Source organism: Notamacropus eugenii, chromosome 1 (assembly GCF_028372415.1).
Source record: "Notamacropus eugenii isolate mMacEug1 chromosome 1, mMacEug1.pri_v2, whole genome shotgun sequence".
In the NCBI taxonomy this organism is placed as follows: Eukaryota; Metazoa; Chordata; class Mammalia; order Diprotodontia; family Macropodidae; genus Notamacropus; species Notamacropus eugenii.
In genome coordinates, this window is record NC_092872.1 from 185,560,866 (window position 1) to 186,714,298 (window position 1,153,433).

The following is a 1,153,433-nucleotide window of genomic DNA, read 5'->3' on the forward strand; positions in this document are numbered from 1 at the left end:
AACTATGAAAACAGTAGGGCATAAAAGAGGCAAACAAAACTCAGTTCTGACATAAAGTCAAGAAATAAGCTGGAAAAATGAGCCAACAGCAGCAAAAAGAACCTGACCATTAAAAAGTTACTGTGGTGACAGGGAAATTCAAATTCAGAAGAAGAAAATGACTTGAAAATATAGACTGGTACAGGAAAATTAGGAAAAGAAACTAGAGCAATGTTAGAAAATCAAGAAAACAAAATTAAATTTTGTAAAAGAGGTACAAAATCTCACTGAAGAAAATAATTCCTTAAAAAGTTATTATTAGGACAATGAAAACTGATGACTTCATGAGATATCAAGACATAATCAGAATAAAAATAATGAAAAAAAAGAAAATGTGAAATACCACATCAAAAAATGTTAACATGAAAAAATCAGTGGAGGGGAGATAATTTAAAAACTATTGGACAACCTGAAAACCATGATTAAAAAAAGCCTAAACATCATATTTCCAGAAATTATAAGGGAAAATTGCCCTAATATCTTAGATTCAGAGGACAAAAAAGAAATTAAAATAATTCACCAATCACCTCCTAAAAGAGATCCCAAAAGGAAAATCTCAGGAATATTACTGTTAAATTCCAGAGCTCCCAGATAGAGGAGAAAATAATGGAAGCAGACAAAAAGAAACAACTCATACACTATGGAATCACAGTCAGTATCACATAAGATTTAGCAGGTACTGTTATAAAGGAATAGAGGACTTGGAATATGATATCCTGGAGGGTAAAGGAGCTAGGCTCACAAGCAAATACAACTTACCCATAAAAGCTGAGTCTAATCCTACAGGGGGCAGAAATGAACATTTAATGAGATAGAATGCTTCTAAGTGCTTCTGATAGAAAGAGCTGAACAGAAAACATGACATTCAAAGAAAAGATTAAAAAGAAGCATAAAAAGTAAACATGAGGGAGAAATCATAAGAAATTTAATAAAGTAAAACTGTTTACATTCGCAAATTAGAAGAAGATAGACATAACCTCCAAGAATTTTATCATCATTAAAATAGTTGATGTCTACTTAAACAGAGGGTATGGATGAGAATCTATTATGTTGGGATGATCTCAAAAGAACTATGGAATAGTATGAAAACAGAATGGACAGGGAGAATGGAGAGGAAGAATAGGGAAAATTATCTCACATAAAAGAAGTGTGCAAGAGTTTTAAAATGCAAGGGAAAACAGGCACTGGGAAGATCACACTTGAACCTTATTCTCACCTCTACTGGTTCAAAGAGAGAAGAATATACATACATACATACAAATGTGTCTATGTATACCTGTATATACACACAATAAATTGAGTTTAGAAATTTATCTTACTCAACAAGGGAGTATGAGGGGAAGGATCTAATAGAAAGAAAGAGGGTGATAAGGGGGGCAGATTAAGGGAAGTAGTGGTCAGATGCAAAACAAACTTTTGAAGTGGGGACACAGGAAAGAAAAAAAGGATAAATAGAAGTGAATAGGATGAAGGAAAACATACAATCAACAATCATAACTCACCCATAAAATGGAAGTGGATAGCAGAAAGAATTAGAAGCAAGAATCCAATAATATGTTGTTTACAAAAGATGCACTCGCAACAGAAAGACAGAGAATAAAAACAAGGGAGCAGAAGCTACGTTGGTTTAACTGAAGTGAAAAAAAAAAAGACAGGTGTAGCAATCATGATCTCAGACTAAGCAAAACTAAAAATAGACCTAATTAAAAGAGATAAACAAGGAAATCACATTTTGCTTAAGAGTACCATAGACAGAGAAGTAATATAATCCTAAACAATGTACCAAATGACATAGTATCCAAATTCTTGAAGGAAGAAATTAAATGAGTTATAGGATAAAATAGACAGAAAAGCAAGACTAGTGGGGAAATCTCAATCAAACTATAACATAAATAAGAAAGCAGATTAATGTAATTTCAGAAAAGTTAGACCTCTGGAGATTGTTGGATGGGAAAAGAAATATATATTTTGTTAAGCTGTATATGGCACTTTCAGAAACTTTAATAATGTATTATGGCATAAAAACCTCACAAGTAAAATCAGAAAAGTATAAATATTAAATGTACCTTTCTCAAACCACAATGCAATGAAAATTGCTTTCAATAAAGAACCTTGGAAATGCAGATTAAAGCAATTGGAAGTTAAATCTAATCATTCATAAGGAATAAGAGGGTCAAAGAACAAGTCATATAAAAATCAATAACTTCAGAGTAAATCACAATTAAGGAAATACAAATTAAAATAACCTTTAAATATCATTTTGTACTAATCAGATTGGCTGAAGGGCAAAGTGACAAATGTGGGAGGGGATGTAGAAAAATCAGTACACTAATTCACTGTTGGTGTAATTGTGAACTGATCCGACCATTTCAGAGAGCAATCTATAATTGTACCCCAAAAGTTATTAAACTGCCTATACCCTTTGCAATAGCATTACTAAGTCTGTTTCCCAGGATGGTGAGGAGGAAAATATATATATATATATATATATATATATATATATATATATATATATTTAAAAATATTTATAGCAGCTCTCCTTGTGGTGGCAAAGAAATGGAAAATAGTAGGAATGACTGTCAATTAGGAAATTGTTCAGCAACCTGTGGTTGCTATTATTGTGATGGAATACTACTGTGCTCTACAAAATGATATGCTCAATGCTCTTAGAAAAATGGATAGACTTGCAGAAAGTGATGAAGAACAAAGGGAGTTAGAACCAAGAGAACATTGTATAAAGTAACAGCAATGTTGTTTTAAGAACAACTTTGAGCAACTAAATCATTTTGAGTATTATAAATACTCAAACTAACTACAAAGGACCTATGAAGGATGCTGTTATCTGCATCTAAAGAAAGAACAGAGAAGTAGAAGTATGTACAGAATAATTTTACACATATATACATATTTGTGCCTAATGGTAGCCATCTCTCTGTCAGGGAGAGAGAGGGAAGAAAAAAAGGGAAAAAGGAAAATTACATGATAATTTTCTGTTATATTTAGAAGGAATATCAAGTTGTACATAATAAATTTGCAGTTTCACATGCAATCATCTTTTTTTCTATCCTAATATGTGATGGAAATGCCTGTTCAATTTCTTAAGTTCAGAATAAGTCATTTTTTTTAAAAAAAGAAAATAACTATGATGAAACAACATACCAAAATTTGAGAGATTCAGCCAAATCATTATTTAGGGGAACACATATCTCTAACTGCTTATGTCTATAAAGGAAAAAAAAATACATCAATGAACTGAGAATGCAACTAAAAAAAAAAAAAAACTAGAGAAAGAACAAATTTAAAACCACCAGTTAAACACCAAAATGCAAACCCTGAAAAATCAAAGGAGACATTAATAAAATTGAAGGCAAAAAACTGAACTAATAAATAATACTAGAGGGTGGTTTTCTGCAAAAAACAACAACAAAAATGGTAAAAAAAACCATATAAACCACCAGTTAATTTGTTTTTTCTTAAAGAAGGAAAACAAATCACCAATGTCAAAAATAAAAAGTTTAAATGTACAACCAATAAAGAAGAAATTAAAGCAACTCTTAGGAGCTCTTTTGCCCAATTGTATGCCAATAAAACAGTCAATCTACATGGAACGGCTGAATATTTACAAAAAATATAAATTTCCCAGATTAATAGAAGAGGAATTAGAATAACCTTATTTTAGAAAAAAGAAATTGATAAGCCATAAATGTACTCCCTAAGAAGAAAAAAAATCCCAGGTTTGGCTGAATTTACAAGTGAGTTCTATCAAACATTTAAAGAATATTCAATTCCGGTGGGGCAGAGCCAAGATGGCAGAGTAAAAGCATGGACTTGCTATAACTCTCCTCCCAAACCCAGCCAAATATCTATAAAAAATGACTAAACAAATTTTGGAGCTGTAGAACCCACTGAATGATGGAGTGAAACAAATCTCCAGACCAAGACAGCCTGGAATGTCAACAGGAAGAGTCTTGGGTGCTGGGAGTAGGGTGCAGTCAAGTATGGGCCTCCTAGGCAGAGATGGGACCTCAGGAGGCCTAGGGGGGACTGAATAAATGGCACCTGTGGTGGTTTCCAGACTTCATGACTCCAGAATACCTAGGACAAATTGGAAGGTCAGTGTTAAAAACCAGTCAGACTTGTGTGAGAGAGAAGAGTGACCCAGCCCCAGCCCCAAGGTGGCAGAGGTAGCAGAGGGGATGGAGGAGCCTGTGGCAGCAGTAGTAGAGAGAGCAGTAGCTGCTTTTTCTAGAGTTCTAAGCCCACAAACTGTGGGGGGATCAAGAATTTGATTGTACAACACCATCCTGCCCCCTCACCACTGGAAACAGAGAACTAACTTGACAAAGAGCTCAAAAGTCAAGTAAATGGCAGGGGAAATGAGCAAAAAAAAAAAAAAAAGAATTAGACTATAGAATCTTACTTTTGTGACAAGGAAGACCAAAATGTACAAAAAGAAGAAGACAATAACGTCAAAGCTCCTACATCCAAAGCCTCCAAAAAAAATACGAATCAGTCTCAGGCCACAGAAGAGCTAAAGAAGGATTTTGAAAATCAAGTAAGAGAAGCAGAGGAAAAATTTGGAAGAGAAATGAGAGTGATGCAAGAAAATCATAAAAAAAAAAGTCAACTGTTTGTTAAAAGGGACCCCCCAAAATACTGAAGAAAATAATACCTTAAAAATAAAATATTCAGTTCCAGTAATTATAAACTATAGATTGGCTGGTTGCTGTCCTTCTTTCTCAGAGAGAACTAAAATGATCAAAATGACATCAATATGTTAGAGTCCAGCTACAGTGTGACCAACTGTGACTGATCAAACCAGTACAAGCTCAAAATGCTCTATCACAGGTGAGGCACAAATAGTCCATGTGAACATCTGGGGAAGATTTTCTAAATTTGCATATCTCACAGTTCTTTTGAGCTCCACTTTGCTCATAAAGCACAGCACCTTCTTTAATGAGAACATGGCATACTGGGTGGTCTAGTGTCTCCTATGTCATGCAATCAATTCCAAAATTTTTCAGAGAGATAGTGAAAGTATCCATTTGAAATAATCTGTAAATAATTCCTTCCTTCCATTACACAAATAGAGATTTAATGCCTAAACCAAGAAAAGCAAAAACAGAGAAACAAAACCTACAGAACAATTTCTGTAATGAATAGTGATGTAAAAATTTTCAGCGAAATACTAGCAAATACAGCAGTATCGTAAGGACCATACACAATAATGAAGTGAGATTTATATCAGGAATGCAGGGCTGGTTCAATATTAAGAAAACTATAAGCATGATTGACTATATCAATAACAAAGATGATTCAAAACATTATTATCTCAATAGATACAGAAAAATTTTTTTGACAAAATACCTATTCCTGTTAAAAGCATTTGAAATCATAGGATATATGGAACTTTTCTTAAAATTGTAAGTAGTGTTTATTTAAAGCCAAAAATTAGCTTTCTATAATGGAGATAAACTAGAATCCTTTCCAATAAGATCAGGGGTGCAGGAAGGATATATATTATCACCACCACAAGAAAAGTTAGAGGAATGAGAACAAACCATGAAGAAACAAAATACTTTGAACTTGATATGATGGTAAACTTAGGTAACCTGAGAGAATCACCCCCCAAAAAAACAAACTACTTGAAATTGTTAATTTAAGAACAGTTCCAGGATATAAAATAAAACCATATAAATCATCAACATTTCTATAGATTATCAACAAAACTCAGCAGTGAGCAATAGAAAGAGAAATTCCATTTAAAATAACTGTAGACAGTATAAAATACTTGAGAATCTACCTGCTAAGACAAACATACAGGAACTACAGGAATACAAATTCAAAAGATTCTTCACGTAAATACAGGTTTAAAAAACTGGAGAAATAGTAAGTGCTCATGTGTAGATTGAGTCAATATTGTAAAAAAATGAAATTACTCCCTAAATTAATTTACTTATTCAGTGGCATACTAGTCAAGTTACCAAAGAATATTATACCAGTAGAAAAATTAAGAACAAAAATTATCTGTAGGAATTAAAAATCAAGAATATCAAGGGAATTAAAAAAAAATTAAGGAAGGCATCCTAATAATACCAGACCTCAAACCATACTACAAAGCAATTAATTATCAAAAGAATCTGATACTAGATAAGAAATATAGTGGCTGATCAGTGGAAGAGATTAGGTACACAATGTATTGAAGCAAATCATCATAGGACCTAGTGTCTGATGTACCCAAAGAACCAAGGTATTAGGGTAAGAACTCAGCATTCAAAATAAATAAATAAACTTCTGGGAAAACTGGAAAACAGTGCCAACAAACTAGATGTAGACTAATGTCTCAAACTATATACCAAGATAACCTCAAAATAGATAAATTATTTAGACATAAAGGGTGATATCCTAGAGAAATTAAGGGAGTATGGAGAAAAAAATTACTTATCAGGTCTGTGGGTAAAGGAAGAGTTCATGACCAAACAAGAGATAGAAAGGATCTTGAGAGGTAAAATGGATTATATATAATTTGCATGGGATATTTTACAGTTTTTTTCCCCACAAACAAAACCAATGCAGCCAAAATTGGAAAGAAAATAGGAGATTGGTAAAAGAATTTTACACCAATTTTTCTTTGTAAAGGTCTCATTTCTGAAATATATAGGGAACTATAAATTAATAAAAAATAAGAGCTACCCCACAATTGATAAATCAGCAAAAGGCAGTATTCTGAAGAAGAATCAAAACCATCAATTGTTCATTCATTCAGTCATGTCCAAATCTTTGTGACTCCATGGACCATACCACATCAATGCTGTCTATAGGGTTTTCTTGGCAAAGATACTGAATTGGTTCTCCATTTTCTTCTCCAAAAAATTGTACTGTCTACAGTCACACAAGTAGGAAGGTTTTGAGGCCAGATTTGGACTTCTGCCTTCCTGACTGCAAGTCTAGCACTCTGTCCACTGAGTCACCTAGCTGTCTCACCTCCCTCCCCTCCACCAAAAAAAGCTATCAATAGCCATATGGAAAAATGCTCTAAATGATAAAAAATTGGAGAAATACAAATTAAATAATCTCTGAGGTACCATCTCCTACCTTTCAGTTTGACTAACATTACAGAAAAAGAAAATGACAAAGATTGGAGTATATGTGGAGAAATATGTACACTGACACAATGTTGGTGGAAGCTGTAAATTGATCCAGCCATTTTAGAAAACAGTTTAGAACTATACCCTAAGGTCTATAAAAGTGTGTATGACCTTTGGCCCAGAAACACCATTACTACGTATCCCAAAGAGAGTAAAGGAAAAGAAAAGGAACTCTTATGTACAAAAAATATTTATAGCATCTCTTTTTATGGTAGCAAAGCACTAGAAATTGAGGGGATGCTCATCAGTTGGAAAACAACTGAACATGTTGCGGTATATGATTATGCTCCAATACTACAGGAAATATCAAAGAGAATATTTTCAAAAAAATCCCAGGAAGACTTACATGAGCTGACGCAGTAGAGTAGAACTAGGAGATTATTAAATAAATTAATTGCCGCATTATACAATAATCAACTGTGAAAGACTCAACCACTCTGATTAATACAACGACAGTTCCAGAAGACTTATGAAAAATACTGTTCTGAGAACAACTAATTAATTCTGAGTAGAGATTGAAGTATATTTTTTTCACTTTTCTTGATTTTTTAAAAACATGGATACTATGTACATGTGTTTTGCGTGACTTCATACATATATGGAATATCGTATTTCTTGCCTTCTCAATTGGTGGATAAGGGGGTGGAAAAGTAAAGAGAATCTGAAACTGAAAATAAATATTTAAAAAATGCTTCTTAAATAAATGACTATCTTTTTGATCCTCCTCATAACACAATACCTGAAGGAAGTTATATGGTGTCAGGTATAAACACTAGCACCAAAGCCATGCATTCAGAGCATTACTGGAATGTCATCCTATTTCAGAAATAGCAAATGAATAGAAGCACTTAACTCCTTCTTAGAAGCTGCTAATTGGTAGAGATTTGAAAACTTGACATTCCTTGTTAATAGTGTACCACATCATGGAATTCCATCATGGGCTTTTCACTTATTCACCTTTTCTTAATAATCTAGTAAACAGAAAATTCTCTAAGAAAAGTCTCTAAATGTCACCAGGTGTGAATTTAGAGAATGAATGAAAATAAGATTACAAAGTTGCATTGAGTACAACCAGTCAGAGGTCACTATCAGGGATGCTTTCCCTGCTTCATTATCTGGAAAAGGTTCAGTGACTGTGACAGACTTCAGTATCCAGTTTATTTGAATACATTAGTTATTAGAACTTGGGGAAATGTGATAGTATAGCTATTAGAATATAGTTACTTTTCATGAGCTATTGAAGGCAGCAGTAAAATGTATTCTCTGCTTTGGTCCCAAGGTGACTAATGCCTTAACCATTCTACCACCTACTGTAACAGATATCAAGTTCCCCACAAAATTGGTAAAGTTTGCCCTCTGGCACCCTACAATTCAATGTGCAGACAGGAAGAAACGATTAGCAAATCAGAAAACTACATTGCCAATGAAATGCATATAAAGGAAAGCCTAGTAGAATGAGGGAACAGATATCCTATACTAGGGAATGAGTGCAGAGGGGAGGATGTACGGTTAAATTGATTTCCTAAGGACTCTACTATCCATGGAACAGAATATCTTGCCAATTAGAGAGAAAGAGAGAGAGAGAGGGAGAGAGAGAGAGAGAAAGAGACAGAGAGAGAGAGAGAGTGTGTGTGTATGTGTCCTGGACGATCCAAAGCTCACTCAATAGAAGTTATAGCACTGCCCTAGCCATAGAAATGTAGCAAACACTTTGTTACTTCCTTACCTCCACACTACCTGTTACAGGAAGTTCCTGTTTTCTCAAGGTTGCCCCACCTAATTTGTATAACCCAGCCCTGAGGCTCATGACGAAGTATGGGAATGACAAATCAAGGTGGGAGAAGAAAGAGTAGTTCTTTTAAACCCTAAGACTCAGTGGTAACTGCTGCAACAACACTCTGAAAAACAGATTTTAACCATTTTTATGTGTCATGAACACCTAAGGGTATCTAGCAAAGACTGCACCCTTTTTCAAAATATGTCTAAATGCATAAGATAAAATGTATAAAATTACAATGAAATCCAATTATATCAAAATGTAGTTATCTAAATACTTGTTTTTCAAGTTCACAGAATCTACTCAAAACTCCTAGTTAAGAATATCTGATAGTAACTGTAAATAATAGCTACTATGTGCCATCTCATTTGCTACTTACAATAAACCGAGAAGGTAGGTGTTTTTTTTTTTTAATCTCCATTATACAGATAAAGAAATTGAGGTAAACAGAGGTTAAGTGATTTGCCCACAATCATACAGTTACAAAAATGTCTAGGGCTAGATTTGAACTCAGATCTTCCTGACTCTAGGTCCAACACTCTATCCACTGCACCACCTAACAACAGGCTACCTGTTCTGAAATACACAGAACTGAAAAAAAAAAAAAGAATAATTGTAAGTTTTATAAGTTCTGTTGAGTGTTAGAGGGTATAGAGCAAGCTGGAGAAGGAGAGGCTACATCCACCCCATTCTAATGAATGATATTGGAATTTCTAGCTCAGCCCCTAATAAGCCATAATCTGGGGTCAGTCTGCTTTTTCCAAAGTAGCCAATTAAGACCCAGTATTATCAGTATAGAGAGAACTGAAGAAAACAAAGTCCTCCCATTTACAATAATCAGAAAGGAAAGCTTCTCTAACTGGTTGTTAGATGTGCCTGAGGCAGGTACTTGAATATATCCATCTAGAAAGCAGGAATAGGAAAGAAGTTAAGAGGGAAGAAATCGTCAAATGTGCTTTGGTCCAAAATTGTCCCTTAGGCACCTGGAAGGGAAATTGCTTCCTCATTCTTAAATGTCCTCACTGAAGCCATTAAAAGTAAAGATGGCTTACAGGAGTCAGTTCAAAATAGACTCTCGAATATCTTTAGATTTCATATTAGTGAAGCAAACTTAACATTTAAAGATAGAAAAGGTGATATAGCATTGGAATACCACTGCTTTGTGGGTTGTTCTGATACCAAGTATAATATACTTTCAACCTTTCTCATTCCAAACCTCTCTTCTACCCTGGAGTTCTGCCCCTCATTTCTATCTCCAAGTCCTATTTCTAGTCTCTACTTGGAGGACCCAGGATTGGGGGCTATAACACTTAGGAAGAAGAAATACTGTCTTTTTCAGGTATGATGGTAGGAAGATTATGGCACCATGATGCATGGCTAGCCCCATGGAGGTTGGGGGTATGGACTTTCTTATTCAAATGAAACAAGAATTTTGGCACTGGATATAAAGAAACATTTTATCCACATTTGTGAGGAACCATAGCTACTCCCTATAAAATGGCTTGAGGGTTGTTTTTGGCAAGATATTTCCAAACTGGATATTCCATAAACTTGGCACCCTGGGACAAAACCTTATCTTAATTATGACTCTGACACTTACTTCATCCTTTTCTACCCTTTCCAATATTGGTTTCTTCTTCTTTCATTCTCTGACACACTAGACCATGAAGGGAACTGGAAAATTCCTCCCTCCTCATTTCTACTTCTAGACTTTCCAGCTGACACCAGCAGTCAGCAAGTTCTAAAGATTAATGACCAGTTCGCTGGCAATTGGACAAACTAAAGAAGGGAGGGAGACGCAATCTGTTTCTTATTGAATGGAGAGGAAAAACACAGAAAAGGGAGAACTTTAAAAACATGGAAGTTAATTTTTATGGAGATCCAGTATACCTATTATGGCCTTTTGTGGGTATATGGTCTTTAAGGGCTAGATAGATTGATGTCTATGTACATGGCCAAAAAAAAGGACCACAAGCTGTCCAATTGAACACCAAGAAAATGAATTGGTGAGCATATATAGCAATAGCTTCTCCCATAATTGAGTCAAAACATATAAGAAAAAAACAACAAATTCTCAGATTCATCTTTGACACAGATGAGGGACAGCTATCCTATGTGATATTTGGGGCTTAGCAATAGGGCAAAAAATTGACACCAGCCTACCCACTGCTTTCCTTAAGTTTACAGAATCTCTGAGTGTCACTTTATTAGCTAACCAGTGGGGAGTACCAGGGTGAGATACACTTAACCCACCAGCCAGGTGATCTTGGCAAAGTCTCACTGACATACATGAATACATACACACACACACACACACACACACACACACACACGAGATCCTTTCCCCCACTTTCATGCCAACCCAAATAGTTCAGCATGTTTTAAGGAGAATACAGAAGGGAATATGCAAGGTTACAAATTTATTCCTTGGATCTCTGCTGTCTCAGCAAATAAACAATGATGAAATGCAGGACTGATCTAATGTATTATATGTCAAGTGGATCTAAAATGATCAAAAGTCCCCTCTTTGTCTCAGCTACCACATTTACCATATTTATAGAATATAATTAACATTCTATGACCACATTGTTAATTATACAGAAGGAAAATGAAAGGATAATGTCTCCAATCATCTCTGAAGACTGAAGCCACCTCCTATGGGTTCTCTCAGTTTTACAGGAATATGGAAGGAATTTGGTCCACAAAATCTCTTGAGGTCAGGGATTTTTAAAAAATGGAGGGCAAAGCAAATATAGTAGGAGATAATGATCTCACCAGCAGACATGTTTTCCAAGATGCAAATTTCCAAGGCTACAAAACTCCATGTGACTTGGCCATGCGTATATGGGTGAGTAGTTTGCAACTCTGCTATAGATCTTGGTTTCATGTTCCAACACATTCCTTGTAGATAGCTCAGGCAGAAGATTGAGTAAGTGGTGATGGCCATGCCTACAGTATGAAGCTGATTGAATGCTCCCTTGGCTAGAATGCCAGATGTAACTGTAGCATCATTCCTTTGCCCACACACTACTGCCTTTCAAGTGCCCCTCTGTGGTCCCCCTGGCCTATGAAAATCAGAGTCTTTACTCTATTACACAAAATACTCTCCATCAAAGACAAAACTAGACAGAACACAAAAGCATAGGGATGGTGTTGTGGTTCACTGAATAAATAAATATTTATTAAGTACTCACTATACATAATGCATTATTCTAGATGGTGAAGGAGTATACAACAGTGAAAGAACTTATGACCTAATACAAAAGAATAAGATGAACCCACGTTAAATAGGGAGGCCTTTGAACCTATGAATCTTCTACCATTAGCTCTGGGATAATCAAACAACTGGAAATGATTTGTCAATCAGTTGTCCTATGGTTCCACTACTCATAGCAGTGGCTTACCAAAATAAATACCCTCTCATCTCAACCTTATGTTACCTTCCCTTATCAGAATATAAACTTCTTAAGGGGGATTATCTTTCTTTTTGCATTTGGATCATCAACACAGCACAATGCCTGATACAAAATACTCAATAAATGTTTTCTTATATAGTGCTCCAGGAAAATCTCTAAGAGTATCCAATATACAACTGTCCCTTCCACATCATGACTTTCCCCATAGCAGTTTCACTATATTGAAGATTGGTGTAAGAAATTAAGTGGGAATTTTGAGGGAGTTTTGTTGAAGCCACAGACAACCCACAAAAGCCAGCAGATGACACAAAAAAAGTTTAGAAACTCAGAAATGCTTAAAATGCATGTATGGTACTGTATAAAATCAGCATATTTTATCTTTTAATACCATAATAATTCAGACTTCTCTGGTATGAAGGGAAGGTCAAATGATTTTACATGGATTTTCTAGAATGTAGGGGTGCCACTCCTCCACATAAGTAAATCACAATCTTAGGGGAAAAAAAGTATAAGGAACTATGACTGCACAAAGCACTGAAAATATTAAGACAAAAATGAGGTATTCTCTTGGGTGGGGGTGGGAATGGAGAATAAAATATAAGCACAGATGTGTATATACAGAACTGTAAAAAGTAATTTCAAGAAAGAGAAAGCAATCACAACTAGGAGTTATCAGGAAAGGCCTTGAATAGGAGGTGGCACCTAAGCTTCATTTTGAAGGAAGAAAGGGGTTTTACAGAATAGAAATGAGCAGAGAATGACATCTAATGATGCAATACCACCCTTTCAAATCAACGGAAGCAGGAGGTAAAAAGTCAGGTATGAGAATAGCTAGCAGTTTAGTTTGACTAAAACAGAGAATACATGAAGGGTAGTAATATGAAGTCAGACTGAAAAGATAAGTGGGAACCATCACGTGGAGGGATTTAAAAGCCAGGCTGAGGATTTTGCTCCATTCTATCATAAATGCAATAGAGAGACTCTGAAAATTTTAGAACAATGGAGTGACAGGCTCAGATCTTGTTTTAAACAATGTCCTTGGATAGAGGATAATTCAAGAGATGAGTGACTGCAAACAGATGCCATGGCAATAGTTCAGGAAGGAAGAGATGAGGACCTAGACTAGAGTGGTAACTGCATAGGAGAAGACACACTGGAGGTACGGTCTGTAAGACTTGGCCATAGATTTGTTAGTGGGAGATAGAGTAACAGAAGGAGGAAGAAATAGACAAGGGTGCTTTCGAGGCTGCAAACTTAAGTAATTAGGATGCTGGTGTTTTTAATATAGAAAGAGGAAAAATTCAGAGGGATTGGTTTGGGAACTTGCAGGTAAATGGAGGCACATGAAATGTATACAACTAAAGAAGGTATTCCATAGAACATAAGAGTCTAATTCAGATGAATCCTGTGGAAAATTTGGGAAGGAAAAATTTTCTGCTAAAGGGACAAGAGGTTTTAAAATGTGGATGCCTGAGAAGACCCTTGATGTATAGGAAGTTCAAAAGCAGAAAGAAATGTATTTTAAGCATGGGAAATGGTTTACCCTATTTCACAGAGCCAATAGAGGGAGGTCAGGAAACTGTTATTAGTCCATTATTTTTTGGAATGGGGAATCCTTTAAGGAAAATAGTATTAAAATACCTGGAATGGTATGTTGGAGCCAGGTTATCAATGACTAGGGCTAAGACAAGGCTAAAAACTTTGTATTAAATTCTATAGACAAGAGGTGTCACACACATAGCCTACAACATGCTCAAACCAAATCAAAATGAAATTTGGGAATGTTTAACACAGCAAATAAATAAAAATACAATAAAAATAGTCTCATGCAATTCACTAGGTCAATATACAACCCACAGGGATCCTTACATATGGTTTCATGGCCCTCAGTTCTATTTCAGTTTTATACCACTGTTACAGAAAATGGAAAGCTATTGATGATCCTTGAGCAGAAAAAAGTGACAAGATTTGAACAATGGGAAAATTTTTTCAAAGTTGTGTGAAGGATTAGAGAGAAGAGGACCTCAAAAGAATGAGTCTTTCTAGGAAGTTATTGCAATTTTCATTTAGAAAGTCATTTGGAGATATTATATAAAGGTTTTGTGTTGAGATATTAGCTTAGACTGATAGATTCTAAGGTTCTATTCAACTCCAAAAAAAGTTATTCTAGATTCTAGGGTTGGAGGGGGGTTAATGTGAGAGATAATGTGAAGGGCAAACTCTGATCACTCAAGAGTAGAATGGATAGGGGTGAAAAGGAGCAAATTGATCAAGAGTAAGAAGTCACTTTGAGGTTTCAGCACAAACTGGGAACATGATGGTGCCATTAATTTAAAAAAATAGTAAAACTGGGAAGAGGGATAGATGAAAGACAGGAAGGGAAAACAGTATAGTTTTAGAAAAGTATGTGTAATGTTAATGAGATTTATACTGATGAAAGGTCTTCCCCACCCATTAATGAGCCTCAGAGTAGGGGAGGCTTGTTTTACAGGAAGGGCCACAACTTTTATTAATTGCTAATGAGGCATTGGGTCAAGAGGGTCCTGCCCTCCAGCTCTAAAAAGTGTGTGTGTGTGTGTGTGTGTGTGTGTGTGTGTGTGTGTATACACTCTGAGATGAGGTTTAGAAGAAAGTTCATGTGCCAGGTGAGACTCTGGGGAGCTGTTAAGGAACTCCCCAGCTTGGAAAACTCAGATGTGGTGCTTCTTTCTCTGATAACCATGTATGTACATAATGGCCAGACAGCTGGATCTGTCTGTTGATCTGTGATGTATGTGTTGCTTATGGTTAGACAGTTGGAAGCCCTGTCTATTGGTCTTTATTTCTCTGCTTGCATTTTCTCTGTTGGTGAATGTAATTAAAGGAAATTGTTGACCCTTCAAAAGTTGCTATCCTTTTAGAAAAGCAAATCTAAGAACCTGTGCTAGAAGGACATCCTGTGTATACCAGGGTTCTTCCTGTTACAGTATGTAAAGTCCCTGGTGGAAATATTCTGAAAGTGCAATCCTGAAATTAAAGACAAAGAAAGGTTCTGGAAAGAGGATCCCAGACAAGTTCATTGAAATTTAATATCAGTATTACTTACTCATAAGAACCATTTAAAAAAATTACAACATTTATTTAAGAATAAGAATGAGTGAAGGGATAGAGGAATAAAGGGACACAAATGACCTTGAGTTGACTTCCACAGATCCAGATCAAGTTACCTATTTTTGAAGGGGTTGAAGTCATCCACATTATTGCTTGAATGATAAATGGAGCCATTAAGGTAAAAGTTGTCAAAACATTTTAGATATTGGTGTTTTACAAGGAGGGGCATTCTCTCCCGCTCTCGGCCCCTACCAGCTTTATGGTCTTAACAAATCATCTGGTCTGATACTCAGTTTAGATACAAGCTACTGTCAACAAGAGATTTCATACCTGGTCAGGTTAAGTGAATTAGGATCTGTAACAACATTTCTGGCTCAGTATTCAAAATAAAATGAGTTATCTGTATGAACCTATGAGGCCCTTAAAAATAAATATAACACAGATGAAAGATTGAAGGCCATTGAAAGGACACATTTGCTATATGCCCAAAGACATCACAAGTTCTCCAAGAACTTTAAACAATCCCAAATGAAGGACATCTGCACTTGCTTCTCATGGTGTGTGAGTATTCTTTTTATCCTTATACAAACTACAGAGTTGCATAGAGCTTTCTATGCTGGATCTGTGGATTTCTACGTGCTTGAAAACCCTGATGAAATTTCCCTCTTCAGAGCTATGCCTGAACTACATAAGTATCTTGAAAGACCTCAATATAAACTTAGAAAAAACACAGGATTGTGAGACTGCAGAACAGAGGAGAACAAATAACAGTCTTGCCAAAACAGAAACTGACAACTACAACTCATTCATGCAGTTATACTTATTGTGGCCATGGAAATCACTACACGAGGCACTGTGTTTTCTCAGTGGTGGGGGTGGTGACAGAGAGCTGTTCCAAGATCACCAAAGTATGCCATCTCCATGATGGAGTTTACAGTCTGGGAAAGACTGGCTGAGGTGAGGTGAGTGCCTTAACAGCCAAACTAACTGCAATGACACTAGCAGTCATGAAAAACAAACAATGAAGTAAAACAACGTCCTATTAGGGTAGAGGTGGAGGACAAGGGATGTGGGATTTGCTATGTACAATGTCAAACATTGCCAATCAATCAACAAGAACTCATGAAGTATCTGTGCGGTGCCAGGCACTGCTAGTTGATCCTGTGGGGTGTCTGTTGGTTTTGTTTACACACACATATTCTTTTTTTCTTTGTTAAAAGGTAGGGTTCAATGCGGAGGGAGGGAGACTAAGGGGAAATGCCTTAAGTCTCAAATTATATTATATGAATTATATACAGAAACTGAAGCAGGTGAGTTTAGAAAGGGGTATACCCTGTGCCAGGGTATTTTCATTCTGTTATTTTCTCTTCCCTCCCCCCTCTTAATCCTGCTTCTCACCCCTACCCTCATTCTCCACCCACCTTCAGAGCAGTATTTGCTGTTCTGGGTTTTGACAGGGGCCAAATGTGCCAGAATTCTGTTGGAGCAGCTGTTCTTGTGGTATTTCTGGCTTGACTGGAAGCATGGAAATACTGAAAATGCCATGTTCATAAGCTGCCGGGAGGGATGCTGTTTGTTGATTAAAATCCCCAGTGATGGTCTGTCAAAATGTGCCAGTTTGATACACATGGATAGTATGTCTCTAGGATCTTCAAATGAGCATACACAAATTATGATTCACCCAGAGGCCATCGCAAATGTGAAAAATGACCAGCATACATCTCAAATTTCAGAAGAAAAAAGAAAAGAGAAGGAAAGCAAACCTTCTGCACCATCGTCATGTATAACAAGGACTACTGAAGGCCTACAAATTTCAGACCTTCACCACTACATAAATATGTTGAACTGGATCTACTCCACCTATCAATCATGTGACGTCTTTAAAGTCACAAAAGTAGATAGTAATTCAGGTCATTCTTCTGTTTTCAGATACATCTGTGGTCCAAGCCTACAATACTAAAAGTTTAATCAATCTCTTAATACTATTCTGAGACGCTATTTCAAATCTTAGTTAAATGTTATACATTAATACTTCTTCAGTAAAGTGTGAATAAGGTAAGATTGTTCTTGAGAATCTTGTGTTTGCTAAGATTAAGAGCCTGTAAAGTTTTGTTTTCCTGATTGGAAATCTGGGAACCTCATAAGACACAAATCCATAGCAATGATTTTCTGGTTCAATGAGTGATTCAACAAACTTTTATTTAATATTCACTATTTATAATAAACTATCCTAGGTCCTGGGGATAGAAATTTTTTTAAAAAAAGATACGCTCACTACCCCTCAAGGAGCTCACAGCCAAATACAGAAAAGCAAGTTTAAGAAAGCAAGCATTTGAACCTATTTGAATCTTCTGTCTTTATCTCATCTTGTATTGTCTTTTCTTCTGTTCCTATGGCTACAACTGAAGTTCAGCTCCTAATAACCTCCTAACTAGATTATTTCAGTATTCTCATGTTCCTGTCCTGCCTGCTCCTAGCTTCTCCCTACTCTAATCCACCAGGCATATCACCACCAGATTGCCTTTCCTAAAACTGAGTTCTGATTGAGGCATTCCTCTGCCCAAAAAATTTGATGATTGTCCATTGCCTATAGGACAAACTTCAAACTCATCAGCCCCCAAATTGGTCCAGAGTCAGTCTAAACTTTGTGGCCTGATCTTCCTTTTCCATTTCATGGGCCCTATATTCCAGCCAAGCTGACTTGTTTAGTATGCTCAAAATATGCCTTGTACTTCTTTACTTCTACTGGTCATGACATTCTATTACCTGTCATAATATCCCTTCATTTTTTCCCATTCTTCCAAATCCTATCCCTGCTTGAAAATCCAGCTGAAATCCCACCTCCTATTATAACTCCAGCCCTAAGTAAATAACTCTTCCTCTTAACTCCTATAACACTTCCACCATTTGGCAATAATCATTTCATGCCTTAAGACACATTTTTCTCCTTCATTATTATTTAAGCCTCCCCAAATGTTAAGTTTTTGGCACATACTGGGATTTTCCTCTCAGATACAGTTAAACCTCCTTGATGACCAAATCTTACTTCCTTGTATCTTTCACAGTACCTACAACAGAACTTCACTAATGTCACATGCTTCAATAAATAACAGTCATTTTGTTTAGTTGAGACATTTAGAGAGCATCAGAACCTATGTCCTCACCTGTGTGAAGGTCTTATGGCAATGTTGACATATCTTTTGTGAGGGTTCTTGAGGCAAGGTACTTAAAGACTGGTATCAAACCTACTTAAATTCCCTAAGAATTAAAACTTCTTTAAGGCTGTGGCAGACCATACCTGCTGGGGCTGAGCAGAAAAAACAAGTTATCCCATGACAAAGTTATAACGTACAGGCACTTTCTTAGAGATGTGGTGCTACCCCTTGCCTTCTTATTTCCCTCAGTGGGCTATAGCTTTTACAAGTGGTGTGAATTGAACATCCATACTTTCACTGCAGTCCCATGACCATACTGGTCACCATACTTTACTCCTGTCCTTTAACTTCTACTCGACCCCCAAAGTGTTATTGCCACGTAATTTACATTACATTCATAGTGGTCACCTTATAATCCAAATGAAGAAAAGTCACTCATTCCATTTCTTGGTCAAATACCTGAAAGACCAACATAGCTGATTTTCAGCTATTGCAGACATTTTATAAGACATGTGTATGACTCTTTTCTTACCACTCTATTTGCTATCTGTGCCCCTTTATGATTCTGGTCAAACCATTACACTCACCTACTACAATGAGAAATTCAGCTCTGGTTTCTACCGTGCTTTCTAGATCAGGCCTGTGTCCTGCCTCCTCTTGGTTTGGACCTCTGTAGCCCCCTTCATCTATCTGATTCAGCTATCCATAATTACCAATTGCTACAGCTGCACTTTGAACTCCTAGTCCTCAGTCATTGTTATAAACAGCAGTCACCAGCACCTGACTCAGCAAGAGGACCACGGAGTTTCTAGTCCAGCTGGTTAGCACCAGAATTAGCCCACTCACATATAGCTAAAATCTGGTTCATGAAAGAGAGAAAGAGACAGAGAGAGAGACAGAGAGAGAGAGAGAGAGACAGAGAGACAGAGAGACAGAGAGACAGAGAGACAGAGAGATGGACAGAGACAGAGAGAGAGACAGAGAGAGAGAGACAGAGAGAGAGACAGAGAGAGAGACAGAGAGAGAGAGAGAGAGCATGGTTCTGATAATCAACATCTCATGTTAGCTAGTACTGTGGATTTAGCTTCTCCTTGGTAAAAAAGACAATACAAGGCAATGCGTCATGTTATCAGGGTTAAAATGAATAATAATAATACTAATGACATTTGTATAAGATGTTAAGGTTTGTAAAGCACTTTAAATATTCAGTCAACAAATGTTATTGTGTCTACTTTGTACTAGGTGCTAGAATACAAAGAATCAAAAAATCCTTGCCTTCAAACTGTTTACATTCCAGTGAGAGAAGGGATGTGCACAACCAATATACTAAAGATATAGAAGGTAATTTGGGGGTGGGAGGAAGGCACTAGCATCTTGGGAGATCAGAAAAGGCTCTATGGAGAAGGTTGAGGTTGACCTGAGTCTTGGAGGAAACTTCTGATTGTAAGAGTTGTAAAATTTAGAAGGAAATAGATTCTGGGCATGAAAGACAGCCAGTGCAAAGGCACAGAGATGGGAGATGGAGTGTCATGAATTTCATTTGATTCTCACAACAACCCCATGAAGTATCAAGGAACTGTGATTTGGGGGTGTGGAAGGCCCCTCCGTAGTTGGAGAACTCATATGATCCAGAATGTTTTCTTTTTTTTTTGTTGTTGGGTGGAGCGGCCAGATCTGTGACTTCATGGGCATGGAGAACTCCCTTTATGAAAACTTCTTCCAAGGCAGATCATTGGATCTTAGATTCCTAGATTCAATGCTGCTCAGGTCCCTAGAGGTCATGGAGACTAACCCCCTCATTTTATAGATAAGAAAATTGAGGCCTAGTTAAGTGACTTCACTAAGGACACATAGGCAATAATTTTTACTCATATTTTTCTTGGGCAACAGGAAATAATAAGCATAAACCCTGCCTGTGACATGGGAAGATCCATTTGTTATGAAGGTTCTTCCATCAAAGAGACAAATGGAAGCTTTCTAAAGGTAAGAAGGAAATTGCTGAGATGCCCAGCTATCCCAAACCTACCTATGGATGACCTAGTGCTGTGGTAGATATATAAGGAGGTATCATCTCAGCTTCCCACTTAAATCATGGCAAAGAGGGGACAGTGGTAGATAGTAGATGCTTGCTTCATGCTCATGTGCCTTATTTATCACCATCTGAATTTCGATTTTATTTTCAAGGATCTGTAATTTCCTTGCTATTGGCACTCCTACCAAGTACTTCCAAAGTCTTCTGTTGGTTGTTAGATGGTCTTTGACTATTTCTGTACCTGAAAATTCATCCTGTGGAGCCAGGCTGCTCATGAATCTCTCTCTGAATTTATTTATAGACAGAAGACTTACAGTCCATCCCTGTATACTTGAAGCTTTTTCAGCATGGTAGGGCTTGGCAGAGGTGGCATAGCTTTTGGGAGACCACACTCACTGGCACTCTAAGGTCAGGAACCACCAGAGACACCAGTGGACGCCAGTGTTCTGTAACTTCACTATGTGTCCCTTCTTACAAAAATTAGCTAGAGGCAGTCAGCCCTGACATTTTCCAATAAAATGAATTCCATGCCTCATGGACTCATAGATTTAAAGCTGTGAGGAACCTCAGAGGTCATAGGGACATCAATTTAGAGAGATACAAAGAGACTTCAGGGGTCTAATCCAACCCCTTCACTTTATAAATAAAGTCCAGAGAAGGTTAAGTAACATGTCCAAGGTTACATAGGCATTAAGTACAGAGGCTGGTTTTGAACTCAGGACTTCTGACTAAATACTCAGTACCCTTTCTATTGTATCATGCCAGGAGTCTAATTGAGGGCTTACTTTCTTTGGAATTCTACTTCACACCTTAACTACCAACAAAATCATCTAGTTCAACTACATATTAATGTTTTATTAAAAAAAAAAAACAACAGCCTTTCAGGTCTAGGCTTCTTTCAGAAAGATTAGTAATATCATGCACATACTGGAATAACAACATGCCTCAGTTAAGTAATTGGTGCCAAAATCCCTTTGTGGGCACTTCGGGTGAAATCAGCCTAAGCCACCAGTAGCCACTGGCCCCTTGGTTTTAATGAGGTTTTCATATTATCTAGTGGAAAGCAATAATCTAAAGGAACAAACTTCACCCATCTTTTATTCATCCAGCCATCCATTCATTCATTTAATAAATGAATCCCTTCTGTCCACACTCCTCAGATGTCTTCTATGAATATCACTAGCTCCTGCCTCAAGAAAACAAACATATGCAAGACCTTGCCTGATTTATTCCTTTGATGAGACTTAAGCAACAATAATTCTCTGCATACTTCTCCCATTTGACAATCATTAGAACTACTTTTGTGAGCACTATCCCATTGGATGGGTTGAATGATCAGTTTGCAAAAGCCCTGGGCTTTTCCCAGTTGCCAAGCCAGAGAAAGATTTTCCCCAAGGTCATTGCTGTTTTGTTCCTACCCCACTTAAAATTCAGGATTCCCCACAGGCCATTAGTTGCTCTCACACTCTGGGGAGTTGTCTATGACTGAACAGCCCATAATCCAAACTTATAAATTGGTGATTATCTTGAACATTCAAATATGAGCTCAGACAAATATATCACTTTCCCAGAATATATGACCTTATCAATAGAGAAGTTGGGAGATTAAAGCCTAAGTGAATTAGAAGGGTGAAGAAGGAAGGATAAACACCTTCAACAGAGATACCTCAGAAATCCAATATTTGTTTAGGAACTGGTGAGCTGTGAAGAGTACTGAGCTTGGTGCTGGAGGTGCTGAATTGGCCATAACCTTGCTATACTTGAAGGGGTAGCAGAGAGCCCTGGCCTGTAATTACCCCCTCTACTCAGCCCTGGAAAAGGTTCTGATAAGTTGTTTCTTTAAAAAAAAAAAAAAGATATCGAAGGATTTTGTTCAAAGACAAATCTATGATTTGATATATCATATCATAAATCATTATTTCACTTCACTGCCCCTCACAGTCAACACTGCAGTCAAACTAATGTACTTACCCTCTTTGCATACATGGTCTTCCTATCTCCATGCTTCTGCCCAGGGCTGGGTCCTCTGTTCCGATGTTCACCTTCTCATCTGTGCTTCAACCACTTTTTACAAGAGGCCTCTCCTGATAAACCCACCCTTTAGTTGGTAGTGTTCATCTGCTGCCCATATTACTTGGCATTTACTTTAGACACATTTTATATTTTCTCCTTTATGGATATTCTCTGTAGTAGAAAAATAACTATTTAAAGACAAGAACTCTGGACCTAGAATCAAGGTAACTGGAGTTCAAATCTGAACTGAGGCATTTAGAATCTGTGTGACCTTGGGGAAATCATTTTCTCTGTCTGCCTCAGTTCACTCACCCATGAAATGTAAATAATTAGACTACCTACCTCACAGGGTTGTTGTGAAGATAAAATGAGATAAAATCTGTAAAGCTTTGAAAAGCTAAAAGAGTTACAGAAATGCTATCATTCTCATCATCATCATCACCATCATTATTACTAATTATTATGGCAAAGCCTATATTTTGTGAGGGCCATTGTCCCTGACATGTGGCATGGGAGTGTCATTGTGTGGCTGAAAGAGATAGAGTATAGACACATCTCATCATTTCTCTCCCCACCCTTCTCCAAGGAGGACCTTAATTGCTGCCAGGAGAGGAAGGCAGAGGGCAGGGTCCCCATGCCACAACTCTCTCCTTCTCAGAGAGAGTGGTGCCAAGCTAAATTATTTCTATTTTCTCCCTTAAATACTGTTGATCTCAAGCAAGAGTGGGGAACCTGGGGCCTAGAGGCCATACCTGTCCTTCTAGGTCCTTGGGTGAGAACTTTTGACTAAGCCCAAGTTTTATAGAAGAAATCCTTTTATCAGGGGGATTTGTTCTGTGAAGTTTGGATTCAGTCAAAGGGCCACACTTGAACATCTAGAAGGCTACATGTGGCCTTGAGGTCACAGGTTCCCCACCCTTACTCTAGGGGATATAATTTTCTGGTTCTACATAACTTCTGATCACTGTTCATTTTGAGAGAGAAGCAGGTCCCCAAGCTCTATATCAAAGGTTTCACCTCTTTCCCACCAAATGCCAGTTCTGCAATGAACACACATAGCATTTAGCTAAAAATTCCATTTATCTAAATCACTAGCAAAACAGAAATAAGAGAAACTATACAAAAAAGGCATGAAATACCAGACAATACAGAATAAAAGGACTCTCCTATTGCAAGCAAGGTAACAGCTCCACTGAGAGAGAGTCCTAGATATCACCAAAGGAAAAGTTCCCTGAAATCCCTAGTGTAGCAAGCTAGGGATGGGGACATGATGTAGACTGCCAGCTCCTCTCATGTCTTCCCAGAATCTCCCCCACTCCTACCCCCAGCAACTTGACATTAAATTGTCATCTTCATCTTCTCTCTGAAAGCCAGTAGTGGCCAGAGTCCAAAGAGATTCAGTGACTTGAAGAAAACTCCAAAGACTGAAGAACTCTCCTCTCTCTTGCCCTCTGCCGAGGAAGAGAGAGTCTCATGCCAATGATCTTTGGGACTGTGGTTATAATAATAATGATGATAACTGTTGTCCCTGTTGTTGTCTTTTCTCAGTCTAGTACCCGATTTTTGAATAGTAAACATTGAATAAATACTTTATTACATCTAATTGAATCAGATTTTGGAGTGAGACCACCCTAGTTGACCATCAGCTCTGGGAACCTTGGTTTCAATGAGCATATCACATCCAAGAGGAATGAAGAGCAAAGAAAGCACTGATGAAAATAGTAAACATTCCTTTCATTTGTATAGTACTTTTCCCTTTAGAGCAGAGGACTTAATGGTGGGCTATCTACTCCATCACAGTCAATTTGCAGGGGAGGGAGTTAAGGGCCAAAGAGGGAAAGTGATTAGTTATGTTATGTGGATAGGAAAGAGCTGTGGATGGAGCCTCAACAATTGGGACCCTTTGCACACAGCAATGCTGCCCCTCCACTCCACAAATCTGTTCCACCAGGGCCCTTTGACAATCCCTATCTTTGTTCAGAATCTCTCAAATGAACAAAAAGAACTTTATTGATCCTCTGCTCCAAAATACCTAGTTTACAGATAAGGAAACAAAGATATATAAAGTACAATAAGTTACCCAGTATCACAAGCTGATCAAAGGCAGAGCTGGATGTAGAACTCAAGCCTTCTAACTCCCTTGGATGTACTATGTTCATAATGCTTCTGCTGTCTCATTTTCTTTTAAGAATTGCAATAGGATGATAAACCATGCATCCTGACAGAGGGGTGATTGACTCAAACTTCAGACTGAGACATATGTGTTTAGACATGGCCAATGTGGGAATTTGTTTTGTTGGACTATATGTATGTGTGTGTGTGTGTGTGTGTGTGTGTTATGAGGCTGTTGATTTTGTTTTGTTTTGTTTTGTTTTCAATGGGAAGAGGAGAGTAGAAGGGAGAGAAAAAATTTTTCATTAAAAAAAGAATTGTAAGGAAAGGGTGAGAAAAATACAAGAAACACTTTGGATATGGGTTGCTATAGAATACTCCCAGGAAATGACACAGATCCAAATCCCACCTCCATCCCTGGACACACCAGTATCTAATCACCCATCCACACCCAGACACATATACTAGAGTGGGTGTTCCAGGATACACACACACACACACACACACACACACACACACACACACACACACACACACACACACACGCACGCACACACACATCTTTGTGGGCATCTTCAGAAAGCCAAAGGAGAGGGATTTTTATTTTATTATATTGTATTTCAGTTTGGGGTTCGTAAGTCCTCCCTGACGATGACACTTGGCAGGGTGTATAGTAGAGAGGGGTATCTGTTCATACCCACGTCTATAAAGAGGGTAGCTGAGGTCTCTTCTGGCTCTGAGATTCTTTAAAACTAACCCTAGGATTTGAATGCTGATTGGCTGAAGTTGCAGTGCCCTCTAGAGCTAAGTCTAACTAAAGCTTATTTTATTCCAGTCAAAGTGACATTCAGAGTGTAAAAGAAGAACTAACTGAAAATTTTAAAGTAGTTTTTGTTTGAAAGACTTACTATTCTGTAGATGACCAAAAAAGTCACCTAATTAAATATGATGCTCCAATGTGAAGATCACAGAATCTGAGCATAGAAGGAGACCTCAGCAGCCATTTAGTCTAACCTCATGACGTTACAGGGGAAGAAACAGGTTGAGAGGAGGAGACTGATTCGTACTGTGTCATGCAAGCAGGCACTAGGAAGCCAGAATTCAGATGCTTCACAACAATTGAGATACTTCTTAGCCTAGTAAAATTATACACTCATGTATGTGTAGCACTTTAGGGTTTACAATATGTTTTACTCACAATTTTCCTGAAATTATCATCTTCATTTAACAGAGAGAAAATTGAGGCTCAGTAAAGTTAACAACCTTGCCCATGATTCCACAATCAGTAAGTCTAGGACTCAGGATTCAAACCCAGATTTGAGTCCAATGCTGTGTGTTTTGTTTCCTAGATTCCCTGCCTTCTCTAAGCCTCAGTTTCCTCATTTGTAAAATGGGGACAATTAACCTTTGTACTACCTGCCTTAGGGGATAATGAACAGCCCAATAAACCTTTGTACTACCTGCCATAAGGGGAAAGGACTTTGCAAACTTCAGAGACTAAATAATCATAGCCCTCCTGCTAAGCCAATAGTCTCAAATGCTAAAATAAACAAGTCACACTAATTTGTACATGAAAATCCCTGAAGGCCACGTAATGACTTAGTTTTAAAATGTAATGTCATTTATGTTGTATTTTTTAATTTATTTTGTTAAATGTTTCCCAAATATACTTTAATCTGGTATCAGGTGTTGGTGCTGCATGTTTGACATCTCTGTGCTAAGCTGCCTCTCCATCTTGTCTTATACAATCGAATCTCTCCAGGTCTAAGGAATCATTTGTTACCAACAGCTGTGTGATCTTGGGTTGTTCTCTTGACTTTCCGGGACCTCGGTTCTATATCCAATAAAATAGGGATTATGATACTTCCTCGTAGCTGTTGTTATCTCACAGGGTTGTTGTGAGGATCTAGTGAGATAATGGATATAAAAAAAACTTTTTGCAAACTATAAATTACTATCTAGGGAAACAACCTGATCCATTTTTTAGGGCTTATATTCTAATATGGGTTTTTAATCTGAGTTCCATAATTTTTTTTTAATATTTCAACAACTCTATTTTGACATAATCATTTCCTTTGTAATCCTCTGTTTTGTTTTGTTTTTTACATATTTAAAAGCATTATTACAAGAAGGAGGTCCATTAGGTTTCATAGACTACCAACTGATCCATGAGATAAACAGTGTAAAAACCCTGGCTTTAGGATATGGACCATACAAACCATACTGATACTACATCCAATCAGAGTTGGTCCTCAGTGTGATCAAGAAATGGGATCATTTGGTGTCCCAGTCTCTCCTTAATCCTCTACATGTTCCTTTACTGATCCCTCAGAGGTCTTTTGTTAGCCACATGGAATGTATTGGAATTTTGGCATCAATGAGAAAGAGACTTTGAGGATTTTTCCAGGTCCTTTCAAGTCCGTGAATAGGCACCTGACAATTTCACCTATGGTGAGTGCTTCTCTAGCATTTAATAATTCTGTTCAATTCAGTAAGCGTCTATCCAGTTTCCTGTACAGAGAAGACCACAAAACTGAATGCTTATATTTTAAAGCATAAGGAGTTGGTAAACTCTTCCAAGCCCCTTTTCCTCCTCCTCCTCCCTTCAAAAATAGGGACTTATTTTTCTCTTTTCAGGTTTTTAAGGGAGATTGTCTTGAAGTGATGTCTACATGGATTTCCTGATCCTCTACAGACTTTAGAGAAATGCTTCTCTCAAGGGGACAGCCCTTCCAGATTGGGGACAGAGGGTTTTGTGAAACAGCTGTCATAGTTAAGTATCCTGAAGGAGAAGCTAAAGATGCCCAGTTCAAATCCAACCAGAACCCATAAGACCTCGACCCAAGCAAAGAAACAGGTAAATAACTGTCTAACACTTCAGAGACTCATTTTGGAGAAGAATTATCACCCTGACAGGTGCTTTGAACTCCCCTGCACGTTAGAAATAAGATGTGCTCAAACTGGACACAGATTACAGTCAGGCTTTTAATCTTCTTTGAGCTCTATGTCCCCAGCCCCTTCAGCCTACTCAACTGGTTTCAGCCTGTCAGCTGCATACCTTATGGAAAAAAAAAGTCACAGCATTATATTGTTCAGGTGGGTATAGGCTATACTCTTTCATTAGGCAGAGGAAACGAAATTAAAAGTCACTTGGATATTTTTTACAGCAACAACATTTGATAAAAATCTCACCAGGGATGTTTTTAGGCAAGGCATGCCACTAAATTTTGAAAGTGCTTTCATATCCATGCCAGAGAGACTGCTGCAGACTGTCTCTGAGGGCTCAGTACATGCTTTCCAGAAAACTTACAGGAATCAGGCCCGCCCCACTCTCGTGGGGAGCAGCTCTAGGGTGGTGTTGCTGGGAGGGGAATTGGGTGACCTTCTACAGGGCTCAGCCTCAAGGATGGAGAGGAGAGAAAGGAGACTCTGGATACCAATCATTAAGAAGTAAAAAAAATAAAATCAGTACATAGACACCTCATCAAAAAAATCCAAGGCTCAGAGGTCATGTCTTTGGGGCCATAAATTCTAATGGTAGCAACTCACAAAGTTAAGAAGGCTTATGCCAAATCAGGGTCAAGCAGAAGTAATAGTTTATCAGGACATGGAGAACAAGAGCAAAGGCAAATATTACTTGTGGTAGAAAACCAGAGGCAAGTGGATTCTCTCAGTGAAGTCCTCTTCCCTGTCCTTTGGATCTGTAGGACATGAGGGTAGCCATATATTCCTAATCCCCTCAGTGCAGTACAGCTTTTGGAAGTAGGAGGAGAGCCAATCCCATGTCCCCAGCCTCTTGCTCTTTATTTTTCCAGGTCATATGAGCCATCTAAGATTTTCAAGAAGAAGATCTATTTTTTTCTGCTACCCAACTATTTTTCTTAATGTTTAATGTGTCTGATGATGATAATGATGAGAGCTATCACTTATATAATGCAAAGCATTATGTATCTATTTATATCAATATTAATGTCTATATGTATCTCTATATATCTGCATATATATGTATATGTATGTGTGTGTATATGTGTGTGTGTGTGTGTATAATTTGGGCCTCACAACAACATGGTGAAGTAGGTGATATTATTATCCCCATTTTACAACCTAAGGCTAAGAAAGGTAGTGACTTGCCCAGGATCATAGAACTATTTCCTGTCTTAGGTAGGGTTTGAAGGCAGGCCTTCTTGACTACCCAGTTCAAGGGGTATTTTGCTCAGTAGACCTGTCTACTTTGGTGGGTCATTAATCTGGAGGGTCTTATAGTCTGAGCTATTGATTATAAACATAGGCCATTAATGACAGATATGTTTTGGATGCTATCTCTGTTGTAGGCACCAAAGTACAGTATGTAGGATAACATAGTGGTTTTCCTTTATAACACTGAGATCAAAGGTTTTTTGACCCATTGGAGCTCTCTTTCTATTTCATAAATGGAGCATGGTTGCCATCAAAACATATTCCTTTTCAATTATAACAGCAGAAACATATTTATACCTATCTTTATGGTTACAAAGCACTTCCACAGATTCACCCCTTACTTTATGTTTACAATCACCTTGTGAGGTCATCAAGACAAGGATTATTAATTCAATTTTTAGATAGGGAAAGTGAGACTCAGTGAGGTCTAATGACTTGGCTACTGAGTAAGTGATAGATATAAGTCATGGTTTCTGGACCCAAAATCCATTCCCACTGTTCCTCAGTGTTTCTCAGTGAGTGAATGAGCATGTGATTATATTTCCTTAGGATCTTGGAGACTAGGGACTTATTTGTTCTGCATTTACACATAGCCCTTAAAATAGGGCTAAGAGCATATGAAGTACTCAGGAAATACTTATTGGATGGATGATAATACTATTTTGGTTTAAAATACTACATTTTCTTCCATGGGCCCATATGGATGTTTTCCCCATGCAAAACCTGGAAAACATAAATTGTGCTCATTTTTCTACAATCTTAGTGATAACTTTGCTGGTATTATTTTTTTTTTGGAAGAGGGAATAATGATACCTAAGGTCTTTGTGAAGCCAGGGTGCTGAAATCTCCTGTCAGTCCAGGCTTGTACTATCATGTTAGCTGACATGGCTCTTGAAATCCCTGCTGACAGATAGAACACTGGGAAGCTGATGGTGATGCCTGAGTATTAAAAGAATCATTTCCTGCCAGGGCTTGTAATATGTTAGCAGTGATAATCTAATATTTCCATTGTTTTGTTATTTGTAGCTGGATTTGGATAAACACTTCAGCAGGATGGTGGGGTTGGGGAAAGTAGTTCCTTCTGACTGAGGATGTGATGTGAAAACAAAACAAAGCAAAACCCTTGGATTTATGTACAAGAGACCCAAGTTTGAGTCTAGCTCTCTCCTCCAAGGACTGTGACTTTGGGCAAATCACATTTCCTACTTGAGCTGTTTGCTCATCTGCAAAATAAGGATAATATATCTGCTCCACCTACCTCACAGGGTCATGGCCAGGTACAAATGAACCTGATTATCATCATTAGCATGATTTCCACAGTTATTATGGCATTCTGCAGGCTAACATTGAGGGGAAGGGAGAAAGAAATAGGCCTGAAATTCCTTTTTAGATAAAATAATTGTTCCCCTCTTCTCTTCTTCATTACCATTTCTATTCCATAACCAAAAAGGACAGCCAAAGTTCAACTCACATTTTCATGCCGACAGACCCCAGACATTGAAAACTGGAATGGACACCATTCACAAAGCTTATCTGCAATGTATCCAGAGCCAGCTCTGCAAAACACTTAAAACCCTCTACTCTCCATCCACATTTGTCTTTCCAGTCTTATTTCACATTACTCCCTTTCAAACACCATATCCCAGCCAAATGGAACTACTGTTTTTTTTTTCCCTACATGCAAAATTTCATCTCTAGCCACTTTATCTTTCCATATGTGGTTTCCTATGTCTAGAATGAATCATATCCTTCTGCCTCTGTCGATCTTAGAAGTCTTTGCTTCCTTTAGCGTAAAGTTCAGGGATCATGCCCAAACATGGTCTATCCCAGAGGTGAGGAACCTGAGGCCTCGAGGCCACATGTGGTCTTCTAGGTCCTTGGGTACTGCCTTTTGATTGAGTATAAGTTTTACAGAACAAATCCTTTTATTAGGGGGATTTTATTTTGTGAAGTTTCTGGCTAGAAAGCTTGTTTCCTTAACTCTTGAACTTGCAGTTACTCTTAAGACAAAAACTAAGATTAGCCTTCCGCAGGAATTTCCTTACTTACTCTCATTAGAATTCACACAAGTCTTCTCAGACATTTCTGAAGCCATCCCTTTCATCATTTCTTCAGAGGCAATAGAATTCCTTCATAGCCATAAAGCACATGATTTTTTCAGCCTCTCATTAAAGATAGTCATATACTTTATTCCCAATTCTTTACTATAACACACAAACAAACCTGCCATGAATATTTGTGTACAAGGAAAATTTCCCTTCTGACTTTGATCCCTTTTAGTGGTATCACTGGATCAAAACTATACACATTGTAGCAACTTCCTTAGAATAGTTTTGCTTTCTAGATTGGTTTCTAGAATTGCTTTCTAGAATGGTTGAACTAATTCACAGCTCCAGCAATGATGCTTTGGTGTACCTGTCCTCCCATAGTCCCTGTCTATATCCCTGCAATTTTCAGCTTTCCTGATATGATAGGTATGAGGAGGAATCAAAGTTTAATTTATATTTCTCTTATTAATAGTAAACTTGGAGGATTTCTTAATATGATTGTTAATAGCCTGATATTTTCAATATTTTCAGAATATTTAAATTCAATATTACTTATTCATATCCTTTGACTACTTATTTATTAGGAGACAGCTTATTCTTATTCTTAAATATTTGTATCAATTCCTCACATATCATATATCCTTTGACTATCAGTAATATTTTCTTTTGTACGTCTTTTACCATTTGACCTAATCTGATTCTCAAGGTGTTTTCTTTCTCAATATTGTGTATGTGTGTGTGTATGTGTGTGTATGTATCCTTTACCAAGCTGTTAACTCATTTTTCTTGATTTTCTTGCATCTCTCTCATTTCCCTTACCAATTCTTCCTTTGCTTCTCTTACTTGATTTTCAAAACCCTTTTCGAGCTCTTTCATGGCCTGAGTCCAGTTCATATTTTTCTTGGAGGCTTTGGATAAAGAAGTTTTGACTCTGTTTTCTTTTGGTGTGTGTGTGTGTGTGTGTGTGTGTTTTGATCTTCTTTGTCACCATAGTAATTTTCTATAGTCAGGATTTTTTTTCTGTTTTTTGCTCATTTTCTCATTCTATTACTTGATTTTTAACTGTTTGTTAAAGCAGAGCTTTGCTTCCAGGGTGGAGAGTGCCTTATTGTAAGCTTCAGGATTTTATGCAGCTGTTGTCAGAGATATCTCTAAGGACCTGTAAGTTTTTAGTTCTTCCAAGGGGGTATGATCTAAAGACGGGTATATTTACTGCTCTCCTGGCTTGTGCTCTGATCTGTGAGTGATCACAAGCACTCTATTCTACCCTGGAACTGTGAGGAAGATCCTCTGCTCTACTGTGGTCACAAGCTCCACTGTGCTAGTGCTCCTCATCACTCTGAGACTGCCACCCAGTACTGGGGCCTGGATCTGAGTAAGGGCAAAGCAAAAGAGTCCTGCCTCAGTGGTAGCAAAGAGATCCTTGCAATCTCTTCTGATCAGTTGTTCATCCCTCTAACGGTCTGTGGCCTGAGAGCAACAGAAGCAGCTACTGCAGCTACAGTTTCAATGGCTTCCAAGGCCTGCTCTTGGTTTGCAAGGTCTCAGTCTGTACTTGCATGGCCTGTACTGCACTTTACTTGTGTCTCACCTCGGTGCAACAGATCTTTCCAACCAACCTTCTATCTAAGTTGTCTTGGGCTGGAAACTTCTTTCACTCTGTCTTTTTGTGGTTTCTGCCACTCAAAAATTATTTAGAGTCATTATTTAAATAAAAGTATTTGGAAGGGTTTTGGGAGAGCTCAGGATAGCCCCTGCCTATACTCTACCATCTTGAAGTTAACCCCTTCCCAACCTAAGAGACATAGGTTGCCATAGAGAGAACCAAAGTGGCTAGTGGCTTGCTAAATCAAAATGTACATGAGCATACAGGAAATTCCAGGTTTCCAGTTCTGTTGTCCTCCAGGGCAAATGATCCCTGATATTTTGGGGTTTGCAAAGAAGCAAGACAGATAAAAATGTTTTGAACTGTCACTACAAGCTTCTGCTAAGCATTGCAGGAAGCAGAGAGCCATTTCATCCCACTTCCACTGCAACAAAAATCAAGGAAAGAGAAAACAAGAGAAAGGAAATATTTTTGCATGGATACAAGTGAGATTAAGATGAGAGCAGACAAGTGCAAGGGGAGACTGGAACCTGTGAGAAAGGTAGAAAATGTGCAGCTGAAGCACTCTATACAGTTAGTGAGAACTCAAAAGTTCTACAGCTTCTTTCTACCTCCTACATCCCCAGAACTATGTCCTGGGGCAAATTCCCCTTATTGTTCTCATCACTTCCCTTTCTGTCCCCATCTAACTCATAGTAGCTCCTCCTGAGAGGAGATTGGGAAGAAAGTGAAAGAACTCAACCCAGGTTTCTTTTTTATTGCAACCTGATATGTAAGATAATGCCTATCTCTATTTTTGATACTGCTAATAAATTACACAGCCATTAACAATGATTTCCGTAAGTCTATGTGTTTGGAGGTTTTAGATTAAGGAAGAAAGCAATCCATGAGGTAAAATGAAGCGAAAAAATGGGCGAGAGAGAGAATGGGAGAAAATGGGAAAGGAAAGAGAGAGGAGAGAGGGAGAGAAAGAGAGAGAGAAGAGAGAGAGAGAATTTACTAGTATATACTAGACTGTCTTTAAACCTGGAGAGAAAACTAACAAGGAACTTGTCTCTAGGTAAACCATTTGGTATTGCACTTATCCTACCATCAAAGCAAACACATGCTTCCATGTCTATTACTTGTTTCATTTTTTTTTCCTGAGTCATTGAGTACGTCCTTCAGATATTCAATGAGAATCTTAAGTGCTTGCTTCTTACACAGGGAGACATGGGTCTCAGTAGACAATAATACAGTTCCCCCCAAAGATGGATAAGCTGTTTCCTACTGTAGACTTATAATTTGTGTGTGTTCATCCTTCATTGCCGAAGAATACCATGCCATCAGAGAAATAATGACATGACTTGCATTTGACTTTGTTTTGGGTGAGGGAGGGCTGTGCAGGTCACCAGCCTCACTTTTTCTCCAGAGCCATCTGAATCCAGTGACCAGATATTCATCAGGATGACTGGAGATGACCCAGGATGAGGCAATTGGGGTTAAGTGACTTGCCCAAGATCACACAGCTAGTGAGTGTCAAGTGTCTGAGTTGAGATTTGAGCTCAGGTCCTCCTGACTCTTGCACTGGTGCTTTATCCACTGAACCACCTAGTTGACCCAAACTTATGATTTAGAGCTGGAATGGTCTCTAGGAATCTCATCTGATGGCCACCTTTTACATACAAGGAAACTGAAACCCAAAAAGATGCATTTAAGTCAGCCCAGATCAGACAGATTAGTCATTCAGAAAGTATGGGCTTGAGTCTGAACCCTAATAACCATCATTTTCTAGCCACAAATGTGATATCTACATCATTGTCCTATAACATTATATCTTCCCTGGAAATGAAAGCCCTCTCCCTTCCTTGCTTACACTTCCCACCCCTAGGAAGCTATGCCATCTAGATAGTGTTGGAAATTGTGCAGGTGCCTGCTGCATGAGCCAGAGCCTTTTCCCCAGCGAGGATAGAACTGGAGAAATAACAACCAATAGGAGACTGCTGAGGTTGCACTCAGCGTAAAAGCTGCTGAGGGTGGCCGCATGTCATGGCTTTCAGAGTGTGGAAGGAAGCTCATTTCTTCCTTTCCCATCTGGTTCTGCCTTTTGTTCTGCTTCTGGGGCTCTCCTCAGTTGTAGCTCAAGTTGTACTCGCAGAGTCCATTACCAGCATTTCAAATGATTTCCAGGAGAGACCCAGTGACAACCTGACACTGCTGAAACCTTTTTTAAAAGTACTTTTCAATGAAAAATAACAAGAGAAAAAGATAATGAAATGTCTTGCATCTTGACTAAAACTATCAAACCCAAGACTGCAGAACAGAAAATCATGCACCAGCAGAACTCTATTCTAACTAATTAAAAGATTAAAATAGAACTTTCTCCCTGAGGGAGAAAAAAAAAGAGCTCCTCCAATTAGCCCACATGTATAAGCTACCCAAATAGAGAAAGAACACGTATAAAGTAAACCCGACAGAAATTATTCAGCAAAGCTGTGAAACAATTAGAGTTGAATAATGTCACACCATCACTTAATGACAGCACAATGTTATTTTTATTGGAGAACTCCAAAGTCCTCTTGGCAGATTCCAAACTATCAACTCCGCAGTAATTATTTTACACAATTATCCCAGTTCAGACTAACTTCCTTCCTTTGAGCCCAAGGAAGGAAGGAAGGGATCTTTCCTTGAAATGACACCAAATAGGCTACCCACATTTCTAGATCAGATCCAGATAGCTGTACTGATATTCAACACTGAAATTTCAAAATACATATTATTCTTGCCATCATATAAGGAAAAGCTTTCCTAATTATTAGAGCTGTCCAAAAGCAAAATGGACCGCCTTGGGTAACTTATTTTCCCTAGTTAGAGGTTGTCAGGTGGAGGTTTGATATCCACTTTTCAGGACATTAGGGAGGCAATTCTTGTGGAGGCAAACCTTGAACAAACGATGGTTGAGGTCCTTTGAAATCTGAGATTCTATGATTCTGTGAATCCCATGTCTTAAGAAAACATGATAATCAGCTTAGCCGTGTGACCTTATCTAGTCAACGAAACTAAAGGAGACTTTTTGCCTGCTGGTGGGCCATAGATCTAGCAGCAAATTAGAATGTATCTGTTGCATTGTAGGGTAAACATCACTTTTTTTTTTTATTAATACTACATATACAGTATACAAAATAAATGCAATTTTGGGGGGTAGGAAAATCAGGGAGTCAGACTTAGATGACCTGTAAGTTTCCTTCACCTATAACATTCCAGAAATCTTCAGCTGATAAATGATTTATTTTTCTTGAAAAAGAATAATAAGTTCTACCTTTGCTGAAGTAGTAGGCGATAATAATGCCTATCATCTAAAATTCAACATGCCTCCTGTTTATCTAATTCTGGGATGCCCTTCTATGACCTTTACAATGTACAACTAACCAAGGCATACATCAGCAAATGGGAAACAATACAGGCTGCTCAAAGAAGTGATAAAGTTCAGGATCTTAAAATACATAATAAGAAAATAAGACATGTGAATTCAACATTAACTTCTTTATGAATTCTCATTCTCTTCTCAGGACATAACGCCATTCTTTCTTAGTTGTAGTTTATCAATCTTGTCTTTATGACTTTTTTATGGAGTCTCTATATGAACACCAATCTGCTTCTCATACTAAAGCCTTCTCCATAGATCACAGCATTTACATTTACCCACTCTTGGCATGCGAGAGAAATCCAACTAAATCAATTTTAACAAGCCCCTTCTTCAACTGTAAAGTAGTAATTAGTTGCCAGTGATGTCACCCACATTCCCGTAACTAAAGCAAATTTCTTCCACCTAGACTCATAGGTTTTTAATTATAACACCTTGATATTGTTACACACTGATTCAGTTAAATTTTGTCTCCCCCCACCCCAGATTGTTGAATCTTGCCCTGGTAGATATTTGTATTTTCTTTACAAATGAATGACATGGCACCTCAGGAAACAACTAGGACCAAGTTACTCTAATTACTGATATGCCTTGCTTCAATACAGACTCAGATTCTTTTGAGATACTTCCTTGATGATAAAGGTTAATTTCACAGAGAACCTAGTAAATATTTGTATGCTCAAGAGGCACATCATCCACTTTTTTCTATTTTATCCCAGTCTCTTTTCCTACTGTGATGTCTCCTCAGTAGGTTCTGTTTCACTCTTCCGGTTCCCTAATTCCAGTCTCATTATATTATGCTAATCCCCATCTTACTGAATTTGTTGCCTATTAGACCACATGCTGAAATAATCAAAACCCCTCTGAGCTTCAGTGTCATATTTTTTTCATCTCTTTCTTTCCTGAATTCATGCTCTTTATCTTCTCAAGCAACAGAAATTTAAAATGATTGGAAAGCTTCATTCTTATCCTAGCCTTTTCTAACTTGAATACTATTAAGAATGGCAATTGTGTGTGTGTATGTGTTCATCCTTCCTTGCCGAAGAAGACCATGCTATCTGAGAAATAATGACATGACTTGCGCTTGACTTTATTTTGAGTGAAGGAGGGCTGTGCAGGTCACCAGCCTCACTTCTCCTCCAGAGCCATCTGAATCCAGTGACCAGACATTCATCAGGATGACTGGAGATGACCCAGGATGAGGCAATTGGGGTTAAGTGACTTGCTCAAGGTCACACAGCTAATGAGAGTCAAGTGTCTGGGGTGAGATATGAACTCAGGTCCTCCTGACTCCTGCACTGCTGTTCTATCCACCGCACCACCTAGCTGCCACAAGAATGGCAATAGTCACTGAAAATATCCAGTTCCAAATTGACACTGATGAGGTACAAAAGACCCAGTCCTGCTCTGAAGGAGATCAGAACTGAAGGAGCTGGTATCCAACTAAAATAGTTTTTTTTTAAAGTTGACTCAAATACTCAGCGAAAATATTTCATTTTATTAAATCAGATTGATATTTTTACGAGAGTTTCTCTTTTTCACTAAAGGCAAATGACAATTCTAGAAATTTTGCTTTTCTTTTGTGGAAGACAAAGCAAAGAATGGGAAAACAAACGTAATTGTGTAGTAGGTAGTAGAGTGGTCTTAGAGTTAGAAAAACTTAGTTTCAAATTTTGCCTCTGAAACAGATAAGTTAAATGATGATGAATAAATCATTTAACCTCTCAGAGTCCCCAAAGAACATTCTAACACTATGTTATAGAGGAGTTACCGATTTGCATATGGGAAATGAGTTTCCAAACTAAGCATTGTCAGTAATGGGGAAATCTTGGAACTAAAATGACTGTTTCTACTACTATTATCAGTACTACTACTATAAATAATCTTTTTTGACTATGACTTATGTCCACAAGTACAAAAATATTACAGTTTGCCACAATAATCTAAATTAGCCAGAAATAAGCAAGAATATCAAGTGCCTTTTTATATCAGGTTGTTATTTAACTATCAGTACAATTGATAGTTCCATGTCAAAGAGAAAGAAAACCCCTCTTCAAAGCCTTAATGCCAAGTGTCCCTAGAATTCCCATTGCCACTTAATTCCAAAATGCTTTATAAGGTTGAACCAGACTAAGTTTCTCTTTCTCACTGCTTCCTTAAAGAAGAGTTAATTTGCTAAGTCAAAGGCTTCAAGGCAAGGGTCCACAGAGAGTGAAGATGCAGGTGAAATGTCATTAAGCAGGCCTTGCTGGAGATAAACTGAAGAAAAGGCTTGCTCAGGTCAATGATCAGGTGCAATATATAGCCTCCCCCTTGAAGAGAATCCACTGTAAAATCCTCTCTCCTTTTTAAGAGATTTATCTGCTCTACAACACTCTAGAATTGTATCCAATTCACCAATCTTTGGGCCAGTCCTAGATCCCTGGGCTTCTGATCGGGTGTCATTCTCCATAAGTAGCCGGGTTCAAATCTGCCATACTTCTGCTGCTGCTGCAGCTTCCTGGCCATCTGTGTGCTGGGTTGCCATAAGCAAGGACTCTCTCTACCCCAATAAACAGCCCAATAAGCATTTATTAAGAACCTACTTTGTGTCAGACACTGTGCTCAGCAGCACTAAAGCACTAAACTCCCTGCTGTCAGGCAGTTTACAATCTAATGGAATCAAAAAAGGAAGAAAAAAGTATTGGAAGGGGGAGGGCTGTGGAAGACAAGGTGGGTAAGCCTTAAACTTAGAATTGTACTAAGACTTGGGACAACTTAGCAAAATCCAGGGAAAGTCATTGGTAATAGATTGTCTGAACGAACGAAAATCAAATAATTAAGTGTTTGTTATGTGGAAGGCACTGCGCTAAATACTGAGGATACAAATACAGGGTAAGTCAATGCATCATTAAAGGCTTAAAACTATAGTAAGCCTTGTGGGTCACCCTGTATTTGTCTCCCTGATACTTGGCCCATGCCTACAACAAAGTAGACAATATTTCTCTTTTGTTCATTCATGCATTTCATTACCATCGACTTTCTCCAGATCTTTGTTCCATAGTTGTGTAATCTCAATACACCAGAAAGCATTCTGTGAAGTACAAGTGGGTCACTTAATTACAAATAACTGACTGCTACCAAATATAATATGAATGACTATATTCCAGCATTTAGCGCACTATGAACACACTTAATAGTGATTGAATTTTTGTATTACAAATGATTCATTTATACAGATGTCAACCCTTTTCCCAGAACTCCTCCTGTAAGAACTGTTCTTATCTTGGGATATATAGTGGAAAATACTAGAGCTTTAAGAGATACTATAAACATAGCAGTATAATAAGGGAAGAAATTGTGCAAATCAGGAATATGGAAGTCATATCAAGGGTAGAATTTCAGATAGGACAAGTCCTGTTTTGCAGTAAAACAGAGAATGGCTAAAAATTTATCCTAAATAATCTTAAATTTTCTTCAAAGCATACTTATGGGCATGTTATCAAACATGAATATATACATTCTTTCAAAAAATAATCAGTCCGGAAGTACTTCATAAGCATCTACTATTCATTAAGCTGCTGCTCCTACTGCTACTACTGCTATTGTTATATCTTGTTCTGGGGTCCATGGACGCCCAAATGAGTGCATAGATTTCATGGGGATTGTGAGCTCAAATAGTAAAAAGAAATCTTTGTTTTCTCTAACCTCTAATTGAAATTCAGCATTTTCATGAATCATGGATACATATATATTATATATATGTACATATATATAATATATATATATACAATATATCTCCATGATTCATGAAAATTCTGAATATATATGTGTATATATATATGTATATGTATATATATGTGTGTATATATGTATACGTATATATGTATATGTATATATATACATATATATATATGTATATGTTCTGAGGTATCCATAGACTTCCCCAAACTGCTATATGGGCTCATGGAAAGAAAGCAAAAAGGAAAGAAAGGAAGAAAAAGAAAGAAAGAAAGAAAGGAAGGAAGGAAGGAAGAAAGAAAGAAAGAAAGAAAGAAAGAAAGAAAGAAAGAAAGAAAGAAAGAAAGAAAGAAAGGAAGGAAGGAAGGAAGGAAGGAAGGAAGGAAGGAAGGAAGGAAGGAAGGAAGGAAGGAAGGAAGGAAGAAAGAAAGAAAGAAAGAAAGAAAGAAAGAAAGAAAGAAAGAAAGAAAGAAAGAAAGAAAGAAGGAAAGAGAGAGAGAGAGAAAGAAAGAAGGAATGAAGGAAGGAAGGAAGCAAGGAAGGAAGAAAGTTTAAGAATCCTTATCTACCATGTGGCAGGCACCATGATGTGTGTCGGGAATAAAAATACAATGAATAAATCAAGCCCTTCCTTGAAGAATGTTACATTTTCACATTTATTGAGATGTGCTTCCTAGACATGAACACTGTAAAGAATACAAGGTAACTTAAGACACAATCATTGACTTCAAAGAGCTTATAGTATATTAGTGGGATAAGACAAGATTACAAATAATTACTCCTTTGGATAGGATATGATGCATGCATATAAGAGGTACAAAGACATGTGGGTATTTAGAGAGAGTAGGATCCCTTCTGGCTGGAGTGCACAAAAAATGATTTCAGGGAGGTATCTCTATTTGAACTAGGTCTTGAAGGGTGGACAAGGTTTAGACAGGGAGATGTGGAAGTGTAAGGTAAACTGTGGGCAAAGCATTGAGAAGGAATAGTACAGAATACTTTGAAAAAAGGAAAGCTAGTTTAATTTGATTGAAACAAAGGATCTTGAAGTGGAATACTGGAGATAAGGTTTAGAAATGTAGTTTGGGGGCCGGATTTGTAGAGCCTTGAACACCATCTTGAGTGGCTTGAACTTTTTCTGTAGGCAATTGAGATTCATTGAGGGTTCTTAATCAGGGGAATGAAATGCTCACTGATGTGCTATACAAAGATTAATACAGCAATGATATGTAGGATTGGAGGAGAGAAAGTAAGTGGAAATGGAAGGCAGAGATGTAAAGAGAGAATCCACCTACCTTGTAAAATGAATAAGGAGGAGCAAATGATTACTCTGAAGCTTTCTGCCTCATGTCCTTCAAGAATTGTTTTAAGGTCAATTTTAAAAGTTATTGGACATGGGGGAGGGATTAATTTTGGGGTTTGGACAAATAAATCTAAGGCATTGGTAAGACATCAAATTTGACTTGGCCAGCAGAAAGGTGCAGCTTTATCTAAATCTCTTTGAAACTTACTTCTAATTATAAAAACCACAAGTTCTTTTAAAGATAACAGACACCATAAATATGAAGAAATCAAACAATCAAGTAAGAAATATTAAAATGAGAAAATTCCAAAGATCCACATCGATTACATGTTGAATAGGCAGGGGCCCTCACCTCTTCCCAAGGAAGATATAGTTTTACATGTTGATCAGATAACTAAACACACATGTTATAAGAAGGGTTTATAAGGTGCCATTAATAATTAAAGATAGAAAGTGGTGGCATAAAACAAGGGCTATGTTTTAGGGAATGGTATGTGACCGATCATGTCATTTTTGGATAATATGGCACATGGACTTTATCTGTGAAACAGAGACAGAAACCATATCTTTGTCAGATGAAAAAAAGCATGTAGTGGGATAGACTGCGGCAAAAGATAGATCTTGGCAAGAGTATTTCTGCTCTATATTTCAATCTCAGAAATACTTTCATTCATTTGTTCATTTATTCGCATCCATTTATCTGTCAGATGACAGGGTTGAAGTACATGATGAGATTTCTTCCAGCTCTCAATTCTCTGAGCTCTCCTTGTAGCTTTGTACCCTTAGAGAAGCTGCAGAAAAAATACAATTTATTGGATTTTCAGTAGTTGGCAATTAATTTGGGGCTAAATTTGGTGTCTTTTTGAAAAAAAAAAAGCAACCAATCATTGTATTAAATTAACTTTTTGTTTCAAACAAAGCAATGTGTGTAGACAAAGATTCCCCCAAAAGTTATCATGGAACCCTTGTTCGCATACATAAAACTAGACCTACTTCACAGGACTTGTGTAAGAAAAGTACCCTGTAAAGTATAAAGCTCTATATAATAATATGATCATCATCATCATCATAGTACATTTCTATACAGCTTTCAGTTTGGCAAAGCATTTTCTTTACAGCCAGCTTGTTAAATAGATAATATATCCCCATTTTACAGATGAGGAAACTAAGACTCAGAGAGGGTTTAAATTATTTGTCCGTAGTCACATAATAGTTGTGAGAGCCCTGTTTCAACTTTAGATATCCTTACTCTGACCTATGACTCCACAGAAAAATGTAAACTAACGACTAACCATAAACAAAGAAGGTCCAACCATCTCACTGGAAAAACTTTCATGCTACCTTGGGTCATCCTAGCACTATGCCTCATTTGTTCTGTCTCTATATAATACCTGACCTAGACTAGGATTGGTGTGAAGATCCACAATGTTACTTTGTCCTGCTGCCACTCAGGACCAATGGCCTCTTGTGAGGAAACTCATCTAATTAGTCTAATTAATCCTAATAAAAACTATTAATAACCAAGCTGATCTGAGCCTCCCTTTCTTTGGCATCTCAGTGTTCTCTCAGAGGATATGCCATCCTACAACTGTCATAATTAGGACAGAACAAATATGTCCCCTTGGCCTATTCAGCAAGAAAATTTTCCTCCTTACAATAGGCTGTATTCCTTTTATTTGTGTCTGCTTGACGGTACAGTGCTAGGTTTATCTTGGGGCTCAATGCTCAAGGAAGCTACACAGTCCAGTGAGTAGACTACTAGCCTTGGAGTCATCAAGACATGAGTTCAAATCCTGCCTCGGAAACTTATGAACTTGATGACCCTGGACTAGTCACTTAATCTCTCAGCCTCAATTACTTCATTCATGAAATGGGGATAATGATAGCACCTACCTCAGCAAGATTATTTAAGGATCAAATATCACATAAAGCACTTTGTGATCCTTAAAATACTATAAAGTGCTTGCTACTATTATGTTATTTGCATTGTCTCTAACATGTTAATATTCTGTGTTTACTCCAGCCTGCTAGATCAGTTAAGCCTTAGCTTATTTCCATTGTCCCATCTCCTAAGAACCACAGTGGGGACAGAAAACCTTGTAGCAAAGTAAGTATAGGGAGCTATCCAGAGACTGGCAACCAAGCAGCAGCAAGGTAGTGAGATACAAACAGATTATTAGATGTATGTGGATAGACCAGTATTTATTTGCTTTTGCCTATGTGTTGGGTCATGCCAAGAATGTAATTCTAAGTGAAAGGCAGCTGGCCAAATCACGTCATTCTATCACTGAAAGCCTGCCCTAAACAAAACCTATTTCAGGAGCCCTTGTTTACCAAGCCTACCATCTGAAAAATGTGCAGTTTGAAATGTCAGCCCAGCAAGGATAAGTCCAAAGTGTAGTCAGAAAGAAGACAGACTGAGGATCTCATATTAACCAAGAATGGAGAGCAAAAAGTTTGTGATGATCTGAAGAGATTGATTGTATTTTGTCCAATATCAAATCACACACAAAGGCACAAATTTCAAGTAGATCTCTATCCTAAGACATCACTGAACTGGAAGAAGTCACCTCAATGCTCTAAGTTAGAAAGAATACAATGTTTCTTGAACGAATGGAAATGAATGCTTAAAAGAAGAAATAAAGATAAAGAATGTCGAAGGGCAATGGAAAATTATAACCTCTGTCAGAAGGTGAGAGATTAGAAGAAGGTAAAACAGTGAGGCAGGATCATCTCAGGAAGAAACACCTTCTTGTGCTTGAGGGAATGATGATGTGAATTCACAGGTGCCATCAGATGAGAGCTCAACCAGTCAGAGAAAGAAGACATAATTAATAGTGGTTGATGGTTTCTTACTGTGGGTTGCTAAGGCAGCAATATTATTGACCTGACTTCAACAGGGAGGAAAAAGGGGTGAGAATGTGTGGGAAGTGGTGTTACCTTTCCTTAGCATGTATTTGGGATATGATGGAGAGTCTTCTGAGATGTGTCAAACCTAATTACCACTACTCATTTCTGGTACTTTGCTGCCAGATGGGGGACAGATTATATCACTAGGGAGAATTTAGAAAGGAGTGCGAAGTATTATGACATCTTACACTGAGGAAAAAGAAGGAAGGAAGAAAGGAAGGAAGGAAGGAAGAAGAAAGAAAGAAAAAGAAGAGGAAGGGTGAAAGGAAGAATGTAAGGAAGTAAGAAAGAGGAAAGAGGAAAGGAGGGAGAAAGGAAGAATGGAAGGAAGAAAGAAAAGGAAGAAAGAAAAAAAGAAAAAGAATTAAACGAAATGAAAGAAAAAAAGAAAGCTTGAATCCTTTCCCAAAAAAGGGGGAAAACAGGGACAAAAAGGGGAAAGCAGTCAGAAAGAGTTGGAATGACTAATGACTAAATGAATGCAGCTTCTAACAACAAAGGAAGTTTCCAACCAAGCTTCTTTTATTTATCCTCATCTGACCTCTTCCTGGTTGGTGTATCAGAAGGTGCCTGTGTTCTGATTACCCTACTATACTGTGCTTCTAAAAGTCTACAATTCTCTTTGCCTATGTGAATATATAACCACACTGACCCTAGCAACCCTTTTGGGCCATTCCAAATCATTCTATGGTTTGAACAGATCAAGCTCGGGTAGTTAAATGTACACCACCATTTCTCCAGAACCAAAACCCTGGGCCCCGAGGGATATGGGAAATAGGAAGCATATGCCTCTTAGATCTTTCTATTGAAAGTATACTCTTGGGAGTTTGTATGTGATTAATAAAACCTGTTGTTATGTTAGAAATGAATGTGACTGTGTTTATGTTCCTTGACATCTAGAATCGGATGAATAGAAGTAATCATGTCACTAAGATAACTAATTGGAAGTAGGAGAATAAGAAAATAAGGGTGGCTGATAATTTGACTAAGATGATCTGAGAAAGGTATTTGGATTTCTGGAATATGGTTTAAAATATAAGAATAATGGGCTCTTGGCAAAGGATAAAATGCACCTAAATAGGGCTGGTGCTATGTATAATTTGTCTGGAATCTTGAAAATTTGATTGTTGTACTTCATAATGGCAAATGAAAAAAAAAGTGAAATGTCTGTATGTAGGCTGGGGAAATTCATGCATGTCAACAGGGCAAATGCCCAGCCTCTTGGTCCTCCCTGAAGTTCAGGGAAAGTGTCTGTGGAGTTCTGGGGCAAGGCTAATTATAGAAGGGTGAGACATGCTTGAAGTACTCGGCATCAGCCCACTCAGCTCTGCCCCAGGATTCACTCTACTGGTGGATAAATCCTCCTCCCCAGCATAGGAGTAAGGGTGTTAGACTACGTCAATATTGTGATCTGGTCATTTGAAAAGTTCATGCGCTCCTAGGCTGCATATAATCTACCTCTATATATACTATCTTAGATTCTTAGACAGGTGCTCTCCTTTAGAATGTTCATGTGAAAGCTGATACTCCTTCACAACCAAATGAGGCAGATGATGAGACAACCACAGAACGTGCCATGTGATGAGGACTGATTCCAGGAACTGAGGGCATTCTGCCTACAGATGAAAAGGTTTTCAATGAGGATAGCTATCTTCAAGTATAATAATAGTAATTATTATTATATAATACTAATTATTATTATATAATAGTAACAGCAAACATTTATGTAGTGTCTTAATGTTTGTGAAACACTTTGCAAACATTATCTTATTTTATCCTTGCAGCGTCCCTGGAGGTAGGTACTCTTGTTCAATCATTTCAGGGTTTTCATGACCCCACTTGGGATTTTCTTCACAAAGATGCTGGAGTGGTTTGACATTTCCTTCTCCATTTCATTTTACAGATGAGGAAACTGGGGCAAGCAGGGTTAAGTGACTTGCCCAGGGTCACACAGGTAGAAAGTTTTGGAAGCTGGGTTTTAATTTAGGTCTTCTTGACTCTAGTTCTATCCACTGATAGAACTAGTTGCTGTTATCATCCTTATTTTACAGATAAGAAAATTAAGGCAGATAAAGGTTAAGTGACTTGCCCAAGATAACACAGTTAGAAATTGTCTGAGGCCAAATTTGAACTCAGGTCCTCCTGACTTCAAATCATTGCTCTATCTACCACAGCACTTACCTATACAAGCTCTTACATAGAAGGGTCAAAGTTGTTTTGCCTGGTGTCAGAGGAGAGAATTAGTGTCAATAGATGGAAGATGCAAAAGCTTATATTTGGGACTGATTTAAACAAAAACTTCCTAAGTAGTAGGATTGTCAAAAAGAAAAGGATATCCCTTGAGGTAGTGGACTCCCCCTAAATGGATTCTTCTGGGAAGAAACTGGATTGCTATTTATTTCTTTGTGATATTGTTGAGGGGATACTGGAAATCTCTCCCAACCCTTAGATTCATGATCCAGTGAACAAGGTTGGCCAAGCAGTAGGCTCTATCAGACTAAAGGGGAAAAAAGATTTATTTATAACAAATACCTCTCATATTATCTTTCTCTATTTTGCTATTTCTCTTGCTCTCTGGCATCTTTTCAAGCTAGTAGGTTCCATAGCTCCTACAGCTAACCACTGAAAACATGTGAATCCTCATGTAGCATCATTTTACTGTCTTTTTTATTCTTATTAATAATAATAAAAACAAGTTTCTGCCTAGATACTATTATAAGACAAACAATCTGTTGAAGAGGAAGATTAAATAAAGCTGATTTCTATACTGGTGTGACTCGCACCTCAACAAACAGGAGCTGTCACACCCCTAATTATGATGTGGCAGCTTACATTTCAGAAATAAGTGGCGGACGTGCAGAAGCACACCAATCTAATCCTGATACCACCTGAATGCCAATGGGAAGAGAAAAAAAACAGCAAAGACACATGCATAAGAGCAGAAAAAGGAGGCAGGATGCTTGGGAGAATACGAGCAACAACCATGGTAGGAAGTTAGTGACAATAGCAATGAGCTTCAGGTCAATGTGTTATATGAAAATTTAATTCAATGTCATGAACTCAGGAGATGCTCAGTAGGTACTAATTGATGGTGATGATGAAAAAACACTGCAAGAAAGCAGCAATTAGGAAGTGCCATCATAGTTAAGAAAACATATCGTGGATCTCTATAATCATCTGGGCCTAGTACCTTACCAGCCTGACCTGATATACCAGGTGGAAAAAGATAACCATGAAATTAAGTCTTTAGGGGAGATGAACTTCACCCAAAAATAAAAGAGGTGATAAATGGAAAATGACTTCTCAGTACTTGGTATGACCAATATGAATGACAATTTATAGATTTAGACTGTGCGATGCCGCCAAGAGTTTCTCAGAGGTTCAGGAATTTGGTGTGTTAAGACATGCTAAACTAAGTGAGTAGCACATATTTCTTATCTCCTTCTGGACTCCTATTTGGCAAAGCAAATTAGTTAAAACCATCCTTATTTTCTATGCCAAGATTTTTGCAAATTGGAGAAGGAAATGACATTCCAGGGACTCATAGCACACTGACAGAAACTTTGTATGGAGTTATTCAAGGCTGTTCATCAATTGGTGCCCCACATCAAAGATCCTTAGTGGTTCCCTGGTATTTCAGGGTACTGCTTGTTCCTACCTAACTTCTTCCTTTTGGTAGCACCACTCATTGATCTGCTGAAATACCTAAAGCTCTCTCATGAACACTAGTTATGGGGGTACATTTAACATCTTGATTGAGCCATCTTATTAAGCCTCTATTACATGTACCACTTAATGTTTTTGAATGAATAAATGAACCATGGAACCTGATGGCTGGAATCAAACAAAGATGTCTCTATTTCCTCCCATCTCTAGGGTCCAACTCACTGATACCCCTTCTTTGTAAGGATGAAAGTTTGTAAATTGAGATCATTAGAGAAACCAGGCCTAGACTCCTTTTAAAACCTGTCCATCTATTTAATTTGAGCCCCTGGGTGCTGGGGGATCAAAATGAAGGCTCTTCCCTCCAGTGAGTCACCAGTGTTGAAGAACAGGTTTCTGTTCCCAACTGCAATGTCTTTAAGAGAGGGATAGGAAGCTTCCACAAAAGGCTGGGACAAGTCTGGTGCCTAGTGCATTTCACTGAACAAAACTGCTTTTTAGTCCAGGGAATCAGACAAAAGCAGTTAATTAGAAAACCATTTATGTCTTGATTAGGAGCCTCCCTTGCCGAAAAATATAGAACGCCACTTGTATTAAACATGGCTGAAACAAGTAGAATGTAACTTTAGTACCCTTGTGTTGTCAATTATCCACCTAATCAGCTTATAATTGTGGTCATCGTTGTACTGTAGTTTTCATAATAAGGAATGAGCCCTGCACAGGCTCTCCCTGCTCCATCCCCCAGTGAGTTTAGAGAGTGTTTTGTAAATCATACAATCAAAAAGGATTTGCTCTTTTCTTATTCTATGTTTTCCCTAAACAGTATTAAAACCAACTGAAGACTCCAGGTGAAATTTTCTCCCATGGATCTGCCAATTGTCAGTCAGGGGAGGTGGGGTTTGGAGAGTTGTGTGGCAAGGGGAGGGAATAATGTAGAGAACATGTCTTGGTTCACATGGACACCCAACTGGCTGGTATAACTTTGACTTCTATTTGTGCAGTTTCTTCTCCATAAGCAGTTGCATTTTCACCGGTCACAGAACTATGGAATGTGAATAAAAAGAGACCTCAGTAGCCAGCCAGTCCAAACCATATAAGAAAGGAATCCTCACAACATATTGGACAAGAAGCCAGGTAGCCTGTTCTTCTTTAGGGTAGCTCTAATTGTTGGGAAGATATTTACTTGTTGTTTAATTTCCTGGGATCTAGCCTAAATTTGCCTATTTGAAACCTCCACTCATTGTTCAAGTTGTCCTCTGGGGCCAAATAGAACAGATATTTTACTTCTTATTTAATTATTTTTGTCCATATAGTATCTATCTATCTATCTCTTCAACTACTACAATCCTTACAGAGCAACAAAACAAAACAAATGCTCACACTGAGCATATCTTACGCTGGATTTTACATCTCCACCTCCCTCTCTGATAGGAGATAGATGGTTGTGACTCATCTTCAGTCCTCTGGACTAATGGTACATTCATTAACATTCTTGAGTTTTTTTAAAGTTGTTTTCATCTATAATGATCATGATGTTTAATTTTTCTAGTTCTGCTCACTTTATTCTGTATCAGGTCACAGATATCTTCCCAATTTCCTCTAAAAATGTCTCTTTAATCATTTGCAATGGCACAGTAACATTCTATTGTATATACAACTTGTTTAGCCATTCCCCAAAAAGTGGGAAACCCCTTAGTTTCAAATGTATTGGCTACTATGAAAAGATTTGCTATAAATATATTTGCAAATGTAGGTCCTTCTCTTTTTCCATTGATCTCTCTGTGATATTGGTGTAATAGTGATATAGTTGGTTCAGAGGGTATGAACAGCTTAGTAATGTCTTAGTAATGTCTTATTAATGTATTTCTTACATTGTTGTGTCCAGGATTAAACAATAATCCCAACAGCTCTGCAGAGGGAAGAGCGCAGGTCACTACATAGAGCCTGAGCTTATATCCCCTGGGAACTGACGGCATCATTTGAGATCTCGGTAGGAGCAGAACCATGATGGGGTTTCCTTTTGAGTGTTGACTTCCTCCATTAGGTTGCAAGCTCCTTGCAGTTTGGAACTATGGTCAAAAGGCTATAAAAATGTGTACTCTTTGACTCTGCCATACCGCTTCTAGGGCTATATTCCAAAAAGGTCATAAAAATGAGAAAAAGACCCACATGTACAAAAGTATTTATAGCAGTTCTTGTTGTGGTGGCAAAGAATTGGATATTGAGGGGATGCCCATCAACTGAGAAATGGCTGAAAAATTGTGTTATATGAATGTAATGAAATACTACTAAGCTATAAGAAATGATGAGCAGATAGGCTAAATAAAAACCCGGAAGGACTTGTATGAACTGATACTGAGTGAAGGGAGCAGAACTAGGAGAATATTGTACACATTAACAGCCATGTCGAGTAACATGTGACTAGCTTTGATAGACTTGGTTCTTCTCAAGAATGCAAGGTTCTAAGACAACTCCAAAAGGTTCATGATGGAAAATGCTATCCATTCAGAGTCTGAATAGAGATTGAAACATTCTATTTGCTCTCTTTCTTTTTGATTTGTTTTGTTGTGTTTCTTCTTTATCACCATTCATTCCATTGGTTATAATTCTTCTTCAAAACATGACTATGTTTAGTATGAATGTATATGTAGAGCCTATATCAAATTGCATGCTGTCTTGGGGAAAGGGGAAAGGAGGGATGGGGGAAAATTTAAAACTCAAAAGCTTGTGGAACTGAATGTTGTAAACTAAAAATACATTAATTAAATAAAAATTTACCATGTGCCAAACACTATGCTAAACATTAGGGATACAGATGGAAAAATGTTGGGACTGGAAGCTCAATTCCGTGTGGACAGTCTCGGGCAGGTAAAAGTGGGACTTCTAAATCTTAGAGTCTTACGAGGCCCTCCATGAACAGCGGGGGTTCGAGAAGGTCAGACTGAGCTAGCTCGGCTAGCTCGGGTATTTCCGCCTCTCCCCCGGAGATACCTGATGGGTGGAGTCTCCCTGCCCTCGAGGTCGTCCCGGATTGGAGCACACCTAGTTACCTAACAGCATGGTATTGAGATGCAAACTGTGTGGCTGAAGATTAAGTAGGATTGAGGAAGCCAGAAAGCTCTCTCTTAGCACGTGTGGAGCCAAAGAGAAAAGTAGGGCTCCGCTTCTTTTCTTTCCTCTCTCCCCTCCCCCTCTCTCCCCGCTTGTACTTCTACTTCCAATCCCTTAAGCTTAGCCTCCTTAGGAAATCTCCCCCTCTTCCTCCTAAGGAAGACCCCCCTGCATTTGTAACCCGGACCCTGAAATAAAGCTCAACCCCTGTTTGACTCTGGAACGACCTTTCTCTCATACGTGCATCCAGCGTGGCCAGCCGAAGACCTCGGAGGTGAGGTAGGAAAGACTCGGGTAGCCTAATACAGGCCTCTAGGCTTGGCAGAAAAAGAAGATTGTTCTGCTTTCAAAGGAGTGAAGACATACAAGGAAATAGGAAAACGGCATAAAATGCTAATCGTATGTAAGCAAACATTGAAATGTACTAGAAAAGTTCATCATTTAAAAGAAATTATTGCAGGAGACTGTCTGTAAGAAACAACTACCCTTCTCTCAAAACTGAGCTTATTTATAAGTTTTTTTATTGTTGTATATATGGAATGTCCTTAAATGGGGAGCACCTGCAAGAAGATGATTCCTTGAGGGTCAGGTAGCTTTCTAACCTTGATTCTCAGAAGGAACCTCATTCGTTCATTCATCTAGTCATAAAATACACATTTATGCAGATATAATGTATCAGACACCAGGCTAGGCAATGTAGGCACAAAGAGAAAAACAAAGAGCTCTTGGTTTAAAGGAACTTTCATTCTATTGAAGGAAACTACATAAATATAGCTAAGTAAATATGCAATAATTCTAGAGGAGAAGGAGGGCATTAGAAATGGGTGGCATCAGAAGTTGGTATCTGAGCTTTGTTAGAAGCTATGAGGCGGAGGTGAGGAAGGAGCATACTCTAGGTAGAGACATAATCCTTTTTCAGGTTTTCCCTTCACTCTTCTTTCCCTCTTCTCACCTCTCTTACCATGACTGTTCAGTTGCTGTGACTGGCACATTTTCATAGTTGCAAAAAGAAAAAAAAAGGTTGTAAGCTCCTTGAGGACAAGGGCTACCTTTATTTTTTTCCTATTTATATCTCCAGCACTTAGGACAGTGGGTGGCACACAGGAGACTTTAAGAAAAACGTTTACTGAAGATGTGTCCAGGACCTGACCAACTTTGCTTTCTGCTTCACTCTATGGGAGATCAGAAGATACCAAGCAAAACACCTAGTGAGTCCCTCCAGGTGGCAAGACTCCATTTACAATGATGTAGGTGAAGGGCACTGAGGGTAATAGTAGCTTGTATTTGTATAGCACTTTCGCAATTTTCAAAAAGTGTTTTCTCACAATAGCCCTGTGAAGTAGGTAATAGAAACATTCTTAGCCAACAAGGACCCTTATGTATAAAGGCCCAATATCTAGTAAATGTTACAGTCAAGACACAAAGTTTAGATCTTTTGACTTCCAGATCCAGGACTCTTTTCATTCTAATTCACTACTGCTGTTGCATGGTATCCAATAATACCTTACATTTACAACATGTGTTTGATATATTTGCAATAGGTGCTAAATCCATTTTATTATATTATGACCATAAAGCCCTTATAAGATGTCTAAGAAGAACAAGTACTGGATCATAAGATCATAGATTTAAAGAGAGAAAACACTTTAGAGAGACCATTAGCACACTTTGATTTTACAGATGAAAAAACTGAGGCACAGAGAAGTTGAAGCATCAGGATCTTCCAGCTCATAAGTTACTGAGATAAAAGATCTTTCTGAATCCAAATCCAGCACCTATATGATATGCAAAACTGCCCAAAGTATCCGTCTATAAAATTCTCTGTAATCATCAAAAACATCTCAGCTCAATTCAATTCAACAAGCAGCTACTATGTGTTGAGCACTGGGTAAATATTGAGGAGATAAAATTTAATTCGATAAATAAGTCCCTACTGTGTGCCAGGAACTATATAAGCACCAAGCTCATCAATCTATTTAATTATTTTTCCTTCAGACATAGAGATTGGGTCATGTGTGTAATCTCAGCGAATTAATTCTAAGCAGTGTCAAACATTCGTGCCCATTGTGGAAAAGCATCCATTGCTAAAGTCAGAGAGAATGATACCTTCAGGTGGAGAGGAAGCAGTAGGAACAGATGAACTCTTATGAACAAAAAATTATGTTTCTGTTCAACTGTCTTCGGGAAGAATTAAAAAAAAACAGATGGAGAATATAAACAAGACTGTAAGTAATAAATAGATGAAATTGTCTCAAAATATTATGCAACATTTTTCAGAGATGGCCCCAAAGCATCAAAGATACATTACATTGCAGTAATCAAATCAATGCAATTTGTACAGCACTCCACATTATTATTATTTCAGTAATGAGGAATACTTTACAAAGATTGGCTCTGCAATTCAAAAACTACAAGGCAGATGGTCATCATAATTCTAAGAACATCACGAGTTAATTTTTGCCTCAGCATCTTTCAGATGTTACAGAGTTAGACATCTTTTCATCATGTGGGTTTGAATGGAAGAGGTGCTTTTTGATGGAGCGATTTAATTGTTGCTTTAATCCATCAGAAATTTCTTTTAGAAGAAGTCAGTGATCTTTAAGGAATGGGAGCGGGGAAAGGATTGTGGTTATTGCTTGCCTAGGTTGTTTTGGGAGAATAATAATGCCTCATTTGCATTTCTTGCTGCCTCATTAGTGATTATTTAGCTGGTGATTTTGGTCATAAGTAAGAGTCCAATGGATACTTGACTGAAGTTACCAAAATACAGAAACCTACAGGCATTAGACAAAAAGCTCTAGCCCTCTATCATTCCTTTCTATCTTCCCATAGTTTTTGAGAATTAAAGTTCATCTTCACTGTCAATATTTTTTTCTGGGTGTTACTTATCCCTGTCTCCAGTTCTCATTATGATCTCTTGCTACATTTTCCTCCTTTAGTGTGTGCATTAGTCTCTGCAGAAGTAATGAGATCTTTTAAGTCAAATTGCCTGCTAGCTGTTCCCCCTATATGACAATCTCTACCCTCTCCAATCCATCTTCCTCTGAAGGCATTACTTTAGGCTCCCAAGGCCCTTTTTCCTTCACTTGACTTTGAAATCCAATGACATTTAATTTGGCTAATACTTAATAAGAACCTACTAAGTGCAAGGTATCAGAATCAATCCTGGCAACAGAAATGAAAAATGAAACAGTCTCTGACCTTAAAAACCTTACATTTTGGGGGAGGGGAACAGTTATACAAGTTTACCAGTTAATATTCCCAAAACAGACTTGAATACACTACTCTCCTACTGAAAAAAATCTTCAATGATGTCCTAGTATAAAATACAAAATCCTCAGCTTTGCAGTTAAAGGCATGATCAAAATGGCTTCCCTACTCATTTCCAGTATTATATCATGTTATTCTCCTTCAGGGCAGTGGAAAAATGCAGGAATTGATTTAAATGCCAGATCTGGAACTTATTTCCTATGTGACTTGGGCAAATATAAGCTCTTTTAGCTGTAGTTGCCTCATCTGTAAAATGAAGGAGTTGGACTAGATTTCTAAATTCAATTTTGTTTCGTTTTCAATTCCAAATGTTCTTACTTCTTTCCCACCTATGAGAAGGCAAGAAAAGTAAAACCCACTATAAACAGGAATAAACATTAAAAAGACTGCATTAGCCATGTTCCAAAAAAAAAAAAAAAAAAGAATGAAATGGAACAAAATATCTTTCAATTTGCATTCTGAGTCTATCAGTTCTCTTTCTGGAGATATGTCATGGAATTTTGGTTGGTCATTTGATTGATCAACATTGCTAAGTTGGACTAATGTTGTTACATTAGAAAAACACTCCATATCACTCAGACTGGTCACCAGATCACTTCCAAAAATGCATTCCATTTCCTATTCTGCATCTTTGTCAACCAAGTTTCTGGAAAACTAATTATTAAATTTTCAGTGAAAGCATTTACACTTTGTGAATTTAGTGATTATTATAAATCAGGCCTTAATTTATTTATTTTTTGTTGATTGTCTAGACTTATGAAAGTGTTGGGAAAATGTTAATAATGGAGATTAAATTTGAAAGCTTATCCTCCTTTTCAGAGAGCTATTTGTTAAACATTTACCAGCATACAAATTATTCTACATTATTTTCTGTACATTTCATTTTTACCTATATGCATACACGCTGCATGCCCCCAGTAGAAATGTAAGCTCCTCAAAGACAATCACTGTTTCCTCTTTCTTTAAAATACCTAGCACTCATCCCTCCTAGTACCTTGTTACCAGGGTTAGCTGACTTGAACTACATGAAATTTCAGTTAGAAGAAGGGAGAAGTGCTTTGAGAACTTGAAAAAAATGCCAGAAGCAAAATTATTCATGGTTTTCCTTTACAGTTCAAGATAGTGGCTGGAGACTTGAACTTTGACTCTCTAACTAGAGGTGGTAAAAGAGGGCCTGTCATAACAGTTGCTCTTGGAATAATATATCACAGTTTGCACAATCAGAATTTTCTCCTCAATGCTCTCTACTGTAGAACAGTATTTACCTGAACCTCTGCAGTATCATAAACTCATTCTTCAATAATATGCTCTGGGAGGGGAGATATTTCAGTTAGACATCTTTGGTACATTAATCAGGATTCCTGGGGCTGAAGATTTAGGGAAGTCAAGTAATCAATGGATTTTATAGCTCATAATGGATGAGTTCATCCTTCATTTTAGCAACCTGAGTAACTAAAAGCTTTTGATAATTTTCTCATTATAAACTACAGTTGTTTAAAGACAAACTGTTTTTGAAAATAAACCAAACAATGTCTTAAATTATACCACTACCGGTTTCCTCTTACAACTCCATTTTAATACCTTTCTCTCCAAAGCACACTTTGGTTTCATAGAGTATTCATTTATATGCCTGGACACGTGATCCAACAATAAAAAAAATCTGCTTGATTAAAAAGAATTTATTATTCTGCCTTTCTCTTATTTGCATACTAAATCAGAGCTACACTCTGGGTTGTTGAGTGTGAGATGAAGTATCTTAAAAGATGTTCTTTTTTCTCTTCTATTCCTTCTTTTCTTAGAATAATTCCAAAGGGATCAAAGCTAGTAGACTTTGATTCATGGAGAGCAATGATGGCCAGCCAAATTGATCTTTAGAGAAAACATGGTTGCCCTGGGTAAAAAACATTTGACATATGGACTGCCAGAGGATGTCAAACAATTGATTCAGTTGTTTGGCCTGTAGAGCAGATTTGGCCTATTTGTCTGATATACTGATTCTTTGATCACTGAGCCAAATTGTTGTTTAGATTCACGTCTACACAGGCAACTCATACTGTTTTGAGCTGCAGTTGGGCCAGTACTTGTCCTAATACTGTCATAGGTGGGGCTCTAATGCAGGGTAGTTTGGAGTGGGACTACCTCAAGTATAGTGGGCCAAAAACCACATTTAAGTCATGAAAATACTGACCATTTATTTGTAACTTGTGGTCAATTTGATCTGAATTGGGTTCCATTTCAAAGGAGTGTATGTAAAGGTAGCATTGGAAGTATTTTAAATAGGCATTAAGCAACAAAGGGCCACTATTAACAACAAAAATAACTATCTGCATGGACTTCAGGGATGCTTTTCAATAAAATCTCCATTTTACATATACGCAGAATACAGTATGTAAGAATCTTGTGGTTTGCAATTTATTTCTTTTCTCAAATAATATTCCATTGCTAGACCCTGTCCAACCTTCCCTTTAAGACTTAGAAAATAACTTTTTGGCACCTCAGCTATCTTTCAACCTCAGGTGAAGATGCGCCATGATGTATGATAAAATGAACCTTGATAAATAGCCAAAGTGTCTCAAGATGGGTCAGTTCTTTCCTGGATTGAATGACAATAGCTTTTGACTTGCTCCTCTTTTCCTGGTATCCTTTTTACATTCTCACTAGCAGCCTCCATGCACCAGAAGAAATCAACACAATGATTAATGCTGACCTTTGGAATATGATTTTCTGTCATTAATATGATGAAGCCAACAGCAGTTGCAAAATGAGAGCTGTTATAAAAATTCTCTGCTCAGCTCCATTTCGGTAGTTTTTAATATACTATTACAATTGGAGTTTGGTCATTTCCTTAGAAAATTGATTCTTCTGTGATACTGCTTTCCTGTGTTGTTACTGTAACTGATATTCACTCCTCCAATGTCACCAGGCAGGCCCCAAAGATTACCTCACAAAAGCTCAACATGTCCAAGAAAGCTCTGCTCCAAGGCATTAAAGATGTTATTGATTTAAGGTATTTCAACAACACAACTTTGTTCATAATCTTTGGAGTAAAAACAAGATAAAAGAACTAACCTGAACAAAGCAAATGAGATGCTTTCATCACTTCCCCTCCTCACCCTCTGTAAGTATTCAGTTTGTGTAGCAAAAAAAAATTTGTGAATATTCATTTCTATGGGATATATTCACAAAGAATCCATTTAAGAGAATCCATATTCAGTACTATAAGTATAGGTTTCTATAAGTTGATTCAAAATCTATCATTGGTTACTTTGCCAACAAGCTAATTCTTTCCTATACCATCTCATGCCTAGATGATTATGGCAGCTTTAGAGCTAGTCTCCTCCCATTTTACCTGCTTCCAAATATCCTACACATGCTTACCTTCCTTTCTATTCTTTTCATCAAGAAACACCTATCTACAAAAACGTTCAGTTGTTCCCTATTTTCCTCTGCCTCTACCTTGCCATATCCCCTATAAAGAAGGTCTTGACTTATTTGTCTCAGGGATTCACATGAAGGTCACTGTGAATTCTAATTCAAAATGTGGGTTACTTGCCTTCAGGCAGCTAGGTGGTGAAATAGAGTGCCAGGCATGGAGTCAGAAAAGATCATCTTCCAGAATTCAAATCTTGCCTCCAACACTTACGAGCTGTGTGACCCTAGGCAAGTCATTTAACCCTGTTTGCCTCAATTTCCTCATCTGTAAAATGAGGTGGAGAGGAAAATGGAAAACCCAATCCAGTATCTTTTCCAAGACAACTCCAAATGGGGTCATGAAAAATCAGATAAAACTGAACAACAACAATAATTTCCATTAGGAAAGTCTTCAAGAAAGACTGTACTCTGTTTAGGAAAGTTCCCTCACCAATGTCCCAATGACAAAGACTTCCCTAGCCCTATCTATGGAAACAATGCATGGCAATAATAAAAATATGAAAATAATTAAAACGTAAATAAAATGACAATATTAATGTAACACATGAAAATGAATGGGATACAACTAAAACAGTCTTGGGAGGCAAACATACTCTCAAAAATATATATTAATGAAAGAGAAAAGGATTAATGAGTTTAGTTTACAGTTTAAATATTCAAATTTTAATAAATTAGGACGTAAGATATAAGTACATAACCAGAGTTCATGAAAATTAAAGGAGAAATGAATAGAATAAAATGTAAAAAAAAGGGGGAGAGAATGAGTAAGTATAAAATCTAGGTTCCTGTTGTTGTTTTGTAAATATCAGTAAACTGATAAATCATTAGCAAATTTAGACAAAAAGAAGCAAGAAAATCAAATTTCAAGAGTCCAAAAGAAGTGAGAGATAAAGAAGAGGGAAGAAAAAACAAAATATCAGTGATTATTACCCAGATGAATATTTTAGTGAAACAGAATAACTATTAAGAAGGATATTTATCAAAAAAGTATAAACTACATTAAATGAGAAAAGAGGAAAAAGTTACCCTGAATAAAATGATAGCAGGAAGATAAGTTGAACGGGTCATTTATGAGCTTCCTCTATTTAAACAGAGCATAGGACCAGATGGATACACAAGTGAATTTCATAAAACATTTAAGAACTTATCATTCATATGTATGTTAACTACTTTTGGAAAATGAGAAAATATGATATTATCCTTGATTAATATTTACAAGAAAAATATGATTCTGAACCCCAAGCCATGGCAGGATACAGTAGAAAAAGAAAGCTTGTAAGCCAATAAAATTAACCTCAACGCATAGCTATTAAATAAAATGTTGGCAAATAGCTTATAGCAGTAGTTGCATTTGTTTAAGAGTATTTCAAAATCACACACACAATTGATGTAGCAATGGCTACCATAAAGCATAATTAAATAATTAAGTCACTTGATTAAAATGTTAGATAAAATATAATCTTAATTTATTAATGTTTATAAACTACCAAAAATAAAGCAATGAAAAAAATCTTTTTTATTGAGAATAATAAAAATCATGAATTCATATCAAAGACAGCGTTATGCATAATGGAGAAATATAAATAGCATAGACATACTGAGAGGAGGATCAAAGTAATTCTACACACTTTTACCATTATTATTCAACACATTTATAGAAATGCTATCTCTAGCAATATATGTGGAAATATTATTTTAAAGAAATAAGTATTGATAGATATACCAAGTTGCATAATGGTTTATATAGAATACCGGAGTCTTTAAAAACAGTGGAGGCAATGGATAGCTATAACAAAATGACAGGATATTAGATTTTAATTGAGATGAGATCTTAATTTTAAAGTACTTAATACAGTGCCTGGAATATATTCAGCCTCTATAAATGTAAGCCATTATTATTAATCATTATTATTAAACATTGGATTCATCAACATTTCTTTGTGTTGTTTTTGAATCATGCCTTACTCTTCATGACCCCATTGAGATTTTCTTGACAAAGATTGGAGTGGTTTGCCATTTGCTTCTTCAATTCATTTTACGGATCAGGAAACTGAGGCAAACAGGGTTAAGCCACTTGCCCAAGGTCACACAGCTCAAGAGTGTCTGAGATCAGATGTGAACTCAGGTTTGCCTGTATCCAGGTCAGGTGCTCTATCCACTATGCCACCTAGCTGCTTATTACTTATGGTCAAAAATTCATACAAAGAGAAAAACCTTTTTAAAAATATGAAGTGCCTATGAATAATAGTCTAACATGTAGCAGATATACATAAATATACAACTTTTAAAAAATGGAAATAAAGGAATAATTAGAGAGTCAGCAGTTCAGAGAGGTAGAAAACTGGTCTCAATTTCAGGAAGACCTGGGTTCAGGTTCTCTCTCTAACAAATACTGGTTGTATACAAGTAACTTGAAATCATTTTAAAAGAGAAGATATTAGCTTTAAGGTGGATTGTAAAAGGCTTCTTTATAGAACGGGATGAGGAAAGGAGAGGAGAGGGGAAGGGAAGGGGGAAGCAAAGAGGGAAGTAGAGGAGAACGGGAGAGAGAGAGGGAGGAGGAGGAGGAAGTGGAGGGGGCAGCCTCTGCAGCAGCAGGGGTACCAGCAGCAGCTGAGGACCAGGGTCCTCTTCTCCAGAGCCTTGAAACGGGCAGAGCCAAGTGCAACCTCAAGGGGAGGAAGGCATCTGTGGAAAGATCCACTTACAATTAAGTCAGAATTGGCTGACTTAGTATTCAAGATTAGGATGAGCTATTATACTAGAATGTAAAGTCAATGAGGGCAAATGCCAGGTCTTAGCTAAACATTTCATTTTATCTTACTAGAGTTCTGAGACTACAGGTATTCAATAAATATTTGTTAGATGAAGGAATACATGAATGCTGAGTAAAAAGGGAAAGTCCCTACAAACCCAACCACATTTTTCAACTGCACTTAATAATGATGGTAACTTGCTCCTTTACTCTCATGCCTTGAATTCAATTAAATTTAGTTGGTCAACAATTAAGTGAAGAAGAGAGCTTAAGTGATGAAGCAAAGCCCTGTGTGATTTTGGATCTAGTTATTCCTTGTATACTGAAACTTCTGATGAACTGCATTTGGGTATTTTCCTTTCCAAAATTTGGAAAACACACACACACACACACACACACACACACACTCCTATTTGTACCAAGTGCAATATCTGTAAATCATCCTCCCTTCATATTGAGTTAATTGGATTTTTTTTTATTTTTTTTAAGCAAAGCATAACTGCTTGGAACCTCTTAGTTTGCCCAGCAAAAGTTTAATAGCCCTTTTTTCCCTTTAGCTACTGTTTTTGAGAAGTCTCTCTGTGCCATCTTTGGGCCCACTCCAACCCTGTCTCTAAGACAGATTCTTCAAAGTCATTCTAAGGATGTGATGAAGTTTCTTAAGAGGCGAGCCTTAGGCTATCCACGAGCTCAGCCATACAAATTTGAACCGAAATATTCAAGACCAGATCAGTAGACAGAATTTACTGATGAAATCCTTCCTGAGCAAGGTCTTTTCTCCCATTTATATCAACAAGAACAATCAAACTTCAAATGGAACACTCTCTAACCTCTACACACATGAAAGATTACTATCAGATTGGAGGCATGAAAATTCATTGGCAGTTTGGCAACGTCTTGGAGGCAGAAAAGGAGGAAGTGCCCTTTCATATAATCTTGGAACCTAGTCACTTGCATAACATCCCATGATAAATATAAATTTATGTGTTACACTTGGCTATCACTTGTAAATAGCAGAAGAGTTGCTTACCACATAAGCCATTTATAGAGAAAGAAGAGGAGACATTACTTAGTCACTGAAATCAGCTCCTTGAACTTAGGAAATTTAGGCATTAGAACTTTAGATAAAAAAAAGAAAATAGTCCCTTCCTTCAAGTAACATACATGCTATCAATTCATCAAGAGAGTTTCATATACACATGTAAGCAAACATAAAACAGAGTAAAAACAAGCTAAATAAGGGAGGGGCATTTGCAGCTCGGATGATGAGGACAGAGTTCATATAGGTGACAGCTGAGTTACTTGAGGTAACCCAGGGACTCCAATAAGCAGAAGTGGAGAAGCACATTTTGTCTTGAGGAGCTGTCTGAATAAGGAAATGGAGATGGGAACTGAAATGTTAGGTATGAGGAATGATGTTTGACTAGATTGAAAACAGTCTAAAAGGGGTTAATGTATCATAAGCAGACTGGAGTCAGAGTGTAAAGTCCCTTAAAAGACAAAATAAAGGAGTATATTTGATTCAACAGGCAATGTTGGGGGTGAGCATGGTCTTATCTATCCTGGAGGAATAATACTTTGGCAGTTTAGAAGGGGATTCATTGTAGAGAGGAGAGCACCTATAAAAGGGTACTGTGCAGTTCAGGCAAGTTGCGTTGAGAAACTAAGACAGGGTGGTTATCATATGAGTGGAGAGAAAGGGATGGACACAAGAGATAGCATGGAAGTAGATTCAACAAAATTTGGCACTTGATCGCATATGGCAGTACATGAGAAAACAAGGAGTTGAATTAGACTCAGGGTGAATCATGGTGCTTGGATGGACAGTGGCATTCTTAACAGAAACGGGGAATCAGGGTAATAGAAAGAAGACTCAGAAACACTGAAACTCAATAACCTATTATCTGATAAACCCCAAAACATAAAGTATTTAGAAAAGAATTCCCTGTTTTGCTTGAACTGCAAGAAAAGCTGGAAAGCAGTATGACAGAAATCAGGCTTTGACTAGCATCTTACAATATATTCTACAATAAATTCAAAATGGATGTGAGCTGAATACTGAAGATCATTCAATTAAAATGGAAGAGATGCTGATCATATAACCTAAAGGGGCTGTCTCCCATTGCATCCTGGGCCATCTCCAGTCATCCTGACGAATATCTGGTCACTGGATCCAGATGGCTCTGGAGGAGAAGTGAGGCTGGTGACTTTGCACAGCTCTCTCTCACTCAAAACAAAGTCAGATGCAAGTCATGTCATCATTTCTCTGATGGCATGGTCTTCTTTGGCAACGAAGGATGAACACAACAATAGCTAGAGGAAAATATTAACCAAACAAGTCAATTATAAAAGATAAAATACATAATTTTGATTAAATGAAATCAAAACACTTTTGTATTAACAAAATTAATGCATTTAGGACAAGAAGGGAACCAGTTGGCTAGAAAAAGATATTCGTATTAAATTTCTCAGATAAAGGTTTAATACTTAAGTTACATAGACAATTAATAGGAATACATAAAGCCAAAAGTCATTTGTTGGTAGACTGGCGGACAAAGGATATGAACAAATAATCTCATAAGAAAAATTGCCAACTATTAACAGCCATGTAAAATAATGCTCCAAATCTCTAATATAAGGAATGTGTAAACCCTGAAGTTCTACCTCATTTCCAGGATATTGGAAAAGATGCTTCCAAAAGGAGAATGCTAAATGTTGGAGGGATAGGTGCACTAATGCATTGTTGATGGAGCTGTGAATTAGTATAACATTCTAAAGGAAAATTTGGAATTATGAAAAGTGGATAAAATGTCAATATACTTTTACCCAGAGATTCAACTGATGGAAATGTACCACAAAGAATTAATTAACAAAAAGAAAGGCTTCACGTATACTAAAATATTTATAATAGTACTTTCTGTGGTAGCAGAGAATTGGGAACAATGTAGATACACATAGATTGTGGATTGGTTACACATATTGTGGTACATGAACATAATGGAACATTATTATGGGGTTAGAAATGATGATTATGATGAATTCAGATAAGCAATGAAAGACCTATGTGAACTGATGCAAAATGAAATAAGCAAAGCTGGGAAAACAAAACACACAATACTTACAACAATATAAATAAAAATGAACAACAACAAAAACCAATGAAAATGAATGTTGAGATATCAAAAAGAATAAATCTATATGCAAAGAAGAGATGAGGAAGCACATTAGCCACTCACACCATCTTTTGAAGAGGTGAGAAGTCCATGGGTGTAGATCATTGAATTTAATGTACATTTATTCAATTTTTCACAGAATTTATTCCAAAACACAAAAAATCTTTGTTGCGAGGGATGGCTCTCTGGAGGGATGAGTGTACAGGGGGAAATCTAGGCAATGTAAAAAGAAAATATATAAATACAATATATTTTAAAAAAACAGAAGCAAAGAAATTTAGAAAAGAAGTGAATTTCAAGGAAAAGACAAAGGGTTCTGTTTGCTTTGGTCACAATTTATTTGAAATGCCTATGACACATTCACTAGGAAATGTCTAATACTCTATTGGTGATCTGGGACTGAAACTTATTAGAGAGTCTAGGTTTAGATAAATAAACTAGTGAGTCATCTGCATAGAGATAATGGTGGATGACATCACCAAGGGGGAAAATATATTGTATAGCCCATTATGGGCTCTCATTTCCTCATTCATTTCCACCTTTAGCTTTTCCTCCAGGTGTCATCATCAAAGGGGAGTTAAAAGGCTGACTGCTCAAGGGTTTTCAACAACAACCTCTTGACTGAGTTCTTCCTTGGCAGAGCATTCATCACATCTGTCATTCATATTGGATGTTATTAACAAATATGAAAGAGAATTCTTTGATGGTGCTATACTTGACAGTATGATAACCTTCAATTGTCTTTATTTAGGAGCTTTTTGCCATAATATAGACACACTAAGTCTTTCCTCCAGGGAGAAGAGGGAGAGAATCTTTGGAAAAGCAGCTAGATGAGGGCTAGAGAAGACTTTGCATAGGGTCATACAGCTTCTAAATGTCTAATACAAGATAAAGAACTCAGATATTCCTGAATCCAAGTCTAGTGCTCTACCTACTCTAATATCCTGCTGACATATAAATGATGACATTTTTTGAGTTCACAATCCATGAAAACCTTCAAATATATTTTTGGACAGATTTCTATCTAATAATGCCTCTCCCAATTTATATTTGTGAAGTCATTAAAAACACACCTCAAGTGTAAGATTTTATATTTATCCCTACTAATCTCTATTTAGCCTTATTTATTCCTATCCCATATTATCTTCTGGAACTCGGTCCAGTATTTGAGCCTGTCAAGTTCTTTGAGATCCCAGCTCTGAGTAGATCCAGGTAATGAGCTCTTCTACGCAGTTTGTGTCATCTTCAAATTTGGTGAGAATGGCCTACATGCTTCCACATCATTGATTGTTGTAAAAAATGTTAAACAGCTCAGAACCAGGGACAAATTCCTGGGGCACCAAATTGAAGGCATTCTTCAAAACTGGGATTAAACCATTAATGATTCTTCCAAGTTTGGCAATTCAACCAGTTCCAAATCCTTCTGATCATGGCTATCATCTACATCACATTTGCCCATCTTATCATTAAGAACAGGACAAGAGATTTTTTCAAACTCTTTGTTGAAATCTAGCTAAAATCTATGCCATTCCTCTGATCCAGAAGTTTAATATCCTTGTCCAAAAACTAAATAGTGTTAATCTGGCATGACTGGCTCTATCAATGCTATACTGGCTTTTTGTGAATATTGCTTATTTTTTCCAGATGTTGACTAGCAATATATTTAATTACATGTTGTAGAATTTTGCTGGGAATGAAAGTCAATCTTATTTGGTTGCAGTTATCAGTTTATATTGTCTTCTATTTTTTGGAAATTTTAACTTTGACATTTCTTGTCCAGGCTTGTTATGCTTTGTTATGCTTCTTCACTATCTTTAAATATCATTTATGTTAGTTCAATAATTGCATTTATCAATTGTTGGAGCACCTGGCAGTATGATTCCTCTGGACCAGATTGCTTGAATTAGTCAAGGGTATATAAGTATTTTTCTTCCTATCTTCTTACTCATCTTGGATAGCAATGGCCTATTGGCTATTTTGTTATTGCACTGTCCTTTCCAGTTCAAGGGCCATTATCCTTGGCAATGAAAATAGAAACAAAATAAGAATTAGGCCACTCTAAATGATCTATTTTCAGTTGTCATCTACAATCCCTCTCTTCCTTGCACCTTTCCTTTCCACATACACACACACGCATGTCTACACATATATGTATATATACACACAAATATATGTGTACATACATACACATGCACACACACATATACACACAGATATATCTATGTATGTGTATATAAGTGTGTGTATTTATATTCTTATTCTTAGCTTTACCTGGCAGCTGCAGCTCAGTTAGCTTTAGATACATGTTGGACTATATAGTTTCTGCAGTCTGTTCCAACTCTTGACAGTCTGTGATTCTGAGACTTTAATATTTACTTAAAGAATATAACTCATAATCAGCAGTGATAAGACATTATTAAATAAGTCTTGTTAGAGAATTGTATAGACAATTCCTGCTCTTTAGGAACTTACAAACTAAGTGTACATAGGTTGTTGTGGTTTCTCCTTCTTTCTGCAAGAGGATCATGACATCAGGAAGGTGATGTCATGACATGCTAATGAATTAGATTTAAGTGAGAGAGGGCTATGCAAAGTCATCAGCCTCACTTTCTCCTCCAGAGACATCTGGGTCCAGTGGTGAGCTATAGATCAGGAAGGCTAGATATGACCCTGGATGTAGTGGAAGACCTTGGACTCAATCAAACTGAGACATATACATATATACATATGTATATATATATATATATATATATATATATATATATATATATATATATATATATATATATATATATGTGTGTGTGTGTGTGTGTGTGTGTGTGTGTGTGTGTGTGTATAGGGATAAGGAGGAAAAGACGAAGACAGATGAAATATAGAGGAATGTGTGTGTGCATACACAGACACAAATACATGTGTGTGTGTGTGTGTGTGTGTGTGTGTGTGTGTGTGTCCAAGAATGGCAGCTGTGCTGTATTGGAAGGAGTATTGGACTGGAAGGTAGGAAGCCTGTACTCTAATACTAAACATTGACTAATTATCTTTGTGATCTTAGATAAGTCATTACTTTCTTCTGGTCTTCAGATTCCTCATTTATAAATCAGAGTACTGAGTCAGATCAATGAATCAATCAGCAATCACCTGTTAATTGACTATGAATAAGACACTGTGCTGGGTGTAGGGATTACAACAGTAAACACGAAATATTATTTTACCTAAAGAAGTTTATATTCCAAGACTTTATGTACAATTTTCCTAATGTCACACAGTACATATGCTGTCAAACTTTCAAACACAAATCTTCTTTTTCAAGTCTGGGATAACATGCTATCTTTTTTTTTTCTTTTTCCCCACAGTCTGGTAAAAGAGAAACACTGACCCTGATAAGCAAAGAGATTATGGTAGAGATATGGGTGGAGATTCTTTACCAAAAGGAGCTTATTTTGAATAATCTCATTGCATAGGAGTCATTGCCTTGGTCTAATTTTGTGTCTCTCAAAACTAAGGAACATATTGTAATTTTCTGATACAACTTACTTTCTTTAGGAGGTTTTGCAATGTTTTACTAGATTGTAAATTCTTCCATTGTAATGCCACTTGGTTGATTTCTATACCCATTATATCACTGTGAATACACTGAACATCAAGAAACTTTTTTTTTGTTACTGATCTTGCTAGACCCTGAATCCTTTGAGTACCAGTAATCTTGGAATCTCCTAGGTTAATGGTTCTTAACCCTTTTTGAGTGTCATGGATCCCTTTGGTGGATTGATGAAGCCTATGGAACCCTTCTGAGAATGATGTTTTTAAATACTTAAAATAAAATACAAAATTATAAAATTAAAAGAAACTAATTTTATTGGAATGAAATAAAATAAAGTTAATGGATACCATGTTAAGAATCCTGTCTGTGTAGTGACCACTAGGGTACCTCTTCAAGATCCAGTAAAGATAAAATTTTACTTAATAGATGAAATTAATGGGGACCATGAGGTACATGGTGTATCAGGAAAAAATCTTAACTGGGCGCAAACTTTGAAATTTATAAAAACATCACTCCTTTACAATGTAAAAAACAAAAGAATTTTTAACAATAATCCTTAAGATGTAAGATACTGCTTCTGAGTGAAGCATGGAGATGGACACTTTTCTCAAGCCCAGTTAGGTCTACTTTGATGTGAAATCATGCATACTTCCCAAATCTTGTCAGAGAAAGAGAAAAGGAGAGAATTGGAGATACCAGAAACACTTGCTTCCTTTTACAACAAAAGAGAAGTTTGCTCTCTACTTCAACCCAATAGCCTGGGTGATCCCTACTTCTTGTCCTTCAGAAGAGAAGCAGATCAGGACAGAAAGATGGAACAAAAAAATTTTTGTATTTTTTTATGAAAGAAAAATGCAGGAAAAGATAACTCTAGGAGGCATGTGTCCTCAAGCTCTTCTTATTACATCAAGGCAGGCCATATTCTAGTGGAATCTTTCTGTCCTCTTCCCCAACACTGCCCCTTGCCCCTGTACCTTCTGTGAATCTATAGAATAAATACATATATATTTGTAAGTTTTCATATCTGTGTGTATTTATATGTGTGTATATGTTGTGTATTTATAGGTGTATATATGCACATATGTGTGTATGCATTTATATGGGTATATGTATGTGTGCATATGTGTCTGTGTGTATGTATGTGCACATATATATATATGTGTATATATATATATATATATATATATATATATATATATATATATATATATATATATGTGTGTGTGTGTAACATATATCACATTGAATTTTCCATCCCAAAGGTCTTATAGAATGAATGAGCTAACACTACATTCAAAGTGTCTTGGGAAGGCAAGTTTCAACAGAAGGAGATGTCTAGTCTTCTCAATGACTCAGTTTGGAAGCACACCATACCCTAAGATAAAAATATACAGAAAGGAGTTAACCAGCAGCAAATTGGCAAAGAAATTGAAACAAAACCATTGATTTCCATTTCTCCATTGCTCCAGTGGATCAATTTCCATTTGCTTTGCTCCAATTTCCATTACTCCAATATGAGACCAATGTGTCAGAGTCAACTCTCTGAGAAAAGTTTTAGTCCCAGATCCAATCCCAAGTAACCATGTGCTTTGATGTCTTTGGTACACATTCTGCCACCCAATGTTCCATCTGGGTCCCTGCTGACCAAATTTCCATTTGGAAAGGAATTCACTTGTTCAACTTCTCTTTTGCCCTTCTTTGGGTTGTATAAAAACTCAAAATCAAAGGGATTCAAGTAAGGATTTAAAATCAGAAAGGAAAAACACAAGAAAACTATCAATACAAGGGAAAGAAGAAGAAAGAAGGAAGAAAGGAAGGATGGAGGGAGAGAGGGAGGAGGAGGGAGGAGAAAGGAGGAGGAGGAGGAGGAGAAGTAGGAGGAGGAGAAGAAGAAGAAGAAGAAGAAGAAGAAGAAGAAGAAGAAGAAGAAGAAGAAGAAGAAGAAGAAGAAGAAGAAGAAGCTGTCTCTGGTCTCTAAAAAACATTGGTGGAGATAAAACAAGTCTTTTTAAGCTGTTTTCATATTTCAGTGAAACTATCCATTTTAGAGATTGTAGGCTCTTTGAGGGCAGGAATTGTATTGCTTTTCCATATTTGTTTCCTCTGCATTTCAGGGCCATCTCCAGTTTTCCTGATCTATACATTTCCACTGGATCAGATGGCTGTAGAGTAGAAAGTGAGGCTGGTGACCCTGAACAACCCTCCCTCACTCAAAACAAGGTCAAGTCCAAGTCATGTCATCATTTCTCTGATATCATGGTCCTCTTCAAAAACGAAGGATGAGGACAACAACAAATATAATTCACTTACAAGTCATGGCACCACCTTCCTGATATCATGGTCATATTAGACAACAAAGGATAAACAACAACATCCCCATCATTTAGTGAAGTGTCTAGAACATAGTAGATGCTTAATAAATGTTTATTGACTATTGGTTATTGAATATTGAGATATTGAGGGATACCAGGATATATCAGGTGAGGATATAGAACCCCACTGCAAATGGGTAGGATTAATCCTTTAGGTGAAAGGTAATTCCTTAGGTAAAAACAGCTTAGGTGAAGCCTTGCCTGAAGGCAGGAGTGGGGCATGAGGAATAAGGGGGAGCTTTATGACCTGGCAAGATCCCTTTTTATCTTGTAAGGATGACAAAAACTATTGCTAATAATAATGACAAAACAAAAATAATGTGGGTGATAAACACACGACAGGTTGCTGGAATCTTGTTCATTGTTTCTGAGGGCTTTGGCATCAGTTTTCTTTTCATGTATAATATGAAGGAAAAGCAGATTGGACCATTACTTGCATGAAGTTATCTACATTTTTCATTCCAGGATATCAGGGCATTACAACTTAAGTCATGAGTTTTCATGGTAATTAAGGTATTGAGGTTTTTTGTTTTAATTTTGTTTCATTTTAGCTAAAGTTAAAGCAGATTGGGCAGAAAAACTTTTCAAATTTACAAGATGATGAGCCCCATTGATAGCTCATCTTTCAATGATTGTTTCTTAAGCTAACAAAACTTTTTTATTCACAAGAACTCTGTACAGTAGGTTGTTGTATCATTTTACAGTCATGTTCAACTCTGAGATGCCATTTGGGGTTTTCTTGGGAAAGATACTGGAATGGTTTGCTATTTCCTTCTGAAGCTCATTTTATAGAAGAAAAGATTGTGGCAAATAGGGTTAAGTGGCTAGTTCAGAGTCACACAGCTAGAAAATGTCTGAGGCTGGATTTGAACTCATGAAGCCCTTTCTGATTCCACGCCTAGCACTCTACTCACTGATCACCTGTGAGATAGCTAGGAGAAATATTATTACCCCTCAAGTTCACGAAATTCATAAATATTAGTCCTGGGATTTGAAGTCGTTATGCCGGACTTCAGCTCCAGTGATCTTTCCACTGTACAACACAGCCTTTCCTTAATAAATAAGTAAATAAAGAAAAAACCACTTAAAAAATAGGGAAACTTATAGAGATGCCAATGCTTCAGAGCACCTTAGGTAGATCAGAGACTGATTTCTCAGATACCTTTCTCGTCCAATCTTTTCAGATCTCGATGCTAAATAATGAATCTGAAGCTTCCTGCTGCCTTCCAGCAGTGTGGTTTAAATTAGCTATAGTCTCTCTTGGGGACTATTTAAACAAGTCCTAATGGCTGTATAAAAAATATTGAAATAAGCCTAAATGAGATTTTTTTATTTAAATATACAGAACTGTATATGTTCTGGTTTCATTTCATAGGAATCGAAAAGGAAAGTACCAACGTCAATGCTGATGCCTCTCTCTTGCTCCTTGCTGTTCTATGTGAATGCCAATATTTCTGGGATGTTGCAAGATGGATATTTATAATTACTGCAGATTTCATTAGCTAAAAGGCCTGCATTAGAAGGTAAAAATTAGATTTTAATGAACAATCCTTTGGAAGGATGTTATGAATTGGTATCTAGAGGATATCATCATGACTTAGAAAAGAGGCAGATTAGATGAGTCTAGGAAAAGATGGCAAGAATGAAGATTAAATAACTTCAAACATGGCAAATAATAATAATAATAATAAAGACGACTACAAATGAAAACCAGAAATAATTGGGACTATGTTCAAAAATGTATTCTGTGTTTTCACATTTCAGGATGGATGGGGGAAAATCTGACTGACAATTTTTGTTCTTGTGGTGTAACACATCACATTAAGTAGCTTGGCAGCAAATAAATAGATGCACAAAGCCTGGGATTGAAATTGGATGGCCACCCACCAAGTCATGTTCCAGAACTACCGCTTTTCAAACTCCAGCAGCCTCAGAGCCTCATGGGCCACAGCTAATGATCAAGACAAACCATAGGGTGAATTTTCTGATGTGTCCAAGCAAGAGCTTGAATGAAAATACCATGGTGCCTGGAATAGGACAGGCAAACAGAAAAGTCCAAAGGTATATGGGGGAGGAGGGTAGTTATTCACTCTTCCTACACTCCACCCAGCTGATCTCTGTTGGAGTGAATTGTTTTTCTGACTCAGTCTTTTTGGTCTTACAGAGAGAGATGTGTGTAAAATGCAGATGGTGGCTCGGGCCATTTCAACTCTTAAATGAACTTAGAAATCACACTAGCATTCAAAAACACCTCTAGCTTCTTTATTCTGATCATTAACCAGGCATATTTCATTCCAGAGGCCTAAATTATGAAGGATCCTTGAAATTACTGAGATCAATTAAGTTCATTCTACTTTGTATAAATTATACAACTACTTTTGTTATTCCTGTAGGGAAACATAAATAATAAGAACAAGGCAAAACTCACCAAGTCCCCAGTTTACATACCCAGCTTTCTACCGGCTGCTTTGTATCCTGATGGAAATGCTATCTCCCTTCATTGCTACTGCAGACAAGATATGTTTTTTGCTACTAAAACTTATAACATTCATCTGGTCTAGGGAAAGAGACTCAATACTTAGGATCCTCTCATGCTGGCAAATTGTCAGGTTCATAATATGTAGAAAGGGTCAGGTTCGTGTAAGTTAGAATTCTGGTTTTGCTGCTTGCCACCTGTGGAACATGAGGACAGCGTTTTCCCCCTCTGGCTCTGGGCCTCAGTTTCCTTTTCTGTAAAATGAGTGGGGAGGACAAAGTAATTTATATAATCCCTTGCAATTCTATATCTTATGGCCTAAACCAGTCAGTGGCATAGCTGAGACCAGTTGTGAACTACCTTCAAAGTGTTTCTTCTGGGAAGAGTTTTCAGCTTTGTAGATACCTGATTTAATGAAATTGGTGACATTTGAGCATGGGATCATTCATTATTGGTTGTGTCAGAGTCATATTAGTTAGTACAGAAAAGCCTTTAGAACCTGGAATGGTAGATACTTCATAATCTGGCCCCATCTGAATATCCACTACATATCAGCATGAATCCTACAGTCTAACCGAAATGAACTATTTGGCCACTAACTAGCTGTGTGATTCCAGGTCAGTCACTGACTCCTAGGTCTTTCATCTATAAAATAGGTGGGGGTAGAAGCAAGAGATAACCCTAATTACACTTCCTATCTCTTAGGCAAGGAAAGTATTTCAAAAGCCTAAAATTAAATATGCTCCTTTTACCATCTAATTTACTACCTAATTTTACTACCTTACTCCTCATTTACCATGTACCCTTGCTCACCATTTCTGCCTATTAAAAACCTATGTATCCTTCAGGACTCAGGTCAAATGCAAGTCTTCTTGATCTGCTTTGGGAGACAATGTGGTACAGTGGATAGAATGTTGGATATAGAGGTGGAGGACTGGGTTCCAATCCCAATTATCATACTTGTTACCTTGGGGAAATCTTTTAACCTCTGTAGGCTTCAGATTCCTCATTGTAAAATCTGGATGTTTATACTTACTGACCTCTAAGTTCCTGTGTAGCTCTAAATCTATGATTCCCCAACAGGAGAGCTCCCTGCAGCACTTTCAATCAATTAGAAACCATTGATCAAGCACCAACTAAGTGTCAAGTAATGTTCTAGGACCTGAGGATACAAAAAAAGGAAATTAAAAATCCCTTCGCTGAGAGAGCTTACATTCTCTCAGGAAAAGTCATCATATATGTAGATACGCATACATACAACAGATACAAAGTCATTCAGAGCAGAAGGCGCTGGTGGAATGTTACGTAGAAGGTAGCACTTAAACTCAACTTTCCAGGAAACTAAAGAATCTAAATCAAGATGGAGGTGAGAAGGTAGTGCGATTCAACTACTTTGTATTTATTTTATCATGTTTTTCATAACCTGCATTTTATCATGGGCTTTGTTTTTGCACGTGTGATGAAATGAATTAATATCTTTACTTATTGCCTTCACTTACTGTCTTATCTCTCCCCTGTCGACCTTTTGAAATATGGCTGCTCTACTCATCATTCAAGTGAAACTGCTCTCTCTGAAATTACCATCAATTATTTAATTGCAAAATCTGATGCCCTCATATTTCTAAACAAATCACTTACATTTCATGCTATTGTTCCCCCTTTCTTCCTGAGTATGCTCTCCTGTCTGGCTTTTTTATTGGGGGGTGTGGGGTAGGTATTACTCTCTCCTGCTTCTCTTCATACCTCTCTGATACTTACTTCTCAGTCTCCTTTGCTTACTAAAATCTATGTCATGCTTACTAACTGTGAGCAACCCTTAAGATTCTGTACCAGGCCCCTTCTCTCTCTCTCTCTCCCTCTTTCCCTCTCCTTCTCCCTCCCTCCCTCCTTCTCTCTGTCTCTCTCTCTGTCTCTCTCTGTGTCTCTCTCTCTCTGTCTCTCTCTCCTCTCCTCTCCTCTTCTCTCTCTCTCTCTCTCTCTCTCTCTCTCTCTCTCTCTCTCTCTCTCTCTCCTCCCTCCCTCCTTCTCTCTGTCTCTCTCTGTCTCTCTCTGTCTCTGTCTCTGTCTCTCTCTCTCTCTCTGTCTCTCTCTTTCTGTCTCTCTCTCTCCACTTTTTAATTTATGGAATAAAACAAGCATTTCTATAACAGTCTAATAATAATAAAGATGATTGCATATGTCTCTCTTGTCTCTGCAGTGTCTCAGTGACTTTGTCATCCTTTACAGTTTCATCAGCTCTGTCTACATGACTCCCAGATCTGCCTATCCATCTCCAGCATCACACTTCAACTTCAGTCCCACATCACCAGTTGTCAATTGGACACATTAAATTGGATGTTCCAGTGACATCTCTAACTCAATATGTCCAAAATGGAACTCATTACTTGTCTCTCAAACCCTACATCCACCTCTTTTCCAAACTTTCCTATTTCTGTCAAAGGCAACTTCATTCCCATTCTTCCGGTCTCTGTAACCCCACATCATCCTTGATTTCACTCTCTACCAACCTATATACACAATCATTTGCTAAGTTTTACTATTTCTGCCTTCATAGGCTTTTTTGTGTTTAACCTTTTTTCTCTACTTAGACAGTGATCTCTTTGATTTAGACCCTCATCATCTCTCACCATTTTGATGGCCTCATTTGGTCTCTCTGCCTCAAATTTCTTTCCACTACAAGCTATCCTCTATAATGTTTCAAAAGTGATTTTCCTTAAATGACAGTATGACTCTATCACTCCTCTGCTTAATGAAATTAAGTGCTTTCATACTGCTTTTAGGAAAAATATAAAAAGCTTTTTAGTTTTGTAAAACCTTCAAAACTGGCCCCAACATATCTTTATAGATTCATTGTACATTACCCCCATTTCTACTTTATCTGAAAGTCAAGTTTATTTCTTTGTTTCTCTTACAACATTCCATATCCTATTCCATTGTCTTTGTTCTTACTATCCCTCCATGCCTCATGTGCACACCTTACTCAACTTTTCCTTAGAAATCCCTCTTCCTTAACGATGCAACTCAAGCACTACTTTCTACATTTCCACATGTTGGTGACCCAACCAATTGCTAGTATCAACCTTCTAAAACTACCATGTATTCAACCTCTTTGTATGTATATGTATTTTAAATATTTCTTTTCTATGTATACCTATATGCAGTTGTTTTCCCCAAAGAAGGTGAACTTCTTGAGAATAAGGATTTTTTTTGTTTAAACAAATTGCATATATTTAAAAAAATTGTTTATGCCAAGTACTATCACAGTTCTTGGCATATAGTATGGCATATAGTGCTTAACAAAAGTTTGTTGATTGATTCAGATGATATTCCTTAGGCCTTAGAACTTCATTTAAAAGAGCTGTATGTCTATGTAAAACAAAGGAGGTGGGGTTGGAAACCTGTATCTTTCTCTGACATTTGGAGATATGGTGAGATGAACCCAGGACAGAAAGAAGAGTACTGATTGTGAATGCCAAGGATACATCTCAGGGCAGGTCCTGGACAACTGGGGGAAGGAAGTGGCTACCCAAAACTGGAATCTATTATCTCTGGGACCAGAAGCCTACCCTTCCATGAAGTAAGTCTACAATTCTTTACGGGTTTCCAAAATATTTTCAAATAATAACATTTGATCTTTATTACATTCCTGTGAGGGAGCCATCAGATATATTATTTTCCCCCATTACAGATGATCAGTTTGAGATTTAGGAATGTTGCTACTTCTCCAAGGTCACATGGCCAGTTCTTTAAGCTACTAGTACAGTGATCTGTTTACACTATATACTATGTGTCCTTTCCCTCCAACCCCAGCAACATATTGTAAGCTCCACATGCAAGCTCATAGACTATTCATTCAATTCAACAAAAAAATATTCTTTAGTGTCCAATGGTGAGAGATTCAAATATAAATAAAATAGGATCTTTACTCTATATAGCTTAGAGTCAAGTAGTCAACTTATCCAAGATTTCCAAAGAGCAGAGCACATTGATTTTTACATAGTAGGTTCCCCATAAGCGGTAATTGAGTCTTGAAAAGCAAAAGCAAAAACTTGTAAAAAAAAAAAAAAGAATTATTCTTCCAACTCCCATAAATTTTTCTCCTATGACACTAATTTATGTGTCTTTATCAATTCATACCAATTAAACACCTATTGTGTTTGTTGGGGGTGGGGATGTATTTTTAATCTTGAAGTTGTGGGTGATCATCATCAAAGCCAGATGATAGCAAACATCTGGGATGTTCATGGTCTCTCTAAACTCCTTTCAACAGTCATTTATTAAGCACCTCTTATGTGCCAGGAAGTGAATGAATCATGGGGAACACAATGACAAAAGGGAAACCAAACCTATCCTCAAATGGCTTACATTCTATTGGGAGCAAACAACATATACATGGATGAATAAATACTATATTTAGCTATCCATCATCTAGAAATCTACACACGCACACACACATAAACATTTTCATATATATATGCCAAAGGAAATAAACATTTATTAAACACCTACTACTTGTTTAACAAATATTAAATGATTTGTTCCTCACAACAACCCAGAGAGATAGATACTCTTATGATTCCGATTGATGATCTGATCATCATTATAAATTGATGATCTAATTACAGATGAAGAAACTGAAGCAGACAGTGGTTGGGTGACTTACCAAAGGTCACAAAGCTAATAAATGTCAGAGACTAAATATGAACTCAAGTCTCAGTGCTCTGTCCACTGTATCACCTCCTTACCACTATAAAAACACATATATGTATATAATTTTGGAATAGAAAGGAAAAAAGAAAATAAGTATTAAGTAAATGCTTACCATGTTATTGGCATTGTACTAAGGGGCTTAGAATAGAAACTAGACCACAATTTCTTTGCTATGAGGGAATTCCCAGGTTAGGAAATTCCCTTTACCAATACAGGTCAGCAACTTTCTGCAATTTAGACTATTCAGGATTTGCCTAGAGCACTGATATGGTAAATGACTTGCCCTGAATTATATAACCAGTATTTTTCAGATGTAAGATTTGAGGCCAGGCTTTCCTGGCTTTAAGTTTGGCTTTGAAGCATACCATCCTTTCTCTCTACATGAAATAATTTGAGGGCAAGTTTCTGTTTTTTATAAAGTCTCTCATGATACTGATTCAGACAAGATTGTTAGATGTGGGTCAAATATTCAGGGTAGGCCAGATTTGGATCTGGCTTAATGACTGGATTTGGAAAGTAATCAATCATACACTGATCTAAAGATAAAGGAAAGTTTCCATTGGAATGCCCTAAAGGTCTGTCATAGAATCTGTGATGTTCAATGTGTCTGTCAAAGTTCTGTATGAAGACATAGACAGTTCCTTATGAAATCTCCTGGTGACATTGTGTTTGTGTTTCGTTGCCAAAGAAGACCATGCCATTAGAGAAATGATGACATGACTTGCATTTGACTTTGTTTTGAGTGAGGGAGGACTGTGCAGGTCACCAGCCTCACTTCTCCTCAGGAGCCATCTGAATTCAGTGACCAGATATTCATCAGGATGACTGAAGATGACCCAGGATGCACTGAGAGATATTGAGTTAGGCCAACGTCTTTGCAGGTACTCACTTAGGATGAGATATGCCCATTCATTGAATAGGCCCACTTAAGAAGTAGCCAGGGTATGGCCCCTTTAAGGAGGCCAAGAAAAAGAAAGACATCAGGCTGGGAGGGAAACAGCAGCAGTTACTACTGATAATCACTCTAAAGCTAAAAGGGTCCAGAAGAACCTTAGGCAGGAGTCCATTGGCATCCCACCTTCAGAGTGCAGTAGGCTTAAGGTTTTGGGAAAAAACAGGACAGAGAAAAGGAGAGGAGAGGAGAGGAGAGGAGAGGAAAGGAGAGGAGAGGAGAGGAGAGGAGAGGAGAGGAGAGGAGAGGAGAGGAGAGGAGAGGAGGCAGTAAAATCCAAATCAACTGGGTATCTTTTGGCCATCCAAATTTACCTTCCTTTGGAGAGGAGAAGGAAGGGGAGGGGGAGGCAGACCAGAGAGAAGGAGTTGAGTTACCCAGCTAGCTAGGTCCCCATTCAGCCAGCTGCATCTACTCACAGGATTGTGTTCGTCCTTCATTGCTGAAAAAGATCATGCCCTCAGAGAAATGACATGACTTGTGCTTGATTTTGTTTTGAGTGAAGGAGGGCTGTACAGGTCACTGCCTCACTTCTCCTTCAGAGCCATCTGAATTCAGTGCTGAGAGGGATAGCTAACACACTGGATGACAGAATCAGTCTCCAAAATGATCTCAACAGGTTCTGGCAATAATTTGTCCATCTGATACTTCTCTTTGGTTTGGTCCACAAGTCTTTATTCGACATCTAACATGAGCAAAGATCTGTAGTCTTGGGAAGGAAATAAACAAATAATGTCAGTTCTCTTTTAAAGATGCACATGAAAACAAGCAGGCATACCTGTAAAAAAATTCTAATCTTCAATCTGAATCAGACAACTGGTTTCAACTCTCTCCACTTGACCATTACAAAAGGTACTAGACTGATTATTTGGGAGAAGGGATACCACGACACATCAAAAATTCATTCTGTGCTTTTCCATTCTAAATGTTACCTAGGAACTCTCAGAGGAGAAGACATCAATGATTAATTACACATCAACCATCCAACATTCCACCTTCTTTCTCACTGAGAAGAGAAAATGAGTCTTTAAAGAACTGATTTTCCATTTGATGGTGCTCAGCCCTTGTGTGGAAAATTGAAAAGTACAAATTTTGAAAACACAGCAATCCCTCTCTAATGAGGCAGAAAAATTATGCATTTGGATGAAATACTCATTCTGAACAGGAAATTTTAGAGAGAGGAAAAGGAGAAAACAATGGCATGCAAAGCTAAACATTTCTTCTTCTTCATTGTAATTAGTCTAATATTATATGCATGGGATGATGCCCACATGTATAATCATGCCTACCATCACCATTTCATTACATGGGGCTAGCTGCTGGAATGAGCTTCTCTGAGAAAGGGCAATTGGTGCAATGGACTGTTTGGGATTGACTGGGATGTTGGGGCATTTTTGGCCATTCAGTTCCACAGTGCGAAGCTTCCTGACAGACCTGAGAAGACCCAAGGATTGTCAACAGGACAAACATAAATAATCAGGAAAGAAGATCCCAATTCAGGCTCCAGTTCCAGTGGAAGGAGATAGGCTGGAATGCTTTTCAAAGCCATGATTTGCACAGTCAATCTCCTGTAAGGTAAGAAGGCCAACCAGAAATTAGAGCAATGGATTAGCTTCCTATTGCAATGTTAATTATCATGCTGTTCTGATATCCAGTTACCAAATTATATTTATGCAAGATTAATTAGTAACATTCTTCCAGAAAGCAAATAGTCAGGGTAAATGAGGTAGATTAGCACAGAGCTATGAGAGTTTAGGAGAAAGACCATTTAGAGAATCAGTTAGAAAGTCTAAATTAGCAAACCCTTTGTAGATTTTTTTTTTAATCCTGCGGGAGGGAGGAGGGGAAACTAGTCCTAATGGATTCTACAGCATTGCAGTGTTTAGGGGTAATCATCACGTTTACTTAGGAAGAAATACAATTCTGCCTTCCTTAAAGAACCACCACCATCACCACCCAACCAACAAAAACCGCAAGTGTTAAACCAACAAAAGTTGGGCATTTTTTCTCCAATCAATGGGCTCTCAGAAAAGAGAATTCTATGGAGAAACAGAATGGAAAGAAAATGAGAGATCCTTTATGGTCAATTTTAATCTCCACTGCTGAAAATCATAAAAGGGAGTGATCAAGTCGTCCAGGTTGTCAGCTCTCAATTTCTCTCCAGATTAGTTCCATATTATTACCCCTTCTTGATGTTGCAGTCCTCTTCCAGAACGTAAGATAAGCAATAGTAGCAGCCAGAGCATATGCACTCTATGTTACACCCAAACTGGCCTAATGGCTTCCCTATATTCCATCTTTGCCCCAACTCTCCCCCATCCTGGAATTCTCTTCTTCCTTTCCTGTTCCTTGGAATCCCTATCTCCCTTCAAGGCTAGGCTGAAATGCCCTACCTCCTGTTTGAGGTCTTTCTAAAATTTCCCACCCCAAAAGGAGTGCCCATCCCCAAAATAATTAGTATTTACTTTGTATTTGTCTTTTCATCACTTAGCTTTTCCCTCCCTCCAGAAGACGGCAAGCTTATTGAGGGCAGAACCTTATTTCCCCTCTATTATCATACTCTTAGTGCCTAGCATGGTGTCTCTGGTATACAGTAGTTATTTAATACTTGCTGAACTGAATTACAAATCTTTATCCATATTTTATTCAGATTCCTCAGTTCAATTTATAGTGATAATAGTCAACTCTCCCCATACTGTGAAACTCACAATTTACTGTAAATAAGGAATGAGATTCCAACATTTTTTTCAAAATTAAACTGATGCTCTGCTGTTTTTGTTATCTGTATGTGCAAATTAATCTGTCATTAACATAACACCCTCCCACTTGAACATGTCAACACATCAATCTGGCTTTCTGTCTATTGCAGGTCACCAATCATCTTTTCATGAGCAAACAGTTGCATACTGAGGGAAGGCACCATTCTAATGTATTCATGCTATTATTGGTCCTTGGAATAGGTCCAGGTCCTCAATAAGTCAGTGATTGGAAATGCACAAAGTATTTTAATATCCTAATTATTTTGATTTAACTTCCTCTAATAGTTTAAATTGATACTGAATTTATTTAGAAGCCATGAGAGGGCTCCCCCGCCCCAAACTGATCATAAACACAGACTGAACTTAATCTCAAGACAAAATTAATTATTCATGCCTCAAATTGCCAGTACAGGTTTCAAAAAAAAGAAAGAAAGAAAAATCTGCCACCCCTTTCTACGTTCAGGCTTTTATTTTAATTCTCATTCCATTTTGGGAAAGTAATTACTATGGCAATGTAGATGTCATTCTGAAGATCAGGAAGGCCTTTTGCTTTGCTGTTCTGAACAGAAAGCAAGCGCTCAGAGAGAGCAGAGCTAACAGGCACCATGCCATCAGGCACCTACGACTGGTGTAGCCAGTGAGGCAGAGAAGAAGGACAGCTGGATTTGAAGACAGGAAAACTAGATTCAAGTCCTGGCACTGTCATTTACAACATGTGACCTATTAAGGGCCCTTAAAGTCTGTGAACCTCAGTTTCCTCACCTGTAAAATGGGGGGTAGGGTGTATCAGATGACCTTAACGTATCTTCTATTTCCAAATCTATGATCTTATGATCCCCGCTTGGGCAAATCTTAGTCTCCCACATAATTCAATTCAAGAGCACTTGTTAAGCACCTACTATGTACAAAGTCTTATGCTAGACTCTTGTGTTCTCTGTCTCTGTCTCTGTCTCTGTCTCTCTCTCTCTCTCTCTCTCTCTGCCTCTCTATCTCTGTCTCTGTCTCTGTCTCTCTGTCTCTCTGTTTCTCTCTGCCTCTCTGTCTCTGTCTCTGTCTCTGTCTCTCTCTGCCTCTCTATCTCTGTCTTTCTGTCTTTCACCCTCTCTCTGTCTCTCTCTGTCTCTGTGTCTCTGTGTCTCTGTCTCTCTCTGTGTCTCTGTCTCTCTCTCTGTCTCTCTCTCTCTCTCTCTCTCTCTCTCTCTCTCTCTCTCTCTTTCCCAGTGTGTGGAGAATTGAATGTATCTAATGGAAGCAAATCACAGGTTAAGCACAGATAGCATAGTATTATGGGAGTAACAATGGACTTAAAGACAGGAAAATGAGTTTTACTTCCCACCCCACCTTCTCTCTGTGACCTCAGGTAAGTCCCATCCTCCTCTGTATTTCAGTTCTCTCATCATAAAATGGGGATAATATTACCTATCATAACAACCTAAAGAGATAATCACAGCAAAGGGGCATTGTAATTGAACACTTTGAATTCCTTGTAAAGCTATTCCCTATCTACAGTTTTAATTAAGCAACCTTCTCCACTTACTCATTGTAAATGTTCCTTTTTTAAAAGCTGCCAAACAGTTCTCTGAGTCATCTTTACTCCCAATCATTTTGCAACCAACCTCCTGTTTCTCCTAAGAAAAGAGCACAGAAAACTGACTGAAACTTGGGGCAAACTCCAAAGGAGTTTCAAGGGGCAGTAGGTTAATGTGAAGTGATCAAGAGCTGTCTGAGAAGTCTTGGGCTCAATGTGAGGAAAAAGTAGAATGGAATTGGAGAGGTCATTGTCACTTGACCTCTGCCAGAAGGATGAGACATGATTTAATCCACTTCCTGTCCATAGGCAAGATGGAACCTAAGCAATCCAGACAGATAGAAAATGGATAGATGTCCTTGGCTCTATCACATTTCTAGTAAATCCCCTTAAGTAATTCTCTCAAAGGTAGTAAAAATCCACCAAAAGCATGTAAAGGTCCACCTCCATACCTTCCCTCCTCTTCTCTGTCAACACTTACCCATCTTTTAGCTCAAGGACCTTTTCCTTTGCACAACCTTCTCTGACTATCCAAACAACATTATCTGTACCCTTCATTTGCCACTTAGTGGTACTCTTGTACTCTGGTCACATGTATTTTTTAAATGTTCATATATCTTTGCCTCCCCTATACCTAACATTATTTTTAATCTATAAATTTACAAATTTGCTAGACACTGAGAGAGATGTGAAAATTAAAAAAATAACTAGCATTTATAAGGTACCTCAAGGTTTTCAAGGTATTTATCTCATTTGATCTAAGAAATTGATGAGGTGGATATTATTATCCTTATTTTACACATAGGGAAATTGAGGTAGACAGAGTTTAAGCAAATTGCCCAATGTACCATAGTATGTGAAGTTTGATTTGAATGTTGCTTAATCCTTCCTTACTCCAAGTCCTGTGTTCTACCTACGGTACCACTTAGCTGTCACTAATAAAGTAAGATATGGTGTCTGACCTGAAGGATTTTACAGTCTCTTAGGTTATGTTAGTGGCAGGGAAAAATAAAAGACATATTAAGATATGTTAAGCACAGTATAACAATTGCAAGTGTTAAAGTATCAGAGAGGAGAGAGATCTAATGGCAGAGAGAGATCAAGATCTATAGGCTTGGCAAAAAGACTCGATCATAAACTCCTTTTAGGATGGTGATGCTTACCCCTCTTTGCATCCTTACTCCCACCTCATAGCATCTAGCACAGGACTAGATGACACTGTTGAATGTTTGGATAGATGAGTAGCCAGAGCATTATCCCCTGGATAAACTTGAATCTGATATGCCCCTTGTTGGTAATGTTTTCTCAAGATATTTTAATAATGGGCATCCATTTTAATCCCATGAGCATTTTTCTTCTCTCCATACTTTATGTTGGCTTGCTAGTCTAACAATATACTTGGAGTCAGAAAAGCTGGATTTCAGGTGCATTTCAATCCTAGCTTTGCTGAATACTGGCTATGTTACCAGATATGTTATCTGAGTCTCAGTTTCCTCAACTGCACTTGTAAGGTTTACATTTTCCAATCTTATTTTAAAAAAATGACAATGAGTCAATGTTTTCATTCCCTGATGTGTCATTCACTGCTAACTGGGTAACAACTCCGGTATTAAACAAAGAAGATCAGGTCTCTGACCAATGATAGCATCTTTATTTTTATTCATTTTGGGGATGTGACAATTTTTTTCTTTGTGTTTTGTGTTGAATTTTCCCTTTTCCTTTTCAAGGAAAGAAATAAAAACTATATATTTGAGAAAACCATTTAAGTTCTGAGGAGATAAATATTTCTTCCTTTTCTGGGAAAATAAAGGGATAGAGCTCAAAAAACCTCCTCTCAAGTTCAGACTCTGACACTCACTAGCTGGGTGTCTTCAATTTACCATTTGCATAATGGGGATGTTTGGACTACCTCTAAGGAAAATGTTTTATAAATCTTGATGCACTAATTTTGAGGTGAGATGTTATATAGTAGTAGTTGTACTAGTAGTAGTGGTAGTAGGGGTGCCGGTGGTGGTGGTAGTAGTAGTAGTAGTAGTATTGGTGGTGGTGGTGGTGGTGATGGTAGTAGTTGGAGGAGAAGGAGGAGTAGTGGCAGCAGTAGTCATAATAGTGGTAGAGATAGTAGTAGTAGGGTGATGGTGGTGGTGGTGGTGGTAGTGATAAAAGTAGTAGTAGTATATCTGAAGATGGTTTATCAGTAAGGATAAAGAGAACAGTTTTATTTTGTGTGTCTCTAGAGATTAGAGCTAGGAGTAAAGAAAGTTACACAGATTTAGTTTATTCTAAAAAAAATCTCTGATTAGTTTAGCTATTTGACAATAAAATAGACTTCCTCAAGGGAGACACAATTTCCTATGATAAAACAGATCTAGGATGACCATACATAGCCAAGGCTAATATAGAGGGAATTCTGATATTTCATGGAAGCATTCCATCAATCAACATCTGTTGATTAAGGGTCTGCTGTGTGCCAGAAGATTCCACCCCTGCCTGCAATGATTTTAAATTTTATTGGAGGAATTAACAAATACACATGTAAAATGGGGATGGGGTGGAGAAATGTACAGAATATTTCAAGAATGAGTTACTAAGAGCTTGGAAGATCTAAAAAGGGCTTCATGTAAAAAGTGTCTTGAACTGTTCTCCAAGGGACCCCGGAATTTTAAGAGGTAAAGGAAGGATGAGATAAACTCTAGGTTTGGGGAGTAGCTTATATAGAGACAAAGAGATGGAAGATAGAATGTGCTATCTGAAGAACAGTGAGGTGGACAGGATGACTTGATCACAGAATATAGGAAGGAGTATGATTAATAAGTCAAGATAGACAGAATGAACTTGATTACCAATAAGATTCTTTCAACTCTAAGTATAGGAATTTAACCTTAATGGATGAAATATAGTGAAACATCCAGGTAGCTAGGTGGCGCAGAGAATAAAGTGCTAGGTCTGGAGACAGGAAGATCTGACGTTAAATCTGATCTCTTAAATTAAATTAAATTAAATTAAATCTGACTTACTATCTGTGTGACCCTGAGCAAGTCACAAACCCTGTTTGCCTCAGTTTCCTCCTCTGTAAAATGAGCTGGAAAAGGAAATGACAAACCACTCCAATAGCTTTACCAAGAAAACCCCAAATGGGGTCACAAAGAGTAAAACATGACTGAAACGACTACACAACCACACAGTAAAATATTCTGTACTCAACTTAACACTGAGATGTGAATGTTAAGTTAAAAGCACATTCCAACTGATCTAGTATATCTCAGCTGTCCAAAATCAATATTTCCATCTGTTAACAAGAATTCATTACATTTCTACAATACGGGGAATGCTGTGTAGATGTGGCATTCTAAATTATGAGATGATAGTAATGATAGCTAATGTTTATATAGCACTTCATAATTTGCAGACCACTTTGCTCTAATAATAACCCTGAGACAGATGGATTATTATTACCCCCAATTAACAAATGAGGAATCACAGGCTCAGGGATAGTAAATGACTTGTCCAAGATCACACAGTTACAACATATCTAAGGCAGAATTCAGTGAAGTTCTCCAGATTCCATGTCTAGGACTTTATCAGCTCCACCATCTAGCAAACTCTCATTTCAGATCATTGTGAATCATATTATACTTCCATATTTCATCAGTCCTGATTTCATTGTATAGTTGTTCTTATATCCACAATGCTCACAGATTCCTCCCTGACTTAATGGATCATCTCTTTGACTTGCTTTAGCTTAAGAGTAATCATTAGCTAATGACCAAACAGCTAGAAATAAAATTCTGCAAACTTAATGTGCTTCTGTATACAATAAAAGGCATTCAACCAGTCCATCACTGGGTCCATACGTGAAAACTTCCAGCTTAGAACTTGCAATCCACTGGAAAATCCTTCAAGAAGCAATTCCGGGCCACAGAGAGGCATTGGAATTATTGCTGTCATGTTGTTTATACATTATTCTTAAAGAGAACCATGTCATCAGGAATGGGATGCCATGACTTGCAAGTGAATTAGATGTAAGTGATGGAGGGATGTGCAAAGTTACTAGCCTCACTTTCTCCTCCAGAGCCATCTGGATTCAATGGCAAGATATAGATCAGAATGACTAGAAATGACCCTGGATGCAGTAGGAGATCTTGGCCTACATCAGAGTAGGACTTTAGTGAAGGGATGGGCTATAGCAACAACTAATAACAATAAAAATTTATCTGGCACTTTGGGGTGTATAAAGCACTTTAAATATATTGGTATATTTAATATGTAATATTATATGATATTTAATAATATATTCTCATTTTATCCTCATGACCCTTTACTATTTTTATGCCCATTTTGAAATAAAAGATTCTCTTTACTCCTTAAAAAAAAGCCACAAATGATATTCTGGGTGCTTAGCTTTTTTTTTTTTTGTTTTGTTTTGTTTTATTTAATAAGGCTGTAATACTAGAGTAGGAGATATTTTGAAGGATGTGACTCTTCTAGATTTTAGCAGAAAGGCAGGCAACTAGGAGTTTTTCTTTGTTTTGTTTTGGTTTCTCTCTTGCTTTATCAAAGAAAGATGGCTTTTAGTGTGAGGACATAGTGTTCTAGGATACAACTCATCATCTCTGATACTATGACTGATTGAGGAATATCAGGTCTACACTAGTAACTTAAGTTGGAAAGACGGCCGAAAGAACACCCAGGAATAACCTTGCAACTTTCCCTAAATCCCCCTTCATCTCCAGCCAGAAACCAATCTTTCTCTGTAAGAGAGCAGGGTGGTGTACGGGAGGGAGAAATACTCCATGTCTTTCATAACTGTTTCTCAACTACCTGCAATCTTTCCAAGTTGCTTGGCAGCATGCTGCATATAAAATTAAATCTGAAGTGCTAATTTGGCACAATTTTTTATGCATAACATTAATTCTCAACATTAATTTTGACATGTTCATTTTTTTTAAGATTTCCAACTGGCAGTGTAAAATAACTCAGAGAAAGTAATTTATGGGAAGGAACAGGATGGAGCTGGTATTTCTGGCCCTGGGAGACAAGAGCTTCCTGACACTCTTTGGGTCAAGTAATGTCATTTTCCTTCCTTTTCACACCTGGGATTCCAGCTCTGTTCCCACCTCAGAAAGTTCCAGTCAGCAGGGCTGATGAATGATAATTCTTTCCTCTCTTCTATCTCTGATAAAAGGATCCATCAGCATTAGGAAAGTCATCATTGCTACAAATATCCAGAAAGTCAAACTCTAATCTGTCTAAGAAGCCGATGAAATTACAACGGGAAGAGATGTTAGGAGACAGGCACACACATAGATTAGATTATTCATTTCCTTGGATGTCATAATTTAGTCTCTTTGTCACAAACTCATTACACCTTCAAATAAGGGTTTTAAGATCCATTACTAGCTAAGACAATGCCATTTCATCAAAGGTTAGCACTGAAGATCAACCAAACTCATTTGCTTAAACTTCCTCCACTGTGCTTTCGACAGTCCTCTGATATCCTAAAAGGGATATTAAAGCTTTCTCTGAAGACTATTGGGATTTAAGAATCTCCAAGTTAGAAAATACCTTAAATGAAAGGTCATGTAAAATAAACCTCAAAAATGAATTGAGATTGCTATTACTGACATTTACATGGCACTTTCATCTCTTCTATAGAATTCCCTAATAGGTGATTACCTGGCATTTGTTTGAATAGAGTTAAGAGGAACTCATCATCATCATCATTATCATCATCATCATCATCATCATCATCATCATCATCATCATCATCATCATCATCTTTATCTTCAGTAATAATAAAAATAATAATAATAGCATTTAGAAAGCATTTTATGGTTTGTAGAGTACTTTATGAATGTCTCATTTTATACACACAATAACTCAGGGCAAGGGGGAGAGGTGCTGTTTCTATCCCAGTTTTTACTTATATCTGAGGAAATATGTCTGAGAGGGTTTAAGTGACTTGGTCACACAGCTAGTAAGTACCTGAGGTTAGATTCAGATTCAGGTATTGCAGACTCCAGATTCTATATTCATTATACTACCTAGGTGCCAAGTCCCATTCCATTTTAGAAAAATTCTAATTGTTAGGACATTCTTACTGAAGTCAAAGCTGACTTCCTTTAATAGACACCTAAAACTATATCCATTAATTATTTAACAAATACTGAGCACCTACTCTATGCCTAGCAGCATGCTAATAAGTATTGGAGAATCAAAGTAGTAGAAAACCTTCACTAGAAAGAGAGAGAACACTTAGTGTAGCCAGGGACATAAAATTAACAAACGTGAAATGGAAAAATAAAGTTCTAATTAGAATAACCAAGCTGAACTTTGAGCTCTTTGTGAGAAGGATCAAAAGTCTACAACAGTTCTACAAATCAAAAATATAGAAGAGAACAGGAGCAATCTGACCTTTTCCCTGACCTTTCCCTGTCAGCTATTTGCACCATCCCAAATTCATTTGTCAATAATATATTTTATTTAAACTACACAAAGTGGACCTGTTCTAAGTGAGTAAACCTAAAAATCACCAGGTAAAGGTAGTGTCCTGAAGACTCTATCCATAGCCTGTTATGCCAGTGAGAGAGTGAAACTTTCCTTAGACGCAGAATGTTCTTCTCCAGATGACTCCCCCAAAAGTTGGGGCTTTCCAGGAAAGAAATTCTCACTGCTTTCTATGGCAGGTCTGCTCAGCTTCCATAGAACTGTCTCAATAAAAACTTAAAAGTAGCATGAGACTGGATAATGATTAAATAATACAATGAGAGATTATAAGTTACTTCATTCTACTTGTACAAAAAGTTGACTAGAAGTCCACAAGAGACAGGAAAAGAGACCCTTGAGAAAAGGTAGTGCCAGCACAGGAAAGAAAAGTCAATACCCTGCAAAGGTTCTTTATCTGGAGGCTTCTAGAATTGTGAATAGGACAACAAAAAATTAAGAAAGAAGATAATACCAGAGAGGTAATAGCCACAAACAAAACAATTTTCAACTTTGAAGAATGGATCCTACATGGAAATTGATTATTAAAAACAAACAAATCTTGAAAACTACGGGAGTGGACATCAGTTGAGGAACAGTTGAATGATATGGGGTATATTGATGGAATGGAATGATGTTCTCTTACATGAAATGACTGAGACATTTTTAGAGAATTCTGGGAAGACTTTAATGAGCTAATGCAGTGTGAAGTAAATAGAACCAGTGTGATGACTTATACAATAACAACATTGCAAAGGAAAGCACCTCTGAAAGACCTAATCTGATCATAGCAATGACCAATTAAGACTTTAGAGGGCCTGTGAAGAAATATGCTGGAAATCCACTTTCTGACAGAAGTAATCAATTCAAGATATACAAAGGGTGTATGTTTTTAAATGTGAAATGAAACCACTATGCAAATTGTTTTGCTTTATTATACTTATTTGTTACAAGAATTTGTCTGAAAAGGTTTTTCTTTAACTCAGAGTTGAATTTAAGAGGATGAGAATGTTAGCAATACTGATGCAAGAAGAAGAAGAAGGAGGAGGAGGAGGAGGAAAGGAAAGAAGGAAGAAAAAAAGAAGATGATCATGTGGAAAAACAGGCAAGTATGACAACTTTGAAAGACACACATTGAATTTATTATGCACCTTTTCTCTATTATGTATAATTTATTTGTTTTTCAGTTTTCAACATTCACTTCCACAAGAATTTGAATTCCAAAATTTTTACCCATCTCTCCCCACCCCACACACCAGGACAGGATGCATCCTATCCAACTTTCCCCCCCAGTCTGTCCTCTATATCACCCCTCCCCTTCTTCCTTCACTTTCCCCCTCTGTTTTCCTGTAGAAAAAAGTAGATTTCTATACTCGATTGCCAGTACATCTTAGTTCCAAGTTGCATGCAAAAATGATTTTAACATTCATTTTTAAAGCTTCGAGTTCCATATTCTCTGCCTTCCTCCCTCTCCACCCATCCTCATTGAGTAAGCAAGCAATTCAATATACGTCATACATGTGTAGCTATGCAATACACTTCCATAACAGTTATTTTATGAAAGACTAACCACATTTCCCTCTGTCCCGTCCTGCCCTCCATTTATTCCATTCTCTCTCTTGACCTGTCCCCTCACAATAGTGATTGCTTCTGATTACCCCTTTCCCCAATTTGCTGTCCCTTCTATTATCTTCTCTCTTATTCCCTTCCCCTCTGCCTTCCTGCAGGGTAAAGTAGATTTCCATACCCAATTGAGTGTTATTCCCTCCTTAAACCAAATCTCAAGAATGTAAGGCTCACTTATTCCCTTTCATCTCCCCCCTCTTCCCCTCCATTTTAAAAGTTCTTTCTTGCCTCTTTTATGTGAGATGAATTGCTATTTCTCCCTTTCTCTTAGTACATTTCACTCAACAGTAAATTTTATTTTTTAGGTATTGTCCCTTCATATTCAACTCATCCTGTACTTTCTGTCTATGTATGTATGTATGTGTACACACCCATATACATACCTACACATATACATATAAAATATACACATACATACACATACACACCTGCACATATATATATATGTATGTATATATTCCCTCTAACTACCCTAATACTGAAAAAAGATCTCATAGTTACAAATATCATCTTTCCATGTAGGAATGTAAACAGTTCAACTTTAATGAGTTCCTTATGGCTTCTCTTTCCTGTTCACCTTTTCATATTTCTCTTGATTTTTGTATTTGAAAGTCAGATTTTCTATTCATCTCTGGTCTTTTCAACAGGAAAGCTTGGAAGTCCTCTATTTCATTGCAATTCCACTTTTCCCCCTGAAGTATTATACTCAGTTTTGCTGGGTAGGTGATTCTTGGTTTTAATCCTAGCTCCTTTGGTCTCTGGAATATCATATTTCAAGCCCTTCTATCACTTAGTGTAGAACTTGGTAAATCTTGTATTCCCACAATACTTGAATTGTTTCTTTCTGGCTGTTTGTAATGTTTTCTGCTTCACCTGGAAACTCTGGAATTTGGCTACAATATTCCTAGGAGTTTTTCTTTTGCAGTCTCTTTCAGGAAGTAATTGGTGAATTTTTTCCATTTCTATTTTACCTTCTGGTTCTAGAATATCAAGGAAGTTTCCTTCAATAATTTCTAGAAAGTTGATGTGTAGGATCTTTTTTTATCATGGTTTTCAAGTAGATCAATAATTTTTAAATTATCTCTCCTGGATCTATTTTACAGGTCAGTTGTTTTTCCAATGAGATATTTCACATATTCTTCTATTTCTTCATTCTTTTTTTTGGTTTTACAATTTCTTGATTTCTCATAAAGTCACTAGCTTCCATCTGCTCCTTTCTACTTTTTTAAGAACTATTTTCTTTAGTGAGCTGAAGACCTCCTTTTCCATTTGGGCAATTCTGCTTTTTAAAGCATTCTTCTCCTCATTGACTTTTTGGACCTCTTTTGCCATTTGGGTTAATATCTTTTTAAAGATATTTTCTTCAGCATTTTTTGGGTCTCCTTTAGCAAGCTGTTGACTCATTTTTCATGATTTCTTGCATCACTCATTTTTCTTCCCAATTTTTCCTCCACCTCTCTTACTTGATTTCCAGAATCCTTTTTGAGCTCTTCTATGGCCTGAGACCATTTCATATTTTTTTTTGGAGGCTTTGGATATAGAAGCCTTGACCATGCTGTCTTCCTCTGGTTCTATGCTTTGATCTTCCTCATCCAAAAGGATGGAAGAAATACCTTTTCACCAAGAAAGTAACCTTCTATAGTCTTATTTTCCCCTCTTTTGGGACATTTTCCTAGTCAATTACTTGACTTTTGAGCCCTTTCTCAAGAGGAGGGTATTTTGCCCTAGGCTTCAGAGGCTTTGTGCTGTTGTTCTCTGAGACATCTATAGGGATCTGTAAGTTCTCAGTTCCTCCAAAGTGGTATAATGAAGGGAATGGTGTTACTCCTCTCCTGACCTGTGCTCTGGTATGTGAGCAACCATAAGTACTCTTTTCTGCCCTAGAACTTTGAGTAGGATTCTCTCTCCACAGCTGTCACCAGCTCTACTATGCCAGCGCTAATCTTCACCCCAGGACTGCCATCTAGGACTGTGACCAAGATCAGCAGCTGATTTCCTCTATCATCTGTAGGCTGAGAGCTCCTGAAGGGGCTGCTGCTGTGTGGTGGTGGTTGCTGCTGCCCTGGAACTGAGGCTGGGGCTAGGACTGGACCATATTTCCCTCTTACCCAAGTAAGGGAACTTTCTCACTGATCTTTGAAGCTGTCTTTGGCATTTGTGGACTGAGAAATCTGGAAACTACAACAGCTGCCTGTGATTCATTGCTCTGAAGCCTAATGCAGTCCTGTCTGTGCAAGAACCACCCATGATGGACTGCTCTCTACTCTGATCCAGCGTGATATACCCTTCCTGTTGGCTTTCCAGGTTGTCTTGGGCTGGAAATCTGATTCACTCTGTCATTTTGTGGCTTCTGCTGCTCTAGAATTTGTTTAAAGTCATTTTTACAGGTATTTTAAGGACTTTGTGGGGAGAGCTCTAGCAGTTCCATGCTTCTACTCCACCATCTGGCCTCTGCCCCTATTACACACCTTTTAATTTTTTTTTTTTTTTTTTGGTGAAGCAATCACAGTTAAGTAACTAGCTAACACATGCCATCTTTCTGAATCTGGATTTGAACTCAGGTCCTCCTGGATTTCACAGCCAATGCTATATCCGCTTTACCATCTAGATGCCCCTTATATTACATTACAAACAAGCAATATGAAATACAGATTCATGGTTTCATATATAATCCTTTTTTATGTTTTACTCTGTATGTTGAAACAGTCATATCTTTGGTATTAAATTAATAATACTAAAACTAAAATCAAACAAAAAAGATTAACCAGTACAAGGAGTCTGAGTCATAAAGCAGTGAACTGACTTATATATGGTTAAAAAGGTAAAAAACAGTAGAATCTGATTGATACACAAGACCTTTGATTGCCAATCTAATGATTTCTCAAATACAATTTTTTGCTTGCTTCATGCTGTTCTACCTAACTCAATGAAGCTTCTCAAATAAACACTCCGTATGTACATGAACTAAATAATGAGGGAGGGATGAGAGAAAAGTGCCGCATTCAGAATGGTTTCCTTTCCTAGAACACCAGACATACAAAAGAACATTTCTATTTAGTCTTCCCTCCCAGATAATTGTTATCGCCATAAACAGGAGTGTCAGTGGGGACTTGCTGAGGCAAAGCTCTGATGTAGGTCCCCATTGACAGCAGGATAGAGCTGGCATGAAGAGGGTAGGACTGTGAGATTAGCCCTTGCAAAGATAAAATTCAATTCAATTCTGCCTTCAGGCTGAGGGACAGCCATGCCCAATTTCATTGCCTCTACAGTGTGATTTAACTTTCCCAAATGCAAATGGTATAGGTTACAATCACCCAGGGCCCAAAATTTAGAGGTTTAGACAGGAGATTGTAAATGGGACCTTGAATTGTACTTGGAGGCAGACTGAGAGCCAGTGTAAATTACTGAGTTTAGGTAGTAGGAATGTGTTTCAGCAGTTGGACTGAAAGGGTAAAAAGTCTCTGGAACAGGCACTGTATGCCAGAAGAAGCTTTCAAACTATCTTCAAGGAGAGATCCAAATGAGGACATTTATGTTAGCCCAATCTGGCCATGATAAATCTGAAGGGTCAGACTCAGATTACAAACAAGTCAGGCATGAGTCCCAAGACTTAGATCTGACTTCCACTTCCTAGTCCAGGACTATTGACAGTCAATCAACAAGTTTTTATTAAACACCTACTATGTAGGTACTAGGAACTATATTTGGTCCCAAGGGGGAAAAATAAAGAGTTCAAGTACTTGCTCATACATTTACTAGCTATGTAACTTCTGGTAGGCCATTACATTGATTAGAGTTCTTAGGTCTTTCAAAGTTGCTTGTTCTTACAATGTTGCTGTTATTATATATTTGTTTTCCTGGTTCTGCTCATTTCATTCTGCATTAATTCATTCAAGTCTTCTCAGATTCCTTTGAAACTGCCCCTTTCACAGTTTCTTATGGAACAATTCCATTTCATTCCCTCCTACCTTTCCAGTCTTCTTATACCTTACTCTCTATCTACTTCCCAACATCACCATTTATAGTACAATCCATACTGTCACTGAATTCCTTGTCGTTTCAATCACAAGGCATTCCATCTGCCAATAATGCATTTTTACTGGCTGCCCTATATACCTGGAATTCTCTCCATCTCATGGTTTCCCTGGTTCCTTTCAAGTCCCAGTTAAAATCCCACCTTCTGTAAGAAGACTTTCCCAATCCTGTTTAACGTTAGTGCTGTCCCTTAGTGATTTTCTGCAGTTTATTTTGCGTATATCTTATTTATATATAGTTGTGGGCATGTTGTCACCTTCACTGGACTTTGAGCTTCTTGAGAGCAATGACTTTTTTTTTTACGTCTTTCTTTGTGTCCCTAGTATTTAAATTGTAAAATAGTACCTGGAACATATTAGGTGCTTAATAAAGCTTGTTGACTGACACTGTTGACAGACCTATAGTCTACATCTTGAGAGTATCAAAAGCCCATAACCCTTGAGAAGTTGTGGCTGCTAATTTGGAGGTAGGGTCATCTGTAATCATTTACATTCAATTACACAATGCTCTGTGATTTCTCCAAGACCTCAGGTCTTAAAATGGGGATTCGGATATGATGCCTTGTACTGTTACAGCACCATGGACCTCAGCAGAAGACAGCACTTTTTTTTTCACTTTGCAGATATGGGGCAGTAGCTCTAAAAGGAAAAAAAAAATGACATGTGCGTTATAATATAATTATATATATGTATATTATTATATATATTATAATATATTATTATATATTATAATATATACAATAATATAATTATATATATGTATATTGTTATATATATTATAATATATATTATTATATATTATAATATATATTACTATATATATTATAATATATACATAATATATGTAGACACACAGATATATATATATATATATATATATATATATATAAATTCCCCCTCACTTACAGAGGACATTGATTCACATATCCAGAAGCTAAACATCCATCTCTCAGTGCTCAACTGACTGATAAGCTTCATTCCCCTCACTGAATAGAAAGTTCTCTGTATGTGCCTATGGGCTGTTTCTTCATCCTTGGAGAAAAGAATTAAAAATTATTCATTCCTTTTGTCCAGCTAAGAAACCAAGACTCCCAAGAGTGAACAACTGCACCCAAGGCAAAGTCTTATCTTTAAAGAACCCCATCTCTTAAATATCTTCTTTCTGACTGATCCTTGTGAATCATTCAGGAAATGTCACACACAAGCCCAAGCATATCACTCCTCAGTTTTACAAACCATTAGCAACTGCTTATTTTTTACCTAATAAAGTCCAGGATCTTTCTAGCCTTATTTCTCTCTGCTTCCCTATACAATTCCTAGAATTACAGAATTTGAGAGTTGGAAGGACAACTCCAAATTCAAAGGAATGTTCACTATAATCTACCGTATGATCTAGCAAAGTTGGGTTCCTTCAATTTTCCCTAAGACTCCTTACTTTAGCCCATACTATTCTCTGTGAGTCGAATATCTTTTTCCCCCTTCCTACCCTATGAAATTCTATTTTCTCTTAAAGGTCCCAAACAAAAGCTGTCTCTTCCATGAAGTTTTCCCTGATGAGCCCAATCAGAAGTTGTGACACCCTTTCTGGAATTCTCCTAGCATTTTGTCCCTTTCTGATGACATCTTATTCTACCTCATGCCATGACTATTTGTGAAGTCTTGTCTCCTCTGCTAGATTAGAAGCTGTTCAAAGGCATCTTCTAGGTTTTATTTTTTCCTGGAACTTCCTCTGGCACCTAGCATAGGGCTTAGAGCTTAGCAGGCACTTAATACACGCTTGTTGAACTACATTACCCCTGCTACCATCCCTCGCCTGTCCCTATCCCTGTCCCTCCCTGTCCCCTTTACCTCCCATGCCCTCTGCTCCCCTTTCTTCTCTCTCTTATTTTTCTGATAATAAATGGAGGACAACTGATGTGATTTAGAAAGGACACATGAGAATGGGAGATCTGTCAGAGGTTAATCAGGACAAAAGACAGTCACCAAGTTATCAGTGTGTTAGATTGTATTCCCATAGGGCCTTTCCCCCTCAGAATGAGCTGTTTAGAAGACAACTCCACACAACCCAGTTTTCTTAGTTTTCTCTGAAATGCTACCATTTACTCTCTGGTTGCATTCATTGCAGCATCTCGTTGCATAACATCTTACATTGTTCTCCAGTTATAGAATCATAGCATATAAGAGATAAAAGGAATCTTAGAAATCAATTTCCCAATACCTCTTTCTGCTAATAAGGACATTGAGCTTATTTGTAGTTTCTATCTCAGTTCAATGTATAGCCAAAGCATTAACTCTCCTACCTGGTGGTTGTTTCCTGTTCTTGTAGTTACTGAATCGTATCAGTTGTGCCTTACTCTGTGTATTCATTTGAAGTTTTCTTGGCAAAGATACTAAGTGTTTTGTCACTTTCTTCTTATTTTACAGATGAGGAAACCAAGGTAAGCAGGGGTAAGTGACTTGTCCAAGACCACCCAGTTAGTAAGTGTCTGAGTCTAGATTAGAATTCAGGAAGATGAGTCTTTCTGACTCCCAGCCTGGCCCTCTATCCACCAAGTCAACTTGCTTTCCATTTCCTGTTCTAAATAAGGGCTATTATTTGGTGGGCCAAGATCTCAAAGGGAAAGAGCCTCAAATTATTCCCTGAAGTTCTGCCTCTGTCACAATTCAGACTTAGATCACTGCGGTCATTAACTATGAGTGCCATGAAGGAAGTCAGAGTCAGATTAGTCTGGAAAGAATGTTAATACTTCCCTTTACCTACTAGAATGTCATTGTAAATAGAGTGCTGGACTAGGAGTCGAGATCTGAGTTCAGATCCTAACTCGGATATTTACTATCTGTGTAACCCTAGGAAAGTCACTTGATTTCTCTAAATGTCTGCCTCCTTATATGTAAAATGGAACTAATAATAGCGCAGACTTCTCAGGAATGATCAGATAACTTACATAAAGTGCTTGCAAACGTTCAAATACTACGCCAAGTATTATAACCATTATACTCATCATTACCACCAGAGATCCGCTCCCAACAATTTATAGATAAAGAGCCTGTAGCCAAAAGAATTTAAATGACTTGACCAAGGTTGTACAGGTGAGAGAGCTGGAACTAGAACCTAGTTCTGCTGAATCCTATCACAGGGTTCTGCTCCTTCCATAGGGAACTTTAATGGAGATTGCACCTGTTCTTAACAGGCTAGCTCTTATGGGCACTCTGGCTCCAACTGATTGGCCAGCAATAGGTCCCACCCCAAGCCTCATGTAGTCATTTTTTGGGGGGACTCAGATGGTTCAGATGGAATATAAATAGTAATTGTTCTGTTTTGTCAGAAACCCTGAGGGTCTTCCCCTCCCATATTTATTTATTTAAGTAGGTGAAAGAGGCTATTCTCTAGCCTTAATCACTGAGTGGATGTTTTCTTAGACAAACTGAAACCTGGGAAAGACCTTAGCTTAAAAAGTCCAAGAGATTCCATTGCATCGCATCTGGCAGTCTCCAGTTGTCCTGATCTATTGCTGTTTGCCCTTTGTTCTGGAAGGGGACTGTGACATCAGTAAGGTGATACCATGACTTTCAAGTGAATTGGATTTAAGTGAGACAGAAGTGCAAAGTCACCAGCATCACTCTCTCTTCTAAAGCCATCCAGGTCCAGTGGTAAAATATAAATCAGGACAACTGGGTTCCTGGATGCAGCAGGAGACTTTGGCCTTTTTAAATTAAGGTCTTTCCCAGGTCACAGTTTGGCTGAGGCAATGCCCATTCAGTGATTAAGACTCAATAAGAAATGAAGCAAAGAATGATCTTTTTTACCTAGTACAAGAAAAAACAAATCAACCTGGGAGGGGAAGACCATCAGGGTTTCTGGCAAAAACAGAAGCAATTGCTTTTTACACTCCCTCTAAGTGATGCCTGGCCTGGGACATATTGTTGGCCAATCAATGAAGGCCAGAGTGATTTGGGTTTAAGGCATGGTCCTGGTCCATATCTTGCCAACGGACCCTGATGACTCCGGAGGAGAAAGTGAAGCTGATGACTTTGCACAGTCCTGCCTCACTTAAATTCAATTCACCTGCAAGTGGTGACATCACCTTCCCTATGTCATGGTCCTCTTTCAGAAAGAAGCACAAACCACAACAAGACAGTTCCCATGCTGTTTATAAATACCAATCTGTTCATTTTCCCAGATTCAAATCTATGTTGATCTATTAAGCAACCCTACACTTAAGGTTCTCTCCCTCCCCCTTCCCCTCAGTATGACAGGAAATATTTTTCTGATGACACTGTTACAATATTAAGCAGCAGCTCCCTGGGGAGAAAGAATAATTCAAAATCTTGAATAAGATATTCAATTTGAGATTAGTTAAGTGGTTATTTGGCTGAAAGGGATTTGACAACAAGAACTCCTTCTGTGTCTTCAGGTGAAGGAAATGTTCAGCTGAATTCAATTAGCACTAGGATTCTCTGGCACCCTCCATTACTCACCTTCAGGCATTCTGATGGTAATTAAAGTATCTGCAGGTTTATAGGAACAATAAAGTTTTGTAAGGATTGAGGATTCTAAGCACAGGCCTGGAATTCCTCAGTGCATTCCCTCAAAGCCTTTGCTTAATACAGCTGCAGCCGTGCATCCCATTAATGGTGGTGGTCTCGGTCCATTTGCTTTAAAAGCTGCAGTGTTCAAGTCTAGTGATTTTCAGCTTGGGAGAACATACATCACGAATAAATGTTGGTATTGAGTTGCTTCAAAACTCTCCAGCAAACATGTTATCCTTTGCCTTTGAGGAGTAATTTTAATACTTATAGGTCAGAAGGAATCCTGACCAAGTTCAGTCACACTCTCCTGAAAATTCTGCTTGGTGCCTGAAGGCACACCTAAGAGCCATGGGAAGACATTACAGAAAAGCAACTTTAGACTGGGTGTAATAACAACATTTCTGTCTATCAGAACTATGTAAAAAGTGTTATTGGCTGCCTTGAGAGGCAGTAGGGTCCCCTACAGCCATCCCTTCAGTTAAAAACTGGGTGATCACTATCATATATTATAAAGAGTATAAGCTGGAACAAGTGACATACAGATTTCATGAAAATCTTTTAAGAAAATCCAATTTAGGAAAAACCAAATGAGAGACAGAGACAGAAAGAAAGAGAGTAAGTGAGAGGAGGGACAGAGAAAGAGAGAGACAGGGACAGGAAAACAGAGAGACATGCAGAGGAGAAATAGAAAAGAGACAGAGACAGAGCTAGCTCAGTCGGTCGTTTTTCATACTGCAAATAATCCATTTGTTTTTTTGTTAAATATGGTCATTCCTATTAATGGAAATGTTAAATTTATAGATCCATAACTAGATAAAAGAAGGCACTTGAATTGAAATACCAGCTCTGCCACTGCATAATTTGTGACCTTGGGCAAGAAAGTTAACCTTTGACTCTCAGTCTTCTCATCTGCAAAATAAAGGGGTTATATTAGATCATCTCTAAGGTCCCTTCTAGTTTTACTCTATCATTTCATGGTTCTAACTTAGGTGCTCTGAGTCATTTGTGGGTAATGCCCCCTTTGCCACTTTTCAAGAGGTCCAGAAGTCCCCCTCCTGGGAAAGGTACTGATCTGATCAGATAACACCACTCTTGTCTGGGTGCTAACTCCCCATCCTCTCCTGTTTTGTCTGATAGGTGGACCCAGACTCCACATCGAAAAGGCTGAGGCACTGGAAAGGGTAAAAGAGGGAGGTTTAGATCAAATTTGGCCATGTCTGTAAAGGTACACAGAAATGAATTATTTTTATTTGAAGCAGGGAAAGGAATTGACATATAGAACATTGCCAGAGAATGGGCATTTTTCCTGGCCCTCCCATTTTGTGCTACCTACCTGCTGGTGTCATCTCAAACTGAGCAAGATTCATAACTCTCTGCCTCTCATGGAACCCTCTCCTGCCTAGAGTCTAGTAATCCCAGCACAGTGGCCCATCAAACTCCTAAACAAAACATTTTGCAAATCTTCAAAGTCAAAGACATCTAACACTAGCAAGAACCTCCTTAATCCCACCATGGAGGGATTAAGGCCCCTCCCTCCACCCGCATGTGTTTGAGGATAGTTGAAGTAGCACCTTTGTCAAGTTCATGATAAAGTTATTTCATGCATCACTTCCTCAGAAAAGCTGTTCTCTTTTCTGTTTCTGAGTTTCTCTCTCCTCTCTCTCTCTCTCTCTCTCTCTCTCTCTCTCTCTCTCTCTCTCTGTATGTATGTATGTGTATATGTGTGGACACGCATATACATATAAACACATTATACATGTATGCATGCAAGCATACTGTCTGTTTTCTATGCTCAAGTGCACTTTGGCAGCAAAGAACACACACACACACACAATGCTCAAGTGCTACCAACCTATGTAAATTTTATCTGTGCAAAACGGGTTAGGACATATGAAATTACTTCACATATCTCATTAAGAAATGCAATCTTCTTGTTCATCATTCTTTAGCAGGCAGCACAGCAAGAGAAGGCATTTGAATTATCCTGTCTGGTAAGCTGGCATCAGTGTTTTGTGTGGCTTGTATTCATTGTCTAGGTGACCATTTGTATAGATTAAACCGTTCAGCTGCTCAATCCTTCAAATATGAGTTGTTTGGCAGTACTACACCATCAGTAACACATTTCTTAAAAGAGGAACTTAAGTCATACAAGGGTTCAGGTCCCCTCATAAACTAGTCCCAACAAGCTCTCAGTTTGAGAGTTTGGGAAAAGAGATCTTTTGCCCTTTCAGACCCCTCTATAATGCCTGGATTTGCCCAAGATTGTGAAGATGAGACTTTCACTAACTAATAATTATCTACCACCTTCTTTATTTAAACATGAGGCTATTGTTCCACTATGAATAGGACACATAGTTTAGACCTGGTGTTCTTAATCTAGAATCCACACATCCTCTAGAGGTCCATGGATGTTTCTGGGAGTTCATCAATTGCACAGAAAAGCATTATGTCTCTATTTTCTATAATTTCTTCCTGGAATTTAGTGTTTCCTTCACATTATGAATTCAGATAATCAACATTCTTCTGAGAAGGGCTCCATTAGTTTTATCAGACTATCAAAGGGATCCACTCAGAAAATAAGAATCTCTGGTTTAGTATCTTTACAGAAGTAGATTGTGTTACACACTTATGCACACACACACGTGCGCACACACACATTTTCCCCTGGGTCTTTCTTCTGACCTATGGTATGTATCCAGGTTAGGGGTGCCATGGACAACCATTTGAGAAAGGGAATATGAGAATCACAGCCAGCCCTGGACATTATTGGACCAGAAGCCTCATCACCTGAGCTAATGGAATATAAACTAAATTGACATAGACATGGAATGAAAAGGAGGGATCTTGTCCTTCTGATTCCCTCTTGAAAACATACAAGTCGTAACAATTTGGCTGCTTGTAGCATCTCTCAAAGTAATTTCATAGCAATTATCTGAAACAGTTGGCTCATCACTACAGTACAGTGGGGGAAACCAAGACCCAGGGAGATCACTTAAAAGCTTGTCAGTGGGAGATCTAGTTTTTCTAATGAAGCAGTTGAGTCATCCCACTTTCAATTCTCTCCACCCCATCACCCCCACCCCTGTAGCCATAGAGGTTTCAAGAATTCTATGGCATTAAGAAAGAATTGGTGAAAATCAAATTCAGACTAAAAGGACAGAGAGAAATGGAGAAGCTTATTTACTAAATATTTAGAGACAGGCATAATTTTAGGATATCATCTAATCTAACTCCCCAAAAACATCTAAGATATCCAAAAGAAGACCCAATACATACATACATATACACACATACACACATACACATATGTATGTGTGTTATATATGTATGTATATGTGTATACATATATATTTTATGAAAACAAATTTGATATTTTTAACCTCTTTTAAACCTCTCTTCCACATGCTTTTGCTGACTGTAGTTATGAGTTTGGAACCTGTAGACGCTATTATAGCTTGTTCATTTTTTTCTTATGTAGGCGTGTCTCCAAAAACTGTTCCTTCTTTCCAGATTCATTGACTGTATGGGGTTACCAGTAATTGTCTCAGATTATCTGAATAATCCCTGCCCAGTTCTCTCAAGGATTTCTGTTGGATTGAAGAGAGATAATTCAGGAGAAAAGGGGGTACTTTGCCATCTATTCGATTTATTAGCTGCACTCACTCAAGTGGCAGACATGCTCCAGGGCATCTGAGGAAGAAAGGACACTAACATTTGTAGCCATCCAAGTTGAACCTGGTATTGGTGCCTAGAGTTCTCTTGGACATAGCCAGAGATAATAAGAGTTGGAGAAAAGGAGAATAAATTGAGTCCCCCACTATTGTAGTCTGAAATCATTAAAGTTATAGCTGCTTCTCCTAATAGATAGGAGACGCCCCGCTGACATTTACCTTGACGGGTTCAACAGAGAAGGGTTTGGTCTGGGAGAGGGCTTGGCTAAGAATGAAGGTACCCGTCTGATAGCGCCTGCTGGGAGTTAAAAAACCACAAGAAAAGCCATGTTGGTGAGCTAATAGCTAGGAGGCAGAGAGAACAGAGGGCTAGACCTGGAGTCAGGAAGGCCTGAGGTCAAATCTGGTCTCAGGCACTTACAACTGTGTGACCTGGCAAGTCATTTAACTTCTTCCTGCCTCGGTTTATTCATCTGTAAAATGGTGATGATTATACACCTGCTTCCCAGAGTTGTTGTAAAGATAAAACAAGACAATGTTTGTAAAGTGGTTTGCAAATATTTAAGTACTATATAAGTGCTAGCTCTTATTAACCTCGAAGCTCACTGAGGACCTCCATGAAGCATGCTGCTTCTTGCTCCATTTCTACTCTACAGATCTATATTCAGATTTTTGGGAAAGGCTTGCTTTTTACAAGGTACCTTTACTTTTCAAAAATTTTAGTAATTTCTATTTTGTTTGGTTTCTGACCTTTCAATAAACTTTTTCTACTTGAGTTTTGCGGAACCCAAGAGCTCTGTGAGTAGGCCATCAGTATACTATGGAATACTATGGAATATCACTTAATATTTTTTTCAACCTTCCCAGATGACAGCTAAAAGCCACAATAGTGAGAGAGAGAAAAAAAATCCCTCAAAGTGTATGTGCCTTGTGTCAAAAAAGTCTATAATACATGAGTTACATTATTTTCTCCCTTCAACCTACATTTTAAAAAAATCAAACTAGGAACATGACATGTGGAGAGAGCCCAGAGCATGGAATCAGGAAGACCAGAGTTCAAATCCCTTCTCTCACATTTGCTACCTGTGTGACCATGGGCAAGTCATTTAACCTGTTGAGTTAAATGTTGGGTGTCAAATAAAACTGTCATCAGCCATGTGCTATTGTGTAACCATGGGCTTTGGCACTTATTTGAGACTCGGGAAGTTCCTTAAGTCTGATTTACTAAGTTATAACTGGATGAAAATGACCTGAATCTTTGCTTAGAGACAGGAATGCACATAGCACCCCTAGAAGACACTGAGGAGACAAATCTGGTTGAAGTAGATATTTGTGTTGGGGAGCTGCTCATTATCCCTACGCTGGCTATTTGAGACCTCACTATCTACTGATGAGCTTATATGAAATGTCCTCCCAGCTCCACTCTGCTAGCCTAGGCTTTCCATAATTCCCAAATCAGTGCAAGTCCTTCAAGAAGCTTTGTCTATATTGATCTATTTCCTCAGAACTCACATTTCTTAAACCTTCAGTTCAATGATTTTATGAATGTAAGTTGTTTTCTCAACTAGACCATCAGTTCCTCAAGGACAGAGACATATAATAATAGCCTGTATTTTTGTAGTGATTCAAGTTTGCAAAGAACTTAACAACTATCTCATTTGACTCTGGTAGGAAGGCGCTACTATTTTCTCTACTTTGAAGTTGAGGAAAGTAAGGCAAGCAGAGGTTAAGTGACTTGCCCAGGGTCTCACAGCTAAGAAGTATATGATGTCATATGCAGTCTTTCTTCTCTTTCCTCCATGGTTTTTGTTGTTGGTCCGTTGTTTTGGAAAAGGACCATGACATCAGGAAGATGATTCTGTGACTTGAAAGTGAATTGGATTTAAGTGAGGGAGGGTTGTGCAAGGTCACCAGCCTCACTTTCTCCTCCAGAACCATCTGGATTCAGTGGCAAGATATAGATCAGGATTATTGGAGATGACCCCCATCCTCCATCGTGCACAGAGATGAACACACAGTAGATTTCAATAAGTCATTTATTGACTTGGCTTATGATTCCTCCATCCCCCATCTAGTGCATTAAGCACCACAGCGATGAATCCATCCTAAAATCCCTGTTGTACAAAGGGAAACAAAGGACCTGGACATCAGAAAACTGAGGTTGAAGCTCTAGCTGTGAGATAACTCATTCAGCCTATTTAAGAGTCAGTTGACTGATGCTGGTGATGATGACATGTGTGACAATTATCTGCTTCACAAGCACATTGTGAGGAATATGCAAAGGATTTATTATTTCATCAGTTTGTGGCATCTCCTTCCACCAACACAGACTGAAGCCTAGGTGGGATGGGTGGTAAACAGAATTAGGGTGACTTGTCTTTCACCTGTAGCCTTCTGCTACTGCTTTTCAGCACCTGCCCCACTTCTCTCCAGGCATTCCAATTAAACCTCATCTTTGAGGTGATAGAGCCAGAGTTGGAGCCCAGAGACAGATAGAGATTGGTCAGAGTATCCAACTAAGAGGAAAATGGCATTTTGCTTAGCTCTCTGACATCTCTTTCATCTGTTGGACATATTGCTTACCAGGACACCTCCATCTCAGCTGAGGTCTGTGAGGGACAGGTGACACAGAGCAGGCCACCAATTCTAGCTGTGAATTGCTTTGTAAGACTCACTTAAAAGACTGTTATTTGGCTCAGAGGGATTCCCAGGTTCTCTGTACACAGTCTTGGGAAGAACAGATGAGTTCAAAACCATGGCTTATTGTTTTAAGAATGACTTTGAGTGAATAAACTATTTTGTCTATTATAAATACCCAAATTAACTATAAAGGACATAGGCAGAAAGGTGATATCCGCATCCAGAGAAAGAAATGATAAATAGAAGTATGTATAGAATAATTTTACATAAGTAAAATTATATACCTATATATATGCATATATATGTATATACATCTATCTGTATATTTGAAAGGAATAGAAAATTGGGAATAGTAGTTTTGCACTTTCATGTACAATCATCTTTTTTATTGTACTATATTATGGAAATGCATGTTTTATTCAATAAATTAAAAACTAAAATAAAAAAAAAAAACAATGACAGAGTGCAGCCAAACCACATTAAAGTCTAATTGGGAAATGTTCAATGAACAAATAAAAATATAATGCAACATAAATTTTTTTTTAAAGGCCATACACGTCAATGAATGTGTCAAGCAGGAAGTAAAGAGGATTATTGTCACTAAACACTTTAGGAAAACTAAGGCACAGAAAGGTTTTTTGTTCATACAGGTTTTCCAGAGGTCAGATAGTTAAGAAGCCTCAGGGGTGGTCTTTGAACCTAAATCTTCCTGATAACCAAGTCCAACGCTCAGTTCACTACAGCAGACCTCATGAGGGAAGTACTTTATAGATGATGAAGGGCTATACCAATGAGAACTATTATGTTAAATCACATTCATAATAAAGCATAGTTATATGAGTTACAGAGTGCTTTAAAGTTTGCAAAGCACTTTCCTCACAACCTTGTGAAGGAGGGAGCACAAGTATTATTAGCACCGTTTTGTAAATTGAAACTCTGACAGATTAAATGGCCTGCCTACAATCACCTAGCTACTGTCTATTGTGGGATTTGAACCACAAAGTTCCAAGTTTTAAGCCTAATCTTTTCACTATGCTGTGCCTGGAGGAAGGTGGGGAAGAATGGGGGTGGTGATGGTAGAATACTCGGTTTAGAGTCAGAAGATCTGGCTTTCAGTCCTGGTTCTGTTACTTATCTGTGGGAACTCAGACTTCTTATGGTCTCAATTTACTTATTAGTAAAAAGAAAGGCCTACATGATGATTTCCAAAGTCCCTTCCACTGATATGCCTGCTGCTCTCCAATTGTCTACAAATATCCCTCCATACAAATGATTTTTCAGACTTTACCAAAACAATATTTCTTATCAGTCATGTCCCTTCAGGGCCACAGAACTGACTGGTCTCTGCTGGAAAGCATAAGCAAAAGGAAACCAAAATCTCTACATTCCCATCTGTATTGGGCAATCAAGGGTTAAAGGACCTCACAACAACAGGATTATGGATGGAATCCCTGTCAGCCATACTCTAATCATTTAGTAGTTAGAATTTAGCACTTGCAATGCTATGGACCCTCTTTGGTAGACATACGTCATGGCGGATAGAGTGTTGGGCATGGACCTGAGTCAGTACAAATCCTGCCTCACACATGCACTGTGTGACCTTGGGTGAGTCACAGACATTTTCAGCCTCCTTTTCCTAAATTATAAATTAAAGGGATTGGACTCGTGCCTCTAGGAACCCTTCTATTTCTAAATTTAGGATGATGTCATCTGTGTTCCAATGGCAAAGGGCACCCAGAAGAGTTAAAGGAAAGTTTACACAGCCTGGCACAACTACAGTCCCTGTTCCCTACCTTCCTATCCTCAGAAACATGAGATATTAGGGTGAAGGTTAATGGGATGGAGAGAAGTTTGTATTTTTGAAGTCTACTGGTTTGACATAACCACCTTCCCTTTAAGAATTTACAGTGATCCTTTCAAGTTTGACTCATTGTTGGATACCATATAAAATTTGACACTGGTATTTGTTATTGTATAACTGCTGACTTCAGCCTCTGAAGGGTAAACTTTGTCTGAATACAGAGGGCCCTCTGGGCAGTAGGAGCTGCAGGCTTTAGGTTACTTAGTGCCAGTATTTGGAAAAGACTCTTTGGATAACCACTTGTTTACTGTAGTTAGTTGCAAATATCAGCTATCTCCACTGAGAGAGCTTAAATGGTCCATCTTTCTTGTGTACTCTGTCAGGTCAGGTCAAAAGGAATAAATCTTTATTTGTGTCTCTCAAAAAGAATAGCTAAGGGAGGATTTGGTTTCTGCTTCAAGAGTAGTAATGTATTTTTTCCCAAATGGGCATTCTCTCCATCCTTGAAATATAGAACTATAGGGCTGAATATGCCTACCAGATTGAGTTTTCCCCCCTAGTACTTTGTATGGAAGTTGCCTAGAGTGATAGCTACCTCAGCTGTTGACTTTCCCATTAGTAGATCATTCTGAACCCTTTTTGACATCTTCTGCTTGCATGGTGTTTTACAGTGTGCCTCCAAGTACCTGATCGCATTTGATCTTACCAGGACCATACCTCCAGTGAGGAAGGTCATGAAGGACTTATTATTCTCATTTTGATGATGAAGAATTTAAATGTCACCAAAGTCTAATGATTTGGCCAAGGTCTCAAAATGAGAAAGTAACAGTCAGGCCAGTTTTTTGTTTGGTTTTTTTTTTTCACTATCCACCATTATCTCTCTATGTCATAAGAATATATGAAACCAAGGGAAAGAACTGGTATTTACAACTTGCCTAGAAGTACATCAACCAATGGAGTATAATAAGCCAGGAAGATCAAATGTCTGCCTCATTTGTCTCAAAGATTTTTTTAAAGTACATCAATAATTACCTGCACTTTCAGATTAGCTGGACACATTACCAGCTCTTTTCTATGGGCAGTTCCAAAATCATGCTAATGATTTCCCTAGAGATTTGCAAGTTGGGCAATCATTAAAATTAAGGGTGGGGGGAACCAGGAAGCAGTAAAGAGGATTGTTTCATCAATGGATCTCTAACCCCTCCCATGCTCCATGTGTCCCTGAAAAGTTTGCTCCCATAAATCTATACAGACCCTTCCTACTCATCTCCACTGAGGACTGTAGGTAGCTCTGTGGTGTTGGAAGGAAGAATTGTGTCTTTTCTGGGCATTCTTCCAGACAGAAACTTGGCTAAGGCAAGAGGTGTGGACAATTGTATCTGCCTTCTTTATGTGCCTTATAAAATCCTGTGCAATGAACTGTGCAGTGGTAGCATTGTTGGCCTGGCTGCAATCGGGTGACTCTGTGCTGTTAAACCTAAGGTTGTAAAGGTAGGCCCAGAAATGGCCTCAAGAGGGGCTGTCTTGAAAATCCGGGGATCAGTCTGTTCCCCTCCCAGCCCCTAGTCTCCATCCCATAGATCCAGGGGTGGTGTTGTTCATTTCTATAAGTGCACACAAGTATATAGGTCCATCTCTTTTTACTATTGATGTCCCTTAGGGAGGTTGTCGGTATATGGAGATGGTAGGATGGATGAAGGAGTAGGGACAAAGCTGGGAAGGGTTATTCTGGCAAGACTAATGCTACTCATTCTATAACATGTCTTCTCACAAAAGAGAGCCATAGGGGCAGCCTTCCTGAATATTTTACCAAGCCTATCTAATTACTACTACTAGTATTACTCCTATCACCACCACCACCACCACCACTACTATTACTACTACCACTATTACTACTACTACTACTATTACTATTACTACTCCTACTCCTACTACTAAAACTACTACTACCACCACCACCACTACTACTACTATTACTACCGCTACCACTATTACCAGCTAGCATCTATATATTTTTCAAGGTTTACAAAACTCTATATGTTTAATCTCATTTGATCCCCACAATATCTACTATAATCCCAATCTTCTTGCCTCTAAGTCCCTCACTATTCAGCCTTATGAACCACCTGAAAATGTAGTCAATAGAACACTGCAACTGGAGTCAGGAGTACTTGGATTTGAATCTGGCCCCTGACACTTATTCTTCCTTCCAAGGGTAGTGAACTTGTGGTCTGCAAGCCATATGTGACCCTCTAGGTCCTTGGGTGCAACCTTTTGACTGAGTCCAAATTTTACAGGACAAATTCTTTTATTAAGGTGATTTGTTCTGTGAAGTTTGGATTCAGTCAAAGGGCTGCACTTGAGGACCAAGAGTGCCACATGTGACTTGGAGGCTATAGGTTCCCCACCCCTTCAGGAATCTCTCTGACCCTCAGTTTCACTGCATGTAAACTGGGGATCATAACAGGGTCTACTTCACAAGGCTATTGAAAGAAATTTTATATATATATATATATAAGTATACACACACGGCAATGGTATATAAAGAATTATTCATTCCTTACAGGGCTATGTAAATGTGAATTATTATTGAGCAAGCACTGTAGACCGTGAAGTATTACTTTACAAATTCTCAAATATAGATTCCACAGCCTCACACTGGGTAAGCAGAATTTCATCCCCAAAGCATCAAGGATAGATTTAAAGGGGCCTGTAAATTTGTTTGGGAAAAAAATACATATTTATTTTCTCTAACTTCTGATTTCCTTTGTAATCTTAGGTATTTTTCCTTACACATTTAAAACCACGATTCTGAGAAGAGGTCCATGGGTTTTATTAGATTCTCAGAGGGGTTCATGCCATGGAAAAGGCTAAGAACATCTGCATTAGAGCTGAAATATATCACCTCACACAAGGGTGAGCCAGTAACTAAGGTGAAATGAAGCATTTCTCCAAGCTATTTTATTTCTGAAACAAGAAGAAAAAAAACTGCTGCATGCTTTCAAGACATGGAAACTAGGAATGCGTCACTTTCAGACCTGGTAATGAGACTCTGTGGTAATGCACACATTCAAGGTAAATAACAAAGCTGGAAAATGAAAATTCATTTTTGCTATTGATTCTCATTCATGTGTAAATAATAGATCTAGATATAAAGACCTATCATATACAGGGTCATCCTAATTTTCCTATGTGGTTTGGGTGTGTGTGTGTGTGTGTGTGTGTGTGTGTGTGTGTGTGTGTGTGTGTGTGTTTTGTTTTTAGATTGCATTAATTTAGGGATTGAGCCATGATCGAAACAAAATGCAGAATTTCCCTCTGACTGCTGATATGGACTTCACTTCTGCCCTCCAGAGGACACCGCTAGCCTTGTCCTCTATGATGGTCATTTTTAGTAAATTGGGAGAGACGGGAGCCAGATAGTGGGGAGCGGATACACTGTATATGCTTATATTGAGGAACTCTGCTAAACTTTAAATACACATTTTCAAATATTCTGCTTTCAAACCACTTCCCTCCTACCTATGACCAGAGTTATTCAAGTTATAGTCAACCAAGACTCCTTAAAACCCCTATATGAGCACAGATAATGATGCTTCAGTATAACACTGTGGAGAAGAAAGTGGCCCCAGATAATTTGACCTTTTATGTAATTGACGTAAACCCTAAAAACGTTTTAATAGCTTTTATTGATATAATCATATGGCTTTTATTGTTTTGGTTAATATGATCTATGATATTGATATTTTCCTAATATTGAGAGAACACTAAATTCCTGGTATAAATCCAACTTGGCTATAATATATCATCATTTTGATTTTGATGCTGTAGCTCTATGATAACATTTTATTTAAAATTTATTCTTGAAGATTAAATGAGCCATAAATGAGCTCCCAGAGAGCAGGAAAAACTATTGGGATCAGACAGATTTTCAACTGAATTGTATCAAATTCAAAGAACAATTAGTTCCAATATTACACAAATTTTAGCAGAAATTGGAAAAGAAGGGGTTAGGTCCAATCCTTTTACAATACAAATATCATCTTGATATCTAAACCAGTGAGTCAAAACAGAAAAAAACATACACCAATACACCTAACGAACACTGGTGCAAAAATAATAAAGCTAGCATTGATATGGTGCTCTAAGGTTTGCAAAGTGCCTTTTAAATATCAGATCATTTGATCTTCAGAACAACTTTCAGAGCAAGAAAGTATTACCGTTATCCTTATCTTGTAGATGAGGAAACATTGGCAGATAGAGGGGAAATGACTTGCCCAGGATCACACAGCTAGTAAGTTTCTGAAGTTGGATATGAACTCCTGGTCTTCCTGATTCTAGGCCTAGGGATCTATATGCTAGGCCAGCTAGCTGCCTCAGACAATTAAATACAACTTAACAGCTTTTATTTTTCATTTGCTGTAACCTTTATGGAACAGATCACTAAAGTTTACTAAATATAGGCTAAGTTAAGCTTTTTTTGGTGACTGTTTCATGATTCAGGGAACTCTTGCTGCTTTGTGCTGTGATAAAGTGATGCTTTGAGTCTAACATGGGATTTGGGACTATTTTTGCAACGTTACGTAATAATAACAGTAACAACAGCTGACCTTTACATTATGCGTTAAGGTTTGCTGAGCAGAGCTTTGTCCATAACAATCTTGTTAGATGGATAGTAAAATATCCTTATCCCCAGCCTAAAGATTAGGAAACCTGAAGCTTAGGAAAAATGACTTGTCCAAGGTCATGGAGATTTAAATAGAAGAGCTAGAATTTGAACCCAGACCCTCCCACTAAAAATCCAGCACACTTTCAAAATAGTCTCAGATGGTCACACCTCTTAAGTTATTTTCAAGTGTTTATGTATATTGGCAGCTACAACAACTCATTGGCATCAGACTTTTCTTTCTGCTTTTAATGGACTGTATTATCTCTTAGTTCTAGATAAGTACAACCCCATGCTACTCCTGACCATGAGCCTGAGATTTAGAGTAGCCATTTTCTTCACAATTTTAAGACTTTCTGCTTACTTGCAGGTTTTCAGGCTATGTTTCAGGTAGTTAAGGATGAAGGAAGTTTAATCATCAAAGTATCAGTACCACTTAAAAGAAGTAGTTGCCTCCAAGTATAATGTTACGGGCAACGTTGCAGGGAAAAAGGCAAGGCTAAAAGCTCATTCTGGGAAGGCATGAATGGCTCCGTTGGCAGGTATAAAAAAACCTCATAAAACATATATGTGTCTGCACACACACATACACACACAAAAAAGACTAAATGAAAAAGTACTTGTTATGTATAATAACTAAAACCAAAAATAATAAATGATAGTTTGCATCTATATAATACTCTCAAGTTTGCAAATTACTTTTTAACTCTTATCTCATTTGATTCTCACAATATTGGGAGGTAGGTAATATTATCCAAATTTTAAAGAGAAGGAAAGTTAGTTTGATGGAGGTGAAGTCTCTTGCCCAAGGTCACACAGCTAAGCAAGTGTCTGAGACTGCATTTAAACTCAGTTCATCCTCAATCCAGGTCCAGGAATCTAATCCCTGGACAATGTAGTTGTCCTGCCATCAAGGAACTCATATTCTAAAAGGGGAAGCTAGTGTATATAAAGGAATGATGATCAATGGTGTGGCAAATGGAGACATATGATAGTAATAACAGCGTTGTTTTTTCAGTCAGTTTTCAGTTGCGTATGACTCTTCATGACCCCATTTGGGGTTTTCTTGGTAAAGATACTGGAGTGGTTTACATTTCCTTCTCCAGCTCATTTTACAGATGAGGAAAGTGAGGAAGGCGTTAACAGGGTGAAGTGATTTTCCCAGGATCAAACAGCTAGTAAGAGTCTAAGGCCAGATTTGAACTCACGAAGATGAACCTTCTGGATTCCAACCCTGGTGCTCTATCCACTGTACCACCCAGTTGTCCCAGTAATAATAATAACATTATATAGCATTCTATAGCATTTTGAGGTTCACAAACTACTTTACACATATTATCTCATTGATTCTTTTAACAACCCTCTGAGGTAAGGAGTATTACCCCCAGTTATGTGCCAGGCACTGGGGATACAAGGGGAAGAAAATGCAGTGGTCAGTGAGGAGTGGTTTGCTGAGCAGAGACACTTTCCAGGAATGGCAGTGTGGATTTGATTTCTGTACTGAGCTAGATGAGGGATATTTATATCATAATTATATGAGTTATACATATTACAGAATTCAGATTCATGAAGCTGAGTCCTGCTAAATATGGAGAATCCTCATCAGTCAGGAGTCCAGGTCTTTAAGATGGGAGCTAGAATCCCAGGTCAGAAGCTGAGAGGGTAGAGTGAGGAAGTTAACAGGAAAAATGACTCGAAATCAGCAGAAAATAGAACTTGGTAAACTCTTACAGACTTTGTGTGAACAGCTTTCATTTTCCTGGTAGCAAGTCCTTTTCCCTGGCCCAGACCATATCTTTTCATTTACTCCTTTAACACAGGTGACCCTGGTAATGACTTTTTTTTTAAAACCAACACTAACTACCTCCTACTTCTATACTCCAGCACTCCAGCAATGGACCACTGGTTCTCTACAAATGACCGAATGTTTTTGGCTCCTCCCTGAGCCAGAACATTTCAGTTGTGGCCTCTTCTGGCTTCCTAGCTTGGGAGGCATCAGCCTAAACCAGAGGTGGGGAACCTGTAGCCTTGAGGTAACATGAGACCTTCTAGGTCCTCAGGTATGGCCTTTTGACTGAGTCCAAATTTTACACAGCAAATCCGTTTATTAAGGGAATTTATTCTGTGATTAGATTCAGTCAAAGGGCCACACTTAAGGACCTAGGGGGCCACACATGGCCTCAAGGCCATAGGTTCCCCACCCCTGGACTATGAAAAACCCTTACAACAAACCCATGGCATATAAAATTCCTGGTCTTGCCTAGCATTAGCACTTAGAGCTACAATACATAGATAAGTGGGTATATTACTCTGTGCATATTTCCATATATACACATGGACATAATTATAATGATATTTATATAATTAGCTACTGAAGACCCAGAAATTTCTTGCCATCAAAATCCTTGGCACTGTCAAATTGTTCAACAAATGAAACTGACATGCTTTTATCAGTAGAAATGACAATAAAGAGGTTGCATTAGCATTTACTTTGCCTTAGCACCCCAAGTAATGCAGAAATTTCCATATGATATGGCCAAAAGTTTTTAAATGTGTGTCCTCTTCCCCATTAGAGTGTGAGCTACCTGAAAGCAGGGACTGTCTGACTTCTACTTCTTTCCCCAGTGTATGCACATAGCAAGTAAGCATTTACCAAAGCGTTTTCGTTCATTCATAATTCTGGTTGATATTTAGGAAGTGTTCTATTGTCTATAAAATAATTTATAACTTGATTTTATCTTCACCACAACCCCGTTATTTTCACAGGTAACCAACCTCTCTGAGTCTCAGCTTCTTTAAGTGATAACTCATGGCTACATAAGCTGCAAGCTATAAAACGTGAATCTTGAACTCAGAGTTCTCCTGATTTTGCAGTGATACCACATTGTCATCTGGGCAAATTACACGTATCTTTGTATATATGTATATATATGAAAGCACACTTCCTCTTCATCAGGCAGTTTGGTGCGGCAGAAAGAACACTAGATGTGGAAGCCAAGGACTTGGGTTCACATGTCATTTGTTAAATCCACTGTAATTGTGACACTTTTCAAATCATATAACCTTCCTAGAACTTGGTTTCCTCAGCCAGCCCCTCTAAAATGAGGCAGGGGAGCTAGATGACTTCTGAGGTCCCTTCCAACTCTAAATCTATGATCATAGGCTTGGCAAAGTACCAAAGATATTATCAGCCTACCTCAAACATCTTTTCATTATTCAGGTCTGTACATATACATATACACACACATATATACATATATGTGTACATATATACATATGTATATATATTACACATAATAAAAGTTATCATTTATATAGTGCCTATCATAAGCCCAACTCTGTGCTAAAAGCTTTCCAAATAGCACCCAACACCTTGTTCAATCCACACAACGCTGGGCAGAGAGATGCTATTATGATCTCCATTTAATAGTTGAAGAAACTGAGGCAGAGGCGAAGTGACTTGTCCAGTACCACACAGCTAGCAAGTATCTGAGGCCATATTTGAACTTAGGCACAGCTGACTCCAGGTCTAGCTCTCTATCTACTGCTCTACTCAGCTGCTGATGCAAACATGTGTGTGTATATACACACATGTATATGTGCATACATGTATATGTGTATACATGTGTACATACATATATGTGTATAAGTATATACACATTTGTATGTGTGTACATGAATGGGAACAGAGGTTAAAACCTGGGATTTCATTGATATGGGAACTCTCAATGGAGGAAGCTCCTTCTACCAATGCAGGTCAGCTTTTCATCTGCAAGTTGTAGCCTTATCACCTAAGAAAGCTGAACAAAGGATTGAGAGGTTCAACTACTTGCCCAGGGTCACACAGTCAGAATGTGCCAGAGTTGAGACTTCAACCTAGGTCTTCCTGGATCTTAATACTTTGGTATATCATATAGAGTCATAGATCTAAAGCTAAAGGGGAACTCAGTAGACCAGCTGGTCTACTTCCCTTATTTTAAATGAATATATTCAAATGTATATAAACATATAGGTATGTAAATATATTTAAATATATGTATGAGCACAATACATGCACATAAATTCTTATGTTTGTTTTTAGTTCCTTCTTTTTCAATTGTATCTGACTCTTTGCGGTGACATTTGGGGTTTTCTTGGCAAAGATAGTCTGCCATGACCTCCTCCAGTTCATTTTCCAGATGAGGAAATTGAGCCAAAAAGAGTTAAGTGACTTGCTCAGGGTCACACAGCTAGTGAGTGTCTGAGGCAGGGTTTGAACTTACAAAAATAAGTCTTCTTGACTCCAGTCTTGGCCCTCTATCCATTGTGCCACCTAACATGTGTATGCATATATTTTATATACATGCATATATTTTTTTATCAGATTTATGATTTCTTTAGTATAGGAAATAATTAGTGATATAAACTTCCTTTACCAATACAGATTGGAATCTTCTGTCAAATTTATAGTCTTAAAAAGTTATCTGGGGCACTAATAAGTGAAAAGACCTGCCCAGCATTACACAATCAATGTGTGGCAGAACAAGGACATGAAATAGACCCCAGTGTTCCTGTCTCTGAGACTAACACATGAATGTGTATTATAATAATCATAAAAACTAGCATTTCTATAGCACTTTAAGGTTTCTAAAACACTTTACATAGTTATCACATTTGATCCTCATAACATCCTGTTAGGTAGTTGCTATTATTATCCCCATTTTACAGTAACGGAAAGTAAGGTTGAGATGGTTATGTGATTTTTCCTATAATCACACATAATAAGTGTCTGAAGCAGGATTCAAACTCAGATATTTCTGACTCCAAGTACAGTGCTCTATCTATTGTACCACCTAGTCACCTCTAAAGTATATGCATGTTTGTTCATATATGTATATTGTTCTAGATAATAAAAGTAATCCGAGTGATGGCTGATCTAGCCCTACTTGGCTTTAGAAAATAGACTTGAAAATATAAAAGACAAACCCCAGTTTTCACAAACATTCTTTTTTTTTCCAGTCTGTACTTATCTTGAATCAAATTAGTGCCTAAACAAGGTTCTAAAAATACTTCCATTTGAGCTGCAGTTTAAAAAAAAAAAAAAAAAGAGCAAAACTATAGCATTCCAATGACTATAAACAATAAATGTCATTAAAGAGGCAAGCAAGGTGAGAGAAGGTTTGGATTTAAGAATCTTTGGCAAATTTTTAACCAGTCTTTGGGCCCAAAGTTGAGACATTTCACTTGCCCCGCACCTTTTTTTTTTTTTTTTTTTTTTGTAGTAATAATGATGATGGCAGTAATAGCACTACTAGTAGTAGTAGCAGGAATCATAATAATATTTGTAATCGTAATAATTTAGGTTGAATAAAAGTGTTAGAGCTTAGAAGGGGAGCCTTGAAGGTTGTTTAGTTCAGCCCCCTAATTTTACTGAGGAAGTTACAGTTTAAAAAATAGAAGTGATTTGCCCAAGGTCACACAGGAAATATTGGAGAGGAAGTAAAGGCACGTCTCCTCATGCTAATCCCAGGGCTCTTCCCACTTCTAGGAAATGAAAATAAAGACAATATCCTGAGGCAGTGAGAGCCCGTGAGTGCCAGATATCAGTGCAGCAGCTCCTGAGACTTTCAGCCCACAGATTAAACATCAGTAAGTCGCCTACTTGAACTTCTGGGAGCCAGGATGGTGGAGTGATCGGTAAATGTTCTCTCTTCCCCCCTTGATGAACTTGAAAGAACCATAAAATATTTCCCCAGAAAAATCCTGGATCAGCAGGAATAGCAGAGGAGGCAAATAGTCTCATTACACCTGAGGCTAGGGAAAATAGCTAAGAGGGATTCCTCCTAAAATGGCAGAGGCAAACTGGAAAGACAAAGTACCCAGCGCAGAGAAAACTCACACTAAGACCCAGGCAAGCCTCAGCACCAGGAGAGGAGCCCCAGGAGGGGAGGGAACTCAGACTAGCATCCAGGCTTGCCTCAGCACTCCAGAGGAAATGGGATGACAATAGGGCATCTGGGATCACCATCCCCTGAGCTTGCTTTTGCCTCAGCTCAGCTGAGGAGATCTCTCCTGAGGAGACCAGCCCTCTCAAACACTTAACAAGCTAACCCCAGTGTTGATCAGGGAAACACAAAACAAAAACCTGCTCTTAGCTTTTTCACACAAGTTGGCTCAACAATATGTTCTGCAGCTTTTAACTGAAAGAACTAGAAGCCACAACACACAATCAACATCATGAACAAGAAAAACCAAAAGAAGGATAAAAAACCACAGAGTCTTTCTATGGGGATAAGAACCAAAACACAAATACCAAAGAGGTCAGTACTGAGACTGTACTTCCATCTGAAACTTTGGAAGGGACTATGAACTGCTCCCATACACAAACAGCTCTTCTGGAACAGCTGAAGAAGGAAATAGATGAAAAACTGGACAGTGATTTTAAAATTATAAAAAAGAATTCACTGATGAGAACATCTCTTTGAAAAAGAAAACTGAACAAATGGAAAAGGAAGTACAAAAATTAACTGGAGAAAATAACTCCTTAAAAGGAAAAAAATTGGACAGATGGAAAAGGAGATGCAAAAGTTAACTGAAGAAAACAATTAGATAAAGATTAGAATTGGGCAAGTAGAAACTAATGACTCAATGAGGCAGCAAGAATCAGTCAAACAAAATCTAAAGAATGAAAAGATAGAAGAAAATGTAAAATATCTAATTGGAAAAACAACTGACCTGGAAAATAGACCCAAGAGAGAAAATTTAAGAATTATTGGCCTGCCAGAAAGCCATGATGAAAGAAAGAATATGGACAACATGTTCCAGGAAATCATCAAGGAAAACTTCCCAGACGTGCTAGATCCAGAGAACAAAATAGTCATCAAAAGAATCCACTGTTCACCTCCCAAAAGGGATCTCAAACTCAAAACCCCAAGAAATATCGTTGCCAAATTCCAGAACTATCAAGTGAAGGAGAGAATATTACAAGCAGCCAGAAAAGAAACAATTCAAATATTGAGGAGCTACAGTCAGGATCACACAGGACCTTGAAGCTTCTACATTAAAAGACTGAAGGAATTGGAATCCAATATCCCGTAAAGCAAAGGAGCTGGGACTGCAACCAAGGATCAACTACCCAGCAAAGTTCAGCATAACATTTCAGGCAAGGAGATGGTCATTCAACAAAGTAAAGGATTTCCAGACCTTTCTGACAAAAACACCAGAACTTAATAGACAATTTGATCTTCAAATGCAGGTCTTAAGAGAAACATAACAAGGTAAACAGGGGGCAAAAAAAAATAACTTGTTACTCAATTTGGTCAAACTGTTTACCTCCCTATAAGGGAAGGTGATACCTGTTATTCTTGAGAATGGTATATCTATTATGAAATATAAAAAGGATATACATAGAGGGAATGGATATAAAGTAAATGAAGTCATGTTAAAACTATGATTTAAGCATGCCAAAGGGATTGTAACAGGAGGTGTGAAAAGGAAGAAGCAGAAAATGGTAAATTACATCACAGGAAGAAGTACAAAATTATAGTAGAGGGAAAAAGGGGAGGGTAATGAGCATTGTTTAAGAGGAACTCTCATCTGACTTGTTTCAAGGAGGGAACAATAAACTTAAGTAGATAATCCTAACTAGCTCTATAGGCAGTAGGAGGGGAAGGGGGAAGAAAGGGGAGGGAAGCTAAAAGGGACAGAAGAAGCAGGAAGGGTAAAGGGAGTAAAAGGGAGGGGGGCTAAAAGAAGAAAGGGAACGCTGCAGGAGGAGGTGGTGAAAAGTGAAAACTATTGAGGACAGGAAGGGAGATAGGAGAGCTAAAAGCACAAAAGGTGGGAAAGAGGATAGAGGGAAATACACAGATTGTAATCATAACTGTGAATGTGAATGGAATGAATTCTCCCATAAAACAGAGATAGATAGTGGAATGGATTAAAAGCCATAATCCAACAACATGTTGTTTACAAGAAACACATTTGAAACACGGGGATACACACAGGATAAAGGTCAAAAATTGGAGCAGAATATATTCTGCTTCAGCTGATGTAAGAAAAGCAGGAGTAGCAATCCTAATCTCAGACAAAGCAAAAACAGAAACAGATCTAATCAAAAGAGATAAGAAAAGAAACTATATCCTGCTAAAAGGCATCATAGACAATGAAGCAATATCATTACTAAATATGTATGCTCCAAGTGGTATAGCATCCAAATTCTTATAGGAGAGGTTGGGGGAGTTGAAGGAAGAAATTGACAGCAAAACTACACTAGTGGGGGACCTCAACCTCCCCCTCTCTGAACTTGATAAATTTAACCTAAAAATAAGTAAGAAAGATGTTAAGGAGGTAAATAAAACTCTGGATAAGGTAGATATTGTAGATCTCTGGAGAAAACTGAATGGGAATAGAAAGAAATATACCTTTTTCTTAGCTGTACATTGCACATTTACCAAAATTGAACATGTACTAGAATATAAAAACCTCATAATCAAATGCAGAAAGGCAGAGATAATTAATGAATCCTTCTCAGATCATGATGAAATAAAAAGTATATGTAAAAAAGGCCATGGAAATATAAACCAAAAATCAATTGGAAACTAAATAATCTAATCCTAAAGAAGGAGTGGATTAAAGAAGAAATCATAGAAACAATCAACAACTTCATTCAAGAGAATGACAATAATGAGACAACCTACCAAATCTTATGGGATACTGCAAAAGCAGTTCTTAGGGGAAGTTTTATATCTTTGAATGCCTACATAAATGAAATAGAGAAAGAGGAGATCAATGACTTCAGCATGCAGCTGAAAAAGTTAGAAAAAGAACAAATTGAAAATTTGTTAATACCAAATTAGAAATATTGAAAACCAAAGGAGAGATTAATAAAATTGAAATTAAGAAAACTATTGAATTAATAAATAAAACCAATAGTTGGCTTTGTGAAAAAACTAATAAAATTGAAAACCTTTGGTCAATTTGATTTAAAAAAAGAAAGAAGAAAATCAAATTACTAATATTAAAAATGAAAGGGGTGAACTCACCTCCAACAAGCAGGAAATTAAAATAATAATTAGAAATTACTTTGCCCAAATTTATGCCTACAAATTCGATAATCTAAATGAGATGGATGAGTATTTTAACAAATACAAATTGGCCAGATTAACAGAAGAGGAAGTTGAATACTTAAACAACACCATCTCAGAAAAAGAAATTGAAAAAGCCATCAATGAACTCCCTAGGAAAAAATCTCTAGGGCCACATGGATTTACAAATAAATTCTATCAAACATTTAAAGAACAGTTAATTCCAATACTATATAGAATATTTTTGAAAATTGGGGAAGGAGTCCTCCCAAATTCTTTCTATGATACAAATATGGTTTTGATATCTAAAGCAGGAAGAGACAAAACAGAGAAAGAAAATTATAGATCAACTTCTCTAATGAATATAGATGCAAAAATTTTAAATAAGATTTTAGCAAAAAGAATACAGTATCTTATCATGAGAATAATACGTTATGATTGGGTAGGATTCATACCAGGAATGCAGGGCTAGTTCAATATTAGGAAAACTATTAGCATTATCGATCATATCAACAACAAAACTAACAAAAACCACATGATTATCTCAATAGATAATTGCCAAAATACAACACCTATTCTTATGAAAAACACTGGAGAACATAGGAATAAAGGGAACTTTCCATAAAATAATAAGCAGTATCTACCTGAAACCTTCAGCAAGCATTATATGCAATGGGGATAAGCTAGATGCATTTCCAAGAAGATCAGGGGTGAAACAAGGATGTCCATTATCACCACTATTATTCAATATGGTACTAGAAATGTTAGCTGTAGCAATTAGCAAGATAAAGAAACTGAAGGAATAAGAATAGGCAAAGAAGAAACTAAGTTATCACTCTTTGCAGATGAAATGATGATATACTTAGAGAATTCCAGAGATTCAAGTAAAAAACTACTTGAAATAATAAACAACTTTGGCAAATTTGCAGGTTACAAAATAAACCTACACAAATCTTCGGCATTCCTATATATTAGCAACAAAGTCCAACAGCAAGAGATAGAAAGAGAAATCCCATTTAAAGCTAGGGTAGACACTATAAAATACTTGGGAGTTTACCTGCTAAAACAAACCCAGGGGCTATATGAACACAATTATAAGACATTTTTTGCATAAATAAAGTCAGATTTAAGTAAGTGGAAATACATCAGTTGCTCATGGGTAGGCCGAGCTAATATAATAAAAATGACAATTCTACCTAAATTAATTTACTTATTTAGTGCCATACCAAATAAACTATCAGATAATTATTTTCTAGAGCTGGATGAAACAATATCAAAATTCATCTGGAAGAACAAAAGGTCCAGAATATCAAAGGCACTAATGAAAAGAAATGCTAGGCAAGGTAGCCTACTGCTACCAGATCTCAAATTGTACTATAAAGCAGCAATTATCAATACCACTTGGTATTAGCTAAGCAACAGAAGGGTAGATAAGTGGAATAGGCTAGATATTCAAGACACAGCAGGCAATGAATATAGCAATCTCCTTTTTTATAAACCCAAGGACCTCAGCTTCTGGGATAAGAACTCACTGTTCAACAAAAATTACTGGGAAAACTGTATAACAGTGTGGCAGAAACTAGGCATAGACCCATGCCTGACACCCTACACAAGAATAAAGTCCAAATGGGTACACAATCTAGGTATAAAGATTGATACCATGGACAAACTGGAGGAGCAAGGAATAGTGTATTTATCAGATTTATGGAGAAGGGAAGAATTTTTGACTAAAGAAGAGATAGAAAGCATTATAAAATGAAAGATGGATAACTTTGATTACATTAAACTGAAAAGTTTTTTCACAACCAAACCCAATGCAACCAAAATTCAGAGGGATGTAGTAAATTGGGAAAGAATTTTTACAGCTAATCTTGGGGATAAAGGCCTCATTTCTGGAATATATAGAGAACTCAGTCAAATGTACAACAATGCAAGTCATTCTCCAATTGATAAATGGTCAAAGGATATGAATAGGCAATTTTCAGAGGAAGAAATTAAAGATATCTATAATCATATGAAAAAATGCTCTAAATCACTTTTGATTAGAGAGATGCAAATCAAAACAACTCTGAGGTACCACATCACACTGGTCAGATTGGCAAACATGACAGAACAGGAAAATGATAAATGCTGGAGAGGATGTGAGGGAGTTGGAACACTAATTCTTTGTTGGTGGAACTGTGAGCTCATCCAACCATTTTGGAGAGCAGTTTGGAACGATGCCCAAAGGGCTACAAAAATGTGCATACCCTTTGACCCAGCAATATTGCTACTAGGACTATATCCCCAAAAGATCATAAAAATGGGAAAGGGTCCCACATGTACAAAAATACTTATAGCGGTACTCTTTGTAGTAGCCAAAAACTGGAAATGAAGGGGATGCCCATCAATTGGGGAATGGCTGAATAAATTATGTCATATGAATGTAATGGAGTACTATTGTGCCATAAGAAATGATGAACACGAAGACTTCAGAGAGGCCTGGAAGGATTTATATGGTCTGACGCTGAATGAAAGGAGCAGAACCAGGAGAACTTTGTGCACAGCAATGACCACAGTGTGCGAGAGTTTTTTCTGGTATACTTGGAACTTCATAATAATGCAAGAACTTAAAAAAAAATAATAATTCCCAGTGGTTTTCTAAGGCAAAATGCCTTCCACACTCAGAGAAAGAACTATGGAATTCATTTGCAGAATGTAGCAGATCATGTTTGTGTGTGTGTGTGTGTGTGTGTGTGTGTGTGTGTGTTATATTTTGATTTGTTATATGCTTTCTTCCATTTATTTTAGTACATCTACACAGCATGACTATAGTGAAAACGTATTTAATAGGAAAGTATATATAGATCCTATGTAGAATTTTATGGTGTCTTGGAGAGGGAGGGAGGGAGGTGGTGAGGGGTAGGTGGGGGAGTAAAAATCTAAGTTTTTTGATAGTGATTGTAGAACATTAAATAAGTAAATATATAAATGAAATTTTAAAAAATTAATTAATCAAATTTAAAAAAAGACAATATCCTGTAACATAATGAATACTAGATGTATGAAATTCTCTTTTCCTCCAAAGCAATTTGATGTGTACCCTTTTATTTCATCCTCACAATTAGTAAGGAGGTAGCATTATATCTTCCTCCTTATGCAGATGACAAAACTGAGTATTAGAGACAAAATGACTGTACTAAGTGGTTAGAGATAAAGTGACTGTACTAAGTGGTATATTTGGAGCCAGAGTTCTGAGGTTTGAAGCCCAGGTCTGTCACTTAGTAACTGTGTATCCTTTGGCAAATCATCTCCCCACTTTGAGTCTCACTTTCTGCATCTATAAAATGAGGTTGACTAGATGACCTTGAAAGCCTCTTCCTGCACTAAATCTATAATGCTCATGGCATGGTCTCATTTCCAGGTATTCGGTCACCAATGCTTTTTCCATTAAGTCAACCTGTTCCCTACATTAGAATTATAGGGAGTGATCTGGATGACATGGTATAGGAAAGAAACAGAGGGATGCATTCTATTTCCTCTGTGGTGAGAGGAACTATTATTTTACTATTACTATGAAACCAATTATTATATGAAAACCAAGGCTTTTTCTTTCTTATTTCCTCATTTACCTCCCAGCCTCTCTTTGTAGGTCAGTCACTCAGTCTCTGAAGGACATGGGTGATTGATGAGATTACCCCCAGTCCTCAGGAAATATGCCCCTCAATCTTGGACCAGACTCCACCCAACTAGGATATGGGGGGAGTGTAAACAGAATCTAGTCTGGTTAAGTTCTTGCACCAAAGAACAATACTGACTTTGTAGCCCTCCATTGCAATTTGGGGTGACCCGGCTCATGAAGGAAAACAAAACAAACCAATCAGATGAGTCTGGGTAGAGATAGATTCCCCTCTCCAGATTGGTGTAGGTGGCTTAGTGTCATGATCAAACCACATTCTCAACAGGAGAAACTGAAGATTCCTAGTCCACCTCCTTATTAAATGTCCACCAATCATGGGTGATTTTTACCTGTCAGGGGTTAACTTTTCCAAAAGTAAAAGTTTTCAGCCTCTGCATAGTTTTATCTTTGGTTACTGAGAGAAACCACTGACCATCAATTTATTGATTATTAGCCAGCTAAAATTGATTATTTATTACTTAGAAACACTGTCACTTGGGTTTTTCATTCATCACAGTGGGAAAGGCCATAGCCATTATCAACAGTACATATATAGAACTTGAAAGAAATGAATCCTCAAAGAATGTAACTTGGAGCAAAAGACAGAACCTAAACCTGGAGTCAGAAAGACCAGAGTTGAAATACCACTTAAGATATTAGCTATGTGACTCTGGGCAAGTAACATCACCTCTGACTGTCTCAGTTTTCTCATCCGTAAAATGGGGATAATAATAATACCTATCTCCCAGGGCTATTATGAGGATCAAATGAGATAATATTTGTCAAGATCTTTGCACAGCTCAAAATGCCATATAAATGCTAGCTGCTATAATTATTAATTGAAGAAAAAAGAGATAACTTGTAGTTTTGTAATACTTTAAGAGAGGCACTTTTCAATTGAGATAATGTCACTTTAACACAGGCAGACCTGGAAAAGGCCTATGGAGAATTAGGGTTCATAAGTTCTTGACCTAGATATACATTTTCTCTCTTAAACCTCAAAAGAGAACATTCGACCTCTCTAATTCACTGATAGGGTATTCTGAGTTAAAATTGCTTAAATCCCCTGTCACATACCCTTATTAAAGTATAAATTTCATGAAATCAGAGACCTAGTATATGTTACAGTGTATTGACCAATTAGGTGCTTAATGTTTACTGAATTATAGTAGTACCTGGAAGACCTGCTGAGCTGGGCTTCCATTGCCAAAGACAGGATCATAAAACTCAAAGAATATGTGGTCAGACTTACCTTATTTTCTCCCAACTTGAATCTAGCTTTTGCACATGAACTCCTTGACACATGATGTTATCCTGGTGAAATTCTTCAATCATACATTGGAAGGGATTTTGGATACATTTCCTGAGGGTAAAATTTTGACACCCCCCACACTCCCAGGTAATAGTTCCTAATATTTAGAGACATAGCTACACCTGTGGGGAGCTGAAAAGTAGGCTTTCCTAGGCTACAGCTTCCTATAACACTATTGGATAGCTGGAAGAAATGGAAGAAGAAGAAGAAGAAGAAGAAGAAGAAGAAGAAGAAGAAGAAGAAGAGAAAGAAAGAGGAGGAGGAATAGGAGGAGGAGAAGATGAAGGAGGAGAAGGAGAAGAAGATGAAGGATGAGGAGGAGAAGAAGAAGAAAGAAGAGGAGGAGGAGAAGAAGAAGATGAAGAAGGAGGAGGAGGAGGAGAGGGAGGAGGAGATGAAGAAGGAGGTGGAGAAGAAGAAGCAGGAGGAGAAGGAAGAGAAGAAGTAGAAGAAGGAGGAGGAGGAGAAGGAAGAGAAGAAGTAGAAGAAGAAGCATCCTAGGAGACTGCTGTTATTTGGGGGGGGGGGGGGAGGCATAGGTGAAATTGCCCCTAGAACAGTGATATTGGCACTCTAAATTATTCACTCTGAGGCAAAGTCTATCCTCCCACCTTAGGTACAATTTGTCAACACAAGTAGAAAGGATAGTTTTGTTTTGTTTTTTAATCCCCATCTTACTCATTATATCTGCTCTCTACCAATAACAACAAAATCATTATTTCTCTTAGCACAGTGTATGTTCTTAATTAAAATGGAATAACTTAGGAAAGCAAAGGATACCTGGCACACCCAGTTGAAGATACAGATTTAATTTTAGTATAAAGAGTGTGATTTGACTTCATAGTAAAAATGCAGTACCTGTGTTATTCAAAAGGCTTTCCCCTACAGATGGCTTGAGACCCTTCCATATTATCCCCAATGTAAAGAGAGTAGCCGCAAGAGGAGCTTTGAATGAAGGGACAGAGACACAGAGGCAGCAACGTTAGAGACATTATCTGTTTAATAAATATGATTGTAAAAGCAATAAACAATAGCAATTATACATTACACTACATCTTATTTAACCAAAAAAATACATCAAAAAAGTCATTTTAAAATTAGAAGTAGTTCCAATACGATAAGAAAACTTTCATTTTTTAATTGGCTTCCTATAAAAATAAGTTGGCTAATGAGGGATTTCAATTCTCAGTTGGAATTCTGGAAAACACAGAACAGCTGTCAAGCGTCCCATTGCTCTGGAAGTTGCTGTTTGGAACTCCTGAAAAAAGCAAAGCCAACCTCTGCGTTTTGGAGGGGTGAATCTAATTAGCAACCAGGCAAGGAAGCCGCTGGCCCTTTGTTGAGGGGGAGGTTTGCACATTTTTCCTCCAGGGCTTAAAGAAAGGCCTGAAATCCAACCTGACTCTAGGTTCTCCCATCTTGCCTGTTTCTTATAATGGCTCCGTGGTGTTTTTACCAATCAATCACTCCTTAAACCAACCATGATCCTACTGCAGTTCCCTCTCTGTTACTGACAAATAGGGGTAGGCACTTGGCTCCCTCTTAATCCCTGTTCCTGCTAGATGCCTCCTCTGGAAGGCATAACTGGGCCCACAGGGGAGAGAACTAATTCTTCCCATAACTCTTTGGCCTAGTGCCTGGATCTTGGGGGTAATCTTCAAGAGAATGGGAGATTCTAGGTTGGTGGGAATGGTGTTGGTGAGAAGTGGATCTTGTTAGAACAGAATATCAGAGCAATATAGAATATTAGAGATCAAGTCCAATCTTCTCATTTTAAAAATGAGAAAAATGCAGCCCAGAGAGACAGGGACAATGATTTCTCCAAGGTTGTATAACTAGTTATACAACTAGTTATACTAGTTGTATATTAGTTCAGGACTAAGGTCCGGACCTCAGCTCCTACAATCCAACGCTCTTTCCACCCTCCCCTGCTACCTCATTCTCCGATAACAAGAGTCGGTATTTTTTCAAAGTGGTCATCAGTGATCAGTTTCCATAATGACTAATACTTAATGTCCACCCCTAATTCTAACACTAGGTTAAGAAAATGATTCTTTTTCTCCATTTATTGACATTGGAACTACACACCTAAGGCTTTCCTGTGTTGTTACTAAGATTACACTGCTGCTTTCCAATCATTCCATCTTCCAGATTCAAATAGAAACCTTTAAGGGAATAGGTCAAGTGTGTCTCTTATGGGACAGCAGCACCAAAGTGGTAACTACCAAAGGCATCCAGCTTCTAAGTTTAAACCTAGATTCCCAAGCACAAAAATAGACTGTTGGCAAAGCTTTGGAAAGCTCCCAAATAACCATTCTTCTAGAAAGGAGACATACACAGTCTCCACCAGTGCTGGTCCAATGATGGGTACTGAACTCAGCATATCATGGGTATTACCCAGAAACCATCATGTTCTCTGTCAAGGCCCCAGGTGAGTGATGAGGTTAACCTCTAGAATAGAAAGATGGGACTGTTCTATCCTACTATTGAGGTTAAATTCTGGACATTCCATACTTCCAAGTCCTTGGGGTTTTCTCCTAAACTTTCTTTACTTTACAATCTATTTACTCCTTCTTCTGTGGTTTTTCTGGTCCACACCAGGGAAGATCTTGGAATAATTTAGTGCTGTTATCATGCTTTATTTTTTTTTAAACTGACTTGCTTTGCTGTGTTCTACCTACTTTATATCCTTTTCTTTTTTCCCCCTTATATTGAAAACAGAATATTCATGGATATGTGTGTGTATGTGTTTGTGTCACTACCAGGACCATCAAAATAGCCAAAAATATCATCTTTGCTATCTAACAAACCTTGATTTATTTCTTTTTAGAACTATGGAGTTTCTAAAATGGATTTCTTTTAAGTATTGTGCTGACAACCCTTTAAGAGTTTAAGCCAGCTTAAAGTTACATGCACATTGCCAGTCTACAATGAGAAAGGATTGGGTTATGACATAATTGTTGTTTTCTCTCTTCAGAGTAACTGTCAACATAAAGTAATATGTCTGTGCGGGCAGAGCAGAGGGGAGGGGAGCCAACATATAATAAGAGAAATATAACGTTTCCAAGTGAATTACCACTATGAATGGGCACTGGTTTCACCACATGGGTTCTAGTTAGGCATAAACAACTCTTCTGAATCCCTTCTCCAAAGTATATGACCCAGTCTCAAGCTGACTTGAATAGCACTCTCTCACATATGAAATATTTTGTGGGGACCTACTGACAATTTTAAAAGTAGCTTGAGGTTGGGGGTTCTAGGACAGAAGGTACAATGTATGGAACTAGATCCCTCTTCTTGTAATAGGAGCCAGGCTAGTTGTAGACTCTTCACTGAGGGGTTTAGAGTCCATGAATCCAAAACTATCAATTTATAGAGGAAACTAGGACTCATACAGAGGAAGTAATTGCTCAAGGTCATAGTAAGTGGCAAAGACAAGGGTAGAATCAAGATCTTTTGACACTCAACTCAATGTTCTTTCCGCTGATCCAGGCTACCTCCCAATTCATTGGCAACTCTAACACAGACAGAAATTTGTAAGAGGTTTTAGTGAAAATGGGATTTCAGTGGGACAGAATCTAAATCGAACGTCCACCAGATAATACAAAAGGCTAGGGTGGAGTTTATATTCAGAAACAGGAGGAGGAGGAGGAGACAGCTAACAGTAAGGTTGAAAAAAAAAATAAAAGGGTGAGGCAGCTGATGCCTTGGTCCACTAGGGAGTGAGAGGGTTAAATAAAGATGGTAGTGGGGACATAAGAAAAATGGATTGGTTCAGATATGAAAAATAATGAATGGAAGGTCAAATTAGTGGTAAAATGGAGGTCTTGTATCCTACCCATGACATGAGGGGCTACAAGAAGAGGGAAGTGGGTGGGTCCTTTCTACATGGATGTTGGAACAACTAGAAATAGATGGATGGGAAAGAAATACCCATTTTCAATTTATCTCCCTGCCTCACTCTTCCCAGCCAGATGTTTGCAATTATCTGCACCAATTGCCCCCTTTCCCTCTGGAGTCACAGAGCATGAAATGCCACTGCTATCCAATGGAGGGGCAGAAGGAAAATCAAACAGGAAAACAGAAATGAGGGACATTAACAGAGAAGGAGCCCAGGGTTTCAAAACACCTGTGTGGCATCTCCTTTGTGTCTTATGAAATTGCCTAGGGTGGCTAACCCAACCCGGTAGGCTTCAGTGCTAAAATTCCTGTTAAATCTAGAGCCAAGAATACTTCCAGAAAAGAAATACATGCAGATTTCCTTGGTCTCTATTTGTTATGAATCTCCTACAAACACGACGGATCAGAAAAAAAGAGAGAAGAAGGGAAGAGGGGAGCGTTTTCCATTAAAATAGAGCACCTGTACACCGCCCCTCCGAACGTGTTCTCAGGATCATGTCCACATGCACAGGTTTAAAGCTAAAAACCCTTGTTGTCTGTGTCTGAAGAATTAAAAAGTCCCGATGCAGTGAGTGTTTTTAATGTGTTTTTGTTTGTTTGTTTGTTTGGTTTTGTTTGGTTTTTTGTTTTTTGTTTTTTTGTTTTTTACTGGCGTCCTCCATTCAAACATTTACATAGGTAGGGATTTCTTTTGTGCTTTGATTCTCAGCAACTATGGAAATACTTCCTGGCAAAATAGGAAACAGAACAACAAAGGGGAAAAAAAATAGAGTTAGTGGACAGGAAACGATGATGCACTCGACAAGAGCGAAATTCTTTCCCGATCAGCAGGTCTCCGCCTTGGGGGTTTTTTCTTTAAATTGTAAAGTGTGCCCCGGAAGGTCCCCGCTTTGGCGTAGAAGGTGGAGTGGTATGTCTTGCTCTTTTCAATCGGAGAGATGATTCACCAGGTTGAGCAGAAGGGGAGGGAGGGGAGGGTAAAGCTACTCTCCTAAGAGAAAATGTGTAACACTTACTCATTTAATGACATTTGGAATGAAAAGGTGTCAAAAACTTTGCAATCTGCTGAGCGATGTTCCCAGAGAAGGAGGGATGGCTGCTCTAATAAGGTAAACAGAAACTGGGCTCCCCACCTCTGGAAATAGGATTGAGAATCAAATGACCCAAGAAAGATTCACTTAGAAGCTTTAAAAGTGACTAGACAGGGTGAATACTGCTCTAGACTCGAAGACAGAAAAGCTTATTTTTTCTTTTTAACCAAAGCAATTACACATTTATCACCCTGTCTCCCCAAATAGAGGAAAATGCATTGAGAAAATTGGACACCAGATGTGACTGCAGTTGTTATTATTACCTACAATACTGTTAGAGTTATTACGTTGAAATTTTCCCTTAATGCATCTGCAGACCTCTCCCATATCCATTTAAAGACAGGGTTATGTTTTCATTTAACTGCTCATTTTTTCCAGTAACATATTGAAAGTCATATGTAAGGGGCTTCCAGGCGACTTGATATGATCAAGTTAGAGTGAAGCATGGACTGTAATGTATAAAACGCATCAGCCAAAATCTGTAGCATGAAGCTGAGATGAGACCATTTACAGCTCCAACTCCCCGTGATAGCAGACTGGAGGAACCACAGGGAGAAAGTTACCATCCAAAATAGGGATCTATTCATTGTTTAGTTTCCTAGGGGAAAAGGGGGGTGGGGAACTTGGTATAAAGAGCATGAGTAGCACATCTCTCTCTAACTCTCTGATTCTTAAGCACAACATCGCTGAAATCAGCAACTCTGCAGGTAAAGGAGAAGCCCTCTTTTAAATACATTTGAAGTGTACCTTAGATACTATTTGCAGGGTGAGAAGGAAACAAAGCAGGCACTTGGCATTACGCTCTGCAATAGCATCTCCCTCCACCACCCAGTTCTTTATCTTTAAGTGAAATTGACTCCCTGAAGATACAGTATAGAATGTTTGATTGCGCCTTGCCCATAACAACCCCCAGGATGCTTTGCATCCCTCGTCCCCCAGAAATCTTTTCTAGATTACTGCTAGATTTTTGAAGTAGTATCTACTTGGGAAAACCAACCTGAAAGTCCTCCCCACTACATCCCCACCCCCACCCCCACCTTTAGGAGGAGCAGTTCCCCCTTTGCCATTGGTAGAGACAATTCTCCTCTGTGTCATGGCTCCCACTTGGTTTGATGCAGCCACTTTTGGTCCATACTTACCATTGCCAGAAACATCCCACTCTAACCCCTCTACCATGCCACCCATTACCCCTTGTTCTCTCAGAACAGATACTTTTCTGTCATTCACATAAATGTCAGCAACCACATGTATTAGTGAGGATCCCAGGGAAGTTTTATGAAAGACAGGAGACAACTAAGGAGAAAACTATTGAACAGAGATAGGAAGGCCTCGTGTTATTATTTTACTTTCTGTCAACGTAAAAACAAAGTGAGGGAAAGTAAACTGACAGCTTAGCTTAGTTCCTACCAAGGATGTTAATTAACAGAGCAGAAGACAGGGGTCTTAAGCTGGGAAAAGGAGTAGAAGAAATTTAGCCAATTACTATTCAGACTGACCAGCTATTGGCTACTGGAAATTATTTACCTATGGGCTGTGGGTCCAACTTCTCATCTATAAATTGGCCAGGGCTCCTCAGTTCAGCCTGAGTGATATTGGGCCTGTTTTCACTGTGACTGACTGGACTGATCAGTTCTTGGTCTTTCTCATTCTGCATCTGGGCATAAACATTAAGGCCCGGGATCTTCCTAAAACATTAACAAAAACTGTCAATTGCTATGCACACAGGACAAATGTCACTGCTACATCACGCTTTTTAACCTGAGGCAAGGAAGATGAAGTTGGCAGCTGGGGGATGAAGAGGGCAGAGGGAGAGCCACGCACCTTTTGAACTTGTAGATAACAAACACCGCCAGGCCTACAAACACCACAGAAAGTAGCATCAGCATTGCTGACCCACTATGACTTGGGGTGAGGTCCACAAGGGGGGCTAGAAGGAAAAAAGAAAGAAAACAATAATGAGAGGTGCTACAGGTGAAAAGTGCTGGGTAGAAATAGCCATAAAGATTCTTATAACATCAAGCAGACCTCTAACGTTGCCTCTGCAAAAGTCATTTTGTAATTTTTTAATAGCTTAGTTTCCTTTAATGTTCAAAATGGAACTCATTATCCTATCCCTTAAAGGTATCCTTCTTCCAAAGGGTCATTTCAATACAAATTTCCAGTTCTATACATCCAGCCTTAACCTCTCTCCTGAACTCCAGCTTCCCATTTCTAAGCACCATCTCTCTGTCCCAGAAAACCTTAAGTGCAAACTATGACTAAAGTAAGCCTCACTATCTTCCCCCATAAGCCCAGTCTCCTCTAGTCTTTCCTACTTCTGTTAAGGGTACAACTATCCTTCCAGTCAATCCAAGTTCAGAGCTTCAAAGTGACCCATGACTTTTCCTTCTCCCTCAACCCTGTGTCCAAGCAGTTTCTAAAACTTACTGAGTCAGCTTCTAAAACACTTCATCTCCATCCCCTTCTCCTTGCTCACATGGGCAGGACCCTTATTTCAGCTCTCATTATGTTTCAATTACATTAAGACAACAGTCTCTAAAATTGATTTCCCTGCTTTCTGCCTCTCCTCTTTCTAATCTCTCCTCCCTACTGCCATTGAATTAATCTTAAGTGTACATAAATCTGACCAGGTTAACCCTTTTATCAAACATTGGACTCTTGCTGCTTCTAGGATAAAATGCTTATTCCTCAGCTGAGTTTTGAAAACTCTGCCCAACCTAGCCTCCATCTACCTTTTCAGATTCATTTATATTTCATACTCATGGTTCAAGGTACATTGACCCACTAATTGTTCCTTTAACTTATATTCCACCTCCCCTCTCCATGCCTTTGTACCTTTCTTCCTCTGTGCCTGTGATTCACTCCTTTACCCCACATTGTAGACTATGAATTCCTTGAGGTCAGGAAATTATTTGTTCATTTTATCCCAGTGCCTCGCTCAATGTTCTACAAACAGTAGGTGCTAGATAAATGCTTGCTGTATTGAGTTAGCCTCCCTAGAATCCTTTCTTCACAAAACTTTCCCTTATCTGCCCATTACTGTTACTATTCCTCTTTTTCTCTTCAAATTATTAAATATATAATTGATTGTGTATATATTTTTCCTCTTCCCTCCCCCCCAACCATCCAATTAACTAAAAAAAAAAAAAAAAAAGAAATCAAAGGCTGTTACACTTTTTTTCCCCTTGCACATCTGGAACCTAGCTTATAGCCTTTGGATATAGACATTTAATAAATGTTTACAATTCATTATAATCAAACCATAATGACAAAACTCTTCTAAAATGACATATGGCCAGTGCTCTATTTACAACATGGTTCCTATGGCAATAACTGTTCCCTGTAACATTATTTCCTTTTATGTTATGTTTTCATGGAAATAATTAATTTCATCAATTCATCTCAATCAAATTTAGCAGCAACATGTTAAGTGCCTACTATGCTATATGCCAGGCACTGGGGATGAAATGATAAAAATAAAAGTCAGTGTCCTCAAGAAACTTACATTCCACTAGGGGGGAGGGGCACTGGAGTGGGAACAATAGGTATACTGGTAAGCAAAAATGAAATATGTGTATAGGCTGCATATATGGCTCTTTGTTAAAACACAAAATCATAGAATTTCATAGTTGGAAGAAGCTCCAGAAGGCATCTAGTCCAACCAATACCTTAAAAAATAATTCCTATATTATATTGGCTACATGGTCATCTCGTTTTCCATACATACATCTGTGTGTGTGCATGTGTGTGTGTACGTTTTAGTATTCATCACTTTTCCAAGAAGGGATCAAAATAAACAGTATGAAAATTAAAAACATTTCTTTGTGCATTATTTCTCCCCTTTTACTGGAAAACACACATACAAATGTCAACACAATGAGTATTTGTCTAAGAAAGTCAACCCCTAGGTTCATCCACCCTGGTCTCCATAAGTATTAGTACCTTCCTACTTAAATGAGCCCTAGGAATTCTTCACCCTTTTCCTCACCACCACTGTTACAAGATCAGAACTCCAGAGCATAATTAACTGAGATCATACTAAAATGCATTTTCTTTTTTTTTCTCATGGCATTTCTTTAACCCTTTATATTTTTCCCCAATTTTTAAAATTTATTTGTTTTCAGTTTTCAGACAATCACTTCCATAAGTTCCAAGTTTTCTCCCTCCTTCCCTAAGACAGCATGCAATCTTATAGGAGTTCTACACATGCATTCCTGTTACACACATTTTCACATTACTCATATTGCAAAGAATTAAAATGAATGAGAGAAACCATGAAAAAAAAATAAAACGTAACAAAGGAACTACGTTCCACATCCACATGGATGTGGATGGCATTTTGCATCATGAGTCCTCTGGAAATATTTTAGGTCCTTGCATTGCTGTGAAAGGCTAAGTCTCTCAAAAACGGTCCTTGCATGCTGTGGCTATTACTATGTATAATGTTCTCCTGGCTCTGCTTACTTCACTCAGCATCAGTGCATATAAGTCTTTCCATGTTTTTCTGAAGTCTTAGAGCACAATAATATTCCATTATATTCATGCACCACAACTTGTTTGGCCATCCCCAATTGAAGGACATTCCCTTGATTTTCAATTTTTGGCCACCACAAAAAGAGCTGCTATAGATATTTTTGTATATGTGAGTCCTTTTCCCATTTTTATCCCCCTTTGGGATATAGCCCTAGAAGCAGTATTGTTGGGTCAAAGTGAATGCACACTTATAGTCCTTTGGGCATAGTTCCAGTTTTCTCTCTAGAATGGGTGGATCAGCACACAGCACCAGCAACAGTGAATTAGTGTTCCAACTCTCTCACATCTTCTCCAACATTTATCATTTCCCTGCTGTGTCATGTTAGCCAATCTGATAGGTGTCATATGGTACCTCAGAGTTGTTTTGATTTGTATCTCTCTAATCAACAGTGATTTAGAGCATTTTTTCATATGTCTATAGGTAGCTTTAATTTCTTCCTCTGCAAGCTGCCTGTTTATGTCCTTTGACCATTTATCAATTGGGGAATGGCTTGTATTCTTGTAAATTTGACTCAGTTCTCTATATTTTTTGGAGTGAGGCCTATATCAGAGACACTAGTTATAAAAATTTTTTCATAGTTTTCTGCTTTTCTCCTAATCTTGGTTGAATTGACTTTGTGCAAAAACTTTTCAATTTGATGTGATCAAAGTTATCCATTTTGCATTTCATAATGTTCTCTGTCTTTTGTTTGGTCATGAATTCCTCCATTCTCCATAAATCTGACAAATAAACTATTCCTTGCTGTCCTCATTTGTTTATGGCATCAGTCTTTATACCTAGATCATGTACCCATTTGGATTTTATTCTTTTGTATGGTGTCAGGCATTGGACTATGCCTAGTTTCTGCCACACTGTTATCCAATTTTCCTAGAAGTTTTTGTCAGACCACAAGTTCTTATCCCAGAAAGTGGGGTCATTAGGTTTGTCAAACAGTAGACTGCTATAGTCATTGACTAATGTGTCTTGTGTACCTAACCTATTCCACTCATCTACCCCTCTGTTTCTTAGCCAATACCAAGTGGTTTTGATGATTACTGCTTTATAAGACAATTTAAAATCTGGTATAGCTAGGCCACCTTTCCTAGCATTTCTTTTCATTAATTTCCCTGATATTCAGCAAATTTTATTCTTCCAGATGAATTTTAATATTATTTTTTCTAGCTCTATAAAATAATTTTTGGCAGTTTGATTGGTATGGCACTGAACAAGTAAATTAATTTTGGTAGAATTTTCCTTTTTATTATATTAGCTTGGCTTACCCATGAGCAATTGATGTTTTTCCAGTTATTTAGATCTAACTTTATTTGTGTGAAAATAGTCCCAGGGTTTATTTTGGCAGGTAGACTCCCAAATACTTCATAGTATCTACAGTAACTTTAAGTGGGATCTCTCTTTCTATTTCTTGCTGCTGGGCATTGTTAGTAACATATAAAAATGCAGATGATTTATGTGGGTTTATTTTCTATCTTGCAACTTTGCCCAGGTTATTATTTCAAGCAGTTTTTCACTTGATTCTCTTGGATTCTCTAAGTATATCATCATATTCTCTTCAAAGAGTGATAACTTAGTTTCTTCTTTGCCTATTCTGATTCCTTCTATTTCATTTTCTTCTCTTATTACTAAAGCTAATGCTTCTAATACTATATTGAATAACAGTGGTGATAATGGACATTCTTGTTTCATCCCCATTCTTATTGGAAATGCATCTAGCTTATCCCCATTACATATAATGCTTGCTGATGGTGTTAGGTAGATACTGCTTATTATTCTAACGAAGCCTCCATTTATTCCTATGTTCTCCAGTGTCTTCAGTAGCAATTGGTGTTATATTTTGTCAAGAGCTTTTCTGTGCATTTATTGAGATAGTCATATGGTTTCTGTTATTTTTGCTGTTGATGTGATCAGTTATGTGGATAGTTTTCCTAATATTGAACCAGTCCTGAATTCCTGGTATAAATCCTACCTGATCAAAGTATATTATTCTAGTGATAAGTTGCTGTAATCTTTTTGCTAATATCTTATTTAAATTTTTCGCATCTATTAGGAAAATTTGTCTATAATTTTCTTTCTTTGTTTTGGCTCTTCTGGGTTTAGGTATCAGCACTATATTTATATCACAAAAAGAATTTGGTAGGACTTTCTTTGCCAGTTTTCCCAAATAGTCTATATAGTATTGGAATTAACTTTTAATTGAAAGAATTTGCTTGTAAATTCATCTGGCCCTAGAGATTTTTTTCCTAGAGAGTTCATTGGTGGCCTGTTCAATTTCTTTTTCTGATATGGGGTTAGTTAAGTATTTTACTTCTGCTTCTGTTAATATGGGCAATTTATATTTTTGTAAATATTCATCCATTTCACTAAGGCTATCAAATTTACGGGCATACAGTTGGGCAAAATAATTTCTAACTGTTGTTTTAATTTTCTCTTCATTGGAGGTGAATTTACCCTTTTCATTTTTGATACTGGTAATTTGGTTTTCTTCTGTCTTTCTTTAAATCAAATTGACCAAAGGTTTACTAATTTCATTGTTTTTTTCATAAAACCAGCTCTTAATTTTATTTACCAATTCAATAGTTTTATTACTTTCAATTTTATTAATCTCTCCTTTGGTTTTCAATATTTCTAATTTGTTATTTAGTTGGGGATTTTCAATTTGTTCTTTTTCTAGCTTTTTCAGTTGCATGCCCAATTTATTGATCTCCTCTTTCTCTATTGTATTCATGTAAACATACAGAGATAAAAAACTTCCCCTAAGAACTGCTTTCACTGTATCCCATAAATTTTAGTTGGTTGTCTCATTATTGTCATTCTCTCAAATGAAGTTATTGATTATTTCTATGTTTATTTGACCCACTCATTCTTTAGGATTAAATTATTTAGTTTCCAATCAACTTTTCATCTATTTTTCTATGACCCTTTAATATATATAATTTTTATTGCATCATGATCTGAAAAGGATGCATTGACTACTTCTCCCTTTCTGCACTGAATTGAAAGGCTTTTATGCCTTAGTATGTGGTCAATTTTATGTGTCATGTTCTGCTGAGGAAAAAGTATATACCTATCTCCATTCAGTTTTCTCCAGAGGTCTGTCACATCTAACTTTTCCAGAATTCTATTCATCTTCTTAACTTCTTTATTTTGAGGTTACATTTATCAAGTTCAGAGACAGGAGGTGGAGGTCCCCTACTAGTGTAGTTTTGCTGTCTTATTTCTTCCTGTAAGTCCCTTAACTTCTCCTCTAAAAGTTTGGGTACTACCCCATTTGGTGTGTATATATTTAGTAATGGTATTACTTCATCATCTATGGTACCTTTTAGCAGTATATAGTTTCCTTCCTTATCTCATTTGATTAGATCTATTTTTGCTTTTGCTTTGTCTGAGATTAGAATTGCTACTCCTTTTTTTTAACTTCAGCTGAAGTATAATATATTCTAATCTAGCCTTTTATCTTTACCCTGTGTGTGTCCCCATTTCAAATGTATTTCTTATAAACAACATATTGTTGGATTATGGTTTTTAATCCATTCTGTTATCCACTCCCATTTTATGGAAGAGTTCATTCCATTCACATTCACAGTTATGATTACCATCTGTGTCTTTCTCTGCACCCCAGCCTCGCCCATTTGTGCTTTTGTTTTTCCCTTTTCCTTTCCTCTCCTCAAAAGAGTTTTACTTTTGACCACTGCCTCCCTCAATCTTCTCTCCCTTCTATCAGCCCCCTCCCTTTTCTTTCCCCTTTCCCTTCCTGTAAGCCAAGTTAGATTTCTATACTTAACTGAATATGTTATTCCCTCCTTGAACCAAATCTGATGAGAGTAAAGCTCGGGCAATGCTCATCTACCTCCCTTCTTTCCCACTACTATAATATATTTTTGTGCCTCTTCATGTGATATAATTTACCCTTTTCTACCTTCTTCTTTTCTCTTCTCCCTTCACACCCCTTAATTAGGATTTTTATCATCACATCAATTAATTTATATCCACACTCTCTATCTATGTATATCCCTTTTAAATATAATATACAATTCTCAAGATTAACAAGCATCATCCTCCCATATAGGGATGTAAATAGTTTGCCCATATTAAATAACAATTATTTTTCCTGTTTACCTTTTTATTCCTCTCTTGAGTCTTGCATCTGAATATCAAATTTTCTATTGAGCTCTGGCTTTTTCATCAGGAAGGTTTGGAAATCCCTTATTTCGTTGAATGTCCATCTTCTTGTCTGAAAGATTATGCTCAGTTTTGCTGGGTAATCATTGATCCCTGGTTGTAGTCCAAACTCTGTTGCCTTACGGAATATCATATTCCATCCTACCAGTCTTTTAATGTAGAAGCTGCAGTGATCCTGACTGCAGTTTCTTGATATTTAAATTGTTTCTTTTTGGCTACTTGCAGTATTTTCTCCCTGACCTGATAATTTTCTGGAATTTGGCAACAGTATCCCTTGCTATTTTCAGTTTTGGATCTCTTTTTAGGAGGTGATCATGGATTCTTTTGATGACTATTTTGCCTTCTGCATCTAGGACCTCGAGGCAGTTTTCCTTGACGATTTCTTGGAAAATATTGCCCAGGCTCATTTTTTTTCATCATGGCTTTCTAGTAGACCAATAATTCTTGAATTTTCTCTCCTGGATATATTTAACCAGGTGAGCTATTTTTCCAATAAGATATTTTACATTTTCTTCTATTTTTTCATTCTTTAGATTTTGTTTGACTCATTCTTGATGCCTCATAGAGTCATTAGGTTCTACTTGCCCAATTCTAATTTTTAATGAGTTGTTTTCTTCAGTTAGCTTTTTTATCTCCTTTTCCATTTGTCCAATTGTTCCTTTTAAGGAGCTATTTTCTTCATTTAGGTTTCATACCTCCTCATCCATCTGGCCAATTTTACTTTTTAAGGAACTGTTCTCTTCAGTGAATTTTTTTTTTCATTTTGTTGACTGTATTTTTAAAATCATTGGTCAATTTTTTTCCCCTACCTCTCTAATTTGACTTTTAAAATCCTTCTTGAACTCTTCCAAGAATGCTTTTTGGGCCTGAGAACAGTTTGCCTTCCCTTTTGACGTTTCAGATGTGCATATAGTGTCAATCCTGTTGTCTTCTTAATTCGTATTTTGATCTTCCCTGTCTCCATAATAAGATTCTATGGTCTCTGCTTTTCTTATTTGCTTCTTATTCATGGTGATTACCTTTTTCCTGTCTTTTAAACTGGAACTCTCCTTTTGAGGAGCAGGGGGCTCTGTCCCATGTTTCCTATGCTGAAAGCTACGGGCCTGGTTACTGGCCTTGTGTCCTGTGGCCTCTGGTCCTGTCAACTAGAAGCTATATAATGCTGCAGCTTACCTGGTGTGTCCCAAGGCTGAAGCCAGGTGAAGTCTGAGTGTCCCTGGGGTTACACGGAAGTTTGTGGCATGAGGTGTGGGGGATGGGTGGTCTGGCCACTGGAGATCTCCTCCTCCCCAGGGCTGTGCTAGAACATGGGCAGGCTCAGTGGCTGGTGGACCCCCATCTGCACTGGTGTCAGCCCAATTCCTCTGGCTATGTTAAGGTGTGCCTGAGGTCCTGGTGTTAGTGCTTGTCGACTCCTTCCCCCTGGGGCTCAGGATCTCCTGGTGTTCTGCTGAGGTGGGGCTTCCTGGGACACCTCCAATCCTGCACTGATCCCCTTCAACCACACCAAGAGGGACCCTTCCCTTCAACCTCACTAGCATCCCAACTTACAAGACTGCTGTACCCCTTCTGCTGGCTCCAGTATTCCCAGATTTTTCCTGGGACAATATGCTCTGAATTTTTTAAGGTCAACAAGGGACAGCAAGAGCACTTACAATTTGCTCCACCATCTTGGCTCCTGGAAGTCCAAGTAGGTGACTTTCAAACATATAGTTTGTAGGCTGATAGCCCCAGGAGCAGCCTCTGTTACTGCCATTGCCCCTTTCTTCTCTCTCACCCAGCTCTCCCTGACTGCCATCCTGTGCTCAGAGGTTTAGGACCAGACTGCCCAGGGCCTTTCCTTCTCAGCTATGAGAGAGTCTGTCCTGTTGTAGTCCATGCACTCTATACTCCCCTAACCAGGTGTAACAGATCATTCCCATGAACCTTTTGAGATGTCCAGGAAATCTGCCATACTCTATCTCCTAGTGGATTCTACCACTCTAAAATTTATTCAGATTCACTTTTTAGAGGTATCTGAAGGAATTTATGGAAGAGCTCAGGTGAGTTCCTGCTTTCACTCTGCCATTTTGCTCCACTCCACTCCAATTCATTTTCAAAGATGTATTCCCCCCTCTTAGGTACTTTACAGGATCTAGGTTACTACTTAACATCTATCTTCCAAAGAATTTTTTATTGTTTCTCTCTCTAACCTTTCAGTCACCTCCCTTTCTTAACTTGTTGTACTTTTAATGATTCTACATGCTAGAAAGCTCCTGAACCTTAGAACATGGTATTTTTTTTTTCAAATACTACATACCTCAACCAGAAAGAAAAATAAAAGTCAACTATACGCTCCCCAACTACAGGGTAGTGACCTTTATCTTCTACCCATTTACACAAAGTCTGTTACTCAGAGGTGTGAATGACCTTTAAGCATCATTTTCTGTAGCTCATCTCTGTCTGAAGCAAAGAGGGAGATGCTCTTTTCTGGTTGCCCAGGTGCAAAGTTGGCAATATAGGTGACTATTGAACCATTGATGGTAACTGACAATCCCTAGCACCTGGCTCTGCCCCAAACTTGGCTTTTTCAGGTTATAACCCAGCTAGTTTACAGTATCTCTTCCAAGTCTCGCTCCCATTAAATAGGCCATCTAGGGATAATGAGAAATAAAAGTCATGTCTTCTTCCTAAGAGAACAGGCATACATACTTTAGTCTGTTCAGCTTTGCAAAGGCTTTGAAATCAAGACACTTTTTATTGCTTTGGGAATTTGGGGACAACTTGCCTGTGAAATAAAGAAAGGAAGTGTGTGCATGTGAGAGGTCAGGCCAGTGGCCATGAGACTAGGGAAGCTTCAGGATAGGAGGATGCCTAGAGCAAAAATGATCTAATACTGATGTAAAACAAGCTACTTCTTAACCTAAGGAAAGAAGTGCCAGTACCAGAGGGGTTGAAAGATGCTTCAAGCAGATCTGAGACTGGGAATAGGCAAAGTAGACAGCCCTCAAAGGCACATGCCATGGGATCCAACAAAGTTTCAAATTCTACTTTTCATAAATGCATTCATTTCTAATTCCCAGAAAGCTTTGCTCTGGTATACAAGAATTTATTTTGTAATAAATCAAGTCTCAGGTTATTCCAGTGAAAGCTCAAAGCCTCCTATGGATGCTGAAACACAGGGGAGCAGAATTTACAGATCTTGCCTCAGGCAAATAAATGCCTAATCTTAGTTCTGACTTCAGGGCTTCTCATCAGAGGAAACTAGGGAGGTTTTGTTCAGGGAAAGAAGGATATAATCAGCCTACACTCACTCAGTGATACTCATCGGTTGAGGAATGTCTGAAAAAACTAAATCCCAGGATTATGGCAAAGATCAAATGGAATAATATTTATTGAGATCTCAGCAGTGTCTGACACATAGTAGGAACTAAATAAATGTTTCTTTCCTTCCCTTTCCTACACCTATCATCCTTGGAGCCTAAGTGAATTGCCCAAGGTCACCCATAGCAAGCCAGTGGCACACATGGAGTGTGAACTGGGGTTTCCTATCACACTCTCTCCAACACCGTGTGTTTACAGCCCTGTCAATACTATCAGGAACAACGAATAACATTGTCCTTGCTTTTAAACAGACTCCCAGAGACAGAATCAGTGCATGTATTCTAATGCCTCTCTCTCTACTTCCCTCCCCACATCGATACACTCCCCTAGGGCTAAATCTGCAGCTTAGTTGCCAATCATTTATAGCAGAATCCTAGAAACATCTGCCTCAGTCATTCTGACTCTAAACTTCCTAACGGGAAAGCAATTGGTGGAACCTAGTAGAAAAATTGGTGCCAGTATCTTGCATGCTAAATTCTCATTATCTTCTGGGCCCTCCACATGAGTGGTCTTAGGCAGGCAGCATGAGCACTACTTAAGGCTTGAATACCACTGGCCCCCTGTTCAGTGGCTTTTGGATACAGACCTGGGACCTTCGTAGAAACAGTCCTGTTATTGCTCCAGCCAGCAGCAGCTGCATAGTTCAGTTTTCCCAGCACTTAGGTATGTTTGTGTGTGTTTTGCTGAGAAATAGAAACTCTCATGATAAATGGGCTGCAGCTTGTTCCTTGAAATTAGCATAAATTAGGCTCTCTCCAGTTGCAGCTTAACAGGGTACAGACTGGGGTGGAGAAGTGCTGAGCGCTTGCCTTGCCATTATTTAGGGACAAAGAGAAACATGACGATGAGGTGTGTAGCAATGTTCCTCCTACCTCCTTGTTTATGAGCACAGGTAAAAGGGCAGGCATGTAGAACGCACACACACACACACACACACACACACACACACACACAAACACACACACACAATTTTACCATTCAGTTGAATTCAATTAAAATTGGTGTGATTATTTAAAGATTCAAAGAGGCTAACAGATTTAGTGGAAATTACTTCAGGATGTGCCTTCCCTCACACTGATAAATGATACCCATTTCTTCATCTCCACTTCACTCCAAGGTCTAGTCAGTCAGAATACAAACAGAATGTCAGGCAATGAGAAGACAAAAGAATATGGCACATTCACTTGAAAGTAAATTTTAAAAATAAATTCAATTCAATTGAAATTTTAAAAAAATTAAGGGGAAGGGCAGTATGGACTGATAATTTCATAACTGGGGATTTCCTAGAATGAAAACTGCCTCCACCAAAGTTTATTGATGAGCACATCAGTGAGTAGAGTATTCTATGTATAGGTCCATGCACAAATGCAGACTGGCAATTCATCTATAATGTATCGTCTCTGAGAGCTCTCCAGGGGCACTATGAGGTTAAGTGAGTTAGGACTTGAAAACAGCTCTTCATGATTTCATTGTCTCTGGCATTTGAATTAAATCTAAAAAATCTATGTCTAAAGTTAATCCATTTTCATGGATGATTTTTGAAAATGCAGAGAGAAAAAGATATACTACCAAAAAAAAAAAAGCTTTTGATGCCAAAACAGGTTATTAGCTCTTAAGCCATATGCAATTGAAGCAAATTCCAGATAGGCTATATTTTCTTTTTCTAAAGGTTCTTGACAGATATAAATCTATCTTGAAATGAAAAGTCTCTTTCTTAATGTGGAACTGAAGACCCACCTGGACATGGCCAGCAAGCCAGGCACCCTTCTGGGTGTCTCTTTATCCCCACTGTCACCATTCCAACACACTTGCCTTATAAAGGAACGGAAAGAGAATTCTGAAAAGGGAACGTTTCTCAGTGACTCTGTGATATCATAAAAGTTTCATTTTGTTGTTGTTCAGTCATTTTCAGTGATATCTGACTCTTTGTGATCCCGTGTGGATTTTCTGTAGCAAAGATATTGGAATAGTTTGCTATTTCCTTCTCCAATTCTTTTTACAGATGAGAAAACTAAGGCAAACAGGGTTAAGTAACTTGCCAGAGTCACACAACTGGTAAATGTCTGAGGTCAGATTTAAACTCAGGAAAATTAGTCATCCTGACTAGAGAGTAGGTATTCCATTTACTGTTACTATTCTATTTACACCACCTAGATGCTTTATTAAAGTTTCAAATCTCTAAGACTCATCAGCTTTAGGTAAGCCCTAGAGCAGTTGCTACGTACATTGGCAGAGGGAGAAGTCATATGGCTCCTTCTTATGACAAACTTCCAAGCACTTCCCATATTTGGTACTATACTATTCAAATAATCTAGAAGATATAACTTGTTTAACCTTCATAAAATTCACAGCTACTTAATTACATTTGTTACTAAGATTCTGGTTCATGCTTTAATCATTTCTTGTCCTGCCCATTCATCTAAATCATGGACATAATATAGTCCTGACTCAGTGGCATATTCATTTTGTTCCCTCTCACTCCCACAGTCACTTTCTCATTCAGACAATTAACTTAACTCCCAGGACATGGGAGAATTAGGGTTTAATGGTTAATGTTAATTTCCTTCCATACCTCACATGATGCTTCTCATTTAATTCATGTTTCTTTTCCAACTGATGTCCTAAGTTCTAAATCAGATTTATTGTTGAGAAAAAAAAAATGTGTGTGTGTGTGTGTGTGTGTGTGTGTGTGAGACCCTTGCCATGCCATCCATTCAGATGGACTTGCATTGGCAGAACCCTCGGATGCCATGTTGGAGAAAAAGAGATCAGTGGCAAAGACTTCTAGTCACCGGAAGAATTGAATTCAAATTCTATCCCTGAAACCTACTAGCTGTAAGACTACCAGCAAGTCATTCATCCTCTCTTAGATTTTTCTCCTTTGCAAAAAGGGAAATAACTGGTAGCAAGTGCCTCACAAGGCTGCAGTGAGGATCAAAAGAGCCCATGTTTATGACATACTTTGCAAAGCTGAAAATGTCTTAGTGTCAGTTATTTTTCACCTATCCTTAGCTCCAAAACTCTGAGTATGTAATTATTATGATATTTAAGGTGTACAGAGAATTCAAACAGAGAAGTTCCCTTCATCCAAATTTATTATTGCATATGTATATGGAAATATACATATATACGCAAATACACACATGCATATATGTATACACTCACATGTGTATGTATATGCATGTACATATATGTATGCATGTATACATATATGTATATTTGTATATATGTATATACACATACACATGCATATTGAATATATCATCATCATCATCATCACAGTTAGCATTTATATAGTTTTAAGATTTGCGAAGCACTTGACAAATATCATCCCAATTAATCCTCACAACAACCCTGAGAGATTGTTGCTATGGTTATCTCCATTGTACAGATGAGGAAACTGAGGGAGATAGTAGTTCAATGACTTGTCCCAAGTCAGAGAGTTTAAGAAGTATATGATGCTGGATTTGAACTCAGGCCTTCCTGATTCCAATTCTGGTGTTCTCTCCATTGGGCCAACCTACCTGCCTCAGCATGTGGAATAGGGACAGTTAAAAGGAGTTGCCTCAGGGACAAGGAGGTTAGGTGACTTCCCCAGGGTTAAAGAGTTAATAAACACCAGGGGTAGGGTTGGAACCCAGGTCTTTCTGATTACTCGTCCATGGCTTTATATAAAATGCCATTCTGCTCTAGCAAAAGTATAAGACATGAATATGACTTTTTACTCTGCATTGAAAGCAAATATTTGCTAAATATGCTCAGGGATTTTTAAGAACAAAGTCTTCTTTTAAAATGCAAATACCTCTTAGAGATATTTCCATTCCCTCTTCCCAGGAATTTCACCTTCTTTTCTTTATGCTCTAATCACTGGAGAAAACCAGTTTCCTTTAATGGAATCAGTGGAGAAGAGAAGGATGAAGAGACCCCTTCAGTCTAAAATACTCTTGTAACCTTAGTCATTAACTGGCTGAGTTGTCAGTTGTGTTAGTTAGTCAGCCATTTGTATAAAAATCAATTAAAATGGTCATTGCCTGGGCTGATGTTGATTGACAGCTCAGTCGGCCAGTGGTACCAGGTTCCAAAGCAGTTGGGTTAGTGGGGTATCCTATTAGATCAATGCTCCCACCTAGGACCCTGTCAAAGCTCAGTTCTTGCTTATCCTTCTTCTGTTCTCTTAAGTTCCCTCAGGAACTTCTGTATTCCTGTCATTTCAGCTTTCACTTCTATATCAATAATGCCCCCAAATCTCATGAGAACTATCTTTTTCCATGTTCTCCAGTCTTGTCTATCCAACTACCAAATATCTAAAGTGGGCATTTCTACTTGGAGGTCATACTGTCACTTTAAACTCAACCATACTTCTAACTATTACCTTGCCCTGGCTCCTCTTCTGATTTCTTAGACTCTACTAAGTGGCAAGGACCAGTTTTTTAAACATCCAGATTCAAAATCTTGGAATCATCTTTGAATCTTTCCTCTTCTTTATCACTAGTAAACCAACATCTGTTAGATTTTTCAACAATCTTCTATGTCCTTGACCCTTTATTTAAATTGTTATTACCCTAGGCCAGGGGCAGCTAGGTGTCACAGTAGATAAAGTATTAGACTTGGAATCAGGAACATGCAATTTCATGGGTTTAAAACTGGATTCAGACACTTACTAGATGTGTGACCCATGACAAGTCATTTACCTCCCCCCCTTTATTCTACTGCCTTTCTTACTATCTTTTCCTCATTATTACTTCTCTGAGAATAATGTGGGGACTGATTTAGGAGTCAATGCAGGAATACTTCCAGAATTAGAAAGAATCAGACTCTGAGATTCAGTGTTCAGTGTTCAAAAATTTGACATTGCTTGGGCAGGAATTCCGCAAATTGGATATGAGCTGGAAAACAACAACAGCCTAAATTCAATATTTAACAGCATCCAAATATCTAAAAATGCTTACCTTGTGAGTGAATAAGAAGCAGTAAGCTCCAAAAAGAGGAACAGAGTTTAAAACCAAAGAGAAGACTAGTAAATTCCTAGAAGGAGACAGCTCCTTTTCCCCTAGAGAGAACCCAAATTATGCGCTGCCTCTCTCTCCAGTCACATACTCTGGGTCTAACATTTTTAAAAGAAGGCTGTTGAACATCTGTTGTGTAATTAATGGAATGCAACAGCATGCTGTAATATTCCCTGGGAAGTTATTAGTAACACTGCTTATGAGAAATGAAATGCTGCAAACAACAGATCTTTTTTTGGGGGGGGGGCGAGTAAGGAGATGGAGGATAAGGGAGATTTAGAATTTGATGCAGCTCCCCTCAGTTTTAACTTGGCAGCTCCTCCTTTCCCCATTCCCCTACCCCGCTTCTTCTTAGCCCTAGCATTATAGATTTTACTATAGGTATTTGTGGCAACACTGAGATGTGCTCTTTTCTTCCTTCCCTCAACCAGCAAAAAAAGGTTTTATATGTAATAATTTCTAAACTTCTTATGCTTTTCTAATTTGTCTAGCCTCTGATGAGAAGAAATGGCAATTCTTTTGCCTGACCAGACCAATGCATTGTTAGGATTAATCACCCTTACCACAACTGTATACCAACACTCAAAAATCTCCACCGAAATAAACTTACCAGTTGGATAAAGAATACAAATCAAATCCTGTCACAACCAATAGGATTACAGCAAACCCCACATAATTGCCTACTTGTTTTAAGAGACATTTAATTTGATACAATTCTGATTCAATTTAGATAGTCTCCAGGAGTTTGTTGCAAAAGTCAGTTGAAATGATCAATGAGGTAACTGATGAAATGGAGGAGGAGCATGTGGATCAAGTTGGAGGTAGTGTGAGATGGAAGAGAGAGAATAATTCTCCAATCCATAAATCCATACACATTCATTAAGTACCTGTTATACGCACCATACTAAACTTGAACTCTAAGATCCAGAACCCCTAACCAGAGAATTTCAGGTAAGCTGCCCCTTCATGCTCATAAGAAATTGATATTAAAAAGTCTGTCTAAGGATCATTTGTTGCATGGAACTCAGAGATGCAGACAGGCCCTTCCTTGTCTCTTTGCCTGGTTTTGTTACCACTGGTTTCTGACTTTGGTTCCTGGTTCATCTATCTATTTACCTACCTACTCCAGGATGTCAGATCTCTTAATGCTTCTGTTTGTCCATATCATTGTCTAGTCCTTTCACCTTGTCTACAGGGACTCTTGGTACTTCCTCTTAATTCTAATATAGATTTAAACTTGCTCTGTCATTGTCTGGTGTGACAACTGAATAGGACAATGTACTCCAATTAGGGTTCATCTACCCCAAGACAAGAAGTCATTAGCCTTCAGCAAATAAGTTAGTCAAAGTAACCTTGTAAGGTTTTGTGTTTGTTTGTTTGAATTTTTCCTTTTTCATTAACTTGTTCAAACCAATTGGCCATCCTGACATCAAAGATGTTGTCTTTTCTATAGGAATATTCCATTACCTCAAGCATGTTTGCCTCTAAGATATAGACTGATCATCAATTTAGAACTAGAAGTACCTTGAAAGTCATTAAATCCAACTTCTCTCATTTGACAGAGGAGGAAACTGAGGCTGAAGGAAATTATATGTCTAGTCTCAGTTATTAAGCCTCTTTGGCCAAATTTGAGCTGAGGCCCTCCTAACTCTAAGTCAAGCACTCTACCCATTGCTCTGCCTATCTGCCTTCATATTCCTTCTAATTCTAAAATTCTGTAATCCTGCAAGTTGTATTAATAGATTTGTAGTTTCATGTACAATCATCTTTTATTATTATTGTCATCATTAGACTATGTTATGGAAATGCTTGCTTTATTCCATAAATTAAAAATAAAATAAAATTTTATAATTCCATGGGATGATGTTAGCATTCATCAGGTCATACAGTGCCCCTGTTGCTCATCCTGTATATCTTTCCTCTTTCTTTTCTTCCTGTCCAACTGTCTCTTTTCTCTCTTTCTTGCATTCTTCTTTTTTCCCTGCCCAGACCTTTGACCTGTCATTTCCTCCCATAGGAATTGATAACGAACTTTTGAAATCAGACTTAAACAATTCGTTGCTTAGAATCATAGAACTAGGGCTGTGACATGGGTCACATAGGGCAAACCCCTCATATTGCCATGAGGAAACAGAGGTCTAGGGAGGTTAAGTGACTTTTCTAATGATCACTAAGGCTTTCAAGTCTCAGAGGCAGCATTTGAATCCAGTTCCCAGAATTGATCCAGTGCTCAGATCCATTGTGACAGACTGTCTCCCTTGCCTGAGACATACTCAAAACAATAATGGATAATCTCCTTGAAATTCCCTGAAACTTTTGGCTCCCCTGGAAGATCAGGAAAGGGTAGTCATGACTATCTTTACATGAGAAAGGAATGTAAACATGGTATCTAATTTTTGGAGCAATATTTGTTTCTTAGCAGGCCAACTATTTGCTCTTCATGACTAAAGCAGAACTTTTAAAGACACTATTTTACCTGAATTGGAAGTCCTCATTAGATCTAGCCAAATAATAACCATTATATCATATGACACAGTGATAACATAAACTTTTGTTTAAACAAATATCTACTGTTGACAATAGAAAGTGTTACAGTTAATCACCAGCCCTGACAAAGCCTATGGAAAAGCAGGGAAAAAAGTGGGAAGCCCTCTAAAACATTGTTATGATTTCCAAACATTAGTGAGCAGTCACTCGGAAAAGGCACTCTGAATGACTTTGGCTGACAAGAATGCTTACTCATTTTACTACTACCTCAAACTTATGTAGTGATTTGGCACTTGCAAAGGATTTTTTATATCCATGATATTTCTATCATGGGTGCTTTAAATATTATATGCATGTTACAGATGAGGTTCTTGAGGTACAGAGAAGTTAAAAGACTTGTCCAGGGTCACATAGATTCCTTTTAAGAATCTCTTTTGCAGCTAGTCCTTAACTGGGCACACATTCACGAAGCGGGTCTTAAGAGGGTGACCTCCCTCACCGTTCTAGGAGTAACAGAGGGGTTGAGTTTCTTGGACTGTCTCTCATGAACTTCCTATTAATTATCAAGCAGTAGCCTAAATTAGATTTTACCAGAAGTATTTAAGAAATGGTATAGTAAGAATGGTTAAAATAAAACATTCTCCCCCCAAGCCTAAGGCATACTCTTCCACAAGTACTCGTAGAGTTCAAGGGGAAAGGGGACTTGAACTTAGATGGAAGTGAGGTACATACACAGATAATTATGGAAATCCATTTAGGAATCCATAGTCAGCATTCTCCTCGGGGATGGGGGATCACACTACTTGAAATCATTGACTCCTTTGGGAGTAAATTAATTTTTTTGTATCCATCTGTGTCCCTGCATATCTTCTGGATATGCTACCTGCCAGTTGTCTTGTCACTATGATAAGATGGTTAACGAGAGTGGGGAGTGGGAGGGAGATACAAAGAGGGACAAAGAGAAAGAGTGACAGAGACAGAGAGAGAAGGCAATAGTGACAAAGACAGAGACACACATGGAGACAGAGAGAAAAAGAAGAGAGAAATAGAGAGAGAAGGAGAGAAGAAGGGAGGGATGGGAGAGAGGGACAGAGAGAGAGAGAAAAAAACAGCGGAGAAGAAAGAAGGGAGGGGAAGAGAAAAAGACAGAGAGATTCTCTCCTCAAACGAGTGATTCCTTCTGAGGGGATTAGCTCTTGAGCTTTCAAACTTGGATTTTCCAACTCTTGACACTTTTACTATTACATTGAACTGCTTTATTAACTTTTTTTATAAATAACTCAAGAGGTATGAGCTGACCTCATCTAATCATAAGATGTTTCAGTTGCTTTTCATTCAATGACCAAAAGCCCTAGGATCCTTTCAGAAACTCTTAATGTAAGATTACAGGAAAACTCCTTCATATCGAGTTACTCTGTTTACTGGTTGGTCAATGGGGCGGGGGCAGAACCCTACCCTTACACTCGGATATGGAGCATCCAAAGATGAAACCCATATTGTGTAACTCCAAATCCAGTATTTTTATCCTCATACATCCTTCAGTCTTGTGACATAGAAATGTAAACAGGAATGGAAACCCACAGGGTAACAATCAGAACATGAGGACAGATAAACTGACCTGCTGTTAAGTGGGCAGCGTGGACAAGAACCCGGATTCCAGGCTTTAGCTCAAAGTGGATGGAGTTTTGGTTCAGTTTGTGAATCATCAGTTCTGATATCTGGGGAAAAAGGACATCAAAGTAAATATTATTGAGGCTGTCATGTTATCATAGAAATGAATGTATTAGATTAATATGTCTTCAAATTTATAATGGCATTAGAGATTAAAAATAATTTGAAAATATATTCTGTACTCTTTTTAGGCTATATATATATTTTCATTTCATATACGTGTAAAGATTGCAAATTTATCTATGTTCAAAGAAGAAATAAATGTTAGCTAATTAATTGATTTGGTCAAACTTCAGTTGTGAAGGAAAATCATTTACTAACATTCATATCACGTTAGACATTGCAGATATCTGTCATGTATAAATAATGATTTATGTAGGCACAGACAACTGATACATATTAGGGAAATCTGAGTATATTTTCTTTTATTGGCAGGTACAAGTGCCATAAAATACACAGCCTAAAATTATTATGGCTGACAATAGTGTAAACACTGGGCTGTAAACATTACGCCTAACAGGCCTAATTAATCAATTTGCTATTACCCACATTTACGAGTATTAGCCATGCTCCTTTTTTGTCCCAACACATATAGCTAATGCATTAATTATAATATTCATGGTCACAAAATATGCACCAGCAAGACTGAGGTAATATAACCAATTTAACACATAACTGTTTGTGTCACATTTTCAAAGGCAAGATTAAAACATGTGCACTGGGGTTTAAGTACAAAATATAATCTAATTTGATTCAGATATGTTTTTGCTTCTCAGGGACTTCTCAGAAGCTGTCAGGGCAAACACTTTCCCATCAATTTCAGGCTGTCTTCCCCATGTTATTCATTTTAGTCAAGTCAGTTTAATTTGTAAATGCTAATTAAATCTGATTAGATGCTTTCTGGCCATCATTCACCTTGGGATGATGTTTAGGTCTTGTTGAATTCTTAATGTTTTCTTAGTTGATCTTGGGTGTCAGTCTGTTCTTAGGTTCCTTGCAATGATGTCCTAAAACCAACCAAGATTCAAATGCTCTGAACTAGGGCATTGCTACAGTAGATGGTCATCACAGGGCATGTAATTATATGAGTAGAAAGAAATAGGAATTCACATTTATACAGAGGCTACTGTGTACCCAGGCACTATGTTTAAGACTTTAAAAGTATTATCTCATTTGATCTTCACGACAATTCTGGGAGGTAGGTGATATTATTATTTTCATTTTACAGTTGAGGAAACTGAGGCAAATAGAGCATTGAATGACTTGTCCAGGGTTATTCAGCTAATATATGTTTGAGGCTGGTTTTGAACAGTTCTTTGAACAGCCTCCAGGCTCAGAGTGCTAACTAGCTAGTGTTTATCAGGTAAACAAGATAGTGGTGAGATATTTATTGCCTTTTTCCTATGTCTTACTACAGTCAGACTATGTATCACTTTGCAGGATTAATTGTCTTGGTGACAACAGTAAGAGGCAAAGTACAGAAGAAAGATGGAAAGAAGAAAGTTCAGACTAAGACGAAAGCAGCTGTAACTTACTTATTCACGCAGCCAGCATTGCTAACACTCTTCCTATTGCTTTCCATTTCATTCACTAAATGCACGCTAATCTACAGATAAATAAGCAATCTTTGTGGGTCTCACTAAATTGGAAAAGAGATTAAGATCATGTGGGAATGGGGGCAAAATGAGTCACATTATAGATTTTGATGGAATTAAAAGCTACCCTAGATAATAGCCTGGGGGGTGCTAACAAACAAACAAACAAACGGGTCCTATCTACACATGTGCAGATAGAGTGAAGATGGAGCCAAGACAATTCTGGGCCAGCTCAGTCACTCCAGGGTAGCTCAGGGTTTGGGGCACCATCTGGTGGTTTACCCAGATACAGCACCCTGAGTAGCTCTTCAGCCAGCCTCCCATTGTGCCAAGCAAGAGTTGTTGCTTGTCCTACCTTCTGGAAGATGATCAATGATATCAGGAAGTGATCTACTAGTGAATTGGATTTAAGTGAGGCAGGGCTGTGCAAAGCCAACAGCCTCACCGTCTCCTCCAGAGTCACCAGGGTCCAGTGGTAAGACATAGATCAGGACAACTAGAAATGGCCCTGGGTACATTAGGTCTCTTTAGTTTGTCTGAGGCAACACCCATTCAGTGATTAAGGATAGGCAAGAAATGAGGCAAAAAATGGACTCTTTTGCCTACTTAAAAAAAAATCAATCTAGGAGGGCAAGACCCTCAGGGTTTCTGATGAGAAAAGAAACAACTGCTATTTATACTCACTCTGAGCCAACAAAACCCAAACAATGACCAACTAAGGCTTGAGCTGGGTTCCTTTTTGGCCAGACAGTGACAGCCAGAGCACTTTGGGTTTAAGGCATATCAGGTAGCTCCGTTTGAATCCCAATGGCTTTATGAATGCTTGGTTTTTTAGAGCCCTATTTCAAGAAATCTATATTCCTTGTAAGTTCTTTCCCAGGTCTCAACATGGCTACCATAAGCCAGAGCATTTATTACTTTACAGTTGTATCTTGATGTCTTAACCCTATCTCCATTAGCATGCTAAAGCTCTAGAATGGCAGAGACCTGGCCTCATTCCTGTTGTTCAGTCATTTCAGTTCTATCTAACTCTTTGTGATCCCCCCTTTTTTTTTTGGAGGGGGGGTTTCTTGGGAAAGATACTGGAGTGGTTTGCTATTTCCTTGTCTAGCTCATTTTACAGATGAGGAAAGTGAGGCAAAGAGGGTTAAGTGACTTTCTCAGGATCACACATCTAATAAGTGTTTGAGGCCATATTTGGACTCAGGTCTTTTTGACTCAGGCACCGCCACGTAGCTGCTCCCATTAGAATTGATAAGATTACGCATTTCTAAATTTGAAGAAATCAAGGTGGAGAAAAGTTAAAAGACCAGTCTAAGATTTCCCAGCTAATTAATTGCCCTCTAACAGGCAATTAGGAGCCAGAGTTCCCATATGGCACTACCTTTAAGAAGCGTCATTAGGCACGAGGGTCTCATCTCAGCTTTTCTTCACAGAGGGACCATAGTAGGACTGCTAATTCCCCTCACATGACAGCTTGTATTTACCATTCCAGATCTTTGTTTCCTAATAGTCTGTTTTTCTAATGGTTTTAACTTCTGCTTTTCTGTTGCCATTTTGGCAATCATTTATCTATCCTTCCCACTGTGGGATTCCCTCTTGGTTTCAGTTGACCCTCTTGCTCCACTGAGCTCCTGTTTGGTTTCACTCTTCCCTGTTTCCTTGAGTTTGAGCATATCTAGCTCACTCCCTGAATTCCTTGATTCCTAAGTGGATTTCAAGAAAGAGTACAACAGTGTCCTCCATTAATCAGGGCTACTGGTCTTTCACTTCTGGTCTCCTTCCTTAGCCCTCCCCAGAGTATTTCATCTAAACCACTCCCTTGAAGTCATTGAGCTAAGGGTTAGAGCCAAATGAAAGGTGGGGTATGGGCTGAGTAGCAGACTGGTAAGAAAAATGGCATTCTGCTCAGCTCTCTGGCATCTCTCTGCCATCTGTGTGGCCATACTGCTTACCCAGCCATCCCCATCTCAGCTGAGGTCTGTGAGGCTCAGGGATGGGTAATGCACAACAATTCCACAATTCTATTTGTAAGTTGTTCTGAGAGACTAGCTTAAAAGACCATTATTTCATTCAAAGTGATTCTCAGGGTCCCTGCAAGTAGTCATGGAGGGAAAAAGGTAAGATTAAAACCCATGGATGGAAATATTTAGCAATGTGTCAGGCAGAAAGAGAAGGAGACATTATCATCAGAGGCTCTGGGGAAAGAAGCTGAGCCTTGAATTAAACCTACAGAAGGAGGTAGAGCTCTGCTTCTTCCCCTCCAAACCTCCCTGTCCTACCTATACTGTGCACAATTTGTTGTCTTGGCAGAACTCATTATTCCTTCCTATTGATCACTGCTTGTCTGCTCCTCTGTCACACTGCCTGCCTTCCCTCCCTTGTGACTAAATAATCTCCAGGAAAGAAACATGTTAATGTTGGCCCAATACCTATTTCACAGAATTTTCACAGATTTAGAGCTGCCTAGAGTCCCAGTGGTATCTTCCTTGAAAAATATCATTTTGCAGGGAAAGAGTAGACTCAGTAGTTCAATCCCTACACTAACTATCAAATGGAAAGCATGAGTTTGGAAAGGTGAGTATTCTACTATACAGGTTTTAAAAGGAGAAAGGAATAGTTTCAATAGCCACTAAACTGCAAGCAACATGGAGAGCTAAGAGGCAACTCAGAGTAGTAGATAACCATGAAGAACTGGGTTCAAAGTCTGAAATTTAGTGACTGAGGGACCTTGGGCAAATCATTTAACTTCAGGGTTCTGGGCAAATCTCTAATACTAGACATTGCAGAGAAGGTCGTGATCTGGTTTGGTAGAAGGCATTATCTCATATGTGAGTTCTATATATGAATGAAATCAGATATCCAGACCTTAGGGTATATTAGAATGAGGGAAAATTACTATCCCCATGAAGTGGCACAGTTTCAAAGATTCCCAAAATGTTTAGACAAAATCCTGGATGATAACACCATCATGGCTTACTGAGAGAAAATAAGATGATCATAAATCTCTCATTTACATATTGGTTTACAGTTTACAAAATACATTCCTTACAACAATTCTGAAAAGCTGGTATTGTGAATAGTATTGTCATCATTTTATACATGAGGGAACTAAGCTTGAAGTGCCATAGCCAGAGAGGGTCAGAGATAGGATCATGGTGCTAAATACAGCATTCCTTTTACCTCACCAAAATGGCAGCCCCTCTCTATTGTTCAGAATGCAACCCTCAACTCTGGGCTTAAGAGGTAATGGTAACTACACTTAAGGGTGTTTAAAGGGCTGTTACAGAGAAGAGGAATTGGACTTATTCAGCTTTGGATCGCGAGGACAGAACTTGGATCAATACAAAGAAGGTATGATGATTCTAACTGAGGTTAGATGTAAGGGAAACCTTCCTGGCAATTGCTGCTGTCAAAGGATCCATAATGGGCTTTCTCTCATTAGAGAAAGAAGGAAGAGAAAAGAAGGAAAGGTGGGGAAAGGCAGGCAGGAAGGAAGGAAGAAAGAGGGCTCATAATTTGGGTATGATTTAAATTAAGTGATCTGAGATCCCTTTTTACTCTGAGATTCTGTGGTTCTGGAATTTTGAGCTGATGCCTGGGAGGATACATTTTCCCTTCTGACACAAGGCACATGGATGCTGACTTGATTTCCAGCTTGATGTTGGCTTCTCTTGTTTAATCACTTTGAGTGCAAAAGAATCAAGTTTGCTAGTATCCCTCAGGAAAAATTCCAAGACGGCACATATCACTTTAAACAATGAGGCTGAGCTGATTGAGAAAAATGAATCAATTTTCCCTATTTTTGGCTGCCTATCACAAATGACAGAGCATCATCCCCTTCCTAGCTACATTTCCTCTTTGGCCATAGGTTGCATTCCGATGAAGCACTAGGCTCTAATCCCAGTTTCTAGAAGCACCTTCTGGTGCTAATTGTCTTCCACAGAGAAACTTATCTATGAGGTTGCTATGGCCCAGTGTTTCTATTTCTACTTTGACGATTCAGTCCCCAGCAGATAAGGTGTAACTTTGTGTGTGTGTGTGTGTGTGTGTGTGTGTGTGTGTGTGTGTGTGTGTGTGTGAAAAGTTCTAGAATGTGAAAAGGTATGTCAAGGCCATTTCCCTTGCCTATACCTTGACATTTTCATCTATATATGAATGAATACAGTAATATCAATGTGATGAAGTAATTCTTTGTTTTTGGTGCATATCAGGTGTCCTGAGAAAATTTCGCTCCTCATCTAGTCCAATAAAGACCTGTTACTGAGAACCAGTACCTCATCAGGATGTTATTTTGAATTTTGCCTTTCCACAGAACCAGGCTTTCTACCATTCCCTCAATCCTTTCTCCCTTTCAGGATTCCCAGTTGACGAGGGAGCTTGCTGTTAATGAAAGTGGAATGAAGAAGGTAAGCCTATCTCTGAGGGAGGGATGGAGAGACAGAGAGAATGGAAGGTGGTTTTCTTTATACCTGAGCAACTGCCTCTAGAGGAATATATTCTCTGTAGCCACCTGACCTGAGGGACAGAGTCCTTTCTGGCTGGCCCAGCATCTACAAAATGAAGACTGGTGGAACCATTCCACATGGCAGATCTTTTGATTAACCCAGCCGCCTCAGCTTAGTAACAGGGTCAAGTGCTTCTTGCTGTGAGGAATTTTCAATTTATTTCACAGATAAGATAACTCTGATTCAAGCCAACTCCCCTGCTTCCATGGGAACAGTGGCAGAAGAAGCTCATAGAGTCATGGTCTGCAATTCATCCCTCACTTTCAGAGGGGCTGGCTGTGTGAGAGTCCATCACTTTCCTCAGCTAAAGCATGGGCTAGAATCTGTATAGATCATAACCCTTTACAAGCAAGGGGCCAGGTCCATGAAAAACGGGCAAAGATGAATCTTTCCTAAGTCCTGTCTCAAAAGTAGAGGAGGATATTAGTGATGTGGTGGTCTTTTTCCCTATTGTGTACATCTCTCTGCATGTAAAATCCATAAAATCTTTGCTGTTTGTTCTCTGCTATAAAAATCGTGATCCCTTCTGGTTCCCATGTTAAATTTTTTTTAAAAGTATGAGTCTAAGAAGATTTTTCCTTCTGTTTAAGAAATATGGGTATAGAAGGAGGGTAAAACTCATTTAGAGATAAGGGATCTGTGTCCCGCTCTAGGTTCAGCTGTTCAACCATAACAGCCACATTTACTTTCACTACTGTGGCTTGCAAAGTGTTTAACACATAATCTCACTAAAGTACAGAATAAACTTGCAAGGGAGGTGCTATAAGTTATATCATCCCATTTTACACATGAATAAACTAAAGAACAAAGAAGTTAAAAATAATAATAATCATTTTAATAATAATAGCTATAGGCTTGCAAAGCACTTTCTAATAAAAGCAACATAGCCCTGGGAGGTAGATGATATTACCTCCTTACCTTGCAGATGAGTCAGGCAGAGGTTAAGTGATTTGTCCATCACATTGTTAATAACTTTTCTGAGGCTAGATTTGAACTCAGATCTTACTAACTCTAGGTTTAGTATCATATCTGCTCCACCACCTAGCTGATCACCTTTACACAGTGAATAAGAGGTAGGATCTAAAATCGGTTCTTCCTGACTCCATCCTAGGGCACATCACCTCTATTAAATCTTTGCTTGACCTTGGACAAGTTGCTTCTCTCCATCTGGGCCTCATGCTTCTCTTCTATAAAATGAAATGAGTCAGTCAACAAGCACTAGTGTTACCTGGCATTATAGGAAGTGTGGAGGGGGGGAGGGGTTTAACAAAGAAAAAAAATTGTACCTGCCCTCAAGGAATTTATATTCTAATTCTAGAAAAGGCATGGAAATAACTAAACATGAACAGAGTAGAGAGAAGGTGATCTCAGAAAGGAAGGCACCAGCTGCTGGGAGGACTGAGCAAGGCCTCTTGCAAAAAGAGTTGTCTAGGCAGTCCCTAAGGTCCCTGCCAGTTGTGACATTCCACAGAGAAGTTCTTGGAACAAAGCAACTCAGATATAACTGATTCTATCAGGTTGGATCCAATGCCTAAGATACAAAGGAATAATTGTCCCCTCGGTATACAAGAACTTCTCATCTTTCCAATGTTCATAGCTACCATTTTGGATTTAACATTTGGCTATGATGCTTATTCTGGTTAGATCCAAAATCCAAGGAAATATTGTTCCCTATCTATCTCAGAACTTGTCTGTATACATGTGTGTATCTAAATGTCATGTTGCTTCTCAAATATACTCACCTCCCTCCCACATGTGTATGTGTGTATGTGTACACACACACGTACTACACACAATGCACACTTATATGTGTGTGTGTGTGTGTGTGTGTGTGTATAAAACATATATATATGTAAGAGGGACAGTTTGGAGTAATGGATAGAGAGGTAGCATCAGAGTCTAGAAGACCTGAGTTATAGTTGTGCCTCTGATGTATAACTGGCTGGGCAGAACTAGGATCAATGGGGTAAAATTATATGGATGTAGATTCAGCTCAATATAAGAAGGAAGTTCCTAAGAATTAGAGACATCCCAACAGGGTATAGGCTGCCACAAGGTAATGAGTTCCCTACCATTAAAGGTGTTTAAGCAGCAGTCATGGATGATATAGGGATAAGATTCCCACATGGGATGAGGTTTGATTATATTAGATCTAAGATATTTCCAACGTGGTACAATGCAAATAGTGGAAGATTTAGAGCCAGAAGATTTATGTTCAAAGTCCAGCTCTGTCATTCACTCTCATCTGATCTTGGGCAATCACTTACTTTCTCTGGGCATCAATTTCTTTATAAAGTAAGGGGGGGAGGCTATATGACCTAGAATACCCTTTCTATATACATATAATACCTATATACATATAGTCTAAGATAGGGGTTCTTAATATTTTTGTGTGTGTGACGAACTCCTTTGCAAGTCTGGTAAACCCATTTTCAAAACAATAATTTTAGATGAATAAAATAAAATATATAAGATTACAAAGGAAAAAATATTGTAATAAAAATGTAATTTTCCCCATCTTTGTTTATAGACCCCCAGAAATCTCTCCAGAGGGATAAAAACCTATCCTTTAGGGTTTAAGAACTTCTGTTCTAAGATTCTATTATTGTCTCTATTTCCATAAACACATATTCAGTTCTGTGAGAACTGAAATCTCTTCTATCTCATCAATTAATAACCATTTATTAAATACTATATATTAGATATTATACTTGATAAATGTAAGAGAAGGCATGAAAAACAGGACAGAATGTTTTTTTGAATCATGTACTAAGTATAGAAGGCCATTGTGGATACTTGTGCCAGAAGGTTACATTCAAGTCTCCAAATAAAGTGGATGTTTTACGTTGTTGTTTGTTCTTTTTTTCTCAAAGAAGACCATGACATCTGAAGGTGATGTCATGACTTGCAAGTGAATTGGATTTAAGTGAGGGAAGACTGCACAAAGTCACCAGCCTCACTTTCTCCTCCGGAGCCATCTGGGTCCAATAACAAGATATAGATTAGGACAACTGGAAATGGCCCCAGATGTAGTGGGAGACCTCGACCTTTTGTTTTGTTTTGTTTTGTTTTGTTTGTTTTTTTGTTTCATTTCATGAGATTTGGCTGAAATGATGCAAAGATTATTTATGACACTACCACTAGAGGGCAAATAGCTACCACCTGGATCACTGAGAGTGGAAGACAGAGCCAGGGATGGAGTAGGATGAATGCAGAAGCAGGAGAGGGGAAGAATGGGTGAGAGAGAGATAGAGATACTATGGGAGACCGTACAAACAATCCGAATGACAAATAGATATGTGTTGTTTTCTTCCCTGCCTTTCAAGAAATTTTAATCAAACTTTGAAGAACTACAAAAAGGAGAAAGAAAAAAAACAGGGAAAGGAAAGTGTACAGGTAAATGGAAGTAGACAGATATAAACCTGAAATCATGTCTATATCTTGGAAGATTATAACTTCATCTAAGTAGGATCTACAATAAGATAGCCAGAGGCAAAACAGTTGGAGTCCTACAGACCCAAAGGCCTTTGCCTCCTTCAATTATGTAGCCAAAGCAAAGGCCCACCCTATGGCCTACTAAACTATAGGTGTACATAATTATCCATAGACTCTAACTGAAGCTGAAAGCCAGAGGTGAGCACAAGTAGATGGAAATCTGGAGAATTACAGAATGCCTTCACTTCAAATTCACAAAGGAAGCAGGGTTTGATACTACTTAGATAAGCAGAAAAATATAAAGACGAAAAGTTTATCAGTGAAAGGCAGCAAGGTGTGTAGTGAATGAATACAGTGCTGGCCTCAGAGTCAGTAACACCTGAATACCAGTTCTGCCTTTGCCATGTAATTAATGTCTCAGCCAAGCCTTTGACCTCTCAGGGCCACCAGACACTTCTCCAAAATGATACCTGGTGGAATAGGTGCTGATTGGATAGAGGAGATTTTCTCACCAGGAGTTGCCAATACCAGTGAAATCACTGGCAGAATTAGGAAATATAAAAGTCTATCCAGTGACTGAAAGGAAGGGTTTGAGAAAAAAGCATAACAGAATTTGTTGAGTTTAGGGAGGGAGACATTTTTGTTTTTGCTGAGAAGACTGTTATGAGATATTTTCAAACTATTTCATAAAACTAAAGATCATGGCACTAGATAATAGGTTTAGTCAAAGATAAGCCCTGAGCATCCCCGCTAAGTCCATGGGGAGGGTTGGGTCGAGTCTGGCAGGAAGCCAGTGTATACTTAGTGGTTGGTAGGAATCCACTTTATATTCCATAACCTTCTTAGGCTTCAATAATCTTGACTTAAATTTTATTTCCATGGGGACATCAGATTTACTATTCTGTCTAGTAACAAAGTATAATCCCTTATCATAGTGATAGTAAGAGTTTTCTGATTTTGAGAGGGATGAGGTGATAGAGACAGAACCTAAGGTGATACTCCAGGAGGTCACAGAGCTAAGGATGAAAGTCAATTCAGTTTTCAGGATAATAAATGCACTTTTGAAATACTGTCAGAACCCTATGTTGAGAATACTGGGAAAAGCTTCAGTCAGTATCACCTACCAAAATTTCTGCACATAATGGGTTTTTAGCGTGTTGGACCAAATTGAAAATGTCTTTCCATAGGATGTTTATCTTTTCCCAAAATTTTCCCATACTTTCAAGGAGTGTGTAAAGAACTTTGATCTTGTTTATTTCACAGGATTAGAAAGGCAGGAAGGACTTGCTACTGGCAATCTCAGAAGATATAACACACCAGTGAAGTCAAGGTGCCATCACAGAATTTGAGAGTTGGAAGGGCCAATGTAGACCTAGTCAATCCGTACATAAAAGGAAGGTCCAGTATATCATAACCAAACAAGTGGTTGTATGGCCTCTATTTGAAAACCACTAAGGAGAGGAAACCACTCCCCCACCATCTCTCTAAACAAGTCATTCCACTTTAAACAGTTGCAACTCAACAGTTCTAATTGCTAGGGAGGTCGCTCCATCCACCCCCTACAGCCCCACATGAAGCTTAGATTTGTTTCTGCAACTTGTATTCATTGCTCCTGATTTTGTCTTATGGGGCCAAATAGAACAAACTGAATCCTTCCCACAAATGACAATCCTTCGAATACAAGAAGACAGCTGCTGTGTCCCTACTGGGTCTTCTCTTTTCCAGGCTAAACTCTCTATTTCCTCTCACTGACCTTTCATCTTCCTGCCTACCAAAGCATATATGCTATATTTTCATGAATAACTATAAGAAGTAAAGATAGATACAATCATCTTAGATACAGATATAGAAATGGAGGCCCAAAGGACTTCAGTCCTTTTACCTTAGTCTATACAGTGCCTGAGCTGATGTCCTGGCTTCTAGTTTCAGTCCTCTTTATTTATCACTATGCTTTTGCATCAGGTCAGATGACTGATGGGAGGTTTGGATGCTGCAAAAGGTTGCACGTCAGATCATAGGGAAAAGCTTCATTTCTCCCTTTGGGGCCAGGGGAGGGAGGGGGCACTCACCTGCTCCAGGTCCTCTATTGATCTTTTGTTTTCTCCTGTAGCATCCTGATAGGGCAAGACAAAGAGTTCAGCCGCTGTGGGTAAGCCTGGAAGTACTGCCACCAATATGTGTTGGCTTGAAACACCTGTGGCCTGGTTGGGGAAGACACAGAGACTCCCATCAAAGTCAATGAAAACCAATTCAAGAAATGCATCTGTTCAAACAAATAAACAAGCCCCCATGCAAAAAAGGTTTGAAGGTGTGGGGAAAGAGGAGAAGAGTACCACTGGTGGGAATGTAGCCCTGAAAACTACTAGAAGTTTGTTCTCATTGTGTATGTTAAGAAGTCATTTCACAAGTAGGACTGCCTTTTAATAAGTCCTTTGGACAAGAGAAGTTTTTGGCAGATTCTGCTTCATAATAAAGAGAATTATAGCAGTAGAATCTAAGCTGCAACAGGGAAGGAATGATTTGCTTTTGTTTCTTTACCTCCAGCACCTAAAACCATTCCTGACATATAGTTGCTTAAAATACGTTTGTGGAATGTTGTTGAACTATGGTTGATTTCAACCAGAATTCAAACGAACAAACCATTTCCAAAAAGTACTTCTACTTCTGAGTAATTTAAAGTTAGAGTGAAATAATGAAGACCTTGCAGTTCACAGAAGGTGAAATTTCACCTGGAAAGGGCATCTGGCTTAAGAGTAGTCTGCTGAGTGAGGGAATCACTTCCAAAGAGACAATTCAGGATGACTTTCAAAATTATGATAAGTGATCATCATCAACTCTTTGCTCCTGAGGAGAATAAAATCCACCTATCGGTACTCTCAGCAGAATATGAAACTCCATATCTCAGGATTAGTCATTAGAAGCCTTTTCTATCTTTCTAGACAGCTGGTAGAAAAGCTGAGGCCCAGAGCACCTGATCTCTGGGAAGCAAGGGAATAGGTATGGACGACAATAGGCAGCAGGCTACTGCTGACCTAAGGTAGGTCAGCTCGATCCATCCCTGGAGTGGAGGAATGGGCTACAGTTCAAGATGACCAACAAGGACCTTCTAGTTCAAGGAGAGCCAAAGGCTATCACCAGAGTTGTAGTCACCACCAAGCCAGATGTGAATTGGCAGAGGGGTCAAGGAAGGGATGTATCATCATCTATTCTGGGGTAAGATGTGGTAGCTAAGGAAGGACCCACCCTGCTAGTGAAGGGTCCCAGACAGCAAATGTCCAGACACCAAGGACAGATCACATAGGGTCAGGAGTGCATGATGTGGTGAGAACCAGAACTAGGGTAGGACATCCCTTAACGGCCAGCCCTCCATTATGTAAAGTCATTCTTGATACTTCATCTTATATCCTAAGGGAATCCATGCTGACAGACCTGCAGATTACACCTGCCTATGGGCATGTGAAGATGGTCCCTTTACTCCCTACTCACCCACATATACCCATACCATCCCGGTGTTTTTCTTAGTTTTAGGACAGGGCCTTGTATAACACATGTTTCCTAAATGTAACTTAATTAGATAGAGAATCAGAAGGTGGATGAGGAGGGAGGACTGAGAGTTGGCACCAAGCTCTGAGTAGTATCTCTCCTGCCAAGTGTTAGCAACTGCCCATATCCCTTCTTTTCACTTAGGATATATTTATGCTGGAACACATTATTTGTAATCGTGTGAGATGAAGATTACAGAATCATAGACTTAAGAGGTGAAAAGGACCTTAATGTTTACCTGGACCAACCTCCTCATTTTACAGAGGAGAAAACTGAGATCCAAAGAGATCACATGAGTTACACAGGGTCACAAAGCTATTAAGCATCTTAAACAGAATTCTAACCTGGGTCTTCTCAATACCTTCTCCTTCTACAAATCAACTAATATGACTTGAAAGATAACTTAGGTTAAATTATCCAACAGGTTGCTAAACATCAGGAAGAAGCATATATTAACATATATGATGTTAATATGATAACATAAAATATGGTTGATGGAGAGCCTATGACTCAACAGAGAGAATTCCCACAAACATTTCTGAAGGTTGGCTCTTCACTTATTCCTAGGAATATAGATTGTGTGAGGGAGAAGAATGACTAAAAAAAAGGGACCTTTTCAAAGTACCTATGAGAGACATATCAGGATGGAGAAAAATAGGCCTACTGCTAGTACTGAGGCAGCTGGGTGTTGCAGTGGATAGAGCACCGGGTCTTTAGTCAGGAAGACCTGAATTCACTAGATGTGACACTTACTAGCTATATGGTTCTGGGCAAGTCACTTTACCCTATTTGCCTCAGTTTCCCCATGTATAAAATGAGCTGGAGAAGGAAATGGCAGAACTCTCTAGTGTCTCTGCTAAGAAAACCCAAATGGGGTCACAGAGAGTCAAACACAACTGAAACAACTGAACAACAGCAGCATTGCCCTGACACTCAACTTAGAAACAGTGAAAGAACTAGAACTTCTGATTTAGTCACTAAAAGAGAGCTTTGAAATCATGCAGTCAAACTTTTTTTTTTTATAGATTAGGAATCTGAGACTAAAAAAAGGGAAGTGAACATATCCTTCCACTACCCCATGTTAGCTAACTGTTGTAATAGAGCTCTAAAAGTCTCTCTCCCTCTAAATTTGACAATCCCTATGATCCATCATTGGTCCCTGCTGTTTTCTGTGTGCCTCCAGCACAGCTGAGTCAGTTTTTCCTTGTGATTTTGATTTTTTGGGTTGTTTTGTATTGCCCTACTAAGTATTTCTAAATCCTCTTCATAGGGATGTGTGTGTGAGTGTGTGTGTGTCTTTGTGTTTTGATTCCCCCACAAAAATGAATACATTTTCCTCATCTGTACAGTTAAGAGCATACACCAGATCTTATCATAAATCACTCTCCACTCCAACATCATATGATTCTCTGAACTCTAATTCCATTTCTAACATTAACCTCTAATTTCTAATTCCATACGATATAGACAGGAATTGTATATTTTGCTTCCTTTTATCCTTCTTTCCCGTAGGGCATAGCACAGAGCTCTACACAGAAGTCACATTCAGTAACATTTCTGTCTGTGATCTCAAAGTTCCCAGCTGCTCAGTTCTAATATGCACCACACTACCATAAATCTCTCCAATGTTGTAGATGGACCATCCCTAGGTCAGGAGAAGCAATTTTTTTCACTCACTTCAACCAGGGCTCTTTTGATGACTCGGCTGATGTCCCGCCTCCACTCTGGGATGTCTGGGTTGTAGTCGTCCAGGTTTGGAGAGAAGGACAGGCGGAGGGACTGGAATTCCTCTGGGGATATAAGAGTAGGGGAACTCAGTGAATCACTATGTTCCCATGTCCCTTACCAACCACAACACATAACAATAACAGAGTGCCGGTTATTCAAGGAAGTATTTTGTTACCCTTGTTTATCTCTGAGACTGTAGAACTTACTTAAATGAGCTATTAAATGAGTAAGGGGAGAAGTTTGACTTCAAAATCCATAGGTGGAAAATAATGAGTTTGAATTTCACAAAGACTAACAGACACAGGGACTCCATAGTAGTCACGCAGGAGGCATAAAAATCTGCTTAAGCATTTCTTAACAATGCTAAAGGCTTATCAAACACAGCTTTGGAGACTCTCATATGACCACGTTTGCCTTTATGGTTCGTACCTTACTCCACTGATGTATTTTTCAAAGTCTACTTTATGAGCCACTGGTCACCTACATGAATATCACTACCTCAGCCCTGATGAAGAATAATGAGATGCACATTAATTAAGTTGTTCAGTAAATGTCAGCCGTGAGAAGCCACCCACTGTGACTCCCCATTTTACTTTCAGAACCTCAGTTTACTTTCTTCCCCTCATTATCCCTTCCCTCCACCCTCTTTACTTGTTTTTGCTAAACTGCAAAGTAAAGGTGCCTTGGTGAAGTATACAGATGATAAAAAAAGGGACTGGGGTGGGGGTGGGGGGAATTTTAGTTGACAAGAGATCCTAATTTCAGTATTAAACAGCAGGGTGCAAGGATGGGGAATTAGAAACATTACACTGAAGTCTGTTTTGAAAATAGGAAAGCATTGTGGAAGGAACAAAAAGGGCAAACACCAATTATTTTTTTTTACAGCTGCTCACAAAGATGGATTCTGCACATTTGCATTTTTAATTTAAAAGAAAACCTGCGCCCTGAAGCAAATTTAGAAGAAACAAATCAAAAGCTTTTCCTTCTCAAGAGTCCAGTGTGTGTTTTCATTCCTGCCTTCAGATGACAAATATGAATTTAGAAAGATATTTTCTCTTTGCCACTGACAGGAGAATATATGGTTATTGTGAGTAGGGATGGTTTCATCCTTGGTATTTGTATCTGTTGTGCCTGGCACAACAGTGCTTTATCACATAGTAGGCATTTAATAAAGGCTTATTGACTGACTAATTATTCCACATCACCAAAGTAATAAATGGTAGAAAGAAGGTATGAACTTAGCCATCTGATTCCAAATTCAGTACTTTTCACACTGTACCAAGTTACCTCCTTTGAGGTTATGAGAAGGTAAGGGACTGAGAAGCAGGAGGTGGTGGGAAAAGTTGTGAATTCAGAAGCATATGAAACTTGGTTCTTATTTTGACTTTGTGGTTAACCCACTGTGTGATCTGGGGCAGTCCTTCTCTTGTTTCCTCTGGTACAACAACCTCAAAGGTCCCATTTATCTCAGATATGCAGAGATTCTAAAAAAGAGGCCAACAAATTGTTTAGTCACACAAATCATCAAAGGAACTAAGAAATATCCTATGTGCCACTGGTACAATTATGACAGAAAAGAAGTGGGAGAGATATTAGGAGATGAGGGAGAGAGAGAGGGATATTAAAGGTGAGCTAACTGTGAGGAAGTTTAGAGAGAAGGTCCCTGAAAAAAAAAAAAAAAAGGCCTCAGTTTCACTGAATGAAAGCCTCTATCAGAAGTATCAAATACATGGCCCACTGAATATAACCCACAAGACCTCCCAGAGTGGCCCTAACCCAATTAATCTGTACTTGGGAAAAAATGTAACAAAATAAATAAAAATACAATAGAACATAAATAATGTGAATGTGTGGTTTTCTAAATTAATATGAAGCCCACGGGGATGCTTATGTACAGTTTGGTGGCCCCATTTCTGTTGCAGTTTGATACCAATGTGCTTGACCCTAAACTTAAGGTAGGTTTAATAAACTGTAGAAAATGTTGTGTCTATAGAGCTTCTCCAGTTCTCTCTGTTAACTCTTTGAAGTCTGTAGAGACTTGTCTACTAAATCTTAAACAAACAAACAAAAAAAATAAAAATAAAAAACTACAAGGAAAAACACACTGAGAAAGTTTCATATCATGAATGGTGGAGGGGAGAAGCCTTGGAAACAGAAAAACTTGGGTTGGTTCAAATCCCACCTTTGACAAATACTGGACATATGACCCTGGGTAAGACAACTCCTTAAGACTCTAAAGCCTTTTTGGAGACACGACAGTGTAGAACAGCGTATAGAATGTCAGACATGGAGTCAGGAAGACCTGGGTTTGAAAACTATCTCAGACTTAATAGTTGTACAACCCTAAGCATATCAATTGACCTTTCTCAGATTCAGTTTTCTCATTCTTAAAATGGAAATAAAAATAGTATCTACCTTACAAGGGAGTGGGGAATATTAAATAAAATAATCAATGGAAAATATTTACTCTCTCTGCTGCAGGTTAAGAGGGGGCCAAGATGAAAGAAGGAAGGAAGTGAGGGAGACAAGGAGGACGGGAGTGGGGAGGGGAGGAGGCAAGAATAGAGAAGGAAAGGAAGAAAGAAAGAAAAAAAGAAAGAAAAACAAAGAAGAGGGAGGAAGGAGGAAAGAAAGAGAAAGAAAAAAGGAAGGAAGGAAGGAAGGAAGGAAGGAAGGAAGGAAGGAAGGAAGGAAGGAAGGAAGGAAGGAAGGAAGGAAGGAAGGAAGGAAGGAAGGAAGGAAGAAAACCCAGCATTGACTTGACGGCAGCTCATTCTCTCCCAGCCAACACTTTTTAAGAGAAGCGTGCACTAAGCGAGTGGCCACTCCAGATTCACTGTTCCTAGAGCTGTTTTGACCTTCAGACTACGTTCAATTTTACTTATAAATGAATTTTTGGACTTTATCTTGTCGACAAGTTGGTGAGATAAGAATAAAGAAGCAGCCTACATAAAAAAATGGAATTTCTCCTCAGGACCAAGGAATTTCTCCTTGATAAATCAAATGATGTCATTTCAAAACACCTCAGTTCATAATTCATACAGTAGATATATGAGCACTAGTGTGCTCCTTTCCTCATAGCAAAGGATCAATAGACACCTTAGACAAGGGATTCTTATCTTGAAATCTACAGGCTCTATGGGTTAATTTCAGGGGGTTCATGACTATGGGTAGAAGAAACAAAATTGTATCTTTATTTTTAATAACTTCTAGATGAAATTTATCATTCCCTTCAATTTTATATGTATGCAACAAACATTATTCCAAGAAGGCATCAATTTTCTCCTCTTTAAAATAAGGTGGTTGTAACAGATGGTCTCTAATGTTCTATCTAGCTCTCAGTCATTTTCCTATGATATCCCCTTTGTTTCCCAATCTTCCTTAGGTAGCTCCTAGGGAAGAGTCCCACCTCATTCCCTCCCAGGCTTACATCAGTGCTTTGACCTGAAAGCAACCATCAAATCTCAGAAAGAGGCACTCACCATACACTGCAATGGTTTTTGTGTCCTGGAGAATCGCACTCCCAGCTGAGACTTGGACTGTTATGGTGTTCATTCCTTCCGAAGTAAACTTAAATGATTTGCTTCCCTCCAGGGTGATCAGAGGCTATAATCACATAAACAGAAGCTCACAACTGAAAGACAAGGATGCCTATACTTGGTCAATCAATGAGTCAATCAAAAAGCCTTTATCTAAAATGTGCGCTGCTCTGGGCTAGTAGATATAATAGTACTTTTCCGTGCTTGTACACTATTTTTTAACTCTAGGCTTGTAATGTGGAGTCTCTGGAAACTTGTATAACTAAGCTTAGATTATGCCTCATAATTTTTCAGATGTTAAAAATGGAGGACAAGTACAGTTAAGTGACTTGCCCAAGGTCACACAGGTACTAAGTGACAGATCTGAAATTCAGGACTTCTGAATCCAGGACTCTGAATCAGGATCTCTGAAGCTGTCCTTGGGAGAACCATTGGGAGTGTGTGAGTATGTGTCCTTGGGAGAACCATTTTCAGAAAATGCAATTTGGTATCATTAAAATGGGTCACAGCTCTTTGGCATGCAGCATCTCTATCTGTGCATATCCCATTGTCAAGTAATTCTCTTGGACTGAAGGGAGATTCTGACAGAGGTTCTGTTACTCTAACCCCAAGCAAGATTTTCTGACCATCTGATGAAGCTACTGGCTAGATAACTGGAACCTTGCCTGTCCTGGATTCCTCTTAGTAGCTCTTGTGGGGACTTTTACAGAAGGTAGCCGCTGGGAAATCTGCCCTTCTTTCTGAATAAAGAAGTAGATACTAATTGGATCGTGGATTGGGAAAACTAAATGGAAAAACCAAAGAATCAAAGTCACTTGGTATGGTGCCTTGCAAAAGAATTGGCCATGGGAGCACAGAAGCGAAAGATTATTAGCCTGCTGACCTTCCTTGACTCACTCCACACAAACATTGCCTTTCAGTCTTTTCTTGAGTTCACTTAATTAATTTTTAAATCAAAATTCATTTACACCTACATAAAGGAGAGGGAAGCATTGGGTACAAAACTAAGTGCTAATATTAATGCTTGTTGGGAGAAAGGTTTTGTGTGAGTGTGTGTGTGTTAAGTGTGTGTGTGTGAGTGTGTGAATGTGTATGTGTGTGTACATGTGTGAGTGTGAATGTGTGTGTGGGTGCATGTGGGAGTGTGTGAGTGTGTGTGAGTGTGTGTGTGTGGGTGCATGTGTGAGTGTGTGTGTGAGTGCGTGTGTGTGAGTGTGTATGTGTGTGTGTGCATATGGGAGTGTGTGAGTGTGTGTGGGGGGAGTGTGGGAGTGTGTGCGTGTGCATGTGGGAGTGTGAGTGTGTGTGTGGGGGGGGAGTGTGTGTGTGTATGTGTGTCTAAGATGGGAAAAACCTACAAAAGACTCTGTAATGACACAACAGAAAGATTCCAGACTTTTTCATCCCTTTTTCTCCCCGAGGGTCAAACTAGATACTTTCCTCATAGACCAGTGAGAGGTAATGGGCCACATTTGCACACATAATTTAACCGAGAGAAAAAGTAGGCCTTCTTTGTACTTCACTCCCATCAAAGCTGGGAGGGAAAGCAGCGATGGGCACTCCTCCACAGTCATATGAGAAGCATAACTAGGTAGGTACAAAATAAGCCTTTCTACTCCCTGGGGCTATGCAAAGGCACCTCTCCAGTGAAAGCAGAAATGCAGCTCTAGTGAAGAGGCTTCCTCATTTACATAAGATGCACTCAGCCTAAGGGGTAATGTCTCCAAATTAAAAGTGACTGCTCAAAGATCAAGATGTCTAACACAAAGTCACTTCATTTCCAGAGTTAGCAAGAGAGAGCATGCTGCACTTAGCAAGTTCCTGAGAGGAAGACATTTCTAATCCCTGCATAGACTATCTAGGCAAGAACTTTATTGCCTTCTAGTTCCATAACCTCATTTTTGGCATGGGGTAGTACATGGAGCACTGAACTGAAGACTCAAGAGCACATGGTTTTGAATTGCGCCTGAGAAAGTTACAAGCTGGGTAACTCTGAGAGAGTCACTGAGACTCTTTGGGCCTCGGGTTTCTCATGAATGAAACTGGTATCATAGCTCCACTTATGAAACAAGAATGTTATGAGGATTAAATCGTTCAGTTGTTTCAAGCGTATCTGACTCTTCCTGACCCCATTTGGGGTTTTCTTGGCAAAGATACTAGAGTGGTTTGCCATTTCCTTCTCCAGCTCATTAGACAGATGAGGAAACTGAAACAAACAGGGTTAAGGGGCTTGCCCAGGGTCACACAGTTAGTGTCTGAAGCTGAATTTGAACTCAGGTCCTCCTGACTCAAGGCCCAGCATCTATTCACTATGCCACTCAGTTGCCCCATGAGGATTAGTAAGATCATGCTTGTAAAGTGCTTTGGAAACCTTAAATCCCACTGTACAAATGTTAGGTATTACTATTACTTTGATGATAGTATCAGTCTTCCCTGCCCTCCGGCTCAGCATCCACCTTACCACCTCTTGCCCTTCCTTAGCAATCTATTACATTCCTGTCTCTGTACCTCTGGGTGTACATACACCTGACTGAAATATCTGGGATCACTGTCTAGATGATTAGTTAATCAGCGTGGTCTCCTAGGAAACAAAGCAGGCTAGTGGGCAGAAGATTTGGGATCTAATCCTGGTTCTGTATTTAACTACCAGTTCAGCTTCACTTCATTCCTCTGGATTTGAGTTTCCTCATCTGTAATAATGAGCAAGAAACTGCCCCTCTCCAGGCCTCTGTTTCATCATCTTTCAAAGAAGAAGCTTAGGTTGGATGGTCCCCACCATCCTCTTAGAGTACTAACATTCTATAAACTTATGTTCTTGCATTTGGAGTCAGGGTAGCTTTCAAAAAAATTATTTGCTTCTACAACTGGGTGAGACAGGGCTGTGGGTCAACAGGAGATAATTTTGCACTGCAGAGATGGGAAGACCTGAGTTCTGAAAAAGAAGGGTACTTCTTGGTGTGAAGAGCCAGAGGTTACCTACCTCTGTGTTGTTCCCATGCCACCATACATAAGTCAGGGTTCCCACTTGACTAGGCCACAGCACGGCTGTTGCATTGACCTCTTTGTTCTTGGTGGTGACAAAGGGAAGTGACAAGTGTACATGCTCCAAGGGACCTGTGAAAACAAAAGGGAAAAGAAACCACAAACGAGATCTTGTAGATGGATCTCCTTAAGATTCCTTACCCAATTTGGGGGACTGTGCCAGCCTCCCCCAGCAAAATACAGCTGGTCTTTGAAGTGGAACAGGACACAGCATGCCGACACTCACATCATGATCAGCACTATTCACAAGAGCTAGAGGGGAAGAGCATTTCTCCATGTGGAAACAGACTGAAAGGGGAATGTTTGGGAAGGAAGCCAAAGAAGCCTGGGCCTGCTTGGCCTCTGAGCCTCTGTCTGCTTCCTTATGGTTCATTTACCTAGTTTTGTAACTACCAATCCTGACCACTGAGGTCCATTTAGTTGTAAAAGAACAGAATCTTTATTAGGGGCGTCTGATTTGACAGGTGAATAAATTGAGTCATAAAAGTGACTAACCCTATATCCCCAAAATAGTAAGTAACAAAGACAAGGTTTGAACCCACTTCCTCTGATTTCAAATACAGGTCTCCTTTGAGGTTCTTTTAGAGATTTCACGATAGACCCCAGGTCATAGAAAAGGATGGTTGCAGGAATTCTAACTCTACTAGGAAACACCTCTGAGGATTAAGTATTTAGTAGTAGATCTGGAAACAAAGCATCTGACTGTTCCTTGTTACTTAATACTTGTGGGAATCCTGGGCAACTAATCAATCAACAAGCATTTATTAGACATTTACTATGTGCTAGGCACTGTGCTGTCACTTAACTGCTCTGGGCTGCTATTTCCTCAGCCAAAGGGTTGTCCAAGGCACCTTCTGGTCCTAAGTTTACTATTATGTGATCTCACCATAAAGATCATAGCCCTCCTTGTCTGGTGTGCTTTCCCTTTTATCTCCCTGTCTCTCTCATGTCATACCATGGTGATAGGACAAGAAAAGCAAAGGCAATAGTTATAGCATCTTTGTAAAGATCATTTGCTGGATCCAAGTGTTACACTGTCCTAGTTATGATGAACCGATGAACCTGCCTATCATGTCACTCCTATTCATTAACAATCCACCCATTAGTAGATTTTGTTCAATGGTAATAGCACTACTTATTTCAAGTGAAAATTTTCTTAAAAAACAAAACAAAACTCTCCAGTTGATGTTAGAGAAAGTCTGCTGAAAAGATAAGGGTTAACCTCAGGGACCAAAAGAGGAAATAAAACCACAATTGAGTTCTGATTTGACCTTTTTTCCATCCAATTATCTGTTAATGAGCATAACAAACATAGGTTGAATGTAGAATTGTCTACATAGTGATGGTCTGTAGATATCAGCCAAATGCTAGAGCATCTTTGCTTTCTAAAATGGGGTTCTTTGGCTGAGGAGGGAATAAAGTTATTTCTTTTTGTGACTAATGCAAAGAACTTGACCAGGTGAGTGTCTGCTTCTAGCTCAGAAGCTAGCCTCTTGAACAGCTCATACAGCCTGTAGATGACCAGACACAGAAGGAAAGTGGGTACCATTAGATACAGGAGAGAAGGCAGACCAACTTAGTTATGCTGACTGTATCAGCTCTGCAGCTAGACTTGAAAGTTGCCTATTTGCAGTGCACAGATGGGACAGCAGGTGGAGCTGTATCACCCTATATCAATCAAGAAAAGCCAATTCTAGGGAAGCAGAGAAGAGTTGAATTTAGGTATTCCTTTTCTGATGTCAGTTTGGAATCAATGTGATGTTAGAGCACGAATTGTCCTTGCAATTTGTATTTAGTTGAATACCCCCATTTTACATATGAGGAAACTGGGGTTCAGAAGCTATGAATCATATTCTAAGAAGCAGCCTTCAAGGCTCCCAGTCCAGCTTCCCCCCTTGTCCATGTGAAGGAAATAAGGCTCAGACACCTATGACAGTACAATGTATCCTGTAAGACTTTACTTCAGGACAACCTGGACGCAAGTTCTAATAGCAACAGAGGCAGGGAAAGCTAGAGTGTGAAAGCCAACCACAGATAGATTCCCTTGGCGAATCTTTTAGGAGGTCACTCCTATTTCGTTACATTTGTAATTTTTCTTAAATCAGGAACACCTTTAAGTGAGCCCCACACGCTCTTGTAAATATCTAACGCCTGCTTGGTCAGTTTCAGGAGCAGAGGCCAGAAAGCTTGTTTCTTTTCACCCGTTCTAGAGGAACTGATTTCTTCACTTAAAAAACAGGACAGTGCTTCCCATCACGCACATAACAGGGGACTGTCACCTCCCAGCTCACATCTCTCCCCTTCTCACCTTCCATGTTCTGTGCCCTGGGGTCTATCCATCTAGAACGTTAGCACTGAGTCTTCTCCTTTCCCCATCCTTCCTCCTTCTCTCCTGAGCTGATTGTATAAGCCTCTAAGCTTCCAATTGGCAAAACAACATATATTGCAGCTCCTGTCCGAAGTATGCGCCCTTGTGGTAACTAAATTCTCATTTTGTTGCCTTTGTTTAGGATCTCAAAGCACTCTACAAGATAAAACTTGTTGCCACAATTTTATGGAACAAAGAAGATCTAGAACCTTTTTTTTTTCTTAAATGTCCTACAGAATGAGTTATTGAACTACATGAAAACCTTAAGACTTCTGACCTTCAGTCCCAAAGTCACAGCTGGTATAATTTGAGATTTTTAGTCAAGGGTCCTGCTGATGTCCTCAAACATTTTGGTCCTGAGAGTCTCACCTGAATCTGGAGGCTGAATTTGTGTTTAGAAAAGGTCTTGATATAAATGAAAAAGGGAAATAGATATCTCCCCCTGGAAAACAACAACCTAGTTATCACCTCTACTATTCAGAGAGAAAATGATTACTTTTTTTTTGTTGTTTTTATTTTTTAGGAGGATGGGTTGGGGGAGGACACAGAATATGGTTTAAAAAATATGACGGTAGATTGGTAAAAAAAAAAAAATACCAGTAGGTGATGATATCCTAATTCCTTTGCTGACCAACCAAAAAGTCATTTGGATACTTATAAAAAAGCTACCTCCTCTTCATCTGAATTATTCATAAATTGGCAGTATCCCCTAGCCCTACTGAAAAAGAAAGACATTTACAAATGGTCTATCTTTCAAGGGGGTAGCTAGGGGAGGGGGAAAGAGATCTCCTATTCATCTTTTTTCAACTCATTCTGCAACTCTGCACAGTCCCTGTTGAGCTAACTGCAGGACTGGCTGAGCTAGGCAGCTTTGCCTTCCTGAAATTGGCATTCTTACCCAAGGAAGGAAACAGTCATTGCATCTTGTGGTTTCATTAGTTTGCAAACTCACAGAGCACTGTGGACACTCTCCCCAAGGAATTCCCTCCTGTCAAGAAACAGCTTATTACCTAGCCGCTCCAGTGAGAAGCTGTCAGCCCAGTACTGGAAATAGCACCTCTGAAACATTTTCTCTATTTGTTTCTGATGACCTTTGCAAACCTTTATTAATAACCTCTGATTCTGGCTCAACTCACCTTTCTGTACTGGAGAGCAGAGAATGGAAGGGGTTGCCACGTAGCAGACTGTGTGGGAGCATCTACCTGGGGATAAGATTCTGAGGAGGAGCCATTCCATCAGCCTTGAGCTGCTTGCCTAGACTAATTATTGCCTAATTTCAGGACTGGACAAATCCAAAGCCAGGTGGCATTTTGAAATGAACCAAAGCTCACATTCCATCAGCTCAGCTAATAGAGTGAACTGTCTACAGCCACACACATAGATAGCAGCACAAATACACAAAATGATCCAATGAAAACAAGGTGAAGAGTCAAAAGACTTGGGTTCTAGTTCTGCATTTCAGCTGCAGTGGTACTGAATAAGTTACTGAACCTCTTTGTACTGCACCATCTCACTCTGGAAGATAGGCTTGATAATACCTATGGTATCATGGACATGAGGATGTTAAATAAGGTCATAGAAAGAGAAAGTGATCTAAGAGCTTTGGGGGAAAGGTAATTTATATTACGGTAGCTTGCTAAACATTGCTCCTTGTTTTGTAAACTTTTATATGCTTTGGGGACGAATAATAGTTGTTTGTTTAGAGTAAAACTCTGATATGATACAGTTAAATTTGTAAGAAAAATGTTAGTCCTGCCCCTCAAGGTGAGTGTTATAAGGAGTTTTCTAGTCTTGAGCTTGAGGAGGTGTGATTAATTAATCATATTAGCTCAACTAGAACTGTTTGCTGTGATGGCCACATCTAAATTTTATTATCAGAACCCACTGTATCTTCTAAGATCTCTGAAATTCCTCTGTGTGACCACAATCTCCTAGCCTTCCATTTTCCCCTCCTCTGTCCCCAATTTCTACTATTCCTGATTACAATTTTCAGGCTTCTCAATTTCTTCCTATTCTTCTAATGATATTGGCTGCAATTCCCTCTCTACTTAGGTCAGAGCCAAGGTTAGCCATGTCAATAATGTTGTTTTGTCAAGCCTCAAATGAATGCCACGTCCCCTTAATTTTCTGCTCTCTTCATGGTGCTACTGTTCAATAATGCTGATACTTCTATCCATTCACCTATCCTATTCCCTACTTATGAGGAGCTCAAGATTGCTGGAGGAAATCACAAAACCACAGTGGCTGAATCTACCCAAAAAAAACTTAGATGGACCCTCCAAGTTCTGTGCAAATACTTTTATCCATCTTTTATTGATTTTTTGTCATACTTCTCTTCTCAAGTCTCCTTCCCAATTAGTCTTACTTAGCAGGTGACATTACCTCCGACTTTGCTGTAAAAAAAAAAAAGAAGAAGAAAATATTTTCCTAAGCCCTCCCTTCTTCATAACATTCCCATTACTGTCAACGGAAACACCATCCTTCCAGTTGCCCTGGGTATATTCTAGGTATTATCATCAACTCCTCATTTTCTCTCACATCTTTTTCTGATCAGCTGCCAAGTTCTGTCAATTCTACCTTTTTAGTATCAATAAAATGTACCCCTTTCTCTCCTCTCTACTCTAAGGCTGGTCTTCATCTTCTCACATCTGCTGGTTGGTCTCCCTGACAATTTCAGTCTGTCCTCTACTCAGCTATCAAGCTGATCATCCTTAAGCATGGGGCTGATATCAACACTACTGCCCCTTCATGCCTATTACCTCCAATATCAAATACAAAATGCTCTGTTTGGCATTCAAAGCCCTTCCCAACCTGCCTCTCTCCTACCTTTCCAGCCTTCTCACACCCTGCTCCCTGCCATGTATTCTTTGATGCAGGGACACTGTCCTCTTTACTATTTCCTGTATCTTCCTCATGCATGTGTATGTTCTAAACTCTGTAATAGTTACAGACTCTATTTAATGAATTCTCTTTGTTCTGTTCAAGGTTCCATTCAATTAGACTTTTCATGTCTTACTCCTTAACCTGAACTGAGAACATTTTCTCCCTCTTCCAAGGCCTGATAGCACTTCTTTTGGATGCCTCCTTTGAAGTAATCATGCTTTCCCCTTATACCTTAGTCACAGGCACACTCGTTCTTTCACCATTAGATTATGAGCTCTCTGAATAAAAATCTGAGCTTTATTGTTCTCTCCTCACCTTCCACAGTACTTCCAACATAGTAGCCTCCGCCATAATAGTTACTGTTATGGTTGTTTAACTGAACTGCTTTTGAAACATGGAACCATGACAGGTTTAGGATGGAAAATTGGAATACGAAAAGTTGTGATTACCCAGACTCTTCCTTCAAAGTCCAAGTTCGAGTCAGTTAACAACACATGAAATACAATTGAATATTATTACTGTTCCATAAGAAAGCATGAATGAAAAGAATTCACATAAAAAGGAGAGGATTTACAGGAATGAGTAAAGTGAAGTGACATGAGCAAAATTAGGAAACCAATATATACAATGCCAATAACATCAGGAATGAAAAGAACAGCAAAATGAAACTGAATGTTGGTTAATTCAAATACAAGATTGGTTCCAGGAGAAGAGTGAGTTTAGGGAAATGTACCTCCTTCTCTTCACTCAAAGGTTGGGACAATGATTGTAGAATATTCCTAAAACTATTGAGCATAATTATATATTAGTTTTGCTGAACTTTTTAATCTTTGTTATAAGGGAAGGCTCACTGCATTAGGCAAAGGAGAAGGGAGAGATATGTGTGGAAATAAATGTGATATAAAAACAAAATATATGTGTATCAGTGTATTTAAATGAATGTATATATATATGTATGTAGGTGTGTAAATATATATATATGTATACTTATATACACACTTACATAAACACATATCTAATGATCCAACTTATGTCCCTTGGAGATGGTGACTACAAAATTCTTATGGAAAGCAGTTCTTATGTGGTGGTAAATGTTTTTCCTCCCAGAAGATATTATAAGTAGAATCACAAAAGCTTAGTCTTTTGCAGATTTTGGAAAGAGCCTTGAACTAGAAGTAAGAGAATGTAGCTTCAAGTCTGAGATCTCTTACTTCTTAGCTTTGTGACCTCCAGAACACTTCCTTTCTTTAGGCTTCAGTTTTTCCCTTCTAGAAAATAAGTTAAATTAGATAATTTCTAAGTTTCCCTCACTTTTAATTCCACAGGCAGATGAATCATTAAATTTCACTCTGGTAGAATCAATTCTTTGAAAATACAGAGATTATGAGCAATTGAAATGAAATCTCTGTAAAGGAGAATATTCTAAAAAAGAAATCCCCTTTCCTGAACTAGGGAGAGAATAAGTGATAAGGGAAGATAAAAGTTATTTTATAAACCTCATAAACCATTTACTGATTGCTCTGCTGATAACACCCTAGATAAACTTGGAAAATTGTAGACCAGAAATGACTCTTAAGGTTGGCATGCAGGTAGATGCTGCTAGCTAATTCTGTCTTACTTTTTACTTAATTATTCAGGGTAATACACAGGATTTGCAAAAAATTAAACAACAAAATCCAGCCACCATTTCTATTTGAGAGGAAACTCATTCACCACAACTTGAAATAATCTTACGTCTACAATAAATGGAAGCTGGGAAAACATGTTTGCCAATAATTTTATAGCATCTAATAATCACTTCATGAAACCACTTTGTATAGTATTAGTCTTGGTACAGGTATAGGAATTGAAGACAAATGGAATAAACTCCACTTTATTACTCCCATGTTACTACATGAATTTCCAGGAAAATTGAATTGATCTTGGCATTAGTTTCCAAGAGTATGATAAGAGTTAAGAGGTTTATACTCACCCTCAGCTCAAATACTAAGCAGACCTGTGGATATCATTGTCAAGGAGGAATCAGTCAGTCTTGATTTGAGGGCTTTTGTTAAATGACAGTGGTACTCTATAGATTCCTGAATAAAATTGCTCACAAAAGAGCTAGAATACTCTTGTGTGGGAAAAAGGCAGCTAACAGTTGCAGGATTTCCTTCTTCATTTTAGAAGATCAATTACATCTCAATGTTGGGGTCAAGGTATGGTATGTTTGGCTGTGGCGGATCAGTCCAATATGACTTTGGAAGGTTCCACCCCAGGTGGTCTCAAGTAATCAGTTAGAAGACTAGGGATGGAGAGGTTTCTGGATTTGCACAGCTCATGTTAACTTTGTGCTGCTGTGATTCTGCTTTGTTCATGGAGTACAACACCTTCTCGGTTTGGGCACACCGAGCTGAACAGTCCTGTGACTTTCCAGGGATATCCTAGCACTTGTAATTAAATGAAGACATTGATAGCAGGAGCCACTTAGTGGAGAAGCAACAGGTGACAGTTTAGTGGAAAAGGCTGCCTAGCAGATGATGTTAGTAGAATGATAAACTTCCTACCTTCTTGCAGCTATATTCAGATTGCTGAATATAATAAATTTCTTAGGCACATCTTTTGCATGAAAATTTTCTTGATTCTTTCAGTCATTCCAACTTGTTCACTTCCAAAGGACCATAACTGAAATTAGCTACTTTGTGTATGTGTTTTAATGTACTCATTAACTTTATTTTTATTCTATATGTATTCTATATGTACTTATTGCCTCCTCCATTAGAATGTAAGCTCCTTGGGATAGGAATTGATTTATTCTCTTTATTTGTATCCCTAGTATCTAGCACAGTGGTTAGCACATGGTACAGACTTCATAAATACCTGTTTCATTGATTGAAAATTGGGTCACTGGATGGCAAAGTATGACTACGTTTGAAAAAATTCTCTTTTGTGACTGTAGTTGCCTTACTTAGAAGACTGCAGAGCATTGACAACATCAGTTTTACTTCTTGCTTAGTCTCCTACCAATTATGACATTTTGGAAGGTCACTTCCTCTCTAACTCTGTTTTCTCTTCTATATGGCTAAGGATTTATCCATAGGCTCTCTTTGCTCCCTTATACACCTAAATTGCTATAACCCATTATCTTATGATCTATCATGTATTCTGTCCTACACAACGGCAAGGCATATATCAAACCATTCAGAAAACAGGACGGGTAGACTACAAAGTGTTTGAACAGTGTCAAAGCAAGACCATAAAATAGCCAACAGGCACACTAGAGAGGAACCAAATGGGGGCAAGAAATCACGAAGGGGTGAGAGATTCCATTTCTGACACAGATTTCTGGCTTCAGCATTGAGATTGGCATATTCTTAGATTCTGGAATGTATAACATGTACCTTCATCTCATATTCACAATTCAAAGGAGTCTAAAGGATCTATATCAGTGTGAAATAAACAAGAATAGTGATAAGTCATCCAAAAAGGAAAGCAGAGGTAGAAATCCTCTGTAATACATTATCTCCTTTTTCTTCTTTCTCTCCTTCCATCTTTCTTTCCACTCCTTTCTCCCTCGAGCTTCCTACCTCTCTCTTTCTCTCTTCCCATCTCTTATTCTCTCTGTGTTTCTCTCTCTTTCTGAAAAAAAATCAAGGAGTTCCATCTAGGCAGAATATTTTAGGTTTACAGTATAAAAGGTGTGCTACTCAAGGTATTTCATAAACCAACAACAGTAATAACATACAAGTTACATGTAAGTACAGGACGGCGCTGTCAGACCCCAGACTGTTGTCCACCTGAACAGTCACTCGGAAAATGCCCACATTCTGATAGACATGTTTGATCCCATCCTCGGTAGAGCTGAGGTTGACATAAGATACTGCAATGCCATCGCCAAAGTCCACCTGGATGAGTGTCCTTTGCAGGTCCCCCTGAGGAAAAAAAAATAGAAGAATTAGGATGCATGGGCTTTCCTTGAATATAGGATAATAGAAAATTGCCCTGGTTTCCCCTACACCCATCTCTGGCAGTACTCCAATTGAATCATGGAATGACTGAAATGTTTTATGTTGGCACAAAGATGATTTGGAAATAGATTTTGTAGTAATTTAAATCCTCTTAGTGAACAGTTGCATAAAGACATTATGCTTACAAAATACTTTGCATATATGTTTCCATATAATTCTTACATCAACTTTTGATATTGGTAGGATAGCAATGCTTGGGTAATTTTTTAAATTTATTTTTATTTACAGATGAGGAAATTCAGGCTCACACAAAGAGAACTACTGAGACTTGCTCAAGGTCATATGAGTAATAAACAACACACCCAAGATACAAATTCAAGCCTTCTGAATCCAAATACTGTATTTTTTCTACTTCATCACCACTGACCCCATGGAAACATTAACAAAAGATTCCCATTCATATGCTTGATGAATTAAAAAATAATATGTCACAAAATGACAAATGATTTCTTGGGTTCGAAAGAGTTAAAAAAGAAAAAGTCTTTAGCTGTTCCTATCTATGTTAATGACCCAGGGGACACCTGTGGTTTAGAAGGCTATCAAAATTACATTTTCCTCTCAATTTGAATATACTTTCATGTGTGCTGAACAATGTCTAGGAGGCAGTCCCAGTATGATATGTATGATAAAAAATTAAGTTTAACATATGTTGTTATTTATCATTGTGAAAATAAGTCATCTCTATTTGTATCATGGTTTATCGTCTTTAAGCTTTTCTACTATTGACAACCATATAAAATTGCTCCAAATATCTTTTAAGAAAAAAGATGATCAAAACAATTTTGAAGTTTTATGTCACACCCAGCAAATTGACAAAGGTGATACAAAATGGGAATAGTCAGTGTTGAAGGGGTTATGGAAAAAGGGGCAAATGAAAACTATTCTGGAAAGCAATTTTGAATTACGCTAAAATTAGGATGAAATCATCATACCTTTTGACACAGGTAGGCATCTGCCCCAAGGGAGTTGAAAGGTCTCATGTATATTCTCAAACTTTATTGCTACATTTTTGTAGCATAGAAATAAAGTGTGGTCATTGATTAGGAACAGCTAAACAAATTATGATAAACAAACATAATGGAAAATTATTGTGCCTATAAGAAACAAACAAACAAATCAAGGAAACATTAGAAGATATATGAATTGATGGAGAGTAAAGTAAGCAGAATCAGGAAAACAAGGAGAATTCTGGAAGGATGGTAGAGTAGGTCAGAAAACTTTCTGCTTTTCAAATTACACACACACACACACACACACACACACATGCACACACGCACACACGCACACACACAAAGACAGAACACTTCAGAGCAGCAGAAATAAACAAGGGTAAAACAGTTTTCCTCCTAAGACAATCTGAGAAGACCTCAGGAAAAACCTGACCTCCAGAAGCAGTTCAGCTTGAGTGAAATACAAACACCCTCAGTCTGACGGTAGAATCAGCAAACAACAAGCCCTGGGGGAAGCTGGGTTGAGAGGCAGACTCAGCCTTAGAAACTTTCATCTCTCAGAGAGTGTGTGTGTGGGGGGGTGACAAATGACTAGGAAAAGACTGAAAGACCATCAGCTATTTGAAGGATGCCAAGCCCAGCTGTGCTATAGGGAGAAGGTGCTAGCACACATCTAGTAAGTATCATATTGAGAAGGAGGGTCCCTGTTGGTGGGCACTATTAGGAGAGCAGAGTTCCTGGTTTAGGTTCCAGGGCAGAGAGGACAGCTGTAGCTTTTCAAGGGAGGAACCACAGGGAGCGGTATCATTTGAGGGATAGTGTGGTTAGGGGCCCTAGGTATGGCTTAGGAGTTGAGACCCCAAGGTTAGGTCCCAAAACAGACCTCAGAAAATATCAGTAAGAAAGATCTGAAGCTTGGGTCATCATTCCTCACATCTCAAGCCTACAATATGATTACATGAAAAACTGCTAAAATAAAATAAAACTTTTTTTTTTTAATGAATAATCACAGGAGAAAGAACCTAACCATAGATAGTTACTATGGGGATAGTGAAGAATTGGGTTCATATTCAGAGGAAGATAAGCCACTCCCTTTCCAATGAGAAATGACAAATGGTCCCAAGCACAAAAAGAATTTTTGGATGAACTTCAAAAAGAACTTTGTAAGTCAAATAAGAGAGATCAAGGGAAAATTAGAAAAACAATTAAGAGCAATCCAAGAAAATCAAGAAAATTATGAAAAGAAAGTCAACCAACTGCAAATAGAGAATCAAAAATTTAAGCATCATGATTCCTTGAAAACTAGAATTGGGCAAGCAGAAGCTAAGGACATTCTAAGACACCAAGAGATTATAAAATAAAATTAAAAAAAAATAGGAAAGTGAAACATCTTATCTGAAAAACTGCTGATCTGGAGAACAGGTTGAGAAGAAATAATATAAAAATTGTTGGATTACTTGAAAATTATGACAAAAAAGAATATTGAAACAATATCACAAGAATTTATCAAATAAATTGCCCTGAGGTTCTAGAACAAAAAGGAAAAGTAAAAATGGGAAAAAGTTCATTGGTCACCACCTGAAAGAGATCCTAGAAGGGAAACCTACAGGAATATCACAGCCAAATTTCAAAGCTCCCAGGTTAAGGAGAAAATATAGGAATAAGAAAAAAAAAGCAATTTAAATATTGTTTGATAAAGATTACAATAAGGTTAAAGGACCATAGGTCTTAGAATACTATATTTTATAGAGCAAAAGAGCTGGGGTTATGACTAAGGGTAACTTGCCCAGGAATGTTAAGCATAATCCTAAAAGGGAAAAATAAAAGGACATTTAAGAAAACACAAAGACTTTCAGATTTTTGTGATAAAACCCCAAGAACTTAAGGGAAAATTGGACATAGAATATCCAGGGAAAATATAAGGTAAACATTAAATACCAATTATAAGGGACTCCATGAGGTCAAATTATTTAATTCCTATATGTGAAAATATTAGCAGTAATCTTATGATCATCATCAGTATTTTGACAGTTTGAAAGAAAGCCGTGGATGGAACTGAGTATGATGGGATGATTTGAAACAAAATAAAACTGTCTAGAGAGAGATAAAAAGGAGCAGCTATTTCATACAAATGAGGCATAAAAGGAAAAATTGATACAGAAGGAGTTAGCGAGGGGAGGGCAGATTGTGCTGGAACCTTACTCTCATCAGGACTGGGCTAAGAAGGGTATAAAAGTCTTCCGAATTCAGAAAGAAATAAGAGAGCAAGGGGATAGGGTGGGGGAAGAGGATAAAGGAGGAACTCTTAGAGGGGTGGGTAGGTTAAGGAATAGAAGGACAAAGTAGCAAGCTAAAAGTAAAGCAGAGGAGTGAGGAGGGATAGGGTAAATAAGGTAAGAAGGAGAGTGAGGAAAAATTGGAAGGAGAAAAACACACAACAAGTAATTGTAGCTTTGAATGGGAATTAGATGAATTCACTCATAGAATGGAAATGGATAGCAGGTTAAAAAATGGAATTCAACAATATGTTGCTTTCAGGAAAAATTATAAAAAATGAGAGATATACACAAAGATACAATAAAGGAAGAGTAAAATTTATGTAAAAAAATAGCAGGGATAGTAATCATGATCTCAGCCAAAGTTAAAGTTAAAACAGATTTAATCAAAAGTGAAAAATAGAGAAATTACACATTTTATTCAATATTATTTTAGTGCATCTAAAATACCTAGACAGTATAAAATACCTGAGTGTTCACCTGCCAAAACAGACACAGGAACCATATATATGAATATAAACATGTTACTTTTTGTACAAATAAACTCAGATAGCAATAATTGAAGGAATATTTATTATTCATGGGTAGGTAAAGCCAATATAAGTTTTAAAATGACCTAACTAATCTACTTATTCAATGTTATCCCAAATAAATTAATAAAAAAATGATTTTACTGACCTAGGAAAAACAATAACAAAGTTCATTTGCTAGAACAAAAGGTTCTTTTTTTTTGTTTTTTGAACAGAAACTTCAAAGAAACTCGGGAAAAAGACGCAAAGGAAGTAGATTCAACAGTATCAAATCTTACACTATATCATAAGGCAAGAGCACTGTTGAAGTGTAAAAAGAATAATTTTGATTATTTTAAATTAAAAATTTCTTGTGTAAATAAAACCTATATAGCCAAAAAATAGAAGGAATGCAGAACAATCGAGGCAGGGGGAAGACAGATAAACATCACTCTTGAGGGCTGCTAGCACAGATTCACTCTTGATTTGGTCAGACAGGAAAGACACTAAAAAGGGGTTAATAATCTTATTTTATTCCAGTCTAGTTTTCTCAGAAGAGGATCGCTGATAATGGGAGCACAAATTCCTACACCATTTCCTGATCACCCTTGTCACAGGCGCAGGTGAGAAGGGGGGCAACTACCCCTACATCCCTTTAGGGTCAAGAGAGACCGGTACAACTTGTGCTTGCCCTAAATCCCCTCAAGCCTCAATGGGGGCAATTGAGGCAAACACAGATTCCCCACAAGCCTGGATGGGGGCCGATCAAGGTATGCACAGCATTCCAGTGTATGCACTCAACACTAAGGTTTCCACCAAGCATCAATGGGGGCCAACTGAGGTACACACAGCATTTGCACATTCAACTCTAAAGGTTCTGCATTCACTCTCTAGTGACCCACCTGTTTTATAGGTCAACAGATAAAGAAGGTATATTGCCTGCCATAGCCTCACAAGTGTACATCACCTCATCCCTGTGTCTCACTGTGCAGTCATACTGGATGTTTTTATTATTTACCATTATAAATAAATGCACAAGCATGGTGAAGATATTTTGAACCATAACTGTGGGAACTCATATGTAGTACCTGGGAACAAGAGATTGTTATGGCTGTGGATCCTGGGAAACTGAACTCTGAGAAACAAGAACAAAAATTCACTTTACACATACTAAAATACACCTTACACTAAAATTCACCTTACATACAGGGCGACAGTTTACCAACAGTCTCTCAGGATATGAATTGGTTGGAATATTGCTGTGGTGTAGGAAATGATAAGCTGGTTGATTTATGAAAAAAATGTGGAAAGACTTGGACTTAAGGAAGATGCTATCCACCTTCAGAGAAACAGATGAAAGGAGGAAATAAGCTTAGTATCATCTTAAATATGTATGAGTATATATATATATATATTATATATATGTGTGTGTGTGTGTTTATATGTGTATGTTTATAGCTATGTATATGTAAGTATATGTGTTTATATATGTGTATGTATATATATATATATATACATATATAAAACACTTAACAGGATCCTTCTTTAGAGTAGGGGAGGGGAGGGAAGGGAAAAAAATGAAGTAAAAAATGAACAACAGTGAACAAAAGAAAATCAACAAGCAAGCTTTGAAAACAGTGTGTAGTATTTATTATATAGGTTTTCTTTAAACGGAAACTTATTGTTTTATATTGAATCCTCTTTTATGGTCTTCTGTGTACATGATAATGCATTTCTTTTTCTTTTTTCATATTGTATTTAAGTTTAAAATTTTTAAAAATTACAAGAACAGAACCAGGAAAGCCACATACATAATGGCCACAACAACGTACATGGAAGGAACACTAGTGCTGCTGAGGTACCTTCCAAATCTTGAGTTCTGTGCTTCCGTATCAGATGAAAGCTCTTATATTATAATGCTCAAGTTAATCACCAGAGGAGAGATGAGAACGTACCTCTGCCTTTCTTCTTTGTAATAGCAGGGTGGGGGAGAGAGACAATGGATAGAGCATATTACATAATGTTAGCAAGAATTGATGGGCTGGTTGGTTTTCCTGACCTGTTTTTTTTTAAACTGTATGTTATAAAAAATGACTTGCTTGAGGGGAGGAGGAATTGGGGGTATATATTTAGAAATGAAGGTGATATGAAAACATAAAATTCAACAGAAATAAAGTTTGAGAAAAACTTTTTTAAAAGTGTTTGGACCTTTCAGAAAAAAACAAACAAATAAAACTTCCGCAATAGAATAGAGATCTTCAGAGTACATCGTTTCCGGAAGCATCAATTTGTAAAAAAAAAATCCATCTCCTTTATCCAAAATCTGCTTCATAACAAGATATTAGCCTTTCCTATTTGAAAAGGAGAAAAAGAAGAAAAAAAACTACCTTTGAACTATAAGTATATTTTCCATTAAGTAAGGTTCACACAGCATCACATTTTTGAAAAGGCCAAGTTTAAAATGCTGACATTTAAAAGATCTAATTCAGAGAGGAGGAGAAAGCAGAGTAAGCCCTATAAAAGATATATGACCCTGATCCCTTGCTCCATTTGTACCTGAGAAATGTGGGTGGGAAACAAGACAGCTTCTGAAATAGGACAGCCTCAAAACGAACCTTCTTGTGAAATAGGAAAACCCTGACAGGATTCAGAAATAAAAATAGCTTTGAGACCCCCAAAGAAGGCCTAACATCAGGTTACCTAACAGACAGGTTACCACTGCAGGAATTCCCTGTACCAAAAATAATAATAATAAGGATGGCTGCCCTAGCCAATGGATCCTGTCTGCAGATTCAGTATGGACAGGTCAGACCTGTGATCATTTTTATTCTGGGACCCCTCTAACTTGACATTTTTTATATAAATATGGAATAGTGAATGGAGGTAGGGTTGACCTGAGGTCAAGTCTTGTCAATGGGCAAACCACTTAATGTCCACTTTTCCCCAGTGTCCCAGATAGTTTCTCTAAAACTATAAGATATCAACAAGATGATTCTGTCTGACAGTATGAGCTCCCAGATGATCTCCCTGCATTCATTTTTTTCCCTCCTTTTGAATCTATCCCCCACATAGCTACCGATATTCTTTTTGTTTATTTATTTGTTTTCAACATTCATTTCCACAACATTTTGAGTTGCAAATTTTCTCCCCATCTCTCCCCTACCCCCACCCCAAAACGCCAAGCATTCTAATTACCCCTATCACCACTGTGCCCTCCCTTCTAACATCCCTCACTTCCCTTATCCCCATCTTCTTTTTTGTCCTGTAGGGCAAGATAAATTTCTGCACCCCATTACCTGTATTTCTTATTTCCCAGTTGTATGCAAGAATAATACTCAACAGTTGTTCCTAAAACTTTGAGTTCCAACGTCTCTTCCTCCCTCCCTCCCCACCCATCCCCACTGGGAAAAATATAGGCCATATCTGCGTAGTTTTGCAAATATCTTCCATAATAGTCGTGTTGTGTAAGACTAACCATATTTCCCTCCATCCTATCCTGCACCCCATTTCTTTTACTCTCTCTTTTGACCCTGTCCCTCCCCAAGAGTGTTGACTTCTAATTGCTCTCTCCTCCCATTGCCCTCCCTTTCATCATCCCCCCCACCCGGCTTATCCCCTTCTCCCCCACTTTCCTGTATTGTAAGATAGGTTTTCATATCAAAATGAGTGTGCATTTTATTCCTTCCTTTAGTCAAATGTGATGAGAGTAAGCTTCATGTTTTTTCTCTCACCTCCCCCCTTTTTCCCTCCACTGAAAAGTCTTTTACTTGCCCCTTTTATGAGAGATAATTTGCCCCATTCCATTTCTCCTTTTTTCCTCCCAATATATTTCTCTCTCACCCCTTAATTTCATTTTTTAAAATATGATCCCATCCTATTCAACTCATCCTGTGCTCGCACTCTCTCTCTCTCCCTCTCCCTCTCCCTCTCTCTTTATGTGTTTCTTTATAGCTGCTTTCAATATTTCTCCTTGACCTAGGAACTCCGGAATTTGGCCACAATGTTCCTAAGAGTTTCTTTTTTTGGATCTCTTTCAGGAGGTGATTGGTGGATTCTTTCAATATTTATTTTGCCTCCTGGTTCTAGAATATCAGGGCAGTTTTCCTCAATAATTTCATGAAAGATGATGTCTAGCTCTATTTTTGATCATAACTTTCAGGTAGTCCCATAATTTTTAAATTGTCTCTCCTGGATCTATTTTCCAGGTCAGTTGTTTTTCCAATGAGATATTTCACATTATCTTCCATTTTTTCATTCTTTTGGTTTTGTTTTGTGATTTCTTGGTTTCTCATAAAGTTATTAGCCTCCATCTGTTCCATTCCAATTTTGAAAGAACTATTTTCTTCAGTGAATTTTTGAACCTCCTTTTCCATTTGGCTAATTCTGCTTTTTTAAGGCATTCTTCTCCTCATTGGCTTTTTGACCCTCTTTTGCCAATTGAGTTGGAATATTTTTCAAGGTGTTATTTTCTTCAGCATTTTTTTGGGTCTCCTTTAGCAAGGTGTTTACCTGCTTTTCATGATTTTCTTGTATCTCTCTCATTTCTCTTCCCAATTTTTCCTCCATCTCTCTTACTTGACTTTCAAAATCTTTTTTGAACTCTTCCATGGCCTGAGCCTACTGAATATTTATTTTGGATGTTTGGGATACAGAAGCCTTGACTTTTATGTTTTTCACTGATGGTAAGCATTGTTCTTCCTCATCCGAAAAGATGGGAGAAGATATATGTTCACCAAGAATGTAACCTTCTATAGTCTTATATTTTTTTTCCTTCTTTTGGGCATTTTCCCAACCAGTTACTTGACTTTTGAGTCCTTTGTCAACAGTAGGGTATACTCTGGGGATCTATAAGATCTCAGTTCTTCCAAGGTGGCACAATCAAGCATGTACACTGGTTTGAGAGCAGGGAAAGATTTTGTGCCCAGAATCTTAGCAGAGTTTCCTCTTTGCAACCACCTCACCTCCAATCCTGCCAAGGCATCACTGGGGACATGAGCAGGACCGCCATTCGGTGGGAGATAAAGATCAGCTGCTACAGGCCCTCTACACAGGGCTGAAGTAAGAATCAGCTGCTCAGTGCCCCCAGGGGTTTAACGATCCAACAATGGATGAAGGCTGCAGTAGGGGCTGCTGTGGGAACTGCTGCAGCCTACCTGATGTGGCCTCTGAGGCTGCTGCCTGAGGCCAGAGCTATGGGAAGGCCCTTCTCCCTTCTCAGCCAGCTGAAAAAACCCTGTCACTGACCTTTGGCACCTGTGGGTTAAGGGATCTGTGAACTGCTGCTACTGTGACTAAGGATTCTGCCCCCAAGGCCTGCTAGTGTCCTCCTCCCAGAGCCAAGGCTGGACTGGGCTCTGTTCCATGTCCAGTGAGACAGACATTTCTCATCAGCCTTTCAGGTCACCCTGGGCTGGAAATCTCCTCCACTCTGTTGTTCTGTGGCTTCTGCTGCTCTAGAATTTGTTGAGAGTCTTTCTTTACAGGTATTTTATGGGCTGTGTGGGGAGAGCTAGCATGTGTGTCTTTATACACTGCCATCTTGGCTCCACCCCCCCAGCTACAGATATTCTTAAGACACAGATCTAATAATGGCATCTCCTTGCTTAAATAACTCGTTGGTTCCCTCTTGTTTCTAGGACAAGCTGCAGACTCCACTATTTGGTATGTAAAACAATTTACAATTGGGCTTCAGTGTAACTCTCCAGGTTGATTCCATATTATTTTCCCTCATGCAATCTACTGGCCAATGAATCCTCTAATTCACTGGTATCAAATTAAAGCAGAGAGTGGGGTTGCTTATTCCATACGTAAGGATCCTTGTGGGTCACATATTGACAATTTTACAATATAATGTTATCTTTGTTTTACTATATCAGTATTTATTTTGTTAAATATTTCCCAATTACATTTCAATCTAGCTCAGGCACACTTGGGACATTTAGATGGTACAGTGGATAGAGTGACAGACCCAGGATCAGGAAGATCTGAGTCCAACTCTTCCCTCAGACACGTAATAGCTGTAAGATCATGGGCAAATCACTTAACCCCTATTTGCCTGAGTTTTATCATTTGTGAAATGGGGATATAAATAGTCCCTAACTCCTAGGGTGCTTATGAAGATCAGATGAACTAATAGTCATAGAGGCATTAGCACAATGTTTTCCATACAGTAAGCAGTATATAAATGTTAGCTACTCTAAGTATTATTATCATTACATGGGAATGTTGTGGGCCACATATGGCTGTAGTCTGTGTGTTTGAGACCTCAGATCTAAACAACATTCCATCTTCTTTCTCCATGTCTTTTCAGAGTATGAAAAACTCTGCTCTTCACCTCTTGGAACCTCTAACTCTCTTCAAAGCCCAACTTAAGCACTGCTTCTTCATTAATCCTTTCTGGATTCCATTTCCATCTTGTTAAGCCAGTCTACCACTGCCCAAATCACTTTTCATGTATTTTCCATATGCCTTGATAATACAAGCCTATATTCTTCTCAACAGAACAGTAAGCTCATTGAGTTCAGGGACTGTCCCACTTTTGTATCTTTTAGGAGCTAGCAAGCTACTTGGGTTGTAGAGCGTACTTAGTGACAGCTTACTGATTATCTGTGTGGCTGGGGGTATTTTCAATAGTGGAGATCCTGACATCAATTAAATCACAGCTCTGGACTCCTGACTCCTCTGGTCTAGTTATATTGAACTGCAAAGTTCACTGGAGTCTGATCTTAATGCAAAAATGCATAACATAAGCATGCTAGCATGAAAGGATGGCAGTAACAGGGGCAGAGATACTACATGTTATAGATTGCAGTGAAAAGACATGAGGACAATGAGAAGGGGCTGATTCCACCTGTTAAAGTACCTTATTTACTTACCCCCAAACTTCAAGTGATTACTATCACACCTAAGTATTTTAAAGATGCACGATTTCATCTAGTGGTTTCCTCTTCCCATTAACATAGCTCCCAAACCCACAAACCTTAGTAGATGATGTTTATCAGCTATTGTGCCCTGCCAAGCCATTACAAAATGCAAAAAATTCTGTTGATTAACTTTTATGTTTTAAGAATATTCTCAGAAGATACATGTATGTATGTGTATGTATATATATATTTATAGTTATATATACTCATGTATATGTATACATATACATGTGCTATATATAATGTGTGTAAATATACATCCATGAGTATACATATGTATACTATACATATGTATATACATATGTAAACATACATATATATGCATACATATATGTGTGTATACATATATATATATATACAGTCACCGTACAGAAATATAATTCTATTAAAATTCATTTGGACTCACCACAAACTGACTTCTTATCATATTCTCCAAGTCAACTTCTCTAAACCACCTTTCTTCTCTAATTTCCAACTATAGCCCTGCCCACCATGGTCTCATCTCATTACCTTGCTAACTTAAGGAAAAATTCCTAATCAAATTAAATAAGATTTGTAAAATGCTTAGCCTGGCACATAGTTGACACTTAAATGCTTATTCTCTTCTAGATCTACATCTAGATTCTAGATCTAGAATCTAAGTAATTACCTAGATTCTAGATCTAGAGCTAGGTAATTAAGTATGAGTCATAGATCATGAGAGGAGAGATTAGAGCTGAGAGGGAACTTAGAGGTCATCTAATCCAACCTCTTCATGTTACAGATGAGGAAATGGGAGTCAATATCATACAGGCCTTCTGGTATCACTTAGCTCAATTCCACACAATAGCCTCTTTATGTCTTTACCTGATCTTTCCCTCATCATTCATTCATTCAACTAACACTGACTTAACATTGAATATGTAGTAGGACTACAGTTTAGTGCTTGTCCTCTTTGAACAATCTCATGGAGATAATTAGATATACATGGGCAAATATAATTCAAATTAGGATATAAGAAGAATCAGCAGGAGATATAGTTCTTCATTGTCTAGACAAACAGTTTTTATTCTAATCATGAGGTAGCATTTACTAAACTAGGGTTTCCATAAGTCCCATAATACTTGAGTCTGTGGCTATTTTGTGTATAAGGATATATTTGCTAATGTGTATAAGGATATATTTGCTCTTTAGAATTTTTGTAGCTGCAAATTCCATCTTCCTTTGTGGATGTAAATAAATTGGCATTGCTCCTCTAGAAAATATATATGATTGGACATATACTTACCCAAGGTTATAATGATAGCTGTATGTCCCTTTTTCCTAATATTAGCGTCCTCATATATATTAGTAGATTATCTTTCCTTTAGAAATCTTATTGCCAAACCTCTTCTAGAAACTAGGCCAGCATTCATATGTAGAATTCAAGAGGGAAATCTGTAAGTCCCTTGATAAAATAGCCTGTTCTCTTACTTGAAAAGTTATCTTAAGGCCATTCTCATAATGGCAAGCAATTTAGAAATGGAGACTTCTCCCAGGATATTTGTGGCCATTATTTATTTATTATTCTGCATTACTAAAAAGTTTTATTATGGATACAAGCTTCCAATTCAGATAAAGCAATCCTCCCTAAAAATTAGAATTTCATAAAGTCTATCTGGGCACAAATGATCCGCAAGGCACCTTTTATACTTCCATGTAAAAGGACTTTGACTAGACAGGGAAAATAAGCATTCTATTCTGATGACCTTCATCTCAATTAATCAATGACAATGCTCAAAGTTTCCAAAACCTTGAATTAAAATAAGTTCATCATTACCCACTGATCACTTGTCCTTGAAACCTGGAGATTCAAAAAACTGACGGAATATCTTAAATATATGATCAAAAATGTCAATGATTTTTGTATAAAAGAGAATATTGGGAAGTCAGCCACCCTTCTAGCTTGCTACCCTCCCACATCCCATAAACTGAGCTGATACAGATTTGAAAATTTACAGAATGCCTCATTTCCATACCTCTGTTGTTCTTGATCAGTGGTTCAATCATGTATGACTTGTCATGACCTTGTAGACCATAGCATGCCAATACTGTCTATAGGGTTTCCTTGGCAAAGATACTGGAGTGGTTTGACATTTCCTTCTCCAGTGAATTAAGGCAAGCAGAGGTTAAGTGACTTGCCCATGGTCACATTGCTGCTAATTTTCAGAGGCTGGATTTGTACTCAGGTCTTTCTGGTTCTAGGATGTACTTGATCCTGTGAGTCATCTAGCTACATCCTTTAATAAATCTCATTTAGTTAGATGTTTTGTCCAAAAACATGCACATACTGGTTTTTGACAAAATCAATCTTTGGATGTGTTATTTATAATCATTTGTAGTGGTATTTACTGTCAGTGTATGAATTAAATGGGTGAAAGAATGTCCTTTTCTCCTTAAGGAAATTCCTACAAACTCAGTAATTCCATGATGAAAAGGGTTGTTTCAAAGAAATGTCAAAAGATGTGTATGAATTGATTCAGAGTAAAGTGAGGAAAACAAGAAAATAATTTATTTAGTAACAATAGCATTTTAAAGAAAAAAATGTTTTGTAAATACTTAAGAATTCTGAAGATGCAGTGAAAAACTATGACACCAGAGGACCATTGATGAAGTATGCTACTCACCTCCTTCAAATTATTAATACCCATATGAATGCTCTAAACTATTAAAAATAAAATAAATATAAATCAAAAGACCCATGGGGGGGGGGAGAGAAAAAAACCCATTAAATGAATCAATAAATTGAGATAGTCTGAAAATGTATACAAATATACAGTATAAATGTATAAAAAGCCACACTTTTAACTTCACTTTCACCAAGAAAATTGGTAAAAATGTAAATTTTTGGATAGTAACTTTAGTGAATTGTTGGTAGAATTGCAAGTCGTTTGAAATTATGAAAATAAAATGAATTGAATGTCCCATTTGACTAATGGGACTAATGATTCCATTATTATGTATGGCAAAAAAAATATCGATAAGAAGGAAGTTCCCCTTTATTTACTCAAATATTTACAGTAGTATATTTCAAAGACAATAAAAAATTAAAAACAAAATAGATGCCTATTGATTGCAGAATGGCTAAACAATTGGGGAACATAAATCTCATGAAATAGTCTGATGCTATATAGATAAATATAGAGAAACATGGAAAGATTTAAGGGGAAAGGGAATAGCTTTTATATAGCACCTACTATGTACCAGGTGCTGTGCTAAGCACTTTTTGAATATCTCATTTGATCTTCAAAATAACTCTGGTAGGTAGGTACTTTATTATCCCCATTTTACAGTTGAGGAAAGTGGGTCAAAAAGAGGTTAAATGACTTGCCCAGAGTAACACAACTAGTAAATGTCAGAGGCTGAATTTAAACTCAGGGCTTCCTGACTCTAGGCTCTAATCTTTGTATGACCTAGCTGTCTCTGCTTACATGATATTTCTACATCACTATGTAAAATGAACTAAGCCAAGACAAGAAAACAATATAAAAAATGACTACAATGATGTAAGTGGAAAAACCCATCAAAATGTCAATATTTAATGTTGCAGAACTACAAAGAATTAGAATGATTCCAAGGAAGATATAAGAAGACACCTATCTATTCTTTTGCAAAGGTTACATGAAAAACAAATGTCAACTCCTTCAGAAGTGTGACTTTTTATACATTTATACTGTATGTTTGTATACATTTTCAGACTATTTCAATTTATTGATTCATTTAATGATTTTTTTTTCTCTTTCCTCTCCCTCCCCCCTATTAATATATTCTTTATTATATGACCTGGCTCTTTGGAAGGAGAAGAGGGGCAAAGACAGGGATAAGGGGAGAAATCCAAGCCATGTAAAACCAAAAAAGAAGATCAATAATATATTTTTAAGATATACATACAGAAGAGAACAAAAGGAATTTCAGAAAGAATCACAAATAAGAACAGTTTTGAAAACAACATTAAATTTATGATATGCATTTTAAAAAGCAAACTTTAGGAAAACTAGAGGGGTGGAGCCAAGATAGTAGAGTGAGAGCAATGACTCATCTAAGCTCTTAGACAAACTCTTTCATATATCTCTAAAAAGAGAATCTGACCAAATTTTGGAGGTGCAGAATCCTATAGGAGACAGAGTGTGGCCCAGGATTCACAGTCCAGGACAGACTGGAAGGTCTATGGGAAGGATCTGTTCCACAATTTGATAAAATTACAATTGGGCAAGGAGAGACTAGTGACTCTATGAGACAGCAAGAATCAGTCAAACAAAATCTAAAGAATGAAAAGATACAAGAAAATGTAAAATATCTAATTGGAAAAACAACTGACCTGGAAAATAGATCCAGGAGAGAAAATTTAAGAATTATTGGCCTGCCAGAAAGTCACAATGAAGAAAAGAGTCTGGACAATATCTTCCAGGAAATCATCAAGGAAAACTGCCCAGAAGTGCTAGATCCATAGGCCAAAATAGTCATCGAAAGAATCCACCATTCACCTCCTGAAAGGGATCCCAAACTCAAAACCCCAAGAAATATCATTGCCAAATTCCAGAACTATCAAGTGAAGGAGAAAATACAGCAGGCAGACAGAAAGAAACCATTCAAATATCGAGGAGCTACAGTCAGGATCACACAGGACCTTGCAGTTTCTACATTAAAAGATCAAAGGAATTGGAATCCAATATTCCTTAAGGCAAAGGAGCTGGGACTACAACCAAGGATCAACCACCCAGCAAAGTTCAGCATAATATTTCAGACAAGGAGATGGTCATTCAATGAAGTAATACATTTCCAGACCTTCCTGACAAAAACGCCAGAACTTAATAGAAAATTCAATCTTCAAAAGCAGGTCTCAAGAGAGGCATAAAAAGGTAAACGGGGAGGTGGGGGTGGGGGGGAAGTGGGGAGGGAGAAACTTGTTACTCAACTTGGACAAATGGTTTACCTCCCTATAAGGGAAGATGATACCTGTTAATCTTGAGAATTGTACATCTATTATGAAATATAAAAGGGATATACATAGAGGGAACAGGTATAAAGTAAATGATGTCATGTTAAAAATATGATTTAAGCATGTGAAGGGATTGTAACAGGAAGTGTGAAAAGGAGGAAACAGAAAATGGTAAATTACATCACAGGAAGAAGTACAAAATTATAGTAGAGGGAAAGAGGGGAGGGAGATGAGCATTGTTTCAGAGGTACTTTCATCTGATTTGGTTCAAGGAGGGAACAATAACCTTAAGTATGTAATTCCAACTTGCTCTATAGGTAGCAGGAGGGGAAGGGGGAAGGGAAGCTAAAAGGGAGAGAAGAAGGAGTAAAGCAGAGTAAAAGGGAGGGGGGCTAAAATAAGGAAGGGAAGGCTGCAGGAGGTGGTGGTGAAAAGTGAAAACTGTTGAGAAGGGGAAGGGAGATGGGAGAGCTAAAAGCACAAATGGTGGAAAAGAGGATGGAGGGAAATACACAGATTGTAATCATAACTGTGAATGTGAATAGAATGAACTCTCCCATAAAAACAGAGATGGATAGCAGAATGGATTAAAAGCCATAATTGAACAATATGTTGTTGACAAGAAACACATCTGAAACAGGGGGATATACACAGGGTAAAGGTCAAAGACTGGAGGAGAATATATTGTACTTCAGCTGATGTAAGAAAAGCAGGAGTAGCAATCCTAATCTCAGGCAAAGCAAAAGCAGAAATAGATCTAATCAGAAGAGATAAGGAAAGAAACTATATCCTGCTAAAAGGCATCATAGACAATGAAGCAATATCATTACTAAATATGTATGCTCCAAGTGACATAGCATCCAAATTCTTAGAGGAGAGGTTGGGGGAGTTGAAGGAAAAAATTGACAACAAAACTATACTAGTGGGGGACCTCAACCTCCCCCTCTCTGAACTTGATAAATCTAACCTCAAAATAAATAAGAAAGAGGTTAAGGAGGTAAATAAAAATCTGGATAAGGTAGATATGATAGATCTCTGGAGAAAATTGAATAGGAATAGAAAGGAATATACATTTTTCTCAGCAGTACATGCTACATATACAAAAATTGACCATGTACTAGGACATAAAACCTCACAATCCAGTGGAGAAAGGCAGAGATAATCAATGCATCCTTCTCAGATCATACTGCAATAAAAATTATATGTAAAAAAAAGGCCATGGAAAGATAAACCAAAAATCAATTGGAAACTAAATAATCTAATCCTAAAGAAGGAGTGGATTAAAGAAGAAATCATAGAAACAATCAACAACTTCATTCAAGAGAATGACAATAATGAGACAACCTACCAAATCTTATGGGATACTGCAAAAACAGTTCTTAGGGGAAGTTTTATATCTTTGAATGCCTACATAAATGAAATAGGGAAAGAGGAGATCAATGACTTCAGCATGCAGCTGGAAAAGTTAGAAAAAGAAAAAACTGAAAATTTGTTAATACCAAATTAGAAATACTGAAAACCAAAGGAGAGATGAATAAAATTGAAATTAAGAAAACTATTGAATTAATAAATAAAACCAATAATTGGTTTTATGAAAAACTAATAAAATTGATAAACCTTTGGTCAATTTGATTTTAAAAAAAAGAAGAAAATCAAATTACTAATATGAAAAATGAAAGAGGTGAACTCACCTCCAATGAGGAGGAAATTAAAACAATAATTAGAAATTACTTTGCTCAGCTTTATGCTCACAAATTCTATAATCTAAATGAGATGGATAAGTATTTTAAAAAATACAAATTGCCCAGATTAACGGAAGAGGAAGTTGAACACTTAAACAACCCCATCTCAGAAAAAGAAATTGAACAAGCCATCAATGGACTCCCTAGGAAAAAATCTCCAGGGCCACATGGATTTACAAATGAATTCTATCAAACATTTAAAGAACAGTTAATTCCAGTACTATATAGACTATTTTTGAAAATTGGGGAAAAAGGAGTCCTCCCAAATTCTTTTAATGATACAAATATGGTTTTGATATCTAAACTAGGAAGAGACAAAACAGAGAAAGAAAATTATAGATCAATTTCTCTAATGAATATAGATGCAAAAATTTTAAATAAGATTTTAGCAAAAAGAATACAGTATCTTATCATGAGAATAATACGTTATGATCGGGTAGGATTCATACCAGGAATGCAGGGCTGGTTCAGTATTAGGAAAACTATTACCATTATCGATCATATCAGCAACAAAACTAACAAAAACCACATGATTATCTCAATAGATAATTGCAAAAATACAACACCCATTCCTATTAAAAACATTGGAGAACATAGGAATAAAGGGAACTTTCCATAAAATAATAAGCAGTATCTACCTGAAACCTTCAGCAAGCATTACATGCAATGGGGATAAACTAGATGAATTTCCAACAAGATCAGGGGTGAAACAAGGATGTCCATTATCACCACTATTATTCAATATGGTACTAGAAATGTTAGCTGTAGCAATTAGACAAGATAAAGAAACTGAAGGAATAAGAATAGGCAAAGAAGAAACTAAGTTATCACTCTTTGTAGATGATATGATGATATACTTAGAGAATCCCAGAGATTCAAGTAAAATATTACTTGAAATAATAAACAACTTTGCAAATTTGCAGGTTACAAAATAAACCTACACAAATCTTCGGCATTCCTACATATTAGCAAGAAAATCCAACAGCAAGAGATAAAAAGAGAAATCCCATTTATAGGGTAGACACTATAAAATACTTGGGAGTTTACCTGCCAAAACAAACCCAGGAACTCTATGAACACAATTACAAGATATTTTTTGCATAAATAAAGTCAGATTTAAGTAAGTGGAAATACATCAGTTGCTCATGGGTAGGCCAAGCTAATATAATAAAAATGACAATTCTACCTAAATTAATTTATTTATTTAGTGCCATACCAAATAAACTATCAGATAATTATTTTCTAGAGCTGGATGAAATAATATCAAAATTCATCTGGAAGAATCAAAGGCCCAGAATATCAAAGGGATGAATGAAAAGAAATGCTAAGGAAGGTGGCCTAGTGCTACCAGATCTGGAATTGTATTATAAAGCAGCCATTATCAAAACCACTTGGTATTGGCTAAGCAACAGAAGGATAGACAAGTGCAATAGGCTAGGTATTCAAGACACAGTAGGCATTGAATATAGCAATCTCCTGTTTGATAAACCCAAAGACCTCAGCTTCTGGGATAAGAATTCACTGTTTAACAAAAATTGCTGGGAAAACTGGATAACAGTGTGGTGGAAACTAGGCATAGACCCATGCCTGACACCCTACACAAGAATAAAGTCTAAATGGGTACACAATCTAGGTATAAAAATTGATACCATGGACAAACTGGAGGAGCAAGGAATTGTGTATTTTTCAGATTTATGGAGAAGGGAAGAATTTTTGACTAAAGAAGAGATAGAAAGCATTATAAAATGAAAGATGGATAACTTTGATTACATTAAACTGAAAAGTTTTTGCACAACAAAACCCAATGCAACCAAAATTTGGAGAGATGTAGTATATTGGGAAATAATTTTTTGCAGCTAATGTCTGTGATAAAGGCCTCATTTTTAGAATATATAGAGATCTGAGTCAAATGTACAACAATAGAAGCCATTCCCCAATTGATAAATGGTCAAAGGATATGAACAGGCAATTTTCAGAGGAAGAAATTAAAGATTTCTATAATCATAGGAAAAAATGCTCTAAATCACTTTTGATTAGAGAGATGCAAATCAAAACAGCTCTAAGGTACTACATCACTCCTATTAGATTAGCAAACATGACATAACAGGAAAATGATAAATGTTGGAGAGGATGTGGGAGAGTTGGAACACTAATTCATTGTTGGGGGAGCTGTGAGCTCATCCAACCATTCTGGAGAGCAATTTGGAACTATGTCCAAATGGCTACAAAAATGCAAATACCCTTTGACCCAGCCATATTGTTTCTAGAACTATATCCCCAAGAGATCATAAAAATGGGAAAAGGTCCCACATGTACAAACATATTTATAGCAGCACTCTTTGTAGTGGCCAAAAACTGGAAATCAAGGGGATACCCATCATTTGGGAAATGGCTGAGTAAATTATGTTATACGAATGTAATGGACTACTATTGCACCCTAAGAAATGATGAACAAGAAGACTTCAGAGAGTCCTGGAAAGATTTATATGATCTGATGCTGAGCAAAAGGAGCAGAACCAGGAGAACTTTGGGCAGAGCAATGATCACAGTGTGCAAGAGTTTTTTCTGGTAGACTTGGATCTTCATAGCAATGAAAGGACATAAAAAAAAAAAAATTCCCAATTGTCTTGTAAGGCAAAATGTTTTCCACATTCAGGGAAAGAACTATGGAATTCAGTCACAGAATGTAGCAGATCATTGTGTGTGTGTGTGTGTGTGTGTGTGTGTGTGTGTGTGTGTGTGTGTGTGTGTGTGTGTGTGTATTATGCTTTGGTTTGTTATATGATTTCTCCCATTTATTGTAGTTCTTCTACACAGCATGACTATAATGAAAATGTATTCATTAGGAATGTATGTGTAGATCCTATATAGAATTGTATGCCATCTTGGGGAGGGAGGGGGGTGGGGGCGCATAAGTAGGAGGGAAAATTTAAGTTTTATGGTAGTGATTGTAGAACATTAAAAATAAATAAAATGAATGTATTAAAAAAGCAAATGTTACAATACATTCATTCTTTCACACAAAATTCTCTTTTCTGTTATACCTTGTATCTCTCTCTTCTTTACTATCAAATTTTAAAAAGCTCTAATTTGCATAACCTAGATCAATTATCACTTCCTCCAGGAAGCCCTTATGGATTCACCGTCCTCTTACCTATATAGATAGATACTTGCTCTGTAATTATAATTAATCTTACAGAGATTCCTTGGGGTACTGAGGGTTTAAGTGATTTGCCCAGATTTGCAAAGCTAGTAAGTGTGTGAGAAAATTGATTCAAGGCCTTTTCGATGCCCAGTCCAGTTATCTATCCACTAAGTCATACAGAAATGCACTTAGATTATAATTATATTGTTAACCATCTGTTATTCAACAATTGCCTTACTCCAGTGTCTTATTTGAATATGGAGGAAACCAAGATTTTCAAGGGCTTGATGAGGGGTTCCAAGACCATGTTAGAAAAAACATCATGTCAAGCATAAACCCAGAAACAAGGACCAACTGATCTAAGCATGGAGTTTCAATTCATCATCAGAAGGATGACTACTAGATGGTGTTTGTTGGTGTTCTGGTTTGGTTTTGGCCATGGTAACACATGAAACAGATAAAAATACTAAATTGTCCTTAGTTCTGTGAAGCCACCTCTCCACCCCGCTCCGTTGCTGTAACTGTCTGAATGGCAGAAAAGAGGATAGAGTCTAGATATCATACATCTGAGCTAATGAACAAGTAATCCATTTAACTGTAGGCAATCTAAAAATCACAGGTCAAATAGAAAATCAGCCCAAGCTAGGTGAAGAGAACCTGGTTCAAGTCTTCCCTGTGCCTGTGTGACCTTGGGCATGTTCATAACCTCTCAGCATCCGCAGGCAACTCTGTAACCTTACAAATGGCAGAGTAGGGATTGATCTTCATAGGTAGTCTAAGTTTCTCTATCAAGAGTTCCCTATATTGATAAAAATCAAAATTCTTGTCCTAAAAAAAGAAAGTGAGTTCTTGGTGCAAACCTTAATAAGGTAAAACTGGGGTGGGGGGGGAGGGGAGGGGAGGGATACCACACTCAGAGTTACAGTATCTCAATAAAGTTACATGGGAGACAAAGTTGCAGATGAATGGGGGTAATGGCCTATGAGTTCTCCTCATGGCTACAGTTGTTTTTTCCAAATATAATTTTAAAAAAACGTTATTTTCTAGGTTATGTTGTTGTTCAGTAATTCAATTGTGTCTGATTCTTCATGATCCCATGGACCATAATCTAACCAATACTGTCAACTGGGTTTTCTCAGCAGTTATTAGAGTGGTTTGCCATTGCCTTATCCAGTTAAGGTAAACAGAGATGAAGTGACTTGCCCAGGATCACAGAGCTACTAAGTGTCTGGGGCCAGATTTCAACTGAGATCTTCCTTACTCCAGGTCCAGTACTCTACTGAGCCTTTTCTATGATGCCTCATCATCTTGCCTTGAAGTGTTCATGGCAAAAATGAGGAAAATAGCCACCATGCATATCTCAGAAGAGAAGAAATGGATAAAAAAAGCCTCAATTAAGCCTCAGTGCAATGCTCCATGTCAAGCAAATGCAGAAATACCAACAGAAAAAGAAGAAAGTATCTGCTCTGAAGGAAATCATATTCTATTGAGGGAGACAGCATAGGTTTCAGCAGCAAGTCAAATGGAAAATTCCCATTATTCTTAAGGTGAAATGGCAAAGCAAATGATAATGCATATTCTTTGATATCATTTCTACAGATACACCATGTGCATCTGTGATGTTGAATACTTTGTCAGTGCCAAGGACCTCTTTGGCAAGAACTTTCTTTTCTGGATTTTCAGCAGCTGAAGAGGCAGGGGTTCCAGTAGTTGCTTCTCTACAGGGGTGACTTCTCAAAATGATGGCTCAGGGGGTTGCACTGGAAGGAAGACTGGTTTTCTGAAGGCAATAGAGGGGAAAACAATGCTACTCCCAGAGCTCTTAGGCCTATCTGTTCAAAGACAAGAATTAGTAATTGGTGTTGGTGGTAGGAAAGAAAATGGGAACCTTCTCCACAGAAATTGGTTCCCTCAATATTGGCTGTTGCTAGAAAACAGGACTTGTCATCTTGAAAGTTCTGCTCTTTCTCGGGATCTTGAGTTCAGGGTTCTGGGTTATCTCCATCAAAATCTTAGAGTTGTTGCAATTGTGATACAGGTTTGATAAACCTGACGCAGAATGCCTTCTGTCTCTTTCTCAGGATTCCTTGACTGGCCTATAGGCAAGAAATTCTACAAAAGAAAATATCAAGATCTAAAGATCCTCAAAACATGATTTCAGAACTGAAAGGAACCTTAAAAGTCATTTAATTCAATGCCCTCATTTTACAAAAGGTGAAACTGAGGGCCAGAAGAGTAAAGTGACCTCTTTTTCAATCCAGAGGCACTAGATTCCTTGCTCTCCTTATACAACAGAATCTGCCTCCATACTCCAGGTATTTTCATTAACTATCCATACCTAGAATTTTCTTCCTCTTCTTCTTTATCTTCTAGTTTTCCTGTAATCCATCCAATTCCAGCTAAAATCATAGCTTCCCAAGGAAGCCTTTTACAGACCCCTTCCCCCTATTGAGTATCTCTAATTTATCCTGTACATATCTTTTATTGTCCATAGTTGTTTGTGTAGTTGTCAGGGACTGGCTTTTTTGCTCTTCTAGGCATCCCAAGAACTTAGCACAGTTACTAGCACATAGTGAGTGCTTAATCAATACTTCTTCACTTCTCTTGCTTACTGTAACACATATAAGTAAAACAGGGATTCTAACCCTAACCCTAAACATGAATGGTCCTCTCACTTCAGATCAAGGAATTCTTCTAGTATATTGTCCCTGAACTGTTAACAAATACTTTCATATTTCGTTACTTCAATGAAAACCAGATAACAGGAGAGTTTGGTGAAAACAAAGCTTTAAAAATAATTCAAGTCCCACGAATGAAAGAGAGCAAAGACTTTAAAAATACTTAGCAGTCTAATGCATGTACAAAATGAATATTTTCTTCAAGAAATGAGCCGGAAAGTTCTCCTACAGTAAAGATGTGAAAGTATCATTTTTTTTAAAAGACAGTGATGGACTATATCTTAACATATGAGACCAGCCTCATTACTGACATAGCAGTTATTTCAGAATTAGTTGTCTGAATGTAGTCAGATGACAGCCTAGTTACAACAAAGTTCAAAGTAATCACCAAATGAGGAGAAATGATAAAGACATGATGAAATCATTCTGCACAGCCACAGTAGTTCCAAATTGAACTGCTTAAACCACTTGTTGACTACGAATAAAAATGGGGAAAAGAAAAAAAATGACTCCAATTATCATCACTTCTTAGAGATATTTAGCCAATGCTTAACAGTCTTCTTAAGAATGAGTCTGAAAGAGGCTAGAAACCAACTCAACAAGTTAATTCTTTAGTTCTTTGCCAAGCAGAGAGAGATGACAGCCAAGGATAACACTAGTTTAAAGTGCAAGATGATTTGCCAAATATTGTGGAGGAAGATGAGTAAAGACTATAGGATAGTACTAAATCACAAAACAGCAGAATTCAATTGAAAGATAAAAAGTAGGCTAGCAAAACCTTGGCAAAGGATCCAGTCATTCTGAAAACATTTGATTAAGTTAGAAGGAAAGGAACAGATATGAATTGAAACAGATCTTTTAGGGCTTTCAGAGTGATCTATTTTCATTGAAGACAATACTGAAACCACCAAATTTGGACTGTAACATCTCAGAATCTGATGTATGTTGAGAAGAAATGACAGTTGCACTTAAGAAGATGAAATTGGGAAGAGTATCTGGACCCATTCAGGCCTGAGTCAGCACTAGGCAGTAAGGTTCATCTGGGCACTGGCACAAAATGGGATAAAGGCACATAAACCCCTGGAATAAAAAGACTTAAGCTTCCAGGAAACAGCTTGAATTTAAACAAAGTGTTAACTCCCTCCAATTCCTGCATTTTGGCTTTCTAATCATTGGCACATTCCTTCAGCATTTGAATTCTCTGGTTAGCAACCAATTCATTCATTCATCTTAACCTCTTAAACTTCTGTGTCTTGTCATCATTCATATTAGCCCCTGTCTTAACCTTTGCATTACACTTATTCTCCTCTTACTGGGTTTCAACTACTCCATGCCAGGCAAAAATTACTTCATTCCCAATCTCTGCTCCCAGTGACATGGAGATCTCCCTGGTTGGGCCATTGCCTGACCTATTTCAGGCAGTCATGTGGTTTTGTTGGTCAAACTCTCCAAAGAGATAATTTGTCATTGCAGTACAGGAGTGCTCATTTTCCTAACAAAGGGCCCTAGAGACCACATAATTTATAACAGCAGCTGGTTCATACAATCAGATAACATTTGGGACCCAGAAAATTCTTGACTGAGCCAGTGCTTGAGGTCTCAGATACCACTTAGAATCTCACAGACTTGTCTAGTAAGCAGAAAACCTTACTTTCCTGGTCTAATGAAAATCATTTACAAACATCCATTCACTCTTGGGAATTCACCATAGACTAGGCAAACATGGCCTTCATAGTATCCTGTCCAGTAGGGCAGATTACCATTTTTGTCCTAACTACTAGCTCACAAATAATAGTGTTGGACAAGGTAGACATATTTCTTCTCCAGAGGCTCTGAGAGAATTTTGACATTGGTTGGACAGGACAAAAATGGGTCAAAATAGAATATGCTCATCTTGTCATGAAATATCACTACTCCGATAAATCAGTTTCTGAGAGGGGCTTGGTTCAACCCATTATGGATCAATTAGCCCTGTCTGAGACCTTTCCACATTTACCTGTCACTATGGGTACATCAAGGCAATTAGGGTGTAGTGGAAGGAATAATGAATTTGGATTCAGAGAACACAGGCTTAAATCCTTGTTTTGATACTTGTAACTTACTTGTATGATCATAAGCAAGCTATCCTGCTTCACTGGGCCTCAATTTCTTTACTTGGTAATTGAAGAGATTGGATGAGATTACTTATTAGATCACTTCCAGTTCAATATGAGCCTTAAGATAATGAGTTCTTCCAGTTATAACTAGCCATGTGACAATTGTAGTAGCAACCACACTAGCACATAGGATGGACTTCTAGAACAGGTTTTTTGATATGCTTTTCTAAAGAAAAGACAGCTTCAAAGGGGTCAACAATCTTACTTTAATTAAATATAAATAGAAAGAAGTGAATATCCATGAAAGAATTCAATATTCAGGGCTCCAATTGTCTAAAGAGAATGATACGACCACCTACATACACCATCAGACTGTGAGAGCACTAACATCCAAGTAGTCCATGAACTCTTAACAAATGACTGCCTACAGTCTGTTCCAGGGAATCAAAAGGTCCTTCTCATGAGCAAGCCCCAAAGCAAAATGTCAGCCTCTCAGAATATATAGCAGCCTCAGCCACTAATTGGTTCAAAGCCAGAAGGCACAAAATCTACGTGATTCAGCACCGTTGTAAATTATCAGGGTTCAAAGATTAATCCTTCAGGTGTTTACAATTAAACTTGAGCCTGATAAACTGAACTCCAAAAACAACAAAAAAATCCCACTTTGCTTGTGCTTACAACACTCTCTAGCATTCATTCTCCTAGCTCCTTTTATGGGAATCAGTTGCGTGGGATTTAGTATACTTCAAGGAAAACCTTAACTAGCCTAGTCTTGCTACTTTTTTAATGAAATTTCACCCAGGAAGTAAGATAACCACAAAACAATTGAATTTTCATAAGTAAGGTGGTATTAAGACTGTCTACTTTCCCTCCATTCTCTGTACCTGAAATAGAACCTTGAATGTCAACAGCATTAGAGATTGGCAATCTCTATTTCTGAGAACACATCTAATGGATCAGTTGGCAAAGAGCAACCTAGGCCTTTGTGGGGCTTATGACATATTCTGTATCCAAACACAGATTTAATTGAAGATGGCTTTCCAGACCTAGTAATGACAGTGTGAAAATAAAACCATAGCTTTTGGATTCTATAATAACTTTCCAGGCTACTATTACTGTCAATTCCTTGATTCTTTGTCCTGAGAGTACTCCTTGTCAACTTGATTGCTTCAAGAAATTTGATTGAACAGTCAAGGTTCCTGAAACAGTCTATAACCTAGAGAAGTGGTTCATTTTAGCTCCTATCCTATTCAGTATAATTGGATATCTCCCAAAATGATTGTAGAAGCAAATGCCTCTACTATTGTTACAGGGGTTACCTTTTCATTTTACCTACTACTCTCATTCTTGTCCCAGTCATGCACAGATTTCTCCTGAAAGTAGGACAACATAGAAATAGGTCTACAGAATATACAATGAGCTCCTCTCTGTCAAAACTTTATTTCAGGAATGGAGGTATAATTTTATGGGGTCTTAAAACATTGTCCAAACTGATAGTAAGTACTCAGAGTGCCTTCATACTACCTAGCAACTTAATCAATAACTAGATCTTTTGATGGGTAGCTTGTGTATATACCAGAAGAAAATGTCCATTCACCTTATTTTCCAGAAATGCTTCTTTCTAATGCAATTTTTTACACTGCTCCTAAATGCCTCTTCAATGGTAGTATATAGTAGCTTATTCACATCTATCATGCCTCTTTCTGTTGCCCTTTGGGAGGCTCATAACTTTAATTCTTCAGAGACTGCTTTATTCTATGACAGCTATATTGCACAACTAGAAGAATATCAGTGTTAAAAATATAATTCTTTGTTTTGGGATAAAGTTTTGTTTCCCAGAGGCAATCAAGCCCACTTTCTTTTTCCTATTTATTTTTATGTGGTTCAGTTCATTATCAGTATGCAGTGCCTTTCCTAGATATATGCACTGATGGATGAGGTCTATTGGTTATCCATCCATTTGCATACCACAGTATGGGCAATATGTATTCTGTGGCAACTTTATTGTTTCCTGTGTGGATAGTTACTCCTTAGTCGATGAGTTGCCACTTGCAGCATCGCAGGAAGTATCCCCATATGATACATAATCATAATGTCAAAAATTGTGTGTATAGTTATGTATGTATATGCATATATGTACCTCTATATAGTTATGTATATGTGTGTATATATATATATATATATATATATGTATGTATGTGTGTGTGTGTGTGTACATATATATGACTAATGGCAATGAAATGGATTCTGAATTGAGTAGGAGGAGATGAATGGACTGAATTTGGGAAACTATACAGCATTTTCACTAATTCCAAAATGTTCAGTGCCTCAAAAGAGAATTTCTTTAACATCAAACTTCCAGGAATGCTATACCAATTAATTGTGAAATAAAACAATCTTGGGAGAATTCAAATTTAACCTAAAGCATAATGAGAAGGCATGTGACAAGCATCATCAGGAGGCTTAGTGCAGCATGTTATCAGTGATAACTTTCATGAGGCATGAATGAAATCAAGGACTTATATTAAGAAGAGAGTAAGGAGAATTGGCATATGTCAAAGATCAGAGGCAGCAGATAAGAGTACTTCGTTAGACCTATCAAAATATTAAAAAGAACTAGAGGAAGATCTCCAGTGGCTTGGATGGATCCATGATGAAATATTTTAAAAGATGAAAAGGCATCAGTGGGTTGTGCCATATGATGCTTTAGGGAGAACTCACATCAATAGTGCCATCAAAGTGTCAAAGGAAATGGCCCATGAAAGAACACAAGCCAATCCTATTGACGTGGTACCCTGAATCATTTCAAATATTACTCTGCAGTGTTATAGACTGATCCATGAAGAAATAACTTACTTCTAACTATAATTAGTTGTTTATAAATAAATGTCAATAAAAAGCTTCATGTAAATTGATTTGGTGTAAATTTAATTATCTTTTTGAAATATACTACAGCAATTCATGGTTTAAAGGAACTTTGATATGAATCCTTTCGAAAAACTTATCACTTAACATTGCTTTATGGTTTGCAAAGCACTTTCCATATATATATATCATTTGACTCATAAAATATTAAAGAATATCTGCTGTAATTCCTTAATTTTGCAGAAGAAGAAAAGAAGGTCCAGAGAAGTTAAATGTCTACCTCAAGATGACAAAACTACTTAGAGGAAGAACAGAGGTTAACCCAAGTTTCTTTATTCCCAAACTAGGAGATTTTTTGCTCTTCACCACACTGAGAAATTGTACAATATGTGATAATGGTGTTCTGATAGATGTAGGCTATAGTATAAGATTTCATTCTAAAGTTGAAGACTGTAAAATACCAGGATTGCAATAATCTCAACTGGGGGGAGGGAAAGGAAAGTATTAAAAAAAAAACCTTTGTGGAGTGATGGAGTAAAGGATAAAAAGGTAAGTTTCTAGAAATAGAGTATCATATATTAATTTAAATATATGTGGTATATATTTACATATATAATATATGTGGTATTATATATATATAATTTATAAATATGTATTATATTATATAAATATAATAATAAGATATTAAAGGTAGAAATGACTTTAGAGGTAATCTCATTCACTTTCCTCATTTTATAGGCAAAGAAACTGAGACACAGAGAAATTAGATACATACCCAAAACCACATAGCTAACAATGAAAGAGCTAAAACTCAAACCCAGGACATCTGATTGTTTCAATGTTCTTTCTACAGGTATTCACATGGATTTTTATTAACATAGTTACTATAATGATAATTACATGGTTCTAATGGGAACTAACAACTTGTGTTTCTATCACTTGGCAAATCCTTTTTATATATAACACTTATTGTGGTAGAGTAAGGTAAGGAAGACAGGTATATTTTTTGGTCTTTTAGCAAATAATAAATTTGAGACAGAGAGAAGTGCTCATTTCCAGTAAAAGCATGACTATTTGGAGATGAAGTACAATCAGCATTGAAATTTTAGTATTGTGCTCTGTCCAAGGCATTAAAGCAACCTATGCTGTTGCATCTTTGACAACTCTCAATGATCTCTCATGATGAAAAAATTGAAATTAATTGGAGGACTTCATTTCATCCCTGTCTTCAACCCTGTCCACCAAATATTTGCAATAATTCAAGTGCTCTTAGCTTGAATTTCATTTTTTTTTAATTTGTGGAACCCTCTTTAAACTATATAAACTACTTACCATCTTTGTTAGCCTATGTGATTCTCTGTCCCTAGGACTGTATTCATGGCACAAAAGGCTTTCAATAATTGTTGAATGAATGGCAAAGGAACTAGTGATCAGTGATACCTTTTAAAACAGGCAGCTGTTCCCTAGAGTGAAGAAAAAAGTAGAGGGGGCCGAGCCAAGATGGTGGAGTAGAAAGGAGCATATACCCTAGTGCTTCCCCCACAGTCCACAAAATACCTGTAAAAAATGAATCTCAACAAATTCTAGAGCAGCCCAAGCCACAGAACCACAGAGTGAAAGAGATTTCCAGCCAATAGTAACCTGGAAGGCAGACAGGAAAGGTCTATCCCATGGAATGCTGAGTAGAGTAGAGCCCAGCCCTGGCCATGCTGCATGGGAAGGAACAGGACCAAACAGGCATCCAGGCAGAATCCCCAGCAGGGAGGGTCCCAAATCCCTCAACCCACAAGCGACAAAGAAAGCTTCAAAGGTCAGTGTGGGAGGGGTTTCCCAGCTGGGTGACAGGGGAGCAGGGTCTTGCCCTAGCAACAGCCCCAGGCAGTGGCAGAGGCAGCAGCAGCAGTGGTCAGCAGGCAGCTATGGTAGCCATAGAAGCTGCCTGGGTCCATTGTCCAGGCAGCTCAGCTTAAAGCCCCTGGGGGAATTGAGCAGGGGATCAAAACCTCAGTCCTCGGTGGTGGACCCTCCCCTGCCTAAAGTCCCTGGGGGGGATCGAACAGCTGATCTGAACTTCAGCCCTGAGCATGTTCCTGGGGGGAGGGGGAGCACTAGGACCCTCCTCTTGAAAAAGGATGCAGAAGTCAAGTAACTGGCTGGGAAAATGCCCAAAAAAGGGAATAAAAATAAGACCATAGAAGGTTACTTTCCTGGTGAACAGATATCTCCTTCCATCCTTTCAGATGAGGAAGACCAATGCATACTGTCAGAGGAAGTCAAGGTTTCTGCCTCTAGTACCTCAAAAATGAATATGAAATGGGCTCAGGCCATAGAAGAGCTTAAAAAGTGAGTCAGCAGCTTGCTAAAGGAGAACCAAAAAAATGCTGAGGAAAATAACACCTTTAAAAATAGGCTAACTCAATTGGAAAAAGAGGTCCAAAAAGCCAATGAGGAGAAGGAGGCTTTAAAAAACAGAATTAGCCAAATGGAAAGGGAGGTTCAAAAGCTCATTCAACAAATAGTTCTTTAAAAATGAGAGTGGAGTTCAGAGAAGCTAATGACTCTGAGATAAACTAAGAAGTTAGAAAACAAAACCAAAAGATTGAAAAAATAGAAGATAATATGATACATCTCAATGGAAAAACAACTAACCTGGAAAATAGATCCAGGAGAGACAATTTAAAAATTATAGGACTACCTGAAAGCCATGATCAAAAAAAGAGCTTAGACATTATCTTTCAGGAAATTATCAAGGAAAACTGCCCTGATATTCTAGAACCAGAGGGCAAAATAAATGTTGAAAGAATCCACTGATCACCTCCTGAAAGATACCTGAAAAGAGAAACTCCTGGGAATATTGTGGCCAAATTTTAGAGTTCCCAGGTCAAGGAGAAAATATTGCAAGCAGCTAGAAAGAAACAATTTGAGTATTGTGGAAATATAATCAGGATAACACAAGATCTAGCAGCTTCTATATTAAGGAATCAAAGGGTTTGGAATAGGATATTCCAGAAGTCAAAGGAACTGGGATTAAAACCAAGAATCCAGCAAAACTGAGTATAATAATTCAAGAGAAAAAAAATGGTCATTCAATGAAATAGAGGATTTTCAAGCATTCTTGATGAAAAGACCAGAACTGAAGAGAAAATCTGATTTTCAAACACAAAAATCAAGAGAAGCATGAAAAAGTAAGCAGGAAAGAGAAATCAGAGAGGACTTTATAAAGCTAAACTGTTTATATTCCTACATGGAAAGATAATATTTGTAACTCTTGAGACTTTTCTCAGTATTTGGGTAGGTACAGGGATTATACACACACATACACACACATACACACATATAGATAGAGAGTACATGTTTGTTGAATCAAAAGAGATGATATCCATAAAAAAAGAAGATAAAATTAAAGGGTGAGAGAGGGAAATATTGGGAGGAGAAAGAGAGAAATGGAATGGAGCAGACTATCACTCATAAAAGAGATAAGAAAAATATTTTTCAATGGAGGAGAAAAGGGAGGAGATGAGAGGGGAAAAGTGAAGCTCACTCTCTTCACATATAGCTTAAGGAGACAATAACATGCTCTCTAAATTTGGAAAAAAAATCTGTCTTACACTACAGAAAAGTAGGGGAGAAGGGAACAAGGGGGGTGAGGGCCATGATAGAAGGGAGGGCAAATGGGAGAAGGAAGTAACTAGAAGTAAACACTTTGGGAAGGGACAAGGTCAAATGAGAGAACAGAAAAAAAAGGAGAGACAGAGTAGGATGGAGAGCAATATACTTAGTCTTACACAACATGACTATTATGGAAGTCTTTTGCAAAACAGCACATATATAGCCTGTATTGAATTGCTTCCCTTCTCAGAGGGGATGAGTGGGGAGGGAGAGAAGTTGGAATTCAAAGTATTAGAAATGAATGTTGAGAATTGTTATTGCATATAACTGGGAAATAAGAAATGCAGGTAAAGGGGTATAGAAATTTATCTTGCCCTACAAGAAAAGAGTGAAGATGGAGATAAGGAAGGGAGAGGAGTGATAGAAGGGAGGGCATATTGAGGGAAGGGGTAATCAGAATGCAAAGTGTTGTGGGCTATGGGGAGGGGAGAGATAGGAATAAAAATTGGAACTCAAAAGTTTGTGGAAATGAATGTTGAAATCTAAAAATAAATAAATAAAACTATTAAAAAAATTTTAAAAAGTAGCCAAAAATGAGAATAATCTGTGAACAGACCAAGCTGTGCTTGAATAACCAAAGAATTATTGCATTTAATATATGAACAAAAACACACTGTCCTTAGTTATTAAATTATGAATTGTTTCCAAATACTGGTTTGCAAACAGCCATGACCTCAAATTTTACATCTTTAGTTCCAATATTGCTTTTCAATATTTTAATATTGCTTGTCAGAGACAAGGGCAGAAAATGTTCCCTTTATTGGCAATGAAAAGAGAAAAGAGAGGGAGAAGGCAGGGTTGTTTGCATTCTCAATTCTCTTTTGATTTCTCTCAAAATGGCCTGTTTTCATATATTCTAATATCACAAAACTGAGAGTCTTTATTGTACTGAAAGGCTCAGTAACAGCAGAGAAAAAGGAAGGAAAGTTATACCACAAACCCCTAAGGACATCACTGACTTTTGAAATAGAAATATATATATATATATATCAAAAACCAGCAATGAAGCCACGATTAACCTCAGGAATGAAAGTTTGTGAACCTATCAACAACTATAGCCAGAATTTAGCAAGAAATGGGAAAACAGATTCTATAGGAACTCAACATGAACACCCCAGGTATAAGTAAAATAGACAATGACATTTTTAAAGGCACAGAGAACATAACAGACTTCTTCATGGTTTAATCTAAGGGCAGAATACAGTGGCATATTCTCCATCTATATCCTGCTGCATCCAAAAGAGAATATTGGATACATATTAGGAGCTATGGCAACATATTAGTCCAAAAATCTACTGGAATACATTCCATATGTATTCTATCAAAATAATTCTATCAAAACACTTCCTCATGCCTAGACACTTCTATTCTGAATCTCATGCTTACAGTGCTATAATTTGCCTTACATTAGTAATGTAGAAGAAGACCTTTCTCATGCACATTCAACAAAAAACAGAAATCTACATACACATGCTTTGCATATTTGTGCTTGTTTATTGAGAAAAGGACCACATCTTGACTTCACTGTTGCACTAGCATCATAAGAAGGGCATCATCTCCTCAAAAAGGTGACTTACAAATTATTTCTGAGTAGGATGGGTCTCCAAGTCTCACTATGTTCTCAATTTCCACTTCTCCATTAAACTTACAGACTAGGAAGATCAAGTCTATGCCTAGTGGAGTACAGGATCAACGAATAAGTCAGCTTTTGTGATCAATTTTGATTTTTACACAGGTGAAATATAGTGAAAGTAAAGATGAGATCAAGTGGTCTTGTTCACCATGCTCCATGTATATCTTATGTCCCAATAGTCACTAATATGGCTAAGGGTCATATCTCACTGAAAAAAATGACCTTGGTTCTTAATATGTTATTATAATATGTGTGTTCATCCTTCATTGCCAAAGAAGACCAGGCTATCAGAGAAATTATGACATGACTTGCACTTGACTTTGGTTTAAGTGAGAGAGGGCTGTGCAAGTTACCAGTCTCACTTCTCCTCCAGAGCCATCTGAATCCAGTGACCAGATATTCATCAGGATGACTGGAGTTGACCTAGGATGAGGCAACTGGGGTTAAGTGACTTGCCCAAGGTCACACAGCTAATGAGTGTCAAGTGTCTGAGGTGAGATTTGAACTCAGGTCCTCCTGACTCCTGCATTGGTGCTCTACGTGGAAACAAACTTTTTTTTTAATTCAATAGGACTGTATATAAATCCCTCTCACAAATGGATTTGTTCACACATCATGGAGCCTCTTCAAACTCCTTGAACAGATTAAATTAAAGTCATTCAGAAAAGCAGTATGACCTTGTGGAGGGTGAGCTAGGTTTCAGAAAGTCAGAAATACCTGGGTTCAAGTACTGTCTTTGACACATATACCATGGGCAAGTTAATTTTTCAGTGCCACAGCAAACTTTCTAAGACACATTAAAGATAAGTTTTTGGAAGTGCACTGGTGGACAGAGAGCTTCCATACCAATGAAAGTACAAGTATGACTCAAAGAATGAAAAATTAATGACATTTGTTTTTTTAAAGGATAGCAACCTGACTAGATTTTTTTACAAAAGCATGGCATCATATCCACCATTTACACAAATAAGCCATTGTGCCTATAGAGAAGGAACTATCACCCTCTCTGTAATTTTAGCATACATGGTCAAGTTTTATGTTGTCTTCTAATGACTGATAATGTGGAGGAGTCTCTTCTTGGACCTTCAAGAGTATTGCTAGACAAGGCTCAAGATAGAACCCATTTTATATGGAATTCCATCCAGAAACAAATAGTATAATGGTCAGTGCCTTGTACAATATCCATGGCTACTAGGCCTATGTCAAAACAACCCAAGAACACAAAGATCCCCAGAAACATACAACCTGGGCTAAAAGATGAAATAATCCCCTCCACCCAAGAAATTGTATATATACAAATTACCTTATTAGATATTATATCAGGAGGCAGTGAATTGATTCATCTGGGGTCTATCAAATGTTATGTCCCTAACTTCGTATTCTATTCAGAAAAGCTTTCTTTTCTCTCTAGCAAACCTTCCCAGAGGAATTATCATTGTGGAAAATTAAGGAAAGTTCATCAATTTGTCAGGTGGAACATTTTATAGCTATCCAGATGATCAGATATTTAGTCTTAAATCATCCACCATGGCCTTACTGGGTTTATTTTCTGTTCCAAAGCTGACTGCTGTGATCCTGGCAATTTTCCCAGGGGACCCAGATGACTATATATTGCTTACAGCAGGAATGTAAAACTTACTCTCCTTTTTCCTATCCTGCACTGAGATAGTTCTCTTAAGTACTGACTCCATCTAAAAATACAAGCTTTCTGTGAGAGGTGATAACAGCTGAAACCCATGTGTGTCAATGGTAGATCACACATAGCCAGTTAAAGGAGGTGGTAGAGGAATTTTAACATCTTATCAAATTTTATCCAAATTCAGTTTTGCAACTGAAGTCAAATCCAAAAGAGCCAATAACTTCAGAAAGTCAAGATTATGAGTGTATCACAAAATGGAACTCTGTTCGAGACATTATACCTACCCTCTGACATATGGCAAATGGAAGACTTTGTAGTCTCTATTTTCAAACACCCCAGTCCTTAATGAACTCTTCTATTCTAAATATCTTGTTATGATCCAAAAACATTTGCAAGTTACAAAAATAAATGGCTTAGCCATCTTTATATATGGCATGTTTGATTCTTTTCTATATGATCAGTATCTGGTCATTGGTCACTGGACACAGGTGGTTCTGGAGAAGAAAGTGAGGCTGGTAACTTTGCATAGCACTCACTCACTCACTCAAAAGTCAATTGCAAGTGATGTCATCATCTCCCTGATATCACTGTCCTCTTGGAGAATGAAGGACAAACTAGAACCTATGAGTAGTCCAAGCTGCCTGAATGGGGAGCTAGCTGGCCAGTTCCAGTTGGAAAACTTGGAAACTCATCTCATCACACCTCTCCTCTCTTTTCCTCTCCTCTCCTCCCCTCTTTTCTTCCTTCTTCTCCTCTCCCCTCCTCCCCTCTTTTTTTCCTTCCTCTCCTCTCCTTTTCTCTCCTCTCTCCTTATCCTCTCTCCCCTTATCCAAGGGTATTCTGCCCAAAGGAATGTAAATTTTGATGACTGAAAGCTACCTAGTTAACTTGGGATTTACAGGCTCAATTTATTTCTCAAAGACCAAGGCTTAAACTCAATTTACTCTGGATCTCTTGGACTGGAGAGCAATAGGTCCCTCTTCAAGCACCAATTAATGGTTATTTTTTGGCACCTCCTGGCTTAGAATGAATGAATCCCTTGACTCATTTCTTAAAGAGTCCCATTAACTGAATGGGGGACCTTAGGTCAAAAGGGCCAAGGATTCCTACTGCATTTTGGCCCACTTCCAGTCTTCCTGATCCATATCTGGCCACTGGACCCAGATGGCTCTGGAGGAGAAAGTGAGGTTGGTGACTTTTCACAGCCCTCCTTCACTCAAATCAAAGTCAATTGCAAGTCATGTCATCATTTCCCTGATTTCATGGTCCTCTTCAAGAATAAAGGAAAAACCACAAATAGAACCTGCCATAATATGTCACATTTTGCTTGGAAAATGAATATAATAAGGCTGACTCCTTATTTTCTATATACTGTTCATTTCTGAGCACAGGAAAGCTGGTAAGTAGTCCTTATATTTATTGTTAAATATAAGTATGGCAACCTTTAAAAACTGTCCCTTGGGATGAAATAGCACTATCCCAGCATTACTTTTAACTCTGAAGTAAGAGAAAATTAGGTTTATATCCCACCACTGGTATTTCTTATATCTGGGATATTGGGTAAGTCTTTTAATAATAATAGGTCCTATCTGTAAAATGAGAGGGTTAGATTAGATGGCTTCTGAGTTCTTTCCAGGTTTAAATTGTGATAGATGATTTGTTAGATCCCCTACTTTATTCCAATTAGAACTGATCAGTTTGATAAGATTACATAAAGGTAGTGATTTTTATGTTCTAATATTAGGCAATAGTTGTGAACTATATATTTTAAGTTCACTTGCTTAATCATAGGAAACTAACTAGTGGACTGCCACTCTTGTTTTTCATTGTCATGGCAGAGGGGACTCAATTACATGAAGAGCCCTTTGGCTATTTTTTGTCTCCTCTCCACTCTTTGTCAGTTCCTCTGTTGCCCAACATGGGGAGATGACCATAAGCACTTGATCAACAAGTAGTCCTTGTGGCCAGCCTTTTTACCAGCCTGTGGGTATACTCATGAGGACCTCCTGAAAGGACAAGATAGGTCTGTTCATGAGCCCATTTGTCAACCAATGGGATTCTGTATTCTGTGTAGACCTTCCTGGAGAGTCAAGGGCAAAGTCCATCAACCAATGAGATTCTGCATTTTTAGTTTGTCTCATCTGTATTTTCCAGCACTATAAAACTAAGCACTATTAAAAAAGCACTATAAAACTAAGACCCTGGAGGAAGGAGGCATTTCAGAGCATGAGAAAGATCTGAAGTCCACTTCATTAGAGGGGACCATGGGTACTTTAATAAAGTGCCATTGGCACTTAGCTCTGCCTCAATTTCTTTTAATATAGGTTGGGTAATTTTAGAATCCCACAAGTTATTTGATTTTGTGATCCTGTAAGGAGGAGCCAAGTGGTACAGTAGGTAGAGTGCCCAAGCCTAAAGTCAGGAAGATCTCAATTCAAATCCAGCCTTAGACATTTACTAGCTATGTGATCTTGGAAAGGTCACTTGATTTCTGTTTACCTCAGTTTCCGCAGCTGTAAAATTGGGATTATGATATGATCTACCTCTCAGGGTTATTGTGAAGATCAAATGAGATGATATTTGTAAAGCACTTAGTACAATGCCTAGTACATAGTAGCCACTATATAAATGCTTCTTCTATTCCAGCCCTCTTCTCTGTCCTTTTATCTCTAGAATATACTACTTTTCACAGTGATGCAAGAGATTTTACACATCTCTATTTTTCAGCATGAAGTTAGCACTTACGGCATGCCAGTCATTTTGAGATGTGTACCTCAGTGGAAAGAATACAGGATGAATAGATGATCCAAGGTCTATTTTCACCTTTGTTATTGACTATCCATTCATTATCCATTCAGTGTTTCCTATGTGAAATGTATAGTGTTATACACTGGGGAAGATGCAGTGATAATGAATACACAGTCCCTGACTTCATATTCTAACTCATATAGTAATAAGTTTTGTGACCTTACCACAAGTTATACAATCTTGGGAGATTAGGTTCCTTTTTATAAAATGGGAATAGCACTGCCATTGCTGACACTCTCCTTTCCCTCACATATCTACATCACGTAGATATGAGAAGACTAAATGGGAGGAAGGAAATGAAAGGGCTCCTGAGATTTTCTGCTTTGTTTGTTTACTTGCTTTTGGGTTTTATTTATTTATTTTTTTAGGAAATCCAAGGCATCCCTAGGGTTGAATAAGAAAAAGAGAGTAATTATTGAGAGTGTATGGGTAAAAAGCTAAATGAAAATGGGATTGCTATCAAGATCCAATCCTTCATACATAGCAGACACTTAGGAAATATTTGTTGAATTAATTTAAATGATTATTTTTACCATTATTATTGAGTTTCCTGTCTCCTATTGGAAAAGCATAGCTGCAGGCTACTTTGGCTGACTGCCTTGATGTTGCTGAGAACTCCCACAGTGCATTGATGCTATGTTCCACAAAGCTGAGAGGCTAGAGGTGCTGAGGTGAAGAGTTGTGCATGCTTGGAAGAGTAGTGAAGTGGAAATCCAAATGCCCAAGGGACTCATACACTCAGATGAAAATACCAAGGTGGAGCTCGTGCCTCATTCAAAGCATACACTTCCCATGTTGATAGTGATCATGGTTCTGAGCCTCTGAGTCAATGCCCCCCAAAATGCACTTGATTATACCTGGGACCTAAAAACCTTAGAAACTAGACTTCTCATGAATCTCAGGGGTCAGATCTCCTGAGCTGAGCAGCCACAGTGGGGTTTGTTTTTTTTTTAAATCCCAAATGGAAAGAAAGAAGTCATTTTTTGCTGTATTAAGAAGACACAACTGACTGGAAATGTAAATAATTAATAGAATATCATTCTTGTGTCTAGCCCCTTCCTCTTAATGAGAGAAAATACAGCTGACAACCTTGGCATAGTTACTCTAACAGAGATCAGAAAGCATCTATACTGGCTTGCTCATTTATTAACATGATGAAAAAAAACACCTAAATTTTCTCTCTAGAGAAAAGCATTTGGACTCCTTAGAGGAATGAAAAAAAAATGGAGGCTCCTGAAAGGACCAATCCAAGAACTACCTCCTTTCTCTGTTGGCACCAGCAGCAGACTCATGCAATTTCGCCAAGTGTTATTACATTGTGATTACTTTTATGCTGCTGTTAGTATGTCAGCGTACTTGAAATTAGGGTTCATTCAAATCCATCTAATGAGGAACAGCTCTGTATTTTGGATTTAAATCTCACATAGAAGTTATAATCATGAATTTTCCTTATTAAGTGCCAGTCTTTGTATGTAAATTGAAGTGTTAAAACAATGAGATACAGATCAAAGTTTTAATTTTAGTCCCTTGCCTCAGATTTAATTTAAAAGTCTTAAATTATGCATTGAATTGCATCTCTTTATTCTTACAGCTGTTTAAAGCAGATTTAATTATCTTCTGCAACATGCAGACACTACTTCTGCCTAGTAGTCCTCTTAAATAAATGTCTCCAGAATCTGCCCTGCTGAGTCCTTAAGACTGATTAGTCCTCTCTCCATCCACATCATGCCTTAAGGCCCTTCCATTGGATTTCTCCTAGAGATTTGAGTTCCTGTAAAAGTCCATAGCCTCATTAGATGCTCGTTAGTTGGCTGAATTGAAGATATCCATCTTGTGTCTGCCCTGAGATGAAGAGGAATATTGCCTCTCATTGGTTGTTACATTCCCAGAGCAAACATCTTCGATCCACCCCCTAAAGTATGGGCAGAGTTAAAGAATTTTCTGTCTCAGATAATGAAGTTCCTAGATTCTTCCTCTCCTCTCTCCTGGAGCTCCTGGATCAATTATTTTCTTTGTTCTTGAGGTACAGATAGAAAGGAAAATAGATAGGTAGGTAGATGGATAGATAGATTATAAATAGCAAACAAATGAATAGATAGATAAGTAAATCAATAAATGAATGAACAAATACATAAGTAATTAGCAAGCCTATTTTCAAAACTAGAATAGCCACTGGGTAGAGAGAGAAACGAAGCTTCTTTTCCTTTTTTCCCTTGCTTGTTATCGGTAATAACCATTCATTGGTGCTTAGCCAGGATGTGCCATAGGATGTAGCAGTATTCAGACCAACTTCTCAACAATGGTATTTTTCAGGACTTATGACTGTGCTTTAGTATTCTTTTAGCAAAACCTCCAATTGTGTTTGGGAATATGGCAAATATAAGAAGGAAGGATCCAAAGTGTCTACTGTGTTTTTGTTTCTGAATACAATCTCAATCGTACATGCCAGACCAGGTTTCCAATCATTACACATGCTTCACTTGTATTCAACTGCGGCAGGATATAAACTATTCTTTATTCAGAAGCAAAGTCACATCTGGGGGCTAGTTTTTGATGATCATGTTGCTGAGAAGTCCTGTCTTATAATGACTCCTTATTTGGGATTGTTACATAAGATATTAACTATAGTACTGTAAAGGCCTGTGTATATAGGGGAATGGAGATTTTGTTTCACATAAAGAAGATTTTGCTGAATACTAGATATCAAACTAACCCCAACATTCAAGATAAAGGTTAAAGTCTTCTTAAGTCTCTTCCATGCAACCCCCCTTTAATATCCTAATATAAAGTAAGTTGTTCTTATCAGCCAGTTCTATTAATTATCATCTGGTTCATTCCTTCACCACGTCTCACATGATGACTTGAATCAATGGTTAAATACTCTTTTGTAGAACTCATTCTTATGGAGAGCCACTTCATTTGTCATGGAAGACTCGCTGTCTTTATGTCCTCAGTATCTGCCATAGTGTCATGATCATTTGTTGTTGTTCAGTTGTGCCAGTCATATCGAACTCTTCACAACCCATTTGAGCTTTTTGTGGCAAAGATACTGGAGTGGTTTGACATTTCCTTCTCCAGCCCATTTTACAGATAAAGAAACTGAGGCAAACAGGATTAAGTAACTTGCCCAGGTCTCCCAGATACTAAGTATCTGAGGCAAGACCTGAAATCAGGAAGATGAGTTTCTGACTCCAGGCCTGGTGCTTTATCCACTGTACCACCTACCTGCCTGCTGTGCAGACAGCAGGTACGTAATAAAGGCATATTCTATCTTCTTGCATTGCATTGTACTGTACTAGATATTATATCTATGTTAACTCCACAACTAGTCATCTCTTTGAGGGCAAGGATTAGTCCTTATTCATCTTTGTTTCCCAAGGTCCTGATGTATATCTTGCCAATGGATCTTTGAGGCTGGCAGCTTCATATAGCCCTCCCTCACTTAAATCTGATTCACTTGCATGTGATGACATCACCTCTCTTATGTCATTGTCCTCTTCTAGAACAAAGGACAAACAGCAACAAAATGGTCTAGCAAGAATGGTACTGGGTACAGAACAAGTGTTGAGTAAGTACCTGTCTATGCTAGAAGGAGGTGTCTTGAGGAGGCCTGGAGCATCTCTCTTCACAAGATACTTTACTAAAGATAGTTTTTCTAGACTTCCTAGTTTATAACTCTGAGGCTTTCAATTGATGAGCTGGGATGGTTATACATTTAGTGCTGTGTGAAGATATGAACATACTGATCTTCACCCCTTCTTGTGTACATATAATCTACCAAAGGCCAGTATATTTGTTACATGTATTGATTGACTTCTGAGGAGTACTGTAACAACAATAACCACAGAGATAATAATAAATATGAAGGGGGAGGCTCTTCTATTCCCAGGAAAATCTGTGGTTCTACAAAACAAAACAAACAAACAAACAAAAACCTTTCTCTGCTGATTTCTGTTTTACCAGGACCCTCATGAATAAAAAAGGGTCTTCTTTCTACATCACTAAATCTCATATCATATTTCTCTGTCAAATGTTTCAGTGTCAAAGAACAAAGAAATGTAATGTTTCCTCATGTAGAGACCTCTTCATTCATTAACACTCAATTCTCCCTACCCCAGTATTTTCCCCACCTCAGGTAAAAATGGACCTTTGGTGGAGTATGCTCTACCGAGAGGATGGGTAGGGCTGTCAGGAAAGGGTAATGCATTTTACCTCTGTGGCTATGAGATGGGTTTCCAAAAGTAGAAAGAAATGACTTGCTATTTTTTTCTCCTTTTATTCCCAGGAGCACAACCTGAAACTGAACTGTCATCATTATGCTCACAACATTCAGTCCTGTTTGAGAAGTTTGCAGCCCTGCACTACAAGGAAAGCCAAGTGGAACAAAATGGATTCTGGCTCTCATCCCTGGGGTTTCTTTCTTATCATATTTATCCAAGTCAGAGCATTTCCCAAGAGAATTAGTGTTGCAGATCTCTATATCTTCTTTTTTCAGAGGGGGAACAATAATGTTGTCCTAGCATAAATGCCTACAACTTACAGAGTTTTTGTTCTTTGATACATAATTAAGCAAGGGTTTGATATCACACTGAAAAGAAACTACTGTTTCTGGTGGTGAGAGATACTGGAAAGAACTTTTCCAGGTGAGATGATTCTTTGTCCTATAGGATTCCAATAATTTTTTTATTCTAACAGCTTTTTAATTTTTTTTTTACTATCCATTGAATAGACTTCAAGCAATTAGCAGAAATCTGCTGATACATGCTTTCTTAAGCCTAGATACTTCTAGAATTTTCTGGATTTTTGTTAAAGTATTTTATTTTATTTTGTAACTACATATAAATCTTTTTTAACAATTTTAAAAAATATTTTGGGTTCCAAATTCTCTCCCTTCCCTTCCTCCTCATTAAGAAGAAAAGCAATTTGATACAAAATAAACATGTGCAGTCATCAAAACATATTTCCATATTAGTCATGCATTTTGTGAAAGAAAACACAGACAGAAAAACCCAAGAAGAATAAATAACATACAAAGTATACTTTAATTTACATTCAGACTCCATCATTCTTTCTCTTGAGGTAGATAACATTTCTCACTAAATCCTCTGAAATTGTTTTAGACCATTTTATTGCTCAGTATTGTATGGTGAAATCATTCACAGTTGATCATTGTACAGTATTGGTGTTACTGTGTTTAATATTCTCCTGGTTTTGATGACTTCACTTTGCATCATTTTATGCAAGCCTTCTCAGGTTTTTCTGAAAGCATTCTGCTTATTCTTTCTTTTAGTAAAGTAGTATTCCATTATAACCACAAATCACAACTTATTAAAACAATCTCCAATTGATAGGCATTTTTTCAATTTCCACCTCTTTGTTACCAAAAAAAGAACCGGTATTACACACACACACACACACACACACACACACACACACACACACACACACACACACACACACACAGAATGATACCTTTCCTTCTGCCTTATACCCTACACATAGCAAACTTCTACTTATCTACACTCCAACCTATTACTTCTCCTCCTCTTCTTGTTCTATTAGTATTAACAACTCATAATTATCAGATAGATTAAGGGTTAGAAAGGACTTGCCTCACATCTGGGGAAGAGGTAGTATAAATAAAGTCCTAATTTTTACATATACGGAAAATTAGGTTCAGAGAAGTACTTGTCACAGGTAGAGTTAAGGCCAGAACTGAAATTTAGAGATTCCATAAACAATATATACCCTTTACCATATCATGCTGCCTCTAATAATAACTCATACTTATATAATACATAGGAATAGAACAGGGATAGGATAAGGACCTGTGACATCATTAGTATAGAAATTTTTTTGAGGGTGCTGAGAGAACTTTACAAGATAGTGTTCATATACCTTTACTTCAGCTATCTGATGTATGCCAGAATCGCCCACTTATACAACATAGTTGAGAAATGAGTTATTCCAGTTAGCTGAAGACTAGTTAACAAAAAGTTAGAATCTGTACTATTCTCAAAAGAATTAGAACGCAATAAGCTCTGTCTGTTTATGCATGTGTGAATATAAAGAGAGAGAGATAGAAACAACGGATATAGATGTGTCCATATATTGTGTCTGCTACATATATATATATATATGTATATATATTATATATATGTATATACACACACAGTGACAGCAACAATGTCAAAAAGAAAAAGAATAAAAACTAATTCATGAAATAATTAGAATATTTAAGCTTGTCTCTGAAAAAGAATAGATAAATCTATATACCTCCCTTCTTTGTGGAGTTAAGGAACCATTGTGTTACAGTGGGAAAAAATGACTTAGGGTCAGCGGAACTGGATTGGAATCCCCTTTACCCTCTGGTTGTTTGCTGCCTTTATGGTCTTGAGCACGTCACTTAAGTTCTTTGGGACTCAGTTCCTACATCTGTATAATGAAGGGGTTGTACTAAATGGTTTCTAAAGTGCCTTGTAACTGTAGATCCGACATTTTAGGGTGTGGAAAATTGTCTTAGCTGATGTGTTAGTCTGTCTGCCTGTCAATCATTCTGTCTCCCCCTCTTCCCCGAGGTGCTCCAAAGGACTCTTTGGGTAGAGAAGAGATATATATAGAAGGAAAGACAATGGGAAAATAATACTCAGAAATTTTTAAATGCTTTCTTCACAACTCTAATAGTAAAAGTATCTTTATTCCCTTTTTAATGATGAGGAAACTGAGGTTTGGAGAAGTTAAATACCAAGCAAATTTAGGTCTGCTGTCTGGGACGAGGGGAATCCCTCATCTAACTAACAATTAGAATTATGTAAAAGCAATAATAGTATTAGGGGGGTAGTCGGTTCCATCTCACTTCAGGTATACAACAATGCCTGTATATGTGGGGTACAATATACAGGGATTCTTGTTCAAATAAATGTTGGACTGTATGGTTCTGGTGATCCTTCTGAGTCCTAAGATTTGGGATTTACCCATTGTCACAAAGCTGTTAAAGTTAGAATATGAAATCATATTTGACCATACTCTTTCTATTTATTAGATCATGCTGGCTTAAACTACATAGCTCAGATAATACAATTTTTCAAAGACTCTTACATAAAATGGTATATTCATAGTGTTGATCCTGAGTCAGTGCATGCTACTAACCTGGGTAGCCTAGTGGATAGAGTGCTTGGCCTAGAGTCAAGAAGAATTGAGTTCAATTCCAACCATAGACACGTACAAGCTGTGTGACCCTGGAGGCAAGTCATTGACCTTAATATGCCTCAGTTTCCTCAACTGTAAAATACCAATAAGAATAGCACCTGCCCTACGGGGTTGTTTTGCAAATCAAATGAGATATCTGTAAAGTGCTGAGCACAGTGCCTGGCATGTAGTAAGCACTTTAAAAGCTTTATTCCCTTCTCCTCTGAACTATTCTGTGTCACCAAAGGATAATCTTCATGTTAAAAGATGTTATTGCATTCTAATTCTTTGGAAAATGCGACAAATTCTAATTTATCATTAACTAGTCTTCCACTAGCTGGAATGCCGCATTTCCCAATTACGTTGCATAAGTTGGAGGTTCCTGCATACATCAGATAGCTGAAGTAAAGGTATATGAAAGCTATCTTGTAAAATTCTCTCAGCACTCTCAGAAATGACAAATCGTGGGAGTGGCTAATACCTGGTGATGGAAACTCAAACAACTTTTGGACCTCAGATCTGTAAGCTGAGAGGTGATAACCATTTGGCATTTGTAAAAAGAGACTTGGACAGAAAAGATGGAATATAACCATATTTAGGATCTCTCTCTTTCTGTGTGTGTGTGCGTGTGTGTGTGTGTGTGCGTGTGTGTGTGTGTGTGTGTGTGTGTGTTTAAATGCTTGGGGAAAACACATTGCTGAGGTGCTAATGAGGAACCGTGAAATCAAAACAGTGCCTCCGATAGTGAAGCAGAAGTGATAATGAGGAGCACAGGAATGAGGCTCCTCAGTATGATCCTTTCTTAAGTATCCTTAGATGCCTGGAGAAGAGTGAAAATGACTTTGAGGAATTTTTTAAGAAAGGGGATGAGAGGAGACAGTCCTTCTGCATCAATGTCACTGAGAGAGGATTGTATATATGCCTCATGGTTGGGTCTTTTAATATCACTTGCCAAGGTAACTCTGTGGAGATCTGCGCCACCCCAATTCCAAAAGGTAGACAGGGATGAATTTCTTGTCCTACCTCTTCCAGTTGTACCATAAGGGTGACGTTGTGTCCTTGTTCTGCCGTCAGTTTTCCATCAGAGGTGACGATGCGGAGGCCCCGGGGGGCTTTGCCAGGACACTGCTGGGGTTTGGCAGTATACTGCTCCCTCACTCCATCTGTGCAGTTGTTGGAAACCACCTTTCGGTACCTGAGTGTAGAAAGACCTTTATCACAAATGAATTCCAGTACATCAGAACCCAGCCCCAGCCTAACTCCTATAGTGTGGTATTGAATTTCCTTATTTATTTCCTTCTTTCCTTCCTTCCTTCCTTCCTTCCTTCCTTCCTTCCTTCCTTCCTTCCTTCCTTCCTTCCTTCCTTCCTTCCTTCCTTCCTTCCACATTTATTGTGTCCTTACTCTGTGCCATGCACTTTATGTTGCACTGTGGGAAATAGAGAAAATATAGCACACGCTATCTTTAGAATCATGTACTTAGAACTGAAAGGGACCTTAAGAGCAATCATGTTTAACCTTTTTATTTCATTGATGAGAAAACGGGCTCAGAGAGGTGATACGAGTTTCCTTTGCTTCAGTTTCCCTAGAGCAGATGGGTATAGTGGACAGAGTTGGCTTTAGAACCAAGAAGAAGTGGCTTCTACTCCTGTCTTTGGTTTTGTCACTGGAGAATTACTTAGTCTCTCAGTTTTCTAGAAAACTTTCCAAGATTGTAAATGGCACAAAACCTGTAAAGCTGTTCTGGGAGAGGGAATTTCCTCATCTTTCCCTATACTAATGAAATCCCTTTTCCTTTTCTAGAGAACCTTATATGGATTTCTCCTTTAATACTATTGCTTATTACCTAGTATTATACTTAGTATAATGGAAGGTCCTTAAGGTGCAGTGGGCTTTGATTTGCATCTTTGTAATTCTCAGACACAGTATAATGCCTTCAACAGAATAAGAACGACAAATGTTTGTTGAACTATTTAATTGGAATAAAACCATTTCACTGCATATTATTCTCCTCTTTAGAAGTTATTATTTGATTTATGTGCTGATCTGTGTTCATGTCAAATATTTACTACTAGATCCCAAGTTCCTTGAGGAAAGTGACTATATCATATTTCAGTTTTATATTTTTAGCAGCGCAATGCATTGTGAGTAACTGATGACTAACAAATGTGTCAAATGAATGGATGGATTGATGAATGGATGGATAACTGGATGAATGAATAAATGAACTATAGCCAAATGTAAAGGTTATAGATGAGTATTAGAATAAGTTTGTTTAAATTATATGTACTATGTACAGAGCAGTGAGGAGATGAAGTCAGTCAGGGAAGGCTTTATGGGAGAGTGGAAGTGGTAGGGACTTGAGTCAGACATTATGGGGTAGAAAACATTTATCTAGGTAGAGGGAAGAGAAGGGAACTGCATAGGCAAAGATTTGAAAGTGTAAGTAATCATGGCATATTCAGCAGGTTTCAAAGGGCAAATAGGTCCCAATAAGGGAAGTTTGGTTTATGTAAATGAAACAAGTGAGCTGAAGAATATGATACACTCATATTCAGAAAATACTACCTTCTCTCCAACTCACTCTGCTTCTCCAAGAACAATGCCCTGGGTCTTTAGGCAGATCTTTGATTAACATCAAAGCAGACGCATTCTAGGAGGAAGCTAACTCTATGGACTTAAGTTTGGTCATGGGATAACAAGGTCCTAGGATGGCTACTGGCAGGGAAAAGCAATATAAAAGAAACAGAAAGAATTCACTTTCTTCTGAAATTCCCCCAAACCTGGCTTCTATTCCTTCCATTCTATTAAAACCAAAGCAATGACTTCTGAATCATCAAATCCAACAGAATTTACTTAGTTTCCTGACATTTTCTTGTCTTTTCTATATTGTTCAAAGCTATCAGTCATTTTTATGACCCTCTCACCTCCCTTACCTTCTGTGAAACTACTATATTATAAGTTGTCCTACCTCCCTGAAAATTCCTTCTGTTTCACTAACTACTCTTCCTTTTCCTCCCATCTAACCATGAGCATCTCCCAAGGTTGAACACTCAATCCTTTGTTCTTCTCTTGCTCTACTTCCTCCCTCTAAAACATCATCCATTCTCTATGAGTGTGATTATTTCCTCTAAATGAATAATCCCCCAATTGGTATCTCTACTTCATATTTTATTTCTGTCTTCTTCCGCCTAATCTTTCTCTACATATAATCAATCAGCCATCAAGTGGGTCTTTATCAACGTTTCTCATTCTCATTACTTTTCATTCTCAATGCCACCATCTTTCTTCTGAATACCCAGCTATGTTATGGCTGTAACCTCCTAAGTTACTTCTTTGTCATCAGGCTCCTTCTCCTCTAATTCACATTGCACAGTAATGGCGGGCTAATTCTTGGACGGGTCTATTATCATCATGACAATGGTCCTCCGTTATTATTCTTCTAAATAAAGACTAAATTCCTTATTTTGACATTCAAGGATCACCACAATCTGGCCCTAACACAGTTCTTTACCAGCCTGTCATATCGTTCTCATATACATAAATCTTCTGCAATAACCAACAATTATTTTAGTTATTATTGTATTTATTTGGGCATATGGCATAGCTTTCCAACTAATTAGCAGTTCACAGAGGGCAGAGACCTAACTCCTTCTTCATGTGTGTTTTCCTGTAGCAACTAGCATAGGGTCCTAAATATAGTAAATCCTAAATAAATATTTCCTGAATTGAATCAGCTCATCACAATGAGCAATTGATTCTTTACCATCTGCCAAGAAATGTGCTTTGTTCTAATAAAGCTCCTTCTTGACCCCTCTGGTCCATTCAGCTGTGCTGGGGATGGAAGCTCAATTCCAGGTGGACAGTCTCGGGCGGGTAAAGGTGGGAACTTCTAAATCTTAGAGTTCTCAGGAGACCCCCCAGGAAACGACTGGGAATCGAGGTGAACCGAGCTATCTCGTGTATTTCCGCCTCTTCCTGTGAGAAACGTGATGGGAGAGAGCTCTCCCTGCCCTTGAGATTGTCCCGGATCTGGGCACACTATTGTTATCTAACAGCACGGTATTCAGATACAAACTATGCTGCTGGAGAGTTTAAGTAGGATCAGGAAAGCCTGAAAGCTCTCTTGGGCGGAGGGGCGCGGAGCGGACAGGACAAGGCTCCGCTTTTCCTCTCTCCTCTCTCCCCTCCCCCTCTCTCCCCGCTTGTACTTCTACTTCCAATCTCTTATTGTAAGATCTTTGCCTCCTTGGGAGATTCTTCGCTCCCTCCTAAGGAAGAATTCCCCTGCACTTGTAACTAGACCCTGAAATAAAGCTCAACCCTTGTTCGACTCTGGAACGTCCTTTCTCTCATACGAGCATCCGGTTTGGCTAACCGAAGACCTCCGATAGAGGTAAGGGAAGACTCGGGTAGCCCTCAGGCCTCTAGGCCTGGCACAGCTGCTCTTCCAGGAAGAAAGGAAGGAAGGAAGGAAGGTCGGTCCATTCAGTTACTCTTCCATATCTCTCCTCTCCCAATCCTACTCCTTCATAAATGCCTGGACTTAAAATTCATGCCTCTACTGCATATAATCCTAGAACTTCTCTCAGCACCTGGAGTCTCTTTGTTCCAGAATAACCTATCACCCTTTCAGCCTCTTCACTCTGGAATATCCCTCCACATGACCTGACCTTCTCCTGCTAAATTCCTCCTAGAGCTTCCTTTTTTTTCCTGCTTCTTTTCAAAGGCCATAGTCTGGCCTGCCCTCTCTCCCTTCTTGTGCATGATTCTCTGGACTTCTAAACCATCTCTGCTCTATCTTGCTTTCCAGATTCCTTTTTGTGTGTTGTCTTCCTTCATTGGAATATAAAGTCACTGAGGGCAGGGACTATCTTTCTTTTTGCTTGTATTTGTATCCTCGGCACTTAGCATGCAGACATGGGGAATCTGAGCCCTCAAGGTCCTATGTGGCCCTCTAGGTCCTCAAGGGTGACCCTTTGACTGAATTCAAACTTCACAGAACAAATCCCCTTAATAAAAGGATTTGTTCTGTAAAACTTGGACTCAAGTCAAAAGGCCATACCCAAGAACTTAGAATGTCCTAAGCACTGTCATGGTGCCTAGCACGTAGGAAGCACTAAACAAATGCTAGTTTCCTTTTTTCCTTTTCTGAGGCTGTTAGAGCAGTGGATGGTGCTAGGAATAAAATCAGGAAAAGCTGTAGCATTTAGCACAGTGCTTGGCACATAGTAGGCTCTCAATAAATATACTTGTTGTCTGAATTCCTTATATTTTAAAATCAGACTGTTGGATTAGATTACCTAGCAAACTACATCTAGCTCAAGATCCATCACCCTAAGTCCAGAAAAGAGTTCATTCTTTTTCTTCCCAAGTTTATTCCTTCTTTCAGCATCACAATTTCTGTTCAAGGAACCCCCATTCACCTGGTCTCTCATATTCATTGCCATATTTGACTCCTCCCTCTCTTTCACCTCTCATATCTATTCCACTACCAGGTCCTATCAATTTCATCTCTGTAATACATTTCATATCAGTCACCTCCTCCAATTTGCCCATAACTACTTATCCACAATAGCCTAATCAGAAGTCTTCCAAACTTCAATCCTTTCTTCATACCTCTGTCCAAATAATCTTCATTATACATAGATCTGGTCATCTCATTCATCTGTTTAAAATTTTTGATAGACTCTTGAGGGAGTTCCTGGAGTCAAGCACTTTGATTGGTCCTCCACAATCTGGCACCATCTGGGTTCCCTAGCCCTACCTCATTCATTCATTCATTCATTCATTCATTCATTCATTCATTCAGTATATTTTTATTGCAATTTCTTCTATTATAGAGAGGTGCAAATGAGGAACTTACCAAACAAATGCAAATTGGTGAATTATCATCAGTTTCTAGTTTCCTGAGATATTAGTGGGTTACATGATTTATCCAGGGTCACGAAGCAAATATGTCAATTATGTAACACAGACTCAAAGTATCTTTGTCTTACAATATTTAGCTCAATGTTCTTCTAGTCCATTAAGATCTCCTGGTATGACTTGTCTTTGATGATGTCATGCTGGATCTTTGTAACTTCTTAGAAGTCTACCAACTATCTCTTCAGTAATGCATTTGAGAGTTTTCTCACAAATCAAAGACAAGATTACTAGACTATAATGTGCAGACTATTCTCTTCTGAAAATCAGTGCCATATATTCATCTCTAAGCTGATGTACCTGCTCCATTTTCCACGATCTTTCAAACTAACATGGACAGTGGCTAAGTGATCTTAGCTATTGGTTCTTTCAGAATCTGAGGCTGTAACGGATCTGGGCCAGAAGACTTGAATTAATCAAGGAGAACTGGATACCCTCTTACTTTCGTTACTTATATTGGGCATCAATGCCCATCTAGTTATGCTGATTCTATAATTTTCAGCCCTATTGTCTTTGGCAAAGGAAACAGAAATGAAATACCAATCAAACAACTGCATCCTCTCTGCTGTCATTTATCACTGCCACCTCTACCCAAAGTTTCTATCTCTGTTTTGATTCTCCCTTTTGTCTCAATAAAGTTAAGAAAATTCTTCTTCATTGTACTTTGTTTCACTTGTGAACCTTAATTCACACTGAACATTAGCCCTCCTGGCATATTTTAACCAGAACTCCCTCTCTCTCCCTCCCTCCCTCCCTCCCTCCTTCTCTCTCTCTCTCTCTCTCTCTCTCTCTCTCTCTCTCTCTCTCTCTCTCTCTCTCTCTCTCTCTTTCACACACACACACACACACACACACACACGTGTGTACATAATCATACATATACACCACACATACATATATGTATATGTAAACAACTTGATATTGTTTGCATCTTCTGTTCATTGCTTTTTAAAAACAAAACCTAAATTTGTTGATGAGTTAGTTCCCTCTGCACCCGTATTTGTCCCATCAAATAAATTCCTTTGTGTTATTCTCATTTTAATTAATCCCTCTTTTGTCTTCAAATTTCATTCTTTTGCATTTCCCATCCTTCCTGGACTAACTTTCCCTTTTCCTTATTTAATCCATAGGATCCTATCTATCTTTCATCTGAACTCTGCTGTCTCAAAACTGAGGGTGAAAATCAGAGTATGAATAGTTCTTTCCTCTACCACACAATTCTACCAGGGAGTGGTCGCTTTCCACTAGGATGCTGATCATTTCTACCCCAGGAACATCAGATTCTTCCCCATCAGGGAGAATCAATTTCAGATGTGTCAGATGTAGCATTTGAACACCGGTCTTCCTAAGCCAGAGGCCATCTTTCTCTCCACTATATCACCCTGATTCTTATCTCATGACTCTTCTTCCAATTCTTTATCCTATACTTAAAGGGCAGCTAGGTGGTGCAGTGGATAGAGCACCAGTGCAGGACTCACAAGGACCTGAGTTCAAATCTCACCTCAGACACTTGACACTCACTAGCTGTGTGACCTTGGGCAAGTCACTTAACCCCAAATTGCCTCATCCTGGGTCATCTCCAGTCATCCTGATGAATATCTGGTCACTAGATTCAGATGGCTCTGGAGGAGAAGTGAGGGTGGTGACCTGCACAGCCCTCCCTCACTCAAAACAAAGTCAAGTGCAAGTCATGTTGTTATTTCTCTGATGGCATGGTCTTCTTCGGCAATGAAGGACAAACACACTATATACCCTGGACATATTTCTGCTCCAAACATACACTTTGTTTTTTGATCTGTTGAATTCCTAACTATTTATTAAAGTTCAGCTCAAGCTTCATCTCTTCCTGGGAAATTTCCCCTATCCTTCAGCTAATTATATTCTTGCAACTTGCATCTTTTACAGTAGTATTGTGTTATATAACCAGTAGACTATAACCTCTCCTTAAGGGCAGGGATTTCTGCTCATGGTCGTTGTATCCTCTACAGGTAACACTATGTCTTGCATATAGGATACACTTAATAAATGTTTGTTGAATTGAATTTAACTTTCAAATGTAGTGCATTTCTCATGGAATATTGCTGTCTTCACTTTCTATTAGATCATGCCCTTCTTTAAGGCAAGGACTATGACCTGCCTGAATAGTGTCTATCACTTAATGCCTAACATAGCATTCTGCTTATAGTATATGACCAGTAAATATTTTTTATTTGATTGATTGGCTTTCTGGGATCTGACATCTTAGCCAATTCATGATTAGGATTCCTTACATGAAGCAACAGGAGCTCTGCTTTAAAGCAAAGCAAATACTATCCCTATCTCCACACAGTTATGTGCCTCACAGGAGAAGGATGTTAATTTTAAAAAGAAAAAGAAAAAGAAAGAAACAAAAAAGCCAATTAAAAACCACTCTGAAATAATTGCATTTTCCACCTGAAAACAACATTGCATTAGGTTGAGCAAATCTGTTCCTGAAACTTAGAAGAAAATCATTCAAAAATAGAGAGTTCATTTACACCAGTCAGCATATATCTGCTTTCTGTGCTATAGATGGATTCTATTTTTGTCTTACCAGATACCTCCTGTTTGAGAGTTACATAAATGAATAATGCATTTAATATGTCATTAAATGGGGCTTCTCCCTTAGTAATAACAAGGGAACTTATGATCATGTTGGACGTAAGCACTGATTATTGCTGGGATGCATTTGGTTGCTAAACATTCCCCAATCTGCGGGGGAAGAGGGAGAGGGTGGAAAATGCTTTGTAATGGCAAGGGAGCTTTTGCATTGTAACAGAAAAGAAAACATTCTGTAAATGTGCCTTTGATATTAAGGTAGGCAAGACTCATCAGTAAAGAGCTTCTATTACTTCAATATGCCTGATTTTTAGCTGTTAACTACATCTCTCTCAGGATGACATTCCCAGCACCTCCTTAGTTTCTATGCTTTCCTCTGACTCCACTCTGCAGATTGTCTCCCTTCGGATTTCCTTCCTCTCTTTTGAGGCTCTTTGGAGATTAAAAATGAATCTGGCATGTTATCTACAATCTATACATCTAACTTTAGACTATGGTCCTTCTTCCTTTGGAGATGTTCAGTATATCCAGTGTATGTCATCTATAAATCTAAATACCTTGACAACAACACCTACACTGTTAACTTGAATTTACTTAATTTACGGTAATAATTTACAGCTTAAATTACAGTATAATGTTATAGACATATCCCTAAAAGTATTTAAATGCTATATAACATCTACTTCAACAACAAAAATTATACTAAATGCTTACCACAAACAAGGCACTCTGCTAGATACTATGAAAACCAAAAAGATAAAAATAGTGTGGTCCCTACCTTCCTGGAAACTACAGTCATTCAGGAAGAAAACATGGCCATAAAGAGTTATAATGCACAGTAGACAAGAGAGGTTATTAACCTGAGGTATGCAAACTTTTTAAAGATTTTTTTAGACAATTAGACAATTTGTATTTCAATGCAATGAATTTCTTTTGTAATCATAATCATATGTGTTTTATTTTATGTAATTACAAACATTTTGTGAAGGGGTCCATAAGTTTCAGTAGATCACCAAAGGAGTTTATAACCTCCACAAAAAAATGTAAGAATCCTTGTATAGAAAGTGAAGATAGATAAGAGAAATAAGATATGCAAAGAAAGTTCAAAAGAAAGGGCAATCTCATTTTAATTTAGGGGTGGGGCAGGGAAATCACAAAAGTCTTTATGGTATATGATTATATATATATATATAATAGTAACATATAATATATAATAACACATTCTTTTATTAAGGGGATATGTTCAGTGAAGCTTGGATTCAAAGGGCTGTACTTGAGGCCCTAGAGGGCCACATTTGGCCTTGAGGCTGCAGGTTTCCCACTCTGGTATAGGTAGCTTTGGGGTTAAGTCTTGAACATTGGTTTGGATTTATAATGGTGGAAATGCATTCCAGGTACAGGGAAAGGCAGTGGAGGGAGCCACTTTAACAATTTTCTCCATGTCTCTTTGTGAGTTGTTTGATTAAATGCTGTGAAGCCGACTGTCCTCTGTGGGATTTCTCTTGAGATGTCTGGTTGTGATGGAAACCAGGGGAAATTGCTACCTGCAAACAGATTAGCCTTTAGGAGATTACCCTGTCTTGATATTACAAATAGGAACAATGTCCTGCATTTGTGATTGCTAATTATCTTGACTGTGCCTATGAAACTTGTAGTGCTGATTAGCTGGGCCAGTCTGATATAGACATATATAGATGACCAGAATGGAGATCAGCACATCTGGTGAGCTGGGGATAGACTGGCCAGTAATGATAATTGGTATAGCAGCTCTATCAAGAGAGCAGCCCAATACCTATGGGACCAGAATATTACAGGAACATGTGATAGAGATTCAACTTGTTCTGTTTTACAATTTAAAGAGACATATTAAACTACCCAGACTATCTTCAGTTTTGTATTTATTTTAAGCAGGAAGAAACTTTAGAGATAATTTAGGCCCATCATTTTTTGTTTCCCATGAAAAAACTAAGGCCTAGAGAAATGCTCTTACTTGCCCATGGCCCTTCTGTATTGGGAAATCAAGATAAAAGTTAACTCTATTCAAGAGTTTAAGATGGTAGAAGAATCATATTTTTATATCTGAAAGGGCAATTAGAAACCATCCAGTACAATCCCTCCCTCTATTTCCTAGATGAAGAAACTGAAAGCTGAGAAAGTCTAATGATTTCCCAAGCTCACACAGGTACCAGGTGGTAGATATGACATTTAAACCCTGTTTCTCTGACTCCAAATCCAGTACTTTCCACATTATTGTGCAGCCATATTAATACTGATATGAATAAGAGGCAGCATTGGGAGCAGACAGAAAGCTGGCCTGAGAGCCAGGACAATCCAGGCTGATATCTTGTGATTGACAAATACTAGCTTTGTCACCCTGAGCAAGTCCTTTACCCTTGCTGGGTCTTGAGCCATTCTTAAAGATTGTAAATTGTAAAGAAGGTGCCTAGTTGCCTTGGTAGATGGTTTCCTTATCTGTGAGTTTTCTGTTTCAATGAAATCTCAGATCTTACATCTGTTGCCTGTTCTTTGAATAAGAATTAAATTAATTCTGTACCCATTAAGCACTGAATAAGATCCTCCAGAACTCTAGATCTAGTAGGATAGGTTCTATGCCTAGCCTGTTAGATGTGTTTATAGATTAGAAGAGTGCCAGAAACACAACACTGAGTCATTTCTCAGGATGTGCATTCTAGGATTCTGTTTCTGACTTTGGAAGGCATCCTGGTGCCTTCCTGGATACAAATCTTGAAGTTTAGCCATTTCCCCGAATGTCCTTATAAGCGACTTCCTTAGTGAATCATTATGGATATATCACCCAGTCATTTATGTAAATCTTTGGAATATATATAGAGATTTACAAAAGAGATGATATCTATCAGGCATCATAAATCATACATTTATATTTTCAGCATGTTCTCTATGAGTTCCTCCATACTTAATATTTACTTAATAATACTTAATATTACTTAATATTTCTTAATAATAATACTTAATATTTCTCTAGTACCTGTTAGTAGAAGAAACACAAAAATAGTTATTAGGTAAAATCTGAGAATCATCTGTCGTGAAAAGTTCCCTGGATTAGTTCTGAGGAAAGTTGCATGCTAGCCCTGGTAAAAATTACTTATAAGCTATTGAAACTTGGGAAATCACTTCCTTTCCCTGGGCCTTTGATTTCCCCTCAATGCCTGGAATCTCTCTCTTTTCACCTCAACCTCTAACATCCTTAGATTCCTGCAAGATTCAGCACAAATATTGTCTTCTACAGGAGGTCTTGTTTCTTCCATTCACTCTAAGGATACTTTTCTTTTGCTCCTTCTGTGTCTTGTAGGTAACCCATCTATTTAATATGTTCTCTCCCCTCTTAGAACATAGATTCCCTGAAAGAAGTGACTGTTTTCATGCTTTTGACATTCTTTTATCCCTGGTGTTTAGTACTATGACACAAAGTATGTGCTTGATGATTGAAATGAAATTATTATCTCTATTATCCATATCCATCCTATTAAATTACTAAATGAAGGAAAATGGAATCATGGGATCTAAGTCATATTGTGGTTCAAATTAAGATAACTGAGGAATGTGACCACCACTAGGTTCTACGCAAAGCTGACCCAATTATATTAAGAAAGGTCAGAAAGCAACATTCAAAGAAAGTTGTAACTTCTCTGAGTTATATCCTGAAGATCAATAATCATTTATTTAGCATATTTTGTGAGCAGGGTTCAATGCTAGAAGAAATACTCCTTGAGCCCCTACAACCAAGATTACACAGATAAGCTGTGCCGTGCTAAGTTTCATTAGCTACATGTCCTATAGTTGAGAGTCGTTATTCTTCTTGATACACCCTGATAAATCAGGTTTGGTGAAGATGAGAGTGAGTGCCAATATGCCTAAAGAGTGCTATAAATAGGGCCAACTTGAGAGAGAATAGGATAGGAGGCTAGAGGAGAAATTACTGCCTTGATCTCCCAAGTCTGACTCTTCCACTTCTGTGGAAGCCAATAGTCTTCTCTCACCATGGAAATGTTTCCACTCCTACAGACTATCCTCTAGTTGGTGAGTTCCTGCACCACTCTTCCCTAAAGGACTTTTAAGTCATTCATGCTTGCTTCTTTTTACTCCTGATCCTTTAGATTTTTCTACCTTTTCTCCATGGATTTATGATTGGCTCCTTAGCTTCCTCTCCAACCACTCCCCCCTCCTCATACCCCACATACTCACTTTCCAGATTTTCTTATTTATTGTCTCTTCCATTAAAATATAAACTTCATGAGGGGGAGCATTGTTATTTTTGTTTGTATGCATATCACCAGGGTTAACTTAAAGATTTACTATCTAGCTAGCTAGCTAGCTAGCTCTATCCAAGCCGTCACTAGGGCAATTCACATTCAGAAATTTTACTCTGAAATGCTATTATGGCATGGAGGAACCCATAGCAAAACCATGCATTCTCATAGGCTATGCCAAAGAATTACAAACTCTGACAGGTTCTATTAAGATAGAAAGGTTCTGAGTATATTCCCAGAGATGAACTGTATTTTCTTTTCAAAAGCCAGCCTAAATAAATCCAGAGAAACTCATTACTGATATGCTGTCCACTAGGTGATGAGTTGATTGGCTATAGCAATTCATCAAACAGGAAAAATTGCAAAAGGCTCTCAGTCTTGTATGGTCCCCTTCTGCTTCTACAGTAATCACGCCAATCCCAACTTGATATTTTTGAATAAGCTATTAAAGTAGAAAATTAGGAAAGAGAGCAAGGAGCCAAATTTGACATGGACTCTCTTTATTTTCCAGAAAGGTTCATCACATGTTAAAATAACCAACAGACTGAGGAGGCCAAATGAGTCAACAAACCATCTTAATCAGGGTGAACAAGACCTTCTTGCCAAGCACAGATACGGCAGACAAGAGAACAGCTAGTTCATAATATAAACTCATGTGAAAAATTACAGGAAGAAGGATGCAGAGAATCTATGAATAATACTGCCTAAAAACAGTGAGAAGCAGACAGGGAAAAAAGAGGTTTTATAAAGTTTTGTGCAAGATATGATTAAGCCAGATTTTCTTCATAGAAATGAAAAAACAAATGATACAAAATATACATCAAAATTTCTATGAAATTGTTTTTCTCCCTTGATATTTGACAGTGAAACCACCAAATATGGGCTTAAATATGGTCCAAAGTGCTATATAAGAAAGTAGAAATGATTTTTTTAAGAAGAGATGAAAAGAGTTTTTGGATATGATCATATTTATATCCTGAGAAAATATATGGTAGTGGTGACACACTTTTGAGCATGTTAAAGGATCAATTCTTATGATATCTGAAAGTTGTTAAGATGCCAAACAACTAGAAAAAACCCTCAGATGTTATTACTACACAAACAAGGAGATCTAGAGGATATCAATAAATACTGATTTATATGACTCCTTTTCCATTGCTGCAAAATCTTTATGAAAACAATTTATACATGCATCAATGATATCCTTGGAAGTGACAGGCTTTCACAAATGATATTTTATAGAAAACCGTGTCTTTACAGTCATATGATGAACTGAAAAATGCAAAGAATACAAAATTCTCCTGTATATTGTTTGCTGATTGTTTAAAAAAAATTTATCTTAGTAAGACAAAAATGAGGACTGAAAGACTCTCCTCCAACAAAGTACCTCCTATACATATAGTAAAATCATATAAGATTTTTTGATAGCTGTTATGATAGTTTTCCTTGATAGTCCTTTAGTTTTTAATATATAATTTTATATGATAGCATTATAAACATATATAATACTGAAGTGTTACTATATATATCACATATTTCCTATAACAATATATCATTTTATAATGATTGCATAATGCTGTTAATATCAAGAGAAGTCCAATGCAAGAAGTCATAAAATATCCAAAGGTGTTTGCCACTTTATGAAGGATATCCAGTGTGCTATCCAAAGGAAGTAGTATTCTGATAGCAAGAGGGGTCCTAAAGATGTTCCTCTTAGTGCATGACATTGTCAGAATGGCCTCAAATCCCAAAACATTATAAGGTCTAGTGAATGGGATCTACACTCACTTGAAATGTTACAGTCAAGCTATTAGGTATTGGGGCATAGTGGAGAGAGTGCTTGACTTGGATTTAGGAAGACTTACGTTCAAATTTTAACCACAGGTTTTTGGAGCTGTGTGACCTTGTACAAGTCACTTAACCTTTCTCGGTTTCAATTTCCTCTCTGTAAAATGGGTATATATTAAGGTACTGTAGTACTTTATAATGTACTTGTCACTCTCAAACAAGATATACGTTTAAAATGTTTTGTCAATTTTTAAGCACTACAACCATTTCAGCTATCATCATCATCGTCATTATCTAACAGGAAAACCCAAACAGATAAAGATTCCTTATTGTCCTAACTAAAAAGGCAATTAGATGAACATTGTTACAGTTCGTTAGAACATATACAGTGTCCCAAAACTCTTAGTGCAATTTTAAGCTTTGATAACATCAGAAATATATATACTAGAAACTTATAAAAGAGTCCCAACATTTGAAAGGTTAGTTGTGTATATTTCTTAAAATTTATGTTTCTTGTTAAAATTGAACATAACCACCATCTTGTACTCTAGTACATTTTGAACCTCTCTAAAATTTTGATTGTCTGCTGTTCAGTAACTAAAATGATTTTATTTGTAATCCTAATTTCAAATCACCCAAATAGTGTATTTTGATGCTTACACAAAAGTATAAATGTGACCCCCCTGCCAAGAAAAAAGTATAATGAAGATAGATCAGATAACCAAAATGGCCAAGCAAAAGGACCTACTCTTCTAATTCGTCAAGATGAAAAACATCATCAAAAAACTGCCACACATGCAATGTATAATGCCAGGGTATCCTGTCTTCTTAAAATTTTAAATTACTTATTCAAAATTCACAAAAAATAAATATGATAAATTAAATAATTCAATTTTCAACATTTTTGAAAGTTCATATGTAGGATATATACTTCTGAAGTCTTTAAAGAATTAAAACTGCACTAAGACTTTGGGGACATGCTGTCTCAGATCGATGCTATAGATACTGAATGGATTAAGCCCAGGACCTTATAAGAGAAAGAGAAGAAATGAGACGGATTTTGAGATTATGGCATTTTCAATATCTCTAAGAATTTTCATCAAAACCTCACCAACATATTTTTTAAGTTTGCTATCTCCTTAAATGTCATTTAACTTCTGAGAGCTCTAGACAGCTTTCTAAGAGTAAAATTATGTTGCAGAAAAGGTACACCTACATGTGTAAGATATTTCTGCATTGGGAGTACCCTATATCAAGAAAATCCCAGATCTTGTCCATTTTCCCAATCCTTTAATGATGTTGTATTTTTAGAATCACTGATTACCACAATTCCGAGGATTCAAGATTATATATCAATCAAAAGGCAATGATATGATAAATAAGCTAAATATATGAAGTGATTTATAAATCAAGTGCCATAAAGTATATTATAAAAAATAGGCAGGAATGGAAAAAGGGAATGAGGCATAAGAGGCTGTAAGTGCATGTCATTCGTGTCCATGAAATGTCAAGAGATCTATAGCAAAATCTCTAATACATTTAGCAGACCTTTAATGGAAAATTTACAGAACACTATAGATAAGAGTTATTAGGATGAGAAAGTACTGAGAGGCTTCTATCTTCATCAGTTTATGGAGATCCATTGACATACTGAAGTTCATTTTGCACCATTTCCCTCTAGATCTGTTAATGTTGATGATATGCTGAGTTTCTACAATTTGTACTCATTTCTCAGAATTCCTCAGTAAATATATCCACTGTTTATTAAACAAGAGCCCTGAAGAGTAGTCAATTTGCTATAAAACCTTCTCATTGGTTGCTTAGCATTTTCTGTAGAGAGATGCATGTTATCCCTATGGAAATACATAGAAAAAAGTTCCTCTATATATACTCTGAATAGCATTCTTAACTCATTTAGAGATGGCTCTTGGGATGATCGCAAAGCTAATATTAGGAAAAGAGCCACCCCTGGAGAAGGCTCTATTGGGTTATTGAAATGAGTATTCACTACTTAAATTGTACTTTAGTTGATTTCTTAATTTAAGCTTTTATACTTAATTTAAGCTTTTATACTATGTCCAACTTCTTCTCCTTCTGGTTCAGAAAGAAGAGGAAACGAATATTTCACTAGATGAAAATATGTGTAAATTTGTCTGTGGGTTTATATGTATAGATTGCCATAATTCTAGATTTTTAGAAGATTTAGGATGGTACAAAGGAAAGTTTGCTGGATTTCAAGTTTGACGATCTGGGTTCCAGTCCTGGTTCTTGGGCTTACTAGCTGTATAAATTTGACCAAGCCACTTAACCTTCCTGGACCTTCATTTTCTCAGTAATACAATGAAGAGTTTGCACTCTATGGCCTCAAAAATCCCTTCCAACTTAAAGTTATGATCCTATGATCGACGGGGGAGGAGAGCTGAATAAAGATATATCCCTATACATCTTAGCATATACAAATGTCATATTGATCAGACTAACAGTGATCTCATTTTATTCACTGTCAATACTTATTTAGGTCACCTGTGCATCTTTTCTGATGAGGAACTAAGTTACCCGCCTCCCCTCAGTAGGAGACCTGAGGTAATAATTCATTTTAAATTCAGTTGCACAGTATTACTGGTACCACAGGTACAATGCTAAATAATATTCTTGACACAGCATGGGCCCAGGCACAACTGGGGTCCAGGGATATATTGAAATTAGAAAAGACAGTATCTTCTCCTTCCACTACTCCTTTTTTAAACAGGCCTTTTTTTGGTTACAAGCATTAGCAGGTAGAAATAGAGCAGTGAGGCCTTTTCTGAAAGAAACTAGTTTTAGGTCTCTGTGCTAACTAGTGATCACTTGATTTGAAGTACCCAGTATTTGGCCAGCAAGAAATCAATCACTGATCAATAGGACATTCTAGCTCTTGCTCCAGTCTGACAGCCCTTGTGTGCTAAAATGATGACTCTAGGGTCGATGGCAGGTGTTTTATCAAGGGCTGAGCTCACTCATAAATCCTCATTCCCCAGGGCATTCTATACTGCCAATTCTATGAGTGAAAATCTTGGAAAAGGAGCATAAAATTAATAACTTCCCATAAACAATTGGCCTAATTCCTCTTGGGTTAGGACTTGCCATAGGATATCCCAAGATACTGAACATAAGGGAAAATACTGTAGAGTCTGATGAGGGGCCCTCAATGTCTTGTGAGTGGATATAAATGCAGGGCCACATAGCATACTAGTTTCTGGACATACCTTACTTTGAAATATAGAAAGTTACTGAAAACTTATAAGTTAAATTGCTATAAATTGAATCTACAAGGATTTTTTGCAAAAAAATAAACATTTTTGGTAAAAAAAATTGTTTAAACATTTGGGAAGAGTTTTTTATTTAAAGAGCATGTTGGCTAAGACCTTGTATAAAATAAAGAATCATTTTATGAAGAGACTAACCCCTTCTAATTTTTCCTCAGGGCGAGGTACACCTGATTTAATCTGACTTAATCTGGCTTTCTTCTAAACTAGTTTCTATAGTGCTGGTCACACCTGAACAGTTTAATGTAGGAAGCAACAATCTAGAAACTCAGTCACAGTTTTTCACTGAACATCACATCTCAGATTCAGAAAGGAACTCAGAGTCTATCTTGTTCAACCTGTACTTGAACAAGAATTTTTCTCTTTAACACTCCCAACAATTAATCTTTAAGTCTTATCTTTCCAGCATATGTTTGAAAACCGGTAATGAGAAGAAACCCATTGTCTTCAGAACAAATCTTTTTCTCCTTGTGCATTCTTTTCTCTGAAGGCTGGACTGGCCCCAAACTTTGAAGCTTAAATGAACATGAGAACATGTGCAAAACAGGCAGTGCTGTTGGTTAGATCATGCACACTGTAAAACTCAAATGTTACTTCTCCCATTATTTATTTATTTTTACATGACCCAGATAGTGTTACTAGTTGCATGTCCATTGAAAATTTGATTATCTAATACTGCTTCATGGTTTTACTTCCCACCTCATAACTCTCTGCTTAGCAACTCATACCTTAGGCATCTGATCTCTAGCTCTATGTGATGGGCTTGGGACTTCTGGTTTCCTCTGTGACAAATGCCTCCCTGACTAATGACGTTCTTTTCTTCCTAACTCAAGAAGCCTCAGCCTGTGCCATAGGGCATCACCAGGCTGACTCAGGGAGGTACATATTTCTAATTAGCTATGTGACCTTGAGGAAATCACCAGGTCTTTCTATTTTTTGTTGATAGGGCAAATAGGGATAAGCTCACCTCTTCTACCTACTTCTTAGGACTAAGGGAAGGATAAAATGTGGCAGAAGAGATTAAGTGATAGCATCAGATCTATGCAAAGAATTATTTATTACTATGATTACTCAAAGAGCACATCACACTCCTTTATATGCAACTGGGATCTGACAATTGTCAGATGAAAGTTGCACTATAAATGCAAAGCATTGCTACATTATTAAAAGGGACAAAGTCAGAGAAATTACACTATGCTGAAGCAAATCTTCAAACACCCTTTGATCAGAAGCCTGGCTTCCAGACGCTGGCTGAACACAGCAAAGGTCAACTTCTCAAGGGCATTCCATTAGCCTACTCACCCAGTACTGTTGAGGTAACTCTGTCCCAGGCTACAATCCTTCGAGAGGGAGGATGGATTGAACCAGAATGCTGGCAAGCACTGGCCATTGCTGTGCCGCTCATAGCCATAGTCACTGTAAGGCAAAGAGCACATGGAAATCCTTTTAGACACAACCAAAGATGTTTGCTTTTATTAAGACAGTTGACAAAATTAATTATTCACCGATCACCTTCCATTTGCTCATTTGTTCATTCAACAAATTTGTAGCAACTATGTGGAAAGCCTGAGGGGCTAGGAAGAGGCACACGCACACACACACACACACACACACACACACAAATATGCATACTATAAATAAATAAATATACAAATATATACATATCTATATCTACCTCTATCTCTCTGTCTCTATCCTGTCTATAATTGTATCCCTGCCTTTAAGAATTAGATCAGAGTTCATCCAATCTAAGACAGAATGGAAATATGAACCTCTTCAACAATATCCCTTCACTAAAAAATGGTCATTCAGTTCCTGTTTCAAAGACCTCCTATAAGAGGGAGGCTCAAGTGGCTTTCAGTTCCACTTTGGAACAGTTCTAATTGAATAAAAAAGCAAAGCATTTTCCCCGTTATGTTGAGATGAAATCTATTTCTCTGTCAATTTTACCCATTGGTTCTAGGTTGTAGTCCTCGGGTCCAAAAGAAATAAATCTAATCCCTTTCTCCACATGATAGAAATGCTTAATGTTTCTGGGCTTAATAGCCCACGTCCTTCAGTCTGATTTAGTCTGATTCTTTATAGCTTGATTTTAAGCTCTCTTTGTCATCCACATCACTATCTTTAGAATACATTCTAGGTTATCTGTTAGGGAATATGAGATGTATATACCAAAATAATTTTAAGAGTAGGGTGCATTAAATTCCACAGGAAGTACCTACTACACTGGGAGTTCTGGTAGGGGAGAGAGAACTTCTGATTTGGGTAGTAGCAAAGCAGAAAAGGAGGATTAGTGGTCCACATGGCAACCACTGGAGCCAGACTTTGAGTCAACATTGAGAAACTGTTTTTTGTTTTTCATAATAGAATGTAAGTTCTTTATGGACAGTCTGTTTCATTTCAGTCTTTGCATCCCCCAGTGCCTCTCATAATTTGACATCTTAGTAAATGTTTATTGATAGAGAAATTTATTGATTAAATAGGAAAGTTGAGGCAGGGACGAAGGACAAATTTTAAGCATTGGGGATGTTCTGAACAAAGGCAAGGAGTTCTATGGTATGTTCTTTAGAGCAGTTAAAAATATGACCTGAAGGAATTATATTTGATTGTTTTTAATTGAATTATTATTGGATTGAAATACGCAGCGGGCTATTGAAGAAATAAAAACCATGGCCTGTGAGCTGCAGGAATTTATAATCCCTTTGCAATGACTAGGTACAAAACATACAAATATACAAAACATACAAACAAAACATAAAACATACAAAAACATACAAAAACATTTTCTTATCTAACATCTCCTATTTTTCTGTGATTTGCACAGATGATCATGGAAAAATTAGAAGAGACTTTAGAAGTCATGTAGTTCAATCCTTACCTGAGGCATAACTATATCATTTTTAAAAAATCACCTAGTTATTGTTTGGAGATATGCAGCATGAGGAAGTTCATTATCTGCCCAGGTAGGTTATTCCACTTTGGGATTACTTTAATTGTTAAAAAATTTTGTTTAGTCTTGTTTTCTTTATATTGAGCTGAAGTCAGTGATACATTCTCTGCTCTCAATTTTAGAATCTCAGCATGTCCCAGAATTCAAGAGAGATTCAGAAGCCATCTAATTCAATCCATAAATGAACAAAGAGTCATCCAAGAAAGAATCATCCATCCTTGGCTTGAAGATGTCCAATCATCCAGTGCTTATCACAGTGCTGACACATAGTAGGACCTTAACAAATGTTTATTGATTGTTTATTAAGGGGCAAACCTTTGGGGCTAGGCCATTCCTCTTTTGGATTGATTAATTATTAGGAAATTTTCCCTTACATTGACACTAAAACTGTCACTATGCAACCTCTGCACCTTGTGCCTAGTTCTATCCTCTGCAAATATGGAAAACAAGTCCAATTCTTCTTGCACATGATAAACCTTTAAATATCTGGAGATCATAATGAATACTCCTCTAGGCTAACTAGCCCCAGTTTATTCAACTGATTCTTATATGCAGTTAGTCTTCATGACACTTTTAATTCTGTACACCTTCCTCTTGGGATAATCTTCAGCTTGTCAGTAATCTTCCTGAAATATGGTCACCATTAATTAAAATACCTCTCCAGATACATTCAATACAGTAGGACCAATACCTCTTATGTTCTGAAAGCCATGTCTCTCATTGTACCTAAAGATCATATTTTTTAATTAGCATATTGTACTGCTACTTCATATTGATCTTACAGTTCATTCAGATTTTCTGTAGATTATGTGTTACTGTGGTCTATGGTTTATTCACTACTGTGTTATTTGTCCTACTGATGTCCCCTGGAAGGAAATAAGAATGACCAGATATCCAAACTGATATGATCAAAATTAGAGGATAGACATTAAATTTCAAAGTAGGTGGTTTTAGGACAAGGAAAAGAAATCCCTTACTCAAGAAAAATTGTTGAGTAAAGCAATAGAACTCATTGTACCTACAATAAAGTGAAAGTTTGAATAGACTCAAGGACTATAATATATTAAAGGCAGCCTGACAAGCATTCATTGTGTTAACGCAACAAAGATGGGAATATGGCTGAATGGAACAGGAAAGGAACATTTCCTGTTGTAGGCTATTCACTCTTTAATTCATTCATTCAACAATCATGTCTTAAAAACTTTCTTTTTGCCAGGCTTTATGTTGGGGATGCCAAGATAAAAAATCAAAGGTTCCAGCCCTCAAGAAACTTACAGTTTATTGGGGGGGTGGGGGTGATATTTCTCCAGATAAATCAATTCCAAATATACCTAAAGTAATTTCAGGGAGCACTAGCAATTTGGGGACCTAACTGCTTTTGTGGGAGTTGGGCATAGAGTAAAGATATAAATGACACTGTGGATTCTAAGAGACTGAAAGGTGGGGGGTTATGGGTGGGTATGCTCAGCATGGGAGAGAGGGCCAACCTATGCAAAGGCATATATATGGGAAACGAAATGTCTAATACAAGTAAGAACAAATATGCCAGTTTATCTAGAATATAGAGCATGAAGGGCAATCATGTGGAATAAGCTTAGAAAAGCAGGATATGGCCAAATTGTGAAGGATTTTTCATGCTAAACAGTGGTTGCACATTTTTTTTCTAGAAGCCATATACGTCAATAAAAATTTATTAAGCTTCTCCTAGGTGCCAGGCACTGGGGATACAAAAAAGAGTTAACAGACAGTCCCTAGCCTCAAAAATTTCACAGTCAAGTGGGGGAGATAACAAGGAAACAAATATGTGCAAATAATCCACTGGCAGACTACCAGCACATTATTGCAATAGTGTAGGCAGAAGTTGATAAAAGCCTGAACTACAGTGGTGGCAGTGTCAGAGGAGAAAAGGGGGCATTTTTCAGAGATGTTACAAAGGTGAAATCAATAGGCCTTGGGCACAGATTGGATATGGGGTTGAGAGATAGTAAGGAACTGAGGTGTGAGCCCAGTGGAATGGGAGGAGGGAATTGTCCTTACCAGTAATAGGGAAAGGAATGTGATGAGTGTGTAAGTGTGTGTGTGTGTATGTGTGTGTGTGTGTGTGTGTGTGTGTGTGTGTGTGGTGGGAGGGATGCTTAGGGGGATAACATTTCATATAGGTTGCATTTAATAAGCTGTCTACTGGACATTCACTTGGAGATGCTGAAAGGCAGTTGGAGATGTGAGTTTGGAGGTCAGAAGAGAGGTTAGGGCAGGATAGGTAACTCTGACAATCATATGATGATTAATCTCAATGGATTTGATGAGATTACCAAGTGAAATAGCATATCTGGGGAAGAGAAGAAGGCCCAGGACAGAACCCTGTGGGATACCTATGGTTAGGGGATGTGATCTGTATGAGGATCCAGTAAAGGAAACTGAAAAAGAGTGATTTCATAGATAAGAGAAGAACCAAGAAAGAATGGTGTCCTGAAAACCCACAAAGAAGACAGTATCAAGGAGGAGAAGGTAATCGGTAATGTCAAAGGCTACAAAGAGGTACAGGGAAATGAGAATTGAGAACAGGCTAACGGATTTGGAAATTAGGAGATCATTGCTAACTATGGAGAGAGCTCCATAGCGAGCCACTGCAGGTCCTTGAGGAGAATGGTAGGGTCAGACTTAGGCTCTAGAAATATAAATGTGGCAGCCATAGAGAGAACAATTTTGAGAAGTGAGCCATGAAAAAAATGTGTTTCTCTGTACCAGAGGTAATAATTCAGTATAATTAAGTATCAAGGAAAAAAATGCATGTAGCTAATACCTTTATAACCAGCCATCACAATTTTGTTGAAAATGTGGGAGCATAAGGAAGGAGAGAAAAGGCAGGGACATTGTTTTGATTAGATAAATCGGCATTCATGAACTACATTCAGCAGGTGCCTTCCTTCGTTCCTTCACGTGTGTGTGTGTGTGTGTGTGTGTGTGTGTGTGTGTGTGTGTGTTATTTTGTTTTGTTTTTAGTGCTTTGTTGCTAAGCCTTTATCCTGGAAAGGCAGATGGGAAGGCATTTACCATGTTTGTCCCAACTAACTTTACAAATGTCCATTCCTGCTTTGAGAAAATTCCAGAGATTTCATAACAGATACCAATGGATAATCAGTGGCTAACCATTTGTATCACCTCTTGACCGACACAATTTTCTGAGACCATTCTTCCCCCAAAATCTTGCTCATGTCCTAGAGACCAAATTGCACGTTACATAAGAAGGTTTGGAGTATATTTTGACCTTCTTGAAGTTGACGCTATTGAGACTATGATGTCTCATAAAATATTCTTTGGTGGTGCCAACAGAGATAGAATCCTCGTCAAGACCAAAAGACTGAACTAAGAGGGTAAGTCTCTCATTCTTGTGAGAGCCAAGTTTTTCCTGCTGCACACAAACCAATTCTGGTGTTCTTAGGAGCGACCAAATTACCTTCACCAAATAGAGTCCTTTAGGGCCTACAAATAGGTTACATGTATGCAATTTCCAAGGACACCCAGGATATGGACTTAGCAGTTCAGGTGAAAGCGTAAGATCATAAGATTTACTGTGGTTTTAGACTTTCAGGAACAGTTTCCTCATTTTCCTCAGGTTGAGAGATTAAGCAAATTGCCTTTGGTTTCAAGGCTGTAAATAAAAGAGCTGAGATCACTGAGAAGGCATTTGAGCCTCTGCCATGGAAAGTGTGGTTCCGTCCAACAACCTCAGCGTGGGGCTGGCAGAAGAAACATTACTAGCAACATCTTCTCGTTGCTCTTCCAAGACATCTGCATCAAAATAGCTAGCTGAGCCAGGGCTGTTTGTATTCACACCATATGCTTCAAAGTCATAGAAGAAAACTGAAAAGGTTTCAGGAGGGTTTGGATACCTCCCCGAGGAAACATCCTATGCCAAGTACCACTGTCTCCCTACCCAGGTTTCCTCATATAAGCAGTCCATCGATGGGGATGACTGTACTTTTCTCTCCTAGACTCCTCTGCAAGGAGGTTTCAGAATGCCTATTGCCTCTGAAAACCTGGGAAGGGATGACCTACAATCAAATATGCTTCTTGGCTTTAGAAGGATAAGCCCAGGGCACAACAAATTGCTGCCTGCAATTTGGCCTTCACAGTAGAGGTACAATCACTGTGCATTACCATGATTTGGCTCATTGGTGTGGCAAAGAATCTGCTCAACCTGGAACACTACGAGGAGTGGTATGTGGAGGTTAGGGGAGAGGGAGGTACAAGTTCTGCTGAAAAAGCAAATGCCAGGCATCTGATATTTGGAATTCTGCATGGACCAGCTGGAGTAAATAGCAAATTTCAGACAATAAGAGCAAGAAGACTGTAAAATAGACTCACTGATTCCAAGAACCCTAGAACTAGTACAACTGCCTATAGAAGCCCCTGTGTTTCTTACAAGTGTTTATTTTTACAAATGCTTGTAAATAATAGGCAAGGTCATGCCAGGTGCAATCAGGAGAGGAGAGATGACCTTTCATTTCATGGCAGTAGAACACAGAACCACAAAGACTCAGAAGATTGGAAGGTACCCAAGGAAGTGATTTAAGCCAGCCTTCCAAAACATTTTTTTTTTCAATCATTCAGTTAGGATAACCCTATCTGTTGGGAAAATTACTATACAGTTCCCCTACCTATGCATTCACTCTCATCTCACTAAGCTAGAACATAAAAGAAAGGCTGGCTGCAGGTGAATTCAGGAGTTGGTGCATAAGTTATCATTCTGAAGAGATTGTAGTAGAATGAGGGAGAAAAGACAAGAATAGAAAGACAGAGGGAGGGAAGGCAGGAAAAAAGGAGAGAGCAACAGGGAGAGAGATGGAGATGACTGCAACAATTACAATTGTTTTAGAGCCTGCTGAAAACTTTGTCTTCCTTTAGTCTCTGAAAGGAAAAAAAATCCTCTCAGAAGCTGAAAAGGATATGAGGTAACTAGAAGGGAATGATCACCAGCTTCATCGTGCAGAGTAAAAATGTTCTTAACAAAGAATCATGTTCTTTTGGGTTTGGTTCGGGGGAAGAGCTCATGGATGAATTGAACTTTTTACTCCCTTGAATCCTTGCATGGGATGGGTACTTTTAGGAATAAATATGAAGAGACAACAAGTACATACATGCATAATTTAAAGAAGAGATTTAAGTCATTCCTATGCAGGCATGAACCTTTCCCTCATGATATATACGGGAAAAAACATAACTGGAATAAACAAACAAATAAACAAGAAAACCAAAAACAAACCCAAAACATAAGCTGGTCATGTCAAAGACCTCTAAATTCATTAATATATGAAATTCCTCTGATAGTCCAGTGGAAATCTGCCTATGCTTTCTGACATTAGAGAGTTTCCTGAGGCTTGAAAAGGAGTTCACTGTGGTCTCATACTTTTTCAGAGAGCCTTGACCCTCCTGGCTTTTGCTTGACTTTGGGTTTTTCCACTATGCATTAGCTGCGTTCCCCTTCTGTCCCTACAAGCCCCCTTCACATGCTGGTGAGTTTTCCCTGGTACCTTCATTTTAAGGAAGGGCCCAGATCACTTGTGATTCACTCTCCAGACTTCACTACCCTGCCTTTAAGCCCACATGAGGCCATTATGGGCTCTAAGTAGGTACCAGAAACAATCAAGTGTAAAAAATGCTTTATGTGTTCCTATGGGGGTAGGAAACGTTTTCTTCATCAATTTGATGGAATGTTAGGCATTCTAACCATTTACTGGCTAATGGATCAACACTCATCATGGCTTTTAAAAAACCTGCCAGCACTTTAGATATGATACATGTACTATTCTAAGGAGATAGTCAAAAAATCATTTCCATATTTCCATACAGAATCATCTCTGCCTTTCAAGGGAGAGTTACCCTAGTAAGTGAAAGATGTGTTGCAGAGAAAAGCAAGTTGAAGGAGAAAAGGTAAGTTATTTTTCCAGTGGTGGTTCAGCCCCCAGTAGTCTGATGATATATCTAGAAGAGACAGGACATGAGGGCTATGTAGCATTGGAGATGTGAATGGTCTTGGTCACAAGTGTTCCCAGAATGTATGCCTCTCTACCCCTATACGGGTGTTCTGCCTACTTTTCTCACTGAAATTGTATTTATTTATGGGAGAGTAGGTACAAAGCTTATGAGGAAATATTTTGTTACTACTGGTCTTACTATGATATTCCAGGAAACGCCTTTGCTTCAGGCTAATTATATTAACTGACTGCCTAGTAAATTTAAACTCACTGGTGGAGGATACAGTTCATGGAGAATGGGAACTCAAAGAATACCTTTAATTTTCTGCTGGTACTGCCCCCATAAACCCAACCTGGGACTGTTAATAGAGGGCGTAACCCAGAGGAGGTACTATGTGTGTATGTGTGTGTGTATGTATATATGTATATACGTACATATGTATGTATGCATATATGTGTGTATGCTATATACACATTATACACATACATCATGAACATGTACTACATTCACACATGTACATATACGTTATAAAAACATACTACACACATATACACCCACCATAAACATGTACACATAAACTATACACCTTCATATATATTCATCCAACAAGTATTCGAGTCTCTTCCCTCTGTTAATCACTGAATTCCTCCTTGTGAGAGATATAAAAAAATAAGGCAAGGACCTCACAGAATTTCTTGTCTAGTAGAAACAAAAGCCATGGACTTGAATGAATGTCGTAGATGTCAATATGTGAAAGCTCAAGAAGATCAGTATAAAATGCTACCAGAGAAAAATGAGAAAAAAACCATTTTCAATCAAGAATACTATGGAAGGCTTGGTGGCAGTAGTAGAATTGCAGTCATGACTTAAAGAATGAGTAAAAATTAGGTATATTTGGAAGGATCAGTATAAACATGGAGACAGGAAAATTGTGTGGGGGTGATCAGGAAAGAGTGAGTGGTTTTCCTCGAAGTGGACAGACTACATATACAGAAGTAGTATGTATATGTACTATACATAGTATAGTACTATACTATAGTAGAGCCATATACTATATAGACATACATATATGTATATAGTATATATAACTATAGCTAAAGCTAGAACAGTTGACTGAGGCCATGTCATTAAGAGACCTGAATTAGAATATTATTTAGACAATAGGGAATTACAGAAGGTTAGTGAGCAGTGATCAGGTGACATCATTAGTGTAGGGTTTTAGTAATAATAATCTGTATTAGCATGATGGATTAGTGGAGAGAGACTGTTCAGAGGGACCATCTAGAAGACTATTGAGATGATCCAGCATGTTCAAAAAAAGTGCTCGAAGTCTGAACTAGGGTAGTAACAATGGAAATGGAAAGAATAGGATAGAAAATCCAGGAATAGAAATGAAAGGTCTTAGTTATTGATGGCTATAAGAACTGGCCAGATAAAGAGTCAAAATGATAACAAGCTTTGAAGATTAAATAACAAAGAGGATGGTAGTATGGTATTAACATAAATGAGAAAGTCAGAAGGGTCACAAGAAAAAAATAAGGAGCTAAAGTAAGATCATAAATTCTGTCTTAGACATGTTAGTTGAAATTTTAGTGGCATATGCATGTGGAAATATCCAACAGATATTTTTTTAATGTGGGTCTCAAGTGTATGAGATAAGATATGACTTGACATATAGATTTGGGAATCATTGACATAAACAGGATAGTTAAAGCCATGATTGTGGATGAGATTGCCACAAGAGCTAAACAGCAGAAAAGAGAATGCCTAAAACAAAACCCTGGAGAATTCTAATATTTACAAAGAAAAGGGGAATATGAACCAGAGAAAGAGATGAAGGAAATGTTTATAAAGGGGTTGAAGAATCAGGAAAGAACAGTATTATGGAAGTCAAGGAAGAGAAGGTTTAAAATAAGAAGGTATTCTTCAGAGCATTCAAGGAGGATGAAGTCTTATAAAAAGCCATTTAATTGGGTAATTTAGAGGTAAATAGACCATAGCACAATAGTATGTAGAGCTGGAAGGGACCTTGGAGAGGGTCTATTTTAACTTCTAATTTTTACACATGAGGAATAAAGGCAAGGAAAGGGAGAATGACAAATCCCTAAGATAAGTGGCAGAACCAGAACTAGGTTATGTAATTTGTTGTCACATATGTTAGGCATAGTCTACCATTGGTGCTAAATAGTTCTGTTCGGGATATATTGAGTTTGAAATGTCTGTAGGGCAGCTCATTTGAATTGGCCAGCAGGCATTTACGGATAAACTGGAAAACAGGAAAAAGTATGGAGATGTAAGGATATATAACTCTGAGTCATCCAGAAAGAAATGATAAATGAACTCAGGGGAGCTGATGATGGAGAGAGAGAGAGAGAGAGAGAGAGAGAGAGAGAGAGAGAGAGAGAGAGAGAGAGAGAGAGAGAGAGAGAGAGAGAGAGACAGAGAGACAGAGAGACAGAGAGACAGAGAGACAGAGACAGAGACAGAGAGACAGAGACAGAGAGACAGAGAGAGACAGAGAGACAGACAGAGACAGAGACAGACAGAGACAGAGAGAGAACATAATGGATGATGAAACTGAGAACAAGCAGTCAGAGATGTAGGAGGAGAACCAGGAAAGAATAGTATTACAAAAATCTTGAGAGGAGAGAGTACGCAAGAGGAGAGAAATAATGGTCAACAATGTCATGTATCAGAGAGGAAAAGAAAGATGAAGAAAAGGTCATTAATCGATTAAGTGATCATTAACTTTGGAGAGGGCATTTTCAATTAAGTGATGAGGGCAGAAGCCAGACTTCAGGGGGATGAGAAGTGAGTGAGAGGAAAGGAAGCAGAGATAATGCAGCAGACAGCTTTATCTAGATGTTTGTCTAAGAGAGGAGAGAGATATAAAAGATCTTTTAAGTGATGATAGTGTCATCCTCTCCTTCATGATCAATAAACCAGGGAAAATTCTTAAAGACAAAGGGATAAGAAGACCTTAATTCCAAGAATATGAACAATAAAACCCTCCTCTCTACTTTTCTGTTAGCAAGATGAAATTGATAAGTGTAGCCAGGACATTGACTTACTCTACACTACATCCTTTTCTCGACAAGCTGCATTCTGGGGAATGAGGTTCATTCCAGTGACCCTAACGTACTGTAATAATGCTGGTACACAAATACAGTAAACTGACAATATTATCTTCCTTCTATACTTACTCATGCAAAAGGTAAAATGAACATGCAAAAGAAGAGGGGAAAGCTCACCAATCAAAATCTGCCTCTGTACAGACACATGGTTCAGAAGCCATGGCTCCCGCATACTTTCCCTGCATGCATTTCTTCTCTGATTTACGCTTTTTATATATCCTCTTGGCTCCCATAATGCATGCCTCTCCCTATGAAAAAAAAAAACAGAGATCCTAAACAACTTCTGGTTACAGTACAACTGAGTTCTGACTAGCCTTCGGAATAGGATTAAATTACAGAGTTTGTGGTATTGATTTCTAATTAAGGATTTTTAATTGATACAGCTAGGTCCTAATTATGGTGAATAATACTAATAACCCTGAAGTGGTTGATTACTTGAATTCACATTGTATATTTCCAGTGGGCTGCAGCCAATTACCATATTTTACATAAGTGGAACTTTGAAGAGTGGAATTCAAATATATGCAGACACTTCAGGGGATTTATTATTCATACTAATAGAGACCTTGCTATATTTCCAAAAGGAAAACCATCTCTAAAGGGAATTTCCAATAGCCTGATATTATAGGGCAACAAAAATATACCTGGAAAGTAGTAAGAGCAAAGATATTAACTATATCATAATATAAAAGCTGAATGAAGACATGTTTTAGAGATGTATAATCTCCATCATGCCCCATTATTGCATCTCTGACCATATGACCTCATGGCAATAATTCCATGTCGTCCTTTATGATAAGAAAATGATACGCAGTACTCTTAAAGAGAATCATATAAAAAACTAAAAACAACTCAATGACAATGTATACCAAATACCGACCATATCGAAATCTACCGTGATTTCATCTTTTATCTTCTGAACATAACTATGACCCAATATCCTTTGAAATTTCATTTGACTATGCTATCAAATCCAGCTTCTTAGTGAGTGGAAATTCAGTGCAAAATTTGATGTAATCCATTTCTCTCTCTCTTCTTTGGGCTAATTTTCTTTAAAAGAATCTATAATGCATTTATATGAAAATGCATCGCTTAGATTGTACTTTGACTATGTAACATACTAATTCCTAAATACAACAATGATTTTATATTAAGATTCTTTTTAGTCTCTTGTAGAACCCAATAATTTTTTTCCTCTTTCAACAGATCAGAGGAGTGAGGGATTGTGTAGTATGAGATGATTTATCAAGACCAAGACAAGGGGCAATTCCTTATTAGTAACTCGGAACTCCTTGCACCTAAATTATCGTGGAAGGAGCAGAAAGATTTTGCATAGTACAAGGGAATTAAGATATAAAAAGTGCTTCGCTGGTTCCCCTTATCCAGTTTAATATCATTATTTTATGCCTGTTTTTGCGCTTTTAGATAAAGCTGAAGCTCCCATTTCCAGTCCCCCTCCCACAGCCAGAGAACATGTCCAGATAAATTATGCTCAGATCTTGGTGCTGAGTTGGTTTTCATTTTGAGTTGTAAGTCTATGCCAAGCATATTTGAATTTTATCTCATTATATCTCAGCATAATAAAAAACAGAAACGACTTCACAACAACCTATAAAGGCTTAGTTTGTTCACTCCTGTGGAACACAAAACACATATGGAAGCACCAGACTGGAAATACGGCCTTGATAATCCCAACTGCCTCCCCACTTAGCTGTCAGGAAGAATATACAACTCTGATGATTCTGTGAACTGGTATATCTTTCCCCAACTTTAGGCAACACTCCCACTTGAGCCCTCTTTCCACTTACCTGACTGTGCAGTTGCCATGGTCTGTAGTCTTCCTCAGCACAACGCCTATCAAATATAGACTTGTAGTCTACTTTGACCAGCTGCCATTCAGAACGATGGCTGAAGTGTCCAAACACTCTACAGAGCACAGCAATGGGGAGTGTAGGTGTGTTAGAACATCAGTAAGTATTTCTTCCCAATGGGTCAATGACTATCAACTCTAGCATCCTGGTCACTACTCTGCTACAATCTCTGTACTGATTTCTCTCAGGCAGCTGAAGCTCAACCCTCTTTTCTGTTTGCCACTCGCCAACACTAGCTCTCTGCCATCAGAGTCATACTATACTTCCATATTTTAAAGTGTTCAGAGAAAGAGCCACAATTTAGGCTGGGCATTGCTGATCATGTGTCGTCAAAAGGTGAATAATTTCCTTTCTCAGTTATTGGTGTGCTCTGTAGATTTTGCAAAAAAAAAAAAGTGGAAAAATTCAAAGTTTGAAACAAAGAAAAATTCTATCTACACTTGCCCTCGAACAAAACAAAGTTATTTGTGTGATGAGTAATTGTATTTTTGATAGAAAATGAAAATGTTCTAGGCAGATTCAAACAAATCTATCTTCCCTATTGAAACTTTTTGCTTAGCAAAGACCAATTTATCTAAATATATATATGTATGTATACATATAGTTATTATTACAGTATGTTTCCTTTGCCCAGTTTTCTGTTATTAGATTCAAATTGCATTTTTATATTTTGAAAACTTGAATACATGCTTTTCTAATCCAGATTCACCCATATCATTAATGATATATTTCTCAAATGACTGTGGTTTATTGGGTAAAGAAAAATCACAGCCATATTTTAAATATATCTCCTCTTCATGTTAGGAATACCTGTGATTGGTGACAGGATCAGAAAAAGAAAGGGAAAACAAATGTTCCTATTTATCAAAGGAACTTATTTTCTCATACTCACAATGGGATGCATTCACACATTACTGTGACTGCAGGTTTGTTATGATTCAGAGTTGCAGGCTACTAAAAAGGTTTGAATTTAAAAAGCATAAGTGTCTATTGTTAAGGCTAGAAAAGATTTTTGATGACACGCTTCTACATTTTGGGGTGTGAAGCATGAGGGAGCTGGATGTGGGATTTCTTCAATGTAAGAACTCTCATTATATAATATATAACTAGCACTTACATAGCTCTTTAAAGTTTGCAAAGTGCTTTAAAATATTATTTTATTTTATCTTCACTACAACATTTTGAAGTAGGTGCTATTATCGTTCCTATTCTATACTTGAGTAAACGGAGGCAGAGAGAGGTTAAGTGACTTGCCTAGTAACTGTCTAAGGCCAGATTTTAACTCAAGCCTTCCAGACTTCAAGTCTAATGCTTTGTCTCCTGTACCACCTAGCTGCCTCTTGTACAGAAACTTTTACCAATGCAAGTTGGCAGGTCATCTGTCAATCATATTCTTAGTTGCCTGGAGCATTGAGAAGTTAAGTGACTTGCCTATGATTACAATGCTCATATATATCGAGAGGCAATGCTTCCTGGCTTCAAGGTTGGCCCTCTCTCATTCTTAATAACTTTTTAATTACCAGGAAGAAATTAGAATAGGAAATAGTTATTTTCTATCTGAACACATTGAGTCTTTTCAGTATGTAGTGTAGAGTCATTTCCACTGATTTTACACATAAAACCAAATTTCTCTTCAATTATAGACAGAAGCCTTAGCAAGCAGCTCTAGAAGCTTTAACCCTAACCACTTTGGTGAAAACTATCTAAGCAGCTATCTTGAGTGAGGATGAAAAATATAGAACTTCTCACAGAATCATACTTACGTCATGATAAGGGTCTCTTCTCCCGGTTCACCCAGGACTCCATCCACAAAAAGAGGAATGGATGTGAAACTGTATTTACTCCATGATCGCCCTTCATCAAAACTTAACCTGGTGGCAAGAAATACAGAAACAGATAACTAAGCTAACTAATTAAGGATTTTACCCCTCCCCAAAAATAAGGAGTAAATTAGACAATTTTTAAAGTCAAAGGGACACAGGCAAACTGATACTTAGAAGTCACCAATTATGATAGAAATTGGCACAATAGGGCTGCTTATCTAAGACCTGAGCATGTTAGACTGCATCTATCAGGGAAAATAATGCTGAAAGGGAGTAAGCTGTATGAAAGAAGAAATCTTCTGGTTGATGTACTCTTATCAAATTTTAGACCTCGGTAAGATATTCTCCACAATCTCACTCCAACTCAAATAAAGACATCAAAAGTAGTTAGAAAAATGTAGAGCAATTGTTTCCAAGGAGGCCGAGACATGTGACTACTTATGGAGATGACTTTCAATCAAAAGTAAATGTCTTACATATCATGGCTACATTTATTCATTCATTTCACACTTAATGATTGCAAATGATATACAAGGTTCTGATTTCCAAGTGACCTTCCCCAATCTATCCCTAAGGCAGACAGCTATACTTCTTCTTCTGAATCACACTATGTTGTATTCCTCATACTATTACGATATTGTATTTTGCATCCTATTCCATGTATGCCTCTGCTAAGCTGTAAACTCTTTGAGGTTAGGTCTCTAGTCTTAATCACCTTTGAATCTCCATCAACACATAAAACCATGTCTCATACGTTATAGATGATTAATATATATTTTTGAATGAATGACTAACCCTCACCAGCCTCATTTTAATATCATTGAGTATTTTATCTCGGTTAGGTTTTGTATTTGTTATATGGCTATATACAAAGGCAAGAATCTCAGGAATATCCTGAGAGAGTGGAGAGAAAATAATGCCTTGTTAACATCCTTTTATCCATAGCTTATGGTTCACCAAGCACCAGACTACATTTCCTACAGCCTTCCTTTCATCTTGCTGCATGAGCCTGAGACCCAAGCCTTTGCTTAGCAATGGGTCTCATGCTTCTGTATTTGGTTCCCCAACTGAAATCATGATACTCTATTTCCGCCATTTAAATAATTCCCTGCCATGTCAACTTATAGTGTATTACAAATAGGTTTACAACTTGAACAGAGGCAGAGCACTGAGATGCTCTTTTATGAAAGCAGGTAGAAAACCATGGGAAACCCTGTGTCTCTAAACCTTTCCCTCATACATAAGTACAACTCAAAGGCATTGTATTTGCCCTTGGGTATAAACCATAGCCCAAGAGGTTCAGGAACATTGCCCAGGCAAGAGGGATAGAGACACTGAGAACCTAGGGTTGGGTATGACATGTACAGAACAGGCAATGAGACTTGTAGAGACAAGTGACTGACAATTGTAACTCTAGCTACTTCCATTTGGGAAAACTGACAGTAAGAAGTTTAACTACAAGGAGTTAAAACTGTTCCAAAAAAACCATATCTGGGGATCTTCTTTGGCATATCCTCTCACCCATAATTCTGTGGGAGTGGGAAAGGAATTGTCGTATCTGAAAGCCATAATTCATTTTTTCTTTTACCCCAAGGGCAGACTTTTTTTCCCTTTTTTTGTGAAACTGCATTCAACAGTCTCGATTTAACAGAGCGAGGGTGTAAATTATGTTCTGATGGATTCTGGCATTTTACTACAAACACCAGCACAATCTGTCTGCTGATAGCAAGACTCTGGGATGGGTTTTTGCAGCTCAGAATGATCAGCACTGTGTCACAGCAGGCAGCACCATTACCAGAGATGTCGGATCGGCAGAGATGTGTGTTTCATAGCAACCAAGACCCCACCTTGATCCAGGTACAGAACACTATGTTCTTCTTCAAAAATCTAGGGGAAAAAAGAACATGGAAAAACTCATATATCTACTTTATCCAATTATCAAAGATTGAATGCAGAAGATTCCAATCAATGAATCAACAAGATTGTATAAAGATAATTCTCCCTTACTTATTCCCCACCCCCAAATCTCAGGAAGAGCTCAGTCACAGAATGGACTTTTTTTTAAAATTGGAAAAGATTATAGGGATTATGTTTTATCTAGGTTCTCCATTTTCCAGGATACCAATTGGATCGCCATATAATGCAGGAGGAAGGGAATTAAAATCAGACAACAAAATTCAGATCCCGTCTCCGCCACTTGCTACCCATATGAACTTAGAAAATGAATAAAACAAAACAAAACTTTATTAAGTGGCTACTATATGCTAGGGGCTGTGCTAATAACTAGGGGTCCAAGTATGAGCAAATAAGAGAGGCCCTGTTCTCAAGGAATTTATATTCCAAAGGATGAAGACAACACATATTAGAAAAATTAAAGTTGGAAAGTGGAAAAGAGTTGGCTGAGGGCACATGTGCAGGGCTTGGATGGAAAGAGGAGTGATAACTAGGTCACCAACGAGACACAGATGACTTCACATGACTTAGATCACAGTTCCTCCTCTAAAAAATAAATGCATTAGTCTCAGTAATCTCCAAGATTTCTTTCATCTCTAAACCTACCATCCTGCGATGTTTAACTATAAAATAGTTACATGACTTGCTCAAGGCCACACAGCTTAGTTAGTGGTGAAACTAGGATTGGAACTTTGATCTCTTGACTTGGAGTTTAATGCTTTTTTCCTCCACTTCTGCTACTGAAAAGCTGAAAAATGTTCTTGAGGGGAAGCATCCTTGACGAGTGTGCTATCATTCTGCCAGATCACGAGGTGGCTCAGTTTGAAATCAGAGAGCCTCGTCCATTCCTCTGTTCCTCAAAATGAAGAGTAACTACTTTTATCCCTGAAGTTGCATTTAAGGAGTGGGAGAATACCCAGTAAACCTCGCTTAGAAAGATGGCCACTCTAGCCTTATAAAAATATGGCTCAGAGATCCTCAAATCAAGGGGACTCCTCAGATACAGATGTTGTGCCTGTGCATGCAGCTTCAATAGATCTTCCCATTGAAGTCTGGTGAACATTCTAGATATCAGAAAATAGAGTAGTACAATGTCCTAGACACATCTTCTGCTTGGATAGTATTTGTCCTTGGTGGAGAAGGGACTCAGGGTCAGGGTGGGTTGAGGAACCACCATGTCTTCAGTCTTTTCTCAAATTTCCCTCTCAGAGACCACTTCATTAATTTTCCTCTGATGTTCCTATGCACACCTATATTTTAATCTCTAAGTTTAACCAGTTTCTTATCTTTTGAAGTACTTTCCTTTCCTCTGAACCCCAAGTAGCTGAGTTTTGTGCCTATAAATGTTCTGGATCCAAGAGCTGACAGAGATAGTCTAAAAACATTTATTCAGCAGGAAATGCAGTGCAGAGGATTCTCACTGTTGAGTGCACTCACCTGCATGTTAGATTTCAATTTATGGTGCTAGTTACTGTATGATAATTAAACGTCAGAGGGTTATTAAAACATATTTATTGAAGTGTAACAACCACGCATTAGACACATATCTTGTTATGATTGCTAAACCTCATTAAGTGCTTGTTTTATAAGGAATGGATACCTAATTTACATGCAGAAGACAGACAGGAGGCATTTGAGCTAAACACATTGGTTTAAAGTGATTCCATTTCTACTTTTCCTGACATATGACTTTTGATGGTTATTACTCTGTCTTGTGCACATGAGATTTAAACATCTCAGAATACCACCTGTGTAATGGCTATTTCTTTATGCAGCAATTCTTACAATGTTCTGTCTTCAAGGCAAAAGGAATTTATGGAGGTAACGCTGAGTGAGGCTTATAATCAGGCCCTTCAGGCATCAGGCTCCATGAAAAACAAAATCGTTGGGTTTTCGACTTTGTTTTATGAGAAAATTTCTTTCTGATTTAATTTGGCTTCATTGTCACTTACAGATTTTCCTCTTAATAAAAACCAAACTAAGTTAACAAATGAATACTAAATAAAACTGACTAGGATTATTAGAGTTATTATTGGCTTTTGAAGCCTCTACTAAAACTCAATTCTAATGCTTTGCTTTGGATTGGAAGCAAGTCTAGATACTCAAAGGTTATTATTCTAAAGTTATACCAACCTGAAAGACTTCAGATACAGGCTGGAAAATGAATTGATGCATGTCTGTTGTCCATGGATCGGTATTACCAAGTTCAGACATGTATATCACTTTCAATCAATCAACAAAAATTTATTGTGCCCACTATGTACCAGGGACTGTGCAATGTGTTGAGAAAACAAATAAAAAAAATAAGACTGGCCTTAGTCTCAAGGTGTTTCAAATATAATCCTGGTATACCAGGTGATAGGTTTGTATGGATTTATTTTCATTTTTGATGAAAACCTTTAAAAAAATTAATCCAGTCTCCCTGATGTTACTCAGGCTAGAAGTGCCTGAGCTACTCATGGACCTGATCTCAAGACTCATAGGTATGGAATTTTTAACCTACTCAGGTTTTCTACCTGGACCAGTTCAGTCATCCTTAGGTAGCCTATTGGCCCTCCACTCCTAGGAGCCCACCATATTGGTTGCTGGACTTAGTTCAGACACCTGATCTGTTTTATCCTTACTGTAACTCAGAACTCCAGAACTCAAGGGATCCACCAACGTGAACCTCTACAATAGTAGGTACTCTAGTTCTGTACCACCATACCTGGTTGGTGAAAGCCATTTATAAAAAAAAACAAAAAAAAATCATATGCTAAGAGACTGAGGGGTGAATACAATCAAAATTGGTATAACTCATGCTCCCACTGATGAATTCACAGTATCTTTAAAGCCCTAATTATTATTCTGATGCCTTCGGTTCTCTTTCACAATGAAAATATATACAAAAAGGGAAAATTGAAATAGGCTATGTAGGTGCTGCAGAATAATTTCTTAGAACTGGGACTGTTTGTGGAAGATATGTGACTGTTTGTACCACAGAGACCTGAATCAAATCATTTACCTGCCTCCAGGTGTTCCCAGCATCTGAAGACACAAACATACTAATATCATTGTCAGACAGCTCAGATCCAATGTTACCTGGAAAGAGAATACCATGCTTAGAGGAGGGGACATTTTATGAAAGAATTGCATGAACCTCATTTATTAGCACATTAGAATCTCTCACACTATTTCAGAATAAAAATACATAGCTGAGTGGAGATACTCAGCATTATGTATTCAGTTGTAATGAAGCAGTCTGGTTTTTTTCCCCTTTCTAGTTTGCTAATCAAAAACCAAAGAGAGATAGTTCCTTTCTTGAAAGGTGTTCTTCACAACAGAGAAACCTTCTTACCAGAAGCCACTATGATGCTGGGAGCTGTGTCACGGCTGGCAATGTTTCCAGAGGTGTATGGATTGTCAGAGACCTTTAGGTGAAGATGCAGGGAACAGTATGGCTGTAGAAAGAGAAACAAAGCCACCATAGAAACAAGGGGACTTAAAGAGTCCATGGAAAGTCTGGATTTATAACAGCGATCCTGTATTAAGTTCTGCCTTAAGGACAATATGTATCTCAATGCTGTAAGGCTGATAACTTGACCTTGAGGGGCAATGTTGAGTATTTTATTCTAACGGGCATAATAATGGCTATGAAAAGGATCAAATTTAATTCAAATAAGTTTAAAAATTCAATCCATACAGTACTGGGATAGTATCACAGCTAGTATTATTTTACGTAGAAGCTATCCTAATACACAGATGGTACTTGCAATTTCGATGAAATTTTAAGCAACTTTTACAATCTCTCACTGAGTCTTAATCATGTCCTTGGATTAAAATATCAGCAGTTTTCAAAAAAGCACAATAAATCTTCTAGGGATTTCCTTAAGAAGTGCCTTGCTACTAAGTTGTTAAAAATAAAAGTTTGTGTTTGAAACCCCCACTCCCTTTTTTCCATCAGAATGATTACTTTCTAATCTTATCAGCATGGGTTTTTGGAATCACCACTGAAGTTTCATGATTACTTTTATTCTACTCTGTTGGAGTGACAACCAGGAAAAATTCAGAGCACAGCAGAGATACAATGATTAAATTTATATGGGATAGGGTAAACGACAAACCAAAAATGAATGAAGATGGGAGAAACAAAAAAGGCAGGGGAGGTGGAATGAACCACTGAATTAGAGTAGTGGTCTTTGGCCACTACCAGGGTGGAGATTCAGGTACAGGCTCTCTTCTGCCTGAAAATTTCCTATTCAACTTGAAAAAAAAGGAAAGAAAAAAAAATCTCCATATTACCATGTTCTACCACAATTATAAAGGCCAGAATGTCAACTGAGATGGGATAGATGAGGCTTTGCCCCAGATCATCAACATCAGGGTGGAAGTTGTACATTCTGGGCTATAAGTGTTTCCTCCTCAGAAGGTGATGTTTTCTAGCACAGTGATTATTTTCTTAAGCCTTGACTCATGTTACTGGTCAAAAGATGCTGCATGGCATGCCACTCAAGATACTGATGCGAAAGTATACCTCTCTCAGGACCTTTCTCTCCAACACACACAAATGTTGGGCATGCTGAGGGACATTATTGATGAAACTGTGCTCAGACTTTCCTTTTGCTCACCATCATGGTATTCTTGGAAATGTGCTATCCCTGTACTGATATTTAACAAGTGCTGCTATTTTATTTTTTTAATTTAAATTTTACTTATTATGAAATTTAAAATAGAAACAAAGAACAGAAAACTAGGGTTGCATTTGAAATAATGAATCTCTATTTTATACAGACGGGCTTTGTAGAAGTCTATAATTAACTCAACATGTAAGATCCAAAGATGTCTTCCCTGTCTGTCTTTTCTGAACTTCGTTTAACTTGTGTGTATGTGTGTGATTTTTTTTTTTAATTTCCCTGGTGAGAGTCTAATTATGGGAAGGTCTGAACCACCCAGGACATTTCTTTTACATGGATGACAATGGCAAATACAGAAAGAGGAATGAGGAATTTAATAAAGATTTTTGAATTGAACTGAGATACATTTTTAAATTACATATGTTTATGTTTATGTGCATATGTATGCACATTTATGTATATATTGTGTATATCTATCTATATATGTATGTGTATGTATAGATATAGATATGTTGTTCAATCATTTAGTTATGTCTGACTCTTCATGACCCTATGGACTATACCATCCATGGAATTTTCTTGGCAATTTTTAGAGTGTTTCTCCATTTCCTTCTGCAGTGGAAACAGACATTAAGTGACTTGCTCAGAGTCACACAGTGAGTAAGTGTCTGAGGTAACTTTTGAACTCAGATCTCCCTGACTTCAGCCCAAGTACTCTGTCCATCAAGCTATCTAGTTGCCTCTGTGTGTGTGTATGTTTATACATATAAACAAACACACACCCATATACACTTAATTTATAAACAAAGAAATCATCTGGGCAATTTGAGATGAGGCCTCTAAACTCCTCCCAAAAACTTAATAGTTTGAGGCATAATATGTTGCATGAGGGTTGGGACACATGTGGAGCATCACACTGAGAATGAAACCACCCTCTGGAATGAGTGGCATCCCCCACTGAAGAGGTGCCTTTCCTGGAATTTTCTGACCACTTCTCCTCTGTGAGACCAGCATGTAGCTCAATCATGAAAGATCCCCATAGGACTGTGGACATCTGATCCAGGGCATTGTGTTGATGTGCAAGCTAGGGAGGCCATTGAAAGGAAGCCGACTTTTCTCATTTCTGACTGCTGTGTGGTATGGTTGTCATGGCTTTTGGATGCCTGGGATCTGCTATTATAAGAGGCACTGATGCCAGCTTGAGGAGAAACATTACAAATGATCTTTGCAGGGCTCTTTCCTCTGTACTCTCATTTGTGGTCCTGGATTGCCCCCAGCTGGTATGAGGAGAATATTCGGTGACTTTTCTTTTCTTCCCCTCTGCATCAAAGTACAGAGTCTACGTAAATACTTGGGAAATCATCTTCCAGCCCCTGAATGATGATCTGAAAAGGAAGGCAAACTAAAACGCAAAAATTTCTTAGCCCTCCTTTTCCAGTGAGCATGGATTTCAGTGCAGTAGACATTCCCAGTGACAATTACCTTCAACAACAAAGATCACAATCCAGTAATTAAAAATCTAAATTGCTTAATACTCAGACTAGTTAAGTGATTTGTCTATGACTACACGGAAAAGACGTATCAGAGGTAGAATTGAAACCAGTTCTTCCGGAATCCAAGCCCTATACTTTACTACATCGTTCATCATGGAAGCTTTGTCCATGGTAGCTACTGTTATTTTGTATGTCAAGAAATACTCCCAGAAGAAGACAGGAGTTCAATTCCCAATATGCTGGTTATTAGAGAATTTGTGAACATTCTTCTCTCTCCTCCCCATCAAGAAGAACCAGAGATAGAAAACTGAAAATATCAATCACCTAATAGTTCCAGAAAATGACTTAGTAAAGACATCACATTAGCAATCTTTTAGGATGCTGTAAAGACAGAGTAGTCCCAACCAGAAAGACCTTCTTCCCTCACCCCACCCCCACTGTTATCAGTGATATCCATCTAAGAGGTATTTCTACATTACAAAACAGCTAATAAATCAAATATTGAACATCTGCTGTGTATCTGGTCCTTTGCTATTTAGAGAGCCAAAGCTTGTTGGATCTGGAAAGTGCCTTAAAAATATCTAATCTTACTATTCAGGAAATGGGGGCCCACATAGATTTGTCTATGATTGTATAGGTTGTCAGTGTTGAGAGAGGATGAAATTCAGGCTTCTAAACTTCCCACTCACACTTCTTTCTTTAAGTTTTCATTCTTTTCTTCATGCAGAGATCCAAAGAGATTGAAGATGCCCATGAAAAAGACAGAAGAGCCTCCAGCCTGGAGTCACAACCTTTGTGTGATTCCACCCTACTACCAGTTTGTCCCTTACTGTCAGGAGAACCTAGAATACTAGGGCTGGTATCACATTTATTAATAAAAGGTTTAAAGTAAGGAATAGATTTAGAGTTACCATATTTGCAAACCATATGATCACAAGGTAGGAGGTATTGTAAGAAACAGAATGTTCCCCTAACTGGGTCAATAAGGCCCTAGATACAAGATCTAAGAGTCAGTGACAAAGTAGGGAGGAAGGCCCAGGGCTAATGGGGCATGAATGGGTCATATTTACCTCTCTAACACTAATTTGTAACTCATGGGGGGAAAGATAGGGGAGGGAATGAGATACACAACTGAGGTTTGCCCCAGGGCATCCAATTTCCTAGCGCCAGCCCTTTCAGGGAACTAGAGACTATATTTACTGGAAAATGGGCCTTCTTTTTATTAAGTGCTGTATTTTCCCTACGGTCCAAGAATGTGTAATGAGTTCAGCTGATCTCACATGCTGCCCCTCAAGAGCCCAATCCCAAGACTTTGGAAGGTAGTGAGCGCTGCCCTGGTAATACCCCTGTCTAATTGCACAAAGCAGTATGTGAAGGAAAGAATCCCCGCTGAGCCCTGCAGGTAATCAGTCTAAAAGACCTTAAAATATGGTCCCAAATTATCCTGGATGTCTTATTTCTATAGAAAGCATTTTACAAGGAACTTTCCATTTGGGGCTGTAATTCTGAACTTGTTCCACATTTGAGGCAGCCCTGCTGGAAAATCTCTTTTCTAATCACTCGGCTGGGCTGGCGGTGACACTGTCACTCTCCAAGTACTCACAATCTCAAATCACTCTTTATCTTCTCACTGCCAGCCACCAGCTCCTGGGCCCAAAGTAGGTTGTTAACACTCTGAATATCCTAGAGCTCAAAGATTTTCGATCCTATTTTCTGTCTTTGGCAGATTTTTGCAAAGTGATTTTCGTCTCTGGCCCAGCTCACTGCCCCCTCCTTCTCTAGCTCTTCCAAAGCCTGTGGTGAAACAAATTTAAAGCAAGCAAGTATCTGGGTTAATGGGAGGAAAGAGGAGGAAGGCTCCTGGGAGCTGTTTATCTTAGTCAGTTTAATTAATCTTTCCTCCAGTCTTAATGACCCTAACAATTATTTCTGAACTTCAAGGTCAGCTTAAGATCAAGAGCTCAGTTTCAGCACACCCTGGTTGGATCCCAAGTTTTGTATTTGGGTATTTTCTTTTGCAAAACTCCCTCCTTCCAATAATAATCAGTCATCATATAAGTATTGATCCCCCATTATGTCAACATGTGCTAGTATAAAGTATAATCACGATTTCCAAAACTCCATCTCTGGTCTTATGTCTTACTCCAGAATGGCTCATCAGAGCCCTACCTCACTGTGGTCAGTTTTATCTCTTTGGCAATTGTTTTCCATAATACTTCCTGGAAATGGATGGACCATGTTGATGGTCAAGGATATTGTGCCAGTGCAACATTTGCTGGCCTTTAATATGGGCCAGCACAGAATGGCTGTCCGGGAGGTGGTTAGTTAGAGCTGCCAACAACTCTGTCCTTGCCCTAGGACAAAACACTCACAACAATGCATGAATAGGGTTCATCATCATCACCACCACCACCACCACCACCATCCCAGTAACTCGGATAAAGGGTGAGTGGAAGTCTTCCTACGAGATGAAGTGACATTGAAAATATTCACTATAAGAAGTAAAGTCAGGTCATTGTTTTTAGTATCTCATGATGAGCAAAAGTGACTCAGTAACAGTGGCATGGGATTGTTTTTCAAAAAGAATTCTTTCTCTTGGAAACAATGGAGGTTAAACAAGGATATAATCAGTTTAGATCATATCCGTAACCTTTCTTTCTGTCGCAGACCTCAATATTTTGAATCCTACTAACTGATATTCAAGATGATACTTTTAAATATATGAAATAAAATGCAAGGAATTATAAAGAAAACTATGCTGATATTTAGTTATCAAAATATCCAGTTACAAAAAAATTAAAACATTTAAAATACATACACACATTTATTTATTCATTTAAAACAAGATCAAATTGAGAACGGCTGGTCTAGGTAATCTCACTGATAGGATGAATGTGACCTTATTCATCAGATCTCAGAATACTAACACTCAGAGCTACTCTTTGGACATTGAAGCATCTCTCTTTTCAGAAATTCTGCATTGATTTTGGTCTGTCCCACACCATGTAGTCCTTAATGGTGCAGTAGTTTATATTGTGCTCCGGCTGGTTCATATACCTACGTCTAAATTCCTCAAATGGATTAGAAGCTCCTGAAGGAGCTTCTAATCATATCTTAAAGTTGTTTTTGTTGCAGTCTATATATGTTCTCGTTCTCTCTCTCTCTCTCTTCTCTCTCTCTCTCTCTCTCTCTCTCTCTCTCTCTCTCTCTCTCTCTCTCTCTCTCTCTCTCTCTCCAGTTCCTTCCCTCAGCATAGAACATACTAGTTGATCATTCAGCTTTTATTGACTGACTGATTTTTAAAACCACCTAAATGGAGTTTAAATTTATATATTCAGGATCTATGATTTTCTCATTGTGGGACAGCTAGGTGGTGCAGTGGATAGGGCACCAGTGCAGGAATCAGGAGGACCTGAGCTGAAATCTCACCTCAGACACTTGACACTCACTAGCTGTGGGACCTTGGGCAAGTCATTTAACCCCAATTGCCTCATGCTGGGCCATCTCCAGTCATCCTGATGAATATCTGATTGCTGGATTCAGATGGCTCTGGAGGAGAAGTGAGGCTGGTGACCTGCACAGCCCTCCCTCACTCAAAACGAAGTCAAGTGCAAGTCATGTCATTATTTCTCTGATGGCATGGTCTTCTTTGGCAATGAAGGATGAACATACACATTTTCTCATTGTAGAATTTTCTCCCACCTCTACACACTCAGACACATTGATAAACATAAATAGTTTCAAGAGATTTGTCTGAGTCTCAGAGAAGCCGAATGACTTGTCAGTAGTCACAGAGCTAAGAAATTATCAGAAGCAGAAACTGAACTCAGGATTTCCTGAATGGAAATTCAGTCCTCTTTCCACTAACACAAGGAATAACTACTCCCTTAATTTGTACCATGAAGGAATGATCAGATCATAAAACAGCACTAGTAGAAAGGTAGGGATATTGGTAGAATGGTCCTGTCATTTTGGACAACTACTAAGTTCTCCCATAAATCACCCTTCAGTCTCAGTCAAAGAGAGAATCCTGAATCAGACAATTTAAGAGACTAAACCAATGTGACAAAGCTAACATTATCAGATCATTTTGGTCACTCATATCTTTCTGAAAGGTTCTGCCACAATTTAATTCATTTTGATTAAGTACTTACCATGTCCCAAACACTATGCTAGAAACTGGGGATACAAATACCTACTGTGCTCCATTCCCTTCTACCTTCCTTTTCCGAGTAAGTCAACTCTTCCTCAAAAGGTGAGGTAGGTTGACCTATTTCCTCTCTGATACCCAGTATATTCACACTGTTACATGAGGAAAAGTTTGTTTAAATGTGATGACTTACCAGCAGGCAATGTACAGGGTCTCCTCTCAGATCCGTGTCAGGAGCCTGCAGCAACCGCCAGTCTCTGCCTTTGTTGTATGTGATGAAAGTCTTCACTTGGCTGTCAATCTTCTTGTTAGCCAAGAACATTCCCTTTATCCCTGCTACCTGGGAGAAATTGACATGGCTGAAAAATACATCAATTTGAAAGGAGACTTTTGTTCCCCAAAAATGAAATAGCAGACTCTCAGATCGAGCCCAGAAAGCTTGATTAGGTGACCCTTGAGGAGTTCACAAAATTTGAGGGGGATTCCACTGAGGCAGTGGATTCCATTGGGCAGGAAGCATCATATTCATACCAACATGAAAATCAAGTTGGATTGGCCCAGCAAACCCTAAGTTGTCTTCCTAGTTTTCTTTGGGTGTACACTATGACTTCAAAACCAGGTGAACTTGATTTATATATTGTCCATGGTTTTAACAGTTAGATTGTTCACAGATATGACTGAGTGATGAGATAAAACTTACCATTCCAACAATATGGATATTCCTATTTCAGTACAACTCTAGAATGATAGCATAAGACCATTTGAATATAACCAATTGGAAAAAAAAAAAGGAACGGTTTGCTCTTCATCACAAGCATCCACCTTTCTTATTCTCCCCATCCCTCCAAATCTATCTCTTACCCTCATGCCCTTGGAAATAATCGACATCAGCCTTTCAAAGAATGAATGAACACTTATTAAGCATTTACTATGTTCCAGGCATTGTGCACCATGTACCAAAGCAGCAGTGTCTCTGACCTCAAGGTGATTACATTCTAATAGGAAAGGGCAACATCAATACAGGAGTGGTAGTCAGGGATGGATATTTTGTTCTGGGAAATAATTAATGGAACAAAAGGACATTCAGTTGACATATCATTTCCAGAGGAATCACACCTACACCCGCAGGTTGTATCAGCTCAGTGCTGAGGCAAATGAAGAAGTATGGGCTCAAGGATGAAATAAACAGAATCTTGATGCTCTTTTCCAAAACCTTCAGAACTATGGTACAACAACTGAAGTACAGAAGGAGACATTTCAGAGATGTAAAAAGCTCAGAATTTGACCATAAAGACCCACCGAGGAAAAAGACAAACATAGTTTTGCATCTGCCCTTTCCCTAGGTCACTGGGTGTTTGTTAAAGTAGCTACACTGGTAGCACATAGTCTTAATAATCCATTCAAGTAAGTAGCTTTTGCTTCTAGGGATCGTAGGCCTACTTTCTCTGGCAGCTAAATCTCTTCCACTTCCATGTAAGTCTTTTTTATTTTGTGATTTTAACAGGTCGTATTTTGTATGTCCTTTGGGAGAATGAACTTCCCTGGTAGATCAGTTTATCTGTGTGTCAGTACACATCTGAGGGGATGAGAGTGGGAGGGATATTGAACTACAGTGGAAGTGAATTCTGAGAAGTCACTCTTCCAGAGACAGAACTGTAACTATGGTGGGATTACCTAGATGTTTTCCCAAGGTGCCAAAATGAATTAACATATGTAAAACTCTTTGAAAAATTTAAAGCTGTATATAAATGTTCATTTTTATTACTGTTGTCTACCTCCTCCTGGGGCCTTGGGGGATTGTAAATTATGCACTGAGAGGGCAAAACTCAATCCCTTTCCTAGAGTGACGCTTAGGATATAATAAATGTTCTTACACATAGGTTTTTTAATAAATATTTATTAAAAGAAGAAATTAATAAATTTAACTAATATATACTGTATACATATAATTCCTCTATTTACTTAAAAGTACAGCTTCATTCAAAAGTATTCCATGAATCACAATTTTTCAGTAATTTAGATTATGCTTCCTGATTTTATCACTATTCAGTCTTCAGTTGTGTCCAACTCTTCATGACTCGTTGAACCAAAGGTAGGGACCTTGTGGCCCTGAAGCTAGATGTGGTCTTTGAAGTCCTAGGCCTTCTGACTGAATCCAAGTTTGACAAAACAAATCCTTTTATTAAGGGGATTTTTTCTGTGGAGTTTGAATTAAGTTAAAGGGTTATACTTGAGGACCTAGAGGGTCACATACAGCCTTGAGGCTGCAGGATCCCTACCCCTGTCTTGGACCATAATATCCATGGAGTTTTCTTGACAAAGATATTGGAGTGCTTTGCCATTTCCTTCTACAGTTCATTTTACAGACGAGGAAACTGAGGCAAACAGACTTGCCTAGTGTCACTCAGATAATAAATGTCTGAGACAGAATTTGAACTCAGATCTTCTTGATTCCAGGGCTGGCATGTTGTGCTACCTAGCTATCTAATTACTTCCTTATGCAGTATGCAAATTAATGATTTCATAGATTTAAAAGGAAAGGCATTCAAGGGCTATTTATTTACTTCAAACTCTACTGAAAAATCAATCTCCTCTCTACCAATATTTTACAATTGTTCATTAGGCTTTTATAACTTTCATCCACTGCTTCTATGCTGTGGGGACAAAAGGAATAAATCTAATCTCTTTTCCACATGGCAATCCTTTATATACTTGAAGATAATTGTCATCCTCTACACACAGATACACACACACACACACACATACACACACACACACACACGCTCCATCCCTAAAGTTTTCTCTTCTCCAGCTTAAACATGGCTAGTTCTTTTTTAAAAATTAATTTATTTTTAATATAATTTATTTTCAGTCTCAACATTCACTTCCACAAGATTTTGAATTTTCTCTCCATCTCTCCCCTCCCCTACCCAGGACAGTGAGCACCCCAATCACCCATTTCCTTAATATGACCTCCCTTCTATCACCCCACCTTCTCCCTTCTCCCTCCCCTCTATTGACCTGTAGGGCAAGATAGACTTCTATAATCCATTGCCTGTACAACTTTTTTCCCAGCTGCATGCAAAAACTATTTTGAACATTCAGTTTTAGAGCTTTGAGTTCCACATTCTCTTCCTTCCTCCCTCCTTATCCACCCTCATTGAGACAGCAAACAATTCAATATAGGTCATACATGTGTGGCCATACAAAACACTTCCATAACAGTCATGCTGCAAAAGACTAACTACATTGTCCTCTATCCTGTCCTGCCCTCCATTTATTCCATTCTCTCCCTTGACTTTTCCTCTCACAATAGTACTTGCTTCTGATTACCACTCCCCCCAATCTGCTGACCTTTTTATTATCCTCCCTTTCCTATTTCCATCCCCTTCACCTTTCTGCAGGGTGAGATAAATTTTCATTCCCAAGTGAATGTGTGTTATTCCCTCCTTGAGTCAAATTCGATGAGAGTAAGGTTTGCTTATTCCCTCTCACCTCCTCCCTCTCTCCCTCCATCATAAAAGCTCTTTTGTTCCTCTTTTATGTGAGATGATTTATTATATTCTGTCCCTCACTTTCTCTTTCTCCCAGTACATTCCTCTCAACACTTAATTTTATTTTTTAGGTATCTTCCTTTCAGATTCCCTATGCCCTTTGTCTCTCTCTCTCTCTGTATACATACACAGACATATATATATATATATATATATATATATATATACACATTTGTATATATGTGTATATATATGTGTGTATACACACATATATGTATATTTATGTATATGTGCATATATACACACACACACACACACACACACACACACACACACACACACACACACCCTCTAACTACCCTAATACTGAGAAAGGTTTCATAAGTTACAAATATCATCTTTCCATGTAGGAATCTAAACAGTTCAATTTTAATGAATCCCTTATGGCTTTTCTTTCCTGTTTACCTTTTCATACTTCTCTTGATTATTGTATCTGAAAGTCAAAATTTCTATTCAGCTCCGGTCTTTTCAACAAAAATGCTTGGAAGTCCTCTGTTTCAGTGAAATTCCATTTTTTTCCCCTGAAGTGTTTTACTCAGTTTTGCTGGGCAGGTGATTCTTGTTGTCAATCCTAGCTTCTTTGACCTCTGGAATATCATATTCTAAACCCTCTGATCCCTTAGTGTAGAATCTACTAAATCTTGTGCTATCCTGATTGTGTTTCCATAAAATTTGAATTATTTCTTTCTGGGTGCTTGTAATATTTTCTCCTTGACATGGAAACTCTGGAATTTGGCTACAATATTCCTAAGAGTTTTCCTTTTAAGATCACTTTCAGGGGGTGATCAATGGATTCTTTCCATTTCTATTTTACCCTCTGATTCTAGAATATCAGGGCAGTTTTCCTTGATAATTTCTTGAAAGATGATGCCTAGGCTCTTTTTTGATCATGATTTTTAGGTAGACCAATAATTTTTAAATTATGTCTCCTGGATCTATTTTTTAGGTCATTTGGACTATCAGAAAGCCATAATGAAAAGTAGAGTCTAAACATGATCTTTCAAAAAATCATCAAGGAAAGCTGCCCTGATGTTCTAGAGCAAGAGGGTAAAATAGAAATGAAAAGAATCCACTGATCAACTCCTAAAAGAGATACCAAAATGAAAATTCCCAGAAATATTATTGTCAAATTCCAGAGTTCCCAGATCAAGGAGAAAATATTGCAAGGAGCCAGAAAGAAACAATTAAAGTATCATGGAGCCACAGCTGGGATAACACAATAAAAGTAGCTTCTACGTCAAATGATTGGAGGTCTTGGAATATGATATTCCAGAGGGCAAAAGAGCTAAGATTATGACCAAGAAACATCTACCCAGTAAAACTGAGTATAAATCTTCAGTGGGGAAAAAACAGACATTCAATGAAATAGGGGATTTTCATACATTCTTTATGAAAAGACCAGAGCTGAATAGAAAAACTGACTTTCAAATACAAGTCTAAAGAGAAGCACAAAAAGGTAAAACAGGAAAGGGAAATTATAAATGACAATAAAGTTAAACTGTTTACATTCCTACATGGGAAGATGACACTTGTAATTCATAAGAATTTTCTCATTTTTAGTGCAGTTAGAAGGAGTATATATACATATATACATACATGTATACATGTATATGTATATATATATACAAGTATATATATATATATATATATGTGTGTGTATATATATATACATATATATGTATGAAGAGGGCACAGGTGTGAATGGGTAAAATAAGAAAACACTGAGACAAAGGGAAAGGGAATGGTGGAAGGGTGGAATGGGGTAAATTATTTCTCATAAAAGAGACAAGAAAAAGTTTTTACAATAGAGGGAAGGTGATGGGGAACAAATGAACCTTATTCTCATCAGAATTGGTTCAAAGAAGGAATAACATACACACTTAATTTACCCTGCTGGAAAATAGGAGAGGAAAGGGATAAAAAAGTGGGGGAGGTGATAGTAAGGAGGACAAATTGGGGGAGGGGATGGTCAGAAGTAAAAGACTTTTGAGGAATGACAGGGTGAAAGGAGAGAGAGACAGAGTAAAAGGGGGGTATGATGGAGGGAAATACAATTAGCAATAGTAACTGTGAAGAAAAATAAATCTGAAGAAAGTTTCTCTGATAAAAACTTCATTTCTCGGGTAGGAGCCAAGATGGCAGAATAGAAACATTCATATACGCTAGCTCCGAACCCACAGCCCATAAAATATCTGTAAAAAAGAAGTCCCAACAAGTTCTGGAGCAGCAGAAGCTACAGAACAATGGAGTGGAGGAGATTTCTGTTTCAGAGAGCCCTGAAGAACCCCCCTGAAAGGTCCATCGCGCCCCGGACTCAGAGTCAAGCCCAGCCCTGTCTTGGCCGCACAGCACCGAGAGGAGCAGATCCAAGCAGGCTTCAGGGACAGAATCTCCAGTAGCCACGCAGGTCCCTCCACCCACAGGTGGCAAAGGTCAGTGAGAGGGTCTTTTTGGCTTGCCAAGAGGGGAGTGGGGTCCCCCCATAACTCAGGCCCCCTCGGGAGGCAGCAGCGGAGGCAGCAGCAGGGGCAGCAGCAGACCGGGGCTCCCCAAGCAGGCAGGAGCTTGGATCCATTGTTGAAGGTCTCTACATAAACCCCCTGAGGGAACTGAGTCCCGTGTGGCAGCCCTGCCCCCACCTGAGCACCTGAACTTAATCTCACACTGAATAGCAGCCCCACCCCCACCAAAGCCCTAAGGTTGGGAAGCAGCATTTGAATCTCAGCCCCCAAACCCTGGCTGGGCAGATTTGAAGGCCAGGTGGGTGTGAAGAGGACACTCAGAAGTCAAGTCACTGGCTGGGAAAATGCCCAGAAAAGGGAAAAAAAATAAGACTATAGAAGGTTACTTTCTTGGTGAACAGATATCTCCTCCCTTCCTTTCAGGTGAGGAAGAACAAGGCTTACCAGCAGGGAAAGACACAGAAGTCAAGGCTTCTGTATCGCAAACATCCAGAATAAATATTCAATGGGCTCAGGCCATGGAAGAGCTCAAAAAGTATTTTGAAAATCAAGTTAGAGAGGTGGACGAAAAACTGGGAAGAGCAATGAGAGACATGCAAGCAAAGCATGAAAAGCAGGTGAACACCTTGCTAAAGGAGACCCCAAAAAATGCTGAAGAAAATAACACCTTGAAAAATAGGCTAACTCAATTGGAAAAGAGGTTCAAAAAGCCAATGAGGAGAAGAATGTTTTCAAAAGCAGAATTAGCCAAATGGAAAAGGAAGTTCAAAAGCTCACTGAAGAAAATAGTTCTTTCAAAATTGGAATGGAACAGATGGAGGCTAATGACTTTATGAGAAATCAAGAAATCACAAAACAAAACCAAAAGAATGAAAAAATGGAAGATAATGTGAAATATCTCATTGGAAAAACAACTGACATGGAAAATAGATCCAGGACAGACAATTTAAAAATTATGGGACTACCTGAAAGCCATGATCAAAAAAAGAGCCTAGACATCACCTTTCAGGAAATTATCAAGGAAAACTGCCCTGAGATTCTAGAATCAGAGGGCAAAATAAGTATCCAAGGAATCCACCGATCACTGCCTGAAAGCGATCCGAAAAGAGAAACTCCTAGGAACATTGTGGCCAAATTCCAGAGTTCCCAGGTCAAGGAGAAAATATTGCAAGCAGCTAGAAAGAAACAATTCAAATATTGTGGAAATACAATCAGGATAACACAAGATCTAGCAGCTTCTACATTAAGGGATCAAAGGGCATGGAATAGGATATTCCAGAAGTCAAAGGAACTAGGACTAAAACCAAGAATCATCTATCCAGCAAAACTGAGTATAGTACTTCAGGGGAAAATATGGTCTTTCAATGAAATAGAGGACTTTCAAGCATTCTTGATGAAAAGACCAGAGCTGAAAAGAAAATTTGACTTTCAAACACAAGAATAAAGAGAAGCATGAAGAGGTGAACAGCAAAGAGAAGTCATAAGGGACTTACTAAAGTTGAACTGTTTACATTCCTACATGGAACGACAATACGTGTAACTCTTAAAACTTTTCAGTATCTGGGTAGTGGGTGGGATTACACACACACACACACACACACACACACATGCACATGCACACACACACAGAGACAGAATGCACAGAGTGAATTGAAGAAGATGGGATCATATCTTAAAAAAATGAAATTAAGCAGTGAGAGAAAAATATATTGGGAGGAAAAAGGGAGAAATGGAATGGGGTAAATTATCTCTCATAAAAGAGGCAAGTCAAAGACTTTTTAGTGGAGGGAAAAAGAGGGGAGGTGAGAGAAAAACATGAAGTTTACTCTCATCACATTCCACTAAAGGAAGGAATAAAATGCACACTCATTTTGGTATGAAAACCTATCTTACAATATAGGAAAGTGGGGGATAAGGGGATAAGCAGGGTGGGGGGGATGATGGAAGGGAGGGCATTGGGGGGAGGGAGCAATTTGAGGTCAACACTCATGGAGAGGGACAGGATCAAAAGAGAGAATAGAAGCAATGGGAGGCAGGATAAGATGGAGGGAAATATAGTTAGTCTTATACAACACAACTATTATGGAAGTCATTTGCAAAACTACACAGATTTGTCCTATATTGAATTGCTTGCCTTCCAAAGGGAAGGGGTGGGGAGGGAGGAAGGAAGAGAAGTTGGAACTCAAAGTTTTAGGAACAACTGTCGAGTACTGTTCTTGCTACTAGGAAATAAGAAATACAGGTAAAGGGGTAGAGAAAGTTATTTGGCCCAACAGGACAAAAGAGAAGATGGGAACAAGGGCAGAGAGGCATGATAGAAGAGAGGACAGATTGGTGATAGGGGCAATTAGAATGCTTCGTGTTTTGGGGTGGGGGAGGGGATAAATGGGGAGAAAATTTGGAACCCAAAATTTTGTGAAAATGAATGTTAAAAGTTAAATAAATGAATTAAAATTTAAAAAAAAAACTTATTTCTCAAACATATAGAGAACTGAGTCAAATTTATAAATGAGTCATTCCCCAATTGATAAATGTTCAAAAGATATAAACAATATTCCGATGAAGTAATCAAAGTTATCTATAGCTATATGAAAAATACTCCAACTCACAACTGATTGGAGAAATGAAAATTAAAACAAATCTGAAATACTAAGTCATACCTATTAGATTGGCTAATAGAACAGAAGAAAATGACTATTGTTGGAGGAGATGTTGGAAAAATGAGACACTGATGCACTGTTGGTGGACTTCTGAACTGATTCAATCATTCTGTAGAGCAATTTGGAACTATGCTCAAAGGGCCATAAAACAATTTGACCTAGCAATAGCAATGCTAGGTCTGTATGCCAGAAGAGATAAAAAACAAAACAAAAGGACCTATACGTACAAAAATATTTATAACAGCTCTTTTCTGGAGGCAGAGAAATAGAAATTGAAGGGATGTTCATCAACTGGGGAATGGTTGAACAAACAGTGGTATGTGATTATAATGGAATACTATTGTGATATAAGAAATGTTGAAAAAATAGAATGAGCAGTATGCTCTCAGAAAAGTATGGAAAGACTTACCTGAGTTGATACAAAATGAAATGTACTGTGTACAAAGTAACAGCGATATTGTAAGGTGATAGGCTTTGAAAGGCTTAGCTCTGCTCTGCAGTACAACAATCCAAGACAATTCTGAAGGATTTATCATGAAAAATTCTATCCATTCCCAGATAAAGAATTGATGGTATCTGAATACAGATGAAAGCATATTTTTTAAATTTATTTTTCCTAAGGTTTTTTGTGGGGTTTTTTTTGTTTTTTTGGTATTAGGTTTTCTTTTACAAGATGAGTACTACAGCTATGTTTTGCATGACTACACATGTGTAATCTGTATCAAAGTGCTTGTCTTCTCAATAGGGGTGGGAGATAGGGAGCAAGGAAAGGAGACTCAAAATTTTAAATACACATGTTGTTTGTTTTTACATATAACTGGGGGAAAATAAAATATTATTTCTTTTAAAGAAAAGTTTCTTTTTCAGGAATGGGTTACACTACATGGCCCTGAAGAACCTTTACAGCTCTTAAATTTTCTCCCATTGAGAATGTGAGCTCCTTGAGGGCAAGAACTGCCTCAACTTTTCTATTTTTATCCCCAGTGATTAGCACAGTGCTTTGAATATACCAAGCGCTTAAATCATTTATTCATTCAGTCATTTTTAAATTCTGGGATTCTCTCCTGCTGAAAATACTGCTTTTTGCCTCTTTATTGTTAAGCCTATTCATTGACATTTTATATGTCTTTTGGTATCTCCTGCATTATTTCTTCTTGGGTTATTTAATTCTCATTGTTTTTTTTTTTTAATTTTTTACATATTTATACTTCTTCCCCACTAGACTGTAATTTCATTGAGGGAAGAGGTCACATCATAATAATTCTATACACACATAGTGCCAGGCAAATAGTGAGTTCTCATCACTTGCTAAATTGAATATTGTTGTTATTCAGTTGTTTTCAGTCATGTCTGACTGTTTGTGACCCCATTTGGGGTTTTCTTGGCACAAATACTGGAGTGGGTTGCCATTTCCTTCTTTAGTTCATTTTACAGATGAGGAAACTGAGGCAAACAGGTTGAAGCGACTTGCCCAGGGTCAACCAGCTAGCAGGTATCCGACTGAACTTAGATTAACTTAGATGAGTCTTCCTGACTCCAGGTTCCAGGCTTTAAGCTCCATCCATTGCACCACCTAGCAGCCCTGAATTGTGTATTCATATTTAATTAGGAAATGCTCCTTTTCCAACAGCAATATCAATATGTTTGGAATTTAAAAAAGTGAGATAAGAAGCATAATATTTATTTTATCATGCTACCAAAGAAGTTACCAAGATAAGAAGATTCAACCCCATAGAAGATGGGGTCAGCTTCTCATGGGGAAATGCTTTCCAGTCTTATTTAACGTGACCTTCTCTGATTCCACTGAGTTGTTGGACTTGCATAGTCAAAGATTTTTGCCTATACCTGCCCCTCCTAAATGAAAGAAACTACTGTTCCTCTTAATGAATTTTGTTGGGAACTAAATTAACATAATCCAAAAGTCGGCATTTGAAGTGACTCTGGAAATGGCAGGGAGTGGGCATCCCATGATTAATATCAAATAAGCTAATACTTCAATTGGTGTAATTTATTTGGGGATTTGGAGATGAACTATTTTCATTGAGAAAGCAAAGGAATATCTAGGAGCAGGCTTAGTATCAGAGACTATAAATAGCCAAACTTAAGACCATGGATCTCCAGCGCTGCCCTAGCTTTCAGAGAACCCCTGAGCTTACAGTTTCACCTAAATCCTTTCTGCTACTCTCCTAAAGTGACACTGACAGCCCAACAAGTTGTCAGCTTTAAATGATGAGGACAAACTTAGATATCTGATGGTAAATGTGATGGTAAATGCATCTGGAACTATGACTCACAGCCTTTCTTTAAAGCAATCAACATTTAAACAATCTCTACCTCTTTGGTTCCCTTTTAGTTCACTCCAATAAATTCAATAAATGTTAAAATAGCATTTACTATTACAAGGCACTGTGCTGGGCACTGGGGATACAAAGAAAAAGACAACAATAAAACATTTCCTTCCCTTTAGGAGTTTGCAGTGTTTACATTCTAATTATCTGTGTAAAAACTACTTACACAGATAATTAATAATTATAACTTGAGGAGGAAGAGAGTACTAATAGATGTGGAGAGGAGAAAAGATTTTCTAGGAAATAGCTCTGCTTTTCTGTTTGCAGATCTTCTGAATACCTTGTCATGTTCCATTTTTTTTAGTTATGTTGGTATATACATGCTGTGTTTCCTCCCACCAGACTGTAAGAACCCAGAGGGCAGCTTCTATGTGTTCCCTTTCTATTCTCTAGCTCTTAGCAAGGAGATTTCATGGGATAAATCATTAATAAATGACTGTTTAGCTGAATTTAAATTAATTGGAGTTATAATATCATGTCTTCGTGATTTCGTTTTGCAAAGTACAAAGTTTGCATTTTGTCTGACCACACACACACATGTCTCATGAACACACATGCATACATCATTACTGGTTGCATATGTTTATTCTTCCTCTAACATTGCCTTGCATAAGACTTGTATTTCCTGTGTATGTCAAGCAGGTGGTTTCAGCATCCTCACAACCATTTTCATTCTTGCTGGGCCAACTGTCACTGTCTATTAAGCTATAGCGTTCTTTATCATCATTAATTAATCTCCTTTTCCCAAAGGAAGGTGGATATTCTCCAGTCCTGTCAAATCACCACTTGTCATCCACATCAATGCAAATATACCAGGAGACACACATCACAGGCACACACATCACAGTCCTATCTGCATTGGCTCCACTGGACAGGCCCCTCTGTTATCTATTCCTTTCAGTAATAGTAGAAACTTATCACTTGGTATTTCTTCTCCAGGGGACACAAGTCAAGGGGCATCTGTTCCCAAAGATCTCTTAGTCCAATGGATAAAATCCCATAGAAGAGCTATCTGCTGCCTATTCAATGTATCCCTCACAATTTAGAATGTTAGAATGGTATTGACCAAATAAAAGCACTCAGGGACTGATAGTTTCTAACTGCATATGCATTTGCATTTTTATGCAAATTCATGAAACATTCTCTATATTCTGAAAAATTTCTCCATCGGCTCATCTCCTAGCATTTAATGGTCTTCTTATGCACACCGAATATTCTGAATTGTAGACTTATCTATTACATCACAACCTCCATAAGCATAATAGTAATGTCTGATTTAATCTTTGCATTTCTCCAAATGCTGAGCATAAGTGTTCCATACAGAAGTAGCAATTAATAAACGCTTGTTGAATGAATGATTCCCAAAATTATTTCCTTCATCTTATATGATATATTCTCAGACACTTTCTTTCTCTTTAATGTAAACTCTAAGGCTATGCCCCATCTCCTTGATTCATCACTAACTAGGCAGAATCAGATCAATTTAATAAACAACTCTTAATCATTTAGGATTAAGCATTTATTAAACACCAACTATGTACCACACTGTACTAAGTGCTGGAGATTCAAGAAGTGTCTACTAGTTAAATAAATGTGGTTCCTATTCTAATGCAGCTCTAAGTCAGATCTAGATGCTATTATTTAATAATCTTGGATAGCTCACATTGTAAAACCATCTATAGTAATGGTAACAGAAGAGAAGACTACTAGCCAAGAAAAGCTGAAGAATGACTTTACCAAAGGTACTGTCTCCTAGTGTTGTCTCACTCTAATATTGACTTTGAAGGTTGCGCCTAGGTGTTTTCTGCTAATTAGCCCTGTTTGGAAACCCAGTGACTAATGCTCAGGGGATAATGTCTGCTAGAACTCATAACAAATGCTAGTGCATCATTGAAAGTGATATTGGAAGGATCTGATGGTGTTGACTGAGAAGAAAAAAAAATACAGTTTTAATGGGTAACCTGCTACTTTCTTCACAAATCACAAAGAACCAGTATCCAGTATAACAAGTATTGACAACTATGATAAAGATTGCATTGGACTTGTAATATCATTGGTACAGGAAATGTCCAATGAAGAAGTTCCCTCTACCTAGAAATTCCTCTACAGAAGAAATTCTACTCATTGTAGAGTAGTATCTGCTAATTAAATTACTTATTCAGGGTCATATAGCCATTATGTGTCAATATCAGGACATGCGCCCAGGTCTTTGAGAAACTGAGTCTTTCCTTCTATTTATTCCACCATGCTAAGTCTGTCTGCATGTTTGTCTGTCTCTCTCTCCCCACCCACACACCCATACTCACCTACCAACACACACGCCCCACAAAAATCCCTTCTAGAGAAGTAGCTCAGTAAAATCTAGCCAAACCAATATTCCTGCAAATCTAGATTGCCTCTTTTATTTATTTCTCCGAGGTTTGACTCGTGTATCCTTTACGCTTTTACCCCTTAGCCCACAACACTGAAGCTTCATTTTCCTTGCCCCTTATTAATTCATCTATGGATTGCCTTACTTTCCATTTATCACTAAGCACTCATCAGTCATTGCAATTCAGCTGGGAGATTCTCTCTGGATGGCTTTCAGCTCCTTTCTAGACAGAACAATCCGATTTAGGGGAACATTTGTGCCAGGTTCAGTGCCAGCCAATATTCTTTCCATCTAGGTAATCAGCAGATACAGCACCACTAGTCTGATCACATCAATTTCAATCCAGGTTCCTGTGAACTGTCAGTAAAATAAAACAAAGCCTTCTTCCTCTACCCCAGTCCCACATCCCAGGATACTGGATACCTTTACATAATGCAGTCAAACCACTGCTCAGACTACTACTAACAGGAGGCAGAAGTCTATCTATAGTCAGCCAATGGCCAGACAGACCCACATGGGAATCCTGATGGGAACAGAAAAAATTTGAACTGTCTAAGGGCCACCTTGACTGCTGCGCCTCCTCATTCTGCACCCAGAACAAACATTTGAATTTTACAGTGAGCATCTTAAATAGCTTCCTAACAACAGGAAAATACAAAGTTGATGTGGTCTAAACCTTTCAAACTTCATATCATCTTGGGGCCAATTAAAATGGGCTCTAGATCTCTCAGAAAAAAGCAAAAACTCAGAAAAATGTTTCCTTACTGACCTGAGAAATTAGGGTAAGGGGGAAGGGAGGTAGAGAAGAAAGAAGAAAAGTAGTTTGAAAATCAATGGGGAAGAGACTGGGGCACATAGAGTATACAGCTAATACTCATGAGGAAAGGGGGAAGTGAGTACAGGAAAATATGACTCTAGGATTTCTGCATCCCAGAAACTCTAGGGGCAAGACATCGCCATCTCAAATCTTTGATCAATGGTAGAAAGAATAGAGGGTAATTGTTATCAATATGAAGAACAGTGCATATATATATATATATATGCACATGTTTTCATATATGCATATATATATACATATATATATATATATATACATGTACATATTAGAAATTCAGAATGAGGGGATCTCCACTCATAGTTCAGCTATATAAATGGACTGTTAGTATTATTAAAAAATAGAAAATGTTACTAAGACAAGATATCGAAAACATAAATTTGAAGCTATACCCTTCACATTCCAGCATTCTTGATATGGTCTTTTGGATACTAGATTACCTGGAAAATGAGAAAGAAAAAGCAACGAGTCTAGAATTATTTCTTTAGTGTTAACATTCTTAAAACAGTGTACAAAAGTTGATGGTGGACATTGTGAGTATTTTCTCTCATGTATTATGAGATTCTAATATAATTTTCATCAAAACCATCCATTTTGGTTATTGAAGTACATATTTTACTGAAATGGTTCATAGCATCTTAGCTACTTTCCCAATGCATACTTAACACAACAGCAGTGAATCCCCAGAGGGGTGACCTCTACCCTTAGAGTCAATGGAGGAAGGTATTCAGTTCATGAGCCCCCAGTACTGTGGTCTCAGTGAACAGTCAGCCAGTAGATACAATTGACTCTTAGCAAAGGCATTTACTGAGATGACATGGTAAAAATGGCAGCTCTAAAACTAGGGCACATTTTACCACAAATACACATAATAAAATGGGAAGGATGGGTATTAATTCAGAGTATAGAGTTAATAAGATAAATATTCTGAAATATAATTGTCAACTGACAAACTCCTAGAACTAAAAGACCTAGAAATTCTTTCTCTCTTCATAGAGTTCTCACACAACTTCTCTTGGGCACAGCATCTCTCTGCTAGGTATTTTGCTGACTTAAGTTATAAGAATCTACTCTTCTCCAAAACTAAGTCTCTTTTCTGCTTCCAGGGAGTCTCATTTCTCAAAGCTGTTTCCTCCCTTGGGTGACTCTGGGTATCATTTTTTTTCCCTAGTGGCTACATGGAGCATGACTCTGTTCCCTCATTTGTACATTGAACTAATGAATACATGAACTTTTGAGTTAGGTGTCTCCCTTTGAGGGGTAGGAAAAAGAGAGAAATCCCCTCTTCCTTTACCCATCTCCCAACAAGGGTTCCTTCGTAAAGCACTCCTAAACATGTACTTCCTCAGGTTCTCCAAGGCTGCTAGAAGAAAATTCTCATGAACATCTAATAAAGGTGAGGGAGATGGAAAAAAATGTGTAGGGCATTGTAAGGATTTGTAATAACAGGTCAAATTGCAACACTAAGTAAAATATATGGCTTTATGGGACCTGATCCTTTATGTTAGTCATGCTACTCCCATTTCCCAACATGACCCCTGGCCATTCCAAGGCAGAGAAAACACAAATCTTATGTCTTTTACCTTGCTGATCACATATGTTGCTCTCTGACCAATGAGTCACTTTTATGAGATGAATTAGATTTAGAACTGTGAAGTAGGAACTAGATGGAAGATGTAGATTCACCAAATTATGAGTGAAGTTTTAAATTCTTCATTACATAATGCTGCAATCCCTTCCTCACAAAAGGCAGGCCTTCTAAAAACTGCTGAAATTTTATGTGGCAATGAATAATTTTCCTTCCAAATGGCTGTGCCTGAGATTAATAAAAACAGTAGTTAGAGGTAACATCTTTGGTGGACTTTCTGTGATGCGGATAGCTCATCCACCTTTTGATTTTAAATCTTGGTCAATTTGGGGTACCAAAAGCAATCGAAACTATAGTGGATTCTAACAGACTCTGATGTCCTCTCATTTAGCTATTCTCTGTTTTACAGAGCAAGAAATTGGAGGCAAAGTTATTTACTAAGTCATCTAAATTCTCATCTACTACATAGATAAAGAGAGAGCTAAAATTACCCAGGGAAGTTATTCAGTCTGGAAGTTCTTTTTCTTTAACTTTCGTCTCTTTTGTGGCAATTTAAGGGAACTTTTCTTCACATTATTGTCTGAGTAAATGGAGAACACCTGTCAATTTTATCATCTTTCATACATCCTTGTAAATATTTAGAGTGATAGAAACAGAGTTTGGAAGGAAAATATAGGGCCACAAAATCCAGCTTCCCACGCAGTACAGGAATAGATAAACCAAGTAGCAATTATCAGATACTTACTATCTGACAGAGACTGCACAAGAAAATGCTGACACAAAGACAAAAATTAAACAGGCCCTGACCTCAAGGAGTTTATATTTGATTAGAGGAGATAAAATATACATATGTAAACATATCTCTATATATGCATATAGTTCAATTTATATATATAAGACATATATACAAAATAAATGCAAGACATTTCAGGGAGGGAGGGAGGGAGGGCATTAACAGTTGAGGGTGGGGCATCTGAAAAGGCCTCATGTGGAGGGTGATAGCTAGATGACACAGTGGATAGAGTTCCAAGTTTGGAATCAGGAAGACTCATCTTCCTGAGATCAAATCTGGCCTCAGACTGCTGGGTGACCCTAGGCAAGTCACTTAACCCTGTTAGCCTCAGTTTCCTTATCTATACAATAGGCACGATAAATAAATGGTACCAGTATCTTTGCCAAAACCAGACAAAAAAAAATGGAGTCACAAAGAGTTGTATACAACTGAAAAATGACTGAAAAAACAAGAGAGCATGGTACTTGAGTTGGGTTTTAAAAAGAAACAAAGAGATTCTAAGACACGAAGGTGAGGAAGGAGCATATTCAGGCCTAGGAGAAAGCCTGTACAAAAGCATGGAGATGGAGGGGGTATCATTGGAGAGGAAAAGCAAGACCTGTTGGGCCAGATCATAGATTGTGGGGAAGGGAGTAATATATATAATAAGGCTGGAAAGGTAGTATAGGACCAGGCTGTAAATGACTTGAAAGGCTAAGCAGAGGAATTGATATTTTATCCTGCAGGAAATAAGGCACCATAGGAGTTTATTGTGATATGATTAGATTTTGGACTTTAGAAAAATCACTTTGGTAGCTATACAGAAGATAGATTGGAAAGGAGAAAGACTAGAGACAAGCCAGTTAGGAGACTATTGAATTAGTCCAGATGGGAAGTGAGGGTGGCCTGAATAAAGGTAGTACTCATGAGAATAAGTACATGGATTACTACCACAGAAGAGGTAGTAATTACATTAGCAACAATTTGGATATGAGAAATGAGGGAGAACAAGTCCAGGAACATGGAAACCTGGATGACTGGAAGTATGTTAGTGCCTTTGACAGCAATAAGGAAGTTCAGAGGAGGGGTAAATTAGGGGAAAAGATACTGGGCTCTATTTTTGATATACTGAATTTGGCATGCATACGAGACATTCAGTTTGAAATGTCCAGTAGGCAGTTGGAAATGCATGACTGGAGGTCAGGAGAGGGATTAGATAGAATGAATATACAGGTTTTAGAATAATATGGATCAAAATAATCTGCCATATAAAGACTCTATTATATCCTCAACAGACACTACTTGTGCTTTAAAATTTTATAGTAATGGGGTATTATAATAGGCTATATTCAGGACTATAGACATTACCAGGGAGGAAGTAAGTACTATAGAGCAAACAGGATTCCAAGCAGAATCCTGTGCTATAGGAAAAAGAAATTGTAGCACAAGTCATGTAGGAATTAGCAGATATTGACTGAGAGTAGCCTTGCAACACATTCATCTAGACCTTAAAGTTTTCTTTATTTCAAGTATAACAGACATAACTTACATAATGGGTGACTTTTTCAAATCTTATTTGGCCAGTTAGAAAGTAAGCACTAATGACATGGTCTCAGTATCCCCCTGATCCCATAAAAAGCCCCCATCAAGGCAACTTCCCATTTTGTCAGACAATGGATTGTCCACTCTATGGAGGGTGCAACACTGGAGTGCTGTCTTCATGGTAAAAAGAAGAGAAAAGGCAAGTTCTTGATGCTCAATTCATCAGTTTAACTGAACCAAAATCAAAAGCAGAACTTTAACCACTATCATGTATTCTTACCCTATGTTTGACATATGTATTTTTACAAGCTAAGCAAACCTTCTTTCATATCCCACGACTATACTGGGTTAGTCATGGTACTGTTCTGATACCTAGGATTATGGCAGTGCCAGCAGACCATGACTATACTGGGTTAGTCATGGTACTGTTCTGATACCTAGGATTATGGCAGTGCCAGCAGACCACCTGACTACCTCTTAAAGTTGGCCATTCCTCTGTTTTACAGTTGTGATTTTTAGAAAGTTCTTTCTTAATATGAATCTTAGTCTGCCTCCCTTCAACTTGCACCCATTAATCCTAGCCCTTTATTGCTGTAGAGAACCACTGCACTCCTTCTTCCAAATAATAGGTTTTCAAGTAACTAAAACATAAAAATAGAACTACACTGTAGATTTCATTTTTATAGGGAACTCCTGGGTGTGGAAAATCCCTTTATTAACTGACTGGCACTTCCTCAAAAATTTCTTGTCTTAGAGAGCTGCATAGGGCACCAGTAGATTAAGTAATTTGCCCACAGTTGTACGTCCAGTATGTTTGAATTCACATCTTCCTGGTTTCAACGTTAACTGTCTTTTTTCCACACTGCATTGCTTCTCTGAAAACATGGCCTATAAATGTTTTCTTTTCTAAGATACATATCCCTAGTTCTTTGATCTCCTTTTATATGCGGTTTTGAGATTATTTTTAAAACTGCCTAACTTTTTTTTTTCTTTTCAAGCTAAGTAATCCTGATTCCCCTAGGCTTTCCTTTGAGAGGTCCTCATTGGGAATCTCAAGTATATTGATTTTTTTTATTGTCTCCTTTGGACCCCTCTAAAATTCTCTTCACATTCCTAATATTGTTATTAAGTAATTAATGTATATGTATAAATATTCTTGGCCCCTAGTGGTTCAGTGGATAGAGCACTGGGCTTAGAGTCAGGGAGACCTGCATTCAAATTTGGTCTCAGACACTTACTGGGCAAGTCATTTAACTCCTGTTTGCCTTAATCCACTGGAGAAGGAAATGGCAAACTTCCAAAAACCAAAAATAAAACAAACAGTATTGGTATGATATGGTCACTAAGAGTTGGACACACCTCCCTAACTAAACAACAACTAAATAAATATTCTTGCATTGCTTTAATTTAAAAAGGCTACGGAAGTAACTGGTATTGGGGAAAAAAATGAACAACTGTTATTTCCAATAGGCATACAAGACCTTGCTTTAAGAGACCAGCCTACCAGACGTGACATACCTCATAGAGGTCAATCATGATGTTACCCTCTGGCCCTCGGCTACTCTGGACATTCTCCAGAGCCAGAGTGAAGTAGACACCACGTGTGTCTGAGATGTACAAGTTGTAGGTATCATTCTGATTCCACTCCTGGACTGCTGCAAACACTTGATTCTCATCCGTGCTGATGACATGCATATCCTGGAGAGAGGACAAAGAAGAGGCATGAGAGTACAGGAGCTCCACTTTCTGTGTCTATCCTCCTTCAAGTTGCTCAGTAGGTCTGGAAAATAAAATGAGTTTGCAGTCTAATAAAAAAATCCTTTAATAGGCACTATGATTGCAGATAGTTGCTCTTTTGCATATATGCAAGATATTAATTAATTGAAGGAGTGTTAATCAAACATTTCTTTTGATGTGGTTGAGGGGATGGGCATTAAAGTAACAGAGGAAGTGGGAAGGGAGCTTGGGTATAATTTGGATATCTTATTAAACAACTTGAAAAATGCTTTCTCAAATGAGTAGGACTTGGGAGAATCAATCACCATGATTTATTTGCCAAGCACAAATTTGCCCAAAAGGCTTACGTAGAGTAAACTTGAGAGGAAAAAGCCTGAGAGGAGGGGGAAAGGAAAGATAAAAATGAGAGAGGGCTGATCTATCCTAAGATCAGCCAGATCACAACTTTTCCCCTGAGGTGGGTCATCATAGTATCTCATGAAGATGTTCACTATTATATGAGAGAAACAGGCCAGTTTAGCTGGTTGCTTTTAATAACCATAGTTTACTCATATCTTCAAGGTACAGCAAGAAAACATAAATGAAATAAATCTATTTAGTACTTTTTCTATCTACTTGCATACATTATGTATAGACTTCTAATTTGCATAACAGGCAACCTTCTCAAATCTTGCTAGGCCTATTAAACTATGAGCACCTTGAGGGCAAGGGACTGTCTACTTGCCTAGCAGAAAGTAGGCAAAAAAAAGGCTTTCTCTTTCTGAACTCTCACATCCATTCAACAGATAGTATTTTCTAGGTACAGGGGAGCTCTGTTATGGAATCTTCATGGCATTTCTTATATTATTTTTTTCTTCTTGTATTATCTCCCTCACTTCCCTCTCTCTTTTCTCTAGCATGTAAGCTCCTTGGGGTCAGGGAGTGCTTTTCACTTTGCCTTTGTACCCTAGCACAGGACCTTTTAAAAAGTAGGGACCCAATCAATGCTTGCTAAATTCAGTGGAAATAGTTATTTTTCCATGTCTTTTATGTAAGCAAGACTGAGTGCGAATCTTGTTTCTGATACCTACTAATTGTGTGCCCGTGCAAAAGTCACCTCACTTTTCAGCATCAGTTTCTCCACTTGTAAAACAAGTATAATAACACCAGTATTAACTACATCCAAGGGTCATTTTGAGGAAAATACTTTATAAAACTTAAAGCAGTAACAGACATTTAAATTTGAATGATAATGATTAGTGGACTATAAATTCCCCAAAGCAGTGCCTCTATCCTCTTCGTTTCTGTCTCACACTGCTTGGCATAGGGCCTGCCTCATATGAGCTACTCAACGAATATTTGTGCAATAACATTTTCCAAGTAAAATCCCTGTTAAAATAAACTCTTTTTTGTAGGTGCCATTGCTAAAATTATAATAATATTTTCCAAGTAGGAGTGCAACTCTTTTTTTTTTTTCCTCTAGGATAGTGTTCTGGAAATTGTGGAGAAAAGAGATCTTGCATCCCAAGGTTCGCTGATTTCCTGGGGTACATTTTCCTACTACCTCTACAGTCCCTAATCTATCCCAGCAAATGTTTTCTAACAGTCCACTGGATCAGAGGGAAATAGACAAGAAGGGGAATAGAAAATACTTCATCCACATTATCCCCCTGCTTCTCTGTGGGGCTAATATTAAATAAACCCAGAAAGATAACTCCCTAGCCTTTCCTTAAAACTAAAAAATCAACAAAACTTCAGAAAACTGAATGCTACAGTCTCAGTCACAATTTCCATTGTCGACTCGTGTTCTTGAGAGTTTGAGGAAGCTCTGTCTGATATCTAACTTAAATTCATCTCCATACTGAAATCTCTTTCCTCTCAGTTAACCAGCAAGTATTCATTAAGTTCCTTCTTTGGAGAAAGCACAATACTACATACTTCAGTAGGAACAAACATAACATAGGATGTAATCCTTATCCATCTGTCTTTATCACATATAGTTCCAATGAAAAATATTCTCCAACTTTTTTTTTTCAAGTCCCTTCCATCCCTCACTTATTTGTAAGGTTGTTAAAAGTAGGTTAACATTTTCACTAAATTTAGGGAAAGAGTCAAATCATGAGAAATGCATATATTTCATGCTGAAAGAAGAGGTTTAGTTGGGGTGCAGATGGGAGAAATGTGTTGTCTTCGAAAGCATGCAGTGGGAGTCAAATAATGGACCATTCAGTCAGTGAAATTCAAAACCTTCATTGTTTCTTGACTCCCTGACCATAAAGTATAAATCTTCAGAATCTGACTCAAACCTATTTTTCCAATCTTTTAACACTCCACTCCCAGTCCCACACGTGATATTCTGGTCAAACTGGTCAGCTTAGTGTTCCTGCCATTAACGCTCTATTCCTCATCTTTACACAGACATTCTCCAAGTCCCAAATTCACTCCCTTCTGTTAGGAGCTTTAACTTCTTTCAACACTCAGGTCAGCTGGCATCTCCTCTTAGAAGCTTCTCCTGAGTCCTCTAGCTGTCAGTGTTCTCCATTTCCTCACATTGTCTGGTATTTACTCATCTGTTTACAGTCCAGGAAGAATGGAAGCTTTTTGAGGGTAGAGTTTTTTTCCCCCTTTTATCTATGTTTACTGTTATCTGGGATAATAGTTGTCTGGAGAACTCCAAGCAAACAATAAAGTTTTCTTTCAATCTACCATCTTTCCTCATCATCTAATCTCTTGGGTACCCATCAGTTTAGCCTCAGTCATTCAAGGGTCCCTCTAATGGCATGGAAAGATTAAAACAAAACAAATCAAAGGAACCTAAGCATAGAGGTTGTGGTTTATTCTTTTCCAAACATATCAGTTCCTGGCATTGATACCTTGAAATATATGCACAAATGGTCCTTCTAACTCAAGCCTAGGATATTTCCACTTTGAAAGTGTAATGAGGTTGTAATGAGATAGCTCATCTTCTTAAATTATACACACTCACTTGGTCAAAATAATACATTTGCCAACTGTTCTGACTTCTATTTCTCTGAGAATGACTTAAATTAATCACAATGTCCTCTTTCCAGACCTCAGAAAACGCACTGCCACAATGTTACCACAAAAGGAGATGAGGAAAGGAGAGAGATGAGTGCCCATGTTTCAAAAGCAATTAATTATTTTGGCCCAAATTGGTCAATTGCCAGCCACTGAGAGCCACAGGACTTTGGTGATCAGAGTGATAACTAAACCTGGGCAACTGCAAAGTACCCGTTCTAAAGTTACCTAGTAATGGAGCGAGAGGTTTCTTTGGATTGCAAAAAGTCATTTCAAACCACACTTCTTACGCTACTCAGGTCAGATGGGACATTTCCTATGACACCACTGAATACATGGCTTTGTTTTTCTGTTTGTGCATTTCTTATGAAAGCATCCCCAAGTGTTCACAGGTCTAGATTAGCATATTGGAAATAGGGTTGGAATGGCAGTTAGAACATGTCTGACATTTTGCAATGCTTCTGTCTCAAAGCTTGTATACATTCTTACCTCACTCTATAATCTCAAGAACAGGGTAAGATAAATGCTATTGAAGTCTCAACTTAAAAAATGAAAGAAATATCAAAAATCATCTAGGGTAACCCCCTCATTTTACAAAAGAGGAAACTGAGATACTAAATGACAGAGCTGGGATTGGAATGTAGGTCTTTTGATGTTAAACCCAACCCTCTTTTACCAATGTATCAAAACTGAGGTATAAAAAGGTGATATCACAAACTAAGTCACAAAGTTAGTTAATAAAGAATCAGGTCTCTTGGTTTCTTTTGGGGTTCTCTTCTTAGTAGGCATTCCTAATAAGTGGAGGAGATGAATGTTTTCAAGGGTAAGGAGTACAAAAGGATAAGAAAGGGAAAGGGGCCAGCAGAGAGGTGGGTGATTGTCTGACAGAACTTCAAATGAGTCAGAGGTCCTAGCATTGAAAAACCGAGTCTCCAAGTTTTCCACAGAACAAAGCTTTGGGATTTGAATCTCTCAAAGCTCTAGCTTGTGGTTTCCTATCTTTTATTTCACTGACAGGAGGGAAAGGAGGAGAATTTTATTCAAGAGTTTGGTCATTCCCATCACTAATTCTCCTGGAAGAAGAGGAGGTCATACAGCTCTCTTTTTTTTAAGGATCCCCTACATGCTAGCTAAATGCTTAAGCATCAATTACTCTTGAGTTGGCTGTTGGAAATTGACCATTGAAAGGCCTTGGGAAAGTAACAAATACCATTACAACCTCAACTGACATATATTTATATAGCATTTTAAGGTTTACAGAGCTATCTTTTGCACACAAACTCATTTAATCTTCCCAACAACCTCAGGAAGTAGTGTTATTATCCTCACTTCACAAGTAATGAAACTGAAGCTTGGGAGAATTTATTAAGTTACTTTTCCAAAGTCACACAGTTAAGGAAAATTCAAACCCATATTTTTACTGACTTCAACTCTTCCTCTCAATCCATTAAGCTACATTGCCTCAACAAGACTGACCTAATAAAGAGATCAAACACAAGGAATCTTTATTTTATTTTATTTTTTTTGGCCTTGATCTTCTCCTCCAAAGATTTCAAATTTTTCCTATTTATCCTTATGAATTTATGCTCTTTTCTTATGCCCCAAGTACATCCCAATCCAGGTAGGTGAGCTCCCAAGGAATATGCAAGTTAAAAGAGAGGTAAAAGGTTATAGTCCTTGCAAAAGATAGATCTTTAGATTTTGAATCAGATCACATAGTTTCAAATTCTGGCTCTGTTGTTTCCTATTTGTGTGATATTTGGTAAATTAACTTTTCTGGGCTTAAATTTCTTATCTGTAAAAGGAAGGGATTGGAAAAGATTGTATCTAAAGTTCCTTTTAACTTTAAACTCTATACCCCCATGCAAAAGTAAAGTTATTTCAGGCCTACAATTTACTACTAATAGAATTGGGATTTTAAATCCAGGGTTTTAATCTCTTAGGTCAGTATGCCCTCCACTAGGTGGTGCTAATACCTTTACAGAGTGTAAAAGCAGATTTTTGAAGAGTTAGAGTGATGGACAGGTAATTTTTGACCACTATTTGCAATAAGATTTATTGGTGGATTCAGAAGACTTATCTACTCAAAGTGTCATAAGGGCTAACCTAGGAGTCAGAAAATCTGGGTTCTGTTCCTGACTCTAACATTTGCTCCTTCTATAACCTTGAATGAGTCATTTCCACTGTCTTGGCTTCTGTTCTTTCACCTAAGTAGGGAGACAGCAATGTTTTACTCTGATCAAAACGCAATCACAAAACTAGGGGATTTTCCTGTTGATAGATAATATACAATAAAGGCAGAAACGTAAGCCAGGTGGATGGTGTCTCTTTCATTTATATTTTATTCTGAGATCAAATTCATCTATTTTCCAAACTAGAGAGGGCATTGGACATTTCTTGCTCTTAATCAAATTATTTTCTGGGGGGAAAATGTATTTTGATATTCAATCCCAGACAGAGATTTTAGAAGAAAAGCCTTCATTCTAGCCTGAGGACGTTCACTTTTGTTAGATAAGTGACAAATCTCTTGGTACGACTCAAGAACTATCAGACTACACTTCTTAGAGAGAGGCTTTCTAGTCACTACACACTAACAGAATGGAGAGTAATATTTAGATAGCTAGCAGGTAGCCCTGAAGAGATTTTGTCCAAAAATTGGTACCTGGGAGTAATGACCAGGAAATCACCTGAGCAGCACACCCAGGAAGGAGAGGACTGAAAGAGGAGAAGGAGAGGGAGAAAGGAAAATGACAAGGGAAAGAAAGCAAGAGGGAAAGGAAGAGAAAGCAAGAGGGAGAATAAGAGAGAATAAAATAGATGAAAACAATCAAGAGTAAAAGGGAGATACAGAAGGAAAGGGAGAGGGAGAGCATACACAGGAACAATTGGGAATATGATATCCTTTAGGGAGTAAAGCATTTATGTTGTTATACTCAGGTACAGAGGCAAAAGTGATGGACAGCAGCAGTGTGGAAGTCCAGAGCAAGCAGCACCGTGACATCACCAGAAAGCAATGATGATCGAAATTTTGGTGGCATGGGTTGCCCTTTTATGAATGTTCCCCGGTCACACATGCTCACTATTTGTGTGCCTTCATAAACATCTCCATGTGTATCTGTCTTCTCAGTGATAGTGTGTATATTTGTGGGAGAGTATTACCTGTGTTCTGTGGGATAATGTTCCATTGCTATTTTTATAACTATAACTATTCTATTTCATTTAATAACTTTGCTTTGAACTGTGTTCTCTGGATGAATATTAAATCTAATCATATTAATGAAGGTTCATGAGCTGAGGTTTTTGTGCAAATATATAATCACAGATTATTTTGCACCTGAGGTAGCTTTTCCGAGGTCCCAGCATGTAGGGTGGGCAAGGTTCCCTAGGTACTACATATGTAACTTTAAGGAGCTAAACAAAATACTCTCTAAAGCTCAGCGAGGCAGTGTGGTTTAGCAGAAACAACAGTAGTCTAGGAAAAAGGAGTTCCTAATTCTAGTTCCACTTTGGTCGCTAGTTTTTTGTATGAACATAGGTGACATTTAATTTCTCTATGCCTCAGTTTCCTCACATGTAAAATTTCTTTAAAAAGATGTACAAGATAATATATGAGCTCCCTCTATGGGCTATTTATTTTGCAAGTCTCTGATACCTTCTGTCCCTTCCAGCTTGAATATTAATACAGTTGTATAAAAATGCAAAATAAACAAACACAGGTAAAGGGGATTGTCCATAAGAAGCTGAAAGCAGGAAGAGAAAAATGTAAGGAAGATTATTCAACTGTACCTTGGGCAGGGCATACTTGGGTAGCTTCATCTGTGCAAATGCATTCCTACGGTAAGATACGTAGTAATGTGGTCTTCCTCCTGAGGTCAACTGAGACATGAATAGAAAGATTATAACAATAGATTTTATTACTATTACTTGTGGTCAGTGAACAAGTAGAGGCAAAAAAGCAACCACCAATACAATGTTGCAAAGATCTGTCATTCATAGTCACTGGGGAGCCAGGGTAGAAGATAAGACATACTATATGTGAGTCTATTAGAGTCAAATATGGATCTCTGGTCAAAAATAAGATTCTTCAACTTTCAATATGTCTTTCAAGTGCAGAGCCTCAAGAAGCTCTCTCACCTTTGTAGAAGACATGAGTTTATGATATAGATTAACTCAAAGTCAACCAGAGCCTTAGATGTCTGACTTCAAGAAGCACAAACATAAGACCAGACGCCCATTGCTACTTAAGAAGGCAATGACTCAAATCTAGCCTTGACAGAACAAGAACCCAAAGCATTCAGGTCTTCTTTTTTTCTGGGATTCTGGTCATCATAACTTTATAACAGGAGCTATCCTGAAGAAAAAGGAAAACCAAAACATGACCTTTCTCCAAGGCTCAGCACAGGTGCTACCTCCTACTGGAAGCCTTCCCTAATCATTCGACTAGTTAGTACTCTCTCCTACTCATTATTTTGTATTTACTTATCAGTTTATGCGTTTTATTTTCTTAATAGAATACAAGCTCCCTAAGGACAGGAGACATGCCGTTATTTTTCCTTTGTATCCACAACACACAGGCCTAGTGCCCTATATTTAGCAAGTGATTAATAAATGCTTGATAATCTATTGGCTTATAGGCCATGTTAGCTACAGATCTGTCCAAAATAGAAACATTGGAAGTAACCCTACAAGATAAAAGATCATACTATTAAATCAAAGAACACAAAGGGATAGAACAGCTGTCTCTTTTATGTGAGCAGCTATTGACTCATAGCACTCTCTCCTCTTTCCAAACACTTTTTTTCTGTAATCACTCTCTCCTCTTTCCAAACACTTTTTTCTTTCGTCTCTAACCACTAAACATCAGTGATTCTAAAACACTGTTTTTTATAGTATGTTGGTGATAAGACAGGTGGTAATTTACAACTATAATTAGATGACAAGTTGGTGTTACTGATTGCATTGACTCCAATTTGAGTGAAGAGATAGAAATTCAAAATGGCAGAATGGATTTTAATGGACAAGTAATACCAGGGGATTTGCAGAAGATATTTGAAACTGCAAAAAAAAAAAAAAAAAAAAGGTAGCAACAGACTTGGGAAATGAACTTTTAAACTTAACTACCTGTACCTGTATTTCAAGGTAACATGATCAGTCTGAGATAAGAAGTGAGCTAGGTATACATTTATCTAGAAGATGTATTAGACAATAAGGTAGGGTAACAAAATATATGCAGGTGTACCAAGCTAGAAAATGGGAGCATGACATGAAGGGCTGTACACTCCTCATGTCTGCTTTCTTAACTCATATGCTATGAAATGTGAGCTTCATACATTTTGGTACAAAAAAAATGTCATTACCATTTGAATGCAAACTTGAGAAAAGGCCCTTTTTTAAATAAAAAAACTTGGTTCTGTTTTCCCCGTATTTAGCACAGTACCTCACTCATGGTAGGTACTTACATGCATGTTGGATTGGTAGGTATGCGCTCTGATATAAATCTTTATTGTTTTTCAGTTAAAGTCCCCTTTGTCAATTAAGCACAGGAAACATCGCTGGATTATTTTTAATCTCCAGTCCAAATATTTCTAAAACTTCCCCTTCCAGTGAATGCTTCACACATTAATAAGTAAGAATATGCTAAGTGGCCTTCCTTGCCCTTTGATTCGAGTAGTCATTCAGATGAAACCCTAACTTTAAAAACTGTTCTCTGAGGTGAGCTGCCTTAATACATCTCATCTAAATTCTCCTTATCCTAATAATAGACAGTGATGACAATAATGGTTGATTACATTCTCTCTCTATGTCTCTATCTCCCCTTCTACCACCTCTAGCTGTTTCACAGCATCTGCCTCAGTCTGTTTTTTTCTAAGAAAATAATATTTTTTTTTGAAAGAAGAAAGCCTGATTGGTCTGCTGCTCTCCTGATAGCAAGAGACTGACATACCTGGCCAGCTCCATGATAATAGGGAGCTGGCAATGGAATACAGGATAAGGAGGTTGATTGGAGATTCAGATCATCCCGATGTCTATTCTTGATCCTGTGAGAAGCACCCCTATGACCTCATAGTGATAAGGTCCTCCAGCATAGTCACAAGAAGCTAATTAGCATTCTGATGATTTGGAAACCTGACATACTAAACTCTGTCCCTTTTATGGAAAATCACAAGCTTTTTTTTTAGAAAGAGTCCTTCAGTGTGGTGAGGGGGTAAAAGAACAGAGAAAGGGAAAATGTGGGGAAAAAAATTCTTGGAAACCAATCAGTAGAAGTGGATGCTACACACCTGAACAAAAACGTAATCATCCTGGACAATCAGAGAATCGGGGTCAATGTAGCCAGGGAAAGGCTTATTTCTGTTGCCTTCTGTGCAGTTCTGCATCCGGCAGGTTAAGTACTGGGAATCTGGAAGGGAAGGAGGAATGAACAAAAAGCAAAAGAACCAACAGTTATTCATTTCCTGGGTTCTATTCTCATTGTGAATCTGCCTTCTTCTCCTTCAGCAATTCTACCTACAGCTCATTACTTCTACTCTTGTTTTCCCTTGGTAGATTGTCACAGTGCTTGGGTTGGAGTAATTATTCCCTTGGTGAGGTGATGAGAGAGAGAGAGAGAGAGAGAGAGAGAGAGAGAGAGAGAGAGAGAGAGAGAGAGAGAGAGAGAGAGAGAGAATGAGAATGAATGAGAATGTAAAGAAAAAACATAGGAGTACACAGAAGTAGTCAGATTTTGTTGATTTCAGGTTTTCTTCCATGAATATGTCCCTTTTTCAGGCTTTGTTTCACTATTAGTTAAACACAGAGGGGAAAAAAGGCCCCTACCCGATTGCTACATCACTGTCACACTTTCTTTAACGAATGTCTGTTGACACCACTTTTCCTCTTAGTAACAAAAAGGGAAGAGGAGGGGGAAGGGGACTTTCAGAAACATGGCCCACATTCTGAAAACGAGCAAACTAAGATTCTGAGGTTCATTTGGAATTCTACTTTCAGTGTCAGGTGCAGCCAAAATGAGGACATTTCTACTTGGACAGTTCCATTAAATAAGACATCAGGAAACCCTCACCACCAGCAGTATCACAATCCCACCCTTTACTCATATACCCCTTGCTTTCTGAAATGATTGTAAGTAACTGAAATGTGTCATATGATGATGTACTCCACTTCAAACTATATGAAATTCCAGACTTTTCAAAACAGAAGGATCGGGTGGCAATTCACATCACCAAGGGAGCCTTTAATTTTACAAAAGAGTTTACTTTGTATTTCCTTTCCAAATTCCACTTGCACAAAACTTTTCCAAGAACATTGCCACTGAAGGGATGACTTGCACTCTAGAAGCCAGCCACTAGGGGGAAACATGCCCATATATTCTACCCAACCCAGAAGAAGCTTCTGAAAGACATTTCCGCTGTTGTGTCTCCACAAGAATGCGTGTGTGCCTCATCAGTCTTTTTCTCCTTACTTATTTACAAGCCCGAAGTGGGGTTGGGGGGGGGGGGGGGGAAATCATCTTCTGATTTAACCAGTTAGTCACAGCAAACCATTCCTTTTTCACTCTTACCCCCAAGTCAGGGCCCAGAATTTCTCCTCCATTTACCAAAAGTTTCATTTTTTATGGGGCCCAATTTAAGACTCTACACGCAATGACATTCCTTTGCCCAAAGCCCTGCAACACTTATGTATTGAATCACACTTGACTTTGTCTCTACTGTTTTATCCAGTTTTCTAAGTATACCTGGCCTGTGGAGATCCTTCCCATTCTCCACCGCCCTCAGTTTCTGATTTCAAGACTCTGTGAAGTATGTCTTACCTCCATGACTTCTTTCCAGATCTCTCCAGTGGCAAATGATTTTTTTCCTCTTCTAAATTTTTATAGCACTGACTGTCCTTGTAGCTCTCCTAAGTACTGATCAGACTCTAATTTGTAATACAGGCTGGAAATTCCCTTCTAGACTACAAACCTCATAAGTGTGTGAGCTCTTTCTCATTTATCTTTTATCTCTAGTGGTCAGGAGAATGCTATGCACCCTAGGGTAACAAAAAATTATTGCACTGAATTGAAACAAAATTAGTTGAATTGAATCATACTAATCAACTTTTCAACTGAAAACTGCCTAGTTCTTTCCAAAAGCAGCCCTAAATGGAGCTTAATGGTGAACCTATGCTAAATATTCCTGTCTTGGAAATGATTTTTGCCCAATGATCTTTACCATTCTCTCTTTTATGACTCCCAGTTTCACCTCCTCAATGATACCTGAACAATCCATACTATATACAGCAACGTCTCACCTCTCTGGAGCTCAACTGAAAATCAGGAACACAGAAAAAAGAAACCACAACAATGGAAATAAGTGTCACCAAATTCATGTACCTTTATCACAGATAAATAGGTCAAGTGGCCATTCAGGCTATACTTCCTCTTAACTTAGATTAGTTATTGCAGCTAGGTGGTGCAATGGGTAGAGCACCAGTGCAGGAGTCAGGAGGACCTGAGGTCAAATCTCACCTCAGACACTTGACACTCACTAGCTGTGTGACCTTGGGCAAGTCACTTAACCCCAATTGCCTCATCCTGGGTCATCTCCAGTCATCCTGATGAATATCTGGTCACTGGATTCAGATGGCTCTGGAGGAGAAGGGAGGCTGGTGACCTGCACAGCCCTCCCTCACTCAAAACAAAGTCAAGTGCAAGTCATGTCATCATTTCTCTGGTGGCATGGTCTTCTTTGAAAACAAAGGACGAACACACACAGTTATTGCTAAATTGCTTATCTGTTGGTAAGTACATCCACTACAGAGTAGAAGAAGCAAATTGAAAGGGTGTAAAGGGGCCAAACTACATAAGGCAAAATGAAAACAGTGAGCAGTGACGTTTGACAGGCTCACTTGGAATAAAGATTTAGAACAACTAAAAAAAGTCAACAAAGCAACTTAAAAAGCTACATTCTAGTATTTAATCAGGGGAAAACTGGCTTATATGCCTCAGGAGACCTAGAGGACATTACGATAAATAGCAGCACTTCCATGATGTAGGTTAAATATGTTAGTATCCCTCATTTGCAGGAAAAGAAATAGGGATAATAGGAATTATGTGAGTTGCCTAGGGCCGTACAGGTACTGAGAACCAGAGTTGGGGACTGAACTAACATCTTACTGGTTTCAAGTCTCTTTCCACTGCAACATGTTGCTTTATTATATTACATTATAATACAAGAATTTATTATAAGTTCATAAATGTAAAGCTACAAGGGATCCTAGAGGTCATCCATTGAGTTCAATCCACTCCTTTTAGAAATGAGGAAACTTGAGTTCCAGACAAGTTAAATGACTTGATCAAAGTCATACAGCTAGTATCTGAGTCAGGATTTAAGCATCCATAATGATCCTAATAAATTTAAAAAAAGGAATTCTTTTATCATAAACCATGGATCAGAAGGTAAGAAAGGGTATAGCAGATTTAACAAAGATTTCCACGCAAAATAGGTAATTTTCCTCATGCCTGGGATGCATCCCTTTCTTTATCTATGCTTTAGAACACAGAGTAGGCCCTTACCATCTCAGGAAGGAGGGAGGGCAAGTAGAGTTTGGAACTCAAAACTGAAAAAAAAAAAGTTAAAAATGGTTTTGATATGTAATTGGCAAATTTTTTTTTAAAAGATTTATTGTAACCTTTAGCTTCCTTTTTCAAGGCTCAGTACTGGGACCATCAGATTTACAAAGCTTTTCCTCATATCTTTAATTTTTAGTGTCCTTTCCTTCTTAAAATTCTCTTCTGTTTTCTTAATCTGAATATATGTTTCAGCCCTCCTCATTATGCCTACATTCTCTGTCCCTGTTCCCCCAAGAATCTAAGTTACTTGAGGTTAAAGAGTTCTCATTCTTGTTTCTGTATTCCTAATGAGCACCATACTTTGTACTTAGCAGGTGCTTAATAATTACTTGTGGGACTGAGCTGAATGGTTAAAACCATTTCCTTGTCCCCAAAATTTGTTTCCCTGCAACAATTGCTCCTTGTTGCGGGGTGTGGGATTTCCCTGAGCTGCTCTTGTGAAAAAGGCCCAAGGCTCAGACCCTACATCCACTTCTCCCTCAATGTGAAGTTAGAGGGGAAATGATCCATTGTAAGGGAACAGCTCAACAGCCGCCCCTATGGTAAAGTGCTCCCAATTTGGTTTCCTTCTCCTCCTAATGGAAATACAAAGTAATTGGTCGTACTTCATAATGAGAGACCAATCACTCTTATTTCCCTTGGGGCTTATCATAATAGCATTAAGTATGATGAACTCTTTCCATATTCAATTCCTGTGGATATATGCTGTGATTCCATAGGAAGTGTCTTGTAATTTGGCATTAATTAACGTCAATTAATATATGCAACTGCTAAGCTTCGGAATTAATTTCATTACTTTTCCTGCACAGATGTTTTCCTTGCCATAGGTAATTAGGACATTATGCATCTCTTTTCAAGCATTCTCACCCTCTACAACAGCTGCTGCTTTGAATAATGTAATAACCAGTTCCCCTTAAAGAAACTTTGCTGCATATCCAGGAAGGGGGCAAAAGAAAGTCAAGCCAATTCTGGCTCCCCAAAAACCAATCCCAACCCACCTCAATCCCATTAGGAATTTCAAGAGACTGCTTTAATATATTTTCCCTTATTATTTTATTTTTTTGGAGGAGGGATCTATACCAATACTGGAAAAGAAATGTTGGAGCAAAAATGTTTTCTGTAGTGTTTCTAGGTTTTTTCAAAATATTCCCAAAGATGCCAAAATTGCCTTGAAAACTAGTGAGAGAAATCACTTAGGTAGGGTCAGAGAAGAACACTGAACATAAAGAGTCAAAAACCTAGATTTTGGTCTTAACCAGAGTAGTAATGAAAACAGGGTAACTTGCGTTGTGTCCAAAGACACTAAGGATAGAAGATTTCAGGATCAATTTACCTTCTGATATACCATCCCAATAACATGTTAATTTTGATCATCCTGGCTCCCTCAACCAGGTCCAGATTGCCTCTCCCACTGAGCCAGGATCCCATTTTCATGGCATACCTCTCCTGGCCTGCATACCTCCTACACCATTGCAGGAAGTGCAAGTGTGTTCAAGAGCCAATTCAAACCAGTTTTCCATAGATCTGACTGTTAAAGTTTTAGGGTGAATATATATCTAGGAAATGGGTAAACACCACCTAAAGCTAGATTTATTGTTGTATTGACTGTCTAGACTCAAGAAAGCAATGGCAAAAATTTTTAATTATGCAGATTTGACTTAAAAGTGTGTCACAGGTATAGATAGATAGATAGATAGATAGATAGATAGATAGATAGATATAGATATAGATATACAGATGTATATTTGTTTTCAGACAGTTCTTAAATATTTACTAGCATAGTACTGGGTGAGACGGCACTTAATGGGACTGTTAACAGGGCAGTGACTCTCCCATCTCCTCAGGCTCCAGCTCAAGACTCAAGTGAATCTACTCCAGATGTCAGAATTCCTGGTGAAGACCCTAGTCCCAATTTTGCCACAAGCTAGCTCTGTGATCCTGTGCATGGACCTTCCCCTTTTGTTGTCTATTTTTTTCACCTATAAAATGATAAAGTTGAATTTAAATAATTCTCCACATCTCTCCCAGATATAAAATTCTGTGATTTGTGGAGCATCTCGTTTTGGTTGTTAATGTTTTGGGGAATTTTTAGTAAGACATACTTACTAACACTAATGCCAGCCATAGTAATTTGGAACACAGAGAGGCATTCACAAGCTTAAGAAGGGGTCCATTTTCCAAACTTCTGTGCTTTAAATAAATAAAAGATATCAACAGAGATCACTGCATTAAAACAAAAAATTAAGTGCTACACTTAGTGTGTGTGTGTGCACATATAATACACACATATACATACATACATGCGTACATGTATATACTGTATAAAAATAAATATTTTTAAATGTAGCCACTTCTGGAATGTGTTAGTATCTGTTTATTAAGCTTATTTCCAAATTTAAAGTAATTATAATAAATATTTTAATTTAAAATGCATGAGAGAGATAGGAAGAGATAGGGAAAGGAAAAATCAGAGAAAGATGGAGTCACAGAAAATACACACACACACACATATTTATACATATGTATGTACAAACAACACACCCAGCAGTTTGCTGAAGCCAGATCTTGTACCAGTTCGTGAGAGTCAATTGTTAAATTTTCAGTTTAAACATTTATTCCTTATAGATTGGAAAATACAATAATTTGGGGCTTGAATTATGATTTTATTTATTGTTCAGATTTAAGAAAGTGATGAAGAACATATTAATAATACAAATTAAATTAAGAGTATATTATACATATATGTGTGCATATACATATAGAAACATATATGTGTGTATGTACATGTATGTGTGTACATGTGTGTATGCATGTGTGTACATATGAACTGGCTGCTAAATACTTACCAGCACACCACCTTATTGTATACACACATATAATATACATCTAAATAACATACATATACATGTGTTTATGTGCACACAATATGTGCTTATGTACACATATGAGTATACATAGATGCTATATTATGTGTATATATATATACATATATATATGTATATCTACATGTGTATAAAATTGCTGGTAAACATGACTCCCTGGTCTTCTCTGGCTGGAAGATACCCTATTAAAAGGGTATTGCAGTAGTCCAGGCAGGCAGGGATGAAGCCCGGACCTATAGTAATGTCTGTGAGTAGAACAGGGCATATACAAGAGCTGTTGTGGAGGTAAAATTGACAAAACACAGCAACTGATTAGATATGTGGCAGGGAGGGATAGGTTCTCTGACTCTGCTTTTTGATTAGGATATGTCAGGAGCATCATGCTTTTTTTTTTTCCTTCTGCAGGGTATTTGCACATGTATGTGCTATACAGGTTGGTATCCAATTCCTGACAAGGGAGAAGTGAAACATAACACGTCATACATGGCCCTAATGGTATATATATATGGTCTTTAAGATTCATACAAATTAACTGAACATTGAAGTTGGAAGGGACCTTAGAGATTATATATCTCTCATCCTGCCTTCATGTTACAAATGAGAAAAATGAGTCATCTTCGCTGTAAGATAAACTCACAAGCATCTAAATAAAACCAGAATAACATTGTGTGATTATAAATGGACCCACATATATCCCCTCCCTTCCAACTTCTCCCCAATTAGATTATTTATACTGGAAATTCTCTTAATAGATCATAAATTTTTTAATTCTAGTTAGATATTAGGCTGGAAATGTAAATATCCCCAGGGCATAAAGAGCACATGATGCTAAGGTGATATTGGATGATATTAGAGAATAGACTGTGATTAGAGGGGATAGAGAAGGTAGAACAAGAAAATGAGGGCAGAGAATTCATAAGTGGGTGGGGAAAGCACAAGGGAGTGAAAATTCAAAAGGCTGGCCATACCAAAGCAAAACTTGCAGTTTTGCCAAAGACCAGCCACATATACACAATCTATTCTAATAAAGGAAAAGTGGGGTAAATATTTTGCTTTTCCCCCATTGTAGAGATGGGCACATGGAGGCCCAGAAAGGTCAGAGCAGTACAAGTTGAATTGGAAAATTTGCTTATTCGGTTTTCCATTTCACACTGCCTAGTCAAATCATCAAGAACTAGAGAATGTCTTGTCAAAAAGTCTGAACTATGCCATCTTCTCCCTCCAAAACCTAGTTATAAAATGTATGTGTTGGGGAGTGGGAAAGGAAAAGGTGGTTCTAAGACTTGGTAACATCCACTGCAGCTTGCAAACAAGTCTCTTCCAAGAATCAGAAGTCTAAGGTTCTAATCTACTCCTGTGACCTTGATGAAGTGAAATGACCTCTCTGGCCTTCAGTTTCTCCCTCTCTAAAATTAGAAGTTGGATGAAATGATCTTTGTGATGCCTTCCAGCACTAAATCTTCCCCCTCCCCAATTTAATAGTATTTTATCTCTTCCAATTACATGTAAAGACAATTTTCAACATTCATTCTTTGAATGATTTTGAACTCCAAATTTTTCTCCTTCCCTCCCTCCTTCCCCTCCCCCTCTTCCCAAGACAGTGAGCAATCTAATATATAGGTTATACATGGGCAATAATGTAAAACATATTTCCACATTAGTGATGTCGCTGCACTAAATCTCAAAATATTTCCAGATCATGAACTTCATTATTTCCCACTGCCCCTTCCAGGTCTAAGAACCTATGACCATGTAAGAACTGGTTCAAGAAATGGAAGATGGTCAGCCTGGAAAAGAGCAGGTAGAAGGGATGGGAAAGACAGGAAGGGCTGAGAAGGGTTATCACACAGAAAGGAGATTAGACTTTTCCTGTTTTACCCGGGAGGGTAGAACTCTGAGAGACAGAAACTGCAGAGTAGCAAACTATGACTTCAAGTAAGAAAAGAATTTCCTAATAATTAAGTGGGCTGGGTGCATTAGGAGGAAAATGAATAAGTGAAAGAATGAATAAATAAAAGCATTTATTAAGCACTTACTGTTTGTTATGCATGGAACTTCTTGAATTTTCATTGGTTACCTTTTGTTTGTAATTCTTTCTCTCCTCATCTCTATCTCCCAACTTTCCCAGTTTCCTTTAAGTCTCAGTTAAAATCCCACCTTCTATAAGAATACTATCAGAATAAAAGATTAAGTATAGTAAATGTTTGTTATGGATTTGGATTTTTCTCTATTGTAGAGACCAGCACGTGTAGGCCCCCGGAGGGTGAGCGCAATAGAGTAGTTGAAGAGATTAAAAAGACATTTCCCAAAGCCCCTTAAGGGTGGTATCTTCCAAGGGTTGATTATCTTTATTTTATCTTATATTTATCTTTTTGGTACTTAAGTGTCTCCAGTCCTTTCAGACCTCCATTAGACTGTACTCTCCTTGAGGGCAGGGACTCTTCTTTTTTTTTAACCTTTCTTGTGTCCACAGTGTTTAGCACAGTGCCCTGCATATATAAGAACTAAGTATTAACGCTTACTCAAGGACTTAGCGATGGCAGTAACAACTATAGGAGAGTAGTGGTGAGGATGGGATGTTTTGGTGAATGAAGTCACCAGGATTGTGAGTGGAACAATAAGTCAATCTACTAATCCACCCTCCACAGAAAGGATGGATGGTAGCATTCGTTTGATTACAGTACCCAGACCAAGAGGAAGAGGTCTGGGAGTGATGTTCACTGGAGAAGGAGTTAGATAAAAAGTACTGTCAAGAGACAGGTCAGCTAGATCTAGTGATGTCTCATTAATTAGGACAGAATGAGGTTTCTTTCTTACCTTAGATATTCAATCTCCACACATTGGGCATATTAAAGGATAGATTTATTTTTAGGTATGGTTTAGACTGGATGACAACTTACTTAGGTCACTTACAACTTGAAATTTCTGTGATTCTAACCTACCTCAAACAGGGTAAAGTTAAACAAAAAATAGGAAACTATTGCTTTCTTTGACCTCTCTAATAGTACCCAGGGAATCTGAATGTCCTTACAATGACTCACAACCCTAAAAGAATGATTGCATTAAATGTTAGTAATAAATATTGTTGATGAAGAAAAGAGCGTAACAGGAGAAAGATGAAAGTATCTGGTGGGAGATGGACAGTATTTGGAAGGGGGAGATAATAATAATAATGCTATGTACTAGACATGGTTATAAACTATTCATATATGAATAATGAAAAGCAATAGACCTAACTAGGGGATACCCATTATGAACCATGTTTAACGGCTTAAGGCACACAAGACTTTTGTTAGTCAACAAAAGGATAAGCTTTTAGTGAACACCTACAATGTGCCTCACCTTATGGTGGATGGTGTGGAGATAAGACCCATAAATCTTAGGCTCTTGATATTAAGTACCTTACAATCTACTTGGTACAACCTCTGTCTGCCTCAGTTTCCTCATCTATAAAATGGGGATAATAAATGCACCTATTTCTCAAGGTTGCTATGAGGATGAAATATGATAATATCCATAAAGAATTTTGGAAGTCTTAAATTAGTGAAATAAAAATGTTAGCTATTATGATTATATTATTATTAGAGAAATGGGATAGCGCTTAGCATAGAGCTGGACTAGGGAACAGGTGGATACAGCAGGTGGGAAAGTCTCCTGGGACTCAGTCCCTCTTCTCAAGGAGTTCAGTCTATGTAGGAAGGGAGATTCACATACACAAAATAACTAGAGAAAAAAGAAAAACAACTCTAAAATGAAAGAATTTCATTTCTTTCCAGGGCTTGTCAGTTTTCATATTTTAAGCTCTCAAATCCCAACAATATTTACCCCTATTAATGCCCTTTCTCAGCCCTCAATCAATATTGAATGAATGGTGTAAGTCTTGCAAAGAAATCCTCCACAGACATCTAAATGACTGTATTTAATTTTTGTCAAGGTGTTGGGGTAGGAGTTGGGGGTGGGGGAGATTAAGGAGAGAGAGCATGTTGTTTTCATTGTGAAATGGGATATCTCCAAAGAGATAATCTTGATAATCTTGATGATATTCTTACCGTGGAACATCTCTCTACCTGTGTCTCCCCTCTATTTACTCCTGAAACATCCTTTTGAAAAAGGGCCAGTCATTCCTCTCCCAGATCTGCTTCTGACTCCCCCTCTGGACTTCACTACTGTGACCCTATTCAGGTATTTTATTCTCTTTTTATCCTCCCCTCTTTCCAGGTCCCTTTTCTGTATTGTCTACCCTCCACTCCCCATTAAAATGAAAGCTCCTTCAAGGACTAGGCCTCTCTTTCTCTTTGCTTGCATTTTATCCTGGGGTTTAACATAGTGCCTGACACACAGTAAGCCTTTAATAAATCTCTGTTGACTGACTGAAGCATATAAAAATGAACTTGGGGGCCCTTGAAGGCTGATACACTACAGAAACTTTTTAGAGAACCCCAAACTAAATGAATGGAAAAATTAGGAGACTTGAGATAACTAATATATCTTCTCAGTACTTCAGTAATTCTGTTCCCATACAAATGAAAGGGCACACACATATCATAGAAGATGGAAAACAGGTTAACAGATGAAGGAACTGAGTGACACTTTCTGAATTCACTCCCTTGTGTACTTGGAGATGTGAGGAAGAGTAAGGAGCAGCTTCTTCCATTAGGGACTGGTTTGTGAAATTTCAGCTTGGGTTTTACTGTAAGCAATGTTTTTCGAATAAGGACTTCCAATGTTAAGTGGCAATAAAACCACAGGGTATAAACTTCCCCTTTGAAGGGCTGGTCCAATGAATCTCAGCAAGCAAAAGAGATTAGCAGCAGGAGAAGTTTAGGGAGGATTATTCAACTCAAGCAAAAGTCCATGGGAATGAGTAATTGTCTCCTATGATTACCCAGCAATAATTGGCACCACTGCTCAAACACTTACAGATCCACTGGGCTCCTCACCAGAGAGGCAGTATTTAAAAAAAAAAAAAAATGAGCAAAGGAAGAAAACATAAAGACCAAGCTATGTAGCTAGGATTCTCGGAATTGACATATATGCTTACGTTTACATAGACATATCTACGACTAAAAGCATTGTACATTCATATATGTGCATATGCTTCTGTCTCACACATTTTCAAATCAGATTTCTTGCTTCCTTTTTTCCCTTGACCCAGAGAACAGGGCATTTTTACAGTTTTCATTTGTCATTTTGCCTTTGGATAAACACTGGGCCCAATAGTGAATGTCACTTCCAATACATATGATCAAAATCTTCTACTAATACTGCCCATGATGGATTATATCTAAGATGGCTCTTTTCAGCACACCTCCCTAGGCAGACAGAGAACACAATAAGAGCAGCATCTCTGTCACAACAGCAGCTTGCAAGATACACTTATTTCAAAGGACACTAAGCTTAGCAATAATTCTGCCTGACCACAGACCACCACATCGCCCCAGAATGTGGGTGTGTAGAGTGGAGCAGGATATTCTCCAAATCCCCTAAAATTTAGGAGCTACAATATAAAATGTAATTAATCACAATGTTTAAATCAGAGGACAGGGGAATTTATAATTGGGCCAGGATGAATTCTAAGGAGCAAACCCTAAGAAAGAATCAGAGATTTAGTAGATGTCATAAGAGATTTTCACCATGATCTCTAATTCCTGTTTTCTGGCAGTAGCATCTCTGTAAAGATTGGATTTTCATTAAGCAGACATGCTAAAAACCAATGTACTATGGCCAAAACACCATCGTTATATAAAAAATATATACTATATGTATATGACTTAACATTGAAATAATATGCTGTATACATCAAGATTTCCTGTTCTCACTCCAAATATTTAAAGGGTTTCTTGGGTGGAGATTAAAGAACAAATATTTATCAAGATACTGGAAGGAGGGGAGAGACAATATAAAGATATTGGTATTCTAGCAGCAGCTGGTCAGCCCAAAGTTTGATTTTGATAAACGCTCTCACAAATCCTGCCAACTGCATCTACTAACACCTTCGTTTTCTGAAATCTCTGCTCTCTCCTTCACTGCTGCTTTTTTTTTTTTTTTTTTTGCTCTTTCTCCTTCATCTGGAGCCAGCTACTAAACTGCTGATCTGTTTCCTGGGTGGGAGGTAGGGAGATAGATATATTGTGAGGATGAAATTATCTTTATTCTTTTTTTTTAACACAGTCAAGTATTATGCTGAGATTCAATTCATTTCAACAAGTGTTCATTAAATACCTCTAGATTCCATATTTCAATGGGTAGATAATTTGAGAGGAGGGTTCTGAGTTGATGTTGACAGGGTTAAATTTTCAAATTAAATCCTTTTATTAGATTTCCACCCATGGTTAGTTTCTGAAGATGCTACGTTTGCAGAAAATAAAATAAATACAATTTGAAGTTGTATGTTTCATGCTTGATGCAATCTGAGCGGGCAGAGACAGTCATGTATTAACAATCTCTGTGCCAAATGAGGAAAGAATATGACTGGGTTGAGAAGGCCCTGCACATCATTAGGAGGGAGGGACCTGTGTTCTTGGAATATTCAGATATTTGTATTACATATCAGAAGACACAGAATAGAAATCCTTTGCACACTATAAATACTAGAAGAAATTTCTCAAGCAAGTAGTGAAGAACTGAGGGGAGAGGGGGGAGAGGAGGGGAAACAGGGAGGAGAAGGGTGGCAACTCACTCCTGGCCCTCTGAATTTGAAATAAGCCAAAGGGAGAGAAATTGAAAACAGGAAGCATGCATTCAGATAACTTTAGGGTTGTAGGCCTTCCAGAAAAAAAAAATACATGACATTAAAAAAAACAAAAAAACATTAACACAATATTGTAGAGGAAAAAAATAAGAACACTACCCATAATTTTAAAATAAAGAAAACTAAGTACTGACTGACTGAATCCATTGCTCATCACTAGAAGAAAAAAAAGTCTATGCTTGAAATTTAAAGGTATATATTAGTGTTGAAGTTTCAGAATTTCAGTGCAAACAAGCAAACATATTTTGTAGGTGACCAACAGAGATGAAATTGATCATTAGGGAATCTCAATTTGAATGACCCAGGATTACTCCACTGCTATAACAAAGGAGAGCATATACTCCAACAAGCAATGAATTTCAAGTTTCAACCTAAAATGTCATATACAGCAAGTCTGGAATTAATAGCCAGTGACAATGGTAGATATTCCTTAAACAATAGGCATTTCTGGCACTTACGCAAAACAAAGAGAAGTGATCAGAAAACTTAACTTGCAAAAAAAATCCAACAAAAAGCTCCAAAGAAAGTTAAGTACAATTACTAAGAAAAAGAGTAAGAAATGAAATGAATTTTTACATTTTCCTGTGCTAATATTTAGAAAAATAAAGTGGTTTGAAGAATAAAGAAACAAATAAAGGGGGAAAAAGGATGTAAGAGACTACATATTTTAATTTAAAAGCCAAGAAAAGGTAAGGAGAAAGAGTGGGATTAATATCAACTAAGTTCCATACTCCCCAACAAGTGAATTGATATCTTTTGTGATAGGGCATAAGTCATTTAAGCAGGGGAAAAGGGCAACAAGAGGCAGCATGGATAAGTTAAGAAAGGATAATAATTTAAACAAGTATGAGCAATCAGGGAAATAAGGAAAAATCGAGACAGAGCAATATGGGTAAGGTTTTAAGATGGAGGCTAGAGATAAATGATAGGTCTCATCTCAAAAGGAAAAATTAAATTGGGTCATTAAAGAACATTTACATTGAGAGAAAAGATCTATTTTTTGATGATAGGAAGGAGGCTTATTATCAAGGAAAAAGAACAGAAGAGTAGATAAACTTATCTGAACAAAGGTTAGGCTCCCAAGGATTGCATCACCTCTGAAGAAAAGGCATAAATCAGACTTTGAGTCAAGCAGCAGATAGAATATAGAGGAAAGAATGACAAAATAAATTGGTCAAAGGAACAGGGAGGAATCAAGCTAAGGGCAAGAGCTAGGATCAGGTCTCATTATTCAAAATATAAAACAAACCCCACTACAAAACATTACTTCTTTCATTAATGGTTATTTCTATGAGTGAAGTCCAGCAGCAGGCTCTAGTCAAAATAACATAAAATACAAAGGAAGAGGAGAGGAAGGGTTATAATCTATAAGTACATTAGTATACAAACAGGATGGAGGAGGGAAAATAAAAAAGATCGTCTAAAAGATCATATATACAAACACAAAGATACACGCACATACATATACATATATACATATAAAGGAGAGAGAGAGAGCACATGCACATAGGGTAGGTACATGTAAGAGTATAAGCCATGAAAGAAAATATTTCATAAGAATTCAGAGGAGGACAAAATAAACACAAATCATTAGAAAACTTGTCACATAAGAATTACTTCAGGAGATGGGGCTGCATGGATTTTGATATACATTTTCCTGGTTGGAGAAATGAAAGAGTCAAAAGATGGTGGACAAATAGAGGAAGGAAAAAAGGAAGGAAAGAAGGGAAGGAGGGAGGGAGGGAGGGAAGGAGGGAAGGAGGGAGAAGGCATGAAAGTAGGGAGAAAAGAAGGTTTTATATCAATTTAAGGGATTTAGGATTGGGATGACTAGCAGTAGAGGGAAAAGGAGAAGAAAAGAGATAGTGGGAAGAGATTAACATTAGATTGATGTAGGCAAAACTCATTACTGAGACATATTATTAACTTAAATGACTAAAGAGGTTTTAAAAAATACATATACACACATAAGATGTAAATGGAGGAAAATATAAATCTAGCAGTAATAACTTTAATGTGAATGGATTAAAATCCAATGAAAAGAGAAACAATTACAAAATGAATAAAAAAACGAAACCCACTAATGTTCTGCATATACAAAACATACTTTTTAAAAGGTACATATGGAATGAAAATGAAAGACTGGGACAAAAATGTATTATGCATTAGTTGACTGCAAAAAGCAGAGAATATAATCATATTATTGGAGAAAAATAAAACAATATTAATCGAGTTAAACAGAAGCTACAATATGCTAAAAAGTACAACAATGAAAAAAATCTTTTTGACACACACTAAATTATAAAGTGTTCCAATTCATAATGAAAAAGATAATTTGTAAAAGAAAAAAAGGTACAGCAAATAATGATATAGAATTTATTTCTCAGAACTAGACAGTCTTACAAAAGGACAAATAAAAGGGAATATTTGAAAATGGATAGCTGGAAAATTAGATCTGAATAATTTCTGAAATATTTAAAATAATTGTCAAAAATACCTTATAAAGCTAGAAAAGGTAACAAATATTACTTGAGAAAATATTTTAAAAATACTTATTTCTCAGAATAACATGATACCTTTATAAAAATAAAACATTTCAACTTCCAAAGAAGTTATAAATAAATATAAAAGGTCTTTTTTGTATCCCTAGTATTTAGTACAGTACCAATAGATGCTTAATCAATGTTGATAACCTGAGTTGAAATATTAAAACATCCACCATAGACCATAACACAATAAAAATAAATGACAGAGAACACAAGCTAAAGTACATACATAAAAGGAGAATTAATAGTGATGTTTAGAAAAATGACTATATCAAAGAATAAACCATTGAAACAATTAAGAGTTATATGAAATGGAGGGAGAGAAGTACACTAGAACATTGTTGGTGGAGCTGCCAATAAGGACAAACATTTTGGAAAGCAATTTGAAATTATAAAAATAAAGTGACTAAAGAATCCATAACTTTTGATTCTGAGATTCTTCCATGAGGATTATACCCACAAAGAGTTCATTGATAAGAAAAAGGTCCCCATATGGTGCAAAATATTTACAGCAGTAGTTATCATGATAGTAAAGAACTGGGAACAAAGAAGACACTCATTGAGAAGGTAATGGCTAAATAAAATATGATAAATTAATGTAATGAAATGTTTTTGTACACTTAAGAAATAAAACTTGGAAATGTCATTATCTGATGCAGAGTGAAGTAAATGGAGCCAAGAAAACAAAATACACAAAGTTTATAATAATGTAAGTGGAAAAAACAACCACAAAACAATCAAAAGGTGATGCTGAAAAATTCATAGGACAAGAATGGCTACAGAAAAGATATATGCAAAGACATTTCACCACACACTTCGGTAGAGATGGGAAATATACATATATGTATATATTTAATTGCATTGATCAGTCTTACTCATTTTTTCTCTTCTTTATATCTTGAAGAATATTATTTGTTATACATGAGGTGGTTCTTTTGAAGGGGAGAAAAGGAGGCATACTGGGGAAAAGTATTGCTTTATTAAAAACAAATGATGTCAATAATAATTTTTAAAAGAACTATATGCAAGAGAATGATAATGAGAAAATATACCACAATACTAGAGATGTAGCTAAAGAATCTCTCAGAGGAAAAACCATATTTCTGAAAAGATGCATTAATAAGATTGAAAAAAGAGTGAATTAATGACCTGAGAATGCAATTTTAAAGCCATAGAATCAGTATATTAAAAAAAAAAGTAGAAAAAGGGAACTACTGAAAGTTAGAGAAATAGAAACAATAGGAATAAAAATGCTATAGAACTGATAAATAAAACTAAATGATTCACTGCAAAGACTTTAAAAATCCATAAACTTTTAGCTAATCTGATAAAGAAGGAAAATGAGATTACCAAAATAAAATGTGAATGAGATTAATTCATAAAAAAAAAAAAAAACCAGAAAAGGAAATGAAAATGTTATCCAGAACCATTAAATATCATTATACAGTAGCAGGGCAGAAAACTTGAAGAAAAACGATTATCTATAAAAATATAAATTACCCAAAATAACAAAACATGAAATTCTAATCTTCATTATCCCATCTCCTAAAATGAAAATTGAAGGATCATAAAGCAACTACCAAAGGAGCAAAACAAGCCCTTGGTACAGATGGATTTATGGAAAAATTACATCAAAAGTTTAAAGAGCAATTTATAACTACACTACACAATTTTTTCTCAGAAACTGAGAAAACACTCTAAAAATCTCTTTCATTAGACAAATATTGCCTTAATATTTAAAACGAAGAAGGATAAATCAGAGAAAGAGAACTAGAGATCAATATTACTGAAGATTTTTTATTCAAATTTTAAAAATAAAATATTAATAAAAGCACTATAAAAATATAATAAAAATTATTCACCATAACAAAACCGAATTTACACCAGTGATAATTGTTTTTTTTTACAATTACAGGAAAATAATAAATATGATTAATTCTATTAGAAACAAAGACAGGACCAAACTATTATACAATTAGATACACAAAAGGCTTTAGAAATTTACCATTAATCTATCCTAAAAACCCTGAAATATTCATTTAGAGAAAGGCCATTTTAAGATAATAACATTCTAATAACTAAAACCAAATTTATCATTATTTAAAATAATAACAACATTCTCAAAAATACAATGATTCCCTCTCTTCTTATTTTTTTGGCACTTCTGGTAATGCTAGTAATAAGAAGGAGACAGGAGAAAGAAATGGTATAAACACTGGTAAGTGCAATGGGTAAAACCTGAAATAACTGAGGAAGCAAAGCTTCTGAACATATCAATTTATTGAGCAATGCATGTCAATTGCATAACAAATTGGAAATAGGACTCCTCAGTTTGGCATTGGATCTCAAATGAAGGGGAGAAAGATTTTAATATATTAAAATTAAAAAAAAAAAACAGAATAAAAACCAGGATACAAGATCATGTAATCTGAATTTCTAGTTGAAGAAAATATTAGGGCTTTCTGAGTTGGAAGGGGGAGAACAAACTGGTATAGCTCCCTAAAATTAGAAAAAGGAGTGTCTCACTCTCCCTTAAGTGTCTGTATTTAATCAAAGGGACAAGGAAATAGTAACTGATTGACCATTACAGGGTCAATTTTCATATAAGACATATGGGTTTCTCGAAATATACAGATATGAGAAAAAGATTGACATAAATCTTTGAATTTGACTGGGTTTCTGCCAACATATAACCTACGTCCTTAGTTCAATGTCTTTAAACAACAGGCAGATGTGATCCAACTTCCCAATGAAACGTGCCATGGTCCAAGCAACACAACAAAATTTTCTCACAATTCCCATAATTGAATAAACTTTTCTCATAGGACAGAAACTGGACTAGATCCACGGCAAAATAGAAGGGGATCTGAACTAGATTCAGAGCAGTTAACAGTATAGAATCAGGTTCACACAATTCTCACCATTCCCTCACAAGAAAAAGAGGAAACAAAAAATCTGTACTTGTAGATGAAATGTTGACTGATTTGGAAAACTACTAAGAATCGTCAATAGATCAAAATAATATAATTATTAATTTTGATAAGGTATCAGGATACAAAACAATACAAAAACATAATAAAAACAGAATCAACTAAAAGAAAAATACCATTCAAAGTAACTTCCAAATATGTAAAGTGCATATTAGTCTACATTATGTACAAATACAATGATAAAAATATTCCTTACAGTAATGAATAGAGACAAACAACGAAACTATCAATTTTGATTGACTTCTACCAATATAAAAAAATGACAGTTCTACCTAAGTTGATTTACAGATCTTTTTTGGCATTGATTAAAGTATTTGAGGCCATTTTAGTGAACCAGAAAAAAATTATAACAAAATAAACTTGTAGGGGAAAAAAAAAAACAGAAAAATTTAACAGAAAAATAACAATTAATGCCACTTCCAGACGTCAAACTATATTATAAATAAGTAATTATCAATCTCTGCTATTAGTTTACAAATAAAAAAGTATATGAAGAATAATAAGAAACAATTTAGTCCATTATTGCAGTGCTGTTGTTATTTTCAAAATCAAGAATACAAGCCACTTAAGAAACGGTTCAGCAAGATCTGGTCAAAAAAGTGGAAAGGAGTTTGGCAAAAACTGAATTTATGGCAACATCTTGCATGATATCGAACAAAAAGTTGCGGATGGACACCTGACATAAATATGAAAGATCACATCATTAAAAAAAGTTAGGGGAAAATGAGAGGAAGTGTCCCTCATAACTATGATTTGAGAAAAAATACTTACCCAAACAAAGGATAGAGGGAATTCAAAACCACCAACAACAGAAACAACTTTTGATTGTCTTAAGTTGATTTTCCTTAATCGAAAGCAAAATATTGCCAAAACAGGAAAAGGGAATCAATATATCAAATATAACTGAAAAAGTATAATAATATATAGATACACATATATACACATGTGCATATATATATACATGTATATGAATATATGCATATACAAGCATACATGTGTATATACATATATATCCATATATATGTGTGTGCATATATGTATATGTGCAATTCATATAAACAAATAAGATGAAGAATAATTATCCAATATATAGTATAAATATATATCCATAAACATTTCTCAAAAATTGAAGTATAAATTATTAACACAAATATAAAACATTCCTAGACTTGTGAAATGAAATTATATTGCCTCTAGCAATAAGAATCCGCAATTACCCTGAAATTTATAACTTTAGAGTGCTATGAGTGTATATATACTGCGAGGATTAAGTGACTTTCCCAAGACAAAGAAACCACGAGTCAGAAGCGTAACTTGAACCCAGATCTTGTTGACATTAAAGTCATCTCTCTATGGCATATCTAAATCACTTCCTAAAGTCCATATATGGCTGTTTTATGTCTGCAAGCATTCCTGTAGGTCTTTTGTGCTGATGCTGACTTTCATTGCTTTGAGAAATAATATAAATTGTTGCCCTTCTGAAAAGGGTTCATTGAAGGTTGCAAGGTAAATGAAGAAAGTCTTAGATGCTAAAGAGCCTGACCTGTCATGAAACTGTCAGATTCAGTAGACTCTTATTTCTGAGACAAAGTTAATACATAAAATTTGATCTCCCTTACTTTTTTTTTTCCTGTAATCTAAAACAAGGATATACCAATGGAATTGCTCATAATCTTGATCTTTCCACTTGGGTTTGCACTCATTTGAAAAGACTCTTGCCTTTTTCAACTCTTAACTATAACCATTCCTTTGGTGGTGAACAGTGATCACTGCAAACTTCTAAACTGCCCACTAGTGCCTTCGTGAGGGAGAGATTATTTTGGATGGGGAGAATATTTAGAATTTTTTATGGATCTTTAGCCTGGAGAGGGGTGAGGTACAGTAGAAAAAAATAAGCAGAAACAAAGTAGATATCAATCAAATGGATGATAATGAAACAAATTTTGGTAAATTAATTTAATAGTATATTGTTGTACTCTAAGAAATGATGAATATGAGAAATTCAGAGAAACACAGGAAGATTTGTATAAAGTATATATATATATATATAATGCAAAGTAACAACTGTGAAACAAGCAGGACCAAGCAAACACAGCGTAAATTAAGAGACTCATTAGCTTAACATGTACAATGAAAATGACCAGTCTTGGTGGGGGAAGAGGGACTTGGGAAACATATTACTTTCTTCTCATTAAAATGGAGAGTGATTACACATCTGTAATGTTGCATGTGTAGTCAGATGAGGTCCATGTATCAGTCAACTTTACTTAATTCTATTTATTTCCTTTTTTTACAAGAAAAAATACACTTGCTAGTGAAAGAAAGGATGTATTTGAAATGTTGAATGTAAATTAAAAACAAAATATATTAATGGAATAAAATAAAATTAATGGATTTCACAAGGTCATAGATTTAAAGTTGGGGAGCATTATAGGTCGTAGGAGTATCTAGTTTAATGTTTTTATTATACACTTGAAGACAATGAGACCTAGAGTGGTTAAATGACTTGTTCAAGTTGACCCAAATATCAAGGCAGAATTGGGATTTAAACCCAGGTCCTCTGGCTTTGAACCCAGCATTCATTTCTCCATCTTCTGACTCTAAAGCACATGATTCTTCCAACTCTCAAATTCGTTAAAATTTCCTTCTGTGGTATGAGGAGAACATTTATACCAGTAAAACTTATGGAGCTTTCATAAACCACACAAAAGAAAACTGGATACTGTGTCTATTATGTGATAACATGTGAGAATCATACTAAGTGCATCCACTGCAAGGTAACGAAAATCCATACAAGATATAAGATGGGGACAATATAGGCATATGACACAGACTTCAAATGGAGAAAAACAATAGCATGCAGGGCAGGAGAGGGCACTATTTCAAAAATCCTTCGTTTCCCTGATTCCAAAAACATAGCCATAAAAATTCTTAGTTTTCTCCTCTTTAAACCAGGATAAGGAGATCCAAACATATGAGCATTCCACAAAGAATCCAGGTTACCTCAATCTGAATTTGCCAGAGAACAAATCTACTCCCCAAGAGAGAAAAGTGAGCCTTCATCTATAAATATACAAAGTATATGCATACAGTATTGAAACGTGTGGAAAGTAGAAAGTGTATAAGAACAACATACCTACTCTTCCCCCTCCCCCCCCCACTCCCCACCCCCACCACAGGATCACAGATTTTGAGCTGCAAGACACTTGAACACCCATCGAGTCCAACATCCTCATTTTACAAATGAAACTATGTGACTTACCCAAGGTCTCATCAGTACTTCATTAGAATATAAAATGCTACAGGGCAGGGACATGCTGGTTTCCTCTTTCCTTAGTAGCTTAGCAAATCATAACAATAGATAAACTGGCAGACCCTTTCCTTTGACTATGGGTATCTTAAATCTGATCTTATGAGGCAAAGAACTTCTCACAACTTGCAAAAAACACCATTGGACCAAGATTTAAGCATACTAGATCACTGCACTTTAAAGCATCAGTTACAACCATTCCTTTATCTTCCTCTTTACCATACCTTTCTCTCCTTCCTTCTGCTGATATGGCAAAATGGACTGAACTTATAAAAATAGCTCATGTTTACACAGTTGTTTATTTAGAAGCCTATCAGTTAAGTAATCGACATATTATTACAATCTCCATTTCATAGATTAGGAAACTGAAGATCAGAGAAGTTAAATAAATATCATATCACACAGCAAGTTAGTGATAGTAGCTAGCCTCAAACCTAAGTCTTCTGTCTTCAAGGCCAGTGTTCTTTCCACTACCCCTCCCCCTCTTGTCTCTTCTTCCTACCTTCCTTCCTTCTTTCCTTCCTTCCTTCTTTCCTTCCTTTCTCCCTCCCTTCCTTCTTTCCTTCCTTCCTTTCTTCCTTCCTTTCTTTCTTTTTTCCTCCTAGAACCTCATTTCTTGTTGCTCCTTTCCTAGTTCACTTCAGAAAAAGAACATTAGAGATAATGTATCAGATGAAAAGCAAGAGGCAGAGAGGAGAAAGAGAAGAAAAAAAAATCTTCTGAATCCCTACAAAGGAAAACTGGGCATTGAATGGTCCACTGTTTACTGAATTAAGAAGGCTGGTAGAAAAACTTATTTTGTGTAATGTAAAATGCATGCATCAAAGCGAAACCTTCTGTGAGCCTGAGTTACTAACACTCAGATAACTTATATAACTCCATGCGTTTAGTTGTCTCTACTGCCCAAGAAACTTGTTCACTAAGTGAGTAGGAGTAGAGGTAGCTAAATTGACGCCCTACTATCACAAGAAAAATCAGGATTTGAAAAGATGAGAAAAAATATTCATGCTCCAGCAAGTTAAAATGTTAAAACCACAATTTCCCCCAAACTGGCTGATTCAAATAATACAATAGTATATTTTGGGGTACTTACGACCATCCACAGTCCTGGCCTCCAGATGCACAAGGTCTGGCTCCCTGTTTGACCTCATCACTGACCTGAAAGGGAGATACATAGACATGAACTTGAAACAATTGAAATTGTCCCATACCTCCATCTACCTCTTAGAATCTTTAGCTTAGATTTCTTTCAATGGAAAGCTTTTATTTTTCCTCTAGTACTCCAAGCTTTTAGGCATCTCTCCCTCCAGAGATTATTTCATATTTGCTTATTTATATTCACGTTATACTTTACTAGGATATAAAATGCTTGAGGGACCAGATTCTTTTTTTTGTCTTTTTATTTTTATTTTTTTTTACTTTTAATTATTTCAGTTTTTGTGACCCCAATGTAGGGTTTTTTTCTGAACAAAAATACTGGAGTAGTTTGCCATTTTTTTACCCCATATCATTTTACAGATGAGGAAACTGGGGCAAATAATATTAAGTGAATTACCCAGAGATACACAGTTAGTAAATGTCTGAGGATAAATTTGAACTCAGGTGTTCTTAACTCCAGGGCTGGCACGCAATGCACTGTACCACCACGCTGCTGAACTGACTTAAAATTGAAAATGAATGCAATGATCGCTACTCTGAGCATTCTCAACTTGTGTTATTTCATCTAAGTCAGGTCTCCTGCCTCTCAATCACTATTTGCACACTTGTTTTTATAATGCTACCCTATATTACCTATTAACTGATTCACTTTCCTATTGCTTTGTCTATGGTAAAGTACCCTTGTACATGTGCATACATACACACACGTACACGCACACACACTTGAGAAAGGTATTAATGCATTTTATGACCTGATTTTTTTCAGACAAGGGAGATGAGGCTCAGTCTTTAAGTAACTTTCCCAAGGGCCCACAGCATGTAAGAGGCAAAGCCAGGATCTGTTACTCTACCTATGTCCATGACCAGGGCTATTTCGAGCATTCTGCTTCCCCTTCCCCCATACACACACATTTTTAATCATTGTCACCTGACAGATAAACCAAGTGTTTAGTGGTACAATTTTCTTTGTAAAACATCATTTTCAGTGTTTGACTTCTCAATTCATTTGTTTTTCCTTTTTTCTTGAAGAAATATTAACCATTCTATAGTTAATAGTTCTTCATAAATGGAGAAAAAAAGTTTGTGGTTTCCTTAAACAGGCAGGAGACAAAGTATGACCCTTTAATATCATTAGAATCTGTTCCAGTTACAGGTTGGACAGTAAAATAGCTTTTGTAAAAGTGCTATCACTTTACCTCAGTGCTCTGGCTACTGCTGGTCAAAGGCACAGACTATTTCCTAAGACTCCACTCACAGAAAAGCCAATCGATTGGATCCATTGTTGATCTCTCTAGACAAGACCTCAGCTATCCATCAACATCAGAGAAGAAAAGAAGTCTGCCTGACATCCCTCATGCTGATAAGCACAGTAGTTAACTCCTGTTATGTGAGAGCTTCGAGGGGGAGGCAGTGGGTTCCTGGCTTACTTTTCAGATCTATAGCTTCTGGCCTTCTAATTAGTGTGTTGCCTCCCACATGCAGAGTCTACTCTCTGACTCAAAGTAGTCTCTAACTCTCAGGAAAAAAAAAAATGTGGAAAAGTTCATACTTGAATATCATCTATTTAGATTTTTACCATCAGATGACCGACACAGTCTCAGGAGGGATACAGAACTATAAAGTATTCAGCATCTTCCTTTACTGTAACCACAGCCCTACAGGCTTAGCTCTCCTCAAAAACTTTAAGAAATATATGCCATGCTTATGGTTTACCAATTTGTTCACCAACCTCCAGGAGAGCATATCATAATGCCTTTGCACATAATGGGTTTCTAATTAATATAACCTACTTTCCTGAGGGGTAGTATGGCATCATTAAATTCAAGTTTCAGCTCCAAGGCTTAACTGGTATATGACTGCAGACAAGTCACCAGCTATTCAGGCCTCCAATTCCTCATCTATTTAATGCAATAAGATTTGAACCAGGCATCTAACACTTAAGGTTGTTGTGGGCAATTGCTTTGTAAAGTGATATATTAAAATGGGCTCCTTTTATTTATTATCATAGGATCATACCTGGAAGGGGCTGGAGGTCATTAAATCCAACAGCATCATTTTACATATGAGGAGATTAAGACTCACAGACTTATCAAGGTCTGAGATTGAATTTGAACCCAGCTCAAGCTCTCTATCCATTTCACCATGCTGATAGGAACTATTTGGTAAGATTTAGAATAATGCCTCCACAGTCACAACAGTCACATCACTCCAACTTCATAGAGTTTTCCACTTTCCAAACTATTTTCATAAGAATTGTCTTATTTAATACATAAGAGCATTTAATACTTTGAAATAGGAGTAATGGCTCAGTGGATAGAATTCTAAATTTAAAGGCATAAAAATTTGCTTTTTAATCTTACTAAGTAAGTGATGAAACAAGTAGGAGGTGCAGCAAATAGAGAACTAAGCCTGGATTCTGCAAGACTCATCTTCCTGAGTTCAGATTTGGCCACAGACATTCAATAGCTGTGTGACCCTGGGTAAGTCATTTAACTCTGTTTGTCTCAATTTCTTCAACTATAAAATGAACTGGAGAAGGAAATGTCAAATCATTCCTGTATATTTGCCAAGAAAAATCCAAATGAGGTCATGAAAAGTTATGAAAAAACAACTGCAAAGCTAAGTGACTCTGGGCAAGTCAAGTTAACATCTATGTGCTTCAAGAAATTTCCTAAGACGCTGGAAGCCAGAGTCAATTTGTGATCTGAACAGGCATAAGGAGTTCTCATGAGAGGAATTCCCCACAGTTATGAAATTATAGATGTATACATGCATGTGTGTGTGTATATATATATATATATATGTATGTATATGTATGTATTTCATTTTACAGATGACAAAATTGAAAGTGCTAGAAGTGAAGTGACTTATCCAAGGTAACATAGTTAGCAGTTCCTTTTTTTAAAAAAATTCTAATTCATTTCTTGTTAGTTTTCAACATTCATTTCCACAAGATTTTAACTTCCAAATTTTCTCCCCATCTCTCCCCTCTCTCTATACCCCAAGACAGTATACATTCTGATTACACCTTCCTCCAATCTGCCCTCCTTTCTATCACACCCCTCCCTTCTCTAATCCCCATCCCCCTATTTTCTTGTAGGGCAAGATAGATTTCTATACCCCATTGCCTGTATATCTTATTTCCCAGTTGCAAGTAAAAACAATTTTCAACATTCGTTTTTAAAACTTTGAGTTCCAGCTTCTCTTCCTCCCTCCCTCCCCACTTATCCCCATTGAGAAGGTGAACGATTCAATATGTGTTATACATGTATAACTATGCAAAAGACTTCCATAAAAGTCATGTTGTGAAAGACTAACTATATTTCCCTCTGTCCTATCCTGCCTCCCATTTATTCTATTCTCTCTTTTGACCCTATCCCTCCTCAAAAGTATTTACTTCTAATTACACCCTCCTCCCATTTGCCTTCCCTTCTATCATCCCCGCAACAGCCCATTTATCCCCTTCTCCCCTGCTTTCCTGTAGTGTAAGATTGATTTTCACAGCAAATTGAGTGCACGTTATTCCCTCCTTAAGCCAAATGTGATGAGAGTAAGGTTCACTTTTTCTGTCTTGCCTCCCCCCTCTTCCGTTTCGTTGAAAAAGCTTTTTCTTGCATCTTTTGTGAGAGATAATTTGCCCCATTCCATGTCTCCCTGTCTTCTCCCAATCTATTCCTCTCACCCCTAATTTTATTTTTTAGATATCATCCCTTCCTATTCGACTCACCCTGTGCCCTCTGTCTATATGTATATAATCCCTCCAACTACCCTAGTACTGAGAAAAATCTCAAGAGTTTTAAATATTATCTTTCCATGTAGGAATGTAAACAGTTCAACTTTAGTAAGTGCCTTATAATTTCTCTTTCCTGTTTACCTTTTCATGCTTCTCTTAATTCTTGCATTTGAAAGTCAAATTTTCTATTCAGCTCTGGTCTTTTCACCAAGAATGCTTGAAAGTCCTCTATTTCATTGAATGACCATTTTTTTCCCTTGAAGTATTATACTCAGTTTTGCTGTTTAGGTGATTCTTGGTTTTAATTCTAGTTCCTCTGACTTCTGGAATATCATATTCCAAGCCCTGCGATCTCTTAATGTAGAAACGTGCTAGATCTTGTGTTGTCCTGATTGTATTTCCATGATACTTGAATTGCTTTTTTCTGACTGCTTGAAATATTTTCTCCTTAACCTGGGAGCTCTGGAATTTGGCTACAATATTCCTAGAAGTTTTACTTTTGGTATATGTCTCAGGAGGCAATTGGTAGATTCTTTCAATATTTATTTTACCCCCTGGTTCTAGAATATCAGGGCAGTTTTCCTTGATAATTTCTTGATGTCTAGGCTCTTTTTTTGATCATGGATTCAGGTAGTCCCATAATTTTTAAATTGTCTCTCCTTGATCTATTTTGCAGGTCAGTTGTTTTTCTCATGAGATATTTCACATTGTCTGTTATTTTTTCCATTCCTTTGGTCTTGTTTTATAATTTCTTGATTTTTTATAAAGTCATTAGATTCCATTTGCTCCATTCTAATCTTAAAGGAATTATTTTCTTCAGTGAGTTTTTGAACATCCTTTTCCATCTGGCCAATTCTGCATTTTAGGGCATTCTTCTCTTCATTGGCTTTTTGGATATCTTTTGTCTACTTGGGTTAGTCTATTTTTTTACAGTGTTATTTTCTTCAGCATTTTTGGGATCTCCTTTACCAAGTAGTTAACTTGTTTTTCATAATTTTCTTGCTTCACTCTCATTTCTTTTCCCAATTTTTGCTCTACTTTTATTACTTGATTTTCAAAATCCTTTTTGATCTCTTCCATGGCCTGAGACCAATTCTTATTTTCTTGGAGGCTTTAGATGAGGGAACTTTGACTTTGTTGTCTTCTGTTTGCATGTTTTGGTCTTCCTTGTCACCAAAGTAAGAGTCTATAGTCTGATTCCTTTTTTGGTTTTCACTCATTTCTCAAGCCATTTACTTGACTTCTGAGTTCTTTGTTAAGGTAGATCTCTGCTTCCAGTGGGGGTGGGGTGTATACTGTCAGCTGCTCGATTCCCCCATAATCTCTAGGCCTAGAGCTCCAGAAACAGTCACCATCTCTACCCCTGCTACAGCAGGTTCCTTTGCCCGCTTCCCCCTCTGCCACCCTGGGGCTGGGGAAGACCCCTCCACTCTCCCACACTGATTCCACAGGCTTTTTCCACTGACCTTCCAATTTTTCCTTGGCCTTTTAGGGTCCTGAAGTCTGGAAACTTCCACAGGTGCAAGAGATTCAATTTCCTCATGGCCTGCTCAGGTCCTGTCTGTGCTGGCACAACCCACGCTGGACTGTGCCCTGCTCCCGGAGTAGTGTGATGGACTCTTCACGGTGACCTTCCAGGCTGTCTTGGGCTGGAAATTTGCTTCACTCTGTCATTCTATGGGTTCTGCAGCTCCAGAATTTTTTTAGAGCCATATTTGGCTGGGCTTAGGGGTAGCATTGTAGAAAGTGCATGCTGTTTCCTTGGCCATCTTGGCTCTACCCCAGCAGTTCTTTTCTGAAGTGGGATTTGAAGTTAGTTGTTCCTCACTCTGAGGACAGTTCTCTATCCACTATACCACCTAGTGGCAAATTATCTACTAAATGTCATTTTTATTTATTATTAGTAATTAAGAGAACATTTATTAAATGTCCAGTATATGCCAGTAACTATATGAGATGCTATGGAGTACAAAGATAAAAAACGATGTCTTCCTTGTGGGAATTCACATTTGATTAAATGAAATAAAGGTACATCATGTACATAGTCAAAAGAACAAAAAGTATGTAGAATTTAGCAATAGCAAGGCAATTCCTTTTCCCCTCAGCAAGATGAGCACATTGAATTACATCATGGTCCCTTTTAGCTGTAAAGCTTATAATCCTATATAATAAGAGTTTCAGAAAAGGATTATATAATGAGAACAGTGAAAGAAGGCATCACTGGCTGGACTTAACTCAACCTGACGCCTAGCCAGTTTAGATCTGATCAGTTTAGATTTAATAAACAATTAACAAATGGAAGTTTACTTAGCCATCTCTTAGAAAGGATGCTCAAGGATATAGCACTTAGCACAGGGCCCCATCCTGAAATGAGTCTGATCATCAGGACAGGAGGGGGTGACTCTCCTGACCTTCTTTCATGGAACAAGTCTGAAGAGATTGTACCTCAAATAGGGGGCACCTTTTTTGCCCTTCAGTGAACAGGAATCCATATCAACATGACTCATGTCCATCAGCAAGCTATCTCAACAACATTACTTAAGCCTTAACTTCCTGGTCCAATCAAGTCTTAGGAACAGCTTCTTTGCTTTTTAGGGAAATAATTAAAATGGTAGATCAATGGTAAATGATGATCGTATCACAGAAAGTTATTTGTGATAGGAAGTCTAATGTTCCAGCCTACTGCACTCAAGTCTTCCCACCTGACAGGGTATGGTGCTAAAAGAGATATCATCAGACTTATCAAATCAAGTTTCATCAATTGATGAAGGTCATTTTCCTGGTTAATCACTACAGGCATCAATATATTTATTCAATAAGCTTTTCCTTAAGAGACACAGTAAATGGTTAAACACCTCTGGGATCCTCACAGAGCTTAGGGGAAATAAAATACAAACTTAGGAAACTACAAAACAGAATCATAGGATTATGGTTTTAGAGCTAAAGGGGCCCTCAGAGTTCATCTATTCTAATGATCTCATTACACAGCATACTAAACTCCAGCCCCAAATGGGATTTGATTCCCTGTCTCCTGATTTAAGAGCCAGAGCTCTTCCCACTATACCATACTGCCATATAACTACCATCACCCCTTTACTCTTCCCCCATCAAGAAAAAGAAAAAAAGAGTGTCTGCTCTAGAAGTACAGAGACAGAAGATATGACTTCTGGTTGACAAATGTGAAATGCTTCCCTAATTTCTTTTCATCCATATCCTGTATGTGTTTAAACTTCTAAGATCATAAAGGGGGGAGTTCACAGTTACAAATTATTTTGGAATAATTGATGATTGCAATGGAGTATCCTACAAAAAGTCACCAACAAGATTTAAAAAATAATAATAATAACAGCCATGTTCAGAAATACTACATTGGTAATGTCAGCTATGTGACTTTGGGATTTTTAAAATATAATCAGCCAAATGCAGTCTTTGTAGATGTATTCTACAGAGAGACTCAGAAATGTCACCAGTTTATCATTTTTGTGGCATTTTGTCTCAGTTTAGACTAGTTTAATATAGTGCTTAATAAATACTGTGAAGTCACAAAATGTCCTGATGCTGATAACTGCAGAGCAAATATTAAAAAATAAATACTGTGACAGAACTGAAGCTGGTTATTCAGATTTAGAATTCCTAGTTAATGACATCCACAGGAAGCAGAAAGGATTGCAGGGTGAGAGCACCTTGCATCTCAATTTTCTCACTTAGTACCAATGAAAGGGATATTCTCTTAGGTCCTGTCCCTAAGTGAAGCAAATATAAGTAATTTTTGGCCTTCCGGTGCCTAGTAGTTTTCTGTGCTAAGTGGAACATATGGTCCTAAAGAAAATAAGCAATATACTTGAACTTCTCCTGTGATTTGGAAGAGATTATACTGGTCATCATCTTACTCCATGCTTATATGTCCAAAGAAAGTTCTATTCAAATGCATAATGTGTATTATTCTTTGGTGTAGTCTCTGACTCACTAGCCATCTAGAAGATCTAAGCTAGACAACCTAGAAGAAAACCTATCTTCTCTAACCTATAGGCCTATAGCCTCATCATGTATCTGGATGTCTCCTTTCTTTTTTTGGAGGCAGATGGTGTTATGTGACTTGCCTAAGGTCACACAGCTAGTAAGTGTGCAAGTGTCTGAGGTCAAATTTGAACTCAGGTCCTCCTGATTTCAGGGCTGGTGCTCTGTCCACTGGGCCACTTGGCTGTGCCTGGACATGTTCTTTAAACAAAGGTGCTTAAATGCTCAAAGGTTCTCCTGTCTAAGACACCCCAATTAAAATAGCACCCTTATACTACAGGCTCTTTAAATCATATTTCACTCATCTTCCTCTGGATGACAGATCATAAAAAAGCCCCAAGTTTCTCTCAAAACAAATAATACCTCTAAACCCAAAGACAGAATACCATTTATAATTCCTTACAGAAAAAGAAGAGTATGTCTAATTATTACACAGGTGTCTACTTAATACAGTTCACCACCAAACATCGTCTATGGTCAGAACTGACAGAAAAGAATCTCAGTGAACAAGTGGAAAGGCCTGAGAGGAGGTCAGTACCATGAACAGTTCCCATTATACATCCTTGTTCTATTTAGATTACGAATAAATAAGCCCAGATCTTTTGAACTAACTTGGCCCTGAAAACAGAGTCTACTCAGTCTGAAGATTTTATATCTATTACTTCAGGTCTAATTCTCCAACAACCAAGGCTGTTTCCTCATCTACCATGGGCCCAACAAACTAAAAAGTACTTCACCTTCTCAAGAAGGCAACTGTCTGTGTTACTGAAGGCCAGTAGCAGCACAGAAGACCCACACTGATACTTGCTGAAATAAAACAGCCCTGCCAAGGGCCTTATTTGAGTGGTCTAGATATGCCATAACCTCGTTACCATCACTACTCTCCTGCATAGAAAGAAATCATCCCCACTACTTCTAGCTGCTCACAGGCACTCTTCTTATTTATCTTGGTTTATCATTTTCATAGGTGAATTATTCTAGATGGATCTCATTTAGTTGTTGGAATATCTCTTCTCACAAAATACAGGGGAAACTGCATGACTGTGTGTGTATGTATATGTATATGTATATGATGTATATATATATATATATGTATATATATATACTACATATACATATATACACATATACATCCCTCCCTCCCTCTTCATCTTCCCCTCCTTTGTCCGCTTCTCCCAGCTGAAAAAAAAAAATGGTCTTCTTGTTAAAGATCACTAAGAGACAAAAAGTAGAGAAGCAAAGGAAGATTGACATTTTCAGTCATTCAGAAACAGAATAATAGACCATTGAAAGTGTAAAGTGTCTTAGACATCATGTAATTCTGTTTAAGTTATAAAAATAGTGAAAGTAAGGCATAAAAATGGGGAAAGTAAGGCATAAGAATGATGAAATGGCTTACTTGTATTACATAGTTAGGTAGCAGTGGCATCTAGATTAGAACTTGGGAATCCTGCATTCTAATCCATTGTACTATGCAGTGGGGTCTACTTCTCTCTTTGCCGTATCCTAGCCATGAAACAAATTTCACTTTTATGTTCCTGTCTCAGCATTCACTTTCTAAAACCAATTTCTTTCAAGTTCTCTAATCCATCAAGCAATCACTTCAACATAAAAGCTTTAGAAACAGACAAGAGATATGAGAAATCATGAGAACTGTCAATGCAGATTAAATGAGGTTGCTTATATGATATTATGAAAAGAGTTCTAGGGCAGAGTCAGGAGATCTAAATTTTCATCCTGTCTCTGCCACTGACTCACTATACGACCTTGAACAGATCACTTCCTCTCTCCAAACCCCAGTTTCTTTCTCTGTAAAATGAGAGGATTGAACTCAGTTGAGTCAAGTCATTTTCAGTTGTGTCTGACTCTTTGTGACCCCATTTGAAGCTTTCTTGGTCTTTTCTTGGTTTTCTTGGAGTGGTTTATCATTTCCTCTTCCAGCTCATTTTACAAATGAGGAAAATGAGGCAAACAGGGTTAAGTGATTTACCCAGGGTCACCCAGCTAGTAAGTGTCTGAGGCCAGATTTGAATTCAGGAAGATTTAGAGGACCAATAAAGTCCTGTGCTAGTTAAGAGAAGGTGAGGGTATTACATTAATAAAGCTGCCATGGGAATCCCTTCCTCCTCCTTTCTTTTAGTTCCTCAACACTTTAGTTGACTGTGGTTGCTCAAATCTTGTTTCCCTCTGAATTCTGGACCTCTGACTCATTATGGAAAATACTATCAATGAACTCTGCCCTACTGGGCTCTCACTTTTTAACCTCTACAGGTGATACTAATACAGGATAAAGAATGGGAATGAGGTAGCGGGTGAAAAACTGTATGGCACCCAGGATCTTTCATTCTAGCAAATGGACAAAGAACATTCTTGGGAAACATCAGTTTTAAGGAGTAGGAGCAACATTGCTATCTGGATGTTCAATTTGACTGAATCACCTCCAATATGGTAAACTTGACTTCATTGCCCTCATTCTACTAAAGACTGAATGTGACCTAACTTAACTACTTCCATATTGCTCAAGCTGAATGCACACACCCTTTCTTCATGGAGCACGTTCTTTAGCTAGCTCCATAGTCCGCCGGAGTTGTACCCATGCAATCTGACCACATTTCATACAGGGTCAGATAGAATTCTGTTGGTTTGTTCCAGTACCACAGAATACCACTGATTGTCTGTCTACTCTGAGAAGCCCTAAAAAATCTACATAAGCCAACTCTGGATCCTAGGAAACTAAAACAGCTCCACGTGAAGACAGTCTTCCTTAGTAAGCTCATAAAGTTATTTTATGACCAAAAGTTTGGTTTTGCTCTTGTTCAGTTGCTTCAATCTTGTCCAACTCTACCTTACCCCATTTAGGGGTTTTCTTGGCAAAGATACTGGACTGCTTTGCCATTTCTTTTCCAGCTCATTTTACCAATGGGGAAATTGAGGCAAAAAGAATTAAATTATTTCCCCAGGGTCATACAGCTAATAACTGTCTGAGGCTAAATTCAAACTCAGATCTTCCAGACTCCAGGCCCAGAGCTCCATCTATCGGGCTACAGTGTACCTTTGAGATCTGGTCATGCATACCTTATGATGGATAATATTCTCCCTGTGCTCTCAAGAAATCCAGGCTTTACCAACACCATCATCCTCTTTACTATCTTATATTTGAAAAGAACCAAGGAGAACTGGGCCCTGGAACTTGAGCAGGCACAAGTATAAGAACACTGACAGAAAGCACATAATATAGGCCCTGCTTGGGAAAGTTCACTGACAATACCTCCTGACTTCTTGATTCTAGCATGACTAGTTCCAAGACATCCATCTGCACACAAAGAAAACCACAATGGTACAGAAAGATGATGTAAATCCTTTGCTCAAGGGAGATTCTAGTACCTTTCTCAAACACAGTAGAATTGATAAAACCACCGGAATTGGAGTCAGGAGAGATCTGGATTCAAAAGCTACCACTTGTATTTATTCTCTCTCTCATCAAAGCCAAGTCTTTGGTGGGGTTGTTTCCAGATTTCAGTTTCCTCTACTATAAAACAGTAACAATGATACTTAAAGTAATTACCTCAAAAGTAATCACCTATATTGTGTATATAAAGTATTCTGAAAACCTTAACATGCTTCATAAATAAATGAAGGAACTTAGTAGATATCTTTTTAGTTTGCCTGAGGCTCAAGGAAATTAAATTGCCTTTTCCATAGTCTTGGAACTAATGTCAGAGATAATATTTGACCTGTGGTTTTCTTTACCTCAAGGCCAGCAAGCTATCCACTCCATCCTGCAGCTTTATACACATCAGACAGAGAAACATAGTGGATAGAATTCTGTATTCAAAGCACAAACACCTGGTTTCTAATCTCCCTTGATATTTTGGAAAAGTCCTTTAACTACTCAGCCTTGGTTTTCTCAGCTGTAAAATGGAGTTAATAATAATACCTATCTTACAGGTCAATGAATGAAATGATATGATATGGACAGACAGACAGAAGACAGTCAGATAGATAAATAGATAGATAGAAGCATAATGTCTAATTAACTTTAAAGCACTGTAAGTGAGCTATCATTATTTCTTTAAGATACTTTCTCCTCAAAAGGAAGTCACTGTAGACTATGGAATATCCATTAGAACCAAAAAGAAACTTGAAGGTCAATTATTTCCCCTCTGGGAACTGAGTTGGGCTGTTTTGGAAGCTACATCCTCTTTCCTGACAAATCTCAAGGGAAGGAGTTGATTGTCCCCAGGTTAACCCCCGCCGAAAAGGTACCTGTGTACACTGTGAAATCATCTTGATGAACCCCCAATTTAGTAAAGACATGGTTGGAAACAACTGTGGAAATAGGCTCTGGAAGATCGATAGAAATCCATGGTCTGAATGAAGTAGAGTGAAAAACAGACCTTAAAATTCAAATACATACTCCAGAGCCACACCTTAAAATATTAACAGCAAAATCTTAATTACCAGTTAATACCTTCATTAAGAGTTGAGCTCTTCAGTGGGGATTATTGGAATTCTCAAAGAACTAAAGCAAGCTTGAGACAAAGGAAAAAGAATGGGGAAAAGTGTCAAGAAGTTTGGAGAAAACCACCAGACAGCAAAAAGTCATTATTGATAGGGGTGAACAAAGGATGTCTGTGACAAACTTGACTCATCAACTATGCTGCCAATAGTTCATTCAGTTAATTCATTCAAAACAATCTTTGCCAATCCCCAGGATTAGATATCAAAAGTGCCTCAACTCTGACAATAACTATGAAATTTGTTAACATTTGATTATGTAGGCAACTGGTGTTTTGTATTTTTTGGCTAACTACTATACTACTATTAAGATAGAGGCTTAATACTACTTCAAATAGTTTCATGTTTATTTTTCCCAGAAAGGAAAAGAAGTTGGATGTTTCTATCCAAAAATGATAAAATAGTTACTGATTAAAAAAAAAAAAGTCAGCAGTTCTTGCTCTTTGGCTTTTTAGAAGAAATAATAACAGGGCTGGATTTGATTTAGGTTTCTTGGGAGAGGGAGGTGGCTTGGCAGGGTTAGGGAGGCAGCCCTACCAGGGTCAAAGGAAGTAGATTCCAAGCCTTAATATGAATATTCTCTGGGCCCAAGTTGTATGGATCGAAAGAAAACTATCAGCCTGATGGGAGCCAATGAAGTCTTTGGTTTCAGAATGTCATGTCATAAAACGGCCTTTGGCCTCCTGGGTCACTGAATTACCTATAAAGGCCAACTTCCCACCAGAGAAAGGTGGAATGGCAAATCTGTGCTCCCTGATTCTAATGCTCAAGCTGTCTACAATACATAAATATTCTAACAAGTTTCATCTTGTCACAATAGAGTCATAATGTTGCTCTGTTCAGCCCATGATAATGGCTTTGTAATTCAATTATTGGTAATATTTGTCTTCCGGGATTTATCTGCTCTAAACCTCCACACTCATGTAAAAACTCCTTACCATAAATCTCATAAATGTTCCAGCAGGTTCTGTCCCCTACCTCGGGGCACGTCTTGCCATTCATGTTCAAACCTTGACAGTGTTTTCTAAATTATGGAATGGCTGTGTTTGGAGTTGTTGGTTTTTTAAATGCCAACAGCAGAGATAAGGATAAAAGATGTTAGTACGGGTTCATTATCCCTGGTCATGCCCATCTTAGAGATAGACAGTCTAGGACAGACAAAAAAAAAAAAAAAAAAAAAAAGCAAACAACACCAGCTTGGCTTCCAAAGGCTTTGGGAGGAATTAGTACTACTTGCGTCACCTTTTCCCTCCCTACCCACACCGCCACATTAAAATGTGTTTTTTTCTAGATAACTGATTTGTCCTTGCCTGATCTCCTTGACAGTATCACAAGTGGAAGCACATTTCTACCACTTGATTCCAATGTTTGTCTCTGCACATTAAATCTCTGAGTCCCACACTGTCTCTCTCTGCTTCCAGGCAAGGTAATGTTGTCTCAGCTGCCATCTTTCTTTCACAACTCTCCTGAATTCTGAACTCCATCTCTTTAGAACAACTGCCCTTTGCATTCTGTCTTCTTTCATTCTCCTAAATTATAAGCTAGGCATCTGTCCTAAACTTTTTAATTATGTATGACTCCAAACAGCATAATTAGGACCAAGGGGTTTCTGGGAGATCCATTTTGGCTCAATATAAATATGAACTTTCTAACAGATAGAGCAACACAGCAGTGGAATTACCTAACCCATTATTGGAGATTTTCAAACAGAGCTTAGAGTCTTGTTAAGGATTTTGTAGCAAAAATCCATACTTTAGATGGGGGTTAGGTACTAGATGATGCGTAAGGTCCTTTCAATATGGAGAATTCCATAATTCCGTGTTTCTCTTCTTAAACTGTATTAATGAAAGTGTAATGAGGATAATCACCAAACTCCTATCACTTCTGTCTAGAGTTACTCCACTGAAACTGAGCTGCATTTCCCTGGGCTACTTCCACTAGACCAACCCGGGTTAACCACACTTATCACTTATCACTGCTTATCAGTGCTTATCACTGAAGCACTTGGCACTTTGAGATAACATAGCAGTCTCTTGGCCCATGTGATAGCAATAAGGGATGGGAGATCTTTTAAAAAAGAATGCCCACTCAGTCAGTAAGAACTGCCTAATCAGAGACTTTAAAGGGAAAGACAACTCTCATTCCTACTATTTCTTTTTATTCCTTCCTAAAGATATAGTTGGGAAACCCCTTTCTGGGACTTCCTATGAAAGGGCAAACGTTAGGTACTTGAGCTCAGACATGCATCCCTGAACATCACTTCTACTTTGGCTTTATTTTTCCTTGAGCAGAGGTAACAAAACAAAAATACTTAGATGGATGTTTCTAGTCTTAGAAGCATCCACATGATTTACAGAATTTGGGAACCCCTGTTTCCTTCACCTAGAATTGGCTGACAGCTGGAGGAATACACCTCTCAAAGAAGATGACAACTATTAGGAAATTTTCCCTGGAGTTGAGTCTAGGATCAGATTGTAAAGAATCATCTGCAATGAAAAATGTTCTAACTTTCTTCTTAAAGGTCCGGATTCCTGAGAACTTCATCAGTGATCATGGAGGAACCATGAGCTGGGGTTTCACAATGAGGAAAAGTATCTTCTACCCCCTCAATAAATGCTAGTCTGTTGCTACGAAAGAATCCAGAGAAGAGAAAATAATTGTCGAACCGCATTCTGTTAGAAATAGACAATATCTGGTGTGTTTTGCTTAATTTCCAATGATATATTTTGCAAGTACTGGCAAAACTGAGGCAAGTCCAATGGAGGATGTCTTTGAAGTTTTAAAAACTCAAAACTATAGCATATATCCAATGGATGATGAAACTAAGGATGTTTAAACTGGAGGATGTCTACCTTATTTTTAGGGCAAAACCAAGGAAGGGAAAATGTTCTATCTCTTCATTGTTCTACAGAGCAAAACTAGGAAAGTGGATTGTAATTATGAGGGCAAAAGTTTCAACAGCAGACAAAAATACTTTCTAATAACTTAAGCAGTTCAATGTTGAAATGAGCCATCTTGAGAGATAGTGAGCACTATGCCACTGGAGGTATGGAAGCTAAAGAAAGATGGATGGCCATCTGGTAGGGATTCTTGTTTTGAGAGGGAGGTTACAAGATATGACCTCTATAGTCTCTTCCAACACTAAGATTCAGTGATCCCCAAAGATAACTCAAAATAATGTCCCTTTATCCATCTAAATATTCTCTCTAATCTCTGCTTCCAGCTTACTTCCCTACTACTTTGCAGAAAATATGGCCCTTAGCACCCTTCTAGACTAACAATTCAGAGGACCTTTGCAAAAAACTGCTCCCCAGACTGTACTCTCACAGTACCCTATCTATGTCTTTCACTTGACAAGAAACATTTCATTCTCCTTGAAAGATGGGTGTATAACCTTGGTCTTTATTATTCCTAACTAAGGGTTCTGTGCTCACCTCCTGGCTGCTTCTTATACTATCTGAACCAATCCTACTATTAGCAAGATATCCCTACAAATTAATTTAAAATTTCTCTGTGACAGCTTGAGCCCCATGGCATCTAGCTATGCTCTCATCAACTAATGAAAATAATTGAACCTTGCCCCCTTCATCTTTATCACATAAAGGCCACACGTACTCACTGCTTTCTCTCTCACCCAAAGGAAATGGAATTTGGTTGTGTCTCTCTGCTTCCACTAAGAGCTATCTGAATGACAAGAAATAGAACATAGGAAAGAAAAAAAATACAAGCATATGGCTTTTTAATTTAGCATAACAGCAAAAAAAAAAAATTGACTCATGTGCAAAGCAGGCCTCTTTCAAGCTCTTAAACCCAAAAGTTCCCTAAAGCAAATATAAAGGACAGCATGTGACCTCTATCCTTAGAGCCCTGTGTAACATATTTGCTTCAACACTGGCTTTTCAGGTGTCCAAAGTGAAGAGTACCCAACCCAAAGTCTATCACATCTTTTCTCTGGCAACCACTCAAGCTGATCCTTTCTATTTGCTAATGCCACCATCAGCCTACAGTTTTTAACCCCTGTTTGAAATGTACCCCTTTTAGTTTGTTTTTTCTAAGAAAAAAATTAATAAGATCATTCTCTGTTCAACTTAGAACATATTGTCGACAGGTTATTTGTATATATGTTTAATATAAACTGATCTCTAAGTGTGGTGGCTTTAGTGACTCTAAGGGTCCTGACAGACTTAGATGAACAACTTACTCTCTTTGCACAGGACAGGAAGAGGCCAGTGAATACTTGGAGCAGAGAGAGGAGTAATTGTTTGAATTTTCCTTCAAATCGAATGGATGCTCTTTGGAGCAACCATCTAACCTCCTTGGGAAGAATGGAGTTGGAGAAGTAAAGAGTAAAGGGCAGTCTGAACTGACTTGATTCAGTGACCAGAGTTTTCCACTGAGTACAAAGCTCCAGGATCATTGCCCCTGACCACATTGCCAGGAAGCAGGAGGAGGATAAGTCAACCTAAGGCAATGACTATACCACTGATCAGCCTCTAGAAATGGGTCATGCCTATACTCTAATAGGGACCGATTAGGTAAAGGCAGGTAGGCAGTGCAGTGAATTGAATGCTATACTTGAGGTCAGGAAGACCTAAATCATATGTGGCCTCAGGCAGTAGCTGCATGACCTTGAGTAATTCACTTAACCTCTGTCTGCCTCAGTTCCTTCGATTGTAAAATTGAGATAATAACAGTACCTGCCAGGCAGAGTTGTTGTGAGATCAAATGACATTACATTTGTAAAACACAGCCCAGTGCCTGGCACAGAACAGGCACTATGTGAATATTTACTCCTTTCCCTCCACCCACTCCAACCCCATGGAGAGTGTCAGCATGTAAAATGGACAATGCTACATACAAATGGGAGATACTGGCCAAGAATACAGTGGAAGTGGGTGTGGTGATAGGTAGAGGGATTAGTAGACTCCCTTCAAAGAGAAGTAGATGAGTGTCCAGAAGACATTGCCCTTTCTACTGAAACACTCATCTCAATAAGGTCAAAGGGTCATTGTTACCTGTATTTGCATTGCTGAATTGTTTTCTAAATTGTATACTGCTAAAGGCAGCTAGAAGGCACAGTAAAGAGCCTGAAGTCAGGAACACATGAGTTGAAATTCATCCTGAGATATTAGCTAGTTTGTGTGATATGTGACCTCTGTTTGCCTCAGTTTCTTCATCTGTAATATGAAGATAATAATAGCACCTATCTCTGAGGGATGTTGTGAATATCGAATGAGACACTTTGCATGACATCCTGCACATAATAGGTCCTATATAAATATTTGCTACTAGTAAAAGTAAAAATAATATGGGATGGTAGGGACATAATCTTTTGCCTTTAATGTCATTGCTATGCTTTAATAAGCTGCTCTTTGTTAATGATGATAGCTTAAGTGCTAAGAGGGCATTAAGGCCCTAAAAAGGCAAACAGGCCAAAAACAGAAATCTCTAGGTTAAACACTAGGTGGAGATTAAGCCATAAAAATTGTTATTTTTGAGAGACTCCAGATTAACAGAAGTTCACCACTACTCAGATGAGTCACAGGTTATCTATGGCAATCACAGGTAATGGAATTTCTAGGATGGTCCCAATTTTGAAAAATGTTAAGCACACATTTAAAAAGAATTATCCAAAGAAAAGCCTTTGGAGAAGCTCCCTCACATAGCCCATAAAATGCCTGCAAAACATCACTCTAAACAAATTCTAGAGCACAAAATGGCAGAGTGAAAGAGATTTCTAGCCCAAGACAGCCTGGAAGGCTGACAGGAAAGATCTATCACACCAGGCGCAGAGTGGAGCACAGCCCAGCATGGGCCATGCAACACAGCAGGGCATCAGGGACAGGACACAGAACAGGCTTCAGGGCACCACCAGCAGTAGCAGGTCCCAGACTGCTCAACTCACAAATGCCAAAGACAGTTTCAAAGGTCAGTGAGAACGCTCCTTCACCCAGGACAAAGGAATGTGGTCTGGACCACCAGCAGCAGTCACTAAAGTGACAGTATCCATTTTTGGAGCCTTCTGCCTAAAGTTCCTGGATCTCAGCCCTGAGTGGCTGTCCTGGGGTGAGGAGCAGTGCTGATGTGGTGGAACTGGATGTAGTTGTGGAGAAGGAATTCTACTTGCAGATTCTGGGCAGAAAAGTTTTCGGTGGCTCCCAAACCAGTACACAGGCCAGGAGAGGAGTAACTCCTCTCCACTGATTGTGCCACCTTGAAGGAACTGAGAACTTACCGGTGCCCCAGAGTATACCCTCCCCTTGATAAAGGACTCAAAAGTCAAGTAACTGGCTGGGAAAATGCCCAAAAAGGGGAAAAATAAGACTATGGAAGGTTAATTTCTTAGTGAACAGGTATTTTCTTCCATCCTTTCCAGTGAGGAAGAACAATGCATACCATCAGAGGAAGTCAAGGCTTCTACATCCAAAACCTCCAAAATAAATATACAATGTTCTCAGGACCATAGAAGAGCTCAAAAAACAATTCTGAAAACCAAGTAAGAGAGGTAGAGAAATTGGGAAGAGAAATGAGAGCGATGCAAGAAAATCATGAAAAGCAAGTCAACAGTCTGCTAAAGGAGATCCAAAAAAATGCTGAAGAAAATAACATCTTTCAAAATAGGCTAACTCAATTGGTAAAAGAGGTCCAAAAAGCCAATGAGGAGAAGAATGCTTTAAAAAGCAAAATTAGGCAAATGGAAAAGGAGGCTCTAAAGCTCACCAAATAAAATAGTTCTTTAAAAATTAGAATGGAGCAGATGGAAGCTAATGACTTTAAGAGAAACCAAGAAATTACAAAACAAAATCAAAAGAATGAAAAAATGAAGATAATGTGAAATATATCACTGGAAAAACAACTGCTTCAAGAGAAGCAATTTAAAAATTATGGGACTACATGAAAGTCATAATCAAAAAAGAGCCTAGACATCATCTTTCATGAAATTATCAAGGAAAACTCTCCTGATATTCTAGAACCAGAAGGCAAAATAAATATTGAAAGAATCCATTGACAACCTCCTGAAAGAGATCCAAAAGGAGAAACTCCAAGGAATATTGTAGGCAAATTCCAGATTTCCCAGGTTAAGAAGAAAATATTGCAAGCAGCTAGAAAAAAACAATTCGAGTATTGTGGAAATATAATCAGGATAGCACAAGATCTAGCATCTTCTAAATTAAGGTATCACAGGGCTTAGAACATGATATTCTAGAAGTCCAAGAAACTAGGATTAAAACCAAGAATCACCTACCCAGCAAAACTGAGTGTAATACTTCAGGGAAAAAAAATGGTCATTCAATGAAATAGAGGACTTTCAAGCATTCTTGATGAAAAGACCAGAACTGAATAGAACATGTGACTTTCAAACACAAGAATCAAGATAAGCATGAAAAGGTAAATAGGAAAGAGAAATCATAAGGGACTTTCTAAAGTTGGACTGTTTATATTCCTATATGGAAAGATAATATTTGAAACTCTTAAAACTTTTCTCAGTATTTGGGTAGTTGGAGGGATTATACACACACACACACACACACACACACACACACATAACATACATATATATATATATATATATACATATATATATATATATATATATATATATAGAGAGAGAGAGAGAGAGAGAGAGAGAGAGAGAGAGAGAGAGAAAGAGAGAGAGAGAGAGAGCACAAGGTAAATTAAATAAGAAGGGATGATATCTAAAAAAATAAAATGAAGGGGTGAGAGAGGAATATATTGGAAGGAAAGAGGTGAGAGGGAAAAAGTGAAGCTTACTCTTAGAAGCAAACACTCTTAGGGAGGGACAAAGTCAAAAGAGAGAATAGAAGAAATGGGGAGCAGGATAGGACAGTTAGTCTTATATAACATCACTATTACGGAAGTCTTGTACAAAACTACACATATATAGCCTATTGCTTGCCTTCTTAATGGGGATAGGTGGGGAGAGAGGAAGGAAGAGAAGTTGGAATTCAAAGTTTTAGGAACAGATGTTGAAAATTGTTTTACATACAACTGGGAAATAAGAAATGCAGGTAATGGGGTATAGAAATCTATCTTGTCCTACAAGAAAAGAGAGAAGATGGGGATAAGGGAAGGGAGGGGTGTGATAGAAGGGAGGGCATATTGAGAGAAGGGGTAATCAGCATGCAAGGCATTATGGTGTGGGGAGAAGGGATAGATGGGGAGAAAATTTGGAACTCAAAATTTTGTGGAAATGAATGTTGAAAACTAAAAATAAATAAATAAACATTAAAAAAAAGATGTTTGAAATTAACCTTTTATATGACAAGAAAAAAAAGAAAAACCTTCATTTAAATTACTTGTCCCAAATTCTGCTTTAGAAAATATTTGTACCATGTGTCTATACATCAACTTAGCTAAATTTGAGAAGATACAGCATCTAATGGTTGACAGCCAAAGGGTATGTGTTCATCCTTTGTTGCCAAAGAAGACCATGCCATCAGAGAAATAATTACATGACTTGCAACTGACTTTGTTTTGAGTGAGGGAGAGCTGTGCAGGTCACCAGCCACATTTCCCCTCCAGTGCCATCTGAATCCAGTGACCAGATATTCCTCAGGATGACTGGAGATGACCCAGGATGAGGCAATTGGGGTTAAGTGACTTGCCCAACGTCAAACAGCTAGTGAGTGTCAAGTGTCTGAGGTGAGATTTGAACTCAGGTCCTCCTGACTCCTGCACTGGTGCTCTATCCACTGCACCACCTAGCTGACCCCAACCAAAGGGCATATTCTTTTTAACAACTTTTGACAACTTATGAGCATTATAGACTAAAGCGTGAGGGAACTGTGATTCAAAATAACTTAATCCATTTATTAAACATCTGTGGCATGTGAAACACTATGCTAGAAAATGAGAATTCAAAGATTCACAAACAAAATGGCCTCTGTCGTATTCTCCTCTGGAGACGGAACACATACACAGATCAGTAAGGGCAAGGTCGTTGGAGGATGCACACACTAATAAATAAGAATGTTAGGAAAAGTTGTATACAGAAAACTGGAACGTGAGCTGAGCCTTGTATGTTCAAAGGCAGAACTAAGACAGTAGGACATTCCAGGCTTGCAGGATAACTTTAAAAAAGTGAGTGGAAATAAAAGCAAAGCCAGATTTGGAGCCAGGACTCTGGAGAATGGGATTAGCTTCATTTATTGAAAGGGGAAGAGGGGGAGGAGAGGAAACACCAGAACAAAACACTAGTCCTGGGGTCAGAAGAGCTAGGTTCAAACCCTGCCACGGGTTTGAACATATTACTTATGTGACCTTGGGAAAGTCATTTAACTTGCTTTATTCTTAATTTTCTTATCTATAAAATGGAGCAGTTGAACTAGGTCTCTTTTTAAATCTTTGATCCTATAGGAATACAGCTGAACTGTGGATAGGACCAATCCAAGTGAGTGATTGGGTGACATGTACCTGTGGCTTACAAAAAACTAATTGGTCAAAATTGAGGAGATGGGTTAGATGCATCCTCAACTAAAGGGGAGCTGAATTAAAGTCAATCAGAAAGTAGTCCTAAGTGTTAGTGAGGTTGAGAGGAATAAGAATTCCCATCAGGAAGGGCTATGGAACACAACAGTAGTGAGAAGATCAATGATGCTTAATGAGAATAAAAGCATTGTAATGGAATGGCAGAGAAGGGCTCTGGACAAGTCCAGCCATGAGAAGCAATAATCAGAGGAAAACTGTAGGAAAGAAGACTTCATGCAGAAAGGTAATATAAAGAGAAGGTGGCAGCTAGGTGGTACAGTGGATAGAGTACAAAGCCTGGAGTCAAGAGAGCAGAGTTCAAATCCAGTTTCAGACACTTGCTGGGTGACCCTGAGCATGTTACTTAATTCTGTTTGCCTCAGTTTCCCCATCTGTAAATTGAATTAGAGAAGGAAATGTCAAACCACTCCAATAACTCTGCCCCAAATGGGGCCATGGAGAGTTAGACACAACTAAAATAACTGAACAACAACAAATAAACGAGGAGCTCTCATGTATGAGCCCTTCATTGTGACCACCTAAATGAAGGGCCCTCTCTAGTAAATATTACAAATGACAGAGATTTTCTATAACTCTCTGGAGGAAGATTGCTCTTTGGAGGGTATATTTACTCACCATGGGCTCGGATGTAAGTCTTCCATGTTTCCATTAACTTCTAAATAAACTTACTAATATTTCAAATCCTATGAACCTATGTACTGATAAGGGGCAGTGGTAAACACCTTTGAAAAATGACATATATTACTGTTCCCATATTACTCTCCCCATATCATTCCAAAGGTTGTAATGCACAAGAAAAGTGAATCTTTTTCTAAAGTATATCTGAGGTCTTCAAATCAGGAGGAAACCATTAACACAAGGGACTTCCATCCATGTCATTGATAAACATTAAACAGCATATAGCAAAGGATAGATCTGTAGGGTATTCCAGTAGACACCTCTCTTCAGTCTGAAATTCAGACATATCAGAGGGACTCAGAGAAATTGGAGTATATGATGATCTCCAGGATTTTGAAGCTTCCCAGAATAATCCAGTAAGTAGAATACTTGAAGAAGGGGGGAAAAAAGCAATATTTAACCTGAAGATGAAAAGGGGAGAGGGTAAGTTGTTGTTGTTGTTGAGTCATGAGTCTTGGTGACTCTGTGGACCACAATGTCCATGAGATTTTCTTAGCAAGAAAATTAAGTGGTTTGTTATTTTCTTCTCCAGTGAATCAAGGTAGACAGAAATGACTTGTAATGAGCAAGAAAAGTTAATCTTACAAGTGACTTACCCAGGGTCACAGAGCTAGTAAGTGTCTAAGGCCAAATTTAGACTCAGGTCTTTCTGACTCCAGGCCCATGCTCACTGAGTCACCTAACTGCCTCCTTGGTAAACAGAGGTAAAGTGATTGGCCTAAGGTAACAGTTAATATATGTCTGAGGCCAGATCTGAACTCAAGTTTTCCTGACTTCAATCCCAGTGCTATATCCACTGAGTCATCTAGCTACTCCCATAGCCTTTCTTACCTTAGCAATTAAAGTGCATATGTAATCCAGACAGCAAAACTGGAAATAAGATTTTAAAATGGTGCTTTTCAGAAGGGTCATTATTCTTCCAAGACTTTTCAGAACTATTGATAGTGCTCACACGTTCACTTTTCATTTCTTACCTCCTGTAAAGGAAAGGGAATTTGAACACCTTCCCTGACCCTTAATAGGCCCACGTGACCTTCTTTGAGTTCTGGCCCAGTCCATAGTCTGAGTCACTTGAAGCCCACATTGGGAAGAGCTTGCTGAATGAGTGGAGCAGGAAGAGAGAATGAGGCAGAACTGAGAGAGAGCATGCAGAGCAGAGCAACTAGCATGAGTAAGAGAGGGAGTGATTTTGTCTAAGGGAGCTTATTTGTGGGGAGGCCTAAAGGAGGGAATACTTGGGGATGGCTGTGGTCCCTGCATTGACAATGTGCATAGATTTCTTTGTTACTATAATGGATTTGACTTTCTGGTATCTGGATGAATATTTTGGTTTTGTCTTTGAGCAAGAGAGTTTATATTTCACCAATTTACCCTGGAAATACACATGCATATCCATAGGGGCTGCTGTTTGTATCTCATTGATGTTATGCTGCCCCCAATAAAGGTGTCACTCATTGGAGGAAGGGGCAGAAGATGAGGTGTGTCCCTCCATATTAGGGATCATTTCCATGGTTCCTGTTGGCTCATTATTATTTGTTTCTAGTCACTGTGACTTCCTACTATTTACAACAGAGACTAGCAGTCACTGCATAGCCACCCCTCTCTTTCCTCCTTCTGCTTTCCTCCCCTTCCTTCATAGCTCCCCTACTGCGGTTCTCAGTTTTCAGCAAGTGGGGATCATTTTAACACTGAACTATTCCAAAAGTTCCACTCTCTTATAAACAACCTGCATGAGGAAACATTGCAATTGAGTTTAGACATTTGTGATTCTTAAGCTTTCTTTACACACAACCCAAGGGTTCACAAAAAAAAAGTTTTCTGGGAGACAACTACTGAGGTTTGAAATAGAGTCTCTTGCTCATGATGGCACATGATGACTATTTGTCTCCTCCCTCCATTGTCTAAGCAATGCAGCTCATGGTAACATCAGCACTTACTAGCTTAAAAGATTCAAGGGAAGCATTCTATTGAATTATTCCACAAATCCCCATTTTCCTCCTGAGCAGCTATGGAGGGTGTCCAAATGACTTATTAATGATTCTCAAGATAGCAAGGAAAAAGGTAGGCAAGAGGATGGCGGACTGAGATTATACCTGTTCCTTTGAGCTCTCATACCTATGCACCGGGGAGAGACAGATGAACTGCCTGTGTTACATTCCCTTATTTCCTAAGGAAGAGACTATGTCTTCCCTGAGGGTCAATCAATGATTGCTTTTACCAAGAGAATTGCTTATATTAGTTTCTTCCACGCTTCTGTAGTTGGATTTATGCAAAGGCCAACAAAGCAACGCATTGGAAAGGTAAACTCATCAAATAATCCTAGTTATGATTAAAATTCTTGTCCAATTTGAAGCAACTTATTTGGAAGGTTACTAATTATTTGGCTTTACTTCTACCTTTCACATCAGTGCCTAAGAATTTCTGAGTATTAGAAAATTTTTAAAAAGAGTATTGGATTCTAAATCACTATTGATTATCAGAATTAAATTAAAACAACTCTGTGGTACCACTTCACATGTATCTGAAATGACAAATGCTGGAAGAGATAAAGAAAAAAGGTACATCAATGTACTATATATATGCAGAGTAATGAACTGAACCAATCACTCTGGAGAACAATTTGGAACTATGTCTACAGTGGTATAAAACTGAGCATACCCTCATACCCAGCAATACCACTAGTAGGCCTGTAAATCAAACAAATTAACAAAAAAGGAAAAGGACTTGTATATACAAAAATATTTATATCAGTTTTTTTCTGGTAGCAAAGATTTGGAAATTGAAGCTATGCCCATCAACTGGGGATTTACTGAACTAGTTATGTCATATGATTGTGATGAAATGCTATTGGGCTATAAAAAGTGATGAGGAGGGTAATTTTATAAAAACATGGCAAGATCTATACAAACTGCTGCAAAATGAAGTGAGAAGTACCATTGTACACACCAACAGCAACGCTGTAATGATGATCAATCATGAAAAACTTGGTTAGCCTGATCAATAAAATGATCTAAGACAATTCCAAAGGACTCATGATGAAAAAATGATATCCACCTCCCAAGAGAGAACTGATGAACTCTGAGTGCAAATGGAAGTAAAATTTTCTTGCTCTTTTGTTTTGACAATATGGTTAATATGGAAATATGTTTTCATGATTTCACATGTATAATTGATGTCATGTTACATGCCTTCTCAGTGAATGGGGGAAGAGTGGGAGAGAGTGAGAGAATTTTGAACTCAACATTTAAAAAGAAAAAGAATATTTAAAATAAATAATTTTTAAAATGTGTGAGTATTGGGAAGACTTTTTTATTTCATCATCATCGACAATAACAAAAATGCTGTGCTATTTACAAAAGCTTAAGTCACCTTGAGAGTTCAGGCCAGTAAGAAGGAGGGCAAACTTAAATCAGGAGCTTCGGGAACTATGTGCACAATCAGGCTCGATAGCTTCCACCAATAGATGCCATGATCTAAGCTTGTTTTCCTCTCCTTCACATGTCCCTTTGTGTGAGGGGAGAGACCCGGGTCAATGTACAAACCAGCCATTTACCTATCCTTCCTCTCAGAATGATCAGTCAGGCTTCACTAATTCATAACAGGGAAAGTGCATTCAGAAAGAGTCTGAACTATGGAATATTCTCACAGAAAACAAGAAGTGTATTGTTTTCAGGTACACCTAGCAATGAGAAAGTAGCAAATCTAGTGTTACTTGGTAGGTGTCCTATTTCAAAGCGCAAGATTGCAAATTAGCACCTTTCTAGGCAATATGGCTCCTGTTTATTTTACAAGTGCACTGTTTCCATAATAATAAGAAATAGTAACTAGAATTTCTATACCACTTTAATGTTTACAAAACACTTTTAATAAGGAAGTAGTGAAAATACTTGGTATTCTGAGTGTAGTAAAACACCCCCTTAAATCTTGTTTCAATGTTCATGTGCATTAAAAAATCTCCTTTCTTACTGATAAGGAGGAGATAAATTTCAACCAAAGCCTAGCCTAAATTTTTAGGAATTCCAAATCAAGTTCTGTATTTCTAAGATAAGTAAGCATGTTGCAGTCAACTCGTTGTATAATTTGAATAAAGGTTAAATATGATATGGATATTAGGATGCTTACCTTTTAATTTAACCTTCAGAAATTTTACAAATCTATGTCAGGGTTACCTATAGAAGCATACATATGTACAAATACACACATATTTGAATGCATGCATGATTCCATCCAGTTAGAATGACAGTGGATACAGCGCTGGACTTTAAGTCATGAATACTTGAGTTCAAATATCATCCCAGACCCTCAGCTATTTGTCTTTTGCAATGCACAACTCCTCTAGCTTTCACTTTTCTCATCTATTAAATAGGTATTAAAATAGTATCAATCTTCATATTATAAATCTAAAAGACCTCAGAGGCCACTAATCCTCACTTTTATAGATAAGGAAACTAAAGTCAAGAAAGGCTAAGAGACTTACCCAAGGTCACACAGGTAAAGTGTCAGAGGTAGGACATGAGTCAAAGTTCTCTGGTGTAAAAATTATGGTTCTTGGGGCAGTTAGGTAATGCAGTGGATACAGCACCAGCCCTGGAGTCAGGAAGACCTGAGCTCGAATCTGTCCTCAAACACATACTAGCTGTGTGACTCTGGGCAAGTCACTTAATCCTGCTTGCCTTCAGAAAAATAATAATCATTGTTCTTTTAACAGCACCAGGCTTCAAGGATCAAAAAAAGGAAAATATACATAAAGTCGCCTCGCAACTTAAATTGAAATAAACAAGTGAACTACTCAGTCAATTATATAACTATTCTAGGCACTAAAGAGGTATAAAAAGAAAGCAATTTATTTAACAGAAGAAAAAAAGCATTCGGGGACTTGAAACTACCATATATCACTTCAAGGCAGTATCATACATTAACACAGACACTAAATGCTACAGGCTTGAGAGCAAAGGAGGTCAGTGTGGGCCAGAGATACCTAGACTGATAGAAGAGATTTTATTTGATTTGATCTTTAAAAATGCTGCCAGATAGATCTGGGCAGTAGAAGAGGAAATATGGATAAACTTTCAAGCTACAGAAACCCCCTTTAAGTGTTCAAGTTCCCTAGTGATGAAAACAAAGGGCCAGCTTTACAGGAGTATAAGTGTGTTATCTCTCACCAGGCTTGTCTCTAAATGGGTTGCCTTTTCAGGAGGCATCAGTAGTTTTAACGGCTTCTCTAATGCAGTTCTCTAGCTTTCAATTCCCATAGGGATTTTAGTGTAGCATTTGAAAATGAGAGAGATAAAAATGTATTTCTCTTGGATATGTCTAAGAGTATGCAGGAGGGGAATAGCAGGCCTTTAGTGATAGGTGCTGCATCATACATATATCCTGAAACAGATGTATAAACAAATGAACGGCATGTTTGCTTTGCTTTGGTGTGTTCCTTTTTAAGAGAATGGAGAGGGACCTCTCTATGGCTCAGCCACAATGTGCTGATGGGAACAGTTCCCCACAAGTGAGCCAGCTCTGACAATAAACACAGGCTACTGCGGAAAGTGATATTTAAGAGATTTGTTCTAAACTTACAGGTAAAGGTGTATAACTTAGAGGCCATTTCAAAAATGCCTTTCTGGAGTCAAGTTCGTAAGCCTGATCAAAAACAAAATGATAGAGGAAAAGGATGAAGGGATCAGAGGAAAGGGGAAGGGAAGAAAGAGAAAGGGAAAAGATGTGCTTGTATGAACCTCACTTTTCTGACTGATAGGTTGGGTACAAATGTGACATGGCCATCCCTTTCTTGGCCTTATCACTCAGCACCAAAATTTCTACCTGTATTCTATGCTATTTGACACTACAGTTGTCTTATATATGCATACATCTTATAATTCTCCTTCAAGATCATGAGCTCCAGGAAAGAAGGGACCAGTTCTTAATTATTTCTGCACCTCTGTTATCTACAGGTTTCATTCCATTTTATCCAAATCAATCACTGTTTATTAAGCACTCCCATGTTCTAGGGATCTGAGAGACAAAGACAAAAATCAAACAGTCCCTGCTCTCTTTCATCACTGTTTTTTGCCTTAATACCACAGTCTTTTCCCCTTAACCATCCTCATGCCAGTCAAAAAACTTAAACAATATAATAACATTACAAATAATCAAAATAGCCATAATAGTAGTCAATATTTATGTAAAACTTTAAGGATACAAAGAATTTCATATATATTTTCTCATTTCTGATGGGAGACATCATATATTCAGATAAGCACAATTTTAGAATATATAAAATAAATACAAAGGAATTTGGGAGACTGCATTATCAGCTTGGGCTGTCTCATGGAGGAGCTAGCACTTGAATTGCACCTTCTAGGAAGCTAGGGATTCTAGCACAGTTCTTGGCACATAGTACAGGGATAAATTAACAGTATATAAATAAATTGTGAATGCACATAAAAAGCATTATTTGGGCTTGTTTAGAGACTTGTAGTAAAACTTAAAAATTCCAGACAGGTTTTGCTTCTCCCTAATGTGAATGAATGCCCTCCTGGATGGAAAAACCAGGCTGTTCCCAAACCAGAAGCTCCTTTTAGAGAAATTTATGTGAACCGGCAACGTGGAGGCCCAATCCAGAGCCATTTGGGCTGTTTTCTCAACATTGGATATGAAACACTGTCACATTCTTACCAGTAGAATCTGTTTGGGACGACTCCCTCCTGGAGAAGTTGCCATCTCCTCCCGAATTCTGCAGAGCTGTATAACTGGAGAGAAGAGAAAGAATCTTCAATTGAGGAAATGTGCAAGTACACACACACACACACACACACACACACACACACACACACACACACACACACACACACACCCCACATACTCACACACACAAGACCCTTAAGGGAAAATAACCATTTTATTTTTGTCTTTGTACAGTATCTGACACATACTAGATACTTAAGAGATGCTTGTTGAATGGCTGTTGAATGAATCCACTGATTCTGACTTTAGAGGACAACTGAATATTCATTATTCTTAAAGAAAAATCCTGACTTCAGTCCCCCTCTACACTCCCCCACACGCACACACACACTCACACGCACTCCTTAATATGATCCTAAAATCCAATTGTACACCAGACATTCATCATTTATTCTCCTCTCTGACAATGTACACATCCTGGTTCCTACAAAATCTTACTTATCTTGAAGAGAGAGGTTGTTTACTCCTATAAGAAATCTTTTCTGTTTAGTTTTATTTACTTTTAATGACTCCCTGACCTCAGAATCCTCTAGAATATGTTACACATATACGTTGTAAACACTATATTAATTTCTCTTTTTGTTTTTGCCGATTTTAAGGGCTTTAATGTATCCAAAGAAAAATGAAAACTTCCAACTTAAATGCATCTTCTATCAGTTCAATGCATTTCTCTTTCCTTTATTGTTTTAAATTTTATTTTTAATTTACGAAAAGGAAAAGAACCTCTATGTTCTAAGATGTTTATAGCTGCTCTCTTTGCAGTGGCAAAGAACTGGAAATTTCAGGGATGCCCATTCACTAAGGAATGGCTGAACAAGTTGTTAAATATGAATATAATGGAATAATATTGTGCTATAAGAAATGATGAGCTCAATGGTATTAGAAAAACATGGGAAGACTTATACTATATGCATTTCAGCAGTTTACTAGCACCGTTGTATACAACTCATGTTTTTCATATGTGTCTGAAGGTTAATCCAGCATTTTAAGGGAGTGGTTTTGGAGGACTATCAAGGACACATGCTAGAAGTTGAGGGACACCAGAGAAATGCCAGTAGGGGTCATGAAAGCAGGGGAGAAGGAAGCCAGCAACTCTCCTCCTCCTTGAACCTTTGTGTGTTAGCTATTCTAGAGGTCTCCCTTCCCAGAGAAGCAGAACTACAATGGACGTACAAGGGAAGGAGGCATTCTGGGTGGGGAGTTGAGAAGCTGCCACTTGGAGAAGGTAGAAGAGAATCTTCTCTGCTTTGTTTACTAAAATGATCTGAGGTCAGACATAGTGTACACCTGTAATCCCTGCTACTGGGGAGTCTGAGGATGGTGGATTGCTTGAGCTCAGCAGACTTAAAGCTAATCAAGCATCTGCACTATCCAGCACCAGGAATAAGGGTGACTATGATGCCTAAAGAGGGGTACTTGAGCCCAAGTCAGAAACAGGGTAAATTAAAGCTTCTGGCAGAGTACTGATCATCAGTGAGATTAGTCTTATGAGTAGCTACTACATTTTTAGCCTGACCAATAGTGGGAGACTAAGTCTCTCTATATATAATGGATAGATGAATGGATGGATGGATGGATGGATGGATGGATGGATGGATATGTGGATGGCAACTAAACTATATACAAAGAGGTAGTCATGCTAGTGGCAAATCAGGAATAGAAAAGGGCACAGTGAGCAAAGAACAAGATTCTCTTTCCATGTTCCACCTGTACCTCTCCTCCCAACACACACACTGTGAGTATAGATATTACAAAACTAGGGAGTAAGACCTTTTTTAGAATGGAAAGCCTTACCAAACTAGGCAAGCTAAAATGATTCCAGTCAAAGCAGAATTCATCTGGAGTAGAAGAAGTGAAGTATTTGTTCCTAAAAGTAGGATTCTGGGAAGGGACTGAAGGTTTTGGCAGATTTCTGGTCTTAGAATGCCCCTTGGACCAAGAAGAAAGTGCAAGGAGGGATGCAACTTTTTTTTGAGGTAATTGAGTTTAAGTGACTTGCCAGGGTCACATAGCTAGTAAGTGTCTGAGGCTGGATTTGAACACAGGTCCTCCTGACTCCAGGGCCGGTGGTCTACCCACCACACCACCTACTACCCCTGGAAAGCAACTTCTTAAGATTAGCTCTACTCTAGGTCTAAGGAAGAGACGTAAAAGGACCCTCAATTTTCCTGAAAGGTTGTCAGAAACTGAGAGAGATTGTACCACATATTAAAGCTTTGGCTAGAGCTGTCTTTGTCCATCTCCCTCAGGTTCTGGATAGTGCTGGCTAAGATACAGGAGAGTGAGGCTTCCCAACACTTACCTCTTTAAAGGGTGAGCTTCCACAGGGTTCAGAGAATGTCCTCAACTATGTCTGTATCCCTTCCGTAGCATTTCTTACTGGCCAGCATGGATGGAATTAATGCCCCAATAGAGCTATTGGCTTTCCTAATGGCTAAGCTCATCTTGAGCCTTCAGGGATGAATGAGTGAACGGTGAGCAGGGATACTCCTAGAAAACTAAGGCAGCCCATGCTGCATGCTCAGTGAACTTTAAAGGATCTTTTTTTTCTTCTGAGGCAATGTCTCTTAGAACAAAATGAACATTTGAACCAATAGAGGCTCAAATCACTAGGTACCGAAGCAAGCAACTTGATTGATCCAAACTGCAAAACATTTGGGAACCAGCCAAGGGGACCAATTTCAAGTTAAAGCCTTGCTTCACTCCCCACTATTCCTGGGAATGTTTTCCTGGCTCCCTTCCTTGAGAAAGCATGAGAGAAATGAGGAACAAATGTTTTCATACTGTTATACTAAGATTTTATATGCTCTGTATTTGTACCTGAGTGGCCCAAAGTTCATATAACTCCACTCTCATAGACCTAATCCAGGCCATGCCTCTGAGTTATAATATACATTGCTGCACTTATATTTTTCAAACTAGCCTCAAAGGACTGGAACAGGTGGTAATACAGTGTAGTAGAAACAGCTAGTAAGTGAGGCAAGGCTAGAAAGCATTTTGTTTGAAACAACAAAAGGGGTTTTGGTGAAATGCAAATTCAATATATGTCAATACAACATGATCTTCTCTAGACCATACCTTTGGTTGGCAGGTCCTACTGCACAATGTTTTTATTAAGTAACATTGCCAGTTTGAAAAGGAGTAGATAATGACATGGACATGACTTAAGGGTCATGTAAGGGTCTCAGATTAAGATATAACTCCTAAACTTGGGTAACAATTTCTTGGGCACTGCAATAAGACAAGACATTTCATCCTTCATTTCCACAGAAGACCATGCTATCAGAGAAATGATGACATGACTTGCACTTGACTTTGTTTTCAATGAGGGCTGTGCAGGTCACCAGCCTCACTTCTCCTCCAGAGCCATCTGAATCCAGTGACCAGATATTCATCAAGATGACTGGAGATGACCCAGGATGAGGCCATTGGGGTTAAGTGACTTGCCCAAGGTCACACAGCTAGTGAGTGTCAAGTGTCTGAAGCGAGATATGAACTCAGGTCCTCCTGACTCCTGCACTGGTGCTCTCTCCACTGCACCACCTAGCTGCCCCGCAATAGGAATACAGTTACTTAATGAAGGATGGTTTTCAAAATGTAAGCAGACTTCTCCACATATGAAAAAATGTCATGTGGAAGAGTGGTCTTATTTTTCCTATTTGAACAAATAGCTTAATATTAGGAGCAATGAGTCAAGTGTACAAAAAAGCAAACATAGACCAGATACAGATACAAAAAAAATTAAACTTCCTAACAATTCAAGCTACTTTTTAAAAAAATGGATTGAGTTACCTTGGGGGTGAGGGAAAAGGGAAAGGCCTTGGATTCCTGTTCATTGGAGGTCATCCAGAAATGGGTGAATAATCACTTAACATGTACCTTTCAAAAAGGATTCCCTTGGGGATATTGATCAAACAAGATGGCTTTTATTCAGTCGTTTTTCAGTCACATCCAATTCTTTGTGACTCCACTGGGGTTTTCTTGGCAAAGATACTGGAATAGTTTGCCATTTCCTTCTCCAGCTTATCTGACAGATGAGGAAACTGAGGCAAACAGGGTTAAATGACTTTCCCAGGGTCACATAGTTAGTGTCGGAGGCCAGATTTGAACTCATAAACATGAGTCTTCCTGAATCCAGGTGATGCTCTATCCCCTGTGCCACCTCTCTGCCTCCAAGAGGGCAACAAAGGTTTATTCAGACGCTGCAGTTCCATGATTATATTTTTAAAATTTTCCTTTCCATATTCCACTTCAGTGCATTGAAAAAGCAATTGTTCATTTCAGGAATACGCACCCATTCCCCTTGTCTTTCCATCTTGTAATATTCTCCTCCTTCAATGCTCACATCTAGTGATTCTTTTTCCATGAAGCCCTCTCGAATTCCACCACCCCCACATCAGTAAGTATTCGCACCCTCCTCAAATTGTGCTGTATTTGTATATTTTTTTGTTGTATTATCTAGTAGAAAGAGCTCCTTAAGGACTGGGGAAGTATGCCTTTTTATCACTAGTGCCTAACACCTGATATTTCTTGAATTGAAATGATGGTGGGAGGGAATTTAAATGCAAGATCTCTAACTCCAAATTAGTCCCATGCATTATCTTGTGTTATAATTTTACCGCTCTTAATCTCTTCTACTAGACTATAAGTACCGTGAGGGCAGACACTGCCTTATATTTCTTGGGCATCCTCACAGTGCCTAACTCAGTGCTGAGAACAGGGGAGGTGCTCATTAGATACTTTCTGACTGACAGAATTTATAAGGAATCCCAATCAGCGTTACCAGCCAAAGAGGAGCTTGTTCATCCCTCATGGGATGAACAATTTTCGCCTATGCCACTGGGGCTGAAATGCACAACAGTAACCTATTTTGTGCCTATTGGCCATGGACAGTTTGTGCTTATTTTCTGTGGGACGATATGGTTTTCTGTCGTGTGTTAAGAGAGCCCTGCTCCTAAAGATTAAATATATTGGGACATTTGAAAGTCTCAGGAGATCTGTAGCTGTAGGCAAGAAGTGAATACAAATTAACCCTCACTGGAGGGAGTTTTCTCAAGTTCACCCACTACTTCAAACATTTTCTCCCCAGGAAGTGAATTGTTAGGCCTCTGTTACAGGAGCAAAGGGGAAAATCTGACCACAACTCAAGTTTATGTGTTAATTAAACCTATCCAGCCTGACAGCCAAGCTTTTTTCAATAAGGGAGGGAGGGGGTGTCAAAGCATTCCAGTGAATAACAGTTCCAACCAGTAATGGAAGGCTTTTCACGGAAAACGAACCAGACTTTTAGTAAAAGTCACTGCTCTGGCAGTCCCTATGTAAGATCTATTTCCTGTCCCATCTTTCGCAGGCTCTGTGGTTTCTTTGGAGTGTCAAAGCAAGGCACCAAACATTATCATTATAATCTGTCGCATCAGAGAGAGCATTAGTGATTTTCCTGAGAGAGATACAGAGACAGAGACAGAGACAGAGACAGACAGAGAGAGGCAGATAGAGAAGAAGGAGGAGGAGGAGACATGGAGAAACTACAAGGAGGGGAGGTTTGCTAAAAGAAAAAGCCTGTTAAGTTAACTTGCTAAGTTTGAGGAGCCATCTCTCTGTGGTCCTTTTATCTTGCACCCTAAGCCTCCCTCTCTTCCTGTCTTTGAGACATTGTTACTTAATATAGAAAAATCTTTAAAGACTAGAACTTGAATTTTCTGGTTAATTATAATGTCTTGTGAACATATAAAAAGACACCCCTTGTGGACAAGGCTATATATACTTCCTGGCCTTCGTAAGTATATTCCGGAGTCTGTAATGGATTAATTCTTCAGTAATTAGGATACTGCAGAACCACAGGGACAGAAATCTCGACGTTAGAATTTTCTATACAGCACTGTAGAGACAAAAGGATAGGAGATGGGTTTGGGTGCTGACTGTTGAACTTATCTTAAAAACCAAGTTAAAAACAAAAATGAAAAAAAAAATAAACTTTTATGTAATCTTATTTTCTTGGCATTTGCTTGTCCTAAGAGTGAAATGAAAAAATGCATCTGGATGCATATACATTTGTAATTTTGCCATTAAATAATTCTTGCATAACTAAAATTTTGGCACGGTCTGTCCTGTGTGCCATCAATATGCTCTCTCTTCATCTCTGCCTCTGAGAATCCCTAGCTTCTTCCAAGATGCTCTTGCATGCCTTTCTTAATTCCCCCAATGGCTTGTGCCCTACTCCAAATTACCACAGATTGAGTGCGTGCGTGTGTGTGTGTGTGTGTGTGTGTGTGTGTGTGTGTGTGTGTAATATTTACTTACAATGTAGAAATTACTTGCTTTAACAGAATGTAAGTAACGTCAAGGACAAAGATTCTCTTTCTGGCCCTTCTGTCCTGAAGACGAAAGCCATGCCTGGTATATAGTAAATTCTTAATAAAAGCCTCATGATTAATTAACTCAGTGTCTCAATTAGCTGCTTTTGAAAGCTGAGGGGAAATGGACATATATTTTGACTAGTATAAGAGTCTCCTAGTATGAAAATTGCCTCCACAGAAGTATATCAGCAATTCATCTGAAACTCTTCATTAATAGAATATGTGTAAATATAGAAATGCCACTCATTACCACTATTATCATGAGAATCATAAGAGGGACATTAAATTACTTGCCTGGGATATAGTTAGTGTAAGTCAAAGGCAGAACTGCTTCGAAGGCCAGCCCTCTGCATATTCTGTGGGTGGACCCACTCTATACACTGTGACTCTATATATTTTGGGAAGAGTATACCCAAGATTTATGAAAGGAATGTTTGGTGGCAACTCTTCTTACCATGTCATTGAGTAGATTTCTTTACTTTGAAATAACTATAACAGCTTGCATCTACATGACATTTACATTTCGATTTTATATATTATGTATATAATGTATGTGTTGATATTGATGTGTTAAAGATTTGCAAAGTGCTTTAGATTTGTTATTGGATCTGATCCTTGAAACACCTGTGTGAGGGAAATGCTGTCCCTATTTTGTAGATGAGGAAACTGAGGCTGAAAATTTGACTTGTTAAAAAGGATTTGAACTTAAGTCTGCCTTCAAGTTCAACTCTGTGTGTGTGTGTGTGCGTGTGTGTGTATGTTTGTCCTTCACTGCCAAAGAAGACCATGCCATCAGAGACATAATGACATGACTTGCCCTTGACTTTGTTTTGAGTGAGGGAGGGCTGTGCAGGTCATCAGCCTTACTTTTCCTCCAGAGCCATCTGGATCCAGTGACCAGATATTCATCAGGATGACTGGAGATGACCCAGAATGAGGCAGTTGGGGTTAAGTGACTTGCCCAAGGTCACGCAACTAGTGAGGGTCAAGTGTTCGAGGTGAGATTTGAACTCAGGTCCTCCTGACTCCTGTACTGGTGCTCTATCCAGTCACCTTCTCAGGGGCTTATGACGTGTATCTTAGATAAGTTTTAAATTAGGCATACTGATCAGTTGTCATTGTGCTTGAGGAAAATTTGGGAAGGAGTGAATCCCTTTCAAGGGGGTGAGAGAGGATTGGGAGTCTTTACTGGGAAAAAGATTTGCAGTATGAGTTAAGTATTGAAGGAAGAGGACAAGAAGGATTTCAATGGGCAGACAAAGGAGAGGATTGTAGCCATCGTAGGTGGGCTGCATAAATATAAGTAGTGAGAAGAAGGGAAGGCATGGTCAGGAAGAGGTAATAAATAGCACAGTTCAGCTAAGGCCCATGCATACTGTGTCAATGGAAACCATGTTTAAAAACAGGTTTTAAGGTAACCTAGAAGGAGATTATGGGGAGCCATAAGAGGGAGATGACAAGTTCTATTTTATTCAGAAATTAAGAGGGAGCTACCTAAGGTCTTTGAGTAGAATGATACTAGGCACTGAAATATATTAATCAGTGAATAGTACTGTTACTGGTCAGTGGTAACCAATCCTTCATCACCCTGTAAGGCATAGAAGACCAATGTTGTCCATGGAGTTTTCTTGGCAAAGATAGTAGCCTGGTTTGTCATTTCCTTCTCCAGTGGATAAAAGCAAAGAGAGATTAAGTGACTTGCTCAGGGTCACACAGTTAGTAAGCATCTGAAGTCAGAGGTGAACTCTGTTCTTCCTGACTGCAGGTCCAGGCCTCTATGCACTGAGCCATGTAGCTGCCTCTGGCACATAGTAGGCAATTAATAAATGCTTGTTGACTAACTGATGAGAAAAGCAATTTTTAATCACAGTTTTTCCTTTGGGCCCTTCCCAAATCAGGGAGAGAAAAACTCCCAACTCCCAATCTACACTAGCTTTCTATGTAACTCCTACACTGGCTAAATTGTCATTTCTTTCCAAGGTTGTTTGTCCCCTCTCTTTCTGTTCTTATTTTTTCTTAAGCTCTAAGTGGAAGGTTTCTTGTTAATAGTATGTCTCAAGAAGCTCACCCAAATCTAAGCAGCTAGGTGACACAACGGATAGACTTTTAGACTTGGGAGTAAAGAAGACCGGAGTTTGAATCTTGCGTCAGTCACTGCGCAAATCATGACCCTGGTCAAGTTCCTCATTCAGCCTCAATTTTCCCATCTGTGAAATGGTGATAATGATGATGTTGTATCAGTCATTTGAATGTCCTATATAATTGCTCACTATTGATATTAAATCTACTGTCCTCTTTTGATTTGTTTCATAGAAGTATTGTCCTGAAGCAGTTTGGCAAAAACTAGGTATAGACCAGCATCTCGTACCATATACCAAGATAAGGTCAAAGTTGGTACATGATTTAGAAATAAAGAGTAACATCATAAGAAAATTAGGTGAGCATGGATATCTTACCTATCAGATCTATGGATAAGGGAAGAATATGTGACAAAACAAGAAATAGAAAACATTAAGGGAAGTAAAATGGATAATATCAATTACATTAAATTTAAAAGATTTTGCACAAACAAATACAATACAGTCAAAATTAGAAGGAAAACAGAAAACTCGGGGGGAAATTTTTATATCAAGTTTCTTTTATAAAGGCCTTATTTTGAGAAATTAGTCATATCTATAAGAATATGAGTCATTGCCCAATTAACAAATGGTCAAAGGATATGAATAGACAGTTTTCAGAAGAAATCAAAGCTCTCTATAGTAATATGAAAAATGTTCTAAATCACTATTAATTAGAGAAATGCAAATTAAAATAACTCTGAGGTACTACCCCACATTTATCAGATTGGCTAATATGACAGAAAAAGGAAATGACAAATGGAGGAGATGTGGAAAAACTGAGACACTAATGCATTGTTGGTGGCATTGTGAACTGATCCAATCATTCAGGATAATAATTTGGAACTATGCCCAAAGAATTATAAAACTGTGTATGCCCTTTGACCCAGAAATGCCACTATTAGGTCAGTATCCAAAAATTTCTTTTTAAAAAAAGGAAAAGAAAAGGACCTCTATGGTAGAAAAATATTTAAAGTCATTCTTTTTGTGTTAGTAAGGAAGTGGAAAATGAGAGGATACCCATCAATTCAAGAATAGCTGAGCAAATTGCAGTGCATGATTGAGATGGAATACTATGGTACTATAGGAAATGACAAGCATTATGGTTTCACAAAAGTCTGAGAAACTTATACGAACACATGCAAAGTGAAGGGGGAACATTACACACAGTAGCAATATTGTACAATGATCAACTGAGAATGATTTAACTATTCTGACCAATACAATGATCCAAGACAATTCTGAAGGAATTATAATGGAAAATGCTATCCACCTCCAGAGAGAAGTGATGAACTCTGAAAGCAGACTGAAGCACACTTTTTAATATTTTTTTTATTTCTTGTGGGTTTTTGTCTGGTTTTTTTACAACATGGCTAATTGGAAATGTGTTTTGCATGACCACACATGAATAATATATGTATATATGTATGTATGTATGTATACATGTATGTATGCATATGTATAAATATATGTGTGTATACATATATACACACATATGCATAATCAGATTGTTAGCCTTCTCAAGAAGGAGAGGGGTTGGAGGAAGGGAGAGAATTTGGAACTTATCTTTTTAAAATGAATGCTAAAAATTGTTTTTACATATATATATATGGAAAAATATAATTTTTTAAAAAGAAGTATTATTCTGGGGATGATATAAGTAATAAAGTAGCCCCTCCAATCAAGTAAATGAAGAATTCCCCAGAAAACTTAAAAAAAAAAACCCAGCAAACAAATCTGACTTACTCTGTCAGAATAAGACAAGCAGTAATTACTCAAAGTCCCCTTTCCTGACACTGGTGAATTTGAATATCAACCAACTAGCAATATCCTCCAGCATGAGTCAGGACCAGTCCTAAACCTTCATACACACACTCCAAATCTGAGCTCCCTACCCCCTGCCCCTAATAGTCCTGTTTGACTCTACTTTTTCTCATTGAACTAACTCCCTCAGGGACCCCAGCTGACTGTCACATATGTGTTCATTCTCCCTGACTACCCCTGTACTGTGGAGTATTTCCCCTTGAGAAACCTTATTTCCTATGTTTGTTTTTCTCTGTTCATTCCATTCTCACATTGTATTTTGTGTTTTTAAGGGATGCTATCCCTCCCAGTCATCCAGTTCTCTTCTAAGAAACATTCACCAAAAATGCTCTAAATCGAAAATAATAAGAGAAATACAATTTAAAACAACTCAGGCACTACTTCATGCCATCAGATTGGCTAGTATAACAGAAAAGGAAAATGACAAATGTTGGCGATGTGGGAAAAATAGTGCATTAATGCACCTTTGGTGGAGCTGTAACCTAGTTCAGTTCTAGAGAACTTGAAACTATACCCAAAGGGCTATAAAACTGCACACATCCTTTGATCCAGCAATATTACTACTAGGTCTATATCCCAAGGAGATCAAAGGAAAAGGAAAAATAACCACATATGTGAAAATATTTATAGGTGCCTTTTTTGTGGTGACAAAGAATTGGAAACTGAGAGGATGCCAATCAACTAGGGAATGGCTGAACATGGTATATGTTCTCTTGTTTAGTTTTGTCCAACTCTTTGTGACCCTGTGGGCTCACCATGAGGTTTTCTTGGCAAAGATAATGTTGTGGTTTGCCATTTCATTCTCCAGTTTTATTCAGGCAGGGGTTAAGTCACTTTGCCCAGGGCAACACAGCTAGCGTCTGAGGTCATATTTGAACTTTGGCTTTTTTTGAATCCAGACCCAGCACTCTATCCACTACATCACCTAGCTGCCCCCTATGGCATAGAAAGGAAGGACTATTATTGTGCTATAAGAAATGACAAAGGTTATGGATGCATAAAAAACCTGGGAAGACTTATATGAACCAATGCAAAGTGAAGTGAACAGAACCAGAAGAATAATCTACATAGTAACAAATATTGTAAAGATAACCAACTGTGACTTAGTAACTCTGATCAATACAATGTTCCACAGCTCCCAAAAACTCGTGATAAAAAACGCTTTCCACCTCCAGACAGAGAATTGATGGACTTAGAATTCCAATGGAAGCATTTTTTTTCCTTTTTTTTCTTTTTTCCCCTCAGAACATGACTATTGTAGAAGCATGGTTTGCAAGTCTTCAAATTTATAATGAGTATTGTATTTCTTGATGTCTTAATGGGTGAGACAGCGACTGGTGAGAGAGAGAGAATGTGGAACTGAAAAAATGAAATTAATTTTTAAAGAAGTATTCATCACTGTCCAAAGTTGTGACTAGATTTGGCAGCCACAACTGACGTGCAAATCTTTTGAACAGAGAAAGCAAAGGGCTCCATTTGAGGTCCCTCCTCCTCAGTGACATCAAGGTTATGACTAGGTCCTTCTTATGATTCTCCTTGACAAAATAAGTAGCAGAAAAGAGAGATTGCTCCGTTTCCCTGTATGGGGTTTTAGCTTTAGGAACTTCCCAGAGTCTGTGTAAAGACAGATGACATGGTGCAAAGTAACCAGTAACCCCAAGAATCCCCAGTTCTAAAAGCTGTTTTTGTCTTCTTTCTATCCTGAAGGGGTGGAGATTTTTAACTCCAGTTGGAGGTTTTTTAATAGTAAAATCTCACCTTCTAGCCAAAGAAGGGAAATTTTACGGGCAGCACCAGACTTAGATACTGCATTTCAAGAAATTCTAAATTTGAGAGTCCTAGAATTCAGCCTTATAGTTTTAGAAAGTGCAATGCCGCAAGCATTTCGACCCTTGGAAAGAGATTTTGTGCTCATGGAACCTGATGCTAGGTAGAGATATAATCAGAGAGCAAAAGCTAAATTTCAAAGGAGCAAAGACTTTCAACTTTTCACTCTGCTATTAATCAGTCAATAAGTAGGCATTTATTAGGCATCTACAATGTGCCAGGTACTGTTGTGGGAAAAGGAGATATAATTTACAAAGAAAGAATCAATTAAAGTAAATGGTTTAGATAGTGAAGATAAAATGAGAAAGGGGTTCTCATTTAGCCATACTAATTGCATTTCCTTTTTTGGGGAGGAAGGGGGGACTACAAAGGCCTCACAGCCCTCTGGAAGGTAAAAGAGGATTTCGCTTGTATAGTAGCTCTAACGTGTATTTCCTCTCTAGGGGGGAGTGCAAATCATATGTTGGAACAAATATGTTTGGGAATTGGGAGTGGGAGGTGGGTGCTAGGGAAGAGGACTCTGGAAAAGTGAACCTACTAGAGAAATAGTGAGTTTTGTGAGTTCTGTATGTGCTTTCTATACCTTTGATGGTGGCAGGGGTAAGAAGATGGAAAGAGGTGTTCTTACATGTCCTTTATATTTCATGTATATTGTATGTAGCAACCTATAAGATGTCTCTTCACCAAATAAAATAATAAACCAAAGAGAATGACTTTTTAGGGTCATCTCTAGGGTTGTACATGTTTAATGTGAGACCAGAGCTTGGGGAGACTGGGCTATGAACTACACAAACATTTTGGTCTTTTTTTTCCATTAGGAACATTGGTTAGTAGTTAGCAAGACCGCTAATGCACAGAAGTTAGTTTAGAAGTAGGAATTGTCTGTCTCCTCTACCTTGACTCAGCAGAATTGGAACAAGAATTTTTCTTAGAGAGAAATTATTCTCTTGTTTCTTTGTGACAAACATTGAAAATGGCATCAAAAGGCAACTATTTTGACTAATTTATGTATCTTGATTCTCAATGTCAATCATAGTCCATTGACAGTGGCAGAAGTTCAAAAGCTTGGGGGACATGCTGGAGAACATCTGGCAAGGACATGTACCTACCTCTTTCAGTCTTTCTACAGATAGATGCATCAAAACTGTCACCTGCCACTCCCCAAGTGCCACTGAAATCTGTAGCATGTGTTGGTCAGTATGGTCCGGTGCACTGTGCAGTAGGATACTATATGCCTAAAACTATCCCTATAAAAAAGATCAGTACATGATATTGAACCAAAGGAACTCAATTTGACAAGTGTTTACCACGCAGCCACTAAGGGCTCAGCATCATGGGAAAATAAGATACAGAGTCCCTGAACTTAGAATTTGCCTTTCAGTTGACGAAATAAGATCAAAAGACATGAGCAGGTCATATCTCTTTTCTGGGGGAAAAGTATGAAAATACTCAAGAAACTCTATAGTGCTAGGCTTTTTAAAGAGATTTTTATGAAAGCTTAATTATCTGAGTAGAGTTTCAGAAACTGCAGTGGAAATCCTTAGAAATCTGAGAGGAAAAGTTACATAAAGTCATCTAACTATTCATTCAACTTCAGTGATTCTCTCTGTCCTCCAGGAAAAAAGACAAAATCTCCAACCTGGCATTTAATTCCCTCTATAAAATGTGTCCGATTTTCCTTTCCAGACTAATTTCACCTTCTCTGACTTCACACATTCTATGTTCCACAGAAACTAAACTATTACTATTCCCTGGATTGCACAAATCAATCCTCAGAATGACATTGTACTTGCATGCACATGCTGTATCCAAATCTAACACATCTAATACACATTTATTAAACACCTATTATGCAGTATTGGCTGGGGATACAATTAATAAAAAAGGATTGTCCCTGTCCTCAGTGAACTTACAGCCAAAAGGGGGAGATAAACACAAAAGGAGGCATGAAAACAGGAATGGGAAGGGAGGGGGGTGTCACAGAGCTGGGCCTCAGAAGTCAAAGGATTTTAAGGTTTTCAAGAAAAGGAAGGATATTCACTTGCTAGTCATATTGTAGAAGGGATTCTGGGTCAGTTCTACATCAACATAAATGGCCTCTGACGTTCTTTACCATGTTTCTGAGCACAGGTCTTCTGATGCTGAGGCCTGTGTTCTTAGCAGGACACCACACAGCCTCTCAGCTATGGAAAAATGCTAATGGAAACTAACTCAGCCCCTCCTTCCTCTCACAGGTGTTTGGAAGACAAGGCGCCTGCCCTACCTGTCTATCCTATATCCGATGGGTATTATATTAAACGGAGTTCTGGTCTAAGATAAAGAGGAAAAACCTTTCCTTTGATTTTGTTTTTGTTTTTTATTAACAGCTGCAATAAAAAAAATACTTCAAATTCTGTAAGAAAAAATATCAGTATTAATGAGCAGAAGAAGGTTAGTGGGAAAAGAATTAAGCCAATCAGAACGTTTATGGGGGTGCATTTGAAATTGAAAAGTGTTGCTAGTGATCTCCATTTCTGACAGTGAGATGAGCCTGGCAGATGAGGAGGCTATCTATAATTTACTTAGATTTTATTAAAACATTTGACCAAGTTTCTCATGCTGTCCTTTTAAGCAAGATAGAGAGAGCTGGTCTGTTACAGTAAGGTGCATTTAGAAGTGGTTAAAAGATCTTACCTAAAGAGTAGTCATTAATGGTTCAATGTTAACTTGGCAGGAGATCTCCCTTAGAATGATCGGGAGGTGTGTGCTTGGCACCAGAAAGTTTAATGTTTTCATCAATGACTAGGGTGAAGGTATAGAAGACATGATCAAATTTATACATGCTACAAATCTAGGAGGAATTAATAAATAGTCATGTCAAAAAAAAAAGAAAAAAAAGTTCTCGTAAGTGCCTGGCACATAGTGGGGGAACTTAAAAACACTGATCCTCACCAAAAACACAATGAATCTCTTTTTCATGGCTTTGAAGTCATTCCATGATGATTTTTTTTTAAAGAAGTCATTTGGAAAACCTAAGAGAGATTTAATAGGATAGGTTCAGAGTTAAAAATTCAAGGTTCTGTCATCATCTCTGAAAGAAACCACAGCCTAGGAAAGCTAACATAACCCTTAAACCCATGCCAGTTTTTGAGGCTGGTCGAATTCTCCTCTTCCACAGTGCCCCATTTAAAAACCCTTTGAGGCAGACAGAGTCATTTCATGTAGCAAGTGAAAAATAATGATACAACCTGAGTAAACATGATATCTGAGGGTGAATACAGGGCTCCCTTGTTTGCATATTATGGCATTTAGGCCTGAGAATTTGTTTTATAAACAACCATCAGGGTTGACATTTAGCAAGCTCCCCAGTTTCCACTCTAATTGCTAGTTTTGTACTTGGATACTTAAATCATTTAAATATTCATGAGATTAGAAATCAGCTATGACATTGGGAAATTTCAAGCACTTGGAAATCATGCCAAAGCTGTATAGCATGGTATATAAATGCTCAACATATTTCTTATAAATAACTAAGTGCCTTTTTACTTAACGCAGCTCCATGGGGATGCATGACAGCATTAGGTAGATAGAAATTGCCTAAGTAGATATGCTGGAGTAGCAATTATTTGAAAATCCCCCAAGGGCTGAACTTCAAGGAATAATTTCTGCTCTGCTTCAGCCTTGCCCTTTCAACATTAAGGGTTGATAGGCCAATTCAAAAAAAAAAAAATCTTTTGATCAATTCATCTATCTACGGGGTCCACTCATGTTCCATCTGGCCAATGTAAAAAGAAAAGAATACCTGTTATTTCACTGTTGTTATTGTCAATATCATTTGCTAAGGAGAAGAATCTAAGTCAGCATAGCCTTATCCACTCCTATTTACATAGCATCTTAGTAATAGACCAAGAGGGTATGGACAGTCACAGTATACTGGGAAGTAACAGGAGTCTGCACAGAACTATAGAGATAGAAGGGATAATTTTGTAGGAGAAAAAGAACACTGGGCTAGGATACAAATCTGATTTCTGGTGTGCTCAATAGACTTCCAAGCTGCTTTGTTCCAAATAAATCACTTCACCTAACTAGAACTTGGTTTCCTCATAAGCAAAATGAAGGGACTGAAGTGGAGGATCCCAAAGGTCTCTTCTAGCTATAGGATGCTATGACTCTATAAAATGATGTAGACCAGTCTTTCATTTTATAAAGAAACTGAGGACCAAAGGGAGGAAATCATTTACTTAGGGACATCCAGGAAGGCAGGGCATGACTATGAAATATACATGAACTTGGGGCTTCTTTTTGCAAAATGTCTAGTTAAAAAAAAAGTATCAATCATCGATGAAAAGGTCATTATTATTCTCATAGTGGTTAGGTTGACAGTAGTGTGTTGGCAGGAACATCTTTGTTGGGTTGGGAGGGCTTGATTGAAAATGGACACTAAAGCTAGAATAGGAGGCATAAGAACATATGTATATAGTAAACAGAGGGTTAGGGTCAGAAGCAGCAGCAGAAAAGGTTTATGTTAGAGAAACATGACTATAGCTTCCCCAAGTCAAGGATTAATAGTCAGCCACAAAACTCCAAGAGGCATTCCGTCATAAGATTTTACCACTGATACTACGAGTTCCAAATATATCAACATTTATCAAGCATCAAGCATTTATCAAGCATTTAAGCATCAAGCACTGGGCTCATTGGTAATAAAAAATGACAAAAGTAAAACTGTACACACCCTCAAGGAACTTATGTTCTAAAGTAGAAGTAGCATCTAGCCTTATAAAAGCAAGTAGAAAAGTAGATAACAAGCAAATTGGAGGACAGGAGTGAGGAGGAAGTAACTAGTTGCTAAAAGGATCAAAAAAGGCCTCATGTTGGATGTATTGTTTGAGCTGAGTATTACAGAAAACTAGGGATTCTAAGAGGTGGAAAAGAGGAGGGAGTATGGAAGCATTGTGGAAAGTTTATGCAAAGGCATTAAGATGAGAGGTGGAATGTCATATTGGGGAACAACAAATTAACCAGTTTGGCAGAACCAAAGAATGCGTAGAGGGAAGTGATGTATAATGTCTGGAGGTAGGTTTTAGCCAAGTTGGAAAGGCTTTTAAAGCTCCCCAAAAAATGATCAAGCGTGGAAGGGACATGATCAGATCTGTGATTTAGGCAGATCTATGAAAGGTTAATTGGAGAGAGGGCAAACTTGAGGCAAGGAGACCAATTAGGAAATCATTGCAATAGTCCAGGCAAGAGGTGTTCAAGATCTGAAGAAGAGGAGTGGCTGTATCAGGGGAAAGAAGGAATAATTATGAGAAATGTGGTGAAGATAGGATGAACAATACTTGGCAACTGACTACATGCATAGGGGGAGGAATTGAGGAATTTATGATTTTGAAGCTATAAACCTGAATGACTAAAAGGACAGCGGTGCACTCAAAAGCAATAGGGAATTTGGAAGATATGTAGTGGGATGGGAGATATCTCTAAGGCCTCTAGTTCTAAGTGCCTAAAGGACAGTTGATAGCATAGGGCTGGTTCTCATGAAAGACACCAAGTCTAGATCTATGGATGTGAGAATCTTCTTTGTAGAGGTAAATGAACCTTTGAGCAGATGGGGTCACACAGAAAATACAGAGGAAGAAGAGGAGAAGATCTAAGACAGAACCTCAGGATACATCCAAGGAAAGGGTATAAGGTACAGAGTATAAGCTGGCATACAGGAGAATGAGTAGTCTTTCCAGGTCCTAGAGCCTTTCAAGTATGGGCAGGGGTTGAACTTGATCTTGGAAAAAAATCACAAAGTCAAGCAACGAGCAGAGAAAAGAGTAGCTCTCGGACTCCATGTGGCTGGTTCCACATTGGCTGGAACATCATGCCTGCCAGGACGTAGGAGCAGGGAGCAGAGGAATGGCCAGTGGCCACTGTTCATGTGATGATTAAAAGAATCAAGTAAGAATGGTGTTATGAAAATGTAGAAAGGGAGAAACACTCAGAAGAATGTGGACAATGGTGTCAAAAGATGTAGAGAGGTCAGTAAAGGATGAGAAAGAGAAAAGCTCATCAGATCTGCCAAAAATAGCTACATCCATCTTTTACTATAATATGAGACCACATGGATGAAAGGGTACTTAGATTATAAATTTCATGAATGCACTGGATATACGCAGTAATTTTTGAATAAGTGTTGAGAATAATATTGCTGCTAAGTTCCCTTAAAATAAACATTGTTCTAATATTCTTACATCCATCTTTTTACCTATTGGATATCTGTGTCTCTTTTTATGGTCTGACAATAGAGCTGAGATTTTATCAGGGATAGGACCTAGGAGCTGTTCATACTGAACCCAGAGTAAGGAGTAGTACGAGAACCCAGGTCTTCCTACTCAGAGTCCAGTACTTATTCCAACATATAAAATTGCTTGATGTACTTTTCCTTCCCTTTCCTAAAGGGTCTAACATAGCCCAGCAGCCTCTCAAACCCTCAGAGTCGTCAGGTGAGATGGGCAATGCCTATGGATACAAGTCATAAAAAAAAGAAGGAAAGTAAAGAAAAAAATAAGAAAGAAAAGGAGAACAGAAAAGTAACTCCATCATCAATGGTAAAGATTATTTCATTTGTGTCTTTGTAGTTTACACGAGAGAGGGTGTAGCATACTGAATAAAGAGTTGTTCGAGTTAGAACCAGGAAGACCTAGATGCAAGTCTTGCTTACAGCACATACCGGCTGTGGGAATTTGGGCAAGGTGGTTTACCCCTCAGTGTATCAAGCAATTTTCTAAGACTACACTGCAGAGAAGATGCGTTTCACTCAGGTTAAATTATTTTCATACCTTACCATAATGCCAGTCTCCCTTTTATCTAGGTATGTTAAGAAAATGTAGGATCCTAAATTGTTCAGGTTTATGTTATGGACAGAAGTTCCTCACTTGGAGGTATACCAATGGAATGAAGGAAGAAAGGAAGGAAGGAAAGGAAGGGATGGAAGGAAAGAAGGAAGGAAGAGGGAAAGAGAGGAAGGAGAAAGGAGAAGAAATCAGAGAGCACAAGACAGGAGAAAAGAAGGAAGAGAGAGAAAATGGAGGAAGGAAAGAGGGAAGGAAATAAGGAAGAGAAGGAAGGAAGGAATTAAAGAAGGAAGGAAAGAAAAAGAGAAGAAACCAGAGAACACAAGACAGGAGAAAGGAAGGAAGAAGGAGAAAAATGAAAGAAGGAAGGAACAAAGGAAGGAAGGAAGAAGGGAAGGGAGGAAAGAAGAAAAAGAAGGAAGCTCTCATGCCTAGTTCAATGTATATAATAGATGCTTTATTAACATTTTAATAGTAATAAGCATTTATATAATGCAATAAGTTTTTCAAAGTGCTTTACACATGTTATCTCATTTGATCTTCACAAGCATGAGTGGTAAGTACTATTATTCCCATTTTACAGATGAAAAAACTAAAGTTGAGAAAGAAAGGTTTCCAGGAAGGATTTAAACACAGGTCTTCCTGATTTCAACATTCTATTTACCCCACCATCTAGGAAATAAATTAAAAACAGAAAAGTTGGGGGGGAGGAAAAAAATAAGGGAAGGAAAGAATGAAAAAGAGAGAAGTAAAAAGAAAAGTGAATATGTTATAGAGTAGACAACATTTATTTGTTTCCACGTTTTCCCCCCTGATTATCTAATTGTCTATATACAACTTTATGCCCTAGCCAAAGGAGAAGCAATAGAACTGCATGATACCAAAGTGGAAAAGTCATTCTGCCCACAAACTAATGAAATTTTTCCCTCCCAAGTCCTTTTGTGGACAGATCTCATGAAGCTTGGACAGAGAGCCGTGCAAAGCAGGATAAGGCTTGATTCAGTGACCGAATTAGAACAAGATCTCAACCAAGTGCCTACATAGAGGCTGGAATTGCCTTTCAGGTCCCTTGTGACACCCGACATTACCTAACTGTGCTCAGTGGGAATGAAAATCTGCCCAGCTGCAGGTAATGACTTGCTGGGAATGGCTAAAGCACAAGGCCATGGTACTTCCACCAAGTTAGGATATCAGCATCTTTTGCTGTTTGCAGATTATTTTCAGTCACAGCTGCCTTCTTGTTTTCTCTCTTTTAAAAATGTTTCCCAACACCTCCTGTTTAGTGAAGTGTTTAAGACAGAGTAAGAGATGCCTTTGGAGGCAACGTTTTAGAGCACAATTAGTGCACTACTTTACTGCCAAATTAAAATAAAGATGTAATCTTGCAGACTTAGCCCACCACTAAACTTTCCTTGGGTGATTTCCTGTGTAGTAGCAAGAAAGAAGTTGAAAAAAGAATGGAGGTGAAGGATTATGTTTCCTATCTCTTTCTCAGCATCCAAATGCAAAGAAAGGAAACAGCTTTTCATCTGAATTCTTGGTTTGCCTACAGCTTAAGTGCACAAGATGAAAGTGGGAGGAAAAACAAAACTTTCACTGCATTCTTTATACATATTCAGAACTATTTCATAGCTTCCAGTCCTGGGTGGCCCATTGTTCCTTTGTGAAGGGTCTAGCAAGATGAGTTTAGTTTTGTTCCAAGCATCTTTCATCCTACCCCCTTCTCAGATTTTGTTGGCATTTACATAATGTTTTCTTTTTTATTCCTGGCAATGCAAAGACATTTTGAAAAGGATTTACACAGTGGATTAGGGGACCATGGATTCCAAATATAAGCATCCATTAGCCATTTTATAAAGAAAGATCATCAAGAGCATCTTTGAGATGGCTATTAATTATGGTGATTCAAGTTTTATATCCAGTTCAGAGAGTCATCAAATCCCCTCAACCAACAGGAAACTGAGTATAGAAATCTTGAATGGGTCTGTTCTTAGACTTTTATCCCTCCTTAATAATAAGAGTTGACAGTCTTATAATGCAAAGCAGTGAATGATCAAATTTGATCCTCAAAAACAAAGCAAAATGGTGACAGGCTCTTCAGGCATTATTATCTCCATTTTACAGATTAAACATTAAGACTCAGGTTAAATTGACTTACCCATAGATGATCTCACAACTAATAAGCGTATGAGGTGGAATTTAAACCTAAGTCTTTGCATGACCATTCACTATAGTTGGTTTTACAACACCATAATTCAAGAATCCTTAATCTGGGGACCAGGTCCATAGGTAGATTTCAAGGGTCTCTAAACTTCACTGAGGAAAAATTGGATTTTTATTTTCAATAAACTATAATTAAAATTTCTCATTCCCTTCCACTATGAATTTAAAACAACAAGAAGATTATTTTAAAAAGGGCTTTGCAAATCTTCCCCAGACTGCCCAAGGGCTTCACGAAACAAAAAGGTAATAGAACACGACTCTAATCTTTCACATGAGCAACAATTACTGACTATGTCACCGTGTTTCATAGGGTAACTCTATTTGTCAGAGGATCACAGGTTCTAGAGTGGGAAAGGGCATTCAATTGATGATCTCATTTTATGGATGAAGAAACCAAGATTGAGAAAAATGAAATGACCTGGGCAAGGTCACACAGAAAAGTTTACTTTGCAAACTTCTACGGGCCTGAGGCATCCAAGAGAAATCAAGAACATGTGCCTTTCCACCATTTATCAGCAGCTTTCAGTCTTAGAAACTTGAAGCACAGCTCATTTGAGGAGAAGGAGGGAAAAGACAGGAGTAAGAAAAAGGGGAAAAAGCATTATCAAGATGATGTGTTTCAGGGGAAAAAAAGCAGAGAACCAAAAACTCCTACAAAGAAAGGAATCTTACAAATCATTCAGTCAGATCCCAGCATTTTATCAATAAGGAAACTGAGGCCCAGAGAATTCATATAATTTATTGAAGATTGTTCAGCTTCTAACTCCAAATCCCATACTCTTTCCAATGTGCCACATTGAAGATGGATTGTGTGTATGTGTGTGTGTGTGTGTGTGTGTGTGTGTGTGTGTGTATGATATAGAAATGAAAGAAAAAAAGTTAAAGAGAAAGAAAAGGGGAATAAGGGAAGTGATGAAGGGAGGGAGCGAAGGAAGGAGGGATGCATGCAGAGGAAAACTTTATTTAGGTGGAGCCTTCAACGAAGTTTCTTATTTGACTAAAAGGTGCCTAAAGGCAACACCCCTATCTGCAGACATGGATCTTCCCAGTTGGCAGCAAGCCCCAAAAGTCTGAGACCAAATTCTGAACTGTGGGTTTTGCAGCAGGAACAACACTAACTGTGCCTGTCATGAAGAACAGAAGACATTTATTCATATAGCTTAAGGTTTCTGTTTTTTTTTTTCTCTTCATTGGGCAATTAGCTGTCAGCCTCCCCCTCAAGGACATCACTGACGTTTCCCTGGTGCAGGGCAGTCGCATCTCATCAGTGCTAATAGCCCTGTTGTTCATGGGTGATTAACAGCTATTGTTTCTATGTCACTGACCCACCTGCGTGGGCACAGAACAGCCCCACTCTGGGCTGGCATCCACTGGATGCAGCAGAATGGGCTTCAAGACTAAACACCCTAGGAGAGAGGAACAGTTCCCCAGACACATGTCCTCCCCAAGGAAATGCTCCAATTTCCAATCTTATGTTCCATGGCCTCACATTTCCTATATTTAGACTATCTGATGGAGACAGGCTCAAGCTGGATGTGTAATGTAACCACCATTTTATACTGAAGTTTCCTCAGAAAACTTTCTATATACCCATTCCTCGGGAGAATTCAGCAATATGGTTGGTTTCAGACACCATCAGCTCATCTCAGGACTCATTGGTAATCTTATCATTTACACCATAGTTCTTATCACACTTAGACTGTTCCAATTGTTTCCAAAACTATTTTCCTACCTTCAGTTTCTCTTTCTCAAACCCTTTAATCATGTATTAAGTACCTACTACGTGCCAAATTTGAGTTGAAGTAGTGCGGTAGAATGGATGGAGAGCAGGCTCCAGATTTAGAAAGATCTGAGTTCAAGTCCTTCTTCCAGCAAATACTGGCTGTGTGACAATTGGCCAATCATGTAATCTGCCAGTGCATCATTCAGCTCAATGAGATGATAAATTGCAAAACAGCTATAGATTTGTATTGGTAAAAGATACTTCCTCCCCCGGAGTCCCCTTAACCAAGGAAACAACAGATTTATACAAACATTCTTAAAATTGTCTAGGTACTGTTGATATCAAGGTGAAGACCAAAAGGAAGAGTGTCTGTTCTCAGGGAGCTTTTATTCTATTGAATAAAATGTACCACAGGAAAATAGGAACATAAATTGATAAGTACACACATGTTCATTCAAAAAGAAAGAAGCAAGCCCTAAGGGGATGAGGACAGACTTGCTGTGTGTTGAAGGAAGCTAGAAATTCTCTAAGAGATAGAGGTGACAAGGGACAGTATTTCAAGTGTGAGGGGGAGAATCTTCCAAAACACCGGATAGAAGGAGTAATGTGTCAGTGATGGCGAGTGAGATCCCTCAGGATGACATGTTGGAGTCACATCATAAAGTGCTTTAAATGCCAAATAGGAGGGAAAGAGAGAGGGAGAGGAAAAAAGAAAGAAGGGAAGTAAAGGGGGACAGAAGGTGACCGTTCAATAATTCCAAAAGGTCAAAAAGCATGAGGATTTTATCCTTCTTCATAGGGACTGTGGTACCCGAAGCAAATCTAAGCAAAGAAATGTAGCATAAATAGCTGCTGTCTTAGAGTTTGAAACCCTGGGTTAGAAGTCCAGCCCCGCTACTCGCCATCTACATGAGATGAGTTAACCTCAGTTTCTCCTACTGTAAGATGGCAACATTTGTGCTGCCATAGGGTTGTCCTGAGGATCAAATAAACTGATGTATGAAAAGTACATTGTACTTATAAAGCATGATGCAAATGTGAACTACTTATTTTTGTACATTGGAGCCCCCCTGGCTCTTAAAGTATAATTTGGTCTTATTTGACCTTCACAATAGTTCCTTTCTCTATAAAACTGAGAGGCAATAGGCTATCACAGATAAAGTGTTAGACCTGGATTTAAATCCTGCCTCAGAAGCCACATGACCCTGGAATTTCTCACTTAAACTCTCAGAGCCTCACTTAAACTCAATTCATAAAGTGAGAGGGATGGAGCTAGTAACTTCTAAAGTTTCTTTCACTTCTGTGTCTTCAATCACATAATCCTGTCAAAATAAGAATGCTGAACTAGGTGATCTCTAAGGTCCCTACCAGCTCTAAATCGTATGACTTTAACCCTGAAACAATAATAATTACTCCCATTTTAGAGGGGAGGAAACTAAGGCCTAATTCACACAGTGAGTTAAAGTTAATGACTGCTTGACTAGAACCTTCAAATCTACTGACTCTTAGCCAAGGTCTGTGGTTAGTCCCACTATATCAGACCACTGGAAAATGGGAGTGCAAAACCAGAGGACCATAGATTTGGAACAGGAAAGGACATTAGGTCAAATTGTCCAGCCCCCTCATTTTACATAGGAGGAAACTGAGTCCCAGGGAAAGGAATTGATTTGCCCAAGGTCACAGGATTAAATGGCAGAATCCATATTGGAGCTAAATCACCTAGACTCTAAAATCCAGGACTTTTCATTCTACCAACCATGAAGGTTTATATTTTTATGTGTCTCCTCCATTAGAGGTACAGAATTGTAACTGGAACTTGTAAATCTTCTCCTTCACTGATTCACTGTCAGAAGAAAAAAATGTTTCAAGGACTGATTAATATAACGAAACAGATTGAAGGAGAAATATTCAATCTCCTGCAGCACTGGACCTGCTTTTCACTAACTGCACAACAGTTGACCAGATGGACCACAGCTTTGCTCTAGGAATGAAAATCAGGCATTATGCTCATTGATCTGCTAGAAAATAAAATGCTAATTGCAAATCTTCTCTATTTTTAGACTTGACACGCATTTTATTTGGCACTAAGGACAGTATAAATCCTGAGAATTTCAATTTGCTTTTCTCAGAATACTAGCACCACAATAGACCCCAAGAGATGATCTAAACCATTTCTCTAGCTTTAGGCAATATAAAACAAATACAGCATCCTAGGTAGATGAAATCTACTCTTTTCCTTGGAATCATCTGTCCATATCCTCCCTACCAATCTTTATTCAACATTTTCTTCAAGGTAAAGTTCATAATTCCAACTGCCACGAGAGACCTTGCCTCATTATTCCTATTCCATTTTCATCCTTCCTTAGGAACTTTGTATTCTCTATCCCCATCCCTACTTCCATATGCTATCCCTTCTTCTGTATGTTATATAGGCCAAGGCAAGTAAGCAAGCATTTATTAAGTGCCTATTATGTACCAGTCACTATACAATGTGGTATAGATACAGAGAAAGGGAAAATTAAGTAGTCTTTGCTCTCAGGGAGTTCATAATCCAATTGTGAGGGAGATGGCGGGGGGAGGTAAATGCAAACAACTATATGCACCATCAGGCTACAGACAGCAAAAACTGAAGATAATCTTAGAGATCAATCTATTATTCACTGGATTACACTATGCTTAACTTTAAATTTTTGTCAACTCACTTAGGGTATATTTTTGTCCTGTTTCCCAATTAGCTTGTGAGTAACCTCAAAGCAGGGACTGAGTCTTCAGTTTCAGTGACACCACTGTCTGTCAAGTATTCAACAGGAGCTTGATCAATACTTGCTGCCTCACAGAATGTAAGCATTAGAAGAGATCTTAAAGATGATCCAGTCCCGTACCCTTCATTTTACAGAAGAGCCCACGTAAAAGAACCATTTTTTCTAAGGTTATACTGCTAACAGAACGAAATTTAAAAAATAAAACTCAAGATTTCTGGTTCCTAGCATTATCTTTCCTACTGAAATAAGAATGGAAGGAACTCCTTTTTCACAGATGTGCTAGAAGGGAAATTGCTAACCTCCTTATGTTACTTATTTCATCATCTATAAGCTCTTTCCACTGATATTCATCGGATCTAATCTCAATCAATCACTCTATAGCTTCAATGATCAAGAACCCAGGGCAATCCAGAATGAAGTTGTCCCTAAATCCTAAGAGAGAAAATCAACAAAGTTAACTGTCCTCTCTTAAAGTCCTATGAGTCTGACCTGCAGGCCACATGGGCAAAAAGTCACTTCTGCCACTCCTCAATCAATGCTAACCCCTATCCCCTTCAGTGCTATCCTCCAATTCCTTTGTCCTCTCTGGAACTACTTGTTCTTTTATTAAATGTCAGCTAGGTGGCCCCATGGAGAACACTGGAAGAGAAGTCAGAAACACTGGAGTTCAAATCCAATCTCAGAAACTTACAGGCTTATAGGACCCTTGAAAAATCCCTTCACACTTCCAGGTTTCTCTTCTACAAAAGGAAAAACAATATCTGTAACAATCTGTAAAATGAGGATAACAGTAGCACTATCTCCCAGAGCTGTGAGGATCAAATGAGAAAATAATCTTAAAGTGTTTAGCACAGTAAATGTTAGCTATTACCACTATTATTATTAACCAGATTCCCATAGTACAATTAAAAGTGATGGTCTTAGTACTAATGGGCTTGAGTTCAAAATCTGCCTCTATCACTTAATCCTGGGTGATCCTGGCAAGTCACTCAGCTTCTTTGAGCTTCAGATGACCCCTTACTTACCTTCTAGTTTTATATCTGAGTGAAATCTTGTGATCCTTTATATCAGACTTCCTCCTCTCACATTCGTCCCATCTTCTAGCAAACACAGAAACCTTTCTCTCCCCAGAAAACATGGCATCCCTGACTACCTTCTCCAGTGCTGGATGTCCCTTCTTTGATGCTTTATGGACACACTGTTACAGAAGGAAGAGCTGACATATTCTATGCTCCTTGAGGACATTTCTAGATGCTTCTTCTCTGCCATCACTCAGTAAATTCTCAACTTCTGAGCTTCTCACCATCCATCTATGTCACTGGATGGAGTTCCTGGTGGCTGGCTAAATAGTTTTCCTATTGACCCCCAAACAAACTCCTAGTTGGGAGGTCAATATTATCCGTTGATGTCCATTACCAAAAACAAATGAACAAACAAAACCTGACCTCCCAGTATTCAACTTCAATTCCCACAGTCAGTAAATTTATACCACTGCAGCCTCCCAGAGATGGTTAGTTCTTGATGTTCAACATCACCCTTAACTATTCAGCTTCCACAATTCAGATTCTGATATACCTCCCTCTGATTACAACATTTGATTCTTCCATTTTGTCCTCTCCCTCATTCCCTGTTCATCTCTCTCTGCCTCTCCCTCTCCTTCTCCCCTTCCTCTCCCTCTTCACACTCCTCTTTCCTTCTCTCTCTTTCTCTCCCTCTCTTCCTCCCTCCCTCTCCCTCTCAGTCTTCAGAAGCTTTTCAGTTCATAGACATTATCAGACACACCTTGCTGTTCACACTTCCAGTTTTCCCTTGTAAAAAAGAAGAAACAAAACAAACATGAAAACAGACACACAGGTCATAATCCATGACAATAGTGCAACACCTCAAACCCATAATCCCTCACTTTTCCAATTAAAAGTTAGAGGTGTAGTTCCTACCTCTGTCTTTCCAGCCAAGACTCATAAAGGTATGTTTCATCTACACTGACACCTCCAGTGACTCTATCTATCCCTACTCTCCCTGTCCCTCATTGCCTGAGTTTATCTCCACCACATATCTCATATCTGTTTCCTCTCCACATACATGGTATAATTCAGGCCCTTATCATCTCTTGCCTAAACTGTATCATTGGCTTTCTTCCTAGTTTCTCTCCTGTGCAGCCCATCCCTCTATGGAGCAGCCAAAATAATCTTCCTAAAGCCCTGCTCTGACAATGTCACTCCCTTCTGAAGAAGCTCAACGACTCTTTACTTATTCTATAGTAGTATACCAAGACCTCATCCAAGGTTCAAGTCATTCACAATCTATCTCCAGCCTCCCTTGCTTCATGTTTCACATGACTCTCCATCAACCACTTTACATTTCAGTCAAGCTGGCACACTTTCTGATCCCCATATGTGACATTCCATGTTTCACTGCTGTCTTCCATGTCTTGAATGCTCAACTTCTGTACCTCCAACTCTTAATAGCATTACTTCCTTTTAAAGCTCAACTCGTGTACCACGACCTACACAAGATCTTTTTCCTGACTGGTTCCCCACCCCAGTTTTTGGCGCTCTTTCTGTCCCACCTCTAAAATTACTTGTCATGTATCATAAGACCAGATTTGTAGCCGGAAGGGAGCTCAAAGGTCATCTAGTTCAACCCCTAATTTTAAAGATGAAGAAACTTAGGCCAAGAAAAGTGACATGACTTGTCAAAAGTCACTGATTTGATAATTAGCAGGGCCAAGGTTTAAATCTAGTCTTCTGACTCCAAACTCAGTGCTTTCTCCATTGTACCACTCTTTTGTATGTGTTTTCCAATAGGATGTCAGCTCAGGGTCAGTGGACCCCAATTCAAATCACACCTCTGAAGCTTACTCTTGGTATGACAAGTCACTTACCCTCCCCAGCCTCAGTTTCCTCATTTGTAAAATGAGGGGGTTAGACTAGATGGGTCCCAAAATTCCTTTCATCTCAAAACTATAGTCTTAAAGGACAGAAACTGTTTTTGGCTTTGCCTTTGTATCCTGAGTACTTAGCACAGAGCCTCACACATAATTGGTAATTAACAAATGCAGAGGGGATAGGAACTAGGATAGGAATGAACATGTGATTCCATTGATAAAGGAAAATTTCATTGGGAAATTCCTCCACTGAAGCAGGTCAGTACTTTCTCCATCTCTTATAGTTTTAGAATGTTGCCAAGAAAATTGAAGTTTAAGAGATTTAATCAGGGTCACAGAGCCAGCATGCATCAGAAATGGTGTTTGAACCCAGTCATTTCTGGCTCTAAGGCCAACTCTCTATCTACTAAGCCAAACTACCTCTCAACAATTTATTGAAATAAATTAATTCTAGAGTCTATTGAAGGGTCATTTAACTGAATCTCTAGCAGAAGCTAAACCTTATCAAAAAAACCTTTCCTCAACTCCCCATCTTTTCCTGCCAGGGCATTTGGCACAACATTCAGGTCTCTGTACAGTACAAAAGAAATCATTAGACAGGAATCTGGGAGAAATTAAATATTGGTCTTTTGCTCCAGAGCTCTGCCAAGCTGTCTCAAAAGAATGCACTCACCTTTTGGTCTTGACTATATGCCAGGATCCAATCCTCTTGCTTGGGATGGAAAAGTAGGCTTTGGATGTAAAAGTTCAGCCGATACTTTTGATAGGTTGCCCCTTCGTCAGAGCTGATCAATAAACTGCTCTCAATCTCCGGGTCTGTGAGTAACATGATCTGTAAGGGTGGGGGAAAAAAACAAAAACCAGAAAATCAAACCTACCTTAGGAGAAGGAAAAGGTTTGAGTCAAATAAACTTTGAAGAGAAAGAAGAAAGACAAGGTGTCCTTAACCTAAAGTAAACTCAGGACCCCTTCTGTTTCAGTCTCCTTTCAGATACAACTAAAGATCAGGGTATTTAGGCTAGAGGCAGAAGACAATTAGAAAGGCATTTCCATTATTTTTTGGGAAAATCAGAACTGAAAAGTCTTTGAGATCATCAACTCCTAGTACCTCATTTTACAGATGAGGAAATTAGGAAATTGAGGTCCATAGATAGAAGTCAAATATGTTAAATCAAATAAGTCAAAATAGGGCAAAGAGCAAGTTACTGTCAGAGTAAGAACAGAACCCAACTCTCCTCTCTGCCAGGACTCTCACCATTAGAGCATCACAAGTCCTTTCAGGTTTTTTCCACAATGAAATTACTTTGCACTACCACTTAAGATCTTTCCACCTCTTTTTCTTCCCATATAATTTTGTCTTTTCTCCTTCTTTGAATAACTAGCAGATTTCCTAAAGTAGAATATATGATGGAGGGAAAGGGGGCTGGAGAGGAATGTTTCAAGCCCTGTTCAAATTCAAAATTGATAAAAATTTACCAAACTGTACATTATAAATAGAACATACATCAGCCCTTGGAGAAATATAAAGTTTAAATAAATTTTGGTCCCTGCTCTCATGGAGCTTACAGCTTAAAATGGAAATAAATAACACACATAGTTAACTATAATAAAGAGTAAGTGCAATGTAGTCTCCATGATGGATATGGTCCTAAACTTACAAAGGTGAAAATAGACTGTCTTATTCATCATAACTGTGGAAATTGCTCTTTATGCTGCAGTTGTAGTAGAAAGACAGTTATCTTAGACTGGATTAATAAAGGAATAGCGTTCTGAATGAGGGAAGTCATTGGCATACTGTACTTGGCTCCACCCAGGAAAAAAAAGAAAAGAAAAAACAATGAAAAAGCAATGATGATGTTCAGTTTGGGTTGTGGCAGTTTAAGAAAGTGACTGACATACTGACAAGCACACACAAATGAGAGCAAACAGGAAGGTGAAGAGCCACAAGAACATGTCTCATGAAGATCTTTTGACAACAGGGCATATTTAACCTAAAGAACAGAAGAATTAGAAGAAAATGAAATAAAAAAAATTGGAGTTAGCAGAACCCTCGATGACCATCTAATCTAACCCATATCCTAAAAAAGAATCATACAATCAATCCAGGATTATGCTGGAGCCAGCTCAAACCAGTTCATGAGAGCCAATTTTTTGATTTTCAGTGTGAGCATTTACATTTGGGAAATTGGCAAATGCTACAAATCAGAGCTTGATTATTGTTTTTTTTTTAGTGTTTACACTGAAAAAAATGTGATGGAGAAAATGTTAATAATTTGGTAAACTTCAAAGTATATTATGCATATATTCCCCTCTCCAATCAGTCAGGAAAGACAGCTATTAAACATTTAACAGCACACCTCTAAATCCAGCCCACTATAATATACCCATCAAGTGGTCATCCAATTCCCTCTTAAAGATATGATAGCTGTCTTAAAAAATAAGTGCAAAGCTGTCAGGTTGAAAAGGAAATGAATTTGTTTTGCTTGGCCACAGAGGGCAGATCTGGTAGCAAGAGGATAAACTACAGAGAAGCTGATTCATGTTAAAGACAAAAGCAATTTACTAAGAATTCGAGTCATCCCAGAGTGAAGTAGGGTGCTTAGGAAGGAGCAGGTTCCCCATTACTGGAAGTCTTCAAGCAGATGCTTTAAGACTACTTACTAACAATGTTATAGATGACTCTGAGGTTTAATCTACCTTTTGGATGCTGTATTTCTGTGGTTTTTCCCCCTTCCCTGTGTCCAGAAGTATAAATAAGTGAACTATCTCAGGTCTCATAGATAACTCTTTTTTTGAATTGCAATCGTCAGTGCACCAAAATTTAGTAGGGAATCATATGTTGGCTTTTACTGTATACTACTTGCTTCTGATAGGTCTTCAGTCTTGTCTGTACAACTAAATTGTCAATTTCTCAGAAGCAAAATACATTTCTTCTACTTATTTAATATCTCCTACTGTACCTTTCATAGTTGCTGGGCAGCTAACATTCTTATGTACAGGAAAAATAATTGGTTTTATGGTATGATTCTGGTGGGGGTCCCAATTTCTACTCCTATATCCATATAACACCTAAAATTCCAGATTCCAGATATAATCCTTTGAATGAGAATTCATTCCTGAAGATGGCAGAGTAGAAAGATGCATATGCTCTAGTTCTTCCCCCACAGCCCACAAAATAGCTGTAGAAAATGACTCTTAACAAAGTCTAGAGCAGCAGCAGAGCAAAGAGTTTTCCAGCCAAAGGTAACCTGGAAGGCTGACAGGAAAGGTTTATCTCACAGGATGCTGAGCAGATCAGAGCCCAGCCCTGGCCACATGGCACTGTAAGGAACAGGATCAGAACAGGCCTCCAGAGCAGAATTTCTAGCAGGGAGGGTTTCAGATACCTCAATCCACAAGCAACAAAGAAAACTCTAAAGGTCAGTGGAGGAGGGCTTTCCCAGCTGGGCAAGAGAGAAAGGCGTTCCTCCAGCAATAGCCTCAGGAAATGGCAGAAGTGCTGGCAGCAGAATGCAGGCAGCTAAGATGGCTGGGAAGCAACCTGGGTCCATTGTCCAGGCAGCTCAGCTTAAAGCCTCTGGCTATAGGAGCAGCTAATCTAAACCCCAGCCCTGAGTGACAGTCCTGCACCCACCCAAAGCCCAGGGGAACCAAGCAGTTCAGTCTAATCTCTTGACAAAGGATTCAGAAGTCAAGTAACTGGCTGGAAAAATGCCCCAAAAAAGGAAAAATAAATAAGACCGTAGAAGGTTACTTTCTTGATGAACAGCTGTCTCCTACCATCCTTTCATATGAGGAAGAACAAGGCTTATTGTCAGAGGAAGTTAAGACCTCTGCCTCCAGGGCCTCCAAAGTGAACTTAAACTAGGCTCAGGCAATGGAAGAGCTTGAAAAGTGAGTTAGCAGCTTGCTAAAGGAGAACCAAAAAAAATGCTGAGGTAAAGAACACCTTTAAAAATAGACTAACCCAAACGGCAAAAGAGGTCCAAAAGGTCAATGAGGAGAAGAATGCTTTAAAAAGCAGTATTAACCAAATGGTAAAGGAGGTTCAAAAGCTCACTGAAGAAAATAGTTCTTTAAAAATTAGAATGGAGAACGTGGAAGCTAATGAATTTATGAGAAACCAAGAAATCACAAAACAAAACCAAAAGAATGAAAAAATAGAAGACAATGTGAAATATCTCATTGGAAAAACAACTGACCTGGAAAATAGATCCAGGAGAGACAATTAAAAAATTATGGGACTACCTGAAAGCCATAATCAAAAAAAAGAGCCTAGACATTATCTTCCATGAAATTATCAAGGAAAACTGTCCTGATATTCTAGAACCACAGGGCAAAATAAATGTTGAAAGAATCCACTGATCACCTCCTGAAAGACACCCGAAAAGAGAAACTTCTAGGAATATTGTGGCCAAATTTCAGAGTTCCTAGGTCAAGGAGAAAATATTGCAAGCAGCTAGAAAGAAATAATTCGAGTATTGTGGAAATACAATCAGTATAACACAGGATCTGACAGCTTCAACATTAAGGGGTTGAAGGGCTTGGAATAAGATATTCCAGAAGTCAAAGGAACTGGGATTAAAACCAAGAATCACCTGCAAAACTGAGTATAATACTTCAAGGGAATAAATGGTCATTCCATGATATAGAGGACTTTCAAGCATTCTTGATGAAAAGACCAGTCCTGAAAACAAAATTTGACATTCAAATAAAAGAATCAAGAGAAGCATGAAAAGGTAAACAGAAAAGAGAAATCATAAAAAACTTTCTAAAGCTGAACTGTTTACATTCCTACGTGGAAAGAAAATATTTAGAACTCTTGAAACTTTCTCAGTATTTGGAGGGATTGTACATATGCGCACACACACACACACACACAGATTACAGGCTATGTTGAATCAGAAGAGGTGATATCCATAAAAAATAAAATAAAATAACAATTAAAGGATGCAGGAGGAAAATACTGGGAGGAGAAAGGGAGAAATAAAATGGAGCAGGCTGTAACTCATAAAAGAGATAAAGAAAAATCTTGTTCAATGGAGGAGAAAAGGGAGAAGGGGAGAGGGGAAAAGTGAAGCTACTCTCTCCACATATGGCTTAAGGAGAGAATAACATGATCACTAAATTTGGTGTGAAAATCTGTTTTATACTACAGGAAGGTAGGGAAGGAGGTGACAAGTGGGGTGAGGGAAATGATAGAAGGGAGGGCAAATAGGAGAAGGGAGTAACTAGAAATAAACACTTTTGGAAAGGAACAAGGTCAAATAAGGGAATAAAAATATAAGAGAGGATAGAGAAGGATAGAGGGCAATATAGTTAGTATTACACAACATGATTATTATGGAAGTCTTTTGCCAAATGACACACACTTAGTCTGTATTGAATTGTTTGCCTTCTCAGTGGGGTTGGGAAGGGAGGGGGGGAGGGAGAGAAATTGGAATTCAAAGTATTAGAAATGAATGTTGAGAATTATTATTGCATATAACTGGGAAATAAGAAACACAGGCAATGGGGTGTAGAAATTTATTTTTCCCTACAAGAAAAGAGAGAAGATGGGGATAAGGGAAGGGTGGTGTGTGATAGAAGAGAGGGTACATTGAGGAAAGGAGCAATCAGAATGCAAGGTATTACAGGGTGGGGGGAGGGGAGAGATGGGGAGAAAAATTGGACATGTTACAAAATGACGTAAAAGCAATTAATATTAAAACAATTGACTGAATTAATTACTGAGACTAAATCAGATATCTTTAGTTCGGGGAAAAGAATTTTAGTCTAAGTTTCTAGAGGCAGGTAACTTCAGGTAAAATTTGGCATTGACGAAAAAGTTAAGGTTTTAACAGTAAATTTGATTTTATGTTTGTTATTTAATCAAGAATTAGAACATGTATAGAAAGGCATGTAAGCCACTTAAGACTTGCTTCAAAAGATGTTCCTTGGCCAATGTGAAATTATAGTCATATCTGAAACCTGGTTATTGGAACTTGGTATGTTAAGATGCTATGGGACTATTAAGTGACTGTTCTGAGTCTAACTCCAGGTATGGATAGCAAGAAAGGCGGTGTGAGCCTCCAATCCATAATGTCAGTAAGCATGTGAGATGCTGGTATGAACTGAAAAAGGTGATCTCATAAGGGTGGGAGAGCTGCTGTTCAGTCTGGGCTGAGGTAAAATTCTCCTGACTCAATTTCCCCACTGACACCTGGCTGACTTTAAGCCTCACTGAATACAAGTGGACAATCTACTCCTTCCTGGAACTGACATGAAGTTGGGGAGATATTGTTTCCCTGCAATGTCCTTACTCTTATTGGCAATTTCCTGTAGTCAAAAGGTTTGTAAGCTTAATATCGGATCTATTAAATTATAGATTGTTGGTAGAGGAACATCCGAGGTTAAGTCTAAAATTAAGCTATTAGGCTTAGGACTTTAGACCAACAATAATAAGCTAGGGTCCTTTAATTCTTAGGTCAAGGGCTTATGAAATTAGCATATTATTTGTGTCTCAATTGGTTAGTATTAAAAAAAAATCTGTTTGTGGTCTATACTGTAAATGTTTTAAAAGAAGTATCACATGACCAAATTTGGAAGAGTTTTATGTGATATGAACTGTGTTAAAAATGAAAAATAAAAATAAAATAAAAAACAAAACAAAAAAAAAAGAGAGAGTTCATTCCCCCTTGAAAGCAGGAAGGAAGTAGTCATCAATCATTTTTGCCTTAGTGCAAATGAGCTGAACTCTTCCCCTATGAAGGGGAGGGAAAAGAAGGGGAGGGAATAAACATTTGTTAAATGTCTATAATGTGCCAGACTCTGTTCTAAGCACTTTAAACATATCTCACTTGATCTTCATAGCAGGCCCTTGGAGGTAGTTGCTATTGTTATCCCCATTTTACAGATAAGGAAACTGAGGCATCTAGAGGTTAAATGGCTTTCCCAGAGTCAAACAGGAGTCTGAGGCTAGATATGAACTCAGGTGTTCTTGACTTCAGCTTCAGCACTCTAGTCACTGCAGCACCTTACCCGGCTCCAGCTTTTCCCTGGGATCAGTCAATGATGTAAGCCGAGGATATAGGGAAGTGATACTGAACAGGGAGGTGAATGGCAAGGCAAGCTCTGGCTAATTCCTAATTTTTTCTAAGACTGACCATGGTATAAATAGAGACCAAATGTATCCAGGGGAGAGCATTCCACCAGTAAACTCAGCAGCTGGTTTCAGGATCTAACTAGCCTGTGGATTAAGCACTGCCTCCTAATGGTTAACCCCAATTCTCCAAGGGGCTGTTTCATGGCATTTCTTCTTGGCCTGTTTATCCTGCATAGTGAATCTGTTTCAGCCTGTTGGCTTAAAACAGTGTTCAAGGTTCTGGGCTCAGTAGACTGTGTTTAACACACCCATTAAAATAATAACCAAAAAATGCAACCACTTGTGCACATTTGAATGATAAAAATCTTGATGTGGAGTGGGAACAGTCAGAAGTGATCAAGCAGATGATTGATTAATTGGAAGGTAAGCTTAGCAGAATGCAGGAAAGCCAGGAATGCCTGGTTGCCTACACAACACAGAATCATAGGGTTGAGAGAGTCCTTGCAACCATTTTCAAAGAAACCTTCTTATTTTAAAGATGAAGAAATAAGTGCCAGTGAGATTAACATCCACTAAGAAATTTACTATTACCTCAAACTCAAAGTGAACTAAGTGAAATCCATTACTTTCCTTCCAAAAGGCCCCCTGCCGTTCCCAAAAGCCCCATTTATGTAAATGACACAAACATTTCCCCAAGAACCCATAATTAAAACCCTAAACTTGTTCCTGATTTCATTAGACACCAGAAAATGCTAAATGTTTCTTGGATCAAGATATCTTTTATTGGGTTAGATCAGTTTCTCCATAGACCATGCAGAGTGTTTCTAGTTTTACAACAGGTAAAGGATTGGTGGGAGTGGAGGTAGGGGTGGATGGGTGCCACCATTCAGTCCTTTCTCCCTCTAATTTTATGCCTCTAGAAACTGGTGATAAAGTACTGCTGCACCATCAAGTCTCCATGAGTCTGCTTTTACTCAGTGGAAATGTAACTCTCAATGAAGTCCCTAAATGTGTGGCCTGTTTTGGTACTCATGACTTCTACCCCCTGTACTTATGAATTGGCATGCAGTGTCTGTTTTGGAGAAGGATGAACAATGTGCCTAATGTGTGATTCTATGAGGAGAAATCATTACAGGCACAGGGCTAAAGATTACCAGCCAAAGACACAGACTATTCCAGGAAGAGGAAGAAGAAAAAGATGGGGGAAGGGAAACAATGTCATAGAAAAGGCATCATACCAGGCACATGCGGAGCTTTCAAAAGCATTTAGAGGCAATCGTATTAAAAACTCAGGATAGTTAGTGTCAGTGTAAAATGTTATGCTGTCACCACAAATGGCACATGAGGCTCATATATAAGACAAGCTCAGCCAGAGCTGTGTTTATGTTTTTCAGGATGAATTTAAAGCATTGTCCACGTCTCCCCATCCTCTCCTTCTTCAGCAGCAGGAAAGCAGAAGAGTAGTGTGGGTGTCAACTCCGTGGAAGGCAAGATGGAAAACACACCAAGGAACTGGCGACTTTCAGTCCATAGTCCAATGACAATATTACTCTCCAATAATAAATTCTCACCAAGTTACACGCCTCTCTCTTGTACTCACTAGGCAACTATTGTCTCCTCACTGGCTGACTGTCACAAAGACAGACATCAGGCGATCTGCTAAGCATAAACTCACACAGCTTCGTTAAAATCTATCACACACATTAAGCAGGGCCATTTAGATGTCTCCTAAACTAGCAGGCATATATCCAGAAGATTTCATATTTGCTGGGATATAAAAGCTGTCATATTTTGAATAACGAATATGCCATCAAATGATCATATTGTTCTGTTTCTCAAACCACAATTAACAATAATGTATAACAACCTTTCCCCACTCTGCCGAAAAGTAATTTCCATGATAATATGGAAGGGCTTAGTTTTATAGAGCACCTATTGACTGAGACAAGGTGAATTTTTCATCTCTGTTTCTGTGTTTCTCTTTAAGCACGCCCTGTTCCTATCTCTTCTAGTGTCTACAAATCGCATAGTAAAATATTAATGCCATTCCTGATCCACCAATCCATGCAAATCAAAACCCTGGGGCCTACAGAATATATTCCAAATGCTATTGCTTTCTATCCTGGGAATCTGTTGCTACTGATGTCCCGATAAGTGCAGTTGTGTCTATTTGCTGTCAAACATCCAGGTACAATTGGAACAGAATAGACTCGTTGACTAAATTTTTCTAAATGATAAGTTATTTGATACTTTACAGATAAAATGTCTTAGACAATTCAACTCAGGCTAGTTCTTTGCCTTTCTCTGTATACGATGTCTGTATAGGTACAAAAAAGTTCCATAAAGTCCTCGCCAGCAGCCTCAAACATTGATGAGTGTCTGACATCCTTGAGAAGTTAGTGAAATCTTTCCTCTTCCCTTTTCTTTGGTCTTCCTATTGTGACTGCCTAGGTGGGTGGGGATGTGGAGAATATGTACAGAGCAAGTTTGAGTCCTTCAGTAGTTCATTTTTAAAGACACCCCCAATCAATCAGCCTGTTTTCAGTACCACTGAAAAGGCTATATTCCAAGAGCAAGAACCTAAACAAAGTGTTCTGAGCCCTTCATTTTCTAGAGCAAACACAGCCACTCTTCAGACAGCTTAGAATAACACCCCACAAATTTCTAATCTCTGGCAATTTAATCTGGGCTGAGTGGTAGATAACCTTGAATTCTAAAATGAAGAAAGAACCTGTTAGGAACATTAAGCACAAGTCTAGTGCTCTATCTGTTCTTTAAAACAGACAAACCTTTTATTGAGACTTTATTAGTTATTGCCTGTATACAAATATTAATTGCCAGTTAGCTTTCCCTATTAAATAAAATAGGCTTGGCAGGATCTGTACTAGTAAAAGTTTAGAAGGCATTATTTGAGTTTTTGCTCCTTCTTCGAAAACTTTAAAAAGTTATAAGAATTTTACAATTCACACTTTCCAGCCACTCAAACAAACTAGTTCTCTTCCAGCATGATTTAGTTCCCATAACCCTCTATAATTATTACTGTTATTACATTTGGAACTTTTCAGTTCTCGAATATTATTTTAACAACTATCACAAATCCAGGTGCCTAGCCAAGAGGACTTGACTACAGGGTTAACAAAATCTTTGGGACTCCAGTCTTTTTTTATTCCTGACTTTTTCTGAATTCAGAACTGCATTTCCTTATAGCACTGTCTCATCTTTTAAACGGCACACAAGGGAAAGGGATCTGAACTCCAGTTCCATATCTGTCACCCTTTAGAGATCCTACTTTCTCAGGCCCTCCATTCCCTCTTCTGTAAAATGGAAATAATTATGGCTAACCTGTGTTTTTATCTGACATTGCGAGGATCAAAGGAAACAATGAATGGAGTGGGTTTTGTAAACTATGAAGTGCTATGTCAACAGAAACTATTTTTTAGAAACTATTTTTCAAGGCCCACTGTGAACAAGATTTTTTTCTGAGATAGGAAGGGAGCAGACCAGGGAAAGATGCAACTTCAAGCAGGGAAGGTCATTATTCTTTGCTTGGATCAGAGCACAAGCCATTAGAACCAGTTTACTTATGCCTTGCACAGTGTGCAAATGCTGCCCTCATTGAAGTCTTAGATGAATTGTTTTTCATGGAAAGTCAATAATGGCGACAGAGGCTCCATACCCAAACTCTAAGCATTCATTCATCACTGGCTATGGGAGAAAGAAGAAACTTTATTTGCTTTTCAAGAAAATGATAAATGAATATGAAATGCAATTTATAGATCTCAAATACATTGTCTTTTCTTTCTCAACTTTCTTTTTAATTTTTTTATATTGTTTCTTCAGCTCAATTGACAGCAGGATGTCTTTCAAAATCAGGTACAACTAGCCTTTGTTTGACTTGTTCCAAACATAACAGTATGGGGCTATAACATCTGAGTCTATGAATGGTGAAGGACACTATTCTGATGACTCCAAGGTCAAATAGAGACTCTGCTTTGGGCATCTGTCCTGAAAGTCCTGGAATGCCATTTTTTAAAGAAGTCTCCCTTGCCTCATTAATCCAATTCTGCCTAAGATTTCAGCTCTCAGCACTTACCCCTACATGTATTACAGCTCAGACATTTCCAGCTTCCTTCCTTTATATACAAAGGTTCTCTTTGACCTGATGCATCATCACAGCCCTTGTGCATGCAGCTGTGTGGCCTTTCCATCTATGTCTAGGTTAAAACTGTCATCTCTGGGTGTTAATCAACAGGCAGACCAGATTATAGCTGTCTGATTTGTTCTGTCACTCTTAACCCCATTCCAGGTGCAGGCAGCACATAATGAGGACTCTGGATGACGAAAAGAGTGCAAAGGGGGAAAACAAAACAAAACAACAATAGTAGCAATCTGGGTCCCCATCTATCACTTCATTTAAACACAGACAATATTTTCCATCTATAAACAGCCTAAGTGGCTATTTGCAAAACTTTGGCCTCAAAATTTAAAAATGAATTAAACAAAATGTAAGCAGAGTGAGCAAGTAATTTTCTGACCAACGTGGGCAGGAAGTTGACTAATCCTGATGTGTGCTGAGCATTAATATTTTTCATCCCGGGAAAGGGGGGTGGAGGAGCATTGCAAGGGCCTATCAGTTGGCAGCTGTTTCTAGGAGAGCAGTAGTGTAGAAAGTTACAGACTGCTCCATGATAACCTCTGAAAAGGAAATCAGTGAATGGAGATAATAGAGATACAATGAATGTTAGTTCTTCAGTGATTTCAGTTGTGTCTGAGCCTTAGTGACCTCATTTAGGTTTTTTTTATTTGTTTGTATATTTGATTTTTGGGCAAAGATATGCCATTTCCTTCTCTATCTGATTTTTTTACAGGTGATGAAAGTGAGGCAAATGTGGTTAAGCAACTTGCCCCAGGTCACACAACTAGTAAGTGTTTGAGGCTGAATTTGAACTCAGAAAAAGGAGACTTCTTGACTCCAGGCCCAGCACTTTAACAAGTATGCCACTGAAGTGCCCCATATACTGTATTAAGATGGTCCAATCCTGGAGAAAAGTGAACTCAGGGTAACAATGTGGTACAGTGAAAAGATCATAACCCATATAATAAGAGGACCTAGTTTTAAATAACCTCTACTGACACAAGTAACCTTAGACAAGTCACCTATGCAAAAGACCTGTGAAATAAAACATACTTTATACAGTCCATATTGTTTAATACTAAAGATGATCACTCCGAACTCACAAATCAGGACAGTCAGAGCAAACTGGTTCTATATAGTAAAAGTTGCTAAAAATACCCTTTGATGCAAGAATTCCTTGAAATTGTTATCAAAAAACAGATGAACACAAAAATCTTTCTGTCTAGGTATTTCAAGTGGAATCATCCATTGAATGCTAATTTAAGAAAAGAGCATTGAAGGGTAACCAGATATACCCACATAGGCACTAGAGACTCAGCCCCACTTAGAGAATCAGAGTTGATGATTCCTAGTCCCTGAAATCACTACATTTCATGAGCCCTAAAACTTTCTGACTATATAAGTTGACATATTGGCTAAAGCATGGTAACTGCTAAAGCCTTGAAACTGCTTACTCCCCTGACCACATATTATACTCCAGCTCCTACCAGCTGTTTTGTCAATGTGCGTACACTTTGTCATAAGTTGTAACTGGAAATGTGCACATTCAGTGGAGTCTATCCCAATTCAGAAATGGCTCAGAATAGATGTCCTGATGATTGATGGCAAAGACTGGGCATTTGAAGGAGAATGGAGGGAGCATATTTTCTGTCATGTCGTTTTTTCTTCCACAGGCCATGTCACAAGAGGCCCTCTGGGGTTACAAAAATATTTATGTTCTGAATGTTCCATGGTGGTCATGAAGATGAAGACAAGGAGGAGGAGGAGGAAAAGAAGATGATGAAGAAGAAAGAGAAGAAGGAGAGAGACAGAAAGGAAAAGAAAGAAAGAAAGGAGGGAAGGAAGGAAGGAAAAAAGGAAGGAAGGAAGGAAGGAAGGAAGGAAGGAAGGAAGGAAGGAAGGAAGGAAGGAAGGAAGGAAGGAAGGAAGGAAGGAAGGTATTATTTTAAATGGGCTTTGCATAAGCATTTTTTTTTAAATCTGAACAAGTATTCCTATTTATTGTTCAGAGAATATTACCATGATATCTAATGCTCTACCAGCTCTTCCTCCCAACTTATCCTTTCTAAGTCTTGGAGAATGTTGGGTCAGGGATATCTGACCTTATGACAAGAATATACAGAGTGAAGTGATACATTGATTGCTGATTGTTGTTTAACATTAAGCTATTCAGTCTGAAGGGGAAGCTAGGTGGTGCAATGGATAGAGCACCAGTGCAGAAGTCAGGAGGACCTGAGTTCAAATCTCACCTCAGACACTTGACACTCACTAGCTGTGTGACCTTGGGCAAGTCACTTAACCCCAATTGCCTCATCCTGGGTCATCTCCAGTCATCCTGAGGAATATCTGGTCACTAGACCAAGATGGCTCTGGAGGAGAAGTGAGGCTGGTGACCTGCACTGCCCTCCCTCACTCAGAACAAAATCAAGTGCAAATCATGTTATCATTTCTTTGATGGCATGGTCTTCTTTGGCAATGAAGGATGAACACACACACACATTCAGTCTGAAAGAATCTCAAACATGTTTTTCTTTAAAAACCAAAGATGAGGAGAAGGACCTCATTGGTTCAACTTTTTGTGTTCTCAAGAATCATGAGATATTTTCAAGAATTTTCCCACATTCTTCAAAAGACCATGTTCTTCAAATGGCTACTCCATGACCAGACAGAAAGACAATAAGGTTCAGGTGGTTTGGGGGCACCACAAAGAATACAAACAAAGTTGTTCAAGTCAACAGAAAGAAATGTCATCTACATTGAGTATAATCAGTGTGACAAAGCTAATAGCCCAACTGTCCAAGTGGATATTCACCCTTGCAGAGTGGCTATTACCAGATTAAATCAGATAAAAGAACACAAAAAGACTCTTCCACCCAATGTCAAATCCTGACGGGTAGGAAATGAGAAAAACAAACATAAAGATGAAACTATTCATGAAGATGAAACCATTCAAAGATGAAATCTGAAGATGTGAGAAAAATGTGCCCATTGTACAAGTGTAATTAATCTGCTAAAATAAAAACAACATACCAAATGATGTTCATATCTATAGAAAAATGTGCAAAACTGCAGCCAACAGAGAAACAAACCATTTGGTTATTCAAGAGTATACAAGTATCTTTGAAGTACCAGAATTGTTGTACATTCTCACAACCTCAATCAGAATACATCACTGTGGTTATCACAAACCATAGCATCACAACTCTCCTGATCACATAGTTCTCTTGATCGCACAACTCCCCAAGATCTCTAAATGCCAAAAGGTTAAAAGGTTATTATTGTCTTAAAATCTTAACTGTTATCAGGAAGGAGCCATGATGCTGGGAGAAATTGACATCCATCTTCTCTGATCATGGGAAAGTTTACAGAAAATTGTTCCTTTAATGATAAAGTAACATGGGTTAGAGAGGGAAAGAACTAGGAAAAGAGGGGAAATGGGGGAGGGAGGGAATCAGGGAAGGAGGGAAAGAGAGAGGTGGGGGAGAGATGTCTACTTACCATTAATTTTGAATATTTGGATTGAGAAATGTGAAAAGATTCTTTTGGCAAAGAAAGTTGGTTTCAGGGATTTGGAAAAATATCAACTTGAAAGAAAACAGAAAGTCAGTAATTTGCACTAATGACAAGGAGAATCAGTGGCAATAAACCCATTTGGAAAATAAGTAAACAGAATATGTCCATATACAGTGTCTGAGACTCTACTTTCTTCATCATCTTGACAAATGTATTTTAGTTTTACTCACTTATGCTAATACTTTGCGGTAAACTGGCATATATACCAAAGAGTATCAGGGAAGATTAATGAAGCCTCAGCAATACGAGACCTCACTAATGTACTTGGCTATTAAAGCTTTCCTGAGAAGTATGTGGAGACCACCAGGGGTTTCACCAGAAACAGGATTTGCAGATTAGTGGAGTGTGAATCACTGAATTACCTCAGCTCCACTGCAAAGCTTTCAGACAGAAGGTGGGGAGAAGGGAGGCAAATCTAGGGGAAAAAATTGCCTCTTCTTAGTAAGAAAATAATTTTCACAGTACATTCTTTCTCGTTCCCCTCAATTATTTAACGATAGACAATGATCAAGTGGTTTTTAAAAGACAAAAAAATTGTGAATAAGTTTAATTTAGTTGTCTCCTAATGAGATTGCCGGTTCTCTTTTAAACTTATTTTTCCTCTGTCAGGCACAATCTATTTAAGTAAGTAACCATCTTTTGTTCAATAATGTTTGCTTTAGGACCATGATGCTTTAATTAAAGAAGATTCTGCACTGTCCAAAGACCTGATTTTAGTAGCTATATATGCTGGAAACAAAAATCCGGGAGGTTGAATATAAGTTCAAAGGAAAAATATGCTTTGTGCAGTCAGTATGATCTAACTCAAATCAAGAGAAGGATAGTTCTAATTATATAGAAATCGAAATCTCCTCAAAATCCCAACTAGTGGTCATTTAACTTTTGCCTCAAGTTTGCTACGAGAGGGAAACAACTTCCTCTCAAAAAAAAACCCCAAACCTTCTACTTTTGAGCAACTATTAGAAAGTGTTCTTTACATCATCTAAATTTGAGCCTTTGCAACTTCTATCCATTTGTATAAGTTCTGTCCATGGAGTTGGTCTGTATTCCACATGACAGTCCTTCAGACAGTTGAAGACCTACTAAGTCTTCACTTTCTCTCAGAGAGTATTATTTCCATTCAAAATATGATGTATTTATTTATATATTATATCTACATACATATGTATACACACACATATACATATATTCATGTCTGTATTCGTATATATATATTTGCATAAACATATATACATACATATGTATGAAACTGTATGTGGAGAGAAAGAAAAAGTGAGAGAAAGAGAGAGGAGAGAGTGCAGACAACATATATGTATTTATCAAGATGCAGTATGGTATAGTAGATAGAGCTGTAGCACCAATGTGTTATTCACAGAGCCTATCATGGTCATGAATATGCTGCTGCAATTTTGAATCACGAAATACAACATACTCTCCACATGAAAGACAGAACCAAAACATTTATTCAGACAGCAGAAAACCAAATCCATAACAGTAACAAAAATTTATACACAATAACAATGCAGAGCACAACACCTTCCCCAAGCCCTCTCCTTGCTAGGCTTCCGACAAACCAGCTCCATCAAACAAATCACAAACAAGCTCTTTCACTCATGCCAGCCAGCTGCCTACATTCCTGAATCCTTCCTAGCTCTGACTAGACTCTGACCAATTTCCTCTCAGTTTTACTCTAGTTCTGCCTCTTCCTGTTCCACCCATTCAGCAAGCTCCTCCTACCACAGGCTCCATGTAACTCAGATTTCCATGTGACACAGGCAGGTCACATGAGCCTATTAATAAATGGGAAAGATATTCCCATTTAAATTACTACTATAAGGATTGACTTTAGAGTCTCTGTAACGATATTGGGTGTAGCATCATCACAGTGGGTATGAGGATGTGATGTGAATGGTGATTAGTGAATTGACACACACCATGCCACAATAAATTTATCACCCCTCAGGTGGGGCATGCTGTCACCCACTACTCTCTGATATGGCTGACTCATTCCAAACTACTCTAATCCTGGCAGATGTAGAATATGAGAGGTGAACCATCAGTGCATGGTTACACTCCAACTCTCTAAAGGTGCTTGGGTTATCCCTGATGAAGTGAAATGCTCTTCTCCACTCACCAATGTAGATCTTGAGCCTCTATCCAATGCGTTTTCTAGCTACACAACCATTTATAAAGTAGTACACCTATTCAATGCAGTTAAATAACTGGTTTCTCATAATAGTATCCAGATTTTTTAATATTTTAAATAACAGTATTTATTCTTAAAAAGACAAAATAAATCATACATGTCAAATCATATTTTAATTTGTCATATGCTAATATTCAGCCAGTTTACAAATAGCAAGACGTATCACAGTATAAATAAAAATTTGAATTACTCTCTCATTCATGTACTAAATATCTAGGTTAAAGAGCTTCCTGACTCATGATTCATTTAGACTTAAAAGTCACAGCTCCCCAAATTTCTCCCATTAAATAGTTAATTTTCTTTTTTCAAATCTCAGTCATCAAAGGTTTAGATAATTTCATTTTTTTGTTTTTCATATTTAGTCATAAGACATGTATATGCAAATGGATTAGAGTGCCATAATCCTTTTATCTCTAAAAATCAGGTATTGATTTGGTATCCCCTGTTTTTTTTTTAAATATTATTTCTACAGTTTTAAATAAACAGAATCTCTTTTTCTATTCTTTTAGAACATCAAGCTGTTTCCACTCAAGCAAGGTTTCTTTCTACCTTAAATACAAAGAGAATTTGCATCTTCATATTTATACCACACTTTCTATGCTAAAACTGCTAAAATTTCCTCTTACACTGAGCTTTCTATGTATATGCAATTTTTATTAAAACAAATTTATTTTCCATTCCTGTTAAGTATAAAAATATTCAAACTAAACAGTAACAACTTGCCCTTTGACTATCAATATAAATCTTTTATAATTATACAATAGTACTTTTTGTGTCCCTTTCATCACTAAATTCCTCAATATAAAAAGGAACTTAATAGGAAAGCATATGGTACCCTTGGAAAATTTATGTTCATTTCCTGTTTCTGATATATACATATCAGTGCCATGAAATTAGGCAAGTGACTTATCAGTGGTCTATGTATCTCTCAAAGACTAAGTTACATAGAATATATTAACATATACTGATATGCTAATATCAGTATATGCTAATATACTGAGCTTCCTATCATAAAAATCATAGGTCAACTCCCTGTTCCAATACATGTACCACATAAGGGGAATCAAGCAAAACAAATTCCCCCCGCTGGTCATGTCAAAATTATGTTTCTCATCATGTATATTGGTCAATCATCTCTCTCTAGAGGTGAGAAGCTTTCATACTTATTAAATGACAGAATACCCCACTAGATTATCCTTCCAAATTCAAATGCTATGGTTCTATTTATTAGTAAGTTTCAGGTTAGTAAAAAAGGAAGTCATGCAATTGAATATTGGAAAAAAAACACAACAACTTATACTTAAACCATCCAAGATTATGTGATCCTATTGGTAAAGGTTGAGAACTGATCAACCATTCTGGAGAGCAATTTAGAACTGTGTCCAAAGGGCTGTAAAGCTGTGCATACCCTTTGATCTAGCAATACCACTTCTAGGTCTATATCCTGAAGATGTAAAAAAGCAGGGGGAGACCTATTTATACAAAAATATTTATAGCAGCTCTTTTTGAGGTGGTTAGAATTGAAGATTGAGGGGATGCCCATCAATTGGGAAATGGGTAAACAAACTATGGCATATTACTGTGATGGAATATTATTGTGCTATAAGAAATGACAAGCAGGAGTGTTTGTCTGGCCCCACCCCATGCGGATGTCCTTCTCCCTTTGGAGAACTCCCTTGTTCAAGCTTTTATGGCACATAGTGAGCATTATGGATAAGTTTCTTCTCTCTCCATTGAACTGTCTGGCTTGATCCATCTTAGAATTTGGTTCAATAATTCATATTTTAGACACACATATGCTAGCTCCTAACCCACAGCCCATAAAATACCTGTAAAGAAGAACTCCCAACAAATTCTAGAGCAGCAGAAGCCACAGAACAGCAGAGTGGAGGAGATATCTGTTCAAGAGAAACCTGAAAATCCAACACCAAAGGTCTGTCGCACACCAGACCTGGAGCAGAGCCCAGCCCTGCCTTGGCCACACAGCACCAAGGGGAGAAGATCTGAGCAGGCTTCAAGGACAGAATCTCCAGCAGCAGTGCAGGTCCCTCCACCCACAGGTGCCAAAAGTCAGTGAGAGGGTATTTTCAGCTCGCTGAAAGGGGAACGGTGTGTCTCCATGACTCAGGCCCCCTCAGGAGACAGAAGTGGAGACAGTAGCAGACCCAGCAGCATACAAGGGCTCCCAAACCAGGCAGGAGCCCGGATCCACTATTGAAGGTCTCCAAGTAAACCCTGAAGGGAACTAAGTCCTGTGTGGCAGCCCTACCCCACCTGAGCAGCTGAACTTAATCTTACACTGAATAGCAGCCACAGCCCCACCCCTGCCTAAAGCCCTGAGGCTTGGGAGCAGCATTTGAATCTCAGCCCCCAAGCACTAGCTGGGAGGATCTAGAGGCAAGGTGGGTGTGGAGAGGAACCTCAGAAGTCAAGTAACTGGCTGGGAAAATGCCCAGAAGAGGGAAAAAAAATAAGACCATAGAAGGTTACTTTCTTGGGGAACAGGTGTCTCCCCCCATCCCTTCAGATGAGGAAGAACAAGGCATTCTTTCAGAGGAAGTCAAAGGCCCTCCCTCCAAAGGGGACTTAAACTTGGCTCAGAAAATAGACCTTAAAAACAAGTTAGCAGCTTATTAAAGGAGAACCAAAAAAACGCTGAGGAAAATAGAGGCTTTAAAAAGAGGCTAACTCAATTACAAAAAGAGGTCCAAAAAGCCAACAGGGAGAAGGAGGTTTTCAAAAGCAGAATTAGCCAAATGGAGGAGAAGTTTCAAAAGGTCACTGAACAAAATAATTCACTGAAAGAGAGAATTGAGTCCAGGGAAAAAAATGACTATGAGTTAAACCAAGAAGTTAGTAAAAAGAAACAAACAAACAAACAAAAAGCAGAATTAGCCAAATGGAAAAGGAAGTTCAAAAGCTCACTGAAGAAAATAGTTCTTTCAAAATTAGAATGGAACAGATGGAGGCTAATCACTTTATGAGAAACCAAGAAATCACAAAACAAAACCATAAGAATGAGAAAATGGAAGATAATGTGAAATATCTCATTGGAAAAACAATTGACCTGGAAAATAGATCCAGGAGAGACAATCTAAAAATTATGGGACTACCTGAAAGCCATGATCAAAAGAAGAGCCTAGACATCATCTTCCATGAAATTATCAAGGAAAACTGCCCTGAGATTCTAGAACCAGAGGGCAAAAAAGCATTCAAGGAATCCACCGATCACCGCCTGAAAGAGATCCAAAAAGAGAAACTCCTAGGAACATTGTGGCCAAATTCCAGAGTTCCCAGGTCAAGGAGAAAATATTGCAAGCAGCTAGAAAGAAACAATTCAAGTATTGTGGAAATACAATCAGGATAACACAAGATCTAGCACCCTCTACATTAAGGGATCGAAGGGAATGGAATAGGATATTCCAGAAGTCAAAGGAACTAGGACTAAAACCAAGAATCACCTACCCAGCAAAACTGAGTATAATACTTCAGGAGAAAAAATGGTCTTTCAATGAAATGGAGGATTTTCAAGCATTCTTGATGAAAAGACCAGAGCTGAAAAGAAAATTTGACTTTCAAACACAAGAATGAAGAGAACCATGAAAAGGTGAACAGCAAAGAGAAGTCACAAGGGACTTACTAAAGTTGAACTGTTTACATTTCTACATGGAAAGACAATATTTGTACCTCTTGAAACTTTTCAGTATCTGGGTAGTTGGTGCACACACACACACACACACACACACAGAGCACAGAGTGAATTGAATAGGATTGGATCATATCTTAAAAAAATGAAATTAAGGGGTGAGAGAGAAATATATTGGTAGGAGAAAGGGAGAAATAGAATGGGGCAAATTATCTCTCAAAAAATAGGCAAGCAAAAGGCTTTTCAGTGGAGGGAAAAAGAGGGGAGGTGAGAGAAAAAATATGAAGCTTACTCTCATCACGTTCGACTAAAGGAAGGAATAAAATGCACACTCATTTTGGTATGAAAACCTATCTTACAATACAAGAAAATGGGGGAGAAGGGGATAAGCAGCGTGAGGGGTATGATGGAAGGGAGGGCAGTGGGAGGAGGGAACAATTTGAAGTCAACACTCTTGGGGAGGGTCAGGATCAAAAGAGAGAATAGAAGCAATGGGGGGCAGGATAAGATGGAGGGAAATATAGTTAGTCTTACACAACATGACTAATATGGAAGTCATATGCAAAACTACACAGATATGGCCTATATTGAATTGCTTGCCTTCCCAAAGGGAATGGGTGGGGAGGGAGGGATGGAGAGGAGTTGGAAGTGAAAGTTTTAGGAACAACTGTCAAGTATTATTCTTGCTACTAGAAAATAAGAAATACACGTAATGGGGTATAGAAAATTATCTGGCCCTACAGGACAAAAGAAAAGATGGAGACAAGAGAAGGGAGGGATGTTAGAAGAGAGGGTAGATTGGTGATAGGAGCAATTAGAACGCTCAGCATTTGGGGGTGGGGGGAAGGAAGAAATGGGGAGAAAATTTGGAACCCAAAATTTTGTGAAAATGAATGTTAAAAGTTAAATAATTAAATTAAATAAAAAAAAAAAGAAATGACAATCAGAAAAATGTGGAAAGACTTAGATGAACCGATGCATAGTGAAGTGAACAGAACCAGGAGAACATTGTACACAGTGATCGCAATATTTAGTACGATGAAGAGCTGTGAATGACTGCTATTCTCAGCAATAAAATAATCCAAGACAATCCCAAAGGACTAATGATGAAGCATACTATTCACCTCCAGAGAAAGAACTCATAGTGATTGAATATAGACTGAAGCATGTTATTTTCTGCTTTCTTTTTTCTTTTATTTGATCTTCTTATACAATATGACAATATGAAATGTTTAACATAATTGCACCTGTATAACATATATCTGATTGCTTGTCATCTCAGGGAGGAGGGAAGGTAGGAAAGAAGGGAGGGATAGAATTTGGAACTCAAAACTGTAAATAAAAATGTTTAAAAGAATGTTAAAGAGTATGTGACCTAAAAAGAATGAGTTAAATTCTATAGGATATGTGTGTGTGTGTAAGTGTGTAAGTGTATGTGTATGTGTCTGTAATGTGCAAATCGCAGTTTCAATTGCAGAGCAGCTGCTAAATTAGGTGCTTAAGGCATGCGCAGGTGAGTGCCATGCCAGAAGCCCAGCAGAAGAGATCTCCTAATTCTTTCTTGGGAATCATAGCATAGCTTCTCATTGCCCCTACTTATTTGGATATTGCTTTGTTTTGTTTTTTCCTCAGAGCAGATAATGCAGGAGCCTCTGTGCTCACACCACAGCCCCTCTCATTGTGCTAGAACCTATCCAGAAATAGCAGTATGGATACATTGCCTCATAGGTAGGATTATATACCTACAGACAGAATAGACCTCAGAAGCCATCTAGTCCAACCTTCTCATTTTACAAATTAGAGAACAGAGGCCTATTAATGTTACGTGACTTGCCCAAGTAATGAAATGGGCAGGATTTGAACTCGACTCTTCCGTCTCCAGAGTCAGTTCTCCATGGCACCTTACTTGCTCCACCTACTTAGTGCTTAAATATCAATGCTTGTGAAATTCATCTGGATGCTGTGTGAGCTGCTCAGTTATTTTACATCCTGTTAGCTTCTTTCTCTGTAAAATGTGGATAACAACATTGGCAGTCCCTTTCTCACAGAGTTGTGGAGAGAAAAGTACTTTGTACATCTTAAAGTTCTGCTTAAAGAGGAGATGTTTATTGATATTGTTGTTTCAAGTGACATGGAGACTCTTAAAGGAAATTCCCCTCTCTTCAGGTGGCCTTGAGTTCCAAGGGGAAAGTTATGTATACCATCCAGAGGCATGCATATCTTAATGCTGATATGTGCAGCCAGCTTGATCTTGGCCATTCCCAGACTTATCCGAAAGCATCCAGAATTTTATTTTGCTCAGTCGATTGTATTTATATTGTCCTGTTGTTAATATTAGATAGCAGCATGCAAGGGAACTCTCAAGAGTTCACATTGTGAAACAGGATTATCAAAGGAGCTATTCCCCTTTGGAACTTCACAAATAAACTTCCCTGTCATGGTTAATGTCCATGGTGGGCTGACTGCGCAGTCAAAGATATTGTTATTCACCAAGTTGACAAGGTAGCTTATCTTGATTCAGAAAATGTTCAGCCCAGATGAGACTTGTCTTTAACCCTGGGTTGGATCCCTCTGAAGGTGTTAAAAAATATATTGCAGTCACCTAGCACCACTGAGTACCATGGAATATAGGTGAATTTTATAGATAAATAAGGTTTACTCACTTTGGTTTAAGTACCAGAACTTTTTTGAAGTGCTAAATAACTTTGAATGGAAAACTTTGAAAACTGTTTTGTGCTCTCTCCTAAAGTCACCTACTTTCTTAAAGAAACTATAGGAGGAATGATGACCACATGACCAATAAGATAAAAACTAGACTCTGTTTTCAGTCACCAATAACTCTTAAAAACTTCCCAAAAGAGAAATTATTCACCAGAGCCAATTACAGCTATCCCAGAGGGCACAGCACCAAGACGCCTGCCAAGGTAACAGCCTTATGAATGAACGGCAGAAGACACTAATCCCTAGCATGCTCACTCAGCACGACACATACCAGTCTCTGTAGATCAATTAGCTCATGCCGTGGGACCCACTCATTTATTCCCCTGCTACTGCTGTGCTCTCTGTCTTGCCACCTTGTCCCTTTTCTCACCCCACCATTTTTAGGCAACAAGCAGCAGCTCACAATTGTCCATCCACTTGGAGAGGAGAGGGAGGAATAGGAAAGAAGGATTTTTCTGTGTCTGGGGAGGCCAGGATAGGTCAGAGACCTAAAAAAAATATGAGGGATTGTGGCAGGGGAAAAGCGTATTGTGTTTGTCCTTTGTTGCTGAAGAAGACCATGCCATCAGAGAGATGATGACATGACTTGCACTTGACTTTGTTTTGAGGGAGGGCTGTGCATGTCACCAGCCTCACTGCTCCTCCAGAGCCATCTGAATCTAGTGACCAGGTATTCATCAGGATGACTGGAGATGACCCAAGATGCACTGGAAGACCTTGGGCCCTTTAGGTCAAGGTCTTTGCAGATACTCCCTTAGGATGAGGTTAATGCTCATTCATTGAATAGGACTGTTTAAGAAGTAGCCAGGGCATGGCCCCTTTAATGAGGCCACAAAGAAGAAAGACATCAGGTTGGGAGGGAAGCAACAACAGTTACTATTGATAATCACTCTAAAACTAGGATGGTCCAGAGGATCCCTTAGGCAGGGGTCTATCAGCATCCCAGCTTTAGAGTGCAGTAAGTTTTAGGTTTTGTGAAAGGACAGGACAGGACAGGAGGGCAGCTAGGTGGCTTAGTGGATAGAACACTGGCCCTGGAATCAGGAGGACCTAAGATGAAATCCAACCTCAGACACTTACTAGCTGTGTGACCCTGGGCAAGTCACTTAACCCTGATTGCCTCCAAAAACAAAACAATAGCCTGGGGGTTGTTCTCTTCCGGGAAAAGTGAATGTGAAGGAAAGAGACCTACAGCTAGCTAGGCTAGCCATGTCCTCTCCAAAATCACTTGGGACAGGAATCAAAGCTAGTGAAAAGTGAATTCTCTAATTTGGGAAGATTTCAAGTCAACTTTGAGATACAAAATACAGGATACTACTACTATAAAATAGTGAGGAGTCAGAAAGTAAGTGATAGGGAAATGCAAGGGAGAAACACACACACACACACACACACACACGTGAATTCCAGGAGATGCATATTTGAAATTAATATAACTTTTTTTAACAAATATTAGAACTATCAGAATTTGGAAGAGGGAATCAAGTTAAGAGAGGAAAACCCTTGGATGACTTCTGAAAACATGGCTGAATCCAGAGAAGGATCAGGTCCTCATTGGAGCCTTTGTGCTCTTTCCTCAGAATTCTTCACTAGTGGTTTCCATTTACTCTAAGGTGGATTAGGAAGGCAAATTGCCAAGACTGGCAAAAATGTATTTAAATTAAGATGAGATAGGTTCTCCTGAGAGTAAGGACCAAGGGTCTTTCCTCAATGTGAAGCACAGGAACCATAGTCATACTTTTCAATACCAATGGATCAATCAACAAGCATTTATTGAGCATTCTGTGCTAGAAACCATGACTAGTGCTGAGGAATGAAACATCACTGCTTTCACAAAGTTTATATTGTATGCCTATTTAACTATACAGAAATACTTAGAAAATTAATATAAGATAATTTGTGGAGAATTCAGTACTAGCAGTTATGGAGTATCATGAAAGCATTCATATGGAAACTAACGCAAACTAAAATTTGAAGGAAACAAGGCTTCTAAGAGGTTGACGTGAGGGCACAGTACATTTGAGGCAAGGAGAATAGACAGTGTACAATTGCAGGAAGATGAGGACAAAATGTCATTGGTGAAAAATAGCAAGGAATTCAATTTAGCTGGACTGTAGTATATAATACTTCAGGATTATAATAATTCTGGAAAGGTAGTTTGGGATGAGGTTGTATTAAAAAGTCAAACAGAAGAATTTTTATTTTATTCTAGAGGTTCTAGGCAGCAATGGAGTTTATTGAGAAGAGGAGCAAGATGGTTAGATCTGAACTTGTGAAAATCAAGTTGGTCTAAAAGATGGAGCAGAGAGGGGAGAATTACAACTGGAGCCCATCTAGGAAGCTATCAATGATCTAAACAAGATTTATTGAAGATGGGAATAAATTAGGGTGGTAACTCTCCCTCTGTAGAAAGTTTGATCAGACTTTTTATTATTTCCTTATCTGTGTATCTGTTGTAGTTCACCTGCTCTCTCAATAGAAGGGGAACTCCCTGAGGGAAAGGACTCTTGTGTTTTCATCTTAGTTTCCTCAGCACCAAGCACAGTACAACTCACCTACTTAACAAGTAGGTGAATTGAATTCAACTACTATAGCCAGTAATATAATACAGTTACTACACATTATCCCAGATGGGATTCAATCCCAAGACTTAGGGAACAAGGTCAGTAAATGTCATGGACTGGCATAGCAAGAATTCTTAAATGGATGAGATTATCTCATGAAAAACTGCTAAGGAAGTAATCCATACTAAGAGATGATTTGTAAATGTGGTTGATGAGACAAGAGAGACTCCTAAATCTCATCAAAGAGCCAAGGGTGTCTCCCTAAAATCTCATCAGGATGACACCAATCTAAAATGTAACTAATGTAAAATAAGCTGCAATCTAATTAAGTGAAACTTGCCTGCCCTGAGATAATGCTCTAATGACGTACTCTCTGGGTGACTGGTGAGGAATACTGAAAGAGAAAGGTTGGATAATAAAGAATTGGTTGGTAAGTGTTTTACATAGTCCAAGGAAGAGGACATTCTGGTTCTAATGACAGGTTCCAGTTATCTAGACAGATATCACCCTAATGTGGATGACAACACAACAATCCATCTTAATTTGAAGCTGATTTTGCTACAGCTGTTCAGCCAGTTCAGTCGTGTGAGATGCTTTGGGACCTCATTATGGGGTTTTTTGGCAAAGATGGTGGAGTGGTTTGCCATTTCCTTCTCCAACTCGTTTTACAGATGAGGAAACCAAGACCAAGAGGGCTGAGTGACTTGCCCAGGATCACACAGCCAAGTGTCTGAGGTCACATTTGAAGCTCTGACTTCTTGTCTCCAGGCCTGGTACCACCTAGCAGCCAATACTTAATTTATACTCAATAATCTTCAATTTCCTCTACCTAATTCTATGCTCACCAAGACGTCTTCTGTCCTATAATTCCTAGTTTTAGTTATCTTCCTGGCTACATCGCTCATGATAAACTAATAAGTTTATTCTGACATTTATCACATTCTAGTTCATAAATCTATGTCTGGGGAGTTTGTTCTAAAAGCTAGAGCCTGATCCTCCCAGACTAAAATGATAAAATGGTACTTCTGAACCTAAAAAGCTAATGATGATCAGATCCTAGACCTACAGGTTCTAAAGCAATGAGAAAACCCTCAAGAGTTTATCATCAACAATCAGCTGATTAGACTTTAATTTCTTGGGATATTTCTTAGGAAATTACATTCTTACATATCCCTTTGTATATGTGTATGTTTCTGCATAAACTAACAAGGCTTACTTTATGCTCACTTTCCAACATTTGTTTCCTACCCATCTTAATCCATTGAAAAATAAAATAAACTTGTTTTCCTGCACATGTTATAAATACACACTTGCCCAATATTTCATGCATTTAAGACAGTTCAGGGATTAGAAACTCTAAAGTATTTCACATTTTAATAATTGGTTGTATTTTCTGGTATTAGGAGTTGAGGAAAAAACATTAATTCTCCACCTCTCAGTTTCATCAATTCATGGAGTCTCTTTTCCTGCCAACCATTTATCTTAGAAACTATAAGGTGTAAAGAAAAAATGTTTCCTGCACAAGAGAAATTCAGCTTGGTTAAGCTATTTTTCAGGAGTATTTTGCATGTACATTCAATTTATATTTAAATATTGTAAAGCACTTTATTTAACAAATGTTAATTAAGAGATTCCAACAGGCAATCACACAGATGTGCCAATGTCTGCAGGAGCTTGGGGCATACATCCAACTTCTAAGTGAACATGAGACAGGACTCAACACTCTGCACTGCTAAGTATGGGGCCAAGACAATCCCAACACAGATGTAGTTGATAATAATGACAGGATGACAAAAGAAAATAAATATTCCCAGTCAACTTTATGGCTGGGACTGTATGAATCAGAAGATCCTACTTAATGGATAATGTCCAAGATGAGTACTCATTTAAGAGTTAGATCGGTAGTCTGAGAAGAGATCTAAAAGGGAAAGGAATCTGAATCCACACCTTGACTGGAGAATCCGTTTATCAATCAACAAGCATTTATTAAGCACTTTTGACATATCAAGCATTATGTTAAGATCTGGGGATACAAAGAAAAGCAAAACAGACCCAACTCTCAAGAAGCTTATATTCTAGTGGATGAATAAATGCATAAGTGAAAGTAAAAGCCTAGCTCTAATGCTTACTAATTGTGCAACCTTGCAAATGTCAGTTAACTTTTGAGGTTTCAGTTGTTTTACCTTTAAAATAAAGGAAGTAGACTAGATGGCCTTTAGCTTTCTTGCTTTAAATCTATGAGTCTATGACAGTTGATCAAGATACAGTCATTGTAGGCAAAAGATGGTACATATTAGACTTGGAATTCAATTTTTTTTCCTTAGATACTTACTATGTGTAACCCTAGGCAAATTATTTTCAATTTCTGAGCCTCAGTTTCCTGACATGTGAAATGTGGAAAATAATAACACCCATTTCTCAAGGTTGCTATGTGGATCAAATGAGGTAATACATGTAAAATGCTTTACAAAACTTTAAGTGCCATATAAATGCTATTATTATTACCAAAAAGACAAGATTGTTTTTTCAAAATTGTTCTTAAGAGTTTGGTTTTCTAGAGATTTTAGACATGCTCATTCAGAAGTGAGGAACCTGCAGGCTTGAGGCCACATATGGCCCTCTAGGTCCTTGGGTGCAGCCTTTTGACTGAGTCCAAGTTTTACAGAACAAATCCTTTTAAGGAGATTTGTTCTGTGAAGGCCACAGATTCCCCAGTCCTACACTAATTCAATTTAAAAGTCATTTACCAATTTCCTACACTATTCTAAATGTAGGTTGGGGTCCAAAGACTAAAGAGATTTAATACCTTCCACAAAAACATGGGGCAGTTAGGTAAGCACAATAGAGAGAATGCTGGGCCTTGGAGGCAGGAAGACTTATCTTCCTGAGCTGAAATATGGCATCAAATGAGAAAGAGAGAGAGAGAAAGAGACAGGGAGAGAGAGAGAGAGAGAGAGAGAGAGAGAGAGAGAGAGAGAGAGAGAAGCAGAGCAATATGGAACAGTCTGAATTATAATGCTTTTCCGTGAAGTCTAGAGGTCATATAGGACTTCAGAGTGCAAGGCCTTGCCAGCAGAGTATTCACAGCCAGGCAGATAGTGACTTAAGGAAGTTACATAGGAGTCTGGGGCTTAATGTTGCTTAGTCTATTCTGTTTCGCTCTCTTTAATAAAATTTCATTAATATTACCTCCTACCACAGATTGCAGATAAAGTGTTACTCCTGCTACTTCCTCACTTCATTCCTTCCAGTCTCAAACTTTGGCACAGATTGTCCCCGATGTCTAGAATGAACTTCATCTTTATTCACGGCCTCTTAAGATTGCTAGGTTTCATCAAAGTTCAAATGAGTTAATTATGCTTCCAAAAGGGAACCCATCTATTAAGACAGTTCTCTCTCTCCCCAACTTCTTGCTACTCCTCATTGTGTGCCTTACTTTCAATGCCATTTTCCCCATAGGCTCTGTATTTAAGAGAAATTAGATTGAAAGTTTATGGGAGGGGATGGATGCTTTGTAGATACAATTGTTACTAGGTCATCTTAGTAAATGACTTTAAACTTGAGTTCATTATTTCTACTAGCTGACAATTAAAGGCAAACTCACTAGTTGGGGCTCATGAGGTATAGTTTTATGAGTGCAGATTCATAGAGTATCTTGAATAAGTATTCATGGAGGTAATGGTCCCCACTAATGTCAACCAAATCTACAAACTTACATGAACAGTGTTAAAGAAGTAGCTTCAGTAGGGAAGTATATTATTACCATTATAGTAACTGGAGTGAGAACAATACAAAAAACTTGGATTATGTGCATTGCCAAACCTGGTTACAAAGACCAGATGATAAAACATTCCTTTGTTCTCATTATAGAGGAAGGGGACTCCAGGAATCGAATGTTGCATATGCTGTCAGATGTGTTTACTGTTGTCATTTGATGTTGTTCAACTATTTTAATTTGTTATAAAGGAGGGCTCTATGGAGTTGAGAATATTTTGAAAAGTGTCTGTAGCCCAACAAACAAGGGTATCAGCAAAACCCAAAAAGTGAACTCAATGTCATATTTTGTAATATTATAAAGGCAAGCATACAAGATTGGAACCATCCTCAAATATACTGAGGAGTATTATTCATCTATTATTTCGGGTATCCTATGTAAGGTCTATAGGTCAAGGGAGTGAAGAAATGATGTAAAGTGTATCTTTGTCCTTTTTCTTAGAAGAACATCTTCGACAGAAGGGTTATACATTGGGTTACAAAAATAATAACTGTGTATCTTTCTTCTCTAACACTATTTGAATTAACCAGTGAGGTACTTAATGGGATAATAAAATTGATCTTATCTCCAAGATAATTTACTAGGTTGTAAAAAATACATACAGAATTGAAAAAAATAACGTTAGTTTTCTGTTTTAAGTACTTCAAAACCAAATCTAAACATGTACTTTCTAAAAGTTATTATTTGTTCCGAATATCCAACACTATTATTTGGATGACCCATTGAGATGACTAGGAATGTAGTTTACACTTTGGCCAGGGCAGCCCAGAGATATTCAGAAACTCATATATGTACATCATACAACCATATTTAGAAAAGAGATTACAGATAACCTCTAAGACTCCATAGGCTACGGTTAAAAACCTATTGCTTGAGGTTTCCAATCTCTCTTTCAAGTTATTTTAAACCATATCCAAAACCACTGATTTTACAAATGACCAATGCTGACAAACAGCATCCAGAACAGCTGGCTCTGAAATTAGAACAGGTTGATAACCAGAGCACATCTCAGAGTAACAGGTGATGAGAACCCAGGCAAACATCTGCTTCTCCATATTGAACAGTCATTATTATCATGAGGAGTCCATGTGCCTTTTGAAAGTTCTACCAACTTCTACCAAGCAACAAGGATGTGGAACACAAACCAATGAAATTAACCGGCTAATGTTGCTACAACAGTCTTCAGTTTTTCTGTCATTAGGACCAACTAAGGCATTTTTAAGGCAGGAGAAAAAATAAAAATTAGAATTCAATTCAATACATATCTATAAAGCACCTGCTATGTCCAAAACACTGCAGATATCAATTAAAATAAAATGCAGATCCTCTTCTCAAAGTGTTGAAAATTGAGAAAATGAGATCTAAAAGGACAACTGGAAAGGAAAAAAATCATTTCAATAGAGTATGGAAGAGGACACCAGGATGATATCACAAAGAAGGAAACACCTGGACTGGTCTAGGAGGGAGAAGTGGACTTTAACAAATGGAGATAGGAGAGTCAATTCCATTGCAATGGATTGCAAAAGATAAAAGGCAAATCAACAGGAGATAAATGGATAGAAAACTTGGTCTCTTTCCTTCCTGCTTAAGCATATCATATGAAGATTTGTTTGAACTATAACTTTCTTATTTAAAAGGAATATTATGGTGACTTTATTTTTTAAAGTGAAGAATTATTTTATAAACTGAAAATCATCCCTTATTTACCCGTTATTTACTCTAAGATTTGCTAAGAAATAAGGTATACTTATAGTAATAAAGTCTTAGCCTTACAGAATAACTAGGCTCAATGAAGTTAAAAACATGGTATTGAGAAAGTAGGCCTTGCTATATACTTCCAGCTGTTTTGTAGGCTTAGAAGAATAAGCAGAAACAGAAATGGAATTATATTTAAGCAGTATCAGAATAGAGGCTGGCATCAATTCAGATGAAAACAACAATTGTGGGTTTAGGGAGCCAGAATTTTTAAGATGAAAAGGCTTTAGATGTTCCCTTCTTAAATACCCTGTTCTATATATTATGACCTTAAAAGAGGGGTGAATGAGCAGAAAGGGCTTTTCAAAGAACCTGACCCACAAAATCTTTCTAATGCTCTAAGAAGATAGAATTACAGTTCATAAGGAAAATGCAGGTACCAAATATGCTGTTAGAATGTACTACTTAGAAAAGTTTTGCTTCTTCTTTGTTTTTGTGTTTTTTATTGTGGGTTTATATTGTTTAATCTCTTTTTGTTTGGGGGGAATTGTGATGAAATCAAGAAGAGAGAGAAATCTGCTCTGTCCTTCCCCTTGCCAAATTTGAAAGTTCAAAACTTGTTTTCTCATTAATTCTTGACTCCATCTTCTTCCTTATGAATTCTACTTTAGGGCTACAAATTCTTTTATTTTTCTCTTAAAAAATTACCCCTGGGGAAAAAGAATCAGTGGAAAATGATCTATCTGGACTGCACTGAAATGAAATTGAATTCAGGCTAGCTCTCTCTTAATGAAACTGGATTCTATAATGCTAACATGAAGCACATTTTGCAAAGAATAAAAATCAGTCATTTCTACTAGACTTTCACAGAAACATCAATAGTAAAAGTGACAATTGTCCCAAGACACCCCATCCCAAAAGTTCTGAATGGAGAGAGACAGAATGAATGCTACCTCATCTTGATCCCTTCCTAACCATAGCTAATGTTCCAAACTTCTCAGTCAGTCAGAATTCAGGAAATTGGAAACAACCCAAATTTCCAGTCATCTAAACAGTCCACAGGTGCTTTGTCCAAAGACTGACAGAAGTCTGTGCATCCTTCTTAGTGCTGCTAACCTTGGGAAGTTTCCCTCCCACAGCCTTCCCTTCGTCTGATGCCACTGATTCTTCAGTGATAGAAGTACAACCTCCCCAGTCTTCTTTCTGAACTTGCAAAACACAGCTCTTCTGACATTTTGCTAAGGAGACTTCTGACTGAGCCAAATATGTGAAGAATGGAGGAGAGAAAAAAGTAACCAGGTGCAGTCATGAATTTTTTAAAAGACGTCTGCTGGAAAACAAAACAAAGCAAAACAAAACTCTAACAAACCTTGAATTACAACATTAATCCACACTTCATTCTATCATATGTGTCTATACCAGTATCAGGCAGATGGCCAATTAGTTTACCCCTTCTCCAATTCCATGAACATCCCTGGATAGAGACTCAGCAGCTGATTTTTTAAAAATTATATTTATTTTTTGGAGATAGATGTATTCTTTTTTAAGTTATTTAGTATTTCATTTTCCCCAGGTTACATGTGAAAACAATTTTTAACCTTCTTTTCCAAATGCCCTGCTTTCCTCTCCCTCTTCATATTCCCCTAATTAAGAAATCAAGAAATTTTTGTATAGGTTATATATGTGTAGCCATGCAAAATATTTCCATATTAGTCATGTTGTGAAAAAAACAGACTAAATCAAACAAAACAAACCCCAAAATTAAAGAAAGACAGAGTTTAAAAAAAGTATCTTTCAATTTCTATCCAGATACCATGAGTTCTTTCTGTGGGGATGGACAGCATTTTTCATCCTAAGTCCTTCACAGTTATCTTGAAAGCATCTGAAATTTTCACAGTTTATAACTACATGCCACTCTTGGGATATGTGTGTTTGTCCTTCGTTGCCAAAGAAGACCATGCCACCAGAGAAATAATGACATGACTTGCAATTGACTTTGTTTTGAGTGAGGGAGGGCTGTGCAGGTCACCAGCCTCACTTCTCCTCCAGAGCCATCTGAATCTAGTGACCAAATATTCATCAGGATGACTGGAGATGACCCAGGAGAGGCAATAGGGGTTAAGTGACTTGCCCAAGGTCACACAGCTAGTGAGTGTCAAGTGTCTGAGGTGAGATCTGAACTCAGGTCCTCCTGACTCTTGCACTGGTGCTCTAGCCATTGCACCACCTAGCTGCCCCTTGGTATATGTACAGTTCAATGGATGCTCAACTAGAGATGTTCACTTCAGGCAACTTTCCAAATAAATATAGAATAGCTGAGTTTGCCAATGTGCAATACTTCTCATGCAACTAGATTTCCTTTGGACAGTTCCATAAAACAATTTGAAATCAATCAACCTTCTCTCACCACCCCCAATCCTTTCTGGCTCCTAAAATAAATGTGCTCTGTCCTATTATGCTTCCCTTTCATTCATACATGCCTAGGATTCTGGTTCTAGAGAATGCAAAATAATTACATGAAGTGCACCACATTAATTTTAGGTCAGTCCAGTCTGATAGCATGATAGTACTTTAGAGAGTCACAAATGTGTTTGATCTGATTTTGCTAATCACTAGCTCCTAGGATCCCTGATTTTGGAGGGAAAGGGGGGGGGGGTTGATTTTGACCTAAAGTCAGAATGGAGAAATGTGCAGTTTTCACATTTGTTTGATCTTCGATAGAGAATGTCTGAGTGTAAATTGAAATATATTTTCCTCATTTCATTTTTCTTGATTTTTTGAAATTTGGCTAACACAGAAACAGGCTGAACATGATTTCATGTGTATAACTTATACTATATTGTTTATCACCTCAGTGGGTAGGGGAGAGTGGAAAGGAGCTAAAGAATGTAGAATTCAAAATCTAAAAAGAAAAGGATGTTCAAAATAAATAAATATTAAATTGAAACAAAAAACAAAAAGAATACCTATTCTTTTATGCCCAAAGGGCTATAAAACTATGCATACCCCTTGACCCAGCAATACCACTACTAAGTCTGTATACCAAAGAGATCAAAGGAAAAGGAAAAGGACTTATATGTACAAAAATATTTATAACAGCTCTGTGTGTGTGTGTGTGTGTGTGTGTGTGTGTGTATAGTAACAAAGAACTGGAGGGATGCCCATCAATTGGGGAATGACTGAACATGTGGTGTTATATGATTGGGATGGTTGTAAGAAATGTTGAGCAGAATGCTTACAGAAAAACCTGGGAAGAATTCTATGAGCTCGTGCAAAATGAAGTGAGCAGAACCAGGAGAACATTACACATAGGAACAGCAATATTGTACGATGATCAGCTGTGAATGAAAAGACCATGTCATCAAAGAAATAGTGACATGACTTGCACTTGACTTTGTTTTGAGTGAAGGAGAGCTGTGCAGGTCACCAGCCTCACTTCTCCTCCAGAGCCATCTGAATCCATTGACCAGATATTCATCAGGATGACTGGAGATGACCCAGGATGAGGCAATTGGGATTAAGTGACTTGCCCAAGGTCACACAACTAGTGAGTGTCAAGTGTCTGAGGGGAGATTTGAACTCAGGTGCTCCTGACTCCTGCACTGGTGCTCTATCCACTGCACCGACTTGCTGCCTATACAATGATCTAAGACAAGTCTGAAGGACTTATGATGAAAAATGTTATCCACCTACAGGAAAAAAAAAGTAATAGAGTCTAAATGCAGATCAAGGCACACTTTTAAAACCAGTCTTTATTTTTTTTTGTGCTTTTTTTAAGGGTGAACTCTTTTTCTTTTGCACCATGAATATGGAAACATTTTTCATGACTTCATATGTATAATCTTATATCAAACTACTTGCCTTCTCAAAGAGAGGCAAGAAGAGAAAGGGAGTAAGAGAATTTGGAACTCATTTTTTAAAAAAAATTATGCTAATTTTACATGTAAATCAAGGGGTGGGGGTGGGGGGAGAATGTCTCCTAAAGTTAAACCTTAACTTTAAATTCTGCCTCCAATTTCTCTATCAAGTCATAAATGACTGGTGAAGAAACCATTTAAATGCACAAAGAATATTAAGAAAAGAAAAATCTAGTAAGTCAATCAATAAATAAGTATTCAGCACCTATTACATAACAGACAGGGCTACTGGATAGGGTGCATTGGATAGAGTGGCAGTCCTGGAGTTTGGAAGATCTGAGTTCAAATCCAACACCAGATAACTTACTAGCTGTGTGACCCTGGATAAGTCACTTAACCCCATTTGCCTCACTTTCCTTATCTGTAAAATGAGCAGGAGAAGGAAAGGGCAAATCCCTAGGGCAAAGAAAGAAAAGGCAAATCTTTGCCAAGAAAACCCCAAAGAGGGTTACACAAAGTTGGACATGACTGATGCTACTAACCAACTAACAAAAATGTGACAGACATTATGCTAAGCCACAGGGATACAAAGAAAGGCAAAATACACAACCTAAAACTTCATTAACTTGGACCCAGTCTACAAAGTTGAAATCTGGACACTTTTAATGACACAGTTTTACCAAATAGGCTAACAATATAAACAAGGTCTTAAGAAAAATCCTTGACTTATTTATAGTATGTTTAACATTTCAGAAGCATTTAACATTAACATTGAAATAAGTTAATTACCTAATATACTTAGCTATTTATCAAGGCAGGTCTATGAATTTCAGTTCCACAAATGTGCTAGGTTCTGGGGAAGATAAATCAGAAAGGCCCCAAAATAGTCTCTTTCCAACAAATGTTTATGCCGTTGGATTTAAGGACCTTGATTTCGCAATTCAATATTGACCCAGTTTCAATGATGGAATGAACTTAAAAGTAATATTAAAGGTGCATCTTATTTGAAAATATTCCACCAAAATAAATTTTAAAAAATAAATTATTCCACAGTTCAGAATTCTCATTCATTTAGGAAGTTCTCAATACAATAGTCAACAAGTATTTATCAACCACGTTTATTCATGCCAGAGACTATAGTAATACCAAAATATATAAGAGATGGTCTCTATTCTCTAGGACTGTACAATATAGTTAGGAAGATAAATCTAACATGTGAAAAGACAGCTAGCACCACACAATGGGCTTAGATGCTCCATGGTCCCTTCCAGCTCTAATTCTGTGATTTACTCTTGCCTTGTGATCTGTGCTACCATCATGGGAGGAAGCCTTTAGCGGAGTGCCCCTGAGATCTCTACTTGGTCCTCAGTTTCCTCATTTACAAAGTAAAGGAGTTGATAGATCATTCTAAGCCTCCTTCTAGTTCTTAATCTATTCATATCTTTTCTTGCCCCAAATTTCACCTTCCATGGAATTATGAATGATTTAGCTCTTCTCGGCAATTCAATGATCCAAGACAATCCCAAAGGATTAATGGTGAAGGATACTACCTGCCTCCAGATAAAGAACTGATATTGTTTGAGTACAAACTGAAGTAAGCTATTTTTTCACTTAATTTGTTTTATTCTTTTTCTTTTGAGTGCTCTTGTACAAAATGGCTAATATGGAAATGTTTTACAAGATTATATATGTATAACCTGTATCTACGTGATTATATGTGTATATATTTACATTATTATGTATGTATAACCTATATCTAATTATAGTTATATAATATATATTATACATAATGTATAGTTATACATATCATTATATATACACAGTTTTATATATATATATATATATATATATATATATAAAACATATATAGGCTATATATGTACAACCTGTATCTAATTGCCTACGTCTCAGAGAGGGGAGAGGGCAGGGACAGAGCGAGGGGTAGAGTTTGGAACCAAAAAGAACAACAAATGTTAAAATGTTTAACATGTCATTGGGGAAAATAAACTATATTAAATTTAAAAAATAAAGATGCCCAAATTTAAAAAAAAATACTTAAACGAGTTCTAGCACATAGCAAGTGGAAGGCCCATGATTTGGACCCAGTGCCCAAGAACAACATTGATGATGATTTATTTTAGACAACACTTTGGGCTTCACAATGGACCCCAAGTCTCAAAACTCTGGAAAATAGGTGGCATATGTTTATTACTATTATTGTTATCATTATTACTATTTTACAGAGAAGGAAGCTGAGGCTAAGAGGGGAAGGGACTTGCACCCAGGTCTTCAGTGTCAAAGCTGAGTCTCATTTACAGGTAAATATGGATTCCTGACACAGCTCTTATTATACAATTCTACCTTCAACGAGCTGGGTGATTTTTATTATTATATTTTCATGAATACTTCTTAACTTCCTTTACCTGTATTCACACACACACACACACACACACACACTCATAGAAAAAATATCATTTCTCTTGAATTGGAATCCTCTTCCTCTCTCACAATCCCTTACAACTTTGAGCCATGAGACTCTCTCCCCCCAACACTGTGGGCTGAAGGCTGCTAGTCTGAAATCTGGCTGTTCCAGGGCCCGTGATGTTCCCTATCTCCTTATACACCTCTATCAGCTCTCCTTATACCAATGACATATCTTGGCCCCTCTCCAGCTTGTATATTGTTTATTGATTGATGAGAATGAGGTAGGCAGAATAGAACATTCTCTGAAAGCTATGAACAGATGACAAAAGGAGGTTCAGAACAGAATGCCTAAATCTTTGCTGCCATAAGATGCAACGAGGGAGATAAGGGTGGTCTTCTCCTTTGCTCTCTGCCTGGGGTTGCAGAGAAGAATTACTGTACAGTTTGCTAACACAGTTTCTTTCTAAAAGGACATTTTTTTAAAACATCATCATCTTCAAACATAGGCTACCAATTACATGGATACCTTATGCAGAAAAACTGGCCTATAACTTAACAATCTACAGCTCTTAATAGGTGGAATTGAGAGAAGGGTCCAGAAACAATTTGTAGGAGGTGCAGGAGGCAAAAGGGAAGCCTTATGGAGGGCAAAAGTCAGGTACATGAGTCACAGGTGAAATAAGAGAGCTAGAAGTGGAGATGGGGGAGAAAATGTCAATTATGAACCCTTAAGAAACAGCATATGAAAGAGCCTTTCCCTTTTCACAAGACAGAAGGAGCAGTTTGCTGGGAGACTCCCTAGGAGAGCTGCCACACTCATGGTAGTCTGGAGACAAAATAAACAACGGTATATTTGCTACATTCTAAAGAAAGAATAATCTTACGTGCTTGGAGTATGTTTATTCCCTAAATAATTTTGAATGGACAGGTCTAGAAGATAATATTCTTTAGGGTTTGGAATCCAAAGAAAAAAAATGCACATTTGCTTTAGTCCCAAATAATGAAATTTCTAGGTCATTTTGCTGTCACAAATCCTATCCAGGTGCCCCCCGAAACTAGGAGGCGAATTGATGGAATTAATATGAGACCCACAAGAGACATCAGAAACCACCAACCTAGGAAGCAGAAATGTGAGATCCAAAGTCTTGCTCTCATTTTAAGGATCTCTTTTCCTTCTTTTTATCATCCCTTTCCCACAAAATCTTCACCAGAAAAAAGTGCTGGCTTCCTAAGCCATGAAATTTCTAGCAGCTAGAAGATGTTACAAGGCAATGCCAACGTAATAGTTAGCTTACATGACTGCTACAAACCCTGTTTTAATACAAGCTTTGGGAGATGCTGACCTTGCTGCAAGCCTTGGCTCCTGGGATTTGTGACTTTGCTGGACCTCACCATTCTTCAATTGTAAGTAGCCTGAAGTTCCACATTCTGACTGACTCTGTGATACTGACCCTCCCTCCCTTGTAATTTTTATTTGGTTCTACCATACTTATTTCTAATCTCTACCAGTTCCACAACAGAATTCATTTTTGGTGAACATGGTTACAGAGTTCTGCTCAAAAACTGGATATGTGTTTGATTGGTGCTGGAATTCACCATCCATTTCTTAGCCCTTAAAATTTAGTATAACATTTTTATGAGCTTAATTACAAGACTCCTAGAGTGATCTGGAGTCAGAGTAACTGGGTTCCTAAATACTACCTGTGTGGCCTTGGGCAAGTGACTTATCACTCTGGTCCTCAGTTTCCCTCTCTATCAAATGAAAGGATTCAAGCAGAAAACATCAAAGGTCCATTTTAACTTTAAATCCCATAATCCTGTGATCTAATTAAATCTTATTCCATTGCTTCAGCTTGGGAATTCCTTCTATAAAAAACCCCAGAAAGTTATCATCTTATCTTTGCTTAAGAATGCCTAGTGTTAGGAAACTCAATATTTTTCAAGTCAGCTTCTTCAATTTCAGATAACTCTAATTGTTAGGATTTCTCCCCATATATTAAAGTAAAATCTGTCTCCCAGTAAATGCTACCTACTGGAACTTCCTAGGGTCCTACCTTCATTAAAAGGTGACAGTTATAGTTGTAACCTGAGTTTGCCAGAACTCTCTTTTGAAACCAATGCCATAAAAAAATGAGGGCACTCTTCAGATGACTCAGAGAGTTAGGGATGCTAAAAAAAAATTCATCCTAGAGCCCAGATTTTATCAGTGATTGATTCAGTGATCTATACACTTTCTCTTCATCAAGCAGTCAAAAAGTATTTGTAAAGTGCTTCTCCCAGATCTCAGATTTTGCCAAGTGCCTCTCTATAAAAACTGACAAAGAAAAGAGAAGGGAAAAAGCACCAAGAGTTTAAAGGGTTTACCCATCATCCATAGCCAGCATGTGCCAGCAATAGGACTTCAACTCAACTGCTCTTAATTCTAAGCTTTATATCCATGTTGTCACTTGACTATTTCATCATTTCTTACCATTTACTTTCAGGACTGTGTGCAAACTGAGTCTCTCCCCTCTCCTCTAAGTATTCTGTAATCATTTTTCAAATCTCTCAGGTACTTTCTTGCTCTAGATCTGGACCCCTATAACCATTGCAAATGATATTACCTCTTTTTTCTCTCTCCCCAAACAATCCTCCTGAAATATCCTTGGTCCATGACCTAATTGACCTGTGTGTGAATCAGAACATATATAGTAGCCCTTCTCCAGTATTTCCTGTGCCCAAAACAGTTTTCCCCCTGTTCAAGAAAAAGGCAGACACTTTTGATTTACTCCTATCTTAGCTACATGACTCTTCACACAGTCAGATTGGCAATGATCCAATGGAGCTGAGAATGGAGATTATCAACAGGAAGAAGAAAAAGGAAGAGAAGTAGCACTGTTGAGAGTTTGTCCAGGGCTCCCCAGCTACAGCCAATGAAAACCCAATAATCAAATCACAAAGTAAAAAATCTCTTTTCTCCCTGTACTCATTGGGAATTAGACCTAGACACCAACATATCTGACTATGCACTGGGAAACTGATGCAGAACCCTACTGCTTGAGCCAAAGAGGAACATGTCTAAGCTCTAGGCACCATATGCCTTCCTTGGCAGTAAAGCTCCATCTGCTTTTGATGGCTGTTGAATGAATCTGTTTTCTATCAGACAGCTTACAGCACAAGGATGCCTCATTAGCTCAGGGGATTAGGACATAGTGTTAATGAGAGGCTCGTGCCAGAGAGTTCATCCCTAAGCTTTAAAAGCCTTATTGCAAATAAGTGCTAGTGGTCACAAGGGAAATAGGGAAGAGAGCAGCAGCAGATCAGTGAAACTTCACCTGAAATACTGATATAAATTTGATAGTCTATACTACCCAAAGCATGCTTCATTCTCCAACAAGAAATCATACAATTCTATGGATGTTTCACGTATGTAAGTGACTCACCCTTATTGGTTCTATTTAAGAGATTTGGGGAACCAAAGGCTATGAGGTTTAGAGAAAGCCCACAGTATCTAATAGAGAAAGGAAGAATCCTTCTCCTTGGGCCACTGGAGTCACATTCTCAGATCTTATTCTCTACCCACCCCAAGAAGAACCTTGAGAAGTACATGTGGAAATTTCTGATTCCTATTGTCCAAGGTTATATAAGCTAAATATAGTGCCCAAAGGTCAAGTACTTCATGAGGAATTACATCAAGAACCTTGGGGGTGTAAAGTAGATAAAGAAAGCAGATTTATTCAGCATTTATTCAGACATATCCTCAGAAAGTATGGTGTCAAAGACCTGAGCATATAGGGAGACTTGTATAGCTGTTAAAATGGCAGCCCCATTTTTCCTCAGCCCTTAGTCAATGGGGTTAGTCATGACCAGATCTAATCAGCCCCACTGACCCACTGAGGCACAGGTAGAGAGTTACCATTGACTGATGAAGACAAGGAGTCTCAGGTCCTGATATGCTAATCAGGTAACCCTAAAGTGACAGGGAAGAAGATTGACAGCAAAGGGCCTGAGTCTTTTTGACTACCATGCAGAATACCCAAGGTAGACCAAAGATCACTACATAAGTCATGTCTTTCTTTAATAGTACAAGTTCCTTGAGGGCCTGTACTTGTCCTATACTTCATTAACTCTTCACATCTGGTACAAGGATGGGCACATAATTAAATGTTCAAAGACTAGCATATCATATATTGTAATAACTTGGAAGGAACCTTAGAAGCTATGACATGCAATCTCCCCATATTTTTTAGAAAAAAGAAAACTGAGGCAGAGAGAGATTAAGTGACTTGACCAGGCTCACACAGCAAGTAAATGTTCAAGGTGGAACTGGAATTGAACCACTTTGTCCAGTGTCTTATATTATGCTGCCCCGCTGAGAAGTATTAATTAGTATCTAAGAGCTCTGTTACAGTCAAAGTTGAAAGAGAATAAGCTTAAATAATCTCTTAGTTTTTACTTAACTTTTACCCCACCCCACTCACATTTTCAACTTTCTTAACACTAGATTCTTATATAACATTTCCTAAAGGGTAACTTATTAATGTCCTGTACCCTCAGAAAATACAGGGATCTCAAGTGTGGAGCATTCACCTCCAATTTCCATGGAAGCAACTGCTATTGATCCTGAACTCCAAACATTTATGGAGGGACTCAACTTGCTTCTCCCTAACAGAGAGCCTACTCTCCTGTACATGTGAAAAAGAGGTGATTTCTGGGGTTTCTTACTGGATCTTTATGCCCAAGTCAAAGGACTTCCTTTCCTGCCTCCTTATATATCCCTCCTGAACCTATATTCTATAGTACAGAAATGTTTTTTCTCATTCATTGAACATTCTCATGATGCTCAATCTCCTGTCTCCATACACTTGAATTGTCTGTCCACCATGCTTAGACTGTTCTTTGTCCTTATCTCTGTCTCTTGGAATCCCAGTCTTTTTTCATATCCTCATTGCCTAGCACATTGCCTGGCACAAGGTAAGTGAATCACAAATGCCTACTGATTGATTAGTTGACTAGAAAGAATATTATTTATGGCAGTTCATGTACTTGGAATAGTACTACTAGCTGGGGACTTCAGGTACCCAGATTGAAAGTCAGAACCAGGTTTGAGTCATAGTTCTTCCAGCTCTGGTCATGTTACACCATCTTTTCCAAGCCCTACATTCTCACCTGTGAAATGGAGATAATAGCATTTATACAACCTATGTTACTTCTGATGAAATTGGCTTGCAAGCTTTAAAACACTATATAAATGTGGACAGTTATTGTGAGTAAAATGGGTTTCTGTAGGTTGTACTGGGTGTCTTCTACTTTTCCCAATTTCTATAGGAAAATGTGTTCTTGAAAGACCAGAGCCAAGATGGCTGAGTAGAAAGATGGACCTGCTGTAGCTCTTCTCCCATACCCCATAAAATACCTGTAAAAATGACTCTAAAAAATTCCATAGCAGCAGAAGCCACAAAATGAAAGAGTGAGAGAGATTTCCAGCCCAAGGCAGCCTGGAAAGTTGACAAGAAAGGTCTATTGCACAGGTCTTGGAGCAGAGCACAGCGCATGGAGCACAGCCTAGTACTGGCTGCACACCACAGCACAGACAGGACCAGAGCAGGCTTCAGGGCACAGAATGACAGGGAGCAGCTGTGGTTCCCAGATTACACAAACACCAAAGACATCTTCAAAGGTCAGTGAAAAAACTCGTTCACCCGGGTGAGAAGGGAGGAGGGTCTTGAGCCGACCCCAGCCCCAGGCACCTGCAGTGTCCATTTTTTGAGCCCTTGACCTAAAAAAAACCCAGGGGGGAACTGAACCATTGATCTTGATCTCAGCCCTGAGTGGTGGTCCTAGGGTGAGGAGGAGCACTGGCTGGTAGACCTGGTGGAGGTTCTGGAAAGGGAATTCTACTCACAGATCCTGGGCAGAAGAGTGCTTGTGGTTGGTCCCAGACCAGAACACAGGCTTTGATTGTGCCACTTTGGAGGAACTGAGATTTATAGGTCCCTAGAGTATACCCTCCACTTGACAAAGGACACAAAAGTCAAGTAACTGGCTGGGAAAATGCCAAAAAAAGAAAAAAAAATAAGACTATAGAAGGTTACTTTCATGGTGAACAGGTATTTTCTTCCATCTTTTCAATGAGGAGGAACAAGGCATACCATCAAACCAAGATATCAAAGTCAAGGCTTCTACGTCCAAAACCAACAAAAAAATTATGCAGTAGTCTCAGGCCATGAAATAGCTCAAAAAGGATTTTGAAAATCAAGTAAGAAAGGTGGAGGAAAAATTGGGAAGAGAAATGAGAGTGACACAAGAAAATCATGGAAAACAAGTCAACAGTCTACTAAAGGAGACCCCAAAAAATTCTGAAGAAAATAACACCTTTAAAAATAGACTAACCCACATGGCAAAAGAGGTTCAAAAGGCCAATGAGGAGAAGAATGCTTTAAAAACCAGTATTAACCAAAAGGTAAGGAGGTTCAAAAGCTCACTGAAGAAAATAATTCTTTAAAAATTAGAATGGAGCATGTGGAAGCTAATGAATTTATAAGAAACCAAGAAATTACAAAACAAAAGCAAAGGAATGAAAAAATAGAAGGCAATGTGGAATATCTCATTGGAAAAACAACTGACCTGGAAAATAGATCCAGGAGAGACAATTTAAAAATTATAGGATTACCTGAAAGCCATGATCAAAAAAGAGCCTAGATATCCTCTTTCATGAAATTATCAAAGAAAACTGTCCTGATATTCTAGAAACAGAAGGCAAAATAAATATTAAAAGAATCCACCAATCACCTCCTTAAAGAGATCCCCAAAGGAAAACTTCTAGGAATATTGTAGCCAAATCCCAGAGTTCCCAGGTCAAAGAGACGATACTGCAAGTAGCCAGAAAGAAACAATTTGAATATTGTGGAAATGCAATAAGCATAACACAGGATCTGGCAGCTTCTACATTAAGTGATCGAAGGGCTTGGAATATGACATTCCAGAAGTCAAAGGAACTAGGATTAAAACAAAGAATCACCTACTCAGCAAAACTGAGTATGATACGTCAGGAGGAAAAATGCTCATTCAATGAAATAGAGGACTTTCAAGCATTCTTGATGAAAAGACCAGAGCTTCATTGAAAATTTGACTTTCAAACACAAGAAGCAAAAGATACATGAAAAGGTAAACAGGAAAGAGAAATCATAAGGGACTTACTAAAGTTGAACTGTTTACATTCCTGCATGGAAAGAGAATATCTGTAACTCTTGAGATGTTTCTCAGTATTTGGGTAGTTGGAGGATTGTATACATATATATTAACAGAGGGTACAGGGTAAATTGAATACGAAGAGATGACATCTAAAAAAATAAAATTAAGGGGTGAGAGAGGAATATATTGGGAAGAGAAAGGGAGCAATGGAATGGAGCAAATTATCTCACATAAACGAGGCAAGAAAAAGCTTTTTCAATGGAGAGGAGAAGGGGGAGGTGAGAGAGAAAAAGTGAAGATTACTCTCATCACATTTGACTTAAGGAGGGAATAACATGCACACTCAATTTGGTATGAAAATCTATCTTACACTACAGAAAAGTAGGGGAGAAGCAGATAAGTGAGGTATGGGGGGTATGATAGAAGGAAGGGCAAATGGGAGGAGGGAGTAATTAGAAGTAAACACTTTGGGGGAGGGACAAGACGAAAGAGACTAGAATAAATGAGGGACAGGATAGGATGGAGGGAAATATTTGTCTTTCACAACATGACTATTATGGAAGTCTTTAGCAAAATCTATACATATATAGCCTATACTGAATTGCTTGCCTTCTCAGTGGGGATAGGTTGGGAGGGAGGAAGGGAGAGAAATTGGAACTCAAAGTTTTGGGAACAAATGTTGAAAATTGTTTTTGCATGTAACTGGTAAATAAGAAATACAGATAATGAGGTATAGAAATCTATCTTGACCTACAAGAAAAGAGAGAAGATAAGGATAAAGGAAGGGAGGGCAAATGGGGGAAGGGGTAACCAGAACATATGTTGTCGGGACGGGGGGAGGGGAGATATGGAGAGAAAATCTGGAACTCAAAATCTTGTGGAAATGAATGTTGAAAATGAAAAATAAATAAATTAGTTTCAAAAAAAGGAAAAGAAAAAAGATAACATGTTCTTTATTCCAGGAATAAATTTCAATCATGCCTTATAAACATGACATATTTCTAGTTTAGGGGTAGTAATAATAATAATAATGTAGCAATAAAACCAATAATGATGATGATGATGATGATGATAGTTCACATTTATATAGTGCTTATTGTATGCTAGGGCCAGGGGTGGTGAACCTGCAGCCTTGAGGCCATGTGAGGCCTTCTAGGTCCTTGGGTGCAGCTTTTTGATTGAGTCCAAGTTTTACGGGAACAAACCTTTTTATTAAGGATTATTATTGTTTGTTATTGTTTGATTTTATCAAGGCATCTCTTTGTAAAGAGTACGGACATGCTCACTGGTTCCTTGCTGAAAGGTAAATGGATCTCTTGATTTCATCTCAGGAGCTGAATTTGAACAAGATGACCTGGTTGACTTAGAATCTCAGAAGGACTGACTTTTGGAAGAGAAGAAACCCTTTGTGTTGATCTATAAAAAGAGAGCTGAGATTATTATGATCTTTTCTCACCTTCTTTTCGTCCATTAAGATCCTAAAGGCAAAGAAGGCATATATGTGAAAGCATATATGTGTGTGAATGTGTGTTGTGTGTGTATATTTTTGAGCAGTGGAATCCCTACAAAGAAGAGTTCTTTAACAATGTTATTACTGAACCTCAGTCCATTAATTAGACAACAGAGGATTCCCTTGGCGGTATAATCCGGAAATCTAGTCTTCTATCCAAAAAAGGTGACTTCTTAGAGAGTATTAGATTTAGAGGTTGCCTTGTGGCTAATCCTAAATTCAAGAAATTGAGCATCTTACATAGTATGAATAGAATTTTCTAAGTCAGTGGTGTGAGGGATAGAAGTAGAGATTAGTGACTAAAGCCATGATATGCATGCAATCCTAATTGTTTTTACTTTATGTTTTTTAAACCTAAATGTTTTTACTTTAAGAGTGGAGCAGTCTGTCACAGAAGGGCACTAGTAGAGCTAGAGGGGATTGTGTAGGACCTGTGAAAAAGAGTAACAAACCTGATTGCTGGGGAGTTGCCAGTTTAGAGTTTAATTCCCTTCGAAAAGGTAGTCCACACCACCTTCTGGCACCAAATCAGGAGAACCTTAGAATCCTTTGGGAAAATAGGGCACATAGGAAGAGAAGTAAAACTACATTGATGGCCAATTTATCCTTTATGTATTTCTTGCTTCATTTATGAACTTCTTTATATTTCATTTTATAGTGGATGAAGTAAAGGTTGTCTGTATCTTACAGATGTATCTCTTACCCTCAATGCTAGTATAAGACCTGGGGCCCCCATTATTAACATGTGCCTAAAAATAAACAAATGCTTTTATTTTCTTTCTCCTGAGAATTACCAATGTAAACACTAGGTGGGAGCATTAAAAGCCAGAGACGCAGGATTTTTTGTTGTTGTTGTTCAGTCCTCAAGACTTGACATGGTCTATGTTCTCCAGGAACTAAGAGCTTTAGCCACTGGTGATATCTTAACTTCAGAATTTTGGACAGAGGTGGACATATGGTGACAGGTGGCGCAGTGGATAGAGCACTAGGCCTTGAGTCAGGAAGACCTGATTTCAAATCCAACCTCAGACACTTACTGGAATTGTGACCCTAGACAAGTCACTTAACCTTGTTTGCCTCAGTTTTCTTATCTGTAGAATGAGCTGGAAAGGGAAAGAGCAAATCATTTCAGGATGTTTGCCAAGGAAACCTAAAATGGGATCACAGAGAGTCAGACAGGACTGAAAAATGACTGAACAACAGGTATATGATAGGCACTCAACATACACTAATTCAATTTAAAAAATATGTACTTAGCACTTACTACATACCAGGGCCAAGCTGACTGAACTAAGTATCTTTGCTTTAATTAAGGTAGAAAATACAGATGTTGACTCATAGTGAGAGCAATTATGATTGCTGTTAAATTTCATATCTTAAAAGAGATTCTCCCATTTATGTATCCTCTGTTGATAATATATGGGTGACTGGAGCAATGAAGAGGTAAAACACATCGCATTTTATGTATATATTCTGAGTTCCTATACTAGACTAAGGTAGCAAGAATCTTAGAATCCCAGAATTACAAATGATTCCTCAATTGAATTCATATTCCCATGACAGATTATTCATTTTAGCTCTCAATATATATCAATGACTCATAGTCCAGCCCTAGTTTAATGGCACTTCTTAGGTGATGTAGCCCCAAAATGAATCAGGATGATAACATATACATAAACAGATGACAGAAGGCACTGAGAAATTCTGGAATGCTGGAGCTGACGGCTTAGATTTCTCCTCATTTGCTGTGTGCATCCCCTTCAATCCCTACCTCTGTCTTCCTCAATCAATAACTTTAGCCATATAAAGGCTTTCTTGGCCTTAGAACCCAGGTAGAAAAGAGTTATAGCTTATTATTACATTAGTAGCATAAGAAGTAGTGGGTGGAATTCCTACTTTATGGAGAATTTCTATGGATTGGGCAAAATAATTTGAAAGGAACCTCCTTTTCCTTCTAGGGAGATGAGTAGAGGCACAGAGATAGAAATTAGGAAATAGAGTCTACCTGGTCATCTATGTCCTTTGGCTTTTCATTCCAAAATAATGATTTATAACATAGAACATTAAGACCAAAGCATTTGTGCTAGAAGATGCCTTAAGAGATCATTCTCCTCCTTATATATGAGGAAATTGAGACTCACAGAACATTAGTGAGTAGCCCAAATTCACACAGCAAATGTAAGGCAGTTTTCAAGTATCTGGTTCAGGGCTGTCTTCTCCCTGTCCAAGTGCACTATGGGATCCCATCACAAGGACCACAGGATTACGTTTCATCCACAATAAGAATGGTCTCAGAAAATTTTTGGTGATTCATTCAAAATCATTAACAGTGGGTCTTATTCTGAAAGGAAGATCGTGGGCAGGAATAAGGTAATTAAATAGTAAAAGGAGAAATAAAAGGTCTGTTTTGGGGGTTTGGTGGGAAAGGAAGTACTGAGAAGAGAATGATGACTTTATTTTCTTACACTCCAAATCGGTATCTAGTAAGGAACGACCTGAATCATACAGAGGTATGAAGTATTTGCGGGCAGCTACATGGCATCATGGATAGATCACCAAGTCCGGAGTCAGGAAGACCTCAGTTTAAATCTAGCTTCAGACACTTACTAGCTGTGTGACCCTGGCCAAGTCACTTAATCCTGTTTGCCTCAGTTTCCTCATCTGTAAAATGAGCTGGAGAAGGAAATAGCAAGCCATTCCAATATCTTTGCCAAGAAAATCCCAAAGAGGATGATAAAAGTCAGACCCTACTGAAAAATTACTTACTGTACAAAAATAGTGTTTGTAGATGAAACCCAAATAATTTTGGCAAGAATCTGCTAAATGTAGACCGAATCCAGGTAAACAAGAAAGAAAAGGACAAAACATCTTCATGGAATCACTGAAAAGTCTGTTACAGATAATGCTTTACTCATTAGTTTAAAAACAACAAAACATTAATTATGGTCAATAGACAATTTGTTAACGCACTTAGCCACAAGTTAGTCACAAGAGCAACAGAGGACTGAAGATCTTATCTAGTGACTTGCAGAATGTACTATGTCCATATTTCTCCTAGTGCCAAGTAACAACTATATGTTGTTTGGTCTCTCTACTAAAGGAAGTAGCATAATAAAATCATAACTCAAAGAAGTATAAGGTGAAGGCATGCATGGCATACTCTTTACCTGTTCAGGAAATGAGGGAGGGCTATGCAGGTCACCAGCCTCACTTCTCCTCCAGAGCCATCTGAATTCAGTGATCAGATATTCATCAGGATGACTGGAGATGATCTAGGATGAGGCAGTTGAGGTTAACTGACTTGCCCAAGGTCACACAGCTAGTGAGTGTCAAGTGTCTGAGGTGAGATTTGAACTCAGGTCCTCCTGACTCCTGCACTGGTGCTCTCTCCACTGCACCACTTAATTGCCCGTTAGTTCAGGAAATACAAAAAGGGGAATGATATATGCTAGAATAGTGGATGAGAATCTGGATATAAAAAAGTTCTTGCCTGGCCAAGAAAACAATGGATTAACTATGAAAAGATGATGTAAAGGCTTACACTTGTGATCAAATAAAATTGAAATAAATCAAGATGAGAGAGACATGTATAGACAAGAGATTATGTGAAAAAGATTTGAGATTTTTAGTGGATTACAAGCTCCATGTGAGTCAACAGAAACAGTTTTCAAAAGAGCAGACATGTCCACTGTACTCCATGCTGACGGTGCCATAAAAAATGGGCAGCTGGAAGTTATACTTTGCCAAAGTCTTCTATGAACTGAAAGTTTTGATCAGTGCCATTCACATAGACTTGACTAGTTCTTCCAAGAGGCCTTAAATTTACTCTACACATTCTACCTTCAAGTTTGATATGTTTTTTCTTCTAAGGAGATTATCCTTTTTTTAAAATTTAAATATCTTTTGCTTCTCTTCTTTCAGATTGTCTTTCACTTCCATATATTTACATTCCCAATCAGTCATTCTTTTAAATTTTTTTTTGTTTTCTTTTGTTTTTTCGGTGAGATTTGCTGCTCTGAGTTCAATATATTTTCTATTCTTCCAATTATTTCTGCTGAGTGAGCCATACATTTCACAATTCTTATTTCTCTTTGAAAGCATTCAGGAACATCCTGTTATGATTTCATGGTCTCTTGGGAATCTATAGCATCCCTCGGATCATCAGGCATTGATTCAACTTTCTTTCATGTGATAATACTTCTTCACAGATGCCTGAATTCTTTACCCTCATCTAGAAGTCATATTTCCTTCCCTGAATATTTTCCTTTTTAGTTTATCTGACTATGCTCAAGGTTTTTAATTTTAAATTAAGGTTTTAATTCTTCTCCTTCCTAAGATCTTTGATAATTTCAATCTTTCTTCCTTATTTTTCCCTTATTGCTCATTTCTACCTTCCTACCTTTAGCTGGTGGTTTCCCGGGGGGCTAAATCTCAGATAGTCTCATTGTTCTCCCATGCTGAGCAGGCCAAGTTCACCAACCTCAGTCTCCGCCCCAAGTGACTTTTGGGGAGATAGCAGGATGCTACTCCATTGCCTTTATTTCTTCATTCTCTGACCAAGTTCTGTTGTGGTACAGAAGATTGTTGCGCTGTTGAAGCCTGAGCAAATTATTTCTGCCCTTTGCATCTCCAAAGCACTGGAGGGAAGGGAGAGAAGGAGGATGGGGCATAGAATTAACTTCTGTGACACCTTGTATTTCTCAACTGACCACAGTATGGCTGGTGGAGGGATAGGGAGTACTGAGTGATTAAGGGTTAGAGGTTAGCCTTTTCCATTATTAGTTCATCAAGATTTTCCCTTGTTTGGGTTCTTGGTGTCTAGTCTATGAAAATGCAGAACTGCTGAAAAGGCTTTATCTCATGCACAATTCTTACTTTGAAGAGGTATGAAAGGTCATGAAGATAGTAGAAAATGTTTATTCCCCAGTGCTGTTGTCCATGTGACCAAAGTCCTCAAATTGGCTTGAAAATAAAGTTTTGTTCAATTAAACCACAGCCCTATTCAACTAAATTGTTTACTGGCAGGGTCACCAACCTTTGCCATTTTCTTACCTTGAGAGATGAAGAAGTGTTTTAGGAATAACAATTCAGATGTACTGGAAAGCTGAGTCGGGGGCACTGCATTGTTTCCTATTAGTTTTTTATGTTACAGGACTTTGCGGCAAGTTGCCAACATAGCTGCAAATACAACATATATACCCTAGGGGATACACAAACTGCTGGTTGACTTTACCTAATGAGAAATGCCCCAGTGAGAAAGAAAAGACAAAGATGAAATTTGAGGTAACTGTGGACACAGCCTCTATGACTGATAAACAGAATTCTAGTTCAATTTAAGTCTCAACCTACAGCAACGTCCATTGCTCCTCATTACTGAAATATACCGGTGACTTGTAGCCACCAATATGGCAAGAATACCAGTCCACTTCCCAGCACAAGCTATATCTTTGAGTCAGCTGCACTACTTTCTCTATGCTGCTAACATGTCTTGCCTGGACAAGACTACAACTCCGGAGGAGAGAGTGGGACTGAGGACTCTGCACAGCTCTGCCTCTCTTAAACCCAATTCACCTGCAAGTCAAAACATCACCTTCCTGATGTCACTGGTCCTTTATGAGAACAAAACACAAACAATCAGAACAAGAAGACTGGGAAACAAACTGAACCAGCTCCTAGAACATCATCCTACTGCTTCAATACATATAATGCCAAATAATCACAAAAGACCATCAAAGCGGATGGAGTATTATTTCGGATAATTTCTTACTTTTATACACTTATATAGATACTGCCCTTTGCAGCTTCAAACACCTGCTATCATTTGAATCTTATGACCTCCCTCTGGGTGTAAGGCTGATTCTATTGTACCCCCAATTTACAGATTAATGTATTGTGGCTCAGAAAGATTCCTTTGTAGTCCTATGTATTTTATGTATTATTTTTTCTCTTTGTCTGAGAAGGACTTCATTGGCATCACCAGACTATCTAAGAGATTCATTCCTCCCTCCCTCCCTCCCTCTCTCTCTCACTCGCGCACACACACACACACTCACTAAGGAACCCTTGCTCCAGGAAGCGAGTTCAGGGAAGAGACGATGTGATTGTATGACATGTTCCTTTTGATCGTTTGATTGTTTTGTTTTGTTTTTTCTCTGTCTCTTTCCTTCAAAATACCTAAGATCTTGTTTGAGGGGAAGCCACAAGGAAAGTGTCTGACTTTATAATAACTGGTCAGGGATAGTTCTTTCAGGTAGACACTGTTAAAAAAATGATTTGCAACACTGTGTCTCCAATCTGTCAACAAGTAAAATAACAACCTATTTATCTAGAGATCCATCTTCCAGAATTCTCAACCACTCAGAATCCAGTGGAAACATCAAAATGTAAAAAAATCTTCCCAACACTAAATAACACACTTTACTCCATAGGAAATGGATGGTGCCACACTCAGGCCCTAAAGCCAGAGTCTAGCTCTATGTGTAAAGGTAAGAACTTTAAAAAACCAGGATGCTTGACTTCTTCTGACAAGTTTCAGCATAGACTAGGGTTTAATGGAGTCAGCTAGTCAGACTATTCTTCAATTTTCAGGATCATAAACTACAAACCAGGGCTTGTTCTGTAAACTATCTAGACTAGAGGTCAACAAACTAAGGGCTGCAACATGGCCCATGAGCTAAGAATCTTTTTTCACATTTATAAATCAAGTTTTATCATATTTTTAAAATGTAGAAAAAATTCTCAGATAGAAGTGCCAAAACAGGCTTCAATCCAGATCTGGCCATCGGGCTAGTTTGCTGACCCCTGACCTAAGAAAGTGATTGAGAGAATATCAATACTTCAGATTAAACTTAATAAGTGTAGTGTGGTGTGTGCGTGTGTGTGTGTATTGTTAAACATTTCCAAGCATTTCCCAGGTATTAGATTATAATATACTAGGTTGAAGGCATCTGAAGGTCTACAAGATTAGATGTTAAGAAGCTGCAGCTGATGAGGGATGAAACTGATCAAATACTAACTAGAAAAGGACAGAAGTCTTGGATCCACATTAAATGTATAAGGACAAATAGAGCTGGATTTTAGTGTACAGTACAGTCATAGACATGCATAATGAAGTATGAGTCAACAAGAAAAGATTAGTTACAGACATATTTTACTGAATAAAATCAATCAATAAGCAAGTAGCTGAACTCATAATATATGTAATCCACCATTCAAATAAGATAAGGAAACAGGCTTATGAAACTAGGGCTGGAAGGAGTCTCAGAGACCACCTAGTGCAACCATCTTAATTTTTAAATGAGGAAAGTTAGGCCAAGAGATTTTAAGTATTTTTTTCAAAGTTTGCACAGGTGAGCTATATCAGAAGCAGGGTTTGAGTCTAGGTCTTTTGACTCAGAGCCAGTCCTATTTCCAGTGTAGGATTGAAATTTTGAAAAAGCTATTTCCACTAATAAAGTCACAATTTTTAAGTACTGGCACTTAATGGGGCCATCATAAGTTATTTTCATAGTCCACAATGTAGTTTAGCACATTCACCATCATTACTAGATTACCACAAACCTACAAGTTATCCTGAAATATATTATGTACCAAAGGAACATATAAAGAATTGACATTCTTCAGCCCATAAGGAGTATACAGGCTCATAGCTCGTTAGGTGGTCCAGTTAATAATATCTTGGATTTGGACTCAGGAAGACTAGAACTCAAATCCTGCCTTAGACACATTGTAGCTGTGTGACCCTGGGCAAGTCAATTAACCACTTTCAGTCCAAGTTTCCTCATCGGTAAAATGGGGATAATAATAAGCATCTGCCTTGCAGTGTTGTGAGTATGAGATAACATTCATACAGCATTTTCCAAACCTCAATGTGATATATAAATGGTAGGTGTGATTATTATGAGGAAACCAACACAAGTTAACATGGATTCAGTTAGGATTTATGCAGATAGTTCTCCATCATTACCTTCTTGGGATTAAAAATGGTCCTTTAATACAGAAGTGTCAATCTTGAAGCCCATGATGGAAATGGCCCATACAACTCACAAGTGCAGCCTGAACCAGATTAAAATATAATTGGGAATTGTTTAACAAATTAAAATGTAATATGACATATATAATGTTAACTTTTGGCTTTCTAAGTAAAAATGCTGCCTGCAAGTTTCTGGGTTTAATATCACTTTTTTTTTATTTTATTAAATTTATTTGTTTAACTTTTAACATTCATTTTCACAAAATTTTGGGTTACAAATTTTCTCCCCTTTTGTACCCTCCTCCCAAACCAAAACACTGAGCATTCTAATTGCCCCTATCACCAATCTGCCCTCTTTTCTATCATCCCTCCCTTCCCTTGTCCCCATCTTCTCTGTTGTCCTGTAGGGCCAGATAACTTTCTATACCCCTTTACCTGTATTTCTTATTTCCTAGTGGCAAGAACATTACTCAACAGTTGATCCTAACACTTTGAGTTCCACCTTCTTTACCTCCCTCCCTCTCCACCCCTTCCCTTTGGAAAGCAAGCAATTCAATATAGGCCAAATCTGTGTATTTTTGCACATGACTTCCATAATAGTTGTGTTGTATAGGACTAACTATATTTCCCTCCATCCTATCCTGTCCCCCATTACTTCTACTCTCTTTTGATCCTATCCCTCCCCATGAGTGTCGACCTCGAATTGCATTCTCCTCCCCATGCTCTCCCTTCTATCATCCCCCCCACCCTGCTTGTCCCCTTGTCCCCCACTTTCCTGTATTGTGAGATAGGTTTTCCTACCAAAATGAGTGTGCATTTTATTCTTTCCTTTAGTGGAATGTGATGAGAGTAGGCTTCATGTTTTTCTCTCACCCCCCCTCTTTATCCCTCCACTAATGAGTCTTTTGCTTGCCTCTTTTATGAGAAATAATTTGCCCCATTCAATTTCTCCCTTTCTCCTCCCAATACATTTCTCTCTCACTGCTTGATTTCATTCTTTTAAGATATGATCCCATCCTCTTCAATTCACTCTGTGCACTCTGTCTCTATGTATGTGTGCGTATGTGCATGTGTGTATGTGTAATCCCACCCAGTACCCAGAAACTGAGATATTTCAAGAGTTACAAATATTGTCTTTCCATGTAGGAATGTAAACAGTTCGGCTTTAGTAAGTCCCTTATGACTTCTCTTTATGGTTCACTTTTTCATGGTTCTCTTCATTCTTGTGTTTGAAAGTCAAATTTTCTTTTCAGCTCTGGTCTTTTCATCAAGAAAATTTGAAAATCCTCTATTTCATTGAAAGACCAATTTTTCCCCTGAAGTATTATACTCAGTTTTGCTGGGTAGGTGATTCTTGGTTTTAGTCCTAGTTCCTTTGACTTCTGGAATATCCTATTCCATGCCCTTCGATTCCTTGATGTAGAGGCTGCTAGATTTTGTGTTATCCTGATTGTATTTCCACAATACTTGAATTGTTTCTTTCTAGCTGCTTACAATATTTTCTCCTTGACCTGGGAACTCTGGAATTTGGCCACAATGTTCCTAGGAGTTTCTCTTTTTGGATCTCTTTCAGGCGGTGTTCTGTGGATTCCTTGAATATTTATTTTGCCCTCTGGTTCTAGAATCTCAGGGCAGTTTTCCTTGATAATTTCATGAAAGATGATGTCTAGGCTCTTCTTTTGATCATGGCTTTCAGGTAGTCCCATAATTTTTAAATTATCTCTCCTGGATCTATTTTCCAGGTCTGTTGTTTTTCCAGTGAGATATTTCACATTATCTTCCATTTCTCCATTCTTCTCTCTTTGTTCTGTGATATCATGCTTTCTCATAAAGTCATTAGCCTCCATCTGTGCCATTTTAATTTTGAAAGAACTATTTTCTTCAGTGAGCTTTTGAATTTCCTTTTCCATTTGGCTAATTCTGCTTTTGAAAGCATTCTCCTCATTGGCTTTTTGAACCTCTTTTGCCAATTGAGTTAGGCTAGTTTTCAAGGTGTTATTTTCTTCAATATATTTTTGGGTCTGCTTTAGCAGGGAGCTGATCTGCTGTTCATGCTTTGACTTAAAGTCTCTCATTTCTCTTCCCAGCTTTTCCTCTACCTCTCTAACTTGATTTTCAAAATTCTTTTTGAGCTCTTCCATGGCCTGAGCCCATTGGGTGGGCTGGGACACAGAAGCCTTGATTTCTGTGTCTTTGCCTGATGGTAAGCATTGTTCTTCTTCATCAGAAAGGAAGGGAGGAAATGCCTGTTCACCAAGAAAGTAACCTTCTATAGTCTTATTTCTTTTCCCTTTTCTGGGCATTTTCCCAGCCAGTGACTTGACCTCTGAATATTCTCCTCACACCCACCTCGCCTCCTGATCCTCCCAGCCAGCGTTTGGGGTCTGAAATTCAAATGCTGCTTCCAGCCTTAGGGCTTTTGGCAGGGGCAGGGCTGCTATTCAGTATGAGATTATGTTCAGGTGCTGAGGTCAGGGCAGGGCCGCCTCTCAGGCTCAGTTCCCTCAGGGGGTTTATGCACAGACCTTCCACAATGGATTCAGGCTCCCACCTGCTTGGGGAGCCCCAGTCTGCAGCCGCCTCTCAGCTTCTACCTCCCGGGGGGGCCTGAATTATGGGGGCACCCCACTCCCCTCTCGACCCGCCAAAGAGACTCTCTCACCGACCCCCGTCACCTGTGGGTGGAGGGACTTGTGCGGGCCGCTGGAGATCCCATCCCTGAAGCCTGCTCGGATCTGTATCTCTCGGTGCCACGGCCGCTGCCACAGCAGGACTGAGCTGGGCTCTGCGTCTGCAGCATGACGGACCTTTTGCGAGAGGTTTGCAGGTCCCTCTGTGGGTGGAGGGACCCGCGTGGCCGCTGGAGATCCCATCCCTGAAGCCCGCTCGGATCCTTTCCTCTCGGTGCCGCGGCCGCGGCAGGGCTGCACTCAGCTCCCAGTCCCGGCGCCCAGTCCGCAGCGGGAAGGACCCCCCGCAAGAGGTTTGCAGGTCTCTCCGGAACAGAAATCTCCCTCACTCCAATGTTCCGTGGCCTCTGGGTGCAGAATTCGCCGTGAGTTACTTCCTTGTAGCCGTTCTATGTGTTGTGGGTTCGGAGCTATGTGTATGTGCTTCTTTCTACTCCACCATCTTGGCTCCATCTCAATATCACTTTTTTTAAATCGGAAAAAAATGGATATTTTAATAAGTAAATCACAGCCCTTCCTAAACAACAATCCAGATCTGACTGAGTAACAACCCTCCTAGGCCTAGAGGAATCAATTCTCAATACCCTGTCCTTTTCTTAACATCTTGACACCTACCAGAAACAGGTGGAAGGGAGAGAAGTTAAGCAGTCTCAGCATAGGCCTACATATGGGCTCCTGAGAAAGGAAAAATGAACTCTTTTTTCCACCAAGAAAGCAGAGGACTTGCCCTTATCCTGAGAAGACTGACATCTTCAATATCTTACTCTCACTCTTGACTAAATGGTGGGGTGGGCAGCTCGTCCTCTTGCTCAATGCCTGAGGCATCTGCTTGGGCTTTGGAGGTTCCTCCTTCAGCTTCTTTTCTTCAATCGCCAAGAGAGCCTCAGAAGTTTCCTTTGGTCCCACTTCCTGAATTTCAAGCTCATACTGCTGCATCTGGTCGATAAAATTGTCTTCCTTGGCTGAGACAATACCTATTGCATCCTGGGTCATCTCCAGTTATCTTAATGAATATCTGGCCACTGAATTCAGATGGCTCTGGAGGAGAAAATGGGACTGGTGACCTTGAGTGGCCCTCCCTCCCTCAAAACAAAGTCAAATGCAAGTCATGTCATCATTTCTCTGATAGTATGGTCCTCTTTGAGAATGAAGGACAAAACATAATTCCCTCTTTGAGGCGGGAAGCTGACATTGATGAAAATGCAATGCAACTCCAAAAGCTCTTTGTTCTTTGTCCTCTTTGGGCTCCATCTCAGAAGTTTGTGGTATCATACTCTTTGGGTAGTTAGGTGGCACAGTGAGTGCACAGAACCCTAGAGTAAGGAGAATCTGAATTCAAATCCAGCCTCAGATACTTACTAGCTATGTAAAACTCTCCTTAAACCTGTTTACCTCAGTTTCCCATCTGTAAAATGAGCTGCAGAAGGAAATGGCAAATCATTCCATTATCTCTGCCAAGAAAATCCTAATGGGATCATGGAGAGTCAGACATGACTGAAATGACTGAACAAAAATCACTGATTTAGGAAATCAAAATGAAAATAAAACCCATTAAAACTAGAAGGGCTGTACTTCCTTTGCTTTGCTTTAACCCAGAGTACAGAACAAGAAACCATGACTATAAATTCAGAGAGAGAGTTTTGGGCTCCATAGAAGGAAAAATTTCCTTGTAATTATAATAATTGGAAATCTTCAAATCATGGTATAATGAAGCCTTGCTGATGATATTATAGAGGGAAAGTCTTATTCAGGTGAAGGCTAGACTATACATTATGCCCAGGAGACCCATTCTACCTTTGAGATTCTGTGAGGTAGAAGATGAGCTTGGATCACTATGCTGACAAAACTTTCATTCCCAGAAAGATCCTGGGTTTTCCCTGAAATATTTTGATTAATATGGCAAGTAAAGGAGATTTTGCATAAAAAGTCATCTTAATTGAATTTGGAATAAGCAATAAATCCCCAGGATGCCTTAAAAAGAGCAAACATTTCTGGAGAATAGGTCAAGGGGTCATACATTAAATTACTTATACCAATCATGTTTAAGAACTATAAAAATTGGAGGCAGCTAGGTGGTGTAGTGAAGAAAGCCCTAGGCCTGGAGTTCAAATCCAGCTTTGAATACTTACCAGTTCAATGAAATTTATTTTAATGAAACACTTTTCATTAAAATAAATAATTGATAGATACTGGACATGATGAGCCCCAAACAACACCGCAAAGAATGAAAATGAAACATCCTATCATACTAGGATATGATAGTCACTTACAGGAGCAAGTCAATTACAGGAGATTTCAAACTCCTTTGATAATCAACCCTGAAGATGATAAGGAAGGAAGTAGGTAAAAGGAAAAGACTAAGTTACTCTTGAAAGAAGTTACAGGATGAGTGCCTTCAGGGGGTCATGAAGAAGGTGATCTGCTGAAAATTGCTTCTTGCTTTTAGGAGATAAAGGTCAAATAAAGGATTTAGAATTGCTGGTATTAGGAAGATCTTGCTGATACGAAAGGACCTGGAACCATACCAAAGACAAATGTGCTAAGGAAAGCGTCACTTTTAACCTTTTCAGTGCCATCAAATATGACTTCTACTACTCAGAAGATAACTAATTAGCTAATCTGTCCAATTAGCTAAGAAAAATATGCCTGCATCTCTACGTGAGGAAAGAGATCTGATGATTAGCCTAAGGATAGCCAGCCGGCAGAGATTTGGAGTTCAGAATTCCTGATTCTCACCATGCCATGGGGAGCTGACTGATGTGCCATCTGGGTATGAAACTTCTTTGGTTTCTTGAAGCTTATATATATATATATATTCCAGGATCTGAGGGAAAGAGAGATAGGACCATTTCACAGGCATATGCCAAGTCTAATAACATCTTCGTACCCTAGATTTCCAAAACTGTGCAGGGACTACAGGAGCTTTGTACCAGTGCTCAGACATGGCAGAAGCAGAAGGGAAACACAATCCCTGAGGATGAAAAAGTCTTTGAAGGGAGAGGAGGCTTTTCAAGGGAGGAGGATAACTCCACCTTCCCATTACCCTTCACAAATACATAATTGCTTAGCCCCTTTCAACTGGCTGCCCTCTTCATTTACCATCACCCTATAAGCAGAGTGGAGCCTTTGTACTTTAATCTGTCTGGTCCTGAACAGAATCTCAATACTATCATAAGAGGAGATGTTTGCTGTTCAACTTCTCTCTGGGCAACTTAGTGTAATGAGGTTAAATCAGGCTAACACTGCTAGTTTCTCCTTATTTTGTTCCTTCCCCTATCTTTGGAGTCCAGTTAGGGCTCCTTAGTCCGGTGTTCCAGTATCGGTCAATGGTGCTGTCAGTAGGTTCCCCAATGTGACAATCTGATTGTCCTAGTATTTATGACAGCAGAGGGAGAGAAGGGCAGGAGTCTGTCTTCCTCCTCCCCTTCACCCCCCACACCCCCAAAGACTGGACATGCATAGTTTGAGTAGCAATGTTTTCATGTGGTCCTGCCTCCCAAGAATGCAGAAGTTCCTTTTAAATGACATTTAAGGCTTCATATAATAAAGGATTGCCTTAACTAAGCGCCAGGGTTTTGGCTAGGATCTCCCTAGAATGATATTCTAGGCCTATCATCCCCTGCCCCCTTGGAGCTTAGTCTGGAAGTTTGCAGACGCAGGCAAGAAAAGTAATTTCTCTTGGCTCATGCTTTGTGGCTGTGGTTTTGCAAGCTTTCCGATGAGATGTAAAACAAAGGTCCTGACCACTCTGAGTCATTAACGCTCCCTGGGAACTTTCTGCAAGGGTAGTGATATTAGCGCCATTGCCCTGGCCTGATTCCATCCCAAGTAATTGGATTCCACCTCCTGAAATTCCCTTGGTACTTTAAACAGAGAAGTGTTACCCCATTCCTTCCCCTCAGGCTTCACTACCAGCAATAAACCAGCTGCCTGTCTCCAGTCAGGCATGGGTGAGACCTGAATTGCCTGGGTGAAGTCACTGGGGGGCATAGGTTCACCAATTGTCTCCTTGAACAACTCCAACTGGCTGCCTTTATTTCTAAATGCTTCAAGGCATTCGAGAAACAGGACTCTCCCTGTAGTGTTTCTTTCCCATCCTTCATTCCCCTCCAGTGAGCTATCTGGATATAGGTTATTATTCCCATTTTACAGATGAGAAAAATGAGGTGCCCTAAAAGGCAAGATACTATCTGTGGTCCTAGATAAACAAATACAGAAAAAAGTCCATAATGAAGACTTTTTTTGTGGCTTATTGCAATGGATGAATTCATGAGACTATTCTGAATATAGCTGGATTATTCAGCCATGTGGATTAGGAATCCACTGGTTTACTTCTTCCTAACACACATTCTACCAAGGTCCACCTATATCTTAGCAGGTTTTACTTGTTTCTCCCACCTTAAGGGAAGGGAAGAAAATAAGCATTTTTCTAGCATCTTCCATGTGTCAGGCACTGCACTGAGTGCTTTACAAATATCATCTCATCTGATCCTTCTATTAACCCTACGTGCTACTCTTAGCCCCATTTTACATTTAAGGAAACTGAGGCAAACATGGGTTAAATAACTTGTCCAGAGTCTGAGTGTCTGAGATTGAATCTGAACTCCAGTCTTCCTGTTTCCAGGTTCAGCACTCTGTATCCACTATGCCACCCAGCAGCCTCCTTGGGCTGTGTGTTAACCTAACCTCATCTTTCTACTTGCAGTTTATTCTTCACATATACTCAGATGCAAGGGCTACTCATTGTAGTTTGGTCTCAGTAATACTGTTCATCCCTTATTTAGTTATTTTAGCACCTTTAGCTTGTTAAAAATGCTTTCATACATATTTTCATCCACCTTAAACTCAGAAGGGCTCTTTGGAATAGGTAGCCTAAACACTTATATCCCATTTGTAGATGGAGAAACTGAGACCCAGAGAATTTAAATAACTTATAAAATGTCAAAATGCTAGTTTGTCATAGAGCTTCAACTGGAATCCAGATCTATTGAAATCCATCATCTTTCCATGTGTATTGAAGGAAATGGCCATGTTCTTTTAACCTACCAAGGAGGGAAAGTCTTGACATGTGTTGAATAATAGGGGGACTGGTCAATAAGGCAGACTCAGAAAATGCTTAGAGTTGCTTTGACTGGTGGGTTAGGCAAGTCACTCTGTAAAGATCAGGTCCTCATTGGCCAATCTCATTACATAGATATACAGGGGCAGCTAGGTGCCTCAGTGGATAGAGTGCTGGACCTGGAGTCAGGAAGACTGAACTTCCTGACTTCAAATCTGACTTTAGAGTGACTTGTGATTTTGGGCAAGTAACTTAGCCCTATTTGCCTAAGTTTCTTCGTTTGTAAAATGAGCCAGAGAAGGAAATGGCAAATCACTCCAGTATCTGCAAGAAAACCCCCAATGTGGTTATGAAGAGTTGGACACAAGTGAAAACAACTAAGCAACAGAAATGTATATATTTATGTATATATGTATATCTGTCTGTGTGTGTGTCTATGCATGTGTGAATTCTAGACCTGCAGTTTCCTAGAATAGGGAACATCTTCCACAGAAATGGTTCAAAGAACCAAAGAATTGCACTGTAGGAAAGGGACTTAGTGGCCATTAATGCAGCCTACAATCAGAAAGAATACCTGCTAAAAACATATGACCAAGTGCATATTCAGCCTGCAGCTGAAATTAATTGGGACTTCAAAGGCTCATCCAGTCCAACCTATACCTGGAAAAGAATCCTCTCTTTGACATCCTGGACACAGCTTTTGTTTAAAGATCTCTTTGCGAACCTTCAATAAATGCAAAGCTAGTACCTTTTAAGACTCCCCGTTTCACTTTTTAAAAATTTTTTCTAGGACTAATTGATAGAAAGTTTTATTTTTTTTCTGCTAACATCGAGTTTAAATTTTCTTCTTTTTAATTCTTCTTTAACTTGCAATTTCAGAGAGTTGTTCAGGTGACAGAGAAGTTAAATTACTTGCCCAAAGATACATAGCTACCATGTGTAAGGAAAAACAGAAGTTTAGGTCTTCCTGACTCAAGTTCAAGTCTCTTTACTAAGGCTCTTTATCCAAATATCTCTATAAAGGCGAACTATACATAAATGAATTTTAAAAAGCTGAAAAAAAAAAACCAAAAAACAACAGAGAAACCAGGAAGAGAACAGAAGGACACACAGTGCCATGCAGAATCTGTGCTTAGCCCTTTCATTATCTCTCACAAACTACTGACAAACATAGTAAGGGGGTGGTGGTGCTAATTAACAAGCAGGTCCTCCCTCTCTATCTCTCTACAGCCTTTCAAACACCAGTCTCCAATGTACAACTGAAACCTCCCTACCTTCTGAATACATTGATTCATTCTCTCGCCATTCTATTATACACACCCAACTACAAACATCCAACTAAAGAAGCTAGCTGCCTCTGGAGAAAGAGCACTGTGCCTAGAGTCAGGAAGACCAGATTCCAAATCCTGTCTGGAACACTTACTAAGTGTGTGCCCTTAGGCAAGGCACTTTACTCAGATTGCCTCATCTGTCAGATGAGGCCTCTCCCTCTTGAGGTTGTTGTGAGGAGATAAAATTAAATAACTTTAAAACTCTATATGAACTACAGCTAGCATTCACTCCTGCCGCAGACCATTCCCACAGACTGTAACAGCCAATCAGGACTATCATGGCAACTGATACTTCCCACTTTCTTTGATTAAAGTCCCAGGCCAATTTCTTAGTTTCTAAATCCGCTAATCCGACCACCCTCAGTTTATTCCCTGGTGTTTTTACATAGTCCCAGGGAATTATGGTCACCTCCGTCTCCCTTTTTCCCTACTAGTCCCTACATCATACCAAACTCCTAACACAGGTTGGCTAGATCCCTTTTAAAAGCTATTGTGGTAAAGGAGCTGCTAAGGAAGGAAAAGAATTAAAAAAATATATATTTTTAAAGGATGACACTGTACTCTTGGAAGAGACCCCCAGAGTATCATTTCCTCAACTAATTTGGCCATAGAGCTTATTTCTGAGTTCTGAATATACTGAAGAAACCCATAAACTGGGGGCAGGGAGGCACTTTGGGGCATGGAATACTTACCTCCTCCCAGTATAAAAGGAGATGAGATAAATTTTGGACCAAAAGAGAAGAAATTAAATCTATCTGCATGTACAATTACCATACATAAAGAACTGGGGGATATATCCCATTTGATTTTAAATATTCTAGCATTAATATTTAGAATGACATTTCAAATAAATATTTAGAAGCGAGAAACATCTTGGACATTCACATTTTCTCACAGAACCCCTAGGGAATCCCAATGGATAGAACAGCAGGTTTCTGCAGAACAATCTGGGCAATGCAGCTGCAGAATACTGAGGAAGAAAAGCAAATCTAAACATGATCCCTGTTGTTCTTCAGTCACGTCCAACTCTTTGGGACCCCATTTGGGGTTTTCTTAGCAAAGATGTGAAGTGGTATGTCATTTCCTTCTCCAGCTCCTTTTCTTTCTACAGATGAGGAAACTGACACAAACAGCATTAAGTGACTTCCCCTGGGTTACATAGCTACACGTCTGAAGCTGGATTTGAACTTAGATGTCTTCCAGACTACAGGCCTGGTGCTTTATGCACTATGGTGCCATCTAGCTGAAATCAGTAGCTACTTAAAACAGGAACCTGGACTGACTGAATTCAGGGAATTTCTATTGTATTTTTTGCTCCTGCTGCCACTCTGACATCAGCAATGTAGTTTCTTTTCTCCCTACAAAACTTTAGGGCTAAACCAGGATAGTAAAAGGAATAAAAAGAACATTGAACTTGTAGAGGAAAAAGCCGGGAGGGTCTTTATGTAGTTGCTGGTTTTACTGCCAGCTGTAAAGCAAACAGGCTGGCCAGAGGGAAGCCAAGTAATAGAGACTTGTCTGAAGCTTTTGTATGATGCCCCTTCCCACCCCCCACGCAGTCAATCTGCTTTTCTTTCTTTTCTACCCTTTTCTTTGCATTTTAACCTTATTTTATGTTTTAGTTAAATGCAAGTTCCTTGAGGATAGAGACTATTTCATTTTTTGTTTTTGTATACCCAACATCTAATCCAAATACCTTGCTCATAGTAGGGACTTCAGTAATGTCAACAGAATTGAATTGAATTATTTTATCCTCGAAGTCTGAATGCGATGCCTCATTGTGTCCTGTGTTCTCAAAGCAGTCATGGCAGAATGATGTAATGAACAATGGCAGATTTGGAGTCCAAGAACCGGGGTTCAAGTCTTGCCTCTGTCACTTACTGGCTGAGACCTTGATCAGGTCATTTAACTTCCCTGAGCCTCAGTTTCCTCCTGTACACAATCAGGGCACTGGACTAGATGACCTCTATGGACCATCAACTCATAATCTCTGCTCCTCTGACAACTAACCTAGTTAGGACTTGAAAACTAAATAATAGGAAAATTTGCAGTCCACATGAAGCATTTTCTTGGCCACAACAGAAATGCATCTACTAAGAAGAAGAGGGACAGGAGACAATGGATGAACTCATGGTTCCAGTATAATGAAGTATTAGTTACTTGTCATCTCTCCATGTGAATCACGGATGACCGCTGTTGACCTCAAATCAGTTACAGAAACTTCCAGTGACTTGAAGCTCACCCTTTTCCATTCCTAGTTAACATATGGACTATGTGGTCTGCAGTAGCTACATAAGAGACTGTGAAATAGCTAATCATACCGAAGTCCACATGCCAAGTTCCATTTGAATCTGTTGTCTTTGGGGGAGTATGATGATACCCCAAAATGATATTTTGACAGAAAAGTGAAGAATAGTAATAGTTGAAATTATTATTAATATAACCAATGATTTGAGAGATCCAGAATTTCCTACCCCCAACCCTTTCTTCTAAAGTTCTGATTTTAAAAAGTTCAGTCACTGCTGGTAATGAGATGGGACTAACTCACTTGTTCAAGACCCCTCCCTGGTGGAGTAGCTATTGTGTGATTGGGTGGGGTATGTATTATTTGAATAGCTTGTCCAAGGCTGGGAGTGGTCTGAGTATTTAGATAAGGCTTTCTGTCCAAGAGTGACAAGGACCTCATTTTAATATTTCCTACCTCCCATTGTGTTAACCAATCAGACTTGATTATGACTCCTCTTTCGAAAGAACATATAAACACTGATACCACCTCCATCATGGTCTTTAGACTAAGAGAGAGATGGCCAAATGGCCATCCTTTGATAAATAACGTGCTAGTTTTATTAATAAAATGATTAAATTACCCAGAAGTTAAATCTCTTGAGCCTTTTTAATTATCATACAGTGAAATAATTTGCACTCAAGTTTGGCAATACAGGGCCACTGAAAGAACTGACAGTGAACAAAAAATAAAAAAACAGTGAAAAAGAGAGGGGGACAAAGGAGGAAAGGGAAAAAGGGGAGGGAGAGAACGAGGGAGACAGAGGAAGGAGAAGGAAAAGAAAGAGAGAGAGAGCAGGGAGTGGGAAAAGAGGGAGAGTAAGAAGCAGAAGAGAAGAGAGGGAAAGAAGAGAGAAGAAAGGAGAGAGGGGGATGAAGGAAGAAATCTAGTTTAAGTATATGGACCAGCAGTTGTACAACACCTAGTTGTATTCAAACCAATAAAGTCTGCCATTAGTTTGCCAGTCTTAGAGTGCTTCTCTGTAAAAAGAAAACTTTAGATTTTAGACCCACTCTCATGAAGCTCACTGTCTCTCTGGGAGAGCCTTCTCCTCTGCAGCCTTTACTTTCCCAATTCCATCCACCTGCTAAATCTTTATCCTTTTTCTTTTTTTTTCTGCCTTCCCTCAATTCTTTTGCTTTGGGGCAGTGTGGAAAGTGCTTTGCAGTCAGAGAAGGGTACAACCCAAGGGTTCTTTTTTTTTTTCAATGAGCTATGTTTACTTTAGGAAAATCTGATGAGTTAGGATGTAAGATTATAGATTTGGAATTGGAAGGGGTCTGAGAGGTCATCTAATTCAAATTCCTCATTTTACAGATGAGGAAAATGAGGCCCGTGGAGTTTAAGTGACTTGCCCAAGGTCACACAGAAGTAAGCACTGGAGATGCCCTGACTACAGATTTAGTATCGTAACTGTAATTAACGCCCTATCTCCTTTTCCACAGTGCCGATGTTCAGTGTTGTGCTTCTCACCTTTTAGGCTGCCTTCACAAAGCCCTTTTTCATGGAGAAACTCAAAACAACATTATGACCACACTACCACCACTACCGCCCCCTCTACCCAACACTGATGGTGATTCATATACCTAGGATTTTTGCCCATTTTTTTATAAGTTCAAAACACTTCTCTTTTTTTCCCCTCTCAGTGGCTCTCTGAATAGCAGCTTGTGTCGAATAAGTCTGCGTAGGCCTTCTGTGTTTTATATCAAGCCAGAGCCACGTGCTGTGCAAAAGGAAAGGAGTTAAAACCCTGTGGTGAGGGAGTAGAACTCCTAAAAATGAAATCCCAGAAGAAAGCCCCCCTCTCTGATTTTAACAAAGAGATGTCTTTGAAAACATTGTAATAGTCTTCTTTCACATGGCCACATCTAAATTGTAGGCAAACTATTTAACTCCAGTCAAGAAACAACTGGAGTGTGATTGCTGCTGCTGCTGCTGCAGCTGGTATGTGTGTGTGTGTGTGTGTGTGTGTGTGTGTGTGTGTGTGTGTGTGTGTGTGTGTGTGTGTGTGTGTGTGTGTCTGGTGGGGGTATCTCTACCTCTTAAGTAGGTTTCTCAACAGATGGGGAAGGTTTCAAGTATTTTCTACTGTTTTCCTACTTGCTCCCCTGAAGTGCCTCACTGCCCATTTCCTTAAGCCCAAAAGAAATCCTACAGAGGCCTGGCCTCTTTGACCCTACCTCCACACAGCAGCTAACCAGAGTATGGCCAGCTGTAACTGAGACCTAAATGATGGGCCTCTGTTCCAAACACACAAGCGACAAAATAGAAGATTACCAATTCTTTCCCAGGCAAGCAAGATTATCGTCTTCCTCATACCAGTAGAGGGCAGTAGGGCCCAAACACAAATGATGAACATTTCACAGTGTATACAAGTGCCTTGTCTTCACTAGAAGGGAAAAAACAACTCAGAAGTACATCCTAAGATCTCAGTGAGCTGTGCTGACATAGAGACCTGTTGCCAATAACAGCTCCACCTCATTCCACTGATTCCTGGCAGATGGAAGCTGAACCTATCTTCCATCATTTCCAGGATTTCTGGAACTTTCAACATTTTCAGCTAGAAAACTCCCATTATATCTAAACATCCAAACAACATACTACTCCTATCTGAATTATTCTAAAAGCAGGTTGTCTCTCATCAGGACTTCCATAACAATTAAAAACTTAATATCATTTTATTCATATAACCACTGTAGAATTACTGTTCATTTTATTAAGCTTCTAGAAATTGTTAACCCCCAGGCATCCATAGGAAGCCTGGCAGATTAAAAAAGATATGTTCTTTGGAATGTGTTCAGGAAAGTACAGTTTTCACCAAAACAGTCTACACAAATTCCTGTGGTGATAGGCTACCAACCACTTCTTAGTCAAACCATTGGTCATTAGGCCAGCCATCTTTGGGTCTCACCTTTTCTGTCTATGAAATGGAGATTAGATAACTGCCCTCCCCTTCCACTCTCCCAGTACTTTAAATGAGAGGATATACATGATATGACACTGGTTTCTACAAAGTACTCTATAAAGGTTTGTTATGTGTAAGCCTTCATTATCTGGTTTCAGTCTATCTTTGCAAAATTTTTTCATGTTAAGACCCTTCCCACATTTCACTTTCAAGACAAACTCTTTTTAACTCAAAGCATGGCAAATGACCAGCTACTTCTGATTTTCTGCAAGCTGTCCCCAGTGCACTCTGTCCTACTCTTCCCCCTTATAATTGCTGACAGCCTTCAAGATTGAGCCCAGGTGCCACATGAGAGTATAGGAAGCCTGTTCCAATGCCCTTGGTTCTTAGACCTCTCCTTATTCCTCAAATGATATTGGATATACTCATCTGTTTATTTCACATCCCTTTGGTAGAATACAAACTCCTTGAAGGCAGGGGCTCTTCTGTTCTTGGCTTTGTATGCCACCTTGCTCATAGTTGGTTCTTAATAAAGGTGAATTCTGTAGTAACAGATATTCAAGGGATCCAGGCCAATGTTGCTAACTTCTCATCCCTAAAGTGGGTACTAAGCAAGTAGATGAACCTATATACCACTAGTATACCACTAGCAAATGCCCAATTCCCCTCTAGCATACTCTCAGCTTGGATTTATAAATAGCTAAATAACTTTCATTTCCTTTGTATCAAACTCTTTACCCTTCTCCCTTGTTATCTGCACTGGCTGTTCCCTCCACTTCCTTCTAGGAAGATGGTCACTTACCAGTGCTCTCACATTCAATCATCAGCACAGCAAATGCAATCTCCTTTTTTCCCCCAAGTCTTACTATAGAAGAAATTACTTGGAAGAATGAGGATCTCATTTTCGGAGAGCCCTGAGCTGGATTTCTAAATGTGTGAGATCAGCAGCTGCCTGTACAATTACTATAGGTGTCAACTTAATTGGCAACGGCTTAGGTCTGGAGGTCTAATGATGGTATTTGAGATTTGTGGCTGCATCACTACCTGTTTAATCTCCAGAAATGAATCTGCTAGATGACAGCCTGGAAGTTTCACAGAACAAAGAAATATCTGAGGAAGACATAGTTATGCCTAGAGAAGGGGCATAAAGTTAGTCTCACTATGGGATGTAAATTTAGCCCCAATAAATAGTAAATGCATATGAAAAATGGCTTGTCAAGGCCACCATCTATAAAGAGCATGGTATCAAATAACCTAAGGTCATAGAGGCAAAGAATCAGGATCTTAAAGATCATCCAGTCTAAACCCTACCTGAAGCACAAATTTTTACTTAACATCTCTTACAAAGTGGTCACCTATTCTCTGCTTGAAAACATCTACTGATAGGGAATCCACTAACTCCTAGGGCAGCCCTTACCATTGTTGGATGTTTCCCTTCCACTTGGGCCATCTAATCATCTGCTCTGTCACTGCTTTTCTTCTTGCAGTCTGCTAAATGAACAACTCGAAACTCTGCCTCAGTTCCTAGGGTATTTAATCCCTTGGCCCTGAGTCTGAGCTGTTTTGAATGATGAACATGAGTGCAAATTTAACTAACCAAACCATATTCCACATACAATCTAGTCATCTTTGTCCTTTCTTTTCCACATGCTATTCTGATCATAAGAATCCAATCAAGATTACCATTGCTTCTGGAAAGGGTGGGTCAATCAACTGCTCCATGGATCAACACTTCCCAAAGCAAAGCCAACTCTCTCCCCCATTAATAATGCTCTATCCCAAGGAGGCTCATGAGGACTGGTACTGTTTCATATTTGTTTCTGTCAATGTTTAGCACAGGGCTTGGCACATAGTAAATGCTTAATAAATTATTGATATTTTCCTGATATTCCTTTCATATACCTTTCTATTAACTTCCACTTCTTGGTCTTCATTCTCCCCTTTTAAACCAAGGCAATTATGTCAAATAGTTCCACATGACAAGCCTTTAATCATTAGAAGCCAGCAATAATGACAACATCTTCTATAAGTCTTCTATTATCTGGGCTACACATCCTCAGTTCCCTCTATTTATCTTCATATCACCTGATTTTGAGTCCCCTCACCCTGCTAGTCACCCTTTTCTGTGTAGCTTGTAGCTTTTCAGCATTCAGAGATAAATAAGATACTTCAGCTATGGACTCATTGGGGCAGAGTACAATAGAATGTCCTTCTTCTGAACACTTCACATAATCCAATTATTCAGAAAAAAAGATACCACCACATGATGAATTCCTAATCCCTTTTGGCCCCCTCAAAAACACATTCCATATGGTTCAGAAATGAGAGATACTGAGTTGTTCCATTGAACCCATTCCTGCTATGAGGAAAATAGCTCAAAATGCAGGTCATCCTAACAGTAATTCTGTAGCATCAACACATTAGTTTGTTAGCAGTATATAAATTTCAAGACCAGCAATGTCAGTAGAGAATGCCAGATAAAATGAAAGAACAATCAGGCTGCAAAAGACTACCAAGAAATAGGCAAAAGATCTCTCAGTACCAAAAATATTCACAGTAGTTCTTTCCATGGTAGACAACTGTTGGAAACTAAAGAGGTGTCCTCCTACTGGGCAATGACTAAACAAATCATGGTGTCTGAATGTGATGGGATATTATTGCACCACAGGAAATGGATGAAATCAGAGGAAAGTGGGAACATGTTTATAAACTTATACAGAATTAAATAAGTGTGATGATGAACAGAACAATTGACAAAATGGTAACATTATAGATGGCAACTAGGTGGCATGGTAGAGTGCCAGCCTGAAGTCAGGAAGACCTGAATTCAAACCTAATCTTAGCTATATGACCCTAAGCAAGTCACTTAATGCCATTTATCTCAATTTCTCCATCTGTAAAATGAGCTGGAGAAGAAAATGGCAAAGCACTTCTGTATCTTTGCCAAGAAAAACCCAAATGGGGTCATGAAGAGTTGGACGTTGCTGAAAATGATTAAACAACAACATTATAGAGAGAATTCACTTTAACAGACCTTAGAAGTGGAATCAGTGAAAGGATAATGATAAACCAAGACAATGGCTCAAAGTCCAAAAGAATGAAGAGGAAGCATGTCATTCATTTCCTGACAAGGAAGTAATGAACTTAAAAAGAAGGAACATACTTTTGGACATGGCTAATGTCATAATTTGTTTCACTGAACTATGTAGCTAAAAATGGAGGGATTTTTTTCTTCATTTCCTCAATGGGGGAGAGAAGTAGAGGGAGGAACAAATTAATTTTTAAAAATTTGCTACTTGCAAATTAAAGTGATATGCTCACCCCAAATTTAAAGAAATAAAAAAAGATTCAAACCTAGTTTGCATCCATCAAAAGCATCCCAAAGAGTAGAAAATACCTGCCTGATCTATGCTCAGAAATATTGCAATGTGTCCTCTGCAGAGGATACACAGAGAGTTTATCCTGTAAGACTGTCAAAATGCTTTAATCAGGAAATGATAAACAGGAGCCAGAATAGCTTTATAACAACCAGACTTAAAATGAAACGCAGTTTGCCTTTTTTTAAAATTTTCTGTGTGCCCTGCATTTTATCTTACATAATATAAATCATACTTAAAAAGGTGAGGTTTATTGAGGAAGTATGCATCTGCAGAGAAGGGAGGTACTTAACCCTCAAAAAGGCAGTAAAACAGAAGTACCTTGGACATCTCCCCCAAACCTATGAAAATATAAAAGATGATTGGAACTTATTACCTTGTAATAGAAAGAGCATGAGCTTGGAAAGCAGGAGACCTAGATTACTGTTCAGGTGCCACTGTCCTTTACACAGTTGTCTGTCTGTGGGTTCATCACTTGATTTCACTGACCTTTACTACTCTCCTTTTCCTCTCTCTGCCTGTGTCTGTGTCTCTGTCTCTCTCTTGATATATGTAGGTATGCATATATATGTATAGGTGTACACACATATACAAATATACATGTAAATACACACATATACATATTAATATAATACATGTATGTATATATACATATATGTGTTATGTGTGTATGTGTGTCTGTATATAAACACACACATATATATGGGTATTGATGACAAGAAGATTAGGATCACAAAATACACATATGCCTACGTATATGTATGTGTGTGCATATATATATGTATATATATGTATATACATATATATACATATATATATTTCAAAATTTCCCACAAGCAGTCAAATCCAGCTTTATTCTTCTACTCAGTTGACTGGTTTAGTATAGTAATCTCTTCCCTGCTTACTTCAAAAAGATTCCGAAGATCACATGAAATAATATATGGAATGATCTTTGAAAATAAAACTGTCATATAAAGAGGCATCATTTCTCCTGTTGCTATAATGGTCTTTTCAGAATAAGTAAAGGAATGTTTAAGAACTTATCAGTTCAATTTCATCGACTCTCCCAGGTAAGGTTATGCTGTTTCTCCTATTCTCGTGATTTTTCCCAGTTGGGTGCCTCAGGAAGTAGCCCAATGAACCAAGAGTCTTGCCATACATTTAAAATAACAGTGGCCCAAATGGTTGAGGTTTGATAGCTCTCCTGCCTCCTTTATTTTACAAGCTCGGTCTTTTTCTATCAGTTATTAGGTAACAGAAAGCTGATATTGATAGCAAGAAAGGCAACTTCCAACTCAACAGTCTTCTCCAAAGAAGGAAGAGTAGGAGAGAATAATGTCTCTCCTGGGAAACTGAAAACCTTCATACAATTGAGATTCTCCTAAATCTATGAAAGCTCAATAGATTGTGTGTATTTGTGTGTGTGTGTGTGTGTGTGTTGTGTATGCTGTGTGAGAGGAGAGGGAGGAAAAGCATGATGCTGGAGCTATTTTCTTCAGGAGATCAAAGAATTAATTGCTTTATTTCTATTTGTAGAACAATGTAGACTTGATATAGTGGGAGATATGATGTTTCCAAAAACACCTACAATTTTATTTTCTGTCAAGCTTTAACGCATTTGGATCTGTAATTCCAAGTTTACCAGAGTTTGGGGATGGGAAGGACAAGATGCAGAGAGGGAAGCTAGGAAAAGATATTATTCTCTTTTCCTTTTTTTTTCAAATCAACATTTCCTTTCACGTATCACTTTGTTAACTCCAAGACTACTTCTGCTTGGGAAACTATTGGCAAAATCCAACTTTAAAAAGCAAGCTAGTATCATTGCATTCCAGGAGGTCTGGGCATTGCTTTACCTTCAACCACTGTGGTGCTTAATGGCCCTAGCATTTTATAACACTCTTGAACAGAAGGAAATACCCTTTTCTCAAAGATGTATGGTTTTAATCTCAGGGCACACAATACAAAAGTCCCAGTTCAAAATGCCCTAATGTCAGCTTCTGTATAAAATTCTGCATTTAGGTTCAAAAAATCAACATAACAAGTATAGGATGGGGGGATGTGGTACTACAACTAAGATGAAAAGTACTCATGAATTTTAGTCAACTTCAAGGTCAGCATGGGTTAATCTTGCAATGGTAGTCATCAGTAAACCTAATTTGGTATTAGAATGAAAACAAGAATAGAGTGAAGTAGAAATACACTGTAATTTATTATTATTAATTATGACAGCAACTAGCATTTATGCAGCAGTGTCTGCAAAGAGCTTTACAAATATTATCACATTTTATCCTTACAACAATCCCCAGAGGTAGGTGCTACTATTAAATCCATTTGCAAATGGTGAAATTGAGGCTCAGAAAGATTAAGTAGTTTACTTAGGCTAATAAGGCTAGTAAGTATCTGCAGGTGGGATATGAACCCAGATTTTCCTGATGTCAAGTCAAGTACTCTATCCATTTAGCTGTCTCTAGTTTGTTAAGACTACATTTGGAGTATTGTATTCAGTTCTAGATGCATTATTTCAGGAATGACATTGTCAAGATAGAAAATATCCAGAGAAGAGTGACCAGGATTTTGAGGGGGCTGGAAACCATACCATTCAAGGAAAACAGTTGAAGGGACAGAGAATGAGTTTAAAGAAGGGAAAATTTGGACACAATCACAATTGCTTTCAAATACTTGAAAAATTAATGTGTTTAAAAGGGATTAGGTTAAATCTCCTTGAAAAATAAAAGGAAAAAATGACTAATTTGTGGAAGCTAAAAGGAGGTAAATTCTTCATTAACAGGAATAATTAAATTCCTAATAATGAGAAAAGTGAAATGAATACCTCTTGGAGGATTATGTCTGCAGAAGTTCAGTTAGTTCTATATTTCTATTGTTTAGGAACTCTTGACAGAAAGAATAAGTGTACATTTAGGGCAGCTAGGTGGTATAATAGATAGAGTGCCAGACTTAAAATCAGGAACACATTTTCTTGAGTTCAAATCTAGCCTGAGAAACTTACTAGTTATGTGATCCTAGCCAAGTCGCTTACCCCTGTGTACCCCAATTGCCTTATTTGTAAAATGAACTGGAGAAGAAAATGGCAAACAATTCCTGTATCTTTGCCAAGAAAATTCCAAAAGGGTCATGAAGAGTGAGACAGACATGACTGGAAACACCTGAACAGAAGTGTGCATTTACACCAAGGTAAAGAATCCTGGAAGCCTGTTGGAGACTCAAATTATGCAGACTGTTGGCCCTATATGTGGTTTGGAGGACTGTGGGACTTAAATTCCTCTGTCAGTTTTCCAAAGATCAAGCCAAGGGTATCTGTACCTCCAGCAGAGTTGCCCTAATGATCGCCCACACCAAATAACAATGATTTGCCAAATGGAAAATTCCATGGCTTTGATGAATTCTTTATTTTATTTACTTATTCTTTACATTGCCTTCAACATAAAGGATTGCAATGGACAATCATCATTAGCCGTGGCTGTCCAGCACTTCCCCTTCTACAAAGTACACACCTCTATGTACTTCTTTCTTCTTGTTTAGGGAAGAAAAATAAGGCAGCATTGCATCAGTTTGCACCTGGTCACAAGCCAGGGCTCCAATTACTAAATACTAAAAGAAAAAAAGCAATAGATTTTAATTGGTGCAGGGAGGAGGGGGGTAAAGGTCAGTTACTAAGAACAATGGGTGTCTTTGGTAGTAATTGACTGAGTCCTCTGGTGGGAGTTTGTAAATGTCAGTAATGTACTTTAAATAGGAGAATAAAAGGCCTGGTCCCATGAAACGATGAAAGAATTAGCCAGGCAGAGAATTAAACAAAATAATAATAACTATTGGTTAAATAATCCCAGAATAAGGAACTTGGGGAGGATATACAGAAGAAAAGAAAAACCAGGGAAAAGTAGATTCTCTCCATCTTCTGGATGATTCCTCCCAAAGACACAACCTCTATTTTCAAGTCACAAGCTCTGTTTTGTTGCTGGACAGCCTCTGTGAGTCAAAACAACTTCATTATTCAAGTCAACTTGGATGGTTTTTGCCTCTTGGAAAAGGTACAGAGATCCCAACGGAGCTCACGTTTGCTGAATCACAACACAGCAGTGTGTGGTATGAGCAGTCAGCTGCTCTTTATGGAAAGATCCTGGGCCCAATTTCAGAACTAGATGGAGAACAAACACCAGACATCCTAAGGCTGGCTATACATTGGGAGGGCATTTCCTCCTGAAAATCCGTTAGGATTTCCTCCCACAAAGTTTTGTTTTTTTTTCTCTCTTCATTGGCAGTGGGACAGCTAGAGAGGAATGCTGCCTAACGCCATAGCACCTGCCCTAGAGACACTCAGTGAGTTCTGCAATGTCTGTCAAATTTCATTCCCTTTGGTAAGGTTGCCATTAGCGATTCCCTATTATCAGAGTCCATTGATGGAACCAAAAAGAATTAGATGAAACACTCAGTGCTGAAAGCAATAGATCCTTTCATGATGCTCACTATATGTTTAAGAGAAGGCCCAAAATGGAGAGCTAGGCAGCTTAACTGGAGAAACGCAAAGGGGTGAGAAGCAAGGGAAGGGTACCAAGGCAGTCTAATATGCCAGTCACACTAGGGCCAGGCCTAACACCTTCAAATTAAGGCATCAACACTGTCCCCCAACAATGGGGACACAACACCTCCCAATTAGAGTAGCACAAAGACCTCCTTTGCACTTGGACTGGAATTAACCTCTCCAAATTAGGACTGGATATAATGGTAATTTCAGGTTAATGGTGGGTGGGGTGAAGAGTTAAAGATCTTCCTCACCCATGAATAGGCCTCAATACCTTCTGTTAATTTCTATTGAGGTACTAGGTCACAAGGGTCATGCCTTCCTGCTCTGAAAAGTGTATATATACTCTGAGGTGAGGTTTTACTTTGGGGCTTACTCATTGGAGGTGTTTGTTTGGCCAGATGAGATTCTGGGCAGCTGCTAAGGAGCCCCCCTTGGCTTTGAAAACCCAGAGGTTGGTGCTGCTGTCTCTGGCAACTATGTATGTATGGTCAGACAGTAGGATCTGTCTGGTGATCTGTGATGTATGTATTGCTTATGGTCAGAGAGTTGAAAGCTCTGTCTATTGATTATTATCATTTCTTTGTATTTTCTCTGAAGTTCAAGGGCTGCCTTTTCCCCCTAAACTAAGTGAATGATATTTGTGTTAGTCTAAAGTAGATGGTTGACCCTTCAAAAGTTATCTTCCCTTTCAGAAAAGCAGATCTAAGAACCTGTACATCAGGCCTTCTTGTATATGTCAGGCTCCTTGCTGATATGCCAGGAAGGGGCAAGGAGATTCAACTAGGAATGTCCCCAAAAAGCCAGGTCATAGTAGGGAAGTCCAGGATGTTTAGATAAATAGGTAGATGAAACATTTCTTAAATGATTACTATATGACATCCTGGGCTAAGCTCAAAGGACAAAAAAAAAGTCCCTACCATCATGGAACTTGTATTCTTATGGGGATGATAATAAGTTAAGGGGTAGGGGTAGTGGCAGGGTGTAGAGATGCCTCAGAAGTTGTGCAGTGGCCTGGTTACTTTGCATTGACAGGGTAAGATGAAAGTCCACCTACCAGAGCCTGGCACTTCAGGAAAAGAGCCTAAGGTACTCCCACTAAGGGGAGGTAGGAGTCAAGTAGGAAGTAGAGATAATAGCCATGAGCACTGAGGTCCCTGCTTTACTTTTCAGGGCAATTTAGTCAGCTTTAAGGCCACAGAAGCTCAGGGATCAGAGGAGTTTAGTTGGATCAGCTTGGCTTTCAACTTCTGAGATCACATTGAGAAAGACATGAATCAAGTAGCAACTTGATAGTTTCTAGAAAAAGAACATCCATGCAACGTAGAGTCCAGAGTAAGAGGGTACCAAACTAGAGGAGGGGACGTGACCAGGGAATAGTTTATTGGACAAGTGAAAGAAGAGGCCAGAAAATCTGAAGATTTTTCAGATTATAACCATTTTGCCCTGCTCTCCTTCCATACCTCCAGGGCTGTTATCCAACCACCTTGACCCTACAATACTTTTGCATCCAGACTATGGGTCAGCTGTGATTTTGTCTTTCTGTCTGGCAAGATATACTCCTGTCATTTACTTCACCCTATCTACTTCTCAGAGGCAATAGACCTCATATTGATTTATATTTCTTCTAATAACTTTCCTTCTCTTGTCACACTTACCTCAAATCTTTTGCTCTCTTTTTCTCTCTCTCTGTCTCATACACACACATATCCTCTACTGCTTCTATTCCTTAATACTTTTCTTATTATTTTTATTATGTTCCTTTCCCACAAAATTATAATTTTCATTTTCTGCTGTCATTGCTTATGACTGTTTAAATTTCATTTGATAGGCTCTGAAATCTTTCTTCTTTATCTGGGTCTCACATAGGCCTTTCCCCTTAGTCATGCCCATCTCCTCAGCACCCCCATTAACTCTGAGAAGTATTTTTGATTTTCTTTTTTCTTCCATCTCTACTTCATTGAATTAATCCACATCCCCCCTCACCCACATACATTTACCCTCATCATTATAGAAGTTCTTTGACGATTTTGGATGTAGATCTGGACAAACTGTTACTCACAAGCAGATAAAGCATTCTGACCTCCAAATACAAAATATAATTATCTTCAAGGAACAAGGAGAAACAAATTTCTCTTTCCCTCCTTTGATTCAAAATCACATATCTCAAAACTCATGCTCTTTCACCCACCAGGAATTAAGTCCACTGAATCCTCACAAACTCAGGTATTAGATTCCTCCCACAGCAAAATCTATTAAGTAAGAGTCGACCCAAAGGCCTATGAAATGAGAATTGAATAAGTGGCTAGACAATCTGGGAAAATGTGAAAGCAAACAACTAGAGGATCAAAGGAACGAAGGATAAATGGAAGATGGAAGGAACAACAAACGAGAAAGGTCCTAAGTCTAAAAGGACACTGTTTGCGGTTTCTGAGACTGGCATTGTTTTCTTAAAATCTCCAGGGAAGACAAGTAGTTCTATTAAGTGATTTATTGACATTTGTTTTGTTGTACTGATAGCATTGAGAGAATGCTTGAGGCTGGTCTGATATATTAGACTGAAACATCTCCAGTATAGTAAATATAGCAAATTGACTATACTGGTCAACATCTATCTCTATTTATCATGGGGACAGTATGGTCTACTTGTTGCAGACAAATGCTCTAGATGCTGGGAGTATATCAAGCACCGGGAGTCGTGAAAACCTCTGAGAATCCATGGTGAGGTACGCAGGAGCTAAATAAACCAGAACTTCAAATGAATGGGACTCCAGCCACTCCGGAAAACAAAACAACAATAAAAGTCATCTGATCTCTATGAAAGGATAATGGATAATCACCTACCATTAAGCTGGTCAGAATTAATGGAATCCTCAGTCAATGGTCCAGATTGAAAAAAGGATCATAATAAAATTTCCCCTTGTTTTATGAAGAAAAGCAGCCAACCCAGGTGATGCTAGAAGTTCTCACATATGAAATAAAAATAGCAAGCATTTATGAACCTCAAGTCAAAGCCCCAAGTTATAGAGGAGTTGTAAAAGCAGGGCAACTTCAGCAGTAGACACAATATAAGTTTTCTTAAGTCGTAATGACTTAGGATAGATACTCTTGGGCTTAGAATTAGGAAAGCCTATTTAAATCATCCTTTAGATGCTTATTAAGCTTAGTGACCCTGGGAAAATCACTCTACTGTAAGCTGTCTGATTCTTTTTTTCATCTTTTGAATGAGGATGCTAAATAATATTGATCAGCTCATGAAGTTGATGTGGAAATGAGACAATATATTTGAAGAACTTGGCAAAACTTAAATCACTACGTAAATTTTTTTTTCTTTTTTGCTCTAATATGTCATGTGACTTCAGGTAAATAAGTTTTCTTTGACTTGGTCTTATCCCATGTATTAAATGGGTCAAACTATAATAGCCATAGTACAGTCATTCTATTGTAATGGATAGGATTATTTAAAATATTTTTATGAACTTGAATTTAAAGTAAGAAATTGAATATGTATTTTTAAATAACCAATCTAAACATATGGCAATTATATACCATAATAAATTATATATAATAACTGCATATACATTCTACATCATGGTACATAGTTACATATGTGTATGTAAAAGCATATATTTGGATATAGAGTAGTTATATACTATATATAATCATATATTTATAATGTAGTAATTATCTGAGATGTTTTAATTTTAAGTAGTTGACTGGATTTTTTTTAAATATAGCATAAAATAATATTCAATGAGCTACATAATTAAAAATGTACTAGTTCATACAGGGTTTTAAACAAAATTTTATTGAAACTGAATTTACAAACCAACATAATTTTGTTATATAGTTAATGTTAACATAATCTCATTAAAAGCTTTAGTTTATGATCTCTTTGGTATACAGACCTAGCAGTAGTATTACTGGATCAAGTACACTTTTATAGCCCTTTGGGAGTAGTTCTAAATTTTTCTTCAAAATGGTTGGATCACTTCACAACTCCAGTAATAATGCATTAGTGTTCCAATTTTTAAGGGTCTTTTTTGTTTGTTTGTTTTGGTGAGGCAATTGGGGTTAAGAAACTTGCCCAGTGTCACACAGTTAATAAGTGTCAAATATCTGAGATCAAACTTGAACTCAGGTCCTCCTGACTCTAGGGCTGGTGCACTATATAAGGCCCCACATCTACAACAACATTTATAGCTGTTCTTTTTGTGGTGGCAAAGAAGTGCAAATTGAGGGTATGCCCATCAATTGGGGAATGACTGAACAAGTTGTAGCATATGAATGGAATGGAATACTATTGTGCTACAAGAAATGTTGAGTAGGCAGATTTCAGAAAAACCTGGAAAGACTTACAGCAGAACCAGGAGAAAATTGTACGCAGTAAAAGTAACATTGCTCAATGATCAACTTTGATAGACTTGGTTCTTCCCAACAATACTGTGATTCAAGACAATTCCAAGAGATTCATAATAGAAAATGCTACTCACATCTAGAGAAAGAACTATGAATTTGAATGCAGATCAAAGTATACTATTTTTACTTTTTTGGTTTTTTTCTTTCTCATGTTTCTTTTCCTTTTTGTTCTGATTCTTCTTTCACAATATGACTAATGTGGAAATATGTTCAGTATGATTGTACCTATATAAGATTGCCTGCTGTGTTGGGGAAGGAGGAAGAGGGGGAAGGAGAGGGGGAGGTAGAAAAAATTTGGAACTCAAAATCTTATAGAAGTAAATGTTGAAAACAAATAAACACACAAATAAATAAATGAAAGAAAAAAAGAGCTTTAGTTTACATAACAAAACAACTTATATTTACAATATTTTATACATAGCCATAAAGAATATTTAGTATATTGAATAGATGCTTTCAGTTATATAAACTCCAGCCAAAATAAAATTATGAAGAACTCCATATGAATTATGATATAAAAAAATACCTAAAATAAATATGTACTTCAACAGGGATCTTGCTCAAACTAAAAGTTAACATCTTAGTAATTTCAACTCTCTCTGAAATAAGCTCGGAGACAATGTTGTTGCCTCCTACCCCAAAAAACAAAACAAAAACTTTTCAAAATTATTCTCCCAAATGTACATGCACACGTACATGCACACACACACACATGCGCACACACGCACACACACACACACACACACTCACTCACACAACCACCACCACCACCTCACCAGAAACTCCAAAAGATTCTGGTTCTTTCTAAAATAGAACTTGTAATCTTAAATTCTTCAAATCAGAAAGAACCCAGTTAAGATTTAATATCTGATTGATATAACGCTTACTGAGGAATAACACAGACATGTGAAGATTCCCTCTTTATTAATAATGCAGAAGACCTAGTTTCTTTAAAGAGCATTTTGTAGGGCAATGTCTATGCAGCACTAAGTGAAAAGGTGAGTTATTCCGTCACCTTGATCATGACAGGCTGCCAAACAGGATAATTCACATTCTAACACAGACTTGTTTTTGTGTCTAGATTATTTTGTTTGCATATCAATTTTAAAGGCAGCTAGGGGACGCAGTGGATAAAGTGCTGGGCTTGGAGTCTGAAAGACTCATCTTCATGAGTTCTAATTTGTTTTCAGATACTTACTACCTGTGTGACCCTGGGCAAGTCACTTAAACCTCCTTGTCTTAGTTTCTTCATCTGTAAAATGAGCTGGAGAAGGAAATGGCAAATCACTCCAATATCTTTGCCAAGAAAATCCCAAATGGGGTCACAAAGAATTGGAGATGACTCAACAATGACAAAAACAAATCCATATTAATACAATTAAGTAGAGAACTCCTATATCTTTGCTTCATATTTTGCTGCGTGTATCAGAATAAATATTAGGTAGTTACAAATAGAAAACTTATTTCAAATGATCCTTTATTAGGTGCCTATAGTAAACATGCAGAATATCATGGTAGGTGCTATAACAGGTCCAAAAAAAAATGTTGGGAATATAAGTGAGTGTTAGGTGTAAGGGCTAGCTAGTCAATGACATGGTTGGGTCCCATTCTCCCCAGGGCTTTTATTCTTCAAATACAGAGATGAGCAACTGTCTGTGATGAACTAAAAGATTATAGATAATCTCATAATTAAGGGGGAAATGCCTTTTGACTGGGTTTTCCACATAGCTGGGAAGATCCATTTGCAAGAGCAATGGACATGTACCTCTTTGAAAAGATTGCATTTTATGCAAGGTTGGCAAATTTCTGAGTTGACAATTGTGGTAAGAGAGCAGTTTATTGTCCACTCTCCTTGACCTTGACATTGATACAGTTTCCTCCCTCCCCCACCCCCAATGCAACCTGATTGGTTCCAGTGTCTGGTCTGGAGTCATAAAAGATCCTGTCAACGTGTAATTGTTGCCTCTCAGACTTGGTGGGTACCCAAGTAGCTACGAGGGAGATCAGCTATGGTCAAAGTGTCATAGTACCCTTCTTATTCTTGCTGTGAAATTAAACATCTGGGCTCCAGGGGACCTTCAATGCCACCCAAGTCTGAGGTATCCTCCAAAGCCCCAGCCCCACTTGGATCACTCAGGGGTCTACAAAGGGCAGTCCCTGAAGGGAAGGGGTACTATGGGCTCAATATCTGTGAACACCCTTTTAGCAACCTCTGTGTATGTTACTGTGGGTCAAATGGAAACCCTTAGAGTTACCTGAACCAACCCATGTATTTAACACTATACAATACCAGGTCCCTGGAGGAGAATGGGGAGGTAAAAAATAGTTCTTCTGTAGTGCCTATGAGGAAGGCTCATGGTACTTGGCTGCTTACAGGAAGCTGAATAAAAACATCAGTCCTACCTTCCTACAAGTGTTTCTGATCTCATCAATGTTATAGACCACACAGTCTGGGAGTAAGGTGAGTGGTATGGGGTTTTCACTCTTGCCAGTGCTTTTCCTTCTATTTCTGTGGCTGAAACTAGTTGAGATCAGTTCATTTTCTTCTGGGAAGAAGTCCAATCATTGGTGTACACCACTATCTTTATAACAAATATGTTGACTGGCCAGTGGAGGCCAAGGTAGCTGAGGCCCTAGTCCTGGAAAAGTAGTTCAAATTCTCTTAATTGGTAAGCTTTGTTTCCTTTGGGATGGTTCTGGGAACTTCTTGCCAAAAAACAGCTTAGGAGATCAAGGGGGAGTTGGGAGTTGTCTGGCTTTCTAATAGCACAGGGGAAATACAATTGTTGCTTCATGACTATGATGGACCTGCATTTTCTTGGAAGAATGGAGATGCTTTAACTGACTTGCTGGTAATTCTGAGACACTAGATGAGGGTGAGGGAGAGGCCTTATTTAGGCACAGTGGAAGAAGGGGGAATCCTATCCGTAGTGGACTCTAAGGGGACAAGATCTTATTTTTTTTATCATTTCCCTGATGTAGTTCTCAGGAAGGGGAGGGGAGTAGGGGCAAGGATTTTGGCAGGCAGTTGCTATACACTGATAACTGCCTGACAAGATGCATTTCTAGATGCAGTGGAAGGGAACAGTGTCCAGAGAAACTAAGGATCAGTGTATCTGTATTGTGTGTCCTTGCTGTGTGAAGGCAAAGGGAACATCATTTTCTTCAATGTTGACAAGGGCCTCATTTCATCCCAACATCAAACCTGAACTAAGGTAGCACTGGCTTTAGTAGGTACATGCCTATACCAGCAGCCTGACAAAATCATACTTGGGGGAAACTCGGAGGCCAGTTCATCAATATAAACCATAGACAAGAATTTCCTCTACAACATATCCAATAAGGGGGATTGTTGAGTGTTTCAGGGTAGCTCATTCCACTTCTTGGTGATCCTTTTAGGAAGGTGATTCCTTATATTAAAGCTTTCTTTGGTTTCTTAGCATCTTCTATCTACTTTTTTCTAGCTCTACCCATGCACACCAAGTAAAGTACTTCTTCATGGCAGTCTTTTAATGACTTGGAGGTTCCTGACTAAGCATTCAGCTCTCCAGGCTAAATACTCCCCGCAACTGGGTTTAATCTGGCATGATCTCATAGCTTTTCTCCATCCCAATTACCTTTCTCTAGATACTCTCCAGCTTTTTGGTGGCCTTTCTAAAATGTGACACCAAAAATGAACACATAATCCAGATGGGGTCTGACCAGGGCACAGTCCAATGGAACCATCACCTCCCTAGTCCTGGAAGCTACATCTCTCAATGCAGCTTAAGAGCATATTGGGAATGTTGGCTGCTCCATTACACATCTACTGAATTTATGGCACACTATAATCCTCAGGTCTTTTTCAGCTTCATTGACTAGGGTCTGATGATGTCTCCCTCTGTATTTCATATTTGAGAAGCAATCTTTTTTTCTTTAATCTAAGAAGACAACTTTACATTTATCCCTATCAAATTCATCTTGTCAGATTCATTGCGACAGTCTGGTCTGTCAATATCTTTAGGAATCCTGAATTTATATAAAGACAACCCTTTGTTTATCCCCTCCCCCCAGCTTTGGATCATATGAAAATTTAACGACTTTCCCATCTATGCCTTTATCTTAGCCATTAGTAAAAATGTTAAATAGTCCAAGAAAAAGAATAGATATCTGAGGCACTCTACTAGAGACCAGTGTAGGGGGGAGGAATCTGTGGCTTTCAGGTCACATGTGGCCCTCTAGGTCCTCCAGTGCAGCCCTCTGACTGTATCCAAACTTCACAGAACAAAGTGGGTTCGGTCAAAGAGCAACTCTGGAGGACCTAGAGGGCCACATGTAGCCTGGAGGTTGCAGGTTCCCCACCTCTGGCCTGAGGTACCATCACAGATCACATAGTCAAGCGTGGATCTGAGACTTAGAGCAGAATGGGACCTCACAGGCCACCTAATTCAAGATATTTATTTTATGGATGAGGAAACTGGGGTCCATAGATTGCAAGTGATTTGCCGAAGGTCAAGCAAATAATTATCAGAGGTAGACAACAAACCCCAGCCTTCTGAGCAGTGTTGTGCTGGCAAAGGTTTAATAAAAAACTACCCAGAAAAACAATCACAAACCTTATGCCCCACACATTTCTCAGTTTAATCTGCATGATTAATGTTTCCCCGATCTCTTGCTTAAGTTTAGATAATCAACAAAACAATAAAAAAAAAATCAAAATTGTTGCTTTTTTTCTGATTTCTGAGGTAGAAATTCTCACACTGAATTTTAATGATTGGTTCTCCAGAGCTGATTGGAATTGGCTCCAGCTCTTTCTGGCCTCTGTCTCAGAGTCCACTGCTTTTTCCATCACATCTCATTGGCTGAAATGATTACAGGCTCATCTTTGAGTCTAGCCATTTAACCACCATCGAGCTTATCTCTGCAAATTTACCCAAAGAAGCACATGAAAGACTTTGTAAAATGTTATGACCAAAGTCTAGCAAACTATCTATATCATAGCCCTGATGTGCCAATCTAGTAACTTGGATCCATAAGGAAATAAGTTCAGTGAGAATTATCTGTTCTTAACAAATTCATTTTGGCTTTTTCTGATTGACGCTTGCTTTCATGAATGTTTATTAACTATTCTTTTAATAATAAATTCTAGGAGCTAGCCAGGAACAAAATGTTCATAGAATTCATTTTCTTCTCTTTTTTTTTTTTTTTTGAAATCAGCACATTTGCCCTTTTCTAACTAACCCTGTGCTCTCCACAACCTTTGAAAGATCACTGAAGTGTCTCAGCAATCACACCTGCCAGTTCTTTCAGTGCACAAGGATGAAGCTCCTCTGGTCCCACAGGTAAAAGCTGTCTTATATCTCCCTTCCTATCTTTGTACTGACTCCCCTTTACCCATTATTGTCCTACTTTTAGAAAACTATATATCATTCTCCCTCGGCAACAACCAAAAAAAAAAGAAAGAAAAAAATTAAATAGTGGCCTCCCTGGATAGGCGGGCATCATTTCTTTATGAATGAAACATGCATAGTTTTTAAAAGATTAGAAGCAAATGGCTGATTTTGTGTACAAAAGGGAGAGATAAAAGAGTTAGGGTAGAACAAGCGAGCCTTGAATGTCAGCTCAGGGAAATGTCAAACACCCCCTTTGATCTATTATACAATACAACAGGTCCCTTTGGCCTTTCCAAATAATTTTCAGTGAGGACTATGCAAAAGTCCTGGCATGCTAAATATTAATCAGGTTCTTCCTGAACTGAAGGAAGTAAACTTGCAACTTTTATGCCAGAAGGAACTCAAATCAGCAAGGAATGTTTGTTTCTTTGGGTACTTCATGTTTTGTTTTAGACTTTTTTTATTTTCTGTACATTACTTAGAAAGATTTGGAAAAATAAATGGATGAGCCTATTTCTGGTGACTCTTATAAGCTATACCACAGGTCTGAGGGAGAATGAGAGTGGTTCTACCATCCACGTGTCATATAACTTCAACTACCTTCATGTATCCTCTCTGGAATTCATTGTCCTTCTGTGTGAAGTGAGGGAGTGTGTCCTTTTAAGTTCTTGAATGTTATGGTTGATAATCCTACCAGATATGACAAAATAGAGCACTCCAGTCCACTTGCTGTCCACTTTCATCTTGCCTTTCTTGATCTTGGAAAGTAATACCAAAGACACGGTCTCCATAGCCAAACGACAGCAAATACTAAGTATGCTTCCTAGCTGTATGACTGACCCCTGTTTACTTCAGTTTCCTCATCTATAAAATGAGCTGGAGAAAAAAATGGCAAACCACTTCAGTATCTTTGCACAGATGGGGTAACAGAGTGAGACATGACTGAAAAAACTAAACAACAACAACTACGTATACTCAGGAAATGAGGAAGGAGTTAGAGAGTAACTAATTGAACTACTCTTGGAAGGTGAACCTAATAAGAACAGTGGTTACAGTTTAAGCACCTGGAGAAAAGGCAAACCATGCTTAATGTTGGCCTGCACCAAAAGTCCCTCAGGAGATAGCCAATGGCTGCTGATAGACTAGGCTTCTATTCATAGGCTGCAGATGCTATCAACTAGAATTTTTTTAATTAACTAGAAAACATACAGCCTTGGGAGAGGAGAAGGAGGAGTTGCTGAAAGCACAAGGAATAGTTTGAAGGTTCTGCCCTTACAGAGAACAATGTGTGCTAAACTCTTCTGACAGCAAATAACAGAGGCAGTAATTCTTTGAGTCTTTTTTTTACAGCTTTTTCTCCAACTGAATGTAAGTTGTGATTTTTGTGTTTTTTATTCCATCAAGATCCTAGGTACCACAAAGAGAAGGGAGGGTAGCTAAGGCTGGCTGGGCAGTGGAGGGAAAATCATTGATAGATAAACAGTGGGGATATAAAGAACTTTTCCTCTTAGGCAGAATACAAATAAACTCAGGTGGGATTTAAGAGGGAAACTGCAACATCAGCATTGATTTTTTTTTTTAAGCTACATTTGTATTATTTCTTCAAATCTCCCTCCCCCTCAACTTCCATTTTACCAAGCCCCTCTTTATAGGCACCTGTTAAATCAACTTTTTTTTTTTCCATTACAGACTCTTCCTACATAGCCAATAAACTACTCCTGACACCAACAAGCCTGAGGATTTATCATGCGCTGGGGATTTGCGCCTTCTGAGACCCAATGACGAACAACTCCATCGCCTCAGTTTTGGCAGTGGGATCCACTCAGTGCTGATTCTCCTGGCCCACCTCATCTATCACAGACCCAGGTGCTGGGTTACTTCAGGAAAAGAAGAGAGAGATATTATGGAAAGGGGGCTGTTAGAGACTCTTGGATATTTGAGATTTTACATGTTATCAGCTTATTGGGTTACCAGTTTTGATTGCTATGCTTTGTTCTTGTCCTTAATCCCAACAATGTCTTTAATATATTCTTTAAGTCATCTCAGTAAGTAGTGATGGAAGAACAAAACCTAGTTATGAAAACAATCCCCCCAAATAAATGTGGGGTGCAGTAGGTTAGATTCTAAAATACAAATATATATTAGGAAAGAAAAAATATGTTTCTGGGAGAAAAATTACACATTCTTAGTGTGTGTGTGTGTGTGTGTGTGTGTGTGTTTGTGTGTGTGTGAGTGCATGTGCACATAGGCATGCTCACACAGGGAGTTGGAATTCAGGAGGTATTTAAAATTTGAAGTGTTTTGGTCCAGATTTGTGATTTCCCAGGAGTGGGTAACTCCCAATATGAGAAAATTATCCACCAAGAGTTCACTGCACCTTAGAGGTCTAGAGAGCTCCATGAGAGAAGGAAAAATGGAGTGACTTGTTTATTATCCTATAGCCTATATGTATCTGAGATAGCACTTGACCTTTAACCCAGGTCTTCCTGAATCCAAGGCTAGAACTACATTTCTATAATAATAATGATAATAATAAACAAAAAATAGTTAAAAAATCTATACAATCATAATTTTGAATGTTACTGTGGTTTTTTTCCTGGTTTTGCTCTAAACCCAGAATGTCTCCCTTTCTAATCTGTGCCTCATGACTTCCTTAATGACTTATGTAACACGCTACAAAAAGCTTTCTTTTATCCTTCCTCCTCCTCCTCCTCCTCTTCCTCCCACTGAGAGTGTTTTCATGCTGGGATTACCTCCCATTTACACTGCATACACTTCTATAGTCCTTTGCACACTGTCTCTTCCATCAAGAAAAAGCTTTTTGCTTTTTCCTTTTCTTTTTTTCTTTTTACTCCTCAGTGCTTAAACCACTTTAAAAATGGTTGTTGACTGACATGGACTTTAGAAGCCAGAATCCAACCCATACTATAAATACGAATTTCCCTCTACAATATCCCTGAAAGGATGTTATTTGAGCAATAAGAAGTCCATTATCTCAAAGCAGCCCATTTCATTTTGGGACAATTCTGATGACTAATAAATGGAAGCCTGTCCTTTCGGTTAGCTGAAATCAGCATTAAGTACAATGTCTACTTAGTGGTCCTATGTCTGCCCTCTGAGGTAATAGTAATAAAAATACAATTCCACTTCCACATTGCAGACTCAGATATCTGAAGATAACTATCCCATCCTCTCATGTTTTTCCTTCTCAAGGCTAGATATTTCTGGTTTCACCATAAGTTCTTCAAATAGCCAATTTTTAAAGTTTTCTCCCTATACTGGTCCCTCCTCTTCTGGATATGTTTAGTTTATAAAGTACCCCTTTGAAAATATAATTCTGGGAAGTGAATACAGTATTTGATAAGAGGGCACACTGAGGCTGATTACAGTGGGACTATCACATTCCTTTGTGGATATTCTACTACCATTAATGTAATCTAAGATTTCATTAGTTGTAAGGGCATGCAAATCACCATTTCATCTCATTCTGAACTAAAAGTCAACCACTGCCCACTGCCCCAGTGGCAGCATGTGGTCTGGTCACATCACATCCGTTACGCTCTTAAAGAACTGATTTTTTGAAATTTAGCTCAGGAATTTATATTCATTCTTGTTAAATTTTACCTTGTAGGATAAAAGATGTTTTGGGGTGCCATTGATTCTGTTACTCAATGGATTATGGGATTCTTTAATGTGGGCTGACTGATTTCGTGTATTCATATTATTAGTTCACTTGAGAGCAGCCCACTGGCGGGTTAACATGACTACCAAAGTGATCTTGCTTATAATCAGGGAGTAGTAAAAGTCCAGACAGTATCTGAGAGAATGTTTAATAAATCTTCATGCTATATAATTAACAGTACTTTAACTTTCCATTTCCTTTTTTCTTCTCTTTAAGTCCATTGATTGGGAGAAATAGTCCCCAAATTAGAATGCCTACTTGTTTCTCCATTTTGCTTTGAGTATGTTTCTCTGGGTACAAAATACATATTTCATGGTGATAAATTCACCCTGTAAGTAGAGAAATTGTACACAAATATACTGCTTTGTCAACTTTATTGATTTCCTCAAGATTATAAAGACCTTCATTGTCCTACAATGTTTCTTCTATCTTTCAGCATCTCAAAAATGACCCCTCCCCACACACCCCCCACCCACCCACACACACACAGTCTCATTCATTAGCAGACAAAGAAATTCTTCCTCTTAGGCTTATCTTATGTATTGTGACTTAAATGGTCTGGGACCACCTCTGCTTCTGGGAAGGGAGTGGCCCACAACAATAGGTTCTCTCTAGGAGCTGATTCTCTGAAAACTGCAATTGGTCAAGTCTTAAGAACAGCTAAAGTCAATGACAAATGCCTTTTTTCTCCCTTTCCCAGTTAATCTTGGAAAGTTTAACAACCTGATCAATTCTGTTATGTAGCTAAACCAAGTAGAATCCAAATTAGTCAGCCTTGCTAGTCCCTAAGAAACACGATAAATCCTGGTCAGGTCATAGAAAGGGAAGGTGAGGCTGCATTTGCTAGTTTTACCCCATTTATCTTCTGTCCAAGTAAGCCATAAACCCAATGGCTATAGTGAAAACCACAAAGAAAATTACCATGATAGTCAATGCAACTATTATGGTAGCTTTATAAACAAAAGATTAGAGAGAACACATATTTCTAAGTTCACTTCCCTTTCCATCATGCATCAACATTCCAAAAGAAAGTTCCTAGCTTCTCTAGAGCCCAGTGTTAAGTATCTAAAGACAAAAAAATTGTCTTTGCTAACCTAAAGGAGTTATTCAAATTATGGATAAACTAGAATGGATAATTAATGTGGGGTAATGATCAATTCATAGATGATAGATTTCTAACCAGCTGTAAAGAGAAAGTTAGGTATGTCTGAAGCATATCCCCAAACTTAGCAGGTCATCATCATGGAATGCAGCTCCCATGAATACTTTCAAAAAGTAACAAACAACAAAATATTTGATGATTCTGTGAGAATAAAACAGTGTGGTCAATGAGTCTTGTTGACTGACTCAATTTAATACTGTTTCTTTTCTTAGAGAGATAGAATGACCTAATGGATAGAGAAATGGTCACCAAACCCAGAAGGCCTATATTTAAGTCTGGCTATGTGACCCTGGGCAAGTCATTATCTTTTAGTGCTTTAGGCCAATCTCTAAGACTTTTAAGTTGAAGAGAAGGTGTTGATACACATTAATAGACTAAGTTTGTTCACCTAGATGTCTATGTTAGTGACATGACAGACCATACGTTAGCCCTTTATTTAATGACATTTATGTGTACAGAAAAAAGATATGGAGCTTAAATTTCATAATGTTCATTTATACTAAAACTGGAAAGCTGTACACCATGCCTCCATGCATCATCGATTCCCTACACCTTTAGGATGCGCAAATTTGGGATATCCACCTCAAATATTTAAATATCAAACTATCTATGCCCAGCCTGTGGTAGAGCATTCCGAGTTCATATTGGTCTAATCAGTCACAGTTGGACATACTGAAATTTCACTTATCATGGTGATGTCATTTTGATCCTCTTTGAAGATGAAGGACAACAACCAACCCTTTATAGCAATCCCTCCACCTAGTCAAGTGGACTTCTATGATATGAGGGTCAGTGACACGTAAGAAATTACTTCACTTGTTCCATTTAAGCAAAAGAGCAGAAAAAAGAGAAAAAGGTAGAAGTTGCAAAGAGAAAAAAATCAGGAAAAATGGAAAATTAGACCTCTTAAAAAAGTGAAATGGAATAACTCTAGAGTTCGAGGTTCCCTTCTCAGTGGAGTCTTTCAGGCAAAATCTGGATGTGCCATCAACCTGATGGATAACCTCTGACTTCCCGTCTAACTCAGAGATTCTGTGATTTAAAGACCTAGATCTCCTTGAGACAAGAACTGTTAAGATGTATATATGTGCAATTTTTGATACGTATATAGTCTATAAAAATGAACTCACTCCTTCAATGGAGCTACAATACTCTAATATAAGTGTCCAAGCTGAACAAAGTTTAGATAAGAAAGCTCAAACCTGCCTTGGGATAATGCATCCACTTAAATTCTTATTAAACTATTTACTCCGTGTTAGGGGAGACACAGGGACATCTGATGAAAATCACTCACATCTTCTTCACTGAGCCTTGTCAGGTCTCATTATTATCACTGTGACTAACTATCCTAAGTTCTGAGAAGAGAAACATAAGCACCACACTGCCGGAGATTCACTCCCCATGGCTGCCTTTCTGAAATGGTAATGATTCACCCATTCCCTTGTCCTCTAACAGTCTCAGCAGCTGATAGAAAAATTATTCTGTGTCAGATAATTTTTACATTGTCTTTGCATCTCTAATTCCCAGGTTCACCATAATGGATTTTTAGGAAGCTAGGAAGGTTAGCCAGCCAAGACAGGAATCACATCATAAATAAGGAACAATCTGAAAATACAGTCTCTTACCTTGCGCTTATTGGTAGGGCAGACGTAGAGATAGCTCAAAATTGTCTTCAGACCAACTTTATCATTCAGCTTCTCATAGGTTGTCCCATAATCTGTTGACCTATAATTCAAAGAGAGCATTAATGAGTATAGAAGCTCACGTCATTTGGCTGCTTGTCAATGTAATGCATGTTTTACATAGCAAGATGGCTCTCAAGAGGTTTCTGAATGATTCATGTGGTATATAATGATGTTTAATTATGTACACAGTAGCATCATGTGAGTGGTTAACATTTGCATTTAAATTGGATTGGTAAAAATTAAAACTCAATCTTTCTACTGCTCTTTAATGTATCCATATAGCATAAAGAGTGTGATTAATTTAAAAGAAAAAAGAGTTTAGCATGTCCGTTGTATTTGCTAAAAATCAGATGTGATCCTTGATTACTGGGTTGGAGAGAGAAGGTATACTCTTCTGTATTTTAGAACTCTTTGAGAGATAGTTCTTTGGGCTAATAGACAAATCAGTTACTTAAGTTGTTTATTCACTATTGAATTACAAAGAATACAGAGGGTCAAGTTCTCTAAAGGTCACACAGTCCATTTCAGCTACATTGAAAGATGGAGTAAGTAGTCTTCCAGCTGGCAGAGCTCCCACAGGTCATCTAGTTTGATCCCGTCATGTTTCAGATAATGAAACTGAGGCATAGAAGGAAATCACTTCCACAAGGGAACATTGGTAGTAATTGAAATCCATCCCAATCTCAGATGTACATCTATTGGGACAATAAGTGAGATTTCAAAACTCTTTCTCGGTAATCTGTTCTAGTTTGTTGTTTTAAAATCCTTATAGCTAGAAGAAGGATTGTCTTGATTATCGGATAATTTGTCTTTATTTCTAATATAAGGGAATATTGAGCTAGAAAGGTCTTTAGCCATCATTTCATCCTATTTTAATTTTGCAGATGAGAAAATTAAATCTCTAAGAGCTTAGTGATTTGTTCAAGATCTCACAACTAATAAGCAATGAAGAAGGATTTGAACCTTTACCATCTGACTCCAAATCTAGCTTTCTTTGCAAGACACCTTAAAGGATATTTTTGAGTTGTCCTAAGTGGGGATGGACAATTATTGGTTAGCCTCTACTTTATTCTCAAAGACTCATCCTTACACTCTTAGGTCAAATAGTCTCCATTCCCCAAAGAAATATATTTGATTAAATTAGGAAGAAACTAATGGCAAACAGATTTCTGATGATGGTGAGAGGTATGATATTCCCAAGCCACAACTGAAGTAGTGTGGTGTACTGGAAAGAAATTTGAAGTGAGAAGATTTACATGCAAATAAGTGCTTACTTTTCATCTGAAAAGCTGTAATAACCGTCAAATTATTCTTGTCTCAAGTCCCTTCCCTTTCTAATCCAGCATTTACTCAACTGCCAAAGTGATTTTTCTAAAGTATGGGATGGACTTTGTCACCCCTCTATTCAATAAAGTCCAATGGCTCACTATTATTTCATGAAACAACTGTTGATGTTCATTTTCTTGTCACATCCCACTCTTCATGACTCCATTTGGGGTTTCCTTGGCAAAGATACTAGACTAGTTTGCTATTTTCTTCTCCAGTTCATTTTACAGATGAGGCAAACAGGATTAAGGGACTTGCCCAGAATCACACAACCACTAAGTGTCTGAGGGTAAATTTGAACTCATGAAGATGAATATTCTTGACTCCAAACCTAGTTGCTCTGCCCACTGAGCCACCTAGCAGCTCCCATGGAACAACTAGAAATACCAAAATCTGTTTGATATTTAAAACTCTTGATAGCTTAACCTTCTTTTATGTTATCCAGCCTTCTTAGACATTATTCCCCTCTACACACTCTATAATCTAGCTATATCTTGTTGTTCTTTGTATGTGACACTTCATTTCCCAAAGCCATATGCCTCTTTTCTTGAACTGTACACACATACACACACACACACTCACACACACATGCACACACATGCACATACCTCATACCTGAAAGGTACCTCTACTTCTCTTCTGCCTCTTAGGATCCCTAGATTCAAGACACAGTTCAAATGTCACCCTCAGTAGGAAGCTGTTCCTGGTCCCTATTCCCTCCCCTACCACCTGATAAAACTATCACCTCTAAAATTACCTTCCATCAACTCTGTATCTTATACATACCTATTTCTTCACAAATTGTCTCCCCATTAGAATGTGAATGCCCTGAGTACAAACATTGTTTTTGTCTTTCTTTGTATTCTAAGTACTTAAAAAATGTTTCGTGACTGACAGTCTTAGTGTCTCCATCTGTAAAAATGGGGAAATAGCACATATACAATATACCTCACGTGGAACTTTTTTGGGAGAAGGCGCATGTATATGTGTATATATATATACATATATATATATATATACACACATACACACACATGTATAACACATATGTACATACATAAATGTACAGTACATTATTTTGTAAAACATGAGATATTATATACATAAAAGTTATTAAATCATTCAAGCTTAAATCATTATTTTCAAACATTTATTGAACTCCACCTGTGTGTGAGATACTCTAAGTGCTAGAGATAAAAAGAGATATTAGATTCCCCAAAGAGTTTATGATCTATTTGAAAATATGTTATACCTATGTAAAAAAATGTCCAAGTAAAATCAATAAAGCATCTATTAAGCACCTTTGGTGTCATAGGAACTATGATGAGGCAAAGAAAAGGCAGAAGAAAATGCCAAGGCAGAAAAGATTCCCTGCCCTTAGGGAGCTGATATTTACCCTGGCAACAATAAAACATTTTTTTTCCAATTTATTTATTTATTTTTAGTTTTCAACATTCATTTTCACAGGATATTGAGTTTCAAATTTTCTCCCCATCTCTCACCTCCCCCACTCCAAAACATCATGCATTCTGATTACCCCTTCCCCAATCTACTCTCCCTTCTATCACACCACTCCCTTCCCTTATCCCCATCTTCTCTCTTTTGTTCTAGGGCAAGACGGATTTCTATACCCCATTACCTGTATATCTTATTTCCCAGTTACATGCAAAAATAATTCTCAACATTGATTTCTAAAACTTTGAGTTCCAACTTCTTTCCCTTCCTCCCTCCCCAACCATCCCCACTGAGAAGGCAAGCAATTCAATATAGGCTATATATGCATAGTTTTGCTAAAGACTTCCATAATACTCATGTTGTGAAAGACTAACTATATTTCCCTTCATCCTATCCTGCCCTTCCCCATTTATTCTATTCTCTCTTTTGACCTTATTCTTCCCCAAAAGTGTTTACTTCTAATTACCCCCTTCCACTCATTTGCCCTCCCTTCTATCAACCCCCCTACACTCCACTTATCCCCTTCTCCCCTACTTTCCTGTAGTGTAAGATAGCTATTCATAACAAATTGAGTGTGCATGTTACTCCCTCCTTAAGCCAAATATGATAAGAGTAAGCTTGACTTTTTCCCTCTCACCTCCCCCTTTTCCCCCTCCATTGAAAAAAGCATTTTCTTGCTTCTTTTATGAGAGATAATTTGCCCCATTTCATTTCTCTCTTTCTCTTCCTCTCTCACCCCTTAATTTTATTTTTTTTAGATATCATCCCTTCTTATTCAACTCACTCTGTGCCCTCTGCATATATATATATGTGTGTGTGTGTGTGTGTGTGTGTGTGTGTGTGTGTGTAATCCCTCCAACTACCCAAATACTGAGAAAAGTTTCAAGAGTTACAAATATTATCTTTCCATGTAGGAATGTAAATAGTTCAACTTTAGTAAGTCCCATATGATTTCTCTTTTCTGTTTATCTTTTCATGCTACTCTTGATTCTCATATTTGAAAGTCAAATTTTCTATTCAGCTATGGTCTTTTCATCAAGAATGCTTGAAAGTCCTCTATTTTACTAAATGACCATTTTTTCCCTTAAAGTATTATATTCAGTTTTGCTGGGTAGGTGATTCTTGGTTTTAATCCTAGTCCCTTTGACTTCTGGAATATCATATTCCAAGTCCTTCTATCTCTTAATGTAGAATCTGCCAGATCCTGTGTTATCTTGATGTATTTCCACAATACTTGAATTGTTTCTTTCTGACTGCCTGCAATATTTTCTCCTTGACCTGGGAACTCTGAAATTTGGCTACAATATTCCTAGGAGTTTTTCTTTTCAGATCTCTTTCAGCAGATGATCTGTGAATTCCTTCAATATTTATTTTACCCTCTGGTTTCAGAATATCAGGACAATTTTCCTTCATAATTTCATGAAAGATGATGTCTAGGATCTTTTTTTGATCTTGGCTTTCAGGTAGTGTCATAATTTTTAAATTGTCTCTCCTGGATCTATTTTCCAGGTCAATTGTTTTTCCATTGAGATATTTCACACTGTCTTCTATTTTTTCATTTATTTGGTTTTGTTTTGTAATTTCTTGGTTTCTCATAAAGTCATTAGCTTCCATATGCTTCATTCTAATTTTTCAAGGACTATTTTCTTCAGTGAGGTTTTGAAGCTCCTTTTCCATTTGACTAATTCTGTTTTTTTTTAAAGCATTCTTCTCCTCATTGACATTTTGGGCCTCTTTTGACATTTGGGTTAGTTATTTTTAAAGGTGTTAATTTCTTCAGCATTTTTTTGGGTCTCCTTTAGCAAGTTGTTGACTCGCTTTTCATGATTTTCTTGCATCTCGTTTCTCTTCCCAATTTTTCCCTCACCTCTCTTACTTGATTTTTAAAATCCTTTTTGAGCTCTTCCATGGCCTGAGACCATTGCATATTTATTTTGGAGGTTTTCGATGCAGGAGCCTTGACTTTTAGGTCTTCCTGTGATGGTGTGCATTGTTATTCCTCATCAAAAGGATGGAAGAAAATACTTGCTCACCAAGAAAGTAACCTTGTATTGTCCTACTCTTTTTCCCTTTTGGGGGCATTTTCCCAGTCAGTTACTTGACTTTTCAGTTCTTTGTCAAGAGGAGGGTATACTCTAGAGACCAGTAAGTTCTCAGTTCCTCCAAGGTGGCAACAATCAAGGCAGAGGCACTCTGGTGCTACAAGCACTCTTTTCTGCCCAGGATCTTCCAGTATAATTTCCTCTCCAGAGCCTGCACCAACTCCACCATGCCAACTAGCACTCTTCCTCACCCCAGGGCCACCACTCAAGGATGAGATCCAGATCAGCAGCTCAATTCTCCCAGGGTCTTTAGGCAAGGGCTCCAACAATGGAAGCTGACACTTCCTGGGGCTGGGCTAGACCACTGATTTCCCTTCTCACGCAGATGAAAAAATTTTCTCACTCATCTTTGAAGCTGTCTTTGGCATTTGTGGGTTGAGGAATCTGAGAATCACAGCTACTGCCAGTGGCACCTTGAAGCCTGCTCTGGTCATGTCCATGCTGTGTGGTCAAGGCCAGACTGCGCTTTGCTCTGCGTGGTGTGATAGACCTTTCCTGTCAGCCTTCTGGGCTGCCTTGAGCTGGAAATCTCTTTCACTTTGTCATTTTGTGGCTTCTGCTGCTCTGAATCTGTTTAGTAGAGTCATTTTTTACAGGTATTTTATGGGCTGAGGGTGGAGAGTTTCTAGAGATGAGTTCTTCTACTCCACCATCTTGGCTCTGCCCCCAATAAAGCATATTTTTAAAGCAATAAATGAATGGTACAAACAAATACTATCTGACTTAAGAGGACAGAGGGTTACACCTAGCACAATTATGGCTATATGCAACATGGAGAGGTAGTTATTTGCCCTTCAGTATCAACTTAGAGATATCCAACATTTTTATCAACAGCTTAGATAAAGCCAACTATATAATCAAGTAAATGTTTAATAGAAATTGAGGATAGAAAAGCAAGATAAAAAAAGAGTCTGTCTTCAGAGGGTTTACATTTTAACTGGGTGGGAGAGGGGGATACAACATAGCAGATCAGGTACAATAATTTGAAGGGGAGCAGAAGACACAGTATATTTTTCAAATAAATGCTTGAGTCAAAGTTAGACAGGATAGTGAACACAGTAGAAGATAGAAACAGGTTCCGAAAGGATGTCAGCAGGCACATTGGGCTGAATATATCAACTATTAGGGCTAGGGACTTGACTTATTATCTCATTGAGAGAAGTCCCAAGGAGGAAACCCTCTAATAATATTAAATGGAATAAGAATAAATGAAAACTTTTATACTTGAACTCCAGAAATCAGTTTCATAAGTATAAGAAGAGGGATATATCAACTGCATTTTCTTTGAAAAAAAACTCGATGTACTACAGGCTCAATGTGAATCAGTAACATGATATGATAGTCCAAAACGCCAATGAGCTCTTCAGTTACATTAATGGAGGCAGAACATGCAAGCTTAGGTAGATCATAGTCAGGGTACCATAGATTTAGAGCTGGCAAAGACTTGGAAGGCCACTTATTTCAAAGCTCTGATTTGCCAAATGATGAAATGAAAGGCTTAAGAGTTTATATGTCTTGTTCAGTGTCCTGCACATAGTGTAGGAGAGAAATGAAATTTGAACCTAGGTTCTCTGATGACAAATATGGTACTTTTCACTAGGCCACATTGCTACTGATCAGTCTACACTAAAATACTTGTGTCCCAGTTCTGCAAGGCATTTTTAGGAAGAGCGCTAAATTAGACAGTGCCCAGAGGAAAGCAGCCAGGAGGGAGAAGGGCCTCAAGTTCATGTCACATTGATGAGCAATTGAGAAGAAATTTTTTTAATCCTAAAGAATGGAAGATTTAAGTGGAAGACATTATTATAGTCTTCACATATCTGAAAGGTGATCCTGTTCAAGAGTGATTAGACTTTAAGTTTCTTTTCACAAAAAGAAGTAGTAGGGAAAAAAAAATATAGAATTGGAGAAAGCCAAATTCAGGCTTGATAAAACAAAAGCTTCCTAACAATCAGAGCTGAAAAAGGTGGAATGGCTTGTTTCAGGGGATAGTGAGTTCCACTACACCAGATGTCTTCACATAAAGGCTAGAGAGTCATTTATGATTCCCATTATAGAAAATTCAGGCTGATCTAGTTGTGTTTGGAAGTCTTTCCAATTCTGAGATTTTGTGATTCCATCATCACAGACTGAAGCAATTCAGAAAAGTCTAACATAAGTCATGGTACTAGATCTAAGAGCCTCTACAGGCCTATAGGCATGTATGGCACATTTCATTCAGAGGTGCTATCAGGGAATTTGGACAGTTAGGTGGCTCAGTCGATAGAGCGCTGGGTTTGGAATCAAGATGATTTGTCTTCCTGAGTTCAAATTGAAACTCAGACACTTATTAGATATCTGACCCTGGGCAAGTCACTTAACTCTTTTTCTCTCAGTTTCCTCATCTGTAAAATGATCTGGAGAAGGAAATGGCAAATTATTCAGCATCTTTGCCAAGGAAACCCCAATTGGGGTCACAAAGAGTGGGAAACCACTCAAAAATGACTCAACAACAATAAATATTTTGCTATATTTTTAAAAGCAAACTTTTTGAATATTCAATCTTAGATGACATATTTATTATTAAATATATGAAAACTTAGCTAATATTAGACTAAACTACAACATTTTATAAATTCTCCCTCACCCAAACAATTGCATCCATTATCAAATCCTGTCATCTCTATCTTCACTACATCTTCTCTCCACTCACACAGCCACCATTCAGGGCTGCATTTCCTCTCACCTGGACTGTTGAAATTACTTTCTAATTTGTCTCCTGACCTCCCTCTACCCTCATTTCAGTTGTTAAACTTGTTGTTTTTGTTGGTGTTTTTTGCTTTTTGTTTATTCGTCTGTTTTCCCCTCAAGTGTGAATCTGATCATGTCCCCTCCCTCCTCAATAAAATCTAGTGGACCCTTGTTACCCTTAAGAATCAAGTATAGAGGTCCTCTGGTATTTGAAACTCTTTGGGCATCCTTTCCTATCTTTTTCTATCTAGTTTGCTAATATTTTACTCTCTTTCATAAATTCTATAATCTAGTTACACAGGCCTCCCTGGTGTTCCTCACAACACCCCATTTCCCATCTCTGCACCTTTGCAACCATTTTCCATTCCTCAAATGCTCTCCCTCCTCTCCTCTCCTTCTTAGTTTCTCCTGGTTCCTAAGTCTTATGACTTAGCTCAAGCTCTGTCTTCTAGCTCTTAGTTCTTCCCTTTCTGAGATTATTATCCAGCTACTTTATCTTAAATTATTCTACATGTTATCTTCCACATTAGAGCTTCTTGAGAGAAGAGACTGGGTTTTTGCCTTGCTTTGTATCTCCACCATTTTGCATAGTGCCTCTTATATAGGAGATACTTAACTGAACTTGCTGACCAATTTACTGACTGTACCAATAAAACTGAAAGTGTTTTTTGCCATTTTAGGGGGACTAGGAGGAGATAGAATGGTGTGGCTAGAAACACACAGCACACCCTGTATGCATTCCAATGAATAAGAAACAAATTAGCAGAGAGGGGAGGAAGACATTCTCTGAAGGAGAAATGCCATAAGTAGACACATGGGAATAAGTATGGCTTATTCAGGCTTAGTGAAGAAACCATTCTGGCCTGGCACAAGGACCGGAAGTAACGGGAGATGAGTTTTGAGCAGAACTCTTGTGGTTGAAGTATTTGTCTTAAAATGTCATGTTTTCTGTAGACTTCATCTCTTCTTTTTTATTGTGATTTTGCCTCTATTATTATTTTTAAATCCTCACCTATTCCTAGAAAGCACAACTAAATTACTAACCTAGTTTACATTACTGCCTTTGTGCTAACATCATATGACTATATTACTCTTGCATATGACATTGTGCACCTATGTTTCATTAGCCTATATGTGATCATTGACTCCTGGTATCTCAACATCCTGAGAATGATAATATAAGACATGAATTGTGGGAAATCATTGTGTCTGCTGAAGGTGCCATTTGGCTCTACCTCAGCAACAAACAAACATCCAAGAACAAAGGCAGACAAATAAAATTAATAAGGACTAATACACTTGAAATTGACCTAAGTAGAGAAATGTACCAAGTATTTTAAGTTTCCTGCTGTCAAGGACTTAGTCTTTGCCACCTTTGAGAGGCAGCATGTAAATAGCACTGGAAACTGAATCAGACTCAACCCCAGAGTTACAGTTTTTCCATGTTTAGGGGAAAAGGGAAGGGGAAAGAAAGGAATAAGCCTTTATACAATGCTTACTATATGCCAGACACTTTGATAAGGACTTGACAAATATCATCTCACTGAATCTCCACAATAACCTGAATATTGCAACTAGAGAAACTGAATCAAACAAAGGTTATGTGTTTTGCTCAGGGTCACACAGCTAATAAGTATCTGAGGCCAGATTTGGACTCAGATTTTCCTAACTCCAGTCTGTGTTCTATCCACTGTACCACCTACTACCTTCTATTTTTATATCTGTAAAACTCCGATAATACTTGTACTCAAAAGCCTAACTACCATAGGGAAAATGCTGCTTTGCCCCAACATGCTAAGACATTTCCATATGGGGACTGCTATTCCTAGGTCTCACTTTATGGTCTTTCTATTGGAACATATACCCATGCTTACAATTGCCCTCTTGAATAATCCTCTTCCTCCTCTTTTCAGGGGAAGGAAAAAAGCAAGGATCAAACCATCCCTTGAATAATGCCCTTTCACATGATGGTTATACCTGTGATCGGACCATTCTTTGCACGCAACCTGGTGATATAATTTGGTCATCCTTTACTCTTACTAGTGCCTCACACAGCGCCTCCATTACTGAACCAAATAAAATAAGCATTTATAATTCACAAACAAAGGCACTTAGGAATTGGTCCTTAAGCTTCAAGCTGTCATAAAGAAGAAAAAAAGAACAAAGTATTGAAAATGTACATAATGATGCATTCATACACATATAGGTATATGCATACATATATACACATACATACACATTTTCCCCACCGTAACACAAGCTTTCTTGAATTCTAAATCTGTTCTATTTTTCAACATTCTGAAGCAATTGTGTTTTTGTTGTTTCAGGCTTTATTTACAGGTCGAATTTTCTACAGAAGGGAAAATGGTGCTTCTGTCAACACCTATAAAGGTGCCAGTAAGAGCCAACAGCTTTAAAAATAAGCATTTCAGGCAAATAAATATTCAAATGATCAAAGCAAAACTCATCTGTTTTTGCTTTTATCCTTAAGCCATTCATTCCTTCCTCTTCTTGTAAGATTGCTTTAAAAGGGGGCTTTCAAAATCAAATCAAGGAAATGTTGCTGAACATTGATTCAACAAGTATTCACCAGTCACCTACTATGGGCTCCTTAGTGAGCTAAGTACTATAGGGGATGCAGTATATTTATAGCATATGGTCTCGGCCCTCTGAAATTGCTGGTCTCTTTGCAAAGAGGAAACCATTCACATGAAAAGCTATTACAAGGCACTCTGTATAAAAGTGCCCCCAAAGCATGTACATATGGTGAAAGAAGTAAGACTTCCCTCATTCATCCAGTTCTGCCTCTCATCTTAAAAATTGTACTAATAGCAGGTAGCATTACTGTGAAAATACTGAGAACCAATTTATTACAAGTTAGTTTTCTCTGCAGAGCCTTCTAGTTTGAGGATAACCTGATGGATGATACAAGGTCACAAAGCTGAAACTATAGGTTACTGAAATATGGGAAAGTTTTCAGGGACGTTTGAAATTTGGATACTCCTTACCGATCTCCTCTCTTCTGTCAGTAGACAGTACCCTACAGTGACTGTTATAAGGAACTCTTTAACTAGATTCACTTTCGTCTTACTCCCTTATTATACTGATACTGTGGCCCAGTGCCCAATATAGTATATAACATAAGTTCTCAAACTTTACTTTTCACCAAAAGCTATCTAGGGGGTCTCTGTCAAACACAGAAGACAGCTCCTTCTCTCCTATGACTACTAATAAAATACTGTCAAGTTTGACTATCACATTTTGAAGGGCTCTTTCCATCATGATTCCAGAATGTTTTATGTATCTCGGTACAGATTTCACACACCTTAGCTTCAGTTAATAATGTATAATCTCAGCAGTGTCAGCTGAACATTGAGGCCAAGTTGGTACTGGTGAACTGCTTCCAGTCTCCTGTGTCTTCCCTCTTAACATCTTTATCTGTCCCATATGAACTGATGAGATCATGTTAACAATCCCCATGCTCTAAGGGAAAGTGGTGTTACCATTTTTCCTCCCTAAGGTACTCAGGCAATCTCAGTGATGGGTTTTCTGGCTATGAGCTAAATCAATCTCACAGTATATCCTGAGGGTAGAAGGAAACATTTTAGCGATGCATGATCCATGTTACATGGACGCCAAGGAACTCTGTCAAGGTCACAGAGCCCAGAGGGTCACTCTGGGGAGCAGTAGAGCTGTACCCAATGGGGAGCACATTAGAATATTACCCAAATAAAACCCAATGACATATTCCAGCAGCAGAGTATCAGTCACCTCCAAATCAAGCAGCTGTGACTTTTGTGTTTTGTTTCATTTCTAAAATCATTAAGAACGGCACTTTCATTGCTGCTAGTTCATTTGGCAGAATAAAAATAGCTGCTGATGCCAAGGATGCATTGGCTGAATCCCTAGCTCTGCTGCTTAATAACTTAGGACACATGAGGTTAAAGAAGCTAGAATAATTTAGGGTTTGTAAAATGTTTGCTAGTGAGTCGACATTTAAATAACTTCATTATCATTCACTGACAGCTTTTTTAACCTGTCTGAGCCACTGATATTTCTATTACTGTGTTATAACAAACCTCAAATGTTCCAAATACAGTCACTGGATTCCATTAGTCTACCTACTGTCAAGAAAAGATCTCCAAATCCATTTCTCGCAATATCTGGAGAATGTAACAGGCAATCTACATCAAATGGTGATGCGGAGCTGAAGGAAATTGTCTCCTGCTTTCTAAGGATTCTGTACTGGAATGCTTTGGCCTGTCAGCTTAAATGTATAATTTAAACACGTGGCTAAGACACTGTGCTGCTTTCTGAGCCATCCAATGTTTCTTGAATTCTCACACTGTTCAGTTTAACATGCAAAATGAGCTCAAGAATATGAAAAGGATCCTTTAGGATAGAGGAAGTTTGGCACCTGTGGATAGAGCACACTGAGATGCCAAAGGCTATAGATTTGGTTATCAGAAGCTCACAGAATTTCAGAGTTGGAAGGGACCCCAGTGGCCATTTGGTCCAAACATTAATTGGAAAAGGATTGCCTCTATAGCATACCTGACAAGTGATCATCTAGTTTTTATGTGAAGATATCTGATAGAAAAACAAAACAAAACAAAAACTCTTACATTCCTGGGCAGCTTCTTCTATTTATTGCTAAAAAAAAAAAAAAAAGGATGGGGTGGGGTACTAAAGCTATATTTGCCTCTTTATAATTTAGCCATAATGATTCTAGAACTGAAAGGGATCTCAGAAGCTATCTAGTCCAAAGTCCTCATTTTGAAGAAAACTATGGTAGTGATTGGGGAACACTGAAAATAAATAAAATTCAACAAAAAGAATTAAAAAAAAGAAAAATAGATATTAACATTTAAAAAAAATAAAGATGAGAAACTGAGACCCCAGAAGACTAAGGGAATTGCCCAAGATCATATAGGTATCAAAAGTGAAATTTGAACCCCAAGTCTTCTGACTGCAGAGAGACTTCTCTTTCTATCATACTTCATCACTGCCAAATGTCAACCCACTCTTCCGACCTCTGTCCTCATAGGATAAGCAAAATAAGTCTAATCCCATTTCTACATGATAGACTTTCAAATACTTGAAGAAACCTGTCATTCATTCTTTCCCCAAGTATTTTCTCTTCCACCCTGAAAATCTCCATTTTCTTCAATCCACAAATGGCATAAAATGTGAAGGCATCTTAACCATCATTCCCAAATTCCACATAATGTCCTTCCTAAAGTGTGGTGTCCAGAATAAGACAGTAGTCCAGCTGTGTCCTGAATATAGTAAAGTACAATAGGACTCATTTCCTTGTTAATAATGTCTTAATGCAGCCCAAGATTTCATTCTTTTTGAATTATCTTTATATAGACCTTAGACTATGTCATGCTTTCTCCAACAGAGAAAATATAAAAAAAACAGAATGCACCCTTGTCCTTTGACATTATTATTAGTTAATTTAGGGTGAATATGGCAGCTATTGGTAGGATTCTTTATAAGTTTACTTAGTAACTTCTTGTTGTTCAGTCATTTCAGTTGTGCTCAATTCTTCATGACCCCATTTGGAGTTTTCTTGGAAGATACTGGAGTGTTTTTCCATTTCCTTCTCCTCCAGCTCATTTTACAGATAAAGAAACTGAGGAAAATGGGGTTCAGTGACTTGAATAGGGCCATACAATTAGTGTCTGAGGCTGGATTTGAACTCATGTCTTTCTGACTTTAGACCTGGCACTGTATCACCTAGCTGCCTTCTTAGTAACTAAAGGTAAGTATTTACAAGGATGTTGCCATAATGAATTCCATTTTCAAAAATCTGTGTTTGTCTTCTCTCTATCCCCAATAATATTTGATATATGGATAGTATTTTAGTTTAACTATGTACTTTAAATATATTATCTCACTTGGTCCTTAAAACACTATAAGGTAGCATTATTTCCATTAAACAGATGCTTTCCAAAGGCATTTGCCGCTATTTTGAAGGATGTGCAGTGAAGAGGGTTGTTGTCTGTTTCTGCCACTCCTGAATGACTTTAATCTGTCTTCTAAGTGTAGACTGCTCTCTCTCTTAGAGAAGAAGGTGGACCTTGAGGAAAACTTCTCCAACGCTCCATAGCGGTAGGGGAAATGAAGGGTTCATAAAGCAAACAGAAGCGAGGCTTCAGTTGGGGGATGGATGGGGTGGGAGAAGGTATCTGAGATGGAGGACAGGAAATAATACTAACAATGATGGAGAATAGATGAATGTGACAGTAGAGAAAGGAAAATAATTGCCATTCTACTGTAGCTTAAAAAACAGGTCTGAGGATCTTAAACATAAAATAAAGGAGAGAGCTGGATTCTCTAAAGAAGGAGTTTCTTGTCCTTTCAAAAGAGAGTAGCTGCAAAGAAGCTATCAGGTGAGGCTATTCAAGAAATGCCAGAACTAAAAGACAGTGGTTGTAATTGCTAATTCACTTGATTATGGGTACTAAGGCAACTATTTCTCTATCTATTAAAATAAAAGAGATCTATTTGGCTGTTGAGATTGCTAGATTAAAAACATAAAAGAGAACTTATCAAGAATTATCAAAATGGACAACAACTATTCACTTTTGGTGATTTGTGTGGATATACATGACACTTCCATAAGGAACCTAAAGTGTATTGCCAATGAGTAAGAAATCTTGGACAATAAATTGAAGACTATAGGGGCACAGGCTGTATTTTCTTCACTGTTGCCCATTACTGGCAAAGGTTACAGAAAAGAAAAACTGAGATGGGAAATTAACATTGGGAATGAAATGGGATTTAGACCTTTTGATCATAGCACATGATATAAAGTTGACAGTTCCTGGTCAAAGAAAGAGTATACTTAACAAAGTATAGTCAGAATTTGGAGCTTCTTGCAAATATAATCAAAAGGATATTAAAATAAAGAGGACAGAGAATGGAAAAGGCTGCCAATGGACATCCCTATAATTAGATATTATTGAGTATAGCCACAAAGAAGGAAGAATTGAGACACCCTGAAACTCACAGGAGACAAAATTAAGGAAATGAATAAATATTAAAACCCTTGGCCTCAAGTGCCTATTGTAAAGGCAAGCAAAGTAGGATTTTTTGCTGTTTGAGTTTTAGTCAATAAAGTGCCTTTGACTGAGTCTTGCCTTTGATTGAATCAATCAAGAGTCTTTGATTAGTAACAGTATGTACATATTGTAGAGAGAGCAATCAGAAGCAGATCTGAGAGAGAAGTGACCCTGAGCAGGCTAAGGGAACTTGTTTGTGGGGAGGCCTAACAAAGAATGTTTGTGATGTTGAAGCCCTGTCTGTTGATCTGCGTTGATTTCTCAGACAGAAACCCTGTCTGTTGGTCTATGTTAATTTCCCAGGCAGAAGCCCTATCTGTTGTTTTTATGAGTGAATTGAGATAATGGTATTGGTAATGTGTATAAATATTGTGATAGCCTGTTCAGTCTTGTTTCCCTAGAAACAGAAGCTGTGGGCAGGATGCCCTGGAGTCTGCCCTCAGACAAAAGCAGGAAGAGTTTGAAGGAGAAGAGTTCTCATGGGCTGAGACAAGGAGCAGGAGCAGAGGGGCTGTCTTTGTGTGAACCTGGAGCACTTGGCCCATAGCTCCTGCTATGGGGTTTGGAAGTCAGCCTTGAGTCAAGATGAGAGAGGACTTTACTTGGACACTGTGTATTGATTAAGAAGATTGTTGTTACTGGGATCTAGGGGTGGGTGGTGTAGTATTTTGAAAAAGGACTTTGCTTGCATACTTAGTATTGATTAAGGATGCTGCTATGAATGTCATTTTTTACTTTATTGAACAGTTTGTTGTTGAATAGAGAGTTCATTACACTATGTGATTAGACCCTTGAAACCATTCACAGCTGAAGTCCTTAGGAGTGCTGCCATGATTGGTTTTACACCTAAAAACAAATGTTCAAAGTTTAAGCAAAAAAAGAAAAAGTCAATAGGAACTAGAGGGTGACTTATGACTTTACCAGTATCAATGAGATTTAATGCGATAAATACAATGATTGGACTATAGCTCTGGATAGAGATACCTTATTCAAAATAAACAGGGTGGGCATAAGGGGGAGAAGAGTAATATAGCACCTTATATTAAAAAGGGAAACACATGCTAGAAATATTGGAACTTGATTGATGAAAGATAATATGGAGTATTTGTATGAAGGTCAAAGGAGGGGGTAAAAAAAGGAATTTTGTTACTAGAGTATACTACAGACCATCTGAAAAGAAAGAGGAAATAGATGAGGAGGTTCAGAAACAGATTATAAGCCTGGCATGGATACATCACTACTAAGTGATGAGGGACATCAATTATTCAGACATCTCCTGGAGCTTCATCTCCACCAAAAGTAAAATAGCTAGAAATTTCTTATGGTGCCTTTGTGATAACTCTATCATTCCAAAGATGGAGGAACAAAGAAGGGATATTATATTGTAAATTTTATTCTCACTAACAGGGAGGAACTATTAGGATACATATTATGGGAGACTTTAATACTCCATCCTAAAATGTGTGATAGAGATAAAATCTGGGAATAAACTGGCATTGACCAGATATTTTGGAAGGGAAACTTCAAAGGGTTCAGAGTAGAGAAAAAGGGAGAATCCTGTGGACTAAATTGCTTTAAGGAGAGCAAGTCCAAGAGAGATGCGAGATATTGAAGAATTAAATTCTGAAGACATAGAGGGATAAAATTTCACCGAGGATGGAAAATTGGATTTGTCTGAAAATATCAACGTGAATGCACAGGAAACCTAAGAAAAACATTTTTTAAAAAGTTATAATTCAAGAATAAGGAGGATAAAAGAAGAGATAGGATCTTTGCTTGTGGTCAATGAGACATTGGTAGCTGACAATGGAGAGAAGGTAGAACTGCTCAATTTTTTTTCTGTTTTCTTTGCAAGGGAGAATGACTTTTACAATGAAAATGACAGAAACAAAATGACTAACAAGGAATTCAAGTCATCTCACTCAGATGAGCTACATCTTATGTCTCAAGACAAACTGCAGATGTGAATGTCAAGCCACTGTTAATATTTGAAAGGTCAGAGGGGAAAGGGGAGAGATATTGCAATAACGGAGAGAAGCAAAAAGCTGGTTTTCAAAAGAAGGGAAGAGAATAGAACCTGCAAACTATAAGTCAATGAGCTTAACTCTGATTCCTAGGAATATTCCAGAATGAAGATGGTTGGTGAAGATCTAGAAAGGAAAGTGGTGTTTACAGTATGCATTCATCAACAAGTGGTCATGCTAGATTAATCGCATGTAGTTAATAGTAGATAAGGGGAATGCCTTAGATAAAATTTACCTAGATTTTTACAGAACTTTTGATAAAGTCTCTTACACTACTGTTAGGGATAAGATTGTGTTGTGTCATTGTGTTTGTCCTTCTGTTTCAAAGAAGACCATGACATCAGGAAAATGATGACATGACTTGCAGTTGACTTTGTTTTGAGTGAGGGAGGGCTGTGAAAGGTCACCAGCCTCACTTTCTCCTCCAGAGCCATCTGGATTCAGTGACCAGATATTCATCAGGATGACTGCAGAGGGTCCAGGATGCAATGGGAGACCCTAGCCCTTTTAGGACAAGGCCTTTTCAGGTACTCACTTAGAAGTGAAGTAGACAGAACTGATTATTCAGTCTTCTTGGAGGGAAGGTATTTGCAGGTGTACATCTAATTATGAACGTGGGTGTTTGTGTATATGTGACACACTTGGTCAGGGGATACACTGACTTTCAGCCACCTACATCTGAATGGAGGATGGGCCTTAATTCTCATTGTTGGTCAACAGTCCATTAATTCTTCAAGCTCAGACACATAGTTTCTTGTGTTAACAGATAATAGCAGACTGACCAGTTCTGCATAATAAAGACATTTCCATATGCCCACCACTAGCCCCTGGTAACACTTCTCTGCTGATCGTTACAATAAATTCGGTTGAACAATAACAACAAATCCTATGTAACAGTTGTGTTCTTGAATCACTGTTTGTTGGTTAATGAATTCATTCAAAGAGGATGTCCCTTTGGAATGATATTTATAATACACTGTACTAGGGGCAGCTATGAGGTGCAGTGCTTGGCTTGGAATCTGGAAGATCTGGTCTCAGACCCTTAGCAGCTGTGTGACCCTGAGTAAATCATTAAACCACAATTTGACTCAGTTTCCTCATCTGTAAAATGGGGATGATAGTAACACTTACCTTGCAGGGTGTTTTCAAGGATTTAATGAGATAATAACTGTAAAGTATTTAGTATAGTGCCTGGCACATAGTAAATGCTATATAAATGTTAATTATTATAATTGAAAACGTGCATTTTAAATGGTTTTTTTTTAGGTTAACATATTTTCTCAAAATGTGATTATGATTTGGTTCTTTACTCTTAAAAACTAATCTCAGGATTAGGGAGCCTACTTCCATTAGTGATGAGTCAGACAAGTTCAGCGCAATGAATTCAGGACAAAAAATGATGGATGGCAGGTAGAGAAGGGACTGTTAAGGGTGCAGGTCTCCAGGAAATATGCCATCTGCCAGTAGTTGTTCTGAAAAAGGATCTTGGAGTTTTACTGTACTACATGTTCAACATGAAGTTGCAGTAGGATATAGCAATTAAAAATGTTAATGTAATTCTGGGGTGCATTATGATAGCAAGTATTTGTATAGTCTTTTAAGGCTTACAAAGAGTCTTACAAATACTATCTCATTTGATTTCACAACAATCCTGTAAGCTGGGGTTATTTTTATCCTCATTGTATAGATAAGGAAACTGCTTAGGAGATTGGGGTTAAAGTGAATTACTCAGGATCTAGTAAGAGTCTGAGATAGAACTTGAACTGAGGTCTTCCTGACTATAGGCCTAACATTCTGTCCATTACAACCTAACTTCAAGTTATAGTTCAAATATATTCTGCCTTCATTAGACCTCTTCTGGAGTACTATGTTCAGTTCTGTGCACCACAACTTAACAAAGTCATTAGACTAAAGAGTGTCCCAAGGATAGCAACAGGAAAGTCAAGGGTATTGAGCCCATGTAGTATAAGAATTGGTTGAAGGAGCTGGAAATATTTAGCCTGGAAATGAGAATATATGATAATTGTCTTGAATTATCTAGAAGGCTGTCATTTGGAGTACTTGATGTGTTTTATTTGATCCTAGAGGGCAGAACCAGAAGCAATCAATAGAAGTCAGAAAGAACCTAATTTAGGCTTCATTTCCAGAAAAAAAAAAAACAACTTCCCTAAAATGTCAAGCTGAGCCAAAATGGATAAGTTTCAAAAGTAGCGGGTCCTCTACTCTTTGGAGGTTTTCAAGAATAGGACAACAAATGTTGGGGTATGTTATAGTGATGATTATTTTTATTCATGCCATTTATAGGTTGAGCTAAATGGACTCTGAGATCCCCTTCAACTCTCAGCTCTTTAGTAGTTAACAAAACACTTAGCAAGCCAAACAAACAAACAAAAAACCAATAAATGCTTACTGACGGATTCTCAAATTCTATGATTCTATGTCTCAAAATGGAAGAATCTCCTTACAACGATGAAGGCCTCAAGATGCTCCTGTCCGCAGATGACATTGTGCTAAATTTATCAAGCACTGGAAAATTACAGAAGTATTCCATATGACATTCATAATCATTCAAAGAGATTGAACTAACTATTCTCTCAAGAGAAAACAAGTAGATGAAGAATGCTTATGATGAACAATGAACTTGGCTCAGAATTAAAATTAGGTGAGGAAAAAAATAGGTTATGTTGATTCCTAGAAACTCCACAACACTTTCAATGAGCACAAGTTTCTTCCCCTTGATAAATACCAATCTTTTTAATGTCAGTACTCTTCTGTGATGCTATCTGGCTTTGAACCATGAGACACTGGTCTCCAAGGAATTGGAGATGTGGGCAAAGGAATAATAAATAAATATGTTACCACATATTAACAATGAAAAATGTTAAAGCCATGACAAGATATCATCAAAGGTAAATGTAGACACCCCATGTGTCCCACTAGTGTCTATGGAGCATAACATTATCTGAAAGGAGGTTCCTAAAATATTGGCAAGATGCTGTAGAAAATTTATAGGATGACATTAACAAGAGTTTTAGACAGTCACGATGAATGTGGATGGATTGAAATTTACAACATTGGAGAAGGGTACCCACTTTGGACATTTCACAAGTATATCCTACTATGAAAGTATTAAACTTGTAAATCCTGTATTAAAAAACAGTTGTGGAACCATACTCAAAAAAGTTACTAAACAGTGAATACTTTGATATAGCAATGAAACTACTAAGCCTCAAAGAGATCAAAGAAAGAAAAAAGTGTCCCAAATGAAAAAAAATGCAGCAGCTCTTTTTGTGGTGACAAAAACCTGTTTACTAATGGAGTGTCTATCAATTGGGAAATGGATAAATAAATTATGTTGTAGGAATATAATGAAATACTATCATGCTACAAGAAATAAAGAATGAGACAGTTTCAGCGAAACTTGGGAAGACATCTCTGGAATAATGTAGAGTGAAATGAGCAGAATTAAAAGAATAATTTATATGAGTATTGTCAAAATGGAGAATTTTGAAAGATTTAAGAAATCTGATCAACAAAAGGATTAATAAAGATTACAGAAGACTGATGAGGAATTGTGCTATTTACTTTCTGACAGGTGATAAAATAATATACAGAGTAAATAATACATTTTTAGATGGGGATTATATGATCATTTGCTTTGTTTAATTCTGCTTATTTGTTATAAAGGTTGTGTTTTTTCTCTTCTTTTTTCCCTATTTTCTTTCATCTTCAGTCCTTTTCATATCTGTAAATGAGAACATTAAAGCTTAGACTTGAGAAGTGACTTGCCCACAGTCATTGAGTTAGCAGAAGAGCCAGGGCTTTAATCTATATTTTCTGATTTCTGTTCACCTTACACCCTTTCTTTGAAATTTTCCCCAAATATCCTCTTAGCATCGGGGGTTATAGTACTTAGCTGCCCTGCCCAAGGATATAAATGAAAGCTGAACGAGGATACCAAACTCCTGAGTAAATCCTAAGAGATTCACTTTTTCCCCACAAAGCTAAGTGAGAGATGGGAGACATGCTCAGCCCTGGGTCTGAAATAACTGTATCATATACATATCCCTTATCTTATGGAGCCTTGTCAGAAATAAATTGAAATGGTGACTGCCTATTGTCATGTGCTCTTTCAGGCTGAGTGCCTTGCAGTGTACTCATATGGCACTCAAGACTGCCAGGGGAGCAGTGTGTGATTACTCACTCCTGGAGATCTCAAAAATGAAATATTTATCGCTGGAAGGCAATGTTAGTAAGTCCTGCCTCCCACTAGCACCCACATATACAAATTAAATAAAAATAACTTTGACCAGAATCAACTGCAAAACGTTTTTCCTGGGAATATCAAATCTATTTGGTTTTCCAAAATCATAAGGTTGAACTAAGTGTCCCTGTAGTATGTGTGACTCTTTGTTCACAATATGCTGGGAAAAGAAATAGAATGCTCTTGGTCATTTCCACATATCTATCATCCATCACATCAAGTTGGTCCTTGAAAAAAAATTCACCGATTCTATGTCTTCTACTAAATCATCACTCATATGTTTAAAGAGTAGATCTGTTTCCAGAGATGGTGTGAAACTAACTTTCTTCTTTTCAACTCCATTTGTTTCAATTTAACATTAAGATCCTTTCCAGTTCTAAAAGTATCTTATTCTGATGGCAAAGAGATTGAAAATGGGGAACTGATGGAATCATCGTGATAACTACCTTGACTTTCCCCTTCATATTGCAAGCACATTAAAAGCTTTTCCAGAATAAAAGTACATTTATGTCACTCTTAGAATAGTCAACAGAGAAAAACCTGTTAGAATGAAGAACCCAATATATACAATGGGAATAAGAACACTGATTGTTATAAGAGAATCATATCTTTTACCCTTTGCCTTAATGTTGCTGGTTTCTCCAAATAAATAGTTTTCAGATTCTTTGGGAGTAGTAGAGAAGATGGCCTTACTTCTCTCTATCCAGGAGTACTTCTTATCCACATTCTAACTTTATCTACAATCTAACTACCACCAATGAGGAAGCCAAAGTCCAGTTAGTATCATAAGAATACAAAAGCTCAAGATGATGTATAATTTACAAATGAGGTTACTGAGGTGCAACAGGAGGAAATGACCAGCTTACAAAATCAGTTAGTGGCATTGCTGGGGCTACAACCCTGACCTCTTGATTCTTTTCCTAGTATTCTTTCCAGACCATTCCCTCTTCTAGCTCTTTCTTTATCCTGTTGTATGCTTGGGCTATAATAGTCATGGCTAGTAGCCTAGTAATACACATTCTAGACCAATGAGAATTTTAATCCTTTGTTTCTCAGCCTCCTCATCCTGTCTTACATTGACGTCCTCTGTTAGAAATAAGTACAGGAATGACTTTAGAGGTCACCTAGTCTATCTGTCCCACAGATGAAGAAGTTGTGGTCCAGAAAATCTAATTGACTGGTCTAGGGGGATGTCATTATATGTCAAAGGCCAGGCTCAGATCTTCTGAGACCCCTGGTAAAATCCACTATTCACTATGTAAAATACCTCTTTTAGTGTGTAGAGTCCCCTTATTTAGTAAAATATATGAAGAGTCAGATAGTAACATTGCAAAAGGCTTGTCATTTTACAAAAGAGTGCTTTAAAAGACAAAGTTACCTTTTTTCATTTAAGCATTTGTTCATACATTTTTAGCTTCTTAAGCTAAATGCTTAAGCTTAAGCTAAAATATTAAGATAACAGAAAAATAAATCAGAAATCAGGAATAGAGTATCTCAGAAATGAGAATATACCAACAAGCAGGTCCATTTATAAAATCTGATTCATGTACAACATCCTAGGAGTATATCTGTCATGCTTCTACCTGCATTGCAGCAGTTTGGATAAAGTCAGGAAGATTTCTGAATGTTTTTCATCTATAAGGTAGCCCTTTATATTTAATTCAATGGTCAATGATCAATTAAATTCATTTTATTTCACCTCCAAAAATTTGTTAACTCCTACTTTGGGTAAGGCACTGTGCTTGCTAGTCACTGACAAGATGAAAACAAAACTGCATCTGATTTAAAGAGTTACATTCTATCCTAGGCAACTGGTGGTACAATGGATAGAATGTTGGACCTAGGGTGAAGAACACTTGAATTCAGATCTGACCTCAGACAGTTACTAGTTGTGTGACGCTGGCAAGTCATTTAACCTCTATTTGCCTCAGTTTCCTCAACTGTAAAATGGGAATAGTCATAGCACCTATCTCATAGGGTTGTTGTGAGGATCAAATGAAATGATGTTCATAAAAAACACTTAGCACAGTGACTGGCATGTTTCTTGTTCAGTGATTTCAGTTGTGACCTACTCTTTGTGACCCCATTTGGGGTTTTCTTGGCAAAGATGCTGGAGTGGTTTGCCATTTCCTTTTCCAGTACATTTAACAGATGATAAAACTGAGGCAAATAGGATTAAGTGACTTACCCAGGGACACAAAGCTAGTAAGGCTCTGAGGCTGAATTTGAATTTAAACTAAAGTTTTCCTGATTCCTGATTCTGGGCTCAGCACTCTATCCACTTTGCCACCTAGCTGCCCAAATGGCATATAGTATATGGTATAGATGCGCTACCAACTGTCCAATATATCAGAATGCCCATCAAAACATTTCTTCATTCTGAGAAGTCATATCCCAAACCACACGTTACATAGCTATAAAGTCCAAAGTCTAGTGCATTCAGTCTAGCTAGGTAGGGTTCTCGGAGTGAATCAGAAATCTTTTTCTGTAGTACTTTACCTTGTACAATGGTACCTTGTACCTTGTACAATGTTACAACTTCCTTTTCCCAGGATCTTCACCTATGAAACCTTATAAAATGATCAAGACTATATGAAAGCCATAAGATCAAGGTTCTGGTTCTGCCACAGACTGTGAGGGTAAGCAAGTTGTTTAATTTTGTAATGATGTCATTTCTCTGTTTGTAAAATGAGATGATAATGTTCTTCTACAAAAATCTAGGAAGGGCAAAATGATTATATATGGGTGTGTATGACAGATTTTGAGAAAGAGAATCAGAGAGGGACAGAGAAGTACAGACAGAGAGATGCTAATGACATATTCCTTACCTCTTCATCTTGAAAGTTCTCTCCACTCTTGGAATACTTATAACACTGTAAATACCCTCTTCATCTTTGGCCTCTCCTTCAAATGTCTGGATCCTTCCAGAACATACAATTTAAGAAGGAGTCTAAAAGTAGACATGTAGTCTAATGGGGCAGATGCAAATAGCTATATGCAAACAAGATATGTACAGGATAAATTGGGGTAGTTTCAGTAGATAGCTACTAAGATTAAGTAGAAGCTGAAAAGGTTTCTTGCATAGGTCAGGCTTGAAAGATGCCTGAGAAGCTAGGAGACAGAAATGAAGAGGGAACATTTTCCAAACATAGAATATAGTCTGAAAGTTCCTAGAGTTGGGAGATGAACTGTCCTGTGCTAGGCATCGCACATGTATATAGACAGGAGTAAGGTAAGTAAGAATGGGAAAGGAGGATGGGACCAGAGGCTTTGAAAGTCAGAAGATTTTATATTTGAACCAGTAGGTAATTAGGAATTATTAAAGTTTATTGAATAGGGAGGTAACATGGTCAGATGTGCACATTTCCAAGATCAACTTGACAGTCAAGAGGAGGATGGATTGGAATGGAGAGAGTTTTGAGGCCAGACTAACTAGAAGACTATATAGTCTTGAGGTGATGAGGGTTTGTACTAGGGCAACAAGATGACCACAAATTGAATATGGAGGGGGCTAGGGATGTAAGAGAAAGTAGGGAATTGAAGATGACATCTAAATTTTAAGCCTAGGTAACTGGAAGAACAGTCGTACTCTCTATAACAATAAGAAATTTAGGATGAGGGAAAGGTTTGGGATGAAAGACAATGAATTCTATTTTACATATGTTGAGTTTAAAAAGTCTAGGAGACATCCAATATGTAATGTCTAAAAAGCAGTTGGATATATGAGACTAGAGGCTGGGAAAGAGGAAAAGCCTGAACAAGAAGATCTAAAATTCATCTCAACAAAGACAACTGATATCATGGGACCTGGTTGACCAGGTCCATAGGACCATAGGAGAGAGGACTTCTGACAGAGTTTATAGGACCCCCACTATTAATGGGTGTGACATAGATGAAGATCTATTAAAGAAGGAGAAGGAGCTATCAGACTTAGTCAGAGGAGAACCAGGAGACAGTTGTGCCATGAAAACCTAGAGAAAAAAACATCAATGAGAAGAAAGTGATTGTAAGTGTCAAAGGTTGCAGAGATGTCAAAAAGGATGCAGATTCAGAAAAGGCCACTAAACTTGGTAATTAGAGATCATTAATAACTTTGAAGAGAATAATTTTGATTGAATGGGACTGGAAGGCAGACTAAGTTAAATGAAGGAAAGAAAGATGGGGTATACATTGTCGATGGCCTCAAGAGGTCTGGACACAAAATAGAAGAGAGATATAGGATGATAGCAGAATATAGTTGTCGACAGGAACTTCAAGACCTATGGATCTTCTGGTAGTCTCCCTATACTAACATCCTAACAGCACAACAAATAACTGTTAGATATCTGACATACGTTCCCAATATGCATACCTCCCAAAGGCAGAGTAAGTGACAGAGGAGATTACTATCTTCAAGATCAAGAAACTGATGGGACAAATGAAAATGATAGAAAGTTTGAAAAGCATTGTCCAGACATCTTAAAATTTATGATACATGTGGAAGAGGAAAACTGTTGGCAAAGTTAAATGCAAGATGAAAGCAGATTTCATGGAATTCAGAGAGGTATGATAGCTTGACCTGAGATTTTAAAATGGGCTAAGAGGTTCTAAAATAAAAACAACGTCTAGTGATATTTGTAGTTGATGTCTTTTCAAAATAACTAGGTCACCTTATTTTCCCAAGGTGGGAAGTGCAAGGGCTATTCATAGGCCCCATCCTATACTGGCATTGAACCTTTGACCTATTTGGTCTCTGTTCTGGGCCAGATCATCACTCCTGGACCAATTGGTAACATCCCCTGCTCCTGGAAATTCACCATATTAGTGCCAAACTTAATCGTAGCACTTTATCAACTTAGCCCACTAAAACTCAGACTTCCTGAGCTCAAGAGATCCAACAGCTTCAACTGTCCTGGTTGCTGGGATTACAGGCATGAGTCACTATGTCCACCTGCAATTGAGTCTAAGAAAAAAGCAAAGAGGTGACCATTCTTGAGTCTTAGTTTCTTCACTTGAAAAATGAGAGCATCAGTCTAGATAATTTTTTAAGGTCCCTTCCATCTCTAAATCTATGAAAGATATCTAAATCAAGTGAAACAGATTTATAGAGAACTCAGAAGTGAGGATAAGCAACTGAGCATGAACATAAAGGGATAAGGTAGTAGAAAAATGTCAGGCAGACTAAAGCCAAGTATTAACGGAAGCATATTTTATATATATATATATGTATACATACATGCATATGTACATACATGTACATATGTGTATACATATATGAACATCAAAAAGAAAACCTTTTAAGCTTGTCTTAAGAACAAGAAATTGGAAGGGATAAGATTCATTTTTGGAGTGAATGGGAATATGAAAATGGATGACAAAAAGAAGATATAAAAATGAACTCATTTTACTTCTGTTTCCTCTAACAAGAAGAAATCTGAATCTTTTCAGTGACCTCATTGTAGCTTTTATTTGTTGTTTATTCCTTTTATAAGTCTTTGTGGAACATCATTCCCCTTATATCCCCCAGGAGTTCTACCATCAGTCTCTATGGCTTTCTTTCTTTTTTGAAAATTTAAATAGCCTTTATCCATTTCTAGTTCCAGATCCCTCACTTGTTCATCATTCTTTCACAGAGATCATTGATGATGACTCAGTCAACATTAATTAAGCACTTATTACACATAAGAAGCATTTATTATCCTAAGAGATAAGAAGAAAGAATTTGATCAATTAAAAAAGCACTTATTAAGCACCTACTATGTGCCAGGTAATGTGTTAAGTGCTAGTTCTTACATTAAAGAAGTTTATATTCAGAAATGTACTGGTAAATATTTAACAAATGGCTCTCCCAAGGGAGAAAAAAAAATGTATGAACTACATACTTAATTTTCAAACTGCATTATTAACATATTCTCTATCATTTTTTTTAAAAAGTCCAGAACAATAAACAAACAATAAATCAAATCCTGACATGTGGCATTTGCCAATTTCCAAGATGTAAATGTTCACACTGAAAATTTAACTGCTGGAGGTTCAAGTTGGTTCCAGTACACCACTGCATATGTACCAGTATAACATCCACAAGTTCTTTCACTATCCTAATTTGTAGTTCTTTTGAACCTCTTGACTTAAATTCACCATAAGCAGCTAGGTGCTTTCTTATTATCTCTCAATTAATCTTGAATTTTAAATCTTTGTTAACCACTTTTGATTTACTCATCCCAGATATATTGTATTGAATAATGTGTTGATATCAGCATAAGAAGGGGATCTATACCATATTTGTCATCTACAAACAGCTCCCATAAGCATAAATGATATGCTTATTAAAATTCTCTAAGACGCAAAGCTAAGAGGCAAAGCTAATATATCTTGGTTGAAAGAATCCTCATCTAAAAAATTCTTAACAAGTTGAAATGGTGAATTAAAGCTAATTATAAGAATTTTAATAGCCATATAGTCATTCAGTGGGCAGTTAAATGACACAGTAAATAGTGTGCTGGTCCTGGAGGCACTACAACTTGAGTTCAAAATCAGTCTCAGAAACTTATTAGATGTGTGACCTTGTGCAAGTTATTCATCCCTGTTTGTCTCAGTTCATCTTAAACAAGTAGGTATGTTAAACTTAGTAATTATTACTGAGAACTGATAGGATGAGATTCAGGGTTATAATTTGGTATTGTAAATATGGATATATATAAAAGTATGTGTGCATGCATATACAAACAGATAAATGATGTCACTAGTGAAAGGAATTCCTGGTGTGAAAAATATCTCCACTGATGGGAGCTGGTAATTCACTAGTATCCTGTAGTCTTAGAGAGCTGCCTTAGGCACTGAGAAGTTGTGACTTGCCTATGATCACTCAGCTAGTATATGTCATAGGCAGGGCTTTATCCATAGTTGTTCTGATTCTAAGGCTGACTGTCAATCCACCAAGCCATGAAACTTCTCTTTTGAAAGGTAACTATTATTCAAAAAGAACATGGTATTCAAATGAGGATATTGAAGAACCTGAGAGGAAAATCACGGTAAAAAAAAGCACTATACAGAGACTTGACAGAGGTAGCAAGAGAAGCCATATGATTACAGAAGTTCACTACATACTAATAAGAAGGAAGACTTAGATAAAGAATTTGGATAAAATATGAATCTGGTGATGGAAATACAGTATTGTAGTGATGAGGAACTTGAAATATTCAGACATCCTTCCCTCCCTCTCTTCCTTTTATTTTATCTTTCCCTCCTTCCTTTCCTATCTCCCTTCTTTATTTCCTCCTTCTTTCCATCCTTTTTTCATCACTCCTTCCAAATATTAGAACAGATGATAAAGTTGCAGCTGACCTTTGTGATAATTTCATTTTCTAGAACAAAAAGAAGTAATAAGAGGAATTGTTATTTGGCATCAATTTCTGAACTGCAAGAAGAGATCAGCTGGTAAAGTAAAAATGACAGGAACCTTGGGGCCATATGACCACTCCATTATAGAGTTTGTGATGAAGTGGATGAAAGCCTGGCATAATCTGATATGCATTCTAAATTTTAGGAGAGCTGATTTCAGAGTTCAGAAAAAGAATGTGAATGATCTAAGAGTCTTACCCATGGGGATGAGAATCACTCAATGAATTCTCAGGACAAGATTCTTTCGAGCAGAAAAAAAGTCACCTAAACAGAACATTATGGATGTGAAGGGGACTCAAAATCAGATTTTAAAATAACATCTTTGATTTTTGGAGAGCAATGTAGGAATACAATATAAAAGTGAACTTATTGATCATACCTTCTAATCCAGTCATTTCATTGCTTGGACATGAACCCAAAAACATAATAAAAAGGGAAGAAAGTGATTCTATCTCTACAAAATAGTCATAGTTTCTCAGTTTGTAATAAGAAAATGAAGAAGGAAGGAAGGAAGGAAGAAAAGAAGGAAACAGCCTATATGTTCATGAGAGGTTCAATGAACAATAGTATATTAAAGTAATGGAACATTATAGCGTTATAAAATATAAAGCATATGAGGAGACAAGAAAGACCCCCATGAGATGATGCAGAGTGAAATCACGCATGTCTAACAATGAGCAATTATGGAGAAAAGAAGGAAAGGCAAGAGAAAATAAGAGAAAATAGAAGAAAGAGAACAAAGTCAAAGATGATCCAACTTTGGACAAACCTGAAAGGGGACAAAGAACAAAATAATTTTCACTGCTTGCTTAGTCTTTATTGATTTGTCTTTGTTCTGTTGAAGGGTAAGGTTATTACACAATATATCCCTCACACTTTTGTATGTTTATTTGATTGTCTTATTATTATACACACACACACACACACACCTCTACACACACCTCTGCACACATGTACAGAGGGTCATGTAACTGAAAATTAATATTTAAAGTAGTGTCAGAGACTAAAGTCCACAATGAGCTGAGGCTGTCAATGAATTTTAGTGATTCAAAAAAGTCCTGGGAAATTAGAATGTATAAGGCTACTTAATCTTGAATAAATGAATTAAAGAGGATTAGTATATCACATCATACATTCAGGAGGCCTGCTAGGTCATCAGTACTTCTTGGTATTAGACCTTTCTGGTGGGCACTAACAGACTCCTATGACATTGAAAGATAAAGTGATTGTCTTTATTTGGCAAGGAGTTTCCACTTAGTTGAGTGTGTGTCCAAGAAGATTTCTGGGACACTCATTTCTTTCCCAAGGCTCATGGGGGAAAATAAAATTGTTGGCAATAGGAACTACTTAAAAATGTTAATCTATGGCAGAGACTACCAGAACAAAGCTGTTCAATAGGCCAGAGGCCAATGGCCTAAGGCCATTCATTGACAAGGTCATTTTTGCCCCACATACAGTCAACTTGTTCGGTCTCTACTATCTCAGAAAGACTAAATACTGACTTGAGAAAATGTTCTTTTTACCTGATTTGGTCCAAAAAATTATGAGCTGAAAACATAGGCAAGTGATTATTAATCAAAAATTTGTGGAAAAGTCTACTATCATTACAAATTCATCAGTTTTGTGTTCATGGATAGTATATTGGAAGAAATTGAAGGCAGATGAGTTTGGAAATGGTACTCCATAGAAAGGGAAAAGTAAATATATAATTCTTTGGTGTCCTTTTGAAATCCGTATATAAAAGCCTTAAATTATGGGACCATCACCTATGAAAAAGAAAAGCATTTACTTATTGCACTGATCTGTATCAAATTATGTTGTATTTACTTAGCTGCATAAATGTTGTACCCGTAGGTAAAATATAAGCTCCTTGAGGGAAGGGACTATTTCTTTGGTTGGTTGGTTTTCCTTTGTCTTTTTTTGTCTACTATTAGCAAAATGACTCATGGAGTAGATACTGAATAAATATTAAGTAGACTACAGGCAGTCTTTGGGGACCTAATTAACTGACTCCCCCACAGACTGGTGTTGCCTTTTGCAGATCAATATAAGCTCTTTTTGTTACAAATAGATGACAACTGCATTATCCTGGGAATGGTTTTGTAGAAGGGACATGATGGCAGCTAGAATTTAATGCATTTCCAGCCAGAGACTTACTGACATTGTCTCATTAGCCTATTCAACAGTTGGAATATGAGGTCCTGAATTAGACTGTCGCCAGAAAGTTTCAAGAGTGCAGAGAACAAATCCGTATTAGGAAGCACAAAAATGCCTTTAACTATATCCTAATAACCGCCAAATTGGATGCTACCAGGCAAAAAGGGTAACTGGCTAATTGTGTGTTAGTCCTTCACTGCCGAAGAAGACCATGCCATCAGAGAAATGATGACATGACTTGCACTTGGCTTTGTTTTCAATGAGGGAAGGCTGTGCAGGTCACCAGCCTCACTTCTCTTCCAGAACCATCTGAATCCAGTGACCAGATATTCATCACAATGACTGGAGATGACTCAGGATGAGGCAATTGGGGTTAAGAGACTTGCCCAAGGTCACACAGCTAGTGAATGTCAAGTGTCTGAGGTGAGATTTGAACTCAGGTCCTCCTGACTTCTGCACTGGTGCTCTATCCACTGCACCACCTAGCTACCCTAACTGGCCAATTATAAGTCTACTGAACAACATAGGCTAGAAAGTAACAATATCTATGTAGATAAGCTCTCCAATCTATATCATGCATCAGAAAACACGGTATTTCCTACCTGCAGAGAATTGTGTGACTCAGTGGAAGCAGTGCTATTGATATAAATAGTCTTAACTAATACAATTATGCCATGAAAGTGAACAGTTCTCTTCATGCACTCTTCAATAATAACAAATGACCCTTGTTGTTTTGCACATATGACATTGCTGTGCCTTTGTACAGACCATGTCCCTTATCTAGAATGCAATCTGCCCTTACTCCTCCCTCTTAGAATCCCTAGTTTCCTTCAAAGTTCAGCTTCTTCTACATGAAATCTTTCCTCATTCTCCCACCTGCTAATGCCTTCAACCTGTATTTCTTCTATATGTAAACATCCATATTACATATAAGTTATTTTGCATATTCTTACATGAGGGCACAAGTTTATATGTACACATCATCTACTTATAGAATCAAAACTTTTTGAGGGCAAGAAATATTTCCTTCAGTATTTCAAAGGAAATAAACTGTACATTCCTGACACTATGCTACAAATCCAGATTACAAAGTAATAACTGATCAAAACTTATTTGTGGGTTCTCAAATTGTACTTTTGAAAAAACAGGAAGGAATGGCATATCACACACACACACACACACACACACACACACACAGATGGGTATTTCTTTGCCTGAATCTGTGGCAGGAGCACAAAATGAGAACTTATAAACCAAATTAATTTATTAATTATTTATTATTTATTAATCAAATTAAAATTATCAACTGGGAAGAAATCTCATCCAAATTCTAAGAAGGGTATTAGGATTATTTAAAGTTAATAGTTAAGAAAGTTTTTAATTTTCAATAACTAGGTCAAGAGACATTTTTTTTTGGAATTGTTTGAAGCATATTCTACTAATTTTGATTGGCACCTGAATTCATATCCACATGAGACATGCTGTATACATCCAAAGGTAGATATCGCCAACATGAGTTGGAGATCTTCAAAGTAATATGTAACAAATTGCAAACTGATGGGGAAGAGGGAGACAGAGATGCAGACAGACAGACAGAGATAGATACAGACAGAAACAGAGAGAGAGAAATGCAGACAGAGAGACAGACAGACAGAAGCACAGAGAGACAAAGAGAAAGATACACAAACTTTTTTTCTAAAAAATGATCAGAATTCTGATCAGCATTCTAGTAAGGATTGACCAGTTTAAACAATATGGATAACCCTCTCTAATGTAGAGTCAAGGGATATCTATGGTGGCCACAGTGCTACAAAAGATATATGTCCATGTATATGGCAAACACCAAAAATGGAAAATGAGATGGACTCAGGATTGTTTAGAATGAAGACAGTGGGCTGAACTGCATTTGAGAAATTACACACTGCTCTGAATAACCTCAAGCTTTTCTCTGAAACAAAAATCCATCTTTTGATCATCAGTATTATTCTGGAGATGCTACGTGGCTGTGAGAAATGGAACACTACAATCTCTAAGATCAAAATTGCAGGTGACCCAAAGGGCAACAGAGAAATATGGAACTAGCATAAAGCATATTAACAACACTGTTTTGCCCAAAAGAAGTGGTACAAAAATAGCATCTGGAATATACACACATATCCACACACATACATACACATATATACATATCTATACATATGTGTATACGTTCATGTGTATGCCTAGAAAGGTAAGCTAATCAAAGATGGGTGGGGGAGGTCCCATTTACTCCAAAATATTTATAATAGCACACAAAGTAGGCACAAACAACTGGGAACAAAATAGATGTGTATCAACAAAGAAATACCTAATCCAACTGTGGTACATTAATATAAAGGAATAATGCAGTAACCTAAAAAACAATGAAAATGAAGGATACAGAGAAGTGTTAGTAGAGTTATGTGAATGAATATAAAATTAAATAAGCAGAAAAGTAAAATAATAGCTAGCATTTACATATTTTAAGGTTTGCAAAACATTTTACATATGATGCCACGTGTGATTCTTACAACAACCCCATGTCTTATCATGTTCCCCATTTTACAGATGAGGGAATTGAGGTTCAGAGAGAAAAAGTGTCTTGGCCAGGCTCACCTCGTAATAAGTATCTGAGGCAGGATTTGAATTCAAGTCTTTTGGACTCCAAGTCTAGCAATCTAGCCAATGGGTTACCTAGTTGACACAATGACTAAAACAATGTAAGTGGAAGGAACCACAGCAAAAACAAAATGAAAATCGCATAATTGTAATGATACTATTTCACTTGATAATTTCATCAGTTTCCACAGATTTAATTATCATTTCTATGATGATGATTATCAAAGCTACCTTTCCTGCCTCAATCTCTCTGCTGACCTCCAATCTCACATTTACAATTGCCATTCAGACATCTTGAACTGGATGTCCAGTAGACATCTTAAAATCAATGTTTAAAACAGAAGAGGAGCCAAAATGGTGGAGTAGAAAGATACACATATAATAGCTCTGAACCCATGGCCCATAAACTACCTGTAAAGAAGAACTCCCAACAAATTCAGGAGCAGTAGAAGCCACAGAACAAAGGAATGGAAGAGATTTCTGTTCCAGAGAGCTGTGAAAAACCAACACAAAAGGTCTGTTGCGCCCTGAACCTGGAGCAGAGCCCATCCCTGCCTTGGCTGCAAGGCACCGTGAGGAGCAGATCCCAGCAGGCTTCAGGGACAGAATCTCCAGCAGCTGAGCGGGTCCCTCCACCCACAGGTGCCAAAGGTCAGTGGGAGGGTCTTTTTGGCTTGTGGAGAGGGGAGTGGGGTTCCCCATGACTTAGGCCCCCTCGGGAGGTAGCAGTGGTGGCGGCAGCAGATTGGGGCTCCCAAAGCAGGCAGGAGCCTGGATCCATTGTTGAAGGTCTCTGCATAAACCCCCTGAGGGAAATGAGACCCCAGTGGTGGCCCTGCCCCTACCTGAGCAGCTGAACTTAATCTCACACTGAATAGCAGCTCTGCCCCGCCAAAGCCCTGAGGCTGGGGAGCAGCATTTGAATCTCAAACCCTAAGCGCTGTCTGGGTGGATCGGGAGGCATGGTGGGTGTGGAAAGAACACTCAGAAGTCAAGTACCAACTGGGAAAATGCCCAGAAAAGGGGGAAAAAAAATAAGACCATAGAAGGTTACTTTCTTGGTGAACAGATATCTCCTCCCTTCCTTTCTGATGAGGAAGAACAATGCTTACCATCAGGGAAAGACATAGAAATCAAGGCTTCTGTATCCCAAACATCCAAAAGAAATATTCAGTGGGCTCAGGCCATGCAAGAGCTCAAAAAGGATTTTGAAAATCAAGTTACAGAGGTGGAGGAAAAACTGGGAAAACAAATGAGAGAGATGCAAGAAAAGCATGAAAAGCAGGTCAACACCTTGCTAAAGGAGACCCAAAAAAATGCTGAAGAAAATAACACCTTGAAAAATAGGCTCACTCAATTGGCAAAAGAGGGTCAAAAAGCCAATGAGGAGAAGAATGCTTTCAAAAGCAGAATTAGCCAAATGGAAAAGGACATTCAAAAGTTCACTGAAGAAAATAGTTCTTTCAAAATTAGAATGGAACAGATAGAGGCTAATGACTTTATGAGAAACCAAGAAATCACAAATCAAAACCAAAAGAATGAAAAAATGGAAGAGAATGTGAAATATCTCATTGGAAAAACAACTGACCTGGAAAACAGATCCAGGAGAGACAATTTAAAAATTATGGGACTACCTGAAAGCCATGAAGAGAAAAAGTGCCTAGACATCATCTTTCATGAAATTATCAAGGAAAACTGCCCTGAGATTCTAGAACCAGAGGGCAAAATAAGTACTCAAGGAATCCACCAATCACTGCCTGAAAGCGATCCAAAAAGAGAAACTCCTAGGAATATTGTGGCCAAATTCCAGAGTTCCCTGGTCAAGGAGAAAATATTGAAAGCAGCTAGAAAGAAACAATTTAAGTATTGTGGAAATACAATCAGGATAACACAAGATCTAGCAGCTTCTACATTAAGGGATCAAAGGGCATGGAATATGATATTCCAGAAATCAAAAGAACTAGCACTAAAACCAAAACTCACCTACCCAGCAAAACTGAGTATAATACTTCAGGGGAAAAAAATGGTCTTTCAATGAAATAGAGGACTTTCAAGCATTCTTGATAAAAAGACCAGAGCTGAAAAGAAAAATTTGACTTTCAAACACAAGAATGAAGAGAAGCATGAAAAGGTAAACAGCAAAGAGAAGTCTTAAGGGACTTACTAAAGTTGAACTGTTTACATTCCTACCTGGAAAGACAATATTTGTAACTCTTGAAACTTTTCAGTATCTGGGTAGTGGGTGGGATTACACACACACACACACACACACACACACACACACAGCACAGAGTGAATTGAATAGGATGGGATCATATCTTAAAAAAATGAAATTAAGGGGTGAGAGAGAAATATATTGGGAGGAGAAAGGGAGAAATGGAATGGGGCAAAGTATCTCTCATGAAAGAGGCAAGCAAATGACTTTTTAGTGGAGGGAAAAAGAGGGGAGGTGAGAGAAAAACATGAAGTTCACTCTCATCACATTCCACTAAAGGAAGGAATAAAATGCACACTCATTTTGATATGAAAACCTATCTTACAATACAGGAAAGTGGGGGAGAAGAGGATAAGCAGGATGGGGGCGATGATGGAAGGGAGGGAAATAGGAGGAGGGAGCAATTTGAAGTCAACACTCTTGGGGAGGGACAGGATCAAAAGAGAGAATAGAAGCAATGGGGGGCAGGATAGGATGGAGGGAAATATAGTTAGTCTTACACAACACAACAATTATGGAAGTCATTTGCAAAACTGCACAGATATGGCCTATATTGAATTGTTTGCCTTCCAAAGGGAATGGGTGGAGAGGGAGGGATGAAGAGAAGTTGGAACTCAAAGTTTTAGGAACAACTGTCAAGTTCTGTTCTTGCTACTAGGAAATAAGAAATACAGGTAAGGGGGTATAGAAAGTTATCTGGCCCTACAGGACAAAAAAGAAGATGGGGACAAGGGAAGAAAGGGATGATAGAAGAGAGGGCAGATTGGTGATGGGGCAATTAGAACGCTCGGTGTTTTGGGGTGGGTGGAGGGGACAAATGGGGAGAAAATTTGGAACCCAAAATTTTGTGAAAATGAATGTTAAAAGTTAAATTAATAAATTTAAAATGAAAAAAAAATAGATAGATAGATAAATAAATAAATGAAACAGGACTTATCATCTTCCCCCCTAAATGCCTCTCACTCCTACCTTCCTATCAATGTAAAGGGCAACACTATCCTTGTAGAACCTCAGCCTCACAATCTAGGAGTCATCTTAGATTCCTTACTATCTCTCATACTCCATATATCCAAGCTGTTGCTAAGGCTAGCCAATATCACCATTGCAACATCTCCTCTGGTATTGCCATCACTCTACTACAGGACCTTATTATCACAAGTCTTAATTATTTCAAGTCTCACCCCACTTCAAAAGATTCTCCTTTCAGACACTAAAGTGATTTTCCTAAATGCAAGTCTAATCATGTTATCTCACCACTGCCACCACCCACCCTACCCCAACACCAATTCAATTAACATCAGTGACTTTTTATTATCTCCAGAAATAAATAAAACATGCTTGGTTTGTCATTCAAAGCCATTCATAATCGAGCCCCCTCCTACCTTTCCAGTCTTTGAACACATTGTTCTTTAGTGATTACTCTCTATTCAGTGACACTGGTCTCCTGGCTGTTCCACAAACAAGACACTCCAACACTTGGCTTCAGGCATTCTCTCCAACTGTCCCCCATGCCTGGAAAGCTCTTCTCTTCTGTTTTCTGATTATTGATCTCAAGGACTTCCTTTAAGTCCTAACTAAATTCTCCCCTTCTACAGGAAGGCTTCCCCAACCCCTCCTAACTCAAGTGCCTTCCCTCTTTTCATTCTTTTTTATCCTGTATGTAACTTGCTTTCTACATATTTGTTTGCATGTTGTCTTGTCCATTAGATTGCGATCTCCTTCATGTCAAGGACTGTCTTTTGTGTCTTTTTGTATTCCCAGAAGTTAGCACAGTGCCTGCCTGACACATACGAGGCACTTAATAAATGTTTATTGATTGATTGATAGTCTTTGCCTTGAAAAAGAGAGGGGAAAAGTAACTGTCTCCCTTCTTCTTAGAGATGGGGCATTATGGGTAGACAACACTGCATGTACCATCAGAGCCAGTAAATGAGTTGATTCATTTTGTTGAACAATGCTTTTTTCCCCCTACTTTATGTTCTTTGTTACAAAAGAAGGCTCTCTGTGGAGGGAAGTGAAAGAGAGATATATTTGGAAATAAAGGTGATATGAAAACAAAAGATAATTACTTTTAAAAAAACTGGCAAGTTGTTCACCAAAGTATTTGATCAGACAAGAATTAAGAAATTTTAAACCACTCCTAGGAAGAGCCCCTGCTGGACTGCTTTACTTATGCCCTGTTAAATATACTCTCTCACTCAGACCAAAGCAGAAGGCTTGGTGAGAGGAGTTAGCTTGCGATAATTTCAATATATTACTATGAAGGTGCCAAAGAATGATGCCACAGGATTTATCCCATACATGATGTCTGGGTAAGAACAAGACTGCCTTAACCTATGATTTATACTGTCGGATGACAGAAAAGCCTAGAGCCGCGTGATCAATATGTCATAAGATCAAAAAAAAATTTTGAGAGAGACAAAGCGCTTAAATATAGTTTTGGCATAGAATAACAAAGGGAGGAACAAACATTGGGGAGATGCTCGGCTTTACTGTTAGGAACTGCAGGGGAGTCATAGAGTCGTGCTATTCACCGAATCGTAAGCTTTCTGAGTAATAGCCATAGAAGCTGTCTAGTCCAACCTACAACAAAAAGAAAACCTCCCCAGAGCAATGTTTCCCTTCTGAATAGTTTTAACAGTTAGGAAGATTTCCCTGTGATCAAACCTAAATTCTCTTTCACTTTCTCTCATTATTCCTAGTTCTGCTATCTGGGACCACAAAAAAAAAAACCAAAAACAAAAACCAAAAAATGAATCCCTCTTCCACGTGACAGCCCCTTAACACAGAGGCAGATATCATAGACTTCACTAAGTTACTTCTTTACCCTCAGCTTCCTCAGTTGCCACCCTTTATGCCATATGAACTTAAGGTATGACTCATTCTGGCTGCTCTCCTTCCAGCTCTCCTTAGATTATCAATGTCTTTTCTGAACTGGCTCCCAGAACTGAAAACAGTAATGTGGGTACAGTCTGACTAGGATTGAGTACAACAGGACAACACTTTCTTTACTCCTAAAACTATGCCTCTCTTAATGCTGCCCAAAATTACATTAGCTCTTCTGGGTGACATATCATGTGGTTGGTTCAAATATAACTCAGAGTCTACTAAAAACAGCAGGTATTTTTCAGGAAAACTGCCATCAAACTGTGCCTTCTCCGACTTGTACTTGTGAAATATTTTCTTTTACCTCAACCATAAAGTTTTATATTTATTGGATTCATCTCAATGTTCATATATTCAATTTTAGTGTCATTGCAAAGCCAAACTACATAGAATAGTACTTAAAAGTGAGTGGGGCCCTACCAAGACAATCCATCCCAATTATTTGTCCACAGGTGAACAGTTTAGAACAGGAATAGGGACTAGATCTGTAATTTCAGGTGAGCAAACTCCTTAGGCCAATACGGGCTGACACCTTTTCTGTAACTTACAGCCTTAGAGATTTGAATATTGCAGTGAGAGGTTAAGTAATGGGCTAGAGATTGGTTAGGTGATTAGCCAAGAATGCATAACCATAATGTTTTATAGGCTTAGATCTTCTTGGTGTAAAATAAGATATGGTATCATCACTACAATGTGACACAGCCAAAACTCATATTGTACTTGGGCCTCACATCTCTCACCTGTTCATGTCTAGGGTTGCAACTGTTGATTCACTCCAAACTGCTCTCACACTAGCAGGTCTAGATCCTTGAAGATAGGACACCACTACATGGTTACAATCAAACTATTCCTCTCTCAGAGTCCTAGGGATAACTGTGTTGAGGAGAAATATGCTTCTACTTATTAGCACTCTAGCTCATGAGTCCCTATCCAATTCATTTTCTATCTACACAGCAGGGTAATGTATTCATATACTATGTAATATATAAATCCCCAGCAATTCATAATAGTGGGACTTTTAGATCTTCAGCATAATCAGTTACTTAACAAAATGACAAAAAGGAATATTGTGGATACTAATAAATTAAAGTCAATGCAAATATATTAAGACACGTATAAACCCTGCTCAAACTCTTGCAACAATACACTCCCTATCTATGGTGAAGAATGGTCACACATAGAAATCTGATAAGGAAGCACATGAGGGAGAAAAAAACCTCATATTCTTAGGGTAACTCATAACTTTGAGTGGCACACTTCAATGCTATTGGTCTATTCAGGAACATCTGAACCACAGAAAACTGCTTTTTTGCTCACTGCTTGACATTTGATCCTCGCCACTCTTTATCTAGGAAAATCCTCTTCATTATTCAAACATAGCATTTATAAGCTCTTTCCATTTAACATCATCCTTAATGAGAATAAAGCTGCTTTTTAATTCAAAGCATGGTAAAACTGATCAAATTGTTAATCCATGGGCTATGCAGAGCAGTCCAGCTAGTTGTCGACTCAAATGAATGTGTTGTTCAATCAGAACAAAGCAGTTATGCTCAGGCTGTCTCTTTAAGTCAGTTCACCAGGATGCCAAAGTAGCAGAGGCTCCCTATTAGGTCCCCTCTCAAGTCAGAGAGGGCAGCAGGGAACAATAGGATTTTATTAGAAGCTTTACCTCCATCCAACTATAGGTGACACCAAAGGGCAATGACTGTTACCAAACTCTTGGTTAATGAAGTCCATTTTCTTTCCTGCCAATCAGTAAATACTCAGTTGAAGCCTTCTGTAGGCTGACTGCTTCTAATTGCCAAAGCTCCAGTAGAACAGCTTGTCAGCCTCCTCTTGCTGTATCTCCAGCTCTCCTTAGGTTTCTTTGTCAAGGTTCCTCTACCCAGTTTCTCTGCACTTCAAGGGCTTAAAATAGATCTTTTTAACTTGCAGTGCCTTAACTTACTTAAAAAGTCACAACTTCCAAATTTTTCCCTATGAAATTAATAGTCTCTTTTTAAACCACATCTCATTGTCCAAACGTTTGAGTGATTCTTCATTGTTCAAAGTCGTCAAACATGAATGTGCAAATGAGCTGAGGCAGCACCGTTTTCTGCAGCTCTGAAAACTTTAACATAGTCCAATATCTCTTTGGTGTCCTTTGAACTATGTTTCTTCACACTTTTATTTCTGTAGGTTTTTATGTTTTAAAAAAAGGCCTTTCACTGCCTCTCTAAAATATTAAACTGTCAAGTGAAGCTTCATTCTATACTGTTCACAAGGAAATTTAAATCTTTATATTTATATCACAGTTCATTTTCTATGCTTTCTGAAATTTATTCAAATATATCTAATAGTTATATGTATTAAAATAAATTATTTCCCTATTTCACTTAGGTATGAAAGTGTTATCTATAGAAACAGTAATATCATATATCCTTTGACAATATAAATAACTTCCTTTACACAAAACATTCTATCACTAATATGCTCCACATGAATAGGTCATTAAAAATGTCTTACATTGGCTCTGAGCCAAGCTCTCTGTCCTTAAAACACTGCCTCTTTAAATTGGTCAGTTTCACTCTGAAATAGAAGGTAGAGAATTTCACCTCATTTATGTGTTACAGTCATTTATCTGTTTCCCAGAGAAGTTCAATGTGGAAGGATGAGAATAGGTCAATAATCTGATAAAGATTAAACTTATTTGAGGTACGACACTTGGAGGTATAGAAAGTCACTTGAGCCAATATAGCAAGCAATTCTCCAGAGCAGATGAGAAAATCCAAATCCATATGTTCCCATATTAATATTTTCAGCAATCCTATTGGAAGTCTCAGGAAAAGAGGTCACAGATGGCCCCTACCTATGTGGGAAAAGTATAATTGTACATGAGGGTAATGACTATGAGCGACTCTGAAACACAGAGTGCCCACAGTTCTCTGGTATCCAGTGATCCAGAATCTAAGTTGTTGATCAATAGTCCTGGAAATAGCTCATTCTCCATTGACAACAGAGTCAGAGCATCTGAAAGTGTAAGCCAACCATAGGAGAATGGTTTAGATTATATGGCAAGTGATGAGACTCCAGGGATGTTATGTCATGGATAATGAATGAAATTTCATCCACAAATCATGCAGGGACCTTCTGGCACAGTTCAACTGACTATATCCAGGGAGAATGTTAAACAAATGAAAGAAATGAATGCAAAAATTGCATAATTTACAGTACACAAATATTTTATATTTCATATTGTCTATCATATACAAATCGATATATATAAATAGACTGGTGGGGGCTGGAATAAACAGTGGAGATAGGGAGTTGAAGAAATAACAAAAAAAAGAGGGAATGGAGTTAGCGGTAGCAATAGAAAAAAAAAATAGAACTTTGGAGGGATTATCCACAACTTTCATGATAGACCTGATAGTGAAAGATACTGAAACATAGAAATGTACTCTAGCCTTACCTGAGAAACTGTGTGAATTTGTGCTGTGGAAATTGAGAAGAGTCATGAGGAAATGTAGGAGGCTAGGGGGTGGGGAGGGACTGGAAAACAAAATAAATATCCCCCTTACCTTTGAATGGTACTAGTGGTTTGTGGAGAGGATTTCTTTTGGTGGGGGAAAGGAAGCAGGGAAGAAAAAGAGGCAGAACAGAGGATAGGTCTGTATGAGAAGCTATGCTATTTGAGACTCTAAGTGAGGATTTATACTGAGGATTTTTAAGACTAATGATTACTCATTTGAGGTTCCATGTTTTATTCCCCTTCTTATTTAAGTAACAAACAAACAAACATTTGCCTTTTTAATATTATTAACTGCATGCTTATAAACTGGAGTGTTGGTTTCATTATGGAAAGGCAACACCCAAAAATATTTCCAAGTTTCCTGGTTAGAGATTATGAAACCACCTCCCCCAACAAATGAGGAACATCCCTCCCCTCAAAGTAAACTCCTGATAACACTGACCACAAAGCTTATACTTTACCCCATCAAAGTATCTTTACTTTATACAATTTTCACTGTCTGAAATGTTCTGCCTTCTCCCTCTCTCCTTCCCATCTAGATTTTACAATCCTTTTTGGCCTAGGTAAGATCATGCTCTGAAATAATTGTGTCAAACAAATAGAAACAGGGGTCACTAAATCATACATAAGGATCCTTCGACTGCATCTTGACTTTAAAAAAATCACCTATTAATATTATCTATGATTTATTGTATTTTTATTTATTTTGTCAAATATTTCCCAATTGCATTTTAATCTGGTTTGGGTGGCATTCTGGAGTGTTGTGAACCACCTGTGGCCCAAAGTTCATGTGTCTGACACATGTGAGAAATAGTTTGACACAATGGATAGAAAGCTGGTCTTGGAGTGAAGAAGATGTAGATTCAAGGCCCATCTCAGACACAAACTGGCTGTGTGCCCTTAGGCAAATCATTTAACCTGTCAGTGCTGTGAACAACTTGCTAAGACTTTGCCAATATGTTAAGGAAATGCAATGAGAGTGCAGGCTACTTAAGAGTGGGGACTGTTTCATATTTGTATGCATAGTACTTAGCCTATAGTAGGCTCCTAAGAAATGCCTGCGGATTGATCAGTGGAGTGAGCCTTCTCACCGGGAATTTGTTACATCAGATAGTCAAGGGGAACAAAAGATCCTGTTCATTTCCTCCAGGATGCCTTGCTTAGACACCTCTAATCATCGTAGAGTAAATTATAAAGACTTGCATGAACTGATACAGAATGAAGTGAACAGAACCAGGAGAACATCTGCGTCTGAAGTTCTACAGAAGTTATAATTCTATAATGCACAATTTGTCACTTAATAATTTTATTATTTACCTCATATTCAGATACATCTGGAAAACTTGTGTGAAATTCAATTTAATATTTTGTCTAAGTCACTGTGGTATGGGCTGGAGGTACAAAGAAAAATCAAAATAGCCTGACCTTCAAGAATCTTACATTTTCCTCAGGAGAGAGAGTGAGATAGAAGAGTGGACAAAAGACATGTCAGGCAAAGCAATCCAGAATATTAAATGATAGTGTTTAATAATTGGGAGGGAATCTGGGAAAAGTTTTGTTTAGGAGAAAGGATTCTGGGTTGAGCCTCTAAGGAAGAAAGATAAGAAAACTGAAAGGAGTGGATAAGAAAGGATTGCATTCTAGGCATGGGAGATGGTGTGTGTGAAAACACTAAGCATTCTTCTAAAAATTACATTTAATAAAGGGATATGGAAGCACAAATTAAAAGTTAGTTGGAAACTAATCTAATCCTAAAGAATTAATGGGTCAAAGAACAAGTCATAGAAACAATCAATAATTTCATTAAAAGGAGTGACAAAAATGAGACAACACTCGAAAATTTGCGGTATTTAGGAGAAAATTTATATCTCTAAATACATACATCAATAAAAGAAAAAGTAAACCAATGAATTGGGGATGGAACTAAAAAAAAACTAGAAAAAAAGAACAAATTAAAAATTCCCAAATATATACCAAAATGTAAATCCTGAAAATCAAAGGAGAAATTAATAAAAATGGAAGTAAAAAAAATCATTGAACTAATAAAAAAAATGAGCAGGTTTTATGAACAAAAGAACCCCAAATAAATAAACCACTGATTAATTTAATTTAAAAAAGAAAGAAAAAAATTAACAGTATCAAAAAATAAAAATTGTGAATTTATTACCAAGGAAGATGAAATTAAAGTAATTATTAGGAATTATTTTCTAAATTATATGACTGTAAAACTGACAATCTAAGTGAATGGGATGAATATGTACATAAATACAAACTGCCCGTATTAACAGAAAAGGAAATGCAATACTTAAATAACCCTATATTAGAAAAAAGAAATTGAAGAAGCTATCAATGATCTGCCTAGGAAAACCCCCCAGAACCAAATGTATTTACAAGTGAATTCTACCAAACATTCAAGGGACAAGTAATCCCCAAACTATATAAACTATCTGAAAAAAAGGTAAAGCAAGAGTTTTACCAAATTCCTTTTCTGAAACAAATTTGCTTTTAATACCTAAACAAGGAGAGGAAAAATAGAGAAAGAAAACTATAGATCAATTTCTTTAATGAATATTGATGCAAATATTTTAAATAAATTACTAGCAAAGAGATTACAGCAATATATCACAAAGTTCATATAATATGACCAGGTGGGATTTATACCAGGAATGTAGGGCTGGTTTGATATCAGGAAAGATAAGAGCATAATTTATCATGTCAATAACATACAAAATAATCATAGGATTATATCAATAGATGTTGAAAAAGCCTTTGATAAAATACAACTATTCCCATTAAAAACACTAGAAATCATAGAAATCAGTGGAATCTTTTTTTAAAAAAAAGATACATAGTATCTCTCTAAAATCAAGAGCAAGCATTATCTGTAACAGGGATAATATTGAAGTATTCTCAATTTGACCAGGAATAAAGCAACGATGTACATTATCATCATTATTATTCTATATTATACTAGAAAAGCCAGCTGTAGCCATAAGAAAAGACAAAGAAATTAAAGGAATAAAACTGGGCAATGAAGAAACAAAACTATTACTCTTTGCAGATAACATGATGGTGTACTTAGATAACCCTAGAGAATCAATTAAGAAACTAGTTGAAACAATTAATGACTTCAGTGAAGTTGCAAGATATAAAATAAACTGGCCTAGGTCACCAGGATTTCTATATATTACCAACAAAACCCCACAGCAAAACAGAGAAAGGAAACTGCTTTTAAAATAATGGCAGATAATATAAAATACTTGGGAGTCTACCTGCCAAGACAAACCCAGGGATTATGCAAACACAATTACAAAGCACTTCACATAAATAAAATCAGATCTAAATAACTGGAGAAATGTTCATTCCTCATGTGTAGGCCAAGCCAATATAATAAAAACGACAATCTTATCTAAGCTAATTTACTTATTCAGGGCCAAACCAATCAAGCTACCAAAGAATTATGTTATAAAGGTAGGAAAAAAGGGAAACAAAATTTATCCGAAAGAACAAAGGTCAAACATATCAAGGGAATCAATGAAAAAGAATGGGAAGGAAGGCACTTCTAAATTTCAAACCATATTACAAAGCATTAATAATCAAAACAATCTGGTACTGGTTAGGAAATATAGTGATGGATCAATTAAATAGAATAGGTATATGATTCACAGTAGCAAACTATCATAGTAATCTAATATTTGATAAACCCAAAGATCCAGGCTTTAGGGGTAAAAACTCATCCTTTAAAAAAAATTTCTGGGAAAACTGGAATGTAGTTTGGCAGAAACTAGGCTTAGATCAACATCTGACACCATATACCAAGGTAAGGTCAAAATGAATGACTTATTTAGACATAAAAGATGGTATCATGAATAAATTGGAGGAGTATGAAAAAATGTACCTGCATATCCATGGATAAGGGAAGAGTTTGTGACGAAGCAAGAGACAGAGAAAATAATGGGAAGTAAAGTAGATAATTTTAATCAAATGAAATTTAAAAGCTTTTGCACACACAAAAACTAATATAACCAGAATTAAAAGGAAAATATTAAGCTGGGAGAAATTTATAACAGGTTTCACTGACTGAGTCAAATGTATAAAAAATAAGAGCTACTCCTCCCTCCCCCCCTCGCCCCAGTTGATACATAGTCAAAGGATATAATCTGGCAGTTTTCAGAAGAAGAAATTAAAACTAATCATAGTCACATGAAAAAATTCTCTAAAATACCACTTATTAGAGAAACACACATTAAAAAAACATAAACCCATCAGATTGGCAAACATAATAGAACAGAAAAATGACAAATGCTAGAGGGAGTGTGGAAAAAATGGGACACCAATGCAACTAATGTTAGTTGAGTTGTGAACTAGTCCACCCCTTCTGGAACATGATTTGTAATTACTCCCAAAGGGCTAAAAAAACTGTGCATATCTTTTGACCCAAGAATACCACTCCTAGGTTTATATCCCAAATATTGACATAAATATTGACATATTTTATTAAAGAAAAAAGGAAAAAGAGCCTATCTATATAAAAATATTATTAGCAGCACTTTTTGTGGTGGCAAAGAATTAGAAATTGAGGGGATGCCCATCATTTGGTGAAAGGCTAAATATGTTGTGGCATATTATGGTTATGTAATACTATTGTACTATAAGAAATGATGAGTAGGATAGTTTCAGAAAAACCTGTGACAACTTATATGGACTCATGCAAAGTGAATTGAGCATAAACAGGAGAACATTGTACACAGTAACAGAAATAATGCAAGGATGATCAGCTGTGAAAGACTTAGCTACAATGATCCAAAACAATTTCATAGGACACATGATAAAAAATACTATCCACCTCCAGAGATAGAACTGATGAACTATGGATACAGTTTGGAGCACCTTTTTTGAAACTTCATTTTTATTGTTTTATTTTGTTTGTGTTTTCTTTTGGAACATAGCTAATATGAAAATACATTTGACAAGGTTTCATATTTATAATCAATATTAAATTCTTTGCTTTTTCAAGAAAAGGGAAGGAGTGGGAGGGAGAGAATTTGGAACTCAAAATTCTAAAAAAAAAATTAAAACAATTTATATGTAATTGGAAAATATTCAATGACTTATTTATTAAAATTATTTTAAAATATTATTTAAATAAAATAATTTTAAAATCATTTAAAATAAATTGAATTATTTTTAAATTATTTAAATTTTATTTAAATAAAATAAATTGTTATTTAATAGTATAAACAATTTTTTTGAAATATTTTTAAAATGAAATTTTCTTAAAAAGAAAATACTAAGTATGAGATCAAGTTAGGATTTTTACTTACCTCAGAGAACACCTCACAGTCCAATTTGGCTAGGATGCAGGAGTATGAGAAAATAATAGGAAATAAGCCTGGAGAGGTAGTTTGGAAGCAGATTAGGGAGGCTACAAGTATGCATAAGAGACAGTCCATCTCCTATGATTATAAACTCTTTGAGAGCAAGTAGTTTACAGTCTTAGATGTCTCTGTACACACAAGACAGTGCAAATACAATACTCAGCACAGTCTTAGTAATTGATTTTCATGAGGTATTTTCTACTACTTGATGCCCAGAAAAGGTTTCCTACTAAATTCACTGTAAATGATGTGCTTTAAATAGTAATCCCTTTCCATTTCACTCCAATGTTCACATAAGCATTTGGAAGGAGGATAGGGTAGGGAAAAGCATTTATTAAGTACTTACTATATGACAGGCACTCTGCAAAGCATTTATTAAGCACCTACTGTTTTCCAGGACATGTGCTAAGCCCTTCACATGTATTTACTCATTTGATTCTCACAACAGCCTGTGAAGTGGGTAAAATTATCCCCATGTTACAGTTGAGGAACTGAAAGATTAAGTGACTTACCTAGGGTCACTGAGCTAAGGGTCTGAGGCTGCATTTGGACTCTGGTCTTCCTGACTCCAGGCCCAGTACTCTCCCCATTGTTTCACCTAGCTTGGAAATCTTCTTGCCTCTAAAAATATCTTTCTCCCTAATTATAGGTGTTATAGCATTCTATCCTTTGTATGTTGACACTACTAAGATACCATCAACTCTGAATAGTCTCCTTAGTTGTGGCAAAATTTTTATACCTGCTATTTCCATTCTCTTAACCAGCCTCTTTATCAGTCAGGTAGCATTCATTAAGTGCCTACAACTATGAGTCAGGCACTGCGTTATTCATTAGGGGATATACACTTTGTAGGGTCACAAAGAGAGGAAAAATAAAACAAATCATTCCATGCTTTCAAAGAGCTCAAAGTCTATTCAAGAGATTATATGAAAATATCTACCTACTAACATGATGTTGAAAGGATAAACTAGTGGTTGCCTCAGAGTGGATGCACTAAAATTAAGGAAGACTTGGAAAAGGTTTTTTGCAGGTGAGAATTTAGCTGAAACTTGAAAGAAGTCAGGGAAAACTAAGAGGCTGAGTTTAGGAAGGGGATCATTCCAGGCATTGGTGGGGGTGGGGTGAGTAAGAGATCAGTGAAAATGCTCCAGACCAGAGGAGTATCTTGTGCAAGGAACAAGGAGAGCAACATCACCTGATCATAGAGTACTTGGAGGGGCGTAAGGTATAAAAAGACTGGAAGCATAAGGAAGCGGCTAAGTTGAGAATTTATTTTTTATTTGATCCAGTACATAATAGGAAGCCACTGAATTTTATTGAAAAGAAGATGACATGATCAGTTCTGCACTTTAGGACAATCAATTTCATGACTGAATTGATGGGTTGAAGTGGGGAAAGACAAGGCAACAAGACTAACTACTACTCTATTGCAATAGTCCAGGCATGAAATGATGAGGTCTATTCCAAGGTGGCAGAAGCTCAGAGGAGAGAAAAGAGCCTATACCTGAGATCTCACAAAAGGAGCAATAACAGGATTTGACTATGGATCAGATGTGGGGAGAGAGAGTGAGTAGTTGCGAATGACACCTAGGTTGGGAACTGGGAGACTGGAAGGGTGGCACTACTATTAGAAATATTTGGGAAGTTAGGAAAAGAGGAAGGTTTCGGGGGGAAAGTTAATAAGTTCAATTTTCTACATGCAAAGTTTATGATGTCTCTGATACATTCAATTTGAGACATATAAAAACAGTTAGAGATGTGAGACTGAAGATCAGGAGAGGTTGAGATTAGACAAGTAGAGCTGAGAGTTTTTACATAGATATAATCAAATCCAAGAGAATTGATGAGATCAAGTGAAATAGTAGTATAGAGGGAGAAGAGAAGTCAGAGTCCTGGGAGAACCTCACTGTTAGTAGGTGACACAGATGAAGATCCAGCAAAGGAGCCAGAGAAGAAATACTGAGAAAATATCTGAGAGAGAATACATGAGAAAGAAAGGTAGAGAGAGGTGTTTTGAAAACCTAAAAAGAAAATCTGAAACAAAAATGTGATTGAGTGTCAAAGGCTTCAGAGATGTCAAGAAAGATGAGAGTTGAGAAAAGGCCACTGGATTTGGCAGTTATGAAGTCATTAGTTACTATGAAGACAGCAATTATATTTGATAGGGTTGGAAATCAGATTGCAAAGAGTTAAGAAGAGTTTGTGTTTGTCCTTCATTTTTAAAGAGGACCATGACATCGAGATGATGACATGACTTGCAGTTGACTTTGATTTGAGTGAGGGAGGGCTGTGCAAGGTCACCAGCCTCACTTTCTCCTCCAGAGCCATCTGGGTTCAGTGGCCAGATATTCATTAGGATAACTGGACATACCCCAGGATGCCATGGGAGCCCCTGGTCCTTTTAGGCTAAGGCCTCTTCAGGTTCTCCTTTGAATGAGGTAATCCCCATTCAGTGAACAGACCATTAAGAAGAAAGTAAAGAAAGGAAATGGAGGCACACACAAAACCAATGCACTTGAAATGATAAGGGAAGCAGTTAAGTAGGGGTAAAGGGGAAGCAACTTTGTAATTAGTTTCTCTTATGGGGGTTTCATACTCAAGATATGGAAGTAAATGATTCAAATTTATAAGAACAAGAATCACAAGTGCCTCACAGGATACCTGGAACACAGTAGGCACTTTTAAAAGGCTTAATGAATGTAATTGAATTAAATTAAATTATATAGCTTAAAGTGATTGGCCAACTTTTTTTTTTTTTTAGTGTGCTCCTGATGAAGATTCAGATGCCAGAATGTTAGGAGATGGGGATCACAGAGAAGTGTGGATCAGACTAGATCACAACTGAGGGAGGGGAGTAAAGTCCAGAGATGAGCAAAATTCCTGGAACTAGAGATGGGAAAAAAATAAAGGACCTTCAAGGAGCTATGGAAAATGTCCAGATAGTGTTACAATGTGTTTCAAGGGAGAGATAAGCTAGCTGACTGAGACAAAGTAAAAATGAATAAGGGGGCAGAGTAGATTCTGCCAGATGGCATCTACTAACCAGGGTGGGTCTTGGCAGAAAAGAGTCGTCACCTTCTGCCCTCTCTAATGTATTGATTGGGTTGACTCCTCATGCTGGAAGGAAACAAGTGTGACTGAGGAAGTCTGTACGCAGCCTTCTGGGAAACACTTCACATTCATTGTTGTATACAGATTACCCAGTTAATTTCAGGTAGAACTGAAATCTCTTGGCTTAAACAATTTTTCGTTTTCTTTTTCTTTGTTAGGTAATAGAGTCAAGTAAATGGACTTTGAGTTAGAAGATCTGAGTTTAAATCCTTGCCTCAGCTATTTACTTGTTGTTTGACCATGGTTGTCATTTCAGCTTTTTTCAGCATCAGTTTCCTCATTTGCAAAATGGGGATAATAATACCACCTATCTCACAGAGCTGTTATGACAATCAAATGAGTTATGTAGGACACTTTTATACATTAAAGTGATATATGAATATAAGCTATTATTATTATTATCCTTAGACACAAGTTGTCCCAAAAGGTTTAGTGCAGTTTTAAGGTTTAAAAGCTTAAAACCTGTATTTCCTTCCTTACTTCGGAATTATTATTCAGTACCATTTCCCTCACCGTCTTCTTTCCTCCCTTCCAAAATATATTAGTCCTCTTACTTTAAATCTATACCCCAAATGTACCACCTTTTACATGATCTTGCCAGATTGGCACTCCCTGGCTTTAGTAACTTTAATCACATCAATAACTCTTTCAGGAAAAGGCATCTAACTGTCTCTCACTCCTACACATTCAGTGTTTGTGTCTATCTTCAAAGAAAAGTGTTTAAGTCCACCCTTGTAAATGGATTTGGTGCCAGGAGTTTTCAAAGTAATGGGCTCTGAAATCTCTAATCCACAGTCTGCCAATGACTTGCTGTGTGACCTTGGACAAGTTGCCCAGTATGCCAGGGCTTTGCTTTAATAATGTTGTTGGAAGGAATTACTAATCATCCTAATTGTGAAATACATTGTCAATGCAAAATGCTTAACAAATATGTACTAACATACAATGAGCTCACTGTATTTTAAGGCCAGGAAAGTTCCATAACTAGCAAGTGATAGCCATATACCGTAATGAAAGAGCTGAGCCAAACTTAGACTTATGTTTTCTAATTATTTTACCATATGAGAAGCAAGGTATCAAATGTGTTGTGATAGCCCTGTATGGAGACTGGGTAATGGCAGAGCTCTGGAAACCTCTTTCTAATTGTTAGAATCAATGACTGTCTTCCATGAAGATTTATTCCTTGTAACAAGACTTGGGCTTTTGGTCTCTTTCAATAACAATTAAGGGAATGTTTATTGCAAATAAATGTACATAAATCCTTGTAGGGAGGAGAATATATAAAGGTGAATAAAATCTAATCCCTATCCTCAACTTTCTTACTGTAAATTAGAGGAATGTAAGTATGCTCAAAATAACAAAAAAAAAATACAAATTAGACTATATGTCCTTTTTTAATGCTTAATAGTATGTTATATTTTTCCAATTACATGTAAAGATAGTTTTCAACATTCATTGTTGTAAGGTTTTCCAAGTTTTCCTCCCACCTTTCCCTCTCCCATCCCAAAGATAGTAAGCAATCTAAGTTATACATTCACAATCATGTTGAAAATATTTCCACGTTAGTCATTTTGTGAAAGAAGAATCAGAACAAAAGAGAAAAACCATAAGAATGAAAAAAAAGTGAAAATAGTATGCTTCAATCTACATTCACTCCACAGTTCTTTTGTTTTTTTAATTAATTTTATTTATTTTCAGTGTTCTACAATTACTATCATATAACTTAAATTTTTTTCCCCTCCCTCCCCACTACCTCCCCAAGATGGCATACAATTTTATATAGGTTCTATACATACATTTTCACTATAGCCATGCTGTGTAGAAGAATTAAAATGAATGGGAGAAATCATATAACACCAAAACGTAATACACACACACAAAAAAAATGATCTGCTATATTCTGCAATTGAATTCCATGGTTCTTTCCCTGGATGTGGAAGGCATTTTGCCTTAAAAGACCATTGGGAATTTTTTTAAGTCCTTGCATTGCAATGAAGTTCCAAGTCTACCAGAAAAAACTGGTCACAGTGACAGAGAGTCACACTGTGATCGTTGCTATGCACAAAATTCTCCTGGTTCTGCTCCTTTCACTCAGCATCAGATCATATAAGTCTTTCCATGCCTCCCTGAAGTCTTCCTGTTCATCATTTCTTATGGTGCAATAGTATTCCATTACATTCATATACCATAATTTGTTCAGCCATTCCCCAATTGATGGACATCCCCTTGATTTCCAGTTTTTGGTCACCACAAAGAGAGCTGCTATAAATATTTTTGTACATGTAGGAACCTTTCCTATTTTTATGATCTCTTGGGGATATAGTCCTAGAAGTGATATAACTGGTTCAAAGGGCATCCATATTTTTGTAGCCCTTTGGGCATAGTTCCAAATTGCACTCCAGAATGGTTGGATCACCTCACAGCTCCACCAACAATGCCTTAGTGTTCCAACTCTCCCACATCTTTTCCAACATTTGTTGTCTTCCTGTTTTGTCATGTTGCCCAATCTGATAGGTGTGATGTGGTACCTCAGAGTTGTTTTGATTTGCATCTCTAATCAACAGTGATTTAGAGCATTTTTTCATGTAACTATAGATAGCTTTAATTTCTTCCTCTGAAAACTGCCTGTTCATATCCTTTGGCCATTTATCAATTGGGGAAAGACTCCACAGTTCTTTCTTTGGATGTGGATAGCATTTTCCATAACAAGTCTTTTGGAATTGTCTTGGATCACTGCATTGCTGGGAAGAGTAAGTCTATCATAGATGATCACCATACAATGTTGCTGTTGCTGTGTACAATGATTTCCTGGTTCTGTCAACTTCCCTCAGCATCAGTTCATGTAATAGACTACATTTATAAGAGAGACATTCTTAAAAGAGACACAGAGGAGGAGAAAAAAAATAGTGCTATGCATTTCCAATGGGACTGAGACCCAAGAAGATTTCATGAAGGAAGTGACATCCAAATTGGGATCAATTCCAGTACTTTTCTTTGTGGAACACCTAAGATGTAAACATGTAATCTGAAATAGAAGGGCCACCCTAGAACAATTTAAACCCCTGGTATACTTACATACCTTTTAAAAGTAGTCTCACATAGTTATAGTTCTATATAAAAATGAGTTTTCTCATTATCATTATTATTATCATCACTACTTAAAATATCCTCTTACTATAATTGCTTTATCTTGTGGATTTGCCTTTTCCTAAAATCCTAAGGATCAGCATATGTTCTATATACACTTGTATGCATATACACAAGTGCATTTTAATCAGCATAAATAATTGGATTTATGGTTTAGTATAGTTATTTTTGTACATGAACTTAAGCTACAAAGTGAGAATTATGGGCTCATTTTTATAAGCAGAAACACATTAGTCTTAACGTGTCTGAGGATCTCTCAGGTTATAAAACTCACTATTTGTGGTGACCACAGGTGGAAGAAATGAGAATCAGTAATTTCTTCCCCTGACATCTAACCTTAGGTCAAGATGAATTTTTATAGAGACTGAAATAAAAGTATACAGGCAAAGATTGATATTCCTTTGAGGGCTGCAAGGAAGAAGACCACACCAATTCCTCTTAGGGGACAAAATGGCAGTGATTTTCATTATGTGTCAAAGCTACACTGAAGGATGGCATAGGGAACATGGGACAAGGAAGGAAGAAGATTGTAAAAGCAGAGATACACCAAAGAAAAGGTGTTTCTCTGTTCCATGGCTCAGATCTAATGTTCTCAGAGTGAGCTGGGATTCTTTCATACACTATGTAGAAAACTCCCATACAACGGGTAATTTCTAACTGTCATAAGAGATAGCACTTTTTTCCCCCTCTGCATTCTTGATATAAGAAAACAAGGTTTTTGGTCTGGAGGGAGGGGGTTTCCAAAATGTCAAACCTAGGATAGAATCATTGAATTCTTGGGGTTGGAACTCAGAGGTCATCTGATTGATTCCCTGCCTCACTCAGATAAGAGCATAATATCTTATACATATCATAAGTCCTCAAACATGGAAAATTTTCATCCTAATACATTGATGTTTGTTTTTCTAAAATCTAGTAATGTGTTTATATTCCTTCACACACCACACACACACACACACACACACACACACGTTAACACTGAAAAAAAAGATCTGTGAATCTATGATCATAGATTAAGAATTTGAATGGAATTTTGAGATCATGTAGCCCAACCTAAACATATTACCACTGGGAAAATGGAATCCTAGTGAATTCCAAGACATGGCTAAGGTCACACAGGTATGTAAATTATAGAAGGCATAATGTGAACCTGATAACTCTATAGCCTGCATCGTGAATTCTGTAGTAGAACACCTAAGCTCAAGTCCTGTTTCCATCACTTGCTACCTGTATGACTAAGCTTAGGCAGGTCACTTAATTTATCTTAACCTCAATTTTTTCAAATGCAAAATTAAATTAACAGCATCTTCCCCCTACACCTTGTGAGGTTGCTGCAAGGAATGAGCTTTATAAACTGCAAAGCCCTATGTGTATGTAAGCAATTGTCATGAATTTCAGAGATGATTCTAGTCTTCAATTGATTTTTCTAAGAATTTTGTCTATGAAATCTGCTTTGTAGAAAACCTATCACCATGGTAGATGTAATTAGGCATTTAATAACTGCTACTGACAATAATGATAATTAGAAACAATTGTGATTTTCAAACCTCTGAAGACATCTCAAATGTTTGCTTGCTTTAGAAAGCCTATGAGCATCTTAAGGGAGATGTTCACTGAAATTATCTATTATGGACCCCCACACAAAACTCTAAAAAATGAAAGACAGGCTGCAAAATGCCTTAGGTAGAGAAAAGAGAAGAGTCCTTTCCCCACCCTAATAGCCTTTTTTGAGACTTGACTTTCTCCTAACTCAATCTGAACTATCAGGTTCAGAGAATGTGGGTAAAGGGGAAGCAGTCACATATCAAGGCTATAGGAAAACAGCCTAGCTCACCATGATTAATTATTTGCCAGGCTATCTCAGAAGCCTATAGAAGCATTCCTGATAGAAGTGTCTAGAGGCTGTGGATCTGGAAAATCACCTGGGTATATATGAGGAGGTGAGTAGATTCAGAGAGTAAAGAAGGAGCATTTCAAAAGGGTTAAAAGAAGAATGCAGGCAACTGTAGTGTAAATGACAGGAAGTAAGAAAAGAGTGGCTTAGAGAAGAGATGTAAGGGGAAGGTATGAGGCATCATAGGGGTCTGAGCACTAGTGGGTGACTTGTGGGAGAAGAATCACTCAGGAAGTGGGAGTAAGAAAGAGTCTGGGATTAAGCAGGGATCTAGCTATGAGCACTGGATGGGACATAAAAGGGATGAAGGTGACAGTGTAAGGGGAATTAGGGTGTGTTTTGCATTTTGAGTCCTAAATTCCCCACACACACCTACATGATATCAGTGTTGAAGCTGTAATGAGAAAAGCCAAATCCAATTCACTATCTCTGAATGGCAATTTCTAAGCTCTTTGTATGTACAGGGAAAGAAAGAACCTATTCCCCAAAAATGGGAGGAGGAGCTAAATAGGAGAAAATTACTAGTTTTGGGGGTCAGAAGACTTGACACTTTCCCATGTGTCTTTAGGAAAAACTACTTAACCACCATAAGACTCAGTTTCTCAGTCTGTAAAATGATGGAACTGAACTCTTGGCCTCTGAGATCTCTTTCAGCTCCGCTTAAAATCTATGATGCTATTAAGACATATAACTGAACCCAGAGTTCAAGGTAAGAGTAAAAGCAGTATATAATAGTGAATTTAATAGTAAGGCAGTAGTGAGATAGTGTTCTACCACCAACCTAACCTGTGATCTCAATAAAAAAATGACTGCATAGTGTCTTGTCTAAGATCCAGTAGAGCCATCCTCCTTAGGGATCCACTTGCATTAGAAAGGTCTTCCCACTTGTAGCCAGTTCCAGTCATGTGCTCCATTACAAACATATTCGGCTTTCATTTCATTCATTTAGTAACTGCTACAACAGGCTTCTTTACTAGCATCTCCCCTCGACCCCATCAAATACCTTCACCCCCTCTTATAAGAGGAAAAAAATTAAGGCTTGTCAGACCCTTCATTTTGCCCACGCAGCTATCTACCTTCCCCTAGGACTCTCCATCTTAATACTAGAATGGTCCTCTTTACCTAGTAGGCATTTAATAACTTTGAAAATGAATAAATTACAAAAAAAAATGAATGTTACAAAGTTATGTCCTAGAGCATGCTATCATTGGGTAATTGTACATACAGTAGGAGGCTGGACGGTATAATAGAAGGAAGGTCTGCTAACAATATTCTGGCAGAGAACAATCGTTCAAAATAACCCATCGAACTAAGTCAGATTTGCAAGCTCATTGTCTTCATTTACTTCTCAACTACAGCTGGAACTCTGCCTCCTGGGACTGATTTTCAGCTTTGACAGGTGAGTTTTATTTATTGTTTTGCCTTACTCTACCTCTAGCCACTCTTCCACTATACTTCTAAACTGTTTCCAGACCATTCCTCTGTATCATAAACTCCACCCCTTTGCAACTTCCCTTTTATATGCTGTCTTCCACCATGAAATTGTAAGCACCTTGAAGGCATACACTGTCTTGTTGGCTTGTATTTGTATATGTACAGCTTATTGCAGTGTCTGACATATGCTTAATAGATACTAAATAAACATTACTGGGATGTATGAAGTGGTCCTTCCAAAATGTGTGGTGAAACTCTGGTGTTTCCCTAAAATACAAGCTTTACATAATAGAGATTTGCACTTTCATGAACAATTATCTCATTCTAAAATGTATATAAAATGTTCATTTTATTTAATGTTTCTTAAGTTCAATTTTTCCAAGTTAAAAAAAAAAATCTGTGATGTTCCCTAGAATTTTAGATCTGAAAAAGGCCTTGGAGATCACCTAGGTGTCTATGTCTCAATTTCTTATTAAATGATTTATCCAATGTAATAATTTGCACAATTAGGAGTAAAACTTAGTTTGCCTAATTTCCAATTATTTCTGAAATATCTATAATGCTTAACCGAAAAAAAAAAAAAGAATTCCAGGCAGTTTCAGAGTAACTTAAGTGAATTGAAGAAAATAAAATTCTCCATCTTTTGAGCCAACCCCAGCTACTGAGGACTGACTCCTATTAAAAAAAAAGAATCACCTTATGTTCTCTATCATGCCCTCAGGACAATGCTGTTTGGACAAAGAGTAGCACCCTACCCTTCATGCCTTAAAACCTTCCAATAATTTTTTGAGGAAAGTTCCACATTGGCACAGTGGGGCTCCTGGCATAGCTCCTTCCTGGCAAACACACACTGCCAACTCGTCTCTTCCCCACCGGTCACAGCTTGATACCATGCTGCCAACCTGAGCCTGCAATGACTGTGAACCAGGGATGGAGTAAGGATTTTATTCACATCTGTGCTTTCTTCCATTTTTAGTGTAAAATTGGATTGTCTGCATTTCATATCCTATTAGTTTTGTCTAACAGAAATTCTTATATTCTCCTTTTAGTAACATTTTCAGCGGGTTTGGTTTATGTTTATGTAGGGCTCAGAATCATTAAGGAAGGCTTGATTTAATCCATTCCAGGATAGAATCCAATCTGCTTTCCAATTCACAGAATCACAAAAAAAATGAAGGATCAAAAAATTATAAAAAATAAAGGATCTCAAAATTGAAAAGATCTTAGAGGTCATCTCTTTCAATTTTTCTCCCAAAGCAGTTGTTTCCTCTACAATAAATGATTTTGTCTCTCATTGAACACTTCCAAAGTGGGCTGCTCAATACAGATCAGGATCACCCACTCTATTATTGGGCAGTCTTTAGAAATGTCTAGCTCTAGGGTTAAGTGTGATAAAATCTACTTTCTGTACTGATTGTTGATTGATCCTACTTCTATTTCTTGAAAAACAGAAAACAAAACAAATAGAATGTTTTTTCTCCATTCCAGTCCTTCAGATATGTGTACTCTGTGTACTAAAATTTCCAGTTTTCTTAATAGATTCTTATGTGCCATGGTTCCAGACTCCCTCATCAAGCTGGCTACCCTCTTCTGGGTGTGCTCCTGTTTTATCAGTCACATTCAGAATAAGATAAGAGTACTCCAGTTGTGATCTGATCAGTACAACGGGAAGCAGTACTATTAACCGTCTTGGAAAGGATATTAACATAACCTCAAATTATGTCTGCTCTTTTAGTAGACTGGAATTTGACAGACTGCACACCAACAAGTTTCTATCTCCTAGTGAGTCCCCACATCCAAGCAAGGTCAGTAATACAATATTAAAGGTAGTATTGTGCATCTATTATTTGCAAAAGCAGAGGTATGAAATCATGACAGACTGACTCCCTAATGGTGCTATACATCTCCAGACCTCAGAACAAGTTGTTAATACAGTGTCAGACACATGGGATGCCTCTAAGGAAACATACAGAGAATGTGAATCCTGGATACAATCCCAGGATGTATGAATGACATGCATAGAATGCAAGTAAAACCCTTGGGGATCCCATACCCCTGGCAGCCACACTGCTTTACTGAATTTAAGGTCTTATCTCCGTTCTTCCCTTTCTCTCCTTTCAACCAATCATTTTGCAGCCATAGAATACAGGCTGGGTTAAGGGGAAAAATTAGGATCAACCTTTTATTGTTAATTACTTAAGTATACTTGTTAAATGTAGCCACTCCTGGGTGGTAAATATTTCTCCATTTATTTGGATAAGCTATATTCATGCCATTTTTGACATAGTGGGCCAACTATGAATCTTTTCTTATTTTTCACACAGACACCTTGCCATTTTAAAATAATTGGTATATTCGCCATCTTCAATTCAGGGAACTGTTGTATGTTCCATGAATTCTTAAAGATCTCCAGCTTCCCTTCGGCAATGACATTTGCAAACTATTTCAGTACTCTGGGCATTAGAAAGTTATTTCCATACGCTGGCATGTGATTGGCCAAGTGCCTTGATTTCAGTGAGAGGAGCTAGGTGCTCTCTTATGAACTGCTCAAAATGACAGCCATCATGTTGTAGTGGAAAGTTCATTGTATTCTACTTGGAATCGATGGACCTGGTCTCTGCTTTGAGTTGTGTGTTTCTATGAATCACAATCTTTCTCAGCCCCAGATTCCTTGTCTATATAATGGGGATAATTATATTTGCATTGTCTCTCTCACAGGATTGTTTAGAAAGAAGTACTTTGTAAACTACAATCTATTTTTAAGTCTGAGCTATTATTATTGAATATAAATCCTGTTGAGTTTACGTTTTCTCAACCATTTTTCTTCTGATTTTTCTAGTCAGAAAGTTATTTTTCTTAACAGAGAAGAAAGAGAATATTGTTCTATCCTGTTTCCAATTAAAATTTCACCATCATTTCCAAGCAGTAGGCCTAATCATTTTTTATTCTAAAGGTCCCTTTTATTGTCTTTGCTCTTTTTTTTCAAGCTCCAACTCATATTGGAGTTTAGTCTTCTTGACACTTTTCCTGTGGGTCCATGCCATTCTTCTGTATTTTTTCACAGTCATTTATTCCTATTTGCAACTTTCATACACATCTTTAAAAATTTCCCCTCTTTGGTGAGCTTCCAGTGAAACCATATGTCTTTCTTCAGAAGCCATCAAGTTTTTTTTCTGATTTAGCACTAAGGTTCATTCATGAGTGTACCTATTTCACTACTGAGAGGGGCCTACAACCCGTGCTTCACAAAGCTGCCAAAAGTGTTATTTCTAATGTACGTAGATGACTACGTTTCTCCTTGAATAAATTCCAGACTCCCCTTTACCTCAGGGATCAAATACAAAACTCCTTTGCCTTTCAAAATCCTTCATGCCATAGCTACAGGCTATATTTCCATTTCAATTATGTATCTGTAACATACAATATATAATCAAAATATTGTACATGAATAATGTACACATGCACAATAAATACATGTGTATGCATTATTTGGTTCAGTCAAACTAACTTTCTTCCTCACACACAATATTCCATCTCTCATCTCCTTGTCTATTCCCTATGTCTACAATTCTCTCTCTCCTCATCTCTACCTCTTGGAATCTCCAATTTCCTTCAAAACTTATCTTACACCTCCTATATGAACTCTTGATTCCCTCCCACCCTAGTACCTTAGTACTTTCCTCACCAAATTACTTTGCATTCATCAAGTACATATTTTGTATTTACCAATAAAGGTACATAGATAACGTAATTTCCCTTGTAGATAAAGGTCATTTCAGTTTTGACTTTGTGTTCCCAAAAGGAGTAGTAGATCCTTAGCATTTACTGATGCTATCTGATATTTCTTGGATCTCAGTTCTTGAAACCACCCAAATAATTTCTTTTAATTTTTTAAAGTGTTTTTCTATCTCTGAATATCTTAATGTTGCATTGATCAAATGTCTTGGCTACATGATCACTTTCTTCCAAGAATTCTGACATAATATCCACCTGTTCATTAGAGCTAAGTATCAGTTTCCTACCTTGTTTGCGTTACTTTCTGAGAAATTATTTTTTTACCTCAAAAGTTTTACTTTTAAGTAGAATAAGACTTCACACAGGTGGCAGACAATTAGAGTTTCCTATCCATTATCTTTGCCTCCTGTATTAGTTTTATCACATACAATAGGAAACCATGGTCCATAGCCTCAATCTGGACCAGTAATCTATGGTTACTCCCACGGTGATATTACCTCTATTTCTAGCCTCTTCTGTCCTCATTAAGGTACTCTCCGCTGTGCTCCCACCCTTAAGTTTGTTGAATTCCTGGAAAGTATACAATCCCTCTCCTCATTTGCTACATCTTTTTCCTCCAAAGAAAGCCATACCTTCCACAGCTTTATTCCAGACATGAATTCCATGTAATCCCATCTAGTCACAGTGATACATATGAGGGGTTTCGGTTACATGTGTTAAAATTTCAAGCTCATTTTATTTCTTAACCATATTCTGTGCAGTGGTATAGTGGCATCTGAATGAATAAACATTAGTCTCAACTTTTAAAAAAAAACTTTATATTGTCTCCTTCTGAGATTCACCAGGTGTCTCTATTGTGGAGGTATTTCTTTTTGTGGAACATCTCCACACTATCTGATTTGACCATTTTATCAGAAAATTTCAATTTTATTCTTCGCAGCTTCAACTTACACTCTTCTGTACCAGGTAGATGAGTGTCTCCTGAAAAAAAAAATACTCCTTTGAGTCTCTGTAAAATGCACTGTTGTCCCTTGCCAAGAAGTACATCATGTTAGTATGATAATCCATGGTCCAAAACAACAGACCCTGTTCTTCAGTATCTTCTATTCAACCAGCTGTTCTCTTTCCATTACCTCCTTTCTCTTCCAATTTTATGACCTTCAAATGGAAGGAGATTTGAAAACAGATATACCCAAGTCCTTTAGATTTGTACCAAAGCCTATAAAGAGACTATAGATACTTCAGATTTCTTCTGTTTGTATGCTGTTTCATGAATTAGAAAATGTTGATAATTATTACATCATGGTGCCCTCAACAAAGAACATGTCCAGATAATGAGGGAGTGGGTCAACTTGATCAAAACAATGAAATATGCAGGTTGTTCAGCAACCTTTGTGCACTGAGGGGGAGGACATGGAAAGAGAGATGTTTATGTAGGAGACACCCCTCTTACTCCTAGCTACTACTCCCACAGCCATAAAGAGAAGCTACTTTACCATATATCCTATAATAGATGATAATCCTTTTCATAGAATCAAAGATTTTGAGCTGGAGGGATCTCAGAGATCATTTCTTCCAACACTCTCATTTTTATATGAAGAAACTGAGACTTAGAAAAGTTAATTACCTTATCCAAGTCCATACAAGGATTTAGTAGAAGAGCTAGGACTCAAACCCAGATCTTCTGACTCCAAACCAGAATTACTTCAACTATACTACACTTCCTTTCATTAGAAACTCTCATGATAAAAGGAAAAGGACCAATATGTACAAAACATTTATAGCAGATTTCTGTGGTGGCAAGGAATTAGAAATTATGGGGATGCCCCTCAACTGGGGAAGAGCTAAACAAGCTGTGGTATATGATGGTAATAGAATAGCATTGCACCATAAGAAATAATGGGCAGGAAGGTTTCAGAAAAACCTGGGAAGAATTATATGAACTGATGCCAAGTGAAGTGACCTGAACCAGGAGAACACTGTACGTGGTAATAGCAATAGTGTAATGATGATATAATTATGGAAGACCTAGCTACTCTGATGAAGACAATGATCCAAGACAATTTCAAAGGACCCATGATGGAAAATGCTATCCACTTCCAGAGAAAGAACTGATGAACTCTGAGTGCAAATTGAAGCATACTTTTTCACTTTCTTTATGTTTCTTGCTTTTTATTTTTTGCAACATGGCTAACATAGAAAATATGTTTGGTGTGACTTTACATGCATAATTAATATCATATTGCTTGCCTCCTCAATAGGTGAGGGAGGGAGGCAGGTACGGAAGGGTGGAAGAGAATTGGGAACTCAATTTTTTTAAAAATGAATGCTAAAAGTGAATAAATTAAAATAAAAAAATGATTGCAACAAAAACACATGCTACAGTACTATTAGTCGGGCTGTAACCTGAAAAAGTAAAGCCTCTGACTGGTACCTATTGTGCCACTATTAAGAGTCCCTCTTTTTCCCAAGGGTTCTCTTTTTTATGATGACTGAACCCACCAATTTTCCATAAAAAGTCACACGACCTCACTTTACTCCCTTCTTCAAGATTTCACTGAACTCTGCCTCATCCCAAGTACGAACAGCCCTTAATAGCTAAAATGAATTAATTAAGTGATTCCTCTCTCTGTTTCATACCACACAAGGATGCCAACACCTCACTTCTTATAAGGATGGTCCCAATTTACCAACAACTCTGTAGTTAAACCTTTATAGTTTTCTAGGGGGAAAAAAGCCTTCCTTTCTCCATCAGGAGCGTTGCTTGATCAGAGGCTTATAGAGATAGAGCTAGAAGGCACTTTAGGGGTTATCTAGTCCAACCCTCTCTATTTTATAGTTAAAGAAAATGAAATCCAGTGGAGTTAAATGACTTGCCCACACATATGGGCATCTCTACATGCTTTCACAGAAAGCAAGCTTCTATGTGATAGCAAATAGAGGTACTGGGATTTGAACACAAACCTTCTGGCTCTAAATCCAATCATTTCCCCACCTGCACTGGATCCTGCTGCTTCACTGAAGTATAATCATCCTCTTCCCTTTTTCCTTTCCTCCCTCCTCCACACCCTTTATGTGTTCTGTTCCCTGAAGCCCAGGAACTGTCACCTCAATGGCAAAGACTCACATCCATCATACGTCTCTAAGATATGTTATTCTGGTCTCCCCCATCTCATTCTTCTGCTCATCAACTTCTTGATACTGGTTTCAATTTCTCTGTACCCCACTGGAATATTGCTTTCTTTTTATTCATGTTTTTCTTTCTTTCTTTTTGTTTTAGGTTTTTGATTTTCATGAAGATGGAGGCATTACATTGGCAGAAGAAATATTTACTAATCACTTCAGGAAGAAAATCATATATAATATGCCCCTCTCTTTGGTCTTCAAGATGAACAATAGTTCTTTTTTACTTTCTCAAGGAAATTTCAGAAACTGCCATGGAAACTACCTGTTCTCATTTTATTGGGTGTTATCTGCTTTCAGGAAGAACTGTTTGGTTTTTTTGCTTTCTTGTTTGTTGTTTCTTTTTTAGTTTTAACCTGCTTAGTCTTATGTGTATTACAATTTAGTATTTACCACAGTACTAACCACTCCTCAAGGACACACACACACGCACACACACACACACACACACACACACACACACACACACACACACATACGCACACACAGCACCCAAATGAAGCTCCCATCAAAACTTCCTATCTCGTAAGGGCCACCAAAGCATATAATTGTGAAAAAAGAGGTACTCTTGCTCCCCAACTTCCATTCTCAAATCCACACATTACATTTCTAAATGCTATAAGAAAACACCAAAGTTGGTCAGATTATTTATGGTTGTTCCACCTAGTTCTACCAATTTTAGTTTGAAAATTTCTTTACATCCAAATATCAGCACCTGACCCTATTTGGACATCACAGGAAAATGTTTAACACAAAAGAGATAATTCTATTGTGGGAACACCTGCTAAAGATTATCTTGGCATCTTGTCCTCTAGAGATGTACAATAAGAGAGGCTAGCCATCTGTCTTGACTAGGTTTCTTTCTTTTTTCCATGCCCTCAAGCTGCTTATCAGAAGCCACAAAGAGTTTTAAGACTCTCAAGGGGTAAGACCACACCATACCGCAAGGGTTGCTGAATGAACAACAAAGAATCTTTTACTTGAATCAGACTGAACCTACATATCTTATATTTATTAACCTATGGTTCTCGAACTAGGAGACCATTGGCCATCCCTTCTAAGAGACAGAGAAGTCAATGACACCAAAGCTATTATAGCAAAGTATGTGCTGAAAAACTTAAAGTGATACAAGTTCCAGTCTGATAAAAACTGATCTGTTTACTCCATCAGAGGATTATCGCCCTGGGGAAGAATCAGTCAAATGATAAGCATAAAAGCTAAAAAACCATTACAAGAACCTCCTAAGTCTTCTCAAATTGACTCAAGAGGTATCTGCCCACTGAGACTCTTCTGCTGTTTGGTGGAGTGTCATTGACATTTTAGGCTAAGCAGATGTCTTTCAAATTGACTTGATTTCAGAAGAACCACTTGCAACTGATGTGTAGCTCATCTACATAAGGATATCTTTTGCAAACCTTGGAATTATTGCCACTGTCTTACAAATGTATAGCATTCTGTTTGATTGTTTTAAAATATTTATGCTTTTTAAAAGAAAATCATACTTTTTATAGCTTTACCCTATCCTTTGAGGTAGGTAGTCTCATATGCTCTTTCTTTTTATATATATGTCATATCCTAGAGGCTGAACAAGGGCAAGAGGCTAATGTCTCCAGGAAACAATGAAGGACAAATCTGTCAGTAAAGGTTGTATTTACATTTCTACCTACATTTCTAGGCACTTGTTGAAATGAAGCTCCTTTGTTTTCACTAACATCACTAGCACTATAAGTCTATGAAAATATACTTGGATTTGCAGAAACTTATTTGAATTTTTAGCCTAAATTTTGTAGTAGTGAATCAAATATAGTCAATATTTTCACTTATTTACACCTTCAGTCAAGGCACACACTCCTCTAACAACTGATTGTTCTTCACAATATGTGTATAAACATAACTGGGATTCATCCATGTGTTCATTCATTAATGTTTCGCTACTAACTTTTGCTTTGAGCTATAACACACGTAATGTATTTGCAATATTGCTTTTGTTTCTTATTCTGTAAGCATCTGACATGATTATGACTACTGGCCATTAAAAGGCTGTCAAAAACTACAGGTAAAGTTGTCTAAGGCTGTACTCATGAGGGTCTGCGGCAAGTTAAGAGGCAGCTCAGCAGTAATGGCCGAGATTTCTATCCTTAGCCAAATATGGAATGAGTCAAATTCCTTCCATTTACAGAGTTCTAGGATATAAAGGTAATGGATAAGGTCTGCACTGCAGTAAATGTTGAAATGATTCTATTAGATGTGGTTTCTTGTCCTGGTTCCTATTTCTGGAAAAGTTTTCCTGCTTAGTATATAAGGCACAATATCCTTCACTCTTCTGTCTCCCCACACATTTTTTGGGTCCATTTTAAATTTATGGAGGACATTTAAACTGATTTCAATTTCCATTAATAATATGCACAATTGATGTTCATTGGAGAGAGTTTAATCATGTGCTGGTGACAAGTTTAACTCAAAGCAGAGCTTCACGTAAGACCTATCAAGTAAATTTCTATTGAAAAGGTCAGTTTCTAACATTTCTCAGTATGGTCCACTCCAGACGAATTAGATTTTGCCCTACTTGTCTAGTGTACAAACACTGCTCAGGACCACCAATGGTTGTTAGTTAGGGAAGCCATAAAACCACTGGGAGTCACACTGCATATTCCTCCAACACCCTGAGGACTCCTTCAAACTAGGAGATTATCTCTTGCTGAAGATTACCTTTGGAGTAGTAGGAAGAAAAGAAATTTTCCTAATTTAAATAAATTACAATTCAATAAGCATTGGAGCACTTGCCATGCATTAGGCAATGTCCTAGACATTATAGAAGATACAAGGAGTACCACAGAGGTCTTGTTCAAAAACTTTGTGGTTATTCTGAAGAGTCAAGACTTATACATATGAAACAATAAAATAGCAATATACAATGTCATGTGAAGAGTGCTAGGCTTAGAGTCAGGAAGACTTGGGTTCAAATTTAGCCTCCAGAAGTAACAGTTGAATGATTCTGGGTATCTGACTTTTATATACCTCAGACAAATCCTTAGGACGTAACCAGTCTTAGGTTATGTTCCACCAGCCTTTGTCTAATGAAATCTAATGAATATTCTCATCATATCAAATCAAATGCTAAAGTGAATTTTTAAACTCAGAACCAAAATGAATAGTGCAGACATTTAAGTCTTATGGACAGTCAGGAAAGGGTTATTAATGTTGGGTGGGTTGATTAGGTAAGATTTCAAGAAGGAAATGTGTCTTGACTCTTGAAAGATTGGGTTAATTAGTTGTCAAATAAGCTTTCCCCCCTTTTCTCTATCTGTACTCTCAAATCACATAGCACTCCATATCCTGGTTTGTCTTTTTTTTTTCTAGCTCATAATTATTCACTACTTATAATTTACACTAAGTCAAAAGATATATGACCTATGGTCTGAAATAAATCTGGCATGGAAGGCCAACAACACCTGAAAATAGAATTAGAAACACAGGCAGATGGAAAGGCTGATATTCAAGGAGAGAAGTTTTGGAGGGCATCTCACTGGGCTCTCTTCCTATACGTATTCAGGGGTGGCTGAGACTATGATGATCCTACCCTGATCAGGATGGGAAGAAGATGAGACAATTACAGAGCAGGAGATGTTGATTAAGAAGAGGAAGAGAGGAAGCAGAAAAAGTCATTTTCAAAATTGCCTATAGCCAAAATAATAATAAAACAAGCCAAAATCTTGCACACATAGCAAATAAAAACAGACAATCAGCCCTCGGCTTGAGTGGCAACATTAACTGAGCTGCCCCTAGATTACAGAGGAGGTTCTTTTCCAAGCATCCTATGATTATTATCGATCTGTTTGGCTCTGCTCATTGCAACTCAGCCTTGCTAGGTGCGACATATGAGGGGAATGGAAGGTGTTAAAGGACCTTTGCATCTATTGCGGGAGCATCCCTCACTGTAAGCAAATCCAAAATGCAGAAGTTCAGATTGTCAGGAAGACTATTTAGGTTACATTTTCCTTTTGAATCCTAGATCCCAAAGGTAAGAATTTTTCAGACTGGAAAATATTTTGTATGTTAGGCAGCAGTTGCTACTAGTACAGTGGAAACAGTGCTAGATTTGGGATCAGAGGTCCTGGGTTCAAATGTGAGTTGCTCTACCTCCTACCTTTGTGGTTTAAAGACAGTGGTGTCAAACTCAAATAGAAATCGATCTCTGATGACTTCATATTGACTTAGAAAACAACAAATTAACCTTATATATGCTTTCTTGTATTTTAGTTTATTTTGTTAAACATCTCCCAAATACATTTTACTCTGGTTCAGCCATAGTCAGCAGGAAGGCTGACATAGGGCACCTCATGCAGCCCATAGGCCCAAGTTTGACACCTCTTTTACAATGTCAAAATCTCTCTGGGGCCTTTTCCTCAGCTGTTAAATAAGGAATTGGATTAAATGACCCCTTAGGTCCGTTAGGTCCTCTAAATCTATGATTTATAATTTTGTGAGTGTGGCTTCTCCTTCTTACTAATATAGATCACAACACAATTAGAATTGAGCCCATGACTCAAGATTTACTAAGGCTGAAAAATTAATACCCTGCATCCACAGCGTCAATAAGCCACACAGAACTTTGAAAGACTGGTTCTCAGACAATAGATATGTAGTCTATCACTGGGCCATTACTCAAAGCCTTTCCAAATAAATGGAATCTACCAGATTAGGCTCCAATAGCATATCCTTTGAAGATTCAGGTCACCTCTACATCATTCACTGATGTGGACACTGAAGAAGGTTTTTAGCGTTATATCATAAATACTCAAGTCAAATAAGGAGAGGAACGAAATGCATAGGTTAGCTATCTGTAAATCAACAAATATTTACTGGACACCTACTGTATGCCTTCTACTGTGCTACACAGAACAAGTGTTGAGCTGGCCATATGCTAGACTTACACAAGACAGTGGACTTGGGGGAGGGAACACAGAGATTATAGAAGTCTATGGCCATAAATTCAGTGTAGGAGAATTTGCAAGTCAAAGTAGCAGAATTACTAATAATGACATTTCTAACAAGCAGGTCCACAACCTTTAGTCAATATCCCAGCAACATATAGTCTTTGTGACTAAGATGGTTAAGCATACTCTGATCTCTCCAGTCATTCTCATACAAATTATTACTAAGGTCATCAATACATTGAGGACCGTGGGGAACAGCAGCAAACATGGGCTCATCATTTTGGATAATTGTAAGGAATTTTGTAAGAACATATTGAAGTTAAAATTGTTAAGTCAGGAGATGGGTAGGGAATCCTGAGGACTCAATGAGAAATTGTGTTTAGTAGACGGTGGTGAGGATAGGGAAAAACTATCAGAAATAGCCATGAGGCCTGAAAAGAGTAAGTCAAGTCACTGAAATGGTAGAGGGTGTGTTTGGGGGCAGGGACTGGTGTTTGAGGAATCCAGAGACAAATTCGGGTTCTAAAGATTCTAGGTAAGTAAGGAGTCCATTAAAGGTGGCTGCATGCAAGTCAAGGTACCTGTGTTCAGAAAATACAAGTCATGTTCAAATTATGCAAACAGAGGTTAGGAATCAGTCAGAGCAATGCCCTCACTGAGATCTAGATGTTTTGCTTAGAGATATAGAGACACATATAGGTTATTCTCCCAAATATTCCATTACCCTCCCTCCTCCCATGGCTCTTAAAAGTGTTCAAGGAATGGTGGTGACTGGGAATGATAATGCATATTGCTTGGTAATAGAACAACGGACAAAAAGTTGAAATCCAAAATAACCAAATTGTGTTTGAGGAATTTAGAGAGGTAATGGAAATAAGCCAATGCTGCTAATGATGGAAACATGGAAAACCTGGCTTTGAAAAGAAACCATTGACAGAGGTAGCTTTTTATTATAACCAAACAAAAAAGTTTTTTTTGACTTGCCATTATATGTATTTATCTTCTTGAAATATACTGCATTTTTTCATATATTCCCTACCCTTATCTCTCTCCCTTTTTCTCTCTTACCTCTTTGTACATGAAAGTGTTCTAAATGATGAGATGAAACTAAGACTAAAAAAGTGTCTAGAACATAGTAGGTATTTAATAAATGTTTGTTGACTGAGTAAAAGATAGGTAAGAACCTTTCAGTGCCTCAGATTTCTCATTTATAGAATGAATAAAATATCACTCCAAATGTTATAAGCATAAATGAAGAGCATATGTGAATATACTTTGGAGGCAAGCATGTGAATTTCATATACAGTAATTTCAAGGTTTTATTATTCATACAAAGTGAACAGAACGGCACAATGATAGAGAAGTGCTCCCACTTTACTGACTGGAAAGTAGAGAAAGTAAAATATGAAATGACTAAGACTACACTAGGATTCCAACTTCCCAGGTTTGAATTCTGTTTGTTAAAATCACCCTGGCCCATCTCTTGGTCAACAATTCAAGGCCATAAGGGACTGCTGGCTGGGCACAAAGAAATTCAAAGTCAACCTGGGCAAATTTAAAAGAAGATTGAAAGTCAGGAAACCTGAGTTCTAATCCTTGTTCACCAGTAACTCAGCTGGTTATTTAACTTCTCTGGACTTCATTTTTCTGATCTGTAAAAGGGGGAGAGCAATAATCCTGTCTTACCATCCTAATAAAATTGCTATAAGGATGAAATGAGATCATGGATATAATTTACTCAGTAAACCAGAAGACTCTGCTTAAATGAGGGAAAGCTATTACCCTAGCCCTGTTTGAGTATACTACTTTTTGAGGGTGCTCAAAAATAAAACTAGGTTTTGATCAGTGTGAACAATGAATCCCCAGAAGTAGTCACATTATTCAAATTCACGCTGCATATTTCCATTGAACTGATATCAGTTATCATGATTTACATAATTGTAACTCTGAATAGGGTTGACTCAAATACATGCTACCAATTCTGGGGGATTCATTATATACACTAACTGGAACCTAGCAGTAAAAGTCACTATATAGTGAGGAGCAAAATCAATAAGGAACATAAGAACCTATGGTCATAATTTTAAAATGGGGGGGATATACTCTGCCCTGGTTAGATAACATCTAGAGTACTATGTTGTGATGCAAGCATCTGGTGACTCACACAGCTAGCAAATATCTGTAAGATAAATAAACACATTTTAGGAACAACATTGATAACTTACAGAGCATCTGAGGAGAGTAACTTGGATGGTGACAGGACTCAAGGGTATTCCGTATGATCATCAATTGAAATAGCTGGCATGGTTAGTGGATAGAAGAGACTCAGGGGAGACTTGATAGATGCCTTCAAGTATCTGAAGGCCTATCATGCCAGGGAATATCCTTGATCTGTTTGGCCATAGAGGGCAAACTAAATGTAATGGGCAAAAGGTGCAGGAAAGCAGACTTAGGTTCCATGTAAGGGAAAACTTCCTATCAAATTTATTTGATATCTAACAGTATCTATCTAACAGCAGAATACTACACATTCTCTTAGAAAATAATGAGGTGGCAGCATGGCATAGCAGAGAGAGTTCTAGACTTGGAGTCAGAAGGAACTAGGTTCACATCCCACTTCTGTCACTTACCTGCTATATTACCATAGGCAAATGATTTAACCTAACTAAGCCTCAGTTTCTGCCTTCTGTTATAAAATTGGGTACCTTGCCTACAGGGCTGTTGTAATGCTCAAAAGAGATAATCATAAAGTTCTGATAAAAAAGAAACTTAAACGACCATATTGTCTGTGATGATGATAATGATGGTTGAGATATGTCATTTTATCCATATGGAAACTCCCACGGTGGAAAATCCCTCTACCAATACAGATCAGCAGCTAATCTATAACTTAAAACCTTACAGATTTGTCTCAGGGCACTGAGTGGTTAAATGACTTGGCCCTGGTCAGTCAGTCAGTCAAGAGACATTTATTAAGTGCCTACTGTGTGTCAGGTATTCTGTTAAGCACACTGGGAAGTCAAAAAGGGGAAAAAGATAATACCTACCATGAAGGAACTCATAAGCTAATGGGGAGACAACTAGCAAACAAACACACATGAACAAGCTATACATATATATGTATATACATGTATATATACATATATATGCTTAAAATAAAATAATTAAGGAAGAGAAGGCACTAGATTTAAGAGGGATTGGAAAAGGCTTCCTGCAAAAGATGAGATTTTAGTTATATACCTAATATGTGCCAGAGGCAGAACTAGAATCCAGGTCTTCCTGAGTCCAAGGTTAGCCTCTTTCCATTTTACCATGATACCTAATATTATCATTGTAATTATTATCCCCATTGTGGTTCAAGTGATAAAGCTCTGGCCCTGGAATCAGCAAGACCTGAATTAAAATCCAGTCTCAGATACTGTATGTAAGGTGAATTTTAGAGTAAGTAAGGTAAATTTTAGTGTGTGTAAAGTGAATTTTTATTATTATTTCTCAGAGTTCAGTTTTCCAGGATCCATGGACATAACAATCTCCTGTTCCCAGGTACCAGATATGAGTTCCCACAGTTATGGTTCAAAACATCTCCACCATGCTTGTGCAGAGTTATATAATGGTAAATAATATGAACATCCACTGCGACTGCATAGTGAGATGCAGGGATGGGGTGATGTAAACTTGTGAGGCTATTGCTGGCAATATGCTTTCTTTGTCTGATACCCTATAAACCAGGTGGTCACTAGTCAGTGAATGGGAAACTCTTAGGGTAGAATGCACATATACTGTGCATGCCTTGATTGGCTGCCATCAAGGCTTAGGGAGAATCTGTGTTTGCCTCAGTTGGCCCCCAATGAAACTTGAGGGGATCTAGGGGAAGCCCAAGTTGTGCCTGTCTTGATGGACCCCATTGAGAAGCAGGGGTAATTGCCCTCCCTTTTTAGTGTCTTTCTTGTCTGACAAAATCAAGAGTGAACCTGTGCTAGCAGCCCTCCAGTGTGTTGTGTTTATTTGTCTTACTCACTAGCTGTATGACTCTGGGCAAGTCACTTAACCTCTATTTGTCTTAATTCACTGGAGAAGAAAATGGCAAACCACTCCAGTGTCTTTGCCAAGAAAATTCCATATATGGTCATGAAGAGTTGGATGTGATTAAACAACAGCAATCATTTTTACTAGTGGATTCCCAAAGAAAGAGTTATTTAAACAAAGATTGTCCGAGTAACAGGCTACTACTACAACAAAATTTTGGAGACAACTCTTATTCTGGCATGGGATGGAGAAGATGGTCTGAGGTCTATTCCAAATCTAAGATTTCATGATTGTAACTCTATAAATTACTGATCATGTGTACAGAGCTTATCATCCCTTCTAGACTATGTAACCCTTGAGGGTAGGGATCTTGTCTTGTTTATATTTGCACTATCCCAACATTCATATTTGTATTTCCCCAACAACGCCATAGGGCCTTGCACACAAAGGGCTCAAAAATAATTTATTTCATATTAAATGTGAAAGTGCTTCAGGAAGTTAAAAGGCTTCTACAAACATAAGAACTAACATCAGAAAGTATGCTGGATAGATCTGGGGAAAATAGTCATTTATGAAGAAGAATTATATTCTCCTCAGCCTCTGTGTTATAGCTGAACACCTATTCTCTCCTACTCCTTAGAAAGTTAACTTGACTTGGTCTATTGCTCAAAAGAACTTTAGTTAGTCAACAAGGATTTACTAGTACTTTCTATATTCCCAGGGACGTGTAAACGCTGAGGATCCAAAGAAAGATAAAAACAGCCCCTGACCTCAGGGAGCTGATGGTCTAATGGTGGTCTGATGGTGATGATTAGGCTGTCCTATAAAGGGAGTACTTTTTTTTTTTAGTTTACAGATTGTTTTCTTTACAACCTACAAGTACACATTTGAACTCCATTTCGCAAACGAGCGTACTAAGGCTTAGAGACTGCAGTTAATTGACCATGATTACACAGGTTACAAATGTCAGAACTTGGACTCAAACCCAAACTCTTCCTACTCCATGTCGGACAAAGACACTAAGCTGTGTCCCTTGATAAGTGACCTCCAATACCAAGGTGCTCTTCTGGATGAAGAAGACAGCTCACTGAAGGCACCGCTATGCCAGGAAGCCAGGGCATAGACAGCAGGTTTGTCGGCTTTGCCAAATACTACTTAACCCCATTGATTGGGGGCAGAAGTCCGAACCTTGGCTACTGCCATTCTCACTACTGTGCTGAGCAAATACCCAGAAATCATGACCCACAAATGCAAGCTACTAAGCTGTAGTTTGTGGCAAGAATGAAAATTTCACCTGCACATTCCAACGAGTCTATTCCCTGGACAGAGTCAGTACTCTAAATGGAATGGATATGTTCTCCCCAGTCTCCATCTCTGTTGGGAAAAGCCTGATATCTCAAATTATATCCTACCCCTCCCCTTCCTTAAAGAGCAGCCCTTTTCTTCCATTTTAAAATCATTTGGGGGTTGTTTTCTTTAATAAAATGGCTACAATCCTGATTAAGGAATGTGATAAACCTGCTGTCAATTACCTTAATTGATCTGACAACCTGATTGGACTCAGAGAGGGGAAGATTTCCTCAGCAGAGACTTATTAAAAAACAGAAAACAAAACAAAGGCCTGTGCAATTAAAAAGTGATAGCTGGCAATGAGTATGTAAGAACAGCCCTGAGAGGCATTTGTGATGGAAAAAACTTCTCTAAAAGAAATCATAAGAAAATAGAATCCAAAAAAATGGTGCTAATTAGGTAAGAAATTGACACTAATTCTGTTCCACGGCTAAAGAGAATGAGAAAAGAAGACAGCTCTGTGTGTTGTCCTTCAGTACAGGGGCAGATAGGTTATTTCCTTTTCTTAACTCTAATCTTTGAATGAATTTTCACTATTTGGTCACTGAGAGAGCTGCGTATGTGGGATTGCCAAGCAGTAACAGGTACCTGAAATGGCTGACCATCAAATAATCAGATGACTGCATTTTCTGGAAAAATGAACAATGAATAAATGGACAGATTCAAGACAAAGAACAGCTTGTTTCTTTGGTAATAAATGTCATTGAGATACTTTGTGATTTAATGTCCAGCTTGCCAATATCATGAAACACCAAATTTTATAATCAATGAACTTATATTCAATCTTGGAACATGCAAACTCACTAAATTAACAAAAGAAAAGACATTTCAGTTAATCATGAGCCAAGATCTATGGCTGCTCTCAAAGTTCACACCAGTTTTAGCCTGTCCCCTATTGGAGCATAAGGCAGATTTTCAAGAATAGTAGGGCAGGTTGGCATCTTCCATGATTTAAAACATGAAAATACCAATCTTCCAGGTTGGGGGAGGGTGAGGAATAGAATTTTATCATCTAATTAGGTTGAACTGTCATATTGGAGTGTTTGATTAGATTAATTAATCAAGACTATGATTGGCCTGGAGGGGTAGAAAGCTGTTTTTGCAATGCACCTGGTAGAATATGGTAAAGGACAGCATTAAAAGGGGGGGAAATAAAAATTAAGTCTTTTTATTTTTTTTTTTATTTAACTTTTAACATTTATTTTCACAACATTTTGGGTTACAAATTTTCTTCCCTTTTATCCCCTCCCCCCCCCAAATCCAAGCATTCTAATTGCCCCTGTGACCAATCTGCTATCTCTTTTATCCTCCCTCTCTGCCCTTGTCTCCGTCTTCTCTTTTGTCCTGTAGGGCCAGATAGCTTTCTTGACCCCTTAACCTGTATTTCTTATTTCCCAGTGGTAAGAACATTACATTTGATCCTAACACTTTGAGTTCCAACTTCTTTAGCTCCCTCCCTCCCCACCCCTTCCCTTTGGAAGGCAAGCAATTCAATATAGGCCAAATCTGTGTAGTTTTGCAAAAGATTTCCATACTAGTTGTGTTGTATAGGACTAATTATATTTCCCTCCATCCTATCCTGACCCCCATTACTTCTATTCTCTTATTATCCTTTCCCTCCCCATGAGTGTCGACCTCGGATTGCATTCTCCTCTCCATGCCCTCCCCTCCATCCTCCCCCCCACCCTGATTGTGCCCCTGTCCCCCACTCTCCTGTATTATGAGATAGGTTTTCCTATCAAAATGAGTGTGCATTTTATTCTTTCCTTTAGTGGAATGTGATGAGAGTAGACCTCATGTTTTTCTCTTGCCTCCCCTCTTTATCCCTCCACTAATGAGTCTTTTGCTTGCCTCTTTTATGAGAGATAATTTGCCCCATTCAACTTCTCCCTTTCTCCTCCCATTATTTCTCTCTCACTGCTTGATTTCATTTTTTCTTTTAAGATATGATCCCATCCTCTTCAATTCACTCTGTGCACTCTGTCTCTATGTATGTGTGCGTGTGTGCATGTGTGTGTGTGTGTACTCCCACCCAGTACCCAGATACTGAAATGTTTCAAGAGTTACAAATATTGTCTTTCCATGTAGGAATGTAAACAGTTCAACTTTAGTAAGTCCCTTATGACTTCTCTTTGCTGTTCACCTTTTCATGGTTCTCTTCATTCTTGTCTTAGAAAGTCAAATTTTCTTTTCAGCTCTGGTCTTTTCATCAAGAAAATTTGAAAATCCTCTATTTCATTGAAAGACCATTTTTTCTCCCTAAGTATTATACTCAGTTTTGCTGGGTAGGTGATTCTTGGTTTTAGTCCTAGTTCCTTTGACTTCTGGAATATCCTATTCCATTCCCTTCGATCCCTTAATGTAGAGGGTGCTAGATCTTATGTTATCCTGATTGTATTTCCACAATACTTGAATTGTTTCTTTCTAGCTGCTTGCAATATTTTCTCTTTCACCTGGGAGTTCTGGAATTTGGCCACAATGTTCCTAGGAGTTTCTCTTTTTGGATCTCTTTCATGTGGTGTTCTGCGGATTCCTTGAATATTTATTTTGCCCTCTGGTTCTAGAATCTCAGGGCAGTTTTCCTTGATAATTTCATGGAAGATGATGTCTAGGCTCTTCTCTTGATCATGGTTTTCAGGTAGTCCCAGAATTTTTACATTGTCTCTCCTGATTCTATTTTCCAGGTCAGCTGCTTTTCCAATAAGATATTTCACATTATCTTCCATTTTTCGAATCTTCACGCTATGTTCTGTGATATCTGTCTTTCTCATAAAGTCCTTAGCGTCCATCTGTACCATTCCAGTTTTGAAAGATCTATTTTCTTCAGTGAGCTTTTGAATCTCTTTTTCCATTTGGCTAATTCTGCTTTTGAAAGCATTCTTCTCCTCATTGGCCTTTTGAACCTCTTTTGCCAATTGAGTTAGGCTAGTTTTCAAGGTGTTAATTTATTCATCATTTTTTTGGTTCTCCTTTAGCAGGGAGCTGATCTGCCTTTCATGCTTCTCTTTCATCCCTCTCATTTCTCTTCCCAGTTTTTCCTCCACCTCTCCAACTTGACTTTCAAAATTCTTTTTGAGCTCTTCCATGGCCTGAGCCCATTGGGTGGGCTGGGACACAGAATCCTTGATTTCTGTGTCTTTGCCTGATGGTAAGCATTGTTCTTCCTCGTCAGAAAGGAAGGGAGGAGGTGTCTTTTCTCCGAGAAAGTACCCTTCAATAGTTTTATTTCTTTTCCCTTTTCTGGGCATTCTCCCCAGCCAGTGGCTTGACCTCTGAATATTCTCCTCACACCCACCTCGCCTCCTGATCCTCCCAGCCAGCGTTTGGGGACTGAGATTCAAATGCTGCTTCCCACCTTAGGGCTTTTGGCGGGGGCAGGGCTGCTATTCAGTGTGAGAATTAAGTTCAGATGGTCAGGTCAGGGCAGGGCCGCCTCTCAGGCCCAGTTCCCTCAGGGGGTTTATGCACAGACCTTCCACAATGGATCCAGGCTCCCACCTGCTTGGGGAGCCCCTGTCTGCAGCCACCTCTCAGCTTCTATCTCCCGGGGGGCCCGAGCCATGGGGGCACCCCACTCCCCTCTCGACCCGCCAAAGAGACTCTCTCACCGACCCTCGTCACCTGTGGATGGGGGGAGCTTGTGCTGCCGCTGGAGATGCCGTCCCTAAAGCCTGCTCGGATCTGTACCTCTTGGAGCCGTGGCCGCCACAGGTCTGGGCTGGGCTCCGCGTCTGCAGCGCGACAGACCTTTTGCGAGAGGTTTGCAGGTCCCTCTGTGGGTGGAGGGACCCTCATGGCCGCAGGATATCTTGTCCCCGTAGCCCGCTCGGATCTTTTCCTCACGGTGTCGCGGCCGCTGCAGGGCTGCACTCAGCTCCCAGTCCCGGCGCCCAGTCCACAGCGCGAAGGACCCCCGCGAGAGGTTTGCAGGTCTCTCCGGAACAGAAATCTCCCTCACTCCAATATTCCATGGTGTCTGGGTGCAGAATTCACCATGGGTTGGTCCCCTCTAGCTGTTCTGTGGGTTATGGGTTCGGAGCTATGTGTATATGCGTCTTTCTACTTCGCCATCTTGGCTCCACCCCCCCTGTTTTTTCAAAATTAAGTCTTTTTAGCTGAAAGGAAAACAAGTTAGCAGAAAAGTGAGAAAGAACATAGAATTAAAGAATGGGATTTTGGTGCACCCTCAGAATTCAACAAGACATACCAGTGCTCTGGTTTTTAAATGTTCTTTTTAAATAAAGTGAGCATATTAAAAAGCTATGTCATAGAATAAGACCATCTCCAGATTGGGGCGGGGGAGCTTCATCAGTTCAGACCCTCTTCAAGAATGTTGTTGCAACTAAACCTCCTCAAATTAATTGTATAAGCATCTTAAAGATGTTCTGCAGTTCCACTTTGAAATTTGCTTTGATGCCTTATTTTTCTTAAAAAGGATACACCCCCTTATTGAGACTGGGTTGTCCATTATTTACTCCAGGAATATATCTTGGAGACTATGCCCTCCTTAATTCTAGGATACACAGTCTACGTATACCTTTCCGATCTTGCTCATGGCTATCCAAATCTATCATTTGAGACCAGGTTATATATCTGAATATAACTTAGCCTCTGCATACCCAAAATCATGTCCTTGTCTGATGAAATAGGTCACCATCTTTTCCTTCAGTGAGCTCTATGCCAGGCTGAGAAAGGAAATTATCTAGATAAAACTAAGAACTCCTCTGAGAAAACCTGGGAAGACTTACATGAACTGATATAAAAAGAAGTGAGCAGAACCAGGAGAACATTATATACAGTAACAGCAATATTGCATGATGATCAACTGAGAATGAGATATTCTTAGCAATATAATCATCCAAGATAATTCTGAAAGAACTATGATGAAAAATGCTATCCATCTCCAGAAAAAGAATTGATGGAATCTGAATGCAGATTGAAGCACAATTTTTAAAAAAAACTTTATGGTCTGTGTTTTTTTTTTTCACAACAAGACTAATATGGAAATATGTTTTTCATGATTGTGCATGTTTACCTTATATCAAATTGCTTGCTTTCTCAATGTGGGCAGGGGAGAGAAGGAATGTGGAATTCAAAAATTTTTAAAAGAATGCTAAAAATTATTTTTACATGTAATTAGGGAAAAAATATTAAAAGAAAACTCCTTTGATATGAAAATAAATCAAAGTGGATTAGGAAAGCATGTCACTGAACTTATCACCTGTCCTTCGTAACCTTGGAGCTACCTAACCTGGAGAATAGCCTTCCAGTTGCATGGGACCTCTCTGCTGTCCTCTGTTCCTAGAACAAATTCCAACTCTAAATCAGTTACTGCTAACCCAGATTTAAATGAAACATAGCTGTGTTTCTCAACCACTGCAAACGGAATCAGGCTATTTACCCACAAACATACATACTCACACACAGTCTCTCTCTTCTCTGTGAAAGGCGGAAGAATGAAGAAGATAAAATGCAACTCAACAAGATAATGATATCACTTCCAAAAAGCAAGAAAAGTCATATCTATGCTTTATATGGAGCCGGGTAGAATGTGAATACTCATTAGAGGGCTTTCGTAGAGTGTCCAGTAGAGTTTTTAATTTTATTTTTTTCAGTTTTAATAACTTTAGGCAACAGGCTGCTAGCCTTTCAGTAAGAGACAGATTTTTTTCTTTCCTCCCACTAATACAACTCTATTGGCCCCAGAATGCAGTTTACTTTTCTCCTCTACAGTTACCATTCTGAAGGGTCACAGAATTAGAAATAAAGGATGCACTGAGTATAACTGTCATGGAACTTTCCTAATAATAGTTACATTAAGATGCCTATTTAGAATTTTTACTATCCCAATTATTCCCATAGCCTTAGTTATTGAAGGTTAAAGATATATAAGAATTTTAGGAAGCCCCTGTATTAACAGAAGAGATGGCGATTGAATCACACCATAGCATACACATCCTTATGATGAGGGCTGAAAGGGGGATGTGAGATGCCCAAGAAGACCAGGGTATCAGGGACAGGTTGTATGGAGAAGAATTCACAGACTCAAACATTATTGAAGTCAAGGTAAAGATTTATTACACTTTTCAGTGGGCAAGAGTTCTTAGGGGACCTGCAACTTTAAAGGGGTACAGGGAAAGTTTACATAGGATATTCTATAGCATGTGCCAAAGATGCTAACTAGGTATTTTGGGGTGGGATTAGAGAGTGGTTAAGGAATGGTCAGTTCTTAAAGGAACATGCACTTTTGGTATCTACTGCCCAGGAATTTTACCTAAAATTCATCAGGAAATAGCCCAAGGGTGGGACTACCTGGAGATGTGGTTTGGGGCCTGAAATGTCACTAAGTCAACCAGCAGTAAGGACTGGCTCAGAAAAACCAGATTGCTCTCATCAATGTCTTGCTAGACAAGATAAATGTAAGGGAATGTCTAAGTCCAGGATGCATATGATTGGTCAGTGAGTAGTAAATGTCATTATGACCCAGTACACAGTCCACCAGTACATATCTGGTTCAAACTAATGAGTTCTATGGGTGCAGCTGGCTACTATAGCAGGAAGGGAGATAATGGTTGTTGCTAGGACAGGCTATGGACTTGGGCTGGGGAGAAACTGCCTGAGATAGTATTTTGAGGCTGGGGAGAAATATGATTTTTAAAATGAAATGTGATTTTAGAATTGGGGTCCAAGTGCATGCAAGCAAGCACCCCATCACTTAGAATAACGTGCTCCCAAAGCTAAAACCTTTAAACCGTCTTTTAACTCTGGGCCCTATTTAGTATACTCCCAGAAGATTTGACAATTGGAAAACATTTCTCAGTTCGCTCTCACCATCAGGCATTTTGTTTCAAAATGGTTGGCTACCCCCAAATTTAAGGACTGTCTTCATATTCTCCAGACATTACTAGCATTTAAGAATCCAAATATCATCTACCAGGGCAGAAAATGGAGATGAAAAACCTGAGCATGTTTAGCCTAGATAAGAAAAGTCTTAGGAAAGAAAATGTTAGCTTAGTTGGAGGCTTTGGACCAGGCTTTGGACAGGCTGCCTAGCCCCCATGCCTGGAATGTGCTCCTTACTTACCTCTGCCTCCTAGGATCTTTATCTTCACTCAGAGTGCAGTATACGTACTATTTCCTCTAAGGCATCTTTCCTGTGGCCTTTAGTTATTATTCTCTCCCTCTTCAAGGCACCTCTTATAGAATTATCCATGTAAATGGTACATAACACCCCATCTCACTTCCCCAGAATATAAACTACTTCATGGCATTTCATTCTGTCTCTGTACCCCCAAACCTAGCACAGTACCTGGCACAAAGTCGATGCTTAATAAATACTTGTTGAATTCCATTGAATTTTCAGTTGAGTACAAAGTATGACTAAGTCCAGTTAACCCTTACACATCACAGAGGCATCTGCCAGTCAACTTGAAACAAACACTCTACATCTTCCAATCTAAAACATTCAGTACAACCTGCCCACCCTGCCCCAGCTACCCCCAATGATGGACAGGCCCTAACAGCTGGTGAGTGAATAGCCATCCAGTCACAGATGCTCTGAGAGGTTGTATGGGAGCAGGGAAGATTGACTTTTTACTGGAGAAATCACAGCAAAGATGCCCAGTAGAGAAAAAGGGAGACAGAGAGGTGAAGGCAAGGACAGCCCAAGGGGGCTGATTCAACATCGTGATTCCATGCCATACTGCCTCCAAACGCCAGTAATTATCTTCCAGCTCTGGGGCCAGCAGCGTGGGGCTGAATGGGTGAACATTAGCTCTGATGCAGCGCATGAGTTTGCAAGTAAACAGGAAGTTTGTCATAAAATGGAGCTTCTGATTTGCATGTAAGTTCTCCATTAATAAAAAAGATGGACTTACAACTAATCATTACAGCTGTAGCTCTTGTCCTGACATATGGAGCCTCTTGCAGGAAAGCATACAATTCAGGGAAATGTTCCCAAATCCAATTCTTTCTAGCTTCCAGAGGGCAAGGGAAAAAATGAAGCAGCAGGTGGGAAATTCATTTTTCTCTAATAACCCATGACCATGTGACACCATTTATTTCCTCATTTGATGTAACTTAATGAACAATAAACTGGAAAAATCCAGCAGCACGGAGGCAGTTGGCCTGTGGTTGTGGGGCAGGGGAGCAGGGTGGCTTATAGAGGGTGAAGCTCCTTTGAGGTCACCAGCTCCAATCTGTGTTGGCCGCCATCTAAAGCAATTACCAGGGCAGGGGAATGTTTCTTATTCACTCAGCTACAGTGGTCTGGAGTCAAGTTCTTTCAAGGTAAGAACCCATCAAAACAAGACTGATGGCAGAGAGGCTTCAACCCTCCAGGGCAGGATTACAAAGGCTCTTGGGGACAAACTTGCATCCTTTCTGCCTGAAGTTCAGGAATCCATGGAACTGTCAGTCTGGCAGATTTCAAGAAGAAAAGCAGCTGCCCATGAGTTTCAAATGTCAATATGCTTCATTATAGGAAATACTCATAAGCATACACATACATAATCTCTGTGTGTGCATGTGTGTATACATACATGTAGACAAATGTGTGTATATACTGTATATGCATACATGTATATATATTTGTGTAAATATATGTGTGTGTGTGTGTGTGTGTATATATATATATGTATATATATATATATATATATATATATATATATATATATATATATATATATATATATATATATATACAATTCCCTAATACAGGATAATCCAATTTTACAGAACAGACAGATAACGGAGTTACTAATCCACTGTGAGAAGGATTTCAACACTTCACAGGATTAACAAGTATTTACTTAGAACTTACTATGTCCTTGCTAGGTGCTATGCAAAGTACTGGGAATAGAAGGAAAAAAACAAAAACAGTCCCTGAGTCCCCGCCCTCAATGAACTTATATTCTAATGAAGGAGAGGGCATGGATAGACATATACATATATGTATGTGTGTGTATATATATGTATATATACATATATATACATATATATATACATATATATATATATGTATATATTTACCTCCCTCAAAGTGAAAAGCCTAACCTAAAAAGGCCAAGGTCTCCCAGTGCATCCTGGGCCATCTCCAGTCATCCTGATGAATATCTGGTCACTGGATTCAGATGGCTCTGGAGGAGCAGTGAGGCTGGTGACCTGCACAGCCCTCCCTCACTCAAAACAAAGTCAAGTGCAAGTCATGTCATCATTTCTCTGATGGCATGGTCTTCTTTGGCAACAAAGGACAAACACAACAACAACAATAGTTGCACAAAAGATACATACAGAGTAGAGGACAAGTTTTGAGAAGAAGGAATTAGCAGCTGAGGGACCAGGAAAGATCTCCTATAGGAGGTGACCCTGAAACTGAGACTTGAAGAAAGATAAGAAATCTGAGACCAGGAGGGTGGGGCATCATGGTAGGGAGAGTATTCCAGACTTGTGGGGGGGGGGGGAGGGCAGGGCAAAGGCAAAAACACTGGAGATGGAATGGTATGGGTGAAGAACAGTTCTATCTGTAAGCACGTGCTTTGCAAAGTAAACTACAACTGACCTTCCCTTCAACTGTTTGTATGCTTTCCAAAATGATTTCCATAACTCAGATCTGTCTGCAGGTGACCTTCCCTGTGGAATAGTGGATATTGCACTCAAGTCCTTCAAGGTAGATCTTTGTTAAGTTCATTAGATCAAAGGCACAGCTGAAGTGTCACCTCCTCCAAGAAGTCTTCCCCAATTACTTGCATTCACTTCCCATTTTATTAACATGACCAACACACGTACATCTGCAGCATGGACACTTAGTCCCAGACTGCCTTATATTTTTCTCTAATTATTTCCTGCATGTTCATCCAGTCCCTTCAGCTACACTATAAGCAGCTTAAAGACAAGAACTATCCATAACGGTGCTGATGTCAGTGCCTATATCTAATGGAATAAGACATACACCCAAGTCCTTGACAACTCGCTCTTTTCTGAAATTGACATTCAATCTCGCACCTCAGTGCCTTTACATATATTGTCCCCCAAATTTGCACTTCTCTTTCCTCCCACCTTGACCTCCCCAGCTCCTTTCAGTATTCATCTCAAGTGCCACCTCCTACATAAGGTCTTTCCTGATCCCCTCTTCCCAAGTCACGTACCTCAAATTAATTTGTATATCTGCTACATACAGTCTGTATTTATTGGTCCATGCACATACTGCCACTTCCCTCATTACAAATGTAAACTTCTTGAAGGCAGGCATTGTTCTGTTCATGTTTTTATATCTTCTCTGCCTGGCATACTGCCTGATAGGCAATCCGTACCTAATAAACATTAAACCGAATTGAATTTAATAGATTCAAACATACTTGCATAGGGCTGACAGATCACTTGGAGACCATGAAAAGAGCAATCATCCATTCACAAAGCTATAACTGTGACCGCTAAAGAAGAAGATTCTGCCTAGCAGAGGCACTGTAAAGGCATGGTTCCATTCATGCTAGGTCATTATCTCTAAATACTCATCCTCCTCAGCTCACTGAGCTTAGCACTTTCCAATTTATTTGTTTCTCATCTGGACTGTGTTTATAGTTCAGCAATCTGACAAAAGCTTAGGACCTTCGGAGGTAAGGAACACACCCCCCTTGCTGGGTGACTTTTAATAGCTCTGCTTAGGGTTAGAAACATTGTCTACTGATTCAGGCCAGGGTAAGTGCTCTGTGTTTCCTAGAGAAGCAGCAGCTACTATAGGATCCTCACAGATAGGTATTCTTGAGAACAGGTCTCCTTGGTGTTTGTGACACAGTTTTTCTTACTGATATTTATCTGAGGTAGAACTTACTTGGGAAGAGGCAATTGGGAAACTGATTGTGGCAGCTGACTCTACCAGAAGTGTAGAATAAATTATTACTGAGTACTCTTGAATGTATTTAAGTGGACATTTTCTTCTGCCTCTATCTTAATTTTTCAAAGGCCTCACAGTACTTAAGGAACATAAAGTGATGAGACTGGCCTTCCCCTGCCCATTTTGAAGTCCCTTTGCCTGTGGGTGTGATCCCATATAAGCTCCACTGACTCTGTTCAATGGTTCAGGAAGTTGAATGTGGCCAGTCCCCAAAGATTCTCTAATCTAAACTTCTACAGCTCAGCTTTGATTGGAAGTAGACAAGTCTTTTGATGCTTTCCCTTTTTGCATATGTATAACTGACCACAAACCTATCTTCCTACCACCCATAGAAGTTTTCCTTTGGAGGAAAAAAATATTAAAAGCTCACCAAAACAAATTCATACATTGGCTGTGTATGAGAATGCACATTTCTTCCTGTATGTATCTCTAGTATATCAAATTTTATATACTCATTCTTATTTTTGTTTGTATATTGAAATGTTTGTTTGTTGATGAATAATAAAAAAAAATTAAAAGAAAGAAAATGGACAGGACCCTCTGTACACATCAGCTAAGGCCAGCTTGAGATGATGGGCTATGACTGATCTGCCATCTGGCCTCTTTCCACAGCTTCATCAAACTGGCCACAGCAGAACAGCTACTGACTAGGGCACTGCCAATGTTCTTTCTCACCCTCAAAGTACCTTGCATCGCCAAATTGGTTCATCATATTGTAGTTTTGCAAATGGTCCCACATTTTCTTCTATTTCTGCCGTTTGTTTTTTTGTTTTTTAACTCTGGATTTCCTTCAGATTTCATATTTAATTGGTTGCTGCTCTGTGAAATGTTTACCTATTCCAGCCCAACAATTTCCCAAAGTCTATTAAAAGAAGTCAAGCTCTATCCACCTACAGCACGAACATGCTAAGAATCCTCCAAACCTAATTAGACGTCTGGCAGCCAATTCCTTAGGCAGTATTTCTGTCCTTCCGTGGGCTCAGAGATAGGTTTTTATTTTTTTTTCTGCAAGGAATATGTATGGGGAGAGGACTATGAATAGACCAATAACTAGGTAAACTATTTATATGACTAATTCACTTTCTCTAATCTTACTTTTTCTCTTTGCTTCCTCTGAAGGAATCAACATTGACACCTACAATGACCGATCACGCTCAGTTTTATATAGTTTTGAATTATAGCCAGACAAGAATGGTTTCTAATTGTTTCAGATGTGTTTGCTTAGTGTCTTTGGCTAGACTGTGGGCCTCTGGCTCCACCGAACAATTTTCCTGCCTTCCCCATAGCACCAAGAACAGGGCAGGAATCAGTTTAACCCAGGGTTGTTCAAGGGGATGTAGAGCGGCCATGACTCCAGTCTGTCTGGTCATGGCTAATGCAGTTGAATCCCAGGCCTAAATCCCACATCCTAAATCTACCAATATTCAATGATAGTTCACAATAGTGCTTTTGGGGGTTTGGGAAGAGAGAAGGCACATAGGTCTCACTGATACAAGAGAAGTTGAGGAAAGTTTTTCTAACAAAGCAAACTTACACCTGCTCTTTATGTACTTTACAAGATGCCTGGGGCACCAAGAGGTTTCCAGCCTTAGCCAGGATGACTCAGAAGTAGAGTCTGGACTTGAACCAAGGTTGACTCTGTCTTCCCTTCCCATGCCATGCTGATTCTTCTTACATTGGTAACTGACCCTGGTACACCACTACTCTGAGAAGAGGTTTTGTAGTTTAGGGGAGGGAAGGAGGGAAATGACTGTGTCCCAGAGTCAGTCTACCCTGTATTGCCTTGATTTCAGTCACACATATTAGCTGGGATTTAACCTCTCAGTGCCCACGGACAATTCCAAACTAAAAGCTGAAGAGAAGGAGGCAATCAGAATTGATAGAGGAAGTTGTTTGCCTAAAGTTCTTTAGACCAATGAAATTACAGGTCCAGTTCCCTCCCCCTTCAAAAAAAAAGAAAAAAAACTGTCCAAATTAGAAAAACCACAGGAAAATATATGTTTTGTATATTTATATTCCACCACTTCTTCACCTTACAAAAATTAAAATGAAATGAAAACAGTGTTTGTACTGAGTAACTTTTAAAAGTATGGACATTTTAACGAGGCACTGTAGGGCAAGTGGCAAGTAACACAGAGATAAGAGGCACAGTACCTATGCTCAATGCATATATTTTCCTGTGAAGCTCCAGAAGTCGGAATGACAAATGCGAGTAGAAGTTAAAAGGTAGATTCCAGCTCTAAAGAACTTTCCAGAGCATCCAACAAGGTTATAAGGTAGTGAAACCCTTGCCACTGGCAGTACCTAAACATAAACTAGGTTACAACCTCTCTTGGGTGTTGTAAAAAAGAGTCTACTGAATCAGGTAGGAGACTAGATTAAATCTCCAAAAGGGATAGTTTCAGAAAAACCTGGGAAGACTTATATGAACTGGTGCAAAGTGAAGTGAGCCGAGTCAGGAGAACATTGTACACAGTTCCAGCACCATTGTAAGGATGACCAACTGTGGGAAAACTTAGCTACTTTGATCAAGACAATAATCCAAAGCAATTCCAAAGGACTGATGATGAAAAATGCTATTTACCTCCAGAAAGAAAACTGATGAACTCTGAGCATGAATTGATTTTTTTTACTTTATTTTTCTTGCCTTTTTTTTTTATAATGACAAATATAGAAATGTTTTATGTGACTTCATATGTTTAATGGGTATTACATTGCTTTTCTACTCAATGGTCAGAGTAGATAGGAGAGGGAAAGAGTTTGGAAGTCAATTTTTTTTTTTAACGTATGTCAAAAATAAAGAAGATTCTATGCTTTGAGCCTTAGATGTCTTTAAGAGCACCCAATAAAACTCTCATTGAGATTATTGATCTAGCAGGTATTGGGATATAGACTAGTGAGGCATACAACCTCACCTCAAAGAATTTACAGTCTAGTCGAGAAGATAAAGTCTATGTAATTTGGAAGCAATGAAAGGACACAACAATGATTAAATGAAAAGTTAAAAGAGATTGGTGATATATTGACCAGAAAAAGCACTGGATTTGGAGAAAGAGGACCTGCATTAGAATTCTGATTCTCCTACTTATAATCTTTACGATTATGAGAAAACTACTTATATTTCATAAGATTCATAGATCTAGGACTTTACAGGATGTCAGAAGCCATCCACTCCAACTCTTCCATTTTTCAGAAAGGGAAAATAAGGCCCAAGGGAAGTTAAATATCTTGCACAAGGTAACATTTGGAATAATCACCAGAGGCAGGATTTCAACCCAGGCCTCTGACTCCACAGTCAGTGCTGTTTTACTTATAACTCAGTATCTCAGTTTTATCATTTGTAACAACAAAAGGAATAATATGATTTACATATTTTATTTTATTTTATTTTATCCTTGTAATAACCCTGGGAGATAAAAGCTGTTATCATCGCCATTTTATAGATAACTCTGACAGAGAGTAGTTAACTGATTTACCTCAGTTTACCTCACATAGCTAATAACTATCTGAGGTGGATTTTGAACACAGGTAATCTTGATTCAAAGTCAGCACTTTGTCATAGAGGTGCTAAGTGCCTGAGGAAGGTTTTGAAATCTGAGTTTCCTGACTCCAAGTCTGGCTCTCTCTCCACTAAACCTCCTGGCTGCCTTCCAATAGTATCTCAAATTTATAGAGCACTTTAAGATTTGCAAATTGCTTTACATATACCATATCTCATTAGTTCCCCTCAATTATCCTCTGAGATAGGTAATATCTCCATTTTACAAATAAGAAAACTCAATCTCAGAGAGATTAAGGGACTGGCCCAGGATCACACAGTAAGTAACTGTCAAAAAAGGGATTCAAACCCTGCTTCTACTGACTCCAGTAGTCTTTTAAATACATTGCACTGTGTTAAAATGAGTCTTGTTGGCCTAGACAATCTCTAAGGTCATTTCTTATTCAAAAGCTAATATTGTAGGATCCTAGGTAGCTCAGACAATAGTTACCAGAGGAGCTGAAAAAAAGAGAGAAATATGTTGAGGGCTGGAAAAGTCACCACTCATTCTGGAAGAAGTAGGATTGTATCTGGAGGATTTGGAAAGGAGAGGGGAAAAGAAAGGAACATTGTAGAAAATCATTGCGGGGAAGGGCAAAACACAATAGAAGACTATCAAAACAATGTTGATCAAAAATATTTGGAAAGTTCTCTTCTGTTTGATTCTTCCCCCAGCTCTGGGAAGCCTGTGTCTGAAACAAAGCCTGCTCTCTCATCAGTTTGGTGACTTCCCCAAAATGTTCCTACTACATGATTCCCAGGGAAATAATAAAAAACCTGAACAAGCATCCGATAAAAGGACAAATGTAAACTTCTTTCTTTTTTTAACAAGGACCTGGGAATAAATAATAAATAATATTATTGATGACAAATTAAATTCTCTTCCCTTAGGTAGTCAATTTACTGATTTCAGAGAACTTTTGAATAAAAGTTGACCTTTCAGCTGATTTAGTTTTATTAAGATAAAAAAAGATCCTTAGAATAGTCAAAATCTCCTTTATAGGAGGAGTCCTCTTCCATTCCAATGCCAACACTGGAGAAGTCCTAGGGCATGTAGTTATCTTTTACTCATTTAATATTTGGTTGATTTTCATTTCAGGGCCGAATTCCATAAAGAGACTGGTTCAGAAATCAAAGAAGGCCCAGCTCCTAAATCTCTGCTCTGGAAATGATTTCCTAAAATGAGAAAAATGAAGGCCATTATGCTAGCCCATTGCTTGTTATCACTCCAAGACAGGGATGAGAACTAGTCTTTTGGGGGTGGTTGAGTACAGAGAATTACCAGGTAAGGAAATCACCATTACTAATTCAGGTCAGGACTTTCTTTGCAATAATCTTAGAGAGTTGCTTAGTGCATTGATAGGTTAAGAATTCCCCAAGGTCATTTAGCCAGCATATGTTAGAAAGGGGACTTGAACCTAGCTCTTTCTCTCTCCTTTCTGTCACTCTCTCTTTCTCTGTCTCTCTCTCTCTTCCTCTTTGTGAGCATTCAGAGTTAAGTGACTTTCCCAGGGTCACACAGCTAGTAAGAGTCTGAGGCTGGATTTGAACTTATGACTTCCTGACTCCAAGGTTGGTGTAGGTTTTCCTCTCTTAAAGTCTGTTTCTCTTTCAACTACAAGAGCCTGTGTCTGTTATCCTAAATATTAACAGCAAAATAATTGCTTTTGGCATAAAATACTATTTAAAAATATAGGCCAACATAGAATTTGGCTCTGTTTTCACGTGCGTCTACATTATCTCTTTACAATTTTACTTGAAATCCTTCAAATTAATGATGGTTGTTTGCTTTGGAAGAGCAAACTGACTCAGCGGGACTTTCTCATACAGAAAAGAAAGTGTGAAGTTGAAGCGAAAGCAACAGCCAAATCCAATGTATTTTTAATTACCTTTAAATTACATTAATAACAACATTCTCAGTGGGGCTAGGGAAGGAAATTATAGTTACTACAAGACTGCCCATTAGTTTACAAAAAGAAAGTGAGTTCAGTCTTGCCAGTTCGTTCCAGCTTTAGCGAGCAGGCTGGGTATGCTTCGCAAAGCTGACAAAGGAGAGGGTAATGGACACAATAAGAAGGCTGTGCTTGATGGTCTACAGAAAGGAATTCTAACACAGCATCCTGGATGCACAGTATGAGTGATTCTAGCCTCACTGCCTCATCGCCAGCGACATTTCTCCTTCTCTAATTCAGGGACCAGAAATTAAGACGACTTTTGCAGAGAAGAAAACAAAATCAATGGGTACCCCAATATTTTCTTAAAACTAAGGTACAGAATATTCAAAATATGGTCTGCATAAGGTCAAATAATCAATGTTACATCCTCAGATTAGAAATGAGTCTTTTGAATACAAGTCTAGAATGTTTTCTGAACATCTCTACCTTGGCCAAGATTAATGATGTAGCAGTACACAGTTCACACTCCTGGTGTGGGCTGAATGTGTGGGCTGTGTCTGCTGAGGGCTGATCACCCAACAGCTCACCCAATAGCTCATGTGTTCACTTGTTTCAAGGGGTGTCTTAAAATGATCAGAAATGAAGTTGATTGTAATTTTAAAATCATATATAGATCTTAAAATACCCCATATGTGGCCTACCATTCTATGCAGTCAAATGTCAAGAGCTAGCTAGAAGAGTAGAGAAGAAAGAACACAGAAATGGAAGCCCAGAGAAATGGACTTGGGACATTTAGCTTGTGACATTAGCTTAGTATGTGTCCTTAGACAAGTTACTGAGATCTCTTGGGTCTTATTTTCTTTTTGTTGTTCATTCATTTGTTTTTTTCTTTTCTACCATATGAAGACCCTGAACCTAATTATCTCTGAAATGCTTTTTGACTTTCCCATTCAATGATTCCATAACCAATAGGCTGACTGGGTAACACTGGGGCAGTCACTTAACCTCTCAACCTACTCCCAACTATCTATGAACACAAGCTACAGAGCAGATGCCAACCTACACTACTAGAAGGAATTTTTTCATTGGGAGTCCCTATACTGAGGAAAAGCCAGATCTAGTATATTAACTAACAAGAGTGTTCAAACTGGAAAACTGGAAATCAACCCCTTACATCTTTCCATTTCTTCATCTCCTTGAGAATCCTAATCTAAGTCAAGTCTGATTTAATGGTCTTATACTCTTACGGTCCCTCATCACCAGTCCCTTTCTCTTCTTCAGAGAAATCTACATCCTAGATCTGTTACTCTGATTTAGAACATGAACTTGCAAGGCAAGAACCAGATGAATTTTAATTGTGAAAATAGCCTAAAGTGCTAGTGACCAACAAAATGGGAAATGTGAGCCCTCACAACACTGAAGTGAGAGGTGGATGCATCAGTAAACGGAGAGCCAAGTGTCCCCTATTCATCCTAATCTGAGAAGGGAAAAGCTATTGGGTGATCAGCCCTCAGCAGACACAGACCACACATTCAGAAAGTAAATGTAGTAAGATCATAAAGGGGCAGCTAGGTGTCATGTTGCATAGAGCACGAGGCCTGGAATCAGGAAGACTCATCTTCCTTGAGTTCAAATCTGGCCTTAGATATGTACTACCTATGAGACACTGGGCAAGTCACTTTACCCTGTTTGCCCCACTTTCCTTATCTTAAAATGAGCTGGAGAAGGAAATGGTGAAATGATCTAGTATCCTAGCCAAGATGGGGTCACAAAGAACTAAAAAATGATTGAACAACAAGGAATGAAAATCTTTCACCTCCAGAGACATCTTTAACTTCCTTCAAAGCCTAGCTCAAGTCTCACCTCATCTAGGAGGCCTTCCCTGACTTCCTTTCTTCAGTGATTCCTCCTTTGTCTAAAGCAGGGGTTCTCAACCTGAGATCTACAAATAGATTTCAGAAGAGTCTATGAACTTGGATGGAAAAAAATGACACTTTTATTTTCACTGACCTTGTTTTTCTTTGTAATCCTATATATTGTATTTTCTGCCCAACAGCTCACCCAATAGCTCATGTGTTCACTTGTTTCAAGTCTTAAAATGATCAGAAATGAAGTTGATTGTAATTTTAAAATCATATATAGATCTTAAAATACCCCATATGTGGCCTACCATTCTATGCAGTCAAATGTCAAGAGCTAGCTAGAAGAGTAGAGAAGAAAGAACACAGAAATGGAAGCCCAGAGAAATGGACTTGGGACATTTAGCTTGTGACATTAGCTTAGTATGTGTCCTTAGACAAGTTACTGAGATCTCTTGGGTCTTATTTTCTTTTTGTTGTTCATTCATTTGTTTTTTTCTTTTCTACCATATGAAGACCCTTAAGGAGGAATCCATAGACTTTACCAGGCTACCAAAAGCTTCCACTGCACAGAAAAGGTTAACAAACCCTTATTTATACCTTAAAGTCATTTAACTATACATTAATGCATTGTGATCTATACATTCTCATTCATTAGATTCATTGCATTGCTACTTATATGCCCTTCCCCTCTAAAGAGATAAACACACCATATTGTCATTGAGTGCCTTGTATAAACAAAGGATTTAATTAATGTCCATTATTAAGGATAATAACAATAATTACTATTCAGTTTTAACTATTCTTTGGACCTTGGGCTATGTCAAAGCTACATATTCAAAGGGAGAGTCAATTGGATCATATAGAAGAAAGCCTAACTATGGCTCTGAATACATGGCAGCCTGTAGAAATAGGGTCTAGACAATGGAATTCTCGTCTCCAACAATGCTGGGGAGTACGGGAGGGGCAAAGGCTCATAGAACCCAAACATGAGGTTTTCATTCTTTTTAGAAATAAGAGACAACGTGGTATAATGAATAGAATGCTGATTCACAGTCAGAATCACCCATGTCAGGGGTGGTGAACCTGCGGCCTGGAGGCCACATGTGGCTCTCTTTCCTCAAGTGTGACTCTGACTGAATCCAAACTTCCCAGAACAAATCCCCTTAATAAGATTTGTTCTGTAATTCTTGGATTCAGTCCAAAGGCCACACCCAAGGACCTAGAAGGCCTTGAGGCCACAGGTTCCCCACCCCTGACAATGTTCAAATCCTTTTTCTGGCACTTACTAGCTATAAATGTTATATAAATATATAGCATATAAATGCTAATTTTAAATATCATTGCAAATAGCTATGTAACTCTTGGAAAACCACTTAAAGACATTTCATTCTTCTCCAGGCTGTAAGCCTGACTCTCTGGACGTTTTCTACTGTGTATGCTTCAGAAAACTCTTCACCCTTGAAATTCAAAGCACCTCTAGACTTATCATACTGGAAGTACCCACTAACCCTTCGACCTCATCCAATAATTGGCTGATTCTTCCCAGAATTTCCATTTTAAAAAAAGGATGTCCAGGTCAGTCATGTCTTCATTATTCTCCAGCCTACACTCTAGCCTTTCACTACTATGATCCAAAATAGCTACACTCCTTTCCCTTTGTTTTTCCCTTCCGCTCTCCCACTTTTCCACCTCTTTCCTCAATAGATTTATTTATGAATCATAAATAGGTTAAAGTCTACAGTTTGTAAAATGAGTTTCCAGTCTTGATGTAATTGTTGATCCTTCCCTAATAATAACCACCTTTAAGGATCATAACACACTTTATATATATTCTCTCATTTGAACCTTATCACAACTCTGTGAGGTAAGTATTACCACTACTATTAACACACCCATTTTACAGATGAATTAACTGAGGCTCAGTGAAGTTAAGTGATCAGATAGCTGGTATTAGAGGTAAAATTCGAATCCATCTTTTCCTGTCTCTAAATCCAGAGTTCTATTCATTATTTATATATACAGCTATATATATAGATAGATAGATAGATATTCATGATTTATATATACACTTTATGGAGCATCAGGATATGGTATTAGAAAGCTCTGGGTTCAAATTCTGCCTTATTTCCTAGCTAAGTGATCCTTGGCAAGTCCCTTAAACTTTCTCAGCCTCAGTTTCCTCACCTATAAAATGAAGATATTAACAGGTACCTGAAAATGTTGTTTTGAGGAGCAAAGAAGATAATATATACAAAGCAGTTTGCAAATCTTAGATCACTATATAAATGTTAGCTATTATTTTTATCATTACTACTCATTTTTAGAATTATCTAGTAGAATATTCCTCTCTCCCTCCCTCCCCCTTTCCTTCCATCTCATTATAATTTATCTTCATAATTTTCAGTGGCAAGATAACTGGGAAATGAAAGTCAGTATTCTAGGTGTGGTCTCCACAAGTACAAACTCATTTGAATCCTCACAGAAACCCTATGACGGAGGGAAGGTAGATATTGTCATTACCTGAGGAATATGATATTTAGAGAAGAGAAAATAATATAGCTACTGAGTGACAGAGTTGAAGCTCAGACCTAAGTCTTTTGCTCTATGGCCAGATCTCTTCCAATTATACCATGCTGCATTCCTAAACATTCTCAGTTGATCCAGCAATAAAATACCCTACCACTACCACCAGTTTCCTAACTTTCCTAGAAAAGGAGGGAAGAAGGAAGGAAGGAGGGAGGAAAGGAGGGAAGGAAGAAAGAAGAGAAGGAAGGAAAGGGAAAAGGAGGGAAGGAAAAAAGGAGGGAGGGAAGGAGGTTTATTTTAGAGCCTAACAGGTCTGGCTAGTGACATTTATCCAATAAATTCATAGAAATGTCAAATGATCCTTCTTCACTGTATGCTGGCTACTGCCAGCATAAACAGCCTTAAGCTATCACTCTTGAACGTGTGTGTGTTTGTGTGTGTGTGTGTATGGATAGAGAGAGGGAGAGGGAAAGGGAGGGAGGGAGGGAGGGAGACAGGGAGGGAGGAGAGAGAGAGAGAGAGAGAGAGAGAGAGAGAGAGAGAGAGAGAGAGAGAGAGAGAGAGAGCGCTTCCCAATAGAAGTTCCTAGAGGGTAGGAGAAAGTTTTCCTCATTTTTGTCCTTGTATCCCCAATCCCCAGCAAAGAATCTCTTCTGATTTATCGTTGACACTTAATATAAGCAGAGCTGGAATAGCCATGAAAATTCCCATCAACTGCTTTGCTAAAGACCTTTATCTTTTCTTTAACCAGGTACTGCAAGTATAAACATGCATTCCTTTCTTTTTCTTGTTCTGGAGAGAATTCACAGAGAAATCTACTGGCCATATGTTTGCCTTTTTTTTTTTTTTTTTTTTTTTTTTATCTTTAGGAAAGACAGATTAACTTAAATCAATCGAAAACCAAAGAGAAGGAAGGCAGTAAGTGTAGGAGCCGAATGCTCCCTTGGCATCTTCAGACAATGAAATGGACAGTAACTGTACATATAGAGCAAAGGAAAAATGCTAAGACGACTCCTAACCTCACTCTTCAACTCAAAACCCTGTAGAGAACTAGCAACAGACTTCACTGATTTTCTTGTACTATGGTATTTACATCTCAAAAGCCTGTTCCCTTCCTACTGGCTTTTCATTCATGCAGGTCAACTGGGATTTAAGGAATGAACACAGGATGAAAAGCAACTTAATTCTTGCTATTAAAGGAGAGGGATTTTATAGCTCACACTGCTGGGGATGGGGGTAGATATCATGGCTTGTAGAAACAGAAACTCAAGCCAATTACTACTTTAACCTCCAGTCCAGTTTTCAGACAGACTGCAGTGTATGCAAGGCAAACAGTATATGTTTGAAATAAAGATCTCAGAAATTTAATCTATAAGGATAATTCATCATAACTGAGAAGGCAGGGTTAAGGTTAGTCAGCTTCCCCAGAGTACACCACTGTATTCACACTGAGTAGGTGCTTTTTTTCTTTTGGAAAAGGGTATTAGAGGGAAGCAAACATGAGTTTGCCAATGGGCAGCAATGTGGCTTTAAAAAAAAACGGTTTATTTTTGCTTTTTACATCACAACCAATATACTGCACCTCCCCTCCAATTTTATCTTCCCATATTGTATTTCACTAGTAAAATGGAAGCTCTTCCAGTGTAGGGACGCTCTCATTTTCTATTGGAATCCTGAGCAACTAATCCTGAGTTGTTGGCACACGATTGGCATTAGTGAAAAGTTTGTGGATTATAACAAAAATAAGTTAAACAAAACTCAATTGACAATGTAACCGCATCTGAGAGTCTATGCAACATTCCACATCCACAGTCTCCTACAAAGAATATAGTGAATGAATCAAAATGTAAAACTCAGTGTCATTTTGATGAAAGAATGTGGAGGAGCAGCTTGCAAAAGAAGAAATGTGAACAGCTGGCAACTGTGTCACAAAAGGCTCAAAGATCACTACTGATAAGATGAATGCAAATTAAAAATAAAACAACTTGAGATTTTTGCTTTGAGCCCTACAAAGGGACAAAAATGATAAAAGATAGAAGGAGTTGAAGAGGTTACAGGGAAACAGGAACATGAATGCTCTGTGGATGGAACTATGAATAGGTCCAATTATTCTGGAAGACAATTTGAAATTATGCAAGAAAAGTCACCAAATTGTTCCCATCCTTTGACCCAGTGATGTTATTTTGGACAGCTTTCTTTCAGGTGATCATGTGAGCATGAGCCAGGGCATCACTGACTGGCTCTCTGCTGTGCATTCAAGTCTTCTCCAAAGCAACAAACAAATTATTCTGTTAGGAAACTGGTGGGAGGATAATGACGAGTCCAAGTGTCTCCCAAATCTGCTATTGGATTCAAAACACCATCATTGATCATCCTAATAAGTTCTTACAAAGTAAATCAAAGGATATTAAAACACTTTTGACATCAAGCTAGTTTCCTCTAGCAACACATAAATGCTTGGAATTTACAATGTGTGCTGGGGGGCAGGCAAGAAGATGCTCGGCTTTAAACAAATTTATTGTCTCATTTCTTATTGGTTATTTTTTCTAGAACAAAGATAAAACATGATACTCTATACTGTAATGGGCTGCTAAATTCCTAGTTAAGGCTCTTACCATCATCTGAGCCCTTTTGGAGTCCACAGCAATGATTTATAGCCTTGTGATGGCAAGGAGGCTAGAGGGAAAAAAATAAAAAAATACTTCCATTTCTACTAATCTCTGATTGAAGCTGAGATTGTATGGCTTATAACCTGAACTCTAAGTGCCGCAGGAACCACTGAATCAAGGGTAGATTTTGCCCATGCCACATGTCAGATGAACTGCTAGCATTCTGTGAAGCATCATTACCTCAGAGTACAACTGGGTGACATGAGCATCTCAGCTATACTACTTCCTGCTGCTGGAAGATGTCCCTGGTCAGAGAGAGAATTACCCAAGGTAACCTATTTTCTATCCTCCTTCTGTTCTGCCTTCCTCAACTTTGACGCTAAAAATGGATATGAGCCTGTCATCTGCTCTAGCCCTTGGCTCACCCAAACGTTGATTAATAAATTTGTGATGCTGGCAGTGGTAGAAACATCATACCCATTTTAAAGCCTACAGCTTAAAGGAGGAATAACTCTGATATAGAGTGAGCTGTCAGGTGCTGCTGAGGGAAGGGAGAGTGCTTTTAATTAGACAAGAAAATGTGGCTGCTTGACTGAACACTTACTGATGACAATCTTTTCTAGAATGCTCCATTCAACTCTGAAGTACAATAGTCCAAATGACAGAAGACTTCATTCTGTTCTCTACTTCTATCTTGACCTCTTTAGACACTTCCATCTCCAACCTGGACCTCGATATGCACACAAAGGAAGAATGCCATGTTATTCCTAAAGTTATATTTTTCTCTCTCCCTCAAGCAAAATATCAACTTAAAAATGCCATCTTCTCAATTTACAAAAATGTTTTACTGATGCCTTATTGTCTTTTTAGTAGTCATTTCCCTTACCCCTTTCTCCAAAATTAAACCATCCCCCTGGATACAAAAAATGGGCAAAAATATCCAACACAACTAGCAATCTATCTAACATTGTGCCCTCGGCATCCCACACCTATCAATTATGAGTAGTTATTTATCATTATCTCTTCTCTGTGACCTAAAATGGCCTGCTTAAAAATCAGTGAAAGACCATCCTTTTTCCCTCTTGTACCTACTGTCTCTTTTCTCCTATCAGAGCAATTTATTTATTCTCTGAAGAGAGAGAGAGAGAGAGAGAGAGAGAGAGAGAGAGAGAGAGAGAGAGAGAGAGAGAGTTGACAAAGCAACTGCATCTGATGGCATATGTATCATCCCATTTAGTTTCTTATGAGATACAGGGAGAACAGAACAAAAGATAAAATGAAGCCCCCAACAGAGATAGGTGGTCTCCTTCACCATCTGCTCATTCCATCTTTCAGTCCATGGTTTTTAACCTTTTCCTTGTATCCAAATAGTTTTCAAGTTCCACCTTAAATCCTTCATACCGAAATATCCAAATAACAAAGGAATGAACAGATGAATAAATAAATGAACCTAAAAGGTCATCCCCAATAGAGATAGATAATAGAGATGGTCTCCTCCACCATCTGTTTGTTCCTCTTTCTAGTTTATGGTTTAGCCTTTTTCCAGGTATCCAAATAGTTTTATGGTCCAGTGTATGTATCCTTCTTATTAACAGATTTTTAGACATATATGAACTGATGCTGAGTGAAGTGAGCAGAGCCAGGAGAACATTATACACAGTAACAGCCACAGTGTGTGAGGGCTGTTTTGATAGACTTAGCCCTTCGCAGCAGTATAAGGACCTCACACATTTCCAAAGAACTCGTAATGCAAAATACCATTCACATCCAGAGAGAGAACTAAGGAGTCGGAACACAGAATGAAGCGACTGTTTTCTCCTTTATTATGTTTTGTTTTTCTCATGTTTTCTCCTATTCGTTTTAATTCTTCTATGCAACATGACTAATGTGAAAATGTATTTAATAGGAAAGTATGTGTAGATCTCATATAAGATTGCATGCCATCTTGGGGAGGGAGGGGGAGAAAATTTGGAATTCATAGAAGTGATTGTTGAAAACTGAAAACAAAGAAATTAATAAATTTGGGGGGAAAGAGGAGTACAAAAAAGATTTTTAAAAAATCTTTCTAAAAGTATTTCCAAATGATTCTAGGTCCCACTGCTGTTTTCTGTCTCCCAACTTCATATTCATTTACTATCCACATTGTACAACTTGTCCACTTGACATTTCCTAGTTGCTTCATGTTTATGTCAGTCTTGAGTGCCAGTAAGATGATGAATTCTTTGATGTCAGAGTTTTTTTTTAATATTCTGATTTTATAGTCACTGGCAGTTTTGTGCTTAATAAATACAGTTAATCAACTGATCAGAAAGAGGCAGCATGGTGTAATGAAAATCTTATTCCATTAAAAGTCCTGGGATCATTGATTTAGAACTTGCAGGTACCTTGGATGTCTTCTAACCCAAACCCCTCTTTTTAAAGCTGAGGTAACTGAAGTTCATGGTGATTACATGACTTTATTTATGTGACTACACCTGGAGCAAGTAACACATTTCAAAGGCAGTATTTGAACTCAAATGGTCCTTGACACTAAGTCCTCCACTAGAAACAAAGCCTCTCTCCTTCTATTTTAATCCTGTTACAGCTGCTTACTAGCTGTGTGATGCTGAGTCTCAGGATTTATATGTAAAATGGAAGTAATATCTGCCCCATTTCCCTCACAGATGTATTGTGAAGGTCCTATGAGATAACATGTATGGAAGTACTTTATAGAATGTAAAGTACTATGTGCTTTTTGTTGGTGTTCAAATGTGAGATTTCATTCCTTGTAGTGAGTTCCAAAGTAACGAAACTACATTTTTTTAATGAAGATCAGCCATTTATCTGCATTCTCAAGAGGTGTCCAGGGTACTATACAGGGTCATCGTTGTTGTTGATTCATGACCCATTTGGGATTTGGGGGGCAAAGATACTTGAATGGTGTGCCATTTCCTTTTCCAGCTCATTCAACAGATAAGGAAATGGACAATTAAGTGACTTGCCTAGGGTCGCACAGCTAGCAACTGTCTTCCTGATTCCAGGCCCGGTGCTCTATCCAATGAGTTACCTAGGTATATGGGGTCACATAGTTACTATTTGTCTGTACTTAAACCTTGTTCTTCCTGACTCAAGGCCAGCTTTCTATCCACCACACTACATTATCTGATACGATACAAATGCAAGGAAGATGAATTTAGTAGATCTGTTTTCACAAGAATCCCCTGGCCTGGCCTATAGTCCTTGTGACTCCTGTGGGAATTGATTTGGCATTAGACTATCCCCTACAGCCAAGCAAACTGAATTGATATCTAAAAATCTCCTTCATCTCCCTTTAGCAGCGCTCACATCCAGCATTGATGCCAAGTTGGCACCAATCCTATGCAAACTTCTGATTTAGTAATTGTTTTTTTCAGTAGCTGCTGCTCATTTCAAATAGCCTCGGAACACCAGGTGAATTTATAGCTTGTTGACTATTCATAAGGCCTTGTCAATTAAATTCAAATCATGGCAATTATTCTTTTGTCCTTCTATTGGCTATGTCCTAAGAGTTTCAAAACATCTATCTGCACCTGTATCTCTGTCACACTTCCTGTCAGATTATGGAAGTACTTCGCCAAATAAGTGCTTTCACAGTCAAAAGAGTCACAGAAAAAAGGATGAAACGGTCTGAAGTTGGTCACCAAGGTTAAATGGTGGTGGGTCAGTGAGATTTCCTCCCAGTAGAGCAAATGACTAGGTTCCACTGGGTAAAAACGCAAGGGATTCACATTCATATTTTAAGACTATATTAAAAGTATGTGGATGAGCTTTCTTTTTTTTCTTTTATGTTGTAAAGTTAATACAAGTAATTATCAAAACACCTGATGATTTCTTACTCTTCAAGTCACAGGTCCATCTACACTTTAAGGGACAACTTTCTACTAGAAATAAGTATATTAGAATATTGTGTCCAAGGAAAGACTTTTCCTCAAAATCCATGTCCTTTCACAATGATTGCTAGTACCCTGACCTGACTTGTACATCTAGATTCTCACCTCTTCCTGCTCCTCCGGACCTTGACATTTGTTCCTCAGTGATGGATTTCAAACCACAAAACATTCTTCTTGCTGTCCTCACCTCCGCAGAGAGCACTTGAGCTATGTCAAAGCTAAGGAATTTCCACAGAACCATTCAGAGATGCCAGAAGGAATGGTGGCAGCTGCTGGGAGAATGGTATTAGATGTGAGAAAGCGTGGTAGTCATGGAGTGTGATGAGTCAGTGGAATGATTTCTGTGGGGGAGACCATTTGAGACTGGGAATGAAATACTCTGAATGTTTGCTGTTTGGTCTCCCTCCTTTTTTTGTGTCATTTGGGATAAGTGGAGGTGTTCATTACAGTTTGCCTCAACAAAGCAGTCACCAGAAAGGAAGTGGGTAAAAAAAAAGATGAAAACTATGGAATAGAACACTGCTATCTGAATAAAGTAAGGTTAGCAGGAGGTGGGAAAGGTGCCCAGGCTACTTAAAAATCCACCTGCTCGTGATCTTGCTTAAATGTATGGATCTTAATTCTTAACTGTCTTGTCTGGGTACTTGATTTATTATCTCTCCTACATCCTAATAAACAAATGGCTTGTAACACTGCTAACTCTCCTGGCTTTGGATTTCCTATTGGCCTCTCCTTTACTGCCCCTTTGCCCTCAATAAGACACTGAGGAAAATCAGTGATTGGAAAGAATTAAAAAGGTTGGATATCTTTTTTTTTTTTTTTTGCACCCTACACATAGGAATCCTTAAGTCTGAGGCTTGAATTCAATTCAGATGAATAAAAATTGAGACTTGCTACGTGCATCGTGCTGTGCTAAGTGCTAGGGATAACAAAGGCAGAAAAGTGAAAGATCCCTGAGTCTCTTAGGAGTCTATAGAGAGGGCCTAATGGATGGAGTGCTGGACCTGGAGTCAGAACTGAGCTGAAACCTAGCCTTACATACTTACCTAGCTGTGTGACTCTGGGCAAGTTTCTTAACCTCTATATGCCTATATAGTGAAAATAAAAATAGCATATACTCCCCAGGATTTTTGTGAGGATAAGATGAGATAATATTTATAAAGGGTTTTTCAAATCTTAAAGTGATATACAAAGGCTGGATATTGTTGTAATGGCCATTATTATTGTTGATAGCCACTAATCCATCTCAACTATCCTATCTTTTAGGGGTCCAATTTAGACTCCTTTTTTAGGTTAGCACAGACTTTATCAGTTTCCTGATATAGGAGAAACCAGGGATGGGATCATAGCAATTAAAAAAATCTGAAGAATGCTAACTCCATTACCCTAAAATCACATCTACTTTGTTAAATGATCTGCATACTAGTAGGAGTTTCCAGAATAATTTTCTCTGGCTGTGGGTGTGGTGGGATGTCCTTTCTACATTCTTGAATCTGTAACCAGAGGAGAAATCTATTTCCTGGGGGTTAGTGCTCCCCCTGATGTAAGTCAATTCACCTAATACCATTCTTTCTAACTCTAGGTGATCATGCTCTCTCTTGACAAGTTTCTGTCATTTGGCAATCACTTCTGCAGGGGATTTCATGTCCTTCCAAGAATATATTTTGCTCCTAATAATTAGCTTCTCCTCCAGTGTTATAGATTATGCTACATTTATGTTGTAAATTTCACATTTAATTGTGTCACATCTATACCTTTTTTTAAACCTCTGAATTGCTAATCATTTAGCACCAGCAAGAAGCACAGAAGTCAAGACTGTGAAAATGCCCACGTGCAAACCAGCTTAGACCAACTATAGATAGATAGATGGACTTGCTCAAGTGGATCAATTCTGATATAGATGATTCAAGCCTTTAAAAGAAAGGATGAAGGGAAAGGGCTAGACCTATTCCCCAGATCCCTTCTTCAAATGACTATCTGTTTTTAAGCTCCTGAATCAAGCTCCTCTCTGTTTGGGCAGGTCTAAGCTGTCACTTTGCAAATGGACTGGGCTTCTGCCTAGCAGAATAGTCACCACAGAGTTTCACTGTTTTAGCCTCCCCCAGGCAGCAGCATAAGCACTGATGCTAGCAGAGAATTTTGGAGCTGAAAGAGAGACCTTAGAATTGCAGAGGGCGTAGAGAGCATGACCATCTGGCCTCTATTTAACATACCGCCTTTGGATAACTGTCACATTGCCGATTTCATAATTTGCCTCTGAGCTGCTTACTATTCATTTGGAAATCATAGGGGACATGCCGCCTCTCCCTATTTCCTGCTACCACCTCAGAAATAAGGCTAGAATTTATACCACTTGCTTACTGTGGGCAGACACTCATATCCCCTCTAGCCTCAGGACTCTCTGGAACAGTCATCTTTCTGCCCTGCAGACCCTTCGATGCCACAGTGCACTTGCCACAGCTATTGGAAAACTTGCCTGGCTATAGTAAAAAACTACTAAAACCCAAATTGAAGCAGCTCCCTGCAAAGCATGAAATTGCCTTGAAATACAATTCTAATAAATAGATTTTTTTTAATTGTCTCAAACTTCGTCATATATCTGGTGGGCCTTTCTCTATGTTGTGATCCCACAGGCTTTCTAACTCTAGGTGGTCATGCAAATTCTCCATGAGCTTCTGCCATTTGATAATCACTTTCTGAAAAAAAATTTTGCCTCCTTCCAAAAATATGTGTCAGTTTAAGGAATTAGTTTTTACTTTAATGTTTAGATTGTGCTACATTTATTTATGCTGTAAATTTCATATTTAATTGTGTCACATCTATTATCATTTTTTTATGAGAAGATTCTTCCCTTCTAGTGAAACAATATTACAAGGTCAGTCCAGTGCCTTTTAGAGCAAAAAAAAAAAAAAAAATAGATCTGGAAGGAATATACTATTTCCTTTTCAAATTCTCTTCCTAAAGCAGTAAAGATAATGGTTTGTCCTAAGGCTTTCTTGATGGAAAGAGAACCACATATCAGGTGTGCTTTGCTTATATGATAGAAGCATTAATAGGCAATTACATGCAAATTACATTTGTATTCATCAAATACCATTGTAAATACACTAGGAGAGTTTATGGTATAAAAATGCTAACGGTGAATTTCTCTATAAAGTGAAAACTCCCTAATGGAAGCATTGCATAAGGGCTAGACAGCCAATCTTGCAAGCAGGAAGAGGTCTGTAAGAGTCCTGTCCCTGTCACATAGTGACTGAATAGCAGTGGGCAAATCCAGCAGCCTCTCAGTGTGCTAGTTAATGCATTAAGATTCTGAATTTCAGAAAAGATTCTGCTTTGAGAGAGGGAGTTTCTTCATCTGGAAATTCTCTATATTCCTGAAATCACAGTTGTAAGTCTTTATGCTCACTCCTTTCAGAGAATGAGCTCTAACTGCATGATCCATGCATCTGTTCTGAAAACAAGAGGGAGAATCCTAGGATCGGCAATGCTGTTTTTCCCACCTTCAAAAGTGGTAGTTAGATCAAGTAGCTATAAAAGAATAGCAGGGGCATTTGAAATACCACCTCTGAATGTGCAAACTCTCACAAGTGAGAGATCAACAGCTTGCTCTGAGGATCTGGGTTTCTTTAAACCCTTTTCACCATTAGTGGCATGCTTATAGCTCAAAGAAAAAGTGGTATTGGAAGAAGGACTTAAAAGAGAATTATACTGAGGGAACAGAAAAGGATGAATGAATGCCTGTTCCAGGACAGATCAACTTGAAAATCCTCATCTGAGGCTTTCTCATTGCCTTTCACTTGCCTCTCCCACATGGATCACCTGTATCTCTCTGTTTGCAATTAATGAAAGAGTCATAGAAGAAGGAGAGGAGAAGAAAGAACTTGGGGGATTAGGCTAGAAGACTAGATTAGGACAAGGAGTGGTCTATTAGTGAAAATGAAAACCCACAGAGATATCTGTCTTGCATCCGCATTCATTCTCGCTTCCTATTAGTGAAAGAAAAGAATACACAAACAGTATCTCTTTCCTCTCCTGCATCTTTCCTCTTTTCTCCTTAAATAATGAAATCCCACTGGGGCAGATTATAGTCCTCATTAGTGCCTTGAAAAGAGGGATCCCATTGAGAAAGGCAATATTTCATGTTTGGCAAACCATTTTCCTTCTATTGTTTTAAGAAAGGCTGCATGGAAAAATCAAACTTTGTCACCTGGGTTTCCATATGGGGTGGAATTTGGGAGCATTCCCCCAGATGAACAAATACCAGAAGCCATGCGAGCAAAGTAAGAATGTTGGGCAACTGAGATGTCAGATAGCAAGGTAAGAATAAATTGTGTCTGGTCATTAAAATTCCATAACTAATAATTCTGAGTGTGCTGCAGAATGACTAATGGCTGAGGGGTGGAAAGGGTGGGAAAGCTCCTGGTGTTTAAGAAAATCAATTAATTAAAGGGTTAAGACTGATTGGTTAGAAAATCACCAGGAAAGGTCACTCCTAACAGAGTCATTATGCGTTAGAGTAAACAGTCATCAGCTTAGCCTCAAAGTAAGTGTCAGAGCTGCTGCAAATCTGAATACAAATTATCTGCAGTATCCTCTGCTAGCTCTGGCTTACTCTGGTTCTGAGAAGTAAGTCAGGGTAGAGAATGTGCATGTGTGTGTGCGTGTGCGTGCACATGTACATGCTTATGATCGTGCCCTTGATTTTGGTAAGTCACAGAGTTCCTGAAAAGAAGACAGACAGGCTCCTCAAGGGGCATCCAAGGCCTTTGTGTGTGTGTTGAAAAGCTTGAACCAGCAACATTTCCATTCCAGAAATGGCATCTGGGGAAACACTGGCCACCATGTTTTCATACCGATTTCATTCTGCTTAGTTTACTCAAGGTATATGGTCTCGCTCAATCAAGTTTCAGTGTGAAATTTTTGTCATTTGAAATGCACTCCCTTCTCCCCTCCAGCTGGAAGAATTACAAGTTTCTTTCATAGTACAGCTCAGGTGCCACTTTCCTGCAGGGGGAGGAAGGAGGCAATGAACAAGCATTTATTAAGCACCTACCATGTGCCAGGTACTATTTGAAGCACTTTATATATACCTCATTTGTCTCATCTCCGGAAGTCGAATTTTTTTGACATACTCCCTTAACAACCTAGTATTCTAGAAATTATCTTGGAGTACTTCATGTTTATTTACTTGTGAGTTAACTGTATTCTCTCAGTAGACTGTAAGATTGCGGACAGTAAAGACTTCAGTAGACTTCCCTTCCCTTCTCATCTCTTTTAATCCTCTTTTCCTTTTCCTTCCCCCCTTTTTTCTTTTCTGTCATTGTATACCTAAACTCTAACATAGTATTTTGTACACATTAGGTACTTAATGATTGTTTGCTAAAATGTATTGAATTAATGCCAAAGTAAAACCCAGGATGCAAGTATCAAATTCCACCTGATCTACCATTAAAACTATCCTCAACTTTTTCTTCCTTTGTCAACCATGAATAGGATTTAAGAAAATGAGCTCCCCAGTGCTGATCTCAATGGGATTTAACAAATCAGGATTTCTAAAGTCAGATGTGATAGAAGTGGTTATGGGAATGATTGATGCAGTTTCTATGGTCTTTTATATAAAGCAAAAGTGGGTGGGGGGCTCAGAGTGGTTGAGATTCCTCGAACTGTGTGATTTACCCAAAAACCAGCTTTAAAGATGGACTCTAAGGGGGATCCTGGATTTAACTTCTCAACTATAACTAGGAGGGGTAGAAAGAAAGGGAAAGCCTCTACTTTGTGCTTCCATCCTTGATAACCTAAACAAAGGATCAATACTATGGTGCCTAGATGTGACCTCTTGCCTTATAATGCTACATTCTAAGCTTTTTAAAGACCTCCATATCTTCAGGGAAGGGAGAAATCTAGAGTCTTTCCCACAGGACATGTCTATGAACCAGAGTTTTGAACTTCATAGCTAGAGTCTACTGAAGTCCCTGGTACCTCCATTCAAATAGAAACTACTCAATGATGACATCAAAGGTCCGTTTGAGCTGGTCCTGGACCTTATCCCAAATCCATCACCCCAGGGTTTTCAAATGGCACAGTCACATGAATCTAGTTTGTTTCTTTCGAAATGCCAGGCGGTAAAAGTCACTAGTCCAGAGGACTCATCATAGGACAACCTCCTGCAGGTTTCATGGAGAGTGCCTTATGAATAATGGAAACTTTCAGGAATGATTTTGGTTTAAGAGCTGGGATAAGTTCTTCTTGTGGGGCTGTGGATGTCAGCACTATGCCCTGGCAAATTATCAGCAGACAGTGTAGTCTATCAAAATGAGTACACTGCTGTTCATTTTTTTTGCAGCCTGCCATGCTGTTTATTAACTCCCATCCATTATTTTTAAAACGTTTCTGGAATCAAAGGTGGGAATGGAAAGAGAAACAGAAAGATGAGCTGTGCCAAATGCTCTGTGACTCCAGACCGTGCATGCTGATAACAACTGGAAAATACCTGGAAAATAACAGATTCATCAGGAGACCTTGGAATATTCATAGGATTACATGTTTCTGCAGAGCTCTGTTGGCTACAGGGTTTGGAGATGAAGGCAAGACTGCCCTGGGGAGCTTCTCCCATTTTTCTGTGCAAAAGGACATAGTGTATCCTCCCACTTTTCTGAAGTTGCTTAATAATGATAGTAAAATAATTTTGACAATTGAAAATTATTATTATTCTTACAGTAAACATTTACATAGTATCTCCTTGTATGCCAGGCAATAAGCTTAGTGCTTTATAATTACTATCTCATTTGATCCTTATAACAACCCTGGGAGGCAGGTGTTATTATTATCCCCATTTCACAAATAAGGAAAATGAGGCAAATAGTCTTGTCTAGTGTTACAAGGCTAGTATCTGAGTCTGCATTTGAATTCAGGTCTTCTTGACTCCAGGCCAAAGCCCTATTCACTGCATCACCTAGTTGTCTGGATAGCCATTAACTCTAGTGGAGAAAGTGCTAGACTTGGACTCAGGAATGCCTAGAGTTCAAATCTTGCCCTCTAACACTTAATTACCCTACAGACCATAGAGCAAGTTATTTACCATCTCTGTGACTCAGTTAATTCATCTGTAAAATGGAGCTAATAAGACTACAAAGCCAACCTCATTGGGTTATTGAGAGGTTCAAAGGAGAAAACATATGTAAAGTATTCAGCAAACCTTAAGGTACTATATTAAGGACTGTTCTAATTTTTATTTCAACTTTACAATTGAGGATGTTGAGGTTTGGGGACACGGGAAGAAGACTATCTAAGGCAACACCACAGGGAAGTGTGAGAGCCGAGTTTCAAACCCAGGGTTTCAGATAGTGCTCTTTCCATGGCATCATCCTCCCAGTGGGTATAACAATGCTTTCATTTGAGATTTTACTTCCTGTTCCCTTTGTGACACATTCTGTATGACATTTTTTATTCATTTTAAGTAAAATAGAGATTTTTAAAATTTAGAATGTTTTAACATTCCTGAAAATAAGAGTGCTTAGGGTATATGTATGAATGTACACATGTATGATTATGTGTACACATGCATGTGCATTCACATAGACATGTGTGTATATCAATGTATGTGATTTTGTGTGCACATATAACATGCTTATACATATCTGTGTATATACATATATAGTATTGTGTACATTTATGTGTATGGTATGTATGTTATACGCATGTACATATACACACATATACACACATGCACATGTATTGTGTATGTATGTATGCATGTGTAAATATATGTATGTATTATATATATATATAGTAAAATATATAGTAAAACCAAAGTAAGAAATTTCTGGGTTGAGTCAAGGTATCCCTGCATCAGACTGCTTAGAGATCCCAGTGGACAACACAGCACCATTTATTTTCTGTACTCCTCATTTAACAAGTAATCACATATGCCTTATAGTACCTCATGGATTGTCATCTTATGTGGTTAATTAACCCTTCTCTGATTACCTACTGGTATAGCTTATCTTCTGGGTGAGAAAACAAGCTTCCCCAGAGGCTGAAGCTACAAAGTATTTTGCACATGGCTCATTATGTTATAGGTATTTAGAAAATAGATACTTAGTGCGAGACTAACCCACTTCATGAGAACATGCTTGTCTTTTGCTCTGCTTTTCCAGAGGGAAAGCAGTAGCCTGACAAGGAGATCAAACTAGAAAAGAACAGAAGACTTGGTTCTTTAAACATGGAAATATATATGTTGGCTAACAAGACCACCAAGAAGCTAGTGCTGTAGGGGTATGACTGTTGTCTATGCCAAGTTGTCTTGGGCCGCTATCCCTGATGAAGGAGACTTCCCCAATAATGTATATGTCCTGGAGAAATCACATCTCAGGCCTGTGCTTCACAAGCTTTGGCCTGAGTAGTTATGTTGAATCAAGCAAGAAAACTTTTATTTAAGAGCCAAAGGCAATGTGGCATACAAGAAGGGTCATTGGACATGTACTCAGATAAGTCGAGTTGGAATCTCGGCCCTGACATATTGGTTATATTGCCTTAAGAGACAACACAGTACAGTGGAAAGAGCATTGAATTGTGAGTCAAAAGATTTGGGTCAAATTCTGTCTCTGGGGGCAGAGTCAAGATGGCCTAGTAGAAAGACGCACATGTTCTAGGTCTTCCCCCACAGCCCATAAAATACCTGTAAAGAAAGACTCTCAACAAATTCTAGAGCAGCAGAAGTCACAGAACAATGGAGTGGAGGAGATTTCCAGCCCAGAGTGACCAGGAAAGGTCTGTCACACTGGACGCAGAGTGGAGCCCAGTCAAGCCTTGGTGGCACGGCACCAGGAGGAGCAGAACTGGAGCAGGCTTCCAGGACAGAATACCCAGCAGCAGTGGAGATTTGTAGATCCCTTAACCCGCAGGTGCCAAAGGTCAGTGAGAGGTCTTTTTTAACCAGACAGAGAAGGGAGCAGGATCCTCCCCACCCCTGGCCCCAGGTGGTGGCAGCTATCTGCAGGTGGCTGTGGTGGCTGTGGCAGCAGCCAGGGACCCTTATTGGAGCAGCTCAGCTTAAAGACCCTGGGGGAATTGAGCAGCTGATATGAATCTCAGCCCTGAGCATGGTCCTGGGGCATGGTGGAGATGGAGGCCCCAGTGGAGTAAATTCCTCCTCCTTGATTGTTCCACCCTGGAAGAACCAAGAATTTACAAGTCCCCAGAGTATACTGTACTCTTGACAAAGGACCCAAAAGTAACTGGCTGGGAAAATGCCCCCAAAAGGGAAAAAAAATAAGACTATAGAAGGTTATTTTCTTGGTGAACAGTTATTCTCTCCCATCCTTTCAGATGAGGAAGAACAATGCTTACCATCAGGGGAAGATATAAAAGTCAAGGCTTCTGCATCCAAAAACTCCAAATTAAATATACAATGGTCCCAGGCCATGGAAGAGCTCAAAAAGGATTTTGAAAATCAAGTAAGAGACATGGAGGAAAAATTGGGAAGAGAAATGAGAGAGATGCAAGAAAATCATGAAAAGAGAGTCAACAGCTTGCTAAAGGAAACCCCCTCCCCCCCAAAAAAGCAGAAGAAAATAACACTTTTAAAAATAGGGTAACTCAATTGGTAAAAGAGGTCCAAAAAAACCAATGAGGAGAAGAATGCTTTAAAAAGCAGAATTAGTCAAATAGAAAAGGAGGTTCAAAAGCTCACTGAAGAAAACAGTTCTTTAAAAATTAGAATGGAACAGATGGAACCTAATGACTTTATAACAAACCAATAAATTACAAAACAAAATCAAAAGAATGAAAAAAATGGAAGATAATGTGAACTACCTCATTGGAAAAACAGCTGACCTGGAAAACAGATCCAGGAGAGACAATTTAAAAATAATGGGACTACCTGAAAGCCAAGATCAAAAAAGGAGCCTAGACATCATTGTTAATGAAGTTATCAGGGAACACTGCCCTGATATTCTAGAACCAGAGGGCAAAATAAATATTGACAGAATCCACCAATCATCTGCTGAAAGAGATCCAAAAAGAGAAACATCTAGGAATACTGTAGCCAAATTCCAGAGTTCCCAGGTCAAAGAGAAAATATTGCAAGCAGTTAGAAAGAAACAATTAGAGTATTGTGGAAACACAAGATCTAACAGCTTCTACATTAAAGGATCGAAGGGCTTGGAATGTGATAATCCAGAAGTCAAAGGAACTAGGATTAAAGCAAGAATCACCTACCCTGAAAACCTGAGTATAATACTTCAGGGGAAAAAATGGTCATTCATTGAAATAGAGCACTTTCAAGCTTTCTTGATGAAAAGACCAGAGCTGAAAACAAAATTTGACTTTCAAACACAAAAATCAAGAGAAGCATGAAACGGTAAACAGGAAAGAGAAGTCACAAGGAACTTACTAAAGTTGAACTGTCTACATTCCTACATGGAAAGATAATATTTGTAACTCCTGAAACTTTTCTCAGTATGTGGGTAGTTGGAGGGATTATACACACACACACATATGAATATACATATATATATGTATATGTATATATGTATAGAGACAGAGAGCACAGCGTGAGTTGAATAGGAAAGGATCATATCTAAAACAGTAAAATTAAGGGGTGAGAGAGGAATATATTGGGAGGAGAAGGGGAGAAATGGAATAAGGCATATTATCTTTCATAGGAGAGGCAAGAAAAAGCTTTTCCAATGGAGGGGAAAAGGGAGGAAGTCAGAGGGAAAAAGTGAAGCTTACTCTCATCACATTTGGCTCAAGGAAGAAATAACATGCACATTCAATTTGGTATGAAAATCTATCTTACACTATAGGAAAGAAGGGGAGAAAGGGATAAGCAGGGTGGGGGGATGATGGAAGGGAGGGCAAATGGGAGGAGGGAGAAATTAGAAGTAAACACTCTTGGGGAGGGACAAGATGAAAAGAGAGAATAGAAGAAATGTAGGGCAGGACAGGATGAAGGGAAATATAGTTAGTCTTCCACAACATGACTATTATGGAAGTCATTTGCAAAACTACACATATATAGGCTGTATTGAATTATTTGCCTTCTCAGTGGGGGTGGGTGGGGAGAGAGGAAGAAAGAGAAGTTGGAACTCAAAAGTTTTAGGAACAAATGTTGAGAATCGTTCTTCCATACAACTGGGAAATAAGAAATAAAGGTAATGGGTAGAGAAATTTATCTTGCCCTACAGGATAAGAGAGAAGATGGGGATAAGGGAAGGGAGGGGTGTTAGAAGGGAGGGCACAGTGGTGAAAGGGGCAATCAGAATGCAAGGTGTTTTGGGGTGGGGGCAGGGGAGAGATGGGGAGAAAATTTGGAACTCAAAATTTTGTGGAAATGAATGTTGAAAACTTAAAATAAATTTTAAAAAGTTTCTGTCTCTGTTATTTAACACCTTTTTGACCAGAGACAAATCACTTGTTCTTTTCATCTATAAAATGAGGGAAATAGATTGGATATTTCCTTTAAGTTTCTTCCATTTCTAACTCTAGGATCTTAGGTTCACCTCTATGAACTTTAGTTTCTTCATTGACTAAAAGAGATAATAATATTGGCATCATCTACATCACAGGAGCATGAACTAATATCCAATGCTTCTTGAAAGCTGGGACTGTTTCATTTCTGTCAATGCATCCCAGCACTCATTATAATGGCTGACACATAATAGGATCTTTAAAAACACTTGCACAATTTAATTGATCTATAAAATACAAATAAATGTGATATATTAATAATACACAATTATTATTAGAGACAATAATATTTTTAAAAGAAGCCTGCTGTATTTGAAGTTAGCTTCCAGTCACTCTACCTCTTCTCCCCTTAGCAAAATCACAGAACAATTACCAACATCACGTCCTTTTAAAGCAGTGCAAGGTTCATGCCATGGTTATTTAAGGCATATTGATGATCTATGTCAACATTAATATTCATAACCCTGATTTACATGTTTTCCTTCACATTACAAAAAAGATCTAAGCTTATGATTTACATGAGCAGCACGGCTACATTTCATGACTAGATGCAAGGGAGAGCACACTTTTAATGTGGATGATAAATCTATATCCCCGTTAATGCAGAATATTTTAGCCATGACAAATGGAGAGATGGAGAATGTTACCCTAAATTCTAATGCTCTAGAGGTGAAAAAGCGCCAACATTTAGAAAGCATCTTGAAGTCACTGAGAAACTTCATAAGTCATGGAATCTAGAACAAAAGTTCTGGATCAAGAGATAGGAGTCTAGATTATTGTTCACTGATATAGTTGATCAATATTTAATAAGTATCTCTTGGGAGTATGGACCTGCTTACTAACAAACTGGACTTAGAAATCCAATTTTCCCAGCTTCAGTTTCCTTATCTCTATTACTAGAAAAGAATTTTCCTGTTCCTTTCTTCCAGGAAGAAACTGGTTATTCATGTGATTATATATGTGAACAGTGTTGAACCACTTGAAAGATAATTCGCAGAAAAGATGAAAGTATTACATCTCCTTGTTCTCTTTAGCATCTTATCATGTACAGGAAAATCTGCTTTAAGAAAATCTGTACTCACAGAATAGACAAATTATGGTGGTATTATTCACTTTACACAAATCTTTGTTTTAAGATTCCTTTACAGTAAGCTTCTAAATGCAGTTAAAATTGGATTTGATTTGCGTGAATCTTTTCAGAATCAGCTATTGTGTAAAGCATTTCTTTGTTCAATTTGTTTTTTTTTTTTAATATAACTGTTATGAATGTCTTAAGTATCTCAGAATGCGTAAAACTTTAACATGATAATGGCACAATGGATAGAGAATTGGCCTCAGAGCTAGGAAGGAAGTAACTTCAAGTCCCATTCTCTGAAACTGGTTGAGAGACCCTGGGAAAATCAGTTAATTAGTCAGGTGCTCTGGACAATTCTCTAAGTCTATAAGTTGTAAAAAGGTATCAACCTGCTTTGGTAGAAGGAGTTGCTTCACCACAGAGTTCCATTTACCAATGAAATCAATAGATCCAATCCAGAAATCAAAGGGTAGTTGTTAATGATTCAATGGCAGTGTATCATATGGTCTCCAGTGGAGTACTCCAGAGACTTGCACATAGGTCTGTACTATTTAACATTCTTGATGATGATTTAAATACAAAGGCAGAGATTGTATACTCATCAAATTTGCAGAAGACACAAAACCTGGAGGGAGAGCTAACAGTGGAAGACAGAATCAGCATCCAAAAGAATTTTGACAAGTTAAAATATCCAGCTGGATCTAATAAGATAAAATTCAATAGAAATAAATATAAAAAACTTTGTACTTGGATATAAAAACCAAGTTCCCAAATATAAAATGAGGGACACATGCTTAAACATCAGACACTCTAAAAGAGATCCCATGGTACTGTAGACTCAGCATAAGTTAGTAGTGTGTGGAAGGACAAAGAACAAATGACATTTTGAGCTGTATTAAGGAGTACGGATTCTGAGAAAAAGGAGGTGATAGAGAGTCTCACCATATGAAGCCCTCGTTGCACCAGCTCTGGAATAGTGGGTCTACCTCTGAGAACTGTCCTTTAAGAAGGACAGTGATAAGCTAGAGTGGGGTGGTGAAGGGTTTTGATGCCATGTCATACAAGAATCAGCTGAAGGGACTGGGCATGTTTAGCCTGAAGAAAAAAATAATCAGGGGAAACATGATAGTTATCTGCATGTAGGGAAGAGCTCAGATTTGATCTGTTTGACCTAGAGGGAAGAACCAGGAGTAATGGCTTGATGTTACAAAGAGGTAACTTTAGGCTCAACATCAGAAAAAGAAATCCTAACAATGTGAGCTGTGCCAGAGTGGAACCGTGCTTCCTAAGGGGATGAGGGGTCCTTCCTCAGATATCTTCAGGCAGAAGCTAGACAAGTACTTGTAGGGTATATTATTGGAGGAACTCTTCTGTTGTATGGGTCAGTCTAAGTGACTGCAAAGATACCTGCCAATTCTCAAATTCTGTCATCCTTTCCTTTGTTGGACTCAAATATTTTTTCATTTTCAATTATCTAGGAATTTAGTCACAAAGATCAAGATATATTAGGATGCCCTATGAACTCTGCCTAAGAACCACATTTTTGCCCCATTCATTCATACACAGGCATCCTCAGTAGAACACAATGCTTCAAAATAAATCCCTGCCTGTCTGGCAAAGACATTTTCCCAAGGATCTGAAATCCTTGGGCAGAATAGTGCTAATTTTGTCTTTCTAAGCCCATAAAATAGCAAAGCTACTTATTCTAGGGAAACAAATAAGCTAATGGAGCACTACGACCCATGCATATATGAAATATGGGGATATATAAGAATTTGAGGTAGAGTGGGTCCCATTAAATCAATCAACAATAATTATTTAGTACCTACTACATGCTAGACTCTGTGTTACGTACTGGTCAAATTATTTAATATGTTCTTTTACTTGGTCCCCATCCTCTAATGAATTGAAACAAACACTATGAGGCATCATGATCAAAGTAGGGAAAAGGTATTAAGATGGTAAAGGAATGTAAGAGAAATAAAAAACAAAACTGGGTCACAAATCTTAGGAATTAAAAAGAAGAGGATCAGAAATTCAAATTTTCAATCTGAAAATCAGTTAATGTTTATTTGTTGAGAGCTTATTATGTGCCAGACACCATGCCCTAGGGATACAAAGAAAGTCAAAAACCCAATGAAAGATTGGAGGAGGAGAATTAAGGGTGTCATAGAAGAAGTAAGGTTGTCAAGGCAAAGTGAAAGAGATGACATTATACTAAATTAATACTGAAAGCCAAAACCAAGTTGGATGGCGAGTATATATATACATATATACATATATGTATATGTATATATGTATGTACACACACATATAAACATACATACATATACATACTCATACATATATACACACACACACATATACTTTTTGCTAGGTAAAATGAGGGGGTTAGATAAGAGAATTTTCTAATTCCTCTCTTGTTGAGAGTGTTCCCCAAGATTCTGTCTTAGGCTCTCTGATCTTCTCCCTCTGTGCTCTTAATATCTCATCTGCTTCCATGAATTCCACTATCATCTCTATACAGATGACTCCCACATTTATATATTTAGCCCCTTTCTCCCTGGAGTTTCAATTTCATATCACTGATTGTCTGCATATTGGACATTTTAAACTGCATGTTCTGGAGGCACAATAAAGTCAACATATCTAAAACTGAACTATCTTTTTTTTTTAACATTTATCCTCTTTTCTAAACATCCCTACTTTGGTTGAAGGCACTGCCACCCTTCCAATTTTTCAGATTCATAATGGTTTCCCATCCCCTTTCTCCATCATCCAGCATATCCAATTAGTTGTCAAATCTTGCTGTTTCTGCCTTCATAGTATCTTACATTTGACTGTTTTTCTGTACTTGCACAGTTACCACACCTTAGCTGAAGCCCTCACCCTCTCTCACTTAGATTACTGCAACAGCCATCAATATGGTCTTCCTTCCTCAAGTCTCATTTCCTCTTACTCATTGTTACCAAAATAATTTTAAGTTCATGTCTGATCATGTGAGTACCTAACCAACTTCAGTGGCTTCTTATTATCTCTAGCATGAAATATAAACTCTTTTATTTACCTTTGAAATTTCTATACAACTTAATCTCTACCTGCCTTTCCAACCTCATTGCATATTACTTGGTCTCCAGCACTCTGAAATCCAGCCAAACTGGCCTTCTCTCTATTTTGCACACATAAATGCTCAATCTCCTTTCTCTGTAGCTTTTACTAGCCACCCCCTATTATTGGAATGAATTCCCTCCTTACCTTCAAACATCACTGCAGAGGGGGAAAAAATAGTCCTTCAATTATTTTTTTCTAAATGAATCTCATTCACATTTTCTACATGAAGCAATTCCTGATCCCCTCCCCCAACTTCTAGTACCTCACTGTTTTCTATTTTGTTGTTGTTCGGTTGTTTTTAATCACATATGACTCTTTGTGACCCCATTTTGGGTTTTCTTGGCACAGATACTGGAACGGTTTGCCATTTCTTTCTCCAGCTCATTTTCAGAGGAGGAAACTGAGGCAAATAGTTAAGTAAAGTGACTTGCCCAGATCACAGAGCCCACACAGCTAATAAGTGTCTGAAGCCAGATTTGAACTCAGGAAAATGAATATTCCTGATTCTAGGCCTAACACTCTATCCACTCTGCCACCTAGCCATACCTATATATTTGTATTTATTAACAAATTTATACAGTATGTATTTTTACATATACTTATCTCCTCCACTAGAACATAAGTTCCATTGGAACAGAGATTGTTTCCTTTTTTGAACTTGTGTCTGTGGTAACTAGAAAAGCTTCTGGAACATAGTAGATCCTTAATAAATACTTGTTGGTTGATTTTTTAATAGCTCTAACACACTATTTTCTATAGGTTCCTAAGACACATTTTTCCTTCTAGGGAAATGTAATATATGGAATTTGGTCACAAATATGTGGACCATTTCGCTTTATGTCATGGAAAAATTCAAAGGGTGTGCAAAATATCGGTCAGAAAACTGTAACTTCTCTGTTTCCTAAGGTGGTTTGTTGGTGGGGGTGGGAATTTTTCAAAAATTCCATTGATTTCAAACATAGGAAGTTAGAACTAAGTTCACATTGGGCAAGTGCAAATCCTCTTAGCTGAAAGAGGCAATGAAACAGGACATTCAATGATAAATTCTTTTCAAACAGTTCTTTCAAGTCCTGCCTCTAAACTGCTGGCAGAAATAAATACACATTTTTTGAAAGAAAAAAATGCATTTGTGTTTCATGAATTGATTGCATCTTCTGTTTCTGCAAGCTAAAAAGTCATAATCCTCTGCAACCACAGAATGTTTGAAGTCAATAAAGCACAGGTGATGACCTTGCTAATACATCCCAGCAGGAGGAAGAAATAATGCTACACTGAGGAATAACTCTCCAGCCGCCATTTCCCTTTGGAAAGTGGGAGGTGGCAGGAAAAGTGCATCAGCTTGATCTATGGACAAATAGTATTTCAGAAACTTCACCTGAAATAAGGAAAAAAGGGATTTTGCAGAATTTCTCCAGTAGAACCCTTTTCATATCCCTTATCCTTGGATGCTGAGGATTACAAAAACTCCAATCTGTGGATTCCCAGACATAGCACTGCTCATAATTCTCTCTCATTTAACTTCTAATCATTTAAAGGATCATAGATTTAGGGCCAGAAGAGAACTTGAAGGCTACTTTGTTCAGCTCTCTCATTTTACTGATGCAGAAACTGAGGCCCAGAGAGGCTAAATGAAATTGATTTCAGAGAGGTTCGTTGAGTTCACCTATATGGAACAAAACTATCCCCTCCTGCTGTTACAGTGTGGGGAATAAGAACAAAGGAATAGGAATTCAAACAAATCAGTCACCACATTAGCACTTTGCTAATTCCCATGAGCAGCCAGTGGGGAAATAAGATAGGCGAACATGATGGGGATACTTTTATACTTTTTCTCACACATCTCCTAGCACTGACTGAAGCTGAAAGTCAGAAAAGGCAACTTATCAATGCTTTCTCCTAATATAAGATGTGGGGGAGGTTAGATTACATAATTTATAAATCCATTCCAGCTCTAGTAGCCTATAGTTTTTATAAGAATCTACATGTAGTGATTTGGATCAATATTTATTATTTCTTTTTTCTAAAATGACAGTATATTAGACCATGTTCTGCCATCTTTATACATTACCTTCTGTTAGTCTTCATTTACCTTTAATGAGATCAGATGGGGACATCAGAGAAAAATGAAATCCATAGATAGCCCTGGACCTCATTAGAGCCAATCATTGTCAGCTTTCTCACCCAGCAAACCTTTCACCAGAGCAGCTTTCATAAGTAACAAAAAAAGGACACAATTGACTTTCTCATGTGTCTCATCCCTGCCTTCCTTTTGGGTAATGTACTGTTAAATGTCCTAAAGGGAGGGGCTAGGAAAAGAATAGAGGAAAATTAAAGGCCAAGATGGCACCATGAATAGATTAAGGAATAATCACACATCCAAGGGAATATTTCTGAAGGACAGTGAATCTTTTTTTTTTTTATTTTGTAATGTTTAACAATCACTGCCATACAATTGCGATTTTATCCCTCCCCACCTACTCCCCACTACCCCCCTCCCTCCCCACGACTGCATACAATTCTGTATAGATTCTACATATACTTTCCTATTGAGTATATTTTCACTATAGTCATGCTACGTAGTCAGACTAAGATAAATGAAAGAAACCGTATAACAAATCAGAACATGATACACAAACACATACACATACACAAACATGATCTGCTACAATATGTGAGTGACTTCCATATTTCTCTCTCTGAGTGTGGCAGACATTTTGCCTTGAGATCCTCCATTGGGATTTTTTTTTTTTTTTTTTGGTAAGAAGTTCTTGTGTTATTACAAAAATCTAGGTCTACCAGAAAAAACTCTCACACACTGTGGTTGTTGCTGTGCATAAAGTTCTCCTGGTTCTGCTCCTTTCACTCAGCATCAGGTCATATAAGTCCTTCCAGGCCTCTCTGAAGTCTTCTTGTTCATCATTTCTTATGGCACAATAGTACTCCATTACATTCATATACCATAATTTATTCAGCCATTCCCCAATTGATGGACATCCCCTTGACTTCCAGTTTTTGGCAACTACATAGAGTGCTGCTATAAATATTTTTGTACATGTGGATGTGGGACCCTTTCCCATTTTTGTGATCTCTTGGGGATATAGTTCTAGTAGCGATATTGCTGGGTCAAAGGGTATGCACATTTTTGTAACCCTTTGGGCATAGTTCCAAATTGCTCTCCAGAATGGTTGGATGCGCTCGCAGCTCCATCAACAATGAATTAGTGTTCCAACTTTCCCACATCCTCTCCAGCATTTATCATTTTCTTGTTCTGTCATGTTTGCCAATCTTATAGGTGTGATGTGGTACCTCAAAGTTGTTTTGATTTGCATCTCTCTAACCAATAGTGATTTAGAGCATTTTTTCATATGATTATAGATAGCTTTAATTTCTTCCTCTGAAAATTGCCTGTTCATATCCTTTGACCATTTATCAATTGGGGAATGACTTATATGATTATACATTTGGATCAGTTCTCTATAAATTCTAGAAATGAGGCCTTTATCCCCGAGCTTAGCTGTAAAAATTCTTTCCCAATTTACTACATCCCTCTGGATTTTGGTTGCATTGGGTTTGGTTGTGCAAAAACTTCTCAGTTTAATGTAATCAAAGTTATCCATTTTGCATTTCATAATGCATTCTATCTCTCCTTTAGTAAAGAATTCTTCCCTTCTCCATAGATCTGATAAATACACTATTCCTTGCTTCTCCAGTTTATTCATGGTATCAATCTTTATACCTAAATCATGTACCCATTTGGACTTTATTCTTGTGTACGGTGTCAGGTATGGGTCTATGCCTAATTTCCGCCACACTGTTATCCAGTTTTCCCAGCAATTTTTGTCAAACAATGAGTTCTTATCCCAGAAGCTGGGGTCCTTGGGTTTATCAAACAGAAGGTTGCTATATTCCTTGCCTACTGCATCTTGAGTGCCAAGTCTATTCCACTTGTCTACCTCTCTGTTTCTTAGCCAATACCAAGTGGTTTTGATAATTGCTGCTTTATAGTACAGTTTGAGGTCTGGTAGTGCTAGGCCACCTTCCCAAGCATTTCTTTTCATTAGTCCCTTTGATATTCTGGACCTTTTGTTTTTCCAAATGAATTTTGATATTATTTTGTCCAGCTCTAGAAAGTAATTGTCTGATAGTTTAATTGGTATGGCACTAAATAAGTATATGAATTTGGGTAGAATTGTCATTTTTATTATATTAGCACGGCCTACCCATGAGCAACTAATGTTTTTCCACTTACTTAAATCTGACTTCATTTGTACAAAAAGTGTCTGGTAATTGTGTTCATATAATCCCTGGGTTTGTTTTGGCAGGTAGACTCCTAAGTATTTTATACTGTCTACCCTAACTTTAAATGGGATTTCTCTTTCTATCTCTTGCTGTTGGACTTTGTTGCTAATATATAGGAATGCAGAAGATTTGTGTGGGTTTATTTTGTACCCTGCAACTTTGCCAAAGTTGTTTATTAATTCTAGTAATTTTTTCCTTGAATCTCTGGGATTCTCTAGGTAAATCATCATATCATCTGCAAAGAGTGATAACTTAGTTTCTTCTTTGGCTATTTTAATTCCTTGGATATCTTTATCTTGTCTAATTGCTACAGCTAACATTTCTAGTACCATATTAAATAATAGTGGTGATAATGGACAACCTTGTTTCACCCCTGATCTTATTGGGAATGCATCTAGCTTATCCCCATTGCATATAATGCTTGCTGAAGGTTTTAGATAGATACTGGACAGTGAATCTTAAAGAGTTTATCCAATTCAATTCAACAACAAGAAAAAAATGATTAAGTAATTATTCTGTGCCAGATACTGTGCCTGGCACTGGGGCTGGAAATAGAGGGAGAAAATATATTCCCTATTTCTGGAGGTAAACAACAGGCTCAAAAATAATAAAATGTTTAGAAAATGAATGTATCTTTTAGGGGGGAGAACTAACAATCGAGGAGATCTGCAAAGCTCTCATAGAAGATGGGGCTTGAGCTGAGCTTTGGATTTCAAGAGATGGAATTGTATACTTTATAAATTTTACCTCTCTAACCTTTCCCGTTCAAATATGGAAACTACCAGCAGGGTCTAAATACTACTATTCTACTTTCAATGGGAAGTTTTTGTTTCCCAGTTAACCACACTTGACTATCTCTACAACGAATCAATCAGTAAGCATTAATCAAACTCCTAGTATGTGCCAGATACAGTAATAGATGTTAAGTGGGATACAAAGAAAGGCAAAAAAACAGTCCCTGCTCCCTGCATGGAAGTCAGTCAGTAAAAATCCAGAGTAAGGTGGGGTATCATGTGAGAGGAATGAAAAGAAGGCAAGAAATATTAAATCATAGAGTAGGCGAAGGGGAAGAAAATATAAGAAGACTGGAAAGATAGGGAGAGGGCAATGCTGTGGGAAAAAAACAAACTTAAAAGTCATACAGATTTCATATTTAATCATGGAGGTAATAGGGAGCCACTGGAGTTCATTGAGAAGGAGAGGAATTTGGGGAAATCACTTTATCTGCTGAATGGAGGATAGATTGAAAGGGGAAAAGACTTGAGGCAGGGAGATTAATCAGAAAGCAATTGTGATAGTCCAGATACTGCAGATAGTAGGGTGCTGGGAGAGAACTCTGTGAGAGGTTTGAAGAAGGACAAAGAGTTCTAGAATAACCACTGTGGTGAGTGGGAGAGTAAATTGACTGGGGAGATATAAAAGGATTTCTATGCTGTAGTGAAAGCTCAATTGAGATTATGTAGCACAGCACATAATTTTAGTTGAAGAAAATAGTTAGATTTTATGGTTTTCCTCCAACTCCACTTAGGGTACCTATTTACTTTGGGTAAGTTGGCTTGCTTCCCCTTTCTGTAAATAGTACTCGGTGGGGATAGCTGTCCATTTTTACACAGGAGTTGCTACCCATGGTCAATGGTTATGAAATCTAGGACAGAAGAAGGGATAGTATTCTGGGACGTGTGATTATTCCATTGGCTCTTGGACTAAATTGCCCATAGATGACAATCGGTGCTTGGTATTGGAGGTGGCAAGGATGGTAGGTTATTTCTCTGAAGGGGTCTCCATGATAACTGTGGGGAAAAGGCTGAAAGCAGGACTAGTGGGCTGAGGGTGAGGTATTTCTGTTATTTTCAGAGTTCCTGAGCTCAGGGTCCTGGGTTATCTCCACTATGGTCTGAAGGGAGGTGCTAATCCAGATGATGGTGGTGGCTTGACTAATTTAGAACATAATATCTTCTTTCTCTCCCTCTGAACTGCATGTTGCTAAGCTGGCTTCAATGCCCAGCTGATGGGCAGTTTGATAGTTGGAAAGAATGGATGGCTCCTTTTCTACAGGGGTTGCTCACCTTGATGATGGTAAAGTTGGAAGCAGAGCTGGTGGTCTGGAGATGCTGCTGTTTCTGGGGATCTTGGGCTCAGGGTTCTGTTCTATTTTCATTATGGTCTAAGGGGTGGTGGTGTTAGAGATGATGTTGATGGTTTACTGTTGGTTTTATAGAATTCTATCATTTTAAACAGAGCTCAAACCTCCTTCTCTGTATAAATGACTGTTCATCAGTCTTTTTTCCCAGTTCCCCTCTCAAATGATAAAATAACTAAATCAAAAGCAGTTCTAACTATTCATTGTTTTATAGCTAAGGTAAACTGGCTTTGAAATACTAATTCAAATAGCAAATAAGAAAATTTGATGAAAAAAACTCCACCTTTGAATTAGATATCCATCCTGTTGCTATCAGATAGACAGTGCCTTTAGAAAAGACAATCATCATTTTCCTGAATTTTGATCAGGGGAAAGTGCAGAGAAGCCCCACACTATAAACTTCTTTATCAGCCAAAGTCACCAGCTGCCATGATAAAGCCTCATTTTGCTCAGTACCAATGGCAGTTGACTGCCTCTCTTCACTCCCTTTCTCCTGTTTCTCTCTTTCACGAACAGAATTTCATCCCAACCTTGTATCTCTGCACACTGCCCACAAGAGTCTATCAGAATCTCTAAGCTTGGAAAGAATTCTGTTGTTTGAGATACATTTCACAGAAAGTCATGCAACTAGACTGAGAACTTCATTTCTGACTAGAGAGAAATCAGACTGTCCCAAAACTATGCTAGAAAAATAAATAAAGAGGAAGATAATGAAGAAAGTTGTGAGCAGATGGTTGGTGGGGGGAGGCAGAAGTGTTTAAGCAAAGTTGTTCAGGAAATTGAAAAATCATTGAAGGCATCTCATGAGATCATGAAATCATCTAATTCTCTGCCCTCATGGTGAAGAACAAGTCGTCCAGTCTGGTATAAATGAGTTTCCAGGGTAAGGATTCACATACAGCCAAAATGAATAAGGCGATTTAGTCTTCCCCAAAATCAAGGAGGTGAGTCAGACTCTAAAATCTCCTGATGTTGAGAGTGAGTGGGTGAGGTAATGCTGGGAGCAGACTAATTAATTTCACATATAAAAGAAAGAACAACTTCTTCTATATCTCCAGCATCTTAGTTCAACATGTACTTTGGATAAATGAACCTGTCTCTACACATAGGCACTATAGACACTTTTCAGAACCAAAAAAAAGAAACACCACAGGTCTAGAGATGGCAGATTGTTCTAGATGACTTTGGTTCCCAATCTCAGGTCTAGACTTCAATTATGGTCACCAAAGGTCTACAGAAGGATCTGTACAAAGGATATTATATAAAAGCTCCAAGTAGAAATTGAGTACATCTGTACTTACCACAGTCAGGGATAAAATAGAAACTTAATCTTGGAAAAAGTTTGATAGTTTCCAGTCACCATCACTGTGATATTTTCTGTGATATCTTCTCTCCTTGCCTCTCCACTCCTCAGGCTTTCAGGTCATAGACACCAAGACATATGGAGCAGGCACAGTGGCAAATGAGAAACCCAGGGAGGTAGGAGCATTACCTCTGGTTCCCCAATCCCACTTATGATGCTGTCCAGTGCTGAAGACTTCTTAAAGAACTCATGATAGTCAAATAAGCAGTTGCATGAGTAGTATAAAGAGAACATATCTCTGCAGTTTTAGAAAAGAGAAAATTACTAGGTGCCATGGCAACCTGGTGCTCAAATTTTATCTAGCCTTGACTTAACAAAACCTTCTCTGATTAACTCCACCAGGCTCCTCTGACTAAGTACGTCACACTGCATGCCAGCATTAGCTATACTAATATAGTGTTTTATGTTGTATTCTTTTAGTTTGTGTTAATTGGACCACCATACTGGCACATGTCTCTTCCCAAAGGAAATCTCAACTTGTGGTAATTAGTCCAATTCTCTGATATTTAGATCACAGGTCAGAATGTAATATGGTTCCATAGGGACTTTCTGAGGCTTTAACTTCAATGGAATATAGGTTCCTTTAGGACGAGGGCTTAATAAGTTTGTCTGTGTACTCCAGAGCTTGCTTGGCACATTGACACAGAATAGGCACTTAGTAGATGCTTGCTGATGAACTGATTATGCAGATGTGGGAAAATATAACTGCCCTTAGAAAAGTGGCTTGTGGAAAGGCTTCCTTTTGTGATAAAGTGGAAAGAGAACTGAATTTGAAGCTAAAAATCTGGGTTCATATCCTGATTTTGTCATTTGCTACCTGTGTAAGATTAAAGGACTTAGGCAAGTCTCTTAATCTCTCTGGTCCTCAGTTTCCTCAAACATAAACCAAAAGAATTGGACTAGTTGATTTGAATAGTTCTTTCATGCTCCAAGTCTATGATTCTGTATGATATATACCCTCTATGGGAACATGGATAAGTGAATGAAAAAGCATTTTAGCACCTACTGTGGTTCAATTATTTTACAAGTATTTATTAAGTACCCACGGTATGCCAGACTCTGCTAGAAAATGCAGATATAAGACTGAGTTCATATTTTAATAGGGAAATACAAAGTATATGGATGTATATAGGTACTCATATATACACATATACAAAAATACATACACATATATGTTATATATGTGTACACACAGATACATACATAGATATATGTGTATATGCATATAGATAGAGGCAAATATTAGAGGCAGCTAAGTGGAGCAATAGAGTAATGGCCCAGGACTCAGGAGCTGGACTTCAAATTCAACCTTTAACCTCATTAGCCTCAGTTTCCTCAACCATAAAATAGGGATAATAGCACCTAGCTCCAAAGGTTGTTGTAAGGATTAAATGAAATGCTATTTGTAAAGTGCTTAGCCTAGCGCCTGGCACAAGGTTTGTGGTTATTGAGTCTTTCCAGCCATGACCCCATATTGAAGACTTTCTTGGCAAAGATACTGGAGTGCTTTACCATTTCATTCTCCCGCTCATTTTACAGATGAAGAGCTGAGGCAAACAGGATTAAGTGACTTGCCCAGGGTCGCATAGCTAGCAAGTGTCTGAAGTGGGATTTGAACTCAGATCCTCCCAACTCTACAAGCAGTGCTCCCTTCACTGCACCACCTGGCAGCCCCCTGCACATTGCAGGCACTTAATAAATGATTGTTTCCTTCTTGCTCTCTCTGTAGGGGAGTAGTGACCAGGGAAATCAGACTCGGTTTGGGATGTCAGAGGGATTATGAATTAATCCATAGGGCAATTGATTGTGACACTCTTTCTAGTAGCAACGGTAGAAATAATTAGATTACTGTTTCAAGAGGAAAAGTTCAGAATTGGGCATTATGAGAAAGGGAGACTATAATACTTGAATAGTTCTTGATACTAGAATCAGTTTTATGCTAATTAGCAATGATAGCTAAGCACCTTATACTTGTATTCTAGAGTACAGAATATTTCACTTTCATGGTCTCATTTGATAAGGAAACACCAGACACTAAATTTTACCTCTTAACATTGTCTTGGTTTCATTTTCATAGGTTGTAGCGCACTCCTTGCTATTCTGTTATGCTGATTAAAAAGGAGTCTGTGTAGATGGGGTAGAGTTCTAGTCGAGACCCTCTGGGTAATTTCGGCAAGGTATATAACCTTGTTGGGGAAGATGCAGAGCAAGTTCTTAGTAAGTACTGTCCTGATGGTTATATAAAAAATAATTAGTCAAAATGGAAGTTCTTTTCCAGAGGTTCTTGAAAATATTGCCCTGGGCCTCTAGGAACAGGCCTGAAGTCTCTGACTTGATGCTCTAGGCTTCTCAATGCTGGAAAATACCCTACTTTTGATTGGTATGATGGAAAATGACACATTTGAACTTCAGAGATCAACGTTTGAATCTTGACTACCCAGAAGGATTTCAAGGCAAAGGACTGGATTCAGATCACTTCTCTACCACTTGCTACCTGTATGATGTTCAACTAGACAGCCATATAAGTGGATGAGCAGCCTCAGTTCCATCATCTACAAAATTAGGGAGTTTAGCCATCTTTCCAGAGGACTGACGATTATTACTCACCTCTTGACAGAGACATGATGTACTTACGATGTAGAATGAGAACTAATTTTTTTTTTCCACACAGTATACATAAGAATTTGTTTTGCTGGATTGAAAATTTGTTAAAATAGTTTTGTTTTTCATTTTATTTTTTTCCTAAGGTAGGGGCAGAGACAAGTAAAGATGAGGAGAAAAAAAAGAAGGAAGAAGAAAAGTTATTGTGGAATCTTTTTTTTTAATGGTGGGACAAGACTGGAAAGAGGGCCAGACAAGTCAAAGAGCTCTGAAAGCTACAGGTTGTACTTATTATATACTTAAAAAGAAAAATAAACTATATATAATAGTAACCTGCACAATCCTCTTTTTTCTGTTTTATGATATGTAAGTAAAGGCCTGTTCTATTCAATGTTTAAGTTCAGAATAAAAATAAAACCTAATTTAAAAAAAGCTAAGAGGTTGGAGAAGATTACCTCTAAGACCTCTTCCTCTAAATCAGGATGATCCTAAGTCGCTGAACTCAAAAATAAGAATAATAAGACTTTAACTCTCTTCCTCTGAGGTTTTCTGGGGAAAAGGTCTCTGTTAACTTTAACCTATCATATAATTGTGAACTGTTTTATTCATTATTATTACCACTATTGTACCCAGGAATGCCAGTAGATACAATGAAGTATATTTCAGAAGTAGCTAGGAGGCACAGTTGATAAGAATTCTGAAGACCTGAGTTCAAATTCAGCTCCAGACATTTCCTTTGTGATCACAAGCAAGTCACTTAACTTCCTTAGCCTCAGTTTCCTTAACCATAAAAATGTGGCAAATCAACTCAAACTGGTTGCTGATTAGAAGGAACTCTGCTATATCCTGGAAGAAATAAGTGATAAAGATGTAAACCACGTCTCCCCCTCCCCCCTCCCTTCAGGGAGCTTACAAGTTACAGGCATAATGGTGTATTCCTTATGGAATGGTGTGAAAGAAAAAAAATATTTACAGTATATAAAACCCCCCACTCCATGTTTTTGGGTATGTTTTCCCAGGGAAAACATTCTTGTCTAAAGCATATCTATTTTTAGAGTTTACTGAATACTGAGTTTTTATTGCAATGTCCTTGGAAGCATGTACAAACTCCCCTTTCTCTCCTGTACCCCTCTTCTTTCCTCACCTCTGCATATCTCTGCAGCAGGAAAGAAGAGGCAGAGAGAGTGAAGGTGGAATCACCTATGGGACTGTCAAGCTAAGGTGTGAATTCTGCTATATACATGTAAGTCAGCTTCCCTCTGTCAGAGACAGAATAAACATCTGGCTACTGTCTAGGGAGCAGAGAGAATGTTACTGGACCACCACAGAGTGTTCTACCTACAACAGGATCTCAAAGCTCTTTATGGTAATGAAACCCTTGAGAGAAAAATCTGGATCATTATCCTATTCAGAAATACACAAAGATAAGCAAATGACCTTCCCAAGGTTGTTTAGCAAGACCCAAATTAGACAAGAAAAAATGTAAACCTGACTTCTATTCTCCCTATTATAGCATGCCACATTCTTCCAAAAGGGTCCTTTTGGAGACTGAGGGGAAGGAGTGAAGGCACATGCATTTGGGGGAGTCCTAATAGAGACCTTATTTACCTGGCAATGAAAATAGCATTAAATTCTAAGAGAGAGTAACATCTGTTCAGGCAGGACGCAGTGGCAGCGTGTGTCCCTTTAAGACAGTACAATTCCAATCCCCTTAAAGAATTGCCCAGGGCTTTCTCACCAGCTAAGCATATCTCGGCAGAGTTCTGATTACCCTGGTACAGCCCAGAAAGAGGAAAGAAAAGGAAGATGAATATATTTCTTCTCAGAGATAGTGTATTTGGATTTTGACATTTTATTTATCTCAGCCTTTAAGCTTATCTCGCTTCAATATAGTCAAACTACCATTTTCTACCAAGTCTCAAAGCTTAATCCACTTTGTGATGAGGAAGTTATCTCTGAGTGCAAGGGGTAAAAAAGCCCAGCTAATTGGTCTATGTCAGATTATCTCTATTTTCTCCTCCATTTTTTTTCCTGGTCTGAATCCCAAATGACTATACAAACAAAACAATGTCAACCACATGCTCTTAGATGAAGGCCTAATCAATGTCAGACTCCATGCTAGAAGGAAGCTGATTAATTCAATAGGTGACATTTTGATGTGTCATCCAGAGCTTGATGATCCATGGAGGCTTAAAGCCTAATAGGACATCCATACTGCCAATTGCCTGTAACCTTCTCTCAAATTTCACAGTCTGTCCAAGGATCTCATATGCCCAGGTCAACAGTTAACTGGTTTTTGTTAGATGAGTCTAGTGAGTTAATGGAAAATTCCTGTGTGCTGCCTCAGTCCAAAAAAATTGTTCAAGTAAATGCACAATTATTAAGTGCTTACTGTATGTATAACACTATACTGGGCACCAGGGGACACAAAGAATTTAGATAAAATTCATTCTCAGCCCTTGTGGAGACTAGTAGACCCCTGTGACATCTAAACAAATAACTAAGACAAATAATGCCTAAGTGCAAAAGAAAGGTGAAAGCAAAAAGCGAGGTGAGATTGAAGAGGGGAAAGATCATTATAAATTGTGGTGATCCAGGAGTTCTGCTTGGAAGATGTGGAATGTGGGTTCAACATCAAATCTGTTTAAAATCAAAAACAACAATTTATTTGGCACCTAATATGTATAATATTTTATTCTGGGCAATGAAAATAGAATGAAAAATCAACACAGTTTTTGTTCTCAAGGAGCTTAAATTCTACCAGGGACAATATCACACCTAAGAAAAGCAAATGCAAATTATATGCAAAACCACTAAAAGTAATTTCAAGAGAAAGACATTGCTAATCAATGGGTATCAAGAATATCTTGGATAGAAGACAGCAGTTGATCTATACTTTGAGGAAATTTATGTTTTCTAGGAGTTGGAAGGCAAAGAAAAGAGTACATTCTAGGTATGGGATACAGGCTGTGAAAAGGCATGATGGTGGGAGATGTGTGTTATGCACAGGAAATACAAGAAGGCCAGTTTAATTAGAATAGAAAATTGGTAAAGGGAACAAGTATGAAAAGGGAGGTGGAAATCAGAGTACAAATGGCAGTAAATGCCATACCGACTAGAAGAAATAGGGAGCCACTGAAGATTCTATAATGGTAGCTTTAGTTTTAAAGAAGAGGTAAAAATTCAAAAGATAAAGACTACAAATGCCACAATTACTTATACCTTACCATCTTCTAGCTCATGAAGCATAGGTAGCATGGCAAAACAATGTGCCCTCTTGTCCAAAATCTAGTTGAAACTACAGATGTGGAAAACATTGAAAGGGCAGCTTTTTGTTGTGGACAGGCAAAGGTTTCTTAAGTGAAAACTAGTCATGTATGTGATAAAGGCCTCATTTCTAAAATATATAGAGAACTGAGTAAAATTTACAAGAATGCAAGTCATTCCCCAATTGATAAATGGTCAAAGGATATGAACAGGCAGTTTTCAGAGGAAGAAATTAAAGCTATCTATAGTCATATGAAAAAATGCTCTAAATCACTATTGATTAGAAGGATGCCAATCAAAACAACTCTGAGGTACCACATCACACCTATCAGATTGTCTAACATGACAAAACAGGAAGATGATAAATGTTGGAGAAGATGTGGGAGAGCTGGAACACTAATTCATTGTTGCTGGAACTGTGAGCTGATCCAACCATTCTGGAGAGCAATTTGAATGTAAATATATATGTTTTCATATGTATGTGCATATATATATGTTTACATATATATGTAAATAAATATGCACTCAGCTATGGCTACAAAAATTTACCCTTTGACCCAGCAATATCATTTCTAGGGCTATATCCCAAAGAGGTCATAAAAATTGGCAAAGTTTTCACACATATAAAAATATTTATAGCAGCTCTCTTTGTAGTGGCCAACAACTGGAAATCAGGGGGATGCACATCAGTTGGGGAAAGGCTGAACAAATTGTGGTATGTGGATGTAATGGAATACTATTGTGCTATGAGAAACGATGAACAGGTGGACTTCAGAAAAACCTGGAAAGGCTTATATGAACTGATGCTGAGTGAAATGAGCAGAACCAGGAGAGCATTACACACAGTAATAGCCACAGTGTGTGAAGAGTGCTTCTGATAGACTTAGACCTTCACAGAAATGTAAGGACTTAAAATATTCCCAAAGGACTCGAGGCAAAATGCCATTCACATCCAGAGAAAGAACTATGGCATTGGAATGCAGAATGACGCAGACTATTTTCTCTTCTATTATGTTTTGTTTTGATTTGGTTTTCCTCATGGTTTCTCCCATTCATTTTAATTCTTCTCTATGTGTTTTAATAAGAATGCATGTATAGAACTCAGGTAAGATTGCATGACATCTCAGGGAGGGAAGGGAAAGGGAGTGGGAGAAAATTTAAAACTTAAGGAAAATTTAAAACTTAAGGATTGTTGAAAACTGAAAACAAATAAATTAATTAAAATTAAAAAAAAAAAAAAGAAAAGTAGTCAGACTCTTAAAAGGAGGTTTTCCTAAAATGGAACCAATGGATATCTTATCTCAAAAAGAACTCAGAAAGCAGAGATACAATTTTCTCTGATCCTTAGAAAGGAAGGAGAGTGGTACCAATGACCAGTCGAGAATAGAGATGCTAGCAATGTCAGACTCTCCATCATGTGCCATAAGTGGACCAGGAGTGGGAAGGATGCTAGGAAGAAATACAGAGGATATTAACTCTTTTTGAAGGCAGCAAAAGTGCTTTCTTCCTATATCTGGCCTTCTGTCATGATAAATTACAACTCAGAATCTTTCCTCTTGCAATGAATATAACACTCTTTCTGAGTTTTACTACTGCTAGGCTACATATTTCAAATAGTGAGGTATAAAGGACAGGACTAAGGATTCCACTCAGATAATGGCAAGCTTCAGGAGTCTTGGAAAGCCTTTTAATCACTCTTCAATCTCCTCATTGGGAAAATGTGGATAATAATAACATCTACCTCACAGGGTTAGTCAGTTCACTAGCACTTATTATGTACCTATTATATGCCAAGAACTGTATTGTGTTGGCATTTCTTATAGCACAATAGTATGAAAGGCAAAACTAAACCAAATGAAGCAAAACAATTCAGTCCCTGCTTTCAAGCAACTTACCATCTAATGGAGAAGACAACTTTTGAACAACTATGTAGAAAGAATGTGTATATGCGTGTGTGTGTGTGTGTGTGTGTGTGTGTGTGTGTGTGCTTGGATCTGTATATGCATGCATAGAAACATTTACATATATGTATGAAAAAATATATGTATTTACATATATTTGGCAATTGTCTCAGAGAGAAGGTACTAAGATTGAGGATTGATGTTGGGATGAAATGAGATAATATAGAGTATAATTTATAATATAGATAATAATATATCCCATATATTATAGATAATATAGAGTATAGTGTTACAGCAAAGTTACTCTGATAAGGGTTTTATTTCTCACATATATAGAGAAATGAGCAAAATTTTTAAGAGCTATTCTCCAAATGATAAATGGTTAAAGGATATGAACAGGCTGTTTTCAAAAGAAGACATCAAACTATCAATAACAATATTGAAAAAAATGTTCTAAATCACTAATAATTAAGAGAAATTCAAATTAAAACAGTCTTGAGGTATGACCCCACACTCATCAGATTGGTTAAAATGACAGAAAAGGAAAATGATAAATACTAGAGGGGATGTGGAAAAATAGGGAAACTAATACACTACTGGTGCACTTGTAAACTGGTCCAACTATTCTAGAGAATAATTTGGACCTATGCCCAAAGGGCTATAAAATCGTGTATACTTTTTGATCTGGCAATACCATTACTAATTCTGTACGCCAAAGATATCTAAGAAAAAAGAAAATTGCTCATATGTATAATAATATTTATAGCAGCTCTTTTTTCTGGTGTCAAAGAATTGGAATGTGAAGGGATGCCCACCAATTGGAGAATGACGGAACAAGTTATGGTATATGGTTGTGATGGAATACTATTGTGCTATAAGAAATGATGGGGATGGTATGGTTTCAGAAAAAACTTGGAAAGATCTATATGAGATGATGCAAAGTGAAGTGAACAAAGTTAGGAGAACACTGGACACAGCAGCAGTGACATTATAATGATGATAGATTGTAAAAGACTTAGCTATTCTAATAGATACAATGATCCAAGACAATCCTAAAGGATTCATGATGAAAAATGGTATCACCTTCCAGAGGGAAAACTGATGAACTCTAAGTAGAGATTGAAGCTTTTTGTTTCCACTTTCTTTTTCTCACTTTTTTTTCTCTTACATGAACAATGTGGAAATATGTTTTGCATGACCTCATTCGTATAATAGAGGTCATATTTCTTGCCTTCTTAATGGGTGGTGGAAGGGATGGGTGGAGGGAGGGATACAATTTGGACGTGGAAATAAAGAAATAAAATAAAGGTACCCTGGGGGAAGGAAACTTCATAATGATATACAAATGTGAATTATCACAACTCTCTTGGTTACTCCTTTTCATTCTTGGGTTCAGTACATGGAACAGTAAGTCCATATGATCTCATGTCAAGAAAATCAAACAATGCCTTAGGAGAAATAATTATTTATAATCTGCTTCAATTCTCTTTGTAGAGAAGCTTATCTGTTTATTCTTACAGTAATTAATAAAACATTGTTATTAACTTAAGTCATTTCTGATAGATTGAGTTGTTTATATTGAGTTAGAAATTCCATTAAAAAATATATATATACACGTTCTTTTGTTTGCATGTGTGTGCTGTCACTTTAACAACAGCTTTTTGTTTTCCTCAATGATAAATGAAATAGTTAAAAAAATTTATCCTATTAGAATAGGTTGCATCTTTTAAAAAATTCATTAAAAAAAAAAACCCTCTGGCTTTTGAGATGACTTATACTACTTACACTGTTTATTACCATGCTGCAGCACTTTAAAAATACTACTTAAAAGCAAAATAAACTTGGTTTTCATTTTTTTTTAATGTATGTTCTTGCTAAGCACTATCCATCCAGCAAGTCAACTACAAGCAACACTGCTGGACAAATGTTTCAAGTCTCATGAGGCAAATTGAAGCCCAAATCCTTTCTAATAGTAGTATTTGTGATGATAAGGAACAACATGAGCAAAGAAAGAGAAAAGTGAAAAATCTACGGTATATCTGGATAGAAGACGTGAAGGAAAATTATATGAGACAAGGTCAGAAAGACGGAGCTGTGTGAAATTGTGAAGAGCCTTGAATGCCAGACAGAACTTTGAATGCTATTTGGTAGGCAAGAGAGAGCCTGTGGAGCACTGGAGTGCCATGACTCTTTACTGTCTTCATGCTGCTTTTAGAGTTAATGATTTGTACACAGATAATTTTCCTTCACGTCTTCTATCCAAATATACTGTACATTTTTCACCTCAGGAAGATCTCTTAAAAAAGGTTTTTTGCAAACCCAAGGCAGCTAGCAATGAGGCACTGCCTGTTGAAGGGCTGGAGCAGTGGTACAAGAAGCGTCAGATGATAGACCTGGAGAGAGATGGTCTTTCTCACCAATGTCAACCTTTCTACTTGTCCCTTCATCCTGTTTTTTCCTACCTCTTCCAAGAATTTGACTCTTTAAAAACTTTTCTCCCCCTAATTTTCAAAGTTACCAAATTCATTTGATTCTTCTCTAGTGCTTTGTAATGGGACTTAAAAACCTTCCCCACCCATTGCTAGGTGTCAGGCGGGGCTACTGAGGGAGGCTCCATGAGGAGAGGCCTGTTGCCTAGGAAGGTTCACATCTCCTGCTGATGGCGCACTGGGCACTGGGTCCTGAGGGGTTGTTCCCTCCGCCTCGGGGAAAGAGTATATATAGAAGGTTTTAAGTTGAGCCTTAGTTTTTGGAAGAAGGGTCGCGTGCCCGAAGAGACTGAGCAGCTGATTTAAGAAGTCATCCCGGGAGGGACTGGGCGGCCATGAGCGGTGTGGAGCTGCCTGGGACCCGGGAGCCCAAGCTAGGAGGGAGGCCTTGGTTGGGTGGGGACTCAACCGCGGTCGTGGGCTCCCGCCCAGGCCAGGCCTCAGAGAGAGGAGCAGGCGGGTCCTCCCGCCTCGCGTCCCGCCCCCGCCTCGCATCCCGCCCCGCCTCGCGGTGGGGCCCGCTAGGCCTCTGTGCATCCCCGGCCTCGATTAGTCCGCTCCTTCTGGCAAGGGCGCCCCGGCAGCGGGCGGGCAGAGCCATGTCTCTAGTCGCCTACGCCAGCAGCAAAGAGAGCGAGCCAGACGAGACGGAGCCAGAGGAGGAGGCGGCCGCCTCGGCTCCGACCGCTGGACCCAGCCTGGGGGGCCTCTTCGCCTTCCTCCCTCCGCCCAAGGGTCCTACCTTGCTGCCCCCACCCGCCTAGCGCTGCCCTCAGCCTAACCCCCGCCGGCCGAAGACCCCGCCCCCGCTGCCCTTCGGCCTGGGTGGCTTCCCCCCGGAGATGGGGCAGCCGCGGGCTCCAGGCCTTAACCTGCCCCTTCCGATCGGCGGTGCCGGGCTCCCTCCAGGGCTCCCCAAGCCAAAGAAGAGGACTACGGAGCCGGTGCGGATCGCCGCCCCGGGCTGCCCCAGGGAGATCCAGATTCAGAGGAAGATGAACCTACAAAGAAGAAAACTGTTCTTCAGGGATCTGGTGAAGGGACAGGTTTATCAGCTTTGCTTCCCCAACCCAGAAACCTGACCACAGAAGAGACTGACCGATGGCTCCTGCCCTACGCTTTCTCTGGAAAACCCACTGCTGGCTCTGCTGACAGCAAACTCTCCAGACCAAGCCCCAAGACCCAATCTGCTTCTTCTACTTCCTCCTCTGCCCTTCTTGTGGGTGCCATCACCACTACTCCATCACCCTCAGCCATCCAAGCAGCTGCCAAGACTGCTGCCCTACAGGTGACAAAGCAGATCACACCAGAGGAGGATGACAGGGATGAGGAAGTAGCCCCTGAGAACTTCTTCTCCCTTCCAGATAAGGCTGAGCTTCCTGGAGCTGAGCCATACCCTTACCCTGTCCCTGCTGCTTCTGAAGAGCCACCCCCAGGCACAGAGCCAGATCCCACCTTTCAGGACGATGAGGCAAATGCTCCCCTTGAATTCAAGATGGTGGCTGGCTCAAGTGGGGCTCCCTGGGTGCCTAAGCCTGGGGAGGACTACAGCAGTCAGCCCTACAACCAGTTCCCTACATATGGTGACGCTAATGCCCCTGGCCTTTACTATCAGGATTATTACAGTAGTGGCTACTACTCTGAATCGGATCCAGCCTTAGCTCCCCCCCAGGAGATTACCCCAGACGCCTCTTTCATTGATGATGGAACATTTAAGCGGCTTCAGGGCAAGAGGAACCCGGGAAGGGAGGAGATTAATTTTCTGGAGATCAAAGGGGATGACCAGCTCAGTGGAGCCCAGTGGTGGATGACCAAGTCCTTGACAGAAGAAAAAACCATTAAGTCATTCAGCAAGAAGGGTGAGCAGCCAACAGGCCAGCAGAGGCGAAAACACCAAATCACATACCTGATTCACCAGGCTAAGGAGCGAGAGTTGGAGCTGAAGAATACCTGGTCAGAGAACAAGCTCAGTCGTCAGCAAACCCAAGCCAAATATGGATTCTAGGCTTCTGGAACTGATTTCCTCAAGGATCCCATCTTCCCCTTTCCCCAGTACTAGGTGGCCTGGCCTTGTCCTTCCCAGCTAACACCTTTGGGAGCCCAGCAGCTCCAAATTCAGAACCTTTTTCCCTAGGGCCCCAGCCATCACCTCCTTGAGAAGGAACACATTGGATTTCATTTTCTTAACAAAACTTAGAAAATGCAGCTTCCACATCTCTTGGGGCCAACAAAGACTCCCAAGTGACTCTTCCAGGAACAACTGTTGAATTCCAGTTTGGGAACCTGGTTCCCTAACAGGGTGAAATGACTGGTTGAATTCTGGATTTTGTTTTTTTTGTCTTTGTTTTTGTTTTTAAACAAAAACAAAGATGTCTGTTGAAATAAAACATCCATCCTGACAAAAAAAAAAAAAAAAGAAGTCATCCCCCACTTTTGAAAACCCAGATGTTGGTGCTTCTCTCTCTGGTCATGATGTATATATTGCTTATGGTCAGACAGTTGGAAGCCCTGTCTGTTGATCTTGCTTGTATTTTCTCTGTTAGTGTATGTAATTAAAGTAAGATTGTTTACCCCCTCTTAAAGTTACTTTCCTTTTAGAAAAGCAGATCTAAAAACCTGTGCAGTGGATCCTGCTGATACATGCTTACAAACCCATATTTATCCATTTCTAAAGAAAAATCATTAAAACACCTTTAATTTGATCCTACTCTCTTTTCAAGCTATCCTCTATGTCTGCTTCCTTTCAGAAAAAATTGCCTATACTTACTAGCTTCACTCTCTCATATCTCCATTAATTTAATCCCTTTGCAATGTGCCTTCCTCACTACTCAACATAATCTTTTCTGTTCAAGGTCACCAGCAATCTAATTTCTAAATCCTGTAGTCTTTTTTTTCTGTCCTATTTGACCTTTCATCACTACTGACCCTAGATATTCTTTCCTCCCTAGATTTTCAGAATGCTTTTATTTCTATATTTCTTTCTCCTTCTCTAGCCAAAGTATTTTATCATATAGTCAAAGTAATGGTTCATTCCTGAGTAACTCTTTCACAAGACTTGAAGAGACAACGTGGTCCAGAGGAAAGAGTACTGGATTTAGAGTCAGAAAACCTGGGTTCAAATTCACCTTCCATCATTTATTTTGTATATCATGCTAGGCAATTCCCTTGTGACTCAGTTTCCCCATATGTCAGATGAGGTTTGTGTTAACCTCAAAGAACCTCCTCAAAATTTATAATTCTATGACCTTTTTCTCCACTCTCCTCAAGCATAATTATGAACAGAAGTAATTTGAAGGTAAATGGGTCTGCACAGCCTCTCATTATCTGTAGACCCAAAAGTTAAGGGACCACTCTTCAAAGGGACCACTCTTCAAAAGAACCTCACTTGTAGTACAGCCCACACTAATAGTATCATCTTTGGGTTCAGCTACAGAGAACAGGCAACTTTGGGGTTGGTATTCAGGGTAATTTTTTTTCTTTTGTTGCCTTACATATATCTTAAATGAGCACTCTTCCCCAGGTGGGGAAAACTGCCATGATATGCCTTCAGAGGAGAACAGCCTTAATTTGAGGTTTTGGAATGACATAAAGTCCTAACTCCTTCTATAATTCCTTTAGGAGGAAAGAGAATGACTGTTGTAAGAGAATGACATTGAAACAGAACAGCTTATCTTTTCATTTTCCAACATGCTGGCTTCTCTTTATGTGGCCAGGAACATTGATGAAAAAAGGCTGGCTTCTCTTTTCATTTTTATAGTTGTTTGTTTGATGTTTGGTATCCATCAAGGAAGCAGAGTTCAAGTTATGAAAAAATGCTGTGAATTAATGTATTTAAATAATAGTGCTGCTCTCCCATTATTTACCCTACTCACAAAAAGAATGTCAGACCCATTAAAAAGTGGTGGGGGGAAGTTTCTGGATTGCTTCCGTCAGTGCTTTTACAAACCAAAATGAATGCCACAGTACACTAATTAACATGCACAATTTCCTCATGGTAGGGAAGCAAGTTTGCCAGCTACTCTGGTGGAGAAGTTGGCTCTTTGAATTTAACATTCCCAACACCTTCTAACAAGAATAGATGAAATGGACTTCAAGTTCCACATCTGCTCTGCCCAATAACTCCCACATTATATAATAGATGATAGGATTTCAAAATGGAAGAAATCTAGTGCAATCTCTTCATTTGATAAGTGACAGAGCACCCTAGAGCATTATGGCAACATGTTTCAGGTCACACGGGTAGTAAGGAGCAGTCAGAAATCAAAACCAAATTCTCTGACTCTGGAACAACACGTATTTTACTCCACTGAAGCTACTTTGCCTAGGAGGAATCCAACCAGACATAAAGCCAAATTATAATGTGGTTTGCATGCTGCCACTGGAAGCCTTCAGGTGAAGGTTGGATGATTAATTGCTAGCCTTTCCATTGAAGGAAATCATGCTTTAGTTATAGGTAGAATCTCTAGAGTCTCTTGTATTTTTTTTCTTTTAAGTTCTCAGATTCTTTGCTTATAAAGGGAATTGGGTAGTCACTTGAGAAGAAATTTTATCAACCTCTATAAAGAATTTTAACAATTTTTTTATCTAACTTTCTGTGTGTAATTCATTTCAACAAACATTAATTGGGTATTATGTGTACTATGTAAAGCACTTCTGAAAGAGTTCATTGAGACTGTCACATCAGAGTAGGGAAGAAGAGAAAGGAATAGCATTGGCAATATGGTTGAGCCCAATGCAAACTATGAGTTGAGGATGGGATGAGGACAAAGCGGACCTTTGATATCATTGGCATAGAGAACTCCTGGGTGAGGAAGCCCTCTACCCATTCAAGTAAGGCGTGTTCTCTGCATCTTAAAGTCTTAAAGAGTTGCCAGAAGCATTAAAAAGCTGAGTGACTTGCTCAAAGTTTTACATCTAGTATGTGTTAAAAATGGGATCTGAACTCAAGTCTTCCTGGTTATGAGGAAGAGTTTCTAGGTATCAAATCATGCTGTTTGTCTTTGAGTTGAAGAAATGACTTTTTGAAAATAGTTTTGTTTAGGAGACCCAGAAATGTGGGTGAACCTCTCTGTAAGAGTGGTTTAATGGTGCTTGTTTCATCATTGTGGGGACCTCTGGGAAGCATGGAATCATGGAAAATCAAGTGGAAATACTATAGAAGTAAATGTTTATGAAGTAATACCATAGAAGTAAATGATTATGAAGTATGAATCAAGAAAACAACATCATGGCAATGATCTATTCTTCAAACAAATATAGGCTGCAATACTCCCTTATACAAGATATATGACAGCTTGAAATATCTTAAAGAAAGGATGGGAATTCATGGTGAAACTTCTCCAGTGTAACAGAAGAGTGGGGGAGAATCCAATTAAATTCAATAAGAGACATAGCCAGAATGTTCATGTTTAAGTAACTCAGTAATTATTAGCTCACTTTATCTACTTACCTCCAAAGTGAGCTCTCAGTGATGCTCCCTAGGTTATAGTCGTAGAGCTTCGTCAAAATTAGAATCACCTGAAGGCAAAAGAAGAAATCATGGTAAGTCTCAAACAATTACAATCTCATAGAACTGAAATGGCCCATGGGAAGGCTTAGGATTCCTTTAATGGGCGCTTAACATAATTGAATGAATTGTTAAGGCTTTCTGCCTAAACTGACATGGGAAGTGTTGGCTGGGCCATGAGCTGAACTACTCAGACCTTTCCCCCCATTGCACTAAATGGCTACCTAATACTAACATATTTCTTTAATGATAAATGTTAACCCTGAGGGCTCTGCTCTGGTAGCCTGTGAATTATCTCATTAAAGGTCAGGAAAAAAAAATGGTGGCCATTGCTCTATTGAACAGACAACTGTGAATCTTTTTTCCTGGGCTTATATTCATCCACCTCATCACCTGCTTCAAACAAGGATGTAGAAAGTGCTGCTATTTCCTGGGAAAGCATGCTTGGAACTTGCCCTAAAGATGCTAGCAAACTCAATTTCGTTCACTTCATTTTCTTTTTTATTCTCACTGTGCCTGCAACAATATCATTTTAACCATTCTTCTATTCATTTTATAAATAATTATTGTGGGCTTTGCAGTCTGCTATACGGATATAAAGAAACATAAGCCTTAGCTCTTGCCCTCAAGAGGTTTACAGTCTGATTAAAAGATACTGGTTTTTGCCTGTTACCTATGAAATAGAAATTGCTATCACATACAAGCCAGTACCTTGTTCTTGGGGGTATACCATCATCATCATTATTTTCAGAGTAGAATCCACACCAGCATGTTCTAATGGAAAAAATACCAACTCAGAAGTCAGAGAACTTGGATTCCAATCCTGTCTTTTATGCTTACTAACTATTCAGCCTTGGGAAAGTCACCCAAACAATTCCCACTACCTTCAAACATTCAGAATACAATTTTAGCTTTCAGTGGGACTACTGCTTTCTGTGACTATACTCACTACTCAGGGCCAGTGGATATTCCAATTATACTGAGCATTTAAGGGAAATGAGCCCCTCAAAGCCAGGATAATTCAAAGATCTAGCACCAAAGTGACTCCCTTATGCTGTTCACTGTGCCCAAAGTGGACAATGAAAACACAGTGGGCTTACTCATTGCCTTCAGATGTGTTTTGTGGTCCTTACATCCTAAAACATTTGTTTTGTATTTGTAGTGGGGGCCATATCCAAAAGCCCTGTCTGGGTAGGTTAAGCTAATTTTCCTTTGAAATATATTGAACCTACCTGCTCTGTCAAAGGGGAATGTGATTCTAGCCCATTCACATAGGCTCCTAATTGCCTGAGTTAAAAATAAAAACAAACAAACAAACCAGGACATGAGTAGTTTTTTCCTAGCTCAGAATACAGAAGACCAGTAGCAGCATAAACCAGCTATGCTCAGCTGAATCAGCTGTGTCCTAAGTGAAGCTCTTTTTTCTGTGCTAAATGTCTTTCCTTGGATATGGATCTTAAAAAGCCTTTTGTAGACTCTTCAACAGACTATGAGTATATTATGTCATTCCAATTCCAAACATAAGGCATGTGTCCAGCCTTGTTGGCCCAGAACCATCCTGCTCAGCCCTGACAGTCTTGGTCTTCCTCATTCCTAAAGGGATTAAGGTTAAGTGGCTTGGCCTGAGTCACACAGCTAGTAAGTGTCTGAGGCTTACTTAAACTCAGGTCTTCCTGACTCTAGGCCCAGCACTGTATTCACTCAGCCACCTAGCTGTCTCCACCAACCAGCTAACACTCCACAACTCAGTTTACTAAAGGAATGTGTTTGAATGAGCAGGGCAATCTTCAATACTTCTCTCATAGCAGTACACCAAAGTTCTCCATCTATAAAGATTCCCTGAATTAAAAACATTGAAAAAAAAAACCCAGTAGAAACATTTAAAAGACAGCTCTGGGATTCCCTGTCATCCATGAATATTCCAGTGGCCAAGCTAGACTGCTGACTTTTTTTGTTTGTTTCTTTTAAAGTTGTTCCTTTAACAAAATGCAAACATGTATTAGGTGCTGGGCACCCTATCGGGACATCAGATGGTGGGACTGCCATGGGGACATATGCTTAACAGACAGGTTTGCCAATTAAGGCACTCTAGGTGCTAAATTTCAATCATCACCATCCCAGGAACGCTTATCAGCGGCAGCAGGGAGGCTGTTTGTTTGAAGATACAGAATTATGTTGCCTCTCTACCTCAGTACATTTTGCCGAATAGGCCTATAAATCCCCCACTAAGAAAATGGGGGTGTGAACATAAAACATTTCTGGATAGTTGCACTCCTGATACAATATAGCAGTAAACTCAATAATGAAGTTCAGCCTTTCACTCACCATGACCATCCTTCCTCTGAAGTAGGAATTAAGAGAAGCACCAGTGATGAAACTCTTTAACCCAGCATGCAGCTGTATGAAATCACACACATGTACCCTGAGAAATTGTTTACGCAATTCCCAGAGCAATGGAGGTGGGGATGAAGAAGGAGGTAGGAGTTCCTTCCCTTCCTTTCCTTCCTGGGCTAGTAAAGCTCAAATGCCAGTGATATACTCGGGCACTTTATCAATACAACATGAAGAGAGGCATCCTTCATGGCATTTCAAAGCATATCTGTTTGAATCAGTCTATTTAATCTTTCTGTTTTTTGGAATGGTAGCAAGAGAGAGAGGAGAATCACGAATCTTTTGTTATGGTTCCAAATGATTTTTGAAAATTCTCTTTTTTTCTTGCTCCTGTGAATTCCTTGCTGCCTTGCTCTTTAATTGTGTTTCTGCAATTCTAGCCTATAGTTTTGGTTGTTTAACAATCCCATTAACTACTCAGCAGAATTAGAACATGTTAACGAGATCAAGGGCCAAAACTCTTAGCCTGAACGGAGCCAGCAATAGAACAGCCCCACGGCAGTATTGGGGTGTTAATGAAGAAGGAAAGCAAACTCAATCAAAAGTCTTTTTTTGGATTCTGTTATCAAAGCATCATAGCATCTGAGGACTGGCACAGACAAGTACTGAGAGCTGTAGTACCCAAAGGTCACCAACTGATGAATATTTTTGCCCACTGAAACTTGAAAAACAAATAAATTAGATGATGCAAGGTTCTTGTGATTCAAATAAGCAAAGGGAATATTCATACCAATAAAATCACAGATCCTTAAGGTAATGAAATTAATTCTTCTATGTATGACCAATCTGTGCTGAGTAAAAGAAATATGCTATGGCCCCTGCCCTTGGGGAGCTTACAATGTATTGAGGAGCCTAAGACACAAAAACACCAAACAGCATAGTGCAAGGCACGTTGTAACCAAAATGATACAAATAATAATTTTAGCAGGATTTTAAAAAACGTGTAGAATTAATGTGAGCTGGTGTGGTTGAAAAAGCTTTCTAAAAGAAGTAGGACCTGAGCAAAGAATGCCCTGAAGAATGAGCCATATTTAACCTGTCAGAGGGGAGGAAAGAGGTCATTACAATTGAAAGGAACCACATGAATAAGGTTAAAGTGGTGGGAATGAGGATTGATTACTCTGGGGACAGTGAGACCTTCCTGACTGATCAAAAAGTGTTAGGGAGTCCTGGAGATAAGGTTGGCTAGACAATCTGCAGCCATACTGTAGAAGTGACTATAAACTCCTAGGCTCCAGGACCTAGAGAATTTGGTCAGAAAGATTTTTCTTTGTATGATTTTTTCCTTCTTTACCAGGGAAGATGAGCAACACTGGGGCTACCTTGAACAGGTGTTTCTTTAATTACAACCCATGGGAGATGTCATAGAGGCAGCTGAGCATCACAGGGAATAGAATGCTGGACTTGGGATCAGGAAGAGGTAACTTCAGATGCAGCCTTAGACACCAGCTGTGTGACTCTTGTCAACTCACTTAAACTCTGCGTGACTCAGTTTATCCAACTGCAAAATGGTGAGAAAAATAGTAACTACCTCAAAAGGTTTTTGTGAGGATCAAATGAGATGCTATTTATAAAATGCTTAGCATGGTGCCTGGCACATTTAGCACGTTTTGAATAAATGAACATTCCCCTTCACTTCATAGTCTTCACTGATTCTCAGATTCATAATTTTTTCTGCCCAATATGGCTATTAGTCCAAGTCCATATTAAGGATAGAACACATATTAAGGATGCAAGAAAACTGAGGGCTGCAAATCTGAATACAGGACAACTTTGGGTGCTTCCTGGTTGCTGCTGAGGTTGTGCATCCAAGTCCAGACCAATTGTCTGGAGGCACCAACAGGTGGACTTTTTTTTTTAACAGTTAAGGATGCAAAAAAAACTATTAAAGCACAGAAAGAGGTTCTATGAAGGATTTCAAAGGATCCTGCATTGGCCCTAAAAAGGAGGACAAATGCACTCATTTAAGAGTATAGATCTACTGAGTCATAATTAGAGATTAGTTAAGAATCCAACTTCCATATTATGTCTTGGGCTCAATTACTTTCAATCCAGTCTGCTATACATTCTATCCCTACTACATGGTCCATGAGCAAAGAGTGTTTATGATCACAATGATAACCCCATGGATATGAAAAAATTAAGTTCCACTCAACAGCTAGGAGTTATAAAGCCAGGAAAGAGAACTGAGACATCTTAAAAAGAGTTTCACCAAGAAAGACTAAAACAGAAAAGAGGTTTCTGCTTAACTTTTAGTCAATAGTCAATAGACATTTATTAAGTACCTACAATATGTCAGGCCCTGTGCCAAGCGTTGGGGCTACAAATAAGAAAAAAGAAAAAAAGATCATCACCGCCCTCAAAGATTTTACAATCTAATGAGGGAAGACAACACAAAAAAGGAAACTGAAAAACAGAGGAATAGGGGTGCTGCTAGAGGGAACCCAGTGGAGTTGAGGGTGGTCATGGTCTTTGTGTAACCAAAGCCAAGCAGAGCAGTTGATGGAAAATGAGACATTAGCTGGAAAGTTCTGAGAACTTTTCAACTAATTCCTCCTGGCTTCAGAGGGATGTAACAAAATGAAGAAATATGTTATATAGTTATAGATTTCTAAGGAAACACTATAAAAATATCATTAGAACAGAACAGTCCAGTAATGGAACAAGTTTCCTGACAGGCTGGTAAGACAGTCAGAAAGCTGGTGCAGTAATTAGAGTGGTGTCCTTGGAGTCAGAAAGACTGGAGTTTGAATCATGTGTGAGACGCTTACTAGCTGTGGGACCCTAGGCAAATAAATCACAACCACTGTATGTCTCAGTTTCCTAGTCTATATAATGAGAATAATGATTGTACCCAAGACACAGGATTGTTGTGGGATCCCATATATGAAGAGGAAGACAAACTTTAAAGTGCTATATAAGTGCTAACAGTGTTGTTTCCTCTGATGGAAGATATTCAACAAAGCCTGGATAACACTGGAGGCTGTATTGTAGGGGAAGTTAAATTAAAGCAGCCTCAATGCTCTTTCCAAATCTAGCATTCTACTATTCTATTCAGAAAAGCAATTAATCATAACCACCACCACCACCCAGATCCTGAATAACCCAGTTAATTTATAATGAATTAAAGAATGAATTAAAATTTATTTGGTGCTTACTATATGCCAAGTACTGGGCTAAGCGCTGAGGATAGAAATACAAAAGTCAAGATAGTCCTTGCCCTTGATTGCCACTGCCCATACTGGGGGAAATCACCAAACAATCCAAACTTTGTGAAAGAAATCAGGTTGATTTAGTAAGATGAAGAAACCCAGACAGAACTTTGATCATCCCAAAAAGGTCCTTCATCTTCAGAAGCTACAGTGCTTATTACTGAAAAACCCATTAGATACAACATGAAAAAGGATTTTAAAAGTTAATCACACCTCCAAGAAATTTTAAGTCAAGAACAACATCAGTGTGTTCACATAGCAATAAAAGATATGTAAACAATTGAACCTTAAATGTACAAAAATGCCTCTGTTAGTTAAATGCTTTCTAATATCCTTCATTCTGGGTCCCATTCTCCATAAATAGTCACAGAGACAACTGTTTCATTTTTTTACCTGAGACCAAGGTCATCATACTATCTCATCTAATATCTAATGTCTAATCCTTCATGTCTAATACTTCGCAGGATCATAGATTAATGGGTATAGAGCCAGAAGAGATATCAAAAGCCATCTGCTCCTACTTCTGCCTTTTACAGATGAGAAAACTAAGGCACAGAGCAATTAATGTGACTTGTCTGAAGGTAATGCAGATAGTAGTGTCACAGGAGGAATCAGAACCCAAGCCCATTAACATTAGTGCTTCTTTCTACAGTATAGGCTTTGAGTGTTTGAGCTTTGAGTATTGACCTACCTCCTATGTGCTAGCAATATCCTAGAATGAAGAGCTTATTTTCCACTTGTGCTAAATTCTCTCCTGTGATGTCTCCTATGATCCTGTGGCTATTCCAGGTAGGATATAACTTCCCTGAGGTTAAGGGCTGGTTTAGTGCTCTATCTATATCCCAAAGGTTAGCACTGTGCTTGGCACATGGTCATTAAACACTTGGTGAATGATTAATTACCATTCTTCTACTCTAAGAATCCTTGGTATCTCAGAGACAAAACAGTATAATAGAAGGAAGCCTGGAAAATCTGGGGTCAAGAGTTGGCTGTATCACTGACCAGCTGTGGGAGTTGAAACAAGTCATTGCATCTTTCTTGGTCTCAGGTTCTTATCTGTAAAGTAATGACGATAATACTTAAGTAAGAGTTCCACACTCACCACCTCAATTAATGTAATTACAGAAAGCACAGTCACCTAATTTGAATCAATCAATCCCAGAAAGTAATCACAAAGTAGTAGGTGTTAAAGAATGTTCCAACAACCTTATAATGTGTGAATAAGTCCTAAATCAATTTGAAAGGATTATAGAGTTTTATCCATTGGATGAAAGGTAGCTGATGCAACTAGGAGACATTTTAAGATTGCCTGATAGATTCCGATACACCTCGGGGGCAATGTGAAAAACAGTGCCCAACTTGGCAGTGTGTTATTCCAGAGATAAAACGTTTCAAGGGATGGGGAAAGTCTTATTTCAGAGTTGCAGCCAGCCCATTGAGAAGAACTCACTTTGGGTAAGGATGTGTGGGGTGTGTAGAGGACCAAAAGGTCTCTTCCTCCTCCCTTTCTTTCTCCCTCTCCTAATCCCTCTCACTCCCCTCTCCTCTGTCTCTCTGTCTATGTCTGTCTGTCCATGTCTCTGTGTCTATTTCTATCTCTCTCTGTCTCTTCTCTGTCTGTCTCTTTCTATCTGTGTCTCTCCCTCTCTCTGTCTGTCTTTTTCTCTTTATATCTCTCTTTCTGTCTTTCTCTTTCTCTCCCTCCTTCTCTCTCTTCCTTTTCCTCAATGTAACTGGAGAGACAGGACTGGTAGGAGACCAGACTGGTAGCAGACATTTCATCCAGCTGGGATCAGAGAGGCTTCATTCACAGAAAAAAATGACTCCAGTCCAAAGCACAGAAACCCAATGAAGACAAAATCATGTGGAGAGATAATCACACAAGGGGAGTGCACAGGGACTCCATGAAGGAAAAGGGGACTTCCAGTACCAGAAATGTTGTTATCCTTTTATAACATGTGTTAAGTGAGAAGACACACTGAGGTTGCAATGATGAGATTGTTACTGAAGGAAAATGGCAGCTTTCAGGGAATTTCAATGTCTCTACATATGGTGGAGATAAGTCCAGTTATAGCCTTCAAAAACCTACAGATTCGAGGGGGCAGAGCCAAGATGGTGGAGCAGAAAGATGCATATATACTCTAGCGCTTTCCCCACAGCCCACAAAATACCTGTAAAAATGACTCTCAACGAATTCTAGAGCAGCAGAAGCCACAGAACGACAGAGTGAAAGAGGTTTCCAGCCAGAGATAACCTGGAAGGCCAACAGAAAAGGTCTATATCATGGGAGGCTGAGCAGAGCAGAGCCCAGTCCTGGCCATGAGACGCTGGGAGGAACAAGACCTGAACAGAACTCCAGGGCAGAATTCCCAGCAGGGAGGGTCCCAGACCCCTCAACCCACAAGTGACAAAGAAAGCTCCAAAGATCAGTGTGGGAGTGCTTTCCCAGCTGGGAGACAGGGGAACGGGTTCCTCTTGCACTGGCCTCAGGCAGCAGCAGAAGCAGCAGCAGCAGCAGCAGCAGCAGTGGGTTGCGGGCAGCTAAGCAGAAGCAGCCTGGGTCCATGGTCTAGGCAGTTCAGCTTAAAGCCTCTGGTGGAATTAAGCAGCTGATCTGAACCTCAGCCTTCAGTGGCAACCCCACTTCCCACCCAAAGTCCCTGGAAGAGTTGAGCAGCTAATCAGAATATCAGCCTTGAGCAAGGCACTGAGGAGAGGAGGAGCACTAGGACCCTTCCTCTTGAAAAAAGGATTCAGAAGTCAAGTAACTGGCTGGGAAAATGCCCAAAAAAGGGAAAAAAATAAAACCATAGAAGGTTACTTTCTTGGTGAACAGGTGTCTCTTTCCATCCTTTCAGATGAGGAAGAACAAGGCATACTGTCAGAGGAAGTCAAGGCCTCTGCCTCCAGTACCTCCAAAATGAATATGAAATGGGTTCAAGTCATAGGAGAGCTTGAAAAGCATATCAGCAGCCTGCTAAAAGAGAACCAAAAAATTACTGAGGAAAATAACACCTTTAAAAAGAGACTAACTCAACTGGAAAAAGAAGTCCAAAAAGCCAATGAGGAGGAGGCGTTAAAAAACAAAATTAGCCAAATGAAGAGAAGGTTCAAAAGCTCACTGAACAAAATAGTTCTTTAAAAAAGAGAATAGAGTTCAGGGAAGCTAATGACTGACAAAAACCAAGCAGTTAGAAAACAAAACCAAAAGTCTGAAAAAATAGAAGATAATGTGAAATATCTCATAGGAAAAACAACTGACCTGGAAAATAGATCCAGGAGAGACAATTTAAAAATTATGGGACAACCTGAAAGCTATGATCAAAAAAAGAGCCTAGACATTATCTTCCAATATTAAGGAAAACTGCCCTGATATTCTAGAACTAGAGGGCAAAATAAATATTGAAAGAATCCACTGATCACCTCCTGAAAGAGACCTGAAAAGAGAAACTCCTAGGAACACTGTGGCCAAATTTCAGAATTCCCATGTCAAGGAGAAAATATTACAAGCAGCTAGAAAGAAACAATTCAAATATTGTGGAAATACAATCAGGATAAAACAGGAACTGGCAGCTTCTATATTAAGGGATTGAAGGGCTTGGAACAGGATTTTCCAGAAGTCAAAAGAACTAGGATTAAAATCAAGAATCCCCTACCCAAGCAAAAGAGAGTATAATACTTGAAGGGAAAAAATGATCATTCAATGATTTAGAGGACTTTTAAGCATTCTTGATGAAAAGACCAGAACTGAAGACAGAATTTGACTTTCAAACACAAGAATCAAGAGAAGCATGAAAGGTGAACAGGAAAGAGAAATCATAAGGGACTTTCTAAAGATGAACTGTTTGCTTTCCTACATGAAAAGATGCTATTTGTAACTCTTGAGACTTTTCTCAGTATTTGGGTAGGTGGAGGGATTATATACATACACACACACACATATACACACACACATATAGATAGAGAGTACAGGTTGAGTTGAGTCAGAAGAGATGATATCCATAAAAAAAAAATAAAATAAAAATTAAGGGATGAGGGAGGAAAATACTGGGAGGAGAAAGGGAGAAATGGAATGGGGCAAATTATCACTCATAAAAGAGATAAGAAAAATCTTGTTCAATGAAGGAGAAAAGGGAGGAGGTGAAAGGGGGAATAGTGAAGCTTATTCTCTTCACATACAGCTTAAGGAGACAATAACATGCTCACTAAATTTGGAATGGGGGGGGGGGAAGCAGGAACCCCCTTACTCAAATTGACTACTCAGAGGCGTCTCAAGGTAAAAACAGAAAATCTTCTTTATTTGGTTCTCGCAAGAAACCGAGAAACCTGGTGGTCCCTTCACCAGTAAAGCTGGAGTAGGGAGGCGCCTTACAGAAGCAGAATGGCAATTTATATAGACCCTGACGCGGAAAATCCCCCTCCCAGCACTGACCATTATTCTCATTGGCTGAGAAGCAAGGTCTTACATTCTAAGCACTGAAATCTAACCAATCCCTTTTGAAACCCAGTTCAAATTTCTTGCTCCTGGACATTACAAAGCCCACAAAAATACACATCATTATATGCAAACGAGGCATTGAGGAGTTAGTGAGTCATATGCAATCATTGATCCTAATGCAATTCATAGCCTTATATGGAAATCACCTGATTCTGCAGGAATGGAAACCTGGGCCTAAGGTCTCTTCCACTCCAGGGAGATACTCCACATTCCTGAGAAGTCTTCACTAAATCTGTTCCCATTCAGAATGAAAATCTGTCTTACACTACAGAAGAGTAGAGGAGAAGGGAACAAGTGGGGTGACGGGGAGAAGGGAGTAACTAGAAGTAAACACTTTTGTGAAGGGACAAGGTCAAACGAGAGAATAAAAGGGAGACAGGGTAGGATGGAGGGCAATATAATTAGTCTTACACAACATGACTATTATGGAAGTCTTTTGCAAAAATATAGCCTGTATTGAATTGCCTGCTGCCTCAGTGGGGAGGGGTAGGAAGAGAGGGAGGGAGAGAAGTTGGAATTCAAAGTATTAGAAACAAATGTTAAGAATTATTATTGCATGTAACTGGTAAATAAGAAACACAGGTAATGGGGTATAGAAATTTACCTTGCCCTACAAGAAAAGAAATAAGATGGAGATAAGGTAAGGATGGGGTGTGATAGAAGGGAGGGTACATTGAGGGAAGGGGTAATCAGAATGCAAAATATTTTGGGGTGAGGGGAGGGGTAAGATGGGGAGAAAAATTGGAACTCAAAATTTTGTGGAACTAAATGTCAAAATCTAAAAATAAATAAATAATAATAGTTTTTTTTAAAAAAAAAAAAAGAACATTTATTACAATCTACCGGAAAAAAAAAAAAACCCTACAGATTCTTGGAGACCAGCAGAGAGCTACACCTAAGGGAACTTCATGAGCTTTCACAAAAGCAAAAAAGGACTTCTGGTAGAAAGGATTTCCTATATCACCCTTCCTTCTTCCATGTATAAAAAGACCTTGTAATCCTTCCAAATTGACACCTTCTACCTTACTACTTTGTGATTATTTCTGGGACTAATTGCTTGAATTAACTGAAGTTCCTGTACCTTCTGTCTTTATGTCAGCTGAGGTTTTCTCATACAAATACCTGCTCTCAGAAGAGACAACACATGTGAAAGTGCTTTGAACTCTATAAAACATTAAGAAAATATAAGATATTTTGAAAATTGTTAGAACTAGAAGGTACATTAGACCTAATCAATCAACAAACTTATATTAAGCACCCACTATGTGCTAGAAACTGTGCCAAGTGTTGAACACTGACTTATTTCACAAATGAGTGACCTGAGACCCTAAGAAAGGGAAGAACTTACACAGGGTTTTATAGAGAGTTAGTATCAGAGAGGGATCTAGAATTGGACTCTCCTTATTCTGAGTCGGGTTTACTTTCCATTATACCATATTTCTTAGAGAAGAGTAGATAGGTCCACCCACTACAGATAAATTGCCATCTTTTTCTAGAAAAAAAGGTCTTTCTAGAAAAGTTCTTTCTAGGAAGGGTCAGGTGCCCTAAAATTCACTGAAATATTTTGGAAAAATATTTCAGAACTATTTAGGAAAAAAGGGAAAGAAAGGTCCTCTCATGGACTCATTGTGAGACAAGAGAGTAAGCTTTTACTGGCAGCTCCTTTCCTTGCAACCTCAAAGCTTATGCTAATAGACCGAAGTTTCTGCAGTCCTGGCTTGGAGGTAGAGGAATGGACCAGATGAGCCCTAGGGACCCCTTTAATGCACTGATGTGTGTTCTCTAGAAGGATGGTAGTTAAATGAGAACTTTGAGATCTATCTGAATTACAGACACTATCTAAATATTAAGGCATTTTTAAACTAGGACACGCTTACAGAGTGAACACGCCATTGAGCACCAAACCGTGTGTTAATGATGAGGAACTCCTTATGTTCAGAAGCTTTCTTTTTCTCTGCTCATGATTTTTTTTTCTGCCTCCAATATGATGAGATGAAAGAAGCCTGTCTTTTCCCACTTCTCCATCTTGGTTCCTATCTTGGTGTTATTTGGGCTGTGTTTAAGCTGTTTTTCAAGACAGTCACTAGCTTACTTGCAAGAGCCTAACGAATAAAGACATGCCTGTTATGTTGTCCTTCATGTTAGGATGTGGACTGCCATAGAAGACAAGAAAGAAATGAAAAATAACAAGGCCAGCCTGGTTATTGTTTATTTTCTCCTTCTTTTGCCAAGGAGTACAATGAAACAAAGGCAATGTCAAAAAAAGAACAGGAGCAGTTACATGGTAACACACGACTTAAGCCCAGACCAGATTCTTTCATGATTGTAAATCCTAGAAAAGGGAAAGGAAAAACATCTATTTAACTTCCCTTAACACTACTCTTCCAGAAATTGTGTCATTCTGAGAAGGTGCAAGGCATTGCAAACAGAGTACTGGACTGAGATGCAGGATGGCCTGGGTTCAAGCCCCATCTCAGATACTTACTAGTTATGTGAGTGACTGAGAGCATATTAATTCATTTTATCAGCCTTAGTTTTCTCATCTGTAAAATAAGAATAAGAAATATCTGTAGCACTTACCTCTCAGAGCATCAAATGAGCTAAAGTCAGCAAAGAACTTGGAAATCTTTAAGCTTAAGGAAGAGCTTTTAGAGGCAAATATATATGTGTGTTGGATATTATTATAGTGCTTATGAAGATATTTTAGGATATTATTTGTTGAAAAGTAACTTCAAAAAACATAAAAAGCTTGATTTCAGACACTTGACAGACAAGTCTTAGAAAGTGTTCGTGGAAGATGATTCCCAGGGTAGAAAGGATGAAGTGATTTGAAGTGGAAAATAAGTGTGTGTGTGTGTATGTCTATGTACACACATACACAATATATATGTATATATGAGATGGCTCTGGAGAAGAAAGTGAGGTTGGTGACCTTGCACAGCCCTCCCTCACTCAAATCAAAGTCAACTGCAAGTCATGTCATCATCTTGATGCCACGGTCCTCTTCTAGAACAAAGGACAAACACAACAACATGTATATATGTGTATGAATATGTATATACACACACAAATGTATATATAAACACAAATGCATACACACACACATATACATAGATATATATCTATATATATACATACACAAAGCTTGCGATTATTTGGTACAGTTTTAGCTTATAAATCCTACCAACTATCATCTAGTTCTTTGCCAGCAGAATTTGAATCTCCTTGGCACAATCTGAATATACCATTTTAGAGAGGGGAATAAAGATTCGAGTAGGCTGAGCTCTGCCAGTTATTTCCTGTGTGACCATGGGCCAGTCATTACCTTCTTTAAGCCTCCACTTTGTCATCTATAAAATGAGAGATTGGGATTAGGGGGACATCTGAGGTCCCAATCAATTATAAAGGCCTCTGGCTATTGGAGCCCTTCAAAGTCTGGCTCCTTTCCTACCTTTCCAGTCTTTTTATACTTTACTCCTCTCTGCAGGCAGCTAGATTTTTGCAGTGGATGCAAAAATGTCGGACTTGGACTCAGAAATAGCTGAGTTCAAATCCTATCTGAAACCCTTAATTAACCATGTGACACTGGGTGAGTCAATTAACAACCTCTTCTAGCCTCAGTTTCCTCATCTCTAAAATGGAAACAATAATATTACCTACCCCATAAGGGTTCTTGTGAGGTGTAAGTGACATAATAATATGTGAAAAAGTGACTTGCAAAACTTAAAGAGCTATATAAATGTTAGTTATGATGATATATATTCATCAATCCATGACATTGTCCTTTTTGCTGTTTCTCCCATGTGACACTCCATCTCCCAACTCCATACCTTTTAACTGACTGCTTGATCATGCTTAGAAGGTTATCCCTCCTCATCTTGGTCTCCTGGCTTCCTCTAATTCCACTGCCTGCAAGAGGACTTTCTCAGTGTCTATACACTAAGAATGCCCCACTGCCTTCCCTCTGAGGTTACTTTCCATTTAGAACGTAAATTTTCTGCTACATGTCTATATCTCTATCTTTTTAGTTCTTTACATGTTACCACATCCATGTTAGTCCTTGAGGGCAGGGACTGTGTTTTGTCTTTCTTTATATCCCCAATGTTTAGCACATTTCTGACACGGTGAGGGTGCTTAATAAATGTTCATTGACTCCATGACTAAGTGATCTTTCAGTGGAAAAGTAACAATCAAAAACCGAAACAAAACAAAACACTGAATTTGCAAAACCAGGATCTGGTTTGTAATCCTATCTCTAACTCATAATTATGTCACGTAGGACAAGTCACAATCTCTTTAGGGCTCAGTTTCCTCTTCTGTACAGTAAAGGGGTAAGAGGGCTAAACTAAATGGCCTCTAAGTTCCAGTTCAGTTCTAAGTCTATGATAAGGTTCCTCTAGATTTTATTTTTCTGATTCTCTATCTTATAACCTCTCTCTGCTTTCAGAAGACACCATTTTTTTTGTTACTTTAGCCTTTATGCAGGAGATTAAAAAAAAAAAGTGATGTTTCATCACAAACCTGACAGGAAAGAGGATGATATAACAGTGATGAACTTCAATTATCCAGACATCTGCTAAAGGTCTTTCTCTGTCAAAAGAAGAATAGCTAGTCATTTGTTAATATGACCTTACAATTTCATTTTCCAAAAGGTGGAGAAACCAATAATGTAAATGTCTATTCTGGATCCAATTATGGACAACGAGGAAGAAAACTGTTTCTAGGATGAAAATTATGAATCTTGGGAGTGGGGGAGAAAAGGGAATAGCCATTTGTTAAGTTCCTACCATGTGCCAGGCACTGTGCTAGGCATTTTACAAATATGATTTCATTTGATCTTCATAGCAACCCAGTGAGTTAAGTGATATTATTTTTCTCCATTTTGAAGTTGAGGAAACTGAGGCAGAGGTTAAGGAATTTGCCTAGAGTCACACAGCTAGTAAGTATCTGAGGCCAAATCTGAAGTCAGGTCTATCGACTACACCTTTTTGTCCACTGCACCTCCTAGAGACCTCTGGGTGAGGGAAGTTATTCTACCATTATAGAATTTGTGATAGAGAAGTAAAGCCAAGCATGGTCTGACTCACATGCTAGGTTTGGGGAAAGCAGCTTTCATGAGATTCAGAGAAAAGCTAGGTAAGTCCCCATGGACAAAATTCTATAAGGAAGTTAGCCCAAGAAAGACCAGAAGCTTTCAAGGATAAAATTCTAAAAACACAAAGAGAAACAATTCTTATGATGGAAGAAAAAGGAAGTCGACTGAAAGGACTGATAAGGACATAGAGGGAATTTAAAAAAAAATAATGTACAGTGATTTCAAGAAAAGGCAGGTAATGGAGGATGAATACAAAAGCATAGTGTGGGTTCAAGAATATGGATGGAGTACAATGGTTCAGGCAGCTGAGAATCAGGAGGAAAGCTAAGGACAAGAAAAGGAGCATTTTAAAAACCCATTTGGGAAAAAAAAAAGACAAAGCTCAAAGGAGAAACAGGGCCTTGCTTGAGGTGGATGGGATGATAACAGGTGACAAGACAAAGGAAGAAAATGCTCAATTCTGATTTTGCTTTCAATAGTTTGTGTTGTTGTTGTTTTTTGCATAGAAAAGGATAGAACAAAGAATGGCTAACATGCAGTGGATTCTCAAGATAAATAGGTCCAAGTAGGGGAGCACTTACCTACTCTTGAAGAATTTATGTCATCAGTCCAAAAACTACAGTTGTGGTTACTGAAAGACCTAGGAGATGTGACTTCAGAATCACTGTTAGGATGAGGAAGGACAAATGTTTTCCCACTTTTCAAAAGAAAGGAAAAGAATAGGTTCTGGAACTTATAGGTTAAGTGACATTGGCTTTAAATTGTGGGCAATATTCCAGAACATATCTATGCTGAGGTCTACCATCCTCCTTCCCTAATATGGATTTGAGGACACACAAGCAGTTGGAACAAGGGTGAGATTTCATGCTTATTCCTTCATGACACTACCCCCTCCAATGTTTTTTATAAACTTGCAGGAGAAAACGATGGACATTCTAGGATAGTCCCTCCTTATAAGGCACTGGAAAAGAAAAGGCCACAGTGCCTCCCCTAATATCTCCCAGCAGAACAAGATAAAGAAATGGAAGGAAGACCTGCCATAGAAACAAGCACATTATGTGCTCAATGGAAACTGGGATTCAGTCAATCGATCAAAAGACATTCACAGAGCACCTACTATGTGTTACATAAATATTATTGTGCTAAGTAGTGGAGATAAAAAGACAACAATCGACCAATCAATAAGTATTTATTAAGTGTCTACTGTGTGCCAGGTTCTGTGTTAAGCCCTAGGGATACAAAAAGAGACAAAAGACTGTCCCTACTTTCAAGGAGACTGCAATTTAATGGGGGTGACAACATGCGTATATATTCAAATCTCTGTGTGTGTGTACACAGATACTACACTGGAATTAAGGAGCAGTTAAGAGGAAAAGTTTTCAGTAAAAGATGGAATTTTAGGTGGAACTTAAAGGAAGACAGTAGGCAAAGTTGAGGAGGCAGAGCATTCCAGGCATGAGGGAAATGTCTGGACCAGAGAGATTGTGTCTTGTTCTTAGAACAGGCAGGAGGCGAGTGTAACTGAACTGGAGAATGAGGAGGAAGGTGTGAAAAGACTGGAAAGATAGGAGGGGGATAGGTTAGGAAGGGCTTTGAATGCCAAAGAGAAGGTTTTGTATTTTATCTTCAAGGCAATACGAAATCCCTGGAATTTCAGGAAATGGTGCCATGTTCAGACCTGAGCTTTAGGAAAATCAATTTAGTATCTAGATGGAAGATGGATTTCAGAGGGGGAGACCTACCAGAGGCTACTGCAGTCATCAAGCGGCAGAGGCCTTCACTAGGATGGTGGCAATGCCAGAAGACAGCATGGGTATATTTGAGAGATGCTGTAAATGTGAAATAGGTCTAGGAAACAGACTGGATGGTGTGGGGTGGGATAGGGTGGGGAGGGAAGGGGGTGTTTAAAAGATAGTAAGAAGTCAAGAATTACTCCTAGGTCATGAGCCTGAGGAACTGATGAGGATGGTGCTGCCTTCTGCAGTGAAAAAGTTGTCTTACTGCATTTTAAGAAATCATGTATCCATTAAAAAGTAAGTGATTCCATAGCCTATAAATGAGGTCAGTCAACAAAGAGGACAAGATCCTAAAAGCAGGGGGTGAGTTCTCAGAGCAGAGGAGAAAGGATTTCTTACTTTGATCATCTGGAGGGTGTTTCAGGATCTCTCAATAAAGATACATCAAACCTGGGTCAAGGGGAAGAGTGGGATAATCATATACAGTGAGCACAGCATCTGGTGAACTATAAAGGGTATTATAAGCATTGGAAAAGTATTCACAAAAATACTGAGGACCCTGATATAGTTGCTGAGTCGCTAGCCTGAAGGTAATTCTTTGTGATGATCCAAATACAAACTACGTTCTATAGCTGCATAATTACTTAGCTACTTAATTAATTATGTGACAGCCTGCTATGCTCTTCTGATTGAAGAAATCAGGGGAATAACCTAGGAGTAAATCTACCTCACCATTCATTCACTTAACACCACCTTACACCAACAATTACGCCAACAATTTTAGTAATGGGATGGTTAGTCATTTAGTAGAAAAAGAAGGAATGATGATAAAGAGTCAATCAGGTCAATCACCTCACTTTTTTTTGACAGAGTTAGACTGATAAATCAAGGGAATATTGTATTATAGTTTACCTGGATTTTAGCAAAGCATTTGACAATATTTCTTATGTTATTTTTTATTATTGTTTAGTCATTTTTAGTCATGTCTGACTCTTCATGACCTCTTTTGGGTTTTTGTTTTTTTTTTGGCAAAGATACTAGAGTGGTTTGCCATTTTCTTTTGCAGTTCATTTTACAGATCAGAAAACTGAGGCAAACAAGATTAAGTGACTTGGGTCACACAGTCAGTGAGAGGGCAGTTTGGAACTCAGGAAGATGAGTCTTCCTGACTCCGGGTCTCTCCAGGGACTGACTTCAGGCACTCATCTATTTTACCACCTGGCTGCCCCTGTTATTTGTGTAGAAACTGCTAAGTTAAAAAAGTCACATCAATATGCAATCACTAAGTGCCTACTAAATGCCAGGCACTGTGCTAAGCACTGGAGATACAAAGAGACTTTCACAAAAATGAAACAGCTCTTTTAGTCAAGGAGTTTATATTCTATGAGATCAAGTCCCAGGATTTGCCTAAGGCACAGAGAAGTTCACTCAAGTCAGCAAGCATTGATGAAGCACCTAATATGTGCCAGGCATGGTGTTAAGCACTGGGGATACAGAGAAAGGCAAAAGCAGTTCCTGATATCAGGGGTCTCAAGGTCTGATGAGGGAGACAATTATGATACAAACAAGATACATACAAAATAAACTGATAAACTCAGAGAGAGGGTGCTATCATAAAGGAGACCAGGAAAGACTTCTTGAATGGGTAGAAGAAGGGATATTCATTGAAAATTGAAGGAAACAAGGACAGTCAAGAGACAGACTAAGAGAGAGAGAGATTTCCAGGAACTGGAGGTAAGTAACAGGTGATATTAGAACCATGTGAATGGAAGGACACACAAAATAGTCCTTAATGACCTCCTTTCTAGTCCACATACTAGACACTCCATCTCCTAAATCCAAGACTGAAGTTAGGTTGTCCCTACTTAGATGCTTGTCATTCCTCATGCTTGGAACACTCTCTCACTTCATCTCAACCTCCTGGCTTCCCTAGCTTTCTTCAAATCCCAGCTAACTTTATACTTTCTACCAGAGCCTTTCCCAGTCTACATTAATGTTTTCCCTCCAAGATTATCTCTATTCAGTACATAGATATTTGCATGTTGGCTCCTCCATCAGACTGTGAGCTGCTTTCTTTGAACCCCCTCTGCTGAACACAGTGCTTGGTACAGAGCAGGTGATGCTAGTTGATTGAGAGACTGAATGATGGTTTGAGTCATTTTGGAGGGTCAGCAGTGATGTTCCCTGGGAGTCTGTTCTTGACCATGTTCTATTTTACATTTCTAGCAATGCCTTAAATTAAAGCACAGATATCTTACTTCATATATTTTCAAAGTAACAGAAAGCTGAAAGGGCTAGCTAACACATAAGGCAACAATCAGTATTTAAAAAAAAAGCCTTTGCGTTGGTGAGAACACTGTTTCAGATATAATAAAATTGACATTTAGGAGAATTAAATGTTTAAGAGTAATGATCAATAATGACAGTTACACTTTGATTTATGAAATCAGCTTCCCAAGTAGAAAATGGGAATGTGTGGCTAAATAACAGTCTGTCTGAAGGGATCTGGGGGGTCTTAGAGAACCATATATTCAATATGACTCTACAGTCACATGATATCCAAGAAAGCTGATCTGATGGACAGTGTCTAAGGAAAAGCACAGTGTCCATGACTGTATCAGTGATAGATGTGTTGAATTCTGCTCCAGTCAGACCACATCTGTAGGAGCCTGTTAATTTCAAGGGGCCACATTTTATATGAGTTTAGCGGAGAGCAACTAGAATATTAAACGTTTGGGGGAAAGACAAGAGAGGAAAAAAAGGAAAAGGGGGAGGGAAAGGGAAAAGAGGAAAATGAATAGGAGGAGGAGAAGAAATAGCTAAAATCCAAAAGTGGCATCAAAAGCCCTTCCATAGATGATGACATCTCCCAAAAAACACAGGCAAATAAAATGTCAAATAAATAGCTAAGTCCTAGGAATTTGTTTATAGAAACTAAGGAAATCATCAGGGCAATTCAAGAACATGTCATGGACAGCAAAAATTAAGATGGGTTATCCTTAAGGATCACAGCCTTTTTGATTAATGCAACTGATATAAGGAAATGTAAAAGGTTGTGTCCTGAAGAATTTGGTAGTGCAAGGGTTCTGGGTTTGGACTCAGGAAGACCAGAATTCAGATCAAACCTCAGATTTCTTGTTGTTTTGTCAATTTTATCATGTTTACCACTTTGTGACCCTATTTGGGGTTTTCTTGGCAAAGATACTAGAGCAGTTTACCATTTCCTTCTCCAACTCATTTTACTGATCAGGAAACTGAGACAAGCAGGGTTAAGTGACTTGCCTAGGGTCACAAAACTACTAGCAAGTACCAAATTCCAGATTTGAACTCAGGTCCTCCTGACTCCAGGGCAGGAACTTTATCTGCTGTGCCACGTAGCTGCCCAGACAAATGTTAGCTATGTGACCTTGGGCAAATCACTTAAACTCCCAGCCTCAGTTCTCTCCTTTGTAAAATGGGGATAACAATAGCAGATGAAGTAATATGTAAAGTAGTTTAAAAATAGTTTCTTAAGAGACAAATGTGCAATCCATTACTATAGGCTGAAAAGAAAAGCATCTACCAAATAAATCTTGACATAGCCTAGTAGCTAGAATCATCATCAGTCTCTCATTATCCTCCATAAACTAAGATAGAGACTTCAAATTCTCATCTTTGAAAATTCAATCAATACACTTGAACCAGAGCACTATCAAAGCCAGACCTACTGCCCACCTTCTCCCCCACATAACATTATTTCATAAAAGTTTAAGGACAACGTTTTAAAAAGATGCCACCATGTTAAATACTCATATTTCCCAACTGCTTGGAATGCAAAGCTTTTAAAATGTAGATACCTTTCCAGAAGAAATTAAAATAATGAATTTTGATTAGCTAAAATTGAAATACTTTTACAAAAATATAATTAATGCATCTTAGAAGAAAATAGTCAGATAAAAAAAACATCTTTCTCAGATAAGTGTTTGGCATTCAAAATTTGTTGACAACTAAAAGAAATGCCTGTGCAAAAAAAAAACCAAAATCTCCAAAAGATAAGGGGTAGAATGATATTAACAAACGTCTCAAAAAGAAGACTTGAAAACTATTAACAACCATATGAAAGAATACTCCAAATAACTAATAGAGAAATGCATATTGAAATAAATCCATAAGTTTACCTCACACTCACAAATTGACAAAGGTGACAAAAGACAGAAGTAATTAATTTGGGGGGATTGTGTAAAGATAAATATCCTAATGTATGACTGATGGAATTATAAATTAGTACAAAATACTAGAAAGCATCTTGGAAGTATGAAACTAAAAAGATGAAAATGTCCTTTCCCTGAAAGACATATACCCCAAAGAGGCCACTGATTTAAAAAAAAAAAAAAGACCTTCATAAATCAAAATATTTAGAACAGCCTCATTTGTGGTAACAAAAGATTGGAAAGAAAGTCGATATTCATCAGATGAGGAATTATTAATCAAATTGTGATACATGAATATTTCTGTGATGTAAGAAGACTATGATGAGTACAAAGAAGTGGCGGGGGAGGGCATTTACGGGGGCACAGTAGATACAGTGGTAGGCATCGAATCAGGAAGATGAGTTCAAATCTATCCTCAGATACTTACTAGCTATGTGAGCCTGGGCAAGTGACTTAATCCTATTTGCTTCAGTTCCTCACCTGTAAAATGAGTTGGAGGAGGAAATGGCACAGTCTAGTATCCTTGCCAAGAAAAGCCCTAAAAGGGGTCATGAGGAGTTGGCCATGATTGAAAATGACTAACCAACAATAACAACAGAGAAGCGAGACTTATGGGAATTTGAAGAAAAGGAATGAAAAGAAAAACAACCCCAAAACAATTTTAAGAAATGAAAACCAGAAAATTACAAAGAAGAAGTTGCCCCCAATGAAGAAATATAAGTAAACATCTCCCTCTAATCTTTTGAAGAGGAGTTGGGAACAAAGGTAAAGAACACTGTATATATTGTGAAATTTGTTTGTTGTGCTAATTGGGTTGACTGATTTTTTTTCCCCTCTTCTTTTTCCTTATCCTTTATAAATTATTGTTATAAATATAGCTATCTGGGAGGGTGAAAGAGAAAGAAATTTAGATAATCTAAAAACAAAAGATATTAGTACAACTATCTTTAAAGAAGGAAATTGAAATCATATTAGAATAGGAAGAAGTCTATTCATTCACATTTTCCTTTCTACTATTGGAATTGCATCTTGAAAATGCTTTCACTAAGTCTACAAGTCCTTATTTTCCAACATTTTCATTCCATTACAAAAATCATTTTCTTATCCAACATATTTACCGAACATTACCCATAAGTGAATACTAGGGGAATGACTTGACCCAAGACTGCTTCTCTCTAAGCTCCATCAAACATGAAGATGAGAAGAATGATATAATAATAGACAATATGTACGCATAGTACTTTTAAGGTTTGGAAATCTCCTTATATACGTTGTATACATTATCTCATTTGAGCTCATTATCTTAATTGATTTTCGCATGAGGATTCCTTAAAGTAATGTAAGATGTACATCTTGGAAAAGAGATGAGTCTGAGGAATATATTTGTTTCTAAATAATTCAAGGCTTGTCATTTGAAAGGGTAGGACTCCATTTTGCAGAAAGCAAAACTAGTAGCAAGAAATGGAAGGTACAAAGAGGTTAATTTAGGCTAATGACTAGAGCTCTCTAAGAACAGAATTATAGTTAGAAGTAAGTGACAGGGCTATTTGGTTCTACACCTGAGTCCTTGACCTGGAGTCAAGAGAACCTGGCTTAAAATCTAGTCTCTGATTCTGGGAAAGTCACTTTACCACTTCACCTGAATCTGTTCTCTGATTTGTAAAACAGAGAAAATAGTACTTGCTTTTCCAGGGTTGTTGTCAGGATAAAATAAGATGACATTTATAAAGTACATTGAAACATTATATAATTTCTAGCTATAATCTTCATCATTATTAGCTAAGATTTGAACTCAAGTCCTCTGATTTCATATTGAACCTTGTTTCCCTTGAGCCGCACTACATATGTGCAGGTATTATCATCATGTCCATTTTACAGAAGAGGAAACTGGGGTTCAGAAATGTTACGGGACTTCATGGGATCATGTATGTCAGAGCCAAGATTCAAATGGAAGTTTCCATAATTAAAGGCCAGCCATCTTTTCATTAGACCACAGTGCCTCTCACAGAAATCATGCAAAGCCCTTCCTTCAAATTATTTCCCAAAGATACCAGTTTTCTCATTTTTATAATTAGGGAGTTCCCTTAGATCAGAAGTTTTTAACCTTTTATATGTCATGGACTCCTTTGGCAATCTGGAAAAGCCTATTGACCCCTTCTTAGAATAATGTTTTTATTCTAATTCTTAATTAGAGGAAATATTAAATTTCAGTTAGGGGGTAGGGAAAATAAGATGTGATGTATTTTTCCCCCATCTAAATTCATAGACTCCCTGAAACTAATCCACAGATTACTTAAGGTTCCACCAACCCTGGGGTATACTCCCATATGTTTAAAACACAGTTCACTTAAAAAAATAATGCTTTTAATCTGAATTATTAACATTTTCTTCATCACTTCCTTAAGTCTTGACAACCAACAAAATCATTCTCTGATTTGTAGCTTTTGCCGATTTTCATGGTATAAATTTTCATAGTATAAGCTGAAAATTCAAGTGTAGCATCTCACTAGACCATTTAAAATGGCTCCAACACACCTCTGTGTGGACCTCAGGTTAAGAACTCCTATTCTAAATCATCTCAATGGTCCTTTCCAGCTCTACCATTAAGTGAGTCTATGAGTGAGATTCAAGTGCCACCTAAGTTCCTTGAGAAATGGACTGTTTTATTTACTGTATTTTGGGGCCCTAGTACATTGCAAACATTTAATAAATGCTTATTGATTGACGTTCTTCATTTGAAGAATTGTCTTCCACTTCCTGAATGACACGGGCAAAAGAAAACATACCCTTCATTGCCCATCTATTGGCAAAGACAGGAATGACAAGAGAACCAAGAGAATGTGCACAGTAGATTATCCACTCCCTTGTCAACCACAGGTTTCAAAATACGCACAAAAGTATCAGAGAACAAAAGCACATTGGAGGCTAATGGGATCTTACTAACTAAAGCTACTTACTAAAGCTAAAAGAGTCTTTATGTGAATCTAAGTAAAGTCATTAATGATTTTGCTCTATCTAGTAGAAAGTTTAATTATAAAGGGATAAATAATCATTTTAAAAGCTCAAACCATTGTTACACTTCTAACCTATTAATCCAAAATCACATGGTCCATGGAACTTAAAAAAAAATAAAAAGCTACAGCATGCTGGGAAATCTCCCAAGGAAAGCAGCCATTCTCTCAAGGGAAAAGTCAGAAATCTATTCCTTTGACATTCTGAGCCCTAGCAAGAAGGCTCTGGGCAAGCTGACAATAAGCCAGGAGCAGAAAAAGAGAGGTGTGTGGACTAAACTTTCAGGATCTCCCATGGGGGCCACATGGAATTTCCCCCAGAAATTCTAAGCTTCAAACCTGATTGATCACTCACACAGCATCAGAATGGTTTCTCGAACACTATCTTACTGCCCACCTACGGAAAAGGAAGAAGAAAAAGGTTAAAAAAAAAAAAAAGAAGAAGCAACCTTTGCTGGGAAATAAAACTTCTTGCCTTCTGTCCTGGATTAATGTAGTAAATATAAAATGCCCCCCAGGCTGCTTATTTGGAAGCTTACTACAGCACATAAAAGGAAAGAATTAGCATGCAATGAATAATTTATTTTACGCTTTACTGTTGTTTTAAACAAATCACTTTCATGAAAGCAATGTGTATTCAAGCAATAAATCACTGTTTAGCACTCTGTCACCACGAAAAGATACCACTTGACAGAATTATTGAATGGCATTGCCTGGCCTGACGAGTGGGCACAGTGAAGATTAAGGTATTCTTCCATCAACTGAGATTCCATTTGCTGTGCATAAGGAAAAAAAAGGCAGATTGTCACTTTTTTTAAAGGAAAAGGTAGAATTAATTAGTGAGAAACTTTTAAGTAAAGTCTCAGGGATTGCCTCTTATGATTGGTTGAAATGGAATAGGTGTGGAGCAATTGCTATATGAGGTGAGAGTTTTACATCAGATGGATTGTAAAAGTTTTTCGTTTGTTTCTTTTCTCAATCTGAGATTCCATCAACTTAATGCTTCAGGACTGGAGGGCTTCTAATCTTATACTTTTCTGCTTCTCTCCAAATCAAAGGGCAAAGTCTCATGACTAGAGCATATCCCATTTCCTGTAGGAAATTAGTGTAGTTAGCCCTCTGGATCTCACTCACCCTCAACTCTTAAATGTGTTGATGGGTCAAGTCCCCAGAGGATGGCTGCTACTCTTACTCACTGCAGGTTCTAGTGATAACCCTTTAGGTTGCAGGGGTTTCTAATATTGTCACTCACAAAGCCCCACAGAGTACTTCCCATTGATTATCAGCAATACTTAATGAGCTTTAGAAAAAAGTATTTACTAAGCAGGTAATATCAATCAGGCACAATCTTCTCATATATACTCAAGATTAGTTGAAAGAATGGGCTTAGATTTTTGGTTAAATGGTAGTGAGGAACTCATGGAGCTCATAGCTCTTGGTTAATGCAAGTTGTACTTGGTGAAGTCCTTATGAGTTTTTCTTTAGGTATAGCTTTCTGCTAGGTGCTGAGGCTAGGTTCTAGTGCTCTTGTAGAACTTTGAAGACTCCTTATTTTGATATTTCTAGTTTTTCCTTGGCATTTTTTTCAGTTCCCTATGGAGTCACTGTGGCTGTTAGGGCACTGTTAGCGTCTATGGTGCTCACTCCTATTAAAATAATAACCTTTCCAAGGTCATAAATTTGTCAATTCCTTCTCTGGACACTTGGTTGTCTTTTATTAGGAGATTCTATTTGCCCTTGGCATATCTTCCTCTATTCCTAGCTAGATGCATTGTATTTTGCTAAAACAATCTCTCTGACAGTATGGTTAATGAAGTAAGGAGCAAGAAAGAGATGTATACTTTCCTCCCCCCAATAACAATTCTTGCCAGTGGGCTAGAATCCCAAATTTGGAATCTTTCCCCATTCAACTGACAGAACTAGTTTGCACTTTTTATATAACATTTAAGAGTCATGATCTGATCTAGTTAACCAATTCAAGACACTTTCTCTGTGGTGTATTTTTTCTTTATCTAAATGTCTATGATCCTCACAAATGAATTAAGAACTTTCTCACACCTAGTTTATTTTTGGACAACTGATTGATTAAATTGAGATGTACTGTCATTCTGTGATTAATTGGCATAGAATCGACATATATTTCCTCTCACCCAGTTGAATGTTTGATGCTCTGAGAAAATGAGTTCAAGTAATTCTGACCAAGTCCACAGTTCCAGATTCTGGGTAGCTTTCTAATGAATCTGAAAAGTTCAGCATTATGCTTTTGGAGTACTTTCCTTAACTTCTACTAAGAGTCTCAGAAAAGATGTACATGGCAGAGATCATAAACACAACTGAAAATTTAAATTCTTCCAAATATTCAAATATATCATGCTCTAACTTATCAAATTCATCATTTTACAAAATTTTCATTAGTTACCACCTCTCTAGGTGCTTGAAAAGGCCTTCCCAAATGAAAAGAAAAGAAAAGGAAGAAAAAAATAGTTCTTCCATGTTCTAGTACCATAAGAATGTCAGACGCATCAGAACAAAGCAGAATTACCACTTGTTTTCTAATTTTTCAGAGAATTTCTGCTACCTATTTAGCATAATCATTTTGTCATTCATTTTTACTAATAGTAGACACACTTTCTCTTTTACATTTGATTAATTTGTGCTTTTGTTATGTTGGATTACTTTTAATTATATAGAAATTTTTCACATCCTCCATCTTTAAGGGTTCTCTCACTACTCCTTGCTTATCAAACCTCTAATGGATAGATTTTGATTAATGCTGATTTATTTATTTGGTTTTGATGTTCTTCTGATACCTTTAAATATGACCAAAATTTATCTCTTTATAAGTTTCAATGATTTTATTTAGTTGAGCTTCTGTGATAAAACAAAAAAAAGAAAGAAAGAAATCTAACTCATCTTCCCTCCCCCCACTCCCCCCAAAAGTCCTTTTAAGACAAGAAATATGTTCCCAACTCATCTCTTCTCCAGGCTAAGTAAGTAATTGGGGATATACAATTACTTCAAGGAACCCTTATATGCAATAAATATGTATCTGTAAATAACATGCTTTGTATATACATATATATGGCACGTAAAGAGTTTTGCAAAACGTAAAAGCACAATATATAGATTAGTTTTAATTTCATGCTTCTTCTTGCCTTTGTGTTTGATGAAGTTCAGCTAGAAACTGTTTTGGGATAAGTTCCTATTCGACCATTGTCCATTATGTTCAATGTTTGGTAAGCTTTTGCACAGGAAGAAACAAAAATTGATTTTTTGTAATTGAATGAAAGCGTTGCTGTGTCATCATCAGGTTTACAATGCTGAAATCATCTTTGTGACAACTCTAGTAGCAGAAAAGACAAGGTGGTTGTTATATCCCTTCCTGTTCATTCATAATTTCAATTTTTATCCCCATTCTAAGCATTTTGAAGATTAGGAGTATTTGGTATGGAGGCATGTTTTGACAATATTTTAAACCTTTTACTGGATCAGTATTATGTTGGAAAGATGGTCAGCAACACTTCTGATTTTAGTAATGCTCTGATTCAAGTATATTTGTTGAATCTTCAGGCATATTTTGAGATCTATAGTTGTAGGACAGGGCTATTGTTTTCTATTAGTTTCTGAAGGATAATAAGTTTCTGAGGATAATCCCTATCCTTATCTTTCCAGGTATTTTGGAAATGCTACGTTTGCAGTCTTTACTGATGGTAGTAGTAGTTTCTGCCATTCCTTTGCATAAAACTACATGAATTAAAAAGTCTGTGCTCCTTCAGGACAAACACTTTCTTGAGGGTATATTCTTGATCACACTCATACGAATATCACCCATTAAAGACTTGTCATTTTATTCCTGAATTTTAGCAAGCAATTCACAGGGATGCATGAGTTACTGGAAAAACATTTTACCAGCTACCTTCTGATGTAAGTCCGATACAATCTTTTTTAACAAATAACAAATAATATTACGAAACATAACAGTGGGTCCCTCCAAAATTAGTACAATTACATGTTTATGTACTTTATACAAAGTATTCAGAGTTTGCTTTGCTCAGAAAAATATCTATAAATTCTCATAAGAACAAATGGCATTCTCTAAGAAGCAAAAAGGGTCTGTCAAAAAGTTCCAGGGGTCTAAAGAGTAACTCATTATTGAGTCAAGGATTATTGATCAAGCTACCTGAAAGTACTATAACATGTATATCACCTTAACTGATAACTGAAAAGCCTTTGACAGTCCTGAACTCACACTTTAATCATATACCACAAAATACAGATCTAAGAACAGCAGAGTATCTGATATCCAGATGAAAAAGAATGTTTTTATTAAAATAAATAACAATTCTTACACAATAATGTTAAGGTATTTGATATAAAGCATGACATCGTTCATGAAGACAGTTTTAGCCCATTATGGTCCTGTCTACCAGGAAACCCATTACAAATCACTCCTGAATAGACCTCCATATGGCTTTCAAATCAGAGGGGATGATATTAAAATTTTATATTAATTACTTGATATACATCAATTATATCAAGTTGTATGCAACAACAACAAAAAATCCCAGCTATTTCATCTTATATGAATGTCACTATACTCAATAGGTATGAGATTCTTAATTATTTTTTTATTTTATTTATTTTCAGTGTTCTACAATCACTTCCAAATATCCTAGATTTTTCCCCTCCCACCTCTCTACCCCTACCTCCCCACTCCCTCCCTGAGATGACATACAGTTTTATATAGGTTCTACACATACATTCCTATTAAATGCATTTTCACCTTAGTCATGTCTGCATAGAAGAATTAAAATGAATGGGAGAAATCATAAAACAAACCAAAGCATAATACAAAAGAAAATGATCTGATTCATTCTGTGATTGAATTCCATAGTTCTTTCCCTGCATGTCGAAGGCATTTTGCCTTAAGGGAACCATTGGGAATTATTTAAGTCCTTGCATTGCAGTGAAGCAATAAGTCTACCAGAAAAATTCTTCGCACACTGTGGTTGTTGCTGTGTGCAAAGTGCTCCTGGTTGTGCTCCTTTCACTCAACATCAGTTCATATAAGTCTTTCCAGGCCTCTCTGAAGTCTTCCTGTTCATTTCTCATAGCATAATAGTATTCCATTACATTCATATACCACAACTTGTTCAGCCATTCCCCAGCTGATGGGCATCTCCTTGATTTCCAGTTTTTGACCACCACAAAGAGAGCTGCTATAAATATTTTTTGTACATGTGAGACCCTTTTGCATTTTTATGATCTCTTGGGGATGCAGTCCTAGAAGAGATATTGCTGGGTCAAAGGATATGCACATTTTTGTAGCCTTTTGGGCATAGTTCCAAATTGCTCTCCAGAATGGTTGGATCAGCTCAAAGCTCCACCAACAACGAATTAGTGTTCCAGCTCTCCCACATCTTCTCCGACATTTATCATCTTCCTGTTTTGTCACATTAGACAATTTGATAGGTGTGATGTGGTACCTCAGAGTGGTTTTGATTTGCATCTCTCTAATCAATAGTGATTTAGAGCATTTTTTCATGAGACTATAGGTAGCTTTTCTTCCTCTGAAAACTGCCTGTTCATATCCTTTGACCATTAATCAACTGGGGAAAAACTTGTATTCTTATATATTTGACTCTGTTCTCTACATATTTTAGAAATGAGACCTTTATCACAGACACTAGTTGCAAATATTCTTTCCCAATTTTCTGCTTCCCTCCCAATCTTGGTTGCATTGGGTTTGATTGTGCAAAATCTTTTCAGTTTAATGTAAACAAAATTATCCATTTTGAAGTTCTCAATGCTTTCTATCTCTTCTTTAGTCAAAAATTCTTCTCTTCTTCATAAATCTGATAAATACATTATTTCTTGCTCCCCTAATTTGTTTATAGTATCAATCTTTATACCTAGATTATATATGGTGTATGGTGTCAGGCATTGGTCTATGCCTAGTTTCTGCTACACTGTTACCCCGTTTTCCCACAAATTTTTGTCAAATGGTGAGTTCTTACCCCAGAAGCTGGGGTCCTTGGGTTTATCAAAGAGTGGATTGCTGTATTCATGAATTACTGTGTCTTGAGTACCTAACTTATCCTACTGGTCTACCCTTCTGTTTCTTAGCCAGTACTAAGTATTTTTTGATAATTGCTGACTTATAATACAATTTGAGATCTGGTAAAACCTTCTCTAGAATTTCTTTTCATTAGTTCCCTTGATATTCTGGACCTTTTGTTCTTCCAGATGAACTTTGATATTATTTTTTCTAGCTCTACAAAATAATTATCTGATAATTTGATTGGTATGGCACTGAATAAGTAAATTAATTTAGATAGAATTGCCATTTTCATTATATTGGCTCGGCCTGCCCACGAACAACTGATGTTTTTCCACTTACTTAGATCTGACTTTTTTTGTATGAAAAGTGTTTTGTAATTGTGTTCATATAGTTACCGGGTTTTTTTTGGCAGATAAACTCCCAAATATTTTGTAGTGTCTACCCTAGCTTTAAATGGGATTTCTCTTTCTATCTCTTGATGTTGGGCTTTGTTTTTAATATATATAAATGCAGAAGATTTGTGCGGGTTTATTTTCAACTGCAACTTTGCCAAAGTTGTTTATTATTTCAAGTAGTTTTTTACTTGAATCTCTGGGATTCTCTAAGTATATCACCATATCATCTGCAGAGAGTGATACTTTAGTTTCTTCTTTGCCTATTCTAATTCTTTCAATTTCTTTTCCTTCTCTTATTGCTAAAGCTAACATTTCTAGTATCATATTGAATAATAGTGGTGATAATGGACATCCTTGTTTCACCCCTGATCTTATTGGAAATGCATCTAGCTTATCTCCATCACATATAATGCTTCCTGAAGGTTTTAGGTAGATACTGCTTATTATTTTATGGAAAGTTATATTTATTCTTATGCTCTCCAGTGTTTTAAATAGGAATGGGTATTGTATTTTGTCAAAAGCTTTTTCTGTATCTACTGAGATAATCATGTGGTTTCTGTTAGTTTTGTTGTTGATGTGATCAATATTGAACCAGCCTTGCCTTCCTGGTATGAATCCTACCTGATCATGATGTATTATTCTCGTGATAAGTTGTTGTATTCTTTTTGCTAAAATCTTATTTAAAATTTTTGCATCCATATTCATTTGAGAGATTGGTCTATAATTTTCGTTCTCTGTTTTGTTTCTTCCTGGTTTAGGTATCAAAACCATATTTGTATCATAGAAAGAATTTGGGAGGACTCCTTCTTCCCCAATTTTCAAAAATAGTCTATATAGTATTGGAATTAACTGTTCTTTAAATGTTTGATAGAATTGACTTGTAAATCCGTCTGTCCCTGGAGATTTTTTCCTAGGGAGTTCATTCATGGCTTGTTCAATTTCTTTTTCTGAGATGGGGTTATTTAAACATTCGACTTCCTCTTCTGGAGATTCTTAATTATATACAACAAAAAAGGATAGACAAAAAGCTTTGAGCATGACTTCAGCAGTTTTATTGAAGCAATGGAAGCTTATACTTACAAATACATTGATCTTCTTCAAATAAAATACATCAAGTATAAGGAGGCTATCAAAGAGAAAAATAAACTGTCTATGTTAAAAGACTGGATGGCATCCTGAAGTCAAAGCATAATGGGTAGAATATATTTAAAGCAAGTAATACTTACATAATGATAATCTTAGCACATAGTTTCTGCATGGTAAAATGGACAATGTATTTAGAAAGTGTCCCAACGTAAATAAAAACAAAAATTAAGGAAACATCACGTTCATCAGCTCAAGAAGGTAAGGTTATCAATTCCTCATCAAAAAGGGAGGAAGATGATAGATAGTTTCAGTGCACATTATAATAGGTTAAATGTTTTCAAAAATATTTTGGAACAAAAGAACACCAATTCACAAAGCAATAGGAAGGGATGACAATCTTAGATACATAAAATTTGCTTAATATAATCAAAAGTGGTTTATCTTTAACTGGAGTCTGTGCAGCACCGAAGATCCAAGAGTGGAATTAAAAGGTTCTCTATGTGTGATTATCCACATAAACTCAACCAGTAATGTTCCAGTAAAGAAGCATCAAGCTAAGGCTGAACAATGTAATGAAATTTTGCTTATGAAAAACAATGGTTAAGATTTCTGCCACTAGACATTACAGAAGAGATATCTTTATATGACTCCTGATTTACTAATTGATGAATATTTGTAACAAAATAGTGGAAACTGAATAACATATTGCAGTTTGCAAAAATTTAATTTTTGCTATGTTCCTCAAAAGATACAATTACATTGCAAGATGTGTATTCTATAAGCTCACTGTCCTTTACAAACAAACCTATGAAAAATCCCCATATTACAAGTACCAATTGCAACATATCCCTGAGAATTCCACAAAGAGAATTACTGGAAATGGAGTATCATTTCAGAAAGAACTGTCACCCAGCAACTACCCAGACATAGCATTCATCCATAAAAACTTAAAAGCAATGTTTTTAATAGATATAACCATACAAAATACAATCCACTTCAAACCACAAGAGACGGAAAGATTTCAAATATTGAGTCCCAGCGGAAGAAAGCAAAGCACTGTAGAAACAAGACATGATACATGCCAGCCCTGTCATCCTGATTGCTATTGGAGTTGTCATAAAGAAGCTTTCTGTTAGTGTACTGAAGATGAGCCTACAACCCAATACTCATTCAATTACAAAAAGCAGTCATTTTCTCCACTCATGCAACAATCTGCAGAACATTAAATATAAATGAATAATAGGAGGAGAGTGACTATCCTCAGACCTTTTCTATCTGAATTCCACAAAAGATGAGAATGAGATTAATAATAAAAGAATAATAATAACATTATTAAATATAAAAGAATAATTGCAGGGTGGCAACTCATCCTAGGACTGTTTCTATCAGAACTCCACAGAAAATTATGAGAATTAAATTAACATTACTACTACTAATAATTATAATTCCTCTTAGGAATAAATTTTCTCAGTTTACAATTTTAAAACTACTTTTGCCAACAGTGTCATAAAAAAAGAGTGAAACCTGAAAAAATAAAGCTGTGACTTCTCTGTCTTTTCTATCACCTCAGCTAAAGAAGAAATTTCATTTTAAGAATATTTTTTAAATATATGATCACTGATTTGCTGCAATAGATGTGATCCATCTGGAGAAGTAAAGCCTTCCTGGTCTTGAGACTGTGAGACAAGTAAAATGACTTCTGAAATGACTCAAGGTTGTAACTCCTCATAAGTCTCAAAAAGATAGCTTATTTTTCCTTGTACCATTTTGAAGGTTTCTATGGAAAGTGAGCTCTGCTTGGTTTTAGATGACTTTCTTTCAAATAGTTACAACTCAGATTCTGCTAGAAAAGAGCAGTTTCATCAATGAGCTTGTGAAAATAGCATCACAAGAATTAAATCACGGAGTTTATTATTATTGAAGTAGCAGAGATCAGTACAAACTCATGATTGCTAGATGAGGATACATCTGATGGAGACCCCTAACTGGGTGACATAGACTTTGCCCATTGCTGAAGGACATGTGCCTTGCTTGGAAAACAGGGGCTCCTTACTGGTATTCCCTCTTCTCTGGGATAAGCTGTAATTAATTTAAGGTGGATAGCAACTACAAGCACAGATATGCCTCTGTTTTGGAGAGTGAGTGAGACAGAGAGACAGAGAGAGAGAGAGAGACAGAGAAAGAGAGAATGATCCTGGGAGTAAAGGGGCTTGCCTACCACAGTTGGTATGACTGATGATGGGATGATTTGATGATGATAATGACAGTGGTAAGATGGATAGATAGATAGATATACATACATACATGGATACACACTATTTTATATCTTTCTATATTTATGTTAAGTATATAAAACAAGAGCTATATATATCTCAACACCATTATCATCATATCATCCCATCATGTATGTGTATGTATGTATTATATGTGGGTATATATATGTATGTGTATGTATATGTATATATATATTTGTGTGTATGCTTTTCAACATTACACAATGCATTGTAGCATGTGAAAAAAGTTGTCAACAGCTCAGTGTTGGAAATCCTACATTTAGTTTGCCAAATAATCTGTAAGTCCAGAGGTGTGATTTTATTTCCTACCATTTAAAAAAAAAAAAGATGGAAAAGTTATTAGTTCTCCAATCCATAGAACATTGAAAAGCATAGCATTAAGACTCTCCCATGCATTCTACATTGGGGAACAATAGTAAGAGGAAAAGGAACAGTAAAGACCATCCAGTGATTTCCTGGCTTTGTTTATGAATGCCTAGTCAAGAGCAATTTTAAAGGCTGGAGAGGAAAAGTGCAAAGTCAACTACCTTCCATTAATTAGTTCTTTCTATCTTGTGACTGTAAATCAATGACATGCAAAATTCTAATACTTTCACTCTGGCAGAGAGGTAGTCCTGTCACTCACAGTCCATCTCTTTGCCCAGAGAAATGGCTTTGCTGAGCTTTCTCTGGGTAGTCAAAAGATCTCCAGTTATGGGCATTCCCCTCACTTCTCTCAGCCTCCAGTAAAATGTGCTAGTGGCAGCTGTTTGTAATAAGCTGAAGGCATCGAGAGACCAATTGTAATGCAAAGGTCATATTTTCTAAGCTGTTTATAGATTGTAATTTGTAAAGTTGTAATGTCACATGTTGTCAATAATTCAGGGAGGAAAATTACCACTGCTAATAGGCCATCAATTCCCTATTCTTCGGCTTTAACTCTTTATTCTTCCCACTCACCCACCCCCAAAAAACACCTTTTCACTTTTGCTCCATTTGAGTTAGTTTCCTGACACAGGAACTACAGGTTTTATTTGTTTATATAGACTGGGGTGGTAAATCTAAAGGAATCCTTTAACAAGCTTAAAGAGATTCAAGTCAATCCAAAGGCCACAATTCAGACGGGAGATAAAAATCCTTGTTAAAGGTCTACTCTCTATGGAGCCTGGTGTTCCAGAAAATGTATTTATGTTGTCAGTCAGGAAGAGACCTTTTTAAAAAAATCGGAAGAGACTGCAAGTTTGTTAAAAAGCACCAAATGTTGGATGCTGGAATAGTTAGAGGTGATTGCTAATGATGTTTGTTTGTTTTTTTAAACTGCAATTGTTAACTGGTCCATCTCATGTTCAGCAATAGGATTTTGGGGTAGAGGAAAAAGAACTGAGTAAAGGAAATACTAGACTTCGGACTCCCATTGTTCAGCTTCAGGAAACGGTAGCCTGTCACCCATCATAGAAACATTATGAGTGACAGATGAAGGGTTTTTCATTCTCATCATTTTTTCCCCAGACCGTTACATTTAAGAGGGTAAACTGCATAAAGTAGAAACCATGGATTTTTCTCCTCACCCTCATAAGATTTAGAGAAAACAGAGCATGGTTAGGTGGTACAGTGGTAAACCACCAGCCTACAATGAGGAAGATTTAAGTTCGAATCTATCCTCAGACATTTGTTAGCTTTGAGTCCCTGGGCAAGTCACTTAACCATTGTTTGTCTGTTTTCGAAACTATAACAGGGGGATAAAAATAGCACATATTTTCCATATTTGTTATGAGAATCAAATGAGATAAAAATTGTAAAGGACTTAGCACACAGAGTATGACACATAGTATGCATTGTAAACACTATGTACATGTTAGTTGCAGTTATTAGTAAGGGATGGCTAATGATCCCAATCCTTACGAGAAGGCTCACCATGCTTAAGTAATGAAATCCCTACTCAGATGCTGGAGTATAATCAGAAATTATAGAATTGGTTCCAGTTCATTAATCATGTAGTGAGAACAAGTCTTTTTGATCTGCTGTGGGATCAGAACTGGGACATATTCAAAAGGCACTAATCTACCAAGCATTTAAAGAACAATTAATTCCAATACTACAAAAACTATTTGGAAAAATAGATAGATCCCTATCAAATTCTTTTTTATAATACAAATGTGGTGCTGATAACTAAACTGAGAAGGGCCAATACAAAGAAAAAAAATTATAGACCAATTTATCAAGATGGATGCAAAAATTTTAAATAAAATATTAGCAAAGAGATTACAGCAACTTATCACAAAGATAATACACTATGAGCAGGTAAGATTTATACCAGAAAAATTAGGAAAATTATCAGCATAATTGATTATATCAATAACAAAATTAACAGAAATCATATGATTATCTTAATGGATGCAGAAAAAGCTTTTGACAAAAACCATCCCTATTCAAAACACTAGAGAGCATAAGAATAAATGGATTTTTCCTTAAAATGATATGTAGCATCTATCTAAAACCATGTGTGAGCATTACATGTAATGAGAATAAGGTAAAAATGTTTTCAATAAGACTGGGGTGAAACAAGGATATCCATTATCACCACTGTTATTCAATACTGTGTTAGAAATGTTTGCTTTAGCAGTAAGAGAAGAAAAAGAAATTGAAGGAATTAGAACAGGCAATGAAGAAGCAAAACTACTACTCTTTGCAGATAATATGATGACATGCTTAGAGAATCAACTAAAAAGCTACTCAAAATAATTAACAATTTCAGCAAAGTTGCAGAATATAAAATAAACCCACATAAATTAACATCATTTCAATATATTACTAACAAAGTCCAGCAACAAGAAACAGATAAATTTCCTTTAAAGTAACTGCAGACAGTACAAAATATTTGGGAGTCTACTTGCCAAGACAAACTCAGGACTTGCATGAATATAATTACAAAATACTTTTCATAGGAGTAAAGAAAGATCTAAATAATTAGAAAAGTATCAGTTGCTCATGGATAGGTCTAGCTAATATAGCAAAATTGACAATTATACCTAAATTAATTCACTTATTCAGTGACATACTAATTAAACTACAGAGGTAGAAAAAATTTTATAGAGCTAGAAAAAATAATAAAAAATTCATCTGGAGGAACAAAAGGTCCAGAATATCAAGGGGATTAATGAAAAGAAATGCAAGTAAAGGTGACCTAGCTATATAAGATCTAAAACTGTATGATAAAGTAGTAATCATCAAAACTACTTGCTACTGGCTAAAAAACAGACTGGTGGATCAGTGGAATAGAGTAGGTATACAAGGCCCAGTGGTCAATGACTGTAGTAGTCTGTTTGATAAACCCAAAGATTCTACCTTCTGGCATAAGAACTCACTATTTGACAAAATAGGAAAACTGGAAAACAGTATGGCAGAAACTAGGCATAGACCAGCATTTTATATCATATACCAAGATAAGGTCAAAATGAGTCTATGGTTTAGACATAAAGGGTGATACTATAAGCAAATTAGGAGAGCAAGGAATAGTTTACCTATCAGATCTATGGAGAATAGAAGAATTTATGGCCAGACAAGATATAGAGAACATTACAAAATGCAAAATGGATAATTTTGATATCATTAAATAAAAAAGTTTTTACATAAACAAAGCCAATGCAAGCCAAGACTGGAAGGGAAGAAGAAAGCTGGGAAACAATTTTTATAGCCAGTGTCTCTAATAAAGGCCTCACTTCCAAAATATATAGACAACTATAGACAAAATATATAGCAAACTGAGACAAATTCATAAGAATACAAGTAATTCCCCAATTGATAAATGGTCCAAGAATATGAATAGGCAGTTTTGAGATGAAGAAATTAAAGCTATCTATTGTCATATAAAAAAAGCTCTAAATCACTATTGATTAGAGAAATGCAAATCAAAACCACTCTGAATCACCTCATCATTCCTATCAGATTGACTAACATGACAAAACAGCTCTTTTTGAGGTGGCAAATAATTGGAAATTAAGGTGATGCCCATCAATTGGGGAATGGACAAACAAAGTGTGGTACATGAATGTAATGGAATACTATTGTCCCATAAGAAATGATGAGCAGACAAATTTCAGAAGAAACCTGGAAAGGCTTACATGAACTGATGATGAGTGAAGTGAGCAGAACCAGGAAAACATTGTACACTGTAACAGCAAAGCTGTGTGGTGACCAACTTTGATAGACTTAACCTCTTCCCAGCAATGCAGTGATCTAAGAAAATTCCAAAAGATTCATGATGGAAAATATTATCCACATCCAGAAAAAGTTATGGGTCTGAATGCAGATTGAAGCATACTCTTTTTTCTCTTTTATTTTTTTTTATTTTCTCATGGTTTTTCCCTTTTGTTCTGATTCTTCTTTCACAACACGACTAATGTGGATATATGTTTAATGTGATAGTATGTGTACAGCTTATATGCAATTACATGTCATCTTGGGGAGTCAGTAAAGGAGGGAGGGGGGAAAACTTAGAATTCAAAATCTTATAAAAGTGAATGTTTAAGACTAAAAACAAATAAATGGCACTAATTAGCCAGAGCTTGACTCCTGGACAGTCTTTTCTGACTGACTGATATTTGGGAAAATAATAATGATCCAAGGCAGGAGTTTTTGACTATTTTTGCATCACAGAAACTTTCACAGTCTGGAAGTCCATGAATTTCTTAGAATATATTTTTTAATGCATGAAATAAAACACAAAGGATTACAAAGGAAAGTGATTCTCTTGACATAATTATGAAAACAATTTTTAAAAACAAACATGTTCATCAAACCCAGGTTAAGAACCTCTGAATAGGAGAGATCTTTTGTCTTCACTATCTGAGGCTGACACATGGCCATGGATATAGGTCTCTATTCTTTGAGCCTTTTTTTTTTTTTTCACTATTTATCACTTTAGATAAAGGAAATTGGAGAAGTCTGTGAACTTGTGAGCTTTGGAAAGTCAGGAGAGCAAGTCATCTGAAGATCCATGAGCAGAACCTAGAGTTGTGGCAGACAGAGAGTACAGCATTGAGTTCCCACAGGTTTACCTTCAGTATCCAACCCAGGAGTAGCAGAGACATAGATTCAGTATCAATCCATCAATCATGCCATATTTAAAAGAGAACTTGGTGGACAAATGCTATATAGAAACTGTGTTAAATACAAGTCTGTTTTACCATGGAACCAAGGTAGCATAGGGGTCAGTGTCATACCTCTAGTTTTTTTTGAGAAGATTGGAAAGATTATACTTTTGTCCTTGTTTTCTTGTAAAAGCATTTCTTTGTAAAAGCTAAAAAAAAATATTTGATTAAATAGAACATAGATATTAATTACTGGAGGCTGGCAGTAGGAGAAACACATTGAAATGGGGGCTCTACCCTACAGCATTAAAGAAATATGCACCTAAACTTTCAAGGAGTACTCCTAGAACTTTTTTTTTTTTTTATTAAATTTATTTATTTAACTTTTAACATTCATTTTCACAAAATTTTGGGTTACAAATTTTCTCCCCTTTTATCCCCTCCCCCCCCAAACACCAAGCATTCTAATTGCCCCTATGACCAATCTGCTCTCTCTTCTATCATCCCTCTCTGCCCTTGTCTCCATCTTCTCTTTTGTCCTGTAGGGGCAGATAGCTTTCTATACCCCTTTACCTGTTTTTCTTATTTCCTAGTGGCAAGAACATTACTCGACAGTTGATCCTAACACTTTGAGTTCCAACTTCTCTTCCTCCCTCCCTCCCCACCCCTTCCCTTTGGAAGGCAAGCAATTCAATATAGGCCATATCTGTGTAGTTTTGCAAATGACTTCCATAATAGTTGTGTTGTATAGGACTAACTATATTTCCCTCCATCCTATCCTGTCCCCCATTACTTCTATTCTCTTTTGATCCTATCCCTCCCCATGAGTGTCGACCTCGAATTGCACTCTCCTCCTCATGCCCTCCCTTCTATCATCCCCCCCACCCTGCTTGTCCCCTTATCCCCCACTTTCCTGTATTGTGAGATAGGCTTTCCTACCAAAATGAGTGTGCACTTTATTCTTTTCTTTAGTGGAATGTGGTGAGAGTAGACTTCATGTTTTTCTCTCACCTCCCCTCTTTATCCCTCCACTAATAAGTCTTTTGATTGCCTCTTTTATGAGAGATAATTTGCCCCATTCAATTTCTCCCTTTCTCTTCCCAATATATTTCTCTCTCACTGCTTGATTTAATTTTGTTTTAAAGATATGATCCCATCCTATTCAATTCACTCTGTGCACTCTGTCTCTATGTATGTGAGCGTGTGTGCATGTGTAATCCCACCCAGTACCCAGATACTGAAATGTTTCAAGAGTTACAAATATTGTCTTTCCATGTAGGAATGTAAACAGTTCAGCTTTAGTAAGTCCCTTATGACTTCACTTTGCTGTTCACCTTTTCATGGTTCTCTTCATTCTTGTGTTTGAAAGTCAAATTTTCTTTTCAGCTCTGGTCTTTTCATCAAGAATACTTGAAAATCCTCTATTTCATTGAAAGACCATTTTTTCCCCTGAAGTATTATAGTCAGTTTTGCTGGGTAGGTGATTCTTGGTTTTAGTCCTAGTTCCTTTGACTTCTGGAATATACTGTTCCATGCCCTTCGATCCCTTAATGTAGAGGCTGCTAGATCTTGTGTTATTCTGATTGTATTTCCACAATACTTGAATTGTTTCTTTCTAGCTGCCTGCAGTATTTTCTCCTTGACCTGGGAACTCTGGAATTTGGCCACAATGTTCCTAGGAGTTTCTCTTTTTGGATCTCTTTCAGGCGGTGTTCTGTGGATTCCTTGAATATTTATTTTGCCCTCTGGTTCTAGAATCTCAGGGCAGTTTTCCTTGATAATTTCATGAAAGATGATGTCTAGGCTCTTCTTTTGATCATGGCTTTCAGGTAGTCCCATAATTTTTAAATTGTCTCTCCTGGATCTATTTTCCAGGTCTGTTGTTTTTCCAATGAGATATTTCACATTATCTTCCATTTTTCCATTCTTCTCTCTTTGTTCTGTGATTTCTTGGTTTTGCATAAAGTCATTAGCCTCCATCTGTGCCATTCTAATTTTGAAAGAACTATTTTCTTCAGTGAGCTTTTGAATCTCCTTTTCCATTTGGCTAATTCTGCTTTTGAAAGCATTCTTCTCCTCATTGGCTTTTTGCACCTCTTTTGCCAATTGAGTTAGGCTAGTTTTCAAGGTGTTATTTTCTTCAACATTTTTTTGGGTCTCCCTTAGCAGGGAGCTGATCTGCTGTTCATGCTTTGACTTCATGTCTCTCATTTCTCTTCCCAGCTTTTCCTCTACCTCTCTAACTTGATTTTCAAAATTCTTTTTGAGCTCTTCCATGGCCTGAGCCCATTGGGTGGGCTGGGACACAGAAGCCTTGATTTCTGTGTCTTTGCCTGATGGTAAGCATTGTTCTTCCTCATCAGAAAGGAAGGGAGGAAATGCCTGTTCGCCAAGAAAGTAACCTTCTATAGTCTTATTTCTTTTCCCTTTTCTGGGCATTTTCCCAGCCAGTGACTTGACCTCTGAATATTTTCCTCACACCCACCTCACCTCCTGATCCTCCCAGCCCGTGTTTGTGGTCTGAGATTCAAATGCTGCTTCCAGCCTCAGGGCTTTTGGCGGGGGCAGGGCTGCTATTCAGTATGAGATTATGTTCTGGTGCTGAGGTCGGGGCAGGGCCACCTCTCAGGCTCAGTTCCCTCAGGGGGTTTATGCACAGACCTTCCGCAATGGATTCAGGCTCCCGCCCGCTTGGGGAGCCCCTGTCTGCAGCCGCCTCTCAGCTTCTACCTCCCGGGGGGGGCCTGAATTATGGGGGCACCCCGCTCCCCTCTCGACCCGCCAAAGAGACTCTCTCACCCACCCCTGTCACCTGTGGGTGGAGGGACTTGTGCGGCCGCTGGAGATCCCGTCCCTGAAGCCTGCTCGGATCTGTTTCTCTCGGTGCCGCAGCCGTGGCCGCAGCAGGTCTGGGCTGGGCTTTGTGTCTGCAGCGCGACGGACCTTTTGCGAGAGGTTTGCAGATCCCTCTGTGGGTGGAGGGACCCGCGTGGCCGCTGGAGATCCTGTCTGTGAAGCCTGCTCGGATCTTTTCCTCTCGGTGGCGCGGCCGCGGCAGGGCTGCACTCAGCTCCCAGTCCCGGCGCCCAGTCCGCAGCGCGAAGGACCCCCCCGCGAGAGGTTTGCAGGTCTCTCTGGAACAGAAATCTCCCTCGCTCCAATGTTCCGTGGCCTCTGGGTGCGGAATTCGCCGTGAGTTACTTCCCTGTAGCCATTCTATGGGTTGTGGGTTCAGAGCTATGTGTATGTGCGTCTTTCTACTCCGCCATCTTGGCTCCGCCCCCCAGTACTCCTAGAACTTTAAGGGAAGAAAGTAAAACTGACTTCACTTTGGAAGAGTGAGCCTAGAGTAATCCCTACACCTGTATTGTATATTATACAGTATACTGTATATACTGTATAATAGTGTATATACTATAATATACAGTAATATATAATATACTATATAATACTGCATATGATATATAGATATAGATATATAGATATATACACATAATATAGTAAATTATATTCAACTTTACTAAAGGACAGGTCTCAACATGATTTTCTGCTATAGAGTTCCGATAAACTCTCTATTACCTCTAGGGTAAAATACAAACTCCTCTTTTTATAATTTTAAGTCTTTCACAGTCTAACTTCAAGCTACCTTTCTAGCCTTATTGTACATTATCTACGTTCATATATGTTATGATTCAGAAAAACAAAGCAAAACAAAAATAATTAGCCTTCTTGATGTATTTCATAGAAGATACTGTCTCCTGTCTTCAAGTTTTTACATAATTTGTTACTCATTATCATATTGTATTCCTTCTCACCCCTCCATCTTAGAATGTACCTTTCCTTCAGCAAATTACTATATGTGTGTTTATATATATGTATATATATATGTATGTATATATAGAAACAGAAAGAAATATTTTTTGTATATGCTTACACATGTACATAAACTTACAAATATTTCTTGAGGGCAGTAAATGTCTGATTTTTATCTTTGTATTCCCAGTAAATTCTGAACAAAGGCTTATTGATTGACTCTATGTGAGTTCGTCAGTCAACAACCATTCATTAAGCACATACTATGTGTCGGGCACTATGCTAAGCACTGGTGATACAAAGAGATACAAAATTGTCCCTAGTCTCAAGAAGCTCATCTTCTAATAGGTGACAGAGCATGCAAAAAACTACAGTTTTATAAGATATATAGTATAAATAGCAGGCAACATGAGCAGGAAGGTACAATAGGGGTGGGGGTGGGGGAAGAGAGGTATGGGATAGTGGGATTTGAGCTGAGTCTTGCAGAAAGCCAAAGAAGTCAAGAAGTGAAGACATAGATGGAGAGCATTCCAAGAATGGAGGACAGTCAGTGAAAGATGTGGTATTGTGTGTAAGAGACAGAAAGAAGGACAATATTTCTGGATTATAGAGTATATAGTGGGTGATAAAATGTAAAATGGGGCAGCTAGGTGACTCAGTGGATAGAGTGCCAAGTCTGAATTCAGGAAGATCAGTCTTCCTGAGTTCAAGTCTGGCCTCAGACACTTAGTAGCTATGTGACCCTGGGCAAGTCATGTAACCCTTGCCTGGCTCAGGTCCTCATGTGTAAAAGAAGCTGGAGAAGGAAATGGCAAACTACTCTAATATTTTTACCAAGGAACCTCAAATGAAATCCATAAGAGAGGACTGAAATGATTGAATAACAACAGCAAAATGCCAGATACCTTAAGATTGTGAAAGTCTTTAAAAGCCTAATGGAGTATTTTATATTTGATCCTGGAGGGAATAGAGAGCCACAAGGTAAGTACTGGGGTGGAAAAAGTGCTGGATTTCAAATCTGGAAGACCTAAATTCAAATCTTCCCTTAGATGTTATTAGCTGTGAGGTCCTAGGCAAATCACTTAATCTCTCAGGCTCAGTTTCCTTATGTAAAAAATGGGAATAACAATGACCTACCTCACAGAGTTGTGAGGATAAAATGAGTTTAGACAGAAAATGAGGTAAAATTTAGGAGGACAGAAGTGACAGCTGGATCAAGAGAAATACTTTTAATAATGAGGGAAGACATATGATCAAGTAATAACGATTCTTGGTTAATGGTGATTGCAAATAAATTGTGAAGAGTCAAGTAATATACATAGAACAAAAACTAATGTTATTTTAGAATGAGGAAGAAAAGCACTGATAAAATAACTATCCTTTATAATTGATAAATATTATTTATTTCAGGGTATTCTTTACATGTCTTTCAATTCTAAACCTAGACCAACAGAGTGCATCAGCACCTGGTTGTTCTAGTAGATTCAGTAACATTATCTCATAAAGACTTCTACTGATTTGTTGAAACATATTATTATCGAATATCTGCTATGATCTCAGATCTGTGCTAAACACTAGGCAAAGAGAAACAATTATTTTTGTTCTCAAAGAGCTTATAATCTTATTCTGTTTTAGAAAACAATATTAGTTGCATCTTAGAGAATGCTTTTTTCACTTTGTTGGTAATCAGAGACATTAACATTAATTCAATCCACCACAAGTCAGTGTTCAGGAAAGAAAAAAAAAGTCCCAAAAAGGAAAATGCTGGAGGGTCTGTTTAGGGTTTGGAATAAAGTGAAGAGGATCAGTCATGGGAGTAAGAAATTTTGGATTAGAATTCTAGCTCTGACACTAACTAAGTATGGCACTCTAGACAAGGTCCTTGACTTACGGAGGTCTGAGTTTTTCCATGAATAAAATGGGAGACATTTCTATTGTGAGGATAAAGTGCTTGAGAAAACTTAAAGAAATATAAAAATATAAGTTATTATCAATCAATTGGCTAGGTCTTAGCATATGTTAGAGTCTTATCCCAGTCATCTGATTTTCCTGGAATTTATCACATATAAACATTTTAGAACAAGTTACATAAAATAATCAGCATCAGTCATCCATTGAGAGTTCTCAAAGTATACTAGGTATTCCCATCAGGGAGTTTAAAGTCTATTAAATTCCATTTTTATGTGAAGTTCTCACCCTGATGCTACAAATCTTATGCAAGGCATTATCCAGGCATAGCAATAGCATTTCTGTCCTTTTGAAAGAACAGAGTATCTGTAATGCCAATCAACACAGCACACTTGAGGGCTGCTGCTGCTACTGTGTGTGTATATACACACACACACACACATGCACATATATACATACACACATATACACACATATGTATGTAGATGCATATATACACATATGTGTATACGTGGGCATATATGTAGGTATATGTGTATATATACAAACATATGTATACACACACATATATATATACATTTATTTATTTGGGGGTCTAATCACACAGTATAACAAGCACTCTATTTACTCAAAACTAAACCTTATTCAAGGAATTAAAGCATTCACAATTCATAGCAACTTATTACCAAGGTATCCACAAGGCCCTAAACTGAAACAAAAGGATGTAACATAACATAGCATAAACCCCCACCTTATATATTCTTTGGAGGGGGCCAAAATCTTTGGGTAGTGAGCAACCAGCTCCTCCTCACTCAGATACTGTGCCAAAATACTTGTTTATACAATCAGGGGATCACAGCCCAAGGTCTTCCCTTACACAGCATATCCTCTGGGGTAGCAAGGAATACAACACACTCCACCCCTAGGTCACAGCAGGTTATAAGAGTATCCAAGTAAATTCCTCTTGGGGCTGTGTTCTTCTCCCCATGCTGCCATTGTAGGCTCGTACCTGGCACTATCAGGTGCATGCATGAGTGAAAGAGTCCATGTTCTAACACTGCTCTAGCATCCACTTCCAAGACCTGAGGGATAGCCACGGAACTTCCCCCATCTACCATAGACAACTCCACCCCTGAGTCCCAACTCATTCCAGTGAAAAGTGGCAGGAAAGCATGTTCACTGCTTCTCCCTTGCTGCAAAGCCTGTATTTTGTCTCTGGGCTGAGTTCCAAGGTCCAGGGTTCCTTCTCTTGCAGGTCCAGAGGCCAACTACTCTCAGATTCTGCCTGGGGGAAACACACAGGCAGCTCCCTATTCCTGCTCCATATCTCACCTCACTGGAGAAGGGACTACTCCACTCTCCCTGATCTTACCTGGGTCCAGGTGCAACAGGCTGCAGGGACTCCTGTCTGGGGCTTCTGTCTCTTACCTGCACCACCCCAACTCTAGGGCAACTTGTCCTCCCCCAGCCTTACATAGGAAAGGGTTGCTCTGGTCTGGGCTCTGGGCACAGCAAAATAATAGAAGATAAAGGTAAAGAAGTGAGTACCCAAGAAAGATTAACATCATCCAGTAATTCAGGGGAAGGGTCAGCACTCTGAAAGGGAAGAAAATCAGTGATCATACATAGGGCTCCAACTGTCTAAACAGAGTAATAGAATGATTTACATATATCACCAGACTGAGAGAGCCCTGATATCTGGGTTCACAGTGGTAGGGGGGAGGGGGTGTTAACAACTCAGAGTCTGGTCTGGGAAATCAAAAAGACCTCAGGCAAAACAATCTTCCCAAGAGTGAGCCCCAAGGCAATATCTCACCTTAGGATATATATACACTTTTGAGTAATAGGCTCAGAGCCAGAAGGGACTAAAGCCTACATGACTCAGTTCCTGATTGGCTCAGAGTCAAACGATGTGAAAATTTACTTGACTTAGCCCATGATGTGTTCCAGCTGTGAATTACCAGGGTTCAAAGGAGATTGAACCTTCAGATGTTTATAATTTAACATGAGCCTGGGAAACTGAACTCCAGAAAACAAAAACAAATAAAACAAAAGTCCCACCTTGCTTGCACTCAGAGTATCTAATCCAGGTTACATATAATAAAAAATATCAGAGCATGTCCTTGTACTTCAGAGTATTTGTGGATGGCTCAAAGCATGCTTTAATAGCAAGAAATTTCATTCCTGAGATCTGCTCAAGGAAAACATACTGTATAGTTCCAAAAATGACTAATGCACATTTTGTTTTCTTTTGGAATTTTTGTTTATTTATATGCACACATATATGTACATAATCTGTATGTGTGTATATATATGTATATATACATATACATATATATATATATATATATATATATATATATATATATATAGAGAGAGAGAGAGAGAGAGAGAGAGAGAGAGAGAGACAGAGAGAGACAGAGAGAGAGAGAAAGGGAGAGAGAATGTATAATGTAGTTATAGTTCTGTTTTCCATGATAAAAACCACGTTTTTTTTTTGGAGGGGAGGGACATGCCCTATATTCATTAGCCAAGAGAGCTAAGCTTAAGACTTCACAGTGTGTATTCTATGAAATGTGGAAATGTAAGCAAAAAACAATGCATATTTTTAAGAATCAGCAGATAAGATTATACTTTAAAGAAGAAAAGTAGGGGATAGGAACCTTTCTTTTCCTTCCAATTTTTATTGTTTCCTGAAATCTAACTGAACTGAACCTTTTTAAGACTTTGAACTGTTTAGAAAAGCTCTCTGTTCTCTGTTTCTTAAGGGTTTTTTCCTCTGTCTCCAATTTCTTAAGTGATCAGACTTGGAAGCCTCAACATTTAGCTGCGGTTCATTAATTATTCCAGCCACATGTCTATCCAGGATTAGAGAAGACAACCCTTTCTTCTCACTCTTGTTCACATACCTGAAACCATAGGATTGCCAGCTTCCAGTCTGCTGAACACAGTGGTAGAGAGGTACATCACAACAGATTCTGAGAGCTTAAACCCTAAGCTGGGGTTCAGTTCCCTCACTGACACACAGTCCCACAGACTCTTATAATAGTATAACTTCAGAGGAGAAACATGAAGTACTAATGTTTGACCATTTGGACAATCTTTGGACCAGCTTTAAAAAGACAAAACTAGGGTATTTACGTGAATCCTATCTTTAAGTAAAGCAAATCTAGATGTAGGGTTCTTTAGAGACTGATAAACACTGATATAGAGGTCTATGATATGATAAGGTCTATGAATACATATTCCATGGAAGTGCATTTACCCTTTAACAGAGTTATGTGACTATAATCAAAGATCCAAACATATGACTTAGGTTTGATCACCCCCAAGAGGATTTTTGTCTCTGTATTACTAATATTCTTCTAATAATCAAAGTCCATTGATTTTGAAATGCAGCTATCCCCATCAAATGTCATTTTTATGAATAACACAACACATGCATATATGTATATGTATGTGTGCTTGTACACTCAAAAGTAAAGAATTGTAATCATAGAATACCAGAGCTAGAATAATCCTTAGAGCAGGAGTTCTTAATATACATTTTTTTTTTGAATTTGTATTTGCTTTTCTCCCCAAGTGTTGGAGTAGGAACACAAACAATTGATTCAGTAGTAGAAGAAACAGAAGTGTGACTTTAGTATCAAAGACCCATCCAAATGAGCCAGAAGATGCCAGATATCTTGCCAGTTGGATACCACGTGGAAAATTCCTTGCAATCAAAATGGTAGCCAACAATGGCTCCTGCTTACCTTGTCTATCCTAAGTAGGGTAATAATTAACGGTTATATGAGAGAAATGTAATGGGACCAGTCATTAAGGAATTATAAATGCCTGAACTAATGGCTTATAACCACTCCTTGGGCTGATGGCTAACTAGAAAAGCTCTTTAAATGACAAGAGAACTGGAACACAACGAAGGACTAAATATTTAAGTGTATTGAAGCATTTTAATCAATTATAAAAAGGAGAGCCATAAAGAGTAGGAAGCCTCACTAAAACATTATAATAATAATCCCAAAGAGAGGTCACAGGAGGATAGAACAACAATTTTACCTTTGGAGTGATTAGTTTTTGCTCCCCCACCCCCCACCCTCCTCCCTACACAGATACACACTTTAGAAATGCTAGATCACTGCCAACGGCAGGGACTCACTAGCTAAGCAAAACGAAGGGCCAGCAAAGGCTCAGATTATTGCTTCAGTTCCCAGCTGATGGTTCTGGGCAGACCTGAACAAATTTAAGTTTCCTGAAATGGCTACTGGGTACTAGTTTGAGGCAAGAAAATTCCCCTCTTTTTTCCTGTTTTATGTCAGAGTTTTATAAGGCACAGAAAGAAGCATACACTGTAGGTAGACATTCCGGAACTTGATTTATACATTTGTCATCCTGAAATCTCAAGGACACATCTACATGATAACAACATTAGTAAACATGAGTTACACTCCCACTGGGCTGGCTAAAAATATAGCTGTGAAAGTGATATATTTTCAGTATACCATATTCCCCAACTTAGACTCCATAGTGTCAGCAACAGGGTGTATCGTGGTTTTTGTTTCAGACCAAATACTTGTTAGCTAGGGCCTGTGATTAAGTAACTGATTTCACGTGCCCATCCTCTGATGTACTGCTCTTTCCCTTATATCAAAGCATGCCCTCTCTCTTATACCTTTTGTAATTATAAGCAATCTCTATGTTGGCCACAGTGGTAGGTATAGGGGTGTAAACAAAATGTCACTGACAAGTGACAGTTCTGAACTATGTCTCATTTCATAGAAAAACAAAGTTCTAGAAAAGCTGTTTGCAAACTGAATCTTGGCAAAACGAATTATTTAAAATGCACTAGGGAAAACTCATTATAATTAAGGGAATGTTTCATTTTGTTTGGCAAAACTAAATCATCCTCTAATTTACCCATTTTGCAAAAACATATTTTTTTTCATATTTTGGATTTGCTTCACACAAGGTACTCCATGTATGTGACATAACAGAGCCAATTACATAGACAGAAAAGACATTTCTCCCCCTCCAAACATATTTTACTTTCTTTTTATCATGTTAAAAAGGAATAGAGGGAATCATCAATCTGCCAATCCCATCTGCATTTTGTGAACTTCCAATATCATGTTTCCAATTAAACCATCTGCTGGAGGGATGGAAAAGAGAAACATTCCTCCATCTTCCATTCAATAATAAACACCCTTACTCTTTCACAATGAGAATTGGGTCCTTCCTGGACCAAGGAGTTCCAAGAAGAATCTTTTTTTTTTGGAAACAAAAGCATTTTATCCACTGTTTTATCTGGGTAGATTAGGTGCCAGTAAAGAGAGATGGTGTACATTTCCAATGCCAGCACAGGGTTAAAGAATATTTCTTTAGTCAATTATGAAGACTAAGGGTCCGTATCAGGGTGGATATTTGCAGCATGAAAGGCAAGGAGCAATGGTAACTTCCTATAACACATTCTTTCCATGTTCCATGAAACCATCCTGTCTCCCAAGAGAAGTCCCATTCTAGTGATGCACCAGAGTTGAAATTTTTGTTTATTTGTTTAGAATTCTCCAGAAAGATATGGCTTTGCTGAAATGACATGGGAAAGTACCCAAAAAGCATTTGACTAGTTATCCCAAATTATATGTAAATGCATTAATATTTAATATTTATAGAATACCACAAATGTTCATGGTGATAGATGAGAAATACAATTGTGGCTCAAAATGAATCTTTAAAAAATCTTCACACAGAAACATCTTTGAAACTTTGTAATAACCTCTCAAGGGAAACAGCCATCACTTAAAAGTATGGTATCCTGCACAAAAAGCAGAGAATTTTCTAGAAGGCATGAGCCTGTGCTGATAAGACAAGGATTAAATACCCCCATGAGGTGCTTTTCTTCTCTAATTTATATGATATTACTATAATGTAAGTGCAGTCCATGAAGCTTGCCTTCAGGCTTCCTGTCTCCCCTGGCAATATCCCCATTCTGTCAAGTTCACTGACAGTAAGCAGTGACCTTGATGTATAGAAAATTACCTCCTTCTCTCACCCATCATCTAAGCACTAATATTCCCCTCCTCTCTTCCCATATAAATACCCCAGGCTCTCTAAACTTCACTTATCATAGATTTTCCCAGTCTTTCAATATATCCCACCAACTCACTTCTCTTTGTCAAGAACATTTCTTTATCAACTACTATCTTAGTTTGATTCTAACCTCTTTGCAGATCACTTTATCAGATAGCAGATAAAATTTTACAGGCTGGTGTTCTCAGTTTGATGATTTGCATAATCTCATTCCAATGAGGCATTTTCCGTATTATTTATTCCCTCCTCCATTCCAATTTACTCAATGGTGATATTCCACCCTGTGACAATGCATCAAGAAGGTATCAAAACAGTTGGGATCTGGAACAAACCATTCTCTGCTACAGAAACTATCAATGCAGATAATGTGTTCCAATCTTCATCCCTTCCCATGCTTGCAAGACCCTGTCGCTAGCTGGGGGCTTTCAGGGGTGACTTCTAGGGATATTCAAATTTGAGAATGATCAAAAACAGGTTCTAAAACTCAAAAATAAATAAACCAGCATTTTTACCAACCAAGTAAGAAAATCGAAATCTTCTTACTAGGCATATTCCCTAAGGAGGTCAAAGACAGAAAGAAAGGACCTATACATACCAAAATATTGAAAGAATACTTTTAGCAATTTCAAAAACTGGGAACAAAGTTGATACCCATGATTACATAATGGCTGAATACATTGTGGTATATGAATATAACAGAATATTATTGCATCATAAAAAACAATATAACAATATAATATAATCAACAATATAAGAAATTCAGAGAAGCATAATAAGGTCTTTATGAATTTATGCAGAGCAAAGCAAGTAGAACTGGAAAATGAAACACACAATAACTACAATAATGTAAAAGAAAACAACACTGGAAAGTAAGATGAACACTAAATAGTTGTAACCACCAACCTTGGTCTCCTTAAGAACAGGTAATGTTCTTTCCTTCCTCCCTTCCTTCCTTCCTTCCTTCCTTCCTTCCTTCCTTCCTTCCTTCCTTCCTTCCTTCCTTCCTTCCTTCCTTCTTTCCTTCTTTCCTTTTCTCCTCCCTTTCTTAAAATATACTTGATGCCTTCTATCTTTATATCTTAGCTATTTCTACACACATCCTATCTGCCCTGCTTGAGGGATCCCTCCATGAGACAAAGAAAAACAATTAAGCAAAAAAATTCCATAAAATGACTGTATCCAACAATGTATATTTATATTCTGTCCTAGTAGTTCCCAAATTTTCTACCAAACAGGGAGAATAAATGTTCCATTATACATTCCCTTGTATCTTCATTAGTTTTTCCATTACTCTGAGTTCAATTTCCTTTTATTAATCTGGTCATTTACATTATTATAGCCACTGTATGTATGTTTTTTCTTGGTTTTGCTTATTTTGTGATATATCGGTTCATACAATTCCATGTATCTCTGAATTCCTCACGTTCATAATTTCTTATAGCATAATAACATTTAATTATATTCACATATCATAGGTTTTTTTTTTCTTCCAGCTATTCTCCACTGACAACACACTCAGTTTATTTCCAGTTTTTTCTACCACCCTAGTGTTACTATGAATATTTTGGTATAGAATAAGTCTTTCTGTCTTTGACTTCCTTAGGATATATGCCCCATAGAGAGATTACTGGGTCAAATGATATGGACAATGTAATCACTTTGATTGCACAACTCCAAATTTAAATCCAGAAATGTTTGGACTAATTCATATCTCCACCAGGAGGGCATCAGTATTCCTGTCTTCCTAAAGACCTCAAACATGAACTGCTCCCATAGTTTGTCATCTCAACCAATTTGCATAAATGTGTGGTCAAAGCTCAAAGAGCATTTGGATCTCAATTCTGAGTGGCAACAGCTGCAGGTCGAGAACTTGAACCAGGGACCTGCTCTAGCACAGTGATGTCAAACTCAAATTGAATGGGGGGTGATGGTGTCACTAATCCCTATATCAGGATCCCTGTGGGCTGTATATTGACTTAGTTTTAAAATGTAATATTATCTTTTTTATTGTATTTTTGCTTTTTTAAATATTTCCCAATTACATTTTAATTTACTTACATTACACTTGGACTACTACAGGCTTCCATGCTTGTCACCCCCAGTCTAGCACACATAAGCATAAACCCTGCAACTTTACACTAGAAGTGACCTTTGTGGTAATCTTTGTCACTTTAAAATTGAAGTCTCTCAAAATAAGGTTACTTGTCCAAGGTCAGATACCCAATGAAAGAGGTCAGCTAGTCCAGCTTCTTCACTTTACAAGTGAGGAAACTGAGGCTCAGAGAAGCAGAGGAACCTAAATAATAAATGGGAAAACCAGGATTTGAACTTAGATGTTCTACCTCCAAATCCAGCACTCCAAGAGTAGACCAACATCTGATGAGATGATCATACAGTATATATATAATCAAAGACATTTGGATTTCGGTTCTGAAAATAAAGACCAGGTCTGCTGATTCCAAATTCACTACTCTACCATATTTTATGTATTGCTTCAAGTTTTCATAGTGGTAGAACTAATTTTACATAAAGTGGGTATCTTCTTAAAAAAAGCTCAGGCAAATCAAAATGGTAAAACATGAAATAAAAATGAGAGGAGAGAGAAAGAGAGAGAGAGAGAGAGAGAGAGAGAGAGAGAGAGAGAGAGAGAGAGAGAGAGAGAGACTTGCACTGTGATGGGCTCCTATGGAAAAACCTTTCAAACAGACTGACTTTGTGGCCATCTCCACACCGTGATGCTTTCCTGCCAACATTCTGAACTTTCTCCCAAATGAAGACTGAACTCCACCCTTGTGTCCATTAGCTTTGATAAGTGAGATTTCATCCTATCATGCCTAGAAATAGTCCTCGATGCTACTATATCCCTACTTCTTAATCATCTCCATGTCCCTCCTTCTCCCCACCTTTCTGGTCCCCTTTACATGTTGTCCCACCCATTGCCTTGAGGGTAAGGACTCTAATGTTTGCTGTTTCCTCCCCAAGACCTATAATAATGCCCAACCCATGTGGTTAGTCACTTTTCAGCCACTTCTGACTCGTTCTGACCCCATTTAGGATTTTTTTGTCAGAGATATTAGAGTGGTTAACCATGTCCTTCTCCAGCTCATTTTATGGATGAGGAAACTGAGGCAAACAAGGTTAAGTCCAAGATCACACAACTAGTGTCTGAGGCTGGATTTGAATTCAGGAAGAAAAGTCTTCCAGACTCCAGGCCTGGCATTCTGCCCACTGCTCTACCAACCTGCCCTGCCTGGGCCACAGTAAGTGCTTTAATAAATACTCTATCTTATCTATTGAAAAATTCTCTTTTAAATGAAAAAAATGGCCCTTTCATTTTACTCTTTTCACATATTTGGATTTTTTTTTTTTGCTTAAAGCAAGGCTTATTCATTGTTATTTATATAAAACCCTAATGTTCTTAAATTATTACTTAAATAAACCACCAGTTTAGCATGCCCAGAAAAAGACTAATTTGACTGATATCTACCTGCGTTCAACCACTTATCAAGCAGCAGACACAGAATAGAGTTTTATGTTTCTTTCCTGGTGACATGTTTTACATTTGCCATGTAAACCCCTTAGGGATACTTGGAGTTTTCTCTTCTTCTTAGATGCTTATTCAGCACCTGTTCCTAGAGAGATGATATTATTTCAGTTTCCAAGTTTTCAGGTTGCAGGAGGTAAATGAGTAAGTAATTCTTCTGAGAATCCTTAGTTTGACAAGCCAGATAGTGAGAAGCTATCACCACCCCTCAACCTGGCCATTCCATTCCTCAAAGGCATGAAGCTCATAAAATAAAAGCTAAACGCTAACACCATTCTCTTCTCAAATGTCATCCTCAAGCGAAGCTTGATGAAGGTTTACAGGCTCTAATTGTACGGGACAATTCCAGCCTGAAAATGGATTTTCTCCCCAGAGATCTTCCCTGTATGTGTCTTCTAGGTCTCTCTGCCAGCTTTCCTGAAACAGGAAGTTATGCCTTGTGAAACAGTCAATAAAACTAAGGAAGAGTGAGTTGGGGGCTCTTCTTGCTAGTACATCATCAATAATTATCTGAGTGTTCATTAAAAATCATTGACTACTGAAATGTAATAGATTTGCTGCTCCCAGGTCCCCTTGGGAACCAAGGGGGAGAAAACTTTCTAGTTCTATTTTTTTCTACTCTGAAAAAGAAGCACATTTGATACAGGGAGAAAGAAAAAGAGAGGGAGGGAAGTTGCAGAGATAAAGAAGCTGTTTAAAATCATTTCTGCAGATTCTTTTTTGTAGTTTCATTTAAAATATATATATATACGCATGTATACATGAAATTCTCATTAATTTCTGCATCCGAAATTTAGTTCTATTGAACTCATTTACTCTCTGGGGTCTTTTTATCTCCACTTCTACCAAATACAGATTCAAGAGAGATAAAATATTTTATACAAATAAAAGTATTGGGTTTTATGATGTGACTCAGTATTAATATTGTATCTCAATAAAGGAAAAGAAAAGCAACCTATTGGAAATAAAAAGGCAAGAAGTGAGCAGTCAATTCTGAGGCAAAAAGAGAGAGGACAGTTCAGATGTGGAGTCTGAAGACTTGGGAACTGATTTCAATTCTGTGGCTTACTTACTCAAGTGACCATATATGAATCACAGCCTCTCTGAGCCTCATTTTCCTCAACAGTAAGATGAGGATCATACAAGAAGTTATTAAGACATGAGATTTACACCTGTTGTATCAATTAATGCAATTTTTAAAATAATTTTTATATTCTCCAATAATTTGGCAAACTACTCTAACATCTTTACCAAGAAAACTCCATGGATTCTACTGGCACACTATGGTCCATGGAGTCACAGAGTTGGATACAACTGAGTGACTAAACAACAACAAAAAGTAATTTTATGATTGCTATAAATTTCCTAACTCTCAGATTCACTTTACAAATAATCACAATTGTTATAATTATACTTTGAAATTAAAATTTCCAACCTATCTCTTTCTTTCTCTTATGGATTAAAAAATTGTACTGTCTCAACTGACACAGATGGGTTTTTCAAGGTATTCTTAATTCCCCTCCTTGTGATGTGGATACAAACAGTTCCCTAAGGGTTAGTAAGGGTCACTTTCCCAGGTTCTCTGTGGGGGTTTGAAGCTCATTCTATAGCCTATCCTGTAACTTGAGGATATCCTAATGCCCTTTCTGCCTTATCTTGAAATACTATGCAACTTGTACCAAAAGAATTGCTTTTGTCTCCCTTATCCTGTGTTCCCTACCTTGTCATTCATATTCCTCATCCTATTTCATGACAACTTTTCCTTACCTTGCAAGCAGCCACCTTCCTTACCATGTTTGTACTTATCTTGTCCCTAACTCTCCAACCCTTGTTAGAAACCCTAAAAATTATGTCATCATCCAACAGGCTGAATAACTTTCTGTCTATATAAGTCTGGTTTTTTCCCTATATCAGTGCCTTTGTTTAGCTCCTTGATAAATCTCAGGTCCATGTGATTTTGCATCAATAATGCTCCCATTGACTAAAGAGAAGGTCTAAGTGAATTCTTTCAAGTCTGAACCAGCTCTTCCAACTCTGATCTCAACAATTCAGTGCTGAAACCTGCTGGTCCAAATACTAGTTGGACTTCAGTGATCTCCTAGCCACTGGGATAACAGATAAGCATCCATTTCTTTGTTTTCTTCCCCAGACCTTCCTGCTCCTATGTTTCACTGGATGAGAGAGCTTTGGAGTGCCCAAACATTGCCAGAATCTTCTGAAACTGACTTCTGCACAGTCAGTAGGGCTGTGGACCTTCTTATCAGGGGATGCCCTTGCACTAGGTTGGTCACATTTTTTTCTCTCCTCTGTCCTGGGATGCTGAAACAAGAGGGGAGAGGTTGCTAAGAGACTGCTAGAGAGGAAATTCACGGAGGAGATCTTAAGGAAAAGCAGCTAGTGTTTCATTGTAACACAGCCTGATCGCAATATAATCTAGTAAAATAATTTGTTAAGGGGATTTCTAAACAAAACAACTTTAGCAAGAAATTTGGTCTCCAAAACTTAAAGAAAAGGCACCTTGCTCTGCCTGAGCAGATTTTTTATCCCGTATTGTTCCCCCTGCACCCTGGTTTACCCTGCATTGTTCCTTCCCCTCTCCTATGGGATGTTGGGGTAGGTGGGCCTCTGCACCTAGTTTTCTTTGTGGTACCTGCACCCTGGTGTCAGGGTCTCTGTGCCCTGTGAGCCCCTGCACCTGGTGTTTTTTGGTGTATCTGCATCCCACTTTCTAGGTCTCTGTACTCTGTGCTGATGACTTAAAACTTTATATGCTTTTTCTAGTACATGCAGCTCAAAATTCCTGGGAAGATGGAAATGGAGAGCTGAATGCTCTTTATCTGATAAGCAAAGGGATAGGAAACTCCAGCCCAAAGAAGAGAAAAGTTATTTGGAGCTGGGAATTGTTACCACAGGTCTTTCAAAAAATTGTGAATTTATAGATAATAATCTTTTTCTTTTTTAAAGTGGTAAGAGTATTGGCTCTTATGTTACCACTAGTGATTATGAATCCAGATTTGATTTACTCATCCAACTACCTTATTGGTAATTAACTGGTTCTGTTTCAAGTTTTAAATACATGATAATTGCTTCTGGTATAGTTATAGTTCTAAATATTCTCATATTGTATAATTTGGTTAACGATTGTATTACCTATGTTGTTAGAAAAGCAATTTCTCTTATAATCTAGATATGCTTAGATTAAGAATTGTACTATCAGATTATGAGGTTTTAACTAAAACAAGAATTTTTGGAACTATCCTAGTCATAAATTCTTATCAAGCCTATGTAAAGTCTTCTCTGTAGTAGAATTTCTACTGAGTAAATTTTTAAAAGTCTGGTAAACTTTCTTATTGTGATAAGACTAGTTTAATTGGGTATGTTCTTGCCTTAGGAAAAACAAAACTGAACTTCTCCCCCAAGGTAACACCTTTTGGTATTTAGGAATTTGTGATTATTGAGAATTTTGTTTTTATGGCACTTTGAGGAATTGTGATACTTAAAAGGCATTTCATACAAACTTGGCATGTTGTGCAAAATCTTTTTGTATGATTTTAAAGTCCTACAAAATTTCTATTCACAAGCTAATTTTTTGCAATAATTTGATACTGACAACAATTATATCCAAATCTACTGTGAATTTTCTCAGTTTCCCGCCTAGGTTTGTTGTGTCCTTGGATTGCCTTAAATAGGTGCTTTCAGAGAAACAGAGTCATTTGTTCATGTTTCAGGTATCTGAAGAAAGGGCCCTAATCTCTTAAATGTCAGTCTGAAAGATTCAATGTCCCATTCTAAATTTTTAAGGGGTAAACATAGAAGTGAAAAGTTAGAACAACTAAAAAAAAGCATCATAGGAGATCCTGGAAGTTCTGTGACTGACCATTAAGGAGTTCTGAAACACCTCCTTACAATCCTGGTCACTTTGCTTCCCCCTCCTTTCCCTTGAGTCAAGAGGGTATCTCAGTACAAGTGCAGACAGCCCTGGAGTTTTTCTATTCACTCCTTTTATCCCAGATCAGATTGGGACAGATCAGATTCTCCACCTGCAAATTCACCTTCCCCTACCTGGAAAAAGGAAGGAAGGGAAGGGGCAGCAGCTTACAGCCCGGAAGTATCCAGTTTTAGCACACAGCCACAGTCCTGGGGAGATGGGTCAAAAAAGACAGCCCATCTTTCTATCAATAATTTTTATATGATCTGAAAATGCAATTGATGTTATTATTGTCTGTATTATAGTCAAAACAATCTGATTATCACTTATGAAAATTGTAAGTTTACTGGTTATAGTTTTGATGCTAAAACCTAAAGCTGGTGATTGATTGCTATGTATGTATGTATGGAAAGGAGTAGTCCTCAGGGCTAGTCAAAGAGTAGAGTCCCAAGCAGCTCTAAGGAGCTTGTTTGAGTCATGGAGTTCCTAACCAAGGAACTTGTTTTGGTGATAATTTGCAAATAAATAGAAATGACCTCTAGTGATTGGCTTTTGCATGAGGACAAGTTTAAATTGGAGATGAAAGTCCTAGTAAATTTTTGATTAGTGAAACTTGCCATCTGAGGTAAAAGCTCTTGGGACTATAAAGAACAATATTTTGAGTTATCTGATGGATCATAAAAATTCATCAACAGTCAATAAGCCATCATCTGAGAGAAATGCCACAAGCTACTCAGAGAAAATGTGACTGTTACAGGAGAGCTTCTTCTAGAAAAGCTGAGAGGACAATCCTAGCCTCAGCTTAGGATGGGATCCTACAGGCTCAGTTTCCCTACTGTGTTCCTTTGAAAAGGAATGTTTCCCACTTGATCATTCCTGAATTTGGCTATGAAGTGGAATTGATACTACGTGTTTTTATAAAAATGTGATGTTTTATCTAGTCATGTCCTTGCTTTTCCTTTTTATGACAAATTTCTGTAATCAAGGCAAGTGGTCAATATGAATGGGTAGCTGTAGGTAAATTAGTACTCCTGCATAGCTATGTGAATGATTAAATCCTCGGAATAGAACATTCTTTGTGAATGATATAGAAATAGACAAAGAGAAAAGAAGTGTGTGAAACAAAGGTACAAATACAATGTTGAATCATAATCCCATAGACTAAGATCTGAGCTACTGTATTAAAGTGTATGTTTAAGATCTGAGTTATTCAGCCTAAGATTGTATTCCTTTTTATATATTTAACACCTTAGTAAATGGGTGTTTGGCCTGATGATCTGCTTGTTACTAGATATATGTTACTAGATATATGGAATAATGTCCTTAAATGTTTCAAAATGATGTTAGAATAATTGGGTATTGGTACAATTGATTGAGGGACCTAGCTGTTATTCTATTAATTACTGAAACTAGATCAGAAACATCTTCAGTTTGAGGAAAATAATTTCAGTACAATTTTTTAGAGGGAGGTAACATATGGAATATTTTTGTATTAATGAAAAAGTCAACTTTATACAAAGTTTGTTACCATTATGAAAATAATACCCATTTATGCTGTATGTCCTGTGGTACAAATATGTTTTGTTGTAAACAACTTATTGATATATACTGTTTTGGAATTAATTACTTCTGGAGCCTCCCTAATCCTTTATAATAGCTGGGGTAAAAGTCAGTCTCTTATAAGTAATTCATCTGTATAACTATTGAACGTAAGAATAGAAAGCTTCTACCTTCAAAGTGTTGTTATGTATATTTACATGTATAGAATTGGATCCTTAATAGCATCTGATCCTTCTAAAGGAATTGGAATCAGAGTGGAAACTTTGAGAAAATAACAGGATCAGTAAATCTTGTATGTCAAAAGTAAATAATAATGTCAAAGGGCTCTTGGTTTCTTTATTTGTTTTTCCTCTATTCTGATATCACTTTTAATGCTCCTTCTATTTGGGCTGCACATATTGAACTCATCTGACAGATTAGTATCTCCTAGATTATTGGCTGTCCCCCTGCAGACGGTCATGCAACGAAGATACCTGTTCTACATTCTTCTCATCCCCTGGATGCCGCTTCAGCCTCATTTTACTCCCCTTCCCACCCTGACTCAGGCAGGGACAGCTCCTTTATCCTTCTGCCAAAAACATTTGGGTGGATGGTGAGGCAGACGGGAGTGCTGAAGCAGAAGAGCAAGAAGGAGGCAGGATGAGAGATGCGAAATAAGATACAGGATGTGACTAGCCAGAAAAGTGATAAAAAAAAACAACTATGCACTGAAGCCCCTCACCACTGGGACTTGCCTGTGTGCTTTCTAGCTATGCTGTGCTCTAGGCCCCTCCTTGAACTACTTCTCCTGTTCCTAGCCCCCTGATTCCTTTTTCCCACCCTGTGCCTAAGGTTAGGCCTGCTTCCCCAGGACTAGGAGTCTAATTCCTTAATTCAAACAGGGAACTCTTCAGGGAAGGGTAGAGTACATGATTACTGAGTGTGTCACCATCATTCCCAGAATACTAGCTTACTACCCCACAACTCTCCCCTTATTCCTTGAAGACCCTGAATGGAATTTATCCTTTGAGCACTCAAAGGATGCTACAGGCAGCCTCTTGGGTGCAAGACCTCCACTCCAGCCTGATATTTCCTCCCCACCTCCTCCTGGGGATTGTGCTTCCTCTCCCTTCTTTCCCCCATTCTGACCTCATTATTAATCATTTTACTCACTCTTACATTTGGTCTGTGCATGTTTAACCTCCTGGTTCACTTTGTGTCTTTTCACCTGCAAAAATTCCACCTTCAGCTCTTAAGGATACCAACCTCTTCTCCTGATGTCCCCAAGTGGTTTGTCTCTCTCCACCCTGGACTCAGCTGGCACCGCATTCTGTACCCCCAAGCTGACCACCCCTCCTCAGCTTATTCTCAGCCCTTGAAATGGACTCTTCACTGCAGTTCAGCAGGAAGCAGCTACTGAAGACAATTACCTCTGCCCTTTTCTCCCCCCTAAAGAGTTTTCCTGCCTAGCGGTTGCGTGGGGAATTGATGTGGATATAAACAGTTCCCTAAGAGTCAGTAAGGGCCACTTTTGCAGGCTTTCTGAGAAGGTTTGAGACTCATTCTGTAGCCCATTCTGTAAATTGAGGGTATCTTAATGCCCTTCCCTCCTTATCTTAAAATGCCATGCAACTTGTACCAAAAGAATTGCTTTTGTCCCCCTTATCCTGTGTTCCTCATCCTGTCATTCATCTTCCTCATCCTGTGTCATGACAACTTATCCTTATCTTGCAAGCAACCACCTTCTTCACGTTGTTTGTACTTATCCTGTCCCTGAAAACCCTCACTGGAAACCCTAAAAATTACATCATCATCATCCTACAGGTTGTATAGCTTTCTGTCTCCATAAATCTGGTTCTTTTCCAGCATCAGTGACTTTGTTTAGCTTCTTGTTAAATCTCAGGTCCATGTGATTTTGTATCAATAAAACTCCCATTGGCTTTGAACATCTAAGTGAAAATTCTTTCAAATCTGAACCAGCTCTCCCAGTTCTGGCCTCAACACTTGTATTAAGCATTTATGTATGAGTAACAATTCTATTTAGCAGGAAGAGAAAGATAAAAGTAGAATACTCCCTGGCCTTGAGATTCCATTTCTATCAGATAACAATTCCTACTCTCCTTTATGGTAAAGAGGGTGTAGAGACAAAATGAGTTAATAACAATAATAATTTTAACGGATAACATTTTACAGTTTGCAGTGCATTTTCCTTGCAACTTTATAAATTTGTATAAATATTATTATTATATTATTAAAAAGCATGCTCCTTTTAAAGACAGTATTTGCTTTATATTTGAATCCCCAGCACTTAACACTACTCTTAGCACAGAGTAGATATTTAATAAATTCCTTTTCATTCATTTATTCATCATTCATTCTTTATCCTCATTTTGCAGATATGAAATCAAAGTTTTGAAAGATTAAGTAATCAAGGAGCAAGGAAAGTGTCTAAGGGGGAATTTAAATTCACAGATGCAAAGCACTTTGTAGGCTATAAAGTGTTACATATGTCAGCTAGCATTATTTTAAAACTGGTTCCCTAACATGACTTTGTAAAGTAACTGACAGTATGAAAGTATCTTTGGCAGACAAGGTGAGTATCTTTAAAAAATAGTGATAAAATAAAAATAAAAATAAAAAATAATGAATTATGGGGAAAGTAATATGCTAATGTCTAGATCTATCTAAAATGAGACTGTTCTGGGTAATCATCAAAAAAAGAGATTATCCCATATACATATCAGATAAAGATTAGCAACCATTTGACTTATGGGTAGCTATTGACCCACATTTAAATGAGGGGATGACTTTTGGAAAAGATTCTGAAATCATTTTCCTTGAAAATGGTGCCCATTTCAATAGTGATTTTGAATTTAGCAGCTGATTAAAACTATTTCAGACACAAGGATGCCTTGGTGACTGGTTTTTGCCCTGAAGTAAAAGTAATGATTCAGATTCAATTTAAATTTTGCCAGCGCACATGGTATTCAATATTACTTCAATATGAAAATTCGGGTAGCAAGTAGTGGAGGGAATCAGCAAATTACACTATAAAATAAAGTCAAGTCTTCTGGAGGAAGAAGAGGAGACGTATAGGCGATAACTCAGTGACAGCAATCTTGCTAAGAGGGAGAGGCACATATCTTGCATGCAGACACCAAACTGTGCAGGTTTCCTTTCTTCTTCTCATGGGAAAAGCAATAATATTCCTTGTATCAAATTGGCAAAATTAAATATAGTACTATCAATAAAACAATGTCCAGTAAAATATTTCAGGTTGTTATTGTTGGTCTAGACTTATGATTTCATGAAAGCAGTGAACTTCCGGTATGAAAAATCCCTTTACTGATGCATATAGGCAACTCTCTGTAAAGTATAGTCTAAGACACCTGACTAGGTGCAATGAGATGTTAAATGACTTATCCATTGTCCCAAAACTAGTAGATCCTGGCCTAGGAGATAGAGAAAACTTCAGATCTTAGCATCAAGAGCAGAAACTCTGAAACTTCAATCAGGATGGAAATGACCACATTAGCGATACACTCACCATCTATCCCAAAGGAAATGAGCTTGCCACCCACATTTTCTCATAGCAGGAAATCAGTTGCATATTGTTTTGAGAACTGTAAATTCTCCTTTGCAAATGAAATATTCAGGTGATACAATGGCATAAGGAGACATGCGGTGATCATACTCGGTGTTCTGGCCAGAAAGTATAATCTACTCATAACATGATTAGCATTGAGACAATTTGAGGAATGATGAAAACCCAACATTCATGAGATTTGAACTGAGCATCTCTAAAATGCAGGGTAGTTTTTTCACCTAAAAAGTATAATTTGCTAGAAGAGTTGTACACTGCTTCATAGGTATGAGAAAGAGAAAGTGAGAGAGACAGAGAAAGACAGAGATAGAGACAGAGAGATGGAGACAGAGAAAAACAGACAGAGACAGAGGCAGAGATAGAGATGGACAGAGAAGAAACACACATACAGAGGAAGAGAGAGACAGAGAGAGAGAGAGAGAGAGAGAGAGAGAGAGAGAGAGAGAGAGAGAGAGAGAGAGAGAGAGATCAAAGTGGCCTGCATGATTTAGGGGAAGGCAAGTGGATTGGAATTCAGGTCTCTGCTCTATCAGTTGCTAGTTATGAGGCCTTGGATAAGTTGCTTCCTACCTATAAAATGAGGGTGTTTAGTTAGGCAATCTTTATAGTCTCTTCCACTTCTAACATTCTGTGATTCTAAATGCAGTATCAGTTTGCAAAATTAGAAGTTGGTTCACTGAGACACAAGGAGCTATATACTAGGCTATGATGAACAGTAAGTAAGAAAGTGACCATACTTTCACAGGAGAATTCCTGAAAAGAATCTCAGACCCTCTGCAAGACATGCTTCTACAACGATACAAGTCAGAGCTGGAAAAGTCCTCCAGTCTAACCCCTTTCATTTTACATGGGTAGAAATTGAGGCCTCAATGTGTTAAGAGTCTTATTACCTAATGTCAAGCAATTACTAAGTAGAAATGATGGGATATGAATACATACCCAGTAAATGAAAATCTTTGAATTGTTTTCAAAACTAACCTTGCAAATATATTTTGCTGTCTATGTCAACATACATATTGCTTGTTTGAGTGTGAGGACAGAAGTCACAGCTATTTTATTCAGCAAGGAATAACCATTAGCAAATTGTTAAATCCGTAAATTATGTCTTTTTATATTTCTAGTGGCAAAGGAGACTTAAGAGATTGTCAGCTTGAAATGTACAAATCATGATGTTCACACCAGTGTAACAGTTTCAGCATACATTTATTTGTCTGATAATTTTGCTCAGTCAGTCAGTTAACATGTATTATGTGCCTCCTACGTGCCAAGCACTGTGCTAAGTACTGGTAATACAAGAAAGACAAAAGACAGACCCTGCCCTCTAGGAGCACATAATTTAATAGAAATAAATAATCAACAAATGAAAGACCTTAGAATTAAGAAAGACCAAATGAAAAGGCTTTATTTAAATAAAACTATCAGACTCGAAAAAAGTAAAAATAAAAGCTTAATTTAATATTCTCCCCTTCTGACTTTGCTGGTTGACACATTGCGTGTGTATGTGTGTGTGTGTGTGTGTGTGTGTGTGTGTGTGTGTGAGGGGGTATGTGTGTGGGGGGTATGTATGTATATGTGTTCTCACATACACATACACAAGGAGAGGTAGGGTGGCATAATGGATAGAAACCTGGTCTTGGACTCAAGAAGACCTGAATTCAGGTTCTGACTAACATGTATTGGCCTTTGACCCTGGACAAGTACTTAAACTGTCCAAGAATCCCCAGGCAATTCTAAGCCTATAAAAGTTGCAGATGATTTGCCCATCTAAACTGGTAGAAGCCATTTCCTTACTGAAATTGGTTTTCTATATCAATGAAATCACAAGTCCAGTTTGATCATTTTCAGTTGTGTCTGACTCTTTGTGACCCAATTTAGGACTTGCTTGGCAAAGATACTGGAATGGTTGGCCATTTCTTTCTCCAGCTCATTTTATAGGTAAGAAAATGAAGGCAAACCAAGTAAACTGACTTGCCCAAGGTTACACAACTTGTAAATTTCTGAGGTTAGATTTGAACTAAGGAAGGGAAGTCTTCCTAAATCCAGATGTGGTACTCTATCCACTGCAATACATAGTTGCCCACAATCCAGACCAAAGACCAAAAATAAAATAAAATAAAATAAAAAATGTATATAATAGAGCTCTCCTTTCTTTAATACTTTAATGACCAGTGATTTCATTTTTATAGTTTCACAAACCCACTACAGTCTCTTAGTCAGTCTGGGGATGGGCCTTCAAATTTAGGCAAAGGAGGCTGATCCTGAGACAAGAGTTAACGAGCTAGAACTTTTCAGCATGCTAGGACCCACCAAAACTCGCACTAATTGAGTAGAGAATTCAACTGAATTAGAGAATTCAAGGTCATCTTCAAAGTAAATTGAAGCATCAGAGCAAGCAATGGATAGACAGTTGGGGTTGAGGTCAGGAAGTCCTGAGTTCAAATCCAGCCTCAGACATTTCCTACCTGTAGGGCCCTGGGCAAGTCATTTAACGCTGTCTTCCTCAGTTTCCTCAACTGTAAAATGAGGATAAGAGCAGCAACTATCTTAAAGGATTATTGGGAGAATCAAAGGAGATGATATTTATAAAGCACTTAGCATGGTGTCTGGCACTTAGCATAGTGTCATAGTAGGCACCATATCAATTCATATTCCCTTCCCTTCCCTCTTCCAGACCAGGAACTTAGTATATGTAGCAAGTATAAAAACTCATATTTACCTAGTGTTCCAGTCTTATGAGAGGCAGTGTGGTACAAGCAGAGAGAGTGATTAGAATGAATGAATGAAAAAGCATTTATTAAGTACCAGGAACTGTGCTAAATCCTGAGAATGCAAGTAAGATAGTCCCTATTCGGGGGAGGGCTGAGCAGAAAGAGAGAGACAGCATAGAAAATGGGTAGAGGAAAAGTTCACCACTGATCCATTTTCCATCAGAGATAAGACAGAAGTCCAGGACTGACCTGGAAAAAGAAAGATCTAGATCCAACCCTGCCTCAGATGTGTGATTCTGGAAAGTCACATTATCATTTTCCACTTGAGTTTCCTTATCTACAAAATGGAGATTATAGCTGTAATGGTACTTAACTCACATATTAATTCTGAGTATCCAGTAAGCTAATGTATGTAAAGTGTTGGGTTTTTTTGGTTTGGTTGGTGTTTTGCAAATTTCAAGTGCCACATGAATATCAGTAATTATTATTACTGTTGTATATGCCTTGACTTTGAGCGTTTTGGGATTATGCAAACCACCAGAACAAAAAGGTCTCAAGGGTCACTTCTTGATATTAGCATAGCAGAAAGGCAGGTGTGATTCAATGGAAAGTCATGGTGTAGGAGGATCTGGGTTCAAAACCTGACTCTGAACATCACTCTCCCTCTCTGAGTCTCAGTTTTACCATCTGTAAACAAAAGATATTTGTTTGAAAACTGAAAAATCTCATCCTGTTCCTAAAATTTCACATCAAAACTCATTTATCTCTACAGTCAACATAAGGGCATGATACAACTTGGGTTGACTTCTCAAGTCAATTTTGTAACGCTTGTCCTTGATGGACATTCCTCATTCTACATTAACCTCAAAACTTTAACCCATCATTGTTTTTCAACTAAGAAATGAATTTTGTTTGGATATGAGTCGGTATGGGTAATTAATGATCATGAAAAAAAGAAGCACTTTTTTTTTCAAAGTGCACTTTAATATGACAGAAGCTTTTCAACTACTTTTAAATGCTGATGACTTGACCTAGAATTTTGTTTTAAAGCAGTATTAGATACTTTCAGATATACTTTTAAAGCTAAACGGCCATCATCTTTTTTACATTAAGTAAAGGGCATGGTGCCATCCCCTTTCATTTCTCCAGTAAATCAAATTGAATTATTCATGAGTACTAAATGTTTCCAAATCTTCTCCCCCCTCCTCCCTCCCCTATTACCTCATTTTAAAGCAATGCAGACATAGTTCTCCTATAAATACTCTCTCTGAGAATTGAGCTTCTAGCATTTTGGTACCTTATGATGAACATTCTAAAAATTAATTTCTGTGGTTAGAAGATCTAACATTCTTGAGAATACAATCAGACAGCAGAGACAATAAACTTGCAATTAAAGCACATCTCCTCGTAGGGTTTTTACATTCTTTGCTCATGGATGACTGCAGAACTTTGGAGCCTCAAGTCGCTAAGAGACCACTTTGAAAGAAATCTGAACTCATAAAAAAAAAAGAAAGAAAGAAAGAAAGAAAAAACAGTATATGGGAGAGGGAGGGGAGGAGGCTTGTAAAACTTGGCTCTTGGATAAATAGAGGCCTCCTAGAAATATCTTTCTAAGATCCTGGGTCAAAAGAGAAATGGGGTTTGTATGTTTTATTTTATTTTGTTTTGTTTCCCCTCTGCCTCCTTTGGCTGTTTTTGATATTTATACCACCCAGATCTGATGAAAGAAACAAACTAGAAAGGGAAAGTTATTATCCCAACAACAGTGATCAGAACACCGACCGGTGTTTCAAACAGCATCCTACCTCCCTACAGCCCACTCTTCTGATATGTCCCATTTCATTAACACAACCTCATCAGAACGACATCAGAAAGAAAAGATACATTGTTTCTATTAACATTTACAGCCCCATTCATCTCATTTAAGAAACTGTGCTTAGTTGTCAGCCTTAAATTACCCAGTAGAGATGGGTTTCTGGAGTTCAGGGGGCATATTTATTCTACTGTCTTTGTGCTCTGTCAGGAGAGAAATCACTTCAGGTTGGCTTAAAGGCAAACCATTTCCATTTGTGCCAATAACAGAAGACTGCCAATCAGCAACAGTGGGTTACTATGCAAGCACCTTTAGGGGCCTCATGTTTCCAAAACAGGTTGTAACTTCTCATGTTGGGGGGGGATTCCCACTAATTCAGGCATGGACTCAACTGACATTTAAGACTACCTTATGAAAATAGGATTTACAGAGAAAAAGAATAATATAAAAATAATATAACAATTGTATAATTATATATTACATATAATACAATTTAGTAATAGAAATAGAAATATTAACCTACCCAAGGAAAAGTAAAAAATGTCTAGTCTTTTATCAACATCTACTTCTATACAAGTCATGAATTAATTAGAAATTAAATATTCAAATGGATCTATGATTCTATGATTCTGGATATTCGATCTACCAATGCATATTCCAACTCATCCATGGCTACCCATCCTGTATGACCCTTGCTCATATCTTCACATAAGTTTTTAGTTACTGATTAATTCAATCTTGTCCAATAGCATACATAGCAACATTTTTCACATGTATCTATTTGTATATTTATATGTTCATATGTAGACACGTGTGCATATATGTATGTATACATACATGCCTTCAAAAGTAACAAATTTGAAAAATATTTCAAATATTCAGACTTTTTCTCCCCCCTCAATAAGTTTGAATCAGTAAAGTGTGACTATTCTTGGAATTGAAATGTAATAGAATAAAAAAATTCCCCTGGTATTGTTTACTGTCAGAATTTATTAGTTCAGTGTTATTTAGATAGCCTTGATTAAATAATACATTGATTCATTCAAGTTATAAGATTCCTAGATTTCTTCACAGCTAGAATCCCTTCCTCCCCACCCAGCAAATCCCAAATTCCACTGAGGTGTCCTTGCCTAAGGAAACCTAATTCTTTGGCAACATGAGTCCCAAAATATTTTATGATATCTGAATTATCATTCCATAAAATTGAGATAGGAACACCTTTCCTGTCTGAAAATAAGGACTTGAAAAGAAATCTAGGGCTCCCCTCCCGCTCAGAGATGTACCTATGGCAATCCTAAGTGTTATTTCAATCAACAAACATTGAGTGCTGTCCGAGGTACATTACTCAGTCTGGAGGCAGAATGGGGCTCAAGCAGCAACTTGCCTGGGGTAGCTAAGTGGTACAATGGACAGTACTCCTGACCCGTAGTCAGGAACACCAGAGTTCAAATACAACCTTGGATACTTGCTAGCAGTGTGACCCTGGGCAACTCACTTAATCCTGTTTGCCTTAGTTTCCTCATCTGTAAAATGAGCTGCAGAAGGAAATGGCAAACCGCTGCAGTATCTTTGCTAAGAAACCCCCAAAAGGGTCATGAAGAGTCAGATGGGAAAAAAACGACCAAACAGCAATCACAGCAATTTCCTGGCACAGAGGATTTCCCACTGGCATGCTTGGTAGGAATTAGCAGCCAGTCGAAGCTAACAGCACAGGGTATCAAATGGATCATGAAGAGTCAGAAAAGACTGAAAGAAATTGAATAACAACAAGACAGTGAGAAATTCTAAGCTGAACGATCTTCTAACTTGGAGGTCAAAAGGCAGGTGGTTAGAATCATTTGAGTATTGAAGGAGAGGGAGAACAGGAAGCGTGATGTAACGAAAGTACCCACATTGTTTTTCCTTGTTTTTCACTCAGTTCTCCTGACATTGTAAGTAAATAATGATGATACCTGCGGTCAGATACAACTTAGTTCTATCCAGCTGAATTGTACTAGGTAATATCACTTAATTTTCCACTCCTAGAGAGAAAAATGAGCTCTCAGTATTAGGAATAATAATAATATTTATACAATGTAATGTGCAATACTTTACAAATATTTCCTTTGATTTTCCTTTCTGGAAGGTCAGATTATCCCCATTTTATAGAGGAGTAAACTGAGGTAGACAGGATTTCTGTCCTTTTCAGTCATACATGACTCTTCATGACCCCATTTGGAATTTTCTTGGTAGAGACACTGGAGTGGTTGCCATTTCCTTCTCTAGCTCACTTAACAGATGAGGAAACTGTGGCAAGCAGGGTTTCAGTGACTTGGTCAGGGTCACAAAGTAAGTGCCTGAGGCTAGATCTGAACTCAGGAATATGGGTCTTCCTGACTCCAGGCCCAGCACTCTGTCCACTGTGCCACCTAGCTGCTCCTACAACATATATACACAATTAATAAAAGGTAGTGGCTATTTGGGGGATGGGGGACTAGCCATTGGGAAGATGAGGAAAAGTGATGACCTGGAAGGTGGCATTGAGCTGGCCTTGAAGGAAACTAGGAATTTTTGGAGGCAAAGGTGAGGAGGCAGGAAATTCCAGGTAGAGGAAAGAAGCTGGATAAGGCAGGAATGAGATGGAGGGGAACATCCTGTATAAGTATGAAGGTTGGTTTGACTGGACCAGTAAGGAACAGTAAGAAGGTCAATTTGGATAGACTAAAGCTTGCTGCCTCATGTGGCCTCAGAGTTGCAACTTCCCCACCCCTGGATCTCAGCCTCACGCTCCCATAACATATCAGTGATACAAAGATATTAGTCAAGAGATCTGAAGGCCCCTCTAGTCAGGACATTTAAAGGGCACTCATTAATTAATGAAACTCCCTCAGTGAATATTTTAGTAACTTGAAGAATCCTTCTAAAATTGCAATCTTTTTAAAAGAAACAGAATTTTAGAGTAGAAAGGGACCTGAATAGTTATATAATCCAGATGTTTAATATTGTTTGTACTTTATTTCAAATAGGTCCAGAGACATCACAGGTGGTATCTTGACTTTGCGTGAATTGGATTTAAGTAAGGTAGGGTTGCACAAAGTCATCAGCCTCACTCTTTCTTCCAGGGTCATTGAAATCCAGTGACAAGAAAAAAATCATGAAGATGAGAAATGGTCCAGGATACAGTGGATGACCTTGGCATCGTTGATGTCTGATGAAGCTCCAAGTTCTCCACAGCACCTGCTTCAGTCACCTTCATGTCTCTTAGAACAAATTGTTCCCATCTACCCATTCCACCAGGAAAAGTCTTCACATGCTGGAGGTAGGCTTCCCTTTAACTCAACATAGAGTTTGAGACCTGTAAGTTACCCTCAACATGGTCTAGTCCATCTGCCAAGACAGTTTTACTGAGTGTATGGAGTGTTCAAGGTGGAGTAGTAGCACGTCTAGTGTGAGGGCTGACCAATCTCTTTTTAGGGCTGCTCATCCACTTTTGCTATTGACCTAGCTATAGCCTGCGTGGCCATCATAGCCTGGTAAAAACCATCTGGACAGATGTTTAATACATACTGTTGAAAGAAAAGTCACATGTGTAACTGACGATATTGATAGAACCAGAATAAACTATTTAAAAATGTCAAATAAAGCCATGAAATGTACATGCATCAAACACCTCCCCTAAAACCCCTTCCCCTTAAGCTACAGAGGTTTTTAGGAGAAAGGGATGTAAAGTCATTCTTTGAGGAAGATTTTAAGTGTTAGAGACTCTTCTAGTTGAAACTGAGAATATGAGAGGCCATCTCTTAGCCATCTTCAATTTATACAAAACAGATCTGAGAGCTGCCAAATCACTAGCCTACAGAACCTTGAGAATTTGTTCCATTTCCTTCGAATGATTTTTGGAAAGCAATTGTCATTGAGTTAAATACCCATCACAAGCAAATGTTCAGTATACTGATAATCTCTTCTGCAGATCTGTTTATCCACGGCTCCATATGACATGCACTGAGTGTTCAACCTCCAACAGACTCTTTCTAATAGACAAAATTTAGAAAATCAACGTCCCTTCAGAAAGTTGGATTGGAGCTGATGGAGCATCTAGCTTAATATAACAACTGATCCTATTTAGGAGGAAATCAAGTCTCAGAGTAAGTCAACTGTCTGTTCAGCCTTGTATGGCAGTTCACGGTGATAATGAACACTGTATGAAAAAAGTCTATTGGCAGAGATATCCCAAGTGCTTTATTTTTTTTTCCACTAGATTGAACATATCCTACAGATAATCTGATCTTCCTCATGCCTGATCTTTCAAAACAGGACTCCCCAACAGAGATAGTAACACAATAACACTTCATACCCCTCACCAGGAAATGCATAAATGAGCTGCACCATAGGATGCTAACCCTTGCTATTTTCAGATATATTATACATTTAATCTCTTCATATGAGGCCTTTCATTAGGGTGGACCAAGCTGGAAACTGCCAGTTCCCAGTAGGCCAGAAAGTCCAGGAGAAAAACAAATCTGTAGTGCCCGTTATTCAATCCCCTTTGATCTCAACTCAATGTGTCCACTTTGTTCTTCTGTCTTTATCTTCTATTCCTCTCTATATTTGCATTCAATGCCTCCGGAAAACTAAACTACTTGGCCCAGAGACTTCCTACCTGGGTAACACTGAGTAATCTATTTAACTTCTAGGAGCCTCTGCCTTTTCACCTGTAAAATGAAGGGTAAAGGCTGGGAGACAATAATGCAGTAGAAGACCAGTGACTCTGGAGTCATGACCTTGGATACATCTCTTACCCTGTCTAGTCCTTGGTTTCCTCATCTATAAAGTGATAGATAGGATGGGACTAGAAGGCCTCTTTTTTTTCTCCCTGTTTTAAATCTATGATCCTATGACTAAATATCCTCTAAGGTTCTAAGTACCTCACAGATCGAAATTAGTGACTGTCACTCCCCACCTTCTATTACTATTACCTACTATACAAAAGTGGGTGATACCACCCCCTGGAGGGCACTGGAAGGATCACAAGCTGTGGTGATAGCCTCAAGTGCAACTGGTGTGTGTTGAATAAAAATAAGGGAGTGTGGAAAGATAAGGAAAGAAGAGAAGAAAAGAAAATTTTGAAAAACATTCACACATATTTCATCTGTTGTGTAACAGAGTTAAAATTGTAGAGATTACTTTTTTTTTTTTCCAAATGAACACACAAAATGCAAGTTATAACTGATCAGTGGTCAAGTCCACCAACAGGTCTTAACAAGCAAGTGTTGGCAGGTGAGTATGTTACATATTGTCAGGAAGTCCAGCATGCATTAACAGGTATATATGCATGTAATGACTTGTTTGCAATACGATACAATACTATATGGTTATATGACGCAAGTTTGCATCACCAAAATTTCAGTGCAGGAAAAACTGACAAATTTACAATAAATTATTAAATTTAAGATGTGTTATTTAAATACATATTTCATATTTTTTGAAATAATACAAATTTTTTAAAAAATTAAAGGGCTAAATAAAGTAGATTTCCAGGGGGGCACTGAATAATTTTTTTTTGAAAAGGGAGAGGTAGGTTGAATTAGTTTGGGAACCTCTGATCTAGATAGTCCTTTCTATTTCTTCTACCTCACCATGTCCTTACCCTGAAGTCTTACCTAGATTTCCATTTAAACTCAAATGCTACCTCCTTTCCTGAGGAAGCCTTCCCCAATGACCCCAATGGAAAATTATTGTTTCCTTTTTTTAAATTCTTAAATTAGAGTTCACATCTCTTTTACATGCTCACTCCTACTTTGGATTATAGGTTGTTTTTATATGTGTCTTATTTACTTCAAATATTAGAGTGTAAGCACCTAAAGAGCAGGGATATGGTCTTCATCTTTATATCAGTCTTTCCCTTTCTACTCCCCAGGGTTTAACACAAAGGATTGGACCCAGGTGGCACTAAAATATTTGCAGAATTTGCCTCTTCTCAGACTCACTGTCTCCCTTCCATATAAAAAGCCAGCCTGGCTTTATTTCCATTTTTACCCTCCACACAGCAAGAATAACTTCCCAGCTAATGTACTCTCAAGCACTCTGGCAATCACTTCTATTGACCAAAGGGACAGCAGACAATTGAACCCTGAAGCCTGTGTTGGGCTGGAGTGTCAGCATCTAAAATTCTCTTCTCTCTAGACTATTGCTGGACTACACTTTACTCTGCTGCCTGACACACAAATCTCCTTTAATAAACCCAATTCCCTAGGAACCCAGTCAGTTAAACATGGGTTGGAGGGTTTTGGTCTCAGGTCACAGGACTGAACAACAAAGGATGAAGAACTTTTCAAATATATTTAATATGCTTACCCGTCTTTCCCTGGGGTTGGGACTTTGTGAACTCCCTTCCTTGATATGGGTGAACAACTGTTCTATAAGTAATAGACCCTAAGAGGTTAAGTGATTTGTTCATGTTACACAGGGACAAAATTTTATTGGTATGAGGAACTTCCAGGAGAGGAAATTCCCTCTACCAATGCAATTAAGTAGCATGCTCCCTGCAGCTTATAGTCTTAGAAAGTTGTCTAGGCAAAAGTGTCAAATTTGCTGGCCACTGACCAAAATTATCTACTATGCCTTCCAACCACTAAAAATATGTACAATTATTTATTATACATTGTGGGAGTTACGGAAGTGGCACCCCATGTGATCTGGAAAGTCCCCATAAAAATTGTTGGCCCTCTTTTCATATCAGAGAAGATATTATACAATACTATACATATATTTCATGCATTTCTGAGTTTCTGAACTTCTTTTCTGTGTTGCCTGCTGGCCTTTGCATGTTATCTGAGGCTTCTGTAAAGCTCCCCCAAATTTCCATTTAATTTTATGCCCACCCACAATATATTGAAACCTAGATGGAGAAAGTCACACTGTGGAAGGGATAACTGTATTATGATCCAGATTTCACAACTGAAGAAACAGAACTTCAGAATGTGGAAGGGATTGGCTCATGGATCAGAAAGAAAATGCAAGAGATAGAATTTTAACTCAGATCTCTTTTGACCAGTATCTTTTTCAATATAATATTTTATCCATGATAACACTTTGCACGCAAGCTGCGATGTGGGGACAGCCAGCAAGCTTTAAATACATTTCTTGGCCTTAAGCAAATTTGACTTTTGTAGTTTATTTGGAAGAACACAAGAAGTCAAGTCAACAGGAAGGATGTGGGGGCTAAATGGCATTTAATCCATACCCACAACTAGTTGAAATTCAGCAAGGAAGTTCCTGTGTGCTAAGGTAAATGACATGCAAAGCTTTCTGACAGACACAAGAATATCACAAAGTAATTGCTGCAATGAGAGGGTCACCAAAGCAAAGGTAATTAGTGCTGCTGGTATCTGGAAGTCAAGTGTCACCAGCAGGAGATTAGTGATTACCTTGAATAGACTAAAGGGACAAGAGGCCAGCTATTTCCCCATATGCCCATTCATTTCTATTCTCTCTCTACCAACAGTTATCAGGCTGGGATTAACATCAGTAATAGGGCTGTCTGCATATTTACATGTGGTAATTAGGCTGGAGTGAAGAAAAAGAGCTCTTTAAGGATATTTATTAGAATGCAGAAAACACCCCTATTTGGAAACTAATTTGGGCAGTGGTTGTAAAATAAAATAAATATCCTCACCCACCCTGTGACACTATAAATTCCCTCTAGATTCCTTAGCATTAATGAGATAGATGCATTAGCAGTCAACAGAAACGTAGGTTTAGGCTGCTGAATATTGTGTTTAAAACAAATCAGTTAGACATAAAAGGCCTGCAATGAATGAATGAATGAATGGACAGATAAATAGATAAATGTAATGGTAATTTAAAAGGGAAGATCTTTCCCATTCACTAATAGGCCCATGTTACCTGCCTGGGTCACATGGAAGTCTGAGTCACATGGAATAGGAAGGGGTGGAGCAGGAAGAGACAGAGCTAGAGCAGAGCTGAGAGGAAATTGGTCAGAGTCTAGTCAGAGCTAGGAAGGATGCAGGCAAGCAGGTAGCTGGCTACAGTGAGTGAAAGTGGTTGTTTGTGATTTTGTTTAACGGAGCTGGTTCCTGGGAAACCTAGCAGGGGGAAAGCTTGGGGATAGTGTTGTTCTCTGCATTAATATTGCCTATAGATTTTGTTGCTGTGATGGATGTGGCTTTGTGATGTCTGAATAAATGTTTTGGTTCTGTCTTCCATATGGAGAGTCTGTGGTATTTTGCCATTCGGAATTGTGCTATGATATTCATGGCCATCATAGGTGCTGTGAATTTCACATTGGTGCTAGAATAAATTAAAAGCTTTAACCTGGTTATGTAAAAAGAGTAACTGATTCCATTCATTAGACAGGTTTTTAAATCACTGCAAGCTTCATTAGTACACTCAAGGAAAAGCCACACCTACTTCCACCCATTTCATTTGAGAGAATCTGGGAGCTAATTAGTAGGACCAGAAATGACATGCTGAGGCAGGGAGAATGGATGCAATTTAGGCAAGCAAAGTAGGATTGTAAAAGAAGGAAGGCAAAGAACTTCAAATCTGTAAAGTAAGGGTCTGGATTAAACTGAGCAGTCTCCCTACAGACTACATTGTTTGTTTAAAGGCTAGCAACCAAAGCAAAGGGATGGCTTATATAATTTTTAAAAATACTGATGTTGGCTGTTCCAAGAATGAGCTTAGTATATGTGTATATATGTGCATGTGTATGTGTATTGATACACACATATACATACATACATACATACATACACATGTTGATATTTGGGGCAACTAGATAGCACAGTGGATAGAGATCTAAGCCCAGGTTAGAAAGACCTGAGTTCAAGTGTGACACTTATCAGCTATATAACCCTGGGCAAGTCATTTAACCTTGTCTTCCTTTGTTTCTTCATCTGTGAAATGAGTTGGAGAAGGAAATGGCAAACCACTCTAGAATCTTTGTCAGGAAAACTCCAAATGCAATCATGAAGAGTAGGACACTGCTGAAATAAATGAACAACAAGTGGTTATTTACATATATATGTGCACCCCTAGGTGCTTATGTACATACACACACATACATACATATGTGTGTGTGTATGTGTGTGTGTGTACTTGCCAGTTGGTATGCAGATAGTATGTGTTAGAAGACTGACTTGAACCCAAATCTACCTAACCCTAAGACCGGCACTCTATCCTCTATATCATGTAACCTCTCAAAGCATTATGATGCCCATTTTACAATGGGGAAACTAAGGTTCGGAATGTGAAAATGATTTGCCCATGATCACAGAGTGTCAGAGCTGGGACATATACACACATATGTATATAGAGAATATGTGTGTATAGAATATGTACACACACATGTATATATATGTGTGTGTGTGTGTATGTGTATGCATATATCTGCATATATCAAGCTGTAGCTCTAGGACAGAATCAATGCATTAATAAACATGTGGCATTGGGCCAAGTCTTGGTGATACAAAAAGAGGCAAAAGATAATCCCTGCCTTCAAGGTGTTTACAGTCTAGCAAGGGAGACAACATAAAACAAATATACACAAAGCAAGATGTAAACAGGATAAATAGTGGATAATTAACAGAGGAGAGATACTGGAAATAAGAGGGGTTGGGGAAAGCTTTTATTAAAAGATGGGATTTTAGTTGGGTATTAAAGGAAGTAAGGGAGGTCAGAGTGAAGAAGGAAGAGAGTATTTCAGGAATGGGGGACAGACAGCTAGAGAAAATGTCTGGAGTCATGAGATGAAGTGTCTTGTTCATAGCACAGCTAAGAGGCTGGTGTCACTCAATTGAAAAGTACTCTGTAAGGTGTAAGAAGACTGGAAAGGTAGAAGGGCACAGGGTTATAAAGGGTTTCCAATACCAAAAAGAGCATTTTGTATTTGCTCCTGGAGGCAATATGGAGCCGTTGGAGTATGTGTGTGCATGTGCACACACACATACACACAGATGTTGCAAAGGTGAAATTGACAGATATTAACAATAGATTGGATATGAGGAGTGAGAGATAGTTAAGAATCCAGGATGACTTCTAGTTTGTGTGCCTGAGGGTCTGGAAAGATAGTGTTAGTTACCTTCTGTGTGTGTGTTCGTCCTTCATTGCCAAAGAAGACCATGCCATCAGAGAAATAATGACATGACTTGCACTTGACTTTGTTTTGAGCGAGAGAGGGCTGTGCAGGTCACCAGCCTCACTTCTCCTTCAAAGTCATCTGAATCCTGTGACCAGATATTCATCAGGATGACTGGAGATGACCCAGGATAACACAATTGGGATTAACTAGTGAGTGTCAAGTGTCTGAGGTAAGATTGGAACTCAGGTCCTCCTGACTCCTGCACTGGTGCTCTATCCACTTCACCACCTAGCTGCCCCTTTAGTTTGTTAAGGTTTGGACCAAGAACTCACTTTCTTTTTTTAGGAACAGACTTTTGATTTTATCAATATAGGAAACTCTTTAGAGAGAAACTTAGACTAGGTAGTCTAAGATGAAGATCAGTACCTGCTCTGTGATTTGTAAGGTTACAGAGTTACCTGAGGATACCGAGAGGTTATGGACATACCCAAGATCACATAGCCATAGGGAAGACTTGAACCAGGGTCGTTACACCTAACTCAGACTGGTTCTGTATTCCACCTGCTATATTTAGATTACCTACCGTTAAATGAATTACTTGTTCATTAGTTCAGATGTATGATATCTAGACTCTATCCTCTTTTCTGCCATTCTGACAATTACAGTAATGGACTGAGGTGGAGGGATGGCTTTAAAGTACTAAGAACAATTTGCTATTTTTATGTCTCATGTGTTACCATGGCCAAAACCAAACCAAAACAACAACAACACCCTCTATAGTAATGGAGAAGGAAAGTTTGGGGAGGAAAGATTTATTTTGGACACATTGAATTTAAAATGTCTACTGGCCATCCAGTTTGAGATGTCTGAAAGGCAGTTGGGGACAGAAGATTGGAGGTCAGCAGAGAGACTGAAGCAGGATAGGTAGATTTGAAAATCATCACTGTAGAAATGGTAATTAAATACATAGTAATTGATGAGATCACTAGGTGAATTAGAAGAGAGGGAGAAGTTTAGTAAAAAGAACTTAATAAATATTGATTCCAGTAGTTAATGTGGCATAATAAATGTAGCACCAAGCCTGGAGTTAGGAAGACCTGAGTTCAAATCTGGCCTCAGATACTTACTAGATGTGTAACTCTGGGCAAATCACTTAATCCTGTTTGCCTTAGTTTCCTTATCTGTAAGTGAGCTGGAGAAGGAAAAGGCAAAACACACTCCAGTATCTTTGCCAAGAAAATCCCAAATGGGGTCACAGAGTCTGACACAACTGAAAAACAAAATAATAGCGAAAAAAAAAATATTCATTCCTTTATTAAGGAAACATGCCCATGTAGTTAAAGTGACATTTGAAAGGTGACATACTTGGTAAATTAGTCAGTATCTGCCCATAAAACATACTGATTGTGTCATCCTATGCAATTCACTCAACTGCTCAGTAAACTAGGCCACAAACTATAGATTCTCACCTACATTAGGAGAAAAGGATTCCTGCACCCAGATCATCCCTTTATGTCAGTAAAACTCAGTCTATATCCTATCACTATTTGGTAGTGGAATTAACAGAATAAAAGAATATCCTGGATTGTAAAGATCCTTTGACTTTACTGTCCAAGTTTTCATGCCTCTCTATGAGGCAGACATGACCAAAGGTGGAAGAAATGGGCTCTGGTGGTACCATGAAGGTCAGGGCCTCCATGACACCTCTGATAAAGATGCTGTAATCAGATGTCCTTAGCCTTCCCTACTGCCCAAAACCTCAGATGCTTCAACCACATTATTCCATTCAAAGAATGCTCAGAGAACAGGAGAAACACAAGGATCAATATATAGGGAAAGTATCCAGAAACATGCAATTTCCAAAACTATACTGCCCTTCAACATAGTCACCGATTTGGAAAAGATCTCACAAACCAACCATCTATAGGCATTCCTCAGAGATATTGAGAGGTCTGTTCCAGACCCCTGGAATAAAGTAATTATTGCAATGAAGAGAGTCATACAAATTTTTGGTTTCCCAGTGCCTTTAAAAATTATGTTTACATAATTTTATGTTTACACTGTAGTGTAGTCTATTTAGTGTATAATAGTATTATGGCTAAAAATAAAACAATGTACATATTTTAATTTTAAAAATTTTTATTTCTAAAAAATGCTAACCATCATCTGAGCTTTCAGTGACTTCTAATCTTTTTGCTGATGGAGGGCCTTGTCTCAGTGTTGATGGTGGCTGACTGATCAAGCTGATGGCTGCTGATGGTTAGAGTGACTGTGGAAATTTCTTAAAATAAGACGTCAGTGAAGTTTGCCATATTGATTGACCTTTTTTTTTTTTTTTTACCTGAAGACTTAAAGGCCATTGTACAATTATTAATTTTCCTAATTTCAAAACTGTTGCTCCTCAGGGAATAGGATGGGCCAAGAAAGGGAACATCTGGTTAGCAGAGCAGTCAGAACACATACAACATTTATTGATTAATTTCACCATCTTCTATGTGTACAGTGCATGGTGACCCAAAACAGTTACAATAGTAACATCAAAGACACTTTACCATAACATATAATAATAATGAAAAACTTCGAAATGTTGCAAGAATTATCAAAATGGGACACAGAAACATGATGTGAATATATGCCATTGGCAAAATGGTACCAATAGCTTGCTCAACAAAGGGTTGCCACGAAGCTTCAATTTGTAAAAACTGCAATATCTGTGAAGTGCGATAAAGTAACACACAATAAAATGAGGTGTTCCAGTATTTGAATCTATTCCTGACCGAGATTCCTCTCTATAGCATCCTCAGCTAACCTTACCAATCTTTACATGATGGCCCCAGGTGAGAGAATACCACCACCTCACCTGGAAGCCTATTTCATAGTTTTCTGTCCTATTTCCTTCCTCTTTCCTTAAACTACTATGGTGATTGCTAATTTCCACACACCAGCAATATAAACCCTGATTCCCCTGGCTTAAAGGCACTGACAGATGATGGTTCTAGAATATGAAACAGGGGCATAAACCCTTCAGTGACATTAAGTACCACTACCCTCATACTTGACAGTAACCTAATTATATTGCCTTCTCTCCTAACATGGATTGAGTAGTCACAGAAGGCTTCTTGGAGGATGTGGGATGTTACATCTCATTACTCAAAATCAAGACTTTAGTTCTTAAAAACTGGGGAAGAAAAGAGCTAATCAAAGCTTTTGGGGAAAAAAAAATAGCTCCTAGCTCTGGGCCTGGTAATCTAAAAGATATGTGGGATGAGTGTTTTTGGATTAAACTAACCAAGCCATTCTACTCAAAGGATACTAACTGAACTGAGACACAAAAGAACTTATGTTTCTATCTTTTATGATAACTAGACATACTGGTCAAATCAGCTTTTCATCTTTCGGATTTCACTAATGGGTGCCTTCCTAATGTTCTGGGTTTTGCTAAATGACATACAGTAAATGCACTGGTATGTTATCAAAGCAAACCTGAAATGACTTGGCCTGTTAGAGTCTGTAGGGACTTTTCAGCTTAGAAATCTAGGCATGTTGGGGATAGATGGCGTTGTGTGCAGTGTGGTCTTTGGTAGAGTGTGTGTGTGTGTGTGTGTGTGTGTGTGTGTGTGTGTGTGTGGGTGTGTGTGTTTCTCCCACACCTTCACCAATGATTTAGGAGAATATATATGTATGTAAAAGTTTGAGTATATTTATATATATGTGTATATATGAACTTTTCTTATGAACAAAACATGAATATATATATATGTACATATATATAAATAGATATATGAACTTTTCCCCTATTGAGAAATTTAACAGAACATTTCTTCCATGCTCCCTTAATTTACTTATAATAACAATCTAAATCACAAAGCATTTTGAGTTTATCTTAGTATATAGTGTGAGATGTGTCTATCCCTAGTCTACACTACAATATTTTCCCATTTTTTCCACCAGTTTTTATCAGATAAGTTTTGTCATGTCCAAATAATTGGGATCATCAGGTTTATTAAACATTAACCTATCAGATTCATTTGCATCTATATGTTGTATACTTATTATATTCCATTAGTCAAACACTATTTCTCAACCAATACCAAATTATTTTGCTTATTACTACTTTGTAATATATTTTGAAATTTTGTACTGCTAGGCCTCTTTTTTCATTAATATTCTTGACCTTTTGATTTTTCAAATGAATTTTTTTATTCTTTTTACTAGGTCTATAAATTACTTCTTTGGTAATTTGATTGAATTAGCACTAAATAAGTAATTTAGGTAGTATTGTCATCTTATTATATTTGTTTGGCCTATCCACAAGTAATTAACATATCTCCAATTTCTTTAGACTTGCCATTATTTGTGTGAAAAGGGTTTTGTAATTCTGTTCATATATTGTTTGCATATAACTGTTTGCATATAATTGCTTGCAGTTATTTTAAATGGAGTTTCTATTCCATTCCTTACTGCTAGGTTTTGTTCATAATATATATAAATGCTAATAATTTGTGTGGGTTTATCTTATATCCTACTATCTTCACCAAAGTTATTCATTGTCTTGGCTAGTTTCTTTTTCTTGTTTGTTTGTTTTGGTTGTTTAGTTAACTCTCCAGGTTTCTCAAATAAACCATCAAATTATCTGCAAAAAGTGAGTTTTATTTTCTCACTGCCTGTGCTTATTCCTTCAATTTCTTCTTCTTGTCATTGCTATAGCTAGCATTCCTAGTACAATGTTGAATAGCAGTGGTGATAAATTGACATCCTTGTCTAAAAGCTAATCTTATTAGAAAGTTTCTAATTTATCCCCACTACGGATAAAGTTAACTGTTGGTTTTAAACAGGTACTGCTTTTTCCAGTCTTTTTAATAGAAATGTAAAAATCAAAACCTTATTAAGTCCCTTATGATTTGTTACTCATATTTACCTTTTTAGGCTTGAGTCATATCTAAATGTCAAATTTTCTATTCAGCTCTGTTTTTCTTTTAAATAGGAATGTTTGAAAGTCCTCTATTTCATTAAATATCCATTTTTCCCACGTACAACTATACTCAGTTTTGCTGGATATGTTAATTTTGATTGTAATCCATGTCCCTTTGCCTGGAAGAATATTATATTCCAAGCTTTTCACTCCTTTAACATGGTAGCTACTAAATCTTGTATGATCCTGACTGGTTTCATGGGATTTGAATTATTTGTTTCTCACTGTTTGACCTAGGAGGTTGGGGAGCTGGTTATAATATTCCTAGAAATTCCTATCTTGGAATCCTATCCCAAGATAGGAATCTCTTTCATGAGATGATTAGTGGATTCTCTTAGTTTCTACTTTGCCTTTTGGTTCTATGATATCTGTGTAATTTTCCCTTATAATTTCTTAAAATATGATGTCAAGGATCTTTTTATTATTGCAGCTTTCATACAGTTTAATAATTCTTAAATTGTGTCACCTTGATCTGCTTACTAGGTCAGTTTTTTTTTTTTTTTATGAAATATATCACAATTTCTTCTATTCATTCAATCTTTTGACCTTGTTTTATTATTTCTTGCTGTCTCATAGAGTCATTAGCTTCTACTTGACCAATTCTAAATTTTTAAGGCAGTATTTTCTTTGATGAGCTTTTGTAACACCTATTTTACAATTTGCTCAATTCTAATTTTAAAGGAATTGTTTATTCTGCATTTTTTTGGTACTTATTTTATCATAGAGCCAATTTCAGTTTCAAGTAGCTATTTTTTCAATATTTTTTTGTGCCTTTTTTGCCAAGCTGTTAATTTCCTCTTCTTAATTTTTCTATATTGTTCTCATTTCTTTTCCCAGTTTTTCCTTTACTGCTACTATTGGATTTTTTTTTTTGGTCTTTTAAAAATTCTCTTACTTTAGCTCTAATAGGGATTATTTTTTATTTTAAATTATTGTATTTGTTTTCAGTTTTCTATAATCACTTCCATATCTTGGGTTTTTTTCTCCTCCCTCCTCCTCCTTTCCTCCCTCCCTCCTTCCTCCCTCCCCAAAACGGCATGCAATCTTATATAGATTCTACATATACATTTCTATTAAATACATTTTCACCATAGTCATGTTGCACAGAAGAATGAAAATGAATGAGAGAAACCATAAAACAAAACATAACACAAGAGAAAATGGTCTGCTTCATTCTGCCATCCAATTCCACAGTTTTTTCTCTGAATGTGGGTAGCATTTTGCCTCAAGAATCCACTGAGAACTTTTTAGATCCTTCCTGGTAAGACTTCTTGCTGGGCTTGTGTCCAATATGCATTTTTCTTTAAGTCTTTCCTTGCAGATATTTCAAGTTGCTTTCTTTTAAGCTTGCATATTGAAGCTTCTCTGTCTTCATAATAGCTTTTTATGCTCAGGTTCTTTTTTGTTGTTTGCTCATTTTTCAAGCCTGCTTCTTGACTTTGGGCTTTATTTTAGAGTTGGGCTCTGCTTACCTCTGGGCAGGAAGAATGGGAGGAAGATGGTTAGTCTGAGTTTCAGACTTTTATGTACTGCTGCTTTCAGAGCTAGGTCTGAGTCCTGTAAGTTTTTACTGCTTCCAAAGTTGTACTATCCAGGGTATGGTCTGGTCACAGCATTTCTTGTAGTAAGCACTATGATAAAAATGTTAAGACAAGGCATAGTCCCTGATACCTTAGAGGTTACACTCAAGTTAATGGAATAAAAAAAAATAATGTAATACAAAATAGCATATGAGAAGTGAATTATATAGGTTGTAAACAACTCCAAGGGAGGAAGGTTGTTACCACCAGAGAATCTCAGAGAAATCTTCCTAAAAGACAGGGCATTTGATATGGGACATTTAAAGAATGAATAAGAATTCAATAGATAAAGAGAGAGGGGAAAAGCATTCAAGGCAAGTTCAGGATGTAGAATTCACTTTGACTGGAACCTAGAGTAGGAGAGAACATGAGAAAATGCTGGGAAAGTAGAGTGTCATCAAATTGTGGAGGACCTTACATGTCAGGTTAATAAGTTGGACTTTAATTAGTTGCCTCAAGAAGAAGTGTATTTGAATTTCCAATGGTCTCTTAAAGCAAAATACCTTCCATATCCAGGAAAAGAACTATGGAATTCGATCATAGAATGAAGCAGATCATTTTCTTTTGTATTAGGTTTTGGTTTGTTTTGTGATTTTTCCCATTCATTTTAATTCTTTTAAGCAACATGACTAAGGTGGAAATGTCTTTAATAGGAATGTAGTGTAGAACCTATATAAAACTGTATGTCGTCTCAGGGATGGAGTGGGGAGGTAGGGGGAAGGGGTAAAGGAGGGGAAAAATCTATGGAAGTGGTTGTGGAACTCTGAAAACAAATAAAATAATAATAATAATAAAAAAAGTATATTTGACTAGCCATCAAATGACTAGTATTCTTATTCCAACTCCTTCACTGAATTTAATTTATGATTTTGGAGAAATCATAGCAACAACAACAATTCTCTTACTTAACATATGAGTAACCAGAAGGATATCTTATTATTTTAAAGCTTTCCAGGAAACAGATTTCATAAACATTATGATTAAATAAGCTTTAATCCTCTGGATTTCATTAATAGGCTTTTTTTCCCCTTTGAGACTAAGGGAATTATAAAGATCTTAACGCCAGCTCCTTGCATTAATAGAGTTTCTAATTTACCAAGCTAAAGTAGAAAAAAATAAATATGCAATTATTATTCAATAACTATACGATAACTATTAAGCTCTTTCGTATATGATTCTCTTAATTTTCAAACTTATCTCATACTATTCTACTCCATTTACACTAAGTTTCAGGCAAACTGGACTACTTATCCCCTTGTCCATTGTCACTGTCCTCTCACCTCTGTTCCTTTCCTTGTGCTGTTTCTTATACCTATAATCCTCTCTTATCATCTATCTATGCACCAACTGAAATTCTTCAAGGCCCAGGTAAAATCGGACCACCTTTAGAAGTTTTCCATGGTCCTTCCAATCAGAAAGGACTTTGCCTTCCTTGAACTTTCCATATCATTCTGCTTTTCTCTTAACTTGGTCATAAAGTGATAGGATCAAAGAAGTTTAGAGAATGAAGGGACCTAGGGTTACCTGGTATAGAGCTTCTTAAACTTTTCCCACTCCTGACCCTTTTTTGTTGGTATTGCATGGTCTGAGGGCATGTGCAATGAAAAGTGTGCATGCTTTGTTTTCAGAACCAAGGAAGTTTCATGATACAACCTGGGCAAGAGCTGATAGAAACATCTTGAATTCATTATGCATTTGATTTTTAATTAATTTGTGGTCATTTCATGCTTAGAAATCTTTTAATGTTGCCAGTTTTTTCTTTTTTTTAAATTAGTTATTTGTTGTTTATTCAGTATTTATGGTTAGTATGATGTTTGAGGAATTGGTTGCATTGTTGTACATAAACAGATTTTTTATATAATATGGAAATTTATATGTATGTGTGTATATATATACAGGCAGAAAAAATCAGGTCCTCTGGAAAGGTGATACATGGGGCCATGCTGTAGTGCTCTAATGGAAAGGAGCACAAAGGTAATCAATTCATCAATAAAGGATTACTACTGTATGGTATTTTGTATCCAGGATTGTTGTCTTCTGGACCTAAGGGAACCTGTAGCACTTACGTACATAGCAGGTAGTTTATGTATCTATGGAGCACTGGGTCTGTTTGACACTAACCACTGAGACTATTCAAATCATATCCAGCATCATATGCAAACTGCAACAGGGTTCTATTCCTCATTTATAACTTTAGGAAGAAACTAGAGTATATTTACAGGTTTTACATTTCTGGTGTTTAATCACTAATCAAAGGAAGAATTTGGCCTATTTGAAAAGTGGATTATACATAACCCCTCAACCCCTGTCATGTTCTCTTGATGGCAGCACATTCAAAGGTTTTAAAATTGCAGCTCCTTCTGGATTCTCCAAAGAGTATCTGTGCTCTTTTTTAAATGGCTCTCCTCCTCCAGATTCAGGTTGACCTTTACCACATCTCAAATGCCATTCTGCCCCAAGACACATGGGACACTAAGGAAGACATCCTCATTAATGCCATATAGGCCCTTAATCATGGTGGAAATTGGACACACTCTCCTAAGATTCTTCGTAACGCTTTCTGCCAGATCTGCCACAGACAAGCCAATGGCCCAGGAAATGTAGCCCTTCAGCTTGATTACCTCATAAGCACTTTCAACCACCTGTTTATGAACATCTTTCCAATTCTCTGCATCAGCATCAGTTCCCAAAGAAGGATGAATGTTCTTTAGAGACACACTGCCAAGATTCATACCGCTCCACACAGGTATATTGGAGTCTCCATGTTGCCCAAGGACCCATCTATCACAATTTGAAGAAAGGACACCAAGTCTCTCCCCTATTAGGTAATGAAAACGGGCAGAATCCAGATTGCAACCACTTCCAATAACCAATAACCTTTTAGGAAAGCCACTTAGTTTCCAGGTCACATATGTCAAAATATCCACTGGATTGAAAATAATAAGCAGCTTGCAATTAGGGCTGTATTTAACAATATTGGAAATTATGAATTTAAAGATATTCACATTACCCTGAACCGAATTAAGATGACTTTCTCCCTCCTGTTGACATGGTCCAGCCATAACAATGATCAGTTCTGAGTTTGCAGTCACACTGTAGTTTTTGCCAGAAACAATCTTTGGCGTTTTGAGGAAAAGGCTGCCATGCTGGAGATCCATCATCTCTCCCTTTAGTTTGTCTTCTATTACATCAACTAGGGCAAGTTCATCAGCCAATTCCTTTGTTAAGATACTAATGGCACATGCCATGCCAACTGCACCTACCCCAACAACAGTGATCATGTTCTGGGGAACTTACTCTTCCTTTAGGACATTCAAGATCAGCTGATCCTTGAGAGTTGATGTCATTTTGGAGGGTAGCTGAGGGGATAGCTGGTCAGGCTGCAAAAGTTCTGAGTTAGATGTGAGGTTGCTGCTCCCAGGCTCACACCTCTTGCCAATATTTTTGCAACACTATATGGGGCTGTGACCTACTGTGATCTACTGCAACATTTCTGACACGTTGTCATCCACCCTCCATGTGATGATTTTCTGCAGTGGGCAATTCCAGTTGACTATCTATCACCTTCACATCACTATCTGTCTTGCTATCCAGCCTCTCCACCTTGTAGTTGCACAGCCCTTACTCCAAAGAACATAACAGATGTTCTCTCCCATTATGATGTAAATTTCTTGGGATTAGATACTGTCTTGTTTGCTTTTATTATTTTTTTCTTATCCCCAGAACTCAGTATTTTACATGGCAATGCACTCTATCCGTCCATCTATCTATCTATCTATCATCTATCTATCTATCTGTCTGTCTATCTACATTGCAGTTTTCTGCAGCTCTATTAGGAAGATTTTCCTGATAATGATCTGAAATTTGCCTTTGCACTATAGGTCCACTAATCCTAGCTTTGCTTCCAGGGTATTTAGCAGTGCAAGTCTGATTCTCTTTCTATGTGACTGTTCTTCAGATATATAAAGATAGCAAACATATCCCTCTAGAACTTTTTTCAGAGCTCAATTCTCACTTTCTTCCACTGGGTGAATATGGGATGACTGCAAATTCTACCCCTCCCACACACCATCCTAGTTCCTCTCCACAGAACATGATATGGCTTGTAGATACTGTTTCTAAAATATAAATCACAGATTAGTCAGTCAACAAGAATTTCCTAAGTGCCTACAATATACCAGGTCCTATGCGAAGACCTCAGGATGAAATATTAGTTAAAAAACAACCCTTGTCCTCAAAGAGCTCACAATCTAATGAGGGGAATGACAAGCAAACAAATATGTAGAAACATGCTATATATAGGACAAATAAGCAATAATTAATAGTGTAAAGACACTAAAATAACAAGTAAAATAATAGTGTAAAGACATTAGAATTAAGAGAGGTTAGGAAATGACTCCTAAAGAAGATGGGTTTTTACTTGGGACTTTAAAGAAACAAAGGATGCCAGAAATTACAGATGAGGAAGGAGAGCATTCTAGGCATAGGGAAAAGCCAGGGAAAATGCTTGAAGGTGAAAGATGGAATGTCTTGTTCATAGAAGAGCAAGCAGGCCACGATAATAAAGTGAAGGAAAATTGGAAAGGTGTATGTGGTAGGAGGTGGGTTTGGGGTTAGTTTATGAAGGGCTTTGAACATCCAACTCTTTTGTCCTAGGAGTCATTTGGAGTTTATTGCGAGGGATGGAGGATGAGACCTACACATTAGGATTTGAAGTTCAAAATGACAGCTGTCACCCAACTAACGCTATCTCATTCATTTTATAGATTAAAAAAAAAAACAAAAAACTAAGGCCCACATAGATTTGAGTGACTTGCCAAGGAAAGAAACAAGGGTTTATTAAGTGCCTACTTTGTGTCAAGCACTGTGCGAAACACTTGAGAGATATTATCTTATGTCATTCTCATATCACCTGGGAGGTAGGGGCTAATATTATCTCTACTTTACAACTGTGAAAACTCTGGGAGACAAAGGTTGTGACTTGCCCAAGGTCACATACCTAGTAAATGTCTGAGTCTAGATTTGAGCTCAGGTCTTCCTGACTACAGACCTGGTGTTCTATGCACTGTACCACTTAGTAGCTAGATGCTTAAGGTCATAAGGTAGGTAAATAGAGTCAATCCATTCTTTCTAGTACATCACACTGTGACATCCAAAACAATATGCGATATGACCAGGGCAGAACGCAATAGGGCCACCATCTCCCATGGTCTGAAATACCTCTATCTATCCCATCTCATTTTATAATTATTTTAATGTTACCTCAAGGGTCTGTCATTTACTTACTCTAGCTTCTCCCTCCATGGAATTAAAAGTGACTTTGGAGTTACAGGACCTTAGTTGAAATCCCACCTCTGATGCTCATGTGATCTTGGACAACTTGTTTAACTTCTTTGGACCTCAGTTTCTTCATCTGTAAAGCTATTGGAGTAAATGACCTTTGGGTTCCCTGTCAGCTCTAGATCCATCTCCCTTGGTGATCAAGTAAATAGTCTACATAAATGGCTGTGACCGAAAGAAACAATCATCACTTGGTGGTCCAACATCTGGTAACAAACATCTTCAAACAGCCATTTGGATCCTGGGATGAGAGATATACAATCTATTTCAAGGTCTACTCTTGAGCTTTTTCAGTATCACTGGACCTGCAAAGGTTTGGGCTTCATTAGCCCAGCATAGTCTTTGAGAATCCAGGGGCACCCCATAATGTAGTATTAGAATAGTGTTTTAGTGAAGATATACAGTCATTGTATATTTATGCATGTCATATCTGCCTGCTAGCTTGTGAGCCCCAGGGAAGGAGTACTCAGGAAACTTTTGCATCTCCCCTAGTACTTCACATAGCAGGGGCTTGATAACTGATTATTAAAGAAATGAATGAATTTGCTCACCATTCTATCCCACTAATTATCTACTGTCCTATATGAGTTTTCTTTCTTCTTCACATCCAACTCTTACCTCCCTTCCTTTGGATTGATATAATTTCTTCTTCTCTCCAAAAAAATAGTTTCAATACTCCACATAATTTTCCTTAATTTATTTGAGGATCTTGGATAAGATCTACTAGAATTTGATAAAGAGGAATTTTAAAAAAATCTTTAAATTATAACCATTAAAACTGACATTTTCATAAAAGGTAGGAGGATAAGAGGCTGCCAATTCCCTATATATCTATGAAAATTTTGTGAATTTCCACTGCTTTTTCATTATACTCATAAATTACATTTTATTTCCATTTTCACAGGGTAAATTGTGGAAGGCTTTTTTTTTTCTGATTCTCAGTTGTTTCCCACAGAACAGAACACGAGACAATGGGTCATAGGATCAAGATTTAGTGCTGCAAAAGTCTTTAAAGGTCAGTTAGTCCATTAAGACCAACTTCCTCATTTTATAGATATGAAATTGTGGTCCAGTGAAGTGACTTGTCCAAGGTCATATAGCTACAGAATGTCTGAGGCAGGTTTTTTTTTTACTTCAGTCTTTCAGATTGCAAGTTCATTGCTTTATCTTTTGTTCCCCATAAGGAGATTAAAATCTAATGGGGGAAGACAACATTAAAGGAAGCTGAAAAGTGTGTATGGGGGTGGAGGATACAGGGGGAACTTGGCATAAGGATATGATGATATTAGAGTCAAAACCAAGTAGAGCAGCTGGTAGAGTATGAACAGCTGCCTGGGACTGCAGGCCTTCTACACAGAGAAGATTAGGGAGATTTTTTTTGATCTACCCTCCAACTCTCCAAGCTGAGAGACAAAAGGACTTGAGGTTCTGAAAAGGTGTGAATACCAAAGCAAAAACAATCTTCATGATGATGAATTTCCTGGTAATAAGCTTATGGGGGAGGGTGGCCTCAAGGAGAGAAATGAAGGAATGATGATAGTGGAGTCCATACTAAATAGAACAGCTAGTGAGAGACAAGAATACGAGTAATTTCATTTGCCAATCACCCTTAAATGGCTAAGGATTTCCCATCTGTCAGGGCACCACTAAGGATTTTTTTTAAAGATTTTTTTTTTTTATTTGTCTCAAGTTGTTTCTTTGTAAGGTTCCTGGGATAATTCTCTCTCTGGTATTATTAAGATGTGTCCTTGTCCTCTCTGTCCATTTCAGCCCTCAAATTAAGCAAATACTGAATAATAACTAATGTTTAAATAGCGCTTTATAGTTTACACAATGTCCTACATACCTTATGTTATTTGAGTCTCATGATAATCCTTTATCTCACTGTACAAACAAAGAGAAGTTCAATGACTTATTCATGGTCAGAGTCAGGATATGAACTCAGGTCCTCCTGATGCCATGTTTATCATTGTATCCATTAAACCACACAGGTACCTACTGTATGAAGGGTACTATACTAGGCAGACAGGAGCATGAACTGTGATCCCTGAGATAATCATATCTCCTCATTGGAATGATAGTACACATGTACGCACACACATTTATATAGCACTTCAATAATACATTAATCACTATAGAAATGAATGTCAAAATGTGTGGTAGGGTCTATAAAAGCCACAACATTACAGAGTGCTTTATCTAATTTTAAGTTCCAGAAGGGCAGGAATCCTTTCTGACCCTTCATATCTACCCAAGGGCCTTGTACAGAGTTGGCATTGAATACATATTTGTTGAACAAACTTATTGAATAGAGGAGGGAATAATCAATTTGAGCTACGAGCCATTTTCCCTGTTACAAATCTGGGCATTCCTTTTAAAATAGTGCTCTCCGAGTTTTGTTGTCTTTGCTCACTCACAGACATGGAAGGGAGCAGGGCACTAAATGGTGCCATAAATGCAGATGAGATCACTATCACATATGGACCACAGTGGTCAGCAGAGTGTTAAAGAAGTCACAAGAATATGGAGTGGATTTGGGTTGGCACAATGTGAATGCCTGTCCTGAGACTTGAAGGGAAAATGAGCATGGCATTTGGGTAGGGTCAATGTAGAGACTAAATTAGCAGAAGATAAGGGTAGATATAGCAGCACTGATTAATTGAGGCTTTTGATCTGGCAGGCAGAGAAGTTTAGACTTAATTCTATAGACACTGAGAGAACACTGAAATATTTGAAACTGAAGGTGATTCAACGAATTGATGCCAGCAGAATTTTAGCAATACAAACCCATCAAAGGAATTCAGGAAGGCTAGAAGATAAAAGAGAGTGGAGGTAAGAAGACCAGAAAGGAGACTGTTGCAATAGTACAAGCATGAAATAATTAGCTTGACTAGGGTAATGCCAATGATAGTGGAAAGAGATAAAGAGAAAAGACATTGAAGAGAAGAGCCAATGTTACTTCAGATATAAGGAATGAAAGAACAAGACTGAAAAATGATAGAAGATTCTTGTCTGGAAGACAAAAAGAAGTGTTATTGCCAATAGAATTGCGGGAAACAGGAGGAGTAGGACCTGCTTGATTGTGACACAGGGGAAGGAAAGATGGTATATTTAGTTCTGGACACATTCAACTAACACTGATGACAGATCATCCAAGTAAAAACATCCAAGTAAAAAGTCATCTGGGTATTTTACAGACTGGTGTTATCTATACCTTCTCAGCTTTCTTTTTTTCAAAGCAAAGAATCCTCTGTTTTCAAGTGGGATGGATGCACCATCTAAATTTCCAAGCCATCTCTCCTCCCCATCCTCAGCTCCATAAGAGTACAGGAAAACTCACTCACATGTGAAATGCCATTATATCTAGTTGGGATTCTTACTAAATTTAGGAATGAGAAAAACATCTCAAAGAGAGCTGGCTAAATTTTACTAGTCATCTTTTGTTGTCTATTAACCTCTCTACTTTTTCACATGTGAAGAAGGTGGAAGGAAGTTCTTGTCTACTGAGATAGAGGAACAGACAAATCTTTACTTAATTTATTGATTTTTTCCTCTGTTACTTCTTCACCTTCCTACTGTCTTCACCTTCTGGTCTTTTGACTGCTTGTTAGCAATTTCTTACAATGATCAGCAGAGCTGGGAGAGGTGGAGGTGACAGAATCAGTCAATACATTTCATTCTAATAAAGATGAAATGGAAAGGTAGCTGTAATTAGAGGTTAAAGTCAGGCTTCTAGATAATCTAAGGGTTGAACGTCTCTATACTGTGCTCAAATTATCATTTTATTAAAGAGTTTAGCTATATTTGGCTTACTTTTAAAATAGTTTAGACCCTTTAAAAAGATAAGTTGTTATGTTCTAAACACCTTTGGGTTTTGGAGAAAATTCACTGGTCACACAGGGTCATGATATGTCTTGGCTAAAAAAAGGCAGAAAGAAGGTGGTGAAGGAGAGTGGAAGAATAGATACTCTTCCAAAAATAAGGGCCAGTGCTGATTAGACTCTGGTTGCTCTGGGAACCAATTAAGAAACAAATGAACAGAATCCAAGACATTGGAGGGCTTAGTAATTTAGTAAGCACTGATATTCTGTCACCCTGATACCTGCTTAAAATAGATAAAAATAGGCAAATGGAGAGCCAAAAGTTCTCACAATCTAGGAAATAAAAGACATAATGTACTTTTGGTACTGTGACTTTTTTATCTTTTTAAATTTATTTTTGTTTGATGTTTCTATTTATGTTTGAACCATGAATTAACTAATTTGTCTTTGGCTGGTATTAAAGTGTCCTTCCGTGAACACTGGTATGTACTTTCCTGGGGTGATGTCTTAATTTATTTTTCTATTTTTTTAAATCTAGAACTGTCCAGTCCTGAACTGCCAGTTCTGCTGTCTAAAAAAAGTGACATCACATTTAAACCTATAGTTTCCACCAGAAGCAACATTCCATAGCAAAGAACAAAAAGACATAGCACCGATCTCCAGAATTTCTGAGGAAATAATAACTATCTTTACTTTCCAAGGAAGGCTCCATACTGACTAGCTCTCTTTTGCTTGGTTACATACTAGAAACAACTATCTAGGACTAGAGGACATTAGTTACATGGAAAAAATAAAAAGCTAAAAGTGAATTATGTAAATACACATGCTCTCATCCAATCCACTATGTTTCCATAATTTGAGAAATCCCAATGAATTGTCTTGAATTTCTTCTGCTCCATAGATGAAATAGCTAAACTGGAGGGGATTTCCAGAACTTTGGACAGTGATAAATGCCCTCAAATCACACTAGCTTTGATTTCAAACACTATATTTCAATAATGATGATGATGCTTTAAAGTTTATAAAGCACTTTGCAAATATCATATCATTTTATCCTTACAAAAACTATGAATTCTGTGCTACTGTCACCCTCAATTTACATATGGGGAAACTGAGGCCGGTTAATTAACCTGCCCAGGGACATACAGCTAGCAATTAAGGTCACATGTGAACTCACTGCTTTCTGACTCCAGGTCCAGAGTTCTATCCACTGTGTCACCTAACTACTTCAGTTGACACTCTGGATAACTATTCCCGAAAAATTGTAGAGCAATCATACTCCTGTCAGCTCCCTCATATTTTAATTGCTTTCAGAGAGCTTGTTATTTCAAGGAACCCTGCGGTGAATCCCATTTTGAAATGCAAATATTCACTGTCCTAATTTACCATTTTTTAGGGTTTTTTTCTCCCATAAGGAGACAGTGTGGTGTATAGAAAGAATACTGAACTTAGAATCTGAAGATCTGAGTTCCAGTCCTGAGTTGACCACTTGCTAACTCTGTAAACTTACAATAATCACTTAGCGCCATCTGACCCAAATTTTCTCATCTGCTACCTCACAGGGGTATAGTGAGAATCACGTGGCATATTGTATGGTAAAGGAATTTCAAGTATACACAAATATTTGATAGGCAAAGGGATTTGTGATTTCCTCTCCCTGGGAGAAGCTCTATGCACCTACAAGGTTGGATGATCCATTAATGGTTTGGTAGACCAAACAACCAACTGATAAGCACTTACATAACCTAATATGTTTCAGATACTGTTCTTGGCCCCAAAGATGCAAAGACAAAAATAAAAGGCCCCTTCCCTCAAGGAATTTATATTCTATCAGGTAAGTCCTTGAGAATTGCCTGAAGCATAGAGAGGTTGAAGTCAAGTCAGCAAACATTTCTTAATTACCCACTGTGCTTCCCTGTGGATATGAAAAAAGATAAATACATCTCCCAAACTCAAGGGTATCAAATTTCAGTAGGTCAAACATGCAGACGGTTATATACAAACCAGATATATACCAGGAAAGTGGGAGAAGGCATTTGCATAGAGGGGGACAGGAAAAGACTGGTGATGAAAGTGGAATTTTCACTGAGACCTGATGAAATCCAAGAAACACAGAGGAGGAGGAAAAGAATTTTAGCTAGTGAAAATGCATGGAGACAGGAGAGAGATTGTCAGTATGGAAGCAAGTTATCATTAGATTCTAATTACATGGAGCAGGGTAAGATGTAAGAAAATTAGATAGATAGGAAGGGGCCAGGTTATGGAGGGGCTGTAAAAGGTTAAATGGCTCACCCAGATAGTATAAGATACCAGATGTGAACCCAAGTTTTCCTGACTCCAAGTCCAGCATGCAATTTATTATAATTTAGTCATCCCTACTAAGTCACTTATTATTATTAAAGTGGTGGTTCCAGGGCATGTTTTAGGAGGTTGTGTACCTGCCACAATGATGAACCATTCCCCTCACCACACAGTATTCAATATTCAATATTAAATGTGGCAGACAGATGAAGGGTTGAGGAAGTAATGGGGGAAGGACTTGGAAAAAAGCCGGAATCCTCATGAGCAATGGGTCTTGTCTCCCATTCCCATAATGATGCTGTCAACTGCTAACAGAGGGATGAGCTGAGGTGGTTGTGGCCCTCCGTTCAATGCTGATGTCCCCATGAGTCCATTCATTTTCTTATTTACCACATTCTTGGCACCAACTACATTTCCATTGAATTGGGATAATCAGTAAGGAGTTTTTCAGCCCCTGGAATCAGGCAATCCATGTAACTCAGCATGGCAGCGTGACATTATCACCAGCTAAGCAATATTAGTTTTGTATGATCATCATCTCCAGGGAACTTGCTGTATGATGGGGCTTCAGGTGCTGAAGTCATAAACCATTATCTTCATTCCTAAGCATCTGCGTGACACCCGTCTTCAAGGACAGCATCGGAAACTTGCACAGTGGAGCTAACCTGATTTATTGGCAGAAACCACAAGGGCACAGGAGTGTGTAAATTGCCCACCACTGCAAGAAAAGGTACATATGCTGAACTTCTGTGACAAACTGTTTAGTGCTCACCTAGAGGATTTTGTGAGACACCAAATACAACCTCTCCTGTCCCTTCATTAACTTGATTTCCATGGTAATAATAATCATAATCTTTCCTGCTTCTCTCTTGTATTTATGATCCCTTTACAATCATTATCTCATCTGATCCTCAGAGTATTTCAGAGATGCAAGTAAAGTAGGTATAGTATTACCTACCCTCATTTCACAGGTGAGGAAACTGAAGAACAGAGAGATTAAGTGACTTGATGGCAGTCTGGAATGCTCTGAGATTTCACCCAGGTAGAAAATTCCTGGTGTGAAAACTCCCTTGACTGATGCAGAACACAATTCATCTGCAACTTGAGATTTTACAGAGATGCCTGAGACCCTGTGAGTAACATAGCTAGTACAAGATGTGAACCTAGGTCATCATCATTCCAAGGCTGGTCCTACACCCTCTGTGCCATGATGCATCTCTAAGTGCTTTTCTCTAATGAGTAAGTTGGGCATAATCATATAACTGCTAAGTATCAGACCTAGGACTCAGATCTTCACCTTTCAAAGTCCAAGTATTTTCATCACATTATTGCCATCCCTTTTAAATTCTAACCATGAGTTTAGATGGTTGAAGAGATGATTTCTTGATCAAACAGTTTATTAATTGACTAATGAAACAGTTATTGATTGAGCTGTCTTACTCATGACAGGATATGTAGAATCATATAAGGAATGCAGATGAGAGGAAATAATAAAGTGTAATAAAAATATGAGCAACAATAATAATGATGTATTAATCATAACATCAATTATAATATTATCCATAATAATAATAGCATGAAGATGCTTGGGATGCTCTCTCTATGGGTTAATTACATGGGTGAATTTTTGCACCTAGTATACCTAACGAGTACCTCTTTTCAAGATGGTATGTCCTCACAATAAACTATTCAATGTCATTTGTCTGCATGAGCCTCGTTGTCATTAGCTGTGATGGCTTTATTTCATGAGAATAGAAAAAGTAAAATCAGAAACATATGTATAGAAAAAAGACTAAAAGGAATTATAGGGGGTAGGCTGAATGAGACCCCACAAAGGCTGGATGATCACTCATCATTGATCCTTTAGAAAGGATGCTTGCCCTGGACTGGCTGCACTAGGTTTCTTCCACTGAGATTGTTTCCAATTGTGAAGTGCTAAGATTTTGTGATCTGGTCACATTGGGACCTAGCTATTCCTGAAAACAAAATTTTCCCATCCTCCCTTCTGCTGCTTGATACTCCAATTGCATTAGAATTGAAAAAGAATCTTCCATCAGCCCAAGCCAGGGCTCTAAACATGATGAGCTGCTTGCTGATGAATCCTTAGTGTTCTTGAAAGGTCTTGGTGTGCTCTTGTGTTAGCTCTTCCTTGTCCCTGAGAGGGAGTGTTCAGCACTAACTGAGTGAACACCACCCTCAGGAACAGGATTGTGCATCCAGGCATACATTCCCAAGTAATTAGAGGTGACCTTACAACGATCACATGTCAGATGCGCTAGTGAGCCTCTGCGTCTTCTCTTGCTGGCTTTACACAGTCACCTTTAAATGGCCTTCCATTCCCCAAGGCAAAATAATCGCAAGTTGGACTGCAAACAAAGATTCATAGACAGAATAATTTTCAGGGAAATGTTTGTGGGAATTCAGGTAATTCACTTTCCCTGTCCAACCTCACAGCCCTAATCCTCATTTTATAGATAAGAGTGATAACACTTGTATCATCTCTACCTCATGTCCTTGTTATGTGGAAGGATCTGATGAGATTCAGATGATAAAGGTCTTGATCAAGCTTTAAGCACCTATAATATGTGTTAGGCTTTTGACTTTCTTCTTTCCTGGCCTCTATTACCACAACACAGTGAGCCAAATCTGCAATAGAGGCAACCCCTTAGATTAGGCTCAGTTCCATAACAACAGTTCTGTCTTTGCTCTCTGGATTTTCTCTTATTCCATGAGTCCCAGGAGTGGGCTAAAGCTAGATACCACCACCTCAGGTTCTTCTAAATGGCCACTCTTTGCTTTCCGTTTCCTTTCCAATGATTTCAGCGTCTTCCACATGGAGACATGTCCCCTATACGCAGGCTCCATACTTCAATGGGAGATTTTAAGATTGCAAGTATATCCCAGTAAGTTATGGCTCTCTAAATTCAAATAGAAAATTGCATCACTAATGGGTGATGCAATACATTTTCTCTAACTTGTCAATATCGTATGTGAAAGGGCGGGGCTAGATGACTTCTGAGGTGTCTTCCAGCTCTAAATCTTTTTTTTTTTAAGTTTTATTGATTCCTTTTGTTTGTTACACCATTGTCATTCCCTGAAATACCCTTCCCCAAAGAACCCTCCCCTGCAACAAAGAAAAAGAGTTACGCAGATCAACCAACAGTGACTAGGTCTGACAGCATATGAAACATTCTATTTCTGGAGTAACTCAACTCTATGCCAAGAGGAGAAAAAGGAGTTTTGTTACCTGTCCTCAAAAACCCTGATTGGTCATTGCATTTAATCTGAGTTCACCCAGCTTTAAATCTATGATCCAGGGTAACTTCCATTAGTTTTGTATCCATGTTCAATATCTTTGGGGTCATAAAACATTTCATCACCAAGTGGAATCAGCGTTGATATTCCCAACAGTTACAAAATCCTTTTCTTCCTCACATCATGACAAAGTATTTACCTTAAAAATAAGGAAGTGGGAGATGGTTTGAGGACTCAGATATGGCTTCCCAGGAAAATGAAAAGTTTATAGATCAGCATCCCACCACCACCATTGTACACCCATGACCTGATTTCCCTTATGGCTTTACTATTTCCCAATTTGCATGGTTACCAGGTTATATGTAGTTTATATAACCTGAAAATGACTGTCATTTCACTGAGTCCCTTTAAATCCAATGTATAAATAGAGTAATGATCTATTCCACAGTGCCTTTTTTCTGGAAAGGTATGATGACCCTTGTCTACCAAGATAGTTCTTGGGCTCAGATAATAAAGAAACGGTTCTGTGGTTTTAGAGTAATTCATTTAATCTCTCTGAGCCTCTATTTCTCATGTGTATAAGCATAAATAGTGTCTCTTCTCTTAGGATGCAATGAAATAGATACAGATATCGTGCATTTCTGCCCAGCACATCAGATTATTATTTTGTGAAATGGGATAATAAAATAAAAGGAATTCACAAAGCTACATACTGTGTTTTATTCATCATTTCCTAGTTAAGTAAAAAAAGTTTTTATTAAGCACCTACTATGTATCAGACAATGTTCTAAGTACTGATGATAACACAGGAAAGCAACAACAGCCCCAGCTCTCAAGGATCTCAAAGTCTAATGGAGGAGACAACATGAAAAAGATTCTGTAAATATTAGATATACCGAAGATTGACTGGAGATAATCAACGTAGAGAAGGCACTAACATTAAGGGGAACCAAAAAAGGCTTCTTTTATAAGGTAGAATTTTAATTGGCACTTGAAGGAAGCTGGGAAACTAAGAGGAGTAGATGAAGAGGGAGAAAATTCCAGCCTTGAGGGATAGTCAGTGAGAATGCCCTGAACCAGGATATAGAGTGACAAGGACAAAGAAGAACATTAAGGAGTTCAGTATCACTGGATCAGAGAGTGTATTGGGAGAGCGGTGGGGTGGAAGAATGGTTAAGACATTAGAAATGTAAGAGGGGCCAGATTATGAAGAGTTTTGAACTCCAAACAGAATTTCATATAAGGAAGAACTTTCCCAAGTACACTGTAAATGTGAACTATCCTTTTGCTCCTCCACTTTCTCCCGCACCTCCTCCTTATTGGGTACATTTCAAAGCTGGCTAATAAGTATTCAGTTTAATGGTATGAAACCCATGACCAGGTGATATGGCCTCAAAATTAAAAGACAAGACTGATTTAAAATAAATTTAATTAAAATAATTTAAAAATTAAGAATAGCAAGTATAAGTTCATGTAATAAATGTAACAAACAATATGAGTGTCTTCAATTCCAAGTAATGAAAAGTTTCTAGTTAAAGGGAGAGAAAGAGAAATGAATTGGGATAGTATAATAGCCAGAAAGGAAAGAAATTGAAATAATGGAGAAAAAGAGACAAGCGTAGCAGAGAGAGGGAGACAGAACTAAAATGAAGAGATGAAAAGATACAAAAACAGAGGGGATCAGCCAATCCCAAGGTTCAGTAAACTGTTTTATTCACATCCTGTTCTCTTTTTGTGGGCTTGAGGTAATTATCATCTCTTAACATTTACCCCTTAAATGCTAATTATTATTTGATAACTACTGTTTACAGCTATTTATCTGTTCTTTATCTAAACTTTTCAAAGAAACTTCTCTGAATAGGATAACCACAGGAAATCCATATGAGTGGGGATCATCATTATTTTCTGGGCTACAGCAATAATGACAGAGGTAAAAAGTCAATAAGTAAGACAACCCAAGGGCCAGATGTTACCCCTACCTTGCTTCTAAGGTATTAACAACTCTTAAGAAACCATTTCTTTTTTCTTACTTATGCAGTGATTAGATAAGAAAAGAACAATTTGTACTGTACTTCCCATTGATATTCAGACTACCCCAATTGATTTCGTTGATGACTAATTTTTTTCCAGGGCTCTTCTCTAGCCGTTGCCAGATTTTCCCCCCATTTTTAATATATTCTTTCCAACTATGATCCATAATCCTCCTAAAATTGCCAATCCTAAAGCTGTTGATTAGAATCAATGCTCTCTTAGTAGTTAAGTCGATATCTAAGGTTCATAGGCTTATGATAACATCATTTGGCAAACTCCTTTGAGTGGCCCTATTCCTTTTCTTACAGCTCGAGATGGGCTCTTCCTAAATTATTTGGTTTTGAGAATGTTGTCAGTGATGGTATCTGCATTATTATCTGTAGAATACGGACAATTCTCAACAGTCATGGAACATCTCCAGCCCTGACCTTTTATTTAAACTTTAGTCCAGCTGTTACCACATATTCACACTAGCTAGGACTGGAAATCAACAAACAATCTATGATGACCTTATCACCTCAAAATGATTCTTTCCAAGTATCTCATATCCAAAAGTGGGCCCACAATTCTTTAGTCTTCTGGAAATCTTGGGGTCATCTTTGACTTTTCTATATCTCTTTTGTTTTCCTTACTTTTCCCAGGTACTCTATGTCTAGTCTGTTCTCTTTTTTCCTTTGAGTTATATTTTATTTTTATCTTTCTTTTCCCTGCTGCCTTCCTAATCTCAGCTCTTACCACCTTAAGCCTGACTTCCTATAATAATAATTTGATTAATCCCCTTGAAAATAAATTTCTGCTATCTTATGCACCATTTCTGAGTTCATCTTATTAAAATACCACTTATCACATTGTTGTTGTTCACTTTTTTAAGAGGGCCAATGACATCACAAGGTGATGCCTTGAGTTGTAAGTCAGAGTTGCACAGTCATTGACCTTACCCTCTCTTACAGAGTCATTGAAGTCCACTGGCAAGATGAAAGTCAAGATGACTGGTGATGGCCCAGGTTGCAGTGGATGACTTGTGGTATCTTCAATGTCTGACCAGTCTCTAAGCACTTCAGAGAGCTTGCTTTAGCCACCTTCATGGCCAATGGAGCAAACTATTCTCATCTGCCCATTCTACCAGGGAAAGTCTTCACGTTCTTGGTGAAGACACTATCTTAATTCGTGATGGATTTGAGGCCTATCAGTTACCCTAAAGTTGGTTTAACCCATCTGCTGAGATGGTTTACCAAGGTGTGACTACTTCCTGGAACCACAGATGAGTGTTAAATGCCTGATAGATAACAAATGGATGAGCAGCCCTGAAAAGGGTTCCCCCAAGGTCTCACACTAGAGGTGCTAGTCTTCTTGAACACCCCACATAGTTATCCCATTATGGCCCTGACCAAAATCTTTATAGTGGCTCTTCTGCTTAAATTTGAAGGCTCCTATACTCATGCCACATCCCACCAATCCAACCTCATTTTCCAGAGCAAGAGTGCTCATAATATGTTCTCTTCTCCAAATAGGCTCATCATATCATATGATTGTGATGGAATATTATTATGTTGTAAGAAATGACAAGCAGGATGGTTTCAGGAAAGAAAAGCTGGAAAGACTTTTAAATGAACCAATGTAAAGTGAAGAGAACAGAACCAGTAAAACATTGTACATGAGAACAACGATGTTGTAAGGATGATCAGCTGTGAAAGACATCTATTCTGATCAACACAGTTCCTAAGGACCCATGATGAACAATTTATCCATCTACAGACAGAACTGATGAACTTTGAATGCAGGAAGAAGCACACTTTTTTATTTTTTATTTTTATCATTTTATTTTGTTTTGCAGCATGGCGTATAGAAAATATGTTTTGCATGACTCCACATGCATAATTGATAACATATTGCTTGCCTTCTCAAAGAGTGGAGAGGGACAAAAAGAAAGGAAAGCATTTGGAACTCAAAATTTTAAATAAATTATTGTCAAAATATTTTTACATAAAATTGAGAAATATTTAAATTAATAAAAATAAATTTATTTTTTAAAACATAGAAATTTGAGTTGTTATTAGACAAATGCATTACAACTGGAAACCCAATGGAATTAGATGCAAAGGACATTTGATCACAAGATCGTAGATACAGAACTGAAAGGTTCTGAGGTCAGAGAACATGGAGTCAAACCTCCTTATTTTATAGATGAAGAAGATGAAACCTAGGGAAGCTGAGTAACTCACCTGAGGTTACACATGTTTACTTAAATATTAAGGGTAGGATTTGAATTCAGATTCTCTAACTCCAGAGTCACTGTTCTCTCTCCTGTAACACAGTAATTCCTAAATTGTGGTTTTGCTACTTACTTCTTCACCTCTTTGAGCCTCAGGAACATCATCTGTAAATGAGGGGATCAGATCAGACTACTGCTCCAGTCCCTTCTAGTTCTAAATTCTATGATCCTTTATTCTTATCGTACCTCTGTTATGCATCTAAAATGTTCTTATCTCTGCCTAACTAAAAATTATTGATCTTTTAAGGCCCAGTTCAACTTTAACATCTACTCTGAAGTCTTCTCAAATTTCTCCACCCCACACAATTCTCCCTTCTCTATGCTCTTAACATGGCCTTTATTACTCAGATTACTACTTAACGTAAATCAGCCAAACACCACTCAGCTCTTCCACTGTGTCTGCTCAAAAGTCTATTGCATAAGCAATAATCCTCACCCTAAATCTTTTCTCTCCTTCCTTCTATCTACTGGCTATTACTTAAAACTGGAACCTCCCTGATGACCACCATTCTGATGACAGAGCCTTCCTGGCCACCTTTTCTGATATTGGATGCACCTTCTTCACTCATTCCCCTCAGCTCACTCATAGAGGTAGGGGAGTGAGTTGGAATTTCCTTTGCTTCCTACTGCCACTTCCAGGCTCTTTCTCTATCTCCATCACTTAGTAACTCTCCTCCTTTGAGATTCATGATATTCATATCTACCACCCAATCCAAATCCTGGTAGCTGTTGTCTATAGAGCCCCAGGTCACTCCACTTCCCTTTCTTAATGAGTTTGACATAAGGCTCAAAATTTTCCACTTTTCCTCAACTCAACTGTAAGACTTCAACATGTACAATAACTGTCTCAAACAACCCTAATCATGCAGTTCCTAAACCTACTTACTTCTCATGACCTACTCCTCCCCAACCCACCTCAGCCACAACAGAAAGATGGTCGTACTCATGATCTTGCCACCACCCACAAATGTACTATATCCACATTAAAAAATTCCAAAACCCCCTTATTCAATCATAATATTGATTTTTCATCTTCCCTTCCACCTTCCCTTAGAAAATGCTACTCTTTATCTACACTGTGACTTCTAATTCCTTGTCCCATCTATTCTCTCCTAAGCCACCTCTCCTGCACTCTCTTTTCTTTCCCCCATCTTGACCCTTTGGCAAACCAATTCAACTGTACGCTGTCTTCCTTTCTTAAGACCCTAGCTCCCTTATCATTTCACCAACCACATCCTGCCATCCTCAGCCTGGCATCAATCTCATCATTCGCCACCTCTGCTCCTTTATATGTGCTGATGAATGAAGGTGGAGAAAATCATATATCTGACTCAATGCACTACACATTTATGTTATGCAACTTCAACTGGGACATTACTGTTGTCATGCAATCCTTCTATACTTGCATCATCAACTCACTACCCCGCTCTACATAGCCACTCTTCTGAAGCTCCAAAAAGCTCCCTTGTCTCCCCCTCTCTCTACTCTCACAGCTGAAATCTTTGTGTCATATTTTACAGAAGAAATTAAGCCCATTCACTGTGAATTTCCTCTTCTCCCCTTTTCTTCATCTCCTCACTCTTATGCTTTCTGCATATCTCCTCCTTCACCCCTGTCTCACATGATGAGGTGGACTTACTCCTTACCAAGTCTAACCCTTCTACCTGCTCAAGTGACCCCATTCCTTACCATCTTCTCCAATGTACTGACACCTCTATGTCCTCACTTGATCACTTATTTTCAATCTTTTCCTGTCTACTGACTCATTCTCTGGACTGCCTACAAATATGCCCCTATCTCTTCCACTAGGAGAAAACCCTTACTTAAATCCCTCCATTCCCACTATCATCCTATAACCATTTTGCTTTCTGTGGCTAAACTCCCTGAAAAAAATTGTGTACAGTAGGTGTTTTCACTTTCTTTTCTCTTCATCTACTTAACCTTTTCATCCCACTGAAATAGCTCTGTCCAAAGTTACCAAAGATTTCTTAATTGCCAAATGTAAGGGCCATTTCAGAGTCCTCATTCTCTTTGTCCTCTCTTCAACCTTGAACCCTGTTAATTACCCTCTGTTTCTTGATACCCTCTTCTCTACTGGCTCTCCCCTTTCCCATTCAGGTTATATACTCTATAGATTTCCATCAGTGTTCCATCTTGGGCACCCCTCTATACTACTTTTTCTGATTTGATTACCATTTTTATACTGATAATTCTCAAATCTCCCTATTTTGCCTCAAGTTCTGTGCTCACCTCTAATCTCATATCTCCAACTGTCTTCTAGACATCTTGAACTGTATATTCAGTAGGCATCATAAACTCAACATGTCCAAAACTGAACTCTTATCTTTTTCCCTTATCCCTCCCTACTCATTTCTACTTTCCCTATTACAGTAGAGGGCATCACCATCCTCTTAGTTCCTCAGGCTTGCAACCATCCTTGACTATTCACTAGCTTTCACTCCTAAACTTCACATTTGCAACATCTCTGAAATATGTCCCCTTCACTCTGTCACTGCCACCACTCTGGTGCAGGCCTTCATCACTTCACACTTACACTATTATCTAATGGCCTTCTGGCTTCAAGTCTCACCCCACTCCAACCTATCCTCCAACCAGCCACTAAAGTGATTTTTCTAAAGTACAGGTCTGATCATGTCAATCCCCCTATTCAATAAACTCCAGTGGCTCCCTGTTGCCTCCAGGATCAAAAACAAGCTTTGTTTCACCTTCATAATGTAGCCCTCTCCATCCTTTCTAGTCTTCTCGTATCTTGCTACCTGTCATGTGCTTTTCAATCCAATGGTACTGGCCTCCTTGTCGTTCCAGGAACAAAGACACTCCATCTCTTTCTTTTCAAGCGTTGTCTCTGGCTGTCCCCCATGTCTAGAATGGTCTCTCTTTTTATCTTTGCCTACCAGCTTCCATGGCTACCTCTGAGTCCCACATAAATTCCATCTTCTACAGGAAGCCTTTCTCAATTCCCATTAATTCTAGTGCCTCCCTTATGTTAACTATTTCCTATTTATCATGGATATAATTTGTTTGTACAACTTTTTGTTTATTTTGTGTTTCCCCCAATAGATTTTGAACTTCGTGAGGGCAGGGACTATCTTTTACCTCTTTTTTTTTTTAATGCTCAGGGTTTAACATAGTACCTTGCAGATATTAAGTCTTTAATAAATATTTTTTGATTGAGTTATTGAAAGTTTGTTCTGCAGAGTGATTTTTAGAGCAGCAGTTATGTATATACAAACATCCACATCACTGTATTAGGAAGCACACCAACAAATTACAAGTGTTACATACTAGAAATAGCAATGGACTGGCTAGAAGTACGGGGAACTAGATTCTAGTTCTAACTTTGCCAATACCTTGGGCAAGTCAATTCACTTCCCTAATTCTCAGTATTTTCATCTGTAAAATGTGGGAGTTGAATCAAATGATCTTTATGATCCTTTTAAGCTTGACTATTCTGTAATTCCAGATTTTGATAGCTATTGTCAAGTAGCTAAAGCACAATAAAAGGCTTAACTAATCATAAAGATATTTCTACACAAGACCCTCTTTAACTTTTCTGAGCCATCTCTATATAAATTGAAATCAAGCAATAGAAAAACTCATTTTTCACTATCAAATGTTATCTCTGTCTACAACAGGGCTACACACAGTTACGCACAGCTGGCCAGGGTCACGATCTAACTTGCTAGATTTAAGAGGCCAAAGATGTAACAAAGTATTGGTTCCACCTAAGTCCTGCCTCATTAAGCCTTAGTTCCTCTAACTGGAAAATGTAAATAATAGTACTTTTACTCTGCAGTAGTGTCACTGTTGAACAATTTAGGGACTTTCAACCATTATCCTTCCCCAAATTAAGATTAAAGGTTCTAACTTTAGGACTTTCTTCCTCCTCTCCCCCCTGGCCCATGGTTGATGCTCCTTAAATTCACAGCTTTCCCCCTTCCCATATTATTTTAAGATAATCGTTCTTGATAAATTATATTACTTTCTGCTAACAGGAGAACTTCATGATATGAGAACTGGTGAGCATACTTGAATCATGATTTAAAGAGTAGAGCCAGCCAGCCAATTCGGCACATTTTATCACCACTGATGCCTTTGGAGAATGCACAATAGAATTATAAGTCAATAAATTCCCTCTCTAATTGGTGGACTGGGTGATTATGGAGCACATAATCAGCACCTTACATACATTCTGGGAGAGATTTCTTCCCCCCCCCCCCACTTAATATTATTTTTTCCAACTTCATGCCAGTACAGTTTTCAACATTCATTTTTATAAGATTTTGAGTTCCAAATTTCTCTCCCTCCCTTGTCCTCTCCCCAAGACAGAAAACAGTCTGATACGGGTGATACATGCACAATCATGTCAAACGTATTTCCACATTAGTAATGTTGTGAAAGAAGAATCAGAATAAAAGGGAAAAACCACAACAAAGGAAAAAAGTGAAAATAGTATACTTCAATCTGCATTCAGACTCCATAGCTCTTTCTCTGGATGTGGATAGCATTTTCCATCATGAGTCTTTCGGAATTGTCTTGGATCATTGAATTATTGAGAAGAGCTAAATCTATCAAAGAGGATCATCGTGTAATGTTGCCATTACCATGTACAGTGTTCTCCTAGTTCTACTCACTTCACTCAACATCTGTTCATGTAACTTTTTGGGAGAGATTTCTGAAAGCAACTTGGGAAGAGTGGAGGTTGACTGAATAACTCAATGGGAAAATCTCTTATTTGTCACATCTGGAAGCATCATGTTGAAGTCTTAGATTGTCTTATTAAAGAGTTCTCATGAACAGAAAAGACCAGGAAAGAGAAGCAAGATTTCAATGCATGATGTTCTTTCTGTAGTACTGAAGATGCTCCATATATTAGGAAAAAGGCTTAGAGTTAAAAATACAGAGGCTGTTGGAGGGATCCTAGGGAAACTTATAATAAGAAGACAAGGGAATTGCTCTCCCATCATTTTCCTAAATTAAATTTCACTTTGAAAACATATTTATGTTATTTGATGTTTTTTTTAAAGAACTAATCAATCACTACCTCTATTAGAGAATTTAAAGGTGAAAAATATTTGTATTCCTCTAGAATAGGTGTTCTTAACCTGGGATACATTAACTTGTTATACATATATATACATGTGTGTATATATATATAATATAGGTTACATGTGTATGTGTATATATATGTATATACATACATATACTTATGGATATGTATGTGTAAAATTGTATTTAAACATAATTGGTTTTCTTTGTATTCCTATGTTTTATTTTATCCTTTTAAAAACATTATTTTAAGAAGAGACTTCAGGATACTGCTCAACAAATCCATTCTCTAAAAAACTTAAGGACTTCTGCTACAATGATATTTGTGCTGCACTATAGGCAGAGAGACAGGATAAAAGACTTGTCCTCCTTTCCCAAAGTACCATGCAGCTCTTTGCTTCAATGAATTCATTAAAATAAATTTTCATATATCGAGGTAATGCTAACCAATTGCAGTGGGAAGAATGCTAGATTAGTTGTTTGGAAATCTGAATTCTGGTTCCCATAACGGCACTTGCTAGATGGGTGACCTTGGGTAAGTCACTTCATTCCTCCAGATCTATTTGTAGAATAAGAGAGCTAAACTAGGTAATTACTCACATCCCATTCAGCTTAAAATTTCTATGATTCATAGGATTCCAGAGAGGCAAAGTCAATTTCTGAATGCCAGAAAGCCTGAAAGTGACAGTGCTGGTATACAAAGCTGGGTCTTTAAGGCTAAGCAGTATCATATTCTTGCTGTATGAGATGGATGGATCTCCTACTTCAGAGTTTGTAAGAAAATCAGGAAGTGCAATGCCCACTAAGATTTGTAAGGTAAAGTAAATGATTTCTCACTAGTACTATCTCTTGCAACCTCATGTTATTTCCTCATGAATTTTGCAACAGATTCCTTACCTATCCAGTCACTGAACACTGGGCAAACAAGGTGCTTTGGGGAGGATGCATTGAATACCTTCTATTTTTCATTAACACCAGAAAAAGTTAATCAGTGTACTGTATAGTGACTCTGCAGAAGAGTGTTTAATCAACAAGGGGCTCCTCTTCCATGTTCCAATGAGATTTCATATACCTGAGGCAGAGGTGATAGTGATTGATTACAAACATCACCTGCAGTTTGGAAACTTTTCTCCCTTTCTCTCCGTCCCCACCCCACCCTCTCTCTCTGTCTCTCTCTCTCTCTCTCTCTGTCTCTCTCTGCCGAATAAGGTTCAATGCTCATTAAAAAGCTATTGCATCATCTTACTTTATCATGGCTCTAATATGCTATAAAGCAAGCTAATTGCAGGGTGACATTAATATTCTGACCTCAATGGATTTCTGTCGAATTGATCCAGTTCACAGGGGGAAGGTTTCTATGCAGGTGCTTTATAATTCAATAATCAGAGCTGCAGAGGGACCAGCTCCTTCATTTGCAATGGCAATTAGATGGTGATTTCCATGGGGAGAAAATGAGAAACCAACCAGTTTTCTTGCTCAGAAATTGTAAGAGTGGGAGTGGGGGTAGTGGTGGTCCATGATGACTACTGCAGATAAATCCAGACTCCCAAAGCACAGGAACTTTTCAGAACCTTTGGCTTGCTTTAGCATAGAAAGATTGGCTTTCTCCCACTGGGTGGCTATAGGAACTTCCTCATTTCTATCTTTGGTAGGTGAGAAGTGAGAAAGGATGCAGCCCATCACAGTCACTAGTGAGAGAGAACAGACTACAACTTGAATGAAGACCCTCGTCTAAGCATGTCTCCCTTTCCCTGAAGTGCTTAAAAATTGCCCTTGAAGTCCCTGAGATATTATAGATGTGAAACCACATCTTTTCCTTTGGATAAAAAAAGTTTCATTGAATATAATTTAACTTTTTAAGAGTACTTCCTCTTTGAATTCACTTCACGGGGTAGGGATTTCTCTGAAGACAGTAAGTGCTTAGGAATTGTTGACTTTCTGATCTTAAAAAAAATCAACCGAAACCAATGTAAAACTAACTTTAAGTGGGAAAGAGCAGTTATCTGAGTTTTCCTGTATTTTTATACTGATATAATTTGTTTAACTGCAAGGGCATAAGATTATATGGGGTAGACAAAGGTAGCACCATTTGTGGGCTCCATTCTGTTCTCACTCGGTGTTAAGGTACAATGATTTGTATGTATTCCTATGAAGCTTCAGGACTCAAGGAATCTTGAATAAATATTGACATATTTTATAAATGAGCTATGGGAGGGGAGAACTCTGTGCCCTTAAGAGATGAAATCAGTCCAGGAAAAAACTCAGGGAAACTGAGTTCTTGGAGCATAAAGTGCTCAAATTTCTTTTTTTCCCACTAATGCCTTTGAGGAAAGCACCAGTTTAAAGCTCATTGGTTCCATTATGATAAAAGGTAAAGAAGTCAAAAGAAAGAAGTTGTATAACAAGATCAGAGTGCCATTTAGAAAATGAAGATTGCTACTAATGATTGGTATCCTTGTATGTGAAACTGGACTGACATTGGAGGCGGCGGCAAGTTTTCTTTCCAAAAAAGAAAATATTAGGATCTCATGAGACACTGAAAAAGCAACAACTTCCTCCTGTCACTACAGAAAATGGATAGAACATTGCCAAGTGGCACAAACCCACCAAATATATATACGTAGACATATATAGACATGAATAGAAGTTAAAACTACTTTCTATCTGACTAAGCTGCTGAATACTCAAATCCAGTGGTTTACCAATGTATCCAAAATTCTCTCCTTACATTATTTTGAACAGGTCTCTAAATACTCTGCTCCCAAAAGCTGTTGTTAGAACAGCTGGACATGATCTTACTTAAGATAAAGGACAACGATAAAAGGTTTCCTCATCTGCAGAAATACGCAGGTGAAACATATACAGGTTGACAACAGAATTAGCCTTCACAGGGCTATATTGCTCCCCTCATTATGTAAAGGTTTGGGAGCACATATATGTGAGACTGATCAGTGCCTTCTCTGGATACAGAATTATCCAAAAATCAATACAAACAATGAGCATTGTGAATAAGACATTAAAATTCAGAGGCCCTGGGTTCAATTCCCAGCTTTGCCAATCATTTCTGTGTGGTCTTGGGTAAGTCAATTAACTTCTCCGGGCCTCAGTTTCCTTACTTGTAAAATGAAGGGGGTAAACAATCTACAAGGTATCTTCATAGCTCTAGTTCTGTGATATCTTATCCATGATCTACTAATGTTTCTTTTTTTGGGGGTAACATATCAGATATTTACAGTTTTCAAAAAGATAGCTCTAGGTCTCTAAAGCCATAGCCTCAAGGAAATAAAACAGAAAACACTTGAGTATGCATGCAAAAAGATGATATTATTTGACAATAACAATACTGATTTACTGGTTAACTGTGAACAAACCAAGCAGCACCAAGCTAGGATACAGAATAACTGTATTTAAACATCTAAGTACAAAATGGTACACCTCCTGAACTTGACTGTGATAGCTGTTTGCTTCTCCTTCTCTCTTATCTATGTTAAGCAACGTCTCAGTATTAGAAATCATACCATTGCTACATTATCACTCTCTAGGAAAACAACCTTTTCTGGAACTTAGCAAGTAAGAATCTTCTATGGTTCTCAGAACATACAGTCTGTTGAAACATGTCCTTTCTTCCCCTTCTAGAGCAGTCTAATTCTACAATTTTCTCATTTTTGTATACCTCCTATAGAATAATAAGACCAGAGATTTAAAGTGGGAAAGGACCTGAGAAGTTCTGTTGTCCAAATGGAGATGTTTATCACTTTGTCACAACTGTTTCAAAATAACCAACCCCTGGGTTGTCTGTGATGTTGAATACACAACGATATAGGTTAAACAGTTATATAAAACAATTACAAAGTTAATATACAGGTTTCTTCAGAAAGTCAAGGAGAAGGTTCAATTGTTCAAGTCTGCTTACCAAAACTGAACTTAGGACCCTGAAGATGGTATATTTAAATCTTCAAGCAGCTTTGAAAGGCCATAAAGCTACAGAGTCTACCCTATTAAACAATGATTACTGACTTTGAGAAATACATCTTGCTGTTAGAAATCCATATATTTTAAATAAATTATCATATTTTTGTTTTGTTTTGTTTCTAGGATTGCCCTTGCCATGTTAATTTTCTCTGGGTGCTTATGTTTAGATCAGTAAAGACCTTAGTAGCAATTTTCTTTTATTGACTTCCTGTTATATTCCACATTTAATTATGCCAGATAATAAGTACAAAAGCACCGCATAGAATCCCAATCACATAATCCAAGCACACAAGGCAAAAAGATTCTTCTATGACCAGCCAAAACGTCCCTGGCCCCAGAACTTGAGGTTCCAGATGGGCTGTATTTTATCCCTTGGCAGCTGGCATGGCATGAAATCCATTCATTCTCACACTCAGTTCAGGGAACAGAAAAGGCCAAAGGTTTTCAGTTTCTGAGCAAGGGACCACTTATTGTCCTCTTGGGCTCATATCAAGGCAGACTATACAGTTTGGGTGGGAGTAACAACAACAACAAAAAGAATCGAAAATAATAAATCGTGTTTAGAGTATCCAGTGGGTAAGAATACCAGGAAGCCGAGGTTTTGATTTCTCTTCGCCAAACAAAGTAAGAGATGTAAAAGTAAAAAAATGTGGTCACTCTCTTCAATGACTTTATACTCTACCACAAGAGACATGACTCACAAGTAAGAAAAAATGAAAAAACAATAACATTGTAATAAGCTATATAAATAACATATATAGCGTAGGAAATAACATTTTTGTGGCAGTTTTTTTCTCACAGTTTCTTCATCTGTAAAATGAGCTGAAGAAGAAAATGGCAAACCACTCCAGTATCTTTTCCAAGGAAACTCCAAATGGGGTCACGAAGAATCTAAAATTAATGAAACGACCAAACACAAACATTTCCTACAGCAGTTCTATGTGGTAGGTAGTAAATGTATTACTATTACCATTTTACATATGATACAACTGAGGCTTAAAGAATTCACATAACTCACCTACAGTCCCATGGCTAGTAAGTGGTGGAGCTAGGCATGGACACATACCTTCTGACTCAAGTCTAGAGATCAAGCCGCTGCACCATGTGGGAACATCAAGTTATTTTCTTCTTTACAAATTTCTAATATTTGCTAAATAATTAGGATTTAATCAGGTCAAAATGATTTGTTGGTTATTATTTGATGAGTACATGGAACAACTACTAGATAATGTAATTGATTGAGTGTTAGGCTTTTAGTCAGGAAGACTTATATAGTCTCAGAAACTTACTAGGCATTTAGTCAGGAAGACTTGTGTAGTCTCAGAAACTTCCTCCCTTCCTCCCCCCCTTCCCTCCTTCCTCCCTTCCTCCCCCTCTTCCCTCCTTCCTTCCTTTTCCTTCCTTCCTTCCTTCCTTCCTTCCTTCCTTCCTTCCTTTCTTCCTTCCTTCCTTCCTTCCTTCCTCCCTCCCTCCCTTCCTCCCTTCCTTCCTTCCTTCCTTCCTTCCTTAGTTCCTTCCTTCCTTCTTTCCTTCCTTCCTTCTTGCTTATTCTATAGCAGTGGGTCAATAACGTTAATATGGCAAACTGCAAAGTAAGTGTCAGATAAAGTATCAGAGGAATTCAGAGGAATGAAGTTTATACCACTGTTTTCCCTTCTCCATTGAACTCTAATAATATTTGACACTCAGATTTGATTAAGTGGGAAGGAAAAGAGCTGACTTTTAGAAGACATGAGTTCTAGCATGATCTTTATTCAATCAATTAATAACCATTTATAAAATGGTCCATATACTGTCCTAGGCACCAAGAATACAAATAAAAGAAAGAAAATATCCCCTGCCCTGAAAGAATATATATCTTAGAATCATACATAGAAGCTAAACACAAGGGAATTTGTGTATGTCAGGGAGATATTGGCAGCTGGAGAAATCAGGAAGTGCCTCATGTAAGAAGTGCCACTTAAACTGGTTTCAAAGTAAGCTAGGGATTCCAAGGGTCAGAGGCAAGGAGGGAGGGCAGTGCAGTTAGGGGGATCTGACTGGGGAAAAGCAGACGTAGGAGGTGCAATATCATGTGGGAGGAGCAATGAGAAGGTCAGTCTGATTGTACCAGAGTCTATGTGGTTGTTGTTGAGTCATTTTCAATCTTTTTCAACTCTTCATGATCCCATTTGGAGTTTTCTTGGCAAATATTTACCATTTCCTTCTCTAGTTCATTTTTTATAGTTTAGGAAGTGAAGCAAATAGAGTTAAGTGACTTAACCAGGGTCATACAGCCTGGCACTCTATCCACTGTGCCACCTAGCTGCCCTCACAAAATCTATACACAATGAATAAAAGGTAGTGGTGATCTGGGAGATGGAGGACTAGTAGATGATGAGATGAGGAAAGACAATATTTGGAAGGTGATATTGAGTTGAATTATGAAGAAAACTAGGGAAGATGAGTCTTCCTGACTCTAGGCACTCTATCTACTGCACCATCTACCTGCCCACAAAGTATATAAAAAGGAATCCAATGTAATAAATCTGAAGATGTAGAATGGAGCCAGATGGTGAAGTGGTTTAACTGCCAAACCAAGGAAGCAAAAGGGAACCAGTTGAACTTTGTGAGCAGGGAAATGGTCTGGTAAGAACCATGTGTTAGTTATATAACTTTGAGAGTTGTGTGAAAGGTGGATTGGAAAGGGGACAGATGAAGAAAGGAGAGCAACAGGACTGCAACAGTCCAGGCAAGAGATGATAATTGCTTCAACCAGACTGATGGCCATGTGAGTGGAGAGGAAAGAGGAATGGAGAGGTCAAATGATTGGATATGGAGTATGTGAAACTTCAAATACCTGAGCATGTCTCTGATGTTATAAATGAAGGGAAACATAAGGATGGTGGTCGCCATGACAGAAATGGGGAAGAAGTTAGAAAGCAGAGTACCCTCGGGAAAAAGTTACGCTTCTAATTATATTGAATGTGAGATGTCAATAGAACATCAGGCCAAGATGTACAATATAAAATTGATTGAGAGATAGACTGGATACAGAGACTGAGGAGTCATTTACCTAGAGATGGTAATTGAACTGAAATTTTGGAAACTGATAAAATCATTAAGAGTATAGAGAGATAAAAGAAGGCAACACTGGCTGTCCTCTGGAGTCATATATCCTGTATTCTAATCCCACCTCTGATACATAATACCTATATGACCTTTGGGAAGTCATTTAACTTCCCTGGGTCTCAGGTTCCTCATATATAAAATGAGGAAGCTAGACTCAATTGCCTCTGAAACCTCTTCCAGCTCTACCTCCATGATTTGAGGTTACAGTTTCATGAGCAGGCTTCAGTTCTCACCTCCGATGTTTCCTACCTTTATAGACTTGGGTAAGACATTTAAACTCTTTCAGTTTCAAATCCTCATTTGTAAAAATGAGAGCATTGGACTAGATTACTCTGAGATTCCTTCCTGCTCTAAATCTGTGATTCTGTGATCATTTAAAATGGTTAATATGTCCAAACATGAAATTTGAGAAAAGGGATAAGACAACTTTTTTTTGAAATTTCCCATGAAAACAGGTTACTGTTCGGCCTATATGTAGATCAATGACTATTTCTCCAAATTAGACAATCTATATCTAGATTGTGTTGATATATCAATCTATATAATCTATATCTAGATTGTAGATATAGATTAAGCAATCTATATCTAGATTCTGTGTGTTGAATATCAATAATCCTTTTTATCAAGGTGATCTGCATGTGCATGCTACTATATGGAAATGAATTATGGCCATTTTTCAGGATCCTTGAGCTTATTCCTACCACTACTTGGATTTTTAATTTTAAGTTCCTCAATTAATGCCTATGTCGCTCAGTTATTTTAGTCTGTCAAATAGATACACTATTATTTGCCATCTCTTTCTTCTTGGGAAGTGGTAAGATTAAACATGAGTGAACAACTTAGCAAAGTGAGAAGTGTTCCACAAATCTAAGTACAGGTCAGTTCTCCTCTAGTAGAATGGAACTTTGATGAGGCCAAAGTCTTTTTCATTTGTGTTGCTTTATTTGTGGAACCCAGCACAGTGCCTGGTAATTAATGAGTATGTATGCACTGAACATGCATCTTCACCTGTGATTCCAATGATATAAAAAACTACTGCTGTGGGAATTCTGTTTACCAAAGGAGGTCATCACCATCTCTGCTATTTATAGACCAGAACATTGAGAGATTATATAATTTGACCTGGGTGATAGTCAGTATGTTTAAGTCAGGAATGATACCCAGGTCTTCTTAGCTCCAAAGCCAGCTCTCTATCCTCTATGGCACATTACCTCTCTAACAAAGGTAAAATTAAGAATAAAATGCTGCAGTCACTGCCCTGTTCCCCAACATAACTCACAAAAGACACTCTAAGGTACACAACCCCAAAAAGTAAGGTAGCCTTACCTAGATCCAATCAGAAGAGTCCAAGGAAAATCATTGGAAGTAAAAAGGTACAGACAAACAGATCCTGGTAAATGTCCAGTGTGGCTTAGACTCAGGAATGTACTGGATCCAGTTCCCACTAGTTTGGTAGATCTGGTTGTTAAATTTTCAGTCTAAACATGTATAGCTCAAAAATCATAAAATGCTTCAAATCAGGGTTTGATTCATTATTTTGTTGACTTTCTAGATTTAGGAAAGTGAAGGTGAAAATGTCAATGATGCAGAATATATTTAAAAGGGCATTGTGTATGTATATATCTTTGAGGCCCTGATGAGTCAGTTGTTAAACATTTACCACATCACCCATTCTTAGGTGCAATAATATCCGTTCTACTCTCCCTTAGGTTTCCCTTTTAAGCATATTTGAGCATCCACATCTGAATCATTAATGACCCAGCCTGACAACAGAAGGAGTCGATGAAGAGCTCCAGTTCTTGAGAGAACTAGTCTTTTCTCAAAGAGAGACCCCTTACTTGCCAGGACCTTGAAATGATGACTCTCCTTAGGTCCAGGCTCTGGCTACATCAAATCAGAGAGCCCTACTCCAAATGCAGTGACTTTCCTGAGTCAAAAACTGTTTGTTAAAAATGACTGGATTGAATTTTGCAGCTCACCATTCACACATATTGGGATCTTTGGCTTTTTAAATATATTCTCCTTCATCTCTTCTCACTCTGCAAATGTGAAATTAAATTAAGCCAAGAAACCTTTGGCTGATGGGGGAAAAAATTCTGTGAGTCAAGCCTATTAGATAGGAAAAACATATCCCCAGGGAAGCATTGAGACTTGGAGCACTTCAGTCATTAAAACTAGGCCAGACAAAGTACTAGAAAGCAGCTATGAAGGAGAATTCTGCTTTCATATCCTAAGGGAGCAGGACTGGATGGCCTATTAGGTCGTTTCCTGTCACAGATTTCCATCAGGACTTTACGCTTCTAATCTAGGACTGCGTTTTAAAATGTTGAACCTGCCTTTCAAATACTTCACTGCTGCAGCCTGTGAGACTAAATTATGTTCTCTTGGTGGAGAGGAGAAGGAAGCAGCCCCCCAAAAAGCTACTTTGAGCTTTTAAGAGGAAAAGTACTTCACTTGTACAAAAGCACTAGGATTACTTTTAGCATCTTGAAGACTGGGTGATCCATTTGTGGCATCGGATGTATTCTGTTTTTTCCTTCTTTCCTGACTCTAAAAACATGTCGTTCTTGCCTCAAGTATACAAAACTCTCTTCTCCTTACTGAATAGTGCTTCCCTCCTCTCTTGCTCATTTTTCCTATATCTTTGGGAGGTTTTCACTTCCCCCCACCTGCAGTTTACATCAATTTCATCCCCCTACTTGTCATACATTCATAGTGTTCTTAAAGGACTGGTTCCTCAGTTTATATTCATTTCATTTAAGATGTCTTGACTTATTACAAAGGGTCTTGTGGAATTCTAAAAAAAAATCATTTTAACATTTTAATTCAATTCAATTAGGAAATCTGGAAGAAATATAGCATAACAGGAAAAAAGAAAAAAAAAGATTTGGCATCAGGAGACCTTTACTTCAAACCATCCTTTCCTACTCTAGGGCTCAGCTTTCCCATCTGTAAAATGAGAGAGTCAGGCTAGATGATTTCCAATGTTGTTTCCAACTCTAAATTCCTATGATCTTCGTCAAAATTTTCATAATAGCCTGTCTGGGAAAGACCATACAACTGACGTTTCAGAATTCAGGAGAAGCACATTGAAATAAGGCACTGGAAAGAGGAAAATGTACCATGTACATCAAAATATTCAGTCAGTCAACAAGATTTTCTTAAATGCAGCTATTTGCCAGGCATCATACTGAGAACTGACAATACAAAGGCAAAATACAGTGCATGCTCTCTGAGGAAGAAAACATATAAACAACCATAAGCAAATGCTATAAACAAGATAATTAATTGGGATAGAAAAATGCAAAAAAAGGAAAATAAATGTGTGCCCACGGATTGGGGAATGAATGAACAAATTAGAGTATATTTGTGTTATAGAACATTACTATATCAGAAAAATGGCATATATGAGGAATCCATAAAAAACATGCTTCTACTTGTATGAACATATAAAAGGAGAAGTAGAACCTGAAGAACAATAAATATAATTACTATAATAAGGTATTTTTTTTTTAAAAGCGCCTAAATTCAGATGGATTGTAACAACCAATTTAGTCTTGGAGACGAGCCGGTAAAACCACTTCTTCTCAGGAGAGAGGTACAAAATTTTAAGTGCAGAATGTTAAATAGTCTTTAAGACAGTTTTTATTTAACTTCCTCTCTTTGTGACAAGGGAAGGTTTGATTGAAGAGGGAGTATATTAAGTAATGATTATAATGAAGAAAGAAAAGATGTTAATAAAACTTTTTTTTAAGTCATAGAAGAGATGTGTGGTGTTGCTTTCCCATCATCTTTTTCCAGTGGAAAATCTTCTCAGTTTGAGAAGATAATGAAATCTCAGTCAGGTGATTCTGAAATCCTCAAACATCCAAGGATTGCTTATGGATATCAATATGGGAAGAGAGCAGGACTTTTCGCCTAATTGTCTGTTGTCCCTACAATAACCATGATCCCATCTGCATGAGTCACTTTTCCTCATAAAACTGACATGGGATTACAACTGCCACTTTTTACCAGATTGGGAAAGGTCAGAGAAATGGATCTGACCTTTTCGCAGGGCTCTATTGTTCAAACAGGAGGTGTTTTCAAGCTTGAAGATAAATAGAAATCTCAAAAGTATCTGATTTGAAGCCCCTATCTAAAGAAACTCAGGGGACCATCCACATGTCAAGTATTGGAAACATTGTTAGTTTTCAGGTCAGTTACCTATTCTATGAAAAGCAGGCATTTAAATGACATATCAAGGTTAATAAAGTATTTACATGTATTAATTCAGTTGATTCTCACAACAATATAGGTACTATTATCCCCATTTTGTGGTTGAGCAGCCTGAAGTGTGACAAAATTTAACTGCTTTGTCCGTGGTCGCAGGGTCAATAAGTGTCAAGGATCCAAATACAGGTCTCTGGAATCCAAGCCTAACACTCCTTATACAAACACCATCCATCTTCAGAGAGGAAGTAGTGATGTAGCTCCAACTCAATTCAATTAAACAAGGATTTATTAAGAGCCTACTCTGTGTCAGACACCATGCAAAGTGCTCATAATACTGAGATAGGTCATGGTTTTGACCTTGCAGGTCAAAATTTTCAATGTTCTGGGAGCTCACTTTAAAAAATAATGAATTTACATATTCAAGAGGATAAAGAAGAGGCTTTCCATTCAGTAAGTAGCAAAAGGCCTGGTTAATGGTTCAGAAGTTAAAGATGTATAAAGAGAATGATGAGCACCCAATTCTGAATGTAACCTCTGTGCCTTGGGAAAACGCTGTGTTTGCTCTTTCACAGCGAGTGAGAAAGCACTCACAGGTGTTCATGCATGCTGCTTGAAGCAGAGGCAGAGAAAGGCCTAAGCCTTTTGGAAAGTTTTAATACTCAATCGTGCTTATATACTGGGAGAAAAAAACTAACCCCAAACATACATATCTTTGCTCACATTTTTCCTAGGACAAACAAAAAACATGAGGGACTTGGTTAGAATAAAAATTACTTGAAGGACCAGGCACATGGATTACAGCAGAAATTAGGAATAAACCAACATCTCATACTGTATACCAAGACAAGGTCAAAATTGGTTCATGATTTAGACATAAAGGGCAATACCACAAACAAGTTAAGGAAACATAGAGTAGTGTAGTTCTCAGATCTGTATATAAGGGAAGAATTTATGATCAAACAAGAGATAGAAAATATTACAGGATGTAAAATGGATAATTCTGATTACATTAAATTGCAAAAAGTGTTTGCACAAACAAAACCAATGATGCCAAAATTAGAAGGAAAGAAGAAAATTGGGAGAAAATATTTATAGCAAGTCTCTGTGATAATGGTCTCAATTCTCAAATATACAGAGAATCAAGTGACATTTATAAGAATAAAGATCATCTCCCCATTGATAGTCAAAGGATATGGACAGTTTTCAGATGAAGAAATCAGTTTTCTATAGTCATATGAAAAATGCTCTAAATCACTACTGATTAGAGAAATGCAAATTAAATACCTCTGAAGTACCAAGTCACATGTATCAGGTTGGCTAACATGACAGAAAAGGAAAATGACAAATGCTTGAAAGGATATGGGAAAATTGGGACACTACTTAAGTCTTGGTGGAGTTGTGAACTGATTCAACCATTCTAGAGAGCAATTTGGAAATAAGTCCAAAAGGCCACAAAACTATGCATGCCCTTTGATCTTTCTGTATCCCAAAGAGATCAAAGGAAAAGGAAAAGGGTGTGTGTGTTTGTGTGTTTGTATGTGTGTGTGTGTGTGTGTGTGTAAATCAAATCTTCTTGTGGTGGTAAAGAATTGAAAACTGATGGGATACTCCATCAATCAGGGAATGGTTGAACAAGTTGTGGCATGATTGTGATGACACATTATTATGGTATAAGAAATGATAAGCCAGTTGGCTTCAGAAAAATCTGGGAAGTCATATATGAACTGATGCAAAGTTAAATGAGCAGAACCAGGAGAATGTTGTACAGAGTAAAAACAATATTGTACAATGATCAACTGTGAATAACTTGGTTGTTCTCATCAATACAATGATCTAAGATAATTATAAAGGACTCACGAAGAGAAATGCTATCCACATCCAGAGAAAGAAGTGATGGAGTCTAAATGCACATCATTTTTTCTTCCACAATATGATTCACATGGGAGTATGTTTTGTATTACTGCACATACCTAGTACATATCAAATTTCTTGCCTTTTAAATGAGGAGTGAGGAGAAAGGGAAAGAATTTGGAACTCCAATTTGTTTTTCATAAATCAGAAATTATTATTTAAGTTCAAGAACAGGTTACAAAGGGGGAGGGGGCACATTCAGAACAAAGAGTCAAAGATGGAACCCTAGAGGAGAATGAGTATGGAGGAGACAGGGAGACAAGGGCCTCTCATCTGTGTCTGCTCTACAAGGGGTTGATCCTGATTTCTGAGCCGTGGTCCAGGGCACACAATGAATGGTGCACAAAATAAGATGAGTTCCAGGGGGTACAGTTTTAGGAAAGTATCAAGGGGTGACCAAAGTTACACATCCAACCAACGTTAGCAGCTGAGATTCTCCTTGGAATAGCAGTACTGCTTCTCTTTATGGAATTGAGGCATGGAAGTATGATAACACATTCAGCTCTTACGAAACACTCTTGTAGTTAAAGTCTTTGTGCTAAAGACTTCTTTCATCACCTTCTCTAACTTCTTGTGCTTTTCTTGTAGTTTCTTTGAATATGCCTCCAACTTGTAGGCTGCCTGCTCAAGAGCGGCTATTTGCTCCTTAATTAAAGTGATCTGATCCAGGTAAGGCTGAAGTGCTGTACATTTCTGGTTTAAGTCCTTTAGGTTTCTACTGATCTTTACTGCAATATCTTGATATTTCAAGCTAGTCAGTTTATTCATATTTTCCAGAAGTTAGTAGTCTTCACTGGTGATTGTCAGTTCACCTGTCAGATGGTGGCCATTTAGGAGAACGTGTCCTGGCAGGGCCCTGTAATATCTGCCTCCGTGGGTTCTGTGGCCTCCTTGGCCATCTTAACCACTGCATCATCTAAACTAGGAGGAAGGGAGGAAGGAAAAAGGATAGAGGGAAAGATGGCAATGGGTGAGGAGAGGGAGAAGGGAGAAAAGGGAAAGGAGAGGAGGGGAAGAGAGAGGAAGGAAAAGGAGAAGGGAGAAAAAGGGAAGGGTGAAGAATTGGAGGAGTATATAAGGGAATAGCGGAACTCCAAATTAAAAAAAAAGTTTTACAAGTATTTGGAAAAAAATAAAATATCATTAAAACAAAAAATAACTATGACACATAAAATATCTTGGAATCAACTACCAAGACATATTTAAGAATTAAATAAATATAATTTTAAAACACTCTTTACAGAAATTAAGGTACAATTAAATAAGTGAGGGAATAGTCACCGAAAATGCTTAAGTTATGCCAATATAATGTAAATGACAATATTGCATAAATTAATCGTATATATTAAGTCCTACATCAATCAAACTGCAAAGTGGGTTAAAGCACAGAATTATGCAAAATGATCATAGAATTCATTTGGAGTAACAAATCTTCTATAATCACAGGATGGTTTTTTTTGGTAAGTGGGATTGATGGGGGAATAATATTCCTAGGTTCTTAAATCATATTATAAAGCAATTACCATTAAAAAACTTTTTGATATTCCTTTGAAAAAAAGCCTATAAGTCTACACTTCTATACCAATATGAATACTCTACAATCTCCTTTGTAGATTAAAGTTCTATTAAAAACTGTCTCTCCCTGTGACCTCATCAATTCACTTTAGTATGATTATCATTTGAATGTGTATTGATATCATTTATCATATGTACATATGTAGCCACAAATCTCTCTCAATCTCTCTCTCTCTCTCTCTCTCTCTCTCTCTCTCTCTCTCTCTCTCTCTCTCTCTCCCTCCCTCCCTCCCTCCCTCCCTCCCTCCCTCCCTCTCTCTCTCTCTCTCTCTCTCTCTCTCTCTCTCTCTCTCTCTCTCTCTCTCAACTCCATTCCAGCATCAACAGATGCCTACTGTAAAGTTTAAGCTGAATGTCCTACAGACATTTGAATCTCAATATAATTCACACCAGAATTCATTATCCCTTCTCACAACCAACTATTCCCTCCCTATCAAACTCATTTATGTTGCACATACCCTCTTTCTTCTAGTCTGAAAACCTCAATATCATCCTACAATTCAGGCAAACTGGGCCTCTTGGTATTTTTTAAATGCATACATACATATATACATACACACACATATATATATATAATTTTTCCCAATTACATGTAAAGACAATTTTTAACATTCATTTAAAAAAATTTTCTCCCTCCCTCCTAATGCTTCCCTAAGAAAGTAAACAATTCGATATGGGGTATATATGTGCAATCATGCAAAACCTATTTCTATATTAGTTACATTGTGAAAGGAGAAACAGACCAAAAGAAAAAAAATCATAAAAAAATAAAGTGAATAATAACATGCTTCTATCTGCATCCAGACTCCACCAGTTCTTTCTCATTTTTCATCATTAGTCCTTTGGAATTGTCTTGGATCACTGTATTGGTGAGAATAGCTAAGTCATTCATAGTTCATTATTGTACAATATTGCTGTTACTATGTATAATATTCTCCTGGTTCTGCTCACTTCATTTGCATCAGTTCATATAAGTCTTTCCAGGATTTTCTGAAATCCACCTGCTACTCATTCCTTATAGCACTATAGTGTTCTATTACATTTCTATGCCACAACTTTTTCAGCCATTTCCCAGTTGATAGGCATCCCCTCGATTCCAATTCTTTGCCACCACAAAAAGAACTGCTATAAATACTTTCGTACAAATAGGTCCTTCCCTCCACTTTTTAAAAAAGTCTTTGGGATACATACCTAATAGAGATATTGCTGGAGGTATGCCAGTTTTGTAGCCCTTTGGGTACAGTTCTAAATTGTTCTTCAGAATGGTTGGATCAGTTCACAACTCCACCAAGAGTGCATTAGCATCCCAATTTTCCCACATCTCCTCCAACATTTCTCATTTCCCATTATCCAATTATGATAGGTATGAGGCAGTACCTCAGAGTTGTTTTTAATTCACATTTATTTAATTATTTAAAGCCATGACTATAGACAGCTTTGATTTCTTCATCTGAAAACTTCATATACTTTGACCATTTATCAGTTGAGGAATGACTTCTCTTCTTATAAATTTGAATCGGTTCTCTATATTTGAGAAATGAGGTCTTTATCAGAGACTTTTTTCTTTCCTTCTAATCTTGTTTGCATTAGTTTTGTTTGTGCAAAATTTAGTATTCTTCATATACAACATTCCATTTTCTGTCCTGAAGGAAGTAAGCAGAACTAGAAAAATAAAGAACACAGTGACTACCATAAGGTAAAGGAAAAATTTGTTAAAATATAGCTGAATGCTGTATAGTTGCAAGGACTAATCTTAGTCCCTGAAAAGAAATGTGCTAATTGTACTCCTTCTTTCTACTGTAGCAGTTGCAGATAATGGATTCATTATGCTTCATACCCTGGCAGCCTTGATGGCCACGTGAATTGGTTATAGGAAAATGCCCAATTAAGGGAAAGAAGTGGGGGAATATTCAGGAATGACTGTGATATAAAAACAAAAGATATACATTTTTTTTTAGAGAGTAAATCAAGAAAGCCCCAATATCAACAAAGTAAACTGTCACAAGCATCCAGATGAGGGTGCAGGATATACCAAGGACACCCTAATTTGTCAGAAGCCCTTTTCCTAAGGTGAAGCTCCTTAGAATCTCAAGCCTGGCTTATCAGCTTTCCCTGTTCCTATGGACTCTTGGTTACACAGCTACCTCCATTACTTGTCTTTTCTTCCTCTACTTCCTTATTTGCTTTCTTTCCCCTCCTTTTGGTAGGCTTTGAAGAAAGCAGACTCATGTAGTAACTTGGTAACACTGGAGCACAGGGTCCCTTTATAACTCCCTTCCTGACTCTCTCCATGGTGTTCTCTTCCCGGTTTCAGTGGCATCTCTGCTTGGCAAAATCCAGTTTCTCCTTTCTACCTTTGGAGTCCCCCATGCCTGCCTGGAGACTCCAGCAAGTTCCAGCCCTGATGAGGGACATATCAACCAAACATTTCTTTGTTCCCCCATATGATTTTTCCTGACACTTTCCCCATGGCACAGATGGCCATTCTATGTAATCCATACAGATTAGGAAGGCAAACAAAATCAAATATTATATTTTAAAAGGATATCTTTATTTAGCCATCATTAACTTCTACCATTAATTAGGTTGTCCCTTCAGTACTAGAGGATGAGGGTCCAATTGGAAAGATAATGATTTTTACCCCAGAAAATAAGAACTGAAAAAGTTTTTCTGAATTTTAGGGAAAGGAGAAAGTTTTGATTTAAAACATTCCTTTAAAAACTTTGAATTTTAAATAAAGTTTAACTTAAACATAAGTCTAGTTTGAGTAATTTTGTGAATAGTAATGAAATCCTTTATGACTAAATAATAATTGCTGAAATTTATGTATTCTTTAGAATTTGCAAACCTTTTCACATATATTATTTCATTTGACCTCATTTACAGATATTATTTTAATTGATTAATAACTGTTTGCCTTTAAAAAAAACATTAAAATTCCCAACATACAAACCCTAATGAAATGTGGTGTGCATTCCTATGCAAGTGATTAAGAAGAACAGGATTATTATTTGTAAATAATTTGTAAGATAGAAAGTAACATCTTTTGAGATGACCCATAATCCTTACAACTAGATACTGTACCTATTCTTTTATGGTAGGTAGTGTGTGCGTGTGTGTGTGTATGTGCGTGCATATTTTAAAGCACACACACTTAAGATTTATTCTACTTTCTCCAAATAATCCCAGCTGATGAGTTATCCCTGTTTATATCTGTTCAGCATGAAGAGGATTAGTTGATCAACAGTGTGTACTATTTTCAAGGCATTATGCTCCCCCTTAGAAACTGGGGATATAAAACAAAAATCAAAGTTTCTATCCTCAAGAGTCTTACATCATATTGGGATGTGAATACTTTTATTGAAGACCTTGAAAAGGCAATTATAACCAAAGGACCACCTGTGGAATTAATGGGGTTTCCAAGGCCAATAAATCACATATAAAGACAAAAATCATTTTATCTTAGTGCTAATGATTGACTCACGATGGCATGTATTACTTTAAAAACAAACATTGCTTGCATGCTGTCCTCTTGTTTTTGTCATCGCTCAGTTGTTTTTCAATTGTGTCTCTTTGTGACCTCATTTGGGGTTTTCTTGTCAAAGATTCAGGAGTGATTTGACATTTCCCTCTCCAGCTCCTTTTGCAGATGAGGAAACTAAGGCAAATGGGGTCAAGTGACTTGCCCACAACCACACAGTTAGTAAGTGAGGCCAGATTTGAACTCTGGAAGACGAGTCTTCCTGACTCTAGGTCTAGCATTCCATCCACTTGGCCACCTAGCTACCCTTGTTTACTAAAATTTTTAAACCCTGGGTAGGTGTGGGAATTATTGTGTCCATCTACAGATCTTGAAAGCTCTTGCAAAGAATGTAAGAAGACACACAAGTATTTCGCTAGTTATGTACCAGATAATGTAATCTTTATGATGCCATGGACTCCTTTGACAGTCTGATGAAATTCATGAACCTCTCCTTGGAATAATGTTTGTAAAAGCACTACAAAACATAAGATTACAAAAAAAAAAAAACCCTAATTATATTTTAAAACTTTTTTTTTAAATAATCAAGTTCACAGCCCCAAGGTAGAGAACCCCTGGATTACATGAAATTAGGGAAAACTCACTGTTCTTGGACTTCGTGATCAAAGAAAATGTATGAAGTGAAATTCTTAGCCAGATTGGTCAGAGCTAAATCAATCTTAAGAGGTTTGACTTGGCTTGTACTTTTTCCATCTGAGTTAATTTTAGAGGACATTAGGCAGAAATATTTGGAATATCCCAACAATCCAGCATCCTATCCATGTGAAAGTAGTACCTGAGCTTGGGGCAGAGTCTGGCTACTCTGTATGGGACAGGGAGTGTGTGGAATTTAGTGATTTTTAGTTCTCGAGCTTTTTGAAAACCTCACCCTCTTGACTTCAAGTACAGTTTTTTTCTTTTGTTTTTGGTTAAGCAATAAAATTTATCTTTAATTCATTATTCAGGCAGAAGCAATGCTCAATTAATCAGGACTCTATTTTAGTGAGAGAAAAGAACTGTGCTCTTTCTAACTTATTCAACAGGGAAACTGAGTCAGTCACTGCTGTTAATTACATATTAAAAATGATGTGATTTCAGAGACAAGCCTGTAATTTTAGGGATACATTTTTCCCCTGACTTTTCTGCTTTGATATTTATACATGAGAGTTAAAGATGCAACTCTGGTAATGTCTGATGAGAAAGGAAAAATTAGTAAATTAATGAATTGTGCTTTACTTTAGCTTTCTGTGCTGCTTATGCAAGACACTTACCTTGACTGGGACTATTAGCACATGAAAATAAATTTACATTTCCAAAAATGTTTGGGTGCCTTTTGCAAGTCTTACATTTCATACCAGGTATCTTGGTTCAGGAAAGACAATGTTTGTGCACTTGTGTGTGTGTATGCATGTAAATACACATATGTATATATCCATATATCCATACACATATACATTTGTGTATACATATATGTACACATGTATGTGTGTGTATAAATTACGTGTGTGGGTGTGAGGGACTGGGCGAGGACGGGTGTGGGTATGTATGAGAGACAGAGACAAAGACAGAGGATTAAGTAAATTACAGAAATCCTTTATTACTTAGGGTAGAAAATTGTATCCAGAGAAAATCCAGAGTTACTTGTAAACTCTTAAGCATGAAAGTCAAAGATGGGAAATAAATCAATTAAATGAAAGTTGTAGTCCAGGCTATAGATATCAGGATCATTCGCACTTAAATGGGCTTGTATTTTCTAGGGAGAGGTATTGAGGCAGAGGGACATGTATATCTCTAACTATTAAGAATTCATTTTAATACTCAGAGATTTGATAGGAATAAAAATATCCTTCCACTCTTAGGATTTATGACTAGAAGATGCTGAAAATTTTCAACGCCTTCCAGGGAAACCATTTCTGTACTATTATTTTATATAAAAGAAAATGCACTAAGCACAAGACCATCTTAATCAAAATTTATACTGAGACCTCAGTGTACATCACATTGACAGCAAATTCTATTTTTTTAATAGCATGGAACAATTTCACATTTAGGTAATTTTTTCTCCTTCCAAAGGTGCTACTAAGAAGATAACATTTAAAACACTTTATAAACCTTAAAAATGCTACATAAATGATATTATTGTTATTATTACTGAGAGTAGGAGGAAAAAAATGCCTCCACTTTGGGGCAGAAATGGGAGACTGTCTCTCATTTCTACAGATCAAGCACCTCCTTCCCCGATTTGGCATGAGTATCTAGTAGTTTTCTCATCTGTAAAATAACGTCCGATTAGACGACCTCTGAGGTCCCTTCCAACTCTAAATCTATGTTCCTGAGCTCTGAACCCTGAGAAGAGCGAATGGCTAGGCAGGGTTTGTTTTTTATCTCCAGTGCTATTATCCTTTTTCAGTTTTCCCTTTCTTCTAGAACCTTTTATAGCCAATAATTACTTCATTGACTAAATCATGAAAAAACTTCATTGTCTTGCTGTCTTATGGAGTTTAAAATTTCTATGGTCCTCCTTTTATTACAACTATGATTCTTGCTTTGAATGTCAGCCACCTGAGTCTCATCCCCAAGTTCCATTCAGAATCTCTTTACTCCAGTCTTTCAGATCATTAATAAAAATGTTAAGTAAGCCCATGGTCTAGATCCAGCTCTGGGGCACCTAACTGGTTATCCTTCCCTGCCTTGGACAGACTCATTTATCATGTCAGTGCAGTTGTGGGCCTAAGGAGAGTCTTTGCCTGAGAGATGGGGCTCTGATTCAAACCAAAGCCCACTCCTAAGATTTGCCATGAAGACCCAAGCAAAAGCCTAGTCGAAGCCCAAGTTCTGCTGACTGTGCCAACTTGACAAAGAAATGGGGACTTCAATTTCATTCCAGCCTCAGAAGCTGTGGAAAATCCTTTAGCATGCGAGCTAGTATTACCAAACACAGTTGGACATGCTCCTAAACTCTAGCTGATTTGTTCTCCTTTTCTCATTTATCCTGATGATTTCTCATTCAATAGTCTGTCAAATTCTATCCTGAAAAGGGATTTTTTCTTCTATCATCAAAGCAAGAACCTAACATTCTACTTCAGAATCATCCTGTTAGCACATTAGTGATAGGGAAAGGCATTGAAATCAATACCCACAGAAAATGAAATGCTCTGTTTCTCAGCTATACCAACCAACAAAGATGGTACTTGTAACAGCCAGTAGACTTGCTCTATACTGCTGTGTTGACAAGCTGCATGGCAGGCTTTCACGCTACAGACATATTCCATTTAGAAGGATACTGACTTCCCCTTAAGCACTTAAAAGAGAAAAGAAAATGAAAACAATAAAAATATATTTGTTTTATCAGCACATACTCCAAGATACAACCTAGGAAAACCCTCATCCTTTCTCCCTTCGACACTGCTCTCTCTCTCTCTCATTCATTCATTGACTCCAATCAACCTCTTCAGGATTTCTACAACCTAGTTTACTTCTCCTGTTTAAAAAAAAATGTTGAATTGTTTTCTACTGGCAGAGCTGAAATGTATTACTCTTTCCAAATGCTTGCACGCCCTTGAATTTAAAATGCAAAGTGCTAGAGAAATTCACTTTATACTTTTATGATTTATTACAGCAAAATACCAGCAGCTTTTAGTGGGCTACTTACCATTACCAGAAGCATTTTAAACTTTTATTTCTTCAAAAATCTCTGGTCATGTTTTGCCAAGGGTAAATGAATTTGCATAGCCAAAGGTTAAGTGTTTTGGTAGTCACAGTCTGACTTAAGGGGAGCTGCAAAGTGTGCACAGCTACGGCATTCATTCACCATTTTTTGTGAGTGAGCATGTGTTTTTTTATTCATTCAAGGAGGAAGATGCTTTAAAAAAAAATGGGCCATTTGTGAAGTATTCCAACATGGGAAGATATAGAATTAATTTAAAATTCTTAAAAGTCACAGCATTTAGCTGTGTGATATGAATTGCTCTACCCCTGGTTGATGGAAATGTTTAGCATAATTATAATGATAATGATGATAAAAAAAACAATTAATAATATGAGCAGCTAGGCAGCACAGCTGGACCTGATGCCAAGAAGACCTAAGTTCAAATTCAGCCTCATACATTTACTAGTTGTATTACCCTAGGCAAGTCATTTCATGTCTGTTGGCTTCAGTTTCCTATCAGTTAAGACAGAGATAATAATAGAGTCTTCTTTCATAAACAGACATAAGGAAAAATAATAAGATAATATTTGTAAAGTGCTTTGCAAATCCTAAAGTGCTATATAAATGCTAGCTCTTATTATGATTATTAAGTTAATGCTTAAAAAAACAACCACTATTTTTATTTTTTGTCAACAACAGCTGGCATTTATATGTTGCTTTAAGGTTTGAAAGCCCTTTATATATGTTTCTCATTTGATCTTAAGGGTGAAAAGAAAGGCATAATAGTCAAGAGGTTTGATTAAAGAAGTTAGTTGCTTTCTTAGGTCAATTTCTTGCTGGCATCACTTGGGATTTACAATATTCTATCTAGCTTTTTACCCAGGTTCTGGCATTAAGGCTGCTTCATCTAGTGTGATTATTTTCTGCTGATACATCGAGCATTTCTTGTTTATGGAGATGTACCAGGACTGTTTGGCATTAAGCTTCCTTTTGCTGAACTGAAAAATATAAAGCCATATAATTAACACTTAAATGGTAAGTATTAGGAACCATCTAAACAACAAGAAATAATATGTAGTAAGGAAGTGGCACAAAAAGAAAAAACAAAAGGAAAACAGGCAAATTTTACCTGCTCAGGAAGATGTAGGCATCAGTAAGAGGCAAGGCTGAACTACATTGCTGCAGAGCTATTCTGGAAGTCACTGCAGCATAAGCTACAGAAACTCAAACAGTAGAAAATGTTAAGAAACCCAAAGGGAATAATATCACATTACACCACAGAAAACCCCTGCATGCCTATCTAAAAAGATGCAGTTGTTAAAGTGAGTAATGGCCATTTCAAATAGTCAGCGAACATAACCGAATAAGTTTTTATCTTTCGAAACTTTTAAGGCAAATGGGAAGAAACTGGGCTGCCTAGTATAGGAGTCGATGATGGACATGCCACAGTTTCAAGGCAGACTCTGACTTCCAAGCCTATGATTTACAAGAACTTCATTGCTAAATGAACTCATTAGCTTTCTCACCAGATGCTCCCCTCTCCCTAACTTCCATGTTACGCCTAAAGACACCACAATCCTTCCATTCACCCAGGCTCAGAACCTAGATGTCATGCTCAACTCCAAGCTCTCACCCTCCTTATCCCATCAGTTTCTGTGGCCTCTTGAGTTTTACTTCTCACCTCTCTAATAAGCCTTTTCTTTTTTCTCCTCTGATACTGCCATCACTTTGGTGCAGGCTGTCATCACCTCACACCTGGACATTGCAATAGCCTGCTGGTTGAGCAGCCTGTACAAATCTTTCCCACTCATCTATCCTCTCAGCTGCCAAATTGATCTTCCTAAAATGCAGGTCTGATCATGTCACTGCTCAACTCAATAAATTCCAGTAGCTCCTCTAGGATCAAATAAAAATCCTCTTTTTGATATTCAAATCCCTTCATGATCTCCCCCCTCCCTACCAACCCCCATGAAGATGTTTCCATATTTCTTACACCTTAACTCACTTCTTTCTCCTCCACATAGTCTGCAATCCAGTGATTCAAGTTTCCTTTCTGTTCCTTGAAGAAGACAGCCCATCTCTGAGTTCTGGATATTTTCTCTGGATGTCCTCCATGCTGGAATTCTGTTCTTTCCCTGGCTACCTTCAAGTTCTAGCTAAAACTCCATGTTCTACAAAAAACCTTTCCTGACCCCTCTTAATTCTAGCACCTTTTCTCTGCTGATTATCTCCATTATCCTGAATACAGTGTGTTTGTACATAGTTTTTTGCATTTGTCTCCCCTGTTAAATTGTGAACTCCCAGAGAACAGGAACCATTTTTTCCCTTTCTCTGAATCCTCAGCATTTAGCTCAGTACCTGGCATACAGCAGACACTTAATAAATCTTTAGCAACTGTCTTGATTCCCCTCTTTGCCCTGTACAAAGTTCTGGTCTCCAAATTCCCTGAACCGAAGTCAGAAGATAAAAAAGAACAGAGAATCACAGAGTTTTTCAACTACTAGTGATACTGTAAATGGATATAGCATTTACAAGTTTTCAAACCGTTTTACATGTTATCTCCCTCAGAGAATCCTTCTTTTCCTTCAAGATGTAGCTTGAACACAAACTCCTACATGAATTCTTTTCTAATCCCCTTACCTGCTAGTGAGCTCTTTCTCAAACTATCTTGTATTTAACTGCTTTGTGCTTTTATTTTCTTCATATTTATTCTACACCACATACATGCACACATTATATGTATATATGAATATATATATTTAGATTCCCATATAAACATATAAACATTTATTACCTCCTTCATTAAAATATAATCTCCTCAGAAGTTGGGACAGATTCATTCATTCATTCATTCCCAGCGCCTAGTACATGGTTGACAGTTAATACATACATAGTGACTGGTTAAGCCACATAACAACATTGTGAATAAGGTATTATATGTGTTACTAACTCTGACTTCAAGTCCAAAGCTCTATCCACTATACCACGTTGTCTCTCAGAAGAGGCTTTAAGGATCACTTCCAAGACACCAGTTTCATAGACAGGGAAGGCTAAGTTTGCTCATGGCCACAAACGTAATTTATAGCAAAACTGGGACTAGAACCTAGTAGTTCTCCTGCCTCTTAGTTCATCATACTTTTAACTGAAGGGTTGGACAATGGAGACAAGGTTCAGTGAAGTCCACTTGATATCCCTCATTGTATTCCCAACAGTACCAAGTCATTCCTTTAGTAGAGGTGTATTAGAGGAATAAATCAATTAATGAGAAAGGGATGTTTACATAAAGGAGTAGGTGGTAAATATTACCATGATCTGGTGGTTTTAAGAAAGAAAGGAATTTTACTACTGTGCTATAAGAAATGACGAATAGGCAGACTTCAGAAAAACCTGGAAAGACTTATATGAACTGATGGTGAGTGAAATGAGCAGAGCCAGAAGAACATTATACACAGTAACAACCACAGTGTGTGAGGATTGTTTCTGATAGACTTAGCCCTTCACAGCAATGCAAGGACCTAAAACATTCCCAAAGGACTCAAGGCAAAATGCCATCCACATCCAGAGAAAGAACTATGAAGCCAGAATGTTTCGTTTTTCTCATGGTTTCTTCCATTTGTTTTAACTCTTCTGTGCAACATGACTAATGTGAAAATGTGTTTAATAGGAATGTATATGTAGGAACCCATGTAAGATTGCATGATATCTTGGAGAGGAAGTGATTGTTGAAAACTGAAAACACATAAATTAATAAATTTGGGGGGGAAGAGAGGAATTTAATAAATACAATATTTAATATGTAATATTTATAAGGAGTTTAGGATCACAAGGCACTTTCCATACATGATCTAATTTTATCCTCACAACTTGAGAAGGAAGGTGCTATTATTAATGCTGCCTTCTTACAGATAAAGAACCAAAGGCTCACAGGGGTTGGATGGCGTGGCCAGTGAGGCAGGATTCAAACTCAAGTCTTTCTGATTCCATGTCCAGCACTTTTCCCATGATACTAAGATGAGGTATATTATAAAATTTCTTGTAATATTATAAAAGCAGTTTGGTGGCACAGTGGATGGAGCACTAGCCTGCAGTCAGGAGGACTTGAATTCAAACGACCTCACACTTACTAGCTATCTGACACTGGGCAAGTCACTTTAACCCCAATTTCCTCTAAAAAAAATGGTAAGTTTTGATTCCTCTGCTTCTTAAATAATCATTCTCTCCTCAATCTACTACAATCCCACTTCTGTCCCCATCATTCTACTGAAATCGCTCTTTTGTGATCATCAGTAACTTTATCACCAAAATCAATAATTTTTGTTGTTCAAAGCCACTTTTAATGTCCTTGCAGTATTTGACACTGTTGACCACTCTTCCTTAACAAATACTCCCTCTGCCCTTAGCTTTAGGGACACTATATTCTTTCTTCTGGTTTTTATTCTACCATTCTGATCACTACTGTTTTTTCTTGCTTATGCCTCATCCTTTTCTTGAAAGCTCAATGGGAAATTCCTCAAAGCTGCCTTTGACCCTCTTCTCCTCGCTTGATATACTTTCTTCCTTAGCCAATTCATCCACTTCCATAACTTTAAATACCACCTTTATGAAGATGATTCCCAATATTGTACCATCAGTCCAGACCTCTTTTCTCAGTTTCAGACCTGCATCTCCATTTATCTACAAGACATCTCTACTTCAGTGTTGGACCAGAACCTTAAACTCAACATGTTCAAACTGAGCTTCATATCTTCCCTTCTAAAGCTATTGAACCTTATGACCACTTCTGTCAGTTGCACCCTCATTCACCTGCTTTCTCATATTGAAAATCTTTGGGCTCAGTTTTCCTGTCTAATCAGCTTTTAAATTTTCTCTACCGCAATACAGATAATGACTCACCTCCATTTGTATCTTTACATTCCTACTGCCACCACGCTAGTGCAGGGCTTCACTTGCCTTGACCCTAGCAATAATACAGTTCTTTCTTAATATATCCTCCTACCTCTGTATACAATCTGTATGTACCCTTCTAAGCTAAGACAGCTGGCTAATATAGCATATAGAGTGCAAGGCCTGGAGTCAGAAAGACCTGAGATTAAATCCAGTTTCAGATATTTACTATATGTGTGGCTTCAGGCAAGTCACTTAACCACTGGCTGCCTCAACTTCTTCTATTATTAAATGGGGATACATTTAATCTGGGATACCTCCCAGAGTGTGTTGTAAGGATCAAATGAGATATTGGTAAATTGATTAGCAAAGTATCTGGTATATAGTAGGCACTTAATAAATGCTTATTTCATTCCTTAAAACTAATCCACTTGCCACAATGAAATAATCTTATGTATAAATCTGATCATATCATTCCACTGTTTTAAAAAACCTTCACTGATCCACCCTTTCTATTGGTTTTTTAAAAATTCATAATACTTTGGATTGCTTCTTTTTGTATCCACAGCCATTATAATAGTACCTGGCATATAGCAGGCACTTAATAAACAGATTGATTTAATGGAATTCAAGACCCTCCAAAAGCAGTGGCTCATAACCTTTTATTATCATCAATCCAGGGCAGCTAGGTAGCCCAGTAGGTAGTGTCAGGCCTAGAGTCAGAAAGACTTATTTCCCTGAATTTAAATCTAGCCCCAGACAGTTACTAGCTGTGTGACCCTGGGCAAGTCACTTAACCCTGTTTGCCTCAGTTTTCTCATCTGTAAAAGTGAATTGGAGGAGGAAATGGTAAATTACTCCAGCATTTTTACCATGAAAATCCAAAAGGGGTCATGGAGATTCGGCCACAACTGAAAATGACTGAATAATGATAAAAACATGGGTCCCTTTGACAATTTGCTGAAGTCTGTGGTCTCCAACATGTTGTTGCTTATAAAAGGCACAATGCATTAATTTAATAATTGTTCCTTTTTCATCAGACATTATCAGAGTTGCATCTTTAGCTCTCATGTATAAATGTCAAACTGGGGCAGCTAGGTGGTGCAGTGGATAGAGCACCAGTGCAGGAGTCAGGAGGACCTGAGTTCAAATCTCACCTCAGACACTTGACACTCACTAGCTGTGTGACCTTGGGCAAGTCACTTAACCCCAATTGCCTCATCCTGAGTCATCTCCAGTCATCCTGATGTCACTGGATTCAGATGGCTCTGGAGGAGAAGTGAGGCTGGTGACCTGTACAGCCCTCCCTCACTCAAAACAAAGTCAAGTGCAAGTCATGTCATTTTTTCTCTGATGGCATGGTCTTCTTCGGCAATGAAGGGTGAACACACACACATGCCTATAAACTGAAGAAAATGCCAAATTTCATGTAGAGACCAATGAATATAAAGATGTAATTTTTTACATCCAATTTCACAGAAGGGGTCTGGGAGTCCTGGGTTAAGAATTCCTGCTTTAGAGTCTGTCACTGTTGAATCTTTCCAGTCTCATCTCATTATTTCCTTCAACACTCCAGTCCAACTGGAGTACTCTTTGATACATAAACACATTGCTGTTTACTATTCTTTCTTCATGGTTTGGCTCACCCAGTTCCATATGAACTGTCCTCCCTCTCCATTTTCAGCTTTTAAATTTCAATGCATTTTCAAAATCCTAATTCAAATGTTATCTCCTCCAGGAAGTCCTTCATGATATCCACTGTTGGCAATGCACTTCCTCATGCAACCTCATAGACAATTCTGTTTATACCTTGCTAATACACATACCACATAATATCACATATTATAGTTACCCATGTTCTGACTTACTGTATCTCCCTGCTGGACTATGCTTTATTGGGGCAGAGACCATCTTTTATCTATTCTAAACTTTGTATGTTGCACACCTGGCAGTATTCAACACATAAAACATGCCTAAGAAATATTTGCTGAATGAAGAGTGAATGAAATTTCAATGGACAATACATTTTCACACACTAAAAAGTATACTTTAAATCAAAACGGGTATGTTTTATATGTATACATATATGTAGGTATATATACACATTATGTAAACTTAATTGAAATATATTCCATTTAAATTATATGCATATATTTTTAATAAATTGCCTGGCAATGTCAAGTTATCCTAGATTTTAGCTAAGCGTCGTACACATTACTGAGTATATCAGTAAATTTTTGAGTATGTTACTTAAGGTCTGAATAGGTAGCAGAAATCTCTCTAATTAATGCCCACCATAATATACTCTTCAATTCATTCAGCAAACAGTTCTGCCAGTTCCACTTAGAATGGAGCCCCACCAAGGTAATATTTTACCACACTGGGAAAATATTACAACTGGACATTTCTAATTAGCTACTAGAACTGTCTTATGGCTATACTAGAAATAGAACAGAGACTGGGAATGTTGGCATCCAAACTGGTGGGAGGACAGCGTGGATCATGTTAAAACAGAGTGTTTGGAGAAAATTTCCATCTGCAGGAGCCATCAGGGGCTAATCCGTCTCTGCGTTCTTTCTTCTTTATTTTTCTGAAAGCTAAAAGTCCCACTTTGCAGATGACTTGGAGAGATTACTCTCTCATATACCTCCCCATATTCCTTTCGCTATTTGACACCCATTCATGGAGAAACAAAGCTATTTAATTTGAGAATCTAGTAGTTTCTTCATGACATTTGGCAGAGAAGAATATTAGAAGTCGTGGAATCGGTTTCATGCATTGACTCTGTAGCAACGAGCACAGTTGTCTGCAGGCTTTAATCATTATAAATATCAGTCATCCATTGTGAAAACTGTCCTCAGGAATGGGGAAGGATCTCATAAAGCCTGAATACTTTGATTTACTTGTGGGGTTCAGGGAGCAAAGTGATGGACTGAGGCTCCAGTGATGAGCATTCAAAATCCACCGCCACAGATTGGAAGATCAAATCTCCTCCCCAACCTGTGACTCACTTGTTCCTCATCTAAAATGTGTAGGCTATGAAAACCACCACATCCCATGGGGTCATGAAAAGAAAGGGCTAATTAAATCAGCTGCAAGCCACTGTGGGGTAAAGTTTCATGGTACAAAGTAGGACTCCCCTCTGGCTCTTTCTAGAGTGCTTTTGTTTTCTTGGTCTTAATTTCAAGAACATTCTGTTCCAAGAGTATAGTTCTTCACCCCAAGCTCCTCTCACCTCATCCATTACATGCTGTGGAGGTGGCAAAAAACCCTCATCCAGAGTTAGAGCTCACAGAAGAATAAGCCTACAATTAGGAGATAAGGCTTTGGAGGAAAGTTATGTTGCTTTTTGCATGAAATTTTCACAGAAACAAAAATAATATTTCTTAATTTTATGTTCCCAATTCAGTTATTACTGCTTTAAAAAATAATAGAGAGGTGCGTGTGTGTTTGTGTGACCTGTTAAAGATCTTAGCTTAAAAAGTCTAACACTGCATTCAGGGCCATCTCTTGTTGTCCTGATCTATATCTGGTCATTGGCCCCAGATGGTTCCAGAAAAGAAAGTAAGGCTGGTGACTTTGCACAGCCCTCTCTCACTTAAATCCAATGCACTTGCATGTCATGGCACCTCATCCCTGATATCATGGTCCTCTTCAAAAACAAGGGACAAACACCACAACAAAAGAGGAAAATCAGTGTGTTTGCAAAAGCTGATGAACTTCTGTAAATCCCTAGAGGGTCAGTGCTACAAAATTCAAATAGTAAGATTTATTTATTCTTCTCTATTCCATCAATTAATAATAATAATGATTCCCATTTACATGGTATCTTGAGATTTGCACAACATTTTCCTCACAACCAGCCTCTGAAGTAGGTAGTGTTTGGACTATGATTTTTGCTTACAGATGAGGAAGTTAAGGTTTTGAAAGGTTAAGTGACTTGCCCATCATGGTCCCATATACCACATCAGGTGGTAAAGGAGATAGGACAGTGAATAAGACATGGTCATCGCCCCCTAGAAGCTTATGGTTTATCAAGGGGGAAGAAAACTTGCCCACCAAAATATTATACCTGATAAATCTGACAAGTGCAGGGAGGTGGAACAAAAAGCAATGTGAAGAGGCCTTCAGGGAAAGGGTGATCAGAAAGTACTTTCTGCTCTAATCAGAGTGTTTGGGGACCCTGCAAAGGACTTCGGTCTACTGTCTTTGTATTTCCCTCAGTGGACTATGTGAAGAGTTGCTGGCTGAAATGGTTCACAGCATGGAGTCGCTGCAGTGACATGACATCACTGTGAAGGAGAGTTTTCAAATGGAATTCATTTTCAAATTTATCCTTTTTTTCCCTCTTTTACATTCACTGTCATGATGACCTGGGTAGCTGTTCTTATACAGTTAAGTATACCTGCTTCTCCTGCCTGAAGGCACAGGTGCTTACCATTACCTTTTCTCTGCTACAGTTTAGTCACTTAAAACTCAGAGAATATTGCTCAAGAGTAGAGGAATGAAAAGAAAAAACACACAACCTAACAAAATCAGATTAATGTACGTGGCTCAGCCTAGATGTCGAACTATCAATCTCCACTTAGTTTTATAGATTTGTGGAAATAGTAGCAAGTGTTAGGACTACAGTCAAGAGACCTGAGTTTGAATACTGGCAATCATTTAATGGCTCTAGGAATGTGGGCAAACCATATCATGTCGTGACGCCTCATTTTCCTCATTTTTAAAGTGGGAATAAAAATGCTTGGATCATTTCATACTTCTTCAGCCCATATATCCTCATCTTTACCTTTCAGATATTTTCTACCCAGTTATTACTGCAGCTTCTCATAACCAGACCTTGAAAGCCCATTCCCACCAGTAGCTAAAGTACCCAGCTCTGAACACTCTGAGTCCATGCATCCTTCTCTTAACCTCAGACTTTCTCCATGGTACTTCATACATGCTGCTCTATTCCTCTTTCCCCCAAGGTTTCCATATCTTGAGCTAAGAACTTTTTGAAATAGCAAATCAGAGGATTGTCTCTATTTACCATGTCTAGAATGTCCCAAATCAAAGCATCCTTCCTCTGGGTCTCCATTTTTCCCTGTGTGTGGTCTCCCTCCATTAGAATGCAGCCTCCTTTAGGGGAAGGACTATGTTACTCTTGGATTCACACTCTCAGTGCTTAGCACAGAGTTTGGCCCAAAGCAATCGCTTAATAAATGCTTTTTCACTCATTCATTGGGTTTGTTTTTATTCTGTATATATTTATATGTGTACCTGTTGGGTCCTCAATAGAAGGCAAGCTCCTTGGGACTTTGTCTCTTTAACCCTAGTGCCTAGCACAATGTCTAGCACACAGTAATAAATGTGTATTGGTTGATTTATACATGAAAAAATGAAATAACGTATTTGGCAACTATAAAGGGCTATAAAGGGAAACACAAGCAGAAGAATATATCAGCAAAATAAGGTAAAGATTCCTAATGAAGCTAAAGCAGTGGCCAAAGCTGTTATGTGACAAGCATCAATGTGAATTATTATTGTGGTAGTGAACAAGCAAATGTGAGTCTTTGTGGCTCAAGAATTATACATCAACCATGATCCAACCAATGGGTCCATAGGAATTTCTTCCACCTTTGATAAGCCTCAGAACATGAAACTTATCCGTTCTGTTTCTTTTCTTTTGTCTTAGTATTTACAATAACTGATACTTTGGTTTAAATATTGCACCTGGCCAGAAGTTACCTGCATACTGTAAGCCAGCCCTAAAACTCTTCGAGTTTGAGGCTTTCAGTTTCATAGAATATATATGTATAGTTAATAGAAGAAAGTGAATTCAATCATATAGGTATCACTGAGACCTGGTAAAATGTAATACAATGGAATATGGCATTAGAGAGGTATATGTTATTCAAGAGGAACAGATTAAAAAATAAGTGGTGGAGAAAACACTATCTATCAAGAAAATATAGAAGTATGGAAATCCCTGAATTGTAGGAAGAAAATTATGGTAAAAAGCACTTTGTGGGGCTCAATAGAAGAAACTGAAAGGATCCGATGGTAGAAGAAAATCATACCTAGTCACAAAACAAAAGAAACGAATATAGGGTTCTGGAAAGAAGACCACAAGACAGCACAAAGGCATGGCATAGCAGTCACTGTGGACGTTCATTTCATTGGATGTCTGCTGGACTTCACTCTACTAGAAGAGAGTAGCAAAAACAAAAAACAAAAAAACCTTGACTTGTCTTCCTATTAATTCCTTCTTTCGAAATATGGGAGAAGCAATAAAAGGAAGTGCTTTTCTGAACCTAATTCTGGGGGAGAAAAAAAGAAAAAAGGAAAATGAACTGCAAGACTAGAAATGATGGGAACTTTGGAGTAGATGACCATACCACTTTTAAGTCTGGAATATATAGTTTGCTGGGTACCTTCGGGTCTGAAAGAGTAGATAAAAAAGAGTTGAGAGAAAAGAGAGACAGAATTTTGTGACTTATGATTCTATAGGGAAAGGTAACCCTCGGACTGCTGGCATCCTTTCAACATTAAAATATGGACAATATAGCTGCAAGTAATTCTATTAAGGAAAAAAAGAAGTAATCTACGTGAATTCACTGAATAATTTGGATTTTCAAAGGGGCATAAAAGAGCAAAGAAAAAGATAGATAACCAAAGGTGAATTCAAAAGAACAGCATGGTCCCATAATCATTTTATAAAATATATAAAAGCCCCAAAGGAGCTAAAGTTGACAGTGGATGCTAAGAGAACAATGCAAAGGGCTTTTTTAAACTCTGTATTAGAATGAAAAAAAACAAACTACAAACTACTTGGGGTACCTAAGTTAAAGGCTATATTTGGTAAAAAGAAGACATAATTATTCAAATCTCATTTTGTTTCTGTTTTCTCTTCTAAGGAACAAGATACTCTGTAGAGTAGGAAAGATTGAACAAAAATTAGGGGAAGGAAATTAAAACCTAAGATACATGAAATTGAAAAATGAGAAACCACTTGTCTTCATTGAGTTTAAATCATCATATTCAAACATCCACCCACACTAATGAAAAAATAGGCACAAAATAAAGTATAACAGGTGTTACATTGAAATTAGCAGGCGCAACTTCTTCATTTTACCTTTTATCCACCATTACATGAAGTTCAGTTTCAACTTCACATGAGTCACCTGATTTTGATGATATCTCAAGAGGACTGCCCTATGTACTGTCACCTGACCTAATGAATGTCACAAAACTACCCCTTCTTCTCAACTCAGTGTGTCCCAGCCCCCCAAGACCAAGATCAGATGTTTCAAACCTATAATCTTGTTTTTTCTGTCTTTTACTCCCTCCAAATTGTATATTAGCTATGAGAAAGCAAGCTTCAGGGTTCTTGGTTTACCAAAAGCCTTAGACCTGATTTGTTTTGCAACTACATGCACTGGCAAATAAATCATTGCCTGGATGTAATTACTTGGTTTCTTTTTTCACTATAACACAAGGGGCTATGCAATAGGGGCACTGTCTTTCAAGCATACACAGTCTGCTCTGCCTAGTGCCAGCCCACATGGAGCCTTCTTCTGGAAATGTATGAGAATATGTAATGAAGGGGTTTTATTCCCAGTTCAGAGAATGAGCTGATATTTTGCGACTAGTTGCTTTTTTACTTCCTGTGTTTAATAAAAAAGCCTTTTAATTAATGACTAAGCTAAAATGAGTGTTCATACAAAAGACTCCAGTGGAAGAACTCCATAGCTCCCTTACCTAGGGGTAAGCAGGAATTGCTATAAGTTTCTGGGTGGTGTGAGGTGAGGAATATCCACTTTGGCAAACATAGTTTTCCACCCTAACTACATGGTAGTCCTTTGATTTCTTCTATCCAGTTGAATTTATTCTTTTCTGAGGTTAGATGAAGGAGCATTGAGGATAGAACAACTTCTTGAGTTTCAAAAGGTCAGAGGACACCAGACATATAGACCAAAGGTCACCGTAGAGACTGCCAGCCTAGACGTAAATTAACAGTAGCTAATGCAACATCCTGCAAACAGAGCCAGCAGATAGAGTGCTGGGCCTAGAGTCAGGGAGAATTGAGTTCAAATCCACCCTCAGGCATTTTTATTTATATAACCCTGAGAAAGCCACTAAACTTCTGTCTGCCTCAATTTCTTTAACTGTAAAATGGAGATAATAATAGCTCCTATCTTCCAGTGTCATTGTTAGGATGAAATGAAATATTTGGAAAGCATTTAGCACAGTGCCTTGGTTCATAATAGCTGTTAAATAAATACTTATCTGCACTCCCCTCCTAACCTCTTTCTTTCCCTTCATCCATCAGCTATGTTAACCTTAGAAGTAAATTCGATGAGAAGGAATGTTTGTAGCAATCACTTTAAATCTAAGTTCATTCTCCCTAGGTACCAATGGAGAGGAGGGATATGAGCTGAGTTTGGGAGGTTTTTGTACTTCAGTTCTTGTTATATATTCTCAGTGAATATCCCTTTGTAAAAATTAATTGGTTATAATTGCTTACTGATAACACTAAGGAAAGATTATTAAATGATAATAAAGAGAAATTAACTGGCACTATCAACTGTTATTGGGCCACTAATCAATGATGATTGATACTAGGGAGAAGACACTGGATAGGTGGTCAAGCCAACAACATTAAAAAGAAAAGCTCCAAACTCTTTAAGGTACCCCCAGAATTCTGAGGGGAAGTATAGTCACGTTGGTGAGAAAAAAAGTGTTGAGAGAGTAAATCTAGAGCATATATTGTGTGTGTGTGTGTATGTGTGTGTTTATGTGTACATATATGCGCACTTATTAGGTAGAGAAAAGGGGTTTCAGTATCAAAACTTGTCAGATGTTTCCATTTTCAAATACTTTGGCTAACATATTATCTGACAGAACCAAGATTCAAAAAGATTTCAGTAGGTTGGAATGCTGAGTGAAATCTAATAATCTGACATCTGTCAGGGAAAATATAAAGACTTTTACTAGGGTTCAAAAAATTAACTTTGCAAGTAAAAGACAAGAGAGGCACAACTAAAATAGAATTATATCTGAAAAAGATCTAGGGGTCTAAGTGAAATGCAGACTTAAAATGTATGTAATTGGGCAGCCTAAAACACTGATGGGATCATAAGCTGAAAAAAGAAGTCTTGCTCCACTCTGCCCTCATCAGATCACATCTGGAGTACTGTCTTATTGATAAACTTAAGAACAACCAGAGGAACTCAGTGACATCCAGGACTTCAAGATCATATAAGGATTGGTTGAGAAAATTGTAAATGTTTCTTCTGGAAAAAAAAGAAGATTTAAAATGTAAATGATAATAATGTTTTCAAGTATTTAAAGGGCTATCATACAAAATAATCACCCTTGTTCTACTTGACCCAGGGGGGTAAATTAGGAGCTAAATTGTAAAAACATAGATTTAGTATCAATTTAAGGAGAAAAATTTTCCCAAGGATTAGTACTTGCCCAAACCCAAACGCTGCTTGAAGAAGAAGTGAGTTTTTTGTTACTTGAGATTTTCAAGTCTGCAAGTCCATTTTTTCTGGGACACTGGAGAATCATTCCTATAAAGGTACCAGTTACTCTAAATAGATTCTGATGATCCCTCTACTTCTGAGATTATGTGAACATTCAGACAGTGCCTATGAGTTTGATTATAATTCCTATCAAAATCAAAGAATGCTTTCATATATAAATAGATATAAAGATGGATATCTATCTATCACCTATCTATATCAGCCCTCCCTCACTCAAATCAAAGTCAACTGCAAGTCATGTCCTCATCTTGATGTCAAAGTCCTCTTCAAGAACAAAGGACAAGCACAACCTGTGAATGAGTAGCAACTCCTCTCTTCTCCTGTCTTCTCCTCTCCCCTTCCCTGCTCTCCTTTCCCCTCCTCTCCTCTGGGGTTCTGCCCAGGGGAAGATAAACTCCATGGCCAAATGCTGCCTCTTTTTCTTTGAGTTAACTGGTTACATTTCTTGCTCAAAGACGAAACCTTAAACCCAATTCACTCTGGAGTTCATAGACTGGACAACAAGTTCCCACCCACCTAGCACAGAGTGGATGTAATAACTAAATAGGAATTGTTTCTCTTTTACCTAGTAACCTAGAGGGTCTTCCCATCCAAGTTTGATTTTTCTTTCTTTTTTTTTTTTTTGATTAAGGGGCCATCCCTTGTGTAACTTAAAGAAGCCTATCCGTTGAATGGGTATATTTCACTCAAAGTGAGATTGTAATAAGACCTTAGCCTAGAAGGGCCAGCATCTCACATGGCATTCTGGGCCATCTCCAGTTGTCCTGATGAATATTAGGTCACTGAACCCAGATGGCTCAGGAGGAGACAGTGAGGTTGGTGACCTTGCACAGCCCTCCCTCACTCAAATCAAAGCCAGACATATACATACATACATACACACACACACACACACACACACACACACACACACACACACATATATATATATACATATATATATATATATACCTCAGCATCTTTTGCTTTTATCCATCCTTACATCTCCCTGGAAAGTCATTTCTTGTAACAAAAGACAAAAAAGAGAGAAGCAAAAGAAGTCTGAAGCATATGTGACCTTCCATATCCCTGGTCCTCTACACCTCAGCCAAGAGAGGGAGGGGAGGAGGTCCATTTTCCCTTTGGGGCCCAGCTGTAACACTTAGTGTTTTAAAATTGTTGTCCTTTTTCTTACAAAGAAGGTATACTTAAAGGGATAATTTGGAAGCACTTAATGGAGCAGTGAACCATATGAACCAGCATGGGTTCCTCAATACTAATGATTTTTTAAAAAAATTCAGACGTTTTCATTAGCAGTGATAACTCAGAGTGAGGAATCTCCAACCAATGCAGGCTAGCAACTGTTCCACAGTTTATTGTCTGAGAGTCGCCTTTAAACACTGAGAGGTTGAAAGACTTGCACATGGTCACATAAGTCAGTTTCTCCTTTTGCTTCTTCTCATCGTATAATCATTGTATGCTTTTATATTTTAACCAAAAAAATCCTCCCAATAACCTTGTGAAACTTGTAATACAAGTAGTATTCTTTTCATTTTGCAGATAAGGAAATTTAAATATTAAGAGGTTAAATTACTTGCCCATGATCTGATTGATAGTTTCTGAGGCACGATTTAACATAGCTCTCCTGACTCAAAGTTCTACCTCAACTCATGGTATTTTTAAAAAAAAGTCATAAGAAACTAACTTCATAAATTCTTTGACAGTATTACTAGACTTATAGTTTAAAGGAAAGCCATAAATCTAATAATGCTTAGATTAGATCATATCTCATGATGTTCTGAGAAGTAAGATAGAGAGATGTGGGCAGCTGGGGGCATTTGGAACTGGTTGAATGATCAGAACCAAATAATCAGAATAGTGTGATATCAACCTAGAGGAATATTACATTAGGAAAGGGAATCATGCTTTCTACCTGCTCCATTCTGTTCAGTTTGGGTTATTGTTGTTATTTATCATGTTTTTGCCTAAAGGCATAGATTACATTATTAAATTTGTAACTGACACAAATCCAGAAATAATAGAATACTAGATATGATCTTGGGTAAAGTCTTCTAGAAAGAGTTCTAGAGAGTTCCCTATCATAGGATAAAGTCTACCCATGTGAAGAGTGAAGAAAAGTTAAGTCAATAAGTATTCATGAAATGTTTACTACGTACCAGACGTTGTGACAAGACCCGGAAATATAAATGTGAACAAAAAGGAAGACAGTCGTTGGCCTCAAGGGGCTTAAATTCTAATCCAGAAAGGCAAAACATAAAAGGAAGTGAAAAGGGAAGAAGGGAAGGGCCCTGCATGGGATATAGTGAAGAAAGAATTCTGGGGAGTCAGCAGTGGAGCCCTCCTCCAAAGAGGAGTGAAGAAGTAAATATGTCTGCACTGGTTATTGTGCATAAAATGGAGATTCTGGAAAGAACTTCCAATCAAAAGAGAGGGCTGAAGGACTGAATGATCTTCCAAGGAAGGATGATTGCTGGATGATGGTGGGAAAAGAAGCCTGTAGAGTCAGGAAAAGATCCTAGAGAGGAGTAAAGAAATTAGTTCTATAATGTTTTCACTCAGGGAAAGGTTTTAAGCATGATATTGGTCATAGAACAGAGTTCACAGAATTTTCTAGACTGTTTCCTGCAGGGACGGTTGCATTATTTAATGCCATGCCACATGAAGCCAGTCCCATCTTCTACCTTCCTTTACTTAACTACAGCTGGATAGTTCCTGGCACAGATGACCACATCACACTTGCAAGGATAGGAAGGTGTTTAAGAGTCAGCAGGTGATTAACAGATGCATTAGATGCCAGAGTCAGGATCCAAAAAGACCTTGATAGGCTAAATTGGCCAAGTCTAATAAGCTGAATGTAACAGGGATAAATGTAGACTCTACTCCCAGGCTTTAAAAACAACAACAAATATATTTGGTCCCAAATGACAAAACTGAGGAACCACAGGAACAAATTACAGGGAGAATTCATCTTAAACAGGACATGGAGTGGGGGTTGGGAGAAGCTTTTTAACCACAAGATAAGCTGTTTGTAGAGAGAGTGAGTTCCCCATCACCGGAGGTCTTTCGATGGAGGCTGTATAACCATCTCTCAGAGACACTAGGCACGCTACTTCTGCTAAGATTTAGTTTGGACCACATGACCTCCCAAGTCTCTTCTGATGTCGAGATGCTATGTTTGCCTTTTAAATTCAGCAAATCCAAAAAGCCAAACATCAAAATTATGTAGAATAAATCAGATAATGAAAATGAGAGTGGATTTTAGTACACCCTCAATATAAACCTTTCTATACCAATGGCAAGACATAAAATGTTCAACTCACCTTGAGAAAATGACATGGATTTCCAACAAATTAAACAACATAGGCCTCAAATTTGTCCAGTTAAGTTCTAGTTCCTTAGAAGAATATTTTATGAGGTGGGACCATGATTTCCTAAAAGCCTTCAATAGCCAAGACCAATCAATCACCTCTTTTATGTTGTTTTTTTTTTAAGATGGTTTTTGTTTTGTTTTCTAATCTAATTAATCAGGCTTGGTATACAATAAACAAAATAGCATCCCTTCTGTAGTACTGTACATTTTCCTATTAGAAACCTAATTCAATGAAATCTCTTTATAAGACATTTTGCTATAGGGCAGGATTAATGTCAACGTTATGATAGAACCAGGCTTTTACTATTAAAAGAAAGTTCTGTTATTCAATATGAGTGAAAAAATAGTTATCTCTGGCCAATCATCCATGTTAATTGATAAAAAAAATTCCCAATTAAATACCAACCAGTTTTTAAAGATATTGAATAACTTAATATATTTAATTCCACGATAAAGTTATATCAAAACAAGAAGTATTTCTGATGATTCAGAAGGCCTTTCATTTTCTCTGATTTATCATTTTTAACATCATACTTTAAATCTGTGAAAACACCAGCTAATGGAGAATCTGCTAAGTTTGCAATGGTGTTTAAAAAAACAAACGTTTTCCCATGTGCTTAGTAAGCACGGCTGTTATTATAAGGTTACACTGCAGCAAACTACAAAAAATTGATTCAGGAGCAACCTTTCCAAAAAGTGAAAACTGATATATCTCAAAGAGAGTTGTTTGCCATTTCTCATGACGATAATAATGATGCTGTATTAGACCAAATTTGTTTTTCCCAAATCTGACTTTATAAGACCTAAGCAAAGGCTATGAATTAGGTACTTCTCAGTGTGATTATCTACATATTTTTGTTCCTTTTAAAGGGATCTCATTTGGGAGGTATGAACTGAATTATAAGGAATCCCATATTCTTTTCATTATGCTGACAATTATAACAGCTAAAATGTAGGTGGTGCAGTGGATAGAGTGCTACCAGGTCTGGAATCAGAAAGACCTGAGTTCAAATGTGACCTCAGACATTTATGAGCTGTGTGACCTGGGCAAGTCACTTAATCCTGTTTCTCTCAGTTTTCTCATCTATAAAATCAGCTGGAGAAGGAAATGGTAAACCACTCTGATTCTTTGCCAAGAAAACCCCAAATGGGATTACTAAGAGTCAGACGTAATAAAAACAACTGAACGACAACATACATTTGTGTGGCACTTCATGATTTACAAAGTACGTTACAGACATTATCTCATTTGGGCTTCATCCTATTAATGTAATGATGAAATATCATTATGCCAGTTTCATAGACAGCAAAAAAAAGAAGGCAAAGAGACACTATTTTTATGAGGTGCTAAACTTTTCTATTATGTCTGATATCTTGGAAAACAGTAAACCATTTCAGATTTTCTATATCTGGGTTTGTTCCTATAAACAATGTCTAGATTAAAAATAATAATAATGTTAACCTAGGCTAAATGATCTCTGATCTTGAAGAGAGAAAATTCTATTTTTGTTTTCTCCATACAGGCTTGATTATGATCAGATGAACCAAATAGTTCCAAAGAAGAATCGGTTTTATTATAAAGCCAAGCACAAATTTCACATACAAACTAACCCTTCTTTTGTCAAAAGTGACAAATGGAAGCCATATAGTTTCACTGTTACCATAAAATAAGCTAGCTACAGTTGCCCACATAACACAATTTTCCAGTGTTTTGTATTCCCAAATAAACACCTTAAGACAAAACCAATTACATTAGTGGGGTTTATACTGGTAAAGAATAAATATTTTTGCTGATGGAGCCCAGGAGATAATCTGATGGAAGAAGGGATATTAACGGTGTAACAAGGATGGGAACCACTGGGGTTTTGCCCCAGAGTGCCAAATTTAGAGGATGCTGGCAGTCCTTCAGCAATATAGAAATAACAGATCTTACAACCTAACTGGCAAGAAAAAAATAGATTACCTAAGAAGATACCAGATAGATGGCTGGGGTGAGTGCCCAGAGTTCATAGGATTAGAGCTTAGAAGTCATTTCCCTTATTTTACAAATAAACCTAGTGAGTCTTAGAAAACTTAAGAGAATCACAAAGTCAGTAATATCGGAGGCAGAAACCGAACCCGGTCTTCCCTAGTCCAAAACCAGGACTTTATTCACTAACCCCTCTAACACGTCAGAATCCTTTCTCCATTCTCCTCAATTTCACTACACCACAAATTTCCCAGAAGCAGCCTCATAATAGAAGCTCAGGATTCCTGTCTTTTCTCCACAAGCCAATATCCTGCCTCTACTATCAACTCAATTTATCCTTTATGCCACTTGCCCCAAGTGTCACTTATGTTACTTGACATGAGGACACAAATTCTTCATTACAGCTCAAAATCATACCTCAGATCTCAGCAAATATACCCAGATTTCTTATGAGTATTGAACGGACAACTAAAAAACAAAGCAAAAAAAAGCAAACAAACAAAAAAAACCCCAACTCTCTGATCACTGGGGTAGTCAGAATCAATAGTGTGCCTTCCAGGCGCTGTAAAGCTTTGAAAGGATTGTGTGTGAATGATGTATGCCTTTTTTATTTTGAATATGAATTTTTCAAAGAAAGGTTCCTGAGATAAATGGGAAATCAAACATTTGTGAACTATAAAGACTGAAGGGGCCTCTGAGAGCTCACCTAGTTCATTTCCTGAGAGTAAGCATTCCTAATCTTCAAACTTTCCCAACCAGGTGCACCCTCTATCTCATTTTTGAAGATGTCAAGGAAAAAAGATGCCAGGACCCCTCTCTCAGTAATTTTCACACAAACCTGTGTCAGGTTCTTGCCAAGACCACAAAACTCTGTTATAAAGTGGCTCAGTAGGCAGATTTGGTTATGCTGAGGGTGAAATCTTGCTCCTTCTGGACATAATGATTTTACTTCAGACACAAAAACACTACTCTGAAGGTATCAACTACGTCTCCTGAACCCAGTGGGGTAACAGAATTCCATTGTACTCAACTTAGATTTTCTCTATTCTGTTCTTTAAGTGTTTGTCTAAAATTTAAAGCCTCCACTCCTACTTTTTCCCCAAGTAGATGTAAAGATTGTGTGGTATTATGATTTTTCATAGTTTCAAGGACTGCTTTGTTTATGGTGTAGATTCAAGTGTGTGTGTGTGAGTGTGTGCGTGTGTGTGTGTGTGTGTGTGTGTGAGAGAGAGAGAGAGAGAGAGAGAGAGAGAGAGAGAGAGAGAGAGAGAGAGAGAGAGAGAGAGAGAGAGAATATGACTGGCTGTAGACTCCCTATTTCTCCCTCCCACAGCAAACTCACTGCATTCTTAACTACATCCCACCTAGAATTTGCCTAAGCTGCCTAGTGGCTAAGTCAGTGAACTTTTTTCCTAAAGTCTCTTCTCTAACACCTGCCTCAGAATGTTCTTGTCTTTTCCTATTGTTGACCTGAAAACTTGGTTAGAGAAAAGGCAACATGGCTAAATGCATACATTTTATGATTTAATTAATTAATTGATCAATTCCCTATAAAGAAAACAGTTACATAGCGCTATGGAGTCAGAGGTGACTCTGACTATCTAGTACAGAAATCATCTGTCTTAAGTACATTTTGCCATGAGAAAGAAACTCTCCTAATTAAGCAAATCATAAATTCAGTAAGACAGGACAATTAACAAAGCAATGTTAGTCAGGCCTTGAGATTCCAAGCTGGGTAAGCATATGTCTCGGTGATAAGGAAAGAAACCCCACCACTAGTAAGTGGCAGGCTTTCTCCCTTAAACAGATAATTGACATAGGAAAGGGTAAACAATGTTCAATAGAAATTATGATCTAAGATGTCTATATTTTCTTTATCATTAATACGCCATAACATAGTATATGTCTATAGATCAAAGGAAAGTCCCATTAGTCATAACATAGTATGTGTCTATAGATAATAAGATTCATCAAAAGAAAGTCTCATTATTCATCAAAGGAAAGTCTTATTATTCAAGATATAGTGTCTTAGGTTAAAGGTCTCCTTAAGGAGTGTTGAGTCGGCCTTGGCTGGCTTTTGCTGACATAGGAAGAGGCACTCTCTGAGTTTACTTCAGAGAGAACAAAGAGATTATTCCAAAATTTTATATTAAACATTATCACTATATTTACTTCCTATGATCTTTAACAAATGGCCAACAAAGGACAAACAACAATCTGTGAGTGGTAGTGACTGTCTCACTGCAAATCCAATTCCAGTTGGGCCTTCCTGCCTTCCTTCCTTCCTTCCTTCCTTCCTTCCTTCCTTCCTTCCTTCCTTCCTTCCTTCCTTCCTTCCTTCCTTCCTCTCCCTCCTTTCTTTCATCCACATAGAGAACCCATATTCTTACCTGATGGTACTCTTGCCAAAGGCATATGGATTTTGATCTCTGAAACCTTCCTAGATATCTTAGGGTTTACAGGCTAGGTTTCTTTTTTCTGTTCCTTACTTATTCTATCACTAAAAGAAAAAAATACTAGTAAAGTTAACTCTTTTGCCCCATGTAGTTTCAGTTATGATTTCCTGAAATAAAGCACTAGAAAACCAAGCTTTGATACAGCCCACTGGGATTCAAATGGAGCTACCTGTCTTAAATCCAAATCCTTGCAGCTCTAGGGGATGGACAAACAATAGGTCCCAGCCCAAGCCTCCCTTGGTCTTAGTTTGGGTTTTGATGGCTCAGAATGAGTGTACATAGCAATTGTTTCTGCTGTGGCCAGAAACACTGAGGGTCTTCCCCTCCCAGGTTTTCTTTTCTTTTCTTTTCTTTTTTTTGAGTAGGAAAAAGAGGCCATTTTTTGCCTTAATCACTGAGTAGGTGTTGCCTCAGACAAACTGAGACCTGGGAAAGACCTTAGTTAAAAAAGATCAAGGTCTCCCATTGCATCCTGGGCCATTTCCAGTCCTCCAGATCTTTATCTTGCCACAGGACCCAGATAGCTTCAGAGGAGAGGGTGAGGCTTTACACAGCCCTGCCTCACTTAAATCCAATTCACTTATAAGCACAACAATAACTACTTTTACTTCCTGGCAGCTCAGTTAATTCCACCTCAAACAATTTGATTCTTTCTCATAGGCACATCCTATTTAAGAGTTTTCTCCTCTTTTTTTTTTTTTTTTTCAGCTCCTATCCAATTACTTCAAGAAAATGACTCTCCCTTTCCCTTTATTCCAGTTGTGAGAAAACTAATTCTGGCTGATATGCATAGGAATAGTGGCAGTGATTCAATTCCACTCAGCAAGAAGTCATTAAGCCTGCTCTGAGCTAGGCACTGTGCTCAGCCCTAGAGACAGAAAGAACAAAATAAACCAGATCTTGTCCACACAAGGTTTAAATTTCTCTTGGGGAAAGAATATGTATACAAATAAGAAAACAAAAAGATACACAAATCAGTCAGTCTAAAAACATTTATTAAGCATCTCCAAGTCTAGCCCTATGCCAGGTGGGGAAGGGGGAGGATACAAAAGTAAAAGTGAAATAGTCTTTGCCCTCAAGAATCTTCCATTCTATCAGTGAAGACAACATATGCACATAAAAGTGTGTATAAAAGTACAAGGTGATTAGGTGATTGTGAGTGTGTGTGTGTATATGTGTGTATATATATATATATGTATATATATATGTATGTATGTGTGTGTGTATGTCCAGAACTTTACCCTCATCTTTTAGCAAAATGAAAATTTCATTCATAATGATGATCTTGAGATACCGTAGAATTTCCAAACTGCTTTTTTTCCAAATCACCAAATAGAAATTACATGTTTAGCATTTCATCTAGTTTATTAATTTTAGCTTAGGCTTTTGAAAATTGCTAATCTCTCTGTACAAATGACATCTCTTTGTAGGACATCAACAACTTTCCAACAGAAAAGTCTGCCACTTAGAATTCCTCCTTCCCTTCAAGTTTCATCACAGGATCTGTTTCCTATACATTCCTATTTTATTTTTCTTTTTGCTTAAGTTTTATGTAAATGGAACTTTGAGAGAGATACAAACAAGCGGTTGAACATTACTGCCTCCTTCTTACTCTATCTATACCAATGCCACTGCATTGTCTCAATTGGTCCTCTCCTGCCCCAACTGCTTCTGAGAGCAGCAAAAGGCAATAGCAGTGGATGTGAGTCCCAACTTTACCACTTCCTAGCTGTGTGATCTTCAAAAAAAACATTTAATTTGTTTGAGCCCCGGTTTCTTCACCTATAAAATTGGGTTCATAATAACACCATTCTTTATCTCACAAGGTTATTAAAAAAGATCATATAAAAACTGTATATAAACCATTGTATATATAAATGTGAGTTGCCATAATGCACTCTTCATTCATTCATTGATTCCTGTGATGGAGACCTGGAGAGCACCCACTATATGCAAGGCACCCTAGTACTAGATGCCCAATAAATACTCAGGCATATATAAAGATTGTTATTATGCCAATTCTCTGTCTTCTCTAATCCAAGTTAAAAAATAAATTTCTCTTTTTTTTTCCTATCTATACTTTGCATTCATTCCAAACAGAAATCTGCTGGTTTCTTGTATAAGCCCAACACAGACACACTTGGCTGGTAATGGGTTTATTTTGAAACATTCACAATGAATTAAGCATGGGTAGGATGGACCAAAAGCGTCACTGCTTAGAAACCTTCAGTGGAAGATCAACACATGTGAACCCCATTGTGTCTAAACACATTAAAAGAATGGCTCTCAGTGTGCTTTTCCTCCCCCATCAGTATGTTCACAGAGTGCTTAAAACCTTTTAGTCAGACTGCCTGCTGTTATTAATTCCTCTTCCTCAGGAGTACAAGTCACTTGCATTTGCAAATTTAAAAATTTCCTTGGTTAAAAACAGAAAGTGACCTGTATGACATGGTGGGGGCAGCTGTGCCCACCACCCAAGAATCTTTCCAACCTTAGATCCTAGGTTGCAGAAGGCACTGATAGCTATGCCTGATGGCCCAGGCATTGAAAGAAGATGGTTCTACACTGCAACAATCGGTTTCTGAGTAAAGAGTTACAGAAAGTGATGCCTACTTTGAAGCCTTTGCAAGTGCCCCTATCCCTTGATTCTCTGGTCTCTGTTTCAATGACTACATTAGGGAATCAGAGTGGCAGAAGTGAAAGGGGTCTTAGAAATCATCAACTTTCCCATTTTACAGATGAGAAAACTGAAGCCCAGGGAGGAAAAGTAACTTGCCTAAAGTCATAGGGATAGCTAATGGCAGACCTGAGATTAGAAAGCATATCTACCGACTACCCAGATAGTACTGTTTCCATATCATGTTGTTATTCCCTTATATTCATTTCTATTTTACAATCTATAGATATTCCTCAATCAATCAGTCTGTTTAGTCTCAGTCATGTGTGCTTGTCTTGTCTATTGAATTATACTGCAAACACCTCAAGATAGCAAACCAACTTTTAAAACCTTACCTGTTGTTCTAGACTACTAAGTCCCAACTCCTGCATGAAACCTTTCCTCTTCAACTTGGTCCGCACTGGTTTCTCCCCTCTCTGACTTCCCATAGGCCTGACTTCGTGCTATATGGTACTGATCTCCAATACTTCACTCCATCCTCAACTCGACTGGAAGTTCCAGGAGAGAAAAGAATGTTTTTCTGACTCTTATTCCCAATAGTTTACCAGAATATCACAGTAGTAGGCACATAGTAGATACTTAATGATATCTGTCATTTGATACTGTCATATCAAAGTCATTTGAGTTCCTTTACACTTCTGCGAAGTAAGCTTTTTAGATTACAGTTTGAAAGCAATCTGGGGGTTTCAGTGGACTGTAAATTCGATGTGAGTGAGTAGTGTGATGAAACAGTTAAAAACAGCTCATATGATGTTGGGCTACATGAACAAAGGCATAACTTCCAGGGATAGAGAGATACTAGCCCACTGTGCCCTGCCTTCGTCAGAAGTCATTTGGAGCATTATGTTGAGTTGCTGAAACCATAGTTTAAGACAAACCCTGATAAACTGGAGATACCCATCAGAAGGTAGCCAGGATGGTACAGGCTGGGCCTTGAGTCCATGTCATATAAGGATCAATTGAAGGAAGGTGATGGTAAGCCTGTAAAGACTCATGTCCCATGACAGTTATATTTAAACACCCGAAGGGCTGTTGTAAGAGGAATTAGACTTCTGTGTGGTTTCAGAACACAGAATCAGTAGCAATGGGTTGAAGAATCAAAGTGGCAAATTCAGGGTTGAGTTCAGAAATAACTTATTAATAATTAGGGGTATGCAAAAATAGAACGGGCTTCCTAGAGAAACAATGTGTCCTTCCTCCTTAGAGATCTTTAAGCAGAAACTTAAAGACTTATTTATCAGGTATTGACTCTGTAGTGAAGTAGATGTTGAATGGAGAGTCGGGAATGTGTGTTTGTCCTTCCTTGCAGAAGAAGACCTTACCATCAGAGAAATAATGACATGACTTGCACTTGACTTTGAGTGAGGGAGGGCTGTGCAGGTCACCAGCATCACTTCTCCTCCAGAGCCATCTGAATCCAGTGACCAGATATTTATCAGGATGACTGGAGATGACCCAGGATGAGGCAATTGGGGTTAAGTGACTTTGCCCAAGGTCACACAGCTAGTGAGTGCCAAGGGTCTGAGGTGAGATTTGCACTCAGGTCCTCCTGACTCCTGCACTGGTGCTCTATCCACTGCACCACCTAGCTGCCCAAAAAGTCTGGAGAAACCTGATTTGAAAGCAACAAAGCCCCAAGGAAAAGACTGAAGGTAGAATGAGCCACCACCTCCAGCACCATCTAATCCCAAGAGTCAATGTTTCCAGTCCACTGACCTCAGACATCATCCTTGGTGGAGATGTAGCCCGGCCACTGGTCCTGTAGGTGCTACAGCTACAGCCACTTCAGACCCAGAAAAGAAAGTTCTTGCCAACAAAGCCTTTGACATTATCAAAAACTCTATGGTTTTATCAGCAGAAATGGCATTAGGAAAGAAACATTAACATTTGCTTTATTGGTGTGTCATAAAGACCATTTTCCATTTCAATTGTAGCTAAAACCTTCCATAAATACTTTGTCCCCCGAAAGAATGGAAACTTCTTGAGTATAGCTGTCTTATTTTTCTATTTTTTATCTCCAATTTTTAGCACAATGTTTTCCACATGGTAATATCTTAATAAATGCTTTATTCGTTCATTCAAATCCCAGCTCCAATGATTATTATCTGTTTGGCCCTTAGCAGGTGACAACTAAAACCAATTTCTTCATCCGAAAAGCTGGAAATACAGCATTTGTAATATTGCTCTCACAGTACTATTAAGAAGAAAGTATTTATAAACCTTGGAGTCTGTTAGATCAATGACTTGATATTATAAGGATTCTGTTCCACCTCTGAGATTCCAATACAGAGTTCTTAGCCAGGATTCTGCCACCATCATTTCAGAAGGCTCCCTGTGCCAATGGATCACTGTGATCCCCTCTTCCTACGATGTTCTCTCCTCCACTTTGGCAATGTCTTACCTCAAATGCAAAAAACCTTTCCTTAGAAAAGCTTTCTCTGACGTCATAAAACAACTCCTTCATTGTCATTAACATGATCATAACTTTAAAAAAAAAGCTTTTTTTTTGTTTTAGTCTGATGAACTCAATTCGATTGTCTGAAACAAAGAAAGCATTCTTAATCCATAAGTTCTCAGTTTCTCGGGTGCCCCATGTTGTAATTTTTCCATTCAACAGATTGTCTATTTCATTCCAGACCAGCTGAGGGGTGTTGAGCTGACTATATACATACACAGAATTTCAAGAACTACGAAACCCTTCAGACAGAAACATTCTCCTTGAACCAGGACTATTTTCATTAGCCTACAATGGCCAGATTTAATACAAATGTTTTCACACCAAATGAAAAACATGTTATGTAAACCATAAGGAAATTGGAAAAAAATCATTTGGTTGCTTTATTCCTCCCTACAATCATTTTCCAAAGTGTAAAATCTGCTGCAGCATGTAAGAAAGTTAACAGTGCCATCAGGCAAAGAGGAAATTAGGGACAATGCCCAAGAGTTACTTCCTTAATATCTATTTAGTTTTAACTATTACCCTATATTAAGCATTCTGGATCCTGTTTTCTAGTCATTTAATTATTTCTGTTGTTATCCTCTTAACCCTTTCTAAGTTCTTTTGTGAAGAAACTCAGAATGGAACAGGACCCTCAGCTAAGGGCTATGGATAAGGCTATGCTGGTAAATGTTTAACAAGTGGCTCTCCTCCCAAAAATTGAATGCAAAAAATCCTTTTCAATTTATTCCATACTATTAACATTTTCCCCATCACTTTCTTAAGGTGAGACAATCAATGAAGTAAAAAAATCAAGCCCTGATTTTTAGCATTTGCCAATTTCTGAGATGTAAGTACTCACAGTGAAAATTTAACAATAGGCTCTTCTGAGTCCCTTCTATCAACTCAAGTCCGGCCCTTTTTCTACAAGTTATAGTCTTAAAGGCTTCAGCCACTCCGACCCAAAGGAATGAAACAACTTGCCCAAAGTCTCAGACCAGTAGGCGTGAAAAGTGGAACTTGAACCCAAGTCTTTCTGATTCCCAAGGCCAGTTCTCTGGCTGCTATGCCATACTGCTACCACCTGAGGATGGTAAAGAGAAAGAAATGCAAAGAAGGCTCTGTCATCCAAACATAAAGTTGGAGAATAATAGGCACCAATATGGACTGGATTATCACAGAGTGCTAGAAAGACTAACTTGCATAGGTTCTATAAAATGATAGGAAAAAAACTAGATTGGAACCCAAAACAAGAAGGCTCTAATTTCAGCTCTACCACTAGCTGTATTGACTTTGGGGCATATCACTTCACATCTTAGGGCTTAAATTTCCTCATCTTAAAAATAAGGAGTAGGAAGTGTTCTTCACCACCCCTCCAAGCTCTAAATTTCTGATGTAGAACCTGAACATTAGTTGTTCCTATTACTTTAGGCCTTCCATCCTTCTCCCATCTCTGAAATAGCGTTGTTAACCCATGTTCTTTATGAGTATAATAAATATTAATATTTAGAAAGTTCACTGTGACCTGTTGGGAAAAAGACATTATATAAGTCAATTATATGATTGATGATTCTATGAGACCAAGGCCTCAAGAGAATGTAGCATTGAGAGATTTCCAAAAGCCTCAGAAGCAGGGAATTGTCTTACATTTACTTATTTCTCCAATTTCTTTTCTAGCTATGAACTGAATTCCTGTTTTCAAAAAAAAAATCACTCTTGGTTCTACAAAAAGTACCTCCTATAGGCCCTGGGACTTCTTCAATAAGTCATTCTCCCTCCATCTCCCTCCAAACCCCCAATTATATATCCAGGGCATTTTACTGTGGAGTGGGAGTGGGCAGGAGGCAGAGCTTACTATAAAATATTGATTGGATTTCTGGAATTCACACTCATAGCATTGTTCCATAATGACCTAGTACATAATCTCATGCCCCTGTGTACCTGTCTCTGAAATTATCTTATGTTTGATAAAGTCATCATGGATAGTACTTAATATGGAGGACAGAGTTGGGGATGGGGTACTAGATGTCATCATCTATCCCTCATACTCAGGTAGGCAGCTAAGTGGCACAATGGACAGAGCTCCAGATCTGGAGTCAAGAGGACCTGAGTTCAAACCTGGCTTCAGAAACTTAATAGCTCTGTAACCCTGAGCAAGTCACTTAACCCTGCGTGATTCAGTTCTCATCTGTAAAATGAGCTGGAGAAGGAAATGACAAACCACTCGCATATCTTTACCAAAATATATATATATATATATATATATATATATATATATATATATATATATATATATATATATATATATATGTATGTATGTATGTATATATAATCATGGAGAGTTAGATACACCTGAAAAAACTGAACAACGAGGTAAAGAAAGCTTCTAGATACAAATGTCTCTTTTTCCCTGTCCCAGAATGCCTGTACTGGAGCAAAAAAAAAAGGTGCTGTTATGAAGAGAAGTTTAGTTTATCTCCCTTGCCAAAAATAAATAAATAAATAAAAGCATTTAGTTCATTGATTTTCTATTTTTTCTACTAAACTAAGGTCCTTTTTGGGTGACTCGTCATGGCCCAGAGAAAACCTGCTGCTTTTCAAAGGCTGTGCCAGAGTAGAATAAACTCTTGGAAGGCCTAGCTCTTTGCACAAGGCTTTGAATACTGCTCCAGAGAGAGATTATGAATGTGCTCTGACACCTCTCATGTTCTTTCTGAACATGAAGAAAACCCTATCCCAAAACTAAAATGAACTCACCATAATCTAGATTCATGATACCCAAATCTTCATTTGGTAATCTCTTAGATGCTTACCAAGTTAAGTCAACAGCTATTTGGTAAATGTCTTCTATGTGCCAGGCACTATGTTAAACACTCAGAATTCAAAGAAAGACCCTCCCAAAATAATTATTGGTCTCAGGGAACTCTCCTTTTAATCAGGAAGACAACTGGCAAACAATTATGTACAAATAAGATTATATACAGAATATTATATACTGTGTATACAGTATATAATATCTTATATTATACTGTAATATACAGTATGTATAGTATATTATATCCTGTATTATATGCAGGATAATTTATATACAGGATAGACTGGAGATCATCTCAGAGCAAGGCACCTAGATTAAACAAGAGTAGTAAAGGTTTATTGATGAAGACAGAACTTTAGCTGAAACTTGAAGCAGTCCAGGGAAGCCAAGGCATGAGAGACAGCCATTGAAAATGCTTTGAGTCAGGAGATGGAGTGTGCAGTGCAAGAAAGAGCAAGGAGGTCAGTGTCACTTGATGCCACAGAGTATGAAGAGAAGGGGGAGGGGGTAGGTTATGAAAGACTTAAAAAGTCATTTGGTCCTGAAGAGAGGGAATCACTGGATTTGACTGAATAGGGGGGAAGATATAGTCAGACCTGTGCTTTAGGAAGATCAATTTGACAGCTGAGTCTTGAAGGATAGCCTGGAGTTGGGAAAGACTGCAGAAGACCAACCATCTGCTGTAAAATTCCCCAAAGCAAAATTAATTTTAATTCACTTTAATTTTTTAATATATATATGAACATATGCATATACATATACATATATCTACTTTGTGGGGTGGGTGCTAGATTTAGGACCTTGTACCTGAGTTACAAACTAAATGATCATGTGATCAAGTCACTTCAATCTCCCAGTTTCCCTAGAGGAAAAAACAGAGTGGTACAGAGGAGAGAGAGCTGGAGGACCTGGGCTCAGCTCCCACATTAGCCCCTTTCTGGGTGAATGACTCTGGGCAGCTGACTTCTCTAGACAAGTTTCCTTATCTGTAAAATGAGGTAGATGAACTCAAATGAACTCAGAGGTGCTTCCCACCTCTAATTCTATGATCCTCTAAACCAGGGCAACCCCATCACAGAGAAGGAGACAGAGACAGAGAGACAGGAGGCAGAGAGAGAGAGAGAGAGAGAGAGAGAGAGAGAGAGAGAGAGAGAGAGAGAGAGAGAGAGAGAGAGAGAGAGAGAGAGAGAGAGAGAGAGAGAGAGAGATGGGAGCAATAATATGGCATTGCCGCTTGTTGAGGGATGAGTGCTTCTTAAATCTTACAATGCTATGTGAATTTGAGCTAATATTGTCATATGTCTGGACAGGTAGACAGATAGAACACACACGTGTGTGTGTGTGTGTCTGTGTCTGTGTGTTTATAAGTGTATATCTCCCATATGAGGATTTTATGAGATCTAAAGAATAAAGCTGAGGAATCATTGCACTAATATTTGACTGAACTAACAAGGATTTATTGAGTCTGTATTATGTGTTTAACACAGAATAATTCTTAAAGGTGAAATTGAAGGGTTGGCAGGAATCATTTCCAATGTCCCTTTGAAGATCTTATAACCCTAAACTTTTTAATGTCACTGTCTCCAGTTTGAGCACTGGGTGTCTAGAAATACAGAGCTGGAACCCATGGTCCAATCATTCATTTAGTATTCCGAACTCAAAAGACGAGACTTGATTACCAACAGTGACATGCTAAAAGACTGGGTCTTTCTCAGCTTCTTAAATATTCACAGCTCCTTCAACTAAATGTATCAACTAGTCTGAACCATTTTAATCCATTTATATTTCCTCCCAGGGCTACTTCAAAAATTGCAGACTAAAGGAACTCTTCCCGTTACCCCATTTCAAAAGATGCTCAGGAGGAGTTCACATAAATCATCTTGACTTCCAGGTAAACTCAGAAGAAGATTGAGGGCCGTGTATGACATCATCAGAATACTTTTATTGACTACTTAGATAGAAAGGCTGAATGCTCTAGCGACCTTCTGAAAAGGAGAGAGTTTTCTCATGGCCTCTTCTTGGCTGTGGCTCTCCAGGCAGCAAAATGTGACACCAAGGAGGGGTGTCACTAGAAAAAGGACAGGGCCTATTCTCTCTGCCAGTGATATGGCAATCCCACCTTACACAGTCTAGCCAATATCAGGTTCTCCTATATCCCCTATCTTCTTTGTATTTTCTTCTCTTTAGCAGGTACCCCTTCAAGCGTAGAAGGTCTGGACATCTTCACAGAGGTCTCCTCTACCATGGTAGCTGCAGTTGTGGCAGCAACAGCTCCATGGGAAGCCTTTACATGAGAGAAGGAGGCCACCAGACAGAAACTCAAGCTTGCTATTTGACAGGACAATGCCCAATGCAGAGGTGAAATGGGAAATGCCTAATTAGCAATGGTACGAAAACTCCTCTCTGTTCTCATGAGGCTTATGTGTCTCCCATTTCCCTGGATGTGCCACTACATAAGTTAAGTTACTGGATCCTCTTCAAATTCTTCTTTTAAGAGTCCTGGACTTGGAGTTGGGAGTTTAAATCCTACCTGAAACACTAACTAGCTCTGTGACCCTGAGCAAATTATTGAGTATTTTACTGGCCAGTGTTTATAAATTGAGTATTATAATAATACTTTCCTTATTGTAATATTGTATTGTAGTGTACAATGAGTATTGTAATAATAGTTTCTTACAAGGTTGTCATAAGGATCAAATGACATAATATATAATAAATGCTTCCAGTACTATATTAATGCCAGTTATTACCAATATTACTATTGTTATTATTAATATCGTATGTTATATGTATAACCTATATCAGATTGCTTATTCTTTCAGGGAAGGGGGAAGGAAGGAAGGGTGGCATAAAATTTGGAACTCAAAACTTTAAAAAACGAATCTTAAAATTGTTTTTACATATAATTGAGGGGAACATAAAGTATTATCAAAATATATTTAAGAGGAATAGCAAGTAGTACATAATAGATCTTCTGTTTCAAGTGCCATTATCTTTTTTATTGTAGTATGTTATAGAAATGCTTGTTTTATTCCATTAATTAAAAATAAAATAAATTATATATAATATATATGTAGCACGTTGTAATTTTTCTACATTGGCAGTGTTTTCTATGTAAGAATATGCGACCTCTTCCATACTTAATTCATACTATTTTTTTGACTTCTCCCTTTCTAGGAATCCTTCAGCGGTGGAACCATGACTATAATGAGAAACCTCCCCAGGAAGTGGTGTTCCAGGTGATATATAGCCAATAGATAGGAGAATGGGAAGCTCAAACTCTGAGCAACACGTTAGGCTTCCCATAGCACTGGACCTAGTCCAGAAGAGTTGACAATGTCAAGGCTAGCAAAATTTCCAAGTGGGGCCCCAACCAGGTAAAAAAAAATTAGGAAATGTTTAACAAAGCAAATAAAAAATACACCACAAGTTATGTGAATTTGTGGTTTTCTAAGTCACTATGTAGCCCACAGGGATCTGTTTCTATTTGAGTTTGCCACTATGGAAGCATAGGACTGCCTAGATGGTTTTGAGGTAAAGATGCACAGGTATCTCAACCCTGGGAGTCCGTGCAACACGTATGCATGCAGCCTTAAAGATTTAGAGCCTAAAGGGACTTTAGATATCATCTAATCAAATCCCCTCACTTTCCAGTTCAGGAAACTGAGGCCCAGTCATGAAATGACTTTCTCAAGGTCACACAGTTGAGTAAGGACCCTGGCTGAGAAAAAAAAATACAACAGGTCTTCTTCCTCTCAATATGGTCTTTCCACCACAACCCATCGGATGCTCGGTGAAGGATTTCTTCCTGGCACCATAACTAAACATTAGAGTTTTCTTTTGTACTGATTGGTCAAGTCAAATCCTTTCAGGAAACTCGCACTTTGCTGTTAGTTTACTTCCTGTGATCCAAGAAATATACTTAGGAAACCCATGCTTTGTGGCATCTTCTCCACTGACACTTAACATTGCTATTAACAAACACTTCGCTTCTTTACCACCATTCTTAAGCAGCACCAAATACCTAAACTCATTTTAGGTTAGTTTTAAGAAGCCTGTGGATGAAAGTGTTTCCACACCTTTGTATTCTGAAGCAATCTCTACAACTCGCAAAAGCTGCTAAGGGTGATAAATGAAACGACCAAGGGATTCTTTGGCTGCAAACAGAAGTGTTTGTACTACACTGGGAGCAGCTGAAGGCCTTCCATTTTTTTTTTTTAGAAACCACACGGTAGCATGTGTTAGAAAGCACTGGACTAGACATGAGAAGACATCAGAAGTTTAAGTCATGCCTGTGGCACTCACTGTATGTCACCCAAAGCTGCTAGGCGGCTCCGTGGATAAAGTCCTGGGCCTGGAGCAGGGAAAACCTGCATTACAGTCTGACCTTGGACGCTTGGTTAGCTTTGTGACTCTGGGTAAGTCATTTCACTGTTCTGTATCTCAGTTTCCTCATCTGTCAAATAAAGATGATAATAACACGTACCTCCCAGAGCTGTTGAGGATAAAAGGGGACAATATTGGTACAGTGTCTAACAAACCTTAAAGTGCTATACAAAAGTTAATATTATTGTAATCCATTCACACTCTTTGATATTCAGCTTTATTATGTAAAAAAATAGATGTAATATTCCTCATGGAATTTTGAGCATCAATGGAGACCAGAGAGCCTGAAGGGCTTTATAATTGTAAAAAATGTATTACTGATGATAGCAATATTATTAGTTACTATGATTACCTTTAAAATACTTAAGATAAACAAGTGGGGAAACGCAAGAGCCAATGAGCAAGGTATATGGGGTGCACACACGTGTGCGCACACACCCACACAAATAAAGAAAAAAATAACTGACAAAACTTGAGTAAGTGACAAAGAAGGAAGATGGGCACATAAGGGCAATATAAAAATTCTAGAGGTATATATGTATAGATATATGTATGTGTGTACATATATCTATATCTATCTATCTATCTATCTATCTATCTATCTATCTATCTATCCATCTATCTATCTATACATATATACCTCTGGAATACCTGTGGGAGAGGACATTATTCAAGTCAATAGGTGCATCTATAGAAACCTGTAAGGAACTCCAGAGACCATCTGGTCCAACTTTCTCATTTTATAATTGAGGGAACTAAGGCCCATGGAGTGATTTGCCCAAGGTCACCCAGGCATTAAGCTGGCAGAGGCAAGATTACATATATGTAGGGGGTAAGCCCATCAAGCTAGTTTTGCCCACAAGGTTCAAAATTCCTATTTGCTACTTTATTTAAAGAGATGGTCTCCAGGTGTTTATTTGCTAGGGTGACAACTATCTCTGTGCACAGCCTGGCTGAAATAAGCCAGCAATATGGAGCTCAGTGCTATCTGAAGAGAACACTAAAAACCCTTTACACTGCAAGGCCCCAGGGTTAGCCACAGGTCAATGGGCTTAGCCTCCACCAGGATGTCCTCCTTACCTGACCCCTGCTGTGCCCCTATTAAAATTCTTTCCACTCTAAGTTCCCAATTACCTTTAATTACAACGAAAGCTGCTGTTTTAATTAAATGCAGCCCTGTTCTTAAATAATGATTCCCCAAGGATACTCTTTAGACAAAGTAAAACATGTGGTGAAATAGATCAGGGTGGACAGGACCCAAAAACATTAATGGAGGTAAATGAAGCTAATTTTCTAAGAAATAGTCACCCAACTTTTATTATTCCAAAAATATATAAAATAAGATAGCAAATCTTTGTGAATTTAGTGAAAATCTATGTGTATGTGGGGTGACTATAACACCCTGAAGTAAGCCAATCTTGAAAAGTGTTTCATTGTCATACCACCTCCATACTACTTAAGAAAATGTCAGTGTTTTCACCTGGAATTCAGTAAGCCCAACAGTTCAGTTTAAGAAATATATAAATAATAGACAGAATTACAACTAGGTTGATGCAACTGGTACTTTGTTCCCAGATGACAAAATTAAGAGGGCACTGACAGCAATATGGAAACAATTTAACTTAGAAACCAGTTAGCAAGATTTTTTTGGTCCCCTTTTTTGCAAGATTAACTTAAAATAGGAAGCTACCAGATTACAAAAACATGTCTTTTCCACTAGGGGTATTGATTTATGTGAATTCCTCCCTGATTTGGCTTACCTAGCCATTTTTGCCTTGACAAATTGGCCTTGTGGTATCCCAGGGTGTCCAGTCAAGACCTCTCTTTCCCTCCTAGTAGGCACCACCAAACATTTCTTCCTTTGCCTTCTCTGCCCCTCCCTCTCCCAAATCACCATCATCACATGAAGATTTTTTGTGTGCTACTTAATGGGGGCAAAAAAGATTCTGGTTATTGCTCTGATAATACAGCTAGGTCCTAATTAATGTAAATAATAAATCTCTAAAAATGGCAGCATGTATTTGAATTCATACTATTCAAAGTCATAACTATATAAAATGAGGTAACCAGCTGTAGACCAATGGAAATATACAGTATAACTTTGAATACTGGCACTAATTCAGCACCTAGATGTAAAAAAAAAACCCATTATGTTCTATACATATTATAACTACATGGATAGATTCTAAAGGAAGAAAGGTGAAAGTATTAGGTAGGTGGGATAAATCATGGTCCAGAAATGACCATGACCAGGCTTCCAAGCCTCTCCTATTGGTATTTTCTGATCCTTCTTTCAAAGAGTTATTAAGCACCTACACAGAGCATAAAAATGAATGAACGACCTTGGGTAGCTTAGAGAGATCTCTGGGTCTACTTGAGGAATCTAAGCTCATTTCCTACTATTCTCCTAATATGCCCTTTGTGTTTATCCATCTAGACAACATTTGCATTTATTTGTGTTGTCTCTTTTGATCCTTAGAGTAGCCCTGGGAGGTAGGTGCTCTTATTATCCCCATTTTAAAGATGAAGAAATAAGTTTTGAGAGGTAAAGCAACTTGCTCAAAGTCAGAGAAAAGTCTGACCTCAAGTCTTCCTTACTTCAAGTCCAATATTCTATCTGCTGCACCACCTCGCTGCCTACATAATGCTCATTCAGTTTCATGCTTTGGGTCTTGATTTCCCAAAAGTTCTTTGAAAGTAAGGACAATATTTCATATTACTCCTTTAGACTCCACTGTGCTTATCATCAGGCTAGTCTCACCATTTTATCGCTATTCAGTTGTTGCAGTCACATTCAACTCTTTGTGACCTCTTTTGAGGTTTTCTTGACAAAGACACTAGAGTTATTTGCCATTTTCTTCTCCAGCTCATTTTACAGATGAGGAAACTGAGCCAAACAAGGTTAAGTGACTTGCCCAGGGTCATACACCTAGGAAGTGTCTGAGGACAGATTTGAACTCAGTAAGATGTCTTCATGGCTTTAGACCCTGCACTCTATCAACTGTGTCACCTAGCTGCCTCTGACCTCATAAACGGAACTCAATAATTCTTAGCAATATAGTACTGGAACTGGAAACAACCTCAGAGTTAATTGAATCCAACCCCCTCATTGTATAGATGCCTAGGGAGGACAAATAGAGTGCTCAAAGTCACTTAACAAGTCTTTGCAGACCAGAAGCTAGATCCTAGGTGTTCCAGCTCCCACTTCAGTTCTCTTAACTAGACCAACTCAATCCCTCACTGACAATCATTGATAATGTTGATCACATAAATAAAAACTTTGAAGGAACTAGCATAATGTCACCACAACTGCCCTTTTACCGTTCTAAAGGAAGATGCACACACAAACAAGCATGTACACACACACGCACACGCACACGCACACACACATACACACCTGAAATATCAGCTGTTTTTTATCAAAACTCAGTCCCTTCCTTTAAGGAGTTTACCATCTACTGGAGAGGAGGAAAGAAAGAACCACATATACAGGGGGAGAAGAATGCAAACCATGTGTTATATATATATATACATGATATGGATTCTTCTAGAGGTTTGGGGAACAGATAACAATGAGGGAGAGGGTGGGAAAGACAAAAAAGGGAGATGGCACTTGATCTAAATCTTAAATGGAAATAAGAATTGGGAAGAAGTAGAAGAAAGGATAAAGAACATTCCCAGTACGGGTGTGAAGCTGGACAAAGGTACAAGAGGACAGAAAGTAGACTGTCATACATGGGAGATGGCAAGTAGTCCAATTGAGCTAGAACATAAGGTATATGAGAGGAAATAACATGAATTCAAGCTGGAGAAACAAACTGGAGTCCAAAATGCAGAGGCTGTAAAGTGATGAAGGATTCTGTATTTTATCTTAAAGGCAATAGTGAGCCACTGTAGTTTCTTCAATAGGTGAATAACCTGAGCTTTAGGAATCCTAATGTGGCAGTTGTGTATAGGATGATTTGAAGAAAGGAGAAATCTAGATGTAAGGAGGCTAAGTAGAGGACTATTCCACAAGTCCAGGCTACCAGTGGCCAGTACCATACCTAGAGTGAATTAAAAAAAAAAACTGGGGGGCAGGAAAGGCAAGCAGCTGAAAGGTGACCGCAGTGGCATTATGTGCAGAGGCTCAGTTTATGCAACTTTATTTCAGGGTGGCCTGACAGGTGGCACAACAGGAGTTGGTAGCAGTGACACAAAGCCCTAGCCAAAGGGAGGACTCCAAACTGACACCACAGCCTGGATTTACTTGTCAATAATGGAAGCCTCTTGGATTGATCCCAACTCATGTCTTTTACTGGCTCACAATCTTCCTCATGAGCCGGTACCATCCATGGGATTAATAAAAAAATATATAAAAACAAAGGGAGATTTAACTCCCAAATTGTAACATAATTATATTCACACAATCCAAATAATTCTTGCTACTCTGGAATTCCTTGGAGATGCAAGTGAATACATTACAAACACTCGGGTATTAAAGTCCATGTTTCCCAGCAATAAAATTGCTGCAATAAACATTTTGATTCTTTTCCATTTTTAGAACCATTTTGAACAACCTGCCGCTAATATATTATATTAGTTCCCTCAAGTCTTCCAATGAATGACAAAACCCCCAGTGCTTCATCCGACTGGTTCACATTAAAACGTAATGCTGCTATGCTGCATGTGGCCTTCAAACCACCAAGAGAGAACTTATTGCTCTGCCCCCCTCCACTAAATTTCTCCCCAAGACATTTCCTGTAATATATGGGCAACTAGTAAAATGAGATCATCTTCTCTGAACTCAAGTCATCCCAGTATCAGCCGGGCGACAGTGATGTTAAACACTCATCCTTCCACATAGTAAAAGCCAATTTGTAGTCTTAGATCACAGGATGTCCACATGCTCACTCAGTCAGTGCTAATTCATGCTTCCCCCGCCCCATCCCTAACCCAACCTCTATGTGATTGGTGCAACATACATTCGTTGACATGCTTGCCTGCTAGAAAATCATCTGGTGCATCCTTTTACAAAGAGTTTTCCCAGTATAAGGGCTTCCACTGATTCTGTAATCAAAACATTAAGATTTTATTGTGCTTTCATCAAATGCTTTGCATGTAGCGATCATCTCCTATAATTTCTAGAGAAAAGTTCTCCACTGCTGTGGTTTTTAAGAGGGCAATTTTTAATGAGTTCTGCTTTGCTTTCTTACTTAAAATGCAATCATTTATTTAGACAATAGAACAAGTCACAAACTCCCCCAAATTACTGCTAAACCTGACAATCCAGATTGGCTCCACTAATAAAACAAATGTAATTTTTTTACAAAGTCCCAGGAACTAAGCTCCAGTTTCCACGGGTCCCCAGAGGATCTCTTTCTCTTTTCCCTTGCTGCCTGCTACAATGGCCTTGCCCTTTACGCAGCTCAAAAAAGTGTAATTTTATATTTGCTCTCCTAATCTTATGAGTATGCTGAAATAAAGACGCACCTCCCACCAGTTTCCTCAGACACACGTCAGTGGCCCCTGGGACACAAAGCCTGACCTAATAGCAATTTATTTCTAAGAATTCATCATGTTCCTTCACGACTACTTCTTCTGTAATAGAGTGAGAGGGACTTGACCTGATATTGAATCTAAGTATAATAGAAATGCTGCCTATGGAGTATGCATTTTGTAATGTCTCTGCTATCATACTAAGGCGTAAGTAAAAGGCCACTGCATTTCAGAACTGGCCTCAACTTCCTGAGCACCTAACCTGCGTATTCCAGCTGAAAGGCACAGTCTTAGAAGTCTTCACCATCTCCTTCTTCTTTTACATTGTGTAATCTTTGAAGCTATCTTCATTCACAAAAAGTTACATCAAGTTTCAGGAAGCCTCCTTAGACTGTTTTCATTCTAGTAACTTTTTCCCTGGAGCTTACAAAGAACACACACAGACAGGAAAAGAAAGCAAGAAAACCAAGTGTGGCAGAATGATTTTGACCCTGAGGCCTTCCAGGTCAAGGTTATTAACATTAGTCAATGAATTGTGAGAGAGACCCAGCCAACAAAAACCTAGGTAGACTCCACCTGGCCCGGAGGTAATTAACAATCTCTTGTTGGCTTTCAATACTCACCAAGGAAAATGTGCCAAAAGCTACATTTCTTCTTTCTACCTACCATTCCCCAGGAAAACAATTTTAAATGAACAAGAAATCCCACCAAGAGAAGGCAGTTCTTTCCCATTTGGCAGATCTGAAGCCACAGTGCATTTCCTAAATGCTCCAATTTGTTGTGGAATTGCCCCGTTTTTCTTCATTTCCATTTCAGAGTTTGTTTGTTTTTTAATCACACCTGTACTTCCCAAAGCTCTCTGAGCAGAGATTCTCCAGTCGTTGAAGCATCATTTCCCAGCTGTTGGGAAAGGGCATATCCTGCCCTTGGGGCTCTACAAAGAAAAAATTAAAATGTCCCCTAAATGTTTACAGCTTTAGGTTTCAGGATTCTGTAAGAGCATCTAAGAATTCATCACAAACAAAGCCTGTGTGCATTTGGAAAATCCAAGAGGCAGCATCTTTCTGGGATAGATGTGTGTGTGTGTGTGTGTGTGTGTGTGTGAAAACAAGAGAGAGAGAGAGAGAGAGAGAGAGAGAGAGAGAGAGAGAGAGAGAGAGAGAGAGAGAGAGAGAGAGAGAGAAATGTGCTAGCAGAGTTTCTGTCTTTTTGTGAGAAGGGCTATAGAGAAAGATCATAATTTAATACAGCTCAATCTAACGCCACAAGACACATGGTTTTCTATGCCTTTAAAGAGATATCTTTCAGAACTCTGATGGCCCTCTGAGGCACAGGCCAGTAAATAAAGATGGCTTTGTCTTCCACTAAATGTCCCATTCTGGGCTTCATTGTGGTGAGGAGGTCATTGTCGATGCTGGACTTTGCCAGGTCCTGCCAAGGTTTACTATTAAAGCACCAGGATGAGATGGAGGGCCTGTCTTTTGAAAACGAGTTTACTGAAGTTTAGATGGACTCATCAACAGTTTGTATACAAGGTGATGAATTTCTTTTTTGAAGCTCATCTACCAAGCTGTAGAGGGGATGGGATCTTCATGGGTGGAAGAAGTCCCTACAAGCAAGATACATGTGACTAGAAGTTAGTCACCACTTCTAAAGACCAAAAGGCTGTGATATGTTAGAGTTCTTTGTGTCTCCTCATATCAAGAGGGAATTAGGAATTATAGGAAAGAAGTTAAGAAGAGACAAATATAGGTCCAAAACTTCTATTTGTTGAGGCTAAAATCTGTTGGGGAAAATGTTGTGAACACCATAACTAGTCATTTCAACTAACCTTTCAGGTAATTTAATTTCAAATAATGTTTTCTTGCCATCTCCATTTTATTATGATCTCAGATTTTTCTTTCTTAACTTTACACGCAACCAAGACATATCACATATGACAGAAAAAATGTGCCCATAGGCCACCCATTGAACCAGTCTTGTTTTCAAGAAATTTTTCTATCCTTAGTTGAGGCATTATTTGTTTTATGAACTCAAGAATGACTGAGAACCCATGCTCTAATGTTCTGATCTAAGAATGGATCACCTTCAAAAGCTTCTAACACCATGGTCCCATCTCTACAGAGTGGCTAGAATGGCTGTGAAATGAGGCACTCTCTCCTTCAAGAGACCTTTACTTAAGAAAAGCTGAAAGAGAGTCTGGAAGACAGCGGGGGACAGAAGGAGGAGGCTGGGGAAAAAAATTCACCTACCTGTGAAGTAAGGGGCATAGGTAGGCTGGAAAGGAAACGCCTCTCCCCAATAAATACTGTGTCCAAACTTTTCCAAATGAGTAGTCTCACAAAACAAACAAAAGAAGCAATGTACTTGACTGTCAGAGAGTCAAAAGATAGTCTCGGAGTTGTTCATTTATAAAGAATACTATGTGAGAAGGCATACTGCCAGATGGGAATAAGGGCTTGCATGCCACTAAGTGCTCTGTTGAAGCAACTGGTAGCCAAGTGGATAGAGCACTGCACCAGTAATCATGAGGTACAGTCTTCAAATGTAGTCTCAGACATGTACCAGCTGTGCAACTCTGGGCAAACCACTTAAAATCTCTGTTTGCCCTAGTTTCCTCCATTGCAAAATGAGGAAACTGATAGCACCTAAATATTAGGGCTGTTGTAAGGATCAAATGAGATAATTGTTGTAAATGAATAAATAAATAAACCATTTGACATGGTACCTGAATATATATAGATATAGACATAGATATAGATAGATATAGATGTAGATATAGATATATAGGTATATATAGATATAGATACACACACACACACACACACACACACCCTTATTCCTTTCTCTTTCCTTCCTCTTTCCCCTATCTAGCTAAGAAAATGATTTTTCAAGTCTGACACATAAAAAGAAAGGAAGAACGGTTTTGTCCTCCACTAAAAGTTCTATTCTAGGTTTCACTGTGGTGAAGAGTTCATGCTGGGCTTTGCCAGGTCCTACCAAACTAGAAAGATTTTCTATCGAGGCATAGGGATGGGAGAGGAACCTGCCATTTAAGGATAAGCCTACTGAAGTGTGGATGGGTTCATCAACAGTTTGCACACAATGTGATGAATTTCTTTTTGACCAGAGAGCCCAAAACTAAACTACCCAGCTGTAGAGCAGTTGGGATCCTCATGGATGGAAGGAGTCCCCGTGAGTTTGAAATCATCAATTCTTGAAGGATTCAAGTACTGTAATCAGTGTTTTATGTTTATAAAACCCTTTCTCATGCCATTCCTATGAGTTAGCTGGTAAAGATGGTTTCAGAGGAGCAAACTGAGATTCAGAGGATAACATGTTTCACCCCTTGTCACTCAGCACCAGGATTCATATACAGGACTCAAATACTAATTCAGAGAACTTCCAACTGTTCCACACTGCTCACAATTATCCTTTGGTTGTTATATCTCATTTCCCAAAGTTATACTTGGGTTTGTCATGCTTTATGACTTGATCACAGGTGTTAGCAGATTAAAATGTTGACTGAATTTGATCCCCCTAGTGTGAAATACAAAACTTTGGAATTTAAACACAAGTTCCATTTATTAATGACATATAATTGCCTATAGTAAAGGCACAAGCTGCTAGCTAAACGGACCTAGTAATTAGCTTGTTTATTTAAAGTGTAAACAGAAAGGAAATTCATGAGTGTAGTAACAGCTTTTCCTTGCCAAAGAAGGCCTGATACTCAATTTTCACGATGAGTTTGGGGGAGCTCCTTGTTCATCAGGGACATGGAATAAATATTATCCAACCAAAACAAGTTACTAAAAGACAATGTATATTTAGCTAAAAATCTGTTTCTTCCAGATTATTCATATTGCTGATCCATTCAGTTCCCTGTTAAAATGTTAGAATAAGGATTCTATTTTAGCCATATGAACCGAGCATTCTGAAATCAAGTAACTAGGCTTACACATTCTACAGATTTGAAAACAACTTTTTTATAAAAAGTACCTATCATATTTTGCCTCCTCTTATTTCAGGTTGAGTGATTGAATTTTATATGACAGTGCCTTAAACAGAACAACCTTAGGTATATCTTGAAGATGATTCCAGACGCCCAGGAAACAGCTAATTTTAAAGAGCCTTGTATTTATTTCTTTGTCAATTTCAGGAGAAACCCTAAATTGTCCTTTGATGACCTCATAAAATTCTGGTTTGTCTAACAGCCAACATAAACCAATGTAATTTCATCCAGGATGTCTCAAGACAGTGCCCTCAAAGTTGTGATGACATCACTTCTGTGGTAGCAAGTTAAGTATTACTAGTATGTGCAAAATTACCATCCAAAACATGGTTGATTAAAATTCTTTTTTAACATGTGCCCTTTTTAGACAACTCAGTACATACAACTTGCTTTCTTTATTTTATTAAAGTTTTGAATAATTTATTTACTAACAAGTAAAATCCTCATTAGAGCCAAACAATAAAGAAGCTTCCAGGGCACTACAGGGAAATGTGGATGACAAGATGCCAGGGGCTATTTTATCAAGTAAAACTCATTTCCTATAGCACTCTTGGCATTTCCCAGCTCTGGAAAATGAGGAAGTTTAGTTACATGTAATCAGTCCTAAGACACGAAGATAGATGCTCAAAGTCTTTCCCTATTTCCATAGAAGTGTTAGTAGATTACTTTAAAAGCTCCATGGAAGTCTTCTCCAAAAACAACAACTGCTATTTCTTATTATGTTGAGGCTGTTACCTTACAAACAAATAGCAGCTCTTTGTCTTAAATTTATTCACAAAATGACCTGAGTTTTACAATAAAACAGACCAAGGAATCCTCACCATTTGTGAACAAATGTATCAGCCATGTTGTTCAAAAGAATATAATTGAATGAAGAGTCCAAAGACAGGAAGTGACTTGGGATTTAGAGCATTTCCACAAACGCTGTCAAAATGCACATTTTCAAAGCTTTCATGGTAAGAATTAGAGTTAGGAAAGTGACTGACTAATCTCACATAAGCACAATACCTAGAGGGTTCATTGCTTCCCAGAGCCATGTAATCACTTAAATGGTTTAACAATTCAGAGAGAATTCCTAATCCATTTCATATGATATTAATACCAACAAAGTAGCCCAAGACATATAAGCATGAAGGAAATTAATCCCATTCTAAAAACTCCAGCATGGGTAAATGAAGGGTGGTATATATTACATAGGCTGAAGATTTCTTCCATCTCTCCCACAACAATTAAATGACTAGTAGATTGGAATTTTACTTAAAACACAGGAGAAAACAATGCTCAGGGGACCCAGTATTTCCAGGGGTGTGGAAACAGGCAAATTAGATCAAAAGAGATGTGGCTAGGATGAGTAGAGCTTCTGAAGAGGAAGAGTTGTTTGTTTGTTTTTTTTTTTTTACTAACTGCCATTTGTCATATTGAGAATCTAAAATCCCAAGTTGAAGGGCACTTCAGAGATACTTTAATCTCTCATATTACACATGAATAACTCATGTAAGTAGTAAGTGGTAGAACTGAGAATAGAAGCAAGGTCTTCCAATTTCAAATCCAGTGTGTCTTCTACTAGATCACACTTCTTAAAAGTAGTCTCCTAATTCCCTGCAATTTGAAATTTCAGGATCATGCCTGACCTCCTTCTCAGTCCCCAACTTTATCCCAGACATCTGTCTCTCAGATGTGCAAACATTAGAGAGATCTTAAGAAAGTCTGGTTTATTACTAGGTCCAGTTTCTGGTTTATTATCTAGTTTGAAATGGTTTGGTCTCTCCCATTTTTCCCCAGGAAGAATGACTATTTAATAGGGCACCTAAGTGGCACAGTGGATAGGGTGCTGGTCCTGGAATCAGACTTGTTTTCATGAGTTCAAATCTGGCTTCTGCCATTTACTAGCGATGTGACTGTGGGCAAATGACTTAACCCTATTTGACTGAATTTCCTCATCTGTAAAATGACCTAGAAAAGGAAAAGGCAAACTACTCCAGTATCTTTCCCAAGAAAACCCCAAATGGGGTCATGAAGAGTGCAACACTGAACAACGACACCAATGAAAATTTAAGCCCAACTGCCCCAATCACCAGCAGCAGTAGGGGAGCTCCTACTTCATTTCTAAGGCTGTCTCACCCATTTCAATCTCACTTCTGAGTGCCAGTAGCCTTGAAGCTGCCAGGGTAACTAAAGTTGCCTTCCAAAGGAACCGTCATACTCTAAGGATTTGCATTTTATCATCCCCTTCCCATGAATCCCTACGTCAGCCACTTTGTAAAACTACCCAGACTGTGTGCTGATCCACCTGCTCAAACCTCCAGATATTTCAGGTCTCAACGACAGTTCACCTGATAGCCTTTAAGAGGAACCCTTTTCTTGCCAACAGTTAGGGCTCCAAAAATTCTCCATTGCTATCATCACAGATAGAATGATCAATGAGTACTCACTTGGAAACAACCAAAATAAATATGCCCAATATATCAAAGTGGAGAACTATGCAAATTCAACTCAGTGAAAAGAAAAAACAACAACACATTTCTTGTGTGTGTGTGTGTGTGTGTATGTGTGTATTTCCCAGTAGTATATAGGAACCATTAGCTATCCCTACATAATGAAGTGGGACTGAGGGAAGAAATATATGGAGAAATATTACATATGCTATATTTAGCCTTGGGCCTGACCAGATCCCCTCCCCATTATCAGGATTATAAATACTTTGACATATGTAGTCCTGGAAACCCCTACGCTGAATGACTGGGTTTAGTTACTAGAGACAGAGACTAGAGAGGGTGGTTCTGAGAGAATCTTTAGAAAGCAAAAATAAGGCAACCATCTGGTCCTCCGCTTTTTCTGTGGAAGCCACAGAGCCTTGTGTTTAAAAAAAAAAGTAGGTCACTATGCCTCCTTGATGACTACAAAGCCTGAATGTGATGACGATGTGAGACTACTTAGACCTAAGTACCTACCTGTTCTAGTTATGATGGTTGCTCCTATTAATAAAACTGGAGCTTTAGAAAATATACTATATGAATCAAATAGGGAAAAGGGATGAATTTAAGGGCAGCTTCCAGATTATACATGGCCTACATATAAAACAGGTTATGCCTTTTGGTTTGTGTGAGTTCATTGCAATCTTTTAACTATTTCTCAGAGCTTTTCACCAGAGGGAAGCAAATCTAGTTATTCCACTCTAACCTCTATACTGGACAGAACAATAAACCCTTTCCCCAACACTGATGGCATGCACTGTGGAAGAAGTAAGCTTTCTAAGGGATCATAAAAATGGGAAAAGGACCCACATATACAAAAATATTTATTAGCAGCCCTTTTTTGTGGTGTTCAAGAACTGGAAGCTGAGGGAGTCTCCATCAATTGGGGAGTGGCTGAACAAGTTGTGATATACGAATGCAATGGAATACTATTGTGCTATAAGAAATGATGAGCAGACAGATTTGCGCAAGGACCTAAAACATTCCCAAAGGACTCATGAAGCAAAGTGCCATCCACATCCAGAGAAAGAACTATGGAATCAGAACACAGAATGAAGCAGACTATTTTCTCCTTTGCTGTGTTTTGTTTTTCTCATGTTTTCTCCCATTCATTTTAATTCTTCTATGCAACATGACTAATGTGAAAATGTATTTAATAAGAACGTATGTGTAGAGCTCATATAAGACTGCATGCCATCTTGGGTAAGGAGAAGGGAGGGAGGGGGAGAAAACTTAAAACTTGTGGAAGTGATTGTTGAAAATTGAAAACAAATAAAAAATAAATTTGGGGGGGAAAAGGAGTAAGCTTTATAATAAGAATTCATTGCACTCCTTTAGTTTTCTCTATGGCTTGTTCATGGTCACTCTGAACTACACTTACTGAATCCTTGCTAACCATCACTGCTGATGGATGGCCAAGAAGAATACAGTAACTTGCATCTTGAACATGAAAGCATTGTCTCCAGCACCCAGTGAATTTGTAGAGGTAAGAGAGGCAGCAAACAAAATGGATAGCTTAGAGTAGAGTGAGTCCTTCTATCAGTGCTATCTCAACAAGTCACACTAAGAAAGCCAGGGAAGGATGGGAACTGACCCCAGAGCATCACTGACTGACATAGCAAAGGAAGGAAGGGGTTCAGTGGATACGGAGGCACAGTCATAGGCCAGTGTGTTAAGGCAAACATTCTGCTGATAAAGAGGACAAAAGTTCAAACAAAATGTCATTTTGTTAGCATCTGTGGTAAGGTGAGCACCTGGCTTCACACATACTTTCCTGGCTAAAAATTTCTGCAGTCTCTCTGACATTTGCTGTCCTTTCACCTACTCTAAACCCCCACCACCAATCAATCCCCTTCTAAAGCCTGCAGAGCCCTTGGGACCCATGGGTGTAGGGGACATGATTGATTTTTCCCCTGCCAAAGGTACCAAATTTTGAAGCCAAAACATAGTCTTAATTTTGTTGTTTGCCTCTTGCTTAACAACAGGATATGAATTATCTGGTACTTGGCTCCAGTGGAAGGACAGGAGCCTCCTGGCAGGGGCAGTGACTGGTCTGAGCTCTGCTACCTTTCCAGGGCTCTGTCACACTGGATCAAGATGCAAGGCACTTGGACTGTTCCTGAGGGCTGTGAACACTGCTTGCCCCTGGAGCTTGGGGATATGGACTGACCCATTCTTGGACCTCCAGCCTGCTACATTCAGAGGCCACAGAGGATGTTACACTTCTCCCTGGGAATTAGGCTCCATTGGTGGTAGCTGACCTCTGGTTGACCTTCATCCCCAAGAAAAGAGAATTTTCCCTTCACTGAGTGATGGTCATTTTTAGCTTTTGGTAAAGTCAAAAAAATCACTGGAACTTTGGCCTTTACACAGAAGACACGTGTTTCTGTTTTAAATATCAGTGCCTCCCCTGTACTCACACTGCACAAAGTGTGGCTCCTGGCCCTGGCCTGGACACCACCACAGGTTATCACCCCAGGCTCCTTGATGTCTGTTCCAAAGCCCCTTCCTCTATTCCTGTGAGTCATAGCATAGCCTTCTCAGAACTGAAACTCAAAATTTGTCACAGCTAGTGTCAGAGGAGGGATCTGAGCCCAGGCCTTCCTAAAACCAAAGCCAGCTTGACTTCTGCTGTAACTATCTACTAGGCCCCACTGTACCTCTGCCAATGAGAGTAACTTTCCTGATTAAAGGTGAGAGAAACCTCAAATATCATTTTGATAATGATATTTTTGTGACAGTAATATGATTATGTTTGATTAATTCTAAAAAATCTGTAACACACTGCAATCCAGTGATTTAAAATCTGCTTCTAAAGTGAGTTTATTTTGATATTTGTTTTAGTGGCTGTCATGGCTGAAAAAGATACCTTGAAAAGACACACAGATCCAACTGGAAAAACATTGGCTATGCTTACTAAATCATGATCCACAGTTTTCAATTCCATCCATGAATGTTTATGCTGTTTGTTGTCATTATTGAAATTTGGCTAGTAAATTTCCATCTTTCTGACATCAATCAATTGCTTTTTCAAACTAATTGAAAGTTATTGTATTTTTTATGTCTTAATATAGTTTCTAAATCCAATGGAACTCTTCATTTGGAAGATTTTTAAATAGGCTATAAAATTGTTTCCAAGTTATTCATGTGTGTGGGTATGAGAGTTATGTGATGAGCTTACATCATGTTCAGCAATCCAGGGAGAAGACAGTAAAAATCCAGAAAGAGATGAGTGGTCAGCAGAGACAACTGAAATACGCAGATTGAGAAGGAAAAGGAGTTTTAAAGAAGTACACCAGATATGGCAATGGAGAAATCAATGGTAAGATGGAAGGGAACATTTTTAGCCAAATGAGGTTATGCTTGAGGAGAAGATTGAGAACTCAGGAAAATGAAAGGATAGTGATGTTTTCAAGGCAAGCAAGGATGTGGAGGATCAAGTTTGGGGGTGAATGATAATAATTCAAGATTTGTGATATATAAAGACCATGTCTGCTCATTCTGGGTTACTAATCTTGGGTTACTTAGTCTTTCTAACCAAAAAAGTGATAACTACCCTCAACTATGTATATGTATGTATTTGACAAAAGGGTTTCTTACTCACCACCTGTTGTCCTAGAGGGCAGAACCTGCCCACCTGTAGTAATGTGAGGAGAGGGGTCAGGAAAGTGGAGATGGCAAGCAGTGGCAAAGGGATTTTGCCTGTGCAGCTGATGCAGGTGCCAACTCAGCCATGAAAAGACAGTAGTGGGAGGTGTCAAAGTACGGGAGTGTTGGAATGTAATGGGTGATGGAGGTGGTATGGTTAAGTTGGAGACAAGCCCACAATTAGCTATTGACGGAGAGTGGGATGCAAGCCATTTCCCGATTCGATAAAAGGAGTAGATCACATACCCCTTGGAAGCAGGCCATTGGCATCACTTTGGAAACCATAGATCTAAATGACCAAAGCCTTATAGGAAAAAGGCTCATTGTTTTGTTCCTCCCCATTGTCAAAGGAGAAGCATATGGAAATGTCTGGTCAGAAAGCATAGGAAGAAGTGGGATAATATAAGATATGGATATGGATACTTCAAAGGTTCTAAATGAGAAAGGAATATTATTTTGAAGGACAGAGATGAGAAGGCTTGCACTGAACTTAAATTGAGAGTGAGGATGGGATGTATAGACAACTGCTTAGATGTTGTAGAACTTAAGACAATGCAGATACGTAAAGGTAGACCCTACAGACTCAGGATGTCTGCCATCTGGTGGACAATCTTGGAGGCAAACAAACTGACCCAAGATAGTCCATCCACATCTTGTCACAAAGCTGTCACTTCAAACTGCTTTCCCTAATCTTCTCAATGGCATCACGCAAGAGACTCTAAGTCTTCCCTGAATGATAAATCCTACAGTATCAAATCCTTCACCTACTTATGTGATATTGGTGTGAATGATGAATGATGCCTGATGCCTTGAGAACCAAAGTGAACACTGAGATAAACATCTGCTGTCTCTTGTTTTTTTTTCTTCTTTCCTTTTTATGGTGTCAGTCTCTGGAATGTGACGATCCCTTGTTTCATCTTTAATGGGATCACATAAACTATAAGGGTAATAGGGGAAGTTAATAGGGCATTAATCTTGACTTCCTGGAAGATAACTCTTCCTAATGAACCCCACACCTGCACATCTTGAGCCATCTGAATCTTTTCTAAACTTGCAAAGATTAATGAATCAATCTATGCTTTAGCTTTTTTAAAGAAACTCATATAATATATGTATGCGAGTGTGTTCTATATTCCAGTGATGAAGTTCATCTGCTGTAACATTATAGAACCAGGTGGAGAATAATACGTAGAGATTCAATCATCCTCTGCAACAATGCCTACTTTATAGCCTCCTGCCTAAAAGCTTTCGAATGCTGAGTACACAGCAACCACCAGAGACCTACACTTGCCTCTAACAGCTGGGCTCCTACCCCTTACAGCCTAAGCAGTCCATATGGTTATGCTTTATGGTCTAACCTCCCTTTTCTGTTTCTGGGAAGTGGTACAAGATTTTTTTTTTTAAATCCTAGTATCTCTAAATATCCCAAACTTCACTAACCCATGGTTTCCTAACTAATAACTCACTTTTGGATCACCCCATAACTATGTATGAGCAAATCCCCAGCAGTCTCATCTCAAAATGCAGTGTGCATATTCTTACATTTTTCAGCTTCTCAGTAACCAAAAGATGTCAATAAATTGGAGGAGATTCCAGGAACAGCAGCAGAAATGATTTAAGAGTCCAAGGGCGTTGATTTACGAGGAAAGATTAAGAAAGTTATCACTTAAACCAGCTAAGTGGAATGGGGTAAGGAAGCCCAAGCATTGGAAGGTTATGGATGCCACAAACCTAGAGGAATTGGGATGCAATCCTTGGTCTAACAGAATAAAATAGCTACCAAGCTCAGAAGAAAGAGGTATCCCATCAATCACTTGTTGAAGCTTGCTAGAGAGAAAGGAAGCTTGAATATTCCCTCTTTTCTTTGATACACATAAAAGGTATTTGCAGCAAATTAACCATTGAAACTAAGAAAAGATACTGAAAGTTAATTCAATGATACTTTTGACACATACTTCAATCAGTGATAAGTACCCTCAGCTATGTGTTTATCCCTCAACCAGGGAAGAGTCTTTGAGGTCAACATTAGGTGCCTGAATGTTATATGGATACCCCTGAAGCATAAAAATAATTGAACAAAAAAATGGATGGATGTTTGGATGGATGGATGAATGGAAAACTAGGTGACAAAGTAATGTAAAATAACAAAGTAAGTCCTCCATAATGTTAGGTACTTGTTTTTTAAGGAGTATTGATGAAAGAATATGAACAAGAATGATACAGGCCAAGAAAGCATAAATGGAATATGTTCTGTAATAACGAAGAAATATCCTCCTTGAAGTACTCAATCTAACATGGTGGGACAACTGCTCTAGCTGCCTTCTGCCTCCTCCTCCTCATTATCATCAACATCTTAATATGATTTTCAAAAAATACAAATAAACAAATAACCATAGCTATAGAATTAAAATTTCTACTTATTCCCCAACCCAGCCTCAACCTAGGAATGCAATATGTTCTGCACCTGTTAGGAAAGACTTGAGAACTTTTTCCCCCTATTCATCCTAGACAATTAGGTTAAGGAGTCACAATTTTACTTAATATCATGAGATGTCAAATTCATTTTTTCCCGTTGACATAAACTTAAGATCCCATCATGTTCTCTTACAAACACAAGCTCCTGTATTTTCTAAGTACCTGTATCAGAGAAGTCTCAATGGAATTTTTAAGCTCTGTGGAAAATATCCCTAGAGTCAAGGACTGACAGTAACTCTCCAATTCTTCTCCAATAAGAGCCCTAAAGGTTTTTCTTTGTTGGTCACACTCCACCCTTGCCTTTCTCACATTCCATGGTCCCATGATAATGGATTTCTGAAGTAAGACTTTCCTATCCATGCCTTCATGTTCAGTGGTATAACTGTATTTCTTATTCAGATCCTGGCAGACATTATGTTAAATGTTCTGCCTAGTTAATGATTTATATGTTATACTTGTAAGGGGTGATGGTTTACCAGGGCTAATTTTTACAGTGGAAACACAAATAAACAATTATTACTAAAAGCTGAGCAAAGAACAGCAATTCAAGTAGGCAGAAAATACTCCCCAGGTGGAGAAGAAATAAAGATCTAGATCAAGGTTCTTAACCTAGGGGTGCATGAACTTGAATGGAAAACAATTACAACTTTTTTCTACCAATCTCCAGCTAAACTTTATCATTTTCTGTAAGTATTTAAAGACATTATTCTAAGAAGGGTCCTATAGATGTAACTCATCTGCCACAGGGGTCCATGATACAAAAAAGGTTAAAAAACTCTGATCTGGAATATTTGTGTGTTCATCCTTCATTGCCGAAGAAGACCATGCCATCAGAGAAATTATGACATGACTTGCACTTGCCTTTGTTTTGAGGAAGAGCTGTGCAGGTCACCAACCTCACTTCTCCTCCAGAGCCATCTGAATCCAGTGACCAGATATTCATCAGGATGACTGAAGATGACCTAGGATGAGGCAATTGGGGTTAAGTGACTTGCCCGAGGTCACACAGCTAGTGAGTGTCAAGTGTCTGAGGTGAGATTTGAACTCAGGTCCTCTTGACTCCTAGCACTGGTGCTCTATCCACTGCACCACCTAGCTGCCCCTTCTGGAATGTAGTTATGGAGCTATAAAGCCAACTACTAGGGAAGGTGTGTTTTGTTCACTTATATTCACAACAGACAGTAAAACCTTGGAAACACATATGTCTAAATGGTGAAAGAACAATTGGACACATGGAGTAAAGTTGTACTAAAAAATTACATTCCCCTATCCTTATTCCAGAGAGCTACAAGATCCAGTCCACTTCCCTATCATCTTTCATTCAAACATAATGAGCTACCCTTGTTATCCTGAACCCTTAATCATTTCTGTGGCTCTTCTCTGAATTCTCCAAGTCTCATTCCTTAATGAGATGCCCAGAAATGACTGTCAGCATAGGCGAAATTTTACATGATGTGCTAACAGAAGAATTGAATCCTTGGTGTGATGAGTATGTGGCTTTCTTTGGGAGAAGGATTGGTGAGTAGCAGAATTGTATGGGAAAGGAGAAAGAAAAACCAACAAATAAAATTTTCCCAACTGAGAGCTCTAACCTTTTTCTTACCCACGTTGAAATATTAGCTAATCCAAAATATAACCTTAGCAACAACATTCTCTTTCCTAAACAATATTTAGAATTAGTCAGAGGTCTCTGAGCTCTGAGTTCATCCTTGAACATTCATAATTCTGTTATATGTTAATGTTTATTTTTCCAGCCAGCTAATACATGATATTAATCCTTCACATAAAGATGACATTCCCACCATCAGTAAGACACATACTTGGAGTTTTTTGTCCAGTTTGGGGAAACGGATTGTCACTGAGTCATTTTGTTCTCTTGAACAGTCATCCTAGTGACAGACTGCAGGCTTTGCAGTATGGTAGGACGAGGTTAGGGGTACCCTGTAGCCATGAAACCAAAGAAAGCCCTGGACTTGAGCCCTTAACCACATTAGTCTTGTTTTCTAATCAAATGAGCTAATGAGCCACAAAGCCAATGTACCTTGTCCTCTATTAGATGAAACTCCATTTTCATAGATATGGGTATTGGGCTGATATATGATACTTCACTTTAGAAACTATATCAGTCACAGTCCTAGTCATAGAGTCTTTGATTTTGTTAATATCTGCCTTTACCTGCAGCCTCCTAGACCATCCATATTAACTCCCCCACCTCCACCCCACAGCATGTTAAATTATTCCTTTCCTGATGCCACTTTTCCGCTATTGGCAGGATGTCATATTGCTCATTGGCCTTTTCTTTGCCAGCTTGTATGTATTTAGTCCTTTTCATCTTTCCTCCTAAGTCAATCTATCCTGGACCCTTAATCATTGCTGTGGCTCTTCTCTGAACTCTCCAAGTCTCATTCTTTAATGAGATGCCCAGAAATGACTGCAGTATCCAGGAACTGAGCACTGGGTGAGGGAAGTAGTCTGTCTTCTTGCCATGACCTGATTCACTTATTCCTACAGATAGCAATAGTTCTTGATTGACAATCACTTTGCCAACTACCTGTATCTATCAGGACACAAAAAGTGACTGCTAAGCATCTCATCTGACATACCAAACAGTGACAAAATGTCTTAGTTACTGAATGAAGCTGATATGCAGCTAGATTCATTCAAATACGGTGTTGTTTAATGAAGGGACTATTCTAGATGTGATAAAAAGGGCTGGAAGAACTTGAACCATTTATGCTTAACTCCTAGGTACCTTTGGGGTTATTTATCTCCTGGAGATGACATCAGTTGAGTAAAGTAATTGATTCCCTCTCCCATTTTTGCATAAACCTCTTAGTCATTCACTTCCTATCTCAAAAGTCAATCTCAAATTCTGCTCAACCTAGATGGAGAAATTCTATAAGATGGTGAATGTGGGCATTAAAGTATTTAAAAATATACAGAATCTACTTTTGTCTGTCTTCATGATTTTTTTTAAAATAATAATATAAATTTATATATAATTATATATAATATATAATTATAAACAATAATATAAAAAACAAATGATGTCACACTTCACAAATTATAAATTTCACTTTCAGAGAAAGGGATTCCAGCAGTACTTTTTAGGTTAACAGAAACAAGTTATCAAAGGCATTGCATGCTTTTCCCCCACCAAAACAGTATAAGTTCAAGGAATAATCATATTTTTCCAATGTATAGGAAAAGAAACTAAAGTTTAGAGAGGTCATATAGGATCACACAACTAATTACCTGGATTTCAAACTAAATCTTCTTACTCCAAAGTCCAGTGGTCTTTCTCCTAAACTATGCTGTCTTTAAAGGGCTATCTATAACAGCTATAAATGCTATACAATAAAGAATATATAACCAGTGCTTTGTGAATAAATATGTTCAGTGAGAATGAGGTGATTTCATTTATCTGAAATATAAGAGATATTTTAAATCTAAATCAATATATCTTTTTCAGGATGTGGCTAATACTGAGATTTGTTTCACATGACTTCAGATTTCTGATGGGTTTTGTATCTCATCTTCTGAATGGATAAGGGAAGAGGTGGGGTGAGAGAGTAAATTTGGAATTGAAAATGAAATAAAACCAAAAGGTTAAGGAAAAGAAAGAAATCTCCCTCTTCAAAAAGTACTTTTCCCACATCAGAAGATGTATATAATGCCCAATGTAACCTATACACAACATATACAACAAAACTATACATAGCCCTTCATCTATGGGAGGTCACAATCTTTTTCAGTAGTATAAATGCAATAGGTCCTTATTTTCTTAAGAGGGATTTTTTGGTATAAGGGGTTTGTTTTAAATACGCCTTTGGGATTCATGAAACTTTTATTGAGTACTTAAGACCTACCATTTCATGGTGGTGATAATCACAAGAATTTCTAACAATGAGTACCTTTGTTATGTGTATGTGTGTATGTATGTTTGTGTGTGGGCATGCAACTTGCAATCACAGATATTCTTTTGAATATTCACAGATATAATCTTTGTGAAGGAGTCAAAGCAACTCCAACCCCACAGCTTTTGGGTTTTGACTACAAAGGGACTCTCTTTTTTTTTTTTTCTCTTTTTTAAGAACAGATACCAGAAAAACAACTTTGGGCTTAGTTAGGCTATAGTTATACCATTTAACGCCTGGCTAATTCTCATGATTCAGATCTAACCCTCATTACTGGAACAGATAATGTGTCTTCAGCCTCTATTCCAAGATTCCGACTGTTGGTTGTTTGGATGAGGCTCCCTATGTCAAAGAATCTCTTTAAGAAATACCTCAAAGGCAGGAATCATAAATAGAGCCTAACAGAGCCTCAGAGGAGAAGAAAAGGCTATATTTTGGATGTATTGGGATGCTTTCTCCATGTAAGAAAGGCAGGTCATTTCCATCTTCAGTACATGGAGGCTAGCTTCAATTGTGTTGTCTCTGAAGTATTGGAAGTAGGAATGAGAGGAATTCATAGGATGCAGCTATGACATGGGATAAAGCAGTGCCTTTCTTTCCATTCTATGAGTCTGTGGTCTGCAAATTCACAAGTCCCTTAGGAAACCATCGGAAGGGGCATCATTGTGGCATATTAGTTTCACTCTCCCCAGAGGTCTCATCTACTGTAGTTATGCTTGGACTGGAAGGTGAAGTCTGTGATAAAGTTATAATTCTTAATTAGCACAGGCCACATAGCGACAGCTAGATGTCATAATGGATAGAGTGCCAGGCCTGGAGTCATGAGGACCTGAGTTCAAATCAGACGTTAGATATTTAGTAGCTGTGTGGCCTCAGAAAAGTCATTGAACCCTGTTTGCCTCAGTTTCCTCATTTGTAAAATGAGCAGGAGAAGGAAATGGCAAACCACTCCAGTATTGAAGAAAATCCCAAATGGGATCATAAGGGATTAGGTATGAGTGAAACAACTAAATAACAACAGGTAACATATCTGAATAAATCCTCTGAGACTCTTTCGTACCCTCTTACAGGTACATCTGAGAAAGCCCCACCTATTATAATGGCAATAGATCAGCTATATAAGAACAAACATATTTATGGTGGTTTTCTTATTATAATCTCAAAATTTTCTCTCTGAAATACAGCCATCCTTTCTGCTGCAAAATTATATGTATACATATATATATATACATATATATACACATATCTCTCTCTCTATATAGATATATATACATATATCTCTCTCTATATGTATATATAGATATATACATATCTATCTACATATGTATATATGTATGTGTATATATATACATATCTATCTATCTATGTATATATGTATGTGTATATATATATATATACATATCTATCTATCTATATATGTATATATGTATGTGCGTATATATATATATATATATATATATATATATATATATATATATATATATATATATATATATATATATATATATATATAAACAGGAGTCTCCAAGAGGAAAAAGAGCCAAAACATTAGAGTAATGAGATGTAACCACCTACTACAATGAATATGATCCCAAATCCATCACCCACTTCTAAATGCAATTTAATAGTCACAGCATGAAAGGTGTTGGACAGAATATATACTTGACACAGACTTTGCCTTCTGGCAAGGGGAAGGGAACAAGTATTTATTACGTAACCACTATGTGCCAAGCATGGTGCCTATTAAGGGCTTTCCAAATATCTCATTTGATCCCTCTTACAACCCTATGAGGACTGGGCTATTGCTACCCCATTTTATAGGGGAAGAAACTGAGGAAAATAGAGATTAAGTGTTATGCCCAAACTCAATAAGTAGTAAGAATCTGAGGCCAAATTTGAACTCAGGTCTTGCAGACTCCAGGCCTATAGCTTTATCTGTGGTGCTACACAGCTGCCTTTATGTTCTAAGCAGTTGACATCAAGCTTTCCCTGTTAATGCCTTTTATTTTGTGTTAATCCTTTATTTTCATTGTCTTTTTGTTGGTGTAGTCTTAGTGGAGATATGATGATAGAGACAGTTCAGGAGTATAAAAGGAATGTGTGAAGCTAAGTACCTCTGGACTAATCAGACTAAGTCAGATTCTGAGATCTAGGAACACTCTAAATTTCAGAGGAAAAGTAGTAAGATTTTCTCCCAGGAATAGAGGACTGGAAATCTGGGATAGAAAAGGAGAACAGAGGGAAGAGGAGAAACACACAAGAAATAGAATTTCATAGTTAAAAGAATACTGGACCTGCAATCAGGAGGGATTTGGGTTTGAATCCTACTTCAAATGTCTATTAGCAATGTATCCAAAGTCATGAACCTTTTGAAAGGCTCAGGTTTCCTCTTCTGTGAGATGAGGATAATAACTTTTACAGTAACATCACACTTTAGTTGGGAGAAACGTATTTTGCAAACTGCAAGATGCTATAAATATGAATTGTAATTATTATTTACAGTTTGGGGGAAAATTAATAGCTCTTGCTCACGGGAGGATTTTGCAGACTTCAGAACACTCTCTTCACAACAGCCCTGTGAGGGACTATAAAATTTTACCATATTAATCTGATGGATAAAGAAATCAAATCTAAGTATTTTATTAATAATCACTCATCTAAGTGGTGGACCTGCAGCTCAAACCTAGTTTTCCTGATGCTAAATTCACTGTTCTTTCTCCCACACTATATAATGTATGTCAATGCTGGCTCATAGGTCACAGGTTCCTCTGTGTTACCTACTCTTCCAGGAAGTCTGTTACTTCCTGGATAAAAGTCATCCCAAAGGGAAGAGGGGTCTCTCAACAGGTAATGAGCTTCCCATCCCTGGAAGTCTTCAGGCAGAGGTTGTATATATGAGTGCCTACTAGGGATGGTAGAAGGGGACTTCTGCTAAGATGTAGATTCAATTCCGCATTAGTGCCATTCTAACTAAGAGGTATTTGAACAATGGAAATATTTTAAGTCAAAGGACCTGAGTTCAGATCTGTTGTCACTTACTATCTGTAACACCGTAGGCAAGTCACATAACTTCTGGTCTGAGTTTCTCATATACAAAATGAGAGAGTTAGACTAGATAGATTTCTTTGATCTCTAAATCTATGATTGGCAGAAATATGGCAATGTTTCAAAACAGAGTATTACTTCTATAAAGAAAGACACATGCTAAACCTACCTACATGTACATGTAGTAGCTTTAGATTTTATGAGCACAAGAAAAATCCTGAACTCTAGGTCTATAATATTTTATTAGCATTAAGCCTACCCTACTGGGGAGCTATATAAATTGCTGTAATTTTTCTTCCTTAATGTTTCCTATCAATCTTCATTCCTCAATGAAATAATACCACATTTTGAAGAACTCTCTTCCCTCAAATCTTTCTTTTTTTTTCTCCCTTCCTTTGCCCCCACCTCCTTTTTTCCCCCTCCTCTGCCTGGGCTCTTGTCCAAAGTCACAATCAGCTGAGAAAAGTATGTTCAGAAAGTTATTTTTTAAAATTCTTTAATCACCGCAACATGACACAGTTTAGTAATTTAGGCTAGGGCATTTTGATTTAAACCGATCACAAGCAGAGACAGAATCGGGTCTGCAATGCAATTAATCATCTCTGTATTATATTATCCACAAAACAATACAGGAAACAAAGGAGCAAGAGCCATCCTAACCCAGCCTTGATGTGCAAATAATTGGCTTGGCTTGGCTTTTGCAGTCACTGAGGGTTGGTGCACCAGCTAAAGTTTATTAATATATGCGTGTGAATCGGGTCTTGGGAAAAGATGGAGAGGACAATCTGCAGTCTCCCATCATCCAAAAAAAAATAATCAAAGCATTCAGTAATATTTCTTGCTGATTTCTTTCCTCTGTATGAGCATCCTTTGTCCAAAAATACAGAGTTTGATCCTCCTACTTTTAAATAACATGTAGTGCCTAAGGCTTAAGAACTACACATTTTCTGCTGTTGGTTCAATATGCTTGGTGGGAGAAATTTGTCATCGGAGTTGTTGCTGTTGGAGCAATAGAGAGATCTCCTTTTTTTCCCTTTCCCTGAAGCATCTGTTGCCTGGACTTTTGTTTGTATTAATGAAATATGCCATCTGCATTGTGCCGGGCTCTTCTTACATCTCTGTAGGAAGCTGAGAAGGGAAATCCCAAAGAGGAATCTGGTAGCCATAACAGTGCTAGCACAGGTTCCGCTTGGCACTGCTGAAGGATGAAAGCTGTCCAACCACCTAAGGCAAATGTCACCACCCCTATTTTAAAGCTGGGAGAATTCAAGTTCCAAGTAGATGAGTAAGGCCACACTGCCTGACAGCCTAAGTCTTCCGTGTCACAGGGACTGGAATGAAATTCTCCTTTCTCAGTCTTAATGGACAGAGAAATCAGGCTCTGGAGGGTTTTGCCTTTTTAACACATAAGACTTACAAAAATACAGAATGATCCCTTTCTCTGTATGACCCTGTTGTTTTGTTCAAAATATTTCTGAGCATTAAGAAGAGCTACTCTTTAAATTACAGGTATCACTCTATGACAAAGCAGTGGTCAGGGACAGGACAGGGTTAGTCAGGAGGAGCTAGGACTAGAGATTTGACAGATTTTGTGAGATGAGAAAGAGTTAGCTATCATCATAAGTTAAGTGGCCAGAAACCGAGTTCCACAGGAGTTGGAACTGCATGGGTCAGGCAGATACTACAACTGATGGGTTCTTGGCTTCCACAGACCATTTGGGAAGAGAGTTGTTTGTTTGTTTAGGGGGAGTTTTCTGTGAGCTTGGATGGGGAAAAATTATATCTCTATTTCAATGTAATTCATTTCATTTTTAATTTTATGTATTTTATTGTATGTATTTAAGAATATTATTCTGAGAAAAGGTCCATAGGTTTCATTAGACCAGGCCTGCACAACATTCATCCCATGGGCCATAAGCTGTGCAGGCCTGCATTATATTGTCCAAGGGGGCCATGACACAAACAAAGTTAAGACGCCCTGATGTGGTTCAAGGTAATCTAAGGGCAAAGTTGAGACAGATCAGCTAAGCAGAAAGGAATAGTTAAGTGCCAGAAGTTTAAACAGGACAGAATCAAGAGTCCAGGAAGTCAGAGGACCAACCTGAGATGGGAAGATGAATGATCATTGCTGTTGTCCAATCATTTCAGTTATACCTGATTCTCCATGACTCCATATGAGGTTTTCTTGGCAGAGAAACTGGAGCGGTTTGAAATTTTCTTCTCTACTTCATTTTATGGATGAGGAAACTGAGGCAACTGGGGTTAAGTGACTTTCCAGAGGTCACACAGCTAGTACATGTCTGGGGCCAGATATGAACTCAGGAAGATGAGTCGTCCTGACTTCAGTCCCAGCCATTGTCCCTACCCATTGTACCACCTAGCTGCATGTCTAATCAGGAAACACAAAATAAGTCTGCATTTCTCCTGAAATACTCTAGGAATAGGATTGATGATGTTGGACTTCTCTGCTGCTGTATGAACCCTACTATGTACCCAACTCTAAGCCACCTGTTGTTGTGGGTAGCCAGAGAGAGAACATAGAGATGATGCCTGTCTCTGAGTGACAAAGAAATAGAGAGATCAGAAACAGCTCAGATGTGTATACTTTTCATTTATTTTGGAAGAAATGCAGACTATACAAGTAATACCTCTTCTTGAAATGTATCACAAGGACTATCAATGACCGCTGACTAGAAAACACCTATACACCCCTAAGCCAACAACTCTCAGGGGATCTTCCAGTTTCCTTAGGGAGTAGGAGATTTTCACAAAGAATCAGACAGATCACACAGCTTTATTAACATAGATTTAATTCAAACAATAGGAGGCTTTATGAACTAAATACAACAACCATAGGGAGTGAGGGTGGGCAGAAACATGAAGGACCAGTGATAATGAGGAAGAGTAGTTTTCAGCAAAAGGTGTATATATATATATATATATATATATATATATATATATATATATATATACATATACATAATATACATACATGTATATATATATACACATGTATGTATATATGTGTGTATATGTATATATGTATATTATGTGTATGTATACGTATAATATGTGTTTATGTATTGTATATTTGCATGTGTGTATATGTATATAAACATATACATACATACATGTGTGTGTGTGTGCGTGTAGGCTTTGGAAGGGAAAGAGGTCAGCAATGGTTCTTCAGAGAAGCCAACCTCAAAGAAGCCAAACCCAATTTAGTCTGACTCTTTGGGATTTCTTTTAGTTAATGTGTACAATACCAGCATTCTCATATTCTCCCTAATATCCAAAGCAATCAAAAGATTTTGCAGATAAAGGGAGCCATTCTGAGTCTTCATCTGTCTTTGGTCATCACAAGAGGAGGGAGTTAGACAGGGCCCCATAAGTGTCTCATGCCCTACTCCAGCTTTATAAGTAGTCAGGAGTTTGTAATAGTTAATATAATTTATTGATAGGGATGATTGAGATGATTACTCAGTATCACTAAGGTCAAAGAAATGGATAAGGACAGAGGGAGTACATAGGAAAAGTTGCTGTCTGGTAACAATGTCATCAGATAATTTGGGAGTCAACTCTGTGGGTATGGGAAACCACTGCAATGCAGACCATTATATACATGTGGTTGTGTATGTGTCAAGAAAAAGGAAGGAAGAGAGAGAGAGAGAGAGAGAGAGAGAGAGAGAGAGAGAGAGAGAGAGAGAGAGAGAGAGAGAGAGAGAGAGAGAGAGAGAGAAGGAAGGAAGGAAGGAAGGAAGGAAGGAAGGAAGGAAGGAAGGAAGGAAGGAAGGAAGGAAGGAAGGAAGAAAAAAGAAAGGAAGGAAGGGAGAAAACTACATACTTCATAATGTCATAGTCATTCTTGAATAACACATTGAGAAACAAATTTTCTTTCGTCAATAGCTAGTTATTCATAACTAATGACTCCAACAACATAGAATGTGGGAGGTAGATGGGATATATTGCTTAGAGGTTACCCATTCTATCCTATACTTGGAGTAGAAATCTCCATATCATCCCCAACAAATATTCATCCAGCCTTTGCTTGGTGACCTCTAAAGATGGAGAATTCCTGCCAAGACAATAAATTGTTTGCTCTAATTTTAAGGAATTTTTAAAAGTATATCAAAAACAAATATACTTCTTTATGATTTCTATCTATTTGGTATTGACTCTTTAGGATTAAGTTAAAACAAATATAATTCTTCTTTTCCATGAAAGCCCTTCCACTATTTCTCTTAGGCTAAATAATCCCAGTTCCATCAAACCAGTCTTGTATGACACATGTTTAAGTCCTGAAGCTAGTGACCAGGAAAAAAATACAAAAGGACAGTTACTTTCCTTATTCTACACTAGTACTCAAATGGATCTATGATCTCATAGCTTGGATGCCCCCTTCAGTGATGCATCCATGCTTGTTGATTCTGCACCAGTTTTTTCCTGGTCCTCCCCAAAGTTTGGCACAGATGAGCATCCCAACAGAAGTGGGGGAGAAGGTTTCCTCATTTTGCCTTAAAATGGCACAGATATCAGAAGAGTGTATTGGCACATTGGCACTCCAACACTTAGACCTCACTTTTGCCCTGTGATACACACAAGTTCTTTGTCAATCATATATTTCACCAATGAGGTCCTTAACATTCCTTCTGCTTCATTGTTTTTATTTGTTATGTGCTCTAGCCTACTCATACTCTCTACATACCTCTCCATTACCCTCTGAGTTTTACTCAATTATGGTACTGTAGAGTCTTTAGCATTCCCTAACTCCTAGTCCTACAACACTAATTTTGGATGCTACACTTTTATTAATTCAGCCTATGATAGCATTAACTTTTTTGGTGTTCATGCCATATTAACTTATATTGAATGATTAAAACTTGGTTTTAATCACACCAATCCAGAACATAAATATATTATATTAGGCAGGTATGTGAGGGAGAGGTCTTGTGCTATTGCCTCCAAGGCAATTAGGAGTTTCTGGAGGGATGATGGAGTGATGGTCCAAATTCAATATTAGTTGATGTTACCACAATTTAAAAGGAGAGACAGAGAGAAATTTTAAAAGGTTCAAAGTAAGATACACATGGTGTGTGTGTGTGGGGGGGGGGTAAGAATACTGGTATGATGTCAGGAGGCCTTGGTTCTAGCCCTGGATCTGCCATTAACTAACTGACTGACGTCAAACATATCACACAATGTCTCTGAGTTACACTTTCTTCCTCTATAAAAACTGGAATTTGCAGTACATGGCCTGTAAAGTTCTTCTCCGTTCTAATATTATCCTATATTATTCTAAGATCATAAAGATGACTCAAAGGCAAAAAGAAGATCCTATCACAAAAGGTTTGAAACAAGTCAAACAAAAATCTAATAAGTGCCAGCTATGGACAAAGAAGTATGTTCTGCATAAAAAGGACTTTAATGAATGGAAAGAAATGGACACAACCACAACAAAAGGAAGAGTGAGTTAAGTGCAAAGGACACAGAAAAAAATGCAATGTATTGCCCAACATGTGAATAAGGGGAAATCACTGCCATCTTGGAAAGTGGGGAGGAGGATCAAAGAAGCTCTCAAGAAACAAATTAAAAGGATTCAAATTATTAGGGGGAAAAGAAAACTAATTGGGAATTTACTAATTTCAGTCACCGCTACTAGGTTCTGCAAGTATTGTAGAAGGTATTCAATGATTTCTTATTGAATGAACAGATAACTGAAGAAGATCTTGGTTGTTATGAGGAAGCCTGATGATAGAACAACAATGATGGAAGAAAATGGTCATTCAGACCAATCTCCTTAAATCAATGTGACTTTGTGGTACATCAGAAAGTGAGTTGTATTTGGAATTGGGGATCTGGGTTTGAATTCCAACTCTCTGACTTACCACTTGTATGGCCTTGAGTAAGTCACTTAACTTCTTGACTCCTCAGCTGTCATCCGTAAAATGTGGGTGTTGCATGAGATGGACTCTAAGGGTCTTTCCATATTAATATCCCATGAGCTTCTAAACATTTATTTGGTGCCTACTATGTGTAAAGCTCTGCGATCCAAAGAGAAAAGCAAAATGGATCCTGCAGTTATGGAGCTTACATTGTACTGACAGGATATAAGATGTGCATACATAAGCAATTTCAGGAGGTAGAAGACACTAACAACTTTGGGTGATAGCACAGTGCCAGGCACCTAGTGAATGTAAGTAGTAACTGTTTCTCTTTTGACCAGTAACCCTGAGGGTCTTCCCCTCGCAATTTGATTTTTTTTTTACTTTATTAAAGGGGCCATCCCTTGACTCATTTCTTAAAGAGGTGTATTCATCGAATGGGAAACCTGAGTTTAAAAGGGACAAGGTCTCCTACTGCAAACTCAGCCATCTCCAGTTGTCCTGATTGATATCTGGCCAATGGACCCAGATGGCTCTGGAGGAGAAAGTGAGGTTGCTAACTTTACACAGCCATCCCTTATTCAAACCAAAGTCAATTGCAAGTCATGTCATCTTCTCCCTGATGCTATGATCCTCTTCAAGAACAAAGGACCAACCACAATAAATGACTGATTGACTATCAATTGATTCAAAAGTATCATGTAGTAGGTGGGAACTGAGATGGATTCTAAGAATCCTCTTATTGTACAATGAGGAAACTGAGGCCAGTGCAGGTGAAGTGACCTGTCCAAGGTGACATGCCTAGTCAACAGAAGGGCCAAGATTAAAATACAGGGCTCCCAATCCATTTTACACTTTTTCTGACTGTAACACCACCAGCTGTGACAGCTACTGACAGTTCACTGTGCTGGGCCTGGAATCAGAAAGACATATTCCTGAGTTTAAAAGCAATACACAGACCACTGTGTGACCCTGGGCAAGTCACTTAATCTCGTTTGCTTCAATTTCCTCATCTATCAAATGAGGTGGAAAAGAAAATGGCAAAAAAAAAGAAGCAACAAAAGAAACCTCCTAAAACCTAATGCTCCAGTATCTTTGCCAAGAAAATTGCAAATAATGTCACAAAGAGTCAGATATGACTGAAAAAATGGAGCAAGTAAAAATTTCCAGTTGGCTTACATATCCACCAAGAACTGTACAAGATGAAGTCAACTTAAATTATAACATCATCAACTTCAGGTAGATTACTGCTAAGAAATTTCTTAATTATCAAGGATTATGTGGAAGGAATAGGTCACGTAAGATAGCTGAGCTTCTTCCAGGTAATTCCTATGGATTTATATTTACGTAAAGGATAATACTACATGTCCTACAAGTATTCCTATTTCTTCACCTGTTCAAATCCTGCATATTCTTAAAGACTCAGCTCAAATCCCATGTCTTCCAGGAAGCTTTCCTCAACTACTCTAGGTCTCTGTTATCTCTCCCTCTTCTGAACTTAGGGCACTTGTTTTCTATATTTTTTTTTTAGCCCTTAAGCATATTCTTTTTTAAAAAATTTCAATTTAAGGCAGAAGCATGGTAGAAAGAAGCACTGGAATCCTTCAGGAAACCTGGATGAATTCTAGTCCTAACTTTTCTGTATCACCTTCATCAAGTCATTTTATCTCATCAGGCTTCAGTTTTCTCATTTCTAATCAGTTGCAATCTTGCCTCTCAATGACTTCCAGCTATAAGGATAGATAGATAGATAGATAGATAGATAGATAGATAGATAGATAGATAGATAGATAGATAGATATGATATGATATGATATGATATGATATACATACATAATATATATATACACACACATATATATGTGTGTGTGTAGGTATGTATATTTTGTATCTCACACCATGCCCAGTACACTGATATACACTGAGAAGTCACTTAGTATCAAGTAAGAATATTAATTGAATGAATGAATGAATGGATTTAAGTATTCATTTGACTAAAAAAAAAATGTGGTTGGACCAGATGATTTCACAGGATTCTGTGATTATATTCTGATTCTGAAAGTCTATATTACCCTGCCAGAAGAAGAGTCACCAAGGGCGCATTTAGGGAAAACTATTTTCAACACTAATCTTTATTATTTTATGAGAAGAGACCAAAAGCTTATAACATGGGTCAGTGGGAATGTGGATAAAATAGGGACCCAGCAAATTCACAGCAGTAAGCAATTCCATAATACAGTACAGAGCCTAATAGAACTCTTTCACCTGTTATTTCTCTAAGTGGGAAAGCTTTCCATGAGACTAAAGATGACTAACTTAAGAAGGCAAACCATGATTACTTAAACTAGACATGGATCACTGGCACAAATTGTTACATGTGAAGATGTAAAGAGAATTCCAACAGTCCAGACAACTGTTTAATATCCAGAGATCAACTCTTCTTCTATCAAAATCCACATGGGGGAAGCCACAATGTGGAAATCTTTAGACTGCAACATATATTTCTAGCCTCCAATTCAACAAAAACAGTAATAGATATGTGAAGAAGAACTGGGGAAGGCAGAGAAATGATGCAAATGTAGAGACTAGAAGGAATAGCAAAGTATAGGTGGCTGAGAAAAATTACCCAATGCTTCCTGGTAAAAGTCTTTTGTTAGGATTCAATTTCCATGAATGTTTTATTTGAGAGACCGTCAAAGCATGGTTCTAACTGCTGTATAGCTCCTAGAAGATTCCTGAATAATACTCTGACATTCATTCTAGGCTACTACCTACAAGTCTTAAACTTAAGTGTGCTCTACTATAAGAGCAGCCATTATTTAAGGGGAACATTAATAAATTAAGTCAATCTAGAGAAAGGCATCTAGAATCAGAAAGGTTTGGGAGTGTATTTCTGATAAAGATTGGTTGGAGGAATGGGGAATATAACTGCCCAGCTTACTCAGCATTGGTCACATTCACACAGTAGGAGTAATGTTGTAACCATTTCTAGGTGTCACACAAAATAATTGCTAAAGGAGAACAAAAAAAGGTGAGATGTTGGAAAATTGTCATATGTCCAAAAGAGGGTGACTAGAATTTAGAATTGTGTTGAATGATAATTAAAGGAACTGAAACAACCTTGAAAAAAAGATCCAAATGGTATATGATTGATATATTTTAAGAGTTGAAGGACAGCTACATGGAAGAGGAAAGACTTGTTCAGGTCTACTCACAAAGGTAGAATTGGAACCATTGTGGGAGGAAGCTACAAGAAGATAGATTTGTTCCTATCATGAAAAAAATATATTTACCCAATCCCACCCCCATTTCCACCAAGAGAAAAAAGCACAGTGGAAAGATAGTTTGATCTGGAGTCAGAGATTCTAGGTTCAAATACTGCCTCTACCATTTTCTATCCTGTACAAGACAATGCCAGAGTTCTCATCTGCTAAATGCGATATTCTTTTAGATCAATCAACAAATATTTCTTAAGTACTTACTATATGAGCCAAGCACTGTGCTGAGCACTGGGGATGCAAAGAAAAAAGCAACCATAGCCCCTGCCCCGAAAAAGCTTACATTCTAATTAGAAAAACCACAAATACATAAATAAGTATTTCCTATTTAGCACATACTGTGCTGAACAGAAGAAATGTAAACTGAGGGGAGAAATTACATCCTTTCAGCTGAAGGAAGAGGCACTTGAAATGAATCTGGATGCCTATGACGCCTCCTTATTCCTAACCTCTAATCATGAGATTGACAACTGGAAATGTTCAAACCTAGAGCGTAAGAATGGCTGCCAGGGGTGCTGTGGGAAAGGCTCCTGCTAAGGGTGAGAGACTACTTTATGAAGTTCAGTGTCTAAAGCTAGAGGGTTATCCATCCCTTCTAGCCTCACACACCAACTTCTGGGCACAGTTGCTTCACCTAAGTGACGTTCTGCTGGTACATGATAAATCCACAAATTGTGCCCTAAGAGAATACATTAGTATAAGTCATCTATGCTTAGTTCCAGGTTCCGATTAAAGAAACACATATGGAGAACACAACAGGTACAAGGCACTGAAAGGAGCCACCATTCTAGGCCCCAGAATGACCTCTGCTGTAGAGGAATGAGGAAGGAATGGTTAAGGCAAATACCCTACCATCATCAAACTCATCCCACTACTGGCTCTGTCCAGAGTCCTTAGAATAGAATAAGGTATGGTTTCTCTTTTCATTGACCTTGGCCATGCCTGACATATGTGAGTTATATTTTCTCTTTGTCCAGTTGAAACAATCACAGAGGCTTTTTCCCCCTTTCCTCTCTTTTATTCCTTCAGAAAGTAACCTGCTGAGTAAAAACAGATTAGGGATTGTGTTTCAGTGTCAGACCTTGCTTCTTGGAGCACAGAATCAGGCAAGGTGTGTAGGCAACCACTTTAAATTAACTGTCCATAATAGTGGAATGACTAATATTTTTATCGAAAATTTAATGCTAATTCAGAGGAAAATGAAGGAAGGACAACGCCTAAGTTCCATGATTAGGTGGAAGACTCATATGAATGAGTCTTTTCCTTTTCATTAAAAGAGAATTTTTTTAATTCACTTTTTCTCCAGTAATATTGGCAACCTAGCAGTCTGAGGACTACCCCACACAAAGCACAATGTCATTGTGAAAGATCTATAATCTTGTTATGAAATGAAAGTGTGAATGAAAGAACCAATCTGCCTTGTTCACGGTCCAAAACGAGGCACCAATTTAGCATTTGTCTTACAATGTGAATTTGGAACTGGAGCTAAATGAAGAATTGTGCATGAAGAGAAACAAAAGAAAAAAACTCTGAATAAATAAATCCATTTTCTGTGTGCTCAAGTCATTTTAGACATTGTTAGAGACACTCAGACAATATCAGTCATTCTGATAAGGCCCTTCTGTTCGGTGTTTCTCCCTTAACTGCCAACTGTTTCAACCACATCGAAAGCAAGAAAACAGACTCTTCCTTCTCCAGAAATATACAATATAAACATTTCTTCTGTTTTCACTTCTCTCTGTTTCACATTTTTCTAACTTCTAAAAACCATGGAACACAATCAAGAGTACTTGCTAATTCCAGAAAGGCATAGTAAGATATGGCAGAAAGTAAACCAAGGAAGCATTTAATATATAGACGGGATTTTGTATTGCAAAATACATGAATTTAGAGTCCAGAGAAACCTGTGCTCCTCATCATGCCTTCGATTCTCACTAGCAATGTGACCGTAGGAAAGGTCTTACTTATCTTCATATGCTTAATTTTCTCCTCTGTAAAATGACATACCTCAAAGTGTTATTGTAAGTACAAATGAAACAATTTATATAAATTACTATAGAAGATTTAGAATGATATACAAATAACAGCAATTATTATATCATCATTATCATCATTATTTAAAAAAATACAGGTCATCCTCAATTTACGTATTATGTTCCAAAAAGACATTAATTACCCAGTTGCTTGGAATATTGACTGCCATTTTCTCACAGAAAATATGTAATAAATGGAACTCCAATTCCCAAGTTAGCCCACAAAAGTCTATTTAACTTTTGCTCTTTGTTTGGAGTGTGATGAATGAAAATTCTGAGAGACAGTTCCCAGGTAATTAATAATCAACGTATTAATTAGGTTAGCTAACTATCAATAAATTGATGGTCAGTGGTTTCTTCTGTTAACCAAAGACCCCAGGAAAGACTGTGAAATACCTTAAATCAGATGGCCACTTTCTGACAAAGAACTTCTCTGATCACTGAAATGCAACCCTGATTGATGTATGTTTAACAAGGAAGTGGGACAAAAGTACTCAGCTCCTCCACTGTAGCTTCATCATGAGATTCAGTGGCCTCCAGCAAGGTGGGCAAGGGAAGCCATTTTCATATGGCCACTCTGGCTAGTTTTTTCCTTCATGAGCTGGATCATTCTAAACTCTCATGGAGGAGATCAAGGACAAGGAGATATGTTGGGGGCAGGAGGAAGTCTAGCTGAGGCTGGCTTTTGTTTATAGAGTAGAAAAGAAGTAAGGGTCCTTCCCCAGGTAGATGCTTGGGGCTCGGAGATTACCTTACTGTTAGGCCTTTCTAAAACTGTCTGACCTTTTCAGGAGTTGGATCACAACAGAAAGGGGAGAAAAAGAATAGATCACAAAATAGTAATTAGTTATTAATATAATAGCATAATATTAATTTCTCTCAGGAACTAAGAGGTAGGGTGAGGTTGTCAGGACCATTGATTTCATTAGTTTCATTAGTTCATTGTGGTTTGGTCATTTCAGTTGTGTCCAATTCTTCATGACCCCATTTGGGATTTTCTTGGCAAAGGTATTGGAATAGTGTGCTATTTCTTTCTTCAGTTCATTTTAGAGATGAGGAATTGAGGCAAACAGAGTAAAGTGATTTGCCTACAGTTACACAGCTAATAAGTGTCTAAGATTGAATCTGAACCCAGGTCTTCCTGACTATAACAGCAAGGACCCTGCCGTACACAGGAGGGATAACTCTATAGGTTTTTAGACATGCTTTTCTAAAAGGAAAGCAACTTTTGAGGGGTCACCAATCACTTTAATCAAGCACATATATCATTCACTTAGTTCAGGGGAAAAAATCAGTACCCTGAATTTCAGAGAAAATACAAACAGAGAAACAAAGATCAACCAACAGGCAGGGCTTCCAACTGTCTATCTATAAATTGCTTATATACATCACAGATCAACAGACAGATCCAGCTGTATGGCCACATATACATAGTTACCACAGAGAGACGCACCAATACCTGGAGGGGCTCCTTAGAGGCTGCCCAGAGTCTCCTCTGGCCAAACAAACACTTTCAATGAGTAAGCCTCAGAGTAAAACCTCACCGCAGAGTATTTATACAATTTTCAGAGCAAGAGGGCATCATAATCCTTGAGAACCAGTCATTAGAAATTAACAAAAGGTGTGGGTCTCCCCTAATCAAGCTCCCCTTAATGGGCAGGCAATGGTCTGGAAGATCTTTATCTCTCTAATTAACATTATATTGACTCCAAGATAAGCAAATGCTATATCCTATTTGCTGTGCCCCTAACTCCTCGTATGGAAACTTCAACCATGGATGAAGATCAACAACTCTTTTCTAATGTACGATCATATATTACTAGATTTAGAACTCAAAAGGATCTTTCAGATCATCTGCTCTTGCCCTTTCATTGTATAGATGAGAAAACAAATGCCTAGAGAATGACTTGCCTAAGGTCATATAGGTAGCAGAGACAAATGATAAAAAATCAAAGGCAATGTATACTGTAAGTAACAGAATGGGGATTCAAATTTGGGTCCTCTGATTCCAAACCAGTATTTTTCCCACTGTTCTAGGATGGATGCCATTGAGTGAAGATCCAAGGTCACACAGCAAGTATACTTCAGAAACTCCAAAGTTGGCCTTGGAAATTCATTAGGTTATACTATTTCTCCATTTAACACATAATGTGGCTCCAGTATTGTAGATTTTCAATGGAAGAAAACAAATTAGAAGACAATACTGTCACAATGATAACAATTAAAGATAAGGATAGGGAAGAGACTTGTGATTTCCTTAGTATAGAGAGCTCCTGGGTGAAGAAACGCCATCTATTAATGAGAGATTAAGTGACTTGCTTACAGTCATACAGCCAGTATGTATTAGAGGTGACACTGAAACCCAACTCAATTATAGAATACTTCTAGTAATTAATCAAAATTAATAATTGAATAAAATAGTTAATTCTTTTAAATAATTGGGAGGAGGTTTAATTAGATCAAGTTACCAATATGTATGGAGAAGCACTTAACATAGTTCCTGGTACACAGTAGGCACTTAACATTTACTCATTCCCTTCCCTTTTCCCTGCCTCTACTTTGGGCACGGTTAGGGGTTGTAGACATTGTCCTCATTGACCTTTTAAGTATTTAAGTTGGATTTTAAAACTTAGCACTTGTCTTTTATTACAGAGTGGTGATGAGGAGGCCTTCATATATATATATATGGGATGTCTACAAACCAGATATCCAGTAGATATGGCACGTTAAACCATTCTGAAATGCAGTTACTTAGGTCACCTGTTTCCTCTTGCTTCTCTGTCTTCTGTTAAGAACGATATGTAATGAAAAACTCTACCTGTCAGACAGCAGATGTAAAGCCAAAGACATGCATGAAGAGAATGTGACAAAACACAAGTTATCAAAATATACCTGCATTAGTCAAATCACTATGCCCTTCTACCTGTCTATGGGAGCTCATGGTTCACTGGGGGTGAGTTTGTCCAGATAACTGTCAGACTGAGGAATGATGGTAGAACCAAGGTACAGGAGATCTTTTCAACAGTGCCAGGACATGCCAACTTGAGATAACATTCTTTAAGAAGAAAATATACAAACAAACAAAAGTGGTAAACATTCTAACAGAGAGTTATAGGTGAAACTTGCAATTTCCATTTCACAACATTTACAGAGGAGACATTATTTGTGCCAACTGATTCAAGGAAACATTAATCTTTCAGTTGGATTAAACAGGATGTTGTTTTGTTCCCCTTCCACTCTTCCCCACTCTCTCCCTCTTTCTACCCATAAAAACAAAATACTCATTTTTCTCTGCTTTTGGACATATCTAGAAGCTTTGCTAATTTGCTTGAGGAGAAATACACAATGATTACAATGACATTTGGCCTGTGCAACACCAAAATACTTCAGCTTTGACACTTGAAGAAGTAAGCATCAACTGAAAGGTAGAATTTCTTGGGTTTTTCTGTGAAATACTGGAAAGGGACCATTCTGGGGACATTTATACCTGTGCAGAATTTTGACTACTGTATTGCCCATAAAGAAGAACCCATGAGATTTATTTGATTTTCTTTTTCATTACTGCCATGGGTTGTTGTTTATTGATTTGCATTTGCTAAATCAGACTGGTTTGATTTTAGTCAACATAACATTAATACAATTACAAGCTGATGATCAAATAATGGTGTCCAAAGTCCCTGCAAACAAACAAAGAAAAAAGGTTGCTTCTGACGTTGATTTTCCCAAATTAGACACAAAACACTGGAGGACAGAGAAGGGGCGTGGGCAGAAAGAGACAGAGACAGAGAGAGACAGAGACAGAGAAAGAAAGAAGAGAAGGGATGGAAGAAGGGAGAGATAGAGAGGGGGGTGGAAGGGAGGGAGGAAACATCATACAATATAATATTCACTTTACATATACATCCTGTATATGCAGGTACAATAAATGAGCTATCAGTGATCTTTATCTCCAAAAGGTGAAATCACATTTTCATAGAAACTCCAAATGTTGATTTTGAAGGGATTAGATATCTTGTCTTGCAGCATCTCATTTTACTAAGGAGCAAACTGGAACTCAGGGAGGAGTGACTTGTCTGAGATCATTAGGTCACTTTCTGAGTTAGTGTCAGAACTAAAAGTAGAATCCAGGGTTTCTTACGTCAAATTCAGTACTAACTGGGATGGTATCTCCTAAATATGTATTTTTTATTTTGTTTTGGGGTTTTTTTAAGAGCTTGGAAATAAAAACCCATCAATCCCTCATCTAAATTCTGCTCTTTTGATTAAGTGTGCCACTATCTTGCCAGGCACACACAGTTTTTCAAATGGCACGTCACCTTTACACTTCCTTCCCTTTCCTTCTATGCTCCATATTCAAGAAGTTGTCAAATCTGGATGGACTTACCTCCATAATAACTCTCTTCTGCACTCACACAATCTCTACCCAACTCTGGTCCTTCTTACTCTTCACCTAGACTATTTCAACAGCTTCTTAATCAGTCTTTCCATTTTTTACCTCTTGTCTTCCAATCTAGCCTCTTTCCACAAAGTTTCCAAATTCATTTTCCTAAAGTCATGATCTGTTCATGTCATGGCCCTTAAAAAAAACTTCAGAGGCTCTCTGTAGTTCCTAACTACAAAACCACTGGGCTGGTATTAAAAGTCCTCTCTAATATAGTTTTCACCTTCTTTCTCAGCTTTATTTTATGTTGCTCCCCTGCACACATCCTCCATTCTAGTAAAATTGATCTGCTAGTTAATTCCTTTACCAGCAAATCCATCTCCAATCTCTCTGTCTATGCTTAAGCAGCCTTGAGGTCCATTGGTGTACTAAAAGACTCATGAGAGCTGATTGTTAAATTTCTACGATAGCGTTTAAACCTCAGAAACACATACCACTGCCATGATCCTGCCTTTCCACTGCCTCTTAGAATTCCCAGTTTTCTTCAAAGAAATGTTCAGGTGCCACCTCCGAGACAAGGCTCTTCCTGACTCTCTTAGTGGTTTATACTTTCTCCCTCTTGACATTTCCTTAAAGTGTTTTGTATAAACTTGGAATTAAATTCTTTCTGGACATACATACTCTGACTCAAATGTAGCTTCTTCCAGGAAAAGACTGTTTTTGTTTTTGCATCTCCAATATCAACCACAGGACCTGGCACAAGAGGGATACTTAGTAAAAATCTGTTGAATAGAAATTGTTGAACAGCCCACCACTCACTCCTATCTCTGGGCCTCAGCATTTCATCTAGAAAATGAAGGCATTGGGCTACATGAGTGATCTCCAAGATTCTTTTCTTAATTTAACAGTAGGATTACTGACTTAGAGATGGGAGGGACTCTGAGGCCATCATGTACAAATTCCTCATTTTGCAGTTGAGGAAACTGAGGTCCAAAGAACTTACATGCGCTGACCCAGATCACACTGGCAGTCAGTGCAAAATATGGGATTTAGAGCCCCATGCTTTCTACTCCAGAGACAGAGCTCTTTCCATTGCACCATGCGATGAATCTAGGATAGAGAATGTTATATGCACACAGCCCTAGCAAAAATATGCCCCTCCTTGCTCAAAAGGTTGGAAGAGGGGTGTATGGATGATACAAAATCACCCAGCCCCTATACCGGGGTGGGTAACCTTTGTCCTCAAGACCAAGTGTAATGTTCTAGGTCCTCAAGTGTGGTCCTTTGAATCCAAACTTTGTAGATTAAATCCCCTTAATAAAATGATTTGTTCTGTAGAACTTGGATTCAGTCAAAAGGCAGCACTCAAGGATCTAGAAAATCACCTGTGGCCTGAGGCCACAGATTCCCCACCCCTGCCCTATACTATATCATCACACAAGGAAATTATCTCAGTATGCTTGGACATCAGCTACATCTCTCTATATCACAATGCAAGCTCTCAGCTAATGGACACAGGAAATGAAGTGCTACCCAAGGGGTTTAAATGATCTTCAAGGTTTGCTGTTCCATGGCAGCAAGAAAGGGAAGAAAATTGGAATTTTGTCAACTTGAAATGAGTGTTTACTGGTCATAATAGGAGGAAAAAAATAATTCAGTGCCACAGACATCTGGTCTTCTTGTGTCTTAATTTAATCACCCGTGTATTCTTTTTTTCCTTTGCTACTAATAATTGAAGTTTAATGGGATTTTCAATTTTCTAATAGGGTTGCCTTCAATGTGGCACACATCCCTAGTTCTCACAGAAGAGGTAATTGCCCAAGATTTTATTAAACTATCATTATGGGAAATGCTTCAGGTCCCAGAAGAGAAACATCATCCTTCCAAAGCTTTCAAACTGGAATGGCCTTCTTTCCCATGTCCCTAAGGTGGTCTGCCAACAGAATGGCATGTTGGGCCAACGTCTATAACACATAATGAAACTTGACTCAATTGGTTTACATACCTACAAGGTCACATTTCATTCTACTTGAATTCATTATCTCTTTTTTGACCTAGTAGTTACTTTAGCTTTCCTTGTTAACATCTTTATCCTGGAGTAGCCTGCCAAGTACTTTTTTCTTTTTATTTTCTACGCATCTCTAAGCTCAGTTCTTCTAAGAATCACCACAGGTAGATTAGTAATACTAATGTCACCCTGCTAAAGTCACAACCAATCATATTTCCATGTCAACTTTCTATATTTCTATACACCAGAGACCCATAGTTTTATCTGAATGGGCACTCCACTATCTCCATTGATGAAGACTATAAATCCTTACATAATCTGTGGAGGATTTAAAAATGAGCTGATTTGTGTCAAAAGAGGAAATTGTCTAAGGGTCAATCTTCTGATGATGAGCTTCTCTGACCTTGACTAGGCTAGTCCTCAGATGACAAACAGTCTAAGTCTGACCTGTTTTCTTCTTTGTGAGACCTGCTAGAGACACAGATCTATCAGTAGGATCTTAAAAACCCTGTGCTGAGGAATCAGGACTAGACTTTCATGGAGGAAACTTCCAGTAGGAGCTGAAATTTTAAAGAGAAGAAGAAAGTATACTCAGCGCTTAGGGTAGGAAAAGGTCAGTTCAGAAAAACAGGGCTTGGGCCACCAGAAAGTGTCATGCAGGCCAAACCTGAGTCATATGAATGACCTTGACATAAGAAAGATCTGAAGGAGCTAGGTATCACAATCTCATTAGTATACTTGGAGTCAGATGGGTCTGTGATCAAATTTTAATGAAAAACAACCAAAAGAATATACTCTGACCTGCTGTTGACCTTTAAAAAGCAGGCTCACTATGATCTTTAGAATTCCAGTAATTTGGTCTAAACTGCTTTCAGTCTGTGGGTCTGAAGGCAGAATTCCTTTGAAAATTCTCCGCAAGACCATGGAGAGCTGATCTACATGTCTTTGTACTCATTATTGGGAGCTGAAGAGAGAGGACAGAACAATTCTGTTCATGGCTGGGACACTTTTTTTGATGGATGTGAATTTTATCTCCTCTAATTGTAGGCATTTCCCTGCATCCCAGTTATGAGGGAAGATCGGTGACCTCAGCATAATTACATTAATGAATCAATTCCAAGCAGAAGGAGCACAGTCTGTCCATGACAGAAAAAAGGAACTAAAAGATTTGTTAGGAGCTAATGAGCAAATTGAGAGAATATTTGTAAACCTTCCACTCACCATAAATAGTGAGAACTCAGGAACACTCAATGACCTACTGCAATGGCTAACAAGCTTCCCATTCCCTAGGTTATGGATTCAAGTTCAGCAGTGGTTAACATTATTAAAACTTCACTGGTGGCTTAGCTGGCAAATAAGTAATTGACCTGGCTTCTGTTTCCTTTTAGTTTCTGACCATGTGGAATCCAGATATATAATTGTAAAAACACAATGTCTTTACAAGGACATTTATAGATCTTGCCAGGTAAGAACTTCGCAGAAATGCATCAGGTTTTTTGACCATTACAGTACCTCCACAGGTATCTTATGTAGACGCGCAAGTATTTTGGTAAGCTTGAGTAAATGAATTCCCTCATATATAGCCCCTTGCCCAACCTCCAAGATTTCTCCTGCTTGACTTGCCCTGTTCTACCTCAGCCTAGGACTCTGCCCCCTTTGAAAACTCAATTCTGGACTCATGCCCTCTGGGAAGCTCTCCCTAATTAACTCTCTCTAAACCTAATCACACTAAGATTCCACAGTCCTTGAGAATTCCAACACTTAGTTGCCACCATGTATGTGCTTATGTGGTTCTCTCATTTGTCTGATCTTCATCTTCCTTGAGGTGACAGGGCACCAGAGGGCAAAAATTGGCTTCTCATGTCCTTTGTGTCTTCCACACTTCCTTGAAATGTATACAGGGCTTTGCACAGACTGAATATGGACCATCTCAGAACATAGGAGTGTTGGAAACTTGATGTTTCTTATGGGTAGCAACCGTAGCTTACTTATCTCTTTGTCTTCCTTTGTGCCTAATAACATATACTGTCCTTAGTAGACATTTAATATTTATTTCATGAATGAGCAAACCAAGGAACTCAATGGCAATACATGACTCATGCATTTTTTAATACTCAATATGCTCAATAGAGTGTGTCAAATACAATAATCAATACAAGTTCCAGATAGCCAGTATTGTAATACACACCTATCAAGAAAGTTGAAATTGAAGGCTTAATCCCCAGACCAATTGCCATCTCTTTGCTCTACCCTCCCCCCAGGAATATTGGAATGCCATTCTAGAGCTTGGGACATTTAGTTCAAGGTACTTGGGTCTTGAAAACATGGACTCTTGGAATTACAGGGCACCTCAGAGGTCATGCCCTCCAACCCCTTCCTAAAGCCTGAATTCTCCCTCATTCCATATTTGACCTCTTCCCGTAATAAGGAACTCATCTGGTGAGGAAGCCGAAACCATTGCCTTACAAGCAAGTCTTTCCCTGTATTGAACAAAAATCTCTCTCTAACTTGTACCAGTTTACCTTCACTCTCAAATGTTCATTACTACTTCTTCTTCCTCTCTCTCTCTCCCTCTATCTCTCTCAGTGTTTTTCTGTGTCTGTTTCTGTCTCTCTGTCTCTGTCTCTCTGTCTATCGGTCTGTCTGTCTGTCTGTCTGTCTGTCTGTCTGTCTCTCTCTCTCTCTGTCTCACTGTCTCTCTGACTCTCTCTCTCTGTTTTTAACAAACACATCTTGGTAGGGTTTGGTGTCTTTTAGTGCCTTCCAAGACCTAACCCTAAGGCCTGGTGGCAGAAACAAAGAGTAATGCCCTCTACACAAGGGTTTGGAAACACAGACCCTTGGAATTTCAGGGTACCTCAGAGGTCTTCTCCTCCAACCCTTTCCTGAACCCTGAATCCTCCCTTTCAATTCCTGGGAGACTGGCATATAGCAGAATTAAAAACTCACTGTTTTGGAAGCACAAGAACAATGAACACTGAGAGCGTGGGTGGGGAGGCAATGAACAGAGTCCTTTTCTGAATTCCAGAAAGAAAGAAACATGCTGGTTGAAATCACATTGATGATAAGTGAAGGAGTGAATCATTCCCCATCCCATTCTCCTCTCCCCGCTCCCAGCTTAGCCCTTTATGAGTATTAGAGCCACACAGAGGTTTAGTCAAAAAGTCTAGGTGCTTAAGTCCAGTGGCTACAAGCTCCATCTGCCTGTTGCTACTGACAGCCAACTTGGAGAGATTATTCTGAAGTACCACATGCATGACAATAGCTGTCTAGATACAGCAAATAGATATAAGCAAATGAATGGGCTCAGAAGCTGTCTGGTGTCATTCATTTAAAAGAGAATCTCTCTGAGGCTGACTACCTTTGTTCAAAAATAAATTTAACTAGAATTTAGTTGCTCTGGGACAAAAAAAAACATGGAATAAATCAGTCAGGCTCCAGCAAGAGCTGCCAGTTCCTTCAAAGTTAAGAGGAACACAATGATTGGTCTCGATCGCTCACCAGTAGAAAGAGGAGGAGGAAAAAGTATGTACAAATAGCTTGGTTGTTATCAAAGGCTCCAAGGAAGCTGGAACAATAACTCAATTGCCTTTGTTCATTAGGGAACAGCTCAGCTGAGATGGTTTAGCACTTTTTAATTAGGAAAATGTTTCATTGTGAGCATGATTTATGTTTTCACACTCTCTCCCTGCTCCCCCAACTTACACTTGACTTTGAAAGCGAGAATGTAGGTCTGTCACCTTTCATTCAAGTCTCTTCTATGAGCAAACCACTTCAAAGAGGGATCTTTTAGGGGCTTTTCACTGTATGGGTAATACTCTCTCTCTTCACCACTCCTAATAACCTTTTTGATGCTTGAAGTGATTTTTTTCTTAATCGATTTTACCTTTCCCATTACACATGCCCTTGTTATGGTAGGGTTCCAACAAAGGTTACAGTTCATTTTCTCTACGTCTTAAGTGCTGCACCAGGTATAAATAGAAAGCCTCACATGCATGTAGATTATCAGATGCAGATTTATTAACTCAGAAAGGAATTCTTACAGAGTGTTTTGCAGAAAAAGATCTATGTTCTATAACTGAAAGAGACTTAATATAACAACCTTCTGGCAGGCTTAGGTTTTGTGTCCATATTCAGAAAGAAAGAAAAGATGAAAGAATAATAAAGTGATGCAGAAGAATGTTGGATTAGGATGGAAGAGTTAATGGCCAATAGGAGAAATCATTTGAAGAAAAAAGGAAAGCTAGCTGTGGGATTTCCTTTGAAGACTCCTGAGAATAGGGAATAGCCCTATGTGATGACAAAGCTTCTGGGACACAGAGGGATGATCTTTGTGGTCTCTTGAGAAGCCTTCCAGGAAAAGCCATACAGCAAGAGTCCCAAATCAAGGGTTTGGATGCTGTAGCTAAGAACTCTATACACTGTGCCATCTAGCTGCCTGAGGGAGAGATTATGAACAAAGGAAGTGGTGACCATTAAGAGTTGGCATAGCTTCATCAAAACAGGCAATGCCATGCGACATTCCTTCACCTTCTATCAGGGATGTAAGACTGTAACACAGAGGCATGTTTTCAACACTTTGCCTAGATTTGGGCAAGTCATTAACATCATTAGAAAAAGCCTCTCACATTATCACACTATTCTTGTGGACAATTTGAAGGGTTTTGGGTGGCAGAGGTTATAGTGCACTTAAGTAGACTAGGAAAAGGTTGAAAAGTTGAACTCATGCTATGGTCATGAATGACTTAATTCCAGCTTGAATAGAACTCTCTAGGTGAATACTGCCCTAGAAGTCTTCCCTTGACCCTGTGAAATTACACACACACACACACACATATGTGTATGTATGTATGTATGTATACATATATAACTTCAATGAAGGCAAGGATGAAGTTACGTTTATTAAATCTGTAAATACAAAAAAGCTAATGCATTCAATAGTAGGATATAAGAGAACCTGAAAGGCAGATATTGGCAAACTATGATCTGCCACCTGTTTTTCTACCACTGGAGATCTAAGAATGTTTTATTTTTTTAACATAATAAACTTAATTTAGAAATATAAAATCCATTCTGAGCTCACAGCATACAAAAAAAAAGGCAATAGGTTGCATTTGGCCCTCTTACTATACAGGTCTATCACAATGAGCCAAAGCTAACAAAATGGATTTTCGAAAATAAATTATATTGATATTAATTTTTTAATCACCTGCATTTCTCAATGTATTTCCCTGTCCCTCTCCCCCCATAGAAATAATTGTCAAGTTCTATTCTCTAAGTTTCCAAAAGAATAAATTTTAGGAGTAGGAGATGGAGGAAGTCTAGCTGGACAGAAGTTTGTCTTTAAAGGATCTGAGCATTTTGGTGGGATGCAAGCTTAATATGAACTAACAGTGATTCATATAAGGAGTCAAAAGTTTTAAGTCAATCTAAGGTTTCATTGTAAGAGGTACAGCATCCAGAATTCGACTAAACTCAGTCCTACTCCAACCATATCAAGAATATTGGGTTCCGTTCAAGACACAAAAATTTTAAATAAAATTTCATTGACGTCTTTTTTTTATCACTGCCTCTTCCAAATATTCACTCTTCCCCACTCCCACCACCTTATCCAGTAAGCCTTTCCTTGTAGCAAAGGGGAAAGGAAAAGTAAAAGCAAGACCCACTAATACACTTAACATGTCTGAAAGCATATGCAACATTCCATACCCATAACCTACTACTATTTCTGCAAAAGAATGAAGATATATTCATGTCTTCTCTGGGGCCAAAATTCATCATTATAATTAAACAGTATTTGGAGGACAGATAGGTGACTCAGTGAATGGGATATGGGGCCTGCAGCCAAGAAGACATGAGTTCCAATCTTGCTTCCAATAATTTATAGTTATCTAACCCTGGGTAAGTCACTCAACCTCTGTTTGCCTCAGTTTTCTCAACTGTAAAAGGGAGGTAACAGTAGCATCTATCTTCTCAATGTTATTATGAAAATAAAGTGAGATAATATTTGCAGAACACAGTACAGTGCCTGGCATGTAGTAGGTATTATATAAAGCTAGCTATTATTATTTTCATATATGTTGTTAGAGCCACTGTGTATATTGTTTTCCTAATTTTTTCACTCTGCATCAGTTCATTCAAGTTTCATACTTCTCTGGCTTTCTCATATTTGTCATTCATTATAGCATAATATCATTCAATTACATCCATATGGTCCCAATTTATTTAGTCATTCCTCAATCAAGGAGTGTTTACTTTGTTCTTAGTAGACACACACACACACACACACACACACACACACACACACACACACACACACACACACACTGCTCTACTCTGTTTGGTGTCCAAATGAGATATTTGTAAGGCATTTACATCCTGGCACACAGTAGGAAGTATACAAATATTATCTATCACCATCATGCTTATTAATATTTGATTTAATAAATTAATACATTAATAAATTAATTAGATGAATAACTGATAATAATAATGACCTGCCCTCTGCACCTTTCTAGTCTTCTTATACTTTATCACACACACCCCCACATACTCTGAAATGTGGTGACACTGGATTCCTTCCTGTTCCTCCCAAAAGACACCTCATCTTCCAACTCCATGCATTTTCAATGGCTATCCCCATTGCCCAGAATATTATCCTTCCTCCCTTTCCTGGTTTCTTTCAAGTCCTACTTTCTACAAGAAGATTTCTCAGTCTCCCTTAGTACTGGTACCTTCCCTCTGTTGAGGATCTCCAATTTATCCTGTACGTATCTTGTTTGTACATAGTTGTTTTCATATTACCTCTCCCATTAGATCATGGGGTCCTCAAGAACAGGGACTTTCTTTAGCTTTTTTCTTTATATCTCCAGTGCTCAGCACAGTGTTTTTCAGAAAGAATCCATTTAATGCTTGTTGAGTCACCTCAGTAGAGACATTGTAGATTATGGGTACAGAATAATGTATACCTTATCAATGTCTATAACAAGTAGTTCTGCTCAATATTTTTTTAAATAAAATAAGATACTAAGAGGATTATAGTGAAATGATTGTGGAGTAAAATAAAATCCATAAATACAGCACAATTTAAATATATATATACATATATGTGTGCATCTAAATATATACATATATACGTTCTATATATAATGTATACAAAATAGAACACACATACATATATATATATATACATATATAGTAATTTAAAAGTAGAATAGATTGTCCTAAGAAGTAGTGACTTACTCCATACTTGAAGGTTTTCCCGTGGATCATTTGTTAGGGGTACTATAGGGGGATTTTTGTTTAGATTGAGGTTATACTAAATGATGATTGAGAACCCTTCCAACTATGAGAGTCTATACTCTATTATTTTTTCTATGAAACATCATCCAAATGATGTTAGAACCAACAAAGAATAATTAGCAGGTTGTGAAACTTGTCATTTTTCCATAAGTTTATAACAATTAAAGAAAAAATCACCAGAAATATTCTGAAGTAGTACTAGAAACTGGATAATTCCTGATGATGAATCATATGTTAAATGGTGAGTTAACCTTTAGCCATTTTCAAAACTGCCCTGAATCATTGCCTGGAGCTAAAGTTATCAGCAAGTACTTTTAGAGTGCTTGGATGCAAAGTTAAAACAATGGCCAAGAATGTTTGACAACTACACATGAAGAACAATGGAGTCTTCAGAAACATGGATACATGGTGTCTCCTACTTGCGTTTGCCCTTTGCTCTCGAAGAGGACCATGATATCAAGATGATGACATGACTTGCACTTGACTTTGATTTGAGTGAGGGAGGGCTGTGCAAGGTCACCAACCTCACTTTCTGTTCCTGGGCCATCTGGGTCCAGAGACCTGATATTCATCAGGATGACTGGATATGGTCCAGGATGCAATGCGAGACCCTAGACTTTAGACCTTTCAGGTAAAGGTCTTATCACAATCTCACTTTGATTGAGATACACCCATTCAATGAATAGGCTTCTTTAAGTAGTTGCTCAAGGTATGGCCCCTTTAATAAAAAAAAAAATCAAACTGGGAGAAGAGCCTCAGGGTTCCTGGGTGAAAGAGAAACAATTACTATTTAGTATTTAAATCCACTCTGTGCTTGGACTTGTTGTTCAGTCTATGAGCTCCAGAGTGAATTGGGTTTGAAGCCTGATCTCCTATAGTACCTTACAGAAGGAAGGACTAGGGGAGAGAAATGAGGGGAAGAGAGAGAAGGAACAAAGGCAGATCTTGAAACTTCCTACTGAAATTTGATTTTCTCTCTTGAATTATATATTTCTCTAAAGCCATCTGTTTCTTCTCACCTTTAGACTCAACCAAAAATTGAGCATTTGTTCTATAAAGAATCATAGAAAAAAACTTCATGGCTACTGAAGAACTTGGACTTAGATATCAAGATTATGATGTTGTGTCTACTGTATCTACTTCCCAAGATGCTCACCTGTTCTCTGATCTTTCATTTATTTTTTTAAAATTTGCTCTTTCCATTTACCCTTGTGCAAATCCTGTTCCTGACTGTCAAGACTTTTGAATGTTCTCTTGTTTTGGACTTTGGTACTCATGCCCATTATTGGAGAAGGAAATGGTAAACTACTACTACTATTTTTACCAAGAAAACCTCATGGACAGCATGGTCCATAGGGTGATGAAGAGTTGGACATGGCTGAACCACAGAACAATAACGATGCATGCTTGTTATATATGCCTCTATATCTGACTCTTCCCCTGGCTTCAGGCCTCCAGGTCTGCTTTGATCACATATCTCCAGCAGTATCTATCTGACAAATTTCCCCAGTCCTATCCCTTATTCTGGACTCCCAGACTCATCTAATTCTGTAGTCCAATATTTTATCTTTTACTCAAAATTTAGTCTTTGGAATTGATATTAATATGGCAGCCCATCAAACAAGCAAATCCTTGTATGTACCATGTAGAATTATGTTGGATTTAGTCTATACCATACAGAAGTTTCATTCTGGATCTTTGTATCTGTAACTGTTTCTCTTCTTCTCTTCCTTTTCACTTCCAGGATGATGAATATCCTTCCTTCCATTTTACAGAGGAGCCAGCTGGGTCACAGAAATATTAATTCTTCCTCCCTTCTTCTCTTCCATCCTTTCCTTTTCATTCTATCTCTCGCTTCCCTTCACACCTCCCCCTCCCAAATATACTAACAGATTAGGAGCTAAGAATGCAATAGTCAGCCTCTCTAAACTGCCATTTACCAGCAAATTTGGTTGATAATGCTACCATTATTATTATTAATCCCTCACACTTGGACAAGCTTTTTCAGATTACAAAGCACTTTCTGATCTATCTACTACTACTCTCTCCTTGGGAAAATCAAGTAAGAGCTCAGCAATTCAGCAATGCAGTGCCTGCTGCTTTAGAATATCTGATCATTTTATACTACCTGGCTTTTTAAGGCCGCCCAGAAGTCACGCCAAATCATCAAGCATTTATCAAGTGCCTCCTATGCCTCAGGCACTGGTCTAAGGACTAGGGATGCAAAGAAAAGTAAAAATAGTTCTTGTTTTCAAGGAATTCTAATGGGGGGCAATAACAGGCAAATAACTATGGACATCCACAATCTATGTGTATACATTGATATAGATGATTAATATAGCCATGGATATAGACACAGATGATGATATATAGGTATGGGTATAGATATAGGTATAAGTGATAAATATAAAGAATAAATTGGGACATTATCTTAGACAGGAAGCAGTAACATGAATGAAAACTTGGAAAGACTTCTTGTAGAAGGTGGCATTTTAGCTGAGATTTCAAGAAAATCAGGAGATTGAGGTAAGGAAGAAGAACATTCCAGACAGGAGGGACAGCCAGTGAAAATGCCCAGAGTCAGGAGATGGAGTATCATATTTGAAGAACATCAAGGAAGCCAATGTCCCTAGATCAAGGAGCACATAGGAGGTGGGAGTAAGGGGTATATTAAAAGCCTGGAAAGGTAGGTGTGGGTCAAGTTATGAAGCTATTTAAAGACAAATAGGTTTTATATTTGATCCTAGAGTCATCTGATCCTAGAGGGTAGCCTAGATATGACATGAGGAGGAAGGAAGAGGAAACTCTTTGCAAATGGCCTTGATATTTTCCGTGAAGTAGAAGACAAGGTTCTCACCTGAAATGGTTGGGGGACAGGAAGCATGGGAGGTTTGAAGAAGGTTAGAAAGGTTTGTAAAAGCCTCAGGGGTGTGTAGAGCAAAGAATCAGTCAGAGAGGTGTAAAAGCATTGCCTGGCTGAAGTGAAGGTCCACCTCAAATTACATAAAATAAGAAGTATAGTTGACCCAATCAGCAGATTCATGATTTTCTCCAGCTTTGTTCCACAGCACATACATAGAGGTGAAGGCAGTGAATACAGGAAGTAATCCAAGAGTGACTTGGCAGGTTAAGATCAGTGAGAAAATAAGGGGTTGTCTTCCTTGTCATTCTTCTAAATGGTGGAAAAGGAAAAACCAGTCTACATTCATGCTCTTCTCCTCTTCAAAAGAAGTGGATAGTATAAAGTTCACATCTTTGATCCTCAATCATCAAAGAGTCAAGATGGAGAACCAAGGAGGGTAGCCATTTCAGGGGTGATGTCTTGGAAAAGAATTGAGGGATGAAGGGAGTGGAGGTCAGGTTGATAAAGAGTTATTAAACCCCTTTGTCTACAAAGGTGCCCTACTCAGAGATGGGGGAGACAAAGTTAGGGAAGATAAGATCCCTTACTCTTAGGGAGCTTACAGGTTTGTAAGGAGATAACGGTAGCTCCCATAGTTTCTCCAAATGCAGCCCCCATTTCAGCCACATGCATTTAAGTCATGTCATCCAGAAAAACTCTGCTTATTCCCCCCTCTCCCACCTAAGAGGCCTTCACTTCTCTGAACCACCTACTTGAATCATATCCGTCTTTCAAGGCCTAGATCCAATCTCCCTTCTCCATGAAGCTTTCTTCAACCATTCTCCCTTCTCTAGGCTGCTATTGAACTTATTCCTAGTAGTTTGCACTATCTTTCATAGATTAGTTTTTTGTTTTTGCTTTGTTTGTAGGGGGAAGGGGGGAGGGTTCCCCTGTGACATTGGAAATTCTGAAATCAGCCATCCTATCTTGACTTTTTTTTTGACGTTCTCATCAGTGCCTCGCACACAATTACCACTGTAATAATTTCTAGACAAATTCCTTCTGGGTGACTGAGTCATTCTATTCACTTCAACTAACAAGAATTAAGAAGTGATTACCTACAAAGCCCTATACTAGGTGCTTAATTAATGATAATAGGTAACGTTTATATAGGTCTTTAAGGACAAGGAGGTAGTTTCTATGAATTATCTCACTTGATCTTCCCAACTCTGTCAGGTAGGAACCCCAGGGACTTGTCCCATTTTACAGATGAGGAAACTTGCATTCAGAGAGTTGAAGAGTCTTGCAACAAATCACAAAATTTATATCAGAAGTGAGATACAAGTCTACATCTGTCCTGATTCAAATTCCAGGGTATTCTACAACCCCTTTCTTTCTCCCCCCTCCCCAATCATAAGAATGATTATTCAGAAATTATTTGTGAGATTCCCTGAGGAATTTAGACTACTTTAAAGTGAAAACCATTTTCAAGCACCACTTTAACAATCATTCCATTCAAACAGTCAGCCACTATGTTGATCACAAATGATTATCTATTTTTAAAACATTTATAATATTCCCAAGCCTACTATGCCCATAAGCTTTGTTTATGTAACTTTATTTATATTTCCCATTACACTCACATACATTTCAGAGGAAAAATCGTGATGAATATATTTTATATTGTTTATTCTACCTCTAACCCCTATAATTTATTCAGCATTATTTTCTGCTTTGAAAAAGCAATCAGGGAGCTATCTCTAAGTAAGTTGAACCTAGTCTCTGCCAAGGCAAATGAAAAGTTAAATAAAAGAGGGGGTATTTTCCTTGCCATTTGTTGGAAGGGTGGGAAAGGAAGGGCTTCTTTCTTTGCACATTTGGTCACCACTCCTTCTCTACTAGACTAGGTTTTCTTCCTGTTTCTCTGGGAAGAAAGTGCAGGTTGGTGCCTCAAGGCAACCACAACCCTTTGGGAAGATACACACTTCAAGCTGGGGTCTACTCCTTCTCTTGAGCCCAAAGCACAGAAGTCTCAAATCTGAAGCTTGAAGGAGAAAGAAATCCTAAGTGGAAATCATCTTTCAGTCACTCACAAATCACTTCCTTTCCCTCCTCCCTTATAAAAAGACAGTCTTATATAATGCGGTCTTTCACAACAAACACAGAGGAATTCTTGAAGGAAGAGAGAAATGTTAGCAGATCTAGACTCTAATTAACTTTGCTACCAATTGCTATACAATACAGACTGAGTCACTACTTACAAAGACAGATGAAGGTTGCCAGAGGTGGTAGGGTACCCAGGCACAGATGCCTACATACTTTTCCCATTTGGAATTGATGGGTACATGGCAGGGTAGAGAAAAGAAGAAATTTTATGTGTAAACCTAGTATTAAATGTACTGCACCCCTAAAAAGGCAAAATAGGAGGAATTTAGAGAAACACAGAAAGACATGTTTGAAGAGATGCAGGGGAAAGAAATATGTATAAAGCAATTACTATAATGTCTGGCACACAGTAGGCACTTAATAAATGCTTGCCCTCCCTTCCTAAAAGTCAGTGGAACTCTAGTTAATTTTACTAAACCAGCTTTGTTTTGGAAAAGTGATGTTAAACCATCCCTCCCGCTTCTCCATAAAGAGGTGAGAAACTGCAGATACAAAAATGAGATATAGTCTGTCAGACAATGTTACTATATCTATTAGTGTTGCTTAAATAGTTTTCTTTGTTACAAGGTGGGGCGGGGCAGGGGGAAATCCAATTGGGAAATGGAAAAATGAATGTTGTAAAAAATAAAACAATTTAAAGAGTAATCAAATGTAGTACATTTCCTTAAAATGTTGTTCTGTAACTCAACTTTTTTATTTATTTATTTGCATTGACAAACCCCTCCCCCTCTTGAATTACTAAGAATTTACATTAAATCAGTACTCCCAACTCTAGGTAGAATGAATTACTTTCCCTGGCATGAAGAGGTGATCAGATAATTTGCAGGAAGCATAGTACTGTTTTAAGAGAACTGTACTGTACACTAGGAGATCTGAGTTCAAATCCCAGATCAACCACTAACTTTGGGACTTTGAGCAAGTCACATTTCCTCCACAAATCTCACTTTGCCTCACGTGTAAAATAAGACAATTGTCTTAAATAATCCACATGACCCCTTTTAGACCTGAGATTCAATGATCAAAGCATGAAAAGGTCAATGGGAGCAATAACCATTTACATAAAGGGAGACAATTTTTGGAAATGTAATAATATTTATGGAAATCTGGTTTTCTTAGTATTCACAGCAGGAAAAGGATTTCCTACATAAATTAAGTATCACCCTTCGTTGAAAAAAAAGTATTAAAGGAGTTATCAACACTTGGATTCCATCCACCAAAGGAAAGAGAGAGAGATCCAGACAACTGTGTGACAAAATAGAAATCTGAAGGCAAATTGTGAAAGGATAGTAATTAGATTTACTTGCCCACCCCACGTTTATCAATTAAGGCTGGAGCTTGTTATAGAAGGCATGTGACAAAGAAGATCCCTGAGGAGCCAACTAATAGCTCTCTCATAAGAATATAAGATTTATCACTGAGATTAGCCACAAAGAAACCTGATCAGTAATCTTTATCAACAAGTTTCCAGAAAGAATCTATAATGATTTTATTTCCCAGTCCTGCCCATATACACTCAGATGTGTATATGTATATACATATATACGTACATATACATATGCATGTATGTATATGTATGCATATGTATGTGTATATCTATGGGTGTATATATTTTTCCTATTCTGTTGCTGTCATCTTTTAATCCTTACTAAAATCACCTGTGCTTGCAGCAGAATGAGATGAACATAGGTGATTTTTAAAATGAAAAGTAATCTGATACACTGGATAAGAGAATAAGAGTAAACAGAGAAGAAATACAGATATTGCCTATGGTTGTTATAGCAACAGAGAAGGGTATCCTGGTCTCTCCTTTCTCCCTGATCCTATTTTCAGATAAATAACCTCCAGTTTATCCTTTAAGTTGTTGGGTTTTTTTGTTTTGTTTTTAAAGATGAGAGAAAACCTTGGCACCTTTTAGCAGCAATGGATGCATGGTGTTGGGGGAAATGCAAACAAAAAAGCCCAAATCAGAAAGAAATGCAAACTAGTTGGGAAGGAAAATAGTTGCTAAAGTACAGATCAATCCCTGCTCCCCAGAAACCTGTTTTTGCAAAGCTTAGGGGAACATTTTTCCTTAGAGAGCTTTCACACAGGTACTTTAAACAGCATGTATACCAAAGCAAGGGGAAGAAACTAACATCGTTATGCAAGTGATCTCCCTGAAATCCTGAAAACTGAGCAGAGAATGAGAATAAAACATGAACAATCAATCTTTATTTTTTTATGCCAAGCTAAGGTTACACACAGCATGCAGCTAAAAAGCAAAATGCGGCAGGTTTAGACTGGAGTCAGATCTTCAAAGGGGTAGGTTTTACCAGACAAATTTGGGACCATAATTGACTGCACTGGTAACATACAAAATACACTTCAGTGTGAGACTGCAAATCTAAATGCACTGTATAAATGTCAGCTGTCACTATTATCGTTATTATTATCCCAAGGTCTTAGCGATAGATCATTTTAGCGTTAGAAAATCACAGGATCAAAGACTTTGAGTTATTAGGGTCCTTGAAGATTCTTTGGTCCAACCTCCTCATTTTTACAGAAAGGGAAATCATGACTCAGACAGATGGCACAGTTGGCCCAAGGTCCTACAGTTAGCTTCTTAATTGCAAATCTTGGATTAGAACTCAAACCTCTTAGCTACCAGTTCAGGGCAGCAGCTCCTTCTTCTTCCTATCATACTGAGCTGTCTCTTTAGAAAAGAAAATGATGAAATCTCTACTGAAGTACTTCCCCACCACTGTGACCCAAACCCTTTTCAATTCCACTTTGAGTGTTGGACTAGGAAAGCTAGTAACTTTCATCTGCCATTATTTGGGGATGATACATCCTCATACTATTGGGTTCTTCTCTGTGCTATGCAACGTAGACTTGTAACCATGGCCTAGTCACTCAACCAAAATTCATTTTAAATATTCTGTTTTAGAAGGGATCAATGGCTATTTCCTGAGCCGGAACATTAGTGGTTTTGTTAGCTTTTGGGGCCATCCAGAGCCATATCAACCTTGTGAACTCCTGTAGTCCCCTGCCTAATATTTTTCCTGATTTTTTTTTTTTAGTTCTCACCCCAAACTGCAGCCATCACTCTGCTAACTTGTGACTTGTTGGGACAAGATGATATTTTTCAAGTATTTGAAAAAGATAACTTGTGCAAAAAGAATGAGACTTCCTTTACTTCTTTTACCACTCCCCCACTCATTCCCCTCCACTTCCTTTCCATGGGCAAGAGAGTAAGCTGCATACTGTAGGAGATTTAGGATCAATAGTAGGAAAGATTTTCTAACAATCAGAGCAGCCCAAGAGTTGAATGGTTTCCCTCATAGGTAGGGGCTTTCCCACCAATGGAAATCTTCAAGCAGAGACTGGAAGACTACTGTTCAAACATGTTATAAAGGAGTTTTCTACTCCAGTAAAGGTAGGAAAAGATGACCTCTGAGGTCTCTTTCCAAAACTTTTAGAGTCTATGATTATGTGAAACCAGATCTGTTAAGGAGAACCAAAAAGTATTGGAACATGCTTGAGATGCGTTTGTAAGACACAAGGGTAAAGACTCACAGTGCTTCTCTGGTCACATCACAGTTCCATGATGTCCATGTAGTATTCAGAACACAGAGACTTAGGTTTTGTTTTGTTTTTTGGAGGGGGAAAGGCAAGGCAATTGGGTTAAATAACTTGCCCAAGGTCACATAGCTAATAGTGTGGAGTATCTGAAGCTGGATTTGAACTCAAGTCCTCCTGACCCTAGGGGCTATGCTCTATTCACTGCACCCAAACACAAAGTTTGTTTTGCCTGTGTGTATCTGTCAAAGAGAAGGAGGCACTACTGGTTTTACCTGTCCTCAAAATGTAGAATTCAACCAGGAATAAGACCTGGAGGACTTAAGGTCACTATGGAGAACTGTTCATAACTCTTCCTGACTGGGGTTAATCTGAATGCTCCCTTAAGGCAATTTCTTCTGTCTCATCTAAGTAGGAGAACTAATATTCACTTAATACAAATCTGTTGAGGAATAGATTATGGATGTCCTTCCACATAGGCAAAGTGCATCTAATAACAAAACAAACAAAAATGCTGATATTTTGATACTCTCACCTAGAGATTTCATTCCCTCCTGCTGTTTCATGATCCCAGTTTATACACTGGTTCTGATAGCACTGGTTAAAAAGGCAAGTCCACTGACCTCAACGTTTCATGATTAGTTCAGTAAAGTGTGTTTTAAAGAAACACTAGATTTGCAATCAAGAGACCTGAGTTTGAATCCTGGTTTTCCTTCTTATCTGTGGGTCCTCAGGCAGGCATTTCCCCAGTCTTGGCCTCAGTTTCCTCACTTGTAAACTAAAGGGGTCCTCTAGATCATCTCCAAGTTTTTATTCAGCTCTATATTCTGTGTTCACATAAGATAGCTCTGTAATCTCACTGCTCTGGGACCATTCTCTTTCATGAAAGATGTGGCTCTGCCTAAGACAGAAACCCCTCCCCTGCCAAACACAAGAGGATAAACAAAATCCATCTCCCCTGGCAAAGTTTCTCCAATCTAATTTGTGTAATTACCTATCTCCCTAATGATGTGCTTGTTTACAGATTAAAGCTATGAATCTAAGCATGGAAATAAGATTAAATCTGATGAATCAAATCCCCATTAGCTTGAATCATCTGGATTTTTTTCTTTCATTTATTTTAAGAGATTCCTTTGGTACCAGTTAGAAGAGACGGCTTTCAAAATGTTGATTTTAGAAAGGAAGTATGAATATATGAAAAAAAAAACTTAATGGAATCAGGAACAGAAATGCAACTAGTCTCATCCCCTACCCCAATACACCTCTTTTATTTTTTTTCCTACAGCTGCAAACTTCCTAGATTAGAAGGCTCTACACCAGCATTGTCTGAAAACATTCCCATTACTGTTTGATGCATCTAAGTCCATTCCAAACCTAATAAGGATACCGCCACCTAGACCTCATGGTCTGGCCCTGCAATCGATATGTGACTCAGCAGTCTGATCTGAGCAGAGCCTCAGGGAAACTAATGAGTAAAAAGAGAAGCGACCTTCAAAGCCCAGCAAGACCAGCATACAGAGAATGCAGGGGAAAAAAAGAAGCTCTCTGAAGAGACAGAGCAGAGCAACTGGTTCATTCAATGCTAAGAAGAGGGCATTGCCCCCCCCCCCTTCCTCACTTTCCCACATCTCTCTCCCCTCCAGTCTCTACCACCCAAACTCTGTGTAATTCCACATACCAGATCCATTATAAGTAACATTTGAGCTTCCTTATATCAAATCATTTCAACTGATTAGCTAGACCTTTTATATAAATCCATGTAATTGCAAAGACACTATACGCCTTGGAGTCCAACTTTGAAAATATGATGGAAAGCTACTATAATGGATTCTTCTAACTAAATACAATAATGCCACATTACAATAATGCCAGCTGTAGAAGTGCTCATATATTTCAACCTATTTAACATGTTCCTTGAAGGCAGGGACCAAATAGGATTCCATTATTGTAGCCCTCTCAGTTCTAGGCACAGTGCTGTGCACATAGAAGGCAATCCCTGAATGTCTGTTGAACAAAATCCAAATATCGTTGTACATGTTCCAATGTGCAGGTATGCATGATACATCTTTGCATATAATGATCCAACATGTCATTTACTAAGGTGAGAAGCATCATTAACACATGTCCCTCAAAATCCCAATGCAAAGTCTATGGAACTCTGTGCCTCACAGCAGCCACAATCTTCCCCTATGTGATGCAAGGATTGACTGATTCATGAATTCATTCATTCAACCAACATTTGCTAAAGGCCTACAGGATCCTGAGCACTGTGCTAGGCACTAAATGAGATCCCAAGATAATGAAGCTAAGCGATGGCCTTCTTACTATCTAGCACAATGTATACAAGGCACATCAATGAGAAATCGCTAACAGATTATGAGAGGTACAGTGTCATGTGAGCTGAAGAAAGAAAGATCATTTCTAAGTGAGAGGATCAGGGCAGGCTTCCTAGAGGAAGGAGAATTGGAGTTGTGCCTCAAAGGTTGAGAGAATTCCACAAGATGGAGATGATAGGACAGGAGAAGAAAAAGATGGACAGGATTATATATGTTTCCTTAATTATATGTTCGCAATAACAAAAGCCCTAAAAATCCCAATTTCCTAATACAGGGAGGTGGGCAGAGAATACGTATTTATATAGCACCTAACATGTGCTAGCGAATGTGACAATATTTTTACAAATATTATCTCATCTGATCCCCACAACAGCCATGCAAAACAGATGCTGCGTTATTATCCTCATTTTGTAGCTGGGGAAAATGAGACAAATAGAGATTAAGGGATTTGCACAAGGTGACACAGTTAGTAAGTGTCGGAGGCTGCGTCTGAAGTTAGGTCTTCTTGATTCCAGACCCAGTACTCTATTAATTGAACCACCAGCTGACTCTGATACAAGCTTATTTCCCGTAAGTAATCACTCCATGGTCCTACTTTTTGTTATCATACTCCCCTTGAGACTTGCAATTCTTTGTATCTTCAAACAAGCAAACAAACCTTCAATTTTATTGGAATATGTCCTATAAGTCTGAACTAAAAGTTCTGAGTACATTCCCTTGAAACCTTGTACCAGCGTTTATTAAGGTATATACACTTTATACAAGGTCTAATATTTTTTGGTGTATTCATAAATGTGAATCTTTTTAAAGCTCCAACAGGGGCAGAGAAAAAAATATCTAGACTTCTTTCCTTCAGAATGGAAATACAATTAAATATAACCCCTATTCCTTGCCAAATTATTTGGAAGGAACTTGACACATAATATGTCCTCACCTAAAGTGTATATAGCCTTATAATTACTTCAAATAAATACCTTCATGGCACAGAAAATCCACAGGAAATTTTATCTTAAAAAAAATATTATGAAAATCTGCCCCCTCCAAAAAATTTCCTTTAAAAGATGATGACTTGAGGGCAACTAAAGTAACTGAACAGGTGAATATGAGAAAGATGTGGAGTTGGAGAAGGGAAAAAATAAAATGTTGAACCCCTTCCAGTTCCAAAGTTAGGTAGCCACTTAATAGTTAGAAAGCTAGAATGGCCAAGTTGGAAGGGTATTGGAGTTTATCTGGTCCAAAACCCTTACTTGAAAGATGAGGAAACCAAGGAGACTATTACATTGGTCAGGTAAGGATGGACATGACCCCACAAGTAACTGATGAGTCCCATCTAAGCAATGCATATTGCAATTTTCCTAACCAAGTGTGTAAATGACTGATGGTGAGGGAAGCTTAAACAAACTCTTCTACATTTCCTCTCAGGGCCCAATGCCACTTTGCTTCCTATCCTTGGACCAATACATATAGATAGACAGACAGATAGATAGATAGATAGATAGATAGATAGATAGATAGATAGACAGATAGATAGAAAGATAAATAGATTCAGCGTATAAATATATAGATATAGATAGATACAGCATGCCTAACGACAATTATTGGACTATTTTTTTTTCTGAAAGAGGTAGTTATGTAACATGGACTTGCTCTGAGATAGCGCTTGAGCCATTTACTCAATATGGCTCCAGACTCTTTATTATGTAATAAAAAAAATGGAAATATCCTTTTTACTGTCCATATATAGCATAGAAATCCTAAGCCCAGAAGATAGGGATCCCTGGAGTCCTCAGTACAGGTGGGTTTATTTTGAAGAACAGTATTTGTTTCCCTTTGATCATGACTCCTGCTGCACTGAGTTCTATGCTAGAACTAGATTTAATTCAATAAGCACTTATTAATTTATTAAGCACCTACATTATACAACGAACTGTGCTAGGTACTGGGGTAAAATACATGCTGTACACTGAAGAGACAAAGGAGGGAGAAAAAGAGGAAGAGAAAGAGAGAGGAGAGGAGAGGAGAGGAGAGGAGAGGTGAGGAGAGGAGAGGAGAGGAGACAGAGAGACACAGAGAGAGAGACAGAGAGAGAGAAAGGGGGAGAGAGAGAGAGAGAGAGGGAAGGAGGGAGGGAGGAGGAGAGAGAGAGGGAGAGAGAGAGAGAGAGAGAGAGAGAGAGAGAGAGAGAGAGAGAGAGAGAGAGAGAGAAATTAAAGAAGTTTTGTGATAACCTTTATTTTCCTTCACTTGCTTTCATATGTCTAAACCTTCCTCATTTCCTAGGACATACCTCTGAAATTGGGCCATTCTTCTACAGAAATCACAAAGAGTATACCTCATTTTCCCAATGCAAAAGTGGGGAAAAGGCATGAGGCTAGGCAAGACACTAAGGCTCTGGGGTGGGAGGTATGGAAACAAGGTCATGGAGGAAGTTTGGGGAGTTGATGCATGATTATCCAAATCTGAAATGGGTCAGTGGGGGCCTAATCTCTCTGATGTACAGCTCTGCTTAGAAACCTGAAACCATCAACAATGATGATAGTGAGCTGTAAGTTCCCCTCAGGGCAGGAATTGTGCCCTGATCTCTGTATGCCCCAGAGCTTCACACACATAATAGGTGATATGCTGTGGTGGAAGGAGTATTGGACTTGAAGGACATGCCAATTTTTTTTTTAAATTAAATGCTGTTTTTTGGTAGGTACTGAAGAAATATAAAAACAAACTGAAAAATGGTACCTGCCATCAAGTCTACAGTCTACTGGGGAAATACAATATATAAACATATAAGTGTGTATATACATATGTGTTTCTATGTATATGTGGCTGTGCATATATATATGTACATATATATGCTATTCATGTTTAAAATAACACTAAGACTTTTGGGACACCTCTACGTACACATGCATAGGCATGATATGTGTATATGTATACACACACTGATTTCATAAGGAAGAAAGTACTAACACAGGGGAATCAGACAAGACTTTCCGTATGAGAAAGTAGCAGATAAGTCTTGAAAGAAGCTAGGGAATCTAAAAGAGAAGGATGAGAAAGGAATGTGTCACAGACATTGGGGACAGCCTATGCAAAAGCACAAGTAGGGGACTGAATCCTGAGCAGGGAACCAAGAGAGATGTGAATGGGAATCTTGATCTCATGGTTAAAAAAACAGTCCCTGTTAGACGCAAAAGGGACAAAGGACTCTGAATACACTCGATCTTGCCTTATCTCAAAGCTAAGCAGGGCTGGGCCAGGTTAGTACTTTGAGAGGACACCATCTGGTTATACTGGATGCTATAGATATAAAAAGAAAGAAAGGAAGCCTGATGCTGTAGGTCCAGGGCCTGCCTTGGAGTCAGGAAGTCCTGGATTCAAGTCCAGCCTCTGGCACCCACTGGCTATATAACTCTAAGCAACTCACTGATCTCTCTCATCACTCTGGTCACTCTCTAAAATAATAAATTACTGAAAAGATGGTGATGATCTGCTGGTAAAGGGAGCTTCCTTGCCAGAAAGTTAACTGTTAACGAAATCACAAAATCTGTTTCATTCTCTCAGAGACAATATATATCTATTGAATAAGTAAGCATCTAGAGAGTGTGTGTAAAAATATATACATACATACATATATATTATGTATATAATATACGTATGTATATTTATTTATTTTATTTCAGCCATAGCACTGGGAGTACTAAGGTAGAGCTCACTACCTGAACCTTACCAAGCACCTACTATGTGTTGGGAATTGTGCTAAGCGCTGGGGATACACACACACAAAATCAAAAGAGGGAGCCTACCTGGGGAGAAAAGATGCAAATGACTATGTGCAAACAAGCTGCATACAGAGTAAATTGGAAATAACTAACAGAGGAAAAGCAGGAAGATTAAGGGGGAATCAGGAAAGTTTCCTGAAGGAGGGAAGTCTTTGGCCAGGATTAGAAGGAAGTCAGGGAAAAAAAGGAAGCGGATTTATTTGTGTCATGGGCCGCTTTAGCAGACTGGTGAAGTCCACGGACAGCTTCTCAGAATAATATTGTTAAGTGTATAAAATAAAATACTTAGGATTATAAAGGAAATTCATTAGGTTGAAATGCAGTCAAATAATATATACATATGTATAATACATATACACATTCATACATACATATACACATATATATGCATATTTCAAATAAACAAGTCTATGAACCCCAAGACCCCCTGCCTCATAAGACTTATAATTCAACCGCAAAAGCATTTATTAGTCATTATGTATTCAGCTGCTAATGACACAGCTTTTCCTGCCTCCTATTCCCCATAGTAACCTGTTGGTTTTAGTACATGAAAACGATGCTTTTAATCCATCTTCAGGGCACAAGCTTCATGTTGTTCTTTATCCAAAAATGGGGATGACGGTTCTGCACAGATTCATATACATTGTGTGATGTAGCACCTCTGGTCACCCAGTGCACACAGCTGCAGGTCAGCTGACTGGGATCAAGGACACAGTCTGCACTTATAGAATGGACTAAAGCTTAACTGTTCTGCTCAGAGATGTGACCTAGGGCCCTGGTCTCAGTTAGAACTGTGTCTGACAAGCTAAGTAGCAAGCTGCTGCAACATTTCCCTGGTCCAGCACTGAACCATAGGAACAGTGCCCTCTGCTGATATCCTCTGTGCTGCAGAGTATTGCCTTTCTTGGAAGAGGGCTTCCATTCATAATGAGTGAATGCAGCTTGGCAAGGTATGGACAAGGCTGACATTTTTTTTCTCCTGTTGAGTTATGCACAGGATTTGTTTTAGGTCAGTTGTAAACATCCCCTTCACTTCTCATGAGAGGAAGACAAAAAACGACGTCATTTAATAGAGCTTTCAGTTGAGCCTTTTTTTTAATGATTCAAGGCATGATGATGCATTGTGCTGTTTAAGCTGTCACCCTCTGTCAAAGGGTGGTAATGATCTTTCCTTTCCAATGGAAAAAGGGAACCGCTGAAATCTTCAGATTTCACTGCACATGTCTATCATGAACAAGGTTGCCAGGCAACAGTGGCGGCTCTAGTGGGTGGGAGGCAGCCCCGAAACTGGGGAGAATGGTGAATAAAGCCAGATTGTTTAGTAGAGAAGAGGTGGGATAAGTATTGGTTGTATCCCAGTGTTAAAAGTTGAGAAATTTCAGGCAGAATTGAACAAGTTCAGTTTGCTGAACAGAAATTCAGAATGAAAAAAAAGCAACAAAAATATGTGACTTTAGGCAATGATCAATTCCATCAGCCTTGCTCCCTATAGACTGGTGATATTCCTAAGGGTTTCTGGTCAATCATTCAAGTTATACTTCCTATACTTAACAATTGTTTTGTTTTCTTCCATCTCCTAAGGTAGAGGAGGTGAATCTGGTTTAGGTGTAGATGCCTGCTGGAAAGAAGTCTCCTCAAGATCAGTTTCAAAATGACTGACACCACATTACCAATGAGCATAACTTTTCAGTACTATCCAACCCTTAAATAATCAAGCCTAATGATCCACTCAATAAATCATCCAAATCTTTGCTTTATCTCATGTAGTTCTTTCTCTTTTGGAAATGTTACTACCCAATAATTTACCAGAAGGTTTGCAAAGGCAGTAAGGTCAGAGTCTCCAACTAGTCCTTGGTTAAATTTTTCAGACCTCAATTTCCTCACCTTCAAATTGAATACAAAATTATATTTCCTTCTTGAAGATACTGGTAACGGGACTGGGTCAAAGTATCTCTTGAGACTCCTTGCAACTCTCATATCTCTGAAATTCATAAACTGTAGTATATTTGGTTACCTGTTCTAGTAAAAGACGTACTAAAAAAGTACAGATCTAACTGTTGACTGAGACAAGTATTTGTTATTATTGTCTGTGAATATCAATTCCACATTGCAAGAATGAGTGGGAGTTGATTACACATTTAGGGTACATATTTTAAAGGTAGGTTCGACTTATATTACTCTAGCTTGGAGTAAACAAACCTAGGCAAAGCCAAGTTATAGCAGTGCCCAAAACCCTCCAGTGGCTCCCTGATGAATACCAAGAAAGTACAAATTCCTCAGCTTGGCAGAATCAAAGAATTTAAGAGCAGGAAGGGACCTAAGAGGCCCTCTAGTCTGAGCTTAAGCCCAACAAAAATCTCCTCTACAACATTCCCCTGCCAAAACTGGTTATTTAGCTTTCATTCAAAGACTTCTATCCAATGAGTTAGTTGCAGGAGAGTATATGGGAGAGAACACTCACAAACTCCAAGGCAAGCCATTCCATTTCTAGATAGGTTTAATTGTTAGTTTTTTTTTCTTCCCATGAAACCTGAATTTCTATCCATTGTTCTTCTACTCTCCAGGATCAAGCAGACTATAGTTAAGTCCTTTTCCAAATACTTGAAGGCAGCTACCTTTTCTCCCCTGCCTATTTATTTTCTCCAAGTTAAACATGTTCTTTCACTTGATAATCCCCACATGGCACAGTATTGATAGCACTCATCAACCTGATCACTTTCCTCTGGATGATTCTTCTAACTTGTCAATGCTCTTTGATAATGCTCTTCCTAAAATGTAGTCCAGAACTAAATATAATCCTCCAGATGAAATTCAACTAGACCTGGTGCAGCACCTCTGGTCACCTAATGTATAAAGCTGCAAGTCAGCTGATTGAGATCAAGGACGAGGCTGTACTTACAGAACAGACTAACTGTTCCACTCAGAGATATGACCTAAAACCTTGGTCTCAGTACTGTAGCTGACAAGTTTCCCTAGTCTAGATGACTGTGTTTCTCTTAATGATAAATAAGATCACCTTAACTTTTAAGGCTGACAGTCTTGACAGGCTTCTCTACATTCACCTTATTCATCGTTCCTTACAACACAGCAATTTAACATTATGTTCATTAGTCATAATTTATTTACCCATTCCCCAATCAATGGGTATCTATTTTTCCCATGCTTTGTTACTACACATACACACACACACACACACACACACAATACTGCTATAAATATTTGGGTGCAAATGAAGTTATTCAGCTTTTCAGCTGTTCTTTGGATCAACAACTTCCTTATAGTGGAATCTCTAGCAAAAAAGGAAATAGATATTTGCTTTTCAGAACAGCTGTGTTAATTTACAGCTCTATTTTCAATGCATCAGTGTGCCTGTCTTTCTACAACCCTTTCAACATTGACTCACCCCAGTTTTTGGTCGTCTTTAATAATTTGATGTTTGTGAGGTGAGACCTCATGATTGTTTGATTTGCATGTTACTTCATCTGATTGTTAATCATTTGTAATTCTTCATTTCATGACTATTCACACCATTTGACCTACTAGTCTACTGACTAGTCTACTAACTATTAAACTACTAACTATTGTCTGCTGACAAATGGCTTTTGGTCATATGTATTTCTGTTAGTTGTCTGTGCGTGTCCAATACCATGTCATCCCTAGAGATATTTGGTACAAAAACTTCTTGTCCTGAATGCATTTAATATTATTTGTGCAGAAACTTTTCTATTTCAGGTCTTCAAAATTATCTGTTTCATCTTTTGCAATTGTTTCTATCCTTTACTTGGTCATCTCCTACACATATTGGTGAAAGATATATGTGATCTTCTCTTAGAATTTTTGGTTTTTTTATGGTCTGATCTATTTTTAATATTCAGTTTATGTTGAATTGACATGACCTATTTTAATTAAGCTATTTTGGCTACTAGGAACCACCACTTCCAATTCTATGTTCACAACAATTCCTTTAATGATATAGTCCAGAATTTTGCCAGGAATTAAAATCAAGTTCACCAATCTATTATGCATCTTCTTTTAAAAAAATCAGGACATTTACCCTTCTCTGGTCCTATAGCATCTCTCCCATTCTCTACAGTCTTGCAGAGGACCCTGATAGTGATTCATCAACACACTTGCCAATTCTTTCAATACTAGAGGATGTAGTACACCTGGGCCTAAAGACAAATACATCAAGGACACCTAAGTGTACTCTTACAAAATCTTTAATTATCTTGACTTTCAATTGTATATTAAGAACATTTAAGGCTAAACACAATATGGTACCATCATTTCTTTCCAAACTGTTCCTCTCATATACTCTAGCCACCATTTAAGTTGACTTACTAGCAACCAGTGCTTCTGAAAAACAACTGGAAATTTCCCACCTCTGTGAGAGTCTACAATGAGCCACCCATAACACATGAGGTAGTTAGCAGTCCACTTGTGAGTAGACTGAGCTGCCTGAATGGGGACACAGCTAGCTGGGTAACTCAGCTCATCCTCTCCCTTCTGTTCCTACTGCTTCCTTCTCCTCTTCAAAGGAAGGTAAATTTGGATAGCCAGAGGATGCCCAGTTAACTTGGAGTTTACTGATTAGATTTCTTTCTTTCTTTCCTTCCTTCCTTCCTTCCTTCCTTCCTTCCTTCCTTCCTTCCTTCCTTCCTTCCTTCCTTCCTTCCTTCCTTCCTTCCTCCCTCCCTCCCTTCTCTCTCTCTCTCTCTCTCTCTCTCTCTCTCTCTCTCTCTCTCTCTCTCTCTCTCTCTCTCTCTCTCTCTCTCCCCCCCCTGTCTTTCTTGTCTTTCCCAAAACTTTAAAGCCAGTGCACTCTGAAGCACATAGCTTAAACAACAATAGGTCCCCCCTGCCCAAAGTCCACTTAATGGCTGTTTTCTGGACCCTCCTGGATTCATAGTGATTATCAGTAGTAACTGTTGCTCTTTCCTTCCTAGCTTGATTTACTTATATTTTTTTTTCTTTTGCTCATTAAAGGGACAATTCTCTGATTACTTCTTAAAGAGGCCTGTTCACTGAATGGGCATCACCTCACTCTAAGTGAGAATCTGAATAGGCCTTAGCTGAAAAATGTCAAGGTCTCCCATTGCATCCTGGGCTGTCTCCAGTCATACTGATGAATATCTGGTCACAGGATCCAGATGGTTCAGGAAGTGAAAGTGAGGCTGGTGACCTGCACAGCCCTCCCTCACTCAAAACAAAGTCAAGTGCAAGTCATGTCATCATTTCTCTGATATCATAGTCTTCTTCGAAAACAAAGGATGTACACAGAAACAAAGGTGTCTCCTAGAGCTTAACAGATGATCATGATGAAGGAGGCAAATGAAAGTAGGAAAGCTATGCTCAATAACTTCTACTAGAAAAGCAGGATTCTCATTAAGATAAAGGCTTTTAAGTGCCCAAGTAAGATTTCATAAGTAATTATGTGCTAATGATAATACATCAGGAACTGTAAGCAGATTCCAGAAGGGGGTCAATTGCACTATACTTGATAAACAAGTAATTGGAGGCTGAGCCATCATTTGGAATGTTTCTCAAAGGGTATACAGCCTGCTTACTGATGTGAACATGGGGATGATAAAAACAGAGCAATGGAGACTGGGATAGCAATTCTATCTAAAGCAGCTTTGGTACGGTCAGGTGTCTCAGGTGCACTCATGGCAAATGCCCAAGCAGATTCCAACTGAATAGGATCCTTGAAATGCTGTCCCCCCCATTCCCATACGTGCTATACTTCTACTCATCCTTTAAAGGTTAACTCAAATGTTATTTCCTCCATGAAGTTTTTTTTCCTAAGCATTCTAATTATTCCTGACCTTATACTCTCTGTCCTCACGTAGAATTTTGCTTGTCCTCATATGTTGAAGCAGCTCGATGGTACAGTAATTAGAGCGCTGGGTCTGGAAATTCAGAAAGGCCTAGGTTCAAATCTGGCCTTAGCCAGTTGCTAGTTTTGTAACCTAGGGCAAATTACTCTCTTAACCTTTGTTTGCCTTGGTTTCTTCAACTGTAAAATAGATGTAAAAACACCATCTACCTCAAAGAGTTGTTGTGAGGATCAAGTGCCAAAATACTTGTAAGGAGCTCAGCATAGTGCCTGGAAACATAGTAGTCACTATATAAATGTCTTTTTTTTTCCTTTCCCTTTTCTCTCTGAGTCACCCCTATCTAATAAATTTCGAACTCCATGTCTTGTGCAAACCTCTTTTCCCTAGCCCTTCAAAAATGTGTGTGTATTTATATGTATGTGTATATATGTATATATATATATATATACACATATATATATATTTACACATATACAGTAGTCACTTAGTATAGGCTGCTGTTGAATGTGAGAGTGGATAATTAATTCAAGGAACTGGAGGATATTTAGCCTAGAGAGTAAGAGACTTAAGGGGTTCATAATAGCAGTCTTTAAATCTCTGAAGGACAATCTTGTAAGAAGAAGGATTAAATATCTTCTACTTTGGCCCAGAGGGCAGAACTAAGACCAAAGAGTAGAAGTTACAGAGAGGTAGATTTGGCTCAGTCTAAGAAAAAGATATTGAAAATTAGAATTGCTCAAAAATGGGATGAGTTGACTCAGCAGGAGAGGCTAGATGACCACTTTGAAGGGATGTTGTAGATAGGAGTCATGCGTCTGATATAGATGGTAATAGATGACTGTTCAAGGCCAGATTCTACAATGGTCATTGTTCTCCTGTGCTCCTTTGTAGAGATGTATAATTTGGCTAAGGAATTGCCTATTATGACATGTTTTCATGAGAAGATGCAAAAAAAAATATTGTTGAACACAAAAAGCATGTTATGTCTTCATTTTTTGAAAGCACCTTTCTATAAACGGAATCTAAGCAGCAGGCCTTAAAAAAGATGAGCAAGACACTTTAAAAATACAAGTGACTATATGGCAGCTTGAATAATAAATCAAGGTCAAAAGAATTGGATTTCTCTCCCTGATTGAATTAAAACTCACTACTCTAATCCAATCCATCTTACACCAAATTTGGATGAAGAAAAATATTCAATGCCAAGCTTTAATTTTTTTTTTAAAGAACAAACTACATTTCCCTATATTTGAGGCACTATGAAATAGAAGGAAATGATTAAGGTTGGAGGCTTCTGGCTCTAGTCTGACTTTGCCCCTAACTAGCTATGTGACCTTGGATATGTCCTGCTCATGCCTCAAACCCAGTATGACCAAAATGGAAGTCATGGTCTCTTTCTCCTCTCTGCATCCCTCCCCCAAATCACTCTTTCTTTAAATTCCCCTTTCTCTGTTGAGGATATCACCAAACTCTTAATTAATGGGACTCAAAACTTTGGAGGAGGGTGTAACTCTTTCTATTACTTTGCCTCCCCTACCTACTGAGTAGACAAGTCTTGTTCACTCTATTTGTTACAGCAGGGAGTGTCATGGACCTATCCCTTTACTTCTTCCCTCCCCCACACGCACCTCTGCAATCCAAGCCCTCTCTTGCATATTATAACTGCCTCCGTACCAGTTGTATCTCTGCCTTTTCTCTTTTCCCTCCCTAATCTATCCTTTAAACTGACAAAACAATCTACTTGAAGGAATGACCTAGTCATTTCACACCACCAGTTCAAGGATGGACCTCCCATAGCTCCTCACTTAACTATAGTGGAAAAGCACTGTATTTTAAGTTGGAGAACCTGAGTTCAAATCCTGACTATACTACTTACTATACTACTTAGTATACTACTATTAGTATACCACTTTAGCCTGATTGAGACTCTTTTTCCGGACAATGGGGTTGGATGAGATGGTCTCCAAGATCCCTTCAAGCTCTGAATCCATATGATCCTATGAACGGCATATAAACTAATTATCCTGGCATTCAAGGCCCTACCTTGCCAGCCCAATTTCACACTACTTCCTTTTATACAGTCTGGCCCAGTGAAAGTAGACTCTTTTCTGCTTTGCTATGCTTGCACAGGATGCTTTCAGTGCCTGGAATGTCCTCTAGTTGCATCTCTGTCAGGTAGAATTGTTGTCCTCCTTTAAGGTCCAAAGCAGGCTACTTCTTCCATGAAGCTTTCCCTGATCCCCCAGCAAGGAATCCTTCCTCCGTTCCTAAATAGTCAACCTTCTCTGTGACCCTTCCCATGCATCTGCTACATTCGGATTTGCATAACAACAATAATGCTAATCCCAATGTCTCACTCTCATAAAGCATTTTATGGTTCATAGAGTCCATTCCTCTGAATTACTTTCTGAGGTACTAAGTACTGGTACTGTCATCTCCATTTTACAGAGGGGAAAACTGAAGCTCAAATGATTTAAATGAATCCACCATTCTCATATACCTAGAGGGTATAGGAGCTATTGTTACGAAAACTCAGAAACCCTGACCCAGCATCCACCAGTAACACTAACAACTCTCAGTGCAATTTTACATCAAGCTTGGGTAAAAAAGTAAATGCCAAAACGTGTATATCTGTTGCCTGTGAGACTACAAACTCCTTCAAGACAAGGAAGGAATATTCTTTTTCATACTGTTATCCCCAGTGCCCACTACTGTACACTACAGAACAGACATTTAATAAGTGTTCCTCCTATCAGATTAAGCCTGGTATCTCTGGTCCTCAGATTTCTCATCTGGAAAATGAGAGGCCTGGATGAGATGCACTCCAAGGTCTTTTCCAGTTTTAACAACCCTATAGGTCCTTGGTTGGATATAATGCTAGGGATTAGGCTGTGGCTTTTAAAAAGTGACTTCTTCATCTTTTTTCTATAGGGAATAACTTCTACTTAATCATCCAACTAGGATTTTACCCTATTTGTCCTGTACTTGCTAGGGTCAATATTGAGACATGACAAGCTTCATCGGTGGCACCCACCTGAGGTCTCCAGGGACACAATATTACTATAGGTGTTAAACTGGAAAATCTGGTCAGACATGGGCTCTGGCAGAATCCCTCAAAGGCCAGCAGTGAGTGACACTTCCCTATGGGAAGCAATGGGACCCTAAGGCAAAGACAGAAGCAATGATGATCCTAGATCACAGTAAAAGTCAGTGGAGTTGTTAATGGGATAGGTCAAAAGAAGGATCCATGCTTGTGCTAAGAGCTCTATAGCAATCTATCATGCTCCATAAGCTGTGAGTGCCTGGCTAATCAGCTGGGGTACAGGAGACTAGGTCTACCTATCAAATGCTCCCTTTGGGACATTGCTATGGGGTGGAGAGAGATGGGGGCTTGCTTCCTTCTGCTTTCTCCTGAATGGCGAGCAGCTATGTTAGGCACGGTGGTGGATAAGGATAGATTTATTTTCTAATAATAATACTAATAAGTAACATTTGCACAATGTTTTAAAATTTGGAAAGCACTTTGTTTACATTATCTCATTTGACCCCTTTAAGGTCTCAATATCTTCTTTTTATAGGTGAAGAAACTGAAAGAAACTTCTCTTAAGTTAAGGGTCATATCATTATTAAGTGACCTCATTGAGATCTAAACCCGAGTCTTCTCGAGAATTAAATTGTCCAACACTGTATCTGCTATGCCAGGATGTCTCTCAAAGATAATGAGACACAACTTTGTTTCTTACCAAGATGTCTTAAGTGAAATACTTGTTATTTAAAGTAAAAAATAACAGCATGATCAAATATATTATTTTAAAGTATATTTACATAAGTATTCATATATGATATTGTCTAGGTAAAAGAGATATGTACTTAACATTTGTGAAGGGTACACATGTTAAAAATATACTTAAAGAGATTGGTGTCTAAGAAATGGAAAAGCTTAGGTTTCTTCTAATTGTAGGCATTGTCAGCTTATCCTTCTCTTTTTTCCAGCCCTTATTTCATATTACTCCACTCATACACTTCAATTCCAGTCAAATTGGCCTATGAGCTTATCTCTGTATAAAACATTTCATTTTCTTCCTCTCTGTCTTTATACAAATGGTCCCTCCACCTCTGAAATGCGCTCCCTTCTCTTTTTCATCTCGCAGGACCACTAGTTTTCTTCATATCATATTTCAGGTGACACTTCCTACTAAAATCTTTCTGTAGCTCAAATTATCTTGAAATGATATTCTATTTACTCACTTGCATTCTATTGTATAATGACTTCCCACCCCCATTAGCAAACTCTAAGGGGGCAAAGACTTTTTCTTCTTGTCTATCCCCAGTGCCTAGTAGAGTGCCTTCAGATGCTTGATAAATGTTTGCTGACTGCATTTGTATTATTAAACCTCCATAAGCTATCTCTCTAGCTGTCTGCTGAAACTGTTTTTTTCATTAAAAACAGAATGACTCTGCTGTCTTTACAAAATATTTACGTTCTAAGAAGGTGGTTCTTCCAAACAAGGTCCTGAGAGTAAGCGAAAATGGCTTGTTGAAAGGAACATAAATTCACAAACATTCAAATATTATCCAGAAAAAAAAAAAAGCTAGAACTTCCCTAAAAAGAAATATCTCTTTGATTAACATGCTTGAATGCTACTTCCTTAATTGTTATTTTTGTTTGTTCTTCCTTCCCTAAGAGGACCATGACATCAGGGAGGTGATGCCATGACATGCAAGTGAACTGGATTTAAGCGAGGGAGGGCTGGATAAAGTCACCAGGCAACACAATGTAATAAAAAATAATTAATAATTAATAAATTATTAAATTAATAAATAAATGTAATAAAAAAGATACATTCATATTAAAGGGCAGAAGACCTTGGGCAAGACACTTGTCCACTATAGCTCCCATCTGTAAATTGAAAAAGTTAGATTAGATGATATGTAAGGATCCCTTTCACATGTAACACTCTGGGATTTGATCATTTATGATACAGGGTTGAAACTTTTTACTTATTATAGTCACCTGGAAAATTCTAGCAGCAGCTAACTCAAAATATGCTTCTAGAGAAGTAGATAAAGAAGAATTTTTTACTTGTCAGAGTGATCTGCGTTCAGCCTATTATCAAAAATGCAGTCCTCTTCAATGTTGCAATGGAAACTCATCTCAACAGATAGGCTGTATGTTGAGCCTGGTGAGATTCTGGAATCAGAGGCCACTTTTCAATGTACCTCCTTGATTGATTAGTAAGAGATGTCTCCTTCATTTTGCTACAGGCAACCTTCACTTCCACCAACTATTCCATTCCCTAGGTAGAGAAATATGCAAGTTGTACTAAGACACATTTCTGCAAGTCCCTGTCACAAAATAGCAGGGTCTAATTTATTTGGGCCAAATATATGACTCCCTCCTTTTTCTCTCTCTGCAGGTCTAGTTTGAGATAATTCTCCAGAATCTCTGAATTGGGCAGCACAAATCAGGATAATAAATATTCCTGGGCCTCCTATCTTATGACATGCATCACAAACAATGACTTCCCTTTGGAAATGAATCAGAAAATGTTCCCATATTCCGTCCTGTAGAAGTAAGAAAACTGAGGTCAAGGGGCTACTAAACTTACCAATAGTGGAATAGGATAATGCCTATAGAAGGAAACTTCAAGTCCCCCTTCTGTCATTGCCAGACTTTCTTCAACAATGTGCACCTATAGCCTCCATTTAGACCACTAATCATCATATTTCCATTGGATATGGTTGGGGTCATCCCTACGGGATTCAGGGCCATAAGCAAAATACATAAAGTACCCTTATATCCCCTTTTCTTTTGCTTCCTTTACTCCCTTCCAATGTGTATCATTCAGGTGACACAAGGCTCATCTGAACAAAAAATACACCCTTGAATGGGGAAAGAAGTTAAAAAAAAAGTCAGGATAAGAAATGCAGAAAAATTCTCCTCAGAGGTCTAGCCACTTATTTCCCACTGCCTGCCCTGACACTTTCAACTTCAACTCAACATATCCAAAATAGAACTCATTATCTATCTCTCACCAATAATCTGTTCTGCTCCCAATTTCTCTATTTCTGTTAATGGCAGCACGATTCTCTGAGTCACTCAGGTTTCTAATCTCAGTCATCTTTGATTCCTCACTCCCTTCCACCACTGAATGCAACCCATTGACAAATCTTGTCAGTTTTACCTCCATATGTAATTCCCACTGAAACTATCTCAGTTCAATATCTCTTCTTACCTAGACTGTAGTTTTCCCCCTTCTCCATTCTATGTTTCATACTTCTACTCAAATAATCTTCCTTTTCTTGTAAAACAAAATTATCTTATATTATTGACATCTTTTATTTTTGTCACATGACTTCTTAACATATCTGTTTGCCTTCCATTATTTAGTGTGCTATTTGTTGTAGCGAAGATTTTAAAAGAAAGGTAGTAAAGGGAAGCAGTTCAGCAAAAATAGCACATTAACCATGTCTATGAGTATATGTGATATAGCCAGGTCCTGATTATCACCAATAATGAATCCACTGAACTGTTTATATGTATTTAAATTCTCACTGTTTCAAGTTATAATTATATAAATTATGGTAATTGGTTTCAGCCCATAGAAATATGCAGTGTGAATTTTTTTAAAATGTAACTACTTCAGAAGAATGCATTATTCATATTAATCTAGACCTAGTCATATTCTAAACCCATAGTACTCCACCTCTCAAAAAAAGGGAAAGAGGTATATTTTCTTAACTCTCCTGTGGAGCCAAGCTTGATCATTATAACTCCACAGTTTAAATTTTTTGTTCTTTCCACTTACACTGTTCTCCTCATTGTATATATAGTGTCTTCCTAGTTCTGCTTCTTTCACTTTGTATCAGTTCATGCATCTTTTCGTGTTTCTCTGAATTCTTCATATTCATCATTTCTTAGAGTGCAATAATATCCCATTAAACTGAATTACTAGAATTTATTTAACCATTTCTCCATCATTGGTGATTTACTTTGTTTTTAGCTCTTTACTAGCACACAAAAAAATGAAGCTGTGTATATTTGGTATACATGGGATCAGGATTTGTGCCCAAAGGTGGGATCTCGGACTCAAAGGATATGAACATTTTCATCACTTTGTTTAGCATCATTCCACATTAGTTTCCAGAATGAGTGGACCTAGTCACAGCTCCAGTAATAATGTATTAGTATTTATTTCTTTCCACATTTGAATTATTTCTGCAATTGAATCTTTGCAAATTTGCTAGGTGAAAGGTGAAATCTCAGAACTGTTCTGATATACAATTCTGTAGTTACTAGTTATCATACCCTTTGGTCACTTATTCACTGATAAAATGTCTCTTTGTCTGATATTTGCATATTAGTTAACTCTCCATATATCTTGGGTATTAAACCATTATCAAAGATACTTGATGTAAAGATTTTTCCCTAAGAAAGATTCCCTTCTTATCCTAGGCAAATTAACTTTTTTCTGGCAAAAAGTTTTCAATTTCATGTAATCGACAGTATCTATTTTATCTTTTGTGACCTGCTCTTTCCCTTGTGTGACTATTAACTTTCCCTCCAGTCATAGTTATAAAAAGTACCTGATCTTGATCCACTCTCTACTAATCCTTTTTTTTTTGGTTGTGTGACCACTTATAGTTGTCTCATTTGAATTTTGGGCATACTGTGGCATATAGAATGAGGTGATAGTTAACCTAAGTTCTGCCAATCTACTTTCCAGTTTTCCAATCAATTTTTGTCAAATAAAAAGTTATTTTCCAAATAGTTTATATTGTGCAGTTTATTTAAAAAAATAAATTGAGAACAAATATTTTTGATTCGTAGAATCAGGTTTAGATCTAGAAAGGACAACAGAGAACTGAGTCAAATTTACAAGAATAGAAGTCATTCCTCAATTGATAATGGTCGAAGGATATGAACAGGAAGGTTTCAGAGGAAGAAATTAAAGTTATCTATACTCATATGAAAAAATCCTCTAAACCACTATTGATTAAAGAAATGAAAATCAAAACAACTCTGAGGTACCACATCACGCCTATCAGATTGGCTAACAAAACAGAAAGATGACAAATGCTGGAGAAGATTTGAAAGAGCAACACTAATTCATTGCTGGAGCTGTGAGCTGATCCAACTATTCTGGAGAGCAATTTAGAACTATGCCCAAAGGGCCATAAAAATGTTCATACCCTCTGACCCAGCAATATCGCTTCTAGGGCTGTATCCCAAAGATACATATCTCCCAAAGGGATCATAAAAATGGGAAAAGGTCCCACATGCACAAAAATATTTATAGCAGCTCTTTTTGTGGTGGCCAACAACTGGAAATCGAGGGGATGCCCATCAATTGGGGAATGGCTGAACAAGTTGTGGTATATGAATGTAATGGAATACTATTGTGCTATAAGAAATAACAGATAGAGAGACTTCAGAAAAAGCTGGAAAGACTTATATGAACTGATGCTGAGTGAAATGAGAGATCAGGGGAACTATACACAGTAACAGCCACAGTCTGTGAGGTCTGTTTTTAATAGGCTTAGCCTTTCACAACAATACAAGGACCTAAAACATCTCCAAAGGACTCATGAGGCAAAATGTCATTCACATCCAGAGAAAGAACCATGGAGTCAGAATGAAGAATGAAGCAGACTATTTTCCTTTGTTATGTTTTGTTTTGTTTTTCTTATGGTTTCTCCCATTCGCTTCAATTCTTCTATGCAACATGACTAATGTGAAAATGTGTTTAATAGGAATGTATTGTAGAACACATATAAGATTGCATGTCATCTTGGGGAGGAACGGGGGAGAGAGGGGGAGAAAATTTGGAACTTATGGAAGTGATTGCTGAAAACTGAAAACAAATTAATAAACTGGGGAAAATAAACAAAGAATATTGTACCTCTTTCATTCATGCATTTATATATTCACTATTCATTTGTTCACTCATTCACTTATATAATCTGAAAACTATAGAACAGTGAACCTGATTGACTTCTGATTTGTGTTCATCCTTCATTACTTAAGAAGACCATGCCATCAGAGAAATGGTAACATGACTTGCACTTGACTTGTTTTGAGTGAGGGAGGGCTGTGCAGGTCACCAGCCTCACTTCTCCTCCAGAGCCATCTGAATCTAGTGACCAGATATTCATCAGGATGGCTGGAGATGACTCAGGATGCACTGGAAGACCTTGGGCCTTTTGGCAAAGATCTTTGCAGGTACTGTTAGGGTGAGGCAATGCCCATTCATTGAATAGGCCTGTTTAAGAAGTAGCCAGGGCATGGCTCCTTTAGTGAAGCCAAGAAAAAGAAAGACATCAGGCCGGGTGGGAAACAGCAACAGTTACTAATGAGAATCTCTCTAAAGCTAGGATGGTCCAGAGGAGCCCTTAGGTGGGGGCCCATTGGCATCCCAGCTTCAGAGTGCAGTAGACTTAAAGTTTTGGGACAGGACAGGACAAAGGGCAGGAGAGGGAAGGGGAAAAGAGGGGAGGGAAAGGAAGGAGCTAGTAAAACCCAAGTCAACTGGGCATATTTTGGCCATCCAAATTGACCTTCCTTTGGAGAGGAGAAGGAAGGGGAGGGTGATTTCTAGTAAAATTCTGCAGTATAGAATTAGAAGGATGGTTATCACACAGCTGGAGAAGGAAGTGGTGATAGCAAGCATCATCAAGAACGGTTCGTGCTGGACTAAATATCATTCCCTTTTAAACACTCTCCCTGGGCTAGTAGATCAAAGCACTGCTGTCAGTATAATTTACCTGTGCTTTATCAAAGAATTTGGCAAAGTTTCTCAAACCAGTCTTCTGGAAAAGATGTGGAGGTATGGGTTAGAATTTGAAACTAGTATAATTTGGGTTAGTACAGTTGGAAACTCGTTTAAATGTCTGGGCCCAAAGAGCAATTGTTAATGGATTAACTTCAAATTGAAAACAGGTCTCCAGTGCCCTAGAAATTGGTGCTTGACACAGTGTTGTTTAAGATTTTTATTAGTGACTTAAGAATATTAACAGCATTCTTATCAAATTTGCACACTTCAGAAATTTAGGACAGATAGCAAAACCAGCACGTGACAGAGTCAGGATTATGGGATCATGGATCTAGAGGTAAAAGGGACTTTGGAAGTCATAAGTCTATTTCCTCATGTTCAAGATGAGAAGCTGAGCCCAGAGAGAATAAGAAACTTGACCAGGCTCACACAGCTAGTAAATGTCTGAGTGGAGGTTTGAACTCAACTTCCTGATTTGCAATCTGTAGCCCTATCTTTTATACCGTGTTGTCTCTATAAAAGATTTGACAGACTATTTCATTAGGCTGAATCTAATGACACTGGATAAGAACAAATGTAAAGTTTTACACTTTTACACTTAAAAAAATCAGTTTTAAAAGTACAACATGAAGATTGCATGGCTGAACAACCATTTGATTGAAAAAGATCAGGGGATTTTAAAGTGGATGGCAGATTCAAAAAAACCTAGTATAATTTTGAAAGACAGTGTCTAGGTATTGGAAGGTACTCCAGTCATTCAAATTACATCAATTGTCCTGTGTTCAGTTCTGGAAGTTATTTTGTATGAAGGACTTAGACAAACTAAAGAATGTCCAGAAGACAATAAGCAGATTGGTGAAAGCCCTTGAGATAACAGCAAGTGAGAAACAGCTTGGGATGTTTCGTGTAAAAAAAGAGGATCTAGTGAGGACATGATTATTGCCGTATGCAAAGGGCTGTGATATGTGGAAGGATTCAGAGATGTTCTGTGTGTTCCCAGATGCCAGAACTAGGAAAAATAAGTAGAAAGGGCAAAAAGACAAATTTAGGCTTGGCATAAGAAGAGACTTCCCAACAATATCTAATAAGTATGATGGGCCATACTGAAAGGTAAAGGATTTTCCCATGCCACAAGTCTTCAGGCAAAGACTGATGACCTGCTTGTTGTCATACAAAGGATTTCTATTTGTGTATGGGTTGAACCCAGATGGCCTCTGAGAGGTGCCTTTCTACTTGAGAATCCTGTGATTCTGGGATGCTTCCTCGCTGACCCTTCCTGATCACTGAAAAGCACAAAAAATAAATAATGATGCTGAACCGGATGCCAAGAGAGATCTTTACATGCTAGCCAGTAATATGTTTGCATTTCTGAAGGGGCTTTGAGTTCTAGCAAGCACTTTTCTGACATAAACCCTGTGAAGTAAGTCAAATATAATGGTTCTCACTTAACACATGGCAGATCTCAAGCTTAGGAAATTCCACTGGTCTGTCCATATTTACACGGCTAGAAAGCACAGGAGTCAAGGCTCAAACCGAGGTCTTCTGACTTGGTCACCTGCATTCTTTTGACCATATTCTCACAAGATGAATTTCTCTTAATCCCTGGAAAGGAGAAAGTTACATGCCAGATATACGTGTCTCTTTGGCTGAATGAAGAGTTGTCTCTACCCTTCTGAACTTGTCCTCACAGTCATCTTCAACTGGGCTGCCTCAAGTAGAATTGATCCTTGCCCACAATGCACAGGGCCAGCTCACACCCTCACCTTCATGGATGGAGAGTTTCATTTTGTGAGTCAATGTTTGATCAGCTAATATGAGCACATATGCCCTTTAGTGAGACCGGTAAGTCATGAAAGCTTTTGGAAGTGTCAGGGTGACATAATTACCTACAAACTTAGTTTTTGTACAGTCACACAGAGGCTACTCAACAAAGCCACAGAGAAGAAGCCAACTGATGCATGTCAGGAAGAGAAAACACAGGAGGATTTTCTGTATTAAAGCAGCTTTGCAGAAACCAGGAGGCAAGAATATTTTCTGCAAACAGTGGGCTTAGGAGTAGGGTTAAGTGCATGAAGGTTCTAGATGTGGCCAATATAAGCTGTTTGTCCGACCTAGTTCATTTGATTGGAAATCAGTTTAAATGAGGCCAAGGTTGGGAGGTCAGTTTCTATTACCAGTCAGTTCGATTTGCCCTGAGAAATACTCTACTCAAACACAAATCATTCACTGAGTACTAACCATGTTCAGTGTTCTCTGCTAGATACAGTGGGATGTGTGTGTATATACATAGTATAATGTGTACGTATATGGACAGATTAAAAATCTGGGCATGTATGTATATATATGCATGCATACTATATATAAATATGTCTATTGTACATATATTATTCAATATTTATCAATGTCTATATACAAGTATATTTATCCTGTATGTAAATGAATGCATATTATATATAAATATGTAATATTTATATATTATTAATATGTTTGCTATCTAATGGAGCTCTCCAAAGGACCTTAGAAATCATCTTATCCACACATACAAGAAATGCACACCATACATACATCTGCCTACTGGATATACATGCATGCATATACACATGTTCATATAAGTATATGTACACACATGTATATTTGCATGCATGAATGCATATATATGCCTCATGGCACCTGGAAGATACATATGTATATGTATATGTACACATATACTGTGTGTGTGTGTGTGTGTGTGTGTGTGTGTGTATCCTTGAGGGCAAACAAAAAGGCACCAAGATATATCTGAAAAAACACTGGGTTTGAGTTTTAATTTGATACTAACTAGGGCTGTTACCTCCATCTTTCTGGGTCTCAGTTTTCTCATTTGTAAAATAAAGGCAAGGATGATCAGAGATCCTTAGATAGCAAAAAATACTAATCATACTTAGATATCATAGATCTACATGTCACATATGTATACAAACACACATATTTATAAATATATATTCATGCATACATAGGATAAATATTGTTGATGGATGGGGTTGTCTGGATCTGTGAATTCATTGGCATCAGGAACTTCCTACATGATAACTCCATCTATCTTGGCAGATCAGCAACAATTTTGTAACTTATAGTCTTACAGGACTACCTGGGACAACAAAGGGTTAATCAATTTTGCCACTTTGACACAGCTAATATGTCACAGGATCATAAATCAAGAGCAAGAAGGGACCTTAGAGGCCATCTAATTCAATCCCTTCATTTTATCAGTGGCAAGATTTCAACCAGGTCTTCTTGACTCCAAGGCTGACCCTCTATTAACCATGCCACACTTCATGTCAATGTGACAGGTGCCAAAAGTGTGATTGGTACTATAACAAATGCTATTGAATAACTGTTACTGTAGTCTGAAGACTCAGACTGCATCCAAAACCATAGCACACCCCTTGCAAACATGTGTCCTTGGTTAAAGGAAGGGATCAATGCAGGAATGTGGATGACTCCATTTAACACTTTTACCATGACTGGAAGAATCAAAGCTCCTATTTTGATGGTTGATTAAGAATACCGCCTTTATACACAATACAGAACACATAGAAAATCAGTCATCATTCCCACCATTTGAGGTGGTCACTAATAAGATTTCCCCAATCTCAACAGAAGAAGTAATGAGAGTACTTCTGATTAAAAGCATGGCACGAAGTGAGGTAGAGGTAAAGATTGGTTGGGTAAGAGTCTTTTCTTTCAACCCTTGCCAGGAGCAAGAGGACTTATGGTGTGTGATTTTGTGTTCCAGTAGTGTATGCTGCTCTGGCTAGGTAAAAATGACTAAAGCCATCAATCCTTTTTGCTCCAGGGCATGAGATGATTAGTTGATTTTCTGATAACAAGATTCTTATTAGCACTTTCTTTAAAAGGGTGTACAAGCTGTTCAGGTTGATGGTTCCAGGGTCATTAGGCAGCAAAGAAGAAACCAAATGCCATAACCCACTCATCTTCCACCAGTAACAAGCCTGAGATGATATATGTTAATAACTCCAGGTCAGCCACTTGGAGAGATGGACAGAGGTCACAGCTTTGAAAGAGCTATAGAATGGGACAGCTTCTCATCCTGCCAGCCTAACAGGTGAGTGACCTGAGACTATGGAAGTTGACAGCCCAGAATCAGCTCTATTTGTACCAGAAAGTCTTCTTGTCAGCCTTCAGCATCCACTGGGGGAGAACCATTACCTCCCAAAAGTCATGTTCAATAAACCCCTGTCTACAAGTCTGCAGTCTATTTGGAAAAGAGGAGATTTCCCTGGTCACTAGAATATTTTGGGCAAGTCATTTCTGCCTGAGGCTTGAATTTTTTCATCAGAAAAATGAGGGGTGTGGACTGGCACACAGTATATATTTAATAAATACTTATTGATTGAATTTACGATTTCTGGCTCTGTTCTATGAACTTTCATTCCAAAAGAAGTTGGGGGTGGGCAGATGGAGAGGAAGAAAAGGAGGTAGCTAAGGCTAAAAAGCAATCAGTATCAACGAGTAAATTAAGCCCCCCCTTACCCAACTCTATTTAAATCCTAAAGATTGGTCTTGACCTTTTTGTGACCTTTCTTCTCAGCTAAGTCAAGGCAGGAGTGTTCCTTCTCCTCTATATTCTATTCCTTAAGGCTATCCTGGACATTCCCTTTAAACAGGATATACTTGCATACAAATACTAGATGGAGGTAGGGGAAAAGGGTACAATGCTCCACTAGTAAGACCCTGGACATTGTTGTTAACTCCAGAAACCTTTAGGATGTATTGGAGAGCTGTCAGAACATTTTGTATCTTTTGCAAAATCCCACAATCTTCCTATGAGTAGATGGTAAATCATTTCCATTTTTTGTTGTTGTTCAGTCATTTCAGTCTTGTCTAACTACTTGTGATCCCATTTGGGATTTTCTTAGTGAAGATATTGTAGTGTTTTGCCATTTCCTTTTCCAGTTCATTTTACAGATGAGGAAACTGAGGCAAACAGGGTGAAGTGACTGAGGATGTAAAGTAGTAAGTGTCTGAGGATGGATTTGAATTTAGGTCATCCTGACTCCAGACCTGGAAGCTGTATCCACTGAGCCACCTATCTTCCCTTGTTTGCATTTTACAAAGGGAATCATCTGTGCCTTCATCTGACAAGTACTTTTTGAGAGCCCTGTATGTTGAGGCCCTTGGGCTGAGCTCTGTAGGAGATTGGAAGGATTAACTTATGGTTCCTGCCCTTATGGAGACTACAGTCTACTAAATTTCATGCTACGTAGCTTGTCTCAGGCTAAACTGCTTGTTCAAAAATCCCAGAACAAGTCATTAGAGCAGCTGCGGAAAGGCCTCAGGAGGCCCAGGCCCACAACCTTTCCCAAAATGACCAGCACGGTAACACAAATCTAGGTCAAATTATGAGAGCTCGATGTCTGTCAAACAGGTCTCTCTTATCCCACCAGAGAATGTGAACTCCTGAGTTCATTTCACTGTTGTCTTGATTGATTCTTCTCATCTTTGTATGGATACTTGCAGGATCTAGCAAGTTTATAGCCTTTCTTGGTCAATGTTTCCTGATTTGAAATGAATCATAGATTTAAAGAAACAGAGCAAGTAGGGATCATCTAATCTACTATCTTGACTATGCAGATGAGAAACTGAGGGTCAGAGATGTTAGGAGACTTATTCAAAGTCACCCAATGACTAGGTAGCAAATTGTGAATTACAACCCCAGGGATGGCTCATTAGGGTCCATGATCTCTTCATTGTCCCTCGCTGAAGGGCAAGACGGCCATGGGCTCTTACAAGAATTCACAGACCTCAGAGATGGAAGACAACAGTCTTGGGATCTCATTGCATCCTTTCCACTAAACTGCTGAAGATCTCAAAGCCCACTTGCTCTACCTTAGATAAGGGAGTTAACTATAACATGAGGTAATACAGTATAATCGATACAGATCCAACCTTGGAATTCAGGAGATGTGAGTTAAAATACTGCATCTGGCACATGCTATGACCATGGAAGTCATTTATCCTGTCAATGCCGCAAGCAACTCCAAAGGGTTTGTGTATTGGAATCAGTGCAGGGGAGTTTCCCAAACTTAAGAATTCACAAGTGTATGTAAAAATCAATCAATCAATCAATCAACCATGATGAGGTAGGCTGAAGGTAAGGATGACAATCAAACAATGCTTGCAAAATTAAGAGTGCTCTAAAAATTTGGGAATATAACATTCCAGAACTCTGAAAACCCCAAAATATTCCCTTTTTAAATACACTTTAAGATTTATGTAGGGTTGTTTGTTTGTTTTCCCACGGAGCAATTCTTTGCCTACCCTTTGCCCATTCCTTTATAAACCAGCACAGTGAGATTCCCCCTTTATTTTTGTTTGCATCATTTGTATATAATATCCACCCATTTTGAGCAGAGAAGCACATGGTTCCTTGGGGTGACCATTACATTCCCCCTGGGATTGACTCATTCACAAGCCAACAGAACCTCTTTTCTTTTTTCTCTCTCAGTAGCCGCAGGAAAGCTGTTCAGCAATCGCTTCCTGTCAGCAAATACAGGTATATTTTCTGTACTTCCCAGCCAGAAAAATATAGCAGTAATTGAAATACACACAAAGACAGAACAAATATTTTGTATATGATGTTTGAAGACATAAAACCAACAAGCAGAGTGAGAGAAGTGAATCCACAGCCTGAACAGAATTTCTGATGCTCTCACTGACCAGATGCTTATTAAATAGAAAAAAATCCACTTTTGAAGACAGATCATCTTTGTGGAAAGAAGTCAAGACAAAACAAAGCAATTATTTCACCTGCTAAAATTTAAAAGTGCAAACACTGGATTTCACAAATTTTAAATTATGATGCAGGTAGTGTTTTTTTTTACTTTTCTCAATGACTTTGGGTCATACTCATACTATTATTCAAATGTGAAGGAAAGTATTTTTTCTCTGGTATTTGAGAATATTTTTGAGGCATTTGAATTTTTTAGATCCTATATAAATGTAGTCTTCATTTGACATGAGAAAATCCAAAGATATCACACATTATGACTTATTATTTCTAACTTCCACATCTTTCTCTAGGCTGTTTCTTCTACCTGGAATGTTCTGCATATCCCTACTGCTGTCTATCAAAGTCCTATCCATCTTTCAGTGCTTTAAGAGAGGCAGAGTTATGTAAAAAAAAAAAAAAAAAGACTGTTAGACTAGGGGTCAAGAGAGATAAAGGGTTCAAAACTTATTTCAAACACTAGCTGTAGGATCACACATAAATCATTTCATCTCTCTGGATGAGTTTCCTTATCAGTAAAATGGACCAATACTACTTACACTCCCTACCTAAAGGAGTTTTATAGGAAAATGTGCTTTTGTAAACTCTAATGCATGATAGAATTGGTACTTATTATTATTAAGGCTCACCTTAAAAAAATAACACCTCCTTCATGAAGCCTTCCCTGATTACCCCATGTAGGGACTACTGCCCCCATCCTCTGAACCTGTAGTTCTTGTTTTCTATAAAATGGAAATGTTTGGTATAGTTATTATCTGTGTAGGCATCTTGTTTTCCCAATGAGACTACAAGTCTCTTACAGACAGGGAATAAACCTCATATATCTTTGGTTCATTCTCCCATGCTTTGAAGAGCACTTTGACACATAGACAGTAGGTAGAAATGTATGGAAAACAAAAATGTATGTGATCTTCACGAATAAGCAAAGATAGTCCAGGAGCTTTGGTGACTCTTCTTACAGGATTTTCACATGTTCTACAGATTTTAAAAAAAGAAAAATAATACCTCTCAATGTATTCATTCACAAAAATAATGCATCTAAAACTGAAAGCAACCTTGAATGACATGTAATACAACAGCTTCACTTTACCAGTGAAGAAACGGAGGGCCACAGAAGTTAAGGAACTCACCAAAAGTCACATGGGTAGTATGCATCAAAGGTGAGGTTCAAATTCAGGCCCTTTCAGAGTCACTGCAGTTTCCATATATCATGTTGTTTTTATCCCAAAACATCATTTTCCAAATGCTAGGCCAAGGCAACTTTTTATATGAAATACTCTTACTTGTTAAAATCCATGAGTGCTCCTTCTCCTTATAACCTCTTGCTCTCTCATATGCATGGTCTCCCAAATCCCTATTCCTGTTCCCTGACTGTTGAGAGTCACTATAATAAGGCTACAAAGAATCAAGGAATCTAAGGCAGACAAGTTTTATTTTTTACTAGGTTACAGTAAACTTTGGTTTAGGAAATGCTGGTCTTACAGTTTTGGGTTTTTTTACATTTTGATGACACATTACAGTTTTCAAAGTATTTTCACATGCATGATCTCATCTGGTATGCCATACAACCTTAAGAATTAGTCAAAAGAGGGTAATAATTGTAAAATAGGTTAAGGGACTTGCCCAAGGTCATGCAGCTAGTAAATGAAAGAACCAACTCTAACCTGAATCCTTTCACTACAAATCCACCTAGCAAGCTGCCTCTATTTGATGTTATTAAACATGGAAGAGACACTTTTGTTCCATTCTTAAGATAAAGGGTTTTATCTCCAGAGATAACATTTCTTTTTTAAAGCAAATTATATGGAGATGAATGGTAACAGGTCAAAAAAGTTCTACTGCTTTTTGCCTACAAATTCACAAAGACAGATTTAAACCAAATGCAACCTAATACCTTATGATTATCTTGGCTCTCTGCCAACAGAAATTCATTCAAATAGAAAAATACAGAGTATAATGCAGAGACACACATACCAATTATAAAAGACTTGCCCACTACCAAGTTAGGGATATCCTTAAAAATTGGACATGTTTGCTTAAGGCATTAACACGCAGTATTTCAGAACTGGAATGGGGTATGAAGAATTATGAGTTGACCACTAAGGTCATAGGACTAAAAGATTATATGAGCTTATAAATAAGAAGTGATCCCTACCCTCAGTTTAGCTTTTGGAAATAATGCATGAGCCCAAATAACTACATCACAAGTTATAATGTGGAAATACAAGAAGAGAGCTGCTTCCTCTTCCCAGTTAAAGGAAGTCTGGGAGAAAAGTGCTCTGTAAACTCAGACACAAGGTAGAATTCTTACTTACCACTATTAAGGCTCAGCTTAAAAATACCACCTTCATAAAACTTTTCCTAATCCCTCCTTGCTGGACTTACTCTCCCCATCCTCTGAACTTTCTATAACATGAAAATGCCCTGCCTCGTAGTTATTTGTAAATACATCTTGTTTCCCTAATGGGGAAATATTTTAGAGACTCTGCCTACAGAAATTTCTACCTATAGGAATTCATTCAAATAGAAAAGTAGAAAGTATAATACAGAGACACACAAACCAATTATAAAAGACATCCATCTAGAAGTGATCTCTCCTTTAAAAAAAAGTATTTGAAATTCACACCTTTAGGGTTTCAAAAGCATTTTATATACATTGTCTTATTTGAGGCTCCCAATAACCTCAACAGATAGCCACTACAAGTGATTCCATCTCCTTTTTACAGATGAGGACATTGAAAGTCCAAGAAGTAAAATATAACTTGCCAGTCTAAAGTCAGATAGCCATAAAGTATCATAAGAGGAGATCCAAATCCTGGGTTTGCTGACTCACATCCAACACCCTACCCTTCACCCCTTGCTGTCTTCTAATTTCATAGCACTTCATCCTTCTCTAATGCACTTATCACATTGACATTTTCACTATATATTTTTTCAAAGATACTTCTAATCCTAGTGGATTAGTCTAAGTGGCTGTGTTATATGTGGGGCGGGGTAGTGGGTGTGGGAGTATATTTTTGTATCTTTACCAGTCTTTAGCATAGGAAATTGACCAAAAATTATCTGTTGAATGAAAGAGACATAAGAGGTGTAACATACTCTAGGAAAAGGAGAAAGAAGACATCACTTCAGCTTCAAGAAGTTGAGAAGGTCAAGGAAGTCTTCACAAAAGAAACAAGCATCGGACTGATCCTCAAACAGTGTCTTGAAATTAAAAAGATAGAACTAAACAGAAGGACTTTGGAGTCAGAGGGAATGATGTGAACAAAGGCAAGGAGGTGGGAAAATCTAGTGCATGATAGGGTAACAATAATCAAGTCTACTCTGGCTCAAACATATGCGTGAGAAGGGTCTAGTGAAAAATACGATCAGTTTGGTAAGTCCAAGGACAGATAAAGTCAGAAGAATCAGTGGAAGAGATTCACACTCTTAGCAGGACAATGTTAAGTAGGCTATAAATAGAAGTCAACAGAATAATGGACAAAATTTGCAAAAGTTACAATCTCTCGTAAAATAAAAAATAAGTATCACCAATGTGAGAAAATAAAGCTAATGAAATATTTAAATTAACTCTAGAATAAAAATGTGAAATGAAAATAATAATGCTCACCACCTCCCTAACCAGACTGCAGTAACAATTAATGAAGTATCACAGCTGTAGTATCCTGGAACTCCTTGGATATAAGGAGATCATATGTATATACATATGTATAGTGGAAACATACATTATATATTAACATATTGAGTATTACCATATAAAATTAGATCAAGGCACAGCATGTCTAAGATGAGTAGGGCAGAAGCAATGTGTTCTTGCTTACAGTATCAGGCTCATGACAGTGATTCATACCCAGCTCCTTTCATGCCAAAGAATCCCAAGGTGTTCCACGAACTTTAGCAACAGCTTTTCCTAAACCACAGCTGCAGTGTACAGGGGAGAACATCACTCCCACAGATGAGCTGAAACTGTTACCTGCTCCAAACTACGCCCAGAGCCCATCTTTGGAAGGAGTAGGAGGGAAAGGGGAAGCATGAGAACCAGAGAAGGCTCCTGAGAAGTTTGACAGGCGGCCTATAATTACCATAAATTTGCACCTCTAATACTGGCATTACAGTAATCAGCCCCCTTCTTGGCAAAGGTTTCTAGCTAAAGGTTAAGCAGTTTTCAAGGTATGTGTTGCATGTAGCAATGAAGAATGGGAAAACAAATTTATACGCTAGGCATTTAGAAGTAGGCATGGGGTAAAGGATGGAGTGCTGAGTTTGGGGACCAGAAGATCTCTGTTTGAATCCTGCCTTGGACACTTAACAGCTACATTATGACCTTGAACAAATATTTTAGTCTCTCAGCCTCAGTTTCCTCATCTATAAATAGCACTTACCTGAAAGGGTTGCAGTGAGAATCAAATGAGATAATGTTTATGAAGTACCTCACCATACATAGAGTGATAATCTAAACATTAGCTATTATTACATGTATACAATTATCAGTGATCACCCATATATTTATCTCAAATTGATATTAATAGTTTCATTACTGAGTGAAACAGGCTGACTTGTATGTACATACATATATACACATGTTTCACTCAGTAGTGTGTATATCTATGTGCATATATGTACATATGTATATATACATATATGTACATCTTCCCATGTAAATGATCTCTTTAAGTGGAGCACTGATAAGATCACAAAGCCAGAAGAGAATTTAGAGGTCATCTAATCTAATCCCTTCATTTTTACAAATAAGGAAAACAAAGCTCAGAAAGTCAAATAATTTGCCATAGGTCACAGAGGTAATAAATGGCAAAGCTTGAACTCAAGCTTTTCAGCTGCAAATCCAGCGCTCTTTGAATTCCACACAGACCCTCCTCTTCTAAACAGTAATGACTAAGGACTATGCTTTTTTCTTGCTTCCCAAGTTCCTTCTCAAGTTGGCTGTTTCTCCAGAGACAAAACATTTAAAGGGCAGGAGTGGATAACTAGGTAGCTGTGTATGGTCAAACATTCAGCAGTCATATCCCATAGTACCAACTGAAACATTTCAAAAGGTTTTGCATACTACCCTTCCAAATCACTAGCACAGCTAAGCCCTGCTGAGTTGTATCCATGGGCAAGGAAAGAAAAGCAGCCCTATGGGTCTCAACTATATAGACATAAATGATCATGGGGTGCTTCTTAAATGGAAAGTATCTTATTTGCCAAGGAAATACCCATCTCACTCTTTCCAAGACCTTTTGAGAGATGAGCTAAAGCAAGGGTTTAATTGGTAAGTGATATTTTACGGCTTGGATAACAGTAAAAGCCAGAAATATTTCAAGTCAAAAGTCTTTTGCTTCCCAGTGCGACAAGACCTACATGTCTGATGTATTTAAAACCTGCCTTTAAAGCCAAAAGCTTTTTCTTAATCACTTAAAGCACTGGGAAAGTTATTCCAACAGTTTAAGACTCAAGTTCAAATGGTGGGGGTGGGGGGGAAGATGGGGCAGTACTTTAAGTGGTTATGACATGAAAGATCCAAGAGTTTAGGTGTAAGGAATAGGACAAAAGTGCACAGAATATGAATGGAAGTAATTTCTTTGATCAGATAATTGAAGAAGTTTCTCAAACCTTGATAAAATTAGCCCCTTTCATACAGGCTGAATTCCAAGAAAAATCCTGTGGATGTTTGAATGACAACTATGATCAACACCATTTTTTAAAATTCCTCATTTACCTAAAGGTATACTAAAGGAATTAACATTTTAAAATAATGGCTTTCTGGATACAAACAACTCCTCTCATTAGGAACTGACAATGTGTACTGCTGCGTAAGTGACAAGGCTCTGGAACAATTTTAGCTAATATTACTTTACGATGGAAAATATCATGAAGAGTACTAGGCTGAAAAATCAGTATGTAGTATGAACAATAAAATCTCATATTTCTGACTGAATAATCTTTTCCACTTCCCATGCTTAGTTTTAATACTTCCCTGTCTGCTTTATGACAGCCTATAGAACTTTCCTTACTTTTTTTATTTCTTTAGCTCTTCACAATTCCTTTTTTCTGTTACTATTTCCAAGTTCCATTTAAACTTGAGCAGCATCCAGCACCCTTCACTTCAAAAGAGGTAGCATTTGTACAAAAAGGGAAATCAGTTTTGTTTTTGCTTGTTTTTGCTCTTTTTTTAAAATCAATCTCCATCCCCTAGCTAGAAGAAGTGTTGCAAGGAGGAGTCCCCCTGCCGCCGATTCTCCCTACCTTCGACTATTTTCCCTTGCACCCACAAAATGGGTTTCTGCATTTGCTCTTATTCATCAGAGGTAAAGCAAAGGAAGCAAGAACAGGGGAGTTGTTGTAACTGCTGTGTCTGATCTTCCTGGGACCAGGAAGTACTAGACTAGAACAACCATTCATTCACATGCTGGAAAACCCCGAACTCTGACAACACACACGCGGATGTTGTTAGGGGATGCTGGAGTGTTCTCCCTGAAACATGCATCCGCTTGTTCCCAAGAAACAGGAATACATTAAGGGCACCAGCTTGCCACTGCAGTCCTTCAGAGGATGGGGGAAATGAGGAAGGCACAGGGCTCCATACCACGGATATTCTACACCTAAAGACTTTTCTGTCTCATACTCTAAGCCCTTAACTAAATCTTGCAAATAAAGGACCAGACATTTCAAGCTGCCTGAAAATTTAACCCTTCACTTTCCATGTTCCTAATACTTTAAAAAAATGCTATTATCTGCCTGGTCACAGTCTTCATTACCATAAATTGGGGGCAGGGGAGGCCGGAACATAGTTTATCTGAACTGCAAGTGCTTTAGAAAATTTCAGCATTCAGAGACGCTCACTAGATTGCTTGTGGGGGGGAAAGGCGGAAGGGTTAACAGGAGGTATTATTACTCCTGGGTTTAAAAAATGGGGGAGGGAGAGGGAGAAGGAGAGGAGAAAAACTGATGGTCAATGGCATCCTAAATTCAGAAGCCCTCCACCCTTCCAGTTTCTTCTCATTCCCTCTGCCTGTTTTAACCATTGCCTTCTCGGCTCTGGGCTCCAGGGACGTCCCCCAATTACCAGGAAGGGACCTTCACACAGACACATACACACACACATACACACACACACACACACACACACACACACACACACACACACACACACACACACACACCCCACCCCCATACATTCTCCCCGGAGGCTTGGCCTCCTCTGCTACTCACGCTGCTGTTGTGACCTGACCAGTGGACCATGGCTTGGTTGTGTGCTGAGTCCCCGGTCAGCGCAAACGTGGTACTTGTCAGTCTCAGCTCCTCCAGCCGGAATCGGGTTGCTTTGCCAGGCTCCCGCTGCCCTCCATCCCCCGGCTGCCCCCTTGGGCGCCTGCCCTCGCTGTTGTCCCGATCTTCCTTTCCCTGTTCCATCTCACTCCGTCTCCTCCGGATAGAGCGAAATCCTCCGGCCCCGCTGTCACCGCCTGGGACCCTCTCGAGGGAAAGAGCCCTGTCCCCGGGGGCCACTGTAAACACCGGGCGACGGGGGAATGGCATGGGAGCCGGGGGCGCTCTACTCGGCTTGGCAGGAGCCCCGGAGCGCCGCTGCTCCCCAGGAACAGCCGCCGGCCCCAGCTTCTCTTGGGGCCCCAGAGGGGGTGTCCCAGCTCGAGCTGGTGTCCAGCGCTGGGCCGATCCGGGGGACGGTGGAGGGCAACAGGAGCCGCCCCCGCCGCCGCCCCCGCCACAGGCGCCCCGGGCGCAGAGAAGCAAGATCCCGGTGCGGGCGAGGAGCGCTCCGAGCCGGGTAGGAGAGCCGCCGCCGCCGCCGCCGCCAACTTTTCTCATCTCTGGAGCTGAGCAGACAAGAGAAGAGGGTCCCGGACGGGGAGTGGAAGTAGAGGGGTCGCCTCTGGTCTGGTATTAAGGGGACTCAGGACCCCAACTCCATCCAAGTTGGGCCAGTTGGGGGCAGGAAGACCGAGGCAGAGAGGGCGACGGGGCAGGTGTAGCTGGTTCCCGAGGCTGGGCTAGTGCCGCCGAGCGCAGTTTTTGACAGAGGAGCCGCCGCCACACGGGGGTGGAGCTGAACTGAAGTCAGAGGCAGAGGGGTAGCTGGCTGGCTGGCTGGTCGGCGAAGTGGGGGGAGCTGCGGGGGGCTCCCGGCCGCCCAGCGTGCTGCTGTCCAATCTCCCTGGCAGTGCGCTGTCCAGCGCTGCGCCGCGCTGCTGCTCCAAGCTGCGCTTTGGCGATCCCAGGCGCCCTGCACAGGCTGAGCTGCCACCGAACCTCCCGCTCCTGAGCGCTAGCTGCCCACTCCCAGCGCTCTCCTCACTCGCCCAGCCCCCTCAGAGGCTTGCCCACGCTGCCCTTTCCGCGGGGGCTGCCGGCCTCAAGCTATTGACACTTTTGTCGTGAATGTTCTCTCCACTCCCCCACTTGTTTTCTTCTAGTTTTTTTTTTTTCCAGTCGGAAGGCTTTCCCGAGGCCACGAGGCCAGCAGTTTTCCTCCTCTGTCAGCAAGCTAGTACCTTTACCTGACCCATTGCACAGCTCTGAAGACTGTCAGGGAAGAGAGCTGAAAGGAAAAATGTTAATCAGTGATTGATTGACGTCGTCATTTTTTAAAAAGGTAGAGTCATACAGCTAGGGCTAGTACTAAGGGCCATTTAGTCCTTTTCAAAGAATTAGAGAATCTGAGAGCTCCAGAGCCCTTAGAGATCATATCACCTATCAATCAATCAACATGTATTAAGCGCCTACTATATGATAGACACTGTGGTGTAATTCAATTGCTGTCTACATTTTGCAGAGAGGGTAACTGAGGCCTAGGGTAGAGGTAACTTGTCCAGGGGTTACACTGTGAACTTCTGGCATATCCAAGGTTAGAATTAAGGTTTTCATTTCAGGTACTTTTTCCATTATCCTAAACTGCCTGGGTTTGTAGTCTAAATTCCTGAATTACAAAAGTCAAGAAGCTTTATCAGTCATTGTGCTAGTAAGGAAATACTGGGAGGAAGAGGGAGAAAAAGAGAGAAGAAGAAAGACAGAGAGAGAGAGAAAGAGAGAGAGAGAGAGAGAGAGGAGAAGAAAGAAGAAAAAAGGAAAGAAGGAAGGTACAAAGAAAGTGAGGGAGAAAAGAAGAAAGGGAGAGACACAGAGAAAGAAAGAAAAAAGAGGAGAAAGAGAAAGAAAGAAAGAAAGAAAGAGGGAGGGAGGGAGAAAGAGAGGGAAGGGAAAAGAAAGGTAAAGATAGTCCTTGCCCTCAAAGAATCTCCATTCCAATAAAGAAGACAATGTTCACACAACCACATACAAATCAGCTAAATACAGGATAAATTAGAGACAGTCTCAGCAGAATGAAAAGGCACTGGGAAAGGCTTCTTGAAGAAGACTGGATTTTAGTTGTGTTGAAGGGAAATCATGAGGTAGAGGTGAAGAGGGAAGGCATTCCAAATTTGGGGAGTGGGGGTGAGTAGTGAAAATGAACTGAGATAGAAAATGGAGTACCATGTACAAAGAAGAGCAAGGCTGAATCATAGAGGAAGGGAGGGGAGTAAAGAAAATGGAAAAGATAGAAAGGGGAAAGGTTATGAAGGATTTTAAAAGCTAAAGAAAATACATTGTTTGTTCTTGAAAATAATAGGCAACCAATTGAATAGGGAGGGGTGACCTGGTAAAACTTGAAAATCCCAGCCCTGCCATTATTAGCTGTATGATTTTGGGGAAGTCATTTCATTTCTCTTAATCTCAGTTTCCTCTTTAGTAAAATAAATTAGTTGGGCCAGATGTTAGCTAAAGTCCTTTCCAACTCTCCCAGTACTCTTTAATTTGGTGTGCCTCCAATTCCACACATATTTATTGAGTTTGTGCTATACACAAGACCATACAGAGATGAAAAATGCATAATCCTTACTCTCAAAGAAATGATAGGTTAGTAGGGAAGGTATTCTCTGAATACTTCAGACACTTAAGTATAACCCTAGGTGGAATGGCTGTCCTAAGGGAGGTACAAAGAAAATGTTCTAGGGCCTCAGAGAAGAGAGGAGAAAGTTTCCTGAAAGACAAACCAGATTCCTCATTGCCCTAGTTTATACTTTATACTTTGGTATTTCATTACATTCAACACAGCGGATTTGTCATAATCTGTTTAGTATTGCTCTCTGATTAAGATATCAAATTAGAAAATTTTGGATCTGAAGGGAACCTTAGAGGTCCTCTAGTTCAAACCAGAATTAGAGGTCTTCTACTTCAAGTCCAGGGGTGTTTTGAAATGTTTATTCAATGTAGATTGGCTTTCCAACAAGATTTTAAATTAGTTTGGAACCACATAGCCATCTTGTAGGTCATAAACCTTCTATGGTCTTAGGCATTAGAGCTAGAGACTTAGGATTCCAGTACCAAATATTCTCACTAACCTTCTGTATAAACAGGTACCAAAAAGACCTTTAAATGGGTCCCTTTACCTCTCTGGGTCTCAGTTTCCTCAAGTACAAAGGCATGAAATTGAAAAGACTTCTAAGGTCCCTTCAGTCTCTCTTAATACTAGTCAATTCAATCCAGTAAATGTTTACTAAATCCTATGGTATTCTTATACACTGTCATAGAAGGTCAAGGAAAGGAGATTGAGACAATCTCTGCCCTCAGTAGTTTATAATTTAAATGTCTATTACTAGGACTCCATGAATCTTTGAAGACACTTTATAAGTTTAAAATGCCAAAGAAGAGAATATCTTTTAATTAGATTTGAAGCATCAGGAGGGTTGAACATCTTATATCTCTTTTATAGGTCTACAGTACTGAATGAAAGGCTGAAGTAAGAGGAGGAATTCAATAAATACTTGTGGAATGAAAGGATGAATGATTGAATGTCATTTGTCACTATGCCATGATAATAATTTCAATGATCACAATGGTGATTACAATGCCAGAGCCGTGCTCTATAAATGGCCTTCTGGTTTATCAAATATCACTTTTTATTCTTCTGTAAATAAACTGTTTCTGATGAGGCCCAGGTTAGACCGCAACTTCTTTGACAAATAGTGTCATGGGTATTATTTGCAAGGTATTATTTGTGTTAAGACCAATTAATGAGAATTTGAACCCAGGACCAGAAATCTTCTCAGCCCCTGAACTGAGAAATTGGAGAGGTAAAATATACAAGTTTAACTTGAAATATTCTTTTTTTAAATTTCTTTTCTTAGGGTGAATATCTTGCGAGGCCTGGGGCTTATACTAAGATCGTATGGAGAGACCTTATTTCCACTTAAAGAACAGAAATCTTCTAGCTTTCAGTGATTTATTGGCAGGATAGTGGATCCACTGACCTCCTTGCTAAGCCCCAAAGGTCCTATGTTGGGAATCAAAGAATAACTAGACAATTCAGCAATCCAGAGTTGCTTCTTCTTTCTGCTTTCTGAAAGGTCTTCAGTGGTTTGCAGGATCATTTCCTTAATGCATCCCCATGCTCTATTAACCTTTTTTTTCTTAGCCTAGATTAAGTGAGAATGTTTCTGGGTAAGAGAAAACAAATTTAAAATGAACCCAAACGAATGTCCATTAGAAGAAGACTTTCTCCTACTACTAGTAGTAATTTTAATGATTGTAATAATGTTTATAGAGCTCCTTAAGGTTTACAAAGAACTATACATTTGCTCTTCATAATAATTCAGGCAATTAGGTGTTATTATTATACCAATTCTACAGGTGGGGAAACTGAGGCACAGAACAGTTAAGTGACTTAGAGGCACAGAGTTACTATGTGTCTGAGTCTAGATTCGAACTCTGGTCTTCTTAACAACAGGTCCAGTGCTGCTGCCTTTGTAGCTGAAGGATCAAACTCATATCTGAATCAAAGAATTTGGCAATTGGAAGAGACCTGTTAGGAGGTCATTATGTAATGGAAAAAACCCTGGATTTGGAGTCGGGGACCTACTCCTCAAATGACCTTGGGCAAATCACTTCCCTGTTGTGGTCCTTGGTTTATATACCTTTAAAATATTTTGAACTACATAACTATTAAAGTCCCTTCCAGCTCTAAATTTGTGATCTTATGATCATATAAACCTAGGAACCCCAGAGGTCATGTGGTCTAACTGTGCCAGGGCAGGCATCTTCTCTATAACATACCTCATGTTGTAAGCCAGTCTCCGTTTGAAAACCTTCACTGACAGGAAAGTACCTCTCTCTAGGCAGTTCATTCTATTTTTGGCTAGCTTTGTTAGTTTTTTTTTAAATATATATTGAAGACAAACCTGCTTTTCTGCAACTTTACTCGTTGCTCTGAGTTCCACCCTTGCGGCAAAGTAAGACAAGCCTTATTCCATAGTTCCCTCTCTTTCCATTTTCTAGCACCCCTTTTGGGGTTGCCCGCTTGTTTAAAATGTAAGGTTCTTGAGGAGAAAGAAATGTCTTGCTCATTGTATTGTATGTTTATATTCACAATGCTTAGCACAAGATCTTGTACACAGTTAATGCTCATTCTCCTATTGATCCAATCATTTGTTCCCTTCTGTACATGACAGGTTTTCACATTACTTGATAATGATTGTCATGGTGGTTGTATCATGTAGTGGGAAGACCACTATATATAAAGTCAGAAATCCTGTGCTCAGTCACTTAATACCCATATAACCTTGGGCAAATTATCTAATTTTTCCAGGCCCTGGTCTCCTCATTGGTAAGGAATGCTTGAACTAGATAATCTGTACAATCCTTTCCATTTTTAAATCCCCAACCAAATATAGAGTATTTTTAACTCATTTATGAGCACTGATTAAATGAGAGGAGGAGAGCAGGCTGGATTGCTGTCAGAAAAATGGAAATCTCCTTTAGTAATCCCAAACTTCTACAAAGGACTTATCTTTTTTAATACCATATTTTACCAATATCACTGTGTGGTTGTGTAAACTGATATTCTCTGGCTCATTATCCCCCAGTTAATCCAGTTCTATTGCTCATCAGAGTTCTTGTATACTCTAAAAGTCTTATGGGGGGTCTCCCTTCTCTAATGCCATCCGCTCAAATCCCCAGAAGTTAGGTTCCCTTCAATGTTAGGTGCCAGTGACTAGCACTTCACTTCCACTTAACATTCAATGTCAATTAGTTTTTACAAAAAAAGCTATTTACTTCAAAAATACAGCAAGAACCAAGATACATAAATGTCCTTTCAATCCTTGCGGTCATATTTTCTACTTTTCCTTCTTGGTCTCTGGGAAGAGTAGGCACAAGTCTTACCTCGGTTCTTACATAGCATTGATCTCATCAAGTTCATGTACAGATGGAACATATCTTGCTGCTTTACTGGAGTTAGAGGGTTGCTCCTTGCTCCTTTGAACATGGCTACTCATGGGCTACCAAACTCAGCCTACACCTTTATTCCCAGATTCCTGTAGCTTGTAAACTCACTGGGTCAGAGACCCTACTCTTATCACCTAGAACAGAAAAAAGCAAGAGCAGTGGCCCAGGACAGAGGTCCATTTGTTGGGGCTGCATGACTTCAGAGAAGAGAAGGTCCCTAGGCCAGAGGTGTCAAATCTAGGACTGCTGCAGGCCTGAACCAGATTAAAATATAATTGGTAAATATTTAACATAGTAAATAAAAATACAATAAAAACAGACAGCATTACATTTTCACAATTAAGTCAATATATCCCGCATTTGAGTTTCAACCACTATCCTAGGCCCCTTCCTTTTTAACACACAAGTTTTATCACATTACATGAATGACAGAATCACACCACCAGGGAGAGTGAAGCCAAAAGGACAGAGATGAAATAGAAGGTGCCTAAGGCCTTTGGAATGCTTCAGCAGCTAGTCAGTGGGCCCCCTTTCACCACACGGCCACCTGACTGGAACTGTTATGGAATATCTAAACAAACTCCACAGTTTCTCCAAAGCAGTTATCAAGAGCTTAGAGTCTAACAAGGTGAGGAGTCAGTCATACAAATAACTGTACTATAAAGAAGAATGTGATGAGTTCATTAATTGATGTATAAAATGTTATCGTAGTCCATGAAATGAAAATCCTTACTTTAATAAAATTTTATTGATATATTTTATTCTTTATTATTTAAATTTCTACCTGTATTTGTCCCTCCCTGTCACTGAAAGTCATCTCTTATAATAAAAAAATTTGAAAGACAAAGAGGAAGATTTTTTTAAAAACAGCAAAACATCAATATATAGGGACCAATCAATATACATGGGAGCCAGTATGTTGGGAGAGGAGGAAATCTGACAATACACACATAATCTCACATTTGTGGACCCCCTTCCCTGCAAAGAAGTGGTTTGAGCTAGCGTTTTCTCTTATCTTTTTCTTCTTTGGGGCTAAGCTCATTCTTTGTCATTTTTCAACATTTATTTTCATTTGTTTTGTGGTGGTTGTCTTTTTTTTCTGTTGACACTGTGGTAGTCTTTGTGTATGTTATTTTCTTAGCTCTGCTTACTCCACTTTGGATTAGTTCATGAAAGTCTTTCTATGTTTCTCTGTATTCATCATATTCATCTAGAAGCATCATTTTATAGGATATTTTACCTGGAAGAATTTGTTAGAAAAAGAGTTAATTCCTATTTTCCCTTCTCCAACAAAAACAAATTATTTCTTTCATTTCCCAACACATGTGCTCTCTAGTATAATCTTGCCCTTATAGGTGAAAAGCCTATAATCTATTTCTGTGGGAACTTATTGAGAAAGGATCATTTTCTTTCTTTCTTTTTCTTTATTATTAATATACAATTTTACTTGTCCTTTGGGCAGGTCATCAAAGAAAGCCTGCCTGAGTTCAACTTTGGAAGAAGGGGTTAATCCAGCAGACAAGGATTAAATTGGTTTCAGCATTGCTTTATTAAGATCTCACATTTTAATTTATATTGTTCTGCTCCCCACTGACCTCTGTCCACAAGCCCAAGGAAAAATACCAGCAATTCTCCAACCAAATATCTTTGCCAAAATTGTGAAACCCCCAGAGGGAATCATACAGAATCTGAATTGGGGGAAGCAAACCAGGCTAATTAAAGGTTGGAAAGCCCTCAGCTGTGGAGTTAGTGCTTTATCCACTATAGTTCTACAGCAGGTCTCATTGAGAGAGGTCAAGATGAATGAGTCACCCAGTCAGTTGGAAGCTGATGCTGAGAGGCAGGAGGAGGACAGGATCGTGCAGTTCCTTTAATAAGTCTGAAGACCAGTCTGGGGTTGGTTTTAGTCTATGATGGAGGGATAAGAGGTACAAGAGCCAAAAACTAATGGACCATCTTAATAACTGATGCATATCTGGGTCCTGAAGTCATAAAATGGTCAGTAAGTTTAGTCTGCAATACTAACTAAATCCTGTTTCCCCATACCAACTGCTTATTTATTTGTAAGGGGGCAATATTAAAGGTCTGCCCACTTCTCCCACTATTCTCTTAACCTAGCTTTAGGCAGTATTATGCTGCTTTTCCCCCTTATGACAGCCCTACCCCCTCCTTGTCTCTCTCTTTTTCCTGATGGATACCTTGGCTTTAGCTGGCATTAAATCACATTATATGTCTCATCATTATAACAATTTCTTTTAATAGCTCTCCAAATACTTGGCTCCCCTTGGATAGCATTGAGAAAAGGTGCCTTGCATTTTGTAACAATTTTATAAAGAGCCATAGATGGAAAACTAGGAAGAATAAAGATGCTGGTTCCTCTTGTCCCCTGCTGGGGAAAAAAAGAGATTTTTTTTTTCTGAGATTATCCTGCAAAATGTCACAGGCTTTGACCTCATGGCCTCAACCTAATAATTGTATCCCTGCTCATGCACCAAATCTGAATGGTTTTGGAAGAGAGACTTAAGCCCTCTTATCTTTAAAATGGGCCTTAGATTATCTACCTAACTCATAAGGATGTTGTGGAAGTTAAGTCAACTTGGTAAACTATTTTGAGATAACAGTGCTAGCATCTTGTATTTGTGTAACACCAATCTCAGATTTCCAAATCGTTTCTGGACTTAGAAAAAAAATTTAATAAATGTTTGCAGCAGCTCTAAGAGATAGAGGTAGGGGGCAGGTATTACCTACATCTTACAGAAGAGAAGACAAGCTTATCTGAGGTCATAGAGTCATGGACAGAATTAAGAAGAGAAGTAGTTCAAATGTCCCTATTTCCCATCCTGTCCAGGTCTTTCCCCACAAAGTAGATAATTGTTTTTTCAAAAAGAGAATTCTACAAGCCCACTTTTTCTCCCTTTTTTCCCCAGCTCTACTGTTCACCATTTGCAAAATGTCTTCCTAGTTACTAAGGAATGACTTGAATAATCAAATTGCAAAAGAGAAGCATGATATAATATCATTGTCAATGTGTGAACCAATTAAGATTTCTTTTCCTCATTTAACTAGTCATACTGATTGGAATATGAAATAGAACTACATGCCATGACTAAGTAGGTTTATTTAGGAATGATATTATTAGACTTTTAAAAATATACCCTTTATAGAAAAGCCTTAGAGTGTATTAACAATTTCAAAATATAGGCTTAACATGATCTAAAAATTGTTATTTAAAAAGTCTAACTGAACCACAGAATGATGAAACTATGGAAAATCAGAGTTGAATGAGATCTTGGGAATTGTCTGGACTAACTCCCTCTCTTGACAGATGAAGAAATTGAGGCCCAGAGAACAAAACTCTTGTCTTGAAGTTATTCCATTTTTTCCCCTCAACTTGCCATACAACCTAGAAAGATTCAGGGAAAACTAAGGCCATGAAAATAACTCTAAAATCTTCCTCCTCGTTCCAACCCCGCCCCTACCCTATCCTTTCCAAATGATATATTGAAGTGGAAAGAAATGTTCTATAACTTGAGCCTTTAGACTTAATAGATTTTTAAAATTTTTATTTATTTTGTATTTTATTATTTATTTTATTTTCTGAGGGTTTCTTGAGGAATAGGAAAGGGAAGGAGAGGAGGGGAGATTACAGATCTCTAAGGCAATGATGTCAAACTCAGATAGAAATGGAAGCCATTAAATTGTTCACGAAGATCTCTGTACATTTTGCCTTAGAAAATCATGTTTATATATTTCTTTTTAAAATTAATATATCAAATAGGAACCTCATTTAGATCTGGTTCTGGTAGCAACCAGAAATGGTATGGTCCATATGCTGCCTAGGAGCTGCTTATTTAACACCTCTGCTCTAAGGTATCTGATTCCCAAGCTAAGTGGAAAGGGACCAGGAACCGAAAGAACTAGTGACTATATCTCATTATGCAAAAGGCTTCAGTTTGGTTTTCCAAAGAGATGTTCCAGGTCAGTCTCAAAAAGGCAAACAGCCAAATTCAGGGTTAGAGTATGCTTCCTGATCCAGCTCTATGGACTGGGTTCTAGTGATAGGACACCCCCAATTTCCAGAGGCAGCTTATTCTTCCTACAGAGAGGCTAATTATTAGAGTCATTCTGCTTGGCCCTAGAGAACAGAGGATGTAAAGAAAGCTCAGTGCAGGGAACAGCTCTTCCTAACAACTAAATCTATTCAAAAATGGAGAGCTATCCTAGGAAATAGTGATGCCCCATGATTAGAGGTCTTTAAATTGAGGCTGATGACTACTTGCCAAGTTTATTATAGAGGAGACTCCTGTCTAAATAGGGATTGGAGTAGGTCAGGGAACTTAGAAAAAGCTAAACTTTTGATAGTTATATTTCAGTATAGTTGATTTCTTTTGTAATCATATACATCTTTATGCTTGTCTACATATCATGTATACATTTATGTCCATATATATGTGTATGTGTGTATATATAAATATATATATATATACATATTCATAGGAGTTAACTTTTTTTTAAATGAACCCTTCCAATTCTGTAATTCTGTAAAGATCTGTGAGTATTAATGCTAACATAAAAGGAGTGGCTGTTATCTCCAAGGCAATACTCACAGCACCGACCGTGAATATGCCGGTATAGTTCCGAATCTCAAAGTATAACAGACTCTCCACATGGAAGACAGAAGCAAAACATTTATTCAGACACCAGAAAGCCAAATCCATCATAGCAACAAAGAAATCTATGTGCAATAACAATGCAGAGGGCAGTATCAGCCCAAGCCTTCCCCCGCTAGGCTTCCCACAAACCAGATCCGTAAAACAAATCACAAACAGGCTCCTTAAACAAAATGACAAACATGCTCTCCTACTCATGCTATTTGCCTGCTTCCTCTGTTCTGCCCAGCTCTGACTAGTCTGACCAACTTCCTCTCAGCTGTGCTCCAGCTCTGCCTCTTCCTGTTACATCTGTTCTGCAAGCTCCTCCCACCACATTTGACTTAGGTTTCCATGTGATTTAATCAGGTCATATGAGCCTTTAATGGATGGGAATGATCTTCAAATTAAGCAAAAAATAATACATTAATATGATGGCTTAGAAATAAAAGGAGGAAATCAATCCAAGGATAAGTAGTAGAGGACAACAAACCTTGATCAATTTCCTGCTGCCTGACTATTCTGGCATAGTGGTGATCTTGGGTAAGTCAAATTTCCTTTTCTGAACCTAAGTTTACAGCTCTGTAAAATGAGGGATTTCAGTTCAACTCAAAGCAACACAAATTTATTCAGTGTTATTCTCTTCAGTGTTGGGCATTGGGGATGAAAAAAGTACAACAAAAAATAATAAGTTGGAATACATCTTTAAATTATTTCCAGATCTAAGTTCTGCAATCCTTTGTTTCATCTCGGCCCTGTGGAGTGGAGATAGCTAAGGGTTCCCCCAGCTCTTCTCAAATCAGCACAACCTTAGTATTTTAATACCCAACAGAAACAGTACAGCTGTTATGTAGGGGCAGAACTTGTATCTTCATTTTCCTGCTCCCCAGGTGAAATTCCAATTAGATAGCACTCCCCAATGTGCTTCTGCTGAAAGGTAGAATCTCTGGAACCACTCATTAATTAATGTGTGTGTGTGTGTGTGTGTGTGTGTGTTTCCATTTCATTTAGGCTTGGAAGGACCATTGTGTTCAAGAAAACTGAAGCAATTTTATCCTAAAACAATCAAAATTATAAAATTTTAGTACTGGAAGGAACTTTATGGATCATCTAGTCTAGGGGTCTTCAAAATTTTTATTTTCAGGATCCCTTAACATTCTTAAATATTATTAAAGACCTCTGACAGAGCTTTTGTTTATATGGGCTTTATCCATCAGTATTTACCAATATTTGGAAATTAAAACAAATTAGTATTATTATAAAAGTAATTGACTTCAATGACTGCCTGAAAAGGTCTCAAAAACTTTCCTCCCCTCAACGTCACCTGACATTTAAGAACCTGATTAATTATATTTCTGTATTATATGTGCATATAGTCACATCTAGTCATGTCACCTTTGTACAGAGGAAAAAAGGGTCCCAAAAGCTGAGCAAATTATTCAAGAACTCACAGCTTCTTCATGGTAGAATTGGAACTGAAAACCTTTGGAATGTGACTTCCACTTCAGATATTCTCTAAGGTCAGGTCTCTGAAGAAACCCTCATTGTGCATCCATAGAGTATGGGGCCTTGGAGATCATCTAGTCTAAGGCCCTATTTATTTAAAGATATCAAAAAATGTCCATGCAGCAATCCCCTGGACAGGCTTACATGGGTGGATTCAGTACATTAATCTGCTTTACATACTCTGAGAGATTTGTGGTAACTTTAAGGAAGGAATTGTTATAATAAATAAAAAAGGTGCCTTAACCACAACAGGATGTGAATATACCCAATTTATTCCCTGCAAATGTTACAGTACCTGAAGGCTGATCTAGGTTCAGGAAAGGGTTTAGATAAAGCCAAACTGATAACTTCATTGTGGATCATTAAGGGAAGTATCAAAAGCTACTCCTACCTATCTCCTCAATCCATTATTTTAACCAGATGTCCCTATTTGGTTTCTGCATCAAGCTGAGATTCCACCTACCCTTTTAAACTAATTATTTCCCTAGACTACATTACTAAAAGAGCCTAAGAACTTGGGTTTGTTTTTTGTTTTGTTTTTGTTTTTTGGGGGGGTATTTGTTTGGTGGGGAGTTTTTTTGTTTTATTTATTTTGTTTTTAGAACTGGCAGAGATATAAGTGGCATAATATGTGTAAACTGCCCAATTTGAAATCAGAAAGAGTTGGACCCAAATCTTACCTCAGATATTCACTACCTATGTCACCTTAGGCTTACCTCTTAACCTCAGTTTCTTCATTTGTAAAATAATGATAATAATAGTAGAATTAACCTCACAGGATTCTTGTTGGAATAAAGTGAGATTATGCAAAGTATTATTAGCTATTATTATTATTATTAACCATATCTAGAGCAAGGGTCCTTACATGTAATGATCCCCTTTGATAGTCTGTTAAAACCTATGGACCCCTTCATGCAATAATGTTTCTTGAATAACTGAAGGAAATACTAAATTCCATTTAGAGGATAGTGAAACTAAGTGTATTTCCTCTCATCCAAGTTCTCATGCCCTCTGAAGTTACAGTGGCTTTGGGGCTTAAGGACCCCAGATTAAGACCATATAATCTAGTGAGAGACTGATGCATTCCTGAAGCTTATTGTCCACAGCTATCGCTTTGTGAGCCAATAATTAAGTTGCCCTGACTTCTTTGATGTGCTAACATCAGTATGTAGGTCTCCTTATTCTCTCCTTTTGTTAGAACTGTGCCTGAGAACCCTGTGTCAACTGACTTAGTAAAGGGAAATTTTTTTCATGACATTAGGAAAACACAAAAAATTCCATAATGAAAGTAAATCTATTTGCCACATGTGACCAGTATCTTTTCACACAATGGTGATTAAGCCATAAACATTAAAACCATGACTACTGGTTGCAACCTCCTAGAGGAATACCCTCATTTCTAACAATATTCATTGTTATAAAATTCAATTGTGGCATAATTTGGCCATATTTTTTGAGATAACTGGAATTTAGTCATTGCTGGCAAATTAGTTTGACATTTTACCAGCCAGGGGGTTATTTGTATTGACAAGACAATAAAAATTCTTGTCTATCACTGTCACCTTTAGCTCTTCACTTGACTCTGGAGGAGCTTAATGGAGGAAAGAGAATAATGATGAAGGGAAGAAACTTAGAAATGTAATGATCTGTGAATGATATTTGCAGTTTTTCATCATTACTGCTTGTATGATCAGTGTTGCCTTAAAAAATAATCCTCTGTCCAACTGAAAAGGAAGTCAAACATATAGATAAATATATGCAAGATTTTAAAATGAAACAAAAGCCTATTTTCTTAATCTTTATCATAATGATAAAGAAAAATTCTAGATGGCACAGTGGATAGAGTGCCATGCCTGGAGTCAGGAAGATACATGTTCATGAATTAAAAAAGAGTCTCAGACTCTTACTAGCTCTATGACCCTGGGCAAGTCACTTAACCCTGCTTGCCTCATTTTCCTCATTTGTATAATGAGCTGGGGAAGGAAATTGCATACCACTCCAATATCTTTAGCAAGAAAAATGCAACTGGGGTCTTGAAAAGTTGGATAAGATGAAAAACATTGATAATAAAAGGAAAGGAAGAGGGGAGAAGAGAAAGGAAGGAAGGCTGGCCCCTTAGACTCCACTCTTTCAAGAGATACCTTCCTTGGCTATACTAATGGATTTGTTCAAAATTTGGTGATAGTAGTGTTAGAAGTGAATCTAGATAGTCACTATCTGATTTATGACTCCTATGATCATATGATTCTCTCTTTCTTTTTTTTCATAATCAAAACATTCAAGTTGTCCATTGGAGGATCTGCCATATAGATGCTTTCTGCCATTGCCTTTTAGGGTTTAAACCATGGAGTCCCCGTTTCCATTGTGCTTCACTCTCAGAACAATACCAAAATGCAGCTGTCAGAGAAGGTACTGTCCCATAGTAAGGCATCTCCTTTTACCCCAATCTATATCCTTGTTTGTTGACTTTTTTCTAGATTTGCTTGGAAATCTCCTCCCGGCATCCATGTTCTCTCCAGTTGCCAATTGTTTCCAGATTTTTCAACTCCATTGCCCTTCCAATGAACAATTTGGGTGCTTTAAATGTATGAAGAATACAGCAAAAGAAAGGTCATATGATTGTAGGAGGCATAAATCAGATAATGAGGGTGCAGAGTAAACAAAAAGAGAAGATGGATGAGAAAATAAAAGAAATTATTTTTTAAAAGGTTCAAAAAATGAAATTTAAAAAAACTAATGAACAGGACTAGCTAAATTGGAGAAAAGTAAAGAAGAAGCTACCTGACTAACTGAAAGGGGAATAAAGAGGAAGGTAGAGATAAAAGTAGGAGAGCAGAATTAATAAATGAAAGTCTAAAGGGGTAACAAATAAAAAGATGGGATTAGGGTTGAGAGGAAGAGAATCATTGGGAATTGTGACTTTAACAAAAAGATTAAAACAATAAATACTACTGTATTTACTGCAGAAGAGGGTAAAGATCATAACTTTAACAAAAAAATTCAGAGATAGGTGAAGGAAAATATAAACCTAACTCTTTTAACTTTAAATTTGAATGGATTAATCAATCCAATAAAATGAAAAGTTAAAAACTGGAAAACAAACCCTACAATATGTTGTTTATAAGAAACACATTAAAAAATAGACATGCACAAAATAAAACTGAGGTGATAGAAAACATTTATTATGTATCAATGAATCCAAAAAAGCAGTACATGCCATATGCTATCAAAGAAAAATCAAACATTCAAAAAACAAAAAGGGACAAACAAGAAAACTATATTATGCTGAAAAGAACCATTGACACCAAACCAATATCAGTAATAAACATATGCTTCAAATGACTTAGCATCTAAATTCATAAAGGAAACATCATCTGAACTTCAAGAAGACAGACAATAACACAAAAGAGACAAGTGACTTTAATATCTCAGTTTTGGATAAATCTGGCAGAAAGATAAATAAAATGGAAGATATGAAACTGAACAAATTTCTGGAGAAGCTAAAAAGTCTAATTGGAATTCATCTTCTCAATGGAAAAGCAAAAGAATATGCATGTTTCTATGCACCACATGGAACTTTTACAAAAATTGACCATTCTCAGAGATATTGCAAGCAAATGTGAAAAGATATGAATAATCAGTGCATTCTTTACAGACAATATAATATTTGTGGGACCACAAATATAAGATACAGATCCAAACAAGATTTAACAATGAAATGTTAAATAATTAATGAACCAAATAACAAATCACAGGAACAATTAATAACTATGGTAATGATGAAACAATATATCAAAACTTCTAGGGAACAGCTAAAGCAGTCCTCAGTTGAAAAAGCATATTTCTATCAAAACCCATTAACAAAACAGAAAAAGAAGGTAAAACTGAATATGCATTTAAGAAATTAAAAAATTAACAAATAAACAAACAAAAACTGCAAAGAAGGGATATTAAAATGTAGAGGGGAAATAGACAAATCTGAAACAAAATAGGCATTATCAATAAAACTAAAACCAAACTTTTGAAAAAGACTAATGAAATTAGTAAACCCTTAGTTAATCAGAATAAAAGAAGAGATCAGAAAAACAAATCAATGAAACTGCAAGTGAACAATGAGAAACCATAGCAAAAACAGAAGAAATGAAAGAATAATGAGAACATATGCAGACATACGCTAATAACACTCAGAACACAAAACAGAGGAATACCTTCAAAAATATAAAATACCCAAATGATTCGAAGAATAGAAAGATATCTTAAATAATCTAATCTCAAAAAAGGAAATAGACCTAGCCGTAAATGAACAACCAAAGGGGGAGAAAAAGACCCTAGGCATGACAAGTAATTCACAGGAAAGTTCTATTCAACTTTTAAAGAAGAGTTAATATCCATGCTTCACAAATTATTCTCAGAAACTGAGAAAGAACCCTACCAGAATCCTTTTATAAGAAAATATAGCCCTACTACGTATACCAAGTAAAGATAAAACAGAGAAAGAAAATTATAGGCCAATATCATTAGTGAATATTGACAATATTTTTAAGAAAATTCTATAAGATTTATCCAAAAAACCATTCATTGTAATCAAATGGGATTTACACCAGGGATGCAAAGATGGTTCAATAGTAGGAAAACAGTAATATAATGAATCATGTTAAAAATAAACAAACATCCAAAACTACATGGTGATGCAGAAATAGATGCAGTATAAGTCTTTATCAAAGTACAATACTCTTTTACACTAAAAACTCTACAATGTACAGGCGCTTTTTAAAATATGATAAAAAAACTATCTAAAACCAAAAACAAGCATCATATATAATAGGGACACACTGGAACTTTTTCCAATAAATACCAGAGTAAAACTTGAATGCCTATTTTCCCCATTATTATTTGATACAATTCTGGAAATGTTTAGTGATATAATAAGATAAGAGAAAGGATTTAAAGGAATAAAGTAGGTAAGAAGAAATAAAACAATCTTGTTTGCTGACGATATCATGATTAACTTAGAAAAACTCAGGAAATTAGTAAAAATACTAAATGAGTCAATAGCTTCAACAAAGTTGTAGGCTATAAAATACATCCTCAAAAATCAACAACATTTCTATATAATAATAACAACACAAAGAAGCAATATTAAAAAGGGAAATTCCTTTCCAAATAACTACAACATGCCCAAAATATCTGAGAATCAAGTTCCCAAAACATTGAAAAGATTTGTATAGGTTGAATTATAAAATGCTCCTTAAAGAATTACAGAGCAACCTAATTGCCTGGAGAAATATTCAGTGTTCACAGCTAGGACATGCCAATAGAACAAAAATGACTCCTACCAAAATTAATTTACTCTTTTAATGCTGTACTAATCAAATTGCCAGGGGGATATTTCACACAGCTTGATAAAATAATATCAAAATTCATTTGACAAAACAAAAGGTCTGGAATAACAAAGGAAAAGAAGATGAAAAGAAGAATGAAAGGGGAATGGCACTTACAGAGCTTAAACTATATTATAAAAAAGCAGTCATCAAAACTATCTGCTTTTGATTACAAAAGGGAAGAAAGATAGATCAATGGAACTGACTAGGAGAAATTTAGAAACAATAGAATCCAATAATCCAGTGTTTAGACAGTGGAAAACATCTTATTTAGGGAAAAAAATCTCATGATAAAAAAAAAAAACCTTCTGAGAAAACTGAAAAAGTCTGGCAAAAATTAAGCTTAGACCAACACTTTACACCATACTTCACAATACATTCTATATGGAAACATGAACTTAATATTAAGGATCATACTATAAAAATAGTAGATGAGAAACAGATAATGCATGTCTCACAACTATGCATAAGAGATACATTCTTAACCAAAGAAGAGATAGAGGCAACTACAAAGGATAAAGTAGATAACTCTGATGACTTAAAACTGAAAAGCTTCTGTACAGATAACCTAAAAGTCTCTAGGATATGAAGGTAAGTGGTCAATGGGAAAAATATCTTTCTATCAAATTTATCTGATAAGGGTTTTCTATCTAAGATATATAAACTCTATATACAGACATACATAATAGACATTCACAGATAGATGCATGGTCAAAGAATATAAAAAAGTTCTTAAAAGAAGAAATACAAAGTATTCATAGTCATATGAAACAATACTCTAAATTACTAACAATAAGAAATATGCAAATCAAAAAAAACTTTGAGGTTTCATTCTGTATCCTATGAATTGGCAAAAATTCCCCCCTTGAAGGGTTGTAGGAAGACAGGCACAACCATTTCAGAAAGCAATCTGGTATTATGCAAATAAAGTGATGAAAGTATCCATATCCTTTGAACCAGAGACTCTATGACTGGGCTTATACCCCAATGAAGTCACGGATAAAAGAAATCCTCATCCATCAAAATATTTATAGCAGTATTTTTTATGATAGCTAAGAATTGGAAATAGAATAGATGTCCATATTGAGGGATGGATAAATAAGTTGTATAACATGAATATAATGAAAATGCTACAAGAAATGAAGTGTATGATGAATACAGAGAAGCATGGAAAGAGTTATATGATCTGAGGGCTATATGATTTGATATGCAATGAAGTAAGCAGAGCCAAAGAAACAATAATACACAATAACTACAATAATGTGAATGGAAAGAACAATGACAACCCCCAAAAAAATCAATATTAAATGTAACAAAATTATAAAGGTCAAATGGAACTCAAAGGAAATATAAGAATTTACCCCTAACCTAACCCTTCTTATAGGTGAGAAGTCCACAGGTATTATATATTACACATATTTTTAGACTTTCACAATGTATCAATAATTTATGATGACTTTCTTTTCCTCTCTTAAAAATATTATTTGTCATATGAAGTGGTTCTCAGGAATAGGAAGGGGGAGAGACACATGAAATACTATGGTGATGTAAGAAACAGAAAACATCAATTTGAAAAAAATATTTAAAAAAAGAAGCAGTAATGAGTAATTAGCACATCTAGTGTAGTCTCTGCCACTTACAAACCAAAGAAACTTGGGTAAGTCACTTATCTTTTCCGTACCATTTTCCTCTTCTGTAAAATGGGGACAAGAATACCTGCCCTATCTAACATAAAATGAAAGACAATATGCAACATGAAAGAGATGTATGTATGTGAAAACTCATTCAAGTCAACAAACATTAAATAAGCAGCCACTATGTATATATAAGACTCTGTGCTTGGCATTGTATATGAAAATATTAAAATGAAGTAGTCACTACTTTGGAACAAATTTTTTTTCTCAGCTCTTAGAAAACTTTGAAATGATGTATGTATGTAGTATATGTTGTGCTATTGATAGTGATAACAGTACCAAAATTATGCAAATAGGATTAAGGTTTGAAGAACAGTTCAAGCATTCCTCTAAAGACTGGCAAGGGATAATAAAGTCATTAATAACCCACATCGCTCTGCCATCAAGTAGAATGAGTATTAAAGACATTCATTCCAAGATGGGATATTCATCTTTAAACATCTCCAAGAAAGAATGGTTAATAAATTCTGTCAGTTACCTTTTCAGGTGCTTTATAAGTCTAATGGTGATGTTTTTTAGCTATAAGCAAGAGTGAAAGCCATATATCAAAGAGTTTGTATTATTTATCTATGGTATACAAAAGAAAAGACTTGTTAAAACCTTCAATGTAGCACTGCCTGCCCTTAGCCTGTGGTGTCTGTGATGGATGAGTGAGCTGATGAAGAAATAGAAGTTCCGTTGTTGAATGGAACGCATGGCTCTAACGTCTAGTGGAATTGTCCTAGTAATCCTGGAAAAAGCACATTATTTGCCTTCAGTTTTCCACTTTACTTTGCTTATGGAGCCATAGCTATTGCACAAATTTTTAGAATGAGATTGTGTCCAGAAAGGACAAAGGAGGATGAGAAAAAACATCCCATCCAAAATTTCTCTCTGTCTTGGTGACTTGAGAGATGAAGCGCTACTAACAACATACACCAAAACTTTTTTTTCTCTTGGCAATTGTCTTCTTCAGCATAGCCAGGAATCTTCCCCAAGCTAAAACATTCTCCAGCCATTCAATTAATTCATTTATATTTGCATTTGACTCCTTGTCTGGCTGCACAATAAAGTTCTCTTATCAAGCCCAGATTTTTGACACATGTGAGCCTCCCATTCCCATTACATATGTGACTCTGAACTCTTTGAGCCAATAAACTGTGATATTTCCTCTTCTAATGTTTCCCCTCTGTAGCTTCAAAGCATGAAAAAATAAAATGAGACAACAAGATACATTGTTTTTTATGAGTTAGGTCATCTTTCTGGTCATTATTTCCATGTCCAGTATATTACAGATCTACTGCTGCAATTATTTTGATTGGTTGTTGGTCAAAAACTTTTAATTAGTTCCAAGGAGGATTTTGGCAAATCTACAGGTACTCTCTTCCTAGAATTACTGTTTGCTTAGTTTCCAGCATCATGATCTATAAAATATTATGTTACTTCTGGTTTTCCTACATTTTATTTTTTTTCCTCCCTTCTGGAAACCCCTTTGCTTTCTTACTGAAGAACTATCATATTTCCCACTGATAGAATAGAAGTTGGCAGTGCATTTCTTGCTATGAATCCCCCATCCCCTGGGACTTATCTCCGCAGGGCTGGACACTCCATGCTATGAGGGACAACTCTGTTTTCTCTCTCTCTCCTTCCCTCAGGCAAACAAAGTTCAGGAAGGAGTTCCTGGACCCAGAGAAAATGGAGAGAGTAATTACCACATTAGGGACTGGCCTGCCTCACTAAACCTTCTCATTTTAAGAATAAGGCGCCTGAAGTTGATATCCACATTTGCTTAAAAGCTCAGAAATGCCCCTAGTATTGGATTTGCCTGTAAGGGGAAGAAGGTATTGATTTAAGAAAAAAAAGAGAGAAAAGAATGCAAAAGAAGTTATTTTCAAATTAGTGCTAAGCATTAGGTACTAATCTAGCTGGAGACAAACAGCTAAGTAGTCTGAAATAACACTTTCTGCAACTTTTACACATAATATCCTTTTATGTTCTTAGAAATTTTTAAGCAGCTAAGATGTCTTAGTCCAAAAGAAGGGAAAAGAGAGTTCCATCCTAACTTAAATGGATGGCACTTAGATTATCTGAAATGTAAATCCTCAGAGGATCATATGATTTGTACTTAGAATGAACCCTAGAAATACCTAGTTCAATGCTCTCATTTGACATATAAGGAAACTGAGGCTCAGAGGGTGGAAGTGACACAGCCAGCAAAACCACAGAGCCCAGATCTGAACTTAGGTCTTCTAAGGTGAATTATAGTGATCTTTCCACAATACCGTGACATTCTTCTTAAGCTGAAATGAAGACGCTCAGTGAGCTGCATATGGAAACACTCTTCAAATTACATCTACTATAATAAGCATTTCTGGAGAAAAAAAAGTATTTCCCTAACTAAATTAAACTCTCATCTGAAGACTGCTTCATTAAAACTTTTTGCAATTTTTGGAGATTCCGAAGAACTAAAAAGTATACTTATTAACAAAACCAACAAACTTAAAATGTAATTTATTTTGGATGCATGATCTCAGTTGTAAAAGTCATATCATAAAAAAATTTTAGAAATAACTTGTTGAGTCATAAACCTTAAGTAGAAAGAGACATCAAAGGTTGAGCCCAGGGAAGTTAAATGATATGCTCAGAGGGAGAGACCTCTCACAATTATGACTAGTGGGAAGAGAGTGAGGGATTCTTAACCAAACAAGGGATAGAAGTAATTCCCAAAAGGAAAACAGATAAGTTTGATATTGAAAAGTAATTATATTAACAAAATCAATTCAGCTAAAACAAGGAAAAATGTTGATTACCAAAAGAAACCCCTAACTTCCTATGTCTCTGATATGACACATACATAAACACACACACAATACACATCTGTGTGTGTCTACATATGCATGAAATAATGTATGTATGAAAATGTCTCTCTCTCTCTCTCTCTATATATATATATATACACACACACACACACACACACACACACACACACACACACACACAGAGATACATGAGACCAAAAGCTCTTCCATGATGGATAAGTGGTCAAAGGATATAAGCAAATACTTAGAAGAATTACAGACTAGTAATAGACATAAGGAAAACATTTCCAAATCATTAAGAGTAAAAGAAATGCAAATCCAAATAATGCTCACACCCAGAAATGTGGCAAAGATGACAAAATATGGTCATAGGGGATATTTGAGCAGTCATGGAAGATTGAGATACAGTACAAAGGACTGGGATTTGGAGCCAGAGGATTTGGGTTTATATCGTATTTGGCCTTTGCTGCCTATATGACCCTGGACAAGTTCCTTCATGGTGTGTCTCAGTTATTCACGTATACAATTAGGGAGTTGGACTCAATGACTTCTCGGGTCCTTTTAGTTCCAAGTTTATGATATTACAATGTGCTCTTGATGGAACTGTTGATTTGTCAGATCATTTTGAAAAGTAATTTTGAACTATGTTTTGTTAAATATGAAAAAAATACCCATACTATTTGACCCAGAAATTTTCACAGCCAGGCATAGATGTCCAAGTTTGTCAAAGATAGGTTCCATATACATCAAATAGTAATAATAGCAGGTGTGTGTGTGTATGTGTGTGTGTGTGTGTTAGCAATGAACTACAACTAAAGTAGATATCCATCTGTTGGAGAATGACTAAATTATGGTACATGAATGTGATGGAATATTATTATAAGGTAAGAAATCGTTAACATGAAGAATTTGTAGGAAAATTGGAAGACTTATGAGAGGCAGTGTGACATACTAGATAGAGAGCCAGATTAAGTCAGGAAGATCTGGGTTCATGTCAGTTTTTGACTCATGCAGGCTATGGCCCCAAGCAAGTGTCCTAAGCTTTTAGTACTCTAGACATCTTTCTAAGACCATAAGTTGCATGTGTCAACATGTGTCAACCTGATATGACAGAGAAAGTTCTTCCCTGAAGTTCCCTATACTAGTCAATCCATAAATCCATTCTCTGTCCTCTCTGGGAAGATTTGTATGGATGGAAGTTGAGTGAAATTAGCAGAACCAGGAAAACAATATATGCAAAGATTACAACAATATTAATGGAAAGAAGAACAACAAAAAGAAAATAAACACTGAAGGATTGTGAAGATCAATCTGGTCCCTAAAAAGAGTTGATAAAATGCATTACATAATTGTTCTGCAATGTTTTTAAGTACAAAGATGTATAAGACAATTCTTGACCTCAAGGAGCAATTGGGACAATCATTTTCTTATAATGTTAAAGAGATAGTTAAAAAGTTGGTTTACACACCACACACACCACACACACACACACACACACACACACACACACACACACACACACACACACACGCGCGCGTGCACAGAGCTGCTAGATGGCACAGTTGATATAATTATGTACCTGGGATCGGGAAGACTAATCTTCCTGAGTTCAAATTTGGCCACATATTAGCTGTGTGACCCTGAATAAGTCACGAAATGCTATTTGCCTCAATTCCTCATCTGCAAAATGAGCTGGAGAAGAAAGTGGCAAATCACTCCAGTGTCTCTGCCGAGAAAACTCTAAATCGGGTCACAGAATCAGACGCAACTGAAATGACTGAACATCTCTCACACACACAAGCTCACACACAGTTAATGTTGTGCATTCTTTCCTTTATTTTAAAATTATATATGTGCGTATATAATAACTAATACTCAACAGTGGCTATCTTTAGTAATTTCTGCATATTTGTACACTTGGGATAAAAAAACCATCTCAGCTAAAGAGCTCCTCTTTGATTAGAAGTTCAGGTTCATATTTATTTTTAACTCTGCAACAAAGAATCTCTGCATAGCAGATGGAAACAGCAGCTTCCAGAAGAAAAAGTTTCCCCCATTTCTGAGGCAGACATGAGACAACCACTCTCAGTTAAGTTACTCAGCTAGCTTTCTGAGGTCAGATACCTTTCTATACAAAGGAGATGTCCAATATCATGAGCTTAACTAATGAATAGGCCATCCTTTGGTAAATCATAAACTTTACCAGGATTTGCACCTGGAAAGGAACTTGGAAGTCCTCTGGGCAACATCTTGGAAGTCACCTACATTTTGCAGAGGTGGAAACCGAGGTCCAAAGAATAGAAATGACTTGGTCAAAGTTAAGCAGATGAAATGTAGCAGAACCAGGTCAAGTCAAACGTTGATCTTCTTGACCCTACATCCAAAGCAATTTTTAATGCATCACAAGACACACTAATTAGGATAACCGAAGTTAAGAGTGAAATGTCCAGGATCACAGTGCATTTGTTGCCTTAAAAATTCAAAGGCCATTCTATCTTTCTCTCATTTCATACTTCAGTCAGTTACATTGGTCTGGTTGGCAGTGAGGACACATTTGAGTTCTGTCCTCACAAGTAATGAAGTCATTATTCTCTGTTCCCCACACACAGCTAGCCACATTGCAATTGTGCACTTTGGTTATAAAAGGAAACTTTTAGAGAGTGAGGATGACTCAGTGAAAACTCATCCCTAAGACTGAACAAATGGATATCATGGTATAGTGGAAAGTTTATCAGGATTGTGCTGGAACCAGTTGAATTGACTCTCATGAGAACCTACTGTTAACTTTACAAGTTATGAAACTGACACCTCAGAAATTGATGAGTGATACAAATTAAGACTTGATTTATTATTTTGTTGCTCATCTAAGTTTAAGGAGGTAATGTAGAAAACAGTTGTAATGCAAATTCAACTTAAAAGTAGGTCATGGTATAGTCCTTTTTTTTTTCACCTGGAGAACTGTTTGTTAAACATTTACAAGCGCGTCACTGGCATTGAATCAGAAGACCTAAATTTGAATTCTGGATCCCTTACTTCCTACTTCTGTGATCTAAACAAGTTACTTAAATTTCCTGACCTGTAAAATGAGGAGAATCTTGTAGGTGTTACTGGGATGTGGTTAATGAAGCACAAACATAATCTTCTTAAAAGGCAGTGTCATCTGTGAGACAGTCTGATAACAGATTCTAAGCTCAATGCTCTAGTAATGTACCAACATATTTAAAACCTTTTAGCTAGTAAGTAAATGTACTGCCCTTCCTATATAAAGATGATGCTATTAATCGCCATAAAATAATAATTTTACAGTTATGAAGCAATTTACAAGTATTATTTCATTTAGTCCTCTCTAACGTGAGTGAATGAGTATAAACTCACTGAACCCCCAGTATCTAGCTGGTCCCATACCGCTTGCTACCATCCGTTTGCCCTCCTACTACCCACATCTATCTCCCCACCTAGAAAATCACCTTCCCCAATAGACCTCCAGTGACCATGCTTCCCTTCCTCTTGCTGGAGAAGTTAATTCACTTATGGAGCTCTAGCTTTGTCTATAAATGGTGATTGTTGAATAAGTGTAAATTCACCTAACCCACCATTTCCAACCAGCCCTATGCCATGTTTCATGTCTCACACACCTACCTATCCTCCCTGGGTATCTTGTCATCTAACCTGCTATTGCATGTATATCTTGCTTTCCACCTCTTATTTTGAGAACAGTATTCAAATCAATATTATCATCGTTTTCTGGAAAGTGTCTGACAGTTGACTTCCCTGTGACTCCATTCACCATTCCTATAACTCCTCAGATGAAAATTCCCTTCTGTAGAAACCATTCTCCTACATATCAATCAATCAATATTTTAAAGCATGTGCCAGACATTGTACTAAGCTCTCAGGATGCAAAAAAACCTCAAAAAAACAAAAGACAGTCCTTGCCATCAAAGGGCTTATAATCTATATTTTATCTCCCTAGTTAGATTCAAAGGTCCTTGAGGACAGGGCTTGTCTTATTTTTGCCTTTATATTCCCTGCACCTAGCTCAAGGGCTGGCACAAGGTAGGTACTATCAATGCTTTATTTATTTGTTCACCAGATAACTCTCTAAGAGTGAGGTAAGATGAGTAGCTATTCTTCAAAGTGGAGGAAGTCAGTGGACAGAGTGCTGTATGTAGCATCAAAAAACCTGGGCTTGTCACAGATTAGCTGTGTGACCTTAGACAAGTCACTTAACCCTTCTGGGTCTTAGTTTCCTTATATGTAAAAGGACTTACTTAATGACTTCTAAAATCTTTCTGAGTACTAAATTAATGATTCTGTATGGTTCTCATCCTGAAAAAAATTACAGACAGCCTCCCCTCCCTGTCCTCAAATGTGTACTTTACTTATTTGAAGAGGAGCATCTGCTGGAAGCTGCCTATCCTCCTTCTTCTCTTTTAAAATTTTTGAACATTTTGTTTTTTTCTTCTTCATTTGAAAGCCCTTCTCTTTTTTGAAGATAATTGCAGAAGCAGCTTGGAAAGAGTGTGGTGCTGGTAGGTGAGGGGATGGAGAAGAGGTGGGACAAGGCAAGTTAACAGGCATTTACTAAGCCCTATTATGTCTCAGGCACTCTTTTAAGCAAGGAAGGTACAAATAAAGGCCAGCCAACAAACAAGCAAAATATAGTCCCTTCGATCAAGGAGCTCACAGTCTGGTGGAAGAGACACTAGGCAAACAACTATGTCCAAACAATGTGTAAAGGTTAAATTGGACATAGAAGACAGAAGGCACTAGCATTGAGGGGGATTGGGATGAGATTTTAGCTGAGACTTAAAAGGAAGTCAGGAGGCAGAGATGAGAAGGGAGAGAGGTGTGGTGTAGGGGACAGCCAATGAAAATGCCCAGTCAGAGGATAGAGTGAAATTAAGGAAATCAATTGGAAGACAGCTGTTAGTGAAAGAGCAGTGCAACATGGAGCATTGACCTTTGACTTTCCCTCTTTCCAGGTCCCAGCCAAGGCATTATCACTCATCATAAGACTAAGATAGGTCCCTGGGGGAGTCCACTGGAAGGGGGGGTGGAGTTTGATGTTTATAGGCTTATCTATAAATCCTGTCTGTGTCCATTAAGTTAAGTTAAACTCCTCTTACAAGCCTAAGTGTTTATAAGGACCTTGGTTGTGGGGTAGTGCCAGATAATGAAGTAATTGGGTTTCACCGGGGTGGAGGTAATGAGATAAATGAGATGTCCCTAAAGTATACCCAGGGCCTTTGTGTCAGATGGGAGCTTTGGACATAAAGATCACATTTGTAACACTTATATTACATGACTAATATGGCTTAAGTGTGATAAATCCCTTAAACCCCAAACCACTTTATTCATTTAAGTTATCATTATTATTGTTATTATACATACTTATGTGTTTCTTATAAGCAATATAAGGATGGACTAAAAAAAATAATCACAGCAACTAGAAAGAGTTTACAGATTGAATTGAGGCTCTGCTGGAAGCATGAGGCTCATGACCTGGCCCATGACAAGGCCTGCATATTAACAACTATCAGTGGCTGCTCAGTAAATGAGACATGATTGAGTTCAGCTCTGTTGATGAGACACTAAAACAGTCATCGTTACTCTGGAACCCTGTGAAATTCAACTAGATAACATTTCATCACTCAACAGATAAGTAGGGAGTAGTTTTCCTTTTTAGGGAGACCCATCCAAAAGGAACTGTAGGAAAAGTTAAATCAGGAGAAGAATGGAATGGCTAGGAGACACTGAGGCTTCAGGGAAATGTTAAGACCTGAATTTATGTCATTTAATAGGGGTCTTGAAAATGACATCTTTTAGGATGAAATGCAAAATCTCCAGATAAAGAACTATTTTTAAAAGAAGGTTTGTTTGCATTAATATGATCATTTGAAAGCATCAACTTGATTCTCTATATCCATAATTTACTGAACAGCAGAACAAATATACTATGTGGCGTCTGCCTTAGGCATCCCGTTGTAAATATTTCATAGCTTTAAAAATGGGCTGTTATTAGGTATGCATTTTAGTATTCTGTTGAATAATGTTTTAAAGGAGCAAAATGAAAGTCTTACTTCTTAGTCCGGGATGAGAAGGGAAGGGAGTCTTAGAAAAATAGATCACAAAGGTAATTGAGCTCCCTTTCATTAGGATAATATTCACAATTCTCCTGATCACACTAGAAATGAGAGCTGAGTTTGTGAGGCTTGACTCCTATTCTCTCATTCTGGATATATTTCTTAAAAGAAAATACAGTCAATTCTTGCTAAAAAATGCCTAGTTGGACCATGGGTTTGGTTATATGATGGAATCAAATTGTGTTGCCCTAGGCCTTGGGCATGTAAAATGATGCCTCTCTTGTTTGGAATACTCAGAAATACACATTCTTTCTCTGTCCTCTGATGTCTATGTTAGAATGGGGTGGGAAGGTCTTTCTTTTGGAAACTGTGACAAATATAATATTCAGATGATGCCTCTGCCACCCCCCATCCCCTGGCCTTTACACCTTCTCACCTGTTAAAAAAAATACAATTACTTTACCCTATGAAAAGTAGTACAGCAGACCATTTCAGAAGGGGAAAGCAAAATCAAGCCTATTTGCAGGCTACAAAAAAGGAAATGTATTTATTGTGAATACTGAGGACTTCTTGAAGAGAGTAGCAGCTGTCTTAATCCCCTTGGCAGTTGGGGATCCAGCAAGATTCCTGAAAATCGGACCATTGCATCTTAACACCTTTGTGGGGGCTCTAATTTTAATTGTCCATCTGAGCACCATAGCCAACGGTGAACCCCAGCGGTAAAGAAGGGGGCTGTGGAGTGCGCCCGGCATATAGAAAGCTCACAGTGGGTGATAGACAACTCAGGAAGAGCTCTCAACAGATCTGGGCTGGCAGCTGTCTTAATTAACAGAGATTGCACATTGCCCCGTATCCTGACGATAATCAGAGAGCTGGGACAATGCCAAGGGTCAGACTCCGTCAGATGGGTAGCACATTTTCCTGACTCCCTGCACATGTTGTAACCCCCACCTGAAAGAGCTTGAGTCATGTGTGTTGGTCAATCTACAGTTATTTATTAAGTTCTTTATTAAGTTTATTAAGTGTGCCAGATACTGTACAAAGTGATAAGATATAAAAGAAGGCCAAAATGCATATTTTGAGACTGTAATTAGCTTTGAGGTGATTATTCAAGAGTCATAGCCAAATGAAGGGAACTTTTGAAAAAAAATGTGTTGCCCAGGCAGGAGCAAGAGGTCATGGTACTGTGCTCCCTTGCCTTCGGAACACAACTCCTCTCTGAAGCCAATGGATGCTCCCTTTTTGAAATAAATCCAAAATTTGCCCAAGGTACAAGCACAAGCTCTTTCCTTCAGCTGCTCTTACTCAGGCTGGGGATGGTGCTTGGCAAGGGGCCCTCTCCAACCCAGTGGCAGGGCTCTCTGCCGCCTGCAGCTGCACTGAATTGTCACAAAGCCACAGACCTGAGTCACTTCATCAGTTGGCACCCAACATGTCCCTGAAGGTAGGGCCAGGAGGGCACAGTGGGATAGACACTACAGCCAGACAAACAGGATACCGAGATCCAAGGTCAACAAATAGTCTCTCTCTCTCTCTTTTTTTTTTTTTTTAAAAGAAGGAAGCAGGAAAGGAAATGCATGAGATATCTTAATCTCGTTGGCAGTTGGAGATTCAGCTGAACTCCTGAAAATCAGGCCACTTCATTTTAACACCTTTGTGGGAGCCATAAAATGGATTGTTCATCTGAGTACCATAGCTAATGTTTAGTACAGTACCTGGTACATAGTAGGCATTTAATAAATGTTTATTGATTGGTCACTTTCTCAAGCTTCACACCTAAAAAACAAAGAGTTTACATGAGAGTAGAGATCATATAAAATTCTTTTCTTAATCTTAAAAATCGATGTTATATTTCTCATAGCTCATCTGCTCTATCCCTGGGTTATCAAAAGCCGTAGAATTTTAGTACTGTAGAATCAAAATCTTGTCCTTTTAGAATCATGAAATTATAAGAACCTTAGGATCATAGAATATTAGTATATAATGATAGAACCAGAGATTTACAGAATTTCAGAATCACAGACCTTTGGAAAAGGTGATATCTCTAGCATTTTATCTTCTCCATGGCCTGGCACGCTACTCTGCATACTAAGAAAGTGCTAAATGAATATGCTAGGAATTAAATAAAATCTTATCATTTGAAGGGATCTTAGAAGTCACCAAGTCCAATCACCTATTGAAAGTGGGAATCTTCTGTACATTATGTCTCAATAGATGGCCTTCTGTCAGGCAGGAGGGCAGGATATATTAGCATTTTTCAAAACCCTTTCAATAAGCATTTGGAATTGAGCCTTGCAACATGGCTACTTGTAAAGTTGGGCTACTTCATATTTTTAAAAGTTAAAATAACATAAGCAAACTTCCCCTTCATACAAGGCCATCCCAGACTCCTCTGCCTATACTAATTCTTTTTATTCATGAAGACAGCTCAAGTCCTCCCTCATCCCTAATGACTCCAGACTATACTAATCTCTCAGCTTTCTTAGCGTCCATAACAATTACTGCCTATGACATCTATCTTGATACTTAACTCTGTTCAATTTAGTACTTTATTTATATGCTGCCTTATTTTGCTCCCTAATTGTAAGTTGTTTTATGCTCCTTTAAGGTAACTCCCACAATGACAGGCATATGTCGAGTATTTTACATTCATTGATTGATGCATAGTGCTCTAGGATAGCCTGATAGGATAGAATTATCTTTAACTGAATATGAAGTTGATAAATCAGATGGAAGTTTATGTTAATGGGTAAGGTCCAACAAAACATTCTTCCCTTAATTATAGGACCAGAGATTCTCAAGTTGTAGGGAACTTCCAAGGCCGTCCAACCTGTATTTTATTTAAGAATCCCCTGAAAACATTCTCAACAGTCATTCAACCTTCATTTGCAGTCCCTCAGATGAAGAATCTCTACTTTTCCAAGCAGTCCATTCATGAAAATAATAACAGCACCTAACTCCCAGAGTTATTGTGAAGATCAAATGAGATAATCTATGTAAAATACCATGTGACATTATCATTATTATTGCTGTTTATTATCTCCTTATGCCCTATGTCTTCTTACCTTCTTTGATGCACTCTGGAATTAGGCAAAGATATTGTGATAACTATTCTTGTTTTACTTTTAATCATGCTACAGACCTTCTATCAGTTAGGAATACCCTCTGATGTGTTTCTCCTGCAGTGGGAGAGTTTTGGTTGATCCAACTTTTCACATAGTTTTTCTTTAAACCAATAACAAATTAGCAAAACCCATCAGGGTTGCAGGAGCAATCTGAAGGCAAAACCCACATTTGGATAATGAAATACACTTTTCAAGTTCTTTATTTTAATGGAAGGTTGTCTAATAAGCTGGGAATAAGGCAGTATTGATCCATTGGTGCAAATCACTATTGCTATTAAATCAATCTACATTAATGGAGACTGTGGGCAGACAACTCCTTGTATATGTAACAAGCACCAGCTAATACATTTACATTCTGGCCTGATTTCATCACCCGATTTATTTAATGAAATTAATTAAACTTGAGAGTATGACAGACAGAAAGGCAGTAATATTGGTGGGTGGGAAAGCAAAGGATATTTTTAAAAAGTGGAAAGGAAATTTATATATGTGTGTATATATATATATATATATATATATATATGTGTGTGTGTGTATATATATAACAAATAAACATGGATCTGCCTCTCCATCTCTGTGGGAAGTATTGCAATTGCAATACAATGATACTAACATTAATAATAATATCATTTATATAGCACTTGCTATGTGCCAAGTACTATGCTAAGTGGTTCATAATTATTATTTAATTTAATTCCCATAACAACCTAGAGAGGTAAGCACTATTATAATCCAAATTTTCCAGATGAGGAAACTGAGGAAAGCAGAAGTAAAGTGACTTTCCCAGGGTCACACCCCTAGAAAATTTCTAAGACTGGATTTGAACTCAGATCTTCTGGATTCCAGGCCCAGTGTTCTATTTATACAATAGATTTTCTGCTATGGCATGGTGGGGATATTTTCCCACCCTAAGGCCTTCCACTTACCTGGCATGCAATGGGCAAAAATATATTTGAGGGAATAGGCTTGAGAAAGCAAAGCCATAGCTATGTAAAATCAAAACTGTGGTTGTTTGTTAATGAAACCCAGCAGCAAATACATTCTGCCTATCTAGGCTATAGTGTTCTCCAGGACAGACCTTGAGATCACTCCAGTTTTTTGAGTCAACCAAACAGAATAGATCTACTACAGAATTTTTCTGCAACTGAAAAAAAAAAAGTGAGCAATCATTTGTGCCAAGTCCTTACTGGGAGAATTTTGGGAAAGCTGATCTTTTGGCCAGTTTGATTCTGGGGATCTGACACATGCTCCAGGAAAAAAAAAATGAATGGGCTGGATATAGGGATATTGCTTTCTACTATTTCTAACATTTTGATCAAAGTTTCATAAAATATATCTTTATAAGTTACATCAAAAGAAGTTCAGTAAGAATGCCAAGGATATGATGAAAGTTAGTTTTCCTAGACTACCATGGGGTTTGTGCCATGATCTGATTGTATAATCCAAACATTAACTCTAAACAAATGAGAAAGACATTGGGATCCACTCCCAAAGGGTAGGGTCAAGGAGTGATACATTTAAGCAGGCAGAATGAGAGATGGCTAATGTCCCAAAGCAATCTCTGGTGTTGGTGAGTATGGACTAGAGGAGGTAAAGGTTCCATCGGGGGCTTGAAAGAGGAACAGACAATCTCATTGTGGCATCCCTTGCCTGTACCATCTAAAAAAGGAGAATAAATATATTTTAAACATGATAATGCTTTTTGAAAATTATACATAGTTGTGCCTGTGATGTCATAAGGATGGATACTCTCTGTACTGGTCAGACCAGAACATTAATATGTTTTCCATGCTGATTTCTGGTATCTAAGAATGATATCTGGCTTTCTAAAACCTAGCTTAAAAACATAGGAATGACAGGTTTCTGATAACGAGTGGAGAGCACTGTAACAAGAACCAGTAAGAATGCAATTGCTTAGAGTCTTAGAGATCCATTTAAAATGGCTTTAAAGTAAGATCTAAGTAGGAGTAAGAAAACTTCATGTACCTAGATACATATGTGTATATACCCCAAGATGATAACAAAAGACAGTAGCTACAGTGTAGTAAGAAGAATAGTGGTAGAGACATCAAGACTGAGGCAAACAGTGTTAAATGACTTGCCCAAAGTCACCCAGTTAGTAATGTCTGAGGCAGTCTTCCTAACTCCAGGCCTGACACTCTATCTACTCCATCACCTAGTTGCCCATCAAGACATTCACAGGATAAAAATTCAAGAAAGAAGCCAGCAATATTATTCATGATGTACTCCACAAAAACAGAGGATAATTACAGACATAATAAGTATATTGTTATGTCATGTTATGTTACATTGTATGTTAAATTAGAATAGACCATATCATAGTATATTATAAAGGTCATAAGGAGTAGGTCACTGAAATTAAGTAGATCGAGAATCTGGAAAACTGGTATTTGAGGGAGTATTAATATGTGTTGAAGTTCTTTAATATGAGGGTAGGAGTTAAGAGCAGAGAAAGACTAAACAATCTGCCGAAATCATTTAGGAAGGAAAGAGAATGTTGTGGGGATGTCCACCAGAATCTGAATCTGAATTAGGTGATGATTTTGAATAGTGTGAACCTCAGAAGAAGACAGGTTCCTCTGTTGAATGATGGAGGTAATAGGAATCATGAAGTGCCAATGGAGAGTGGTGTATTCCAACTCATTATCTCAACCAGTGAGAGACTGATAGGAGTTGTGAAGGAATCAATGCCATCATGAGGGAGCCAGGTCTTAGTAATTATAGCTAATATTTACATGGAGCTCTAAGGTTTATGAAGCACTCTACATGGTTTAGCTCATTTAATCCTTACAACAAACCTGTGGGATGAGCTCTACTGTCATTTCTATTTTACGTACGAGAAAACTAAGACTGACAGGTCACACAGCTCAGGGTCACACAGCTAGTAAGTGTTGAAACAGGATTTGAACTCAAACTTTCCTTATTCCAAATTCAGTGCTCTATCTACTGCACCACCTTGCTACCTCTTCTTCAGCAACAGGCTCCTCACATTCTGATAGTAGAGTTGTTCAATAACAGCCTTGAATCCATTTGAATGGTAGGAAGTCCTTCAGAAGACCGTTAGACCTTGCCAGTAAGGGTTGGGGTATGTGGGAAGACCAGTTAACTAACTCATGTTTACAATCAAGTGGCCTGAGCTGGTTAATTTCCTTAGAAGGTATTGAAATTAGCCTCAGGCCTTAACTGGCTCAGGGGATTAGAACTGAAGTCATTGATGTAGCTTCTTGGTTGCAGGTGGATTAAAAAAAAAACGCTATAAGGCTTTGCACGGGTACCAAGCAGCACAATCAACACCAGGAAATTCTGCTCAGCTGGATGAAGTTGGTGCCCTTGATGAATGTCTTTCCCCTGCTATCACCAAGTGAATGTTCTTTTTTGTTAATGGCTAAATGTTCCAAGAGGGTTATTTTTTTCTCCAAATATTGAACCTACATGATCAGAGGACTGGCCAGTGTCAGGCCTTTTCTCCTATAGACCCTTAGTTCTTCTAGGATAAAGTACAGTCAATAGCATAACATTTAAAATTCTCCTCAATCAGGCTCTTCTCTTTTCAAATGAATTTCAAATTGCTGCCCCTCCTATATTTTAGTGAAACTGCTCTACTGGCTGTTCCCCATACACAAAATCCATCTTTCACACTTTTTGGTTTTGCAAAGTGTTCTCTCATATCCAAAATGTACTCCTTTCTCACCTCTTACAGAATCCCTAACTTCCTACAAATCGTAACTCAGACAAAATTTCTTTCAGAAGGTTTTGCTTATCTCTGTCCTTTCTTAGCTGTTAACAATCTCTTGATCTTAAAAATAATTTGTGTGTGCATAGATACATATGTTGTTTTACTTCTTTGGGTGTACACTGTATTCCACCAGTAAAACAGAATCTAGTTGGGGCAGGCACTGTTTTGTTTTTCCTTGTCTTTGTCTTGTCTACCCCTAAGACCTAGAGCAGTTGCTTACACATGGAAGGTGTTTAATAAATGTTTGTTGAAATGAATTGAATTGAATAGGTGGGCATAAAGTATAGTTATTAATGACCTAATGTCATCTTGAAATGGAATCTCTAGCTCCAGGCATCTATGACTAGCCCTATACATTTTGAGATTTTTACCCATGTCAGATAAAGGCATAGATGCCATGTTTGGCAAATTTTCAAATCATATGAATCTGGGAGAGACTGATAAAACAGTGAATGACGTCAAGATTCAACAAGATCTTGACAGGCTATAACAATGAGCTAAATCCAATAAGACAAAATTTAATACAGAAAATAATGTAATCTCACACTTGGCCTAAAAAATTCTTCACAAATAGGAACTGAAGGAGGTATGGTTAGATAGAAGTTTTTCTAAAAAATATCTGAGGATTTTGTCAGAGTGCAAAATCAATATGAATCTTCAGTTTTATATGGCAGCAAAGAAAGCTAACATAATCTTAGATTACAAGAGGTATGGTGTCCAGGACTAGGGAGTTGATAATCTCACTGTACAAATATCCTGATTCGACTGTGGATTTTAGGAAGGACATTGATAAACTGGAAACATTCTCTAGAAGAGAATAACCAGGATTGTGAAGAGCCTGGAGATCATGAATTATGGGAATTGGTTGGAGGAACTGGGGATACTTATTTCAGAGAATACTTACAGGGCACATGACAACTATCTTCAAGTATTTGAAAGACCATTGTGTAGAAGAGCATTGGATTTGTTCTACTTAACCTCAGAAACCAGAATCAAAAGCAGTGCAAGGAAGGTACTAAAAGTGAATATAAGGGAAAACTGCTTATTAATGTGTAATATCCCCTAGTGGAATGTGATATCTCAGTAGGTAGTGGCTCTTCCCTCTCTAGAAGTCTTCAATTCAAGGTAGATATGTAATAGAGAGAATTTTTGTTCAGATTTGCATTGAAAAAGTGTCCTTTAAAGTTCCTTCCAACTTTAACATTATGTTGAGCAGTGGGTACCCTATCACTTGTTTTTTTGCTTTAAAAAGTATTTTATTTTTTCCCACAATTATATATCATGAAATTTTTAGCATTTATTTTACAAGATTTTGAGTTCCAAATGTTTTTTCCTCCTTCCTTTTCTTCCCCTCTTCTAAAAATGGTAGGCAATTTGATATAATTTATATATATATATGCTATCATGTAAAACATATTTCCATATTCATCACAGTTATGGAAGAAAAAACAGATCAAAAAAGGAAAAAACACGAGAAAGAAAAAGGGAAGTGAAAAAAATGTGTTTTGATCTTCATTCAGAGATCTTCAGTTCTTTATGTGGATATGGATAGCATTTTCTTTTGTGAGCCTATGTACTTGTTTTGGATCATTGTATTGTTGAGAAAAGCTGAGTCATTCAGAGTTGATCATCACATGATATTATCGATACTATGTACCCTGGTATTTCTTGGTTCTGCTCATTTCACTTTGAATCAGTTTGTACTGATTCTTTCAGTAGTCTTTCCAGGTTTTTCTGAAATGTACCTGTTCATAATTTCTTTTTTCTTTTTCTTTTCTTTTTTATTTAAATTGTTTTATTTTTTCCCAATTATATATCAAGAAAATTTTTTTACCATTCTTCTTCACTCCTTCCCCATTCTGAAAATAGTAGGCAGTTTGATATAGTTTATACATGCGCTATCATGTAAAACATATTTTCATATTCATCGTAGTTGTAGAAAAAGAAATGGATCAAAAGGAAATAAAACCATGAGAAAAAATAAAGTGAGAAAAAATATGCTTCAATCTGCCTTCTGAGTCCACCAGTTCTTCAGCTGGATATGGGCAGCACTTTCATTAGAAAGTCCTTTGTACTTGTTTCGGAACATTGTGTTGCTGAGAAGAGCTGAGTCATTCATAGCATATCATCACACAATGTTGCTGGTACCATATACAATGTTTTCCTGGTTCTTCTCATTTCACTTTGTGTTGGTTGATACAAGTCTTTCCAAGTTTTTTTTTTCTTTTCATCATTTCTTATTGCACAGTAGTAATTCTATTACATTCTTATTCCATAGCTTATTTCAGCCTTTTCCCAATTGATGAGCATCCCCTCAATTTCTGATATTTTGCCACCACAAAAAAAGCTGCCATAAATATTTTCTGCACATGTAAATCCTTTTCCTTTTGTTATGATCTCTTTGAGATACAGACTTAGTAATGGTATTTCTGGATCAAAGGGTATGCATACTTTGGTTGCTCTTTGGGTGTAGTTCTAAATTGCCCTCCAGAATGGTTGGATCAGTTCACAACTCCACCAATAGTGCATTAGTGTCCCAACTTTCCCACATCCTCTCCAACATTTATCATTTTCCTTTTTTTTCTTATCATATGCGCCAATCTGATTGCTATGAGGTGGAATTTCAGGTGGAATACAGATTTGTATTTCTCTAGTCAAAAGTGGTTTAGACCACTTCTTCATAAGCATGTAGATATCTGTGATTTCTTCATCTTCATTCCTATCTTTTGAACATTTATCAGTTGGAGAATGACTTGTATTCTCATAAATTTGACTCAGTTCTGTTTGTATTTGAGAAATGGGACCTTTATCAGAGACACTTGCCATAAAGATTGTTTCCCACTTTCTGTTTCCTTCTAATCTTGTTGTTGGTTTTCTTTGTATGAAAGCTTTTCAATTTAATATGAACAAAATTATTTATTCTATAATTCATAGTGCTATCTGTCTCTTGTTTGGTCATGAATTCTTCCCCTCCCCATAGGTCTGGCAGGTAGACTCTTGTTCTTCCAATTTGATTGCTTCATTGTCTATAATACCTTTTAACCAGGTATTGTTTCCTTCCTTTTCTCTTTTAATTAAGCCTATTTTTGTTTTTCCTTTATCAAAGATCAACATTGCTACCCCTGCTTTCTTTCTTCATCTGAAGCATAATAGATTCTGCTTCAGCCCTTTACATTTACTCTGTGTGTCTCTCTACTTTAAATGTTTTTCTCATAAACAGCATATTGTAGGATTCTGGTTTTTTATCTGCTATCTACTTCATTTTTATGAGAGTTCATCCCATTCATAGTTATACTTACTACTTGTGTATTTACTTCCATCTTATTTTTCCTCTGGTTTATCCTATCTCTCTTTTCACCCTTTCCCACCTCACCAGTGTTTTGTTTCTGTCCACTACTTCCCCAATATGACCTCCCTTATGTTAGTCCCCACCCCTTATCTTCAATCTCCTCCCCTCCTACTTCCCTGGTGGGTAAGATAGATTCTTATAGTCAACTGATTGTGTATAGTATTTCTTCTTTGAGCTAATACTGATGAGAGTAAAGTTCAAGTGATGCCCATTGCTCACCCTCCCATCTTTCCCTCCTCTGTAATAGGTCTTTCTTACCTCTTCATGTGAGATAATTTATCCCATTCCACTCCTTTCCTTCTGCACCCAATGTGTTCCTCTTTCTCATTCCTTAATTATTTTTATGTCATTCCCTCAAATTCACCTTATACCTGAATCCTCTAAGTATATTCCTTTTATCTGTACTGTTAGTGATGCAATTTTTAAGAGTTAAGAATCATCTTCACATGTAGGGATGTAAACAATTTAGCTCTGTTGAATTCCTTGTTTTCTTTTCTCCTTTTACCTGTTTATGCTTCTCATGGGTTTTGATATTGAAGGTCAAATTTCTAGTTTATTTCTAGTCTCCTCCTTATGAAGACTTGAAATCCTTCTATTTCATTAAATGACCATTTTTTTCCTCAATGTATTATGCTTAATTTTGCCAGAGAAGGGATTCTTGGTGGTAGTCCTAGCTCTTTTGACCTCTGGAATATCATGTTCCATGACCTCTGATTCTTTAGTGTTGCAGCTGCCAGATCCTGTGTGATCATGATTGTGATTCCTTGATATTTGAATTGTTTCAGGCAACTTGGAGTATTTTTCCTTTGACCTGATAGTTCTGCCATTTGGTGATAATGTTCCTTGGTGTTTTTATTTTGGGATCTCTTTCCTGAGGTAATTGGTGGATTCTTTCAATGCCTATTTTCCCCTCTGGTTCTAGGATATCAGGGCACTTTTCCTTGATAATTTCTTGAAAGATGCTTTCCAGGTCTTGCTTTTGATTATGGCTTTCAGGTAGTTCAATGATTCTGAAATTATCTCTCCTCAATCTGTTTTCCAGGTCAATTGTTTATCCCATAAGGTATTTTACATTTTCTTCCATTTTTTTCATTCTTTTGAATTTGTTTGATTGATTCATGATGTCTCACAGAGAGTCATGAGCTTCCCCTAGTCCATTTTTTTTAGAATTAAATGAGCTTTTATTACCAAAATCAGCCAAAAGCACCAGCAGCAGCATAAGCCAGGGCTGACCTTAACAAAATATCCCATTAATGGATGATTTATACACACATACACATGCCCCAACAAAAATTTTTTTAAAAATCTAAAAAAAAGTCTGCTTGCATGAGTGATAAAAAAAGTATAGCAAAACTTTTCATATTATAAAAAGTAAAATTGATTTCATAGTCCATAAAACCTAAGTCTTGTTTCATATAATCAGCACTGCTTTGGATAAGTCCCAACTGTAAGACATGCTTATAAAAAAGGCATTTTTTCATGAAAGAAAAAAAATCTGCTACCCTTTTCTCTCCCAGATTCTCAAATTCCTAGCCCCTAAACCCCAAAATGACAGACTTGCATTTGATCACTGTGAAGTTTCCAGCCAAGGCTTGGCTCCCAGACTGCTAAGGCACCGGAATATTTCGTACTTTACAGAGGAAGATCAATTTGCATTCTAGGGCTGCCCGAGAACTTAGCCAATGATGGATTCTGTCATCTCCATGGAAAAAGGGACTAGGAAAAGGAAAATAACTTTTCTCCTTGGCCAACTTCTGTTGGATATTTTGAAATGCTCAGTAGCAAACATCTCAAATTTGGAATCTTAGTTAAAAGAACAAAAACAGAACAAAACAATCCCAAAATCCCTTCTCTTCTCCCACCTCAGGACTCTGTGAATTATCCCAGTAAAGGTAACATCATCCTACTGACCAATTAGTATGAGCAGGAAAATCCTTCCTCTTTACCTTAGGATTTCCTCACCACCAGGGAGCAAAAACCAAAACCAAAACCCTCCGGAATTAGTTGTCCCATCTCTTTCCTATTCACTTCGGCATCCAGATGCAATTTTTCTTTCTTTCTCCTCCTCTGGTGGTACAGAATAATGTTTTCCTTTCTGATCATAATGAATTAAGGCATCTTAATAAAATGACAAGCCATCCTATGATGACCGGAGCTGACCAGGTAGACTACTCGCACAGTGCAAGATATCAATTGCAAACTAACCTTTTTGGCCTCACGGAAAAAAAAAAGGTGCATTATTTTTTTTGTTGACCACAAAGGTGTCCTGAAACCTGTTTCCTGAGACTTGATTTTTACAAATCCCCCACCCCAGGTCCCCAACAAAGAACTTTTCCTAGCTAAGAAGGACAGACTCCTCCAGCTCAGCTTCAACTCCTCCAAAGTACTTTCCAATCAATCAGTTTCTTGCCAGAGTTCTTTAGTCACAACTTGGTCTTGGAGAAATGCCTTTATCTGAGGAATCCTCTATGGATAGAGAGCAGAGAGGCGTGGATAGTCTGCAGGACATGTTAGTGCTTCCTGTTGATAGAGAGGCCTTTCTTCTAGGTATTAGCACCCCAGAACATGAAGAAGGCACTATTCAAGGTATTATTCGGCCAAGACACCACAGTGTCTGTGAGTTGCTCCCAGTCTCTCTCCTTATGGGAGTTGCCTGGTGTGTTTGGACAGTGAGCACAGCATTGAGGAGGATAATACCCTGTCTGACCCATCCAGACAAATCTCTGTGACTGGAATGGGCAAAACCCTCAATGTCTGTGAACAGCTCTTTGTAAATATTTTCCAAGATTAAGAGGTGGTAAAAAACTGAAAACTGAAGCTGAGTCCATGAGCTTGGTTGGGTCCATGATATGAGTCCTGCCCCAAGATGACCACTTTGACATCTCTAATTTCACACAGCTGTATCCAGGTGAAGACTTGGTCTGGAGGTGTGTAGATGGCATGATGTTTTCATTCTTCTACAACAAATCCCATTAGCTTGATGAAATAAGATTCGCCGGATTCTATGCTAAGCTGCCACTTCCAGCTCTCCCCTAAGCCAGAGGAGACATTGCAGGAGGTGAATCTGAGCAGGGCCACTGCCTTGTTCTTCTGGATCCTGTCTAGTCTAACTACTCAAGGTTCAGGGGAGGTAAGGGTGCTGGGTTGGTCTTCTGTCCGACTCTTCTTGGTTGGACTGACTGAGGTATCTTTGTTCTTGACCACTGCCTCAGTGCTGGGGTCTGTTGGCATTTGGGTGCCTAAGCTCCACTTCTTGGGGGCACTCAAGGAGGAGTGGAGGGTTTTCTGTCCAATCAAATCAGCAGATGAATGGCAACAACAGTAGCAGCAAGTGCAGCCCACCACTCCACCCCACCCCCACCCCCTACCAACTAGGTCTTCTTCTTGGAGCCAAGCCCCTTTTGCACAATTTTAACTTTTAAGATGCTGTTTTCCTCAATTTGCATTTGTACTTATTTTCTTTTTCCATTTGGTCAATTCTGCTTTTTAAGTTGTTTTCTTCAGTAAATTTTTATATCTCATTTTTCATTTGGCCAGTTCTACTTTTTAGACAGTTTTTCAAGCTCTTGAGTCTTCTTTTCATAATTCTCTTGCATTACTCTCATTTTTTCCCCATTTTTCCTCTAGCTCTCTTATATGATTTTTAAACTCCTTTTTGAGCTCTTCTAAAAGTTCTTTCTGGGCTTTAGACCACTTCCCATTTTTCTTTGGGGTTTTTATCACAGGCATTGTGACATTGTTTTCCTCTTCTAAGTTTGTGTCTTAGTCTTCTCTGTCACCATAATAACTTTCTATGGTCAGAATCTTTCTTTTTTTTTGTTTTTTTGTTATTTTTTAACAACTTTTTTAGCCTTTTTTCTTTCTTTAGAATTTGATCTCTTGTGCCAGGGTGGCTTTGTCTCAGACATTTTGTTCCAGCGACTGTAGGCTCTGGCTGTTTACCTGTTGCAGTACTAATGTTGCCCTGAGGTCCTCATGCCTGGTGCTGTGTTGAGGGGCTGTGGAGTGGGGTGGCTGGTGCTACTGGAGGCTGTGGGGGTCTTGAAGCTTACCTGGTGCTGATCTAGGGTCCTAGCAGTAGCATCTGGCATGTGCTAAGGCCAAATGGGGTGTTTCTGCACTTCTCTGGGGCTACACTGAAGTATGTGAAGGTCTGACCCCTTAAGGATGTCCATTTATCCTAGTCTGTACTGAAGCACACAGAGGTTCAGCCACTGTGTGATGCCTGCCCACCTAGGCTTGAAGTATATGGTGGTTCTTGAAACTGGAGTGTGCTGGTACCCCTAGCTATGCTTAGGTGTGTGATGGGTCATGATGTTGGTGTTTGCCTACACTACTACACTGGGGCTCAAGATCTTCCACAGGTTTGCTGAAGCGGGGCTTTCTGATGGTTTGCTGAAATGCTTCCTGTCCTGGAATAATGCTCTCCTTTTACCCAAGTGATTCTTGCCAATTATTTAAGTCTCCCAAGCTAAAAGACCACTCCATCCCATCTTTCTGCTGGCTCTTCTATTCCAGGATTTGTTCTGGGGCAGTTTTATGGTTGTTTGGAGGTGAATGTGTAAGAGCTTCAGCTCCTACCACATCCTTTTCTGAATCCTTCATCCAGTCCTGGAGGCTTTCCTCTGTTTCTTTTCAAATTTTGAGAATATGGCAGTTCAGAAGTGGTTGAAACATTTAAATCCTGTATCACCTTCTTCATTTCAAAAGCTGAGATTTTGCCAAAAGAACTTTAAACCTCTAGCTATTCTTAGGCAACACTGGAAAGGAGATTTCATACTATTCTTTGGTAATGATTCTTCTCAATGTCTCACTTTTAAGTACTTTGAATTATGGGAAATTGTTTTCATCCTGTTTTCATTACAAATCTAAGAAGAAAAATTTAACCTGTTTAATTTCTAATGCTTGTTTTTACTAAACTCAGTCCCTGGGTCCCTCAGCTCTGTTAGGTCAACTGTTGCCCTATCTTGCTGATGTCTAGGCCTTCAAAACATTTCTGTACTCACTCCATTCAATATTGCCTGCACTTGGGTTATCATTTTTGTATTTTCTCTCCACTAATAATCATGACTTTGTCCTATGGTTGCTAGATTCTGATAGGTCATCTTTTTGTCATCTTGTTGGGCCTAGCCCTCCAAGCCATTTTCCAGACAACTCCAGTCTATGTTGTGAATGTCCCCTCCTCTCCTATCTACCTCCTCCATATAGTCTCCTCCCCAATCCCCATTAGAATGTAAGCTTCCTCCAGGCAGGGACTATTTTGTATGCATGTCATGCCTGGCATATAGTAAGTTCTTAATAAACGTTTGCTTCATTTATCCAACTACCTAACAAACTATCCATCCATCCATCCATCCATCCATCCAACCAACCATCCATCCATCCATCTATCTACAACTCCAAAAGAATTAACTAAAATCCTATTGTTTTCTTCATGACTTATACAATTCATAGACTCTGAATGACCTTTTCTTCTTCCCTCCAAATAAAAACCATAGTCACCACAAAACCCTTTTAATAAGCAAACAGAGCTTTGGGCTAGGGTTAGCCTCAGAGTGTTTTAGTTTTTATAGGAAACCTCTGAGCAAATAATACCAGGTAGTCTAATGTCCATAGTCCTTTAAACTCAGCAGTGGGCCCCTTCCACTGTACTTTTAAAATGTAGTCCTGGATCAGATTCTCTTTTTAAGGAAATCATGGGTATAAGTCACCAGAGATCTTACTCGAATGGTTCCTTCAGACAGGCCTGGTTCTCTCTTAGCCCCTTGTACTGGATTTTAGAATGTTCAAACTCTAAGGCATGTTATTGCTTATTTCTGATTTCTGATATCACACAAAATATGTTTTTAGCCAGATTATTTTGCTTGTTTTTCCACAATATTCAATGAACAGTATCTCATTCAACAGACACAGAAAGTCTTGAGATAGGATGGGAATTCAGAGGTCATCTAATCTAACCCTCAACTGAAAGAGGATTTTATAGATGAGGAGGAACATGAGGTCAGGTAGGGTAGATGACTTGTTTGAGGTCTCAAAGCTAGCTAACGTAGATTTGGAGTAAGAACCTAGATATTCTGATCATCCAGTTTTTTTCCCCCATTATACAATATCAACTACTTTATTCAGAGTCTTTTAGTTTCTGAGGCACATGTGTCACTCAAACACTTTGTTCCTCCTTTTTATAAGAAATGAACAAATACTTGTCTTACCTAATTTATTAAGTCCAACAATAAACCCAAATTTACCTTCACTGATCTGCTGTTGTGTGATCTTTCTTGAACCTCATTTCCTGATTTGGGAAAGGGGAACTAGTTTTGTCTATGTCCCAATGTGTAATTTGATTCTTTCTTATTTATATTCTTGTCAGTGTCACATTTTATGCTCCAAAGAGTGTGTTTAGGATAATAATAGGCTTGAAGTTTATGAAATAAAAGATTGGTATCAGCTTCATAAAACTCAGGCAAAAGCAATACCTTTTCTAAATCTTACTATCCATTTAACTACAAGAATCTTTGTCTTTGATGGTAACTGAAAAATACAATAATAGCAATAGAAATAATAATAATGATCGTAATAATAGGAGATCACTTATAATAGCCATCATTTTCAGAATTGGCATCTTTAATTTCTTTATTGATCTAATGACAAAGAAAGCTATACTTACCCTTTTTCTCCATTTTACTGGTGTATTTTTTTCTCCTGGAAAACACCTCCATGTGTTACTTAAATGTCAGTGTGTTGTTTAAATGTCACCAGCCTTGTTTATGCATTGAGATGAAGGTGGGGGTGGGGGTAGAGGGAAGGAAAAAGCTAAAAGTGCATGACCGTTAATATCTCTACCTGAAGAAATCCAAGATTTCCTTTCTCATATCATAGTAAAGAAAGTCATATCTTGTGAAATTAGCTCACCTTCCTGCAAGTTTCACCTTTATACCTCTTCTCCCATAAGGAAATACCATTTCCCATGTTTGTAAAAATACAGATCATCATTTCACTCTCCAAGAGCAAGAGATATGGTGCAGCCCAATATGGAGTGATATTACAGGTGTCTAGCCAAAATTCCAGTGGGACAAAATGGAAGTTCATTTTTAATTCTAATTTCTCTCTTCAAATTCATACTCAATTCAGTTCAATTAAGAAACACTTTACAAAATGCTACTAATATTTAAGATACTCTGCTAAGTGCTGAGGACAGAGACACAAAATAAAAATATCTTTGCCTTTAAGTAACTTACTATCTGTAGGGGAAACAATGCCCACTTACCTAAGTACAAATCATCTGGATCACTTGACTAATAGATTCCAAAGGCTACCAGATCTATAGGTGTGTTTGGGAAAATATCCAGCTCCCTTTCTCCTCCTTTAAAAAAATTAACATTTATTTTTCCCCATTTACACGTAAAAGCAATTGTTAACATTTGTTTTAAAACCTTTGAGTTCCAAATTCTCTCCCTTCCTCCCTCTACCCCCACCCTCATGGAGAAAGAAAACAATTCAATATAGGTTGTACGTATGTAGCCATGCAAAACATTTCCATATTAGTCATCTTGTGAAAGAAAACATAGACCAAAAAATTAAAAACATCTTAAGAAAAATAAAGAAAGTAAAAAAGCTTCAATCTGTGTTCTGACACCATCAGTTCTTTCTTCATCTTTCCATCAGGGATGGAAAGCATTTTTCATCTTAAGTCCTTCAGCATTGTCTTGGATCACTGTATTGCTGAGAATAGCTAAGTTATTCACAGCTAATCATTTTATAATATTGCTGTTACTTTGTACACAGTCTTCACTTTGCATGAGCTCATATAAATTTTTTCAGGTTTTTCTGAGAGCTCATCATTTCTTTTAGCACAATAGTATTCCATCATAATTAAGTAACACAATTTGTTCAGTTATTCCCCAACTGACTGGCATCCTCTCAACTTTCAATTCTTTGCCACCAGAAAAAAGGCTGCGGTTAATATTTTTGTACACATAGGTCCTTTTTCTTTTTTTCTCAATCTCTTTTGGGATACAGACCTTGTAGTGGTATTGCTAGGTCAAAAGATATGGATGATTTTATAGTCGTTTGTGCGTAATTCCAAATTGCTCTACAGAATGGTTGGATCAGTTCACAACTCCACTAACAGTGCAGCAAGGTTTCATTTTTCCCACAACCCCTACATTATTGGTCATTTACCTTTTCTGTCTTATTAGACAATCTGATAGGTATGAAATAGTACCAGAAGATTGTTTGCATTTGACTTTCTCCAATTAGTAGTGAGTCAGAGCATTTTTTCATGAGTATCAATACCTTTGTTTACTTCATTTGAAAATTGTTTATATCTTTTGATCATTTATCAATTGGAGAATGACTCTTGCTTTTAAAAATTTGACTCACTACTGTATATATTTGAGAAAAGAAGCCTTTATGAGAGAAACTTGTTTCAAATTTTTTTACAGTTACTATTAATAAATGTATTTTCCTCCATCCTATTTCCCTCTGTTTATTCTATTCTGTCTCTCCTTTCACCCCGTCACTCCTCAAAAGTGTTTTGCTTCTGACTACCTGCTCCCCCAATAGGACCTCCTTTCTATCAATACCACTCTCTTATCCCCTTCCCCTCCTACTGTCTTGTAGAGTAAGATAGATTTCTATACCCAATTGAGTGGATATATTTCTCCCTCTTTGAGCCAACTCTGACAAGACTAAGGTTCAGTCACTCCCTCTCACCTCCCCTATCTGCCCCTCCACTGTAAAAGCTTTTCCTTTCCTCATAAAAGTGAGATAATTTACCACATTTTATTTCTCCCTTTCCTTTTCTCCCAGTACATTCCTCTCTTACCCCTTAATTTAATTTGTTTTTGATATCATTCCTTGGTATTCAACTCATACCTATGACCTCTGTCTATATATGCTCCTTCCTACTGCCCAAATAATGAGGAAGTTCTTATGAGTTACAAGTATCATCTTCCCATATAGGAATGTAAAAAGTTTAAACTTCTTAAGTCCCTTATGGTTTTCCTTTCCTGATTACCTTTTTAATGCTTCTTTTGTGTCTTATATTTGAAAGTTAAATTTTCTATTAGTCTCTTATCTCTTCATCAAGAATACTTTAAAGTCCTCTATTTCATTGAATATTCATTTTACTCCCCTGAATGATTACACTCAGTTTTGCTGAGTAGGTGATTCTTGGTTGTAATCCTAGTTCCTTTGCCCTCCAATCTTTTGATGTAGAAGTTGCTAAATCTTATGTTATCCTGACTGTGGTTCCACAGTACCTCACTTGTTTCTTTCTGGCTGCTTGCAATATTTTCTCCTTGACCTAAAAGCTCTGGAATTTGGCTATAATATTCCTGGAAGTTTTCCTTTTGAGATTTCTTTCAGAAGGGTGTTGGTGGACTCTCTTAATTTCTATTTTACCCTCTGGTTCTAGAATATCACAGCAGTTTTCTTTGATAATTTCTTGAAAGATGATGTCTAGGCTCTTTTTGTTTTATCATGGTTTTTGGGTAGTCCAATAATTTAAAAATTATCTCTCCTGAATCTCTTTTCTAGGTCAGTTGTTTTTCCAGTGAGGTATTTCAAATGGTCTTCTATTTTTTCATTCTTTGGGTATAGAAATCTATTTTTGTTTTGTTATTTCTTTGTTTCAGGAAGGCATTGGCATGCATTTGCTCCGTTCTAATTTTTAAGTAATTATTTCTTTCAGTGAGCTTTTGTATCTCCTTTTCCATTCAGGAACTTTTTTTTTTCAGTGAATTTTTGTGCTTCTTTTCCCATTTGACCAGTTCTGCTTTTTAAGGTGCTATTTGTGTTTTCCTTGGCTTTTTGTACCTCTTTCCCTTTTGGCCTAGTCTGTTTTTTTAAGGTGCTATTTTCTTCAGTATTTTGTGTGCCTCTTTTACCAAATCATTGACTCATTTTTCATGATTTTCTTGCTTCACTTTCATTTCTTTTCTCATTTTTTCCTCTACCTCTCTTAGTCAATGTTTAAAAACCTTTGTGAGCTCTGCCATGGCCTAAGACCAATTTATATTCTTCTTGGAGGCTGTGGGTATAGGAACTTTGACTTTATCTTCTGAGTGTGTTTTTTTTATCTTCCTTGTGACCATAATATCTTTTATGGTCAGAATTTTTTTCTATTTCCTCATTTCCCTAGCCTATTTCTTGACTTTTAACTCTTTGTTAAAGTAGTGCTCTGCTTTCACACTGTCCTAAGCTTCAGGGGTTTTGTGCATCTGTTTTCAGATATACTTCTAGGGATCTGTAAATTTTCAGTTCTTCCAAGGTGGTATGATGTAAGGACTGGTTTGTTTACCACTACTCTCTTGACCTGTGTTCTTGTCTGTGAGCTACCACAAGTATTTTTTTTTTCTGCCCTGGAACTATGATGAGGGTCCCTGCTTCACTGTGGCCCATAAATTCTGGTATACTAGTGCTCTTCCTCGTCCTGGGACTGCCAACCAGGACTAGATCTGAGTAGGAGCAAGATAACAGAGTCTTGCCTCAGTCCTAGCAAAGAGACCCCTGTAATCTCCTTCTGATTAGTTGTTATACACCCCTTAACATCTGTGGATTGAAAGCTGCAGAAGAAGCTGTTGCCACTGCTGATTCAGTGTCTCCCAAGACCTGCTTCTGGAATGCTGGGACTGGGGCTATGCTGGCATGGCCTGTGCTGTATTGTGCTCCATTCTCACCCAATCACAACAGATCTTTCCTGCTGACTTTCTAAGTTGTCTTTGGTTGGAAAATAATTTCACCCCATCCTTTTGTGGGTTTTGTGGCACCAGGAATTGTTTTATGACATTATTTAAAGGTGTTTGGAAGACTTTTGGTGAAAGTTCAGGCTCATCACTGGTTTTTCTCTATCATCTTGGCTCTACCCCCTCTCCCTTTGTTGTCTTGAATACAAATCAATGCCCCTTCTGACCTCTGCTGCCAGTCAGACTCAGCCTATAATTCTAAACAGAGATAATAATCCTAGAATTACCATGTGTGTAGGCATCAAGGTAGATACCCAAAAGAAAACAAAAATGAAAACAACATTGGTTAACTGGTGATGCTGATTGGCACATATATCCTTGTATTCTATTTGTGTCTACTAATGATGATTTGTACATAATAAATCAAGTAGCATTGGAATGGAATACTGAACAGCTGAATTTCCCTTCCTTTAGATCTAGAACTGGTCAAATTGAAACATTCATTCAACTTTCTTTTTTATAAAAATACATTATTGATGTCTTTTGCTTTTCTTGTCTAATCTATAGCCTTCATTTCCCAATATATATACTTCTCCCTCCTTCAGCAACAGTCATCTTTTATAACAAAGAATTTTATTAAAAGCAGATCAACAGAACTTAACCACATCAACTGATCCCATCAGTACATGCTCCATGCTATAGTCTCCTACTTCTGCAAAGAAGGAAGGCAGATACTTTTTCTATTGGAAGCAAACACATTAATAAGCTATAAGGTTGAATTTTACAACCCTGCATTTCATTTGTTTCTCTTCTACTTGCTAGCTTACAAAATTGTGAACATTTCACAGTAAGGCATAATGCACAAGTAAAACAATGGGAGGGGTGCTAACCTCCAGGTTCTGCCAGGCTGGGCTTTCCCTTATCATCTCCACACATATAAATACTGGAGACCATAGAAAGTTTGAGGAGGAATGGGCTCATGTCATGGGATCTTCTTCAAAATTAAGCTTCGTTTTGGCTTATTTGTTTTTTTTTTGTCACAATGTAAGGTTAAACATGATTTTGTATGTATATCCTATATCAGAGTACTTGTTGTTTTGGGGTGGGGGGAAGAAAGGAAGGAAGGAGAAAAATTTGGAACTCAAAATCTTGCAAAAATGAATCCTGAAAACTATCTTTACATGTAATTAGAAAAAATAAAATACTATTAAGTGCAGAAACAAAAGGAAGGTTAAATCAGGGATGGGGTTCAGGTTGAAGTGACTGATGTAAAGATAAGAAAAATCAAATGTGCAATTTAAAAAAAATTTTAAATATTAAGTTTGCTTATTGTAATTGCTTAGCATTCAATTTTTACTTTGTTGGTGTTGTGCCTCCTGCTTGCAAGGTTGTAATTATTCTCTATGTTATTTGTTGTCTTTGTATCAGTTCATACATTACCACTACTACTATTACTACTGTTTCTATTACTATTACTATACATTCATATAGCACTTACTGTTTACAATGAGCTTTTACAAAGATTATCTCATTTTTATCCTCACAACAATCTAGTAAATAAGTGCTAATGTTATCCCCATTTTATAGATGAGTAAACTGAGACCCAAATTAAGTGACTTGTCCAGGATAAATCTTTCCATATTTCCCTATATTTATTGTTCTTTTCAGCACAATAATATTCCATTATATTCATTTGCCTCAACTTGTTACTCCATTCCTCAATCAATAGAAATTCACTGTGTTTCTAGTTCTTCACTGCTACAAAAGTAGGCAATAAACAATCCATTCACTTCAGTTAAATTTAAATCCTAGGATAAGCCTAATCTTTGAAGTGAAGATTCAGGGACCTACAATGTTGTACCACAAACTAACCATTAATGTCATTAGCACTATGGTCAGAGACCAACTAATAGGCTAGAGAGAATACTGGCCTTACCCTGGATATATTTACCTTGCACTATTTATAGCTTTAGTGAAAGAAGCTTAAGAAATCCTCTTGAGGAATCTGCAAAGTCAAAAGTGTCCAGCAAAATTCAGGATCTGGAGAGGCCCGGGTTAAATCAATGAGCTGACGCTGCATAAAGAAATAGCTCCTGAAGTTGTCCTGACTAATGAAGAACATACCACCCAGCATCTCCTGCACAAAGTGCTTTCCTGATGATTTTTGCAAAGTTATCTTAATGACCCAATATGCTACTGATAACATAGCTCAAAGTACACTTACTGGTGGACATATGCAACTTCCCTGGTGAAATAGGTGCCATCAATTTTCGACAATAGTTTTCCCTTTCTGTTTCCTCTCTCGCTTACATGATATTCCATCCCTGCCCTCATTCATATATCTGGTGTATCTCTCCTCCCTTATATCATAAGTGGACCTTAGGAAGGGTTCCAGAGAAGCCACTTATTATTAAGGTAAAATATGTCTTGTTGTGAATTAGCTGAAGTCACTGTTTCCCCTCATTTTGGGGGTAGGTTAGCAGGCTGTAATTTAAGCCTGGTCTCTAGGGCAAGGATCAAGTCCTATTCATTCCTATATCCCTCAAGTTCCTTAGCCTAGTAATGGGCATATAGTGACCACTCAATGTCACTTGGTGGAATGGATAAATAAGTGAATGAATGGTCTTGTTTCATGTTTAAACAAAGTTTTAGTAGAAGTATTGTGGAGAGAAGTATTGTAATACAGTGGGAAAAGAACTGAACTTGGGGTTTGGATTGTGGCTCTGCCTCTTATTATCTATATTACCTTAAGCAAATCATTTAACCTCTCTGTACATCAATTTCCTTATCTGTAAAAACAATGAATTTGTACTAGTTATCTTCCATTGTTTTGTGTGTCATGGATCCCTTTAGTAGTATGATACAGCCAATGGACCCCTTCTTAGAAAAATGCTTTTAAATAATTGAAGGAAATGTTATTTTCTAGTTTGAAATATGTGGAAATAAGATGTAATTCCTTTTTCCTATCAATGTTCGTAGAACCCCTGAAATCTCTTCTTGGAGTCTTTAATAACCATTGGACAAGATGAATTCTATGGTTCCTTCAAGCTTTAGGTCTCTGATCCTATGATTCAAAATTCAGGTGAAAGACAATCAGTGCCTGAAGTCTTTTTGAGGTCCTTCTAACTGGTCTGAAATCATGCCAAGTTAACTGTCACCTGGTGATCTTGTATCTCACTCTATAACCTTCAGTATGAACATTTTAACTGACAAGGAAAAGGCTGACAATTTTTTTAATGGGAAAGGAGAGGAATAAAACCAAACAAAAAAACCACAGGCATTTTGAACCTGGGAGTTGTCTATCAAATCATATGAAGTCCTTGGGGTGCATATCTGGCCTCTTATAACAACAGGAGAAAAACATCTTATTGGAAAATGATCTCAATGGAACAGACTGAGGATTTGATTACTTAAAGCTTTAAATTTTTTATTATTCCCCAAAAAAGGTCTAGGAGATTGTCATCTGCTGCTTGTTAGGGATAAATGAACCAATTCAGATAAAACAAGAGCCAGTTTGGATCTCTGGCCAGACATCAAGCAAAGTGTAAAGTTTGTCAAAGGATGGAAAACAGGCCTTTCATATCCCTTCTTTTTTACTCCTTTCCATGGACCCCTTGCCCTCTCGTCCCCAGCCGGTGGTAGGGAACAAAAGGTAAATCCTAGCTTGCTACAGGAAAGGACTTTGAGAAGAAGAGATGGCTCAGATACCAGGAAAATGTAAGATTCACAAAATCAACTTTTCTTCCTCTAAGGAGCCTTGACCTAACCAGCAGCAGATGCAGACCAGTGGGGGCTATTAAAACAATTTCTAGGCACCTAGTTTCCAGATGCACATAGCTTAGTGGGAACAGAGAATGATGAACCTCCCCAGAGCAAGCAAGGAAACCTTTATCATTTTTTTCTACTGTGGTTCATTCAGATAACCTTCACTTCCCTTGCTCCTATAACATATCTTATTTTCATTGCTTTAGTCTGCGAAATTCTAGGTAGCAGAGTCACCAGTGTGAGGTTTGTATTGCAAGTTTTAAAACTCAATTTAAGTTGAATAACCTTAAGGGAAATGTCTTTTTTCAGGGAAGGGTGTTTTTTTCCCCCTAATTCATTTCAGCAGCCCATTTGAGTAGGTCACAGCTGGGGAGTCAGAGGAGGGGAAAAGATAGGAGAGGAATTTCTCCTGTTGAAATAGAAGAGGTGGGGGCAGAGTAAGGGAGAGAAAAGTTGAAGAATAGACACATTTTCTTGGGGTTGAAAGAAACTTTTAAAACAGAGCAAGTTCGGGAAAAGTCCAGTAAGAGGTAGCTAACCTTGGAGCCATGAAAACCTGCATTTCAGTCCAGTTTCTTGAACATTCCAGCTGTTTAACCCTGAGCAAGTTGCTCAACCTCTAAGTTCCTAAATCTGGCTGATCACAACACTCTCAGTGAGCCAGGATCAGATTAAAACATAATTGGGAAATATTTAATAAATAAAAATACAATAAAATATATATAACATTACATTTAAAAACTAAGTTGATACACACCCCATGGTGATCCTTCTGTGGAGATTGGTGGCCTCATTTTTCCCACTACCCTAACTCTCTAGAATTACAACATTCAGAAAAGCTGTCCACCTGCATTGGTAGAGGACGTTTCCTCATTTGTGAGTTCCTAGTACCAATAAAATAACAGTTCTACCATTTATCCCTAAGCCCATTAAAGAACTCTACTTTCAATATCATCACCATCATCAAAGATCGTTCCTTATGTACTTACTTGGACATAAGTGTATCTTAGGTTTTAGGTAATAATGTTGCTTTTAATAATACATTAAGTTTACCACCTCAAACTCAGAAGATTGGCTAATATGCCCATATACCTCAAATGTCAGAGCAACAGGAAGGAAAACATATTAACTCCCCCAACAAACTCCTCCACAAAGATCTAGAATATGTACCAGATCATACCCTTATCAGGAAACCCAAGAAAAATATCACATTGAATAATTCTTCAGGCCAGATTAGGAAAGGTATGTGGACAGTGGAGACAGTATCTGATCAGAGTTGAGTGGGCAAGAAGAGGACCCATGGCAAGAAGAGGACCCTGACCTGTACAGGACATTTACCTTTACTAAGTGATGAGAAAAGGTGCCAACTGGCAGATCTTTTGTTTGCTAGACATTTCCAGAGCACTGATCCAGTGTGAACTAAGGAGGGGACCTGCAACCAGGTGAGAGTTCCAGGGTGATGAATGGTAATGGACCTTAGGCTGTGTACTAAGCAATGGTAGTCTGGTAGTCAGAAATCCAGGTAACCCTATTGGATCTTTTCATGATAAAGATCATGGAGCTGAAACATGAATCTAAAACTGACAGAAAGTTGATCAGAGGACTAGTTTTGTGCCATGGTATCCAACATGCTGATACAATGAAAAGAGGAGAAGACATCTTATTTAAAATGTATCATTAGAATATTTTAAAAAGTGAATTCCAGACTTTTTTACAGAAATGTGGTGGAGAGAAAGTGGTAAAATCCTAAAGGAGATTCATTAAAAATAAAAGTAAAAGTAATGATAGAATTGAGAAGAAAAATGTTTGCTATTTAGGCAAAAGATTTGTTATTATTAATCAAAAGGGAATAGATCCATTTTCTTTAGATGCTTTCGCAAATGAAGATATAGTAGTATTTCACAGAGCAAAAAGAATAAATACAGAGAGGTTGACTCTTGCATGTGAAGAGATGGCTATGAATTTTCTTGATGATTTGAAACCTGAGTATTTGGGACATGTAGGACTTCTCTATGAATCTCTATTGGGATAAGATAAATTCTTCCCCAAGGAATGTGGCAAGCCTCAGACTGTCACATGATTTATTGAAGGACTGAATAAGTGCATGCTCACACAGATCTAAGATGAAGTAAGTGATAATCCCTGAGCTATCAAGAATGCTATTGATGATAATTGGGTGGTTTCTGGTTTTGTTGCATTGGAAGTAGCCATACATTAAACTCTCATTAAACTTAAGTCCAATGTAAAAAAGGAACGGTCCATGTTGGACTCCAAGCTTTTGCTGATTCATTACTCATTATTTCCAAGTTTTTTACTCAGGACTTTAGCTTTGACTTTCAGGTATAGTTAAAGTACCAGATGAATGTTCAAAACCAGGACAACTTGTAGGTATTGATTTGAAGACAGTTGAGTTAGTTATTGCAGCTGAAGTCAGTATCTAGGATAAGTACTGTGTCAAGGAGCAGCTTCTTCAATCTTGCCCTGCAATTGCCACCAGTAGTTTCCTGGTTGATGGGATCATGTGACCTGGGTTGTCTTCTCTGAAAGGTTGAATTGGCTCACAATTGCATTGTAATCAATTACATAAAGAACTTCATTAAAGTCCTACATAAATAAGTTCAAAATGTCGGTGGTAGAGTTTTTATTCCTAGCCTCCAAAAGATTTACAAAAGAATAAATATTTTTCTTATTGTAGCAGTAAACTTCCTCTAAAACTGAAATTATTGGTGCCTATTCAAATGTAAGGTCATAAAATTAATTACAAATTAATTTCTTAAATTGCACTGAAGCATATGATTAAGGCTTCTTTCTTTTTAAATCCATCCCCTCAAAAAAAACTAAATGAAAATGCAAGAGGAAAAACTTGGTAAAGACTTGAGAGGTGAGAAAGTAGGATTTAGAAAGAGAGTTAACAGTGTGGAACAAAAGGTACAAAACGCTACTCCAGGAAAAAAACACCCTGAAAGTTATAATTGACTAAATAGGAGCTAATTATTTTATGAGAAAAAAAAAATATTGAAACAAATTAGGATTAAAAAAACAAAAGAAATGTAAGTTATCCCTTATAAAAACTGACCTGGAAATAAAGATCAAAGGAAGATAATTTAAGACTCATTGGACTATGTGAAAGTCAGAAAGAGAGAGAGAGAGAGAGAGAGAGAGAGAGAGAGAGAGAGAGCCTCAAAAGACAAGATAAAGTCGAAATAGAGAACAAGGGTCTTTTCCTGACAGAATCCTTAAATCAAAAAGTTTTAGGAATATTATCATGAAAAGTTCAGAGCTTCCAAGAAAAAAAATGTTGCAATTAGTTAGAAAGTAAGAAATTAAATACCAAGAGCCATATTCAAGATCACAGAGAGCTTAGTTACAGCCCTACGAAGAAGCAGAGATTTGTAATACAATATTCTCAATGGCAAAAAATAGCAGTATTAAACAACAAAAATAACTTACCTAGAAAAACAGTATAATCCTACATGGAAAAAATGAAATTTAATAAACTAGAGAAATTCCAAGCACTCTTGATTTCAAAAAAAGACCAGAGTTGGGAAGAAACTTTGAAATACAAATCAGAAGTCAAGAAAAGAATAAAAAGGTAAACATAAGAGAACAACCATATGGAATTAAATAGTAAACTGTTTACATTCTAATATTTCCATATATGCTTCAGAAAACTCTACAATCATCAGGCCTTACTGCAAGAGTCTAAGTTAGAGAGCTTGGAAGTGGTTGTGTTATATATTAAAGATCTTAAAAGAAAAATGAAAAGGTAGAAAAGGCATGTATTAGACATGAGGAAGAGCAAGGATGGATAAAACTATTTCTTATAACTGGAATATACAAGTAAAAGTCTATACAAATAAGGTTTGGTTGTTGTCCTTCATCTTTGAAGAGGGCCAAAATGACATCACCGTTGTAAAGTGAAATTTCAATGTGTCCATCTATGGTTGATCAGACCAATAAGGGCTCAGAATGTTCTACCACAGGTTGGGCACAGATAGTCCACTTGAATATTTGGGGTGGATATCCCAAATTTGTACATCTTGCATTTATTTTGTGTTGTCTCCATTCTGCTTTGTTCAAAGAGCACTGCACCTTTTCTTATATGGGCATGCCATGCTGAGCAGTCCTGTGCCAGTGTCTCCCATGTTGCACAGTCAAATCAAAAGTTCTTGAGAGAAACCTTGAGAGTGTCCTTGTATTGTTTATTCTGGCCCCCATGTGACCACCTGCCCCATGCAAGTTCTCCATAAAATAGTCTTTTTGGTAAACATACAGTTTGCATTCGAACAACATGGCCATCCCATCAGAGTTGCATTCTCTGAAGCATAGTTTGAATACTTGGCAGTTCAACTCGATCAAGGACTTCAGTGTCTGGTACCTTATCATGCCAAGTAATCCTCAGAATCTTCCTAAGACAGTTCAAATGGAAGCAATTCAGTTTCCTGGCAGAGCGCTGGTAGACTGTACATGTTTCACAAGCATATAACAATGCGGTCAGCACAACAGCTCTGTAGACCTTCAGGTTGGTAGTCAGTCTAATACCTCTTCTCTCTCAAATCTTTCTTCAGAGCCTCCCAAACACTGAGCTAACTCTGGCAATGCATGCATCATCCTCATTATCAGTGTGTACATCCCTGGAAAGTACACTAGCAAGGTAAATGAACTTATCCACAGCATTCAAAGCTTCTCCATTTGTTGTAACCAATGGTTCCATGTATAGATGTGTGGTGGTGGCTGATGGAGCACCTGTGTTTTTTTGGTGTTAATTATTAGGCCAAAGTTAGCACAGGCAGCAGAAAATTTATCCATAGTTTGTTGCATCTCAGCTTCAGAGGTTGCACTGAGTGCACAATCATCTGCAAACAGAAAATCATGTACAAATAAGGACAAAGGATGTGATAGATCTGATGACACCTGAATCTCAGTCTCATTTGAAATTTTCTCCTTTTTAAAATTTTAAATGTTTATTTATTAATTTTTAGTTTTCAATATTCATTTCCACAAAATTTGAGTTCCAAATTTTCTTCCCATCTCTCCCCTCTCCCACCCCACATCGTGTTGCATTCTGATTATCCATTCTCTCAATATGCCCTCCCTTCTGTCACACCCCTCCCTTCCTTAATCCCCATCGTCTCTCTTTTCTTGTAGGGCAAGATAGATTGCTATACCCCATTACCTGTATTTCTTATTTCCCAGTTGTATGCAAAAACATTTGTCAACATTCGTTCCTAATACTTTGAACTCCAACTTCTCTCCCTTTCTCCCTCCCCACCCATCTCCACTGAGAAGGCAAGCAATTCAATATAGACTATATATGTGTAGTTTTTCAAAAGACTTCCATAATAGTCATATTGTTTAAGATTAACTATATTTCCCTCCATCCTATCCTGCCCCCCATTTATTCTATTCTCTCTTTTGACTTTGTCCCTCCACATAACAGTTTACTTCCAATTACTCCCTTTTTCCATTTCCCCTCCCTTTTATCATCCCCCCACCCCACTTGTCCCCTTCTTCCCTACTTTCCTGTAGTATAAGATAGATTTTCATGCCAAATTAAGTGAGCATGTTATTCCCTCCTCAAGCCAAATATGAAGAGAGTAAGCTTCACTTTTCCCTCTCACTTCCTCCCTTTTCTCCTCCACTGAATAAACTTATTCTTGCCTCTTTTGTGAGAGATAGCCTGCCCCATTCCGTTTCTCCCTTTCTCCTCCCAATATATTCCTCTCTCACCCCTTAATTTTATTTTTTGAGATATCCCTTCTTTATCAACTCAGTCTGTGCTCTCTGTATATATCTATATCTATATATACATCTATGTATCTATCTATCTATATGTGTGTGTGTGTGTGTGTGTGTGTGTATAATCTCTCCAACTACCCAAATATTGAGAAAAGTCTCAAGAGTTACAAATAATGTTTTTCCATGTAGGAATGTAAACAGTTCAATGTTAGAAAGTCCTTTATGTCTTCTCTTTCCTGTTTATCTTTTCATACTTCTCTTGATTCTTGCATTTGAAAGTCAAATTTTCTTTTCAGGTCTGGCCTTTTCATCAAGAATGCTTGAAAGTCCTCTATATAAATTAATGACCATTTTCCCCTGAAGCATTATATTCAGATGTGCTGGGTAGGTGATTCTTGGTTTTAATTCTAGTTCCTTTGACTTCTGGAATATCATATTCCAAACCCTTTGATCCCTTACTGTAGAAACTTCCAGATCCTGTGGTATCCTGATTTTATTTCCACAATACTTGAATTATTTCTTTCTTTCTGCTTTTGCAATATTTTCTCCTTGACCTGGGAATTGTGGATTTTGGCTACAATATTCCTATGAGTTTTTCTTTTTGGATCTCTTTCAGGATGTGAGGGGTGAGTTCTTTCAATATTTATTTTACCCTCTAGTTCTAGAATACCAGGGAAATTTTCCTTGATAATTTCATGAAAGATGATGTCTAGATTCCTTTTTTGATTATGGCTTTCAGGTAGTCCCAAAATTTTTATACTGTCTCTCCTAGATCTATTTTCCAGATCAGTTGTTTTTCTAATAAGATATTTCACATTATCTTCTATTTTTTTATTCTTTTGGTTTTGTTTTATAATTTCTTGGTTTCTCATAAAGTCATTAGTTTCCATCTGTTCTATTCTAATTTTGAAAGAACTATTTTCTTCAGTGAGCCTTTTCCATTTGGCTAATTCTGCTCTTTAAAGCATTCTCTCCTCATTGGCTTTTTGAGCCCCTTTTGTCATTTACATTAGTGTATTTTTAAGGTGTTAATTTCTTCAGCATTTTGTTGGGTTTCCTTTAGCAAGCCATTGACTTGCTTTTCATGACTTTCTTGCATCACTCTCATTTCTCTTCCTAATTTTTCCTCCACCTCTCTTACTTGATTTTCAAAATCCTTTTTGAGCTCTTCCATGACCTGAGACCATTGCATATTTATTTTGTAGGTTTTGCATGCAGAAGCCTTGACTTTTAGGTCTTCCTCTGAAGATCTAAATTGTTCCTCCTCACCCGAAAGGGTGGAAGGAAATACCTGCTCAACAAGAAAGTAACCTTCTACTGTCTTATTCTTTTTCCCTTTGGGGGGAATTTTCCTAGCTAGTTACTTGACTTTTGAGTTGTTTGTCAGGGCTGAGATCAGGGCTGAGGTTCAGATCAGCTGCTCGATTCCCCCAGGCTCTAGAAGGAGGGCTCCAAAACTAGAAGCTGCTGCTGCTGGGGGTCCAGACCAAGCTCCCCTCTCCTGGGTGAAGGAGACCTTTGAAGCTGTTTGTGTGTTGAGCAATCTGAGAACTGGTGCTGCTGGTGGCTCCCTGAAGTCTGTTCAGGTTTTTGTTGCTTCCATGTCAGGCTGCGCTCTGCACTTCCTGGGCTGCATTGCATGTGCTCCATGCTTCCTTGGCTCTCATTTGAAATTTTCAAATGAGGGATGTAGACATGTAGTTGGATGTGGAAATATATTTCACTCAACAAAGACAAAAGACAAAAGGGAAAGAATAGATTAGAGAAAAAGAGGGAAAGTAAATTAAAAGAGAAATTAGTCTTAAGCAAAACAAAGTCTGAAAAGAGCGGGTGAAAATAAGAAGGCAAAATATAAGGGAATAGGATGGAGGCAAATACATAATTCATAATCATTACAGTGAATATGAATGGGATAAACTCACCCATAAAAAGGAAGAAGATAAAGGAATGCATTAGAAATTAGAATCTAACAATATATTTATAAGGCACATACTTGAAACAGAAATATACCCGTGGACTTAAAATAAAATGGTGGAACAAAATGTACAATTTTTCAGTTATGTTCATATGTTCAATAGTTCAGTTTATGTAAAGAAAAAAATCCAGAGATAGCAGTAATGATATCAGACAAAACAACAGTAAAAATATACTTTATTTAAAGAGATACTTATGGATGCTATATTTTGCTTAAAGGTACTATAGGGAATGAATTGATATGAATATTATATATATACATATATGCATACATATATACATATACATATATACAAATATATATATGTAATGTTCCAATTAGTAAGAATAATTAATTCCATGAAGTGGCTGGTTATTTGAATTTGCATTGCATTTTTCCAATTTAATGGAACCAAATACTGCTATATTACACATAAATATAAGTTTTAATAATGTTACATTGAATACATGTGGCTTTAGGGGATTCATTATTTGTACTAATCTGGACTTAACTGTATAGACAACATATGGCATAGCATTTAAATATCTAAAGCAAAGTTAAATGAATGGCAGGGATTAACAAACAGTAAAAATATAATAGTGAAAGACCTCAGTTTCCTCCTCTGGGTATTAGTTAAATATAAGTAAGAATATTAAAAATGAAGTGGAGGATCTAAGCAAAATTTTAGAAAAGTTAGACATGATAGACATCTGAAGGTTATTGAAAGGGAATAGAAAGAAGTACATGACATTTGTACAAGTACATGGTGCCTGCACAAAAATTGACCAAATATTGGAGCATAAAAATATCATAAATACAGAAAATCATTAATAGTAAATCTATTTTAACAAACAATGCAATAAAATTTGTATTCAATAAAATACTGCTTATGAAATGATTGATTGAAGAATAACATTACTAATGAATAAGATGTTAAAAAACAAATCACAGAAACAATCAATAATTTCATTAAAGCTAATGAAAATAACTCAAGAACACATCAAGATTCTGGGATGCAGCCAAAACAATCTTTAGAAAAAATTATGTCTCTAAATACTTTCATTAAAAATGGAGAGAAAGTATTATTTAACAAACTGGGCATACAAAAATATAAAAACCATGAAAAAGCTCTAATTAAGCACCAAAAATAACTTCAAATTAAACACCAAAATAAAAATCCTTAAAAGAAGAGATGAATGATCAGAAGGAAAAATAAGTGAATTAACAAATAAAACTAGGAGCTCCCTCTCCTGTTTGGGAAAAGAAAAGAGATAAACCATTTGCTAACTTTATCCAAGAAAGAAAGAATAAAACAAAATTACCAGTATCAAAAATGAAAAAGGTGAATTCATACTAGTGAAGAAATTAAAAAAAAAAAATTAGTAACTATTTCATCCAATTATATGCCAATAGAAATAACAATCTAAATGAAAAGGATAAATATTTATGAAAATATAAAATGTTCAAATTAACGAAACCAGAAGTAGAGATTAAATGACCCAAATATATAAAAATAAATCAAACAAGATATAAATGAACTACCAAAGTAGGGAGGAACATGATAATATATATCAGGAAGCAAGTTTTATCACTTTCAAGAATGATTAATTCCACTATACAGTCTATTTGAAAAAAATAGGAAAAGTAAAGTCTTATGAAAATTACTTTTATTATATGAATATGGTTTTGATACCAAAACCAAAGAGATTCTAAACAAAGAAAGAAAATTATAAACCAATTTCCCTAAAGAATATTAAAGTAAAATTTGTTTTAAGTATTAGCAAGGAGAGTACAGGAACATATTAGAAATATTATATACACTGTGCAGGTTACATTTAGGAGCCAAGATTGTGGAGTAGAAGAAGCACTCAGTTGAACTCTCCCAACATTTCCCTCCAAGCAACTTTAAAATAACACCTCAAATTGAATTCTGGAATAAAAACCAACAAAAGGTCAGGGTGACAAATTCTGTCTTTTTTAAATCTCTTTATACACACACACACATATATGTATATGTATATATATATATATATATATATATATATATATATATATATATATATATAAAATTTATTTATTTTTCACTTCTCAACATTCACTTTCACAAGGATTTCAGTTCAAAATTTTCTTTCCATCTCTCCCCATTCCCCACACCAGGACAGTATGCAACCCATCCACCCCTTCCTTCATTCTATTACCCCCTTCTTCTATCCCTCTCCCCTCCATTTTTCTGAAGGGTAAAATAGATTTTTATATCCCATTGCCTGTATAGTTTGTTTTCCAATTGCATGCTAAAACAATTTTTAACATTCATTATTACTTTGAGTTCCATATTCTCTCCCTTCCTCCCTCCTCATCCACCTTCATGGAGAAAACAAGCAGTTCAATATATGCCATACATGTGTCACAATGCAAAACACTTCCATAATAGTTATGTTGTAAAAGACTAACCACATTTCTCTCTGTACTATCCTGCCCTCCATTTATTCCATTCTATAACTTGACCTGTCCTCCCACAATAATGGTTGCTTCTGATTATCCCTTTCCCCGATTTTCTGTCCCTTCTATTATCTTCCCTCTCCTATTCCCGTCCCCTTTGCCTTCCTTCAGGACAAAATAGATTTCCATATCCAATTAAGTGTGGATTATTCCCTCCTTAAGCCAAATCCATGAGAATAAGGCTAACTTACTTCCTTTCATCTTCCTCTTCTCCTCCACTGTAAAAGCTCTTTCTTGCCTCTTTTATTTGAGATGGCTCTCACCTCTACCTCTCCCTTTCTCTTACTCCTAGTATGTTCCACTCAACAGTAAATTGTACTTTTTAGGTATTCCCCCTTCATATTCAGCTTACCCTGTGCCCTCTGAATATGTATACACACACACACACACACACACACAAACACACATACATACACACATACACCCATATACATATACACACCTACACCTATATAACACATACATAAATACATACCCATACACACCTACCTATATATTCCTTCTAACTACCCTAATGCTGACAAAGGTCTCATGAGTTACAAATAACATTATTCCATGTAGGAATGTAAACAGTTCAATTTTAATGAGTTCCTTAAGGCTTCTCTTTCCTGTTTACCTTTTCATGTTTCTCTTGATTCTTGTATTTGAAAGTCAAATTTTCTATTCAGCTCTGGTCTTTTCAATAAGAACACTTGGAAGTCCTCTCTTTCATTGAAATTCCATTTTTTCCCCTGAAGGATTATATTCAGTTTTTCTAGGTAAGTGATTCTTGGTTTTAATTCTATCTCCTTTGACTTCTGTAATATCATATTACAAGCCCTTTGCTCCTTTAATGTAGAAGCTGATAAATCCCATGTTATCATGATTTTATTTTCACAATACTTGAATTGTTTCTTTCTGGTTACTTGTCCTATTTTCTCCTTTACCTGGGAACTCTGGAATTTGGCTACAATATTCTTAGGAGTTTCTCTTTTTGAATCTCTTTCAGGAGATGATCAGTGATTTCTTTCCATTTCTATTTTTCTTTCTGGTTCTAGAATATCAGGGCAGTTTTCCTTGATAATTTCTTGGAAGATGATGTCTAAGCTCTTTTTGTATCATCATTTTCAGGTAGGCAAAGAATTTTTAAATTATCTCTCCTGAAACTATTTTCCAGGTCAGTTGTTTTTCCAATGAGATATTTCATATTGTCTTCTACTTTTTCATTCTTTTGGTTTTGTTTTATAATTTCTTGATTTCTCATAAAGTTGTTAGCTTCCATCTCCTCCATTCTAATTTGCAAAGAATTATTTTCTTCAGCGACCTTTTGAACATTATTTTCCATTTGGTTGATTCTGCTTTTTAAAGCATTCTTCTCCTTATTAACTTTTTGTTCCTTTTTTGTCACTTAGGTTAGTCTATTTTTAAAAGTGCTACTTTCTTCAGCATTTTCGGGGGGTTTCCTTTAGCAAGCTGTTGATTCACTTTGCATGATTGTCTTGCATTGCTCTCATTTCTCTTCCCAATTTTTCCTCCACCTCTCTTACTTGATATTCAAAATTCTTTTTCAGCTCTTCCATAGCATGAGAACATTGCATATTTTTTTGGAGGCTTTGGATGTAGAAGCTTTGACCTTGTTTTCTACCCCTGATGGTATGCTTTGCTATTCCTCATCTGAAGGGATGGAAGAAAATACCATTTCACTAAGAAAGTAACCTTCTATAGTCTTATTTTCTCCCCTTTTGGGGCATTTCCCCAGTCAGTTACTTGACTTTTGAGTCCTTTGGCAAGTGGAGGGTATACTACCCTAGGTTTCAGAGGTTTTGTGCAACTGTTTTCTGAGATATTTCTGGGGCCTGTAAGTTCTCAGCTCCTCCAAGAGGGCACAATCAAGCAGGAGGCATTTACTCCTCTCCTGGCCTACATTGTCATTTGTGAGAAACTAAAAGCACTCTTTTCTGCCCTGGAACTGTGAGTAGGATTCTCTCTCCACAGTCACCACCAGTACTCCTCCTCACCTCAGGACATTCTCTCAGGACTGAGGCCTAGGCCAGCTACTTGCTTCCCCCAGGATCTTTAGGCTGAAGGTTCCAAAAGTGGAAGCTACTGCAGCAGTGGCATCTGCCACCTTGGGGCTAGGGCTGGGGCCTGGGCCAGACCTTGCTGCCCTCTCATCCTGGTGAAAGAACTTTCTTACTGACCTTTGAAGCTGTCTTTGGTGTTTCTGGGTTGAGAAATTTGGGAAACCACAGCAGCTGCCTATGATTCTGTACCCTGAAGCCTGCTCCAGCACTGTCCATGCCACTCAGCTTATGCTGGGCTGTACTCTCCTCTGAGCTTGGTGTGATAGACCTTTCCTGTTAACCTTCTAAGCTGTCTTGGGCTAGAAATCTGTTTCAATCTGTCATTTTGTGGTTTCTGTGCTCTAGAATTTGTTTAGAGTCATTTTGTTTACAAGTATTTTATGGGATATGGGGGAAGAGCTAGAACAGAGTAGAAACTCTGCCATCTTGCCTCTGCCCCCTAGTGTGAGAAATTCTTCCAGACCAAAACAGTTTAAGAGGTTAGAAGGAGAAATCTGTGACATGGCAGTTGAGACAGGCCAAGAGCCCTTTTAGATGCAACAACAGTGGTGGGACTAGGTAGTGGCAAAAAAAAAAAAAAAAGCAGTAGTAGCTTCAGGAATGTGCAAGCCAGGGAGAGTAAGGGGGCCAGCCAATTGGTCAGAGATTACAGGAGACCCCTGTGCTGGCATTGGACATAGGACTAGACACTGTTTGACAACTCCATTGACTATTCCTACTTCTGGGTCAAAGTTTAAGGGCAGAGAGTATCACTTTTGGCCAGGAAGGAAGTAGGAGTCCTGAGGAACAGTATTGCTTTCAGTCACAAGGGATCAAGGATTTTGAGAAACAGCATTGTTTCCAATCCCAAGGGAGTAGAGGTCCTAAACAACATTATCACTTCTGCTCCCAAGAGAGCAGAGTCCCTGAGGAACAATATCACAATACTTCAGTAGTAGTATTGATTTACAGTCCAAAAGGAACAGGGGCCCTTTTTTGGGTAAGGACCTGAGCAGTGACCACACCTCTCTCCAGAACACCCTACCTTGGAAGCACTGAAAAGTTCAAAACTCCCAAAACTAGTTCTAAAAACAGTAGTGCTACAAAGCCTGACACTTGAGACACTGCCTTTCCTGTCCTCTCCCCTTCCCTGTCAGAAACAGAGCCCAACTTCAACATAAAATTAAAATTCAAGAAATAGACTGGGAAAATGAGCAAACAATTAAAAAAAAGAACCTGATGATAACAAGGTACTCTAGTGACAGGAAATATCAGGACAAAACTCAAAGAAGTTGTGATGTCAAAACACCTACAAACAAAGCCTCAAAGGGAAAAAAAGTGAATGGACACAAGCCCAACAAGAACTCCCAGAAGCACTAAGCATGATTTTTAAAATCAAATTAGAGTGGCAGAGGAAAAAAAAGAATAAAAGAATGACAGCAAGGAAAGAAAAATGAGAAAGGACAATTGATAGCTTGATAAAATAAATACAAAAATACTGAAGAAAAGAACACTTTAAAAAACAAAATTGGCCAAATGGAAAAAAAGGCAGAAAATTCACCACTTTAAATAATTCATTAAAAATTGGAATTGCAAATGGAAGCAATGACACCTAGAAATATCAGGAAACAATAAAATAAAGTCCAAAGAATAAAGAAAAAACAAAATTGAATTATCTCATCAGAAAAACAACTGACCTAGAAAATAGTTTGAGGAGAGATAATTTAAGAATTATTAGGATACCTCAGAGCCATGATCAAATGGAGCTGAGACATCATATGTCAAAACATTATCAAGAAGAACTGCCCTAATGTCCTAGAAGCAGAGGGCAAAATAGAAATTAAAAGAATCTACTGATCACTACCTAAAAGAGATTCCAAAATTAAAATTCCAAGGAACATTTTAGTCAAATTCTAAAGTTCCCAGGTCAAAGAGAAAATACTTCAAGCAGCTAGAAGCCATTCAAATATCATTTAGCTGCTGCCCTGGGAAGGCAAAGGAGTTAGGATTACAACGAAAAACAATCTACCCAGAAAGATGGAGAATAGTCCTTCAAGGGAAAAAAATGGATTTTTAGTTAGAGGACTTGCAAACATTTTTGGTGAAAAGATCAGAACTGAACAGAAAATCTGAAATTCAAATTCATGGCTGAAGAGAAACATTAAATGGCAAACATTAAAGAGAAGACAAAAGGGTCTTAATAAAGTTAAGCTGTTTTCATTCCTATATGAGAAGATTATATATATATATATATATATATATATATATATATATATATATATATATATATATATATATATATATATATATATACACACCCTCACCCCACCCCCCCACACACATCCTAAGACTTGTATCATTAGGTTGGTTTAAAGGATTATACATAGGCAGAGGGCATGGGAGTGACTTAATCATGTTTGAGTGATGTAAAAAAAATAGATGAGTGAGAAAGAAGGATGTCCTAGGGAAAGGGGAAATGGGGAGGAATAATAAAGAAAATTATATCACATAAAAGAAGAGCATAAAGAAGAGCTTTTACATTGGAGGGAAAAATGGGGGGGACAATACTTGAACCTTACTCTCATCTAAATTGGTTCAAAGAGAGAAAACTATGAATAAACATTCAATTGGATATACAAATCTATCTTATCCAATAGAGAAGTAGGAGGGCAAGAGAAAAATAGAAAGGGGAGATGATAAAAGAGAGGGAAGATAAAAGAAGGCAGTGGTCAGAAGCAAAACAGACCTTAGAGGAGAGACAGGATTAAAAAGAGAGAAGGAAAAAAAAGAAAACAGATATAGAAAAATGCAATTAGTAATCATAACTGTGGGTATAAATGAAATTAATTTATCCATAAAACTGAAGTGGAGGGCAGAATGGATTAGAAATCAGAATTCAAAATATCTTGTTTGCAAGAAACACTCTTAAAATACAGAGACATGGGGAGTTAAAAGAAGAGGCTACAGCAGGATCAATTATACTTCAGCTGAAGTAAAAAGTAGCAGTCATGATCTCAGACAAAGCAAAAGCAAAGAAAGACTTAATTGAAAGAGGTAAGCAGGAAAATTCATGTTGCTAAAAGACACCATAAACAATGAAGTAATAGAAATATTAAGTGTATCTGTATCAAGTGACATGCCACCCACGTTTTTAAAAAGAAAGTTAAATGAATTATAGAGGGAAATAGCAAACCTATACTCGTGGGGACCTCAACTTTCCCCTCTCAGAGTTAGTTAAGTCTAACCATAACAAAATTAAGAAAGAAGTTAAAGAAATGACTAGATTCTTAGAAAAGTTAGACATTTTAGACCTCTGGGGAAAACTGAATGAAAATAGAAGGGATTATGCCTTTTTCTCAGCTGTACATGGGACCTTTACAAAAATTGACCATGCATTAGGACATATAGCATCACAACCAAATGCAGAAAAATTAATTGCATCCTTTTCATATCAGCTCTGGAAACAAAGATTAAAAATTAATTGGAAACTAAATAATATAACCTAATGAATGAGTGGATCAAAGAACAAATCAAAGAATGGAAAAGGAAATACAAATGCTCACTGAAGAAAACAATTCCTCAAAAATTAGAATTTAGCAAGTGGAACCCAATGGCTCTATGAAACATCAAGATACAATAAAACAAAATCAAAAAAAGTTTTTTTAAAAAAGAAGAAAATGTGAAATTTCTCATTGAAAAGCAATTGACCTAGAAAATAGGTCCAGGAGAGAGAAAATAAGAATCAGTCTACCTGAAAACTATGATCAAAAAATAAAAAATAAAAAAAGCCTGGAAAGCATCTTTCAAGTATTTATCCAAAAGAACTACCCTGATATATTAGAACTAAGGGGTAAAATAAAAAGTGAAATAACCCACTGAAAGAGATCCCAAAATGAAAACTCACATGAACATCATAACCAAATTCCAGTGTTCACAGTTCAAGGAAAAAGTACTGCAAGCAGCCAAAAAGAAACAATTGAAATATTGTGGAGTTATAGTCAGGAGTACACAGGATTTTGCAGCTTGTGTATTAAAGGACCACAGTGCTTGGAATATGATATACTAGAAGGCAAAGGAGTTGGGATTACAACCAAGCCTCACCTACCCAGCAAAACTTAATATAATATTTCAGGGTGGGGAAGTGGACTTTTAGCAAAACAGAGGACTTTTAAGCATTCCTAATTAAAAGACCAATGCTGAATAAAAAAAAAATTGAGCTCCAAGTACAAGATTTAAGGGATACATAAAATGGTTTAAAAAAGAAAAAGAAAAAAAAGAAACAAGAAAGAGAAAACGTAAGTAATTCAATACGTTATTTTATATTTGGCCAGATATTTGTCATTCTTAAGAACTTTGTTGCTATAAGAGCAATTAGAAGAAGTGTATAGACAGAGGGGGTAGATATAAGGTGACTTTGACAGGATGATACCCCTCAAAAAAACAAACATTCTAAAGGGGTAGGAAAGAAAATTGCACTGAAAAAAGGGGGGAGGGAGATTGAATGGGATAAATTATTCCACATAAAAGAGGCATGAAAGAGCTATTATAATGGAGAGAAGTATGAGGGAAAGCTTCAGCCTTACTCTCATCAAAACTGTCTCCAAGAGGGAGTAAATAAATACAAACTCGGTTTAATACAGAAATTTATCATAGCCTATATGGAATTAAAATGGGTTGGGGACAATAGAAGAGGGAGGGGGGACTTATAAAAGAGAAGGTAGATTGGGGAAGGCCATGCTCAGAAGAAGTAAAACACTTGTGAGGGATAAGAGAGAGAGGGAGATAACCGGGGGAAAATATCATGGAGGGAAATATAGAGCTAATTATCAGAACTGTAAATGTGAATAGGATGAAATCACCCATCAAATGGAAATGGATAGCAGAATGGATTAAAAACAAGAATTCTACAACATATCAAAGAACAAATCATAGAAACAACTGATAATTTCAGTAAAGAAAATGACAACAATGAAACAACCTATCAAAATTTATGGGAAGCAGACAAAGTGGTACTTAGGTAAAAAATTATATCTCTAATTACTTAGATTAATAAGATAGAAAAAAAGCATATCAATGAATTGGCCATGCAACTAAAAAACCTAGTAAAAGAACAAATTTAAAATCTCCAATTAAACACCAAATTGGAAATCCTGAAAATCAAAGGAGTTATTAATACAATTCAAAGAAAACCACTGAACTTATTAAAAAACTCTAGAAGCTGGTTTTATGAAAAGAAACAATAAAATAGATAAACTATTGATTAATTTCATTTAAAAAAAGAAAGGAGAAAATCAAATTGCCAACATCAAAAATGAAAGGGGTAAATGCATCACCAACGAAGAGGAAATTAACACAATTGTTAGGAGTTTTTTTGCCCAATTATTTGCCAATAAATTTGACAATCTAAATGAAATGGATTAATATCTACAAAAATATAAATGACCCAGATTAACAGAAGAAGAAATAAAATACTTAAATAACTTGATATTAGGAAAAATAATTAAACAAGCCATCAATGAACTTCCCTAAGATAAAATTCCCAGGAACAAATAGATTCACAAGCAAATTCTACCAAACATTTAAAGAACAATTAATCCCAATGCTATATAAACTATTTGGGGAAATAGCAGAAAAATGATTCCTACCAAATTTTTTATGACACAGATACAGTGCTGTTATCTAAACTAGGAAGACCCAAAACAGATAAAGAAAATTATAAACTAATTTCCCTAATGAATATTGAGGCAAAAATTCAAAACAAAACACCGGCAGAGAGATTACAGCAGGATTATACACAATGGCTAAGTGAGATTTATACCAGGAATTCAGGGCTGGTTCAAAATTAACAAAACTATCAGCATAATTGACCGTATAAATAACAAAATTAACAGAAATCATAAGATTCTTTCAATAGAATCAGCAAAAGCCTTTGACAAAAGACAGCATCCATTTCTATTAAAAACACTAGGAGCATAGGAATAAATGGAGCTTACCTTAATATTTATCTAAAACCATCAGCAAACATAATCTCTAATGGGGATAAACTAGGAGCCTTTCCAGTATAATCAAAGATGAATCAAGATGCCCATTATCACCTCTGTTATTAATACGTATTAGGAAAGTTAGCTATAGCAACAAGAGAAGGAAAAGAAAGGACTTAGAATGGGTAATAAGGAAACAAAACTATCAATTTGCAGATGATGTGATGTCATACTTAGAAAATCCTAGAGAATCTGCTAAAAACTACTTGAAATTATTAACAACTTAAGCTAAATTGCAGGATATAAAATAAACCCATATAAATCAGCAGCATTTCTATATATTACCAACAAGGTCCAGCAGCAAGAGGTAGGAGGAGAAATTTCATTTAAAATAACTGAAAACAATAAAAAATACTTGGGAGACCATCTGCTAAGACAAACCCAGGAACTGTATCAACACAACTATAAAATACTTTTTCACACAAATAAAGTCAGCTTTAAACAATTGGAAAAATATTAATTGCTCATGTGTAGGCCAAGCCAATATAATAAAAAAGACAATTCTACCTAAATTGCTCTATTTATTCAGTGTTGTGCCAATCAAACTTTTAAAAATTATTTCACAGAGTTAGAAAAAATAACAAAATTCATCTGGAAGAACAAAAACTCAAGGATATTAAAGGAATTATGAAAAAAAAGTATGAAAGAAGATGGTCTAGCCATACCAGATCTTGACAAATATTTTAAAGCAGTATTATCAAAACAATCTGGTATTGGCTAAGAAATAGAGTAGTGAGTGGATCAACAGAATAGATAAGATACAAACTATATTACAGTAAGTGATCATAATAATCGTGTTGCTAAATCCAAAGATTGAAGCATTTGGTGGGAAAAAAAAAACTCATGTGACAAAAACTGCTAGGAAAATTAGAAAATAGCAAAGCAGAAATTAGGTATAGACCAAAATCTCATACTATATGTGAAAATTAATGTCAAAATGAGTACACGATTTACACATAAAGGGTGATACCATAAATAAATTAAAAGACCATGGAATAATTTATCTGTCAGATTTATGGATAAGGGAAGAATTTTGGATGAAAGGAGATATAGAGAGCATCACAAAATGTAAAATAGATAATTTTGATTATATAAAATTTAAAATTTTTTGCACAAAAAACACCGTTCATCCAAAATTTTAAGGAAATCAGAAAACTGGGATAAAAATTTGCAACAAGTATCTCTACTAAAGACCTCATTTCTGAAACATATAGCAAACTAAGTCAAATTTATAAGACTACAAGTCATTCCTCATTTGATAAATAGTTAAAGACTATGAACAGGCAATTTTAAGATTAAGAAATTAAAGCTATTTATATGAAAAAAATGCTCCCAACCACTATTAATTAGAAAGATGCAAATTGAAACAATTTTGAGGTACCACCTGACACATATCAGATGGGATAATATGACAAAAAGGGAAATAAATGTTGGATGTTGGAGATGTGAGGAAACGGGGACACGAACACCCTGTTGGTAGAGCTGTGTACTTATCCAGCCATTCTGGAAAGCGATTTGGAACTATGCCCAAAGAGATATAAAACTATGCATACCCTTTGATCCAGCAATACCACTGCTATGTCGATATCCCGAAGACATTCAAAAAAAGGAAAAGTTCCTATTTCTACAAAAATATTTATAGCAGTTCTTTATGTGATGGCTAAAAATTAGACATTGAAGGGATGTCCATCAATTATGAAATGGCTAAACAAGCTGTGTTTTATGATTTTAATGGAATATTATTGTGATATAAGAAAGGGCAAGCAGAATGATTTCAGAAAAACCTAGACTTAACATGAACTGATGCATAGTGAAGGGAATACAACCAGAACATTGTACATAGAAATAGCAATATTGTTCCATGAAAAACTGTAAATAGTTATTCTCTTCAATACAATGATCCAAGACAATCTTAAAGGACTAATGATGGAGCATACTATCCATCCCACAAAAAAAGAACTGATATTGTTTGAATACCCACTGAAGCATGCTGTTTTCCTTTCTTTCTTTCATTTTTTTCTTTTATGCAAGTCTTCTTGTACAAAATAACTAATATGGAAATGTTTATGTCATTGCATATATATAACCTATATTGATTGCTTACCATCTCAGGGAGGGGCAGCAGAGGGAGTAACAGAATTTGGAAATCAAAACTTTAAATAAAACTATTAATACAAAAAGAAAACCTTTACATGTAATTTTAAAATATTTCATAAAATAAATAAAATGTATATAAAAATAAAATAACTAGAAAATAGATCAAGTAGCTAGGAATTATTCTCTAGGATATAAATAAGATTTTTATAAATATGACTTCAAACATTCTTTTGAGAAATAAATGGAGAAAATTATTAGAAGGTTCGTTACTGCTCAGAGTCGGGCCATGAAAATATGATCAACATGACAATATCATCTTAATTCATGTATAGATTTAGAACTGTGCCAATCAAGTTGATTAGGGGCTATGCTTTTAGAACTACATAAAATACTTTAATAATTTAGCTATTATTATAGTCATTCAAAACAAAAGTCAAAAATCTCCAGGGGAAAAGTATGAATAGAAAGGGCACAGCATTACCATACTTCAAATTTATTATAAAGCACTGCTTTTCAACTAGTTTAAAAAACCCCAGCAGAAATATTAACCGTTGTATTAGATTAGGCAAATAAGAAATGGAAGCATTTAAAAAGAGTGACCTAGTGTTTGCTACACCCTCCAAAAAATCAATTTCTGGTGGAAAATTTCCTTTCTTACAAATTTTTTTTGAGAAAACTGGAAAGGACAGTTGGTTTAGATAAGTATCTTATTTCTCAAGTCAGAATAAGTTCAAAGGGGATAACTTACTTACATATAAAAGACTACATTACTAAAAAAAATTCCGAAGAGAACAAGTTCAAGCACTGTTCATGATTTTAATTAAGATGATACTTCCTAACTAAACCAATGAGAATGGAAATCATAAAATATTTTTTAAAAATACAATTTTGAATATCTAAAATTTAAACTGTTTTTGGTTGAATAAAATGAATGCAAATGAAATTATAAGAGCAGTGGTAGACAGGGAAAGAATTTTCATGAAAGATAACTAACAAAAATCCGATGTCTAAAATATATAGGGAAATGATGAAAAAAGGACATCAAGTTGCATTCTTTTAGGTATGTCAACAAAGGATGTGAACAAATGGTTTTCAATAGAACAGTTAGAACCTATAAATGACCTCTTGAAAATATGCTTTAAATCACTAATATTAAGAGCAACTGAAATTAAAATAACCCTAAAAATTCCCCTCACATGATGCAGATTGTCAACAATTACAAAACGTAAAAATAGTCAATAATGGCAGCACCCTCGGAGACTATGTGCTGTAAGAAATTACGAATATGAGTGTAATAGGGGTTTAAACAGTTCCTAGACAAATCTAACCTTTGTGCTTCTAGCCAAGCATATTGCCCTGACTCAGTTTGGAGGGTCCTTGGTGCTTGGAGATGAAAAGGCAGTGCTCATTGGTTACCAAATCCTGTTTTAAGTCTTTCAGTCAATGAGACCTGTGAATCTTTTGTGATTTAGTATTTCTTTTCTGTGTAGGAAACAAATACTGGTTGTTGCAGTGGCTAAAGTCTTGAGCCTAGAGTCAGGAAGACCTGACTAGCTTACTAGGTTTGTGATCCTGAGAAAACCACCTAATCTCTGTTTGCTTTAGTGACCTCTTGAAAATATGCTTTAAATCACTAATATTAAGAGCAACTGAAATTAAAATAACCCTAAAAATTCCCCTCACATGATGCAGATTGTCAACAATTACAAAACGTAAAAATAGTCAATAATGGCAGCACCCTCGGAGACTATGTGCTGTAAGAAATTACGAATATGAGTGTAATAGGGGTTTAAACAGTTCCTAGACAAATCTAACCTTTGTGCTTCTAGCCAAGCATATTGCCCTGACTCAGTTTGGAGGGTCCTTGGTGCTTGGAGATGAAAAGGCAGTGCTCATTGGTTACCAAATCCTGTTTTAAGTCTTTCAGTCAATGAGACCTGTGAATCTTTTGTGATTTAGTATTTCTTTTCTGTGTAGGAAACAAATACTGGTTGTTGCAGTGGCTAAAGTCTTGAGCCTAGAGTCAGGAAGACCTGACTAGCTTACTAGGTTTGTGATCCTGAGAAAACCACCTAATCTCTGTTTGCTTTAGTTTCCTCAGCTATAAAATGGGGATTAAAATAGTACCTACCTCACAGCATTATTGTGAGGATCAATGAGATAATAGTTATCTGGAATGTAGTAGATGTTTCCCTTCCCTCTTCCTATCCCACACTTGATACATATTGTATAATGACACCTTTCTACTTTTTTTTCCCTTTTGGGGAGACTCTAGATATAAGCCAAAATGAAACCTTTAAATATTTTGACTTTAGGGCATCAGGGATATGAGTCTAATGAACCGAGGTATGTAAGAAAAAGGAGGCTAACTCTCATAGCCCTAACCCTATCATTTAGAGTCCTGTCTGCTGAAGAACTGAAGTCAATCTTGTCCATGCATGGATAGGTCCAGAACAAAGGATCTCCTTAGGGACAGGGTAGTGGACAGAGTGCTCCAGACTCAAACCCAGCAGGAGTTCCTCAATATTAGATGGAAAATGAATAGAAAAACCAAAAGGCTTGCATCAACTGGTGTAGAAGAATTACACAAAACCATGATAACCATACATATGATGACCACACCAATGTAAATGAAAAAAAATCTACTAAAAGAAGCTGAAATTTAAGTTATAGAAAAAACCCTTGATAATCTTAGAAAACAGATAATGAAATGTTTTCCTTTTTAGGGTATAGAGAAAGTATTAGGACAGAATATTATATACACATTTTCAGATTTGGTTACTGTATTAAATTTTTGCTTAATAATTGTGCCTTGTCAAAGGGAAGGTTTGAATTAGTGAAGGAAGGACTGGTGCTTCAAAAGTATAAAGATAAAGCCATAAATACAGTACTAAAAATAAAGTAAATGCATGCTCTTTGTCATCTACTTTGAAGGATATCACTCAATTAATTTTTAAGGTTCGGGTATATTAACTAAAAATCAGTGACAGATTGCCAACTACTTTCAGGTAGAAGTTTTATCTTTCATATCTTTGAAAACATCTCTCTCAATGTCTATAAGTTTTATTCAATAAAATGCATGTGGATAGACCAGTTGTCTCTTCTTTCTCTAGGACTGACAACCCAACTCTACCCAAACAAATACATACCCAGGAAAAATTCCACTCACTTGTATGGAGCTTAAAATAGGGTTGTTGTTGTTTTTAAATACTTAGCCTGTTTAATTTTGCCTCCTCTTAATAAATCATATTTTTTTGATAGATTCTCAAATAAGAAACCTCTTGATAGAGTTGATCCAAGTATGTTAAATATATGCACCATGATTTAGGAGTCAGTTTTGTTCGTCATTCAATATAGGGATTTGCAGTGGGAGTGGTGAACACAGCACTACTTAAAGTCACAGGAAATGTTAGATTTTCACTTCAGGAAATAGTATAATAACCACTGAGCTCTAAAATTAAAGGAAAAATGCTTCAAATCACAGGGGCTTCTGTGTAAAATCTTATAGTTAGTTTTGTTTGTTTAAGAAAAAGAGCATTAGATTTCTCTAATAATAAGTAGCTCATAGTTTGCTACCCTCAACCTGAGCATGTCCAAAAGCCATTGTGGCTGGTTAGTTTTCTAATAGTACTGAGAGAAATTAAGCTGTCAGTATTCATCGCTCTTGATGGCTCCCCTACCATACCATGTATCTAAGAGTTTTTTTGAATTTAAAGTCATCCTGATGGCTTCAAAGTTCCCCATTTTAGATTAGAATCTTCTGATGAGGCCCAGGATATTGGAGGTAAAGCCATCAGGACAAATGAGGGCTGGCAGCATAAAAGCAGAAGAAAGGACTCTCTCCTCTTTCCTGCTCTGAAGTGTTCCTATTAGGGAACTTGGAAGGGTTCCAGCACCCAAACTGGCTTCATTATTATCAAGAATGGAGGCGATAGTCCCGTGAAATATGCTCTAAATCACATCAGACCATTCTAAAAAAGAGAGGGAATTTCCTTTAAAAGTTCTCAGATAGGGCATAATAGGAGAGCCTGCCCAGGTAATCACCTCCTACGAACTGGGCTGTATTCAAGGCTTCATTAATTCTTCTGATGTCAAATGTTTTTCATTATTCCTGAGGCAGAAGAAATGCAAGTGAAAGAGAATGAGAGAAAGTGGAAGCCAATACTTTTATTAAACACTGAAGCCTTGAATCCAATAGCTAGTGATATAGCAACCACTGATCTCCAACCCATTCAAAACTTCTATTTACTCAACTAGTATAGGAGAGCAATTCACACTGAGGATGCTACCTTTCCTAGTCATATCTATATTTTAAAACAAATTTTAAACAAATTCAACTTCTATTTAGTAAAATTTTCATCTAGCCATCTACCGTGGTTATCTTGCCACATGCCCTGCCAATATTTACTGATTTGTTTTACTTGTACCAGAACTTCTAGATGTGACTCTGCCAAAAAAAAAATTCACTAATCCTTGGGGAAGGTAGTATGCTCAGGTTTGAAGCTACCATCTGGGGATCAGAAAGTCATGATTAGTGAACAGTGATTTAAAAAAAACTTAACTACTCCACTGTGACTAGCCCAGGATCACCAGGTCAAATGATACCTCCCATTGGTCATAACAGCCATCTTGGTATCTGACCCCTGCCAGACTCCCTTTCTCTCAACTTAGTTATCCAATTAATCCTACCATAATAGAAAGGACATTTTCAGCTTACTCTCTTATGAACAAACTTACCAACTTTGGGACTCCTCAAACTGCTTTCCCAGGACATTACTTTCATACATAAATATATTGAATAACACTATTCAGATGAAAGCCCCTTGAGGTCAGGACTGTCTAATTTTTGTACAATGGTTGGCATATAGTAAATACTTAAATGCTTTTTCATTCATTAATTTGGGGTATGCACATAGTGATTTTCAGACCTTAAAAATCAGATAATTGGCAAAGACCTGTGGTCTATATCAGAATATAGCTAAGAATTGTAGTACACAGGACAGATTCAGTTGAGTAGAGGTGAGGGACAGAGAGGATCTAATCTGTGACTTCTTCCTTGCACAGTTGAGATCATAGGCATTTAGGAGGCTGAGGAATTGAAAAACTAATATGTTTGAAGGGACCAAAGGTTTAAATGAGGAAAATGACAGAAATCTAGGTCCTAAACTCATCAAGGAAGAGGGAGAATGAATTAGATGTTCGCAGATGACAACACAAAGGGTTGGGCAGGATGCGATTCACTTTAAAGTAGGAGAAATTGTTGTAGAGTAATAGTGGGGGGCTGGTTGTGGCCGGGGTTGTCTGAAGGTATTAGTGGGGATGAATGAGTATGCTAACTCCACCCTATAGTCCTATGTATCAGGCAATGTGAGAAAAGGAGTCAACCCAAAAGAGGGTACCAAAAGGTGTGATGTGTTTAGGAGCAAAACTAGGATCCAATGGGTGCTGGAGAGTAGAAAGAATATAAGAGGAGGAGACTAGGATGAAGGTGACTTAGTTAACAATAAAGGGTTCTAGAAGACGCTGAATGGAAAGAGAAGGCAAAGAATTGGAAGTGGGAAGGGTTAAGGTTGACCTAGATAAAGATGAGAGTCTGAAGAGAGGTAACAGAAATTTGGGGTTTTAAAGTAAGGGAGTGCTCCAAGGCAGGGAGGTCTAGGAGAGAAAGTCTGAAAATGACCACTGGTGATAATGGGTGGGGTGGCTTCTCCCATCCTTTCCTCTCCTAACCTTTGCTGACAATAACCCTATCCCAAAACCCGCCTTCCTAGTGCTGAAAGAGGTGGTGACTTCCTTTTCCTCCTGACCTCTGTCATCAGCAACCTTATTCCCTTCCCTTTACCAAGGATACTGTATTCTCCCTCTCAAGCCCAAATGAGAGTATGGACCAGTAGAGGATCTAGAGGCAAACAGGACAGAAAAAAGAGACAAAATGTTGGATAATGTGGCTTTGCTCCAGGTTCACCTGCATTACTAGGATTTTTCCACAAAAACTTTCATTTGTTTTGTATTTATACTGATACCTGTTTGTATATATATGTTACCTATCCCTCCTAGATAGAATATAAGCTCCTTGAGGCCAGTGACTATTGCTCTTATGGCTTTATATCCTCAGTGTTGTTTTTGGTGACTTCATCAACAGCACAGTACCTTGTACATCATAACTACTTAATAATGTTTAGTTGAATTTAATTGCATTCAGGAGGATAATCTATTAATATGGAAAAGGCAGCCATTCTCATGAAATCATCAATTCAAAGTTTTGATAACAGCAATTGGCATTTGTAAAATACAGTGTTTTATGAATGATATTGCATTATTTCATTTGATTCTTGTAAATTCTATAAGGTAGGCACTGGGAACATTGTTTTCTCATTTTTCCAGATGAGGAAACTGAGACTCTAAATATAAAGTGACATGTGACTTATGCACATAGTCATAGATAGATAATACTTACCATTTTAAGGAAAGGTCCATTTATTTTTCTTTTCTAATTTCTTTGATAGGAGTGACTACAGTATCTTGTAAAAATGAATTTGTAATTATTTGATTTTCTTGTTATAGTTATTAATATAATCTATTATGCTGAAAATTTTACTAAAATGGAACACATCCTTTTTTTCTGACATAAATCCAACCTGTTCATAGTGCATAAATGTTTGTTTCAAAATTAATTAGGGGTATTGATCTATACTTTTATTTCTATTTTGACCCTCCTTGGTTTAGGTACCAAAATTAAGCAAAGCCTTTGGTAGGACTTCTTTTCATATTTTTTTTCACTTTCTATAACATATTTACTAGTTAGTTTTTGCATACTTGATAGTTTTCACTCACAAATTCTCCCAATCCCAAATCCCCTTTGAGAGCTCATACATGGCTTGTTTAATTTCTTTTTCTGAGACAAGATTATTTAAATTATCTACATGTTCTTCTGGTCATTTTATATTTTGTAAATGTTCATCTATTTTATTTTAATCATTGGCTTCATAGGTAGATAATTTGACAAAATTGATTTTTAATTTATTTCTTTTTTCATTTGTTCTGAATTTGCCTTATTCAATTTTGACATGAATAATTCAATTTTCCTCTTCCTTTTTAAAAATGAAATTAGCAAATGATTGATCTATTTTTCAAAGCTCCTAGTTCACTTTTTTCTTGAAATATTTGTATTTTCTTTGATATTCAGGAGTAATATTTGGCATCAAATTTGGGTTTAAAAGTTTGTTGGCTTTCTACTGACTCTCCAATTCAGTAATCTCCTCTTTTTCTCTTTGGTGATAAATATATTTACTGTAGTAACTACTTTGGCTACACCCCCAAAATTTTGCTATACTGTCTCATTGTTGTCATAACCTTAAATTATCTATTGTTTTCATAATTTAAAGTAATGCTATATTATCGTTCAACAGATATGAACAAACATTTCTCAACAGAAGAATTACAAACTATTAACAACTACAGGAAAAGAATGCTCCAAATCTCTAATAATAAGAGAAATATAATAGAAAAAATCCTGAGATTTCACTTCACTCCTCATTGTTAAGGGATTCTGGGAAGATTAGCAAACCAGTTCATTGTTGGTTGAGTTTTGTATCGGTATTTCATTTGGAATTATGCAAAAAAAGTGATTAAAATGTCCATACCCTATGACCTAGAGATTTCATGCCTAGGCTTATACTCCAAAGGGGTGTTTGATAAGAATTATTGTTCAGTCTTTTCCAGTCATGTCTAACTTCTTGTGACTCTATTTGGGGTTTTCTTGGCAAAGATGTTGGAGTGGTTTACCATTTCCTTCTCCAGTTCATTTTACAGATGAGGAACTGAAGCAGACAAGGTTAAGTGATTTGCCCAGGGTCACATAGCTAGGAAGTGTCTGAGGACAGATTTGAACTCAGGAAGATGAATCTTCCTGATTCCAGGCCTATTCCTCTATCCACTATGCCACCTGGATGCCTCATTGATAAGAATAAAGCCCCATGTGCACCAAAACTTTTGTACTTCTTATGATAGCAAAGAATTGGAAAGAAAATAGACTCCATCAATTGGGGAATAGCTAAACAAATTACAGTACATGAATGTAATGGAAGATCAGTGTGCTTCAGAAAGGACAAATGTGATAAATACAGAAAAAAATAGAAAAATCTTCACAAACTAATTCAGATTGTAGTAAGCTGAGCCACAGAAGCATTTAACAATGACTACAACAATTTAAATGGAAAGAATATCCATAAAAATTTAAAAGTGAGTGTTACAAAACTATAAATAACAGACATGATTCTAAATTAGAAATATGAGAAGATACCTTTACCCTATTCTTTAGCAGGAGAGAGCTACCACAGATGCGGAACCCTGAATATATTTTCAGACTTTTTTTCTAAAATATTGACCAGTTTTACTGAATTTTTCCTGCTTAAAAATTTTTTTTTATTTTATGAGATAGCTAGGACTCTTGGAGAGGTGGGAGGGGGAAGGAGAAATTTTGGTAATATAAAAAAGAAAAAAAATCCACAAAATTTATTTTTAAAAGACTAAATTATTTAGTCCCAAACTGATTTTAAAACCTTTTAGCAGCCTTCTATTGAATATAATGTTATTGTATTATGATATAAAAAGATACGTTTAAGATTTCTTCTTTTCTGCATTTATTTGTGAAATTTATAAAGATGTCTTTCAAGCTGAAAAATTTGTATACTTTTTTCTATCCTTATTCAAAGCAATTATATTCAACTAGCCTCATCTAAGGGCAAAACCCAGGCATATGGCACTAACCTGAAATTTCACCTTTCTAGCTCTTTACAGGGGACAGAGGATAGATTCTATACCCACTAGGATAGCCTTAAAAAGCAATCTGATTCCTCTATTTTTTTTGTCAGTGTAGACAAACCTTTTATTCCATTAGTTTAGCTTAGAGTAGATTTGGCTTCGCACCTCCCAAGCCCCCCTCCCCAAAAAAGAACTTTATTAAGAATCTGAGAGAGAGAAGAAAAAATTTAGAACAAAATAATTTATAATAGAATAGAAATGGATGAGTTTACAGAGTAGAGATTCTCTTATCCTAGGGTTACTATGGTCTAGTAACAGATTGCCTTGGATGGCATAGTTTGTGGAATACTGCTCCCATTCTTACACCTTGACCACACTTAGATTGTAGCATAGACCAAGTTTTTTATATTTCTAGCAAAGGTTACATTACGGTGGCACTAATGCAAGATCTGACGTGATGCTAAATTTCTTTTAAACCATCTCTTACTATTCCTTTCTCTATGTCTTTGGCTGTAGAGTGGGCTATACTTCTTAGTAGCAGACTCAAACACCTGTGGGTCTCGTCTGCTCCTAGTCCCTCATGAGTAAGGCAATTCCTTCAATTTTGGATACCTTAAAATTCTAAGACTTATCTGTTGTCATTTCCTTTATCCCTCATGAAGGTACCCATGACTCCCAACCTAGAAGATCCTATCCTCCTCAGCTGTGACCTATTCTTCAGTTAACCAATTCTTTATGAAGCGCTTACTATGTCAGACACTGCACTACTCTCTGTCCAATTCAGCTTGTCAAAGAATATCTATTAGTGGGTTTAAGCTGATTCTAAACTAAAAATTCAGTTCACAGTCTAGCCTCATTCTCGACCATATAAACTTGATGACCAGTGTGATTATATGGATCATGTTAGTTCCTTCCAGTTGCTCCAAATAGGAATTCTGTCTTCTCTTCTTTTAAAATGTGTGCCACTTTTTGGAGTATGCCCTAAATTCCTATTTCCTAAATGAGGGATGTCTCTAATTATTAACCATTAACAGAGTAGAGACCACTGATCCATCTGGAACTTAAGAATGGTCATTCCTTTTCAACCTCAGGTTAGCTGGTTCTACCCATTACCCCAAATTCTAGGTCTCTGAGGGAAATGGCTTTCCAGAATTCTATGACTATATGTTTGCAATAAAAGCAAAAATATCTATACGCTGTCAGTAACAAATTCTTTTCTTTTCTTTCTTTCTTTTTTCTTTTTTTAAAGACCAGACTTAAGTGAGCTCCAGTGAGAAAATTCTGCCATTGGAGATTGGTATCGGCTTTAGAGTCTTAGAGAGTTGCTTGGTGTCACTGAGAGGTTAAGTGACTTTTCTTTCACACAGATGGTATATGTTAGAGGTACAATCGTCACTTGAACCTAAATCTTACTAATTCTAAGATGGATTTTCTACTGACAATGGCCAAAGTTATGTTTCATAATAGTAACAAAAGCACTTTTCACCAACGTTAAGAGGACTTTCCTCTGACAATCACATCTAGAATCTTCTCTTGTTCCTGCTAATGTGAAGCTGCAAACATGATACTTATTATCTAATATCTCAGTTTGTTATTGTTTCTTAGATCTTAGGAGACCCAGGTTTCATTGGATTGAAAAAGCTGTAGGTACTCTTTAAAATGGCCACCCAATCCAAGTAATTTCAAAAAGCAAAATAAGTGTGTCCTAGTGGGTCTACTCTCATTTGAGTCAAGACTCTATGCTACAGGGTCTCTGGAGAGTGAGTTATGTCAGAGCCTGAGTGTTGGTAGAGAGGGCCATGGGATCTTAATTGTTGCAGCCAGGACCATCCTCAGCACAAGTAGCTGTTTGGTGCATAAATAGACTAAATAGACAACTTCACTTTGCAATGTTGTCAATCTGGTGTCCTCACACTGGCATTATATATGTTCTGATGGCTAGAAAAATAGTCAGTTAGAAAATAGGTTACTACAGTAAGCTCCCAGTTTTGGAACGATCCAAAGGACTTTAAGTGGAAAGGAGAGCATGGACAGATTTTGCTGTTTGCCTAGCATAAACAAATGAAGACAGAGGAGGAAGGGAAGGGAGATTCTGACTCCCCAGTCTGTTGGCAGGAATTGTCATGGGGACTGAGTGTCAACTCTCATTTAAGCCATTTACAATATGTGCTTGCAGCCATCTCGTTTACAATAAGCACTCAGTCATTTGTCTTTGCCTTGCTCCACTTATTGTGGGAGAGGGGAAAAAATGATCTCAGACCAAGACTATGGGAATTATTCAGACTATAGGAGTGGCACCATTGGAACTGGGCAAGTAACCCTAAGCCATTTTGCCATCTTCAGGAATGTAATAAAGAACTGAGACATGCCTAATTGCCCCCAGAAAGGGTATTTATGCATTTATTTATACTAACCCAATCTGCAACAGCCAGTGAGAATGGTTTGAAGGTAATTATAAATCTCTCTTCCTTCATTACCTTAGCCCGAGTGTGGTTTTCATAAGATCAAATTAAAGTGAGTTGGTTGGATTCCCTCCCTCTCCAATGCAGGGGATAAATTGCAAAACAAAACCAGATTGCAGAAGGCAGGCTGTCAAAGCTTCCAGGGACTCATAAAGGGCATTAAACTTAAACGCACACATTACAATAGCTCAAGTCCAGCTTGAATTGGTGTCTTTTAGTTTCAATTGCATTTGATTATTTTTGAGATATTATTACCACAATTTCAACTGTTGCAATTTGCCAGTGCAGAGAAAGACTGTTCCTCCATTGAAATGTGGCTCGAAACCAGGAATAATAATGATTATCTGTTCTGAGGTGGACCTTTTATGGGGACAATCAGGGCAAGCATCATTTCTTTTAGAGATCTCAAAGCAAGAGAGAACTTTCATATGTGCAATTGATTGAAATCAAGACCCGACATTCCTTTTTTCCCAAAAAGGGCAGGTTAGATAATCATGCAATTTATCATTAATGCAACTGCAAATCCAAATTTCTTCCTCTATACCAGGGGATATTAACTCTGCGTGTGTGTGTGTGTGTGTGTGTGTGTGTCTGTGTGTGATAAGCCATTTGGCAGTGTGCTAAAGCCTACAGAATTTATTTCAGAAGAATATTTTTAAATGCATAAAGAGTACAAAGGAAGAAAATTATATTGAAATCTATCTATCTGTCTTTCTATTTATTTTTTAAACATGTTCATAGACCCTACATTGAAAAGTTCACCCTGGACCCTTGGCAAAATTAGAAAAAGCCCACAACTGACCAGAGCTAAAAAACTGCAGATATGGAAGACAAATTTTGATCTTCTAAGAGACATACTATATAAAGCATGGAAAAGGAATATGAATATATGAGGCAGTATGGTACAGTGGAAAGAACTCCAGCTCTGAAATTAGAGCATCTGAGTGCACCTCTTGCTTCTCATGCTAATAAGCAATTTGACCTTGGGCAAGTCATTTATTCACCATGAGCTTCAGTTTCCTCATCGATAGAATGAGGTCTTTTGACCCCATTGATGGTCTTTGAGGTCTCTTTCAGTCGTAGATTTATTACCCTATGAGAAAATACTTCTTAGGGATGCTTGAAGCAGACTTGGAGATGTGAGTCCTAGCTGTCTCCTAGGATAATCCAGAAAAGGAGGTAATCATTTGAATGCTTTCACCGTGACAGCAGAATGAGGAGGGTATGACCAATAAAGAAAAGAGCAGAAGGAAGTGAGACAACAGGTGGTGAAGTTCTAGGACTAGTGCACCTTTGACCTGCTAATGCCAGGTCAGGTACACAAACCAAGGAGAGTCTAGAAGAGGATGGAAGCAATCATCTTAGAATGGAAGTAGAATGATGGATAGAGGGTTGATCTCGGAGCCAGGAAGAACTGAATTCCTTCTACCTCTACAATATTCTATGTGGCTATAGGCACATGACCTACAGCCCTTCTTCCCCAGTACTCCCAGACAATTCTCAAAGAATATCAGTTCTATGAACTTGCCTCTCCATATCAATGGAGAAAACTTCCAAACTTTCCACACTGGGAGTTCCCCACACTGATGATATTAAATATATAAATAAATAAAAAAGCCCACTTCCAAATTACATAAATGCTTAAAGATACTAGTAATCAATGGCATTGAGAGGCAAAGGGATGTCCATGACTGAAGATATCAGAAGGGTTTTCTTATCTCTAGATGTAGGTTACTGAAGTGAAAGATCACAAGTACCAACTGGGTTAAAAACAATAATAATCATACAGTAACAGCAACATTAACTATGAATGACTTAGCTCTTCTCAGCAATATGATGATCCAAGATAATTTCAAAGAACTCATGATAAAAATGTTATCCATACCCAGAAAAAGAACTGATGGAGTTTGAAGACAGATCAAAGCATACTATTTTTACTTTCTTCATTTTTATTTTTTTTAATTTATGTCTGTTTCTTCTTTCACAACATGACTAATGTAGAAATACATTTTATACGATTGCATATCCATAACCTATGTCAAATTGCTTACAATTTTAGAGAGGGAGCGCACGAGGGAGGGAGAAAATTTGGATGTGAAAATTTGTTAAACAACTAAAGTTAAAAATTGTCCTTATGTGTAACTGGAAAAAATAAAATATTATTTAAGAAGAAATAATCTAGAACTTCTTTTCAATGTAGCAGGAACCATGCTCCCACTGCACCCAGGGCCATCTCTGATTGTTCTAATCTACATTTCACCACTGAACCCAGATGGCTACTGAGGAGAAAGTGAGGCTGGTGACTTTGCACAGCCCTCCCTCACTTAAATCCAATTCACTTTCATGTCATGACATCATCTCCCTGACGTCATGTCTTCTTAGAGAATGAAGGATAAATAACACCAGCAGCAGGACGGGTTATTTTTTTCTACAAAAGAATATTTTGGAAATAAAAGTAGAACTAAATACAGGCAAATCTTTCTTTGATAAACAAAGTTAATGAAAGATTCAGGAGTAGTATTACTTTTCCATTTAAAATTTAACTCTGGAGTAGATGCGAAGTTATTGAATAGTTTGAACAGACAATGAAAGTGGATGACGGAATTCAGTGTTTTACAATGAGCTTTTCCTAATTGTGAGCCATTCAGAAAGCATAGAGCTTTTACCAGTGGCATCCCCAATCTCAGCATCATTTAAAGATAGCTACAGGGCACAATGGATAGAATATAAGACTTGGTCAGAAAAACCTGAGTTTAAATCCTGTCTCAGATATTTATTACCTGTGTGTCCTTGGGCAAGTCATTTGACCTCTCTCAGATCCAATTTCCTCATCCATCAAATAACATAGTTAGATTAAAAGGCTTCTGAGGTCCTTTCTTGTTTTAAATCTATGATCCTATGATATCCTGCTACAATAATAGTAGTGGCCAAGGGTTAGAATGGAGGGAAATGAGAGGAGTAGCTTAGGAGCATGAAATTTAATTAAGGGAAGAAAATAGGAAAACATTTACTCAGTGGCTAGACTACCTTTACAGAAGTAGTCAAGGGGGTTTATTTTTGCCCTAAGTCCCCAACCACAGCTAACAGATATAAGTAGTGGAGCCCACATCCACTCACTTTCTTATCCCTCACCTCCCTTGTTTATCTACTTATATCATTTTGCACTTCTATCAGGTAAGATACAGAAAACAATTAGAGTAGTAAAAAGACTCATTTGTGAAGCAAGAAACCTGGTTTAAGTCCTCTCTTGACCACTAGCTCTCGGTATGACCCTGAGCAAATTACTTTCCCTCTCTGTTCCTCTCTCTGCAAAATGAGAGGACTGGATAAGATGATCTCTTAGGTCCATCTCTACTGTGGTATTCTACGGTTCCATGAATAAGCATTAAGCAATGTCACTCCCAATTTTCCCAGACCAGATTTGCTTTTCCTTCCCCTTAGGCTCTGTCTAGTGGCATTCTGTCCAGGAAATTGTTCTCTGATCAGTAAGTTTAGGTAACAACCAACTTAAATGGGTCTCCACTCTGATTGTATAAATTGACTGAGTATCCTTTTCATCCCAATAACCTTCATTAATTAAATCTATTTCTCCTGGGACATCCTGACCCTCACCAAGCATGATCAGGGAAGTCTAAAAATTCCTGAGAGAAGTGGTTTTCTGTTAAACACACACACACACATGTCACAAAAATTTAACAAGGTTCACCCTGACTAGACAATTTATCTACAAGAAGATATTGAATGAATGGAAGGTATAATATTTTTCCATTACTGCTTTTTGTTTGTTTGAGTAACTGGTTTTATAATTGCTAGGGTTTACTAGCAAAGAATTGTACCTTTTACTCTTGATGACATTTAGGCTACCTGAGCAAGGCATCCCTCACCGGGCCTTTGGCAACCCATTCCCGCTTCTGGAAAATTTGTCAGTGGTCGCCTCTTCCTTCCAAATTTCATTGAAGGGGGACTGAAAAAGACCATTTGGACCTTTGTGTTTGGGTGCAACCTTCTTTAATAACAGCACAAGACATAACTAAGATTTATAAGTCAGGGCACAATTAATTCTCCTTGATACAGAAAGGGGCAACCCCCCAAATATTATTAGTGACAAGGACACAAGCAGTCATTTGAATTAATATGTCAAGGATGTGTCACTCAGACACTGCTTTTGACAACACATCACAGAATAGAAATGAAAATGTTTTCAGGGCCACCAGCACCACTTATCCTGATTCCCTAGCAAACCACTGCTATTTTACCTTTCAGGGAGAACAATAAGCAAAGGAATCTAACCAATCAAACATCATTCACATGTTAAATATCTACTTTGTGCCAGGTATTGTGCTAGGCACCCCAGATGCAAAAACAAAAATCACACACAACACTCCCTACCTTCAAAAAGCTTATAACCTACTAGGCAAGAAAGCATTTACATATTTAAGTATATAAGTTTATTTTAGCATGTAAAAATATTTAAGCCCATTAAAAAACAAAATAAATGCAAGAAGCAGTAGATAGAATTTTAGGCATGGAGTCAGGAAGACCTGAGTTCAAATCTTGCCTCAGACACTTTCTAGCTATGTAACCCTGGGCAAATCACTTATTACTATTTGCCTCAATTTCTTCATCTGTAAAAATAAGCTAGAAAACCACTTTAGTATCTTTGTCAAGAAAACCCCAAATGAGATTATGAAGAGTCAGACATGACTGAAATGACTGAATGACAACAATCTGAAGGATAAAGATATGGCCTCACTGATAGCTTTGGATACTTGTTCATCTGTTTGACTACACATGCCATGAGCAAAGCTAGCACTGACCAAGTTGAAGATTAATCCATATTTGTAGATCATTGCTTCAAATGAGCTTTCAACTTCAGGATCACATGTTCTGTCATACACAAGAACTGTTTGGAATTACCATAGTTTGTTTCTTAGGCTGCTAGGTTGGCTCACTTCATTGACTCATCATGGCCTTACACAGTGGTTGAAAGAGTAAAATGTGCAGAAACATTTCAGACAGTTTATGAGGGCAATTAAAAACCCAAAGAGCCACCTACTGGTTCTGAGTACAATGCTCTTTCAATTCAATAACAGTTTTTCGAGTACCTACTGTTCACTAGATGCTGTGCTTGGTCCTGGAGATATAGATGAAAACAAAACAGACTTCTCCATCAAAGAACTTAGGTCATTTGCTCCCAAGGAGCTTAAATATATGTCTATATATATATATATATATATATATATATATATATATATATATATATATATATATATATACATACATATACACATATATATGTATATATATACATATATATATATACATATGTATGTATATGTATATCTATCTATCTATCTATCTATCTATCTATATACATATATATATATGTCAAACTCCAGCCTTCAGGACATTTAAGACCCCTCAAGCAGACAAGCTATTGCCTCTATCCTTAAATATTACTCTACATTTAAACATTTCCAGAAAAGGAGATTTTATATCCTTCCCTAGAAACATATTCCAGTGTTTCATGGCCCTTAGAGTCAAGAACTTATAAATGTCTGGCCCTCATATAAGATAGGTATTTTAATTTTATACATGGATCAGATTCAAAAGCTAATTCTTTTATGATAGAAATTTGAAAGTAATGATCAAGATGAGAGTTGCTTGCCTTCATCATCAGGCCAGGATCCCTTTAAAATATAGTTTATGGTATATTTTAAAGACGCACTAATTAAATTTCATCTGTAACCAGTGGACCATGGTGACCGGAATATTCTTTTGCTTTACCTGATAGCAATAAGGGTAAGAGAGAGGAGAGCAAAATGAGACATTTGGACTATGAATAAATAAGAGAATGGGTAAAGAATTCTAGATATAGCTAGAAAATATCTATTTCCAGATATGTTTAACTTTTTGATATGTACATGCATTAGAAAAAAGTTTGAGTTTCAGAAATATGTTTCTACCCCTTTGTAAGTTCCAAACCAGCAAGCTGTCTCTCATTTCCTTTTTCCAACTCCTGTTAAACCCACTGATCCAAACTCTCTCTCGTTCTCTCTGTCACAGATCACTCAACTGACTGAAAAGAGAACAGAAAAAACTGCTTCTTGTCACCAGGAAGGGATTGGCCTTGAAAATCTGAGCAAGAATTTGTTAGGCCTCAGCAAATCAATCCCACTGTAGCTCATGGTTACCAATTAATATTTGAACACTTACCAAGTGACTGGCTCCAAGAAAAACCTTTCTTTCTTAAGAGACATCCCCCGGTTGGGGTGGGGAGGGGGAAGAGGGAAGGAAAGAAAGCCATAACTTTCTACCCGATCCATTCCAGTGCACGTGCCTGATTAGGCTAAAAAAAAAATAGTTGATGAGCTTCCAAAGTGACAGGGAGTCCTTTTATTCCAGGAATAAAATCACATGAAAGATGACTGCTAAATTCCCAAACTTCAAATCTACCAATGCATGTGACTTTCCTACACTCCTATTTATTAGAAAACATTTAGAAAATATTCTATGTTTAGCAAAACATTTCCACATACTGACATCTTCTGTGTCAATTGTGTAATCATACTGTAACACTTGGAAAGATGAGTTGAACATTATGATGGCAGCAGATCAAAGGCAAAGGCAAGTTTCTTTTCAAGTATGAGGAAGGCTGCGTACCATCCAGGACCTCAGTGGATGGAAACAGAGACAACATACATACCCCCAATCCAGCTTCAATTTGCCCCTACAGTCAAAGGACACTCCTCAAGATTCCTTCCCAAATTGCATGCTTTCACCCTCTGGGGCCCTTACTCATATTGTACCCTATGCTTGGAACATCTACCGACCGTCTCCATCTTCTCGTCTATTCTTTGAGTTCCAGTGTTATGGATGGAGTCTTTTAATAAACTCAGCTAGTAGTGATCTCTTCTGCATCTGATCCCCTGACTGTATTCTTAAAAGCGTTTCATGTTCAAATTTACATTACTTCAGCTCTACACGTCTTCTCTCTGCTACTAAATCCAATAACTTAGATCAGGTCTTACTTCTTTCCATATTTTCTCTAGTACAGCATTCTGCATACTTACTGAATGAACAGGTGAATAAATGAATCACTTTCCTATGTTTCTGAACTTCAGACTTTTCATGAAGAAAATTGCCCACTACCTGAAGTCTAATATAGACTGTATGTCTGGATCATTTCTATCTTCATACAAACATTCTCTCACTTTTCCATCACTCCCCTAATGTTTATCAATTTGGATCTTTATCTAAGATTTTATCTGTGCATGTGAAAATACTCAGTTAGGGCATAAACAATGCATAGATTTTTTCTCTCCTCTGAACTCCTAATACTTTTTATCTGTAGCATACATTGCTAACCTTGCCTTAGGATAGATAATTCGTGTCTTGTTTCCCATGATTCAATTCATCTCACTTCATTATTTATGTAAAGCAGGGGTAGGGAATCTACAGCCTTGAGGACACATATGGCCCTCCAGGTCCTCATGTGTCACTCCGTGACAGAATCCAAACTTCACAGAACACATCCTTTTATTAACTTGAGGACCTAGTATGTCACATTTGACCTCAAAGCCACAGGTTCCCCATCCTTGATCTAAAGCAAATTCAGTGTGTAGTGGATAGAACATTGGGAGGAAATGGTTCAAATTCCACTTCTGACATGAAGCTCTGTGTCCCTGATCAAGTTATTTAATCTCAATGTACCTCAAGTAGTTTTATAGACTTTATCACAAAGACATAAGTGGGTTACGATATCCTAGAATGGAGATGGTTATTGTACACTGGGAGTCCCAAATGCTAACAGAATTAAAGAAGTTTCATACTTAAGTAGACACATGTTAATTTTTATATCTTCACTCATGTTCCTGGAGACATAGATATGTATAGCAGAGAGTTTATTGGGCTTAGAGTCAGAGAGATTTGAGTTCAAATTCTACCTTAGATACTCGCCAGTTTATATGACCACGGGTAAGTTGATTAATCCTAAGAGACGCTCAATTTCCTCCTCTGTAAAATGGGATAATGGCATCTCCATCATCATTGTGGTAAAGCTCAAATGAGATATCTTAAAGCATTTTTTATTGTATGTTTATTTATTTGTCCATTTATTTATTTATTTATTTATAGTTTTCAACATTCATTTCCACAAAATTTTGAGTTCCAAATTTTATCCCCATCTCTCCTCTCCCCCATCCCAAAACATCATGCATTCTGACTACTCCTTCCTCCAATCTACTCTCTTCTACACCCCTCCCTTCCCTTATTCCCATCTTCTCCCTTGTCTTGTACAGCAAGATATATTTCTATAACCCATTCCCTGTATTTCTTATTTCCAGTTTGCATGCAAAAACAATTCTCAACTTTCATTCCTAAAACTTTGAGTTCCAACTTCTCTTCCTTTTCTGCTCCCCACCCATCCTCACTGAGAAGGTAAGCAATTTGATATAGGCCATACATGTGTAGTTTTGCAAGTGATTTCCATAATAGTCATTTTATATAAAACTAACTATATTTCCCTCCATTCTATCCTGCCCACCATTTATTCTATTCTCTCTTTTGATCTTGTCCCTCCCCAAAAGTGTTTACTTCTAATTGCTCCCTCCTCCCATTTGCCCTCCCTTCTATCATCCCCTCACCTCACTTATCCCCTTCTCCCCTATGTTCCTGTAGCATAAGATAGAGTTTCATACCAAATTGAGTGTGCATGTTATTCCTTCCTTAAGTGAATGTGATGACAGTAAGCTTCACTTTTCCCTTCTCACCACCCCTTTCACCCCCTTTATTGAAAAAGCTTTTTCTTGCCTCTTTTATGAAAGATAATTTGCCCCATTCCATTTCTCCCTTTGTCCTCCCAATATATTCCTCTCTCACCCCTTAATTTCTTTTTTTTAGATATCCTCCCTTCTTATTCAACTAAACCTGGGCTCTCCTTCTGTGTATGTGTGTGTGTGAGTGTGTGTGTGTGTGTGTGTGTGTGTGTGTGTGTGTGTGTAGTCTCTCCAACTACCCAAATACTGAGAAAAGTCTCAAGAGTTATAAATATTATCTTTCCATTCAGTTTTAGAAAGTCCTTTATGATTTCTCTTTTCTATTTACCTTTTCATGTTTCTCTTGACTCTTGTATTTGAAAGTCAAATTTTCTATTCAGCTCTGGTCTTTTCATCAAGAATGCTTGAAAGTCCTCTATTTCATTGAATGACAATTTTTTTCCCTGAAGTATTATACTCAGTTTTGTTGGGTAGGTTATTCTTGGTTTTAATCCTAGTTCTTTTGACTTCTGGAATATCATATTCCAAGCCCTTCAATCCCTTAATGTAGAAGCTGCTACATCTTGTGTTATCCTGATTGTATTTCCACAATACTCAAATTGTTTCTTTCTAGCTGCTTTCAATATTTTCTCCTTGACCTGGGAACTCTGGAATTTGGCCACAATATTTCTAGGAGTTTATTTTTTGGATCTATTTCAGGAGGTAATCAGTGGATTCTTTCAATGTTTATTTGCCCTCTGGTTATAGAATATCAGGGCAATTTTCCTTGATAATTTTATGAAAGATGATATCTAGGCTCTTTTTTTTTGATCATGGATTTCAGGTAGTCCCATAATTTTTAAATCGTCTCTCCTGGATCTATTTTCCAGGTCAGTTGTTTTCCAATGAGATATTTCATATTGTCTTCTATTTTTTTCATTCTTTTGGTTTTGTTTTGTAATTTCTTGGTTTCTCATAAAGTCATTAGCTTCCATCTACTCCATTCTAATTTTTAAAGAACTATTTTCTTTAGTAAGCTTTTGAACTTCGTTTTCCATTTGGCTAATTCTGCTTTTTAAAGCATTCTTCTCCCCATTGGCTTTTGGACCTTTTTTGCCAATTGAGTTAACTTATTTTAAAGGTGTTATTTTCTTCAGCATTTTGGGGTCTCTTTTAGCAAGCTGTTGACTCACTTTTCATTATTTTTCTTGCATCACTCTCATTTCTCTTCCCAATTGTTCCTCCACCTCTCTTATTTGATTTTCAAAATCCTTTTTGAGCTCTTCCATGGCCTGAGACCATTGCATATTTATTTTGGAGGCCTCTGATGGTAAGCATTGTTCTTCCTCATCTGAAATGATGGAAAAAAAATACCTGTTCACCAAAAAAGTAACCTTCTATAGTCTTATTTTTTCCCTTTTTTGGGCATGTTCCCAGCCAGTTACTTGACTCTTGAGTCCTTTATCAAGAGATGGGTATACTCTGAGGATCTGTAAGTTCTCAGTTCCTCCAAGGTGGCACAATCGTGGGAGAGGAGTTTACTCCTCCACTGGCCTGCACTCTGGTCTGGGAGTTACCAAAGCTTTTCTGCCCAATATCTGCAAGTAGAATTCCCTTTGCAGAGCCTCCACCAGCTCCACCATGCCAGCCAGCACTCTTCCTCATCCTCAGGCCACCACTCAGCCTGAGATCCATATCTGTGTCTCCATTTCCCCAGGGACTTTAGGCCATGGGCTCCAAAAATGGATGCTGCTGCTACCACCACTGCCACTACCACACCACTGCTTGGAGCCAGGGCTAGGGAAGGACCCTGCTCCCTTCTCACCCAGATGAAAAATCCTTATCACTGACCTTTGAAGCTGTCTTTGGCATTTGTAGGTTGAAGGATCTGAGACCTGCTGCTGCTGCTACTGCTGGGGATTCTGCCTCTGAGGCCTGTTCAGATCCTGTTCCTGCCAGTGCCTCACTGCCAAGGCTGGTCTGGGTTGCATGGGCTGTACTCCACTCTGTGCCCCATGTGATAGACCTTCCCTGTAGGCCTTCCAAGCTACCTTGGGCTGGAAATCCCTTTCACTCTGTCATTTTATGGCTTCTACTGTTCTAGAATTTGTTTAGAGTCATGTTTGACAGGTATTTTATGGGCTTTGGGGGAAGAGCTAGTGTATGTACACCTTTCTACTCCACTATTTTGGCTCTGTCCCCATCTGTAAAGCATTTTGTAAACCTGATACTAGATTGTGAACTCCTTCAAGATAGTCATTATGTCTTATGCCTCCATGTATTTTCCTACACAGTCTAGAATAATGCTCAATGGATGATACACATTCAAATAAATTATTTATTGAAATGAATCAATGAATGGGTGATCCAGAGTTCAGGACCTAGAGTCAGAATGACATGAGTTGAAATCCTGCCTCTCTATGCTATATGAGCATGAGCAAGTCATTAAACTTCCCTCAACCTCAGGCTATTTTTTTCTTCTATAGTATCTCACAGGATTGTCATGAGGCTCTAAGAAGATAACCTTGCACACTTTTAAATGATAGAGAAATAGTTATTAATATTGTTGTTTATTATTACCTCTGAAGGACTCCGTTGCATTTAACTACAGAAATAGTCATTAATACTGTTGTTTTTATTGTTACCCCTGAAGGACTCCATAGCACTAACTACATAGTAGGTACTTAATAAACATTTCTTGAGTTATTGGAGCAAGCATTGTACAGTGGAAAGGGAGTTGGTGGTGGGTCACTGGATGTGGATTCAGACCCCACCTCTGACATTTACTATCTATGTGATCTGAGCTTCCCTGGACTTTGATTTCCCATATTTATAAATAAGGGACTAGATCAGATAGCCTGTGAAGTCCTTTCCTGCTCTAGATTCTATGATCCTATTTTTACTGAGGCATTCTGCTATATAACAAAGAGCACTGGATTGAAGGGGTAGATGAAGACATGGGTTTGAGTCCAATAAGTTATATCAATAAATATCTGTATAATATTGGGTAAATCACTTCCCTTGTCAGCTGCCTTATCTATAAAAGAAATGAGTTAGTTTTACATGGAAGGAAACTGAGACTCAGGGAAGTCAAGGGACTTACTCAAAGTCTCATATCAGTTTGGTGATAGACCTTTAATCCAGATGATCTTTACAGACAAAAATCATGAAGTAGGCAAATTTGTCTTTGGGTATTCCCTCTCCTCTTCTTCATCCTCCTTCTTTTCCCCTGTCCTCTCTCTCATCCCTCCTGTCAAAGGCATTCCATTAATCTAGAGTAGGAGTTCTTAACTTCCAGGTCTATGGAATACTGTGAGAGATTTCAGGGGGTCCTCAAACTTTGATTGGAAAAAAAGTCATATCTTTATTTCAACATAATTGGTTTCCTTTGTAGTCCTGTGCATTTATTTTGTGCATTTAAAAACAATTATCTAAGAAGGGGTCCATAGGCTTTACCATACCATCAGAGGCGAACCCATGACAAAAAATGTTAAGAACTCCCACAAGTCAATAGTCTAAGATCAAATCAGGATACCTGGTCTTGTGTCTAATATTGGACAGCCATGTAATCTTGAACAATTCCCTTTTTCATTTTTCTCAAATTCCTCTCTTGAATATTTATAATAAAATGAGAGAAAAGAAGCTTAATTTCCTCTGAATTCTTTTGAGCATAAGTACTCAATAAAGGTCTGTTGAGTGAATGAATAAATGAATTGAATGAATGACTGAAAATCACTGAATGCCTTATCATCCTTAACTCCAGGAACCTGGACAAGCAAAGATGTGCAGCTATTCCCCCTGTTCTGAAAAAAAAAAACAAAAAAAAAACAAGGCTTCACAATTATTATTAGGTTTCAGAGTTAAGACAATCCATTCTTCTAGGGTCTCCTTTCAGAGGTGACTGTTCATACACTATTCTTTGCATTTTGCTGGACCCTCAGTTTTTCCAACTGTGAATTTCAGCCCCAGATTTCACATTATTCTTATGTTATTTTGAAATATAATCCTTTTTACAGTCAACTGACATGTTCTCTCGAAGAAAAATGTATCCCCTGCTCTATGAAAATATAAATTAGGACATTAACTCTCAGCCTCACAGGCCAGCCTCATTCTCAGGCAGTAAAGCATGTCATAACATAAAACACCCCCCAAAAAACTACCCACACCTTAAAATAACACCCAAAGTCTAGCTGTACTTGGCAGCAACCAAGAATTCTGAAGCTTAATCTTTCCTCATCATCTCAGAAACTCTAAATAACCTTTTATCAGAAATAATAGATTTGCTTTCTACAAAATGGACAATATATTGAAATAAGAAGCAGTGAGGTACCATGTGGTGTAGCGGAAAGTGCGTTGGATTTAAATGATCTGAATTCTAGACCTCACTGTCATGAATTAACTGTATGATCTTGGACAAGTCATTTCTCTTTTGAGAGCCCAGATTTCATTATCTATAATATAGGGATCTGGCCTGACTACTTCATTGTGTTATGACATTCCAGTGACATAAGTTAAAACAAAAGCAATATACAAATGTTGGATTTGAAGTGCATGAGGAAAGGGAAATTTTATTTTGAATGTATTTCTCCTTTTCTAGTACCCCTCCAATGTCAGGTTCTCTTCATTACTGAATGTTCCAAAGAGTCTGTTGTATTTCTCCCACTCATCCTGCTATCCCATGGAGCATATTGTATTCTATTTTCTGTTAATCATTCTAGAATCTTCATTATTCTGTGTTTTGACCTCTCATCATTGTGCTATTCACTTGCTAAGCTAATAAAGTTATAGATAATGAACTATTTATGGAAGATAACGCTTTATTATATTACCTGTTCCAGGTAAACTACTTATGTTTTTATAATAACTTAAGGGAAAGGAATTCTGGGTACAGGGACCATTCCACTTTTATCTTTGTATCACAGAACTAAAAACAGTTGCTGGCATAAAGAATAATAAGGATAAGGACTACACCTGTAATCTCATTAGATAGGGAACGTCTGGGTAAAGAAACTGCCTCTGCCTATTCAAGTAAGCAACTTCTTTGCAACATGTAGTCTTAGAAAGTTGATTAGAGCACTAAGAAGTTAAATGACTTGCCCAGGACCACAGTACTAATATGCGTCAGAGGCAAGATTTGATTCAAGGTCTTCCTGGCTTTGCGTTCAGTTTTCCAAGCTGCCTATATTAAACACTTAATAAATGCTTGAGTAATAGATTGATTAATTTTGTCCTATGGCAGGGAAGATATAATGTTGCATGGAGAATATTCGAAGGAACTAGATGTTGAGTTTTGAAAAAATATGATGGGAAGGTGGATGTATTATGCTTGGGAAGAGGGACAGGATAATATAATCTTTGAAGGACTTTCCTATGGCAGAGCAGATGAACTTTAAAATATTTCAATTACAGAATCAAAGATTCTCAGAGATGGAAAATACCTCATAAATCATCTGGTCCAATGTGCACTGATGTAGAATCCTCAATATAACATCTCTAACACGTGGTCCTCCATCCTCCCTTTGAAGTCCACCGGTGAAGGGAAACCATTTCCCAAGATAGCACATTCTTCTTTCAGAAAGATGTAACTGATAGGAAAAGAGGCATTATGGCACAGTGGAAAGAATTCTGGAGCCAAAGGACATGAGTTCAAATCCCATTTCAAATATCTACAACTTGGGGGACCTTCAACAAATCACTCCGTCTCCCTTAGCCTCAATTTTCTTTTCTATAAAGTGAGGGAATTGAATTTCATGACCTATGAAGATCCTTTCAGCTCTAAATCTATTATCCTAGGGTTTTTTCCCCTAATATTCACTTGAAAACTAACTCTTTATAACTTCTGCCCTACTTCTACCCTAGAGAATCAAGCAGAACAATTTAAACTCCTTTCTGCATGATAGCATTTACTATGACTTTCCTGCCCCTCTAGCCAAATTCTTCTCTTCCAGTAGCTAAACATCCCCCATTCTTTCAAACAATCTTCAAATAGCATGATCTTCCATTGTATCATTTTCTTAGTCACCTTCTGGACACACTTCAACTTCCAACATCCCTTTTTAAAATATAGCATCCATGGGGAATGGCTGAACAAGTTGTGATATATGAATGCAACGGAATACTATTGTTCCATAAGAAATGAAGAGTGGGTGTGTTTCAGAAAAGGAAAGAATTGCATGAACTGATGCTATGCGAAGTGAGCAGAACCAGGAGAACATTATACATTGTTGTTTTTTTTTTCTTTCTTGTGGCATTTCCCTTTTATTCTCATTCTTCTTTCACAACTTGACTAATACAGAAATATGTTTAACGAGATAAAACGTATAACCTATATCAATTAGGTTGCATGCTGTCTTGAAGAGAGGGGAGGAGAGGGAGTGGGGAAATTTAGAACTCAAAATCTTATAAAGGTGAATATTGAAAATGAAAAATAAATTTAAATACAGATAGATGGATAGATAGATATTCCAGAAACAGACACAATAATCCAGATGTGATCTGGCTTGAATACAGTGAAATTATTATCTTTCTTATTTTGAAAAGTATTCTAGGTCCTATGGCTCCAAATTTAGTGCTTCTTCCATCACATCACACTGACCGATGAACAACCTTCAAAGATGTCATGCATATACATGAAGAGCACAATTACACCCACTTTTCTTGGGATGAGAGAATCAATCCATCCCAAGGCATTCTAGGTTATGAGAGGACCTAACAACACACTACCTTCCATATAGTTGATGAATTATCATCCTGTTAACTGATTTATCATTTGGAAATCTACTTGAAACAACTTGAACTAATCACATTTTACTCAAATTGATCTGCATCATCAAACTCAGAAATTCTAATACTTGGGAGGTCTGAACTTAACATATATTATATAAAATAGATATTGAGCTGAACTTTGTAATCCATTTCTACAACTTGCTTTCTTTTATATAGATCATCACAGAAACATGAGAACATAATAACATTGGTATAGGGCAATGTTTAGGGCCTCTTAGTTCCCTCCATTCTTGATAGATTCCCTCTCATTTCTGTGATGGTTTGTTTTATTAGTTGACTGGCTCTTTTTTCATCCAATCCAGTTCAATTCAAAAAATATTCATTAAGGGCCTACTATGTGCAAGGTACTATGCTATGTGCTGATGTTAAAAAGGCAAAAAAAGAAAAACAAAGCATAATCTTAAGGAATTTACATTATACTAGAGGACAAAACAAGATAATGAGATAAAGGGAAATTAAAAAAGAACTGGTAAATTTATTGTTTTACATGTATACACAATACAGTCATGAAGGTAGCCTAAAAACTTTTAGAACAGCTTTTATGTGTGGTCAGATATATTTTTGCAGCAACAAAATTATTTTGTCAGTCTAGAAGTAAAAACAAAACTGAGGACTTGGACACAAAATTTTACACAGCCCATGAAATAGTTTTGGGGGGTGAAGGTTTCCCATAAGTAAATTAGGTGAGAGTGACAGGAACTTTTAAGATCTAAATTAGATATAGACTTGGGACAAAAATGTGGCCCCTTCTTAGAAGAAAGTAAATTGAAAAAGTAATCTTAATCATAGCCTAAGGGTATTCTATCTCACTTTTGACTCACCTGACTCAGGTCTCAGAGCTAATTCCTCCCCCCTACCTTTGAGAATACCATGATGACATCCTCAGAATGCATAGGAGTCTCTGTAACATTAAAGGCATGCATTACCACACTACATATGTGCCTTTGCCATGTGCATTCTTTATGTAACTATGTTACTAGGAGTATCAACTCTTTTCATTAATAATGCATGTATTTGTGGGAGAGCATGGCCTAGGCTTATGGAAAAAATGTTATATTGCTACTTTTTTGACCATGCTATTTCATTAAATGCCTTTGCTTTGGACTGTGTTCTCTGGATGACTAATCGAAAATAAATTTAGAAATTGATTGGTGAGGGCTCATCACATATAAATATATAGATATAGATATTATGTTCTGTTCATCCTTCATTTTTGAAGAAGACCATGATAGCAGAGAAATGATGACATCACTTGCCCTTGACTTTGTTTTAAGTGAGAGAGGGCTATGCAAGGTCACCAACCTTACTTTCTCCTCCTGAGCCATCTGAGTCCAGTGACCATATATTCATCAGGATGACTGTAGATGGCCCAGGATTCAATGGGAGACCTTGGTCTTCTTAGGCTGGCCTTTTCAGGTACTCACTTAGACGGAGGTAATGCTCATTGAGTGACTAGGTCTCTTGTGTGAATAGTCAGGGAATGGCACTTTTAATGAACAGAAGAAAAAAATAACTAAATCAACCTGGGAGGGAACAGAAACTGTTACTATTGATATACAGGGTTTTTTTTTTAATGTATATGAGCCCATGATATGCCACACACCTGAAGTAGTTTTTATATTTCGAGCTGTTACATTTAGGATATAGCATTAGGAGCTAGGGTATGAGGTAAGGTTTCCCAGTGAAAGGTGATGTTTATGTCTTGGGCCTTGATGGAAGCTCAGGATATGAAGAGGTGGAGATAGGGAGAAAGCACATTCCAAACATGATGAATAGACTTGCAAAGGCAGGGCAGTGAGGGAAAGACACACAAACCTTACATAACTCTGGGAAAACTAGCAAAATTCTACTTCTTTCTCTTATTCTTGTAACATGGTGTCAGTCTGTTGAGACAAAAATCTTTTTCTCACTTAATTTTTCCTATACTTCCATCCCTATCTACCTCCAAAATCCAAATCTTCCCTGTTTTTCTATTTCATGTATCTACACTTTAAAATGAACCAACTTTCCTTCATCCTAAATCTCATCTCACATTCTCCATTCCTTTTCAATAGAACATATACTGAAGTAAGATTCTTACATAAACTCTCAGGAAACTTGTATCAAGATGACACAAATTCCTGAAGCCTTCCTTTTGTGTCAACTGAGATGCCACTTCTTATAAAAAGCTTTTATTGATTCTCTTATGTCAGTCCTCTCTCCATCAAATTATCCCATCTTTTCTTATCTGTTTACCTGCCGAATCCTCCAGTGGAGTATAAGGTCCGTGAAGGCATAGGATTTCATTTTTATCTCTGTGTTCCCATGCCTTGCAAACAATAGGCATCTAATAGGGGTTTATTGAATTGATTAGACTTCTGTGTTTCTCCAGAGTACATAATTAGGACTACTAGGTAGAAACTAGAAGAAAAATTTCACTTCCTATAGGCAAGAGATTTTTGCCAATCAGAATAGTTGGAAAGAGAATGGATTAACTACCTGAGTTTACTGCCCATAGAAAAGTAACTACACAGCCTCAGTGGCTACCTGCTAGGGAGGTTGGGAATGGAATGTGTGGGGAGAGGGGGAGAGAAGGACCTTTCTGAAAGGGGTGGGAGTTTGGGTTAGATTGCCCATGAGAACTAGAGGAAAGATGCAGGAATTTATCTTGAGAGGTGGTAGGGTCTAATGAAGGGGTTTTTTTAAAATACATATGCTTGAAAGGAATAGGAAAGGAACCAGTAGATAAGAAAAGGTCAACATCAGAGACAGAAAAAGAGACAGAGAAAAAAAGAAGTAGTTAATAAATGAGGGGTCAATCTGCTGGAGAAGATGGGAGAGAATGAGATCAAGGGCACATGTACAGAAGTTGGCCTTGGAAAAGAAAAGGGATTCTTTATTATTAGAAACTGGGGGAAAGAAGGTGATGAGGTCAATGGGTTTTGAGATGAAGAGAAGGGAAGCAGAGGGAGCTTATAGAAAATGGCCATAATTTTCTCAGTAATATAAAAGGCAAAAGCATGAGCTGAGAGGGTGGGGAAGGAGAGGTATGGGAGGCTAGAGGAAAGAAGGGAAAGTTTGGAATAGATTCTGTGGAAAGAAAGACATGGAAACAATTAAGGAAGGATAAAAAGCTCCCCTTGCAAAAAGACAAGAGCCTCTTTGAAGCTGGATAACATAAATTTGTAGTGTAACTAGTCAGTATGCTTGTGTGACTTTCTCCAGCTCAGTTTGGCAAATGAAGAGTGAAGGATGTGGATGGTGGTACTAATCCAGGACTGGGATTTCTTGAGGTATGTAAGAGCTATGATGGGAAGAAGAAAGGTATAAGATAAAGAACACTGTGATGTCATGTTGGTTAACTACAGAATGATGATTGAGAATGGTGAAAAATGAAGTCAGGATAGGGCTAATGGCTGGAGAAAATGCCTAAGGAATAGAGGGATTGGAAGTCATTGGAGAACAGTTTCAGGAGGGGTGACACATAAGCAGTGATGCTCAGATAGGAGAATGTCTGATTAAAAAAAATAAAGTAAGTAGAAAACTTCCAGGTAATAGTGAAATATCTGGTGTAACCATCCCTGTATGTAGCTGGTGGAAAGTCTTGGTATAAGTCATGGGATCTAAGAAGACTGAGAAATTTGGAACTTAACAATTTTTAGGGAGCACCAATAGGAATGCTGATGTCCCATGGAATAAGATAGTAGTTGGGAAGAAGAAGAAGACAGCAAGTTAATTACTGAACTCCTTGAGAAAGGAAGGTGGTTAGTATACAGCAACCCCCATTATCTGTATAGGGCAAAACAAATGTTAATAGAATAAACTTCAAAGAAAGAGAGAATTTTCTTAGTGATGACTTCAAAGTTAGAGTCCAGAAGTGGCATTATGGAGCAAAGAACATTCCAGTTTTCTAAGGCAAGTGTATTGAGGGGTATTGAAATGATAACTAATACTGGAAAGGATGGCCAAGGATGTATTGTAGACTCAGAGAAGCCAGGTCTCAGTAAAAGCAAATCAATAAAAGGAATATAATAGGATGAGGTCCATAATGAAGGGATGTTTTTTCTCTATGGCATGGCAATTGCAGTGGCTGGATGTAATTCTGTATCTTTCCTGTTTGAGGAAATGTTTTTGAAATGTCTTCAACCAATGTCTTCAGAAAAGTAGTCTATACCTGCTGACTCCATTTACACTGATTGGACATTCCATGGGCATCTCATATTCAATAAGTTCAAAACAGAACTCATTCTTTCCCCTCATATCTACTCCTCTTCCAAATTTCCATATTTCTGGTAAAGGGACAACCGTTCTTCTACTTTACCAGGTTTATAACCTTGCTATTAATCTTGACTCCTCGTGCTGCCTCACCCCACATACTCATACATATGGATTTTTCTACCCCTATGACATTTTATATCTGTTCTCTCTACTCACATGGTACACTGTAAAGTTTAGGGAGTCAAAAAGAGGGAAAATGTTTGGGGTAGGGTTGAAGATTATGAAAATGAAAGAAATGGAGATGAATTTAAGGAATTTACCCCTAGCCAGTTAATGATTAAATAATATTGGGATTCTCTCCCCAATTAGCCCGCCCTAGTCAGCTAGGATTATTGGAATTCCTATTATGTTTGTTGTTGTTCAGTAATCTCAGTCATGCTCATGCCAGGGCGTGTAAGGCATTTAAGGAGAACTAGCACTTCTTGTGTGAGAGCTTGCTGAGCTATTTTCAGGGATGCTCATCCACCTGGCATTCAATTCTTACCTGTGGTTCCAAGGAGCTGTACATGTGGCATGTACAGTGACCACACCCCATTAAACTATCTCAGCATACAGGCTAAACCAGGTTGAGGGTTAAGGATGGACCTCAAACCCATCAGCATATGAAGAATTTCTCTGGCAGGAAGAAATTAAAGCTATTTATAGTCACATGAAAAAATTCTCTAAATCACTATTGATTAGAGACGCAAATCAAAACAACTCTGAGGTACCACATCACACCTATCAAACTGGCTAACATGACAAAACAGGAAGATAATAAATGCTGGAGAAGATGTGGGAGTGTTGGAACACTAATTCATTGTTGGTGGAGCTGTGAGCTGATCCATCCATTCTGGAGAGCAATTTGGAACTATACCCAAAGGGCTACAAAAATGTGGATACCCTTTGACCCAGCAATGCCGCTTCTAGGACTGTACCTCCAAGAGATCATAAAAATGGGAAAGGGTCCCACATGTACAAAAATATTTATAGCAGTTCTCTTTGTGGTGGCCAAAAACTGGAAATCAAGGGGATGCCCATCAATTGGGAAATGGATGAATAAATTGTGGCATATGAATGTAATGGAGTACTATTGTGCCGTAAGAAATGATGAACAAGAAGACTTCAGAGAGGCCTGGAAGGACTTATATGAACTGATGCTGAGTAAAAGGAACAAAACCAGGAGAACTTTGTACACAACAACAACCAGAGTGAGAGAGGAATTTTTCTGGTATTCTTAGTACCTCATTGCAATGCAGGGACTTAAAAATTCCCAATGGACCCTTGAGGTAAAATGCCTTCCACATCCCAAGAAAGAATTATGGAATTTGATTACAGAATGAAGCAGACCATTTTCTTTTGTGTTATGTTTTGTTTTGTTTTATGATTTCTCCCATTCATTTTAATTCTTCTGTGCAACATGACTAAGGTGAAAATGTATTTAATAGGAATGTATATGTAAAACCTATGTAAAATTGTATACCAATTCAGAGAGGGAATGGGGAAGGACAGGGAGAGAGGGGAAAAAATCTAAGTTATGTGGAAGTGATTACAGAACACTGAAAACAAACAAAATAATTTAATTTTAAAAAAAAGGAATTTCTCTGGCAGAATGGATAGATAAGAACAATTTGTTCCAACAGCTATGAAGGTGGCTGAAGCAGGAGCTGTGGAGTACTTAGAGCTTGGCTGGGCATCAAAGATGCCAAAGTCATCCACTGAATCCCAGGCCATTGCAGGTCATCCTGATTTTTGTCTTGCATTTTGATGAGTCTGCAAGAGAAAGTAAGCCTGATGACTTTGTGCAACTCTGCCTCACTCCTCAAGAGCCACTCACTCATCACCTCATGATGTCATGATGTCATAGGTCCTCTTCAAGAAAAAAGAGGACAAACAATGACAATATAAGGATATCAAGAAGAACAGATAGTGGGAGCTTGCTAGCTATAGTAGTGATGAGTGGCAGATGAATTATAATGCCACAATTTCGAAAGGGTTTTATTGTCAGATTAAAGGCCAGAGGTTCAAGGCATTAATCAATCTGCCAATGATAAGGGCTGGGTGTTAGTGTTGGAGCTCTCTGAGGTCAGAGAGCACCAAGCAAGGGCTTGGTCATACTATCCCAATGATCCTTTGGGCTAAGAGTGGGATAGGGGATATTTATTACAGTCTGCCTTATAGCAAAGGGCATTTTCTCTCCAATTAAACAATAGAAACTCCATGAAGGTAAGGACTTTATTTCCCTTAGTGCCAAACACAAGGTCTCATGCAGAAGTGAGCAAATATTTGTTGAATAGAAGAATAAAACTACCTACCTAACCCTGTAACTAGAAATATATCTCATGAGTACTTGGGAACCCGCTGGGAGACAATTAGCAGTAACCCTCGCTTTCTGATTCTCCCCTAGAAAGGACAACGGTGATGTAATAGGACCAGGCAGCAAGGCAGCTGAAGTCCCAAATTGGGATGAAGCTAAGGAGCCATGTAGCAAATAGCATTAGCATTAGACCAACAACTTATTGATTTCTCTTTCACTTTAGTCACGAAGCACATTGGTAAATAGCAGAGCATGTCATGAGAACCAGGCTGGGGTCTAACAACATGGGAGCTAACATCAGCCGTAAGAGGAGGGCTGTTGTAAAAAAATGCCCTCAAAATACTCAGGAATAATTAATGATGCATAGTGTAATGTTCCTTAGGGTAAAAATATCCCAATCAACAGGTATTTGTGTATCTAGGGTTTGTTAAGTGCTTTTCCTTTGATTGCTTATTCATCCATTCATTCAATAAACATTTATTGGGCACCTACTGTTTGATAGGTCTGGGGAAAACACAAACAAAAATAAAAGTCTCTTCCTTCCAAGAGGTTTTATTCTACTAGGGGGTGGGGGTGGGAACCATGATGATAATGACATATCAAGTATAAAGTACATAGTGCTTTATTCTTTTCAATGTACATTCATACCAATAACTTCTTTGAGTCTCACATCTCTCAGAGAACTAGGTAGGTCAAACTTTATTATACCCATTTGACAGAAGGGGAAATTGAAGACAGGATTAATTAAGTGAATTACCTAAAGTCACATGAAACATTAATAAGAGACTTGGAATTAGAATCTAGTTCTCATTCAGCTTATAGAGAAGATACTTTTACTAATCTATCAAGGTTTAAAAATTACTAAAATATGATTTTTTTAAACTTTCTTTTGCAACATGTTCAGTATCTCCCCACACCCAACACCATGCTTGAATATCTTATATTTTGAATTGAAATGTACAGAATGGACATAGAAAGGTAAGGAATCTTGTCAGTCATCTTTTGAGGGGCTGGTATGATTCTTTTGAAAAACCAAATGAGTTATTTTGTCAAAGTTACAAAACGTTGAAAGCAATTCAAAGTATATTCTTAATCAAGTAAATTTCCTGTAACAGGTAAATAATGAGACACAAACGACAGGAATGTTCAGTGGAAAGGGCGCATGTTTTTATCCTGTATACCTAATGACTGTATCAACAGGTCTACCGCATTTATGCCCTAGCACTTCTATGCCCAATATGCTATATGGAGAAGTAGAAATGGCATGTAGGAAAACAAAGTCAGGAAATAGTGGTTGAACCAGATTGAATACGTACCAAGGAAATCCATTCAGGAGGTGACATAGTTTGGAAAGTATCCATTTAAAATACATCTCGGTAAGAGAAATCAGAGAAAATATTATATAAAAGTTGATGAAAAGATTAAAATTGTAGATACATTTGTTTACTTTCTTATCTTTATAAAACTTTTATGAGAATGATCTACACATATAGTAAGGGTCTCCTTGATGAAAATATGAAAAGAGAACAGATAACCTTTTATAAATAATATTCTATAGTACATATCTTTTCAGTTACACAGGGTGAAAAAAATTAAAAGTGTGGAAAAAATTATCATTGATTAAGAAAATAAAACACTTTGAGTATTTTAGTGAACAGAGCAAATCAAAATCTTAAAGTCTCTTTCCTAACAAGAAATTTCTCATGTATGGCTTAATAAAAATTTCTTCAATAAGTACAATCACAGAGATACAACAGTTCAATGACTCTGAGGACCAATATCAAATGAGACATAAAACAAGAAGATAAAAGCCATTGTCAGAGAAGCTATTTTGCATAAGACCCAATTGGAAGATGTGTCCCTCTAGAAGATGATGAAGTTCCACAAACGCTGCTATTTGCAGATAACATTTTTCTCAGTGGTACTCATGATTGCTCAGAAGAACTCAGTCTAAATTGCCTATGAAAAAATAGATGAAATGGTGATTTTATAGACTATCGCATGCAAGGAAAAGGTCTGTTTTTTGAGATAGTACATCTAGAATGTCTGAGAAAGACAACAAATTGAACCCAGAACTGAATAAGAGAGGGGACTGAATTTTATTTTGAAAATTGAGTCATCCTTCTAAACTGCATGCAACTTCCCCTTTTAACACAAATGTTCTCTACTTAATGTAAATACGGTGATGTTAGGGATATCTCCTCATCTAGATTGTGAAAGTATGGAATCATGCCTTATGCCTCTTCTGAACTCAATGAACCAGGTATGTGAGAGGTGCTCAATAAAACCTCTAGATACTAGTCTCCTGTCAGGTTTGGAGGATACCAGAAATACATAGACCACAATAGGACAAACCCAAACAACAGCAGGGTGTTCTCACCCTGCACAATTTTCAATGAGGATAGTTTAACTGAATTAGCTTCTAACACTCTGCTATCCTATTCACATTCACACACAAATACAAATGCAAACAAACACGCACACAAACTTTACTACCCTTTCTCAGAAGATTCCCAGAAAACCCTGGTACTCCTTCTCAAAGGGGTAGCACATGCCACACTCATCATCATTTATTTATACTCTGCTATTTCAGCTGGGCTCTGAGTACCATCTGAGAGCCCCACTTGGCAGTCCTTACCCACCAGTGCAACACACTTTCTAATAAAGGAAATGAAATTTGTAAAAAAAAAAAAAAAAAAAAAAATCATGACAGTGATACTTTCCTCTCTCCCTCCTCCCCTCTGTCTTACTCTCTATGTGCCTCTCTCTCATTTTTTCTTAGTGAAAACCTTTGTCATCTGAGATCTAAGATCCAAAAGACAGACCAAAGCATGTGCAAGGGCACACTTTACAGCAGAAGATGAGGGATACAGATGCTCCCAGCACATAATGACTTTGGCAGGTTACAAAGACAGAAACCTGCCTGCTGTGGAGCCTTGGGGAGTGGATGTAGAGTAACTCAACCTTGAAGGGCAATTGACTGAATGTCTTATTGAGATCTTTGTTGAGATGGTAAAGAAAAAAATAGGTTGGACTTTATTTTTGCTCTTAGAGTGCACTTTCCCCCATATTTGTTAAGATTTTTTTGTTTTCTTGGGAAGGTTTTTGAGGGGACAAGAGAGATTGGTCATATTTAAGGTCAGATTTTTGAGTACCTAGCTATGGAAATTTTTCTGAGCACACCTGTGCTTAGAATACTCTGGTTAATGCACGTTTGCCCTGCACTTTCAATTAAATCTAATTAACAGCAAGTTACAACTATGACATAATCCCACTGATCAGCAGCACTTTCACCAGGTGGGATATGAATCAGAAAGAGCAGCAACTTTAGAGTCAGAAGACTGGAACTGGAATCGCAACTTTATTTCTTACTACTTGTGTGACCCTGGGCAGATCATGTCATTACTTTCTTGATTTGTAAACTGAGGAGTTTGAAAAAGATGATCTTAAGAAGTCTGCCCAAAGATATTATGATTTAGTATTTAATGACAGCTAGAGACTAAAACTGAATAAGGCCAGGAGAGAGAGAGAGAGTTTGGCAAAGTTTGACAGAATGAATCTGGTAATGAGACTATTGGGCTGGAGGACCACCTTTCACTGAGCTCAGAAATTTAAAACTCAAGAAAATTGGCATGCTTCGTTTGTGACTAAAGAATAATCCCTGACTGTTCTTGATTCTCTACTACCCTATCTGGCCTCCTATTTTTGTCTCATAGTGTCTGTGTGGCCATAGGCAAAAGCTACATAGCCTCTTAGTGCCTCAAGCAGCTTTCTGAGACTAGGAGTTTATGAACTACAGTGTAGATGGTGAACTTCCTTAATAAATGAAAAACCACAGAAGTCAGATGATAAAAGGATAAGTCTCACCAAAGCTCTGTTAGTTGTCAGGTAATTCAGAATGAGAGAAATGGGGTCAATCAATATCTATTAAGCACCTACTATGTGACAGGCGCTGTGCTAAGTAATGATTACCAGGACATAGCTGTAAACTGGACACACCTCCCACCATCTTCCCTTCTCTTCACCTCCACAAAGAGAGAGTGTTGAGTAAGGAACCAGGTATCAGAGCTAGATTGAAGGGTTGAGAGGAAAAGTGAAGAATCTGGACAGATAAAACAAAACAAAAAGGTAAAGAGAAATGGAGAATAGAGACTTGGCAAACAAATTAAGTGTGTCTAAAACTTTAGAAGACTCCAGGAAAGTAAGACAGGCTGCTGTGTAATGATGTGTGTCTCATGGTGGTTTTCTTTTAATGGCACATTGGTTTGTGCTAGTTATGTTCCTTCTTGTCTCCTGTAGAGACAAGCTTGCTCTGATTCAGGAGACAAATTAAAAAAATGATTTCATAAGCAGAATTGTAACTAGAACAGTACTATAGGGCCTTTGACCTAGGCAACTGAAATTTAGAAGGGGCACATTCCCTTTGCACAAGGGGCTGCATCTGAAGGATCTTCACTCTTTGGCTGAGGTATAGAAATCCCTGGTTATTTCTTTATTGCAATTAGTTGACCCCTTATGAACTATGTTTATTTAGATATGGGAGAGGAAAGGTAGGGAGGGGGAGAAAGTCAGCATGGTATTCATAACCCTAAAGTCTACACAGGCTGAAGGCAAAGACATTTAAGGAGGCTTAAATGCATTACCAGACATCAGTTCCACCACAAATTAAGAAAGCTAGAGGTATTTAAAGGACATCCTTGATCTATTCAGATTAAGATAGAGACCACCATATCTTCCCACAAACTATCCTATAATGTCCCCAACAGAGACAAAATCTTTCATGAAAGGACATTAGTTTGGTGTAGCATGTTGTGGGAACATCTTTGCATTTGAGGGGCAATATATTATAGTAGGAAGAGTATTGGATTTAGAGTCCAGAGGACTCAGGGTCATATCCTCCATCTTCAACTCATTCATTGTGGAACTTGGAACAAGATTCTATGTCTCGCTGAACCTCTGACTCCTCATTTGTAAAATGAAATTGACAGTAATAGCAACTACCTCATGCTTTTGTGAGCATGTGTGTGTGCGTATGTGTGTGTGAACGTGAAGATCATTGAGATAATATATGCAAAGCACTTTCCATAATATAAGTTACATACACACACACACACACACACACACACATAGATGGGGGGAGAAAGAGAGGGAAAGAGGGAGAGGAAAGAATGGGAAGGGAGAGGAGAGAGGGAGGGAGAAGGAGAGGGAGAGGGAGAGAGAAACTTTTATTTGGATACAAGAAGTTTAGGTGTAAATTCCACAGGTTCCCCATCAGCAGCAGATCTAGGGTTAAAACTTGGATCTGTGATTCTCTCCCATCCCCACTCAAAATATTTATCCACTTGGTCCTTCTTGTCCTTGATGGGTAGGTTAAGCTGATCTTCACTGGTGTCTCCTTTTGTTTTAGTTCCCAGAAAATTTGGACAAAGTGGTGAATCCTGCTGTCCAGAGATCTGGCTGACTTCAGCAGGATTCATTCAGCCTAGAGAAAAAATAGAGAATGGATAGAAAAGCAGCCCTCTCTGGTCATTTTTTCTCATTCCCTCTTGGCTGATGCTTGGGTATTCGGACAACATATTCTCCATGACTTTGTCCAGTTGACTTTTAAATAACTCAAATTATTGGTCATTTACCACTGCCTCTGGGAACCAATTCTATCATGTAATGGGTCTGACTGTTAGGAAGTTCTTCTTGATACAATATTCCTGTGTTCAATTTCTTGATAAATTTTCTTTGACTTAATTTCATCCCATAAAGAAATCAATATGAGTGAAAAAGAGAGAAGAAAGAGGCTGGTGAAGGGGGAGGAGGAGGCAGTGTCTATAGAAAAAGAGGGGAGGTAGGAAGAGCCAGGCATTCCTTAGAAAAAGAAACCACAGAGAAAAAAAAGAGCCCTTTTGATTAAATGATAATATACCTGATGCAGCAGAATCAATAGCAAATTCCCTGCCCAGTGCCTGGAACTCTCCATGCTGAAATGTATCTGGACATTGACTTCAGTAATCTCTAAGGATTTGGTCAATTCTCAGACTGTTAACTTCAAATTGGTCTTTAATCCATTGTAAAATCCATCTCTACCCATGTTAACAAGCATTTAACATTAATGACAGAGGAAAAGACAGGGTGTTTCCCACCACGCTGGCTTGTATCTATTATTCTTCTCTCTTTTTCATATTCCCTTGGTCACTAATGTTTGAACACTGGAGGCTTGGGGATCTCAATGTTTGCAAGAATTCAGATCAAGGCAGACATTTCAATGGAGGGATTTTCTGATTTCATCATCATAGACAGACCTGAATTCTCTGTTCCCTACCTAGCTGTAGAGTCAAGAACACTGTTCCCAAGCTCCACCTACTTTGGATGGATGTTATGAGGAGAAAGACAATACGAAATACTAAAAGTATACCTTTGGGAATTGCTCTAAAATGCATTAAAGCATGGTGTATTTTTATTCCCACGACAGACAAAAACAAGTAACACAAGTTCAATGTGACATCCTTAACTAAAGTCCCCCTTCCCTTTTGGGGGAGTATATCAGTAAGCACTCCAACATACACAGGCGGGGGTCTGCTATCACAGGTTGTCTGATCTGCTTTTCTAAAAAAAAAGGCAACAACTTTTGAGGGGTCATGAATCACTTTAATCAAACACTTATATCATTCACTTAGTTCAGGAGGAAAAGTCAGCACCCTGAACTTCAAAGAAAATATAGAGAAATCAAAGATCAACAGACAGGCTTCCAATTGTCTGATATGCATCACAGATTGACAGATGACTGTCTGACCACACATACATAGTTACCAGAGAGGGAACCACCCACATCTGGGTTTTCAAAGCCTGGGGGTTCCTTAGTGGCTACCCAGAGTCTCATATGACCAAACAAACACTTTCAGTCAATAAACCTCAAAGCAAAACCTCAGAGTCTTTACCCTCAGAGTCTTTATACATATTTTAGAGCCAGAGGGCATCACAATCATTGAGAACCAGTGCTTCATTAGAAACTTAACCAAAGGTGTGACCCTTCCCTAATCAAATCTTCCCTAATCAAACTCCCATTAATGGACAGGTTCATTAATGAATGGGAAAGATCTTTAAGCCCATTAAAATAATTAACAATACAAATACATATGCCGTTTCTAGTCAAAGAAACTCTTATTTCTGTACTTCTAGTAAAGACTCTTGTCTGATAAAGACAAGATTCAGCCAGATTACACTAAAACAAAAACAGCAAAAGATTTTACTTTGCTTGCTATCACAGAGGGTAGGAGTCATGGAGGTCCAGACATCAGGTATAATTGGTAAAGGACATTCCTGATGGGAAAATTCAACCTACCAATTCAGATTAATACCTGTTCTATAATTCATAGTTTTAAAACATGGTTTCTTAACGTTTTGTGAGTCATGGACCCCTCTGGCAATCTGACAAAACCTATGTTATTTAAATGCATAAAACAAAATATACAGGATCACAGAGGAAACCAATTTCACTTAAATGCATTTATCAAAATAAGTTTTTAAAACAAATTCACCAATCTTAGGTTTAGAACCCCTGTATTAGAGAGATGACCAGGTCACTGAGAGATCAAGAGATGTCCAAAATCATGTATCTAGGATACATCTGAAGCAGTACTCAAGCTTCCTAACTCAAAAGCCAAATTCCTATACATTTTGCCAAGTCACTTATCTTATTGCTAATGATGATGATGATGATGATGATGATGATGATGATGATGATGATGATGATGATAATGTTTCCACATAGCTCTTTAAGGTTTGCAAAGGGTTATACAAGTATTATTTCATTTCATCCCAACATCAACTGAGGATGATTATTGTTCCCATTTTACAGTTGAATAAAATAAGGCAAACAGAGGATACGTGACTTGTCCAGGGTCATGCAGCTAGTAAGAATCTGAGACAAGATTTGAACTGTGATCTTCCTGACTCCAAGCCCAGTATTATATCCACTGCACCACCTCAATTAATGCTTTACTAATTTTAGGTATATCTAATATAAGATATGCATATATACCATAGTCCTCCAGAAGCCCAGCTATTGGCCAAAAGGTGTGACTAATGGACTCAAATTTCAGGAAGGTGGTTTTAGAAGCTGTTCAAGGAATGATTTTTATGTCTCTCTAATATGTCCCAAAATTAAAAAAAAAGGTTACTTTGTGAGGTTGAGTTCTCTATCTTTAGAAGTATTTAAGTCAAAACTAGAAGGCAATCTGTAAAAGGAATTCCTTCAATGGATAGGGAGGTGGAATGGATGATTAGGCAGCATGGTTTCATATAAATAAGTATACCAGGCAGCATGGCTTAGTGTAAAGAGCGCTGGATGATATATCAAGAGGCTTGGGAATAAGAATGATAATGATAGGACTTTAATAGGCCTTTAAAGTTTCTAGAGTATTTTACATGTATTACCTCAGTTGAGCCTGGGGACAACTCTGTGAGGTAGATACTATTGGCATCATGAAGTCCATCTTAAAAGTGAGGAAACTGAGGCTCTAAGAAGATAAGTGATTTGCCCATGATCACATAACTAATGGAATTTGAACCCAGGCCTTGCCAACTTTAAGTCTTGAGCTCTATCTACTGTATATCTCTGCCTCTTAGGAATGGGAAGGTCACATCTGACTCCATTTTCTTCTCTGTAAAGTGAGATGGTGGGTCTAGATTACTAGAGTCAAAGATTATTTGTGAGAATAGCCAGATGGCCATCACCTTAATTGAAATAACTCTTTGTTAAATTATAAACTCTGTGAAGGAAGACAGTGTCTAATTTAAACTTTGTATCTCTGTAGCATACAGTATAGAAGGCACTGAACAAGTGGGTCCTTAATAAGTGTTTCTTGAACTTAGGCTCATTAGTATCTCATCTAGCTAAGCAGAATAAGCAAAATCCTATATAAGTAACATTAATTGAGTAGTTTTAGTCTACTTCAAAGTTGTCAAAGTAAGATTCTCAGAGCCTGAATTTGTCACAAGTAATTTCTGATGTTTCTCTGTTTTGATATACATCCATGTAGACCCTTCACATCTCCTTCTTTGCACCCAAAAGAGAAATTTGTAATATTCATTATAGTCCTGGACCTCATTCTGTTCATTTTCTTCTTGAGATTTCCATGACTTTTTTGGAATATATTTACTAACTTAATTTGGAACTCCACTGTAAGGGGTTCATATCTTTAAGCCAGTTTGCTGTTAACGAATGCTTCATATAATACTTAAGAACAACAACCACCAGAACACAGCTGTGGGAGAATTAAAGGGTCCTTCATGAGCATTTCACCATACAGCCACACAGGGCTCATTGTGATATTCAAATCAAACTTTATGAGAGGATTATAAGAGTGAAGACATTTCCCTGTGTTATATAGATGAGCATAAATCATCTATCATTGAAAGGCAAGATGATTCACAGCCTGAAGGAAAGAGCTGGTACATGGAAAGGCCAATGATTGCGGTTGTCGGTGTAGCCATTGAACAATGTGGGAAGCATCAGGGTAACTGATTTCAGGAGAAAAGAAGCACATTTTAGAGACACTGTGAAGAAAGAATGCCTGTCTGAAGATAGGGTTTAATAGTATTACCAGTGCCGAAAGAGGCAAAAATCTAGCCACAGACAGTACGTTAAAGGAATAACAAATGTTTTAATTTCATTAGGAGTGAGTTGATGATGAACTCTAGTGTCAGTGAGCTGAAAGTATAAGGAGAAGGAAATTTAGGGAGGCTGTACACACACAGACGTACAATATGCGTATGTATCTATTTATGTACATATCTATAGACTATGTATGTGGATAGATAGATAGATAGATAGATAGATAGATAGATAGATAGATAGATAGATAGATCCAGGAGAAAATTATCATAATTATAATTACAATCCTTCCCATGTACACAGCAATTTGCAACTTATAAAAATGATCACACACATTAGACAAAGGCTATATGGAAGAGGGAATTGGATTAGATGACTCATGAGTTTTCTTCCAAATCTATGATTTTATCTCATGGGCTTTTAACTGAGAAGAAAGGGTGTCAGTGGGGGATAGGGCAGCAATGGGAGGAATTTAACTACTCAGAACCTGAATCAAAACCTTAAGCGGGGAAGGGTATATGAAGATGAGAGCAGGACACATTTAATCAGATGGATTCAAGGATCATTGATGAATCAAAGGCCTTCCTTTACCACCCCAATCTGCTGTGATCCTTCTTTTACCTCCTAAAGCCTTCATGGAGTGCTGTATTGTGTTGTGAATTCTCTTTGTGTGTGTGTGTGTGTGTGTGTGTGTGTGTGTGTGCATGTGTGCATGCACGTGAGCATATATGTGTGTATATGAGCATGAGAACACTAATGTATGTCTTATCACCCCAAATTCACTATGGACTCCAGAACAAAAAGGCCATGCCATAAAACATCACCTTCCTACCATTCTCTCAGTGGCCTCAAAAATTCAAACAACATCCCTGAAGGATGCTCTCTTTCCACCCCACCCAGTCTCCCCAACTCCCCAGAGTAAAAGCATCCTTTTTCAAACACACCCACCACTAGCATTCTGCAGCTGTAGAAATCACAAAGACACTCTTACACTCTCTAAAGTGGATGGCTCTGCATACTCCCATCTCCAGAAGCTGTTAAATTTGCCTGTATTGCTGCTGGAAACTGGCACCCTCTGGTGGAACATCGCAGCAACCACAGGGCATCTCACATGGAATTCACAACAGTGCTGGACATTTCTTTCTCCCATGAATTTAAAACAAACCAACAAACAAAACCATATATTTCTTATGAAAATACAGTGGGTCAAGGTCACATTACTGGTCCATTTTAAATGACACTCTTTACATGAATTCTAGATCTGGAGTTCTGGCCCTGGTTCAAATTCTAACTCTGCCACCATCTGTATGACCTTAAGCAAACCATTTAGTTTCCTTGGGCCTCTATTTTCACATCCGTAAAATATGAATTTGGATTGGATAGCCTCTAGGGTTCATTTCAGTTCTAAATCCTATGATGCCATGCAATGAGTTAAACATCAGTGTTATGAGCACTGGTCTGAGTTTTGTTTGTCATAATCTGAGTCCATGGATTTCTTTGGTAGCATCATCCCCTGAGCTGTTCCTTGCTTCTCTTCTCTCTCTTACTCCTAGCCCCATCTGATGATAGAAATATGAGTATAAGACTAGGGTTACCAGAGGATGGGTAGAAATGTTTGAGATTGAGAGTTTAGGGAAAGACCAGTTCTGAGTCAGATACTAACTTAAGATGTGCTGGAGTGTATCAGAAGGAACACTAGAGTAGGAATCAAGGCACTTGAGTTCGAATTCCATGTAACAGTAATTCATTAAGACTTTGAGTATGTCATTTAAGATTCTTCTTGGCTCTCAGTTTCCTCTTCTGCAAAATGAGGAGATTAGAGGAGATAGTAATTATGGTACCCTCCACCTCTATGGGGAAACTATATGTCGTCTCATTAGGAACACAACCACTCCAGAAAATGAATGTCAGTTAAGGAATGTCTCCAGTGAGGCATCACCAAAGAACCCCTTGTAATGTGAATTAGTGATTTAAGAGGTGCAATTGCTCATCTTTGCCCAAAAAGAATTTCCCTATCTGCAAAGATCCCTCTTCAATACTATTGAACAAAGCAAGATAAACAAAATAGAAGCAATACACCAAGAATATACAAATTCAGAGACAACATGGGAAAATTAAATAAAATGTTTCCATCAGGCTTGATGGTAAGTAAGGGCTATGAAGGGTTGACCTACTTCTAGTGGAAATAGGGGCTTTCCCAAGGTTTTATCAAGAACTCTTTTCCTACGGTAGAAGTTGGGTATAATCCTTTTTGATGAGACCTCATTATTATCATTAATGTCAATAATTTGATGATCCTCTTGAGGCCCTGTGGTTTTCAGTGTGATAGGAGATAGAAATAAGAATAAGGTATAGCCCATGCCTTCAAGAGACTGAGAATCTAATGAAAGCAATGCACCCACAAAACATTAGCAATGCCATGATTTCTGTGCTAAATGACAAGTAAAGGGTATAGGCAATAAATGCTCTAGGAGTTCATAGGATAAGAGAAGCAGAAAATTTTAGAGGATCATATGATTATAAACAGAGCAGGAAGGGAACTCAGAGCCCATCAAATACTAATTATTTTGATGAGGAAAGTCAGATCCAGAAGTTTAAATATCCTATCCAGGGTCATACAACTAGTAAGTGTTTGAGGCCAGAATTGAACCCAGGTTCTCCTCTAAGTCCAATGTCTTATCCACTACAACAGAGAAAGTGACTTTGGAGCTCAGCTAGCCCACCTCACTCCCTCCTCCACATTCACACACACACACACACACACACACACACACACACACACACACACACACACACACACACACCCACCCTCATTTTATAGAGGAGGAAATTAAGGACTAAGGAAAGGAAGTGTCTTGCCCATTTTCACATGGCAGGTTGGTGCAGCAAGGGTGATCTCTTGATAATCTATTCACCTGTGCTTGGAGCTCACTATGGGTTGCAGCAAGAGAGAAAACTTCCCAGAAGAGGTGGGCCTTAAGCTGGCCTTTGTAAGGTAGGGAGACTCAAGATCAATAGAAAGGAGAGAAGAGAGCAGTTCAGGTAGGAATCCTTACTGTTGACAGTCATTATCCACTATCCTCTCCCCCATGACTCTTAGAGTACTCTTAAAATAAAGTGAGACACTGCCTATATTCCCATACCGCTCTGTCTAAATTGTGATCTGATAACTACTAAAGGGCTAAATGTCTCTCGTTGTCTTAGCATCTCCCTTTAGAATCGGGCTTGTTGTCTGTGCTAACTTAGTTGATTGTAATCTCTGTGCTCCTGAGGTCAAAGCCCCAAATGCAATCGTTCCGTATACCCATTAACTTCATTCCCTTACTTGTTCCAGTCCACCTCCCTCAGATCTATCAGCAAGCAGGTAAATGCAACTCCACTGTCTCGTATTAGAAAAACAACTCAAAACTTGCATCTTGCTGATGACCTGCATTCAGTGTTAACTTGGCTGGCTGCTTGTGCTGACTAAATCTACTCTGCCACACCCTCTGATTGGTTGGAAGAAAAAGATGTTTTTAAGAGCTGTAGGAGGAGGAAATGGATGGGACTGAAGCACAGGTGTAGTGGTTTGCTTCTGAGATAGGAGAAAAAGAGAAAAGCAGAGATGAAGGTGGAGAGGATTTGTCCTTTGGAAGAATTATATAAGCACGTGTTTGGTCACTTAAATATTTTTGGTCAAAGAATAAGTGAGGTCACTGGAAGAGGAGAATGAAGATAAGAACTGAATAAAAGTTGGAGGCTTCAAGGGTGGAAAAGTAGGGAATTAATATGAGATTGATACATGGTGTATGTGTGAAACAGAAAGACAGACAGAGATAGGCAGATAGGACAGAAAGACAGGCACAAAGAGCAGTAGTGATGTAAGCAAGTATAATGTAATATGAAAATGCATGTGGTTTCAATTACTGATAAAGCCATAGGCACTACTTATAATATAGTTGCCTACATTCATAATTGAAGGAAATGCTAAGTTTTATTTAGAGGTCAGTAGAAATGCAGATTTAAAAAAAAAATCTAAGTTTACAGACTCCTTAAAATCTATACCTGCATCTCTTGGGGGTTCTGTGGACACCAGATTTAAAAGTGCTCATATAGAAGGTCAGCATGGTGAGAAAGAAATATCTCAAGATTCAGAGTAGAAGAACCTTGATGTAAATCCTGGTTCTGGAACTTATTACTCCTATGTCTTTGATTAAGAACCTCTTGGACCTCAGTTTGCTCATCTATAAATACATGAGGTTGAACTGGGTGATTCTAAGGTCCCTTTCAGTATGAAATCCTCCAGTTCTTGTGTGATGCTTTCAGAGAGAGGTTTGCTCAATTGGTACTTTTCTGTATGAAAGGCCCTTCCTGGGTGCAGGCTGTCCCCAGTGACTGGCAGTGTACTTGGAAATGCCCTCCAGCCTTCCTTGATTTCATTACACCCATACAGAGAAGAGTTGCAAAGACAGAAAATGCACAACATAATCTGAGCAAAGCAAATAGTAAATAATAGAGCCAGCCCCAGAGGGAAGCCGACTTCAGGAGTGACTTCATATTTTATACTAAGTGGTTGAATTTAATAACACAAAACAAGTGAGGGAAATCACTGTTGCACCCGGCACAGATAACCAGCAGGGGACTACATGAGGGTGGAGGGGCTGCACAGAGAATAGAAGCAGGCACCTGTTTCCACCCACAGAGCAGCATGATCTGGGAGGAATGTGGGGAAGAAGCAGCACGTTCCCATAAGGCAGGTGTCAGGTGACATTGCCATCAATGCTGATTTGGAGGTGAGTCATTCCCCGCAGCCCAAAAGCTGAAAGACTTAGAAGCTCCCCACAAGGCAAAGGCTCTCCTATCCCTTCGTTCTTGGATATTTAGTCATAGATGAAGCAAAGATGATTTGATTAGAATCTTAAAGTTATAAAGACCTAAGTTGTGTCTACCTATAGTTGTTGTTCATCCTTCATTTTTGAAGAGGATCAGTGACATCACTGTTGATGTCTTGGCTTGCTCATGAATTTGATTTAGATGAGGCAGAGTTGTACAAAATCATCAGTCTCTCTCTTCCAGAGTCATCAAAGTCCAGCACCAAGACAAAAGTCAAGATGAGTGATGACCCAGAGAGCAATGGATGGCCTTGGTGTCTTCAATCTCTTACCAAGCTCTAAGCAATCCATAGCATCTGCTTTGGCCCGCTTCGTGACACTTGGAACAAATTGTTCTTGTCTGCCCATTATTTTAGGAGAAGTCTTCACAGGCTTGGGGTAGGCATCCCTCTAGTTCATCAACAAGTTTAAAGCCTATCAGTTACCCTCAACCTGGTTTATTGGCTCAGACTTACTAGGGTCTGGCCAGTGAGCATGCTATAGCCACAGATGAGAATTGGGTTACAGGTGGAAACCAAAGGTGTGTAAGCAGGCCTAAAAAGGGCTAGGTGAGCAGTAGGGAATGAATATGAAATTTAAACATGGTATGTGTGTGAGAGAGAAAGACAGGCGGAGATAGGTAGATAGTGACAGAAAGACAGAGACAAGATGGGCAGTAGTGATGTAAAAAGTGTAATATGATATGAAAATATTTGTGATTTCTATTGCTGACAAAGCCATAGGTATTACTTATAATATAATTGCCTATATTCTTAATTAAAAGAAATGGTACATTTCATTTAGAGATTAGTGGAAATGCAAATTTAAAAATTTTAACTGTATAGACTGCTTGAATTCTACCCTTTTATCTCTTGAGGGGTTCTGTGGATCCAGGCTTAAAAGTGCTGGTAGTAGTGCTACACCTTCCTGAATACTTCATCTAGCCCAGCAATCTCTAATAAAGCACTGCTGTAATAACCAGTCATTTCATGGACATGTGGAAATTACCTCAGGATTCTTAGGGGCTGTACTAATATGTCCCATACTCTGAGCAGGCCAAGCAAGTTGAAAAGTTTCAAGTACCAGTCTATTGCCCCATGAAAAGTCCTAGCTAAGTGTGGAAAGTTCCCTGCAGAGAGTTAGGCACTATCTAAAGACTGCTTACTATGGTATGGAAGATCTGTGATCTCTGCTAGCAAAAATAATAAACAAAATAAGGAGATTATGGAAACATGCCACCCCAACTATTGTTAGAAAAGTGATTAACTTGACTTCAAAATTAGATATATGTATTTTAGACATGGCCAGTATGGGAATTTGTTTTGCTAAATTACATATATTTGTTAAGAGGGTTAAAATGTATTCAGTGGAGAGAGGAAACAGTATAAACAGTATAGGACGTCTGATAATAGTATAGAATTAAATGAAAAAATCAAGCATATGAAATGGAAAAAGATGAAATCATGGACCCCTGAAGTAGTTAAAGAGTCTTGACAACATTATGCTTATCCATCATATCTGGGTAGAAAAATTAATATTTACTCATTTGGGTAATGTCTTTGCATAGACAAATATGGTAAGACTAGTCGGTGAATCACAGCCTTAGTTTTGATACTTCTGAAAAATCCTTTTGCTTAAAAATACACAATCATAGGTACCTGAAAAGCCCATTAAATCCATATAAGAAATTCTCCATAATATTCATTCATTTCTAATTTTCTTTTCTTAAAAATGTAAAGTTTCTAAAATCAAGTTAATGACTTCTCAACGGACATTCAAAAATTGCTCTATAATTAATTGTTCAGTCACTGCTAGAATAATATGGAATTTGATGCTTTTGGAAGGATAGGTTCATTTTCCCAGGAATAGAGATGGATTGCTCTAGAATAGGTCAACCACACACTTCTCACCTATGGCACGTCTTTGTCCTATGATTAGCTTGAGAAGACCTAGTCCTTTAGCAACTAAGTAGTTTGAATAGGGATCCAATTCATGGATTTTTTTTCACTAGCACCATTTTCAAGTCCATAACCTCTGAACTCCACAGCTCCTGTCCTTAGCATCATTTAAGATATACTTTTATTGTTAACTAACTTGTTATGTACATGCATCTTGGCTCCTGAAATTAACTGTGAGCTCCTGGAGGGCAGGATACTTAAGCATATTTCATGTGGTATCTAGCATGGGACTAGGCACATAATCAAAGCTCAATAAATATTGACTGGGATGACTGGAAAAGGAGGTGGGCTAGTTATATAGTGAATGTGGGTTAATAGATAGACAGCTTGAAGTTTTTACTGGTGTCTACAATATATATATTTGATATAATATATTAATATATAATATATTAATAATTAATTAATATATAATATATTAATATTATATATATATTTAATCCCCCAGGAGGATTCTAGCATGTTGGATAGATCCTCTATGAAATGTTTATGGAAAAACATGGAAAAAAATATAGGATGAAGAAGGGGTGGAGAGATTGTTATTTGTAATGATGGAGGAGGTGCCATACTGTTGAGGACAAAGTACTATCAAAGCATATTACTTAAAAATTAATGCGGTAATTTTTAGCAGAAAAGACTTTGAATGTTATCTACTCTAATCTACTTATTGTGAAAAGAGGAAAATTTGGCCCTGAGAGAGCAAAGGACTTGCCCAAAGTCATAATGTGGATGAGTGAGAAAGTTGGCAACAGAATACACAGCTTCTAATTGCAAAGCAAGTCCTTTACTTATTAAAAATGCTGTTCACCTCCAGAGAAAGAATTGATTGAGTCTGAATGTAGATTGAAGCATAATTTTTAAAACTCTATTTTGCTTGGGGGTTTTTTGTCTGCTTTTTTTCTTTCACAACATGGCTAATACGGAAATATATTTTGCATGACTACACATGTATAATCTATATCAATTTGTTTGCCTTCTCAAGTAGGGGACCCAGAAAGGGAGAGAGGGAGAAAGAAAATTTGAAATTCAGTTTTTTTTAAATGAATGATAAAAATGTTTTTACATCTAATTGGAAAAAAATAAAATAAAAAAAAGAAACAAACAATACTACCTCTATAATATTGGACAACTAAACTACAATGATTGAAAGAATCATATTATAAATGTAGACACTATGGGCCATTTGTGTAGTAAGTGCCCCTAAAGCATTCCCCATGGGCAAATCACATCACTTCTCTGAAACTTATTTTCATCACCTATTAAATCAGTTAATATATGCAAAGCACTATGTAAATGCTAGCTATTTTATTATTACATTTAAAATGGAGACAATTATACTTTCAGTACTTTCTGGGATTTTGTGAGAAACATGCTTTATAAAGAGTAAAGTACTGTGTAAATGTGAGTCATCATGTTTTGATTTTATACAATACTTTGTAATATAAGATAACAATTTTATATTTACTTTTTTGGATGTCACTATTGATTCATTAAACATGCAGTCTATGATAACACCCAGATCATTTTCAGATGAACTAATGACTCATCATGCCTTGCCACTCCTATACCTATGGAATTCATTTTTGAGTAGAAATATAGGCCTTTACCTTGATCTGTATTACATTTTGCCTTTATTTCAGTAATTGTCACATTTTACCAATGGTTATTTATAAGCAAATAGTGGTGTATAATCTATCATCCAAGAGGTGTAGGATCAGAAAAGGTGGTGGGCTAAAAATGTAGTGAGGAAGAATAACAGAGGGACAATGTTAGTGATGAGCTTGTTCTCTTGTAACCAAAACCCTGTAATGTTAAGGGAATTTGAAGATCTTCCCTGCCCCTTAATAGGCCCATGTGACCTGCTTTGAGCTTTGGCCCAGCCCACAGCCTGAGTCACAAGGAGCCGATGGCAGGAGGAGCTTGCTGAATGGGTGAAGCAGAAAGGGTGCAGAAGGAAGAGAGAGTGAGGTGGAGCTAAGAGGGAATAGGCAGAGCAGAACAGAGCAGCTAGTGTGAGTAAGAGAGGGAGTAATTTTGCCTAAGGGAGCTTATTCGTGGGGAGTCTTAATGGAGGGAAGGCTTGGGAATGGTGGTGCTCCCTTTACTGGTAATATGTACAAATTTTGTTGTTATCATGTTGGAATTGGCTTTCTGGTATCTGAATCAATATTTTGGTTTTGTCTTTGAGGAAGGGAGTTTACATTTTGTGAATTTACCCTGGAAATATGCATTCATATCCATAGTGGCTGATGTGGCTATTGCATTGGTGTTATAGGTCCAGAGGTCTATAATACTGAATAAAATCCCTATAGAGGAGAATAAGAGTTCCACAGGATGTGAGTGTATAAGTAGGTCATCAGCTCTACAGCTGTAGAGAAAACCCATATTAATGAACTCATAGATCAAGTGTACTTTTGAAGTATTAAAATAAATTTTCTCTCATAAGATTTAGTTCATCATTATAGACTCTTGATATCTTCTTTTATTGGTGGTCCAATTTTACCTTTGACCAATTTATTGGGGAAAATGTTGAACAGAACAGCCAAACTTAGCTCCCTTCCTCCAAGTTTAAATCAAGCCGTTAATGACTACACTTTGCATTGGGTCATTTAACCACTTTGGAATACACTTAGTTTTACTATTCTTTAGTCTGTATCTCTCCACTGTTTCCACAAAAGTAGCATGAGAAACTTTGTCAAACAGTTGCAGAAATCCAGGTAAACCATTTATTATTCCCAGATTTGCCAGGCTAGTAGTACTCAAAAGGAAATAAGATTAGTTTGCCATAACCTGCTCTTGATGGTATCATGTTGGTTCTGAGTAATTGTTTAGCACAGTGCCTGACACATAATAGGTACTTAATAAATGTTTATTGATTTATTGATAACTTCCATTTCTAAATGTTCACAAATTAATTCTTTAATGATACTTTTAAGAATTTTTCTATAGTACATTCTAGAATGCTTATTTCTACTGAGCTTCTTTTTCCTACCTTACCATACTAACTTTTTTTTACATTCTCTATTTAAAAAAAGAAACAAACTTCCTCAGGTTAGGTTCCTAAGACACAGTAGTTAATAACTACAGTAACCTACTGTTTGATAAACTCAAAGACTTCTGGGATAAGAAATCAGCATATGATAAAACTGCTGGGAAAACTGGAAAACAGTATGGCAGAAACTAGGCATAGAATAGTATCTTACACCATTTAGGCATAAAGGATGAAACTATACACAAATGAGGAAAGCAAGGAATAGTTTACCTATGAGATCTATGAAGAACTGAAGAATTTATGACCAAACAAGAGATAGACAACATTATGAACTGTAAAATGAACAATTTTGATTACATTAAATAAAAAGGTTTTTCAGAGTCAAGGCAACCAAGATTACAAGGGAAGCAGAAAATTGGGAAAGTTTTTATAGCCAGTGTCTCTCATAAAGGCCTCATTTCTAATATATGTAGAGAACTGAGTCAAATTTACAAGAATACAAGTCATTCCCCAGTTGACAAATGGTAAAAAAATATGGAAAGGTAGCTTTCAAATGAAGAAATTAAGGCTATCTAGCTATAGTCACATTTTAAAAATTTCAAAATCACTACTGATTAGAGAAATGCAAATTAAAATAACTCTGAGGTACCACATCACACCTATCAGATCAGCTAACATGACAAAACAGGAAAATGATAAATGTTGCAGAAGATGTGAGAAAATTGGAACACTAATGCCAATCATTCTAGAGAGCAATTGGAAATGTGCCCAAAAGACTATAGAACTGTGCATACCCTTTGATCCAGCAATGACACTATCGGGTCTCTGATCCAGAGACATCATAAAAAAGCAGAAAACATCCACAATAAAAATATACATAGAAATTCTTTTTGTGGTGCAAAAGCATTGGAAACTCAGGGGATGCCCTTCAGTTGGGTGGGAACAAGGTATGGCATGTGAATGTAATGGAACATTATTGCTCCATGAGAAATGGTGAGCAGGTAAATTTCAGAAAAACCTAGAAAGACTTGCAAGAACTGATGCTGAGTAAAGTGAACAGATCCAAGAGAATGTTATACATAGCAACAGTGACATTGTACAACGACCACCTTTATTGGACTTAGTTCTTCTGAGCTATGAAATGATCTAAGAAAATTTCAAAAGACTCATGATGGAAAATGCTATCCATATCCACAGAAAGAACTATGGAGTCTGAAAGCAAATCAAAGCATATAATTTCCTCTTTTTTTGCTGTTGTTTTGTTGTTGTTTTCTTTCTTGTGGTTTCCCCTTTTGTTATGACCCTTCTTTTACAACATGTCTAATGTGGAAATATGTTTAATAGGATTATACATGTATAACATATTGGATTGCATGCCATTTTGGGGAAGGGGGAGAGGAAGAAAATTTGGAACTCAAAATCTTGTAAAAGTGAATGTTGAAAACTAAAAATAAATAATTTTAATTTTTTTTAATTTTCACTTTATTTTGTTAGAATTTTTTAAATATTTATTTATTTTTAGTTTTCAGCATTAATTTCCACAAAATTTTGAATTCTAAATTTTCTCCCCATTTCCCCCCTCCCCCCACCCATAATGCCTTACATTCTGATTACCCATTCCCTGAATATGACCTCCTCTCTATCACACCCCACCCTTCCCTTATTCCCATCTTCTCTCTTGTAGGGCAAGATAGATTTCTATACCTCATTACCTGTGTTTCTTATTTCCCAGTTGTATACAAAAACAGTTCACAACGTTCCTTCCTAATACTTTGAATTCCAACTTCTCTCCCTTCCCCCTTCCCCACCCATCCCCACTGAGAAGGCAAGCAATTAAATATAGGTTATATGTATGTAGCTTTGCAAAAGACTTCCATAATAGTCATATTGTGTAAGACTAACTATACTTCCCTCCATCTTATCCTGCCCCACATTTCTGCTATTCACTTTTTTGACCTTGTCCCTCCCCAAGAGTGTTTACCTCTAATTACTCCCTCTTCCCATTTTCCCTCCCTTCCATCATTCCCCCTACCCTGCTTATCCCCTTCTCCACTACTTTCCTGTAGTGTAAGATAGATTCTCATGCCAAATTTAGTGAGCATGTTATTCCCTCCTTAAGCCAAATGTGAAGAAAGTAAGCTTTGCTTTTTCGCTCTCACCTCTTTCCTTTTTTCCTCCATTGAAAAAGCTTTTTCTTGCCTCTTTTATGAGTGATAATTTGCCCCATCCCATTTCTCCCTTTCTCCTCTCAATATATTCCTCTCTCATACCTTAATTTTATTTTTTTAGGTATCATCCCTTCTTATTCAACTAAACCTGTGCTGTGTGTGTGTGTGTGTGTGTGTGTGTGTGTGTGTGTGTGTATGTAATCCCTCCAACTACCCAAATACTGAGAAAAGTCTCAATAGCTACAAATATTATCTTTCCATGTAGGAATGTAAACATTTCAACTTGAGAAAGTCTCTTATGATTTTTCTTTCCTGTTTATCTTTTCATGCTTCTCTTGATTCTTGTGTTTGAAAGTCAAATTTTCTATTCAGTTCTAATCATTGAATGACCACGTTTTCCCCTTGAAGTATTATACTCAGTTTTGCTGGGTAGGTGATTCTTGGTTTTAATTCCAGTTCCTTTGACTTCTGGAATATCATATTCCAAGCTCTTCAGTCCCTTAATGTAGAAGCTGCCAGATCCTGTGTCATCCTGATTGTATTTCCACAATACTCAAATTGGTTCTTTCTAGCTATTTGCAATATTTTCTCCTTGACCTGGGAACTCTGGAATTTGTCTACAATATTCCTAGGAGTTTCCCTTTTCAGGTCTCTTTCAGAAGGTGGATGGTGGATTCTTTCAATATTTATTTTACCCTCTGGTTCTAGAATATCAGGGCAGTTTTCCTTGATGATAGGATGATGTCTAGGCTCTTTTTTTGATCATGACTTTCAAGTAGTCCCATAATTTTTAAATGGTCTCTCCTGGATCTATTTTCTAGGTCAGTTGTTTTTCCATTGAGATATTTCATATTATCTTCCATTTTTTCATTCTTTTGGTTTTGTTTTGTAATTTCTTGGTTTCTTATAAAGTCATTAGTTTCCATCTGTTCCACTGTCATTTTTAAAGAACTACTTTCTTCAGTGAGCTTTTGAACCTCCTTTTCCATTTAGCTAACTCTGCTTTTTAAAGCATTCTTCTCCTTGTTGGCTTTCTGGATCTCTTTTGCCAATGGAATTAGCCTATTTTTAAAGGTGTTATTTTCTTCAGCATTTTTTGGGTCTCCTTTAGAAAGCTGTTGACTCATTTTTCATGATTTTATTGCATCACTCTCATTTCTCTTCCCAATTTTTCCTCCACTTCTCTTACTTAATTTCCAAAATCCTTTTTGAGCTCTTCCATGGCCTGAGACCATCGCATATTTATTCTGGAGGCTTCTGATGGTAAGCATTGTTCTTCCTCATACAAAAGGATGGAAGATAATGTCTGTTCACCAAGAAAGTAACCTTCCATAGTCTAATTTTTTTCCCTTTTTTGAAGCATTTTCCCAGCCAGTTATTTGACTTTTGAGTCTTTTGTTAAGAGCGGGATATACTCTGGGGACCTTTAAATTCTCAGTTCCTTCAAGGTGGCACAATCAAGCGAAAGGAGTTTACTCCTCTTCTGGCCTGTGCACTGGTCTGGGAGCAACCAAAAACTTTTCTGCCCAGAATCTGGGAATAGTAGAATTCCCTCTCCACAACTGCCTCCAGTTCTCCCATGCCCTAGGACCGTGCTCAGGGCTGAGATACAGATCAGCTGCTCAATTCCCCCAGGGACTTTAGGCAGAGGGCTCCACAAATGGATGCTGCTGCTGCAGTCACCACTGCTGCTGCTGCCTCCACTTCTGCTGCCTGGCTCCAGGGCTAGGGGAGGACCCTGCTCCCTCCTCACCCTTTGAAAAAGCCCTGCCACTGACCTTTGAAGTTGTCTTTGGTGTTTGTGGGTTGAGGTATCTAAGAACCTCTGCTGCTGCTGGAAATTCCACCCCCAAGGCCTCTTCCAGTCCTGTTTCTCCTGGTGCTGTGCAGCCAAGGCTGGACTACACTCCATTCCACATCTGGTGCAGTAGACCTTTTCTGTTGGCCTTCCAGGTTACCTTGGGCTGGAAATCTTTTATTCAGCTGTTCTGTGCCTTCTGCTGCTCTAGAATTTGTTGAGAGTCATTTTTTACTGGTATTTTATGGCCTATGGGGGAAGAGATAGAGTATGTATATCTTTCTACTCCACCATCTTGGCTGTGCCCCCCTAAATTTTTTTAAAAACCCTTTCTGAAAGTTTTTCTGTTCTAGCTTTATTTAGGGGTTCTGTCTAAATACACTCCTGTAGGTCCTAGTCTATACTATCAACATTTAGCTGAGAGTATGAATAAAATCACCAAAGAAAATATTTAGTTTTTCTTGGGTTTTTTTGGGGGGGGGGCTAGTCAGAGGGTTCACTTGCAATAATTTATACTAGCTTTCTGTAACTTACTACCTTCTCAGACTAAGTGTTCTTCCTCTCTAGATCTTTGAAATCTGACCATCTTTTTCTACCATTAGACTTCAAGAGCTCAGTTTCTTTCCTGCCTCATCTGGGGGTATTTCTGTATTTCTTCTAGTGTTGTTGGTTTCACGGGATTGAGATTACTTCCATTTTGATTTGTGAAGCCAGTCTGATAAGCTGGATTCCCAGTCCTGGTCCCTCCTGGTCTGGATAATGCTGAACTCTATTTACCTTACAAGTCCTACTCTGCTCTTGCCCAAATACCAGCATATTACCCCCTTCTTCCATGCTTGAACAAATGGTGATAAAACAAGGCAGAGAACAGCTGGGGTGAGTCACCTGCAAACTCTCAAGGAGGAGACAGATCTAAGATAAAGGAGACAGGATGTCTCATCATTTTATTGTGTTCGTGAAAATTGTTGGATCATCTAGAGTGGCCTTTAAATAATAATGAGGCCTGGTCACCAAAGTGCAGAGCAAAGGAAATGGGACCATTTCATTTCTTTTTAAATCATTAAACTTGAAAAGTATCACAGTATCAAGAAGGTCTCATCAATGCTTAATGTTTCCAAGTCAGTCGCATGAACATGAAAGGACTGCTGCAGCCCTGGGGACAAAAGAGAAGCAGAGCACAAAGAACAGCCCAGCAGGATGCTGGAACGTCTATGCACCAATGCTCTGCCATCTTGAGTATCAACCTTTAGGACTAAGCTAGTCACTGGCCTCTCTGGTGGATCCAGTTACTGGTCCTAATCCTACCACTCAAAGCAGTCAGTATTATGAAATGGATGCTTCTCTCAGAAAGAAAAAAGATCTGTCTAGGGGTGAAAAGTGCGTTCCTTTGTATAGAACACTAAAATGGCTCTCAGGAAATACAGATTGTATCATTGACCAGGGTGGCCTCAGGTTAAAATAAGTAATAGCAGCAATAATAATAAAGCATTTTATATCACTTTAATATTTGAACAGCACTTAACACAAGGTATTTCTTTTGATTTCATCATGGTCCTGGGATGTAGGTGCTATCATTATTCCCATTTTACAGATGAAGAAACAAAGGCTGCAGAGTTAAGAAACTTTCTCTGAGTCACATTCCTAGTAAATGTTTGAGGCTGGATTTAGGGGCCAGGTCTTCCTGACTCAAAACTGAGTGTTCTGAGTACTATTTCATTTAGTTGACTCAACTCCATGGAACTTATATTTTCACAAGTATAAAACAGCAGTAATATTTCTATTTCATCCTTCCCAGGGAGCTCTGTTTAAAGTGCTTCAGGAATAAAAGTGTAATACCAACATAAGATTTTCATGGGAAAAATACAGTAGCTTACCAGTGCTTGCATACCTTTTCAGTTGCCCAATACAAACCAATATAATAGAAGTGAAATAAAGGATATGATTAAGGAAATATATGAGCTGTAAAAAAAAAAAAAAAAAAAAGTGAGGTGATTGGGAGGAGATAGCCCAGGGCTAAACTGGTGGTCAAGGCTTCCCCTACACTGGGTGGATCCTGTTGGGAGCATTTATGGGAGAACTCATATAAGCCCTCTCCTGTCAGGTTTCTAGTCACTGTTCCAGACCTCATATTATTCTACTTCCTCTTTTCTCCATATAGAAAAAAACTAATCTATTGTTTATTCCTCAATATGCTATTCCAACTCATAGGATCATAAATTTAGAGATGAAAGGGGACCTTAGAGGTCATGGAGTCCAACCCTCTCATTTTACAAATAAGGATGCGTAGGTGAGGGAGACTTTTTAAGGGATCACAGGACTCATGAGAATTGGGGGTAGGATTTGAACTCAGGCTTTCTTGAGCCTGGCATTTCATCCATTGGATGACATAGCTCTTTCTTGGCCATTATGCCATCCATTCCCCATAAATGAAATACATTTTCTTCTCACCTCCACTTTTTAGCAACCTCAGTTGCATTCAAAACACAACTTAGGCCCCCATTATACCCTATCTGTCTTGTCATACAATATCTTGCCAATCATGCAAGCAAGCAAGCAAGCTATCAGAATTTTCTAAGCATTTACTCCATGACCAGGCACTGTGCTAAGTATGGGGGTTATAAGAAAAATAGTCTTTGCTCTCACAGAATTTATAGTTCTTTGGGGAAGATAATATGTACATTTCTCTCTGTCTCCCTCTCTCTTTCTCTCTCTCTCTCTCTCTCTCTCTCTCTCTCTCTCTCTCTCTCTCTCTCTCTCTCTCTCTCTGTATAATATATATATATGTATACATATACATATATATGTGTGTGTGTGTGTGTGTATATGATGTGTAAATTAGAAAACAAACTAACCTTAAAAAGGAAAGAACATTCTGTCTCTTTCTCTTTCTCTCTATATATAGAGAGATAGAGTTATATATAGTACATTCTAGAATATGCTATAAAAATTCTTTAAAGTATCATTAAAGGGATGATTTTCAAAGATATGTATGTGTGCATATGCATGTGTGTGCGCATGCTCTTTATTCCTCACTAGAAGGTAAGCTTCTTGAGAGCAAGCCCTGGTTTTATTTTTGTTTTATATTCCTGGCACTAACAAAGTCCTTGGCACATAGTAAACATTTAGTAAATACTTGTTTGAGCCATTGATTGAGAAGTTGTACTTATTATTTATTCCCCTCTCTAGAGCGATAAAAATCTGTCTAACTATTCACTAACATCAGCAGAAGATGCCTGGGGTGGGGGTGGGCCATTGGAAGAGGGAAAAGATATTCCTTGTCTCATTGGATCTTCACGATTACTTTGTGAGGAAATGCTACTGTTACACTCATTTTACAGACAATAAATCTGAGGCTCAGTTAAGTTAAATGAATTGTGCAAAGAACAATCAATTGTGCAGAATTGTTCAAAGGCATAGACATCTTCCTGAACCCAGGTACTTCTGATTGCAAGTCCAGCATTCTGTCTATTTTACCAATACTGCCTCTTATTAGTGGTTTGATAGAGGCCGCTGGCATTTCTGGATCCCACCGAGGAGTATTTATATAAGTTTACAAAGTACTTCTCATACAATATATCATTTGATCTTTATGTGAGGTAGACCCTTTCATTGACCCTATTTTACACAGGAGGAAACTAAGGCTAAATGAGGTTAAGTGACTTACTCAGGGTCATACAGCTAATATAATCAGGAACTCAGATCTTCAGCTATCAGCTGTGCCACTGAGCTATTTGAGATCCTTCTGTCTTCCGTGTTTTCTCATTTTTGCTCCCTTTGCCAGTAAAGAAATGTATAAATAAATGCTATCAAAGGAGTAAGCATCTCCTTGCCAACTTCTTTCTGTTCTCTTTCTGATAATAATGCTTCAAAACCTGAAAAATCTTTGGTGTGGGTTGTGTGGACTCTTCCTTCATTGACCCAAATCTTAACCCTGCTGTTTTGGTTGGCAATCTTTGAGAGCTTTTGCAGCTGAATGATGCTTCACCAGCCTGCAACCACCTTGATAATGAAGCTCAGCTGGATCAGTCCTTGTTCAGAAAACAAATAGACAGCACATTGCTGTTCTAGTACTGGCAACCCTTCCAGCCTGGGGAGGGTAGTAGACTCGAAGAGTTTCTGCTGGAAGAACTCAACTCTATTCTGCTAACATGAGACATCTGAGTAGGATGTTATTTAATAATTATAAAAGTCTTCCGCTCTCAGTTTGACTTTTTTTTGGTTAAAAGAAGGCACTCTTTGACTCATTTTTTTACCTAGGATTAATTACTGAATGGACATTGCCTCAGTCAAGCTGAGACTTGCTAAAGAACTTAGCTTTTAAAGGTTACTGCATCCTAGGCCATCTCCAGTCATCCTGATGTGCATCTGGCCACTGGACCCAGGCGACTCCAAAGGAGAAAATGAGGCTAGTGACTTTGCACAGCCCTTCTTCACTTAAATCCAATTCACATGCATGTAATGTCACTTCCTCCCTGATGTCATAGGCCTCTTCAAAAACAAAGAACAAACAACAATAATATAATAAATTAAGAGATGATATAAAACAAATGTATATGAATAAATGTAATAGCAAAAAGCTTGTAAGATAGATGATAGGTGGGCTTTAAAGCTTCATGGAAAGGTAAGGGGAGGATTAGCAGGAGCTGAAAACACTAAGTTTCACAGGCATACATCTCTCTACAGTCATTAAAGGCAAAATGAACTTTTGCCTACCTCAGAATGTGCCTACAATAGTTAGGGAAGAGATGATGCTGGGTAAGGTGGGCATAAATTAAGAGTAGTAAAGGCAGGCTATGAGGGAAAGGAAGACGGCATCAATCAGTCTAGAGTTGTGAACAGAGCACTGGAGTGGGAGTTGGGAAGACTTGGGCTCAAATCCTACCTCAGAGACTTACTACCTGTGGGATCCTAAGTAAGCTGCATAACTTCATGGGAGCATAGATGTAGAGTTGTAAGGGATTTCAGAAACTATCTAATCCAATCTCTCCCAGCTACATTTCCTCATCTGTAAAATGGGGATAATACTTATACCTACCTCACTGGTCTGTGAGGCTCAAATTAGATAATATACATAAAACACAGGACAAACCTTAAAAAAAAAAAAAACTACATGTTCACTATTGTTGTTATTCCATGGAACATTATGGGGCCAGCAAAGTCAAGTCATCAAGCCAGAACAGAGACATTATGAAGGGGAGAAAAGATGATGAAGATATACTAAAAGTCAGAAGAGGAAGAAAATGATTTGGTAACTGGGGAGTTGGAGGATATTTTAAATAGGAAGAAGAGTACAACAAAATACTCCAACTAATTTACAAGTTTGGTTCCCCCAGAAGTAATCAAAGATTGGTTTTTGTTTTTGTTTTTTAAGCGATTCATAAAGAATGGCTAATAAAAAACTCTCAAAGAGAAATCTGAGGGAAAAAATGGCGATCAATTTAAAACAGGAGAATGAGGCAGGACTCCAGGTTCTCCATGAGATATTATTATTAATGATAAGATCAGAGTCTTTTCAAAATGGTTCAGTTTTGTGGGAGGATGGAGGCCACTGAACAGGCAGGAACTTATTAAATGCAAGTTATCAGTGGCAGACCAAATGCTTTAGAGCCACCTGGCATGTGGTTTCCCCAATCATTTGCAAGACTGCTCTACCGCCAAGAGGAAGAAAGGTAAGGTTGGTTGTTATAGCTGCAAAATGCCCAAACAACAGTCTGGATCTTTGATTTCTTGTCATTGTTTATTTGATATTTTTTCCCATTGGTTTAGGTATTACTTCCAAAAGCACATTTGTTTTTTGTTAGACTGTTTACTTATTTGACCATAATAACTTAGAAGTCAGGATTTTATTTTTTTAAATTTTGTTTATCTCTGCTCTCTTCCCCCTGCCACAATTCAGTTCATTCAGTTTATTTCCATTTATTTTATTCAAATTCAACGCAGATCAATTCAGGTAAGTTCAATCCAGAGAGTACTTATTAGGCACCTACTGTTCTACACAAAGCCAGTAGATGACTGTCTGCAGCATGAGAACAGGCAGGCTCAGCAACACAGAATTGATGACTAATGATTTTTGGATGAGGATGAGGATAATAATGATGAAGCCATAGAAATGCATTTGGAAGGGACAGCCAGGTTTACTACCTTGGTGTGGCATAATCAATAGAACACTGCATTGGAGACAGAGGACCTTGTTTCATATCTTTCTTCTGTTCCTTACTCCCCATGTAAATTTGACCAAGGCACTCTGAATCTTGGAATCTCAGAGGGAGGTAAATAAAATGAGGAAATCAAGTCAACAAGCATTTATTAAGCACCAACTATTTGTCAAGCAATGTGTTAAGTGCTGGGGATACAAAGAAAGACAAAAAAGACATATAAACAAATAATCCTTGTCCTCAAGGAGCTTCCAATCTAATGGATGAGTTGGAACAGATGATCTCCAGAGTTTCTTTCTATCCTACATCCTCTAAGAATTGCAGAGTGGGAGAGTCTTCAAAGGCCATCTAGTTTGAATAGAAATGCCTTCCACTACAGTTCTGATATGTGGCCATTTAATCTTCACAGGCAGATCTCTAACTGGAAGATCTCCAGTGCCTTCTGGTAAAGTCCCAACCCCCTTGCCATACATAGCTCTAATGGTTAGATAGTGCTGCCCAACATCAAGCCTACCCTTTACTCCTTTGTAGTTTCTAGTTGCTTCTAGTTCTGCCCACTGGGATGATACAAAATGAATCAAATTTCTCTTCCACATGACATTCCTTCAAATATATGAATACAACTACTCTGCCCTCTCCTAAATTTTCTCTTCTCCAGGCAAAACATCCATAGTTTCTTCAATTCATGGTCCTATGGATTTATTAAATACTCTACTGAAGGGTGTGTGTTCATCCTTTGTTGCCAAAGAAGACTATGCCATCAGAGAAATAATGACATGACTTGCACTTGACTATGTTTTTGAGTGAGGGAGGGCTGTGCAGGTCACCAGCCTCACTTCTCCTCCAGACCCATCTGAATCCAGTGACCAGATATTCATCAGAATGACTTGAGATGACTCAGGATGAGGCAATTGGGGTTAAGTGACTTGCCCAAGATCACACAGCTGGTGAATGTCAAGCATCTGAGGTTAGGTTTGAACTTGGGTCCTCCTGACTCCTGCACTGGTGCTCTATCCACTGAAGGTGGGGAACTGTATAAGTAGACAGCACATACACACACACACACACACACACACACACACACACACACACACTGATGAAATCCCATCTTTGAAGCAGTAAAAGACATAGTCATGTGATGTTATCTTGTGGCATTGAACCATCATGCTATGGGAGAGTAGGAAGAGCCCTGAATTCAAAGTCGGAAGCCTTGGGTTCTTATCCTAGTTCTATTATTAGCTCTGTGATCCCAAACATAACTGATTACCTCTCTGAGATCTCAGTGCTTCATCTGTAAAATAGGGATAATAACATTCATGCTACTTATGTCACACATAAACAGATGGTGTACGAGGGACATAAAAGAATATACGACTTGGAGCCATGAGATCTAGAGATGAATCAGAGTTTTGCCATTTATTAGGCAGGATGAATTTGAATAAGACACTTCCCATCTTAGCAAATTGAATTTTCATGTCTGTGTCAAATGCTATAATATATGTAGACCACATTGCAAATCTTAAAGCAGTATAAAAGTGCCAGGTATTATTATAATTGTTGTTGCTATTAATAAGACAATAATAGGGACTGAGTTTTTTAATATTCTACAATCACTATCATAAAACTTAGATTTTTTCTTTTCCCACTACCTCCCCCCCACAACTCCCCTCCCTCCCCAAGATGGCATACAATTCTATATAGGATCTACATATATATTCATATTGAACACATTTTCACTACAGTCATGCTGTGTAGAAAAACTAAAATAAATGGGAGAAATCATATAACAAACCAAAACATAATACATACACACACAAAAAAATGAGCTGCTACATTCTGTGATTGAATTCCATAGTTCTTTCTCTGGATTTGGAAGACACCTTGCCTTAGAAGACCATTGGGAATTTGTGTTTTTTTATGTCCTTGCATTGCACTGCACTTCATAGATACAAGTCTATCAGAAAAAACTCACACACTGTGATCATTGCTGTGCACAAAGTTCTCCTAGTTCTGCTCCTTTCACTCAGTATTAGACATATAAGTCTTTCCAGGCCTCTCTGAAGTCTTCCTGTTCATCATTTCTTCTAGCACAATTATTCCATTACATTCATATACCATAATTTACTCAGCCATTCCCCAATTGATGGGCATCCCCTTTATTTTCAGTTTTTGGCCACTACAAAGAATGCTGCTATAAATATTTTTGTACATGTGGGACCCTTTCCCATTTTTATGATCTCTTGGGGATACAGTCCTAGAAGCGGTATTGCTGGGTCAAAGGGTATGCAAATTTTTGTACCCCTTTGGATATAGTTCCAAATTGCTCTCCAGAATGGTTGGATCAGCTCACAGTTCCACCAATAATGAATTAGTGTTCCAACTCTCCCACATCCTTGCCAGCATTTATCATCTTCCTGTTCTGTCATGTTTGCCATTCTAATAGGTGTGATGTGGTACCTCAGAGTTGTTTTGATTTAATTTATTGATTTGTTTAATCAATAGTGATTTAGAACATTTTTTCATATGATTATAGATATCTTTAATTTCTTCCTTTGAAAACTGCCTGTTCGTATCCTTTGACCATTTATCAATTTGGGAATGACATGTATTCTTGTACATTTGACTCACTTCTCTATATACTCTAGAAATGAAGCCTTTATCTCAGAGATTAGCTGTAAAAATTCTTTCCCCATATACTACATCCCTCCAAATTTTAGTTGCATTCAGTTTGGTTGTGTAAAAACTTTTTATTTTAATGTAATCAAAATTATCCATCTTGCACTTCATAATGCTTTCTAATATCTTCTTCAGTCAAAAATTCTTCCCTTCTCCATAAATCTGATAAATACACTATTCCTTGCTCCTCCAGTTTGTCCATGGTATCAATCTTTATACCTAGATCATGTACCCATTTGGACTTTATTCTTATATACGGTGTCAGGCATGGGTCTATGCCTAGTTTCCACCACACTATTATCCAGTTTTCCCAGCAATTTTTATAGAACAGTGAGTTCTTATCCCAGAAGCTGGGATCCTTGGGTTTATCAAACAGAAGATTGCTATATTCATTGCCTACTGTGTCTTGACTAACTAGCATATTTCACTTGTCTACCCTTTTGTTTCTTAGCCTGTACCAAATAGTTTTGATAATTGTTGCTTTATAACACAATTTGAGATCTGGTAGCACTAGGCCACCTTCCCTAGCATTTTTTTTCATTAGTCCCTTTGATATTCTGGACCTTTTGTTCTTCCAGATGAATTTTGATATTATTTTATCTAGCTCTAGAAAATAATTATCTGGTAGTTTGATTGATATGGCACTAAGTAAATTAATTTAGGTAGAATTGTCATTTTTATTATATTGGCTTGGCTTACCAATGAGAAGCTGATGTTTTTCCACTTACTTAGATATGACTTTATTTGTGCAAAAAGTGTCTTGCAATTGTGTTCATATAGTCCTTGGGTTTGTTTTGACAGGTAAACTCACAAATATTTTATACTGTCTATTCTAGCTTTAAATGGGATTTCTCTTTCTATCTCTTGCTGTTGGACTTTGCTACTAATATATAGGACTGCAGAAGATTTGTGTGGATTTATTTTGTAACCTGCAACTTTTTCAAAGTAGTTTATTATTTCAAGTATTTTTTTACTTAAATCTCTGGGATTCATCTAAGTATATCTAGGAATCTCTAAGTATATCATCACATCATCTGCAAAGAGTGATAATTTAGTTTCTTCTTTGCCTATTCTTATTCCTTCAATTTCTCTATCTTGTCTAATTGCTACAGCTAGTATTTCTAGTACCATATTGAGTGCTGATAATGGAGATCCTTATTTCACCCCTGATCTTATTCGAAATGCATCTAGCTTATCTCCATTGCATATAATGCTTGCTGAAGATTTTAGGTAGATACTGCTTATTATTTTGTGGAAAGTTCCCCTTATTCCTTATTTCTCCAGGGTTTTTAATAGGAATGGGTGTTGTATTTTGTCAGAAGCTTTTTCTGCATCTGTTGAGATAATCATGTGGTTTTTGTTAGTTTTGTTGTTGATATGATCGATAATGCTAATAGTTTTCCTAATATTGAGCCAGCCCTGAATTCCTGCTATGAATCCTACCTGATCATAATGTATTATTCTCACCATATGATGCTGTATTTGTTTTGCTAAATTCTCATTTAAAATTTTTGCATCTAAATTCATTAGAGAAATTGGTCTATAATTTTCTTTCTTTGTTTTGTCTCTTCCTGGTTTAGGTATCAAAACCATATTTGTATCATAAGAATTTGGGAGGACTCCTTCCCCAATTTTCAAAAATAGTCTATATAGTATTAGAATTAACTGTTCTTTAAATGTTTGATAGAATTCACTTGTAAATCCATCTGGCCCTGGAGATTTTTTCCTAGGGAGTTCATTTATGACTTGTTCAATTTCTTTTTCTGAGATAGGGTTGTTCAAGTATTCAACTTCCTCTTCTGTTAATCTGGGCAATTTGTATTTTTTTTAAAACACTCATCCATCTCATTTAGATTGTTGAATTTGTGGGCATAAAGTTGGGCAAAGTAATTTCTCATTGTTGTTTTAATTTCCTCCTTATTGGAGGTGAGTTCACCCCTTTCATTTTTGATATCAGTAATTTGATTTTCTTCTTTTTTTAATCAAATTGGCCAAAGGTTTATCAATTTTATTAGTTTTTTTCATAAAACCAACTATTGGTTTTATTTATTAATTCAATAGTTTTCTTAATTTCAATTTTATTAATCTCTCCTTTGGTTTTCAGTATTTCTAATTTGGTATTAACTTGGGGATTTTCAATTTGTTCTTTTTCTAGCTTTTTCAGCTGCATGCCCAAGTCATTGACCTCCTCTTTCTCTGTTTTATTTATATAGTCATTCAAAGACATAAAACTTCCCCTAAGAATTGCTTTTGCAGTATCCCATAAGATTTGGTAGGTTGTCTCATTATTGTCATTCTCTTGAATGAAGTTGTTAATTGTTTCTATGATTTGTTGTTTAACTCACTCCTTCTTTAGGATTAGATTGTTTAGTTTTCGACTGATTTTTGGTTTATCTTTCCATGGCCTTTTGTTACATATAATTTTTGTTGCATTATGATCTGAGAAGGATGCATTGACTACCTCTGCCTTTCTGCATTGGATTGTGAGGATTTTATGTCTTACTACATGGTCAATTTTCATATACGTGCCATGTACTGCTGCGAAAAAGGTATATTCCTTTCTATTCCCATTCAATTTTCTCCAGAGATCTATCATATCTACCTTATCCAGAGTTTTATTTACCTCCTTAACCTCTTTCTTGTTTATTTTGAGGTTAGATTTATCAAGTTTAGAGAGAGGGAGGTTGAGGTCTCCCACTAGTATAGTTTTGCTGTCAATTTCTTCCTTCAGCTCCTCCAATCACTCCTCTAATAATCTGGATGCTATAGAACTTGGAGCATACATGTTTAGTAATGATATTCCTTCATTGTTTGTGGTGCCTTTTAGCAGGATATAGTTTCCTTCCTTATCTCTTTTGATTAGATCTATTTCTGCTTTTGCTTTGTCTGAGATTAGGATTGCTACCCCTGCATTTCTTACATCAACTGAAGCACAATATATTCTGCTCCAACCTTTGACCTTTACCCTGTGTATATCCCCCTGTTTCAAATGTGTTTCTTGTAAACAACATATTGGTGGATAATGGCTTTTAAGCCATTCTGCTATCCATCTCTGTTTTATGGGAGAGTTCATTCCATTCACATTCACAGTTATGATTACAATCTGTGTATTTCCCTCCATCCTTTTCCCCGCCATTTGTGCTTTTAGTTCTCCCATCTCCCTTCCCCTCCTCAATAGTTTTCACTTTTCATCACCACCTTCTGCAGCCTTCCCTTCCTTCTTTTAGTCCCCCCTTTTACTCCCCTTTACCCTTACTTCTTCTTCCTTCCCTTTTAGCTTTCCCTCCCCTTTCTTCCCCCTTCCCTTCCTACTGCCTATAGAGCTAATTAGAATTATACACTTAAGTTCATTGTTCCCTCTCTGAACCAAATCAGATGAGAGTACCTCTCAAACAATGCTCATCTTCCTTCCCTCTTTCCCTCTACTATAATATAATTTTGTACTTCTTCCTGTGATGTAATTTACAATTAATACTTCCTCCTTTTCACATCTCCTGTTATAATTCCTTTGCATGCTTAAATAATATTTTTATCATTACATCATTTACTTTATACCTGTTCCCTCCATGTATATCCCTTTTATATTTCATAATAGAAGTACAATTCTCAAGGGATCATCTTCCCTTATAGGGAGGTAAACAGTTTGCCCAAATTGAGTAAAAAGTTTTGTTTTTACCCCCCATTTACTTTTTTATGCCTCTCTTGAGACCTGTGTTTGAAGATTGAATTTTCTATTAAGTTCTGGCGTTTTTGTCAGCAAGGTCTGGAAATCCCTTTCTTTGTTTAATGACCATCTCCTTGCCTGAAAGATTATGCTGACCTTTGCTGGATAGTTGATCCTTGGTTGTAGTCCCAGCTCCTTTGCCTTATGGAATTTGGATTCCAATTCCTTCGACCTATTAATGTAGAAGCTGCAAGGTCCTGTGTGATCCTGACTGTAGCTCCTCCATATTTGAATGGTTTCTTTCTGGCTGCCTGTAGTATTTTCTCCTTCACTTGATAGTTCTGGAATTTGGCAATGATATTTCTTGGGGTTTTGAGTTTGGTAACTAATATTTATGTGACAATTTATAATATATTTTATCATATATTATATATTATATACCATGTATACTATATATATTATTATATGATTGCAATAATAAGAAATAATAAGATTTTCAAAATGCTTTACATACGTTAGCTCATGTGATCCTCTCAATGATTCTGTGAGGTAGATGTCCTTAATATTCCTCTTTTACAGATAACAAAATTGAGACATAGAGAGGTTACATGACCTACCCAGGGTCACATAGTAAGTGTTCTAGGCAGGATTTGATCTCCCTGACTACAGGCATATCACTGCATTACCTGGCTGCTCCTTATAACAATGCTCATGAGGTAAGTCCCATAGGATCAAAGGCCCTGCTGCCAATGGATTTTTAATAAATGCTGTTGGCTGACTGACTTGAAGTGAGGTGCTATCTTTACCTGTGTCCCATCATTTAGAGTTCTTAAATATATATTTCCCCAATTATTCTGTCTTAGAGGCCAAAGTCAGAGCTAAAAATGGAAACTTTGATAGAACTGTGGTCCTAAGCACAGAAATGCCCACTGAACAAGAAGCAGATGGTCTGATATTTATGTGTATTTAAAACACATCGTATATGTAGTGTATCACAAATAGTGTCATATGAATTGAAGTATCCTTACTCCACATGATACAGATAAAAATAATGCCTGACTCAGAAGTATCTTCCTTTTCCATCCTGTTTTCCTCAAGATATTTCCTAGAGTTAGATTATGAAGAGTAGAGTACAGAACCTTACATTGCATAGAAGAAACATCATAGGCAACCAACTCACAAAGCTTCAGTGCCTGTAATAAAAGAAAACAGATATGGATAGCAAGAAAGTGGAATCACTACTGCCCAAAATATCCTGACATGTGCATGTGGCTGTCCTTCTGATTCTGGGCTCTAGAAAGCTGAGAAAGAATGCTGAGTCCTAAAAAATGTTCTTTATTCAAGGGAAAACAGTAGTACTCTCCCCCTTTCCTTTTGTTTTAATTTTACCCCTTCATTCAGGGCTACCTCCTTCCCTCACTCCCACGCAACAACTAGTTTTCCATGATTCAGCTATAGATTGGGTTATCCATTGCCATCTAGTCAAGGAGTAACCTGGAAGGAAAAAGAGAAGCATCTTGTGGACTAGCCTGTCCTCCTGGCCTTAAGGGCAGGCAAAGTAGGTAATTAACTATTGGGGGTACTGGGCAGGCCCTAATATACCTCCTCAAAAAAAAAAGATTATAGATCACAGAATATTTAATTAAAAGGGCTTAGAGACTGCTGAGCTACCCCTCCCATTTTATACAATAGGAAAGGAGTCCTGGAAAGAGGTGAAGTAATACTGAGTTAGTTAGTCCAGAGATGCAAAGGTCACATATGGCAGAGCCTAGATGAGAATCTAAGCCTCCTGACTCCTAGTTCCAAGTTCTATCAATTTCAGTATTAAGGAGCCCAATACCTTTTTTTTAACCCCTACTTCCTTATTGATACTTGTGTGGTATCCAGAGCCCAATGTTGGCTATTTCCATGGTCTTGGAAATTAATGAGGGTAATTATTCATCTCAGGATAAAACTCAAAACTTCCCATGTCTGCTGAATCTCCTCAATCAATTCCAACTAAAACACTAACTTTATGGTAATAATAGTAATAATTTAATAATCATAATTACTAGTATTTATGTAGCACTAAAGTTTGCAAAGCACTTTACAAATATTGTCTCATTGCTCCTTACAGCAACCCTGGGTGGTAGCTGCTATTATGATCCTCATTTTACAGATGAGGAAATTGAGGCAAACATATGAAGCAGTCACCTAAAGTCACTAAGTATGTGTCTGTTGCTGGATTTGAACTGTTTTCCTGACACCAAGTCCAGTACTCTATTCACTGTACCACCTAACTACCTTTAACAAAGAATCGTTATTTAAAACAGAATGCAAGAAAACTAACAAGGAATTACATCAAACACTCTCCCTACCTACTTCTCAAGGATAATACTTCCTATACTTCCAGAGGAGGATATACGTCTGAACAATGGGAGGAGGCCATGGGCAGTTTCACTTATACATTGGTTAGCAACAGGACTATGTGGGTCAGTGGCCAGAAGTACTAGATCATTTGCTCTCTCATATCTCTACTCACTTTGCTGATTTATGGGTATGGCACTGCAGGCTATGGAATATGACTTCTCATATAGAGAATTCTTAACCAGATGAATAATAAAGATTCAATGTCTGCATGAGAATTCTGGAGCATTATTGAGAAACTTATTATTTCATTTCAGGAACAAGGGTGCTAATGTGAAAGAAGAAGAGAAAACTCCTGCCATCATTTCTGCCGGGGATTTCTAGCCCTGGCAAGGACCTAGATGCAGCTTCCATTTTCATATTCTATTTCCTTCTTCAGTCTGCTGCCCTGGTCTTCAATTTGTGTCTGTTCCCCCCTGAGACTTCCATCATGGTTCCCAAGATAGACATGCTGGAAGTCCAGCCAGCATCCAGGGTGAAGCAATTCCATCATCTCTAAGGCTCAAGTCAATTTACTACTGAGGAGAACACTACGTTTTGTTTTTTTAGCCCCTACTTTGTTACTGATACTTGGTATAGTATTCAGGGCCTAATGGCTACTTCCAGATTCTTGGAATTTAATGGGGCAATTATTTATCTTAGTATAGAACTTAAGACTTCTCATTTCTGCTGAATCTTCTTGACCAAGGTCAGATAAAACATTGACTCTACCGGATGCAGATCCCAGAGTTCTACTCTTTTACCGCCACTCCTACTCACACCATTTACCAGAATTCTACCACCAGAACTTTGCCAATCTAGCAAAACTCTTTGATCCTTATTAAATGCAAATTTCTCAGAGAACTGTCCCATTTTAAGTAATTATTTGTCACATGTTGTGACTTAAAGGCTGAAACAAGTTGACATTTAAGTATGGAAACAAGGGGTAGGATGGCAATAGGTGCCTTGGAGTGGAGGAAGGGGAAAAAAGGAAGGGGACATGATTAAGCAAAGGAGGCTTAGTGCTCCAAAGACAAATAGCCAATTTGACAGAACTGACTGTTATTAAATAATCTACTCAATAACCTGAGTGATTCAACCTCATCCTTTTCTATAGGCAATCTTACCTATGTCCATCTTGGAAAGTAGAAATGTAATAACTCTTCTCCATGGCACAAGGCCTAGAAGAGAAAACCAATAGTTTTAATGTGGGATCTTAGATACAAGTGAGTGCTTAATAAATAGTGATTGAATTGAAGGAAATTCTAGAATGATCTAACAAAAAGACTACTGGATTTGGAGTCAGAAGAGCTGGATCTGAGGCCTTACTCAATTACTTCCTTGTTTTGTGACCTTCTGGATGTGGACATCCAGAGAAGTTAGAAAATATAGCATTGTATAAACAGTGGTAGAAGGAACCTAGAGAGTAACTAATCCAAATCCCTTTATTTTACAAAAATGAAAACTAAGACCCAGAGAAGGGAAATGCTTTACCTAAGACTGCATAGCTAGTTAGTTGCACAGTGAAAACTAGAGCTCAGATCTCTTGATGCCTGTCCAGGGCTTTTCTGACTCTAGTGTATTAATTGATTTGCAATTATTCTCATGTTGTTTTCCTATGAAAAGAGTAGCAATATTCCAGAGAAAGTCAATTTTTGAAGACCTTATAACTCTGATCAATATCATGATAAAACATAAGTCTAAAATAATGAAAGTATTCTCCCCTTCACTCCTACACATACTCTCTAATTCAGTGACAGTGACCTTCTTGCTGTACCTCAAGCAAGAGACTCCATTTCTGGTTGCTGGACATTTTCATTGGCTATCCCTCTTGCCTATAATGCTCTCCCTTCTCATCTTTGCCTCCTGACTTCCTTAAAGTCTCAGTTAAATCTCCTCTCCTCCTTCTACAGAAAATCTTGCTTGATCCCTATTAATTCCATTGCCTTCCTGTTGTTGATTATTTCCAACTTATCTGTTTTGTACACAGGCATTTCTATGTTGTTTCTCTCATTATATTGTGATTTCCTTAAGAGCAGGGCTATCTTTTATCTTTCTTTGTACCCTCAGTCCTTAGCACAGTGCCTGGCACATATTAAGTGCTTATTAAATGTTTATTGACTGACTGATTGATCTATTGACAGAGAGGTGATGAACTTAAATGCGGAAACATATATTTTTTCATGTGACTAATATGAAAATTAGTTTTGCTAGATTTATGTAAATATATCTGGAGGAACTTGATTTTCTTTTTTAAATTTGTTCAATGGATTGGAGAGATGGAATAAAAAAAATTATTACTTTAAAAATAAAATAAAGAAATGACCTCTAAAAACACCAATAAATCAAAAAGGTGCTCATGTTTTATCTCTTTAACTAGATTACAAATCCTATTAGATATCAGCTTAATTTTTTTGCATATTAAACCTAATTTTCTTTTTCTTACCACTATTATTGATACTCAAATGGTAATGAAGTATAAACGCATGGGGAGCAGCTTATATGAGCATGCAGGAACTCTGGTTACTTGCTATCATCTTATTTAATGTTTGGTTTTAAAGAAGTCACCTTTCTTTTCTGACCTGAAAAATGAGAAAATTTGATAGTCAAACATGCAGCCACATCCAGCCTTCAATAATTATAAATGTGATCCAAACTAACTTAAAAAGTAATTGGAAAATATTTAACAAAATAAATAAAAACAAGTATAGATGTGCCAATAGGGATTTTTTATTTTAATTTTTAATATTTTTTTTATTTTCAGTGTTCTACAAGCACTAGCATATAACTTAGTTTTTTTCCCCCTCCCTTCCATTTCTTCCCCCCTCCCTCACCCTCCCTCACTGACACGGCATACAATTTTGTATAGGTTCTGCACATACATTCCTATTAAATACATTTTCACCATAGTTAAGTTGCATGGAAGAATTAATGGGAGCAATCATATAACAAGCCAAAATGTAATTAAAAAGAAGATGATCTGCTGCATTTTGCAATTGAATTTTGTAGTTCTTTCTCTGAATGTGAAAAGCATTTTGCCTTAAAAGACTATTGAGAATTTTGTAGGCCCTTGCATTACAATGAAGTTCTAAGTCTACCAGAAAAAATCCTCACACACTGTGGTTGTTACTGTGTATGAAGTTCTCTTGTTTCTGCTCCTTTCTCTCAGCATCAGATCATATAAGTCTTTCCAGGCCTCTCTGAAGTCCTCCTGTTCATCATTTCGTATAGCACAATAGCATTTCATCACATTCATATACCACAATTTATTCAGCCATTCCCCAATTGATGGGTATCCCCTTGATTTCCAGTTTTTGGCCACCTCAAAGAATGCTGCTATAAATAATTTTTACATGTGGGACTCTTTCCCATTTTTATGATCTCTTGGGGACACAGTCCTAGAAGTGGTATTGGTGGGTCAAAGGGTATGAACATTTTTGTAGTCCTTTGGGCAGAGTTCCAAATTGCTCTCCAGAATGGTTGGATCAGCTCACAGTTCCACCAACAATGAATTAGTGTTCCAACTCTCCCACATCCTCTCCAACATTTATCATCTTTCTGTTCTGTCATGTTAGCCAATCTGACAGGTGTGATGTGGTATCTCAGAGTTGTTTTGATTTTCATCTCTAATCAATAGTGATTTAGAGCACTTTTTCATATGACTATAGATATCTTTAATTTCTTCCTCTGAAAATTCCCTCTTCATATCCTTTGACCATTTATCAATTGAGGAATGACTTCTATTCTTGTACGTTTGACTGAGTTCTCTATATATTTTAGAAATGAGGTCTTTATCACAGACACTAGTTGCAAAAATTCTTTCCCAGTTTTCTACTTCCCTCCTAATCTTGGTTGCATTGGGTTTGGTTGTGCAAAAACTATTCATTTTAATGTAATCAAAATTATCCATTTTGCACTTCATAATGCTTTCTATCTCTTGTTTAGTCAAAAATTCTTTCCTTCTCCATAAATCTGACAAATGCACTATTCCTTGCTCCACTAATTTGTTTATAGTATCAATCTTTATACCTAGATCATGTACACATTTGGACTTTATTCTTGTGTACAGTGTCAGGCCTAGTTTTCACCACACTGTTATCCAGTTTTCCCAGTAATTTTTGTTGAACAGTGAGTTTTTACCCAATACCTGGGGTCCTTATGTTTATCAAACAGTAGATTGCTATATTCATTGACTACTGTGTCTTGAGTACCTAGCATATTCCCCTGGTCTATCTTTGTGTTTCTTAGCCAGTACCAAGTGGTTTTGATAGTTGCTGCTTTATAATACAATTTGAGATCTGGCCAACACGGATTTTTAACTACAGTTTATCTAATCAAAGTTTTCTTTAACCATAGTATGCTAAGTTACTAAATAGTTCAGTTTTCTCAAATATAAAAACCTGAGGATAATAATTTTAAGCATTGAAGTTTAGCAGACAGAATGAAAGTTTTGAATTGGGAAGACCAGAGATTAAATTGGAGTTCTGACACTTGATGAATGGCTGTGATTTTACCCACATTTTCTGGTCCTCAGTTTCCCTTTAAAATTAAAGGTTATGGACTAGATATTCTCTAAGATACCTATTACTTCAGACTGGGATCTTATATTCTAAGCTCCCTCTTCTTCAAAAGCACAGAGAAAATGGCCAGGACCAATGATTTCATTCTTGTAAAGAAATCCCAAGTGAAGAACTCCCTCCACCAATTCAGGTCAGCACCTTGTCTGAAACAGAGTCTTGGAGAGTTGTCTGCATCACCAGGAGGTTGGCTTTCCTAGCTCTGTATATCAGAGGTAGGATTTGTACCTATTCCCTTTGAGCTTTAAGGCTGATTATTTACACTACAACACTGACTCCTAAAAGCATGGAAGTATAATTCATATTGTTTCAGTACCATTTGAGTAATAAGAAACCATTTAAGTCAAAAGACATGAACAAGCAGTTTTCAGATGAAGAAATCAAAATTATAAGCATATGAAGAAGTGCTCTAAATCACTTTTAATGAGAAAATGCCATTTCACACCTATCAGATTGGCTAATATGACAAAAAAGGAAAATGATAAATGTTGGAGAGGATTGGGAAAATTGGGAAATTGATGCACTATTTGTGGAGTTGTGAACTGATCCAACTATTCTGGAGGGCAATTTGGAACTATGCCCAAAGGACAACCAAATTGTGCATACTCTTTGATTCAGCCATATCACTACTAGGTCTGTATTCCAGAGATGATAAAAAAGGGAAAAGGACCTACATGTGCAGAAATATTTATAGCAGCTCTATTCATGGTGACATATTAGAAACTAAGGGGAAGCCTATCAATTGGGGAACTGCTGAATAAACTGTGGTATATAAATGTAAAGGAATACTCTTGTGCAATAAAAAATGACGAACAGGCAGATTTTAGAAAAAACTGGAAAAACTTGTATGAAGTGATGCAAAGTGAAATGAGCAGAACCAGGAAATCACTGTACACAGTACCAGCAACATTGTGTGATGACCAACTATGAATGACTTAGCTCCTCTCAGCAACACAATGATCCAAGACAAATACAAAAGACTTGAGAAGGAAAATGCTATCCATATCCAGATAAAGAACTGATGGGCTCTTCAAAATATTTTTCCTCTGTCCATTTTGGTGGACAGGAGGAACATTATCAGTCTTTCTTTCCTTCCATTTTTCCTTTTGTCCCTCCCTCCTTTCTTCCTCTGCTCCTTTTCCTCCTTTTCCCCTTCCTACTGTTCCTTTTTTCTCCCTTCTTTTCCTTCCATTCTTGCTCCTTTCCTTTCTTCCTACATCCTTCCCTTTTTTATCTTCTTTCCCTCCTTCCTCCCTCCTCTTTCTTGCTTCTTTTGTCTTCCTTTCTCACTTCCTTTCCTTTCCTTTCATTCCCTTGACCTTGTTCCTTCTCTCCCTCTTCTCTTATTTTCTTTCATATTTCTTTCACACCTTCTTCATCTGTTTCCTGTCTAACTCCCTCTCTTTCTGCCTACAATAATCATTTATTAAGAACCAACTAGGATTACAAAAACAATTAATAGAGGATCATGGTCCTCAGGGAGCTTCCAAAGTAGAAATAAGACATGAGAGCAGATCAAAATACCACACATTAGAATATGGTAAATGTATAAGAGTATAAGTTATGATATCATTCAAGGGTAAAAATGTGTCTTCTCCTGGTTGGTGAAGCACTTGAAAGACTCCCAGAAGAAAATACCTGATAAAAATTTAACAAAAAACTTTTTTAAACTGAGCATTTTCAAATGCAAAAATACATAACTCTGGGGCAGAGAGTAAGGAGGATTGTTTTGGAGGCCAACATTATCTAGTGCCAGGAGATTAGGGCTCAGTTATATATCAGGACTTTAAAATAACCAATAATATACAAATAAAAAGAAGTGTTTGGGGAGGAAGAATTTTTCAAAAGGAAGAACAAATAAAGCCTTCAGGAAAGAGTCCTCCAAACTTCTCACCTGAAGCCTCAACCCTGTGAAGGGAGGTTGTGAAGCTGCTTTCCATTCAGCAGATACCCTAAGCCAATGGTACATGCAATAAAGTCAATCACTCCCTCTAACAAGGAAGTCACCAAAAAAAAAGTCCATTTGATTTCTTTTTTTAAAAAATGTATTTATTTATTTTTAGTTTTCAACATTCACTTCACAGATTTTGAGTTTCAAATTTTCTCCCCATCTCTCACCTCCCCACCCCAAAACACCATGCATTCTGATTACCCCTTCCCCTAATCTTCTGTCCCTTCTATCACACCCTTCTCTTCCCTTATGCCCATCTTCTCTCTTTTCTTGTAGAGCAAGATAGATTTCTATACACCATTACCTGTATTTCTAATTTCCCAGTAACATGCAAAAACCATTCTCATCCTAAAATCCTAAAACTTTAAATTCCAACTTCTCCCCCTTCCTCCCTCCTTCCCCACCCATCCCCACTGAGAAGGCAAGCAATTCATTACAGGCTATATATGGTTTTGCTAAAGACTTCAATAATAGTCATGTTGTGAAAGACTAACTATATTTCCCTCCAGCCTATCCTCCTCCCCACCCCACCCCCAATTTAATCTATTTTCTCTTTTGGCCTTATCCCTCCTCAAAAGTGTTTACATCTAATTACCCCCCTCCTATCATTTGCCCTCCTTTCTATCATTGCCCCCACACTCCACTTTTCCCCTTACCTACTTTCCCATAGTGTAAGATAGATTCGCATACCAAAATGAGTGTGCCTATTATTCCCTCCTTAAGCCAAATGTGATGAGATTAAGTTTCACTTTTTCCCTCTCACTTCCTCCTTTTCCCCTCCATTGAAAAAGCTTTTTCTTGCCTTTTTTTGAGAGATAATTTGCCCCATTCCATTTCTTCCTTTCCCCTCCCATTATATTCCTCTCTTATCCCTTAATTTTATTTTTTTAGATATTATCCCTTCTCATTCAACTCACTCTGTGCCCTCTGTGTGTGTGTGTGTGTGTGTGTGTGTGTGTAAAATCCCTCCAAACTATCCAAATACTGAGAAAAATTTCAAGAGTTACAAATATTATCTCACCATGTGTGAATGTAAACAATTCAACTTTAGTGAGTCCCTTGTGATTTCTCTTTCCTGTTTACCTTTTCACACTTTTCTTGATTCTTGGGTTTGAAAGTCAAATTTTCTATTCAGCTCTGGTCTTTTCATCAAGAATGCTTGAAAGTCCTCTATATCATTGAATGGCATTTTTTCCCCTGAAGTATTATACTTAGTTTTGCTGGTAGGTGATTCTTGGTTTTAATCCTTGTTCCTTTGACTTCTGGAATATTGTATTCCAAGCCCTTCTATCCCTTAATGAAGAAGCTGCCAGATCCTAGGTTATCCTGACTATATTTCCATGATATTCAAATTGTTTCTTTCTGACTGCTTTGCAATATTTTCTTCTTGACCTGGGAACTCTGAAATTTGGCTACAATATTCCTAGGAGATTTTCTTTTAGTATCTCTTTCAGGAGATACAATATTTGTAAATATTGAAATTCTTTCAATATTTATTTTACTCTCTGGTACCAGAATATCAGGACAGTTTTTCTTGATAATTTCATGAAAGATGATATCTAGACCCTTTTTCTGATCATGACTTTCAGGTAGTCCCATAATTTTTAAATTATCTCTCCTGCATCTATTTTTCAGGTCAATTGAATGCTTCCAGTCTCAGAGAGATGCTTGACACTGAGCTAAGTGACTTTGCCATGGACAAGTCTTCATTAGCTGTCAGTAGAAGGATTTGAATATTGGTTTTTCTGACTGTAAGACTGGCCCTCATCCACCGTGTCAGTCTGACTCTGTGGAGCCACAGAAAATTCTTTAGAAGAGTTCTGGATATTTAAAGAGGCTTGCTTCTAGAAAGATGCTATTACACTCAGACAGCAGGCTTGGAAGGAGAAAGTATATTGAAGGAGTAGACTGGAGTGAGCTGGGGATTTCCCAATTTTTCCTCCACCTCTCTTACTTGATTTTCAAAATCCTTTTTGAGCTCTTCCATGGCCTGAAGTCATTGCATATTTATTTTGGAGGTTTTGGATGCAGAAGCCTTGACTTTTAGGTCTTCATCTGATGGTATACATTGTTCTTCCTCATCTGAAAGGACGGAAGAAAATATCTACTCACCAAGAAAGTAACCTTCTATTGTCTTATTCTTTTTCCTTTTGGGGGAAATTTTCCCAGCCAGTTACTTCACTTTTGAGTTCTTTGTTAAGAGGAGAGTATACTCTGGGGACTTTTAATTTCTCAGTTCCTCCAAGATTGCACAATCAAGGGAGAGAAGTTTACTCCTTTCCTGACCTGCATTCTTGTCTGGGAGCAAGCACTCTTTTCTGCCCAGGATCTGCCACTAGAATTCCCTCTCCACGCTCACCTCCTTGAAGCCTCTTCAGGTCCTGTCCCTGCTACACTTCATGCCTGATGTGATAGACCTTTCCTGTCAGTCTTCCAGGCTGCTTTGGGCTGAACATCTCTTTAACTCTGTTGTTTTTTGGCTTCTGTTGCTCTAGAATTTGTTTAGAGTCATTTTTTACAGGTATTTGAAAGACTGTTGGCAGAGAGCTTCTAGAGGTGGGTCCTTCTACTCTGCCCAGTCCATTTGATTTCTAAGGAGAAAACATCCATCCAAGCAATCCTGGTGGATATCAGTGCATTTTAACATTTGGCCCCTTGAGTTCAGACTGATTTGAGGAGATAAGACACATCTAGAAAGGCAATTATCAGGGACAGAATTTAAGCAGATGCTCCATGAATAAGTGTGGAGAGAAGCTCAAGCAGAGAAGTGTTTTACATGAAAATCAAATTAGTTATAAATGGCTTCTTTGAGGAACTGTCATGGAAGGAAATGAGAGAAATAAACTAGAGAGAGTATAGGCTTCTCCACAGTTGACTTGTTCTGGGATTTTGAACAAACAGTTTACCCTAAGACAAACTATATAGCATGAAATTTAGTAGACTGTGGTCTCAATAAGGACAGGAACCACAACTTGACCCTTTGAATCTCCTTTTACAGAGCTCAACACAAGGGTCTTTACTTACAGGGTTCTCAAAAAGTACTCGTCAAATAAATGAAGAGATAGATTAGTCCTTTGTAAAGTGGATAAAAGAGAAGATAGATGGTTCAGTGGATAGAGTCTAGAGTCAAGAAGCCCAGAGTTCAATCTGACCTCAGACACTTACTACTTGTGTGACCTTTAACAAGTCACTTAACCCTGTTTGTCTCATCAAAATGCACTGAAGGAGGAATGGGCAAACCACTACTTTTGCCAAGAAAACCCCAAATAGGGTTACAAAGAGCTGAAAATAATTGAAAATGATTGAACACCAAGGATGTTGGACTTGGAGTCAGGAAAACTTGAGTTATAATCCTGCCTCAGATATATTTAATAATTTTATGACACTTTACAAGTTGCTTGCCTTTTCTGGCCCTCAATTTCTTCATCTGTAAAATGGAGATTATAATAGCGCCTATTATCCTAGGGTTGTTGGGAGAACCAAATGAAATAATACACTTAAAGCCCTTTCCAAACCATAAAGTTCTATATAAATGTTAGCCATTATTATAATAGTTAAGAGTCTTGTATCTTACTAGCCTCTTCTTTGAGTGAAAGAGGCTCACTAATATGACCTGTGAGTTCTAAGAGGCTGTTAAAGAAATGTCAGGAGGGTCAGAAGAAACCTGGATCAACATGACACAAAAGTGCTTTCCAGGCATCATGGGGACTGAAGACTAATGCCATAAATTACCAGGGAAGAGAAACTGGTGTCTTCGAGAACTCTAGAATATCTTGAAAATAAGAATGGCACAGGACATGGATCAAAGGACCTGATGACTGAGCAGCCAAAGAAAGGCATTTTAACAGACTGGAATGGGGCTCTTCATAGGTAGAGTAGGGGTGGGGAAGGTGAGGAGGAGATAAAGGCTGAGTTGCCTAGGTTTGCACTTTTTCAGGTATCCTTAAATAGTAGTACCTAATTCTAGGAATCAAGTCTAGAACCTGTAAAATAGTAACTAGAGCACAGTGAGCAGATTGGCAGAATGCTCTGGAATTTCTTCATTTCCCAAAGACACATTTTTGATAACTTAGCTTTCTTGCCAGCATCCCTTCCCGCATTCCAAGACTCTTCCCAAACAATAAAAAATTATGGAAATGCAGATGTCATTTAATCTATTTTGTCTCTGTTTTACAGATGAGGAACCCAAGAGCTGGAGAGACTAAATGACTTGTGCTGTATCACAGAGATCATGGGTGGCACAGCCCAGAATCAAATGCAGATTAAATGATTCCACATTCAATGTTCTTTCCACCATGATGAACTTCTTCTCTCTTGACTTTTGTGTTCTTCTTTCCATCTTTATAATAATAATGATAAATAACAAAAACCCATAATATTTATATGGTGCTTACAACGTGCCAGGCTCTTTACAGTTATTGTCTCAATTAATCCTCACAGTGATACTGGGAGGTATGTGCTATTATTATCCCCATTTTTACAAATGAAGAAACTAAGACCAACAGCTCAAGTGACTTGTCCAAGATTTCACAGCTTATAAGCATCTGAAGCAGGATTTGAACTCAAGACTTCTTGACTTCAGCCCCAGCACTCTATAAACTGTGCCATCCAGCTGTGCTCTTGCTCTCTTATACCGTTTCTTTCTTCAGCAATATTGAGTCATAATATTAAAAGCTCTTACATTGCTCCTGATTCTACTTTCTAGGGAGTATTTAGTAGCTGGTCCCACTCACCTCTCACAACTGGTTCTTTCACTGGCACTGCCTATTGTCCTGCTGACTGTACCTACCTTTTCTTATATGATCTTTCTGCCCTCCTCCCCCAAATCCCAATACCCTTAATCTTTCTGGACATTTTGAGGAAAGAATGAGGGTCACAAGTTTCACTGGTTTTGTGGATATCTGCTCCCTCCTTTGATTGGTGAGCCCATTCTTAGAACATCCTTACAAGGAAGTGCCCATCCAATTCTAGCCATCCTCACTCCAAAGCCAGTTCAGCTCATGACTTCTAGATGACTTCTCAACTCTGTCCTGCTCCGTAAGCAGTAGGCTCCCCCAGCTTTAGTTTTCTTCTCTATGCGTCACCTTCCTCAATTATGGCAAGGATTTTCTTAGAAAGCCTTACTTTTTTTGCTTTTATTTTTATTCCCAAGGATTTAGCACAGAGTCTGGCATATAGTAGGTGCTTGATATATGCACTATCTCTCTATGTATTTCTCCATACCTATAATCTCTCTCATCATCTAGTTAAAAGACCTCTGGTCTGTGTCAGAAGAGCTTGGGTCTGTCATTAAGCCTGTCACTTTGGGGCAAGTCAATTATTTCATCCTTATTTTCCCTGATCTATAAGGCAGGATGGTGGGATTAGAGATCTCTGCAGTCATCAACAACCCTTGATAAAATAATTCTCTCAATTCCACTGCAGAGACACTCATATTTCTCTTGAGACCTCAGGCTGAAAAACAATGGCAAAAGAGCTGTCCTGGGTTACCTTCACATGGACCCTCCAGGTCAATGGGATGAGTTGGGAAGGAGTCCAATGACTCACTTTAATGTGTGGGAATTATTTTCTAATGATTGATCACTTCCTCGATAAATTAGGGGAACACTTCTCCACTGAAACCAATGACTTATTGAGAGCCCTTTAAAACAGTAAATCCTCTCTCTTGTCATTTTCTGGACAGTAATGGTACTGCTGGAGTCCCTGAGAAATATAGGGCTGCCCTTTGCCTGAGAGACACTTTCCTCAAGCCATAGTTACTAATGCAGGAAGAAGCAAGGCAGTCTTTGGGGGGGGGGGGGGGCATCACCTTGGCCATGCAATCGGGGTCTCCCCTAGTTTTGGACAGCTGTCAGAATGTACATTTGGATAATAATACTCTATTTTTGGCACACACTTGAGCACTTATTGTACTTATTAAGGGGCAAGTCCCACAGCAAGGATCTGAGTATCTGGGCTTTATAGATAAAGAATCTCAATCATTCAGGTCAAACTGTCCTTCTGTCTTCTCAGGAGCCATGGTGTTTTTTGACCTGCACTAGACAAATAATATCACCACTCTATGCTTTCATTGTGCTCATGCAGAATGAAGATAGTTATTTGGGATACTTTTGAGCCACTACGCTAACAAATGGCCTGCCTCCCACTTTCCCATATATACTCACCCCACATCTCTCAGCTCCCTTTCCCTGGCCCTCTACCCTACCTAATATATGTCTGTGCAGTTTAGCCAGTGCTGAAATCATTGTCAGAATTAACCAGTTTTTGAAATGTACACTTTCTTCCGTGCTAAAATGCTGGATTTCTCTTTAGAAGGAAGTCTGGCATAATGGGAAAGACCCTACACTTGGAGTCAGGGGATATGATTTCTAGAGGCCATATCTGGTTCTGCCCCAATTTATTCTGTGTCCTTGGGCAAACTCCTTCCTTCTCTGGGTCCAATTTCCTTCTCTGACTGTTGGATTAGATGATCTATATAAGGTCCCTTGTTACTCTCTGATTCTTATATAAATTATTCAAAGACAATTGATTAAAGATACACACACATTTATCAGCATCAACAGAATTGGCACAGCTAGGGCAGGGTGACTTGAGCTTTGCCCCATGGTGGGGAAATTTAGAGGGTGTTGACAGTATTTGTTCCCCATCAGTAGGAACTGATCATGGTACCTTATTATGCTAGGTGAGCTCCTCAACAGTGCAGCTTGGTCCTCCTTCCATCTCCCCAGGGAAGTCTTCCAGAAGTGAATTTTCTGAGCCCTTGGTTGCCACTTCCCTCATGTTCTCCTGGGTAAGTTTTGTGTCATTTGCCTCAGGTACACAATTTGCTAGTTATTGCTTGGCCCTTTTGCTTTTAATAGACTATAAGAAGAGAAGTGTTATGTGTTAGTGCAATTGCTGCTACATTACTATTTTTTCTTTCTTTCTTTGAATTGTCTGGTAGGGAAAAAAGGCTGCCTTCTCTCTCTCTACCCCCACTTCAATACAATTTACTTCTGCTCTGAATACAATATGAGAGTGGCATTGTACCCAGATCAGGGAAAGCACTGGAAGGGATGTCGCTCTTTGAAGAAGAAGACAGCTCCTCATCTCTCTCAGTTCAAACAGTCCCTGCCCTGAGACAACCCTGTGTGAGCAGTTGTTTGTTTCATCTTAATGATCCCCCATGGCAGGAGTCAGAGGAGACATAAAACCAAGGTCCTAGCCACTTACAGTCAATAAAGTTTTCAAGATGCATTTTCCACAATGTTCTGAACCAATTTCAATTTGAGTAATTAACTCTAACCTCTCCAAATGTTCCCACCACTTTCAACTGGACAAAGTGATACAGGTGGTGAGTTAAATCATTGGTTGTCAGAGCTCTAACTAGCAAAGGATGAATAAGGCTTGGTCCAGGAGCACTAACATGGAGAGAAGGCAGAGGGAGGAAATAAGCTTTCTTCCTTAGGGGCTTTCCAGACATGACTGCCATCCTCACATATGATCTTGTGTTCCTTTGAATGGCCTTGGTCACCATGCTGCACAGCCATTCACAGGTCAATCTTATGTACACAAATACATGCAGTGGGAGAGGGAGTGGTTACCCCATTGGTAGCTGGAGGAAGGACAGACTACTTTAGCTTCCTACATTACTTGGAGCTGAACAACCCCCATGCTGGTGCCTCTATGTGACCTTTGCTCTGCAATTGGGGTCTGGTCCAATCTTAGAGAACACTCAGAATGTACATTTGGATATTAATACATTTATGTTACTGCTTCTTCCTCTGTGCCTCTCCCCACCTCCCATTAATACAGCAAGCCCAACTGCTTTTGCTTCAACTGAAAGTGTTCCATCTCTGATTGCCAAGAGGAGCAAATGTCCACTATATCTCACCCCAGTGAAGAAAATGCTAGAAGAGGGAGAAAAGACAGAGTAGTGTAGTAGAGCGTTGGCTTTGGAGACAGGAGATCTGAGTTCCGATCCTGGCTAATGCTACCCATTAGCTCAGTGACTTTCAGCAATGCTCTTTGATTCTCAGATTCCTTACCTGAAAAATGAGGGTGTTGAAGACTCTCACTGAGGGCGTAGACTTCTAAACTTCTCTTTCAGCTCCACATCTATGATTCTGTAAAAAGAAAAGGGAGAGAAGTAGCTCATATTTCATAGGGGGACAGATAAAGGAAAAAAAAATGGAAATAGGGAAGGTCCCTTCACAAATATTGTTCCCACAGGCTAATCTATCATGGATGGCTGAAATTTTGCCATTGTAAATATATTCCTTTGGATTCATCTATTAAAATGTAAATACTGCACTCCTCTGATGGGTAACAAGTTAAGCTATCTGTCACCTGTGCCTTAGTGTGAATTAATCCATTATTTCTCTAGACGATGTGTTATAGGGCCTGAAATACACCATAATTCAAAAGGCAGGTCTTGGGGAAACATAAATTCATAGAGCAGAAAGGAGAGGTACCTTAGAAATCATTTCCTCCAATATCCTAATTTTATAGATGAAAAAATTAAGGCCCAGACTGGGCCAGTGACTTTTCCAAGATCATACAGTTAGCTAATGACAGAAAAAGGGCTAGAGCTCAGGAGGCCTGACTGACATGCCAGTTCTCATTTAATTGCAGCACTTAGGCTCCCTTTATGTGAATTCAGTTAGTAGATCTCAATAAAGTGAAACCCATAAGAATAAGGCACAGAATTGGAAACCTTGACTAAGAGGAAGCTGGAAAGAAATAGGTCAGCAACAGGGATCCTAAAGAGTAAAAGCAGAGGTAAGAGTCTTCAGGAGCAGCATGAAATCCTGAAGAGCTTATAGAAATAAGGGACTATCATCCCATAATAGGGCTTACATTTAATAATGAATCATGAATGGCTGGGAGTAGGAGGATCCAAAAGTTTGGGAATTTCAGCAATTTAATTGCTTGTCAGGTCAGCCTAAACTGTCTCCCAAACCTTTGCCTTTTATGGTGTCATTGTGCACCTCCCATCCCTATTCTGTGAGATCATCTCATGGGATCACCCTCAACCTATCACACTTCTTTCTCAGTTGTACCAAGAAGGCCATGGATTTAAATAGTGGTGAGGGATACACTTCAGAGTAGTAGATGACACCAAATGGTCCTGCAAGAGGATGCTGAGGACAAATCTTGCCTCATTCCTGGGGCAGAGTGAGGGATATGAAAAGTGCAATGGAAACTGTGTTTCATTATAATCAGCAATGCCTCCATGTGTCACAACTGTGTTTGTTATTTCTGGAAGCAGTGATCAACATGTTGCTCCTGCTGTGTATGGAGATGGAGTACATCTGTCATCCCATGGCAATGAGCAGTTAATCTCACAATTTATAATTCTCCTGCTATTCATCATAATATGATTAACATCCTAGTTCTGTTGGGTGGCAGGCTACCCAGAATGCAATATGTCATTTGGTAGAATTATATGGCAACTTTCTGTTACTTAAGAGAAACTTAATACAAAGGTTTAACAGAATACTACTGAGATTGTTCTCAACACAATGTCCAGTTATTTATATGTTTAAATAGCATAAAATAATATGGTATTGTATAATAGTAAGAAATTGGATCTTAGACTCAGAAGACCCTGGATTCAAATCCTGCATATTAATTGTGCGACTATGGGAAATTCACTTAACCCCTCAATGCCCCCAGGCAACATTTTAAGATTATAAAGTATGAAGTTCTCAATCTGAACTAGTGGGGACAATTTCTACATTGGAAGTCCCCTATCCTAATGAAGCCATATCCAGAATAAAATGGAAACAACATGAAGATTGCTCCTTTACATAAATATTTATAACCGCAAAGTCATGGGGTTATAATATGTCTTAATCGGAAGGGGAATCAGGGATAATTTGGTCTAATCTCCTTATTCTACAGATGAGGAAACAATCACAGAAAAGGGGAATGACTTGCCCAAGATAAAAAATTAGAGGCAGAAGTAGAAGTCAAGTTTCTTATTTCCTAGTCCAATAATCCATCCAAAGCACAAAGCCATGGACTGACTATACACGTATCCTACAACTCTTTGTATAATCGCTTTCTCATTCTAACTGCTTTTGGTTACAGAATTTGAGGCCCTGTCTCAAATTTTTTCTTCCTCCCCACCCTTCATGGTTCCTTTGGAAGTTTGGGTCCTTTTTCTCTGTCTAATATCATGTATTGTAACTGCACAGACCATTGTTTGGAAATTTTTACAAAATTATCCACACAAATGATCCTTTGATCTGGAAACCATAGTCCCTTTTCCAAATATTTTATAGATGTCCTACTAACCAAAATAATGGATAGTGTCAGAGAACTATGGAAGCATAGAATGTCAAACTTGACCTAAGAGGAATCTAGTCCAACCCTTAACTGAACTGGGAGGCAGTTAGATGGTGCTGTGGGGTAGCTAGGTGGAGCTATAGTGCATACCTGAGTTCAAATCTGGCCTCAGACACTTACTAGCTGTGTAACTCTCAGCAAGTCACTTAATCCTGTTTGCTTCAGTTTCCTCATCTGTAAAATGGGATGGAGAAGGAGACTGCAAATCACTCTAGTTTCTTTTGCCAAGAAAACCCTAAATAGGGTCACAGAGAATTGGACATGACTGAAATGACTAAACAAAAATAACTACCTGAACTGGATCCCACCCTATAACATCCTCGGCAAGTGAACACTCATGGCTTTCTTTGAAAATTTCAAGTGATGGAGAAGTTATTAAGAAATTCTATTCAATTCTGGAATAGTTTTAGAGGGGGTAGCTGGTCCTATTGGGTAGAGAGCTAAAGTTAGAATCAGGAAGATTTGGATAAGATTTCCACTTCAGCCACTCACTAGTTATATATGTAGTCCTAAGCAAGTCATTCAAAGTATCTGAGTCTCAATTTTTTCATCTGTAAAATGAAATGATAATAGTTCCTATCTAGCTTACAAAGTTGAGAGGATCAAAGTAAAGTGCTTCACAGACCTTAAAATGTTCTGTAAATATTGACTATTAATATCAATTGCTATAAATTTGAACTATTATCATTATTATTACAACTTGTGGCTTAAAATAAATTCTTCCTCTTTCTTCCTACTCCTTGAAATCTTTGTTTGGCTGGGAATATTTTGAACCAAGTATAATAAACTGAAGTATAGCAAGATTGAAATTGTCCAATTTCTAGTTAAAGAGAGAAACAGAAGACACTTTTAAAAGAAACAGTAATGTTCTTAAAGTAGATAATTCTGATCCTGGTCCATGGAGGCAGCAGGAGGGAAAATGCAAATGTTTTTTCTCCCATTGTTTTAGGGAAATCTAGTTTACTTCCCAACATTTACTCCTCACAAAAATATCTAGGTTTCCTCAAATTGTGCCACAGTTTCCCTAGCTGAAAAATATAAATGGTTGGGATGTTTGAAAGAAGAACTAATCAAAACAGGAATACCTGAGAGAGAAAAGAATAAAGAGTTCTGATTTTACCAACTGTGTTACAGAATCTTGAAGAAACTGGAACAGGAAAGGTATTTACAGTCATAGAGTCTTTCCCACCTCCATATTCCCTAGTCTTTCTATTCCCATTTCTTAATTGTTTTGTCATTTAGAAGACTTTTTTTTAAAAAAATAGCATTTAATCTCTAGTTGTGTGAATCTGGTAGGATAAGGATGTGTAATTTTATCCCTTTCTGAACAATTCATTGAAAGCACCCTATTGTTCATAAGCATGGTATAAAGTACTCTGGCTGACTCCTAAGGTGTTTTTCACTTTGAGCCCATTCTACCTATCCAAACTTATCTCCTACCAGTTCCTAATCCTCCACCTTCACTCCAGTCAGCTAGGTCTCACTGCTCTAAACCCATTCACACAGACTCTACTGATTACCATAGAATGTGCCTTTCTTCCAAAGCTCAATGGTGCTTAGACCACTTAAATTCCCAATGCCCTTTCCCTTCCCTCAACTCCTATTTTATCTATAGTCATTCAAGTGATCCTTTTAATATTTTAATTAAAATTAATTTCATCCTTCAAATATATTGTAAGTTTTTTTTCAAAGGCAAGAACCACGTCTGTTGCTTCTATTATATCCTCCACAGTTATCACTACTAGTTGTATGATCATGGACAAAGCATTTAAGCTTTCTCAGTTTCCTCATCTATAAAATGGGGATAAATTATTCACAATATTTATCTCACAGAGTTATTGCAAGTGAATCATTTTGTATAACTGATGAGATACCATGGGTTGATCTGTATTCATTTAATCTCAATAAATATTAACTGATGAATTATTTGGCATAAAGGGGCCAAGTGGTATTTAGATGGTCACAGAAAAAGTAATTGTGTATACTTCTGAGTTGATAGGCTCATAGAATTTAGGATTACAAAGAACCCTAGTGAACAAATAATCTAACTCCTTAATCTTACACATCAGGCAACTAAGGAACAGAGGGGAAAGGTCATGTCTGTCCATGATCACATAATAATTAATGGAGTTGTGATTCAAGCCCAGGTCTTCAATTAGAATGCCAAGGCTGTTAACACTCTACCATGCTGCCTCTCACATTAAAGTACCCTACTCTTGTCCTCTCCAGTGCCTCCATTTGAATAACAAGAATAGTGATCTCAATCATTCAGACTCTGATTCTAAAATAAGATCAGACATCAGGTTGAAAGCTCCTTGCACTCAAGATGCTGCAGAAATGGCAAGTATTATTAACATTGAGGACAAAAGGCAATACTCCTGTCTATGGAATCTGATTGCACAGATCACCATAGTAACTCAGCACAAATATAATTTCCACTGCACTCCTGAAAATGGCCCAGTGCAGAAGCCACATGTATTAGAGCAAAGGGGGAAAGGAAAGGAGTTAGAAAAATGTAAGGAAATTTGGTCACTGATATCTATGTCTCTGGTAGTGGGATACTGCAGAGACTACAACCATGGACATGTAAAACTAGGAGGGACATGCCTATTTATCTTATAAAACCTTCTGTTTCACAGAGAAAGAAACTAAAGTCCAGAGACAGGCAGTGATTGCTAAAAGTCACAGAATTGGTGACAGAATTGAGACAAGAATTCTGGTCTCTTGACTCAGCCGAAATGTCTTTCCTTATCACAGTACTTCCTCTTAAGGACAGGTTGCTGACTTGGTAAATATGCTAAGGGTTCTTTTCCCTTCCCTTCCTCAACTGTTAATTATATAGAATATGCAAATGAAAAGTAAATATGAAGAAGCTCCTCCCCCCCACACACACACCTCAGGAATATCAGAAGTGTAATAAAAGTCCTGTCTAGGACAGATGGCCAGGAATCCATTCCTAGTTTTAAGAATCATCTCAGAGGTCCTCATATTGCCTTCTGTTCATTCAAAACAAAAATCTCTGATCATTATGGATTGTGTCCTTTCAGAGTCATGCATAATCTTATCTACCCTCTTATACCTGACTTCACCAGTCAATACATCCTACATACACACCACTGACAAACAACAGTACTGGAATGATGAGAGGCAGGTTCTAGCTCTGCCTCTGTTAGTTACTAGTCCTGCAGTCTTTGATAAGTTTTTTACCTTGCAGGCAGTCAGTTCCCCTAGCTATTAAAAAAAAAAGAAAAAAGGTTGGACTAGTTGCTCTCCAAGGTCCTTTCCAGTTCCAGTTCTAATGTTCTGAATCTATGAAGCTTCCTAATTCATTTTATAATGTCACTCTCACACTCAAGATCTATCTTAGTTCCCCAAATTATTCAGATAAATACCTTCAGTATCTCTTTCTGAGCAACCAATCCAACTTTATCTTATTAGTTTCTTCTACATATCACAAGCACTAAGAAGTACTTCATGAATTTTTCTTATAATTTTATTTACTGAATCAAAGACATATAAGATATAGCATATGCCCCCTAGGGAATCACAGTTTCTGTCCAGGTTTGTTCACATACTTAAAGTGTTACCCTTGCTCTTGATTCTCTCCACCTTGACAATTCTTTCCCATCCTATAAGGTCCAGACAAAGTTCTGTTCCCTAAATGAAAACTTCTTTGATGACAGCAAGACTTCCCTCCTGCACTTACCATAGAATTCTGGCCCAACCTAGACACAAAAGAGCAGAAATCAAAATCTAGTCCTTTGTTTTGAGAATGACCCAAGCTAGATTCAATTGATCTTCCAGATCTCTTCCTTCCCTCTACCTTTTCCTTGCCCTGCTGTCTCTCATCAACTGCTTCTATGCTTATTCCCACCATCAACATTCCTTTAGTGTCAGCTTCTCCACTCTTCTAATAGTTGCCTGCTGTAACATATTTCCAATCCCTCTCCCAATTCAATCACTCTCCAGTCTTTTCCAGATCTTCCTGAAAGCAGATGTCTCCCTCAATCCTCTGTGCTTTATCTCTTCCCTTTCTGCCTCCCCTGCACTCTTCTCCATCCTGTTTAATGGTACATTCTTTAACTGATGTCTCAGAAATTAGCTTCTGCATATAGCAAGCATCAAGCCAACACCACAAATATAACCAAGCTTTGTGTGAGGCAGCCACAAAATCAATGAGTCTCATGAGACTGGAGTTTCTATTATAACCTGCTAATCTTCACAATGACTCCCAGGAGAGAAGGATCTTTTGAATGCAACAGATTGGGGATGGGGCTCAGTCTACCTATTTCACAGTAGGGATTTTTGCCCTACCTTTAATTATTGGGAAACAGGGGCACAGAAAATTAAAATAAATAACCTAAGTTCACATGGCTAATAGATAGCCAAGGTGGGAGCCATTTGACTCCATATTCTCTTTGCTTGTCAATCTTGTCCCAGGAGCCTTAGCCCTTTGGAGCTCAACAAATCTCAACAAATGCCATGGAGAAATGTGGCATTCAGAAAGAATCTGCTCATTCGTTCCCCACCTCCATAACCTTTCTGAAATTTCTGAATCCCTCCATCATTCCACACCCACAGCACTTCCTGGGGGTTGAATACACCAACAGATGCTCTGCAACCTACATTTTTTCACATGCATTCACTTTTTCACACTGCATGAAAGATACATTTAAGTGGTCCTACCTTTGCCAATGCGATTCATTGAAGCCAAACGATTTATTAATAATACACTGTGTAATCCCCAAATGACCCAGACGACACTGCAGTGAATGAGTGTTATTTAAAACTGGGCTGCAGAAAACTCTGTCATCAATTATGCCTCCCTAGCTTTTTTAATTTTCTTTTATTGCATCTTGGCAGGGCACAATAAGTATACTTTGAATAAAATGAGGCATTACACATCATATATTAATTACAGCAATATTAAGAGATCCTGTGGTGTTGCCTTCAGAAAGGAGCAATACCAAACAGGGAAGGAACGGGATTTTAGAAATTGCTTGGCAACTTTCCCCCATCCCAGAACAAAGGTTATGAACCATTGTACAGGTGTTTTTCTTTCTTTTTCTCTTTCTTCCTGGGACTTAGAAATTAAGGCAACTGTTGCCCAAGCAAGGGAGGAGATTTGGCCTACTGTCCTTCTGTGGTTTGCTCAGAATTCTAGGACAGATGAACTGCTCTAACAACCCCCAGACCAAGCAATTCTTGCAAATCTGATTTATTTCTTGGCAGCTGCTTTCTTCCTTTCTGGCACAGAAGGAGAGCAGCCCAAGGGCTGCTTGGGGTCATTCTCTGCCACTTCCCCCCCCCCCCCCACATAGCTCTTCTGTGGGTTTCTGTTTCTGGCCCTCTATTCTCTTGCCTGAATAGGTTGGGACCATGACTTGAGCCAAATGGGACTGCATTGCAGGGCTGGGTTAGGGAAGAGACTTAGATATTCTTCCCTCTATTCTCTCATACTTCTCTCAAATGCAGATGTTCCAGACAGATATATAGGTACTAGGATAAGTTGAGAGCATCTAGTTGAAAAGTACAGGGAAAATGTAAAGATTTCTTACTATGAGCATACACACATATATATGTATGTATGTATATATATATATATATATATATACACACACAAATATATATCATCATTATGATTCTTATCATCATCACTATTATCAACAATAGCAAATTTTTATTGAATATCTCCTATGTCCAGGAGGAGGGGTTGAGGTGACAATATAACACAAGAATGCAAACTATGTAATGTAAGATTCACTTGTAAGTATCCCTGCTTACAATCTAATTAGTGAAACAGGACATAGAAATAATAATGCCAATAGTATTGATAATAATGACAATAATAACCCCTTCAAAGGTCAATGAATCTTCCATTCCATGAAGGTGGTAGAGGAAAGGAAGGAAGCAAAGTAGACAGCTAGCCAAGGTGATATATAGCAAAGACACTGTGTTTTCTGAGTTGACATCTGGTTGTTGTTGTAGTCTGTTGTTCAGTCATGTCCATCTCTTTATGACTCCATGAGCCATAGCACACCAATATTGTCCATGGGGGTTTTTTTGACAAAGATATTAGAGTACTTTGAAATTTCCTTCGACATAGGACTAATGCAAACAAAGGTTCAGTGACTTGCCCAGGGTGACACTGCTAGTAAGTGTCTGAGGCCACATTTGAACTCAAGTCTTTTTGACTCTGGGCCCAGAGCCGTATCCACTATGCCAACTAGTTGCCTCCAAGGCAAATAGAGGTTAAGTGACTTTTCCAGGATAACACAGCTACTCACTGTCTAAGACCAGATTTGAACTCATCCTGACTCCAAGCCCAGCCTTCATCCACTGAGCCATCTAGCTGCCTCTATGATAGCTTGTAGAGCCTGACAAATTAGTCTCTGTTGATAGTAATGATTGATATAGCATGCCAATTGGTGTAGTACAACTTATTCTGAGTCAAAGAAATAACTTTGAGTCTGGCTCTACTAAAAACTGCCATCATGATCACCTTGAAATGGGGGACAGGATCAATAAGATCAGGGGTAAAACAAGGATGTCCATTATCACCACTATTATTCAATATTGTACTAGAAATGTTAGCTGTAGCAATTAGAGAAGATAAAGAAATTGAAGGAATTAGAATAGGCAAAGAGCTATCACTCTTTGCAGATGATATGATGATATACTTAGAGAATCCCAGAGATTCAAGTAAAAAAATACTTGAAATAGTAAACAACTTTGGCAAAGTTTCAGGTTACAAAATAAACCCACACAAATCTTCCACATTTCTATATATTACTAACAAAGCCCCAACAGCAAGAAATAGAAAGAGAAATCCCATTTAAAGCTAGGGTAGACATTAAAAAGTATTTGGGAGTCTACCTGCCAAAACAAATCCAGACACTATATGAACACACTTACAAGATACTTTTCACACAAATAAAGTCAGATCTAAGTAAGTAGAAAAACATCAGTTGCTCATGGGTAGGCCAAGCTAATATAATAAAAATGATAATTCTACCTAAATTAATTTGCTTATTTAGTGCCATACCCATCAAACTATCAGATAATTGTTTCCTAGAGCTGAAAAAAATAATATCAAAATTCATCTGGAAGAACAAAAGATACAGAATATCAAGGAAACTAATGAAAAGAAATGCTAGGGAAGGTGATCTACTCTATCACATCTCAAATTGTATTATAAATCAGCAATTATCAAAACCACTTGGTACTGGCTAAGAAATAGAAGGGTAGACCAGTGGAATATGCTAGGTACTCAAGACACAGTAGTCAATGAATATAGCAATCTACTGTTTAATAAACACAAGGACCCCAGTTTCTGAGATAAGAACTCACTGTTCAACAAAAATTGCTGGGAAAATTTGATAACAGTGTGGCAGAAACTAGGCATAGACCAATGCCTGACATAGTACACAAGAATAAAGTCCAAATGGGCACATAATCTAGGTATAAAGACTGATACTATAAACAAATTAATGGAGCAAGGAATAGTGTATTTATCAGATTTATGGAGAACAGAAGAATTTTTGACTAAAGAAGAGGTATAAAGCATTGTGAAGTGCAAAAGGTATAATTTTGATTATATTAAACTGAAAAGCTTTTTCAAAAACAAACCCAATGCAACCATGATTAGGAGGGAAGTAGAAAACTGGGAAAGAATTTTTGCAAATAGTATCTGTGATAAAGGCCTCATTTCTAAAATAAATAGAGAACTCAGTCAAATGTACAAGAATAAAAGTCATTCCCCAGTTGATAAATGGTCAAAGGATATGAGCAGGCAATTTTCAGAGGAAGAAATTAAAGATATCTATAGCCATATGAAAAAATGCTCTAAATCGTTATTGATTAGAGAGATGCAAATCAAAACAACTCTGAGGTACCACATCACAGCTATCAGATTGGCTAACATGACAAAACAGGAAAATGATAAATGTTGGAGAAGATGTTGGAGAGCTGGAACACTAATTCATTGCTGGTGGAGCTGTGAGCTCATCCAACCATTCTGGAGAGCAATTTAGAACTATGTCCAAAAGGCTACAAAAATATACATACCCTTTGACCCAGCAATAGCGCTTCTGGGACTATATCCCCAAGACATCATAAAAATGGGAAAGTACAAAAATATTTATAGCAGTACTCTTTGTGGTGACCAAAAACTGGAAATCAAAGAGATGCCCATCAATTGGGGAATGGCTGAATAAATTATGGTATATGAATGTAATGGAATACTATTGTGCTATAAGAAATGTTGAACAGGAAAATGCCACCTGGAAAGACTTATATGGTTTGATGCTGAGTGAAAGGAGCAGAACCAGGAGAACTTTGAATACAGCAATAACCACAGTGTGTGAGGATTTTTTCTGGTAGACTTAGAACTTCATTGCAATGCAAGGACTTTAAAAATTCTCAGTGATATTTTAAGGCAAAATGCCCTCCACATTCAGATAAAGAACTATGGAATTCAATCACAGAATGTAGTAGAACATTTTCTTTTGTATTACGTTTTGGTTTGTTAATGATTTCTCCCATTCATTTTAATTCTTCTATGCAACATGAGTATGGTGAAAATGTATTTAATAGGAAAAAAAAGAAATGGAGGACAGGGGAGGAAAGAAGACTCTTTCATGTTTTTGTAACACAAGAAAGTAAGATAAATGGAAACAAATGAGGACTACTAATATCTGACCTACTAGAAGTACTTCATCAGAGGTAAGACTGACCACTGATGTGGACAAATTATGAATATGCACTAATGGCCTGGAAATGCTGGAATACTTCTCTTTGTGTACTAGCATTATATCATAAGAAAATTGGAAGCACATCTCACTAGCTATGGTCAAGAGCTTTATACTGCTTTTTTGTCAAAGGTACCCTCAAAAACATATCTCTGACTAGTACAGGGCAATCACAAAACTTAATTTACATCCCGAAGCATATATTAAAAGGAATAATAGATGAAAGTAAGAGGTTGCTACAATCTAAAGAGGAAAAGCTGAAGAATCTGAGGTTATTGAAGAGATTAACTTAATATAAACTCCATAAATACTGCTTGAAAATGAAACTGATGACAAACATAATGCTGATGCCTCAATTGATTTTGAAAAGGAGATGGACATACCTAGACTGGAATTTTGAAATATTTTTTTGAGGATTGCAAAAGTACAGTGAGCATGTCAGTTATAACAAAACAAAAAAATGGCATTTGCCATATCCATCATGAATTAGCACATTTTTTCCCAACAGATGACAGAAAATATTAATACATTCATGGCTTTTTTAAGTCTAAATCATATGTGGAGCAACTGTTAGCAGAGTAAAAATTATAGGAAGAAAGGTAGAATTATTAGTGAATACTCCTAAAGACAGGTGTCCAATACCATTATGGCAGAAGTGACGTGAGAGGGTTATTGAGGATTTACAGAAAAGCATGGGAAGATTATCCTAATATCTAGATAGAAAATATCAAAGAAACATCATTAATAATGAATCATGTAGAAGATCAGCTGGAAAGGAAGAGAGAGGAAAGTTGAGGGATAGAAGAGAGGAGAAGACAGAAATAGAGAAACAGAGAGAGACACAGAGAGAGTCAGGGCAAGAACAAGACACACATAGAGAGAAGACAAAGAAAGGGGGGATCACACTGTTCACTATTGTTAGGTGGTACATTCTATAGTGAAAGGTATCATGGAATGAGAGACTTCAACTGGGCCCAAAAGGATAAATAGGACTCAGAAAAATGAATAGAAAGGGAAGAGTAACAATTAATCTTGTGTAAGAGCTACTAATGTTATTTTTCTGCTTTGAACAGGAAAGACAGAGTTAGAGGCTGAGTCAGGAATGAAAAAAAGAGGATTCAAAATATGTTAAATAATAAAGATAGTCTAAGTTCCTTTGTAGTTATCATACATCTGCTTTTTAATTTTTGAGTAGGACTTTCTGGAGGGTATGTTTGCTGTGTTATGTGTTGTTAGTGTGTGCTTGTGTGCTCAAGCATACCCATTTTACAAGGAATATTTTCTTGATATTTCTTTCCCAGTTTCCTCTTTGTTACTGACAGAATAACCAACAAGTACTTAACACACTAGAGGAAAAGTGTTCATGTGGGTAGGACAAGCTCCACACACAGTAGGGGAAAATGAATACTTTGTTCTCACATAGTGTGCATACACACATATATGCCTGTATATATACACACACATACCTATGTTATACACACATATATTTATATATGCACAGTTACATATGTATACATATATTCACAAGTATACATGTGTGTGCATATATACAGACAGACAGACAGACAGACAGGTAGGTAGGGAGAGAGAGAGAGATAGAGAGATTTAGATATATAATGTAAACTCCAAAAGAAGTTGGGCATAACTGATGTGAAAAATATTTATCAGTCAATCCCCAAATGACTTTTGCAAAAGTTTCAGAGACAATGTCATATGAATTGGCTATCCTTTTCCAAAGTCTATTGCACTTGACGTACTGAAATAGACTTCAGGAGGGAGTTTTCTTCTAGATATATCCCTTAAGAAATAAACATTTCAGCTTTTCCAAACAGTAAAACAGACATAGATGATTGTCAGGGTGAAGCCAACAACCAAATTTCTGTTGCCTAGATTTGTTTCTGAAAAGGTTTGTGAATCTGTGCATTGTTTGAGTTTTTTCCCCGTGAGTGTGTGTGTGTGTGTGTGTCTCTTTCTCTCTCTCTCTCTCTCTCTCTCTCTCTCTCTCTCTCTCTCTCTCTCTCTCTCTTTCTCTCCACCCCCCCCCCTCTCCTTTTAACTTGAATGCCAGAGCAGAGGGAGATACTTACTATTGCTGCTCTAAGGTCACTTTATGTGACATGAAACATTTACAAGGTCACTGCCCAAGTATGTCCATCTCAAGGTTGCTACTCAGGTACCTCCCAACTCCTATAATTTTGACTCTAGTCTGCAGGGTCAAGTCTAATGGGATACCAAGAATTTATATGATCACCTGGAAGGGAGGAGAGAGGAATTACCTTCGCCTCCCAAGCAATTTCATATACATACTTATACACACACATATACATATATGCATATACAAGAATATATTTCATTATATATGCATGCATATGAATATATTTCATTACACACATATATTATACATATACACACACAAGTGTGTATGTATATTTCCAGAGGAATATCTAATTCTTTCTGCCAGTCACAAGATATTTCCTGTGTTATAAACAAAAATAGTAATTCAAATGAGGCATGAATTATATGATATTGTTTCATTAAATATGGAAGTTCTTTAACTTTTTTATTAAAGGAGTTAAGATCACAGTGAAAGAATTCTTAATTATCTGTCTCTGAGAGTGAAAAAGATACTAATTTTAGAAGGAATCACTTTTACTCATGATAATAAAAATGCAGTGAGAAGTACATTACTTTCATTATAGATGGATCATACATGTAGACTTGGGAAGGATATTAGAAGTCAAAAGATCAGATTCTTACCTGAAAGGAGTGTCAGAGGTCATCCAGTCTAACCCTGACATTTCATAGATGAGGTAATTGAAGTCAAGAGAGGTGGTACTTGCTCAAGTTCCCATAGGTAGCTATTTCCAAATCCTGAATTTAATTTCAGATACTCTGATCGGATGTTTAAAACATAGTATGGAAATATATGTTGTGAGATGCATTTTTATTTTAAAAAATAAGGCAAAATGTGTGATTTTTTTCAGTGTCAGGAGCTCCTAGTTTGGAAGCTGGAAGCTCTCTCCATCTATGCAAACTATAACTCTCTCTCTCTCTCTCTCTCTCTCTCTCTCTCTCTCTCTCTCTCTCTCTCCATATATATAGATATATATATATAGACATAGATATAGATATATACATATATTATATATATATATACATATTATAATCAGAGAACTGTCTTGACATTGAGAGGCTAGCTGATGTGGTAACACATGCCTTTAAACCCTGCTACCAGAGGATGCTAAGTTTGGTGAATCTCTTGAGATCAGGAGTTCTGAGCAGGGTGACCAAATTAATTCCAGCACCAATATGGTAAGCCCCTGAAAAGAGAGGAACCATCAGGCTAGTAAAGGTAGAAAAACCATTCCAGATCAAAAATGAAATGCATCAGTTTCTGTACTGATCAGCAGTGAAGTCAGGCCTGTGAGAGGTTGCTGAGCCAAATAGAAAAGAAAATGAAAATGAAGAAGATAAAGATGATGATGGTGATCATGATGATGGTGATCATGATGAAAAAAAAAGAAGAGGAAGAGAAGGAGAAGGAGGAGAGGGAGGGGGAAAAGGAGGAGAAAGAGGAAGAAAAAAGGAAGAAAGAAGGAAGAAAGAAAAAGATACAGAGAGCTTGTGACTTTTCTATGGGCACAAACTGGTGTATAGATCTAAAACAAGACTTGAACTTAGATCTCCAAGACAGGACTTCTAGGAACTATATCTCATTGCTCCTCTTATGTGAAAAGAGTGAGTCTACAATTCCAGACTATGGTAGTAATCTGGAAACTTAGGCAGTCATGCAGAAACCCATCACTAGAGTTTTCCTTTCTGATCTATGAAAGGCACTCTTTAACCACTGACTGTTTTCTTAATGAAGATCAGAAGTTTTGTCAGTTGAAAGAACATTGGATTAAGAATCATAACACTTGGGTTCTAATCCTAGTTCTACCACTACCTGAATATGTGATCTTCAATGTCATTTTCCCACTATGAGCTTCATTGAAATGAAGGGTTTGAGGTTAATCATTTTTAAGGTCTTTCTCAGCTCTAACCTTTTCTGATATTGTATAACTTCATTGTTCCTCTAGACATAGATCCTATGACTGGGTGAATTAATCTGTGCATGGAATAATGGTCCTTTTTTTCTTACGCATCAAAGAGAGACAAATTAATGGGAGGTATTTTCTGGGTTGGCCCTTAGCAGCTTAGAATTTTGTTATGTTGGCTTTCAAGAAACAAAGGAACTACAGGAGTGGCAAAGAGATATTCAGCAAGACTGAAAGCTTTTCATGAATTCAAAAGTCTTGTTGAGCTTTCAAAATATACTTATCATTTACAAATCATTGTTTATAAATCACAAGTTGCTTATAAGCAAAAACAAAATAAGCAAAATTGCTTAGGATGAAATGCAAAATGTTGTATTGATGGATTTATTTGCCTATTTTAATAATATAAAGTATTGCATGATAAGGTTTTATTAGTAAGGATAACTCACATGAATATTACAATCATTATTTTCTTCACTTCCAGAGGAAAGAGTGGGATTCAGAGAGTTTAAGCAATTTACCAATAGTCACATTGTTAGTAAGCGGCAGCAGTGGAACTCGAACCCAAGAGTCCTAAGTCTGTGAATACTCTTTCCTTTATAACATGGTAGACTCATCCTATAGTTCCTTGGAGCCCCAAAGAACAAATTGTTACACCTGTCTTTCAGAAAATGCAATTTTGTAGTAAGATGGCTCTTCTAAAAATAGAAGCAGTATGGTGTAGCAGGAGGAACAGTAGACTTGGGCACATGAGATTGAGATTTGAAACCTTAATTTGCCATTTCCAAGTTAGATGACCTTGAGCAGGTGGACAAGACCTTGCCCTTAGCCTGCTCATGCAATAAAATGGGTAAAATTATACATACACTACCTAGCTTACAGTATTCAAATGAGCATTTATTAAATGCATACTTTTGCAGATGATTATGCTACATATAGTGAGCAAAATCTGTAATTTCTATAAGACAATCTTCCTATTATATTAGGGCTTATAGTCCAGCAGTGGGATAAGTCAGTTAATCAATCCTGCTTTATTTCAGTGATTTATACATGTAAAAAATTCATTAAGCTCTCCTGAGAGATTTCCTTGAGATGCTTAAGTCCTTATCAATGTTAACAAGGTCTTTGATCATGTTTCTTTGATGAAGGAAAAACTCTTCTTTCTTGGATGTTCATTTCTTTTAACACCATCTGGAGTGGTACTTAGCTATAAAATTTAGCCCATGTATTTAACTTTTAAAGGGAGGAAAGAGCAAGAGACATGAAGAAAACCAGAATTGAGATGACTAGAGAGAAGCTAGTTGGTCACACATACTGATTTTCATTCCCCTTTCTAATTATATGGTGGAATGTAAACTCTAGGGTTCTACAGTGAATAGTATATATAGATAGATAAATAGATGTGTTCATCCTTTGTTGCCAAAGAAGACCATGCCATCAGAGAAATAATGGCATGACTTGCACTTGACTTTGTTTTGAGTGAGGGAGGGCTGTGCAGGTCACCAGTCTCACTTCTCCTCCAGAGCCATATGAATCCAGTGACCAGATATTCGTCAGGATCACTGAAGATGACCCAGGATGAGGCAATTGGGGTTAAGTGACTTGCCCAAGGTCACACAGCTAATGAGTGTCAAGAGTCTGAGGTGAGATTTGACCTCAGGTCCTCCTGACTCCTGCACTGCTCTCTATCCACTGCACCACCTAGCTGCCCCTGGATAAATAGATAGATAATAGATGATATAGATAGATGGTAGATAGATAGATAGACCATTTATTAAGTACTTAATACATTCCAGACTCTGTACTAAGCTCTGAGGATGTAAATACAGGAAAGTAAGATGGCTCCTAATTTCAAGGAGTTTATATTCTAATGGAATAGGACAATAAATTGAGAAGGGGGCTAGAGAAGGGAGAAGGAAGCACATCCAAGCAGAGATATGGCAGCTGGTATGGAGGTAGAACAAGCTAGAGAGTGAAATGAAGGGGAAGTAAGCAGCAATGACTCCAAACTAAGGCTTCTGATGGTATGGTAATTCTAGTAAGGACTCACCAGTTATTGAGCTGGCCTTAGGGAATAGTCATCCTTAGAAGGAAAAGGTGGCTAACGTGAAGGTGGAACAGATTATAAGTCTGCAAACAACTATAAGGCTGGCTGACTGTAGAAGTTACTTGGTGAGTGGATACCCCCTGAAGAGGGAAAACAAGTTTTTTTGTCATTTTTATAGGTTTAAGATTCTCTTCTCATTTTTCTCAGTGTATCATTAGCAGAATTACTTATATACAGTAATTGAAGGTCCCTTTCCTTTCATTGTAGCTGAATTCTGATGTTCCTAGGAGAAATGTAACATCAACTGCTCTACAGGTTCCTAAACTTGCACCTATAATCCTTTTAACTGTTCTACCAGATTCCCTACTGCCCTTGCCAATATTTCCAAAGGAACAGAGGGAAGGAGAATTAGTCCCATTATAGAAATGCTAATTTTTACATGGTTCCTCAGCTACTTACCAGGTTCTGAATCTGGTTGTGCAGTGTGTCCCCTCCTACCTGCCACCCCTGTCTCAGATTCAGTTCTAGCCACTTTCTTTTTTTCTCTGTCATTCTACTAGAGACTCAAAACTTTAGTACATCTGTCAGGATTTAATACAAACATCTATCATGATTTAATCATCCCAATACCCAAATCCTGCATTATTCTATAGGCACTCACGTTAGGCCCCAAGAAGCTCTCAGTCTCATTTGCTCAAAACAGGCACTTGCCTCCATGAATTACTTTAGTTCTAAATTACCCCCATACCATTTCTGCAGCTTATAGCCTTAGAGCAAGAATTCTTAACACGGACCCCTGAAACCTATAAATCTCTTCCCAGAATATTTTTTTATGTAAAAAATAAAGGACATAGACTTATTTAAAAATTATATTGAAATAGTTATTAAATGTAAAGAAGTTAATATACCTCAGGTTAAGAATTCCTCCCTTAAATGATGGTTTTCCAGAGAGCCTACCCCTGTTCCTCTGAAATCTCCAGAAATCTATACACAAAGAACCAAAACCCACCCTTCATCTGTCAAAACAGACAGATCCACTTGCAGATTGATTCACCATCACTGAGATATACACTAATTCACACCACATCTACAGAAAAATGAATCACAATTCCACCTACTACTTGCACACATTTGAGTTAAATAACAGATCTTTCTCTGCTTATATATACTCTGTGTCCTCTATGTACTCAAACTCTGGAACCTGCTTCCTACTGAGCCAATTGTTCCAGTTGTAAGCTTTGGTTAAATGATCTGACTGTCTCTTACAGTTGGGGTTGGAGAGGCGGTAGTTAGGTTAGCTACTCTCTGTAGCTATGAGCCCTCTTTGGCTCAGCACATAGTAGCCACCTCTTCAAAGACTTCTCACTTATGCCCAGTATCAGGACAGGGACCATTTTTCTTATGCTTATAATTTTACTTTCCTGCTTCTTACTGACTGGATACAGTCTAAATCTGGTAGGAGATTCCTCCTTCAATCAAGGCAATGAACATTTATTAAACACCTACTATGTGCCAGCCTTAGTGCTTCCAATGCAAAGAAAGTTAAAAAATGATTCACAGTCTAAAGGGAAAGACAATATGCAAACAACTATATGAAACAAGGTGTGTGTAGGATAAATTGGAGATAATCAATAGTGGGAAGATACTGGTATTAAGGGAAATTGGTTAAGGCTTCTTGTAGAAGGTGTGATTTTTATCTAGCACTGTCAGGAAACTAGGGATGCCAGGAGATAGAGATGAGGGGGAACAGACAGTGAAAATGAACAGGGCCAGAAGACAGTATCTTATGCAAGGAATAGCAAGGAGGTCAGTGTCACAGGACCCCAGAATACATTGGGGGAAATAAAGATCAAGAAGCCTAGAAGGGTAGGAAAGAAGTCATCTACATTCCTATATTTAGTGATGAAGCAAGAGGCAAATGAGGTTGAAGCAGGGTTTAAATATCTGGTCCTGAGGTCATATGCAGGGGTCCATTCATGACTTTTAAACTCAGTTTTAATTCTTAGCCAAGGAAGCCACCAAAATAAAGACATTGACAAAAATCCTAAGAATGTCATCAAACCTAGAAAGCTCAGTTTACCCACTCTCAGGGTAATGAGTTTTTGTTATTTGCTAAGTGAACTGACCATATTATATTTGATAGTATATTTTACTTTGGTACTATAATGGAAATATTTTCAACCTAGTGCTCTGGACACCGAGAATCATGGCTAAGCTTCATGGATATCTTCCACTTCATGAATTACCATGCTGGGATGCATAGAGGTATTTCCCAGGAGAAGAGTGGCCAAGCCATCATCCCAGAGCATGACTCATGGCTCCGAATCAAATTTCCAGTGATATGTTTATCTGGTATAATGGACGCTGTTCTAGTGAAAGACTGAGCAAATTAAAGATCTGTACATCCATGCCTCAACTGACTTATTCCCCATCCCTTCAAGATCAGCTGTTCCCATTCATGTGCATTCCAACCTCCAAGCCTTGGCTTATAGTCTCCCTCCTTTTGGCCTATGAGAATTCTGTGCATCTTTCAAAGCTTGATGAGTACCACTTCCTCCATGCAGACTTCTGTGACCATTCTAGTTCATGTAGAACTCTCCTGTCTCTGAATTCCTACTTAACTAGCTGTCAGCACTGTATGAATAGGCACATACTTGTTCTGTTGGTATTTATTTAATAAGGTCATGGGATTTTAAACTTACATGCTCATTTAGTCTAATCTCATTTTACAGAGGTGGAAACTGAGTCTCAGGGAGGTGAAGGAATTTAACCAAACCCTCAAAGTAACGAGCAGAACTGGGTTTGAAATTCTGACTCCAAATGTTCATTCTACTCTTTGAGTTGTTTTTCAGTCATGTCCAACTCTTTGTGACTCCATTTGGGGTTTTCTTGTCAAAGTTACTGGAATGGTTTGCCATTTCCTTCTCTAACTCATTTTACAGATGAGAAAACTGAGGCAAACAGGGTTAAGTGAATTGTCCAGGGTCACACAGCTAGTAAGTGTTTGAGGTCAGATTTGAACTCAGGAAGATGAGTCTTCCTGATGCCAAACCTGGTACTCTATCTGCTGTGCCACCCAGTTGTCTGTTGTTTCACTATACAACACTAAATTCTGAGCTCACACCTGCCATAGGTAGCCCAACAGAGCAGAAACAATATTGAACATAGAGTCAAGACAAATGGATTTAAGTCCCAGCTCTAATGCTCACTAAGTATGTAACTAGGAGCAAGTCATTTCACTATTATGGTCTTTTTTTGTTTGTTTATTAATTGGGGATAATGATAATTATCATATTACATATGATATATCACGTGATATATCATAATTATACTACCCACCTTACCGGGACATGGCAAAGAAAGTGTTTTGGAGGCAGGGATATGCTGAAATCAGCTTGAACCGACTGAGTCAATTATAAAATATTTAATGTGATCATTTACACCTCAGAAATCAATGAATACTAATTCGCTGATAACCAGGGCTTGGTTTATTGCTTTGTTAATTGTCTAAACTTTAAAAAGTAATGAAGAAAATGTTAATAATACAGATTAAACTTTAAAGTATTTTGCGCATACTTCCCCTCCTCCCAGAGAACCAGTTGTTGAACATTTACCACCAAGCTCCTGTTTGCAAGCTTTAAAATACTAGAGAAATGTGAATTATTACTATCTCTTGGATCTCAGGCAGCAGCAGTAGCATCCAGTACAAGACTGAGAACATGTGAAATGCTCAGTAAGTATTTGTTGTTCAATTAATCAACCATGTTAGAAACAAACAGTGACAAGATTGGCTTGGGACTTAACTCCCTTTTCCCTTGGGGATACTTAGGGAGCTGTAAGACTATCCCCCTAACTGGTCCATCTTGCAATAACCTCATTTTGTTCAGCTGTCATTCACTGATATATTTGATTCAACAAATATTCGTTGACCACCTCATACTAAATGGGATGCCTTACATAGTAAGGATTGACCTGGTTTTGACAGCAATGTTTAGAAATGAAACAACACTGATTGTCTCATTTTCAGAGGCACTTAGGTGTCCAAGTGCTGGACTTGGAGTCAGGAAGATCAACATTCAAATATGCACTCAGACTCAGACTCAATCTGTGTGACCCTTGGAAAGTCATTTCACTTTTACTTGTCTCACTTTTCTTATCTGGAAAATAGGAATAACAATAGTACCTACCTCATAGGGTTATTGTGAGGTCCAAAGGAGAAACATTTATAAAAGTACTTACCGCAGTGTCAGACATATAGTACGTACTTAATAAATGTGTACTTCCTTCCTTCCTTTCTTCCCTCCTTCCTTCTTTCTTTCTTCTCTTCCTTCATTCTCTATCTCATTTTCCTTCCTTCCTTCCTTCCTTCCTTCCTTCCTTCCTTCCTTCCTTCCTTCCTTCCTTCCTTCCTTCCTTCCTTCCTTCCTTCCTTCCCTCTCATTTGTCAAATGCTGCTCAGAGGTCAGAAAGATGACATTCTCTTTGCAATGGGCATTTTAGGAAGGTTAATTTGACATTCAGAATCTGACTTAGATCACTGTTCAACTTTTGAGTTGGAAGGACCCTAAGCAACTGCCTAGTCAACCAATCAACCAATATTTGTTAAGTACCTTCTGTGTTGGAGGTCCTGTGCTAGGTACTGGGTACACTAGTACAAAGAATGGCACAATCGTTCTTCCAAGGAGCTTCCAGACCTGTTGTTTCACAGGGGGTGGAAACTGAAATGTGGAGCATTTGCTATATTTACACTATTAGCTGTTTACACCATTAGCAACAGAACCAGTATTCGGACCCCACATTCCTTGCCTCTCAACCTAGTGCTTGTCCCTGTACATACTCTGGAACCTCATAATCAACTCCTCCAAAAGGCCAGTGTCCTTAAGTTCTTTTTCACATAAGAATAGGCCCTATTGAATATTACAACTCAGTGATGTCTGCTTTTTACATATATATATAAAAAAGCAAAGCCATGATCTTTGGTCTTTATCCAGACATTTTTTCTCTTCTTGAATAACTATTAGTAATTACATGAGGTTAAGTTCTCCAGCAAAATATACTTAATTCAACAAATGTTTGTCAGGAATTTATTATGTGAATGGCAATGTTCAAAGTTTCTCAGGCTATAATTGCTCTGTAAACATCAATCGCTACAGTCATTCATTCTCTTGGTTGATGGGTACACTAAGCAGGATCTCTTTGTAGCTAAGCAGCTAAGAAAGGGCTAATGCTAGGGCTCTGAAGTGGGGTCATTCTTTCCCCCTCCACAATATATCTTGGTGATCTCATCACCTTGAATGTCTTCAACTATTGTCTCTCTTTGACTCAAAAATATCAACATTGAGCCCTCACCTCTTGAACTTGATGCTTACATATCCAATAGCCTCTTGGATATCTCTGCATGAGCTCTGATGGACGTCTCAAACTTAGTCAGTCCAAAACATAAATCATCTTTCCCCCTAACCTACCATTCTTGGTTAATTTCCAAGGAAGCGACCACCATTTCTCTAGTCACCTAAATGTAAGCATATGCAAGATAATAGGTATGATTCAAATAGAAAATGACAAAACAATTTAAAACTAGAGTTGAATTTTAAACTTATTTCATCAGTCCATCAACAATTGTCTTGACTTTTGTCTTGCCGCTAGACTTCAATGACAATGGAAAGGATAAAGACTTTTTTTTCTTTTTTTTAAAGGTCATCTCTTTTATTTTTTTTAAATTAATTTGTTTTCAGCTTTCTATGATCACTTCCATAAGTCTGTAATGGGAAGTAAAAATAGATCTTTTGTTGTTTTTGTTTTAGTGTAATCAAGAAGTATAATGCTCCTATTTGAATATGACTAAGGAGGATATTTCCCACCCATTGATGGACCTGCCCATTGTAGGAAGCTTGACTAGGGCAGGTGTTTTGTGGGAGGGTCCCAAGTACCTTTTGTTTTTTCTATTGAAGCACTTAGTCAGAGGGTTATGCCCTCTGACTCTAAGAAGTGTATAAATACTCTGAGGGTAAGGGTATACTTTGGGGCTTACTGACTAGAAATGTTTGTTTGGCCAGAAGAGGACTCTGAGGAGCTACTAAGGAGTCCCCCTCAGCTTTAAAAATTGATGCCTAGTCACACAAATTCCCTCAATGGAGGTACACAAATGTGTTATACTTACATAATACATTTTTACATACACACATATATATATAGATATAGATCTCTCTTCATATATATGAAGGCATATCCATTTCTGCTTTCCTCTCTTTTCATGACTATCCTAATCCATACAGCCTTCATGACCTCTTGTGTGGATAATTGAAATAGCCTCCTCTCTCCTATTCTCTCCCCTCTCCAATCTACTTTGTACACAGCTTCTAAATTATTATTCCTAAAATTCAGGTCTGACCATTTCCCTCTACTGCTCAAGAAGTGTCAGTGGTTCCTCATTGCTTTTGGAATAAAACAAACTCTTCTGTTTGTCATCAACCTGGTTCCAGCATATTTTTCTGGGTGGATCATATATCACTTCCCTTTACACATTCTTATCTTCCATCCAAACTGGCCTATATTCTTCTCCACCTGCAAGACCTCCCATCTTTTGTCATTATGCCTTTAAACAGGCTGCTCCCATGCTTGTAATGCTTCCCATTCTCACCTCTGTCTCTTAGAAACCCCAATTCTCTTGAGCTCACCTAAAGTGTCACCTCTTTTAGGAGGTTTTTCCCAACTTCCTCGGTTGTTAGTGCCTAATATCTTCCCCTCCTCTCCCTCTTTATTACTGAATATGTTGGGATGTAGATTCTATATTTGATCTATGTGCACATTGTATCCCCCTAATAAGGCAGAAAGCAGAGACTGTCCTGCTTTGTATTTAGTATTCCCTGCACTTAGAAGCAGCCAGGTGGTATCATGGTGCATAGTGCACTGGACCTTGGGTCAGGAAGCCCTGAGTCCAGACTCAGATGCTTGCTAGCTGTATGACTCTGGGTAAGGCACTTCACCTCTGTTTGCCCCAGTTTCCTCAATTGTAAAATGAGTATAATAAAAGGACCTATCTCCCAGAGTTGTGAGGATCAAATGAAGTCATATTTGTAAAGGGCTTAGCACAGTGTTAGGCAAAAAGAAGGCACTTAATAAATGTTTGTTTCCTTCCAAGTACAATGGCACTTGGCACATAGTGAGTACTTAATAAATACAAGATGGGGATACTTAATAACAACTTAGATGCAATGCTTGCTTGATTCTACAAGTTCATGACCATATCATAAGTCAGGATGGGAATTGAGACTCAGACCTCTGTCAGGTGACTCCCAGCCTACCAGCCTTCACAGACTGTCTTCAAGCATGCCATGCTTAGCTTGTGAATGCTGACTGCTCCAGATGTCCCTCTCCTCCTGGGGTTATCCAGAAGTCATTTACCCCCTTGCAGCTGCAGTATTTGGCTCCAAACCCAAGTGTTTTATAATGAATCTGTGATGTTTTCATTAAACAAAAAGAAAAGAGAGAAAAATTCTTGCTCATTTTGGCTAATGTAAAGGGACACTGGGCAGTCCTTGTATTTGCATAACTGATTTTGAAATAAGAAAAGTTCTATTCAGCTAATTTTACTCAGCTTAAGCTTAGGGGAAGGGAGAGAACAGGACCAGAGTTTTCTAAACCCATTCCTGAAAAGTCTCATTATTCTATGTCACTAATAAGTATACCCCTGTGTGATGAATATTTTTTCCCATTTTACAGATGATTATTCCCATTTTACAGATGAAAAGACTGAGACTGAGTTCTCATCTTAATGCACCTATCTTGAAGGGGGTGTTTATGAAACAAGCAGAAGGCAGATCGTAACAATGTAGGCATTTCATTACTAGCCATATTATCCAGATGAAGGAAATCTGATCATCCTTTGCCTTTGTCAATTCTGAATGCCACATTTTTAGAAGTAATGTTGAACCACTGAAGCCAGCCGTCTTCCTGCCCAAATAATCTTACTAAGGTACAACTCTGATCATATCACTTCTCGGGTCAAATGACTTTGATAGCTTTCTGCTGCCTACCCAACAAGACCCAAACCCCTTAGTCTGGCATTCAAAGCCTTCCATGATATATTGGCAAATTCTATTTCTAGCACGTTTCCCCCCAATATAGTCTTACTAGACACATGGATGGGACTCATCATCTTTCCCAAAATGTTCTGCTGTTTTTCCTATTTCTATGCTTCACAGATACCTTTCCCACTGCCTGAAATGGTATCTTGAATGCCCATTCTCATCTGCTAAAAATCTAACAAGCCTTCAAAGTTCAGTTCAAATACCATTCCATGTAAGAACATCATCTTTGCCATTCATCCCTTTTCCATTTTACTCCTGCCTTTCATCAGAAAGGATTGTTCTCTGTACCCTGATCTACCACAACAGCTCACATCTTTTGCCATACTCCACTTTGAATTGTAGTTATCTATGACCATGACTTATTTCCTCTACTGGACTTTAAGCACCTTGAGGCCAGGTATGGGATCTAACTCATCCCATTCACAGCTAGTGGCACAGTGGACTGAGCACTAGCCTTGGAGTTAGGAAATCCTGAGTTCAGATTCTCAGACTATCCTTGTACAACATTTAACTTGGTAGAATCAGTTTTCTCATTAGTAAATTGGAATAATAGGACCTACTTAACAAGGTTGTTGTGAGGATAAAATGAGGTATATGTAAAATATTTTGTAAACCTTTCATTATAAATATTAACTACCTAGTAGTAATGGTGGTGGGTGGTAGTGGTGATACTAAGATAGTAGTAGAAGGAGGAGGAGGAAGTATTTTTTTTAGTCTCTACAGCACAAAGTTAATATTTTATTCACAAAAAATGCTCAGCAATTGTTTTGGGGGAACACCAGGCCTGGAGTCAGGCACACTCCTCTTCCTGAGTTCAAATCTGGCCTCTAACACTTACTACTATGTAACCCTGAGCAAGTCACTTAACCCTGTTTGCCTCAGTTTCCTCAACTGTAAAATGAACTGGAAAAGGAAATGGCAAACCGCTCTAATATCTTTTCCAAGAACACCCCAAATGGTGTCCCAAAGAGTTGATCATGACTGAACAACAACAAATTTTTTTGAGTGACAGTCACTGATATTGTGCATTGCTGCTATGATGTCTTTGGAATTTAATTAATCAACAACCTTTTATTAAGTGCTTGCTATGTTAAAAGCATTGTTCCAAGCAATGGGAGTACAAAGACAAAGTAAATTGTCCCTCCCTGTTCTCAAGAAATTTATATTGTAATGGGGGAAAGAACAACAATAACAAAAGTTAACATTTATATAGCCCTCACTATGTGCCAAGCACTGTGCTAAGTGCAAGGAAAAACAAATATCAACTCATTCGAGCCTCACAACAATTCTGTACAATAGGTGCTTTAATTATCCTCATTTTACAGTTGAAGAAACTGAGGCAAACAGAGGTGAAATGATTTGCCCAGGGTCACACAGCTAGTAAGTGTCAAATGTTGGGTTTGAACTCAAGTCATCCTGACTGTAGACCCAGTGCTCTATTCACCATGCCAGGTATCTACTGAAGTATGTAGTGGATGGGGTATCAGCCTGGCAGGATTATCTATGTCACCCTGGATGTCCCTAAACCTAGCTGAGCCACAGTTTCCTCATCTATAAAATACGTCAAATACTTCTGAGGCCTCTGAGGCCTCAAATCTAGCTTCCTAAGTAAATACACAATGAGTAAAGTGCATATTTTTTGAGAAGTAACCAAGGGGACCAGGAAGGTCATCCTAAAGAAGGTGGAAACCCTTAAACTGAGTTTGGAGGGAAGCTAGAAATTATAACAAGTGAAAGTGAGGAGGGAGAACATTTCATGCATTAAAGATGGTCAATGTAAAAGCAGGGAGGTGGGAGATGGAAGCTGTGCTTGAAGAGAAGTAAGCAGGCCAATATGGGTGGACTGTACCATGAGTGGAGGGGAGTAATGTATAAAAATCGTTGAAAAGTGGAACGTCACGTAGAATTTTAAAGCCAGTCAGAGGAGTTTATATTTGATCCTAGAAGTAAGAGTGAGCCATGAAGTTTTTTGAGTAGGAGAGTTATCTCCTACTCATTAGACTTATGTTCTATGACAAGCGCTTTGGCTGCTCTGAGTAAGATAGATGGGAAATAGAAGAGATTGTGGTAAGGAGACCAATCAGGAAACTCTGGCAACAGTCAGGGAGAGGAAATAAAGGTCTTCACCAGGGTCTTGGCCATGTTAAGTGGAGATAAGGAACACATTGAAAGACGTGGCAAAGATAAAAATGATAAGATTAACATCTCACTGGATATACAGTATGAATAAGAGTGAACGGCGGAAGATGACATTGAGGTTGCACATCTGGGTTACTGAATGATGGGGTGTCTGAGAGTAATAGAGAAATTCAGAAGAGGATTGGATTTTGAGACAAAGATAATGAGTTCTGTTTTGGACATGGTGAATTTGAGATGCATACAAGACATCCAGTGTGAGGTATCCAAAAGGCAATTAGAGATGTGTCACTGGAGCTCAGATGAGAAATATAGATCAGGCCTGGATATATAGATTTGGGAGTTACCTGCATAGAAATGATCATTAAACCTATGGGAGTGTTGGGGATATCAAGTGAGAGAGTATAAAAACAGAAAAACTGTGCCAGGACATAGGTGCTGCTTTTTATTACTTATTTATAATAACACTGCCCTACTCATATAGTAGATTAAAGAATCATATTGATAGGCTTGATATTCTATCAAAATTTTTCTGATGTCATAGACAGTATTCTTTCCCTATACCTTGACGCCTCTTCTCCCCCCCGCCCATTTTTCTTTTTTTGGTGAGGCAGTTGTGGTTAAGTGATTTGCCCAGGGTCATACACCTAGTAAGTGTCAAGTATCTGAGGTTGGGTTTGAACTCAAATCCTCATGACTCCAGTGCTCTATCTACTGCACAATATATACTGCGTCACCCCCTTATTTTTCAAAAGCAGTTTTAAAAAATTCTGACTTGGGGATTAAAAAGGATAGTGAAGAATACAATCTTGGGCTTGTTTTTTAAAGAAGCAAAACCTTCTCTTATACAATCATAGATTTATTTCTATAAGGGCCTTCGAGGCCAGACACGTCAACTTGCCCAAGGTAACACCATGGATGGTAAGTAACAGACACAAGATTGGAACTCAGGCTTTTTGACTCCAGATCCAGTGTTCCTTCCACTGTTTCAAGCTATCTAGGTCTCAGAATACCTCTACTGTCTATTCTCTCACCGTGGCTTTTCTCTTCATATCAGGTAGAGTTCATAGTGTGTAACAAGGGATTCCAGTGAATTGCTAAACCAATGACCTTTCTTAGGCGTTGTCAGCATGGTGGCCGGAGCTTAATCAACTCTGCCTGCAATCTGAATGAGCCCATCATGTCAGTGGAAATTTTCTGCACAACCAGAAAATATTCAATTTTCCCTAAACTACTTAAATTGGCTGGAGGTACAAAAATGCATGAAGAGGATTCCAATTGGTTGGCAGTGAGAAGAGACTTCCCAGCTATTCTGACCTATGTGCAAAGCTCTGACTAGATTCCTATGAAAAAAAAAAACTTCCTCTCTTCCTCCTTTGGCCAAGCCTTTTTAAGTATATTCAGTTCTGCTACGAGGAAAACACACAAGTTTTGTGAGTAGATTTCTACAAGTTTTCTCTTGCCCAGGGCTTTGAAAACTTATTTTATGAGTCTGATCTTTGATATTCTCCTTTTTTGTCTTTCCTTCCTGGGGAATTAATTTTTACCTTATTCAGCATTTATCTGAATTATTAAGAAATGCCCCCTTTGAATACAAACCTCTCCATGTACCTTCTTCTGAAGAAAAATAACATTGATCCCTTATGAGACTCAGAGGAATAACTTGGGTCTCAAAGGGAACTCAGAGGCATTAATTTGGTTCCATATGGAGCACAGAGGACTAATTTTGGTTCCATATGGAATGCTGAGTTGTAACTGCATTGCCTCAGTGACCAATCACAGACCAACTTTCTGATGGGGAGACTAAGGATCATTTTTCTCTCACTGTAGCCCAGCTATGGAAAGCTCTGAGTACCAGTTCCCATTCTGCTTATTAGGTGCATCTGGAGGAGGACTCGTGAATCAGGCTTATGGCTTTTGACAAGTCTAAGAGAGGTCTGGCTACCCTCTCCACCTTATTTACCCAACTGGCAACCAACAAAGAGGCAAATTCTCTTTGAAATCCCAATTTTGACAATATGGAAAGAGTTAGACATCTTTTCAAATATGTTTTTCCAACTAATGCTCTTACATGGCTTAAAATTATCCTGACAGAAAAACAATTGCAGCAGCTTTTAAACTAATGATACAATCCCATGGATAATTTCCTCTAAATAGCTCAGAGACGTGAATGAATGAATCATATATCATCACAGGAAGCAATTTCCTTCAATGAGTTCTACCTGCTGGATAGCACAATGCATTACAGATTTGAGTAAAAGCTTTCATTTGAAACGAGACTCTGAAACACGCTCTGGAGCAAAACCCACACCCTCAGGGTGACATGGCTGTGAATATATTTAGAACTTTCCTGGAGCATTTGTGCTCCAAATGCCTCTCTCTGTACTCTGCAACTTACTTTGTGAAGTAATCCAGTGACATAAATGACTTTCAACAATTCCTCACAAACTCGGTTCCCTGTAAGGTGGGTTTGCTCTCCCTGATGGCCTGTCATCCTTCCAGTGTCTTAACAGCACTCCCCGGAGATTTCTCTCCATCTGCTGTTCAATGTGCCACAGACTTATTGAGGTTCTTGGGGAAAACCCAGGCACCTTAACAAACCAAATGTCAGCTCTTGGGAAGTTGTAATAGAAGAGAAAACATGCAGACCAGCTTTAGACAGCCTTCCCTGTTGTGCTGGTGTTTCTGAGCTACTCTTAAGAAAATGGGATGTCTCTGTCTTATAAAATACAGGGCTGAAAATACTAGAGACTAAAATTCTCTTGGAAATGCAGTGGAACTTAAGAAACCTTCCTAATATAGCCTTGTGATGCCTCTTCTCTCCCTTTTTCCTGGCTTGATCTCAGAACAGAAGGCTCACCAAAGGATCAGTGAAGCAAATAGTTGGTCACTTGAACACTACATCTCTTCCAAAAACATGTTAATAAAGACTTCCGGGGTCATATGACCAGCAAGATGGAAGACTCAACCTTTTCTCCTGCTCTCAAAACTCTCCAAAATAGGAATCATGTGCAAGAGATAAAGCAATACTAGTTATCTCCATGATTAAAAACTCAAATGAGATAAAAACTTGATGAACTAACAGCAGAGAAGGCCAATAATCTTTAACCACCAATGCATTCATTCGTATCCCCTCCTCCACTGCCAATCATACTCTGGCTGAAGGGCTACACAAGCTGACCCATGAGATTGCAATGAAACTAAATTCTATGCTTCTCCCTGACCACCCCCCCCCCCAGTATAAACACAGAGGAGCCTTTTTAAATTTCATAATATGTATCTATCTAAACCAAAAGTAACACCATATGTAGCAAGGATATATATCAGGATATATATATTCTCAATAAATCTGAGAGTAAAGCAAGGGTTCCCATTCACCCTATTATTCTTTGATATAGTTCTGAAAATGTTAGTAATAGCAATAAAACGAGAGGATAATTAAAGGCATAAAGATAGGTAGAGAGGAGATAAAACCATTGCTATTTATGGAGGATATAATGGTTTACTTGGAAAATCCCAAGGAAACAGAAAGCATGAGACAGGGATTGGGAGAAATGTTTAATGCATACCTCAATGTTTGAGTTGCACAATTTCAGTAAAAACATATGAACAGAGAATGAGAAATACTACTGAGTTGAGTGGGAATCAATTCAGGCACAGATCCCCTGAAGTGTTTTTTCAGTCTTTGGGGTTCAGATTTTTTTAAAAGGTTTGCAATGTGAAGGGAGAGCAGTGAGCAGGCTTGTGAAAGTCACCATATTCTGTAAGGACTTCAAACTCATCAAGTGTGTGTCTCCTGAGTTCCAGTACCCATTTCCAAAGAGGAGTCTCAGCATTTTCTGAACTGTGATGATGAGAAGTCTTGGATAGAAGCCATGTTGAGACAATGAGTACTGTATAACTAAGAATTCTATGGGATAAGGACCTAGAACAGCAGAAATTTTTTGGAGTTATGGGAGTATTATGGGAGTATCTGGATCTCTAATAATTTCTTTTTTCCAAAAAATGAGGACAGTAGTTTCTACAGTTTATAAGGTCTCTTCTACATCTAATATTCTGGAATTCTGGTTATCTGGCCTTTCATTAAAGATCACTAATGAAATGGAGCATACTCTATCCTGAGGCAGCCCATTACACCCCTAGACAGCTCTAATTATTAGGAGCTTTCCTTTACATGGAGCCTACATTTATCTCTCTGCAGATTCCAGGCATTGTGGCAACTTCTATACTCTGGGGAAAAACAGAACAATCTTAAGTCTTCTCTCGTATGAAAGTACTTGAAGGCAGCTGTCATATTCCTCCTCAAGTTTTCTCTTCTTTAGGTTCAACATTCTTAATTCTTCAAATGATCCTTTTGTATTCTCCAAAAGTCAATAATAATCAGCAAACAGGTCAACACTTGCTTTCTGTAGACCTTCTCCACCTCTCCATTCTCTAATTTTGAAAAAGTTGAAAGTGACTAAGTACTCTCACACTATTTCTTGTTACCTTGCAAGTTGTCTCGTGTGCCCTCCAAAACCACCCTGTACTATAGTTGTGTACACACAAGTATATATTCACATATATATACATGCACATGCATTTATGCATATACACATGTGTACATGTATGTGTAAATAACCTTGCAAGTTGTTCCACATGCCCTAGTCATATTCATTTTGCATACATAAGTATATATAAATATGTCTGTATGTATCTATACATGTAGACACATATGTATTAAAATGCTATCTCTTTGAGGTCAAAGACTTTTATTTTTGTTTTTGTATGTCCTTATTTTAGCATGGCACTCAATACATAGATGTTTATTAAACTTTCCTTAGTTGATTGATTCTTCTTGGGTAGTCCAGCCATCTCTTTTTACAAATAAGGAGACTTGGGCCCAGAGAGGTGACAACCTGCTCAGGGGAACACAGTTTGTCAATAGTGGATTCTAGAACAAAACTCTCTTCTTTTCCAATCCAGAGTTCTTTGCACTATACTGAATACGTTTACAAAACTGCTGGGCTATATTTGAAAGGCTGAGTTAGGAATGCTAAGCAGAAAGTGATTAAGAGCTTACTACAGTGAAATTATCTGTGTTCTAGCCCCACTTCTTCCTCAAAGTAGTTTTATTAGCTGGGCCAAGTCACTTTTCTTCTGTGAAACTCATTTTCCTCATCTTTCAAGTAAGAATAATACTGATCTAAGGCTCTAATAAAGGCAAAAATGAGATAAGGAGATGTACGTAAAATATTTTGTATCCTGAAAAGTATTATACAAATCTGATTTATTAGCATTATTATTATAAAATCATTTTATCCCATTTCCCAGAACCTTGGTATCATCATGGGTCAAATACACAGAAGAGAGGAAGAGTAAGTAAGGCAGGTGGAGGAAGTAACCAAAAACAGTGGCAGGATCTACTGGGTGTTTGCAGGTACTTGTTCATGTCTGAATCCATTTTGAGGCAGTTGAAGATATGAAAACACGGATGCTACTATGACTTGGACCTGGATTCCTCAGTCTCCATCATGTGGCCATTGTCAAAATAACTTCATAAACTAACCTGGCCATAGAAATATGGCCAAAATGACTGTCACCAAGACTTGGGGAGGGAGAAAGAAATCACCCAATCACTTCAGTGAATATTGTGCCTGGGAACTGGGGATGCAGGGGCACATGTTCAAGGACGGATACTTTCATCAGCCTCCATAAGCCATGACATTTCCCATGCTTGGACTGCCTCCATCATGTCTGAATTTGTCTCAATGTGACCATAAGCCCTAAACAAGATGTCATGCCAAAGTATAGGCAGCAAGGGGCCTGACTGGCCAGATAAGGCCACAACAGGACATCTGACTGACTGCCCAGAAGAAATCTGGCAGATGTGGTAGTTCATTCAGGCAGGGAGTTTAAGAGGCAGATGGAGATGGGAGGATAAGGCAGATGCTAATAAATAATAGGTGAGTACAGGGAAGTCAACTAAGGCAAGATTGAAAAAGCAAGTATTGTATGTATAGATTCTGGAGGATACATTATGCTTCACTTTTTTTGTCTTTTGCTCCACAGACATAGAACAGAGTAGACAGACAAACAGACAGAATAATAGTAATAGCTAGCATTTATATAGCACTGTAAGATTTGCAAAGTGGATCCCTACTTACCTTATCTCATGTGATCCTTACAACAATCTTTGGGGGAGGTTGTTATTATTACACCCATTTTACAGAAGAGGTAGATAGAGGTAAAATTACTTGCCCAGAGTCACATAGCTATTTAAGTGGCTGAAGAAAGTTTCAAACTCACATCTTCCTGACTCCAAATTGAACACTGTCACCTAAATTACCTAGAAAGAAAATTAATTTCTGAAGCACTTAGTGTGCACAGACACTATGTTCTTCACTGGAGTACAAATACAAGTAAGCAAGTCATTTTTTACAGTCAAGGACCTGACATTCTAATAGGAGAAGACTATGTATATTTATGTACATACATACATACATGTATATATATATATATATATATATATATATATATATATATATATATATATATATATATATATATATATATATATATATATATACGCTAAGTAGGAGGGGGAAGTACCTGTACAGAGGGCAATGCAGCAGGTAAGGAGATGGGGGTAGAGCCCCAAAAGAGTTGAGGCAAGAGGAATAACACCATGCATGTCTTGGGTCCTTCATAAAACAGTGATCCCAGGGAGTTAGTCACCAATGAGGAAAGGATAGTTCCAAAGTGGAGGTTTCCAAGGGCAGAAATTTGATAGGGGAGGATAAGGTAGAGTCTAGAGAGAGTTGAGGTAATAATGTACTTCACAGGTGCTTAATATGTGGTGATTAACTGACTGATCGAAGTAGGCCCATTCAGTGTATATCACAGGTACATGGGGAGGACCTGCCTTGGACCCGAATGGAGAAGGACAGACCATTGATAGGAAAATATTAGTTCTTTGAAATAGGGTTCCATATTATGCCCAAAGGGCTAAAAATGTGCATATCCTTTGACCCAGAAATATCACTTCTAGGACTGTATCTCAAAGAGAAAATGGGAAAGGGTCCCACATGTACAAAAATATTTATAGCAGCTCTCTTTGTGGTGGTAAGGCTGGAAATCAAGAGGATGCCCATCAACTGGGGAATGACTGAGCAAGTTGTGGTATATGAATATAATGGAATACTGTTGTGCTATAAGAAATGATGAATAGGAAGACCTCAGAGAGGCCCGGAAGGACTTATATGAACTGATGCTGAGTAAAAGGAGCAGAACCAGGAGAATTTTGTACACAATAACGGCCACAGTGTACAAGGAATTTTTCTGGTAGACTTCGTACTTCACAACAATGCAAGGACCTAAAAACTTCCCAATGGTCTCTTGAGGCAAAATGCCTTCCACATCTAGAGAAAGAACTGTGGAACTGGATTGCAGAATGAAGCAGACTGTTTTCTCTTGTGTTATGTTTGTTTTATGGTTGCTCTCATTCATTTTAATTCTTCTATGCAACATGACTAAGGTAAAAATGTATTTAGTAAGAATGTATGTATAGAGCCTATACAAGATTACACACTGTCTCAGGGAGGGAATGGGAAGAGGGCAGGGGGAATCTAAGATATATGGAAGTGATTGTAGAAAACTGAAAACAAATAAAATAATTATATAAAAAAAGAAATAGGGTTCTATGGAGTTTGGGGGTGTCCTCATGGGATGCAGGATGCCACAGTATAAATACTGAGTAACAGGTAGAGATTAAGGCCCCAGGAAGAATAAATTCTGGCATATGAGAGCCATTTGGGACTAGAATGAGAAAAGTAAAGATTCATTCTGAGCATTGAGCTCCCAGGGCCCCTTGCCTTTGACACTCTGCTAGTTTTAATGCATATGTTCAACTGGTTGGAAAGTAGACATCAAGGAAGAAGACAAAAATGTGATCCAAAAGAGTAGAGGAGAGGGAGTATCAAGACAGGCAACCATATTCTGGACCCATGCATCTACAGGTGATTTGTCATGTTGTTATTGAGTTATTTCAGTCATGTCTGTTTCTTTGTGACCCCATTTGGAGTTTTCTTGCCAAAGATACTGCACTGGTTTGCCATTTCCTTCTCCAGATCATTTTACAGATGAGGAACTGTGGCAAAAAAGGATTAAGTGACCTACCCAGGATCACACAGCTAGTAAGTATCTTAGGCTAGCTTTGAACTCAGGAAGATGAGTTTTCCTAATTCCCAGCCTACTGTTCTATCCACAGTGCCAACTAGTTGTCCTTACTGCCACAGGATCATAGATTTAGAGTCAGATGGAACCTGAGAGGCCAACTAGTCCAACAGACTGATTTGCCCAGATTCAGATAGGTAGAAAGTAGTAGATGGAAAATACTAAACTAGTTCTTTAAATCCAATACTCATCCCATTGTACTGTGTTTGGATAAAGGCACCCTTTATGTTCATGGTATCAAAAAGCTGGTATGGAGCCCTGGGTATTCCAGCTGACTGTTATTTTTGAGGATGGCCTCAGGACTAGAAAGTGGAAGTTGTGGAAGTCCAGAAGAGAATTCACACACTAGAGGCCAGGCCTGAAATCCCGAGAGCATTTTGTAATGAGTCACACTGGGCTCATACTTTTTGCAGCAGATTTCAGAGGCACTGAACTAGTGTTAAAGGCACTATTAACCTTGAGTCATGAACTGATATGGGAAATGCCCTTCTTCCAGATCAGATTTTGAGTTCCAAATTTTTCTCTCTCCTTCCCTTCTCCCCTCTTCAAGACAGCAAGCAATCTGATATAGGATGTACATGGACAATGATATCAATCACATTTCCACATTAGTCATGTTGTGAAAGAAGAATCAGAACAAAAGGGAAAAAGCAATACTTCCTATGTTGTTTCCTACTACAGAAGCCTGAGACCAAGTTCATCAGAAGGAAGAGCACATAGATGCCCCAAAGGAGTCTGGGGTGAGGAAGAGGATGGGTCATTCAGTAACCATTTATTAGGCATTGCTAACTTCTGGGAATATGAAGGACAAAAATATAGTCCCTGCCCTGAAGGAGATCCCAATCTAAAGCAGGAGATGACATGTAGGCAACTATCTATATACAAGATACATTCAAGGCAAATAGCAGATAGTCTCAGAGGGAAGCCACTACAAGTGAGGGTTGGGAGGAAGGTGGGATCTGAGCTAAATCTTAAAGGAAGCCAAGAGACATGAATGAGAAAAGAGAACATATGGGAATGGGGGATAGCCAGCGGAAAGGCATAAAAGGAGGAGATGAAGTGTCATGTGAGAGAAAAGTATGAATAGAAAGGTTTTACATATTATACATATATACATGTGTATGAGGGCAGCAAGGTGGTGCAGTGGATACAGCACCAGTGCAGGAGTCAGGAAGACCTGAGTTCAAATCTCACCTCAGACACTTGACACTCACTAGCTATGTGACCTTGGGCAAGTCACTTAACCCCAGTTGCCTCATCCTGGGTCATCTCCAGTCATACTGATGAATATCTGGTCACTGGATTCAGATGGGTCTGGAAGAGAAGTGAGGCTGATGACCTGCATAGCCCTCCCTCACTCAAAACAAAGTCAAGAGCAAGTCATGTCATTATTTCTCTGATGGTAAGGTCTTTGGCAACGAAGGACGAACACACACACATATACGTGTGTGTGTGTATGTATGTGTGTATACTAAGTCTAGTGTGGGGAGGGAGGAAAAAAGAAAAAATGTATTATATATTTAAAAGGAATAGCAAGATGTATATAATAGGCTTGTAGTTTCAGGTACAATCATCTTTTTATCTATTCTACTAAGTTATGGAAATGCTTATTTTATTTCTAAATTTAAGAATAAATTAAATTTTAAAAATTAAAAAAATTTAAAGTACATTGAGGAGAATAAAGAATAGCAGGCTGGAAAGAGCCAGACTGTGAAGGGATTTATAAGCCAAAAAGAGAATTTTATGCTTTGATCTAATACTAAGCCAGTAGTGTTTATTGACTAGGAGAGTAATGTGATCACACCTACACTTTATAAAAACCACTTTGGCAGCTGAGTAGAGGATGAATTGGAAAGGAGAGGAGGAAGAGTAGATTAACATACTTTCACTTCTGAGGAGAGTGGAGGGGAGAGACCTGACATCTGAAAATGAGGAGGAGATGCCTTACATTTCTTCAAAAGGCGATGACAGAAGGAAGGGCTGAGCTGATCCTCTGTAGTACTCAGTCTTCTCTGAGAAGAGTGACAAGTAAGAGCAGTAGAAAGTAGCTGGGGAAGGTATAACAGCAGAAAGTTCTTAAATGGTTGTCAGTATCTGGGCTACATGGCCTGGTAGCAGATCTGTGCGTTTCCTCTCCAGAGAGAAAGAACATATTGGTTCTCCATCCCTCCCTGAACAAAAAACATGGGAAGATGGGCTGAGAAAAGAGATAGTATCAGAAGCTAAGGAAGATGTCAGGCAGAACAAAATTAGAAACAGTTGTTCCTAATGAACAGAAGGAGTTTCATCTGTGTTCTTGGTCCTAGACACTTTCCCATTTCGAAACAAAGCCAGTATTGAGGAAGCCTTCTCAGATTGAGAAAGTCTAATCTGAAAATTGAAGGGAAAGTCTTATCAGATTTTGTATATCTGAACAGAAAACTTCTTATCTCTTTGCATGGAGTGTCCTAGAGTATGGGCTTAGTCAGGGGAGAGTAGCAAGCACTCAGGTTAGAGCTCAGTGAATAAATGAGTATATCTGAGGTGGTGACAATTGTAGCTTTCCAGGACTCCAGAACATCTGAATTCATCAGGTGAGTGACCGACTGGTCAGTCCTACCATAGCATTTCACGTATTGCCAGTAGTGTCCTTGTTGAAAGGATAAGAAGAGGATAAATGGTCCACTTTTCTGTTCAGCTGTGGCATGATAAAAAAGCATTCATGATGACAACAAGCCAAAGGCCTGATACAAATGGCCCTGACCAGAGCAAACTGTACTTTAGCTCATCCTTCCTCAACAGCCTCAAAGCAAAGGAATGAACTGGGCCAGAGCGTTTCCCCATACAGTACATTACTTTGTGAAGTGACGTTGTTGCTCTTTGTTTCAGAGTAGATAACCTTCATATTTCTGGCATTTGTAGCTGTTATTTACACTTTGCAGCCCAGATGGCATTTATAGGAGGGAGACGAGGGCTGCTTTTCCCTCTGAAAGAGAAATAGGCATGATCTATATGGAGCTGTTGCTCAACAGCTGGCCCTCTGCCCAGTGAATCTTGGATGTTAGTGGAGAGCATCTCTTCCCCACTCCCAAAGGTAAAGTGTTAAGTTCCCATTTCTGGTGTAACTCAATGTAGGGGTCCAGAGAAAGATGAAAGACATTCCCTATTTCAATTCAATTAGAACTGATGAAGGGTCTTCTGAATTCAGCATTATCAAGGGAAAATGAAAGGCCCCTAGCACATAGTTGTTGTTCAATCATAACAGATTCTTCGTGACCCCATTTGGGGTTTTCTTGGCAAAGGTACTGAAGTAGTTTGCCATTTCCTTCTCCAGTGGAATAAGGCAAACAGAGGTTAAGCAACTTGCCCATGGTCACACAGTTAGAAAGAATCTGAGGCTGGATTTTAACTCAGATCTTCCTGACTCCAGGCCCAGCATTCTGCCTTTAACACACTGGGTGAATTCTATGTGCTGTCTGTTTGTATGGAGGAATCAGTTTAATTGATAGAATGTCAGCTTCTTTATCTGTAAAAATGGAGAAAGTGGTATCTATCTTACCCATCTGACGCGATTGCTACACCCAACAGAGAATTTATGTAATGCATTTGGCAAACTCTAAATTGCCATGTTCTTCTGAACTCAGGAATCCCCTGATAGAGCACCAGACCTAGAGTGCCTCAGACATGTAGGAGCTGTGTGAGCCTGAGCAAGTCATTTAACTGTGTTTGCCTCAGTTTCCTCAGTTGTAAAATGAGCAGGAGAAGGAAATGAGAAACCACACCTGCATCTTTGCCAAGAAAACCCCAGAGGGTGTCACAAAGAGTTGAAGGCAACTAATCAACAACAAGAAACTCTTTCCATAAGACCATACTATTGTTCCTTGAGCTACTGATATGCTGTACGGAGGTTGAGTATACACTTAACTTGGGATTCATCACCAAAACCGGTATCCATTGCTGGACTTTTTGTGTGTATTCTAATAATGGTAGACAAGTCTGGAAGTTAGAAATACGTAAAAATGTAAGCTATATCACTCCCTTTTTTGTTTCCCTGGCAAATATATTTCTGTCATTAGTATTGTACTGAGTAAAAAATGGCTAGTCATTATTCACACTTCTGTGGCAGAATTACAGTATTTTAGATGGAAGAGACCTCTACAATCATTTAGTCCAATCAATGTCTGAAAAGAAATCCTCAATTAATCATACCTAACAATTGGCTGTCTGGTCTTCTTGAAGAGGGAAGATACTACTTCTTTGGGTACTCCATTCTACTTTTAGATAGCTCTAATCAACAAATAAAGACAACTAGATGGTACGGTGGATAGAGTGCCAGGCTTGGAATCAGAATATTGGAAGGGATCTCGGGGTCCTGAGTTCAAATCTGAGCTCATACATGACTGAACAAACACATTATTAAACTGATGACTCTTGCTTGATTAGTAGTCAACTATAATGTCTAGATTTTTTTTCAGATAAACTGCTGTCTACCCAGTCCTTCTCTCATGTTATGCGTCTAAAACTGATTTTTTTTTAGCCCAAGAGAAAGGTTTTATTTACATTTATCGCTAATAAATTTCCATTTATTAGGTTTAATTGTTGTTCTTTGTTCTCAAAGAGGAGCAAAATGACATCACCATGGGGTCAGGGCACAGTGTATCTGATTGTGGCAGATCAACACAAGCTCAGAAGGCTCTACCAGAGGCCAGGCATGTGTTGTTCATATAAACATCTGGAGTGGAGATGTCTTTAAATTTGTTCATCTCATGTTTCTGTTTTTAGGTTTAGACTAACATTAAAGCCTATCCATATCTTTTTGGTTTCTGATTGTCCCAGAGATATCTTAAGCTTATTACGACAAAAAATTAACTTATTCTCTTCCCCGCTTAGCCCTCCCTGCTTCTTAATTTCTCAGTTATTATTGAGGACTTCCTTATTCTTCCGGTCACCTGGGCTTGAGACATAGGTATCATTTTCAACTTCTTGCTCCATCTAATCTGTGGTCAAGTTCTGTCAATTCAATCCTTACAACCTTTTTCATATACATTCCCTTCTCTCCCCTGACATCGCAACCAACCACCCTAGTGCAGGTGCTCATCACTCCATACTTAGACTATTGAAATATCTTTTTCCCTGGTCTTCCTGCTTTAAGTTTCTCCACATGCCAGGCCATCCTCCACTCAGCTATCAAAGGGATCATTTCTACCACATATCTGACCTTGTCAGCTCTTTAAAACAACAACTCTCGTAACTCCTTATGACTTCAAGGATCAAACATTAAAATCTTCCATTGGCCTGTTAAAATCCTTTATAATATGGCCTAATCCTACTTTTCCAAAATTCTTACACCTTATTCCCTTGCATATACTCTATAAAGCAATGGCAGTGGCCTTCTTAATGTTCCTCCCACTCCAACTCTGACTGCCCTGTACTGTCACTGACTGTGCTCAGTGCATGCCTGGCATTCTCTCTCTCCTCATCTCTGCTTAATGAATTCTTAGCTTCTTTCAGGTCTCAGTTAAATTCTCATTTTCTATGTAAAGTCTTTCTTTATTTCTTTTAACACTAGTGTCTTACCTCTGAGATTCTCTCCAATTTGTGTTTTACATATATATGTATGCATGTATGTATATGTATGTATGCATGTGTAAGTGTATATTATAAGTATGTATATATGTATGTACACGTATATATGTGGGTATGTGTATGTACCTTGTTTGTATGTAGTTGCTTTCATGTAGCCTCTCCTATTAGACAGCAAGTTACTTGAGAATAGGAACTGTTTTTGCCTTTTTAGTACCTCCCAAAGTTTAGCACAATGCCAGGCCCATAATAATAGCAGCTTACTAAATGCTTATTGACTCATTGACGTGACTGATCATTCTAGTATGTTAGCTATCACTCCCCATTTTATATCTTCTAAAAATTATATGGAATGCCATCTTTGCCTTTAAATAAATAATTGATTTTTTAAAATGTTAAATAACAATTAGCCTTATATAGATTCCTGGGGCTCTCCACTAGAGACCTAAGGCCAAGTTGGTATTGAATCATAAGCATTATTCTTTGTATCTGGCCATTCAGCCAGTTCTGATACCATCAAACTGGACTATCGTTTAACCCATATCTCTTCATCTTTTCCACAATACTATCATGAGATATTTTGTCAAATACTCCCTGATGTACCAATTTATAAACTGGGAAAGTCATTCACCCTAACTAAAGTGAATATTTTATCGAATCTTTCATGACAATACTAACAGACATTTACTCTATGTAAATTACTGGCCTCCATCTCTGATAAAAGGAAAATTCTCCCAGAGTAGAGAAAATTTTTAAAAATGTCATTAAATATTTCCCAATGACATGCAAAACAATTTTAGCACTTTTTGAAAATTTGAGTTCCAAATTCTCTATTTCCCTCCCACTTCTCTCCCCTCTTTGAGAAGGCAAAAAATTAGATATTGACTGTACATGTGAAGTAATGAAAAACATATTTCTATATTAGCCATGTTGTAAAGAAAACACAAACAAAATAAAACAATGAAAATAAAGAAAGTTTATGCTTTACTCTTCATTCAGAGTTTATCAGTTCTCTCTCTAGAGGTAGATAGCACTTTTCATCATAGGTCCTTGACCTGTCATCCAAAAAATGTAGGAAAGCTCTGATGTGGGAATCAGGAGAACTGATTCTAGTGGTATTGTAGGTTCAAAGGGTATGAACAGTTTTGGCCCTTTGGGTATGGTTCTTAATTATTCTCTATAATGGTTGGATCAGTTCACAACTCCACTAACAGTGCATTAGTGTTCCAATTTTTCCACATTCCTGACAACATTTGTTATTTTCCTTTTGCATCAAATTAAATAAGTTTAAGATGGTAAATTTCTGAATTTCTGAAGGAAGCTTTGGATCTCCCCTAACACATTGCTCTGAGTGTGGCAGCTTCATAATTTTTTTAATGAACAGATAGGTAAAAGAATAATCCTATCTGATTCAACCTTCTCATTTAATAGGTTAGAAAACTGAGATTAGACAGTGTAAATGATGTGACCAAGGTTATACATTGGATTAATGCTACAAATGAGACTAGCAGTCTCTTCACTCTCAGGACAGTTTGGTTTTGTTACCTTTCCTTAGAAATTAGGTAGGTTTGCAGGGAGGGAAGACTCTCTAAGCAAAATTTCATACATACAAACACACGCACACACACACACACACACACACACACACACACACACTTATCCTAAACTGCTTATTTCCAAGGTGAGATGTGATATCACAGAAAGAAAACTGGAATGAGAGTCAAGAGACTTGGCTTTACGTCTCAAGGTCATTTAACCAACATTTCTAAAGCATCTGTGTGCAGAGTACAAGATTAGGTGCTACGTAAGGCACAAGGTTTAGTGAAGAAATTTTCTCTGCTCTGGTCCTTTTTAATCTATTACAGAAAAAGGTCAATAGTTTATGTAGATCAAATATCCTGTGAGGTTGACATGGAAGATTCAAATAACATATTCTTTCTAGAAGACAGTCTTCCCCAGTTTATAAATCAAAATGCTGCTCCTATCAAAAAAATAACGCAGGCAAAATTACTGGCCTGTTTGGAGAGGGAGGCAGTGTTATTTTTAACATCACTGCCTTATTTTCACAAGCTAGCTCCAGAAAAGTGTAGGAAAGCTCTAGGCCTGGAGTCAGGAAGATGTGAGGTCAAATTTGGCCTCAGCATTTACTAGTTATATGACTGACCAAGTCACTTAACTTTTATCTGTAAAATTGTTTCCTCATTGATAAAATGGGGATAATAGCACCTATCTGCCAGGGTGGTCATGAGGATCAAGTGAGATAATATTTTAAACATGCTTCACAAACCTCTATAAATACTATAATGATGAGGGTCATCATATTTATTTTAGCCTTATTTATTTTTTTTGTCACTTATTCCTGTACAGAAATCCCCAGCTCACTCCGGTCTGCTCCTTCAGTACACCTTCTCCTTCCAGGCCTTCAGTTTGAGTGTGATTGCATCTTTCTAGAAGCAATAACACTTCCCAGAGAGAGAGGGAAAACAATCATAACAGTGTTATCATGGAGCATGTGGGTAGGAGAAGTGATGAGGCTCCATGGATGTAGAACATCCATGAAATCCCTTTTAACCACTCTGAGATTCTACCCTCTAAGTCACTATAGCAACTAATTCTCCCTCCCCCTTAAATGAATTTCTCTTCATTATTTTTTATATTATATTCATATCTCCAGTTCACATCATTTCACATGAGCCTCCGTTGGTGTGGCTGGTCTACATAGTGGTTGCCCTAAATGTCAAAACTACTAGTTATCTTCTGAGATAGGATTAATGTGTATAAAACAATGAAGAGTATGGACAGGGTCTCATGAGCCCAGTCTCTAAAGCCTGAAATACTAGAGCACTAAAGCTTGAAGGAGGTCATTTTTAGGACAAAAAAACCCCAAGTTTTACATCATACAATATATGGTAAGCTTCTGAAACATTATCTGCAAGAAGGTCTAAGATCAATAAAGTTAAAAATAGAACTTAGATAAATTTGAACAGAACAATTTGAAGGGAGCATATGGAAGGGTCCAGACTGGTGATTGCAATAAATTGGGGGGTAACTCTCTGTATGACAATTTCCTCTACTAATATAGAGTGGTGAATTAATTATGGGTAACGTAGTCTCAGAGAGATGCTTGAAACATTGAGCTAAGTGACTTTGCCATGGTCAAGTCTTCATTACGTGTCAGTAGAAGGATTTGAATATTGGTTTTTCCGACTATAAGACTGGCCCTCATCCACTGTGTCAGACTGACTCTGTGGAGCCACAGAAAACTCTTTAGAAGAGTTCTGAATATATAAAGAGGCTTGCCTTAAGTCACACAATTAGTAACTACAACAAACAAAAGAAGGATTTGATCCTGGATCCTGACTCCAAATCCAACTCTCCCATGATGCTATGGTAGAAGCCATACTTATCCTGGAAAATGAAACTTTTTTGTCCTTTGGAAATTGATCAATCAATCAATGAACATTTGTTAAGTGTCCACAACATGTCAGATACCATATATGAAAGACCATGGGCATTAAAAGAAAAAAATGAAATATTCCTTGCCCAAGAAAATCATTACCTTTCCACCATGGCATCATGGAAAGAGCAGGATTTGGAGTCCAGATCCAAATTTAAATCCTTGTTCTGTTACTTACTGTATGTGGGACTTAAGGTAAATCACTTTATGTCTTTGGTCTTAGGTAACGGGCATCTAAACGAGGAACTGAATGAAGGATAATCTTTGAAGTTCCTTCCAGTTCTCAGTACTATGCTGATTCTGTGATCATGCATTGTCAGCTTCCTAATACCTAATTTCAATCTGATTTTAGCTTGAAATCTAAAACATTTTAAGTGGCATGCACATGAATGTATTCTGGTCTCTATGTATCATGAGGTGTAAGGGAATGGGGAAGGAAGGGAGCAAATACTTACTAAGTACCTATATGCCAAGCATTGTGCTAAGTGTTTTATAAATGATATCTCATTTGATGCACATAACAACTTTGGGAGGTAGGTGATATTATTATCCTCATTTTACAGCTGAGGAAACTGAGGCAGAGAGTGGTTGAATGACCTCTCCAAGGTAACACACTAGTAAGTGTCTGAGGCTGGATTTGAACTCAGGTCTTCCTGACCCCTGTTACAGCCCCAACACTATTCACTACACCACCTAGCTGAAGTCACTATGTAAGTACTGTGTGTTGACAGGTATACTTAAAATCATGCTCTTTCCTGCCTGGTTGGAGACAAGGAGTGTAGTAAGCTAACAGAGAGAACTAGATTTGTGATTTACTCTACCCACTTGGGCTGACCCATGGCTTATACACACAAGTCATTCTGGTTTTTGCCTCTTTTCTGTTCTTTGGTGAAGGTGCATCTAAGATCTTGTGAGTTTCCAAAGGTCTGGAGATCAAGCAACCTGATAGTCTGGGAGCTGGTGTCCATGCAGATTTTGTAGACAGATGAGCTCACTAAGGAACAAAATCCTAAGAAACTTTCTTGTCCCAGTAAAGCAGTAGGTGAAAGGCAGTTAAGAAGGAGTTGCAGCAACTCAGCCGGAGGCTAAGCGAACATGGAGCTGGGTGTGGGGATAGAGGGAAGGAAAGCTTTGCAGTGGTGTTCTGAGGTTGAGCTTGATCTCCCTAGGGATTGAGGTGGTATAAGGAAATATGTATATACAAGTGTAAGAAAGAATGTGCTCCAAGGTTGGGGGGAAATGCTTGTACTTCTTTTCTTGCTAGATCTTCTCAGCAGATATTCCTTTGTCAAAGCTAAGAAGTAATTAAAATCATACACACATAGACACACACGCCTGCAAATACAAATGCGAAATAAGATAAGGGATCCATCCTTTGGGCTAAACTCTAAGTCTTTACAAGGAATATCTGAAATAATCCACTCTTAAGTAAAAATACTTGTGTAATTAATGGACTCCTTTTGCATTTTATAAAGACTACTGAAGACCCAGAGCAGGGGCCTGATACTTCAGCCTCCAAAAAGTAAACCATACTTTGCTCGACTTAACTCATCTTTAGCACAGGGACTGTTTACTTGTATTGGCATCTGATTCGTATATGATGATTTAGCCTTTCATGATACACAGGATATAACTGTAGAATGTGAGAGCCAGAAAAGACCTTCAAGTCATTCCAATTAAGTATTTCCTACTTTGTACATGTATAACACTATAGAGTTTAGAATACATTGAAATAGATTACAATCTAGTAAGAAAAGTCCCCAAGACCAAAAAGAAAAAAAGGCTTCTGTCCCATTGGTTGTCAAGGCTTACTGGGATAATCTGTCTGCCTAGAGCAGTGCCTTCTTTCTTCCTCACTACACCAGATATCACATGGTCAGAAAAGATGATCTTCTTACCTTGTAAGATCACAGATAAAAAAATGGAAAGAATTTCTATCTTCTACATTTTAAAAATGAGCTAACTGAGGCCCAGAAAGGTGAGATGAGGTAAAGTAAAGTAAGGTAAGGTAAGGTCCAGAGAGCTTTCATCTTGCCTAAGATCACATAATAAATTAGTGACAGTGCTAAAACTGGAACTTAGATGTCCATGACTTGTTGTCTCCCCAAAGAATCAAGAACAGGAATCTCCATATTGCTTACAATACATAACAGTACTGGGCATATCTGAACTGCTCTGGAAAACTTTGTTGAATGTTTATTATATATTGTAAGATTTATTATATTGAGTGAATCTCCATTTTTAACCACTTGTAAGATTCCAAGAAGTGAAAGAGAGAGTCCAAAGTCCTAATACTAGGACTATAGGTTGAGTTTCTTAATGCTAATTTTTAGATTTTTCAATATGGGAGAATTCTTGTATGATCTGTGTGATCTAGGGGGAGCTAGATGAGTTCAGATCTGGTCTCAGCCACTCAAATGACTCTGGACAAGTCATTTGACCGTGTTTGCCTCAGTTTCCTTATCTGTAGAATGAGCTGGAGAAGGAAATAACAAACCACTCCAGTATTACAAGGAGTTGGACATGACTGAACAACATCACAACTTACTTCATTAGAGGACATTTTTTTCCCCTAATCTCACCCCATGGATCCTGAGGGCTTGGCCCTGGCCAAAGGACTCTACAAAGGGGTTGAGATTTAGTTGTTTTTAAAACCACCTGAATGAATAGCCTAACTTGGGCTGACCCAATTCCTTCATAACTGCTACTTCTTTAGAGATGTTAAATGAATTACCTTGATCCCTCAGTACCCCACGTAGTAGAGTTTCTCCATCCCAACCCTGAACTGTGTTTACAGCCTATTCCTTTTAAACATAGGTTGATCTATAATTGAAGGCTGCCTCTAATGGCAAAGAAGGGGTTCCATTTATCTAAATGTTATCTGTGTTAACAGGACTGATTGCTATCTAATTCATAGGCTCCTATTCTTCCTGAGTCCTGACATCTTTAATATCCTGTTACATTGTGCTGGGGGATAATAGCACCACAGGGCAATAACATTGCTGCTGAGGATTCTGAGGTCTTGGGTACTATGGGCTTCAACTTATTGCTTCCTAACTGCCATTTATTAAAGATCGTAATGCCTTTGAACACAGTTTATTAAAATAAATTGGACCCTGTAGTATTCAGGACATATTTCAGAGGAAAGCTTTTGTCAGTCTTTTAGATGAGGACTTGTCTCCCAGAATTCCAACTTGAATTGGGTCTGATGTTAATCTTAGGACTTCCTCTTTTGATGTACTTTTCCACTCAAAATCCTTTCATAAACAGGGAACATCCATAGATGCTGGTTAGATTCAATTCCGTAACCCTTTATTTTAAGTGCCTATTTTATGTAAGGAACTATTGATCCCAAGGACTGGAGACAAAAATAAATCTCGGGTTTATATTCTACTGTGGCGTAAACAGTATATAAACAGATAAGTAAGTACAGTTATATACAAAGTACATATATTTATATATATATGTATATGTATATGTAAGTACAAGTTATATCCAAAGTAATTTAGGAAGTAGGGCAAGCATCAATAACTGAGTAGGTTTGAAGGCCTACAGAAGAAGAGGTATCTAAGCTGAGCCTTCGAGGGACAGTGCAAGAAATAGAATTTCTGTGCAACTGTTAGGGATCTGTACCCTGCCCTCTTCCATCTCTTCATGCTTTCTTTCATAATAAGCCATAACTTCTATGCAAATGAATATTTATATATTTAGCTGCAACCTATCTCATGAGCTCCATTTCTACAATTACTAAACATCTGCTATTGATTTTTACCTAGATTTCTACTGGTACCACTAATTCAATGTGTCTAAAATCAAACTCAGTATTTCAGACCTCCAACTCCTCTTCACACGTATTTCTTGATTGTTTTCTTTCAGTTGATCTTTTTGGTCACCACAATACAAAAACTCAGATCATACTATACTCTTTTTTTTAAATTTATACATATATTTATTTATTTATATAAAGTTTACAACATTCATTTCCACCAAATTTTGAGTTTCAAATTTTCTCCCCATCTCTCCCCTCCCCCCCAACGCCATGCATTCTGATTGCCCCTTCCACCAATGTGCCCTCCCTTCTAACACCCCTCCCTTCCCTTATCCCCATCTTCTCTCTTGTCCTGTAGGGCAAGATAAATGTTTATTCCCCATTACCTGTATTTCTTATTTCCCAGTTGCATGCAAAAACAATTCTCAACATTTGTTCCTAAAACTTTGAGTTCCGACTTCTCTTCCTTCCTTCTTCCCCACCCATCCCCACTGAGAAGTCAAGTAATTAAATATAGGGTATATATGTGTAGTTTTGCAAAAGATTTCCATAATGGCCATGTTATATAAGACTAACTATATTTCCCTCCATCCTATCCTGCCCCCCCCCATTTCTTCTATTCTCTCTTTTGACCTTATTCCTCCCCCAAAGTGTTTACTTCTAATTTCTCCCTCCTCTGAATTGTCCTCCCTTCCATCACCCCCCTTCGCTGCTTATCTGCTTCTCCCTTACTTTCCTGTAGTGTAAGAGATTTTCATACCAAATTGAGTGTACATGTTATTCCTTCTTTGAGCCAAAAGTGATGAGAGTAAGCTTCATTTATTCCCTCTCACCTCCCCACCTTTTCCCCTCCATTGGAATATCTTTGTCTTACCTCTTCTATGAGATGACTCTGAGGAGAAGTGAAGCTGGTGACCTGCACAGCCCTCCCTCACTCAAAACAAAGTCAGATGCAAGTCATGTCATCATTTCTCTGATAGCATGGTCTTCTTTGGCAATGAAGGATGAATACAAATGTTACTACTCTTGCAGATTTTTGTCCCATTATCCATTTATTCTGTTGTGCCTTAATCTTGGATGTATCAGTTCATGAGGGAAATAATGTGAATGCATTGTCTCATGGGAGAAAATACTCTATGTCTCAAACTGTGTGATCCAAGTCTAACCTTTGCCCTTCCCATTACCATTCTCTTTACCATTAGTTGCACTACCTCAGCTATAATCTACAGTCTCCCACTTTTCTAGGTATTAGTTGCTCCCTAAAAACTCTTATTTCTTTTCTCCTGGAGTAGGAGATTGCACACTAAGATGAGACATGACACTCTTAAGAAAGACAATCTCTCTGTGCATCGATTCTCCTCATTACACTCATCATAAGGTTCCCATCTCCCATTGCAGTTACATAAGTTGTCCTACTTCCTTATATTCTTCCCCGTTAATATCTGCTGTCCTTAGCAAATCAACTACAGTATTTGGGGGCATATTTGTCCATAGCTCTCTAATAATTGCAGAGGGTTCAACATTGTCTTCTTGAGTGCCTTCTTCTCCTGGGTCTTGTACTAAAGAACCTTGGCAAAGTCCTTGAGATATAGTTCTTAAACAAACCAAAAATAAAATCCTTCATGAGAATTTGGGTCTGTCATAGCTAATGAACCTGGGAATGGGAAGAGGGGTATTAAACTCTCTCTCAAAAAATAGTTACACAACTTTTAAAAGGAAACAATGATTTACAAAATTCTCATAGGACATCATTTGCCTTGGTATTTGTGAAAGACTTTCCCAACTCAAAGACAAAGGGGAAAAGAAAATTGTTCCTCCTCCCTAAGAGAAAAATACCAACAGGAATACTGGACCTGGGGCTTATTGGAAACCATCCCCTTACCTTCAATGGAGGAACCAAACTTCCCTAGGTGAAATATCTTTTGGGTTTTTACGGTACATGGGGTACCTATAGTTTTTCTAGGCATCCCTGCAGCACATGGGAAAATACAATTCAAAGACTGGATAAAAATTTTTTCTTGGTTCTGGGAGCACACAGACTAACCTAAATGGAAGTCTGAAGTCATACCTCATGAGGATGCCAACTTAAAGACAAAACAAACTTGGAAAGGTCACCAAAGAAATATAAAGTTCCCAAGAAAGAATTTCATATTTGGAATTGATTGCTAAAGGCTTCTTGGCCAGTGGTGTCAGTCTCAAAGAGAAACTGGTCACTGAATTGTACATAACAATCCCTGTTACAATGTATTGACCAACATTATCTATGTTCTATTGTATTTTTCTTTATTTTCTTAAACATTTCCCAATTATACTTTAATCTGATTCTGGCAGCACTGGGGAGGGAGGAAAAGCTTGACATCTCTGTTTTAGGCTATAAAGCAAACACTATCCTGTTGACCTAGAGTCCATAAGGCTCTTCAGACAGGCTGTCCAGACGTGTCACAATCAGCCCATAAATCTAGAACAACTCAAAAGCAAACATACAAAACAATGCACTTGGAAAGATCCTGGAAGATTATCTTGTCAAAGGAGTCTTCACCTTGTTTTACCTCATGAACCCCTTTGATATCTGGTGAGGTCTATGGACCTTTTCTCAGAATAATGTTTTTAATACATAAAATAAAATATAGGGCATTCCAAAATTTAGTGCAGCTTTATTAAAGCTTAAAGCTACACAAAATTTTTGGAATACCCTACTCATAGTATCATAAAGGAAACAAATTGTAATGAAATACAGTGATAATATATATATATATATACATATACAAATATAGATTATATATGTATATTCATATGTATATGTATATATGTATATAAGATTCACAGACTTCAGGTTAAGAACCTGTAATGGTAATTTAAATGGGAAAATCTTTCCCATTCATTAATAGACCCATGTGACCTACTTAAATCACATGGAAGCCTAAGTCACATATGGTAGGAAATGTCTGCTGAATGGGGTGAATAGGTAGGGTGGAGCAAAACTGAAAGGAAGCGAGTAAGGGCAAGTAAGGTGTAGAAAGAGAGGACACCAGCAAGAAGATAGCTAAACTCTTGAGAGCTTGTTTGTTTGTGAGAAGGCAACAGCAGGGGTGGGGAAGCTTGGGAATGGCTTTGTCCCCTGCAGTGATAATGTGTATTGACTTCTTGGCTACTATGACTGATTTGGCTTTATGGTCCTGGGAGTTGGCTTTCTAGTGTCTGAATAAATGCTTTTCTTCTGCCTTCTATAAGGAGAGTCTGCTATACTTTTGGTTGAGAACTACGCTGGCATATTCATAGTCACCACCAATGCTGTGCATATTGCCTTGGTGATAGAGAACCTCTGCATACATTCAATTTTTTTTAATCACAGATAAAGAAACTGAGATCCAAAGAGGAGAAGTAACTTACCTAGGATAACCTAGATAGAAAATAATAGAGCTGGGCAGAGGAGGAAGAGGAAGGAGGTGAAAATGTTTCAGTTAAAAAGAAGTAATAACTACCTAGAATACAAAATCTATTCTTGAGGTTTTAGCAACAGAAACTAAGCCAGGCCAGAAGAATTTAGAGCATGTTTCTTCTGAAAGCTACTTGAAAGACTCCTCTCTTCCCCCACTTCAGCATGGGAACCTGACTTCCCAACTCCTTTAACCTTCTCTTCTAATCATATTAATGTAAAAGCTCCCATTGAGGCAAACAAAAGTGCCAGGCTTCTGGAGAAGGAATTACATCATTTCTCATTATGAAGGCTAGGATCACATATCCCCCAAGATGGGGAAATTTATGGGTTGCCTCCTCATTTTCATCTCTTTTTTTCTCTCCCTCTTTGCCTACACCCACATACACTTTCTGCATTACCTCTTGGGGCCACAAGCTAGTAATCAAGAAACTCAATAGTAGCTAGAAAATCCATCCATGATGACTGGAGTTGACAAGGTGACATTTTTTTCAGTGAGTTCTAGGAGGAAAAACCAGTTTTCTACCCTGGATCCTCTGTAAGCCTTTTAGAAGTTTGCAGATCAAGAGGGAAACAGAGATACAGTGGAGGTGCTATTTTGTCTCTTTGCTGCGAGCTCCTTGGCTGTCCCAGGGAATAAAATTAATTCTCAGTGGATTGAAAAAGAAGATGAGCTGGTCACATAGGGAGAGTGAAGAATAAGCAAGGGTTAGAGGGAGTGTTTCTGTGATATTTTCAGTGGATGCTTTACCCAAAGGACATATGTTATAATAAAAAGAATAATAGTCTTGGAGTCAAAAGTCTGTGTCAAATCCTGGCTCTGCCCCTGAGTGACTCTTAGATATCTCTGAGCTTTAGATTCTTATTTTGTAAATGGGTTTAATGACATTGACACTGTCTGATTCTCAGGGTTGTTGTGAGGAAAGCACTTTAGAGACCTAATGGGAGTTATTACTGAGAACACAGTATTGTGGAAAAAGCATAATGCTTAAAGGCAGAATCTAAGCCATTGGCCTGTCACTAAAGCTTCTTGGGTAAATCACTTCCGTTTTCAGGGCCTCAAGTTTCCTTCTCTGTAAATCAGGATTATTCTATTTATTGTACTGTAGAGGGTACTGTATATCCCTGCTTGGGGCATGGAAGATAGAGGACCAAGTTTTGTGGCTCTGGGCTATTTCATTTCTTGGTGTTTTAGGAAAATTTGCAAGAATATAAATTGCTGGTCTAGGACAATGGAGGACTTTTGACTCCAGGAATTCTTTGTTCCAATTGTCTTTTTTTTTTTTAGTCTGGACTAAAAAAAGAAACCCTTTATCATTATTTAAGAAAGATCAATGGGAAAAACAAAATTAAATAAAATTTTAGGTTTCAGGAAATCTAGATGGTAGCCATAATTTTAATTTTAATTTACTTGAATCCCTGAGCAGAAATTTATTTTTTTCTTCAGTCTCCATTTGTTATCTGTAAAGGAGAGGATTTGACTAGGCAATCTCTAAGTTTATAATAACTCTGATTCTATGATTTTTTTTTTCTTTCTCAGGAATCACCCTAATGATAACAACACTGGTAGTAGGATCCACCCTGGAAACTACGTAATCTCTCTTTCCTCAGAAAGTGTACAAAAAGTTGCTAAGCTGGCCCCACAATGAAAATTTTGAAGCTGAAAGACACCCAAAATCAACTACTTAAACCCCTTTGCTTTACAGACAGGGAAACTGAGACCCAGAGTTGGCAGAACTAAATTAAAATTCAGGACCTCTGATCTCTACTATAGTGCTCTTTACATTATACCAAGAATTAATCTGTCACCCTTCCCAGGAATATTTGCACTCTGAAAAGGAGCCTTATTGGGCAAAACTAAACTCAAAGCAGTGTAACTCTAATGGTGGAATTTTAGGTACCATGACAGGTCCAAGGGAAAAGTTATTTTAGAGTGAATCGCATGCCCTCTTCTACATAGGCAAGGAAGGTCTATGGTGGGAGTTATTGGACAAAAGGACCATCTCCTAGTGATGGAAAATTTCTCTTTTAATTCTTCCCTTATCTTCCCCTCCTCCTTCACCAACAAATAGGCCACATAAAACAGGCAAGCCTGATCAATCTTGCCTGATTATATGTCCTGGAGATCAGACCTAAAAATAAACTCATGTTCTGTAGCCGACTCATTTCTCTCCCCCCACCCCACCCAGAAATAATTATTTGAGGGGAAATTAGAATACATATTAAATAAAGTAATTTCTTTCCTAGACAGATTTCAGACTTCAAGCATTTTTTTAAGCTGGTGATATTTAATAAAGTAATTGTGAAATTAGGAATACATTTGTCACTAGTAAGTAATTATTTTACTTAGGACTTGTAAAAAATGGCTTTTTAAAAGAGGAAATAAAAAGAGGTTATTAGGAGTTTTACTAGATCAAATGAAAAGTTTCAGATTTTATTGGAGAGGAATAAAGGGGCTTTAACTAGGATTGGTTTTATGTGCCTATAAGTCTGTTTTAAATAGGGGCAGAGGAGAAAAGGAAATGGGGAAAAAGCAGGTCATATTAGAGTCTCACCTTAGGACCTTTGGTGAGTTCCAGTTGGACATTAAGTAGAATTTGGTCAGATAAAAGCTTAATGTTCCCTAAACTCCACCTCCACCATCCCCATCTCCATTATCATCACCATCACCATCACCATCTCTACTACTATCACTTAGAACAACATAGTCTCAGATCCTTTCTAGACTCACTTCTTATTGGATGGGAGGTGCCACATATGATCACAATCAGAAATATGCTGGGAAAGATTTAACAATGAGATCTTTGGGGGGAAAATGTTTTGACAACAAACTGTTAAGTTTAGTCTGCATTATTTACATTTTCTTCAACACTTTCTTAAGTTTAGACATCAAAACAATTAAGCTCTGATTTATAGCATTTTCCAATTTCTGAGATCTAAGTGCTCACGTTGAAAATTTTATAATCAGCTCTCCAGACCTTTTAGGAGTAGATCTCAGCATTTCATACTTCTGGATGTGATATACAAGTAGCCCAGAGCTCTGTTATCAGCAGACAACTCTCTACTCATGCCTTTTCACAATTTATCCCAACTTCTATAGCCTCTATCTACCTCTTGGGGACATGAATCCCATGTATTTACTCACTTAGAATTTCTTCATCCTTTCATTCAATAAGTAGATAATTATCTGAAGTTGTTCTCCATGTAAATTTTTGTTTTAAACCTAATATCCTCAAGTTCTGAACCAGGACACTCAAATCTTTACTTCTGGAATTAGCAAATCAACCAACAAACATCGATTAAATTTCTACTACATGACAAGCCTTGAGCTGAGCCTTGATGATGCAAATGCAAAAGCGACACACTCCTTCATTACTTCTACTAAACAATTCTGTTTGCTTACCTATACTGTGTAGTTTTGTAGGTTTCTATCATATGTTTTCAGTCTTCACTTTTTGAGATTGAAGGTTTTATCTTTTTTAAGATCATAGGATCCTATTCCAAGCTGCAAGTAAACTTGAGAGGTCAACTAATTGAATTCCATCACTTACAGATGAGGAAACTAAGGCTCAGGAACATTAACCAATTTGTACACTTAGATGTATTAATACACTTAGAACTTGTCAGAACCTGCATTTAAACCTAGGTCCTCTCACTCAGAATCTAACCACTCCTTCCACTGTACCATGTCGTCTTCAGTTTTTCTTCATGTGGTCAATTTTAATTTGTTTTCACACAGCAGCTCTTTGGGGCTCCTCTGGTCTATAATTCACTCATTGAACAAATGTTGGTCTGAAAATTACAAAGCCCTGTGCTAAGTACTCAATGATCATATCTTAGCATCTTCCAGTTGGCTAAGGGCTTTACCATCTATTATCCCTTATGAGCCTCACAACAACTCAGGAAGGTAGGCAAATCAGGGATTATTCCCACTTGGCCGATGAGGCAACTGAGTCCCAGAGAGATGAAATAATTTACCCTAGGTCATGTGGCTGGCCATTAGCATGATGTCATCATCCTTGTTGTTGTTCAGTCATTTCAGTTAGGTCTCATTCTTTATGACCCATTTGGGGTTTTCTTGGAAAAGATGTTGGAGAGTTTTGCCATTTCCTTCTTTAGCTCATTTATAGATGAGGAAACTGAGGTAAAAAGGACTAAATGACTTTCACTGGGTCACACATCTAATAAGTGTATGAGGCCATATTTGAACTCAGACAGTTGAAACTCCTTGACTTTAGGCCTGTCTGTCTATCCACTGTGCCACCTAGCTGACTCTTCCCCTGGGAGCCAATAGCATTGCTGAGATTTATCACTTGTTCTCTCCATATGACAAATATGATGACCTTAGTAGCCTTTCCACTATACTAAAGGAAGAAATTCCCTTGAAAAACTCAAAACCTTTGGGATACCCTGTCAGCATAAGATCAGCAATAATGACCCTACACCCCTTTCCCATTGGGAGTGGGGTGTGTGAATATCAACTAGCTGCCTAGGAATCTTCTCTCCTTCATCAGCATAAATTCAGTAGCAGTCCCTAGGTCCTAGCTTCCCCGCTTAAGTCTTGTCCTGAAGCCCCCAGATAAGAGAACCCTATAAAAAACTTAGCAAGTTTTACTGAGTGGTATCCCATTCTCTCCAGGGCCCTGACAGAGTATGTGTAATAGTTGTCATTATAAATATCTTGCCACTGGATTCAGATGACTCCAAAAGAGAAAATGAGGCTGGTGACTTTGCACAGCCCTCCCTCACTTAAATCCAATTCACTTTCATAGCATGGCATTGACTCCCTGATGACATGATCCTCTCCAGGAACAGAGAACAACCCCCCACGGTATCTCACTTATTTCTACCCCTCTCAGACTGCCCTTCCTGTTGTAAGTATGTTCCTCTAATAAAGCTGGATTTGCCTTATGTCTTGTGTGTCTCATGTTTTCTTATAGTGGACCTTCCAAAGTCTGCATTATGACACTGGGTGACAAGGCTGATATCTTCTGGCTTCTTGTCCAATGCTTTTTCTACTACATGACAGATGTTTCCTTATATCTTTCTTGAGATACAGCAATAGAGTTTTCCAGATGTGGACATACTCGAGTTTGGCATAGCTACAGGCAAATGCTTTATACTTTGTTTCTAATATCCTGTTTCCTTCTCCTCCAAAGAAGATTTCAAGAATTCAGTGGAACATTTCTGCCTTCTTACTTGCCTCCCTGAGCAACAAAACTCCTACTCACCATTCTCTGCCCTCCTCAGGTCAGGTTCTGCATAAACATATTCAGTCAGGTTGAAGGCTTGTAAATATGAACAAATGAATAAATGAATGAAAAAGGATTTATTAAATTCTTATTATGTGCAAAACATTGAACTAAGCAATAAGGATATGAATTCAAGATTAAAGTAGTTTTAGCTTTTAAGGAGTTCCCGTTCTAAATTATGGAAGAGCATGAACAAAATGTTCAGTTGAATGGAGGGGTAGTGATCTGTATTCCTGGCTGGAGGGAACATTCATATGGATAAGATCACAGCTCTATTTATTCAAGAGTGTAAGTCTGGGTAGAGCTTTGGGTGAGTTCTATTTGTTTATTTGTTTCTTTTTTCCCTAGGTGAAAAAGATGAGCAACTTCTCAAAGAATAACATAAGAAAGGAAAAGCTTGGGTCCCTGTGAGATAACTGGATACTGTCTGAAGAGTAAATCTTATAGAAGAGTGGAGCTGGAAGAAACCTGAGAGGTCAGCTAGTTCAAATGACCAAATGGCAGCATTTTAGTTCAAAAACAGCTCAGCATATCTTGCGTTTTAGGGAGGAAGGAAAAAACATAAGGCTGGAGAGATAAATTCCTAGAAGTAAATAGTAAAAAAAAAAAAAAAAAAAAAAGTTCAGGACTAGAACTCAGGTTTCTTGATTCCCCAGTCCAGTGTTTTTCATTGACAGAGTTGTATTTAGGTCCAATTCTACTAGTTATTTCTCCTTTAAGGCATTGGAATCATCCAAGTCCTAAATGGCCTTGACATTGGACAAAGAAGGGAAGCCCTAAAAGAATATCATGAAAAATGGGAAGGGGAGGAGTCAAAATATCTGGGTTATAGTACCAATTGTTTTACTTACTCATTCTGGACCTTGGGGCTGTCACTCAGTAAACATTTATTTAGCACATGCTAAGTACTTAGGATACAAATGGGAAAAGGAAATACAAGAAAGCAAGTCACTTTTGCTCTCTGGGTCTCAATTCCTCATTTGCAAAATTAATGAGATTTAAACTGATTATCATTAAGGTCCCTTCCAGCTCTATTATACCTCTATGATCCTGCCTTTGCTAATTAGCCAAATTTGTTGTTGTTCAGGCATGCCTGACTCTTTATGACCCCATCCAGGATTTTCTTGGCAAAGATACTTCAGTGGTTCACATTTTCTTCTCTAGCTCATTTTACAGATGAGAAAACTGAGGCAAAAAGGGTTAAGTGACTCACACAGCTAGTATCTGAGGCCAGATTTGAACTCTGGAAGATGAGTCTTTCTTCTTCCAGGTCTGACACTCCATCTACTGCCACTACTACTGGATAAATATAAGGTGACAAAAGTCAGCTCTTTAAAATTTCCATCTTTGTGATGATGAGGGATAACTGGGTAAAGGGAGCCAGCTGCATCTCAGCATCTCCAAAGAAGGTTAGCCTTTTTACGGGGAGCAATTCAAAATAGACTTTCCATTTGTTTACCTCCCTTATCCTTGGGCCTCCTCATGCCAGGTGCTTTCAACCCTTTTAGTTGAAGTCACAATGCTTCACACAAAGAAGACACTCAGTAACTGGTGAATGATGGACTGGACCTTCTACTCTTGGAGTCTGTCCAAAGGTCTTTGGCTATTGGATATATTAGGGAATAATCACTTTGAAAACGGTTGGTGACTGTTGTCCCTTGTTCTAGAAGAGGACCAAAATAACATCACTATGTCTGCTTCAAGGTACCATATATCCAACTGTGGTTGAGCAAAAATGCTCAGAAGGCTCTACTACAGGTTGGGCACAGATATTCCATATGAACATTTGAGCTACTGAAATTCTGCTTTGCTTGTAGAATACAGCACCTTCCTTGATGTGTCAGCCTCATCATTTATGTGTACATCCCTGGAAACTATATTGCCAAGATAAATTGAGCTTATCTGTAACACTCATTTTGAGAGTGACGAGATAGTAAAAGATATATGAGTTTCAGCATTTGAGGTGCATCATCATAGTAACCCACACACACTCGCTTCCCTGGTTCCTTCAGCAAGTAAGAATTTGTAAGATTACTGTTGTATGTGTATGTACTGGGGAGTGGATGTGGGAATGGGAACTGTTGAGCTATTTTGGGGAGGTAGTCTCCAGTCACAGCGGAGGCAACTACATGACTTAGTACATGGACCAGCAGGCTGGGAGCCAGAAAGATTTAAGTGCAAATTCAACTTCAGACACTTACCCACTGTGAGATCCTGGGTAAGTCACTTAAACTTTGTTTGCCTTAATCCACTGGAGAAGGAAATGGCAATCCACTTTGGCATCTTTGCCAAGAAAATCCCATGCACAGAAAGGTTCAGAGGGTCATGAAGATTTGGATACAACTGAACCACAGTAACAACTCTGGTCACAAAACTCACTGGCAAGTTCAAATTAAATCTAAGATAAAGAAAGCATTAGCTAAGAAAGCCAGCCAAGTCCAAACATGGGGATAAATACCCAAAAACATAGCCAAGGCTGATTCCCATAGCCGTTCAATTCGACAAACATTCGATTCAACAAACATTTATTAAATGCCTACTCTGCTATTTGTTCCTATTATTTTCTCAGGGTACCTTTCCAAATGGACTCCTGGCTTAAGAACAAAAAGCCATAAGAGATTACAGAAAATAAATAAATATATGAGTAAGTAAAACATGCTACTTTCATTAGTCATCATCTTCAGCGAGTAGTGAATGAGAGTAGTGAGATGTAGTGAATGCTTTTCTCTGTCAGAGCCCAGGCAGGTGATGGGAAGAAGGATGAGGCTTTTGCTCAAGCAATCTAAGGTAAGGGACTAGAGAGAGTGATTGGACATGTCTAACTCTAGTGTAAAAAAGAATATAATTCGCCAGTCAATAAACATATATTAGGTACCTAAAATGGGCTGGTCACAGTTCTAAGAAGTAGGGATACTCAGAAAGACAAGAGTCCCTTCCTCAAAGGAACTCACAATCTGTTTGGGGAAGACGTTACATAAAAAGAAGCTGGGAAGGTGAGGAGAAGAATACCAAGTCCTAGGACATGATGAAGTCTATAGGGGTACAGTTGAATAGGAAATGATGAAGTGGCTGTCCTGGGTATCCTCCTTGAATGGAAGAGCTGGAAAGATCTCTCCTATACCTTCCATCCTATACCCTCTTCAATCATAAGGAGGGAGGGACCCAGAGCCAGGGGATACTGAGGAGGCGTGAATTTCAAAGTTGATGCTATCTTATAGGATGTTGAGTTTCTGGAAATCAGGATGAATACAAATTATTATCTCATTATGAGAGATAGAGTGAAAAAGAGTCAAACTACACTAAAGTTGAATATTGTGATGCCAAGTGGTAGGGTAAGGATAAAAGAGTCTGAACTGATAAGAAATTTGAAATGGAGATGTTAAGATAAATCTAGTTGTCAAACAAAGCTCCAAGTATCAAGCAAAACAGAGGTTCTACTCAGTCTTATTTAGTTGGATGTCATGGGTAGTAGAGACAGTTTCTGGAGTCAGAGGTTGGGATTCAAATCTCACACCTGCTACTTAATAGTTGTGCGATGTTGAATAAATTATTTAATCTTTCTAAGCCTCAGTTTCCCTTTGTGCAAAATAAGAAAGTTGGACTACATGGTCTCTAAGACCCACCCTTCCATTCTAAAGTGCATGATCCTATGAATGGATGTGGGTTATTTGCCATTAGTAACCTATTACTATCCAGTCTTATTTAAATGAAAACCAGTTGAGAGTGGTATATTGGAAAGCACACTGGACTTAAAGCCTGGAAGACCTGTGTTTGAATCAAGTTTCTGGACATTTACTAGCTATGTGACTATGTTAAATAAGTTATTATTTTTGTGCCTCAGCTTTCTCATTTGTGAAATGAGAAAAACAATATGCTTAGTACTTATCTCATAGGGTTATGAGGCTCAAATGAAATGTTAGTAAACCTTAAAAAATTCAATAAAAGCTATTTTTATTTCTTTGAGAGTTCTAGAGGGTATCTAGAATATTCCCTCTGTTGAACTCAAGCCATATGTGTGTGTGTCTGTGTATCTATATATCTATATCTATATCTATATATATAACCAAAGAACTCATTTATGCTATTACTGGAATATTTAATAAAGAGACCTAAACACAAAGTCAGGATACCCAGAAGTGTATGTTGTCAGGAAAATAGTAGCTCATCTATACTATGCATTGGTAATTAGGCTGCTGGGTGAGCAGGATGCCTTCCTATTTAGTGAGTGCCGACATTTAAAAAGGAATTAGTATTCATGAGAGAACAGGGCCTTGGCCCAAGCTGACTTTCAGTGTTTGGATCTGTTACTGAAATACATTAGCTTCACCATTAGCATTTACAAGGGGAGCCTCTATCCTGACCCATTCTCTAGATATTTTACTCAGGAAAACAGGAAACCAGAAAACTGGGCCAGCTCTCCATACCATTTAAGGTGTTTTAGGGCATGGGGTGCTATCTAAAGGCATGATGATACAGAAGAAAGAGTATGGGCCTCACAACCCGGATACCTCCACCCTAATCTCAGCTCTGTTCCTGCGTGACTTTATGACCTTGATCAATTCTGACCTTAACCTCTCTGAAGTTCAACTAATTTTGTTGAAGAGAGCAAAATGAACATTACTCCTAATATGAAGCATTACACAAATAAGATTAAACAAATTTAGGGTTGAATGAGACCTTGGGAGTCATGCAGTCCATCCTTCTTATTTTATAAATTAGTAGTCCGAGGTTTAAACAGGTCAAGTGATTTGTCCAAGGTCATAATGACATTAAGTGACAGAGCTGGGATTCCAAGCCAGGTACTATAAATCCCGAACCAGTAAGTTCTCCATGACACCATACTGATGCATACTTTACAATATAATGAAATTAAAGAGAGAGCTTTATTATAATAAAATTGATCAGGGCAGAGAGGATAAAATATTGTATCTGAATGCGGGAAGACTTGAGTTGAAATCATACTTCTGAACCTTAATGGCTACGTGACCCTGGACAAATCATTTCCCCTCTCTGAAGTTCAGTTTCCTCAAGTGTGCAAATGGGAGTTATTGTGAAACTGCCATAGGTTATTGAGAAATTCAAAGAAGATAATGTATAGGAAAAGTTCCATACATCTTAAATTGCTCTATAAATGTCAGTAATGAGATAATATTTTAGATCACAGACATAGAGCTAGAAAGTATCTCAGAGGTCATTGAGTTCAGTCTCCTTGGCTTAGAAGTAAAGAAACTGAGTCCCAGAGAAATCAAATGATTTGCCCAAGGTTACATAGCTATTAAGTAGCAGAGCTGGAATTCAAAACCAGAGTTTGGGCTTCAAATGCAGAACTTTCTCAGCTATGCCTTGCTCCATGATAATATACTCATACTTCTATTTTACTTCCAGGTTTGCACAGTGTTTTCCTCCCAACCATTTACCAACTACCTACCATGAGGTAAGCAGTGTAGATGTCCACTGTCCCCACTTTACAGATTTGGGAACTGAAACTTGGTGAGTTTAAATTAATTATCCATAGTCACGTGACTACTAAACATCAGAACCAGAATACAAACCTAGCTCTCCTTACTTTTCCTTACACTATGTCACAAATATTATGTAGTAATCATAGGAGTGTGTAGACGGTGTTTTTAAAAAGGCTAGTTGGTTACTTAAGAAAAAAAATCTAGGCCTTTAGACCTTTTTTCTTTTCCATCCACTCTCTTATTCTGGGCATTGGAGAAGGAGATAAAAATGATTTCCATTGTGCAAAAGGGGAGCTGAACTATGGAGATCTCAAGGTCAAGCTCCTTGCCCTTAATCGGCATTGGTTCAGTGGCCCCTGCCCTTTATAATCATTCTGGGATCCTCTGGGGCTCAGAGCCTCAGTTCTGTGAATGGAGAGATGACTTTTTGCAAAGTGGAATGCATAGAAATATCACTCTGTGGTACTGCCCAATGTAACAGAAATACTTAGGAGCTGGATAGAATCACTAATGCTGCTTGCAGAAAGACAGTTTGAAATTCATATCTCATTCAATTTTCACTTGTTTAAAAGGACATTGGTTATTTCAGGCAATAGGAAGCAAATGATAATATTGTAATGATTTAAAAGAGTAGAGAAGTTGTAAGAAAACATTCAATTACTTGAAAGCCCAGTACCACTGAATCAAGAGTTTTATCTCTCCAGAGCTAGAATTGACATGGGTATTTTAATGCCCGCCTCTTTCTCAAGAGAGAAAAATCTCCCTGGCAACTGGTGGTTTGACCAACTTAGGGATGTCATAAGAAAAAGCAGAAGTGAATTTAAGCTCTCCCCTGAGGTTGTCCCTTGTGATAGCTCTTGCTCACTCTTTCCAGATGAAAAGGAATTGGAGGAAATTCAGCTGCTGTAAGTCAGAGAGCGACTTTCTACCTGTACCTAACAATAGCCTTCATTTGTTTACTCCTCTAATTCTGCATTGGCTACAGTATTCCCAGACCAAGGGACACATAGTAGTGTCCTTACATATCACTGCGATGTCACAAAGTCACAAAGACTTTCTTCTTCCTAGCCTCCTGCCACCAAGATACAATAACCTTTTACCCATCTGTTAAATATGCTGAAGAAGTGATAAGGGGCTTCAGCACCCGCTTGACTTGATGATTTTTCAACTGTTGCTTGCTGGGAGTATCTCAAGGAAATTTTCCTTTCTCAAAACCAAGTGCTCCTTGCCCCTTTTTCTGTCTCTTTGCAATTAAAAACCTTATTTGCCTGAGTATATTGACACCCCTTTTATGTACTTAGAGAGCATGGGTAAGAAGGTAGAGTTTGTATGGGTACTTGCCTGAGGTTCCCTTAATCAGATATGGAGAAGAGGAATCCCAAGAATAAACAAACAAAATTCCAGTAGACTTTGGTCCAGCAAAGAATCGGTTTGTTTTTTGTATTCAGCAAAGACTTCCTTTTAGGATCCAGGAGATGGAACATGTTGCCTTAGAGTCTATGGTATCTCAAAGCCTGAAAGACTTCTTGATGATCATATGTGCATTATAAAGGCAGGAATATGGACCTAGAGGAAGATAATGACCTCACCTACCTAATCTGGCTTTTTTTTTCTTTTGTTTGTTCAGATTCATTTGCATGGTAAGACCTAAAGGACTGGGCCATGGGCGAGAGAAGAAAACCTGCTTTCCAAACTCAAACAATCTTGGGAAGAAACTCTTCAAATCAACGCAGGTTGTCAGTCAGGAACATACAGGAGTTGGGAGACACCTTCCAACTCTAAATGAGATAGAGGTTTGGAATAAAGGTGCTGATACTGCTGGCCTGGGGAAGCAGATTCAAATACAGAACAAATGACTCTAGGCTAAAAGTAATTGGCTGCCCAATTTGAGTCCCAAAAGCACTAAAGTAAAAGACTTTGGAAACTAACATCATTTTTTTTTCTTTCTTCCTTTTTTTTTTCTTTTTAAGGAGAGAAAGCAATGAAAATTTTTTTTCTTGATTAAATCATTAGTTGTTTTGAAAGTTCCGCCTCTCTAATGGATTTTAGGCTCTGGTTGCTAGGTTAAAGAAGGGATGTCAGACTTCACTCCTCTGATAACAGCTCGGCTGAGGATTCTAGCTCAAGCCCAGGGAGAGAAGAAGTTGGAGGGCACCACAGGCTTGGTAGCCCAGACAGAGTAACAGAGATAGAATTGGACACCCAAGTCCCAGACAGTCCAGGAGAGAGCAGTGCCAAGACAGAAGCAGGCCCAGCATCTGTGTTCTCTATTCTGGGTCCTGGCCATCCATGAAAACTACATACCATGTGTCATCACAGAGATTACATTCTTCCTACTGATGTCATGTGTATTGGTGGGATAGAATTATTATTCTTTGGCACTGAATGTTGGCACAACTCACTCTGATATTTAACTTTATGTCTACCTTTATTGCCTTTTAATGCTTCAAATCTTGTGTTCCCCAACCTCCGAGAGCATGAAGATGATGTCATATGTACAGATTGTATCTCCTATAAAGACTTTTGCAGTAAGGTCCCATTCATACAGACAATAATTACTTATGGCATGTCAAGCACTGGAAAAATAATAGTCAGTTCATGGATATTTGCTAAACAGAACTGAATGGAATTCAATGATGCCTTGGATAAAGCAAGGGTTAAACATGCTGTAAAAAAATAGATGAAGAGGAACTTTCAAACAAAACATAATCTGAAAAGAGCCTAAAAGCTTCCATATCCCTCTGTGAGGCTCCGTCACTATTTAATAATTCCCTTCAAGTTCTGTGTTGTGTTAATATTTAACATTTGGAGAGGAAGAAAGCAAAGAAATGTGATCATTTCTGAGCAAATTGATGTCCCTGGAGATATTGTCTGAGGACATGAGAATCATAATGCTAGAAGGCATCCTCTGAAGGCCTAAAGCCTGTTTCTGCTCAGTTACCTGGGCCATGGAGGAAGCACCATATGTGAAGGAAGGTAGGTGGTTACCTTGGCCAGGTGCCTGCTCAAATATTTCTATTTATAAGTGAGATCTATAACAGAGTAACTACGTACTCCAAATAGCAGCAAATAAACAGACAGCTGCCATTACATCCTCCAGAGGGAAATGTATTCTTCATTCTCGTGACAAAAAAGGAAACAACCTTGAGGTGTCCTTGAGACTCATTCTGAATAGCTGCTTCTCTGTATACCTCCTATATTGAGTGAATTATTAATTAAGTTATGGACTTATTAATTGATTTTTTTCTCACCCAATTAATGGAAAGGGAATCCCTCCTGGAAAGAGAAATGAGGTTCATCTAACCACCCTTGATTTATAAAAATGAATTTATCAAGACATGCTTGTTCTTGGCAGGGGCAACTATAAGTAGAGTATAGTCTCAGTTTGGTGCTCCCAGCTTATAAATGAAAGGAGAGAGAAACCAAAGTGGGGTGTCCTTTGGTCAAAGGGTGGGGGGGTCAGGCATGCCTCGTTCTTTGGTTATTTCCCAAAAAAGACCATGATGGCAGAAGTGGGGAGTAATGCTTTAATCACACATTAATAAAGGACAAAGAGTACAGAGGCAAACAAAGCAGGTTTAAGGGATGGAGTCATTGAAGGAGGTAGGCAGTATGGGAAAGCGAATGGGAGGGAGAGGGGCACAGATAGTCCCTTCTGAAATTGGAGATCAAAGGCGGGAGCACTCAAGCAGGATACTGGAGTCTCATTTTTACAGGGTTTGAGGGATGGTAAGTGGACTAATTCTTATCCCTTCTACCTTAGGTTTAGTTCATTAACATACCAACACTCAAAGTTATCAGCAATACCTTAGAGTTAGCTCATTAGTAAACCATTCTGCTGGTGTTTTGCTGGTTTTCCTGAACAACTCTGGAGTTTATCTGAGGATTATAGACTAAAGGCAGTTAACAGGATTTTGAGGACATTACATTAAGACCTAGCTGGTTTCTTCTAATTTAGCACCTAGCTGGCTTCTTCTAATTTAGTACATCATCTCAGGATGTGGTCTCAGTTAATTATAAGACAGTTGCCAGTGGCAGCTATTCTCCCCTAATTTATGAGACAGTTGGTAAATGACTTCTAGATTTCCCTTTGCAATCTTAATCTCAACTATTGTTACCTTATACTAGATACTTATAAACTTACTATTCCAAGAAGTGGGGGTAGAAGTGGTCAGAGGGAGCAGTGCAAGATATAATTTCAGTACACTGAGCTTATCCTGATCCTATCAGCTGTTAGTATCCTCCCCTTGAAAATTTTTGTGTGTGTGTATGTATGTATGTGTATATGTGTGTGTCCCAAAAGTCATAAAAGTCCCAAATGATAATATCCATGGTGGGCAAGTGACTTTATTTTTCTAAATCTAACCTGTTAGACCTGCACTCTGTTATCCCGCCATTTATTTATATACAACAGCTTGGAGGAAGATATTTAATTTTCTGCATATATATTGTTTTTCCTCAATAGAAAATAAGCTCCTTGAGCACAGGTCTTTATACTCCCATCTTTTAGCACAGTACCTGACACACTGTAGGCATTATTGTTTGATGAATTGAAGTCTACCAAATGGAATATCTGGTGATATTTCTATCGTGCTTTAATGTTTACAAAGAGCGGTACATACATGAATTCATTTATTATTCTCATTAACTTTGTGACTAAGGTGCTACAGAAAGTCCAGAGGGGGCTAGTGACCAGCATGATCCAAATTTGTCTGGAAAGGGAATAGTTTGGAGGAGATATAGTCTGGAAATGTGCCTTGAAAATTGATAGAATGTAGATAATTTAAGGTGGAGGAGGGATTAGAAGAGGACTAGTTTGTTTTCATAGACTATTTCCAGTTCTACCAAGAGGTATAAAACGTTAAGAAATATGTCTTTTTTAAGAAGAGGCATTTCATACCATGTTGACCAGTAATGTATATTGGCCTTGTTAACCCCCTCGAACTAGAAACAATTCAAAGGAGATTCTTCCCCATCTCCTTTTTACCCAGTCTCTCCATTTTAAAGATGAGTTATCTCCTTAACTTTTATGGAAAAGTGGGAGATGCTGCTTTCAGGGGCTTAGTGATGTGGAAGAGAATAAGCATTAGCATCTCCTAGCCTGGTTCTATGGTTCCATCTCAGAAAAAGAAAGAGCAAGCAAGATGGGTTCTTCTTCTACCAGAGCTCTTCTTACCCCATCTGTTGACCATATATTTTTCAAATGTTGGTTTATTTTATTCCTAAATCTCTAATTGGCCCCAGTCTTGCCCCCAATACTGCTACCCACTGGCTAATAATGTATTAGTATCAGATGGGTACTTTTCCATGGAGACCAAAGAAGGAGAATCAGTCTGTAGGGTCCTATGAATTAGCAGGGGTAACTGAGTTAGAAAGGGACATGTCAGGCTCCACCCATGCCTCCCTATCTCCTATCACTATATGTCCTTATCACTACAAGCTTTTGGCAGTAGAGCTATCATAAAAAATATTTAAGCTATGGAGAATCAGGTTGAGTTAGTGAGAGTAACAAGTACCTAACATTAGTATTTTTGCTTCTTAGTTTCCTTCAAACTTCCTCAGCTCTGAATTCTCTTATTGGTGGCATGTTACCTGTTCAGCCTGTTGCTTCTCAGTGTCCTGGAGAGACACTGGTAAACAAACTTGGACTGTAAACTGCTCTCCTCACAAGTCAGACTATGCTAATTTTGAATGAGAGTTATCTTTCTTCTTGCTTGGAGGTTTTCTGCCTCAAGGAGAAGCCTAACTCAGTCCTTTCCTGGGGTATGGGTGGGTGCTGTTGTTCAGTCATTTTTCAGCTGTGTCTGATTCTTCATGACCTTATTTGGGGTTATCTTGGTGAAGATATTGGAGCTGTTTGCCATTTTCTTCTCTGGCACATTTTAGAGATGAAGAAACTGAGGTAAACAGGGTTTGCCCAAGGTCACACAACTAGTGGCTGGAGATGAATTTGAACTCTGGAAGATGAGTCTTTCTCTAGGTTCAGTACTCTGCCTCCCAGGTCAGTTTAGGGTTGGACCAGATAACTCTGAGATCTTTTCCAAATCTGACATTCTGTGCTTCCATAGTTTTCTGACACCATCCATCATCATAGTTCATCTGACATATGTGAAATATTTGGAAAAAGACTGATTTCCAGACCAAAACATTTGTTTGTGTGGATTATATCATAAATATTTCCACATAGAAAAGTGAAGACAATCCTTGACTTCAAGAAGTTCACATTCTAGTGGAGACAACAATATATACAGATACCACTGCAGTGTAATACAGTAAACTGCTATTAGTCATTAACAACTTAGTGTATATTAATTTGTGAAAATAGCACTAGATTGGGAGTCGAGACCTGGGATCTAGACTCAGTTCTGCTTTTGACTACATATGTGATATTAGATGTTTCTTCCCTTGTTGGTCATGGTAGAAATAAAAAAAAAACCATCACATACTAACTTCAGGTCAGTAAACAATTCTTTCTATTCACATCCTTTGTCATCCTTGGTAGCAATGATCATGGAGAGCTATTGTGGCAAACTGCTTGGGACATTGCAAACTCTGGAGTTGCCACTCTGCCTCTCATCTCTTTTGCACCTTAACAAACATGCCCATTCTTTCCCTTGTGTTTCTTACATTTCTTCTTGTCTTGTCAACTTGTTTTTGCTGTTTTTATCTTGTCTCATCCAGAGAGACAGCATGGTATAATAAACAGAGAGTTAGCTGTCCTCTGATCAGAAAGACTGAGCTCTGACATATCATGGTTGCGTGACCCTGGGCAAGTCATTTGACTGTTTAATACCCTAGTCAAATCTCTAAGAATATAAATTATAAGAAGATGTCTCCCTGCATCAAGAGAGGAAGTGTCCTCATCTGGGAGTACCCTAAGTCAATGAAATCACATGTTCAGTTTTAATCTTCTTTTTCTTCCCATCTTCCTTTTTCTTCCCTTAATTCACGTTCCTTCTAATTCTATTCCCTCTTGTCAAGTCCTTTTCTTAGAGTTCCTCCTTCTTCAAGGGCCTTCTGATCATCTTTTACCTTTTTCCTATAAATCCTTTTCATTCAGTTTGAATTCTCTTCCTTCAGTTCAAGTATCTATTTTCTCCCTTCAACTTTTTCTCAGATCTTCCTGAATTTCCCCTTCTATAAATTCATTCTGTGGATTTCTTTGCAGTTTCAGAGCCCTTCACATTATCATCACATTTTTTTTCTCTTCCTTCTACCTCTCCTTCTCTTTCTCTTTTATCTTAGGTCATTCCATGAAAAGCATAAGTAGAATAAATCCACGCTTACTAGGGATCTTTAAGTGAAGGATTAATGACAATTTGCAGGAATGTTACCAAGCAGGAGTTTTTAACCTGTAGTTTTAAAAATATTTTTATATTGTACACAGCAACAGTGGTATTGTGCTATGATCAACTATGAATGACTTAGCTCTTCTCAACAATATAATGTTCCAACACAATGCCAAAAGGTTCATAATGAAAAATGCTATCCATCTCCAGAGAAAGAACTGATGGAGTCTCAATGCAGATTGAAGTATACTATTTTCACTTTATTTTTTATGGTTTTCTTTTTCATTTTTGTCTGTTTCTTCTTTCACAACATGACTAATATGGAAACATGTTTTACATGGTTGCACATATATGACCCATATCAAATTGTCTGCCTTCCAAATGAGGTAGGAGGGAAGAGGAAGGAGAACTGGGAAAAGAGAGAGAGAGAGGGAAGGAGGAAGAAAAATTTGGAACTCAATTGTTTTAAATGAATGTTAAAAATTGTCTTTCCATTTAACTGGAAAATAAACTATTTAAAATATTTTGATAACTATGTTTCAATAGAATAGATTTCCTTTGTAAATTTGTGCAACTTCAATAGCTTAAATCTGTGCTAACACTTTTGAGACACTGTAGTTAATTTTATGTATTTAAAAATAAAATTCTGAGAGAGACTCCATAGGATTCAAAATATGACCAAAGAGGTCCATAACATACAAAAAGTTTGAAATCTCTTCAGTAGAGGAAATTCCTCTGCAGCCATAAGTTGCACTGGATGACCTCTGAAATCCTTTCCAACTCTTAGATTCTATGAATCTATATTTATGAAGGATGGCACATTAAAGGCACAACAGATTTCTGAGGGATTTCTTCAGGACCTCTAGATAGTTATAGTAAGAGCTCACAGAAGAGAAAAAAAGATATCTGGTCTTAGTTTGGAGACCTTTGGTTGCTTTGATTATATATTTGTGTGTAGTTTGTGGAAAGAAAAAGAGAGGAAACATATTAAAAATTTTAATGAAAAGAAAAGCATGTATATTTCTTAATTTCTTCATTATAACAATGACTTTTTTTCTTTTTTTCCCATTTAGAAGTCTCTTTTAGAGAGAATTGTAGAGCAATGAATGAGTTAATGAATGATCTCTGAAGTTTTGGAGAGCAAAACTTCTATGGGCAAATGGCTCTTCCAGGCTCTGCCTCACTTCTTGGGAATAGCAGTTTATCCTAGATGTGTGTTTTCATCCTTCGTTGACAAAGACGACCATGCCATCAGAGAAATGATGACATGACTTGCACTCGACTTTGTTCTGAGTGAGGGAGGGCTGTGCAGGTCACCAGCCTCACTTCTCCTCCAGAGCCATCTGAATCCAGTGACCCGATATTCATCAGGATGACTGGAGATGACCCAGGATGAGGCAATTGGGGTTAAGTGACTTGCCCACTAAAAGAAGACAACCTGTATTTGAACCATCAGATGATTGTAATTCAGGTTATGACAGCTGTGACTGAGATGAGCAGGAACTGAGGGAAGAGGAAGATTTCTTGCTTTGTCTGATTCTTATAATAACAGTGATGATGATGATGATGATGATGATGATGATGATGATGATGATGGTAACTAACGTTTATACAGCGCTTCAACATTTGCAAAGCATTTTGTAAATATTTTATTGTGATAATAACCTTGGAAGATTATTTCACTTGTCATATATTATAATATTAGCATTATCCCCATTTTACCTGTGCAGTTACTGAGGCAGACAAAAGTTAAGTCATTTGTCCAGGGTCAGATAGCTATTAAGTGTCTATGGCAGTACTTGAGATCTTCCTGATTAGGTCCAGTGCTCTATCCTCTGTCTCATTTCTTAATTAGCCAGTTACCTCTAATAAATGTGCAGGTTCATTCACACATTGAGTGGTCGTTGTCGTTGGGTAGTCATTGTAGCTGTTATTAAAAAAAAAACAAACCACTCCATTCTTTGGCAGTTGACCACACAGGGGTTGCTGGTTTCTGTGGCCCACATATGATCAGGCAGGCAGATAGGTATCCTGGAGTTTGCCACTTCCCTTCTGAAATCCTTTTGTTTTCCCAGAGCCCTTGGATCAGATTTGCAGGTTTTGTTTCTCAGTGATTTAAATAATCTATCACAACTGAGATTTCCCCAATCATATGGAGATGCTATTGGGTCAAGGCAAGTCCTCAAGGCAAGTCTATTTCTCATCTTTCCCAATAAGAATCACTAAACTTTTATCCTGCTCTTTTCCTCACTTAACCCGTCCCTCTGAATTCAATCCCAGCAGGATTCCTGACACTAACTACATGCAGCTCTTGTTAGGTATATCTTTCTTTTTAATATATTTTCAATTTTTGTGTATTCTTACCTTATTTCTTATAAATATTTTTGGGCATGTATACATGTCCTATGCACCCACATCACTAGGCTGAAAGTTAGAGCAATTGAGGTCCAGTCTTGGCTTTGTCATTGACCTGTATGACCTTATGCAATTCAACTTCCTTCATTAACTTATAATTTCCTTATTTGTAAAAGGAGGTGTTTGGAGAGGATGGTCTACGTGAGACCTTGTGCTTCTGTATTCTATGAATATAAGCATCTTGAGGTCAGGAATTGTAACTTTTATTCCTCTGAGTGTGAGAAGAATCCTATGTCATTTACTCATAGGGCCTGCGATGGTACAAGACATCACTTCCAAGGGGATACACCCCTTTACCTAGCAGTCCTCTTCAAGGCAATCTTCAGAAAATAATCACTGTCCTTTCCTGAAACATAAGTTTTCAGCTTGTTTCTGACAATTCCAGTGAGCCTTCTGATCTTCAACATTCAGGGCAAAAATTCCATGACTCCTTTTATTTATCTCATCTTTTTTTAATGTCTTTTTCTCTACAATGTCTTCAAAGGACCAAGAACTTTGACTCGCTTTATTTTCTACCCATCTTTCTCTCTGTGCGTGACTCTAGAGTTTAAGCTCCTTGAGGGCAAGAACTATTTCAACTTTATATTTGTGTCCTCAGTGCCTAACAACACCTGGCACTTTCTAAGAGTTTAATAAATATTTGTTGATCTCTCTCTCTCTCTCTCTCTCTCTCTCTCTCTCTCTCTCTCTCTCTCTCTCTCTCTCTCACCATTTCAAGTTCTCAAATCCTTTTCTCTGTTTGTCTGTAACTATTTCCAAAATGTCTCTAGTTGAGATGTTTTCTTTTATCCTTCTTTTTTCTGTTTTGTTTGAGGAGAATCTCTAATAAATAGCCTCTTAGCTCACTTGTGCTGAATTTTGTAAGCTTCTGCTGATTGTAGCTTCAAAGAGAATTAGAACTAGAAAGGATCTTGGAGATCATTCAATATTATCTCCTCATTTTACATATAGGGAAACTGAGGTCCAGAAAGGTGAAGCAATCTGGCTGAGGACAGGTAGTTGTTTCATAGGAAGTCCAGACCTTGAACCCAGGACTTTTGAAATCTGGCTTAAAACTGACTTTTTCCAGTATACCAACTCTCTTGCTCCCTTTTTGCTGTTTCAGGTCACACTTGTTAAGTTTTTGCCTTTCCTGGATAAAGTTCAAGATGCTTATGAAAGGGATTGGGGGAAAATGGTACTTTTGGTCTTTCCTTCAGTAGCATTCTGTGGTCAGGCCCATCTCACCCACACAAAAGGAAGGGCTGGGGCAATTATCAGAGGAATTCAGGCGAAAGACTATTTTTGCCTGAATTACTTGGTTAATTGTCTAAAGCAGATAGAAACTGACATCCTGTCATCCTGTTTTTTCGGCTGCTCAGGCTAACGTGACTGGGAAATTCTTGGAATCCAGGCCTGTGGTGCCACAAAACACTTCAGAAGCAAGTATACAAAAGAGCAACATTCCTTCTAAATAGTACTCTTGCCTAATTGTACTTTCTGTGAATTGATTCAGCTGTTCTGGAAAACAATTTGGAATTAGAAATGAAAAGTGGCTAAATTGTTTATACCCCTTGCCCCAGCAATCTCCCTACTGGTAATATACTCAGGAGGTCAAAGACAGAAAGTAAAGTCTAATTTATAACAAAATATTCCAAGCAGCCTTCTATATGATAGCAAAAAATGGCAAAGGTGATGCCTACCCATTGTGGGACAGCTAAACAAATGGTGGTCTGATGCTCATGAAATATCAGGAACAGGAAGAGAAATGGTTGCTGCTATTTTGTCATTTTTCAGTCATGTCTAACCCTTTGTGACCTCTGTACGGGGTTTCTTGACAAAGATGCTGGAGTAATTTGACATTTCTGTCTCCAGCTCACTTTACAAATGAGAAAATTGAAGCAAATAGAGTTAAGTGACTTGCCCAGGGTCACACAGCAAGTGTCTGAGCTCATATTTGAACTCAGGTAGATTAATCTTCCTGACTTTAGGCCCAATGCTCTATCCACTGGGCACCTAGATGCTCAGGAAGACAGATGATATGAAGGATTCAGAAGAATAGGTGAGGAGTTTTAGGAAATGATTCAGAGTGAGACACGCACAACCAGAAAGGTAGTTTTACAATCACCACAATAATAGAAATGAAAATAACACTGAAATAAAATTGAACTCTATCTGAGCAATGACATTAGCCAGTGATGGTTCGGTAGAATAAATAATGAAATATGCCTCTTCCTTCTTTTGGTAGGGAAGCAGAAGGGGAGGGGAGAAGAGAATAACTATTTGTTAGGTGCCTGCTATGTGTCAAGCTGATGGTAAGCTTTCTACAAATATTATCTCATTGAGTCCTCACAATAATCCTGGAAGTAGGTACTATTTTTATCCCTATTTTACAGTCGAGGAAACTGAGGCAAATAGAGGGTGACTTGAGCAGGATCACACAGTAAGTATCTAAGACCAAATTTGAACTTAAGTCTCCCTGACTCCAGGCTCAATGTTATTTTCACTGCACTGTGTGCCTATCTAGTCAATAGAAGGGCAAATGACTACAGGGTCAGAATACACCGTCATATTTAGTGGCTAAATTAGCTATTTTTGCTTAACTATTCTCCTTTAGCTTAATGGACAGTTCAGTTCTGAGTAGAGTGGAGCAGAACTATATTTTCTTTTTCTTTTTTTTCTTTTTGAGGGGAAGGGATGAAAGCTTTGGAGGAATTTTTTCTAGTAGACAAAAACGAACTAGTACCTACTCTCAAAGTGCTTACATTTTAATGGGGGTGGAGGGATGGATTTACATGCAAAATTAACAAAAATGTAAAATTATTTCCAAAAGGAGCAATTCAGGGGATCAGGGTACAGGGCTTCTATAGATTCTTTCATAATCTTGATACGCAATGAATCAGGGTCTGGAGACCTGAACTCATTTGAGGGACAGTAAGTGGCCTCTTCTTGTATATTTACTTTTTAGGTGAGTGTTTCAACTCCCTAATACTATCTTAATTTTATTCCCACATTTAAGATTATTCTCTCTGACAAAGTAAATAGAAACCTTATAAGAGATGAGTATTTCTGCCCTTCCTTGTCACGAGGCTATTATTCACCTTGACCTACAGGCCTTATCCCTGTGGGAATCATTTTTTTCCCCTTAGTTTAGAAAGGACATTTTGTCATCCCTACCATTCATCACCAGTCTTAATTCATTCTGGGTTTTATTGCACCTGACACCATTTTTATAGACCCAGTCTTTTGTATTCCTTATCAGTTATCTACCATTGTCTCCACTTTCTGTACTTGTCTTTCTGTCCCCCCACCCTGGCCCCCACAATCTAAATTAGTCAGTGAGTTCTTTATATATCTACCTCAATCTCTTCAGACAACTCTACCTTTTTTTCTTCTTTGGAATTGTCTTTGTCATTATATTTTCATCCTTGAGAGTACCCTATCCCTCTTGACCCAATTTCCCCTCAGATTTTAAACCCCAGGGATCCTACCAATTCTTGTTTTGAACTCTGGAATTCACTCTCCTCAAATATGTGATGCACATCAGACTCACCCTCACTTTCCTTTTCTCATTAACAAATTCCAAGATGGTGTGGTCACATTTTCCCCAAGCTTCCCATCATATCTATTACAGCAATCAGTTTCTATATGTTCAAATTCAATTCAGGAGATCATTTCCTCTCCTTGCTTCCTCTATCTTTTGAGTAATGAAATTGCCATCACAGCAAGTCAAGAACTAGGAGACATCCCTAACTTAGTGTTCTTTCCAATTTACCACAAAAATAAAACTTGAATATTTTCTATCATTAACATGATCACATCTGCCCTGAGCAGCTGTCCTATTCAATTCACTACATTTTTCATTGGAGAGAGTATCTTCATTATTGAGACAAAATAAATGCACTGTTAAGCAAACACTACGTTTACTCACAGTGGGTTGACAAGTGTGTAGGCAGACTTAGTTACAGAGACAACTAACAAAATCTGAGATGCAGAAAATTACAACCTCCTCTCCTCCCCAGACAAGTCAATCATTCTTGATAACAAGTGGATAATTTGCCTTCTGAACTTCTCAGTTTCTATGAGGGTACTGCCATCCTTCTAATCACCCAGATTTGCAAGTATTCTTAATTCCTCAATCCCCCTTGCCTCACATATCTAATCACTTTTCAAATCTTGCCCTTGCTACCCCCACAATCTCTCTTCCATCTATTACATTCTCTCTCCATGTTAGCGACCATCATAGTACAGGCTCTTACTACCTTTTGTCTGTTCTACAGCAATGACCTCGTAATTGGTGTTGCTACCTCAAATATCATTCCTTTTTAATGTGTTCTTTATACAGCTAACAAAGAGTTTTACTAAGACACAGATATCTTTTTGCACTGCATTATTCAAATTTCAGTGGGCTGCCTGTGGCCCCTACTAATTTTCTGGCATTTAAAGCCTTTCACAGTCTATCCTCAGCTTACCTTTTCCATTTTAACTGCATTTTGCATTATGTGGTCTTGTCAAATTAGTCATCTTGATGTTTCTCACAGATGATGATCCATTTCTATGTCCATCCCTTTGCACTGACTGTCTCATAGACCTAAAATTGACTCCCTTCTCACCTTTGCTTTGGAGAATCCAGATTTTGCTTCAAAACTTAGTGTAGGTGCTCCCTTACATATGAAGTCATTCTTGATTACTTCCAGCTGCTAGTTCATTTTGCCCCCTATCAAATTACTTTGCATTTGAGTAGGGGTATCTATGTACATAGGACAGGTAGGTGTTATAGTGTGTGTGTGTGTGTGTATGCACATAGTTATACATACACACCTTGTCTCCCTCAATGGAATTTGAAGGCATGAACTGTATCTTTTTTGTCTGTGTATTTCCAGTGCTTACCACAGTGCCTTACACTTGGTAAATACTGTATAAATGCTTGTTAACTGACTGACTGATTGTCTCCTCTATTAGAATATCAGCTTCTTAAGCTCAGGGATTGTATTATTTTAATGTCTGTATTTCCAGCCCTTAGCACAGGGCATGACACATGACAGGTACTTGATAAATGTTTGTTGATTGATTGGTAAAAAAAAGAAAATAAGATAGCTCTGAAGTCCTGAGAAGGCTAATTGTAAATGAAAGAAGCCTGGTATATAAAAGACTCGTGGTTATATTGTGTTTTATTTGGATTAGTGAGAGAAGTTAATTCTGTGAGGTCCTGAGTAGGTACATGGAAGAAATAGCAGCCAAACAAAATGTGAAGAGAAAAAATATAGGACTGCACAATGAGGAGCGCACTGGAATCAGGCTTGGGGTGGGAATGGTGGGGGAGGGGGAGACAGGCAGATAGAGAGACAGAGACAGAGAAAAAGTGGTTAGATTATCTTGACTTCTTGAAAACAGCATGTGGAGCTTCAGTCAAGAGACCTTAGAGATCATTCCTTTGAACCTATACAGGAATGGTCTCTAAAATATCTTTGAGAAGTACTCATCCATCCTCTACTGAAAGACCTCATGGTGAAAAACTCTCCTGAACTGCTGTCTCCTGATGTAGCTAATTCCTCTTTGGAAGAGCTCTACTAGTTAAAATGGTTCTCCTCATAACAAAATGAATTCCATATCTTTATAACATTTGCCTATTTGCGAAAAGAACAATACTCTAACCTCTTCCCATAATGAAGATTAGACTGTTATTAAGACATTCCTTGAGACCTGGTTGGTTCAGGGGACCAAAGGTTCATGAAGTCAATGTCACTTCTTCTTTACAGGCATGATAAGCCAGAGGGACTCATATGCTTGGCTTGTGGATCATGCTGGGAGATTTGCTCAGCTAAAACAACTCAAGGGATTCTCAATGCCCATCCTTGTTGAATATCCTTCTGTTTTGCCTAAGTAAATCTCCTTTTGTTAGCTGTTGGATGACCTATGAGTATCTCATTATTTTTTATCATAATTGAAGCTAAATTACCAGAAGACTGGTCTGTGGTGGGCCCAAATCTGAACACCATTGTTCCTAGATCTACCCTCTGGGTCTAATCAAAACAACTGAACCTCTCTTGAACATGACAGCCATTAAAATATTCACTGACTATCTCTGTCTCTCTCTCCTTCTCTCTCCCTTTTTTTTCCTCCACCTTCCTAAGTCTTTTTTTCCCCTTCAGGCAGTTCCTTCAGTTCATCAAACCATTTTTTAATTTCCTCATCATACTAGGTGCCAACCCCTTTTAACTCTAATGAAGATATCTGTGATTTGTCAAATAATTAAAGGTAAAGTAATAGACGTCCCATATTGCTTCTTGACATTAGATAAGGCTACCCATTGTTTCACTGTGGTTCATAGGTCTCTGCCTTCCTGGAGAGTGTTAGAAAATTTCAACAATAAAGAAGTTTTTTGTTTGCTTGTTTGTTTTTTGCAGTTAGATTTCTAAAAAATGGACATTCTTTGTTTTTACATAATCTACATTATATCTGTATTCCTAGTGCTTAGCACAGTGCCTAGCATGTAGTAAATGTTTGTTGAGTTTGTTGAGATTACTAAGCGTGTTGAAATAAGAAAAAAAATCAGCTGAGCAAAAATAACCAATATTTCAACTAAGTTCAACATTATATGCAGTTTCCCATATCTGTAGTCTCCTATCTCTAGATAGAAGGGAGGGAGGTAAATTTATATGTATATGTATATATATATCTATATATATATATCTATATATCTATATATCTATATATCTATATCTATATATATATATATATATATATATATATATATATATATATATATATATCTTCTGCAGGCCAACTTTGGGGATAATTCCATAGCATTCAGTTTTGATGGTTTCATTATTTTCCTTTCCATTTCCATTGTTGTCATTATTCATATGTTTTCCTTTGATTCCAGTTTTTATTGCTACAAAAAGTTCAGGAATGATTTTAAACATTGTAATTTTCAGGAGCAGAATGCTAGGCCTGGAAAGTGACTCAAGAGGTCATAATACTCTCCTCTTTCATGTTCACCATCTGCTTCTTGGCAGAAAGCAATATGGCAGAGTACATGGCTTAGTGGAAATAGGTCTGAATCAGGAGTAAGAAGTCCTTTTACCCCCCTACTTCAAGCTGCCATTAATTAACTGAGACACTTTGGGCTTTTTAACTTCTCTGAATCAGAAGAAAACTTTTCATTTTTCTGTAGGTAAATCTGTACCTGTATAGATTTCTGTAGGACCACCTGTAAATTGAGGTTTAATTATTTTCTGAGGCCTCTTGCATCTCTCCAAGTTTATGCTCCTCTGATTCAAAATCATCTCAGAGAGCTGTCTAGCATTCATCAAAACCCATTAGAGAAGAAAATATTTTTTCCTTGGACACTGATCAGTTTTCAAATTTCCAGATGAGAATACTAAGGAACAAAAGAATGATTGAACTTCTTTGCAAGGAAAGTCAGTAAAAGATCATCCAGTATTTGCTTAAAGACTTCCAATGTGTGTCCATTCTACTTCTGGAGAGCTCTAGTGGTTATGAAGTCTCAATTTTTCTCTGGGAAATATTTATCACCCATTGCTCCTGGTTCTACCCTATGAAGCCAACCAGAACAAACCTAGTCACTCCTTTCTCATATGGCAGACCTTCAAATAATTAAAAACATGTATCATGGGGGGCAGAGCCAAGATGATGGAGAAGGACATCCTGTAAAAACTCTCCCCCCACAGCTCATAAAATACCTGTAAAAAATGACTCTAAACAAATTCTAGAGCAGCAGAAGCCACAAAATGACAGTCTGAAAGAGATTTCCAGCCCAAGGCAGCCTGGAAGGTCAACAGGAAAAGTCTATTGCACCCAACTTAGAGTAAAGCACAGCCCAGTCTTGGCTGCATGGCAAGGTAGTGAGAAGAGCAGAGCAGACCTCAGGAGGAAGAATCCCCTGCAGCAGCTGCGGTTCACAGATCCCTGCACAAGCAAATGCCAGAGACAGCTTCAAAGATCAGTGAGAAAGCTCTTTCATGTGGGTGAGAAGGGAGCAGGGTCCTCCTGCCCTAGCCCAGGCCCCAGGCAGCCCCAGGCTGTGGAGCCCCAGGCTTAAAGCCCCTGGGAGAATTGAGCGGCTTATCTCAGCTCTGAGTGGCAGCCCTGGGGTGAAGAGGAGTGCTGGCCTGGTGGAGCTGGTGGAGGTTCTGGAGAGGGAATTCTAATCGCAGACCCTGGGTAGAAAAGTTTGCAGTAGCTCTCAGATGAGAGCACAGGCCAGGAGAGGAGTAAACTCCTCTCCCTTGATTATGCCACTTTGGAGGAACTGAGAACTTACAGGTACCCAGAGTATACCCTCCTCTTGACAAAAGACTCAAAAGTCAAATAACTGACAGAAAATGCCCCAAAGAAAGACTATCAAAAGTTACTTTCTTAGTGAACAGGTATTTTCTTCCATCTTTTTGGATAAGGAAGAATAATGCATACCATCAGAGGAAGACCTAAAAGTCAAGACTTCTGCATCTAAAATCTCCAAAATAAATATACAATGATGTCAGACCTTGGAAGAGCTCAAATAGGATTTTGAAAATCAAGTAAGAGAGGTGGAGGAAAAACTTGGAAGAGAAATGAGAGAGATGCAAGAAAATCATGAAAAGCAAGTCAACAGCTTGCTAAAGGAGACCCCAAAAAATGCTGAATAAAATAGTACCTTTAAAAACAGACTGACTCAAATGGCAAAAGAAGCCTAAAAAGTCAGTGAAGAGAATGCTTTAAAAAGCAGAATTAGCCAAATGGAAAAGGAGGCTCAAAAGGTCACTGAAGAAAATAGTTCTTTAAACATTAGAATGGAGCAGATGGAAGCTAATGACTTTATTAGAAACCAAGAAATTACAAAACAAAACCAAACAAATGAGAAAATAGAAGACAATGTGAAATATCTCACTGAAAAATCAACTGACCTGGAAAATAGATACACAAGAGATAATTTAAAAATTATGGGACTGCCTGAAAGCCATGATCAAAAAAAGAGCCTACACATCATCTTTCAAGAAATTATCAAGGAAAACTTCCCTGATATTCTAGAACCAGAGAGTAAAATAAATATTGAAAAAATCCACCGATCACTTCTTGAAAGAGATCTGAAAAAAAAAAAAAACTCTTAGGAATATTGTAGCCAAATTCCAGAGTTCCCAGGTCAAGAAGAGAATATTGCAAGCAGCCAGAAAGAACCAGTTCTAGTATTGTGGAAATACAATCAAGTTAATACAAGATCTTACACCTTCTACATTTAGGGATTGAAGGGTTTGGAATGTAATATTCCAGAATTCAAAGGAAGTAGGATTAAAACCAAGAATCACCTACCCAGCAAAACTGAGTATAATACTTCAGGGGAAAAAATGGTCATTCAATGAAATAAAGGACTTTTAGGCATTCTTGATGAAAGACCATAAATGAATTGAAAATATTACATTCAATCACAAGAATCAAGAGAAGCATGAAAAGGTAAACAGGAAAGAGAAAGCATAAGGGACTTAGTAAAGTTGAACTGTTTACATGCCTACATGGAAAGATAATATTTGTACCTCTTGAAATTTTTCTCAGTATGTGGGTAATTGGAGGGATTTTATACACACACACACACACACACACACATATATTCATATGGAGGACACAGGTTGAGTTGAATGGGAGGGGATGATATCTAAAAAAACAACATTAAGTGGTGAGAGAGGAATATATTGGGAGGAGAAAGGGACAAATGGCATGGGGCAAACTATCTCTCACAAAAGAGGAAAGAAAAAGTTTTTTCAATGGAGAGGAAAAATGAAGCTTACTCTCATCACATTTGACTTAAGGAGGGAATAATGTACACTCAACTTGCTATGGAAATCTATCTTACACTACATGAAAGTTGGAGAGAAAGGGATAAATGGGATGGGGAGATGGATGATAGAAGGGAGGGCAAATGCGAAGAGGAAATAATTAGAAGTAAACACTTTAGGGAAGGGACAAGGACAAAAGAGAAACTAGAATAAATGGGGGACAGGATAGGATGGAGGGAAATATACTTAGTTTTTCACAACATGACTATTATGGAAGTCTTTAGCAAAATCTACACATATATAGCCTATATTGAATTGCTTGCCTTCTCAGTGGGGATGGGTGGGGAGGGAGGAAGGGAGAGAAGTTGGAACTCAAAGCTTAAGGAATGAATGTTGAGAATTGTTTTTGCATGCAACTGGGAAATAAACACAGGTAATGGGATATAGAAATCTATCTTGTCCTACAAGAAAAGAGAAAAGATGAGGATAAGGTAAAAGAGGGGTATGATAGAAGGGAAGGCAGATTGGGGGAAAGGGCAATCAGAATGCATAGTGTTTCATGGTGGGGGAGGGGAGAAATGGGGGAAAATTTGGAATTCAAAATTTTGTGGAAATGAATGTTGAAAACTAAAAATAAATAAATAGTTTAAAAAAAACATATATCATATTCTCTGTGAGTTCTTTCTTTTCTAGAAGACAGTTTCCTTCACCAGTTCTTCTTATGGAGTGAACTTGGGGTCTGTCATAATCCTAGTTTACTTCTCCTAGAGGTTTTCCAGCTTATACAATATATTCTTCCTAAAGTATGCTACCCAGAATAGAAAACATCAGGCCAGATGGGGTCTGATCAGGGCAGCATGTGGAGGGATTATTATCTCCAAATCTCTGAATACTATTTAGTCAGAGATAACTTTTGTTTTAATTGACTTCCATATCACATTGTTGATCCATACTGAACTTACAGTCCCCTAAAACCACTACACCTTTTCTAAACAACCTAACCATGCCAGCCCAATCTTCTTTTTTTCTGAAGTCAGTTTTCTGAAGCCATTTTTAAGACCTCACATTTGTCACTGCTAAATTTAATCTTAAAATTCTCTCCTGGAAAAAGCTTTTTAAAACCAGACTCCAAAAAGTTCCAGAAATGTTAGAATATTGACTTTAGCAGGTTGATTATAGAGATTTCTACATATAGCTTAGATCCAGTTCAAATCCAATATCTGAGTTTTGATGTTTGACTTGTGAACCTTTTATTTCTAGGGCATCTGATGTGAGTCAGCTGATTCTCAATAGAATGTCAGGTGCCCAGTGTCTTCTGCTCAGTCACATCAAATACTCTGGAGTCTCTCCCATCTGTTGAACACTATGTCCCATTGTAGAGCTTATTCAGCTCATCCTTTTTGTCTGGAAATTCTATAAAAATGAGTAGTCATTCTGCTAGCTAACAAGGTTTCTAAATTCACAGGGTTGAAACCAGACCTATAACTAGGAATTCTATAGTGTGGAGTAAATTCAGTGGAATGATAGGGAAGGCAGTAAGTTGGAAATGTTTCCTGAGCTATAAAAAGACTTCAGGAGCCCACCTTAGTTAACACATGTTCATATAGTTATTAATTTTAAGCATTCTTCACAAAAGGTATAGTGAAGGTACCCAAACCCAATTACATCACAATGTAGTCTTCCTGGAAAAGTGGTTGGAGCACCACTGGGGGATCTTTCCCAAGACCCTAGAAAACTGTTACTGATACCTGATCTTCAAACCTCAACTCCCACTACAGGGACCATGTGGGAAGGTGGGCCCTGGGACAAAAGTACATGATGGCAACAGGACCCAGAGCCAAGGGAGGAAGTGGTAACATAGTTGGACAGCAGGATACATCCAGAGTTAGTAGAGTTAGTAGAACAACTTGAGGCAGAAAGATGGCAGTTCAGAAGGGTATCATGGCAAGGAAGGACACTTATCCAGCCCAGAATTACTGCTTGGGGAAAAGTCCTAGTTACTCCACCTTGGTTATGCTTCTGATCAAAAAGTCTATCTAGATAAAGTTAGTGGTCTATGTAAGTCATCTAAGTGAGAAGACTTCTTCTTTATGACGACAAGAGACCTCTTCTCCTTGGCTGTCTGAAAGGTGATTTAAATGAATAAAATGAATGAAAAAAAGCATTTATTAAGTGTTTACTGTGCACCAGACCCTATACGTATGTGCCCCTCACAGAGCATCACTTAATAAAATATCTAATGTCACTGTTGGGGATGTGATGACTTCTTTGTTAGAGGCTGACTATGTAGAATTACTTGGGGAGTGATTCACAGAGACTATATGAATCCAGATAATAGTATGGCATTCTTTACTCTATCCATCTTCCTTAAGAAGACTCAACCATGTGAAGTTCTGCTTGGGAGAACAGGGAATAATCCATGATACATACTGTTCCATACAATGTTGAATTTCATAATAGGTTCCCAATATGGAATTACTTACATAGATCTACATTTTGAAGAAATATGAAAAATCCATGTTATATCCAAATCATGAAATAATAGATATGAACTGATTTGGGTACGATTGTTGCTTTAAATAATATGATGTCATTATAATGGGAGTCTCATATTGTTGTTCATTCATTCAGAAAGCATTTATTCACTTCTGCAAATAGAGTAATGTAGTTGGTGCTGAGGATGATAGGAAGTTTAGGTAAGTCATACATAGTCTTTGTTTGCATGGGACTTAAAGTCTAAGAGAAACATAACATAAATATGTAGACAACTAATACATAATATAATGTGATAACTGCATTAGGGAGAAGGAATAGGAACTGGACCTCTGATTTCACCAATACAGGGAGCTCTCAGATGAAGAAAACCCCTTTACCAATGCAGGCCAGCAATTTCTCTATAATTTATTGTTACAGAATCAACTAAAGTAGTGATGTCAAACTCACACAGAACCAGGGATCACTAAACCTCCAACATAAAGATCTTTGAGGTTGCATACTGTCTTGTAAAACCAAATAATAACATCGTCTTTGTTCTACTGCATTTTTTTCTTGTTAAATCTTTCCCAATTTCATTTTAAGCTGGTTGGGCCACACTTGGTAGTATTGCAGGCCTTATGCCTGGTGCAGAGTACCAAGGGGGGTACTTAACATGCCTAGGGCCACACAGCTAGTATATTTCAGAACTCAGGACTTCCTGAGGTCAGTACCCACTCTGCTTTAAAGGGTCAGAACAGAAGTGATTTGCTCCAGATTACAAAGCTAGTCAGTGGCAAAGCTAGCCCTAGAACCACCTACATCTCCTTTTCTCTAGTCCAGGGCTCTTCTCACTACAACACATTGCCCCTAGTGTTACAATAATAATAAAGACAATGAGGCATAGGGCAGTGATACTAGCTATATGACCTTGGGCAAGTCACTTAATATATCTATGTGCCTTGGGGCATTAGGGAGTCAAAACATTTATGTAAGATAATGTAAAGATAAAATATGTAATATTTAAAGAAAAAAAGATGACTACTGACCAGAGGAGCTAAAGATTGTTATTGACCAGAGGGATCCTTGTGGATGATAGCCGGACCCTTCATTTGATTTCTCTAAATTTGACAGCTCTACAGGTTAAACCTGCTTCTTAGTAATTTTATGCTTTCCCTAGAAAGATGATTCTATTAGTAGCCCTTTGTATCCTCAAATCAGGTAGAGATAATTACAAGGAGGGACTCATAGGAAGGTCAACTCATTCCCCCTGATATCTCTCTCTTTCAGCTAATGTGTTCCCTTCTCACCAAACCACCTACGCATACACTTTGGAGACTTGAGCTTTCTGAGAACTCCACATTTCTCTCAGAAGTTGAACCATAATTGGGGTCTTTCTAAGATGAACCTTCTTATCCTCTTCCTTCCCTGCATGCATGTGTGCATGTGTGCTGTTGTACACACACACACACACACACACACACACACACACACACACACATTTCTCTTCTTTAAAGCCATTCAGAGTAAGACTGAACTCCTTAAACCTATATCTCATTTAGTATGGCTTCTATTACCAGTATTTTTCATCACTGCTCATCTTCTGATGATTAGGAGACAGAAAATACAGAGGAAAAAATGAAACTGTCAGATGTGCTTCGCGGATTTGCAAGTAGACATAAAAAAATGGCTTTCATTGGACTATTGGTCTCCCTGAGGCTTAGAGTAGGGGCCCTGAAGTGGTTGGTATATTATACATAGAGATCAGTCGTCATTTAATGGAAAAGACACAGATTAATAAGAGACTGTGAACTATTGGTAAAAAGTGTCACAGCTTTTCTCCTGAGGTTTCTGACTCGCTTCTCCTCCCAGTGCACCATGATCTTGCCCTTCTCTGAACTCTTACAACATTTAGTGTCTGAATCAGGCTTGCAAAGCATGGTGTATTCACTGTGCAAATACTTTTTCTCCCTATTGTGTTATTAGCAATTAGATATGGGACCCTGGAACAGTTACATACTTCTGCCTACCTGAGATATACATATACCTGAGAAAATGTACCTATAAAAGTACTTTGAAAACCCTAAAGGATTACAGAAATGCAAAGTTGTTGTCCTTAATATTATTATTAATCATTGCTTTACTCATTTACCATGGTTGGGGAATGCTTAATTGAATTTTCCAGTTAATAGTGTTATCAGCTATGCTTTACATGGAAATACAGAGATTAATCTATTATAGTGTGAGGTTATTTTGAATAGATGCCTCAGTAAGCTCTTCAGGATCTCACAGACTCCCAGGGTCGTCATTATAGGTCTCAATTATGATATGAATACTCTCAATTATTCAGGAATATTCAACAGCTCTGTGATTTATTTAAAGCGGGCAATTTTCCCTGTGCAAATTCCTTCAGCAGACCCACATTGCAATCTGCCTATGACTCAGCAGGTAAATCCTAGGAAACTCCTAAGGAACGCAGACATTAAGTGACTTGCCCAAGGTACATGGCTAATAAGTGTCAGTGAGAGGATTTGTACTAAAATCTTCTTACCTCCAAGTTCAATACTTTCACATTGTCTCTACTACAATTCTAATACAATAGGGTGGATGATGTAATAGAAAGATCCCAGGGCTAAGAACAAGGCAATGGGGGTTCTAATTCTAGGTTTGTTACTAACTAGCTTTGTAGTCTGGAGCTAATGTGTCTCTCTAGGTCTTGGTTTGATCTTCTATAAAATGAGAGGGTTGAACTAAATTTAACAAGTCAACAAACATTGATTACGTAAGGCAATTGCTGGCCACTGAGGATACAAAGAAAGAAATTAAAAAATCTTTGCCTTCAAAGAACTTACATTCTACTGGGGAGGTACAACCTGGACATAAAATAATGCAAAATCCTTCCACGAGGGAGATAGTGTTAATGACTTGAGGGGAGGGGGGGAGGGAAGACTTCACATAGAAGGTAGAAGGCTTTAAGGAGATTCTGAGGGAATTTCAGCATTGGGAGTCCTTCCTCAAAGACAGAGAGAAATGGGAGATAAGATATTATGCAAGGGGATTCTCTAGCAGACCAATCTGACTGATGGTCATTTCTGGTTCAAATAGTGCACAAGCCAATGGACAGGAGTGCCTGATGAACACTGGGTGTTGCCATCTGCCTTGCCCTTCTTCCCTTCAGGTCTTGAAAGATTTTCTTTTTGCCTTGCAGCTGAACTTCCTTTTCTTCTCTATTTAGAGCATCCCTTAAAAGCAGGGGCCGTATTGGTTTCTCCATTTGTATCCCTAGTACTTAGCACCGTGCTTTGCATATAGTAAGTTCTTAATAATTTTTTATTTGTTCATCCATTCATTTATTCGTTAGTTCACCTTTAATAACAAACTGACACATATCAGAGATTCCTGGGTTCTGTTTCCCAACCAAATAGTTTTTCCCATTCCAAAGCTCAGTCTCTGTAACATCACATATGCCACTTGGCCATGAATTCTGACCTAAAAACCTAACATTCACTTCTCATTTTCTAGGCCTTAATGATTTTGATTTAATACTTTTATCCAGTGTTCAGTAAGGGTTAATTAAATTTCTAGACTGGAGCACTTTGAGTCTTTCTAGTTCAAAATGAGCCTGAAGTACATTCTTATCAATATGCTTGAAAAATACAACCAGCTCCTCCCCTTGCACTGGATGGAGGTATAGCTAATTTTCTGATGATCATGATAAGACATTAATATAAGCAATCAAGTATGAAAATGTGCTTTCATCTTCACTCTAGAATAAAGATTTAACTTCTTAATGAAAGACCCTAAGTTTAAATGCATATAAAGTCACACAGGGCACCTCAACTCCTAGAAATTCTTTTCAGGACAGTAAAATTTTTTCCCCCTTCAATTTCCTTTAGGCAAAGATAAATCAAGATAGAGACAAGGTCTCTTTTGTAGCAAATATATTTCGTTATCTAATCTTGAAACCTGCAAGACTTTCTCTACTGAGGCCCAACAACTCATTCTAAGTGTGGGAAGTGCTGTGTGTGCAGAGGAGAATTAGTAATGCAATGTCACGGGAGGAAACATGAAAAGTTTGATACTCGAAACATGATCGAAACTGAGCACTGTGAGAAGTGAAGGTTTAGATTTAGAAGTTTTCTTTTGAAAAGGAGTAGTAGTGATTTTGTTAAGTACCACCATGATGATACTTAATAATGGGGGCATTTGCACTTACGAAATCACTTTCTAAACACATGTATTTGATTCTGTTCAGAATTTTCCGAGACAGCAAAACCATGGATAAGTAATGCATCAAAATGATGATATGACCATGGTCGAAAAAGCAAATGCTCTCCCTAATCTAGAGAACTGCTATTCTTAGGTCCCGATGCTGATACATTTAGGTGATCTCATTGATTTCTAGGGATTCAATATAGGCTCTGTACTGATGACTCCCAAATCTGGATACTGAGTGCCCCCAAAATTGTAGTGTAGCTTCAAACTTTCTTAGATCAAAACTGCACTAAGACTTATGGGATATCCTGTATCTAGCACTAACCTCTCTCCTAACTCCAGCCCATTATCATCAACAGACAACTAGACATTTCCTACTGGAACCCTCATAGGCATGTCAAACTCAATATATCCAAAACAGAACCGATTTTTCTTTCCCCGAAATAAACCTCTTTTCCAAAATTCTCTGTTTTTGTAGAGGGTAATACTACATCTGCTCACCCAGGTTTATAACCTTAGAATCAACTTTGACTTTTCACTTTCTCTTTTTGTTGTTTTCAGTAATTTTTCAATCACATTTAATTCTTTGTGAGCCCTGTTAGGGTTTTCTTGACAGAGATATTGAAGTGTTTTGCCATTTTCTTCTCCATCTCATTTTGCTGATGAAGAAATTCAGGCAAAAACAGGATGAAGTGACTTGCCCAGGGTCACATAGGTAGTGTGTGAGGCCAGATTTGAACTCAGATTTTCCCAGCTCTAGGTCAGTGGTCTATCTATTGAGTCATCTAGCTGCCCACACTCTCTCTTACTCTCATTTTTTAATCAACCAGTCGCCAAGTTCTGTCAGTTTCACCACCATGACATTTTTCACATCAATTTCCATTGCTTCACTCAGATGGTCACCACTGTAGATCTGATTTTCATCATCTCTTGCCTGGATAGCTCTCTAATAGATTTCCCTGCCTTCAATCCATCATCCATATGGTTGATATTCCTACTGTACAGACCTGGTCAAATCATTTTCATGCTCAAGAAGGATCAGTGACTACCTATTGTCTATAGGATAAAATATAAACTCTGCTTACATAAAACCCTTCACAATGTGACTTCAACCTATCTTTCTAGGATGATTTTATGTTACATCTTCACGACAGTCTCCATACATACTCTCTGCATTTGGGTTGCCATTCTGCATAGAAAATATTTCATTTCCTATTTTTGCATCTTTCTGTAAGACATATCCTATCCCTTCAGTGCCCTGTAGTTTTTTTGTGCCTCGTGGAATCCTTAGCTCCCTCCAAGCCTCAGCTCAATGTTATTTCCTCCCAATTATTAGTGACCCCCACAAATACTTTATTTCACATACAATTTTTATTGATTTGTCTGTATACATGTCATCCCCTCCCCCAACCAGAAAAATGTAAGTTCCTCATGTGCCAGGATAAGTCACCTTATCATTTTTAGCTTTGTATCCTTAGAGCCTAGAACACAGGAGGTGCTTAATAAATGCTTGCTAAATGAGTAAATGGACAAGTGAATAAATGCATACCGCTTCTCTGGCAATCAGACTGGAAACATTCTCCCCTTCAGTGTACTGCCCTTATCATTGATGCTCCCCTTTAAAATAAAAACACTAATACATTTCATAACAGACCATGTTTCTGGCTATGGCATTGCGGGCATCTGTTGAATTAGCTATTTTTTTAATATGAAAGTTCCTAAATTATTAACTTTTCCAAGAGTGATATTTGATGGCAAAAGTAATATCCGTGTGAGGTATTAAGTGATTTTTATGAAAAAAAGCCATACAATTTGACAGAGCGTAATAATTATGCTGTCAAAGAATACAAGATTCCATTTTCTTGGCGCCATCTTCATCGCCAGGTTTCAGTTTCACAGGCTGTCATCAAGATAGCAAGATTTATTTCTTCTTTAATTGCACCGTGCCAGCCCCTTTTACAGAAAACAGATCTAGGGGGCCCGCTGTGCAGAAGGGTGCAAAATCTATGGCACTCCTTACACAGACGATTATGTGCACAATTAAGGGAATTGCTGGCATGCCAATAGGACCAAAAAAATCAGGTTTTACTGAGCCCTCGGGTGCCATTCAGATGTTTAAAAATATATAACAACCAGTGATTTATTTATTAGTGGGAAGGCGGAAAGCATCCTCTCTCCTAAATAGTCTGTGCCTGGCTAGAAGCTAGCAGAAGGTTCCCAGCCGGAGAACATGAGTCTTATCTCCTTGATGCAATTTTTGTGGTTTGTGTTCTCCTGCATTAAATACAGAACTACACATTATCTACTCTTTGCTGCTGTTTCAAGGTCTGTATGTGGCCTCCCCTTATAACCTCAGGGATTTCAAATATAAATCATTAGAGAAAGATGGTGATCTAGTGCTCAGATTTGAGGGCTTACAGTCAAGGCTGGCTTCTTGTTCCAAATCTGCCTTGTATTCAGTGTGGAGGGATTAACTTCACTTGCCTTTACACCTTCTCTCCAAGTTTTCAGCTAATTCAGTCTAATTTGGTTAATCTTCATGGAGTCCTCATGTGCCTTGTGCTTGATAATTTAAAGATTTAAGTACTAAATGATACATCCTCCATCTTTAAAGAAGTTGGTCTATCAGAGTTTATAAGTAATGACCAAACACTCATGAAACAACACAGGATATTCCAAACATATTCATGCAATTTTAAGCTTTAATACCTTAAAACTGCATCAAGTCTTTTGGGACATATAGTAGAGAGGATTGCATAAAATCCTAAACCTACCACTTACTACCTATCTGGACATCAGTACGTCTGGTGACTTAGTTGTTTCACTGATAAAACAAGAAGATTGAAATCCCTATGATCCCTAGCTCCAAATGTCTGAGTCTATATTCTCAAAATTCAAATTGAATGCAACAAAGTAAAAAAATGTATGTAACCTGGAGACACTCAGCAAAATGGAGATTTAGAGATAGAGCTGTCTGGAAGTATCAGGAATGACTTCATTTAAGTCATTGGACGAGATGAAACTTTAGAGACTATAAGTGATTTGGGCCAGTGGAGAAGAGAAAGGAGTCCATTCTAGGTGATGAGAATTCATATAGTAAAGCTTGTGATAATAATCTTCAGGGGGCAACTTGGTAGTGCAGTGGATCAAGCGCTGACCTTGGAATCAAGAACACCTCTCTTTGTGAGTTCAAATCTGGCCTCAGATATTTACTATCTATGTGACCCTGGGCTCTGTTCCTCATCTGTAAAATGAGCTAGAGAAGGATATGGTGAACCACTCCATGTCTCTGCCAAGGAAGCCCCAAATGGAGTCACAGAGAGTAGGACAAGACTGAAATGACTGAACAATCAAAACAAACAGTCGTCTTCATGAGAGTGGAAGATGAATATGATAGAGAGGTAAAAATTAAATAGATATGGAGGTTGAGAGGTAACTTTCATATGTGAATGAATGATGAATGAATGATGACCAAATGAATGAAAAAGCATTTATTAAGTGTTCGCTATGTTATGTGCCAAGCACTGGTGATATAAATAGAAAAGTGAAAATGGCATCTGTCCTCAGGGAGCTCACATTTTAATGGAGAAGACATCATATTTAGGAGGTTCCAACTTCAAGTCAGATGTAAGGGTTTCATGACCCTTACATTTCCAATGCACCTTCTTTAATGTCATTCTCATTGGTAAAATCTTGTTTTTTAATGTGGAACCATTTGTCAGTGCCAAGGACTTTGTTGAGAAGTCTTTTCCTATTCTGTAGTACCTCTGGTTGTTGAGGAGGTAAGGATGTCACTACCTGCAGAAGCAATTGCCAGGTCTCATGTGCAGAGAGGTTGCTTCCGTGGATACTGGCTGCAGGGGGTGGTCTAGATGTAAGACTAATAGTTTGGAAGTCTCTGGTATTCCTGGGTATCTTGGGCTTACCTATGTATCAGTGGCAATTGATCAACAACTGGTTAGCGGTAGCAAAGAAAGTAGGCCATTTTTTTTTATATAGATATTGCTCATCTCAGGGATAGGCTGGAAGAAAGACTGGTATTGTGGGATTGCTATTTCTGGGGCTCTTGGGTTCAGGGTCCTACGCTATCTGCTAGAATCTGAGGGAAAGTGGAGACAGGGGTTCCAGCAATGGTTAGATTCCATTTGGAGCACAGTTTTTCCTATCTCTCCTTAGAGTGCCCTGCTGCTTCAGCTAGGCTGGTTCACTTGCCCTTTGGGTGATATATAGTGGATGTTTAAGCAACAGTTGTTGGGTAATAACTGAATAGTGAAAGAGCAAAAAGTAATCCTTCTGAACTCTGTATTGGTCTTCTCACATTTGGAGTATTATGTGAAAGTGTGGGAGCCATATTTAAAGAAGGATGTTGACAAACTAGAGTATTGTCAACAGACAACCAGGGAAAGGTGACAAGAACGGCAAGGGGTCTGAGAAATATTATATGAAGAAGAGTGGAAAAAAATAGATGGGACACTGGAAGGAAGCATGATATAGTAGAAAGAGTCCTGGTTGGGGAGGAAACAAATCAATGTACAGTTCTGTCTCAGATATGGGATCTTGATAAGTTGTCTTATTGCATTAAAATATAAGCACCATGAGGGCAGAGACTGTGTTACTAGTTGTTATCTGTATCTCCTTCACTTAACATGGCAGTTTGCACACAGCAAGCACTTAACAAGAGTCTGTTCATTCATTCTTTCAGTCAGATCACTTGATATTTCTAGAATTCTTTTTCATCATATGTAAAATTAGAAATTTTGATTAGATGATCTCTTGAGGCATCTGGAGGTGCAGTGGATAGAGCAATCTGCCTGGAGTTGGTAATACTTCAGTTAAAATCTGGCTTTAGAGGCTGCTGTTACACTGGCAAGTCATTAAAAAAATCCATTTGCCTCAGTCCCCTTAATTGTAAAAGGTGGATAATAATAGTGCCTATCTTGCAGTGATGTTGTGTGGATGACATGAGATGTTTGTACAAGTGCCATTGTAGGCACAGCTCTGAAGCAAACATTCTCTTGGTTCAGATTGGTATCAGGACACAAAGATGTACTTGCAAGTCACTGAATATTTAACAAAAGAGGAGACAACCAGGTTGCATGTGGTGGAAGTGGGTGATGAGATGTGGGGAAGCTGTCAGAGAAATCAGGGAAATTGTATCTAGAAATTGCCAATCCTACCGTACGTGATTAGCACAATGCCTGGTACATAGTAGGAGTCAGGGAAATGCTTATGCCATTTCTCTTCCCTTCCCCTTCCAGTTCTAACATTTTATTATTTTTTTTTTGAAGTGGGAGTATTTAGTCCAGAGAAAATTGAGAAGACACATAAGATTATGGAATCCCGGAGTTAAAAGTGGCCTCAGAGACCATATACAGTATTACAAATATCCAAAACACGAATCTCTTCTCTAGTGTCCCAGACAAGTGGTCATCTCGACTTTTCTTAGAGTCCTCATTACCTCCCAAGGCAGCCCATTCTACTTTCTGGATAGCCAATGGCTAAGATTTTTCTTTTCCTTTTTAAAATTGTTCCCCCATGCTGAACCTAAATTTGACTCAACCTAAATTTATTCATTAGTACTGGTACTGCCCAATGAGGCCAAGCAGAAAATGTCTAACCTCTTACCTACATGGAAGCACATAAAGTATTTGAAGCTATCATATTCTTTGCAAGTCTTGTCTCTTGAAGATGAAACATTCATAGTTCCTTCAACTGATCCTTATATGATGTGGTTCTGTGACCCCCCTAAGATCTTGGTTAGTCTCTTCTGGATATACTCAAGTTTATCCATCCAGTGGTGTGCTGGTGCCAGTTTGGACTGGGTCTTCAGAGATGATTGTGAAAGTTGCAGTGTGAGCATTTGTTTTAAAAACCAGCAAACTCTACATATCAGGGTTTGATTTTTTGTTGATTGTCTAGATTTTTAAAAAAGTGATAGAGGAAATATGAATAGTGAAAATTAAACTTAAAAGTATGTCCTGTGTACCTTTTTTCCCCCAGAGAGTTAGTTGTAAAATATTTGCCAACACATTGCCATGTCCATCTCAAAACGTGATACATAGAACTTTGCATAAGTTCCTGGATACTATTTTGACCAAGGCAGGGTAAGGAACATCCACTGTCCTGGACACTCTTCTTCTGGCCATACAGTCTAATATTGAATCAATTCTTGGGGTTGTCATATCAATGTGTAAGCTCATACTCAGCTTGCTGTTCACTAAACCTCCTAGATCTTTTTCACATGAACTGCATTCAGATGATTTATGCTCTATCCCATACCTATTTAATTGATTTTACGAAATCAAGTGCAGATCTTCATATTTGTTCTTACTATATTTTATCTTATTAGATACTGCTCATTCTTCAATATTATTAAGATTGTTTTGGATCCCAATTCTGTTATGTTAATGTAATAACTGTCCTTCCCAATTTAATTGAATCTGTCAATATGATGAGAACTGTTAACTATGTTTTCTTCCAAGTCATTGACAAAACTGTTGAAAAGAACAGGGACAAGTGTGGAGTCCTAAGATCCTTCATTAGAGATCTCCTTCCACATTGTCATTGATTCATTACTTAACATTCTCTGAGTATGGCCATTTAACCAAATCCAAACAAACCAAACTAAATTGTTACTTTGTACCTATCTTTTCCATCTTTCCAAATGTCACATGAGAGGTTTAAACAATTCTTTGCTTAAATCTTGATATACTATGACATTTCCCTTATCTAATCACTGTAGTAAAACAGGCATTACTTGAGAATCTATGAATGTTCTTAGTGATGAATGCTACCTTCTTGAAGGGTGAACAAATATGAAAACTATATCATTTAGAAGAGGAAATAAGTTTATTTTTGTGCTTCAGTAGATGGTCAAACAGGAGCAGCGATCACCTTGTGTTCTTGTCCATTGTTTTATAGATAATGAATACCCTCTCTAGGATGCAGCTCAGTTCAATCAACAAATGTGAGTATAGGTCAGGGTATAAAGCATTGTGCTAAATGATAGAGGAAATAGAAAGTTTTGCAAGCTATTGTTCTTATTCTTTAGAGTTTATAGTCTAGGAAGGGAACAAGAAACAAATACAAACTCAGAAATAGGGTAACATACAACTACTACTACTACTACTACTACTACTACTACTACTACTACTACTACTACTACTACTACTACTACTACTACTACTATTACTACTACTATTATATTATTGTTCAGTCACTTTTCAGCTGTGTCCAACTCTTCATTACCCCATTTTCTTGACAAAGATACTGGTGCAGTTTGCATTTCCTTCTCCAGCTCATTTTACAGAGGAGAAAACTGAGGTAAACAGGGTTAAATGACTTGTCCAGGGTCACATAACCATGAAGTATCTGAGGCCAGATTTGAACTCAGGAAGTTGAGTCTTCCTGATTCCATGCTTGGCACTCTATCCACTACACCACCTAACTATTTTTCACATGTTACTTCTGTCCTACCACTACTACTGCTGCTCCTAATGTTTCTATTTTTCTATAGTATGTTAAGTTTTACAAATTACTAACCCTGAGGGTCTTTCCCTCCCAGTATGATCTTTTGGTTTTTTTTCTTTTATTAAAATGGGCCATAACCTGAGTAAGTACTTGAAGAAGCCTATTCATTGAAAAGGTGTATCTCACTCAAAGTGAGAATCTGATAAGACTTAGCCTAAAATGGTCAGGGTACCACATGGCATCCTAGGCCATCTTCAGTCATCCTGATGAATATCTGGTCACTGGACCCAGATGGCTCTGGAAGAGAAAGTGAGGATGGTGATCTTGCACAGTCCTCCCTCACTCAAATCAAAGTCAAGTACAAGTCATGTCATCATTTTGAGGTCATGGTCCTCTTTGAGAATGAAGGACAAACACAAGTTTTACAAAGCATATTATAAATACTATCTTATTTTATCCTCATACCACCCCCAGGAGGTAGGTGCTATTATTATCTCTATTTACATGGATGAGGAAACTGAAGTAAACATAGGTTAAGTGACTTGTCCAGTGTCACAGATCTTCCTGATACCCGGTATTCAGATCTTGCTGATACCAGGTCCAGTACTCTATCCATGGTGCTACCTAGTTGCTTCATATAATGGAAAGAGTGCTGACCTTGGACTGAATCTTACTTCCACCACTCACTAGCTGTGTGACCAAGGACAAGTTACTTCACCTGTAAATATCAGTTTCTTTCTGGGTGAAAGAGGGATAATAATATTTGTAGTATCTATCTCTCCAGGGGCTATTGTAAGAATTAAGGTAGATAACTTATACAATGGACTTCATGAACCATAAAGTTCTTTATAGGTTGTCCCAAAAGTCTCAGTGCAGTTTTAACCTATTAAAGCTCAATACATCATTTCAGTTGATTAATGTCAACTATTATTCTAATCTATATTAAATAATATGCACATTAGAGTGTTGCAGAAGAAGAGAAGGCGCTTTAAAGAGTCTGAGAGTGGTAAAAAGTACATCTATTAAGGATTCATGGCAGTAGGAAGAAAGGAAATAATGACTATGAAAAATATTGAGGGGGTAGAATTGACAAAGTCCCATAACTGATTAGATCTGAGAGATAAGGAAGAGGGAAGATATATATACATATATATATAAACATAAGATTTGAATAAGGGAGATAGGGTCAGTAGTGATATCTCAGATAGAAATAATTTTCAGAATACAGAATTTACAGAATACAGAATTTTCAAAATAAAGAAAACCTAATACTAGGTTGGAAAGCCTAGTTTTGGATATTCTGAGACTGAGATGCCAATAACATAACTGAGTAGAGAAATCCTGTAAGAAATGTCAACGTAGCTCCAGAAGAGATGTTGTTCACTGGTCAAATTAATTTGGAAGTTCTCTGCAGAGAAAATGGAGTTGAAACTGTGTGAATGAATATGATTGCCAAAGGTGTTAAAGAGAAAAAAAGAAAAGGCCTAGTTGAGATCTTCAAGCAAAACCTAAATTAAGTGGATGGGATGTCAAAGAAGAAAGTGGAGAAATAGTGGTGAGAGAGGTAGACAGAAAACTAGGAGTATATGATATGTTTGAATTCAAGGGAAGAGACAGTATACAAGAGGGGGAATGGTAAACAGTGGCATATATCTCAGAGAGGCAAGTTGGATAAGGACTTGAAGCTATTGGATTTACAAAGTGATTTATTAATTTAGATAGAGAAGGTTCAGTACAGTGATGGGGGGAAATCAGATTGAAAGGAGTTCAACACAAAGTGGATGGTGATAAAGTAGAAGAATCAGTTGTAGACAACTTTTATAAGACCCTTAGCAGTGAATAGAAGGAGAGAGATGGAATGGTACCTAGATGGACTAGAAAGGCTATCTTTCTTAAAATAAGAGAAGCATGAACATAATTATAAGAAGTTAGAAGGAGAAAGAGATGGAAGATTCAAAAAAGGAGAAATGCTAGAGGTCACAAAGGGTGTAATGGCAAATGTTATTGATAACAAGGGGTGGAGGATTTACTCATAGTCAGAAGTAGGGATACATCTGTTTACATGACCAAACAAAATGAGGGGAAAATGGTAATAATGATGAGAAGTTGCAAGTAACAGATGAGAGGTTCTGAAGGGACTCTTATTCTTCCCAGTGAAAAGTAACCAATATAAGGAAGAACTTCTTAATGATTAAAGGTGTCCAAGAGTAGAATGGACTGCCTTTTCAGCTGATAAGCTCTCTATCACTATTTCTTTTGTTGTTGTTAATAATTGATTTATTTGTTTTCAGTTTTCAGCAATCACTTCCATAAGTTTTAAATTTTTCTCCCCTTCCCTCCTCCATCCTTTCTCCTCCCGCCCTCCACACAATGGCATGAAATCTTAAATGTCATGTGTTTTATGGTGTTTTTTGGGGGGATGGGGAAATGCAAGGCAGTTGGGGTTAAGTGACTTGCCCAAGGTCACACAGCTAGCAAATGTCAAGTGTTTGATGTCAGATTTGAACTCAGGTCCTCCTGACTCCAAGATCTGTGCTGTATTCACTGCATCACCTAGCTGCCCCACTCTCTATCACTATTTTGAGAAAAAAGCAAAACTGAAGTTATTATACACATACAGTTATACAAATAGACATATATATATATATATATGTTCGTGTGTGTGTGTGTGTGTGTGTGTGTTTATCAAGGCATGCATTTTAAAGTTGTAAGTTTCCCTAAGCATAGTCCCTATTCATGTGTCTTTCTACTCATGTTTTTTTCAACTATATTCCTCAGATTCTTCATGGATATGTGCAATGGCAGGCAAACTAGGATCTTTTGCTATTTTTGTTTTAGTGTGTGTGTGTTCGTCCTTCATTGCTGAAGAAGACCATGCCATCAGAGAAATAACTACATGACATGCACTTGACTTTGTCTTGAGTGAGAGATGGCTGTGCAGGTGACCAGCCTCACTTCTCCTCCAGAGTCATCTGAACTCAGTGACCAGATATTCATCAGGATGACTGGAGATGACTCAGGATGAGGCAATTGAGGTTAAGTGACTTGTTCAAGTCACACAGCTAGTGAGTGTCAAGTGTCTGAGATGAGATTTGAACTCAAGTGCTCTTGACTCCTGCACTGGTGCTCGAGCCATTGCACCACCTAGCTGCCCTATTGTTTTAGTATAATCAAGAAATATAGTGCCTCTATTTGTTCCAGGATCCATGGCCATTTAGTTTGTAAGGCCAACTATCCTGGAAGGGTGGATTGTAATGACAAGCTAATTAGAATCTTTTACTTTTGTTTTAGTATAATCAAGTGCCTCTGATTGAATCTTGCCTTCATGAGCTACCTATTGCCTGTGAAGTGAACCTTTAACTTATCAATCTGGCAAGTGATGTCCACCATAATCTGGTCCCAACATCTGTGCCTTTTCAACAGTATATCCTAGCACTACAAAATAGCCAAGCAGGGTGAATTGCTATTCCCTAAGCACCTCCCCTCTTACTCATTCCTCCCTCCAATCTCCTGCCACCTTCTCAACCTTGTACCTTGGTTTTCATTCCATATCACGATAAGGATTTAGGCTTGGTAGCTGTGGAGAAGAAAACGATCTTGGAGTACAGATTCCAGCGAGGTAGATTTCATCTCAGTTTAAATGAAGAACTTCCATCAAATAAAAAAGTCATAATGGAACAGAGTTCCAAGCAAGTAGTAGCCTTTGAGCTTGAAGAGACCTCAGATGTCAAGTAGTCCAACTCCATCATTGCAAAGGAGGAAACCAAAATTCAAAAAAGAGGAGTGATTTATCCAAAGTCTCATAATTAAAGGGTGGCAGAGAGAAGTAAAGACTATGCAGAAAACAAAGGAACTAAGGATGTTTAGCCTGAAGAAGAAAATACTGGGTAGGAGAAGATACAATGGCCGTCTTTAATATTTGAAGTACTGTCATGTCAAAAGGGATTAGATCTGCTCTGCTTGGCCCTAGGGGACAGAACTTGAAGTAGTGGCAGGAAGCTGCTGAGCGGCAGATTTTGGTCCAATTTAAGGAAAAAGTTTCTAACAGTCATAGCTGTCTAAGCATAGAATAGATTCTCCTTCTTTGTCTTCCCATAGTACTTTGCTTTTAACAGTAGGTGATTGTTATAATCTAGGTCTAATGTACAACTCCCTTATTTTATGGAAGAATAAAATGAAACCAAGATTGGAGAGTGAACTTGTCAGAGGCCAAATAGGTAGTAACTGGTAAAGCCAAGATTCCAGGCCAGGTCCTCTGACTCTAAATGCATCATTCTCATTACACAAGGCCTCTTTCTCTTTTAGGACACTTGTCTTTCTAGTTATCTTTGTTATTTGTGTCATATTTCTCCTTTAAGGATAGGCACAGCACTTATTCAGCTTTATAGAATTAAGACCTGGAGCACAGGGACTGAACAAAAAGAAGAAAATCTCTATAAATTTGGGTTGAATTGAATTGAGTGAGAAGAGCTTACAAATGAGTTGGTGAAGCAACAACAGGAAAGAACAGTAAGCAATACAAAAGAAGAGGTAATTAAGTACTAAATTATGTGGTACAGATTACAAGTCATGGAGGAGTTCAGAGCAGGAGATCAATGAGGGCTGGAGTAGGAAGAAAAGGCTGGCTTCAGAAGATAAGAAGTACCAAGGACCAGTCATCCACTCCCTCCATTAGGTAATACCTAGAGTGACAACTAAATTAGTGATTAGTCTGGAAACAGGGGGCATGAAACAACCTGGGTCAAAACAACCAAGAGTTCGCTATCCCTGCTTGACTTGCGACTTCAGACTTTTGTCCAAGATTGTCCTTGGACAATCAAGGTTGCCTGATTTTCACCAAGAAGAAGAAAGTGGTTACTGACTGGAAATTATGAGAACCATACTAACTTAGTAACCAGTGATTGCTTAGCTTACCAGAGCAAGGATCCCTGTTGGCCTGTGATAGTTAACCATAATGAGTTTGAGGTAGGTTTCTTTCTTTCTTTTTCTTTTTTCTTTTTCTTTTTTCTTTTGTAGGAAGGTATGTGTTATAAGTGAGGAATATTTAATTCCTCTTGGTGAAAAAAGTTTCTGCTTTAGCATTGCTGAAATCACAACTCTGGTGAGAATGGAGCTGGCATCTATTTCTTGATTTGTTCCCTTCCTTTGTTTCTTAAAAAAAATTCCATATTAGCCATATCACAAAAAAGCAAGAAAAATAAACTGAAAAAATTATACTTTCAATTGTACTTTTGCATCATTTATCTCTCTGGATAAGGATAGCATTTTTTTCATCATGAGTCCTTTGGAATTGTCTTTGATCATTGTATTAATCAGAGCATCCAAGCCTTTCACAATTAATCAATATTATAATATTGCTGTTACACACATTTACAATGTGGCATTCACTTCACTAACTTTTTTACTTTGCATCATTTCACATAGGTCTTGCCATATTTTGTTTTCTGAAACCATCTCTCTTACCAATTCACATAGCACAGTACTACTCCATCACAATCATATGCTACAGCTTGTTCAGCCATTCCCCAGTCAATGAGTATCTCACAATTTCCAATACTATTCTACGACAAAAAAGAGATGCCAGAAATATTTTTGTAAATATGGGTCCTTTTTCCTTTTTTTCTGTCTCTTTGAGGAACAAACAAAGTAGTGCTATTGCTGAGTCAAAAGGTTGCATCAGTCCCGACACACACAGTGGGGTCTGCTACCCAGGTTCTTTGATCTGCTTCTCTAAAAGGAAAGGCAACTTTTGAGGGGTTAACAAATCATTTTAATCAAACACATATATCATTCCTTTAATCAAGCACATATATCATTCACCTAGTTCAGGAGAGTCAGCACCCTGAATTTCAGAGAAAATACAGAGAAATCAAAGATCAACAGACATAGCTTCCTCTGTCTGACCATAATCAATACAAATATCGTAAATCAACAGACAGATCCAACTGTCTGACCATAGTTACCAGAGAGGGAAGCACCAAGATCTGGGTTTTCAAAGTGGGAAAGCTGCTTAGTGGCTTCCCAGAATCTCCCATCTAGCAAACAAACCTTCTTACAAAAACTAACCCCCAAAGTAAAATCACACCTCAGAGTCTTTATCCACTTTTCAGAGCCAGAAGCCATGACCCTTTGACTCAGTGCCTCAATAGAAAATAAAAGGTACTTGGGACCCTTCTACAAAACAAGACCCTTAATCCAGCTTCCTTCAGTGGGCAGGCTCATCCATGTATGGGGAGGATCTTCTTTAATCACAGTATTCAATCAGGGGCACTTTTAGTAAAACAAAAATAGCAAAAAAATTCTACTTTGCTTGGTCTTACAAAGGTATGCATATTTATAACTCTTTGGACACAGTTCCAAATTGTTCTTCACAATGATTGGACCAGTTCATAACTCCATCAATAGCTCTACCTCATTTTCTCCAGCATTTGTCATATCTGATAGGTATGAGGTAGTACCTCAGAGTTGTTTTTATTTGTATTTCTCAATAGCAATTTGGAGCACTTTTTTTCATGTGACTATAGCAATTCCTTCTTCTGAAAACTGCCTGTTCATATCTTTTGACCATTTATCAATTAGGGAAGGGCTTTTATTTTATAAATTTAACTCACTTCCCTATAGATTTTCAAAATGAAGCTTTTATCAGAGAATTTTTCCCTTAATATTTTGTCTATTTACCTTTTAGGAAAATATGGTTTTCTTGTTTATCTCTTTTTATTGGGACTATTTTTGCTTTTGACAAGATGGCATTTCAAATATTAAAGGCAACCATTGGACTTCCCCTTACCCAATCGTTTCTTCTTCTGGCCAAATATCCTTAGTTCCTTCCATTCATTCAATTTTCTGAATAGTCTTCACTTCCCTCTGCCACTTTTATATGAGGAGTTATTTTAAAGTTGAGGGGAATGTTGAGTGGTTGCCTTTCATCTGCCATTTTGGCTCTTTGCTATTATTTTGGTAATTGGAATTACCCAAATATTTCTAAAATATACCACAAAATTTTGTCTTAAAGTGGATTTCCTAACACAAGGAGATTGATGACAGAAATGTGAATCTGAAAGTGTATACTTTACCTTACCCAAAAGAAATAGGACAATCTCTCTGAAGCTCAATTCCTTTCCTTCTTTCTTTTTTTTAAAGAGGTTGAATTTCCCTAACTATGACAGTCTGGAAGTACAGTGACTCCTCATGGACCCAATCTTTATAGCAACTGACTATTGTAGTTTTGACCTGCTAAGTTTTCCAATCTAGCCAGTCTTCCCCTTTTCTGGTCTCCAGTGGCCCTCTCCTTACAGGGGATCAACATATTTGTGCCAGACTTATTATGGACAACCATTTTAGTTTAGCTCTGCTGCTGCTCAGAGCTCCTGAACTTAAATGACACACAGTCTCAGATTCCTAAACATGAAGGACTACAAATGGGCAGTTCCTGGCTGGAAATTCCTTATTTTTAAATCAAAGTATTGAAAAATTTTAACTTTAGCTCTAATAGTTTAAGAACTTTGCATGACAAAGTGAATTCCAACAAATGTCCAGCTAATTCAAGTTCCAATTCATTACCACTGCACAAGCTCCTTATCTGTTTTCTCTTTCTGCTCAGGTGATCCTTAGCATATTCCAACAGGAATACTTATTTCTCCCTCCACTTGACAACATGATAGGTACTCAATAACATTTTTTTAATCCAAGAAGATAAAGTAGAGAACCCATTCCAGGAATGTGACCAAGGACATGGAGACAGGACAGGACAAGAAATGAACAGGACACAGTGAATGGTTCAGTTTGTCTGGAAGAAATACAGAAAGAAGAGTAGGATGAGATAAAGCTGGAAAAGGCATCACAGAGTCACAGAATATTGAAGTTATAAAAGACCTCAGGGATCATCAAGTTCAATTCATAATGTAAAAAATATCTGTAATGTGTAAAGTAAGGAGTTTCACATTTAGAATTAGAGAACCTAAGTTCAAACCCTGATTCTGCCACTTACTCTCTGTGGGTCCTTGAACAAGTCATTTAACTTTTATTGCCCTTGGATTTCTCACATGTAATATATGTGTGTGAAGAGGTGTGAGTGTGGAAGCTCCTTGGTCTCTAAGGTCTTTTCTAACTTCATGTCTATGAAGAGAGAAGGGCTAATGTTTTACATTAAGAAAATATACTCATATGAGTATGATCTCTCTCAAGAACTTTGGATTTGACTATGTAACATGGGAGACACTGGTACAGGACTGCTCAGCATAGTGTGCCCACATCAGAAAGGGTACTGTGCTCTATGAGCAAAACAGAATTGAGACAGCACAAGATAAATGGAGGATGCACAAATTTGGAGTATCCATCCCAAAAATTCATATAGATTATCTGTGCCCAGCCTGTGGTAGAGTATTCTGAGGGTGTATTGTTCTGGTCAGACACAATTGAATACACTTAAACTTCACTTTATCATGGTGATGCCATTTTGGTCCTCTTCGAAAATGAAGGACAATGACCATACTCATATGAGGAAATCCAGTAACCAGAGAGAGAGAAAGAGAGTAAGCATGGTAGAATGTATTTGATTGAAGATCAGTGGAGAGAGATATAAATATTCCTGTTGGAATATGCTAAGGATCACCTGAGCAGAAAGAGAAAACAGATAAGGAGCTGGGGAAATATTCCATCATCCTTGTACACAGTCATGCAGTAGTAATGAACTGGAACTTGAACTAGCTGGACATTTGTTGGAATTCACTTTCTGAAAAAGTAGAACAGCTAATAATGTATTCATTTGTACTCATTACAATTTTATCTTTCAAAAAGGGAGAGGAAAAAATAAATAATAAATATTCTGTGCCTGATTTTCCCCAAGAAAAAATTGGTTACTGAGTAGAAATTATGAAAACCTAAGTAACCAGTAATTCCTGGATCCTAGAGGTGGTGTTGAAGGAGATAAAGCTACCATGTTGACTACTATTGGTATGAGGTCTGAGTGGCTGCTGTACTTCTAGCCAGGTTAAAGTAGGAGGAGCCAGTCTCAAAAAAAAAAAGACAAGAAAAAGTATGCCTAATAGAAGATGATACCTAATATAATTAAGAAAAGATGAAGAAAGCACCTAGTTAATCTTGATAAATTCCAATCACCTGGATCAGATAAACTGTGCATTCTTGGGGACTGAAGAAACAAAAACTAGGATATATGTTTTCTTAGTTACCCTAAGTGATCTTTGAAGGATCTTAGAGAATAGGAGAGTACTAGAGAAAGGCAAATACATGTTGACCCAATTTTCAACAGATGGTAGCTTAAAGGAACCTACAAACTATACGCCAGTGACCTTGACTCTTTATTGCTTGGGACAATTCTAGAATGAATTATTAAAAGTCTGATTTGTGACCACCTAGAAAAGAGGACAGTGATTATAAATAGCCAATATAGTTTTATTAAGAATAAATCAGGCCAAACTACCTTTATTTTTCACCTACTTTTGAAAGTATTACTTACTTGGCATACCAAAGGAATTGTATAGATTATTTGCCAAGATTTCAGCATAATTTTTGATAATGTATCCCATGCTACATGTATGGAAAATGAGTCAATCAATAATATTAAACATTTCCTATGTGCCAGCACACCAAGTGCTGGGTATACAAAAAAAAAAAAAGGCAAAAGACAGTCTCTGCCCCTCAAGCTTACAATGTAATGGAGGAGATAGTATGCAACCAAATGTATACAAAGTAAGCTATATAGAGGATAAACAGCAAATAACAGAGGGAAAGTTCTGGAAGATCATAGATGCAGAAATTCAGAACCAAGAGGAAGCCTAATGACCTTTTAATGGAGAGGCATTTGATGAATGATGCGTAATCAAGTACATCCCAAACTAACTGAACGGCTAAACCCAAAGAATAGTCATGGATACTTTAATGTTAACTTAGAAGGGGGAGCCACAGGAATCTCTTCCTAGAACCATGCCATTTAACAGTTTTTCAGTGACTTGGATAAAGGCATTGGGGAATGCTTAGAAAATCTTCAAAGGACACAAAGCTGAAAGGAACAGCTGATACAATGAAGAGCCGAATCAGAACTCAAAAGTTCTTGAATTATAATAAATATAGCTTTGACATTTGAGTTTAAAAATGAACTAAAATTCAAAATGAGGAAAGCATGCCCAGAAAGAATTTTGTCTGGAAAAATCTGGAAGTCTTAGTGGATTATAAGTTTATTGTGGTAGTGTAGTTGGTAGTATGACACAATAATCAATCTTTAGTCTAAAAGAGGAGCTTTTAGGAATAAGGAGGCAATAATCATGCTCCCCTCTATCCAGATCATACCATATCTTAATGATTATATTCTGTTCTGGGCCACATTTTTTTTCCTTTCCCCACTCTTTTAAAAAGGTTTATTTTCAGGATCTATTTCTTTAAAAAGTTTGAGTTCTAAATTCTCTCTATCCAGTCCCTCCCCCACCCATCCAGAAGGCAAGCAATATGGTACCCATTACATGTGTGCATATAAGACATCCTTCCACCTTAGCTAAGTTATAAACAAAACAAAAAGCAAGCAAAATAAGTGGGAAAAGTATGCTTCAATCTGCACTGAGTTCATTAGTTCTCTTTCTGGAGCTGGATAGCATTTTTCACCACGAGTCCTTTGGAATTGTTGTGGATCATTGTATTGATTAGAAAAGCTGTCATTCACAGTTGATCATCACATAATATTGCTGTTACTATATACAATATTCTTCTCATGATGCTCACTTCAATTTGCTTCAGTTCATATAAGTCTCACCAGGTTTTTCTGAAACCATCCCACTCATCATTTCTTAGAAGAGCACAATATTATTCCATCACAATCATATGCTAGAACTTATTCAGCTATTTCCCATTTGATGGGTATTCCCAAAATTTCAAATTCTTTGGATCACATTTTGGGAAATGTTTTTAGTAACATACACGAAGGACATCCCATTCATTTTAGGGCTTCAAGGTCGTGCCAAATGAGGAAGAGTTGAAGAAACTTGGGGATAACATGATAGATATTTTCAAGTATTTTTTAGATTTGATTTGACATATTCATATCCATCACAGGACAGAACCAGGTGCAATGGATAGAAATTTCAAGGAGGCAAATGGGTTTGATGTAAGGGAGAAAAAAAAATTTTTAAAGCTTCTCCAAAATGAAGTGGGCTTGCTTGGAGGTAGGTGGTTCCTCTTCATTGGAGGTCTTCAGACAAAGGCTGAATGATCACTTGTGTAAGTTGTAGGTAGGGTGCTTTTGCAGTTCTATGTCAGAATAAACAGCCACTGAAGTAGAGTCCTTCTGTCTCTGAATTTCTGCCTCTATCTTCTAATTGTTTCATGGACATAAGATTCTACAATGGTAGAACTAGAAGATACCTCAGATTTCTTGTTTCTCCCCTGTTCCACAGGAGAATACAAGGTCCTTGGGTACAAGGGCACTGCCTTTTTAAATCTACCTTTGTTTTCTATTATGTGTTTGAAGGTTTTGCTTGCAAGTACTCTGTCCTATGCCTCTGATTTCTACCACAGTGCTTAGCATGATGAAAGGTACATAGAAGATACTTAATCACTGCTTTTCTTGATGGATAGATTGAAGTCTTAACTCCTCCCTAAATGATAATCTCACTTTAGCTCAGCCTGCTCCACTAAAGAGTCCCCAAGTCATTCATTTCCTGCTAATGAAGACCTGCAAACACCTCCCATCAATATTTGCAAAAATCTGTCAAATATCCCCTAAGGAACAGCAGTGACTCAGTTCCACTAATCACTCCACTCTACCATTCATCTTCCTGGAACTCAGTGTTACTATTTTGAGGCATGTATTTGAACAGAAATTGCAATTACATTCAATTAATTTAAAAATAGCAGGCTATAAAAGTGTGTTTCTCTAATCCTGCCTGCAACTCCTGAAGCCTTTACACAGCAGATCCTTTAACACTACATTCGCTAAATTGTTTTAGTAATAGATACCACTTATTCCTTAATAGATCTTTCTGAAGCCATGATTATGCAATGGCTTCTATTAATAATACAGTCTTTCTTCCTCTTTGTCACAGAAGTGTTTTATCCCCCTTTCTGGCTGCTAATAGGCAGTATCCCCAGGGTTTGGGAAGCTCCTTAAGATCAAGAGAGTAGATACATTTCTGGGAAGTCAAAAGGACAAATGTGATCTAGCTAAAGCACCCTTAAACACCAAGCTATCCCAGGCCCCTGGAGCTAAGGATGAGAGGATACTTTTCAGAGCTGTAGTACAGCAAGACTGGCTTCAGTGTACAACCCTACCACAGACAGTTTAATGCCCTAGCTTGAGAAGTGAATCATGTGCTTATTCCTGCTATTGTTAAACTGAGTTGGCAAGGCTATTAACTTCAGGTTCTCCAACACACCCTTGGGGTATTGGAGTAGAATCTTTAAAGTGTTATGTCACAGGAGCAGTCAGAGATGTTTCTTAAAGGCTCTCTTATCACTGACTCTGTCCTTTCCAGAATAGTAATCCCTCATCATAGAAATTAGTATATGATATTCTTATCTCATTCATGCCTCAAATCACTCTTTCTCTACTTTGCTCCTACCCATGTTATGCTCTGAAACATTGGGAACCTTAGGAGACATGTTGTATGGTGCAGAATCTGATTTATAGTCTTTCATCATTTTCTTCTCTGCTTGTATTTACATTGGTACTAGGACTGGAATCTACCTTGTCTGAACACCCAATCTTTTTCAGAGTAAAATTCATAGCTAGAGGTCCCCTATTTTAAATTTCCCATGGCACAAACCAATCATTAACTCAATCACTCTCTCCCCTACAACCACTGAATCAATCTTCCCTTACAGTCTCTCATACTCCCTCAATCACTGCTTCCACACTTACTGTAAAACTCTCAAAGCACTCAATGCATTCTCTCATTCTTCCCAAACTCTCCCAATCAAACTTCTCTTCACACTCTCTTGATCAAATCTCTCTCTATTCATGCTCCTGTGATCAAGACTGAATACTCCTTTAGCTCAAGTGCTAGCTTTCTCTCTCTTTCACTACTCCTAGGCTAGTCTCAACTGACAATGGCCAAATGGTAGTTTCAAGCTATTCTCTGACACTTTTAAAAATACCCAGGCAACAGTAAGCTCTGCTTCCTCTTCCTCCCATATCCACATAGTCCTCCTATGCAGAGACACTGCTCCTTTTCCTCTCAGTCCCATGGCATCCCCTATAGCCTTTTACCACAGGAGTCAGACTCCTAAATTAGGAGTTAGATATCAATTAAGCAATTAATGAGCATTAAAGTACCTACTGTGTGAGTTATTGTGCTAGTTTCTGAGGACACAAAGATAAAAATGAAATAGTTTCTTCTTTCAAGAATCCAAGGTTCTATATGGGGAGATAACCTGAACATATATAGACCTATAGAAAAGAAATATAAAGTAATGAGGGGAAAGAAGATTTTAGTAGTTATGGGGATCAGGAAAGGCACTTGAGTTGAGCTTTAAAGGAGATTAGGGATTCTAAGAGCTGGAGTTGAAGACACACTCTCTTTCATCTGCTTTTCTGTCGCTAGTACCCCTGGAAAGAGATACAAAGACACACTGATAGCTGGAACATTTTTTCTATACCACTTGGTGCATGTATGTTTAGTAATCATATTGCTTCATTGTGATTGGTGCATTTTAGGAGGATATAATTTCCTTCCTTATCTCTTTTGATTAGATCTATTTCTGATTTTGCTTTTTCTGAGATTAGGATTGCTAGCCTTGCTTTTTTTCACATAAACTGAAGCATAATACATTGTGCTCCAACCTTTCACCTTTACTCTATGTGTATTCCTATTTCAAATGTTTTTCTTGTAAACAACATATTTTTGGATTATGATTTTTAATCCGTTCTGTTATCTGCCTCCATTTTATGGAAGAGTTCATTCCATTCACATTTGCAGTTATGATTACTATCTGTATCTATTCTCTCCATCCTATTTCCCCTCATTTGTGCTTTTAGTTTTCCCTTCTTCCTACCCCTCTACAATGGAGTTTTAATTTTTGACTACTACCTCCCTCACTCTTCCCTCCCTTCTATCAGCCCTCCTCCATTTTCTTTCCCCTTTCCCCTCCTACTGCCAGTTTGTTCTTTCCTCCTTGAACCAAATCAGATGAGAGTAAGTACTCATCTCCCTCCCCTCTTTGCCTCCATTATAATGTTTTTGTGCCTCTTCCTGTGATGTAACTTACATTTTTCTGCCTCCTCCTTTTCATATCTCCTGTTATAATACCTTTGCACCTTTAAATCACATTTTTTATTATCACATCAATAATTTCTACCCACTCCTTGCATCTATGTATATCCCTTTGAAATATCATGATAAAAATACAATTCTCAAAATTAACAAGTATCATCCTCCATTATAGGGATGTAAATAGTTTGCCTATATTTAATAACAAGTTTTTTTCCCCTATTTAGCTTTTTAATGCCTCTCTTGAGACCTGTATATGAAGAGAAAATTTTCTATTGAGCTCTAGCCTTTTCAATAGGAACGTCTGGAAATCCCTTATTTCATTGAATGTCCATCTTCTCGCCTGAAATATTATGTTCAATTTTGCTGGGTAGTTTGATCCTAGGTTGTAGGCCAAGTTCCTTTGCTTTACAAAATATCATATTCCAATCCATCTGGCATTTTAATGTAGAAGCTGCAAGATCCTGTGTGATACTAATTGTCGTTCCTCAATATTTGAATTGTTTCTTTCTGGTTGCTTGCAGTATTTTCTCCTCGACTTGATAGTTCTGGAATTTGACAACAGTATTCCTTGGCATTTTCAGTTTGGTATCTCTTTCTGGAGGTGATCAGTGGATTCTTTCAATGACTATTTTGCCCTCTGGATCTAGAATCTCAGGGCAGTTTTCCTTAATGATTTCTTGAAAGATATTGTCTAGGATCTTTATTTCATCATGGTTTTCCAGTAGATCAATAATTCTTAGATTTTCTCTCCTAAATCTATTTTCCAAGTCAGTTGTTTTATCAATGAGGTATTTTACATTTTCTTTTATTTTTTTCGTTCTTTAGATTCTGCTTGACTAATTCTTGATGTCTCATAGAGTCATTAGCTTTTACTTGCCCAATTCTGATTTTTAGTAGATTGTTTTCTTCAGTTACCTTTTTCATCTTCTTTTCCATTTGCCCAATTTTCCTTTTTAAGGAGCAGTTTTCTTCAGTGTACTCTTTGTTCATGTTTTTAAAAGCACTGGCCAATTTTTATTCTACCTCTCTAATTTGGCTTTTAAAATCCTTTTTGAGCTCTTCTAAGAATGCTCTTTGGACTTGAGACCAGTTCATATTCCCTCCTGAGGTTTCATATATGAGTATAGTCTCAATGCTGACCTCTTCTGTATTCATATTTTGGTCTTTGTCCCCAAGGTAAGATTCTAGAGTCTTTCCTGATTTTCTTGTTGCTCATCATGATTGCCTTTTTCCTGGCTTTTAAAGTGGATCTTGGCTTCTGGGGCACAGGGGTCCCTATCCCATGGTTCTTGTGTTGAGAACTTGAGACTTTGTGTACTGTGGCCTCTAGTTCTTACAGTTAGAAGTTAGAATGCTGCCACTTACCTGGTGCTGAGCTGGCTGGTGCTCCAAGGGAGAGGCCAGGTGAAGTCTTTCTGAGTTTTCCTGGACTTACCCTGAAGCCTTTGTGTAAGGTTTGGGAGAGGGTTTGTCTGACCACAGGAGGTCTCCTCTCCTGAGATAGAGCACAGGTAGGCTCAGTGGTTGGTGAACCTCTGTTTGTGTTGGCTTCTGCCTGATTCCCTTGGCTATGGTAAGGTTTGCCTGGGGTCCTGGTGTTAATGCTCATGGGCTCCAACTCCCCACCCCTGGGGCTCAAGATCTCCTCCTGGTTCACTGAGATGGAGCTGTCTGGGACAGCTCTGGTCCTATACTGGTTCTCTTCAGTCACAGCAAGAGGTCTCTTCTTGATGATTCTCCTAGCCTCTCAGTCTGAGAGACTGTTTACCCCTCTGGCTGATCCCACTGTTCCAGGATTTTTCCTGGGGAAATATTCTCTAGGTTTTTCAAGGTCAACAAGTGGAGGGTCCAAGCACTTACAGATCACTCTGCCATCTTGGCTCCCGGAAGTTCAAGCTGGTGACTTACAAACATTTAATCTGTGGACTGATAGACTCAGGAGCAGCTGCTGCTGCTACTATACTTCTCTCTCCCCCAGTTCCACTGGACTCCTGTCCTGTGCTGACATGTTTGAGAATCTCCACCGCTGCTTCTGATTCAGTCTGCCCAGTGGTTCCTGCTTGGCTTTGCAATAATGGAGTGTGCTCGGTTACAGCCTGTGTACTCTGCATTTCCCTAGCCCCATGTAACAGACCCTTCCCATCGAATTTCTGAGCTGTCCTGGGCTGGAAATCTGCCACATGCTGTTTCCTAGTGGATTCTGCCACTCTAAAGTTTGTTCAGATTCTCTTTTTATAGGTATCTGAAGAAATTTGTGGTAGAGTTTATGTGAGTCTGTGCTCTCACTTTGCCATTTTGGCTCTGCCTTGAGTGTTTTGTTTCTAATATCTTAAGGACATCTCATCCTTAAGGACTTGCAATCTATCAGTGCTCCCAAATTTGTCTTATTTAAGGCAAGTTCAATAACTGCCCCATTCCCACCCTTATCCACAAGTTGCTAACCTGGGCTGGAATGTTGGTAATAATAAAATTTTATTGATTTCACACACCATCAGTCAACTGAGAAGCTCTGCTGGTTCAAAGTAACAAAACTACAAAACACGTTTACTCCTATCCAAGCTTCAAAGTGAGCTAGAAGTTGTCCAAGATTCTGCTCTGATTTTCTGCTGCTTGTTTCTCAACTTGCTTCTCTGTGACTACTCCCTATCCCAGGATGCAATGTCTGGGTGCAGGTCCCCTCCCCAGTGTATCCTGAATCTGTTACCTGGAACTGGGTAATGAGTGACAAAGAAGCCAGTTAGCACCTGTCCCCACATACTACATAAAGCTGACATGCCACAATGTGGGTCTAGCACCTACTCTTTCCTTGGTGAAGACCACCACTCTACTCTAGGGTATTCTTCTTGGTGATGGGCTCATGATCAGATATACACAGCAGCTTCAGACCACTCTCTATCTCCATCAGTTGGCCTGGGCTGGAAAAAAATGACCGAGTGTAATTTTTTTTTCCTTTTATTTTCCCATCCAGATTGAGTATGGTGCTTTTTCTAGATTCATTTGGAAGAGTTTAGCATGGGTTGGTGGGGAGCAGTGCTTGCTGTATTTGCTTCTGCTATGCTGTCATTTTGGCTCCATCTCAGCAACATCTTTTTAAATATTGAGATTTCCCTGTGAACTTAAAATAGAATTTTATTCACTTGCAACTTTTCAACAATGTATTTATTACATAAAGTGAATCAAGTCCACCTGCAAGTGGAAAAAATAACTCAGAGGTAAGAAATCAAATGACTTGCTTTGGTTCCAGGATTTGTAACCTGGTACTTCCTACCTCTATACTATTGGGTACTTGATATCTAGTTTCTACCATCAGTTTTAATGTATTTGGATATTACTTTCACTTCCGTGTATACTAGCCTCATCATTCTGGAAGCCTCTTTTCCTATAGATGTCATACTACTTACTCCTTTTCTTCAATGCAATTCAAATCACTAACATGTTTTGGTCAAATTCTTACCCCACATTCAACTCTTGGTAGAAGAGGTGGGTGGGATTTTCTTTGTAGAAGGTTTTGACAAAGGGATGAATCTAATCCCAAAATTTTTCTGCCACTTCCCTCATAAGCCCTATGCCTTAGCCAGAAAAGATTTCTTACCATTAAATATATCACATATTCTCTCTTATTTATTCCTTTGTTTTTATTATTTCTTAAACCCAGAATGTCCTTCCTCCATATCAGTCTATTCATATTGACAGTTTTCAAAGCCCATCTTAAAGTTCTACTCCTTGATGCCTCCTTCAGATTATTCTATTATATGACATTGGTTGTTTTGTGTTTTTTTTGTCAAATTTAATTTTTGTATTATCATTACCTAGTTACATATCTTTTTGCCCCTACTAGATTCTAAATTCCTTGAGAACAGAGAGCAAGTCTTATTTATTATTGTATAGCCATAATGAGAGGCAGCATAATTTAGTAGATAAGGAACTTACCTTATACTGATAAAAACTCAGGCAGAAATCCTACCTCTGACTCATAATAGCTGTATGATTCTCAACTTGTCAGTTAGTCTTTAAGTGATCTCAAGTGACTTTTTAAGACAATGAGTAACAGATGAGTTGCCATTCTGAATAGAGGAAGTTGTCACAGTGGGTGGTCCCAATACAGATAAAATAATTATTCACTATATTTGGAAGGTAAAAATATCTCTACAGTGACTTACAAAGATCCCATAATGTGTTCAATAATTTTTTTGAGTGAATGAATAAATGAATTAGTAACCACTCTTTACCATCATTGACTCCCTTCTTTTATCTCCCTATTTTTTACCCTTACCACCCTGTTCATTTACTTATTCTGAGTTACATGTCCCACCGCAGTCCCTTAGCTATCTATGAACTAATTTCTAGCTGATAATTAAGATATTAGTGGATGGATACCTCCCAGAGATATTTACGTTTAAAAAGAGAATTCTGCAGTTATAAATCCATCAACATCCAAATGAGCTCTGTTGTAATAATGGAGTGAGATGAAGATGAATATTTTTGGGGGTGGGAGGGTCCTATATGAAACTTCCACCAATCTCACTTCAATAACAGTGGCTCACATTACTGTAGTTTTTTAAGGTTTACAATGTACCTTTACCACAACAACTCTATGAAGTAAGCAGTTTCTTTTTATCTTTTTCTCTTTGGATAGGATTCATGATTTTATTAGTAAAAGGAATTTCCACAGAGGAAATTCCTTCTACCAGTGCAAAACAGCCCATTCTCTACAATTAACAGTCTGAGAGATTTGCCTGACACATTTAGAGATTAAGTAACTTGCTTAGAGTCACATAGCCATATGTGTCAGAAATGCAATGTGAAGCTGGCTCTTCCCAACTCTGAGACCAACTTTCTAATGACTGCTTCTAATAAGTGATATAAAAATTAAGAAATATCCCCATTTAACAGATGGGAGCTCAGAGAGATCAAGTATGTTTCTCAAAATCGTAAAACTAGTCAGCACCAAGGACAGGGCTTATAACTAGCTCTAGTAATGCTGGGCACATTGCACCTCATCAAGATACCTTGAAGCAGCAGTCTACTAGGACTGTGTACAAGTTTGGCATTTTTATGTAACACTGCCCAGCCCCCACCCCAATTCCCTTTTCTTAGGAACCCCACCCCATTTTCATTAAAGAGTGTGTTGACCAGCCCTCCTAACCAACATGCTATTATGCCTTTATTCAAGTCACTGGTAAAAGGTTAAGCATCACAAGTCAAAAAAAAAAAGAGAGAGAAAGAGAAGACAGAAGCTTAATCTGGCATGATCTGTTCTTAATGTAGCCATGCTGATTCTTTGTAATTACATACTGCTTCCCTTTTTAGATGTTATAGCTTTCTTGAACCTTTCTAGACCTTTTCCAGGAACCAAAATCAAACTGACTGACTTATAGGTAAAAAACTATACTTCGTCACCTCACTTCCTTTTGAAAATCAGTATAATCTCCTTATCAAATGCTACAATGCCTCTCCTGTTGTCCATGGTCTTTCAAATATCTCTGACAGTAGCTCAGCTATCAGACACCAATTATTTCAGTACCTGAGGATGTAGTTCAGGGCAACAAAGAGATCACTTATTGTCTCCTTACTTGTCTTGGGCATCAGTTCCCTGTTAGCCATTTTGATTCCGTCATTTCCAGTGCAAAAGTCATTTTTTCTTGAAAGAGAAAACAGAAACAAAATAAGAATTGAGCAGTTCACCTTACTCTCTATTATACGTGATCATGGACAATCCCCCCTCCAGCTGTGGTCCTATCCCTTCTGTGATGCTACTCTTTCCCCCAATATGGTTAATAAAAAAATAAATAATAAAACTATTTTGGTGTCCTTGTTTTCCCTTGCAAGACTCAGTTTATTCTGTTAGCAATTCTGACACAATTATTAATAGGATCATGTTACATTCTTATATTCACTCTTATGTCACCAGTCCTTGCCTCCATCTTCCAGAATAATCTTTTTAAAAAATATCTTAGTTAATTAGTGAGCCCCTACGAGTCCCCTTCAGTCTTTTCAGACCATTGCCATTTTTTCTTTTTTTTATCAAGATTGCTTTCTCTCATGTCTTCAGAAGTTCATTCTTGAGCATCCTGGGCTGACTTCCACCATAGAATTTTAGTCCATAGATTCTTACTACCTATGTTTCTTCTGAGTCCTCTGCATTCTGCTTTTTCTAGAATCTAGGATGTTGATCTACGCCTGGCTTTCCTCTTCTACTCTATCATAGATTCACATCAGAATCTCTTCCCTCGGTTGATGGGATCATTTCCACCTCAACACTCTGTGGCAGAGAGAATCAAAGCCAATAAAGAATTTCCTCTCTGCTTGTTCCTCCACCTTTTAAACAATGAAATTATGATTAAAACAAATTGTGAAGTTTTTCACTGTTCACTTTTTGGCAAAGATCTTCAGCACATGTCCAGATAACTAAAGTCTACCATCGCTACAAAATCACAACTCTGTATCAGGTTGGTAAACTATTTTCTGAATTCTTCATCTATTTGTATCCTGGGTGTTCGTAGAATACGTGAATTACATTTTTTTTTACTATTTATCCCTCCTCTGATCTTCATTCTAATAGTCTCTACAAAAATTAGAAGAGGAGTAAGGGGTGTCATCAAGAAATTGTATAACAAGAGAAACTTCATGGATCATATGGCAAGAGTAGTAGATGGAATGTGGACAGCCAGAATTCCACTGGCAGCTTAGTAGTATTAAAAGAAAGCAAGAAAGGACTCTAACATGTTGGGTAAACGCTCTGTGGTGAACTTCACAAGAACAAGGGCAAAAGTCACATAGGATTGGCATGGATGAATGAGTTACAGTTGGGATACTGGAGGGAATTCTCAAATCAATGAGATCACACATCTATGTGAGAGACAATGTGTTACACACTAGGTACTTGGTGTGCTACAAAAGGAAAGAACAAATCTCCTGACACTAAGGAACTTATATTCTATTGAGGAGGGAAGTAGAATGATACATCATAATAAACAAATACAGATAAATAGATAATTTGAGAGAGAGGAATATAACACTAACAATTAAAGGCATCAACAATGTCTTCCAGAAGAGATGATACAAGTTCAACTTTGAAGGAAACTGGAAATTCTTTTTTATATTAATTTTATTTATTTTCAGTGTTCTACAATCACTACCATATAACTTAGATATTTTTTCTTCTCCCTCCCCACTACCTCCCCGCTCCCTCCCCAAGACAGCATACAAATTTATATGGGTTCTACACATACATTCCTATTGAATACATTTTCACTATAGTCATGCTGTGTAGAAGAATTAAAAGGAATGAGAGAAATCATAAAACAAACCAAAACATAATAAAAAAGAAAATGATCTGCTATATTCTGCAATTGAATTCCATAGTTCTCTCTCTGGATGTGGAAGGCATTTTGCCTTAAAAGACCATGGGGAATTTTTTTAAGTGCTTGCATTGCAATGAAGTTCCAAGTCTACCAGAAAAAAACTCACACACTGTGGTCATTGCTGTGCACAAAGTTCTCCTGGTCCTGCTCCTTTTGCTCAGCATCAGATCATATAAGTCTTGCCAGGCCTCTCTGAAGTCTTCCTGTTCATCATTTCTTATAGCACAATAGTATTCCATTACGTTCATGTACCATAATTTATTCAGCCATTCCTCAACTGATGGGCATACCCCTGATTTCCAAAACTGGAAATTCTAAGTGGAATTGAAGAAGCAATAAGCTCTTGGTATGGGGCAGGGGTTGGGGGGAGAGAGAGATTTTGTGTAATGTTATGGAAGTAAGAGATGGAACCCCTCTCTTCAAAGGCGATTACCTACTTTTAGTCTCACAACTTAGACCAGGAAGATGGGTGGTGGTTATCATTATAAGCAGCTTGATCTCACAGAAAGAAAATCTAATGGTACTGAAGATCTCTGTTCAATTGCAATTCTGTCATTCACTGCCTGCGAAACTTGGAGCAACTGACTAAATCAATCTGGGTTTCATTTTCCTCCTCTGCAAAATGAGGGATTATTTTAGATGGCTTCCAAAGTCCCCTTTTGTTCTAATTCTGTGATTCTATGATTTCTAAAACCCCTGCTGTCTTTAAAACCCATGATCCTATGTTTCTAAGGGAAGCTAAATGACTTGCCCAAGGCATTTACTCCCAGAGTTTCATAAAATGGGTCTTGACCCAAATTGGAGCCCAATGGTAAGAGAAAACACTCCCTATCATG

At 37.9% G+C, this 1,153,433-nt stretch overlaps 1 protein-coding gene, 2 long non-coding RNA genes and 2 pseudogenes across 7 annotated transcripts; 3 read left to right on the top strand and 2 right to left on the bottom strand.

Annotated features, from left to right (window-relative positions):
* The first annotated feature begins 46,840 nt into the window (after window positions 1–46,840).
* On the top strand, window positions 46,841–57,124 carry LOC140524429 (uncharacterized). Of its 2 annotated transcripts, XR_011973719.1 has the most exons (5): window positions 46,841–46,955; window positions 48,634–48,766; window positions 51,822–51,990; window positions 52,739–52,968; window positions 56,937–57,124. It is a non-coding gene; the product is annotated as an uncharacterized lncRNA (long non-coding RNA). The 2 variants fall into 2 exon arrangements; XR_011973721.1 differs by lacking the exons at window positions 52,739–52,968; window positions 56,937–57,124 and adding an exon at window positions 52,424–52,625.
* A 69,071-nt stretch (window positions 57,125–126,195) lies between these two features.
* SORCS1 (sortilin related VPS10 domain containing receptor 1) lies at window positions 126,196–876,449 on the bottom strand. Of its 4 annotated transcripts, none has more exons than XM_072621765.1 (27): window positions 875,527–876,448; window positions 616,059–616,126; window positions 475,651–475,750; window positions 383,543–383,701; window positions 354,261–354,334; window positions 325,068–325,132; window positions 302,170–302,288; window positions 299,675–299,764; window positions 292,652–292,831; window positions 273,195–273,341; window positions 266,083–266,185; window positions 265,750–265,826; window positions 262,588–262,679; window positions 260,733–260,840; window positions 258,907–259,024; window positions 257,216–257,346; window positions 246,338–246,451; window positions 228,175–228,346; window positions 181,791–181,977; window positions 172,754–172,887; window positions 169,717–169,840; window positions 166,184–166,296; window positions 163,033–163,164; window positions 151,373–151,472; window positions 132,010–132,115; window positions 131,713–131,873; window positions 126,196–126,455 (listed from the first exon to the last, which is right to left on the bottom strand). In XM_072621765.1, the coding sequence occupies exons 1-27, from the start codon at window positions 876,142–876,144 to the stop codon at window positions 126,376–126,378; spliced, it is 3,672 nt and encodes a 1,223-aa protein (XP_072477866.1). In that variant the 5' UTR covers window positions 876,145–876,448; the 3' UTR covers window positions 126,196–126,375. The 4 variants fall into 4 exon arrangements, with proteins under 4 accessions (XP_072477866.1, XP_072477876.1, XP_072477855.1 ...); XM_072621775.1 differs by having other exon boundaries at window positions 126,199–129,824; window positions 875,527–876,449; XM_072621746.1 differs by lacking the exon at window positions 126,196–126,455 and adding an exon at window positions 129,972–130,088 and having other exon boundaries at window positions 875,527–876,449.
* Window positions 470,396–471,745, top strand: LOC140512574 (uncharacterized). Its single transcript, XR_011969837.1, has 2 exons — window positions 470,396–470,549; window positions 470,871–471,745. It is a non-coding gene; the product is annotated as an uncharacterized lncRNA (long non-coding RNA).
* On the top strand, window positions 610,672–613,185 carry LOC140512595 (proline-rich protein PRCC pseudogene; annotated as a pseudogene).
* Window positions 876,450–916,359: 39,910 nt separating the features above from the next.
* Window positions 916,360–918,642, bottom strand: LOC140510438 (uracil-DNA glycosylase pseudogene; annotated as a pseudogene).
* Window positions 918,643–1,153,433: the final 234,791 nt, after the last annotated feature.

What these genes read in the sequence shown, in the direction of transcription:
- SORCS1 (XM_072621765.1), bottom strand. Translation starts at nt 876,144, where the DNA reads ATGAGAAAAGTTGGCGGCGGCGGCGGCGGCGGCTCTCCTACCCGGCTC. An exon ending in ACCCTGTACATTGCCTGCTG is followed by an intron (nt 266,186 to 273,194) that starts GTAAGTCATCAC and finishes CTCTTTCTACAG; the next exon opens with CCATACTGTTCCCTGCATCT. An exon ending in GTTATCTACAAGTTCAAAAG is followed by an intron (nt 131,874 to 132,009) that starts GTGCGTGGCTCT and finishes TTAATGTTTTAG; the next exon opens with GAAGATCCCGGGCCTTAATG.